Source organism: Sminthopsis crassicaudata, chromosome 2 (assembly GCF_048593235.1).
Source record: "Sminthopsis crassicaudata isolate SCR6 chromosome 2, ASM4859323v1, whole genome shotgun sequence".
Lineage (NCBI taxonomy): Eukaryota > Metazoa > Chordata > Mammalia > Dasyuromorphia > Dasyuridae > Sminthopsis > Sminthopsis crassicaudata.
In genome coordinates this window covers 294,245,830-295,385,669 of record NC_133618.1, presented here as the reverse complement: position 1 = coordinate 295,385,669, position 1,139,840 = coordinate 294,245,830, and the positions used below count along the sequence as shown (strand labels likewise).

Below are 1,139,840 nucleotides of genomic sequence, written 5' to 3'. Positions count from 1 at the left end.
AAACTCATCCTTTAATAACATTTTCAGCCTCATATTAAATATGATCAAAAGCTAAAACCCCATCTACCTTAATATTATGCTATCCATTAAAAACACCTATTCTATCTTCAAAATTTGGAGTTACTATGATCGGTACAAATGACTTATTACTACACTAGACCTGTGATTCTATTGGCACAGAACAGTAAACTTATCTCTACTAAAGGAAGGTGGCATCTTATCTGTATCTTATAGTCTTAGAGAGGTCAACTGTTTTAGTCAGGGTCCCACAGTCAATATGCGTCAGATTGATTTAATAAACCTATGTCTTCTTGATTTTGAGCTCAGCTCTTTATCCACATTACTCTACCTTTCCACACTGCATATTATCCATAAAAATTTTATGAAAATATAAAAGAAAATAAACTTTTTTACAAAGTATATATCTCATCTCTTCCTAAAAAAATAAAAAAAAAAATCGATGAATCTCTAAATGATTTATCCATTAATGAGAATTATTTTAAATAAAACAAATACCATATAGAAAATACATAGGGTTTCTTAGAAAATAAATTTTATAAATATTTCCTTTTTTCTGCTCTTAACTATTTTATCTGTTTATCTGGCATACATCTTTATACATAATCTAAAAATGTTACTAACCAATACTAAAAAGCCCAAAATACTATATTCTTAAATAACAGGGAACTAAAAACTCATTTTAAAAACAATTTACAAATCATAGTCTATATTATAAAAATCAAAAATCAAAAGTATCTAAACTATCAACTGAGAAATAAAAGTTTAATATGATCATTGTAAAACATTATTGAAGGTTACATCAGGTGTTTTTTGTTTTTCATTGCTATAAGGAAGGATTAAGAGAAAGAGGAATGTTTTCAGAAGTTATTGTAATATTTAAAAAACTCAAAATACCAATAAAATTTATTATTTTAAGTAAGTGAAGTATATAAATTCTGTGGCAAGTGTTTAATTCAAAGGCCTAGAGCAGGGGTTCTCAAACTACGTCCAGATGCCGCTGCTGAGGACGTTTATGCGGCCTATGGGTTATGGCAAATGGGCTGAGGGGAGGAGACAGTGTGAGTTTTTGTTTTTACTATAGTCCAGCCCTCCAATAGTCTGAGGGACAGTGAACTGGCCCCCTATTTTAAAAGTTTGAGGACCACTGGCCTAGAGCCTCAAAGCCTTCCAATAAGATCAGACTAAGTATTTAATAAAATATGTAATCATGATTTAAAAATTTTTTTTTTTACTCTGGACCTATGATTTTACTGTATAGGGAGCTCTAGGTGAGGAACTTCTCTATCTTTTCTCCAACAATAACTTTTTTGTAGCCTAGCCTAGAAGCACTTAGATGTAAATGGTTTGCCCAGGATCACAGTGTCTAATACATGTTTAAAATTTTCATGAGCAATATGCTTTTCACCTAAAATTTCATTAAATATATCTATTTTGAGTTGCATTAAATTAATTTCATTACTCAATCTGGCATCAATGACCACAGACACATTCTTAGTCTCCTGAAATTTATCTATATAGGTTTTTCTCCAAAAGATCTTACACTTATCTAGCCCCAATGTGAAAAATACACTTCTGTACACTCTTTTTTCCCATTTGTTCTAAAATAAGATTTCTAATTAAAGAGTTTTTATTCATTACAATAATGCAACAAAGAATAAAACTCAATGCTCCCCAAATCAAGAATTACATTGGAGAATACTTACTCTGTCTGTATGTCCAGGAGCCATAGATAACATTTTTCCTTTTCTCCAATCCCAAACACATATTGCATTTTTTGAATCCAGTCCAACAGATACTAAGCGCTGACCATTTTCAGTGAGTTAAAGAGAAAAATGAATAAAGTGATAGAAATATGTATATGACAAACATTTTACATATGACTTTTTTGTTCCAAAGAAATCAACTTTGGACCTGAATGAATTGAATTGATATTATCATAATAAATACTAATATTTATATGATACTTATTATGTGCCAGGCACTGTGCTTAGCAATGATCTTATCTGATCCTTAGAACAACCCTTGAAGGTAGATATTATTATTATTATCCCCATTTTTCAGATAAGGAAAGTAAAGCAAAAAGAGGTTAAGTGATTTGCCTAAGGTCATACACTTATAAAGTGTCAGAGGCCACATTTAAAGGTCTTCCTTCTTTAGACCTCTATGTGCACTATCTACTACACCACCTACCTTCTTTAAATACATTTTTCAAAGAAACTGTAAAAAAAAAAAAAAAAAAAAAAAAGTTTGCAGATATTTTAGAAAAGTCTTTTAGATTGTTAAATGATATCATTTGAGAAAAATGAATTAGCACACAGTAGTTTTAAAATTACTAATAATAGTAACATTTACACAATAATGAAAATATACATAACATTTGAGAAATATTGTCAACTTTTAATCATCTATATATTCATAAAACAAACAAAAAAAAAATCCCAAATGGAAGAGTTTTTTTGAGAGGTAACAGAAGTTAAGTGAGTGTCTAAGGACGAATTTAAACTCAGATTTTTCTGACCCCAGGGCCAATTGCTAGCTACCCCCCCAAATGGATTTTAAGATTTCCTTTTAACCACTTGTTTCAATTTTCTTTCCTACTAAAGCAAAGAGAAAGATGCTAACAAATAATGTCACAATGAAGAGTAAAATAGAAAAATTTTTGCTTCTTTCTCACTTATAATTCCTGTGAATTCCCTGTTCAGATGCTCCCTATCTTCCCCAAAATATGCTGTTGTCCCCATTAGAATGAGTTCATGAAGGAAATGACTCTTTTCTGTCCAGCACCCCTCATATAATAATCTTTTTAATTCATATTCTACAGAAGAAATAACAGCAAACTAATTCAACCCCCCCAAGTCTATTATAACAAAATAAATCTAAAGTTTAACTTAATTTTTTGTTGTATTTCATACAAGTCACATTTTTAAAATATCACCTTTAAAGTTTGTAAATTAGAATGATTGTAACGATGATTTCCTAAATAATCCTTATAATAAAAAGCTGATAGGATTTTACTCATTCATTAACCATTTATCAATAGGGGCAGCTAGGTGGCGCAGTAGAAAGAGCACCAGCCCTGAAGTCAAATATGGCCTCAGACACTTACACTTCCTAGCTGTGTAACCCCTGGGCAAATCACTTTTTTTTTTTTTTCTCTGCAAAAAAATAAAAAAATAAAATATGTAGATATAAAATCATAACTCAAAAGAGATTTCTCTGCCCAAAATATTCAGCTTATGTGTTTATACATAAATTTAAAAAACATAAACTTTTCACTGTCTCAAATGAAAAACTGACCTTTCATTGATAATAGGTAAATTCTGCCTGATCTATTGTTGTCTAACACATGTTCTGCTAGAATCATATATCCTTGTCTACGTCAGAGCCAGATGGCCTGAATGCTAGGTTGGGCACAGACTTCTAAATACTGACCCTACCTGCTGCTACAGATGGGGAAGAAACCATTAGGCTGGTTTTCACTGCAGTTGAATACTTACCTCCTGTGTTAAAAGTGAATTATGGGTTACCCTGCACAATTAACTCCATTATGGTCTTCTCTCCTGCTTTCAGATTGGCTATGTACCTTAGCTTCTCCTTACTCTGTTTTGCAGATGCTAGTTGATGGGGGGTTTTTTGTACACCCAGAGTAAATAGAAATTTCAGGTGATTCTCCGTGGGTTTTTTCATTGTTTCTTCTGTTGCATTTCTAGTGTTTCATTGGGGAATTAATGTGGAAACCAGGCTCCACTGGGTCCTAACATGCCATTATCTTTCCAGTCTTTCAATCACATTGAAAACAAGCTTTTAAAAAATACACAAACGATTAATTTTTCAGCTTCACACTATGGACCAACAGCAAATTCTGAATTTAAATAAAGTTTAGGCTAAATGATGTCAAGTTATGTGAATTATATGTGAATTCTAACTCTGACTTACTGGTCTTGCAGAAGTCAAAAAGTAAACTTCTCCAGGCTTCACTTTCATTGCTATCCTCATCTTACATAGAAATTATCTTCTCCCAGTAAATATAGGCCCTTACAATTTAAAACCATAAATTAAAATGAAAAGAACCCTAAAGAGATCATATAGTTTGATCCTCTCATTTTACTGATAAGGAAATTAAGGTATAGAGACATGAAGTGTTTTGCCAAAACATTTCTAAATGGAATGGATGGACACTGGGAATATGGATAAGTTCTCATCCAAAGGGATCTAGAAAACATACCAGTCCAAATCCTGATGGGGACATACAGAACACATCACAGTGACTCCTTTATTCAAATCCAGATTGGCAGAAGGAAACTGACAGACTTTTGTCTGTGGATATGGAGGCATGAGCCCAAACAGGAGCCCACCATTCCAATGACCAGAGAGAAGCTGGGTCCAGGGCTAGAAGAAATTCCAGGGCTCTTTTGAGGTGGCCAAAAATGTACATCTAAGGAATGCCCATAATTTGGAGCATAGACAAACAAGCTACAGTATAAAATGTAATAGAATATTACTGTTTTGTAAAAAAAAAAAATTGCAAAGGGGATAGCTCCAAAGACCTCATGCCCAGTGAAGAGAACAATTTTAATCATTAACAACAATATGGTAGAGGCATACAAAAGGTCTGGTTAGTATAATGACTAACCACAATTCCAGAGGACTAATGATAAAATATGGTACCCACCTCCAATAGAGCAGCCTCAAAATGAAACAAATATATTTTGGGGTCATGGCCAATGAGGAAATTTTTTTTACATAGATTATACTTCTTTCTAATGTGTTTTTCTTTATGTTTCAAGGTAGAAGGGGATGCAGTATATAGTTAAAAGATTTTTGCTAACTGAAAAAATGTGTTTATACATGTGTTAAACAAAATTCATATACCTAGTAAGATGCAGTCTTTATTTCAATTTGTTTTCCAAATTATTAGCAGATAGAGTACAGGGACTCACTGTTCGCCTTTGGGTACAGCAAGCTACCTCATGCCTAGTAAAGGTTTAGGGAAACTTGACCTCCATAAGATTACAGAATTACTAACTGCAAGGGATTTTAGTAATTAAGTAGTCCAAAGCTCCTGCAAATTTTTTGTGTCTTCAACCCTTTTGTGATTTTGATAAAGCCTGGACCATGGAATTAGAAAGAATATCAATTATATTGAAATACAATTATCTAAACGTGAAAAAATTATTTCATATACCTCAAATTAAGATCTGACCTTGACTAACCTCCTCAAATTACAGAGGAGGAAACTGAAGTCCAGAGAAGGGTAGTTACTTGCTTAGAGTTACACAAATACTAAAAGTAGAAATAAGACCTGAATGCAAGTCTTCTCACCCCAAAATCACTGTTCTTTCAGCAGCTAGGTCTCTTCTTACCACCAACAGCTTCTTTAGATGTACTAAAATAACTAAATTTCAGTCTTAGCTTATGAGAGAACTTTGTTGGAAAAAGTAGAAACACAACTTTCACAGAATATACATTTTGACCCTCATTTTGAGGATGAACTTTGTATAAACATCATTCCAACATATCCTAGAGTAGAAAGGATATTACATGGTCAAATTCAGATAAAGGACAAGCTAAAAACAAATTCCAAGAGAAGCCCATGTAATTATAGCATTCATGGCACTTAAAAGAGAACACTTGGCTCACACTGGCATTAGTACTGGTATATTCCATTTTGCACTTCATATTTTCATAATGCTTTCAGAAATTTCCAAAACATACAAGACAGAAATTATTATTTTCCTATGAAGAAAGAAGAAAATGAGACTCACAGAGGAGAAAAAGATTTATCTAAGTCCATTTAAAGTCAAGGCAGAGCTAAGGAAAGCACTCAGATAATCTTTGCAGGTTAAGAGTAGCAAGGGTGTGTGTGAACTTAGGCCTCTACACTGGCTCTATACCCAGTTTAGGTTCAAAGGACTAGAGATAGCCTAGTCCAACCATCTCAAAGATAATTTAACAAGTCTTTCTAGGTCCCTCCATATAAGATTTTCAAGACTGCAAAAACTAGAAACTAAATTGGTGGCCATCTAGTAGGAAATGTCATGGAATAACAGATAAAAGATAATGAATAAAAAGAATTTGAAGAAGCATGGAAATATTTTGTAAGGGTCCAAGAAAGGTCAGGCCAGTGCAATTAAGATGTAAGTGGGCCAATGGTCTTTATCCCCGGATGTGCTTAAGATTTGAGTACTTAGGGACTTCCTCCGTGGTTGGGACCTCCAACCATGGAGGGAACCTAGATCTCGCTCTAAAGTCTCTGTCAAGTTCGGAACTTCATCGTTGATTGGCTTGTGTCTGTGACCTCATTGACTCTATTTAAGCTCGAGACAAGGAGCACCCTCCCCTTTTCTCCTCTCTTTTCCCTTTTCTCCTTCCTCTTTCCACCTGGAGCCTGGACTGGGAAGTCGATACTAAGGTATATGCAGGAGGTCATAGGGTAGATATGATTTATGGGAATAAAGTTTAAGATTGCTGCTCATTTAAACTCTCGGGTGCTCTGTTATGCTTCAACTACTTTCTATGAGATAGTAGCCAGAGGATTCTGAAGACCTCAAAATAGAGGTGAGATTGATATTATTATTGATATTATATTTACCAGATTTTCTCTGATAGACCTAGGAATAAGGACAGATTAGCATTAGTTAGAGAGAGGAAAATAAAACCCTAACAATATGGCACCCAACGTGGAGCATAATATTTAGAATGCTAAGCCTTGAGATATTAATTATTAAGTATTAAAATTAATATCCAGGAAGGCATAACAGTTCCTCGTCCAGAAGAGAAGGTAGAGATACACTATGGGTCAATCTGTGACCAGACCCGAGAGTAGAGTTGTGAAAGAAGAGCAAGCTTATGAATTACACACCAGAATGGGTGATTCTTTTTTTTTTTTTTTAATTTAGAATTATATGCATGAGTAATTTTTTTAATAATATTATCCCTTGTATTCATTTTTCCAAATTATCTCCCCCTCCCTCCATTCCCTCCCCCCAATGACAGGCAATCCCATACATTTTACATGTGTTACAATAAAACCTAGATACAATATATGTGTGTAAATACCATTTTCTTGTTGCACATTAAGTATTAGATTCTGAAGGTATAAGTAACCTGGGTAGATAGACAGTAGTGCTAACAATTTACATTCACTTCCCATGTTCCTTCTCTAGGTGTAGCTATTTCTGTCCATCATTGATCAACTGGAAGTGAGTTATATCTTCTTTATGTTAAAGATATCCACTTCCATCAGAATAGATCTTCATACAACATTGAAGTGTACAGCAATCTTCTGGTTCTATTCATTTCACTCAGAATCAGTTGATGTAAGTCTCTCCAAGCCTCTCTGTATTCCTCCTGCTGGTCATTTCTTACAGAGCAGTAATATTCCATAACCTTACCATAATTTACCCAACCATTCTCCAATTGATGGGCATCCATTCATTTTCCAGTTTCTAGCTACAGCAAAAAGAGCTGCCACAAACATTTTGGCACATATATGTCTCTTTCCCTTCTTTAGTATTTCTTTGGGATATAAGCCTAGTAGTAGTACGGCTGGGTCAAAGGGTATGCACAGTTTGATAACTTTTTGGGCATAGTTCCAAATTGCTCTCCAGAATGGCTGGATTCTTTCACAACTCCACCAACAATGTATCAGTGTCCCAGTTTTCCCACATCCCCTCCAACATTCATCATTATTTGTTCCTGTCATCTTAGCCAATCTGACAGGTGTGTAGTGGTATCTCAGAGTTGTCTTAATTTGCATTTCTCTAATCAGTAGTGATTTGGAACACTCTTTCATATGAGTGGATATAGTTTCAATTTCATCATCTGAGAATTGTCTGTTCATATCCTTTGACCATTTATCAATTGGAGAATGGTTCGGTTTCTTATAAATTAGGGTCAGTTCTCTATATATTTTGGAAATGAGACCTTTGTCAGAACCTTTAACTTTAAAAATATTTTCCCAATTTGTTACTTCCCTTCTAATCTTGTTTGCATTAGTATTGTTTGTACAGAAACTTTTTAGTTTGATGTAATCAAAATTTTCTATTTTGTGATCTCTAGTTCTCCTCTGGTCATAAATTCCTTCCTCCTCCACAAGTCTGAGAGGTAGACTATCCCCTGTTCCTCTAATCTATTTATTATCTCATTCTTTATGCCTAAATCATGGACCCATTTTGATCTTATCTTGGTATATGGTGTTAAGTGTGGATCCATATCTAATTTCTGCCATACTAATTTCCAGTTTTCCCAACAGTTTTTTCCAAATAATGAATTTTTATCCCTAATGTTGGTATCTTTGGGTTTGTCAAAGATTAGATTGCTATAGATGTACAGAATGGGTAATTCTTTAACAGAAAACACACTCCAAGAAAAGCAGCAGTGCTCCCCAGTGCCAGAAAGTATTTATCCTTCATTAGAAAGTTTATCAAGATATGTGCCTCCAGGTGATCAATGTAATAAAGAAAACTACCTCCCACACCCTTTAAGTACAGCTAAAACTGAGAGAACGGTGAAGGGATTAAGCAAATAGAATAAAAACTGAAGGAATTAGGCCTTCAAGCAGGAGTTAAAGTAAAGGCCGAGTTACAGCAATTAGACCAGGAAAAGCAAGCACTCAGGCAGAGAACTGAGGTAGAAGACAGAGAAAAAGAGAGGGTGCTCCTTGTCTCAAGCTTAGAGTCAATGAGGTCACAGACACAAGCCAATCAACAATGAAGTCTACATCCCGAACTTGACCGAGATTTCAGAGCGAGATCTAGGTTCCCACTATGGGTGAAGGTCCCAACCATGGAGGAAGTCCCTAAGTACTCAACTCAAGCACATCCGGGGATAAAGACCATTGGTCGGTCCACTTACATCTTAATTGCACTGGCCTGACCTTTCTTGGACCCTTACAATATTTGTATGAATTCAAAAGCTAAATAGAAAATTAAGTCAGAGTAATAATGAGAAGCTAGGACTCACTGTAAAAGACCATGATGTTTGTTAAGACAAAACAAGAAAAAGGAAAGGGATAGCAGAGGATAAGATAGATATAGTATAATACAAACAATGAACATAAACCTGAGAAGATTTTGAGATAATGGACCATAAAGCATGTTATGGTCCACTAGATCATGAAGAGTAGAATACAGCTGAATAACTCAAGAACATTAACAACAACAGATGATTATAGTATTGTAAATGAAAAGATTACTAAAAGAAAGCCAAACTTCAGTACTTGAAACCAATAAAAGTACTAACAAAACTGGAATACATATATTCTCTCAGCAGGAGTCAAGGGACTACAAGAAAAGACTGCTACACCTATTATTAGATAGGACACACGATTTGCCATTTTTGCTTAATTATTTTTCTTTGTTGCAAATAAATATTAAATTGGAGTAAGGTGATATATCTAAAAGTGATGTTGCCATAAAATGAAATGCATCAATAAAACTTATTTTTTTAAAATGTTTGCAGGGATAATTCATTAGGTTACTATACTATAATGCATCTTACTTTACAATGGAAGCCAAGAAAGCTTTTTAAGAAATAAGGAAAGAGTTATTTACCACTTCTGACTTACTGGGAATTGAACTTAGCACACCATTCATCAAAATAACAAATTTTAAAAAAAATTTCCAAGAAAAATATTGTAAAGTTATATTGGATTCTAAAAAGAAAAAAAAGAAAGACTCCTTATAATAAATTATTATGATCTACAATCAGCTATACAAAGAGGATCTGATTCAATATTTTCCATAAAAAACAACATCCTCAATTTCTGTTAGTTTGTTATTTTTGAAGAATTGGCATGTATGGAAATTTATTTTTGGAATATTTAATAATATGTAGCTAATTTTAAAAGCAAATTAAGAAGCTTGAGATGATTTTTAAGAGTAGGGTTTATTATTTTCTTATACTTTTAAAATAATATTTGCAGCATAGCCAGAACAAGAAAATCAATATTTATCAGCAATCAATTATCCTTTTAAAATTTGACAAACTAAAACAATTCATTTAAATAAATATTTAGTTAGTACCTACAATGAGCCAGGCAGTGTGCAAAACTGTGCCAAAACATTTCTGTTCTTCCTCAATTCCTTGTTTATGAAACATAACTAACATTTTAGGGACAGACATTTAATCAATGATGATTTTACTCTTATTTTATTAAGTTTGCATATTAAATCAAACAGCTTTCCCATTCTGAGATTGCCCAATCTGAAACAGATTTCCCATTCTATTATATAGAAGTACCAGAAAAAAAATCTCTTCTTAAAGCATCCATCCCATACTTTTTGTGGAAAAAAATAAAACAAAACTCATTTGCCTTTTGAAATACTAAAAACTATAATCAGTATAATTCAACTTATAGAAAACTAATTTTAAGGGTTTTTTTCCCCATTTACTCTAATCTTCTATGTGTTATTTGGCAATAACCATCCACATTTTTATTGTTAATGATCAAGTAATATTGTACTATACTAGTGCTGAATCAGTATGACTTTGAAAGTAAATTGTTTAGTCAGCAAAAATAAATCAGATTTGTTCAACTAAACAAAAGATCTAATTACTTGCAATGTTCAACTATTACATTTTAATAAACAAAAGTTTTTCAATTATTTCCCAAACTAAGTATTTCTAACATAATTAACGACATCTAATTAATTATTCCTTATAATACATATTTTAAAGCATTATTCAGAAAAAAAGACCACATACTTGCCCTTCCAAGTCGAATGATAAGCAAGCTATGCCATGTGTATGAATATCCTTAAGCACTGATACAGTTTGCACCGTGTATGAGTCCCAAACACAGATATACGGTTCTTTCCCAACTTGTCCAGTTGCCACCAACACTCGTTCAGGATGCAATGCAAGGCTGCCCTCCCAAAAAAACAAACAAACAAACAAAACACTTTTAAATAACTGCCCTAATATATTTTATTGTATGTAGTCTGCATAGAATATTTAAAATATTTTATTTAAAAGAACTTTGATAAAAATATATTATGCACTTTTGCTTAGGTACTCATAAGACATTAATAATTTTATCAGGTTACCATAATAATTGTCTACTAAAATCCTATTCTGAAGCCTAATTGTGGGATGAAAGTAGATGATCTTATAAGTTAAGCCAACAAGAGCACAAACTCAAGCAGGTACCATTAAACTAGAAAATTTTCAAGTATGAGCTATAAGATGACTTATTTAGCTAACTTTGAAATGGCTCGTCCAGATGTGGCTGCAAGAGGATTCATTTTTGAAATAATCATTCTATTAAGTTGTAAAAGGACTATAAAGAAGCAGTATCCATATCAACAAAATTATAAATCCTTGAAAGCAATGAAGCATTCTTCTAGTAATATATACAGTGAAATGACAACCTCAAATATGTAATTTGGCATTCTGATATCATTGGTGTGCAAATTTTCTCCTACAAATTAAAAATAGTTCATTCCTGCCCATTTCATGCATGTCTTCCTGTAATAAGTTCACTGTAAGGAGAGCATCCAATGTGCTAAAGGTCGTCTTCATTTTCTTTTCTTAACAATAATAGTGTGAAATAAGGGCTGTGCATCAATTATCCTTCATTCTCAAATGTCCAGCCCATCTTCTTTTCAGTTCATGTATTTCTTTCATGACATCCTTTATTCTAGTTCCCCTTCAGTAATTCTTTGTACACTGTTTGTTGCAACCTACTCACACCTTCCATGTGTTTCTCTATTTCCCTGCAAATTATAATTATTTTCAATAGTTTATAGATGACAGTGTTCCTCAACTTGCAATCATAGAATACTACTAATGGAATACTTATATTTTTTAAGTGGGGGAAACCCACTTGTACCCCTGGAATTGTGTGGTCATTAAAGAATTATGTTATTTTCCAATACTACCATTCTCCCCTTCCTAAGAGGCAGCTAGATGGTATGAGAAATAGAGCACAGGGCCTGGAGTCAGGAAGTTATAAAGCCATTTCATTGACATCTGACTCTGATATCATTTAGGGTTTTCTTGGCAAAGCTAATGGAGAGATCTGTCATTTCCTTCTTTTAGTGGATTAAGACAAATAGAAGTTAAATGAGTTACTCAGGGACACCCAGCCAGTAAGTTTTAAAGCTGGATTTGAACTCAGATCTTTCTGTTTCCAGGTCTCTATCCACTGTGATATCTAGTTGCCCATAGGAGTCAGGAAGACCTGAGTTCAAAGCCTCAAACACTGTGTGCATTTAACCTCTGTCTGTTAAGCACTCTAAACTGTCAAATGGGGACAATAGCACCTATCTCTCAAGATTACTGTGAAGATCAAATGAGAATATTTATAAGGTGCTTAAAACAGTGGCTGACACGCAGCAGCCTAATAAATGCTTGTTTCCTTCCTTTCTATTCAGTTAATATAAAGATATTAATGTGCAAGAAACCCATGAAGTTATTATAAATACTCTTAAAATACAAACTTTGGAGAAGGCCTAAGAAATTCTAGAAGGAATTACCAAAGCAGCTCTCCTTCCTGATTTACAAGCATTTTCTCTTTCTCCATTTTCTCTTATAGCATCAAATTCTAGCAGCTCACAACAGAGTTCTCAATAACAAGAGAAGCTCTCACCTATGTAGATTACTACGGTTTATAAAGCCCTTTTTTCAGAACAATCCCATAAGGTAAGTAAACCAGATGTTATTACACCCATTTTGGGAGGCTAAGGAAACAAAGCAAGAGACAAAGCAATTTACTCAAATATCACCTACCAAAAAGTTTAATTCAATTAAGTTTTATCTAGAGCTAGGAGCACCTAGGTGATATAGTAGACAGAGTGCCAGACATGGAGTCAGAAAACTCAATCTTCCCGAGTTCAAATCTAGTTTTAGTTGCTTACTAACTATGTGACTCTGGGTCAGTCACTAGCTCGAACTTGTAAATTTATCCCAGTTTCTTCATCTGTAAAATGAGCTGGAGAAGGAAAAGGCAAGTCATTATACAGTCTTTGCCACAAAAACTCCAAATAGCATCATTAAGAGTCAGACAACAATACTCTATAAGAATTTATGATGGATCTCTGCTATGACAGACACCCTGCAGGAGCACACATTTCTGTTATATAACTCACTTGAATCTAACGACTGGAAAACTGAACAAAATTCCATCAATCTATTTTTCAAGGAATCTTATATAATTTGGATATATTCATAGGTGACACATTGTTGAAAAAGGCCATTAAGATAATATTTTGCTCAAAGGAATGTTTTTTAAAGTAGTAAGAAGAATGGTAATTTATATTCACCAAATCTGCTAGTCAACTATGTGACTCTAAAGATATGTTTTTATCTGCTCTCTTCTCTTTAATTTTATCAAGGATGTACAAGTTCTCACAAAAATTTTCTATAATTGGATAAATATATATGTAGGTTGATAAAGATTTATGCTTTCTTGGTGTCCTTTTAAGGGTAACAAAGTCCAAAATTATTTCTACATTAGTGTCTTCCTCTTATACAGACAATTTAAAAAACTAATAGCCCAATACCCTCAATTCAGAGTACTCCAGAACAGAACTCTTCTGATTATACTTGGTCCAGAGGAGAGTCCAAGTCGAAGATACTGGAAGGCTCTAGTTATTCAATTCTATGGATGACACTATGCTATCTGCAGTACTGCTAAGCCTTCTAACTAAGAGACAATCACTCAAAGCTTGCCTAAACTACTTACAAAAAAGGAAGACCTAAAATGATGAAAAACCTATTGTTTAAGCTATGATGTGCAGGTGGATGAACAATCCACAGAGCTAGTCCAGTGAAATATATTTTGGTATCTACTATAACTGGAAAATGAACAAGGCTTAGAATTCAACAGGAGGAAGACAGAAGGATGAAGGCATAGTGCTTTTTATGGGTATCAAGCTTCTCCCTGAAAGACATTTTACTTCTTTTAAAGAAAATCGCTGCCTTGAGACACTGCAGTCCCACCTATTGACTCTCTCTCAAACTATAATTTTGCAGCAAAGCTTTGGCAGCCACAATTCATGTTTCCCTTCCCTCCCTTACTCTCCAGCTTTCTCTTGCTTGACAGCTGCTTATATATATATATATATATATATATATACATACACAAAGGCCGACAGGTTCTCTCCTCTCAATTCTGGAACTATAAACATCATGAGCAAATCAATTCTGACATTGTATGTGGATGACATGTATCATTCTACTCTCCTGCAATGACTCACTCAGCTTACTCGGTAACTTAGGACTAACATGTCTATCTCTGGCTACCACTCCCCACTGTGAGATTTTCCTTATTTCAATGATATTTAATGAATGTAAATCACAAAATAGTCTCTAAATAACTGAAGTTGTGAGGATCACAGAGGACAATAGAAAATAATGGGCAAGAGTAAGCAGCAATAGTGCACGACAGATTTAGTGCTAAAAAAAGACCACGCAAGTCATCTAGTACAATTCCTTCAGATTCTCTGTTACCAGATCCATTGCTCTTTTTTCCCTGTACTATCCTCTTTCATGTAGAAGCAATAAAAGATGCCTACAGGAAAGGGTATGAAAGTGGATGAGTCAGGTAGCAAGACCAAAAGTTCAATGTTGTCAGCACAACGTCATCTATAGATAGGATCATCTCTGGGAGTTTAACATATTCAGGGAATCCCACTTACATTTGGAATATGTACTGGGCATCCCTATAAAACATACATCTCCCTGTCTTGTGCCAACCTTAATAATGATAGTCAGAGAGTTGAATAAAGCTCCTTGGTTTTTTTCCCCAAGAAATCTTAAATGACTTTAAAATAGACATGGGACACTTCAGCTTCAAGGTGGCATTTTGCTCTATCAAATTAAATTTTGTTTTTACAGTTAAGCACAGTAAGAATCTTCATTCAGTCACTTGGATGACTATAAAAATGAGGTCTGCTGTAAAATAACACTTCTGAGAGCCTGCTGTTTCTTTCTCATATTTCATAAATCATGTTCTCAAAATAAATGTATAGGGGTGAATGTGTGTGTTATAGACATGCATTTGTGTATTTGTGTGTGTACATGTATGTGTGTATGTGCACATATATAAAAACCCATGCACATTTATTATTTACACATAGCCTACCTGTTCCTTTCTCATACTTCACAAGATATGGACACATTTGTGTGTGTGTGTGTGTATGTTTTGTCATCTCTGATAGGATACAAACTTTTTGAGGGCAGGGAGAATTTCATTTTTGTTGTATTCTCAGCTCCTAGCATAGTACTTGACACCTAAAGTAAGCGCTTAAAACAAAACCCCAATTGACTGAACATATATGTATGTGTTTATGTTTGTGTGTGTATATACAGACACATACACACACACACACACACACACACACACATATATATAAATAAGAGGAAGGGTATGCTCATGAAAGCTTTATAGAGCTAAGAAAATAAACATATAGGCTTAAAAATACTGATATTTTCTCAGTCACATTTTTTGGTAATAATAAGTTCAAATTCTTTTCCTAAGCCTATGGTATCCTCCCCTCTTTCAGACACTTTGAAAATTCATCTCTCGTTGCCCTCAAAATTTTGTCAACTCTAACATGCATTATTCTCACTCTACCCTAGGTTTTGTCAATTGTTGCTGCCAATTCCACTTTCTTTAGGGATGTGGAACTGATATGCTAGGCATATGTGTCGGCTTCCCTCTCATTGATGAAGAAAAGAGTTTATTAGAAAACAATGATTTTTTATATTTGTCATCCATTGTCCTTCCAGTTTCATCCTTGGTGTTGGTATAATCTATTTCATTGAGTTTTTACCCAAGTTTTCTGTGAAGTTTTTTTTTTTTTTTTTTCACTCCATTGGTTCATACCATTTTGATCTTCCATCATCTTTCTTCCTTTAGATTTTGTACAAACAGATTTGCAAATCTAGGGTATCCTTGGCTAGCCAGGAGATATAATTCTATGCTAAGGAGGTTTTTAGGCTCTTTTGGTCTCCTAATTATGGCAACTGATCTGATTTGCATCATTTAAATTTCTCTAGAAAATTGCATTAGTCTAGGTATATTTCTTTTCTTTTATTCATTTCCCATTTTTTCCAGTTTCAACACAATTGGTCACATCTTCCAATTTTTATCTTTTTTCTGATGTGCCATTGAGATTCTTTCTCCAACAAGTCAGTGGTATACATACTGCTGATTCAGAAATAACTCCTAACTCAATAACTAGTCATTTATTGCCTGCTAAAATATAATAATTTTCATTTCTGAGATATTTTTTACTTGTCACATCTGGTGTTTCCAATATTATACTCATTCTAAACTATAGTACACTAAATTCTTACTTGAAAAAGCAGACAATATTTTCTCAAAGAGTATTCATGACATAAAAGTGGGGGTGGGGTTCAGTATTAGTCTATAAGATTGTGACCTTTCTCATTTCTTTCTCTTAAACCATGATTTTTGATATATTTTTTACTATCTTCCCCTAAGCCTACCTTTACATCGAAGTAACTGAATATTAAAATATAAGTTGGTTTAATTTGGAAGGGCATCATGGACATAAGAGCCACCACACTTGGGAGTCTGACACCAGAGTCCTGAATCTGCTTTATAGAGGAAATAAATGGCTCTAAAGAGAACAAAAACAGTGGGATTAGGCCAAGTGTACATAAAAAAAAAAAAGAAGTGGTGTAGGTGGCATAATTTTGAACATGTAAATTCAAAAGGGATCATAACGGAAGAAATCAAATGTGTGAACAGCTCAAAGATGTTCTAATACTAAAATAATACTAAAAAAGGTGACCAAGAAAACATCAATAATTATCAAACTCTATTCATATGTAGTTTTAGTGAGAATTATTTAAGAGATAAATAAGAGCATCCTCAATGAAAGTAGTAATAGGAAACAAATGGGCTTTTACAAGTGAAATTTACAGTAGACCACATATTTACTAACATATAAATGATAAAAAGGTGTAAAGAAAACATGATTTCATTGTACTAAAAGGAATCATAGTACTATAGATCTAAAACTGAAAAGAACCTTGGAAACTATCTAGTTCAACCCTATTTCTAATTACAAAGAAAAACTTACTTGGTAGAGCAAAACATCATCTTAAAGATTCTCTTTCAAAAAAGTTGCTCTCATAAATGTAGCAAAAATTATTCAAGACACTGAAATATGTGAGAGATAACCTTGTTAAACAACCCTCTGACCAAAAATATCAAGGGAAGCATAAAGTGGGGAGAAGTATGCTCACCAAAGTTGTTCACCACAGTCATGGAGAAGATGCAGATCAAAACCAAAGCTGAAGAAAGATTTATGGATGACAAGGCCTTCTAGATGCTCCTGTTTGTGGATTACATAATGTTGGTTGCATCAAGCCCCAGAAATTGCAGAACCTCCTGGAAGAGATATGCAGCTACTTAAAAGGCGCTTTCTCTAATCTTCCACACAGGAAAAAACTAAGTGAAGAACATCTATGTTCCATATTATAACAAGCAGTAAGAACAAAAAATTTTATAGCACTTGCTCATCTGGACATATAACTGGAGCAGATAGTTTGTCTGAGACAATCTCAGAATTGAAAAAGTAGAGATGAGTAGGCTAGGATACCTTTGGGAAATATTAAAGCTCTCTTAATAAACCAAAGTTGTCCCAGAAACCTAAATCCAGCTTGTTAATACTAATAGTCTACTCCTAGTGCAGTTTGACTACAAGTCATTGTCTCTCTCTAAAGCTTCTAAGTGTTAAAAATGAGTTTCACTGAGAGGACAATGGAGAGGCACTTGATTGTAGTAAACAAAGGTGTAATAAGGAATTTCAAAGAAGAACACATCAGCACAAGCAAAAAGTATTTATTAAGTACCAAGTACAATGCCAGGAACTGGGGATAGAATACAATAATGAAACAATCCTTATTCATAAAGGGATTACATTCTAAAAGGGAAAACAAGTACATCTATGATTACAAACTAAATGTACAGCAAATTTAAACACAAATTACTTTTCAAAGGAGGTTTGTAGGTTTTATCCACACCCTGACTAAAGAATAAACTCTTCCTTGTAACTATGATTAAAAAAAGAAAAGAAAAATGCCACAACTCCACTGCAAGTCCTCATCATCTCATGGTAGATCTGCCTATCCCAAGATATCTCTTCCTCATTCCAATCCATCCTCCATTTGTCCACTAAAATGATTTTCCTATTACACAGGTCCAAACGTGTGTCTGTCTGTCTCTCTCCCATTTGACACTGAAGAGTCCTTTATAACCTAATCTAATCCTTTCCTTCCCTTCTTATATCTTACTCGTTTACATATATTCTTTGATCTAGTGACACTAGCCTACTGGCCATTCCAATGACAAGACATGACCTCTGAGCCTTTTCTATGCATTAAACATACCTGGAATGCTCTTCCTCTATACCTTCACCTAATGACTTCCTGGGCTGTAAGTTCCAATTAAAATCCCATCTTCTATAGGAAGCCTTCCTAAAACCCTCTTTAATTCCAAAGTTTTCCTCTAAATTATTTCTTATTTGGATCTCTGAGTCAGTGGGTATGAACTTTCTAATCATTTTTTAATAATTCCAAAATTCTTTTGATATTAAAACTTTTTATTTACTGTAAAGGGCTAGAACTGAGCAATGCACTTGGATAATGAAGCATGTGAGACTAATTGCCAATTGGACAGTTCCCTATTAACTTGTTTGAAGGTTGACCCTCCCCAGCTGTTCTGTGCTGACTTGATTGGTGGGACAAAGAGGGAGAAGTGACTTGTGTGGGAGGAGTCGGAGGAGGAAGAGGAAGAGGAATTGAAAGGCAGAAGCTGACTCAGTCTCTCCTGGCGTTTCAGGGGCCTAACCCCCTGACCTTGACTGTAAAAGATCAATAAAGACGTTTAGTGATCCTGACTCCAGCTGATTTCTGGGAAGACAGAGTTCCAGCATTTTGGCATCCAAGTGTGGGGCCGGCACCCTACTTCCACTGAAGTCCTCAGGTGACCAGGAGATTAGGTGAGTATTCTAATAGAAATAAGGAACTTACCTTGTTAAGGACTAAACCAGCAATCTCTAATAGCTGAAATGGGGCAGGTGTTAGCTAAAAACATTCCCTCAGCCAACCCAGATACAGCCCCTGCTCCTGCTCCAGCCTCCCCTAGTAGTAATCCTATAGAGGATATAATTAAGATAATTGACGAGAAGGGTTTACTTGTAACCAGCCCACAAATGGATAGTCTCTTAGACTCATTGAATCACATGTCCCCTTAGTTCTTAAGGGAAGAAAAACTAAGCATAGATAACTGGAAGCTAGTGAAACTTGAAATGAAAGAATTTTACGCAAAAAATGGGCCTTATTCAATTACTGCAGAGGTATTTTATCTATACAATATGATTCAATTAGACTTAAGCTATCAGGCAAGTTATAGGAGAAGGAAAAGTGAACAGAGGAGAAAGCATGAAGAACAAAAGATAGAAAATAAGCAAACTCAAGGCCTTGCCAGAGGGCAAGGGGATTTGAATGAGGAATTAGGGTGTGTTGACTCTGATTGTCCGGAAGAGACTTCAACCCCACCTAGAGAGCAGATTATTGATCAGCCCACATCAACTCCACCTTCAGGGACGGAGGGAGGAGGAGTAGTGGGAGGGGCGATGATATCATCGGCACCTCCCCCCCAGGCAATCACCAACCCCTATAATTAGATTACAGAAAGGGCTTATTGAAGCTATCCAAAATGGAAAAGAAATAGATAATGATTTCAAACTTCAAAATTTTCCCGTGTTTCAACAGCATAATTCTGCAGGTCAAGAAAGTAGAAAATATGCTCCTTTTAATATGGATGTCCTTAAAGACCTGAAAAAAGCTTGCACTTTCTTTGGGGCTACATCAAATTATGTTAAGATGTTAATAGACAATTTGGCTTATGAAACTTTAACCCCTAGTGACTGGAAAATCATTGCAAAGTTGTGCTTAGAACCTGGACAAAACTTGTTGTGGTTTTCTGAATATAGTGAGCTCTGTAGGATATAAGTCCAAGAAAATAGTCAAAGTGGCGTTAATACTTCAATACCTGTGACCTACTAACAGGTGTAGGTTCTTATGCAGATGCTTCAGTACAGATTAATTACTCCACAATACCATTTGAGCAAATTGCTGCTACTGCTATCAAAGCATGGGCTTCTCTCCCCAGTAAAAACGACAAGGGTGAGACCTACACAAAAATTGTACAAGGATCAAATGAACCCTTTGCTCATTTTTGTGGCACGTTTTCAGACAGCTGTCACACAGACTAAGGGTGAAAATGAAGTAACAGACACTTTGGTAAGGCAACTTGCTAGAGACAATGCCAATGAGGTTTGTTGAAGGATTATACTAGGACTAAATAGGGATGCTCCTTTAGAGGAGATCATAAGACGCTGTGCCACAGTGGGCACAAATACCTTTTATAACCAGGCTATGGTGCAGACTTCCCAAGATCCCAACATAGGAAGACAGGGTCCCTTTTGGCAAGGAACTTCCAGAGAGACTCATCAATGCTTTCAATGTGGTAAAGTAGGCCATCTGAAAGCTCAATGTTGGCATAGAGACAGAGTGAGAAAACAGGCTAGGAGAATAAGACCCAAAACCCCATGTCCAAAATGCAACAGAGGACTCTATTGGGCATCAGACTGTAGACTGATTCAGGGAAATGGGATGAGGGGCCCAGCTCCAGGGCCCCAGGGAAAAAAAAACAAAACACTTGGGGCATGATGGCAGCCGATGCCACACCCAGAGAGTGCCTCCAAGTCCAATACCCAGACGTGACCAATCAGCCAGGAAGCCATCTGATGGGAGAAAGGGACTACAATTAGGGAGGATAGAGTTGTATGCAGCTGGGACAACTGAGATACTCCCTGGAGGGGTGAAATCTGTTCCTCTCCAACCTATGGATCCGTTGCCTCCAGGGACAGTAGGCTTGACCATTTCACCTCCTGAGAGTACTTACAAAACAGTGTTCATTCATACACTGATGTGGGAAACTGGGGAATGTGTAGATAATATCCCAGTCACTAACACTGGTAGACAATGTGTGACTTATCAACCAGGGGAAGTAGTAGCATCGGGTTTATTGATACAGACCCCTAATAAGCAATCTGGTGACAGTCATCCACGTTCTGACTCCAAGCAGCAAAACCCAGAAATATACTGGATAGCAGCTGTGACAGCTGACCGACCTATGCTCACCATCTATATAAATGGCATACCATTAGAAGGACTGATGGACACAGGTGCAGATCCCACAGTCATTAGAGGTGCCAACTGGCCCAGTCACTGGCCAAAGACTAAGGCAGATACCTACATGTCTGGGGTAGGAGGATCAATAGCAGCTGAAGTTAGCGCTACCCCTTTAAGATGGGTATTTGAAGGAGAAACAGGAGTTTTTACTCCTTTTATAGTTGAAAAAATCCCCATCAATCTATGGGGGAGAGACATTTTACAACAATTAGGGTTAAAAATGAGTACTTCGGTTTTTTAGGCAGGGCTGCTGTTGAAGGCCTGCCAACACTTTCATCTGTTCCTATCCAATGGAAAACTGATACACCAGTGTGGATAGAACAGTGGCCCTTAGGTAGCAATAAAATTCAAGCCTTACTAGACATAGTACAGGAACAACTTGACCAAGGACACTTACAACCTTCTCTAAGTCCTTGGAATTCCCCAGTATTTGTTGTAAAAAAGAAATCTGGAAAATGGAGGATGTTGACTGATTTAAGAAAGGTAAATGAACAGATGGAAACTATGGGAACTCTTCAACCTGGACTTCCATCTCCTACTCAGTTGCCTAGAGAATGGCCTCTTTGGGTTATAGACATTAAGGATTGTTTCTATTTTATCCCTCTAGATAAGGAGGATATGAAAAGATTTGCCTTTTCAGTGCCCAGCGTTAACTTAGCTGAGCCTTATAAAAGATATGAATGGACAGTTTTGCCACAGCCCTACTATGTGTCAGATATATGTTGCTGCTGCTCTTACTCCAGTAAGAAAAGCATTTCCAAAAATAATGTTATTACATTACATGGATGATATATTGGGATGTGCACCTGAGGAACAAATGTTAGAAGCATGTCTACAAAAAACCATAGAAACACTAAGGAATTATAAATTGCACATAGCTTTAGAAAAGATTCAAAGACATGCTCCTTTTCAATATTTAGGATATGAAATATATCCTAAGGTGCTTACAGTACAAAAACTTTCCTTAAGAACAGAGAAGCTAAACACCTTAAATGACTTCCAGAAATTGATAGGAGATATCCAATGGATGTGTCCCGTGCTAGGCTTGACTACCTGTCAATTGCAACCATTATATGACATTTTAAGGGGAGACAGTGCTTTAAATTCACCACGCCAGCTTACAAAAGAAGCTCAAGAGGCGTTACAAGAACTGGCTTTATCCAATGTGGTTGAAAGAGTCGCTCAAAAACCCTTGGAAATATCAGTTTTTGCTACACAAGAGGCACCCACAGCAGTCCATCATCAGGGAGACAGTGTGATAGAGTGGGTGAACCTCCCAGCACAACCAGAACAAAGCCTTATTCCTTACCCAGTGCTTATGGCTAGAATTTTATTAAAGGCCATTAAACGAGCAGTACAATTATCTGGGATAAGACCTGACAAGATATACACCTTTTATACTAATGCACAAGTTAACGTGTGCTGTGAAACCATCCCAGAATGGCAAATTTTATTAACCATGGCTCCAAATTTTACACACAGGTCTCCATTAAAGATAACCAGATGTTACATTGGTGATGGATTCTTGAAGAAAAGGTTTCTAAAGTTCCTCTTAAAGCATCAACTATCTTTACAGATGCATCCAAATATAATATTTGTGCTGTATATTCTTGTGACTTAACTATAAAGAGAGTAATCAGAACTGCTTTTCAGTCCACTCAGCAGAATGAATTGTATGCAATCATTCTAGCTCTTGCTTATTATCCGGGAGACATAAATATAATATCTGATTTGGCCTATTCAGTAGGTGTGGTACAAAGAATTGCCACAGCCCAAATAAAATTTGTAGCCTCCAATATATATCAGCTCTTTAAAGAACTTCAAGAGTGAGTGAGAAAGCATCCAGATAAGATTTATATTTTGCATGTCCACTCCCATAGTGGACTTCCAGGTCCTATTTTGATGGTAATTCAAAGGCAGATAGCCTTCTAACCATGCTGGCCAGTACTCCTTTATTTCAAGAAGCACAGGAATCTCATTCTAAATATCATCAGGCTGCCCGAGCTTTACGTTTGCAGTTTGGAATAAGTAGAGAAGAAGCTAGGAGCATAGTAAAAGCCTGTACAGCTTGCCTTCCTTTCCATGTTCCTACACTCCCTCCAGGGAAGAACCCTCATGGTTTGAGACCTAATGAAATTTGGCAAATGGATGTGACCCATTATAAATTTTTTGGTCGTCTATCTTTTATCCACATCGTGGTAGACACCTTTTCAGGATTCACATTTGCAAGGCCAGCAGCAAAAGAGATAGCCCGAGTGGTCAATGAATTCCTTATATAAGCATTTTCAATTATGGGTGTGCCACAAGCAATAAAAACAGACAATGGACCTGCATATATGTCTAAACATTTTACACACTTTTGTGCACAGTATAAGATTTTACATACCACGGGCATACCCTTTAATCCTCAAGGGCAGGCAATAGTAGAGAGAAGAAACAGAGTTATTAAGACATTCCTCCAAAAACAAAAGAAAGGGGGAGCCACGGGTAACCCTAGAGAATTTCTAAATTTAGTTCTCTATACCATTAATTTTTAAATTTTTAACAAAGATGTACTGGCTCTGGCAGACAGGTTTTATAACCCACCAGAAGGGCAGTGTCCAGTAGGAATAGCTCCACTATCTTTAGATAATTGCCAGGTGATGTGGAGAGACCCAGAAAGTGGTGAATGGAAGGGACCAGATAGGTTAACTGCTTGGGGGAGAAGGTTTGCTTGTATCTCCACAGATGGAGAAGGAATCAAATGGGTGCCAACAAGCCGTATTCGCCTTGTCTATCGGAGAGAGACAGAGCAGACCCTTGAAACGAAGGAGAAGGCCCAAGAAACATCGGGTGGTTCCATTGCTGACTGTGCCCACCACTGAAAGAACCTGGCAGTTATGGCGTTTGACCCATGGACAGCAAAAACTGTTGGACTTGAAAATCCTCAGGAATCATTGGATTCTCTGAGACATCATAAGACAATTGTAGGACTTGAAAGCCCTCAGGAATCATTGGATTCTGAGGCATCATAAGACTATTGTAGGACTTGAAAGTCCTCAGGAATCACTGGATTCTCTGAGGCATCCTAAGACTGTTGTGGGACTTCAAAACCTGTAGGGATCATTGGATTCCCTAACATAAAAAGACTGATGTGGGACTTCAACAACTTGTGGGGATCATTGGATTCCCTAACACGTGAAGCAATGGACAATAGATTGGTTTTGGACTATCTCTTGGTTGCTGAAGAAGGCTTTTGTGTGACTGATGTTTGCATACCATCCTTCTCTAGGACTTCTGGAAATCTCTTACAATACCATGTTGATTTATATTATTTGTTATATCACTACTTGCATGTACAATTCCTGTTTGTTACACCACATCAAGTCTGCACTGAATGTGGGGGAGTCATCACTAATAGCCTCTGCGTTATTGCTATGTGCTTGTGTAATACCTCCCATGCTGATGGGTTTGTGTATACTTGTCTCTAATAAGGCCCTTCAACCCAGAAACCCACTAGCAAATCCCCACTTCCCTTTGGTGCTTTTCATCTCCCTTCCTGAGATGTCAGGGAGGCTGTGATTATCTCCTTTTGAGTGCTTTCATCTCCCCTCCTGAGAAGTCAGGGGGGGGCATGATCACCTTTTTGGGGTCCTCACCTCCCTGAAAAGTCAGGGATGGCGCGACCACCTGTGGTTTAAAACAAAAGAAAGCGGGAGATGTAAAGGGCTAGAACTGAGCAATGCACTTGGATAATGAAGCACGTGAGACTAATTGCCAATTGGACAGTTCCCTATTAACTTGTTTGAAGGTTGACCCTCCCCAGCTGTTCTGTGCTGACTTGATTGGTGGGACAAAGAGGGGGAAGTGATGTGTGTGGGAGGAATAGGAGGAATTGAGAGGCAGAAGCTGACTCAGTCTCTCCTGGCGTTTGAGGGAGGAAGGTGTGTGTGAGGTAGCTAGGCCTAACCCCCTGACCTTGACTGTAAAAGATCAAGAATAAAGACGTTTAGTGATCCTGACTCCAGCTGATTTCTGGGAAGACAGAGTTCTAGCAATTTACAAAATATATGCATGGGTAATTTTTCAATACTGACCCTTGCAAAAGCCTTCTGTTCCAAATTATTCTCTTCCCTCTTACCTCTTCCCCTAGATGGCAGGTAGTCCAATACATGTTAAATATGGATGATTTCAGAGAGGCCTAGAGAGACTTACATGAACTGATACAAAGTGAAATGAGCAAAAACAGGAGATCATTATACATGGCAACAAGAAGTCTATGCAATGATCAGTTCTGATGGAGATGGCTCTCTTCAATGAGATGATTCAAATCAATTCAATTGTTCAGTGATGAAGAGAGCCATTTAGTAATGGGTGTAGATCCAGAGAGAGGACTATAGGAACTGAGTGTGGACTATAGCATAGCATTCTTACTCTGTCTGCTGTTTGCTTGCATTTTGGTTTTTTCCCCTTTTTGATCTGATTTTTCATGATTTCAAAATATAACTATGTATACATATACTGAATTTAACATATATTTTAATATGTTTAACATGTATTGGACTACTGCCATAATTCCAAAATTCTTTTCAGAATGGTTAGATTAAATCATAGTTTCAACCATTGTACAGATTAATTTATCCAACAGATACCTATTCTATCTTCTATGATCTTCTCCAATCTTGATTTAAGATTTCCATACATACCTATTATTTTGAAAGATATTTTCATCTTCCATTTTAAGTGGCTTCTTTTTTTTTTTTTTTTTTTTAAAGTAACACAACCTGGACTTAATACATGAAGTAGTTAGACATAGTTAGGATAACACATGATTTTGCAGCTATCATTATTAAAGGAGTGGAGAGCTTACAACAAGATTTCAGAAGGCAAAGGATATATAGGCTTATAGCCAAAAATAACTTATCCAGCAAAAACAAAAATAATGCTACAGGAGAAAAAACTAAATTGTATTAAAAAATAAAGGCCTTCCAAGCGTTCCTAATGAAAAACCCAGAAGTATGGAGAAACTGAGGTTCAAACACCGAAGTTAAGAGAAAAAAACATAAAAAGGTAAACAAATGAACAATCATAAGGGACTAACCAAGAATAGACAGTTCTAATACAAGGAAATGATACATGTCCCTACTGAATCCTACCATCTTCAGGAGTTCTAGAGAAAATCTAATTAGATAAAAGGTCCAGGAACAGTTCTATTATATGGTGATAATCTTAAAAAAAAGATTGCAAAGAGAGGGGAAGAGGTATATATAAGGGATGAGGAAGAGAGTAAAGGAAGGGAAGATTAGGGAGAAATGCATAATTAGGATTTAAAGGAGATATTATACAAAGAGTAACTGAGAATTAATCTCACTCTCATTTGAACTGGTCAAAAAAAAAAAAAAAAAAGAAAATACAGTACAAAAATACATTTTACTTAACAGGAAAGTGTAAGGAAAGAGAAGAAGGAAGAACTTAAGGGAAGGATTAGTCCTAAACAAATAAACTAAGGATGTACAAAAATAAAAACTATAAAATAGAAATATATGGAGTTACCCATAAACTGGAAAAAAAGTTGAACAAGTTATGATATACAAATCTTATTATCCTACAAGAAATGATGAAGGGGATGATTTCAGAGCAACATAGAAAGTCTTGTATGAGCTAATATACAGTAAATAGAACTGAGAGAACAAATATGGGCCAGGAACTTTGTTTAGCATAACAACCAAACATAATTCAAGAGGACTTATACATTTGACATATCTCTTGATGGACAAGTGAACAACTCAGTTTGCAAAATAAGACATTATTTTTAGACCTGGCCAATGTGGAAATTTATTTTGTTTGACTATACATGTTTATAACGAAGGCTTTATTTTTCTTTTGTTCTCAAGTGGGGGTTCCAGAAAGAAGGCAGATTTTTGCTGATTGTAAAAAATATAATTTAATAAAAGATATATTCAAGTTTCTCATAGCATAAGCTCCCCTCCCCCACCTCTTCCATTTACATGTCCTATCCCAATTCATCTGCTCTATCCTTTGAACTTATTTAAACTATTATTATGTCTTTTTAGTTTTATATTATCTTCCTACCCCACTGCTTTTGAGCTTTTTCTTTCCTCATCCAACAAGTATCTGGGACAAAATCTTTCCTCTTCCCCCCAAATTCTTAGTTTAAATATTCTTTTGGGGCACTTTTAACTGTTCTTATTTCTCTTCTCTTTTAAACTAACTCAATTTTCCTTTCTAGCTTACATGCTGACTTATTTCCTTAACTATTTCTTATGTCTTTCTGTATTTCTCACAAGACTAAAGTATTTAGAGTACCAACCAAATCTGAACTCCCTTTATCATCTTTTCCATATCATTGAATTAGTAGTCTTAGTCTCCCCTCTCCCTTATTTTCTACTGTTTCTCACTATTAAAAATACCAAATCCTGAAGAAAACAACCCCAACTGGGTGTCATGTGGTGGGAATAATTTGGAATATCTCAATGCATAAAGTATGATGCTATCCCCCTATCCTCATCATGATCATTTGCCACTATCCTTTTTCTTCCATGTCCTTTTTCACCCTACTCTCATCACTATTGATAAAAAAAAAATCTTTAGATAAGCATAATTTCACTCTCATAGGATGGAATTAATTTCTCAAAAAAAAGTAATCACCTAGCATATATTTTTCCCCCTTATACAAAGTGTGTTATGTCTATGGGCATATATGTGTAGCTATACATATATACATATAAAAAGTATGTGGTATATATATTTGTGCATGTGTATTTATAATATAATTAAATACATGTACACATACCTACATACACACATATACACCCACAGGAACATTCATTAATGCACCCTTTTGCCTGAAATAAGATATTCCCTCAACCCACTGATGTAATTTTAATTCCCATAACCTACCCTCTAATTAAAAGACTACAAAAATTAAATTCCTTTTTTAATATACCTATGGACTAGAAAGGGGTACTTCTCTAGGTCCAGTCTCTTTCCATTTCCCTATTCAGGCAACTTCCTGTTACATAATTTTCCCATCAAAGATGATTCACTTATAGGACATCACAGGATTTAGTACATAACATTAAATTCAGCTTCTCCTCCTTTTCTTTTCTATATTTATCTACATTTTCCTTAAATTTTTTAGCCCTAAAAATGAAAAAAAATCATTTTCTTTGTTGAAATCTGATTTTTAATCTAACCTTATGCCTAACATGGATGATAGGATCAGAGTTTTAGAACTTAAATGAACCTCAGAGGCCACCAAATCTAAGCCTCACCATTTTGTAGGTGAAGAAATTGAGGCATAGGAAGGTCAAATGATGATGATGATGATGATGATGATGATGATGATGATGATGATGATGATGATGATGAATGAATGACAAAACTTTTAAGTACTTACCAAGTGCCAAGCACCATATTAAGTACAGATGACACAAAGAAAAAAACGATTGTCTTTCCTCTCAAGGACAACATTTAATGAGAACTGGAAAAAGTAAAGAAAGGGAATGTGTATGAACACACCATTAGGATTTGGAAATGATGACAAGAATGTGATACAAATGCCTTGTTCTAGATAAAATAAGGCAAAAAACTCACCCATCACAGCCCAAGGTATTTTCAGGGTCATGATATAAGGTTATGCTAGAAAGACATTAGGATGATGGATGAAGTCTTTTACTCAACCTCAAAATGCCCATGGCTGTCTGAAACAGTAGACCTAAGTTCTCCTGACTAAATCCAATGCCATGTCCATTATATTCATACCATTCATAAAATCTTTTATAAAATTTATTTCTATTTTAAATTATTCTAGAATTTCTTGGTATTTGCTATTTTTCCATGATCTCTGGGGACTTTATAAGAATATGTATTTAAGAAAAAGAATAAGAAAAGAAAAAGACACAAAAATTCCTTCCCTATAGTAATTTCTGTGCTGCTTCCTATACTGTCCATTTCCAATCCTTCTCCTCTTCCACAACTCTTTTTACTTCATGTGGCTGGATAAAATCAATGTCTTCATATTGGGTTCAGGTTCAATTCAGGTTGAATCAGTATCATGGAAGGACTAGGAAGAGAAATACACAGTTGAACACTAAAACACAAGTATTAGAAGGTACTTGTGTTAATTATGTTTGACATCTTGAAGAAGCTTTAATTGTTATTTTCTTTTCTGTGTCTAGTTTTAATATCTCTAGATCTTTTATATAATTCCTTTATCTGATGTTTTGAGATTTCAAGAGTGTAGAAAACAACTATTCTGTTATGAATCATGTAATACTAGAAACTGAATTTTAAGTTATTTATTTTAAAAAGTAATACAGACAAACTTTGATTATTAAAAAGCTGATTATGAAGTTTAGAAATTACTTATACTCTCCAGGTATCTCCTCCCCTTTCAGTAAAGATATGTACATGCTTCTTCTTATTTTCAAGGAAAGAATAAAAAATAACAATGCCCAGCCTATTTGTTAAGCAGTTTTAGTTTAAGAAAGGAAAAGAAATTGTGATGCAGGTAATTGAACTAAAGATACAGGTTTATGGTTAAAAATAGCTGAATGTGACCATACTACATATATTTCATTTTTATTAAGGAAGATCAAATCAACTATAAATAAAGTAAGTTTAATATATCTTAAAAAAAGACATTTTTCAATTTCTGATCACTAAAATGAATAAAATTAATGTCATTTTTTAAAAAACAGAAAATGAAATCAAAGGATGAAAAAAAATACTCAAATTACTGATCCTGAGTACATAGTCCGAGTATTTTTTTTCCTTACAATGCTATTTGCTTTCTACTTGCAAAAAATTGCTTAACAGTCCCCTGTATTATTCAAATATGTAACCAAGTATGGAAATGTAGTATGGAAATGTAGTATCACAATGAAAAATTTAAAAAGATTAAACTCAAACAATCTATATTGATGTATTTAAAATAACATTAAGAAGTTACATTACTGTCAATTTGGTCCATTTTCCTCAATTTATTCACATTCAACAAGAAACGCATCTATTCATTTCAAAACTTGTTAGCAATCCAGTACTTTTCACCTTGATACATTGCAAAGCAATCTGTTGTTTCTTAAGATATATCAAATGAACCTCACAAAGTTACTGGATTACCATTAAACACTCTAGTAAACTTAAGTAAACTTAACTCCTAATTAGTGAGGGCCAGTTTATTAAATCTATGTAATCTGAGATTGCTGTGATACTGTTTCTGGATATACATATCCTTTTCAAAGGATTCCAGTATAGTACTAGAATTGGAAGGCAAAAGACAAGAAATCTGACCATTTCCCAAATTAAATATACCTGGCAAAAATTGTGGATATGCATATTTAAAGACTGAAAGGAGGTATGTAATGATGACAAGAGCTAAGTGTGCATCTGGAACTTCAAGACAGAACAAACGAACTCTAAAGGAGCTCATTTCAAATCCTGAAAAATTGTCCTCAATATGAAGAAGCATAAACAGAATTTGGAGTTGTACAAGTTATGAAGGGTCATCTAATATATTTTTTCCCATTATAAATAAGACAACTGAGTCCTAAAAGAGGGAAATAACTTGAGAAAAGTTCTAAGTAAATAGAATCTGAATTTTAAGCACAGGCCTTCTAATTCCAAATCTATTGCTCTTCCCTCATTAGCCTGCCATTTAAATTATTATTAGATTTATAATTGTTCAAGTTATAAGAGATTTAAGGAACACAGTTCCTGTGAAAAAAAAAGATATATTTCTATCATTTTTAAAAAATACAAAGCTGAATTGTCCCTCAAAATATTAAAGATCATAAAACAATCTACTTATCTGCAAAAACCCTCAAGGGTAGGATCTGTGTCTTCTATTTCTTTTTTACATAGCATATTAGTCTAACAGAAAGAGTGAAATATAATTTGTTAAATCTTGAAATTAGGATTTTGAATTTAAATCTTGAACTAAGGATTTAATGCTATAAGGTCCATTGGAGGTCATTTAATTCAATTGTCTCATTTTACAGATGAGGTCACTGGGGTCCAGAGGTCCAAGGTCATGTCAAGAATGTGACTTGAATAATAATCTTCTGCTAAATACCTAGAATTTTTTTTTAATTTTAAAGTAGTCAAGGTTTAACTTATGAGAAATCAGTCATGACACGAAATTATTTTACCTCGAAATATAAATGTGCCCGACATAAAACAAATATTACTAAAAACTGATGACACAATATCTGTTTTACTAAAAAACATTATCAATCCAAAGCTACAAAATAATTTGACAAATATAAAGCTTCCATTCCACTGTAACATATATTCTTAAATTACTCTTCCATTGGAAGCTATCAGATATGCTGGGCCCCATCAATATTATATTTTTCAAAATGGTTTCATATAGGTAGGTAATATAGATTTTAATCTATCATTTTGCAATAAAATACCAGATACTATATAAAGTGGAACTTTTAAAATTTCAGTATCAGTAGGTTATAGTTTAATCCATGAAATCCCATAATATATTATAAATTTCACATGATCAATGTTATATTCAATGGAGAAACCTGTTAGCAGTTTCTGTTTCTTAAAAAACAGTGTGTGAATAATATGCTGATGGATACAAATAAAAAGCAAAATATAAAAAGCAAGCATATCTCCCACTTATCCCACCTACCTGAATTTCTGCTAACTGCAGGAAGATTTAGAATCAACACACTTTCAAGCTCTCAACTAGCCAAAGGTATGATTTTTTTTTTAATATCTTGGTTCTGTAAGCGACTATTATATTTAACTTCTTTAGCCATTTTGTAAGTATGCACTATGAGACTAATACAAAAACAATTAAGGGAAAGAAAAAAGGGGGGAAGGTAACTGAGGAAGATGGAGTACAGCCAGTATTAAAGCTATCCTTGATACTTCACTTTCCTAGACTACATGAAACTGGAGGGTCTAGTCGAAGTGGAAGGTGGGGGGAATCATAAATAGGACTTAGAAGACAAACTTAAGAACACCCTGAAATATAACTTAAGCAATAAAACACACCACCTATTAAATGGGGGGAGGGAGAAGAACTACATAGAAATTCAATATATAAATAATTAAAGATCGTGCATCAGCCTTTATATCCTCTATAACAGTGAGATCTTCAAATAAATAAAGTGAGAGGAGAATTAGGTCATAGGATATAAGAATCTAGAAAGAGCTTCAAAGGTTATCTAACCCAATCTTCTCATTTTACAGATGAGGAAACTGAGATCTAGAGGTGTAAAATAACTGACTCAAGAGTGCATAGGGAGTAAACATTAGAAACAGGATTTGAACACTGCTCCTCTGACTCCAAAGCCAGATTCTCTTCACTACACTATGTCTTGAAATCATTCTGGACTAAAAACCAACTTAACAAAAAAAAAACAAAAAAACAAACAAAAAAAAAAAAGGCAATTTAAGTTTCAGACAAATGAAAGGTATAATCCAGTGAATGAAACAGTGGATTTAAAATCAGAGGACCTGATTAGCTGTAACCTAAATGACCTTGGACAAATCACTTAACTTCTCCATACTTCCATTTTTTTCTTCTATAAAATGAACCTGGATTAAATGACATCTAATTCTTCCACAACTATATCTAAATATGAAGAAAAACTAAAATCAATCACTACTACACAGATCAAGGAAGAATGTTTAATTTTGGTCAAATTGTGGCACTGCACTTATTTTCTACAGTGTCTCAATTATAAAAACATAAAATAAAGCTTCTTATGTAGAACTAGCAAAATATCAACTTTATGTAACTTGTAAATTTAAAAAGAACTATAATGTAATGAAAATGCAATTATGAATATTTGCTCCATTTCCATGTCCTAATTGGTTTTTGCTTTTCAATGATTTTTGCCACCTCTAATATACACAAAATTTCTAGTGCATTATAACTAATTTCTATGTATGGTTTGTTTGTTTTTTAGTACCTAAACATTAAATGAAATTATTCTATTTCAGGAAGTCAGAAGATGAAAACACTACAAAATCTCAAATTTTCATATCCTCCATTCTACTTTGCTTGAATATATTTTGATAAGTATATTGCATAAAATCATAGTTAATTATAAACATGGCAAAAAGAAAAGCTTACTTTATGCCTTAAAATTTTTGGTAATAGATGTACATATTTGCATTCTCCTTCTCCTTGAAAGCAAATTGTGTCTGTCCCAGCAGATTCAAACAATCCAATAATCATCACCACTTCCATAAAATTGAGAAATAAGCTTCTCTCCAACAAGTTTCACCTCCATGAGGCCTTGAAACCATCTGCTTATAGTTAGCTACCGTAGATAAGATGTCACTACCAAAAGACTTGCATATCTCCCACTTAGACCACCTGCCTGAATTTCTGCTAACTGCTCAAACATCTGATGTGGTCAATTAAGTCTAAATAAATCAGAGTTAAAGGGAGGGAGGAGAACCAAGTTGAAAATGAAATATAAAAACACTATGGACAAATTTCTACTTTCTATATATTATATTATTTAAACTAATACATTGATTTTGGATTTTATAGCAGGTTGAACATTTGTCATAGATCTCTAATACTGAATACCATCACAGTACTTATACTATTTTCAGGGGGGAAAAAAAAGATTATGACTTCATTTTCCTTTTTAATTAGAATATTACACTGCAATCTTATTAAAAAAAAAAAAGGACCCCCGAAAGTTTTCCAGGATTCTTTACCCTATCAAACATAACCTATTCCTGTTTTTTCTATCCTTCCAACAATGTGCTGTATTTTCTATTAATTTCTTTTTTCTTTTACACATACAGGAAGGCAACTGAAGGGTTTTAACATCTGCAGCAGTGTTCCTAGCTCAAAGAAACGATGAGTATACCTTTCCCTACCTCTTCTGAAAGCAGAGGGAGAACCAACCCAACTACACAAATCATCTGCCACAGTCAAAAGTAGTCATGTTTTTAAAATATTGTACATCCCCTCTTTGTAAAGCACTTAAGCGTTTTTGTCAATGGTCTATGATAGTTTGTACAGTTGTTAAAGCTTTAGTTACCAAAGAGGTTTATTTTCACACAAAGAAAAGAATTTTTTAAGAAAATTCTTAAATTCTAAAAAAGAAAAGTATATTTTAATATATACTATAAACAAAAGGAAGAAACAATAGAATTTCACAAAGGATAGGTACTTTATTAGAAAAATACAAAATAGAATCTTTTAAAAAATTCAACGGGTGGATTTTATAGTGGCAAAAAAAAAAAAGTAGTGAAAATTTATGTGGATTTTTTTATTTCAAAAATCTGCCTATAGGTCAAAATCCAAACCCAAGAAAGCATTGCAAATTTCCAAGTTAAATGGACTTAATGTTGTTTCCTGAAAGTCCTCTTTCCCATCTGTTATAGCCAACCTGAACTCTGAACTAGTAACTGTACCCAAATGGTTAGTGAGCCCCACTATGCCACCCCGATGCACAACATGCCCGATTCTAGAGCAGCCTGTATTTTTTATGTGATAATAGGTGGAGGAGTTTTCTGATACCTTAAGTATTATTGTAAGATGTTTCTCATTAGAAATGGGTGAGTGTTTTCATGAAATGGAATAAAATATTGACAAATAAAACTTTTTTTTCCTTCTTCATTATTTGACCTATGATATATATATATATATATATATATATATATATATATATATATATATATATATATATATATATATATATATATATATATATTTTTTTTTTTTTTTTTTTTTTAAATGAACCTTGTGGCTTCCTATATCTTACGACTCAGAGGAGAGCCTGGAAAAAGAGGGAAATTGGAGGAATTAACAAGCGCTTATAATAAAGTAGCGGAGTTTTTTCTAAGAAGGGTTATTTTCCAAGGGGTAAGGGAAAACTGGGAATGAATAGAGCTAACGAAAGCAAAAGTTCCAGGATAGGGATTTCTGAACTTGGAGGATGTGAGGGGAAAGGGACGGGATTAACAGGGCTTGGTTCGATATTTTATGCATTTAAAAATCATTATCCTGAGTCTCCCATAGTCTTCTTCAGGTTGCTAGCTGTGTGCAGGACACAACTCCAGCTCCTGGGAGAGTGCGGGGGGGGAGGTGCCCTTTCCCAATAAGCGGCGGGGGGTGGGGGAAGGAGAGAGGGGAGTTTGCAGCGCTGGAGCCGGGGAACGGGAAGCGGCGGTGCGGCTGTACCTGATGATGTCGTCGCTGTGGCCCCGGTAGAACTTCTGCCGATGCTCGCGGGGGCTGTACACGACGCCGACCCCGGCCACGAAGTAGACGATCTCCTTGGCGGCCGTGTAGTAGAGGTTGTTGCGGCACTGGTGGCCGCGGTAGCCGTACACCCACTCCAGCCGCAGGTGGCAGTTCGGGGCGCTCCGAGCCGCCATCTCCAGGCCCGCCCTGTGGCTCCTCAGTCCGGAGCCCGCGCCCCCTAAGCCGCCTCCTGGGGCATCTCCGGCCGCCCGCGCCGGGCTCCTCCTCAGTGCTCCGAGGCGGAGAGGGAGATGCTCATGCTGGCTTGGGGGAGGGGACACGGGCCTGTAGTCCTCCCGGCGTTTGTTTTGTTGTTGAGTTTTTTAAATTGTTTTTATTTTTCTCCTCCCGCTGTCAGAACCGGGGATGCGGTACGTACACTCCCCCCACCCCTCCTTCTCCCCCACTCGGTCACCTGCGGCGCAGCTCGTGCCCCGCGGCGGCCTCCGCCCCCTCAGGCTCGTCACCACCCCGCGGGTCCGCGCTTCGCGCCGCCCGCCGGGTGCCTAGAAGCCACAAGAGCGGCTCGCGCACGATTCCACATCCCCGCCCCCCAACCCCAGCCGCCTTTCCGCGCCCCCGCGCGCCAGCGCAGATCCACCTGCTCGCCCTCTCCGCCCCCCCCCCCTCCACCACGGGGCTGCCGGGCGCTCGGAAGCCAAACTCGACTCCTCCTTCTTTACCTCCCCCATCCCTCCCCCTCCAGTCCCTATGTTTGACCAAGCTCCTGAGCGTGCCAGGCGAGCCGCAACCTTGGCCGTGCCCCTCCTCCCAGACGCCTCGCGCGTCTCAACTCCATCCAACCCGGGCTAAGAGCCTGGGAACGTGGTCTCCCAGCTCCTCTGGATTCCCTCGCATGCTCCTTCCCCTTCCAGCTGGGGCGTCTCGGCCCCTCCTCTTCCCCCCCTTCCTTATCCCCCTCCCCCAGCAGCGGATGCTCAGCCACCTGCTGCGAGGACACCGAGGGACATAAAGCTGGAGATGAAGGGCTTTGGGGAGGGGGCCGAGGGAAGGAAGGGAGAAAACTTCACACCTGCCTGGCTGAGACTTCCGATTTGGACCGGCAAGTGTAATTGCCTAAGAGGTTGAACGGAAAAGATGCTCTGCCTTTCTCTCGCTCCCCACCCCTACCTGTCAGTGGGATTGTGCATGTGGATAACTTTTTTTAATTGCTTAGTTACCACCACTACCTCTTGGGTTCATAAAGAATTTTCCAAATTTTCAGAAAGAAAGGTGTATCTTTTTTTCAGAAATGGACACAGCGTTGATTGTCTTGTCTCTTAATTACCGATTGGAGAAGCTGATTTCCTACCACTCTTACTGACACCTGACGTCAGGGCTAACACTAGAATTTAGGCCATAAACAACACTCTGTATAAACAACACTCTTGTCAGATCAAAAGTCCTGCCTGTTGGAGACGTGATTGAAGTCGTCTTCTAGTCATAGGCACATCAAATAAGAACTTGAATGTTGGACTCTCAGAATCCTTTTCTCTTCGGAGTAAATAGGGTTTTCGATCTATCTTTGAACAGTTTGCTTTATTTTCTTCTTTTCCTACCTTTCTCACTAGGGAAATATGATCAGATAAAACTGACCATGGAAAATTTGATAATGGAAAAATAAATGATCTAAAGTAGTTATTAAATAGAATATTTAAGCAGATATGGAAGGACTCAAAAGACAATGTAGTTTTTTATAAAAATATTTTTCTGTAATATATAACACACCTAAATAACATGTAATCAGATAATTTATTTAAAAGTATTCACTAATATTTTTAAAATAATTTAAAATCTCTAATTGAAGTCTAAAGTAACTGCTTTAGTTTTTTTGGGGTTTTTTTTGGTTTGTTTTTTACTTTTTTAAAAACAGGAAATATTTATTCATTTGGCATTCTATCAGTATAAATCTTTATAAGCTATCTAAAACTTTAGGGATATGATTTTATGACTAAAATTCTGACATCCTTAAATCTGACAATCTAAAATAACCCAAGAACTAAGAAATATGACATTTAAAAATTCTGTTTGTCCACAGAATGTGTTGCTCAGGGAATCAATACTTAAGAGAGAAAGACTCCTGAAGGTTTTAAAAATAAGGGTGTGTTTGTTTATACTCTAATGAGTTCCTTGAAATCCCCAGCTGAGGATAGAGGAAGAGAAAGAAATTCTTTGTTCATTATTTTAGATTTAAGAAGTGAACTCAGAATAGATTAATACTTTTGAAATAAATGACATCTGATTATATGTTATTTCAATGCATTATAAATTATAGGGGGAAATTCTTATAAAGTTTCAGAATTCTCTGCATAATAATTTTGGATCTCATGATACAGCTTTAAATATTCAGATTAATAACTGCTTTGTTTATTTTTCCATTATCAAATTTTTCCATGGTCAATTTTAAAGGCCCAAGGAGGGAACTCAGAACAAAGCTATTCTTAATTAAACTGTCTTCACTCTTAGAGTTCTTATGACTATGAGAGATAACTGGCAATGACTAGGAAATTAACCATCTGTGACTAGTTAACTAGGAACAACAAACAAAATAAGTCATTACCTAGGCAATTTACCACAATTATTTCAATTACTAATGATAGATATTTTAAGCAAACTTTTATTCCATCATCTTTATTCTTTGAGTATAATGCATATAAATATGTATGGAAGATCATTTCTCAAAGTAGAACTTAAAGGGAAATACTTTTCAGCCAAATGGTAAATTTCAACATCTTTTTTCAGAAGCATTAGCTCCTGGTATAGTATTCTATTCCAGATATGTGAACTCATTTTAAAAACTTAATAAACAGCTATAAATTGAATATTTTCACAATATCTCTTATGCCAGTTCTCTTTTAGTGTCCTGACTTACATAATTATCCTGACCCAGTCCTAACTCAGTTTCTCTGCTTCAGCTCAAAGCTTAGTCTTGCAAAACCTCCCCTCTTTATCAGAATATTTGATAAGGATAAAAGATCTTGTTTTAGAATATCAGAATGCTTCTCCCTATTCCAAGCTATTGGAATGTCAGATACCATCTTATCAAGATGCCTCTCCCCAAGTCCAGGGTCCCATCCATCTCCGGAGGCTCACCTCACCCTATCAGAGTCCCGTTTCCACTCAGTACCCTGACTCCATCCCTGCCTCAGTCTACCCCCTGAATCTGAGCCATGTGTATATAGGTCTTTGAGAACTCACATTGCTTGATGGATCCTTGGAGACCATAGTCTCATTCAGCTCAAGGAACAAACCATAGATCCATTTGATCCCAGTAAATCTCTCCCATTTAACAAATTATTAAATACTCTCTAATCTCTATCTTGCCTCAGTTTTTCCAGCATTACATATCATAATATCTACAAACACAAGGAATAATTGCTTTTTAAAAAATATTTTAATATACATTCATACCTTATTAATTCTTTCTTTAGAGGTAAATAAGTCCTATATGTTGGTCTTAGATCACTGTATTTCTGAGAAGTGTTAACTATTCACGGTTGATCCTTATACAATATTACTGTTACACAGTGATCTTCTTCTGCTCGTTTCACTTTGCATCAGTTCTTTCCAGGACTGAGGTTTTAACTATTGTGAAGTATAAATACCTCCAGGCTAGTTCCACAGAAACAATAAGCTGGAGCTACAATTGGAATTGTATAGGATTTATCAGCAACTACAATAAAAGATTGCAGAGCCCATAATAATATATATTGAAAATAAAAATAACCTATTGTCAAAACCTATTGTCAAAAATATCATATACAACAAAACTAACCATATTGTTGAATGAAAAAAAAGAGATTCAATGAACTTGCATATTTTCAGGACCTTTTGTCAACTAAATCTGAATTCAATAGAAAAATTTTTAAAAAATATTTTAATAGTTTTTATTTACCAGATATATGCATGAGTAATTTTACAACATTGACAATTGCCAAACCTTCTGTTCCAAATTTTCCTCTCCCCCCCCCCAAGAAGGCAGGTTGATCAATACATGTTAAATATGTTAAAGTATAAATTAAATACAATATATGTATACATGCCCAACAGTTGTTTTGCTGTACAAAAAGAATCAGACTTTGAAATAGTGTACAATTAGCCTGTGAATGAAATCCAAAATGCAGACAGATAAAATTAGAGGGATTGGAAATTCTATGTAGTAGTTCATAATAATCTCCCAGAGTTCTTTCGCTGGGCGTAGCTGGTTCAGTTCATTACTGCTCTATTGGAACTGATTTGGTTCATCTCATTATTGAAGATGGCCACATCCATCGGAATACATCCTCATATAGTATTGTTGTTGAAGTGTATAGTGATCTCCTGGTCCTGCTCATTTCACTCAGCATCAGTTCATGTAAGTCTCTCCAGGCCTTTCTGAAATCATCCTGCTGGTCATTTCTTACAGAACAATAATATTCCATAATATTCATATACCACAATTTATTCAGCCAATCTCCAATTCATGGGCATCCACTCAGTTTCCAGTTTCTGGCCACTACAAAGAGGGCTGCCACAAACATTCTTGCACATACAGGTCTCTTTCCCTTCTTTAAGATCTCTGGAATATAAGCCCAGTAGTAACACTGCTGGGTCAAAGGGTATGCACAGTTTGATAACTTTTTGAGCATAGTTCCAAATCATTCTCCAGAACAGCTGGATGTATTCACAATTCCACCAATAATGTATTAGTGTCCCAGTTTTCCCGCCTCCCCTCCAACATTCTGCATTATCTTTCCCTGTCATTCTAGCCAATCTGACAGGTGTGTAGTGGTATCTCAGAGTTGTCTTAATTTGCATTTCTCTGATTAATAATAACTTGGAGCATCTTTTCATATGACTAGAAATAGTTTCAATTTCTTCATCTGAGAATTGTCTGTTCATATTGGCTTGATTTCTTATAAATTAGAGTTAATTATATATTTTGGAAATGAGATCTTTATCAGAACCTTTGACTGTAAAAATGTTTTCCCAATTTACTGTTTCCCTTCTAATCTTATCTGCATTAGTTTTGTTTGTACAAAAACTTTTCAATTTGACATAATCAAAGTTTTCTATTTTGTGATCAATAATAATCTCTAGTTCTTCTTTGGACATAAATTCATTCCTCTTCCAAAGGTCTGAGAGGTGAACTATCCTATGTTCCTCTAATTTATTTATAATCTCATTCTTTATTCCTAGGTTATGAACCCATTTTGACCTGACCTGACCTTGGTGTACAATGTTAAGTGTGGATCAGTGCCTAGTTTCTGCCATATTAATTTCCAATTTTCCCAGTAATTTTTGTCAAACATTGAGTTCTTATACCAAAGGCTGGGGTCCCTGGGTTTGTCAAACACTAGGTTAAATAATTGCTTTTTTAAAACAATTACAACTATACAATGATAAAGTCTAATTACTGTTGTTAAAGCATCATAAATTAAACATGCTCATTCATAAGAATGAGCCAGATAATATAGCTAGGTGGTGCCATGGCTAGAGCATGGACTTTGAATCAAAAAAGACAGCTTCATGGGTTTAAATCTGGCCTCAGACACTAACTAGCTGTGTGACTATGGGAAAACCATTTAACCTATTTGCCTCAGTTCCTTATCTATAAAATGAGCTGGAAAATAAAATGACAACTACTGTCTTTGCCAAGAACTGGATCATGAAGAGTCAGACACAAATGAACAGCATAAAGTAAAATAACTCTAGCGTATAGTTAATTGGGTTATGAAAATGTCTCTCAATTTTGCACATCTCATGTTTCTTTTGAGCTATTACAGTTTTACTATGCTCATAGAACAAAGTTTCTTTAATGCTGGCACACCAAGCTAGGTGGTCCTATGGCAACATCTCCCATGTCTCACAGTAGATTCAAAAGTTCTTCAGAGAGACTTCAAGAGTGTCCTTTTATTGCTTCTTCTGACCTCTGTATAAACATTTGCATTATGTGAATTTTCAGTAAAATATTGTTTAATGTGCATTTGACATCAAACAACATGGTCAATCCATTAGTTAGGCTTTCTGCACTATATGTTTGAATTCTTGGCAGTTCAACTCAACAAAGGACCTCAGTATTGGGTATCTTGCCAGGTGATCTACCTAAGACAATTCAAATGGAAGCAATTCAATTTCTCAGCATGGCTCTAGTATATTATCTAAGTTTCCCAAGCAAACAACAAAGAGATCAGCACAATGAGTCTTTACCTTTAAATCTCAAATCTTTAGTTTGGCAGGCATCCTAATGCTTCTTCTCTCCTATATTTTCTTCATTAGCCTCTAAGTGTCAACCTCATCATCTACCCTGAAAAGCGTATTGCCAAGGTAAATGAACTTATCTACAGTATTCAGAATTCAGAATTTCTCCACTTGCTGTAATTGATAGTTACAGGTATAGATGTGGTGCTGGCTGGTGGAGAACTTGTTTCCTTGATGTTAATTGTCAGGCCAAAATTAGCACAAGTAGCAGAGAATTGATTCATATGTTGTTGTATCTCATGCTTATCTTGATGCTATTTTTATCCTTATTGAAGGCACCTGGCAACATCAATGAAAACATCCTGCTAAAAAGAATTGGAGTGAAGCACACAACCCTGCACTCCATTTGTGCTTGGGAAAGCATCCAGAACATGTGGAATCATGCTATCATGAAACCGATATATATATACAGTACTGATGAACTTCTCTAGACAACCAAATTTTGCCATGACTTTTAAAAGATTTGGTATGTTTGATGTTTTTTGACAGAGGTAGAGTTGCACAAAATCATTAGCTTTACTTTCCCTTTCAGATTCATCCAAGCATGGCCCAGGATGACCTTCTGTGTCTTCAAAGTCTAACCAAGTTATAAGAACTTCACAGTACCTGCTTTAGTTGCTTTCATGGCTATTGGAACAAATTGTTTTTATCTGCCCATTCCTCCAGGAAAAGCCTTCACATGCTTGGAGTAACCATTCACTGATGGGTTTGAGGTTCCTTGGTTACCCTCAGCCTGTTTTAACCTATTTGCAAAAAACAGTTTCTACCAGGTTATGGCCACTATGCATGTCACTGCTTCTTAAAGCTAGTAGTGAGGGTGGAAAGCAGTCTAGAAAAGGACTTATCAGCCCTTACTTCAGAGGTACCAGAGAATGTTCCCAGAACCCTGCATACCTTATATGGATATATATACATAAAGCTTTTGTTAAGCACTTAGCATGTGAGAGGTAATAAAATAAGTACTAGAGATACAAAAACAAGAAAACAAAAGCAGTTCCTACTCTCATGGAAATTATAATCTAAACAAGGAAAACAAAAGATAAAGGGGAGCTAGAAGGAGGTTATCCACACAGGGGGCACATAACCATTGAGCAGGTAGAGTTAGCTTTGTATGAAGATGAAGCCGGCAGTAAGCTAAAAGTAAAGAATAATCAGTATGGCTGAATCTTCTCATGGTACTGACATTCCAGAAAAAGAGATGAGGGCATTAATGTACTACTACATATTATTTCATTCTATGGAACCCACAGCTCAAAGGCCATTTTCCTAAGAATCTCCTCATTGATGGCGATAGAAGAGTTTCTGAAAGAAACCTAATCTTCTGGCTTCCAGCTTCTAGAGAAAAGATACACAGTTTCATACTCTCTTCAGGGGTGTGACTGGAGAGAAAGATTCTGGGAAGAGGCTATAAAATAGAGGATCATCTTGATCATGTCCTTATGCCCAACATACTCTCCTAGAAACTTAGGGAAATTTCTCTTTGAGTGAGATTTAGTGCTCTCTTGGTTAAGCTGAGTTTTCTTAACCACAATGGGAAAGTTTATTCATTCTATATGTAATATTGTCTTCAAAGAAATCTTATATGTATACTTTCTCCAATTTCTGCTGGTTATCTGTTTAGATAAATGTTTTTTTTTTTTTTTGTTTTGTTTTGTTTTTTTTGCTAAATACTATTATGGAACTGGCATCTGGTGGGAAGGGAGTTTAAGTCTTGGATCCCCTTAAGGAATAGTGATCAGGAACACAGCTTGAACCTAAAAATTATTTCACCTAGACTAACAATATTTCAGGAAGCAGATAGATAAAATTCTGACCTGGTATCCCCTCTTTCTGAGGCAAGCATAGTGGCCAGTCTCCAACTTCATCCTCCGACTTTTCCTGGCAAGAATTAAAATCTTCCTTTGAGAAAGATGTAGGAAGGACACCCTAGAGATATCTGCCCTTGTCTTCCTATAAGTCACATCTACACATATCTAGGTGGACACACATAACTTACAAGGGTAAGATACATAAAGCAGAACCATATATCCTTACATAGAGGTAGGGAAGTAGGAAGACCTTCAAAGAAGACATATTGTAAGAGACAGCATGGTATAATAAAAAGAGCACTAGTCGCAATCAGGAAGACCTAGGTTCAATTTCTATATAAGTAAACATTAAATGCCTACTATATGCTGAGCACAGGGCTAAAAACTGACCATACAAATAGGAATAAGACAGTATCTGTCCTGAAGAGGCTTCTAATGTAATGGGAAAAGGCAATACACAAAAGAAAGCTGAAGGAGAGTACATACAAGAGATATATGAAGAAGATGAAATTGAGTCATCCTACAATCCAGATATTCTTAAATTGTGGGTTGCAATCCAAAATGGATCAAACAACTGAATGTGGGACTTACAAAAAATTTGACACAGTAAAATTATCAAATATTCTGCCAAGATTTAATTCTTGATGTAAAAATAAGCACGCACATCCATTTCATTAGTATGAAAATTTGCTTTCATCTTTAATACAAATGAATCTTTAATAACAATGAATGATAAAATTGTATGTCTACCAAAGAATCATTTTAAAATAAATTTCTTTATGATTTATTATCAGTATATATTTGATTCATATACCTATTTTATATACCTATATACCTGGGGTTACATACAAGTTTCTTGGGCCAAAAGGAATCATGAGTGAAAAAAGTTTTTAAAAATCCTGCTCTAATCTACTTCTGATACTAATTATGTGGTCATAGGCAACTTCTTTGAGCCTTAGTTTCTTTTTATGTGAAATGGGCATAATATTAGCAATAATCTCTACATGATGGTTTACGAGGCTCAAATGAGAATGCACATAAAGTGTTTTGCAAATCTTAAAAGTGTCATTTGTATAAGAACTAAGATGTATATGGCATTTTAGGATATGTAAAGAGCTTTACATGTTGATCCATGACCCACACTCAGTCCACCATACCAGTAACATATTTGAGAGTGTAATGTATTCTAGGGACAGAAAACTTTCCAATTTAGTTGTAGCATAGAATACATAAAAGGGAGTAAGATAAGAAAAGCCTGGAAAAGTGGGGTTATATCTGGTTGTGGAGAACCTGAAATAGCATGAAGAGGTATTTGGAAACTAACCTGATATTCCTTCAGAAGACAAGTGAAATGTTTAAGCAAAGAGAGACCAGGTAAAAGCATAATAAAAATTACTATGACAATGATATCCAAACAGATTGGATTCTAAAGAGAAGAGAACAGAAATGAGAAGACCTCTAAGGAAGCTATTTCCATCACCTTAGCAGATGGTATCAAAGGTCTGCATTAAGATCTCGGAAATGAGGATAGGAAGTAGGGAACATATTCAAGCTTTTTGCCAATGTTGATAGGAGTTGGTAATGAATCTTTCCATAAGTATTTCCCATAAGAGTAAAATTTAAATGTTACTGTTTGTAGGCAGGTGATTCCCTCCACTCAGAAATAACATCAGACTCTAAATTGCACTTTGTAACTCTGTAAGGTTCTTAACCTATAACATTATCTATATAAGCATTATGCCCCTGGAGACTAAAAACTCCTTCAGGGCTAATGACCCTGTTTTAACTAAAGTTTGTATCTTCTCTAGTATCTGGCATAATATTCTGTACATTGTGCTTCAAAAATATTCTTTGTATTACATCACCTGGCAAACTAGAATTCTTCAAAAGCTCCAGATTTTGAAACCCATGGTCATAATTTTTAAAACTTTATACAAAGATATGTAAAATATCTGTGTATAAAGATATATAAAAAGATCTATCTATATAGCTAAATCTCTAAATATAGACATAAATACACACACACAAATAGAGACACATGATCAATAAGGGTACCTTCCAAAAAAGAATTTAATTTTTAAAAAAAGTTAATAAAAGCTTTTCTGGAGCTTGTACATGCAAATACATTGAGAGGGGGAAACTTATCTTTAATACTATATCACAATTGATATGAAGTCTAAGGGATCATTCATTTTTGTCCTGTGATTTAAAAGTAATGTTTTTCACCTGCTAAATGTGAAGTTCTCTTTGAAAGGCAGACCAAATGGTCTTCCTAATACTCTTCTGATCAGGTTTTCAGGAGAAATCTGGATTCAAATCCTACCTTTAATACAAAGTAACCCTGTGACCGTGATCAAGATCCTAGAAAAGATGCCCAAGCCATTTTTTGTAGTTGGTCAAAACTTCTTTGTGTGTTTTATTACCATCTGAAGGAAATGTGAACAATGCTTTCTAAGTTGTTGATGTTCTGCTAATGCATTGTTGGTGGAGCTGTAAAATGATCCAGCCATTTTAGAGAATGATTTGGAACTATGGCCAAAGGACTATAAAATTGTACATACCTTTGATCCAGTAGTATCACTACTGGATCTGTATCCCAAAAAGATCATAAAACAGGGAAAAGGATCCACATGTACAAAAATATATGTAGCAGCTCTCTTTGAAAGCAAGGAATTGGAAATTGAGTGGATGCTCATCAATTGGGGAATGATTGAATAAGTTATGACATATGAATATAATGGAATATTATTGTTCTATAAGAAATTATGAATTGGATAATTTCATAAAATCCTGGAAAGACCTATATGAACTTTTATTGAGTGAAGTGAGCAGAATCAGGAGAGCATTGTACACAGGAACAAGATTATATTATAATCAACTGTGACAGATTTGGCTCTTCTTAACAATGCAGTGATTCAAAGCAATTCCAATAAACTTAGGATGGAAAATGCCAATCACATCTAGAGAGAGAGAACTATGAAGACTGAATGTGAATTGAAACATAGTTTTTTTAACCTTTTTTTCTGTTTTTTTTTTTTTTCTTTCTCATGTTTCTTTCCCTTTTGGTCTGAGTTTTCTTGGATAGCCTAACAAATAAGAAAATATGTTTAAAAGATTTAAACTATTTTTATGTAACCTATTTCATATTTAACCTATATCAGATTGCTTGTTGTCTTGAGGAAAGAGTGAGTGAGATAGGGAGAGAGGAAGAAAAATTTAGAACACAAAGTCTTACAAAAATGAATGTCGAAAATAGTTTTAATTGTATTTACATGTATTTGGAAAAATAAAATATTATGGAGAGGAAAAAACCAAAATTGTTGATGTTTTTGGGGGAAGAATTTGGTTCTGGAGCCAGCCTCTCTTCCCCTTTATTCCAATTCCTCCAAAAACACTTTTTTCCCCCCACTAAAGACTGTATATGATCCTAATATTTTATAAAATATAGAACTACATTTTGTAATATCTTGATATCATCCTGACATTAAACTCTAAGAACGTTTACTTTTAAGAGTCTTATGAGGCTTATAAGAGAATTCTTTCTCTGATTAAAGTCATACTGATCAAAGGAAAATCAACTAGTCTATTATATGTTTAAACCAGTTTGTTAAAGTATATAGAGCACTTAACTGACAACTGGAAAAGTTGAGACTATTATTAACTTTCCAGTTAAATTATAAAGCATTATATAAATGCCTTATTCAATGACTAATAATGAATGGCACCTAGCAAAATTATACATAAAGGCTAAACTAGCAGGAAAGAAAGAAATCATTCACTGCATAATTAGTTTAAGAGAATTATAGAATATTCAAAAAAAAAAAAAAGGGAGAGGTGGTTGTTACCTAGTGAGCATAGCACAAAAGAGATATAAACCATGATATAGAGATAAACAATATATAAGTATGAAATTTGAGGATGAAAGAGATTAAAATAATTAAAGGATATTAATTCCTAATGCAGTTTGTAAGGCATAAGAGAATGTGATTTGCATTCTTATAATTAATAGATGAATTAGAGTAGAAATATAGTTCTCAAAATAGACAAAGCAAAACTTTCCAGATAATGTCAGATGCATCTATCGTCAAGGGACAAATAAGAAAATATAGAACAAATGTAAGGAATAGCTTTGTATATGGAAGCATTGATGATTCCAATTCCATCTCAGTTAATTCTATCAATCAATTCACATGGTAAAGTTTGGAGTTAAATATTTCAGTTCCAGATTTAAAATCACTCTTGAAGGAAAGAGAGAAACTCATTACCATGCCCTCCCATGCACACCCAGTCTCTACTCTTTTCTTTCCCTTTTTACTCCCAAATTTGGATTCTTCCACTACTGAATTTGACTAACTTATTATATAATAAGTCCTTATGTGCTAGAGAGCAGCTAGTAGCACAATAGAGAGTGTGCCAAACTTGGAATCAGAAAGATTCCTTTTTCTGAGTTCAAATCTGCCCTCAGATACTTTCTAGCTGTGTGACCCTCTCCTCTGTAAATCACTTTGCCCTGTTTGCCTTGTTTCCTCATTTGTAAAATAAGCTGGAGAAGGAAATGGCAAACTACTTTAGTATTTTTACCAAGGAAACCCCAAATGGGTTTACAAAGAGTCAGACAGGAATGAAAAACTGAGCAACAAAAATTTGCTGTTACTGATCCCCTTACAACAATCACAATTGCACACCTAATTAAAAAGTCCATACCTTCAAAATAGATCAGAAAGTATAAACTATCTTTTGTTCACATTTAAAACATTATCCTGTTCAGTGATTGATTTCACTGAAGTATCTAACTTCTCTGGTTACCTTGAGGCTGCTGGGGAATCTCTCCTCCACTGTTCAGTTCATGCACATATTTTTTAATTTGATAGAAAAATGGTGACAGTAAAGAAGGTAGGTTGTTGCTTTTAAATATTTAAAAGGCACAACCATTGGCATTCACAGTAAATATCAATTAATGCAGAGCAATAGGAATAGGGAAAGGAAAAAGAAAAGAGCCATAATGGAAATGATAGTTGAATCCATTTCCACAAAAATCTTGCTTGTATTTTAAAGGAAATGGTTTTGCTAAACTAAATTCGGGAGAGAGGGAAAGACTAATGAGACCAAAAAGAATCATGGAATGGAATATGTTTTTATCATGCAGTTTCAAAGTTGATAGTTGTTATACTTAGGTCATGTTTCCCTGACTATTCAATGAGGGCTGTTTCTCCATTGAGGATTTCATTTTAGAAGAATGAAATATATTTTCGACTCAACATTTGTGATGAAATTCAGGATGAGAAAAAAGATGAGTAAAGGACTTTGCATTTGAGAAATAATATTTCAGAATTAGAAGAAAACTCAAGAGATCATCAGTTCAACATATGGTGTGAATCCCTGTACAATATTGCTAATAAATATGATCTAGCTGCTGTTTGAATGCCTCTAATGATGGAAGGTACCCAAAGAAACCATTCCCATTTTGGGACAATTTTGTCTATTATAATGACCTTTCTTGTATTTAGGTGAATCCTCCCTTCATCTAACTACTGACTATTATTCTTCATTTTTGCCTTATCAACATGTCTAATTTGTCTTCCATATAAGAAGCTTTTAAATATTTAAAAACAAAGAGTATGGCTTACACATCCTGAAAATTTATCCTGAAAATACTCCATCTTGTTGATGTCCTTCCTAAAATGTAATATAATTCATAGCTGAACACAGCTGTGTTCTACATGTGATCTGAAGCAGGAAAATTCATTAGAACTATATCACTATCCTCTTATTGGACATTTTATCTCTATTAATGATGACTGCATTAACTTTTTTTTTGCTGCTGTGTCACACTTGATTCATATTGTGTTCGAAATCCATTAAAATTATCAGATTTTCCTGTATAATGTTTTGCCCAACCATCCTGAATTTATGAAATTGTTGAGAGTTAAATGAAAATCTTACCTAATTACTGTTAACATATAAGCATATTCTGTAATTTAAGCTTCATTACTGGCTTCAAACTCCTTTCTCAACTTTATTTCATATTACTTCTCTTCATTCATGCTATGTTGCAACCAAATTGGATTATTAGCTGTTTCCCATTGGAATTGTTAAATTTGCCACTGTCTTAGAATTTGCAGTTTAGGTTTTCCTCCCTTTAGTAGATCTGTGGATTCTCTTGATTGTCACTTTATTTTCTGTATCCAAAGCTCTAAGCCACATTCTTCCATTGTTTCTTTTGTTGTAGCATTAGTTTTTTGACCTGTCATATTCTTTTGGGAGACCTATGATTAATAAGTTGTCTATATCCTATCTTTTGATCAATATGATTTGCTTATGGAAATAATGTACTCTTTTAATGTTCTTAATTTTTTGCTTCTTTTTTTTTCAGATTGTCCTTCACATCTATATATTTATATTCCTAATTAATTCTCTTTTTTGTTTCTTTATAGAAATAACACAATGGAATCAAGTGGTTTTTTTTTTTATTCTGTCAATTGTTTCTTCTGTGCTAGCCACAAATTCATGATTCTTATTTCATTCAAACCATTTAGAAACATCCTACTATGAGTCCACCTTTCCTTGAGAATCCAGAGTTCATGGCCTCATGAAATAGTGATTCATTTTCTTTTATATTTTAGTATGTTTTCAGAAATGTTTGGATCTATTTAGATGTCCTAATCCAGCTTCTTTTATGTGTTAAATATCTTCACTCAGTTAATTGCTTGTGCTCAAAGTTTTTAGAGGAGTTTTCTGAGGTCTTTGTTAATTTCTTATATGTCCTCTATCAGTTTTTGATGATTTCTCCTTTGATTGTAGATTCTTCTGAGGATTGGACCTCAAAGACATGTCAATTTCCTTCCCTGCTGAGGAATTAACTTTCCATTGGCCTTAGTCCCAGCCCAAGTAATTTCTTTGAGAAAAGAACTATCCCCAATGGATACCAGTCCCCTTTCCCTCAGATCTAGTGGACTATCTAGTGCTTTGCATCAGTTCCCTTTATTCTTTAGTTCTCTGAGAGCTGTTCCTCCCGGTAAAGCACTATCTGCTTTCCTTTACTTCTACTTTCTCCCCACAGGGGAAGGGGCAGAGTTGAATTCTCTTGCTTGTTCCAACATAATATTTATGGGGAGTATGGGGGCAGAGGATATATGAAAAGAGACTGCAGTAGCAATATGGAAATTGCTAAATTCATCCCAAAGCTTAAGCCCTTGAGTCCCAATTCTGCAATCCTGACAGAATGTAAGGATAAAATCAGGTATTATCTAGGTGAATTAGGGACTAGAGATTAATTCATCAGGTTTTTACTTCATTGGGGTTCTTCATGTCTTAACCTGCTAAGACAACTCTTATTACTTTACTTTTACACATAATTCTTATTTTGGGGAAGATCAGAGAAAAATTGTTGTTGTTCAGGCATTTTAGTTATGATTAATTCTTTATGATCCCGTTTGGGGTTTCTTTGCAATGATTTGGTTTTTCATTTCCCTCTCAAGTTCATTTTACAGACAAGGTAATTAAGGCAAACACAATTAAGTTATATATCCAAGGATCACACAGCTAGTAAATGTCTGAGGCCACATTTAAACTCAGGAATTACTTAGCCTGCTATCATTTTGGTCACTTGATCTAGAAATCTATTAGTTATTTCCATAACTCAGCCTTCATTCTACCATCCTTGTTCATTTACACACACTCTGCCCACCCTCCCCTTTCCCATGTATGAAATGTAATTCCTCTTATCAAAATTTGTTGTAATTCTTATTTTATGTCTCAAATTTCAGTTTAGATATTATTTCCTCTATGAAACCTTCTCTGAAATCTGAAGATTTCTCTGATGAGAGAGAAAAATTTCTTTCCCGTTATTTGCTTGCATTTTGTTTTCTTTCTCAATTTTTCTTTTTCTTCTTTCTTGATCTGATTTTTCTTGTGCAAATAGGTAACTGTATAAATATGTATACATACATTGGATCTAACATGTATTTCAATATATTTAACATGTATTGGACTACTTGCCAGCTAGGGGAGGTGGTGGGGGTAAGGAGAGGAAAATTTAGAAAAAAAGATTATGCAAGGGTCAATGTTGGCAAAATTATCCATGCATATGTTTTGTAAATAAAAAGCTTTAATTTAAAAGATCCTTAAAAAAAAGAAAATTTCTTTCCCTCCTCAATTTGTCCTTTATCACTTTGTCACAATCTTTCTTTTGCCTCCATTATCATCTATCTCAGGAACATTTCATATCCCTATCTCTAGGAAACTATAAACTCACATACTATTTTAGTATGCGAGTTCAAAACATCTACCATTCCCACAATGCCAATTTTACACATCTCCACTTCCTGAAATTCTTTTCTTCTTTTAACATGAAGTTTCCGTAGTCCTTCCAGGTGAAAGTAATCTTTCTCTATTCAAATTTCTTATAGCTTTGTCTTTTCCATTATCACATTCTTCCTTTTACTTGATACCCTCTTCTATTGTCTTATAAGACAACTTGTGTAGACTATGCAGTTGTTAATCTCTATAACTCTAATATCTATAACAGTAGGTTTTTGACAATTATTTCCTGAAATGAACTAAATTGGATATCATAAACTCAAAGACAGCATGACAACTTTCTCCCATGTTAGTTCCTCCACATTAGCCAAAACCAAACCTAAAATAGCAGTTTGCTCATTGGTTCCTCAACCTCCTGAAAGATGACTTTAGTGGCAAGACAAGACAGGAATTTATAAGAACTGTTTAAGTATATTATGATATTTGGACATAATAAAATATTACCATGTCATAAAAATGATGAAGGTGAAAAATCTGGAGAAACATAAGAAGACATATGATTTGTTATAATAGTGAAGTAAGTAGAACTAGGAAAACAATTTACACAAGTACTATAATAATATAAATGTAACAAACAAAAGAAATGAAGCTGAGTGCTGTTTAATTATATGAAAAAATTAAAGAAGGTATAATCCCAATTATCAGGAAGGAGGATAATGATAAATCTCTTAAACTCAGGAAATCTGAGCTGCAGTGGGTTATGCTGATTGGTTGTCCACATTAAATTTGGCATTAATATGCTGAGTCCCTGCCATAAGGAGGATGGAATGCTCTATTGTCCAAGTAGGGACAAACAAGCCTGGGTCAAAAATAGAATAAGTTAAAGCTTGGTGTCTACTAGTAGGAACACTAGACCTGCAAATAGTCCCTGTACTCTCAAGTTAGAGTGTAAGCTCTAAGGCAATTTAAAAAGATCCAGTCTTTACAAAAGCTAATGAACAAAAAAACAAGCTAGGTCCCAAATAAGTGTTAAGAAAATATATTTTGTCTTCTTTGCAAATGGGGATGATAGGAACAGAATACTGTATCCACCACCAGACTTGTTTGATGTTGTTTGTATCCTGTGTCAATGGGAAGAGTATCTATATCCATGAAATTAGAGGTATAGAAGACATTTAAAAATTTAGAACATTTCTTTTCCATTTAAAGAGTTTAAAGAATAAGAGAGGCCTCCATGAGTAAAAAGCTTCATATGTGTGAAATTATTTCATTCATTCAATATTTGTAAAATTCAGTCTCTATCCACTTTCATGAAGCACAGGGTATAGTAGGGAAAATAAGACAAATTATTTTCATGGGCATTACAATGTGGCATTGCCAATAACTTTACTGTTATGGTCTATCATTTTTTGCAAATACCTCATTCTCTAAACAAGTCTGGCCCTTGGCTACCATGCTTACTTGCTTGACAAGGACATTGAATAAATACCTATTGACTGAAATAGTTTATAGGCTTTTTTCGTGTTTTGCATGAGTTAATTTTTTTCTAAGAAGTTGTGATACTTAGGGTCTTCAGTTTGTTCATTTTCCATGGCATGGAGGAAGGAGGAGATTATTTAAATGTGCTGACCTTAAGCTATTAAAAATTTCATGCAATATCATCCTATTTCTTTTCATTAGGCTCTGACTTTCTATCAGCTAATTCCAAATTATAGCTGGATCTATAATTAAATGCTTCATTTCTGTTAAGATATCACCAATTTCATTCTGGGTTTTGGTGATCTTTTTGGTGCTTACCTCTTCCTACTTTGTGGTAGGTAACCTGTTCATCCTGAGTACTGTAAGTATAGATAACTGACTAGATTATAAAATGATATTGAAACTTAGTCATGGTCAAATATAATAGAAAATTCTAGGGAAAACATGCATACTTAATGATTATAACCTCTCCTGAGGCACTGTGCCTTCTCTTCCAGTTAGGGGCTCTCAATTCTGGGCTGAGGAGGGCATGGACAAGATCAGTGCTGGGAAGACTGACCACTTAAATAAAGATCCTTCTTTCTACATGTTAGCTAGTTATAATCTAACCTTGGAACCTGGGGGAAATTTTTTTAAGCTTAGGTTCTGGCTCATGTTTTGCTTTCCAGAGTGAGGAGTGAAATTGAGTATTTTCAAATGTTATTTAAGTATGGGTCAAGGGTTTATTTCTTCCACCTAAAAGAAATATATGACACAAGCATAGATTAACATAAAAATTAAGCAGGATAAACAAGGGACAGTAATACTACTGTTGTGCCAGAAGGTTGCATCATAAACATTTAAACATGGAATAACTATTAAGTTGGCATTGTTATATTACACGTTAGCACTGTACTGTCCAGACAACTCCCTCTCCATCCATAACTTCTGATAAGTCTGATAGTGTTCAGAGCTCTTTAGGTTGTTAGTCATTTTTTCCAATAAACACTAAAGAGTCATCCCAAAGTACAGCCAAGCCTACTTGAGGATTTAGAATCTCTGAATCTCTCAAACTCATAGGACCACTTCCAAATCTGAATACATTTATTGTGAGTGTGATATTGGGTCACCTAAGACTAGACATAGAAACACAAATAAAAAAGGCAAATTATCCCTACTCACAGGGAGCATATTCTACTGAGCGAGACAAAAAGTTAATGTGTAAATTGTTATACAACTTATATGTATGTGTTAATAAATATAAGTGTACATTCAATTCTTAAATACAAGGTATCTTGGATAGGAAAGTGCTAGCAAATATATAATAAATAGGTACCTAAACTATATTTCTTTCTATATGCCTTAGGTAGGAGCAGACAAAAACACAAAGAAGTCAAATATATATTTAAAATATATTTATATTTTAAAATCAGTACACCATTTATTTCTCATTTAAAATTAAAAATTATATCAAAGTAGTACACATAAGATTCTTCTTTTAATTAATTGGAGACATTAGGAAAGTCTTCCTAATGAAATGGTCTTCATCTTAAAGGAAGAAAATTCTTTGATGCTGAGGTCAGGAGAGAAGACATTTTAGATATGGGTCATGGACAGAGGCTGGACACTGAGAGGAGAAATGGAGTGCTATGTGTAAGGAACATAGAAAGTGGGCTTACTTTGTGATCATTCTGTCTGACCTGTCTGACCCTTTTTTTTCCTTTTTTGGCTAAGGAATGAAATATTTGGAAGAGCTGGGAAGCATGATATAATGAGCCTAGAAAAATATGTTGGGGTCTAGGGGGTATGGCTTTAAAAGCTAAATAGAGGAGTATATATTTTATTCAAGGAGCAGCAGTAAGTCACTGGAGTTAATTGAATAGAAGAGTCACATAGATTGGCACTTAAGGAAAATGAGTTTGGCAGCAGTATATAAAAGGAACTATAGTCCAGAGAGACTTAAAGCATGGAAATGAATTAGTCTGTTGGACTAGTAGAAGTAAGAGGTCATAAGGACATGAATTAGATGTATGATTGGAGAGAGGGAATCAGGTTTGTGAGGAAAGAAATGGCAAGATTTGGCAATTATTGGAAATGCAGGAGTAAGGAATCTAGAATAATGTCTAAGTTAAGAGTATTGGGAAAAGGAAGGACAATTTTTTTTTTTTACAAAAATAGAGAAATTTGGAAGAAGAAAGAGTTTTAGGGGAAGGATAATCTTTTTCTGTTTTGGATATGTATGGATTAAGATGCCTCTGAGATATAGAATTTGAAATGACAAATAGGTAATTGATGATGAAACTCAAGGACAAAACTGGGGGACACATGTACACATGTATGTGTGTGTATGTATGTGTACATATATATGCATTTATGTGAGCCATCTTCATAGAGGTAACAATCAAACTCACAGAAATTGATAAGGACAGAAACTTGAAGAATATTCATAATTATGAAGCAAGTAATAGCTGATGAGGCAGCAAATAAGATGGAAAAGGAGGGGTTAGGTAGGTAGGATGATGACAACAAAAGAATAATGTCATGAAAACCCAAAAAGAAAAGAATATCAAGAAGCAAATATGTACATTGTTATAAAAATGTGTAAATTGTTTTACAGCATAAATATTCAGTGTCAAATGTAGCAGGGATATCAAAAAGGATGATGACTGAGAAAAGGTCTTTTGATTTCTCTCCTAATCAATTGCAAGATCCCTGGGATCTGGAGCAACATTTTTATCTTATATTTTCTGAGCCTAGCACAATGCATGGCATATAATAAGTTCTTAATCAATGTTTTTGATTGAATTAAGACTAGGACTGGTGTATATGAAACAAGGCTGGAACATAAAATAAATGGCCACTGTGGAAAAAAGGCAAGTCTATATAGAGAGGCCCAAAAGTTGGTGATCAAGGTAGCTTCAATAATCACAAACCAAATGTAGTCAAGAGTAAGGGCATGCTCTGGAATAAGGGTGGTAGCTTGGAACTGAGTATTCAAATATAAACTTGATGGATGATCAGAGAAGGGAAAAGGTACAAGAGCTAGTGAGATAACGTAGGCAGCAATGATGAAAAAACACAGGGACTAAGTAATAGGGGATCAAACCTCTAAATAATGATACTGAATATCAGGAACAAAGGTAAGGAAACTTAGGAACAGGGTGTCTAGGACTTAATGGAATAGTCTAGGGAGAGAAAGCACGACCTTGCCATTAAATCAAAATGATGCTTCAGCAAAGTGGTTTTTCCTTTGAAAGTAAGAAACATGATCAGTGAGGAATCCATAAGTGGAAGAAAGTGAAAGAACTTTATTAGATTTATGAATGACCCCTTTGAACCATTCCTGACAGAAATTAAACTAGACATTATTCTTATGTATCCAATCTCAAAAGCCTTTTTATATATCTTGACCATTACACATACATAGTAAAAAGATATCTATATTCCTTCCCATATACCTTAGATGGGGCAGACAAGAGCATAAATAAATCCAATATGTATTTAAAATAGCAAATATTTTAAATTTTTAAAATCAGTATACCATGCATTTCTCATTTAAAATTGTTTGAATCCCTTTATATCAAAAAGTAATACACATAGAATTCTCTTTTTAATCTATTGGATAGCTTTTGTTTCTACTAAAATGTCACTACTATGTCTGATTATTTCTTATGTATGTGTATGCTTAGAAAGAAAGTGAAAAATGCAGCAGTAGACCTTTATTGCTGAATGTGAATAAGGTACTGCCTCATGTCATTTTGAATCACATCAAAAGATGATGTAGCCAAAGGTGGCTTTCATATATAATAGAATTTAGAATAGAGTTCTAAATTTAGTTCAGTTGACAGTTAAAAATCAGCTCATTTGTAGTCTTCAGAATCTGATTTTCAGGACAAGAATATTGATGGGAAAGGCAATTGAATTTAATCAGCCATTCCTTATGTGCTTCATTTAAAGTTGTTTAGACTGTCATTTGTAAGATAAATTGGAGGCACTTGACAAATATTTCTAAGATCACCTAGATGGATTACCTTATACATGTGTAAGCCTCAGTAAAATTCAGATTGAAGCAAGCTGATTTGGAATCCAAAAGGATGTTTGACACAATTGTATTCTCATAGAATTACTTTTAACATCTTCCCCAAATTAATAGATGAAAACATCCCTAGATGACTGTCTAAATAAAATAGATGTTTGTGACAGGTGGTCAATAAATTGAAGTATACAGTTAATATAGCATAAGTGTTTTAAAATCATCTTTTAAATAGGCACATTCTGTTTCCCCAATCAGATTATTGGGTCCTTCAACACAAGGACAATTTTTTCTATTTCTTTGGTAACTTCCCAATGATCTATAAAGTACTCAGCACACGTAGTTCTATGCAATAAATGCTGTTTATTGACTGATAACCAAAAAGAAAACTGCCTGTATGCACTGTTGATTTCTTGGCTCTGCTTTTATTAAAGTTGACTTCAATGCTTTGGGTGGGACATCCTAGGCCTGAGTGTTCAGGTCAGAGAAAGGGAAAATGTCTAATATCTCTATAGTTTTAAGTTAGAAGGCACACATTGCTTCAACTGGAAAATTAAGGATGAAGATTTCAGTGACTACTATACACTTCAACAACAATACTGCATGAGGACATATTCTGATGGAAGTGGAAATCTTCAACATAAAGAAGATCCAACTCACTTCCAGCTGATCAATGATGGACAGAAACAACTACACCCAGAGAAGGAACATTGGGAATTGAATGTAAAATATTAGCCCTACTGTCTATCTACCCAGGTTACTTATACCTTCGGAATCCAATACTTAACGTGCAACAAGAAAATTGGATTTACACATATATATTGTATCTAGGTTATACTGTAACACATGTAAAATGTATGGGTTTGCCTGTCATCTAGGGGAGGAAGTAGAGGGAGGGAGGGAGGGGAAAATTTGGAAAAATGAATACAAGGGATAATGTTATAAAAAAAATTACTCATGCATATATAGTCAAAAAATTTATAATTATAAAATTAATAAAAAAAGATTTCAGTGACTACATGGCCTATTTGAACCTATATTTTTGCCTTTGTTAAATCAATAGTTCATACTTGCAAAATAATTTTAATAAGTATTTTCTGAACTTTATATAGTTACAAGTGTTTATCATTTTACATATACAAATAATCTAAATGCTATGTTGTAATATATATTTGATTTTGAACTGATTTAACTAAAGAAAGATCTGATTTCTTAATTACAGAATTATTACAGAAGATTTAATTACAGAGGAATATGGGAAATCTGGTTCAGATTGAATAACTATAGTATGTTTAAAAAGCTAAAAAAGGGCTAAAAACACTTTCCTACATTTTTTATTTGGAGCTTTTGCATTAATTAAGATTTTTTTCCTTTATAACAAGAGGATATTTTAGTTATAAAAACAGTAGCATTGTTATTTATTAACTAATTAACATAACCAAGATGATTTCAGTGATATTTTTAAATTTACAAAATATGGTAGCACTACAAATAATCTTTGAAACAAATAAATAATTAACAAATGCCATCAATAGCTAGCAAAGACAATAGGAGACACAATAAATTGAATTTTAAACTTGAGATGAGGAAGTCCTGGGTTCAAATGCTGCCTCAGACACATAGTTGGGTGATCCTGGGCAAGTTTCCTTATCTGTGAAATGAGGATATTAATAGCACCTATTTCCAGTACTATTATCAAATAACTTAACATGCATATAGTACTTTGAAAATCTTAAAAACGCTACATAAATTCTAGTTATTTCTAAATGTCTACAAGCTTTTCGAATTTTCTTCTTTTTGGTATTTCAAGATATGTATTTATTTTTGTCTAATGTTATACTACTTGTCATAGCTGAATAAAACTATTGTTTTTGTTCCTTATTTTTTCTAGAAGAAATGGAGACCATAAGACTTACCACTAGAATGAATTGTAGAGATTATTGAGCCTGAAACCCTCAATGTACAGATCACAGGATCATAAATTTAAAAACTGAGGACTACAAGGGCTAACCAAGTCCAATTATGTTTCTACTATATTTCATTATATTTTTAACATTAAGGAAGGAACTTTGCTTTCTTTTTTTTTCTTTTCTTTTTCTTTTTTCTTTTGTTCTATCTCTAAAAAAATGATAGTGACCTCAATACACATGAGAAATCATTTAGTGCTTAAAAGACAAGCGCTTAAAGCAATAGTACCAAACTTTTTTTTTCCTTGTCATGAATCCCTCTGACAGTCTGAAGAAGATAAAATTTATACAATAAGATAAATTGGGCTACAAGGAAAACCCATTGAAATACAATTATCAAAAATTAAAACAAATTCACAAACCTCCTAAAATCTGTTAACAAATACCCAGATTAAGAATTCTTAACTAAGAGTAGTATCTCATCAATTTAAGCACTTTGATACATTTTTAGGGAACCCTCAAATGAAATGTACTGTTATTATATACATGCTATAATGTCTAGGGATCATTTATAGTTTTCTGTACACATAAAAAAATAAGAAAGTGACACATAGAAAAGCAGAATGGAATCCACAATACTTTTCTAGGCATTTTAGAAACAGGACAATTTTTTCCTAGAAAAATACAAAGTCTACATCATATAAATTATACCATAATTGCTGAAAGAATTAATGGAGATTCTCCTAAATTATTAATTCCTAAACCAGGGATTTTCAGTGCCTGGAGAATTTGACACAATTTATTGTTGGAGGCAGAGGAAGCCTTAGGCAAAACTGAGAAGTTCTTTCTACTTGTCCTTGAAATCCATGTCTTTTTCATTCAACAACTATTCTTCATGTCTGGCATCCCTACCATCAAACAGGGTTCTTTTGTTATATGGGAGATGTTAAGGGTCCCTCATTGTTGGGGGAAGAGCTTTGCCTCACTGTTCAATTATCAACTATTCATATTCCCTCAGGTTCATGATATCTTTGAAGATCTGATAAATTAATCCAAAAGGAATGATTTTAATCATGGGGATTTTGGAGGTACTGTTAAGAGAAAGATATTTTGAGCAGTCTTCAGGTGAAGTGGTTCTGTCAAATTAAACAATTAAAATTATTTCTATGGGCAAACCATGTTTTTTCTGAGTAAGAATAGCATTTTTGGCAGAACATCTTTCTCTATGATTAAAAAATTTAGTAGAGAGGTTTATAGTATAAACTAGAGCTATTTAGCAAGTCTCGGGAGATTCTTCAATTGATGGCTCAAAAAGGAAATTTACTACTCAGTTCTAATTTATTTTAAATTCTTTTAGCAAAGATCTTCAGACTAGTAAAAACTGATCCACATAACTAAAGGGATAGAAGCTCAAAATTGGCAAGGTGAAAGTAAAAGTTTTATTCAAATTTAATTAAAGTAACATTTATTTAAAAAGAAAGAAAGAAAGAAAGAAAGAAAGAAAGAAAGAAAGAAAGAAAGAAAGAAAGAAAGAAAGAAAGAAAGAAAGAAAGAAAGAAAGAAAGAAAGAAAGAAAGAAAGAAAGAAAGAAAGAAAGAAAGAAAGAAAGAAAGAAAGAAAGAAAGAAAGAAACATTTATTAAGTGCCTACTTTGTGTAAAACACCATGCTAAGTACTATAAGGAGAGGCAAGAGTAATGTAGAGGAGAAGATGCATAAAATATATTTCTTCTTCTTCTCCTCCTCCTCCTCCTCCTCCTTCTCCTCCTCTTTCTTCTTCTTCTTATTATTATTATATCTTTTTATTTACAAAACATATGCATGGGTAATTTTTTTCAACACTGACTCTTACAAAACCTTCTGTTGCAAATTTTCCCCTTCTTCTCCCTACCCCCTCTCCTAGATGGCAGGTAGTCCAATACATGTTAAATATGTTAAGTTATATGTTAAATCCAATATCTGTATACATATTTATACAGTTATCTTGCTGCACCAAAAATAATATCTAGAAAGAAAAATAAACCTGAGAAAGAAAACAAAAATGCACAGAAAACAGAAAGAGTGAAAATACTATGTTGTGGTCAACATTCAGTTCCCATGGTTCTCTCCCTGGGTGTAGTTGATTCTCTTCATTGCTGGACAATTGGAACTGGTTTGAATCAACTCATTATTGAAGAGAGCCACGTCCATCAGAATTGGTCATCCAATACATACTTTCTCTTTGCAGATTTTAGTCCAGTGACCAGACACAATACATAAATTACATCTTCATCACTGTTTGCATTACCTCTATCCAAAATAGTATATTTCATTAAATAAATTTAAATCTACCAGAGAGTACTCAAAGAATATGTGGATATGATCACTAATTTTATAAATAAAACTGAATCCTTAAAAAAATCCTTACTAAATGCCTTTTGTGGAATGGAAGTGTGACTCTATGTTTTTGAAGACTGCCAATATGGCACAGATTCAGGTACAAACTACTTTGGAAGTATTGAGTACCTGTATGAAGACCTGTATAGCTACGCTTGGAGAGTTTATCCTTAGAAGACCACATGATTGGTTTTTTCCCCAACATTAGCAACTCTAAAAAGATAATCTGTCAAAGCATATAGAGTTTACTGTCTACATTGGAGAAAGAAGTTCCACACTACTTAAATTACATTTTGAAAAATACTGAAGTATTCTATTTCTCATCATACAAGTCCATAAAAGTGCTACTCTCATGCCCCATGGAATGGAGAGGTGATGTAGCCTTCCCAAAGGTTATGCCAGATAATCACAACATGTTCTATCATATTGGAAAAAGCTTCAAAGGATCATCCTAGTAACAAGGACCAGAATAGCTAAATAGGGAAAAAACTCATTATTAGTTGCCTGACTGATAGGTGACAAGAATTTACTATGACAATCTATTAAACAAATATAAATATAGATTTGGTTGAATAAACTAATCAGATCACAAGATAAGAAATTGTCTAAATATCCTCTAAAGTACCTTATAGTTTTAAGCTTATGATCCCAAGAATATATATAATGAATACTTTCTTCAAGGGAAGAGTTGGGAAGGTGCTAGACACAGGTGTGAAAGATCACAAAAAGAAAATAAATTATATCTTAGTAGGCAGAAAATGACAACTTATCTATGTAAAAATAATTTCTGCAGTACCTTTCTATGTATACTCTAACAACATATTAGAGGAAAGATCAAGATTAATATTTAATTAGAGGAATAATAGTGAAAAGATATGACACAATTAAAATAGTTCTAATATAACTTATTACAAGACACAGAAATTAAAAAATTGGAAATAGATGCAAGAATTTACACTGGCAAATTATCAACTTGTCCTAAGGATATCTGACTGATATAATTTAATTAATACAGTAAAGATGCTAAAAGAGACTAGAAGTTGCCTTAGAAAGTAATCATTTAGCCTCTTTACTAAATAGAGTGGCTTGGCAGGCAAAATAGCAACATTGAATTTAATAATAAATTTGTAAATCTTATAGAGGAAAAAGGAGTAGGAGACAAGAAATTTGCGGAAGATTTTTTGGTAAAAAAACAAATTGAATGAAGGGACATTCTCAGTTTTTACTGCAATAATGAACAATGTTTGAATCCATCTAACAGAACTATTTGCTTAGCCAAGTAGTGTCTATTGGAACTCCCTACATGCAACAAATGTTTAACCTTCATGACTCTCTAGGAAGAATACCCATTGATCATCTAATACATGTAAAAAGAATTGCCTTAAAGCTTCTATTTTGATTAAATTAATGGTGCAGGAAATAGAATGTTTTTGCAAATCTTTACCAGAGCTTCTCCCTGCTGCTTGTAACAAAAACTTTACCATCTTTAATAAAAGTTATTTTTACTACCATACTCATGATTCAATGATTCTTATTCCAGTACTCAGAATTATTTGAACTCAGGCCCTCCATAAGCCACAGCTGGTAAAATATGATGGGATAATATTGCCTCCTAGAATAATGGGAAGGGGAATTTATAGAAAGTTTAACAAAAGGCTAAGTTAAGTCAAGCAATTAATTGCAATGGAATTTAAGGATGAATCTGAAAGAAAAATGAACAGAAGGAAAATGAAAAAAGAAGGTCTTAAAAGCTTCTATAACCCATTTTTCAATAAGGGATAATAGAACCATCACATTTGGACTAGTCATAATCTGAAATGTGCTATACGAAATATAAATGCCACTAAATCAAAAGAGATAAGAAGAGTTGACAAAGACCAAGTATACAAAAGAAAGGTCCCTCCAGAGACTAGAAAAATTTTGAAGGAATTGAATGATCCATTAAAATATATGTCTGAAATAGAAGAAAGTACCACACATATGAAAAAAATAGCAAATATTATAACTGAGAATAGGTGCTGCAAAACTGTCAATAACTATTGGTCCACATACCTACTTTTCTAGCTCCACAAAATTTTTATTAAAATAATCTATAGACATATCAAGGGCATTTGTGATGAGAGCATAATGAAACAATCAGGCTTTTACAAATGATATTTTACAACAGAACACACATGTTTATACTCATGATTGGCTGAAATGTGTGGAGAATGGAAGATCCCTCCTGTGCTTATTGCTTGCTCAATATAAGAAAGCATTTTTTTAAAGCAGTATAATTTTTGAAGGTCTTTTGGTAAATTTTGTTATATGCACATGTCAAAATCATACTAGATTTTTTTGAAAAATGAATCAAGATAAATTTGCTTAAGTATCCAGGCTGGAAACATAAAGTAGATGAAAAATATCTTTCTCATTGTATGCGATACAATTGTACAAAAAAAATCCATAGACTTGGTCAGTTTCATCCTATTATTTATATCAGGCTTCTGAAGTTCACATGCTTTCTAAATAATTGAATAGTGCTTAAATCTACAGACAACCAGTGACATCTGCAGATTTTGAGACCCTTTCTTTGCAAAATATGCCTTTACTTACCCAAACCACACAACCACAACTGCCACACCCATGGACCTTCCCATCTCTGAAAAGTAATAAAAGAAAGTTTCTCATAGCTTTTTTTTTGGGGGGGGCAAGCTTGTTTATTTTGTTTTGTAGTTTCACAATATTCATTTTTTATTGTCTTGAGGTTGTTATTCTTTCCAATTTACATGGTTGTAATCATTGTTTATTGTTTTTCTGGCTCTGCTTAATTCACTTTGCTTCAATTCATACAAGTTTGCCATGCTTCTCTATATTCACCATATTCATTAATTACAGCTGTGAGAAATGATTCATTTGGATTCCTACTCAATTTCAATCAGTATTAATAAGTTTGATATTTCACACAAATCATATAAGGATAATTGGGAAAGATAGGTTCTTATACTAAGCCTTTATAGAAGGTTTCAAACTTTTATGTAATGTTTACTACTTGTTTACTAGCTATGAAATTAGCAAAGATATTTCCCTCCTGTTTTACTCAAATTCCACATTCAAACCTAGCATGGATGGGATGTCTTGATTCTTTGAAAAGTCCCCCAATTTATATTTGTACTTCCAGACTACTCTGTCTTGCCCAAAATGTTCAAGTGACCAACTTATGACCACTTGGTCACCAGAAATGACTCTTGCTTTGTCCATCTTGCCTTGGCCCTCATGAGCAAGTTCTAGCAACCAATGAAATTCTTTATTTTACTATGTCTCTTTTGCATACGTGGATATCAAACCTTACAAAAGGCGAGGCTCTAAGGAGCTTTCTATAAAAGCCCCAGAGAACTTTGAAGAGACAATGGACCCTTTAATAAAGTGCCATTGGTTCATAGCTGTGCCTCAGTTTCTTTTATAGTAGGTTGGACAATTTTAAACTATACACAACAAAATTCCACTATATTCTGATCCCCTAATTTGTTTAGCTATTCTCCAATTAATAAGCATCCACTTCATTTCCAGTTTTTTGCTACAAAAAAGTGCTATTATAAATATTTTGGTGTATATAGAATTTCTATTTCTGTCAATGTCCTTTTTGGGGTGTGTGGTTAGCATGCAATCTCTGATCAAAAGGTATGGAAAAAGTGGCACTATATTTGTATAATTCCAAATTGCTTTCCAGAATAATTTTTTTTCACAGCTTTACCATAAAATATTTGTGTGCTTTCTTCTCAGTACACCTCAATATTGACTATTCCCATAGGGAATAGGGCTTGTTCCCTTTTCCTCTAAGAAAAATTTCTTTTCCTCAGGTACCACCTCCAAGATGATTTTCTTGTCTCCTCCCTATCCTTCAAGTTCTTTGCATTGTTTCCTTCTGAAAGTTACTATGCATATATCCTCAGTTCTGCTATAATGTGATATAATATCTTCCTAAAAATCTCTGTGCTATGTAAAATCCTGGGGGATTTATGAGGAAAATGGAGCTAAGAGTTCAACTCTCAAAAACTTCATCAGTGACATATACAAAAAGATCTTAGTGAAGTTTGCAAAGTGATTTTCATTTCTGCTTAACATACAAAAATATATGCTTTACATATTTTCATTTAATCTTCAAAACACCTCTGTGAAGTAGTTTTTCGGTATGGAGTGTTTAGGGGAAGTTAGAACCGCCAGGGTCAGGGCTTGCTGAACACTTTTTAGGGCTGTTCATTCACTTTTGGTGTCTACCTGCCAATTTGCCCCTGTGGTTCCAAGAAACTGTTTTTCTCTTTACATGCTTTCTTGGTGATCATATCCAGTCTCATGGATTCAGTTATCATCTCTGCAGGTTTCATCTTTCTCTTGGACATCGGGCCTTGGATCTCAAAAAGAGGCGACATGAGGACCCTGGGACACACCTGCGTGTTGGTAGTGGAACAAGGTGATAGTTCTGAAAAGAATACCCAGGCTTTGTCTGATGGACAGGAAGAGAACCAGGAATACAGGACCACAGGGAAGAGAACATTTCCAGCATCAGATCCTGCTGAAGGTCAAGAAAGAGGAGGGTTGATAAGCAGCTATTGGAGTTAACTGACCAAGGATGCGCCATTCATTTCAGTGGCGTGGGCGGAAGCCGGACTCCACTATTGGGAGGTAAGAAAGAGGAAGAAATAAACGTGGAGACCTAAAAGTTCGCTGCTAAAGGAGAGGTAATGTAGCGTAGTAAACCAGCGGCCAGTCCCGCCGCGGACTTCCGCTGTGTTGTAAAGAAGTGCGACTTCAGAATAATTTTCCAGTGTGTTTTGCACAGATTTACTGAGGAGAAGGCGCCCGAGGTAACAAAAAGCCAGGACAAGGAGAACTGGTTAGTGCGTAGGAAGGCGCAGCTAACAGGCTATTTAAGCGGGAAGGGGAACGAGGGAAAGTCAAGGAGACTTAAAGTGGCATCGGGTCAGCCATGCACAGCATCCATCCACCTGGTGAAGGACCCTAGAGAACCCAGCTGCGGACCTTTTCTCCTACGAGACAGAAGCGTTCCTGATGTTGCTATGCAACCACGCTTTGCTACAGCCCGGGCAAAAAAAAAAAAAACTAGAGGTGTCTAATTTACTGCCTCCCTGAGTCACTTCAATCTCAGGTCCTCCCAAACATTTAAAAATGCGATATTACAAGCTTCCATCCCCTAATTATTACCCTATTTCACCTAACGTTAAGTCGAAAACAGGCAAGAGGGGCTTGTTTCGTTTTCTTTTTATTCAGGCTCAGTATGGGCCGTCCCTCACTCCGAGGCCCCCTGCCGCCTGGCGTTGCTGGGTAGGAGTGGACACTACTCGGGGCTAGCCATGGGGAGTATTGAGATGGATCCTCTGCTTCTGGCCTGGAGCTACTTTAGGCGCAGGAAATTCCAGCAGTGCGCCGATCTTTGCACACAGGTGCTGGAGAAAGCTCCTTTTGACCAGGTACCAGCCCTCCATGGCTCCCGGGTTTGGGGATGGGGGGGAGGGGCGCGCCCTCCTCTCTCAGGGAGTGTCTGGGGGGTGTCGGCCCTTATCTGATCTGACCCACTTGTGGCAGGAGAGGTGGGGCCCAGCAAGCACCTTCTCTGACGCATCCCAGAGGCATAACGACTCCTGCACTTTGTGACCCGAGAAACCTTGGACCACGCACACGGAGACTGCATCTCTGCCTACATACAACAGCCGTATATACCTACCGTATACCAAGGTTCCCAAAAGTTTTAGTGCAGCCAAATAAAATTTATAGGGCTTGAAGCGAAGTTTAAAACTACTGAGACTGGGGAAACCTTGCTTATGCATGTACACGAACGTACACACATTCATATCCATGCATATATCTGCACATATCCACGTGTATAATGTATATGTATACATACACACGTGTGTCTCTGCCTGTGTCTATATAACATTACATGATATTTGCCCTCGAGTGAATTATTCATGAGGAATTTTTATTTTCTTTTGGACCGGTGATTAAAATAGCATGGGAAATTGTAGGGGTGGAAACTTTCATGCTGCTGATAAGTTACTTGTACCACAGTACTGGATATATACAAGTGAATGAATGAACGGTGCACTTGTTAAATGCTGATTCTGTGCAAAACGCTATGCTGAGCTTGGGGGGAGGGGATTTACAGACAGAAAGACAGTCCCTTCTCTCCAGTTAAATTGTAATAGGGGGAGACAGCGCATCTGGAAAGTTTCAACCACAAGTCAGACGGAGAAAGCCCCTTGCAAAATAGGTGATCATGCTTGTTTTTGGATGTCATTTCCCTCGATAAAATCCCACATTGCCCTGTGGTGTCAGGCTGAAGTTGGGGATGCGTGGCCCCTCCCACATAGAACTTGTTTTTTCTGGGTGATGGCTGTAAGAGTTAGATTAGAAGCGCGACAGGTAGGGGTATTGTCACGCACTCCCAGGGCTCTTGTGCTTATCTGCCTGTTGGTCTAGTTGTTGAAGGAAGTGGGGTAAGTGGGCCCTTCTTCACAATAATTTCCCCTATTAGTGAGGGCTAATGTTTAAAGAAAACTGCTGTTCCAAAGGTGGTTGGGCTCAGGGTCTTGAGTTGTATCCATCGGAGTCTGACGGGATATGGTGGGCAAGGTGGAGGTAATTTGGCTTACTATTCAGTATTGGGGCATCCGAAAAGTTGGTTCCCCTGACAGATCTAAGTGGGCTAAGGCGCAGACTGTGAGGGAGCTTTGAGGGATGGGGCGGAGGGAAACTGTTCTTCCTGATTCTCTTACCTTTTTATTTTCCTTTGCTAGCTCACATTTTTCTGACTGAGGTCTTTTCCTGTTTTTCTTCCACACTGAGTAACCTATTGTCTCCATGCAAATGACACACAGATCAGCACATATATGTACTTTAAATAAGTGTGTGTCCCCATATGACATGTATGTGTATGTGTATATATCTAGCCTTAGCTTCCCCCTTCCGTTTTGGTTTCTCATCACCGATTGCCTATTAGACATATGACCAAAAACATGAAGATATTTCTCATGTTATCGTGATGTCTCATGTTAAAAATTGAACTTATCTTTCTTTAATCCTAAACCCGCCTTTCTTCCAGTTTTCTTTGTTTCTGTTGAGAGTACAACCAATGTCTCTAGTTCATGATCTTGGCAACATTTTAGATTATTCCCTCCTCTTCACCCTCATATCCAATCAGTTATTAAAACTTTATTATCTTGGAGGGGGAGGGTGAATGTGAGTACTCTGAGCCTGGAATACAGAGCTTTTTTTGTTCCTCACTTATTGGCAATGATTTGATTAACAAAAATAATTTGATTTTTTGAGAAGACTCCATCATCTTAGAGATTTCCTGCCAACAAAGGAAGTTCTGAAAAGACTAGCCACAGGAAAACAAAAATAAAAACTTTTTTTTTCCCCACAGTAACAAATATGATTTTTAGTAACTCCTTTGACTTCAAGATCTAGACACTTCCTCTCACTTTTTTTCTGCTGTGCAATGTTGCAGATTGACTGTACTCAAATCTGGTCTAGAAATCTGTGAAAACCCAGTCTATATCAAGAAGCTGCACTTGCTCCCAATGAGCACTAATCATCTTTTCACTGTGACTGCTGGCTTTCCAGTCATACAGACCTGCTGTTGAATGAAATTCTGCCTTTGACCTTTTAGGGAACCAAGTTTGAGAACCTACCACAACATTAATTTTGTATCTCTTTCTTGCATCTGATCCTGTTTCTCCACTCAATTACCACTGTAAATTTAGGCCTTCCTCACCTCCCTTAGATTATTGCAATATGGGGGGCAGCTAGGTGGCGCAGTGGATAGAGCACCAGCCCTGAATTCAGGAGGACCCAAGTTCAAATGTGATCTCAGACATTTAACACTTCCTAGCTGTGTGACCCTGGGCAAGTCACTTAACCCCAGCCTAAGGGGGGAAAAAAAAGATTATTGCAGTATTCTTTTACTTGATCTACCAGCAAGTCTCTCAGCACTTCAATCTAGCCTATGTACTTCTGCCAAAGTTATTTTTCTTATGATTATCTGTCTCATGTGACTCCACTATTTAGTCACTTCCCTTGTTTCTTGCCCTTAGGAGAAAATATAAATTCTTGTTTAGGTCTTAAAGCTGTACATGATGGGGCTTCTTTAAAGCTTCATTGAACATTTCTTTATCTTTCTCCTTTTGAGATCCAGATGAACTGGTCTTCTCGAAGTTCTTTCCCATCTTTACCTCTCCTTAGTACTGGCTATCCTAGTGCTTAGATTTGACTCCCTCTACCTCCTGCTTTCTTTCAAGATAAAGCTCAAATATTTTTCCTGATCCCATCTCCAAATGCTAGTGCTTGCTCTCTCTTGAACTAATTTGTCTTTTGCAATTTTGTATATATTGGTATTTATCTGGTTTGTATTTTTATGTATATTTATTTTCTTCCTTGGTAGATTGTAAGCTTCTTTCAAATAGGAATTATTTTATTCTTTGTACTTGTATTTCCACTGCTTGCTACATAGTGCTTAATAATACTTGTTGATTGATGAATGGTGAATAAATAGTAACCTAGAAAGATAATATATAAATATGTGTGTTGATAATGATGACAGCAATATACCATACTTGGTAATAATAATTGTAATAGTAATCTTTTTAGGATAACTCCTCCCCCCCCTTGATTTGGAAATGAAGAAACAGAGAGATCAACTATGTCAAGTTAACAAACATTTATTAAGTACTATGTGCATACACTGTGTTAAGTCCTGAGGCTTTAGGAGCTCACATTCTATTATGACATGCAAAGGTCTTTGAATTGTTATGGGGAGTATTTTTTTTTAATCTGCAAAAATTTATTAGAATGGGTTCTTGAAAACTATATATTAGAACACAAATTTTATGAACTTGGAGTGCAGTTCAGGTGATGGGCTGTTTGCTTATTATCTGAGATCCAGCCTAGTTCATATAAAGACTTTTATCATTAGATTGGACAAAGGGTGCTCAATTTTTTAACCACTGGAATTTACAGAGAGATTGAAATCTTTTTGGTGGAATCCTTGCTAATAATAGTCTTTGCTGCATTATTACAATGAAAAGAATCTGAGTTTGAATCCAAGCTCTGGATTGTTGTAGGAGTACTCTGTCTGGTTGATCTCCCAGCCTCAGGAATCTGTTGTCCCCAATTCATCTTCTATTCAGTTGTCAAGATGATTTTTCTAAAGCATGGGTCTTAGTCATTTCCCTTCTCAGTAAGTTCCTATGGCTTTTTTTTATTTGCTTCATCAGATTATGTCATCTCCATGTCTTGTTCTTCCTGCTTCTCTAGACTTCTTATACTTTCCTCTCCTCTCCACACTCTTAAGATTCAGTTTTAGTGGTCTTTTTTGGGGGGAGGGGAGACATTTGGACTTAAGTGACTTAAGGGTCACACAACTACCAAGTAGCTGAGGTCATGTCCCCTGGACTCCAGGGCTTGTACTCTCTGCACTGTACCACTAACTGTCCCTTTTACTGACCACTTTTGAAATTCCTCCAGTTCAGAATTCCATCTCTTTGCTGTCCTGCAGTCTGGAGTAGGTTTTCACCTTCACCTTGTCTTGGTTTTCCCTGACTTCCTTCAAGTCTCAGCTCAAATCCCACCTTCTACCAGAGTCCTTATTGGGTCCCACCAGCTGCTGGTTCCTTCTCACATATTACTTTCCATCTACTTTCTGTAATATCCTTCACTAGAATGGGAGCTCCTTCAAGGGCAAAGACTATTGTTTTACCTCATATTTATAGCACTTAGCACAACTCCTGGCACATAGTAAGTGGTTAATGAATGCTTGTGGCTGACCTCTGTAGCCTCAGTTTCTTTATCTGTAAAAGGAAGAGGTAGCCTTGAAAGTTCCTTCCCAGCTTTAATTCTGTGACCTTATCGTCTTATGAATTCTGAGGTCTAGGAAACTCAAGCTCAATTTTGTATCTAGAAAGTTTCAAATCAGTGTTCCTTGGTGTGATGAATTATCAGATTTTAGTAATTGTTACCTTGGAAAGCAGAGAGTCTGAGTCAGAGGGATGAAGTGTATAAGAGGGAGCAGTTTATGAAAAGAAAGAAACTATATATAGCCTTAGTTAGACTGGTGTATGTGTTTATGTTGGGAGGTACAGTCAGGCAAGTTGGGGTTGGGGAGGAAGACAGGCTTATGAGGGCAGACCTAAGTAGAATATCCCCCAGGGCTGCCAGTTTGAGTTGGGTATTTGGGGATGGGGAGAGGAAAATGACAGCTTTAGGCCAAAGCCTATCATGCTGTCATTGTTCTTAATACTTAATGGATTTATATTAATTACTGAATCAACACAACCGTTCATTCTTTTACTTTGGTTAATAAAGTGTATAGCAAATGTTCATTTACCATGAATTTAATTGTGCCTGAAAAAATAGTTCAATGTGAATGCATAAAGGGAAGAAATTTTAAAAGGCCTTACATGTAGGAAGATGACCTAGAGAGAACACTCTTCTGAGGCTTAATGTTGATCATCCCGATTAGTTGCCTGATCTTATTACTGTTCTTTTTGTTCCATATGTCAGATAGAAGCTTTAATACTGGTCCTATTTTTTTTTCTAGTTCTGTTGTAATTAAAAGCAATTCTAAAGTATAATTTATCCTAGGTAATATGAAATTTTTGCTGCATTGTTTTTTAAATAAAATTAGAATGTTTTAAAGGCAGAGAACTGGATTTATATTCCACTTCTACCACTTAATTACCAATTCAACTCGGGCCTAGTTTCCTCATATATAAAATGAGGAATTCGGCTGATTTCTCCTTTCAGTTTTCTGTTGATGACCCTACAGTTCCTCACCTGGATGTGCTTCTTTGTCCCCTGGATTCTTCTAATTCTTTGTTTTGAACTTGAATTCTATATTGGTTTATAGCTGTCTTTACTCGCCCATTCCCACGTTTATAATTCAATTCAGTAGACATTTATTTAGCACCTGTTATGTTCAAGGCATGATGCCAACCCCTGGAGAGCCACAGGCACAAGCTTGCAGAGCAAAAGGGGAGGGTGAGACGAGAACACCAGCAGGGTTGTGCTGCAGCTAGTTCCTTGGGCATTTCTTACCTTGGAAATGCCACAAATTGAGACTCTATATTGCTTTATTGACTGTCTAAAAAAGTGTGCTGTCTACGGACAGGTTATTCAGCAAGCACTGACCAGCACACAGCCTTGCAATCTAATTGGAAAAATAATGAGGGAGAGAGTAGTAACAATTGAGGAAGGGGGATCTTCATCATCCCTTTTTCCTCAAAAAGTACAGTACTTTACAGAAGGCCCTCAGTAAATATTGGAATTTATCAAATTAACAATTTTTCAACTTTTTAGAGTAATTATGTGAAAAAAAACTATCAAAGGCTATATACCCTTAACAGTGAAAGTGATAATAATCTGCTAATTCAAGCAGGAATTCATTGACTTAACAAGCATTTATTAGGTATAAATCTCATAACAGATTGGCATGGTGCTAAGGCCCTAGGAATGTAAAATAAAAAAAACCAACAATTCTTGCCTTCAGGAAGCATACATTTTGTAGGGAGAAACTTCATCCCTATGTAAATACAAATTGTAAACAAAACAGTTTAGAGGGTAGAAGGGGCAAAAACTCTGTTCTTGTTGAATTATAAAAATTTACTCTTGGAAGAAACACTGGGAAGTGAATGTAAATTGTTAGCACTAATATCTGTCTGCCCAGGTTACATGTACCTTCGGAATCTAATGCTTATTGTGCAACAAGAAAATGGTATTTACACACATGTATTGTATCTAGGTTATATTGTAACACATGTAAAATGTATGGGATTGCCTGTCATCGGGGGGAGGGAGTAGAGGGAGGGAGGGGATAATTTAGAAAAATGAATACAAGGGATAATATTATAAAAAATATATAATAATAAAAAAAAGGAAAAAAATTACTCTTGGGATCCTAAAAAAAGAAAAAGGACCCACATTTGCAAAAATGTTTGTAATAGCCCTTTTCATAGTGGCAAGGAATTGGAAGCTGAGTGGATGCCCATCAGTTGGGGAATGGCTGAATAAATTATGGTATATGAATGTTATGGAATATTATTGTTCAGTGATATGACCAGTAGAATGATTTCAAGGAGGCCTGGGGGGATTTACATGAACTGATATTAAGTGAAATGAGCAGAACCAGGAGATCCTTGTAAACAGCAACAACAAGACTATAGGATGATCAATTCTGATGAATGAAGCTCTTTTCAGGCCAAATCCATTGATCTTGTGATAAAGAGAGCCACCTGCAACCAGAAAGAGGAGTGTGGATCACAACGTAGTATTTTCACTCTTTTTGTTGTTGTTTTCTTGCTTTTTGTTTTCTTTCTCTTTTTTCTTCCTTTTTGATCTGATTTTTCTTATGCAGCAAGATAATTGTGGAAATATGTATAGAAGAATTGCACATGTTTAACATATATTGTATTACTTGCCATGTAAGGGAGGGAGTGGGGAAAAGAGAGGGAGAAAAAGAAATTTGAAATGTAAGGTTTTGCAAGGATCAATGAACTTGTATGCATATGTTTTGAAAATAAGAGCTTTAAAAATTTTTGCTTGGTGGCAATTTAGAGCTTTTTAAATGTGTGCAAATTTTGCATATAGTAATAATAAAACCTTTTAAATTTTACTGTTATACAATTATCTTGTGTAAGTGCTGTCACTGGTAGTTTTTACCTTCAATTTCAAAGGGAAATTGGGACTGAAATGAAAATAATAATAGCACTTACCTCACAGGCTTATTGTCTGATATTGGTTGAATTGTTTTTTTCTTTGTTCTGATTTTAAAGTTTTCCCAATCTTTAATAGTATGTTACTTATTTCTGTATTCCTTTGCATTTTTTTCTATTAGTTACTAAAAAATTTGGAAATAACCGAGCAGTTAGTTTGGTAAACTCATTAGAATCAGACTAAGTATCTATGGCAATTAAGAATTTCCAGAAGACAATTCTCTGTTGTAATTAGTAACTTAAGAAATGGGTACCCTGAGGAGAGAGGAAGCTAACATCTGAGTGGAAGATGAATAATTACTAGTTTTGAGGCAATGATGGTAAACTTCTTTGACTATCAGTTTACCTGTTTTGAAGAAGATACAGACAGGAATTTTCATTTTACATAGTAGGAAGCTCATTTAGTTGTCTAAAAAGGATGTAATATATTATGATGTTAATCTGTATTAACACAATCTATTTTAAAAGAATTCCTTCTAGCTAGATCATCTACTTGAATGGAAATAATACTTTTAACTTTACACTGGATTCTATGTTTTTCAAAGTACTTTCACATGAATTATCTCATTTAATATTAATAACAAACCTAGAAGATTAGAAATTATCATCCCTGTTTGTCAAGGCTATGCCAAGGAACATGATGGGAATCCCCTGTTTGTCAAGGAACTATGGAGGGAAGGTCAGGGTCTCATGGTCAAACTATTTGAAAATCCAGAGCTAGGTTTTCTTTTATTCTGTTGCCTGGTTCAATGTTTTGGGTTTTGTACCCATATTCCCTCCTATTAAGATAGCCTTATACTTCATGGGTACTTCTCTGGGAAGTGATAGATTTTCTCACAAAACAAAATTTGAAAAGAATATAGATTTGACACAATGAAATATTAAATCTTCAATGTTTTTCTCTTCCTGACAGATCTTCATACTAAAAGATATTATGCCTATTTTCCTTTAGGAGCTTACTTTTTAATTCCCATTTGAACCTAACTTGCTCTAGTTGCCATAGGCTGTATTCGTTTTATTTAGCTAGATATGCTAGTAAGTAACCTGCAAAGCATTATGTTTAAAATGAATTGTGAGCAGCTTTTGACTTCTTTGTTTTCTCAATGGATGTAAGGTTGGGCATCTGTAAAGAGAACCTTTTTGTCAATGGTCCTAGATACCTGAATGTTCTAAAAGCTTCCAGTGAACAAATGACGGTGAATGAGGTTCCCAAAGTCTCATTCCAGTACTCTGAAGACTTCTCCTGACTCCTAATTCAGAGACTGCTGGGAATTCTGGGGTGAAAGGTACCTCTGAGGCTATTTTATCCAACTTCTACATTTTAAAGAGAAGAACCTTGAGGTCCAAGAGGTTAAGTGACAAAAGTCACAAAAATCACACAGATGGATGGATATTCTTGGATATTCCCATCTTCTTCGGTAGATTAAGGGCATTGTTGAGTGCAAAACCAGTACATAATACTAGGGTATATATCTTGGTGGGCTGGTAGAGAAAGATTCTTCTTGACTAGAGTTTTGCTACAATAAAGCACTTAGAACAGCACACATAGTAAGTGTATTGTATATATTAGCTATTAGTATTGTAGTTATTAGTTTGATTACTTTTTTCATGTTTCTTCCTTAAGTACTCTTCTATTTCATTTTATCTGTTCCTCCTCCTTGGATTTCCTAGTTTAGAGCTAGGGATATTCAGAGAAGATCCAAGCTTGAAACTTGATTACCTTTAAAGTCCCTTCCAACTTTAAGATTCAGTAGTTCCTTGTTCAATTGATTCACATATATTCTGACCAAAACTCCTTCTGCCTTTTAGATTCTATATTATTTTTTTGCTTTCCTCAAGCTACTGTACCTTCTACTTAGTTTTATTCAGTTGGTATCAACTTTGGCAAGGAGACACAAGCTTATTACACATTTCCTTTATAGTTATAATTACAGCATATTAGGATTGGTGAATATACATACATATATATATATATATATATATATATATATATATATATATATATATATATATATATATATATGCACACACACACACACACACACAAAGACATATATACAATGACTTTGTTTATATCTTAGCTTATATGGTTCTAGGAGACAAATAATTTCTTCTACTTTTCTTGTAATTCTCTAATAAAATATGCTATCCTTTGTACTGGGTGTTCAATAAGCTTTGATCATTACACATATGTGAAAGTAAAATTTTTTTAAATGAATGGAAGTATTCCGAGTCTAAACAATTAAGCACATAAATATGTGAGAATACCAAGATATAAAAGTGTTACCAATGATATGTTCTTTATGTAAGTTTCATAGGACAGTGTTATAATTACAGAATTTTTATAAACAAGTTTGGTTTCCAAAATAGAGTTGAAAAACAATACATATTTCCTTTTACTATAAAGACATGTTCATTCTCCATCATTGATTAAAACACAGTTTGTCAATTTATAATAATGATTAATCATTTTTAGTATTTTTAAATAGTCTTTTTAGTTTCTGAAAATAGTATTTTTTTAAAAAAATGACAACTGTCAAGAATCTTAGATATTTAAAATTGCAGCAATCTCATCAACAATTTTTGATGTTCATTGGCACATGTAGTCAGAGATGGAACCATCTGATATTTCTTGGGTCTTTTCTGTTGTTTCAAGGGTCTTCTCCTTTTCTGTCTCTCTTCAATGGACAAGGTGAATACGAATCATTGGCACCCATTTGATTCCTTCTCCATCTGTAGAAATACATGCAAACCCTCTTCCCCAAACAGTTAACATATCTGGTCCCTTCCATTCACCACTTTCTAGATCTCTCCTCATCAACTGGCCATTATCTAAAGATAGTGGAGCTGTTCGCACTGAACACTGCTCTTCCAGTGGGCTATGAAACCTATCTGCCAGAGCCAGTGCATCTTTGTCAAAAATCAAGAAGTTAATTGTATAAAGAGAAAAATTTAGAAGTTCTCTAAGGTTACCTGTGGCTCCCCGTTTTTTTTTTTGTTTTGTTTTTGGAGGGTGTCTTACTGTCTGTGTTTCTCCTTTCTACTAGTGCCTGTCCTTGAGGATTAAAAAGTATGCCAGCGGTGTGTAAAATCTTATACTATGCACAAAAGTGTGCAAAATATTTAGAAGCATATGCAGGTGCATTATCTGTTTTTATTGCTTGTGGCACATCCATAATTGCAAATGCTTGTGTAAGGAAGTCAGTGACCACTCAGGCAGTCTCTTTTGCTGCTGGCATTTTAAAAGTAAATTCTGAAAAGGTGTCTACTACAATATGGATTTATAATGGTCATATCCATTTGCCAAATTTCATTGGGTCTCAAACCACAAGGGTTCTTTCCTGGAGGGAGCTTAGAAGCATGGAAAGTAAGACAAGCTGTACAGGCTCCTAGCTTCTTCTTTTGTTATCCCAAACTGCAAACATAAAGCTCGGACAGCCTGATGATATTTAGAATGAGATTCTTGGGCTGCCTGAAATAAAGGAGTATTGGCTAATATGATTAGAAGGTTATTGCCTTTGAATTTCCATAAAAAATAGGACCTGGAAGTCTACTATGAGAGTGGACATCAAGATATAAATCTTACCTGAATATTTTCTCACTTGCTCTTGAAGTTCCTTAAAGAGCTGATATATAGTAAAAGCTACAAATTTTATTTGGACTGTGGCAATTCTTTGTACCACATCTACTGAATAGGTTGAATCAAATATTATATTTACATGTCCTGAATAACAAAGAAAAAAGCCCAAGAAACACCATATGGTTCCATCTTCTGACTACATGTGCCAATAAACATCAAAAATTGTTGATGAGACTGCTGCATGATTTCAAAATCAGCAGGAATCATTGGATTCCCTGAGGCATGATAAGACTGTTGTAGGACTTCAAAATCTGCAGGAATCATTGGATTCCTTGACACATGAAGTAATGAACAATAGATTGATTTTGGACTATCTCTGGGACTTATGGACATGTATAATTTCTCATATTGATTTATATTGTTTGTTACATCACTACTACCCTGTATTATAGTACTATGTGCTTGTGCAATACCTCCCATGTTGATGGATTTATGTACACCTTGTTTCAAGTATACTTCTCCAGAGTTTCTGCTCTCTACATAAAATTATTTTCAGTTTCCTATATGGGATTTTAAAAATAAGTTACATCTGTCTACTTGGAAATCCTGTGGGTAGCTTAGATTCAGGATTGTGATAATTTGCTAATGTTAGAAAATTAAGCATAGTATTTAAGATTATTAGTTTTATTTGAAGCTGCTAAGTGTAAAGAAAGGCTTAAAAATCAATATTTGGATTGTTGAGTTGTTTTGGTTTCACTTTTACTTGGTTTACATGAATAACTTTGGCTTTCTTTTTTCTTTTCTGATGGAAAAGTTTATTTTTTAAATGTTTTGCTACTTTCTTAATGCTTTCCAGGAAACTGATTCTGCTATACCAGTGTCTCAGGTAAAGGTTTTTGATAGTTGCAAGCCTTCTTAGTTGGAGACCACCTTATTGCTATTTTTTTAGACATAGTTGTAGTTTAGATTGTGTGCTGCTTGTCTATATCTAATGTTTTGATTTTAGCTAAACTTATAAAACATTCTCCACACTTCTAAGTAAAGAACCAGCTTGAAAAATTGTGCATATGGATACCATTGAATAATTGATATAATCTAGATTTTAAAGTGTGAACCTGGGTGTGGCGGGAATCACTTAAAGGAAATTCAGAAGGAAAAAATAAATAGAATACAGGTCAAAATTGGTGTCCCCATAGTGAGTCAGATTGCAAGGCTACCAAGGGAACTGCTTTTGGGTAGGACAAGAGGCCCTAGTTGTTAGATGGGGAGTTATTTAGAACAACATGGCCAATTCAGACTGTGAAAGAAGGAAGCACTATTGTTCATATCATTGCTGAGCAAGAAAAAAAAAAAAAAAAAGAAAGCTGTACTGGTCAGTGAAGCTCCCAGATTAGGTTACAAGTGAATTAGGTGATAATGAAGATTGTCATGTAACAAGTGTGTCAAGTGTTTCTTCTCAGAAGATTTTTTTGTCATCATATGAGTGAACTTTTTGAAGCTTTTGTAGTGTATGTGTTTAATCCAACTTTAAGCTATTTTGTGAAGGTGTATTTTATGTGCAATGATCTTTCTGAGGGTTACAAAATTGAGTAAAATGAAGCATTTTATCTTAGATAACATGTACATTTTTGACTACCCATTACTCTGACTAATAATTATTGATGGATGGGATAAAAATAATGTGTTACTATTTTTGGACCCTACATGTATTTGTAAATTATTTTAAAGAAAGTTTTACATTATAAATAATATAAGTTAATATAAGTAGCGTTTATTTTATTGTCAAATTTAATATAAATTTAATAAAGTCTTCACAAAGGCCTTTTTATATTTAAGAAAAGCTTTTCTAACAAGTTATAATTATGATAGAAACAAACAATAAATAGCATTTGAAAGTTTAAAACTTTACAAAGTCTCATGTTCTGTTACTATAAATCTAAACCTATTAGCTACTGGCTAGTGATTATGAGAAAATAAATGGAAGAAAATTGAACCCATTTTCTTTTTGCTGGGGAATGTTATATATGTTGAATTGCTACTTATACTTTTAGGATTCTTCTCTTTGCACTTTTTTATTTTGGAAAAAAAAACAGCTTCAAAGGAAATGATTTGCAGTCTAGTTTGTCTATTCTGAATATGCCTTGACATATTTTTAGAACTGTTCAGAGTTTGAAATGTAAACTTTGAAGCAGAGTGCTAAATGTTAGCTATCTGCATCTTAGCGAAATGAGAACCCTGTATTCTGTCAAACATTTGGTCAAATAAAATTGTAATGGAATCACATTTCTTAGACAAGTAAGAAATTGATAGGATGCTATCTCATTTAAGTGGGAAAATAATTATATTTTCCCAAAGTGATGTAAAGTGTTAGGTGGCTGTATTCTTATGTAACTACATCCACAATATTTCATAGAACCAGGACAGTATTTGCCTGTAATTTCAAAGGTTAAAGATAACTTCTCTTGTTACTTTGTATTTTTATTAAATGTGAAAACTATTTGAATCATTTATGTTCCTTCTTCTTTGCAATGGATATAACAGTTTTTGACCATGATCATGGTTGAAATTTTTTATATTTTCTTAAAGACTGGAATATAAGGGTATTAGAAACTGTGAAATAATATCTGACTTGTCTTCGACATTACAATGATATTAGAAACTATGAAACAGTATTTGGTTTGTTGCCAACATAAAATGATGTAATTGTTTTTAAAGGCAAGAATCAGTCTTCCATCTGCTATTTTGATTAAAATCCCAAGAATTGGGTAACCAGAATTGTTACCATTGCCAGGAGCAATTCTTTGAATGCAAACTGATGTTAAATCAAGCAATGACACATTATTTTCAAGGTCATTTTTGGTTAGGCTGGAAGCAAAGCAAGTATTTTCTTTTTTCTAGAATACTAGTAAAAATTTAAAGGATTGAATATTGTTGTTTTACAAGATTTTATTACAGTTCTATAAGCTTTGGAAATGAAATATACAATTTTTGCATTTTGGGAATAAGACTTTAGCAAAAATGATAACAAAATCAAAACTAACATAGATCTATGCTCATTACATAATTGGCACATGCCAATGAATTATTGATTATTTATGGTATTGGAGAAAAGTGGTAGTATGTGTGAATAATTCAAATATAATTGCTGTTCGTCCTTGCTACATATTCAATTTTAGGGAAGGGAGACTGGTTTATAGATCCCTCTGCTTAAATTATAAATGGATTATTGGATTAAGACAGAAGTAAAATGTTTTTAATCCTTTAAGCAAAAAGACCATAACAGTGGTAGGAGCTTACTTGAATACAGGGGTAAAGTCAGATTGAAATTAAAATTTGCTAGGAGTTGTTTTCTTGGGCTGCTATAGAATGTGGGGACAAAGTGTGGTGGAGGTAGGGCATCTGTTACTTAATGGAAAGAGAACTGAGTGACTTTTAACTCTATTAGCTGTTACCTTGGTAAGTTACTTCTCAGAGATTCCATTTTCTCTTCTGTAAAATGAAGATAATATGATTTGCACAAAGTTTTTCACAGGGTTATTACAAGGATCCAGGGAAATAATTTAGGATGAGCAGAGCTATCATTAGCACCTGTGTAAACTGAATACAATCTGTTTAGACTTTGAACTGCATTGGCAATCTTAACCAATAACCTAGACTTCTGATACCATTAGTTAGTCTTTATCTGTTGTTATTAAAAATCAAAATCAAAATCATCATCTAATGATCAGTGTTTTGCACTCTAGCCTTTCAAAATTTAGCAAAGTTGGTCTTTGGTCACTTCCAATGGGAAGCTTTTCGGGTTTAATAGGACATTCCCGAGCTTGCCCCTCTGCAGTCAATTTTCAAGAGGCAAAATCTTCTTTCCCATGTTATGAGACATCATAATACTTAGAGACTCAAAGGTCTTGGGAAAAGCAACTTGAGAGGTGGTTCAATTGTAAAAAGAAATAGTTGGTCCTTTAGTCTAAAAACCCTCTAACTTTATGATCAGAAGTGCCTAATCCTCAAAATAAATTTGTAAAGATATTTTCTAGTTTATAGTCTTTGTTGGTTTTTTTTTTCATGTTAAAATTATATTGTCTGAATTCCAAAATTACTAACATTGTTTTGATTAGGAGCTAAGGTAATAAATTGGGGAAAAACAATGCCCCAAAGAAGAGAAAGCTCTAGGGGCTGTCCTTGAAGTGTTATACCTAATAATACACACCTCAATTAATTTCCATTCACATTTTTTTTCTTTAAAATTTTCCCTCTACATAAAGAAGAAAATTTGCTTTAGGACTAATAAGTAGCTATTGGTCTGTTAAATCATTGGAGCATTGTCCTATTTACTGTGTTTGTGACCAAGAATGACCTTGATTTTTTGTATTTTTTATTTCTATTTTGTATTTTGAAATATAATTATCACCAGGTCTTGTACATCTATGTATAAACCTACATGTTAATAAATCAAAACATAAAGAGTTATTAATCATGAACATTGTTTCAGTGTCTGGGTTTCATAAGCTCTTCTAGCTTGTCAGTACTATTTAATGTACAAATTTTTGCTTTATTTATGATTTTTTAGGCAGCTTGGATTTTGAAAACAAGAGCCCTAACTGAAATGGTCTATGTAGATGAAATTGATGTAGATCAAGAAGGAATTGCAGAGATGATCCTGGATGAAAATGCAATTGCTCAAGTTGCTCGTAAGTGCTTGGAAGGATCTTAGAACTCAGTCTAATTCTCTCATTTTACAGGTAGGAATCCAGTTCAAAGAAGAAAACCCAGTGCTCTATGCAGAACCAGAATCTAAACCCAACTCTTTGGACTCTGTCTGTTCTGTCAAACTGCCTTTTTTATGTGCTTAATAGTACTCATTGTGAAATGGAATGTAATTGCAAGTAAATCTTTTACTGTGCCCTGGGTCTAAATAAGTATACTTTCCATGTCATTCAAGAAAATAATTCTGCATTTCAGATATGAAATAGGTGATACATAAAGCATAGGCTTCCTGAGACTAGGGACTATTATTTGTTTTTATTTTTGTTGGTTTTTTTTTTTTTTTTTTTTGGTCTGCCACATAGTAGACACTTAATAAATATTCATTCCCTAACATAATGTAATTTTACATTTGTTAATGGCTCATTTAAAAATATTAAATTTAATACTATTTAATTGTACTTCCCAGGGAAGGGAGCTTAAATTATTAAAACAAATTGAACTATGATATACAGTGACTATTTTACAATTTCTTAGTAATTGAACAACAGTATCGTTTAGTTATATCACGTCTCTTCTGCCAGATGCTTGTATCTTAAAAAATGAATGTATTAGGAAATGTTTAGCTTTTCAAGTTGTAAAATTCTTCTCTTATTTATTAGGGCCTGGAACATCTTTGAAGCTCTCTGGAGCCAATCAAGTAGGAGGGCCTAGTCCAGCTGTCAGGTACATCTTTTATTTTTTACTACCCTCTGACTTGTTTCTTAAAATTATATTCTCTCGTTTTCATTACTCTAATAATTTCTTTTACTTTAAATAGACCAATAACACAAACTGGAAGACCTATTACAGGTTTTGTCCGGCCTGGCACCCAGAGTGGAAGGCCTGGCACTATGGAACAGGCTATTAGAACACCCAGAACTGCATATACTGCTCATCCTATTACTAGCTCTTCTGGAAGATATGTCAGGCTGGGAACAGTAAGTAACTCTGCCTTTACTACAATACTGTTAACAAAAGTATCTTTCTGTAATGTGACTAAGTTTACCCTGTGTAAACCTGTTGGATTTCTGAAGGTAATTCTTGCTTACTTATTCTGTCTTTAAAATTTTTACCTAAATTATATTCATTTGTATTTTAAAAAATAAAGGTTTCATATTACTCATCTCAGAATTCCTTTTCTCTTTAGGCATCAATGCTTACAAATCCTGATGGGCCTTTTATAAATTTATCTAGACTGAATTTAGCCAAATATGCTCAAAAACCAAAATTTGCCAAGGTATGTGAATTTTTTGCATCATTTTTATATATTTCACTGTTATAATTTTAGTATAAAGCTAAAAGCCACTGCATTTCATTTTAAAGATAATTATTTTGACTACAAATGATCTGGGTTGATTTCAAACTGATGAAATCATCTATAGTGCCGAGCTCTAGGTCTTATCAACTTATTCACTACTGTTTCTTTTATATAAAGACTCTTATTTCTAAATAAAAATCACAGATTTCTTCCCCCCTCCTCACCTTTTCTCAAAATTTCTTTGTCTGATTTTCTCAAAGAATTATTATGTATACAATATGATCTGAGATTGGTTTTTGGATCCCATCACAGTTTTATAACCCAAGCTCTCATAGCAGTTTATGATTACATTCTTTCTGAGAAATATAACTCTTAGTCTAAATATTTATAAGTTGTTTAAAAAACAAAACAAAACCTCAGCCCATTTCTTAAGAATCTTTATGACGTTTAAGACAAGTTGCTCTCAAAGTGTCACAAATTGATCTTATTACTAAAGAATCAGTGATGTGAAGGTATAAAGAACTTGGCTAAGAAGACTGGGCATGCAGCATATTTGTATATGTAAATATACATAGAATCTGATTTTTACAATTTACTTAGAATTGATTAAACAAAATATAGAAAACCCATGCAAAGTGGTGTGTGTATAAATAATATTGTTCTAAGCTAAAATATATATTTAAGTACTTTAGAAACCCGTTTTCATGAATTTGTAGCTATAACACCCTATTACTCAAGTTATCTAAGTTGGGAGAATTTTCCCAAATGTTAAATGAATTCAGAAATCTTTAGTCCTAAAAAATAATGTCTTGGGGAATAGAGAATAAAGAACCAATTTGTTCTGACCAAATATTTTCTTTGAGTGGTCTGTTAAAGACAAATAAGGTTCCTGTTTTTTTTTTTTTTTTTCAGATAAATCTGAAAATTTGGAATAAAATTTGGGGAATGGAGAGGAATAATAAAGGAATCAAAAATTAACTGCCTATATGTGGAAATTACTGAAATAAGTTCAGAAGGCATAGGAATTAACAGTTCTTTTTCCTCTTAGGAATTTACCCTTTCTTATTGGTTATCAGAGATTCTTGTCTTCTAGTTACTAGCCCCTTTCTTTCAAGATGGTAATATTTATGTTGTATATTGTTTTTGTGAGTTAAAATTGGAACTTTTCTAAAATAGAAAGTATTTTTCATGAAGTTTTGACTTCCTCTTCTATTAGTAGTCAGATGGACCTACAAGTTGGGAAGCTCTTAAGAAAATATATGAGGGGCAGCTAGGTGGCACAGTGGATAGAGCATCAGCCCTGAAATCAAGGGGACCTGAGTTTAAATCTGGCCTCAGACACTTAACACTTCCTAGCTGTGTGACCCTGAGCAAGTTACTTAACCCCAATTGCCTCTGCAAAAAAAAAAAAAAAATGAGCATTAGTATTAGAACCAAAATAATATCATGATAACTTTTTTCCTACTTCATATGTACATTATTGAAAATAATCAGCATGTTAAACTCTGTGGACTATGTCTTATGCCATTAATATATAATAAAACCCATTTATAGAGAATTATTTTCCTCATAAAGTATATGTAATAAGAAGCAGTGTGCCATAGTAGATTTAGTGTTGGACTTTTTGAACAGGAGTAGGAATATCACTTTGGAAATTGTGTCACAAGTGGATTGGAGTAGGGAGAGACTCAGAGAAGGGAGACCAAGTAGGAGGCTTCTACAGTAAGCTAAAGGGATAGTCTGGAAAGGATAAGGGCCCACACTAGAATAAAGGTGTGAGAGTGGAGAGAAAGGGATAGACATAAGAGGTGCTAAAGAGGAGAAATCCAACAAGTCTTGCTTGGCAATTGGATACCCAAAGTAAGGGAAAAAGTAGAGTTAAGAATGGCCAAGATTGTGAACCTAGGGATTTGAAAGGTTGCTGCTGCCCTTAGTAGAAATAAGGAAGTTAGGGAGAGTATTGTTAAAAAACAACAACAACAACAACAAGAAAAAAAAACCCAACCTTTTTTTAAAGAAATAACAGCTCCAACATCTATAACATTTTATATAGCAATAAGCTTTATAGGGGATCTAGAAATAACTTAAAAGTATAGATCACTTATCTCCCTAATGATAGATTAAAATCTTGTTCCATTTTTTAGCTGATGTCAGTTGATTAAACTCTATGAAAGTGAACTCATATATAGTAGAATTTAGCATGAACTGAGCATAGTGGCCAGTTAAGTACTATGTGGGACAAAACCTAGGTGGTACTTGCCCAGAGGAATGTAAACTCAGAGCAGAATCAGAGGTAGTAAAAAGGTATTTGGTTCATTTCAGTTATTTTAATTTATACAATAAATTGGTGTAATTTTCCTTGAATTCTTCATGTAAACATCATATTAGTCAGCTTTGTCTAGATAGGTTCATTGAGGCTTTGCCTATCTTTGTGTCCTAATGGAAGTAAAATATTACCAAAAAAACAAAACAAAACAAAAAAAAAAAAACAAACCTATCATGAAAGGAATGAGTCAGTCATAACCTCTTTGAGGCATTTAGTTAAACTAGCTGCTGCTATGTTGATTCAGTAGCTGCATTTAATGAAGACAAGCTTTCAGGGAAACTATTTGCCTCAGGTCAGATCCTTGGCAATTCCTCTCTGTGCTAATGAGTTAAGAATGAAGTTTTTGAATAATTTCTTTTTTACTGTTTTTGGTAGTATTTTTACTTTTCCATATATGTGCAAAGAGTTTTCAACATTCATTCACCTTTGCAAAATCTTGTGTTCCAAATTTTTCTCCCTCTCGCTCACTCTCCCACCTCTCTAAGATAGCAAACAATTTGATATAGGTTAAACATGTGTATGAATAATTTAATAGTATTCTCAGAAAATAAAGGAAAACAGTTCTACAACTAAATTATAAAGTCTTCAGACATCCCTACTTTCCATGAAGAACTATTTCTAATGACTTCTTAAGATAATCATATGTAGTTTATGGCAATGAATATTAATTCCCATTGTTTTTTTAGATGTGTTAACAAATATTGACTAATTTAGATATATTTATAAGAGGTTAAGAAATCTGCATTCAGTCATTAAAAAAAGAAATGTTTTTATCTTTCTTGGATTATTAGTACAAGAACTTTGTAGAGGCACTAAATTTATTTAAAATATTAAAAAATAATGTTATGGTCAACTTCCATTTTGTCCAGTCAACAAGTTTAGTGAGGGACTGGTGCTTGATTTTTTTATTTCCCTCTCCTCATTACATCTAGTCAGTTACCCAGTCTTGTCAATCCACCTCTGCAACATTTCTCCAACTTATTTCCTTCCCCCTGGCTCCTATATGGCTGCTCCCCTAGTTCTCTCCCGAACAACTGAAATTGATATTTAATTGGTTTTCCCTTTTCAAGCCCATCTTCTCAGGTTACCAGAACAGTCTTCCTAAAAGCAGAAGTCACTTCAGTCAATAGTCTTCACTTGTTCCCTATTACCTCTAGGAAAGGGAGAAGCACACCTTGGATCTCTGAACTTAAAAACAAACAAACAAACAAACAAACCCCAAAAAACTATATTTCAGTTTAATTGGTTTAACTTATAATCTTATGTGTTTTATGCATTTAAAAACATGACTCTGAGAAGAGGTCCATAGATTTTGCAAGAATGGCAAAGGATTCCATGACACATGGAAAATTAAGAAGCCCTGGCTAGGATGAAATAAAATTCATTAGCTTGGCTCTCCACATCCTGGTTCTGGCTTCCTTCTCTGGACATCTTACCTTACTCCTCTCCCACCACAGACACTGCTACCTTCTATCCCAGAGTAGCTTCCTTTGTCAAATTTCTACGTTTCATCTCTTGCTCTCATGCCTTTGCACAAAGCTGTTCAGCAGATTTGGCACTCATTCCCTTTTCATTTCTGCCTTGCAGAGTCCATAACTTCCTTGAGGGCTGCTCATGTTCCACCGCTCCTGGCAAACCTTTCCTAACTCATTCATTTGCAAATAGGAAACATGTGGGAAGTGTTTATTAAACTAAGTTAAATATCTATTTAGAATGGATAGATTATGAGAAGTTGGGATTCTTTGATTATTCTGGGTGACATTATTACTAAATATCAGATATATGGAGCACTGAGTTTCAAAGATAGAATAAAATGCATCAGTCCATCAACAAACATTTATTAAATGCTTACTCTGAGCAGGCATTGTGTAAGGCTCTGGGGATGCAAATATACATTTCAGCTTTTCTGAACAAAGCATCTTTAATTCAAAAGGAACTCTTAAGTACCTGGCAGTGATCAAAGTCCACAGTCAACATCAGGATTATCGTAAAGCAAAATGTCCCAACAAGGTACCCATGACCTAACCAGCTTAAAATGTAATGGAGAAATATTTAACAAAATAAATAAAATGCATTAGAACAATTTTTGAATAATTTCTTTTTCTATTTTTTAGTAGTATTTATTTGCAAATGGCAATATGTAATTTCTGAGTCATAGGGACGCTTATGAAAGGTTTAGTGGCTTCATTTCTATTTGAGTTTGATAATGCTACTGTAGTGGTTTCTCTTGCTCATTTGTTTCTTGCTTATGAAAGTTTAAAAAAAAGTTTCATTTATTGACCTTTACTGTTTGAATGTGGAGTAAATTAAAGTTAACTATATAATATAAATATTTAGTCACGTGTGACTAAAAGAAGAGAAATTTCTATAAATACCAGACTGTTAAGACTATGTTGTTATTTTGGTTCAATCCATATATTGTCAGAGTAGCTTCTGAGTCTTAATAGAGCAGCAAAGTGCTTTTGTTATAAAAGAAAATTCATCAGTGAATTTATTATTTTCTCTTAATAGGCTTTGTTTGAATACATCTTTCATCATGAAAATGATGTTAAAAATGTAAGTTTCTGATTTCTTTTATTTTCTTATACTATAGTTCAACTTTTAATTGGATTTTAAATTTATAAAATATTACATTTCTCAATTGATGAAGTTGTTAAAGATTCAACAGGTCCACATATTTTCAAAACCGATTGATAACTTTAGATAAAATATATAGCCCAAATGTGGAAATATTAGTATTTTTAAGTTTCTGGCATATAGCATTAGCATTTAAACAGTATGCATGTACAGATCCTTAAAACTACATAAACAGATAAGATGTATTAAGGATATTACATAGATTTTTGTGCCAATATGCTGATTATTTGGAGTATGTTTTCATTTTAAGTACTAAAGGATGGGTTCTTTAATCTGATGAACAAGAGGTGAAAGATGGGGAAGTAAGACAATGAGAACATTAGTTCATATTTTATTTTCTCTATATTTCATAATTACCTTGCCTATTTTCATTTCTTCATATTTTCATAGTAGGTTTACATTATGGATTTGACATGCTGGATCACTTAGTTGCTTAAAACTATAAATTTACTCATGGTAATATTTAAAATTTAGAAGTAGATAAAAAGTTGTAACTTTGAGTTCTACCAAATGAAATGTAACTGATTTTTGCATAGTGCCATAGTTTTTGTTTATTTTTTCTCATTAATTAGAAAAAAATATTTTACATAAATGTATATGCATATACGTACACATATTAGTGATTATAGATCAGTCAACACTTAGTAATTGAGCAACACTACAAGTGTAAGGATGGGTATCTTCTCTGTCTTGATGGAGTTTATAGGTAAGATATGGAATCAGAACTGACATACTTGAAATGTTTATAAAACATTAATTGATAAACTGTATGGTAGTGAATGTATAGTAACCATAGGGGGACTTCAGAGGCCATTGTTGTAAACTGGATTAGTCAGTCATGAGCTGGCATGTGAATAAATGGAAGAGAGGGCAAAGTTTAGTATCGGAAATGAGAGATGAGAGTATTGTAGGGAAGCAAAAAATACAAGTAAAGATGGAGTTAGGAATTCTATTTAGCTAGCATTTAGGTATAGCTCCTTTGAGATTCATACCAACTCTCACTGATGAGATGATATTATTCTGGGGGTTTTGTTTTTTTAAACCAGACCTATGATTTCATAGATGCAGAGCACTTAGCACTTGCTTGGCAACTTATAGTCTGAAAGTGTTCTCTTTTACACAGTCATTTGTGGCATGATTTGAACTAATGTCTTCCAGATTCTAAAATCAGCATTTTACAGATGAGGAAGATGATACTTTGTCACTTGTCTTGATTATGATTAGCAGGGGGTAGAGCCTAAATTTGAACTCCTATTCAGACTCAAAATCCAATGCTCTTTTACTCTACCATAACTAGCTCAGTGTATTCAGTGGACAGTGAAGACATAAGCTAGGCAGAGTAATGTAATGTGAACTAAGGTTTGGTTAAATAGAGAAGGACCTTGAAAGTCAGGGAAAATCATCTAAACTTGATATAATGGGCTAGTAGAGAACTAGTTTTTTTTTATCTAAAGACTTACAAAATGTTTAGAAAGACTCATTTGGCACCCAGAACTATCCCTGGGGCTTGTGGAAACTGGGGCAAATTATATACACTGTATGCTTTTCTCTGCTTCTGACACACATTTTTGTACCAGTAAAATCTAGTTAAAATAAGCATCATAGGCAGCCTTGATCATCGTCAGTGTAAACATTAGAGACAACTGTACACAGAAGTGTTGTAGGGGAAACAAAGTAGAAGAGATGATTTAAAAGGGCCACTTGCAACTAGAGATCTTTATGTAGTGGGGGGTAGAGAAAGGACCTTGTTGCTAGGCAACCAATTTCATTTTCTTAGTTGCAGTTTGTGTATGCATTGTTTTAAAAAATAGACTCAGACCTTTTTAAAAAACAATACAAGTAAACAGTTTCATCTTCTTGTCAGTTTGCATCACTGCACAGTTTTTATTTTAATTTTTAACCAGACCTATGATTTCATTGACATAAGAAACTCTTAAGGAGGAAGTGTCCTTTACTAATTCAAATCAGCATCCACATGGGAACTTATACTCTTAAAGAGATGCCTTGAGCACTGAAAGGTTAAATAATTTACTCAGGGTTACATAGTGATGATGTATATGTAAAAGAGACTTGAACCTCCTTGATAACCACAGTGGCATTGTGCTTGACAGAGCTCTGGGTGATTGTCCCAATTTACTGGAATGTAAAGGCTGCTTTTCTGGCAGATATATGCCATCTGGAAGTGAAGGCGAGAGAATGAGGCAGGCAAGAAGGGTCTGTAGTAACTGGCATGAAGCAAGGAGGGGTAAAGAACTAAGTTGGAAATAGAAGGTAAAGAGAAGATCCATCCCCCAAGAAACATTTGAAAAGAAGAAAAAACAACTTGGCAAAAATTAGAAGAAATTCAGGACAGGTTAAAGATGAGTCCCTTCCAGCCTAGGAGATGTTCCCACTGATAGAAATAGGATTATATGGTGTCGAAGAAGGAGTATTGGACATAGATTCAGAAGAGACTTGAGTCTGAATCTTATTGATGATGAATATGACTGAGTGAATCACTTACTTTCCTTTTTTTCCCTCACAATTCAACTTTATTTCAGTAACTTATGAAAAATTAAAATAAATAACAAGAAATGAGTAGGTGGGGAGCCCAGGCTAGGAAGGCTATAATCCACTTCAGCACCCATTTAAGAAAGGACAAGGGGCAGGGATAAGATTGTGGGTGAATTGACTGTAAAACATATGGGGGTAAAGAATAGGTTTGGAATATAGCAAATGGTTTATATGTTTGATTATTTAAGAAAAAAAGCAATATGTTTTTTTAAATTAGGGCAGATTTCTAAAATTTCAAGTTAGAGTGACTGAGCATGGTAAGGGGGATTGTTATTTCTTTGAAGATATACTTAATACTGTAATAATTAATGATTTGTGTCCTGAGAATATCTCTGGCTATCTTGGATAGAATCCATTGTTGTTGAAAAACAGCAACTGCATTAAATGAGCATATAGGTATAGACCTCATTTCCAAGGAATTACAAATGCAAAGGACTCAAAAGCACTCATGTACCTGTGGTATGCATTTTAGACTTTGTTTTCATACATTTTATATATGAACTTATATCAATTACTTTTCCTGTCTATCAGTATTAATTTTTTCATTCCATATTTTCCTTGAAGAAATAGAGGCATTTGAGCTTAGACAGTAAGAACACTCAGCTGGGATTCTTGTACTATGGGCAAGAAGTTAAAGAAATATATCTTTGAGATGGGAAGCCAAATTAAAGAAATCAATTAATTGGGGAAGATGATAACCAGTTATATAATTCTAGTAAAGAAAATACTATTTAAAATTGAATAGTAACATGAGAAATGTAACACACCAAGAAGGTGCTTTCTCTATTTTTCAGGCACCTATTTAATAAGGAATGCTTAAAAATTACCATAGGAAACAAAAGCTGCCATGTACATTAGTCCATATCTGATTTACTTTTGTATCTCTTTTAATACTTGACCTACAGTATTGCCCTTCCAGTTTTAAATCCTTTGTTTCTGTGATCTTCTCTGAACCTCTATTTTCTCATCTGTAAAATGGTGGTGATATTTGCACCCTTTATCTTACAGAATTGTATAAAGAAAATACTTTGTAATCATTAAGCTGAAATGTAAAAATGAACTATTATTATTTTTTAAATTGTAAACATTATATGAAAAATATATATTGTTTGAATATTCTAGAGATGATTGATATTGAAATTATTTTTTTAACTGAGGCAATTGGAGTCAAATGACTTGCCCAGGGTCACACAGCTAGGAAGTGTTAAGTATCTGAGGTCAGATTTGAACTCAGGTCCTCCTGACTTCAGGACTGGTGCTCTATCCACTGCACCACCTAGCTTCCCCGAAAACAAATTCTTTGATAAACAATACACTTTGTTAAGAAAATATCTTAAATTTCTAGTAAGGCTCTTTCAGTGCCCTAGTACTCCACTCCAATAAAGAACTAAAAATTGCTTCAGATCAAATAATGATACAGAAATCCAATGAAAAAAATAATTAGTGGTTTTTATCCATATCATGCATGTTTACACAAAGACACAGGTAGAAATGTTCATATACAAGTTAAAAAGAAGCCTTCTGGTGCTTAAATAAGAGATATTCCACCATCATCTGAATGGAGAGCAGGGCGAAAAGAGAATGCGAAGTTCTGACAGCTTTTACCAATAGGGATGAAATAGGAGTAGGCTACACTCTGATCTAGGTAACTCCATCTAGGAAAGAGGTCCTGTAGTACTTTGCACTTAGACAATCCAGAGGATCTTGAAGTCTGCAGTATTCTCTATGGGAACAAGAGGCCTAATGTGCTTATAAGGAGAAAACCTAGAGTTTCAAAAACATTGTGACTTTCTGATCAATCTGACCTGAGATATGGCTTCCAAGGGGAAAGGATGCTAGGGAGGGGTGACCACAGCAGTCCAACTGATATGCTTCAGAGGGCTCTGAAGACCTTAATTCTCTGAACAGATATTCCAGAAGAACCAGAAATTAAGCATACTAGGGGAGGGGAAGTCAGTGGCAGGAGCTCAGGTAATTGAGATCAGCACTAAATATGACTTGATCTTCTCATCCAAGAATGTGAAGGACAGAACCTCACTCTGCATCAAAATTACAAATCAAGAACAGAGACTGGCAATATGAGTAGAAAACACTGAACACTATGAAAAAAGAATTGAATAATAATTTGACAATAAACATTCTGTGGTATATCACTAGTTAGATAAAACATATATATATATATAGTAAATATAGGTTTATTTCTATAAATATATCCATGTAATATCTTTTTCTAAAGCATACATAACAGTATTTTTATATTTAAATTATTTGAATTATTTAGAATTGAAATTATAAAAATAAGATCAAGTAAGAATATTAAAATATAGTTATGAATCCATTTAAACATTGAACACTTAAATGGAGATATCTATGTTTATATAGCATATATTAATTAAAAATTAATATTTTTTACTCAATAATATATATTATTATATACATAAGAAATGGGATATATTTATAATTCTGCTATTTTTGCATTGCTTTTAGATAAAATGTGAATTAATACAATATATGAATGCAAAAGACATGTAAAGATTCATGTAATGACAAATATTTGCATATTTGATCAGTGGAGTTTATTGAAAATAAGTAAAAAATATTTTATATCCTTTTAGTGATCTTATTGATTGAAATTTCCCCTCCTGTTTTTGCTGCCATTTTTTTTTTATTCTTAAGGGATGTAAAAAACGAAACGAAACAAAAAACAAGAACCTAAAGTTAGGCTATTTCTCAGCATTTCCACCTTTCAGGTTGAAATAAGGATTTTTCAAGCTCAGGAAAGACTCAGCATGGCAGCACCATTCTTTTTTAGACAGTTATAGTTTGTCAGCATATTCAGGAATCTCTCCTTGGGGCAAAAGAAGATTGAGAACAGAAAGGCAAATAATTAATTTTGTAGCCAAGATCTCCACTATGGTGTATTATTGCCAGGAGACTCAGGAAACAGTTCTGGCATGTCAAGAAAAAGTAAATTTAGCAAGTTTGCTATCCATTGTGAAGAATTTAAGAACAGTATACATAAAAATTCAATATGCTATAACTATATCTTTTTTTTCCACAACTATAATAGTAACTACCCTTACCCTGAAACTAAGGAATAGAAATGGTCTGTCTATAAGTTATATTAGCACTATAGCAAGGTTTACATTTAACATTTCAAATGGTTTACTAGAAGTTAGGAAAGGTACAGGTTACAGCTAACAAATTAAAAAAAAATTGTGTTGGGTCCCAAAACCCTATCCATGTAGCTTAATTGTAAAATATTTGGCATTGTTAGCACTGATATTTTGGGATAGCATGTTCATTTAAAAAAAAAAGATCATTATTAAATAAAACAAGAAGGAATATAGTGGAATAGATAAAGAACCGGATTTGGAATCAGGAAGAACTAATTCAAGTTATGCCCAAGATATATGTGACCCTGAGTGAATCATTTGATTTCTCAATGCCCCAATGCTAATCTATAGCAATAGAGGGAGTTTCCACTTTGGGAAGTTCCTCACAATTATGAAATCATAGGTTTGGATATTACATCTCACAGTTAATTAGATTAAATAAAATACTAGTGTCAGGAAGGTATTTTTGGTAGAATGTCTAGCCTAGTCGCTATTTGTGAAGGACTTTAGATGCCAGTAGAGTTTGTAATCACTGCTAGAGGCTATTATCTGGAACTCCAGGAGTTCCTTAAAGAGGGTCAGACCATGCCCTGGGAAACTTTTTAGGCTGGTTGAAACAGCTTTAGACTGATCGTGCTCTCACTAAGTGATGCCCCTACAGAAACAGGGAAATTCATAATAGGATTAGGGAATAATAATCTATTTTGGATGTGTTGAATTTGAGGTGTCTTTAGAACATACACAAAACCTAGAGGAGTAATACTACTTAAAAGCTAAATAAAACAACATGATCTTTGATTCAGAAAAAAATATTATAAGTCTTTATCAGTATAGAGCATAACATAAGAATCTATATATTTTCCTTGTTACACATTTTTATTACATCCACAAATATGAGGTATTTTTTCCACAAATTAAATCATATTGGGAATCTTAATGCCATAAACATAGAATTCATTGTGTAAATCAATAATCTTACCTCAAACCTGACTTCCAGTTTATCCAATATTTTTATGTTCATTAAGTATTATTTTTTCCATGTACTTAAATAATATTCAGAAATAAAGCATATCTACTTTGATTATGATCAACTGTTGTTTCTCATCTGCTGTCAGCTCTATAGTCTGGAAGCAATTCTCTAAAGACAACTAATAAAGCCATATGGAAGTAATGAGAAACTTAATTTCGTGTTTGATTTTCAGAGGAATGTTTTAGTTGGTATCAATTTTAGTATTTTATTAATTTTTGTTTCTAAAGGCAAAAAATAAAGCAAACTAAAAGAATTGTTTTTAAAGGCTTTGGATTTGGCTGCCCTTTCCACGGAACACTCTCAGTATAAGGACTGGTGGTGGAAAGTACAGATTGGAAAATGTTATTACAGGTAAAATCTTGATAATTATTTTTTAAGCCTAAATAGGACAGAATTTCTGCAAGTCCCAAATCTGATAAATCATTTTTGGTACAATAAATGAGGAAACAAAGAAATGTGAAATGCATCTTTGGTTGATTTGAGAAAATGTTTATTTAATACCTACATGGAGGCAGAAGGATTTAGTAATTTTTATGCCATTAATCACTTTTCTTTGGCATTTAAAGATTTCTGGCATAAATTTCACTTAATATTTATAGGAGCATAATGCTCCAGCTCTTAGCACATTATCTGACACATTTCAGTTATATTTGATTTTTATTGATTCCATTTAGGGTTTTCTTGACAGATATTAGCATGGTTTATCATTTTTTTTCTCGAGTTCATTTTACAGATGAGGAAACTGAGGCAAATAAGGTTAAATGATTTGCCTAGGTCACACAGCTAGGAAGGGACTCAGGCCAAATTTGAAGTCAGGAAGATGAGTCTTTCTGACTTTAGGCCTAGCACTCTAGCCTGGGTTCACCTAGCTGCCTAGTACATAATAGGCACTTGCAGTTTATCAATTGATTGAATATTTAAACAAGTTTAGCAAGTATTTTTTGTGATTATTTTACAAAAATATTAGAGTTTTTTAAAAATGTGCTTCAATATTAGAGTACGTATAGAAAACTATTATAGTTTATATAATATGATTAGAGAGCATTTGAATTAATGAGACAAGAATAAAGAATAGTTTCCTATTATTAACTTTTGAATGTGATTAGATCATTAAATTACATTTATTTCTCCTTAATATCTAAATCTTTGGTATCAATATAGTTCACTGAGGAGAAGGCATAAGGGAATTCAAAGAATCATAAAACAAGGGTGTAAAGGCCTGAAATGGGAAAGAAAGAGGAAGTGTTTGTGTGTGCATGTGTGTGTGTGTGCGCATGCATGTACATACATATAATCTGTCTAGTCAGCTTTTATAATTTTCTGTGGAAACTGAGAAGGTGAGAAGTATAGTGTGATAGAAAGAACATTGGATATGAAAATAGAGGCTTGAACTTATTTAATCTTGATTTTTCCATTTCATATTTGTGATCATGGGAAAGTCTCTGTGGACCTTACTTTCCTCTGCTGTAAAATGAAAGAGTTGGACTAGGTGTCCTCTAAACTCTCATTTAACTCTAAACTGATGATCCTGGCTTCTGTAACTTTATGGCCTATCTCTGGAGCCATGTTCTTTAGCCTCTGAATCTCCTCAGAGTCCTTTAGGAGTAGTTTCATTAATAAATAAGGTTTGGGTAAACTGGAGGCTTTATCTACTCACAATTAGATAATCTCTCCCAAAATCTTAAGGAAGGATAGGGCAGAATGATGAGGGTTCATTATTCTGATTTCCTTTCACAGTGTGAAGGGAAAAACATGGAAAGCATCAATTTAGAAGATGAAAGCATAATGTTTATGTGCTTAGGCAGCCTTTTAAATAATTAGGAAACAACAACAGTTAAAAGGAAAAGCCCATGTCATAAGGGACAGGCCTAACAAAGGCTTTGTAGAGTTTAAGAATGACCTAAAAACAGCAACTTGGCCTCTACTGTCAGTCAGGAAAGTCTCCCTCTGCATCTGGGCTCTTCTCCAGTCCTGATCTGTATCTTGTCACTGCCCTTAGGTGGCTCCAAAGGAGAGACTTTGCACACCCCTGCCTCACTTAAATCCAATTCACTTTCAAGTCATGACATCACCTTCCTGATGTCATGGTTTTCTTTGAGAATAAAGGACAAACAAAAATAACAACCACCACCACATATTGAATCAGAAAATACATCCTGCACTTGCTCTTCAGCCACTAACTTTGCTGGTATCAGAAAACTGCAAGAAATGTTGACCATAAAGAAATGCATATTTTCAGTATTCAAAAAGTAGAAAGTGTTCCTTTTACCAAAGTCTTTCAAGACTGACTCCCTTAAAAAAATTCATCTTTCCACTTTTAGTAAAGAATATTTTCAAATAAATGAAAGACTTTGTTTAGTGATGAAGATTTAAAAAAAAAAAAAAAAAAAGCATTGATTTGGATGAATCTCTACATGTCTTGTTATAAGGACTAACTTGACCTGGCTGAGTGAAAACTCTTTCTGAGTGACTTTACTTAAGCAATTTTTTGATTCCTATAGTTGGTGAATGTAGAGTGTGGGATAGGCAATTTTTCTCAAATACCATATACCATACAGTTGTTTTGTATAGACAACACTCTTGAGTATCTCCAGCTTAGAATACTTTCTCTATATAATAATAGTTATAATATATATATATATAATATATTACATAATCTATTATATAATATAATAATTATTATATTATTCTCTATATAAAATATACCATTCTATAAAAGTAATTTATGAATAGAAATTTCTTACTCTTTTCCTCTGTTGTCTTGGAAGGGGTAAATGCAGCACTTTTTATGTTTGAATAGAATTTGTGACCTTCTTGTATTTGCTATTAGGCTAGGAATGTACCGTGAAGCAGAAAAACAGTTTAAATCAGCCCTGAAGCAGCAAGAGATGGTGGATACATTCCTCTACTTGGCAAAGGTGAATAAATAGCCCTAATTCATTCAAATGACATCTATCATCTGAGAATAACTTTTAATTCTGGCTTCTACAAAAGAGAGAATTTGCCAGAGCTGACCTTCCCTCTCCCCCAAGAGAAAAACATGATAAATATGTATATTTAAAGAGACACAATTTCAAAAAGAGAATATAATTAACCATTGTACAGACGGGTTTGAAGGTTGTGGTATGAAGGGAATGAGAGAATGTTAACCACTTCTCCTTTGCCCGCTAAAAGGCAGATCTTGGAGGCTTGTTTGCTAGCTTCCTATTTCTTAGAATTGCTTCCTACAACCATAGGAGATGGGACTTCCAGGATGTTCATGATTGAAGTTAAGTTAATTCTTGGCTTTCCTGTGGCTTAAAAACATTGGATAAAGTAAAGAAGATCATCTCTTTTTGCTAAAATTTGAAGAGCTTTTTTAAGTATAGAAATATATTCTAGTTGAAAAGGAAATGATATACAAGAACAAGCTGGTTCTTTAAAATAATATTGTACAAGAAATAAATGAAATAAAATTTCTGTTGGATACAATGTGCCAGAAAAGCTAGCCATGGATAGTGATGTTTTGCAACCAGGATGACCAGGGTTCAAGTCCCTCCTCTGACATGTACTGATGACATAAGCCTGGGCAAGTAACTTTTCTTTTACTGTGAGAGCCTAGGTTCATGTTCTAGCTCTGATACTGTGATTTGGGGCAATTTTTTTTTCCTTTTCTCTCGGCCTCAGTTTCCATATGTAAAATAGAATGAACTCTAAAAAGCTTTCAGCTTTAAATTTATGACCTTCTGAAGAAGCCTTTCTTATAAGACATTTTAGGACTATGATGTGTTATGGCAGAAGGAGCACCGATAACATTATTACCAATTGTTTGAAAAATAGTGTTTTAAGCTCAGAAATTACAAAGTGGAAACTGTAATTCTAAATTTATATGCAACAAATTATATTGTTTCATTTAAAAAGTTCTTTTATAGATATATGAAAATTAATTTCTCCCTTTTATGTGTTGTTAATTTAAAGTATTTAAGACTTTAAAAAGATTTTCTTTTTCAGGATTTATTATGCGGATATGTAGTAGTTAAATTGCAGATTTAATAATTAAAGCTGCATTTGAGAATTTTTTGTTCATATTCTACATTGTATAACAACACATACAGAAATAAATGTTTTGTAATGTAATGAATGTCTCTTAATTTTTTTAAGGTTTATATCTCTTTGGATCAGCCTGTCACAGCTTTAAATCTTTTCAAACAAGGCTTGGATAAATTTCCAGGAGAAGTGGCTCTTCTTTGTGGAATTGCTAGGATATATGAGGTACAGATTCTTGAAAAAGTTGTTTTATATTAAAGGGTGCTTACATAAATATTGTCCTATAAGAAGAATTAAGATAGAGGTACTATTTGATAGCAGAGGGGAAGAGGAGAATAACATTCTTTTTTAGAGTTTCACAAGATTTGGAATTTAGATCTTCCCCTTCCTGAGGTGGAAAGAATGTTTTTGTGTATTTATTTAGTCAAGTTCATTTTTACCTCTATGCTAAAGAAGGCATTTATTATTATGCCCACTATGTGACACATACTGTGCCAGAGATCCAAAGGCAGAAATGAAATAAAATAGGCCTTACTCTTAAGGAGTTTGAATTTTATCAGGTGAGCCAACAGGCACATAACATAAATATATATATATAAAAATATATATAATACATACAAGGTAGCATAAGGAGGGAGTATGCTCACTGTTCAGGGAGTCAGTAAAGACTTCAGGTAGAAATGCTTTTTTTTTTTTTTTTTTTTTTTTTTTGAGAAAAAAAATAAGGTATTCTGTGAGGCAGAGGGAAGGAAGGAGTAAATTCTAGGCATGGGGAATAGTCACTGAGACTGGAGATGGAAGCATCATTTGAGGAAAAAATTGCCTTTCTATGGTGCAGACATGGTGGCCTTAGGTTCTTAGAGGCTATCATCACTGAGCATAGGTTTTGATGTTTTTATCAAACTAGTTTTTCTGATTTTGTCACCAGTTGTTTTCCAGTTAAAATGTTAAAGCCATCTTTGATTATAAACCTTATTCTCATCTTCCATATCTAGAACCCAGTTCTTCTAGTTCTTTCTACTTCCACAGTCTTTCAAATCTCTTTACTTCCTTTCCTTTTTTCACTGCCAACCATTCTAACTTAAATCCTTATTGCTTTTCACACAAACTACTACAAAGTTCCTAATCAGATTCCTCATATCTGTCCTTGAATTCATACCACCTAATAAAATAGCCAAATTAATCTTGCTAATATATAGCCTCTGATCTGCTGCTTTTTTATTTTTACTTTTCTTTTTTTGCCCTAAATTTCTCAGTGGTTTTCTGAAGCCTCCTAAATAAAAACACTCTTTAACATGTTATTCAAGATCTAAAATATGACTCCGGCCTGCCTTTCTGTCATCATCTCATATTGTTGCTTTTTATATACTTTATATTCCAACCAACTTTAAATTCCAACCAGAATTGATCAGTCTTCCTTGATTTGCCCCTCCCCTGGCTTTGCTTATTTTCTTCCCCAGAAATACCCTCCTCCTGTCATTCCTGCTTATTGAAATTCTACCCATTCTTCTAGGCTTAGTATAAGGGCCTTGGAATTTTCAGTGGTTTTTCATCTGAATTCACATAACCCATTGTTTATATCTCTACCATGTTTTAGTTTTTTGTATACATGTTTTATGTCACCAATTCGGTTGTAAACTCTTAGGGATAGGGACTTTATCTTAATTATTTATGTATTTCTCTCAGTACCTGATGCAATACCTTTCACCTACGAGGTACTCAAATGCTTATTGTATTTATTGTAGACATGGAAACAGCTGTTCCATTTTAAGAAGGGTTGAAAAGAAAAAGTCCAGTTATTCTTTGAAATAAAGAAACATCATTTTCAGCTTTCTTAAACTAGTTGTAATTTTTTACTGGTGAAAACAGGTTTTCTCATATAGTGTGGAGAATCCCAGACCTGAGTCAGAAAGACCAGAATTCGTATTCCATATAATAGCTTTGTGATCCTGGGCACCTAATCTCACTTAACCTTTGTCTCTACTTTCTCATCTGTCAAACTGAATGTTAACACCTACTTCCCAGGCTTGTATTGAAAATAAAATAACATATGTGAAGTCCTATGCAGACTTTAAAGTCCCATATGTAGTTGTGGTCATTTCTGACTTCATGACCCCATGGATCATAGCACATCAGGCCCTTCTCTCCACCCCGTCTCTCAAAGTCTGTCCAAGTCCATTGTTTCCATGACATTATCCTTCTCATCCTCTGCCATCTCCTTTTCCTTCGCTTTCAGTTTTTCCCAACATCAAAATCTTTACCAATGGATCCTGCCTTCTCATTACTTGGCCAAAATATTTAAACTTCAGCTTCAGTATTGGGCATTCCAGTGAATAACTTGAATTAAGCTACATATAAATGCCAGATATTATTATTAATATTATTAATAGCTAGCTATTTCAAACCAAAATGGTTATATTTTGGTTGATTTTTTTAGACTTGAATCTGTTGTTGAAAAAAATGTAGCTAAAATAAGATTTAGATTAACAGTATTGTTTTAAATCCTTTGAACGGATTAGATACAGTTCTTTAAAAAAGTCTGACAAAACTTTTTTAATCAAATAGAAAACAAATGAACCAAAAGTTCTTGAGCATCTGCTGTGAGCCCAATCTATGGATCTTAAACTAGAAAATAATGAAAGTATGCTAAATAATTAGCACCTATCTTTTAAAAATCAACAGAGATTAATATAACACAGTGATTACAGTATAAAACCAGCACTTTAATCTTTAGGCTATATGTTCAGCACATCTAAGGTATTCATAGCAATTCCTATTAACTGCCGCTTACTAGCCAGATGAACTGAGCAAATCCCTTAACTTCTCTAAACTTGAGATACCTGTCTTTATAATGGAGTTAGAATAGATATGCATCTAAGGTCCTTTCCAAATGTGAGTCTATAGTATAAGTCTGTGCCAGGGCACATAGTAAATACTTAAGAAATATTTATTTCTTGATTAAATGAATGAATGACTATATAGATAGGATTCCAATAAGTGAAGAAGAAAGTCCTTGCAAGAGGAAGAAGCAGAGCATAGGGAAGGAATTGGAATGGACCTGGTTCACTCAGAGACGATGAGCAAAGTGAGTGAATGTGATATTTCCACTGACTTTTAGCTCTATACCACAAAATGAGGTTTCTAATATAGTCCTTTCCTTATTGTGGAATAACATAGTTAATTAGCAAAGTTTGTTACTTGGAAGTTACCACTTATTTTGCCTTTGGGGACTTTCACAACATGTTTTTTTCTCTGGAGACATTAACATGAGTTCATCATAGTCATGTATTCCTTTTTTAAATTTTTATCTTTCCATTGTTTGTTGTTTGTCTGTTTTAAAATGAAATTTCTGTATTCCAAGCTGTTTCTTATCCCTTTTTAATATTAGTATTGGAAATAACTTATTTATTTAAATGCCTTCTATTGTAGTTACTGTTTTCCTTGAAGCAAGTATTCTTCCATTGGTAAAATTAGCCTTTCTTATAATTTTTTTTAATCAAAAGGGGTATAAGTCAGAATGTTCTCCAACTTCTATAGTTTGGTTTCCATTTATATAGCATTTTCAATGAATTTAAAATGGAATTATAATTTATTAAATGGCTCGAAAATGACCTTTGTAAAATTATTTAAGTGATATTGATTTTAGTTTTCTTAAGTCAAATATTTATGAACTCAAGGGGAAAATTAAATCTGCACACAAAAGGTTTTACATAATTAGCTACTTTATCTATACTTAAGTATATTAAAATGAGTTATTGAAATTAATTTTATGTGATTACTGTGAAAAATTCATGGGTAACTAATTGTATAATGAATGTTTTAGACTCAAATTTATAAAGTGATAAAATAAAATTTTCAGAAGTTGAAAGCTTTTTAAAACAGTTTTCAGGCCCAAATACACCATATTTGATGGTATCTGCTATCAGCAAAGTGTGGCATTGCAACTTTGTCTTACTAATTGTAAATATACAGATAGATAAGATGGAGGAGATCAGAGATAAATTCAGAAAGCAATGAATATAAAGACTTTACCCGGTCTTGAGAGAAATTCCCAATATTATGGAAAGGATGTTATAGGAAGAAAGAGTAGTTTAAATTTAACTTCAAGAAATTGGAATTTCTTCTTTTGGATTTTATGGTGAACCTTTATAAGGGAGCCTTAAAGGGTGTATTAGCTTTAAATAGAAATGTGAAAACTAACTTGTTTCATAAGGATGTTATAACAATTTGCTCGGTCTTCAAATTACTCATAATATTTTACCCAGGCTACTCATAGTTATTTTTATGCGTGTCCTCCTGCTTCCTGAGAGGCATCTGCACAGAGATGACAGTTGCACTCATGAGAACTGATGAGATCAGTGAGAGAGATTGTAGCTAGTGTACATCTACCCATCAAGGGTAAGGCAAGGGTGAAGATCTACCAAAGGACATGATTGGCCAGAAGGATAGGGAAAGAACCAGGACAGAGAAGTGTCAGAAAAGTACAGAGAGAAAAGAATGTTTAAGAGAAGGGGGTGGTCAGCAGTGTTTGAAGATGAAGATGTTACATCAGTAAAACTTTTTCAGCATGAAAAGAACAGTAATATCTGTATCAATTCCTGATTCTGCCACATAGTAGCTTTGACCATTGGCAAGTTGCTCTAAAAATTCTCAAAAATTATAAATAGGAAAACAGTTGGCAGTCCAAAATTATTAGTTTTTTCTTCAGGAGCTCACTACTCTGATGAGAGAGGTGTGTGTGTGTGTGTGTGTGTGTGTGTGTGTGTGTGTGTGTGTGTGTGTGTGTAACAAGATAAAAATTTTAAAATATTGTTAAATTGTGATTTTTGTTTTGATGGAGAATAGGCAATGAATAATATCTCATCAGCTGCTGAATACTATAAAGACGTTTTAAAGCAGGATAATACACATGTGGAAGCTATTGCATGCATTGGAAGCAACCATTTTTATTCTGATCAACCTGAAATAGCTCTGCGGTTTTACAGGTTTGTTCTATATTGGATTTGACCAAAACATTTTCCCAGTAGGATATGTTTCAGCAAAAGATAATTTTTTCATTTCCTTTCAGACTCTCTTACCCAATTACTCTTGAGACCCATGGCATGCAGTTGCCAGATGGCCAGACAAAAAACTCACTGAATTTCATAGACCAGATTTCATAATCACTATGATCCTATGACCTGAACTAGCCAGTAACAGGCATCCAACAAAAAACATAACAGAAAAAAAGACAACACAAATCAAAATTTAGAAGCACATTTTGAATCTGGCCTATGTATCAGATGAATCTTAACTTCTATTTCATGGAGACTAGGTTTAATTTTAGGGTTCTTTCTCTTATAAATACACTTGATATTTTATGTTCCCCTAGAAACATAAAAATCTGGTTTGAATTTATCAAAAGATCCTATTCTCTCTTGAAAGTTTCAAGCTATCAGTTATTAAATACAGGACTTGTATACAAGCCCCTTGAAACTCAACTTAGAATGCTCCCTGCAGTGATCTTTGTGTCCAGATCCAGATTCAAGTCATATCATTAAGAATTTATTAAGCACCTTCTGTGTACCAAGAACTATTCTAAAGGCATTGGGTTTGAAAGTTTAGCTGATAGTCCCTGCAAACTCTTAGCACCAGTTAGTGAGGCCCCTAAATCTCCAGCAAAATCACAAGTCCTGAGACTGGTTTTGTGGTGCCACTTCTCTGCCTCTTGGGTCAATGTTGCTCTAGCAATCAGGTGCAGCTTCCTCCTTCCATTCTGAGCCATTTATAATGTTTATAGTCCCTAGACACAACATTGGCAGTCTGGTTAACCTTCCCTCTTTGTAGCCTCTTGTTTATTTTCCTAACTCGGCAGCTCTTGCTTAGAACTTCCTGTGCCTAAATGATGGCATCCCTTGTGTATGTGTGCCCTTAAAATTCTGTCTGTCCCATGCAAAGGCAGGGAAGGAAGCTGCCTTAGTGCCAGGGGGTGCACTCTTGTTACCTGAACATAGTGCCAAAAGAATTCCTAAAAGGGGCTGAAATTTCCTATTATTTACCAAAACTAAACAGCAAAAAGTTAATTTAATGGCTGCGTTTGATTGCATTTTTAAATATATTTGTTTTGCTAATGTAAGGCAGGGGGAACTTTTAGAGAAAGGAATATTTTTTTCCTTTTTGACTGTTAGACTCATAATTCCTGTGAATAATAAATGTAATAAGTGGTTTTGTGTACATATTTTAAATTACTATAATCACATTTTCTTTACATCCTTTGGAAGGAGGAATAATCATATAATGTGATTATTCCTAATTTTTTTTGTTTTAAAATTCAATGTTGGATTAAAACAAACTATGCCATTATCTTCTAAAATTTTTGTCTCTTCATACAGGCGACTATTACAGATGGGTGTTTATAATTGCCAGCTTTTAAACAATCTGGGCCTCTGTTGCTTCTATGCCCAGCAGTATGATATGACTCTGACCTCATTTGAACGTGCCCTTTCTTTGTCTGAAAACGAGGAGGAAGCAGCTGATGTCTGGTATAACTTGGGACACATAGCTGTGGTTTGTATTTCATATGTGACCATTTCACCATAAAATGCTGAGCTGAATATATTCCCCAGATGTTACAAAACCCAGGGTATTTGTGTTTCTGGCAAGAAGATTAGAGGTCTGAACAGTTATGACAGTTCAATTCTGCAAATCCTTATTGAGAATCTACTATGTGGAGAAAACTGCCAGACACTGAAGGGGACAAAAAATTAATAAAGACAAGGTCCCCATCTTTTTAGAAATGTAGGTCTGGCACAGTTATTGAAACAGCAGGCATGCACAAAAAGCAAAATACAATAAATTGCATAAGTTAAAAAAACTGTAGAATGGAAGTCTGGAAGAAGGAATAATCACATCTATTTGTAATAGGATGAATCTGGGAATGTGGAATTTAGAGTTAAAGGGAGATCTTAGAAATTATCTAAGGCCTTTTTTTTTTTAAAGGGAACTAAAACTAAGAGCCCAAAGGGTAGACATCTAATAAGTAATAGAGCAAGGATTTGAACCTAGATCCTCCAGCTCTCTATTAACTGTAGATTTAAAAGTTCCTGTGGAATTACCAAAATAAGGAAAAGAAAGAATAGAAAAAAGAAAGACAGAAAAGGGAAATAAAAAGAAAACAAAACAAAACATTGTCATGTACCCAGCAGAACATCAGGAAGGATTCAAAAATATATAACAATAAATTTCCATTTCAAGAAAGCATATATAATTATAGAATAAATTATGTTAATTAGTGTCCATCTTTTCTTTGCTTCCTTGTAGGTTGTTCTTTTGTTTTCTGCCTAAATATAAATATAATATATAAACATGTATATTATATATTATGTTATATATTATATGTAAATTATTATAATATAAAATTAAAATAGCTGTTCAGTTTTTACTTTATTCTTTTTCCCCTTCCCTAAGGCTTTTATGAGAAAGCAAGAGAAAATGATAGTAGGAGAAAAGCTTTCTTTTTACTGAAGAAAAATAAGATGTTTTATTTTGTAGGGAATAGGAGATGTGAATTTGGCCTATCAGTGTTTTCGGTTGGCCCTGGTCAACAATAACAACCATGCAGAGGCTTACAACAACCTGGCTGTGCTGGAGATGAGAAAGGGCCATGTCGAACAGGTAGGTATATTTAGATTTACCAAGAAAGCAAACTGTATCATCTTGAAAATGATTTAGTGTAGTTGGGAAAAAAAAAAAGTTAAAATAGAACTCTCACTGTGTGTTAGTAATGTATGTTAATAACAGAAATTAATACAGAACTTGAAATTACTTACGAGTCTGATAAGTGTCATGGCAACCTCCATATATCTTGAACATGATATATCTAAGAAAAATATTTACCAGACTTAATACGATACTTGTCAGCATTTGTTGTGGTTGTGTTTAAATCAAACTGCGGTGATCATCTGTACTTTGTATATCGACATCTTTTCAAATTTTTGTTGATTTGGTTTTAGTTTATTTTTTCCTTCAGATGAAAATAAAGCTTCCTTATTATTCATTAAGGAACATATGCTGCTTAAATTTCTTTTATTGTGAAGCACAATTACTATAATGTCCATTAAAATTTTATTTAAAGTCAACTGTTAAATGTGGTTTTCTTTAAAATTATTTTTCTTTTATTTATATAAATTTTATAGTGCAACTATTATAATAATAATAATCAGTTTATCTTAAGCCTAGGGGTTATAATGTGGCCCCCAATATCCATATTATCTCCTCTGTAGTTTAGGAAGTTCATTTTAAATGCACAAATATGAGTTCCATCATAAACTCTTTGAGCCTCCAATAAAGTAAGTTGTTAACATTTACGGTGAGATTGGACTCCTTGCCTAAATATCTAACCTGCCTTATATCTAACTCTAACTCCTTGTCTTTTTGTGTTTGAGGTAAAATTCAGGTAACTAGAAATGTTTAGGTAATAAATTAGCAGTTTATATTAGATAGCCTGGAGGAGCAGTTGAAGAAAGAACAGATCTTTTTCCAACATTTCCCTCAGTCTTTGAATAGATAGAATCTCTGGTGGCATCTGCTAGGCTCTTTTGCTCTGAGATACCTGTAGAGCTGATGGATTTCCTCAATTTCTCTTCAAGAGAAGCTTCATCTCAGGGAAAGAAAGGGACAAGCAAATGTGATGAACAGAGTTCTGTACCTTGGGTTAAAAGTCAAAAGGGCTTATTTCTGTATTTTTTTGCCTTGTGTAATCTGTGTAGAAGGGAAAGGTAGGGATAGATAGTAGGAAACCTTCAAGTGTAGTTTAACTTAATATTTTTCACAATTATGATATAGATATTAATCTGATTGGTTTTATCCTGTTTCTATGACTGAGATATTAAATGATTTTCCTAGCAAGTCATTGTCAGAGGCAAGCATTAGATACTGGTGTTAAGGACTCCCAAGACAACACTTTAATTCTTTATTCCACTCTGTTTCTAATCATTGGCAAATTATGAACAAACTAATGTTCTAAAATGAGATCTTCTTATATAGTATACACTGAGGTTGTGTCTATGTGAGGCAAATATTCATTATGTTAAAAGGACAAAGGCTTTTTTGTCCCTTCTCATGTATCTTGGTGAAATGGTTGCCTCGACAACAAGCAGCCTAGCCTCATAGCAACAACACTGAAGATGGGGATTGAAGTCCTACCTTCTGCCATGTAAATATCTGGCTCAGGGCAATTAATTCAGCTTGTTGGGGACTCCTTTTCTATACCTATCAAACAGATAATGGTTATTACTGCGACTGAATCTGGGTTGTTACAGCAAAGGAGTTAAAATATATAAAGTGATAGATAAATCTGTTTGTTATCTGACTACCCCATTTTGATCATTTAAAAAGTTGACTTCTCCTTGCCTTTATGTAATAATTAATTTCTTCCCCTTTGCATACCCCGAAGCAGCATGCCAAAATCAGGCTGGGCTCAAGTCTCATATCTGTCACATATTGGCTTTGTGACTTGGAATGTCTTAGTGCCCCAGGCAATTCTCTGAAGCATTTTGAGCAGTTGGTTACTTTGTAGAAGTTTCTTTTTGCGAAATTCTTTGTCAGTCAAATCAAAGGTCCATTCTCTATTCCATAGTTACTTACTGTGCTACTGAATGGAACTAGAGGAAGACATAAAACCAGCCTGACTGGTTTTATTATCCTGTTTCAACAGGGCCCTTAATTGCTGCAAAGCAAAATTTTTAATTCTCCCTAGTTGACTTCCTATCTCATTCTCCACAAAAGGGATTCCAAACTTTATCTCATTTAGCCTCTCATACTTTCTCCTCTCTCTCTGTAAAAGACCTCACCACTGACTTTCCTGAAAAAATTGAAACCATTTGAAATCCTTTTTTCTCCTTTTCTTCATTGTAAAACTCCTTAATATTATTGTGCAATGAGGTGCCCCTTTTCTTGCCAAGATTAAGGCTTCTCTGTGCCCCTGATCCCATCTTCTCCTATCTTTACCAGAAGTTTGCAATCTCAGGTATACCCTGTCTCCAGTCTTACCTAATACTATCTGCCTTTCCCTGTCTGCTTCCTTCATAGATGTCAAGGGTCACCATTGGTGAAATTGTTTGCTAACCCCTATCAGTTATGCTGTGTTTCTCTTTCCTTTCTCACCCATATTTCTAGAAAAAACAACACATGTCTACTTCCTCATCTCTGCTCCTTAAACCTTCTCCATCTGGCATTTGGCCCGAAACTGCTTTCTTCAAAGTTACCAGTGAACCCTTTAATGATCGTATCTGATGATCTTTTCTTAGTTCTTACCCTTCTCAACCTAAGTGCTGTATTTAACATAGTTGAGCATCCTCTCCTTCCTCTCTCCTCTCTCCTCTCTGGATTTTTAGGACACTGCTGTCTCAGCTCTCCTCCTACTTGTCTGACCATTTCTTTTTCAGTCTCCTTTTCTGGCTCATCATCTATATCATTCTCCATAACTGTGGGTGTTCCTTAAGGCTCTTTCCTGTGTTCCTATGAGTTTAATTATTATCTCTATAAAGATGATTCAGATCTCTACTTCTAATCCCAGTCTCTTCCCTGAGCTTCAGTCTAGCATTTCAAGTTGCCTATTGGACATTTCAAAATAGATGTCCCAGAAATATTTCAAATTAAAAATATTCAGGAATAAAAAAGAACTCATTCACTATCTCTCTCTAATTCAACCATTTCCCAAACATCACTGTTTCTGTTGAAGGTATCATTTTTTCATTCTCTCAGGTCTGTAACATCAGTATTATATTTGATTCTTTTTCCTCCCCCTATATATATAATCAACTGCCAAATAATGATTGATGCTTCTGCTTCTACAATACTCTTGTATTAGACCCTTTCTGTTTACCTATACAATCCTTTGTCACCTTTCCCCTAGATTATTATAACAACTTCTAATTGGTCTCTTCCACATTTTTTTTCTCCACTCCTTTCTTACACATATTGCTACCAAAGTGATTTTCTTTCATCTCAGATCTAAATCTAGTGACCCCCTATTACCCCTAGAATAAAATACATACACTCCTCTGTTGAGCTTTTGAAATCTTTTACATCCTGTCCCAGTCTGTCTTTCCAGTCTCTTTGGATATTCCTTCCCTTTCCTCTGCTATGTATTTTAGTCATACTGGTCTTTCTGTTCCTTACACACAGCATTCCAGCTCACATCTCTGTGCATTTGCTTTGGGTGTCCCTTTTGCTTGGATTGCATTTTATTTTTACCTGAGCTTTATAGTGTTTCTGTTTTTCCTTCAAGACACTTGTTGACTGTTCATTAACACAGGAGCTTCTTGAAAGTGTTGTTTATTCAGTGAGGTGATTCAAGGCAATTCCAATAGTCTTGTGATGGAAAGTGCCATCCTCATTGAGAAAGAGAACAATAGAGACTGAATGTGGATCAGGGCATGGTATTTCACCTTTTTGTTGTTATTGTTTGTTTGCTTGGCTTTTTTTCCTCATGCTTCTTTCCCTTTTAATCTTATTTTTTTAAATTACACAGCATGATGAATATGGAAATATGTTTAGAATAATTGCAAATGTTTAACCTATATCAGATTGCTTGCTATCTTGGGGGCGAGGGAAGAAGGAAAGAGATAAAAAATTTTGGAACACAAGGTTTTGAAGATGTGAATGTTGAAAACTATCTTTGCATGTATTTGGAAAAATAAGATATCCATAAGAAAAAGAAAGTGTTATTATAACTTCTACATTGCAGTATGGAGACAATGCCCTTGTGATTTGGAAAATCCATGTAAAAATTTTTGGCCCTCCCTTGATACTAGAGAAGTATGAATTTTTTTTCTTTTCTTTTACTGGGTGTTTACAGTACCTTAGTAGGCTCTGTGCCATCCTCACACGTTGTCTACATCTTCTGCAAAATTCCCCCCAAATTCCCATTTAATTTCTTATGCCAACCAAGCTTAATGTTGGACTAAGCATTTATAGCTATTTCAGTTATAGCATTTCAATTGCTGTTTTTGGGTTCTGGAGGATACTTGTACACACATCTCAGTTCTCTCTATTGTATATGTTCCTTTGGACCTCAAGGGGACAGGAAGGGATGAGCATTTTGCTGTTTGAGCATTTCAGCGACCAGATATCCTGTCAGCTTCAATTCCCTTCTCTCTCAGAAGGGTAGCCAGCAGGATCGAGTAAGACATTAGCATCATGATGGATGGATGCTCCCAGCATGTATTTTTCTCTCATTCAGCATACTACCTGGGGTTTTGTAGATTACCATAGCCTTTTCTTTACTTTAGAGAACAGGTAGTAAAAAATGAAATTTAAATCAACAGCAAAACCCAAAATATATAAAGAACTTTTTTTCCCTTTTATAAAACTTTTATTTGAAAGATAATATTTTGAGTTCAGCATCATTAGAAATGTAAAGCGATAAACTGTCATTCTGTCTTTAAATCTTTAATCCTTAAATATGATAGAAACTTTATTTCATTGGTTTTTATGTGTTTTGCCTCAGTTGCTTTTAATGGTAATATGATTTTTTTCATAAGTTCAAATTTTCTTACAAATTAGAATCCCTTGTTTATGGTTCATTAACTCTTTTGTGCTTGTATGTTTCTCTTTTAATGCAGGCAAGAGCCCTCTTGCAAACTGCTTCATCTTTAGCACCCCATATGTATGAGCCTCATTTTAATTTTGCAGCACTCTCTGATAAGGTATGCCCAACTGTACTAATCTTTTATTAATTCTATTTTTTTCTTCATTGGTTAAAATAAAAGTATAGCTAGATTCTTGATAAATGCACATATCAGTGTGGCATAATAGAATATAGACTATGGATTCAGTAGAGTAAGGTTCAAATCTGGGCCCCTGTCATTGATTATCCATTTGATCTTGAACAAGTCACTAATTTTCTTTCAACTCTGGTTTCCTTATCTGTAAAATAAGGAGTATAAATGATCTCTAAAATTTCTTCAAGCCAAAATCCCATTAGTCTTCCTGAATATGATAATTTTTTTCTCATTAATGGTTCAAAGAAACTATTTATTTAAGAGGCAATATGCAATATTGCATTGAGTATCCACCTTCATTAAGAATAGCCAAAGTCCAGATCCTGACAGTACAACTCAGTGCCCCTAGTTTAAAAAAAAAAAAAAATCTACCAAGTGCAAACATAAATTTAATCCTTTATCCAAAGAATGTTCTAGAAAAAAATTAAGTATAAAGAAGCTTTCTATCCTTACTCATAATTTGCTTTTAAAAATAAGGTTGCTATAGACCTATGATGTCATTAGTATAAGGAACTCCCAGTACAAAAACCCTTCAACTGCTCTGAAACTTAATGTTTCCATGAAGTTACCCTGGACATTGAGAGGTTAAGTGATATGTGCAGGGTTACACAGCTAGTCTGTTAGAGCTAGCTACTCTGAAATCAGCTTTCTATTCACTATGATATTTTATTGCAAAAAAAAAAAAAGGAAAAAAAAAGCTTATGGGCTGGCTGTCTGGGAAGAGAGAGATTTTGAGAAAACTACAATGACATTAAAAAGACCCATAAAAACTTATTAAAACAAACAAAAACGATTATTAAGCATAAATGTTAAGTGTTTTGTTAGGGACATTATTGTATTTTAATCCAGTAACATGCATGTGAAAGATCTTTTATGGAAAAACACTACTGGAAAGAGAAAGCAGTGTTCTGATTAGAAAAATTACTAGAATTGAAATAATTTCAAATCTGGCCTCAGACACTTAACACTTCCTAGCTATGTGAACCTGGGCAAGTCACTTAACCCCAGCCTCAGGGGGAAAAAAAAAAAAAAAAAAAAAAAAAAGAATTGAAATAATTAAATTTCCTTTAATCTCTGATTGAATCTGAATAAAGTCTGTTCAACTTTCTTTGTAACAGAAATATATAATACAGATCCTTTCAGTTTTCCTCTGTGTTTTTTTAGGACTAGACTTTTTAAAACAAAATCATTATCTGTTCCTTGTGAACATTAAAATCCTAAATTTCATTTTTAAGAGTTTAAACTATATTTCATTAATATTTTCTTTAAGAAGGTGAATAGAGTACAAGATACATTAGTCTTGAATATTCTTTTTTTTACATTTATTTCCATGAAAAATGTGTCTTTAGATAAAGTATATTTTAGGATTGTTGGGGTTTTTTTTGGAGACCTCTAATTCTACATATGCTATTCAGCTAATAACTGTCCTCCCCCAAATCCTCACTCCTCACTAAATCTATTAATTTCTAACTGGGCTGTTTATATTTAACTTGACCCAATACTTTAGATGAGAAAAAAAATCTTTTAAAAATAATTTTAAAAGCTGTTTGAGACTAAGACAAAATCTGTATAATCAGCTGATCCAGTATTTCTAGAATAATGACAACATTAGATTTGGTGTCCACAGACATGGATTTGAATCCTGGCTCTCTGTGGTAACAAAGAACAGGTCATTTTCTGGGCTTTCATGTCCTCAGTTGTGAAGTGAGGGGTTAGACTAAATTTCCAGCCCTGCCCAGCGATCCTGTGTCTATGTAATGTGCATTTTCTGTACATTTTTGATGTGTACATGAGTGCCTAATTTATTTCTTACAGATTGGAGACCTACAGAGAAGCTATGTGGCCGCGCAGAAGTCTGAAGCAGCATTTCCAGATCATATTGATACACAACATTTAATTAAACAATTAAAACAGCACTTTGCCATGCTTTGATTGCTCTTCCTACCAACTATGCTCTTAAGAAGAGGCAGAGATCATAATATTAGTACAGTTATGTTATTACTTGAAGCTTAATAATATACCCTGGGCTGATGGGAAGAAAATTGGAGGGTTAGAAAATTTTACTTTAAAGTATATAACAAAAATTTTCTAATACAGAATTTTTATAAAATGTTGGCTGTAAACACATGTAGAAACTATTGAAGAAAGGCATCACCTTGGTAAATAGATGGTAGATGCTTTCTTATAATGTTTACAAGATATCTGAAAGGATTTTTAAAAGTATAATTAGTATTTAATGTTCTTGGAAAAGCCATTAAATGTATTAAAGAGTGAGAAGTTTAAAATCTGCTTTTCAAATTGCATTTTTATTAAGAGCTTATGCATTTATTCTATGTGATGTTGTTTCTTAAAGAAAAAACTATTGAAAAATTCTTTTTAAATATCCTAAGAATACTGTATATTTTTTAGTTTCTTATGTTTTAAAATAAATATTTAATCTGTTTGTCATAGATTTGTCTTTTTCATCTGGGTTTGTTTTCAGATTTTTAAATGCAAAGCATTAAAAAAAATTGATGCTGCTGATGAAATAATCACCTTATATTAATTATATAATTAAGATGGAATGGTATCAATGCATTAACCATTGTTTATAGATTATTGTATCATTATTGCATTATTTACAAATTTAATTGTCTGTATGATAAATTTGAAAGACAGCACGAGGTTTCCAAAATATAATTGTATCCCAGGCAATATTTCTCCCTACTAAAAATAATTTATATTGCTAAACAATAATTGAGCTGTTAATAAAATTTGATTGAAGAAAATTTAGGGAAAGGATTATTTGCATATATTGGACCCTAGGAAATTATATCAAAATAGTTAATACATAATAAATGAATCTTTCAATTTTCATTGAAACAGATACTTGTTTTTCCCTCTATGTTTTACAATCAGTACTTATTAAGTAAAAGACCAAAAAAGGAATTATTTGACTTTTTCCTAGTATTATATACTACTTTTTGCTTATTTTTTAAAATAACTCTGCACACCTAAAGTCTCTTAGCCCAGTGACTTAATATCAGGAATGCATCTCTTTGGGGATTAGAAGAATATTTATGGAAAAATATATATATATAAAATATATATATTTATATAACTAGCTTTAAGGGAATGGGGAAGATTAAGCCTTTGTGTACTATAAAGGTTTCTCATTTATCTGAACATTTATTATCTGAAACTACAATTTGACTGTGTTCTATTTTGGTCCAACCTTCTTATTTAATTGGCAAAGGAAACTTCCTCCACCAGTGTTGAATGAGCCATCTACAATCTTGTGTATGGTATTGAGTAGTGAAATGATTTGTGTAGAGTTACACAGCCAGGGTGCACTGGAGGCAGAAATTTTACCTACAAACTTTGTGACTTTAAGGCTTCATCTCTCACCACCATACCATGCTACCTCACATACTGTTAGCATTCATCTGCTTTATCATTATGCTCAAATGTAAAGTGGAAAATGTATTTTGTGTAATTTTGTAGGAAAAAAATTATGCAAAAACAAAGTTTTTTCTAAACCTCTATGGTGGTTTTTACCTGTTTGATCTTTTTCAGTTTCTTTCATGGATGGGGTGATCATCCATATCTAACTGTGTGTGCATGTCTTCCTCTATCCTGATGACTTTAGCTTCCCAGTTTCTCCCAAAAGGACCATCATTCTTTTAGTCCCTTGGGTTTACAACTTAAGAATAATCCTTCATTCTTGACTCTCACTCTTCACATATGATCATAGGCCCTCATTGCTTCTCATGGGATGATTGTAATAACCTCCTAATGGATGTGCTAACCTCCAGCTTTAAGTATTTTATTTATGTTGTATATATTTACTTACCTGTATATAAATTGTTTCTCCCCATTTAGAATCTAAGTTCTATCAAAGCAGAAACTATCACATTTTTTGTTTGGGATCCTGAGTTCCTATCTTACCTGGATTATATGGTAGGCATTTAACAAATGCCTACTGAGTAAAACTGAATTCTCTTTCTTTTTGCTTTCACATTATCATATCTGCTCTCATGATTTCAGTTATCTCTTTGCAGATTAAAAGCATCTCTATATATAATCTTAATACTGTGCATCTCTGTTTTTTAAGGACTTGTTTTCTTCAATGTATTTTTTTTCCCATTTGGCAAAACCTATTTTTAAGAAGTTTTCTTCATGAATTTTTGTGCCTCCTTTTCTAAGCTGGTTTACTCCTTTTTTCATAGTTTTCTTGCATAACTCATTTCTTTTTAAAAAATAGCTTTTTATTTTCAAAATATATGCAGATAGTTTTCAACATTCACTCTTGTAAAACCTTGTGTTTTGGTTTTTTTCTCCCTCCCTTCCTCCAATCCCCTCCCCTAGATAGCAAATAGTCCAATATATTTTAAACATGTGCAGTTCTTCTATCCATATTTCCACAATTATTATGCTGCACAAGGAAAATCAGATCAAAAAGGGAAAAAATGAGAAAGAAAAAACAAACAAACAAACAACAACAACAAAAAAAAGTGAAAATTCCATGTTGTGATCCACACTCAGCCCCGACAGTTCTCTTTCTGGTTGCAGATGGCTCTTCATCAAGTCTATTGGAATTGGCTTGAATCACCTCATTGTTGAAAAGAGCCCTGTCCATCAGAACTGATCATCGGATAATTTTGTTGTTGCCGTGTACAGTGTTCCTTTGGTTCTACTCACTTCACTTAGCATCAACAATTCTCGTTTCTTTTCCCATATTTTTCTACCCTTCTTACTTGGTTTTTAAAGCTCGTCCAAGAGAACTTTGAGCTTGAGACCCATTCATATTTACCCCTGAGTCTCCACATGTAGGCATTTTGCCATTGCTGTCCTTTCCTGAGTTTGTGTTCTGATCTTCCCTATTACCTTGGTAGCGTTCTATGGTCAGGCCTTTTTGGATTTTTGCTCATTTTTTAAAGTTAAGCTAATCTCCTCCTAAACCCCAGGGGACGCTGTCCTAAATTTCTTTTGCTGGTGGGCAGGGGCCTGGTGACTGGCTTTCTATCCTGGGACCAATTAGATTGGCCTAATTGTGCTGGGGTTCCAATTTGGCCTTCGTGCTGGCCTATGGAGGGGACTTACTGCTGCTCTGGGCTGTGGCTTAGAGTCTCCTGCTGGACTGGCCACCGTGTCACCCCTGTACTGGGCTGCACTCCCTTTTGTCCAAATGAGAAGACCTTTATTGAAGTCTCTCTGAGTTATCTCAAATTGGAAAATTGTTTCACTTAGATTTTTTGTGGGTTCTCTCACTAGAATCTGATTAGGGCTGAGTTAGGTCGTTTTTGAGAGAAACTGGGGAGAGCTCAGGCAATGTCTGGTTTCTTACCACTTATGCCTCCTCTATTATGCATTTTTGTTGCCTGCTTGATATCATCACCAGGATATCAGAGGTACCTCAAACTCAGCATTAGCCTAGATGAGCTGGAATGGAGCCATTAAGAAAAATAGGAGGGGCAGCTAGTTGGAATAGTGAATAGAGCACCAGCCTGGAAGTCAGGAGGGACCTGAGTTCAAATCTGGCCTCCGGGACAACATTTCCTAGCCGTGTAACCCTGAGGAAGTCCCTTTACCTCAATAAATATACTAATTAATTAATTGAATAAAGAGAAACTGAGTAAAAGTACAAATTTTTCAGGGGAAATTATGAGTTGTGTACATGCTTAAATTTACTATATTATCCTAATTTTCTTGTTTAGACAGATATTTAAATAACTTTTGTAGACTAGGCCATAAGTTCTTTCTTTCTGCCTTCAGCCAATATTTTTAAATAATTTTTCAAGATCTTTAAAAACTATCATCCACATTTTCAATACAGGATGTCCCAAAAGTCTATTAAAGCTTAAAATTGTGCAAAGGCTTTTGAGACACCCTGTAAAATATTTACTCTCCAAAATGAAATTTTATATGGCTTTCCAGATTTAAATTTTATATTTTATATTGTACAGGCACATTATTGTACATTATTTAAATTGTATGTGAAAATGAGGGCACAACAGCAACAAAAAAAGAGTCCACTAAAGTAGTGATATAAAAAGGTTTTATCTTGATTTTATGTTAATTCAATATGAGTACTGCTGCAGAGAATGACTCAGTGTGGCCAAGGGCAAACTACTTTGTAGTTGACTTATTATGACATAATATAACACTGCATCAAAAGCTGTATACATCTTTGTAACAAAGTTATTCTAGGACTGTGCGACCTCTTGGTGCTGTGGCTGCATTTCTGTAGGTTGGTGTGTATGAGTTATTTATTGCTATAGCTCTACATATATTTCAATTTGTGATCAGAAATTATTTGCCTAAAATTAAACTTAGTCACTAATCTTCCACCTGAATAGCACAATGAAAAGTTTGTTTATTCATTCATTTACTAATGTATTAAGTGCTACAGCTAGATGTTTCATGAGAATGAAATAGCAATTAAATGACAAGTTTTCTAATATCACTGAGTTTACCAAAACTCAGATATTGCTACAAACAATAGTAGTTCTCTTATATTGAGCCTTATCATGACCTTGAGAGGTTCATAGCTCTCTGGAGAAGACTTAGGATACTTTGTATTTGTATCCAGTGTTTGCTATAGTACCTGGAAAATAGTAGTGACCTAATTTATGCTTTTAGTTGACTGATTCACAAAGGCTATGCCAGTGGAACCAGAAACTCTAGCATTCCTACCACATAGTTAAAGTCTTTGGAGTTGGGCCCAGAGCCAGCCCAGCTAAGAGAAACTTTTTAGAGAGGCTCTTCACCAGAAAACTATACAGCAAATGAGAAGCTTCTTTTTGGCCTTAGCAACTCATGAAAATATCTACTAAAGCTTAAAGGGGTTTTAATTTGATTTAACTGAGGAAAATATCCCCACCAGTGAAGTTATTGATGTTTTCAGATATAAAAGGAAATACTGGACTAGAATGTCATCCAGGTAATGCAAGGAAAAAATAATTTTATATGAACTAATTAGGATAGCTAAAGATGAGATGGGAGAGAAAAAGAGCCTTTGAGATGCCCAATAAAGAGACATTTAGGGCCTAAGCAAGGAATCTGACTGTAGGAATTAAAAGGAAAGGTTGTCCCAAGTAAATAAAAGGCAAGGACAAATTCTCATGCAGACTTTGCAAAATGCAAAATTTAGGAACCTCTTAACTTTCAATTATGTTTGAATACTCTCTCCTTTTGTATATACTGCAATTCTTGCCTTTTTTAACATTGCAAGGGAATTTGAAGGATATTTAATGCAACCAAATTCCCCATTTAATAGATGGAGAAAAGAGTCCCAACGATGTTAAGTTCACTGCTCAAAGAAACATTGATCCATTTCTGACAACAACAAAATCAAATCTTAATACCTCCTTGATTCCTGATCCATGTTCTTTCCACTAAAATATTATGGAAAGGTTAAGATAGCAATGTGAATAGTCTTATAGAGAAGCTCTGCTCTTCCACAGAAATCCCAGTAAATACCTGAAAAGAGTCCCAGAAAGACCAATTGTAAATCTGATATAACTCAAAAACAAGTTCTTATTGTTTCATGAAATGATTTTTCATGGTTCTATTTTTTGATGGAGTCCATTACTTTAGTAAATGTAATGTTTACTGTTGTAAACAATTTATTCTCCTTCCAATTCCCACTCCCATAAGAGCTGCTGTTTCATTTTAAAAACTCTCTTTGTTTATTCAGTTATTCTTACGGTTCTTGTGATCAAACCATTTATTTTCTTGTAAGGCTTTGTGATAGTGATTTTCTTCTGTTTATTAATATCTCTAGTCTCAGTTTCTAGATTGGGACTTTATTCTAAGGTCACACTCCATTCAATCTTTCATGTACTTTTTGAAGGAAGTGGGTAAGTTCTGCTTGGTTCTGTCCTCTCTTTAATATGGATGGCTCTACCTTTGAAAAGAGTATGATAAAATAATTACAGCAATGAAAGAACCTAGATGTGAAATGGTTTACTTAAGATGCCACAGGTGTAAATGTCTATTGTCCTGGGTGCTTCCTTATAGTCCCTTTCTGCTAGATTGAGCAAGTACATACATAGATCAGTAATGCAATGGTTAATCACAATTATGATACATACAAACACATATACACATATGAAAAGATAAAGTGAACATAAAGTTAAATATCTCAAGAAATAGAAATATTTTGGGAAACAGGCACAAATCCGCTTGGGAAAGAGTGGAAAGAAAACAAAAGGGAAGAACTGGGAGTCATTCATTGTGCATCTGCAGTCTAGGGGGAGTTTCAATAGCACAGCATCCATCCCAAAACATTTCGTGCACAATTTGCTGAGGATCTTGTGGCTTTTACTGTTTCCCTCTTTGGATTTGGTTCTTGTCTTCAATTCTGCTATGTATTATAGAGGTATCCATCCTTTTTCTGCTTCTACTCTCTCCCAATGGAGCTGTCCATAATTGCTTGGTTTGAAGAGTAGGACTATGGATCACATCATCTCCCTTTGACCACTCCCCAGATTAAGATAAATTAAGGGTAAAAAAGGGGGAATTAAAAGGATATGTGTGGGATTGAGAAGAGAAGAAAGACTGGAAGATTCTATCCCTAAGTCAGCAGGTAGAACCTTAATTGGCAATGCCAAAGCAATGCCATAGAAGAATTCAAGAGTCAGAGTTTCTGCTCCTAGGATAAGGTTTTTATAGAGTACAGAAATCTATATTTGATTTTAAATAAAATCCCTGGTGTGTGTGTGAAAAATGAATAAGTTTATACCTCTAATGTAAACATATTATTTTCAGCTATTCAGACATTCCAAACCACACATTTTCTACTTTCCCCCTGTTATTTTCTTTCACTTTGCTCTTTTCTATGCCCCAAAGAATTAAAAAGTACGCCTTTGCCTGACAGAAATTGGGCACAGCTCTTATAAAGAACAAAGTATTCTACATATAGTTCCTCATTAATTATTATTTGCAGCAAAAGGTTTTTAACATTTCAACTTTCTTTTTATAGTCATGGTGGTTAGTAGTATCCCCTTGCTTTTTTGTACTTGTCACTAGATCCTCTCTTAGCGAAACATGAGCAACAGAGTTTCTCTTAGGAAAAAGAAATAACATATGAAATATTACCTATGACCCACTATAACCAGCCTTAATTGGTGCTAAATAAATATTTGTTTAAAAAATGAACAAATGAATGAACTTCAGTGTCCTCATCCATAAAATGGTTAGAGAAGGGAAGGAAAAAAGGTCTGAATCTCTAAATTTTCTTCTAACTTTAAAGTTACAAGAATCTTAGATTTAGAGATAGAAGAGCTCTTAGTGGTTTTCTAGCCAATTTCTCTTCAATTTTAACAAATGAGGAAACAGGACTAAAGAGATGAAACGGCTTGCCTAGGATCACAAAGCTAAAGAGTTGGGTTTTGAACTTAGGTCTTTCTAGATACCAGATTTTGCTCCACTCTAATTAGATTCCATAATTCTACTTATGAAAAACAGTTTTTGATTTTCTGGGTGGAATGTCTTATTTAGATATATTTATATTTCCCAAAGACAGTTTATATTATTTTGAAGCAAGTAAGTTTGTTTTAGATGGGGCTATCCAATACATTTTACAACTTATTACACAAGGGATGTCACAAATCTATTATTAATTGGTGCTTTCTTCCATTTTTATAATTAAGGTAACTAAATGACATAATATACTCAGGAAGATTGGAGTTCAAATTCTGTCTCAGACATTTAATAGCTTTGTCAACTTCAGCCTCAGTTTCTTCATCTGCAAAATGGGGATAATAGTACAACAACTCTGAACTGTTGTGAGAATCAAATGAAATAAAATGCAAGGTATTCTGAGAGCTAATTGGTAAATTTTCAAAGTGAACATTTACACTGGAAAATGGCAAATGCTATAGATCGGAGAATGATTTTTTTTTTGTTCTTGTTGACTATCTTCACCTAATGATGGAGAAAATGTGAAAAATACAGATTAAACTTAATAATGTATTGTGTATTCATTCCCCCCCCAGAAAGCTGGCTGTTAAACATTTACCTGCTGCATATGTGTAGAGGACTTTAGCAAACCTTAAAAAGCTATGTAAATATTATCCATTAATTATTATTATAAGTACTATTATTCAGAGAGTACTTTCACCTCTCTTATCTCATTTGATCTTCTCAAGTACTATTGCTCTCATTTTTTAGATAGCAGAAGGTGACACTCAGAAGTTGACTTGCACAAGACCATAGGGCTAATATATGACAAGGCCAAGAACGATAAGCAGATCTCCTAATATCATTTACTCACTCTACTATCCCATGCTGCCTCTTTGAAAGAATATGATCCTCTCTAATTTTATTTATACTAACAATGCTGACAGTAAGGTGAAAGATACCTTCAAGATTTACAAAGCACTTTCCTTACAACAATCCTGTGATGTAGGTAGGACAAGTATCATATCTATCTTTCAGAGAGGTTGAGGCTCCAATAGATTAAATAACTTCCAAGTTCACACACCTAGGAAGTAGCAGAGTTAGAATTCGAACTCAACTCTCCAAATCCAATACTTTTGCCATTATACTCTTTTCTTAGTACACCAGCAAAATGGTGGGTCACCCTAGTTTGTTTCATTTGTTCCCTCAAAAGATATAATTGAGCCCATTTCTCATTTGTTAATGCTGTTTCCCAGGGAGCCATCCTTTACCTCAGTAAAGGTGTTAATTATATCTTCCAACTTAACACAGTGTTTTCCATGATGGTGGGAGGATGAATAAATGCTTGGAGACACTTTGGGGTTGGCTTTGCTTATACATCCATGTACTGCCCACACAACTGCCTTACAAATTCCATCTTTAGGGTTTTCTTTGGCAGGATTGGAGGGGGTGTTCGTTTGTTTCTTTGTTACTTTATTCTATGTGAGTTTAGAGCTGCCAAACCATGTTATGTTGATATGCCTGTGCCCTGGTACCCAAAAGACACCCATGCAAGCTGGTATGATATAGCTATTGGCAAAGAATAGCCATTTGGGCTAGATTTATGTATTCATTAAATTCTTAGGTGAAAACTAGTCAAGGTTTTGTAGCTATTTGCCCAGGTCCAAGTTGATCCAAAGAACTAGATTTTTAAGGTGAGAAGACAGTTTCTATAATTTCATAATAATAAAAGTATGATATTAGAAACTGCCTTTTTCCTGCCTTTTTTCCTAAGTTTCTCTTGTGATTATTGACCTAGTAGGTAGTCTAAGAACTGCACTGGCATCTGTGAAATGATGGTGATAATGATAACTCGAATGTATATATACACTTTGGGGTTGGCTTTGCTTATACATCCATGTACTGCCCACACAACTGCCTTACAAATTTCGTTTGATTTCTGTTTGCCTTAATCCACTAGAAAAGGAAAGAGTGGTCTATGGGATCATGGTCAGACACCACTGAACAACAACAATGTGCCGGATACCATGTTAACTATTTTACAATTATTATCGCACTCTATTTTTACAATAGTTCTGGGAGTTAAGTGCTATTATTATTCCCACTTTACAGTTGAGAAAACTGAAGCAAACAGACATTAAACGGCTAGCCCAGGATCACATAGCTAGCAAGTGTCTGAAGTAATATTTGAACTCCGAGCCCCAAAATGATGAGCTCAATGATCTTGGAAAAAAAAGAACAACTTTAAGCAAATAAGTCATTTCGACTATTATAAATACCCAAATTAATTAGAAATGACATATGAAGGAAGATACTATCTGCATCCAGAGAAAGAGCTGATAAACACAAGTACATATGGAATGATTTTACATATGTAAATATACACATACACTCATATTTGTGTTTAGTGGGAGAGTGGGAGAGGGGGAAGAGAAGAAAGAAGGGAAAAAAAGAAATTTACATAATTTTATTATATATTTAAAAGGAATAGCATAATAGATTTGTAGTTTCATGTGTAAATTATTTTTTATTATACTATCTTAGGAAAATAATTGTTTTATTTCATAAATTAAAAATAAAATCAACTAATTAAAAATAAATCTATTGTTGTGTCTCAGAATACTGTTGAACTTGAGGAGGTATGAGGTAAGGCTCCACAGCACTAAGCAGAACCACTGACTATCAAGCAAAGAAATTGCTTCAGATCTGAGTGTAGTTTGGGTTAATTTTGCTATTAGGCTGATTACTCTGGGACCCAACTGTGGGCCCTTTGGGCAAGAAGCATATGAAAGCAGTTTTTAGAGCTTTTGGCAGGGAGTTCCTGAGACCCTAAGGGACTTTCTTACTGTTTTTAATTTTCTCAGCCAGCAACTTTTACTTGCTTTAATATCTGTGAACTAGTCATCCTGTGAACTGCTTTTATCAGTACAATTGGTGAAGAGGATGGGATCTAGTCTAATGACTTCTCTTTGAAAACAACAAAAACTATTTGTGGGGAGCAGAGGGTAGGGAACAGTGATTTCCTGGTCCTTAGTGACCAGCCTAGCAATGATGACAATGGTAATATTGGACCATAACCCAGATATCTGCAAAGGTAAGGTAGGGCCAATTCATGAAAAGACTTTTTAAAGGAAAAAACCATTCCTCATTCAAAGATAAAAAATAGGTCCTTGGGACTTAATTGCTGATTTCTGTTCTAAAAGAAAACTAACCATTCTCATTTAATTGGTAGCTTATCCAATAGCACTAACAAAGTAGAAGTTAACAAATTTTCCAGTAAACCTGGTAAAAGATTTACTCTAGGGACTTATTAATTTATGAATACATTTTTCTCTGCTTTTCCCATCTTCAGTGCCACATATGTATTTACATTTAAAAATATATATATTAAGTTGTAGCTTTCTAAATGTATATTATCACCAGAAAAATAATGAATTTCGTTTATCTTAATATATTTTGCATATTCAGGGGATTCTGGGAAAATTCATTTGAAGATGACATAATACAGCTTCTAGCTCTGTGCTAACTGAAGTACAGTGTGTTGATATAAAATAAATAGGCATCTTGCCCTGGAGTAAAATAGGAAATGTCATGGAATTTATATTGTACTGAAAGTCATACCAGAGCAGAAAGAAAAAAATTGAGAAAAAATTAAACCACCCTTGGCAATCAAATATTTTATCTTGCTGAGTTTTGAATTCTGGAGACAAAGCTGAGAAGGAAAAAAGAAGTCAATCAGAGATTTTATCAAATATTTGGATGAATTAGTTGATTTTTAAAAGAAGCTTAATTAAAGCATGTAGAAAGTATAAGATATAAGATATTGGAAAAGGGCCCTTTCTATTGTCTATCTTTAGTCATTTCAAAAGTTTGCATCTAAAACCATTTCCTTGTTCACCTTTTTCTTAGGTTGTCTGGGATGAAAGAGGGGTTGGCTCTTTGTTAGAAAACTCTTGACTGGGACTTGTATGTTCATTCAAGAAAGGATAGATATTGCTTCCTCTCTATACCAGCCTCCTCTGGACATAGGGGAATCTGAATTTAAAGCCCAGTTCTGTTATTTAATCCTTATATGTCCTGGTGAAACACTTTACATTGCTGTGCCTTAGTTTCCTTATCTGCAAAATGATTAGCTTGGACTATATTATTTCTAATGTTCCTTTTTTATCTAAATCCTATGAAAATTTTACACCATCATCACCAACAATCAGTGGTGTTTTCATAATGCTTTAAATTTGCAAAATATTCATATATGCTATTACACTGAATCCTTCCAACAACTTTATGAAATAGGGTCTATCATTTTCAGATGAAGAAATTGAGGCACTAAAGTTTAAGGCAGAATTGAACTCGTCTCATTGACTCCAAATCTAGTGTTTTATGCACTAAATCACCAGAGTATTCTAAAAGTATGATATATTATTATTATTATTATTATTATTATTATTATTATTGCTCAGTGAGAAGTATTGCTTAGATAATAAAGGCCCTTAATTTCCCCTTAAGGATATCAACTAGAAAATCTTGAATACTTTCTTGGAAATTATATGTTCTTAAACAGGTGTTTAACAGAAAGAGAAGCTTACTAGATCTTTTTGAAGGAAGGAGTCATTTCTTATTTATCTTTGAATCTTCCTTGTATCTAGAACAATGTTTGGCACTAAATGTAGTTAATAAATATTTGTCAATTTGATTTTGATTTGGTTTCACATGGCATTTACTCATTGTGAGAAATTATTTGAAAGGGTTATCATTGAATTTTCCCAAGTTTTCTGTCTATATTAGTAGTTAAACTGACTCAATGTGTTGACATTTAAAAATATGAGAATTTGCCTTATGCTTGAGAATATTACCATACAGATAATTTTTCTGGATGTTGCTGTGGAGACTGAAACCATAATGTCACCTAAGCCCCAGGAAGGTTCTTTGCTTGAACAAATATGAAAAAAAATTATGGAAAATGTTAATATATCACTATTTTGTGGTTTAAAAATATGAACATGGGTTTCTGGGATTTGCCTGTATAGTAAGCAAAATTGAACTTGGCAAATACAACCTATAAATGTACCAATTTTCATATTGAAAAATAAGCTTGATGGGGGGGTGGGAAGAGAATAGAGGTTGAGGGATATGAGCATATTCCCTGCCTCTCTTTCATTCTTGTAGTATATAGTTGTTTTCATTTCCCCCAGTATTTTATATAATAAATTACAAATCAATAGTTCCAAAAATGAGATATGTGACAGATTTTTTACCAGTTCCTGTTCCTGGCAAACCATTTATCGGAGATGGATAATGAAATATTATCATTTAATATACTCCTGCAACTTTCTGGTAATTAGATTCCTTTTAAAGCATTGTATAATAAGTTGATTTTGCAAATGATCTCATACTTTGAATCAAATGATCTAGACTGCATTTTACTCTGGAGCTTTTGGGGAGGTTAATTTTTCTCTCCACATGCTGATGCATATCTTCAGGATTTTTATGTGTGTTTTTGCAATCATTTGATTTGCTCATCTGCTGCATAATGGCCTTTTTATCACTACATACATGCCCAGGAGGGTACATTAACAGCATTGGTCTTGGAGTTGGAAGGGCTTCAAATTCCACATTTCACACTTATTGCTGTGGCATAGTGGATAGAATGCCTGGTTTAGGGTTAGGAAGTCTTGCTAGTGATTTTTATGTAATTTTTGTCTTCTAGATTGTTTTTAAACCACCTTGAGAACTGCTTCTATTTCTTGGTATTAAAGTGAGATTTTAGTAAAAGAACTATTTGTGCTTAAACCTCTTGGTGCTAAATGACTTATCATGCCAGATACATGATAGTGACCATGAGCTACCTTATTTCCAAGAAATATTCTTTTCATTCTCTGTCCTTTCTGATTCACTTCCTCTTCTAGAATTTTCTAAAATCTATTCCCAAGAATGTTAATTATGTCTATGGACATAGTGTAAAGTACTCTAGAGTCAGATTGGCTAACCCCTATCTTTGCTTTTTCCCTTTTGGTTTGCCTCTTTTTTCCTCTTCTCTATCTTCCCTCTGAACCTGTAATTCCTTGTTCCAATGCCTCTAAATCTCATATCCACTTCTCTAAGCCCAACATCTTCCTCCCCTGTGGGGGAGTTAATATCATGAAGTATGATTCCAGTTTGAAAGAACTATTTTTCCAAAATGTTCAAACTATTTTGATGGATTTGTTGTAACCCATCCCATTTTTGTTGAATCTCATCCTAATACTACCCATGCATTTCTTTTAGGTTGGTAGGATCTAAGTCTCATCCCTTCCTCAGTAATCTTCCTTCCAGTGTTCTATCCAAATCTCACATTACCCCAGACTCAAAGGGAGAAGTTTAAAATGTGTTAGTCAATTTTGGGTCTCCCTTTTCCCTATGCCCTTTTTTGCTGTCTGCCTAAAAGAAGAATCTCCATATGTACTGACCACTATTAATACCAATTTATTAATGATGAAATGATATTTTTGTCCCTGAAATAGTAATTCACTTCTTCCTACTTTCCTCCTGACTTCTCTCTGCCTAGATATTTTGTGTCTTCAATTCTTTATCCCCTTGATGCTCTACTTTGTTTTTTTAATGTCTCTGAGATAATTTGTAAGTTTTTAGTCATATTTTTAAAAGAAAAAGACTCCTCTACTCCTCAGTTATGGCTTTGTTTTTTAATCACATAAAAGTCTTTCAGTACTATCTGAAAATGTTTAAATACTTCCTTTTATTGGATAAGTTTCGACGTTGAATGTCCTATTCACCTCCAGATTCTTTTGAAGCAATGACTCAAATTCTTCATTTCTGAAAAACATTTGCAGTGAATATATCTGATAGAGGTCTCATATTCAAGATATATAAAGAACTTATTCAAATTTATATGACAGTTACTCTGCAATAAATGGGCAAAGGATAAGAACAGAGTTTTTAAAGGAAAAAAATCCAAGCTAGCAACAATCACATGAAAATATGCCCTAAATCACTAATAATTAGAGAAATGTAGATTAAAGTAACTTTGACTATAAAATGTGACAACAGAGAAAAAATGTTAGGGAAGACTGTAGGAAAGCAAGCATATTAGTGCATTGTTGATAGAGCTATGAATTAATTCAGCCATTATGGAAAGCAATTTGGAACTATACCCGAAAAGTTAACACACTGTACATGCCAGTGGGCCATTAGCCCAGCAAAATCAATATTAGGCTTAAACCCCAAAGAAATCAAAGAAAAAAGAAAAATATACAAAAAATATTTATAACATATAACATTTATTGGTAGCTGGGTAGCATAGTGAATAGAATGCTGGGCCTGGAGTTGGAAGACTCATCTTCCTGAGCATTGTGACACTTAACCCCATTTGCTTCAGTTCTTCAACTGTAAAACAATCTGGAGAAAGAAATGGAAAACCACTCCAACATCTTTGCCAATCAAAATCCCAAAATGGAGTCATGAAGACTTGGACACAAATTAAGTAACTCAACAACAAAAGCATTTAGAACAGGCTCCCCTTTAATTAGAGGATGGAGAATGGAGTATCAAACTTTTCCCAAAGCCTTCCTTTATAGAAGGCAGAAACTGGACACTTTGACTCACTTGACTCTTTATCTGCTGCTCTTTCTGGTTTCAACTATATGAAACAAGATGCCTCTAGAGTGCCCATGGACAAGTATCCTCTGTCTTCCCATGTCCTCTGCCTTTGTGTGTGTGTGTATGTTATCTTTTCCATTACACTGTAATTTCCTGGAAAACTGAGACTATAATCTTTTTTATTAATTCTATCCCCATTACTTACCACAGTGCCTGGCATTTTGTAAGCACTTAACAAATGTTTATTAGATTAGATATTTATAGCAGTTTTTTTCATGGTTGTCAAAAAATTTGGAAGTTAAAAGGATGTTCTCCTATTGAGGAATCACTAAACAAAATGTTCTATATGAATGTGATGGAATATGACTGTGGCAAAGAAAAAACAAAAGTTTCAAAAGAAACTGAGAAAATGTTTTTGAAATGATGCAGTGAAATAAGCAAAACTAGAAGAACAATCTACATAAGGATAAAATTATACAAAAAGACAACTTTGAAAAACTTTAAAACAATTAAGACAATGATAAACTATAAATCCAAAAGAATGAAAATAAAATATACTACTCACTTCTTGTAAGAGAGATGATGAATTTAAGATATAAAAAGAAATGTACATTTTTGGATGTGCTTAATATGAGAGTTTGTTTGACTGGACTATGCACATGTACTACTTTTTAGGTTTCCTGTTTAATGAACTCAGTAGAGGAGTTTGATGTTCTCAATAGATAGACAGATAATAAAAGAAAAAAAAGGTAAGTAGTTGAAAAAGAATAATGATTATCAGTATTATTAAAGGCACCACATTTTGAGGAATTTTACACCAAAAAAAGGGCCTATCCAACATTATTGTTGTTATTATATTATTATTGTTATGTATACTTTATTATTAATATGTATATTTTATGTTATAAGCATATGTTGTTTTAATTATTTATCTGTATATTAACAAAACAATATTTTTCATTAGAAATTAATGAGCATAGAGAAAATTATTTGCTTTTGGTAAATGTCCAATTTTTTTTTCCCCCTCAGATTTAGCTATATAAGATAAGTTCCTTTTTTAGGTATCAATCATTTGGCTTTTCAGGTTATAACACAATATTTCCTTTGATTTCTTATTAATATGGAGTCATTCTGATGGTTGCTCCTGAAATGTAAAAGTTGGTTTCTTTTAACCTTGCTGCCTGTAAAATTTGTTGTTTAATATTGCAATTCTTGTGTATGAGTACACTTTTTCTGGGCAAGTTAGGCTAGTTCCCTAGGTTTCTTTCTATTGGTGTTCTAGGGAGTCTAGGGGGGTATACCAATATGCATTTTATATCCAACTATTAAGAGCAATTTTCTTATATGATTTGCTGAAATATGGCGTTTGTACCATATTTAATAAGATAGTTTTCTGGAAGACTAATGGACTACTTCAGGAGAAAAAGGCATTTCTCTCACTGGAGGTTTTCAAGTTGAGGCTGAATAGACATTTTATTGGCAGTGTTATGGATGAACTAGAGAACCCCTGAGATCTCTTTCAATACTGAAGAACTACATGAACTGAGATCTTCTGATTCATCATCACATGATCTTTCTAGTAGTTAGGTACCATTTTCCTATTGCATTTGTAGCTGCCCTAATAGCACATTTTTATTAGTCTTCCAGTTAGTGAGCCAAATAGCATTTATTAAAAACTAACTGTGTGCCAGGAATTGTGTTGAAAATGGGGTATAGAAAGGCAAAAGAGTTTTCATCCCCAAGAAATACAGAGTCTAATGACATCAGCAAGCAGGTTTAAGAACCTGAAATGTACCAGATATTGTACTAAAAGCTAGGGACACAGACAAAAAAATGAAATAATTTCTATTCTCCAACATTTTATCAAGTGATACAGATACATAAGTGAGCACATATAGAGTAGCTCTGAGATTAATACAAAATAGTTTAGGGAGGAAGGGTTGGCTCTTTGTTGGAAACAGCACCACTCCAGAATTATTGGCTCAGCTTGGCTTGCTTCTTCTGGGTACAGTGTCTTTGCTGGATGGGCCAATATGCTATTGGACTAGGTGATGACATGGTGGCTATATTGTTTCCTCACCAGGGTCAGCTACTGATAGACTCAACCAAGTAGATTAATCCCACGGTTGGACAGTTGCTTCCCAGAGCGAGATTTTGGAGAAAAACAAAGTACTATTTGATGATTTATTGGTTCATCTTTTAACCTCCTTTCTCACAGCTTTAATCACTTAAAATGAGTATCTTATTAAAATAAGTTATTAACAGTCAAACATTACTATACAAATGGTGGGAGCTTAGATTTTTTTATACCAATTTTGGAAAATTAGCTTTTAAAGACTATAATTAGAGAGGAAAGAGAATAACATTTCTAAGGGAATAAAGGAAAGCAAGTAAAACAGAAGAGAGAGGAAGGCTAATTCACATAACTTGCAGCCAACCAGGAACATCTTTGAAGACAGAAATATCCTTTCTTCCCTGTCACTTCCTAGCCAAGGGAAATATAGCAAAAGGAAGCATCCAAGGATCTTATCCTCCACAACTGCTTCAACTACCTAGGCCCATCTGGATAGTCCAGATCAATCATCCAATAAGCATTTATTAAGTATTTACTATATGCCAGCTACTTGTTAAATGAAGGAAATACTAAGAAAGGGAAAAATAGTCCCTGCTCTCAAAGAGCTTATTCTGATAGGAGAAGATAACATGTAAATAATCAAGTACATTTTAGAAAGAGACAGATGGACACACAGACATATATACATATACAGACCCATGTACAAATATATGCATTCATATGTATATAATTGCAGAGGGGAAGATGCAATGGAGGTTTGTAAGTATAGGAGAGATGTCAGCAGTCTCCTCATTGACACTATGTTGAGTACCACTATCTAAGCTCTGCTGTTTAGCATCTGTGTGACCTTAGACAAATAACAACTATTTTGATCTCAGTTTCCTGCCTCTAAAAAGGAGGAAGTTGGGCTAGAGATGACTTCTAAAAGACATTTCAGTTCAAAAGCTATGATTCTATGTCAGCTTCCAGAAAACTATGATAGAATAAACTACAGTCTTGGAGTTAGAAACCGTGAATTTAATTCCATGTTCCACTCCAACAGGATGACCTGAATGATACTAGGACTCAATAGCTAGTGACCTGGTTGAAGAAGCACCAAATTTTATTTAGATACCAAACAATGTATTTTAGGAGAGCACTAAAAGTTAGGGTTCAGTCATGTAAAGGATTTATATTGGCCATTCTTTTGGCAAATGGTAGTTATTTAGGAGAAGAAATTACAGACAAAATGATGGGACATAATAGATATCAGGAATGGTAAATATGAAACAGAGTGGGAGAGCATATGAAAGACAAGTTCCTCAATGGAACTCACAATTAGAAAGGGAATATCCCATGAAGTTGGGACACACCCCTGAAAAGTACTTAGCACCCTAAAGCAGTTAGTTAACTATAAACTATAACCCCAATTAAAAAGTAGAATTGAGAAGCATAGTAAGGTTAGGGGAAATGCCACGTGGCATGTGGGAGAAACACTACTAAGCAGACAGTCCACTAAGACAGAGTGGACTGTCCAAAGAAGGGTAGTAGTGAAGCTATGGCCATAAACTATTTCATGAGGAAAATTTAGCCTCAGGGACTTAACAGAACTTGGATTTCTAACTGGATTATCTCCAGAGGATTGGCTCATGGAACTTAATTGCTATCAAAGCTCTCTTTCTGCCTGCCTCAGGGAATAGTTTTTATCAATTCTTCAGTTTCTCTACCAACGATACCCAACATTTAGGACCTCATCAATTAGTATGTTTTGTTGTTGTTGTTACTGTTGTTGCTGCTGTTATTGTATTTTATTAAGATTTGCAGAATGCTTTACACATATTATTTTATTTAGGTGCATTCTTATCCCCATTTTCCACATGGGAATTTGTTAGAGCCTTAATATAAGGGGAAATTTTCCTAACAATTAGAGCTATCCATAAGCGAAATGAATCACCTTTGGAGGTGGTTGGTTCCTCCTCCTTATAGATCTTTAAGAAAAGATGAAATAACTGCTAGTTGAATATATTAGAGAACTAATAATTCTTGGTCAGTTTTAGGCTGGACTAGGTGCCCTCTGAAATCCCTTTCAGAGCAGAAAGACTGTTGAATCTCTTTCCAAGTAGACAACCAGTAAGCATTTATTAAGTACTTTTTTCATCCCAGAAAGTGTGATAAATTCTAGGGATATAAATACAAATAAAAAGGAAAGCCAGTTATTGCCCTCCAGCAGCACTATTAAAATATAGTGGAAGAGAATACATAAAAGAGGAAAGGAAAAGAAAGAAGGTATTTGAGGGGGCAATGATGGGGAAGTCCAGAGAATCTGTGAAACATAGTGGTTTTCTTAATGTCTAAGGTACTTAAGCCTATTACAGCCTTCCTGAATTTGTCTATCAGATGGTGAAATATGGGTAAGCTGGGTACTGCTAAAAAACAAACAAACAAACAAACAAACAGAGCTGCTTTGGTGTTTGTGTGCATCCTACCTATATCTTCTGGACTCTCTGGACTCTCATGCACTTACTCCATAAAGTATTTGAGGATTATCTAGATTAGCAGTTACTTCTCACTTCCATCTAATATTCTCAAAAAAGAAAAAATTCAGATAGGAGTTGGAACCTAAGTTTAGGTCTCTTAATTATTAGCTGTGAAACATTTCATCATTTACAAAAGAAAATGGTTACTACACCTATTATTTCTCTGGTCAAGATCAGGTTCTTCCTTTGAAGAATTAGATTTGGGGAAACTGAACCTAAAAGAGATAAAGTGACTTTCACAATCAACAAGAATTTAACCACTTACTATCTACTTGATAAAACACTGTGGATACAAAGAAGGCAAACAGTCCCTAATCTAAAGAATACCCAAGCTAATGGGGATAGTGGAGGGTGAGCAGAGAGATAATTTGCAAACAGTTATGTACAGATTATAATATATTGTTTAAACTAGAAGCAATCTTAGCAGACATTGGGATGGGAGAGAGGTAAAGAAGGAAAAGACCAGAAAAAGTCTTTTGCAGAAGATTTTTGAGCTGTGTCTTGAAGAAAGTTTGTAAAATCTAGAGGCAAAGGTGAAGAGAGAGTATTCCAGACATGGGATACAGACAATGTAAAGGTATGGTGGGAGATGAGATGTTGTTTCCAAGAAAAACTAAAATAATCCAGAATTGCAGGACTTGCCCAGTTAATAGAAGAACTTCAACCAGATATTTTATTCCATAGTCTAGTATAAACAATGCCATAACTATTTCCTTACCAATATGACTCCTGGTTTTACTAGGATGTGGCCACTGCATATGGTATGGCCTCTTGGAGTTGCAAGTAAGAGTTGGTGGATACTAAAAATGGATGAACAACTTTGAAAAGAACTTGACACTGTGAAATACCCTTTAATCTAGCAGAGTCTCTACTGGGTCTGTATCCCAAAGAGTTCATAAAAGAAGGAAAAAGACCCACTTGTGCAAAAATGTTTGTAGCAGCCCTTTTTGGATCAGCAAGAAACTACAAATAGAGTGGATGCTCATTAACTGGAGAATGACTGAATATGTTATAGTATATGAATGAAATATAATATTATTGTTCTATAAGAAATGATAATGGCCAAAGAAGAATTAGAGAACATCATGAAATGCCAAATGGATAACTGATTATATTCAATTAAAAAGGTTTTACATAAACAAAACCAATGCAGCTGAGATTAGAAGGGTAGCAGAAAGCTGGGAAATGATTTTTACAGTCAGTGTGTCTAATAAAGGCCTCATTTCTAAAACATATAGAGAATTGACTCAAATTTATAAGAATATAAGACATTCCCCAGTTGATAAATGTTCAAATGATATAAACAGGCAATTTTCAGATGAAGAAATTAAAGCTATCTATAGTTATCTGAGAAAATGCTCTAAATCGCTATTGGTTAGAGAAATGCAAATTAAGACAACTCATCTCATACCTATCAGATTGGCTGAGATTACAGGAAAAGATAATGACAAATGCCACTGGGACACTGATACATTGTTGGTGGAGTTGTGAACTGATCTAACCACTTTGGAGAGCAATTTGGAACTATACCCAAAGGGCTATCAAACTGTATATACCCTTTTATCCAGCAGTACCACTACTAGGTCTGCATCCCAAAGAGATAATAAAAGTGAGAAAAGGATCTACATGTGTTTATAGTAGCTGTTTTTGTGGTGGCAGAGAATTGAAAAATAAGTAGATGCACATCAACTGAGGAATGGCTGAATATATGATATATGAAAGCAATGGAATATTATTGTTCTGTAAAAAAAATGATGAACAGATTGATTAATTTAGGAAGGCCTGGAAAGATTTATGTGAAGTGATATTGAAGGAAACAAGCAGAACCAGGAAAGCATTTTACACAGTAACAATAAGGTTCTGCGATGATCAACTGTGATAGCCTTGGTTTTTCTCAGCAGTTCAGTGATCTAAGGCAGTCCCAATAAACTTTGGATGAGAAAATACCATCTACATCCAGAGAGAGAACTATAGAGACTGAATGTAAATCAACATGTGCTATGTTCACTTTTTTCTTGTTTTTTTTTTTTTTTTCTCTCTTGGTTTTTCCCTTTTGTTCTGATTTTTTTTCTCCCAAAATGATTCATATGGAAATATGTAAAAAATTATTGTACATGTGTGATCAAAAAATTTTGTTTTATATGTAACTTAGAAAAATAAAAACAAAGTAAAATAAAGAAAAAAATAATGAGCAGGCTGAATTCAGAAAACCTCAGAAAAACTCACATGAACTGATGTTGAATGAAGTGAATTGAACCACAAGAGCACTATCTAGAGTAACAACAAGATTATACAACGATGATAGATCAACTGTGATGGACTTGGCTTTTTTCAACACAATGGTGATTTAAGGCAATCTCAATAGACTTGGGATGGAAAGTGGCATCCACATACAGAAAGAGAACTATGGAGACTGAATGTGAGTCAAAGCATATTTTTACCTTTTTGTTATTATTCTTTATTTGCTTGGTTTTTTTCCCCCTCTCATGATTTTTCCCTTTTGATCTGATTTTTCTTGCACAGGATGATGAACATGGAAATATTTTTATAAGAACTGCACATATTTAACCTATATTGAATTGCTTGTTGTTTTGGAGAGAGGGAAAATGGGGGAGGAAGAAAGAAAAATTTGGAATACAGGATTTTGCAAAGGTGAATGTTGAAAAATATTTTGCCTCTATTTGGAAAAATAAAATGCTATGGGAAACAAAAGAAAAAGAAAAAAGCTTGGCAAGCCCTCACGCCAGATGTGCTAGTTCTCCCTGTGGGGCATCTCTTATTGAAATTCCAAAATTATCTTGATGTAGACTATGAGCCAAAAAAAGTGAGAAACCCACCGAAATATACATAAGACATATCCTGGGGATTTAATCTCACATTTTTATTCCTAACCCAGTGGTCTGTACTGTCCTTTTTGATGAGTATGGGAACACATACTTATATAAGCCAATAAATCTAGCTGACCCTAGACATGCCCACCCACTCCAGCTTTCTTCTTGCCATTTACCCTGCTGAGAAACAAATGGAATAATATATGTAAAACATCTTGCAAAATATAAATGATAATAATAGTAGTAGTAATGTTTCCTTAAAACTGGAAAAGATCTGAATCTAACTATTCTATAAAGAATGAGCCCCTTCAAAGAACTGGAAATTGGGGGGATGCCAATTAATTAGGGAATGACTGAATAAATTCTGGTAATGATGAAGGAATATTATTGTTCTATGGGAAATGATAAGCAGGATGCTCTCAGAAAAACCTGGAAAGTCCTCCATGAACTCAAGCAAAATAAAATGTATCATGTACAAAGTAATAGCAATGATGTGAGATGATGAGCTATGAATGACTTTGCTAGTCTTAGCAATACAATGATCCAAGATTGAAGATCTTATGATGAAAAATGCTATCCATATTTGGAGAAAAAACTGATTTTGTCTGAATACAGATTGAAGCATACTTTTTTTACTTTATTTTTCTTGAGAGTTTTTTTTTTTTTGGGGGGGGAGATCTATGTTTTCTTTTGCAACCTTTCTTTTATGAAAATGTTTTGCATACCTTTCAGTGTGGGGAGAGTGGGGCAGAAGGGAGAAAATATGAAACTCAAACTTTTAAAAGCAAATGTAAAAAATTGTTTTATATGTAATTGGGGAAAGTAAAATATTAAATAAAAAGCAAAGCAAAACAAACAACAGCAACAATAAAAAAGAATGTGCCTCTTCTGTAACATCCCAAATTTCTGTTCAATACATCATTCTAAATAGATTCAGAGAAGGTTAAGAAAGGGTGATTAGAAATCATTTAGTCCAGTCTCCTGATGTTAAATAGAAGGAAATTGAAGCCAAAGGAAATAGGATAGGAAATCAGAAGTGGTTACATCTATTTGCTTCCATTCTTTACCTCAGGCAGAGCTGGATGAAAAGTAAATAAGAAAAAGCATAGATGTAGCTCTAGATTTGTTTGCCCAGTAAATTGTTTCAAAGATCTTGTAAGACTCGGAGTTGAAAAAATGGAGTTTCCAAATTCTGAGCAATAATAATAGCTTATACTTATGTAACAAGCTATATTCCACCTAATATTGGCAAGGTAGGTAATGTGGCTGGCATTGTAATATGTTAATAGACACATGAATATCATACAGATAAGAGAATTGAGATTCAGAGAAATGAAATGATTTGTGCATGCTTACACAATTGGCTCATAAGAATATAAGAGTTAAATTATAAGTTTGAGTATCACATCATTTCCAGTGCTTTACACTTGCAACCTCTTCCTTTGAATGACTGGTTCCTCCCCAAAATTTCATTTTAAGGAGATGATCAGGTCTTCCTTTCACTTTAGACTGTGCTCCTGATTCTATGGATTTTCTTTACACAGGTACCCCCACTCCCCACATCTTTTAAGCTTCTTGTATGTTTTTTATATGTTATCTTTTTTACATTCCTAGAATGTAAGCTTCTTGAGAGCAGGGAACATTTTTTTGGCTTATATTTGTATTCCTAGTGCTTAACATGGTGACTGACATACAGCTTAACACAGTGCCTGACACAACAAGCTTAATAAGTGCTTGTTAACTTGATTTAGAAGGAATCTTAGAAGTCATCTGATCCAGTCTTCTCATTTTAAAGATAAAGAAGGTCTGAGGGGCATAGGAGACTTGTCCAAGGTCACACAAGGGAGAGAAGGGAACAAGCTTTTATTTAAGGCATACAATGTGCTAATTACTTTACAAATATTATCTCATTAGATCATACATATACTTAAAAAAAAGAGGTAGGATTTTGACCAATGAACTTGTATTCCAATCCCAGTAGTTTTTCATCATAGCATTATGCCTCTGATAGTGGTGAAATCTGGGCTCAAAACCAAAGCTTCTATGTCAACTATTTCCCCTACACCACGTGGCTCTCCCTAATTACCCTGAGTTCACACTTTATAATTGGTGCTCCATTCATTGCTTTATTAAAAGATTCCAATTATATAGTGAAAGAGTTCTTTGCAAAGAACAATAGTAAACACTTGGATGGTTGAATATAGTATACATTTAATGAAGTGGGAAAAAAAATCCAGAGAGTTATTTAGCAGGCCTTGGAAATAGCTATGATACTACTTAGTTTTATTAGTTCAACATTCTGAGCATACTTCTGAAAGCCTAGATATATATCCTTATAAATAGTATTTTATTTTTTCCAATTACATGCAAAGATAATTTTGAGTTCCAAAATTTTCTTCCTCCCTCTCTTTCTCCCCAAGACAGTAAGCAATCTGATAAAAGTTATACATTTACAATCATATTAAGCATTAGCTATTTGTTTGATACATGTATGGGTCTAGTTTGTTTTGTACAGAAAAAAAGCAGCTAATTGGCTGATCAAAGACTGGGGAAACTGTTTTTTATTCCTTTCTCTGATGCCTACCTTTTGAATTCTTCCTGATATCTTCTTAATTTTTCATACTAGAAAGAAGAAGGCAATTGATGAATTCACCCTCACACTGGACAGCAATCAGACAGGGCAATCAGTCTGAAAACACACTAGTAGTCTCTTGGGAAAAATGTGATAGACTACAGGTATGTGTTATATATTTTCAGATATGACTACTGAGATTTGTTTTGCTTGACAGCACTAATATATTACAAGGGAGGGTTATACTAGGGATATGGATGAGTGAAACGTGACAGTGATGTCTTAAAAACAGCAACCAGACTAGTTTTTTTAAGAAAAGGAAGGATAGGAGTAGCCATTTGTGTCTAGTAGCACTGAGAAGTCATCTTGATCGATTGTTGCTAATTAGCCTTGCATAATTCTGTAAAGCACTGGTAGACAATCAAAGACAGTAAGTGAGTCTGCTGAAGAAAACATGACAAATTTATGTTTTATAGTCACTGGCAGATCATAACTCTAGCTAATCATTTTCCATGTATGTGCCTTGAGTCAAGAGAGAGAGAACAAGACAGAGTAGACAAATGGATTCAAGTCTTCTTTGCTGCTAGGAAAACTATAAAATCACTGCATACTTCCCTCTAAATATCACATCTGTTCATAAGAACAATAAATATATTTTATTTTTTACTCAGATAATAACAGTTATGAACATTACTAAAAACTTAGTAAAGACTAGAAGTGAGAAGTAGTAATGCCATTACTTCTATCCGAGAACTGACCTGAGCATAAAAAAGGCTAAAAATTCACTTGAGTCAACAGATCTTGAGGATATTACTGATGTAGCTAAAGAGTTTCCCAGCATTCATGGGAAAGAAGACCTATAGCTTTTCTCATATGTGACTACATTTATCTGTAGCTCAGTCATAGTAGTAAGAAATTTCTCAGTCTCTTCTATCGTTCCCAAAGAGACTCAAAATATACCTAATCCCTAGATAGTTTCATTATCTGCTCTGCCTTTTGAAGATTCTTTATCCGAGTGTGAAACCAATATAATGAAAGAAAATTGGATAGAGAAACAGATCATTGAAGTTGTAGGGCAGGGGAGAAGCATCAATATCAATATTGAGACTCTGAGGGTTATTATTGGGCATGAGGTAGAAAGGAAATCAAGTACAAAAGTTATTGAGATAGCTGAGAGAATGACCTGGAGGGTGACAGATTATAACAATAAGGATGTATTTTGAAGAAGATGGCAGAAATAGACTATGGATATCAAAACCGAAAAGATTTTTGGGGGGGAGTGTAGTAGAGAAGTGGGTTTTGAAATGGTAAGGAGAAGGATCACTGAGTCAAGGAAAATGGGAGAAAATGACCATCACACAGCCCACTAGAAAGGGTTATAAAGTTTTCTATCATATAATTAGGGAAAAAGCTATTAGTTAATGACATTGAGGTAATAGAAGGAATGTTGGTTGAAAATCTAAGGATTTAGGGAAGCTTGTTGAGAATAGAACTAACTGGTAGCTATATGTAATACTGGTTGTCATGGTTTCTTGGAATCATATATTCATAGAAAAAGCTTGAAGATGCTGAATTTAGAGTTGCCCTGAAAGAACATGAAGTCCTTGGACAGTCTAGAAATAATAGTGCTTAGTACCTAAGTAGCAAGAATAATTAATTTCCCCCAACTCACCCCCATATCCCCACCTTTGAACTGTAAGTTTGTTTCAAGCTTGCCTGTGGAAGAATTTTTGATACTGATTATGGAGGCAAAAACTTCTGGTTGTGACCCTGCTTCTTATTAATAATAATTTATAGTTCATATTTATATAATGCTTTATTTTTGGCAAAGTACTTTAAACAAATTTGATCCTTAAACTAATACTGTAAGATAGGTATTATTATTATTATGCTATTTTCTAGATGAGAAAAGTGAGGATAAGAGAGGTTAAATGACTTGTCCAGGATCACACAGCTACTGAGTGACTAGCTAAGTCTTCCTGACTCCAAGTGTAGCATATTATGTACTACACAATGTATACTAAAGTAGCAAAGTTCTGATATTGGACTAGGATTCTCTTACTATCAATTGCTTCCTGTTCTTTATACTGGCTTACTTTTTAGGTGGCTCACTTTTTGTAAGACTTATTTATTTATTTATTTATTTAGAGGGTTGTTTTTTTGTTTTGTTTTGTTTTGGGGGGCAGGATGGGGACTAGGTGAAAGAGGAGGTTCTTTGCCTCAATTGCTAGGCAGCCTTAATCACTGAATGGGTCAAATCTGTTGAAGACTTAGCTTAAAAAGGCCCAGGGTCTCCCACTGCATGCAGGGCCTCTCCAGCTGTCCTGATCAATATTTGTTCAATGGACCCATATGACTCTGTTGAGGAAAGTGAGGCAGACAACCTTGCCCAGCTCTTCCTCACTTAAATCCAATTCACTTGCTTTTCATGGCATCACCTCCCTGAGGTGCTCTTTGAGAACAAAAGACAAACAACAATCTCTATGAGTGGAACAGACTCACAAACTGGAACTGATCATTTGGAAAACTTCCTTCCTTCCTTCCTTCCTTCCTTCCTTCCTTCCTTCCTTCCTTCCTTCCTTCCTTCCTTCCTTCCTTCCTTCCTTCCTTCCTTCCTTCCTTCCTTCCTTCCTTCCTTCCTTCCTTCCTTCCTTCCTTCCTTCCTTCCTTCCTTCCTTCCTTCCTTCCTTCCTTCCTTCCTTCCTTCCTTCCTTCCTTCCTTCCTTCCTTCTATCCGAACTTTACCAGTAAGCTATATAGTACAAGTACTAGCCCCATTTTACGTATGAAGAAACTAACCCTCAGAGGTAAGCCACATACCTGTGGTTATATGGAAAGTAAAGGCTGAATTTAAAAAATATACACTTTGTAATTTCCATCAATATAGCTAAATAATTTCCTTTTATACTTTACCAGACTATGATTATAATTCCATAATTAAGAAACTGAACTGTATTATAGATGGTCCCTGTTTAAAACTAAGGGCACGTTTGTCTTTTTTTCTCTTATGGTCTCAAAAAAAGGTGTGTTTGTATGGTGGAGGAGGGGTTAAAGGTATCTGATCTTCTCTCCCCTATTTCCTAGCTGACAGAAAGCGGGTCTCCTTATATAATCTACAATTAATCCTGCCTGCTTTGGAAGACTTAGAAAGATGAGGCTGTTAGCAGACTCCAGTGGCTTTAAAGTCTACTGTGCTGTTTCTCTGTAATGCAAATTGACAAGAACTCTAAATTAGGTAACTAACTAGAAAATGAGATTTGAAAGCCATCTTTAACAGCAGCCAGGAGCCAGGTCTTTAAGACTATAAAGAAAGGACCAGAGTGGGAGGATAGTTACCATGCTGAGGAATATGCTGACAGAAACAGAGGGGAGGAGATCAATTGGGAAAAGAACAGGATGAATCTTAGTATTGAAACAACTTTTCTGAAGAGACAGATTTTGACATTCAATAGACATTCATTCTGAGATGGATAATATGTAGAACATTAGAAGAGGGATCAGAATGCTGTCTTTCTCTTACTCTTTCTATTTGAAGTAAGCCAGGTTTCCCCTAGAACTTCCTAGGACATTCTTCAACTTGTCCACTGGGCCAGAGGATAGAGTTGGTCTAGCAGATTGCTATATATAATGAGTATGTGAAAACTCAGAGATGTGTCAGCATTATAGGAGGAAATTATAGAATGCTAAAACCAGAAGACACCATCTATACTACCTCATTTACAGAAAAATAATTTAATTTGCCAAAGCCAAAGCCACAACTGGCTTATGCAAGTGACTGATTAATTATTAATGTTTAAGGTTTGGGCAGTTGACAGTCAATGGAGAGGATGAAGAGTGGATTTGAGACAAAAACAGAGCAAGGAGTGGTCAGGGGTCAAAATGTGATGAGAGAGAATGAGAATTTTTTCAATGAAGTAGATAAGTAGGCAGAGGGACATTCCTAATTAAAAAAAACAAAAAAACAAAAAACAAAAACTAAAATTGGGCAATTGGAGGAATAGACAGAGATGTGGTTAGTGAATTCGGTTGGGAAAAGAGAAGTCCAATAAGCAGGAAATCAGAATGAAGTGTGAAGTCAGAAGTGAAAGCAGAATAAGATATACTATCGAAATCACCTAGGAAAAGAGCCCTCCATTAAAGCTTTCCCAGACAGCTCCTTTTGGGAAAAGATGTAGTGATGGACTTAAAGGACTCTAGTTATTCAAGAGGAACTAATAGGCTCTGTGAGAGCAATATATTTATTTCCTCCTTGGACTCCTGTGTCATGCAAGGTATTGATAGCTATTTTATAATAATGATGATAACATTTTACATATAGCAGAGGCTGAATGGGCCAATCCCCTTCTTGTTTCCAGTCAACTTTAGGAGAATTTGGGGATTGGTTTCTAGTTATTCATGGCTCTTCACTATGAAATGATGAAGACTCACTTGGTTGCTGAACCAGAGTAGCTGATGATTCACTCAGTAAATGTACAAAAGGGATTAACCTCTTTCTTCCTTTCTGGATTAGAACTTTGTGAAGATTCTCTTGAGCTATTTCCCTAAAGATAAGTGGAAAAAGTGACATTGCCCTTGTCTTTTAATCAGAGATAATATCATAATGATGACATATTTTATAGTGCCCAAGAGCTTACTAAGAGCTTTCTTTCACAACAACTTTATTAGGTAGATAATAAAAGTGTTGTCCCCATTTTACATATAAGGAAATAGAGATTCAAAGGTGTATTACAAATAAAGGTTAAATTTAAAAACAAACAAACTAAAACAGGTACTTTCCATCAAGATTGCCAAACAATTTTATTTTGCAGTTTCCCATGGCAATCATGGCAAAACCCATAGCCAAGAAACTAAATTGCATTGTAGATTCTCCCATAAAAGCAATAAAGCTGTTCTTAAGTTGCCATGAATACATGCCCTACCTTGCCAAGCTTTTGCCTGTTTCCCTAATTGTTTTGCATACTTTTCGTTGATATTTTTCTCCCTGATTTTAGGTGAAGAGCATTTCCACAATTAATGTGAAGGAATTTGGAATTAACCTTAAAAATTGAGACCCATAAGTTGCAGAAGGAGAAGTTCCTGCATTAAAGAGGCAGTGCCAAACTGAGTTGAGGCAGTGCCAAACTGAGTTGAGGCAGTGACAAATTGAGTTGAATGGTAAAATGAATGATTAGCAGTCTTGCAAAACTTTGTATTCTTCTAAAAGTAAAATATTAGCCTCCATGAAGATTGCAACAGTTTTTACATTGTTGAATTCTGTTCTGAATTTTCTTAATGAACACAGAAGAAACTGAGGCTGAATGAGATTAAATGAGTTTCCCAGATTCACATAACTGTCTGAAGTTAAATTTGAATTTAGATCTTCCCAATTCCATGGCCAGTGCTCTGTCCATGGTGCCATCTAACTGCCTTTTGAGTTCAAGTCCTATATATATTATCTCTATAATCTCCTTTCTCCCCATTTCTAAATGCATAAATTTTGACAGTCACTATATACATCATGACCATAAATACCTTGGGATCTATAGTTTTTTCTTACTTGGGAAGAGAGGAAACTAACAAGATCAGCTCTCAGATGGAAGGGCAAAGATATTTTTATGAACCAGATTTGGGGAATCTTGAGGAGAATGAAAATACAAAGCAGTGCTCCAAAGCAGCATCAGAGTAGTGGCAGCATCCAGTGTCTGCCATATATGCAATCCCCCTCTTTAAAATCACTAGGGATCATGCCTTCATAATCTAGAAAAGAGGGATATCTGTGACCATTTGCTTTTGTACTGGTGCTGCCTTCAGCAAGAGCAATAAGAGAAACAAATTAAAAACGAGAAGTGGATATTGTTTCCTTACTTTCCCTTAATTGTGTTTTTAAAAAATTCTGCTAAAGAATAAATTTGTTAGATTTAATATTATTTCATATAAACATCAATTGTTGATCCATCATTATATTGATTCTTGTACCATTATTTATGTCATGAAGGCACAATGGGAGCCATATAAGTGATAATTCTGAAGGCAGAATCAGTAAGCTTCTATAGGTGTACATGTATACTTATATTTACATATATATATTTCTGTATATACATTTTATATAAATTTATGAGTGTATATATATGTATGTGTGTATGCCCATGAGTATACATATGTACACATATGCACATACTTACAGCAGGCTTATAATGATTCTGTCTTTGGAATTATATATACAAATATGTATGTTATATATGTAGATATATATACATGTGACATAATTATAAGTTATATTATAACATACATATGTTATATATTATAAATGATTATAACATACACAAACATGTAATATTATATATATATTATATATAAATGACATATATGTGTCTGCTCTATAGCTACAAGTCTGAGAGTAGCTGCAGGCTACATAGTATGTATATAAGTTGATGTATATATATTATTACTCAATAATATTATATACTAGTCCATAAGCATTTCTAAAGCACCTATCATGTGCCCAGAAGAGGCAAGAAGGTGGCTCAGTGGATAAACCACTGGACCTAGAGTCAGAAAGACCTGAATTCAAATCTGACCTCAGACACTAGTCATGTGACCCTGGGCAAGTGACATAATCTCTATCTGCCTTAATCTACTAGAGAAGGAAATAGGAAACCCCATGGACAGCAAGAGTTGGACATGATTGAACAACAACAATGTTCCAGGAACTATGCTAAATGCTGGGGATAACAAGAAAGCCAAAGGAAAGTTCACAATATAATGTGGGAGATCACATTGATAATAGCCCATGCATGTGTGTCAATGGGTATATAGACATTACCTGTACATGGTAAAAGTTTACAGTTTCTTACATAGTATCCTTCCCTATTCTTTTTAGATATTTGTAATTGTAGATGATTGTCGAATTCATAAATAAAAAGAACATTTTAAAAAGTGAAACAGAACAAAAGCTTATTGATCGAATGAATGATCTCCTATGTCCCAGGTATTAGGCTAAACTCTCTGATGTGTATATATGGAGATGTAAAAGATAGAGACCCTGCTCATGAATGCTTCTTTTGGCACATGGGCTTTACAAGAAGTTCAAAGTAGGGAAGTTTTAAAAATTATCCTGAGCTCTCTATAAGGAATGCTTTTCATCAATCTGGGAGCAACATGACTTTCAAGGCTTAGCCTGGGCTTCTGGCCACAGCATGTGATCAGTGCCATGAGAGGTGACTCCCACTTAGCAATGACCCTACAAAGAGCAGTGTAGGGTTTCTGCCTAACTCTGCCAAAAGGGCCTGGGTCCAAGGAAAGAAAATCACATTGGGAAATAATTTTGGATAATTCTTTTGCTCAGATGCCAGAAGCATGATGATTTTTCTCTGAGTCTCTCCTGTCTATGAAATGTAACCTACATGATGTCCTATCATTAAATTCACTTACTCTTCTATCTGTGCATAAAAGAAGTACCTTATAGATTTATTCAATAGAGCTATTAATGTGACCAAGTCATAGGTTCTATTCTAGAACTAAATAGTGAGATTGGCTGGGGGAAAAATAATTTCTTGTCATAGTCCCCAGTTATAGGATGGATGGCTTAGCCAGATAGATAATGAATTTGTGAGAAAACTCCTTCTACCAGTATAGATCGGTCACTTTTATGCAACTTAAGAGTTTAGGTAACTTGCCTAACATTATAAAGTATATATTAGAACAGGCCTTGAACCTCTTCTTCCTGGCTTTGAGGAAGTTCTCTCTGTATTATCATTCTGCCTCTGATTTACCTGAATTAGAGAATAGTTATTTATTCATTCATTCAATGAATCATAGTTAATTGTTTATGTTAACATTTATGTTATAGGACTTTTGTACATTGCATATTTATAAATACATAAGACCACATGTGTATAACAGTACCCAATTATCTTCCTCAGCCTACTTGAAACCACTGTTAAAAACATTCATGTCTTCTTCCTTTTTCTTTTTAAATAATTCATTATTTTTTGTTTGTTTGTTTTTCTTTTTGTTGGAGCTTGACAACAACCCTGTGAGATTTGTGTTCCAGGTATTATTATTATCCCCAGTTTATTAATGAGGAAACTGAGACTGAGTTATATGAAATTATTTGCTTCAGGTCAGAATTAAGGAGTAGACTCACAGCCTTGTAGAATTCAAGCCCTGGCCCTGTTGGACTCTAAGTCTCTTCCACACAGTGATGTTTTCATAATTGTCACACAAACACATGCATACAGATAAGTAATTAGAAAAAATTATTAGACATTTATATAATTATCTATGTAAGTTTTTATATCTATTTATCTGTAAATGATCATTGGAATTGCCAACTTAAAAAATAATAATGAAAAGAATGGCCAGCTGATTTAGCAATTACTCATGTGGGCCAACCTTTAGGCCCAACCAACCCCCACCCCCAAATACATGAGGTATGTGTGACTTTGGGCATGTCACTTTTCTTAGGCTCAGGTTCTTCATTTACACCCTCTTTCTTTCATTAACACCCTCCCCAGGGATGCTTTGAAATGTTGGAGGATTCTCTTGACTAAAAGGAATGGGAACTCTTGGAAGATATGTTCTATGACTGTGGGTCAAAGATAGGAAGCCAAATCGAAAGCTAAGAAATTTATTGATGTGCTAAGGAAGATTGCTTTTGCTGATAGCAACTTCAGCTTCTAGAATACAGATTTAGTTTTTATAACTTTTCAGACCTGCTAAGAGTACAGAATCTATCAGCAGCATTCCAACAACTTAAGCTAGAGAAATAGAACATATTCTCTCAGAACAGGATAGAGATCATCTACTTTAGTGTATCCTTGAATAGTTTGTTATATTTTAATTTTTCTCTCAATAATGGTTAAGAAATTTCCACTGATAAGCCACTAGGTCATTGGGAGATTGGTCTGTCAAGATGTAGTAAAATAACTCTCTCATGCTCTTCCTTTCTCCTTTTCCCTCCTCCCTATAAAGATCAATGGGGTAATATATACAAAGGGGGTTTGTAACTGTAACATATAGCAAGTTGCAGTCTAGATTTAAAAAAAATGATAGTTTTAAGAAAAATAAGAGATTTTAATGGCTATGGATCATTATTTAAAACTAGCTTCCATAATATATTAGCATGACAAATAGCCTTAAAGAAAGAAAAAAGGCATACACATATTTTCCAATAAGTTTCCCTTTTAGTTTCTAAATTTTAAACATTAACTTTCAGAGGACATCTTGATCAAGATTCAGTCTTTGATATGCAAAGGTGTGGGTGCTTCCGTCTGTAGACTCTAAAGCTTCTTTTCCACTGAGTACAATCAAATCTTAGAAATGAATGCCTTCATCCTATGAATCATCAAGGGCTTTCTAGATGTAAAAGAAACTCTTTGAGAATATAAAATGGCCAGAAAAGGCTATGGCCTAGTTCCTATTTGCTTCCAGGCCTAACTCCTGTCCCTTAAACTCTCTGATCTTATCCATTTATAAATGGAGATTGTTTTAAGAGATTAGCAGATGAAAAAAAGTATCTGCAGAACAATGTTCTTTGACATCAGCAGATGAAATAAAGCAAAGTGGGACCTACTAGCTATATTCAAGTATTCAAGGTATTATCTGTGCAAGAAAACATATGTAAAATTTATATAAATTATAAACATAATTTATATAATTATAAGATATTGTATTATATTATATTATAAATATAATTTATATAATTATAAATTATGTATATTATATATAATACATTAATATAAATAAATTACATAAATTAGATCTATTCTGCTTGGCCCCAGAAAGCAGAACGAGGAGAAAGAAGTGTAAGTTAAAGAGACACATCTTGGCTTCCATAGCAATTAACTCTATCTAAAAGTACAATGAGCTACCTTCAGCTATAGCAAGCTATCTAGCTAAATAAGTAACCCCCCTATATTGCTGGAGGCATTTGCAAAGATTTACCACTTGTCCAGGATGTTGTATATATGTATGTGTTTGGGTTCTTCTTGTTTAGGTATATATATATAATTGCACATCTGAGATCTATTCTAGCCTTGATATTCAATGTTTTCAAAGTGTTTTGCTATCTGAAAATAAAATAAAGTGGTACTCAATATACATGGCACAATCATGCCTTTATTTTCATGAAATTGCCAACATTTTTTCATGTCTCCCATATCTACATATTCATTCATTTTCTCATTTGGAGCTAAAAGAATGTTGACATTCAGTTTTATGACCATTAAAATTTCTTTTAATCAGCCCTTCTCAAGCAAGAAAAGAGTACCCCTCGAGTCCAAGGAAGTTAGATTCTCCATGAAATTCTATATTTAAAGAAAAAGCCAATATAGATACCTTAAAAAAAGAGCACAGTATTTTTAGAAAATAAAAGGAATTACCAAAAAAAGGTAATGGTTGTCATGACAACCATTCTATATGTTATAGACCTACCTTTTTAAATGTGATGGAAGGAACAAAAGATTGATTTCCCTTATGGTTCTGTGAGGAAAATCAGAAAGAAATAAAAAGCCTGACTAGAAACAATATCCAACATTAAGTTCCAGGGGTTCTCAAGCTGTGGCCCGCGGGCCAGATGCGCAGCTGAGAACGTTTATGGGCCCGCTGGGTTATGGCAAATGGGCTGAGGGTGGAGACAGAGTGTGAGCTTTTGTTTTTACTATAGTCCGGCCCTCCAACAGTCTGAGGGACAGTGAACTGGCCCCTATTTAAAAAGTTTGAAGACCACTGTTAGATTATCATTTCACCCTCACTTTCCAAGATCACTTACTATATAGCTTTGTATCAATTTACAACCCACTTCAAGAGTTGGCACAAAATCCATGATATATGAAAATTTAAAATTTTTTCTTGTCCTTTAAAAAAATCTGTATTTCTTTAATGCACAGAGGTAAAGGTAACAGGGTCATGACCCTTAAAGCCAAACTTCTCAATGCAAGAGGTAAGACTATGAAAAAAACATGATATAGCGGAAAAAACTCTATAGACTTGCAGTCAGAAAACAAGTCTTCCAATCTAGATGCTCAACAGATCTGAAAATGAGTGAAAGAAACTGGTGATGTTTATCCCTAAGAAAAGTAGAATTTTGGGAGTAGGAATATGAAGTACTTGGGACCATAATAACCAATTCAAGGATCAGAACACAGATATTGGTTTATACAAATCAGTTTCAATCTTAAGAATTTTTCTCTAAAATCTTAAAAAAAAAAACAAAAAACCCAAACATTTGAAGTTGTTTTCAAAGAACATCAGAATTTGACTTATGTCTAAAAACAGCCCTCATGTTCCATATAAACACTCAGGCTAAGAAAAAATACTAATAAAATTTTAATATTATAAAGTTTTATTTAGCCCAGCAGAAAGAGCAAATAAAGCATAGCTGAGCTCATAAATAGTCAAGACAACTCCTCCCTACTGGATTTTGAATATCTATGTGACTATATAGTCTTCCAAGCTTATATTTTCCTTACAAAGGAAAATAATTTGGTGCTACTAGGGAATTTCTTTTCTTCATGTGTTTGGAATGATTTATTTTATCTTTTATAATCGCCTCTATCCCTTTTTTGGTAAAGAATTCATTCCTAGGCCATAGCTGTGAAAGGTAATTTTTAAAAAATGGTTTGACCTTTAATATCCAAGTCCTGTATTTATTTTGAGTTCAGTGTGTCATGTGATATAAGCATATCTGCAATTCTATTATTCAGAACACCATGAAGCCATGTTTGTACTCATCTACTCAATATTTGTAGGCAATATTTGTATTTTTAGGCGGTGAGGAAAGAACAAGTACATAAAGAGAGATTAAAGTTTAAAGAGGACAGAATGTGAAGGAAATCTGATGGAAAAGATGGGAATAAGTGTAGAAATAGAAGGCATGGTCTTGGGGAGGAAAAGGCTGCCTTATCATCAAAGACTTATATGAAGATTGGAGGATGATGTCAAGAAATTTTGAAATAAGGAGCAAAAAATCAATACTTTGATGTAGTCATAATCTAATTGGTATGAACATATTATACTTAATGATCCTGCAAAATTCTTGCCATATCATGTCATAAATTCTCCGTAAAGAATCTAGCCAATATTCTGAAAGCCTTCTTCTGGATCTTGTAATATTTTGTGGATATCAGGAATAGCAAGCATTTATATTATATTTCAAGCATGGAGAATGCTTCTGGTCCTATTAAAGTCTCTTCTACATTGTCAACATTCATATTCAATGGAAACATTTAACTATGAAAGTACAAGTCTTGAGGTTTTTTAGGTCATGATTTTTCACCACTCATTATGAAACGCAGAAAGTGAAATATAAATGCTTCAATCTTGGGGGGCAGCTAGGTGGCGCAGTGGATAGAGCACCAACCCTGAATTCAGGAGGACCAGAGTTCAAATCTGATCTCAGACACTTAACACATCCTAGCTGTGTGACTTTGGACAAGTCACTTAACCCCAGCCTCAGAAAAAAATAAAAATAAATAAATGCTTCAATCTGCAGTGTTTACCAGTTTTTTCTCTAGAGATGGATAATATTTTTCAAAATAAATCTTGTGAATCATTGTATTGATATTTTAAATCACTCATTTTGTAATGTAATCCACAAATTTTGCAAAGGTTTTTTTTGCCAAAATTCAACTAGTAAAAATCCATTTTCCCTACTTTCAGTTTTTTCCACATCAATCATAAAGTATTGCTTTTTAATATTTTTAACAAGTGAGTTTAAGACAGATCTCATTTGGAAGATTTATGAACAGCCTATAAAAATTCTGTTTTCAAGTTTTTTAAAGTGTTCAGATAAGAGACTTTTTTGAAGATGATACACTTTTATAATTTTTAGTAATAAAGGCTTAATTTTGAAATGGCTTGCTGATCACGATGGCTTCATATTATCATTAGCTAATGGGAAGAGAGGGAGGAAAGAGAATAGAATAAGTATTTATATAACATGACTATATGTCAAGCACTGTGCTAAGCATGTAAAAATATTTTTCATTTGATATTCATAATAACACTGTGAGGTAGGCGCTATTATCATCCTCATTTTAAAATTGAGGAAACTGAGGCAAGCAGAGTTTAAGTAGATTCATATAGTGCCTGAGGAAACATTTGGATTTCCTGACTCCAGACCCAATTCTCCAACCATTGTGACACCTGTTTTAATGTTAATACTTCAAGGTTCAGGATTCACTATAGATGCAGTTCACTGAAAATGAGAGTGGGATCTGATTTCATATTTCAAATAATTTGATAAACTTTTTGTCCTTCTTGCCAGATCTAATTAAATCACTGTTTTTATCTCCTGAAGTAACTAACAAAGAATTCACCGTAGGCATAGGAGAAATTTCAGTTCTGTCATTTTCTTATTAATTGTGCTCACATTTCTTAGTACTATCTTTAATTTGTGGATTATTTCCTGGGACATCCTAGCCCCTCAAACCTATATGCTAACATCTTAGAGTAGGGGAAGGGTAGGCAAAGGAGATGCATCTAAGCCAGATTAAACTCCTACTTTGTGACAGCTTGGTTAAAATTAGACAATATAATTTGTAAATCCACTTAAAAGGACATAACATGAATTGTAAACCACTAAAAGCAAATCAATTGCACCAGCATTACCACTTCTTTCTTTTTTCTTTCTCCTACTCAAAAATACTCAAACTCCCACTGTAGCTGTTTGTCAAAAATCTCTGCCATCATTCCTTGTCCCACTACCCTGCTGCCTGGGAGCTGATTTCATTTTAGTTTCCCCTCTTCCCAACCTCAGAGAACTACAAATCTCCAGGTGGCCTGTCAACTCCTTCCCAGGAGTTGTTATACTATGCCTGGCATTTATAAAGTACCACAAAAATACCTCATTTATGCTTCACAACAATCTTTTGAGGTAGATATTACCCCTATTATTAGCCTTGTGCTACAGACAAAGGAACAGAAGCTCAGAGAGGGGAAGGAACTTGTTAGGAAATGTCAGGGGTGAGATTAGAAACCATTCTCTTCTTGTCTCCAAGTCCAGCATTCTACCCACTACTCTCTCTTATTTTTACTTGCCATCCATATGGAACAGACTGTCTCTTCTGCTTCCAAATATATTTATAAAGAAATGAGTCTCTTGTTATCTTACCAGCCCCCAACCATTTTCTCCAACTTGATATCCTTAGATGAAACCCCTAAAGAAAGATTTAACCTGGGGTTCATAAACCTCATGGATAAATTTCAAAGGATGGGGGAAATTAAATCCTTAGTTTTACTAACTTCTAACTGAAATGTAATGTTTCCTTTATTTTTTTCAACAGTATTCTGAAAAGAGATCCATATGTTTCAACAGATATTCAAAGGGATCTATGACAGGAAAAGGGTTAAGAATCTCTTCCTCAAGGGATTTAGCAAAAGATTTTTTTCTTTCCTTCCTCTAAATCAAAAGAATAATCTCAAAGAAATTTGTTTTTGTTTTTTAAATACTGGCTGTGTCTGCTAAAACTGACGGTACTTTATTCTAATTAAAAATGAATATTTTTCAAAAAATTTGAACTGGGCAGAGAATGAATAAATATAAGAAACTGCTACTTGGTTCTTGAAACCCATTGCTACAGAAATCTTCATTTCTTTGTGGTCTTAGGAAAAAAAAGTAGGTATGTGTGTTTGGCAGCCATTAGGTAATTTCACTTAGAATTAATGCCCACAATTTTTTAGGAGCTCAAAATTCCTTCCCTCTCTATCATCTTCTTTAATAACTTCAACATCTCCCTGTAAATAGTATGTAAACCAATTATCTGCTAAGTGGGCCTGCATTAGAGATTGTGCTAAAAGAGCTGCATTTGTGAAAATCATTTCCATGGTCTAAAACGATTTTTCTGTGATATGCTAGGCCTAAACACAGCCAGATTGAAAGGTTACCCATTACACAAATCAGCCCAAAAGAGGCTTCCATAAACCAGGGAGACCTTTGGGAACATTAGAAGCTTCTAGGCAAAGATCTCTGATCTGGACTTGGAATTGGCCTTGGGATGTTTCCAGCATGAGGCAATCATAGCCAAGAAGTTATCATACTGGGAAATCTGAAGATAATGAAATACAGATGCTTCAGTGAGGATCTCAAATTGTTTTTTTATAAATATTTGATACTCTAAAAACTCAAATGTAATTTGTCCAGAGGCTTTTTCCCCTGAACTTCTGAGATAATGCCTTGCAAGAAAAGCATTGCCTATATACTAAAGTCATGCTAAAATACTCCTCTGGAAGGGCTAATCCCATGGGACCATCCTCTTCTTGCTATTCTTCTCTAGAAATATTTTCATGTCACCTATGCTCAAAATCTTGTGATAGCTCCCTATTACCTACAAATTAAAGTTGAAATGCCATAGTATACAAGACATTTCACAATTAAGCATCTTCCTATTTATCTTTCTCTCATATTACTTCTTAACTTGTACTGTTTGCCTCCTCCCCAGACTCATCTTATTTTTTTTTCTAGCATTTATGCTTTTGTTCACACTATCTCCTATATCCAGAAGGCCCTTTCCCCATTTCTGTCCAATGAAATGTTATTTCTCCTTCAAGATGCAGCTTAAATACTAAGAGAAGAAGAAAACAAGGATTTATTAAGCTCATTATGTTTCAGGAACTGTACTAAAGTCCTTACAAATAGTATCTCCTTCGATCCTTGAAGACAGGTGCTATGATTATCCTTATTTTCCAGGTGAGGGAACTGAGGCAGTCAGCTATTAAGTGGCTGGTCCAGGGTTCATGCAACTAGTAAATGTGTGGTACTGGATGGATTTGACTTTGTCTTCCTGACTCCAGCCTTAGAACTCCATCTACTACATTGAATGTCTGTCTTATGAAACTTCTGCTAATTATACTCTCCAAGTTGGAAAAAAAAATTTCATCCTCTGACTTTGTGTGCTATTTTACATGTCTTTAATGTGCTTATGTTTTTTTCATAATAGTTATTAATGTGCTTATGTTTTACTTCATAATAGTTATTTATATAAGGACTATATCATTCTAACAAGCTCCTAGAAGTCAGGGATTATATCTCAGTTATCTTTATTATTATCTACAGTGACTAGCACAGTTCTTGACACAAGTAGGTACTTAATGAATATCTAATTGAATTTGCTCCTTTTTAATGTAATAGCTTTTATATATATATATATATGTATGTATATATTATATATACATATTCATAAAAAAGGAGAATGAAAACTCATGATCGATTACAAATATTATGTACTGTATATTGAGAGCAAATGGTAGAATTGAAGAGTAAGCTTAAATACACAGAATTGAAACAGGTTAAACCTCTTTTCTGGTAAAATCACTACATACTTTTCTCTAACAGGAAATTCAAGAGCTACAAGATGAAGGTTTACTAGTAACCTATTTTAATAAACTTCCTGAACCACAAAAGACTTCATGGACCTGAGGGCCCTCTTCCTTTAGGCTAAAAAACTGCAAGTTATCTCTTTGTGGCCAATATAGGTCACTTAAAACATAGTTGTTTTAGATAAACTCTAATTAAACTAAAGAGAGAAGAAAGGATAAAAATGGTCAAGATAGATTCCAGGGGGAAAGGTCATACTCAAAAATCAGCCCTGTAGAACGAAACAGATATGATCTGGGAAGAATTAACCCTTAACATATGACAAAATACAATATAGATTTATGTTAAAATCATAGGAATAAGTAGAGCATTCTTTGTTATGTTAAATAGTGTCTATCTAAAATAGAGAGCTTGCATTATCTGCTAAGGAGAAACATCAGAAGCTAGAGACTTTTCTAGTATAATTATAAACAATTTTCCATGCCAGGTGTGAATTTGTTTATATTTTTCCTCTTAGACCTGTCTCTCTAGGTGGGGTGAAAGATAGAAATTTACCAGTTTAGGGAATTCAAATAGCATAGACTGGCTTTGAGTTCTGTAGCTAAGAAGCTAGAAAAGGTTCCTGCTCATGAAGAGAAAAGCATCACTAGAATAGTCATGCAAAACTGGTAGACTCCTTACCAGAGATATCAGATGCTGAGCTGAGGGATTAGAGATAAAAGGCAGAATCCAGCTCCAAAGGATGAGTCATCATCAAGGTCAATTGATGTTGAGAAGCAAGCAAAAAAGATGTGATCTGTAGGTTAGGCAGATACTAGAAGAATAAAGAGGCTTTTATTTTGGTATGGCTCTCAGCACAATGTGAAGCCCTTGGCAACCTTGTTATTGAGTGCCCAGGTGTCTGGCTGCAGTTGCCTTCCAATTTCTCTTACCTTAGCTGCAGCTGGACATCTCCCTGATACCAGTAACATTATTCATTGGGCAAAAAAACATCCCTAAGGGCTGGTTGGACAATTTTTTTCCTGTGAAGTTATAATTTAATTTATTGCATATTTTTTCCACTTAAGTTCTCCAGTGTCTTCTCTTAGCTTGGAGAGGATTTTAGGCTCTTTAAGGCCATACCGGGAGATCATAATTTTTTTTCAGAGTCTATTAAGCTGGAAAGATTTCAAGTATGGTTCTAGAAATGGATTATGTGCCTCTGAAGGGAGGATCAGTCTGTCTAAGTTTGAAGAGGCTTATCACTAGTCAATCAATAAATCAACCAATGAAGACATTATATACAAATTACTTGCTATGCACTGGGGATACAAAGGTAAATATAAATCAGTCAGTCACTCAAGGACTTTATTTTTTATCTACAAAGGATTAGATACCAAGTGATTTTTTTCCCCTGCAATAAATCATGAAAGAGCATCTAGAAGAAAAAGAGCTATTCTTACTTACTTTTCATTTCAGGGTTGTTGTGAGGGAAAAACATTATAAACTTAAAGTACTGAGTTATTATTATTATTACTATCTAAATCTATATTTGGGGTCCAATTTGTTCAAACTCCTTAACTCCTTCAAAATATACCACTAGGAAAATATACTAATGGTCCTTAGCTACTTTCATTTTCTGGATCCCTTTGGTGAAGTCTATAGAATCCTTCTCAGAAGGGTATTAAATAAATAAAATAAAACACATAGAATTATAAAGAAAATGAATGATGTTGAAATATAGTTATTAAAATATATTTTGAAAGATAATGAGCTTTAGTCTCACAAATGGGCAAAGCTAAGATCTAGGAGAGACAAACCAAGCCAAAGAAATGTTGAGGGTAGTTCCAAGGTCTTCCAAAAGCATCATGATTATTCTTCCAGGAATCTCACGTTTAATTTGAAGATATCATAATAAAATGGTCCAATTAGTAAATTCTGTTATCTAGACTAATCCTCCCCTTAATACACTCCATGAAGCAGGATACTTGTTTTTCTAGAAGAACAGAGCTTTACCATTTTCTGACAGCAGAGAATCCTGGATAACTACAAACTTTCAAATGTAAAATGAATTCTAATCTTATGACACAGTCATATAATGTTTTGCAGTTTAGAAGATAGTTCCCTCACAAGTACCTTGTGAGATAGGTTGTACAAATATTTTACAGAAAAGGAAATTGAGGATCAGAGAAAAGTGACTTATTTTTTATGGATGAACAACTAGAGAATGTCAGACATAATGAATTCATGCAAAGTGAAATGAGCAGAACCAGAAGAATATTGTATACAGTAAGAACAATATTATAAATGTGATGAACTGTAAAAGACCTATTATTCAAGATAATGATTCTAGACAATTCCAAAGCACCCATAATGAAAAATTCTATTCACCTACAAAGAGGGAATTGGTAAACTCTAAATATAGATTGAAACATGCTTTTTAAAACATTTTTTATTTTTCTTGATTTTTTTTATATTTTCTTTTGCAAAATGGCTAATATAGAAATATATTTTGCATAACTTCACATGTATAGTGATTATCAAATTTCTTGCTGTCTCAAGGAAGGGATGGGGGTGAGAGGGAAGGAGAAATTTGAAACTCAAAATTTTAAAAATGATTGTTAAATTTTTTTACATGTAATCAAAAAATACTTAACAAAATAAATACAGATGTATTAGAAAATTTTCAGTGCTAAAATTTGAACATATCTTTGGATCCCAAGGTCAGTGCTTTGAACCAGAACTAACTAGACATTACTGAGCCAGAGGCAAATACCAAAAACTCCACCCAGGACAAGCAGCACAGCTGAAATGGAGGGTGGGGATGGGGAAGCATCATTATCATGAGATTGCCACTGTGAGAACAAGGCAGACCAATGGAAAACTTCATCCCAGTCTGCCAGCTGGTAGCTTCCAATTTTATCTGATCATTCTTATTAACTAGGCACTAAGCTATGTTGTTTTTCTACTGCTGACGGGTTGTGAGAGCTGGCATTACATTCTAAATTTGGCATTTTAGGGCAAAGCTTCAGTCACCCTGAACTTCCTACAGCTATGCTATTCTTGTGAAACAAAGTGAAGGAAGTTTTTTGATTGCTTATTTCCAAACCATCTTATAGCTCAAGCTAATATCTACATTCATTTCTTAGTAGTGAAGAATGTGAAGAATGCTGCCTATTTTACCCTGGCTAGGATGGTTTCCCTTTAAGGTGGTCAGGAAGTAGTCCACTAAATTTAGTTGATTCTGAAGATAATAGAACTTTTACCTATGGGAATTTGGTAGTTCTGTGGTCCAGGTATAGCCTGATCTATTGCTTTTCATTCTCTCTACATGAACAACCCATCTCCTTTTCCTTCCATACACATTCTCAACAGTCTTTATATGTGTGTTTTATTTTTTAATAGTATTTTAGTTTTCTAAATACATGCAAAGATAGTTTTCAACATTCACCTTTGTGAAACCTCCTGTTCCAAATTTTTTCTCCCTCTCCTCCTTACTCCCTAAGATAGCAATCCAATATATATGTTAAACAGGTTCAATTCTTCTAAACATATTTCCATAGTCACCATGCTGCTCAAGAAAAATCAAATCAAAAAGAAAAACAACAAACAAACAACAACAAAAGGTGAAAACACCCACATTCAGCCTCAGAAGTTCTCTCTCTGGATGCAGATGGAACTTTCCATTACATGTCTTTTGGAATTGCCTTGCAGCATCATATTTTTGAGAAATGCCAAGTCCATCATAGATGATCATGATATAATTTTGTTACTATGTACAATGTTCTCTTGGTTCTGCTAAACTTCACTTAGCATCAGTTCCTCAAGAGTTTTTTATGTAACTTCTTGTGCTAGGAATCACTGGTAACATGCCATAGCTATACCCAATATATTTCTTTATATTGTTCTCCAGGTTTTTAATCCTAAATTCATAATGTTCCATAAATCATAGTCATACAGCACCTCAAAAAAACCAAAAATCTTCTCAAAGAGAACATTAATATTAAAGATACAGACTTTGTAGGTCTGTGAGAAATAGGGGTTCATTAAAAGTTCTGCATTAATTGTTCAAATATTATTCAACCCACTCTTTCTTCCTATTTATAATCAAATTGGAATACTTATGCACAAGAAATATATCACTAGATATAATGAATTAATAAAGAGGGGGGGGAAAAGCTTTTACAGTCGTTTTTTTTTTTTTTTTTGAGGCTCATACCTAGATTATCTATTTCCAAATCCAATAATCCGGAACTTGGTAGTCAGCAATATGTTCAAATATTTTGTATCATATCAAAAAGTAATATCTGACATGTGTATGAGTATATGCATATATATGCATAAATATATGTGAGAGAGAAAGCATTAAACTTTACATAGTTGCAAAGTATGACAACTTATTGCCTTTGTGCAAGGAAACAAAGTGGCAGAAGCACAAAAAAATATGAAAATAGGAAACAGAATCTGAAACTGGATCATAATTTGAAAGATGTCAGGAATCTACTTTCAATTTAATATGGTTCAAAGACATACATGTATATAAACATATATGCACATATATACATAACATACATACACATCCCTCTATCAGAGTTTAAAATTTCACTAAGACTTGGGGACTGTATATGTAATAATTTCAATTTGTGAAGTTCTTTATATACCTTATCTTCTTTGATCTTTACAACCCAATGAAGTGAATGCTACAATGAAGTATTGCTATTGAACAACTCTATAAGGTGAGTGCTACAGATATTTTTATTCCCATTTTCCAGATTGAGAAACTAAGTCTGAGAGAGGTCACATTAATCCTTTGGAATGGGTCAATAGTTTGCTGACAAAGATATCTTCCTCTCTTTGAAATTATCTCCAATATAACATTTATACCAATATATACCAATGTATACACATATATATGTTTTTATACACATATACACATGCATACATACATATACAAATGGGTGAGAGAAAACGGTTGTTTGATTGTTTGTTGTGTCCCCCAATAGAATCTGAGTTTCTTGAAAGCAGAGACTACTGTTTTTTTGGTTTTGTTTCTGCCTTCCTTTGCACCCCCAGTGCTTAGCACAATGCCTGGCACATGTTCAATCCTAAATAAATGCTTACTGACTTACTGAGTTGACTTGACTTGACTTATAAAGGCCTTTATAACAGATGCTCCTATTATAAAAAGTCAAAGCTTGGTACTCAGGCTTTGGATCTGAATAAGAGAGTGGATTATGAAGCCCAGTTTATGCATTTTTACTAAAGGGGATGTTTCAGCTTTAATCCAGCTTTTTGGGATTCACTCTCTTCCCCTTTCCCCCAAACACCTTTATAGACTCATTAAGGTGATTGTTTGACTTTCAGGGGTTATGCTCACAATACAAGCAAAGAAATGATCCTAAAGTAAGACCTATTTTTCCTCTTGGAGGGAAGGAGAGAGAGATGGGAGACGAAGGAAAGCCAGGGGGGAAAAAAAGAGTATGAGAAGAAATTATATATTATAAATATAGAGGTGTAGAAGACTGAGCTAAATCTATAGTAACCTTGACATAAGTGAGAAATTATATTTTTAAAACAAATCAACTTGTTTACTTGTCCTTTATCTCTCAATATAAATGTTAGCAGAGAATGTGTGCTCCACCTCCCTCCCCCAAAGTGGTTATTTGAGGTTTCTTTCTGCTCAGACTCTGGGTAAACAAGTCTGCTGTATATAAGACTAGTTTTTTAATGGATTTATAAGATAACATCAGGCCTGGCCTTCTAAAATGCATTTTGGTTATTTCAATAGAGAATTACAAGACAGAGTGAGTATGGGAACTTAGTCCTTTAATACATAGAGATTTTTCCTCCAGGGAGGAAAAATCAATTCCTCTGTGCATTTTCTATTTGGCTATCTACAGAGTGTACAGCATATAGCAATTTGTGCATTCAGATGAGAATGTAATCCCATTACAGACTTTCAAAACTCAAAATACCCACCTCCTGTCAGGCTTAGGGCATCCCTTCATCAGCAGACAGATGATGGTGTCACTGCCCTGTTGTTACCGTATAGGATCTCCTCAAGTCCCTCTGATCTCAAGAATTTTTATGTTGACATTTACTTTTTTTTTTTTTTGGTTCCTATAACTGAGAAAGAAGATAAATTTCAGCATCTCAGTTGAAAAAGACCACAGAGGATATTGAGTCCAACCTATACTTGGATGAGAATTCCTCCAAGCTTCTGCTTTTAGAGAAAACTCACTATTTCCTAAGGCAGACTATGCCACTTTTAGATGGCTCTCATTATAAGAAAATTTGTCCTTTCAGGGGAAAATCCGCCTCTATAATATCTTCCTGTAGTCTTAATGACTGGAAACAACAGAACAAGCCTAATCCTACACTGCCACATGACAGCATTTTAAATTCTTGAAGATTATCATGACCCCCAAGCCAAGTCTTTTCTTCTTAAAGTTATCTCTCATTCTTTTAAGTGATCCTTGTGTATAACACATTCTCTATCAATATTGTCAAACTCAAATCTGCACATAAGGATTCCTGTGGACCACATATTGACTTGAAAACCATTATCATCATCTATGTTATTATTTTTTATATTTTATATTTTGTTAACTATTTCCCAATTGCATTTCAATCTGGTTTGCAGATGGCTCTCTATCACAAAGCTGTTGGAATTGGCTTGAATCACTAATTGTTGAAAAGAGCCACATCCATCAGAATTGATCATTACATAACATTGTTGTTGTTGTATCATGTACAGTCTTTTAAAACATTTCCATATTTGTCACATTGCACAAAAAAAAAAAAATCAGGACAAAAGGGAAAAAAAATACTAGAAAAAAAATTCTAACAAAGGTGAAAATTGCTTTGATCCACATTCAATCTCCATATGCCAAATAAGATTTATATAAATCATAAGCAAATTAATGTAATAATAATAATATAATAAATTAATATAAAGAAATTATATAAATTACATTTATTCTGCTTGGCCCCAGAAAGCAGAACTAGGAGAAAGAAGTGGAAATAAAAGAGACTCATCTTGGCTTCCATTAACCCTACCTAAAAGTAGAATGAGCTGCCTTCAGCTGTAGCAAGCTACTTAGCCAAATAAGTAAACCGCCTATATTGCTGGAGGCATTTGCAAAGGTTCTGGCATTTTCCATCCCAGGTCTATTGGAATTGTTTTGTATCTCTGTATTGCTGAGAAGAGTTAAATGTATCACAGTCAATTATTACACAATCTTGCTGTTCCTGTATACAATTGTATTCTCCTAGTTCTGCTCACTTCACTCAGTATCAGTTCGTGTAAGTCTTTTCAAATTTTTCTGAGATCTGCTTTTTCATCATTTCTTATAGCACAATAGTATACCATTACATTCACATACCATAACTTATTTAATCATTTTCCAATTGGTAGGCATCCCCTCAATTCTTAACCATCACAAAAAAAACTGCTACAAACATTTTAAATCTTTTTCCCTTTTTGATAATTTCTTTGGAATACAGACCAAATCATTATTTTCCTTTTCACTTCATTCTGGATATGACACTCTTCCTAATGTATCCTAACTATTGAATGTATGAATATTCTAGAATAAAGTAAACTAATCAGAGTTTTGCATTAATGTTAGTTTAAGCTACACTATTAGCTATCAGTAGAATAAGTTGATTACGGAACTTACAGTTGATTCACAGAGGAGTTGCAGAATCACAACCTGAAAGAAGTAGGCACCTAATTTTCATAGAGCAAGTCACTTCCTTTCCAGAGTTATATCCTAAATTCCATTCTTTTTCCTTTTAAAAACTTTTGTGAACATTACAAATCTGACAAACTTCAAGAAAGATATTTCCAAATATAAAGAAAAAAAGATATTAGACAAAACTGTGTATCTCTTTTATATGTCTTTTAAATTGTATAATACAAATCAACCAGTTAGTTTAAAAGCCGTTCTTAGACTATATCCTTCTCTTAACATCCTTCTATTTTCTTCTTATTTTTAAAAGCAAATGTTTCATTGATAGTTTGCTCTGTTTTGGTGTCTTTGCTATCATTAGTTTCATACTACCTAACCCAACTCCTACCTCACTTTACCCCAAACTCTTGCCTTGTTATCCAAAGCATAATCAATAAAATTAAAACCACACAATAGGTCATTTCTAAAAATTCATGTCTCCTTCCATATCTAAAAATTTCTACTTCTTTTCATAACTAAATTTTTTTCTTTTTTTTTTAAATTAATTTTATAATTATAATTTTTTTGACTGTGCATATGCATGGGTAATTTTTTTTTTTACAACATTATCCCTTGTATTTACTTTTCCAAATTTTCCCCTCTCTCCCTCTATCCCCTTCCCTAGATGACAGGCAATCCCATACATATTAAATGTGTTACAGTATATCCTAGATACAATATATGTGTGTAAAATCAAATTTCTTGTTGCACGGTAAGAATTGGATTCGGAAAGTAAAAGTAACCTGGGTAGAAAGACAGTAGTGCAAACAATTTACGCTCATTTCCCAGTGTTCCTTCTCTGGGTGTAGTTGTTTCTGTCCATCATTGATCAACTGGAACTGAATTGGATCTTTTCTATGTTGAAGATATCCACTTCCATCAGAATATATCTTCATACAATATCGTTGTTGAAGTGTATAGTGATCTCCTGGTTCTGCTCATTTCACTTAGCATCACATAACTAAATTTCTTGAGAAGGAAGTCTAGAATAGATGTCTCCACTTTCTTTACTTGAATTTTTTTTTTAACTTTCTATAATCTGGTTTCCAATCTCATTTTTTTTTCAATTGAAGTTTCCATCTCCAAAGTTACCAGTGATCTCTTAATTGTAAAACTGAATCATCTTTTTTCACTCCACATACTTTTCAGTCCCTCTGTATCCTCTGAAACTTTTAATCTAGTTTTCATTACTCTCTGTTATGGACCAGAACTCTGAACTTGAAACAAGGATTCTTACAAGGTGGTAATTAAGTGGAATTGATGAGACAATGGTTATCTAGTTTAGCATGGTGCCTAATAGTTCTCTAAGTTCAATATGATTGATTTAATCTTACAACAAATAATGGTTTCCTAGTGATATAATGATTGGTTTATACTTGATGTAGAGCATATAAGCTAGGAACCTTAGCCAGGTTTCTTTCAGAGAGAGAGCTAGAGAAGACAAGCGGACTGGAGGCTGAAGCACAAGCCTTTGGCTTCAAATTCATTCTTCCCATCTTACACCATCTTGGTGGCAGGGTCTCCTCCTGCATTTCTCCACTGAGACCAAGGCTGGTCTGAAAGACTCTCCAGAAAGCTGCCTGGCTCCAGGAAGGAGATAATAAAGAATTTGGATTTTAGCCTCTGGCTACTCTTGTGATTATTTAACTGAAACAAAAGCTGCTTCCAGAGACCCAAGAAAACCGAACACTACTCTTTCATCTCCAAAGTTATCAGTGATCTTTTAATTGTAAAATTGAATCTTTTTTTTTACTCCACATACTTTTCAGTCCCTCTATAACCTCTGAAACTTTTAATCTAATTTTCATTACTCTCCTCCCTCCAATTTTTTTTCTTAACTATCTGACAGTTCCTCTGTCTCTTTTACTAGGTTTTCATTTAGGTCATGCCCTCTAAACGTAAGTGGACCCCCGAAAGCTCTGTCCTGTGCCCCCTTTTCTCTGATTTATTAATTTTAACAGGATGCATGGATTCAGTTATCATCTTTATGTTAATGACTCTCAGATATATTGATCCAGCCTAATCTTTCTCCTGTCCTCTGATCTTGCATTTCCAATTGACTATTGGACATCTTCAATTAGATATGCCAGACATCTTAATTCAATATGTCCAAAATTGAACTCATTATCTTTCCACAAATTCCTTCCCCTTTTGCTAATTTTCTGATTCCTGTCAAGGGTACTACCATACTCCTGGTCCCATAGGGTTACAACCTAGATGTCACTCATCTTCTCAATTGCCAAGTCTATTTGTTTCTCCCTTTGTAACACCTCATATATTGTCACCACCCTGACACAGGTAAGAACCTTTATCCTTCTCTCCAGCCTTTCTTCTACTCATCTGTTAAATTTATCCTTCTAAAACAGTCTAACAATGTCACAGGATCAGATTTAAATCCTCTGTTTGACTTTTAAAGCCCATTTTAACCTGGATCCTTTCCCTTTTCTAGTCTTATTTTATATCTTACTCACCACCAAATACTCATAGCATTTGATGACATTATTCTCCTTGTTGTTCTTTCTACAGAACACTCCATCTACCAACTCAGGACACTTTCATTGGCTGTCCCTTAGTCCTAGAACTTTTTCTTTCCTCATCTCTTCTTCTTGACTTCCCTGGCTTTCTTGAAGTACCAGGTCAAATCCCTTCTTTAACAATGGCCCTTTCCCGGACTTGTATGTGCAAAAATGTTTGTGACACCCCTTTTTGTAGTGGCTAGAAACTGGAAATTGAAAGATGCCCCTCAATTGGAGAATGGATGAATATTGTGGTATATGAATGTTACAGAATATTATTGTTCTGTAAGAAATGACCAGCAGGATGATTTCAGAAAGGCCTGGAGAGACTTACAGGAACTGATGCTGAGTGAAATGAGCAGGACCAGGAGATCATTATATACTTCAACAATACTATATGATGATCAATTCTGATGGACATGACTCTCTTCAACAATGAGATGAACTAAGCCATTTCCATTTGTTCAATAATGAAGAGAAACAGCTACACCCAGAGAAAGAACTCTGGGAAATAAGTGTGAACCACAACATAGTATTTCCACTCCTTCTTGTTTTTGTCTGTTTGCATTTTTGATTGCCTTCTCAGGTTAATTTTACCTTATTTCTAAGTCCGATTCTTCTTGTGCAGCAAAATAACTGTATGGATATGTGTATATCTCTATATCTCTATATCTATAAGATATATATATATATATATATATATATATATATATATATATATATATATATATATATATATATATATATTGTATTTAACATATACTTTAACATATTTAACATGTATTGGTCTACCTGCCATCTAGGGGAGGAGGTGGGGGAAAGAAGGGGAAAAGTTGGAACAGAAGGTTTTGCAAGGGTCAATCCTGAAAAATTATCCATGCATATATCTTGTAAATAAAAGCTATAATTAAAACAAAACAAAACAAAAAACAATAGCCCTTTCCCAACCCATCTTCATCTTAGTATTTTTTTTTCTCTGAGATTATCTCCAAAGAGTCCTTTATCTTATTTGTATAAAGGTTTTTTTTTTAATATTGTCTCCCCCATTTAACATATACTTTAATATATTTAACTTGTATTGGACTACCTGCCCTCTAGGGGAGGGGGTGAAGGGAAGGAGGGGAAAAGTTGGAACAAAAGGTTTTGCAAGAGTCAGTGTTGAAAAATTACTCATGCATATGTTTTGTAAATAAAAATCTGTAATAATAATGATAATAATAAATTTTCTTCCCCATTAGACTGGGAGCTCCTTGAGAGTAATAACAATTTTTGCCTGGCACATAGAAGGTGCTTAATAAATGCTTGTTGATGTACTTATTGCTGACTTTACATCTGCTTAGAAAAACATGGAAAGCAGTTACCCATTAAGAGTGAGGGATAACTAACAGCATACATGTTACATTCATACTCATGTAATGCCAAGAGACTTGGAGGAGTTTCCCAACATGTTGGATAGACTCTATGGAGAATTTACAGAAAAAGTTGAAAAGAGATCCATTGGATGAAAATCATGAATAAGTTTCAATCTGTACTGGACAAAACACCTATAATAATTAAATCATAACCCATCTAAATATACAAAGACAATAAAACTTCCTTAACAAGTAAAGCTGACAAAAATGGAATGGGTGATCTTAAAAGGTTCCAAGCACATCAAAACCAACAAACTGCCTTGGGCCCATGGGTTTCCCCACTAATGTGCCTTTCTGTTAGGTTTTTATAAGTGTTTGCTCCCTCATGGATACTCCATGAATTATTGGAATAGTATCCCCCAAATTTGAGTAGACTGTATGTTTTGATTATACCTGCTTTTGTATTCTGAATAAGTATGATGCTTGATTTTTATGGCATTTGTTTCTTGTTGAGTATTCAAATTATTATTGCTTTTGTCTTATGATTTAGTAAATTCTTTATGTATGTCATAACAGTTTTGTGCAAATGAGAAACACAATGGTGATAATAGTGAATCCTTATCCCCACATCAGGGCTATGTCTAGGATCCCAAGAGAGGTTGAGGTATTATAAAATGACTGTGGATGTTACTGTTCCTTCATTCTGGGGGGGAAACCTTATACATCTTTTGTAAATGATCTAGCCCAGAGACAGAGAAAGAGGGTTCATATATCATATTAGATGCCACCTTTGTGAGTTGCACTGCTGGCATGAGTAGGTCTGTTCTCACATATAGGCAATTTTATAATTGAAGAGAATGGGGTTCAGGAAGGTTAACTGATTTTTCCCAATGTTGCATAGTTGATAAGAGTTCAAATTGGGACTCTTAATTTAGCCTTTCTGACTTTAAGATCAATGCCCTTTCTATGAAGCCTTTTATGCTCTAGTGAGGGTGGGGATATATTATAGACTGCCCCCCCTCTGTATATATCTATATATGTATATATATATATATTTATCTAGAGCTATAACTAGAGCAAGTATCATGGATTTAGAATAGATAGATCTAAATGATCTAAATATAGTGATAACTATATATAATATAGCTCTAACTACAGTATTAGGATCAGAGATTTAGAATAGATACAGATTCTCTCTATTACCTATATATATTTATATGAGCAAGGTACCTGGAAAATATTTAACAACTTTCTAAAAAATATATGCATGACACACTTTTAAGCTAAAGCTGCAATATTATAATTTTCATTATCATTTTCTTAAGTCTAGACAATTAGTGAAACAATAAATCAAGCCCTGATCATTAACATTTGCTGATTTACAAGATGTAAATGTTGACACTGGTCTCACAAGCTGGGTAGAGTTGGCTCCAACATATTCCTGTAATAAACTTTAAGGGCTTTTGTAAAGAAAATATATGCCACTGGTTTCTGGGGTCTATCTTCTCCACGCCAATAGCTTTCCTAGGTCATTGTCCAGAAACAGATTCTCTATTCATCAGAAACAACTCTTCCTAGAATGTAGAGTTTTCCTTTGCATTTTCATTTTTTTTTACTCCCATGAATTGATGAGTCACACACAAAAATAAATTAAGGTTTTAGAAAAGAGGCAGAGTAAAGATAGCAGTAGCTATCTAAAGTGACCTGGTCTACAATGATGGCAAGGCCAGTGTTGAGTGAATTATTTAGGCTCTATATACCTTCAGTTCAATTAAATGTAAGAGGTAGCTGTTAGACTTGGACACTCAATTTACTTTTTTAGAGCCTAAACTTTACTTATCTTTAAAATACAATTGTTGGACCATATGATTTCTAAGATCCCATTCTAGTTTGAAAAAATCTGCTCAATTTCTTCTGCTCAATGTCTGGCCCAGACATAGGCAGATAATGTCTAAGAAGCAGGGCTCGTATAGCCCATGTCACATTTCTTCCATGATCCCCATTCCTAACAGAGCTGGCAGAGAAATGATGAAAATGAGAACCCACTTGGGAGAAAGAAGTTGTTGGGCAGAAAGAGTAGAATGATGGAACCAAGATGAATTCAAAGTTCAGAGTCTTGAAATAGCTTAGCAGCATCATATCCAACTCTTAGTGAGCCCATTTGGGGTTTTCCTTGGTAGGAACACTGGAATGGTTCTCCATTTCCTTCTCCAGCTAATTTTACAGAAGAGGAAACAAAAGCAAACAGGATTAAGTGATAGTTTAGGGTCACACAGCTAGTAAGTGTCTGAGGCTAGATGTGGACTTGGGAAAAGGTGTCTTCCTGACTACAAACGTGGCATTCTATCTACTGAGCCACCAGCTACCCAGAGTCTTTATCACATGCTATTAAAAGAAACATCAAGACATGCCAGACACTAGCTGAACAATTTTCTGTTTATTTGTTTTTTGCCAGGGGCTAGAGGGAGTAAACTAAGGGCCTAAATAGGAAAGAGCTTTAAAAATTGAGGAGACCTGATAACAGACATTTCCTTCCCTATATTTCTATTCCCCTACTCCTCATTTAATCAATTACCAAATTAAATGCATTTTCCCTTGGTTACTACTGTTATGCCCATCTTCCACAGCCACTAATTTTCCTTTCCTTGCTCACCTACCCATATTAAGAGTGTTCCAAAAGTCATAGCTCAGTTTTAAGCTCTTAAAGCTTTACAGTTGCACTAAGACTTTTGGGACACTAGCAGCTCTAGTTCAACATCTTATTATTTAATACTGAACAGTTTCCTAACTGTCTGTCTGATTCTACTCTCAAATCCTCCCTAATCTTTTCAAATCCCTCTTGCAGTCACTGCTAGATTCATCATTGTGAAATATCTCAACACTGTTGAACCACAGTCAGGAAACAGATTTGAATTTGATGCTTAATTGCTATGCAATTATGGCAAGTTTCTTAATATTTCAGATATTTGACTTATCCATCTTTAAAATGGGTACATATCTCACAAATTTGATGTCAAGAAAACCCTTTGTAAACTTTGAAGCAGGATTTCAATTTAATTGTTATCCTTAGTTTTATTATTATTGTAAGTTCCAAATAGAGAAGGATCATATCTTATACTCAGAGCTATAATTAGAGATTTGAGATAATAGATTTAAAATTAAAAGGGACTTTAAAGGCCATTACATCTAATCTCCTCATTTCACAGATGAAGAAATTGAAACAGAAAGATTAAGATGATTTGCTCAGGGTCATATTGATAGGGGTTGAGGTCCCTTTAAGATTCCTTTCTAATTGCCCAATCCATCACTGACCTAGATTCACAAATCCTGGTCAAAGGCACCCTTTGAATATCCGGGCCCAACCCCACTATCAGCTCAGCTTCCCCCAGCCCTCACCTGATCTGAGCTAACTGAAAAGCCCGCTGAGAACTTAGGGGTACTGCCCATCATCTTCTAGATATAAAAAGGGCCAAGCCAGAGCCCTCTTTGCAGGAGCCCTCCTAGCCAACACATGGTATCCTTCCAACCATGTAGGGGTTCCTGCCCACCCAGTGGCCACCTCTGGCCCTGGCGTCTTTCTAACTGAGCTTTACTTCCAAATTTCTACAAAAAACCTTTTATTTGTCAATCTAGGATTTCGGGCCTGTAAAGTCATTTACAGGGGACATTGTGCCTCATGGGATCTATGCGCCGAGAAATGGGGTTCCCTCTTTCCTTTCCCTCATTAATATGGCTAGTCAATGTCTGAGAAAAGATTTGAACCCTTTTTTCAAACCCAAAGTCTATGGCCCTATCTATCACACATACTAAGAAAGAGAAATCAGGTCTAAATGAGGTCCAAATAATACTTATTAAGTAATTTGCAAGCCTTAAGGTGGAAAAGACAATGAGTTTTGTTTTGAACATGTTAAGACTGAGATGGCTATGGGACAGTTGTTGCAAGATGCCCAACAGGTATTTGGTTATGTGAGAATGTTTGCTCATTATTATTAATAATAATAACAATAAAATAATTAGGGATTCGTTCACTAGTGATGATTTTTTAAGGACAGTACAATTTTAAATTAATTACATTTATATGTTTACGGCATATAACTCTTCATTAGCATAGAAAGAATTGGCTGAGAATTTAACAAGAATAATTAGTCAAAACAGGAAGTTACCAGATGGTGTGCATTATTAACACTTATCTATAAGTCTGGCGTATACTAAACACTTTAAAAAATGCTCATTGAGGGGCAGCTAGGTGGGACAATGGATAGATCACCAGCCCTGAAGTCAGGAGGACCTGAGTTCAAATTTGACCTCAAACACTTAACACTTCCTAGTTGTGTGATCCTGGACAAGTCATTTAATCCTAATTACCTCAGCAAAAACAAAACAAAAACAAAAAACAAATGCTTATTGAATTAGACCATTCAAATTACTGGAACAAGTGTCAAAGGTACACAAATTGTTATATATATATTGATGGAAGAAGTTTCCATGCTGGGAATTTCTTGAGACTTCTTAAGAATCTGTTCTTGACCCTCCTCTCTTCTCTTTCTGTACAATAGCATATACTAAACTTATCAGTTCCTAAGGATTCAATTATTATCTCTATAATGATGATTCTGATTTATTAATCCAGTCAAACTTTTCTCCTGACTTCCATTCTTTTTTTTTAATTAAAGCTTTTTATTTTCTATATATATGTGTGTGTGTGTGTGTGTGTGTGTGTGTGTGTGTGTGTGTGTGTGTATATATATATATATATATATGTATAATTTTCAGTATTCACCCTTACACAACCTTGTGTTCTAATTTTTTTCCTCTTCTCCCCAACCCCTTCCCCTAGATAGCAAGTAATCCTATGTTAAATATGTGTAATTTTTCTATACATATTTCCACAAATATCATGCTGCACAAGAAAAATCAGATCAAAAAGGAAAAAAAAAATGAGAAAAAAATGCAAGCAAACAATAACAAAAGGAATGAAAATACTGTCTTCAGCCTGGGTGCAGCTGTCTTTCCTCATCACAAGACCATTGGAACTGGCTTGAATCATCTCAAAGTTGATGAGAGCCATGTCCATCAGAAATGATCATCACAGAATCTTGCTGTTGTCATGTATAATGATCTCCTGGTTCACTTATTTCACTCAGCATCAGTTCATGTAAGTCTCTCCAGACCTCTCTGAAATCATCCTGCTGATCATTTCTTATAGAACAGTAATATTACATAACATTCATAAACCATAACTTATTCAGCCATTCTCCAAATGATGGGCATCCACTCAGTTTTCAGTTTCTTGCCACTACAACAAACATTTTGGCACATGTGGCTCCTTTTCCCTCTTTTCTGATCTCTTTAGGATACAAGCCCAGTTGAAACACTGCTGGATGAAAGGATATGCACAATTTGATAACCCTTTGGGCATAGTTCCAAATTGCTCTCCAGAATGGTTGAATTAGTTCACAACTCCACCAACAATGTCCCAGTTTCCCCTTATTCCCTTCAACATTCATTATCTTTTCCTGTCATCTTAGCCAAACTGAGAGGAATGTAGTGGTATCTCAGAGTTGTCTTAATTTGCATTTCTCCAATCAATAGAGAAGCTTTTTATATGACTAGAAATGGTTTTAATTTCTTCATCTGAAAATTATCTGTTCATATCCTTTGACCATTTATCAATTGGAGAATTCCTTGAATTCCTATAAATCTGAGTCAATTCTCTATAAATTTGAGAAATGAGGCCTTTATCAAAACCCTTGAATGTAAATTGTTTTTTCCCATTTTATTGCTTCCTTTCTAATCTTGTCTACATTGGTTGTTCATACAAAACTTGTTTAACTTAATATAATCAAAACTATCCATTTTGCATTCAATAACATACCTGAGTTCTTTTTTGCCCACAAATTCCTTCCTTCTCCACAGATCTGAGGGGTAAAGTATTCTTTGTTCTTCTAATTTGCTTATGTCATTCTTTGTATCTAAATCATGAACCCATTTTGCTCTTATCTTTGTATAGGGTGTTAAGTATGGGTCAGTGCTTATTTTCTGCCATACTAATCAAATAGTGAGTTCTTATCCCAAAAGCTGGGATCTGTGGATTTGTCACCTGATCTCCATTCTTACAACACCAAATCTTATGACACATCTTGAAATGAATATCTCATAGATATAAAAAACTCAACATTTCCAAAACAAAACTCATTATCTCTCCCCCTCCCCCAATTCCTCCACTTTTCCCAACTTTCCTAGTTTTGTCAAGGACATCAATATCCTCTTAACATTTGTGATCCAACCTTAGATCTAACCTTACATCTTTAATGGCACTCATTCCACATAGTTATTCTATTGCAAGGTCTTATTATTTCTATCTTTCCAACATCCTCATGTAAGTTCCTTTCTCTCTACTCATATAGCCATCCCTCTTATACAAGCCTTCATCATCTCACACCTTTGCAGTTGTTTGGTCATTTTTCAGTCATATTCAATTCTCCATGACTCCATTTAGGGTTTTCTTGGCAAAGACAGTAGAATTGTTTGCCATTTCATTCTCCAGATCATTTTACAAATGAGGAAACTAAGGCAAATTGGGGAAGTGACTTACACAGGATTGAGGTTGGATTTTAATTCAGGAAGATGAATCTTCCTAACTCCAGGTCTAGTGCCATCTAGCTGCTTTATCTTATGCCTAATCTATTGTAATAGCCTTCTATTTAATTTCATTGCCTAATCTTTTCACTTTTGGACCATCCTCTACTGAGCTATCCAAGCTTTTTTTGATCATATCACCCCACCTCCTGCCCACACTCAACACATTCTAGTAGATCCGTATTACCTCAATATTGAATGTAAAATTCTCTTTTTGGCTTTTAAAGTTCTTCACAATCTAACCAGGCTCTATTTTTCTAATCTTCTTAAGCTTAATTCCCTTCTTCAATCTAGGGGCATTGATCTTATTGCTGCCCTATACATACTACACTCAATTTCTCAAAACTGAGCCTTTTTGCTATCTATTCTCCCTCTCTAGGATGTTCTCTTCCTTAACCCCATGTCTCTGATTCCCTAGCTTCCTTCAAGACCTTGCTCAGCTCCTCTTTCTACCTTTCCTGTTCCTCTTTTTCTTACCACCTCTGTTATTCTCCCTCTGAGATAATTTCCAAATTATATTGTATATATTGTGTATGTACACAGTTATTTTCATGTTGCTCTCTCTATAAGAATGTGAGTCCCCCAAAGGATCTTTTTAACTTTTTTAATTAAATAAAATTATTTTTTATCTTCAGAACTTGTTGAAATGCTTGATGAAATAATTACATATGTAGCAAAAGGCACTTGTTGACTGAATGGAACCTCCCTCACTAATGAAATGACTGATTTAAGCCCCCCCTCCAAAAAAATGAAGGAAAGTGTGTCTTAAAATTCTTAATGTAAAATATCGTATTCATTCCACACAACAAATATTTTCATCCTGATTTTATAAATGAGGAACAAAGAAGTTATATTCCTAAAATTAAGGGACTGAGCCAGAACACTGAGATTATCAGATCATAGGTCTAGAACTGGAAGGAACCTCAAAATCAGTCTACTATAGGTTTTACCCCCATTTTTCAGATGACAAAACTGAGGCCAAGAAGGTTAAGTACTCTCCACTGTAGTATTTTCCCTCTGAGATTTACATTGTGATGATAAAAATTCAACAAAAATAAATGTAGGCAAGTTTTCCAGACAAGTTAAGTTTATTCACAGTGATACATATAAATGTTTATAAAATGAGTTCAATTAAGTCACTGACCATGGTAGGGATGAAAAGATTATATTTAATGAGAATCCAAAAAAGGGGAGGATATTGGGTAGTTAAAAAAAAAGTTTTGATTAGCTACAGCTGGGGAAAATGGGGTGACCTTCAGGTGTGACAGATCACCACCTCTCTCTAACAATTAAGGAATGCTAATTGCTTCTTGAGATTCAACTGCCTCTAGTAATCTTGGCTATAATAACAAGAACCACCCCAATCAGGACTTCCTTTTAGTCTTCCCCATGAAAATCAAATCATTCCTAATTTTGATGAGGAAAACTAAGAACAGAAAAGTCATCCCCTAAGGTGGATCTTAACACAAGATGGTGGTTCTGTTTATAGCTATATAGGAGCAAGGGTCCCACTTAAAACTGGTTAGAAAGCAAATGCCCTGGGAACTTGTAGTGATCACATTCCTCAACCATATCTTTAAATTGGACTAAAATTATCTTTTAAGCTAGACTGAGAAATAGGGTTTGACAAAATAGGGAATAGGATGGGTTGCAGAGTGGCTTACAGCATAATAATATAAATTTATATTTATGTATATATGTGCATATATACTTATATTTATGTACATATGTGCATATGTATATATACATTTATATACATATATACATATACATGTATAAATATATATAAATATACATATACATATATGCATAACAAATAATTACTTACATAGTTTACTCATTAGAATCTGAGTTCCTGAAGTTTGACCATTTTTTTGTTTTCTTCATATCCCAACTGCTTAGGAGAGTGCCTGGCTTACAGCAGTAGGTCAACAAGCATTATTAAGTGCTTACTATAAGTCAGGCACTCTCCTAATCACTGAAGATAGAAAGAAAGGCAAAAAAAATGGTTCCCTGCCCTCAAGAATCCTAATGGGAAGATACCATGAAAATAACTATGTAGATATAAGATATATACAGTGGAATCTCAGAAGGAAGGTACTGAATGAAGGACTGTCAGAAAACTGGACTTATTCCATTTCAACCTTCAGGCTCAGGTTAAAAATCATTTTTTCCTAGTTACTATGAGTATTCTGGTCTCATGGTAACAAGCGAGACATTGCAGTTCACCACCGGAATTTTAAGCGACCTACATTTATATGGAAAGCCACATGCCCCTGTGCAGCAGGATCAAATGGGGCTAAAAATCTGCTCTGGTACTAATTACTTATCAAATCCAAACAAAATCTAAACCCTTTAGTGTTCAACTTATAAATCTCACCATCTGTATAATTGCTGATTCATTAGGCAGAGTGTCTGCTGAAAGGGACATTTGTTTCCCATCATGCACCATCCTTTCCTTCATTGCAAAAAATGGGATTCATTTCTGGGTACCATATGCAAGCAGAGTTAGAAGGATATGGATTATCTGATAGAATTCACAGGCACAGGTGCCCTTTTTGCCAAGGTTAAAGTGACAGACATAACAGCTTTACTGGCAGCTTGTAGAATTTATCCTTTCATGGGGAGAAACATGCATCAGAAGCTTATAGTTAAAAATATAAGCCAAATTTGGGTCCCTGTCATCTTGAGACCTTAGGGCTCAAAGAAGAATGATGGATTTGGAATCAAAGGGCCATCAAATCCCAACTCTGCCATTTATTCCGTGTTGACCTTGGGCAAATCAATTAGTTCACTTCTCTGGATCTCAGTTTTGCTCATCTATAAAATGACAGATATAGGATATTCAGTCTTGATGACCTCTATAATCCATTCCAGAGATCAGTCTATCATAGTATGATCCTACTCAAATACTAATGCTACTGAAGAAGGTAGTTTACTCATAGTTTCAAGGAAAAATAATGATCAATAATGTGTTATGGTTAGCAATCCCCTGAAGTGCTATTTACAAGGTGTTTTTTTCCCTTAATGTCAAGTTAAGTGTCTTCTCTCTTCACAACAATTCTTCTACATTAAAAAATAAAATAGATGAACAAGTACAGAAAATTCATACTTCAAATAGTGTTTAAAAAGAAGGCCTCTAAAATCACTCTCATCTCTTAAGATCCTACAAAATTCCAACTATTTAAAAGGCCACGTTAAGTATTTCTTGAATTTGGGGTGGTCAGTTCAACACTGAGAAAGTTTCTTTGAGAAATATTTTTTTAAAAATAATGCTTTAAACTAAAATCCAGGAGACCTAGTGCACCGTCTGCCATTTACTTACTAGCTATGTTTTTTAGGGGAAGCTCTTAAAACTTCTATGTACCTCAATTTCATTAGGAAATACCTTTCCAATCCACATGTGCAAAATGTTTTGTAGTAGCAAAAAACTGGAAACTGAGTGGATGCCCATCAGTTGGAAAATGGCTGAATAAGTTATGGTATATGAATGTTATGGAATAGTATTGTTCTATAAAAAATGACCAGCAGGATGATTTCAGAGAGGCCTGGAGAGACTTACATGAACTGATGCTAATTGAAGTGAGTAGAACCAAGAGCAACAGCAAGATTTTATGATGATCAACTCTGATGGACTTGTTTCTTTTCAACAACGAGATGATTCAGACCATTTCCAATGGTCTTGTGAGGAAGAGAGCCATTTGCCTCCAGAGAGAGGATTGTGGGACTGAACGTGGATCACAACATAATATTTTCACTTTTTTGTTGTTTTCTCGCATTTTTGTTTTCTTTCTCATTTTTTCATTTTTGATCTGATTTTTCTTGTGCAACATGATAATTGTGGAAATATGTATAAAAGAATTGCATATGTTTAACATATATTAAATTACTTGCCATAAGGGAGGGGGTGGGGGAGAAGAGTGGGAAAAAATTCGGAACAAGGTTTTGCAAGGATGAATGTTAAAAATTATTTATGCATGTTTTGAAAATAAAAAAACTTTAATAATTAAAAAGGAAATGCCTTTCTTTCCTTCAAACCTGTAATTTAATTGGCAGAGAACTCTTGGTGAGGAAATGTCTCCTATTGAAAATCAGTACTTACTAAGCAATTTGTAATCTTGGAAAGATGCCTGGGGAACTAAGAGACTAAGTGACTTAATCATGATTTTAATATTTTCTGTTTTAAAATATTGATGGAAACTGCAAGTAGCCATTAAAAATTTTTGACTCATGGAAGCATACTTTTTTTTCTTCTGGAGAGCCAGTTGTTAAACATTTACTAGCATACTTCTAACCTTAACTAAAGGCAAGAGTAGAATCAACACGACTCAGGTATAATTTAGAGAATGATAGATCTCTTACCACAACTAGTAAGAAAGAGGTATGAGGAGCACTGAAGATTTGAAAAGGTAGGTTAATGAGTATAGTCCATGTTAGATGCAAGAAGGCTTTTTGCCAATCTTAGTCACCATCTTCATCATTAATTATCTATTTCACAGGGTTGCTATGAGGAACAAATTTTTAAAATGGATGTGAAAATCTTTCCAGTTATACAACACTACATAAATGCAGCTTATTATGAGGACAAGATTCCTGCTCTCCAAGACTTCACAACCTAAGGAGAGAATCAAGACTAAAACACAAGAAACAGCAGTAAACATGAAACAGGATAAAAATAAAGTTGTAGGAGTCTAGGATTCCCTGTGTCTAAGTGTGACAAAAGTTCAAAGGAGGATAAGAGAGTGCTAGCATAGTCACGAAGAAGGGTAATTTTAAGATGGATCTCCAAAGACAAGTAGGAACAGGATGAACAAAAGGAAAACAGGAAGTCACTCCATCTAAAATTCTTTTTTTTAAGTACTAAATATGACAATATACCTAAGGAAAAAGATCCTTTAAATCCAAATGAACTCAAATAAAATCTTGGATCTGTACCCTAGAGTAGGGATTATTTCATTTTTTATATTTTTATCTCCAGAATCTGGAGCAGTGCCTAACCCAAAGTAGTTGCTTAATAGATGCTTGCTGATTGTTTTTAAAAATAATTTTGAAGTTCAGCTTCTTTTAGAGAATGTGCATGGAAAGTTGGAACATGCGAAAGATATTGGATATATTAAAACATCTAGGGAACAATATGACAGTCACTTTCACTGGGTCATATTCCAGAAGTTCCCTAATACTCATAATATATAATCTAGACAATCTGGCTGTTTGGTCAGTGACATATCTGGAAAAAAAATTAGCTATACATTCTCATTAAATGAATGGGAATCAAAGCTGGCTGTGTCAGTAATACTGTAGGCTACCCTAAATGTTAATACAAAAGTGTTATTTTACTTTATATTCTACTCTCAAACATCTGTCACCAGTCACAAACTTGTATCTAAGGGTTTCCTCCCACCATTATTTGGCTGGCTTATGGAGTGTTAAACCTAATGTTAAGAACACATTGGTAGGTCCTGATCTTTGTCAATTTAATCAGTCAACTAGCATCTACTGTGTGCCAAAAACTGCTAAGCAATGGATAAAGAAAGGCAAGACATTAAAAACAAAAGCAATTAATGCTCTCAAAAAGCTCACAATCTAATGGGGAAGACAGTGTATAAGCAATTGTGTATAAATAAGATTATATAGGGAATAGTATCTGGGAATAATATAAGAGGGACAGTACCAAGATTAAGGAGGATTGGGAAATGCTTCTTGCAGGAATTGAGTCAAGCTGAGACCTGAAGGAAGCAAGGGAAGACAAAGGGCAGAGATAAGGAAGAATTACAAGTATGGAGGACAGTCCCGACTTGGAGGGATATCTTTTGCAAAGAATAAAAAGGTCAATGTCATTGGATCACAAAGTACATGAAGAGGGATAAGGTGTAAGAAGCTTGGAAAGGTAGGAAGAGGGCAGGCTATAAAAGGCTTTAAAAGACAAACAGGAATTTTTATTTTATCCTACATGTATTAGGGAACCACTTAATAGCTTTGTGACCATAGCTGATGACTTGAGAACCAGAAGGTAACTTCTCCAAGGGGGTACCTTTTAAATTCAGATCCTCACCTATAAAATGGTATAAAAATATCAGTTTTGTTAGTGGTCCAAATCAAAAAATATACAAAAAGTACTTTGAAATCTTTAAAGTGCTCTATGTGTTAATTATTGCTGCTATATTCAGAGAAGGAAAATTACACTTTAATAATATCAATCTAAACCTAAGAGAGAAATCTAAGCAAGAAAAAATGTATTATTTCACAGAGGCCTAAATCAAAGTATATTGTCTTTAAATTATCCACAGTTCCAGCTTCTTTCTACAATATATCAATTCCCTTTTATTAGCATAGCTGGGTTCAAAGTTAAATTTCATAGAATCATAAAATGTTTGCACTAGAAGAGATCTTATAGAGAGGATCTGGCTAAATTTCCTAATTGTGTAGGTTAAGCTAAAGCTTAGAAGGATTTAAGGGACTATTCAAGGTTATGAGTAAGTCACTAGCAAAGGTGTAGGGCATTGGAAATAAAAGATTCTTCTTTAGCTGTTGGATTAGCTAAAAGGCTTTTATGCTCTGGGAGCCTAAAAATTGGTCAAGTTTATAATGGTCAAAGTGAAAAATGTAAGAATGATTATATTCCTCATGCCTCTTCCTTAACAGCTGAAGAAAAAAGTCTTATTACCCTCCTCCCAATATAGCCTTAGTTACCCTGACAGGATGGTAAATGTTTAATAACTAGCTTTCCAGAAAAAAAAAAAGTATGCTAATCTGAGGTAACAAGTTATAATATATAACAGGTTATAATGGATGTTTCTGGTTTCCAACAACTCATCTTTCTTTACAATGGTTAAAAATGGAAAACATTAACATCCTGAGTTTAAAAAAAAAAAAAGAATTTCAAATTGCTCTTTTAAGTTTGATCTATAGTGCAAACATTTTTCTTATCACTTTATTAAGTCTAGATAATTGACAAAAAAAATCTAGCTCTGATTTGTATCAACAGCAGCATCACTAAAATTTATATAACATTTACCATGTATCAGGCACTTTGCAAATGCTTTAGAAATATTACCTCATTTGATCCTCACAACAATTCTGGGTGGTAGATGCTATTGTTATCCCCATTTTTGTTGCTTTTCAGTCATTTCAATCATTTTTGACCCTTCGTGACTGCATCTGAGATTTTCTTGACAAAGAAGTAGTTTGCCATTTGTTTGTCCAGCTCATTTTACAAATGAGGAAACTGTGACAAACAGGTTTAAGTGATATGCTCAGGGTTGCAAGTTAGTAAGAGTCTGAAAGCTGGATTTGAACTTGGGTCTTCCTAACTCCAGTGCTAGTACTCTATCCACTTCAGAATGTAGCTGATTTCCATTGTGTCAAAGCTGACACTGAAAATTTAACAATTGGCTCCCAAAAGTGGTTAGAGTAGGCTCTGGCCGGTGTAACTCTGACTAAAGTAATTAGACTTCTTTCTTCTGTCCAAGGTCTCTCGAAAACCTTCTCATTAAAGTAATCAACTCGAATCTCTTTTACTCCAAAAGCTATTCTTCAGATATAGTGTGGTATAACAGAAAAAGCACAGATATAGGTATCCTAAGACCTAGGCTTAGTCTTGCCTGTTACTACCTAGATTTGGGACCTTGAATAAATCACTTTTCTTCTTTGTGCTTCATGTTCCCTCCTCCAAAAAGTAAAGGGATTGAACTGACTTCCACAGTCCTTTCTAGTTGCAAACAATCTAGAACTATTTTCCTTCGACTTTGACCTTTTATAGATACCACTTTTCTATTTGTGGTCTAAGTGTCTAGCTATATAACCAATATGTTAGGGAGTTTACCTGGAAAGGGAGACACCTGGAACCAGAACACTCCAAGTGGGCTGTGATCACACCCTGACCTGAGGAAGAGCATCATACCCAGACCTATTTTGTAAGTGTATGCTCAAACTAAGGATCTCTGCTTTCTTTTTTTTTTTTTTTTTTTTTATTATATATATATATATATATATATATATATATATATATATATATATATATATTTTATAATATTATCCCTTGTATTCATGGATCTCTGCTTTCTTTGGGGTGAAGGAAGGGTGGGGGAGGGAAATGACATCAAAAAGAGAAAATTAGCTCAACTAAGCTAATTTCATTCATTCAACTCCTTCCATTGTAGAGGGCATCCAGGGCAGATGTGGGAGGAGCCACCCTCCTGAAAGCTAAATTAGGCTCTTTCCCTGAGCTCACATGAGCTAACAGGTTTTAAAGGCTGCTTTTGGTTTCCAATAGCTCATCTTTTTTCACAAAGGTTAAAAATAGAAAACAGATTAAAATCCTGAGTATAAATCCTTAAAAAAAAAAATTATTTCAAGCTATTCCCTATGGGATAATGCATTTGCAGAGCTCTGGGATCTTCAGGAATTGTCTCAGTGACAGATAACCAAAGCTTGATGAGGTCTGTTTTTAGACACTGGCTAATAGAAGCTTAACCTCCTATGACAAAAAAAAAAAAAAATTAACCTCTTTCAAATCAATGGATGATGCTTGGTTCTATGACATCATTCTGCAGTGGGATGAGGGAGGGAAGGGATGAAGAAAAGAAGCTGGCTTGGGGGGGGCCTTCCCTTTCAAAATTAACTCAGTTTCTGATGAAGCCATAGATCCTATTAGCTCCCTGCTTTGGGCAATGCCTAGGACAGCTGCATCTGCTTCTGCCTTTTCACTCCCTCTAATACCACTCTGCCCTAGAACCTAAGTCCTACCCCCAGCACTGTGGGCTGATGCTCCTGTGTGTCTTGTCCTGACCCCATCCCTCTGGATCTCAGCTCACTCAGGAGCTCTGAGTTAGGATCTAAATGGGCCCATTAGAATAACTCTCCCTTAGCCATTAATCTGACCTGGAAATGATGAACCTCTGCTTTAAATGAGTGATCTGAAAATCTCATAAGCCTGCTTAACTCAGTACACCAGAGGGAATTAAATACTGGAGGAGAATGACAGATGAGGCCCTCAGACCCTAATAGTTATGTAAATCCACTATACCAAACCCATTTACATTGAAGGGTGGGATGGGGGGCATGAAAAATGGGGTTAGCCAATGGCTGTACTGATCTGGTGGAAGCTGGAGGTGAGAGGATAAATAGAAGCCTCAGCTCTTCCAATTTTAATCGCTTTCCTGATCCAAGCTGATTGATAAATGACACATGGCTCAATAATTTTTTTGAATTATCTAACTACTTTAAGAGAGGTAGCATGGTATAGTTGATAGAGAGTTGGTCTATCATCAAGCAGAACATGGTCTATGACCCATCTCTGATACATCTTGGCTGTCTGAATCCCAGCAAATCACTTTTATCATCCAAGCAACTCTCTTAGAACATTTCCAGGACATTTGCTTATCTGCACTAATAGAATAGGAATTTGTTAGAATAGGGTGGAGTGGGGAAGAGATGAATTGGGAAGTGGAAGGAAGCTCGGTACTGAGAATGAAGAGAGATGAGACAGAATTGGCAGAGTGAATTCAGAGATGATATTATGTACCTGCATAAGGGATGAAGCTGGTGCCCAATCTTCTTGCAAGAAAGACATTTGTAGTGCTAGAAACAACAGGGAAGTAAGAGCCATCTCTCTCTCTCTCCTCTCTCTCTCTCTCTCTCTCTCTCTCTCTCTCTCTCTCTCTCTCTCTCTCTCTCTCTCTCTCTCTCTCTCTCTCTCTCTCTGTATATATATATTTTTAATATATATGCATGAATAATTTTCAGCATTCACCTGTGTTCCACATGTTTATATATTTAAACAATCAATGTGGACATATATTTTTAAATAGACAACAAATCCTACATTCAGAGCTAAAAACAGTTTCAGAGTCTGCCTCAATAGGATTCCTGTCTACCCAGGTTGGTGAACTTGACCCAAGTCAATGGAAGGATTAAAATGCAAGAAGAGTTCCCAGGTCCAAGAAGAGGAGGAGAATGATAAGAAAAAAAGAGTAGAAGTTGAACTTTATTATCACTAAATATTTTTTCAGGTACTTTTTCTTGTAAATAACACATCCTATTCCCTCATTAAGACATGCAAACTGTTATGAACTGATCCAACTGAAGAGCAATCTGGAACTGTGACTAAAGGATGATAAAATTGTGCATACCCCTTGACTCAGCAATATCACCAGTAGATCTGTGTGCCAAAGAAATCAAAGAAGAGAGGAAACCTCTAGGTACAAAAATACTTATAACAGCTCTTTTTGTGGTTGCAAAGAATTGAAAGTTGAGAGGTTGATCATAAAATGGGGAATAATTGACCCAGCTGTGGCAAATGATTGTGATAGAATACTATGGTACTAAAAAAATGATGAAGGAGATGGTTTCAGAAAAAACTTGCAAGACTTATATGAACTGATGTAAAGTAAAGTGAGCTAAACCAAAAGACTTATAAGCAATAATATCAATATTGTAATAATGATAAGCTGTGAAAGACTTAACTACTGTGATCATTACAATGATCCAAGACAGGCCAAAGATCTAATAATGAGAAAATGCTTTCCACTTCTAGCAAGAATTGATAAGGTCTGAGTATAGGTTAAAGTAACATTTTTTTTTTTGCTTTATTTTTGTTGGTCTTTCTGCAACATAGCTAATATGGAATTATATTTTACATAATTTCACTTCTATAATTTAAGTCACATGACTTATTTTCTCAATGACTGGGGGAAAGGTGGGATAGAGGGAGAGAATTTGAACTCAATTTTTAAAAAATATTAAAAATAATGTATTAAAAAAAAAAGAAATGCAAAGTAAATTGTGCAGATGAACCTTCTTATGTGGGGAGACCCTTTCTTAGTGTAAGTATAACCCCTTCCTCAATGGATTATTGTTTTCCACTGTATTTTCCTTCCATGAGGTATTTAATTATCTAGTTAATATGTTATATTGATATAATATAGTTAATTATTCCTGGAGTATTTAATGTACAAAGGCTTATACATTCCCCTACAGGGAATCATTTAAAAACAAAGAGAGTCACATGCACCGAGAGATATGTGATGAAGAGTTCTCAAGTGAGAACTGCTAGTTGATAGCAGAACTTCTAGTGACCTAATGACCAGCTTGTTGTCATGCTGGACTTCAACTTTTCCTGACCAGGAAATGAATGCTGTCCCATAGGAGTTAGGATAGATGATCATCACCACAATTGATTTCTAACTCCCTTTGTGACTCTGAGACCAACCATACTCCACAGCAGCCTTTTGTCCATTTCCCCCCTTTCTTACAGAAATGAGACTTGACACAGAAAAGGGTGGGAAAGTTGAGATTTTAGAACTCTGTGAAAGTGGCAGGCTGCTTTGCAACTTGAAATCTCTAGTGCTGTTCCCTTCACTTTTGATTTCATTCAGTAAAACATATCTTGCTCTCTAATGGCAAACAATTCTATTGTATCCCATGACTCACAGGATCCGAGATTCAAAAAGCTGGAAGGCAAATGAAAGGTCCTTAAGGTCAATCCTCTGTTTTTACAGATGAGGAAATGGAAGCTCAGAGAGAGAGTTCAAATAATTTGTCCAGTGGCACATGTCAATAATAGGATTTAAGGCTAGGTCTTTCTGATTCTATTATGCCACTTTCTTGTTCATTGGAAAGGGGATGAGAATCTCAAATAGGATAAGGAACAAGCCATTTTTGTACAGTATTATTTGTTGTTGGGAATTTTCAGGTTAGACAGAAACCTAAGTTGAGTACCTTAAGAGCCACAGAATTGAGGCAAATCCAGACTGCATATGCTCAGGAAGAATAGGAGGCTATAAAATGTCTGGAAGGCTATAAAATGTCGAAATACTCTCTGGGCATGTGCAAAAAGGGAGCGAGCTGATGCACTTCAAACTCAAAGTGCTTTCTGGTGGTTTGTACAGAGAACATTATTCTAAATAGTCACTTCAGACTCATCCCAGTTGAAGACACATAAAAGACTGCTTTTTTCTACTTGGCGTAAGCAAATGAGCTGTTCCACAGTTTATACACCTGCCTTCCTACTTTTAAGTACCAATGAAAAGACGATATTCTTATGTACCCCAACACACACGTGTACTATTTTTAAATTTAAATTTTATTTATATAATATTTTACCCTAGTTATATTCAAAACAAAAAATTTTTTACATTTGTTTTAAAATTTTTGAGTTCTATCCCTTATCCCCACCCATAATTAAGAAACCACAGGTGAAGTTATGCAAAACATTTCTATAAAAGTCAAGTACTATTACATTACTATTATTACATTTGTACTATTATATATAGAAACATTAAGTGTTAGATAATATTCATTCTATTACTTATTAATTTTCCTCTACCTTGTTCTTCTTTGAAGTTTTTGTTTACATAACTGCATCCTTGATCTTGCATAGAGAAGTGAGAAGGAAAGAGTTCTACTACCTTGTATCATTCAAAATATGAGGTATTGTCTATTAAAGCATTACTACACAATTGTAATGTAAATATAGCTTTTATAAGTAAAGCTAGTATCAGTATAGCTTTCTTAGTGATGTAACAAGCATCTTAACCAGAGAAAAACAAGTCTTTCACAGGTAACCTTGAGAAGAGAAGTGATGTAGATAGGACACTGGATCTGAAATATGGATACATGTGTACATTTCCCACTTTAGATAACTTGGTAGCCATGATCCATGGCAAATTCTTGAATTTATCTGGTCCTTAGATTCCTTGCCTAAAATGGGGGGAGGGGGAGATTGCAGGGTTTGGATACTCTTACCCTTTCAGTTTTACACATATGATCCTACAAACTACCTTTGTTAAAGCTCCCATCTCACTAATCTTTCCCTCCCCTCTAAGAATTTATTTTGATTAAAATAATTTCCCTACAATAGCAAGGAGCAAAGTTTTACAAAACTTACTTTTCAAAAAAAAGACAAAAGACATCTGTATTGGATAGAAAATATATATTTGAATACTGTACATGTGTATTTTTATCTGTACTTAAAATGTGATGCCATAACAACTTTCTATTACAGTTAACAGTCTTTATTTGTTCTTTTTAAATAATCAATGCTTTTTGCTTAAAAGTTTTCTTTTCTTCTTGCATCTGTATCTCTGTGTGTGTGTGTGTGTGTGTGTGTGTGTGTGTGTGCCTCTGATTTTCTCTGTCTCTTTCTCTTCCTCCCTCCTTCATTTTGAGACAGCAGATTATGCAGTTAGGGGAAAGTCTGCTTTCTGACCAAAATTTGCTGAGTTTGGAATTGCTAAACTAGATAGAAAATTTTCTCACATATTAGTTTCTCTTTTTCTTTACATGGAATTATATTATATAGAATTAGAGAATTCTTGTATTTAACTTTTGAGTCACAGGATCAAACCCCATTAGTCCTCAAAACCTCACCAATAGAGGAATCATGTGTTAGACGTAGAGCAATTACCACTAAATTCACAGGGAAAAGAAAAGAGAACCTTAACAAGATAAAATCCTTATAAACTGACTCCAGAGAATACATTGCTGTTAAATGGTGGGCTAAACGGACAGGAGAATTTTATTATCTCTTTTTCTCTCACTGAACCCTTTAAATACCCAAAGTAGTATACTCTTCGAACAGTAACTCAAAGCAGTTGTCTGCCTTCTTGGAGCTTATATTGAAAGACCAGATATTGGAATAGATTGAGATGGAAGAGACATAGAGAGATCCCAGAATAAAAACATTAACTAATAGTTAAGGTCATGTAACAAACTTACACTGAAAGGCACATATGGGTTAGGACAATGAATTGGGCTTTTTTGGTATGTGTCTGTATGAATCTGTAGGGGGCGGGGTGTATGTGACTTAAAAGGATTCTCCCGGTTTCCTCTTATCTCCATAAGGTACCCAGGCCTGTTCTAGGAGGAAGAAATAAAGAAGGGACATTTTAAATTATGTTCTTTGTAATATCCTTTCATTTAGGACAGGCCACCCTGATGAAATAAAACATCATTCCAAATCTTCTAGAAATATCCATGAAATCAAAGACTTTAGAAAGATGTAATTAGTGTTTTCTATGGTGAAAGTATAAGTGGTAGATGTTGTGATAGTTTTAAAAGTTTTAAACTATTTTAAAAAGATTTCTCTGGGGGAGAAAACACTATTACATCTGCAGATCTTGTGAGCCAAGCAAAGTTCAAAACCTCTGTCTTTACCCCTGTAAAGTGGAGCTCAGGAAGCTTTCCTATTTGGGACTATGACTGGTATACAGACTAATAATTGCTTATTTAAGGATCCTTGCTTTTTTCCCCCCTCCATTTAACAGTTTTCTTCTGAAATGTTGGAACTCTATGCTTACAAATGAGGTTTCTGGGAGGAACTCATGCACATCATTTCTCAGATGTGCTTAGATCTCAGAACTCAAATACTTGCTTAGAGTATTTTTTTCAGCATTATTTGAATAATGACATGATAGGCAAGATCATTTTGGAAATGTACAACTAGGAAAACCTAGTCCCACTTTCTCTAGTGACTGTCCTTTTTGCATTCTTTTTTGTTATCAGTTTATCTTGTTCCTTGCAGGGGATTATAATTCTTGTGTTTTCATGGCAGAATGGATTTCCTTAATAGAGCTACTTCTCTGTGTCTTTCTGTACTAGGGCTAGAGACAGTTAATGAGGGAGTCCATCTCCCAAAGAGTTGGGTTTTATGCTGATTTGTACAAGCTCACCAAGGAGGGCCAACCTCCAAGGGGTATCAGTGATGAGCATTAGTTGCTCCAAGCTTAAACATATGGGATACAAGTAATAGCAAATATATGAAGATGGGGCAATATGTTTTAGTGGTATAAAGACAAAGAGTAATTTATGGAGCAGTCAAGTGTGAAAACCTGGAATGGGATTTTTCCTATCTTTGGAAATGACATTGGAACCAAAATGAAACCTGTCACCTCTCCCCGTAGAGCACATCTCCCAAACCCAAGAAAGAAAGTACAATAGCCAATGATGCTTAGGCAACTATAAATGCTTCTATGAAAGGAAATATACTTCCTTCCTTCCACATGTGGGAAGTTATTTTCTCTATTTGTTCTTCCAAAGGAAAGCTGAATATGTTCCACATTCAACCAAACTCACTTCAGCTCAAATCTCCTTGTTATGCATAGCTGAGCTGGTTATAGATGATAAATAGATCCATAAATCACATACCTTTTTCACTTTAGTGATTTGCACATAGAAAGAGTTCAATAAACATTAATAGATTATATAAAGCACTACTAAAATTTCTCATATCTTAAAACATTTCATTCAGTTACTTTTTCCCTTTTAGGGGCATTCTTTGGCCCAATTCATTTCATAAAAAGACAAATGAGCAGTTATTGTTGGGTGAGTCATTTGTCGTGTGTGGCTCTTCATGACCCCCCCCCCCCATAAGCTTTTCTTAGCAAAGATATTGGAATGGCTATCCTCCAGATAAATGGAAACTAAGGGAAATAGGGCACATTGACTTGACCAGGTCACATAGCTAAGTAAATGCTTAAGACTGGATTTGAACTCATGAAGATGAGTCTTCCTGATTCCAAATCTAGTGCTCTATCCACTGTGCCACCTAGCTGCTGAAATCTGAACAATAATCCCTCTCATTTTGTTGGTATAATTTCAAGTCTGTATCAAATTGCTAGTGGCAGGATTTAGACCTGAAAGAGGTCATCTAGTTTAATTCTCTCCCTTTATAGATAAGGAAACTTTGACCATGGAATGTATTTAAGGCCACATAGGTTATAAGATTGAAGGGCAGGATTTGAACCTGGATCACATTAACTCCAGAGCCTCAGAGACATGCAATTTTACATCTGAAGGAGACTTTAAAAGTCATTGAGTCTAAGCCCCATCCTTTAAGAAATGCTTTTAGAAATTAATGCTAAATATCTATAAGCACTTGCAATTGGCAGGAAAAAAATTAGGTTGGGATTATTGGAAGTCAGGCAGAAGGACAAAAAAAAGGATAACAAATATTATTTGTCACATTGGCCTCTTGTTTCTTGAAACGACTTCTTGTTCAGTTGTTTCAGTCATATCTGACTTTGGAGTTTTCTTGGCAAAGATACTGGGATGATTTGCCATTTCCTTCTCCAACTCATTTTACTGATGAGGAAACTGAGGCAGATAGAATTAAGGGACTTTCCCAGGGCCATGCAGCTGGTGAGTTTTTGAGGAAAAAATTGAACTCAGGAAGATGAGTCTTCCTGATTTCAGACTTGGTACTCTATTCGCTGAATCACCTAGCTGCCCCCCACCCCACTTCCCAAATGACTACCACTCGCCACCATCTTGGGCATAATTACAAATTTCTTGAAGTGAGGGAGAATAGGAGGGGGCTAGTAGTAGATGCTTAACAAATTCTTCCTTTATTAGATTGGATGATAAAAGCACAGCAAGTGGAAAGTAAACTGGACTTGACATCACAAGATCAATTTCTAGTTCTAATTGTGTCACTCTCTAGCTGTGTGATTCTGGGAGAATCATTATCTTTAGGGTTCAGTTGAATCATCCACAAGATGAAGAGCTGGGCTAGGTAATCTCAAGGGTCTCATAAAGTTCAAATCTTCTCTGCTTCTACATATTTTCATAGTGTATCACACACAGTAGGCGTTCAGACATTTGTTGCTTATAGATGCTGGTTACAGAAAATTTTAAATAAAACCTATGAATTTTCATAAACCATCTGCACGGCCGATAGATACAATTTGGCTTTACTCTAAATAGCTTCCTTTTTCCTTGTCTCTCTGCATGAAGCCCCTTTAGAATTTATAAGATGATTTAGCTAAGTCTCTTGGTATTCCTTCTTCTGTTACCTGGTCTCAAGGGTGGGAGAATTAAATGCAAGGAAAGGTTTGGTTCATTTGCTTAGGTTTTAAAGACAAGTCCTTCCATTAGCTTTCTTTCCATAACAGCTGGAGGATGTGTGTTTGCATTAAAATTCTTGTGGTTGTCAACAAAAGCTTCAATTCTTCAATCAATCTCATTATCATTTTCATTATCTTCTCCTGCTTTTACATAAGTATAGACCTTTTGAAATCTGTACCTGTATAAACTTATAAATCCATTGTGGATGTTTTAGGCTAATTTATCTTTCATGTTCAATTTAGATTCAGATCACTTTTCCTTATTCAATATTGAAGAAATATGTTTACATATAAAGTGACTATGTTACTATAATAGAGTGGGATATTATGATACTACTTTTTATGGGAATAATTGACCCTTATTAATTTTTTATTATTATTGCTTTTTATTTACAAAACATATATATGAGTAATTTTTCAATATTGACCCTTGCAAAACCTTCTGTTCCAAATTTCCCCCTCCTTCTCCCTACTCTCTCCCCTAGATGGCAGATAGTCCAATACATGTTAAATTTGTTAAAGTATATGTTAAATACAATATATGTATACATATTTATACAGTTATCTTGCTGCACAAGAAAAATCGGACCTAGAAAGAAAGAAAAAAACCTGAGAAGGAAAACAAAAATACAAGCAAACAACAACAGAAAGGGTGGAAATGCTATGTTGTGGCCCACACTCATTTCCCATAGTTCTTCCCCTGGGTGTAGATGATTTTCTTCTTTACTGAACAATTGGAACTGGTTGAATCATCTCATTGTTGAAGAGAGCTGCATCTATCAGAATTGATCATTGTATAGTCTTATTGTTGCTGGGTACAAAGATCTCCCAGTTCTGCTCATTTCACTCAGCATCAATTCATGTATGTCTCTCCAGGCCTCCCTGAAATTATCTTGCTGGTCATTTCTTACAGAACAATACCCTCATTAATTTCTTTAGGCATAATTTTTTTTCATAGATATAAAGCTGGAAAGGACTTTAAAGGTCATTGCATCCAGTCACTTCATTTTATAGATGAGGAAACTGAGCTGCAGAGAAGTTCAGTAACTTACCCAGAATCATATAGTTAAGTATCAGAGGCAAGACTTTAATTCAGATTTTTATGGTTCCAAGTGCAGAGCTCTATCTCAGTTTTACATTCTAATTGAGAACCAGAAGTATCCTGGAAATAGAAACTTAGAGGAAGCTCCAATGATGGGCAGAATCTTTGAATTTGAAAAGATGGGTTTTTATTTATTAAGATTATATGAGGAGTGTAGGTTCTAGAATAATGGGACTCTAGGTTTTAACCATGTCTCTAGAAAAGCACAAACCCCAGATACCAGGATTATAGGAACAGTAGTCAAACCTTACCCCAAAGGGTAGAAACAATGAATTTGTTTCTTAAAAAACCAAAGAGGAAACAGAGAAAGGGATCAGTGATAAATGAAAACTAGTCAGAGTTACTGAGATTCCCAGAAGAGTAAAGAAAATGCTTTCTTAGAAAAACCTAACAAATATTATAGACCAATATATAATATATGAGTTTCAACAATTATGGATGGTTCAGTATTCAGGCTTGGAGATTTTCAAATAACAATTCTTATCTCTGACTCATTTGCCCCTAATTCAAAAGTTAAGGATGTTTCAAATTAACATAGATTTAGATATAGTTGATTATACTAATTTACAGTCCCTAGATAAAGAAGAATAAAGATAGTAATTACAAAAATGGGAGCTGCTGAGGTCATCTAATGACATGGTATAGAGGGAGAAGAGGAGGGCCCAGGACAGAATTTTGTTGGGACACTTATGTGAGAGAGCATGATCTGAGAAGGAATGGTCAATTAAGTAGGAGGAGAATCAGGAAAGAATGGTTTGCCTAAGATCTATAAAGAAGAGATTATCAAGGAGGAGATGATGATCAACAATGCCAAGGGCTAGATAGAGGTCCAGGAGGATGATGATTGAGAAAAGTCATTGGATTTGGCAACTAAGAGATCCTTAAAGTAATTTTGGAGAGAACAGTCAGTGGAATAAATTGGAAGCCAGATTGTAATAGGCTAAGAAGAAAGTGAGAGGTGAGAAAATGGAAGTATCCATTGTAGGTAGACAGACTTTTCAAGGGATTTAACCACAAAGGGAGAGGTGATAGAAAGATCATATGGGGTTTTGGTGGATGGATACATGGGCATGTTTACAGACAGTAAGAAGCATCCAGTAATCAGGGAGAGATTGAAAATAAGTGTGAGAGAGAGGATGACAAAGGGGGAAATCTATTGGAAAAGACAGGAAGGAATAAAATTGCTTAAGTTGGTAGAGAGGTTAACTTTGGTAAGAATAAAGGCCTCCTCTTCATGTGAAAAAGCAATGAAGGAAGAGATAGAGGCTAAATGATAAGAGATGAAGAAGAGAAGAGGGAACTCATGGTAAATGGACTCAATTTTATTTTTATACAAAAAATGAAGAAGGATCTCAGCTGAAAGACTAAGGACAAAGAGAGCCACAGAAGATTTGAAGAGAGGTGAAAAGGTTTGGAAGAATTGATGGGAAGACTGATAGTGAGCTGATAAAAGAAGTGTAGAAGGCTTGCCTTGCAGAAATGAGAGCCTAATTGAGGTTATGTAACATAAATTTATAGCTGATCCAGTTAAAATGGCTGTGTGATTTTCTCCATCTTTGTTCTGCAACACAGTTCAATATCAGAAGTAAGTGACTGTTAATGGAAATGACATTAAAGAAGATACTTTTCCATATTCTTTGCCACTGAACTGTAAGAACTACTGGCCTTTCCTCCTTGCAGCTCAAATTTCCTCTATTAGAATGGGAAATCTTTAAGAGGAGGGATTCCGATTTTCTTTTCTATTCTCATATCCCTAAGGCTCAATAGAATGCTTTACACAGAGTAAACAGTTATTGAATGCTTTTTAAAAATTGATTCATACTTCCACAATCTAACACTCAGTTTCCTTTTTATCTTTCCAGACATTTCCCATCATTACTTTATTATTTCCTTTATTCATTTATAGGATTCCCCTTAACACACTCCACATTCCAGACAAACTATATTCCCCAGACTCAACATTCCATCTCTCAACTCGAAGCTTTGCCTAAGTTGCTTCTTGAAAGTCATCCCCTTCCTCGTTATGCCTTTTAGATCTATCTTCTAAACTTATGATAAAAAATGCCAGAGAAAGAACTAATGGAGTCTGAATGCAGATTGAAACACACTCTATTTTTCCTTCTTTATGTTTCTTTTTTCCTTTGATCTGCATTTTCTTTTACATCATGGCTAACACGGAAATGTTTTATATGCCTGTATGTGTATGATCTATCAAAAGCTTTTCTTCTCATGGAGGGGGAGGGGAAAACAGGAGGGAGAAAATTTGGAACCCCAAGTTTAAAAAAAATGTTTTAAAATCTCATTAATATGTAATTGAGAAAAAAAAGAAAAGAAATCTATTAAATGAAGCTTTTTAAAATATCTTCCCTAGATTATCACTATTCCCTCAATAGATCTTGTGAAGATTAGATTTTATTGTTCAGTTGTTTCACTTATGTTTGGTTCTTTGTGACCCCCATTTGGGGTTTCCTTGGCAAAGGTATTGGAGTAGTCTGCCATTTTCTTCTCCAGTTCATTTTGCAGATGGGGAACTTAAGCAAGCAGGGTAAAGTGGCTTGTCCAAGCTTACATAGCTAATAAGTGGCTGAGGCTGGATCTCAATTCAGGTATTTCTGACTCTATGCCCAGCATTCTATTCACTATATCACCTATCTGCCTAGAAGATTGAATGAAATAAATGTAAATATGTCCTTAATATACAAATATAGACATGTAATGTAATAAAGGTAAATGAGAGAAATGTGAATGCAATCAATGTATGTAAGGCACTTTTCAAGTCTTAAGACGCTATGTGTGTCAGCTTTTGCCTTGAGGATATTTTCTAATTCTGCAAATCTTCAGATTTGGATAAATCTCCTTAAAATTGGCTGGTTTTTCAAAAGTGCCATTAGCTGTTTCTGTTCCAAAGTCCTGCTATCAAAGCATGCTCATACTTCCAAGCATGGCATACAGCAATCCTAATATCTGATTCCAGGTCTGAGAGATTGCCAAGATGCATCGTTTTAAAATGGTGCAGCCAAGATGATGGGAAAGAGGTAAGAATAGATCTCTCTAGAAAGAGAGGGGAGAAGAATATGCAAAGGGAAAAAGTGTCCATTTTGAAACTTTAAATATTGATGTTACCCTTGAAATCAAAGCTTTATTATAACTCTGGAGGCAAGTGGAGGAGGGGAACAGATCAACACACTAGAATAACTTTTTTTTTCTTTTTTTTTTTTTTTAACATTCCTTTAAAAAACCCAATTTTTGGCTTAAAGAAATAAGATGACAGAATTCTAAGTCACATTTAACCAGCTTTTCTTTTTATAGGACAAATCAATGATCTCCAGGCTTCCATTGACAGAGACTCAAAGGTGTTTAATCATCTCTCTCTACAGATACACTACATTTTTAGGTTAGCAGATTTACAAATGCAAACCCAAACAACCCCCCTCCCTTAAACCTACAGAAAAAAATCCTATAATCCTACACAAAATAGAGCTATAGCTCCAGTTGATGAAATAACATTATCCTGATCATTTATTTCTACATGAATACATAAACAGCACATAGCTCAGAAGATTTGGGTGCATGCATAGATAGAATAATTATTATCTCCCAAATGCTTTCACCAGGCTTTGCAAGAGTTTTTCATTTATTTTACTTCAGTAAATGATTGGGGTGGCAAGTGAGGAAGATAACTAAGAAGAACTGAGGAAAAGCCATGTTGGATAGCTGAACAGAGATAATGGGAACTGCCATTCTGGGAACTAGGGACTTTCTGGGGGACAGCTCCAATGCACTTGAGAGTTGAATGACAGGGTTTCCTTCAGTTTAGCATGCAAGGAATCTCAGAGTAAGGGGTTCTTAACTTAGGGCCCCCAGACCTCTAAGGGACCTGTGGATAGATTTCAAGTTCATGAATGTCTTTTAAAATACTTTGATGGCTATATTTCAATGCAATTGGTTTCCTTTTAAATACAGTAATCCCTTTCGCATTGAGATTTTCCCCATCCTAGTTTTGATATATTGTGAGTTGATATGAGAAATTAAATGGGAATTTTGGGGGGAGTTTGCAAAAGCCATAAACATGTGAAGACCAGCACATGACAGAAAAAGTTTAGAAACTCAGAAATGCACAAAATATAGTATTGTTAATAGCAATGTATTTTACCTTTTGATAACATAATAATTCAAATTTCTTTTCTGGTCTGAAGGGAGGACCAAATAATTTTACATGGAGTTAGGACACTATACCCTTAATCCCTATATATGGAAGAAATAACTATAATTTTTTTATATTATGCATTGAAAAATATTATTCTGAGAGGAAGTAGGTGAAAAGCGAGAAGAAATAAAGAGATAAAGAGAAGAGAGACTAAAATGACTGTCCAAGTTTCCCAGTGAAGTGTCTAAACATCATGGCTTATCTACAGGTGAGATGTCAGGAGCAGGAAGTACTCCTTGCATTTCAAATTGGCATCATCAGCTGCTGATTGATAAAACCTCAGTTGTCTCATCTATAAAATGAGGATGAAACTAGATTATGTAAGATGAACTAAGATTATTCAATAACTAGGTCATTATTATTTAAGATGCATTTAACTAGATTATTCTGGACCTAAATGTAGGATTCTGTGATTAAGAAATTCTTTCTATGAATTACCCCTCCATACATAGTTAGCATTTTATTTACAAGGTTCTTTAAGATTTGCAAATCATGGATATTCTCTCATATTCCTCACAACACTGAGAGGTGGGGACAATTATTATCCTCATTTTATGGTTAAAAAAATTGAGGCAGACAGAGATTAAATAACTAGTTTAATGTCGGATAGCTAGTAAATGTTTGAGGTTGAATTTGAACTCAAGTCTTCCTGAGTCTAAGTCCAGCACTCTATCCTTTATATTATCTAGTTAATTTGGATTAACCACATATATTTCTTATGTGTTTATTTTTCCACATGTGGATGATGGCCAAATGCCCTCTTACATATATGTGCCTATTCACATATATTCCCTACGCGTGTCTACTATACAGGTGAGGGACTCCAGAGAGGGGAGAATGGGACCTAAAAAAGATGAGTTGCTCTGGGTGGTTTATGACAATAGCTAATATTGGAAGGGACCCCAAAAGCAATCAATTCCAATTCCTTCTTTTACATATAAGGAAACTGGTACCAGAATCATTAGGTAATTTGCCCAAGATCATACAGGCATTAAATGGCATAAAAACAGACTCCTTAGACTCCTCTTAGAACACTCTTTCTCTCCTATATTGGGAGGCAGTGGGATACAATACAAAAATGAGTAGTTTGGAATCAAAAGGCCTGGGTTCGAATGTTGGCTTTGCCACTGTATGATCTTAGATGGCTGATCTCTGAAGTTCTCTCCAGTTCTAAGTCTCTGTGATCCTATAGTCTGAAGTCAAATTTTATCTCCTTTAAAATTTTCCCCCTTTACAACACTAGTAGACTTTGAGAACTTCAAGGTGAGGCAGAAACTGTAGTACAATATAACAGGTCAGGGCTCAGGGGAAGGAAGAGAAAGTGATAAGGAAAAGTCGAGGCTACTCTTTGACCTCAGTCTATTTTCTCTTTGATCCAAAGCTTCACTTCTCCAGCAAGGATTTTGATAATTCTAGCAACTCAGAAACGTTTCACTCAGGTTGGTGTCTTGATTTTTTTACTTATGAAAAAAGGGAAGCATAACTCAGTTGGAAATTAAGATGGCATTAGAGTCACACTTAGAATACTTTAGAATTGTTGAAGCACTTAAAATTTGAAATGGATCAAAACTTTTTGAAGGACCTGTAAATAATATTTAATGCCTGCTAATCTTGTGTGGGGGGGTATCCTTATAGAAGTCACTTGGTCTCTATGTGCTTAGTATGTGTGGCTACTTATTTCATAGAATTGTTGTGAGTATAGTAGTAAGGTCCATCCCATCCCTCTAACATTCCTTCCTTCCTTCCTTCCTTCCTTCCTTCCTTCCTTCCTTCCTTCCTTCCTTCCTTCCTTCCTCCCTCCCTCCCTCTCTTCCTTCCTTCCTTCCTTCCTTCCTTCCTTCCTTCCTTCCTTCCTTCCTTCCTTCCTTCCTTCCTTCCTTCTTTCCTTCCTTCCTTCCCTTCTTTCCTTCTTTCCTTTTTTCCTTTCCTTCTTTCTTTTCTTTCCTTCTTTCTTTCTCTCATTCTCTCTCTCTGTCTCTCTCTCTCTCTGTATCTTTCTCTCATTGTTTCTCTGTGTATCTGTTTCTTTCTCTCATTGTCTCCCTCTCTCCCTCTGGCTTCGTCTCTTTCTCTCTCTCTCTCATTGTCTCTGTGTCTCTCTCCCTCCCCCCTCCTTCCTTCCCTCTCTTTCTCTTTGTCTCTCTCTCTCTTTCTCTCCCTCTCTCTTTCCCTCTATATGTGTCTCTCTCATTCTCTCTTTCTCTCTCTCTCTCTCTCTCTCTCTCTCTCTCTCTCTCTCTATATATATATATATATATATATATATATATATGTATATATGTATATATATATGCACACACATATACATATGTGTATATGTCTCTGTATACTTATGATGATTATAGTAGAAAAATTAGAGGCGTAGCTGCATGGCATAATGGATAGAGTGCCAGACCTAGAATCAGGAAGACTCATCTTCCTGGGTACAAATACAGCCTCAGACTCTTACTTTGTCACTTAACTCCATTTGCCTCAGTTTCCTCATCTGTAAAATAGCTGGAGAAAGAGATGGCAAACCTCTTTAGTATATTTGCCAAGAAAACCCAAAATGGGGTCACCAAGAGTCAAACATAACTGAAAAAATAATCAAATGACTGAACAATAAAGGAAGAGTAGACAGACCTGGAGAATATATATAGTTAGGCAAATATATAGGGAGTATATATGATCAAGACACTTATGTAAAGGGGCAAGCATATAAGGAATGCACATGGCTAGAGCACATTTATAAAGGGACAATGTACCCTCTGATACCACTGATATTTTCCAATATCCTCATGCTGCACCAGCAGCATGTAGTTTCTTGTAGTTTCTCTTCCAAGCATGTTAGGATTAAAAAGTGAGAACTCAGGTTGTCTAAACAATTCTCTAGCTCAGAATTCACACCTTTGGTTCGGGCCTTTGAAGGGAGTTTACACCTTTGATCTTCTGAGGGAGCGTTTACATGTTTAAAAGAAGTTTGCACCTTTAAGAGGAGCAAGTTCATTGGTTGAAGTATTTCCCCAGGCCCCGTTGAGTTCTCACTACAATTTTTTTGAGGATTAAAGAAGGCAGCATTGGGTCTGGAGAGTAGTCCAGTCTGGGACAGAGTTGGGACGGCAGGAAGAGTGGAAGGAGAGTAGTCTGGAAGGACAAGAGCTGGAGGAGATTCAGAGCTCCCAAGAAACCTACTCTCAGAGAAAAGGATTCACAGAGAAAAGAAATCTCCTCCCAGAGAAGGATTCCAATTGAGAGACGAGGAGAACTTTACCCAAGCACATATTCTCTATTGGTTATGTGGGCACACTGTATAGTGGTGCTATACAGGGATTAAGCTGGAAAGGATCTTAAAGGCTTGTTGTCATTGTTGTATGTCCCTTGTTCTCAAAAGGGACCAATGACATCACAAAGAAAATGTCTTAAGTTGTACACCAGCTGGATTTCAGTAAGGCAGAGCTGTGCAAAGTTGAAAGCTTCATTCTGTCCTCCAGAATCATAGCAGTCCAGTGGCAAAGATATAGTTCACGAAGACTGACAATGTCCCAGAATACAATGGATGACTCCAGCCTCTCTAAATTAAGGTCTTTTCCAGGCCTCAGTTTGTCTGACAGCTGGCACAGTGAGGATAGGGAAATTCTTAGTGAATCTTCTCCCTTCTGAGGAGAATCTATTCTTCAAGCCTTACCTGCAATAGACATTTATTCTCCAAAGCAAAAGGCTTAACTTGAGAAGTCAAATTCTTTATCACACAGAATAGACAGGGTGCTAAGTAGGAACACTGAGATCCTTTCTGGTTGTATCCCTATATCGGGCCACTTGGAGATACTTTTCTTCCTCTTGCATCTTACATTTTAATTCTATTTTTAATTTCCATTTCTTAGTTCCAAAAGTCAGTGTATCTGTCCTAAATCTCTGACTGATAGGGTCAAAGATTTCTCATAAAATTGAATCCATCTGGGAATTTCCTACAAGCCTATCAAAAACTACTTAGTTTATATTCCACAGTTTTCTCTAACTTGACACTTTTTGGTCTCCTTTGCAAATTAGTGGGAAGGGTAAAACCCTGGATATAAAGCCCTTAAGCAGATCTGATTGGAGATACCTCCCCTGCAGCCATTCTTTTTCATTTTATTATGTATATAGCTGATCTCAAATCTTTTCAGGCTTTGAGTATCAGGGTTATGAGGAAAGTATTTTATAGAAGTAGAAATTATTATTATCATTGTTTTACACCATCTTTACTTCATATAGAGAGTTTTCCCAGACAAAGTATTAAAGCATAGCATTGATGAAAATACTTCTGGTCTAACACCCCTATACAGCAACAGAAACTATGAATAAACTCTTTCCCCCTATGAAGCCATCCAGTTTCCTTCCTTCCTACTTAACATGAATGAGTCCCAATTTGTATTTCTTCTAATAGTGACCTAATTAAATAGCAGCACCAGGCACTATCATTAGGCTAAAGCAATTCCCCTGGGGAGGTGTCCTGATAAAGCAGCAGTTCCAATTAATAGCATGGCTAAACCACTTAAAATAAGCCTGGTCAGTCCCTCTCTTGTTCCCTTGCTTGTCAGTGTGATAACACAATGAATCATACACTTGCTGCTTACAGGAATGTCAAGAAAGCCCCCATTTCTAAGCAAGTGATTCTTCCTTAAGAGAACTATGTTCTGGTTTCTGACTTATGTTTTCACTGCTCAGAAGGACTATGCTAGTCCTCTTCATTGCTACTTGTCTAAATCTCCATGGGGGGAGGAGAGGAAAACAAGAATGACTGTAATTGAAGAGAATTTTATTGAATGCCTGCAGCAGATGGGAATGGGTGAGGGTGGGAGAAGGAGAGATGAGCTGCAGCCAGAATCACTGATGAAGAGCTGGAAGCAAGCTTAGTGTTTCTCTAGTCTCACACCCCCTACACCTTCATTGGTCACACCAGTAACAAGTAACAAAAAAGTGATTTGGATCCAGGTCCTTTGCTTACAAATACAAGTCTCTTTACATTTACACCATGATAAAAAGCATTTGTACAAAATATTCTATTTTTTTTATCATTTACTTTTTCCTATATAGTCAAGTCTGATATTTTTGGATTTTTTTATTTTTTGTCCCTCTAAGTGATTCATAGGTGTACAGAATTTTCCCTTTTATCATTCATCAGCGTACAGAACTTTTCCCTTTATCGACTTACTCTACAGCTTATAGTCTACTTGCTTGGAGCTCTGAGGCAGTTAAGTGACTTGTCCAGAGTCACACAGCCAATTTATGTCAGTCTTCTCTGGAAGACCAGAAATTAAGTGAATCATCAGTTGGGGAATGACTGAATAAGTTACGGTACATGAATGGAATGAAATATTATTTATTGTTCCATAAGAAATAAAGAGCAAGTTGATTTCAGAAACGCCTGGAAAGACTTATATGAACTAATGTAGAGTGAATTGAGTAAAACCAAGAGAACACTGAACACAATAAAGCAAGATTATGTGATAATCAACTATGGTGGACTTGGATCTTTTCAAGAATGAGGTAATTCAAGGCAATTCCAATTGTCATCTGATGGTAAGTGCCATCTGGAGAGAATACTATGGAGACTGAATGTGGATCAAAGCACAATATTTTCACCTTTTGTTGGTGTTCCCTTTTTTTTTTCTTTCTCATGTTTCTTTTTTTCCCTTTCAATCCAATTTTTCTTGTGCAGCATGATGAATATAAAATTTTAGAAGATTTGGACATATTTAAGTTATAATGGATTGTTTGCTGTCTAGAGAAGGAGGGAAAAGGGGAGAAGGGAGGAAATTTTGGAACACAAGGTTTTGCAAAGGTGAATGTTGAAAGCTATCTTTGCATGTGTTTGGAAAAATAAAGACAAATATATACTTTTTGTGTTTATATTCTCAGAGCCCAGGCTAGTTGGTAGGAGACCTTAATAAATGCATACTGAAATGAACAGAAGAATCAGGGAAAGCTTCATAGAGGAGGCAATACCTCATCTGAGTTTGATGGATGATGAGGATTCTTGCTTTGTGAGTTGTTTTTATAAATTATAAGATTTTTAAAGGTAGGGATGATGGTTAAGCTTTATCAGGGACCCAAAGTGCCTGGTCCTCAGTGCTATGCTCTAAGACTTGCTAATAATGTGAAGGGGAAATTGGTTAGAAATAATAGATCCAAATAAGAACTATACCCTGTGAATAAGGCAGAAGGGCTATGGTTCCTTACACAGAGATGTGGTGGCAAATACTTAACAACCTGCTTGGGGCAGGGGTTAGGAGGCAGAAGGTACTTATGATGCACTCTTCAATTTAATCTGAATTACTAATATTTTTCATCACTTTCTTAGTCAACATAATAATCAATAAGACAATAAATCCAGCCCTGATTTGTAGCCTTTGTGAATTTCTAAGATATAAATACATTGACATTTTAACAATAAGCTTTCTCTAGCCAGCTCAAGCTAGTTCTGACACACCCTTGACTGTACACTAAAGAGCATTGCATGTTCCCCCAGATTGATTAGATATAAATGAAATTGTATTGGGAAGTACTATTTTCCTTTTCTCCGCTTAGATAAAGATACCTCTGCCTAGTGTAATCTTTCCTAGGCTTTTCTATTTAGCTGACACCCAAGTAATAAATGAAAGAATATAATTTGGCAAAAATGAATGTTATTTTCAGGATGGCAGCATCATAAAATTTAGACATAGAAGGGACATTAGGGATCATTTGGTCTACTTCTTATCACTTTTTCAAATGAGGAAACTGAAGACTAGACAAATTAAGTGACAGGATCAAATCTCACAAATGGCAAATAGCCGGGGAGATATTTGAGCCCATATCTTCCGATTCCAAAATCAGTGAAGAGTCTTTCCACAATGATATTATTGCCACAGTAAAAGACATTTAGAAATAAAACCCTTGGGAGGTAGCTAGATAGAGCACTGGTCCTGAAGTCAGGAGGACCTGAGTTTAAATCATCCTTAGACATTTAACACTTAGTAGTTGTGTGACCCTGGCAAGTCACTACCTCCAATTGCCTCATCCATACACATATACACACAAAGAAACAGAGAGAGAGAGAAGAGAGAGAAAGAGAGAGAGAGAGAGAGAGAGAGAGAGAGAGAGAGAGAGGAGAGAGAGAGAGAGAGAGGGAGGGAGGGAGGGAGGGAGGAGGGAGGGAGGGAGGGAGGGAGAGAGAGAGAGAGAGAGAGAGAGAGAGAGAGAGAGAGAGAGAGAGAGAGAGAGAGAGAGAGAGAGAGAGAGAGAGAGAAGGAAAGAAAACACTTTTGTGATTAAGCAGATGCCTCTGTTTTCCTATCTAAATGCTAACAAATCACATCATCTGTATTAGAGGCCTCTGTTCTGCAACCCATCTTACTCTTATTATTTAATTATGTTTTGCTTTGGCATAATGTTTGTTTTCTGACTGCCCTGTCTAAAAGCTATCTGGCTTTCTTCAGCATCAGGAAGAAAGAAATACTGACATACTAGGCTATATAAAGACTTCACAGAAATGGTAAGCCCATTCCCACCTAAGGCAGATGCTTGAAATGGCAATTATCTTTTTGAACTGGATCAATAGTAGTCAAAATTCCATAGCTCTTTTCTTAACAAGTAGCATATTGTTAAATGTTAGGGTTGGGAAGATAGATGGGGAGGAGGGAACCGGCATTAAGACTAATGATTGCAGATTCAGTTCACCCTTTATTAGTATTGTATCCCTTGCAGAGACAGAAGGAGCCCTAAATGAAGTATTGTCCCATTGGGCTGATGCTTTTACTATCCCATTTACAGAAAAATTCAACATGAATGAATGAAGAATATTATACATATGTGTGTGTGTTGTGTGTGTGTATATATATACTTTGCTTTAGCTTCTAATTAGCCATACCATAACATTTATAAATCTTTGCTAATCATTAATAACCATTCATATCCAGTTTATATGTAAAAAAAAGAAATAGTAACATTTTTAAGTGTTATAAGGTTTGCAAAGCACTTAACTTAGGTTACCTTATTTGATCCTCACAAAAGCCTATAAAAGTAGGTGCTATTATTATTATTCCCATTTTACAAATGAAAAAAATTGAGACTAAGAACAACTAACCTAATTACCAAAGTCAGGTAACAAATAAATTTCTAAGGCTAAATTTGAATTCAGTTCTTCTTTACTCTGAGTCCAGTTCTCTATTCATTTGCTAATTTATAGTCTATAAATTCTGCTTCTTATGGATCACCACTAGAATTTTTTTAACCTTTCCTCTTTCCTATTACTTATCCTCTCCTTCCTCCATATCAGTGGTCTTCAATCTTATCTGGACTCTCATTATTCCTTCTTTATGATCTTCTTGATAAGCATTTGGGTATTATGGAAAAAAGCACTGAATTTGAAGTTAGGAGACTTAAGATTGAATCTTAGCTTTGACATTTATTATGTGTGATCCTGAGAAAAATTGCTGAGCTTTGGTTTCTTCATTGAGATTATAATGTTTATGTTTCCTATTTTACAGTGTTGTAAGCTGGAATGTTAACTTTAAAATGCTATACAAATGTGAGCTGCTCTAATTATTACTTCACAGAAGTATTACTCCAATACACCATCCTGGTTTTAAGGTCACTTTGGGTCTTTGCAGGCTAATACCAGGTCCTTCTAAGCAAAAAAGGCTTTCCAAATAACCCAAGGATCAGATTATTGGCTAATAATAATAATAATAATAATAATAATAATAAATTGTAGGCTAAAGACCAGCCTAATCAACTTCCAGTGGCTCCTTACTAGGTTGACCCCAGGCAGATGAATTTTCCAGCCACACCAACTTTCAAAGGTCATATACTAACTGATAGATGGGGTTATGATCTATGTTGGTGATGGGAATATCTATGCTGATGAAATCATACATCCTTGAAATACAGTCATTGTTAATAATAACAATATACAATGAGTTGCTTTTTACACTTTTGAGTCTTTTTTGGCAAGTCTTTTGGCTCCTTAGTCAATATGCATAATCATATTAAAATGTGTTTCATGTTTTACATATATAAATAATAACAGTATTTCTATAGTGTGTTAATGTTTGCAAACACTTTATAAATATTCTTCACTTTTTCTAGATTGTGGGAGATATGTACCATGATTGTGCCCGTTATAGATGGGGAAACTGAGGCAGATAATAGTAAAATGATTTGTCCAGGGTCACAAAGTTAACATCTGAGGCTAAATTGAATTCAGTATTCTATCCACTATGGCACTTAGCTGCCTATAATATATATGTATGTGTGTGTGTATATATGTGTACATATATATACACATATATGTGGGCATAGATAGACATATATACATTTATGTACACACACTCCACAGAATAGAGAAAACTGAACTCAGAGTCAAGCAAGCCAGTGTTTAAATCCCACTTTTAACATATACTCGTTCTATAATCTTGAACAAGTCACCACAATAACTTTCAGCACCACAAACAGCTCTCCAAGAATCTAAGTTGCAAAACTGGTGCTGCTTACAATGATTTCATAAGCATAAGGAACTCCTAGTTAGAAAACATCCCCTTCCAAAGCAGATTTGCACCTGATGTGCAATTTAGAGTCTTGGGAATTTCCTGTACCATCCAGAAATGAAGTGACTTACCCAGAGTCAGATAGCCAACATGTGTTAGAAGTAAGATGTATATGTTTATATGAATATATGAGTTTATATATACATATTTGTGTGTTTATATCTATGTAATGCAACTGTATGTATATATATATATGTGTGTGTGTGTGTGTGTGTGTGTGTGTGTGTGTGTGTGTGTGTGTGTTTTCATGAGGATATTGATTATGGGTATTAACATACATCTGTGTATAAATATGTGTATAGTTATGATCAGTGTGTATAAAATAAACACACATATTATTATGTCAAATTGAACTTAGCTCTCCCTTCTAGTTTTTATTGGTGATTGCCAATTACAACCCCTACCTCTCATTCTCACTTTTGATGTGTTATCTGGGAAACGAATTCAGATCAGCTATTTACAAGTTAGTTGCATATAATACCACCCTTACTTCATAACCTCTGCCAACATATGTATTCTATTTCAGACATTCAAACCTGAGATGATCATGATAAAAATGTCATTAAGTAGAGTCCCTAGGTAAGAATACAAAACTAGAAAGGCACAAAGTATCGGTGTTAAGGAGTCAACTAGAGTAAAGAGTGCCTGATAGAAGAATAAAGAATCAGTTGCCCAGATCCCCACAAAACTTTGGCAGAATTCAAAAGCAAAACATGCAGCTGGTAGAAGTGGGAATGTTCACTTATTTCTGCCAAGATGGAATCCCAGATCTCCTCAGGATAATAATAGCTTTTGTTTATATACAACAATTTATGGTTTATAAATTGACTTCCTCGTAATCATATTTTAAGGTAGGTAGTTTGGTTAGTTGTTTTTTTGTGCTTCAAGACCGAAGTGGCATCACTATATTGGAGTCAACTTAGAGTATGTCTAACTGTGGTCAATCAGACTAATATGAGCTTGGAATGCTCTACCACAGGTTCAGGCACAAATAGTACATATGAACATTTGGGGTAAAGATGTCTCTAAATTTACATATCTCGCATTTCTTTTGCTTTGCTCATAGAGCACAGTCCACTCTTGGATGCATGTATGCCATGCTGGGCGATCCTTTGCCACCACTTCCCATGTTACACAATTCCAAAGTGCTTCAGAGAGACCTTGCAAATGTCCCTATCTTGCTTCCTCTGACTTTCATGTGAGTGTCTTACTTTCATGAGTTCTCTGTAAAAATAGTCTTCTAAGCAAGTGCATATTTACCATTTGAATAATGTGGTGAGCCATTAAAGTTGTGCTCTCTGCAGTAGGAGGGAATGCTTGGCAAGTTTAGCTCAAGAAGGGACCTCAGTGTCTGGTAACTTATCTTGCCAGGTGTTTTTCATAAGCTTCTTAAGAGAATTCATATTGAAGTGATTCATTTTCCTGGGATGGCACTAGATTAATATCCAGGTTTCACAAACATAAAGGCATACAACAATAATATCAGCATAACAACTCTATAGATCATCAGTTTGATAGGTAGTTTAATACTTCTCTCCCACACTTCCTTTAGAACAAACACTCCAAACACTGAGCTAGTTCTGGCAATGTGTGATTCAACCTCATTATCAATGTGTACATGCCTGGAAAGTGTATTACCAAGGCAAGTAAGTTTATCCACAATATTAAAAACTGCTTCAGTTGATGTAACCAATGGTTTCATGTATACATGATGTATGCTGGCTGGTGGAGAACTTGTTTGCTTGGTGTTAATTGTTAGGCCAAAATTAGCACAATTAGCAGAAAATCAATCCCTGCTTTGTTGCATCTCAGCCTCAGAGGCTGCATTGAATTTAAGATCACTTGTAAACAAAAAGTCACACACCAACTTTGCCTCTACTTTGGTCTTGGATTGTCTTTTCAAATTAAATAATTTTCTACCAGTGTGGTAGCTGATCTTAATGCCATAACCATCCTCATATAAGACATTTGACCAAATTGTTGAAAATGAAAAAGCATGAGAGCAAGTATACTGCCTTGCTTCACTCTGTTGAATTGAGAATATATCCTGTCATTCAGATCCAATTCTTATCATTAAGAATTCTCATCTCACCATCAAGGTTGAGACTCAGAATCTACCCCTGGGGAACATTATGCGAGTTTTTGTAACATCTTGCTGGAAATTAGGTTTCTCTGACCTTTTAGATTATCTTCATACTGTGTTGCTGGGCATATACCCAATATTCTCTTCCAAGTTGCTGTAAGCTCCTTGAGGATGGAAAATGTTTTATTTGCTTATTTATTTGCTAAGTCCTCAGCACTTAGCATTGTGCTTGGCACAAGTAAGCACTTAATAAATGCTCTATCTCCATTTTTGCCATTCATTTGATACCATCTCATGACTTGCCTTGAATTATTATTTATGAAGTCTTTTATTTAGTTGCCTATAGTGATATATAAATGTCTTCCTGGTTACACTATAAGATTCCAAAATTCAATCATTCAACAGTCATTTAGTAAGCATTTATTGTGTACCATGTGTTATGCTAGGGAGTGGTGACACAAAGACAAAGGTAAGACAGCCTCCACCCTAATAGAAGGATACAACTCTTTATTAAATGGTGTCTAAAGAAGGAAGTTTTAATATAGGCAATCACAAGGATTGTGAATGAATGCATAAAACAATAGGTTGTCATAGCTTTTCTTTTACCATGTATTTTATTCCTTGTTATTCCATTTGATGCCTAGGAACATAGTAAAGATTCAATAAGAATTTATTAACTGACCACATCTATCTTTAGAAGACATACAAATCTGGGAAGCATTGCGTATTTTATTTTCAACACAACAAATCCCTATGGGGACTCATCTTTCAGCAGCCCAGTGGAGAGAATGCAGGGCATGGAGTCAGAATGATCTATGGTCAAATTTGACCTCAAATATTTAGTAGTTGTGTGATGCTAGGCAAGTTTCTTAACCCTCTTTACCTCAGTTTCCCAACTGAAAAATAAGCTGGAAAAAGAAATGGCAAACTACTCCAATATCTTTGTCAAGAAAAAACCAAATGGGGTCACAAAGAGTTAGATACAATTGAAAAACAGCTCAACAAACAACAATAATTATCAGCTACCATCCTTCTAGTCACTAAAATTCTTTGGAGTCATTCTTGATTATCTTCTCTCATCCACCATATACAATTAATTGCCAAATCTTGTCTTTTCTATCTCCAAAATATCTCTCTGATATATTCCCTTCTCTCCATTCACATAGTCCCTACTCAGCAAGAGATTCCCAACTAACCTCCATTTTATTATCCACCCTCTACATAGATGCTATATTGATAGTTTAAAAAAAAAAAAACACAACCAAAAAAACCTCTAACCATGTTGTTCATCTTCCACATGCTAATACAGCTTTTAGGATAAGATGCAAAATTCTCAGTCTGGCATTTAAAACTTTCCAAAACATAGTGCTCACTTGCCTTTCCAGTCTTATTTCATACTGCTCCTATTCAAACACATTATTTCCCAATGAAAGTGACCTACCTTGCTGATTCCCACATACAATATTGTTCCTTTTCTGGAATCTGCTACTATCTTATTTTGCAGAATCCCTAACTTTCTACAAAATACCACTCAAGTTCCAACTACTACCAGTTATCTTTTGAATCCTTCCAGTCATTGATATTCTCTTGAAATTAATTTCTATATTCTCTGTATTTAACTTATCTATAGATCTATATATTTTTTTAAGTTTCCCCTTGAAGGTAAAGTTTAATTTGTTTGTCTATGTCTTTCTAAGACCTGACACACTTTCTTGCATATAGGAGGTACTTAATAAATTCTTATTAAATAGACCTCTAGGTAGACTAGTCTCTCCTAGTTACTTGTATAATTTCTGTGACTAACAGCACTATTCTGGGTGAATAATATTGTTATTCTTGTAGAAGGAATGAGGCTGAGGTTCATTCTGATGTAACAGAACTGTGTCCCCCTGATCTTTTGCGGGTGGCCCTGGGTTGGAAAAACCCTAAATCTCAATCTCCCTGGCTCTGGGAAACTGGGAAACTCCTACCTCCAATTGTTCTAGGAATCACTTTGGTCTGGGAAACAATCACCACACTTATTGATTTGGAAATTACCCCCTAAACACTCCCTAGTCCCAAACCACAGAAGGTTAAATAAAAAACAAGACTCTGGACCTCAACCTTTGCTATTGTCCTTTTTTTTTTTTTTTTTTCCCCCCCTGAGGCTGGGGTTAAGTGACTTGCCCAGGGTCTCATAGCTAGGAAGTGTTAGGAGGACCCGACTCAAATTTGAACTCGGGTCCTCCTGAATTCAGGGCTGGTGCTCTATCCACTGCACCACCTAGCTTCCCCCTTTGCTATTGTCCTAATCAAAAAGCACTAAATTCCACTCAGTGAGAGGAGTTTCTCAATTAGAATAAACCCATTTTGCCAAAAATCTCGCTTGCAGACTGGGACTGCAAATTCTTTTGCAAAACCTGCGATACTGGTCTGGGGACCCCCATTACTGTTAGGGTGTCCTCAACACTCAACAACTCTTGTACATCAGTGTCTCCTCTGAGGACTCTCTCTGCCTGTGCCATATTCTTTCCACCAGTAGTTCTCAAATCTAGCATTCCTTCTGTGTGTCACCTCCCTTTGAGGTGTCATGTTTTCCCTTACCAGTTTTTTCAACTTCTGTAACTTCAACAATCCCGGTTTTAAAGTCAGAAAACATGGGTTTGAATCCTGACTTAAAAAAAAAAAAAAAAAAAAAAAAAAAGGCATTTTTAAAAATCTTTGTAAATCTGAGTAAGTCACAACCTCTTTAGGCCTCAGTTTTCTCATGTGTAAGAAATACCTCTGATAGATATCACAGTAGTCAACACAATTATTAGGATTGCAAGACAATCCCAATAAATTTTGGATGGAAAATGTCATCTACATCCAGAGAGAGTCATATGGAGATTGAATGTAGAGCAATGTACACTATTTTCACACTATTTTCTCTTTTTTCATGGTTTATGCCTTTTGTTCTGATATTTTTCTTCCAACCTGATTCATATGGAAATATGTAAAATAATTAATGTACATCTATAACCTACAAATAAAATAAAATGTAAAAAAATTATCAGTATTGTTCATCTGACAGTGTAATACTAACTCATGACTTGTCTCATAATGTTATTTAACACTTCTTATTTATCATGAATTATCTTGATTTTTGCTTGCCACTGGACTCTAGTGACACTGGAGGAGAGAATGAGGCTAATGACTATGCATCTCTGCCTTATTTAAATTAAATTCACTTACAAGTCAAGACATCACCTTCATGATGTCATTTGTCACTTGGAGAACAAAGGGTGAACAACAATCTTCGAGTAGTAGTAGCTTCCATCTGGGTTCCTAACCTGCCAATTTCAATTGAGCAATGCTATTTTCTCCTCTTCTTCTTCCTCCTCCTCCTCCTCTTTCTTTCTTCATGTGCTCTCCCTGTCTATGTGGAAGTCATACACTTTATATCTGGGTGCTTTGTCCACAGGAATATAATTTTTGGTCACCTATATTTTCTAAGATATCTTTGTCTTTCCCTCCCACATTGTTTCTTATGTGACACAAACAAAACTACCTTTTGTCTCAACTTTTTTCCAGCCCTTAATCACTATGGCCTTCTTAATAGACTAACTGAATATTAAACAACATTTCCCATGGGGGAGTTTTCCACCATTTTCGAATATGGGATGATAAGGGAGAGGGGACATATTTTATACATATTAAAGACTGTAACCTAGAAAAAACAGAACAATCTGTTCTCTGAAGGGAGGGACTGCACCATACTAGCAACTATAAAGGTTCTCCCAGTCTGTGCTCAAGGCTCCCTCTTCCTGAGGAGGAGTGGGTCCCGCTTCTGGCCAGAAACATTAAGATGATTCCTTAATATTCTTCTTTAATAAATTCTCCTCGATATCTGATTTTCAGTGTCAAGAGTGTATTTCTAACAAGACCACTCCCAAATTGTTGCCAAGAAAAAACTAAATGTGATCACGAAAAATTGAACACAACTGAAAAAATATTTGTAAAAAATTTTACAAACTTTAAAGCATTCTTAAACACTAGCTGTTATCAGTTTTCAAGATGTATATTATGCATGTATCTAAGGAGACATATATATATAGAGAGAAAATGTAATATGTCTATATGTATGTATGTGTGTGTCCTAAGCTATATCTAAACAACTGAACTCCTATATGCTTAGGTATCTATATTTTCTCTTTCTAGCTAAACAATTAGTTCCTAGGTGGTAATTAATCACTAATCAATCAACAACCATTTACTAATTACCTCATGTAGTAGGCACTGTACTAGGCTCTGGGAATACAAAGATAAAAATGAGAGGATCCCAGGAGATTGGACATAATGACCTTTAAGATTCTTTCCATCCATTTATAGACATTGGATTCTCTGATCACTCCAGGGCCTCTCTTCCTAATTTCACTCAATTCTATGCTACTACTTTTCAGAGTTCAGCTACCTTCTATGAGAAAATATTTGTTACCTCCATACCAAGTAGTTCTTGTGGAGATTAAGCCTTTCACACCAAGGGTTTCTTCAGGCAGATTGGAGATACAATACCTCCTTCTTGGGTCACCTGAATGAAAAGAAGTTTTCAGATCATAGGATCATAGCGTTAGAACCTGCAGGGACCTCATGAACCATTGAGTCTATCCCCTTAAATTTTTTCTTTAATATGAGAAAGCCATTTCCCTTAAAGCAACAGAGCTGAAATTTGAATTTGAATCTTCTGATTCCCATTACAGTATTTTTCACTGTGCTCAAAGTTCAATCTCATTTGAAGAAATTTTTATAAGATTCAGCTGTTGGAGAGAGACAGCAACAAGGAAGAATCTCTTTACCACTTTAGAAAGAACAAAAGTCATGCTAGGTTAAGAAATACATTGTCTTTGTTTTCCACTCTAGGTTGGTTCTTGGTGAGTCAGTCCTAGTTGTCTCCTCCTTCTTCCAGTGCTTGGGTAATGTTTCTTTCAATTGCATCAGCAACTCCTACTGAGTCGTGGGGTTCAAAGGGGGCACTCCCACTCTTTTCATTTATTTCTCTATTTCTCACTTTTTCTCTGGGACAACTGGGCTATATCATACAAATTACCCTGGGCTGTTTTTAGGAAGAGCTTTGTAGTGGGAGGGGGGATAGGGAGGAGTGGATCCAAAAGCTGTTACAAGCACCATCAGCAGTGACTCAAAAGAAGGAACAACTCTGCCCCCAAGGAATAAGATTTGTGTTTGCTATAAACTAAAGAATACAAAACTGCTTAGGACACACACACACACACACACACACACACTTACATATAGCTGGTGATATTTACTTTGTATATCTTAAAATTCTCCATAAACATAAATTGTAATTGTTTATATTGTTTTAGTAATATTATTAGGCTTGTTGATTTGTGGTTAGAAGTAATCTAGTCCAAGACATAAGGAAATTGAGATCCGAAGAAATCAAGTTTGCTCTTGATCACAGAGATATTGATATTTATTTTATTTTTATCATTGTAGTTATTCAGGCATATTAAGATGCCACAAGAGAGAACTCGGGACCTGGAATCAGGAAATATTAACATACTATATAAATGTTAGCTTGGAAATACTGTAGATAGACCACTGGCTCTAGAGTGGAGAGAACCTGAGTTCAAATCTGATCTCAGACATTTCCTAGCTATATAACTCTGGGCAAGTCACTTAACTCTGTTTGTCTCAGTTTCCTTATTTGTAAAATGAGCTAGAGAAGAAAATGGCAACCTATTCCAGTATCTTTACCAAGAAACCCTCCCAAAAAGGGTCACAAAGAGTTGAGATCACAACTGAAATGACTGAGCAACAACAAAATCATCATAATCATCTTTAGACTGAATGAGGTAGAATCACAAGACAACTTTCTTATTATATTGGCAATGAGATTTATAGTTTATAATTCTTCCTTTGCTTATCTCTCACAAATTCAGCATATTATGTGCCTTTGTTTCATAAGAAGGATGTTTTGTTATTCACAGATCAGGTGAGGGGCTTAACAGATTAGGTTGTCATTGCTGTCAAGATGAAATCAATTTTTTTTTGTTCTGAGGTTATTCTGGCTGCCCTTTGTTCCAGACAGAGCTGTGACCCACAGTGACTGACATAAATGCATTCTTAAGGTGACCTCTACAGGTTACCAAAATTTCTTAAAGTGTCAGCCACATCATAAAGTCAACTATATATTCTTGCCTTCTGAGAAGACATAAGTTATGATAGGAAGTGGAGGAGGAAAGGGCGGGGGGGGGGGGAATAGGGGGAAAAATGAAAATGAAAGATAAGGAGAAACATACCACTCCTGAAAAATGGAGGAAAGAGACGAGGAGGAGGGAAAGTAGAGGAAGAAGAGGAGACAAAGGGGGAAATGAAAAAAGAAGAGACATTTGTTTTAAAGAGTGATTTCTTTTAGACAAATGTTGTCATAAGTTTTTTTGAGTTGCATAGTAACACATTTATCAATAAAGGAAGAACACAAGGTATACTAATTAGATAGGTATGTTAAAGAAATTCTCTTTGCTAGAGCCCACTGATGAAAGAATATTCTATTTTCTTCTTTGACCATTTTGCATTTACAAAGCACAGGTAAGTGCATCTATCTTGATATGCTTCTCTAACTATGCAGGAGATATTATTTCTCTTTATGTCTGACGCCCTTCTGTCTTCAAATTTTAGGGCAAATGCTTTTCATATATACATGAAAAACAATCTTGTGAAATTACAGCCACTTAGTGGAGATAGAAGGAAATGTTCTCAACTGATTTTTCTTGTTCCAAATGATATGAAAGGAATGTAAATCAAAGCAGTCAGTGAAAGTACTTTGAGGAAGTTCTGTAATGGTAATGTTTCAATCTAAAAGAAGAAAATGAAGAATGCTTTTACACTGTCTCAAGTTACAATATTTAGCATAAAGGCATTCTTCATTTTCTTCTTTTAGATTGAGCTGTCTTCATTTATTAAGTGCCTACTATGTGCCAAGCACTATGCTAAGCACTGAAAGAGAGATAATGAATTATGCTATCATAGAGTCTAGAAGGGACTTCAGAGATCATCTAATCCAATCTCTTCAATTTATAAGTCAGAAAACTGAGGCACAGAGAGATAAAACCTTGTGTGTGACTTACTCAAGGTCAGACAGTGACCAGGCTTTGAGTCCAGTCCTTTGATTTCAAATACAGAATTCTGAAGGGGCAATGGGGGGGGGAGGGGGTAACATTATAGCATTTGGATCAGGGTATAGAGGGTTAACTACTGATCTTGTGCCCCATCTCTTCCAGTTACCATCAAATTGCCTGTTTTCACCTGTAGAGCTTAAATGAGCTTTAAGGGGACTGATTCCTTCCCCCTTTCAAAGGACAGGAAATTGCTTCAGGGATTTTATGTGTGCTGTTTGGGTGCTTCCCTGGCTGTTTGTTCAATTCCATGGACTAGATCCCTGGTTTCTGTTTGTCTTGAGACACCCACTGCCCTCTATGCTCAATTTCCTCCAGTCATTTCTGCTTATTCACTTCCTAATACTTGCTCTTCTCTTTGACTGGTTCCCTAGCTCCTATTCTGGTTCATGATGCTTCTCCATTGGTCTTTGATGTTTCTGGGGGATTCTTCCAGTCCTGCAGCCTTTAGATGCTCAATATCCTGCTTGAGTATTCAAATTTCTTTGCTTGTGTGATTTCATGAGCCTTTCACAAAGGACTCTGCTATTTCATTATTGCCTGAGAACATAATTCAAATCCTGCTTCAAATGAAAATGATGTTGGGCTCTCTAAGATTATGCTAAAAAAGTGCAAATTATGTCAGGTCCTGCATCTTAATAGAAAGGCTTTGTGTCCAGTCCTGAAAACAAGCCCCCTCTGCTTTGAGAGAATCCAGCCAGTCATTAGTAGCTTGGCCACTTGGTGGGGAATTCTTTGGCTATGACAGATGAGAAAACAAAGAAAAATACAAAATGGCTCGATAGTAGGGCAGCTAGGCAGCATAATGGATGGAACACTGGTCCTGGAGTCAGGAGAACCTGTGTTCAACACTGGTCTCAGATACTTACTTAGCTGTGGGACTCTGGGCAAGTCATTTAACATAATTGCCTCCCTTCCCCACCAATGGCTCTTTAGTGATAGGTGCCAAGTGGCAGGAAAAAAGGGGGCAAAGGGTACTAAGAATCATAGTGTTTAGATTATGTATAAAGATTAGATATTTAGTACACTAAATTTGGGAACATTATGCAGTAGTCAATGGATAGACAAAACAATGGACAAATTGAGTCCTATCTATACTGATACTGTCACTATAAACAAAACTGGAATTAATAAGAGAATTGCAGCTAAATGAAAGTTTGATCTATAGTTTCTTCTTGGAGAGAAAAATAAGGGAGTAAGAAGGGTTGGTTTTATGTGGCACCAAAAAATACAAAATTTCATGGGATATTTGGCCATTTTTAAATTGCAATGCTCTTTGTAAATGTTTGCAAAAAGAGTATCATATGATCAACTTGGACAGAATTAGCTCTTTCCGGCAATGCAATGATCTAAGACAATTCCAAAAGACTCATGATGGAAAATCCCATACACATCTAGAGAAAGAACTATGGAGTCAATATATATCACTTTATTTTCACCTTTTTTGGTTGTTTTTTCTTTCTCATGGCTTTTCCCTTTTGTTCTGATTCTTCTTTCATAAGATGACTAATGTGGAAATATGTTTAATATGATTGCACAGGAATCACCCTAAAAAGTATCATATTCATAACTAATAGCTTAAAAGTATAAAATGCTTTAAGATTTGAAAAGCATTCTACATGTTAACTCCTTTGATCCTTGAAACAACTCCATGAGATGGGTACTCTTGCTATCCTGATGAGGAAATAGAAGCTAAGGGAAGCTAAGCCTTGGGGTCACTCATCTGGTAAGTATCTGAGAAAGGATTTGAATTCTGGTCTTCTAGGCTACAAGTTCCAGGCTCTCTCCCCTTGCTACACTGAGCAGTTGCTTAAAATAAGGTGAAATTAATGCAGTTTATGTACCAGTGCCTATTGTAGAACATATTACAGGTAGAGAAATTCTACCAAGAACTTGATAAAGCCCTCTAATTTAAGTCATAAAGTTTTATACTAGATAATCTAAATGTAATGATAAGAATAAGTGAGGGTCACAAGAAATAAGTTGGGAAACAAATCAAAAATAAGAAATGAGAAGACAATTTAGACCCTGCAGAAGTTTCATACCTATATATCATACATACTTAAAAAGAATCGACAGTTACTGAACATGATCACTACCAAATATCACAAAAATATCTCAAATAATATCTTAGTTGGCAGGAAATAATGTTACCGATGTTAAAGTCATCACAGAATATAGTGTCCAAATAAAAACCAATCCTCTTTCATGTTAGAACAAAGATCAAAAATGGCACCAAAATAGAAGCTGCCAGGTAGCACAGTGGATAGAATACAGTCCTGAAATCAGGATGACTCAAATTCAAATCTAGTCTCTAAGTCTTAATGATTGGATGATCCTAGGAAATTTACTTAACCTCTGTCTGACTCAGTTTCCTCTTTGGTAAAATGGGGATGATAATAATAGTATCTACCTTCCAGGGTTGTTATGAAGGTGCTCAGCACATAATAGGTATTTAATAAATGTTTGTTGATTGATTCATTAATGAGATAATAATTGTAAAGTACTTTATATATGTTAAAGTGCTATATCAATGCTGATTTTTTAAAAATGCCATGCATTTGAAACAATTGCATTGTGACCTTTTCAAATAAATTATTGATAATGAAATATAGAAAACAATGGAAGAAAGGACATAGATAACAGATCATGATAATTTCACAACCATTTAACTGATTATAATTTAAATACCATAACAAAGAGGACAAAAAAGCCCCCAGCCCCCAAAAACCCCTTAATCTGTAGTTTTTGACTTACTTGTTATATTCAGGGTATAAATTCACTTGTAAAAGCTAATAAAGGATAATGAATGATTATGAGCAGTATCATCTTCTAAAACAGAGATAAGCAGTGGAGGATAGGAATAGTTTAAGGAAAGTCTGGCAAGAGACCCAGCTACACAAAGGCATCCCAAGGGCATTTAAGGATAAAAATGGAAGAAGACAAACTGAGTGAATGAAAATTCATTTGCAAAGTGCTTACTAGTACTAAATACTAAGGCATACAAATACAAAAGCAAGACAATATATTTTCAAGGAGCATAGGTTCTAATAAAAGTTGTTAAATTTTCAGTCATGCTTTACCCTTTATCACCCCATTTAGGATTTTCTTAGCAAAGATACTGCAGTGGATTGTTATTTCTTTCTCCAGCTCATTATATAGCTGAGGAAACTGAGGCAAACAGGTTAAGTCACCCAGCTGATAAATGACTGAGGCAAGATTTGAATTCAGAAGGAAGAATCTTCCTAACTCCAGGTCTGTCACTATTGACTTTCCCACTTGGCTACCCCTAACAGAAGCACACAACACATATATGACTTTTAGCTACAGATGAGATGGGAGGTCCCTAGGGTACAGTGACAAAGCAGATGATGGGACATCTTTTTAAGTGTTATTTCTGCTGATAAAACATATCAATAGAAATAAAATTATTGGACCATGTGACAGCATCAAGTTTTTGGTAACAAGGACTTTCTTTTCCTGGTCTTGAGTAACTGCGCCTGTTGAAGAGTCAGATACTGCAGCATTCATGCAAGTGACATCTCCCTTTGACTTTGGGGATTGGCTTGAACAAAGCCAGTATATATAGTAAAGAGTATAATAATACAATTCTTTGGGCTCTTAGAACCAAGGTTTTTATAACAAATTGTTTTCGACATCAAGAACAGGAGAGCCACAATCTCAGACTAACATAACAGTCCTGAATATGCTTCTAGGGATTAGGAGGATGGGAAAAGAGGGAGCAGAAACAGTGCTAAAGAGGTACAAAAAAGGAAAAAGCAGTTTTATTAAACCAAGTATACACAAAGGACAATCATACCCCAAGTCACAAAATTACAAGGGTGTCTAAATTCACAAGATAATTAAAGGAGAGGGCTACACCAAAGGCATGAGGGGAAAATAACTTAGACTTATTAATTGTAGAAAAGGGCTCCTGGAAAAAAATGTATGGAGCAATTAAGTGGTATTGTGGATAGAATTCTGGGCCTGGAGTCAGGAAGACCTGAATTCAAATCTACCTCAGACATTTACTAGCTGTGACTCTGAGCAAGTCACTTAACCTTATTTATGTCAGTTTATGCATCTGCAAAGTGAACCAGAGAAGGAATTGACACTACATTTGCCAAGAAAACCCTAAATGGGGGCACAAAGAGTCTGATATGACTGAAATAATTGAATAATTACATATATACATCTATATAAAAAAATTTTAAGAGAATAACCTAAACAACCACATTGAGAACATCCTCAATGGAGATATTAGTAGTGAGAAGGCAGGCCTTCACAATAGTCTATGTTACAGATTTATTATAATCGATTGCCTAAAAGATGTGAGAAATTCACTTTTGTGTACTTCTTTGTCAGATGGTTGTAAAAAAAATAACAAAAAACAAAAAAAACCTCCAAAAAAATTTTTTAAAGTGCCAAATAAAAAAAAGCATTTGCTTCAGTAGAAAAAAAAATACTGCTTTCAAGGCTTTATTCCAACAAAGAATCTCCCATCTATATATCAATATTATTAAATATTCCTTGCATGACATATTAACATAGACAACTTTGTGCAAAGAGTCTCTCATCATAAATATTAGGTAAGACATAAAAGGGAAATGTCTGCTCACCAAAGATTCACCATTGTAATTAAGTAGGATCCAGGATTGAGTCCAAAATAAAGGTAAGGTCCTCCAGATGCTCCTGTTTACAAATGGTGTTGTGCTGGTTGCATCAAATTTTGAGACATTGCACAGACTCCTGGAAGACATTTGTAACCATTCAAAAGAGATTAGCTTAATCACCCAGTGAGGGAAAAGCAAATGCATGAAGAATGTCTATTGCCCAGATGATGATATGCAATTAGATTGACAACTTCTAGAGCTTGTCCATCAGTATCTGGGATAGATTGAACAAATGAGCAAGTAGTTGGGCAATGGAATTAAGCAGAAGAAAAGCAGGTTGAATTGCCTTTGGGAAACTGTGAAGTTCTTTAACTGACTCAAACAGATTCCAGAAGACGTATATCTTTATCACAAAACCACTGGTGTTATATTATAGAACACTGAAATCTCCAAAGAATTACAAATGGATAGCATGCAAAGGGTAATGAAGGGGGACATGGGAGGCATGATAAGAATGCAACATAGGGCAAATAAGGAATTTTAAAGAATTCATGAAAAATATCATCTGGGTATTGAATGAACAAAAGTTGAATTGGCAACATGACTAAAGAATAAATAAGGAATAACAAGACAACCCCTCCATTGATACTATATAATATCTTGTGTTTATATATATATATATATATATAGTGATTTACATATATATATATATATATATATATATATATATATATATATATATATATACTGTTGTCTCCCTCAACAGATTGTGAGTTTCTTCAGAGTAGAAACAATGGTTTTGCCTTTTTTGTGTATCTGAATTGTCACTGGTATACATGTCATAGTGTCAGGAGAAAACAAAGATGGTCCACAGCACATTGGGTCAACCTCCTGTAGCAAGATTATGGGAAGGCATCGAAAGAATTTCAGAGAATAGGAAGGAAGGACAGGTAGGACTTGAATCCTTGCAGGGAACATTCAGACTGGGAGGCCACAGATTGCTTTGTGGATCAGAGTTGAGATGTCATGATCAGCTCCCTACTTCCCCTATCTCAGTGAACCTGCTCCTTTGATTCCTAGATCCCTGTGACATGTAGAAATGACACTTAGAGATCCTCTAGTCCATCTCCCTCGGGTTATAAATGAGGAAAAAAATAGTTCAGAGAGGTGAACCTTTTCAATGTCACTCGAGTAATAAAGAGCAGGTGAAAATGAAATTCAAACCTTTGTTCTCTTAGTCCAGATCTGGGTGTGAGAAAAGAATGCTTGGCTTGGAGTTAGAGAATCTGGGTCTGAATTCCAATACTGCCACCTTGTACTTGTATGACTTTAGCCAAATCATTCTTCCTTTGCAACTCAGTTTTCTTCTCTATAAAATGAAGTGAGAAAAGTCCTACTGTTCTCAGCAAGAAATCTTGGATCCTGACATTACCCTTCAGGAAACTAAGTGACACTATGGCTAGACCACTAAACCGGAGTCTGGAAGACCCAAGTTCAAATGTGACCTCATACACATACCAGCTGTGTGACCTTGGGCAAATTTATTTATTTCAGTTTCCTCACCTAGTGCATCTGTTTCCCAGCGTTGTTATGAGAATAAAATGAGGTAATAATCATAAAGTGTTTAGCATAGTTCTTGGCACTTAGTAAGCACTACATAAATGTTAACTATTATTATTGTTATTGTTCTACTGTTTGTGAAACAAAACTTCATTCCCTTTTATGGAGCCCTAGCTTTCTAATGCACTGAACAAGGATTACATCATTAATCCTCATTATGGTCCCAGGGAAATGGGAATATTTATAACCTTATGTTGGTACAAGCTCATTGAGCTATCCCATGGGTATTTTCCTTTTGGGATGGGCATATTGCAAGCAAGAAAACCTGCTGCCAGTTTTTAAAAACAAGCAGGCTTAATAGAGCTAAAATGGCCTGTTTTCCTGAGCTCATACTGGAGCAATATAGTGTGTTCTTTTTCTCCTTCAAAGGCTCACAAAAGCATCCCTCAGTCTCTGTGCTTTCCTTCTCCCATAAAATTGAGCATTTTTTGTAGTTCCCAAATCACTGTGTCATAACAAAAAGAGTACTGATTCTTGTCAGAGGACCTAGTTTCAAATCCTGTCTAATTATGTGATTTTGAGAAAGTCCTCTACTGACTCTAGGACTCAGTTTTCTCATGTATAAAATGAGGGTGTTGGATTATATTGTTTATGAGGTCCTTTCAAACCCTAGTTCTGTGCATGCAGCTCTGGATCACAAGTTACAATCAACTTTACGCCCTCCTAGTAGCCATAATTAATTTTTCCACCATGCCCATGATGAGGGTCTTTGTTAGCCCTGATGATGAGTTATATTGTCAGGTGGGAGCAGAGATACTTTTGACTTTCAAGTTCTAGAGATGAGCCCTGGTAAGATGATTTGGATTTCTAATTAAATGTTAGTCATAAAGGACTCTAAGGAAAGTTCTGAAGCAGATGAAATTTGTCTGTTATTGTTTAATAGACTCATTATTTGGAAATCATAGGATTGTATAGTAAAAGCTGAAAGGAGCTTTGTTATTTATCCTTTGTTCTCGAAGACATCAGGGAAGTGATATCATATTACACAAATGAATTGAATTTCAGTGAGGGAGGGCTGTGCAGAGTCACCAGCCTCATTTTTATCTCCAGAGCCATTGGTCCAGTGGCAAGATATAGATCAAGATGACTGGAGACAGTCCTGGATAGGAAAAGGAACTTAGGAGATTATCAAAGCCCCACTTTTTAGAAGCAGGAATAGAGGGTCAGAGAGGTTTTGTCCAAGGAAATAAGGATAATAAGTAGCATCAATCAATAAGCATTTATTAAGTGTCTACTATGTGCTAGTTCTGCAGGGCAAGCCTTGTGTATATTAAAAATAGTTGAGATAATAACAAAGTACAGACTACATCTTTCAATTAAATTAGCAACTAGTATATGACAAGTAAAGAGCTGTGAGTACTCATTAAAGGATCATGGTATAGTGGAAAGAGGACCAAACTTAAGAGTTAGAAAGCCTTGGGTGCTTTCTACTATATATTGGGGATACTATACAAAAATTAATCAGTCCCTCCCTTTAAAGAACTTACATTTTATGAGAGGAACAAAATGAAGACATAAATATATACATGATAAACACAAGATAATTTTGGAGGGGAGGCATTAGCAGTTGAAGGGATCATGAAAGTCCTCATTCAAGAGACAGTATTTGAATTAATCTTTGAAAGAAGTTTGAGATTCTAAGAAATAGAAGTGAAAAAGTAATGTATTCAAGACAAGAAACCTTGTCCGAAAAACCATAAAGATGGGAGATAGAATGTCTTAAGTGAGAATGTCTCAAGAAAGACAGTTTGGGTGAATTGTGTGAATGGAAACAATAAGCCTAGAAAGAAAAGTTGAAGGATGATAATAAAGAGCTTTAAATGCCCTTTCAATTAAGCACTCTTGTTTGTGTCATTCCATAAATTCTCTATGGAAGATCCACCCAATATACCAAGGACTTCTGTCTTGTCTCTTCTACTTTAGCTAAGGAAAGGATACTATTTCAGTTCATGGTACCTATGATACTGAATACATGGTGAACTTTCTGGGTATATCAACTATTTCTATGTGAATTTGACATCACTGGTCTAGGATATTAAGAGGTTAAATTACTTAACTGGGATCTCATGATCAGAATGAGTTAGAGGTAGAGCCTCAATATAGATCTTTTTTGCCTGCTCTCTGATCTTATTCATAATAGACATTTAATAAATGTTCATTAGATTGAATCCAGAAACACTATAAGATCAAGCTAGGTTCATCACTCCCCAAAAATCTAGTGTTACCTTTAACCTAAGTTTTAGTCCCATTATATAAAGGGGTTCCAGTCTACCTTCTCTTTAAATTTAAAAAATAAAAAGAGAGCTTAAATAAGATTTTAAAAAAAATTTCATTATTACTATAGTGTCTTTGAGATTTAACAATTGCTGATGTCTACATAGCTCTATGTGATAAACACCAAAACACCTAAAGTCTTAGGGATGTTTTAAATTTGAAACATGCCTAATACTTTTGGGATACTCTATATTTACTGACAATTTATTGAGTATTTGTTATATATAAAGTACTTCTAGCATTTAGCACAGTGCTTGGATCATTTTGTTGTTCTATTGTATCGCCATTTGGGGTTTTCCTGGCAAAGATACTGGAGTAGTTTGCCATTTCTTTCTCCAGTTCATTTTACAGATGAGGAAACTGAGGCAAACAGGATTAAATGGCTAGTCCAGGATCACTAGTTAGTAAATATCTGGAGCCAGTTTTGAACTAAAGAAGATGAATTTTTCTGATTCCAAGCCCAGTACTCTATCTACTTTATCCCTATCTGCCTAGTCCTATGAAATCATAGTCCAAGTGTTGTCCACATTCCCTAAAGTGTGGAAGCTGAAGTTCAAAACAATGAAATAACCTTCCCGGTATCAGAAAACTAATGAGTTAGTGACAAAGCCAAGACCAGAACCCCTAAGGCTTTCCAACTCTGACTCTGGTGCTCTTTCCACTGTACTATGATATTTTAATGAGTAGACACAGCCCTTTAGTTGACATCTATTAAGCACTAATTTAATTGAAAGATATAGCACGCAGGCCTGCTTTATGTAGCCTGCTTGTTATTATCTCAATTCTTTTTAATATGCACAGAACTCTCTGCTGCAGACCTAAAGCTCTATTGATCTTAGAGTAGGCAGCTCTAATTGTTGAGAGCACTATTTCCTAAAAAACTTTTACTCTAATATTTGGTATCAGCCTCAAGGAATAAACAGTTTAGGTGATGCTGATTCTCTCTATTTTAAAGCTTTAATTATTAGCTTGCAAGTTGCAATTATTTTGTTCTTGTTTGAGTTTAACCTCCTGTAATCCAATTTAATTACATTCTTTACTTATTCTTCTATCCCGAGTATTCTTATCAAGATCATACTCCCAAACACCCTAAGAACAAATTTTGACGTCTCCTTTTTTTTTTCCTCCCTTTCCTCCCAGTGCCTGTAAAATGTTGGTTGGATCTTGGAAACATCTGGCAGAGCAAACTTGCTCTCTAGGCTATGAAAACAGGGCTAAAAAATGAAGTCTTTTTTGTTATCTCAGTAAATTTTTGTCCCAGTAAATCTGTAACTAGAAAGCTGATATGTACAAAACCTATTAGAAACTCTGACTGAAAATATCTGATAATTTCGGTGTCAAAAGTCTATTATATTTAAGATTTAAGTTTTTTGTCCTTTTTTGGAAGAAGTTGGTGGTGAGGGGGAGAGTTCTTTGAAGAGGAAGAGGGTGCTAAAAGTAATCATTTTAGTCCAATGTAGGTCTTCTTTCTATATGTTTGGGTGAACAAGGCTAGAAGGAAAATAATTAGGTTCTTTGAGGGATTGTATCTACAATTAAGATAGCTTTCACTGAGTGATAAGTGATGTTTTGAGATATGATCAGTTGGATTTTCCTTAGGTATGAACAATTGAATAGGAACCAGTCAATTATGCAAAATTTATTGTTATATAGAATTTTAAAGGTTATCTTTAATGGGTGTCGTAAGTCCCATTTCCAGAAGGACATTATTTATTGTTTTCAGCCATTCTTCAGAAATATCCAACTCTTTAGGACTCTATCTAGGTTGTTGTTATTATTGTTTTGGCAAAGATACTTGAGTGATTTGCCATTTCCTTCTCTGGCTTATTTTCCTGCTGAGGAAAATGAGGCAAATAAGGTTAAGTAATTTGCTCAGGGTCACATAGCTATTATGTCTGAGACCAGATTCGAACATTTCAGGCCCAGTGCTCTATACATCTAGCTGCCCCAATTACATTATGTCTATGTTTTAAAGAAGTTTTGGGTTTTTTTTTCCTCTGAACATTTTAAAACACTGTCAGATAAAGAGTATATATTTACTCAGGAATCGTGTACATTTGTGAACTATTTCTCCTTTATTTGCGCTTGCAAAATTTTGTATTCTTCTCATGAACTTATATTCTGATATAGCTCAGGGCTTGGCTCCTCCAAAAAGTGGACCTTCTGAATTAATTTTGAGGAACATTGTAGGCAAGGGTGGGTGTATACTCAAAAACATTAACTCAGAAGGTCTCACTAATGTGGTTCTTTTACTAGTCAACCAGAAAAAAAAACAACAGAGCAATCGTAGAATCAGATCTAGAACTGGCAAGGGTTAATTCAATCTCCCCTTTTTAAAGATGAGTAAACTGAGGTTCCTTGCCCAAAGTTATGTAAATAATACCTATTAGAGTTGAGACTTGAACTCACATTTTTTTTAACTTGTGTTCTATTCACTGCACAACTCCTCCCAAGCAAAAGCCATTTAAATCAAACTATATAACAAGATGATGAAGAGCAAGATTTCCTTCCATACATAAAGGCATATTTTCCCAGAGGTTTCCAAATCCATTGGATAAGGAACTCGTGCAGAAAATATGTTATTAGGGATCATACATGGCTAGAGCAATTCATACCGTTGAAACAGAGATTAAGGCAAATCTATTAAAAATATTTTGGTGAAACAGGAGGATTTCAGAAAGGCCTGGAGAGACTGACATGAACTGATGCTGAGTGAAATGAGCAGGACCAGGAGATCATTATATACTTCAACAACAATACTGTATGAGGATGTATTCTGATGGATGTGGCCATCTTCAATAATGAGATGAACCAAATTAGTTCCAACAGAGCAGGAATGAACTGAACCAGCTACACTCAGAGAAAGAACTCTGGGAGATGACTATGAACCACTACATAGAATTCCCAATCCCTCTATTTTTGTCCACCTGCATTTTTTATTTCCTTCACAGACTGAATGTACACTATTTCAAAGTCCGATTCTTTTTGTACAGCAAAACAACTGTTTGGACATGTATACATATATTGTATTTAATTTATACTCTAACATAGTTAACATGTATTGGTCAACCTGCCATCTTGGGGGGGGGGGGGTGGAAGGAGGAGAAAAATTAGAACAAAAGGTTTGGCAATTGTATATGTTGTAAAATTACCCTTGTATATATATGGTAAGTAAAAACTATTTAAAAAAAAAAAAAAAGAAAAGAAAAAAAATTTGGTGATGTCTTGGTAAGCTCCTTTCTCTGGAGCTGAGATCCTATGTTCTCTCTACGTTTTTGTTCACTGTAGGAAGCTTCCACCCAAATGAACCTTTTGCTTTTTCTCTTGTGTACCTCAACTGTTGTTGCTGTTCCTTAATACTATCAATTGGTCTTTGCCTACTGTGCAGCCTCTTTTCCCACAGAGAATGTGTGTGTGTATATGTATGAGGTATACAGACACACAGCAGATGAAGATAGAAGGATTAGAACTATCATTTCATTTGGATAGTTTAGAAAGATCTCTAAAGAAGAAAGTCCTTAGCTGGTAGTATCAAGGACCATCTTTAACTCTTCAGATATAAATCTTAAACAGTCATAAACAATTAGTCAGTTGATGAAGTCCTTTAAATCTGGTTGCACAATCTAGAAGAATGTTATTGTTTAGTTCTATCTGTACCTTGGTAATTCTGTTTGGGATTTTCTTGGCAAAGATCCTGGAGTGGTTTGCCTTTTTTTTTTTCTCTAGCTTATTTTACAAATAAGGAAACTGAGGTAAATAGGGGTCAGTGACTTGCTCAGAGTTTCACAGGTAGGAAGTGTATAAGGCCAAATTTGATCTAAGCCCATGACTTTATTCACTGCAATAGCTGGTTGTATTATAAATTATAATAATATAGTACAGCACAAAAAATTAGTATAGTATAGTAATTAGTAAGATATATCATATATATTATAGGGATAACAATAGTACTTATCTCCCAAGATTGTCATGAGAATAAAATGACATAAAATTTGCAAAGTGCTTTATAAACTTTAAATCGCCTCTAAATGCTTATTATTATTATTATTATTGTCATGGGAGATTACTTCACTACATTTTGATATTCTTTTTTATAAGATGAAGGTAACAAATTTTTCATTATTCACCTCAGAGAAGAAACCTTAAAACACTAGAATTACTATTATTGTTATTATTATTACCAACTTTATCATTATTATCACCATCATCAGGGAAATGAACTGGTAAACGAGAGAATCTGTAGTTGACCTCCCAGGATCTCAGGTATTTACCGGTGATAGTCTGCCATTCCCCAACATATGTTCCTGTGTTTTTTCTGCCCCTGTTCTATCAACCTTTTCTTCTGCTTTCTGCCTCCTTTCTTCTCCCCCACTTTTCTTTTTGCTTTCCTAGACTTTGGAAGTCCTGCTATGTCACTATGGCTACTTTCAGAGATTTTTGGGAGATGGAAGAAATCCCCATAAAATTCATGCTTGTCTAAGAATTTGTGCCCAAGATAAGATAGATGTTCTATTGTTCTGGAATGACATTTTAAGAGAAACTAAATGACAGGGACTGAGGAGAAGAAGTGATCATTTGAAAAATAAAATTATAAGATACATATCTGCATTTACAAATGAAAATAGTCTTTTTTTTTAAAAAATTCTTTTAAAAAGAGCTGTCTCTCCTTCAACTATGGTGGCTAATTTATATGATATCTATGCTGTTTACAAATTTTTCCCTGAATTTTTGGGAAGAAATCACACTCACAAAAACGGCAGAACCTCGGAGGCCAGCTCAACTAATTTTTACTTGACAAGAATTCCCCTATAACAGGTTATCACCCAGATTTTGCTTGAAGACCTTTAGTGAAAAAGAATCTGATGATTTCAGCTCCATTTTCAGGCTGTTCTAAATGTCAGGAAGTTTTTCCTTGCTTTGAACTTAAATCTACCTTCCTAGAACCTCTATTCCTCTGCATCTTGTCCTGCCCTCTAGAGTCAAACAAAACAAATCTAATGCTTTTCAAATACTTGAAGAAAATTAACATTTCCCTACTAAGTCTTTGCAATACATTCACAATTTCGTTCCCAAATCCCCATGTGACAAGAGCTTATGTATTTATGATGTAATGTGATTTTGAGGTCCCCTGACCTTAAGGGGCTTCTGTTCTAATGGCTCAGTGGATCTGGGTCTTCTGACTTTGCAATCTGCCTCAGGAAACTCCAATCTATCTGATTCTGACCACTCCTTAGCCAGATAGTTTCCAGCTTCAGGAAACTCCTATAGATCAAACTCCTGGGACAATAGTGAATAAGACCATTACTCAATATACTACTGACTGGTAATCTTGTCAGTAATAATCTGATCGTCCTAGAACAACTACTTCTAAAGACCATTCCTTCCTACCTTGAGCCATAGAATTAGCTTATCTATGAATAAAATGACTCTCCTGGGTTCTGTTTCTTTACTGAATTCCTTTACAATTCAGCCCCCTCAGTCACATTACTTTCAATAAACTTGCCCCTTGACTAGGAGATGGGTTCAAGTCTGCAAATTCTTTTGAGACACCTCATGACACTGGTCTGGGACTTTTGGGGTCCCCCATTTCCAATCTCAACATTTACATAAGCAGATAGACGTGCATGTATGGGGTACACGCACAGACACAGAAAACAGATGGGGATAGAGAAATTAGAACTTCCATTTCATTGGTATAGTTTAGGAAGGTCCCTGGAAAAGAAACTCTATCAATGTAGAATATCACTTTCTCTGCAATTTAAGTCTTAGAAATTTGCCCAGAGCATCTGAGAGTTACCCAGGAACACAGTCAGCATGTCAGAAGGAATTGAACCCAAGTCTCATTGGTTTTGATGTTCATTCTTTTTATTAGATCACAATGATCTCTTTAGCTTCCTTTAAATCCAAACTGAAGTCCCAGCTTCTATAGGAAGCATTTTCCAGGCTATTTTAATTCTAAATCCCTAAATTTAATTCCCAATTCCTCTTAATTCACTCTTTTTTTTCCTACCTTCTATATGATAGCTTGCAAAGCATTTTACATGTTTTCTCATTTGATCTTCACAACAAGCCTATGTGAGATTAGTTAAATTTTCAACATTTTACACATGAGGAAATTAAGATTGCTTAAAGTGATTTGTCCTGGAGCAACAGAATTAGTAAGTGGCTGAAGCAGGTTTTGAATTCAGATCTTCCTAACTCTAAACACTCTATCTACTGTGTTATCTAAAAAATAAAAGATATCAAGTAATCTTTTGTGTCTCTAATATAGTACAAAAATTGTCTTCACCAGAAACTCTAAATGTGAATGTAGATTCAAATTCAGTCTTCAGAGTCAGACTGGGGAGGAGGAAAAGGAATCTCCCAGTCCTCTCCCAGAGTGGACATATCAAGAAATCCCATCCTTACCTTCCTTGAAGCCCCTGAGCTTTCTGTTTTTCATTTTGTCTTTGAATCTCCCCAGCTCCTAATAGTTGCTTAATAAATGTTTTTGTTTTTGAGTTGGATTTAGTGATCCCTGTACTTTCCACTGAGTACCCAATTTTAAATCAGGAGCTTCTCCAGAGAGATTAAGAGCCTGACTCATTTACCTTTGGCAGAACAGGAAGACAACAATCACATGCACAGATGAGCTCCTGCTGTTTAATATTTAAAGTCACGGCACTGACGTCTATTATTGGTTCAATTAAGACAGCGGTCACTCACTTTCTCATTTCACCTTCCCCCTAGCTGATCACAGCATTGAGGGTCACCTGGTCTCAAAGGGCTGTTAGGACCATTTTCTCTTACTTAGATCTATTTAAAAAGCCAGAATATGTTCATGATGGAAATGAGGGCAGATGAGGTTGAATTTATTTTAGTTCGATGTTTACACTTGGGGCTGAAGCACTGCAGAGACTCCTCAATGAGGCCCAAGGTCACTCAAAAAAAGATAAGTCTGGCAAACTCATGTGGAATAACAAGAGTACAAAAATAAATATTGCCTGTATCATGACATACAAATTCCTCTCTTTGGCATTTAAAGCCCCTTATGATCTATCTGTAGCTTATGGTTCTAGATGAACTTTACATTATTCCTCCTCAGATACTCTACCATACAAATTAACCTACTCATGGTTCACCTACACATGGAATTCCATTTCCCACCATTGGATATGACCTGTTCCTGCAATATTCTTCCTTTACCCTCCCTCTTTTTAACCTTTAGCTCAAGTACCATTTCCTAAATGAGATCTCTTCTTTTCCCTTTTCCTCAACCCCTCCTGAAATTACTTTGTATTTATTCTGCATATATTTACTTATAGTATCTAGATATACAAGTTGTTTCCCCCTATAGAATGTGAGATCCTTGAGGACACTAACTGTTTTGTTTGTCTTGGAATACCTAGCACACCACCTGGCAAATAATAGAAACTTAGTAACTGCTCATCAAATTGAATTGAATACAATTGTTGGAGCTACTCATTGAGTTAAATTATATAACTGAGAAAAATATTTATTTCTCTCTTGTGTTAATAACTATTGAATCAGCACCCTGTAGAAGGTGCAGTCCTTGGGGGCACTCACTGTTTTGCTTGTCTTTGAATACCTAGCACACCACCTGGCAAATAGTAGGAAATTAATAAGTGCTCATCAAATTGAATTGAATACAGTTACTGCAGTTACTCATTGAGTTAAGTAGTACAATTGAGAGAAATGATTATTTTTCTTATGTATTAACAATTAATTATTGAATCAGAACAAAGTTTTGTTGTTCCTACAAACAGATAATCAGAAAATAGTCCCCAAAACTGAGTCTGCCAGGGCAATTCCAACAGAATAAGGGGTTTCAAAGTTAAAGCATAATCAGCAATCATAGCGCAGTTAGGGTTTAAATAATAAAACAAGCATGCAGTAAAGACAAAAAAAAAAAAGACTGCTGGAAGAGCTTTCAATTCAATCTGAACTGCTGAGTTAGTTGGGGTTGAGCAGAAGTGCCAAGTGAATAGGAAAGTAGGGGCTACTTTCAGGTACTTTTGGGAAAAAAATCCACCAGCTTTCCTGGTCTCTATCTCATATCCTCCCCTTTTGTGTTACCGCAGGAATCATTGAAGGAAAAGTAAATAAATTTTCAAGTAGCTATCCCATATAAATCCTAAAAGTGAATTAAAGTTCTTATACATAGACTAGTACAGTAGCAGTTTTCCACTATGGAACTTATCTAAAGATCCCTCAAACAATGACATGTTCTGAAGGGAACATTGTGACCAAGTAGATAATGCAGATATCCTTAACAGCAAAGTTACCTAAATTTTAACCCAACATTTTCATCCCAAATCTTAAATGCACAATAATAAGGAACGCAGTCAGGATTTTAACAGTAGTACATCAACCACTTTCAGTTCCCCCCAAATCAACAAGGGGCAGGGATGATGTCTTATCTTCTAGAGCTGCTTCCTGCTGAGAATGGGCGAAGAGCTGACTATTCCAGGGAGGGGGGTGGATGTGCTGTGCTGAAAGCATTCAGTGGGCTGATCCAGGTCCCAAAAGCAAGTCAATATAGCTGTAATTTGACCAGATCTAGAACAAAAAACCAAATCTAACAAATAAGGGTTAGAACAGTCTGAGATAGAAAGACTGGTTCACAAGGACTGCTACAAAATATGGAGAGACCAGTATAGACTGGCCAGCAATTTCTCATGTAAAGAAACAGTTTATATCACAGGATAGACAAACAGTTGTCAGCTATAGTCCCAATAGATAGCATTTAGGTCTCACAGACAACTGTGACAATTGTCCTCTCATTATTTAGAAACCTCTAAAAACCTGAATATCCACAGACACAAATATCCAGTAATGGATAGATGACCAGGCTAAATAATCATTTGCCTAAGTATTTAGGATATAATGTTTTACATATAATCAGAGTGAAAACAGCAAGGTATGACATAATTGAATTGCATTAATGGTTTCTATTGACCATTGCTCTGATCATAGAAATCAGTCACAGGAGGAAAAAATTCAGAAACATGACTATAACATAATATAAGAAGTCAAAACTGTTTTTTTTTTTTTTTTTAGCACATACAGGACACAGGATAAAGTAGCCTTAACTCAGTTTTACTCCAGGTAATTGTCTCAGTAACTTATAGAAGGTGGAGCTTTAAAACTCCCAAATAATATTATTATTTATTTAATTAATTTATTTATTTTTTAATTTAATATTAATTTAATAATACAGGCCCAAGATATTTTACCTCTAATAACAAATCCCATTAACCAAAGCTTCAGATATTTTCCATGACTTTATATTGATAACAGTAAGAGATTTTCCCAGAAAGCTCACACAAATATCTTTCATATCTAAGTAGATATTTTATAAGGTGAACATTATACAAATCATTTTGCTTTAAAATGCCCAATACATAGAAAACTTACAAATTGCATATTGTCCATAACAAACATTTCCAAAGGGACAAAGAAAAATACTATTATTCTCAGGGTACCTTTAATGGTACAACTTTAAGATGACTCAATACAATCAATTAAAACTCACACCAAATATCCTAATTCCACATAAAGGAATCTGAATAATTCTTTTAAAAGTATCAATTAAACTTTTGGAAATAACCCTACCAAATTATAGATCACATTTATGACCATATTCCTTAAACAAGGAGACCATTATGCATCTAAAGAGACATTCAGTCAATTAACTTACTACAGTAAAAGTACACTGTCCCTTTTGGCAAAAGCCAAAGAGTTTATCTCCATTTCTAAAGAAGCAAGCAGAAAGCAGAAGGGGGTTAAGATGAGTTAAATTTTCACCTTTGAAGCCAAAAGATTCTTCCCAGTTTCTCCCTCCCCCACTCAACTTTTTTTATAATTAACTTTTAGGGTACCAAATCCTTCTCAGGATTTAGCCAGCCAATATGTTTTCTTTCTCCAAACAAATGTTCCTTCCATTAAAAGACTTTCCTCCTTTTTTTCTACTTAGCTCTTCTCTTTCCTTTTGCTACATACTTTTTCCTTCTAAATACTGTCTCTCCAATTTCCTTTCTAATACTGCCTCTCCCCTTCTCTCTTTCCTCCTTCCTGAAATCATTCAAACCCTCAATTGTTCCTACAAATCAATCTTTCTTAAATTACCTTCTTTCTCCTTTCCTTTCCTTTTCCTTCAAAACCTTTAAGATTCACAATATAGTGAATAGCTAAATAATTCCATAAAACTCACACACATGTTCAGCAGAGCTGACAAATTTAAAGCATAACTTATAATATTTACAAATTACCCAATATGTTTCAGAAAGTAACATACTTTATCTAATTAGAGGCATGTGACCTCTTCAGGAAAGTTATCAAAACTTTGTTTTAATACTATATTGTTAAACTAAATCAAATCAAATACAGCTTTTAAAAAGTTTTTCTTCTTCAGTAGTAAAGGTTCAATATTCAAATTCCTAATATTTTATGCCCAGAATAAATAAATCTAGTACACACAAGATAATAGTTTCAGAATCACAATACCACTTTAAATAGCTTTTCCCCACTTAAGTAAGTTTAAAAACCACAAGATTTTTTTTAATGCTAAACACCTTTGCAACATTGAAATGACCAACTGCAAATTTTCCTAATTATTGTTCTTAAAACTCAACAGAGCTCTTTAAATCAACAAAACAGATGGACTGATCACACAGAACACAAGACAACGATCACACAAACAACATTTAACACATACAAACTAGGGGCAAGTTCCTGCTATTTCAGGAATGCTATGAGAGAAGTTTTTAGGGTGACAATCTTTTCCCACTCAGAAATTCAAATGGAGCCTTTTTAAACAGGCTTCCAAACTTCAGTTTGTGCATTCTCTGCCTTCACAGAGAATGCCCAGATATAATCAGATTGTGCCAACAGGCACTTTGAACCTAATAGTATTTAAAAACATCCAGATATAAAAAATACCCAGAACCCAGAAATGTGCCTGGAGGTACCTAAATTTGTGCCAACAGTGTGGCACCCAGAACCAAATAGTTTAAAAAAAAAAAAAAAACACCCAGATTTATTGTCCAAAGACATATTCAGACCAGACATGTGTCTTAAAAGACCCTCAAAACAGATGACACTCTAGTGGCATCCCACTTTTTTTATTTTATTTTTTTATTTACACCTGTCAGCATCTTATTTTTTTCTCTGGGGCCCTAAATGCTAGCAAAACAGAACAGAACAGAAAAGCCACTTACCCTGCAGGTATTTAAAAACAGACTCTCCTATGGCTAGGTGAAGGTCTCCACAATGAGCCTTGCCCTGGCTGAAAACTGTTCTCTCAGTGGAAATTCTGGAATAATCCAGAGGGCCAACCTCTCCAACAAAGAACCCAGACCTCAGTCACCCCGAGGCTCAAGGCAGAGACCTAAAGGTCTCTAATCTCTAATCCTGTTCTCTTATCTCGCTGGGGCCTCCAAAATGTAATGATGTAGAGACTGAGACAAGATAGAGATTAGAGAGTTTTTAATATTTTCTTTGAGAGGGAGAGATTGTGTTAGGGGAAAAATTGGATTCATGTTGTCCCCAGGGCTGAATTTGACTCATCTCAAAGATTTCAGCAATGAGTGAAGAATTCCAGCGATTCTTTATAGGGCTCCAGCAATCAGAAGAGACAAAGGGGAGGAGGGGATTAGAGCACTGGTGAGTGAGAACTTTTCAGGAACAGACCATAAATTCAGGTTCTTACAGGTTGGAGGTAAGGGCCACAAATTCTTGGTAACTTAGGAGGACATAGGAGCCAGGAAGTAGTTAGATCTCCCCTTAGCTAAGACTAAACATTTACAGTTTATGACCTTAGAGTAGCCAGCCCTAAATTACATTAATCCTAATAGTCAGGAAGGGGGGGTTTTGCAACCAAGGGGATTAAGACAGAGCAATTCAGGGAAACTGAGGCAGAACAATTAAAGGAAACTGTGGCATAACATTTTGTTTAGAACTGTGTTCTCTAATTGCTATAAGTGAACCTAGTGGTGGGGGATCATGCAATGTTTTTGAGTGAGTACTGACCAACAGAATTCCTTGAAGTCTGTTTGGGATGTTAGGAGATGTTTAGGTGCTACACACATGACTTTTCAGTGGTACAAATAAAGGGGAGGAAGAAAGATTCAGGAGACTATGATACTTCTTTTCTGAGTCAGGCTTGTCCTCAATGATGTCTAAAGTCATCATTGGTAACAGCTGAAGCCTACTTACACTCACTATGTATCTTGGTAATGAAAATGAAATAGGGGCAAAACACTGTGAAATCTTGTAAGTGTAAATTAATATATTACAAACTAATTGTGCATATAGAAACCACTCTGGAGTAAGGATCGAAGGAGTGGCTGTTATTTCAACTAGAAAAGAAGGCATTCTCTGTATTCTACAGAATTTAGTAAATTTAATTAGTTTTCTCAGATTTAAAAACAAAAACAAAAACAAACTGTCTAGCTGTGTATGCTCTAGGATGGCAGATGGATAAATGTGTTGCATCAAGGAAATATTAAAAGAATTAACAGTACTCCAGCATGTGAGATGTTGGGATCTGATCAGGAAAACCCAACTTCAAATATAGCTTCAGAAACTTACTAGTCATTTAACATGTTTGCCTCAATTTTCTTCATCTGTATAATCAGGATAATAATAGCATCTACCTGCCCGTGATATGATCTATGATGTGGGGTTTGTCACCCAATGATGGTCAGCACCAAAAGTTGGGTTTCACTCGTGAAGAACTCACAATGGCCATTCTTTTTGGCAAAAGGTAGATTTATTTAGAAGAATAAGTTATAGACAAAATGAAGGTGAGGTAATATGATTTTGTGGTCCCCTGATCTTAGGGGGCTTCTATTCTAACAATAAATCAGTAGTCCTAAATCTTCTAGCTTTGGAATCTGCCTAGGAAACCCCCACACCCAGTGTCTGACCACTCCTTAGGTCAGATAAGCTTCTGGCCTCAGGAAACTCCCACAGATCAAACCCCTGAGACAATAATGAATAAGATCACTCCTCAATTCATTGCTGACTGGTAATCTTGTCAGAAATAATAATCTGATCAGTCAAAAAAATGCTTCCTTCCTACCTATGAGCTATAGAATTAGCATATCTGTAATTGAAAGCTGGATAAATGTATCTCTTTTGCCTCTGTTTCTTTGCTGAATTCCCTTACAATTCAGTCTGCTTTGTAATGGCGTTACTATTGTTATTGCAATCAAACTTTGCCTCTTGACTAGGAGATGGTTTAAGCCTGCAAATTCCTTTGAGACACCTCATGACGCCAATCTGGGATCCCACATTTTTGGGATCCCCACTTCCCAGTCTGAACAAAGGGATACAATAAGCATCAGGAATGGTAAACATGAATTAGAGCGGGAGAGCATATGAAAGACAAGTTCCTCAGTGAAACTCACAATTACCCAGTAGAAAGAGAGTACTCCCTGATGTTTGGCATGCCCTTAGCCAACAGGCTAAATCCTGAAAGGGGCTTAGCATCCTAGAGGAGTTAGTTAGCTGTGAGGAGGAGAAGTGGGGCATAGGGGAAGGGGAAGAGGAAAAGGAAGGGGAAGGACACCATGAGACAGAGTAGGATGGTCCCAGCAAAGTCTTGGGCCATAAGTTGTTTTATTGGGAAAATTTAGCCTCAAGGTCTTGACATTACTTGGATTTCTGACTGAATTTCCTTTAGAGTGTGGGTCCAAGGAACTAAACTGATCTCCATTATCAGAGCCTTCTTTTTGCTTCCAAAGGGGATTAATTTTTAGCAATTCTTCTTTTTATTATTTTTTAATTTTTTAATTTATTTAATTTTTTTATTATAGTTTTTATTTACAAAACATATGCATGGGTAATTTTTTCAACATTGACCCTTGCAAAACCTTCTGTTCCCAATTTTCCCCTCCTTCACTCCACTCCCTCCTCTATATGGCAGGTATTCTAATACATGTTAAAATATATAACAATTCTTCTACTAACTAGATCTAACTTTTGAAGAACTCATCATCAGAGGTGTAGTGAGGATCAGATGATAATTGTAAAGTGTTTAAAGTGCTTTGTAGCACATAGTAAGTGCTATATAAATGTTATTTATTATTATTATTAGGTAGGTTGGGTCAATTTTAAGAGTTCAGTCTAAGAAAGACAAAGCAGATTGTTTTTATTGTGTCTGTGGCTTTATTCCTCCAAGTACATGGACATGGGGACATGGGAGGACAGAACTGAGCTCACAGGCTGCAGGGATTATAAAGACAAAAATCACAAGAGGGTGGGTGGGTGGTATAATTGCATAGTGATCTTTATCTCTGGGCTGGATTGTTTTTTTGGATTTGGGTGCTGATGTGAATTAGTCTGAGTTGATTATCTGGCATAGAAGGAAAGTTCTGAGATCATTATGATAATATTGCAAGGTACTTCCGCTATGCCCAGCAAGAAATGCTCAGTTTTATCTGATTCCCAGGTCAGTCTGACTTCTTCTGATAATAAGGGCGCTTGAACAAATCAAAGTGATTAGTAAAATTATTAACTATTTCATTTTCACATCTGATATAAAGGGTAGAGCACAGGGCTTGGAGTAAAGACTTGTCTTCCTGAGTTAAAATCTGACCTCAGACACTTAATAACTATGTGACTTGGGCAAATTACTTAACTCTGCCTCAGTGTTTTCATCTGTATAATGAACTACAGAAAGAAATGGCTGAAGACTCTAGCATCTTTATCAAGAAAACCCCAAATGGGTGCATGAAGAATCGTGCATAATTGAAATGAATAAACAGCAACAATAAATGGTAACTACTATTATTATTAGCTAGATTAATATAGGATTTTCAGAAAAACTTGGGAAAATCATGCAATAGAAGAAGACATAAAGAGTAATGGAGGCTCAGGCAACCAAGATTCTTTTTTTCCCCAAAAATTTCTTTGTCATTCAAATGAAGACAAAAACAAAATTTCTGGTGAAGTACTCGGACCACATTCCTTTTGCATTTTTACCAGCAAATCTGTACTGATCAACTATTAGTGATTTACCTTTGCCAACAACAGAATGCCTTAACTCTCTCTGCATTATTAGCAATGCCTTTTATGCTTCCTATCCTATGTAAGTAGATAATAACATCCTACAATCTCTACTTGGGATGCACCCCAGAATTCTGCACTTGACTCTCTTCTCTTTTTCTTCTTTTATAGTCTTATCTCAAGTGATTTCAGAAAGCTCTCATAAGTTCACTTGTTCACTTTTTTGCAGAGAATTCCCAGATCTAAATGTCTAGCTATAGTGTCTTTCTTGAATTCAAATCCCCCAATCATCAATTGTCTATTATACATTTTGAAAAGAATGTCTTTGATTATCTCTAAATCTACAAGTTCAACACAAAACTTACAATCTTTCCTTCAAAAAATCCCCTTCTTCTTATTTCTCTATTTTTCCTGAGGGCACTACTATTTTCCCAGTCAGGCAGATTCACACCATTCATTCATCCATCCTCAATTCAATAAGCATTTTCCCCCCATTTAATAGGATTTTTTTCAATTACATGTAGACATTATTTTCAGCATTCATTTTTGTAAAATTTTAAGTTCCAAAGTGTTTTCTCCCATCTTCCCTTCTCTTTCCCCTCCCCAAGACAGCAAGCAAACTGATATAGGTTACACATGTATAATCATTTTAAACATATTTCCACTAGTTGTGAAACAAACATCAGAACAAAAGGGAAAAACCACAAAAAAAGAAAAAAGGAAAGTGAAATAGTTCTTTCTCTAGATGTGGATGGCATTTTCCATTGCAAGTCTATTGGAATTGTCTTGAATTACTGTATTGCTGAGAAGAGCTAAGTCTATCATAGCTAATCATCACACATAATCTTGCTGTTACTGTATACAGGGTCTTTCTGGTTCTGCTCACTTTGCTTCAATTTATATAAGTCTTTCTAGGTTTTTCTGCAATCAGCCTACTCATCATTTCTTATAAATAATATTCCATTACATTCATATAACTTATTCAGCCAGTCTCCAACTGATGGGCTTCTACTCAATACAATTCCTTATCACAAAAAAGAGCTACTATAAACATATTATTTTCTACATTTTCTTCATTTTTATGATCTCTTTGGGATAACTAGTGATACTGCTGGATCAAAAGTTATGCACAAATTGCTCTCTAGAATGGCTGGGTCAGCTCACAACTCTGCCAACAATGTGTTTGTGTCCCAGTTTTCCCACGTATCCTCCAACATTTATCATTATCTTTTTCTATTGTCTTAGCCAATCTGGTAGGTGTGAGACACCTCATTTCTCCAGTCAATTTGCATTTCTCCAATCAATAGTGATTTAGAACATTTTTTTGTATGACTATATGTATCTCTAATTTCTTCATCTGAAAATTTCCCACATTTTTTGATAAATTATCAATTGAGGAATGACTTGTATTCTTATCATTTTGACTCAGTTCTCTCTCTATATTTTATAAATGAGGCCTTTATACAATGGCTGTAATTTCCCAGCTTTCTGCTTCCCTTCTAATCTTGGCTACATTTGGTTTTGTTTCAACAATCATTTATTAAGCACTGTGTCAAGTAAGTTTACACAAAATTTGGTGAAGGAAATGCACAGAAAAGTCTTTGAATTCTTCCTCATAGTTGTTTTATTTTTTTGCTAGCATCTTTATAGAAAAATTAGGTTTGCAAAACATTTTACAAATATCTCATTTTATCTTCAGGACAATCCTGGGAGGCTAAATGCTATTAGTATCCCCATTTTACAGATGGGGAAACTGAAACAGACATCAGTTAAGGGTCATGTTCAGAAATATAGTCATGAAAAGTATGAGGCCAAATTTGAATTTAAGTTTTCCTGACCCCAGTCAGGCACACTTTCTATTACATCACCTAAGTGCCCCTAACTAAAGGTAAACAAATGGGGATAGATTGCAGAATACTTTTTTTGTAAGATTCTATAATTGGGTAGGAAAGTGGTAGGTGTTTCAGGCAGCTGCTACCATAAGGCTCATCATTCAAGCACATGGTGTGTAGGTGGGCTACATTTGAAAGCAGATGGCTTGTGGCAAAATGGCAGACAGTCTTTCACTCATTGCCATCATCAATGGATCCTTCCCATCTTGTATTGGCCACTGACTCCGCCACGACTTCCGAATTCAGGTTCTTTGGTTCTCTTATCTCACTTGCCTCCTTCACACTGTTACTTCCTATCCACCCACTTCTGTTTTTCAGTATCATAGGATTTTAAAGTTAGGGACTTTAGGGGCCATCTAGTCCAGTCTTTGCATTTGATACATGAGGAACCTAAAGCATTGAGAGAGTAAATGATTTGTCCTAGGTTACATGGCTGGTAACATAGCACAGCTAGGATTTGTATTCAGGCCCTCTAACTTTAAATACAACACCCTTTCTATTATACTTGTAGTCCTCTCTCTCCCCTTCCATCCTCATCAGTCTGACTTCCCCAAGAGAGATGGTGGTTTAGAACCCAAAGACTGCCAAGTTGGAGCTAGTAAATATCAATCTGAGATAATACAAAGGGATTCATTGATGGCTAAATAATCTGGCTCAGATTTAGATTATGGGCTCTAAGATACATCAATCATGACCTAGGAAAGGTCAGGGTGGTATATTAGCAAGAGGATTGGACCTGAGTCAGAAGAGCTCTGGTTTTAAATCCTACCTCTAACACATCTATATAATCACAAATAAGTCACTTCTCTGAAACTCAGCTTCCTCAGCAATTTAATGGCAATAATAATACCCAAAGAGGCAGTGTGGCTTAGTGAATAGAGTGCTGGCTTCAGCTTCAGGCCTACTCTGGACACAGAGTGGACAAGTCACAACCTTTTTGTAACTCAGGAACTTCTCTATAAGCCAATTAATATAGTAGAGGAAATTTGCTCCTTAGGAGTTCCCAATAGTAGAGGTGTCAAGCATACCTCCAGGAGACTGTATTAAGGCTTGAAACACTGACTTGGAGCCAGACTAAAATGTAATTTGGAAATGTATAACAAAACAAATAAAGATATAATAAATGATAATATATGGTCTGCTTTATATAAGGTTTAGCACCTCAGTTATTTCTGTTTGAGTTTGTATCACTGTTCATTGTCAATGAAATGAAAGATCTGGAGCCACAAACAAAACAAAACAAAAACCTCACACACAATAATACTTCTCAGAATTGTTATAAAATCAAATGATATTATATTGTGTGAAGTGTTTGGTTAACTTTGTATGCACAATTTAAATGTTAAATGTTAAATAATTAAATGTTAAACAATTAAAATTGTTATTATAGGAAGTCTTCCCTAATTTTGTTTATTTCAGTGCTTTCCCTCTTTTAATTATTTCCCATTTATTCCATTCATAGTTTACTTTGTATATATATTTTTGCTTGTTGTCTCCCCATTAGATTGTAAGCTTCTTAAGTACAGAGACTGTCTTTTGCCTCTTTTGTATCCCTACCACTTACTTGGCACATAGTACTTAGTAAATATTTATTGAATTGAATGCCTTAAGACATTGGCTTAATTTATTTTAGCATTGGAATACAAATATGATGATCCCCATCCCCCAAGTATTGAGTGGTAGGACCACTGTGTTTATTTTTGTTTTTTTTTAGTTTTGGTTCCTAAACCTGGAAATGGATCACTATGGTAAGGCAGATCTTAGTATTCATTTAGTCTGACCTCCATGAAAGATCTAAGAGAGAAATAAAACAGCAAAAATTTTTATTGATGTCTTTTGAGTTATATGGCAGTCATTTCCTGATTTTCACCACTACCAAATAATCATTCTCTTTTAATACAGAAAGCTAATGTGCTAACCTTATATGGAAACAAACTGACACAAATGAACTTACCTGACAGTAAATTCAACATTCCATATCCATAGCCTCTTACATTTTGTCCAAAACTTTCAATTCCCAATCTCTTTTCTAGGACCAGGATTATTCATCATAATTTCACTTCCTTTTCATGTACTATTTAGATTAATGTAGTTACTTTGTGTGTTATTTTTTGCTTCTTTTTACTCTGCATCATCAATTCATGCAAGTCTTCTTGCATTCTCTAAATAGCTCATTATTTTCATTCTTGGGACCCAATCATATTTCATTACATTCACATTCAACCATGCATTTATCTATTCCCCAATCAATTGGAATGCTACTTTTTGTGAAAGATGTTGGTGGTTTTAAGTGAGTGCATGGATAACATTAAACAATACAAAAGTACACTCAAAAAAGGAAAGAAACAAAATATAATAGTAATGGAAAATGTCAATTATATAGACATTTATTGACTTGCCTTAATGACAATTTCACTCTTCAAAAGGTAAAGTAACCAATGTCAAAAGGTAAAGTAACCAATGGGGAAATGGGTAGGGGAAAATCTATTATGGATCTTTTTCTCACCAACAGAGAGGAATTGGTTGCTGGACTAGAAATAATAGGAAACTAAGGGGAAATGATTGCTCCCTTCTATAATTACTGATAGAGAAAGAGGGGAACACTGAGCATAATTTGACATGTACCCTAGATTTTGGGAGAGCAGATGTTAAAGGATTTGGAAGAAGGATAAAGTAGGATTCCATGGACTAAAAGTCAGCAGGAAAATCATTTAAAGATGGATGGAAAATTCTCAGGATGAAATTCTTGAAGGCCCCAAAGGAATAAGGAAGAAAAATAGAAGTTATCTGAAGGGACAGATATGAATATCTACAGAGCTCACCAGCCAACTCAGATTTTAATAGAATTTGTACAGAAGATGGAAGCAAAGGCTGGTGACAAGATGAATACAAAAACATGACAAGATCCTATAAGAATAGCACCAGATAATATGTTTTGCATGATTGAACATGTATAACCTATATCAAATTGCTTCCTTAGTCAGGGAGGAGAAAGGTGAGCAAAGGAGAGAAAAAAATTTGGAACTCAATTTTTAAAAAAATGAATGTTATGTATAACCTAAAACAGATTGCTTGCTGCTTTGAGGAGGGGAAAAAGTAGAGAGGGAGAAAAAAAATCTTACTCAAATCTTACTCAAAATCTTACAAAAATGAATGTTGAAAACTATATATATTATTGGAAAAAATAAAATTCTATTAAGGAAAAAATTAAAAATTGTTAAAAAAAATTATTTTCATATGTGAGTAGAAAAATACTATTAAAATGAATATTTTTAAATTGTCTTTACATATAACTGGGGTGAAATAAAATATTATTTTTTAAAAAACTAATATCAGAAGTTTTAGAGATCAGAATGAATTAAGACAACAAAAAAATTGGGTTTATTATTATTACTTGTTTGTTTTAAGGTCATAGTACTGAATAGGGGAGGATCAGATAAGAAATAGGATCACTATTTGGGGGTAGATTGGATGAAAATGGACTGGGGAGAGAAAGCAAAACTTTTTCACTCACATTTTTACAGATTTGGACTGGAAAGCATAGGATAAGAATGACTCATAGGGACTTTGATACCCAAAATAAGCAAGGAAATGGTAAGAGAATGCTGACCTGCCCTTGATAAATTTAAGTCACCTGGCCAGATACTAAGAAAAAAACTGGTAGCAATGATTGCTCAATCACTATCAGTGCTATTCCAAACATCTTAGAGAATAGAAGAGGTATTATAGGGCTAAAGAAGGGTGTTTATCTGATTTTAAAAAGACAAAGTGAAGAGAAATGAATCTACAAGCTAGTAAGTTTGATTATGGTTTTATTTTTGAAAATCTAAAAACCTATTAAAGAAATGGATGGTTAATGAACTTCCAGATAAAGAAGCAGTGATTACAAAGAGACAACATGGTTTCTTTAAAAGCAGATCATGCTCTTAACATTACTTCCTTTTAAAAAATATTACTCCCTTTTAAAAAATAGGACATAAAACTGGTAAATCAGGCTGATATTTATATAAGCTATGTATGATTCCCATGTAAAATATGTATTTCCACATGGTTATCTAAACCCAGCTGATGGAAAATCATGAATAAATCTCTGACATCTTGTCTGCTCCTCTTCAAGAGAGAGATTGATTCTTACCTGGAAAGTAGCAGAAGGAACAATGAGGCTGATTGTAATGGGCCAGAATTCTGGAGAAATTCTTATAACAAGGTGTTAACTCATTGGAATTGATAAGACAATGGTTATCTAGTTTAGCATGGTGCTTAATAGTTCTCTAGTTCTGTATGAATGAATTAATCTTACAACAAATAATGGTTCCCTAGTGATATAATGATTGGCTTATACTTAGCATGATTAATGGATTTAATTGTAATAGAACATTTAAGAGGTCAGAGTCAGACCTAGAGATGGACTCTGAGAGAGACTCAGAGGACTGGAGGCTGGAGGCTGGAGGTGGCTGGCTTGTCTTCCTGCTTCCCCCACTGAGACTAAGGCAGGTCTGAAGAGCCTCCAGAAAGCTAGCTGAGCCCCAGGCAAGCAGACAGACTGTAAAGGAGACAATAAAGATTTTTGGACTTTTGGACTTATCTCTGGCTATTCTCATGGTGATTACTCAGCTGAAATGAAGGCTGGTCCAAAGACCTCCAGAAAGCTGAAAGAGAACATTACAGCTGATCATAATGTTTTCCTCTGAGAGAGGTGCTACACTAGAATCTGTTGGTACCCCTAAATATTGCCAGTTTAGTGGAATTAATTTTTTAAAATTTAAGTCACTATTTCTTAAAGAGGAAGGAGTAGACCAAACATATATATAAAGGCTTGACTTCTCACCAAAAGCTAATTACATAAAAGAACATCACAAATAGTGAATAGTAAGCCTATTTATCTAAGCAGAAATTAGAGAAGTCATATAGATTAGAATATACAAGAAGATATACAGAATAAATGCTCAAGCAAGAGAGAATTTTAGATCCAACCCAAGGAGAAATTCCCCTAAAGTCTCTAGTGTAATAAATTGGGCATAGGGATATGATCAAGGTGTCTGATCTCTTCCAAGAAGAAATTCCCCCAAGTCTGTGTGGAGGCAAGCTGGAAGTCAGTAATTCATTGAGGATCTGGCTTTCCTTTTTATGTCTGTCTTCCAAAGTTTGTTTTTTTTGTTTTTTTTTTTTTCCTTTATAAGTCTATCCCCAAAGAGCATTTGAAACCATATATGTCTCTTTCTTAAAATAGGAATAAAGAATGATATCTTTCTACTCCAAAGATCTCATAACTCCACCCTCATATAAGTTGAAATCTGTTTCACCTGGATTTTACTAAATATTTTATAAATTATCTCATACTATTTTTATGGGAAAAAATGTCTAACTTTTTTTTTTTTTCCCCCCTGAGGCTGGGGTTAAGTGACTTGCCCAGGGTCACACAGCTAGGAAGTGTTAAGTGTCTGAGGCCAGATTTGAACTCAGGTCCTCCTGAATTCAGGGCTGATGCTTTATCCACTACACCACCTAGCTGCCCCTTATGGGAAAAAAATGTAAAAATGTGGGATGGATAATAACGCAGTTAAATAGGTTTGGAATTAGTTAAATGGCCAAAATTAATGGTTCTATTTCATCTTGAAAATAGTTCTCCATTAAAGTGTCTTAGGGAATCTGTGTTTGACTATGATATTTCAAATTTTCTTCAAAGATTTGAAAACAAGTATAGTCATTAATATTATAAAATGTATAGATGATACAAATGAGATAGATAGTACAGAAGGCTTCACATACTGGTTGATAAAGTGAGGATCCCAAAAGATCTAGAAATTCTAAAAAATTAGGCTAAATCTAGAAAGATAAAATTGATTAAGGATAAGTATAAACTATTGCATTTAGCTTCAAGAAGTTGACTTCACAAGTACAAGATATAGGAAGCATGGATTGCTATTAGTTCATCTGAAAAAGATCTAGGGATTTTTAATGGACTAGCAAGTTAAATAAGAGGCGACAGTATGATATAGCAGCCAATAAAAACTAACATGATCTCTGGCTACAATAAGAAAGTCATACTTTCCAGGGAAAGGGAAGTACTGGTCAATTAATAAATATGTCAATCAACAAGCATTTGTTAAATACCTATTATGTGCCGAGCCCTGTGCTAGACACTGAGGGTACAAATACAAAGAATGAAATAATCTTTACTTTCAAAGAGCTTAGCCCCACTAAAGTCTGGTCTACTTGGATTACATTTGAAGTATAATAACCAGCTTTGCATATCATGTTATAGAAAGGTCATTGATCAGGTAGAAAAAAATAAACATCATATGATGAAAGACTTTTGTGCCATATAGAAATTGTTTGTGTCAAATAGAGGTTACTTAAATGAACTATGAAGTGTTTAGCCTAGAGAAAGGAAGACTCATAGTAAATATGATAGCTCTCCCTAAGTATCTGAATGGTTACTCTGCAGCTAAATTATGAGGAATTTGGAATCAGGAAAACTTGAATTCAAATCCTGTCTCAGACACTTGTTAGTTATGTGTACCTGAACAAGTCACTTAACCTCTTTCTGAGTCAGATAAAATGAAATGAGTCATTTCACTAATTATGATTATAATTAGAGGATTAACCTGCCAAGGTTTTTATGAAGATTAATTAGATAATACATAACGTACCTCACAAACTATAAAGCACTATGTAAATTCTAGCTATTCAAGACTCATTCTTTTTTGGCACAAAAAGATAGGACTAGGAAAATAAGTGGAAGTTCGTGTTATGGAAGGAAAGATTTCCTTATCAAAATAGTCCAAATGCTTTCAAAGAATTGGAAACAAAGTAGATGTGCCATCAAGTGAGAAAGAGCTAAACAAATTATAATACATTAATATAATAGGATATTACTGTTCTGTGAGAAACACTGAATGTGAGGAATCCAGAGAAATACAGACAGCCTTACGTGAACTGATGCAAAGTATAGTAAGCAGAATCAAAATGATAATAGATACAATAACTATAATAGTTATAGTTCATATAGTTCATAAAGAACAACCATCACAAAGCAATCAAAAGTGAATGTTGCAAAATTACAAAGAATAAGGATGGTCCCAAAGAAGAAATATAAGAAGACAGTTGGAAAAAATTTGAGAAGACAGTTTTTCCCTACTCCCTTGCAGAGATTAGAGTTATTGGGTGGCCATTGGTGTGGAACATTGCAAATATATATCTTTGATGTTGTGATTGGGTTTGATGAATTTTTCTCTTCATCTTTTTCTTAAAATAAGGGATTGATCTTTAAGAGTCAGGGTATGATGTCTTAAAAATTTGAGATATAGAATTTCTGGGTTTTAGTATTTTATTAATAATGCTAACATATTACTAATGAAATGGGTCAGTGATACTCTTGAATGCCAAAGACCAATCATGGTGATGGTCTTACATCACCGTGGATGTTCCCGAGGTTAAGAATCAGTTCTGATTGGTTAACAAGTAAGGAGAAAAATGTATATTGCAATGAGAGGTAGATTAATTCTAATTTGGGGATATGACATTGATCATGTCCCCTATTTTTGTTTTTTTTCTGCGGCAACTGGGATTCAGTGACTTGCCCAAGGTTACACAGCTAGGAAGTATTAAGTATTTGAGCTCACATTTGAACTCAGGTCCTCCTGACTGCAGGGCTGGTGCTCTACCCACTGCACCACATAGCTGCCCCTGCTTACTTCTAAATTGTCCAGCCTTGGCCAAAGTAATCAAATAAATTATCTTCACCTAACTGGTGGAGAGAGCACACAATGGACTTCCCTATCTGGGTGGGGTCTGAACTAGATAGAGAAGAAAGCTAATTCAATTTCAGTAGTGATCCTTAATGATACAGTTCTTCAGAGACTGAATAACCTAAAGGCTTCTGAAAAATTCCTGGTCCTATTTCAATAATTGGTTATTTGGTCCAACCATTTTGGAAAGCAATTTGGAACTAAGCCCAAAGGGCTATCAAACTGTGCAGTTTGATCCAACAGTGTCACTATAGAATCTGTATCCCAAAAAGATCATTAAAAAAGGGGAAAGGATCCACATGTTCAAAATGTTTGTGGCAGCCCTTTTTGTAGTGTCAAGGAACTGGAAATTGAGTGGATGCCCATTAGTTGGGGAATGGATGAATAAATTATAGCATATGATGTAATAAAATATTATAGTTCTATAAGAAATAATGTGTAGGTTGACTTCAGAAAAGCCTGAAAGACTTACAAGAATTGATACTGAGTTAAGTGAACAGAATCAAGAGAACATTGTATACAATAATGGACTTAACGCTTCTCAATAATGTGTTGATTCAAGGCACTTCCCATAGACTTGGGATGGAAAATGTCATCTACATCCAGAGAGAGAACCATGGAGATTGAATGCAGATCAAAGCATAGTATTTTTACCTTTTTTGTTGTTTGTTTGTTTCTTGTTTTTTTTTTTTTTTTTTTTCCGTCTGCTGGTCTGATTTTTCTTGCACAACATGACAAATATGGAAATATGTTTAAAAGGATTTCACATATTTAACCTTAGTCAGATTGCTTGCTGTCTTGGGATGAGATAGGTAAGGGAAGGAGAAAGAAAACTTTGTAACACAAAGTCTTATAAAATGAATGTTGAAAACTTTATATGTATTTAGAAAAATAAATACTACTGAGAAAAATAATAATTAATTATTAAAATGAGAGAAAAATCATCATTTCTCTCAGGGGGAAAGATGAAGAGGGAAATTTTGATGATGTAGAACAAAAGATATCGATAAAAATCCATTTAAACAAACAATTATCCACAAGTATAATGAGTACCCTCAAGATCTTTGAAGGCTTATTTCCTATTTATTAAGGTTGCTGTTAAACTGATTCCTGTGCAAATAAGTTCAACTCAATTACTCTTGAGAACCCTGAGGTTCTATGATTCTATACATAGTTGTTCCTTACTGAATTGTACTCTGTATATAGATAGTCTGTGTTTCATAATGGAAGCTGCATTTTAAGAAGGACATGGCCAAACTGGAGTATGTCCAGAGGAGCATAGTAAGAAGACTGAGGCCCATGCCAAATGAAGATCAATTAAAGGAAATGTAAATGTTTAACCTAGAGAGAAGACTCAGTGGAGAGAGGATGTGGGATAGAGGACTACTTAATGAGAATGCTATATAGGGGATGGATGTTTTTTCAGATGCAAGTTGAACTAAGTGGCCTCAGAGGTCCATTCTACCTCTGTGATTTTTATGAATCCTTCTATGTAGGAACATGCCTGAGTGATGAGAAATCTCAGTTAACCAAGATGACATTCATTGCCCTAAGGGCAATGAAGCACACTCTGTAACTGCTAGTTCTAGAGAAATGTCAAGAGCCAGTGAAATCCTTAAAATTAGGAAACACACAAAAGAAAATTCTTTTCAAATGTGCACAATGTTCATATTAGAGCCACAACTCCAGGTGCCTTTAGGGCAGCAGATTCACAACACATGAAGGAAGAGGGTAACAAAGCATTCCAAGGAGTGAAGAGGTCACAAAAATTCACATTTCCTTCTAAGGAGCAGCCTCTGTAGGCCTGGAGCCTTATATAGCTTTTGTGAGCATCACTCTATTGTTGAGGAAGGAAAGCTTTGATTTTAATCTGTAATCTTCCATTGGCCCAGGAACCCGGAAAAAAAAAAAAAAAAAGAAAGAAAAGAAAAACAGTTCTCATTTTTTCTCTGTCATTACCATTGTCAGTATATATGTACAAGTTTGTAAGTATACACAGACACATACAGATGTGTGTGTGTGTGTGTGTGTGTGTGTGTGTGTGTGTGTGTGTGTGTGTGTATCATTATCCAATATAACTCCGCTAACTTTGTTCTGGGTCCTCATTCTTCCTTCTCAATATCCTGTCTCTATTGGTGATCTTATCAGTTCATGTGGATTTAATTTTCAACCTTATATTGATGACTCTCAGACTAATGTCTAATTTATATTCTGCAATCTCATATTACCAGCTGTTTATCAAATATTTCAAATTGGATGTGTCCCAGAAATCTCAAACTCAACATATCCAAAACAAAACTCACCATCTTTCCCCCAAAATTCTCATCCCTCTTCCAAACTTGCTATTTCTGTCAAGGGCACCACCATCCTGCTAATCTCTCAGATCACGACATTGGTATTTTCCTGGACTCTTTGCCTTCCCTCAATTCAAACATCCATGTAAGTTTCCAAATCTTGTCATTTCTACTTCTATAACATTTCATAAGTCTATTTTCTTCTCTCAACTTAAATGGTCACTTTCCAACTTGAGAACTACATCATTTCTCCTGTGAAATGTTACAATAACCTTCTAAATAACTTTCTGTCTTAATTATGTCCCCACTCTACATAATCCTCCAGATAGCTGCCAAAGTGATTTTCCTGAAATGAAGATCTGATCATATGACTTCTTTACTCAATAAATTTCATTGATTCCCTATTACTTCTAGGAACAAATATCAGTTCCTTTCTCTGGAATTTAAAGCCCTTCTTTACAAACTGGATTCAACCTACCTGGGCAGCTTTATTATATATAACTACCTTTCTTTCACTTTATGGTTTGGTCAAACTTATTTTCATGCAGTTCTGTCTGTCTCTACACCTTTTCACTGACTGTCCCTCAAACCTAGAACGAGTGATTTCCTAAAGTCCTTCCTTATCTCTTCCTTTTAAAATGCCTAGTTTCCTTCAAAGCTCAGTTCTAATGCCATTGTACATTTGAAGTCCTTACTAATTCCCCCATCTATATTTTCCCAAAATAACCTTATATCTATTTTGATTTTGCCAATATACATACATGTTGTTGTTTTGTCATTTTAAACATGTCTAACTCTTCATGAGTCTATTTGGGGTTTTGTAGCGAGCTGTCGTCTCCAGAAGCTGCCGGATCGCTCTCTGGGAAGAGATCTGCTGTGTCTACTCAAATCTCTCCAACAGATTCTTCTTCCTGTAACGAACCGTTGTCTCCAGGCAGTTGCTGTTAACTCTTGTCCAGAGAAGTGACTTCCCTTCCTGCAGAGAGCCCCGTCAAGCCTGATGCAATGCAGAGTCTTTCTTCTTGAATCCTGGCTCTGAATCTCCTCCAGCTCTTATCCTTCTCCAGGCCGATCTGCTCTCTGGGCCCAGTGCTGTCTCTTTTATCCTCCCAGAGAATGGGCGTGGGATAATGCAAGGGCTTCTGGGAAGAACCACCCCAGCCAATAAGCTTGCCCCCTCTATCAAGTCAACCTGAGTTCTCACCTTGTAATTGTCCAGAAAACCTGAATTCTCACCTTGTCACTGTCCAGACAACCTGAGTTCTCACTTAGTAATCCTAACAGGGTTTTTCTTGGCAAAAATACAGGAGTGGTTTGCCATTTCCTTCTCCAGCTCATTTGACAGATAAGGAAACTGAGGCACATTTGCCCAGGATTATACAGCTAATAAGACTCTGAGACTAGATTCCTGATTCCAGATCCAGCACTTTATCCACTGTGCCACCTTGATACCCAAACTATAAATACATACTCTTGCCCAAGGCTAAAGTGAACACTTCTCAGAGGTAAGAGTTTTCTATTTCTTGGGCTGGCACAATGCCTGATTTCTAGTAGGTTTGTTGCTTGTTGCTTGTTGCTTGTTGCTTGATCAAGTGAATTGTCCAAAGAGTGTCTCTAAAAGACTTTTTCTGAAGCCTAAAAAAAAAAAAAAAAAAGCACAATTCTATTCAAGCAATAGGAGTATTTAAACATAATTATTCTAATGGTTTAATACCATATTTTTCTCAATGGCTTTTGGGTAATGGAGAACTCTAATTAAGTTCTAATTGTTTTCTTTATATTAAACCTAAATTTTCACTTGTATAACTTTCATACATTACTCCTAGTCCTTCAAGCATATTAAATCTTCTATGTGTGAGCCCTTTAAGAACTGAAGAAAGAAAACCTAAACTATAATCTTTAATCAGGATTATAAGTATATAATATTTTAGTAGGGAGGTAGCATGTGAGAGAAATATCCAAAAAGGAACAGACTAAGGGCAAAATGATTAGCCAAACAAAATCCTAAATCATGGGACTTCAGCAACTAGGAATAGCTTCTTCAGAATTGGTCACCATGAAGTGACATTTGAAACATTCACAGAAGAATGGATTGATCTGACTTTTCAAGTCTCTCTACCTCTGTGATCTGCAAATGAGTATCAGTTGGAATTGATAAATATCATGAGTCACTTACTACCTCTGTGATCTTGGGCAATCACTATAATATAATATAATAGGAGGTCATCATCTAGTCTCATTTATACTCAGGATCATAAAATCAGATTTGAAAGGAATCTTAGAGATCATTTAGTCCAACAATCCCTCTTCCTCATTATGTAGATAAGAAAAATAAGGCTTTTGAAACTTATTGTTTCAAAACAATAATTTTGATTTATTTATCCAAGTGATTTATCCAAGGTCACACAAGTGGCCTTGGTAAGTTTGCTTTTCTGTTCTAAAGCTTCAAAACACTTTTTAAATGTATGAATTTATTTAATCTGAGAAGAGATGAGGATATGGGGAAACTGAATCATGCTTTTTTAATATCTTTAGTCTCATTAGAGAAGAATGTGAGATTCTTTATACTCTGCTGGATTGTTCTGTTGGATTGGGCAGCTAAGTGGCACAGTAGATAGAGCTTGGGGCCTGTAGTCAGGAAGGTCTGAATTCAAATGTGACTTCAGACACTTATTAGCTGTGTGACCCTGGACAAGTCACTTTACCCTGTTTGCTTCAGTTTCTTCAAAATGAGCTGGAGAAGGAAATGGCAAAAACTCTAGGATCTTTGCCAAGAAAGTCCAAAAAAGGGTCATGAAGAATATGACACAACTGAAAAACCATTAAACAACAAGAGCAAGTTGTTCTGGCTTCTCTCCTCAGGTCAAAAAACCCATTTACATTGTAAGCAGAAGGAACTCAAGAGTGTTAGAGTGAGGGGGGATCTTAAGATTATCTAGTATGTCTTGCTCCATATCCATTATTTCATAGATGCGTAAATGGAGACTGAAAGAGATAAAGTGAATCAAATCACACAGCCAGTTATTGGTATTAAGTACTCTAGATAGGAAAAAAGTCAGCTTGAGAGTAAGTGGAAGTAGGAGCTGGGGGAAGAGAGAGAGAGGAGAGAGGAGAGAGAGAGAGAGAGAGAGAGAGAGAGAGAGAGAGAGAGAGAGAGAGAGAGAGAGAGAGAGAGAGAGAGAGAGAGAGAGAGAGAGAGAGAGAGAGAGAGAGAGAGAGAGAGAGAGAGAGAGAGAGGGAGGGAGGGAGGGAGGGAGGGAGAGAGAGAGAGAGAGAGAAGGAGGGAAGGAGGGAAGGAGGGAAGGAGGAAAGGAAAGAAGAAGGGAGGAAGGGAGGGAAAGAGAAGGAAAGGGGGGGGGTGAGAAAGAGGATAGCCAAATGAACAAAGTGGCCTTTTAAAACACATCAGGCCATAAAACAAAACAAAAAACTATATAAAACCCAAGGAGAGGGTAGAGGGAGGATGCCTAATAACTGCAGCTGTAGCTAAGGCCAAATTGCTAGATGGAAAAATGTAAAGACAAGGACTGTCAGCCAAGCTTGCAGGTAATTAGGCTTACTTGATCTGAACTGACAATTCCTCAGATGTGTTTATCAACTCTATTCTAGGGAGAAACCCTTGGGCATTCCTAATGCTCAGGGAGAACCAAAGATTGATTTCCTATGATTGATATCTCAATGCTCCAATGCAGAGTTATTGATTTTCTTTGCTCAGCAATTCAGGCTTAGTGTTGGGGAAGAGAAGGGAAGAACTATTGGAAGCATGCCTTCTGTCAGCCACTGGGCAAAAGGAAAATTCACTAGTTTGGATGTCACATTTAATAAGATGCCATTAGACTGACAAGTGAAGAGGAAATTAATAATAATAATGATATAATGATAATGGTGATGAAAATTACATTTCTATAATAATTTAAGGTATGCAAAACAATTTAGATACAAGTCCAAACAAATTGGACATGTTAACTGTATTGTTCAACACTTTTACAAAATAGGCTAGAGAGATCCCAAACAGGAATGATAAATATAGTTAGAAGTGTCAGAGGAACATATTTTTCTTTCCCCTTCAAAATCAAAGCCTACTTACCCAAGCTCTATCATAGTAATTCTTCCCAAAATGCTCTTCTTTTCCAAGTACCATCATAATTCCAATAGCAGCGATGAAATTTTTGCAGTGGTCAACAACTCATGTCAATGATGCTTCTTTTGGTGACATTAAGTGTTAAATTTTTCTTTCTATTCTAAACAACTATATTAGATTATACTTATATAATACCTTAACATATACAAAGCAATTTAGATATGTCATCTTTGAGCCTTATAACAACCTTGTGAGAAGACATAAAAATATCATTATTCTTATTTCATAAATGACAACACTGATATTAGAGAAATTAATTGACTTGCTTGAGTTTACATAGGTAATAAATATTAGAGCTAGGACCGTAATTCAAATCTTGTAACTGAAAGTTTAGCAATCTTCCATCCCAACATATCCTCCCAAGAGGATGAAAGAGGATCTAATTTTATTATGTCTGTGATTCTATATATGTGGGTACTCCCTTCCCTAAAGAGTCCCCAATGCCTTCTCATCTTGTGAGATTCATCCAATACACATCCAATATTTTTTCTTGTTCTTTTAATGTCTCAGGATGACCCAAAGGTTGTCCATCTGTTGTCTTTTATTTTCTTCCCTCTAGACATGGTTCTTAGACCATTTTTCTTGCACAAATTATCCTTGATAACATACTTTATTTCTTTTATCCTTACCATATGCCTTTTATTTCAAAATTTTATTATCAAAAAAGGCTCATAATCAGGGAAATTATCAGCATTAGCCTCACCAGATAGGCAGGGGGGAAAGCTTCCCCACAAGGGAATGGGTGCTATTATTGTTCCTATTTTATTATTGAAAAAAACAAGGTAAACAGAAATTGGGTGGCTTGCTAAGAATCATACAGCTAGTAAATATCTGAGGCTGGACTTGAATGCAAGTCTTTCTGACTTCATGATCAGAACTCTAGCCACCTGAGTGGCCCAGTGTCACCTAGGTTCCTTGATGAGGTCACTAAGTGAGAATAAAGAGAAAAAAAAGAAAGAGGTCTAAGATATCACCTTGGGGTAATAGGGATGAGACTGGTGATAATTCAACAAAAGAGAATAGCAATTAACCCTATGTACAGAAAAACACTGAGAATTTGAGTGATAATTGTATAATAGCAACCCTAGGTGGAGCAAGTGTACTAACACCATTTCTCCAAAAACATGTGCTTACATCATATCTCTGTGTTTCATTTTGGAAATTTTCACATTTCAAACATCTCATTATTATTATATCTTTTATGGTGATCCATGATAAATCATCTTTGATGTTACTATTGTAATTATTTTGGGGTGCCATGAACTATGCCCATATAAGATGATGAACTTCATTGATTAATATCATGTATGTTCTCACTGCTCTACCAACAGGCAGTTCCCCCATCTATCTCCCTCTCCTTAGATTTCCCTATTTCCTGAGATACAACATTGAAATAATAATCCTACAATGATCTCAAAGTGTTCAAGTGAAAGGAATAGACAATCAATGGGGCAAACTTGTTGTCTTATTTTGAGAAATTGGAATTTGGGAGTTAATTATCACTCAAATTCTCAGTGTTTTTCTGTACATAAGACTTTAGGCAATGTGCAACACTCCCCAGATTGGATACAAACCTTCCCTAGAAACAACTTAGATAACACAGAAAAACCCAAATGCTTGAGATAATCTACCCACTAACAGTTCAGCTGCTCATTGCTCTGTGGAAAAAAGAGATCTCAAATGGCTCTCTTACTTCCCCTTCTTCCAAAATAAGCACCTCTGCCACTCAAGGATGAATTTAGGATCCAGAACCCTAAGGCTCTCCTTTCTTTCATATATATAGTTGATTCTATAAAGAGCTTCAGAGAGGAAGAGAGACTGATAGCCTTATTATAGTTACTCTTTCTATGGTCCTTGGGATCATGAGAGTTATTCATCCATTACACTTGAAGAGAACCAATGATGTCAGAAAAAGAATGTTTTGACTTGCAAGTGAATTGGATTTAAGTGAATCAGGGCTGTGCAAAGTCATCAGATTCACTCTCTCTTCCAGAGTTATTGGACTCCAGTAGCAAAACAACTGGTCAAGACAACTGGTGACTGCTCTGGATGCAGTGGACAACCCTTCTTTTTTAAGATAAGGTTTTTCTCAGGTCTCAGTTTTTTTGAAGCAACACCCATTCAGTGATTAAAGGCTAGGTAAGTTTGAGAAGTCAAAGTAGGTCATCAGAGTCAGACAGAACTAAATGCCTAAATAACAACAAAAATCTGCTCCTCAGATCAATTGGCCTAGCTCTTGATTGTGTTAGTATACAACTGAGATAAATATTTCTGGAAAAAGTGACATTTGAACTGTATCTTGAGATCATCCATAGACAAAGAGAGGGGGCATTTTGGGGGTCAGAAACAACTTGGATGAAATATTTGTAATTTGTACAGAAATAGAAAGTTGTATATTTAATTCTTGCTGGAGACTTGAGGATTAGAGTGACTTTCAAAGATCAAATGTACTCCATGCTTAGTACAAACTAGGTCTTCAATAATCATATAATTGAGCTAATTCTGTATGCAACTATAGAGATGAAGCATAGGCTTTCCTCAATTCTTAAAATAAAATCTCTAAACCCACACACTTATGTCAATCTTGCAGCCAATTAGGAGGCCTAGAAATGACAAACTTCCAGACTGCCAAGGCAGATCAAAACCCCACCCCAAAGAGTTTCCCAATCATTTGAATAATTATACTGTCACCTAGCAGTATCACCTCATATGACAGGGAGGAGATGAAATAATCCCATGACTACTTAAAAGAACTGCATATATAACTAACATCTCTGTTAAACATCACCTAAATAGCTAAAAATTCTCATCTAGAACTAGGAAATTGAGTTATAGGTACTTTCATGATAGCTGAGATCAGGACCAGGATATAACTGCAAAGAATAAGCAGGGCTTTGCCTCAGGGCATCTATGTCCATACATACTTCCTCTCCATTCAATGGATGTTTCACCTCTCACTACTTATACCTGCCATTAAAGACATTAAATTATTAAAAGGAAATCAGGAGAGAGCCTAACTCACCCCAGTAAATAATTTCAATAGCTTTATTGGGTCTATTCTCTCTCATGGCCTTGGTTGGATTCTTAAAAACTTGCCCAGAATCCAGAACCCCACTTTTCTGGACCATGGGTTCATAGAAGTAATGTGGCAACTGTAAGAAGTAGATTTCTGATTTGTCTTAATTCTACTCAACCATTCTCCAATCTTTAAAACAGGGGTCTTTAACCTTTCCTCATGTCCTAGACTTCTTTGGCAGCTTAATAACACCTGTAGATCCTTCTCAGTATGATATTTTAGAAAAAATTTAATAATAGCTTTTATTTTCAAAATACATACAAAGATAGTTTTCACCACTCACCCTTGCAAAACCTGCATTCCAAATTTTTCTCCTTTCCTTCCCTCTAGTCCCCTCCCCTAGACAGGAAGTAATCCAATATAGGTTAAACATGTGTAATTCTTCTAAACATATCTACTGTACCAACTAGCTATCTTTTCCCCATCCTTTGTCTTCTCAACTAATTACAATATTCCAAAATCCCAAAGCATGTATTCGGGAGTGGAGGCAAGTGTCTGCTTCTTCACCAATCGCTTCCCTAGAACCTTTAGAAAGCAAATTCATCTGGCAAAATAAGATTGGTCCAAGATGGATCCTTTCCTGTAAAAAAGGGAAATCTGGGAAGTCATCTTTTGTATTACCAATTCTTCCTCTTTCTCTTCCCCCTCACTTTAGCCTCATCAATCAAATGCAGGCTTGAAGATTTGTAGCATCCTCTGTCTCCCGTTAGCCAGAGGCCTCAGGGAGCTGTAAAAAATATCTTTCAATCAATTTCATTTGGATTCACAAGTTTGGTTCATGGCCTTTCTCCTTTTCCTTTTTTAATGTGAATATTGATTTATCACAAAATGACTCAAGGGGAGAAGCATTTGTCACTAGGTAAAGGAATTAAAATGGGAACTTATACAACCCAATTTCAGAAGAAACTGAATAGGCCATTAATAAACTTCCAAATAAAAAAAATCCCACTAGGACCAGATGGATTCACAAGTAAATTCTATCAAACATTCAAAGGATAATTAATTACTTCTATAAATTGATGAAGAATGAAATGAAAAGTACTAGGAGAACAATTTTTATGATACAACAACACTATAAAAATGAATAACTTTGAAAGTTGTGAGAACAATGACTATTAGTAGTTCTGGTGGAACCAGAGGTAAAAAATACTATGTGTTACATAGAAGTGATGGATTTAGGATAAAGAAGGGAACTTTTGGGCTTAGCCATTGAGAGAATTTCTTTTGCTTGACTATGAGTAGTTGTTAAAGAAATTTGTTTTTCTTGTATTTTTTTTTTCAATGGGATAGAAGATAGAAAGAGAAGAATATAGATTTCTATTCATTTTTTTAAAAAGAAAAAGAGGTAGAGTTTTGTTACATGTGTGAAATGTTGCCAGTAGTTTCAGATGAGGTCACTCTATTATTAGTTTCACTTAATTGTTTTATTTCCTTATAAAATAGAGGTAATCTGTAATGTTTATGATACAAAAACAAAGGAACACAATAAAACTTTTAAAAAGCATAGATAGGAAAGCTTTGTTGATTCTCTTTTTCATTTAAGAAAAAAATTCTGTAAATTCAGCAAATTGGCATGATGCTTAGAGTGCTAAATTTGGAATTCAAAGAATACCTAGATTGGAAATAACATCTCAGACTCTAGCTTGGTGACCCTGAACAAATCCGCTAAGCCCCATAAGCCTCTCACTTTCTTTATTTGTAAAATGCAAATGATCACAGAATTATCGTGAGGATTAAATAAGATAATAAAAGGTGTCCCAAAATTCTTAATGCAGTTCTACGTTATTAAAACTGTACTATCTTAAAACTGCATTAAGATTTGTAGAATACTCTATGACATATTGCAAATTTTAAGCACTATATAAAGTCAGCTAGATGTTGCTGTGAATGTGTGACACTGGGCAAGGCACTTAACTCTGTTTGCCTCAGTTTTTTCATCTATAAAATAAACTAGAGGAGGAAATGGCAAATCCCTCCATTATCTTTTCCAAGAAACCTTTAAATGAAGTCGCAAAAAAGTTGTACAAGACTAAAAAAAAAACAAAAAAAAAAAAAAACTCTACTAAATAATAATATTAGCAATAGTTATTTGAATATCCCAACTGAAATGCTTGAATAACAACAGTATAAAATTAGCTATTATTAAAATACATCATTATTTCACAAAGCCCCAGCCAATTAAACTAAAATCTCTTCAGTAAGCATGTATTCCCTAGAACTAAAGGGTACCCCTCTGAAGCTAGAAAGATATAATTTTAGAAAATCTTAAGTACTTCTTCATAGTGTAATATCAGAAAAAGTGAGGTGAGCAGAGATTGTTTTTAATTTTTTATGTGGAGAGTTTAAGTGGAGAATGGGACTAGAGTCCAAAGCACTGGGTGCAGATAAACAGAGGTAGAGAGTTTATATAAAGTTTTTAGTTAAATATGGCTTGTAAACAGAATGCATAACCTGAGTATACAATTTTATTCTAACATATTGCAGCTTTATGGGAAACAAAGGCAGATAAAGCGGGGCAAAGACACTGGGAAGATGGACAAGCCATAATTCCAGGAAAGGTTTATAACGGAAACCTGAAAGATTAGGGGTCAAAATAAGAAAGTTAAGGACAGGAGACAGCAAGGTGTGGGGCAATACTCAAAAAGAGTGGGAATTATCCTAGCAAGGATAGAGATAAGGCACCTGGATGCTTATGATCCAATGATATGTATAGGGGGGTCAGAGCTTCAAGGTTTTCCTGGAGTCTTTTTTAGACTCAATTTTCCTGGTCCTAATTACAAGGAAGGGGTGTGTGTATAGTTATGGCTTATTATCTAGAGCTCATAGTGGCTAGCAAACTTTTGGAACATGATAATAAGATGATTCAGGAGTAAAAAGTACAGTTTCAAGAAAATTTATATTAATTTATGAAAGACTGATTCACTACAGGTTATTAAGAGAAATAGGGGTGGGGAATGTCCTTAGCCTTTTGAAGTTGCTTCAGTAAGAATGTGTTTTCTCACAATAGTTTTTGGTTGTGACTATTAAACAAAAATTATTGCTCTGAGTAAATCATCAATCTGATCAAAGATAGTATGTTTCATATAGCTGATGGAAAAACCAATGTTCTGGACACTTTAGCCTGTTGCATTCTTAACTCCTCATGGTAGGGCTTTATAGTTGCATCATTAATGAGTGCATAAAATTGGATCTTGTCCAAAACTTTTTTTGTGTGTGTATCTTTTTTTTTCCCCTGAGGCAATTGGGGTTAAGTTTCACATAGCTAGGAAGTGGTAAGTGTCTGAAGCTGGATTTGAACTCAGGTTCTCTTGACTTCAGGGTCTTGGGGTCTATCCACTGCACCATTTAGCTGTCCCAATTATATCTTTTTGGAAAGAGTTTTTGGAGTAGTCCCATTTATAAATTAATTGCACCTAAGGTGGTGGTTTTTTTTTTTTTTTTTTTTTTTTTTTTACCAGAAGTAGCTTTGTTCTGCTGAATAAGGAATGGGTTTATAAGGGAATTAACCCCTAAGTTGCTGCTACATGCCTTTGACTAATATATGGCTCCAGAATCCATTGTCTAGCCACATGTGCTTAATGAAAACATAATGGTTCAGTTTTCTTAAAACAATTGTACAATCTATATGAACTAATCTGAGAGGGAAAATAAGCTGATCTGTCCACAAAACTAAGCTGGCACCACTTGGGAACGGGCAGTTCTGTCTACCTAGCATCACTGTATTATCCTTGAGATGAGTTAATTAGAGTATCATTCTTTGTTCCTTCTCTCTCCATTGCCCAATGGATAATAGATAAAAGTAATTTTGCCACAAAAATTATCCTTGAGTAAACAGACTGACTCACCTACATAACAACAATAGTATGTGTTCCATGCCTACTATGTGTCAGATACTGGAAATATAAACAAACAAAAATTGTTTAAGGCACAACCTTTGCCCTCAAGGTGCCCATGATCTAAGAGGGGAAATAGGACACAAATGCAAATAAGTAGCACGTAAGGTAGGATGTAGTAGAAGAACAAAGGACATCCCCATTAAGAACTCAGGGAAAATTTCAAGAAGGAAATTTCTTTCAGTAGGGGAAATCAGAGAAGGCTTCATGAAAGAGGTGACCTCTCCATTGGGCTTTAAAGAAAGAGAAAGATTTCCTTCAACATAAAGAAGATCCAACTCACTTCCAGTTGATCAATGATGGACAGAAATAACTACACCCAGAGAAGGAACACTGGGAAGCGAATGTAAATTGTTAGCACTACTGTCTATCTACCCAGGTTACTTATACCTTCGGAAGCTAATGATTAATGTGCAACAAGAAAATGGTATTTACACACATATATTGTATCTAGGTTATATTGTAACACATGTAAAATGTATGGGATTACCTGCCATCGGGGGGAGGGAGTGGAGGGAGGGAGGGGATAATTTGGAAAAATGAATTAAAAAAAAAAAAAAAAAAAAAAGAAAATCCCAAATGAGGTAACAGAGAGTTAAACATGACTAAATCTTTGAAATGACTAAAAAAAAAAAAAAGAAAGAAAGAAAGATTTCAACAGGTAGAGATGAGGTAGGAGTCTCTTCTCTGCATGGGGGAATTCCTTAACTAAATGTGTGGAGACAAAAGAATTGCCTTTTAATTGCTTATTAGCCTGCACAAATGCAGGAGCATCTATAAGAGAGGAAGGAAACAAGTACTTACTAAGCTCTTAATAATTATCTATTATTATTATTATTATCATATGTTATCATTTACTTGCTATGCACTAGGCACTGCATTAAGCTCTTTACAAATACTATCTCATTTGATCTTCACAACTCCAAAAGATAGGTGTTATAATAATACCCATTTTATAGATGAAGAAACTGAGATAGAGGTGAATGACTTGCCCAAGATGTCGCAGCTAATAAGTATCTAAGGAAAGATTTGACCTCAGTTCTCCTTGACTTCAGACACAATGTTCTAACCACTGCACCATCTAGCAGCAAGATAATCACTTATTTGACAAAAAAAGACCTAGCATTTCTAAGTGCCTGACAAGTGATTATATAAGATGCTAATTTTTTTTTAAGAAACTGTCACCTTCTCCAGCATAAATGACCATTTTAAAAGCAGAGGATCTGTCAAAATGCCAGTTTAGTTCTGATCATCATTCCCCACTCATTTTGCTTAGCTTTCATTAGTAAGCTTGGATTCTGTCTGCACTCTGGAACTGTGTTTGGGTTGCCACCTTATGACTTTAGGCAAATCATTTAATTTTCTGGGTTTCAGTTTCCTCATCTGTAAAATGCTGGCCAGTTTGGGAATAGGGGTGGGTGGGAGAATTGGACTAGATGACTCCTTCAAGTTTTGGATCAAGAATTTTATAATTGTCTACCTATGATATCACCCATCTGTTTTCCTGACTCTCTGACCCATCCAATCTGTTAAAGTAATCTAGGGGAGGTTAGTCATGATCAGTTTTTTTTTTTTTTTAAATTGTGCTCTATTTGATCTGCCCCAATCTGGAGCAACTGTCTCTGAGAAAGATGACCTTGCCTACTAGGCCTTAAGATCCAATAGTCAGGATCTCACAGTCCTTTGGGTTTAGGATAAGATACCCACATAGAACTCTCCCCCAGCACACACAGAAGAAGCCTTTTTCAGTCCTCCTTAATCTGAGTGCCTTCCTCTGAGATGACTCTCAATTTATCCTATCTATAGCTTGTTCATACATAGTTTTTTGCATGTTGTCTCCACCATTAGACTGTGAACTCCTTGAAATCATCCAGTGTTTTGTTTTGTTTTGTTTTGTTTGCTTTTCTTTGCATCTCCATCATTTAGCAGAAGTTGTTTGTCCTTTATTCTCAAAGAGGACCAGGTCATTAGGGAGGTGATTCCATGACCTGCAAGTGAATTGGATTTAAGGAAGGCTGCGAATCATTTACTGGTCACCTGAATCATTTACTCCTCCACAGCCATCTGGGTCTGATGGCTAGATAGAGATCAGGACGTCTGGAGATGACCCTGGATGCAGGGGGAGACCTTGGCCTTTCAAAAATCCTCAATAGGTCTTAGTTTGACAGAGACAGTACCCATGCAGTGATTAAGGGAAGTGGCAACTGAGGCAAAGAATCTCCACTTTTGCCTAGTCCAAAAAAGAAAAAGAAAATCTAAATAAATAAATCTGGGAGGGAAAGACCCTCAGGGTTTCTAGCCAAAGCAGAAATGATTGCTGTTTACATTCAATCTGAGTCAATCAAGACCCAAACACTGACCAAATGGGATTTGATCTAGTGCCTATTGGTGGCCAATGAGAATCATAGATTCTGACACAGAGTAAGAAATTTCTTACTCTCTATGGACCAATAATTAATAAATGTCAAATGACTGACACACTCATGTCATCCAGACATAACACAGACCATAGACCCCTAAGACATTTCCTGTGAGGTAGTACATGAATACAAATCAGAAGTTTTGCAATCTGAAGGCCCATTTCTGCCATTCATCAACCATGTAACTATGAGCAAATTGATTCTCTTCTGAGCCCAAGTTTCCTCATCTGCAAAATGAGGTTGATAATATAATTGGTTAACTATTAATCTCACAGGATTTTCATGAGAAATGCATTTCATGAGCCTAATTGGACCCCTCCCATCCTCAAGTCTCTCCTCATTTTGGTCCTCCAAACTGCTGCAAAAATGATTTTCCTTTAGGGTAGAACTGACAAAGTCACTTCTTTACTCAATAAATTCTAGTGGCTCCCCATTACTCCTATAGTAAAACATAGACTTTATTTAATTTTTAAAGCCCTTCACAACTCTGTCCCATTTTATCTTTCTGGCTTAATTATACCCTGATAATGCTCCTATATTCAATGATCCAGCTAAACTGGCTTCTTTGCTTCTCTCAGATAACATTCCATTCATCATCTCCACACTTTTGTACTGGTTTTCCCTCAGGTCTGCCATTCATTGCCTCCTTACCTGTGCTCTATAAAATACCCTTCCTCAAGCACCACCTTCTAGTGAAACCTTTCTTGATCCCCTCCACTGAGGATTAAACTTCTTTGTATTTATTTTATTTATTTATTTTCTTTGCATAAATTCTATATATACTTGTATGTGTCTTTCTTATAACCCCCCATTAGAGTATAAGATCCTTTCCAATAAGGACTACCTCGTTCATTATATTTACATCTAGCAGAGTACCTGAAACATAGTAGGCATTTAACAAACATTTGCTGATTGAAAAGCAAAATTCTTAAGACAAATAGGCATAGTCAGGTAAAACAAATTCCTATATTGGCCATGTCTGAAAAAGTTTATATATTTCTGTATATTTAATCCTTCTCTTCCAGGAGGTAGACAGAATTCTTTACTATCAGACCTCTGGAACTGTAGTTGTGATTACATTAATGAGAGTTCTTGGAAAAGGAAGAAGAGAAGAAAGGAAAGAAAAAAATCTTGTAAATTGAAAAAAAAAATTAAAAGCAAATACTGTTTCGACTAATAAGCCTTAGTACACTATGCAGAGGGGTTGCTGTGCCAAAGGAGCTAGCAGACATAAACATTTGCTGAGTCCAGTACATTACATTTGACAGACTTGTAGCAGGTAAAAGATGAATTGGCTGGTAAAAACAAAGTTTCAATTTTCTGAGCATATCAGTTTATTGAACAATGCATGACAATTGCCTAAAAATTGGGACCTCAGCTTACAGCTAGATACTGAATACAGGAAGAGACAGATTTTTATACATTAAAAGCAATCACAAAAAGCCAATAAAAAGGAAACAATACAATATTAGGTAATCTGATTTCTAATTGGATGAAAGATTAGGGACTTTCTAAATTGGGAGGAGCATGAACAAGTAAAATTCCCTGAAATCAGAAAAGGAAGTGTCCCACTACACATTGTCTATAAGAAACATGGAAACAATAACTTATTAATCAGTATGGGGGCAATTTTCAGATAACACATATGAGCTGTTTAAGATGTATAATTGTGAGAAAACTCCTTATAAAAATCTTTGAATCTGACCAGATTTTTGGTCAGCATAATCCTGAGTGAAAGGTCTCTAAAAAGCAGGTAGAAGCAGTCCAGTTTTCCAATTACACAGGGCTAGGTTCAAACAATGAAATAAAGTTGTCTTTTAATTACCACAATTAAATAAAGTTTTCTCTAATAAGACAAAAATTGTACTAAACCCACAACTGAATAGAAAGGGAACTGAGCTACCTCCAGAATTGGATCACAAGATGAAGTCAGTGTGGTGATTAATTCCCTCAATAAATCACTTACTGTACGAATCCCCTCAATTCCCTCAGGTTGAAGCAAGATGGACAGAATAGCACATGAATTAGCCAAAGGCAACAGAAAGCTGAAGAAGCTGAGAGATGTAGAAATGGAAGGGGCTGTCTAGTCTAACTCCTTCATTTCACTGAGGAAGAAACTGAGACCCAAAATAAGGCCCATCAGGTTGTGATTTGCCTAAGGTCACTAAGCATTAGAAATAGGATTTGAAAACAGGTCTTCTAAATCCATAGACAATATTATTTTGACTTTACCCTCTACCCAGCAAGGGAATATTAATAATTTGCTCAGAAGCTATATTCCAGACCTGAGGTCCTATCAAGGTCTTTTGACTCATGAACCTTAGAGAGCCAGCCAAATCTGCTAAGCCATGTGGTTCTTAAAAGCTAGACAACCTTTTCTAACCTGATTTTGAAGAAATCTAGGGTATGATATAAAATACAGTTTAGGAGTGTAAAAATAGGAAATCTATGTAGCTTGCTTCTTTCCTACATCAGAGAATTCTCTTGCTCTCTGTTGACCAATGACCATATTCATTTATATTCAAACAGTGTTCAGAGTAGCCACATGGTTTACTAAACATTGCAAAATTGCATTAAAACTGTCAGATATTCCCATCTTATGCAATATTTTGCCCAAGTTCATTACAAATTAAACCTTCTATCAAGTCCTCCCAGCTTTCCAGGAAAAATCTGAAAGTCATATATCTAGTGCTTCAAAGCTTAAACAGAAAGGAAAGAACAGAAAGGGTGAAGGTTCATCTTCCTATGGCCCTACTCAGCATTCCCCCATGTTGCATAGTAGCTGACTGCCTTTGGTGCTCACCTCAGGAGTGACACCATACAAATTCTCTGCTAGTTGCTGCCTTTCCATTTCAAGTAAAGTTATCTTACTTAATTCTCCCACGCACTTTCCCAAGCCAAAGGAGAAGCTCAGGCTGTGCCACTTGGGAAGCTGATCCTTGGTCCCAAGGCCCACTATTATTTGATGGGATTCAAGCTTCAGATTTCCCTGGAATCTGAATTCTTCTCTCCTGTACCTTCTTCTATCTTACCTTTTTCTCTTCTTGTTCCTTCTTCTTTTTTTTTTCCCCCTGAGGATGGGGTTAAGTGACTTGCCCAGGGTCACACAGCTAGGAAGTGTTAAGTGTCTGAGACCAAATTTGAACTCGGGTCCTCCTGAATTCAAGGCTGGTGCTTTATCCACTGTGCCACCTAGCTGCCCCCTTCTTGTTCCTTCTTTACCTTCTCAATCTTCCTCTGACCCAACCAAATTAAAGGACAGATGAAATTCTCAAGAATTGAAATGGCAGAGGGGAAAGGGATCAACTTGTGGCCCTGGCATAATCAATTTTATCCACCTCTTGATCTCTACCACAGCTTTATCTCAGCAAACACCCTAATAGTTCTACTGCAAGTTTACTTTTTCTGAGAATTCCCCCTCTGCTCATCCTAAGGACCCCTCTGGCTCCCTGAAAAAAAAAAGCATTGTAAATCCCTTACATATAGATAATGATGCTGAGATGAAAAAAGGATAAAGGACTTCCCCAATATATAGTTAATGTGAGATCTAGGAGGTAACTTCCACATACTTAATATTGCATTTTTTTTATTTAAGACTACTCTTGTTGAAACCTTGAACCTGTTACCTGGATGCAAATAATGAAAGAGAAATAGAAAAAACACAGATTGATTTTCCCTGGGGCTCATACCCCTCTGGATTTGGTTCTACCTTTTTCTCTTCTTGTTCCTTCTTTACCTTCTCAATCTTCCTCTGACCCAACCAAATTAAAGGACAGATGAAATTCTCAAGAATTGAAATGGCAGAGGGGAAAGGGATCAACTTGTGGCCCTGGCATAATCAATTTTATCCATCTCTTGATCTCTACCACAGCTTTATCTCAACATTGAATTTTTGTCCTTAATCTTTGTTTAGATTTCTTTTGGCATTTTAATAATACATTGGCACATAAGAGTCAATTTCCAAAATTAAAAGTATTATCTTTTTCCCTGATTACTCTATTTTTGTCAGTGATTCTATTGCATATTCCTGCCTTTTTGATTCCCTATGTAATTGACTTCTTTAACTATAGGACTTTAAATGTATCCTTATTAATTTTATTCTATTAGATTAGATACTTTCCCCCAGTTCACTGCAGGATGCAACATGCAATGGTGAAAATTTAAGTGAGTCAGAATTGAGTTTGAATTTCAGCTCTACCACTAAGCAATTGTAGTTGCAAATCATTTAATCTATTAAAGCTCCAGTTTTCTCTACTGTGAAATATTAAATTTTGTAACCTTGTCTCTGAATTTCAATGTCAAATTTGAATTGATAAAAATATTAATGAACTTAGATTTAAGGCCAGATTCCATTTGAGATCTCTTTTTGTGCTGAAATTGACCTTTCTTATTTCCTTATGGTATAACTTGTTCCTTTATATTTCATCCATATGAGAAGCAGTTTGGTCATACAGTGAATAGAGTGCTGCATTTGGAGTTGGAAATATCTGACTTCAAATCCTGACGCAGACAATTATTAGCCACATCACCCTGGGAAAGTCACTTAACCTTTCTTAGCCTCAGTTTCCTCATATGTAAAATGAGGATAAGAAGAATACTCTCCTGACAGGATTTTTGTGTTACCTCAAATGAGATAATACATATATTATATATTAAAAACATGCATGTGTATAGCTCTACTTTATACAACTTCACATAAATTCTAGTATAATTATTACATTAAACAAAAAAAGTGTCATAGACTTTGTTGAAATTCAGATATACTATGTCGTCATTCCCTATTTTATTAGTAAAGAAATCTTATCAAAAAAGGAAATGAAGTTAATATGGAATGTTTTGTTCTTGATGAAGTGATTTCCAATTCCCCTTGCTCACAAAATATTAAGGGGTCAATGTGAAGCTCAATAACGGATAGCTTGGAGGTTCAAACTTATTCATCCATCCATTCATCCATCCATCTGCACATCTGTCCGCCCATCCATCTACCCATCCATCTATCTATCCATCATCTATCTTCCTCCCTCCCTCCTTTCTTTCTTTTGTTCTTTCTTTCTTTCTTTCTTTCTTTCTTTCTTTCTTTCTTTCTTTCTTTCTTTCTTTCTTTCTTTCTAACTTCTAAGACAGTGAGGGAGTATGTGAAACAATTAAAGAGAGAGGTATGATCTTAATATATAGCAGGGCTTCTCTTTTTTTAATAGTATTTTATTTTCTAAATACATTGAAAGATGGTTTTCAATATTTATTTTTGTAAAACCCTGTGTTCCAAATTTTTCTCTCTCCCTCCCTTATTTTCCCTCTCTCTAAGACACCAAATAATCTGATATAGGTCAAATATGTATAATACTTTTAAACATATTTCCATGTTTGTCATATTGTACAAGAAAAATTAGGCCAAAAGGGAAAAAACCATGAGAAAGAAAAAAAAAACAAATGAAAAGTGAAAATACTATGCTTCTATTCACATTCAGTCTCCATAATTCTCTCACTGGTTGCATATAGCATTTTTCATCCCAAGTCTATTGGAATTGCTTTGAATTGCTGCATTGTTGCAAAGAGCAAGTTCACCATAATTGATCATTACACAATCTTGCTGTTAACTATGTACAATATTCTCTCGTTTCTGCTCACTTCACTCAGTATCTGTATATTTAAGTCTTTGCAGGCTTTTTGGAAATTAGCCTACAGGCTACAGATTTATAACAAGGCTTCTTAAACTTTTTCCACTTGCAACTCCTTTTGTTCAAGAATTTTTTACGTGATCATGGATACACACACACACACACACACACACACACACACAATAGGCATAAAAGTCAAACATTTACTGATAATAAATAATAATTTTGCAATCCCCATATTTGGTTACATAAGCCCATCATGGAGTTTCGACCTTCAGTTTAAGCTTTGATATACAGCACTTTCATTATGTAATACTTTAAATAAATTTCCTAGCCTAAAGAATAGAAAATGTGTAACACACAATATAGAGATCACTGGGTTTGGAATCAAATAACCTAGGTCTGATTTCCCATTCTTCCATTAATGACCACGACAAATCAATGAATGACTCTCTCTGGACCTCAGTTTCTGGCCCATTAGTAATTGGAGTTAATGGAGATAATAAAACTAGCCTTATTTACTACACAGGGAATCTAGAACCATCTTCTATTAACCTGATCTATATCTTGCCATTGGACCATATGGTTCTGAAAGATAAAGTAAGGCAGGTGACCTTGCATAGCCCTCCCTCACCTAAATCCAGTTCATTTTGCATGTCATGGCAACACCTTTCTGATGTCATGGTTCATTGAGAATGAAGGACAAAAACAACAATCACAACAGCAACCACAACAACCTCACATGGCTGTTGCAAGAAAATGTTATGTAAAGTGCACTAGAATGATTAACTATGGTTATAATTAATGGTTAATAGCATCATGTAGGGCATAGAATGCTAGAAAGAATGTCAGGAAGAAATCTCAGTTCAAATCCTTTTTCTGACATTTGCTAGTTGTATATTGGGGCATATCCGTTAAACTCTCTGAATCTCAGGCAAGTCTGTAAAATGTATTTATTAAATTATAAATGGATTTGCCTCATTAAAGAGAATTCTTATATAGAAGAAATCAAAGATGTTTGAAGTGTCTATAATTTTTTGAAGAATTATTAGCAACTACAGCAAGGATTTGCCTAATTATAATTGAAATATGTTGAATGCTTTGAAAATTATTAGAAAGCTATAGGCTATTTGGATTCTGAATATGGACAAATATGAATGATTATTGCTACTCAAACAACAACAAAAACAACACACTCCAAAATTATGTTTGCAAAGTCTTGAGTTCCCAAACATTTAAAATGTCAGCTTTTGCCTATGTCAATTAAAGCACAAATTCAGGAACAAGAGCATTCTCATCTAGAAAAGAAATCTGGGTAAATTCATCACAATGATTCTCTTAAGGCAAGAGGTTCCCTCCTCCTGTTCAACTAGAAACAAAATCCTGCTCTCCAGTTTGTTGCTAAGATTGGACATTCTACACACAGCCTTGAATTCCATGAAGCTGTCCCTGATGGTCTTGTCCTGTTTCAGAACCAAGGACAGAATGTTGAAGAGGGTAAATACATCTTCATGATGCTGCCTGGGAGAGCATCTGTGTCTCTTTTAACTGGAACCCAGAGGAAAACAAAAAGCTATTTGAACGAGCTTAAGATAAAACTAGTACATATGGAGATTTGTGTTTTGTTTTTAAGTTTGTCATCATTCCTTATGTTTTGTTTTCCTTTCACATTCATTTCTAAATATAAAAAGAGAATAAAAGCAGGTCAACAATCTATATACCTTTTGCTAATTTTATTAAAAAGAGTGAGAAAATTAAAAATAGGAAAATAAAAATGAATAAATTATAATAATATACAACACAATATAATAACTAATATTTATAGTGTTTACTACTTGCCAGAAACCAGGATAAGCATTTAAAATTCTCACTTAATCCACACAACAATCTCAACAGGCAAGTGCTATTATTATCCACAATTTTTTTTTTTTTTTACAGATGAAGGAATTGCAGCAAAGTGACTTGTCCAGGTTCACACAGCTAGTATATGTCTGAGTTGAAGTTACTAAAAGCAGTTTGGGAAAACAAATCAAAATGTTAGCTGAATCTGATAGTATATACAATATTCTATACTTATAGTACACATCTGTGCAATGAACGAAGGGAGGTCTATTTTCTTCATAGGAACTATTCAGAAAATACCTGATGTTTCTTTTCAGTTTAAAATGTCAACTTAGAGAAAAAATAGACTCTTTTAAAAATATTGTTACTATAAACAATTTTAAAACAAATCTCAATTAACCATTAACTAAACTAAATGGAGGAAATCTTCAGCCTAAATGTCCAAATAGGAACTTTTTACATCTTAATCAGAAAATAAGGAAAAATAAGTGATACTCTACTGAACAGTAAGTCATAGAGTTTTAGTAGTCAGTATGGAGATGGGTTTGAATTCTGACTCCAACACTTATTTAATTATATGACCCTGAATAAATATTTAACTTTTTCTGAGTCCCAATTTTCTCATCTATAAGTTGAGAATAATAATAATAATTTCTCTTCTGACAAGACAATTGGGGTTAAGTGACTTGACCAGGGTCACACTGCTAATAAGAGTCAAATATCTGAGATTGGATTTGAAGTCAGTGCCAGTACTCTATCCACCGTAACATCTACCTGCCTCTATTGACCTAGACTTATTATTTTATTACTATAGGCAAATTCTAGCTAAATATAATGAATTTTTCTCACTAATTATGAGAGTTTGGCCCAGGGTGTAGCAGTCACAATGACAAGGAGGCATAGAAGGAAGGTGACTGGGTAAATCATTGTTGGGAGTCTAGGGTCAGCACATAGTTGATATTGAACATTTTTTCAGTCATGTCTGACTCTCCATGATTCCATTTGGGATTTTCTTGGCAAAAATACTGGAATATTTTCTTTTCCAGTTCATTTTACAAATGATAAAACTGGGGCAAACAGGATTAAAAACTTGGCCAGTCACACAGCTAGTAATTTCTGAGGCCAGATTTGGTCTTCCTAACTCTAGCCCTGAACTCCATGTTAGGCACTTAATAAATAAATGCTTTTGAATTCACTTGTTTCCAGTAAAGTAACTTTCTTTACATATACAGATCATCACCTCCCCTGTAAATCATAGTTTTTATGAATAGCAGGAGGTACTGAGAAGTTAGATGGCTTAACCAGGGCCACACTCTCAACATGTATCAGAGATTAGGGATGGTGGGGCACACTTGTAACATCTCATGATGGGAAGTCTGAGGCTGAGGATCACTTTGAGTTCAAGCTACCACAGGGCTGAATGCAGAGTCTAGAACTAATATGATGAGCCACTGGAAGTGAAGTGTCCAGAAAGTTGTCTAAGAAACTCAAACCAGCCTACATCAGAAACAGAGCAGGCCAAAATCTCTGTGGAAACCGCCATTGGGGTTGGGTGTATTAGTCTATACTTGACTCTATACTTCCAATCTGGAAGAATATAAGTAAATCCAATCTTCTTCCTACTTCCTGAAAAGCATCAGAGATGGCTTGAATGTAGTTCTTCCTGATTTCAATGCCCATTCTTTATGTAGTATGTTGGGTTGCTTCTCCCCTTCATTATCTATGTAAAGATAAGAGTTGTTTGAGTCAATCATTTAGAGACAGCTAAGTAGCATAGTAGGTAGAGCATTGATGTTGGAATTATGAAGGCCCCTGAGTTCATATCAAGCCTCAGACACTACTCTGGGAATGTCACAATTTCCTGTTTGCCTCAGTTTTCTCAACTGTAAAATGGAAATGATAATATCACTTTCCCTGCAAAGTTGTTTTGAGGAGCAAATAAAATAATATTTGTAAAGTTACAGACACACAATAGGTGCTAAATAAATGCTTCTTCCCTTCCATATCCCCTCCCAATTCAATTACTAAATCTCACTTAAAGTAACTAATAAAACAGTTTAGCCCTTTATTGGGTCAGGCTCAAATTTTACTTCCATATAACCTACTCTTATTTCCTCCTCTGATTTCCTATAACATTCTCTATTGTCCTATTCACACTGATATTTACTTATTCTCTCTAATTTTGGGGTTATGATGTCTTCATTACCAATGTATACCTATTAATTACCCAGTGCCACTGCAAGTTCTTCAAAGGCAGGGAACAAGCCCATGAAAATGTCTGTATCCACTGGAGCACCCCAAGCCTGGCTCTAGTCCCAGAGAATATCATTAATAAATATTTGTTTTACATAAGTGAATGAATGGATGGATGAATAAATAAATATTTGTTGTAGATGAACAAAAGTGTAACTTAAAACTGCAAAATTCTCCTTATCATTATTTGATCATGGGAAAAATGTGGAGGGAAAGTTCAAATGAGATCTATGAAATATTTTTATGTTTCACTTATTCCAGTGATTTCTCTTCCTTCTTATCATGAATCATCAAGAATTTAAGGTATATGGTAACAAAGTTCTCTTTCTCCTTTCCACCAAGGATCAGTAAGTAGAAGAGTCATTTTTCCCTTTCATTCCAATTTCTATTCCAAAAAGTTTGAACACAGGTGTAAGAAGCACTTGACACTGCTGAACTCAACCTGTTTTCTGTTATTTCTCAATTATCAGGTTTTCCACCTTGAATAAATCTCTGCTCCTTGGGGAAAGAGTCTTTATTATTCTCTGCCTCAACCTATGTCTTCATCATGGACATCATTAGTCAAATCCTTATTAGGCATCTACAATGTACCCAGGTATTGGGATACATATTGAGAGGAAAATATTGATAATTTCCAGACTACAGAGCCAGAGCGCTATTTACTATACTATCTGTCTGGCCATTCCCCTCCCTTTCACACTCTTAAAAATTATTTTGTTTATGTGGGCTAAAGACAATGATATTTACTATATTCAAAATTAAAACAGATTTTTAAATTATCTAATTAAAATACCAATAAACCCATTACATGTCAAAATAAAATATTTTTGTGATAAAAACTATATTTTTCAAACAAAAATGTAATAAGAATGGTGTTGTTTTACATATTTTTGCAAATCTCTTTAAGGCCTAGCTTAATAGAAGATAGCTGTATTCTCCTATTTGCTTTTGCATTCAATCTTTCCTGTTATGCTATGGTAGACAGGTGACATAGTGGATAGAAAAAACATTGGGTTTAAAGTCAGAGAACCTAAGTCCAAATCCAGCTTCCCACTTGCTAGTTATGTGACCTTGGACATTTAAGCTTCTATTTGCCTCAATTTCCCCATCTTTACTATGGGGATACCAATAGCATCAATCTCTCACTATTACTGGGAGAATTAAATGCAATTATATTTCACCTCAAGGATCCAATGAAAGGGTAAGAGACAATCCAGGAATCCGTGGACCACAATTTGAGAAGTGATATTTTAGGAGACAGTTACTAGTAAGAAGTTCACTTTGTCTTACTTATGACTTGTCCAAGTTACATAGGTAATATATGACACACCCAGGACTTAACCACAATTCTACTAACTCTAAGCCCAGGATGCTTTCCATCATTTCTTGAGATTTCCTGTTATATCTTAACAGAAGATTGAGCACAGAGTAGGTACTTGGGAAGTCCTTACAGATTGATGCTCCTTTGTAGAGCCTGGCCCTGTTAGTTTTGACAAGATAGGAGGGTTTAAATGACTGAGCTTTATTCATCATCATTCATCAAGGAGAGATAAAGTGCACATCACAATTTCAAAAAGATAAACCCATTAAAAAAAAGATGGATTTTTTTTTTAAAGAAATCATGTCAAAACTCAAATCATTTCAAATACTATCACCTGTCATTTCCCAAGTTACTTGATAAAAAAGATACTGACAAATCCATCATGATGACATTAATAAAAAAAAAAACTCCAGGTATGCAAGGAATTAATGCCTATTATGGACTGTTAGGATTCCTCACACTCCACATAGACAGGCATGAGAGAATACATGAAGTCATCTTCCTTAAATCCTTTGATGCTCTCTGTGCTCAAAACTTCAGGCAGTTCGAAGCATGGGTCAGTACATAGGACTTCCCCAGAGGGCATAGAACACAAGGGAATCAGAGCTATATAGGAGAAGCCACCCAGAAACAATAGTCCCTGAGGGATATATGTTCTAATAAAAGGTGGTCTCATCTGGTGCTCTCTCTCTTTCTAAGACAGTTAGCTCTACAACTATCCCAGAAGGTCTGATCCTTTCTGTTTTTGTTTCCTGCCTGCAGACATCCCAGAATAGTAGAAAGAATAGTATATTCCTAAAGTCTATGGCCTAAAGATGCTTCTTGCCAATGCCATAGCTCAGCTTCCCTGACTTCCTAAATGTGGTCATACTTGTGTTATTTATAAGTTATATTTCCACAAGTTGGTTTTCATCATTAAATGATGTGACAAAAATTTTTCAATTGAGACATTCAAATCTCCCTACCTCAAAAAAATTAGATTTGTAGCCATACTAGGAGCAGAAACGTGTTGTTTGCTGTGAAAAGTGGTTTATTCAAATAGATCTTGGCTATTAAAAATCAGTTTAACACTATACACAGAAATTTTGTGTCATGTCTTTGTAAAGCCACCTAAAAAGACAAGTACTCAGAAATTGGGATTCTTATCTGTTAAAGACTGTGCCTAAGTGAAGGGGTACGTCGATTCTTTGAGAGCCTCCACAGCTGTGGATTGTAACACTTGAAGGAGTTGCAAAGCAGCCTTTGCTGATGCAGGAGTTCCTTGTCCATTGGGAATGAAATAAATTGGAGGCAAAAGGGAAGAGGAACAAGGTCAGACAATGCAAGTGCCTCTCAGTCTCCTTGTATCATCATCATCCTCTCCCATGAAGAGATCCATTATACAGATCTGAGTTAGACCTTCAGCACTGGCAGGTGGCTCCGTATCACAGCACTTCTCATTGACTCTTTTCCACATCAGCAGTGCTCTATAGAGATGATATTATTGATCTGGATGAAAGATGTGTGTGTAGTATATGATCAGTTACTTAATAAAATAACGTTTCTGTCTAGCCTACTTTTCTTTTCTAGTGCTACCCATCATTGGACTAGAAATTCATTGTGAATAGAAATTCTTTCATTCTTTTTATACTTGTACTCCCACAATCTTACACAATAGTACCTAATATGTTTTTGGTGTTATTCACTTGTTTTCAGTCGTGTCCAACTCTCTGTGACCCCATTTGGGATTTTCTTAGTAGAAACACTGGAGTGGTTTGACATTTTTTTTTCCTTAGCTCATTTTACAGATGAGGAAACTGAGGCAAGAAAAAGATTAAGTGACTTGCCCAGGATCACATAGCTAGTAAATGTCTGAGATCAGATTTGAACTCAGGAAGATGATTCTTCTTGACTCTAAGCCCAGCAATCTATCCACTGAGTCACTAACACATAGTGGGAACTTAATAAATTCTTGTTGATTGATTGGTTGCTCTGGAAGTCAAATGCCATTAAAAAAAAAAAAAGCATTTATCACTAAGTATATGGGACAAGACTTCAATTGGATTTATGTTGTCATCAATGCAGTCACTGCTTCCAATGGTATAACTCATCCCTATCTTTACATCCTATGTAACTTTTTTTAATCTATAAAAAATCTTTAAGAAAATAATCTATATGCATGTAGTCACCAGAGACTGATCCCATCTGGTAATTAGGACCAGGTGCTGTCAGTAAAATAGTCATGGCTTAGAATGTTAAGCATACCATCCAACACAAGAAGGGAGAAACAGCAAATTCTTTTTGGTTCTCAGGGAACTGATTGCCTTTTTCTTTAGCTTCCTCAGGCTCTCTAGCTAAGTTACGTACCCAAAGTCATACAAACTGGGACCCAGACATTTGGTCCTCAACTCCCACAATCCCTCAATCTGTTTCTTGCATACTCACTTCCTCACCATATTGGGGGGGGGGTGGGTTTAGGAGCCTAGATATTGTTAGAAGAACTTTGCATACAGTGTTATGCAATCTAGGCAAATCTGTCTGTAGTTTTCTTTTTGTGCTACATTTTCCAAATAAAAAGCCAAAGAATTAAAAAGGACATGACACATGTCCTACACAAAATCTAAATGGAAGAGGGATTCCTTATGTGGTCAAGAAAGACAATTACTATGACTATAATTTGTTTATTTGGGAAAATTTCAAATTGGTAGAAATTTAACAGAGATTTTGTTGATTGATACAAGTAAGAAAATATCTCCCCATGTGGCTCAAATCTCATGCAGAAAAATGATACTAATGAGTTTTAGGACATATATAACCATAACATATTTGTATTGTGCTTTATAGTTTTCAAAGCAGTTTCCATACATGGTCTCATTAAATGCCTGTAACAACCTTTCGAGATAAATTATAAAGCACAGATTACAGTAAATTGTAAAGTTTCATACTTTCACTCCAGTTCATTTCACTCATTCTACATAAGCACTAATTTATTAAGTGCTGACCTGTGAAAAGCGCTGTCCTAGGTGCTAAGAATACTAAGATACAAAGAAAGCAAGTCCCTGCCTTATAGCAACTCATATTTTCATTAAAGGAACAAATTATAACCTGGCTCCTACACAAGCTGGATGGAGAGTTAGGGATGAAGAGAAAAAGATTTTTGAAGCCAGAAATTTGTAGGGAAAGTGGCTTCTCAACACACCCCTGATTTCCAGTTTGCTTTTCTAGTATATTTAGAAGCTTTCCTCATATGTGAGATTGGGATCTTTTTCTTGATCTGAGCTGAGATCTTACTTTATACTAATCTAAAAAATTGAATGCATGTGTATATTTTCTGGTATATTCTAATCTGTTTAATTTTATTCCCTTCAAGATTGTGTCTTTCTATCTCACATAAGCTAAAAATACATCAGCTACTCATGGGCTTGATTGATTGACTTGGCTCTCCTTAGGCCACTTGGTGGCCCCAACTTCTGGGAATTCAAGGACCTTACAACCCACAAAGAAGGAAAAGCATAATCATAAATAAACACAGAATGAGGGAGAGTAATATAAATGTAAAAAAAGAGACTTGGACAAAGTGCTAAAAGAAAACTGAAGAGGAGATCATTTTCACCTGGGGAGGGGAAGTACAAAATCAAAAAAGGCTTAATAAAGGAAATAAGACTTAAATTATTACTATTACTAGCTAGCATTAATGTAATGCTTTAAAGTTTGCAAAAGCCCTTTAAAATATTGTTTCATTTTATTTACAACTCTCAGAGGTATGTGCTATTTTCATACCCATTTTACAGATGAGGAAATTGAGTCAGAGAAAATTTAATTGTCACACAGATAATAAAATGTCTGAGATCAAATTTGAACTTAGGGTTCCCTGACAAGTTTATCATTCTAAACATTGAAGCAACCAGCTAGCTGCCTTCTAGTTGAACCTAAAGGAAAGAGGGTCTTCCAATATACTGTGATGAACCAAAAGTTTAAAGGATGCTGTTGTTATTTGTCCTGGATTCTTTAGAGGACCAGGACATCAAAGAAGTGACACCATGGATTTAAATGAAAGTAAAGCAGGCTCTGTAAAGTCACCAGCCTTACTTTCTCCTCCAGAGATATCTGGATTCAGTGGCATGATATAAATCAGGTCAAATGGAGATGGCCTTGAATACAGTGGAAGACCTTGACCTTTTTAAGTTAAGATCTTTACCAGATCTCAAGTTGACTGAAGCAATGTCCATTCACTGATTAAGGCTAGGTAAGAATTAAGGCAAAGAATGGCCTCTTTTATCAATTCAAAAAAAGGAATCAGTCTGGAATGGGAAGCCTCTTAGGGTTTCTGTTTCAAAACAGAAACAATTGTTATTTACATTGACTCTAAGTCAATCAAGGACCAAACTATGACCAAGCAGGGCTTGGCCTGGAACCTATTCAGGGAGAAAGTAATTTATTTCAGGCACAGGGGATTCTACAGGAGATGGAAATAAGGCAGAATAAAGATGGGAAAGAAATCCAGTTTGACCTTTGGAGTGAATTTTGGAATCAGAGAACCTAGGTCAGGCTCTGCCTTTAAAAATCCTAGGAGAAATGACCCCACTGTACCAAATCTGGTCCCACCAGATAATTCAAATGAAAAAAAAGATTGCATAGCTATGACATTTAAGCCTTCTTTATACAAAATAATTCTTGACAGGCAAAAATTGTTAGAGATGACTTTTGAGGCTACCCTACTGGTATAATACAATATAATACAACATCCTTAAGATATATAAAGTAAGACATCAAAAATCTTCGATTTTGCTCATCTATTCCCTATATCTAGAATGCTTTTTCCTTGTTCCCATCTCTGCCAGTAAAATTTCAACCAATCTTCCAAAACTCAGCCCAAATGTTCCCCTCTCCATGAAACCTTCTTTGGTACTCCCAATCGGTAACCACTTAAATCCAACTCACTTGCATATCATATTATCACCTCCTTGATGTTATGGTCCTCTGAGAACAAAGGACAAATGACAAACAATAACTTCCTTTAAACAATCTACTTATCACAGTATATTGGAAGACCCTCTCTTCTTTAGGTTTAGAGGATAAGTAGTTGGTTCAGTGTTTAGAATGCTAGACCTACAGAGAAATCTAAATTCAAATTTGACCTCAGATAATTTATACACACATACACACATTTTATATACACATAATGACAACAAACAACAGTATCCCCCCTACCAACCATAAGTTCTATATGGGCATTGATCATTTCTTATTGGCTTTAGTATTTGCCCTCTTGCTTAGGACTGCACTCTTAATATAATAAGCATTTAATAAAACTTTATTGGATTCAACTGAATTAGATTCTACTGCCACTTACTGGCCTTGTGACCTCTGGCAAGTCAATTTTCAGTTTCTTCTTCACCTGTAAAGTGAGGGGATTGTTTGAACTACACTCGGGTGAGTAGCACAGAAGGTATAAATGGATATGAAGACAGAGAATAGAGTTTGACTCTCCTTAGATACTGAAAGCAAGCCTTTTGCCTTTCTTTGTATAACCAGAGTATACAAAGTATACTGTACCTGACACATAGTAGCAATTTAATAAATGTTTATTGACTAACTCACTGATACTTACTAGTTGTGTAATTCTGGGCAAATCACTAACCCTCTCTCACCTTCAATTTCCTCATCTGTGAAATGGAATAATATCTCCAGTCTATTTCACAAGGCTGTTGAAAAGTGTAAACTGCTCAGCAAACTTTAAAGCACTATTTAAATGCTAGCTATTTTCACTCTTGGAGCAATGAGGTAATGAATGCAGTGAATGCCTGAAATCAGAAATCAGAAAGACAAATTTGACCACAGATACTATGTAACCCCAAATGGGCAAGTCACTTCACCCCTACTAGCATAAAATTGGAGAAAGAAGTGGCAAACCAGTGCAGTATCTTTGCAGTGTCTTTGCAAAGAAAACTTACAGTCACAAAAAACCAGACAAGACTGAACAGCAAAAAGCTATTATTTAACAATATTGACTTCCCTCTTTTTTACTTTGTGTATCTTTGCTAACTTTCTATTTATTCTGTAAATGTTTTTATATTCTGTATGTATTCTGCACATATTTTTATGTTCTTGTCTCCCCCTTCAGGGGCTGAATTCCCTACAAGTAAGGTTTGTTGTTGTTTTCTAATTTGCAACCCCAATATCTAGCACATAGTGGGTCTTTAATAAGATTTGTTGACTGAATCTTAAGAATTAGGAAGAACACAAGGAACCCTTGCTATAACACTGCTAACCAGTTTCACGTATCTTATTTCATCCTTACAAAAATCCCAATAAGCAAGTGTAATTGCTGTCCCCATTTAACAGAGAAATTAAATTCGTTGGTCAGGTACACAAATAGCTGATGCTAGATTTGAACTCAGTTCTCGATAGAGAACCAGCCCTGAATTCAGGAGGACCCGAGTTCAAATCTGATCTCAGACACTTAACACTTCCTAGGTGTGTGACCCTGGGCAAGTCATTTAACCCCAATTGCCTCAGGAAAAAAAAAAAGTGAACTCAGCTCTCCCTAATTCCTCGTACAATGCTCTAACCACTGTACCATCCAGTTTCTTCAGCCTAAAATAGAAAAGATCTTAGATATTATTTATTAGATATTATTTCATCTACAACTTGTCTTGATGAATTCTTGCAGCTCCAATATTCCATGGTCTTTGTCCCAACTATCTACAGTCTAAGGTGTTTTTCCCCAATTCTGGAAAATCTAGGATCCTAATTCCTTTCAAATTTAATCCCTTTCTGCTCTTCGTGCGCCTCCCCTCCCCCGCCTCAGGCCAGGCAAGGATGCAAAACGGAAGGGGGAAGAATGGAGAAAACACTAGAAAACAACAAACCAAAATGCTGGAAGAACCCAGTAGAGCCAAGCAAGACGTTGCACCTGGAATTAGACACATTCACTATGAAAAAATAAAAGCAAAATGCTCTAAAGCAACTCCAAGGCCCCAGCGAGGATCGAACTCGCGACCCCTGGTTTACAAGACCAGTGCTCTAACCACTGAGCTATGGAGCCAGTACCTAGACTGTTTTGCACGACACGTGAAGACGTGCGTGTCATCGCTGCCTGTTTCCAGGTGCCCAGCTGTTTCTTGGGAATTAAACTGACCCGTGGGAAAAGCTTTGGTTAGATTGTGCGTGTAACGTGCACGCGCCAGAAGGTCCTGTCTCCTTGACAACCACCCCCTTCGTCCCACGCAGAGACGCAATCTGCTCGCCCTGGTCCTGGCCCACCTCAGAGCCCTCCTTCAGCGGCATCCTCCTCTGCCTCTCCCCCGGGGAGAACGCACTGAGGAGACTTTGCACCCGGCGGGGATGTATGGCGGCCACGCGGTGGCGCTGCAGCACCACCCTGAGCAAGTCCGCGCGCTGTTCTGTTATTGGTCTAAGCGGTTCTGACTCTGCCTTCTCCCGTTCTCGGGACACCCGCGCTTTCTGTCCGTGATCCGGCCTTCCCACGGGACAGAGGAGGAGGCTGTCGGGCTTCGTGTGACCACCGCCACCTTCCCTGCGGGAACACAGATTGCTCAGAGGTGATCCAGCCCAACTCCCGATGTTACAGATGAGGCAGACAGCTTAAGTGACTGGTCGTGAGCACACTACTGGGAGTGTCACTCAACTTGTCCTGAGTCTAAGCCCAGCCGCCCGGCGGGCCTTCATTCCTTTTCGTCCATCTCAATTCTACAAGCACTTATTAGGCTCTTACTGAATGTGTTAGACATTGGAGACACCAAAACAAACAAAAACGGGACACTGCTTTTAGTAACAGCTTGCAATGGTATGCTGTGAGTTCTGCACGACGCTTTACAAACATCTCATTTCATCCAAAAGAGGTGACTTTATTTGACATTTGAAGAAACAGATCAAAAAAGTTAGATAACTTGCTGGGAGTCGCACAGGTGGTAGCCATGTGGGATCGGATTTGAACTCTGGGGTCTCTGTGACTCCCAGTCCGGCGATCTACACCTTGTGACCTGTCAATGGTTACTACCACTGCCCCACCCCACACCTCCCCGAGGGACCACTCCAGGAAGCTAGAGTCCCAACATTTCCCATCACCCCCTCTGCCTCTGATACCACACGGGTGACCATAGGCAAGCTCTTTAAACCCCCCCTCCTCAGTTTCCTCATCAATGCACATGCGCATAAGCAAATATAAACCATCTTCAGAATAACTTATTAGAGAACGGGAAGGGGAGGGGAGAGAGGCGCTAATAAACGGTGAGAGTCAGGACCGGCCTTATACAGAAGGAGAACTTGAGCTAAGGCGTGGAGGGAGATCAGTATTCCAAGTGGCAAAAGTGTAGAAGGAGACCATCCCAGGCATGAGGGAAGTCAAAAAGGCTGGTGATGTAATGTCTTATAGGGAAGCCAGTTTGTCTGGAAAGTAAGCCGTGTGATGGGGGAGCAACGTGAAAGACTGGCTAGAACCAGATCTCAGGGGGCCTTGAATGCTAGAGCAATTTTTGTTTTTATCCTAGAGTCAAATCTCAGTCATGTCTGACTCTTTTTGAGCCTTTTTGAGGACTTTCTTGGCAAAGATATAGGAGTGATTTGTGATTTCTTCTCCAGTTCATTTTACAGATGAGGAAACTGAGGCAAAATCAGGATAAGGGACTTACTTACCCAGTGTCACATAGGAAGATGAATCTTCCTGACTCCAGATCCCTCACTCTATCCACTGCACTATGTGGCTGCCCCTTGGTATCCAGTAGCAGCTTAATAAACACTTGTTTATTTGGACCATGTGACTGACCTATGATAGAGCACCCTGAATTCATAGTGGTTTTATCAGACCCAATCAAACACACTGTACTTGACTCCAGTATAGTGACATGATTTTGGTGGTCTTGGAGAACAAAGGACAACTAACCAACTCATAAATGCTAGCTGACTTACTGACTAGATAGAGATGAGCCTCAGCTGGCTGGGTTTCCCTCTCTTTCCTCTTTAATTCTACCTGGCGTCAGGGCCTGGGTTAGCTGAGTACAAAGGAATAATGTTTTGAAGGGATTTAAATATCAAACAGAGGAGTTTATATTTGATCATAGTAGTAATAGAGAGCCCCGAGAGTTTATTTAGTAAAGGAGAAGATGACACGGTCAGATCTTTGCTTTAGGAAAAATCATTTTGGCAGCTAAAAGGAAGATAGATTGGAATGGGGAGAGACTCGAGGCAAGAAAACCAATTAGAAGACTCTTGGATGATACAAGACAATTCTAAAGGACTTTGTGATGAAAAATGCTATCCACCTACAGAGAAAAAGCTGATAGAATCTGAATATATATTGAAGTCTACTTTTTTAAACTTTATTTTTCTTGGGTTTTTTTTTTTAATCTGTGTGTTCTTTTTCAAAATGGCTAATATGGAGATATGTTTTGCATGACTGCACATGGAGAATTTATATCAAAATGCATCTCTTCTCAAGGAAAAGGGAGAAGTAGGTATTTTTAAAAATGAATGTTAAAATTTTTTACATGGAATTGAGAAAAAATAAAAACATTCATTAAAAAGAGGATTATTATAATAGTCCAGGCAATAGATAAAGAGGACCCGAATCAGAGTGTCAGTAATTATTCAGGGCATATCAGAAAGTTAAAATGCAAAACACACACACACAAGATCTGATGATACAATGGATGAAGGTAAAAGAAGTCAACAATAACATCTAGGTTGTGAACGTTGGAAACTGGGAGGATGGAGTACTCTTGACAGTAAAAGGGAAATTGAAAGTAGAGAGTTTGAGAAAAAAGATGATTTCTGTTTTTATATATATATATATATATATATATATATATATATATATATATATATATATATATATATATATATAATTTGAGGCGATGGTAGGTCATTCAAGATATCCAAGAGATAGTTGGTGCTCTGAGAGTAAAGCTCAGAATACGACTGGATATATCCAGGAATCATTGGTGTAGAGATGATAATCAAACCCACAGCTCCTTGAGATCAACAAATTAAATATTAAGGAAAGAAAGGAGAAAAGGATCTAGAACAGTTATGGGACATGCCCAGAGTTAGTTGACATGTCTTGGACAAAGACCCAACAAAAGAGACTGAGGAGGACCAGTCATATTGGCAAGAGGAGAATCAGGACACAGTGGTGTCCTAGAAAGGAAAGAGAAATAGGAGAAAAAGATGATTAATAGTGTCAAGGGCCTCAGAGAAGTCAAGGATGAGGATTGAGAAAAAGATTTCACAATTAAAAGGTAATTGTGACTTTGGAGAGAGCAATGAACAAGTCAAAATACAAAACTATAGAGGGATTAGAAGTACAAGAAGAGAGACAGTATAAATATCTAATGTGAACACCTTTCTCAAGGATTTTTAGTGAGAATGAGAAGATATATACATATATATGCATATATGTATAAACACACATATATAGTATATATATAGATATATATGTACATACACATATGTGTATATATAAAACTATTGGGGTTAGTAGGATCAAGTGAGGATTTTTTAATAATAAGAGAAACATGGGCTTTTTTGTAAGCATCAGAGGAGTCAAGAGATGGGAGAATTTGAAGATTTCTTAAATTGAAATTGAAGGGAGGTTTAATAGGGGAAAGCTGGACAAAGCAAAAGGTGGTGGATGCATGGAGTTTTGCCTAGAAAATAAGAAGAGCTATTTTGTTATGCAAAACACAAGCAAAGGAGATTATGAACAAAGATACCTGAGTAATGTGAGGAGGAGGAGGGAAAAGCAGTTCTAAGAGAATGGCTTCAATCTTTTTTCAGTGAAGCTTGAAACAAAGTCCTCAGCTGAGAGTCTGGGAGGAGGGGGAGTTCTGATTGGATGAAGATGTTTGGAATAGCCTCTGTGGTGAGTGGAATAGCAAATGTTTGGAGAATTATGAGCAGAAATTTTTGTGGTGGACCCAATCAACACAGTTCTGTGATTTTCTTCAATTCCATTGAATGGCATGTAAATAAAAAGGAAAAAAAATGAGAGAAGTTAAAGTTTGGGAATTTAGCAAAGGTGTGATTGGCAATGGAATTGAAGAAAATGGGAGGGCAAGAGATTTGAAAGTAGTGTATGTAATATATTGTTGATGGCCTAGTAAAGAACTGGAGAGTGGTGAATTGAAGGTGATAGGTTAGGTTAGGGTATTTATACCTTTAGAGTAAAAGACAGCTAGGTGGTGCAGGGTGATGGACAGCTAGTTGGTACAGTGCATAGATTCCCAGGAAGGAAGATTCATCTTCCCGAGTTCAAATTTAGTCTCAGATACTTTCTAGCTATGTTAATCTTGTTTGCTTCAGTTTCCCATCTGTAAAATAAGCTAGAAAGGAAAGGGCAAACCACTCCAGTGTCTTTGTCAAGAAAACTCTAAATGGGATCATGAAAAGTTGGATGTGACAACACAACAAAATTCTAGGAGATGGATTAACAATAACCCCAGGAAAAATGAGTGATGAAAGATAAGAATCAAATGAAATGCTTTTACCTTGCCTGGACGATGGCTTTGAATTCCAGATTCAATAATTGCCCTGGTTCTGGAGAGATTAACTTGTGAATTTTGGCTTAGAATGATGGTGGTAATAGGTAACTCTCTGCTCCTCAATGCATAAGGCTGACCATCATGCATTGACCAAAATAAATGCCCCTAAGCTTCCAGTGGCAATATACTATATAGTAAGGTTATTAAAAATACATTTGGGTGACCTGGCCAAGGCTTTGGGTGACCTTACCTATGGCTTTGAATTCCAGATTAACCTGGAATTCAAAAACATGGAAGTAAAACACAAGGAGGGTAATGGCAATATCAAGGATATAATCATCTTTGTTGGTGTGCTGGAAGAAACTGGGAATTGGGCAAATTTAGAAACTGGGAAGTTAGGGTAGTTGAGGGAACATCAACTTGTATGTTAATGGCCCTAATATGAAGGCAGGAATTGGAGTGAAGAGAAATACTGAATTCACAAAGAAGGAAGGAGAATGTTATGGAAATTAATAGATAATGAACATAGGGAAAGTTAAATGGTACAATGGATAGAACATCTGCCATGGAATCAGGAGAACCTGAGTTCAAATTTAACCTCAGTTATTTACTAGCTGTGTGACTGTGCACAAGTCATTTAATGACTATCAGGATCTAAATTGAGTGATAGATTTGGGTAATATGAATGATAGAGGGAGAATCAAGAACTAGATTCAGATTTCCTTCCACTAGCTAGAACATAAATATATCATCTCTCATCCAGAGATCAGGTTGTACACTTATCTTTTTGATGATTGTGATCCATAGGTATCCATTATTATTCTTTCTGAGTTCCTCTCTTCATGCCCTTTGGTATCTCAAGTTAAGCCCCAAGCCTTTCTTGGTATGAGTTAAAATGTGTTAAATAAAGGTCTGTTGCATTTAGCATCACTTGTCAGTCAGCCTTGCTGGCCAGTTGGCCTTTTTCTTGTAAACCTCCAAGTCCCCAAAAGCAGACACAAAGGCATGGGACTTCAAGTTAAGGCTCAAGGCAAAGCCAGATCACAACCTTTGCTTCCTGCCCTTAAGGTCAGTTCACTTTGCCTCAAGCTAAAGGCTTTGGCCTCCAGTGAAAAGGGAATGAAAGTAAATCTCTCCAAGTTCCTACAGAGATGCAGGCACATTACATTTAAGAGTCCAGATTTTGCAGCTGCTATTTCAAACACCATAACATCTACTTATATTGTACTTTGTGTACTTTGGGGAAAAAAAAGAATTATAAGCAACCTCTGGAAAGTTTGAACCTCACCAGTTATTTTACCCTATTTCTACCTAACCTAAAGCCATCGTCCAGGCAAGGTAAAAGCATTTCATTCATACCACAAACTGAAGTCCAAATCTTAACTAAATATTGATCACTCTGCCCTATTTCTAAAAAATGAACACGTATATGTAAACTCTACAGGGAGCAACCTTTCCCCATGTGTAAAGTGACATGTCTGATTGCTGGATTGAGCAATGGAAATTAATTATTACAGTAATTACTCAGCCACTAAGTATTTGAATTCCAGGCCTGACATGACTATCCTGGGAACTGCCTTCAGCTTCCTGAGTGCATTAGTATTGACAGGGCCAGGTCACCCAAATGTATTTTTAATAACCTTACTATATAGTATATTGCCACTGGAAGCTTAGGGGCATTTATTTTGGTCAATGCATGATGGTCAGCCTTATGCATTGAGGAGCAGAGAGTTACCTATTACCACCATCATTCTAAGCCAAAATTCACAAGTTAACCTCTCCAGAACCAGGGCAATTATTGAGGAACATTATTCTAGACAGAGTAGTCACAAGCAGCACAGTATGATGGGAAAAGACTTGGCTTCAAATATTGGTTTTGTTGCTAAATACCTACTTCTTAGGTAGTGGACAAATCACTTAACCCCTATGAACCCCAATTTCCTCCTCTTTAAAACAAGGGGGTTGAACTAGATCACTTCTAAACTCTCTTTCTGCTTTAAAAACAAAAAAAGCCTCACCATTCTCAGATGGACAGCTAGACCATTGTGCACAGTTTCCTCATTTGTCTAAGAGAGGATTTCAGGATCCATGCCAGTGTCATGCTATCTGGAATTCTGTGATCTCTGGGGTTACCTAGCTATAAACAACAACCTCCCCCTCATTTCTTCAGCCTAGCACTAACACTGCCTGGCTGGATTTCTATGTCTTTTGTGAGTCTAAAAATTCTTCTGCTATGATCCTAATTCCCAAATGGGTTCTTAAAGTTCCCACAAAACCATTAAGTTCTATTCATAGCAAAGATGGACTATTAGAAATGTCATAACTAGGAGCACAGCTAGAGGGGCAGAGTAGACAGAGGACTGGACTTGAAATAAGGAAAATTTGAGTTGAAATCTTGCATTAAACACAATAACTGTGATCTTGGGTAAATCATTTACCCTTTCAAGCTTCAGTTTCCTCATTTGCAAATTGGGGATAATAATGGCACCTATCTTACAGGGTTATTGTGAAGATCTAATGAGGTAACCTGTAAAATGTTTTACAAACCTTAAAGAACTATGCAAATGCTTGTTATTGTTGTGAAGCAGATCAAGGCCCTTGAAGACTCTGGCCAAAATGTTTCCTGGTCATGTTCCTAATTGTAGTGAGACAGGATCTTGGGCTACTTGCCTTCTGACCCAGCTCCTGGACACTCTAGATTATACCATACATATGTATGTATGTATATTTGGGATATTGACATCCCAAAAAAGGTAAAAGGACCTATTTATGCAAAAATATTTATAAAAGCTCTTATTGTGTTGGCTAAGAATTAGAAGTCAAAGGGATACTCATCAATAGCTAAACAGATTGTGGTATAAAATTGTAATGGTTTACTATTGTGCTATAAAAGTGACAAACAGGATTATTTCAGAAAAAACTGGAAAGACTTAATTGAACTGATGCATAATGAAGTGAATAGAGCCAGGAGGACACTGTATAAAGTAACAGCAAAATTATGTGATGATCAACTATGACAGTTCTTCTCAGCAAAATAATAATCCAAGACCCAAAGGATTAGCTGAGAAAAGATTAATATTGATTGAAAACAAATTGAAGCACACTATTTTTCACTTTTCACTTTCCTTTATTTGAGTCTTCATGCACAGAAAGAGTAATATTTGGAAATGTTTTACATGACTGCAAAACAAAAACAAACAAGATATACATACTTTTGAATCCTCCCTTGACAGTTTTTCTTCTTGTTTAAAACATTTCTTTACTTTATCACTTCTTTCATCTTCTAATGCTCTGTAAGACCTGATTTTCACCAATCAACTCTGCATCCCTTATTAACTATTTCCTTTCATACCTCTCTCCACCCCCAATTCTCAGTTGAAGACTCCTTACTCTTCATTACTATCATTCAGCATACCTCTTCTCCTTACTATTCAAATTTGTTATCTAATTCAGTCATTACCTATGAACTTCTAGGATAACCTCACTCCTTCTTCAATGAGGAATGCTCAGCCTCCTTTACACCTTCTACCTTCATATTAGGAACTTTCAACATATGTGTTTGTTATTCCCACAAATACTTAAATTTCCAGGTCAATATATTTTTAAATAATAGCTTTTTATTTTCAAAATACAGGCAAAAATAGTTTTCAGCATTCAACCTTGCAAAACCTTGTGTTTAAATTTTTCTCCCTCCCTTTCCTCTAATTCCTTTTCTAGATCGCAAGTAATCTAATATATGTTAAATATGAGTAATTCTTCTCTACATATTTCCACATTTATCAAGCTGCACAAGAAAAATCAGATCAAAAAGAAAACAATGAGAAAGAAAAAAAAAAAAAGCAAGCAAATAATCACAAAAAGGTGAAAATACTATGTTGTAATCCACATTCAGTCCCCAGTGTCCTCTTTCTGGATACAAATAGCTAGCTGTCTCTATAATAAGTCTATTGGAACTGGCCTGAATCACCTCATTGTTGAAAAGAGCCAAGTCCATCAGAGTTGATCATCACATAATCTTGTTGCTGCATATAATGTTCTCTTGGTTCTATTCACTTCACTTAGCATCAATTCATGTAAATCTCTCCAGGTCTTTCTGAAATCATCCTGCTGATTGTTTCTTTCTTTCTTTTTTTTTTTTTTCCCTGAGGCTGGGGTTAAGTGACTTGCCCAGGGTCACACAGCTAGGAAGTGTTAAATGTCTGAGATCAGATTTGAACTCGGGTCCTCCTGAATTCAGGGCTGGTGCTCTATCCACTGCACCACCTAGCTGCCACCTAGCTGCTCCCTGCTGATTATTTCTTATAGAATAATCATATTCCATGACATTCATATACCATAACTTATTTAGCCATTCCCCAACTTATGGGCAGCCACTCAGTTTCCAGTTCCTTGCTTCTACAAAAAGACACAAACATTTTTGCACATGGATCCTTTTCCATTTTTTATGATCTCTTTGGGATACACACTCATTAGGGACACTACTGGATTATAGTTTGATAGCCCTTTGGACATAGTTCTAAATTGTTCTCCAGAATGGTTGGATTCCATCAACAATGTATTAATGTCCCAGTTTTCCCACATCCTCTTCAACATTTATCATTATCTTTTCGCGTCGTCATCTTAGCCAATCTGAGAGGTGTGAAATTTACCTTAGAGTTGTCTTAATTTGCATTTCTCTGATCAATAGTGATTTAGATAATTTTTTTCATATGACTGGAAATGATTTTAATTTCTTCATTTGAAAATTGTTCATATCCTTTGACCATTTATTAATTGGAGAATGACTTGTATTCTTATGAACTTGATTGAATTCTCTACATATTTTAGAAATGGGGCCTTTATCAGAACCCTTGGATGTAAAAAAAATTTTTCCTGGTTTTCTGCTTCCCTTCTAATCTTGCCTGTGTTGTGTTTTAAATTCAATACAATCAAAATTATCCATTTTGTATTCATAGCATTCTCTAGTTCTACTTTGGCAATAAATTCCTTTCTTCTCCACAGATCTAAGAGGTAGACTATCTCTTGTTTTCCCAATTTGCTTATAGTATCACCCTTTATGTCTAAATCATAAATTCATTTTGATTTTACCTTGGTTTAGAGTTGTAGGTGTTGGTCAATACCTAGTTTCTGTCATTCTATTTTCCAATTTTCCCAGCAATTTTTGTCAAATAGTGAATTCTTATCCCAGAAACTGGGATAAGTTTATCAAACACTAGATTACTACTATAATCATTACCTATTGTCTTGTGAATCCAACCTATTCCTCTAATCAACTACTTTGTTTCTTAGCCAGTACCAAATGGTTAATGCCACTGCTTTATAGTATAGTTTAGGTCTGGTGCAGCTAGGCCACCTTTATTTGTATTTTTTTTCATTAATTTCCTTGAAATTCTTGACCTTTTATTCTTCTAGATTAATTTTGTTATTATTTTCTCTAGCTCTGCAAAGTAATTTCTTGGCAATTTGATTGGCATGGCACTGAATAAGTAGATTAATTTAGGTAGAATTGTCATTTTTAATTATATTAGCTCAGCCTGCCCATGAACACTTAATAATCTTCTAGTTCTTTAGATCTAACTTTATTTGTGTGGAAAGTGTTTTGTAATTGTGTTCTTATCAGTCCTGACTTTATCTTGATAGGTAGAATCCCAAATATTTTATATAATTTATCATTATTTTAAATGGAATCTCTCTTTGTAGCTCTTGCTGCTGGACTTTGTTGACAACATATAGAAATGCTGATGATTTATATGGATTTATTTTGTATCCTACAACTTTGCTAAAATTGTTAATTGTTTCTAATGATTTTTTAGTTGATTCTCTGGGATTCTTAGAGTATACAATCATATATGAAAAGAGTGATAATTCCAGTTTCTCAATATATTCAGCTCTCTTGGCCTATTCTCATCTCAGCTACACAGATATAGTCACATCCTTAACTTTGCTTTCACCCATAAATTTTACATCTCCATGTTCATGAATTCCAAAATTCCTTGATCTAATCATATCCTTATATCTCTATTCTTGGATCCTTTCACCTCTTGTCTTATCACTGATGATTCTTTGTCAATTTGAAAGCCTATATTAATCTTAATAGCCACTGAGAGGTGGTTATTTGTTTCTGTTGGAATACATGGGAGCTGTTGGAATACATGGGAGCCACCTGACAGTGGCTGCTGGAGATCCAACCCAGACCTGCAGAATGGATCTCCTCCTGTGAGAGGATGATACAAGGAGACAGAGAAGCAGTTGCTATTCTCTGACCTCTCTGACTGAGAGGCCGTTGTGTTTTCTGACCTTCCTCCTCTTCCCTCTGCCTCCAATTTATCTCATTCCCAGTCCACAACACCTGTATTAGCAAAGGCTGCCTTGCAACTTCTTCAGATGTTATGATTCACAGCTGTGGAGGTTCTAGAAGAATTGACCTTGAATGGAGCTAGAAAAATTCAAAATAAAAGGACACTGATTGGATCCACTATAAATTTGTGTGATCTATTCTCAATTGGACCTCCCAGAAGGAAACTAATTCTTTTACATTTCCTAACTGTTTCACTATTCCACTAAATATACAGTACCTATTACAAAAAATTTTTAAACTTTCTTCATCTTCTCAGTTGAGGACCTTAATTCCAACTTCACAGAAAAAATTACTGCCGTTTGATAAGATCTTCATCATCTTTTCTTCTTACATCTTGTATTCTTCTAACATCATATTACCATCAAAAATTGGAGTCAAGGTGGAGATAATGGGGGATGATATCAGAGGGATATAAGATATTTTGCAAAGGCTACTCTATGTGATTCCATTTCAGCTTTTCCAAATTTGATCTCATTGCAACTCCCATTTTCAGTCTCTTCCTATGTACTGCTTCTTTCTCTGTTATATACAAACACACTAGTTTCTCACCTATTTTGTTTTAATTTTTTATTCAATTTGAACTTAAATACCAGAAGAGAAAAATAAAACATTTCCATGTATACAGCATAACATGAAGAGAGGATTTGATATATAATAATCAATTTCCATTTCAGACTTCACCTTTTTAAAAAAAAGAACTCTATTAGTAAATATAATAAACACATTGTTTTCAAAGCTATTTTGCTTTCTTGCACCTCTAAGTTTTCTTTTTTTATGTGTTGTGTACTTTTAATATTTTTGTCACATTCTTCTCACCCTGCCTTAGAAAAGACTAGAATTACACACACACACACACACACACACACACACACACACACGTAAAACCATACTATGTATGCTTTTATTTAACAGTTCTTTCTTTGGAGATGATAACATCTTCCTTCATAAGTCCTTTACAACTTTACAGTTGTTCTTAGCACAAAATTTCTGTGCAACATTTACTTGGTACTATTTATTTAACTTTCATTATTTGATAGAACTCCCCCATTCTTCACTATATCTTATTAGCCTCTGCTAGCTATTAACCTCTGTAGCTCACCTTTGCTTCTCAACAAATGTTCTTGAAAAAGCTATCTACATACAAAAAAGGAAGGAAGGAAGGAAATAGGGAAGGAAGGAAGGAAAGAAGGAAAAAAGAGAAAAAAGAAAAGAAAAAAGAAATTAAAAAGCTATCTATACGAGATAGCTACTTTCTTCCTCCTCACTTTCTTCTAAATCTAAACCCTTTGTTATCTGGTTTCATCCTTTATAATTCAACTGAAACTGCTCCTTACAAAATTACCAATGATTTCTTAATTGCCAAGCCTAAAGGTCTTTTTTTTAAGATTTAGTTTTACTTTAATTACAATATACATTAATTTAATTGCACATTGATGTCACATTTATACCCATTCCATCACTTTTTGTTTCTTTTATTTCTTTTGGGATATTTATTTCTCTTGAGGAGTCTCCTTTTCTTGCCTAGGACCAATTTATTTCTCTTCAGTATCATCTTAAATATATTAGGGGAATTCATGTATGAGGTTTGTTTGTTTGTTTGTTTGTTTTTCCCCAGCTATAAGCCCCATCTATTTATATTTGGGATAACTTTGACCTGATTTGCTCAATGATGAAATAATCCATATCCAAACTCTTAAATTCTGCATTACTTTGCAATTTTGAGCATGCTTAGTGAAAATTCAATACTCTTCTGGTGCTTACTACTTAGCCTAAACACATTACCAGTTCTACCACTGTAAAAATGGAAGGGAAGTTTCTTTAATGTGAAAATTTTTAAATACTTGGTAGCTTTTCAGATTTATATATCTTTGGTAGCTTGGGAAGTTTCTGGAGTGCTTTGAGCTCAGATATTTGAACCCCTTTACATGCATGATTTGATTTTGTGGGGGTCTCCAGATAAAAAAAGAACATTATCTGGGGCAGTTTACGAGGAGATTGAATTTCTTAATCGTTACCCTGGGCAAGTCACTTAGTTCTGTTTTCCTCAGTTTTCTCTTCTGTAAAATGAACTGGAGGAAGAAATTATAAATCACTCCAACATCTCTGCCAAAAAAAAAACCAAAAAAAAAAACCCCTAATGGATTTGTGGAGAGTCAGACATGATTGAAAAAGCAACTGGATATTAAAAAAAAAAAAATTATGTCTTTTTCTGAAGCATTTAATATAGTGATTATTTTCTCCTGCATAATCTCTCTTCTTTAGTTTTTCATGACATTGATCTTAATCTTGGTTTTCCTCTTTCTTATCTACTTACTTTCTCTTGCAGAATTCTCATCCATATTATATCCACCTAACCATGGATGTACATCAAGTTACCCAATCTGGACATTTCTGTCTTTTATATATAAACTCTCATTGGATGAACTCATCAACTCCCAAGGGAGCCAATTGTAGCCTCACTCTGGAAGAGTCAGCTAGATTGAGTTAGCTATATATGTTTCTATTTGTGTATATAAATATATATATATATATATATATATATATATATATTTATTTATTTATTTATTTATACACACACACATACATATATATATATATATATATATACATACATACACATATATATATCATGTCACCCATTAGATTGTTACATAAATTTTCTTTCTCATGTTTTGTTTTATTTTTCCTTTTTGCTCTGATTTTTCTTGTGTAGCATGACAATTTTGGAAATAGAAGAATAGTACATGCTTAACCTATGTCAGTTTATTGGCTATCTTGGGGAGGGAAGAAGGAGGAAGAAAAATTTGGAACACAAAACTTGGAAAGGTTAATGTTGAAAACTGTCTGTGCATGTTTTTAGAAAAAAATGCTTTTTTAAAAATATAGACTATAGATTCCTTAAAAAAAAAAAAAAAAAAAAAAAAAAAAAAAAAAAAAAAAAGATTGTTACATAAGTTACATGAGGACCAGGCTTTTTGGTTTGTTTTACATACTTAGTATTTAGCATAGTTCCTGATACATAATAGACCTTCAGTAAAGTTATTGATTCGTTGCTCCTAAGGAATCCTTACCATAACCAAGCAGGGGATAAAATCTCTTTTCAAAAGGATGGGGATCCCCTAAATTCATTCAATAAAGATGTATTAAGAATCTAATATGTTTGCCTTTTTAAATTTTCTTGAGGGTTTTTTTTTCCTTTGGGGGGAATCTATGTTTTCTTTTGCAATATGATTATTATGAAAATGTTTTACACAGCTTCATGCGGACCTTCTCAATGGGGGGTGGAATATAGGAAGAAAGGGGAAGAATCAAAATTTTAAAACCAAATGTAAAAAAATTCTCTACAGCAAATCAGATATTTCAGAAAGTCTGTCCATATTATCTTTCTTCTTGGGGTTGAATAATACAAAACCATGACTGAAAATAGCCATATGTTGTCCTAGAGGTTATGCCTTATTGTTTTTTGTTTCATAATCTCATGATGACCATATCTAACATTTATATGCATCTCATATTTTGCATAAATAAATGTTCATTAGAAAAAATTAAAAAAGAATCTAATATGTTTAATGAACCATGATAAGTAAGAGCTTTATCCCCATTGAATCTTACGACAACAAATATTTAATCAATCGATAAGTTTGAGCTAAATGAACAAATGTTTATTAAGTACTTATTTTGTGTCAGTCATAAAGTGCTTGCAAATACAAAGAAAAAGAGAGACAGAAACAATTGCTGATCTCAAGGAGCTTATATTCTAATTTTAGTTCATTTTTTTTTTTTTTTAAGACATGTCTTATTCTTCATGACCCCATTTAGAGTTTTCTTGGCAGAGATACTGGAAATGAGCAATCTATAGAATTGCATTTCCTTGTAGAGATAGACTTAGAGAATTCACCCCAGCTGACTGAGTTGTAAAAAACAAGGTATTAAGCTACTAACCTGATAAACTGACAAAAATCAACCCAAAACAAGAAGTGGGTGAAAGGTAACTGCAATCACTCCATATGCATGCTTATTGAGTTAATATTTAACTTCTCTTCCCTAAAGGAGGAGTTTTCTACCATTTTTGAACATGGTTGTATGTTGAAGGAGGAAGAACATGTTAAGGAAAAACATACAATGGGAGGACCAGGAAGTCTGTTAACTTCATTATCCCCAGGCAACTGGGGTGATGAGAGAGGGACTTTGCACTTCAGAATAGGAAATAAAAGACTCATTCCTCCAACTATAAGCATGGATAGGCCTCAGGACTGCTCCGGGTAGATCTTCTCTTTCTTAAATGAACTGTTAATAAACCAACTTATTTCATATACTCTGAGTCCTTTTTATCTTTGTAGCATTTTCCTAACACTGGAATGGTTTGCCATTTTCTTTTCCAGCTCATTTTATAGAAGAGGAAACTGAGGCAAACTGGGTAGAATGACTTACCTATGATCATATAGCTAATAAGTGTCTGAGGTCATATTTGAACGCAGGAAGATGAGTTTTTGTAATATTGAGAATTGTAATGGGGAACACAATATATAAATTAAAAGGGAGGAGCAGAGATATTCACACACAGAAATGGATAAAAATTTGGAAAATGAAGGATAGTTGATCTGGGCATTTCATCTATTATGAAAATTATTATTATTATTATTATCTATTATTTCAAACCATTACTTAAATGGAGATTCCTAAAGGTCCTTATCAGTGGAAGAAAGGGATCCCAGAGATGGAAGGGGAAGGTAGCTAAAAAAGTCTGGAGAGTGAAACATGCATGTAAATTAAGTAATTACTATGTGGCAAGTATTATGTTAGGCATGGGGATACAAAGTCATAAAGAAACAATCACTTTCCTTAAAGAACTTACACTCTACAGGAAGAGATTTTTAATGTATACCTACTATGTGCATTGGAGAAGGAAATGGCAAGCTTCTCTAGCATCTTTGCCAGGAAAACCACAAAGAGGATCACAAAGAGTCAAATATGACTGAACAATAGAGCAAAAACCATGTAAAAGTTTCTGTGAGAGAACAGAGTGGAATATGACAGATTCTTTACTTTGAAAGAGACAAGTAAAATATGTATACCAAAATAATACACTGCAGAATACAAGAGTGTCATATTACCATTAAAAAAGTGGAAATAAAGTGATATGGTGGTTCAAAAGAGAAGAAGATTGATGAAGGCCAGAGTACAATTATAGATTTAAAGCAAGAAGAGAGCTTAGAGTTCTTATTTTGTAAATTCTCCCCCACCCCACCCCCAGTTGACAGATGAGAAAACTGAAGTTCAGAAAAGCTAAATAATTTAGCCAGTGAAAGGGGCTTTTGGAGCAGGCCCAGTTTGCCTAACATGGAGGTACTGGTCAAGGGGGGGATGCCTGATTATTTGAACCTAGGTCCTCTAACTTACAGTCAGACTCTTTCCACTGTACTATGTTTTTGATAAGGAAAAACTTCTTGGAGGAGGAAGAACTAGACTTTGAAGAAAGAACAAGATTCCAATAGGCTGAAGGAAGAGGAGAAAGAAGAGTCCATAGAAGGGGAAGAAGGTCCTGGATGCATTCAGGGCACAAAGGAATGGTCAAGTTGACAACTAGGTGGTGCAGTGGATAGAGCACCTGCATTAGAATCAGGAAGACTATATTGTGAATTCAGCTTTCAGTACTTGCTAATTATATGAGACTGGACAAGACATTTAAACTCCATACCTCAGGTTTCTCAGCGGGAAAATGGATAAAATAATAATACCTATCTCACAGTGTTATGTGTTATCTGTTCTTTATTTTCTTTTTCTTTTTAAGTTTTTTTATTTTTTTCAAAATACATAGAGTTTTCAATATCCATCCTTGCAAAACCTTGTGTTTCAAATTTTTCTTTCTTCTTTCCTCCCTCTCTTTTCCCTCTCCTAGACAGCAAGTAACTGATATAGGTTAAATATATGCAATTCTTATTTCCACATTTATCATTCTGTGCAGGAAAAATCAGAACAAAGAGGTGAAAAATGAGAAAGAAAAAACCAAGCAAGCAAACAAAAACAACAATAAAGATGAAAATACTATGCTGTGATCCACATTCACTCTCCATAGTTCTCTCTGAAGACAGATGGCATTTTCCATCATAAGTCTATTAGAATTTCCTTAAATTACCTCACTGTTTAAAAGAGTTAAATCCATCACAGTTGATCATCACATAATCATGTTGTTATTGTATACAATGTTCTCTTGGTTCTGCTCACCTCCCTTAGCATTAGTTTTCCAGGCTTTAATGAAATCAGCTTACTTGTCATTTCTTATAGAACAATAATATTCCATCACATTCATATGCCATAACTTATTTAACCATTTCCCACCTGATGGGCATGCACTGAATTTCCAGCTCCTTGCTACTATAATAAGGGCTGCAACATTTTTGCACATATCAATCCTTTCCCCTCTTTTATGATCTCTTTGGGATACAGACCCAATCAGATATTGCTAAATCAAAAGGTTTGCTTGGCTTTATAGCCTTTGAACATAGTTCCATACTGCTCCCCAGAATGGTTGGATCATTTCACAATTCCACCAACAATGTTTTAATGTCCCAGTTTTTCAGAGTTATCTTAATTTGCATTTCTCTAACCAATAGTGATTTAGAGCATTTTTCCATATGATTAGAAATGGCTTTAGTTTCTTCATCTGAAAATTGTTTCTTCTTATACTTTGACCACTTATCAGTTGGGGAATGGCTTCTTGTCCTTCATACTCAAAGCAGATCATGATAACAAGAAGGTGAGGCCTTGACATGAAAGTAATTGGATTTAAGTTTGGGAGGCCTGTGAAAAGTTAACCAGTTTTACTTTTTCCCCAAGAATCCTCTTGGTCCCAGTGGCAAAATACAGATCAGGATGACTGGAGATGGCCCTAGATAGTGGAAATGTGGCCTTTTAAAGCTAATGCCTTTAACATCTTTATTTGACTGAGGCAGTGATTTTGATTAGGTTTAAAAAAAAAAATCTCTTTCTGGCATGGGAAGACACTCAAGTTTCTGGTCAAAACAGAAACAATTGCTATTTACCTTCACTCTGAGCCACTCAGGGCCCAAACTATAACTAAATGGGGCTTGTTCTGGGGCCAATTGTTGGTCAGTCAATGAGAGCTAAGGGACCTGGATTTAAGGCATAGTCTTTAAGAAAGAAATCTAATCTATAAATCCCAAGATATCTTGAGAGTTTTCAGTGATCAAAATTTACATTCCTTTGTACTGAATATAAAGGTATATAGTAAGAGCATAAAACTCTATGTCAGGGGTGGAGAATCTTTTTTCTACCAAGGGTCATTTGGATATTTATAACATTATTCACAGGCCATACAAAATTATTAATCTATAGAACTCAAGCAGTGAAAGATTGTTGGAACTAGATTTCAATTCATCTTTGTCTTAGGTTGATTATGCAAATGATTTCACTGACCTCAGACTGCCCTTCCACTGATGTTACTCATCCCTGTGGGCCTATGTGAATAAAGGGAAGAGAAAAGAAAGATACAAAGGCAAGGCAAGGCAAAAAAAAAAAAAGAAAAAGGAAAGGAAAAAGGAAAAAGGGAAGGGAAGGGAAGGGAAGGGAAAGGTAAAAACAAGGGAAGGGAAGAAAGAAAGGAAGGGAAAGGAAGAGAAAAGAAGGGAAGAAAGAAGGGAAGGGAAGGGAGAAGGAAAAGGAAGAGGGAAGGGAAGGAAAGGGAAGGGAAGAGAAGAAAAGAAAAAAGGAAAAGAAAGAATTGGACAATTTCAGTTGGATCCCCAGGGGGCAGCACCTACAACTTAGAGATTGTTGTTTTCTTGACATCAAAGAGGTGAGAAGATGATATATAAGTGAGTCAGATTTAAAGTGAGGGTAGGCTGTGCAAAATCACCAGACTTAATTTGTACTTTAGAGTTATCTGGGTCCAATGGCAAGATATAGATCACAATAACTAGAGATCATCCTTGTTTATTAACTTCAGCTATATATTAATTTTAAAAACCACAAATTAACATTATTTATGTTGTATTGTATTGTTATTTGTTAACTATATCCCCATTACATTTCACTCTATTGGACTATACCTGAAAGTTCTGCAGTGGTGGATGGAGAGTTCAATACTTCTGCTTTAGATGATTATATGAGATAACCCATATGATGGACTTTACAGACTTAATGCACTACATTATCATGATAATCACTAATTTATACATGAAGTTCACTGTGTGCCAGATGTTTTACAAATATTTTCCCCACAATAATCTTATTATTATGATCCCATTTTACTGATGAATAAACTGAGGCAGAGAGAGAGAGAGTATAAAGCTGGATTTGAACTCAGGTCTTCCTGATTCTAAGTCTAGCTACCTAATTATGAAAACGTTATTATTATATCTAATAACAATAGTAGTCATTATTATTACTATTGCTAATAATAAGACACATATTGGGGGAAAAAGGGAGATAAAACTAAAAGTTAAGTTGCATTGAGTATATGAAGGTCTAAAATCTCATATTAGCCCAGAGTTTACTTATCATCAGCAAAACCAAGCAGTTGCTTTCAGCCTTTCTCTTTCTTTCTTTTCTTCTATCAAAGGCTTTAATTAAGAAATGAACTGCTAAAGCATAGCAGATGAGAAGGAAGAAGCAAGCAGCTAGAATCATACATCAGCATCATCAGACCCTGAATAATGGACAGGGGAATTCTTGTAGCTACAAAATTTCCCGGTACACTGCAATGCATAGAATAACACACCTAGTTATGGTGGAAAGGCTGCTAGATTCATTTAGAAAAAGCCTAGTTCAGATCTCAAATTTAATGCCTACCAGCTGTGTGAGCCTAAGTAGGTGACTTAAATTCTTTCAGATTCAGTTTGCTCATCTATTAAATAAAGATTATAATAGCACCTACCTTTTAAAATTATATAAGGATCAAATGAGATAATATGGGTAAAGTATTTTTGCAAATCTTAAAGTATTGTATAACTATTTTTATTATTATTATTGAATTTAGCAGTCTTGAATCTATGTTCCAATTTTGATCCTGGCTTCAACATTTACTAGTTGGAGGATTGGGCAAATTATTTTACCTTCCTAAGCTTCAATTTTCCCATCCATAAATATGAGTAAAAGAGTTGATCAGCACAGAAATTCTCTCCATCAACCAATTTTGCAACAACCCATCTAAAATCAAGTTGTATGAATAACAGAGACATTAAGCGATTCTCCTGAGCTCACACAGTTGGAGTAAGGGATCACATTAGTAAGTATCTAAGGCAAGATTTGCTGCCAGGTATTTCTAACTCCAGGCTCAGTGGTTTTTCTATCACAGCACTTCTCAGTCATGAAATGGGATTAATACTCAAAATATGTATCTCATAGGTGGCTTTGTAAGCATTAAAGTACTATGAAACTATGAGTTATTTTTCCAGATTGATATTACTATATCTTCTATCTCTAAAGTAGGAGTCCATGGAGAGACTTCAAAGGGTCTGTGAACTCAGAAGGGGAAAAAAAAAAATCACATTTTAATTTTAACCAACCTTTGGTTTCCTTTGTGATTGTAGATACTTTATTTAATTCCTTAGAAATGTTATTCTGATAATGGGGCCATAATTGTCACTAGTTTGTCAAAGGGGTTCATCACACACACACACACACACACACACACACACACTGTTCTGCTCTAAAAATAAATCTAATGATTTGCCCTATACGTGACAGTTATAGTTTAAGGGTAGAATGGGCTGCCTGGGAAGTGATAGATTCCGTCATTACTGGAAGACTTTAACTGGAAGTTGGATGAACACTTAATCAGTTAATAATCATTTATTGAGTGTCTATGATGTACCAGGCACTGTGCTAAGCATTGGGGATACAAAAAAAGGCAAAATTCAATCCTTGTTTTCAAGGATCTTACAATCTAATGGAATTATATTCTCAGGAACCTTAGAAGGATTCCTATTCAGGTACACACTAGACTAGATGAGTTCCGAGTTCCCTTCCAATTCAAAGATTCTAGAATTTCTACTCTATGAGTGCCAATCTGAGGAATTGTCATGTTCTTACAAGTCTTACAAAGTTGCCAGCCTGTGATTCCATATGATTCCCTTTAAGTGAAGTCTTTTAGCATTCTCTCTCATATGTCAGATCTTTCACACACAGTTTCCCCAGGAGGCATCACCTCTATTCTTCCCCAGGTTACTATGGGAAAAAGATTTCCCTTTAACCAACATATCCAGGTCAAAATCAGAGATTTCAAAAGACAAGTAGGCAGCATGGTGCTTTTCTCGAAGGACAATAAGTGGTCTCTTTTCATATTTCTTTCTCCCACCTGTTACTGTGCTCTTTACCATTATTGATTTACGTTTTCAGTCAGGAACTCACCCAGCAGTCATGCTCAGCAGATAATCACTTGGTGTATACAAAATAGCCTTCTATGAAATGAAGAATTTCAGAACCATTGGTCCGTTATGGGGCAGCTAATAGCAAGTGAGCTCCCAATGGGACAAAGCCATTTAAACAAGGCTTTCCTCACTATTTCATAAGTCATTCAGTTAATACTAGACATCTTCGTATCCCTGGGGTCACAAGGTAATTCTCCCTGACATAGAGTGTTGTTATCCTGTGGCTGCTTTTAAATTGTCAAGCTAATATGAGGGATATCTACCAGACAATGTTAACAACTATACCTGGTTGTTCAAAAGATGGCTTTTTTATTACATAAGAGCAGGGACATCAAATAATAAGGTTTTGAGTTTTTTCCACTTTCTCAAAACAAAAGACCTTTCAAACAAATACAGACTTTAGTGTGTACTTGAGACATATGTAAGCATATGCCTCACTCTACCCCCACCACCATTTCTCCAGGTTTGAGACATTATATGGGTCAGAATTGATTCCAACCATATTTCAGGATCTCCCATTTTTGTATTCTGTTTTCACTGGCACAAACTTGATGGGGAAAAGAATTGGACATTCTAGACACAGTGAATTGTGTAATAAATAAAGGCATACATGGAGGCAAGAAAACTCAAACTGTCTGGGGAATCAAGTCTAATTTGAAGGCAACTAAGTGGCACAGGGGATAAAGCATGGGGCTTGGAATCAGAAAAATTCATCTTTATGAAATTAAATCTGGTCTCAGACACTTACTAATCATGTGATCAAAGGTTTGCCTTAGTTTCCTCATCTGTAAAATGATCTGGAGAAGAAAAAGGCAAACCTCTCCAGTATCTTTGCTAAGAAAACCCCAAATAGGGTCGCAATAATTAAGGAAGACTACTGAACAAATCTAGTTTGAGTGAAGTGTGGAAACCTCTTCGTCCTGGAAGTTTACTCCACCTCAGGACTATGCACACTGGAAGTACTCTCTGCCTCTGTGGCTTCAACTTCTGATGAGCTGGAAACTCCCAGAAATTTCAATTGAAGAAAAAGGCTGGATCAAATCTGTCTTTATCTCTTTTGGGTAACAGTGCTGACCCATCTCTCCACAGGACTTGCTTAGAGTTACTAGCTGAGTATATTCCCTATTTGCCTCCTTTTTAGCTCTGCTCTATATTGTCTTCCACTATTAAGATATAAACTTTTTGAGGGAAGAGAAAATCTTTCTTTCTGCATCTATTTGTAGCCCTAGCACTTATCACACATAATAAATGCCTAAACAACATTTATTGATAGATTCAAAAGAGCAAAATGCAAGGTAAGACAAACTGGGAGCAAGTTGTGGAGAGCCTTAAATGCCTCATAAAGGAATCTGCACATTGTTCAGTAGGTAACAAAGAGTTACTAAAGATTTTTGAACAGATTGGTGATGTGAATTTGTAAAGTAAGCTAGCCTTAGCATTGTAATTGATTTGCAAGTCATAGGACATGGGCTCAGACTTTACTATTTACTGACTTTAGGCCAGGCCTCAGTTCTTCATCTGCAAGAAGGGTTTGCACTAGATGTTTGTAAAGTAAGCTAGCTTTAGCATTGTAATTGATTTGCAAGTCATAGGACATGGGCTCAGACTTTACTATTTACTGACTTTAGGCAAAGCCTCAGTTCTTCATCTGCAAGAAGGGTTTGCACTAGATGATCTCTAAGCTTCCTTATAGCCATAATTTTTTTTTTCTTTTTCTTTTATTTATTTATTAAAACTTTTTATTTTCAAAACATATTCTTAGATAATTTTCAACATTCGCCCTTGCAAAACTTTGTGTTCCAAATTATTTTCTCTCCCTTCCCTATTTCCCTTTCCCTAATAGCCCTAAATTTATAATCTTATGTTTTGATTTGTTGGTGGGTTTCAAGGAATACTGAATACTTTGGTATTGTATTCCATTGTAACTAAGGCTTCTAAGACATATATACATAATATATTATAAATTGCACAATATATTTATATTGCATATTAAATATACATTAAAATAAATTTTATTGCTTTTTGTGCATGTATATAATAGAATAATATATGCTTTCAAACAAAACTCAAGATTCTCATAGTCTAAAAAGCAGAACTGTTAGGTTCTTACTAAGTGCTAATGAGATAATGAGATGATAGGTTCTTATTAAGTGCTAAGTTGGTACTTAACAATTCTCTAGTTCCGGCCTTTAAGGGGAGTTTTACCCCTTTGAACTTCTGGGGAGGAGCTTAATGTTTAAAAGGATTCCAAAGTAATACACACACACACACATACACACACACTCTTAAAGCATAGGTCTAATCATTTCATTCTCACTCTCCTCTCCCCCATTCAATGAACTCTAGCAACTTCCTGTTATATCTAGGATCAAATAGAAAATCTTATGCTTGACTTTTAAATTCCTTCACAACCTGACCCCTTTCAACCTTTATAATCCATATACACCTTACCTCCCTCCATTTATTCTGTGAATCATTATTCATTCCAATTTCAGGAACAGTAGTGGGCAATGAAGAAAGGGCTTGAAGATGGGAGCCAAGAGACATGTTTTGATCCCTGTTGTTTCACCAATTTAACTCCATGACCTCAGTCAAATCCAAATACTCCTTATCTCAGTATTCTTATTTGAAAAATGGGGACAATAAAAAGCAAGTAAATCTTGAAGATTAGCTGCTAAGCTATACCTACAGATTTAATAATTCAGAGATAATGTTGTAATGTTCTATGATTTTAATTCAAATAGTATCACTGGGGAAATATTTTTGTTTAAAAGTTGAGTTTTCGTTTGTGTCCAAAAGTAACTATATTGTTCATATCACAAGGAGGTCAAAGCACACACAAAAAAAGACAGTACATATACCAAAATATTCATCATAGTTATTGTGCATGTGAGAGAGAGAGAGAGAAAGCAAAGAATTTGAAACAAAATGGGTGCATCTTGATTGGGGAATGGTTAAAAAGTAGAAGTGATTATAAGAAATGAAGAGTGTGAAGAATTCAGAGAAATATAGGACCGTTTGTGCAACTGGATATAAAATAATATCAGCAGAACCAGTAAGACAATATACGTAGGACAATACATTGCAACATTGTAAATGGAAATAATATTAAATGGAATATGAAGGAAATGTGATAACCAATCATAATTCCAGGAAGCAGTTTTTTTAAATGGGGGTTTTAAAAAAGGAAATGGGGGCTATATGGTATTGCTAAGACTGTTAGATGCATCAAACTCAAGATCTTCGTGCAAGGAGCCTAAAAAACTCCTAAGAGAAACCTAAACCAAATCAAAATGTAATAGGAAATATTTATCAATATAAATCAAAATAGAATTCCACACAGATAATATACCTTTGGAAATTGGCAGATGTTTTACAAGTCAGGACTTGATTTGTAATGTTGATTTTCAAGACAATAAAAGTGATGGAGAAAATGATAATGCAGGTTAAAACTAAAAGTGTAAATGTAAATGCATTTTCCTCCTCCCCAAGCTAGTTGTTAAACATTTTCTAGTACATAATTAGCTATATCTAGAAGTGATAGTGATATGAACATAAGAGGCATAAGTAAAACATCTCTTTATTTTAAGGATGAGGCTGGATATCAGTAAATAAGAATAATTCACATTTATATAGTGTTTTAAGGTTTGCAAAACATACTTTACATATACTTATTTGATCCTTACAACATCTATATGAATTAGGTGCTACTTTCATCCTTATTTCACAAGTTGGAGAAGAAAGGTTAGATACATAAAGTGACTTATCCAAGGTCACACAACTAGTAAACATAAGAAACATAATTCAACTGCAGATCTTTCTGGTTTCATATTTAACATTTTTTGTTATGCAGTTTCTCAAATGGAAACCACATTACCCTCTTTATGTGACTCATTCTGGACAAGCTCATTGTTCCTTTGAATTGCCTTTCCAGGATTTGTGTTCTAATAGCCTTACTCTTTGGGTGGGTTGTATATTCAAGTACAAGGTATAGCCTGATCAGATTCATAATATTTTTTAAAAATTTATCAATTATTAAAGGGATCTCTTTTAATGGATCTCCTGGTGCCACAGTTCTCTTTTAATGTCGGGACCCAGTTTCCCTAATTGTCCTATTCAGTTACTCTGCCTCGGGTTATAACCATTCCCTCTCAATGTTTGATAGGATAAAGGTCTTATATCTTAGACCTTAGGCTATGCTTATTCCCTTTAATGTTTGATGGGATAAAGGTCTTTATCCATTTTAGACATCATTAGAATATCTGGAGCCTCTCCAGTACCTCCCATTATGTCATCCTAGGTGCCTCTCCCCATTAGGTCATCCCCATCCAGGTATCTCCCCCATTATATCATTGTTCTTGTTACCTTATAAAAGAATCTTTCAGGACTGGATTCTTTGAGACTATAGTCTCGTTCAGCCCTGGGATCAAACCATGGGTCCCAGTAATCTCTCCATTTAATAAATTCTGTTTTGAATACTCTCTAATCTCTATCTTGCTCAGTTTCTCCAGCATTACAATCTCATTAAGGAATGTCCATGTATTTTACATAAATTCATTTGTAAAAATCTGAAAAACTTCACTCTCTACAGGAAATTCTTTCATTTGGATTTTATACTGGGCGTTCACCAAGATATTTGGGAACACCTTTTGGTGAGCTTATATCCTTCTTTACTTGACACTAATAATCAGAAGTTTGATGAACTACCACCATCTTAACATTATTTCTTCATCTGCAACCTAGTCAATCAATGAATCATCAATTATTGAGCACAGTCATCAGTTGTCCTGACTGATGTCTTCCCACTGGATTCTGATGACTGGGGAGGAAAGAGTGAGATTTGAATAGCCATGCTTCACTTAAATCCAATTCATTTACAAGTCAAGACATCACCTTTCTTGAACCTCTTCAACAACAAAGATAAAACACCAACAGCAACAACAAACAACAATTTATTATCTTCTATAATATCAGGTACTATGTTAAAGGCTATGGATACAAAGAAAGTCAAACAGTTCCTAAACTCAAAGATCTCCCAGTCTCTAATGCATTGTTGGTATAATTGTGAAATGATCCAACCATTCTGGAGAACAATTCAAAACTATGCCTGAAGAGCTAAAAAACTTTGCATACCCTTTGATCCAGCAGTGCATACCAGGTATGCATCCCAAAGAGATCATAAAATGGGGGAAGGACCCACAGGTTCAAAAATGTTTATAGTGTCTAGGAATTGTAAATTGAGTGAATACTCATCTGTTGGGAGGTGTTTGAATAACTTATGGTAAGTGAATGTAATTGTCCTATAAGAAATAATGAACAGGCTGATTTCAGAAATGCCTGGGAAGAATTAAATGAATTGATGTTGAGTGAAGTAATAGAACTAAGAGAATTTGTACACAGTAACAAGATTATGGGATGATTAACTGTGATGAACTTGGCTTTTCTAAATAATGTAGTAATTCAAACAATTCCAATAGATTTGAGATGGAGAATGCTGTCCACATCCAGAGAGAATTAGGGAGGTTGAATGTGGATCAAAGCATAGTATTTTCACCTTTTTTGTTAGTTTATTTTTTACTTTCTCATAGATTTTCCCCTTTCAATCTGATTTTTCTTGCATCTTGGGAAGGGGGGTTGGTAAAAGAGGGAGGGAGAAAAATTTGGAACACAAAGTCTTTAAAAAATTAATGTTAGGGGCAGTTAGATGGTACAGTAGATAGAGCACTAGCCAAGAAGTCAGGAGAACCTGAGTTCAAATCTGGTCTCAGACACTTAACACTTCCTAGCTGTGTGACCTTGGGCAAGTCACTTAACCCCAGCCTCAAGGAAAATCAAATCAAATCAAATAAAATAAAATAAGTAGGGGAAAAAATATCTCCCAATCTAATGATGGAGGCAACATTCAAACAATTATGCACAAACAAGATATATACAAGATAAATTGAAGATAATCAACAGAGGAAAACCAGTATCAAAGAATCTTGAATGTTCTTAATGTAACCATGGGGGACACCTTATTATAGGAAAAAGAATCTTTATATCAATAGTTTGCTCTACCAAAACTCAAATGTTTCCATAAGGAAGGGGTAAATACCCAATGAACAATAAATAAAAGCAACATCTTGCATTCTCTATGTCTCTCAAGGCTAGCTTTCTATCCAATATGCCACCTAAACTCTCTCTAGATACAGAAACAAAGACAATTGTATGAGAAACACTGAAAACAGCCCCATAAAGCAAAGACATTCATTTAGAGTAAGGGTAGCCAAAGAGTCTGCTTTCTTGATGTATTATACAGATTTGTTAATTATCCCATCTACTTAAAAGTAATTATTTTTGTTAGGTAAGAAAGCTTCTTGGCTGAATCAGCCAATAAGTCTGTACACCTTCTTGAATCAAATCAAAGCCACATGTAAGAGGATTCTATGAAATTTATATGATAGGGAGGAATTATCCCAGAATCAGAGAGTAATTTAAAATACTTAGATGCAGAGAAGAAGAAATTATTTTATTTAGTTGCTGAACCAAGAATCAGCAGGCCCAGGATATCTGGTGAGTGGAAAAAAAAAAAGCTGGGATTGAACTATGGCAGAAGAAGTATGAAAGATGTCATGATTCTATCAGTATTTCATAACAAAAGGCAGGGACGATGCAATCTACTCAAAGCCTAAGAGTGTCCCAAGAAAAGTCCACTTGTTCTCCAACTCTTCCTTCAAATGTCTGTCTAATCTATGATAATTTAATCTGCTTTCATTACCCATTTCCAGAAACCTGGATTTTTTTGCCTCAAGCATGAAGAGGCCATGGTTTATAGACATAAATATATATAATGTCATATATATATAATTAAGAGATATAAATATAAATTTAGGTAGAGAACCCAAGCTTTATCTAAATGTTAAGAATTTTTCTAACTGGGAGCTCAAAGCTATTTTGAATGAAATCATACCTTTTCATCTAAAATCAACTACTTTGCTATGAGGAAAACTTGGAAAGTCCTCCATGAGCTCAAGCAAAGTGAAATGTTCTATATACATAATAATACCAAAGTTGTGGGATGATTAGTTATGAAAGGCTTTGCTATTCTCAACAATACACTGATCCAAGACTACTCTAAAGAACTTATAATGAAAAAATGCTACCCACAACCAAAGAAAGAAACAATTTTGTCTGAATGGAAATAAAAGCATTTTTTTAAACTTTCCTTTTTTTCTTGTGTGTGTGTGTGTGTGTGTGTGTGTGTGTGTGTGTGTATGTATAAATCTGTATTTTCTTTTACAAATGAGTTTTATAAAAATGTTTTATACAACTTCATGTGGGTGACGGCTCTCTTGCTGGTTGGCTGTGTGTGTGACCTCACAGGCCCTTTATAAGCCCACTGCAGACAGCAGTAGCTCTCTTTAACCTGGCGCTCTTTAACCTGGCTCCCTAGCTTGGGGTAGCCAAGCCAAGCTGATGGATAGCCGAGAGAGGTAAGAAGTTTGGTAGTGAACATGTGGATCTTCAGACCAGGTGTTCACTAAGGAGTTAACAAGTCAGGGTATCAAGTCGTCAGGGCATTATGTGAGTAGGTATAATAAAGTCTTTTAAGATTACATGTGGCTGTTCTTGAGTGCGCTACCGGTTATTAAACTATAGATTCAAGAAATCGTGGGCCAGAGACCTTTGAAGGCCTCCGAGGAGGCGAGCCGGGTAGAGTTGACACTGCAAAGGTCAGTGGTCAAAGGTACTCTGTTGGGCCTAGGACAGACTGGAAATAGTAACTGCCAGGAGTGCATGTTACAGCTGTTTGTGCAGAAAGAGCTTAATACTTGCTTAGACAGTTCAGAAGAAGAATGACCTCAATGTAGGAGCCATTAGTAAGAGAACAAACACACAAGAAGAAGTATGGCTCAGTAACCAATAGAAAAGGAATAGTTCTCATCAGTGACTTGTAGTTCAGGCTGTTCCTGAAAGAGACCATAACCATCAAAGTTAAGAGTTGTCACAAGTTATTGAGTCCTCTGACCATTTGCTTCCATTTTATGGTTTTATCAGTTTATGCTCACTCTTTCCAGCAGACATTGCATGCATTGGTGAGAGAGTAGGTCCCATGTTTATAGATGTTTTGATTTCTCATGCTTTGCCTTCTGTTTAATATTTCTGTTAATCAGTGACATCATCTTGGTTGATATGTTAAATAAGAAGCACACCAGTTGGAGCTCAGCAAACATGTGTGTGTTCAATTGTTTCAGTGGTGTCCAATTCTTCATGTTCTCATTTGGGGTTTTCTTGACAAGATAGTGCAGTGATGTGCCATTTCCTTCCCCAGCTTACTTTATAGATAAGGAAACTGGGGCAAACAGAGTTAAGTGACTTGCCTAGAGTCATACAACTGATATAAACTAAATAATGTATTTGGGATTCAGCACCAAATGGTGTTCTTGATGCACTAAATGTTCAATCATGGGGAAAGGGTGAGGAGAAAGACATCACGATTAGAATGCTGTGGTGTGCTTAATCTAAAAAGGATTCAGCAAAGATGATGTGGGCCATAGACAGATTTATAGGGTAAATGTGACCTCAGAGGGTTGACATAACTTACATTTCTGACTAGACACAGCAAGGTAAGGCTACCCACAACTTCCACAGAGAGTGAGACTATGGGTTAAATTGATTCCCATCAGTGCCTTTTCCTGATTGCCTCAGGGAGTAATTTTTTCAGTACCTCAGGCTCTTTGCCAACTCCACAAAGTTACTCAGGACCTCATCACAGTTACTAAGTAGCTGAAGCCAGAATTAAATTCAGGAACATGAAGAAACTGAGACAAACATGGTTAAATGACTTGCCTAGGGTCACATAGCTAGTAAGTGTCTGGGACCACATTTGAACTCAAGAAGATGAATCTTGCTAACTTCAGGCTCAGCACCTTATCTATTGTGCCACCTAATTACCCTCAACAGATTTGAGTATATAATAGTATGAGGAGTATATTTTCCCAGAGTTACCTGTCATACTCTGAGATAGTGATTTATAGAGGTATGGCCACACCTTTTGGACTATCCAACCTATGGGCAAGAATGAGTGACCCAGCCAACTCAAAGAGGGAGCCTAGAGATACAGTGGGATGGCCAGCTGCTATGCCCCATGTTACTTATATGAGGGTCCTTCAAATACAGCTGCTATTTATTTTCCAAATTTCCTTTGCCTATATGACGTTTTAATATAAGAAGTTTATGTTATGGTGCCCTCTTTCTTTTCCCATCTACTCACCCCATGGGAAAATAAGAAACATAATGCAGTAATCTGCTGAAGCAAGGTCCCTATTTTTCAGTAGTGTCCATGCCCAAACAACTAGAATCTTTCTCCACGTCTCCAATAGCTGCACTGGAGCTGGACTAGATTCCAGGAAAAAAGATACTCAGCATGATGACAACCCTGAAGGAAAACTCCTACAAGGAATTCCTTTTATATTTATACAGACACACAAGATATTAATTTACACAGCTGACTAATAGGTCATAACAAGCCTTTAGGATCTGCCTTGTAAACAGCATACAGTTGCAAAATCTCTCTGTGCTCTTTAATAGATTACAATGAGCTCAATGGCCCCAAACACAGTTAGGTAAATAGGGTATGGTTCTATGTGGCAGTCAGGCTTCAGGGTTTCCTTCAAATGCTGCCTCAAATGTGTAGAGATGTAGGCTATTTTTAGAATACCCAGAGAACACACCCAGGTCATTATCACAGTCAGTCTGATTTATTTTCCTCCTGCCTGTTAATTTCAAGATTGGATGTTCCTTTCAAAAATAATGGTAATATTGATTAGAGAAATGAAAATTATAACAATTTGGAGATATCATTTTATACCTATCAGACTGTCTAAAATGATAGATGTTCTTCAATTGGGGAATGGCTAAACAATTTGTGGTATATGATTGTAATGGAATTCAATTGTGATTTTAAAAGTACTAAGCTAGTTGATTTCAGGAAAACCTAGAAAGACTTGGACTTATGAAGGAAGATGTTAGCTACCACTAGAAAAAGAACTTGAAAAGGGTACTCCGCTACTCTGAAGATCCTTGGAGAAAATCTTCAACCCTGCCACAATAAGGGACACTGCCCCAAGTCTTCTTTTCCTTTAAATGAATTTAAGTTTTAACTGTTTAAGGGGAAAATGATGAGGAAACCCCAAAACTCTTAACAAAAGAAAACCTCCTTGGACCCTGCCCCAGGGAAGGGACTTCACCCCAAGCACAGTTTCATCCTTATCTGGATCAATCTCAAAACCCATTGAATTCTAAAACCTTCTTGGACTCTGCCTCAGGAAAAGGACTCCACCCACAAACCCCTTCAGCTTGTCCAAAGCTCCCTATTATAAAAGAGGCAAATTGGAATCCTCTCTTTGCAGAGGTCCCAAAACATGGCATTCTTATGCCTGCCGTATCAAAGGATTTTTGCCCATTGGAACTCTCGTTCCAGTGCCCTTTATCTCTACCCTCAACTTTACTAACTAGACTTTACTTCCAAACCCCATAATAAACCTCTTTTATCAATCTAGGTTTTCAGGTCTGTAAATTCCTTTACAGGGGACTCTTCCACCGGTACTAGACCTCATTTAACTCCGTATCCTTGCGCCGAATCCAAAGATGCAGAGGAGTTCTATTTGATTCCCTGTATCCTGAACCTGCCATTAGACCTCAATTAAACTTGATTTCATTTAGGTACCCCTTATCTAGTTCTCATTAAACTGACAAATAGAAGTGCATATAGAATGGTTTTGCATACATCTATATGTATGCAAACTAGATTATATATGTGTGTATACAAATATGTTTTTATATGTGCATGTACATATAAGTGTGTATTTGTATAAACCCATACAAACACAGATACACATAGATTTGTGTCTAATTGTAGCTTCTGTAGGGAGAGGTGGGGAAAGAAGAAGAAAAAAAAAGCTCAACAGAACAGAAGAAAACAGAAAAAACAGAAGAAAAAAAAAACAGAAAAACAGAAGAAAAGCACAGAAAAAGCTTTGAAACAATGTATAATAATTATTGCATCGTTTTTTTAAAAGGTAAATAGACAAGAAGGCCTACCCAAATTGACTACTTAGAGATCACTCATATAAAGCAGAATTATTTATTAGAATCTCGAGAAGCAGACCCCATCCTGGTCTGCAAGCAAAATTCACAGCAGGATAGGGCCAGAGCTTTTATACATTTCAGACAAAGAACCTCCAAAATCCCACCCTCTATATGTTGTGATTGGTCACATAAATCTACTCTTCCCCTAGTTGGTCAATGGGATGTAGCAGACAAAGTGATATACAGCTTCTTGGACCATGGAATGTTGTTTAGGCCTTATCTAAAATCACGTGATTCTGGAGAAGCCAAAACTGAGGCCTAGTAGGCTTGGTCTACTTTAGTAAACAGTCTCTCCTCAGTATGTGCTGTAAGTTCTTCACCCTTTTCCCACACAGTCCCCCCAGTTATTCATAAGTATATTTGTATATATATATATTTCTTCATGAAGAACTTACATGGTGGTCAAATTCAATTAACATCTGTACACATTGCTTGTTAATCTCCTCATCAGTTTGTCCCCATTACCCCCTAATGAATGCTGGTGGACACAATTAATCACTGACCCATCATCACAAACAATATTTAACTTGCTCCATCTGTTTCTATGCTCACCACAATCTGTGACATCTACCCTCTCTGGTTGATGAATAAAAGTCCATTCACACTTACTCTCTCCTATCCATAGCCCTGCACCTGTTTGATTTAGTCAATGCTCCAATAAGGTACCCCAGATCAATACTGCTATCAAGATTTTACATGCACAGTTCATCAGTTCTTTTTTAGTGTTTGTCTCAGCTTGTTCTCTGCATTCAGTGGGAAGTCCACACGCTTGGAGTGTCCACCGGTTCTTTAATTGTGGTATGCTGAGTCCACCACCCTCTTTCCTGTGTAGCACCGCTGTGTCTGATGTCAAGAGGACCTGGAACGGTCCTTTCCAGCTCAGGGTCAGCTTGTCCTCCTTCCACATCGGAACCAGGACCCAGTCTCCAAGCTAGAACTCATGCACTGTTGAAATCCTAAGGGAGGAGTCTGAGCAATAAGCCCTTTTTAGTTGTAAAGTTTTCAGATGGTGCACTAAAGACATGGCATATTTCCTTAAAAACAAATCCTTGGTTTCAAACATTGGATCCAAGGAGGAATTTTGAATCCCTTTTGGATAAGGGTGACCATACAATAATTCATAAAGTGACAATACCACATCTCTTCAGGGTTTTGGTCTAATTCTTAATAAGGCAAGGGGAAGACACTTGGTCCAGGGCAATTGTGTCTCAGCCAATTTAGTCAGTTGCTGTTTAATTTCCTTATCCATCCTTTCCACTTTACCTGATGAGGGGAGATGCCATGGGGTGTATAAGTCCCATGATATTTCTAGAGCCTGGGCCACAGATTGGAGGATTTCAGCTATGAAACAGGTGCCTTGGCCTGAATCTACCTGCTCCACCATCCCATACCCTGGAATGATATGCTCAAGGAGTACTTTTACAACTGCTGAGGCAGTTGCTCGGGCAAGGGGAAAGACCTCCACCCATAAGGTCAGATGGTCCACTACGACCAACAGCTATTTGAGACGCCCCACTGATGGCAGCTTGGTAAAGTTCACCTGTATGTTTTGGAAAGGCCTGATACCAGGGGCCTTCCTCCTTTTAGACTTGTCATTGGGCCGCCCTATTCATCCTCTGACAAACAGGACAGCGGCTGACAGTTGTCTGCTATTGTGTATAAGCCAGTGCCACAACCTAGTCAGCACTGCATCACACAGGTCTTGGACATCCCAATGACTGCCCTGATGTAAACGTTGGAGTACACGTCTCATACCTGCTGTGGTCAGTCTGCCATCAGGGAGGAGCCAGTGCCCCTCTTTATCCTCCTGAGTGTAAGCTTCATCTCCTCCGTACTTACAGATTCCTCTTCTCCAGGCCGTTTCACCTCCTCATCTGCAAGCAGTTTCTCCTTATCTAAAATGAATCTCCTCTTTGGTGCCCCTGCACTTGAATCACTGCAACGTTCTTAGGTAACATAAGATTAGTCAAAATTTCAGTGACCAATGCCCTGTGTGCCAATCCCTTTCCTTTCCTGTTTCCATTCTTTCCCTCAAGTAATTTATAGGATCTAATTTCTTTTTCCCTTCACTTATACAATGACCTAAATATTTTACCTCACATTTCACAAATTTCAAGTTGTCTTGAGAAATTCTCAGACCCCGTGCTCTTAAATAATTTAACAAACTGATAGTGACTTGGACAAGGTCACTCTTTTTTCTTCCTGTCACAAAAAGATCATCTACATTTTTAAAGACTTTTAACAATAAGAAATTTATCCCAGAATGTTCACATAATTCTTATATACCCAAATAAATGTTCCATAAATTGAATATTATACCAATCATTTTTTTTTTTTAAATAACCAATACACAGAAAAATCCCAAACTACATATTGTCCATAACAAAAACATTTTCAAAAGGACAAAGGCAAAAACTATTATCCTTGGAGTCCCTCTAAATAATTGGCATCAATACAGTTAATTAAAACTTCCTATTTTCACATAAAAGAATCTGAAAAGTTCTTAAAAACATCAATTAAACTTTTTTTTTTTAAATAGCCCTTTCAGACTATATATCACATTTCTCATCATATTCTTTAAACACAAAAACCATTATGTATCTAAGAAAACAAATGTTCAATCAATTAACATCTTGAAAAAGCAGCTTGACCCTTTATCAATTTGCTTTCTTCAACCAAAAACAGCTGCAGCTTCCCACTGCTGCTCTCCCCCTGCAAAAACACATCCTGTCTCACAGTCATCTCTCCGGGACTACCCTTTCCAAGCAGTTCCTTCTTTTTCCCACTGATTTCTTCTTGAAATCATTTGCTCCCATTAATCAATCCTTCTTAAATCACCTTCATTCTCCTGTCCTCTCTGTCTCTCTCCTCCCAATGCTTACTTACTTAAACCTTCTCTGACATACTTTAAACACTCCCAAACCAATAACTCTTCTGACTAGATGCTCCATTTAAACTATTAATTACTTTTGTAAATCAATCTCTTTTGTCCCTTTTCTTTAAATCCTTTTTTTTAAGCTTTAAACTTCAAGATTCATAATATAAGTAATTAACTAATAACTCTATAAAACTCACATGTCCAGTAAACATAACCCATAATGTTAACAAATTACCCAATGTTTCAGAAGCAAACCAAATAGTTTTTGTTTTTTTTTTCTTCCTTCTGCCTGAGTGCTTCAAGACCACTAGCAGAAACTTCTTTTTCCCAGGTGGCATTAAGCAGATTAGCAGACTTTGAAAATCTACTTTTCTGGGAAAACTTCCCCACTAGTTTAAAATAGTCAAGTTTTTTTTTGTTGCTTTTGTTGTTCTTTTATTTACAGATTGGTACAACAGGTTAAAAAGTTTAAAATCACAAAAATTTTATACCAAGCATAGTTACAAGATGAAAATAACCAATTGCCAAATTTCTTAACCATTGTTCTTAAAACTCTTAATCAAATGTTGCAGACAAACAATTACCCAGTTTAGCCTTCTTAAACTTTCTGTTCTCTAATTCCATGAAAGCAAACTTGCTAATAATGATTTTTCTTTTTTTTAGAAGTATGCCTAGTTTTCCCACAGCTTCAACAGGTCAGAGAGCCCCCATGTTCAACTATACCTCTCTTACTCTGTTTTTATTCCTCCCTTATATCTGCAACTTCTTATTTCCAATCTTAACACATGCCAATTTAAGGTTATTTTAAGGGGCAGCTAGGTGGCACAGTGGATAGAGCACCAGCCTTGAATTCAGGAGTACCCGAGTTCAAATCTAGTCTCAGACACTTAACACTTCCTAGCTGTGTGACCCTGGGCAAGTCACTTAACCCCAGCCTCAGAAAAAAATAAATAAATAAAGTTATTTTAAAATTAACCAGTACTTTAGTTTGTGAAATTTCCTAAAATTTACCTAGATATTCCATTCAACCTTCTTTTCTTTAGTAAGCCAGGAAAGAGTTAAGCACCAATTATTGTTTTACCTTGAATAAGCACCAATTATTGTTTTACCTTGAATATAAATATATATATATATATATATATATATATATATTTTTTTTTTTTTTTTTTTTTTTTTTTTTTTTTTTTTTGGCAAGATTCCCGGAAGCCGGAGTTCTGCTAACAGGGCCCCTTGTTTATAGGAGTGATAACCACTGTTCTATTTTCTCAAAACTTTCCAAACTTTATTTTCCCTCTTCTCTCCCTCCTCCTGCAAAGCCAGAGGAAGGGGAAGAGGAAAAGAAAAAAAGATTTTTCAAACTTCTTTTCATTCTACCTGAGCCACTCTGAAAGAATTATTACTCTGAATGAATTCCAGTTCCCACAATTCAGCCTGATATTTTTCTAAGCCTGTAACGCAGAGGCTGAATACTTATCTCTTATGAGCTTGCTAACTTTTAACACAGAACAAAAAATGCAGAGCAGACAAACATACATACACAGACAGACACAGAGTTCTATTTTTCTTGAATTCCCTAACGTCCTGACAGAAATCCATGGACTGCTATTTTCCCATAGTACCGGTGTAGGTCACCCTCACACCACTAGTCACCCCAGAGCGCTCTCAGAAGCCCTTTCCTTGGAGTCTGAGCAGTCCTCTACTTCTTTTAGAGAGCTTGTCTCTCCCTCGGCCAATAGACCCCCCAGGCTTCCACTTGTGCTTACCTCTCAAGCTACTAGGAGTAGATCTTCTAGACTGTGCTGGCAGTCAGGACTTTCCATTATCCTCTTTCTTCAGTCTTCAATTCTGCTTTCCACTGAGTATCTCCACCTTGGGTCGTTGTCTAAGAGGGGAGGGAGGCTGCACACCCAGAGCCAGAGACCATGGAGAAAACTGCTCCATGGGCGCCCGTCTCTGTTCGGGGTGCACACAGCCATCTCCCCCAAAGACTCCATCCCGGAGAGCCCCCAACTGTTTGGGACAAGAAGACCTACCCAAATTGAGTACTTAGAGATCACTCATAGAAAGAAGAATTATTTATTAGAATCTCGAGAAGCAGACCCCATCGTGGTCTGTAAGCCAAATTTCACAACAGGATAGGGCCAGAGCCTTGAAAATGCTTACAGCTTTTATACATTTCAAACAAAGAACCTCCAAAATCCCGCCCTCCATATGTTGTGATTGGTCATATAAGTCTACTGTACCCCTAGTTGATCAGTGGAATGTATTAGACAAGGTGAGATATACAGCTTCTTCGGCCATGTTGGACAATGGAATGTTGTTTAGGCCTTATCTAAAATCACGTGATTCTGGAGAAGCCAAAACTGAGGCCTAATAGGCTTGGTCTATTTTAGTAAACAGTCTCTGATCAATATGTGCTATAAGTTCTTCACCCTTTTCCCACACAGTGTGAGAATTTATGGGTGTATTGAATATTCTCTTTATATTGTACTGTGTTCATGAAAATTTTTTTTCTCATTTTGTATTTAAATTTAAAATGAATAATTTTTTTTTTTTTTTTAAATAGCACTAATACCCTTTGAAATAGGTGCATATTACAAATTTGCAGATGGAGTTCTGGTACCTTAGCCTCATATCCTATAAAAGTTTTGCTGTAACCTTGGAAAAGTAGAAATAATAATTGATAGAGAACTATATCTTTTCCCTCTTGAGAGGAAGAGTACTTACCTATGTGGAGCATGGAAGAACTGTCAGGTAGTTACTATATCCTCTAGCTTTGCTTATATGTTTTTCTATTACAAAGGCTAGTTAAATTGGGGTGAGGAGTAAGGGAAAATGACTGGGGTAAAAACTTTCTTTAAATTTTAAAGAGCTCAGATTCTCACAAAGAAGAATGTCAATCCATGAACTAGTAGAAATCTTTTTTACTACTGATATCAAGTCCATAAGCTTTTAAATTCTTTATTTATGATCCATAAGGAACAAGGTCAAAGTCAGTTCCAAATATCCAAAATATTAGCCCTATTTCTAGCAACAAAAATAAACCACAAGATAGCAGAAAGATGCCTCACTCGGGGAATCCAGTTAAGGGTGGGGTAATGTCACAGAAATAAAGCTTGGTGAGGTTGAAATAAAACTGGATTAGAAGTTAGGAGGTCGGGGCTCTAGTTCTAACTTCCAGTACATGATTTTGAGGAAGTCACTTAACTAATTTCTCTTTGTTTTCTCATTGGCGGTATGTGGCTTCTGTCCTCAGCCAGAATAGCATAGGAGGCTTTAGACTTTAGATCAGTGGTCTCCAAAATGGGAGATCCCCAAAGAGGCTGTAGGATGGCTCCAAAGAGTAAGTGAATAGTTCATTGGAAGATAGAGAGATTCATTGCATCACAGCCTCCCCATAGTAGCCAACCGTAGTACCATACCCACTCAAATTCCCCCCAAAATTTCCCCACTCCTTTCTCCTTTCTTTGCTGTGCCTCAATATTCAATATTATATTTATATTATAATATAACATTTTGTTATAATATTATATTACATATAATGTTATATTTGCTGTGTCTCAATATTCTCCATTATAAGCCAGCTGTCAGTTCCTCAAGGCACTTGGGAGGAGGGAAATAAGCATCTCTTAAGTTCCAACTATGTGCAAGATACTATATTAAGCACTTTACAAATATGTTTTCATTTTTATCCTCACAACAATCCTGAGAGGTGGGTATTATTATTCTTACAACTGAGGAAACTGAGGCAGATAGAAGTGAAGTGGCTTGCCCAAAAGTCTGAGACAGGATTTGCTCTCAGGTTCAGCATTCTATTCACCTTGCCATCTAGCTGTTGTTAGAAGCTAACAGATACAGGGAGAGCAGCAGCAGCAGCTATGCAGGTACCACTGAGAAAATTTCATGTTATCCTCCCTTCCAACATACTCACTCCACCCCTTATCAGATCATTTATGGCTTTAGAAGAAGCCCTTAGAGAGTAGACTGTGACTTCCTGGTCAATGATGGTGAATAAAATAAAAAGCTTGGCTTCTCCCCACTTAATTTTGGATGGGACAGAGTTAAGTCCCCTAGGATGAAAAGATATGAATTGGCTTTGATCTTCATGGCAGATTTCATTGCATCATTTTTTTTCTCCCCAACCTGCCCCTCTAGATAAACTTCTCTTTTACATCAAGGGCATAACCAACTTCCCAGTCACCCAGGGCTGCAACCTCAATGTTATCTTTGATTCTTTGCACTTCTCTTTCCATTTGTCCAAGTTGCTTAAACCTGTCATTTCTGCCTCCATAACATTTTTCACCTCCCTCCTTCCTTTTCTGCTGACATAGCCAAAAGTAGTTCAGGCCCTCTATACCCTCACCTGGATTATTGCAGTAGCCTCCTGCTTGATTTTCTTGCTTCAAATCTCTCCCCTCTCCATTCTTCATACAGGTGCCAAAATGATTTTCTAAAATATATTTCTATGTCATTCCTCTACTCAATAACTCTGGTACCTCTAAGATCAAATCTTAATTCATCTTTATCTCATCCTTTTTATATTCCATTTTTGTCTATACCTTATAAGGAAATGATTATTACTATGATATTATGCTATATAATTTTAAAATAAGTAAATATACACATATTTGGGGTGTGTACAGAAAGTTTTATTCCCAAAGGCACATGACCATGACTAAAGAAGTTTAGAGGCCACTATTTTGCATAGCATGGTATAGTGGAAGAACTAAATCTGAAGTCAAAAGACCTGGATTCAGATTCCAACTTACCTATCTAGCATTTATATGACTTTAAGTAAGTCAGTTAACTCTCAAAGCCTCAGTTTCCTCATCTATAGCATGGGGAAAACAATAGTCAAGCAAGTCACCTCATACATAGGTTGCTGTGAAGATTAAATGACATCAACTATATAGAATAATTTTTCAACTATAAAGCTTATATAAATAAAATATATTATTATAAAACATAGAACTTATATTAATAAAATATATTTGATCACAAAAGGCTATTCTTAGGCCTGGAGAGACTAACATGAATTGATGTTGAATGAAATGAGCAGGACCAGGAGATCATTATTTTCTTCAACAACACAATATGATGATCAATTCTGATGGACATGGCCCTCTTCAACAATGAGATGAAACAAATTAGCTCCAATAGAACAGTAATGAATTGAACCAGCTACACCCAGTGAAAGAACTCAGGGAAATGAATGTGAACCACTACATAGAATTCCCAATCCCTCTATTTTTGTCCACCTACATTTTTTATTTCCTTCACAGGTTAATTGTACACTATTTCAAAGTCCGATTCTTTTTGTGCAGCAAAATAACTATGTGGACATGTATACATATATTGTATTTAATATATACTTTAATATATTTAACATGTATTGTGGAGGTGGTGGAGGGGAAGGAGGGGAAAAATTAACTAGAACAAAAGGCTTTGCAACTGTCAATGCTGAAAAATTACCCATGCATATATCTTGTAAATAAAAAGCTATAATAAACAAACAAACAAAAACAACAAAAGGTTTTTAAGAAAAGGCTGAGCAACCACTTGGGGATGTTGTCGATGATCCAGGAAACCTATGATATCCCTTCCAGTTCCAGGACTTTTTGATTCTGGAATTCCATGAATGTTTGAAGAGAATTGTGTTAGGACTGAAAAAAGAAGGCTGAGATTTAACAAAAACTTCTACTCATTCTCCTTTATCATTGATTTCAGGGCATAATAGACTAGATCTCCCACTTCCAGATGGCAATAGTAAAGATCAAAAAACTTTTATAAAATTTCTCATTGTGTACAAAAACAATCTGAGAAATCCTAGGTTATCAGAATTAGAAAATGTCAGAGTTGAGAAGAGACAGCAGAAATTATCTAATCCTACCCTTTTATTTCATAGCAGGAAACTGAAACCCAATGAGAAGTAACTGGGCTAACGTCACATATTAGGCTAGTGTCAGAGCCAGAATTTGAATCTTATCTTCCAATTCTAGAACTCATTCCATTATACCACTGCTGCTCCCAAAGGTAAGCTGGACCCAGCTGGATAAGCTCAGCTGGGCTATTTGTTAAATTTTCAGTGTGAATATTTAGAAAACAAGCAAACTCTACAAATCAGGGTTTATTATTTTGTTGATTGGATTTAGCAAAGTGATGGAGAAAATATTAATAATGCATATTAAACTTAAATGTAATAGGTACACCTTTTTTTCCCCCCTAGAAAGCCAGTTGTTATACATTCATCAGCACATTCTTGGCAGACTTCCTAGTTTGTCAATTCTTAAGTTTTATATATGTAGGTCAATAATAGTGGTAAATTATGGTAATGATTCTCAAAATTTTTGATTTCATGACCTCTTTATATTCCTAAGAATTATTGAATTTACTTCCTTGCCCCTAAAAACTTTTGTCATGTAAGTTTTATGTACATGGACTCCTTAAAAGGATCTTGGGGACCCCCAGATCATATTATGAGATCTATTGCATGATAGTACTAGTGCCGCTTAGATTAGAATCTTGTGTTGATTTCTAATTGATATGTTTCATTTACCCAACTAGGGCATATGTACTATTGTTATATATGTCTTGTCTTGTATCCTTCATTGCCTTCAGTGCCATACTTGGCACTGTACATATTAGTAGGCACTAAAGCAATATTTATTGACAATGTGATGCAAACCAGCATTCATTCATTCATTGATTCAACCAGCATTTAGTAAGCACCCACTCTGTGCCTACACTAGGTATTGAGAATACTAAGATAAAAATGAAATCATTCCTGCCTTCAAGTCACTTCCATTCTATAAGGAAAAAGCAACATATATACAGAAAATAAATACAAAATATACACAATTTCTGAGGAAAAGGTAATTGACAACTCAGGGGATCAGGATGGGATTCCCCACAGAAAGTGAACTTGAACTGAGCTTTGAAAGAAACTGAGCATTCTACAAGGTGAAAGTAAGGAGAGCACAAATTTCAGCAATTTTAGATACTCTATGCACATAGATAAGAAGTAGAATGTGGAGAATGAAGAACAGCAAACTGACTAGTTTGGCAAGAACATAGGATATGTAAAAGAGAATAATCACTATTAACCAACCTTTAGTTGGAAAGTAGAACAGTCAACAGCATCTTCAAATACAAGAATGAGGAAAAACAATGAAAAAAGAGACAGTGATTCTGATGAGACATAACAAACCTCCACTTACCTTTCCATAAAGAACATTGGTCATGCTTGAAAAGAAGCTAAGAATTATGAAATAAGAAATCAAGGAGAAACATTGCGAGACCATTTGACCTACCTCCAAGTCATTTGGCAAGCTACTGTCTGAGCTATCTAGGGCAAATGTTGTCTATCTTCTTCTTAAAGATTCCTAGAAATAGCAGCTTTATAAATTGACTCAGTAGCTCATCCAGTGTCAAAGTGATAGTCATAGTCAATTTAAATACATGCCCTTCTATGCAAACCTAAAGGAAAAAAGGATCATTTAAATTAACAGAGAGGGGAAGGAAATTTATAATCAACATTTTCATGATCAAGCCTTAGTTTTATTAATTTCCTAACGGATTTGATGATTCAGGACCAGTGGAAATAATAATGAGGATTATCTATTTGTATTCTCTTCTTAACTAACATATATGAACAGAAACATATACACATATGTACAGAAAACTTTTCAAAGCAACTAGGTGATACAGTGGATAAAACCCTGAGCTTGGGATCAGAAAGGCTCATCTTCATGAGTTCAAATCTGGTCTCAGACATTTATCAGCTTATGACCCCACATAAGTCACTTAACCCGCTTGTGAGTTTCTTCTTTCATTCATTCTTCAATAATGAGTTGGAGAAGGGAATGCTAAATCACTCCAGTATTTCTGCCAAGAAAACCCCCAAATGGAGTCCCAAGAGTTGAACACAACTGAAATGACTAAAGAATAATGGGGAACTTTATGCATCTATATATGCAGTCTGGGATTAATCATTATCAGTCTCTCAATAATTACTTAGTTCCTAGTTCCTGGGAATATCTGAATTTGATTCATGTCTCTCTGTGACCTCTGCTACCCCAGCAAGCACTGTAGTTCACAAATATTTAACATAGGACAAGTTTATAAATTTAAGTAAGACAGGTAGTAAGGGGAAAAAACTCATAGAAATAGGATCTATCCCAACCACTTTCCAGTGAATGTATTCTCCTATGGAGGTTCTTACAGCTCTGAAACTTCTGAAAACTCACAGCTGGCATTTAATCACAGTCTACTCAATGGTTCTGATGAAAAGGAAGCATCTCTGGGGTGTACACTTCACTTGCTGTTCCCCACTGGGCTCTACAGTCTAAGCAGAATAGTCAATTTCATTTTTCCATCCATGGTCTAATCAGTTTCAATGGGCAGAATTACAGGATAGTCCCTTAGCTTTGCAGCTCATTCAATTTCGGTTGCCAGACTTCCTCCTTCGGACCACTTCGCAGTGTGGTTAGTTTCACCTGGCTAGTTTGATCTCTCTATAGTCACTGATAGCCATTGATCCCCCCATGGTCACTGACAGCCCCTGTAAGACCCCGAGTTCTGACCTTTCCATTCTCCCACACGTCCTTAGGGGAAGCTTCCTGTCTTCTACACTATCTCCTCTGACTACTGGCTGAAAGTTTCCACCCCATAATAAGGAGACAGAGAGGACACTTAAGTGATCCCACACATTTGTGTTTTAAAGCTCGTTTACTAGCCATTTATTTTGTATGAGGCACCATGCTATGCTTCTGGTCAAGGGGCAGAAGGCTGCCCACTAGATGAGCCCAGATGCAGAACCCAAGCATCTAATCTACTCCAAAACAACCAGCATTTATTAAGCACCTGTTATATACAAAGCACTTTGTTAAGTACTATAGATAAAACCATAAAATGAAAACCAGTGTTGGCCTTTAAGGAATTTGCATTCTACTGGTGAGGTACCAACATATAGACAATAATATATAAACAAAAATAAATATAAATAATATATAAATGGTTGTTTTTAGGCAGAAGAAAGCATTAAAAAGTAGGGGGGAAAGGATTCCTGCTGAGATTATATATGAACTGAAACTTGAAGAAACCTAGAGATTCTAAGAGATCAGAGGGAGTGAATTCCTGATGTAAAGGATTTAGCTCATACCAAAAGGCCAGAGGCAGAAGATGGGATTTCAAATTTTCTTTAGCCATTTCCTATTTTTACCCAACAACACTCTTGAGATTTGAAATTTTAATAGGAATAATTAACATTTCAAGCATTTAAGGGTCTCATTTGATCCTCACAACAATTCTGGGAGGCAAGTTCTATTATTATTCCCATTTTTCATATGAAGAAACTGAAATACAGAGAGATGAAGAGACTTCCTTGCCGACATATCTCCAGACAGAATTTGAATTTGGGTCTTTTGACTCCAATTATGGTGTTCCATCTATTGTGTCACCCACATGACATATGAGTTTCTTTCCAGCTTGAGACACCTATTTGCAAAAGTTCAGGTTTCTCTGCTTGAGTTCTTACTCTTGTGACCTTGGCAAATCAAGTTATTTCCCTCAACCTCAATATCCTCCTTTATAAAGTGAAGGAAGTTGGTGAGAAGACCAAAAAGATCCCTATGACCTCAAAATCCTATGCTAAATAATTTTCATATTAAAAATCTTACAAAAACCTTACAAGATAAGCGGGAGCATTAACCAAAGGAAACTTTACTCAGCAATGGCCCCATGAGTCCACTAGGGGGTGCAAGCGGGCTTATTTATTGTTCCATTCAAGAGACTGCTCTTGCTGTTCTCTTAATGGGGAAGTAGGGATAAGGGGAAGATGAAAAGTGCCCAGGGGGCCACAATTGAAAGTGTTGAGAATGAAAGGATATTTTAGTATCTGGTTTAATAAAGGAGAACAACATTTTTATTAATTTCTTTAAGCTGCTTCTGCTTTTATTTTGGGAGCTGACATGAAAGGACACATGCCCTAGAGATAAGGGGGAGGTTACATAAGGCAGCCAGAACCTGCTCCTGTGAGGGGGCTGGCAAGCAGTCAGCTTTGTTGGGGTGAATCAACACATGGGGAGACTAGATGTTCTAGGAGATTCTTTCCAGAAGGGTCATATCTTTCTGCACTCACATAGAGGTCATCATTTGATCCATTCCTCAACAAGGGAGACCCAAGTACCAATAGCCTCCTTCCCTAGTGTGGAAAGGTTGGATTAGACTAATTCCATGAAAAGAGTGGAAAAGAAGCTATTTTCTAGACTTTCAAAAGAGGACTGGGGGAGGAGAGCAATAGGAGAAGATAGCAGCAAGAGCTGACTCACTAGCCCAGTGAATAATAGGAATGTGTTTCCCATAATAGGTCCTTAATCTCCTGATCTATATTTCAGCATGGAGTAGAAGGAGGACCACAACTCAAGGACCACAACAATTATCCAGACCAGGTCTTATGGTGTACTTCTAGAAGAAATATTCAACAAGGCCTTGTTCTCTGACCTAAGATACTGATGATATTGGGCAATTGCTTCCCAGGCAGTCACAGAAACCAAGCAGAATAAATCAGCCCTGGTTCTTATGGCTAAATATTTTTCTTTGAAGAACAACACATTCAAAATGCCATTAAAGCTGGATGGCTATTGGAGTTTGTCCAACCATAAACCATCTTAATGAACAGTAATAGAGAACCACAATTATTGTTGACTTTAGAATGTAAATAAGAACTTTAGCTACTGATCTCTATCAACCTGTGAGTCCTGGCTGAGATTCTGCACACTGTTTTAGTGGTTGCTAAGCAATGGAAAATGGACTGTTCCTGTCTCTTATCACTAGAAGTATAGTTAGAACAATGCTTATTACTAGATTGAATAGGTAAGAAATTAGTTTATTTTTCCTTGATTTGAGAGGGCAATTGGCAGCAAAGTGAGTTGTTTGGGCTCTGAGCACTGGAGAGATTGTAGTGAGGGAAATCTCCCTTTTTTTCTTCCCTAACCAGCCTTCTACTTGTTTTTTTTTCCCAGTGTTGATAAAGTTGTACTTCAGTTCATACAAAACTATTTTTAGGAAAAGCTAAATTAATGTAGACATTTTCACCCTTACTTCACATGCACATTTATGAGAGAAAAGAATCTTAAAGTATATTTTTATCCCATTTTTCCCTTGGAGAAAAGATGCCTTTTTAAAATCAGTACTAGGAAGATCTTCTGGCCTACTACAGAAGTTGAGTAGGAAGTGACCTCAAAGATCACTAAAGTCTATCACCTATATAAAGCAAGAGCCCCTTTAAAAATATATCTGCTAAGTGGTCATCCAACCTTTACCAGAAGATTTTCAATAACAAGGAACTCATTATATAATAAAAATAGCCTCTTCCACTTGTTGACAGCTGTAATAGTTAAAAGCTCTTCCTTATGTAGCCAAGGGTGTCTTCTCTTGTGTGGAGCCCCAAACTAGTTACCCTAAATTCAAGGGTTTTTTTGTGAATCAGCTTAATAAAAACTCTAGTTCTTGAGACCCTCTAATGTGTTTAGTTTTGCTAGTCTGACAGAGTGCATATTCTTTCAAAACAAAATACATTTATTCACATCGTAGCAAACAAGAGAGGACAAAAGAATTCCTCAATAAACATGAGGTATCCTTTCCCACAAATTAATATCACTAATGAAGAAGAAAACATACATGTGTCTAGAACATAGGCATAGAAAGCACAAAACAACCCTAATTTTCATACTATATTCTAATAAGTACAAAAATTCCCTATTTCCCTACACTTATATTGAGTTGGCCATTTCCCCTGTTCTCTGAAGCTAAACAGACAAATATAATTACTCTTCCCCATGACAATCCTACAAAATGCACATATGTGTCTTGGGAAATTGCATTTTAGGATTCTTGATATACTTGGCTTGGTCATTTTCCTCCTCTTAGTTATTCCCTGTTTGGCATCATTTCTCTGCTCACACTTCTGTGATGAATACATCATCTCTCCTGAATGTAGCATGGCTGCTCTTTACTGGGTATCACATTTCTGTTCTCTTCTTGGTAATTCTGCTATTTGCTTGGTTGTTGTGCTTCTCTCTGCTAACAGCTTCTGGAATTCATCTTTTCGAAACACTTGTATCTGTTACAGTATAATAACTAAAAATCCTAACCCTGATAAAGAAAATTTTTTCAGTCATAGTCAAGATTGTAAGTCATTACAAGGAGCTATAAAAAGCTGAATGAAACCAGGCAATACTCTAGACTAAAATCATACATTAAAAAAAACCTGCTTGTATTTGTTACAAATCAAAGTCCACTGTCTCAGACCACTATATGATGTAAAGTTAGAATTTCCCATTAACTCCTGTTTACCCATTATGAAACTTTTGTGCTACCTACTCTTTTGATAGCCTCTGACAAAGAAACCACGCAGAAATTGTGTGGAACCTGTAAGTCACAAAACCCACTCCATTCCCATGTTCCTCTCTAGATTGACATCAAGATTCAAACCAGTTCCAATTGTTCAGTGATGAAGAGAGCTATCTACACTCAGAGAGAGGACAGTGGGAACAGAATGTAGTTCACAACATAGCATTTTCACTCTTTCTGTTGATGTTTGTTTGCATTTTCTTCTTTTTTTCTGGTTTGATTTGATTTTTCTTGTGCAGCACAAAATAATTGTATAAATATGTATGCATATATTAGATTTAACATATATTTCTACCATGTTTAACAAAAAATAGATTGATAAAACTTTTTCTGCATCTATTGAAATAATCATATACTTTTTGTTACTTTTACTATTGAGATAATCAATTATGTTAATAGTTTTCCTTATATTAAACCATGTTATAAGTCCCTGTTATAAATCCCACTTAGTCACAATGTATAACATTTGTGATATATTATTGTACTCTCCTAGTCAGTATTTTATTTAATATTTCTGTATCCATATTAATCCATATTGGTCTATATTTTATTCTTCCTGCTTTAGGTATCAGCACCAAATTTGTTTTGTAAAAGGAGTTTGGTCAGAATCCTTCTTTGCCTATTATTCTAAAAAAAAATTAATATTGGAATTAGTTGATTTTTAAATGTTTAGTAGAATTTACATCTGGTCCTGATGTGGTTTTTTTTTTTTCTCCTAGGAAGTTTATCTAAATAAATTTATATTTTATATATTTTATACTATTTCTTCTTCTGTTCATCTAGGTGATTGATATTTTTGTAAGTATTCTTCTATCTCATTTAAATTGTTAAGTTTATGCTCAAAAAGTTATCAAACTGTGCATATCCTTTGACCCAATAGTATTTCTACTGGGATCATATCCCAAAGAAATCTTAAAGGAGGGAAAGGGACCTATATGTGCAAAAAATGTTTGTGGCAGTCCTTTTTGTAGTGGCAAGAAACTGGAAACTGAATGGATGCCTATCAGTTGGAGAATGACTGAATAAATTATAGTATATGAATGTCATGGAATATTATTGTTCTATAATAAACAACCAGCAGGATGATTTCAGAGAGACCAGGAGAGATTTACATGTACTGATGTTAAGTGAAATGAACAGAACCAGGAGATCATTATACTATGAGCAATTCTGATGGACATGTCTCTCTTCAACAATGAGATGATACAAAACAGTTCCAATTGTTCAGTGATGAAGAGAGCCATCTACACTCAGAGAGAGGACTGTGGGAACTGAGTGTGGATCACAGCATAGCATTTTTATTCTTTCTATTGTTGTTTGCTTGCATTTTGTTTTCTTTCTCAGATTTTTTTTTCCTTCTTGATCCGATTTTACTTGTGCAGCAAGACAACTGTATAACTATGTATACATATTTTGGATTTAACATATATTTTAACATATTTGACATGTATTGGACTACCAGCTATAAAGGGGAAGGGGGTGAGGGGAAGGAGGGAAAAATTTGGAACAGAAAGTTTTGCAAATGTCAAATGTTGAAAAATTACCCATGCATATGTTCTATAAATAAAAAGCTTTAATAATAATAAAATATATATATGTATATATATATATATATTAAAAATCAAACAAATAAAATTATTCAATGGTTATTAAAAAAAAAGAAAGAAAGAAAGAAGTCAGAAAGAAACCATTCAAATATTATAGAGCCTTAGTCCAGATCTTACAAGATTTAGTAGCTAACACATTACAGGAGTGGAGGGCTTGGAATACAATATTCTGGAAAGCAAAGGAATTAGGATTACAACCAGAAATAACCTACCCAGAAAAACTGAATTATAATACCAAAGGAAGAATGGATACAAAATAAAGTAAAGGTTTTTCAAACTTCTTGAAGAAAAAGATTAGAGCTGAATAGAAAATTTTATATTCAAGCATATGACTTAAGAGAAACATAAAAAGGCAAACATGATTGAGAAATCATAAAGGACTTAATAAAGTTAAAATTTTAAACTCCTATATGGGAACATGACACATGTAACCTATTAGGACATTTAGAAGGAATCTACTTAGAGAGATGGAGTAGGTATGAGTCAATTACATTGGGCTGATCTTAAAAGAAAAATGTAAGAAAGAGGGATGCACTTGGAGAAATGGTAAAGGAGGAAGAATGGGGAAAATTGTTTCACATAAAAGAGGCAGACAAGGAAAAAAATTTACAATGAAGGAGAAAATGGGAGAGGAAAGAAGGCAATGCTTAAACCTTATACTCATTAGGATGAGAACTGGTTTAATGAGGGAATACTATATATGCACACATATTTGCATATATCTTTATTTTACTCAACAAATAAGTAGGAGGGGAAGGGCCTAAGGGAAATGGGTTGTGGTGATTAGAGAGAGGATAGATAAAGAAGGCAGTGGTTAGAAGCAAAATTTCCCTGTCTCTCTACACTTATACTCAGCTGAAATCAAGGCTATTTGCTCTGTTCTCTGAAGCCAATCAGACAAAATATAATTCCTCTTCCCCATGACAACTTTTCAAATATTTGAATACAGACATCATGCCACAAATCCAAGTTCTCTTTTCTAATAGAGAACTTTCTTTGTGCTTTGGCTTCCCCAATATGCTTTATCCAAAATTTCAGAGAGCAAAGCTGCTCTTATTGCATTATAAATGTAAGATAAGTTGGGGAAATTGTTTCATATCCTAAACTTCCCCAGACTCTTATTCCTGCTCAATACTCCAAGGAATCAAATAGGTGGCTTGGGCTCTAGTGACTTGGGAGTCCATATATGAAATCACCAATAGCTGGTGCTAAAATAATACATTCAATATTTGTATACATACAACCAGTTTGTAAACCACCCAATATGTTTACATAAAGGCAACAGGATCTTGACTGGTTGGCTAGCAATAAACCTTTCTCTATGTGAATATAGCTTACTGTATCTTTTGAATCATCTTCTCCCTTTTGTCCACATTAGAACCAGTTAAGACTCTAGGAATAATACTAGATTCATAATGAAAGAACTGGTTTACAAATCCCTGCTCTTATTACTTATGTGACTTTACCTTTCTCACTTCAGTTTTTTCATCTATAAAATGATGGGTTGAACTATATGATCTCTAAGGTCCCTTCCAGTTTTAAATCTGTCACCCTAAATGTTCATTTTTAGATCGATATCAATATGTCTAAACCAACAACTCATATCACATTCTTTAAAAAGCTCCAAATTGATATATGTCTTAGATATAAAAGGTCATGTCTTAAACAACTTAGAAGCACAGGAAGAGATATACTTTCATAGTTAAAGAAAGGAAAAGAATTCTTGATGAAACAAAAGTTATAGAGGATCACAGGAGACAAAGTGGACAACTTTGATTCCACACAATTTAAAAGCTTCTATACAAAGAAAACCAATAAAAGTTAAACTGTAAAACATTAATGGGAAAAATTTTGCTCTGAATTTCTCTAAAACAAAACTGATATCTAAGATATATGGGGTGTCCCTCAAAACAATTCAGTTTTAATCTATTAAAAGTTACACCATTTATAGAAAATGAATCCAAATATACAAAAACAAGAGTCATTACCCAATAGTTAAATAATCAAATGATATGGACAAAAAAAGAATCCAATTAACATCCATATTTTTTATTAATTTTATAATTATAAAATTTTTTTCTGATAGTGCATATGCATGAGTAATTTTTTTATAACATTATCCCTTGTATTCATTTTTCCAAATTTTTCCCTCCCTCCCCTAGATGACAGGTGATCCCATACATATTAAATGTGTTACAGTATAACCTAGATACAATATATGTGTGTAAATCCAATTTTCTTGTTGCACATTAAGAATTGGATTCTGAAGGTATAAGTGACCTGGGTAGAAAGACAGTAGTGCTAACAATTTACATTCAATTCCCAATGTTCCTTCTCTGGGTGTAGCTGCTTCTGTCCATCATTGATCAACTAGAAGTGAGTTGGATCTTCTTTATGTTGAAGATATCCACTTCTATCAGAATATATCTTCATACAGTATTATTGTTGAAGTGTATGGTGATCTTCTGGTTCTGCTCATTTCACTCAGCATCAGTCTCTCCAGGCCTCTCTGTATTCCTCCTGCTGGCCATTTCTTACAGAGCAATAATATTTCATAACATTCATATACCATAATTTACCCAACCATTCTCCAATTGATGGACATCCATTCATTTTCCAGTTTCTAGCTACTACAAAAAGAGCTGCCACAAACATTTTGGCACATACAGGTCCCTTTCCCTTTTTTAGTATTTCTTTGGGATATAACCCCAGTAGTAGCTGGATCAAAGGGTATGCACAGTTTGATAACTTTTTGGGCAAGTTCCAAATTGCTCTCCAGAATGGCTGGATTCTTTCACAACTCCACCAACAATGTATTAGTGTCCCAGTTTTCCCACATACCCTCCAACATTCATCATTATTTGTTCCTGTCATCTTAGCCAATCTGATAGGTGTGTAGTGGTATCTCAGAGTAGTCTTAATTTGCATTTCTCTGATCAGTAGTGATTTGGAACGCTCATATGAGAGGATATAGTTTCAATTTCATCATCTGAAAATTGTTCATATCCTTTGACCATTTATCAATTAGAGAATGGCTTGATTTCTTATAAATTAGGGTCAATTCTCTATATATTTTGGAAATGAGGCCTTTATCAGAACCTTTAACTGTAAAAATATTTTCCCAATTTGTTACTTCCCTTCTAATGTTGTTTGCATTAGTTTTGTTTGTACAAAAGCTTTTTTAATTTGATGTAATCAAAATCTTCTATTTTGTGATAAATAATGATCTCTAGTTCTCTTTTGGTCATAAATTCCTTCCTCCTCCATAGGTCTGAGAGGTAGACTATCCTCTGTTCCTCTAGTCTATTTATGATCTCATTCTTTATGCCTAAATCATGGACCCATTTTGATCTTATCTTGGTATATGGTGTTAAGTGTGGGTCCATATCTAATTTCTGCCATACTAATTTCCAGTTTTCCCAACAGTTTTTTTCAAATAATGAATTCTTATCCCAAATATTGGTATCTTTGGGTTTGTCAAACACTAGATTGCTATAGTTGTACCATTTTGTCCTTTGTACCTAATCTGTTCCACTGATTGACTAGTCTATTTCTTAGCCAATACCAAATGGTTTTGGTGACTGCTGCTTTATAGTATAGCTTTAGATCAGGTACAGCTAGACCACCTTCATCTGACTTTTTTTTCATTAATTCCCTTGAAATTCTGGACCTTTTATTCTTCCATATGAATTTTGTTGTTATTTTTTCTAGGTCATTAAAATAGTTTCTTGGGAGTCTAATTGGTATAGCACTAAATAAATAGATTAGTTTGGGGAGTATTGAAATCTTTATTATATTCGCTCGGCCTATCCAAGAGCACTGAATGTCTTTCCAATTATTTAAATCTGACTTTATTGTTATGGCAAGTGTTTTGTAATTTTGCTCATATAATTCCTGACTTTTCTTTGATAGATGGATTCCCAAATATTTTATACTCTCAACATTTGTTTGGAATGGAATTTTTCTTTGTATCTCTTGCTGTTGCATTTTGTTGGTGATGTATAAAAATGCTGAGGATTTATGTGGATTTATTTTGTATCCAGCAACTTTGCTAAAGTTGTGAATTATTTCTAATAACTTTTTATTAGAATCTCTGGGATTTTCTATGTATACCATCATATCATCTGCTAAGAGTGACAGTTTGATTTCCTTATTACCTACTCTTATTCCTTTAATCTCTTTCTCCACTCTTATTGCCGAGGCTAGCATTTCTACTACAATATTGAATAGTAATGGTGATAGTGGGCAACCTTGTTTCACTCCTGATCTTACTGGGAAAGGTTCCAGTTTATCTCCATTACATATTATGCTTACTGACGGTCATAAATATATGCTCCTGATTATTCTAAGGAATAGTCCATTTATTCCTATACTCTCAAGCGTTTTTTAGTAGGAATGGATGTTGGATTTTATCAAATGCTTTTTCTGCATCTATTGAGATGATCATATGGTTTTTATTAATTTAATTATTAATATGGTCAATTATACTAATAGTTTTCCTAATATTAAACCAGCCCTGCATTCCTGGTATAAATCCTACTTGATCATAGTGTATTATCCTGGGGATGATTTTCTGAAGTCTTTTTGCTAATATCTTATTTAAGATTTTAGCATCAATATTCATTAAGGAGATTGATCTATAGTTTTCTTTCTCAGTTTTCAACCTACCTGGTTTAGGTATTAGTACCATGTCTGTGTCATAAAAGGAGTTTGGTAGGACTCCTTCATCCCCTATTTTTTCAAATAGTTTATATAACATTGGGGCTAATTGTTCTTTAAATGTTTGGTAGAGTTCACATGTAAATCCCATCTGGTCCTGGGGATTTTTTCCTGGGGAGTTGTTTAATAGCTTGTTCTATTTCTTTTTCTGAAATGGGACTATTTAAGCAGTTTATCTCCTCCTCTGTTAATTTAGGAAGCCTATATTTTTGGAGGTAGTCATCCATTTCACTTATGTTATCAAATTTATTGGCATAAAGTTGGGCAAAGTAACTCCTTATTATTTCTCTAATTTCCTCTTCATTGGTGAAAAGATCCCCCTTTTCATTGTAAGACTAACAATTTGATTTTCCTCTTTCCTTTTTCTGATCAGATTTACCAAAGGTTTATCTATTTTATTGGCTTTTTCATAAAACCAACTCTTAGTTTTATTTATTAATTCAATAGTTTTTTTTTTACTTTCAATATCAATTAACATCCATATTTTTAAAAATGGCCCAACTCACAAATAATGAGAAATTCAAATTGAAACAAGTCTGAGGTTCCATGTCACACCCATCAATCAAATTGGCAAAGATGTCAAAAAAGGAAAATGACAATTGCAGTAGGGCCTAGGGGAGGATAGGCCCATTAATGTACTATTGGTGAAGTTGTGAATTAGTCTAGTCATTCTGGAAAGTAATATGAAAGTGAAAGGAACAGGGAAAGATTTATATGAACCAAATGCAAAGTAAAGTGGGCAAAATCAGGAGAATGATTTATATAAGGACAATAACATCATAAAGACAATTATCAAAGAATTAAGAATTCTGATCAACTCAATAACCAACCAAATTCCAAAGGACTGATGATAGAGCATGCTTCCCAGCTGAAAGCAGAGACTTGGTGCTGAATGCAAATATGCTTTTTGGATACAGCCAATATGAGAATGAGTCTATACCAAGCAAGCAATAGGAATGTAATAAATTCTCACTATATGGTAGGAGCCACTCTTAGTGTTAGGGATATAAAAACAAGACTATCACCAGACTGATAGAATGTATCCCTTTAAATATATTAAAATATGTGTAAAGTGAATATGAGATAATTCATTAGTGGGTATCTTTATAAGCTGGGATCAAGAAAGGACTCTTGTAAAAGCTGAGCTAAATTTTTAAGGAAACTAGGGATAATTAGAAGTGGAAATGAGGAGGGAGTGTATTCCAGGGATGAGATAGCTTCTGCAAAGGCAGAAAAGGTGGGATATGGAATGTTGTATATAAAATGTGATTCTTGGATTCTGGATTTACACATACTAGGATTGACACTGAAAGCCTGAGCCCAAAGGAGTCATTATCTCTTTGATTCTTTTCCTCATCTCAGAAATTATAGTGAACATCTTCTAAATGAAACTCAAATATTTCTCATGTTTTTTAAAACATGTCTAGTTTTCCCCAAATACGAGTAGCATAGTACCTGACTTTCACAGGAAATTTAATGTGTTATATGAGTATTAGGTATGGGGCAATCTTTATTTTCCCTATAACATAAGATGAAAAAATATTCATAGAGTCCATGGACATAAAGCACCCAATAAACATCCTACATAAGATAAAGATATTTTGGGAGACTGCTGGATAAATACGGCCCACTTACCTAGAGCCTATATCATATAAGCAACTAATAGCAGTGGCTGAATTTTCAAGGTTAAACTTTCTTTTTACACATAACTTAAATCCTTCAGTCACAAGGAAAACCTCTAATAGAGATTCTCTTCCTTCTCCAAGTCCAACAGCCTCATTTCTTTCTAGTAGAAATAAATTTCACAATCTAGCATGCCTTTATTAGGGATTCTTTTTCTAACAACCTACTCCTCTGCCTCTTAAAGGGAGGTAGGCCTCTTAAAGGAGGTCCAAAATGTTGGACCTAGATAAAATAAGAAAGTTCAAATCCAGCTTTAGATACTTATTAGCAATGTGATCTTCTTACTTTCCTCAATTATAAAAAGGGGATAATAATAGCACCTACTTCCCAGGATGATTGTGAGGATCAAATGAGATAATAATTGTAAAGTACTTAGTATAGTGACTGATACATATTAAGCACTATATAAATGTAAGATATTACTAATACTTACAAAGTGCCTAGCCCAGCACCTGGTACATGGTAATAGATGCTTATTTCTTTCCTTCTTCTTGTTCACCTATATGCCAGTGGGACTAAATGAACATCTAATTTTAACTCAACCAACTAATTAAATAAGATTTGGTACAAATGTCTGTCTTTTAGCTATTCAAAAGGGTTTAAATAATGTACATCATTGCCATACTGCCAGCACCATGAAACAATCTTATTTTTAATCCACAAATTATTCACTTGGATATAACCCCGGAAGGCTTCATTCCAAAACCTTATAACACTATCCCTGAAGTAAGGAAACTTATCTATATCGTTAGTATCAACATTTATATTTGAACTTTTTACCCTTAGTTACTTCCGTGCATGAAGAGGTGGGATTATGTGGGAGATCATTTGTATTGTCCTTTTGGATATGTTTTGAGTATGATAATAATTGAAGTTCTAGAACTGCTTCAAATTTAAAATAATCCCTTACTGGGACAATGTTTGTTAGTACATACCAAGCATCTCCCCAAATATACACCTAAAGTTTCTTCCCTTTCCCAGGTCTCAAATTATTCCAAAGAATCAACCTCATAGAAATTGTTAGGTATTTTTTTAAAATTTCATACCTTTGATTGGACACTGAGATAATTGGACAATTGGGATAACTGAGTGTCTTGATTATAAGTTCTCCTGTGAAGTGAGATAACACAGCAGTTATATAATCACTGGGCTTGGAGGCTGAAGACATAGATTTGAGTCCTCATTCTGACAGTTACCAAGGGACTGTAGGCCAATCACAACTTCTGTGCCTCAGTCTACTCATATATGAAGTAAGAATAATAAAACTTTTACTACCCATCTCACAAGGTGATGATGATGATGTGATGATGAAATAAGAATATATGTAAAAATATCTTATAAAAAGTAAAATACTATGTAAACATTAATTCAAATTATTTATCATTCAATTTTATTGTAGCCTATTTTGTTTCTAAGGAGCCTTATCCAAATTCTCACTCCCACTAATGAGGGAGGCTCAAGTTCTCAGATTAGCTTATGTCTTAGCTATGTTTCTCTAAAGCCATTTATGTGAGTTCTCAACAGTTTACTTCCTCACAAGACTATCAGTTGAGAACCATTTTAGTCAGCCTTTTCTAGAAAGGGGATATCTTATTAAGATATAATAGGAACAACATTCCGCCCCCCCCCCCCCAATTCCTAAAAGAAAAAAAAAGTCTATGACAAATTTCCTGAATAAAGTGGGCTCATGCTTAGAGAACACATGTGGCAAAGGGATAACTCACAGCTCTTGGTTACTGAAAGTGCTTTTCTTCCATTTTTGGTATTCATAGATGGTGCTCAAGGTCCTCAAGAAATTCCTCCGGGTCCCTTGTCAAATTATAAATCTATGTGCAGTCTGTTCTTGACTGTCAACTGATCTGGGAATGCAAGGGTGTTAATGGGAAGAAATTCAAAATTCTCCAGACCTCTTAAAATGAGCAAATTCTTCCTCTGGCCAAAGCTAGTAAAGAGATCAGGAAAGAGAATTAAGCCAAGACTGTCTCAAAAAAAAAACAAACCCCAAGTTCATGAGTACGGGGATTAGTTTTTCTAGAGAGAAAAGGGAAATTTTCTGCATAATATATCACTTAGGGAAAAAAAGAGAGATTGTCCTTACACTCCCACCTTCAGAGTAGTAGCCTTAAGAGAATTAAAATCATCAGAGAGGAAAGCAGAACACTTGTATTTTACTCTACTCTTCTATTGAGTAGTACAGACAATACAGATATTATAGAAATAAGGGTATCTTACAGCAGTTCCAAAATGTCTCCAGGGGGAATTCAAACCACAATTACAAGTCTGAAGGAATTGTATGAGATTTTGGGAAAACTAAAATTTCTCTGGAATGTCTAAGTGTTGCCTTAGTGGCAACTCTGAGTTCAGTTTCTATAAAGAGGAATAAATATAAGTGTTATATGTGTTTTCTGTATTTGTTTGTGGCTTTTTTCATGTTATCTATATTTTGGGGAGGGGGGTGAAGAATGAAATAACAGTTTTTTGTTACCACGAGTGCTTGCATGGAACAGCATATTTGCAAATATACTCTATATTTTTTATAAACTAGATGTGAGCATATATGATGAATTTGGGATTTGAGAAAAAGTGATGGAAAGATAGAAGACAGAGACACACATGGAGAGAGACTGAGACATAGAAATAAATAGAACAAAGCCAGAGAGATAGAATAGATATAGGAGATAATGACTTTTGGGGTCATTGGTTAATCTCCAGACCAGAGTTTCAGGACTTTATGTTAGAGGTAAACATAAAGTCTGTTGAACAATGAAGCACATTACTATAAAGCTTTAAGACAGCCCATAAGCTCCTTGAGAGCCAAGGGTTGCTTCATTTTTTTACTCTTCTCATATGCTAACAGAGTACCTACATAAAGGAGGTACTTACAAATATATATACAGAATTTTTGTATTTTTTAAAAGTTCCAGAAAAAAGGAAACATTTCCACATACACAGCAAGTATTGTAATTCCCATTTTACAATTAAGAAAATTAAGTGACAAAGCCAGGACTTGATATGTTCAAGTCTAATGCTTACTGATTTCATGTTATTGGCAGTCATCCGCTTCTCCTATGTAACATTATCTGGATTGCCAAAACCTGATGCTGGCCTTCCTTTTCTTCTTCCTTCCTTTCTTTCTTCTTTCCTTCCTCCCTCCCTTCCTCCTTCCTTTCTTTTTTGTTTTTTCCTTCCTTCCTCCCTCCCTCTTTCCTCCCTTCCTTTTTCCTTTCCTTCCTTCTTTCTTACCTTCCTTCCTTCTTTCTCCCTCCCTCCTTCCCTTCCTTCATTCTTTCCTCCCTCCCTCTTTCCTCCCTTCTTTTCTCTCTCCCTTCCTTTCTTGATTCCTCCATTCCTCCCCTTTCTCCTTCATTTCTTCTTTTTTTCCTCCCTTCCTTCTTCCCTCCCTTCTTTCTCCCTTCCTTCCTTCCTTCTTTCCTTTTCCCCTCCCTTTCTCCATTCCTTCCTTCCTTCCTTGGTTCCTTCTTCATTCCTTCTTTCCTTCCCTTTTTCCTTCCTTTCTTCCTTTACTTCTTCTTTCTTTCCTTCCCCTAGATAACATTTGGTCTAGATAACATTTCAAGCTCCTAATACGTCAAGCATAATTTTATCCCTTAAAAAAGAAAAAATAGTTCCTCTATCTGGTCCCATTTATTCAGGGTCTTGCCTTTTGATCCTGGAAATGGAATTGGATGGGTTAAACAGATAAACTTGTAAGCTTGCTCAGGAGTAAGAGAAGCACAAATACCTTATTTAGTTTCAATACTTCAAGAATTCTTGATTTTGACAATGTGGGTGCACCCTCCTGATAGAAGCTACTCATAACTCATGTCCACTTAAGAGTCCAGGATGATGAGTTGTCTTCAAACTTAAACTTTACACAGGTAGTCCCCTTGTGCCTAGAATACTACTCCTTCTCATCTCCAGCTCTTAGAATTCCTGACTTTCTTCAAGACAGCTCAAATACCACTTACTACATAAACCTTAATCTTCCACCAAGAAATTACCTTGTTTGAAAAAATTGTATATACTTATATGCTTATGTTTTCTCCCTTTATAGAATGTAAGCCCTTTGAGGGTAAGGTCTGTTTCATTTTTGTCTCTGTATCCCCAGTACCTACAAAGTTCCTAACATATAGTAGACCCTTAAGAAAAACATACTATGATTGATTGATTAAGTAGTTTAGTCCTGAGACAATGAGCTGTTTCTAGGACTGTAGTCAAAACCAGAGATCTATAGAGCTATAGAACCAGCCTGATTTTGAACTCACACCTCTGCCATAACTATTGAGAGCCCAGGATCACCTCCCTACCATAATAAAGATCACAAAAAGAATTTTGTGGGAGAATACACAGACCCTCAGAATTCAAAGGAGTTCCAGTAGTTCTATAGTCTAATTCATATTGAAAAATAATATTTGCTAGCATTTGTATAGTGTTTTAAAGTTATGAGGCACTTTACATATGACTTGATTCTCACAACTTTACTAGGGGATTGATAGTGTCTGAGGCTGGATTTGAATTCAATATTTTCTTGACTCCAACTCAGCACTATGTTTACTGTGCCACTTAGCTGCCAAAAAATCACCCCTACAATATACATACCCAATAAGTAATATCCATCTTCTGCATGAAGATCACCAGTGATGGGGAGCCTATGACCTTAATATTGGATTTGGAGAAAGAACCTTGTTCAAAGCAATTTAGTACCTATGTGATAGCCAAAATGTTTAATGTCTTTGATCTTCAATGTCTTCATCTCCAATATAAAGGTTTTGTACTAAATGACATTTCAGGACATCTAGGTGTCACAGTAGGAGGAGTATCAGCTCTGGAGTTGGGAGGATCTGAGTTTGAATCCAACCTCAGATGCTTACTAGCTGTGTGTTCCTGGGCAAGTCACTTAACCCCCAACTGCCTCCAAGATAGGAAAAAAAGGCATGGAAGGGCCTTTCTGGTTCTAAATCTGTAACTTGGAGCCCACTTGGGGCAGTCTATATTCACTTTTGAATAGGTTTTAACATTTGGAAGAGACTCCAAATACCAATTTTGAAGGGGCCTTTTTAGATGTCTAGAATGAAGTAATGAGGGGGAAATGAATTGGAAGAGAAAACTATATTCTTCAAATCACATAAATTAAGTAATCTCTTTCACTTCACTAAAAGTCTTTTAATATTTAACTCATCTTAATTTTTAGTAAGTGCCTATGTCCCACATTTTTCTAATGTCATTATTGTCCCTTCATGATTTATAGGGCAAAAAAAAAGTGTTTTTCATATATCCACATACATATGTGGCAAATCTGATTAAACTTCAAGATCATATTTTCTCATCAAATAATTATTAAACTCTCTAGTTCAATTTTACCATGATCAAAACTTTATTATTTCTACATACATCTATATCACATGTAATTTGATTTTTCTAACAACTTTATAGTATGCTTCTATTAGTATCAGAGCCTGTCTATCAATTTAATTTAGCCTGAATCACTGTTACCATGTGTCTGGATTTATCTATTGAATTTGAAGGCCCTAAAATTTTCCTCCAGGCTTCATTTTCAATCCTTTTAAAATGCTGGATGAAGTGTCTTGAACTTATTCTTCACCACCCCCACTAATGTTAGTTAGCAGAGCAACGTAGGGCTATAATTAAACAAACAGGGTTATTTGTGACATCCTGGTTTACACATCAACAAGTTATTTTCTCTGATTTTCTACAGATAGATTTGCTGTGCTTACATTAAACAAAAAATATCTCATCCAAAAAATGCTATATAAGCAAGGCTGAATAAACATAATCCAACAGCTGGCTCTTTCCTTGTGAGGCAAAACCAAACTTTCCTTTCCTGGGCTTCCTGGCCCTCAAGGAATCACTTTGAGAGAAGGAAGAATACTTCTGGCCACTGACACCCCTTTGCAAAGCCCAGTTTTAACAGAAAGATGACCAATACACAAAATTCTCAATAGGAAGAAAGGTCTGCAGGAAGACAAGATCACTTGTGAGTTTATGTAGTGGATTTCCAGACTAAACAGTCTGAACTGGTAGTAAGAGTTTAAAATTGGGTCTTCCAAGCAAACATTTCCTCCAAAAGGTCAGTTCTTTGCCCTCCCTTTTTTTGTTGCTTAATTACAAACTAGACAGGTCTCAGGGGGTTAAAAAAAAAAAGTCCTTTTTTAGATCAGGATTTATTTGGTGGATTTCAGGGCAGTTAGACAATTTCATCTACCTCTTGCCAGGCATTGTACTAAGTATTAGAGGTACAAAGGGAAGAGACAGTCTCTATTCTTAGGAACTCACAATCTAATGTGTGGAATAGAAGTTATATAGAAGACAAATTGTATGTGATCAACAGAGAGAACGTGCTAGAATTAAGGAGGACCAGGAAAGGCTTCATGTAAAAGATAGAATTTTAGCTGGAACTTGAAGGAAGCCTGGGAAGCCAGTCCAAGTTCTTTGAGGTATCATAGTCTTTTGTGTTCTGAGGATTTCCTTCTATTTTAATAACTTTTTATAAAAATAAAGGATCTGATTAAAGAGAGATTTCCTGCTAGTCAAAAAAACACTGCAGTAGTAGACTCCATGTTCATATGTTCATTTCTATTTAATCTCCCTGGATCTCAGTGGTTTCATATTTAAAATGGAGAGAGAGAGAGAGAGAGAGAGAGAGAGAGAGAGAGAGAGAGAGAGAGAGAGAGAGAGAGAGAGAGAGAAAGAGAGAGACAGAGAGAGAGACAGAGAGAGAGAAAGAGAGAGAAAGAGAGAAAGAGACAGAGAGAGACAGAGAGAAAGAGAGACAGAGACAGAGAGAGAGAAAGAGAGAGAGACAGAGAGAGATAGAGAGAGAGAGAAAGAGAGAGAGAAAGAGACAGAGAGAGACAGAGAGAAAGAGAGAGAGAGACAGAGAGAGACAGAGAAAGAGAGTCAGAGAGAGAGAGACAGAGAGAGAGACAGAGAAAGAGAGAGAGAAAGAGACAGAGAGAGAGAAAGAGAGAGACAGACAAAGAGACAGAGAGACAGAGAGAGACAGAGAGAGAGAGAGAGACAGAGACAGAGAGAGAGAGAGAGAGAGAGAGAGAGAGAGAGAGAGAGAGAGGAGAAAAGAAGATATAAGCAAAAAAGTTCTAATAGGACTATTCAAAAATTGTATAAAGTAAGTAAAGTTGCTGGTTATTAGAGGTCTTATTTAAGTGCCTACTATTTATCAGATACCATGCTAAGATCTTTACAAATATTATTTTCACACTTCTTATTCCTATTCTTACACCACATGAGGGAATGCTAATATTATCTCCATGTTACAGATAAGGAAATTGAGGTAGAAAGTAGTTAAATGACTTGCCCCAGGGTCACACAGGTAGGAAGTGTCTGGGCTGGACTTGCAGGTCTTCCTGAGTAGAGTCCCAACATTCTATTTTTTTTGCCACCTAGCTGCCTTAGAGACTGGAAAACCACTTGTCTTACCTGTTCAGATGTATGAGTTGATATGGATGACTTTCAAAGTCCCTTCCAACTCTTACATTCTGAGTCTCCTCCTGTTATTCATTTATTCAAAACATTTAGGAAGCATCTACAATTAACTAAACATTATGGAGGCTGCAGGTGACTAGTTCATGTTTTCTGTTCACAAGGATTTTACAATTTAAGAGAAACACAGAATAGAGCAAGTACATAAGAGAACTCTACAACACAATTGTAGTGAGTTTTCAAATGAAGAAAAAAAAATACTCCTATCTTCCTTGTCATCCAGGTTCCAAATTTTTATCAACTCTGATTTTGTTCCTTTTTCTCATCCCTTGGCATCCAATCAGTTATTGAGCTCTATTAATTCTATTTGTCTACAATATCCCTTGCTTCTCTATTTTTTTTTACATCCAATCACATAGCCACCATTGTAGTTCTGCCTCTCATCACCTCTTACGTACCTTACTGTGTAGGAGTGTCTTCCTCCCATTCCCCCTTCCCCTGAAACCTTAGTTGGTTTCTCTCTTCAGTCCATTGTTCACATACTTGCCAAAACTATCTCATGGGTCTGATCATATTGTAAACCTTGGCAGCTTGGCAGTACATGGATAGGATTTGAGATTTAAGAGTCAGGAACACTCTTACCCTCCTCTAGACAGCAAGTAATCCAATATAAGTTAAACATATGCAATTTTTGTAAATATATTTCCACATTTGTCATGCTACACAAGAAAAATCATATCAAAAGAGAAAAAAAAATTAAAAAAAAAAGGCAAACCTTTTTTTCAAGCTTCATCTGCTGCCATTAAAAAAGCAAAAAATAATAACCACAAAAATGTGAAAATGCTATGTTTTATTCCATATTCAGGCTCCACAGTTCTCTTTTTGGATGCGAATGGCTCTTTCCACCATAAGTCTAGTGACATTGCCTTGAGTTATCCTCATTGTTGAAAAGAGCCAAATCAATCTCCTTTTTTTATACTTCTCTAGATTCTTATATTTGAATGGCAAATTTTCTATTCAATTTTGATCTTTAATCAGGAATTCTTGAAAATCCTTTATTTCATTGAATATCCATTTTTTTCTTGAAGGATTATACTCAGTTTTTCTGGGTAGATGATTCTTAGTTGTAATTTGCCATCAGGAACATTGCATTCCAATCCTTCTGATCCTTTAATTTAAATTAAATGAAGTTGCTAAATCTTATGGTATCCTGACTGTGCTCCATGACACTTGAATTGTTTCTTCCTGGCAGCCTGCAATATTCTTTCCTTGATCTGGGAACTCCAGAATTTGGCTTTTTATATTCCCAGGAGTTTTCTTTTGGGTATCTCTTTCTAGAGATGATTAATGTATTCTTTCAATTTCTATTTTACCCTCTGGTTCTAGGATATCAGGGCAGTTTTTCTTGATAATTTCTTAAAAGATTATGTCTATGCTCTTTTTTTTTATCAAGTCTTTCAGATAGTACAATAATTCATAAATTATCTCTCCTCAAACTATTTTTCCAATGAAATATTTCACATTGCCTTCTATTTTTTCATTCTTTTGATTTTGCTTTATTGTTTCTTAATGTCTCATGAAGTCATTAGCTTCCATTTGAGCAACTCTAATTTTTAATGAATTATACTTTTTATCTCCTTTTCCATTTGGTCAATTCTAATTTTTAAGAAGTTCCTTTTCTGTAACAGGGCAGCTAGATGGTGCAGTGGCTAGAGTGCCAGCCCTGAAGTCAGGAGAACCTGAGTTAAAATTCAGCCTCAGACACTTAATACTTCCTAGCTATGTAGGTATGTGACCCTGGTCAAGTCACTTAACTCCAATTGCCTCAGGAAAGAAGAAAAGAAGAAGAAGAAGAAGAAGAAGAAGAAGAAGAAGAAGAAGAAGAAGAAGAAGAAGAAGAAGAAGAAGAAGAAGAAGAAGAAGAAGAAGAAGAAGAAGAAGAAGAAAAAGAAGAAGAAGAAGAAAAAGAAGAAGAAGAAGAAAAAGAAGAAGAAGAAGAAGAAGAAGAAGAAGAAGAAGAAGAAGAAGAAGAAGAAGAAGAAGAAGAAGAAGAAGAAGAAGTTCCTTTTCTTCAGTGACTTTTTTTTTTGCACTTCTTTTTCTATTTGGCTAATTCTGCTTTTTATTTAGTAAATTTCTGTGCCTCTTTTACCATTTGGCTATTATGCTTTTTAAGATGTTATTTTCTTCACTCTCTTTTGTGACTCCTTCACCATTCACTCTCATTTCTTTTCCCAGTGTTCCTTCACCTTTCTTATTTCATTTTAAAGTCTGTTTTAAACTCTTCCTAAAGTTCAGGGGAGTGAGGAGAGGGACAGACCTGTTCACATTTTTCTTTCTGTAAGGCATCAGATGCAACCATTTTATCTTTGTTGTCCTTTTCTGAGTTTTCATTTTGATCTTTTCTGTCCCCATAATAACTTTTTTTTTTTTAATTTGCTTATTTTCCCATCCTATTTCTTGTCTTTTAACTTCATGCTAAGGCAGAACTCTGTTCTGTGGTACTGTCCCACATTTCAAGGTTTTTGTATAGCTGTTTTCAGAGCTAGTTCTGGGGAACTCTTTAAGTTTTCAGTTCTTTAAAAATGGTATAAGCTAAGAAGAGATGTGATTACTACAATCCTAGCCTCTGCTTAGTCTGGGAGCAACCAAATAATTCTTTTCTGCCCTGGAACTGTGACCATGGTCCCACTCTCTTACATCTATCTGCTCTGGTGTGCTAATGCTCCTCCTTATCCTGGGACTATAACCCAAGTCTGAATCCAAAATCCATATATAGGCAATGCAACAGAGTCCTACCCCAAGTGATAGCAAAGTGACCCCTGTATTCTCCTTCTGATAAATTGTCTATGAGCTGAAAGCTCTGGAAGCTTCATCTGCTTCCATTAATTCATTCCATTAACCCCCCCTCCCCCAAGACTTGCTGCTTGTTTGCTGGAGCTCAGCCTGTATTGGAATGCACTCCAATTTCACCTGAGAGACTTTTTCTATTGACATTCTAAGTTGTCTTGCACTAGAAAATTGTTTAACTCTGTTGTTTTGTGGGTTCTGCCACGCCACAAGTTTTTATGAGGTGTTATTTAAAGTTGTTTGGAGGGAAATTTGGGAGAGCTCAGATGAATTCTTATCTTTTCTCTACTATTCTGGCTCTGCTTCCACTATTTGTGCTTTTTAAAGCAAAATTTTTTTTCTTTTCATCTTTTTTTTTTTTTTTTGTTAAAGCTTTTAAATTTTCAAAACATATGCATGGATATTTTCCTTGTCTTCCCCTTACCCCCTCCCTAGATGGCAAGTTATCCAATATATGTTAAACATGATAAAAATATATATTAAATCATTGGATTTGTATTAATATAGATATATATTTATATGTGTGCTTAAATATGCATACATATTAATCTTGCTGCACAAGAAAAATCAAATCAAGGAAAAAAGATGAGGAAAAAAAATGCAAGTAAACAACAAGAAAAAGAGTGAGAATGTTATGTTGTGATCCACATTCAGTTCCCACAGTCCTCTGTCTGGGTGTAGATGGCTCTTTTTATCACAAGATCATTGGAACTGGCCTGGATCATCTCATTGTTGAAAAGAGCCTTGTCCATCAGAATTGATCACTGTATAATTTTCTTGTTGCTGTGTACAATGATCTCCTGATTCTGCTCATTTCACTTAGCATCAGTTCATGTAAGTCTCTCCAGGCCTCTCTAAAATCCTCCTCCTAAAGCAATTTGGAACTATGCCCAAAAAGTTATCAAACTGTGCATACCCTTTGATCCAGCAGTGCTACTACTGGGCTTATATCCCAAAGAAATACTAAAGAGGGGAAAGGGATCTGTATGTGCCAAAATGTTTGTGGCAGCTCTTTTTGTAGTGGCTAGAAACTGGAAAATGAATGGATTCCCATCAATTGGAGAATGGTTGGTTAAATTATGGTATATGAATGTTATGGAATATTATTGTTCTGTAAGAAATGACCAGCAGGATGAATACAGAGAGGCTTGGAGAGACTTATATCAACTGATGCTGAGTGAAATGAGCAGAACCAGGAGATCACTATACATTTCAACAGTGATACTTTATGAAGATATATTCTGATAGAAGTGGATATCTTCAACATAAAGAAGACCTAATTCAGTTCCAGTTGATCAATGATGGACAGAAACAGCTACACTCAGAGAAGGAACACTGGGAATTGAGTGTAAAATGTTTGCACTATTGTCTTTCTACCCAGGTTGCTTATACCTTTGGAATCCAATTCTTACCATGCAACAAGAAATTTGCTTTTACACACATATATTGTATCTAGGTTATACTGTAACACATTTAATATGTATGGCATTGCTTGTCACCTAGGGAAAGGAGTAGAGGGAGGGAGATGAAAATTTGGAAAAATGAATACAAGGGATAAGGTTGTAAAAAAAAATTATCCATGCATATGTACTGTCAAAAATTATAATTATAAAATTAATTTTAAAAATCCTCCTCCTGATTGTTTCTTATAGAACAATAATATTCCATAACATTCACATACCATAACCTAGCCATTCTCTAACATATGAGCATCCACTCAGTTTCCAGTTTCTTGCCACTACAAAAAGGGTCGCCACAAATATTTTTGCACATGTGGATCCCAGTTCCACGTTTAAGATCTCTTTGGGATATAAGCCTAGTAGAAACCCTTCTGGGTCAAAGGGTATTCCCAGTTTGATAACCCTTTGGGCATAGTTTCAAACAGCTTTCACTTCACGACTCCACTAACAATGTATTAGTATCCCAGTTTTCCAACATCCCCTCCAACATTCATTATTTTCTTTTCCTGTCATCTTAACTAGTATGAAAGGTGTGTAGTGGTACCTGAAAAGTCTTAATTTGCATTTCTCTGATCCATAGTGATTTAGAACACCTTTTCATATAACAATTTTTTTCTATGCACACCCCATATCTTTTAGTCCTTATTACATCTTACTTTGTGATTCCATTTTTTTATACCTCGTACCCTTATAAACGGTAATTCCCTTGAATTCAAGGATTATTTTTACATTTGTATTCCCAGTATATAAGAGACTGCCTTGAAAAGAATGCAAATTAAATTTTCAGATGAAGAAAGCAAAGTTGTCCGTAGTCATGTAAAAAAAAAATGCTCTAAATCACTATTGATTAGAGAAATGCAAATTAAAGCAACACTGAGGTGCTACCTCACATCACTCTAATATGACTCATATAGTTAATATGACAGAAAAGAAAAATAATAAGTATTGGAGGGGAAGCAGGAAAATTGGACAGTAATATACCATTGATAGAACTGTGAACTGATCTAATCATCTTGGGGAGTAATTTTGGATTATACCTAACAGGCTATAAAACTGGGCACATCTTTTGATCCAGCAATACCACTATTAGATCTATGCCTCAAAGAGATTAAAAAGGGGTGGGTGTATAAGGATTTATTTCTTTATAAAGCTTTTTATTTTCAAACATATGCATAGATTGTTTTTTAACATTCACCCTTGCAAAACGTTGTGATCCAATTTTTTTCTCCTCTTCCTCCCATCCTCTCCCCTAGATGCCAAGTAATGCAATATATATTAAACATCTATGATTCTTCTATATACATTTCCTCAATTATCATTCTGAACAAGAAAAAAATCATATCAAAAATGAAAAAAATGAGAAAGAAAATAAAATGCAAGCAAAATACAATAAAAAAGTAAAAAATACTATGTTTTGATTCATAGTCAGTCCCCACAATTGTCTCTTTGAGTGCAGATGGCTCTCTTCATCACAAGACTATTGGAACTAATCTGAATCATTTCACTGTTGAAAAGAGCCAAGTCCATCACAGTTGATCATCACATAATTTCATTGCTGTATACAATGTTCTCTGTTTGACTCATTTCACTTAGCATCAATTAATGTAAGTCTCTCCAGGCTTTCTGAAAGATCACTTCTTATAGAACAATAATATTCCATTACATTCATATACCATAACTTATTCAGCCATTCTCTAACTGACAAACATCCACTCAGTTTCCAGTTCTTTGCCACTACAAAAGGAGCTGCTACAAACATTTTTGCACATGTGGTATTTTATCCTTTTTATGATCTCTTTGAGATACAGGTTCAATAGAGCTATTGCTGTATCAAAGGATATACATAGTTTGATAGCCCTTTGGGCATAGTTCCATATTGCTCTCCAGAATGGTTGTATCCATTCATAGTTCCACCAACAATGTATCAGTGTCTCAATTTTTCCACATCCCCTCCAACATTCATCATCATCTTTTCCTGTCATCTTAACCAATCTGAGAGGTGTGTAGTGGTACCTAAAATTTGTCTTAATTTGCATATCTCTGATCAATAGTAATTTAGAACATTTTTTCGTATGACTAGAAATGGTTTTAATTTCTTCATCTGAAAATTGTCTATTCATATAGGAAGAATCTACTTTTACAAAAATATTTAGAGTAATTCTTTTTGTAGTGGCAATGAATTGGAAATTGAGGGAATTTGCATCAATTTGGAAATGGCTGAGCAAATTGTAATATATGATTGTTATGTAATATAATTATGGTATAGGAAATGATGAACAATCTGATTTCAAAAAAACCTGAAGACTTATATGAACGGGTACAAATACATATTTGTATACATGTTATATATTATATCATGATCAACTGTTAATGCTAACTCTTCTCAGAAAAAACAAAAACAAAAACAAAAAAGCAAAAAACAAACAAACAAACAAAAAACAAACGATGATCCAAGACAATTCCAAAGGATTCATTATGAAATATGCTACCTACCTCCAGAGGAAAAAAACAATGAAGTCTGAATACAAATTCAAGTATATTATTTTACCCTGGGCTAGTGACAACTGTGTATTCTGGTTAAGTGAAAATGCATACTTTCTTAGGTTCCCATTGTTTTTAGCCTCTCTATCAGTGACTTTAGATGTGATGGGAGAAAACTGGATTCAAAAATTAAGAGATTGAACTCAGCTCAAAAAAATGGAATCTCACTATCCTGTGATACATTAGTTTTTTAACTGCCCTTTAGTTTGGTCAGTAATCCTATAAAGGATGATGGGCAAAGCTAGGTTCTATTCTGTTCATGTTCCATTCTTTTCAACATAATTAGGCTCTGAGAATATATTGTGTTTGGTGACTAAGCATACAGATCATTCTGGACTAGACATATCTATCCTTATTAAGTCTAAGAACACTTGTTCCCCCACCTCTCTCTCAACTTTCTCTTTATTGTCTTTTTGGGATCTCAATAAGTTGGCAGTCTAAAGAAAAATTCTGAATTTTGAAAGGATAGAAAAGGAACTAAAATGTAATAGAGCACAGAACTAGAAATTATGAGGTCCTAGTTCTTAATCCTTCTGACATTAACTAGTTGTATGGTCATGAGTAAATAATTTTCCTTCTCTTTATCTCAGTTTTCTTATATAAAAAATGAAGAACTGGGAAGGAGCTTACTGTTATTATCTGTAAGCTCCCTGCCAGCTTTAGAAATCTGTGGCTATGACTATAGATAAGACAACTTAAGAGCTGTCTCTGAGTTAATAAACTAAGCCCAGGACAATGAAGGGGGAAAAGCCCTGATTTTGGAGTCAGGGAGCTTGTTAAAATCTTATCCCAAACAATCATTGATTGCCTGTATGACCTGAATCAACATTCTTGACTTTCTTAAGCTTCCTGTAAAATGAGGGATTTGGATCAGATGCTCTCTGAGATCCATTCCAGTTCAAGATCTATGTACTTACTATAGGTAAGTAGTTTAGCTCTAGCTTTAGCTCTGCGAACCTATGCATGTCTTCCCTCCTCCTTTTTCTGTCTCTCCTTCCTTCATCTCTTTATCATTTTATTCCCCCCTCTCTTTTTTTCTATCTCTCTCATCTGTCTCTGTCTGTCTCTATGTCTCTGTCTGTCTATTTGTCTCTCTGTGATTTTCTGTCTAACTTCATACCTTCCTAAATATCTTGATATTTTGATCTGAAACTTCCTGAAGAAAAAGAAGATTATAATAGAACTAGGCTCACTTTGGAGACAATTCAAATCTTGGCTCTGTCACTTACTATCTATGTGATTTTGCTCATCACCTCATCTTTCTGGGGTTCTAGTTTCTTCTCTGTAAAATGAAGTGGGGAGGAAGAGTGGTTGAATTGGATTATCTTTCAGCTGCAGATTCTCCATAGCCTTGTTTGGGGGTGCTTTAAACAGGGACACGTTACAGTGAATAGATAGGAGCATTAATAGAAACACAGAGAGAGGAATCGCATTTCAACCTCTGCTCTATATGATCAGAACTGTATAGCGTAAATAAATGTAGTCTCATCCCCTCTTCCCCATCCCATTTCTGTCATCTTCGATTCACATGCTATGTAATTCACATCATTAATTTTTCCATTCACTATACTGCCAATTTCTTTTCATTTTGTTCCTGGAAATCTCTTGTGTGCATCATCTAAATTTAAAATAAATACACTGTATATAATTGGATCCTAACCAGACAACACTAAGCAATCATATTTTTTCATTGATCCTCTAGATTTATTTGCTTCCGACATGAGTAGGAAAGGTCTTCTGCATGTTTCAGATGAAATTTTAAATGAGACAAGTTGCTGTCTCATTCTTCAAGATCTGTATTGCCCTTTAAAACCTTCACCTCACATGATTTTCCCCGAAGTAAAAAATGAAAAGCTTTCTACCAGAAAACTAGAAACCTAAATTGCTCTAGTTGCTATATGTCATGAACTATAAGCCCTCCCCATATATTAGAAAGAGCAGCTGACTAAAGATCAAGAGACTAAGAGTCTAATTCATGTTTTCTTACTAATTAGCTCAGTGACCTTGGACGTGTCATTTGATTTGTGTGGTCCTCAGTTTCCTCAACTATAAAATGAAGAACCTGATAAATTAAAAGCAAAGTCAATATCCACTGGTTGGCAAATGATTTTATTAATTGTGGCATACAGATGATAATAGAACATTATTGTGATATAAGAAAAAGATAGGTCAGAAGAAGTTTGTACAACATAAATTAATTGATACAGAGCAAAAAAAAGAAGTATAAAAATAATATTTATAATTACTGCAAGAATATTTGATCCTGTACAAGATTTTAATGGCTGTCTGCCTCAAATTCCTCAGCTGTAAAATGGGAATAATAATAGCACCTGCCTCCCAAAGTTATTGTGAGGACCAGGTGAGATAATAGTTAAAAATGCTTAACACAGTGCCTGGCACATAAGAAGTACTATATAAATGTTAGCTATTATTGTCACTGTTTTTGTTGCTGTTGTTGTTAAAGGAAGGAAGACACTGGAAGTATCCTTAAAAAAATTTCTAAAAGCATCAATAAAATTTTAAGAAATAAAATTAGGGTCTTAGATCAGACGATTTTCAGATTCTTTTCCATGTTTCTTTCTTTTTCAAAAATTCTGATTGTAATTCTATGATTCTCCTCTATGATAATAAAATACTATTGTGCAATAAGAAATAATGATCAGGCTGATTTTAAAAAAATCTGGAAAGATTTACATTAACTTATGCTGAGTAAAGTAAGCAGAACCAGGAGAACATTGTACACAATAATAGAAACATTGCATGAGGATCAACTATGACAGATTTAGCATTTCTTAGCAATATCATCTTCCAAAACAACTCCAAAAGACTCATGTTGGAAAAATGCTATTTACATCCAGAGGGAAAAATTATGGAGTCTGAATGAAAGTCAAAGCATATTATTTTCACTTCTTTTGTTTTTTCTTTAATATGATAGTACGTGTATAAATCTATATCAGATTGCTTTTTATCTTGGGGAGAGAAGAAAGGGAGGAAAAAATTTGGAGCTCAAAATCTTATAAAAGTGAATGTTGATATTTCCACTCATATGAAAGAGTGTTCCAAATCACTACTGATCAGAGAAATGCAAATTAAGACAACTCTGAGATACCACTATACACCTGTCAGATTGGCTAAGATGACAGGAACAAATAATGATGAATGTTGGAGGGGATGTGGGAAAACTGGGACACTGATACATTGTTGGTGGAGTTGTGAAAGAATCCAGCCATTCTGGAGAGCAATTTGGAGCTATGCCCAAAAAGTTGTCAAACTGTGCATACCCTTTGACCCAGCATTGCTGTTATTGGGATTATATCCCAAAGAAATACTAAAGAGTGGAAAGGAACCTGTATGTGCCAAAATGTTTGTGGCAGCTCTTTTTGTTGTAGCTAGAAACTGGAAGTTGAATGGATGTCCATCAATTGGAGAATGGTTGGGTAAATTGTGGTATATGAAGGTTATGGAATATTATTGCTCTGTAAGAAATGACCAGCAGGAGGAATACAGAGAGGCTTGGAGAGACTTAAATCAACTGTTTCTGAGTGAAATGAGCAGAACCAGAAGATCACAATACACTTCAACAACAATACTGTATGAGGATGTATTCTGATGGAAGTGGAAATCTTCAACATAAAGAAGATCCAACTCACTTCCAGTTGATCAATGATGGACAGAAATAACTACACCCAGAGAAGGAACACTGGGAAGCAAATGTAAATTGTTAGCACTACTGTCTATCTACCCAGGTTACTTATACCTTCGGAAGCTAATAATTAATGTGCAACAAGAAAATGGTATTTACACACATATATTGTATCTAGGTTATATTGTAACACATGTAAAATGTATGGGATTACCTGCCATCGGGGGGAGGGAGGGGATAATTTGGAAAAATGAATAAAAAAAAATAAAATAAAATAAAATTATTTTTCCTCTTAAAAAAAAAAAGTGAATGTTGAACTCTGAGATGCCACTTCACACCTTTCAAATTGGCTATGATGACAGGAAAAGATAATGATAAATGTTGTAGGGGATGTGGGAAAACTGGGACATTAATACATTGTTGGTGAAATTGTGAACTGATCCAACTATTCTGAAGAGCAATTTGGAACTATGCCCAAAGGGCTATCAAACTGTGTATATCCTTTGATCCAGTGGTGTCTCTACTGGGTCTGTATCCCAAAGAGATCATAAAAGAGGGAAAAGGACCCACATATGCAAAAATGTTTGCAGCAGCCCTTTTTGTAAAGGCAAGGAACTGGAAAGTGAGTGGATGTCCATCCCAGTTGGGCTAAATGTAATGGAATATTATTATTATTATTATGAATGTAATGGAATATTATTATTCTATAAGAAACAATAAGCAAGATGATTTCAGAAAGGTCTGAAGAAACTAATATGAACTGATGCTAAGTGAAGTGAGTAGAACCAAACATTGTACATGCCAACAACAAAATTATATGATGATCAACTATGATGGACTTGGCTCTTTTCAACAATGGGATGATTCAGGCCAAGTCCAGTAGATTTGTGATGGAGAGAGCCATCTGCATCCAGACAGAGGACTATGGGGACTGGATTGTCCCACAACATAGTATTTTCATCTTTTTTGTTGTTATTGTTTGCTTGCTTGGCTTTTTTCTCTCTTTTTTTTTTTCCTTTTTGATCTGATTTTTCTTGTGTAACATGATAAAGGTGGAATTATATTTAGAAGAATTGTACATGTTTAACCTGTATTGGATTACTTGCTGTCTAGAGAAGGGGGGAGGTAGAAAGGGAGGAAAAATATGGAACATAAGATTTTGCAAGGGTGAATTTTGAAAATATCTTTGCATGTATTTTGAAAAATAAAAGGTTGCTACATAAAAAAGTGAATATTGAAAATTATCTTTACATTTAATTGGGAAAAATACTCTTAAATGGGGGGGAAAACTTTAAAAATTAAAAAAAAAGATTTAGAGCCTTGGTAAGTTTGAAGAGAGCAGTCTCAGTTGAATGATGAAATGGGAAGCCAGACTGCAAAAGACTGAGAAATGAGGGAGAGAAGTAAAGAAAGTATATGTAGATACTTTTTGTAGGAAGAAAAAATATGCAGGATAATAGCTTGAGTATCCATCTAGCTAAGATCTGGTAAAGTATTTTTACAAAGCAAACAATATGCTCACATCTGACATTCTTTGTAGGAATGCTTTAAAATCCTCTTTTTATTGTACATCCAGACTATTACTAATAAAGGCACCAACCTGCTCCCAGTGGAGGGGAAGAGGGGAGACGATGACTACAGAAAGAAGACTGTAGCAAAAATAGAGCATAGGATTTAGCATCAAAACAACTGAATTTGAATCCAGTCCCACTTCCTCTCTTACCTAAGTATTATAATTAATCTAATTAACAAAATGAATTATTTACCTAATTATTATTATCTCAACTGTTTCTTACCTGATGAAAGAACAGAAATGCTGTTATAGCTCTTTAAATTCTGATACATTGGGACAAAGCTCTGTTCTTTCCATCCTAATGATAATTCTGAAAAATATTATCAATAAGGTTTGTGGTGTAGTAGAAACAGGACTGAATTTGGAGTCTGACAACTTGAATGTAAGGCTTAGGAGTAACTATTTAATTGATTGTGACTTTGGATCCTATTATTTGATGGTTATGAGCTTCATTTTCAACATTGGTAAAATGAGACAGATAATGTTTTCACTAGCTACCTCATTATAATAATTTTGAACATAAATTTTAAACTAGAGAATATTGTCAAAATATATTATTCTCATTGAATTTGATCTGAGATTTCCTTGGTTAAGTATAGAGAACCCCTTAAAATTTAATTAGGTTTAATTATCATTTTTATTCAGATACCTCCCTAGTTTCTCTTTTGAGCTCCAGTTATACATCACAAGCTGCTTTTTAAGCATTTTGTACTAGATGTCCCATAGGCATCTCAAGTTCAACATGTCCAAAATAGAACTCATCATTTTTCCCTTTTAACGCACCTCTTCCAAATTTTTCCTATTTCTCTCAACAGTAAACAAACCTTCCAGCTTTGGTTCAGTCATTCTTGAATTTTTCATTTTCCCTTCCCCATGCAATCATTCAATTTCACATCTTACTATGTCTTCTTTCATAACATCTTTCACATCCATCTCCTTTTCACTCACACAGCCACCACCCTAGCTGGGACTATTGCAATGGCCTTTTAAATCTCTCCCAAATATAGTCCTCCACACCTACTAAAGTGATTTTCCAAAAACAAAGATATGACTATGTCATTCTCTTACACATTAAACTCTTGTATCTCCATATTACCTCCAAGATAAAGTATATATTTCTCTGGCATTTAATAACCCATTTTACATGAATAGCTCTATTATATATTACTCCCATTCATTCACCCATTCAAACTGGCTATTATTACTATTTTTCATGATATTCTACCATACAAGATCCCTTCTTTAAGTCACCACACCTTTGCACAGACTGTGTTCTCTGTGACTGTAATGAACTTCTTCATCTCTACCACATGAAAATTTTAATTTCCTTTAAAACTCAGCTTAAGTGTTACCTTCTTTTTTATTATTATTAAAACTTTTATTTTCAAAACATATGCATGGAATAATTTTTTAACATTGACCCTTGCAAAACTTGTGTCCCAAATTTCTCCTCCTTCTCCCCCTCCCCACCTCTAGATGGCAAGTAATCTGATATGTTAAACATGTGTAATTCTTCTATACATATTTCTACAATTATCTGCACAAGAAAAATCAGATTGAAAGGGGAAAAAATGAGAAAGAAAACAAAATGCAAGAAAACAACAACAAAAAGAGTGAAAATGCTATGTTGTGATCCACAGTCCTCTCTCTGGATGTAGATAGCTTTGACCATTGGAACTGGCCTGAATTATCTATTGTTGAAAAGAGCCACGTCAATCAGAATTGATCACAATATAATCTTATTATTGCTATGTACAATGATCTTCTGGTTCTGTTCATTTCACTTAGCATCAGTTCATGTAATTCTCTCTAGGCCTCTCTGAAATCATTCTGCTGGTTGTATCTTATAGAACAACAGTATTCCATAGCATTCATATATCAGAACTTATTCAGCCATCTGTTCACAGTTTCCTGTGTCTTGCCACTACACAAAAGGCTGTCACAAACATTTTTGCACATGGGGGTCCCTTTCCCTCCTTTAAGATCTCTTTGAGATACAAGGGCAGTAGAAACTACTGAACCAAAGGGTATACCCAGTTTGATAGCCCTTGGGGTATAGTCCCACATTGCTCCCCAGAATGGTTGAATCAGTTCACAACTCCACCAATAATGTATGTGTCCCAGTTTTTCCACACTTCCTACAACATTCATCATTATCTTTTTCTGTTATCTTAAGTACTACCTTCTAATACACATACGAGAATATATATATTCTTAATATGCTTAATGAATGTTTGTTGATTGGTTGGAGGTTGCCCACAATATTGGAAAATTAAAGACTTGTCCGAGATCACACAACCCAGAGTTTTCCTGATTTCAAGATTAACTCTCTATCCAATATATCACACTATATTTTTATTATTATTACTGTTATTGTTGTTCACTTTTATAATTATCTTTTTAATGCCCCCCCCAAAAAAAGTGTTCACAATTTACACCCTTCAAATTGTCCAAGAAGTATTTCCTGATCTTCCCAGTTCTTAGTATTTTTTCCTTTGGCTAAGTACCACAGTGGTTAAGGCAAAGGGATTGGAATCAGGAAGACCGGAGTTCAAATTCAGCCTCAGACATTTACTAGCTATGTGACCCTCGGTAAATTCCTTATGTATATGACTGTATAAAATTCTTCAGTTGTAAAATGGAGATAATAATAGCACCTATTCCCAAGGTTGTTGTGAAGACTGACCAAGATAATATTTATAATATATTTAGTAGAGTGCCTGGCAAATAATTTTTTTTTTTTTTTATCATTATTCAGTCTTGTCCAACTCTTCATGATCCCATTTGAAGTTTTCTTGGCAGAAATATTAGAGTGCTTTGCCTTTTCTAGCTCATTTTTACAGATGAGGAAACTGAGGCAAACAGGGTTGTGACTTCCAAAGGTCACATAGTTTCTAAGTATGTGAGACAATATTTGAACTCAGGTCCTCCTGACTCTAGATCTAGTGCTCTATGAACTATACCACCTAGCTGCAGATAATAAGTATTTAATAAATATTTGTTTCCTCTTCATTTCCTAGCATTTACTTATATCTTCCTTATAATGCAAACTCCTTAAGAGAACTGAGATTTGTTCTTATATTTGTATCCCAACACTTTGCATAATACTTGGAACCCAGTGGCACAAAATTGAGTAGAGGCTCCTATATCCAAGCCTTCTCTCCCTTCTGCTAAGCAGCAAACTCCTTGGCCCAAGCTTTTGTTACCTCATGCCACATTATTGCAACAGGCTCCTGATTGGTCTCTTTCCACCTCACCCTATCCTAGATTCCGCTGCTAGATTAATCTTCCTAAAACAACACTTTGTTTGCAATACTCCCCTACCCAAGGATCTACAATGGCTCCCCATTGCCTACCATATCAAGTCTAAATTCTTCTGTCTGGCATTCAAGGCCCTCCATAAACTGATTGTTGAGATTTATGTGAGTAAATATGGTATTCCTTTCAAAGCAATCTGTTTCATTTTCCAACTGAGCACCTCTGATTTGTGTGAAACATCCTTCACCCGGAAAATGCCAACACTACCCAGTAGAATTTACGTGAGTGGAGAGCCAAGCAAAATTAATAACGTATAAAAGCAGGCAGTTGTACTGTATTCACCGATCAGACATGACATGCAGTGCCTACAGATTACTGAGACAAAGAGGGAGGGAAGAAATAGTGCAGAGCCCAAAGGCCACATACACATAAAATAGAAATTCCGTCCAATTAAAAGGTCTGTGTGCATACTTGTGAGATCCAAGTAATACGTACACAGCAAAACAAACAAACAAACAAAAAAATCCAAACCAAAAACACCCTCCCCAAAAAAAAACCAACAAAAAAAAACCAATTTTGCTAAGTCTGAGCTTTTTAAGTGTGCTGAATTCCCAAGCCAGCCATAAAGAATATTTATACTATCTTAACACTACCCTTAAGCCTAAATCTTTTTAGTCTAGGTCAGAAAGTTATTAGATAGACTTCCTGTGACTTCTACCTACTAACATAATACTTAGCTAAAAGCTCTTGGCTTTTACCAAAGGTCAGAGATTTCTGCTCTTAACTAGTTAACACAATCCATATATTAATACTTCCAGGAAGACCTGTGATTTTGTTGGTGTGATACCCTGGACACTAACAGAAGTCAAGATCCCACCCTAATTTATTGGGGGGGGTTGTCTTTGAAAACTGCTATAGTCAAAATAATAGGATAACTGAATAATACAAAGTGGATAGAGTGCCAAATCTGGAGTCAGGAAGCCTCATCTTCTTGATTTCAAATCTGACCTCAAGACACTAACCAATTACATAATCCTGAACAAGTCACACAACCCTGTTTGCCTCAGTTTTTTTGTCTGTAAAATGAGCTGGAGAAGGAAATGGCAAACCACTCCAATATCTTTGCCAAGAAAACCCTTGATGGGCTCATGAAGAATCTGGCACAACTGAAATGAATAAACAACAAGAATAGTCAAAAGAATGAATCACTCTCCAGTGAATAAGGTGATAAGACTCTCTGAAAGCAGCTAATCTGGTCTTCAGATAAGAGATATGTTTTCCATCAATGGATCCATACTCTCCATCAAAGGGGCCACACCCCAAATCTTTCCTTCTTAGATGAACCTTGTCTTCCAGAATTCAGAGTCACAGAGAATAAGCTAAGGTCACCTGCAAAGCATGATTAAACAGAACAGGACTTTAGTGGAGTTTGAAATCATGTTATTATTTCTGTGAAAGTTTCCCTTTAAAGGTCAATGAATTTTCTGGAATTACATCCTCAAAATACTAAATGTCCGTATCTTTTGATCCATAGGTCAAGACATATGTTGACTCAGGCAAAGATCCAAAGAAATGTCCTATGTACACCAAAATACTTGTTGCAAAAAACTGGGATCAAAGTGCCCCCTATGACTAATGAAACCAGTACAGGAATATAAAAATAGGGGATAATGACCATAGCTTTGATTTCACTGGGAAAGGAGCCTTCTCTACCTGATTTCTGACTTAAGTAATTGTCTAGAGACCTGAGGGATTAAAGCATCTGCCCAGGATCAAAAAGCCAATTTTTGTCCCAAGGAGGACTTGAACGCTGGTCTTCCTGATGTCAAAGCCAACTCTCTATCCAATATACTCTCTTTATATTGCCTGAATCTAAATGCACCATAAAAACAAAGAAACATAAAGAATTCAGAGACATTTAGGAAGTATATAATCTGTTGCAGAATAAAGTAAATAAAACAAACAAAAAATATACACAATAACTTACTAAAACATTGCAACTGGAAAGAAATACAAAATGAAACTTAAGTCTGTGTAATTATAATAACCAACCTTGGCCCCAGAGCAAAAATGAGAAAATGTACCTCCCTCCTCCTTAAAGAGAGGACAATGAATATAAAATGTTGCCTATGTCATCAGACATGGTTGGTTTGGGTTTCGTTTGAATTTGTTACAAGGAAAACTTCAGTGTGTGGGGAGGGACATACTTGGAAATTAATACGATGTGAAAATGAATATAGAATATCATTTTGTAACTCCAATGTATTTATATTATTATATATAATAGCATCCTGTGTATCTGTATTAACACCACCACCACCACTCCCACGAACCAGCATTTGATTATCCAGAGGACTATTGTCTTACATAAATTTTCTATTTTCCCCAGGGCCTAGCCCAGTGCTCTGCACACTGTAGACATTTAATATAAACACTATTTGTGCATTAATTAGCCTATTGAAGAATAATAAAGTTTTAAGGAATACCCAGAAATTTTCTAGACCACCTCAGGGTCTTAAAATTATCATAACCAAACCATTTGGCAGGGAAATTTTTTCTTATTTTTAAAGGATGTTCAGAAAAAAAAAAGTTTCATCACTGGCTAATATACTATTTAAATGTAATAGTAATTTATTTTCTAGCAGGTCATCATCTTTCTTTGAATGTTCTTCCTCATTCTTCTAAAATAATTCATTTCTCCTATGCACAAATGATAAAATAAACAATCACAGGATTTTAGAATTAGAAGAGACTTGGGAAGCCATCTATTTCAATCCATTCCTGAACATGAATACCCTCTATAATATATTTAACAAATGGTGATCCAGCCTTTTGAAAGTCTTAGAAAGGAGTAATCCACTACCTCTTGATGGATTCATTCATTCATTTGCTAAGCAAATATTTATTAAGAGTTTGTTATGTGTTACTCACTATGCCAGACACTAGTGAAATAAATTAAAAAATGAATCAGTCCCTCCCCTTGTGGACTTTATATTCTATGGAAAAATAATCATAGATATACATAAGCAAATCCGAATTATTTTCAGGGGAGAGAGTAGAGTATTAACAATTAAGGGGATCAAGATAGACTTGCCATAAGAAGTAGCAGTTGAGGATAACCTTGAAGAAAGTAGACATTATAAGAGTCAGAAGAAGGAAAGAGACCATTCCAGATATGGAGATAAGCCAGGGCAAGAGTACCAAGATGGAAAATAGAATGGTGTGTGTGTGTGTGTGTGTGTGTGTGTGTGTGTGTGTGTGTGTATGTGTGTGTGTGTATCCACTTTAGAACATTCAAATTATTAGTTTTACTTTGTGTCTAGCCTAAACTTGCTTCTTTTGTAACTTCTCATTGCTGGTTCCATCCTATGGGACTTTGAAGAATAATAATATGGTGATATATTGTCCCATCCTTAATGTCAATTCGTTTTACTCTTTCCGGATTAAATGTTCCCAATTCTTTATGTCATAAGGCGTGGCATTTAGGCTTTCCTCTAGAAGCTCTCTAGCCCATCAATATTATTGTAGTTCAATTGTGTCTTATTCTTTGTGACTCCATTTGAAATTTTCTTGGGAAAGATACTGGACTGGTTTGCAATTTCCTTCTCTACTCATTTCACAGATGGGGAAACTGAGGCAAACTGAGAAGCATGGCTTCTTTAAGAACCTGTCATGACAGACTAACCTTACTTCATTTTTAACAGACTATAGTTAGTGTTCTGTTGATAAATGTTTAACAAATAGCTCTCTGGGGGAAATATACATATAGTGTACTTTTAAATTTAATCTGCACTACTAACATTTTCTTTATCATTTTTAAAAGTCTAGACAATAGAAAAACCAATAAATCAAGTCAGAAAGACTCATTTTTATGAGTACAAATCCAGCTTCACACACTAGCTGTGTAGGTCATTGTTTCCTTTTCTAAATATTCAAAAATAATTTCTTTAATAATACATTCAAGAATTGTTTCCAGTCAATTATTGCTCTTATTCTGCTTCCTGGGACCAAAGAGAACAAATCACTTCCATTTCTGTTTGAAAGTCCTTCAGATATTGGAAGGAATGATCCTGAGACTTTTGTGTATTCTAATAAACAATTTCCAGATGCTCATCAGTCCTTTCCAGAACTAATATTTCAGATGTGCTCCTGCCTGGGGACTGTAGAAGAGGGACTTTATCATCTCCCTAGTTCTGGATATTATGCTCTTCAATAAAGCCCTAAAATGAAATAGTTTTTGGATACTATGTCATAATAATTCAGCTAGGTGAGACAGTGGATAGAGTGGTGGCTCTGGAGTTGGAAAGACTCATGCTTATAAGTTCAAATTTACCTAAGAAACTTCCCAGCTATGTGAGCTCAGGAAAGTCACTTACCTTGTTTGCCTCAACTTTCTCCTCTGTAAAATGAGCTGGAAAAGAAAATGGTAAACCACTTCAGTATCTTTGCCAACAAAACTCCAAAAAGAATAACAAAGAGTTGGACACAATTGAAATAACTAAACAACAATAAATAATACTCTCCTTCCAGAATTATTGTGAGGATCATGTGATAAATATTTGTAAAATGCTTTGCAAGCTTTAAAACATTACATAAATCCTAACTACTTTTATTATTATCACAGTGTTGATTCAAATTGAGCCTTCAGCCTATTTAAAAAAAACAAAAAACAAAAAACCTCTTTCTGATAAACTAATTTTCCTTGATTTCCATTGAGTTGGTTATTATTTTTCTTCCTTCTTCCTTCCTTCCTTCTGCTCCTTCCTTCCTTCCTTCCTTCCTTCCTTCCTTCCTTCCTTCCTTCCTTCCTTCCTTCCTTCCTTCCTTCCTTCCTTCCTTCCTTCCTTCCTTCCTTCCTTCCTTCCTTCCTTCCTTCCTTCCTTCCTTCCTTCCTTTCTTTTTGCTGAGGCAATTGGACTTAAGTGACTTGCCTAGGGTCACACAGCTAGAAAGTGTTAAGTGTCTGAGACTAGATTTGAACTGAGGTTCTCCTGATTTCAGGGCTGGTGCTCTATCCACTGTCACCTAGCTGCTGATGGTATACTTTTCAATGGAATTTGGAACACATTTGAATGTTAGCTTATCCTAATGTAAATTGACATCCTTAATCTTAACTTACTAAGTAAAGATGGAAGCCACTTAGTGAAGTCTATATTGATGTCACCCTGGACTCAAATTTGGTGTGAATAAGGAAATGAAGGTGATAGAGACATGTGTAATGTCTCCCACCAGTTGTCTATTCTGTGGGAGAATTGAGGAGGCTTTGTCAGATTAGTTTAAATATTATGTTACTGTTTCACTTGTAGTACATATGATTTCTAAAATAACCAGAACTTCTTTGTCCCTTTTTATGTTATTTTTCCTATCTTACATTCTTGCAAAAAAAAAAAAAAAAGAAAAGAAAAAAGAAAAATTAATAGGACTACAGCCATATACAAAGGAGAAGAGAACTGAAAGCAAGAAAATGGTAGCTATAAATTGCCACAGTTGCCAGAAACTATGAACAAAGAATATTACTTCAAGAGGAAAGTCCAAAAGAATGGTATAGTTTCATCTCTCAGGTCCCCTTTTACCAGAGAGATAGGATCAGAATGAGTTATTCTTTCTGGAGATAGTGTTTGATGAAATGATAGTGAAAAAGCAACTTCTCTTATTTTTATTTTTATTTTTTAGTAACAATTTGCCTATTGTAGTGAAAGAACTTTAGTTGTACAGTCACAAATCTTAGCTTCAAATCCTGACTCTGCTTTTTTACTGTGCCACTTTAGGCAAGTCATAGAGACTCTTTAATCTTCAATCTCCTTTTCCATAAAATAAAGGGGGTAATCTAATGTCATGCTTCTTAAATTTTTTCCATTAGTGACCTTTTTTTTGCCTGAAAACCTGGATATATATAAAATAGTTATTCAAATCAAAATTTACTGATAATAAATCATAAAGAAATTTGTCTTTAAACAATTCTTTGCTATGCATGCAGTTTTACTACTTTATTAAAGATGAAATCAAATTTGCATTCTAATGAGATAGATTTACTCATTTGTTTTTACATAAAGAATTAAATTGTAATGCTGGAGAAACTGAGGCAAGATAGAGATTTTTAAATATTTTATTAGAGGGAGAGTTTGGACTGGCCAAGCCATCCTAGCCAGCCAGGTGAATGGGACTATTGTCAAAGCATCCAAACACAAGTGAGGGATTCCAGAGACTATTATATGTCTGCAGCGATCAGGGAAACAAAGGCAAGGGGGTCTAGAGCACTGGTGAGTGGGAAGTTCTAGGAAAGAACCATAAATTCAGTTCTGACAGGTTGGGGGTAAGGAGGAAGGATTACAAATTTTTGATAAGTTGGGAAGACTCTAGGAGACAGGATATCTGAGGCAAAAGATACCCAAATATCTGAGATAAACCATCTGCAGTTTTATGACTCTTTGGAAAGCTAGTGGTCAAAGCTCTCAGCCCTAATTATCTCAGTTCCAATGGCAAGGAATGGGGGTTGCCACAGGGAGACCGGAGCAAACAATTCAGGGAAACTGAGGCAAAACAATTCAGGGAAACTGAAGCAGAACAATTTAGGGAAAATGAGGTAGGGAAACTAAGACATAACAAAATCTTGGTGGAATATTTGAAACTTTTTACTGTTGACAAATTTTAGTTTAGTGTAACAGTGACTCCCCTAGCCCTCTGTACTACATTTCACCCCCTCCTCCATGGTTCCCTAGTGCCCTTAAAGTATTAGAAAGAGGTCTCTTATCATTGCCATTGGCTTAATCTTCACCAATTGTATTCTATCTTTAAGAGTCCAAACATTCTATGTATTTAATGGTAAGATTAGATGTACAAAGCAATATTTACTTCAAATATATAACAAGAAAAAAACATACAAATATCTTCCCAAACACCTCTGGGGCATAATCTTTCTTTACCACCTTGATTTGTAGGGAAGAGAGGAAGATTAATTTTGCAAGTTAATGCACTTCCTGCATAGCATTTGTCCCACATAGTTTCTCTCAGCATCCCAGCTTCTTAGGGTCTAATAGTCTGGAATCCCAGGTGCCATCCCTCATGTTTTGAAGTTTTGGCTAAATGAATTCTACTCCCTACACCTAGAACTTTAGAGACTAAAGGGAAAGGAAAGCTGATTCTTTTCCTACCTAGCTTTTGTGAAAGAATGAGTTATTCTTCCTTGGATGTCATTAGAAGAAGAGAGTGCGTGCAACTGTTCAATCTAGAGGTTTTAAAGACAGCCAATCCCAGCTGACACCCAATGAAAAGAGGCTACTCTCCAAAATATACCAGTCCTCCCAAAGGCAGGTCTCTAGCATCTTCCACAAGGATACTTCCATTTTAGGTGATCTGGGGGTTCACCAAAACCCTACTATGCTAGGATCATAAGTTCAGAACTGGAAAGAATAATAAATCTTGAGCTAGAAAGGTCTTCAAAGACCTCCTTATGTTACACATAATGAAGCTGAAACTTGGGAGAGTTCAATGATCTGTCCAAGATAATACAATTAAGAACCAGGAATGGAATGGTAAACCTAAGTCCTTCCACTCCAGAACCATAGTTCTAATTTCCATTGTACTATTCTACCAGTCTTTAAGTTCCTTGTTGAATCCAGATGCTATGATTTGTGAGCCTGAAGTCTATTGACCTCATTCTTTCCAGTGAGGGATCTACCATCTTCATTAGTGGCAGTAACTTCGTACCTTCCTACTGGGTCAGTTCCACTCCCTGTAGTTTTATGTAAACAAATCTCAAATTATCTCTGCCCTATATTTTCCTAAGAAATTACATTGCAGTAGATAAAGAAATAGAGACGAATGGATGGAAAGAGAGAGACACAGACAGATAGATTGATTGCTAGCTAGATTAGAACATTTATTAATTACTATATTTTTAAAATGTAAACATTGGATGTGCAAATATTAGAAAGAAAAAAATGGTCCTTGCTTACAGAAGCTTACAATCTAATGGCTGAATACCACACTTACTGAGGAATTGTAAAGGGCAAGAATATATGGATTAGGCAGAATGAATTGGAACTGGTAACTGGAAAATAAGATAGACGTCTAGTCAGGGCAAGATAAAGCAACAGTCACCTACTAGATCCAGGAAAGTAGGAGGAAACAGTCCAAGATTCCTTTGAGAAGTAGGTATGCATGATAGTCCAAATGGAAGCAACCTGTGTGAAGCTGATAATCAAGAAGTGAGTTGCCACACCTCCTGACAAAGAAGTAATGAAGGTAAAATGAAGAAAGAAGCCTTTATATTGAAGCATAGTTAATTATGGAACTGGGTAGCTAGGTGGTGCAATAGAATTCCAAGTCTGGAGTCAGAAGACTGATTTCAGACTTCTTATTAGCTATATAACCCTGAGTAAATGATGTAATCCTGTTTGCCTCAGTTTTCTCATCTGTAAAATGAACTGGAAAAGAGAAATGGAAATCCATTCCAGTATCTTTACCAAGAAAAACCCAAATGTAGTCATAAAGAGTCAGATACCACTTAACATAATTGTTGTGGAAATTTACTTTGCCAGGTTTTGTAGATATAGATTGACAAACTTGTTTCAATGGTGTTATTTTCTTTAATTTGTTCAATAGGAGGAGGAGTGGAAAGAACAGATTAATTTAAACATGTTACTGAAAAAAATTTAAATTAAAAATCAGGAAAATTCTAGATAAAAAAAAAACTGCTTCTCATCCACAGATTCATAAAAATTTCAGAGCTTAGAAGGAACTTTACAGATCAACTAATTCAATCCTTTTATTTTCTAAGTAAGGCCAAGATAGGTGAAGTGACCAGTCACACAGGTATTAAGAGGCAGAATTGAGTCTTAACCCAAATGTCTCTACTCCAAATATAGAATCTTTTTCTTTGGATTGGAGTGTCCCTTTAACTTTGTTTTTGCTGCTCTTGTTTTTGTATGGGGTTGGAGTGGAAGGGGATGTAGGCAACCTGAAAAATTTTAAAACAGAGAATCAGTGAGCTCCCAAGAGCACTTGGGATTTTGACAATTGCTAAGAAACCTTCTCTGTAATAAGGCCCTTTGTTTATATTTTTAGAGAGATGTGAAAGTGACATTTTTCAAGACTCTTTTCAAAGAAAAAAGCCTATTTTCGCATTCTGTGGGATGTGTCGGGGTCTCTGCTGTGCTATGACACCACAGATTTCATCAAGCCATAGTAATTTACATGCTGGATGTCTCTGTGGAACCTGTTCCTTGGGTGAATTTTTATTCATGCCTTGATCATCTTAATATGTTTGCATCACTGAACATTTGGCCGAGTTAACTGATCTTCCCATACCCCATGCTTACAATTCATTAACAACCATTTCTCTTCTCTGTAAGAGGCATGAAAAAAACAACAACAACAACAAACCAACAACCTTATGCTTGCAAGGGTTGGTGGCAGGGAGTGGGTAGGAAGGAAAATGTCACAAATAACCAAAAAAAGGAGCAACAGAATAATAATTAATAGTTTATTAGAGTGAGAATACCAACTTTCCTGGATTCATTTTATCAGGAGGCAAGCAGTCTCAGAAGCAACGACTTGCCTGTGGTCACACAGATTTAAGGCAGAGTGAAGACTAGAACTCAGGTCTCCAGATGCTCTTTGCACCTCAGCACGCTACTTCCCAGGCAAATGGCTGGGCAGGGTCTAGAGCACTGGTTCTCAACTCGGTTTCCTCATCTGTAAAATGTCCTGGAGAAGGAAATGGCAGATCATTCCAGTGTTTGGATTGAAAACTCCAAATAGGGTCACGAACTGAAAAATGACAACTTCCAAAATAGCATGGGAGAGAGAGAGCACTGGCTTGAAATTCAGACCTGAATTCTAGTCACTAAATCATAAATCATACTGGGGTGACCTTAGAGAGCCATATTGTCCAGGGGTTCTTTATCTGGGACCTATGAATATATGAAAGTTTAAAAATTAATGTTTTGATAAATGCATTTAATATAACTGATATCCTTTTAATGCTATATATTCTATTGTATTCCTTTAAAAAAAATTCTGAGAAAATGTCCATTAGCTTTCCCAACCTGTCTGTCTAAAGACTGTCTAAAGAATCTATGACACAAAAAGGGTTAAGAATTTCTGTACTAGTCCAATTTCATTTTGCAGAAAAGGAAAATGAAAATCCCAAGTATTTTACCTAACGTGCCTGAATAAGATTTGAACCTAGATCCTTGGATATCAAACCAAGTATATTTTATGCTACATCAAATTACATACATGAACTATCTGTGATGCCTTGGACAAATAATTTCCCTTCTCTGGACTCCAATTTAACCTAACAAAAGCTATCATTTCACAATTTAAGATTTGCAAAGTGCTTTCTATGTATTTATTATATATATTATATTATATTTTCTATATTATTTTATGTTTATATATTCTATTTATACTTTAATATAATTATATTTGTTCATTCTCACAACTATGAGTTAAATACTGTTATTATCTCCATTTAATCAATCAGCCATTTACCTTTATCAAGTGTTTATTTGTGCCAGGCACTGGTACTAGGAATATCAATACAAATAGAAACAAAGTACCTGCCCTCAAGGAGCTTACGGTTTATAGGGAGAGGACAATATATAAAAGGAAGTAGACAAAGGGGTAAGGAGACAAAGATAATATGGAGTACTGTCTGGACCAGAACAAGACTTGGCTAATTTGAGCTTCCTCCATAAATGGAGATTCTGGGAGGGATCATCCAATCAAGAAATCTCATTTTACAAATAAGGAAACTGAGGTAGATAGCATTAAAGTGACTTGCCCAGGGTCACATAGCTAGTAAATGTCTGAGGTCACATTTGAATTCAGGTGTTCCTGACTCCAAGGATATATTCTATTCATTGTTACCTGGTTGCCATATGCCACCTAGCTGCCTATAGAAGTACTTGAATTCTAGGATTTCTTCCAGCTTTCACATAATAAATATACTACAAAATGAAAGGCCAACCTAACTGCTATATTTTTTAAAAAGATGTCAATGAAATGAAGTAATTTTATTTTAACAATGAGAATAATCTTTCCCCATATTTCACACATGCTGGGTATCAGGAGTCTGCCAGATGAAATTAATAAACTATCTAGAAATTGAAGCAATTCTAAGCTGCTTTTTGAGTTCTTTTATTGATTCTCCCATTAAGTCATCTGACCTTATTCCACCAGGTTCTGAAAGTTTCCATCTTTGCCAGTGATTCTCCATCTGTCTCAGGTATCTGTGGGTGTTCCCATGTTAGCTGGGATCACTTAGATCTCAGGTAAATACTCTGCCTATAGGCAGATGGTGTTCCTGACCCTTTGAAATTTCTTTCCACTAGCAAGGAGAGGTTCATGCTGATTCACCCATATTCTCTTGTCTGGTGCACCTTCTGACAAACTGGAATAAGTCCAAGGAAAGGTAACCAGGATGATAAGGGACTTGGAAACCCTGTCTTCTAAGCTTAGATAAAGGAATTTGTGATGTTTAGCTAAGTGATGTTTAGAATAACTCATTAAATGTCTGAAGGGTTACCATAAAGGTCAACATGGTGGTACAATCAATAGAAGTCCAAACTCAGAAGCAGAAAGACTTGAGTTCAAATATTGCTAATGATGTTCACTAGTTGGGTGACCTCGGGAAGTAATTTTTTTCAGCCTCAGTTTCCTTATCTTTAACATTAGCACCTACATTTTAAGGTTGTCCTAATATGATACATATAAAATGCTTTGCAAACCTTAAAGCTCCATATAAATGCTAACTATTAGATGTGATTTGCTTCAAGCCCCATAGAATCATTGTAGTAAGGACTTCAGAACTAGAACAACCCAACCCATGAATTTCATGACCTTTAAGTAGTCATATAAAAAGCTTAAAGAGGCAGCTAGAAAGTATAGTGGTTATAGTACTGAGCTTGGAGTCAAGAAGACCCATCTTCATGAATTGAAATTTGGCTTCAGACACTTACTAGCTGTGTGATCTTGGGCACATTACTTCAATCTATTTTTTATAGAACAATAATATTCCATCACTTTCATGTACACAACATATTCAGCCAACCAATGGGCATCCATTCAGTTTTTAATTCTTTGTTACACAACAAGAGCTGCCACAAACATTTTTGCACATGTGGGTCCTTTTTCTTCCTTTAAGATCTCTTTGGGATACAGCCCAGTAGAGAGTCAAAGAGTATGCACAGTTTGACAGTCCTTTGGGCATACCTCCAAATTGCTCTCCAGAATGGTTGGATCATTTCACAACTCCACCAATAATGTATCAATGTCCCAGTTTTCCCACATCCCCTCCAACATTTATCATTATCTTTTCCTGTCACCTTAGCCAGTCTGAGAGTGTGAAGTAGTACCTCAGAATTGTTTTAATTTGAATTTCTTTAATCAATAGTGATTTAGAGCATTTTTTTTTCATGACTAGAAATGGCTTTAATTTTATCACCTGAAAATTGTCTGTTCAAATCCTTTAATCATTTAGCAATTGGGGAATGAGAGTCTCTGGGTTTATCAAGCAGTAGATTACTATAGTCATTGACTACTATGTCTCATATACCTAACCTATTCCACTGATCTACTACTTTATTTTTTTAGCCTGTATTAAATGGTTTTGATGATTTCTACTTATAATATAATTTTTAAGTCTGGTGCTGGAAGGCCATCTTCCTTTGCATTTTTTCCATTAATTTTCTTGATGTTCTTGACCTTTTGTCCTTCCAGATTAATTTTGTTATTATTTTTTCTTTCTTTATAAAGTATTTTTTGGTAGTCTGTTTGGTATGCAGTGAATAAGTAGACTAATTTAGGTAGAATTGCCATTTTTATTATATCAACTCCTGGCCTACACCTTTAAAAAATAAAAGAAAGAGGAAAATGGTCAACAAAAAATAGCAACAAAGTCCTTAAATTCCCCTTGTTGAATGGACAGATGAGAACAATTTGTGCCAAGGGCCATGAAGGCAGATGAAGAGCTTAGAGTTTTATCAGACATTGAAGGTGCCAAAGTTATCTACTACATCCCAGGTCATTGCCAACCATCCTGACTTTTGTTTTGCCATTGAATTCCAATGGTTCTGAAAGAGAGACTGAAGCTGATAATGTTGTGCAACTCTGCCTCACTTAAATCTAATACTCAAGAGAGTGAAGAAGAAATCAACCTATGATGTCTTTAGTTTTTTTTTTTTTAATTAAAGACTAACAACTTAAAAACACCCCAGATCCACTACCTAATGAAGAAACCGTCTAAGGATGGAAATTTTTAAAAGTTTGGGTTCTCCACCCATATCTTGAGTTGAAATCAGTGTCAGCCATAGATTTGTTCACAGAATTAAAGATTTTCCAAGATATAATAAACCTCAGAGGCCATTTAGTCCAATACATATGTGAAAAAGAAGCCATATCCTTAACAAATCTTTATCCACCCTTCATTAAATTAATGTTATGACATTGTTCACTACTAGGAGAAATAGTCAATTTTACTTTGGAATAGCTCTCATTATAGGGAGATATTTTTGATCCGAAAATCCTACATTATTATGACTTCCAGAAGCAGCTCCTACTTTGATGCTGTGGGATCAAATAGAACAAAGTTAATCCTTCTTCTTAGTAATAGAATTTCAAAAATACCTATATCTTTAAGTCTTCTCTTTTCCAGGTTGAATACTCTTAATTCCTTTAAATAATCTTCATATGTGTTGTCCTTTTCTGAATATTCTCCAGTTTTTCAATGTCCTTACTAAAATGCAGTACTCAAAACTGCACCTAATTTTCCAATTGTGGTCAGTCCTAGCAAGAATACTGTGGAACTTTCCAGAGAACTGCTTAATGAAAATAAAAAACTCAGTTCATTTGGCTGCCACATCACACCATTGATTCATTTTGAGTTTTTGGTCATTAGGAGGCACAGTGGACAGAGTGCTGAGCTTGGAGTCAAGAAGACTCATCTTCATGGATTGAAATCTGGCATCAGATACTTACATTGTGTGATATTGAGAACTGTTGAAGGTGTGACTATACTTTCTCCATCTTGTACTTATGAAGTTGACATTTCAATTCATGAGTAAGATCCTACATTTGATTTTATCAACATAAGATGATCAGTTAAGAAGTTCTTCCCTGTATCAGGGACTATACCAAACATTTTATAAGTATTATTTCATTTGATCCTTACAATAAACCTGGATGGTTGAGTTATCTTTATTATTCCCATTTTACATATGGGGAAACTGAGGCAAAAAGGTTAAGTGACTTACCTACAATTACATAGCTAGTGAGTTTTCGAGGCTGGATTTGAACTCAGCTCTTTCTCACTTCAGGTTTAAGGCTCTATCCACTATACCACCTAGCTTCCTCTTGTAAGATGCTCTTGTGAAACTCTTGACAAAAATTCAAGATTATCTCTGTAACCATATAACAGAAGTCAACTTAAGTGAAATTGCAAAGTCTTTTGGTGTGGTGTATGTATGTTTTTTTAAAATCATGACCATTTCAACTTGTAACACTCTATATCAAATTCCTTGCCTTTTCAAGGTAGAGGAAAGGGAGAGGGTGAGGGAGGGAGAGAATTTAGAACTAAAATTTTCAAAAACAAATGTTGGGGCAGCTAATCAGGAGGAGTCAGGAATCAGAAGCTAAAGTTCAAATCTGGCCTCAGACACTTGACACATGCTAACTGTGTGATCCTGGACAAGTCATATAACCTTGATTGTCTTGCAAAAAATAAAAAACAAAAACAAATGTTAAGTATTATTTTTATATGTAATTGGATAAAAATATAAATTCTTTCCCCAAAAGCAAATCACTCTTTTTCCTTCCTCCTAAAATCTCTTCTACTCAATCTTCCAAATATCCAGAATTCTTATATTCTTCTCTAGTTATAACCTCTCTTTTTACTTATTTAACTAGGCCTTCTTTCCTCAGACTCCTCACCACTCTAAATGTCTTCATGTTCCAAAATTATTTTTTCAAAATACATTCTACCTGGTCTCAGTTAAAATCCTTATTCTCTCAAGTGAATATTATCTGACTATTAATATCAAAACAGTCTGTAATAATTTACACTAAAGTGTAAATGACAGATAGTGCTTCTCCTTCCCAGGGGAGCTTTATTTTATTTTATTTTTTTTAAAGAGAAAGCCTCTCTTGGTACCCTTAAAATCATATCACAGGTCTTTGCCTCCTCCACTGACCTTGTCTTGGCAACATAGCAAGGTTAGCAGCAAACATAGAGAGGAGTTGATGAACTAGGTAGAATAGGCACCAGGAGGCAAGGGGGACCTCTGGTTTCCCAGGGCAAATTTTATATTAATTGATGTAGAATGAAGCAAACAGAACCAAGAGAATTATGGCTACTCTAACATTATAAAATCCAACAATTTTGGAAGACTAAGAACTCTGATCAAGACAAGGACTAATAATAATTCCAAAGACCTAATGATTTAAGTTGCTGCCATTACCTAATGGTGAGATTAGATGAATTAGATATTTGAAGTGAGACAAGCATTTTTGGACAATGCCAATATGGAGATTTGTTTTATTTATGTGTATTTATTACAGGGTTTTTTGGTTTTGTTTTGTTTTGGTTTGTTTTGGTTTTTCTTGGGAGGGGATGAGGAGGGGTAGAACGAGGGAAAATAAATGTGTTAATTAAAAAAAAATCAGTCAATCATTTTTTCAGTCATATCTGACTCTTCATGACCCTACTTGGGGTTTTCTTGGCAAAAATACTGGAGTAGTTTGCCATTTCTTCTTTAGCTTACTTTACAGATGAGGAAATTGAGGTAAATAGAATTAAATGACTTACCCACTATTACATAGCTAGTAATTGTGTGAAGTCAGATTTGGACTCAAGGAAGTATTTTCCGGACTCCAGGCCTGCCATTCTCTCCATTGAGCCATCTAGTTGCCTCAATTAAACAGAATACAATTTAATTTTAAAATGATGCTGAAAAAAGAAGAAAAAGTTTTGAAATTAAAAAAATGAACATCCAGGGAAGGATTGTAGTAGACAATTTACTATCAGAAGGGGAAAAAGCAGCATGTCTCCTTTATTTTGCTGATGGAGAAGTGGAGTTGGTGGGGTGGATGTAATGGATAGATGAGGAGCTCTGAACTTGAAATTCTAGAAACCTGGGCTCAAGGACTGACTTTCCTGTTTTGTAGCTACGTGATCTTGGGAAATCATTTTATTTCAGTGACCTTCAAATTTCTTATATTTAAGAAATGTAATTTATCTCTCTCCTGGGAGATAATATTGCTTCCAACTTTATTTAGAAAATTAAGGTCATCTGCCATGAGCTTCTTCTTGCCCAGACTCTATATACTTCAAAACTCCTTAATGTCTTCCTCCATTCATTTCTTTGTTCCATTTTTTAAAGTCACAGCAAAGTATTTCTGTTACTATACAGAATCTATATAATTTACCAAATTCTTGCCTGAAATATCCAGTTTTCCAGTTTCCTAAGAGTTTTTAACTTGATCTTAGAATGGTTTTCCATCATAGGAGTCACTTTCTGTGTGTTTATAGCAACCAAATGAATTTCAGTCAAGTTTTATGCATTCTGGGCCATTGCCAGTATTCTTGACTTTGTCTTGCCACTGGACTTCAATAACTTTGGAGGATAGAGTGAGGCTGATGACTTAGTGCATCTTTGTCCCACTTAAATCCAATTCACATGCAAGCCAAGACATCATCATCATGATGTAATTGGTCCTCTTCAAAAATGAAGGACAAACAACATGTATGTGCTCCCAAGTATCATCTGAGAAAAATTACTAAACTGTTCACATCCACTTCACTCAAATCTCTCACAACTGGTTATATATTTCAAGGAGGTGAATGACAGAAAAGAAGGCCTTATTCATAATAATAGTCTTTATGGTAGCAAAAAAAAACCCCCAAAAAAAACCAACAAAAAAAAAACACAACACAAAAAAACTGGATTAAAAACTGGGAACTAATTATGTTCCATGAATCTAATTCTGTAAGAAATTACAAATATGAAGATTATGAATATGAAAAATTAAGAGAAACATGAGAATAACGTATAGTGAAGACAGGAGAACCAAGAAAACTGTATGCAGGATTATAATTATGTAAATGATAACACCAAAAACCAAGTGAATTCTAGTGAATTATAATAATCTCAATCAGGAGAACTGATAAGGTGATGTACTTTTCTTTTTTTAAGTAAGAGGTGAGAACCAGGGATGTGGAATGAGTTATATACTGTTAGACTTGGACATGGTTGCTGGGTTATTGGCTTTTGCTTAATGTTTTCCTTTTTTCAAGGGAGAGCTTTTGCGGGGGGTATGGGAAGAGTTAACTGAAATGGCTGGTATAAAAAACAAAAGGCAACAATCAAACCTTTAAAATGAATTCATAAGGAGAACCTGGAAAGATTGTGCTCTCCAAACTCTCCCCTTATCTGTGGAATCTTCAGGGGCAGCTTGCTTAATATACTAGTTGCCCACAATACCCCATCTCCAAAATAACATCAATTGGAAGCATAAAAGTCTGAAACTGACAAGGTACTAATAACTGTAAACATGAAGATATGAAAATTTCATCTGATTAGTTAAAGTTCACACTGTGAACATTGATATTTGCTGCAAAATGGGAAAAAGCTTAGGAACTGTTCTTTTTTCCCCCTCTTCTTTTTAAATCACTCAAAAGTATTTTAATGGCTGTTGAAAGAAATTATTGCCGGAGCAATCAGGGCTCTCTGTGTGAAATCCCTTCAATAGGGTTATGCTTCCCTCTCCAAAATAGGGACATTTGGGTATAAAAAAATTACACTGAGCTGTATCTGTTTACTAGCACCAACTAATCATCTATTAAAACAGTGGGGGGAACATACCCCAACTGCCTAACAATCATATGCAGTTCTCAAGTCAGTCATGTCCAGATAGTGATTTCTTGGGCAAGGACATGAAACAATAAGCAATAGATGAATAAATGGTGAGAGACTGACCAGACATCCAGCCAACATGAGAGAGATCAAAGGTCGGAGTTCCAGAATGGAATGTAATCATCAAATTCAATCTCTTCACATCTTCTCACTGGGCTTCAGTTTCCTCATCTATGAAGTGACTTGAAAAAAGTAACACAGTAAGTCAGCAATCTCTGGCTCTTAGATGGATAATATTCTGAACATGGTGTCAGAAAAGGTTAATTACAAATCCCGATTCAGATGCTTCCTGGCTGTGTAACTCACAGGCAAGTTACTTTATCTCTCAGCCTCAGTTTCCTCATCTGTAAAAATGGGGAGAATAAGTGTCTGTTTCATAGACTTGTTGAAGATCAAATAAAATAATGTGTAGAAGTACTTTGAAAATTAAAGGCCTCTCAATTTGGAACTATGCCCAAAGGGCTACCAAACTGTGCATACAGCAGTGTTTGTACTGGGCTTCTATCCCAAAGAGATCCTAAAGGAGAGAAATGAGCACATGTGCAAAAATGTTTATGGCAGCCTTCTTTGTGGTGGGAAGAAATTGGAAACTGAGTGGATGCCCATCAATTGGAGAATGGCTAAATAAGTTATGGTATATGAATGCTATGGAATATTATTGTTCTGTAAGAACAGGATGATTTCAGAGAGACCTGGAGAGACTTACATGAAGTGATGCTGAGTGAAATGAGCAGGACCAGGAGATCGTTGCAACAACAAGAATATAAGATGATCAATTCTAATGGATGTGCCTCTTTTCAACAATGAGGTGATTTCAGGGCAATCCCAATAGGCTTGTGAGGGGGAGAACCAATTGTACGGGGAGAGAGGACTGTGGGAACTGAGTGTGGATCACAACATAGTATTTTCACTTTTGTTGTTGTTTGCTTGCATTTTATTTTCTTTCTCAGTTTTTGCTTTTTGATATAATTTTTCTTGTGCAGCACAATAATTGTAGAAATATGTGTAGAAGAATTGCACATGTTTAACATAGATTGCATTACTAAGCTTCTAGGGGATGAAGTGGGGGGAAGGGAGAGAAAAATATGAAACAAAGGTTTTGCAAAGATGAATGTTTAAGATTATCTATGAATGTGTTTTATAAATAAAAATCTTTAATAATAAAAAACACCCCCCCAAAGAAAAGAAAATTAAAGGCCTCTGAAAATGCTAGCTTTTATTATTGTTAGCCATATGGAAAATATCTTTTGATCCTAGGTCTAGGGTCCTTTCCAGTATATAAAGCTTTCAAATAACAATAATCATGATAATGATAACATTTTACTAAGCACTTTACTAAGATTATCTCTTTCAATCCTTACAGCATCGTTGTGAGGTAAGTGCTATTCTTGTCCAACAGTTATGGAAACTGAGGCAAATGGAAGGTAAGTAATTTGCCTAGGATTTCAAGGCTAGAAAGTATCTGAGGTCACTCACATTTGAATTCAGGTCTTCCCAACACCAGGTCCAGCACTCTATCTACTATATGTACTAACTGTCTTCTCCATGCTGACTACAGCAAAACAGTGTGGGAAGGTAGAAAAAAATCAGGATTTAGAGTCAGGAGACTGATTTATGAATAATGGTTCTAATACTTGTGTCTTCTAAACTCATTGGCAAATCATGTAAAACAAGTGATTGCAACAAGCCAGGGATATATTAAATATTAAAACTTTTTTAAAGAGGTAAAAGTTGCAAGGATTATCAAAGAAGTTTTAATTAATTTTATGAATTAATTTAGGCAATTTTATTCAATTTAATTAATTAGCAGTTAATTGGTTGAAAGCTGCCATTCCAAGATGATAACACATTATTTCCCATCATGTACTCTGCATGTCACCTTGACTTGCTTATTTGCTTTTCCCTCTTTTTGTTATTCCTGTTCTTTGGTTGAGTCGGGCTCTTTGTAACCCCATTTGGGTTTTTCTACTGGAGGGGTTTGTCATCCAGCTCATTTTACAAATAAGGAAACTGAAGAAACTTTTGCCTAGAGTCACACAGCTACTGTTTGAGGACAAATTTGAACTCAGGAAAATGAGTTTTCCTAACAGCTGGCTCTGCATACTGTGCACTTTAGCACCACCTAGCTGCTCCTGCTGCCTGCATACTGTGTATACACACACACACACACACACACACACATATATTTTTAAAATATATATGCACCACCTAGCTGCTTTCCTTTCAAGGGGTCAAAAAGCTCAAAACTATTTTCCTAATACCTGTATATTTTAATTTGTTATATTTTGATAAAAATAACCTACATAAACAAAAGTTCTTTTGGAGGGTTCAATAAGAGGATATAAGTAGGTCCTGAGACCCAAAATTTGAGAACTACTATCCTAGTAAAATGTAACTTCAGTGAAGATTAGGATAAACTCAACTTTTGTCTTCATGTTTGCAGGACCTAATACTTGTAGATACTTGTAGATAACTTCTTATTTGATTTTCATTTTCAAAAAGGACCAATGATATCATGGGTGAAGTCTTAATTTTTATGTGAATTGTATTTAAGTGAGGCAGAGTTGAACAAAGTCATCACCCTTGCTCTCTCTTACAGAATCATCAAAGTGCAGTGGCAAGGTCAAAGTCAGAATGACTGGCAATGGATTAAGATGCAATGGATGCCTTTGTTGTCTTTGGTGTCTGACTAAGCTCCAAGAACTCTTCATGGTCCTCAGAACAAAGTATTTTCATCTGCTCATTCCAAGATGAAGGAACATGTTTACTTGCTTGGGGTAGACATCCCCAACACATTGACAGGTTTGAAGATTTTCATTTACCTTCATTAAATCAGTTACCTCTATTTAACCTACCTACTGAGGTGATTTTTGGGGGTATGGCCATTATGTGTTTCTTGGCTTCTTGGAGTCACAGATGAGATGGTTGAAGTTCGTGAAGACCAAAGGTAAATAAACAGCCTTTAAAAGGATTCAACAAGCCCCTACACCAGTTTCCCCCGCATATGCCACATAATCCAATGGATATTTAAATGCTTATAAACTGATTGAGTTATATTCAAGAAAACAAATTCAGAGAATTTAAATAATAGTATTCAGTCTATTGTTCTTTCTAGGATACCACACTACTTAGAGAAATTTGATGTATTCTTAATCACAGAAGGTAATGTCAAGGAAGAAGATCCATCCCTTCCCTTGGTACTTTTGTCAGAGTCATGGAAAAGCTGGACTGTGGCTTATGTTCATAGTGCCATTTCTTATGGTAAATCAACTAGCCCCCAAATTCATGGCCTCCTTATACCAGTGCTTTTGCTATAGCCCAGCATCTTACTCTGCCATCTCAAAGTGAATGACTGAGTTGGAGTCTTTATGCTTCATAGGAGGACCCCAGAGCAGGAATGTAAATGAAGATTCAGCCTGGCTCAATAAAACCAAATCCTTTTGTTCCCCCTCCCACTCTTCTTTGTGCCTTTTTATATTACAATCAATGGCGACTGTGCTTTGGGAATATTATCAGAGGCATGATTGCAACCTCTAACATTCTAATCCGCAGGGTTGCTGGAAGCATTAGAACATCCAGGATAAATTAATTCAGTGTAAGAGGGAGCTTTGAAGCCAGGAGCATCACTAGGCTTTTGAAGCTTAAGCCCTGTTTAGATTACTTGATTAAAGTAGGTCCAAAGCTTCACTGATCAATATATTTTGCTTAAGAGCTGCATTGATATAGAAGCAGACTTAACTGAATCCACGTGTTACTCTTGTCTGAGTTTTTAGAAAAAGACAATGAGATGACATATATCCAAATAATTTGAAAGAAGGAAGGGGAGGAGGCAAAGGTGGGGAGTAGGGACTCTTCCAGTAATGAGTGCCCACAAAGCATATTTGCTGAGAAAACTGTGCTTGTGTGTGTGTGTGTGTGTGTGTGTGTGTGTGTGTGTGTGTATGAGAGAGAGAGAGACAAAAAGACAGTAGTTCAGAAAAGCACACAGTAGCAAGTGGCAAAGTCTCTGATGTCTAAGTCTGAGATTTTTTCTGCTAAAGTACTACACAAATTACACAAATTAAAATCTTAACTTTTAAGATTTTAGACATAGATTGGCTGATCCAGTGCCAGAGATTTTGTATATCGATAAAAATAATTGGTGTTTATATGTCACTTTGCTAAGCATTTGATATATACCATCTCTTTTGTTTCTATAACAAATCCATCCGATGAACATGCTACTATACATTAAGGCACAGAAGTTAAGTTACTTGGCTAGGACCATATTACCAAATGTCTGAGGCAGGATTCAAGCCTAAGCCTTTTGATACTGTCTAATTCTCAATTCCTTGTACACAATGCCTCTCTAATGTAAGAGATATGCCTATATTTGTGTAATAATAAGGAAAAAGCACTGAACTGGGAGTCAGGAAACCTGGTTTCTTGTCCTGGTTTGTAATCACTGAATAGTTCTGTTAACTTTCACAGGTTTTATTATGTTCTTTGGTTAGTTTCCCATGTGAATGATGAATGTAATAATGCTTATCCAATCTTATTAAAGACAGCTAGGTTATGTAGTATATAAACTGTCTGGATTCAGGAAGACTCAATTTCCTGTGTTTAAATCTCATCTTAGACACTTACCAGTTGTGTGACCCTGGACAAGTCACTTAACCCTATTTGTCTCAGTTTTTCCATCTGTAAAATGAATTGGAGAAGGAAATGGCAAACCACTCCAGTATCGTTGCCAAGTAAATTCCACGAAGAGTCAAGCACCGAAGAAAAATGACAAAACAACTAAAATCTTGTTAAAAAATTCAACATTTATTATATTTTAGCATTGAGCTAAGAACAAAGTTTATATAAAACACTATTTCCACCCCTCATGGAGTTGAATGTCTCATAAATGTCTCATAATGACTCATGAATGTCTCATAAAGGAAAATGATTATAGCTATGCAAAATAATACACAATAATGAGTTGTAAACAAAGTACTGCCTAAGATCCAAGTGGGTAAGGTATTTTCCCAATCAGGGAAATCAAGGAAGATTTCCTAGAAAAATTGACATAGGAATTCAGCTTTAAAGGAAAGTCTTGGCCAGAGGATTGTAAGGTTAGAAGAATAAGATATTATATGTAAAACACTTTGAAAATCTTAAAGTACCACATAAATGTCAGTTATAATTATAATAGTTACTATAGTAATATAATTATTTTATTGTTATGTATTATATTTTCTATTATATAATAATTTGTTATTATTAGTTGATAATCCCTGGACCTCTAGTCTGGTGATGATTTCATTCCCTGAGATTTTTGCTGTCCTTTGCTGAACTTAAGCAATGTTTATATGATAATACAGAGGCATGCTAGTAAACATTTCGCAATCAAACTCTTTACCTCCCCAAAAAGTTTGCATATACTCTTATAAGGTCTAAATAATCAACAAAACAATCAAGGCTTGTTATATGGAAAATATTGATTTCTGAGGTGCAAATGCTCCTACTGAAAAGGAGGGGGAAGAGAGGGAAATAAGCACATTTGTAGTCTACCTACTATATATCAGACACTTTGTACAAATATAGTTTTTGAACTTCACAATAACCATGGGAGGTAGGTACTATTATTATCTCCATTTTATAGTTGAGGAAACTGAGTCAATCAGAGTGACTTGCTCAGGGTTTTTTATTTTATCTTACCCATTTCTGAACTCAGGTTTTCCTGATTTTTGGCAGAAACTGAAGAGATATCAGATGTGGGGGAATTTTTAGAAGTATTAAGCACTATATAAATAAAGTTAGGTATCAAATGATAATGTAGTGAATTAACATGATGGGAGTCAATAGATAGATCACTAATTATATACTGAGAAAATCAGAGTTCAAATTCCAGACCAAAAAAAAAAAAAATACTAATTTTATGACTCTGTGTTTTGGTTTCCTCACCAGTAAAAGAAAGTTAATAAGACTTGGGTTATTTGTCTGGCCAGGTAGTTGAAAAGAAAGTCCTTGGTAATCTCCTGGTCCTATAGAAATGTGAGTTGCTATTAGCCAGGCCAAAAAAAAAAAAAAAAAAAAAAGACTAGTAGCTGGCCTACTTTCCCTTATGCAGGCAGCCAATTCTCTCTACAGTGCTGAAAAGGAGGAAGCATGACAGTCGGTCAGCCCACAGGCACAGTGCCCAGGCATAGAGAAGCCACCTGTGCCTGGAAGACATTCAGTTCTGTGGGAAGGCAGCACATAAAACAATTGGTCCTCTCTAGCCATTCTCTATCCCTTCTCCCCAGGCAACTCATAAAATCTGAGTTCCTCAGTAAGGAATGAGATTAACCAAAAACATTCTCCTCCTACAAATCTGGCCCACCTGCTACAAGAAGGGGAAACACAAACTGGGCACGGGCAGCCACAGAGTGCCAACACTTTCAAGAATGAGTGCCATCACAATGAGTCTTGTGGCACAGAACACATTAGTTTCTTCACAGTTTCTTGCAGTTGATACAGTGTGTGGGATCCAGGAGCCTCCATCCCACTATTTTTTCACTTTAAACATTTTTATTTATGTTGCAAAAACATGACACAGCACCATATGCTGATGATTCACTGATGTTTATTGCAAAGCCGTCAATAAATGCAATGACTGTGAATTCTCCTCTCTGAGGAATCAAGAGCTTAGAGGAAACATGTTTAATTGAAATGCCCTTGGCCATATTTATGAGCTTTTCATGTTTTCCAGGTAAATGAATGAGGTTCATAAACTGATGTCATCTATCATAACAGAGCAATAGAAAAAAGTGATCAAAGGAGGGGAAGAGATAACTTTGCTCTGCTCTGAAATGACAAGAATACAGCTTAGAGTATTGCAGTCCAGGTGTGATAATGGAGACTGAATCAAAGAGTAGGAGTGTGTTGGCAAATATTTAACAACCAACTCTCTGGGGGTAGAGGAAGTATGTATGACATATTTTAAAATTTACATTATTAACATTTTCTCCATCATCTAGACTTTAAGTCTAGAGAAGCAATAACAAAACAAAACAAAATAAATCAAACCCTGATTTGTAGTACTTGCTGATTTCCAAGATATAAAATGCTCACTTTGAAATTTAACAATTACTTCTCCATACCCAATAGGAGTGGGCTCCATGATGCCCCAGCGAAAATGTTATTATCTCTTTTTGTCCCCACCTGACATTAACCCAGGAAAATCTTTACAATGAGGTTTTTGTCCTTTTCCACAGTTAGTCCTCAACTCCCTCATAAGTATTCCATGTATGATATGGGTATTGAGTATGGCAAATTTTTTTCCCCTCCTCTAGAAACCACCCAAGACAAAAAAGGCTCCTAGAAACCCATGAACAAATACAGAAATATAAAACACTCAAAAAAAAGCCATTATATCAGAGAAAGACATTGCTGAACAAATATTTCCCATTTACCTTGAGCCTGTACTATTTGAACAAACAACTCAAGGCAACAGCAGAATTGGAATGTCCAGATCTCTTATTCTATCATGCCTGGGCCATCTCTAGCAAGAATCCTTTTTATTTTCCTTCTGGAAGGCCAGTGTTCAATGTTCAAACTCAAGAATATATTATTACTAGAGGCAATGGACAAGGCATTCTCAGGAACTCCTTGAAAAGAGACAGGCATAAAAAGGAATCAGGAATCCAGGTCCATGATGTCTCTCATCAGATTACCTAAACAGTCTTGGACTATTCACCACATGTTTCTCCTTTGATTGACATAGGGTTAGGGAAACTTTTGAGTGGCGAAGTGGATAGAGCACCAGCCTTGAATTCAGGAGGACCCGAGTTCAAATCTGGTCTCAGACACTTAACATTTCCTAGCTGTGTGACCCTGGGCAAGTCACTTAACCCCAGCCTAAAAAAAAAAAAAAAAAAAAAAAAAAAGGGAAACTTTTGAGTCCATCCAATGTGATTCTCATTTTCCAGTCATCTATCCATCCATCATTCCACTTACTAAGGACAAATCCACAGAATTCCCTATATCCTCTCAGCAAGATGCTAGTGCTATAAATATAGCACTATGAGAGGAATCTTTCAGAAAAAGGTCCATCAACTTGAGTGATCCAATTCATCAAATTGATCAGGAAATCCTCTGATCAATTCTCCTTATTTATTTCTAGGGCAGCAAAAGCAATGCCTTGGTCATTACGTGAGTTTAAGAAATGAATACTAGTCTTCCAGAAGAAAAAGGAAGAGAAGCCTCACTAGAGCAATATTAGCTGGACCAAATCCATAGGAAGATAACCAGGATGGTGAGAATACTCAAAACCATACAAGAGTCATTTGAATGATGAATGAAAGGATAAACAAATGAAATGATGAATGAAAAAAATCAGTTCAAGAAACTAGTCATAGCTTAGGAAAGATGCTTCATATATTTGAATAGCTATCACCTGGGAAAGGAATTAACTATGCTTTGTTTGGCTTCAGAGAGAAGAACTGGAATTAATGGATAAAAGTTATGGGGAGCAGTAAATGTCATCTCAACAGAGGGGAAATAAAGCAACAGTTAGAGCTGTCTCCAAGTGAAATGGTTTGATTTAGTAGATGAATTCCTTATCCCTGGAAGTTTTCAAGTTAAAGCTTGACATCCAATTGTTGGAAATGATATGGTAAGGAATCTTGCTTCTGATAGTAACTAGACAAGATAATCTCTGAGGTCCTCTCCAACTCTAATATTCTAGAGTTCGACTTTAGAGATGATAGCACTAAACAGAAAGAACTTTCGTTTTTCCCTTCTTGTTAAAGAAACTGTACCAAACTGAACAGTTGAGTTGAGGTGCTAAAGGAGGTCAGTTATAATCTCAGAGAGAGCAGACCAGTCCCCAGAAAGATCAGCAGAGTCCAGCAAGCAGAAACCAGACTTGTGAGAAGCCTGAACCAGACTCTTTAGGATTATGAGTGATTCTAGGGATATATACTGTGTGATCTCTGAGAATAATGGAGCTCTTCCAAGGGTTTCTATTTTATTTTCTATGCTCTCAAAAGTTTAAAAAAAAAACCCTCTTCTGTAATATTGTGAAGTCTGAGCTTGCAAGTCAGGAGTTGGTACCAGAGTATTAGGTGAAGCTGTGGAAGGATTTCCCCACATTTTCTGGAAGGGGCCACCTAAAGCAAAAGAAGAGAGAATGTTACCTGAAATTCCACTCTCAGTCCTACTTCTGACTTACCAAACTTTGTCACTATGATTTAGCTGTCTTTATCTGAAATTTCAGTACTTGTGACCTTTTCACCCTGGAATATCCCTCCATCATGTTGGCTCCCTTCTCCTATTGGTAAGTTTCCTTTGGGTTTACCATTTTTTGTGGAAGGGTTTAGGTTGGCCAATTTTCATCCCCTTTTCAGTTCTACTTCTGACTTTTTGGGTTTGACACCATGTTCCACTAGTACCTTCTACTTCCTTCCCTTCCATCACACACACACACACACACACACACACACACACACACACACACCCCTTTTCTTTTCTTTTATATGTTACCTTCCCTCATGAAAATAAAGGGATTTTCATTTTGCTTCTCTATATACTCTAACATTTGGCACAGTGCATGGCTCTTAGGAAGTGCTGAATTAATACTTGTAGCCTTACCTGAATGCCTCCTACTTCAATATACTCTTATATCATGGGAGTCTCTGACACAGTCATTGTATAACCATAAACAAGACATAGTCTAAACACAACAAGCACTTAATTTTTAATTTTAAAATTTAATTTTCATTCTGAATTTAGTAATCAGATTAAATATGCATTTCCATGTGCAAAGTAATAATGGTAATAATAGCTAGAATCTATATAGGGCTTAATATGTGCTAAACATTGTGCTATATATTTTACAATTATTATATTCCTTAATTTTCACAACAATCCTGGATGGCATAGGTATTGCTATTACTCCATTTTGGATATCAAGAAATTAAAGATGTTGGGGACCCATTTTACAGATGAGGAAACTGAAACAGGTAGAGGCGAAGAGATTTGCCAAAGTTGGCTGGTAAGTGTTTGAGGCTGATTTGAACTCAGTTTTTCTGACTCCAGGCACTGTAGTCTATCTGAAAAGAAAGGAAAAGAAAGAAAGAAAGGAAGAAAGAAAGAGAGTGAGGGAGGGAGTGAGGGAGGGAAAGAAGGAAGGAAAGGAAGAAGGAAGGGAGAGAGAAAGAGAGAAAGAAAGAAAGCAAGAAAGAAAAGAAATAAAAGAACAAAAAGGAGAGAATATTAAAGTGTGGACCTCCATTATGCACAGTTTGCTTTTATTTCTAAATATATAATGAATTCAGCATGTATCCAGAGGTATGCTGAAGTTAGCTCTTATCAGATGGGGAGAGCTGATTTTTAAATTTTCACTCTAAGTAAGCATTTATAACTTAGAAATTGGCAAATACTACAAATCAAAGTTTGATTTATTATTTTGCTGATTGTTGAGACTTTAGAAAATGATGAAGAAAATGTAGATTAAACTTAAAAGGATGTCCTGTGTACAATTCCCCCTTCTTCTTCCAGCACCAATTGTTAGACATTTACCTTCACACCATTGCATGTAATTTTCAAAGCTGGATTGCTTGTCTTTGATTCTTTCTGGATTTTCTTCTATTTTCTTACATACATTTTAAAATGCTTTCATGATCCTCTTCTTTCATTTCTTTTCTTCCTCCTCCCCCTTTTTTGGCTTCTCTATCTCTAGTAATCCTTTCTCTTTCATTAGCACACTGAAAAAAGAAAACAAAGCTTTCATTAGAAATAGACCTAGTTAATCCCTAACAAAAATCTCCATATAAAAAGTATGCCTAATTTTCACTTCAGTTGTTTCTCAGTCATGACCCCATCTGGGGTTTTCTTGACAAAAACACTGAAGTGATTTGTCACTTTCATCTCCAGCTCACTTGACAGATGAGGAAACTGAGGCAAATAGGTTTAAGTAACTTGCACAGCTAATAAGTGTCTGAGAACAGATTTGAACTCAAATAAAGGAGTCTTCCTGATTTCGGGTCTGCACTCTATCCACTGTACTATCTAGCTGCACCATCAGTCTTATTCCCAGTGGCTATTTAATAAATATTTGTTGGACAGTTAATTATTAGGATACCAATTTCTATTTTCTGCTTTAGAGGGCAGAAAAGCAGTGCTCATAGGAGAGGTAAAAATAAAAATCCTACTATAGCCACTCTTCATGGATGCAGACAATGCCCAAGCATCTTACAGTGATTGCCATGGTAATATCAGCATCATTGTGGTGAGGCAACTAAGTCCAAGGAAGTATCACCATAATTTACTGAATTCAGAATCTGAACTGACATATTGTATGCCGCTTTACTTGTTTTGCAGCAGAGATGCCAACTGAAGCTGTGACTCTCCTGAGCCTTAGCCCTTCTTCATCCTGACAAATGTCACCTTTACATCTCCCATTGTGCCCTTGTCTCTTGTCAAAACTCTTCCAAGTGTCATTTCCTAAACAATCACCTCTCCCCACCCAGTTTCCTCTTCCTGGAAGTAACTTCATTACCTACTCCTCATCATCTTATACAATCATATAAATTTTGGAGATCTTCTAGCCCAACTCTCTCATTTTCACAGATGAGGAAATTGAAAACAAGAAAGGTAAACTGAATAAACTAATCAAACAGCTAGTTAATGGCAGAGTTGGAGTTATAATTCAAATATCTTGACTGAGTCCAGTGTTCTTTCCACCATATTGCATTTGGGAATTTGTCCCCTTCTAGTTTTTTACATCCCAAACGTGCATAGTCCTTCAGACTACCTTTTGTCATTCCCCTAGTTCTCTTTCTTATGATCCCCAAAATGAGCAATGCAAAGAAAAACAATAATTTAAAAAAGCAAAACTGCTGTTTCTTCTGACATCATTGATCTCTCTGGAGCCTATTTTAACTCTCCTTTCTTTCACCCATGGCTCCCATGTTAGCCATTTTGAATTAGAAACCTGCTAAAGAGAAATTGCCAGCCATCTTGGGAACAATGCCCAGATACAGCACTGCAATTCATATATTCTTCCAAAAATGTTTATTGATATCTTTTGTTCTTAAATTACTTTAATTTCCAAATATATCCTTTCACCCTCCCCTACCTATCACCCATCAAATCAGTCTGTGAGTATTGCTGCTAGAGTGACAAACTAGACTAACATTATATGCAATATTCCATTCCCATAGCCTCTTTTCCCATCAACCCTCCCCTCCCACCCCATTCACATACATTTCTGCAAAGGAGAGAGGGAAAAATTCACTGGTTCCTGAAAGAACAAATCCTAAATATAAGAGCAGATTCTAACTATATATCTCTGGCATCTGATTCAGGATGTTCTTTACTTCAGCCAAGTCACCCAGATAGAGAACAGGAAAAGCAAGTCTATAAAATAATAAAAGAAAATGAAAGACCTTAGTTTGGTGTATTTATTAGACTTAGATTTTGTAGAAAGGACTTTAGAGATAGTCTGAGCCAGACCTCTCATTTCACAGGGGTGGAAACTAAGGTTTAGAGAGGAGACATAAAAATTATTCAAGGTCATACAGCTTGAGCAACAGAACAAGAGCCTCAAATATATCTTCTGACACCAAAATTAGTGATCTTTTCACTGTAACACATTGTGCTACTTTGAAATGGCAAGTCTTATCTCATGTCCCTATTTACTGTTGTTGCTTTTAGTTGTTTCAGTTGCATGTGAATCTTCATGAAGCCATTTAGAGTTTTCTTTGCAAAGATAGTGAAGGAGTTTGCTGTTTCCTTCTCCAGCTCATTTTATAGATAAGGAAATTGAGGCAGATTTAAGTGACTTGCCCAGAGTCACACAACTAGTAAGTATCTGCAGCAAGATTTGAATTCAGGTAGATGAATCTTCCTAACTCTAGGCCCAGCACTTTTTCCACTTTGCTATCTAGCTGTCTCCTCTTTGCCTTTCCTATTAATTAAAAAAAATGTATGCTTTCTGTGTACAGAAATCAGCTTCCATGTGAAATAGGTTCAATTTTCATGGCTACACAAATAATGCCCACATCTGGAATTCAGTTTCAGTTCTGTCCTATGTGAGGTCTGTTGGTGTTCTCCCTATGCTGAAATGACTTCAGATAACTTTATAATTACCTTGTAATTATTTATCTATCTACATATTGCTTCATCACTATAACAATCTAAGTTTCTTATGAGAAGTTTTTAATTTTTTCTTCCAGAACTCAGGATATACCACAGACCAAACAAATGGGTGTTGAATTGAGTTGAGAAGGGAATGGGTAATGAGGAGTAAGGTAGTGCAGATTGTCCTAGAATTAATTTATTGCTGTGATAGAGTTGTTTTCAGGAATGTCTAACTCTTTGTGAAACCATTTGATGTTTTCTTTTTATTTCTTTTTTTGTTATATTTTAAGTTCCAAAGTGTCTCCTTCCCTCCCTTTCCACCCTGCCATAGATTTTCACACACACACACACACACACACACACAAACATACATATGTGAAACCATACTATTTATTCATTCTTTCTCTGGATGTGGATAGCATCTTCTTTCATAGGTCCTTTATAGTTGATTTGAATATTTATAATAATGAGAATAGCTTAGCAGTTGACAGTTATTCTTCAAATAACATTTGTTACTATATTTGTGTTACTATAACCAATGTTCTTTTGATTCTGCTCATTTTGCTCTTTATTATTTCATGTAAATCTTTCCATGTTTTTCCAAAATAAACCTATTATTTCTTATAGAATAATAGTATTGTATCACAATCATATACTACAATTTCTTCAGCCATTCCTCATTATGGGCATATTCTCCCTTCCCATTTCTTTGCTACCACAAAAAAAGCTTTTACAAATATTTTTAGAACTTACAGTTTCTTTTCCCTTTTCCCTTATCACCTTGGAAAACAGATCTGATAGTGGTATTTCTGGGACAAAGAGTACACATGATTTTATAACTTTGGGGGCATTCTAGATTACTCTCCAAATAATTGGATCAGTTCACAGTTCAACAAATAGTATATTAGTGCTTGAATGTTTCCATATCCCTCCATCATTTGGTTTTTTTCTCTTTCTTACATTTTAGCCAATCTAATAATTATGAGATTATATCTCAAAATTGTTTTAATTTGCATTTCTGTAATCAATAATGATTTAGAGCATTTTTGTAGGACTATATTTAACTTCATTATCTTCAGTCCCAAATTGTCTGTTCATATCCTTTAACCATTTATCAATTGGGGAATGAATCAATGATTCAACTTTTTTTTTTCTTTTTTTTTACTAAGGCAATTGGGGTTAAGTGGCTTGCCCAGGGTGACACAATATTTAGTGTTAGGTGTCTGAGGCCAAATTTGAACACAGATCCTCCTGACTTCAGGGCTGGTACTCTATTTACTGCACCACCTGCTCCTAAAATAGATTTATTTAGATATACTATTTCCTCTTGTGTTCATCTAAGTAACTGGTATTTTTGTAAGTATTCTTCCATCTCATTTAAATTGTTAAGTTTATGCTTAAAAAAAATTATCAAACTGTGCATACCCTTTTATCCAACAGTGTTTCTACTGAAATTATATCCTGAAGAGATATTAAAGGAGGGAAAGGGACCTACACGTGCAAAAATGTTTGTGGCAGCCCTCTTTGTAGTGGCCAGAAACTGGAAACTGAGAGGATGCCCATTAGTTGGAAAATGGCTGAATAACCTATGGCATATCAATGTTACAGAATAATATTGTTCTATAAGAAACAACCAGCAGGATGATTTCAGAGAGGCCTGGAGAGACTTGCATGAACTGATGCTGCATGAAATGAGTAGAACCAGGAGATCATTATACACAGCAATAACAAAACTATAAGATGATCAATTCCGATGGCTGTTGCTATCTTCAACAATGAGATGATTCAAACCAGTTCCAATTGTTCAGTAATGAAGAGAGCCATCTACACCCAGAGAGAAGACTGTGGGAACTGAGTGTGCACCACAACATAGAAGTCTCACACTTTCTGTAGTTGTTTGCTTGCATTTTGTTTTCTTTCTCAATTTTTTTCTTTCTTCTTAATCTGATTTTTCTTGTGTACCAAGACAACTGTATAAATATGTATACATATATACTGGGTTTAACATATATTTAACATATTTAACATGTATTGGACTATAGAGAGTGAGTTGGGGGAAGGAGGGGATTTGGAACAGAAGGTTTCACCAGGGTCAATGCTGAAAAAATTACCCATGCATATGTTTTATAAATAAAAAGCTTTAAGTAATAAAAAAAATTTAAAAGTTGTTGTTTGTTGGCATATAATTGAGCAAAATAATTCCTAATGATTGCTTTAATTTAATTTTCATTATTGATATATTCACCCCTTTCACTTTTGATACTTCTGTGTTAAGTCTAGGCTAGCTCCCTGGAGGCCTCAGGATCAGCCAGAGTCAGGAGAAGTAAAAGTCCTTGGTCTTTAGGGGGAGAAGCAGGCAAACTGCCAGGAGTTTTGCCAAAGATCTCTTCTCAGTTCTGGAGTCCAGAATCTCCACCTTTCTCCTTCTTGTCCTGCAGCCAAATGAGTCTGGCTTGTCTCATCCCACCCTCTAATCCTTGCCTATCTGTATACACTAACATTGAGCTAGCACCGAACAGTGAGAGGTTTTCCAAACATATGCTAATAGAGTCATAGGTAATTAGCCTTAAGTGCTCAGTTGTCTGATTCAAGCATACCTTTTAAGAATTTCAGCCCTTTACACTAGTGATTTGATTTTCTTTTTAAAGGAATCAAAGTAATGTGATTGCTTTTAAAAGTAATAGTAACCAATGGTCTATCTATTTTTTTTTTTCATAAAACCAACTCCTAGTTTTATTTATTAATTCAATGGTTTTCTTACATTCAATTTTATTAATCTTATCTTTAATCTTTAGTTTTTCTAATTTAGCATTTAATTGTATATTTTTAATTTTTTGATTGCATGCCCAATTTATTGATTTACTCTTTCTCTATATTATTGATGAAAGCATTTAGAAATAGACAATTTTTTCTGATTGCTGTTTTTCCTGTATCCTATAAGTTTTTTTTCCTTTCTTTTTTTTTTTTTTCCTGAGGCTGGGGTTAAGTGACTTGCCCAGGGTCACACAGCTAGGAAGTGAAGGAAGTATCTGAGACCAGATTTGAACTCGGGTCCTCCTGAATTCAAGGCTGGTGCTCTATCAAGGCTGGTCACCTGCACCACCTAGCTGCCCCCTTATCCTATAAGTTTTGATATATAGTCTCATTATAATCATTCTCTTTAATATAATTATTTATTGTTTCTATGAAATATTTTTTAAACTACTCATTCTTTAAGATTAGATTATTTAGTCTCCAATTAATTTTTAATCCATGTTACCATGGTCCCTTATTAAATTTAATTTTTTTGCATCATGATCTGAAAAGGATGCATTTTCTGCATTTAATGCTTTTCTGCATATAAGTATAAAGTTTTTATGCCTTTACAGTCTTTTTTGTAGAGGTACTATTAATACTGAGAAAAAAAAATTACTTTCTATTCCCATTCAGTTCTTTCCAAATATCTATTAGCCTACCTATGATTTTATTCATCTTCTTGACTTTTTTCTTATTTTTTTTTTTGTTGAAGTTTTCTAGCTCTGAAAAGGGAAGATTGAAGTCTCCCACATGTAATTCATTTAGTTTTTCCTTTAAAAAATTAGATACTGGGGTAGCAAGATAGTGCAATGGATAGAGCACCAGCCATGAAGTCAGGAGGACCTGAGTTCAAATCTGACTTGACTCTAACACTTCCTAGCTATGTGACCCTGGGCAAGTCACTTAACTCCAATTGGCCTCAGCCAAAGAAAAGAAAAAAATTTAGATACTAAAGCATTTGCCACATATTGATATGATTTGATATCAATTCATTATTGATATGATATGATTTCATTATCTATGGTACCTTTTCACATGATATAGTTTCCGTATTTATCTCTTTTAATTAAATCTATTTTGGTTTAAGTCTGTCTGTGATCATGATTACTCCTCCTGCTTTTTTTTTTTCCATTAACTGAGGCTTAATAAGTTCTACTTCAGCCCTTTATGTTTATTTTATGTGTGTCTCTCATTTTAAATGTATTTCTAGTAAATAACATCAGATTTTGTTTTGTAATGCATTCTGCTATCCATTTCCATTTTATGGATGAGTTCATTCATTCATATTCAAAGTTATAATTACTAGTTGTGTATTTCTCTCCACCTTGTTTTTCTTCACTATTTATCTTTTCTTCCCCTCTTTTTTATCCTTTTTCTCCTCAGACATCTTTATTTCTGATCATGACCTCCCTAATCACACCTCTTTCTAAAAGACCCTCCTTTATCCTTTTTTCTTGCCTACTTATTTATTTATTTATTTGTTTGTTTGCTTGTTTGTTTGTTTGTTTATTGCTGAGTCAATTGGGAGTAAGTGAGTTGGCCAGGGTCACCAGCCAGGAAGTGTTAAGTGTCTGAGATCATATTTGAACTCAAGTCTTCCAGACTTCAAGATAAGTGTTTTATCCACTGTGTCACCTAGTTGCCCCACCTTCTTATTTCTTAATCTTAATTAAAAGAAGAGTCTGATCCTATCACGTATCATCTTCCTATTTATATCTAAATTAAAAATGCTTTATATCCTTCTAGAGGTTTGTTAGTCCCTTTTTAACCTAGTTCTGATAAGAATAATTTTCTAGCACTACAAGCCCTTCACATCCTCCTACCTCTTTTTACCTCTTCCTAATATTTTTTAGGATCACCCAATCATAGTCAATTCAACCCCAAGTTGTTTGTATTTTCTTTCAAATTACCCTAGCAAAGATAACATCTTAAGAATTAGAGATAATATTTTCCCATAAAAGAAGTAAATAGTTTGACCTTATTAAATCTCTTATAATTGGTCTTTTATGTTTACTTTCTTAGGTTTCTCCTGATTCTTGTAGTTCAGATTTTCTATTCACTTTTGGCCTTTTCCCTTACAGACACCTATGTCTTTTAATTAATTAAATATACTTTTTTTTCCCCTTTAGAATTACACTTATCTTTACTGAGTAAATTATTCTTTGTTACAAATCTGCTCCTTTACTCTTCAGAATATTATATTGCATGCCCATTAGTCTTTTATTGTAGAAACTTATAAATTTTGTGTTACCTTTTTAGGTCTATAATATTTAAATTGTTATTTCTAGTTACTTGTATTTTCTCTTTGACTTGGAAGCTTTGAAACTTAGATAAAATGTTTGAGTAGATTTTCACCTTAGGATCTCTTTTGTGGGGGGAAAAGTGGTGATTAGAGGATTTTTTCAATTTCTATTTTACTCTCTAGTTCTAAAACTTCAGGTCACTTTTTAAAAATAATTTCTTGAAGCATGGCATTTAGACCTTTTCAAAATAATCATAACTTTCAGGTAGTCCAATAATTTTTATATCATTTCTCCTCAATCTGTTTTCCAGGTTAGTTGTTTTTGTAATAAGATATTTCACACTCTCTTCTTTTTTTTATACTTTTGATTTTGGGGATTTTGTTGTTGTTGCATGTGTCTTATGAAATCATTAGCTTCTCCTTTTTGAATTCTACTTTTTAAGGAGTTATTTTCTTCTATAAGTTTTTGAATCTCTTTTTCCATTTAGTTGACTTTTCTTTGATAATTAATTGTCTTGATTTTCTTCTATTATTCTTTTTTTTCCCCCTAATTTTTCCTTGACTTTTCATATTTGATTTTCAAGGTCCTTTTTAAACTCTTCCAAGAAGTTTTTCTGGACTTGCAACTATTTTACATTTTTCTTTGAAACTTTAGAAATAGCTATTTTCACTTATTCCTCTGTTTGAATCCTGCTCTTTTTTTTTTTTTTTTTAACCATAGTATCGTTCTCTTTTGCTAATTCATTTTTTTTTAAGTGATCTATTTCTTGACCTTTAACTTTATGGTAGAGTTGAACTGTAGTCTGGAGGTGTGAGGGATGATTTCCCAGGTTTCAAATATTTTGTGCTGTTGTTTTCTAAGCTCTAGCTAAGGGCCTGACCTCAGGTACTTTTCTCTGTCCCTGAGCCAGGACTAGGGATTCAGAAAACTGTTGCTGCAAATGATCTTACTACCTAAGGACTCTACAATGGCTGCAAGCTTCAGTTCAGCCCTTTGCCCTGGATTCAGGGACTCAACTTTCTTGAGGGTGACCACAGGCAGCAGTTCCCCTCCCTACTCTCAGACCCCATGACTGCACTCACCTAAGTGCGTTTGTTCCTCCTCACAGCCTGAACCAACTCTGATTATTGCACTTGACCCATGTATCTAGCATGAGTCAGCAGAGGATCCTATAATCTTTCCCTGACCAGCCAGACATCTGATCCTGAGGCATCAGTTCCAAAAGCTGAGGCTGCTACTGACTCAGCTGCCCAAAGGGCTTGTTGTTTGTTGATTTGGCTTCTATTAGGCCAGATTATCGAGTTGGGAGGTTGCATATATTCTAATGTCCTCCCAAATTGTCTTAGGCTGGACAACTGCTTTATCCCAACTTTTAATTATTTCTGCAACTCTAAAATTCACTTTGAGACATTTTAAAATATTTGTGGGGCAATGTGGAAAAGCCAAGTAATTTCCTGCCTTATTCCACTATCTTTCCAGAATCTCTCATTCTTTTGGCACTTTCTTGGCAAAGATACTAGAGTAGTTGGTCATTTCCTTCTCTTACTCATTTTTAGATGAGGAAATTCAGGCGAACTGATTGAAGTGATTAACCTTGGGTCACACAGGTAATAAAGGGTCTAAGGCCAGATTTGAACTCAGGAAGATGAATCTTCCAGATTCCTAACCTGGTATTCTGTGCATTATGGCCCCCACCAAGCTACTCAATGCAGTAAATAAAAATAAAAGTTAAGAAAGCTAACAGTTATAGTGTTTTACCATGTGCCAGGCACTGTGCTAAGTACTTTGCAATTATTATCATCTTATTTGATCTCATAACAACTCTGGCTGGTAGGTGCTAATATTAGCCCCATTTTACAAATAAGGGGGGAAAAATCCCTTTAAAGTTAGTTGCCTTGCCCAGAGCCACACAGTTCTGAGCAAGTAAATGTCTGAGGTTACATTTGAATCCAAGTCCTGCTGACACTAGGTCCAGCACTGTGCTACCTGGATTCTAGAACTGTAGGGTTATAGCTAGAGCAGATGTCAGATCAAAGAAAATATTCTTTGCTTTTTTTAAGAGTAAGGAAATTCAAGATAGTTTTGTAGATACTGGGAAAGGAACTTGTAGACAAGGAAGGACTGAAGTTGGAAGATATAGACTGCAAATCTGTATCATAAAGAAATCACAAAAATGGAAAAAGAACCCACATATACAAAAATGTTTATAGTTGCACTTTTTGTATTGGCAAGGAACTGGAAATTGAGTGGATGTCCTTCATTTTTGGAATGACTGAATAAGTTATGGTATATGAATGTTGCAGAATATTATTTTTCTGTAAGAAGTTATAAACAGCATGGGTGGGCCTAGCGAATATAATAAAAATGACAATACTACCTAAATCTACTTATTCAGTGCCATGCCAGTCAAACTCCCAAGAAATTATTTTACAGATCTAGCAAAAATAATAACAAAGTTCACCTGGAAGAACAAAAGGTCAAGAATTTCAAGGGAATTAATGAAAAAAATGCAAATGAAGGTGGCCTAGCTGTGCCAGACTGTTGGAATACTTTTGTTCTTCCAGGTGAACTTTGTTATTATTTTTACTAGATCTGTAAACATAATTAAGTACTAAGTACATGTAAACTAGAGAATCATTATCTTAATTCCATTGATTTAACACCTTGTTGTAGGACTAAATCGATCATACTGAGTCTTAAGTATATTTCTCCAAAGTTTTGTTTGCTTTTTTTCTCGTGATTTTTCCCTTTAATGATGTTTCTTTCACAACATGACTAATATGGAAATATGTTTAAAATGGTTATACATGTATAATCTGCATCAGATTGCTTTTTGTCTTGGGGAGGGGGGAGGTAAGGGTTGGAGAGAGAGAAATTTGGAACACAAAATCTTACAAAAATGAATGTTGAAAATTATCTTTACAATTGGATATGTTTAACTTATATTGGATAACTTACTGAAGAAGGGATGGGGAAATGGGGAAGGAGGGAGAAAAATTTGGAATACAAGATTTTGCAACGGTGAATGTTAAATAACTATTTGCATGTTTTTTTGAAAATAAAAAGCTATTTAAAAAAAAAGAAAAGAAAACTAACTTTATATGTATTTGGAAAAATTATATACTATTGGAAATTTTAAAAAATAAGAAATGGAAGACATAAACTTGAAACACTTAGAATGAAACCAATTGAATTGAAAACAGTATATTGAATTACAGCTATTTTAAAAATTATTTTAAAAATCAAGTTCATGGACCACAAGTGAAAAACTCCTGCTTTATAAGAATGTTGTAGACAGATAAAGGCATATTTTCCAGACCAGCATCATTCAATTGGAAATCTTGGGCAAATCACCCCCCATTGATCTTTTTGGGAAACCAGATCCCCGATTCAAGCTGAAAAAGCCTTCAGAGTAATTTCATTTAGTTGGGAGATCATTGTCTGATAATCAGTTCAAACTGCCCCAAGATATCTTCATAAAGTATGTTTCTGCCAACCCATTCTTTGCAAATTTTTTCATTAAAAGATCTGCCCGCTAAGAGAAAGAGAACTTCTTAGTGAAAAATAAAACTTCCTTTTTTGCCACAGACTTTGGGGTTCACTAATTCTTTCGCATTTGGACCTAGGTTTCCAAGCAGAGAGGGGATCCCCTCTCTCATATTCCTACACATCATCAACATCACAGTAATATCTTGATTTGCATGTGAATTCTCTTTAGTGAGGCAGAGCCACACGAAGTCATCAGTCTCACTCTCTCCTCCAGAATTATTGAAGTCCAGTGGCAAGACAAAGTCTCAAGAACACAGGTAACGATCCAAGATGCATAAAACTTGACTGAAACCCCTCCCTGCTCACCATAAACACAGAAAAGGTGATTGACTTCTAGGATGGAAAACCATTCTAAATGCAAGGTAAAAACCCTTAGGAAACTGGAAAATGATATTTCAGGCAAGGATTTGAAAAATAATTGTGTAGATTCTGAACAGCAATAGAAATACTTTGCTGTGTCTTCAAAAGATAGGAACAATGGAGAGGATTGAAGAAGATATTGAGGAGCTTTGAGGTGTGGAGTCTGGGCAAGGAAAGAGCTCATGGAAGATGGTCTCAATTTTCTCAATAAAATCAGAGACTACATTATCTCTTGGTAGAGAGTGGGTTAGGGAAGCACGGGGGCTTACAGAGAGAATAGATGGTTTGGAACAATTGCAGCAAGGAGTGTGATAGAGTCAATCAAGGAAGAATAAATGTACTGCTGTGCTATCATGAGGGCCTATTTGAAATGAGATAATGTCTTTTTGTAAGAGTCATTTGGCAACTTCCTCTAGTGACATTCAGCTTCATGGGAGGTTAGGCAAAGGAAAAGAATAAAAACACAGATAACCAGAACATATAATTTTATTTAATTATTTGTCAACTCATCAATCACTGGATAAGGATCTCACACTTCTCTCTGGTGCCTTCTGTCTGTTAATTATTTCCTATTTATTCTGTATATAATTTTCTTTGTATTTTTTTTCATGTTGTCTCCCCCACTAGATTTGAAATAAGTCATTATTTCTCTCTCATATTAATAGCCAATTTAAATTGGTGATACCCAAGCTTTTTCCTTGTCCTATTTCCTTATCTGAAGCCCAGTCTCTCAAGGACAGGGCTGATTGAAGATAGCATTAACATTTTCCTCATTCTGGGTATTGCTATGCCACCCAACTAGATCAGACTTCTAATCTAAAATGAATTTCTGCCCATTGTGTTCCTCTCATGCTTATTTGGGTAGAAGTTGCCCAAGGCTGTGGGTCATGTGGGTGTAAAGGTAATCCCTTAATATAAGAAGGTAAACCCCAGTCCTTCATTAGAATAGATTCACTTATCATTAACTGTTAATCAATTGGAGTTGATTTCCTCCCTTTGGAACACCCATTTTTCCAAAAGCATATAAACTATGAGCCCACCACCATGATGGCCTTTGATTCAAGAGAGAGAGATGGCCAAATGACCATCCTTTTTATTAATAAAATGTCAGCATTATTGATAAAATGATTAATCACCCCCAGAACTATGTCTCTCTCAAACTTTTTAAACATCACAAATTCTACCTTTCCCCACATTCTCTATCTCTACCATTTACTACAGTGGCTGGCATAGAGTAGGTACGTAATACATTTTTATTGATTAATTGAATGATTGACTGGAAATATGCCAACAATTAATTTTCTGTTTATAGATAACTTCTTTCTTGATAGGTTGATCTCTAAATTCTTCCTTTTACTACCACCAATGCAGAAACAAAAGAGGTAACATAGGACAAGGACACACAAACAGTATGTGTCAGAGTTGGGTCTTAAACCCCCAAATCTTCTTGAATTAAGTTCACCCTCCACTAGAAGTGGGGAACATCTGGCCCGGGAGCTGCAGAATCATTTGCTAAGGCAACCATAAAAGATGATGAGCTCAAAACTAGGTACAACAACCTCCCACTACTTGATAATTTTGTATGGCCTGAGAATGATGATATATATATTTAAATGGCAGAAAAAAAATTCTCATTTCTGTTGTGTATACAACCATATTTGTCCATTAGAGATATCCAAAAGTGTTATAAACTGCCTATCTTGAGATATAAAAGATTGAGCTCTTCTGGAAAAAACTGAATGATCCTTTACATTTACCCTTTGGGTTATCATAGACCCCTTTGGCAGTCTGGTGAAGCCTATGAATCCCTTCTCAGAATAATGTGTTGAAATACATTAACATAAGACACTTAGGATTATAAATGAAAGCAATTATGTTGAAACAGTTATTTTTTTAAAAGCTGTCTTTAAAAAACGAACAAAAAAAAGCTCATAGATCCCAGATAAAAAGTCCCTGCTTTACAAAGCTGTATCGAGGAATCCCATATTGGACTTAGATATGCCCCTTTGAGGCTCTTTTTAATACTGAAATTTTTAGTGCATTTTTAGGACTTTTTTGTGAAAAACCACAACCACAGTTAGGTGTCACAGTGGATAAAACCCTAAAATGAAAGGTCAAACACTTACTGGATGTGTGGCTCTGCACAAATTGTTGTCCCATAGTTCACTTTTATTGTCCTAATTCAGTTTCCCTAATTGCCTTGATTCAGTTCCCGGAATTGTTCTGCCTCAGTTCCTAATGGTTCTGTTCAGTCCTGTAACACCACCCCTCCCTAACCATGATGATCCAGATAAGGAGAAAGACCTTCTATTTTAGACATCATGGCCCTAGCCTCCCCCTATTCTGTCATTGTTCTTCTTTATCCCAACTTATCGGAATGTCAGGTGCCTCCCCCCACCTTGTCAGAACTGGATTGATAGTCCCTTCCCACTCTTAGTGCTACTCACTCACTCTCTTTCAAATAAATTATTAAAATTATTAAAAACTCTCTAATCTCTATCTTGCCTCAGTTTCTCTGGCATTACAAAGTCAGTTAAAATCTTTGTGTCTCAATTTCCTCATATTAAGACTGAGAAAAAAAACATCTAAATTCTGGGTTATTATGACAATCAAGTGTGATGACATAAATACATATATATATATATATGTGTGTGTGTGTGTGTGTGTGTGTGTGTGTGTGTGTGTGTGTGTGCATGTGTGTGTATGGCTTTGCAAGAATATGTAAATTCTAGCTAATTAGCTAACCAGGAATAGTTCATTGTATTCAAACACAGCTTTAATCAAGACTGGAGAAGGAACCCAGCCATAGACTTTATTTTTATTCAAACACAAATAGATATAGACTTCTTAAAACTATGGATCCTTAATGTGTAGAATCAATCAAAGCTCAACATGCCCATAGGAAACTAAACAGGGGTTTTGGAAGATTTGTAATTATAATTTAATATGACCCAGTGAACCTAAGTCAAATTCTGCTCTCTGAAGGTCTTTCCCACTCTAAAAAATCTATGAGACTCAAAGACCTTGAGATTGGGAGGGATATATTTCTCCCCAGCTCCTTTCATTCCCCTTTGCCCACTCCCTAAATACAGCACCCCATGAACATTGATCCTTTCTTACTTGTTTGAGGCCTCCATATTCAGACCTTCCACACAGCCAGACTTGCTGAGGATGTAATCCTGTTCCCCCTGTAATCAAACACCAGAATCCTGGGTAAAGTTAGCAAAATCTAACTTATAGAGGGACAAAATTTTGTGTGGCTGCTAGATGCCCTTCTGATCCTCCACCTCAGACCATCATTTCTAGTCTACTTTGGTGACTGTCTCCTGTTTGCTTATTGAGTCCTCTTAAATCCATTGCCAATGGGAAGACCAAAGAAAATCAAGGAATTTCTTTAGAAAAGAGGTTTTTCTATGCCCAAAAGGCTATAAAACTACACATAATCCTTTGATCCAGTAGTGTCTCTACTGGATTTGTTTCCCAAAGACCATAAAAGAGAAAAAAAAACCCACATGTGCAAAAATGTTTATAGCAACCCTTTTTTAAGTGGCAAGGAACTGGAAACTGAGTTGATGCCCATCAGTTGGGGAATGACTAAGGAAGCTGTGTTATATGAATGAAATGGAGTATTATTGTTCTATAAAAAAGGATGAGCAGGCTGATTTCAGAAAAGGCTGAAAAGACATATATGAATTAGTTCTAAGTGGAATGAGAAAAATCAAGAGAATTATACACAGAAACAACAAGATTATGTGATGATCAATTATGATAGACTTGTCTTTTTTTCAACAATGAGGTGATTCAAGGCAATTCCAGTAGGCTTGAGATGGATGGGCATCCAAAGAAAGAGAGATGTGGAGACTGGATATGAATTGAAGCATAATGTTTTCACTTTTGTTGTTGTTGCTATTGCTGTTTCTTTGCATTTTAAAAAAATTTCTTTCTTGTGTTTTTCTTTTGATCTGATTTTTTCTTGTGCAGCATGATGAATATGGAAATATGTTTAGAAGAATTGTACATGTTTAACCTATACAAGATTGCTTGCTCTCTTTGGGAGGGGGGAAGGAGGGAAAAGAATTTGGAACACACGATTTTTCAAAGGTAAATGATGAAAACTATTTTTATATATATTTGGAAAAATAAAATACTATTTTTATAAAAGAGGTTTTTAACTTGGGATATATAGAACCCAATCCTGTCACCCCCACCCAAGGATTTTGTATCTAGATTTCAGGGGATTTGTGATGGGAAGACAATTATATCTTTATTTTCATTTATATCTAATAGGAGGCCACTGGGTGGCTCAATAGATAGAAAGATCTGAATTAAAATCTGACATCAGACTGTCTGTACATATCTGGATAAAAAACAAACAAACAAACAAAAAAACCCACATCTATTTGTCTTAATTCACTGAAGAAAGAAATGACCATTCTAGTATCTTTACCATGAAAACCCCATGGACAAACTCCACGTTTGTAGAGTCTTAAAGATTTAGACACAAATGAACAACAATAAACCTCTAATAATAGAAATTTATCATTTCCTTCTATTATGAATATAGGTTAAAAAACTATTACTTTGAGATATTTCCCCTGATTGGGAAAAGGGTCCATCAGAACCACACTCAAAACAACAAAATTATGGACCCCTGATTTGCCCTGTTTGTTTCTTGTATGTGTAATTTTTTTGTATGTCATCTCTCAAGTTATAAAGAGAGCTCCTTGAGGGTAAAGACAGGGTTTGTCTTTTTTTTATATCCCCACTGCCTTAACACAGTACCTGCCTATAGGAAACACTTACTAAATGTTCAGTTGGTTGTTTTTTTTCTTTCTATGTCTATTTCTTTGAGAATCTCATCTGCTCCCTATAGTTTCAATCACCTCTTCCATGCAATTGTCTCTGAATCTGAACATTCAATCCTAATTTCTTTCCTGAACTCTATTCCCTTTCTTTTAATATTATCTATCTTGAGGCAGCTAGATGGCCCAGTGAATAGAGGACTGACTCTGAAATCAGGGTTCAAATCTGACCTCAGACATTTAACACTTCCTGAGCATATCATTTAACCTCAATTGCCTCACACACAAAAATTAATTTTAAAAATCGGTCATCTATTGCTTAGGGTGATTGGGAAAATAAAATGAAGCAATAGATATTAAAGTTCTTTAAGAAATAAAGGTATTAAGATGTCATAGTTTTTCCAAAAATGTTGCATCCTGGAAGGGAACCTGGTGTTTTAAATCAGCATAACTGGTTTAAACATTTCTACCCCTCTATGGTTTCTTACCTGTGATTACTTACTGCTCAGTTTCTTGTGGAGGGCATCACCATTCTCCTCATCGCCTAGAGTCACAATCTTAGCCAACCTAAACTCTTCACTCTCACTCACTATATCTTTCCAGGCCATGCTTGCCATCTCTATCTCTCCAAAATTTTCCTTTTAAAAGAATTTTATTTTTAATTCAAGGAATAAAACAAATATTTCCATAATAGTAAAATAGAAAGATGATTGCACATGAAACTGCAAATCTATTTGTACAACTTAGTATTCCTTTTAAATACATAATAAAATTATGATGTAAATTTCTTTTTCCAACATTTTTGACATCCATCTTCTTTTCATTCACATATTTGTCACCCTAGTTTAGGCCCTCATCACCATCAGCAGACTGGACTGTTGAAATAACTTCCTAAGTGGTCTTTATGCTGCAAATATCTCTCCCCCTCCTTTTTAATCCATTCTCCACAAAGCTAACAAATTGATTTTATATGTTTTTCTTTATCTTTATCCACATATTTATATCTATATCTTAGGAGCCATTAAGTGCTATAGTATAGGGCTTCAGTCTGGAGTCAGAAAGACCTGAAGTCAAATCTGGTCTCAGATAATTGCTAGCTGAATGGCCCTAGACAAGTAATTTAACCCAGTTTGCCTTAGTTCCATCATCTATAAAACGAGCTGGAAAAAAAAAAAGCATACTATTCCCATATCTTTGTCAAGAAAAGCCTGTGAGTCTTGAAGAGTCAGACGTGACTAAAAATGCTGGAATAACAATAGTATATCTATTGTTAGTTATGTCCCTAAAACTATTTTCATTTGTGCCTTTGTTTCCTCCACATCTAATAGTAAGTATTTTATAAAAGCTTGTTGATTAACTATATAGCCCTGAGCAAGAGTGGTACAGTTAAAAGAACAGTAGCTTTTAAATTAGAGGATCTGTATTCAAATGCTGCCAATAACGTACTATTATACTCTTATTATATAACTGATTATTTATCTTAACCTTCATGAATCTTAATTTCCTTACATGTACAATGAGGAGTTAGATTAGATGCTGCCTATTAGCCAGGTATAGGATGGAACCATCTCAAACCAGCTTTTGGAATTGTGTTAATACTTTGAAAATAGTTAAATGCTTCAAATCAAGGTTTGATTTATTGTTTCTTTGTTTAGAATTAAGAAAGTGATGAGAAATGCTTATAATGCAGATTAAACTTAAAATGTGTCATCATATTTTTTTCAGAGTTGTTGTTCAGTCATTTTTAGTCATGTCTGATTCTTCATTACTTCATTGGGGATTTCCTTGGCAAATAAATATACTGGAATGATTTTCTACTTCTTCTTCCAGCTCTTTTTACAGATGAGAAAACTAAGGCAAACAGGGCTAAATGAATTGCCTAAAATCACATAGCTAGTAAGAGTAGTCTTCATTTCAGGCCCAGTGCTCTGTCCACAGCACCACTTAACTGACCCTCCCAGCCCTCCTTTTTGGAGAGCCAATTACTAAATATTTATCAAGAAACCTCTGCTTTAATCTGTAAAACCCTAATATTATGAAATTTCTTCCAGCTATACTTTCCTTATCTAAAAAATGAAATGGTTTGACTAGAGAATTTCAAAGGTTTCTTTCAGCATTAAAAAGCTTTGATCCTATCATCTTGAAGGAGACCACAGTTCCTTGAGTTAGCCTACAGTCTTCATGCCTATGCTAAAATGACATGGAAGCAGGTGGCTTCATTCCATTAAGCCCTAGCTAAATAGAAACTATTGCTTTCAAGCTTTGAGGTATGAAAGACATCAGAAAAACACTTTCCCTCTGAATAATTTATCCTAATTTTTACTACTTGACCCCAGCATAAGGTCACCCCATCCTCATTTTCATTTATCTGAGAGATGAACCCACACCAAGACTTTATTGTCAGAACAACAAGTCATCATTGAGAATGGGGACTTGTGGCTCCTGCACTCTGGCCCTGTTACAGTCTACACAAATTGGTGTTAGTGAGATCACCTGCCTGTCAGGAGCCAATGATTAATGAGTAGTTAGGGGGCACAGTCACAGAGCATTAATTTTCCCATGGCTATATGCTGTATTTGTGGAGAGTGAGGAAAACAAAAGGGCAAACGATCAGCTCCTAAGAGCCTGAGTGCTCAATGCTCTCTCATTAGTCCCTTGGCCAAACAGATTTTAGCACAACCTCAAGGCCTTAATATTTGTTTCATTCTTCCAGTTTACTAAAGCAATTGGAGGCAGGAGCCGGCTGGACACTGTCTTGAAGTCAGAAATTGAAGGCACAGAGATCATCCTGGCAAGGGTGACAAATCACAAGCCCAGTAGAGTAGAGAGGTCTCTTCTAATGGATGGAAAATGTCTATGGAACACCTGCTCTATCCAGGGTGCTGAAAGGATTTATGAAGAAAAAGGTAAGTATATTGTCGCTGTTGTTCTTGTTGAGGCATTTCAGTTACATTTTACTTTTTGTGACCCCATTTAAGGTTTTGTTGGCAAGAATATTGGATTGGTTTGTCATTTCCTTCTCAAACCATTTTATAGGTGAAAAACTGAGACAAACAGGGTTAAATGACTTGCCTGGAGTCACATGGCTAGTAAGTGTCTGGGACCAGATTTGAAACCAGGAAGATGAGTCTTCCTTTGTCTATTATGCCACCTAGCTTCCATTTATTCCTGGTAAAGCATAATAAGGAACAATTCAGATACAAAGTATAGAAAACAGCCAAGGCAAGGTTTTTCTTTCAGGGGAGAAAAAAGGACTTGATCAAAAATTTAAGGATTTGGGTTTGAATCCTCCCTGAGCTGGTTTTTGCTGGAGGTGGGAATGAGGGGCAGAACAGTTGGCCTAAGGCAAGTCATTTAGCTGAGCTTAGAGTCAGGAAGACTTGAATTTAAATCCTGCTTCAGACATTTACTTCACAGTATTTTTCCCCACAAAATTGCTGTCTCTGTTTCTTTATGCATTTGATGGCCTCTAAATTTCCTTCTACCCTTATACCTATGATTTTATGAATTTCCCCAGGCTTCCATGGGGAATGAGTGTGTTTAGGGTTTGGTCAGACATAGAAGCTGCTAAGGCCATCCACTGCATCCTGACCATCATTAGTAATCTTGACTTCTGTTTTGCCACTAGAGTTCAATGCTCTAGAAGAGTGAAGTTGTGACTTTGTGCAATTCTGACTCATTTAAATCCATTTTGTTCACAAAGTCAAGAAATCACCCTATGATGCCATTGATTTTCTTTGAAAACAAAGAACAAACAACAAAATGAGTGGGATAGACTAGATTAAAATCTATTATTTTCTCACAAGATTGACTTGGTTCAATGAGTCCTTAAAAGGGAAAAACCTATTTTGGAGGAGGAAGAGTCAGGAAGGAGAGAAGAAGATAGGGATTTATAAGTTGTATTCACATTCCAGTCACCAATGCTAAGGGTGGAGCTTAGTATAGGGAATAGAGGGTCACTCCTCTCCTCAGTAAACTCCACTGGTTCTTTATTGCATCCAGGATCAACTTCAAAATCCTCTGTTTAGCTCTTAAAGTTCTCTATAATCTGATCCTCATCTAAATTACTGGTCTTTGCACACCTTATATTGCGCTCTCCAACCAATCCCACCCAGCCAACAAGTAGTCTTCAGAACACTGACTTCCTTCATGTTTCTTTCACATGATACTCCATCTCCCAATTCTTAGTGTTTTTATCAACTTCATTCCTAGAATTCTCTCCTTCCTCATCTCTGTCTCCTGGGTTTTCTGGGTTTTTTCCAAGTCTCAGCTAAGTCAAATGATGTATGAAGGATGATGCTATCTGCAACCAGGGAAAGAAATGATAAATAGAAGTATATATAGAATGATTGTACATATATACATACATATACATATTTATATCTAATAGTAGCCATTTCTATGCTAGGGTGGTGAGAAGGGAGGGAAGAAAAAAAGGGGAGGAGAAATTTACTTGATAACTTTATTAAATACCTAAAAGGAATAGCAAGTTGTACATAACAAATTTGCAGTTTCATATTGTTGAGGGCGGTAGCCCCTTTGGTATTCTTTGTTTGATCTCCAGCTTCCTTTGGGACTTGGACCTTTGATACAAGATGTGGTCAAACTAGTTTGGGCTATCTGAGATGGCCAGGGTTTTACAGCCCCCATTCTAATCTGCTCAGATAGACCAAAAGGCATCAGGAAATTCCTTTTGGGAAGAGACTTCTGTCTGTCCCCAACAAGAGAGTCCTTATCTTAATTTACATCACTCTCAGGAACCTCCCTACATCACTGCATAAAAGAGAGAACGGGAATCTTCTCTTTGCAAATGGCTTTGTACCATGCAGCCATTTTGCCCACCGGCTCTCCGGTGTTTCCATTCTAATCAATAAAGACTATGTTTCCATACAGCATTAAGTAGCAAATTCCTTTGCTGCCGAACCAGCCCTTGGTTATTTGGGGAAGGAAGGAGAGAGAGAGAAAAGGAACTGATCCATCTTTGTTTAGACCACAATTTACTCCTCAATTTACTACCCATCAATTTACTACTCATCATTTGGTGGCCCGATCTTTTGAGGTAATTTTACTGAGGTAAGCTGGAAATTCTCCCTTTTATAAGCGTGGGCAGATTAAAACCAAAATCCCGGGAAGATAGTGGTTTTAAACTGTGGGGAGCTGAAAGAGCTCTGGGAATCGTTTGATCTGGGACGCTAGATGCAAATGGATTCTAGTTTTTGGGCAGATATTTCCTAAAAGGGGAATATTTGTGGGACCTGACAGAGACGTCTGATCAGGTTGCGCTATAAAAGTGGAAATTTTCGGGCTTGTGTAGTGGTAAAATTGGGTCAACTCTTCTCTTCCATCCCTAAAGACTCACCTCTGGGATATCTCTTGAGAAACAGGAAAAATTAGGCCTCAAGGATTTCATATTAAAAAGTCTTATTCACTTCTGCGACAAGGTGTAGTCCCTTTTTCAAGAACTGGACAGTGAGGCCTGGCCTGTTAACGGATCTATTATTTTCTCTACTATTAGGGAATTAGATCTATATTGCAGAAGACACGGTAAAAGGTCAGAAGTTGCATAAGTGCAAGCTTTCTGGGCCCTCTATAGGGATTCCCAAATCGCGGTTAACTTGCAGGATGTTTCTGCCTAAGTTTACTGAGGTGGAACTGGGGAGAGACACTGATCTCCAGCAGAACTTAATCCCAGAGCTGGACTCCGGGAATACTCTGATGCTTTGCCCTTCTCGGCTGAGAAGCAGCGACCCTTGCTCCTCACCCTGCTCCCTCCCAGCTCCTAATCAGGTTTCCCTGCCCCAGACCCTCCTACTCTCCCACGCAGCCTGACTCTACTACAGCTTCGGTCCAGGACTCTGATTTAGCTCTCTCTAAGCCTTGCCTCCCGAGAGAAATGGCCAGCTCTTTGGGGGAAACGCTTAGAGTGCAAAGGTCCCTACCTTCTTGGGATTTTTTCCACATAATGGAACTTATTGGGGGGTTTACAGCCGTTCCTTTTCAGAGTGAGCTGTCCTGGGGAGATGTTATCTCTTCTTATCCCACAATACAGGAGATAAGAATGATTCGGGAGCTAACGCCAAGGTTTGTGGCTAACATGACTGGGAGGTACCAGATGGGGGTCCTTGCTATTATTCCCTTCGCAGATTCCGGGGGGAACTCTGAAGAGAGGAGTGGGGACATAGAAGAGGGGAGTGGGAACAAAGAGGAGAGGAGTGGTGATACAGAGATGAGGGATCATCTTTTAACCTGTCCCACTGAAGGAATGGAAAAGGGGAATAAAAAGCAGGTAGATTATGAGAAGCTTATGCAAGCAGCTGATAAGAATCCTATTAGAGAATTCATTAACCTGCACCCCACTTTTCTAGAGGGGATTGCTGCCATTTCAATGCATTTTTTCAATCGGTCTTCTCCAGGTATAAGACTAAATTGGCTCTAGAATCCCAAAATTCCAGGACTCAATTATCAGAAGTCGCCTTTGGGGTAAATAGGGATTGGGAGGAGGACAGAAGGCTAGGAGTAAAGAGCAGAGAGCAGGCACAGATTCTGGCTACCGCTATTTTCCATGGGCCCCAAAGTTTGTGCTTCAGATTCCATCAGCCACTGGGCGAGTTATTGCCCGAAAGCTCTAGCCCTTACCCTGAGCGCCAACGGGAAGGACACTGGAAGAGCGACTGCCCAGAGAAGGAAAGGACCATGGACTCCAGCCTCGCCCCCCAGGCCTCTCCAGACTTGAGGTGGCGTGCCCCTGGACCAGGCCCACATTCTTCTATCAGCAAAGCCAAGCTGCCCAGGGTAAATTTGGAATTAGCAGGTACGCCAATCTCGTTTTTTTCATACGAGAAGCCTCAGTTGTTCTACTCCTCCATTCAGATCCTACTCACCCATCCCCCCCAAGGTACTGGAATTGAAGGAAAAATTGTTTGGAAACCCTGCCCTGCCTTGCCAGCTTGAGGACCTCATGTTTCCAACTATCCCTTCCTATTCTAGCCTATTCTAGATGGGTAGGAATTTGATAAAGGAAAACCAGGATCTCAATTCTCTCTGATTAAAACCTTCAAATAATACCAAACCCTCTCACATTCTCTGTGGGATATGGGAGGAAATAGGAGTTTTAGGAACAAGGATTAAGAAATTGGTTAGTTACTTGTGATTTTAAATTTTAACCTGTTGTACTAATGTAAGTGAATGGAACTTGGCAATTTTAAAGTGACAAGAAAGTTTTTTCCCTTAAAGCAGTCTTTAGAGCCTGCTTGAGTAAAGGCCATAAGCCCTTATCTGATCTAAACTCAAGCAGTAGAAAAAACCATTTGATTATGGGAAATATAATTTGGCTAGTGTCTTTGCATATTAGATTGTTTATTCTGAGTACAAGATCTTGGAATTTGTTTGAAGATTGATGCATTTACTGCTAAAAAAAAAAGAGAGATTTGCTAATTGCAGTTAGGCAAACCCTCAGGAAAATTGTTTGGGTTTGATTCGGTTTATAAGCTATACAGTGTGAATTTTACAGGTTTTGAAGGAAAAAGGATTGAGCAATTAAAGATTTGCAAGGTATTAGAAGGTATGTTACAAGAAGAAAAGTTTTAATGGAAGGATGAAAGGAAAAAAGTGTTTTTGAATAGGGGAAAGGTGAGCACAAGGAATACTTTCCTCCCCTCCCCCCCAGGTGTTTCCTGCCGTTTTTTCGTCAAGTTGCTACTGTAGCAACAAAAGAGTGATTTAAAGAGACTGGATCAAGTTTAGGTTAATTGATTGAATATTTGTTTCTTGATACAAAATGGGTTTAATGTTTGTGAAATATAACCATAAATGTGATCCATACTGAAAGTTTAATTGCTATTTTGAGAACTTCTTGAATTCTTGTATGTGGTGTTTGGACATTTTGTATAAGTTTAAAACATATAAATTTAAAGATTATATTGGGTCATTCTAAGATTATTTAAAGAGCCTCTAAAGTAATAGGTTTTTTCTGGGCTTTTTTTGAAAGTGTTTCTGTTAAGGACAATATGCAATTTGGGATATTTTACTATGTATTGAGTATTTTAAAAGCAAAGTGCTCATTTATGAAACATCTATTTGAATATGATAATTGTTTAAGTTGTGAAATTATTGAGACAAATTCCTTATTGTTATCAATATAAGGTTATGATAAATATTAGTTTAGAATTTATCAGAAATCTGATGAATGGAATTTATTATTGGAGATAAAAATTTTCTTGAGCTTAAAGTTAATTAGTTAATGCTTTTTGGGAGTTGTAAAGCTCCACCTTTTTTTATGCAATCATTGTATCCTGAATGCTTGAGCAAATAAGCATTTAGTCTGGTCATCTGTCTGCTACTGTTAGAAAACACTAATGTTTTGTTTTAAAGTTTTTAATCATTTTTTTCAATCTGTTTTGGCCTGTTCACATTTTTGCAGCACTCCTGTGGAACAAGTCTTTCTATCATAGACTGTTCTAACCTTCATTTGTTAGATTTATGTTTTGTTTTAGATCTTGGGTCAAATTTCAGATATTGACTTGCTTCTGGGACCTAGATCATCTTTGATGGTCAGCACAGCAGACCCATCCCATGGAACGAGAGCCTCCAACCATTTTTCAGCGTGCAGCAGTTTTAGAAGAGACAATGGACTAAACTCTGCTTCTAGGGAACTTTGGGCTGATGTGGAGGACTTTAGGAATGGTTGATGAATGACTTTTAAGCCTTGTCTGGGTTATTTATTACTGTGTTAAAATTTGGGTTGGAAGTGGCTAAAACTGTATAAGTATTATTGTTATCCTAAGACAGTGTGGGAGATTAGCTTTGAGTTTCTCAGCATTTTCTCCTACTTCTCCTTAATAGATGGGCCATTAGCATTTTACCAACAGCCCACAGAAGGGATCTGAGATATTTCTCCATATCCAGGTGTCACCATCTCTACCCTGGATGACACCCCACTTTTAATCTGTTCCTGAGATCTGTTTTCTCTAGGCTTCAAGTTTTGGATTCTCATCTGGACTTCAGACTGGAGAAAATTGACGGGACAACTGACTGGGACACCCTCTAGATGCCCTGTTGCCATCCCCACACCTCACGCCTCACCTCCTGGCATGAACCCCAAATCTCTACGACCCTTGTCAGCTCGAAGTAGTTAAAGAGGAGTTCATCGCCCCTATTACCACATGCATGTGGAGGTGACTTGCTTGAGGGGGGAACAAGAAGGGACCCTGCTACTCTGAAGATCCTTGGAGAAAATCTTCCTCAAATAAGAGACCCTGCCTCAAAATTTTTTTCTTAAAAGAATTTAAGAGTTAATTGCTTGAGGGGGGTTATGTTGAGGGCGGTAGCCCCTTTGGTATTCTTTGTTTGATCTCCAGCTTCCTTTGGGACTTGGACCTTTGATACAAGATGTGGTCAAACTAGTTTGGGCTATCTGAGCTGGCTGGGGTTTTACAGCCCCCATTCTAATCTGCTCAGATAGACCAAAAGGCATCAGGAAATTCCTTTTGGGAAGAGACTTCTGTCTGTCCCCAACAAGAGAGTCCTTATCTTAATTTACATCACTCTCAGGAACCTCCCTACATCACTGCATAAAAGAGAGAACGGGAATCTTCTCTTTGCAAATGGCTTTGTACCATGCAGCCATTTTGCCCACCGACTCTCCGGTGTTTCCATTCTAATCAATAAAGACTATGTTTCCATACAGCATTAAGTAGCAAATTCCTTTGCTGCCGAACCCGCCATTGGTTATTTGGGGAAGGAAGGAGAGAGAGAGAAAAGGAACTGATGCATCTTTGTTTAGACCACAATTTACTCCTCAATTTACTACTCATCATTTACTACTCATCAATATGAGACCATCTTTTTAAAAAAAAAATTATGCTATGCTAGGGAAATGCTTGTTTTTGTTTCTTTTTCTGTCTTTCTTTCTTTTTTTTTTTTTTTTTTTTTTTTTTGACAAGGAAATTAAGTGACTTGCCCAGCTAATAAATATTAAATGTCTAAGACTGGATTTGAACTCAGCTCTTGACTTCAGGACCAATGTACAAGATATCCATTGCACCATCTAGCTGCCCCTTGTTTTTTTGGTAAATTAAAAATAAATAAATTTTTAAAATTATCTTATTTTGATAAGATGTTGATTACTTTTGTTTTCATATCACATTCATTTCTAACTAACTCTACCCAGAGAGCCAAACTTCATAATGAAGATTAAAAAAAAGAAAAGAAAGACAAATTTGTCAGGATTTATGGCATATGACTATTGGAGATATTGTTTGCTAGGTCAAGAGGAATGGACTTTCTAGTCATATTTTCAAATAATTCCTAATCACTTTCCAAAATAGTCATACCAATTTATAGCTACACTTTTTTTTTTTTTTTTTTTTTTTTTTTGCTGAGCAACAAAAAGACTCAAAAGAAAGGTCATCATGCCTTTGACCCCAGTCTTGAGCCTTAAAGCCTGTGATGATAGCATATATTAGCTGTTTTCCTTCATTCTTGAAAAGACCAAAATGATATCACCATGTTAAAGTCAAATTAGTGTGTCCAATTGTGGCTGATCAAATCAACACAAGCTCAGAACGCTCTGCCACAGGTCAGAGACAAATAGCTCATAATTATGAACATTTGGGGCAAATCTCGAACTGTAGGCATCTTACATTTCTTCTGAACTATTCAATTCTGTTTTGCTCATAGAACATAGTGTCTTTTCTGATGAGGGGATGCCATGCTGGATGATCCTGTGCTGGTGTCTCCCATGTCATACAATTAATTCTAAAGTTCTTAAGAGAGCACTTCCCCTACAGATGCTTTTTCTCCCTCAAAACCCTCTTTTTCCTGGTAAATTTATTTATTTTTAATACACATTATTTTATGAATCATATTGGGAAAAAATCAGAGCAAAAGGGAAAAACCATGAGAGATTAAAAAAAAAAAACAAAAAAGAAGTGAGCATAGCATATGCTGATTTATATTCAGTTTCCTTAGTTCCTTTTCTGGATGCAGGTGGCATTTTCTGTCCAAAGTCTATCAGGATTGCTTTGGATCACTAAACCACAGAGAAGAACCAAGTCTTTTGTAATTGATCATTGCACATTCTTACTGTTATCGTTTACAATAAATTCCTGGTTCTTTTTGTTTCATTCAGCATCAGTTTGTGTAAATCTTTACAGACCTATCTAAAATCAACTTGTTCATTTTTTATAGAACAAAACCATTCCATTGTCTTCCTATATCACAACTTGTTCAATCATTTGATGGGCATCTACTCATTTTCTAGTTCTTCGCTACCACAAAAAAGCTGCTACAAACATTTTTGCACATGTGAGTCCTTTTTTTCCTTTATCATTTCCTTGGGATACAGATCCAGTAATGGCACTGCTGGGTCAAAGGGTGTGCACAGTTTTATAGCCCTTTGGATATAGTACCAGATTGCTTTCCAGAATTGTTGGATCATTTCACAATTCCATCAACAATGCATTAGTATCCCAGGTTTCTCACATCCCCTCCAACATTTATCATTATCTTTTCCTGTCATCTTAGCCAATCTGAGAGGAATGAAATGGTATCTCAGAATTGTTATAATTTGTATTTATTTCTCTAATCAATAGTGATTTAGACCATTTTTTCATACAACTATAGATGGCTTTAATTTCATAATGTGAAAATTGTCTGTTCATATCCTTTGACCATTTATCAACTGGGGTATGACTTGTATTCTTATCAATTTGACATAGATCTTTATATATTTTAGAAATGAGATCTTTATCAAAAACACTGACTTTAAAGATTTTTTCCCTAGCTTTGTACTCCCCTTTTAATCTTGTTTCTATTGGTTTTGCTTGTGTAAAACATTTTTAATTTAATGTAATCAAGGTTGTCTATTTTGCCTTTCATAATGTTCTCTAGTTTTGGGGGGTTTTTTGGTTATAAATTCTCCCCTTCTCCAAAGATCTAATAGGTAAATTATCCCTTGTTCTCCTCATTTGTTTATGGTATCATCCTTTATGCCCAAATCATGTATCCATTTTGATTTTACTTTGGTATAGGGTATGAGATGTAGGTCTATGCTGAATTTCTGACATATTATTTTCCAGTTTTCCCAGCAATCTTTGTCAAATAGTGAATTCTTATTCCAGAAGCTGGAGTTTGGAGGGTTTACCATATACTAGATTACTATTGGCCTTGATTATTGTGTTGCACGTATCTAATCTATCCCACTGATCTGCCACTCTATTTCTTAGCCAGTACCAAATAATTTTGATGACTGCTGCTTTATAATATAGTTTTAGGTTTGGTACTGCTATACTACCATCCTTTGTAGTTTTTCATTAATTTTCTTAATATTCTTGACTTTTTGTTCTTCCAGCTGAATTTTGTTATTATTTTTCTAGCTCTATAAAATAAGTTTTTGTCTGTTTGATTAGTATGGCACGGAACAAGCAGACCAATTTAGGCATATTTGTCATTTTTATTTTATTAGTTCGGCCTAGCCATGAGCAATTGATATTTTTCCAATTGTTTAGATCTGACTTTATTTGTGTGAAAAGTGTTTTGTAATTTTGTTCATATAGTTCTTGGGTTTGTCTTGAAAGGTATTTTATTTTGTCTACAACAATTTTAAATGGAATTTCTCTTTCTATCTCTTGCTGATGGGTTTTGTCAGTAATATGTAAATGTACTGATGATTTGTGTGGGTTTATTTTATATGAAGCAACTTTGCTAAAGCTGTTTTTTTCAGTAGATTTTTGGATGATTTTCTAGGATTCTCTAATTTTGCCATCACATAATCTACAAAGAGTAAGTTTTATTTCCTCATTGCCTAGTTTAATTCCTCTAATTTCTTTTTCTTTTAGAATGTTGAATAATAGTGCTCATAATGGGCATCCTATTTTACCTCTGATCTTATTGGGAATGTGTAAAGCTTGCTGTTGGGTTTAGATAGATACTGCTTATTATTTTTAGGAAAGTTCCCTTTATTCCTGTGCTTTCTAGTGTTTTTAATAGGAATGGGTGATGTATTTTGTCAAAAACTTTTTTTTAAAACCCTCTCTTTTGACATCATTGACATTTTTGTTCACTTGTGCCTCACATGATTTTCCCCACCAGAGTCTCCTGAAGGAGGTTCAGTGTGAATATAGAAAATGACTACATACATGGCTTACAATATTTTTTACATTACATCTGTTTTTATTCTAAATTTAATAAACACCAAATTAAATGAGCATTTCTATAATACAAAGTAATAACAAAAAAGGAAACCATAAATTTCTATTACTAACTTGCGTTTTCCTTTTAAGAATATAATAAATTCAACATACAACTTTCAAAGATGTCCTAATTGTCTGCATTTCCTTTTTCTCTTATCTATGCATTTAAAAAATGTTTTGATGACTCTTTTTTTTTTTTGACAATCCAATACTAGTTCTCTGCTCCTTCCAACTTTCCTTCCTATCAAAACAAAAAATCTTTGCATTAAATAAGCATAATCAAGCAGATCAAATTCTCCCTGTTTTCCATGTCCAAAAATTTATGTTTCATGTATTTAGAGTCTGTCAACTTTCTATCAAAAGACTCTTGGAACCATGGCCATTCGTTGTATTGATCAGAATTCTCAAGTTTTTTTTAAAGTTGGCTGTTTTTACAGCATTATCATTTTTGTATAAATTCTTTTTCGGGTTCTGCTCACTTCACTTTGTGTTTCTTCCCAAGTGTTTCTGAAACTATTCTTTTCATTATTTATTACAAACAATAATATTCTATTAAATTCATATGCCATAATTTGACTATTTAATAGATAGGTATCCCTTCTAATTTCTATGTAAATATACTTGTCACCTCAAAAAATAAAAGAGATTGCTATAAATATTTTTGTATCGGTGCCTCCATTTCTCTTTCTTTGATCTCTTTGGAATATGAGGCCAGTAATGACATCTTTGGATCAAAGGGTATAAAGTTTGGTGATTTGGGGGATATAGTTCCAAGTTACTATCCAGAAAGGCTGCACCAATTCACAAAATCCACCAATTATGCATTTTAAATCATGTTTTTAAAAAATCCATTCTGTAGGATAAAGTACTGCTTCCTGTTCAGTTCAAAGAGCACGCCTTTTAACTGCTATGGTGGGAAGAAGTAAGGGGGAAATCTAGGAACAGGATATGAACCCTGATAATTTCTTTTTCTCCCCATCAATTCTCTGATTGTCAGAATCTTGCAGTAAAGATGACTGTCTTCCTAATGACACTTAGGATAACCCAGCTCTTCTCACATAAAACTATGAATGAGTCAGACAGAGAGAAGCAAATGTGTTAATTAGTATGGTAATAGCAGAATGGATCTATTTTTAAACCACTGAGCAGCATCGATATTTACTACAAATGCAGGAAAGAATTATGTAAGGAGATGATTAAAGTGAGTCCCCACAAAACTGTCTGGTTCTACATTTTGTAGCTATTAAAAAAAAAAAACTCCCTGCATGAAGAAGAAGCAGGGGCTTGTGTTCATCGATAGGCTAATGTTTTCTAAGTGGTAATGCAAAGGTATCCCACTGTTTCTTTATTCACTGAAAGGCTTTGTAAGCTTATGTCATGTGATGAATAATATAAGAAGATATCAATGTGGATGGCTCTAATCCTGGTTCTGTCAACAATCCATTACCTAATGTTGGGCATGCATCTGGGTCTCAGTTTCTTTATCTGTAAAGTAAGGAGATTGAATTCATTAAATTATCTCTGAGGTCTTTTTCAAATGTGACATCTGTGATAAAATATCCTTAATTCTAAAAATACTTCCAAATTTTAATATTCTTTGTTCTAATGTTCTGTGTTACAAGTATTCATGTTCTTAGGTCTAGTTCTAACATTCCATGGAATAAGTTGATATTTATATAGCAATTTAAGATTTGGAAAGAAAGCACTTTTATTAAGTGCTTACTATGTGCCAGACCCTGTGCTAAATTTTGGGGATTTAGACATCCCCTACATTCCAAGGAGCTTATACTCTAATGGGGAGAACAACACATATGAGGGAATATGAAAGGGAATCAGATTTAGTGTCTAGGGTGTTATAGAGTCAGCATGTTGCTGTATAGTGAAATCATTTAACACATCCACACACTCCTTCCAAGAAGCAATGGCCTTGTTATCCAGAGCAAAAGGAAAGAAGTAATAAATGTGAAGGGCAAAAGCTCCCAAGTTAAGTGAATTAACTTCCTAAGGGACTAGGAGTGTAGATTCTATATGTCTAGTCCCGAGGGCCAGAAATGAGAGTATTTGAAGCAAAATAATCTGGAATCAGTAGAGCCCCTACATAAGTGATCACCTGATAATTTTCAAGGGAGATTAAGAGGTGATGCTATTGGGAGGTGGCTTGCTTGCTGTGTTCCAACAGAAGAGGAACAGATCCTCAAAGACCTCCAAAAAGGCAAAGACTTGGTATTATTCCCACTCTGTTCTTTCCCCCATCCCATCCTAGGTCTCAGAGAAGGAGAGGTCCTGGCTGCGGTGAGGTAGAAGGGTGACTTTATTAATGGTTTTTTTTTTTTTGTTGTTGTCCAATAGATTAATTCATGTCCAACTCTTCATGATCCCATTTGTTATTTTCTTGGCAGAGATTCTGGAGCAGTTTGCCCTTTCTTCCTCCAGTTCATTTTACAGAAAAAGAAACTGAGGCAAAAATAGTTAAATATTGTTCTCAGGGTCACATAGCTAGTACATATCTGAGACCAAGTTTGAATTTTTAGGAAGAGTTCTTCTAACTTCAGGCCTGATAGTTTAACTACTACATTACCTAGCACTGAGATAAACTGCATTATAGAAGATCTTTTAACTCCCTTATTACAGATGAGATTAGGTTGTTTAAGATTTCTGTTTTGTTTGGTTAATATAGGTATTTTATGCTTTTGTAGGAATCACTTGTTTTCATGAAGTTCTTCATTTTATTGGCATGTAATATATACATCAAGTTCTAATGATTCTTTTTTTTCTCTGATGTGAAATCAATTTATTCAAATTTTATTTTGATCATTTGATTTTCCCCTCATTTTTTAAGAAGTTAAAGTTTGTTTGTTTGTTTGTTTTTTTAACTTGTTAGCCTCTTCATTTTGTTAATAATTTTGGTAGTCTTTTTATTTTCTATTTGATCTACTCTGGTTTTCAAGATTCCTTCTTTTGTACTCCTTTTTTGGATTGTTAATTTGTTGAGTATCTGGGATTTTTAATTGCATGCTCAGATAACTTTCTCTTTTAAACATTTTATTATTTTATATTTTCAGGGATAACATTTTGTTGCTTTTAATGCCTGCTACAATTCTGCACACACTGGAAGAGTGGAATGTTTATTGAATCTTGTCAAATGAATGAATAAATCTACTATGTATTTCTTCCTTTATGTATCCTACACAGCACAGAGTGAGTTGTAGTAAATACAGTTTTCATTCACACAGTTGCAGTCTCTGATTTAGTTTCTCAGGTAGGTGAGCACATGAGCCTTGCCTTCTTGTTCTGATTGGTGGAGCTGCCACCCTAGCTGAATAAAAAAGAATAATCAGCTCAGGAAGAATATTCCTTGTACATCTGTGCATATTGTCTAATTGACTGAAAACAGAAAGTTAACAAGATGTTATGTCTTTCATCAGCTGGAGGAAGCTGCAAACTCAGGGCTAGCAACCAGTTTTTACAAAACACAATTGTTCTTGATGACATTTATTTACTAAAGACCTGGAAAAGAAATTGATTGGCATTAAAAACTGGTTGAGAACATTGATTGTCTCCATCAGAGAAGGTGGAGAATTCTTTGCCTGAAACGCTGCCTGTGTTACCACCTTCACATTATTTGATTCCTTACTTGAAAATGAGTTCCCAAATCCCTGATAAAGCAGAAAACAAGCAGCAGAGTCAAGAAGTTGTAAGGGATTTAGGGTATCTGAGCACTAGCCTACTAAATGAAAGTTGAATGGTATGAACACAGATAGGAGCAAATAGGAGCATCCATGTTCTAAGTCCAACTGAGCTTCTGCTACTGAATATAAAAAATAATCTCTAAGTTTCCAACTAGTCATTCATTCATTAATATAAAATATTTATTGAATGCCTATTGACATAAGTATGGTATAGTGGAAAGAGCTATGAATTTGAAGTCAGAAAATTTGGGCTCATATACTAGTTTTATAATTTACAATCTATGGGTGACCTTAATTATTTCTTTCAACTTTTTTGGACCCCTATTTTCTCATCTATAAAATGGGGATACTAAGGCAACTCTTTAAGACTATAAATTATACATACATAGGATTACTTGCTGTCTAGGGGAGGAGGTAGGGGGAAAAAAGGGAAAAAATTTGGAACTCAAGGTTTTGCAAGGGTGAGTGCTGAAAATTGTCCATGCATATGTTTTGAAAATAAAAAGCTTAAATTAAAAAAAAAAAGACTCTAAGTTATAGCCAAAGTATCCTTTTTTTATGGAAGGAGGAAGTTTCCAACACCAGGAGTTTTTTTTACATGGATAAAAACTTAGATCTAGACCTTCTCCCTCATCTTCACTCTTTAAATCATAACAACACTTTCACTATGTATCTTAATGTTGTTTGGACCAAAGGAGATAAAAGGAACAGTGTAAAATTCTATAAAAAAACCCCATTTGACTACTGCCCCAGAATCAGAAGTACTGATTCTATTGCATTTGTGTAACTTTAGACAAATCACATGATCTCTTGAAACTCCCCCTCACATATTTTATTGTTGGTTCAATGACCCTGGCCTTGCGGTTCCTGGAACAAGACATTTCATCTCCCAACTGGGAATTTTCACTGGCTATTCCTCATGTATAGAATGCTCCTCCTCATCTCTGCCTCCTGTCTTCCTTCAAATCTCAGCTAAAATTCTATCTTCTACAGGAAGGCTTTTTCAAACCCACTTAAATCTTATCGGTGTTGATTTTTTTCTATTTATTATCTATATAACTTGTTTGCACATAGTTGTTATCTTCTCCCTTACAATGAGGGTGCCTCAAGAGCAAGACACTTGCCTTTTTTGTGTATCTCCAGTGCTATATAGCACAAATCTTGGTCCATTAATAAGCACTTACTAAATGTTTATTAATTGAGTGACTGTTAGGTTCTTACTAGGTGATAAGTCAGTACTTAACAATTCTCTAGCTCAGAGTTCACACCTTTAGTTCACACCTTTAAAAGAGTTTACACCTTTAGGCTTCTGAAAAGGAGTTTGCACCTTTAAAGAAGTTTACACCTTTGAAATACCCACAAGCCCATTCTCTGGGAGGATGTAAGGAGCCACCAAGGCTGCCTCCAGGGACATTGAGTTTGGAAGGAGAGTCAGTCTAGACTGGGGGAAGAACAAGACTTTCAGGAGAACTTCAGGGGAGCTTGAGGAGATTCAGAGCCAGGATTCAGGAAGAGGATTCGAGATTCTACCTTCGCTCCGACTGGAGGCTCCAGAAGCCTCCTAAGAAACCTGCTCACAGATAAAAGGATTTAAAGAAAAGAAGCCTTCTCCCAGAGAAGGATTACAATTGAAAAACGACAGGACATTACAACTGACACTGATATCCTCAATTGTAAAAAGGAGAGAATTAAGTTAAATGAGCTTCCAAACTCTAAAATTCCCTAGGTGCATTTCACTGAGATGTTAGAGGCACATATGAAATATTTTAAGTAAAGGATTTTTTAACTTTTTGTTATTATGTGTTAGCTATTAAATTTGATTTAACAACAAAGTTGCATGCTAGGGTGATGTGGAAAGTAATAAGACACAATCCATACCTTCCTGGATTTCCCTTCTCAAATGAAATCCACCCCTATCTTATGGCTTAGCCATTCCTGCCCATCAGTACCACACAGTTCAGGCACTGTGTCCAAAGTATACTGGTTCTGAAGTTTTCATTTCAGGTGGCACAGGAGGAAAAGAAGGCATAAATTGAGACTAAAACTTGATGTGATACAAATTCCTATTTCTGTAGCACTTTGGAGGTTTTTGGAATGTTTTTCTTCCCACAAACTATGTGACTTTGGGGGCCAGAAGCACAAGTTTTAACCTCTCTTCTGAAAAGGACGTACTGTATTCTTTGTGTTCCTGACTGAATTAGATTCTAAGATTTAGAAGCTGAAGGAAGTGGAGAATAAGTAGCAGAGGCCAGATTTGAACAAAGATTCTCTGACTCTGAATTCAATCTGCCTTCTTCACATCATCCTGTTCCCTGGCTTTGGTATATGGATTTCAAAAGGACACAGGACTACAGTTCTAAAGTTGGAAAAGATCACAGGGACTTGGACAGCTAGATGATGCAGTTGATGGAGCACCAGGCTTGGAGTTCAAAAGGACTTCAGTTCAAATCCAGTGTCAGCTATTTACTAGCTTTGTGGCCCTGGTCAAGTCACCAAACCCTGTTTGCCTGAAGTGCCTCATTTGTAAAATGAGCTGGAGAAGACAATGAAATGTTAAATGACTTCAGTATCTTTGCCAAGAGAATCCCAAATGGGGTCACAAAAAATTGGACATAACTGAAATGACTCAACAACAGCAAAGAGGTTTTAGTGATTCCAACCCTCCATTTTTGCAGATGAGGATTCTCATCTGCTTGTTTAAGTGTCTTGTTCAAGGCCATACAAATAGCGCTCTTAAGAAGTGGGATTTGAAAATAAGTTTTGTGACTCAAAATCAGAACTTTCTCCCAGGTCTTATGTTTAAGGAGGATGCCCAGGGAAGCATGTGATGATGCTCTCTGGATTTTGTAACATCATCAACTCTAAAACTCACTTTCCCAGCTTTCTAGTCTAGACCATGTCCTCCCCCACCCCCACTCCCACCCCCACCCCGTTCTGGGTACTCTTCTTTTATATTTGTTGTCTTCCTCTTTAATAAGAGAATTCCTTACAATCAAGAACTGTCTTTTCTATCCTCAGTACTTAGTCCAGTGCCTGGCACAAAGTAAATACTTATTAAATGTTTACTGTCTGACTGACTTTCCCCTTAATCCATTTCAGAATATTCTGTAGATCAAGGATATTTGTTTTGCATGACCTAGAAAAATACAAGTATAACATAAATTCTTGCATCAAGGAGACACAAACAGAACACTATTAACTCACAGTCAGAATCTCAAGGATAGAAAGGACATCAGTCTAATCCAATGGAAGGGACTGACTTGCCAAGGACTCATAGCTTTTGAATGGAAGTACTGGGACAAGAACTGAGGTTTATTGATGCAGATTAAGAAACAATTGCAAAAAAAAAAAAAAATTCAGTCTGGGGCCACAGTCTGATCTCTTGGTTTTTTATCCATGTGGCTATTTAGTTAGTAAATATAACCAGGATGTCGGGGAAAAGAAACTGATCTGGAGCAACAAGATGGGAGTTTGGATCTTAACTTTTGCTACCAGTCTGGCCCTAGGGCAAGTTAATTAGCCTCTCTGAGACTCAGTTTCCTCATCTATAACCTGAAAAAGTGAGGTCAGATGGCCTCTTAGGAACCTTCCAAATCGTAATCTTATGACCACTACTTACTATCTGTGTGAACTGGGGACTTAAACTCTCTAGTCCTTGTTTTTTTCATCTATAAAATAAAGGATTGGGGGGGGGGCAGCTAGATGGCATGTTATGGTGGATAGAGTACGGGCCCCAAAATCAGGAGGACCTGAGTTCAAATCCGGCCTCAGACATTTAATACTTCCTAACTGTGTGACCCTGGACAAATCACTTAACCCCAAATGCCTCAGCAAAAATAATACTATTAATAATTATACACTAAAATAAAATAAAGGGTTGGACTACATGACTTCTTAGGTCCCTTCTAGTCCTATATTTATGACATTATAACCCTGACTTTGCCAGTTACACATCCTTCTTTCCTCTCTCCATTCTTTTCTTCTCTTCCTCCCTTCTTCCTTCATTTCTTACCTTTTCTTCCTTCATTTCTTACCTTTTCTTCCTTCCTTCCTTCCTTCCTTCTTTCCTTCCTTCCTTCTTTCCTTCCTTCCTTCCTTCCTTCCTTCCTTCCTTCCTTCCTTCCTTCCTTCCTTCCTTCCTTCCTTCTTTCCTTCCTTCCTTCTTTCCTTCCTTCCTTCTTTCCTTCCTTCCTTCCTTCCTTCCTTCCTTCCTTCCTTCCTTCCTTCCTTCCTTCCTTCCTTCCTTCCTTCCTTCCTTCCTTCCTTCCTTCCTTCCTTCCTTCCTTCCTTCCTTCCTTCCTTCCTTCCTTCCTTCCTACCTTCCTTCCTTCCTCCTTCCCTTCTGGCCAACACTGCAAATGTGGTATAATGGCACATATACACATGGAACTTTTACCATACCACGATTTCTATTGAGCAGTGAGGAGCACATGTCTTAGCAGTCTTGCCTCTGTACTGTGAAATGAGTGAATAAATGAAAGAAAACATATTTATTAAGTATTTACTATATGCTAGTTATGTTATAGGGATAAAAGTAGAGAAAGCTAAAGCAGTGTCTTTTTTCAAGGAGCTCATATTTTAATTGGGGAACACTGCACAGAAAAAAAAGTTCAACTAAAGAGTAGTTTGAAGGACCTAGAAATCCTTAGGGTTTATTGGGGGGTGGGGCAGATGGTTATATCAGTAGGCAGAGATGGCCTTGTTCCTTTAGCAGAGACAATTCTTGTTCTTTTATTTATTTTCACCACTGCAGGTGGCATGAGATGGATAGCTAACATGTTAAATCAAGATTCAAATAGATAATTATAGATTTACAGCTTGAAGGGATTTTGGAAATTAAGCCCAACACTTTTGTTCTACTGATGAGGAAGCAGTCACATACCTCATAAGAAGCAAAGCCAGGATTCAAGCCCAGCTCCTCTCATTCCAAATCCAATACTGTCTCCCATAAAGAAGCAATTTTAAATTGGAATAAGAGAACCTGAATTTTAATCCTACCTCTGATGCTTACTAACTGTATGACCCTGAGCAAGTCACTTTAATCACTCTCTGCCTCAGTTTCCTTATCTGTAAAATGAGAAAATAGTACCTTCCTTACAGAATTGTTGTGAGGTTCAATGAAATAACACATTGAGAGAAATCATTATTTCCCTCATTTTAAAAACTAGTTATTAATTGAGATTAAGATTTTTTTCTCTTCCTATTTCCTTATTCAGAAATCAGCCCCTTGGAGATTATTCAGCCAGCATCCAAAGAACATTACTGATAGATGAGAGTTCCCAAGATCTCCGGGCACATGTTTTTCTTTCTTGAGTAGGACTCCATCCATCTAGAAGATGGCATCAACAGAATGTAATGTAGGTGAAATTCTTAACTCACCATTGTTCATTGTTCATTGATTAAGTGGAGGATAGATCCTTTTGTATAGATTGCCAAGCTGAAAGTAGTCTGCCTTAAGATGACACTCTGTTTGGCCATGGATGATATGACCAAACCCATGTACCCAGTCCCTCATTAGAATATATTACAATTATAATATTCAGTCATCATTGATTATTAACCAAAGTTGAATGCCACTTGTCTAGAACACCCATACTTCCAAGAGTAAAGAAACTTTGAGGGATCTCCACAAGGGGTTTTGGTTTATGACAAAAAGCCAAGTGAACATCCTTTTATTAATTATCCACTAGCCATTATTAATAAAATGATTAATTACCCAGAAATTAAGTCACAATATGGGAAACACTTTGCCTCCTTGAAAACCCTACATAAATGCTAGCCCTTATTATTAACATAATTCAGTCCTGCCACTCAGGCTAGAAACATTGAATTCAATATGATTAAAGTGATCGGAGCATAAATCTAGAGCTCAAAGGGACCTTAGAGGCCATTTAGTCCAATTTCTTCTTTTTTACAGATGAGGGGAGTGAGGTTCAGGGAGGAGAGTGTCATGCACAAAGTCACACTTTTAGGAAATAGCCAAGATTGATTCTGAATCCAAGTTTTTTCATTTCAGAACTAGGATTCATTTAACTGTATCACAATTCCTGTTTTAATAAGTAATTGGTGAAAAATAGAATTATTTTTAAAAAATTGGGGAATTGGTTAAAGGAAGTAGAAAGACAAGAGGACACAACCAAGTGCATCATAATTATCTTCAAATATTTTAAAGCTGTCATGTGGAAGTAGAATTAGTTACTAGGTGGTGCAGTGAATAGAGCACTAGTCAGAAATCAGAAAGATCTGAGTTCAAATTCGACTTCAGACACTCCCTAGTTAGCTGTGTGACCATGGGCAAGCCACTCAACTACTGTCTGCCTTAGTTTTCTCATCTGCAAAATGGAGATAATAATAGAATTTATCCCCCAAGATTGTTGTGAAGATAAAATGAGATAATATTTGTAAAGCTCTTTGTTAACCTTCAAACATCACCTAAATGCTAGCTATTATTAGACTTGATCTGTTTGGTCCCCATGGAGCAGAACTTTGGATCAATGGTCCCTATGTTTATCCCCTCTAAGCCTTACTTTTTTTCACATATGTAAAGGGAGAGATAGGACTCTAAGTTTTCTTTCCATTCTTATCCTAAGAAATTAAATTGTGGAAAGTTAGATTTCAGTTTCATAAATAAAAATTCCTTGATTATTGGTGTCTCCCAATGGAATCAGCTGGCTTGGCTGGTTCTTCATTACAGGAGGGCTGGATTAGTGCTTGTCACAGATATTGTAGTGGGTGTGAATTGGACTAGATAGGCTCTGAGATCTATTTCAACTGAGATTTTTATGACTGTCAATCAGAAATAGTACTGGAGATTTCTGGAAATTTAAAAAAAAATCAAATTATAAAATTTAAAAGTATGTATTAAAATTACATATAAAGTATGTAATGAATCATAAATAATAATAAAGTATATAATAATAATCAATCCCCTTAATTTCTTTTTTTAAGTGAGTTTTATTTTTCCCCAATTACATATTAAAGCAATTTTTACCAATTAAAAAAAAGTTTTGAGTTCCAAACAAAATATATAAATAAATAATAAAAGTATATAACAATAAATTATGTAACAAAAGTATTGGTTCAAGATCTGACATGGATTTTAAGAATACTCATAATTAATTTTGTTGTCATGTAAGCTTCTACACAGCATTGTTGGTGAATCATTTCAGTCTTGATACTTAATTGAGCTTTTCTTGGCAATGACACTGGAGTGGCTTTCATTTCTTTCTGTCTATCCACTGACTCACCTAGTTGCCCACTTCATGGTATAGAGAAGCCTTGAGTTTGTAAATGGTGGGAAGCACAGGCTGGGGTCACATTAGAACATTAATCTTTCATTGACTACTTGCCAGACATTTCTAACTGAATGTCCCTTGGCATTTCAAACTCAACATGCTCCAAATATCGTCATCTCCCAGTTTTAATCCCACTCTTCCTCTTGTAGTCTTATTCTTTTCTCCCTCAGTCCTCCTACCAGTGTCCTCATCTTATTCACGGCCACTCAACTTCTTGCAACAATCTTTTTCTCTCTATTCAGATGGGCACCTTTCATCTGGACTACTGCTAATAGCCTTAAAAAAATTAACTTGTGTCTTTTGTTTTATTATATCATTTAAAATGCCCCCTGTATCTAAACCTTTCCCCACTCCTAAAGAATGATTTCTTATAACAATAACAAAAAATCATAGTTTTTTAATTGGTCTGTCTGCTTTCATTCTCTCTTCTCTCCAATCTACCCTCCACACAGAGCTGCCAAAATAATTGTTTATGGGACACTAATACATTGTTGGTGGAACTGTGAATAGATCCAATCATTCTGGAGAACAGTTTGTAACTATGCTCAAAAAGTTATCAAACTGTGCATACCCTTTGATCCAGCAGTGTTTCTACTGAGATTATATCTCAAAGAGATCTTAAAGAAGGGAAAGGGACCTGTATGTGCCAAAATGTTTGTGGCAGCCCTCTTTGTAGTGGCCAGAAACTGGAAACTGAGTGGATGCCCATTAGTTGGAGAATGGCTGAATAAATTGTGGTATATGAATGTTATAGAATATTATTGTTCTGTAAGAAATGACCAGCAGGATGATTTCAGAGAGGCCTGGAGAGACTTATGATGCTGAGTGGAATGAACAAGGAGATCATTATACAGGGCAACAAGAAGACTATATGGCAATCAATTCTGATGGAGGTGGCTCTCTTCAACAATGAGAGGATTCAAACCAGTTTCACTTGTTCAGTGATGAAGAGAGCCATCTACATCCAGAGAGAAGACTGTGGGAACAGTGTGGTTCACAATATAGCATTCTTATTCTCTCTGTTATTTGCTTGAATTTTGTTTTGTTTGTTTTTCTTTTTCTTCCTTCTTGATCTGATTTTTCTTGTGCAGCAAGATAACTGTATAAATATGTATACATATATTGGATTTAGCATGTATTTCAATATATTTAACATGTGTTGGACTACCTGCCAGCCAGAGGAGAGGGTGAGGGGAATGAGGGGAAAATTTGGAACAAAAACTTTTGCAAGGGTTAATGTTGGAAAAACTAATAAATAAATAAACTTGAAAATAAATAAATTAATTTAAAAAATAAAGTATCACATCCTGTTCAAAAAAAAATCTTCAGGGAATCCCTGAGTACAAATTCTTTAGTCTGTAATTTAAGACCAAACAGCATCTGGCTCCAACATACCTTTCCATACTATTCCCCTTCATGTATTCTGTGTTGTGTCCAAACAACCCTTCAACCTGCTGTTTCTAGAATTCATTAATCTTCCCTCCTATCCCTACATCTCATGACAGGTTGGCCCCGATTCCTGGAATGTACCCCTTCATTTCTTACTTTCAGGATACTTCTCTTCCTTGAAGGCTTACCTTGTGTCAATGCCTTATAGAAAAGCCCTTCCTGAACTGTCTACACAGTTAGTGCTAAGCAATCTAGTCCCAGAGTGACTGTATTCATTAATCTATGTATACATCTTCTCTCAGAAGAATGTAAGATCCTTGAGAGCAGCAATTGTTTCCTTTTTTGATTTTGTGCTTGGCACAGGGCCTAGGATAATAAGTCAGTTAATGAATACTTGTGGATGTAAAGGCATGTAGATCCATATAAATTTATTAGAGATGTAGGAAATAAAGTGCATGGGTCTCCAATCCATAAATATGTATATATATATATGTATATATATATATATATGTATATATATATATATATATATATATATTTAAAAATCTGTTTTTGAAGATGACTAATTAGAATAATTTCCATTATGTTCCATTATGCTTAACTATAAATCTCTATTCATTTGGTCTTAGTTTTTCTCCTTGGGGATCACTCTCCTGTTCTTCACAAGACATCTCTTCCCAGGATCGATAATTCTTATTCCATTATTTGTTTTTCATTTGACATGATTTTAAATCCCTTCAGCACCCTCCAGGATACTCTCGAGTTTAATATTCTATCCACTGATAAAATAGAATTGAATTGAACCCAGTACTCCAGATGGGGTCCATCTGATGTAGAGGATAGCAGGCTCCTTACATAGTGGATGTTTTGTTTCATCAATGAATGTGTTATCTCCCTCATGCTGGACACTATTTCTATTGATACTAGAATTGACTAGCCATTTAAAATGAAATAAGTATAACATGTTCAGTAGTAAATTCTTCAGTGTTATTTTTTAAAATATCAGAATGATTTCCTTTTATATGGTAGCAGAAGAGGCAGTAATTCCATCCACATACACTTCTCTTTCAATTCCTCTACCACTCTTTCAGAAAAGATGCAAAAAAAGGAATTGTTCCTAAACTCCAGCACCCAGAGAGACAATGGATGACATTGTTCCTTTGAGATAAGAGTTTTGAATAAAATCCTATTGTGTCTTTTCAGAATAGAGCTTATTCTTAATAATTCATAGGGAGCATAGAAATAGATCAGTGCTGCTCTGGATTATCCAAAAACTAGAAGAAACTTTACACATTATTTTAAATACATGAACTGGATGTTCATTCAAGAAATAATTTCATCTCAACATTTCAAACCAGAGACCAGAATCCTATAAAATAAGGTTTTTCTTAATCTGAGGTATATGGAACTTCAAAGGTTCTGTGAATAGATGACAGGAGATCCATGAACTTAGAGTCAAAAAACTTCACTGAAATTTAATATTTTTCCAGTTATTTCAGTGATTCTGAGAAGGGGTCCATAGGCTTACCAGATAGGCAAAAGAGCCCAGGTCACAAAAAGGATCAAGTATCTCTGTAGTTTATGATTAATTTTTATCAGAAGTAAACATATTTTTTTTCTGTGTATTAAGATTGCACTGCATTAAAAAAAAATTCCCCTCCAAACTGTGGTAGTTAAAAAGATCAATCCTCACTTTATGGAAACGAAGTGGGCTTTTTTGTTGTTGTTTGAGTGTAGTTACCCATGTGCATTTCTTGTCATTTTTTTAAAATAAAATTTTATTGATATCTTTTTTGACATCACTAAATTTTCTGTGGTACAATTTTCCTGCCCACAAAGGCATCCCATAAATTAAATAATAAATTTATTTAAAGAGGAAGAGGGGTAGTAGTGTCAAAATTGAACAAAATAAAAACTTTCTTTCCTTTTTACTAAAAGTCTGTTCCCCACAAAGTGAATAGAACACCTGACCCAGAGTGAAGGAGACATGAATTCCAAAGTAGTCTTACTTAGTAGCTATGTGACTCTGGGCAACTCACTTAAAACAAAACAAAAAAACCTATGTGATCCGCTAGTATCCATTTCTTTCACACCTCCAGAAAAACATTCAATATACTAATGGGGCTCCCTATGGTACATGGACAGTGGCAAGGATGTGCTGACATTGCATGTAATGTGCTTTGTTGGAAAGAACACACCAATGAAGTCAGATTCAGTGATATTTTGATTTTTCATTGTTTTCCTTTTTTTTTACTCTCTAGGGCAGGGGTTGTAGGGACACAAATGTGTTATTTGTTAAGAGAGAGAGACAGAAACCGATAAAAGCAGAAGGCCAGAAGACTTCTAAAGCAGGTGAGATAAATACACAATGACCATGAAGCTAGGAATGGGGAAACCTCATGTCTAAATTAACCAAAAGGAAGAAAATTTGTAAATTGCTTTAAATACCCAAACTGGGCATCCATCCAAAATTGGATTTTTAAATACACTACAATTTTACCATTCAAATGAGTGTCATCCTCCCAAGTAACTGCCTTAGATGGTGACATATTTATTCCAATAGTCATTCAGAGCACTTTCAGAAGCCCTCTTTGGAACCATTTTCAGAGCCCCTTAAGAGTCTCACAAGAAAATGGCCTCATTACTCTACACAATTAATCTGGCAATTCATCAGAAACTCTTGTCCCATTGTTTTGGAATGTTCAAAAAAAAAAAAAAAAACTTTCACTGCTATTTAACTTTTCATGTTTTCATAGCTTGTCTGCCCTATGAATAAAGATCTTAAAGCTGGGGCAGGGAGTTCTTACCCTTCCTTTGACAGTCTGGTGAAATCTCTGGATTCCTTATCAAGATATTTTCAAATGCATAAAATAGGACTCACAAAGGCAGCCAATTATATTAAAATACAGTCATCAAAATATTAAACAAATTTATGGATCCTAGGTTAAAAATTCCTGCTGTAATAGGATATCACCTCAAATCTTGTACACTTTACTTACATTAAAGGGTTCAGCAAAAATATTTATTTGAAATTCCTTTCCGACCAATAGAAAGGGATTAAGGGTTGAGGGAGATATTATATGTGTGTGTATGAAGCATGTATTAATGTATGTATATCTATATTCCATAAGAATGATCTTGACCTGTTTCCTAGCATCTGGGATAAAATAATGTGTTGCTTTACAATGTCATCTTGGATTTGAAAGTAGTGACACATGGTGCATTTAAGAAAACTTGAGGGGGTGAAAATAGCCAACTTTCACTGCCATACAGTAGATCTCTTATAACTTGTCATTCTGATATTCACTCCCTTTATTCGTACCCACCATGTTCCCTGGACTGGGTAATATTTTAATGATAATAGGCAGTGCATTAAAACTGTGTAGATGAAATTTCTCTATCCCTATCCTATGATCTCATACAGTCTTAGAAACCTAAATAGACTAACTGGAAAATTCTGCATGAATAATCAATCCATTTTGACTTTTCATTTTATGCAATATCTAAGGTGAGCTACTGCAATGATGGAGAAATTTAGTAGTAAGCAGAGTTCTGGTAGGCTGAAGTCTGAGAACACAAACAAGCCTCGTGTATACTTTGCTTTAGGTTGCTTACTGATGACCTCAGTTGGTTTATCTGAACAGTAAATGGGAGGCTTCTTCAGAGGAAAATTATATTCCATCAGATTAGGAAAAGTATGGCATGGATTGGATATCATGGTTCAGGCGCTAAAGTTGGACTACAAAAACAAGCAAACGCCCTAAAGCAGGTAAGAAATATAAATTATTTTACTGCTCAACATTTACATATTGAGAGTCAGTACACACAATACCACTATTTTTTTTTTCTTCAATTGATGCAACTCAGTAATTTTTATTGCAACTGGAAGACAATACATCACAGAAACTTTATGGTAGGTTTGGGGAAAAGTGTTATTTACAATAATTGATGAAATAGTTTGTCTTTGGCAATATGATTACACATCAAGAAAATGTAAAATGCAGGTATGTATGCCTCTAAATCAACACCATCTCATTCCCTAAAGTTCAGCTGCTTGCTCTTGCCTTCAGACTGCTCACTTAGATAACACAAAAATACAACTTAACATTACTTTTTATTCCTCCATTGTGTTTCTCCTTTTCTATTCATGATATTGGCAGTTTCATACAGCAAATACAAGAAAAAAAATTGGCTTTTGAAAAGTTACTTCTCAACTGAAATTAATTTGGCCGGATAAGGTTATTGGCCAGTGAAAATCAACTGACCCCTAAGCATCGATCCTAAACCTCTCAGGCTTTTGTTTGCTTTATCACTTTCTCCCCTTGTTTGTTAAGACAACAACCAAACTCAGAAGTCTTACAGAATCAGAGTAGAAAAAAGTACAGGTGTATAATATTTTCTGGACACACAAATACTTTTTTCCTTTCCATATTTTTACCATGGCAGTTAAAAGTAGTGAGTGTGAATGACACAGATGTGAAATTGGTTACAGAATGCCAAACAATATGACCTTAAATAAATGGCCTTCACATACATACTCGAGAAATATTCCAGGTTTAAATAACTAAAAGTGAGCTCAGTTTCAATCTATAGGAAGGGACTGGGGATTTTAGGCCATAATAATAAAAAAGGATGAAATATGTTTGCTAGGTATGATAGCTCAACCATATTGAAGTCTTTGTGAATCCAATATAGAATATCAATTACTTTGCAAAAGGTAGAGAAGGCCATTCTGCACCTGTTGCAAATGTAATACATTTGGGGGAGGGGTAGAAATACAACACTGTTCATATCTTTCCAAATAAATAATCTTGGTTTCAATGATCACAAAGACAACAACAAAGAGGAAGGCTACTTATTAACACGGTTAAAGTCAGAAGTGATCGTAACATCTCTGATTTTCAAATGTGCAACAACAATGATGCAGCACCATAGACACATCAGATTTGGACTTTAAAGAATTGTTTTGTTTTTCTTTATTCTGTTTTCCTTATCCTTCCCTTAATTTTTGGTCAGTGAAATTAGCACTTTTTTGTCAAAACATGGAAGAATCGCAATGTTGAGTATAGTATTAATGTTAAAGCAACCCAGTTGACAAGTCTGTGCTTAATTCAAGAATAAACCAGTATGAGGGAAGAATAGAAAAAAAAAAAAAAAAAAAAAAAAGAGAAAAAAAGGGAAAGAACCACCAACTTTGGTGGGTGTTTAACTCCAAGGAAGAGGGGACTCATAGACGGATTCACAAAAGTATACAGAACATCAAATATTGTGTGTAAATCCTTTGTAAAACTCCATCTTGAAACAGAAATCACACACACAATGTATATACTTTTGATTCACACGTTACAAAGGAAAAAAAGACATTGTTGCGACATTGTTGTAGCTGTGCTAACTGCGATAGAAACCAAACATTTCAGAGTTTGGCAAGTAACTAAGAGAGGGTTATCACTTAGGTTATATAGCAAAAAGTGTTGATGTCTATCATCTATAGTAGTATAAATAATAAAAAAGTATTATTTAAATTAGATCACAGTGCTGGATTATGTGCATAACAGTGTTTGATAGATAACTGGAGGGCTGTGAACTATGATACTGAGGATTTAACAGTCAACACTGATAATGCGGGCATGGTCAAGAGAAGGATGCATGTGGTCCAAAGGGTCTTTTGGTGGAAAACCTAGATTATTACACAAATTGCTTGTTCACACACATACACACAAAAATTGTAATATCTGGGCAGCTGTGATCCACCACAAAGAAACCATTCCCATTCTGAATGAAGTGAGGTGGGTTTAAAAAAAAATGAAAACAACACATATTTAATCCAATCCCATATGCTAAATTCTTCTCATCAGATCACTTGTAACTTCTGGTTACCTTTCCATTCAGTCCATTCAGTGAGTGGCTGAAGGCCCATGAATACAATGTGGGAATAACATATACTTCAATTTTCAGGCATATGTTTGACATCACTCAGACACTGATTAGTCCTTGTGTATAGCAGGACTTGGGGGACAGGGGGAAGGAGAAGAGGGCATGAAGTGAGAGAAGCCATCAAAAGGATTTCCTCTCTAGAAGCTTCTGTTTTGTATCTCAATGTTTCCTGAATCCCATTCAAGGCATGCCAGGCTTTTCACCAGGAAGTGCTATTTCAGTAACAACTACACTAGTCCCAAATACCTGAATTTGTGTTAGAAAAGGTAAAGGATTTTTAATCCAGGCCAGTTACAGATCTCTTTCATGCTTATGTAGCTTTCCAAAGACTTACTTAAAAAAAAATTGCCATAACTGAATCAGGTCAAAAATCTTCCATAGCTTGCTTAGCTGTTCTTTTTTTTTTGGGGGGGAGAGGGGAAGAGGGGACACCATTGCAGCAAAGGTTTGATAACTTCCTATATAGATAAACATACCAAGGAACTCCTGGAAATATAAGAATCTGTTGGGGATAGGGAAGGAGAGTGTATGAAACACTATGGATAGGGCAGAAAGAGAATTAATGCAATTCACATTCTGAATATTGAGGAAATATTAAATTACAATGAACAGAATTTTTAAAAATTGTCTATGTGTACAGCATTTAAGAAAAAAAAAAGATTATCTAAAGATAATCTCTTAAATGTGTTAGAGCCAATAATATGTTGTTCTAGGTTACAGAACACAAATATGCTCTAGGCCACTTTAGTTCTAAATGCTGTTGAAATATAATTGAATCATTGGAGCTACCATGGTCCAAAAGACCAATTATGAAAACAGAATGAGAAACATTTCCTAATGATGAGTAGGGAAAGTTATTAGGATAAGCTAATAAATAAATGGGTATTAGAATTTGAATGATCAAAAATTTGGAGGGGAATTTTTAGACCTAAAGTGGATTAAATTAATGAAAATATTCTTTCACAAATAGGGCTTTGCTTAAAAAAATTTTCCCCACTGCATGACTCCTATCACTTTGCCTTCAAAGGCACTGACCATCCTGTCCTTAGATGAGGTACATTATATATAGCACTTGCTGCTCCCTTCTCCCCCCAACCCCTCACCCCTGTTCATTGCTAAAAATATATATATATATTTATAAGGTTAAATTCAATTGCTTTTTGGAGGAGTTGGCCCTAAGAGCTACTAGTAAGAAAGCATAGGGTCAAGGCAAATTTTGCAATGATTTTCATAGAGCGTTCCATGCATATCTTTTGGCCCTAGTCAAGTGACTCTTATCTATGCTAAAAATGCAGATTGGTAGGTCCTGGGAATATGGTAAATAGAGATTACCTAGATATTAATGAAGTTTGGAATAGTGTCTTCTCATTCTACTAATGTGAAAAAGATGGGCAGATGATGTCTTAGTTTAGACAGTGAAGTTCAGGTACATTAGAAACAGATTAGGTCCAAAGAACAGTAATTAATAGATGACATTTTGGAAGGCGGTGTGTACTAGAACATCTTAGACGTCAATTCACCATAGTGACTTGGCCAAAAGTCTTAGATGCAATACTGACCAACTTGCAGACTAACTGCAATACAAAGCGCAGGGGTTTGGCCAACACAGTGGGCAGCAAAATCAGGAGCACAAGAGATCCTAATAGGCTAGGGCATAGAATCAAACAAAGTAACAAGATGAAATTTACTGGGGAAATATGTAAATAAAGTCTTAAGATGGCTTCAGAAAATTAATCTCCCAGGTTCCAAATAGGTCAGGTGTGGTGAGGCAGCAGTTAAATTGAAAAAGATTTAGGGAATGAAGGAGATGGTAAGCTACATAAATGAACAGAAGGATATTACAGGGGGTGGGGTGGGGAAATTCATATCATGTGCTACATTTAGAAAAGTCTAGTATACAGAGCAAGGGAAAGGAGAATCCCAGTGCATTTTGCCCTGGTCAGACCCCATCTGCAGAATTTGTGCTCAGTTTGGAGGGCCACATTTTAAGAACATGAATAGGAAGGGAAAATAGTCAGAGAAGGATGACTGCGATAGTGAAGATTCTTGAAGATCATGCCATATTCAGATCACTGGGATGGAATTAGGGGAAAGAGAACCAGAGGAAGACAGAAAACAGATTAAATTTGGCTATGGAGGGCAGAAGAAGGGGCAAAGGGAAGTAGGAGACACACACACATTTCAGATTGCTGGAAGGAAAACCTTCCTTATAATTACAGCTACTATTGAAAGGGCTTCTTCAAGAGATAGTAGGTACCATCATAGAAGTGGTCTTCATTGAAAAACTGCATGACCTAGTTTCAGATTTATTACAGAGGAGACTCTTGGCCTGATATGGATTGGACAGGATACCCTCAGAGGTCCTTTCCAATTCAGATTCTATGATTCTGTACTGACTCATTGTTTTGGTTGTGCACAATGTGTAATCTTCAAAATAAAAAGGAAAAAGAGCCCCTGCTAAAATTGCCCCAACAAAGTGAGACTTGGGGAAAATGACACTTGGAAAGTTGCTGATTGAGGTATTTAAGCAAAAAAGTGGTTCAAGAGTAAAGAACACAAAAAGATTGAGATAAGAAATTACATGAAATATTTTATGGTTTTCTAAAAAGAGTCTTTGCTCATTTAAAAGTGAAATGATCAGAAACTGTTCACATGTATTTACTGGAAGAAACAATACCTTGCCAAAATCAGGCTTGAATGTGTTCTGCAGAATATGGATTAAATAAAATTTAGAGAGAGAGAAGCCGGAATAGGGAATCTTTTCTATTAATCTTTAGGGATTGCGGGGCTTAAAACAATGAGAAAGGAGAACTCAGATTCAGTCTGCCTTTGGGTGATTATGGTGCAAGGGAACTTAGGTGAACCTGAGAGAACAGAATGCCTCCATTTCTGTCCCCATTTACCAGATTAAAAAAAACACTCGTGCTTCAGTGACAGAATCTTGCCTGAGTAATGCTGCTGTATTGGCAAAAGATGAATGCAGGCTCAATTAAGTGCCTCTACTTGTGATATATTTATAAAACAAAGAGTTCCCCTTCACTGAATCAGAGGAAAACAACTCTATGGCATAGGCCAATTGGTCTTCACCCTTTGATTTAAAGGCTTACATTCCCTCACCAAATACCCACAGATGGATTTGAACCCCTTACACAAACCTTTCATTTCTTACTCAAAATCACCTCCCAAGCTATTCTGTATTGGACAGTAATTGGTTGGTTTTAATTTCAGGGGAGGTAAAGAAAAAATATCAGATTTTTCTGTTAGCTTTTCAAAGTTTTTTGAAAAGGAGGAAAAACCCAAGATCTAATAAGCATATTTGCATTTTTTAAATAACTGAAACATAAAAGAGGTTTCTGTTTTTTACTAGGTTGTCCTGTTGCAGTGTATCCTCATAATTCAGATAATTTTAGAACAATATTCTAGAATGTTGAGCTTCCTCTTGCCTCCTTTTAAGTTCTATTGTTACTGTAAAATGTCCTGGGAATTGCATTTCTACCACCTGTGTCCTAGTCTTCAGAACATTGTACCGTATTTCACACCACTATCAGATAAGGCCTGTTAGCAATTTCTTCTTCCTCCTTAGGGGCAAATTTGCATAATTATTCACTGCCATCTATCCTAAAACCAAATCATCACGATTTTCTCAGTTTCAGCTTCCCATTATTCTCTTGATTCTATCATATACACTCACTACTAAATTTGCCCTCAAATTATTGCGTCATGTTAGACATGTACAGACAAAGAGAAAGGACACACTTTTTAAAACAGAGAAGTCAGGGTGGGGGGAGAAGGGGCTGAATGTTCAGACAAGGCAGTATAGTTCAACCATCCAAGCCCTACCAGAGCGTGGAGTTTATTTATATATTTATATATATATTTATATATATTGCAGAGTAAATTCCCCAACAGTCAGTGTTTGTCCCTGAAGAAGGTTAAACCTTAAACACCTGCTTCAAAAAACCAAAAATAAAACAAAACAAACAAACAAAAAAAATAAACAACAACAATAACAAAAAAAAACAAAAAACAAAATCAAAAACCCAACCAGAACAAAAAAACAAAAAACTTCTAAGCCTAAAGGCTTAAAAATTAGAGGCATAGCCTTTTCTCTATTTTCTATATTTATATGAAAATAATTCATGCTTCATGCTAAATACATTATTTACCTTACAAGAACTTTGTTATCTTTGAATAAAAAAAAGTTTTTGTTTTTTTTTTTGTGTTTTTTTTGTGTGTGTTTTTTGTGTTTTTTTGTGTTTTTTTGTTTTTGTTTTTGTGATTTCTTGTTTTGTTTTCCTCAAAGGAATCCATGCACTGTGGATCAGATATTCTTGCTGGCTACACTGGGTGAATCTGGAAATCAATGATTTTTGCACAGATGAATCCTGACTGACATTAACTGCAAACTCCATTTTTGAGGGCAGCTTAGGAGCTCTTTTTTGGTAGATTTTATTTTCTTGTCCACCAATATGCCTTGAAAACAAAAAAAAAAAAAAAAATTTTTTTTTTTTAACACATCATAATACTAATGGCAGGTTTTGTAGCTTCTAATTTTTTTTAAACTAGATCAAATATTTTTGATCCACAGAAAAAGCTCTGTATCATTATTTCTTTCTTGAATATCTACTGTAATTTCTTAGACTTGATTGCTTTTCACTCAGGCAGTTAAGAAGACATAGCTTGTTCTCTGCATTATTGTTATTTTTTGTATGCAGTGCCAATCTTCGGGTTTATGGCTTCTGAATCTACTATAGAATACAGAATTCAATGATTAGCGAAATCTCTAACAATTTGCCCTATTTCTTCTCATCATTCACTGAAACTCATCACATACACAGTTCAGTTTCCACCACTTAAAAGGCATCAGTCTTTATATTTTCAAGCCACAAGGGTATGTAAAAGCAGAAAACAACTGTGCCTGACATGTGGCAACTCCAGACTTGCAATGGTATCACTGGAAACCACAGTGCCACTGGCAGGTTCTTGGTTCTGTCAAGAAGGAAGGGTTTCCTGCTTTCCCCAAATCTCCTTATTCACATTCAATTCATTAACCCAATCATGTGATCATTTTAATTTCTTAATCCTAGGGGTTGGGCCTAACCAATGACTGATTTGTGCACATCTCCTCTAGGAGCCAAGGAGTAACTGATGCCAAATTGTACTTCCATTGCATTAAAGTGGGTGTCACAGCATATTCAACCATGTACTTCTGACAAGCTGGAGAAAGCAACGTAAATTTTGGCTTTTATGGTTTTGTCTTCAGATAATGAAAAGCTTTTGTAAAACAGCTGAGTGTCAGTATGAGTTCTATGGCTTCAATCTCCTTTAAAAATAAAAAAAATTTAAGGGTCCAAAAAAAAAAACCAACCTAAACAAACAAAACAAAACAAAAAAACCCTAAACCAAACCAAAAGGGAAAAAAAAATTGTTGATATTGCCACAAATCATTAGAATTCTCCTGACGTGCTGAAACAAAAAAAAATTTTTTTTAGTAAGTTCAAAACAAATCAGTGATTTGTTTTAATTTTTTGTGGTTTCCTTTTGCTCTTTCTGTCCCTTTGCCGTCCGATTGGTGATGTTATTCAAGCAGGATCGGATTCCTGCTAAGTGTAAGAGAGATCCAGCTGCTTCCTTCATCTCCTCATCATCACTCTCTGGAGGCTTCTCCGTGCGTCGCTTTTTAAGGGGCAGTGTATCACTAGGGACTTTCCTCACCTTGGATAAATGCTGCCTTTTCTTGTGCTGGGACGCATACCCACTGTCAGCTAAAGAATCCTTGGTCTCCTTTCTGTTATGCTTCCTGTCATCCTCTTCAGTTTCACTATGGCTCTCATGGCTCTGGAAGCTAATCTCGCTGCCCTCACGGCTGCCCTTTGTAGCAAACTCATAATGGTCATCAGCAGAAGAAGAAGAAATGGAGTCACTGGCTGGGGAGGTGCTCCTGGGATTGGAAGATTTGGCACTACTATAATTGTGATCTTCCTTTGGGTCACCACTAACAACTGGAGAGCCACAGGACTGCTCACTTTCTGTCCTCATCCGACAACTGGTCACACCATTCCTGAAGGAAAGAGAAAAGGTAGGGAATCAAAATAGAAGCAGAAACAAACAAACAAACAAAAAAAACAATTTTGCTTTTGACTATAGATAAACAATTTCACCTCAGAAATGTCAAACTTATAACTTGGTAGTGCTATATTTGAAAGAACATCAGAAATCCTCTGGGAGGAATTAGAGTTGGTGTGAAGAAATAGTTGCCAATATCCAATGCCTCAGTAACCCATGATATTTTCATTCAGTGTGGCTAACCAAAGAATCAAAATAATACTTCTGACAATAGTGGAAGCTCAATTTATTATCTTAAATAAGTTTTGGAAAATCAGGTGGTGGTTGTTCGATTTCATGGATCAGCAAAGATTATGGAATCAGAAAGCATCTGATGTTGGTGTGGACACTTGAGTATAAATGAGAAGTAGATTCTTTTCTCAGGGCAATTATCCACAGGGGAAAAAATAGTTATGATGATTTTGGTTGGGTTTTTTTGTTTGATTTTTTTGGTCAAGAGATTAAACATAAGGCTAGGGATGGAGAGTTGAGTTGATAGGATGATCATCTGTGGAGGGTGGTTGACTTCTCTTCCACCTGATCCATTAATAAAAGACCTAGAGAACATTTTCTTCATCTTTATAAACAGGGACAGTGATTTCTAATAGATCAAGGAATTAGAAACCATTCTTAACTCATGAGTTGTATAAAAACAGGTGGTGGATTCAAGGTGATTTGAAGTCTATAGTTTGCTGACCTGATACATAGAATTGCTAAAATACCTTCCTAATTCTAATGTCTGTCTCATTGATGATCTATGTATCTAGCTCCAGTCTTTCTCTTGAATTCTAGTCCCAAATCATTAACTACCTCATAGACATTTCTCAGTGAGTATTTCATATTCACTTCAAACTCTATCATGATTAAAACAAAACTCATTATTTTTCCCCAAAAAAACATATCCCTCTCTTCCTGGTGTCTCTATTTCTGTTAATAAAACTACCATCCTTTCAGGAATCTAAGCCCACAATTTTTTGATCATTTTCAGTTTCTCACTGTTCCTGAATAGCCCTCTCCTCACTATTCCCCTCCCCTGAGGCAATTGGGATTAAGTGACTTGCCCAGGGTCACACAGCTAGGAAATGTTAAGTGACTGAGATCAGATTTGAACTTGGGTCCTCCTGACTTCAGGGCTGGTGCTCTATCCACTGGGCCAAATAGCTGCTCCTCTCTTCACTATTTTCAACTAGATTGCCAAGGCTTGCCAATTTTAACTCCATAGCATTTCTAACATCCATTTCTTTTCTCTCTACTAATATGACAATGTCTGTAAGTCAGGCTTTTCATTATCTATCATCTGCTACAGTCTCTTAATAATCAAACAAACAGAAAGTTAGGTATTATTTACTATGTGCCAGGTTGGTGCAAAGACTAAAGTAAAAGCATTCTCTCTCTTCAAGTATCTTTAAAGTCTAACCATAAAAACAATGCATTCCTATATAGAAATATAGAAAAAACACATATACAAAATAATTTCAGGGGGAAAATACTAGTAGCTGTGGTGATCATGTGGAAGAAGGTGGCACTGGTGCTAAGCCTTGAATGGAACAAGGATGCCTGAAGGTCACAGGTGAAGAGTAAGTGCATGCCAAGTTTGAAGGAATAACCAAAGCAAGGACAGAGAAGGGGGAGAATGACTTGTGTGAGGAATAGGCAGGACTATCTGATTGCACTGGGATGTATGTGTATAATATACAATGTTAATATAATATACACACACATACTATATATGGTACATATATTTTATACATACAATATACATATACGGTACATAAATGTATATGGCATGTACAATATAATACCCTCTAAATGTAGTGTATGTGTAATAATATACAATATGTCAACTGGAAAGGTAGGTTGGGACATGGTTGTAAATGGCTTTAAATGAGAGAGAGTTTATATTTGATCCTGGAGGTGAGACAGAACACTGAAATGTACTGAGAGTGGAAAGTGTACTGCAAAATGGCACCATCTGAGTGAGGTAGGAAAAATTTTGGCAATTTTATGAAGGACGAGTTGGAAAAGGGACACCAATTAAAACGCCATTACAATAGTACAGAGGTGACAAAAATCTGAGCCAGGTTGGTAGCTGTGTGAGTGGGGAAAAAAGGGGTAGAAGTGAGAGATGTTGTGCAAGCAGAAATGACAACATTTAGCAGTTGAAGTGATGAGTAAATTCAAGTCTCTCCTCTCTATGATCCATTCTCTACTGAGTTACCAAAGGGATATTCTGAAAACACAATTATGATGACATTGCTGACCTGATTTAAAAAAAAAAAAGTTACAGTGGCTCCTTATCTGCAATAAAATAGAAGCATCTTTATTTGATGCTCATAGATCTTTGTAATCTGTCTCCAGATACCTTTCCACAATGTTTACACTTTACTTAACCTTTTAACACCCCCTCACCACCTACCTCTCAGGTTTATTTTAAGGATCAAATGAGATGATATTTTAAAAATGCTTAGTACAGTGCCTGGCACATAGTAGGTGCTTAACAAAGGCTTGTTTTCTTCTCTTCCCCTACTTCCTGGACTTTATATTCCAATCAAAACAAAAATTACTTAATTTTTTTTAATGTACCATTTCCCACCTCTGTGATTTTGAACATGCCATGTTCCACGCTTGGAATGTACCCTACCTCTTAGAATCCTCATCTTCCTTCAAAGCCAAGCTCAAATGGCACCTTCTAAAGGATGCTACCTCCTCACCATTAGTATCCAAGCTCCAAAATTACTACCTGTTTACTATATGTTTTGTATAAACTTTTATGTATGCACATTGTTTCCCTACAGAGACTACATACTCATTAAATGCAGTAGATATTTCATTTCTCTCTTATGTCCAGAGACTAGTTGAGTGTCTGGAATCCAGGAAGTTCTTGCTTGATACTTTAATAAATGAGTGATCCTCGAGGGAATCCCAGTAGTAGGTGGGACTTCTTTCATGAAGGGCTATGGAAAAGAATTGTTCCATCATCATCACCTTTTATCAATCAACACTTCTATTAGTCAGCCTTTGTGGCATGATCATAGGATAACATTATTTTAGTCAAAATGGTTGGGGAAAAAGGCATTCTGGTTAAATGACTATTTTTGAGTAAGAGGGCATTTCTGTGCCCACAACACCAGCTTCCAACAAATTAGAATGTAATTAACACAAAAATCCTAACAAATGTAATTTAATCTTCAAATATTCAGAAGGGACATCGGGATCTTGCCTCAGGGTCATCATGATGAATATTAATTATCACTCCATAGTCCTATGGGAAAAATTCTAGTTACTTGGACTTTGGAGATATTTGGATGCTGGATAAAAGGGAACAGACTATACAAAACTGAGCAAAAAGCAGATATTCCCAGAATGCTCTGGGTCAGCGGTGGATCCACCCTGATTCCTTGACCCTAGATGGTACTGACTTAATAAAACTTCAGTGGTTTAGACAAGAGAATGCCTTTCCTCTTCCAAATTTGTGTTGACCCCAAACACTGGTGAGTGTGAAAAAAAAAAAAAAAAAACCCTGAAACATGTGAATTTTTAATTTTAAGTGACAGTAATCTCAATGACTCAGCCATCACTGGGGAAATGTGATTTTTGGGATTATATTTCTGAGATAAATGGAGTTTGATTACTCCTTCCCTTAAAATTCCAAAACTTCTAAAATTTTAATGTGATGATAGAAAGCCTACTATAATGTATCCCTATCTTCTAAAACTAAGTGTGGCAAAATCTCAGGCACCCAGAATCCTTGAGGAATGGGGAGAGGGGGGATGAGCAGAGAGAGGGAGAAGGAGATAGATATAGAGACAGAGACAGATGGGAAAGAGACAAGCAGAGAGATAGAAAAAGAGAGAAGGGGAGACAGACAGTGAAAGACAGTGAAGAGGGAAGACAGAGATAGAGACAGAGATGGGGAAGAGATAAACAGACAAGGGAGGAGAGATATACAAGGGAAGGAAGAGAGACAGAGGAAGAGGGGGAGACAGATAAAGAGAAACAGATAGGAAGGCAGAGAGAGAAAGAGTGGAAAGAGAACATCAGAACTTTTAATATTTATTAGTTGTATAACCTTGGAGAAAAATAATAATAGGCAGTAGTAGTAGTAATAGGAGTAGTAGGAGTAGGAGCAGAAGTGGTAACACTAGTAGTAGTAATCATTGGGATTCATATAGTGACTATATGACTGTGTGTAAAGATTCTTATTTTTTTAGGTGTAAAATGGACTAACGTAGGTCAAATACAGTATGGGAGAGTGGCCAGATGAATAAAAGTGTAAGTGGGAAATAGTTAACAAAATAAAAATAAGATAAAACATAGATAAAAACACATTTTAAAACCAAGTCAACATGCAGCTCTTAGGGATCCTTACATATGAATTTGTGGTCACCAGTTCCATCTACATTCGACACCACTGGACTAAATGACCTGAAAAGTCACTTCTAGCTCTAAATCCAGGTTCTGAATTTACTAGCTTCTAGATTTTCATCATGAACCAAGAGGTATCTCTGTATGCTCCATCAGGTTTTTCTGACCTTGGTGATGGTTCCCTAGGTCTTAATGCTAAAAGTGTACTCCCTCTTTCTATCACCCCCACTGCCCAGGTTTAACAGAGATAGAAATGAGTAGGGAAAAGAAACCACACAGCCTATATAGAAAAGCAAGGGAAAGAGTTAGAAGCTCATTAAAAGTCGTCTAGTTCTAATGTTCTTAACAGATAAGGAAACTGAGGCTCACAGCTCACAGAACCGGAGAAGGGACTTTGGAAGACCTTTAACTCAGCAGCCCCATTTTTATAGATTAGGAAACTCCAAAGAGTTTAAGTTATTGTCCATGGTGACAGATAGTTGATTACTAAGAGTACATTGTATATAATAACAGCAATATGATTTTAAGAATAATTTTGGACTTTTGATTCAGCAGTATCCCAAAGAGATCATAAAAGAGGGAGAAGAATCTTCATGTTTAAAAATGTTTGTAGCAGCCCTTTTTGTGGTGGCAAGGAACTGGAAATTAAGGGGATAACCATCAGTTGGAGAATGGCTGAATAAATTATGGTATATGAATGTCATGGAATATTGTTATTCTATAAGAAATGATCAGTAGGATGACTTCAGAAAACCTGGAGAGACTTACATGAACCGATACTGAATGAAGCAAGTAGAAGCAAGAAAATTGTTCACAGTAACAAGATCATGTCATGATCAACTGTGATGGACTCAGCTCTTCTTAGCAATGGGGGTGATTCAAGACAATTGCAATAGAATTTGGGATGGAAAGTGTCATCCATATCTAGACAGAGAACTATGGAAACTGAAGGAGGTTCAAAACATAGTATTTTAATCTTTGTTGATTTTTCTTTCTCATGTTTTTTCTTCCTTTTTGGTCTGATTTTTCTCATACAACATGAAAAATATGGAAATATGTTTAAAAGGATTGTTAGCTCCCTTGGGAAAGAGGAGGGAAAGAGAAAAAATTTGGAACACAAAATCTTACAAATATGAATTCTGGAGGGGGGAACTAGATGGGGCAGCTAGATGGCATAGAGGATAGAGCACCAGCCTTGAAGTCAGGAGGAGCTGAGTTCAAATCCAGCCTCAAATGCTTTATACTTCCTTAGCTTTGTGACCCTGGGCAATTCACTTAATCCCAACTAAGCAAAAAAACAAAAAACAAAAAACAAAACAAACAAACAAAAACCAACCAAACAAATTAAAAAACAAAACAAAAAACCCCCAAAAACAAAACAAAACCAAAAATGAACTCTGGAAACTATATGTGTATTTGGAAAAATAAAATACTTTTGGGGGGGTGGTGGTGAGAATAATCATTTTGACTATTATAAATACCCACATTAATTATAAAGGACATATGAAGAAAAGATGCTATCTCTATGCAAGCTAATAACTGATAAATAGAAGTACAGATAGAATAATTTTACATATCTGTTTGTGTCTAATGGTAGCCATCTGGGGAAAAGGGAAGAAAAAAGGGGTGGGGGAAGGAAATTTATATGAAAACTTTGTTGTGTATTTAAAAGGAATAGTAAGTTATATATAACTGGATTGTGATTCATGTGCAATCATCTTTTTATCATATGTTATGGAAATGTTTGCTTTATTCCTTAAGTTTAAAAAAAGTAAAAACAAAAAACAAACAAGTACTACTATGTGTCAGGTACTGTGCTAAGCACTGAGGATACAAAAAGAGTCAAAAGACAATCTCTGTCTTCAAAGAGCTCATAAAACCATTTGAGCTCAAGTTGCACCCAAGTTGGCCATTTGACTCTAAAATCAATACTCTTCCTATAATCAATAATAAATAATCAATACTCTTCCCCTTGTGCTAAAATAAGGGCCGATTAAAAAGATACTGAGCTACCACAAATAAACAAGTATACTTTATCTCCAGGACATCATTATAAGTATAAATGATTATGCTGTGTTTTCATAGTGAGATAGGAGTGCTGGTCTCGGAGTTAGGAAGCCCCTGGGTTCAGATAATGTGTCTGAGACATACTCTGAGCCTGGGCAATTCACTGAAGCTATTTGGTGGCCCAGGACATTCATTCTACAAGAGTATAATTCTGAGTTCAGTTGCTGATATGATTAAAGGGAGTTTCTTTGCGGCTGATTATCAATTCCAATGTAATCACAGGCCCAGACCTTGCTACCACAGAACTGTCACAGTGGTCACCTCAGGAAATCACTGAACTTTTGACTGTGCACTAAGCAGTCCCAGAATGCTGCCTTTTTTTTTGGGGGGGGTGTTGCTGCTGTTGTATTAAGTTCTTGTATATACATTTCACAGTTTTGCTTTCTCCCTCCACTGTCAGGTTTCTGAGGTCACTTCTTGCTGTTTTCCCTAGGGGTGCCTCTGGCAGCTCAGTTCCCATCCTACTTCTAATCTGCTGTAGACTGAGAAACCTGATAATCAGGGCTTGTTAGAACTCGGTGCAAAGAGTGAATAGGTTCATGCTTTGTGAGGGCATGGAGGGATTCCTCTAATGAGTCAAATACATGTGTTTTAGTGCATAGACAGAGATAGCTATTTCAGTTCCTTAAATTCTCACCTCTTCCTTCCCCCCACTTTTTTGGGGGGAGGAGAAAGCTTCTTCATGGTTCCAGGCTGTGTAACGAGGTAGCCAAGATTGGATAGGTGAGGTGTAAGCAGTCAACTTCTATAGTTTTACCAAAGATAAATGAAAATGGAAGGATCTATTACTAATTTCCTCTTCTGGTATAAGTCGAGGTTCCTGAGAATAGCAGATTTTATATGTATGTATGTATGTATGTATGTATGTATGTATCTATATCTGTATCCCTAGTACCTAGTAGAGTGCTTGATCCACAATTGATAGGTAATTACCCCTTCTTCCACATCATGGGGTTAGAAGCACAGTGACCCCAATGAGCTGGAAAATCCATGTAAAACTTTTTGCTCTCTCTTTGTACTAGAGAAGAAATCTAATTTTTTTCTTTTTTTTTTTTAATGGAGTGTTTATAGTACGGATATAAGTATATTTATGGCATTAAAAGATAAATTATGTTGATATTAGATAATACTACATATATATTTTATACATTTCTAAGTTTCTAAATTTTTTCTGTGTCACTTGCAGCTTCTACAAAACTCCTCCCAAATTCCCATTTCATTTTTTTATGTCATGTGGAAAGCATAACTGTATTTAATAAATGATTTGTTGACTCACTGTCTGGTCTTGGTCATTTAAATACTAAGAGAGTAAAAGAAAAAAAAATTCTGTAAAAATAGCATAAAAACAGTTTTACTACTTGGAACTGGAGGAGCCATGCTATTTTTGGCTCTTTAGAAGCTTCATATGTTCCTCCTGAATTTTCATTCATGCTTTCAGATTGAGGTTCACGTAGATGAGCTCCAAGGAAGTATGATTGCAGAAAGAACAGACTCTTAGTGTTGACTAAGCATCCTGGAACAAGTACCAAACTTTGCATGTAAATGTATTAAAGGGGTATATATTTTTTTATTTGTTTGAAATTAAAAAGGCATAGAACCATGTTGAAGAACTTTGTTGAAAGAAGCCTAGGAAATCATCTATTTGATCTAATTTTCTTATTTTGTATATTAAGAAATTGAGAGCAAGAAGAAATGGGAAAGCAACAGGCCTTGGCTGTCAAGGACAGGTAAAGACATTGAAGTTGCGGCCTTTAGAGTTCACCTGCCAGGGAATGACAATTATTGTCATTACTAAAGTAGGAACTCACCATTTCTAATGACAATATTTCAAGCTTCAAAAAAAAAAAAAAAAAAAAAAACATGTTTGCAATGATAGAACTTCATTAAAGGAAAACAACATATAAAAGTCTACTTCTACTTAATAGCACTGACTTTTCTCTAGATTTTAGCATGGGCTTATAAGCCATAAATTACATATGGGACGCAGCAGGAAGAGACAAGCTCCTTCAATTATTAATAACTCAGTGCAAAGTCATTCATGATTGTGCAAGCCAGCTGCATTTACTTGGAGATGGCTCACCACTGCAGGGGTTGTCATTACAGGATACCAAATGCTCAAAAGGAGAAATCAGCCATCCCAAACTAGTTGTAAGCTGAATTTATAACTATCGCCTCAAAATCATTCATTAAAGTGAAACAAGGGATGCATTTTAAAAGGCTGAATTTTTTTTTGTTTTAGCTAAATTTACATGTAAAGATGTTCAAAATTATCATACATTAGCATGAATTAAAATCCGCTTGATTTTACTAAGCCTCTAATAGTTTAAACAATATGGTTCAACAAAACCATATGCTACTAATCTTCAAAATGAACCTGGTATTAATTCTCTTGTCAGGTAGAACTAAAAATACTTAGCAAAGAAGAAATCATAATAGTTCAGACCAAGAAAAATCATTTTTTCCAATAACTTAAATGGTGGTGTCTTGGAAGTTAGGATGTTATTACCACATTTTTATATATAATAGGTCCTTTCCCTATAGACTATGTTCAGAGGGACAAGCACTCTGTCTTTTTTTTTTTTCAATCCTCCACAGATCTGTAGTGCTTTATCATATAGCACACATTAAAGTTTAATTTAACAAACATTTACTCCATACCAACCATGTGCCAGACATTTTACTAGGAATCAACAAAAAAGACAAAAACAAATTTTTGCCCTCAAGAATCTTACAATTTAATAGGAGCAGGGGGAGTAACAGTACAGCCACAGAAAAGGTAAGATTTAGACACAAAATATGTAGAATACTGAATGAATAAATGCATTTTAAATCTCTAAATCTTAAGTGACATTCAGGTTGAGTTGATGGTAGGTATGAAGAAAGTTTTGTAATTCTGTATGTTATCTTATTTGTAAACAGCTATTTGCTTATTGTCTTCCTCATTAGATTGCAAACTCTTTGACAGAAAGGTCATTGTATCTCTGGCAGTTAGCACAGTGTTTGGCACATAATAAATGCTTGTTGACTTGTTGACACAGTGCTAGAAGCAGGTGAGTTATTATTATTCCTTCCATATAGTTTGCACACTGGAGTTACTATCTTTGAACTTTCTTATTATTGTTTAGAGCAGTCACCTACTGAAAGGATTTATTTGGAGGGTCCAATCTTTTAACAAGCCTAAACAAATGAATCAAAATCAAAGGATTATTGAAGCAATAGTCTGAAGGCAAGCTAGTCTCTCAAAGAGCAAGTCTGTCTATTAAGAATTAGAACTAGTAAGGTTTGGGGAGAGATGAGTGGCTCAGGAAAACTGACAAAAAGGTCACTTAATCCTTAAAGAATGGCTTTTCTCAACTCCTCTTAAAAAGGGAAGGTGGGAAGGAGGGAAGCAGTATTCTATTTGAGATATATCTAGAAATTACTTTTTTACAAAAAGGAATTAATAAAAAAAATTTAAATGCACTAATAGTTTAACCCGCCTTCCTTCCTCCCCCACCTAAATATAAGATCCCAATGGAAAGGCAGAATGAAAATGAAACATGAAGAAGAATCCTGAAGAGATTAACTGAAGAAGAGAAATAAGAAAATATAATTTTTTAGAAAACTAGAATATAAAGCATTTTTTAAAAAAGCAGCTTTTGCTGTTGCTGAGTTTTCAGTTATGTCCAACTCTTTTTCTTGAAGCAAAAATACTAGAGTGGTTTGTCATTTCTTTCCCAGCTCATTTTAAAGATGAAAAACTGAGGCAAACAAAGTTAAGTGAAGTGGTTTGCCCAGGGTCACACAGTTAGTAAGTGTTTGAGGCCTCATTTGAACTTAGATTCTTCTGATTTCAGGGCTGACACTGTAACCACAGCTTCTTAAACTGTGGTTCATGATCCCATATGGGGTCTCATAACAAAATTATGATTTATTATCAGTAACTGTTTGATTTGTAATCTATATAGCTGGAATTGTGTAATAATTTCTTGGGCAGAAAGGGATTGCAAGTGGAAAAACTTTAAGAAGCCCTATACTAGCCAACTTAACTACCCTCCCAACTTTAGCATTCTAAAATGTTAAAGGGAATAGGGTCTAACTGGTAGACGAGGGTCCTTCTGAGTGAGTTCAAATAACCCAATTCAATCTTAGCTTATTAGCCTTATTAGTTCTCATGTCTAGAAAATGAGGAGGTTGTTTCAAATGATCCTTAAAGACCCTTTCTAAATCTGGGTCCTCTGAATGCACAAGAATAAAGCTCTAGGTCATATATCACATAGTCCAGAAGATAATTAAAGCCTGGAACACGCTCTTGGTTGCCTTCTTGGTTAAGGTAGAAGCTGCACCTTGATGGACCTTCAGAAGCAGTGGGAGGAGGGGTGCCATGGGACTTTCAAAATGGGCCAATGTTCTTTCATAAAGAAATCCACTCTCCGACTTACATCAACTGATGCTGAGTGAAATGAGTAGAACCAGAAGATCTCTGTACACTTCAATGCTGTATGAAGATGTATTCTGATGGAAGTGGATATCTTCAACATAAAGAAGATCCAACTCACTTCCAGTTGATCAATGATGGACAGAAACAACTACACCCAGAGAAGGAACACTGGGAAGTGAATGTAAATTGTTAGCACTACTATCTATCTACCCAGGTTACTTATACCTTCGGAAGCTAATACTTAATGTGCAACAAGAAAATGGTATTTACACACATATATTGTATCTAGGTTTTACTGTAACACATGTAAAATGTATGGGATTGCCTGTCATGGGGGGGAGGGAATGGGGGGGGATAATTTGGAAAAATGAATACAAGGGATAATATTATAAAAAAAAAATTACTCATGCATATATACTGTGAAAAAAAAATTCTAAAAAAAAAAAAAAAAAAAAAAAAAAAAAAAAAAAAAAGAAATCCACTCTCCAACCCTTCAATCTCTACAATGATTCCAACACCTTCCCCTCAATTACAACAACAAAGATCAAAGAATCACAAGCAAAAGGGTAATTAATATTTTTGTTCTCTTCCAATTGTTATCTTGAAAGGCAGTATTCTGATTAAAGTTAAAAACAAAGCAAAGCAAAACAAAACAAAGAGTTTACACTGGGGCTGGTTGTGGGTATACTTTTGGAAGATGAGGTATGATATGTTATATCATATTTTACATTTGAAAAATTTTGCTAATGGCTTAGAATTTAGAATAATCAGAAACATAAAATATAATTAAGGCTGCTTACATTGGTTGGTAGAAGCAGCAGGGGGCCAGTTGGCAACCCAACCCTATAAAGTTTTTCTTTACCTCTATCTTACTGTTTCCCCATTCCTTTATTACTGATTTGGTTCTCACAACAGCTCTGTAGGATATGTACTATTATCATTTTGCAGATAAGGAAAATGAGGCAGATAAATAACTGGACCATAGATTTACATGGCTTAATATTTGAAGCAAGATTTGAACTCAGGCATTCTTGACTCCAAGCCTGGTGCTCTAACTATCTGATCTGCTAGTACTAACAGATGAGTTTTTTTGTTAATATTATATGGAAATTGTGTTTTGATTTTTTTAAAAAATAAACTCTAATTTCTTCTGTTAATTTTTTGGGGGTATATTTAATTTCTCTTCCTTTCCCACTGAAAAGCTGAATTATGTCCTGATCTCTCTACCTCTCTGATTTTTTATTTTTGCTGAGGCCATTGGGGGCTAAGTGACTTGCCCAGGGTCACACAGCTAGGAAGTGTTAAGTGTTTGAGACCACATTTGAACTCAGGTCCTCCTGAATTCAGGGCTGGTGCTCTATTCCCAGGGCTACCTAGCTGCTAATGCTAATTTCATTAAAATACAATTGGTTTCTTTGTAATCTTATGTATTATATTTTGTGCATTTAAATTCCTGACTCTATAAAGGGGCTCATAGGCTTCACACAAGTATCCAAGGGGTCCATGACACAAAAACTCTCTGTACTACTGGATTTCAGACCCAGCTTAATAAGAAAAATTGAACTACTGCTTTATTGCTTTTTTTTTTTTTTTTAAAGCAAAGAGGACACATATATATGAGTGGAAAAACAAAGAAAATTAAGTGACAGTCTAAGAATGATCAATTCTTCTGATTGACTCCTTTTGATAATGACTTTATAAACTAGTTTTATGACTTCAGAAGTGCTTGGGTTTATGATCTTGGTTGATGCATTTGAAGCTTATATAGCTAAGATGTCTTCTTTGAAGCTAATAGAGGGAAATTTTCTATATCACTCATTTAATGTGGATGGCAGCCTCAAAAGGAATTGATGTTAGTCATTTTATTTTAATTTTGTAGTGTAGTTTGGAATATAACTAGCCAGTCTAAAGTAACTCAGTCCTAAACTCCCTCAATCCCCCATGTCATTTGAACCTAAAGAGATGTACAAGTATTTTCCACCTAGGTTCTAAGTAGCAACTAAGTGGGAAAAGTAATACACTTTAAACTTCTATTCTCCTCAATTTTTTAGAACTTAAGTACTAGACTGAGGCCAGGCTTGTAGATAGACCAACTAGTAGCTAAACTTTATGCATGTGTTCTGACTCCCTTTTCAATCTGATAAAGACCTATGGACCTTTTCTCAAAATTTCTCAAAAAAAAAATTTATAATTTGAAGGAAATGCTCAATTTCAGCTGGAAGCTAGTGAAAATAAAGATGTAATTGTTTTCCTATTGAAATTCATCTAAAATATTTCCTATCTCCCCGCCTAAGAACCTTTTATTTTTTCAAATGAAGGACCAGCTACTAATCTCCCATTATCCTACCAATCAATCTCCACTAACTGATCCCTCTCCACCTTTACTCTTCATGTGATTTGGCTCCAATCTTTGGGGTCAAAAAAAACTTGGGCAAAGTCTAGAAGTTGACCAGTATTGACTGGAAGGAGTTCCTAAATGCAGAATTCTCTGGTGATGATTTAAAAATTTTTAGGACTTCTTCATTTCTTAAAATGTCAGAATTTTGCAGAAGTCTCTGCTTTACCCAATATAATTGCTACAACACACTGGACTAAGAAATCTGCAGAGGACTCAAGACAGATAACTTAAGGCTGAAGGATGGCAGGAGTTGTTATTTTGAGCACAATGTGTTATAGGTAATATACTCTTAGGCAAAATAAAAATAGGCAGATTTCACATGTATTATGATGGGCCAATATCTAGGGCTATTGTGTAAAAAGTCAACACAGTAAAGTCAATTACACTATTGACAGACACTCTTAACAAGGAGGTTTTACATCATAATTATATGCAGAAGAACCCAGCAAACAAGCTGGGTAATGATCAGCTAATAAAATAACACTTCATCTGTATCAATAGCAGCTTCAGAGTTAAGGTAAACAAACATGGCCCATGACACTAAACACAGAGAGAAGCCCTTCCACAAAGAAAATGTTTTCCCTTAAAAATAAGCCATTCACACAAAGACATATACAAATAGAGACACATTCCATCAAGAGAAATAGAGCAGGAAGTAGATCCTTAGGGAGGCTTCCTAAATTCTCCCCCCCCCCCATTCGCTGAATAAATTGTTTCTAAGCAAGGGAATCCTTGGTCTCTTTCAGGTGATTTTATCTGAGGTCCCAGTTTAATTCTTACCACTGTTTGACACCCATCTCCTTTTCTTTTTCTTTATATACCCTTACCTCTCCCCTTCTATTAGGATATTTTTTCTAGCACTTCTTGCAGAAATAAAAAAATTCTACTCCATGGTATAGTAGATATGTCTTGGGTTCTGAAATCCAAATTGCATGCTTATCTTGGACAGTTTAACTCCAAATTCATAAGGTCTGCCCTGTAGCAAGGTTAAATCTTCCCTGACCAACACTTTTCAGAACCGTCAAGTCATGGGCAAAGAAAACTAGAAATTACTCTTTTTTTGTTTCTCTTTAGATTTCCTTGCATTTGTTAACAATAAGGTGCCTTTTAACAGTTTGTGTCAACACATTCTAATTTTGCCACCTCTCAACCTGAATATTCTTAATATTCCCAGGCAAATGGAACTAAGGACACTGATTATTGAAATTTGCAAGGAGACAGGATGCAAAGGTAACAATTAAAACTAGCAGGGTTTAATTCAGCACCTGATAGAGGTCATTTTCTTCCCTACTTTTTGGGGAAGGCAATACCTCATCTATGGATTCCCCTCATCTTTTTCAATCTTCTTCCTAGTAAGAATGATATCTTGGATCAAATATGATTATGCTCAATATAGATCTCAGTATAGAGATCTATGTTTAGCTTTTGTTAATGAAAATTGATTGATGTTATTAAAATAGCACAAAGAAGGAAAAAAGAGAAAATAATGGGATGCCTGAAAAAATATTTTATAACAAAAGAACAAGAAATCAAAGGCCATTTGCAACCTGAAGCATGAATGTCAGTAACTCTATTTTACAGAGCAGGGTGAAGATCATTCATCTAAAGATAAACATGACTCACTAAGAGAAAACTAGAAGAAACAGGTCTGTCTGAACCATGTTTATTTTCAAAGCAACTAAGAATTATGATCATTGGATATAGTACAGGCTTCTTTTCAAACCCCATTTTCCTTCCTTCCTACTACCTTCTTTCCTTTTCACATCCTACTCTTTTCTTCCCTTCCCTTAAAAGGGAATTATTTATAGAAATAGGTCTTGTGATTTCATTGGTATGGGGAACTCTTGGGTGAGTGAAACCCCTTCACTAATGCAGATTAGCACCTTTTCTACAAATTAAGAGCCTTAAAAAATGTTTCCTAGAATTCTGAGGGCATTTCAAATGATGGGAGTGATACTTGAAAAATCTTCTTTTTGAGTTGCTGAACTCTCTAACCATTATACCAAGCTTCCTCTCTGTTATTATTTATATCATGGCAAAATTGGGTAGAACAATGGATTTCAGAAGACCTCAGCATTCACTGAAACACCATCAACATTCTGAGCTGCATGGAAAATTTAAATTGCAGGGTGCATAAAAGCAACCTTAGTCTTCATAATTTCAAGAAGGGTTTTTTCCCCAATGAGTCAAAAGAATCTCTAAAGGAACAAATACAGCCCATTAATGTGGAGGGAATACAAGTACAAGAATGGTTGGAATAAAGTATTATCTAACCTTTATAGATGCCCAAATAAAAGAGTCTTTCATATATACATATATTTTATTTAACTTACACTTTAACATATTTAACATGTATTGGTCAACCTGGCATCTGGGGGAAGGAATGGGGGGGGGGGAAGGAGGGGAAAAGTTGGAATAAAAGGTTTTGCAATTGTCAATGCTGAAAAATTACCCATGCATATATCTTGTAAATAAAAAGCTATAATAAAAAAAATAAAAATAAATGAGCTTTTGTTCCCATGAAAAATTTAAGATCATTAAAGTAGTTTTGTAATTTGCTGAAGATGATCCATTCATTGTGCTCTCTGTGATTTCATGGAATTTATACTATTGTAAATGAATATAATAAGTACCCCCCCAAAAAAGTAAAAGAGTCCTTAATGAAGGGAAGAACTTCTTACATTTCTCACAGATTTCTGCTTCTAAATATTCTCAGAATAAGCATGTATGACTAGTTTAACCTCCCTGTATTTAAGTTTCTTCAAATAAAAAGGATCCAACTGCCTGAAAAAAATGCACTGGATAAACCTTTCCTCCTCAAAAAGTATTTTCATTCTAAACATTGAGAATTATTTTAACTCCTTAGGAAAACAAAGCTATATTTGCTAAACCCATTTGGTAGTTATTCTTCTCCCACACAACTCGATTTCTTCTGTGGAAAAATCAGGGCTGCCTTCAATTCTGTGTTGCTATAAGTATCATCACCATCACTCACCTCACAGCAGCAGCCATTCCGATGGGGTGGATTGGCAGTGGTCTAACTCCAGGGAACATACCTCGACTCAGAACCCGGGCTCCGTTTTGTATTACTCCTGGAGGGACTAAAAAGGAAAAAAATACATATAAATATGGTACAACCTTTAAAAAACAATGTAGGAAATCAAATGTAAAGATTTTAGTTCAAATGTTCAGAGCTGATGGCTCTAATAGGCAGATTCAGTCATCCAGGTTGGACTGATAACTGGAGTCAAAGTAGCATTGCCTAGATCAAAAATATGTAAGTGAGAAATAGAGATTTTGTTTTTCTTTTGATGACTGGACTTTGCAAAATAGAGAATTTTCACCTTTGAGTAAACTTCAGTCAAAAAACAAAACTTGATGTCATTATGTTTCTGTGATATACTCAGAGAACACTATTAGCTAGTTGCTTTAAAATAGAGTCCTCTGGCCTTGGTCAGTTAACAGGCAACATTTTTCCCATTTAAAAAAAAACAAACAAAACAAAAAACTAATATAGTCAACCGTGGAAATACATAAACCTGACACCATGAACATTTTAGCATTTTAATAACTAAACTGGTCATATTTAATGTGACAGAGATCTACTTCCAGCACACTCTTTTTCCTCCTCAGGCGTTTTAAAAGGATTAAAGATTAGGCTCAAGCAACTCTTTAGCATTTACTTCCAAATCACTCAGGGGGTTGCGCTGGACAACTGCCTTTCTTGCCCTCAATTCCTTCCAGGAAAATTCCTTCAACATGCCTCTCCCAAATGGTATATTAGACCTGGAAAGATCAACTTGCCAACTTTCCTAAGTGTCATGCTCAGGTCACAGATTCTTTCCCCTTCTCTACCCAATCCTCCAAAAACAATATAGAATAGACTTTTTTATTTCCTTCCTTCAAGAAAGCAAACATTGTAATATCCCTTCTCCCCAAGCAAAGTCAATTAGTATGCTTTGTCCATGATAGGATGTTGTCCATCTAAGACAGTAAACTCATCTTTGTGTTGGAAGACCTGAGTTCTAAACTTACTTTTTGATGCTTGATTCTATATGATAGGCAAATTTCACCTCTCTACGACTATTTCTATATAATGAGAGGAATTGAACTAGAGGGTCTCTAAGATCTTACATTCAGGTTCAGCACTTTTAAGAGGGCAAGGAGAGTTATCATTCAAGCTTGTGGCATAGCACTGAAACAAATAAGCCAAGTAAACCTTCTACAACACAAATGTCAAATATTATAGATGGCAGAACCTAAAATCACAGATTTAGAGACAGAGGAGAATTTAATCATCACTGAGTTCAACTCCCTTCATTTTAGAAGAAAAGAAAACTCCTGAAGCCAGGAGAAAAGCAATGATTCATATAAGTTAGCTAGAAGGCAGACTGAATCTTAGGATATGGTTAATGTAGTGTCAGTCCGAAAATGGAAACTACCACAGGTATTAAAGTTTGGAAGTCAGCTGTTGCTATCATTTTAGAAGGATAAACAAGTACTTCTTATGAAGTATGATATCTACATAAATTCTCAAAGTGAAAAGGCCAAGAAAAATACCTACAACATGTTCACATATATAACAAATATTCCAAGTCCAACAAAACTGAAGGGGATACTATGAAAGTCGTCTCAATTATTTAGAAAATGATCTACTTTTATTATTTCGGTACGGCCCTTTGGGACAGTACAAGCTAGTGGAAGGAGTTCTCTAAGACTCAGGTTTGAGTCCATTCTGGACCTTGATGTCTTCATCTATTAAATATATTTGTATTCCTTACCACAGGGTTGTTGTGAGGAGAGTGCTTTATAAATGAATGATATAATCATAGTGATTGGATTCTCTTTTTTTGTCCTCTGGGATGCTTGCCTTTTAGAGAATGCACTCCTTGTTAGGGAAGAGAAGAGAAAAGTTAACCTAGTCAGGCAAATGGCTTAGATGAGATTGAGACTGTTGGCTAAAGCATGGATTTATGACTATTTGTGAATTTCAGTGATTCAGACTATACCTATTTTCTATTACAACTGAGAGATGGCTACATGATTTTAGAAGTCCCCTTAAGTCTTCTACATCAGCTTGACTCAGGACAACAGACTGCCAAAGTACTAAGATCAAGAAACTGATTTAAAAACAAAAGCATTCTGGCATACCACATGACATCTTACTTAAATGATACAACTCACATTTTTTAAAATAAAAAATTCAAAATTTCTATTAACTTTAGAGGTAGGAAGTCTACAATAATCAATAAATGGAAAGTTCTTAAGTACACAACGATACATGCAACATGATATTAGACACATATGAAAATATGTTTAATGTCTGAATGCTGCCTAAAACAATATAGCTTTTAGTCAAGTTTTTTTTCCATATCCAAAACCTTGCAATTAATATCTTTACTCTATTCCATCTCTAATCTATCCTCTATAGAGGATATTGAAAATATTGAGGAAAAAAATTGATGAAATTGAAAAATTTATAAAAAAAGATATATGACCATGTCATCCCCTAGTCAAAATCCTTCAACCTGCCCTTCTGCTTTAAGGATAAAATATTAAATCCTTAGCCTGCTTTTTAAAGCCTTCCATAATCTGGTTCTCACCTCCTGTACTCTCTGTTCTTGTCAAACTGACCTGCTATCTGTTTCCTAGGTACAATGCCTTAACTCTGTACTTTATGCTCTTGTTCATATAGTTTCCCCTATGTGAAATGCAGTCCTTTCCTGCCTCTTCTTTGTAGAATCCCTAGTTTCCTTCAAAACTAAGTCCTGGTGCCTCCCCCTACAGAGGGTCTTTCTTTATCTTTTCCAGTTAAAAATAGAATATGTTTGAACTCTCTCTTATTTTGTTTCTTTGCATAACCTTTGTAGTATTAAATAATTTGCAAGAATATTGTAACTACTCAGTAAAATATATAAGCTTTGGAGGAAGAAACTTTCATTTTCTTTCTGCATTTCAAATATCTAGCACAGTGTTCTGTACATATACAGAGTTTGACATGTGCAGAATTGAATTAAATTCCAATAAGCCAGATAATAATACTCTAAGTGTCCTAATCTGGCATCTAATTTGAAGCTGCTTCTAAATTGCTCTCTAATGCAGTCATGGAAAAGTAAGCAAGAAGACTTCTTTTTTCTACCAATGGTCTTTCTTATACCAAGCACCAAGTGAACCAATAAGCTATTTGACATCTTTCCAGGGATCATGGTCCTTAGCCGAGAATAATCTTGCAGTTCCCTCAATATCATAATCTGTGTGGTAGATATGGGCGAGCTGGGATAGAATGATAACACATGAAGGTAACACAATTGGACTCAGTTGTTCAGTCCTGTGACCAAACAGTGGTTTGGAGAATTACATCTTTTATGAACCTTGATGTTAAAGACAAGTGGGTCTTTAAAAGCTAGGATGACATAAAATCCCCTTGAGCAGCAACAAAGATGTGGGATGGTCAGAAGTCACAGAAACAGAGAATGAATTGTCCTAGAGGCTGGAAAAACACATTGTTGGAGAATTTTTCTACTTCCACAGCATGACAAAACAGCAGCAGCTAAAATAGGTCCAACTAGAAAATCCTAGAAAGATTCAATAATTTTGAGGGATATATGATGCCCTGATTACAATAGTCATGATGGAACACTCCATATCTATAATGGCAATATTCAAAGTAACACAGTCATCTCTGGGGAACTATAAGTGGGCTTGCTAACTTGAAACACTAAAAAATAGCTGAAAAATTAACCAGAGGATTCTTATGAATGCCCAGTACAGTGTCTTCCATAGCTTGCAATAAAAGGGAAGTCATGCTTTCTCATGTGTTGTCTTCTCCAACACTATCAGTGCCATGGATCTGGGTAGCTGATTATATTTGTTTTTAGATTGTAACTGAAACACAATCTCTTCACATGAGATAGACATCCCTTTAACAAAACTGGGAGTACCATGAAGACAGGGACTATATCACAGACTTATTTCAATAGAGGGAGCAGTATATTGGCAGCTTTTCCATAAACTTGAATTGAATAGTTCAATCCCAACCATCACCTAGTCCAGGTATGTCTCTCAAATCTTATCAAAATGAGACCACCTGGATATCCTCCCTTTTAGGGAAAGGGAGGGAAAAAAAAGAATGAGTATTTATACAGTGCCTATGTGGGCCAGGCACTGTGCTAAGCATTTTACAAATATTATCTCATTTGATAATATTGGAAAGTTAAGTGCTTGTCATTATCTTCATTTTACAGCTGAGGAAACTGAGTCTGAAAGAAGTCAATGAGTTGGGAAGTTTCTGAGTTCAAATTTAAACTCAGGTTTTCCTGACCCCAAGTCCAGCAGTCTAGCCACCACACCAGTGGCTGCAATGAGGAAATACAAGGCAACAAATCAGTTTATTTTCCATTTGTTTGATAAATCATTTGTATTCAAGCCCACCCCATTTCAGTTCCAAAAGAAGTGATTCTACACAGGGTTCCAGTTTTGTGGAAAGTTTCATGTTCTCATGCTCACAGCAAATAATTACAGAGACAAACTAGAAGAAAAGAGCAATGCTTTTATTTTTCTATTAGGTAGCAGGTAAGTCAGGCAAGGGTGGAATGGAAGGTTTGGGGGCTGAGGGTTTTTGGTTTTTGTTTTTTTTGAGGGACTCATCATCTGCAAAATGAAATCAACTCGTGAAACCATCATCCTAACAGATGAAAGATATTCTCTTCAAAGGGACCACCAATGGCTAAATCTCTATCACTAAATTAGGTTTTTCTCAAGCAAGTCCTTGAAATTCCTAGGACTTCTGGCTCTCTAACTTGGGCTCATCCTATGAAGTCTTTTAAAACATTTTTAGATGAAATGCAGAGTAGCTAGGTGGCACCATAGATAGAACTCTGGGTCTAGAATTAGGAAGACTCATTTATGTAAGTTCAAATGTGACCTCAGACACTTCAAATGTGTAATTTTGAGCACAAATTTGCCTCAGTTTCCTTATCTGTAACATGAGCTGGAGAAGAAAAGGGCAAACTACTCCAATATTTTTGCGAAAAGAAAACAAAAAATTCCCCCAAAACCCAAAATGAGGTCACAAAGAGTCGAACAGGATTGAAAAATGACTAATAACAACAGATGGAAAGCAACTAGCCCCTAACTTCTTCCAACTTGTAGAAAATAAGCATTCTAGAGTGATTTGCTGGTCGCTATAAATCAACTATATATACATATATATATATATTACTGCTGCTTCTACTTTCTCTATTTTTTTTTGCTTTTCTTTTTTCATTGCTTTGATTCAGAGGTGCCATTATTCTTTTTTAAACAAGCTTTTCTATTCAGGTCTGTTTAGGTAAATTTCTGGTATCACATCACAGGCATTTTCCCCATCATCACTTCTACCTAATTCTTATTCACCTTTTACACAGCAATTTCCCCAAAGCAACATTTCTATTTTGTTGAAGGGAAGATAAAAAAAGGACAGAAACAGGATTCCAGATTCTAGTCAGTTGAAAAATAGTATGGTCAAGTAGACATGGTCTAGACTGGGAGCCAAGGAATGCAAATGAGTTCAAATGCTAGCTACTGACACTCACTAGTTAGGAGACTATGGAGAAGATATTTTGCTGTCTCTGGGCCTTAATTTTCTCATCCATACAATGGGGATGTTCCTAGCACTGTTTATTTCCCAGAAGTTGTGGTGAAGGAAATGTTTGGTAAGGTATATAGGTATTATAGGTATATAAACAGGTAAGTTGTTAGAGAAGACAAATTATTTGTTCAAATTCTTCATCATGGAATAGCAATTCTCATTGGAAATAAGAGAGAAGGGAACAAATAGTTATTATACCTATTATATGCTAGGCACTGTGTTCAGTACTTTACAAATATCATCTTAATTTGATCCTTACAACAACGCAAGGGTGAGAAGGTAGGTGCTGTCATTATACCCACTGAACATTTGAGGAAACTAATACGTACAGAGGTTAAGTGACTTGCTAAGAATCACAAAGCTAGGAAGTATCTCAGGTAGGACTGAACCCTTCCTGACTCAAGGCTCAATACTTTATGGAACCAATTACCAAAGATCGCCCTCCCCCCCCCCCCCCCTTTTCATTTCTAGGGAAAGTATACTGTTGTTGTCTACATTTGAGAAGACCAAGTCATTAAGGCCTGAGAGTTTTATACTGGGATGAAATAATACTAAGGGTACCAGCATATTCTTCTCCTATTCCTGCCTGCCATCCATATCCTAATGATAAGAGTACATTCACCAGGATAAAAACTCAGGAGACAAACTCAATCAGTACTCTAAGACCAACATTCAGAAACAAAATCCTCTGTAATTAGATTTGGTTATTTTAAAAGAATAACATTCTGGAGGACATTAAAAAAAATGGAATTAGAAGACCCTTACCCCTACCTACCTCAGCATCCAACGGGCGCTGAGCTGCCTTGTTTGCCTCAGTTACTAAATGCAGCTCAGTGTTCCCGCTGGAACCTTTGGAGGAGAGCCCTGGCTAACACTAATAGAAGCCATAAGTTGAACAGTGGGTGATTCCGCTAATCCTTCCTTTTCCTGAAGTTAGTTCTCCCACCTGCTTCTTTGGAAGTGGCGGGGAAAGGGAGAGAGAACACGCTGTCTCCAGGATGCCCTTCCTTCTACTCCTGCTGGCATAGACGATGGAGATCCTCAGTTCCAGGCAAAAACTGCCATGTTGCTGGGGAGGACTGCTATTTCTGACCTTGTCATCTTCCTTTCTGTTTGGGGCTTCTGATTTCACATTCTGGCACAATGACCACACTTAGGTGACTCTGGGTAACTTGCTTCTTTTTTCCAGATTGGAACTGGATGTCTGAATCATTACTGAGAGCTTGACTCTGGCCACTTCTAATGAGTGAGAGTAAGTAGAACCTGAAGTCTAAAAGAATAGGGTCCAAAAGCCCTACCCTATAACTTGAAAACTTTGTGACTAGAGGGACAGGTTATTTCCCTTTTTTCTAAGGCTCAGTTTCCTCACTTGTAAAAGTGGGGGATGATGATTGTATCAAATCTCCTCCAAGAGTGTTGTTGTGAGGCTAAGAATGTACTTTGTCAGCCTTAAAGTGTCACAGAGATATGAACTATAATTAATACATGATAAGACTTTACAGGTGATATAAATGAGTAATGGTGATTTGGTCTCTCCTGACTTCCTAATACTTCAGTTGGGGTTAAGGATAATTCACATCCTGCCAGAAAAGCACAGCAGATTTCAAACCTTGAAGATAGCACCTCTAATCTTTTGAAAAATTTTTCTGTCTCAGCATTTCTCAAACTAATTTGACCACAGGATAGCACAGGGCTTGAAATATAATAGCAGAACCCTTAAATCCAGGACTGGAGCACTCTGGAAATGTGGAATCTCTCTGTCTGCTTTGGAGAGGGAAGAACAACATGGTGGGAAAAAACAAAACACTGGGATTGACTTCAGAGGAGCTAGTTTGGTGCTTTAGCTCCACCCCTAGTTCTGTGACCACAAATAGGACTTAGTCTCCTCATTTCCAACATAAGAAGAGGAGACCAAATCATATCTAAGGTTCTTTCACAGTTCTAAAATGTTATATTTCTGTTAATGCTCAGGTCAAGAGAATATGGGGGCAAAAGGAGGAAAACTGAATATAAGCTGAAAAACATACACAGATATCTGAACAGATGCATTGTTCATACATATAAAACTTAATTTAATATGCTGGAGGGGAAAATATCAATAACCTTAAAATTTTTCTCAGAATTTTCATTTACAGCACTTGTGATATCATAGTAGGTTCTGGTACCACCGGGTTGGGAGAATGTAGCGATGGACTATAAATTTAACCACAAGTCCTAGAGATTATTCAGACAGGAACTCTCTTTAAAAGTACATTGTACACACAGAAATCCTCAAAGCAGTAGAGGCTGCTTTGTAGATCAGATCTGTACCTCTGGATTGTCTCAATGTTTAAAGCAAAACCTGAGGTCATTAGTAAACTATGCACTTGATGCTCACTCTTAGATTTCCATTGTGTGTGTGTGTGTGTGTGTGTGTGTGTGTGTGTGTGTGTGTGTGTGCTGCTGACACATAGGGTAGATTACTTCTTTGGTGAATTTATGGGAGAAAATAGAAAATGGTTAAGAGGTGCACAAGATGGGCAAACACGGATGTGTTTGCAACTTGCCTCCCTGGAAGGACTGATGATAATCACAGGAGCCCCTGAAATACATTCTGATGAAAAGTAATCAGAAACTCTTTAGCAACTCAGGCAGCATCCCAGTAACAATGCACCAGCAGGCAAAGAAACCAGGATACTCCTCAGGATGGCAAAAAACCCTAAAAAACAAAAATCATCTGACCACACAGGAAGTTTTCCAGATTAATGGGATCCCATAAAACAGTAGCAACCTTCTAACCTCCAAGATAACTATGCCTCTTGACTGGCTGCATACAGACTTCCTACCTAGCTCTGAGAAGCTGTGCTAATAGCCCCTTCTTGAGGTCTACACAACTTCAAATAGTTAAGACTGGCTCCCTGACAGAGCCCTGGAGCTCTGCCAAGTTCACTGCTACTGAAGCTTTGCTTGCGACAGCCAGCTCAATGGAGCCAAGTTACATGGCAGGTGTGGATGCGGGAAGAGATCTAAAGAACTGCAGCATGGGAGAGCTCAAGTGGGGTGACTGGCACAAATGGCCGACAAAAGGAAGGCCTTTCAGGCGATTCATGGCAGCCATTAATTGCTAGGAAACGGAGGATGCGATAGCGGCAGATCAGGTTAGGGGGATGTGATTTGAGTAAGAGCAGTTCAAGAAAGCAGTTGTACAATACCACCAAAGGTATTGTACTTGTAAACAGTAGCCTGGCCACAGCTGTGTGCCGGAGGAGAGGATCCAGATCTACTCAATATGTCAAGAGGTTCTAGCTTCTTTGCTTTTTTTCCTAGTCACACTCAACCCACAAGAATAGCACTACCGTAAGTAGCAAGGTCTTCCAACAATGAAATGCATCTGTCTACTGAGAAACATTTCAGGCACCTGATTTATATTTACACACCTATATCTACAGTCACTGGTTGCTTTTCCCACTGTGTGGCTGTCACTTGGACCAATCAGTTACTACTAAGGCATTATATATCAATTGGCTTTGCATGGGTAAGTGGGTACACACACACCTCATTGGGAAAACTGAAGGCTGAGAGTTTCTGAGTTATTACTTGGAACATTACAATTCCATTTTGCAGGTCACATCTCTGAATTTTGAAACCTGAAAATAACACCTTCAGGATATCTAGTAGCTTCCTTAGAGAAGCACATCCTTTCAAAAAAATTCTTAGATTCTACATTCTTAGCCTTTCTTTCTTTCAAGAGACTTGCTGTTCCAGGAAAAACACCTCAAGGTTTCCTGCCTCTGTACCTTTGCTCACATCATGTTCCATACACCTGAAATCTACCCCCCCAACTTCCCTTAATCAGGGCTCTACTCATTGATATTCTCTCTCTCAAGGCCTATCTCAAATGCTATTTCCTACATGAAACAATCTCCTTTATCAAATGAAAATGATCTTTTCTCCTTGGAACTCTCCTAACACTTAGCTTGTACTACTTCAATCCATTAATCATGTTCTCTTTTGTAATTTATCTTGATGTCATTTTGCCTACTAGACTTGATTCTCGAGAACAAGTATGCACTATTTTTCCTTCTGTCTTTCTATTATAAAACCCTGCACCCATAAATACTTGTGGATTGGTTGATATAAGTCACTGACAGGTTAGTCTGTGTTGTTATTATTTACTAATCACATTTCTATATTGCTTCCCCTTCAAATTGATTCAGAGCTTTGCAACAATGAGTGCTATAATATTTAGAATGGAGGGAGGCAATGGAAAAACAAAGGGAGGAGCAATTAACAAATAGCTAATTAAGGCCAGCTGCCATTTCTAAGTTCTGCTGGGGCTTCTCCCATTTAGCTGAAGATGGATAACAAAAAAATCTAGTGACTAGATAGCTCTTTGCTTGACTAACTTCTGGTTCTGAAGTGTTGAGCTGCTTATAATCTGAAGTTTGAGCTATTCCTGTTTCCAACCTTAGGAATATTACCTGTGAAGGGAGGCAGAGAAAACAACTGATAACAGGAGGCTAACTAACTTTTGGTGCTGTTTATACCAGTAGCTGACAGTTTTTGCTATAGCACCTGAAGGTTTTCAAAGAACTTTTTGACAATGTGTGGGTTATGTTTTACTATTATCTCCATTCTATGGATAAGGAATGTTGAAGCCCAGAGAGATTAAGTGTCTTGCTATGATCACATTATTATTAAGCAATTACTATCATACATTACTATTAGAAGCAATATTACTAATTCTTGTTTCTATATAATGGAAAGCTGGAGAGAGAAGTGATTCATTATCTGGAAAGATGGAACTAGAGATACCTTAGTGGGGGCAGCTGGGTGGTGCAGTGGATAGAGCGCCAGCTCTGAAGTCAGGAGGATCTAACTTCAAATCTGGCCTCAGCCACTTAACACTTGCTAGCTGTGTGACCCTGGGCAAGTCATTTAACCCCAATTGTCTGAGGGGAAAAAGAGCTACCTTAGTGATGAATCAGTGGGTCTTGCTAACTAACTCTTGTCCAGCACTGTTTCCACAAGGCAGATATGTAGAGTAGTGGATAGACAGCTGAGCCTGGCATTAGGAAGACAAGTCCAAAACTAGCAGAAGACACCTACTAGCTGTGTGCTCCTGATCAAATCATTTAATTTGTTTGTCTCAAGTTTCCTCCACTGTTAAATAAGAATAGTCCTACTTCCTAGAGTTGTTGCAAGGATCAAAGAAAAATATGTTTGCAGGGGCAGCTAGTTGGTACTATAGATAGAGCACCAGCCCTGAAGTCAGAAGGACCATCAAATCTGGCCTCAGTCACTTAAAAAAAAGTGTCCTAGCTTTGTGACTTTGGGCAAGTCACTTAAGCCCAATGGCCTCAGCCGGAGAAGAAAGAAAAGAAAAATATATTTGCAGAGTGCTTCACCTGGCATGTAGTAGGCATTATATAAATGCTATCAGCATCATAATCATTTATGAGCTCTGTGTTTATCAGCCTCCTGTTGCCCAGGGCCCTTTCCTAGGACTCAACTTCCAAAGACCTGCTGATTCACTCCAGGAAATGGTTCAGTTTTTTCCCCAGTCTTCCAACATCTAGAAAATGTGGGTATTAAAGGAGATGTGTACTGGAATGAAAAGCAGTAATGAGGAGCTGAAGTAGTAAGGTAATACAGTTTCGAAAGAACATGAGGTTTTTGTTTGTTTAGTCTTAAATGCTTACCCCTTTGCTACAAACAAGGCCAAGGAGACCATGTAAAAGCATTTTCTTCACAGTCCACAGCTTTCTGGGCAATGGTAGTGAAACAGGAAGAGCCAATAGTCAGGAGAATTGAGCCTCATTTAGCTATTATGATGTGGATGCTTGAAAACAACCAACAAGTCGCATGATTATCCTTGAGAAATCAAAATCCTTCTCTCTACTTTCTACTTCTTTCTTTTTTTTAAAGTAGCTGTCACAGAGGCAATAATAAAGGTTTATGAACAAAGTCACCAAGTTGATGGTTACATATTAATAACCCCAACCACAATCCCAACTTTTTAAAACTATTCCTTAGCAACTTGATCCTCAAAATGAATTTTGCTGCTGTGATCACAAGCAAGCATGGACACAAGTCATGGAGGTTTTTTTTTTGTTTGTTTTTTGTTTTTTAAATATTGCTATGATCAAGTCCTTCTGGTTACCATGTGCTAAGTTAGGCAACTGGATTTATAAGCCTATATAGTATCTATAACTTGGAACTGCAGCAACCAATCCTGAGATTTATTTTCTTAAACCATCATCTTTAGATGGAGAATTTCCATTTCTCCAAAATTTCAAATGTAAGTTGAAAGATTGATTGGTGAATATCTGCTTGTGAGTCTATCTGCTTATTGGATGTGTTTTTATGTTGTCAGTAACTGGATATAATCTAGTGTCAGCACAATGCATATAGAGAAGAAAAATTAAAAGTATTTTTAAGAGGAGAATACAAAAGAAGGACAAGATTAATTCCAAGATATGGTAACAATTCTTGAGTAAATTTTGAAATTCCTATGTTCATTTCAAAAGCAATGGAGAGAAATGATTGAGTCCAGTTTCTTGAGACTGCAAAAGAATTAACTCCTAAGAGAGGTGACTGAAGAAAGGAAGGTACAAATACACCTCCATTAACAATATGCTCTACCCTTGGGGTGTTTCCCAGAACGAAGACTTGTTTGCAACTAGTCTCCACATTCTCCAGACCAGGGGGCCACTGAAACTTTCAAGACCACTCTCTCCTAATGAGTTGTGCAAGAAGGTTGCTTGGTCAATGTACTCTGACATTCTTTAAATGGGGTTCTAGTTTTGAATTTTCTCTTTAAAAAGAGATTTGTATATTTGATTGTATTACTTGTGCAGAACTTGGAATGAAGAAAAAAATGACTGGCCACCTGTCCCTAGAAGTTCTGAGTTTGGAAAGCAGACAGAGAGGGACCAGGCTCATGAAGATGATTTTTTTCCAGGATCCAATGAAGCTTTGTTTAATGAACTCAATTCTTCCCTCAGAGGTCAGAAGATCTTCCTGAGGCCACAAATCTGATCCACAGAGATCCCTCTTCTCATGCCTAATGAGCAAGATCTATCAGAGACCCATTAGATAGTGCCAGAAAAACTGGAAAAGGGTATCAGGAAAAAATTTTCATTAGAAAGAAAGGAGCTTTCCCGAAGACCTTGTTTTTCTAAAGAGTCAAACTGATTGAACAAAGGAATAGTATTAACAGGAGATGTCTCCAATGTCCCAATTTTTCACAATGAGGAAGGAAGGGATGGAGAGGGGATGAACTTGGCAACCCCCAATTGCCAGGAAGAGTATTTTAGGGAGTCTATTCCAAGGTTCTTTATTGACTCCTGTGGCTGCAGCCACAAGACTGTTCACTGGAATGCTCCCTGCCTCACCCCCAAAAATCTGCTGCTAGAAGAAAATGAGGGTCACACTGGTCCTGGTGAGAGGGAGACTTCTAAGAACATGGGTACCAGGCAGGGCTCATGTCCATTATTACTCTCATCCACCCCCAGGTAATCTCTAGGATCAGAGGATTTTTCTTTCAAGAGTAAGAAATACTCACAATAGGTCTTTAGGGATGGTCTATTCACTTCGCCCCACACTGACAGCTAAATATGGAGCTCTTCTTTAAGCCTTAATGCATACGTACATGTACATGAAAGCAAATACATATGCCTATGCATTTTAGAATAATCTAAATGGGAAATTTTGTTTGTTTGTCTATTTTTTTAGCATTAGTTTTTCCTAGGGTCTGGCACATAAATGAGGTTAAGTTGACAAGTCTATGGTGCTGTATGCTATAGAAATATCTACTCACAACCTGCTTGTATCTCAGGGGGAGTATTCAAAAGCATCATGGCAGTGGCAGCATCAATGTCAGGATCTGGAAAAATCAACCAATAAATACATTATTTACAACGGGGCCAATTTGTGTGTGTGTTTATCCCCCTGTAAGTTATCATTTACTGAATGCAACAGTGAAAGAAACTAGGAAATAGAGGAGATATCCCAAGGGTGTCCTTCTCCCTTTTTTTTTTATTTCTTTTGGGATAGAAAAAGGCTATTCTTGACTTAGAGAATTAAAGGATGTGTTCCTAGGCTTTAATTAAAAAGATATTTTAAAAAGTGAGACCTCTGCTTTGGCAAAGAGGGCTCCTTTTCACAGCATTCATTTCATAGCTTACATTGTATTTTCCTGAGAGGTAATCTGTGCCACTTGCTTGGCACCCCCTTCTCCCCTGAAAAAACAGAAACAAAAACATGGAAAGGTCTAGCCACTTCCTTGTAGCTCAGGGAAAAAATTAAGCACACCTGCAACCGGAGAGATACAAACATGACATTTAGTCATTTCTATTCATCAGCAGAATTTAGATGGTCACTTCTGAGGCCATATGTGCATAGTGGTGACAGAGCCTCAAAATATTTTTGGGAAATATAAAGTTCCCTTCTTGAGGGAACCTCATCCTTGGTTTGAAAATCTATTGCTGCTCTTTAATAAGAGGGGAAAAAAAAAAGTCATCACATCACCGCCGTTATTCTTAATAGGTTTCTGAATCCATACTGATCCGCCAGTTGACAGATGGCAGGTTATAGAGACAGAGAAAAATATTATCCTTTTATAACTAAATTCACTTTCCTCTGAGAAGCAGCAGAGGCCGCTGCTATGGAAATAAAGGTCACCATGGCAACAGTAAACAACCTTCAAGAATGGCCACTGAATACACTGAAAAGAACATCTGCCCCAGCACAGTGTCCCAGCTGCCCTGGGGCGAAACTTGCTAATAGTGCAGTGATGCCCCGTGACAGGAGCCGCTGCCTGTACCCTGTCCAAATAAATGAAGTGTGCAATTGAAGCCGACATCAAAATGCCTGCCCTTGCAGATTACTGCCTCTGTGCCTCCAAACTGAATGACTAATGATTTGGGGGGGTGGCGGGGGGGCTGTTATTTGTCAGTTTTTGTACTAGATTACATACCAAAAAATTCAATTTACTGTGAATAGCTCCATGGCACTTTATTTGGAGTATTATGTTGGAAAATTACTTTTTACTGTTTAAAAAAAAAAGTACATTTTTCATGCTTTAGATGTGCCGTTTAATTTCCAAGGGGATAATGTGATCTAGTAGAAAACTCCACAAGCTATTAATAATGTGCATTACTTGGGCTATATAGGATACAGTCCTCACATCTCCTCCCTCCTCCCAAGGTAAACTAGCTATACTTTGAAGTACTTTTTGCCTATGGGAGGCCAGATGCATACAATCCCTAATAGAGTCAGGGCTTACTTTAATGAATACATCCTTCAAGAAATAGGTTATAACAACTTGTTTGGAAACCTATAATACTGAATTCCTGAAATAGCCATTTCAAGATGCTAAGAACCTGGTAGAAGCTCAACAAATAATTCTTAACTGATTAATTAAAAACTGATCTGAAACATCAGTCCCAGGATCCTTGCCATTACTAACATAGTTCCTACTTGCACAGGTGCTCAATATAGAGATCAACAAGTGTTGATTTGCAAATAGTCTTGTTGTCCAGATTTGCTAGAGTACTTCTGAAGAAGTAGAGTTTTGTAAACTCAAGTTCATATTGTCATTTTGGTAGGTGTGAGGAATGATTCATAGGCTATGGCATATTAGCAAGGATTTTTTCTTCTCCTCACATACCAAATAGCCTAAAATTACTTTTCCCTATTTGTCCTTTTTTGTGGTAATAATACTAAAACATCTTCTCTCTTTTCTTCAAGTTCTTGTGTCATCATTGGAGAATGATAAAGGTTAAATGTAAATTTGTGATTGCCCAGCCAGGTGGTTTAAAGTTAATTACCCAGAATGCTCAACTTTAGGAATCAATACAAAAAGATTTGCAGGAAACAGAATCCAATAAAGTGGCTAAAGAGCTTTTTAAAAAATAGAGTTGAAATATATAGTTGAAAAATATAATTGAAATGTTTCTCTTTTTGTTCAGAAGAAAAATTTATGCTTGGACATTTGAGAGAATTGGGAAAATAGATATTTTAATATGAAAAAAAAAAAAGAAGAAAAACTAACGAAAGGAGAATATGCAATATCCACACTTGAAAGGACACAAAACAAATGAAATAGAATTCCCTTCTATTTCTAGTCTGAGTATAGATAACTAAGTTTTTTGTTATCTCATTCACATGATTTCCTTGAGTCCCATTTCTCTATCCTTTGTGAACTGAAAGATGGGGCAATATAAACCCAGATGACCAAGCTCTTTGTAATTTTATAAGGTAAGGAAATTCTGGGGACTTGATAACAATGGTGGAAACGATGCAGGATTTTGCTCTTTGGCTCTGGAGGTAATGCCTTTATGCCTTGAAAACTGGACTCAGAGAACTGAATTGTATATTTTACCAAATTTATGTCAATCCACACAGAGTAGTAAATGAAAACGGAAACATCAAGTACCGATTCTTTTCTCAAATGAGATCAGTGGTATTTTAATTTTTTTCCCCTAACTAATTAGTACAATAATTATAAGGCCTATCCTAGACTTAACAAAAGACAAGAAAGAAGTTTAAAGTCATAAACCAAATATTTTTTTCTACATCTAATATGTTAAAAGCTGTTTTACAGCTATGTATTTATTTTTTAGTCACATCCTATAAAATGGTGACACCTTGCAGAGTTGTTGTCAGGATAAAATGAAATATTTGTAAAGCACTTTGAAAACCTTTAAGTTCTATATAAAGACTAGCTGCTGCTACTGCTGCTGCTACTACTACTACTGCTGCTGCTACTACTACTATTACTACTACTGCTACTGTTACTAATATTACTATTACCACCACAATCACCAACCAGCACTAGATACTTATACCACAGACTTCAATGGGTCACTGCTCTAAACCTTACCTAAGTCTCCTAGCCTATCACTTTGTTAGACCTTCTAACATACTTAACTCATTGGCCACTTTTCATATTTTGTCCACCCTGTTTAAATCCTATTGGTTTGTCAAATCCCTTTCATCTCTCAGCCATTCTAAGCTAACAAAACATCTGTTTTTTTCCATCTCTATCCGCAGTTTGCTAAAACTATCCTTTGTGTATTTATGATTGTTTCTTTCTGCCTCAGTTCCCAAAGAACAGAAACAAAAATTTTCCCTCTTTTATTTTCAATTTTATCACTGATCAAATCTTGAACTTTGATTAAATGAGTCTACTTGTCCCTACCATAGAATACAGCATATGAATAAGTAAGTAAGAATGATTCTCTTCTGAATCTCTCCCATCCTTCCAATATCCACTATTAGGAAACATCTCCTCCCGTCCTTCCAATAAACAGTTAGGAAATATCTCCTAAACGAATCCTGTCTTGATGCATCCTCACAATGCTTTCTGCTTCCTTTGAATTCAGGAACACTTCTTAACTATGCTACTACTCATCTGACCTGTCACATAATGCTTTGTACTGTTACTTACCAATACACAACAACTTGACTCACATTTATTGAGTATTTAAAGTTTTGCAAAGTCCTTAACACCCTCTGTGATAACCCTTATATAAAAGATGAAGAGTTGTGAAGCTCAAAAGTTTAATGATTTGCCCATGGTCACACAATTGGTAGGTATCAGAGTAAGAGCTTGAATTTAGGTGATATTACTTTTGACATCAGTCCAAGACAGCAAGACTGAAACAGCCAGATATGAAGTCTTAAATTGACATGAAAGATAAAGGGATAAGTTGAACTAAAATGACACATTTTTTACCCTTGAGTTCTACTTTCACCCTTTCAGTGTTAGTTGGCAGTTCATTAAAAGAGAAAGGGAGACTAAATATAGGTCAACAAATAGTATTTTCACCTTTTTTTCCTTCTGTTTTTTTTTTCTTGTGATTTTTCCCTTTTGTTCTGATTTTTCTCTCCTAACAAGATCCATATGGAAATGTGTAAAAAATGAATGTACATGTACAACCAAATTTTTGTTTTTTATTTTTATTGCATGTAGCTGGGGAAAATAAAAATAATTTAAAAAAAAGAAAAATGACTTTAAGCTAGAACATTGATCAGAGAAGAAATAAAATGTAGAAAGTTTGGAGGGAGGGAAGGGTAGAGAGAGTGAGAAAGATGATTAGCAGAGGGAGTTAAATAGGAAATGGGAGATGGGATTCACCACAGGACATGATTATCTTTTACAAGGCAAAACTTGGAGATGTTCTCATATTCATGAAGACTAGAAAGAAAGCCACTTTGCTAAAGTCAGTAGCTAAGTACTTTGATTTGGTCATAAATGATGTGGTTAAAGAAGTTTTGTTTTTTATTTTTGTGAGTAATTGGGGTTAAGTGACTTGTCAAGAGGTTTCACAGCTAGGAAATTTTAAGTGTCTAAGGCTGTTTTTTAAAATCCTCCTGACTTCAGAGCTGGTGCTCTATTCATTGCACCATCTAGCATCCCATAATATGATTAAAGAAGTTAAAGAAAACCACAAACTGTGTTCTAATTTGTGAAATAAAAATATCTATCATATGGGACATGGCGATAAAGAGATCCAAGACAGAGTGGGTGCTTTAATAAAGTTACCTTTCACCTCTAAAATATGTACGCACACACACATACACACACATTATGGGGTAGCTAGATGGCACAGTGGATTGAGTACCAGTCCTGGAGTAAGGAAGACCTGAATTCAAATCTGGCCTCAGACGCCAACACTTCCCAGTTGTGTGATCCTGGGAAAGGAACTTAAGCCCAATCACCTCCTCCAACAATAATAGCACCTGTTTTGCAGAGTTTCTGGGAGGATCAAATAAGAACATATGTAAAGGAATTTTCAAACTCTAAATGCTAGCTATTATTATTGTTATTATCCTTTAATTTCGTAGGCCTTTTTCCCGTCATCTACAAAAAACAGAGATTGGATCAGATGACAGGTAGTGTTGCACAATGATAGATTCAAGAAAGCAGTGTGACATAATTTTGGACATGTGAGAATGTTTTGCTTGATTATGCCACCTTTGGTGAGAAGAGAAAATTAACATAAAATGAAAATTTAAAAAAGAACACTAGACTTTAGGTTGATAAAATGCTAAGTAAAGTTTTTTGGGGAAAAAGACTAATTTTAAGTCTCTCTTCAATTGTGGGTATCAGTATGAAGTAGAAAAGTGGTATCTGAAACAAATACTGATCAAACCGAAATCTTGCCAACATGAGAAAAGTCTAGGGTGGTACGTGAGTGTAAGGTTAGTCATATGGTGTGGACAAGTCATTTTTAAATTTCTCTAGGTGTTAAAAGCTTTCTATGCAATATAAGAATAGTATGAATACTGCTTTCCTCTAGAGCAGAGAAGATCCTGAGAATGGATACATTTGGAGCACTTTGTAACCATATAGTCATACAGAGAATCGTGAACTTATTATCCTTATTTTTAAATGTATCACAACATATTATATATGTAACGATGTGGACAATTACAGTACTACTAATATTTGCAAAATATCATCCATTTTCTCCTTTACATATGTATACAGAGAGGTCAGTTAAATAGCTGTATGAATAAGTGTTTTTCTATGTGCTAATTCTAGTCAAATTGAAATAGGCAACTGCAAGTCAGAATGTAATACATATAAAGGATACTGAGTTCCAGGACCTAAGTCAATCATTTGTTGGCGACAGTTTCCTATTCTGCCTCCATACTCCCAACATTTGAATGCTGAATACCCTGCTATGATCTTTTTATTTTCCCCCCATTCTATCAATTTTGACATAGTAAAAGCTTTTTTTTTTTTTTTTTTTTTTGAGTTAGAAAGTATCCTAGAGTAGGTATTTAAATGGATTTTCAGTTGAACTGTATGACCTTTCTCATCTGGTATATGCTGACCCTTCCCTACTGCCTCATGGAACTGCCAATTTCCTTCAAAACTCATCTCAAACACCACCTTGTACGCGAAACTTTCCCTGATAATGCCCTCCCTTCTTAAAACTAACCTGTATTCATTTTGTATATACATTCTATATATATATGCACACATATATACATATAGTATTTTAAGCTTCTTGATAACAAGGATTGTTTCATTTTTACCTCCCTTTCCCCAATCCTTAGTACAGTGCCTGGCATATGGGAAGCCTCTGATAAATACTTGTTGACTCACTGACTGATCAATGCACAATAACTCTGTAAGGTGGGTTTAGCAAATATTGTTATCTCTAGTTAACAGATGAGGACACAGCCTCAGAAAGACAGACTGAGTTGGCAATGCTAATGCTAGAGAGCAAATTTGGACTTCTATCTTCTGTTTCCTCAAAGTTCAGCCTTCTTTCCATCATACCATTGCTCATGTAACAGAGAAGCTTTACAGACCACAAAAAACTTACTCAGCTTTTCCCTTGTGAGCATACTGAACCAAAAATAATACACACGTGCTAAAAAAAAAAGTCATTCTGTTCATTACTTAAGTTAAAAAAAAAAAAGCATCCATAATAATTAGTTAATCAATCAATAAGTTTTTATTAAGTACTTATGTAGGAGGCACTTAAGCTAGGTGTTAAGGTGAAATTGTCCCCACTCAAAATTAGCTTGGCTGTCAAAAAAGCTTTTCCTATGTCAAAATTTAGAGGATGGGGGAAAAGTAAAAAAAGAAATTGATGGAGTGTTTTTTTTTTTTTTAAGTCTCTTAGAAAGCTACCTACTTGCCAAAAAGCTGGGAAAATGTAATAATTTTTGAAATACAAATATTTTAACATCAATTTTTAACTATAAAGTTCTGAGATGCTAGCATGAGACTGAAAATTGCATTCTGGATGTTGTATTATGCATGCTGCTGAAGTAACTAATATTAGTGATCTAATTCCCCTTAATTCAAAACAGATAAGAATCCATCATAAGACTTATTGCTCAAAGAATGGGAAGAAAGGGAAAGAAAAGAGATTTGAAGGACACTTTGCAACTCCAAATGGTAAGATGTCATTAAGCACAGGGCTTTTTTTAAAAAATCTTAACAGCATTTTACCACAATTAGTTTTCTTTGGAATTCTACATATCTTATTTATATGCTACACACACACACACACACAATGACATTTCTCCATTAAATTTGAAACTTTTTGAGGACAGGGACTGACTGTCTTTTGCCTCAGTGCTTAGCACAGTGCCTGGCATATAGTAGACACTTAATAAATGATTGGGGCAGCTAGGTGGCGCAGTGGATAGAGCACCAGCCTTGAATTCAGGAGGACCCAAGTTCAAATCTGGTCTCAGACACTTAACACTTCCTAACTGAGTGACCCTGGGCAAATCACTTAACCCCAGCCTCAGGGGAAAAAAAAAAATTGGTTACTGATTGACTGACATACTGCATGAGAAAGGGTGCAAACTATCAAGGAGTCCATGACACAAAAAGGTTAAGAAGCCTTACATTATGGTTTCTTCACTCCCAAAAAACTGAATTCCAATGCTTTTTATATTCTTTACTCTAAGTTCTAAAAAACTGAGGCTGAAAAACAGCAAACTTAATTAGAAAATTCACTGTACATAATAATGATTGTCAATCCCAGTGCTGTAATCAAATAGACTTTGAGATACAAAGGAAAACACAGACCAATAAAAGTTTTAAGGCATATAAAGATATTTTGAGGGGAGGATGTTTAGAAGATAGTACCAATGTCCCATTCTTTGACCAGGAAAAGTAAATCATCATAACAGTGTAAGAAAACTTGACATTTCTTCTATTGTGGTCCCAGTGATTGAAAAACCACAAAAGTTTAGTGACCTTCCCTCTCTATCTTCCTATCTACCTTTTGATCCTAAGAACATTACATCTACAAAGTTCCCCCCCCCCTCTCCCCATGAGCTCTTCCCTCCCTGCAGACCCTATATATTCCCATCATACTCTTTCTACCTTTCTATGAAGAGGACGCAGGTACACATCATGCAAACAAGAGCTTGCAGGCTACCTCCTACCTGCTCAACTCTGGGCTTTAAGATGCTATGGAGCATTAAAAGAGGCATGCTAGTCCTAGTGCATGCAGGGTTTACAACCTAGTTGGAAAAGAAAAGACTAGTATATGGGATTGTAAATCACATAAAGACAATGTATAATAAATGTTAAATGTGCAGTGTAGATGGATTCAGGGAAGGGAACAATGGGGTTAGAAAGTCAACAAAGACTTTAAAAGATTTAATATGGGCTTTTGGAGAATGGAGAGAATGTGGATAGATGGAGAGGAGATGGCTTTGAAGAATGTTTGCTTCTTTGTTCAAGTAAAGGTCTTTACACTTTTAACCCAGGTCATATATCTTCTAGTTGCCAGATACATTCACACACATACACACACACCTTCAAATGAAAGGATATTTTTTGACTGAATTGACAAAGAGAAATACCTATATCATGATGTCTTTGATGAAGCCTATCAATCCCTTTTCAGAATGTTTTTTAAATATACAAAATAAATGGCATAGGATTACAAAGAAAATCAATTATATTGAAATTCAATTATCAAAAAAAAAATTTCAAATAAGTTCACAAACTCTAGCTTTATAATCCCATGTCTACATCAAAGTAAAGATTTTTGTTTTGTTTTTTAACCTGTCTTTGGCAAACATACTACACACTCCAATGAAAAACCATTGTTGAGAACTCAAAAGAATCAAATTTGGATGCTCCTCCCTTACCCTGTTCCTGGTTAAGAAGATTAAAAACCACAAAAGACTGGAAGAATTTAGTGCTACTCAATGAGTTAGATACCGCTTGGGGCCTCTTAGGGAAAAAAAAGAAAAAAAAAACTCAAAAAGGAAAAGGGAAAGGGGAAAGGGGGAAAGGCAGCAACAGGCCATTGCCCTCCTCTCTCACCCCACCCCCAACAAACACTAATACTCTTCTTTTCTCTAGGGCATCCCTTGAAAGCACATCCCCATTTCTCTTAGAGACCAAAGGATCAGATAGATAGTTCTCTGAAAATGAACCAAAAGAGATTAAAGCATATTTCCACCTAGAATATTAGAAAATCTCGATTTTAACCTCAATCTGCATGGATGTACACACACACACACACACACACACACACACACACACACACACACACACAAATTAAAGCCCTTACATTGCTCTAGGGACCACTGTAGAACACTCTCCACAGGGAGTTATGTTGAATGCTGCTGGGAGGAGATTCCTTTCTATTCTTCTGAAGCAGTTTCAAGGCCCAGGGCTGCCAGTCCTAGCAACAGTATCGCTGTCTAACAGAACTCTGTCTGGGACCAGGTTTTAATGCTTAACCTTTTTTACTCTTTCTGGGCTAATCCTTTCTCCCAAATCTTTGATATGAAAAAAAGAAGAAGATAAAAGGAAGGCGGGCATTTTCTTTTTTAGCTAGTGGAATCACACTGCTGCATAATGTTTATTCAAAAACACTTCTGGCACTTTGTCAGTCGGTGGGGTTGGGGGGTGGGGGGTGGGTGTATGAAAACAAGGCTCCAATAAAGCATTTCACGGAATCACAGAGTTGGAAGGAACATCAGAGATCATCTAGACAAATCCATACCTGAGAAAGGAATCCTTTTTAAGGTCTCCTTTTAGCTCTGAATCTGTGATTCTATGAACCCTGACAAGTGGCCATCTAGTTTTTGAAGATTTATAGTAATGGAGAACTTAGTACCTCTGGAGAAAGTCCACTTCACTTTGGTGGGGGGTGCTTTGTTAGGTAAGGCTGCTTTAAATTGAACCAGAATCTACCCATCTATAACTTCCCACATACCTCTGGTTTTACCTTTTGGCTCCAACTCTAACCTCTATCTTCTATAAGATGATCACTTAGGGCCCAATCATAATCACTCTATCACTGGCCCTCCTATTTTTGTTTTGATAGCCATAACATCCTTGATGATACATAAGATACTACCTGTCATCTTCAGTAATAGAATGCAGTTTACTTTGGCCAGTATCACATATTTAACCATTGCCTTCCTCCCTGCAATTCTGAGAAAATGGTGATTCATGATTTGTTCAAAATGATTTTCATCTTTACCCACTGAGTATGTTTTAGTATTTAGAAACAGGTAAAAGTGAGTATAAGACAAATCTGGTGAATAATCTAAGTCAGTTCAATTTGACATTTATTAGCTAAGTGGCATAGTGTGCCAGTCCTGAAATCTGGCCTCAGATACTTTCTAGTTCTGTAATCCTGGGCAAGCCATTTGACCCTGTTTGCCTCAGTTTCCTCATCTGTAAAATGAACTAGGGAAGGAATAGCAAACCTCTCTACTATCTTTGCCAAGAAAACCCTAAGTGGGGTCATGAAGAGTCAGACACCACCAAAGGGACTGCACACCAACAACGTAGATAAGGGAATTCAAGAAAACAGAGGCTATGTGAGCTGCCCAGGATCACATGGCTAGTTAAGTATCTGAAGTCTTATTTGAACTTCTTGGGTCTTATCACTCCAGGTCTGGCATTCTTTCCATTGTGACACTTAATTGTATAAAGTTAAAAATATGTAAGAATATGAAAGAAACCAGTAATACTGAAATGTAGTTATCAAAACATCTTTTTAGAGAATTACCTTAATAAATGACAAGTTAAGAATATTTGCATCAGCTGATCCTATTCCTAAGATCTGTTCTAGTTCTAATATTTGATTTATTTCTCCATCTACTCACCTGATGCTTATAAAATCATAAACAGAAATTTGTGTTTTGTGAGGTTTTTTTTTTGTTTTTAGAAAAATATGAAAAAAAAAAGTACTCAATTTCCAGATGACATTCACATTTAACTATTCCACAGAAAGTTCTAATTTGCATAAGGGGACTGAAGTGGAAAAAGACCTAGTTCCCATCTCTGTTATCACAGGACAGGCAGCAGCTGGAGACAGCATTCAAGTTAGAAAATCAGGTTATCTTGGGGCAGCTAGGTGGCGCAGTGGATAGAGCACCAGCCTTGAATTCAGGAGGACCCAAATCTGGTCTCAGACACTTAACACTTCCTAGCTGTGTGACCCTGGCCAAGTCACTTAACCCCAGCCTCAGGGAAAAAAAAAAGAAAAAAAGAAAATCAGGTTATGTTATAAGAGCAACTGTGTTCAGTCTTAACAAGAAAGACATTTCATTTTTAAAGTAGAAGAAAAGAATCACATATAGTATCAGAGGAGAAGGGGACAGCAGTAGAACAAAGGTTGACAGCTAAGCATCTTTAACTTGCTCTCATTCTACCAGGACAGTTAAAAACTCTGTCTATTTTTTACCAATGATATTTGTAATGGCCTGAGCTTAATAGGGCATGACCCAGGGATAGCAAGGGAATTCTTTTTTACTTCTGAGGTAAGGACCTTGGGGAAGAGCTGGGAAATAATAAAGTAGAAATTAAAATCCATTAAAAACAATGTTCTGTCTTTCCTTGGTTATTAATAATACTATTAATTATGCACTAATACCAATAATAGTTATATAGCACTTATACATTTACAAGGTCCTTTCTTCTTAAGAGCCCTGTGTGTCAGGTAATATAAGGGTTATTTTTACAGATGAGGAATGGAGCTTCTGGCCAGTCAACTCTTTAAAGTGCTGTAATATTACTCAAACCATAACCTTTTGATCACAACTTCTTGTCTTTGTACTTCTTTGTATCTCATTCCTCACCTAAAAACTACTTTTTATTTCCAACCAAACATTTCCTATCCCTTGATCCCTCGATTTTCTCTCATTTCATTATCTCAATTGCAGTTCTCTGCTGTTTATACCTAGGTTAAGCATCAAGTTCTAGGAAAGGTATTTATCCTTCCCCTTCTTGAAATATTCCCCCCTCCCCAGCACTATGACAAAAACACAAAACTATTCTAAATAGGTCTATCAAAAATTTTATCATATTTAATTTCACATGAACTTTCCTTGGGATAGTAGAGCAATCCATATTCATCTTGGGTTACCAATTATACCCTCCATAAATCTCCTCAAGCTCTAGATTCCACTATACTCCCATCCTATACTCTTCATCTAATGATGCCCTGTTTCTCCAACTATGCTATAACTGGAATAATCAAGAAAGAATTCTTAAAGGAAATGATACTTTATTCCTTAAAATACTCCTGGTACAACTGCTGAAGATAGGTATTCATCATACTATAATTAAAAGAGAGACTACACATGGTAATGGACAGAGATCTACATTCTAGGCCTGCCATTGACCAGTGATGGCTCTGTGACCCCTGTCACAGCACCTTAACCCCTCACTGATCCATATAAATCTCTAAAATGACAATTTCCAGAGAATGTATAAATCAGTAAGGGTACAGCAAGTTCTTTACCAGGAAGTCCCTTGTAGAATGAAATCACAGATAGGATTTTTTTAAACATATAAAAATTACTTTCACTAACCAAAATGTCTTATTTATTTTGTTCTTTGCTCTCAAGACTGACAGAATCAACAACAAAATAAAATATATTAATGCCGATTGCCACATTTTTCAGAATTATGTTTTCTAGAAATTACTTTGCAAAACATATTGAAACTCAAACAAACTTGTCTATCTTTTCTTGCAAAAGAGTGCCCCAGAGTGATCTCCTCACTCTCTTGGAGCCAAAAACAGTTCTAGGATGGCACCTTCAACAATCATCAGGCCATCATGGCCAAGAAAATCATCTCCAGGTGCTGCCAGCCTCGGGGATGTTATGTTAATCTGCAGCACTGAGGCAAACAATTCTGAGAATTGCTACTAATCCCTATCTTGATTGCCAGTCCTCTTTTGACTTCATGAATTCCTATTAATCCAGCAAAGAAGGATGGAAATATGTCACCTCTTACTTTTCCTACAATTCCCATCAACTTCCCTGGGTACCTTACTAAATAATGAAGTTCTATATCTCCTGGATGCACATTTCTTGTATTATTACATGTTATAGTTTATCTGTGTGTCTAATCCAAAAAGTAGATCATTTCAGGGAGGGAATAAAGAACATTTAGAAAGAATTGACTGGAGAAGTGTGAGTATTTCCAAGCCTCCAGATCTATCTATCCGAGTTTTCAGAGATCCAGATGCTAGAGATTCTATTGAAGAATGTGGAAGACGACTGCATGATGAAGCATGGAGACTGTTAAATTCCATGAGGACAGGGACTGTGTATTATCTAGATTTCATCTCTCCCAGCACATATCATAGTGTTTGAAAGTAAATAGTTTAATAAACATTTCCTTACCACAGGTCTCTTCCTTTAGAATCTGAGACTTGTGCCATGCAATGTGATACTTCATTTTCAAAATGTTACCTGAGTATCAGTCTTATTTCTCCAACTAAATGGGGAGGACTTGTTTGGGAGCAGCCTTGCTTATGAGAAAACTATCCTTGGAGCCTAACAACCTAACAGAAGTGAAATCAGATATTGGGGGTATGAGGGTGGGTACATTATCATAAAGAAAAGGGAGCCAGAAAGGCAAGGATCTCCTTGTACTTGAACTGATATTTGGAGGTGCTAAACTATAAATGTGGTAACAATGAGCATGTTATTAAGGCCTGGACTCAATGAACTTCTATACAGGCAAGAAAAGGGATTGTATCAAAGGACTATTTTGTTCTAATTGGATTCTAGTTGCTTCAAAGATTCTCTTGACCACTTCAAAGACTATTCAACCACAAGAGGTTACTCAGGACTAGAAGCATTTGGAAGACCAGTATGGGCTTAATTTCTCCAGTCCCTAGCCTTCATTTTCTTAACTAAGTCCCTAGTTAAAATAAAGTAGTTTGGTGGCTCTGGACACCAGCATCTTCTCTTTATTCATAGACAAAGAAATTGTCCAGGATTAGCAGACAAATTTCCTTCTGGAGCCTACTTTATCACCAAAAAAGCTCAGCTGCTTCTTGTGTTTTTAAGAAGGCCAACAGGAAAGACAGTAGGGGTTTAGCAAGTCACTAAAGCTTTTCCCCATGAACACCTGACCTTTCAGCTGTAATAAGAGTTAAGCAGTGGTCAATACCTGGCGCTTCCCAGCATGATGAGTTACTGCAAGCCCAGTTTAGTCAATCTGATGGGGTTATGCATGGCTGGGGGCGGAATGGAGGATGTTTCTGACCCTTGAAGGCAATTAACTTATACTCCCAAGCAGGAGGTGTCATTATCTTTATCGCAGCAGGCATTACTGTACATAATTAGAAGTTATAATTATGGTCCTCTTTTTAAAAAATGCAACCATAGTATCCAAATTGACCTCCTGTGGCAATGTTGCCTCCATGCTGTGAAACAGCATAAAGGAGACAATTCAGGTCCTATACATCAGTTTAATAGTAGTGATGATGCAAGACATACAATTTTACTTTGGGGCTCAGACTTCTAGATAACTTTCCTCGAGTGTTCTGCAAGCTATTCTAGGCCTCTGTATGACCATTTTTATCTTGAGTGGCCACTTAATTCTCCTGGGGGAGTGACTTTAAGGTGTCAATACTTTGGAGCATAGGGGGAAATTATAAAAGAGAAATCTACAACTACAAATAACTATAATTTATAAATTGTTCACTTCATGGCAAAATAAAAAGGTATAACATAGATTGCTTTAATTCTTTAAAAATGTGAAAATTTCTTACTGCTCCAATAGTCTGCCCATCACATCATTAGCTTATGTGAATCATTTTTGGCTATTGTTTTTCATCAGGATTGAAATGTAGAGAATGGGACAGGGGACATTCTAAAGAATCCTGTACTATGTGAATTTTTCTACAGACAAAATAAGAAATAATTAAAAGTATCAAGTTTAATACTGTTATTAAAAACTGTTAAATACTGTTATTCCTTCCACATCTTGGGGGTTGCGGGGGGTGGCGGCTTGATGATGTGGAAAAACTACATGAAATTTTTTGACCCTATCTTTATACCAGAAATCTCAGTTATTATTTATTAGAAGACAAAATATGTTAATATTATATAATACTACACATTTCTAAGTCCCTAATCATTTTTTGTGTTGTCTGCTGGTCCTCACATGGTGTCTGTGGCTTCTACAAAACTCCCCTTAAGGTCCCATATGGAATTCCCATATGTACATCCACTTGAGAGGTTAAGACAAGACATAGACAGTTGAAAGGTAAACAACTTTTAAAAAGTAGCCATTTATATTTTAACAACATACATATTTCAACTAAATTTGACAAACATTCATTAAGAGGCTGCTACACATAAGGCATTGTTGAGTTAGGTCCTAAGGAAACAAAGTAAAAACCTAGAGTACCTTGTTCTATATAGGAAACAATATATTTACATAATTTTAATTGCAAAGTATATTGTTTCTCTATACAGAGTAAAAATAATACCAGGTGACATTTATATATTTTTTCACCATTTGCAAAATGCTTCACATACATGATACCATTTGACTCCCAACATGACCTTGTAAATTGACAGACACTATTATCATTATCATCTCTATTTTGAGAAAAGAAGAAAAAAAAGTCAAGCTCAAAGGAAATAAAGATCCTTACCTGGGAATCACGCCACTATTAAGTGCCCGGGACAAGATTTGAACTCAGATTTTCCTGACTTCAAGTTCAATAATCTAACTGTATCATATTATGACAGAGACTATAAAATAAAATGATCTCCATATCAAGGTTATGAAAAAGAAAAACAATTAATTCTACTCTATAATGTACTATAAAGCATTTTTAAGGAAAAAGCCCATCACTTAAGCATACTGTAAGTTACTATGTGTTAGGTATTATGTAAAACTAGATGAGAAAAGTCAAAGAAAAGAAATTACAACAAGTAATAGTGCTATTTTAGAGAATGGTTATGAGAAATGACAAGTTATGGCTATGACTATTTAGTGATTGACCCCTTCCATTTGAGTACTTATTTCTAACTCCTTATTGCTCTTCTATTTCTCTCATTTTCTTCTACAGTAGCATCTGCTTCTATTATCTTTCTCCACACAGTCATTAAATAATCCTAACAAAAAGCCAACTTCTTGTCAAGCAAAGTATCCTAAATCTTCACCCAACACTTGAAAAACCAGAGTGCAAAAGAACAAGACTGAGAAATTTCAGCACCAGTCAATCTCCTCCTATTTGTAAAGAGGATTGAAAACACCAAAGACTGACAAAAATACTTTCAAATGGACAACGGCCGATATGAATTCAAAACATTCTCAGAGCTGCATGTTGATTTCAGCTACAAAGCAAGGGCTCAGATTAAATAGCCCTGGGAAATACAGTTTTATCAATATGCTTTAAGTTTTCTGGAAGAGAACACTCATAGAATGTGATCTCCGCAAATAGAAAAGCCTCCTTCTTCAGAAACAAAAACTTTATTATTACTACAATTTCAATAAAAGAACCACTGCTCCATTGTTCTTATAGGCCCTTTACTATTAAGAAAGTAGGCTATTTTATACTTTTTTCTTTTTGGTTCAGTCATACAAGTCAAAGAAACCCGCCTCAATAGATGACAACAAAGGTATTCAATGGGGACCAGTTCATTTGCATCTCAATGTAGCTAGTGCATGATATACCAATGTAAATGAATTGATAAAAGTTCATTCTATTACAGTATTAGATTTGCCATCCTAGGGATAATTTGTTAGTTTATATTTTGTATTTTGGCACTGCCTGTGAATACATACCTAGGAAATCTGGCCATATCACTGCACTCCAACTAGCTATTTTGAGAAAGGTTGCTGAAAACTTCATAGGTCCAGCAGCACTGTGGTCTATGCGTTCAACAGGTCACCTAGGCTACTGCTGGCAGTCAGGTTTATGATTCAAATAAAAAGCCGGATTCCCAGAGCTTTGTCTTATGGCACAGTGAATCCTGAGTCTGCCTTGCACGCACTGGCTCATCACTCCTGTGTGGTGCATTAATTTACACAAACAAGCCACAAATTAAACACCATCATTTTCTATTTCAATTAAATTTGGATTCTGAACTGCACACTTCATTTAATTATGTGTTCACCAAAGCATAGCTAGACAAATGATGGCTTCAAAGTAAAATTAATATTAGTAGCATTGCCATTTGCACAGGAAATGTTAATTTATCCAGTTCTTTTCTTTTTAATACCTCTTATCCCAAACACTCAGCACTGTACTAAGCTAGTACATGCCATTCTATCAGACTCTATCTCCTCATATCCCCAGTGGCCTAGCCTGTGATACCTTAGCCCAAATGCAAAGTTATTATGGAGATTATGCTATCCATGTAACTCATTTTATCATCATGCCCCGTGTTAGGAAAAATGGTTATTTCACATTAGTCATGCCCCCAAACTAAAGGCAATGAGGAAAAATTTTCTGATCAGATCTACCAATGTGTGTGGCAGCACAAAGCAATTGCAATTCAGAGCTCTCTAGGGAATGGTGGGGTGGGCAGAGCATCAGCCATTTTGGAATCTCTACTTACCAAGGGCAGTGCCAGATTAATGTGATCTGACCAGACTGGCTGCAGAACGGCTTCCCAGACAACCACCCAAACAAAAGAGGAGTTTTAGAGGTAAATAACTGACTGAAAAGGAAGGCAAAGTTCTTTTTTAAAAAGTGCCAACAGCTATATTCTAACTCTAATAGCTGCTTCTGACCCTGATGATATGGAGAACTGAGAATCTTCCACCATAAACTCTCCAGGACATAAAACATATGTTGATCAAGGTTTTGTATTATCAAAACTCAGACTCAGTCTTGCCAAAATGACCACTGAGGAAATTGAAAGAGAACTTCTTGGCTATAGTTAAATTGTGGCTAGTTGGCCTTAGGTGCTTAGAACAAGTAGTCTGCGAAGGATTCAGCCCAGAAAGACATCACAGCCTAGATCTTTTTTCCTGGGTCACCAGTTCCTCCTCAGAACCAATCAACATGGGCTTTTTCCTTTTGCTCCAGGGTATTTATTTTTAAAAATTTTTTAAACCTTCAATTAATAACAGAATACTAATTAATCAAGAAGTACACATTCTGTACATTCTTAAGCCCTCATCCTACTTGATTACTTATGAGGATTTGGGGTTCCCTTCTTTTCTCCTCTGCTCTCCTTTCCTCTTTTAAAATACAAATTAAAATATACTATATTCACAATTCTAAATGAAATACAACTTCAAGACATTCTACCTGATTCTGCAGTCCAACAGCTGTGGACCTAGACATGCTCCACAACTTACATAAGTAGTGAATATCTTAGCTTCATTTCTTTCCTTCCATCATATTTTCTATTGTAGTACCAGAGTAAAGACATTTTTTTCTGTGACCCATCTGTTCTTTGCTTTGCTAGGAGCCTAGGAGCCTCTTTGGTACTTTCCTGGCACAGAAACAATGGCTGTTTTGCACCTGCTTGCATACATTCTCTTCCTGGCTCTCAAAAGCTCATCAGCAAATGTTAGAGCAGCCACTTTGGGGAAGGGGGATAGGTGGCAAGCTAGGATACTAAGAGTACTCGAGTAGTCAATTCAAGAAAGGCAATGAGATATCAGAATGGCACCATGGATAGACAACTTGCTTTAGAGTATAGATAACTTTGATTTAGTTCCATCTGACACAAACCTGCTATGTCTGATCCTGAGCAAGTCATCTATCTTTAGACAGGGCTTTAAGTTGCACATCACTTCCTGAAATACATGTATAGAGGGAGATCCCTCACATGGAGTTTTCTTACATTAAGAAAACCACAGGTCAACACAAATAATATATGTGCTAAGGTATCATTTTAGGTGATGACTACTAAGATGAAAAAAACCCCCAACACAATCTTAATTATCAAGAGGCGTAGGGTGTAATCGGGAAGCAAAGATCTTCAAGACTTTTATAATGTAAGGAATGATAATTTTGACAGCCCAATGTGTTTGTATATTCTTATTAGGGAAGGAATGATTTTCACATCAAAGTTGGGTAGGAATCTGAGAGATGGGCAGATATGATCTAAAGGATATCTGAGAAAAGAGTAGCTGCAAAAAATTAATTCATGGCAATCACAGATTTAGAGTTGGAAAGGATTTTAGAGGCTATCCAGTTCAAGCTCTCTGACTTTACACTACAACTTTTAAGTGTCTTGTTATCTCCTAAGTTATAAATCAGGAATTAAATTCAAGTTTTCCTGACTCTAAGCACAGAGCTATACTTCGTTATCTCTGGATCAAAAGTACAACTTTAAAAACTTAAATAAAATAGTACATTTGAATAAAAATAATAATAAAAATAATTCTTTGAGATGAACACAATGTTGATTTTTAAAATACCATAGGATATGAATGCAAATTAAAATTAAAATTAGACTTATTTCATGTGGTCCTAAACAACAGCCCTGTGAGATTAATACTCATATATATCATTGTTTTGTTAAATTGTTTCAGTCACAGCTGACTCTTCCTGACCTCATCTGAGATTTTCTTGTGAAAAAGAATGGAGGGGCTTACCATTTCATTTATGTGGAAAGTGAGGCAAATAGGGTTAAGTGACTTGCCCAAGATAACACGGCTAGTTAACAGCTAGTTAGATAGAGGGAGACCCCTCACCTAGAATTCCTAACATTAAGAAAATCACCAGTCAACACAAACAATAAATGTGCTAAGGTACTATTTTAGGTGACAAGACTAAGATGAAAATTTGAACTTGTCTGAATTTGAACTCATTTTCTTGACTCCAGATGTGGCACTCTATCCACTGTACCCCCTATTTACTTATCTATTGTCATACAGCTAATAAGTGCTAGGGACTAGGTTTGAATCCAACTACTGACTCAAAAGTTGAACCTCTGTACCAGCTGCCTCTAAATTAAAATCTACAAAATGTCATAGTGACAGGGGTGAACCCTGAAACTAGATCAGGGGTCTCAGACTCCGAAAAGTTTGGGAAAAAGCATACTTTCCCAGAGAAGACCTTCCCAAGTTACACAGTGTCATTCAATTGGAGATCTTGGTCAAATCACTTTCCATTGATATTTGAGGGGTGGCCCGTATCTCCTTCAGGAACTTCCAGAATCTGGAAAAAAAGCCTTCAAAATAATTTCATTCAATTGGAAGTCTTGATCTGATAATCAGCTCAAACTGCCCTTGATCCCCCAGGCCAAGACTTACTTAGAAAACAAGAGTCTGTTAACACACTGCAAAATTCCTCATTAGGAATTTGCCCGCTAAAAGGGCTCCTTCTTAGTGAACTATAAAACTTCCTTTTTGCCACAGATTTCGAGGTTCATGAATTCTTTCACATTTGGACCTGAGTCTCCGAGCTGAGGGGATCTCTCACTCTATTCCCATACCTCAACAATAGGAAAATAACTTAGATTTTCAAAATCTTAAGGAAAAACTAAGAGAAACAAAATTGATTTCTTAGTATCTAACCTGTACAAATTAATCAATTCCTTAAAAAAATAAAATTCAAGGTGATTTCTAATATGGTATTAAATGATTGGATATTATTCATTCTCTATCATTTTTCTTTTTTTGTTTTTGTGAGGTTTTATTTTTCTTCTGAGATACAATTGGAGTTAAGTGACTTGCCCAGGGTCACATAGCTAGTAAGTGTTAAGTGTCTGAAGCTAGATTTGAACTCAAGTCCTCCTGACTTCTAATCACTATGCCATCTAGCTGCTCATTTTTCTATAACAAAACATGAACTATTCACATTACTGTATACAAAGAGGCTTAGCTTTCCTTTGTGCTTGGAAAAGATACAGAGGAGTAGATCTAAAGTCTAAAGTGAAGATTTGGCAACTGCATTTCAAGAAAGATTACCTAGGATTCAAAAGGCTGTTTTCTACTTTGTATTATCCTCTAGAGGAATAATGATTAACTCATACCTTCTGAAGTACAGAAGAAAAACAATAAAAATGATAAAAATAAACAAGACTGCATGGGATCAAGGAGAAAGGATCAGAAGGGGTGGGTTTGGTTCCACCTCACACACAAATTAGTCTTGAGATTCTGGGCTAGTTCCTTATTGTCTCAGTTTCCCAGGTGACTCCAAGACAATAAAGCTGTAGGGAAAAAAAAAAGTTCAGTACAAGGAGAAATAGTTTGCTCATCAGGAGTTCACTGCACTAGGGTAACCACAGGTTTGAACTAAGTATAAATGATAATACTCACATGGATTTGTGATTTCATCAATTTGTAAGTTCTTGACAATTATATAGAACATAAACCATCACTTTTTATTTACAATATTAAGACCTTTTTTCCTAAGAGGTTCCATGAGATGATCTAATTTTTACAGATGACCATAATAAAGAACATTACACGAAAACACCAGGGAAGTATAAAAGGAAAAAAATGAGTCAGCTAGCTTGTCTAGGAGCGGGGAAAGAGTACTGAGTTGGATTCAAGTAAGCATTACTGAAACAGCTAGTGCTTAACTGGCACTGGCCTGCTTAGCATTTTAACCACCTAATTTGTTCATCTTTTTTTGGGGAGAGGATGAGGGGGGAGGAGAGAGAGAAGCAGAGTCTAAGCAATCTTTAGAGCGCAGGAAGATGCTTTAAGGTCAGAAAGACTCTTCTTGCATTCTAATCTGGCTCCAGATTTGTATGTGACTCTGGGCAAGCCACTTTATCCTGTATAACTCAGTTTCCACATCTGTAAAATGAGCTGGAGAAAAAAAGAAAAAGAAAAAAAAAAAGCTGGAGAAGAAAATGACAAACTTCTTCAATATCTTTGTCAAGAAAACTCCAAATGGGATCATGGAGGATCTTTTCCAACTTCCACAGAAAATTAGTTAGGCTTACTTGCATATGCTGGATTATGTCCTATTATTTTAGATTGGCTTTGACACTATGTGACCATGGACAAGTAACTTGACATCTCTCAGCCTCAGTTTCCTCATCTGTAAAAAAATAATAGCTAACAATGATATTGCATACAAAGTGATTTTCAAATATTATTCCATTTGATTCTCGCAGCAAACATGTGGGATATTTTCCTTATTTTATTTATCCATGAGGTATTACTTATCTAATCTTACAGCCTTCAAGCCTAAAGAGATTAATAGCTTGCCTATGGACACACAATGATTATCAGAGGTTGGATTCAAACTCTGATCTCTATTGATTCTAGAATTCCTTCAACTATAACCCAAGAGACCTGAAGCTCAGACCTGAAGGAATCAGAGAATCCCAAAAGGTTAGAATTGGAAAGGCTCTCAAGATCACCGAGTCTGCACCTTTACAGATGTGCACATAACAGCCTTTGGAGATTAAGTGATTTCATGAAGGTCAAGGAGCTAGTAAATAGTAGGTTCAGGATTAAAACCTAAGCCTTTTAACTCCTTTTAGAATTCTTTTCATTTATATCTCCAATTTGCTTAACTTACACCCATTATAGCTTAAGACATTCATTATTCTAAATCCTGTTTTTTTTGTTTTTGTTTTTTTTTTTTTTGTTAATGACTCATTGCAGGCATCTGATAGGATTAGAATGGGCACATCTTGTATCAGTAGATTTCAACCTGACCTCACCCTTATCTTGTCTTTTCATCTCAATTGTCTTATAAATATGCTCCTCAGTAGATCTCCATCAGGTATAAGATCAGTCAATAAGTATTAAAGAAGAGGCTATAATATTCCAGGCATCAAGTTAAGGGATAGTTGTTTTCCCTCCTTTAATTATTTCCTATTTATCCAGTACCTAGTTTGCTTTGTATATATATTTGTTTGAATGTTGTCTCCCTCTTTAGATCACAAGCTTCTTGAGGACAAGGACTTTACTGATTCTTTTTATATCCCTAGTACTTAGCACAATGCCAGATGAGTAGTAGGGAGTTAATAAATGTTTACTAATTGGCTGAATGAAATGCAGATATATATATAAATAAAATGAAATTATCTCCACTTTTAAGAAGCTTACATAATTCTTTAACATTTCCTATATTGCCAAATCCCATGGATCTTAGGAGTGACATCTTTGGGCAAATTCTAAAAATTTGGGTGTTATCTGATGAGTTGCAATTTATTAGATAGATTTATGATCTCAAAATAGAAAGTGATTCCTTCTTCATATTTCTTGATTCTCTTTGGACTTTTTCTTTGCACATCATTGGTTTTATTTTTTAATATAGGTATCTGTGTACATGGCAGACTCCCTCCAAGACTATGGGCAGGGACTAAATCCTCTTAGAAAGGGGGGGAAAAATCCCAAATCAAAAAACTTTTATCCTAACTGACACACAGTAGGCACATGGGAAATATCAGCTGAACTAAACTGACTGCATTTCCAAGGCTGGACAAAAGCAAGTGGGCACAGGCTTTTTGTCAGGCTAATCTCTCTACATCTATTTGCCTTGCTACCAAGACAACTCAACTACAAACAAGAGTCATAGTTTCATTCAGCAGTCTCCAAATTGGGAACCTGCCTATTTTGTTTGCTTTAGGGCAAAAAGAGGTGGCCATGGCAGCTTTGGTTAGTTAGTGAAGTTAGTGATATTCTTCTCTCAATTATAGTTGTGAAAAGATATAGTGATGCAAAGTACTCTTTATAGATCAATCACTTCCATTTGGATCTAACTTGTTTCACTTGACTTTAATTTAATTCTGCCCCTAGAAATGGTTTAACTTTGATGTGAACTAAGCCATGTTTTCTGCAGTTGGAGAGATAGTTTTCAACTCAGCAGGGACAAAGTAATATTAACTCCTTCTGCTTAAGCAAAGTATTTACCTAAAAGAAAAGAAAAACACAGACTATAATCAGTTCTCCCAGAGTTTATCTCTATTATCTGATTCAGATGCTAGGGTTGGTCCCGGCTGCTGACTCCTCAAAGTGTTGTCTGGCAAGGTAAGACAAAGTCAACATTTTTCAAAGGGAACACATTTTAAAAAGCCAAACCAAACCAAAAATCAACCCACCTACAAATATCTCTGTTGAATAATTAAAAGTAAAAGGGAGAGTGCTTAATGTAACAAAGATAGTTAATATTATGTGGAAAATAATTTTGTAAGGTGTCTATCCTTAGATAACAGATAAGAATCAGGATTGGTGTGTTTATATTGCAATTAAGCTGCAGTCAGCACCTGGCAGGGGCTGCATTCTTTGAAAAGCCAAACCAGCAATTCCAGTTTGCATAGGCACAATTTGAAGATTCCATTTGGAGCTGTCACACTAATATCACCCCCCCCTTTCTTTCCCTCCCTCCCTCCCTTCCCCCCTCTCTCTCCTTCCCTCCCTGTAATATATATTTTAACATGTTTATTTAACATACAAGAAATTCACAAATACACATATATGGATATATATGTAGTATATAATATACAACATATACACATGATTTAACAGAAATTGTGGTTGTAAACCTGCCTTTTAAAAACTAGGAAAATCAACTCTCCTCTCCCCAAATTTGCCTTTGTTTTTATTTTTTATCACCCAAGAGGGAAAAAAAAAAAAATCTGGATTTTTTTTTTTCCCCTCCTCTGGCAAAAGGCCAAAGTAATAACTCAGCAAGACATCTGACTTCTTGACAAAAACATACACTGCTACAAGTTTGATTTTGATTTTCAAAACCAGAACAGTTTTGCATCATAAAAGAAAAACTTCCATTATTTAAAATGTTCATAAATTAATTTTACAGTCTTTCCTGAGTACCACACTCAGTGATCTTATTAAAAAGGAGGGGGGGGATAGGAGTAAGGGGAATGAAAGGGGATGTAGGGGTTGCTGACAACTCTTGGACTGCTTAGTAAAAAGAGTAGGCAAAACTTACGGGCCCTAAGTCAGCTAATTTTGTCTGCAATGTTTTTATTCTTACTCAGTGTCTCATGCTTATTTAACCCCAAAAACCTGAATGCGGAAGAAAGCTGGGAGACTTTTTAAAGCATGTATTCGTGGTTCCTCCACAGTGCTCCTCCCTCTGCCTTGGGACTTATGGGAGTGCAGCAGTCAGGGTATCTGCTGGATTCAAAAAGCCAATGGCAGCTGTGATGAACAAGGCACTTGGTGTATCCTGGGTGGGAGGGGGAGGGTTACAGAAGGCAAACAGCTGTGCAGATGCTAACAGGAATGTAGCGCAACACTTAAAAAATAAGGCCCTTTACTTGGTTGTGGAGAAAGGCCAGAGTCTTGGGGGAAGAGGGGAACAAATCTTCCCAAATTAATGCTCTCCTTGGCATAGTTTACGTAGTTCTGCTGAGAGTCTCTCCTGGGGTCTATCCATCTACCCTTTCTGGACAATTTCAAAAGCATGGCATTTCTCCTGAGGATCTGAAAGTGGGCCGATAGCCAGCCACATGCTTTCAAAAATCCACAAGAAAGAAGTCCGAGTAGAGCTTAGTAGGCCAGGGCATTTTGTTTATGCGACATCTAGTTAGTGAGCAAGCACTGACTGTGTATAGAGCACCATATGACACATTAGGAGGAGGAAAGAGGGAGATAGACATCCAAAGTAAAAAGCCGTGACCGCTGCCCTCAAGGAGCAAGCTCGCAATCTGGAGAGATACAATGAGAGCACATGAATTGCCATGAGACTGGCACACAACCTATTTGCAGCATGACTGATAGACAAGTGGATTGTGTTTCACCCAGGAGAGATGTTCTTTGCAAATAAAGTCTTTGCAACAAATTTTTTCTTTCTTTTTCTTTTTTTTTTTTTTTAGGCATGGCCAATATCCTAATTCAGACATCACTCCTGGTCACCTCAGTAGCTGACAATTATACAGTGCAAACCAATTGACAGGCATCTGAAGCACAAACAGTATGTAGAGAGGTTTTCTGGCATAGTAGAAAGCACTGGACTTGAGAATCAGAAGAGTAGAGGGAAGAGAAAAGGAAGGAAATGAGCATTTACTTAACACTTCCTAACTCAATAGATAGAGTACAAGGTCTGGAGTTAGGAATACTCACCTTCCTAATGTTCAGATTTGGCCCTAGACACTTACTAGCTATGTGACTCTGGACAAATCACTTAACTGTTCGCCTCAGTTTCCTCATCTATAAAATGAATTGGAGAAGGAAATGGCAAATTACTCCATCACCTTTGCCAAGGAAACCCCAAATAGAGTCATGAAGAGTTGAAAACTCTTGACTGAAAAACTACCCAACACTGTGCTCTGGCACTGGGCTAAATGTTTTACAAATATCTCATTTGACAGAATCCAACTGGTTTGGAATCCCACTCTATGAGCAAGTCACTCAATCTTTCTGCTTCTCATTTTCCACATTCTGAAAATGTAATATGGGGGGCAGGGGGTTATGCTTATATAATAAAACATATTAAAACATTTGGCAAACTTTAAAGCAACTAAATATATATTAATCACCCAACATTTATGAAGTGTTTACAATGTTACGAGTACTGTGCTAAGCAATGGGGATACAAAAAGAAGCAAAAGACTGTCTTTGGTCCAAGGAGCTCTCAATCTAACAAATATATTCAAACAAGCTACATACAGATTTAAGATGAAATAACAGAGAGAAATTAAAAATTTAAAGGGGTTGGGAGCTTGCTGGGTGAGATAAAAAGCTTAGAGAAAACTTAGTATTGTTCTAGAGTTTGCAGGTCTAGAAATTATAACAGACAAATACAGACAATTTTATTAGATAAATGAAGAACAAGGGGTTTTATTTGATAGGAAGGTCAAGGTATTCAAGAGATAGTCCCTATACCCATCCTCTTTCCTACCTTCTTTTATTCCCCTTCTAACCTCTCAGAGGATCAGATCACTTTTTTCTTGAATGTACCTTGAATTTCCTATGCTGTTCCATCAACTGGTAGTATCCTCATCACCTACTCATCCTCCACTCTTTAAGACCCAAGTAGAACACCTCATCTACTTTTTAAAGCTTCCTCCAACCTGTTGTTCTCTTCTTCCTATGAATTTATTGCTATAATTGCATCATACTCGACACTTTTACCATATGCAATCTTGAATTGTCATGAAATTCAACTTCTGGAGGTCAAGAAAGCATTGTGGGAGTCTGAAAGTCAGGACTGAGTCCCAGCAAGGATCTGTGGGAGTCTGAAAGTCAGGAGTTGAGTCCAAAAGATAAGACAATCCCAGGCAAAGGAGACATCTACGCTTTAGGAAAATCAAATTGATAGCTGAGTGGAGATGCTTTGCCTCTTTTTTGTATCCTCAGCATTTAGCACAATGCCTGGCACCTGGCAATTGCTTAACAGATATTTATTGATTGACTGAGAGTGAACTGAAGTAGAAAGGCACTTAAAAGAGGAAGACATGTCAGAAAGTTAATAATAATCCGGAGCATGGTGATGAGAGGTTGTACTAAGGTGATGGCCGTGTCAGCAGAGAAAGTTCTAATTGTAACAAGAGAAGTTACAAAGCTAAAGTTACAAAGGTAAAATTGATAGGACTTGGCAACAATTTGGGTGACTCAGGGCAAACCACTCAACATCTCTGAGTTGTCTATTTGTAAAATAGAGATAATAAACTTGTACTAAATACATTGGGTTGTAGATGGTATCAAAAATACCAACATTCATTAAGAATCTACTAGGTGGAAAGTGTTGTTCCAGTAATTAGATCATTAAGGCTGAAAGAGACTTTAGAACAATCAATCAAGTCTAATCTCACTAAAAGAGATAATATTTGTAAAGCACCTAGCATACCAGCCCTGAAGTCAGGAGGACCTGAGTTCAAATTTGGTCTCAGACACTTAACACTTCTAGCTCTGTGACCCAGAGCAAGTCACTTAACCCCAACTGCCTCAACAACAACAAAAACACAAACAAAAACAAAACCCAAAAAACACCCAGCATAGTACCTGGCATATTGTAGGTGTTTCTACCTTTCTTGTCTCTTCCCCTCATTTTAAAGATGAGAAAATTACTTGTACAGGCTCAAGCTATTTAGAGACAAAGTCAAGATTCAAAATTAGATCTTCAAGCTTTTAATCCATTATTCTTCTTCACAGAATACCCTTATTGGTCAAATGAGATAAAGTGCTTATGTACCTGTCCTTGAGTTGATTCAGCAAACATTTATTTATTAAGTATGTGCCATTTACTCTACTAGACTCTTACATTTTGTTCTCTTTCCTGCAAATTCCTACAACCAAGATCTGAGATTAGAAAAATAAATGCTAATTATCACCACATGGTATCAAAATTCTTTCCATGTACATTCCTCTTTCTATCTTCCTTAGCAATGAAAAAAAAAATGGAGGGGCAAATTTATTACTCAACTATCTGAGAACCTGGAAATGCACACCTTTTTATCCATTTCCAAAGCTACACTGAACTTATGCTGCCAACCCCAAAGTGAAATGCTATCAAGTTCAGTACTTGGTGCCAGTTACTCCCCAAGGTGTTTATGTGAAGCACTCAGGCAAAATGAACATAACATCTGTATTCTAATTGCTAATGAGAAATCATCATTTCTACAATTCTCCTGCCTGGGATTTAGCTGCTTGGAATACTAATGTCATTAAAAGTTTTAGAGAGCTTTTTTTCCCCTATTCAAAAAAAATCTCTCTCTCACATAATTTTATTTTTTCCCCCCTTTCCAAATTAAAAAAAAAATTTTTTAAACAGAATCTATCTTCTCACCCTCTCTCTCACCTCCCCATTAAAAACATATATAAATTTAAATATATATACATATTAAAATTTTAAAATATAAAAACAAAACAAATTCCTGAGTTAGTCCTGTCCAAAAATAAAGTCTCAATTTGCAGCATTAAGAAATAGGCAGCAGGTTTCATCACAAGTCTTCTGGAATTATAGTTGGTTATAATGTTTTGGTCAGTGTTCCCAAGTCTTTCACAGCTGTTTATCTTTACAATATTGCTATTACTGTATAAACTGTTTTCTTGGTTTTGATAACTTCACTTTGCATCAGTTCATAAAAATCTTAGGTTTCTGTGAAACCATCATATCATCATGTCTTAAAAGCACAATAGTATATACAATTAATAGCACAATCAAAAGCATAACAGTATATCACCTTTCATATATTGTATCTTGTTTAGCTATTGTTCAATTGGTAGATATCCCTTTGTTTCTGATTTTTTGTCATCATAAAAAGTGTCTTTTCCCTCTTTCTTTGATCTCTTTGGGAGACTGACCAAGTAGTGCTACCATAGGTTCAAAGGACATGCACCATATACCTTTGGGTTTATAGTTCTAAATTGTCTTTCAGAACAGGACCAATTTACAGCTCTACTATCAGTGCATTAATGTACTTGTTTTCCCAGAGCCCCTCCAACATTTATCATTTCCCCTTTTTATCAATTTTGACAATTCAATGGTGGTGATGTGGCATCTTAGCTGTTTTATTTTGCATTTCTGTAATTATTAGTGATTTAGAACATTTTCTCATATAGCTATTAAGAACTTGGATTTCTTCCTCTGAAAACTGCTTATTCACATCCTTTGACTATTTACCAATTGGAGAATACTTTTTATTCTTATCAATCTGGCTCCATTCCTTATACATCTTAGAAATGAGACATCAGACAAACTTGAAGCAGATTACCCTTTCTCCTTCTATCTCCCATTTACCTGCTCATCTTATACTTTCACCTGCATTGGTTTTATGTGTACAAAACTTGCTATATTTTATTTTAACTAAAATTGTCCATTTTACTACTTGTTATTCTCTCTCTTCTTTTGCCATGTTCTCTTTCCTTATCTATAAATTTAACAGGTAATTTTCTTCCCTGCTCCCCAAATTTATGTCACCCTTTACCTTCTAATCATGCAATCATTTGAAAATTATATTACTTTATTATTATACTATACTATATTATATATTTATATAAATATATATAATATTATATATTATACTATACTATATATTATTATAATTATACTATAATTACATTACATTACATTTGGAGGTAATCTTGCTGTGTGGTGTACAATGTTGGTCTGCCCCTAGTTTCTACCACTCTGCTTTCTAGTTTCCCCAACAATTTCTGATGAATAGTGAGCTCTTGCTGTAATAGTTGGAATCTTGAGTTTTTTATCAAATACTAGGCTATCATACTTTTTGCTTCTATGATATTGTGTAGCTGATGTATTCTACAGATTCACTATATTTCTTAGGCAGTTCCAAATTGTTTTGATGATTACTGCTTTGATGAAAACTCAAACTTTATAGTATGGTTTGAGAGTGAGTACTGCCAAGCTCTCTTTCTTCCCATTTTTTTTTTTTTTATTATTTCCTTTCAGATTTTTGATCCTTGTTTCTCCAGATGAATTCTGTTATGATTTTTTTTTCTCTCTCATAAATAACCCTTTCATATTTTGATTGGTTAATTGATTGAATAAATTAATTTTGGTTGTATTATCACTTTTGTTATATTAGCTCAGCTGACTCACAAACGATATTTTTCTAATTTTTTAAATCTGTCTTTATATATGTAAAAAGTGTTTTTATCATCATGTCCTCATAGTCTCTGTGTGTGTTTTGGCAGGAAGATGCCTAGAGACTTTATGCTTTCTGTAATTATTTTAAATGAAAATTTAAAAAATCTGTTCTTGCTGGATTTTGTTGATAATATACAGAAATTCTGATATTTTATATGGGTTTATTTTATATCCTGCAACTTTGCCAAAGTTGTTAATTGTTTCAATTAGTTTTTCACTTGACTCTGGGTTCCTCTGAATTCACATACACTTTCTAAAACTTTGTTTAGCTTGTGAAGATTTCTCTTCTTCCTGAAATATCTGAATACTATTAGTAGGATATTTAACCTTTCCTCTTTTGCTAGGGTTTTAATTTGTGTATAATATATGAGAAGCAGTGTAGTGTAATATATGGTCAATTCAGAAGACCTAGGTTTTTGTCACCAAGAGGCTGTCACCTCTCATCTCTGGACCTCAATCCTTTTTTCGTAAAATGAGAGACTCAAGTCTCTTGTAGATTTAATTTTTCTCCTCTTTTTCCAGTAGCTCTCATACTTATTTGAGGCAGGTTTAAAAGTCCCTTATTGCATACATCAAATACTCTATATTAAAAACATTTGGTAACAAGCCTAAATTGGTTTTTTAAAGTCTTCTATTATGTAATGGGACTCCATTAATCCTACCCTTCTTAGCTTATTTTTTTCTTACTGTTCACTAACATGAACATTTTGCTTTAATCAAGAACTCACTGTCTAAAGCATGGGTCATGCTCACTCTCTCCACCCCAAACTTTTAACTATCAGTATATCCATTTCCCCCTTCCTCTTCTTCTCCTACACCTTTCTCCTCCTTTGTCAAACATCATCAATCACTCCTCTGATAATGTATTCCTTTTCCTCAAACTATAAATATGCCAGGGTTAGCTTTTTATCCTAAAAAACAATATATTGGTGTAGCTATTATAAATAATTGCTGTTCAAAACAACTGTTTGGTCATGTATACATATATTGTATTTAATTTATACTCTAACATATTTAACATGTATTGGTCGACCTGCCATCTGGGGAGGGGGGAAGGAGGGGAAAAATTGGAAAAAAATTTTTTGGCAATTGTCAATGTTGTAAAATTACCCATGCAAATATCTGGTAAATAAAAACTATTATTATTAAAAATAAAAAAAAATGCTGTTGTTTGAGTCTCTAACCCCCCATAGGGGATTTTCTTGACAAAGTAACAGGAGTGGTTTGCCATTTCCTTGTCCAGATTATTTTATGAGTAAAGAAATTGAGGGAAATGAGGTGAAGTGACTTGCTCAGGATCATACAGCTACTGTCTGAGGCCATATTTGAACTCAGATCTTTCAGACTCGATTCACTACAATACCTATCTGCCCCAGGCATTATGCTAAGTACTTTACAATTATTTTCTTTGATTCTCAAAACACTGGGAGACAGGTGTCATAATATCCTTACTAATCAAGGAGTTATATAGCTTGTAATGTCTAAGGCAGGATTTTAACTGAGGCCCGAATCAGACCCAGAGCTCTATCTGCACCACCTGGCTATTCTACACCAAAGGAAAAGATGAGGGAGAAGAATAGAAAAAGGATTCTGGATCTAGTGTCTGAAGATATGGATAGCGAAGCGAAGCGAAGCGAAGCGAAGCGAAGCGAAGAGAAGAGAAGAGAAGAGAAGAGAAGAGAAGAGAAGAGAAGAGAAGAGAAGAGAAGAGAAGAGAAGAGAAGAGAAGAGAAGAGAAGAGAAGAAAAGAGAAATCCTGTGATGTAAAGGCAGATGAGACCTCCTAAATCAATAATCTATCCACTGTGCCACCTAGCTGCACCATTATACATAATACACATATCATAAACTCCTATATATCTACTTAATCTTTTTTTCCTCCTTAACTTTTTTTCCCATCTCCCTCCAGCTAAGTTAGAAATTTCTTTGCTCTCTTCCATGAGCATGACAGTTTCTCAGGTTATGCTCCATAACTGGAATGGTCTTCCAATTCACCTCCATTCCCATTCTGATTTCTGACCACTGAAACCCTTCCTCTTTTTCACATACCAAGTTCAATTACTGTGCCATACATAATCTTCTATTTCTTTGCCATTCAAGTAATCTATGCCTCCTCAATTTTTATTTTGCCTTGACTTCTTCCTTGCTCTTATGCCATCTTCTTTTATTATCAATTATTTGTGTACATCTCTGCTGCTTCCCTCCAATCCCATCTTAAACTGTAAGCTTCTAGAGAGTTGTCCAAAGTAGGATCTGGCAGTACAAAGATAGCTAACACAGAATCTGGCATAATAATAAGCTATTTATAAAAGTCTATGGAACTGAATCCTACTGGAATCACAGACTGTTAGAGCTGGAAAGGACCTTGGAGATCACCTAGTCTACTGCTCATTATACTAATTGTTTTCTAATTGTTTCATGTGGGCTAATCTAATCTTGTTTCATGAACTACATGTAACTTTGCAACTCTTATAGTGAATATCATTTGGCAATGTGAAGCTTGAGAGTAAACTAAGTAAAAATTTTAATTGCAGGAATTTTCCTTTTAAAAACATTTTTTTATTTCAAAATAAATTTTATTGCTGCTGTTTGTCTTCGCATCACAATTATTCTAATACTTCTCTTCCTGTATAGTTTCTCTCATGACAAAGAAAAATAATTAAGCAAAAACATTACTATAGTTTTAGTATCAGACAATGTATACAATAATCTGGTAGTACCCTCATCTCTTTCATGAAGGGAAAGATGACTTTCCTTATCTGTTCCTTAAGACATCCTTGGTTTTTTTATTTTTAGTGTTTGCTTTTTATTTATACATTGTTATAGTAACAGTGTATATCGTTCTCTTAGTTATGTTTAGTTTGCTGGGTCAGTTCATTGAAATCTTCCTATGTTTTCCCATGTTTCTTTCAAATTCTTATTTCTAAGTAGAAAATTCAATTACCTATTATTTTGTTCCCCATCTATTATCCAGTTGGACCTTCCTAAATACAGGAAGAGAGGACTAACCCACTGTCTTTGGAGTTCTCACCCTAGGGCCTAATCCAGTTGACTGGTGATCAAATTAGCCCACTTAGCTCACTTGATCTATTGACTGACTCTAGATACCAGATCATGTTATAGCTTTATTTTCTGTCTAATCATCCAGCTCTGGCCACTCCATCTGACTGCCCTGTTCATTTCTCCCTAATACATGTTTATCTTTCTCTATTAGAACATAAGCACCTTGAGAATAAGGTTTGTTTCCATCTTTCCTTTAGTATTTGCATAACCAGCATTAAACATAGTGCCTGGCATGGCAACTGAGAAGCACCCACATTTTCAATTCTTTGTTATCATAAACAGTGCTCCTATGAAAATTTCAATATACAGTATACCCTTGCATCTGTCTCTTACTAATGAGATCACTACATAAAAGAATAAGGACAGTCTGGTCATTTTTCTTCCATAATTCCAAATTTATGTTCAGAACAGGGAGATTACTTCTCAACTCCAAAAATAATGTATTATTGTGCTTCTTTTCCTACAGTCCCTCCCATAATTCCCATTTTTTTGTCTTCTTTCCAGTTTTCACATGGCATGAGGTTAGATTCTCAGAATTGTTTAAATTTGCATTGATTATTAGTGATTTGGTGAATATTTTCATATGGTTATTTATAATTCTCTGTTCTTCTGAAAACTTCATATATTTCAACAACTTAAATACTGGGGAATAGTTGTTGCTACTGACGCATTAATGTTCAGTTCCAGTTGTTACTGTGGCAATCAGATCTCACTGGTGATATTTGATGCCAAGTATTTTTCCTATTTTACCATTTCTCTTCTAATTTTATCTTCATTGATTTTATTCATACAAAACCTTTTAAATTTCCTGTACTCTAAATCATCTATTTTATTTTTTAATGATCTCTTCTATTCTTCAATTAACTAAGAGAGCTCCCTGCCCAACAATAACAATAGCTACAACAACATACTCCTCTAATTTTTTCTCCTTTTTCTCCTCTAATTTTTTTTTCCTTTTTGATCCTGTGAGCCTTAACATGTTTGGTACCCACATAGAGATACTACGAATCTACAGAAGGGACTAAATGTATATACTGGCAGTTCTTTGAAAAGGTCTTATTCTAGTAAAGAGACATTCTAGATACCTGTACTTGAGAATTTTTCAGAATCTTAAGAAGAAAGTCATGATAAATGATAAAAAAATTAATATTCTGCTATGTAACTTTCTTTATTGCAGTGTTGTCAAACTCAAATAGAAAAATTACTAAATCAAACATAAGCATCCCTGTAGGCCAAATAAGGACTTGAAAAAACTATATGACTAATATCCAAGTTCTATTGTAGTTTTTTAAGCTATTTTGTCAAATAGTTTCCATTTACATCTGGTCCTTGCCACATTCAAGAGTATTGTAGGTGCCTGACATCTCTGTTTTAAAGGATCTGTGTTTTGAGTAGTTTCTATCACCAATATTGGTGTCAGATGACATAGCTTGGAGCTAGATGACACAAAAGTAAGGGAAAAATGCCTGGTGGGTGTAAATAGTAGCATATTACCAATGATAACTAATGCAAGAAAGGTGACATTAAAAATGTCACTGGAAAAAGCAGCAGTGTCATGTTGGAAATGTATTAAAAAGGAGAGAAAATAAGAGCCTTAGTACTGTATTCATTAAATACTAAATGAGCTAGAGGAAAGCTTCCAGAATTTTGGAATGATCTCTGTAGCATATGGTCTCCCTCTGAGACTATCCCCAATTTATCCTATACATCTTGTTTGTAACATGGTTGTTTGTATGTTCTCTCTCCCATTAGATTTCATTAGTTCCTTGAGAGCAGGAACTGTTTTATTCCCCTTTCTTTGTAAGCTCAAGCACAGTGTGTGACACATAGTAGGTGCTTAATAAATACATTTGAGTTGACTAAGTTTACTGAAAATAAAAAAAAGGATGTAAGTCCAATTCCTACCCCATCATTCCCTCCACCCCCAGAAGGGAAGAGCTACAGTGTCTTGAGAAAATGGCATGGAGCCCTTAGTTGAATTGGTGGGATTTAACCCAATAGGCCAATAGGTAGTTTCTTACTGTAACTAATTATTCTTGCTCACTAGGTGTTAAGCTCTAGTGTTGCTAGGCTGTTCAAGAACTCCCAAGGGCTTAAAGTATCCTCTAAATTTGGCATCCAGGACAAAGAGTCTGTGTGAGGGGCTTGGGATCAACTCCAGTTAAGGAAGTACCTGCATGAATGACATCAAGCATCAGTCATTCAAAGACCTTAATCTGGTCCCTCCCTTATTATAAACATTTGAAATTGTCAAAAGAGTGGGTCAGAATTTCAGATTCAATCCATGACAAATGAAAGCAAATTGTGCTGAACAGAGCCTGAATTCCTTCAAAAAGGCTTCAGTAATAGTCAATATAAAAGTAAAATAAATCATTCAAGACAAATTATCATTTGCTATTGGATCAGAACATACATTATGAAAGACAGCTTGAGCTGGGGATTATTGTTGGATGGCAAGAAATATCATGGGAACTATTATGAACAAAAGACAAAGTACCATGTGGGTTGTTCTATTAGAAGTACTATGCTTTAAACGTCTAAACATTTTATTAACACCACTCAAAAGTGAGTGAGTAGAGGCTTAATTTGACAGGGGAATGAAAAAAAGGCAGCAGCAAGATTTATTATGGGATTGCATGCAGATTGGGTCCAATCTACTGAACAAGGTAGATAAAAGTTAAGAGGTGTAATTTTTTTCTTCTTAAAAAAAAAAAAAAAAAAGTCATTTTCATTCTGAGAACTTATTATAGCCATGGCAAGATATACAAAATTTTCAAACTTAAACAGATTATACCTATATGGAACAAAGAAATCCATCGCCTTCAATATTTCTGTCAATAAAAATGAAGTTTGAATTTCTTACCACAAATCAAGTTCTAATGATCATTGTTTTCTTACAACTATAGTTCTATTCTAGCAAAGGCATCTTGACGGTAGCATTTCCTTTCTTGGTCTTGTGCTAGCTTTTTGTTGCCAAGGTAACCAGTAACATTTCACATACCACAGAGTAGTATATCATGTATCACTGGCAGAAAAGGAAATGCCATACTATACTTAAAAGCCACTTTTTTTTTTTTTTAATCTTTTACCACTCAGTGCATTATTCTGAATATCATATTCTAACCTTTAGGTATGGAATGTTTTATGATGTAGATATCAAAGGGTAGTAAAAGTCTTTACCCTTTCAAAAATCTATACTAAACAAAGTAAGACAAGACTGTTTTACAAAACAGGAATAAATGCTTTGTTTATCAACTTTTGTGAAATGAAAAAGAGGCCCTTAATTCTATTTCTTATTTTTATCTGCAAAGTTTTACTCCCAAAAAGAGTAACAACTTAGCTAATAACAGCTATAGCTAGCATTTATGTGGTACCCACTATGTATTGGGCATTGTACTAAGTGCCTTACAAATGTTATGAAAATTGTTCTTCACAAAACCTTGGGGTGTTATTATTTTCCTTATTTATAGATGAGGAAAGGGAAGCATATAGAATAGACAGCAGAGCATAAATAGAAGTTACATGACTTACTCAAGATTATAATGTGTCTGAGGTGAAATTTGAACTCAGATCCTCCTGATTCCAGGCCCAGTGCTCTATCTGCTGCACCACTTAGCTGCCTATCTAAAATGGAAAGGTTCACAAGTCAGCAATCTAGATGCTAGCTTCTTAAACTTTGGTTTGCAACCCCATAAGGGATCTCATAACTGAATGTGGTGGTCACAAAATTATGACTTGTTAGTAAATGTTTGATTTGTATACCTATTTCATATAGCTATATACCCAGGGTCATGTTCTCACTTGGGTGAGAAAACTGTAGGAAACCTTAATCTAAATCACTTAAGCTTTTATCTTTACAGATCAAAAAAGCTTATTGTTATGTAAAACATTTCATATAGAAATTTTATAAGGTGTTATATGCCAAAGAGGGAAAGCATGGATACAACTTCTTTTTTAGGGACAAAATAAAGGCTACGTCAGTCTCAAGGAGCAAAAAGCTTTAAGTTGATTCCCATGAAGATGCTTTCATGGGCAGGGATTTTTCAGTGATATAGTCGCTCCCTCCAGATTCTTCCTTCACTAAGCATCTTATTCTTATAAATAATCCATTTAGTCCAGGGTTTTCTTAAGTGAAGTTTACATGCAAACATCAGCTAGAAAAACGGGATTTTGAATTAACAGTCAAGTAAAATCCCTGACACACAGTTACAGAAATGATCAGGTGATTAAGACATTTCAGGATTTTTAATGTTTTTTCTTGATTTTGTTTCTTAAGGAATAGTAAAGACACAGGATAATTTTGGAGGGAAAAAATAATGTATATTAATACTTTTTGCTTTCTCATCCAACAAATGCTTATTGAAAATCCACTATATGCATATACTGCTAGGAACTACTGAATGTTGGGAGAAAGGGAAAAAAACATAATTGGCTTGTATATACTGACATAAAGTTTACACAGTCTTCTCCCTCCATCAATATAGTACATATATTTCTAATTTACAGATGAAGAAACTGAGGTGCAAAAAAGTTAAATCCATAATAACAAGTTTGTGTAAGAGCTAAGATTTGAATTTAAATCTTCTGAGTTTAAGCTGTGATATCATTTCTATTCAAGAAAAGTAACAGTTCACATATAGTGATGATGATGATGATAGTGAACATTTATGTAGTATTTTGTTGTGGTCAATTATGAATCCTTCATGACCCCATTTGGGGATTTCTTGGCAAAAATACTGGAGTGGTTTGCCATTTCCTTCTCCGGTTCACTTTACAAATGAATAAGCTGAGGCAAACAGCATTAAATGATTTGTCTACAGTAATACAGTGAGTGTTTGAGGTTGGATTTAAACTCAGGTCTGCCACATTCTAACCCAGCACTCTAATTTCTGTGTAACCTAGATGCTCAAGAGTGCTTATTATATGCCAAATACTATGTGCAAAGCTTTTTTTTTTTTTTTTTTTAATAATTATCTCATTCAATCTACCCAAAAACCCTTGGGGGGGGGGGAAACAACCTTGCTACTATTGTCCCCATTTTATAGATAAAGAAATTGAGGCAAATAGAAGATTAATTCTTCTGTTTCTTGTAGAAAGTTCAGATTTCTTTTACCTCAATACCCCAACATCTCCAAAATCTCATCACCTTAATTTTCCTCCCCTGTATTACTCAGTTTAAATCTAAGTGATACTGAAGGTAATTCAGATTTACTCAGAGATGTTAGTGGATAAGAAAGGAAGAAGAATCCTAAACAAATCAAAGTAAATTGTGCCTAGGAATTATTGTTATTATTATTTTTTTAATTACTGCTCTTCCTTGAACAAGAGTATTAGGATCATTTTCCAGTTCCTGCTATTTACACCTATGCATTTCAAGCAAGCTGTACTCTAGGTCTGGAATGTCATCTCTCTACCTGTGGAATGCTACATTCTCAATGAAATCATCCTTGAGCCTATGTCACAACTCCTCTCTACAACCTTATATAGCACTTGGCTTTACACCTCTCTGATGCATTCATTATGATATAATGCTTCAGCAATGTTTTATTTATTTATTAGATTATAATCTGCAGGAAGAGCAAGAACCCTGTGTCTTTTAAACTTTGCTTCCCTGCCATATGGCAGTCTCTGCCCCAGCAGCACCTGACAAGTTTTTTGCAGACAATAAATGTGTGATGAATGAATAAATGAAAATGTTTTACGTACACGAACAGCAATTAAAAAAGTTTATGGACATGACATTGACATGTTAAATATCATTATGTCAAATAATATCTTAGAAAATGAAAAAGGTTACAGGAAATAATTAAAAGGATGAGCACAACATTTTTATGTATATTTCATCACCTTAACCAATAAAAGGCCATCTAAGTGGAAAACAGAGTGTAAAGTGTGAAATCAAGAAGAATCATCTTCATGACTTCAAATCCAGCCTCAGACACTTAAATGTATGCTTCCATACCAGTATAGAACAGACAGAAAAATATAATGCTAATATAGGAAATAAATTTCTTAATTCATGAGAAAAAATGCTTACTCGTCTTTTCCTTAACCAAGATGACAAAGCAATATATATATTAGATGCTGTGCAATAAAAGACCAGCTCTTTTTCCCAATGGGGGAAAAATTGTTTAGAATGTTGTGAAAACATCGGCATTCTTCCAACCCACCATCCTACCTCCAAAAGAGAGAGGGAATAAAGAATATAATAAAATGTTCAAAATAATACTCAACTGCTATAAGGACCTGTGTTAAGAAAACAAAAATTCCTCCATTCACATTTCAGACGGGATAAAACAGATGTCGGATCTATCTTGAGATTGCATTACTCAGTTTAAATCTAAATGGTATTGAAGATAATTCAGATTTACTCAGTGCAGGTAGTAGACAGAAAAGGAAAGAAAAATCCTAAAACTAAATAAAAGTAAAAAACACTGCACTAAGAACTACCTGGCCCAAGATGATTAAATATTTGATCTGAGGCCTCCAAGTTCTGACACCTGGATAAAAGCAGCCTAACCAGCAAGACAAAAATGTCATTCCATTCTGGTAGCAACTCATGAAGAAGGGAAAGAAAGTAGAGTTGTTAGATCATGACTTGTTCATTTTTTTTATATCATGGATTCTCCCCCCCCACCCCCCTTAGATAGCTAAGTGAAGTCTGTGGACTCCTATTCAGAATAATGTTTTAAAATATATTAAAAATATATACAGGATTACAAAGGAAACTGACTATATTGAAATATATATATATATATATATATATATAAATAAAACAAACACAATCATAGACGTACACTAGAAGACTTGGTGGGTTCACCATTAGCTAAATGAATATCACCAATGACATTTTAAATTTCATAAGGAAAATTAATTGATTGAATAAATCTGTCTTTAGGATAGGAGGTAAACATTATTGACCCACAATTAACAGGAAAGGTATTTCAAGTTCTTTCTTCAATCACAGCTATCAGTTTGAACTAATCTATCTCTATTCTTTTGCCCCCTTACTCTCTCTTTGTAAGGTTCACATTTGTAAAATGCATTCAAATTAAAGAGTTGTGGACCAAGAATAGTTTTTTACTATACCAAAACTATATATGTCATATAGACTGGAGCTTATGACCTTGGTTTCATTAACCCTATACTCTAAACAAATGAGCTAATGATGAAATGGGCCTTTTTATTGTAGAAGCAATCTCTTGAGAAGATGATTGATACTATATCAATAATCTTGGGGACAGAGGTCATCAATCTTCCCAAAGTCCCCCAAAGCAAGACATTTTTAAGAGAAAGACAATAAAGGGTAAAAAATAGCTTTAACAAAAAGAGTTAAATGGAATATCCATGTTACTGAATAGACCAGAATACCAAGTCAACTTTATCAATTAACAAAGCACTTATGTGTGTTTACTAATATGTGTTAAGTACTAGGGAATCAAAGACAGAGGGTAGGGATGGGGAGGGAACAAAGAAGTCTTTAAAGAAATTAGATTATATTCAAGGGTGCCAAGTAAAAATAACCAATTAAATAAAAGGGACTGGGGTAAAGAGAGAGAGGAGAGGTGTGTTTGCATAAAGACTAGTGGCAGGATTATGGTACCCCAGAGGAGCTCTAAAAGAATTTAGGGAATGCTAAAAAGGGCAGATGAAAGGGGGGAAAGGAGGGGAATGGAAGGAGGGAAGGAGGGGAACGGAGCGAGGGAAGGAGGAAGAGAGAAAGAGAGGGAGAACATTTTAGGCCTGGGGATAGGCAAGGTGACAAGAGATGGATTGTTATGGAAAAGGAATATATATTAAGTCAGTCAGTTTGGCTGGACCTTAGAGTGTGTAAAGGATAGAAAGGAGCTAGATTATGAAGGGCTTTTAAATACCAAAGAGAGCTTTTTGTGTTGTTCAATCATTTTTCAGTCAAATCTGATTCTTTGTGATCCCATTGGGGTTTTCTTGACAAAGACACTGAAGTGGTTTGCTATTTTCTTCTCTCTAGAGTACTTGCATTTTATCCTAGAGGCAATAGAGAGTTATTAGAGGTTTATCTGCAGGGAAAAACAAAGTAGTATCTATGCCTTAGTAAAATCCCATCTCTTCCTACCCCTCACCTTCCCCTGCATGGCCTCTGACCTCTGACTTTATAGGTATAGGGAATCCATAGGGAGGTACTTCCTTAAGCAATACAGAATAACATCATCCCTTTCACCCTATTTGGGCAATTTATAATATTAGAAGGGTAACCTGTCCAGGGTCATAGGGTCACTTTTAAGAATGGTGGAATTTGTACTAAGTTCTTTCAGACCAGATGGCCAGCTAAGATGTTCTATCAAACTGTTTCTCACCTTGGGAATATCACTTTTATATTTTTTCATTCATATTTACAGTTTTTAAGGGGCAACTAGGTGGCACAGTGGATATAGTACTGGGCTTGGAGTCAGGAAAATCTGAGTTTAAATTTAACCTCAGACACTTTCAAGTTGCGTGACCCTGGGTAAGTAATTTTTTAACTGTTTATCTCAGTTTTCCTCAGCTATAAAATGAGCTGGAGAAGGAAATTGCAAACCACTTTAGTATCTTTGCCAAGAAAACCCCATACAAAGTCATGAAGAGTCAAACACAAATGAAGAATGACTAAACTGAAACTTTTTCAACAGATCACTCCTAAATTGTAAAGACAATAACTTCCATCTATACAAGCACTTTTGCATTTATTTTGTCATTTTACCCATATAACTCTAATTATGAATAACCAAAAAATTGTAGAGCTACAGTTGGGTCATCTTGTCTAATGTGTTCAATATGCTTTTAAAGAAACTGAAGCCCAGTGGGGTTTCAAGGACACAGTTAGAAGTGGATGAACCAGGATATAGACCCAAGTTTTATGTCTCCAAACCTAGGGCTCCTTCCTGTACCATGCTATACCAGTAGGTTAGCAGAAAATATTTAAGTTTATGAAAGTCCCTCTGAAAGTAAGGAGATCAAAGCAATCTGGAAGATCACATACTGAAACTGAAACTTAAATATTTTGGCCACATAATAAGAAGACAAGACTCATTGGAAAAGGTCCCGATGTTGAGAAAGACCCAAAGCCAAAAAAAAAAAAAAAAAAAAAAAAAAAAAAAGGGGGGGGGGAGGACAGCTGAGGATGAGATGAATAGATAGATGAAATGGAAACAATGAATGTGAACTTGGACATTCTTTGAGAGACAGTAAAGGATAGAAGGTCCTGATGTGCTATGGTCCGTCAGTCACGAAGAGTAAGACACAATTAATGAGTAAATAACCATTTTAAGTCTATGCTTAAACTTTCTGATCTTTAATGTCCTTAGCCTTTAAAATGGGATAATATTACTTGTACTATCTACACTGTATGACTCTTGTGAGGAAAGTACCATGTAAACTCACTTAAATATGAATTATTATTAGTGGTAGATAAAAGCACTAGATCTGAAGTTAGGAAGATCTTGTTCAAATTTGGCTCCAGAGATTTACTTAGGCAAGTGTCACTTGACCTCTGTCTGCTATAGTTCCCTCGTTTGTAAAATGGAGATAACAAGAACATATAATTCCCAAAGTTGTTGAGAGAATCAAATAAATAGAATTTGTGAAGCACTTTGCAAAAACTCTTAAAATGCTTTATAAATATTAGCTATTTATTATTTGTGAATGGATGTGTGTACAAATTTCTCAACCCCCAAGTACATGTTCTATATCCCAGTCAAATAATTACAATCACTTTCTCCAAAACTTGTACCATTCTTTCTTGTCCTGCTCAAAGCTTTTCCCGATTTCTCCCTATTAAAATCCTAGTCATCCTTAAAGACCCATATCAAATATTACTACCTCAAGGAAGTCTTTCTGGATTCTCACTCACCTCCATACAAATAGTGCAGATTTCTCCCTTTTGTGAATTCAAAGTGTTTTGATAGTAATTATACTATGCAAATTACTGTTATTTATATTCTTGTCTTATAGGTTCTACAAGATGGTAAATTCCTGGAGGACAGGTACAATGTCTTATTCTCCCTTCTTGGCCCCTCAATTTCTAGCTCAATGTGTCTAGCCCAAAGTAAAAACACTTAACAAATTATTTGCTGAACTAGGGGAAGAAGGGGAAAAAAGGAAAGAAATTAAAATACTGTCTCATGCACTGCCCCCTTGTGAAAAACTATTTAGTTTTTGACAATGATAAAGAACCTGCTTAGGTTTTTTAAAATTTGTTTTTGTTTTCTTTGGCAGTAACTTAATTTAGGAAATACTTTATCCTTTCAGTAACCCAAGGGCAGGGTCTGTTTTGTTTTTGTCTATGTTAGCCAAGACACTAGCAAAACACCCTGTGCAATAATAGTTGGCATTTATAAAAGCTTGCTTCATTAACTGAATTATTATAGAAGACATGTTCTTTTATGTAAAACTGACTAAAACATTAAGAGATATAGTTAAGTGTTCCAATAATGTCACAATATTTTCTATGTTGTCTCTCAGACCCATGGGCCCTTTGCCTATAGATCTCAGAGAACTGGGTTTTCCCAACACTGGAGAAAAGATGGCTTTGAAAAGAATACTAACAAAGAAATCTAAATTATCTTATTATATTATTATAACTAGTGCTTCCTTACCTATTTAGCTGTGGCACAGTATATAAGAGCAATCAATTTGGGGTCAAGAAGACCAGGGTTCAAATCTGGTTTAGATGTATGACTTTGATGCAGTTATATAACCTCTGATTGCTTTAGTTTTCTCATCTTTTAAAATGTGGATAATAATAACACCTACTTTCCAGAGGGTCAAATGAAATTTTTGCAAAGTGCTTTGCAAACCTTGAAAGCGGTATACAAATACTATTGTTATTATTGAAAAATTCTCTTATATAGAGCCGAGAAAGAGATTCAAGGAATTAGAGTAGGAAATGAGGAAATTAAACTTTCACTTTTTGCAGATGACATGATGGTATACTTAGAGAACCCCAAAGACTCTGCTAAAAAGCTACTAGAAATAATTCAAAATTTCAGCAAAGTGGCAGGATACAAAATAAATCCACATAAATCCTCAGCATTTTTATATATCACTAACAAAATGCAACAACAAGAGATACAAAGAGAAATCCCATTCCAAACAAATGTTGAGAGTATAAAGTATTTGGGAATCCATCTACCAAAGAAAAGTCAGGAATTATATGAGAAAAATTACAAAACACTTGCCACAAAAATAAAATCAGATTTAAATAATTGGAAAGACATTCAGTGCTCTTGGATAGGCCGAGCGAATATAATAAAGATGACAATACTCCCTAAACTAATCTATTTATTTAGTGCTATACCAATCAGACTTCCAAGAAACTATTTCAATGACCTAGAAAAAATAACAACAAAATTCATATGGAAGAATAAAAGGTCGAGAATTGCAAGGGAACTAATGAAAAAAAACTCAGAGGAAGGTGGTCTAAGTGTACCTGATCTAAAGCTATATTATATAGCAGCAGTCACCAAAACCATTTGGTACTGGCTAAGAAATAGACCGGTAGATCAGTGGAACAGATTAGATACAAAGGACAAAAAAGGGTACATCTATAACAATCTAATCTTTGACAAACCCAAAAATTCCAACATTAGGGACAAAAATTCATTATTCGGAAAAAACTGTTGGGAAAAGTGGAAATTAGTATGGCAGAAATTAGATATGGATCCACACTTAACACCATATACCAAAATAAGATCAAAATGGGTCCATGATTTAGGCATAAAGAGGGAGATAATAAACAGATTAGAGGAACAGAGGATAATCTACCTCTCAGACTTGTGGAGGAGGAAGGAATTTATGACCAGAGGAGAACTAGAGATCATTATTGATCACAAAATAGAAGATTTTGATTACATCAAACTAAAAAGTTTCTGTACAAACAATACTAATGCAAACAAGATTAGAAGGGAAGTAACAAATTGGGAAAATATTTTTAAAAACAAAGGTTCTGACAAAGGTCTCATTTCCAAAATATATAGAGAATTGACCCTAATTTATAAGAAACCGAACCATTCTCCAATTGATAAATGGTCAAAGGATATGAACAGACAATTCTCAGAGGAAGAAATTGAAACTATATCCACTCATATGAAAGAGTGTTCCAAATCACTACTGATCAGAGAAATGCAAATTAAGACAACTCTGAGATACCACTACACACCTGTCAGATTGGCTAAGATGACAGGAACAAATAATGATGAATGTTGGAGGGGATGTGGGGAAACTGGGACACTGATGCATTGTTGGTGGAGTTGCGAAAGAATCCAGCCATTCTGGAGAGCAATCTGGAATTATGCCCAAAAAGTTATCAAACTGTGCATACCCTTTGACCCAGCAGCGCTACTACTGGGCTTATATCCCAAAGAAATTCTAAAGAGCGGAAAGAGACATATATGTGCCAAAATGTTTGTGGCAGCTCTTTTTGTAGTAGCTAGAAACTGGAAGATGAATGGATGTCCATCAGTTGGAGAATGGTTGGGTAAATTGTGGTATATGAAGGTTATGGAATATTATTGCTCGGTAAGAAATGACCAGCAGGAGGAATACAGAGAGGCCTGGAGAGACTTAAATCAACTGATGCTGAGTGAAATGAGCAGAACCAGAAGATCACTATACACTTCAACAACAATACTGTATGAGGATGTATTCTAATGGAAGTGGAAATCTTCAACATAAAGAAGAGCCAACTCACTTCCAGTTGATCAATGATGGACAGAGGTAGCTACACCCAGAGAAGAAACACTGGGAAGTGAATGTAAATTGTTAGCACTAATATCTGTCTGCCCAGGTTACATGTACCTCCGGAATCTAAAGTTTATTGTGCAACAAGAAAATGATATTCACACACATGTATTGTACCTAGACTATATTGTAACACATGTAAAATGTATGGGATTGCCTGTCATCGGGGGGAGGGAATGGAGGGAAGGAGGGGATAATTTGGAAAAATGAATACAAGGGATAATATTATAAAAAATATATATATAATAAAAAATTAAAAAAAAAAAAAAGAAAAATTCTCTTATATGATATCAATAACTTTATTATCACCAAATCCACCTTCATCTCCCCTTTTTTGAGGTCCTTTTTCTCTTAGGGCCTCACTATGATATACACTACTACCAGGCAATGATGATATTGTATGCTCACAAGGAGGCTAGATGGCACAGTGGAAGAGCACATGTCCTGGAGTCAGGAAGTTCTGAGAGCAAATCCAGGCTCAAAAACTTAACAGTGGTATAAACTTGGACAAGTCACTTAACCTGTTTGCCTCAGTTTTCTAAAATGTAAAATGAGGATAATTCTTACTTTTTCAGGGATGATATAAGAATAAGATGGGATAATATCTGTAAAGCCCCTTAAGCACAGTGCCTGGCTTATGGAAATATTTTTCTCTCTCTCTCCCTTTATGAGCCACCTCTTACTTCTCTGATAGTTTCAGCTCTGTCTCCTTTTCTGCCTGCCTCCTCATCCTTCCTCTCCATCCAAAATATGGTTGTCCATTCTAGAGAGCAATTTGGAACTAAGTTATCAAACTTTGACTCAGCAGTGTTTCTACTGGGCTTATATCCCAAAGAGATCTTAAAGAAGGAAAAGGGACCTGTATGTGCAAGAATGTTTGTGGCAGGCCTCTTTTTAGTGGCCAGAAACTGGAAAATGAGTGGATGCCCATTAGTTGGGGAATGGCTGAATAAATTGTGGTATATGAATGTTATGGAATATTATTGTTCTGTAAGAAATGACCAGCAGGATGATTTCAGAGAGACCTGGAGTGACTTACATGAACTGATCCTAAGTGAAGTGAGTGAAATGGGAGAACATTGTACATGACAACAAGATTATATGATGATCAATTCTGATAGACGTGGCTCTTTTCAATAATGAGATGATTTAAACCAGTTCCAATTGTTCAGTGATGAAGAAAGCCATCTACGCCCAGAGAGAAGACTGTGGGAACTGAGTGTGGAGCACAATATAGCATTTACATTCTTTTTGTTGTTATTTGCTTGTATTTTTTTTTTCATTTTTTTCCTGTTGTGATTTTTCTTGTATCATTATATAAATATGTATGCATATATTGGATTTAACATATATTTCTACCAAGTTTAACATATACTGGGTTACTTGTCATCTAGGGGAAGGAGTGAGGGAAAGGGAGGTAAAATTGGAACAAAAGGTTTTGCAAGGATTAATGTTGAAAAATTATCTATGCATATGTTTTGAAAATAAAAAGCTTTAATAAAAAAGAAAGTAACCATAAAAAACGATCATAAAAACAAAAAACAAAACAAAACAAATATGGTTGTCTTCCACAGTTTTATCTTTGGCCCTTTTTTCTCTAAAAACATTCTTTTCAATGAAAATCATATCAATTTTCATCTTTGAGCAGATTAATCCCAAATAAATACTATCTATACCTCATTTTTCCCTTAATCTCTTCCTATATTTCCAACAATCTGCTGTCTCTCTACCAAGATGTCTGACCAACAGTTCCAATCAACATGTTTAAAAGAAATTTTATCATTTACTATTGATTGAATCAAATGAGCATAATCAGTTTTTCTTCCCTACTTCTTTAATTCTACTGATGGTGCCCCCACCTTCAGAGGCACCCAAGTTGATAACCTCAGGGCCACCTTTGATGATTCCCTCTGTCTCATCTCCAATATCAAATTAATTGACAATTCCTGCAGATTTCTACTTCCACATAATTTTCAACCCATATCTTTCTCCAGGCCCTCATTCCCTCCTGAACAAACTACTGAAAAAGTCTGTTAAATGGTCTCACTGCCACTTGTATTATACTGCTGTTAATTCATCCTTTCCACCACCACCAATCTTTCTAATGCATGCAAGATTCCGTGCACATCATTCCTCGACTTAAAAACTACTATCAGCATCCTGCCACAGAAATGATCAATTCTAGCTCAAGGCATCTGAGGCATTTTAGTCTGTCTCCACTTTGGCTTTTTTCTTATACTGCTCTCCCTTTGAAGCAGATAAGTACATGATAGATAAAAAAATTTGGAGTCAGCATGATCTGAGTTCAAATTTTGCCTTGGACACTTACTAACTGTGGCAACCTCATGCATCTCATTTAAGCACTCTCAGTCTCAGTTTCTTCACCTGTGAAAATGGGAATAATAATAGTGGTTGAGAATTTCCAGGATTACTGTATATATTTGCAAACGTCAAAGTACTCTATTTCATCAGTTATAAACCATTATTATGCAATGACTGCATTCCAGATAACTTGCAATACTCTTTTGCTTTCTCTTCATACCATTCATTCGCCTTCAATCTTTTCTTGTGTTAGCATCTCTCTGCAACTTTGCTCATAGCATCCTCCATGTCTGCAATGATCTCTTCCTCTTTGACTTTTCCACATTCTTCCTGATTCCCACCTCAATTCTGCAAGCCTCAACTTAGATACCCTTCTTTCAATAAAGCTTCCTCTGACCTTCTTTTCCTCCTCAAATTTGTCTCTATAATTGGCCTTAACTTTTTCCTTTGTACTTTTCTAGCACTTCTAATCTTCTTTAATCTGAGTTATTTATGGACATACATTTTTTTAGTACTAGATTTGTAAGCTCCTAGATAAGAGGACCTAGATTGTTGCTATCTTTGCATCTCCAGAAACGAGCATGGTGAAATGGGAGTTTATTGTTATTGTTATTTTTAACCAAATCTGTTATTTCATGTATATAGGGAGCTACTCACCAAAATCTTTTCTATCAATGCATATCAGCACCTCCTCTCAAATTTATAGTCTTAGACAACTGTCTGGGGGTATTAAGAAATTATGTAAATTTGATGCCAGTAGCTGGATTTCAATTCAGGTCTTCCTGCTTGAGACCAGCTTGGTACTATAGCCATTGTGCCAGATGCTTAATTAACATTTTTGTTTTAAATTGAATCTACCAATGTATACCAGACTTTACACTAGATAGACCTTATTTTGTGTCATTGGTTCCCTTTGGCAATCTGGTGAAGCTTGAAGACTCCTTTTCAGAATCATGCTGTCAAAAGCATAACATAAAACACATTTATCCCTTCCACATTGGGGATGGGGTGGTGGGGACACAACAGTACCACAATCTGGAAAATCTGTATAAAATTTTTTGGTCTTCCTTTTGTACCAGAGAAGAAATCAGAATTGTTATGGCATTAAAAGGTAAAACAATTTGACATTACATAATATTATATATGTGTTTTATGTATTTCTGAGTTTCTAAACTTTTTTTTTTCTGTTTCTTTGAGACTTTTGGGAAACTACCTGAAAATTCATACTTCTTATGTCAATTTGTGATATATTAAAACCAAGATGGGGAGAGTCATAATATGGAAAGGATAACTATATTTAGGATTACAAAGGATTCCAATTGTATTGAAATACACCATCAAGATAAATTTTTTTAAGTCTACTCACCCTATGTTAAGAGCCCTGGTTTAATCAGAAAACATTTCATAAATAGCACTTGAAGTGCAGTCCTTTCAAATATCTCAATAGTTTATACATGCCTGAAATTCTTCATTTTGTCTTCATTCCCAATATGTACATTTTTAGTATTTAACCAATGTATGGCATATTATCAATTTGCTTCATTTGATTAAATTTTTAGTATTTAACCAATGTATGGCATATTATCAATTTGCTTCATTTGATTAAATCAATAGGTTACTGACTCACATTTATGAAGAGATTATTATCTATTGCTATCTTTCATCATATTTCAATAGACCTAAATCCAGAAAAGGAAAAATAGGACTCTACATCATAGGACCTACGAGGGTTTTTAATGACTGTAACTCTGCTCCTAACTTTAACTGTATCACCACCAGTGGAAAATACATTAGCAAGATTTCTTTGGCATGGTCTTCATACATCTGGTACAAATTATGAAAGAGTTGTTTAAATCATTTTTTTCAAAGTTATTAAAAAAATAAACAAACAAACAAACCAAAAAACCCCAACCCCAACCAACTAATCCCAACTGCTTCCCAATCTACAAAAGTCTTCTGCTCTTCCAACCTCATTTTTAACTGCATCCCAGGAAACAGTCCCATCTCAAGGAGACTGTTTGTTAAAGTGACAGTACGTCAGCAATTACAAGACATATGTGGAGATTGAAAACAACAGCTACAATTTCTCTGAGAGCCTGGTCTCTAGCTTCAAGCATGGGATGATAATTTTAAAACGCTGCTGTAGCCACTTCTGTCATTTCAAGATGGCAGAACACTGATCACTTGTGACAGGAGGCATTTTCACTAAGAGATTTTTGAAAGCCATACAGTGTTTCTTTGTGTGAGAGAGCTAAGAAATAATAATAACAATGATGAGGATTTTTTTTTTAAAGCTAACAACAACAACAACAACAACAAAAATTCTTTCCTTTAAATGTGCACTGTCAAGAAAAACAATCTCAAGCCTGTGTTTTCTTTTTTTCTTTTGCTGATGGATATTACATTAGAGGGGCACCCAGCACAAAAGATGTTCTTGGCAGGCAATGTGCCTTTTATATGACATTCCATAGAAACATTTGAGAGATATATTGATTTAAGGCTGCAAGGATGCCCTGAATGCATCACTTTTGCCACAAGCCAACCTACCCAGCATTCCCCATTCATGATTTAAAACAGGTCCAAAAAGCTGAAATCTATTGAAACGACATTAGTTCCTCCACTTCGACCTGCAGAAGGACAGGAGAGTCAAAGCAAGGCAGACTACAAAACACATTTCTGTTGTGCCTAGAGGAATCAGAGCAGCTTTTGATTTTATGAGTTCTAAAACCCTGCAATACCAAGGTACCATGGTCAAACCAAATGTCTGCAATGATCCTGAAATTTCCAGGCTTTTAATATTTTTAGCAATGAATGACACATTGTATTACTGTACTTTCACAGTATTTTTTTTCTTACCACTCACAGTTAATCATCCTTTCAAATCCTCTTTCTGAAGGTCAATGTAATGTTTAAATCTAACTGGACTTCTTCCCCTTGTGAAGATCTAGTGTTTTAAGTTAAATATCCAAGTTCTGAAGGAAAAGTTTGACAAAGGAAGCAGAGACATTTGTAGAATCACAACCAGTAGTTACAACATCTTAAACAGCATCTAGCATATAAAGATAGGAAAACTAAGGCACAGAGAGAAGCAGAGTATGAGATTCCTGGTGTCAGGGCTGTTTCCTTTTTTATCTCTGTACCTCACAGGGCCTACTACATAGTATGTGTTTAATGAATATTTACTGAAATCATATGAATTGAATTGAATTAAACTGAAACAAAGTAATAGTGCAAGGTCAAATATCTAGTTAGTGATGAGTCAGCAGTAGAGGGCCTGTTTCTGTGTTCTCTGTATTAAGAAACAGGGTACAGATGGGCTTTCTGCTGTGCCTGACTTACAATTTGTGTCATTCCCCACCAAGAATATCTAGATATCTGTGGCCTGAAACTCCAGCCAGAAGTAGTTCGTTAAGCTACCTCAGCAAACTACCTGAAATATCCTATCCAACTACAGGGAAGGACCTCACACCTTTGTAATATCTAAGAACTGAAGTATCAATTAAGTTCCTGGAGTTTACCAGGGGATCAGCTAGTTGCATTAAATTGTTTATTCTCTCCCACTTCTACCTCTCAGAGTTTGGGTCTCATTTGGCCCTCAAGAAATTAGACTTTACTATACTTTAGGGTAAATTTATTTCAACAAAGTACTTCATTTCCCTAAATCTAAATCAAATAGAGTAAAATGTTTGATAATATGAGGAAAATGTATCAAACATTTTATTCTATTTGATTCAATCAATAGATTACTGCTTCACATTTAAGAAGAGATTATGATCTAAGATAATCTTTTATCATATTTCAATATACCTAAATTTAAAAAAAAAAGGAAAAACAGTTCTCCACGTTGATGGACCTGTAAGATTTTTCTAAGATTATAACTCTGGTTCTAAAAAATTGAACTAGAAGACCTGTAGGTCCCTAGATCTTAAGTTCTATATTTGTCTTTGTCATAGGGAAGGGGTGTAAGTCAGGAAGCTGGGGAAGTAAAGATTTTGTCCAGCAACTGCCTGGGAAGGATCTGGGTACCCCTGGCACCACCCAGCATGGCAGTATGAGGTGAGAAAGCCAGTCAGCCTTTGTATTTGGTAAGCCCACCACTCTCTGTTTCAGTTGTGGAAATGTATTAGCTGGGTAATTTATGGCAACTTATTTTATCTCTGCCCAGTTTTCTGTTTGTAAAAAGAAATAATAGGGGCAGCTAGGTGGCACAATGGATATAGCACTGGCCCTGAAATTAGAAGGATCTGAGTTCAAATCTGGTCTCAGACACTTAACACTTCCTAGCTGTGTGACCCTGGGCAAGTCACTTAACCCCAGACTCAATTAAAAAAAAAAAAAAAAGAAATAATAGTAGTTGTAAAAAATCACATGATTACAAAAATGCTTAGCATAAAATAAGCTATATGAAAATTAACTGCTTTATTGGATATAATTGCTTCATATTTGATAACTTTATGGGTTTTTTTTAGATATGACCAACAGATAAATGATTTCTACATGTGTGTAAAGTAATTTGGGGTATGACTGAGAGGGGAAAATGATGTCATGTAGCTTCTAGGGTAGACAACAATGATTTTCTGGTCCCCTGATTTTAGGGGAGGCTTCTGTTCTAACAATAAGTCAGTAATCCTAAACCTTCTGGCTTTGGAATCTGCCTCAGGGACTTCCCACACTCCCAATCTAAGAACAACAATCTGTCTGATTCTGAATAGAACACTCCTCAATTCATTGCTGACTGATAATGTGGTCAGCAAGAAACAAATTCTGGAGACTACTCCCCGGCCCTACCTATGGGACATAGAATTAGCATGTCAATGATGGATAAAGAGGTCTCCTTCTTCTTAGCACTTTGCTAATTTCTTTTGGAATTTAGCCCTCTTGTAATGGCATTACAATTATAATAAAACTTTGGCCCTTGACTAGGAAATGGATTCACTCCTGCAAATTCTTTTAAGATACCTTGTGACACTGGTCTTTGACCCCAAACTTTTGGGGTCAAACCTCAACAATGGAAGGAACTAAAGGACTAGGCAGGCTAGTGTCTTTAATAGATCTTGATTCCCATCTCTTATGGAAAAACATAAGAACTACGCTAGTGTCAGTATCCTCAAAGGAACTTCAAGACAGAAACTGCCATATACTCAGGTAGAGTTATCCTATTCTGTACAGGACAGAAACCCAAACCTACCACGAAAAGGAACATTAGAATTTGCAATTACATTCACAAAGTGTCACATTGGGAAACCTGGTACAGTTTTAACCATTTTTGGAATGTAGTACAAAACAGTTGTAAAATAGCCAAGAAAATCTTTCACATCTCTCTCTCTCTCAAAGATACACACACACACACACCCCTATGTTGGGAAACCCTAAGATATTTTGAAAGAAGGTAAGTAATATAGAGAAGCCCCTCCCAAAAGCTTTTTTTAAAATGTGGATTATATAGGTATTTAAATTTTTAGTGTTTGCAACTAAAATATCACAGTATTATTATGAAAATAGTTTGGACCTCATGAGAATCCCTAAAAGGATGTTGCGAACTCCCAGGGGTCCCCAGATTACATTTTGATAGTTTCTGGATAAAGACTAAATAATCAGGGCAGTTAGGTGGCACAGTGAAGAGTGATGGGCCTAAAGTCCGGAAGACTCATCCTCTTAAATTCAAAATCTGGTCTTAGGGCACTACCTGTGTGACCTTGGGCAAGTCCTGTTTGCCTCCGTTTTGTGTAAAATGAATTTGAAATTGCCAAGAAAATCCCAAATGAGGTCATGAAAAGTCAGACACCAGTGGAAAGACTGAACATCTAGTCTGCTGTGTATTTTGAGAACTAGACAGGGAGAAAGATTTGAGAATAACAAGTAGCAAGTACTCCAGAATAGATTTCATTCGAGGAAAATCAAGGATGAGAACCAGACAGCTCTGTACTGGTGATTTTCTTTCAGGTCTTTCCAGTACAGTCTCATATATTTGGCCTGAAAATACATTATCTACTAGTCTCAAAAAAACCCTTTCTCCCAGCTAGTTCTACTATCAGCACATGGCAGAATGTGAATGAAATAAATCTATTTACAACCCGGGAAAGGAGAGGCGATCTGGTGTTACCCTCAGCACAATCCTGTCTCACCACATTCGCTTGTACGTAAACCATAGACACCCTAATTATAGTCTGCAGGTAATTAACAGACACTCGCTGTAGCAAACCTGAAAATTTAACATGAACAATTAGATACTATATGAGTTGAGGAATAATCAAGTGAAGACAGGGGGTGGGAAGGGAGAAGCACAGATCCATGAATGAAAATGGTGTTAGAATAGTCAGATATAATTCTGTCCTCTTTCAGCTTCCCTAAGAGCTTTTCCGGCAAAGTGCGAAGGAATGTATCTTGTCAAGCACGTGGAACCAAGGACGGAATTGGTATCTCCAGGCAGGCAATCTTCCTAGTTGTAAATAACCAGCAGCTTTGTGGCAATCAATTAGGTTCCCCTTCTTTCCTCCAGAAGTCTTATTCCGGTGCATCCATCTTCTTTCATTGACTTCAGAAGCTGTGCTTAAGAATCTGGAGAGAAGGATCTATTTTTCCCTCCCTCAGTACTTACTGGTGAACTTCAGATTCTTTCACTTAGAATTCAAGGAGAGTACTTTCAAGTCACTCTCCCTTTTCAAGAAGTGAAAGCTGGGTGAGAATTATGTACTATATTTGGCAACAGGGACACAAATCTTGAAGAAAATTGTAATTGTATCTTTAGAAAAAAAAAAGTCAAACTCCAGGCCAATAAATACAGCATAGCAGAGACCCATTAAAAACGATTTATTATTCACAGCTTCAGATAAAACATGGGTCAAATCACGCCAGCTGAAATTTACAAACCCGATGAAATAACTGTCTGCTATAACATGGGCAAGTTCCGATGGAAATGTCAGTAGTCCCCCCCATACCATTGTGGGAAGGCATTTTACTTAAATAACTATTAAATAGCTAATAGTGGGCACTGGCAGTGTATTTCTTAAAGCTCCCCATGCATGCAATTCTTCAGGTGTTAAGGGCACTATTGCTGGTACAGGAAGGCAAGGCTGTAGAAAGTTGACATCTATATTGCTTCTATAATAGTTTGTTGTAGAAGCTTTAAATGCCTTATCACATTTGAGACTCAGAAACCAACCTCCGAGATTTTCTATGCCTCTATTTGGAATTTTCTTGGCAAAGAAACTGCAGTGGTGGGCCATTTTCCTCTCCAGCTCATTTTATAGATGAGGAAACTGAGGCAAACAGGGTTAAGTGACTTGCCCAGGATCACACAGCTACTAAGTCTCTGAAGCTGAATTTGTATCGGGAAGATGAGTCTTCCAGACGTCAGGTGGGTGCTCTGTGCACTATGGTGCCACCTAGCTGCCTCACCCTCTGAGAAAGAGGTATATCATCTCCATTTTTCAGACAAGGAGGATCAGAGGGACCAAAGGCTTGAGACAGAATTTGAACTGCTATCTTCTTAGCTCTAAGAATAGTATTCATATCTACTACTCCAGGACAATCAAATTTGGCTGAGTGAATTGTGGTATATGAATGTTATGGAATATTATTGTTCTATAAGAAAGGAGCAGCAGGATGATTTTAAAGAGGCCTAGAGAGATTTACATGAACTAATGCTAAGTGAAGTGAGTAGAAGAACCAGGAGAACATTGTAGACAGCAACAAGAAGATTATACGATGATCAATTCTGAAGGATATGGCTCTTTCCAACAATGAGCTGATTCAGGTCACTTCTAATGATCTTATGATGAAGAGAGCCATCTACACCCAGAGAGAGGACTGTGGGAATTGAATGTGGATCACAACAGAGCATTATCATGCTTTTTGTTGTTGTTTGCTTGCATTTTGTTTTCTTTCTCGTTTTTTTCCTTTTTGATCTGATTTTTCTTGTGTAGCAAGATAATTGTATAAATATATATATACATATTTAAGTATGTGTGTGTATATGTATATAAATTATGGATTTAACATATATTTTAACATGTTTTAACATATATTGGATTACATGTCATCTAGGAGAGGGGAGAAGGGGGAGGGGGAAGGAGAGGAAAATTTGGAACACAAGGCTTTACAAGGATCAGTGTTGAAAGATTATCCAGGCATGTGTTTTGAAAATAAAAAGCTTTAATAATAATAATAAAAAAAAGTAGTCTGATTTCCCTTAATATAAGTTGACAAATTACTCTCCTAGGCTTTTCTCCATTATTCAGTGCTTGTGGTCTACAACCAACATACTTTAGGAGAAAGAAAGGATTTTTTTTTTATGTTCTGTGATTCTGTTAATTCTTTTGACTTGGTAAGTCACAATTTAAAAAATTAACATCATATTAATACATGTTTCTCTGCCTTCATATGTTCATAAGAAGAACAGCCAAGAAGACTGGCAAAATTTCTAGTTCAGGGATAGTCTTTCTTCCTTTTGTTTAAGCATACTGAGCAGGGTGGCTTCTTAAATGACTGAGAGAAACACTGGTGACCCAACTAAGTAGGCCTTATCTCCAATTTTTGGATACCACATGAAAATTTAACAACATTTTTTTTGAACACTTTAGAATTAATTATAGGACTGCCTTCACAACTATTCACTGAAACAGGAAATGCTAGCATTATTATCATTATTATATGATCACCAGAAAGTTGAAAATCAAAAAGCAGATGACATATTGACATAACTAGCAAAGGACTGGGGCTTTGTACCTGAGTGTTGGAACTTCAGACAGCTAGATTGTGCACTGGACAGAGCCCTGGCCCCGAAATCAAGAAGGCTCAACTTTCTGATTTCAAATTTGGTATCAGACATTTACTAGCCTATATCTCAAAGAGATCTTAAAGAAAGGAAAGGGACCCACATGTGCAAAAATGTTTGTGGCAGCCCTCTTTGTAGTGGTAAGAAACTGGAAACAGAGTGGATGCTCATCAGTTGGAAAATGGCTGAATAAGTTATGGTATATGAATGTTATGGAATATTATTGTTCTGTAAAAAATGACCAGCAGGATGATTTCAGAAAGGCCTGGAGAGACTGACATGAACTGATGCTAAGCAAAATGAGCAGGACCAGGAGATTGTTGTACACGGCAACATCAATGTTATAGGATGATCAATTCTGATGAATGTGACTCTTTCTAACAATTAGATGATTGATGGCAGTTCCAATGATCTTGTGATGAAGAGAGCCATCTACACCCAGAGAAAGGATTGTAGGAACTGAATGTGGATCACAATATAACATGTCACTCTTCTTCTTGTTGTTTGTTTGCATTTTGTTTTCTTACTCATTTACTTTTTTTTGGGGGGGGGTCTGATTTTTTTTTTTTTTTTGGTGCAACAAGAGAGAATTGTATAAATATGTTTATACACATTAGATTTACCATATATTTTTACATGTTTAACATATATTGGATAGTTTGCCATTTAGGGGAGAAGATGAGGGGAAGGAAGAGAAAATCTGAAACACAAGGCTATGCAAGGGTCAATGCATATGTTTTGGAGAAAAAAAAGCTTTATAAAAAACCAAAACAAAACCAGATACCTGCTAGCTGTGTGACCTTGGACAAATCACTTAACCCTATATAAAATCAGGAAGAAATGGCAAAGCAATTCAGAATCTTTGCTAAAAAAATCCCAAAGGGTCAGACATAAGTGAAATGACTAAACAACAACAAAATGATTCTGAGTCTTCTTTTCATGTACAAAGTTCATGCTAAAGGAGATTAGATTATTAACTTACAATTATACCCAAATAAAAATCTTCTAGACAGTGAGATGGCACAGTGGATAGAATACTGGTTTTTAATCAGTTTCTGAGTTCAAATCCAGCATTAGATACTTCCTAGCTGTTTGGGTAAGTCACTTACCCTGTTAGCCTCAGTTTCCTTATCTGTAAAATAAGCTGCAGAAAGAAATGACAAATCACTCTAGTGTCTTTGCCAAAATAACCCCAAAAGGAGTCACAATAAATTGCACATAAGTGAAAAACAAATGAGCAACAAACCTCTAGTTTGTAGATTAATTCATGGCAATTTTACCCCCAGGATCAATTTCTCCCCTCATACTTCCACTCCTTCCTACTCTTACTCCTCACACACAAGGAGTTAGAGGGGTGGATGCTCCTGGAACCACAAATCAACCTTAGTATCAGTCAAATAAAAACATGAGGAAGGTGTAAACTTCCTGCAGAAGTATCAAATCTGGAAAACAAAGGAGAGTAATGGCTACTCTTCCCCTTTATTAAATAAATGAAAAACTATAGTTAGTTTTTTGAAACCTCCTTTTGTTTGTCAATTTGAAAACATATTTTTCTTATAATTCTCTGCTGTCTTGGCATGGAAGAAAATGTGAAGAGATCAATAAAAGCCAAGCTATAGGCTAGAGGCAGGCATCAGCTCTTTTGCCATGGTGTATCTAAGTAGCTCCCAATCCTATCTTTGTGAGTCACCAGGGTGGATGAAAGAATAGCATGCTGAGGGAATCACATGTGGAGACTGCATTTTTTACCCTGAGACAAAGGAGTGCCATAAAAAATGCTGAATTTGTTTTATTATTCCATTATATTCTACCTGATTACATTAATCAAACTGGTAAATGCTCCTATGGAGGAAAAAGATCGCCTAAAGGTAAAATATTTGAGGTTTGATACTTGCAAGATTAAAGCTGAATACAGTAATTTTCGCATAATCATAACGATATATGCACCACTTAATCAACAGGAACACTAGGAAAATTCCAACGACTTGGTGTTAAAGTAATTGGAGGGTTGAGTGGTGGAATTAATCTACAGAGAAAGAGAAAATCATATCTGGTATTAAATACCTTACACTATCATGATTCTACATTTTCCCTATTACCAATCTTTGCATCACCCCAAAGTAAGATAAGTAAAATCCAAGTAAACATCCTCTCATCTCCCAAACATATATGTCCATGACAGGGCTATGTAAAAAAACAAAACAACAACAACAACAACAACAACAACAACAACCCCAAAAAAGAAAAATCCCAGAGTATTATAAGGACATAGCTAATTATTAGGTTGTTTTACTTGGGAGTCTCTTCATCCTACCACATTTCCCATTACTGTAGGGACCTAGTGCTGGGAGAAAGGGGACTGAATGACTAAGGTTCATCTTCCCTTCCAAGCCTGGATTCTCCTTAGAATACAGAAAATTTGGGTGTAGGAGCTTTCAAAATGTCAAATGGACAGGAACAGTAGAAACTTAAGATTCCATAGGAAGTTTGCTTCCACCAGGAAGCCCCCAGTGAAGATAGTGATGGTTTTTGTTTTTTAAACGTATGTCACGGGCAGCAGTTCAAATTAACCTACATCCCAAAGAGCGCCCTTCAGAAAAGAAGATGAGCCTCTATATAAAAAATATATGTGTGATTTCTTTTTTTTTGTTTGCTTGTTTTTAAACATGGGTTTATTTTTCATTATAGTTTGTGAACACCTAATCCCTCAGAGACAAGCCACACAGAAATACAAGTTGCCCAGTTATCTGCAGTGGATTATCAATGGCCTGTTACAAATAGGACAAAAGAATGTGGCATAATTTTCAAAACCTGGCCAGGGTTTTGACAAGTGTTCTTTTGTAATATTTAAAACATCTGCCTTATCTTGTTTTTCTAGAAAAGGGCACATATTAAATGGTTAAAATGATAAGCAAGGAGGTTTTATTCTGATTTCATAACCCAATGCTGGCCATTTACCCCCCGGAAAGCATTTATTTTTCCCTTTTAATTCTTGCATTTGGGCATAAACTAAATATAGTAAGCAGGTAAATATAGTAAACTTGACATCACAAAAAAACACTGCAGCCCCAAATGAGTGATGTCACCTTCAGTAATACGGCTTTCAAAATTCTATCTAAAAACTTCTATTATTAATGCTTTCCATGACCTATGGAGGTAAGTGAAAGAGAGCTATCAATGGTGCATTTGCCACAGAGCAAATCTGATAGAAGAATCTAAACATAGCAACAGGACTAGCTTGCATGCTAAATGGAATCTCATCACATGACTACTTTCATTGTGATGCATGAGTTCATATAAGGACTCCCCTAAGCTACATTATGCAGCCGAATGAAAACAATTAGAAGCTATATTCAGCTCTTCCAACACAAGAGAGACACTATTTCCTGGTAGAGATGCTCAAGGAAAATTGGTCTTATGCTTTTTTCTCCCCCTTTTAAACTCTTTTGTCAACAGGTTAAAATATTCAGTGAATCTAACTAAAAATGTCCAAGAATCTTTTCCCCACATTGAGCCTCAACAACACACAAATCCCAGAACACTGAAAGAAATGAGACCTAACACTGCAAAAGACACAAAGGTTCATGTTCTCTAAGGATAGGAATATAAATGACTTGAGTTATCTTACCTGCCCCCTACATATGTTCCTGTATTAGACAGACACACATATGCAGACAAATGATAGCAAAATTTTAATGCAGGGAGAATACGTCTCCTTCATTTTAACAGAAGAGAAAAGTGAGATTTAAAGAGGTAAAATTATTTACATAGTGTTTGGCTATTTGAAAGCCCTTCAGAGCCTGGTTCCAATGTAAGCTTTCCAGCTTCAGACATCTCCTCCTGCCTTGGTTCTGGGTCTATTCATCCCCATCATTGCACTGGGTGATGAAACCTAACCTCCTCCCGGTTCCTCACAAAGAGAATACTAATCTCCCATTTCCGACCTTTGCATCTTGGGACATCCTTTTGCAGACAGTCCTTAATGCTTAAAAACACAGAGAATGGTGAATTCAAGAGGCCTTCCTTTTAAAATAGACTTCTGTGACCCGCTAATTGTAAGGTACTGCAAGGACATTCTACATGTGTTATAAAGTGGATTTCCTTATTGGTTGAAGGTCACAGAAATAGTGGTTTGCATTTGATAGAAACAGCTACATCTGTGACCCTTCTTGCTTTTTACTTTTTCTCAAAAGATATCTACACCATTCCTTAGGCACAAAGATATCTTCTGTTTATCCTGAACATTTTTTTAAAATGCAGGATTTTATGTGATGGCTTTTTTCTCCCTCACAATTTACTTGGCAATTTTATAAAATTTTATTTTATTTTGATCATTTATTGTCCCCCATTAATGAAATGTATACCTCATTTCTACTTCACAAAACCCCACTTTTTCTTAAAAGGTATAGCTCAAATACTACCTTCCATAGGAAGCTTTCCCTGATTCCTTTTCCCCTGCTGGGGGAACAGTGGATAGATTGCTAGGCTTAGAGCCAGCAGGGCCTCACCTTAGAGACTTCCTAGCTCTGTGATTCTGGGCAAGTCACTTAACGGCTTGTTTGCCTCAGTTTTCTCAATTTTAAAATGAGAATAATAATAATAGCACCTGCCATTTGGTTGCTATAAGGATCAAATTAGATAATATCTGCACAGTTTTATATTTCAATCAAACTGAACTACTTACTGTTTACCATAAGTGCCCAAGATTTTCCTACCTCATAGTTTTGTCTATACTATATCTGGAATGCCTTCCCTCACTTCTTTCTTAATAACCTTGCCTTTCAAAATTCTCCCTCTCCTTCAAGGTCTAGCTCAATTACCACCTACTCTGTGAAGTCTTCCCTGTTTCTGTTGACAAGATATCCCTATCTTTATATTCACACAGATTTACAAGTTCAGCTTAATTCTTCAGTCTTAGCTTATTTATTCAGTCTGTTGCCAAGCCTCTCTAGTTCTAGCTCCATAATGTCTTTCTTATCCATCCTCTTCTGGCCATTCAAAAAAAAACCCCAAAAAAACAAAACCCATCAACTTTTTGCCTGGACTATTGCATTGGCCTTCTAATTGGTCTCCTTACTTTGAATCTCTTCTCTTTCCAGGCTAACCTCCAAGGGGCTGTTAGAGTGACAGTCCTAAAGCACAGATCCTACCATCTCACTCCCCTACTCAAAAAGTCCGGTCAACTCCTTATTGCCGATCTAGCCATTCAGTTGACAAATCTTGTCATTACTATTTCTGTGCTATTTCTGCAATCATTTCATTCTCTCTATTCAGACAGCCACCACTGTAAGTCCTCATCACTTCTCACCTAGACAATCACAAAAGCCTCCAGTACATCATCTCTCCCTACTCTGATAATATCTACACCGTGCCTAGCACTAGTAGGCATTGTAGAAATACTTATTCCCTTCTCTGACTCTGCCCTCCTTACCCCCCTCCTCCAATCTGGTAGTTAAAAAATAAACATTTATTAAGTACCTACTATTGCCAGATATTCTGTTAAGCTCTAGTGGCATAAGAAAGATAAAAACATAGTCCCTGCCCTCAAGATTCTTACAAGTTATGAAGACAATAACATTGTTATATAACACAATGTGATATAATAGAATTATATATAATATACTGACATTGTTATATAAATATTTAGATAAATAGATATAATAATAAATACATAAATAAGAAAAAGGGGAGGAAGGGGTAGGGAGGGAAGTTCTGCAGCCAGGTGGGAAATTATGAGGTGTAAATTTACCCTGGATTCATTACACAAATTAAGGATCTGAGAAGAGCTCCTTAATATATACTTTCCACTCTCTAGAGGAGAGGTTCAAAGGAATGGGATTACTAAGGAGTGGGAGCTTCAGAGTAAATCTGATCTTTCAGGAAGATGATTTTCTGTAGATAATAGTGGAATCTAATGGAGCAGGCTGGTGGCAAATATTGAATTACTTGGTATTAATTTTTATTTATTTTCTTTAAATTTATTTTGGACATGTACTTAAATATGCATGTCCTTAATATCTTACATTTGTGTGCTTGTGGGGTCTGGGGCATAGATTTCCTAAACCTAGGCCAATATTTTCTTCCCTAAAACACTACTTTGAAAGATCTACCAATATTTTACTAGTTCAATTAACTCATAAAGGCCACCCTTAATCTCTACTATGCTATTATACTTGACTTCAATAAGGATAGATAAAACAATCTATTATTGGGTAAATGTGCCCAGAGTTTCCATGGAAACCTTGGAAAATTTTAAGTCATTCTGAGTCAAGGTCAAGTTAGAAGAGTTTCTCCTTTGGGTGTCTGATTTCCTGAAAGGCTTGCGAATATGATAGTGAGGATGATTAGGATGGTGATGATGGTGATGGAATTTATGTAATGCTTTGAGATTTGCAAAGCACTACACACACACACACACACACACACACACACACACACACACACACACACCCCTATCTATCAGGCGTCTGAGAAAGACTTAACTGAATAGAGGTTGCTATACTCCACAATGACACTGCTTCTATCTCCCTTGTGCTGTGGGCTGTATAGGACTTGGTGAGAGTCTCAAGTCACACCTGAGGCAAAACAATAGTTTAAATAAAGCACAGTGACTCCAATCCTTCATTCTATAAGCCTACAAAGAGAAAAGGTATCACTTAACGGGTAACCACTGAGGAAGTGCCATGTGTGATTTTGCCCAATCAATCAGGTGGTGTTCTGCTTTAGTCCACAGCTCAGTGATTCTATCAACACCTAGCCTTTATTAATTGCCTCCTTGGTTCCAAAGAAAGGCAAAGGTCAAACTGATCTTGAGAAGCTCACAATCTAATGATGACAAAGAGAATCTCCTGACCTGTGCAAGAAGTCCAATTCTGTCAAATCTTGGCTTGAAAAAGACTAGAAAGCAAATACTACTGAAACTGGGCTCTTCAAGATTCTAAGATATGAAAGAAAATTTTGCTTGGGACTATTAAAAAAAAAACCAAACCCAGACAATTTATAGAACTCTAGGCTAGAGTCACTCTCCCTGCTGTGTGGGAAATTTCTGAGCTCTCAACCCTCTATGTTGATATTACACAGGCAATCAACTTTCCTGTGGCCACATGGTTTATTAAACATAGAAAAATTGCAAGCAAAACTATCAAGTACTCCACTCTCTTAGAGTAATTTGCCTGATCATCTCTCTATAACTCCCCCCATATCACATGATCCTGCAGGTCATAAAAGGGATTAAAGAAGAAATGGCATACTTGGGAACCATCTCAGTGTTAGGAATTATATGCTTTGGAAATCAGAGAAGGAGGCAGAAGATGTACCAAGAATTTGATACTCATACACACAATAGTGAGAATTCCTTGGCTTTTGTTTTTCTATAACCTTAAAAAAAAAAAAAGAAAAGAAAAAAAAAAGAACTGTTAAAATCAAGAAATGTCAAAATATTTCACAGAGAAGTGATCGCTAAAATACAAATTTCCAAAGAATTTCTGTCACAAAAATCAGTGGATTTTACAAATGGGAGGAACCTTAGATATTATGTAGCTTGAGTACTTCATTTTACACAGTGCCAAGTATAGCAGTAGGCACTCAAATATTTGTTAAAATAATGAATCATAGTGAAGCCGAGAGAGTGGGTGTCTTGTAAAACCATGTCTTCTGATGCTTGATCTACTATCTATATCACCCTACTTTCCTGGTCTTGTTTTTTAATTTTGATTCTCCTGCTTCTTCCAACCCCCCAAATAGAACACCAACTCTGCTCACCCACAGGGCTCAAGCTCAGCAAACTCAACCAACTCAGTAACTTATCAGAGGATATATGTAGCATTGCACTCCTAGAGTGTGACCCCCCACCCCTACACCCTCATCACACCAAGAAGAAGGAAGTGAGTTTCACCATTTATTTTCTAGGAGAAAGACAGGTCTTTGAATCAGACTGAGACAGACTGCCTTCCAGGATTGTTTTCCTGGCTGTTACTGTAGTCATTGTGTATTTTGTTCTCTGGACTCTGCTTACTTCACTCTGTAACAATTCTAACAAGCCTTCCATGTTTCCTTTAATTCCATATACAGTACTGGTTTTTACAGCATAGCACTATTTCATTATAATCCTGTACCAGTTTGTTTAACTACTCCCCCAATTGATGTGTACTCACTTTATTTCCAGTTCACCAAAGGCTGGTGATATAAATATTTTGGTATATATGGTATCCTTCTCACTAAATCTTGAACAATTTAAGAAAACTTTTTTTTTTTAAAAATCTTGGAATTTGGAATTTAAAGAGATTACTTAAGCTTCTGACTTAAATCTGAACTTTATCTAGGCAAAGTAAAATATCTGCACAAAGAAGGTATAGGCTTGACATCCAACTAGCTGCCCTCTGCAAAGAAGGTAAAACCACTATAAAAATTTTAAAAATAATAAAAAAGAGATATTCTTAACAACCTCAAATCATCACCCACTATTATAATTCAGATTGTGGACATTTATAACAAATAAAAGAAATTGCAGGTTATCAAAGGATAAAATTCTGTAGTCCACTGAAACATTTCATGTCAAAGAAAATATCATATAATCATCCCAATTTATTTAAGCATGGCAAAGAAACACGTGGTGTGAGATTGGTTATATTTTTCTTTTAACTTTCCACATTGCATTGATCCACTGACCAAAGACTGAAAATGCTCACTCTGAAGCTTGAAACATGTCAAGAAAGTGTTTCTGAGCACAAAAGACATGCAATTTAAAAGGGCAAGAAATGTTTTCTTTGGTCGAAAGTGAGAGACTACATTTCTCTGTAGGTTTCTCATCTTGAATTTTCTTGGCCTTTTAGCACTTCAAAAGAGATAGAGAAAAAAAGTAACAGGAAGGTTTGCTTTCTCTAGTTTCTAGTTGTCTGAATGGAGCTTTCCTGTTATGTGGGTGTTATGTTTTCCTCCTCATTTAGTATCTAGTTATCTAGCTTCACATGTGGCTTATAGACCCAAGTAAAAGAATTACAAGTCAGTGTCAGCCAATGGCAAAAAGGATATTACAATGGATTAGATACACTGTAATTATCAATACAATAGCATGGCTTTGATCAGAGTAGGGGATGTACCTCAGTCTCTAATAATTACATTTAACTTGGTGACCCAGTTGGTGAAGATCTGATTAAATCATACAAACACAGGTTGAAAGAACCAGAGAAACTTAATCCAAAGAAGAAACGATTTAGAGAGAGCTACTATTAACTTACATAAATGGATCATGTTGTATTCAATACATTTGTCAACATCTTGGACAAAAAGAAAACATACTTATTAAATTTGTAAAAGGCACAAAATTGGAATAAATAGGGGCAATTAGGTAAAGAGATCACCAGGCCTAAAGAAAGGAAAACCAGAGTTCAAATCTAGCCAGCCCCAGACATTTACTAGCTTGTAAGAACTTGGGCACATCACTTAAATCAACTTTGCCTCATTTTCCTCATCTGTAAAATGAGCTGAATGAAACAGCAAACCATTTCAGTATCTTTGAGGGAAAAAACCTCAATGTAACAAACGACTAAACAAATGTGACTGAAAAATGACTAAACAACAACAAAATGCAATGGATAGCTAATATGGTAGGTAACATTTAGGATCTAAATTAAAAGCTTATATAATGAGATGAATCCAATAAAATATTATTTAATGAAATAAATTTAAAGTCCCACATGTGTTTAAAAAAATTAACCAAGTATAGAATTTGGGAAACAAGGCTCAAAATATAACTTGAAACAAACATTCTGGGTTCTTCTAAATAAAAATTTTTTTATGTGTGCCATGAGTTGGACTATATCATCTCTGGGATCCCTTTCCATCTTAGGAGTTTTCCAAATTCTGACATAGTTTGGGCAAAGGCAATTAACAAGAGAGAGACAGGAAATACAATCCATTCCTAGGAACAAAATGAAAATTTTCCTATGAAAATCATTTTGATTTGAAGTTAAAAAGAGGAGGGAGGCAGTGCTAAATTCTTCAATTAAATAATTCCCAAGAGCAAGCTGTTGAAGAAATGGGTAAAATTTTAAAAAATCATTCTAATAGTTTAAAGAGCTTATTCAAGTGCCACACTAAAAATGCCAGGAATTCAACTGCTTAATTTGAGAGCTCTGTAATTCAAACGTTCAAAATTGAGAAAAGAACACACAAGTAAATGCTTATGATTTTTTCTATGCACAAAGAGGTATTAATATTTACCATCTTTGACTATCTCTCCAGTTAAAGCTACTTAGGGTTTCTCTTTCTATCATGGCAGGAGGAGGTGAGATACAAGCACACATTATTTGAATGCTGAACATCATTTCCACTTGAAATTATACCAATTGAAATTAAAATCAATTGGGGGGTGGGGTGGAAAGACAGACATGATCTGGATTTTTTAAAACAAATCCCTTGAGAAACAACACAGCAGGTACTATGGAATAAGGAGAACTTGCTAGCAATGAATGCAAAATTCCTCAGATTCTAGTATGTAGCTTCACCTATTTATAGAACACCTTTATGATGAAAAGGGCTCTCCTACTGTCTTACCTGTCCCTTCCTCATCTGATTTTTCAAAGCCCATTCCCTTTTGATGAGGCATATTCTTCACCTATCAGCACTCAGGCTGGGTCCTCTTCAGCTAGGAACAGTGGCTGGCAGGAACAGAAACTTTACAAGGACCTACTTTCTGAAGCAGCCATGGGGCAAATCAGTCATTGAGAAATCAGGATGCTAATAAGTACCTTTGAGTACATATCTATACAAGCAGATGTTACATCACAGGGGTGGGGAGCCATTTCAGAGCTACTCATGCAAGTTTTAGAAAGCACTGCTATTATTTCTACTGAACACTGGTTTTTCTTGTTGTTTTAAGTTTCTTCCTGACATTATGCTCAAGAATTTTGGATTGGGGGAAAAAAAATCTGCCAAAGTACTTTTCTGTCACTCTAGGCCCAAAACATCTGTTTCAATTCAGTGACTAAAATAAATATTTTTATGTGGGAAATGTTTGAAGAAACAATGAGTGGTGGCATGTGAAGGAGCCAAGAATATGGTGGTATGTTTGATTTAAATTAAAATTTAATAGATATTACAAAAAAGTATATGGCACTGACAATTCTGACCCCTGATCTTAAGGGAATCTCTTTCTGTGAAGATGAAATTTATTCAGGTGAAAAGTTAAATCAAGAGTTAAACAAGACAAGTAATAATACAAGTCCCATTACTTGGCAGGCCTAGGATATAAACAGAAGTGTGAAGAAATGTGAAGAAATGAATGGTAGGACTCAGGGTCAGGACCTGAAGAATGTGAAGGATTTAAGAGAGGCGAGGAGGGGAAAACATGGAAAACTTGTTCAAGACTAGTGGGTGGTAGGAGTTAACCTTCTGAAGGTAACGTGGGGCCAGTTAGTTCGGTGTCAGAATGTATTTTTCCATACAAGCTTGTCAAAGAATAACCACATTGGTCTTAACAGACTTTGATGTTGCTAAATAAAAGAATGAAGCATGTATGGGCCAGGGTCTAGTATGGTGCCTCCCACACTCTGTAGATGCTTAATAAATGTTCACTGAATTGAAACTATTGTTGAATCAGTCTTCTGTTATTGCAGTTGAGCTATGAGTCAGGTATGTCTCTATTATAATTCTGAAATGACGTGGGCTTAGGGCACCTTAGGTAGTACTGTTACATGTCAAGAAGCCAATTCATATCTCCAGATAGTGAAGGCTCACTGAGATTTTGGGAATCCATTTAGCAGAGAAGCTAGCATTTGCTCTAGCACAGTACCTGGACCAGACAAGGTGCTTAATAATTGCTTGCTTATTGACTGGCTGAATTGATTTATCTAGGACAAGACTTTCTTTTTTTTTTTTTTTCCAGTGAGAAGTATGAAATAAAAAAAAAAATTAAGACACTATAGCTATTGTACATAATGATAGAAACTACCTTATTCAGTAGTTTTGGAAAATAAATGTGTATTATATTAATCACAACATCTCTATATTTTGTAAAATAGTAATATGTATATGGATAAGACTGATTATTTATTCAGTCTACAGATGATATGTTTGCTCATTTATTGTAACAAACCATTTAATGAGAGAGTGGCTGCTGGTGTTTTGCAGTTTTTAGAGATGATAAGTCTGGTTGAAGTGATGACAGTTTCAACATTAGATCTGGCTTTATATTCCGTTTGTTTTAGTATTTAGTTTTCAATATAACAAGTCCAGATTTTGCAACAAATGTTTTTTGTTTAATTTTGTTTGATTGTGGTCTGGATCTGTGCCTTAATGATGTGACGAGGACAGTGGACACTCACACCATGGAAGCAGAGTTGCAACTCATTTGTACTTTATAATCCTACAGGGTTCCTCTTTGGTGACATGGAAATGATCCTGGTTTTTGGAGGCTGTGTGAATAAAGAATAAACTCCGATAGGCTCTACCATGCTGGAAAGGCTTAGGATGCAGTACCAGCAAAAGAATGAATCTTCTTTTTGAGGATCAGGCTAGCTGAGTAAAACTCATCTCCAGCAGGCTGGCTACTTGGTGATGAATTTCTTTGATCATACAACAAGGTAAAATACAAAATGGTCCTCAATCCTACATAGCCCCTTTCTACTTCTGCAATGATGATAGCAGAGTAGCAGAAAAAAAAGGTAGAGGTGATCTGAATCACTTGGTTATTGGACCATCTATAATCTTTAACAAGCTGTTGGCAGTCTAAATGTGCAATCCTTGTCCAATATCCAATGAATGGACATACTACAGGAGGAAATGAATCATAGCTATCTTACCACTCTCAAGATAAATTAAACCAGAAGGAAAAAAAGGATGGTAAAATGGAAGGACTGCCTCTCCTTGGAGAGGGGGGTGGAGAAGAATGACTGGATATAGTTTTATCGTGTACCTAAAAGCAATAAGAAATTTTTATTTCCTAGTCTGATCATCTGGTATTGTAGAGCTCATGGTAAATTTTTGCAAAAGATCATCAGGAAAATAACTACAGCTTATTTATCAATATCAGTAACAGAGGATGAAGAAGAGATATTCTAGGAAGAACTTGAAAAATCTTCAGATTAAATCAACACACCTTGACGCTTAGAAATGTAAACTGCAAAGATGAGATCTGGTAAGGAGAGTGAGAAACACATTGGAAATTATGCACTAGGAATAAGGAATAAGAGGAAAGAGAGACCTAAGAATTTTAAGCTCACCCATGCTGATGACTTCGACTCAGTGAATACTTTCTCCAAGAAAATAACTATTAGGTGCTACTCATGGTGAGAACAAATCACCTCACTTCAAAAGAAAATGATTATACTTTAACAGGCAGAAAAATACTTATTATTAATGTGGCAGTTATTAATGAAATAGCTGTCTTTGTCTAGTCAGACCAATGACTTGCTAAAGCAAAGTTCATATATATATAATTAATATAAGAAAAACGCTAATGAGATAGACATAATATGCAACTGAAATAAGTCAATCCTAATCTTTTCTAACATATTATTACAAGACAAAAATTATTGACATGTCAATTTCTATGATGTTGTTGAGTTGTTTTGCATGATCCCATGTGGAATTTATGACAGAGATACTGGGGTGGTTTGCCATTTCCTTCTTCAGCTCATTTTGCAGATGAGAAAGTGAGGCAAACAGAGTTAAGTGACTTGTTCAGGGTCACACAGCTAGCATCTGAGGCCAGATTTGAACTCAGGAAAAAGAGTCTTCCTGATTCCAGGTATTACACTCAGTCTACTAAATCACCTAGCTTTATCAAGAAGAGCCAAAAAGGCTTAAAAAGGATCTTAATTTACAAAATAAACTTATTTGTAAAGTCCTATGGAGAAAGGGAAGAGAGAATAAGCAGTATATAGCACTGAAAAACATGGAGGATAAAATTAGTTTTTAAGAAGTTTAGCAAGAGTTCCAAAATAAGCCAAATTATTATAAAAGCATTTAAGGATGAAAATGAAGGACAACATTAGAAGAATGGGAAAAGATAGGCAAAGATTTGTTGGACAAACATTTTTCATTATAATTTTTAACAAGAACAGTAGAAGCACCCCATTTGGAAATCTAAGACGAGTTTATTGAAGAGACAGGGCACTAAAGAGAATTTAGGCAGGAAATGTCACTGGATTAGACCAACTATATACACAAAAAGTTTATGATGGAGGCAACATTACTTTGAGGAGACTCTTTGATAAATTCACAGATCATTTGATGGAGGGAAAAATGTTAAGGGCATGGAAAAAGTCTTGGATTAAAAAGGGCAATGGGGAAAATATCAAGAACATAGGTCTAATTTCCCATTATATAAATTTTTTTGTGAAAACCACTTACATACACATTAGGGATGTCCTTGATGAAAGTATTAAAAAGAAAGATAAAGGCTTTCACAACAAATAGCCTATGTTTTTTTATTATACAGTATTTATTATTATATAATTAATAAAAATACATAGAAAATACCATTTCCTATAACATTTATTGTTTGTTAATTAGTAAAAAGGTATTTAATCTGATAGAGTAAAATGTTGTCTTAAAGGCTCTATTTTGAGAATACAGTTCACCCACACAGGAAAAACACTTAAGATTCTTTGAAAGATAGAACAACAGATATTGCTTTATTCAAATTCCTTCTGATCATAAACATCAGAAATAAAATAAAGAATATGCTTGCCAAAACAACTGATGTCATGGAGATTCAGCGTAGAGTTCAAGTTGAAGAGGGATTTCCTGAGGGCTTCGAAGTCCCCTAGACATTCTTGTTTGTGTCTGACATTATTGCTGGTTGTATCAAGCCTTGGAACAATTGCAGATGCTCATAGCAAAAATTCACATCCTCAAAAGAGTTTGGCTTGACCATTCACTCAAGTTAGATGGGCAATCTATAATGAGTTTTTGTGTGTGTAGATATTGATAGTAGATAGGTAGATAGAAAGATTGCAAGATCACATACTTATCTATTTTATTATGTTTATGTATGTATATATACATACATATTATATATATATATGTACATACACACACACACACACACACACACACACACATATATATATATATATATATATATATATATATATATATATATATAAAAATAAAATTTCTATCTGGGCAGAAAGTACAAATAGACACCAATGTGTACTGACTGGTCCCAGAATTAAACAAGAAGAGGAGAATTAGAGGCAGCTAGGTGGTATAGCACCAACCCTGAAATCAGGAGGACCTGAATTCAAATCTGATCTCAGATACTTAACATGTCCCAGTTGTGTTACCCTGGGCAAGTCACTTAATCCCAATTGCAGAAGAAGAAGGAGGAGGAGAAGAAAAGGAAGAGGAAGAAGAGGAGGAGGAGGAGAAGGAAAACTGGACTGACTGACTTCAGGAAATTACAAGGCTCCTTTTTAATGTTCCCAAACTTCTAAGAATATAAATATTCTCTTGGCTTGGCTTGTCATATTTTTGTGGAGCATAGAACATAACAGTCACTGAAGAAATGAAAGGAGTGTTACCAAAGGGCAATGAAGAGCCATGAATAAGAAACTTCAAAGAAAGTCATCAGAGAAATGTAGAAAAGAGAAGATGAATTAGTCATATGGCAAGGGATAAATTAGTGGACAACTGCACTTCTCTACTAGTCTCCTCATAATGAATGTCAAAGGAAGGAAAGAAGGCTTCCATAACACACTGAATAGCAAATAATGGAGAATATGGTACGAGCTTCATGGAGAGGTGTAGACATAGATGGGTGACAATCTACATCACTGATCAAAGAGGGCACAGACCCTCTGAGTAGGGAGAGCGGCTGGGGAGACTGGGAGTGTAAGTACGTACACTTATACTCATGCACATATAGCTTGTAGGTAAATGGAAGCAGTATTTGATATAGGTCTTTCTGGCTCCAAGCCAAGCCACTACACAGCCTCTTGGTCATAGAAATATAATGGAGGAAAAGGCATTAAATTCTTTTCAGGTGTTTTGAAGTTTTATCGGACAATTCTGGATACTCCAAATGTCAATTCAAAGCCAAATAATGTTAGCTATGAGAAAGCACATTTGATACCTTGGAGTAAACAAGGCAGATGGCCCACTACAAGAAAAGCTATCTCATCAATATAAGCTCATTCTAAACGTCCAGGAAAAATACTTTTTATTGGCACAAATAAAGCAGTGAGAGCAGGCATAAAACTGGTCATTTATGTTGCTTATTTTGTTGGGGTTAAATAAAAACAGCAATATGTGGTCTCTATAGGGATTCAGAGACTTCATGTAGTAATGCTGGGGCTCCTGTCCATGGGCACAGGCTTAGATACCATTATCTTAAGGTTCTAGAACCCTAAATCTGAACTCTTAATAAAAAAGTATGAATGAAGATGGGTAGGGTAACATTACTATCAGTTTGAGATTTTTAGCAGGTCCCTACCACCCTAAAATGTGATTTTCCACTTTCTCTCCCTCTCTGAACATATACTTTACAAGGTCAGCAAAGGGGAAATCATGAAACACTTTCCTATAAAACAGGTTGGTGTGGCAAAAAACTGGGCAGAGAAGAGATTAAAAAGCAGATAATATTTTATAAGTACCATCAATTCCATTTATCTTCTTATAATTCTAGCTGGGTATATATCTGAATGTTTATAAAAATCCATACTGTTCAATTCCAAAACATGCTATTATTTACAGACCCTTGAACCACTCTCTCTCATTTGATTTTACAGCACTTTGCACTACAGTCATGTACTTACATATGGGCTATTGAGGGAGGACTAGCATCAGTGCTATAAGGGACTGCCAAGCTCATTTCGGGGTAGCTGATCCACCATTGATATCTATCTGTCACTCAACTCTCACTTGTGGCTCTAAGAAGCTGGAGCATGAGCAGTGGCCACGCCCTGGCAAACCATATAGGTAGGTAGGTAGGCACCAGGGTGAGAATAAATACCAGGCCTTAAACCTGTCAATGAGTTACGGGGATACCTTCCTCAAGCATGTGAAGACTTATCCCAGTGGAATGAGTGGATGAGAATAATTTGTTCCAAACAGCCTTCATAGGCAGCTATGGTGTGTTTAGGGCTTGGTCAGACATAAAAAATGCCAACACACACACAATATTATATATAAATTTGTGTGTGTATGTGTGTGTGTGTGTTTGTGTTCAATGGCAAATGAATAGTTTGATTTCTAAAGTTTGTCGGAATCACTGAATAATTTCATTTAAAAACAAGGGCAAATTATAGGCAAATTACCACAATAAAATGCAAACCTGTTTCAGAAAAACTCCTTGACCTTGGTCAATGTTGATGAAAGGCCAAGTCAGCAATCTGCTTTGACTATGATACTACCCTCTATATCCCAAAGCTCTAGAGTATTTTTCTTATCTTTTTCATCAAGTACAAGATCTTCCCTTCTTCCTCTTATCATGTATCAAGTTTTCTGCCTTTAATTCAGTACAGATAGAGTATGCTCCCTTTGCTTGGTTCATCTCATACTTACCTCTGGGTCTTTTCAACTAAAAAAGCTTAATTTCATGTGCCTGGATCTTAACTGACCTGCCCCTTTAAGAGATCTTTAAGACCCAGTAAGCAGCACCTGAAAATTCTACTAGCACCTGTATAGGAGTAATTTCTTTTGCTCAAACATAAGAACTCCCACAGCTATTTTCTTAGATCTCCTGACCAAGAATACACTGACTTCACTTTATCTCCTCAATCATTAAATGCATCTAATTGCATTACAATCCATATAAGCTGTATACCCTTTATTATTTATTTGGTATAATGGCAGAATGCTTTTATCTCTACGTTCATGCTTTTGATAGGAGCATAAGGGTACCTAACATAAACTTCTTTCTCTAAGACTAAATTCCCTGAGGGAAGAGGCTGTTCTCCTGGTGCCATAAGGATTTCTCCTAATTCCTAGTCCTTTGCTTTATCCTTGAACAGAGGTGACCTTGCCATTCCCTATATTAGCCTAAAACATTCTAATGCCAGCTTATCTATTGTCCAAGGACTAGTCTGGCTATGTGTGGAGAGGTTCAGCCGCCAGAAGGTTGATCACCAAGGGACTTTTTCTCTTAGCCACAGCGATTGGCCGATACCATTTAATATAAAGGTTGTAATGTGAATGGGTGGGGATGGGGTTAAAGAAGAGACCCATATAGCAAAATCCTAAAGCCCTCAAGTTTCTTTGTATAGAAGTCATACCATACCAAATTTAGATTTTCTAAATTTGTACAATACGAGCTGAAAGGTCTCTTAGAGCCCTCGTTGTACACATGAAAGGCAATGGTGGGGTAGCCATGAAAAGATAGATGACTAATCAAGGAGATCAGTTAGCAAGTTACTACAATATTCTAGAAGCAAGTGCAGAGGGCCTGAGCACAGGGCAGACTAATAAGCATATGTGAGATATTTTTAAGGTAGAATCCATAGCAGCTGATAACAGATTTAGAGTACAAAGTTCCTTCTCCATAGGTCTAGTGAAATGTAAGTTTCCAGATTTCTCTTTCTGTATATTTTAAAACTGACTTATTATCTGGCAAAAACAAAGCAAAACAAAACAAAAATTCATTTGAAACCCAGCCTCTTAAATTATGGGTCACAACCTCGTATGGGGTCTCATAACTAAATTATGATTTCTTATCAGTAAATGTCTGATTTATACCTATTTTAGATACCTGGAGTGACATAAAAATTTCTCAGGTGAAATGGGAGCATGGGCAGAAGTAGTTTAAGAAGCCTTAAGTAGAGTACCATATTTTGAAAACCAGAACCTGGGATTAGAGCAATCAATAATAATCAAGGATATTCTGGTGTAATTCTTAAGAAGTGCACATGTATGTGTGCATGCATATGTGTCTGTGTGTGTGAGAAAATCAGTGTATATATGAGAAAATTACCACACAGATTTCCATAGCTACGTTCTGGTCATTGTAGAGGGGAGGAGGAAAAGACCTATTTAGGGTATAAGGGAACTCTAGTGAGTTCAGTTGGTTGAAACAGGAAATTCAGGGTCACAGGTCTGTTCAGAGAAAAGCTGTCCTTCAGCCGTAGACTGAACTCTTGACCCCTGGCAGTAATCTTGCAAATGTACACTCCAGGAAAGGACTGTGCATGGATTAGGTCAAAGTCATTTTTTAAACCGTAGGAACAGTCCAAAACATACATACATATTTCTTTGATAGGTCAAGAGCATCATTTTTTATCAAGACAGCAGAGGCTGGTATTAATGTTGGGCTCTGAGAACAGCCAACAAAAACAACATAGAGCAGAGGAATGTATCCCATGTTCTGTGTGTGGTACTGGGAACAAGAGTCAGTCCCTAATTTCCAATATATGATGGCATAGTGGATAGAATGCCAGAGTTGGGAGTATAAATCTTGTCTTTTTCACAATCTAGTTGAATGAATCTAAATTTCTTTCCTTCAGTCTCAGTTTCTTCTTTTGTAAAATGGAGATGATGATCTGTCTCTTAGGGTTGTTAGAGGATCAAATAAAATAATAAATGCTAGTTATTATTTTTATTGTTGCTATCACCATCATTATTAAAATTGTAACTGATTTTTGTTAGAGAGGGGAGCACAGGAATTATAGCCAGTTTTCCTACCTGGGCCCTCTCCTTTGCATTTTATCACTTTCAGGTTTGTACTGTTATTATTTCTTGGATGGCAGGGATTAGGTCCTTTCTTTCTCAGGACCTGGCACAGAGGAGCATGGGTGAATTAAAACTAACAAGCAGCTGTGACTTCAAAACAGACCTTTAACTTGTATCATTTCATCAGCAGATACTGGCAAGAACCCTGCCTATTAATGCTTTTTATTTTCTATGATTTGCAAAGTAAATAAGATTCTGGAAAGAATGAAATAAGTGGTAACTCTAAATCTCTTGATGAGAATCCTGGAATATTTTATACACACACACACACACACACACACACACACACACACACACACCCCCATAAGATGAGTGCCAGAAAAATTCTACTATTTAATTCCATGAAATGGCTCCCTCTTAAGTATAATGGTCTGCTGACATGTGATGCCGTGGGCAATGCCACTGGAGTGTTGTCTTAATTTTAAGCTCTCAATTTCTGTCAAAACATTTTTCCTAATTTAAAGAGCTATTGTGTTCCACAGATAACGAGAGCTAATATTTTGAGTTAAGTTAATTCAAATGATACATATAATTTTTTTATCTGTAATACATTTATAAAATAATATGTACACATTCCCCCCACACTCATCAATCTGCCTCTGTCTCTTCTTCACTGTGTGTGTGTGTGTGTGTGTGTGTGAGAGGAGGAGGAAGAGGAAGAAAAGAAAAAATGCAGAACTCTATCACTTAACCTTTAAGGTCTCAATTTACTCAACTGAAAAATGAGGGAGTTGAACTAGATTACCTAGTTCAATTTTCCAGTTCTAAAATCTAGGATCTTATAATTATCTCAGATAGGAATGTGCAAATGAATTCACAGACATTAAATCAATCCATTATATTTTTAAAAATCTATTCCTGAATCTTCTTCACAGCAGAGCAGAACAACTCTAAAGAGTTATATCAATGTTGTTTAGTAGGAATAGTAATGGCTATAGTGGTGCAGTTATTATTACTCTCACCTTACAGACAATGAAATTGAGGCTCACAAAGGTAAGTGACTAACTTTACGAATAAGACTGAGTAAAGGCTCAAAAGGCCAGGTTTCTTTCTATTATACAAAATTATCTGACATTTATTATGAGCTTTGCCTTCATATTCTCCCCTAATCCCCTCTCAGGTATTTATCAGTTTAGGCCCTGTGCATTTCTCACTTGACATTCACTTTACTCCTTTGGGAAGCTTGTTGGTTCCCATAGTATTTATTGCTAAACGTACACAGCTCTTGCCATTTTTAGTACTGAACTTCTCATTGCACTGAGGACAAATCCCCTTAGAGGGCCTGCCATCACCAGAACATCATCACGTTCAGTAGGAAAATCTTCTAAATTCTCCTGTCTCCTGCTATTGGAGGCATCATGTTTCTCTTAATCCCCTGGTCTGAGAAACTTCTTCAAATTTTACCTCCTTTGCCCTCTTTATCCAGTCTGTCACCAAGTCTTGCCAAGTTTTTCTTCACCTTCCTTTTCATTCCCATAAGCACATTATCATCCAAGTCATGATCATCTCAGTACAGACTTGTGTCACTATCTCCTTACTAGTCTCTGTAATTACCCATAGCTTCACTCCAACTTGTTGTCACTACTAAGAATTATTTTCTTTAACATGTAAGCAGGTATGGATTCCATGAAAAAATATTGAGTGGGCTCCTAGCAAAAAGAGATTCAAAAGATGCCTTACTTAGCTCTATGCTAAAGAGACACAGATAGAATCATGGTGGTATACTGGGACAACAGGACACTCTAGTATCAGATATGGAAGTATTGCCAAACCAATCAGCCAAACATTAGAAGTGGAAAGTTAGCTACTAGTACCATCTGATGGGTTACAAAGAACTCTGGCAACCACAATCAGGGAAGAAAAGAGAGTCAGAGAAATCATATAGTGATGTGTTTAATCTCTGGACAAAAACCCTAGCAAAAAATACTAGAGATATCCGCCTCCTCTTTTCTTCCCTCCTCCCCATCCCCTTCCTTAATTCACTATAGATATAAAAAGCAACCTGTTTCACAATCCTTGTCAAGAAAACTCCATATACATTATGGCCCCACAGGATCACAAAGAGTTGGACATAACTGCAAACAAGATTAGAAGGGAAGTAACAAATTGGGAAAATATTTTTAAAGTTAAAGGTTCTGACAAAGGTCTCATTTCCAAAATATATAGAGAACTGACCCTAATTTATAAGAAATCAAACCATTCTCCAATTGATAAATGGTCAAAGGATATGAACAGACAATTCTCAGATGATGAAATTGAAACTATATCCACTCATATAAAAGAGTGTTCCAAATCACTACTGATCAGAGAAATGCAAATTAAGACAACTCTGAGATACCACTACACACCTGTCAGATTGGCTAAGATGACAGGAACAAATAATGATGAATGTTGGAGGGAATGTGGGAAAACTGGGACACTGATACATTGTTGGTGGAGTTGTGAAAGAATCCAGCCATTCTGGAAAGCAATTTGGAACTATGCCCAAAAAGTTATCAAACTGTGCATACCCTTTGATCCAGCATTGCTGCTATTGGGCTTATATACCAAAGAAATACTAAAGAGCAGAAAGGGACCTGTATGTGCCAAAATGTTTGTGGCAGCTCTTTTTGTAGTGGCTAGAAACTGGAAGATGAATGGATGTCCATCAATTGGAGAATGGTTGGGTAAATTATGGTATATGAAGGTTATGGAATATTATTGCTCTGTAAGAAATGACCAGCAGGAGGAATACAGAGAGGCTTGGAGAGACTTACATCAACTGATGCTGAGTGAGATGAATAGAACCAGAAGATCTCTGTACTCTTCAATGCTGTATGAAGATATATTCTGATGAAAGTGGATATCTTCAACATAAAGAAGATCCAACTCACTTCCAGTTGATCAATGATGGACAGAAACAACTACACCCAGAGATGGAACACTGGGAAGTGAATGTAAATTGTTAGCACTACTGTCTATCTACCCAGGTTACTTATAACTTTGGAATCTAATACTTAATGTGCAACAAGAAAATGGTATTTACACACATATATTGTATCTAGGTTATATTGTAACACATGTAAAATGTATGGGATTGCCTGTCATCGGGGGGAGGGAGTGGAGGGAGGGAGGGGATAATTTGGAAAAATGAATACAAGGGATAATATTATTTAAAAAAATTACTCATGCATATATACTGTGGGAAAAAATTCTAAATTAAAAAAAAAAAGAGTTGGACATAACTGAACAACACTATATAAAATACATATTTTCTTCTTTAACTCATATGTTAAGAGATCTTGGATACTATTTCACAGATTATTTTTTTAAAAACCAAAGCCTAAAACCCATATGATCATACAGTTCATTCCTTTATAACATTATTTCCTTCTCTTTAGAAACACAAAATACCCTAAATTTCTTGATTTACTACCTGTTCCCAAATTTGATCAAAGAGATCTTTATCTTTAATTATAATGCCCCTCCTATCTCTTGCTAAGATCTGATATTCTAGTCACAAAACCAGCTGTCATTGCTTTACCTTTGACTCTGGGAAGATGCTCCACTGACTATATCCAATGCATAAGTCACATGACTTAAGTGCTTATGAGTATGTGTCTATATATATACATGGTTCCAAAAATAATAATAACTAGTATTTGCATATTGCTTTAAGGCACATAGAGCCCTTTATAAATATTATCTCATTTGATTCTCATAAGACCCTTGGGAGATAGGTGATATTGTTAATTCTAAATTTTATAAATTTAATTATAAATTTTAAAATAAGCATAATAAAATAAAATAAGCATAAGTAATACCCACTTATATAGAAAGGAAGGAACTTATTAAGCACTTGCTATGTGCCAGGTACCATGCTAAGTGCTTCACAAATATTATCTCATTTGGTCCTTCTAACAACCCCAAGAGCTAAAATACTATTGTTAATCCCATTTTACAGTTGAGGAAATTGAGGCAGACAGAAATTTATAAATAGCCTAGGGTCAGGCAGCAAATAACTGTCTGAAACTGCTTCTAAACTCTCATCTCCCTAACTTCAAGTACTGCACTCTATCCACTCCTATACCTTTAACAGAAGAAGGAAATGTGAAAGCACTTAAAAAATTAATCTACTGGTAAGATTATGAAGTATAGGTATTATACCCATTTTTTAGTTGAAGATACTGAAACACTAAGGATCAGGTGACTATCCAGAACTGCAGATAGATTATGGAAGTCCCTTGGTTTTAAGACTAAACTATTTTCTATTATGCCAAGTTACTTATCAATAATGGGCAGCCAAGTAATGTAATAGATAGATAAAGCAAGGGTCCTGGAGTCAAGAACACATCAGATACTGACAAGCTATGAGACCTTGGACAATTCATTTAACCCCATTTGCCTCCATTTCCTCAAGTATGAAAGGAGTGGAGACAGAAATGGCATATTACTCCAATATCTTTACCAAGAAAATCCTAAATGAGATCTGTATACATATATAAATATGTATATATACAGCAGTGATAATGTGCATAATAGAAAACATTATGAAGGACATGAATGTGTAAAAAAGATAGGCAACTTCCGTAGGCAAGAGGAAGGGATAACAGACAGTATAAGCCAAGCACTAAAATGTGCACCTCAAAATATTAACAGCACTAGAAAATAGCCCACAGCACACTAAATGTATCATCCAGGGATGACCTCACAAAAGAGATGGGGTTAAAAACTGCACAGGATGAGAAGGAAACATATGATTACATCAGCAGAGGAGGGACACCAACAGAGGCATTATGGGTCCACTGAAGGTTTATGTATGCAGGCACATTGCGTCTATCTCATGTTATCAAATATCATATACTAAAAATCTAAATATATAAATATATATATACATAAAGACACAAATTTATTCTCTATAGATTCCTGTATGTACTCATCTCCTCCATTAGAACATAAATCTCTTGAGAGCAGAGATTGCTCATTCTTTGTATTTGTGTCCCCAGATCATAGCAGTCTGACAAATGGTAGACACCTGGTAAATGCTTCCTGAATGATAACATATGAAAGTTTACATGTCATATATGCACTTTGTAAAATGTCAAACTAAAATGATATTCTGTTTTCTCTTACCTCTCTTAGCCCCTTCCATAGCAAGCAAATTAGTGGCTCCTATTCAGTTCTCCAGACTTAGCTACTGCATCAAATTGTACTTATTTTAGAATTCTGCCTCTAACAACTTGATTTGATCATATAAAAGATAAATATTCTAGGATAGTTAAACCAGGTGCCATAAATTTAAAAATGTTGACCCTCAAAGCATTTAAATAGCTAAATTACTTCAAACTTTCTTGATATCTAATATCTAAAAAGATTATTTGCTTGGAGAGAGAAATAGTTTTTAGAGGCTTGAATACATTAACACTTGATACTATCCTTCCTCTAAAGTCTCACTCTCATGTCTCATCATGGCATGGGAGTGACTGTGGGTCACTGGAAGCTAAAACTAGCAGATTGTACAATCTTGAGGGTCCTGACAAGTTGGAATGGTTTTCTTGTTTCAAGTCCAGGGCTGTGTATCAGTTGCCTGAGGATTATACATACTTAATTACAAGGTTGGCCACAGGGTGCTGGATTTTTCTGCCATAGCAACTTCCCCAAATCATCTACTAAGTTATTAAAAGACTGGGCTTTGTGTCAAGGGAAGGACTACCCAAATCAATGAAATTACAGAGCCCTGAAGTGCTCACATACCCATGAATAGTCCTGGAGATGTAAAGTCTTCATTGTTCAGACATTTAAGTAATGTCCAACTCTGTGATTTGGAGTTTGCTTGGTAAAGATAGTGGAGTGGTTTGCCATTTCCTTCTCCAGCTCATTGTACAGATGAGGAAACTGAAGGAAGCAGGGTTAAGTCACTTGTCCAGGTTCACATAACTACTATCTGGGTCCAAGTGTGAACCCAGGTCTTGATGACTCCAGGCAGATTGCCACCTAGCCATCTCTCATAAAGTCACTAGATGATTGCAAACTTCAGAATGACAGCTGGCTACATTCAATTCTATCAATAGCCCTCAAGTCAGAAAACAATTCAATGTGCTTGAAACTCTGTAACAAGGTACATTTATCTTTCTGATGCATAGAGTTAGATTGTGTCATTCACACTTATAAGTATCTCATGACTATATAAATTCTTTAATTTGTCATTCAAGACCCATCACAATTACAGAATCATCAAAACTGAATTCAGGGTTATCTACTTCAATTGAGCACATCTTCAACAAGTGCTCTCAGGGGAGTACTTGAAAGTCTTACTTCATATTTCTTTCCATCACCTATTTCTACAACCCAGTCAAACTGGACTATTGTTCAAACACTGTCCTCTTTTTCACATCACTATACCCTGATTCTCTTTGGACTATTTCTTCTTCTCATTTCCACTTATTGAACCTATCTTGTAGGGACTAACTCACATGCTACATTTTCTATGAAGTCTTCCTAGAAGTCAACAATGTTCTTTATCTAAGTATGTATGGTACTTTATACCTTTCTTATCTTCTTAGAACATTAGTTAGAAGTGTCTTCCTTTCCATCTATTCTCTTTTATGAGATTATAAACTTCTCAAGGACAGGAATAATTTCTTATTCATTTCTGTCATTCCTTCAGTTCTCAGCATAATGGTGTTTTTTTTGTTTGTTTGTTTTTTGCTGAGGCAATTGGGGTTAAGTGACTTGCCCAGGGTCACACAGCTAGGAAGTGTTAAGTGTCTGAGACTAGATTTGAACTAGGGTCCTCCTGAATTCAGGGCTGGGCCACCTAGCTATCCCCTCAGCATAATGTTTTAAACAAAAGAAAAGCTAAGTGAATATTTGTTGAAATGGACCTCAAAAAGTCCACCAAAGAGCTCCCTGTTCTGGAGCTATGAAATATTTATACATTCTTAATATTTTGTCATACAGAACAGGCAAGACGTTTATATATTAAGCTATTTTAAAGTGTATTATGAATCTGTGATGATATAGATATAAATAAGCTAAGAATTTACCTTTTGTTATCTATATTTATTCTAATGTTGGTTATTAAAAGGAGATAAGTTCTTCCAAAATTCTGTTAAAGTACTAGCATTTTAGAGAAAAGGGTGAATGTGAAGACCTATAGTTCATTTCAGTATAATGACAGATTCAGTGTGATCTGACAAGTTTTACTGAACACTTTAATCATCTCAACAAAAGTCTGCAGGGGAATGTTAGGATTACTAAGTGAGAACTGAGGTTGTCTGGATAGTTACAAGGTGAGAACTCAGGTTGACTTGGTAGAAGGAGCAAGCCCATTGGCTGAAGTGGTTCTTCCCAGAAGCCCTTGCATTATCCCACGCCCATTCTCTGGGAGGATAAAGAGGACAGCAATCCAGGAAGAGGAGAAGACTCTGAATTGCATCAGGCCTGACGGGGCTCTCTGCAGGAAGGGAAGTCACTTCTAAGGACAAGAGTTAACAGCAACTGCCTGGAGACAACGGTTCGTTACAGGAAGAAGAATCTGTCTGAGAGATTTGAGTAGACACAGCAGATCTCTTCCCAGAGAGCGATCCAGCAGCTTCTGGAGACGACAGCTCACTACAGTTGGCGTCCACACGTGGGGCAAGGACTTTTGCTTATCCTGACAAGAGGAGCTAGACCAGACTTTCGCAATTTGGCGCCCGAACAGGGACAGACACGGTCCTGATTCCAGTGGAAAAGCCTCCCATCCAGATCTCAGTCTCTCTGACCCAGAACCGTGAGTAACAAGGAAACTTTGTTAAAGATTAAGTGAGCGTGCTAATAGATAAATAAGGAACTTAACTTGTTAAGGGCTAAACCAGGAATCTCTTATAGCTGAAATGGGGCAGATGTTAGCTATATTCAATCCCTGGACCTCAGCCGACTCAACCTCAGCCCCAGACGCAACCTCAGCTCCATTCAGGAGTGGTACTATAGAGAGTATAATCAACATAATTGAGGAGCAGAGTTTACTTGTAACCTGGGTACAGATTGCTAAACTCTTGGCTGCATTAAGATGCACATCCCCTTGGTTCTTAGAGGAAGAAAAGATAGATGTAGATAAATGGAAGCTAGTGGGATATGAAATGAAAGAATTTCAAGCAAAAAATGGGCCTCGTTCAATTTCTGCAGAAGTATTTTATATCTACAACATAGTTCAATTAGCCTTAAACTATCAAGCAAGTTGTAGGAGAAGGAAAAGTTCTAAAAATGAACAGAGGAGGAAGTGTGAGGAAAAAAGGAAAGATCAAGATCTTTCCCTAGAGCAAGAGGATTTAAATGAGGAATTATGGTATGATTCTCTTGAAGAAGCTTCAACCCTGCCTAGAGAACAGATTATTGACAGGCCCGCATTAACCCCACCTTCAGAAATGGAGGAAGAAAGAGGGGAAGAGGCAGAAACACAAACAGAATTGTCTGTGAAGCAGTCTAAGCCTATGACAAGATTAGAAAAAGCATTGGTTAAAGCTAAGAGAGAAGGACAGGATATAAGTGATTTTATACATGCATATCCTGTGATTGAAGAGATTGATTCTGTAGGTAAAAAAAGGAGAAGATATGCACCTTTAGATTTGAATAAAATTAAGGATTTGAAAAAAGGTTGTACCCTTTATGGGGCTACATCAGCTTATGTCAAAATGTTACTAGATGGTTTGTCTTATGAAGTCCTAACCCCGAATGATTGGAAATCCATAGCAAGGACATGTCTGGAACCTGGAGAAAATTTATTATGGCTTGCGGAATTTCATGAATTATGTAAAATTCAAGTCAGATGCAATTTGGAAATAGGAGTTAACACACAATTCACTTTTGAGCACTTAGCTGGTGAAGGTCAGTATGGAGAGAATTCGGAACAGATTCATTATACCATGACAATATATGAACAAATTGCTAAGGCTGCAATAAAAGCTTGGGGTGTCCTTCCTGGACAGAAAGATCATGGAGAGGCTTTCACTAAAATACAGCAAGGTCCCAATGAACCTTTTGCAGATTTTGTGGGACGTTTGCAAACTGCTGTCAAAAGAACTATTGGAGAAAATTCAGCTACAGAAATAATGACCAGACATCTGGCTAAGGAAAATGCCAATGAGATTTGCAAAAGAATTATATGGGGATTAGACAAAGATGCTCCTTTAGAGGAGATCATAAGACGCTGTGCTACAGTGGGAACAAATGCTTTTTACACCGGGACAATGATGAATGTGGAAAGGCAGGGTCCCTCCTGGCAAGGGACTTCTAGAGAAACTCGGCGATGTTTTCAATGTGGAAAAATTGGGCATCTAAGAGCTCAGTGTAGGTATGGAGATACAGTGAGAAGACAGGGTGAAAGAAGACCTAAAACCCCATGTCCAAAATGCAACAGAGGACTCCATTGGGCATCAGAGTGTAAACTAATTCAGGGAAACGGGATGAGGGGCCCAGGTACAGGGCCCCAGGCAAAAAAGACTTGGGGCATGATGGCAGCTGATGTTACACCTAAAGAGCCTTTAGAAGGCCAGGACTCTGATTTAATCAATCAGCAGAGAAGCAATCACATGGCAGAAAGGGATTACCTGATAAGTCAGTCAAAAGGCAATCAGATTGCAAAAATGGATTACACTTGGGGAGAATACAGGCCTTTTAAACCAACAGGGCTGTGCCCAGTGCGAACAACTCCAATGTAATTGTCAGATGATGAGAAGAGATTTAGAAAGTGGTAAATAGAAGGAAATTAGATAGGTTAACTGCCTGGGAGAGAGGGTTTGCTTGTATTTCTTCAGCAGGAGAAGGAATCAGATGAGTGCCAACGAGTCATATTCGCCTTGTCCATCAGAGAGAGACAGAAAAAGAGAAAGATCTCAAAATAAAGGAGAAGATCTAAGAAACATCTGACACTGAAAAAGCATGGATAATAAGAAGACTGTTAAAGAACTTTAAAAACCAGCAGGAATCATTGGACTTCCTCACACAAGATGAGACTAATGGACAATGGACTTATGGACATTTATAAATTTTCAATTTATGATTATTTGATTATGATTATGTTATATACTTCTAGCATGTGTTATGTTACTATGTTACTATGTGCTTATGTAATTTATGTAATTATCTGTAATACTTCCCATATTGATGGATTTATGTTTCAAGGTCATGACTGTCCTATGTTCTAAATCAAAAGAAAGGGGGAGATGTTAGGATTACTAAGTGAGAACTGAGGTTGTCTGGATAGTTACAAGGTGAGAACTCAGGTTGACTTGGTAGAAGGAGCAAGCCCATTGGCTGAAGTGGTTCTTCCCAGAAGCCCTTGCATTATCCCACGCCCATTCTCTGGGAGGATAAAGAGGACAGCAATCCAGGAAGAGGAGAAGACTCTGAATTGCATCAGGCCTGACGGGGCTCTCTGCAGGAAGGGAAGTCACTTCTAAGGACAAGAGTTAACAGCAACTGCCTGGAGACAACGGTTCGTTACAGGAAGAAGAATCTGTCTGAGAGATTTGAGTAGACACAGCAGATCTCTTCCCAGAGAGCGATCCAGCAGCTTCTGGAGACGACAGCTCACTACAGGGGAATAAAGTATTTCCCCAATACTATTTAAATTAAGGCAAAATTAAAATGAAAAGTGCTTTCAGTTGAAAAAAAAAGATGCTGGTTATTTAAAATATTAGCCAAACTAAAAATACAGAAGTGATAACACAAAATGAATGACAGACACATTAGTAAATCTTAGAGGTTGTTAAAATGATTTCTTAACATACTCCTGAGCAACTTTCTTCCTGTACCTCCCATAGCTCTTTGTGGTGAACTTCTATAATGAATTTAACTGCAATACTGTATCATATCTATGAATGAATCAAATCTCCTTACATACAGGAAGGGTTTTAAGCTTCCTGAATGCAGATAGTTGTACTTCCCAGTGAACTTGTCACAGTGCTTTACAGAGGCATTAAGACCAGAAGAAGATCTGTGAAAGGACCAAGGTGCATCAAAAAAAAAAAAAAAAAAAAAAAATGTTAAAGAAATTAGATACAGTTTGGAAGTTCTCATTTCAAAGTAAAATTATAAAATGAACAAAACATTTGTCCAACATTAAACTTTTGGAGTTTTAATGCTATAGATCAATGAATGACTTCATCAGTCCATGTGCCCTTTAAGATTCTGGGATAGAATATTTTAAGACATATAAATGAATAGGAACTTAAGAAATTAAAAACAACAACAACTATATTTGTATGCAGGTCAATTTCAAACCAGTGTTTGCCTCATTAAAATATAGTAGATATAAATTTTATACTAATTATACAAATACAGGCTCATTTTAACCTACATTTATAAGCAAAATTTGGTAAGAATGAATTTCATGCAAATATAGCATGGTAGGTGACATCTTAATAGCAGTACAAAATAAACACATTTGATTAGTGGAGAGTACTAGACTTGGGAGTTGGAATTCAGTTCAAATCCTAACGTTGACATACTCTTGTCATGCAACTCAGATAAGTCATTTTATTTTTTCTGTACCTCAGTTTCCTTACTTATAAAATGAGAAAGATAATATTAGCTGATCCTCTAATTTCCCTTAAGTTCAAACACTCTGTAACCCTGTGACTTTTAATACTATATGAACAAATATTATTAATATTAAATAGGTTTAAGAGCCTCAGTGAAATATATTTAACTTGTGATTGAAATTGTTATTATAGTATTACTGTAATTGACCTAAAAACAGCCACATCGATTTTACAAAATTCACTATAATACTACATCCTTACATAATGATTTTGAATTCTAATACACAAAAAGCAGCACACATTCATTTCTCATCAAATATCTGTAAAGACACATAACTTTGCTTGTTCTTTGCTTTCCTTAAACCCTTGTTTTTACTGTAGGAGGCATGTAAGTCTCCATAGTTTAATGCTAAGGACAAGAACTGCTTTGCAAAGATTGACCAAGGCGATGCTAATTTGTGAGGTCTCCGGGTTTGAGTGATTGCCACCTGTTCAGTCTTTTTTAAAAAGCATTTTTCAATAACTTCCAGGACCATGGAACAATGTAACACTGAATAATTTAATCTCTTAAGAATTTACTGTCTAAATATATATATATATATATACACACACACACAGAGAGACAAGGGGGTTAAATTTCAAAAGTTCCCATCTTAAGTCACTTGTTTGGAATTTGATTAAGTTTGTCCATAGAAATAATATATGCCACTACTAAGGTTTGCAAAATACTTTACATATATTAACTCATTTAATTTTCACAACAACCCAGAAAGATAGTACTATTATTATCCCCATTTTATAGATAATAAAACTGAAGCACTGAAAGATTAAATGACACCCAGGATTACATAGGTAGTAAGTCTTCCTAATTATGAGTATTTCATTTTAGCCACTACTCTGTCTAGCCGCCTCTAGCTTAACTGGCTTTCCAGGACAAGCAACCAAAAAACCTAATTAATCTGACCAACAAACATTCATTAAGCCCTGTCTAAATGCAAAGCACCAAAAATAAAGATAAAATGAAAAAACAGCTCCTGACCTCAAGGACCTCATGCTCCATGGCAGGATAGAAGCTACTCTTGGAAGGATCTTTGCTTCCTTTCTAGAGCATCTTAAGTTTTAAACATGACATTTCAGTGTCTTTTGCACAAACTATCCCTCCATACTTCAAACATTCTTTCTCTACCACCCATTCATTGAAATCCTCCATCATTTTAAAAATCAGCCAAGCTGTGTCCTTCTTAACATATAGTTTGTTCCTCCTTTATTAAAGTCCTTTCTAAGCTTTAAAAACAATTAACTAAGACAAGTTGTCAAGTATCACTGTACATATTTGTCCACTGAGTACTAGGAAAGCTACTTGAGAGAAGGGACTTATTTTTTTAATATATATTCCCAGAGATAGCAATATGTCTTGAGGGACCATAAATGTTAGCTGAATGAATGAATGAAACAATCATATACTATACATGATGATTTAGGAAGGAGGAGTAATAATTGCTAGAGGGAATAAGGAAAGGTCAAAGAAAAAGACACATGAATGAAAAAAAAAATCAAGGAAAATAGGAATTCTAAGAAGTGGGGGTTAGTTCATTCTACCCATAGTGTACATGGCTCATTCAAAGGCATGGAGGTAGCTATGGAATGTTGAGTTCAGAAAACAGCAACTATGTATGCCATTTTGGCTAACACACAAAGTGTGAAAGTATGAGAGTGAGAGAGAGAGAGTCTGAAGGAGAATACTATGAAATAAGCTTAGAAAGGCTTGTATTTTACAATGGCAGCAGTGGGAAACCACTGAAAACTTAAGTCAATGAAAGAGAAGACATGGTCAGACTCATACTTCAGATTTAACCACTACTCTATAAAAATGCTTTCTCGGGAACATGTATTTAGAAAAAATAGTAGACTAGTGGAAAAGCTTTCAAGTTAGACAATCAGAAGGCCTAGTTTAGAGATCTAATTTTGACATATTCCTCGGTGCTTGGGTAAATCACAATCTTTCCCAGTCTCAGTTAGTGATTTGTAAAATAGGATGATTTTATCAATCTCTCAAACTCCTTCCAGTTTTAAAGTTTTGATCTTGAACAAACTCAGGATTGTTGTGGTTAAGTATTTGTCATGTTCAACTTTTTTTTTTTTTAATTTATTATATATATTTTTATAATTTTATCCCTTGTATTCATTTTTCCAAATTATCCCCCCCTCCCTCGACTCCCTCCCCCCCCCATGACAGGCAATCCCATACATTTTACATGGGTTACAATATAACCTAGATACAATATATGTGTATAAATACCATTTTCTTGTTGCACAATAAGCATTAGATTCCGAAGGTACATGTAATCTGGGCAGACAGATCTTAGTGCTAACAATTTACATTCACTTCCCAGTGTTTCTTCTCTGAGTGTAGCTACCTCTGTCCATCATTGATCAACTGGAAGTGAGTTGGATCTTCTTTATGTTGAAGATTTCCACTTCCATCAGAATACATCCTCATACAGTATTGTTGTTGAAGTGTACAGTGATCTTCTGGTTCTGCTCATTTCACTCAGCATCAGTTGATGTAAGTCTCTCCAAGCCTCTCTGTATTCCTCCTGCTGGTCATTTCTTACAGAGCAATAATATTCCATAACCTTCATATACCACAATTTACCCAACCATTCTCCAATTGATGGGCATCCATTCATCTTCCAGTTTCTAGCTACACATGTTCAACTCTTTATGACTCCATTAGGATTTTTCTTAGTAGAAGTTGATTTGGATTGGTTTGCCATTTCCTTCTCCAATTAATTTTGCAAATGAGAAAACCAAGGTAAACAGGGTTAAGTGACTTAATCAGGGTCACACAGCTAGTAATTGTCTGAGGTCAGATTTGAACTCTGGAAGATTAGTCTGACTTTCAGCCCACTTTACCACTTAGCTGCTCAAAACTTGGGATCTGACTCCTAGAAGACACCAAACATAACAATGGTTCCTTGAATACATTAAGAACTGAAGATTTACTGATCTATTAAAAAAAAAAAAAAAAAAAAAAAGAAATCAGACTATTTCTCAAATACTTTCCTACCAGGATTTTTAAGGCCTTTTTTTGTTTTTTTCCATATATGAAATGCACTGTTGTCTCTTCATCTCTCTGCTTGTTAAAATCCTTTTCTTCTTTCAAAATTTGGTTAAAGAACTACCTTTTTCATGAAGTTCTCTTTGATTTTTGCAGCTAAACAGGTTAGTCTCTCTTCAAACTTTCCTAAAGTCTTGGCCTAAATTATGCCCTGTCTTGTATCATTCTTATCTAGAAACATGTCGCTTTCCCACTTCCCCTACATATAATGGAAGCTGTCTTTAATATTTTCAAAAATTACTGAAATTCAATAGCTATTAAGTGTCTACTAAATCAGAGCAATGGTGGATACTATAGAGAGGAATTCAGAGATGACTCTCCCTAGAAGAAACAGTGGACTTAAGAACTGGAAAGAAACAATTCAGATCCTGCCTTTGAAACTCCATAGCCATGAGGCCCTGGGACAGTCAGGTAACCTCTAAAAATCTGGTAGCCAAAATCACTGACGTAGATGGGAAGAGTATTAGTTATTGAAATGGGAAAGATGTCTTTGTGAAGCTTAGAACCCATTAAAAGAGATATGACACATAAACACACATCTATAATACAACACAAACATGCTAGATGTATATGAAAGGCATAGAGTATTATGTGAGGTTTAAAGAAGGAAGATCATTTCCGCCTGGGACAACTGGGAAATGCTCCATGGTGCTATGTGGAGGAGGTGGCACTGGAGATGGAACTTGCAGGATGTGTACAGTTGTAAACACGCACAATTGGAAGGCATTTCAAATGGTGGGCATCTACACAATTCCTAATATGGAGGCAGGAAAAAATGTTTTATTGTTGGAGGGCAATAAGTAATCCAGTTTCAGGAAAACATAAAATAGGTAGTACATCACACAATGGAAAGACAAGATGGTGCCAGATTGTGGGAGGGATTTGAATGTTATGTAAGCTCCTTTTCTGGAGAAACTGTTTTTATCTATATGTACTGCCAATGGCTAGGAAAGTGTGGGATATATAACACAAGCTTGTTGGTTGATTTTGTTTTCCTGTCCTTAACTAATATTTCTATAAATAAAGCTTTGAGATCATCAAAACATTTTATATAAATTATCACATCCAATCCTGTGATGTAAGGAAAGAAGCAAGTTAAGTACCTACTACATGTCAAGAACTATACTAAACACATTTCAAATATTCTATCATTTGACTATCAAAAAACCTTGCAGGGGTTGTGCTGTATGATTGAGAAAACTGGACATTAAATGAGTTGCACCGTTACTAAGAATGTGAGGCTGGATTTGAATTCAAGTTCTCACTCCAAACCAGAACTCTATCCACCAAGCTACCTGGCTGCCTAAGCAATATCATCCTCAGATAAAGAAAGTGATTCAAAGAGGTTCACTTACTGACCATAATAAGATAGCTATTGACTTTTCAGAAGCAGGATTTAAGCCCAGGTGTCCCTGTGATCTTTCTGGTAGGCCACCAAGATGAAAGTGTGAATCTAAAGCTTATAAAAGAGTGTTCATGGTTAGAGATTAACAGAAAGACCTGGTAATGATGCACTTGGGAATGACAACTCAAAATGCAAATGATTTTTTTTTTTTTACTTTATTGCATAGAACATGCATTTTAATAATATAATGATTTAAAAACACAAATAATAACCACTTTGAATCCTGTGCTTAACACATTATTTCCCCATATTCTCCATTTGATTTAGCACAACAGTAACATCAATAGCAGTCCTATTCTATTAAGGCAATGCATTAAATTGTTTGGGGGGCATGAGGAGAGGGGAAGGAGAGAAAAATGATGTAGTCTTACTATTTCTCATTAAATAATTATTTTTGGAAGTGGAACCTGACTTTTCTATCATATGACTGGTTCCATCTTAGCCTAGCTTTGTTTTCAAGGAATAAATTAATTTTCTAGAGAATGTAAAGAACAAAGCCAAGGGTAAGATTTTGGGTTACAAAGAAGGGATGCCTTAAGGAACTGCAAAGAAGAGGAGTCATGTGAAGACATTAGAACACATGTTGTCAGACAAAAACAGAATCAGCAGAATGTAAGCTAAAAGAAAATAAGAAGAGAAAAGTTTAATAGCAGAAGGAAGCAGTCAACAGTATCAAATACTACGGGGTAGTCAAATAACATGAGAATTGCAAAAAAGGTACTTGCAAATACAGCTTTAACTGAGTATTAAGAATAGATGGAAATCAGATTGTCTGGTACTCTAAAGTGAATGGGTAGTAAAAAAAAAAGTACAAGCAAAGGCTTAATGGGTTACTTTTGCAAGAAATGTGGATAACACTGTAAACAAGACAGGATAGAAGGGTTAAAGAATTTAAAAAAAAAGGTTGGGAGAACTTGGGAACAGAAATATTATTAAAAGATTTCAGAGAAGCACTAGAGAGGCATTTAATAATTTGTGCTAAGTGTTGAGAAGGGAAAATCAGGAAGGGGGCAAAGGAGAGGGGGAATCCAATAAGATTGATACAGGGGAGGAGAGACAGTAATTTGAAATTACTTCATTCTATGTCTTCTACTTTTTGGTTACTGTCCATCCTGCTAACATAGGCTCCAATCTGGGCTAGCGTTAGAACAAAAATGAGGAATGTAAAGGGAATAGAGGAAAGGAAACCTCAGGCAGAATCTACAATGCCAAAAGGGAAGGGGAGGAGGAAGGAAAAGGGGAGTTTCTGTGGCTACTCAGCTGAAATGGATGTACATATATAAGTTAAAGACTGCTTGCTGTGAGGAAATCTTCCCAATTTACAAAATTAGGCTCTGCCCAAATTTAGAGAAGCATTTAGGGCTATTCAAAATCACTAGGGATGTTAACTCTGACCTGCACAATATATAATCCCAAGCTGTTTAGTTAGTTAATCAAGGTTCCCGGAGTTTACCAGTCTCACAAAAACTTCCTAATAGGTTTGTGTTTGGTTTGATTTGTTTAGCTTGGGCCAGAGGTAACTTAATATTTGTATTAGACTGAGCCCTCTTCTAAATGGGGTTAGTGGTTCATTTGGTTTTTAATGTTCCTGAAATCAGTCTTTAAAGGCTACAACACTGGATGTTTATCCAATTATACTTGTATTGGGAAAAGACACTTGTTAATGGAGGTATGACAACTGGCCAAAGACATTCCCTCTGCTTATACCTTACATCATACTTAGCTTTGCATCTCCCTAAATGCACTTTGGTAATATTGTCTATTATGTTTGCCTGTTATCATATCTTGTCCCTCTCCTGGAATGAAGGCCCAGATGTTCTCTTACCTATATTTTATATTCTCCTTGTCTCCTGTAAAAGTGCTTTGCAAACAAGGTACATAAATAAATGTTTGTTCAATTAAATTCATTTGAGATCTCTGCTGTCAGTGGACCTCAAAGTTCTTGAACAGGGTCAAAGTCTAGATGGGCTCAAGACAGATGGTAAGGTAAAAGCCACATGGCAAACTATCCCAGTTTTAAGGTTTCATTTGGGACTAATCTTACTGGGGAATGCATCTTTGCCCTAATCCCCCACTACCTTGAATGATTTATTGACTTTCTGAATTTGGTTCCCATTTCTCACAGTTCAATGCATTGTACAGGTTTCAGTGACAACTTCTTGTTCTGTTTTACCATTAGCCATCTTTTAGCTACATTTATTTGAGTTAATCCAACAAATATTTAAGAGGCTATTATTTTCTTTTTTTTTTTTTTTTTAATTTTTTTTTATTTTATATATATATATATTTTATAATATTATCCCTTGTATTCATTTTTCCAAATTACCCCCCCTCCCTTATTCCCTCCCCCCGACGACAGGCAATACCATACATTTTACATGTGTTACAATATAGTCTAAGTACAATACATGTGTGTGAATATCATTTTCTTGTTGCACAATAAACATTAGAATCCGAAGGTACATGCAACCTGGGCAGACAGATATTAGTGCTAACAATTTACATTCCCCTCCCAGTGTTTCTTCTCTGGGTGTAGCTACCTCTGTCCATCATTGATCAACTGGAAGTGAGTTGGATCTTAAGAGGCTATTATTTTCAAGGTATAAGGAATACAAAGTGGGGGGGAAGAAAGAAAGATGATTTCTTAAACATATCTTTCTCATTCTGCCTTTTCCCCAAACCATCTCCTCCTTCTCCCAATCATTATTACTTCTTCTGTCTTTTAATTTTTCCTGGCTTCTTCTGAGACAAAGTTCAAAGAACACCTTCCATAGAATACTTCTCCTACCTCTCTCATGCTAATGTCTACCCTTTCATTCCATCTATTACACACACTCACAAACACATCTACATATTTTGTATTCCCAGTGACATACATGTCTATCCCACTATAATATATACTTCTTGAGAGCAGGGCAGGGCATGCTAATAAATATTTAACAACTGACATTTTAATACTCAGGATACACTTGTTTTAATCTGCATTATTAACATTTTCTCTATCATCACTTTTTAAAGTCTAGATAATCAATAAAACAAATCAAGCACTGATATGCAGAGTTTGTAAATTTCCCAGTTCAGAATAAAAATGTATTGGAACTATTTGGACATGGCTAGCATATATATACCTGGGGCAATTTGGGTTTTGAGGGCAGGGTTTTTTTTGGGGGGAAGAATCTTTCTTAGACTCTTCAGTATTTAGTATAGTACCTGGCATATAGTAAGCACTTAACAAATACTTGTTGATTGATTTCCCTCAAAGACCATATTTTACCTCTTCATAGAGGTAGATCCATTATCTCAGACTTTTTTCAAGTATGTTATGTTGTGTTAAGAATAAACAATCCCTTGCATGCCTTCTCATATAGGTATGATCATAAAATATTTCTATACAATTCATGTAGGGTCATTTATTGATATCTGGTGTTTACCAAGTTAGATTAACTTCTATCAAGAAGTCTGGGAGGAGAAGGATGGAGCATAGATAGGTTTAAGATACAAATTTGTAAAGGACGTCATAGGATGACCCCTTCATTATTACAGATTGGGAAACTGAGGCTCAGCAAGATTTCATGACTTGCCCAGCATTGCACAGACAGTAGCTTCAGAGGTGGGAGGGAGGGGGGAGGAAGAAGGGAGGATTAGAACCTACATCCTTTCCCCAAAGCCAGTTTTCTTTTCACAGTATCACATTTGTTTTTACTACTTCTGCCTGCCTCCTGAGACTCCTCATGGTTTAGCCTCCATCAGTCAGCCATGTACTCCCCAAACCACATGGTTTCAGGGCTGAAAACAAAACTGTTACCAGGCTCTCTCCAGCCTTATCTATCAAAATATCAATACAGGAAAGCACGTGCACAGAAGGCTATACAAACACTGAATAGATATATAAACAAGATATTTAGCATTTGAGTAAATGGGACTACAAACAAAAAGAAAAAGCAAAGTCAGGCATATGGGAACTATTTAAGATTTGGAAGGAGAAAAATCATCTTTCACCAAGTCAGTCCACCTAAACTTTCTAAAGAAGATCAGAACATTCATGTTCCTTGAACCCTGGGAAGGGAACAAACTAAGAGGAGCAAAGGGCTCTGGGAGAGAAGGCAAGGGACGGTGGTTTGAGCAGATCATAGCTAATATTTATATAGTGATTTAAGGTTTGCTAAGTGTTTTACAAATATAGTTTCATTTTATCCCAATAACAACCCTGGAAGGTATGGGCTATGATTATCCTCACTTAACAGAAAAGGAAACTGAAGCAGGTAGAGGTTAAGTGACTTATCCAAATCTCTAAAAAGTATCAGAATCAATATTCAAACTTGGGGCTTTGTGACTCCAAATTTGGCAGTCTGTCCAATGCCCTGTTTGCCCTGCCTGTAATGATTACATTAAATTAGAAATGAGTAACTTTCACTTTGGGAAAAATAAGACACTACTAAATTGAGAAAGTCAGAATTAGAGTCAATCAATAAACATTTAAGGTCTAAATATGTGACAAGCACTGTGCTAAGCACTGAGAATACAGAAATAGGCCAACAAACAAACATACAAACAAAAAAAAAAATCCCTGTTCTCAAGGAGCTCACAGTCAAACGTGGGAGACAATGACCTAACAAGCCATATACAAGATAAACTTAAGATAATCAACAGTAGGAAGGTGCTGGCCTGTAAGGAGGATGGGAAAGGCTCCTATAAAAGATGGGATTCAAGTTAGAAGAAGTCAGGGAAACCAAGATGACAAGATGATTGGGAAGTGGGGGTGGAGTTTGAATCTAAAGGCAGAAGAAGATGTGGGTTTGAATCACAGGACAGCAGATACAGAGATTTGGGACTTTAGAGGCTGTCTAGTGCAATTTCTTCATTTTAATAGAAAAAGAAACTGAAGCCTGGGGACGCTGTGATTTATTCCTAAGGCCACAAAAAGGTGATCTGAAGCCAATCTTCTGCATCCAAATCCAAGTGCTTATCACTGTATCCCTGCCTCCTTGGCTTCATCATTCGCTTTGTAACCCATGGCAGGTCAATCTGTAGTAGTGGATAGTGCATGGGATTTGTATTTGCTGGGTTCTACTTGGGATTTTCATACTAATGTTTTTCAAAAGTTGTATGGCTTTGGACAAGTTACTTTGTTTCTGGAAAAGTATAGTTCTCTTATCTGCACAAGAAGGGATTTGGCCTAGATCAACCTTTTAAAATTGGAATCTATGAATAGATATCAAAAAATCCAGGAACTTGGAAGAGAAAAAAAAATGACAACTTTATCTATACTAACCTCTAAATGAGATTTCCTATTGCTTTCAATTATGAATATAGAACACAAACACTGTTCTGAAAAAGGGTCTTTGGGCTTCCCTAAATGGCCAAAGGGGTTCATGCTACCAAAAAAAGTTTAGAATTTTTGCACAAGAGATTAAGGCCAGTATCCCTCACAGCTTTAATTCTATAAGTTGAAATCACATTTTACCCAGACTCCTTTTCTAAATCTGTAAAATGGGGATCATGTCATCCTTCACAGAGTTGTTGAGAGGACTAAATGAAATGTGAAAATAGTTTGTATATAAGCTATAATTTTTCCCTCAGCACCTAGCACTGTGCTCTGGACAGAGCAGCTGCTTTAAAAAATCTCTGTTGAATGATGGAATGAGATCAGTATGTTGAAAGGGCTTAGAGCAGAGAGTGGGAATCTTACACCTGCTCTGTAAGAATACAGAAAGCAGGCTCCAGGCTGTTTGGGAGTTATATGATCTGGTCAAAGCAAAAAAAGAAAATTGCTAAGATACTGGTGTACGTATCTAAAATGATGACAGGGACACGTACGCCTTTGAGGATGCAGAGGCGAAAGCAAAGAGGTTGTAATGACTTTGGGGGGGGGGGTGTAAGAAGGAGTGTAACTGGTCCTATATGTTAGGAGGGAAAAAGGGGCAGATGAAAGAGGTATATTATAGGTCACTTAGCCCACAAATTACCATTAGATTGTGTTGCCTTTTCATTTTTCTCATTACCTAATCTATTTGGGGGGAAAAACAATCAGACCTTAAATCGATGTAATTTGCAGAGTAATTGAGTAATGGAAATCCAATTCAGAACCAAAGATGCATCAGTTTCAGATTCAATCTCACTCCTAAGTTCACAACTTAATTTTAAAAATTAACATGTCTAATGAGACTTAAAAAGTATCCACAAAATCTTAAAATATTCACATTGAATACAAAATAAAAATAATCATTTTATAAATTCTCATTCACTTTGAGTGACAAACCAGAATGAGTCACTATACAAACTTAGAAAGCATTACCATATATTATACATGGATTAATATACACATATATACATGGATTAATGTATATACATACACATGTTAAGCTATCAAAGATTAAGATTGCACTAAGATTTTTTTGGGAAACTATATCTATAACAGATATTAGATATCTAATAGATATTAGACTTTGAATAATTTTAGATATATGTAACTTTAAATATAAAGTAACTCAGAGTTACTTTAAGTGGTCTAAATATTCATCTGTATTATAATATGATCGATATTTTTAAATCTTTACTTGCTTAGAAGGAAATGAAGTTATCTATGAGAGGAGACCCACAATACAGGTAAGCCTGCTAACAAAAGTGAGTTAAAATGAAATTTTTGAGCACAGGGGAAAGGATATTCAGAGAACTGAGGGCACCCAAGTTCCAGTTTCAACTAGGCCATTGTGTGATCCTGGGCTAACCACTCCACTCTCTAGGCCTCAATTGCCTCCATGGTAAAATGAGAAGGCTGAAAGACATTATCTCTTCCAGCTTTGACCCCTGGGGCCACACCCTTTATGCTTTTCCCATGTGCCTGCCAAACCATTTAGGGATCTTGGCATAACAGGGAAACCACAATTTTGACGACACTGAGCACATATAAGACAAAAATCACCTACGCAATTAGGTAGAGCAGTGGATAGGGTGCTGGATCTGCAGCAGAGATGTCCTAAGTTTAAATATGTCCTCAAGACACTAAACTGTATAACTCTAGGAAAGCCACTTGCTCTGTTTGACTCAGTTTCCTCATTTATAAAATGGGAATATTAAAAACACCTACTTATCATGGTTGTTATGAGGACCAAATGAACCAATATTTGTAAAGCACTTTGCAAATCTTAAAACACTATGTAAATGTAAGCTATTATTACTATTTCTATGTATCTGAATTGTAGAGATATGGAAGGTTTTGGGAAATAAACATTTCTTTTCTCAATGTTTTATCTCCAAATTTTGATGTATTTTGTAGTATGAAGTACCTTATAGTCTGAGAAATATGGCAAACAAACTATAAACTCTTTGGACTTTGAATCAGACTAGACAGCTATTTTGAGATTTTTCAAACTTATCAGAAAATACTTTTTTGTGCCTCAAAATCAGAGAAGCAATAACCTATGATATAGAGAATACTGTCTCAAGAATCCAAGGATTATGCTGAGTGAAACGAGCAGAACCAGAAGATCATTATACACTTCAACAATGATACTGTACGAGGATGTATGCTGATGGAAGTGGATTTCTTCAACATAGAGAAGAACTAATCCAATTCCAATTGATTAATGATGGACAGAACCAGCTACATCCAGAAAAGGAACACTGGGAAATGAATGTAAACTGTTATTTTTACCTTCTGAATCCAATTCTTCCTGTGCAACAAAAAATTCGGTTCTACACACATATATTGTATCTAAATTATATTGTAATGTATTTAACATATATAAGACTGCTTGCCATCTGGGGGAGGGGGTTGGGGGAGTAAGGGAAAAAATCTGAATAGAAGTAAGTGCAAGGGATAATGTTGTAAAAAATTACCCATGCATATGTACTGTCAAAAAATGTTATAATTACAAAATAAAATAAAAAAAAAATATAGACACAACAAAAAAAAAAAAAAAAAAAAAAAAAAAGAATCCAAGGATTTGGGTTCAAATTCTATCTCTGAAAGCTTATTATCTGAGTGGAAGTTCCTCAAATCTCCCCCCACTCCAGTCCTTCCTCTCTATTTGATCTCAAACAGTTCTTCCTAAATCTCAGGTCTAAGGGTATCATCCTCGCCCCTCCCCATTCCATAAACTCCACTGGCTTTCTATGACTTCCAGGATCAAATCTGTTGTTATTACTGTTCAAAGTCCTACATAATTGGGTCTCTTACTTTTCCAACTCTTCTTAACCCTACTCCTTTGTGATCCACTAACAATGGTCACCCTGAAGCTTCTAGCATAAAACAGTTGCAACTCTGGGCATTTCCAGTTGCTGTCCCCCGTGCCAGAATGCTACCCCTTTTCATCTCTACCATCATTGCTTCCTTTAAGTCCCAGCTAAAATTCCACATTCTACAAGAAGTCTTTTCCTCCTCTTCTTAATTCTAATGCTTTCCTTTTGTTGATTATCTCTAATTTTCTGTGTGTGTATGGGTATATCTTGTTCTTTGTTCAACTGCATCTGACTCAATGATTCCATCTGGGATTAAGGGGCTAGCCCAGGGTCACACAGCTAGAAAGCATCTGAAGTCAAATTTGAACTCAGAAAGATGAATCTTCCTAACTCCAGGCTCCTCATGCTATCCACTGTGTCACCATAGATCTTATTTGTACATAATTGCTTGCATGTTGTTTCTTCCATTAACTATTAAGTTCCTTGAGAGAATGAAAAATTTTTTTCTTTCTTGGTATCCTCAATCCTTACAGAGTCTCTGGCACATATTAGGCACTTAATAAATACTTGTTAACTAGCTGACTGACCCTCAGGCAAATAATTTAATCACCTTTAGCTTCAGTTTCCGCCTCTGTACAATTAAGGAGTTGAACTGAACACCCTCTGAAGTCACTTCTAGTTCTAGATTTATGATTTTATGAAATGAATTATTCTACCAAACTCTGAGGTTATTCTACCTTTACCACCAGATATGATCATGAAACAACACACGCCTCTAGCTTTATTTATATCAAGTAAACAGAATCAGATCATCACGGTAACGCCCATAACAAAATCAGTTCCCAGAGAAAGACTGGCTTAGGTCCTATTTGCTTAGTCAGTCATCAGGCATTTATTAAGTGCTTACTATGTGCCAGGAACTGTGCCAAACATTGGTAATAACCAAGAAAGGCAAAAAACATCATCCTTGCCCTTCAGGAGATCAAATTTAATGAGGATCACAATATATAAATAACAAGGTAAATTCATATGTATACCAATATAAATAAATACATGTATATAAATACATGCTGTCCATGGAAGGGAATCTCAACCTCATAGAGAACAAAGGCTTGTAATTAAATCTTGTAACTGTTTTAAATCAGTTAGGTGGCATGGAAGGTATTGCTAGACTTAGAGTAACTCAGACATGAATCTAAATCTTGCCTCATAAGCTCACTAGCTGTGTGATCAGGCAAGATTTAATCTGTCAACCTCAGTTTCTTGATTTATAAAATGATACTATAGCATCTACTTCACAAGATTACTGTGAGGCTCAAATGAGGTAACACATATGTAAAAAGAACATTTCAAACATTAAATTAAATGCTAGTAGTAGTAATAGCTATAGTTATAGTAGCTGTAGTCATAGTAGTATGTCTGCTAAGTTCCAAATGTAATACCTCTTGGTAGCACAGAGGGACCTATATAGAGAACTTCTTGAAGTTCTGGCAGGTCCTAGTCAAGCTGGACATGCTTTAAATATTGGTTCTCATTGATATATGTCTCTTATTTCAAGACCTGAGTCAAAAGGATCAATCAATTACTGGAGGACTAGACTCATTGCTATACTCTAGATGGCCAATAGGAAATGTCAGATAATTCATGACAACCTAATATTTAAGACAAAAGACCTAAATTCTTCATAGATGGTAGCGGTTACCACTTGGATAAAAATTTGGATTCTTGAAGTAAGTATACACACATATTACTACCATCACCACCAATAATATCATATTAGGATTACAAACAAATTTTACATGCAATTTTTCTTTTGAACCTCAGAATATGTCTTTGAGAAAACTGCTATATTATTACTTCTTGCTGACTTTTTTCTTTTTTTTTTATTTAGAATTTTTTTCACAGTATATATGCATGAGTAATTTTTTTTAATAATATTATCCCTTGTATTCATTTTTCCAAATTATCCCCCCCTCCCTCCATTCCCTCCCCCCGATGACAGGCAATCCCATACATTTTACATATGTTACAATATAACCTAGATACAATATATGTGTGTAAATACCATTTTCTTGTTGCACATTAAGTATTAGATTCCAAAGGTATAAGTAACCTGGGTAGATAGACAGTAGTGCTAACAATTTACATTCACTTCCCAGTGTTCCTTCTCTGGGTGTAGTTATTTCTGTCCATCATTGATCAACTGGAAGTGTTGCTGACTTTTTTCAAGAGTAGATCTCCCTAGCTTGCTGATGCTGGATATGCAAAGACATGGGCTGGATTCATCTCACTATTGAAATCACATGGAAACTTTGATCTGCTTCATTTGGGAGCTGGCCCAATTTGCCCCTTCCTTAGGTAACCTGGTGGCACCCTCTTTTCCTGTCCCCCTCCCTTATTAATGCTGAAATTACTTAAAACAAGGGACTATATTAGCCACAGAAGCTCAGAACTCCTAAGTTTAAGAGGTCTGCTAGCCTCAGCCCTTCCTGATAGTTGGGATTATATATATGTCCCACCACACCTGGCACTATCTCCATTGTTACAGATATGGACACAGAGAAGTTCCTATAAGAAACATTAAGAGTCTTGCCCAAAGTAAAAGGCAGAACTTGGTCTTAAATCCAAATTTTCTGACTCAAAGTCCAGTGCTTTTTCCATAAACCATCCCAACATGCCAAAATCCTGGTGAAAAGAAAGAGAAATTAGGGATGTACCAAAGAAGCAAAAAAAAAAAAAGGTGAAGGAAGGAGATGGAGGGCAAAAGGATCTGTGAAAAAGCAATGTAATTTTCTTTTTTTTTTTGAGAATTAAGAGTCAAACAAACTGCAAGCAAAATTGTAGTACACACCCCTTCATTTGTACTATAACATGACCTATCATGAAGTAGTCAGCCACACCTTTCAGTTGTCTAGGCTACTAAATAATCACAACAAACTTTACCCAGAGTCCTTTACAGGTAGCTACTGAAATACTCTGCTATAACACTCCAACAATCCACTTAAAAAGTCTTCCAAAATGATTTGTCTTCCTAATAAGTCTATCTCATAACTCTCTTAGGAATTATCTAAAAATGTCTCTGTCCACACAGACACACAAAGACAAATTTCCTCCCCCCCAAATTTGAAATGCCTTAATTTTTTCCCCTTGCATTTGAAAAATTAAAAGTATTCTGTAAAAAAACAAGGTCTGACTTCTCCAGTCTGTTTCATAAACAAAGAAAACTTGAAATGAGTTAAATTATAAATATACATTCTTCTGGGTTAAGTTGAATTTTTTAAAATGTGCATAAAAGAGAAAGTTAGGAAGTAGATTTGTAATTTTATGGTTTAGGGAACTCCCAAGTGAAGAAACTCCCCTACCAAAACAGGTCAGGACTTTTAATGTAATTTATAATCTTAGAGAAATTCTTAGAGCTTCTTCTTGTTGTTGCTTGTCCTTTATTCTCAAAAAAGATGACATGCAAATGAATTGGATTTGAGTAAGGGAAGGCTATACAAAGTCACCATCCTCACTTTCTCCTCTGGAGCCACCTGAGTCCAGTGACCAGATATAGATCAGGACAACTGGAGATGACCCTGGATGCAATGGGAGACCTTGGCCCTTTTAAGTTAAGATCTTTAACAGGTCTCAGTTTGACTAAGGCAATGCCCATTCAGTGATTAAGACTAGGGTAAGAAAGAGGTAAAGAATACTTTCTCTTTTCCTTTCCCTCCCCCTTCCTCCCTTCCTTCCCACTCCCCCCCTTCGTGTGTGTGTGTGTGTGTGTGTGTGTGTGTGTGTGTGTATCTGTCTGTCTCTCTTTTGGTTTCTAGAACAGAGAGAAAGGTCAAATAACCCAGCCTATATAGTTCGTTTCCAGGTCTTCCTGGCTCCAAGGTAAGCTCTCCATTCATCCATACCACAGGCATCAAAAATGTAGTCTAGCTCAGTGTTGTTTAAAACAGATTAAAATATAAGTGAAATTTAAAAAATGAAAAAATAATAGAACATAGATAATAATGTGTATTTTTCAAAGTTAATAAGTATAGGAATCCCGATGTATAGTAATTTTTTTTCCCTTTTGCTGAGGCAATTGGTGTCAAGTGACTTGCCCAGGGTCACACAGCTAGAAAGTGTGAAGTGTCTGAAATCATATTTGAACTCGGGTCCTCCTGAATTCAGGGCTGGTGCTCTATCCACTGCGCCACCTAGCTGCCCCCCCCCGATGTATAGTAATTTGAACTTGACACCACTGGTCTAAACTTTCCTACCTATGTGTTACTTAATATGTATGATGGTTACTTTATTTCCTCCCCTATCTCTTCACAACCTTTTAAAGATTTTAATTATATTGTTAAAAAGTTTTAAAATTTCATTTCCACCTAAAACACAAAAGAGAGAGAAAAAAGTATCCTTAATTACCAAAAGAAGGAAGATTTTTAAAAGCAAGACTAAATATTTTTTCAATTATATAAAAAAGGGAAAATAATTCATGAGATAACACATATAAAGCACCTTACAAACCTCTCTATAAATGCCAGCTTAACTGGACCAAAACCTAGCCATAAAGACAGGAATATCTTGTCTTTGATAGTGGACAAAGTTACTTAATTTCCCAAGCAATTCTCTCTTATAAATGAACTGCCAATTTACTTTGTAAAAGAGAATTTCTATTTCAATAGTTCTTTACAGCAATAAAATTACAGGTCCAAATACCAACCCCCAAATTGATGTATTTTAAATTAATTATTCATTTTTAACAAGATTGGACAAAATTCTATTCATATCTACTGTGTTGTATGGGAGTCACTGTGCTAAGACTATACAAAAACATGTACAAGGCTCCTACAAGAAAGCAAATACAGGCGGCAATGTAAATCAAACAGACAACTGAATTAGGATATTTTTCAACTGAAAGCATACAAAAGACATACCAAGTCCCAATCATTCCCTATCCCCTAATAAGTTTTGCCTTCAAAGTCACAGACTCTCAATCCCATCATTTAGACTTAAAGATTAGTCTAATCTCCTTATTTTCCAGGTCTGGAAACTGAGGCTACTAGGTTAAGTGACTTCTTCAAAAGCACACAGGTGGAGGAGCAGAGATGGGAGCTCTCTACAGTGCCATGTGGTCTTCCTAGGGTTGTGGAAAGGACTCTTTCCTGAATTCCTGTTTACTAACTTTAACACTGAAAGAGCACCAATAAAATATTACCTTATACTTATATATTTTCCCAAGTAGACTGTGAATTCCCAAGAATAGGAAAGAATGAAGGAAAGAAAGGAGAAAGGGAAGGAGGGAGGGAAGAAAAAAAAAAAAGGAAGGAGGGAAGAAGAAAGAAAGGGAGTGAGGGAGAAGGAAGAAAAGGAAAGAAGGAAGAAGCATTTATTAAATACTATGTATTAAGCAGCAGGAATTAAAAGTGAGAAAGTTAGTCTCTGCTTTCAAGGAGTTCACATTGTAAGAGAGGCAGACAACACATGAAAGAAATTCATCTGTGGGACACAGGAAAATCTCTGGCAGTCTTGACTATGTAGCAGCAGGGAGGATGGCAAGGCCCAGGGGTCCTTAGACTTTTATATTCTCCATAATGCCTTTCAGACAAGTAGATAATCGATAAAAATATGCTGAACTAATTAATGAAAGGTTTAATTGACTTTAAATTGATCAAGAGTTGACACTACCTCAACATACTTGCCAAAGAACTACCTTATGGCCTCCTGAGCAGAGTTTGAAAACAAGATTAAGAACCACAACTGTGTATCTAAGCTGTGTCAATGACCAAGTGTCATTGTTCACAAGAACAGGATTGTGTTGAACTTGTACTCTGATCTATTATCTTCCTGTGGAGATGGCAAGCAGAGTACATAGTGATTTGGCAAAGGTCAGACTCCCAACTGGTTAAAGAGCTAGGAACAGAATTGAAAGTCCCCTGCTTCCCCACCCCTCTAAGCTTTTTACTCTAGTGTAAATGCATTTCTTTATTGTATTTATTTGTTTGTTTTTAAATGAACTCACTCAGTGATTGCATGAAACTTTAATATGCCAAACTGTAGGGAGAATGCCCCCTTTCAATTTATAACAAGTTCAACAACATGAATGAGTTGTGTTCTTTGTTGACATTACATATACAACCTTACAAATGTTCTACAATAGGAGAAATCCGATTTAGGAGTTGCTTCTAATTTGAAGAGTTTTTAGAGACCCAAACTTGTGACCAAACAGGGTGTGCTGTGTGCAAATAGCCCTTGTATAAATAATGCATTTTGCAATTGGTAGAAACAATGGCACGGTGGCAGAAAATTCTGTATTAGGCAGTTATGTTCAAAAGCAAAACAGTTCAAAAGCTTGTCACCCTCATGACAATTCTAATACAGCTGATTTGCCACAAGTTTCTCCCCTTTCCAGGCCATCCCCTGACCCTGTTGTCAAAATGATCTTACTAAAGTGGAGGACTGACTGTGTCATGTCTCCTATCTCCCGAGACTTCAACTCAGCTCCTCACTGTTCTTAGACTCAACACCAATCAATGTGCTTTTCGTTAAATGTGTGACCAGAAATGTCTAACAGCATTATTACTCTTCAAGACTTCTATAATCCTCATAATTCTATTAACACCACTTAAATATGATTTTTTAAGTTACCCCAATGCCCTAATGACTCACTTAAAACTCCAAACTGTTTGTTGCTAGGCCAGGTCATCCCCATTCTGTATTGGCACAATTAATTTTTTGAACCTGTAAAATAGGACTTTACATTCAACCCTGTTAAAATGTCATCTTGCTGGTTTAAGTCCATCATTTCAACCTGTGGAGATCAGTTTGAATCCTGATTCAGTTGTCTTTTGTTTGAATTACCACTCCCAGCTTTGTGTCTCTGGTAGAGCTGGTTCAGCCAACTCTTGTTTATTCAGGCGGCATTTCAAACACTAAGCCAGATTTACTAAGCAACTATTATGTTCATAGTAAGAGGCACCAGGCATGGGTGGACTAGTGAATGTGGAGAAGAAATAAACACAATTTTTGCCATGAAAGTACAACTCCTGCTTGGGGGTGGGGGAGAAGAATAAAATATAGCTGTTACAATAAATTTAGTTACATAATTAATTTAAAAGTAACACCACAGAGAATCTGACTTCTTAAAGAAGGAAGAGATTAAGTACAGGAGAGAAGCAAAATGATAGGATATCCTGACAACCAAACAGATCGTTAGTAACAGAGAAAGTATTAAAACCCAATTTTAGTTTTCTCTCCTTTATCCAGTGTTTTAGCTATGACATGAAGAAAGCCTTATTAATATCCCCAAGTAGGAAAGAATAACAATTCACACACTGTACAAATACATTCGTGAATATGGGTTCTAATTCCACTTCTGACAACTTTGGGTGAAACCTTCAATTCAACTTAATAGACATTTACTATATCCCTACAAAATGAAAGATATGTGCCAGGAGGGTGGAGATATAGGGAAAAAAGGCGAAACACATCCTGCCCTCAAGAAGCTTCCTTTTTCCTGGAAGAAAGGGGTCAATCCTTCCCTCTTCCATCTTCAGTCAGTTGTTGAATCAAAGTTGTGTTTGACTCTTGGTAATCCCCATTTAGGGTGTTCTTGGCAAAGATACGGGAGTAGTTTACCATTTTCTTTTCCAGCTCACAGATTGAAGAAACTGAGGCAAATAGTTAAATGACTTGCTCAGGGCCATATAATTAGTAAGTACCTAAGTCCAGATTTGAACTCAGGAAGATGAGTCTTCTTGATTCCAGGTCTGGTACTCCAACCACTGCCTTTACTTAGTTGTATATAGTAGGTACAACATATATGGTGTATTCTTTTTAGTCTACCCTATTTTGTCCATTTGCTTGCATTTTTCTACTATGCAGTAAATGTATCGCTGGCTATTATCCTGATATTAATAAGAAACTTAAGCAGAATTAGAAATGCCTAATTTGCTCATTCTGTCAATCATCTGTGCCTTGAAAGTCAGTATAGTAGATAGAGGGCTGGTCTTGGAGTTCAAAACTAATCAACAAGTATTTATGAAGCATTTACTAGGTGTTCAGCATTGTGCTAAGCTCTGAAAATACAAACAAGGGTAAAAACCAAACCCTTTCCTTCAGGAACTTGTAATTTAGTTTAGAGTTGTTGTTTAGCTGATTATCAGTTCTGTCCAATTGTTTATGACTGATTAGAATTTTGTTGGCAAAGACATTAGAGCGGCTTGCCATTTCCTTCTCTAGCTTATTTTACAGATGAGGAAACGGAGGCAAACAGGTTGAAGTGATTTACTCAGGATCACACAGCTATTAAGTGTCTGAGCCCACACTGACTCTAGGCTCAACACCGAGTCACTTAAACTGCCCAAATGGTAGAGAAAATATGTAAATAAATATTTATATAAGAGATAACTCCAAAGTAATATGTGACTTTGGGCAAGCTATCAGCAACTTTTCAAGACTAAGGTACCAAACAAAATCAGTGAATTTTCACTCTGGAAATTCCCTACACTGGTGACATCATATGTCTGGTTCTGTGCCTTGAATTATCCAAATTAAGTCTCTTCTATTGTCCTCTATTGCCAATGATTTTTTCCCTTAATTTTCAGCTTAAATAGTAAATTAATTAAATTAAATTAAGTAGAGACAGCTAGGAAGCACAGTAAATAGAACACTGGGCCAGAGGTTACAAAGAACTGAATTCAAATCCACTTTCAGATACATAGTAGCTATGTGATACTGGGTTTAGCCACTTAATCTGTTTGCCTCATTTTCTTCATTTGAAAAATGAGGATAATACCAATACCTATTCCCACAGAGTTGCTGTGAGGAAAAAAATGAAACAGGATTTGTAAAACATTTAGCACATATTCTTTCCTTTCCCATCTAAAATGGGCACTCCCATATACATACATGGTGTGGCAGATGAAAAAAATATATATAACTACAGATATCTAGTATGCATAATTTGCTTTTCTTTTAAATGTATAGGTCTAACATGTAATCTTGGTAGATTTTTTGGGATATGTGTGAGGCAATCAGGGTTAAGTGACTTGCTCATAGTTACACAACTACTAAGTGTCAAGTGTTGAGGCAGAATTTGAACTACACTGATAAGTGCTATTAAGTCTTCTAAACTTGTTTATATTAAATAAAGTTGTTATTATTGTTTAAATTGTTTTCCCAGTTCTTATCAATTGACTCTGTACACAGATAGTTAATAAGTGTGTGATCTCTTTTGCATCAGGGAACCAGGCATCTTTGTTAGATTTCAGTTAAATATTTTATTTGCCAAAATTAAAAAAAAAAAAAAAAAAAAAAAAAAAAAAAAAAAAAAAAAAGTCCAGCTGGGTAGAGCAGTGGATAGAGCATGGGCTCTGAAGTCAGGAGCACCTGAGTTCAAATCTAGCCTCAGACATTAACACTTCCTAGCTGTGTGACCCTGGGTAAGTCACTTAACCCCAATTGCCTCAGCCAACAAACAAAAAGTCCAGGATGAATAAAACACTTAGACAATATTTTGTTATTTGGACATACCAAAAAACCCCAGATTGACCAAAATATTCATGACATGTGGTACTCAGGTTCACTTAGGGTTAATATCTCAACTATATTATTACAATTTTCTGCTTTGCTAAGTACCACATACAGGACATAACTTAATCTTTCCTTGATGACTCAGCATCTTGTGGTACATTAGGGCATTGTCCCGAGCATCAATTTTCACTGAAAGTTGATTCACCTACTTCATGAAATGAAGATACTCAACTGGCTCTTCCTCCTTCCTTTTCTGTCTCTCTCTCCTTCTATCCTCTTTCCATTCAAATATATCCCATTAGGAAAAAATTGGTGCACAAGAGCCCCAAGTAGCAGCAGTCCTCCAAACAACTGTCCTCGACTGTCCTCTTATTCTTCTCCAAACGCCTTCTCACCATCTCTTCTATTCCCAGAGGACCAGCTACAGTGGAGATACAGTTGGCACTGTTCCTCTTTCTATCATCTTCTAGATAGCTAATTGAAGGAGAACCAGAAAGTTCTCACCATTTAAGTCCTTAGACAATGCAAAAATAGTTTAATATAAAAATTGGATATGACTCATGACAACTGTAGCCTTTTGTCCTTTTTATACTGCAGTCAAAGTTGTCATCTGAACCACTGGGCTTTACGATTTGCTCTTCTATATACTGGGCCTTTCTATTTGCCTTGGACCTGAACCCTCTTCTACATGTTAGTTCCCTTTATTAGAATGTGACTTCCTCAGAGCCGTGAATTTGCCTTGCTTTTCTATTTGTATCCCCAGAACTTTGCATAGTTCTTTGTACAATAAGCAAGCCTTTAATTAGAACTTTTTTATTCATTAATTCATGAGTAAATGAGAATTTATCTTGTTTTTAAACATTTATTGCCTCATCAAGAAGGTTCTTTAATTTCTCAGTTAACAATTGCAGATCTATAATAACAAGCACATCACTGTCAGAAAATTCTTCCTTATGTCTAACTTAAATTTCTCACGTTGCAGATCAAAACCTCTTTCCTTCTTTTCTTCCCAGGACAGATGGAAAACATCTGCTCTCTATTCATATTTTTTGCTACTATCAAGTCTTTTATCTTAAGCTAAAATAACTGCTACCCTTTGGTACAATCTCTTATTCAACTCCCATACAACTTGAATTCAACTTGGGTTTACTTGATATAAAATATATATATATATATAGTTTATATAATACTGAATTTGTCCCATTTCCTTAATTTACTATTGGCACAATTCCAACATTTCTATGTTTCCTTTTCTCAAGTCTTCATTTATAACATACGGGCAGTGATATTATCATCATAAGACTATTGTAAAGAGAGTATCTTTTAAAATTTAAAGCATTATGTGAAATGAGTATTATGTAAATTAAAGTTAACAAGTATCCCCCGGTTTTAACTTACTAACCCCACCCAAAATCTGTCCAATTATCAAATGTATCTCCCCTTCCCCCCAAAAAGGATGAATGTCTATAGCATTTAGGGCTGAAAGAAAAGTGTCAGAGAATTGGTTCATGGCCAGGGCCTCTGATGCTTAATTCCTCGGCATGGCCCTACACAAATCGATTAACCTGCCTGGATTTCTGTTTCTATGTCAGATAAATGAGGATGTTAACCAAAATAGCTTCCAAGGCCTTTCTAGCTCTAGCTCTATCTACCCCATCTCCTTCATTGTACAGAGAAGTCCAAGGTGACAAGGTTGGGGAGGGACACAGAAATTATTTGAACCCAAGTCTTCTGTTGCCAAACTAAAGGTTTTATACCAGGCTGTTTTCATTTAATGACTTTAAATTTCATGAGTAGCTAAAGAGATTTGCTTCTCAAGATCCATGGCTAAGAGACAAAAACAGAAGGGGTGGGAGGCGTTTAGGGGGAAAACTATATTATCATGATGACAGGATTTCATAGAACATACCTTCAAGGGAAGGTCAACCACCTGGATGACAATCAAAATAAAATTTGATGATGTTTAGAGCAATCACATCTAAAGAAGAAATGTGAAAGGTCTGGATCTATGATTTTATCACATATGAAACCATTGGTATCACTGCATATCTGCCTGAAGTACTGGGAAGGTAAGTAATTTGCCCATGGTCACATGATAGCTGTCAGAGGGGGTTTGAACTCCGAACTTCCAAACTCAGAACCTCATCTACTTTGCCAGGCTATCCTCTTAATGAATTAGATATTAATAAAAATAAAACCCATATTAATAAAAATCCATCCACTAGGTATAGGACAAAATGATCTGAGGATTGACCATCTTAGAAATTCTATGAAAATTACTTTCATCAGAAGGTTCAAATATTGGAGTAAAATTTTTAATAATCTCTTGAAATTAACTATAAAGACTAAAGCTCATTTCTTACTGTTTTCTCTTTAGATTGGCTGCATAAAACACAGACCTTAAAAAAAATTGCGTTCACTGATTGCAGATCTACCTATAAGCTATTAACAGAGGCTTTCATTCTCCTGCCAACATTTTGGAGACATAATATGGTAATTAAGATTAGTGTTAATGGAACCTACCTGCCGAAAGCCAGCTGGTATAGAGAAGAAAAGCAAAGGAACTCCAAAGTTCACTGATTTCATAGTCTCCTGATAATGCAAACACCAAATTATTCAGCCTATAGCACAACAACAAGGTCATTCAATTGCACATACTGTGTGAGCTACTTCAATCTTAAGGTAAAATGTATTTCTGGAAGTCTCTATTACCTTCCCCACATAGAAAGCTGGTGTTAAGTCTACACATTTTAGGGAAAAGCAACTCAAAAGTATGACAACTAACTCAAATTCTTCATCTTCTACCCAGAAGAGCTATCAATCAAAAATTCTGGCAGAAGAAAAGTCATTCATTTTTGATAAATGCCACAATTCTGAATCCCAACCAATGAAGAGATGTTAAAAAGAAGACCAAGTTAATTCTTGGCATAATATCAACTCCCAACTGTCCACACAAATGGTACAGATAACCCTAAATATGGAGTAATGCCCTCCAACTTTTTCCAATTGGGTTGTAGGTAATATTTACCCATACAGTTTAGTTTCCTTTAAACAGATGGTAAAAGCAGTTTATATTCTCTGAAGAAGGGAAGGCTCTGGAGAAAAGCAGCTGAAAAATGAGGTTCCATATTCAGGAAAAGGGGAGGGGGAACAAATAAAGCAAACAGTTTACCTTTTGAAAATTAACTTTGCCAAGTCTAAGGATAAACCAAACATTGTTAAGCTATACCAAGAAGTCCCTAAATACCAACACAGCTTGCTAAATAGCAAACACACAAAATAAGGAAAAAGAGGAGCCTTCATAAAGGAGCTGACTTTATCGATCTCGTTTTTGCTGCTATCATACCATGAAGACCACATAATCCCAATTTGACTAAGAATGCCAAACACAGCTGGAACTTATAGCTAGCAAGGCACCAGCCCAAGAAATGACAAAATGGAGACATATATTTCTATCATCTCAAACTAGTAATTCACCATTTCCAAGAATCTGGAGGGGGGAAACAAATAGAAGAAAATAAATCAATCCAACCCACAAAATTCCTCATTTTCCAGAATGAGGACATTCATTGTGAACTATGAAAATAACTCATCTTTGCTACAATTAAAGAACAGTGGTGGGTAAAACAAATGATAGCTGGGGACCTACCTTGCAGAAGGGCTCCATTTCTCTTGAAAAAGGTGCTTCCCGGCCAGATAGGTGGACCTGATGTGCTAAAAAAAAAAAAAAAAAAAAAGAAATGATCATCAAGTCCATTTCATTTGCACTCAGTCACTTAGTAGCACTGCTACTTGCACACAAAAATTCTTTTTTTTTTTTTTTTCCTCTTTTTTTTTTTTTTAAATTTTTTTTATTATATATATATATATTTTATAATATTATCCCTTGTATTCATTTTTCCAAATTACCCCCCCTCCCTTATTCCCTCCCCCCGACGACAGGCAATACCATACATTTTACATGGCACACAAAAATTCTAAAGAAGCACAAGAAGTCTTTCAAAACTCTGCATTATTACCCTAGGTAGACACCCATCTCTCATTAAAACTAACTTCTGTCATTTACTAACCTCAGTTTTGTGTTTATGTGTAGTCTCTTGCCTCTTTCTCTGAATTACAATACATTCATGGGGCCTTATTACTACTACTTTCTTTAAATCTATTTTTCCTTTTATGTTAACTATTGAATCTTTTGGGTTTCATGGCTTTAGTTTCCAGCCTCTTTTATGGGTTGTCCCATAACTCTTAGTGTTGTCCCAATCTTTAATGGTTTATATTATTTAATAATATTATTAATATAACCAAGATTTTTGGGATACAGTATACCTTGTCAATTTCATTCATTAAAGTACTATCTTCTTCACACAAGTTAAAAGATGCACATACAACCATACTTTCAGAAGATAGATGGGAGAAAAAGAGATTTTTATAGAAACTCCAGCCACTTTTAATAGTTGAAAATTTGCCCTGTTTTAAAATAAGTAATGAAATGAAATATACTGGAGGGAATTGATGGTGTCTGAGTCAGGAAGACAGATTCAAGTCACTCAATCCCAGAGTATTAATGACAAGCACTTTCGACCATAAGGTACAGCTCAGTAAGTGACCTGTATGGACAAAGGAAGTTTCCTCACTGAGAACTTCCAGGCCTAACATAATAAAATCATAATAAGATGGTCCTGGTAAATACTGAGACTTAAACTGGAAATGAAGTGCTTTGAATCAAGGAATGGTTTAAATCTATTTCAGAAAGCACTTAGCCAAAACATTGCTATGCCAAACTTGAAACACCATGAAAACTAATAATATGTTGAGTGATAGAATGTCACTGATCTCTTTGTAAGCGTATGTAAACTTATACAGAAATATGAATCTAAATATGTATGGATGTATCCATACATATACACATGCTGGATGGAATAAGAGACTAGCAAATTAAGAGTACACGTGAGGAAGAAGACATCTAAAGAATAAGCAGACTTAAATTAAGACAACTCTGAGATACCACTACACACCTGTCAGATTGGCTAGAATGATAGGGAAAGATAATGCAGAATGTTGGAGGGGATGTGGGAAAACAGGGACACTGATACATTGTTGGTGGAGTTGTGAATACATCCAGCCATTCTGGAGATCTCAAAAAGTTTTCAAACTGTGCATATCCTTTGATTCAGCAGTGTTACTACTGGGCTTATATCCCAAAGAGATTTAAAGAAGGGCAAGGGACCTGTATGTGCAAGAATGTTTGTGGCAGCCCTCTTTGTAGTGGCCAGAAACTGGAAACTACGTGGATGCCCTGAGCAATTGGAGAATGGCTGAATAAATTGTGGTATATGAATATTATGGAATATTATTGTTCTGTAAGAAATGACCAACAGGATGATTTCAGAAAGGCCTGGAGAGACTTACATGAACTGATGCTGAGTGAAATGAGCAGGACCAGGAGATCGTTGTATACTTCAACAACAATATTATATGATGATAAATTCTGATGGATGTGGCCATCTTCAACAATGAGATGAACCAAATCAGTTCCAATAGAGCAGTAATGAACTGAACCAGCTACACCCAGCAAAAGAACTCTAGGAGATGATTATGAACCACTACATAGAATTCCTAATCCCTCTATTTTGTCCGCCTGCATTTTTTATTTCCTTCACAGGCTAATTGTACACTATTTCAAAGTCTGATTCTTTTTGTACAGCAAAATAACTGTTTGGACATATACACATATTGTATTTAATTTATACTTTAACATACGTAACATGCATTGGTCAACCTGCCATCTGGGAGAGGAGGGTGGGGGGAAGGAAGGGGGAATTGGAACAAAAGGCTTGGCAATTGTCAGTGTTGTAAAATTACCCGTGCATATATCTGATAAATAAAAAGCTATAATAATAAAAAAAAAATTTTAAGAATAAGCCGACTTGCTGGCCTGGGTATCAGAAGATCTGAGTCTCAGGTTTGCTACTTACCATGCTGCTGAGCTTAGACATGATCCCCATTTTCCTTATATGTTTTAACTAAATCTCAAGGGACTCTTCCATTTTAACCCTCTTACATTAAATCCATGAAAGGTCATAGAAGTATATGCTCAGAGTTAAAGGGGTACTAGATATACAAAAAGATCCTCAAATGTTAAAATTATATAAAACATGCCAGCAAACAAAACATGTCTCAATATGAATTTTTAAAATAAGGAGCATATTTTTAAAAAACCAGATGAAATGAAAACAATAAAATAATGCCAGTTTTTGTTATATTTTAGAGGATTAGAAAAATAGTATAAGGCAAATTCTTATTTTACTATTAGCTAGACAATAAATATTTATGAAACACTAACCATATGTCAGTCACATGTTAAGCACCAGGGATACAAAGAAAAGCAAAAGACATTGTCTGCCCTCAAGGAGGTCACAATCTAATGGGAAAGACAACAAAACAAATATGTGTACATAAGCTATAGAGAAGATAAAACAGGAAATAAATAAGAGGGAAAGCACTATAATTAACAGGTTCAAAAGGGATTCCTGTAGAAGATGGGGAAAGAGTGAGCAAAGTCACTTGTCCAACATCACACAAGTAGTAAGAACTGGAGCCATGTGACCTGACTTTCAATGAAGCATTGTTTCCACTATTGGTACACTGCAGTGCAGATAAAAAACACATTGAAATACTGTGCGGTGCTTTTACTGCCTTCTCTGCCTTTACTGCTTCCTTTTCTCCACAAACAGGCCTGCAAGCCAAAGAAGGGGGCCAAGCTTTGTGCTGACAACAGATGGACCTACTGTGGCTCTTATAGCTTAGGGCTGGGAATCAGTAAACATATTTCCTTTTTTACCTGACTCCAGCTCTCCAAGCATCTAAAGTTCAAAGAAAAAAAATTAAAAGGCATAAAATTGCTTTAAATTATTTAAATTATCTCAGCCAAAATCCTACCCATCTGCAAGAAGTTTTTTACCAGTCCTTTCTTAATCTAAATGCCTTCCTGCAGAGACTACCCCCAATTTATCCTGTCTATATCTTGTTTGTTTGTAGTTGTTTCTATATTCTTTCTCCCAACAGACTGCAAAATCCTTGACAGCAAGGAGCTGGTTGTTGTCTTTCTTTGGATCCCAACACTTATCACAATGGCTGGCATGTAGTAGAAGCTTAGTGAATTCTGATTTGATGCTTAACTACTGTTCTAGATAATCAGTAGTTTTACAAACAACTTCTTTTTCTTTTTTTTTTTCTACAAAAAACTTCTTAAATAATTGTACATAGTCATTTCTCCACTATCAACATTGCTTCTCATGATTTATGATTATCATTTGAGCTGCATGTGTTTTCTTAAACATTGCTGTCTCTAAGTTAATTAGGGTATTAATTGGTTAACTGAGGTGCTAATTGAATTATCACCTTAGATTTCCTCAGAATATAAAAAGATCATCTCACTTCCCTATTAGACAATTCAGAATGCTGCTTTATTCTGATTTTTCCAAAAAGGAAGTGGCACAAGAGGGATAGAAAAGGGAAAGAAAAAAGGCAAATTCTGTTCATTCATTCCTTTGTTCATGACATATTTAATGAGTTAGCATAGGTACTTCAGTTAAGTAGTAAGTCCCTACTATATGCAGGATTCTGCCTACATCCTGGAGAAGAAAAGAGGACAAATCAATAAGTTTTAGTTTTAGATTTTATTAATTTGTAAATATCAAGAGAATTTCTGAGTAATTCAAATACAAGTAAGAATGAGTGCAGCAGAAATTATTTAAGGATGCCAACATTTTTTAGAAGCCATTGCTGTGCCAGGTATAGCAGCACAGGTGCCAAGCACAGCAGCATATGCCAACTGAAGTTGGAGGATCGTTGAATTTTTAAGTTTTGAGCCATAGTTGGGCTAAAACCAACTGAGTGTATATACAAAGTTTGACACTATTATAATGAAGCCTGGGGAGCAAAGGGATACCAGGTTGCCTATGGAGGGGCAAGGCAGAACAGCTCAGGTTAGAAAAAGAGAGCAGGTTAAAGCTTCAGTACTTTTGAGTATTAGGATTGGCCATGAACTTCTAAGCCTGAATGAGACAAAGCAAGCAAGTCTTTTAAAAAATAAAAAAGTCATTTTTCTGTTTTGATTTTAAAATACAACTCTGGTAACTCAATTCCTCGTAATTTGGGGGTCCTACCTCTTCATGTTAAAAAAAAAAAAAGTCATCTGTCAGGTATACAATTTAAGCTACTTCATCAGTAGGAGAGATAAACTTGCCCCAAACCATTGATTCAATTCAACAAACATGGATTATATATGTCAGTTTCTGTGCTAGATAGTGGAAAGTACTAAGGAACAACTAAAACAACAAAACAAAATTCTTGACCACAGGTGGCTTATATTTTACTAAGTACAAATAATATGCATGTTCACAAATATATTGTTTTTTCAAATTAATTTCAAAGAGAAAGTACTAAAAACTGGTGTTCAAGTGATGAGGGTTGAGGTCCCTTTAAGATTCCTTTCTAATTGCCAACCTTGATTCACAAATCCTGGTCAAAGGCACCCTTTGGAATATCTGGGCCCAGCCCCACCATCAGCTCAGCTTCCCCCAGCCCTCACCTGATCTGGGCTAAATGAAAAGCCCGCCAAGAACTTAGGGGTACCGCCCATCATCTTCTAGGTATAAAAGAAACGAGCTGGAGTGCTCTCATTGCAGGAGCCCTCCCAGACAACACATGGTATCCTTCCAGCCATGTAAAGGTTCCTGCCTGCCCAGCAGCCACCTCTGGCCCTGGCGTCTTTCTAACTTAACTTTACTTCCAAATTCCTACAATAAACCTTTTATTTATCAATCTAGGTTTTCGGGCCTGTAAATTCATTTTACAGGGGACACTGCGCCTCATGGGATTATTTTACTATCTATGCACCGAGAAATGGGGTTCTCCCTTTCCTTTCCCTCATTACAAGGATTCAAAACTAAGGCTTCACACAGGAGGTAGTATATAACCTAAGTACTGAAGGAAGCTATCAAATCAATCTGACTGCAATACATATATAAAAGGATTGATATGAAATAAGTATGTAACCCAAGGAAAACCCACAGGTCACAGAATCCAATTGAAGCACTTCAACTCCAAGTAGAGGATTTCATTTTATATTCTAAAGAAAACAGGAAAACATAGAAATTTGAACTGGGATAAATGAGTTCAAAATGAATGGGAAACAGGAAGGAATGGAAACAGGTGATGATAGCCTGATCTATGATGGAGATTGTATGAATGGAGAGAAGGATATAAAGGAGAGAAATAGATGAGACATAGTAGAGATAGAAATAAAAACCAGAGGAATGCCAAAAATTTTTATGAGGATTTTCAAAATCTTGGGGTACAGATTTGGGAATCATCAGCAGGGAGATGACAATTACACTAATAGTAAATGATAAGGTCATTAAGAAAATAGAGAGAAAATCAAGGACAGGATCTTGGGGGATACCCACACTTAACTTAGTAAGTGGGGTAAAAAAGACATGACTGAGCAAACGAAACAGAATTATTTAACAGAAGGAAAACTAAGAGAAGATATCACAGAGGCCAAGGGAGAAGGCTTTCCCTAAGAGAAGAAAATAATTTGCAGTGCCAAACATGGAAGAAAACAGAGTAAGGACTAAGAAAAGACCACAGAATTTCAACAATAATAATATTCAATATTTACAGTGAACTTTCAGGTTTGCAAAGCACTTTTCATATATTACTTAAATTTAGCAATCAAGAGATCATTGGAAACCTAGCAGAGAGTAGTTTCACTTAAGAGGGTGGGTCTGAAGCACACACTCAACAAGGTATACAACCCTGGGTAAGAGTGGAAAGGAAAAGATAGGGAACAATAGCCTGAGTAACGAGCCATCCACATTCTTTCAATAAATCTCTATAAACAATAGAAAGTATTCCCATGAGAAAAGTTTGGGGTGAAGGGTCTACAGCTTATATAATTTACAAACATAACAAAGCTCTCTTGGCTTCCAAGCCTGTTCAGATGAATGAGGTCATCACCCATAATATTATACTTTCCTTTGATAAAGAGACCCTCAACATAACAATTCAACATAACAAATGCCAAAACTATGTGATTAGAAAAGTGGTGGTATTATATCTGCAAAAGTAGCCAAGTTGAAAAAGAGAAGGTATGGAATCCAAGGACTTGGATTCAAAATTCAATCCAGTTATTAATTAATAATTGGGCAAAGTACTTTTCTTCTCTGGACCTTAGTTTACTTTTCTAATTTATGACTAGATAACCTTTAAAGTCCCAGATATATATGATTTGGAATTTAGATGAGGTATTTGTATTTTCTCCTCACCCCACCCTTCTTTCTTCCTGGGAGAAGAATGGAGATCTAAAGAACCAATTTTTAATATTTTTAATATGAGATCACCAGCATGAATCAAAGGAGAAATGATAAACTCTTGTTAAATACAAGAGTTTTCAAGATTCATGTCTATTTGTAGGTAACACTTCTAGCCAAAGAGACTCCAAAGAAGAGGTAAGTAGGGACCCACAAGAGGTGATAGGGAAAGGGAAGAAGCTCCTGCTACTCCTCTCTTCCAAGTTGTAGGATGGTTGTTGGCATACAGAAAACGGAGAAGGTACTTCATTCCCATCATAGCACTGATGAGCAGAAATCAAAGCTGCTCCTGGTTTGAAATTCAAAACACACCCTACACATGAAAAGACAACTATCCTGAAAAAGAACCATATCAGGAAGTATAGAATCACAGAGCACAAACAGAATAGATACAAAACAGGAGGTTTGCTCAAATTCTGTGATAGTCCAAGATCACTTTCAGGACTGAGAGGATGACCGTCTCTCTAAATTACAAATCTCATGATGCCAGTCACAGCCCCTGTGATATGACAGCTAGAAATACTAATGCCATCTTGTTGTTGTTCAATTGTTTTGGTTGGGTTTTCTTGGCAAAGATGTTGCAGTGTAGAGGCTACATAATTCAACTATTATTTAAATAAGAATCCTTTCTACACTAGAGATAGGAACATCTAATCAATAAACCATCATGCTATAGGGAGGATACAATGTGTGATGACAGGAGGTGAAGTACAGAGGACTTGGGTTCAAATTTTACATTGGATAACACTAGCTGAATGACTATGAATATGCTAATTTACTTCTTTGGGTTTCAATTTTCTTATGGGTAAAAAGAGGGGCTTGGACTTTAAAGACCTCTACCAGTCTCTTCCAGTTATGAACATTTATGATCTTATGATGTTCCCATTCCACCACAGCATGGCTCTATTCTAACTTTTCATGAAATAATCTGCCATTCTCCCCATTGCTCACACCTCTGCTCTCTGAAGCTACTTATTCTTCTTAATCCCAATGGCTTCCTTCTTTTGATTATTTCCAGTTTCTCCTGTGTAGATCTTTAATGTACATAGCTATTTGCATGTTACTCCTCATTAGGTTATGAGCTATTCAAGAGCAGGGACTATCTTTTTATTTATTTATTTATTTTTTAAATCCCCAATGCTTAGCACAGTGCCTGGAATAGAGCAAACACTTAAAAAAAAAAATGTTTATTGATTGAAGCCAAATAGAATAGTTCTAATCCCTTCTTCCACAAAATAGTTGAATAACTCAGTCTTTACTCCAATCCCCAGTCCTTTGATGATTTTAATGTCCTTGAGCTTTTCCTGGTAATTTTCCTCTGGACTTTATACAGCTAATCAATGTCCTTCTTACAAGGTAGCACTTAAAAAAACACAAACATAATATTCTAGATGTGGTCTGATCAGGACAAGCAAATTTGAAGTATCACTTCTATCTTCTTGAAAGTCAAACTGAGGGCAAGGAGGTGGCCCAATGGATAGAGCACTAGCCCTGAAGTCAGAAGGGCCTGAGACACTTAACTCTGTGGGACCTTGGGCAAGTCATTAACCCCGATTGTCTCAGAAAGAAAAAAAAAAAAAAGTCAAGCCTGCCTAAAATGACACTTGGACAGTTAGGTGACACAGTGGATAGAACACTGGGTTTAGAATTAGAATGACTCAACTTTCAGAGTTCAAATCTGGCTGCAAACACTTAGTAGCTATGTAACTCTTAAGCAAGTCACTTTGCCCTATTTGTCTCAGTTTGCTCATCTGTAAAATGAGCTGAAGAAGGACAGCTCAAACCACTCCAGTGTCTTTGCCAAGAAAACCCTACTGAAACAACTGAACGACAATAACATGGCATTAGTATTTCTGGCTCTCATATTATATGGGATTTGACTGACATCATGAGGTTTATAATTCAGAGAGACAATCATCTTCTCAGTCCTAAAAGTGTTCTTGAACTACCACAACCTTTGACTTATAAGATAAATTTTGGGGGAAGTTTTGAAAGAGAGAGAGACAGACACAAATAGACAGAAATAGTCCATACATGTATACCTATATATGCACATAAATATCTACAAACATATGCATGTGAGTCAATAACATTGATTAAACAGTTACTATGTGCCAGACACTGTGCTAAGCATTGGAGATGCAAAAAGAAGCAAAAAGATATTACTGCTCTCAAGGAGCACACTTTTGCCCCCACTCATCCATGTAAAACTCACAAAACATACATTTATATGTTTGTATGTACATGTATGTGTGTGTATAAAAGGTACAGGAACAAATTTAAGTGCTTTGCAAATCTTAAAATGCTATATAAATGCTAGCTATTAATCTTTTTATTGTTATTAACTGTTAGAGCCAAGCAGCAATATCAGTTAAGGGATACAACATTCTCAGCTCCTACTCAGGACTTAAATTAAGGATCCCAGGGACAACAGGAGAAAAAGAAAAGAGGGCTGAGCTGTAGCAGGATCAAGGTGGGCCTCTAGGGCCCTTGCAGGCGTTTTGGAACAGAAAACTAGGACTAAAGCTATGGATTATGAGCACCTTTTCAAACACAGGAGGAGGTTTCAAATCTCTATCTTCTGTTTTTCTTCCTCATCCTTGTCTACTAACGGGCACCATATTATATTCAACTCACTTCTTTTGACTAACTGTTCTAACATCCCGATTTGCCTCAAATATAGGGTAGCCCAAAAGTCTTATTGCGATTTTAGGTTATTAAAGCTTAATAGTCAAACCAAAGTGATGAAGATTTATTCTGACTGACAACAGAAGGCTTCCCTAAAAGAAATGAATTTGGAAACAAGTATTTGGACAGCTATAGTAACTTATATCAGAATTGGGGCGGGCGGGGGGGGAGGGGTAGATTTGCAGAAACTGACATTCCTAAAGGGACACAATTTAAGAGAGTGCACCAAAGCAAAAATATGTATTTTTGAAATTTGATTTTATTGAAATCTCACAAGGGTAAAGAGGAAACAACCTGTTATATTTTAAATAGTTCTCTGCAGAAACTATTAGACATAAATCTACCTTTCACACAATTATGTCAGAGTAAATCCACAAAAACATAAAAGATTTATTGTATAACTTATTTCAACACATTATTAAAATGCAAGAATAAATATTCTTGAACTGTCTTTTCTATGAAGAACACTATACTCTGTACTAGGTTCTATCTATTGGGCTTTTATAAGTCACAGTTCCTATCCTTGTGGAGTGTGTACAGTGCAGGAGGGAAACCTTAACACAGATGATTCTAATTTTCATATACAATCTTACATGATAAATGCATAGGAAAACGATAAATAAGAAACCAACCTAGTAAACGTGGTAGAAAAAACACCCAAGTTAGCATCATAGGAACTAGGTTTAAAAACAGAGTTTTTTTAAAAGACTTCTGACTTCAGAGAGGTCCCAGTATTTTCATTTGTATCAGAGGGTTGAAATGGATTGTTTCCTTTTTAAAAATTTTTTTTCAATAGTATTTTGTTTTTCCAAATAAACAGTTTTCAACATTCATTTTTGCAAGACTTTGTGTTCCAAAGCTTCATCCTTCTCTCCTTTACTCTCCCACCCGCAAGACAGCAAGCAATCTCATATAGGTTAAATACGTACAATTCTTTTAAACAGTATTTTCATATCTGTCGAAAAAAAATCATACCAAAAAGGGAAAAGTGATGGAAAAGAAAAAACAAATTCGTAAGCAAATAAGAAAAAAAGGTGAAAATACTATTCTTCGATTTATATTCAGTCTCCATAGTTAGCTATCTCTCTGGATGTGAATGGCATTCTCCATCTCAAGTGGAATAGATTATTTTGAAGATCTATTCTAAATCTAAGTTATTCATTTTATGACCTATATGATATTGATATAATGATAATGATATTATGATATGTCATCCTAACATTATCCCTGTAAATGAGACTACCATTATTCACAAAAAGTATGGTGATGGTAGCATCACTGTCTAATATGAGAACCTAATTTTTCTCCTACTCTTTGCCTCAGAGTGAGTAGGGGATGAGGAAGGACCATTACTTCACTGAAAATCAACAAAAAGGCAAGAGTTAAGGCTCTTTATGTTTCATCAGTATTTCAAGTAAAAGAGTTCAACAGCACAAGAAATGTCTCAGAAACACTGATTTAGAAGTGAAAATGACCTTACAGGTCAAGTCACTTAATCCACTCCATTCAATTTGTAGATGAGAAACTGAGTCCCCAATGAAGTAAAATCACATATTCCCTATACACATAGTAGTAGAACTAGATAAGCAAAAGGATGGCTATCCATGTGGAGGGTATTGGTTTGTAAACGAGACAAAATTATCTGAATTGGTATAAAATCACCCTATCTAAATAAATCAATAACTTCCCATTTAATTTCTAATCTTTCAGAGTTGCCTTTTATACTGTTCCAAATCTCTAGATCCTTAGCTATCTACATACTTATGAGGAAAAAGCTGGAGAAGATATATCTGGCTAGGAAACTATCCAAGGAAGGCATAGTCCCAGGATAGAAAAAACTATCATGCTTACCATATGCAAGAGACAGATTAGAGAGCACATATTAGTAGAAACAATACCATATTGGTGGAGCAAATGTATCAAAAACTTTATTTCTTTGGTGTTCTAACAAGATGATGTGCCCTTTAGCAGGATAATACTCTCTCTCCACTCTTTTTAAAGAAGAAAACTCATAGGTTAAAAGGTTCTTACTTACCAGAAAGGCAATTTGAGAACTGGTATTTCAGTATATTGATCTGGTTGATCATTAAGAGCCAGTCTAAGCCAGCAAGACTCAAGGGATCTGTGACGCAAACTTGAACAACAAGTTCTATTTCCAAGACAGATTTAGTGTCCTAAATGATTCCACCATACTCCCACTTTCCAGTGGGCATCAAGCCAAATACACAAGGAAACACAATGTACCCAATGAAAACATGTCCAAGGCAACAGTGGACACAAAGTATTTTTAAAGTATTTTCTACATGAACAGGACTATCGATTTAACATTAGAAGGGATCCTATAAAGTCACTTAGTCAACTAGTCATTTTATCAGTCACAAATGTATAGGTGGCATCTAATAAGCAGAATGGGAGTAAAGAAAAAGTGATTGATATGACTGCAGTGTTTGTTATTAACCAAGACCACCAGCTGTATCTCATCCAAACTCAGTGGTGTGCTAGAGTGAGTTCAAACTGTTAAATTTTCATTATAAGCACTTATACCTCAGAAATAGGTAAATGCTACAAAGAGCTTGATTTATTGCTTTGATGTTTGACGAGATTTAAGAAACTAATGGAGAAAATATTAATAATGCAGGCTGAATTCAAAAGTGTACCAGATATATTTCCTTTTGTTTTCATCAGCACAGTGAATTTCCTTTACACTTTGCAACACTGCTTGGGAAGACTGAGCCCAAATCTAACAACAACAACAACAACACAATAAAAACTAACATATTGGCTTACTATATACCAAGTACTTTGCTAAGCACTATATAATTATTTGATTCTCATGACAACCTTGAGAGACAAGTGCTACTATTCTGCTTATTTTACAGATGAGGAAACTGAGACAGATTAGGTGAGTTGTCCAGGGTAACATATCCTATAAGTACTTAAGGTGGGATTTGAATTCAGATCTTCCTGATTCCAGGAACCTTACTCTATCCACTGTGCTAATAAGACTTAAATGGATAATACAGAGCATTTGGAATTCAACGAGAGGTGTGATGGATATGGAATACCATATACACCTATAAAATGAAATAACAAATGTAACATGCTTCTCAAACCTTAAAGCACTATATAAATGTGAACTATCATACTATAATTATTATTGTCAGACTTAATACATGTTGTTTATGAATTACTTCTCATCCCACCCCTTTCTTTTTACACTTTATTACAAGGGATGGCTCTTCTGGGAAATGGGGGTGGAAAGATGAATTTTGGAAATGAAAGTGATATAATTAAAAAAAAAAAAAAAAAAAAAGAGGTTCACTGTGAACAGGGGCAGAAGGCTAGGAGGTGGGGCATTAATGGCATCCTGATCTAACCTTAGGGCTATGATAAAAGAACTTCTTGTACCCTCTGCCCTGAAGTCAATGCAGAAGTAAATTCTTGTAATCTTAGATCTGGGAAGTGAAATCTGGGGGGCACTTCCTGAATAGGTAACTTGTGTTCTTATGCAGATAAAACAGAATCAAAGCAGGATAGTTAAAACAACAACACCACTCCATAAAGCATTACATGCAATTACCTTGTATTTTTTTTCCTCACCACTACTGAAATATCAGGAAATAATAGGAAAGCAAATATTTTCTGTGCTTCACATCAATATGGACCTCTTGTATAAAAAAATCTAATTTCTTAGAAGATAAATTTTTACTGCAGCATGCCTAGTCCACTAGACAGACCAGGTTTCAATGGTAAGCCTTACATCTAGCAGAAAGTTGCTTATGCTTCAAGAGGAAAGGCTATCTAAAGGTTCAAAAGGGAACAATCTTGGAGCTAAAATACCTGTAGGAATTATAGAATGTCAGAGGTACAAGAGGCCTCAGAGTTCAAAACCAACCACTTTGTTTATAGGTCAGGAAATTAAGATCCAATAGTATATTCTACTCATCCAAGTTCATAACCTTATGTGCTTATTTTTTTCTCTTCCCTTTTTTCCCAGTCTCTTTTATCCAATAAGTTGCCAAGTTTTATCGATTGTGCTTTTCCAATATATCAAGTCCCTTTTTCATTCCACAGTCATCACATTTGTTCAGGTCTTTCTATGTCTTGCTTACTATTACAAAAGTCTTTATTTTGGGTTCCTGAATTTTAGTCTCTCTCCTCTTCAAACTATCCCACATACAAATGTCAAAATCATCTTTCTGAAACACATTTCTAAATTTCTAAAAGAAATTTTAAAGGCTCTTCACAATCTAAGTTTATTGTAAATTATTTCCCTTTACATACTCTCCTTCTAGAAAAATTCTAAAACTCAACATTCCATCTCCCAACTCTACATTTTTGCACAGGCTCCTCCCTAACACCAAATGCTAGGAATATACATCTCTCCTATCTTCTGCCTTTTAGAATTTTTCCAAATCTTTCAAGAACTAGCTCATGTGCCACTTCATTACCACTGCCCAGTATGGAGTCAGGAAGACTTCTCTTCATGAGTTCAAATCCCACTTCAGACACTTACTAGCTGTGTAAACTTGAGAACTCTACTTGTCTCAGTTTCCTCACCTATAAAATGAAATGGAGACGGAAATTGCTCTAGTACCTTTGCCAAGAAAACCTCAAATAGGTAATGAATAGATAATAAAGAGTCAGATACAATTATAAAACAACTGAACAAAGACAACCATTTCATATTGGAAGATGTTCCTTTCTCTCTTCCCCTTCAACAAGCACATGGGCACATAGCAGCACACACATATATCTGTTCCATGTATCTTCCGAGCAGAATATCTCTTCCTTGAGGCGGTAGACTTTCCATTTTGTCTTTGTATACACAGGGACTTGTGAATACTATGTGTTTTTAAAAGTCTCACTGGATTAAATTGGGAAGTGACACCCACAGTCAATGGTAAAGCAAGGACTAAAATAAAACTCACAAGAATAGCAGCTCAAATGTATATAGCACTTTACTGTTATAAAATACTTTATATAAATTATCTCATTTGCTCTCCGAGGATGAATCCATGACACAGAGGCAGCTAGCTGGTAGCGCATTAGAACTAGAGACTGAAAGTTTATTATGATTATTCAGTCCTTTTCAGCATGTCCAACTCCTTGTGATCCCTTTTTGGGGGTTTTCTTGGCAAAGATACTGGACTGGTTTGTCATTTCCTTCTCTTTTTTATAGATGAGGAAACTGAGGCAAATAGGGTTAAGTGACTTGCCCAGGGTCACACAGCTAGGAAGTGTTTGAAGCCAGATCTGAACTCAGAAAAGTGAGTCTTTTTAATTTCAGGCCCAGAACAGAATCCATCTCCCAGAATTGTAGTGAGGAGCAAATCAGATATTTGTAAAGCTTAGTCCACATAATAGGCACTAATTAAATATCAGCAATTATTACTACTATTTTTGTTCCTTTATGAGAAACCAGATGATAGCGTTTCTCCCTTTTCCTCCCTGTCTCAATAGGAATGTATTAGAGGCAATAAGGTACAGTGGGAAAAGTATTGAATTTTGAGTAATTAGAGTCAGGTTGAACTCTCAGGATGGTGAAAGAATTATATAAACCTGTGTGACTGTTCCACTCACCCAAGTTCTTTGATTCTCAGATTTCTGATCAGTAACACGAGGAGGTTGGATTACATGATCTCTCACATCTTTCCCACAGCTAATTTCTATGATCCAATATTTTTTAAAATAATATTTGATTTCCCTCCCAATTTTTAATATTCATTTTCATTTTAAAATAAATTTAGAGTTCCAAATTCTCTCCTTCCCTCCCTGAGATGCTAAACAATCTGATATGGATTATACACATGAAGATATGTAAAACATTTCCACGTTAGTCATTTTGAAGAAGAAATATAAAAGTCATTTTGAAAAAGAAATATAGAAGGAAGAGGGAGCGATAAAGGGAAAGGGAAAAGGAGAGGGAAAGGGAGAGGAAGAAAAAACAAGAATGATATACACTTTGGTCTGTATCATACTCTATTTTTCACCCTAAGTCCTTTAGAACTATCTTGGATCATCATCTTGCTGAGAATAGCTAAGTCATTCACAGTTGTTCATCATACAATATTGCTGTTACTAGATGCAATGTTCTCCGAATTCTGCTTGCATCACTGCATTAGTTCATATAAGTCTTCTCAAGTTTTTCTGAAATCATTACTGCTTATGATTTCTTATACCATAATAATATTCCATTATAATCATATATCACAAACTTGTTTAGCTTTTCCCCAATTGAGAGACATTCCCTTAATTTCCAATTCTTAGTCATCAAAAAATAGCGATTATTTTCCCAATCAAAATATTTTTGTATCTCAAAGAGACTTTAGTATCCATAAGTCTTTGTATCCTAGAATGAGAACTATGAGGACCAAATGAAATAACCCCAGTCAATAGCTGTCATTACAAAGGGCCATAAAACATAAGCTAGCAGTACTAATACTGAATAGTGTTCAAAAAAATTGTTAAATAACAGTGAAAAATAAAATACTATCCACTACTATAGGACTATGATCCTTAATGCTCCAAATAACAATTACATCAACGTGCCACAAGAAAGGAGGGAAAATGTATACAGGCTTAAATCTAATACTATAGGAAAAAACACCACAAATTCATCCCCCAATCGTATTATTTCTTCTTCCTTCCTGTGACAATCACATGCAAATCCAAAAATCTTTAAAATGGAAAGAAAAAAAAGTCTAAATTGCATCATTGATGGCAAGTAATAGGCTAAGGCAATTTGGACTCTTCTTTTCAGTGATTTCTTGATTACTTGGGAATACATAAATAACTAGATAAGTACATATGTATTTTCCCCCCACAATATGAGGTGTAGGTTTGGATATACTGAAGCAACTTCACTTAAAAATCACTGCTACAATTTAGATGCCTACTGCTCCTTGGTGATGTATCTCATGAACAGATGCAAAGGTGTTTATCATCATCTTTGTGCAGCAGTTTCTAACTTTACATATGAAAACCATGGCATCATTCAGCATAAAATACATTATTTGCATGATATATTTGCATTTGTAAAACACCCACATCCACTTCCCCCCTCCTTTCTACTCCTGGTTTAATGGGACCTATTTTAAATGGGCCACTCTATATAAATTGAGCACCCTGGCACCAAACTCAATGGCGCTGATAAGAAAACTACCCTTTTCAGATGTAAATGAATTTACTAATCACAATTAAAATGGCAGGGCCTAAGAAGGCAGAACAGATGTTCCAAGAGCTGCCCTTCTGGGGCCAGTTCATATCCAGCTGAACTCCCAAGCAGCCTGTAACTACTCTCAGAGGAAATCTGTCCAGTGACCTGTGGGAAGAACAGACTTGTCAGGGAGGAAAGGATGGAGAGTATCTACAGAAATTGAGGGTAGGGAAGATTTACTTATGTTAACCCAGTGCAGTCCATGTTTCTAGAATCCTGGTCTGAAGCCTGGATAGCAAAGAGGGAGGTGATAATACGGTGATAATTCAGGGTGAGAGTGGGGGGAAGGGGGTTAATATTATTTTAGGTGTCTTTCCACCCTAGACTTCTGGATATCAACTGCAAAATTGTAGAGTAATGGATTGATCCAGGTATATTTTTTCCCCTTGATTGATTGATCCAGTTCTTAAGTGATTTCTGCTAAATTACATCATTTATTTGGTAAGAGAAAGCTACTTCATTTCTCCAGGACTCATTTTCATCTGAGGATGGTTCATATAAATTGCAAAAAAAAAATTTTTTTAAATATATATATATGGCTTCAGTTTCCTAAGATGAGGATTCTAAATTAGATGATCTCTCCAAGATGCCTTCTAGCTCCCAATCTATGAACCTATAAGCTTTAGGCTACCTTCCAGTTTTCATAATCTGGCAAGGCTTAGTATGTACTGATCAAAGTCTAACCCACCTTCATGTTAGAAACTGTTCCAATGAAGCCAACTCCTAGTTTTCATGTTGTAAGACTTATTAGGAATTGATCCAAAATCTACTCAATCATCCAGTTTATAAAACTTTCCCTGTCTAGCTTATTAGATCATATATGTTAAGCTATGCTTCTTACAGCATCTATAAGAATCAAAAGGATCCTGAGGGATTATTTTATCCAATGCATATAGAAATAGCAATCTCATCTAAAATAGTCCTGACAAATCAATATCTCTCGATATCTCCCGAGGCAGCTGAAACATATCAATTCTTATCAGTTTAAATACTATTCAGATTTATATACCACTTTACAGTTTACAAAGCACTTTGTTCACTTCAACTCAGCAAAGTAAGTCATGCAAAATATTACCATCATTTTTGTGATAAGGAAACTGAGGCTGAGAAAAATTAAATGACTACAAAGTTAATTTCAGAGAAAGGATTCAAACCCAGGTCTTCTGAACTCAAATCCAGTTTTCTTTTTATCTATGTTATAATTGTAATGTCATCTAATTTCGAATCCACAAGATAAATTAGAGATAATCTAGTCCACCCACTAATTTTTAGTGAAGGAAAATCAACGCAATTACATACTACCTTGCATATTCATAATTGTTTCATATAAATTAATTATATCTTACCCAACAAGAATATGAGGTATTGAAAAGGAAGAAGCCATATAAAGGGAGGGACTATATAATATCTCATTAATATAATATTCATATATTAAAGAACCAAACAGTCCTTGGTCTCAAGAAGATCACAATCTAAAAATGGGAGAGACTACACACCAATGACAATAGATAGATAGGAAAATATATTTAGAATAAATTGGAAGTAGTCTCAGAAAAAAAGCTATGAAGTTTGGTGGGGTTTTTTTTTTTTTTTTCATTTTTAAGGTATTACAATTAAAGAGGGATAGTAAATACTTCTTGCACAAAAGGCAGACTTTAATTGAGACAAACAAGAAAGCCTGGGAAGCCAAGAGGTAGAGATGAAAGGGGGCGTTCCAAGCATTAGGGGACAGGCAGTGAAAACACCTGGTGTTGGAGGGTCTTGCATGAGGATCAAATGGCAAAGAGGCCAGTTATCACTGGATCACAGAGTATTTGGAAAGGTGTAAAATATAAGAGGACTGGAAAGTTAGGAATGGACTCATAACTTGGAAAAACTGCTCCCTTCCCTCTTCTCTCCAATGTAGATTGATTGACTTCAGCCTAAGTTGCTCAAAATAAGATGCTCTGCATCAGAGTTGGGACTTGAACCCAGGTCCACCTGGCTCCAATTACAATACATTATACCCAATGCCTTTCATCTCTCCTATGCTATTGTAAGAGTAGCAATAACAATAACAGGTAGCATAGAAATAATGTTGTATGATTTTCAAAGTGTTTCACACACATGCACAGAGCTAATATATATGTATGTAATACTATGTATTAATATGTAACGTGTGATAATGTATAACAATGTAAAAGTGCATAATAAGTAATACAATATTGTAACATATAATAACATATACCCTTTGGATACACAAATATTTAATGATATATAGGAAGTTCAAAAGAACTATGTGTTTTTAGTTAAGGATACTTAAAGGCTCAAGTTGTCTCATTAGAACATATGAATGGTCTCAACAACCATAATTTGGGCCCCAATAATGTGTGACCAACATTAGGTATGAGGGGTTGTACCAAATTCCAATAAAACTAAGATTCCCCAACTTTGGATGAAGAAAATGATACTCCTTATTTCCCTGAAAATCACCTGGGATTATTGGTTATGCCAAAAGATCACAAAAGAATGGGAGTGAGTAGTGATCAATCAATTAAGCTTTAGCCAAGTGTGTACACAAGAACTGAATAAAGAAATTCAAAGATTGAAATAATTCCTGCTTTTTAGGAGTTTGCATTTTGATGGAGACAAGTTTTGATGAAGAAAATATGCATGAAGATTGGGGGAAAAAACACACACAAAGGGAACAAATACTAATAGCCACTAGGTACATATCCAAGGTAGTTAGGGAAAGGAGAGGATAATAGCTATAGACATCTACTAGGTAAGGTTTCTACATCAAGCAGGTGATTCCTATCTACAGATTAAGAACCCCTCAAGTAGAAAATCTTCCCTGCCCTTTTCTTTCTTTAGGACTTGTCATGATAGGGCAGAAGTATTGGTGGAGGTGGTACTGGCTCCTCTGTTTGACAGGGAGGCATGAGAGGATCAGATTCTCCCAAGAGCCACCTGACATGTTGGGAAGCTTTGAAGCAAATGACAGTCTAGTTTTAAAAACAGACATTACTCTACAAGAAAAGAACTCTTGGCGTAAAAAAGCATCATGCTGAGCTAAACGACAGGTTCTGTGAATCGCGAGGCCGCCTTCATTCACAGTTTGGAAAGGGCGGGTAGCTACACATCAGCTCAGCGACCCACAGATTATTAGACTTGGAAAGGATTTAAGAATCCTAACCACACATAAGGATGGAAAGCTTCACCAAGCATCACCAAGCATACAATGTTCAGATATGAAGGACATCTGCAAACTACCCTAATTTGGCAATAATTAGCATTATGCACTGACATACTAGCTCCTTTAAGAAATGTCTCATTAGCACAGACATGTCTTTAGAATAATTTCTTTTTAGCTTTTTAACTGATGTATCTAAGTCTGATCCAATCCTGCACTTTTCCCTAATGTCTTGTATTCATTCATTCATTCATTTGTTCATTCGTAAAACACATATTTTATATTAAGTGCCTACTAAGTGCTTTATATTTAGGCCATTGAAGAGATACAAAAATAAGTAAGATATTCTTCTGGCACAACTGCTTAGTTACAATGATTAGGGGAGCATGATAGATACTCAAACCTGTTATATTTATAACAATTAGAGAATAGAATAAGATAGAATAGTACCGAAGTCTCTGGTACTATATGAAGTAGGCTACATGGTGTACCATATGGTACAATAGTACTGCGTCACTATGTGAAATAGGAAGAAGTTAAGATGATTTCTGACTCAGGAGGGAAGGAAAAGAGACTAGGATAAATAAAGGGAGGAAGTAGCATTGGAACACAGGGAGCTAGGTAGCAAAATGTGCCAGACCTGAAATTAGGAAGATTCTTCTTCCTGGGTTCAAAACTAGCCTCAGACACTTACCCTGTGACCCTGGGCAAGTCACTTTATTCTGTTTTCTTCAAGTTTCCTCATCTGTAAGATGAGCTGGAGAAAGAAATGTCAAACTACTCCAGTATTTTTGCTAAGAAAAGCCCAAATTTGGTCACAGAGTTAGACACAATTGAAAAACAAGTAAACAACAACAAAGCACTGAAACTGGCTTAAGAATTGGAAGAACTTTTGAGAGATAAGAGATAGTAGGGGATAGTGATGTTAGCAAAAGTGAAGACACTGTGGGAAGACAACTTCTATATTGTTGAGAGAACTTGTCAGACAAAACAAAACATACAAGTTTAAAAAGATAATTTTATCACCATAAAGAACTTAAGTTCCTTCACTTAAGAAAACAGTAGGAATGTCAATGATATACACAATTATATACTGTTAGGACAAAAGTCCAGTTATATAAGTACAGCTGCTATAAGCATACCAAAATATTGTGGCTGATTTTGCAAAATACATGCCAATGTACAGCTAGCTGCATTATTCTCTAAATGGTGATTCAAAAACTCAGAACCCAAGCTTTCAAACTGCTGCTCAGTTTTATATAACAGAGTGAAAGATTTCCATTTTAAACTACTATCTTTTTCTAGTTTATAAGAACTCTATAAAGTTGGTTTGCTCCAATCATTCCTCCAAAGATTAAATTTCAACATATGTAACTCTTTAAGTTAATATTCTGCAACAAATCCTCCTTCATGTCCTTTTGTAGTATTGTACTGAACTGGTCATTGTATTTGACTAGTTTAGTTACACTAACTCCTTGAACTCACCTTGCTTCAGGCATTATGTTCTAAATTTCAGTATATATTATTTTATACAAGTTTTCCTATTTTTCTTTGAATTATTCATATTTGTCATAGCTTTACACCATGGGATATTCCAAAGCATTCAGAGACCATAATTTGTTCAACCATTCCTCTTCCCCAAATGATGGAGACATTTTTGGTTACAATCAAGCTTTTTATCATCTCAAATAATGTTGCTAATGTTGTTGTAATTCCCCCCACTCCTGTTAATAACTTTCTTGATATATTACTCATAGTGCTATCTCTAGCTGGGTCAAAGAACATGAGCAATTTAACATTTGTTGCATATTTCCAAATTGTTGTTAAACCAATTTGCCACTTTATCACTGATGAATCTGTATGTTTGTCACTGCATAGAAACTCCAATCACCAGTTTTTCCAGGCCAGAGTCAATCTTCATTGAAGCCACTCCATTATATTGACCTCTGTTTCCAGTCCTTGTCCCAATTCTTCAACCTAAACTGTGCATCTCACGATACTACCAGTCCCATAGGCTAATTTCATCAACTACATTAATGCCATTAATCTGTTTTATATTGGAGGGGACAAGGCCTCGGTCTTACATTACTCCATATTCACTTTATGTATTTTTGTATTTACTGTTATATGTCATAGAATTTGGTAAGAGAAGGGAATTTAGAAATCATCTAGACTAAATACTTAATTTCACAAATGAGGAAACTCCTCCAAGAAGGGGGAAAGAGGTAAGGAAGGTCGCACAGATAATTCAGAATAAGGAGGCAGTGTAGTACATTAGAAAGAGCACTGAAGTTTTCAAATCTGTTTCTGACACTATCTTATAAGTGACTTTTAGCAAGTCACTTAAACCATGGCTTTAGTTGTAAAATGAAAGATTTGGAATACATAACCCCTGGGATTCCTTACAATGCTAGATTTACAATCCTAGATAGAAGCAAGTTTTCCATTTCCAAATCCAGCCTTTTCCCCCTAAGATAAAGAAGCCATCTAATCTAGAACTACCTAAGTTTCAACCATCCCGATCAATCTCAATCTGTTGATCAGAAAGAAGGATGTCTTGAATAGACTTTACTTATCCTTAGGAAATCTTCACATAGAATTCTCATAACGAGAATGCTGCTGCTTATTCCTGTTTTGCATCCCTGAACTTTCTGAAGAACTAAAATAAAATCCCAGGAAAACGAAATCATTTCACTTTAAAGATGAGCAAATTTGTTGGGGTCTCTATGTTAGGTCCTTTTTAGAATGGGGGTCCTAGAGAAGAGGTCAAGCCTATATTCCAATCTATCATGGCATATTAGAACCCAGTGCCTCTTGGGCATCCAAGCGCTAAATTAACATCATTTTGACTCTGAAGAGGTGATGGGGCTCTGAAAAGGGACAAGTTGCCTGCATAACTTTGAAGAGGAGATTTACACAGGCCTTTTGTCTCTCATAAAAATGGACTTAGGAGTAGCAGCAGTGCATAAATGATCCTTTCTTTCCACAGCTTTGCAGCTGAAAGCACACTTCTGAGAGCCTTTCCCGGTGATCCCTCCCTAGCTAAAAATAGCTGATGCTGTCAGATCCAAACCTGAATTGAACCTGCAAGCAATTCCACTGGAGTCTAGGCTGATTCAACCTTAAAAGACAGGCAGCTGCTCTTGTACTTGACCATGTTTATATCTTGTTAAAGTTACTCTAGTCATGGAAATACTACCCAAAAAGGGTCAGAAACTGGTTTGCTTTAGGGCTTGCCAAATGGCCCATATAACTGGTGTGGTCCTTCCTAGGAGCATTCTAATTGATGGCATGCTATTATGACCAGCTATTTTTTCATTTTGCACTATGTAACAAAGGAAGATTTTGGAGCAGGGACATGAAAAGGATTACTAGTATTCATAAGAAAATAATCCAAAATATTCTATTTTAATTTTCAAAATTTTGGAAGGAAGGTAATAAGCATTTATCAAGTATCTTCTGTGTGCCAGGCATAGTGCTAAGTATTCTTTCATTCAGTCCTCACAAAACAAGAGTTACTGTTATTATTATTTATTTTACAGTTGAAGAAACTGAGGCAGACAGGTTAAATGACTTGTCTAGAATGCACACAACTAGTCATTGTCTCAAAACACATTTGAACTCAATTCTTCCTGACTCTGGGTGCTATCTCTCACAAATACAATTTACAATGCATACAGGACATTGAGAGGGATTCTAAAAATTTAGAGACATCATCTGGACCAACCAAAATTGGTCCATGAGTGGGAAATGATATATCCTTACAGAAATAAGGAGTATCAGAGCTGGGATACCAAGGCAAGTAATTTTACTCTAAATCAGAAAATTAGATTTCTAAATTGCAGTGAGTTTTTGTGTTCTTAGTACTGGGCTATGTGGGGATATGTGGAGGTGGGGAGTGAGGGGTGGGGGGAGAGGGGAGGTGGAGAGGCGGTGAGGTATCACTCCCCCATACATACATGTACTCACACAAGTGAATACACACACATATGCATACTATACTTGTATGTACATATGTATTTACTGTACTATACACACACATATATCTTTCAAAATAAGAAGTTTCCTTTATATGTTTATGAATTTTATCTTAAGCATTTCAGAAAGGTTTATTACCCAAACTTTACTGGATTGCCAAAGAGGACCAACACAAAACAAGGCTTAACAAATTCTGCTGAAGATGAAGTTCTCTTAGCATTCACTGCCACCCTTCATGTGCAGGCTGCCCTCCAAAACCTCCCCATCAATATGAGTGACTCTTTCATCTGTAAATCTGTGATTCTATGATATTCTAGGGTGTGGGAACAGAGAAGTAAAGAAAGGATAATGAAAGAAGATAATTTACAAAGGGAAAATATTAGAGGCTAAAATTGTATTTGCCATTAAAAAAAAAAGCAAAGGAGATATACTTGAACCAGACCTAGACATCAGAGAAAAAACAGGAATAAAGGCATTTAACAAATTTTTTTTCTTTTTCTATTTAATACCTACAACAACTGTGCCCAATGGAAAGATGCTGTGGTCTCTCTTTTGAGATCCAAAGTTCTCAGATCAACCAACTCTGCTAGTTCCATGCTGAAATGATTTGGGGGCAAGTCAGAGGCCTAGTCCAATCAAGTGAAAAATTCACTGACCAAACAAACTGGGTTTTTTTCCTTTCCTAATTTCATGTTTCCACAGAATGACTCACTGTAAGTTCCTCTGTGAAATGAGAATAGCTTTCATGTCTAGAAAACAACATAGTTTTACTGAGACAACCAGAGTAAGGCCTTGGTCTACTATCTCATAGGGTTGAGGAGAGTAAAAGGTTGTGTCAACCTTGAAGCACTAGGTAAATGGCAGCTATTTTCACTCTGGCAGAAGTCTTACAACTGGGCTATGCATATTTGGATTTTTATTAATGATTTGACCCTGAGAGGCAGCAAATGACATTTGAAACTGAGAAAGTGTGCTTCTGAACTAGTCTTCTTTGGGGATATTTGTCTTTCATTTCAAGTTCTCAAGATACACATATACACAGATGTGCATCCAACCCTCCCCCCTTCCTCATCCATAATTTGACCAATAAAAACTTTCAGACTTTTTCCAGAAGGACTTTGGGAAAGTAACTTCACTATTACACACCATTTCCTTTTGGGGGGTTTTTTCCCCATTTTTTCCCCCCATTATTAAGTTCAGTACTAAGAACACAAAAACTCACTGCAAACAAGTTATATAAATATGCTATAAATTCAGCAGTACATCAAGGTTATATTAGTGGAGGAATTTATCATCCAAAGTTATATTTTTGAACAGTGCTGGCTTTATACACTGCTGTACCTTTAACACACATTTTTTGTTAACAAGACAAAAGAATTTACAGTTACTGCCAACAGCTTGCTGGCAGTTAATATCACAATTAGCTGTTGCCTAGTAACAGTCAAGCATGCTTCCTCCCAAATCAGGAAAAGCCATTACTAAATCAGTATTAATTATAAAATGAACAAATATTTGGAAGTTTTATATATATATATATACACACACACACATATATATACATATATGTATGTATGTATGTATTAAGTTCCCCCCCATTCCAATAAAAAAGTAATGCTTTTAAAATAGATTTCAAATCAAATACAAACCACAAACACATTTTTATCTTTGTTTTTATTGCAATGCAAAAGATCAATTATTTTGGCAAAATGAGATGTTTTAACAATCATTCCAATTTCAGGGTGTGACATGAACTTCCTGAATGATGTAAACTCTTGGGTTCTATTTAGTCCTATGAATAGGATGGTGTCTTTTACCTGCCACTAGAGAGCTAAGCTATACTAATACAACACATAGCTGGAAGGAAAATACCATCAATTAAAGTGCATGCAGCTCTTCCAAGTACTAGCTCTCCCTTCCAGTACCCTCCTCCCTTCCACTTAACCCTGAGGGGCTCCTTTAACTTTCAAAAATTTCCCATCATAGCCTCCTCCTCTGAGACTTATCCCCAAGTTACTATTGAGGTCACAGTAATCTCTTCTCTAAATAGGGTTACTGCTGCAAATGAAAGATAAAGTAGGACCCCTTTCCCTGTAGACAGGATGCCTGACCTCTCCACGATTGTAAAAGTTTTTCTTTCAGCTAAAAACAAAATAGAGCGGACCTAGGTGGCAAAGAAAATGCAGTTTTCTTTTAGCGTAGTGGGTAAAGGGCTAGACAAGATGCTAAGAAGAATTAGGTTCAAGGCCCACCTATGCAACATACTGGTTACTGAGTGCTCCAGGTACCTTTGTAAGATAAAAAGCTTCTAGGTAGTGCAGTGGAGAGAAAGAACACCAGCCTTGGAACCAGGAGGATCTGAGTTAAAATCCAGCCTCGGATATTTATGAAGTATGACCCTGGCGAGTCACTTAATCCTGATTGGAGAGAGGAAGAGAGAAGGAAAGGGAGAGGGAGAAGCTGCAAATAGGTATCAATCTACATTTCTAGAGGGCATTTCTTCACCTAGAAGTCACTGTACCTGTGAAATCACATGTCTGATTCTTATCCTTAAGAAAAAAGAAAACTAGCTTGATTTTGCTTTCTAAGAACAACACTCTTCCCCTTCCTTCAAAACAATTTTCAAGATACAAATAATTAAAATTTGTATAGAGCGTCATACAAAAGAGCATCCCTCAAAACAGCCTATGATACAATGATAAAAATGTTACTGTCCTCATTTCTCAGAGGTATAAAATGGAGTCTTATTGGATATTACTCTCTTTCTAGCCTTCTAAAGCCAAACTGGTCTTTCTGTTATTCACATAAAACATTTTTTTCCTATCCCTTGCTTTTATAATGACCATCTCTAGAGTTCCTGGAATGTAGTCCCCTCCTTACTTTCTTCTCAGAGTACAGTCCCTCTTTCCCTTTTTCCTGGAATGTACTCTCCTCCTCCCCATCCTCTTATATCTTTCTCAGAGTCTTTCTCTTCTTTAAGACAAAGCTTAATCAGAATCTTTCTTCATGAATCCTTCCCTCTGAATCTCTTCAACTGCTTAAGCTCTCTTTTCCAAATTATTTTGGGCATATATATATGTAAGTAACATGTACCTAAATTTATGTTGCATTATCTTTACATATAGGTGTCACAATAGAATCTAAGCATCTTGTGAGTAGGAATTATTTCATTCTTGTATTCATATTCCTAGAGCCCAGCACATCAACAGGTACATAATAAGAATTTAATAGATATTTGTTGATTGAATGAAGAGGAGTGAAGGGATAGTGCTTCCCTGGCGTGCAAATAAAAGTAGTCAAGACTCAAATGATAAATACCAGAGGGTCTATGGAAAAACAGGCACACTAATAATGCACTGCTCTGCATTAGTTCAAATATTCTAAAAAGCATTTTAGAAAATATTAAAAAGTCATGGAATCATATATAACCTTCAACCCAGAAATACCTATTCTAGGCATAAACCCTCCCACAGAAAACAAGGAGAGAACAAAAGATGAAATGGAGAGACATACAAATGGATATAGATATATACACACATTATCTATCTATCCATCTATTATGTATTATCATTTTAGCAGTACTTTTGTTCTGCTAAAAGTACTTTTCTTTTTTTGCAGGAACAAATAAATGTAAAGAAAATGAACACCCAATAATTTATTGGGAATGGATGAACAAAATGCAACATATGAGGCAAGCTAGGTGGTACAAAAGTAGATAGACTGGTGAACTTAAGGTCAAGACAACAAGAGTTCAAATCCCACCTCAGACAATGACTAACTGTATGATCTTAGGCAAGGCATTTAACCTTTGATTCTGTTTCTCTATTAAATGGGGATGACAACTTTACAGAGCTGTAGAGAAGATGAAATGAGAAAAGGATTGTAAAGTGCTTAGCACAGTATTTGGCACACTGTAAATACTACATAAATAGTAGCTGTCATTATTGTTATTATATGAGCTCAATTTCTAAGTGGCTTGCAAATCATTTTAAAAACTATTAAAAGAAACAGAATGTCATTACACCAATAACAATGTAATGCCGGAGAAACGGAGGCAAGATAGAGATTAGAGAGTATTTGCTAATTTATTTAAAAGGGAGAGATTTACTGGACCAAATGGATCCATGGTTTGGTCCCAAGGCTAAATGAGACCATAGTCTCCAAGAATCCAGCAACAATGTGAGTTCTCAATAACCTATATACACTGTGGCTCAGACTCAAGGCGTAGATCGAGGCAGGGGCAAAGTCAGGGTGCTGAGGGTGGGAACGGGATTCTGACAGGATGGGGTGAGCCACTGGAGAGGGGGATGACATAAGAGGGGGAGGCACCCCAGAGATGGGGAGAAGCATCATAATAAGACGGCATCTGATATTCTGATAGTCTGGGATGGGCAGAGGCATTCTGATATTCTAAAATATAAGATATTTTATCCTTATCAAATATTCTGATTAAGAGGGAGGGGTGGTTTTGCAGGATTGAGCAGAACAATTTAAACTGAGGCAGAACAATTAGGGAAACTGAGTCAGGATAATTAAGAAACTGAGTCAGGACAATAAAAGAGAACTGTGGAATAACAACATGACAAATATGAACTCAGAAAAACATGAAAGCCTTGCATGAATAGATGCAAAGTAAGTATAATTTAAGAGAAAATAAAATTACACAACGTCTACAATAACATAAGCAAAACAACATTGAAAGCTTCTGTACTGATGAAAAGCAGCATTCAATTGTGACTTGAAACGACTCACAGATAGAGAAAGGTGGTGGGTTATAAGTGTGTAATGAGGCATATATTTTCAAATGTGACCAATATGTGTTTATTTATTTTGCTTAACTTCACGCATGTTACAAAAAAGTGATGATAATTATTATTAGAAACAAAAGAACCAGAATTCAGGTGGCACTAACTGCTTTTTATGTTTAAACCAGCAACAAGACTGTGTTTACAGGAATGTAATTCTCCTATGGTCAGTGAACTTCATAGGAAAATGACAAGTCACATGAGAACTTGGGGGAAATTTTTGCCTAAGTTCCAATTTTGAACATATCCAAAAAGGGCCTTTTGCCTCTGTGATAATATCCTGAGGGTTCTCAGTTTGTCATTTCCATTGGTTGACACTTTGGAAGACACATGTTTTGTATCATGTTTCAGCCAGGAGTATTTCATAACTATAGGACCCGGTAAGTTAAGAGAGCAGCCAATCTTCTATTTCCCAACCCTCCTTTCAACCAGTCAAAAACGATGATCACTTGTTAAGCCTTTCAATCTCACTCAATGACAACTGCCCAAACATCTAGATCTATTTCCATTAGAAAAACTTCAGCCCTTCACCAGACTGAAGTACTAAAAGGAAGATCTGTGCATTTAAACCCCTGTAGGTTTTCCAGAGGGATGGGGGGAGGGGGAAAAATAAACACTTATATAACACCTACTATGTGCCAGACACTGTGCTTTTAATAAATATTATTTCATGAGAGCACATGGTAATAATCACTATTATTTTGGGGCTGGTGGCGGTATTTGCTTTCTCAAATATGCAAAAATCTACCAAAGTCCTTAAGAAAATATCAGGTTCTCAAAATAATTTTCTTGATTTGCTACCCCTAAAGTAGTGTTTTTCATTTCATCTTTATTTAGTGCTTTTTGTTTTTACATATCATTTCAAGTTATAAACAAGCCCTCTACTCCAATCCTAGTGAGATTTTCCTCTGACATTAATAAATAAATAGAAATAAGAAGGATGTGGCTGATTTGACATCGATAATCTACACACACACACACACACACACACACACACACACACCTCTCCAAGGGAAAGAGAAATGCCTACAGGCATAATGGAAATGGGTTTTTACATTGTCACATACAGAGAGAAGCACAAAATCCCAGAAAATGAAGAATCATGGGATTGGAAGACGTAGACTCTTAAGGTGCCATATAAATGTGAGTTCCTACTAAGAGGATCATAAAACTAAAAGAATAGCAAACCTTGTGGAAAGTGTAAGATATACTGGAAGGAAGCCTTACATTCCTCGCCCTCTCCCCACCACTGCAGTAAAAAACTTAATTCAAATTTTTTTGCAAATTTCAAAATTGTGCTACCAGCAAGTATACCTTGGTTTCAGGAGTAGCTGTACCAACTAACAATGATATTTTGGCACAGAATCATTTAGTTTTGGAGTTGGAAAGAATCTAAGAAGTCACTTAACATACTACCTTTATATAAGAATACTGAAAATCTATGTGAAAAGCACACAGAATCACAGAATTCTTCAAGTTGAAAGGGACCTTGATGGCCATCTAGGTCAATATATACCCCCAAAGAATTCTCACTGTAGTATAACCAGCAAGTTGACATCTGACTTCTAAATGAAAAATCTAAGGAAGGAGAACCCAACACCATTTTAGACAACCTATTTCACTTTTGAACCCTTCTGTTAAGGAAGTTTCTCCTAAATTGGCTTTTTGGTAGAAAAAGTCTAATCCTTCAATATAAGAGCCCTTGCAATTATTATGTCTCTCCAGGGTCTTCCCCTCCTCAAAGTAAATGTCTATCCACTGATCTTAAGATAATGGACCCAATGGACTTTGCCATCCAGGTTACCTTCTTTCCTGATTCCTTTGCTTATCAATTTCCTTCTTAAAATTCGATGTTCACCTTGAAAACAATACCCCTACATAAGATTTAACAAGAACAGATTATAGAGGACTATCACCTCCTTAATTCTGGAGGTTATACTGCTCATGAAAATATCTTTTTTGTCTGCCACATCACATTTTTGATTCATATTGTACCAGCTTATTGTCACCTGCAAATCCAAATGCATTTAATTAATTGTATTTTTGTCTATCTAGTCCACATTTATGGTTATCTATGTATATCCACAGACATGGAACGGAAGAAGCTTTTATTAAGCATTTACGATGTCCAGGCACTGTGTTAAGGGCTTCATAAATATAATCTCATCTGATACTTTATGAAAGGCCTTACTAAGATTTGAGTACATTCTATCTACCTCAACCCCTCAATCTACCAGTTTGGAAAAAGGAAGGAAGGAGAAAAGGAGAGAAGAAAGGGAGGGAGGGAGGAAGAAAAAGAAGGAAGGGAAAGAGGGAAGGAGAGACCAAGGAAGGGAAGGAGGAGGGAAAGAGGGAGAGAGAGGAAGAGAGAGAGAGAGAGAGAGAGAGAGAGAGAGAGAGAGAGAGAGAGAGAGAGAGAGAGAGAGAGAGAGAGAGAGAGAGAGGAGGGAGGGAGGGAGGGAGGGAGGGAGGGAGGGAGGGAGAGAGAGAGGGAGAGAGAGAGAGAGAGAGGGAGGGAGGGAGAGAGAGGGAGGGAGAGGGGAGAGAGAGGAGGGAGGGAGAGAGAAGGATGGAGGGAGGGAGGGAGGGAGGGAGGGAGGGAGAGAAGAGAGAGAGAGAGAGAGAGAGAGAGAGAGAGAGAGAGAGAGAGAGAGAGAGAGAGAGAGAGAGAGAGAGAGAGAGCGCACACGCTGGAAAATCCAGGTCTTGTAATTCGAGGCATAGTGCTCTTTACTGCTTATAATTTAATAGCATCAGAACTTTTTTTCCTTAATGGAAAAAAAAAAAATCTTGAAACATTTTCTACTTTAGTTAAATAAAATTGAATGCTAATTCACTGGACATATATCCAATCAGTTAAGGAAATAGCTAAAATGAAAATATGGACAACCAATTTATGAGTTCACACAGATTTCATGGCCCTGTTAAAGGTAACACTTTTATTTATTACTTTTATCACCTCGTGTCCTTATATAGCTTCTTCATTACGAATCATGAACTGGGATGCTGATATTCTACTTGATGCTCCTACCAAAAGGCTGCCAATTTTTTTTTTTTTTCTTTTTAGAATCATTCTATACTAGAACTGGAAGGGGATCTTCAATCATTAAATCTAACTTCCTTTTTTTTTTAGAGTCAAGGAATCTAAGGCCCGAGTTACTTGCCTGAGTCACACAACAAGATGGCAGAAGCCAGGTTTTAAACTCATGATCATCAGTGTTCTTTAAACTACACTCACTTTCTACAAAATGACATCCTAAATGAAAGGCATAAACTTTATAGGGTTTAATACTATGTAGAATTGACCAAAGATTTCTACAGAGAGGGCAATATCCTTGTTTTGATTCAGTTCTTCAGATGGCTATATCACAAAATACATAATTATTCTGAAAAGAAAACTCACATTTCCTCAATTCATTAGAACTCAAATGAGAGTAGTCTCTTTTGAATAGGCTCTTTGTCTATTCCTAGTTTTTGTTGTTGTTGTTTTAATATAGAGCTTGTTCAATCAGACCATTATCAAATTTGTGATAATGGCCAAGGCTATTTTTAAGTTGTAGGAGGGGAATGAGTGCTAAATAAATAAATAACAAGAAAGAGAAGGGAAGACCTGAACCATATTTTTACTGTACTTTAGAAGTACTATTGGTCTACAATTGTTGCACATGCTGTCAATGTTGCTTTATTTAATTAAAGCACAAATGGGAGAGGAGCTTAGCTCGGAAACGCTTAAATATGTAATTGAAGGAACTGTACATATTAGAAATTTAATAATATTCAACAACTCTGAAAATGGGTTACAAGTCAGAATTTCTCCACTTCATTTTGAGTTCACATTTCTTGTGCTTCCCTATATATGCTCTCGGGCCTTTGATTTTCTTGGAAACTTCCCTGATCATTTTTTTTAATACTCACATAGATTACATAGATTGACAGTTTCTTCTTCTTCTTTTTTTTTTTTTTTTTTTTTTAAGATTTGATACATATGGGATATGTTTTTTCCAACTCTTTGTATTCCTACACTGCTCAGCCTTGTTCCACACCTATACAGTTAAGTCAGCAAGGATTTACTAAATGCCTACTATGTGGCAGACACTGTGATAATTATTGGGGATGCATATACACACAGAAATAGCTTTCATTTGCAAGGATTCTGCTACTATCAACTCTGTTACTTACATATAAAAAAAGGAGTCTATAATTTTCTCCATAATGATTGTAATCTGTCTCCCAGTAAGTACCTGAAGATAGTACCTTACAATCCAAATGACTCAAATTGAGTCCCCTCAATTTTTTGTTTGTAGCCTATCCATGTGATTGATTCACAGAATTTACTATTCTAGTAGTATATTTTTTTCCCTTGCTTGGTGTGTATTTTATGCATAAAATACACACCAAGCAAGGGAAAAAAATATAAAAGTTAGACGATATCCTCCTCGTCCTCAAAGAACTTACAATCTAGTAACAAAGAAGATTTATGCAATGCTGTTCCAAGTCATAAACTTTGGCTTTATTCTTCAAACATGTTTCCCCCCACCCAACTTGCCTCACCAGGCAGCAGCTGTTTAGCTATCCTGTCTTCATCCATCATCCTCACCTGTCTGAGCCAGACAGTTTTAGTTGTAATGAGTCTGCCTATGATGCCTAAGGCTCAACTGCACTCCAGGACCCCCAATACTGGTTGTCTAGCTATTTGATGTTAAGTATGGCTCCTGCTTGTTACTGCTGTATCTAATCCAGATGCTGTATGTGATTTCTAACAACTCTAAATCATCTCTTTCCCGTACAGAGGATTTAGTTTTTGAATGCTGATTAAAATAAGGAAACAGCAGTCTATCCTTCTTCTTCTTCTTCCGTACTCTCTTCTGACCATGGGTACCCTAAAATCTATTTGATCTTAAAACACTTTTAATTTTTAATTAATTAATTTTAACTTTTTAATTCATTGTCCAATGTTATAAAAATGAAATTAACTGGCAATGTCAAGCCCACAACCCAATAAATTTACTTGAAATTTATAGCTCTGTGGGGATAGCAATATAGTAAAAAGTGATTGAGAGATGCAACCTGCTTATTATTATTATTATTATTTTTAATGTAGAAAGAGAAATCATTTTGTTCCGGGAAAGGGGATTATCCATCATGAAAGGATGACTTCATGGGAATAGATAAGATCTGAAGAGGAGGACTTCTAAAGATAAACATGTGGATTGTGAAAAAAAAGTCCATGGAAGATATAATTCATTCACATTTTCTTGTAAGGCCCAGAGAGCTGCTAGGTGGAAAAGGGTAGAAAGGAAATAAATATATAATCCCTGAAATTAAGGAAACTGATATAATAGGAGACTTAAAATGTATACAGATAAAGATAATATGAAATTGAATTTCAAAACCTGGCCAACTTACTAAGTCTTAGGTGTGATTCAGGGTGTAGGTAGTGCTTTGAAGGAATAATTTAAAAAACATATATTAAGAGCTAGAAGCCATTTAGCTTTAAAGGCCATCTAGTTCAATATCTTTTATTTCACAGATGAGGAAATTAAATTTCAGAGCCTTTCCCATGGTCATATACTGTTAGTATTAGAGGCAGAGTTTGAACCCAGATCTCCTGACTTTAAGCCTAGCATTCTCTCCACTGTCATCTTACAAATAAAAGACAAAGAATTCCACAAGAGACAAAATGAACAATTTTGACTACATAAAATTTAAAAGGTTTTGCATAAATAAAACCAATGTAGCCAAAATGAAAAGCATGTAAAAGAAAAAAAAATTCTAAAGTAGAAAACTGAGTCAAATTTATATGAATAAAAGTAATTCCCAAATTGGGAAATGATCAAAAGATTTTAAAGCAGTAGTTTTCATAGGAAGAAATCTAAGCTCTCAAAATTTATATGAAAGTATGTTCTAAATACTTGCAAATTGCAACTCTGAAGTACCATCCTACATCCATGAAGTTAGCTAAGTTGACAAAAATGACAAATGCAGAAGAAGGGGCAGTGAGAAAATAGGTATACTAATCAACCACTGATAGAACAGAGAATTGGTCCAACTCTTCTATTAAATTATGCATATCCTTCAACTCAGTAATACCACTATTAGATATCTTCAGAGAAAGTAAAGAAAGAAGAAAAGGACTCATATGCACAAAAATATTTATAGTAGCTCATTTTGTAATAGGCAAAGAATGGGAAACTAAGTATATGCCCATCAATTGGAGAATGGCAGAACAAGTTATGGTATATGCACATGATAGAACACTTATTGTAATGTAAGAAATGATGGAAGAAGATGGTTCCAGAGAAACCTGAGCAGACTTATATGAACTGAGGCAAAGTAAACAGAACCATGACAAGTTATACAATAACAATATTATAAGGAAAAGCAACTCTGATCAATATAACCACCAATCACAACTGCAAAGGACTCATATTAAAGCATTCTATCTACTTTTAGATAGAGAAGTAATGGACTCACAGCATATTGTCTTTTCTTTCTTTTTCTCTATGGGGTGTGGGAGTGGGTGGGAAAGTATGGCTAATACAGAAATTTTGCATGACTATATAAATTTGTACTTTTTTTCCTTCTCATTGGGTGAGAAAGGGAGAGGAAGGAAGAGAATTTGGAATTGAAAATGAAATCAAAAAAAATTTTTTTAAAAACTTGCTGCTGCTGAAAATTCATAACTTTGTGGTCAATCTGGTGGTCAATCTCATTGCAGGGGCTCTTATATTGAGTGGAAAACTGCTCCCTCGGATCTTCCAATAGTTGTGTTCTTTTGAGGCAGAATAAGCCTAATCTCTTTTCTGTCTAACTCCTTTAAATCTTTGAAGATAGATAAAAGTAATATCACACTAATTCCACCTCTGCCTCTCTGGTTCTTTCAAATGAACTGCCTTTGGAGTCTTCTCATTCTCCTTTTCTTTAGAAAACCTCTGGCTTGTCAAAGTTGCTGCTAAAATGTGCTCCAGAAGACTGAATACACTGTTCCATATGCAGTCTAAATAGGGCAGAGTACTATGCAACCAATATCTCCTTTCCTCTGAACACCAGATTCATATAAATGCAGTTTAAGATTACATCTTTGTTTCTTTGGCTGCTCCCTTGTACTGTGATTCATATTGCACATGGTCTACTAAAAACTCACGTCCTCTCTATTCTGTATCTGCATACAGAATTCAGTCAGAATCTAGCATCTTATATTTGTTTTTTTTCCCCCCTTATATTATGCAGATTATAGCAATTTTTCAAAATATTTTTGAATCTGATAAGCTTAGTATGCTTATCAAATTGGTCAGTGACATATCTTCATCCAAGTTACAGATAAAAATGTTAGGCAAAATAGGATTATAGGCTAACCTTCCTCCCGCTTTTTATCTGGTCTTTCTACTAGTTCTAAATTCACCTAACTGCACTATCACATCACATCTCCCTGTCTTGTGCAAGAAAATATATTATGATTTTGTCAAATATCTTGTTAGAATTTGGGTTTGCCTTCGGTTTCCTTATTCTATTCCACTGATCCTTCTCTTTGTCTAAACTCATATCCATGCCCAATCATGTGGATAACAAGCATATATTATCTTATACTTCAAAATTATCTCTTTCACACAACCTTAGCTCCTTTGTAGAGTGTCATAAACTGTTCACATTGTATTAGTTCACATATTGTCCTGCACATAAAGGCACTCCAGAAAGTAATTACTCCTCAGTGCCAAGGAACTCTAACACTTCAAGGGATCTACTATCCTTAGGATCTTCTATTCCTAGCTACTTTTCTGCTCTGTAACTTGGGCTCCATGTAACTGGTCTGCTGTGAGCAACAATCTTGAGTCAACTATGTGGCAATTAAAACTAGGGAGCCTTTTGAGGGAAAAGACTCTTATCTTTTACTACTTGGCCCTCAGAAGGGAAAGAGCTACCAGTATTCAGAAGAATACCATAGCTAATAAATTGTCAGATTGATTCTTGGGAATATTCATTGTTGTCTGAATTATACATCTTATAAACCAAATGTTTTCTTCCCAATTTTATAACAACATTAATCATATAATCTGAATCACTGATGGGTATCGTCAGTTTTTTTATCCTCAAGCTTGCTTTTTTCCTCCCAATGTCCAGAATGTTTCTAGGCTACCTCCTCACAAACTGCCAAGCCAGAGTATGCACAGGGAATACAAACTCATTTTATTATTAACATAAGTAAACATAATTAGGAAGGTAAGTCTGCTGCAAAAAGAACCATGTTGTATATTATGGAGTCAAATGCAATTAAAGCTTCAATTAACTGGAGCCCAAGCAACCTCTGTCTTGGATGAAATGGTTTTGCTTTTGTTTACTGCATTCAAGAGAAATTGTGAATTACAAAAAAGCACATACAAGCAAAGATTTGCTCAAAATAATTCTCAAATGATGTCCTGAGATGTGCTTTCCTTCTTTACTTGTGTTACTGTGCAAAGAGGAATGCTTCATATTACAGTGCAAGAGACCTGAATTCTGCAGAACTGAGCTTTAGTTATTAACTACCATTTACAGGTAGTATAACTTTGAAGAGCTCATTTTACTCCTTCTAGCCTCAATTTCCTTATCTGTCAAATGGTACTTGTATTTAATAGCTCAAAGCAGGGGTTTGAAATGAAAATATTATGTAAAGCACAAGGCACTGGAGAAGCAAAGTATTTCATAGTGGCAATAAAACTAGACTTAATATCTATACCTGGGTTCAAATACCTGAATCTGATGCTAACTAGTTCTATGGTCACAGGTAAATTATTTTACTTTTCTGAGATTTAAAAGTCCTCATCTGTCAAATCAAGCTGGATCAAGAAGCATTTATTTATTGTTTACTATATGCCGAGCACTAATGATATAAAAATGAGCAAGACAAAAGATTTGGGCAGATTGGGAGATTGATGATATCCATCTAGGGTGCTGGGTAAGAGAAATCTGTAAAAATGGCATTAATAATATGCTACTTGGGAAAGTTATCATAAAGAAAATAATTTATAAGCCACATAGTCCTATATAAATTGTGAAGATACCATACTTATAACAATAAATGGGAGTTTTTACTCTTGATGCACACAAGCATGTGTCATCATGTCATAGAAAGAGCCCCATCACCAAAGACTGAATGCAACTGAATAAAATGTACCCAGGCAGGATATACAAGTACATTTTTGAAAAGTCTTTGACCACAACTAAGCCCCTAAATTCTAGTGGAATTCCCTGTATTGATTATTTCAGTTTATCAAGGATGTGACTTGTTTATACAGGTAGTTAATCCTCAGTTTTCACAGGGGTAATGTTCTCAGAAAATGGGGCAGAAGTTAAAAAATGTTAACATTGATCCTATGGGAAATAGGGGGTTAGGTTCCTGTGACCCACAAAAACTAATCTTTTTCTTGAGATTGCTGAAAATACACTTTTCTGCATACAAATCTTTATAGTAAAGCATTAATCTTGATAATAAGCACTTTTCCTAATACAGTAACCATGAAATAACTCATAAAATGCAGAGGAAAGGAGAGGCAATGGAGGATGGGAGTGGGAAGGGAAGAGGAAGAAGTGCTTGTCAGAAGAACTCCCTGCCATCATGAATAACCCTCTGGAATCCCATAAAGTGCCCCCTAATAAAAAAAAAAAAAAAGTCTGCAAAGAGTTCCCAGCATCCAGTTTGAGCTTGGAACTCTCACCTGAGGCTAGCTTTGCTGTCTCTGGCCCAGTCTATGGGAATTCCTGCTACCAGCATCAGGAGAGATTGGATACTTGTTCCCCTCTCATTTTTTTTTCTTCTGCACATAATCATGAATGTGCTTAGTAATCAATGTGAAAGTGAAAATGTGATTATTGATAAAATCACAGAAAAACTTGAAGGTAAGAAACTAAAATACACAAATGTTGAGGATTGGCTCAAGTTAGTTCATATACTGTCTTCCCCATTTGATTAGGAGCTCCCCAAAAGCTGGGTCTGTGTTTTGCATCTTTCTTTGAATCCCCAGCATTTGACAGAGTGCCTGGAATGCAGTAGGTGCTTAATAAATATTTACAAACTGATTTGACCCTTTAATATCCATGCAATTATAGACAAGTCACTGAACCTATTTGAGGCTATTTTTCAAAATGTGGTTCATGCACTAACTACCTTATGGGGTTGGAGTAAGGATCAAATAAGATAAGATCAGTAACAGTTATTTATGTGGCGTTTTAAGGTTTGCAAAGAGTTTTATAAGTGTTATCCCTATTTGACCCTCACAATCCTGTGCATTAAATGTCTTTATCATCTCTCATTTTGTTGTTGATTAAACTGAGTCCCTTTCTCAAGGATACACAACTATGTGTCAGAGGCAAGATTTGAACTCACATTTTCCTGACTCAATCTGGCACTATCTCTTGAGCACCCAGCTACCTCCCAACTTATGCAAACAAATTTTGTTAATTTTAAAAGTTACTATTTTAGATGTCAGCTTTGACGAATACATTTGTACGAACTGAATTGAACTGAAGAAAAAGCTGATCTTCCATTTCTGTTTCAAAATGAACATGAATGCTTGGCTAGAAAACATCTACCAAGATGTGGTACAACATCTACCTTCTGGATAGTCCATGTAAAATTTCTTTTAAAGAGAATGTAACACTTCTGATACTATGACAGCTTTTCTCCCTGTTTGTTTAGAGAACTTTGGGGGTTTGTTGCTGTTTGAGTGAGAAGCTTGACAAGTACAACAGGAGTTCAACTTATTTTTAAGCATTTAAGAAGCCCCAGGACATCAATCCAGCACTTCAGATCCTAAACGGGATTGTCTCACTGGCTTGAGCAAAACTGTGGAATTATTCCCTGAACAAAAGCAAGGAGCATTTAGGTCCCATAATCTCATTTCAAATCCTTTTACCCACTCCCTACCCTTTTTTTGGCCTTGAAATTGCAATCCTCTTTTAGTAATCTCAGGTCTAATTGGTGCCAACACTCTGGTATTCCTTGCCACCATCACCCCCCACTCCAGCACACATTTTGCATTGTTTGGGTGGTGAAAGGGGGCAGCATGCCAAAGTTCACTGCCCCTATAATGGCTCTGTTCTTGCAGGGTAACTGTTAATAATTAGCAGGAAGCATTTTGTCTTTAAGTCTCACAGCTTGAACAGTTAAGATTCTGTAGAGCCAGAGAAACACTTTAAGTCTAGAGAAGGGATATTTCCAGAAAAATTTTTTCTTCCAGTTTTGGACCACATGGGCAATACAGAGAACTAAACCGCCTTTGAGAAATTCCTTGCAATTCTGAAAGGAACTATTTAGGTTCTATGTGATATCATATAGAAATTTCAATTATAGGGTGAGCCTCGCTATTCATTCTTGGCCTGAAGAAAATCTACAGAGAAAGGAAGAGAACAGGAAGTCTAGAGTGAAATCTTAAAACCCACACTTTAGCTAATGTCAATATTATATAGCCAATATTCACATTTGCCAGAGTACTCTGTTCACAATCCTAGAAGAAAACACATATGAGATGTGTGGCTATAATTAAATTAACATCATTAAAAAATGTGGAGATATGTTATCTTTAAGCTCAAACAGTCAATTTTTTTCTCTGAAAGGTTTAACAGAAGTTTACCCTAGTGCTGGTGTTAAGACTATCACTATAAGCTCAAATAAACAGCCTTGCATGTTTACTGCAAGGGTGTCTAAATTGGGGGAGTAAACAGTTTTAAGGTGAAGGATATGTCAACAAGACCATCCTTAAAAAAACAAAAAAACAAAAACAAATTCTTCAACAATCATTTTATATAGTATATCTGCTATGAGGGCTTCTAAACCCCTTTCAGGGCTGGTCACCCACCTTTGGTATCTACCTACTATCCAACCCTCACTTGTGACTCCAAAAAGCAATAACATACAGTGTCCACATCCTGGTAAAACCGTCTGGGCAAATGAATCAAACTAGGCTGAGTATAACCAACAGGTGTCAAACCTTTCAGTGAGTTAGGGGGATGCCTACTCCATGCATGTGAAAACTTCTGTCTGAGGAATGGATAGATGTGAACAATTTTGTTTCAACAGCCATGAAAGCTCTACAGGGCCAAAAAACAGGCCTTGTGGAGAGTTTAGAGCTTAATTAGACATCAAAGACACCAAGGTCATTTGGTGCATCCCAGGTCACCAACAGTCAGCTTGACTTTTGTCTCACTACTGCAGTTTGATAACTCAATAAGGCTAACAACTTTGAGTAACTTAAATCCAATTCAGAACATGTTAGTCAAGACATCATATTGGTCTTTGAAAATACAGACAAACAACATTAAATGCTTACTATATGCCAAGAACTATATTAAGTGCTGGTGACAGAAAGTCCCTACTGTCAAGGAGCTCACAGTCTAATGAAAGGGACAACATGTAAACAACTATGTGCAATTAAGATCAGAAAAGCTGGAGAGAATGAACAGAGGGAATGCATGAACATTAAGGAAAATCATGAAAACCTTCTTATAGAAGATAAAATTATAACTGAATTTAAAGAAAGTCAAGGAAGTCCTAAACCATAGCACTGGCAGAATCCATGGGAATACAGAGGTTAATGATATTGTTGGAAATCAGGATGTAGAAAATGCACAAAAGGGTTCCTCCTGATGGTCCCTTTAGTGCACTTTAGTGCCATTGGCTCTACACATCTATCTCTAGGAAGCTGAATGGAAATTACATCCATTCAGTAATGATTCTTTTCCTTTTCAACTGTCTACTCCCAGACTCTGGTATTCTGGCATATATGAAGATGACCATGAAACCAAGAATTCTTCCAAACAATAGCTGATCACGCCATGAGCAGGAGACCTTGAAGATGTGGTTAAAGAAGATGTTCCCACTTAGATTCGATTCGATTTTCTTTTTTTAAAAAGACTAGATTTATGCTCTTTAATAATTATGTTTAAAATTTAGATATTATTTTCACCTTCTCATAGAATTCCATCATAACGTGATATTTCATTACACAGATTCCTACACAACCAAAATCTCATCTTCTAAGGAAGAAGTTCATTCCATCATATTTACCTCCTAATGATATACTCATCTAAGAGTTCCAGGGGGAAACAAACATGTTGTATACAATTTTTGAATTCTCTGGAGACTTAAATAATCCAGGTAATGATGAATAAAGAAGACACAAACATATAACTTAATTCTTCAAAGTTTCTCCTACTGTCAGATCAAGTTCCCAGTACACTTAAACTTCAATCAATGTTTTAAAAAACAAAACAAGAACCACTTCTTGAGATTGACAGAATACCTACCAAAATTTCCCAAGTATTGAAAAAGAAACTTGAAATAATGAACCTTTGTACTTATATATTTATTGAATAACAGAGCAGAAAAAAGTTTTATCTAGTCCAAATCCCTCATTTTACAGAAGAAGAAACAAAGACTAAACTTGATTTAATCCCCCAAGGAAGCAGCAGGGTCAGAACCTGAAGCTGGGATTTCAGACTCCAAGCTTTGTACTCTGCAGGTCACCACAGGCCTTTAGTCAAAAGTAATGAATTTTATGACAAAATTGATCTTGCTTATTCTTATTATGTAGGTTATGTTGATAGAGCAAACAAAGAGAACTGTAATAAGGGAGAACCTAATTAAATTTTTATATTAGATCACATAATGGCCAGAAATAGTAAACATTGCTGTAAGGAAGGGAGAGACACTGGACTACAAAGCAGATAAAAGCTTTGTGGCTACCCAGATAAGCAGTGTAATATCACTTAGAAAGCTCTACTGCACATACATGTCTTAAGAACCTCTAGTAAACCATCACAAAGTGGGAAAATTTAAAAAATGAAGCAATATTCATCCACTTTCACTGTTTCTTTTGATTTCAATAAGGACTAATGTGTGCAATCTACTTTAGAAGTTTATTGCACAAGCCTGTCAGAGAGAACAAAATTTGCCCCTGGGAGAGATGGTCCCTGGAACTCAGACTAATTGGGAACATGTACACTCTTAACTACCACTTCATCAGTATTTTTTGTCATTTCACCTAAGATCAAACTTTTTGATTTCAGGACTCCCTTTATACTCTTAAAAATAATTGAGATAGTCTCCCAAGAGTTTTGTTAACCCATATGACATATAATATTTAATTTTATATTATATATTAAAAATTAATGTTATGCAATATTTTTGTATATTTGATCTCAGAACCCCCTTTAAACTCTTAAAATGATTGAGGTTCCCCCCAAGAGTTTTTGTTTATGTGGGTTATATCCATTGATATTATAACATTATATATGATAATGTATATTTTTTGTTTGATCTCAGAACCCCTTTAAAACTATTAAAAATACCGACAATCTCCCTTTTTATGTGAGTTTTTTGTTTATTGTTTTTATGTAAGTTATGATTATTCATATATAATATATAATAATGATTGGATTATAAGTTTAAATTATTATTATTATTAATGAAAAATAGATTTGACTTCATGGACCCCCTACAAGGATCTCCAAAACCTCCAGGAGTCTTTAGTACCATACTTTTGAGAAATGCTACATTAAACTACGTCACTTCCCACAATGAAAAGGAACCAAAGCATGCCATATTCGTTGAATTACCTTCTGAAGAGCTAAAAAGAACAGGCAAACTCTAGAATTGGTCCAGAGAAACTAGTGAGTGGATCATGTTGCATGGTGGAATTCTGGCAGTGTGTGGTAGTTATGGAAGAGGTTTGACAAAGAGTCTCATGACCAAAACAGTTGCCACTGCTCTACATGGTAAGGGGACAAGTTAGTATTTACCTACACAAACTACTGACTTGACCTTCATGACAACTTAATAAGATGAGAGAGTGGGTATCACCCTTCCTTTTAGTAGACTGGGAAATCCACTCACAGAAAGGGCTGGAATTAAACTCATCAATGCCAATCAATCAAATAATTGCTGAAGTCAAGAAGAAAAATCTCACGAACTACACAAGCTATTATGAATAATAGTCTTCACACATCTAAATCTGTCCTGCTATTGTCAATTCTGTACTTCTACCAAGAAGGATGAAATATTATTCTACAGTTGGATATATTTCATCTCAGGCAAGAAACTCATTATAAGATGATACGTTAAAAAATAAACAAAACAAAACAAAACAAAAAAAAAGAATTAGAAAAAGTCGCAACTCCTCCCTCCCAAAAGCATAATTAAATACAAGAAATGCTTCAAGATAAGCAGAGATCTGGGGAAGTTTTGCCTATTCCTAAGGAACTTACACTTAAGCTCATACTTTTAATCACCTCGCTGTCTCTGACACCAGTTTCACTTTCATCCTGTACCCTTTATGTTTTTACTTTCATTATGACAGGATAGAAGATGGCATATATTAGGAAATGCAGGTGATTTTTTAAAAAAAACAAGACTTTAGTAAAAAAAAATTTTTTTTTTTTTTTAAAAACATGCTTTATAAATGTGAGTTGTCTAAGTTTGTTCTAGATACAGTGGGGAATTGCGCAATTGTCATATCCAATCTTCTACATCAGCTTTGGCTAGTGGGTGGGACCAGTATATTCTCACACAATATGAACTTTTATACATAACATAAAATTAAACGATATTACTGTATATGGTATATAGGTTAACAAAAATTTGGGTTGAGACAGTGTCAATAATTTTAAGAATATAGTGCTCCATACCCACAGTTCTTCACTTCTGCAATTAAGGCAGAGTGGATGTACCTTCTAAAATCTCTGGGGTCAAAATTGGTCACAATAATTTCACAGCATTGGTTTCAGTTGTGTTTCTGTAGACCTTCTTTCTGTATATATTGGTGTGCTGGTTCTGCTTAGTTAATTTTAAATCAGTTCGTAGAAGTTTGCCCATATTTCTTTGTATCTTTATATTAATTGTTGTTGTTTATTACAACCAATTAATTTTCCATTATACTCATCTGTCACAACTCTTTTAGCCACCATTGCTCAATTTCCAACCATCTACTTTTGCTTCCAATTCCTTTTTGTTTTCTTTTTTTTGTTGGTTTTTTTTTGGGGGGGGGGTTGTTTTGTTTTATTTTGTTTTTGCTGAGGCAATTGGGGTTAAGTGACTTGCCCAGGGTCACACAGGCAAGAAGTGTTGAGTCTCTGAGGACAAATTTGAACTCCAGTCCTCCTGACTTCAGGGCTGGTGCTCTATCCAGTGTGCACCTAGCTGCCCCAATTGTTTTCAATTCTTTGTTACTGCAAAAAAAAAAAAAAAAAAAAAAAAGACTGCTATAAACTTTGGTGTATATAGAGTCTTTTCTTTTTATCACTGACCTCCTGGGAGTACATGTCTAGCAGAAAGATTTGGAACAAATGTAGACAATTCCTGTTAAAATAAACTCTGTTTAAATAGGCAGGCCAAGTATTATTAGTCCATCAAGCATTTATTAAGTGACTATTATGTGTGAGGCAACATGCCATGAATTTCTTCTTCTTCCCCCCCCCCCCCTTTTTGGAGGAAACTGAAATTTAGAAAGTTTAAATGACTTGCATATATGATTATACAGCTAATTAAGCATCAGGATTTCAGGCTGGCTCTGTTGATTCAAAATTGAAGGGTCTCCTCCATATCATGCTAGTTCTCAGTTTATTCCAGTCTACCATACCCATGATGTTGACTACCAAAGGGAATCTTCCTAAAAGAAAGACAAAATGGAAAAATCAAAATCTAGCTCAATCCCCTTGCTTTATAAAGAGAAAACTAAGATTTAGAGAGAAAGGGACTTATAAAATATTAACCAAAATACTATCAAAATATGTGTTTCATTCCTTGTATTTCTGTGTGGGGCCTGGTACATAACACTTATATGTTTATGTAGTTAGGGAACATAGTCAATATTCAAAACCACCAACCAAAAACTTAAAAAGTAATTCTCTTAAACCAACTTCCTGCTCTTCAGTAAGCACCTCCCAAGTCCTGAAACGTAGAATGGCCAATATCAAACAAGCAAGTTTCTTCTATGAACAGTCTGACAACTAACCCAAGCACCACAGTACAATCTGTCAATACCAGGGGAAGAGTCAGAAGAAAAAGGGTGATCCTTTGGCAGAGAGAAGTCACCAAGTCCAACCTCAATCACTGCCTAATCTGCTTCTACTTTTTCCAAGCACAAACTTCCCAGCTCTGAGGGTTTTTCTATGAGTTATCCACTGGGAGGAACTGACACGAACTCTATAGTGGAGATCCATGTTTCTATGACTTCAATCCCTCCACCCTTCTAATGCCCCTTCAATCAACTTCCTTTTTCACCAGATGAATTCTTAGCTCTCAATATGGAGGGGCAACAGAAGTGGGATTTCACCATTATAAACTTTTTTATAATGGCACATTCACCTTTCTAAATATGGAAAATGGAGCTTCCAGCTCTTCACACTTCTATGAAGGGGCAGCAGAATATAGGAGTGAATCATATTAAGCCAAAGAAGAATCTATCTTCTAAGGGAAGAATAAGGGGCAAATAAATTCATAAGATGTGTTTCTGTTTAGCCTTAGAAGGCTAATTATTTGTTAGTTTAAGTAAAGACCCCATCTTAATCAAGGGTATTTAGCATATGAAAGTGTATTTGCTAAGCAAAGGTTCCCTGCTGAGAAATGCTTATACTAGTTGTAACTCAAACAAACTTTCATTTACTAAAGATTACAAGATCAAGGCCAGACAGGAATTGAGTCTCAGATACAAGGTCAATTCAAATGTAAGGTTGTCTTCCTTGAGATAAAAACATTTAGGGGCTATTTGCAGCTTTGTCCTTTAATGTTTTTTGTTTTTGTGGGGTTTTAAGAAAATATTTATGTTTCCTACAGCTTCAATGTCAAACATGGACCAGAACAATTAAGTGACTAATGAAGTTGGAGATCTGAATTCAAATCCTAATTGGCCCTGCCACTTGCTAATTATGTGACTTTAAAAACGTTCAAGAGACAATTTCTGGATAATTAATCATTTTGTTAATTATGGCTAAGTGTATAATTAATAAAAGAAATGATCATTTGGCTGTCTTTCAAGAACCAAAGATGGATCAAGGCGGTTTCTTGACCCTTATATGCCCTTGGAAAAGTGCTCCTAACAATCAACCATTAAGTGACTGGTTAACAATTAATAATAACAAATAATGAACGTTATAATGAAAGATGGACCTATTCTAATGTGAGGCTACCAGACAAGACTGATTACTTTTGTTCTTAGACTACCTTCACAGGGCATCTAAACAAAGGAACTGATTTCTGAATGAGGAAATAGAAAGGAGGGAAATTTCAATTCTAATTCAATAATTACTTTCATTTCCATGTGTAAATCCATCTTTTTCCCTTCAGCCCCAGAAGAACAAATGTTTGCATTCTGGCTGAGAATATACTATTGCCTTTGTCAATCCTATTATGAAAAGGAAACACAAAACAAGTCATTAAAGGCTCTAACAAGATCTGAAGCCTTGGTCTTTCATGTGGAATAACAAAAAAAAAAAAAAAAAAAAAAAAAAATGGGAATGTTGAGTTTGACTGAGGGGACTGGAAGGAATAAAACATTTAATTTTACAGTGGCTATTAACACAGTGCCAAATGTTTTACAAACAATATCTCATTTGATCTGCACTGCTAGAAAGGTGACAAGAGTATCCCCACTTTACAGTGTAGGAAATTGAGGCAATTGTTGGTTAAGTGACTGGTCATTGCCTGTTCTTGCATTTGAACTGGTGTCTTAATGACTGGAGGTCAAGCTTTCTATCTACTGCACACACCAGCTGTCTTTAGGTATAAAGGTAAATCTACTTTGGTTCAAATCTCTTTGTACTCATCCATTCTTTAGGAGATTTTGCTTTATTTTTGTAGGACTTCTTTTTTAAGAGAAAGAACTAAGATGAGGTTGAGTAACTGGGGTGACTAGTTAATAAATAAGGTCTCTGCTGAGTTTAAGTCTTTTCCAATTCTAAAATTAAGTCTGTGAATCAAGAATACATAATTAGGTAAGATAGAAAGAAGAACTTCCTATTAAAACTAATGTATACTAGAATGGATTCCAAAGAGAAGCTATTAAAGGAATTATTAAAAAAAGAGAGATGGCAATCTATCCACAAAGAATTAGGAAAGCCCAATATAGAAACAAGAGAAGGGTGATTAAACTCTTAGAGTCTCTTCCAATGCTATAAAGCATCAGTTTAATAGTTCACTTCTTAAAGAGGAGCAGTATGGTGAAATAGAAAGTTATTCTCAAAGCCATGAAGAGTCAAGCTCAAGTTCTGTGTGCAACACATACTGACCACGTGACCCTAAAGAAGATGCTTAATTTCTCAGTGTTCTAGGCAGCTCTCTAAAATTCAGGTGGCTGACCTACACTAGTGAGTTTCCTTTTAGGAGTTCCTTATAAAAATGATATTATAGATCCAGATACTGTCCCTAGTCTCCTTTAAAAAAGTGTAGGATACTAGACCTGCATATTTTGTTTTGAACTTTGATTAAGGGATTATATTAAAGAGAACTAAGCTTGGCTTTTAGTAACTTTGGACTCCAATATCTCTCATGAGAAGGAAATACCACAACTGAATATCAAAATAAAATTGAGTCCCTCCAAAACAAGAAAATTCCAAAAATATAATTGTATAGTAGATAAGCTCTTCTATTAAAAGGGAAGTTTATAAAAGGGGAATGGAAGGGAAACGGAAGGCTGGATATGGCTGATGAAGTTAGGAACCCATTATTAGTCATTTATCAATTTATCCTTCACTCATATACATTTGCATATTCAACATATATTTTAAAGTATAGCTACTCTAAAAGGCCCATATTTCTTCAAAGGTAGGAAAGGGTAAACACTTGAATGACTTTCTTCTTCCAGGAATAAAAGAGAAACAGATTTCCTTTGAGAAGGAAATAAGATCTGGAGCAAGGAGGAGAGACTAGTTTTGTTCTCATCAAAAAAACAAAAAGAAGGTAGGAAAAAAATAATGAATTACTACCAGGGGATTATATATCTGTGAGAGAAAAAGTACAACAGAATGTTTTGGCCAGTCTTTCCCCATTATGATTAGGGGAACAAGGCTCCCCACCTCACTTATCTTTCAGGTTCCATGTTGTGTACTTGAGAAAAACAAAAAGAAAGGCTCTTTTCAGAAAAACAATGCTAGAATAATTACTGGACTGTATCAACTTAAACAACATTTGCATCTTCTATGGTAGTTGTATAATGCTTACTACACTAGAAATATTTTGTGTCAAAGTCAACTGCCTGGAATTTAGCACCTTTCCGCCCTGGAGTAGCTTGATAGGCCTCCAAGGCTTATAGGAGAGATTAAATCTAAAATGTCAGACCACAGGCATACCCAGAAGTGTATCTATACTTGAGTAGACAGATGGTAAAGAGGGGATAAGGCCATGATAATGATAAAGCATTATGTCTAAATTATCTTGTCCACAAGCAAAAGAATATTTACTCTTCTCTCATCTATTAAACAGCCCTTTCTGGTGACTGCAAAGAAAAGCCTACCACTGGAGTCACTCTGAACTAAAGATAAACTTGTACTATTTTCTGTTTTCACAAAATCAAAAAAACAACTTTCAAGAATTGCCAAAGCCAACCCCTCTGCATGTATGCTTAATCCCCAAACTCCCATATTCTCCAAAAGATTGCAACTTTAGTCATCCTTTCTCTTTCTACTATTCAACCTCTCTTTATTTACTGGTGCTTTCCCTATTGCTTTCAATACTGCTCAAATCTTCCCCATCCTTTAAAAAAAACAAAAACCTTTCACTAGAGCCTACTTATCACTTCTCCCTTTCTCAAACTCTAAGAAAAAGTAATGTACAATCCCTTGTCTACTTTCACTCACTTCTGAGTCCAGTTTCAGACTGAAACTGTTCTCTTAAAAGTTATCAATGATTTTTTAACTGACAAATAATATGGTCTTTTCTTGGTTTTCATTTTCTTTATCTCTCTTATGCTTTTTGAATGCACTGACCACCCTTCTCCTCCTAGATTCTTTTCCTTGCTTTTGTGAATATTTCCCTATCTGCTTCTTTTTAGTATCCTTTGCTGGTTCATCAACCATTTGACTTTTTTTAGCCTTAAGTATTCCCCAAGGCTCCTTACTTTTTTTTTTCTTTCCCCTCTCAGTGATTTTTATCAGTGTCTATGAATTTAATTATCACCTTTAAGCTAATGATCCACAAATCTATACCTCACTTTTGAACTTGAAGTGGAATCAACTGCCTACTCATATTACAAAAAACGATTCAAAAAGATCTCAAAGTTAACATGTCCACAAACTCATTATCTTTCTTTTCAAACTTACTACTCTTTCAAATTTCTTTATTTCTGTTGAAATCAACACCATTCTTCCAATGTCCCAAGTTTGCAACTTCGGTATCATTCTCTACTCTTCAGACTCCTTTTCTCCACATAACCAATTAACTGTCAGATACTAGTATTTCTATCTCTACATCTCTCCCATCACACCCCTTCTGCCCACTCATACAGTTATTATATCAGTTCAAGGCCCTTATCACCTCTCACCTACATTACTATAACATTCTAATTGGTCTCTTTGGTTCCTTTCCCCCCACTCCACACAGTTGCCCAAGTGATTTTCCTTAAGCACAGATTTGAACCATATCACTCTACTCAAACTCCCTGGCTCCTTCTGGAATGAAATATAATAAATACCTCTGTTTAGCTTTTTAAAATCCTACATAATTTGGCCCCAAGCCATCTTTTTAGCTTTAATGGATATTATTTTCTTATTTATCACCTTGCCATCCAGTCAAATGGGTTTATTCCTTACACAAGATATTCAATTTTCCATCTTATGCCTTTTCATTGGCTGTGCTGTATCCCTTGAATGCTTCACTGAATGTTTCTCTTCCTTCAAGATGCAGCTCAAGCATCCCCTTCTACATGAAGCCTTCCTCATCAAATGTTGCTGTTTTTAGCTACAATATATTTGTCTCTATATTTATTCCGTATAACTCTTGTTTCCCCAATTGGAAAAGAATCTCCTTATCAAGAGGAATTGTTTCTCTTGTTGTACTTATATTCCCATCATCTAAGACAGTAGTTGGCACATAGTAGGTCTTCAATAAATTATGACTGATTTGGGGGAGGGGGGAAATCAATAAAGTATCTTGAGTTCATCCAAAATGCTGTGCTAGATCCTGTGGGTAATATATCAAGAGGAATAAAAGACAAAATTCTTACCCTAAAAAAGCTTACAATCTAATTCTGAAGGTACAATAGAGATACACACACACACACACACACACACACACACACAGTGTATATTTCTATTGTTGATATTTTGTTGTTTCAGTCATGTCTGACTCTTTGTGAGTCCATGTGGGATTTTCTTGGCAAAGTTACTGAAGGGGTTTATTATTTCCTTCTACCTTCAAGAGAAGAATAAATTACCTACAGAGTAGACAGAAAAGATTAGAGGAGTAAAACTATAGTCTTCTCCTGAAAGCCAAAGGATGACAGTATCAAAATATATATATATATATATATATATATATATATAATTGATTAGTTAACTAGAGTTTCTGACATCAAAAGGACTCATTAGAAAACCAAAAACATGTTGCCATTCAACTACATATCATTATACTTAAGTATAGCATCTTCCTTCTAAAATAAAAGACTTTGATTATAATGGCAGCAAATAGCATCTTTCATTAAGAAGTAATAAGTGCTGGATATTCTTTGAATGAGAAAAATAATACTAGGCAACAAAATCTTGGGTCACTCTCTCCTTCCCCATCCGCATCCCCATCCCAGGGTGAGGATAATAAGATAATTGGATAGTAGTCTATTTAAATGAGAAGGGGTGACTTAAAAAAAAAAAAAAAGTCAAAGGTAGTTGGAGAGCTAAAGGGCTAAAGCAAATCATTACTTGACAAAAAATAAAAACTTTCCATTATACAATATTCAAGACAGAACTTGCCTATGTCAATTTAGACCATCTCAACAGATTAGGACAAAAGAGGCCTAAAAGGAACTATTGAAAATACCTCCACATGATTCACTGACAAATTGTTAATTAATGTGGATTTTCAGGATGGATCATCCCACTCCATTTCATCCTTTCTTGACACCCTAGAGATCTTTGAAAGACATCTTAAGTACTCCTGAACAAATAATCAAAACTGAATTTATCCACTGATAACTGATAACTGATTTACACTGCCTAGTTTAGAAGAACAAGAAGAGTAAATTGAAATTAAGACCTTATCCTGGTATTCTGTTGTTGTTCAGTTGTGTGATTCTTCATGACACCATAAACCATGGCATATCAGGACATTCTATCTTCAATAATTTCTCAAAATCTGTCCAAATTCATGTTTGTTATTTCCATGACACTATTTATCCGCCTCATCTTCGGCCATCTCCTTTTCCTTTTGCCTTCAATCTTTCCCATCATCAAGTCTTTACCAAGGAGTCCTGTCTTCTCATTAGGTGACCAAAGTATTTAAGCTTCAGCATCAGTATTTGACCTTCCAATGAATTAATTTCCCTAAAAATATTACCTCCTTGAAGTCTAAAGGACTCTCAAATCTTCTCTAACACCACAATTTGAAAGTGTTGATTCCACAGTGCTCAGCTTTCCTTAGAGTCCATCTCTTACAGCCATACTCAGCTTTGACTATACAGACCTTTCTAGGCAAGGTGATGTCTCTGCTTTTTAGGATGCTATCCAGATTTCCTTTTAAGGGGCAAGCGTTTTTTTCATTTCATGGGTGCAGTAGCTGTACCCATGATTTGCATTGACTTGTTGAGTCCAAAAACATAAAATCTGACACTGCTTTCATTTCCTTTCCCTTGATTTTGCCAGGAAGTGATAGGATCAGTTGTCAATGTTAGGTAGTTTTTTGTTTGTTTTTATGTTAAGCTTCAACACAGCTTTTACATTGTTCTCTTCCATCCTCATCAAGAAGCTTTTAAATTTTTTTTTCACTTTCTGCCATCAGAGTGATATCAACTACATATCAGATTGCTGACATTTCTCCCAGCAACTTTAATGAGAGCTTTTGATTTGTCTGGCCTGGCATTCCACATGCTGTACTCTGCATATAAGTTAAATAAGGTGACAATACTTAGCCTTATTGTATTTCTTTTCCGATCTTAAACTGACTAGTTGTTTCAGGTTCAGTTTTAAGTGTTGTTTCTTGGCCTGAAGACAGGTTCCTCAGGAGACAAAACGATCTGCTACTCTCATCTCTTTGGATTTGACACATTTTGTGGTGATCCACATAGTCAAAGGCATTAGTATAGTCAATGAAGCAGAAGCAGAAGTTTGTTTTTTTTTTTTTTCCTGGAACTCCTTTCCTTTCTCCATAATTCAGCAAATGTTGGCAATATGGGCTCTAATTCCTCTACCTCTTCAAAAACTAACCTGTTCTGCTAAGTTTTGGTTCACATATTGTTGAAACCCAGTTTGCAGAATTGTAAGCATAACCAGACTGGATGTGGGAAATGAGCAGAATTGTTAAGCAATTTGAACATTCTTTGGCACTGGTCTTCTTTAGGAATATAAGCTGGTCTTTTCCAATCCAGTGGTCACTACTGAGCTTTCCAAATTTGCTGGCATAGTGAGTGGAGCACTTTAACAGTGTCATCTTTTAGGATTTTAAATAGCTCTGCTGGAATTCCATCATCTCCACTGGCCTTATTATTAGCAATGTTTTCTCCAGGATATCTGGTTTTATATCAATAACCACACCATTGTGATTTTCAATATTAAGATTTTTTCTTCCATAGTCCTTTTGTGCATTATTGGACCTCTTCTTAATCTCCTGTTTCTGTGAAGTGCCTACCATTTCTCTCATTTATAAAGCTAATTTTTATATGAAATATTCCCTTGACAGCTCTAATTTTCTTGAACAGATCTCTTTTCTTTCCCCATTCTATTGTTTCTTCTACGTCTTTGCATTGCTCATTTAAGAAAACTTTATCTTTCCTTGCTATTCTTTGGAATTCTGCATTCAGTTGAAAATATCTTTCCCTTTTTTTCTTTACCTCTAGCTTTTATTCTTTCAAGTATTTTTAAAGCCTTATCAGACAGCCATTTTGCTTTCTTACTCTTCTTGTTCTTTGGGATGTTTTTTGCTGCTGCCTTCCACACAATACTGCAAACCTCTGGTTATAGTCCTTCAGTTACTCTATCCATACTTAAATCTATTCATCACTTCCACTTTATGTGCATAAAGAATGTTATTCCTTATGTCATATTGGTTTTCTCTTCTTCCCTAATAAGTCCTAGGAAAAAAATAAATTTACCTAGGAAAAAATTATAAAAATCTAGCTTTAAAAATTATTTTACACATACCCACAACCTCCATCCATATGTATTGTATATAGTGTGTGTGTGAATTATAGTGGGAAGAAGGGGTAAAATTAATTTGAGGGACAAATTTAACTCCTTTATATTATAAATGAGGAAAATTAGTCCCAGAGAGAGTTTACAAAGGTGTAAGAGCCAAGATTTAAATGTTGGTCCTCAGACATAAAACCTAACATTCCTTCTACTTTATCAAGCCACCTCCAGAGGAAAAATGTTATTTAAATTTGATAATTCCCTAAATCCTTAGCTCAACACAGTAACACTTATATTTCTTAATCTGTAAAATGAAGATAATATTGTTTTTCCCCCAAGAGAATGTATAGATTTTTTAAAGTCCAAATATTTTAACAAAATAAAATTCATATTTGGGGTAATTTCTATGTTAAAAAAAAAAAAAACAACACTCTAGTAATTTAAACATAAATCTGTTTCATTTGCATTCATTTAGCACAATCTCCTACAGGAAAAGCTTCATATTTGATGAAGCTATTTTAATGTCCTTGTAAAATCATGCCTGGCAAAAATGCATATTTTGTGCTTAATCAGACATAGGCACACACACACACACACACACACACACACACACACACACCCCATAGTTGCACCTCACTATATTAAAAAGTTTAACTAACATCTATGTTAAAATGAAAGGGAACATTTACAGAAAACTACTTATGCTTTCCATTAAAATCTTCACTAACAAGCAGGTACCAGGAAATATGATAATGATTCACTGAGCCTGGATCCTTGCACTCTCTCCATGCCTGACTGCAATGAAACTCTTGCAATGATGCGCAAAATCAAACAATTAAACCACTTCAAGGCAAACTGATTTTATTGTGGTTCCACAGTACTTGGACTGCTGTAAAATGCAGAGCACTTGAGTAACTGGAATGAAATATGTTTTATACATTTAAATTATCAGGGCCCATCCCAGCAGAATCAATTATTCCTTGATGTCAATTCAGCACTTTTACAAGTGTATTAACTCATTCGGTGTTAACTGGATTAACATTTGGTGAATTACTGCTCCAGTGGACTACCTAATACCCTAATTACTATACCTAAATGAGTGACCTCCCAAGGGGCCTAATTTGATCTCCTTGGATTTCTGCTACTTAATAACATGGGCTCAGTTTTTAACATTTCTAGCTGTAGAGTTATGCTGGCCTCAGTTTTTTCATCTATAAAATAGGGAGAATTGATCTCAAAGGGTTATGGTAATGAAAATGCTTAACGTACCTCAAATCACAATGTACAAATTAACTTTCATTAGTATTAAATAAATCTGAGGCAAGTCCAGCAATAATTTTATAATGGGCTACTTGACTTCACTATTTGGGGAACAGGACAGGAACCGTTTTCATTCTTGTCTGTATAATATTCTCTGAGTCTAGCACCAAAGACAGGTATATAGTAGGCACTTAATAAATGTCTCATGAATGGAAATGAAGTGAACATACTCACACAGACATAGATCAACCTTCTAAAGAAGTACACTAGCTTATAAGCTTCTGGGTAGGAGTGAAGAGCAGAAAAGAGTACAGTTCCCACATAGAAAGAGTGCTCAAAAACTACCAAATGAATAGAAATAATATCAGCTAAATAGCATTGTTTTCTATTCATCACAAAGTTTTAAATAGATTAATTATGCCTTTGTTCAGTAGGTCTATCCATCAAAGATCTAAAATTGGTGCCTAAGGTTTTCTCAGAAGGAAAAAGCCTGAATAATTTCTACTCCCATTTTACAGAAGAGGAAAGTTAAGTCTATAGAGATAGAGTCAGTCACTTGCCAGATTTGAGATAAGTTTAAGGTTAGAACCAGGTCTAAATAGAGCACCTGGGCACCCAATCTCATGATTTTTTCACCAAGCCATGTGAAAATTGTACAAGCTCAACACAAGCATTTTCTACCAACTCACAGGATCAAACATTTAGAGCTAAAAGTTTATTTGGCCCAAACTAATTTTTCATGTGAGAAAAACAGGAAACAGAGAAATTAAGTGACTTGCCCAACGACACACAGCTTATGAGGAGGCAGCAGGCAATAGTGCATAGGGCACTAGATTTGGAATCAGGAGGACCCTGATTAAAGTTCCATCTCAGATTCTTACTAGTTATGTGACCAGAAGTGATCTTGTACCTCAGCCACTTCAACTTAAAATGAGGACATGGCATGTGGTGATGGCCTCTAAAATCCCTGAAATATATGATCCAATTATCCTAGGTAAGTGGCAGAGATGGGTTCCAAAGTCAAGTTAACTGCTATTTTTTTTAAATTCATTTTTCCAAATTATCCCCTCCCTCCCTCCACTCCCTCCCCCTGATGACAGGTAATCCCATACATTTTACATGTGTTACAATATAACCTAGATACAATATATGTGTGTAAATACCATTTTCTTGTTGCACGTTAAATATTGGATTCCGAAGGTGTAAGTAACCTGGGTAGATAGACAGTAGTGCTAACAATTTACATTCACTTCCCAGTGTTCCTTCTCTGGATGTAGTTGTTTCTGTCCATCATTGATCAACTGGAAGTGAGTTGGATCTTCTTTATGTTGAAGATATCCACTTCCATCAGAATATATCCTCATACAGTATTGTTGTTGAAGTGTATAGTGATCTTCTGGTTCTGCTCATTTCACTCTAACTGCTATTTTTTAACATTGCGACTTCCCTTTTGGTTAAATGAACCCATCCCCTTAAGTGAAGCAACATTCCATGGGGCAGTTGGTTCCATAGAAGCCATGTAATTCTTGGGTAGCCAAAGTTCACTCCATAAAAGCTTTAAATAGATCTTTATAGAGATATTTGACTACAATAAAGAATCAAAATAGTAACCTGAGATCAAGGAGACGGGCCATAGTGGTGTTCTATTTACCCTTAAAGGGCTCATAGGGGACTCATGTGATGGGAAAAAGGAAAAATAAAGAAGTGGTTGCAATTTGGGGACAGTGATGCCTGTGCCTAGAGTCAAGTAATTGCAGGAGCAGCTAAGGCCAGCATCTCTGATTTGTCCTATGAGATGACTTTTAAGAGAAGAGTTCAGGGAAGGAGCTATAACAAAGTACTGTGCCACAGGGGAAGTTATCAGGATGCCCATACTCTGGACACATTAAGGAATACAGGTATATCAGAGGGATCCATTTGACAGTGTCAGGGTACACTCTCAACTCTTTCTTAACTTTCTAAAGGTTAACTTTCTAAAAGGTAATCTTCCATTAGTTTTAGTTTTAGTTGGTTAACATATGTCTTAGGCAACTGGCTCAAAATATATTATAAAAATATTACTGTAGCACTTTTTAATGATTTAATATTGCTTTAAGTTATGACTGAAAAATTATGAGAAAATAGGCAATGCTATATATATACATAGTGGACCTATGTATTGTAACCCATACTGAAAGAAGAAAATGAGCTCTGAAAAACCAAAAGATTTAGTTAAGTTCTGCTCTGTCCCTTACTAGCTATGAAACCTTAAGGCAAATTATTTTAACCTTTGTTGGCAAGGATTTCCTTGTAAAATGGAAAGAAAAACATTTTTTGTATCACAATAATCTGTAAAATAGAGAGGGAGAAAAAGAAATGGTGATAAAAAGAAAAAGAGGAGAGAACAGGAAAGATGAGAGACAGACTCAGAGAGAGAATTACAATAGTACTGAAATAAAATTAAACTCAGAGGCTGAGAGGACAGAACCTCTCAGTTACCAAAAAAGCTAGGGATTTGGCAAACTGATGAATCTTAAAGACAAAAATTAAATGTCAACACATTCCTTGTAGACTCTACCATGACTGAATTTAGGATTGATCTGATTTTCATGTTCTTGGAAAGATGACCTTCCTTCCACATAGGCATTGTAAGAAATTAAGAATAAGCATAGTGCACATATGCATGACAGCTGACAGGCTGAAATAAAAATATTTGCTGAGTTTGCATAAAAATAAGCCATTTTCACAAAGATCATCAATATCTGTAAGCCCCAAATAAGTGGAGGAGCCATTATATATTTTTAGCAGCTCATTAAATTACTCTAGAGAACCAAATAAAAACAAGGAGTGATAAATGGTAAGCTAAAATGATGAGGTTTTCCGTTTTTTAAATAAGGACAAAAATTTTGATTTTTCTCTTAAATTTTCTAAATATGCAAGCTTTGGCCAAATTCATCCTTGGAAATAACATTAGCAATGGAAAGTTTCAAGTTTTCTTTTTAGAACTGCAGATGCCAAACAATACTTCAGAAAGCAAAAAGTATATGCAAGATAAAGTACAATTAAATCATTCAAGACATCTGGTAATCTACCATTCCAGTTATTCTTTGACCAACAGAACCAGTTCAACTCACAAGCAAAACAGCTTTGTTTTCCCCTTGTTAAGAGTCTTAGAAGACACTGTTTAGAAATATCTATTATGAATACTCTCAGCTTACTTTTTTTCATAAATAGTATTTTATTTTTTCCAATTACATGTAAAAATAGTTTTCAACATTTAATTTTTATAAGATTTTTGAAACTATATCCACTCACATGAAAGAGTGTTCCAAATCACTACTGATCAGAGAAATGCAAATTAAGACCACTCTGAGATACCACTACACACCTGTCAGATTGGCTAAGATGACAGGAACAAATAATGACAAATGTTGGAGGGGATGTGGGGAAATTGGGACACTAATACATTGCTGGTGGAGTTGTGAAAGAATCCAGCCATTCTGGAGAGCAATCTGGAATTATGCCCAAAAAGTTATCAAACTGTGCATACCCTTTGACCCAGCAGCGCTACTACTGGGATTATATCCCAAAGAAATACTAAAGAGCGGAAAGAGACATATATGTGCCAAAATGTTTGTGGCAGCTCTTTTTGTTGTAGCTAGAAACTGGAAGATGAATGGATGTCCATCAGTTGGAGAATGGTTGGGTAAATTGTGGTATATGAAGGTTATGGAATATTATTGCTCAGTAAGAAATGACCAGCAGGAGGAATACAGAGAGGGTTGGAGAGACTTAAATCAACTGATGCTGAGTGAAATGAGCAGAACCAGAAGATCACTGTATACTTCAACAACAATACTGTATGAGGATGTATTCTGATGGAAGTGGAAATCTTCAACATAAAGAAGATCCAACTCACTTCCAGTTGATCAATGATGGACAGAGGTAGATACACCCAGAGAAGAAACACTGGGAGGGGAATGTAAATTGTTAGCACTAATATCTGTCTGCCCAGGTTGCATGTACCTTCGGAATCTAATGCTTATTGTGCAACAAGAAAATGGTATTTACACACATGTATTGTACTTAGACTATATTGTAACACATGTAAAATGTATGGTATTGCCTGTCGTCGGGGGGAGGGAATAAGGGAGGGGGGGTAATTTGGAAAAATGAATACAAGGGATAATATTATAAAATATATATATATATATAATAAAAAAAATTAAAAAAAAATTTTTATAAGATTTTGAGTTCCATTTTTTTCTATCCTTTCTTCTCTTCTCTCCTTCCCAAGACAGCAAGCAGTCTGTCATAGATTATACATGTGCAATCGTGTTAAACATTAGTCATGCTGTGAAAAAAAAAAAAAAAAGAATCACAACAGAGACAGCTAGATGTTACAGTAGATAGAGCATAGGCCCTGCAATCAGGAGGATCTGAGTTCAAATCCAGCTTTAGACATAACATTTCCTAGCTGTATGACCCTGGGCAAGTCACTTAACTCCAATTGCGGAGGAGAAAGAAGAAAGAAGCAGCTTTGATCTGCATTCAGATTCCAGAAGTCTCTTTCTAGATTTGGATAACAGAAAAAAAGAAGAAGGGAAAAAAGCTTTAATTTTCTATCATGAATCATTTGGAATTGCTGTAGATTGTTATATTGCTGAGAAGAGCTAAATCTATCATAGTTGATCATCACAAAATTTTGCTGTTCTTATGTACAATGTTTTCTTGGTTCTGCTCACTTAACTCAGCATCAGTTTATGTAAGTCTTTCTAAGTTTTTCTGAAATCCACCTGCTCATCATTTTTTATAATACAATAATATTCCATTACATTCTTATACCACAACTTATTTAACCATTCCCCAAATAATGGGCATTCCCTCAATTTCCAGTTCTTTGGTGCCACAAAAAGAAATGCTACAAACATTTTTGCATATGTGGGTCCTTTCCCCACTTTTATAACCTCTTTGGGATACACAACCAGGTAGTGGCCCTACTGGATTAAAGGCACAGTTCCAAATTACCAGCTCACATTTCAACAAGACAAGCACCACTATCCCCATTTTTACAGATGAGTAACCTGAGATTCATAAGAATTATGGTACGGAAGAATGTTTTCCTCACCACAACTCCACTGGGTAGGTAGTATAAATATTACCATGACTGTACAGGGCTGGGACTCAAAACCAGGTCCTCTGAATCTAAACCCTATGTTCTTTCCATACTATTTGCATCTAAATTAACTTATACTTTTAAAGCTAAAGGGGTTATAAGGAATCCTTTTACAGATGTGGAAACTGATACCTGGAAAGGGGAAGTAACTTGTCTATAGTCACACAACTAATTCAAAGCAGAGTTGGCAAGAAAGTCCTACTCTCTATATCTATCTATCTATCTATCTATCTATCTATCTATCTATCTATCTTATATTTAGTTCAGTGATTTCCAGTCATGTCCAATCCTTCCAGTATCCTATATGGATTTTTATTTGATGGAGGATTTTTTTTTTTTTTTTGGTTTGTTTGTTGTTTTTTGGCAAAGATACTAAAGTGATTTGCCATTTTCTTTTGTAAATCATTTTGTTGAGAAGGAAAATGAGGACAAATGGGATTAAGTGACTTGCTCAGGCTCACACAGTTAGTGTCTGAGGTCAGTTTTGAATTTAGGAAGCTCAGTCTGTCTCAGTCTCAGGCCCATATCCATTGCACCATGTAGTTGCCACCCCTCCCCCAAAGCCCTACTATATATTTCCTCTAAGGTCCACTGTAAAGTGATGGAACGGATCTTTAATCTTTCAATTAAACAAATGTTTACTGATATTTTTTGTTAACAGGGAGGTGATGTTAATCATATAACAATTATATACTTATTCTTTGAAAATTGGTATTCCGAGTTCACAAGACTTTCCTTCAGGCTACCATTCCCCTATTCCAACTTTCCTATACTCTAAGATAAAACAGAAAATCCTCTATGTGGCTCTCAAAATGTGGCTGCTAGTTATCTTTCCAGAACACATTATGATTCTTTCCACTTTCTATAGACCAGCCAAACAGGACTTCTCTGTTCCTTCACATGGGAGACTTCTTTTCCCATCTCCTTCTTCACAGAAATCAAGATTCAGCTCAAGCACCAGCCATCTTCCAAACACACCTTCTTTGTTAGCATCCTCTCTTCTTAACAATCTTGTATTTGGCTTGTCTGTTCAGTATATACTTATAACATGTTCTGAAGATCAACTAGCAAGGTAAACTACCACATCCTCAAGTCCTTTCTCAAGCTCAACTGCCAAGCATTCCAAGTCTATTGCAAAGGCACGACTTCAATCGGCTGGCCCCATTGTTCAAATCCCAAAGGTACATTTACCTAAAAAACTCACACAAGGCAAGCACTCACACAGAGGTCAGAAGAAGAGATAGAAGGGCCCTCTCAAGGTCTCTTTTCAGAACTTGGAAATTGATTGTGAGACATGGAAGAACTGACGCATGGCGTGTCTGCATCAAGGAAGGTGTTGTGCTCTATGAGCTCAAAACAAGAGATGCACAAATTTAGGGACATCTCCAGTCCAAATGTGGACTATCTGCCCCTGACTTGTGGTAAAGCATTCCGAGCTCACATCAGTCTGATCTGCCACAATTGGACACACTGAATGTGATACCTACATAGAAATGTCATTTTGGTCCTCTTCAAATATGAAGAACAACAATAATATGTATCGGTTGTCTCCCTCAATAAAATGTAGTTAAATTAGCATAAGAACAGCTTTATGCTTATTTCTGCACCCCTAATGCTAAGCTCAGAGTCTGGCATATTGTATGCATTTAAGAAATGCTTATTAATGATCTCAAAGGATAGAAGCTACCATACCCCAACCATACTGGGAAAAGAGATTAGTGTACTATATTTAGCACGGTGCATACATGGCACATAGTAGTTGTTTAATAAATAATGTGAATGTTTTTTCATAAAGACAATTTTGTAGGCAGAATCTATCAGCTACATCATTTCCACCTATATCATACATAAATATCATGGTAGCATAGAAACATTAAGTTTTATGCATGTCCTTTTCTAAAATTTTCACATTTCTCTATAGATGTTCATCTATGGACATTTCATTGTACAGACGACAGCAAGGGGGTTGGGGTGGGAGGAGAGAGAAAATAAGAGAGAATGAGAATACCCTCTGGCAAAATGACAAGTACCATTCCCCACAAATTCTTAACCTTAGAACAGAATACACAATCAATCAATAAGAATTTATTAAGTGTCTATTGGGTGCCAAGTGTTGTACAAAAGATGAAAATATATTCTTCATAAACTTTCCCTTTGTACGCTTATACTATTTCCATTACCATCAAAACTAGAACTCCAAAAGAGAAGCCTCACTACTGTTATTTGCAAGTTACTTCAGTCAACAGATTTTCAGGCAAACATGGTAGCAGTAAGTAAATTCATTTGCTAGGGATCCACCGAGTGGAAAGCACCAAAACAGGCATTAACTTGAGCAAAATCTCAGACTTGTAAAGGATTTCAGTGGTCATCCCACTATCTGAAACACAAATCCTCTCTACATTGTCCCTGTGGAATTGTCCTAGCTTCTGAGGCTTGTAGATGATCAGCAATGAGGCACCACTAACTCTGGAGGCAGCCTATTATTTTCTTAAAGGACAGTTAGAATTGTTGGTAAGTTAGTCTTAAGATTGAGTCAAAATTTATTTTCCTATATTTTCTATTCACTGGTCCCTGTTCTTTCTTCTGGGACCATGCCTAATAGGTCTAATATTCTTCCTTTTTATTCTACTGAAAGGACAATTGGTTGTATAACAGATAAGAGTACAGAGCCTAGAGTTAGGAAAACTGAGCTTCCTAAACTCAAATCTGGCCTCAGACACTTACTAGCAGTGTGACTCTAGGCAAGTCACTTAACTCTGTTTGCCTCAGTTTTGGCATCTGAAAAATGAGTATCTTTGCCAAAAAATCCCAAATGGGATCAGAAAGAGTTGGATATGACTGAACAACAAGTTATCTTACTGAGAATGGGACAAAAGGATGAAAAGTGAACTAACTATATCACAATTCTGCTGAATCTGCACAATTCCGTAACAAAACATAAAAGCACAACAGCATTCAAATTAGAATCACAGACTTTTAAAGAGAACTTGAAAAGTATCTGCTTCAGTATCACTCCCCCTCCCATATGTCAATCTATCTTTTCTACAAATATTGCTAATTGGAATCATACAGACTTTGCTAAAATACTTCTAATAATAAGGATGTTACTAATTTTCCTTTAAAAGAAAATTTCAGCAGTACTTTTTATTTTTATAACACCTACATTTTTCAAAGGAAATACATAAGAAACAATTTAGCACAACAAGCCCACATGGTAAAAATCAGACAATACTTTCAACATTGTATACCAGTTTTCCCTAACATCGCAAAGAAATTGAGAAAGAAGTCTTGTCTTGCAGAATTTAGTTTTCACTGTATTTGTTATTGATGCTCTTTCATCAGTACCTGATACTCAGGTAATAAATGGCAGAGATGGGATTTAAACCCTAGTCCTGACTCCAAACCCAGCACTCTTGTCACTGTGCCATGAAGCCCCAAGCCCAAGTGAAACAAGTCAATGTGTTCCTTCAGTTAATAGATTACAACAGCAGCTGCATGTAAAAAAGGGCTTCGTATATCCAAATCTTTTCTTAGTCCTGGGGATCCTACAGAAAACACTTTAAATAGAGCCTGCTCCAGAATATTGAGCTATATGGGGAATCAGGAAATGATTATTTCTAAAAATATTAAAGAGTCTCGACAGGGGGGGAAAAAAAGAACATCAATCCTCTCTCATAAACAGGTTTCCTTTTTTCATACCACAACTACTGTTCGTGCGTACCATAGACCCAACATGATACCACTTTATTACTAAGGGTTCAGTCTGAGAACAATGGACTGTGCATCATGAAATAACCCTTCTATCTTCAAGTCTTTATACTTACAGTCCCCAATCCCCTTAGTCTACTAATTTAATCTTCTTCTACAACTACTATGAACTACTACTACCACTCACCACCATCACTACTACTATTACTTGTCTGCTAATACCATATCACTACAACACTTGCCATTACATTACTACCAACATCACTACACCACTACTAGCACTAGCACCACAATTACTACTCTATGTTTCAACCCCCAGTCTCCCTCGTCTACTAATTTATTCTACCACTATTACCACCACCATAGCTATTACCACTATAGCACTACCATATCACTATAAACACTACTATCTATTATCACTATATTACCACCACTACCAGTACTACCACTCCCACCATCATTACTATTCTTACTAATAAAAACAACCTGCATTTGTAAAGCATTTTAAGGTTTCAAAGCACTATGCAAATGTCTCATTTGATCTAAAGGACAACTCTGTAAGATAGTTTCCTCTTCTATAAAATAGAGATAATAATAGTACCTAAGGCAAACAGAGATTAACTGACTTGCCCAGGATTACCACAGTTAATAAGTGTCTGGGGCAAGATTTGAACTCAGCTCTTCCCAACTCCAAATCAACAGTTGCTTACCTAGCTGACTTTAAAGATCAACATTCCATAATATTAAATCCATTCATTTCACTAGAAACGCACATGATCCTCTTTTGAAATGATGGCGTCTCCATGATAAAACACTGTGGTTCCATCTAGCCTTACTTATTTTATACCTACAAAAAAATCAAAGAGGTGTGTTTATGATTTGTTTACAGACTTTTAGTATTCTGAATGCTCAGATCAAAGAGTAAACCCCATCTCTTGTCCTCTAAGGTCAGTTTTTGTTCCCTAAGCTAGTCAAACAAGGTCTTTTAAGTCAGCCAAAAAGATGGGGTATTGTTGTATCACTGAAGAAGCACTAAATTTGGAACCAGAAGACTAAATTTGTAGTCTGGTTTTGCTGCTCATGAACCAGAGTGACCTTGGTCTCTTCATCTCTACTGGGTCTCAGTTTCTTCATCTGTAAAATATGGGAATTGAATTAATGAATCTTTAATGTTATGCAGCTCCTCAAGCTAGGAGAGGGTCTGGGCAGAAAAGGAGCTCACATGTCACTACCAACGGCACCTTTTCTATAGCAACCTTCAAACTTTGAGCAAGACTTTCTCAAAGTATGGTCTGAGGACCCCTATAGGTGCCTAAAACCCTTTTAAGGGGTCAAAACTAATTTCATATGAATATTAATTACTTGTCTATTAAAATGGTCTTCCCAGGGACAGCTAGGTGGCATTGTGGATAGAGCACCAGCCTTGAAGTCAGAAGGACTTGAATTCAAATCTGGTCTCAGGCACTTAACACTTCCTAGATGTGTGACCCTGGGCAAGTCAATTGCCTCAGCAAAAAAATAAATAAATAATAATAATAATAAAATAAAATGGTCTTCCCTTTTCTAACTGTGGAACTGTGTAAGCCCAGACTTTCTTCAAATACGTCATAGTGTAACAGACAATGCAGAAGCAGATAAGATTAGCCAGCTGTTTTCTATTAAAAACAGACATTAAAGAGATTTATAAAATTTAAAAACTTGTTTAAAATGCCAATCTTTTCTGTTTTGGAAATATCTCTTTATTAAAATGTTAGTTATATTAACATAATAGATTTATTATTATTTTAAATGAATTAATAAATATCCCTAATTTGTTTTATCTTTGCCAAGAAAATCCCAAAAGAGTCATAAAGAGTTGAACACAACTGAAAAGAAAGAATAACAAAAATGATCCATTTTAATTTCTAATACAGTAAATATCAAAAGTTCTTTGTAGTAATCAATGATTTTTAAGAGTGTGAAGGAATTCTGAGATCAAAAATCTGAGAACTGCTAATCAAGATCACTGAGAGATTGAGTGGTTTGACTGAGTTTCACACAGATGGGATTCATCAGGGCCAGTGAGATTACATATCTGTCTTTCTGCTCCCAGGACTATTTCTCTATATACTATTACTGTAACTTAAGAGTCATAAACAACAATGTATGAAAATACTTTACTGCTAGAAAACACTTCTCATTTAATCCCTACTTCTAACACCCATATAAGATAGGCAAGACAACTATTATTTAATGAACATTTTACAAAGGAGAAAACTGAGGCTGAATAACATAGGAAAATAATAGAGCTGTGAGTTAAACCAGACTTTCTGACTACCAAATCTTTCAAGTGTTTTTCCATCATATAACACTGAACCATAACATGAAATTAAATTGAGGATATTGCTAGGAATTTGATGATAAAGAATGTACCTTGAAATAGCATAAAACTGGCAAACCCACTCTGTGAAATTCATTTGGAGGCCTCGGGTCAGAACACATTCCACTCTCTACTTTCATCCCTTCCCAAACAACAGGTCACAGAAGGCTGCAAACATGATATTCCTTCCAGATGTAAATGGTGATGAAGGAGTCCAAACATAAACTTTAGAACAATTTCATCAGCATCCTAAAACTCAATGCTGAAACTTCTCTAGCCATCTGGATTTACTCAGTTCATTATCACAGTGTATTAGCTAAGGTAAAACACACACACACACACACACACACACACACACACACACACACACACACACAAAATCAACTTTAATCTTAGGGAAAGTTACAAACTAGTCCAATGATGTAATTTAAATAGGAAATCAAAGGCCATGATGAAAATATAGCTTTAAAGACATCTAAATAATGGGTTTAAATGTTTGGAGATGGAAAGAAACAATTACTGACCAAAATAATAGAAATAATATCTTTGCAAGGAGGGAGATCTTTTGTCTCTGGATAGATCAAATATACTACAGAATACTATTCATTTTTGCAGGTCTTTTCCAGATTGAGATTTTATAACTCCATAGCCCCAGTCTCTCTTTGGCAAAGTTTCATGCACCTTTAAGCAACACCTTTAAGCAACTTGACTGAGTTTAACCTGCCAGAGTTGGAAGATCAGGTCATTGGGAGCCAGCAACATGATCTTCAGCATTATTTTTTACAAAATAAATAAATAAGGGTAATCTCAAGACTAATGGTTTTGAAATTAAACCAAGATGCAACTGATAACCTTTCCCCTACCCTCTCTCAAATTCATTTTTAACAGTAATTAGAAAGTAACTGAGTCAGTCCCATCGAAGTAATCATTTTCTCAAAATGTATTTTACAACTACAGAGACAGATATTAAGACAAGACAAGCACTGGCAACAAGATATAGTAATTTTGCTTTCAATTAACCAATAATTATTTTGGTGTGTAAGATTTTTAAAAAATCTGTCTGCTTGAGTTTCTAAGAATAATTATTCACATTTAACAGCAAAATGCCTAATTTGAGAAAAGACTTTATGTCACTTAGCATCACATTTTCATTTTTAAAAATTAGCACATGTGCTATAAAAATGAGGAAGCACAGAAGAATCCTATTATGTTCCCTAGAAAGTATATGAAGAAAACAGAATAATAAGACTGTGGTCATATTTTGGCAGCACCTTCTGAGCTAAAAATTCAACAAACTTTTATTAAGCACGTATAAAACATAAATGGAATAGTCCCTGCCCTCAAGCAACTTTCAATTAAGAGGGGAAGAGGTAACACAACATGTGTTCAAATAAGGTGTTCTTAATTTAACCTGGGGTCTATGAACTTATTTTTAATATTCTGATAACTCTTAGTCAATGCAATTGTTTTCCTGGTGATCTTAAGTATTTTATTTTATGCATTTAAAAACACCATTGTGAGAAGGGGTAAAGAGACCTCAAAGAGGTAGAAGATGATGGTCCAGACCTGATTCTAGGGAAGTTTTTTCATAGTGTTTCTCCTTCTACCCTAGAACTACATACAGAGCAAACTGCCAGATGCAACTACAAGACAACACAACTTGGAGTATCCTGCATCATCTTCTTCACGATCCTCCTGTACTTACCATCTTCAAGCAACTCAAAGCACTTTTCTGGATTTTTACAACAGTTGCCATAAGAGAGATGATACGAATTAAATTAGTTAACAAAATCATGCTGGGCTTTCCCCAAGTGACTATTGTCTGATAGGGTCTTTTTCATTCCTACTTAATGAATAACCCACTTGATACCCATACGCAATCCACCAGGACACTATTCAGTGGCTTAGAAGTGACTTCTAAACTTTACAATGAAGCATATAAAACTTTAAGCCACTGTTTTTATGATCTTTGTCAAATCCTCTATTTTCTGTGTGCCAAAATGTACAGGAGCTAAAATACTGAACTGAAGGAAGAGAAAAAGAGGATTCCTGATTTTCAAAGCTGAGATGAAAGGAACAGAGACCATTTTCTACCTCAGTAACAATAGGGAATTAAAGAAATAGGCCTGGCCTCTGATGATCCACAGAAGTGTAGGTGATGGTTGAATGGAGGTGGACAGTGGCAGTAATGGGGCTGGTAGATAGTAGATGGTGATGTTGATAGATATGATGTTGATGGAGGACAAGGATTGGACCTATGATTTCAATGACATGGGGAAAAGATGAAAAAAAAACACAACTATCAATGCAGCTTAACACTTTCTTTGCAATTTATAGACTTTCTTAGGCAAGATCTGAACCAGTGTCTTACTGGCTCTTGGTCAACTCCAATCCATTACACCATGGCTAATTAATAATAATAATGATAAAAATTATTATTACCAACATTAAAAAATGTTTTAAGGTTTGCAAAGCTAACTATATAATAGCTTTAGCAATGGAAGGGAGTTTAGAAGTCAATTAATCCAAACACCTCCATTTAATGTATCAGAAAACTGAAGATCAAAAAGGTTAAAACTTGCTCAAGGTCACATAGAGAGAAGGTGCCAAAAGGCAGCACTGGAACCAAGGTTCTCAGACACAAAATGTACTGTATTTTCACCAATAATGTAACAATAGCTTATAAAATGCTTAATGGATTATATACAAAGGGCTTCCTTCAAAACTCTGGGAAGTAAGATAGGTACTATCACCTCCATTTTAGAGAACACTAAGCTAAACAAGAGAGAGGGTAATATCAGCTACCAGATTATATGGCTAGTAACTCCCAAAGATGGGACTCAAATAGGCCTTTTGATTCTGATTCTACTGCTTTCTTCTATTACATGATCCTTCATAGACATATTCTCAGGATTTCATATCTAGAAGCTTCTTCTTGTTGCTATTTTTTTTTTAAAGATGGAATAGGGTAGAAGAAAAAGATAAGCATCCCCTCAACTAGCCCAGGTGAGAAATAACTCAGAAGTTACCTTTCATAATTCATTTTTTATTACACAAACTTTCCTTTACCCATGTATTTATGCTCATATTATGCCCAGTATAACAATGGCTCCCTAAAAAAAATTTAGCCCATTATGTGCTATTTCCAGAGTTTACAAGTACATTAATGATCAAATAAAGCCATTAGGCTTATACCAGCTTAGAGAGAGACTCATCTAAATATCTTCTCTGCTCTTGCAATCCCAGAGCTGCACCATAATCTTTCAATTTATTGAATAATTACCGAGTTCCCCTTGGGGCCGCTGTTGGCAACAGAATCCTGGGCTAAATGGACCATGGCTCTAACCCTGTGTGGCAATTCTTATGTTCCTAATAACTTTCTAGGAGCAGACAGAATGGTAACCGCCTCTCAGGGGTAAACTGGGGAGAGAAAGTGGGGGGTTGGGGAGGAACACCTAGAGAGTGGTAAGCAGAGCAAAGATATATGCTGACAGCCCAGAATCGACCAAAAGATTCCAATAACCTTAACTTGTCATTTCCTATAAGGTGTGCTTCTGCTGATTTTTATGAAAACAGACAAAAGCAGGTACAACATTTTTTTTTACCCTTCAAGCCAACTGTAGTTGCTATGTAGGGTTATTTGTTACCAAGGCAACAGCGTATATCTGAGTACTAATGGCCTGTCCTTTTGCCAGGCAACAAACAGTCTTGTGATGCAACTGCACCTGTCTCAGCTATGTGTTGCTATGGAGACGCTCTAGTTACTATGGTTACCATCACGCTAATCGTCTAGCAAGGGCAGACGTACAGCAGTCTTCCCCGAAAGCCCAGCTGTTCTTCCCAGTCTCTTGCTAAAGATTGATTGTCTAGGCATGTGATGGAATGCTTCTCAACTGAGATGCCCAAGAACTTCATTAATGTTATTTGAAAAGCTCACTTTATGCTTCCTTTTTGCTAAATATTAGACTTGTGAAAGAATTTGGTAAACACATTATTTAAAAAAAAAATCAACTACTGAAAGTGATTTATTAATCTACACAGTTCATGACTGACATAAAGTAGCCATCAAAAGACCATTTCTCTTAATTGTAACATAGCTTTGGTACAAACATTTTAGTAGGCGCAGGAGACAAAAAGGCATTTCAAACCCTAACACCATTTTTTACAATGAAGTATTTTTTAATTGTCTTGTTTTTCAAAACTGTTAATTCAGTTCTTTAAAAAGACAAAGTACTTCCACTTCCCTCAAATTATATCTTTTTAAAATATTATTTCCTTGATCGAATAGTCCTATAACAAATAGATATGTGAGAAAGAAAATAATAGCATTCATTGTTCTCTGCCATTCACCTTGAAGAGACAAACACACACAATGAGTAACCACAACAAAATTATCTCTCAAGACTACGGTTAACATGGAGACTGGATTTAAAGACAATAGCGTGAAGTCTTGCAGTTCATAATTGAGAAAACTACAGCCAGGACAAATTAAGCTGAATTCACCTTCTTCTCTCAATCCTGTTCTTTCAACTTAACAAAATCTGACAAACCAATCTTGTAAGGTATTTCGTTTCAAGTAACTTTTACTATGTGGAAAGATTTGCTTCACCAATTATGCAGCTGCTATTTGGATAAACCTGCCTCCACCCCAGAAGAGATGGAAGGGGTAAGATTTATTCAATAAGGCAACAGTAGATATGACCAATAACTGAACTTTTATTAGCTGTTTTGCTTACCTGTAATTATACTTTTTAAAGATCCATAGTATTTTGACAGTTGTAGTTTTTAAGTAGAAAAGCAAAAGCAAAAAACAATAGCAAGTTATAAGATTAAAAAAAGCTTTATTTTTCTTACCTTTGATATGCCTGAGGAGATGTGGGAGGTGTATTAAACACATGTGAATATGGGTGATAGGGTGTCTTTTTCAAGGCCTGTATGAGATTTTGTCTATATTCTGGATCTATACACCACAAGGACCCTTTTCCAATACTCTGCAAAGAGAATTGAAAGCAAAGGTAAATTGGCTGAAGTATGTGTAGTTAGAACAGCATTTATTTTTAAAAGCACCAGCTTTTTATTTGTTGACTATTTGACAGCATTACTCCAATAGAATTTAGTTCAATCTTGTTATTTAAAATTGACTGTGGAAAATGAATAGCTATTGTTGCCACATTATATTGTTAGAACAGAATTATTGTAATCTTCATACCTCACCCATCAAAAGAAAATACCAAGGGGCTTTGCTATATTTCACTGTCAACTTTGAAGACCAATACATCCTCTTTGAAAGTAAGTTAAATGTGATGTATTTCCACAGAAGGAAAAGAAAACAGGAAAAAGAAATAGGCTAGAACATCTTAGCAAACTGCTTTCCTCCTTTTAAAATGAAAGGATTTAGCCCTTTGGCCACATGACATCAGTACCATTTTGCTGCAAAAGAAAATTAATCAGTTTGTCTTCTTCAGTTTGTTCATAAGAGAACAAAAGTTTCAGCTTAGAGTGCAATTCTGATTCCTTAACCAACAGTGCCTGGAAATACCCTTCCCTAACAAATATAAGAACGTAGGCAGGCAGTCTGAGCCTAACCAAAATTCAATATTTATTCTTCAGTACACAGCAACGTTCCCTTAAGAATTGTATCTTCAGAGGCCAATCTAAAAATGTAGATTTTTTTTCAACTGTTCTATCAGAGCTCAGTGATTTGCTTTCAAGTCCAACATGAATTACTTACTGAGAAATTTGTGTGAACAATTTGAAAAAGGATTTTTTTTTCCTCCTAAAGTTCTTAGACACACAGGAAACCTGGCAGCAGCTCGGTAGAGTGGTCAATGCATTAACTGCAATGCTTCCAAGTGACCCAAAGTACCCAAGACATTCAGATAAGGTCATTTGTAAATATTTACTGATTTAGCAAGAGAAAAAAAAAAAAAAAAGCTAAATTACATAACCTTTGCTCTTCCTCAAGTACTTTAAGCCAGGGAATTCACTCCATTAAAAAAACAAAAACAAAAACTATTGTAATAAGATTAACATTTGTCTTAGAACACTTGTAATGAAAACAAAAACTATTTTTAAAAATTGGGTTGGGAAGAAAATATGCCCAAGAAAGACTCAATGTACCAATTTTTTTTCCTAATAAATCTCTAACTTTATTATTTCAAACCTTAAAAATCTGTGCTGCTCCCATAATTTTCACAGTATATATAACTTAGAAATAAAGCATATAAAAATTGTCTTTCAATGAATAGCATGAACTAAGAGTGGGATTAAATTTTTCTGGGTGAACCTTTTCGATTAAATACAGAATGTCCCCAAAGTTTTAGTGCAGTATTAGTTATAGTTTAATATTTAAGCTGAGACTTTAATGACACTGTATAGAGGATGATCAAACAATACAAGGTAAGGGAAAGAAAAATGGGCTTGGGTAACAGAGGATCTGAGCTGGAGGCTCACTTACCTACTTACCCCATGACCTAGGAAAACTTTTGAGTCCCAGGTTTCCTATCTCTAAAATAAGAATAATAATGACGATAATGATGGAAGTGAAAATTTATGAAGCGCTTCAAGGTTTACAAAGAGTTTTACAAATATTATCTAATTAGATCCTTACAACAATCATGGGGAGTAGGAGAGGGGAAGGAGGCACAGTTAAGTGCCATTATTATCATCCCCACTTTATAGCTTTGGAAAATGAGGCAGATTTTGAGTGACCTGCCCAGATAATAAGTGTCCAGCACTAGAACTGAACTTATCCCTCCCAAACCCCATGCTCATATCACTTAATTGCCTCCATAACAATGATTAACTACTTCACATAGTGGTAAAAATAAATAAATAAAAAGTTGTAGCACTATGGAAATGCAATTTGTCACAACTCCACCATCATTATCATCAGAATCCCCAGGACTATTTAACTCTTTCAGTAATGCCTCAGAGGGACCATCAAGCTTACTAGAGACATGTTTGTTATCCTAAAACATGCCTAACTACAGTCATAAGACTAAAGCAAGTTGCTGTTTCTATTCTAAACATTAAATTTCCCAATGTAATTGTTTGCTTTTCTTTTTTGTTTGTTTTTGTTTAAAAACATAACAGATTTCAATTTGATATATTGTGGTCTTAACTGTTTGGAAACTTTCAATTTATACATTAATCTTCAAAACTAAAATAGTTTAGGGAGCCATGATCATACTTTCGAAATATTGGGGGAACCACATACATATAACCTATATTAAAGTTTCCAGCCTTCTCCCATGAAGTCAGAATCTGTATTAAAAGCCTTTTTAAACAAGGAGGGAGAGTTCTAAAAAAGTAAACAAAAAAAAAAGCACCAAACTAAAGGCAATAAGAACTCTCTCCTAAAGTGACAAAGCAGTATTTGTGAAAATGAGGCAAGTTTGAAAATTCTATCTCTGCTTTCCCCATCCCTCCCTTCAAATCTAGCACTTTGGCTACTAGAGGATTTGGGCATTCACATGCAATCTAAATTATAAATGTGAATATTTATATACCACTTAAAGGTTTTCAAAACACTTTACAAATATTACCTCATTTACATACATAACAAACCTGAGATGTAAGTGTAATTATTACGCTTAACTTACAGATAAAGTAAGATGGGCAGAAATTAAGTGATTTGTTCAATCTTCTGAATTCAGATCTTTCGGATTCTAGATCTAGTCCTATCCACGGCAATACAAAGCAAATACTATGCAAAATGTCTGGGGATTTTTCTAGCATCAGATCATCTACATTTATAAAATTAATGTTCCAGTCCTTCTTTGCTGCCTCATTGTGGCATGAAGGTAATGCTGGATTCTTCATGGCCAGGTTTTTTCTGGTCCTATCAATCTGGAAAGGTTTGTTAAGTGAGAGTCTGTTACCCAAAGACAATTCTAATTAAGTTTTAAGTAACACAATCATAAAAATGTTGGTTATAAACTAACAATTTGGTTTTTGGGCCTCTGTAATTCATGAAAACAGTTTACAGATGCATGGTAGATATATCCATACTGATAAAATTATGGCTGAGAACTAGAAGCATACCTCAAGTCTATCAACAACATTTTGTAACCTAAAAGGCTAGCCATCAGGCCAAAACAGTCTCAGTTTTCTGACATTCACATATCAATGAAATGAATCATTCAGCATGCATTAATTGAGTATCCTCAATATTTCAATCTGGAGGGTACAAATTCTAAAGTCAAACCATCCTTGCCCCAAAGGAGTTACCATTTTCTTGGGAAAACAACACCGGCATTAATAGATTGATATACACAAAACATAACCAAAACAGATGGGAGGTTAAGACACTAGCAGCTGGGGTGGAAGTTAGGTAAGTAGAAAGCAGTGCTCTAAACTGAACCCTGAAAGAAATCAAAGATTCTAAGAAGAAGAAATGGGAAGGGAGGGCAAAGAGAGAGTTGGGATATAAGAGTATATGGTATGAAGAACAGCAAAAAACCCAGCATGGTGGGAGTGAATGACTAAGAAGATTGAAAGAGTGGGGCTATGTTTTTATTTAATCCTAAATGTCAAGCAGACGGGTTTTTATATAAACCTAAAGATAATAGGGAGCTACTCTAGTTTGTTAAAATAAAGGGAATGAAAAGATCAAACTTGTGTTTTAGAAAAACAACTGGCAACTGGAGTGAAAAGAAACACTTAGGAGGTTTTTAGAAATGTCCAGGTCAAAGGGATGCTGGCTTAAAGTAGAATGGTGGCTGTGTGAGTAGGAAAGGTAACAGGAAAGGCACTGTGGAGGTAGAAACAAACCTCCCTCTTCTCAACTCAGCTTTTGAATGTAACTTTCCCCTATTAGACTATAAAGTCCTAGAAGGCAGGGATTGCATTTTGTCTCTATTTGTATCCTCAGAGCTTAGCACAATGCATAAGACACAGTAGGTCCTGAATAAGAAAAAGTGAGGAGTCAAGAATGACCCTGAGGTCCAAAGCCTGGATAGCTAGAAGGGCAGTAGTACCGTTGACATATTTAGGGAAGTTCAAAAAATTGTGGGTTTCAAGGATAAAGAGAATGAGCTTTTTCTTTTTCTTTCTTTCTTTTTTTTTTTTTTTTAAATACATTGCATTTGAGATGTCTATGGGATATCCAATTCGAAATATTCATTAAATGGGACTGGGTCTCTGAAGAATGGAAAGGGTTAGATATATAAATTTAACACTCATTTAACACAGAGATGATAATTAACAGTCTAAGCTTGGTAAAACATATTACCTAGGAAGCACCTTGCCCATTGCACAGAAAACAAAACTAAGTGGATCTGAAGCAGCTTAATCATTCAATCAACAAGTATCTACTAAATACTTATTTGCCAAGTACTATTACTAGGGCTCCTTATAAATAAATGGTGGTGATGAAAATATGTATCCCTTGGTGAACAAAGGAGAGGCACATGGTGGGTATGAATGGGACCAAAACAAATAAGAAAGTATAAGGAGCAACCAGAATAAAGAATATCATCCAATAAATATGTGAAGAAGACAGCTAGGGATTATGGTGGATAGAGAGTCAAAAAGACCTCAGTTCAAATCTGGTTTCAGATAAATACCTATTAGTCTTGTGATCCTGGGAAAGTCACTTAACCCTGTTTACCTCAGTTTCCTCATTTGTAAAATGAGTTGGAGAAGAAAGTGAAAAACCACTCCAAGCATCTTTGTCAAGAAAACCCCAAATGGGGTCACAAAGAATCAGACATGACAACAACAAATATGTGAAGAAAAGAAGATGGATTGGTCCTATGGCAAGAAAAGAAAATATATCTAGTAGATGTCCCATGTATTTCATGGATCCCAGGATGAAATCAAAATAAAGGAGATTCCCAATATGTTGGGTAGAGCCTTTGTGGTTATCTTACCAGAGACCATGGATGAGATGCTCAGGATAGACAGACCTATTATATGGACAGACAAATCAATATGCATAGAATCTACTTCAATTATATGATAAGAGCCATTAGAGTATTTGAAAATATAAATTATACAGAGAAGCACTGGAGAGAGGGCCAGCCTTGGAGTCAGAAAAGCTGGGTTCAGATTAGCTGACCCTGAGCAAGTCGCTTTTAATATCTTATTGCCACTGGGAATACTAAGGCTGTAAGTTACTGAGAGATGGTCCAAACCGAAGACAGAGTTTCTACTAAACAGATGAAATGTAGTTCCAGCCCAAATCAATAAATAAACTACCATTTAAAGACAAACTCAAAGAATCTTAGAAATGTGACATAATCCCACATTCTCTTAATCTAAACAGGTGAAACTCTCTCAGTAGGGCAGAACCTCTGATACAAATCTAACTATAAAATGAATTTTAATCAATCAAATCCTGTCATTCAAACATCCATTATTAAATATGGACTATTCTATAAAGATTCTAGATGAACTGAGATGGTGAGTAAGCAATTACAATAGGACAAGCTCTTTTTCCTTTGTAACAAGTTCAACCTATTCAAACAACTCACATTATATGCAAACTCATTTGAGCACTATACCAACCTTCAAGACAGATCATATCAGGACTATTACATAGAGAGATGAAGTGACAACCAAAATCTGAAAGCTAATAAGTAGAAAATTCAGACCTCTAACCTCAGTCCTAGTAGACATGCCCCAGTAGACTATGGACCATGTTGTAGCTAAACTCTGCATCTTCCCTAGCTCATACAAGAATGTTATGTTAATAAATATTTGGGTACTATTCTATTAAATAAGCAAGGCTTAGCATAGTTCCCAGTACATGTAAAGTGCCTAATAAATGCCTTTTTTTCTTTCTGCCTCCTGTAGGAGACTGCATTTAGATTCATTCACTCATTTAAAAGTAATTATTAAGTACCTACAATGTATGAGGCACTGGGGATACAGAGAGAAAAAGAAAAATGTGCCTTTTTTTTCCAGTGGCAAAAGGGAGGAGGGGAATAGATTTTATTATATGAACACAGATAAGAAGTGTAAAGTGCTGAGTGAAAGAGTGAAGGAATGACAGAAATAAAGTGCTCTAGGATAATTAGAAGTAGGAAAGGAAAGAACATTTTGAGCTGAGAAAAAGAGGCTATCACAGGAAACTTTCTAAAAGCATGTCATTCAACCTTTGTGCCTTAGTTTCCCCATTTTAAAAATGAGGATATTTAAACTTTCACCACTTGTCAGGTATGGATTGTCATGAGAAAAGTACTTTGGAAATCTTAAAGTGCCAGAAATAAATGTAATTATTATAATCACATTTCCTCAGGAAGTTCTTGGATTGGGGTATAATTTTAAAAATTCTTAATTTGTAGTCTTCAAGTTAATTAAAAAAAAAAAAAAAACCTCCCAAAAACCTTACCTCCTCAGTTTATCAATTCAGTTTACTTGAAATTGCATGTTTATCTGACTTAGAATGAGAGCTGCCAGTAATTGCTAAGTAGTTTAGCAAACAGATACTACCCTCCCAAACATTTCACACTTCAAATGACTGAGATTCCAAAAGGGAAAATACTGACACTGTCCATTATTCCAATGAGTTTGTAAAAGGAGGAAAGAAGAGGGTGTCTATGTGTGAATATAGAAATTGCTGATGTTTGCAATCCCATCTTCAAATATTACATTTGGTTTCATGTATCAGCTCAGAAGAGCAAATTGCTGGCTTTCAAAACTTTTAACACAGAATTGGACGAGAATGGAAAGCTCAAGTGTCTTAGGTCAGGAAAAATTACATTTAATGCACCTAAAAGGGACATCAGGGGAAGCCTAATCTGATTTTAGTTTTGCCATGAGTTGGGGGAAATCAGAGCTTTTACAGTAATATAAGCACCTCCCCCAAAGATTATAATGTGGATGCTTTGGATTTCTATCTGAAATGGTTATTAGTAGCAGTTAACATCAAATTTTAAAGAGCTACAAAAACATAGGGAAACAGAATATTATATATGGGGCTAGATATAAAAGTCTGACAAGTTCAAAAACTAAAGAGAAATTTTAAGAAATCTATGGAGGAAAAGATATGAATGAGGATACATAAATAAAGATATACATAAACTCACTATACATGCATGTGTACAAAGATATGAATATAAATTTATACATATATGTATATATATATATATATATATATATATCATCTCTCTCTCTGTATATATATATATATATATATATATATATATATATATTACACAGAGACACAGAGACGCATAAGATGAGAGACCTGAAAATGACTTCAAAGAACATTTAATGCAACTATCTTATTTTACAAATGAAAAAAGCATGACACGAAAGAGGAAGTGATTTGTCATGTTATACCTCATGGTCAAGGAGGATGTAGAACAAAAATCCAGCTCCTTAACTAGTAAGGGAATTCAGAAAAAACAACTTACAAAGTAAGAAATAAATACAGAAAAATGGGCATTTTAGCAAAACAAAACAAAAAAAAGTTTCAGCTCTGAAAATCCCCTTGTAATTCTACTAAGAAAGAAGTGACTAACATACCTTAAAAAATCCAATGGGCATACTTTCCAGTCTGACATGAGGATACCTATCACAACCTCAAAAGCTCAACAAGATTAGAAAAGAAAAATGATTCCGGGCACCCAGAGACATGCTCTAACGTTCTAGTTCCCAGGAGTTTGAATTATATTCCCAAATCACCTAAAGTCTTAGATTTGAGTTAGTTTTGGGAACCAATGGAATTGGCCTGAGGTTCTGCAGTAATTCTGAGATCTGATCTGAATATTACCAGTGCTTAGAAAGCAAAGAATAAGAAAGAATTTGGGGTTGAAAAATGACTTTGGGGAAATCTTGTACTTCATTAATTAAATGATAATAGATTTAAAGTCGAAAGGGACCTGAGAGGTCATGTCTAAACCTTGCATTTAATTCTGAGAGGTTAAATGTCTACCTAGTCTGGGATCACCCAGCTAGTAAATGCTGAGTGTGAATGAAGATCCACCTGACTCTAAACCCACCGTGTCATTAAACTGTGCTCTCCTCTGGTAAGGTGAGTACTCTCACTGATGAGATCTAAGACCCACTGATCACAGAAGCATGGAAGAAAGAAAATTTCTTTTGGGAATTCCTAGGGTTATGAAGGAAGGGAGAAGGGAGAAAAAGCGCAAGGAGTAAAAAAACATTCATAAAACAAAGGCTCAATGATCAATTACAAAGAATTTTGTTTTCCAAGCTCCCCTTTGTTTATTTTTCATTGGATAATAGACAATTATTCCAGAAAGAAAAAAAAAGAAGAGGGCTTTAAGCAAAAGATTTATGAGTATCCAATAAAAACATTTAAAACATGTTCCTCCTATTTCCACTGTTCAGAATGTTCTAATCTATGTTAAGTGCAGACTTGGGTAAGGAGAAATTTTTTTTTTAATTACATGCCTGCTTAATTATGAAATTTTACTCCTATGGTGGTATGTTTATGTCTTCACAAACTTCTTCCACACTACTGGTTGATGTGATGCAATAATATCAATATTATAAAAATGAACAATTTTGAAGGATTTTTTTATAAACTGAGGAAGAATGAAATTAGCAGAACCATAAAATTTATAATAGCCACACAGTAAGAATAATTTTGAAAACTGTAAGAGCTATGATCAGTAGTGACCATTTGTGAATCTAGAATATCAAGGATGAAACATGCTCTCTTATGAGAGAGATAATGGACTTTGAGGGTGTAAAATGAAACAAATATATTTTTGTGTACAATCTTTGAGGGAATTTATTTTGTTTAGCTATACAAATTTATTACAAGGGATTTTTTTTTTCCTTTTTCAATGAGGCAGAGGATGGGAGGGAGGTAAAAATAGATTTCTATAATTTTTTTTTTTTTTAAATAAAAGATTGAAGAAGGATGGAAATGTGGAACACTGCATGTCATTACCTTCAGGTAAAGTTACACACACTACTAATAGATTTACTTAATTGTTGTACTTTGTTACAAAAGACCTCTCATAGCATGAGAATAATCAGTAACTTATATAAAAAGTAGATACATCAATAAAAATTTAAAAGTGGGGGAGGGAAAATCTTCCACTTAGATTAAACTGGTCTCCTGTGGGACTGGTCTCCTAGGCAACAGAAGCTGTATAGGAGTGGTAAGGATGGATATAAGATGTCTCTAAAATCTTAATGCAGTTTTAAGCTTTATTAATTTAAAATAATTTATTTTAAAATACCTTGAAAATCATCTACTAATGTTTAAAACTGCACTAAGACTTTGGGGAATGCCCTATTTTTAAAAATCCCAATAAAAGCCAAGGAATATTTCAGACTCACTAACAATATGTTTTCTGAATGTCAAATGTAGAAATTCATATTTTTACAATACACATTTTACAGAAGTATTTTAAAGACGGTAATCATTGTTTCTATAGCTATAGATACACATAATCTACTCTGCCACATATAGGCTACGCCACTCAGAGCAAGAACTTCATCTCCCAATGTTCAAGATCAGGGGTGGGAAACCTTTTCTTCCTGCCAAGGGTCATTTGAGTATTTATAACACCATTCATGGGCCATATAAAATTATCAACTTAAAATCTCAATCAATGAAAGGTGGTTGTATCTAGCTGTCAGCTCATTCTCTTCTGGGGTTACCTTGACAGGATCAGACCAAATGATTTCTCCAGCCTTATGCAGGCTGGATATTCTCCATCCTTGTTCTAGATGGTAGTATAATTCAAAGTAAGAAGCCATTTGTAGACCATATACTGATTTAGGGAAAAAAAAAACACACACAAATTAACATTATTTATCTTATATTGTATTTTTTATTATTTTGTTAAATGTTAAACATTTCCCAATTATATTTTAATCTGATTACAGCATAATGTTTTTGACACATCTTTTCTAACTCAAAAGGACTATAAATTGATTTTACAATGGTAGGAGGGTATTTCCTTACTAGGAACTTTTCCATAACAATGAAATCACTATCCTTAAAGACAAATCATTTGTAATGTTCTGTATGTACACTGTGCAACAAATGGTCCTTTTGACACTTTAATATAATTGTTTTTCCTAACATAGGTTTCCGATGTTTCTAAGGAACACAGTAATAAGAAAGGATATTATGCCTTGGGCACAATTCTCCAACTACTACCAAAAAAAAGCATTTGGAACTTTTGGTAGTTTCCTGAAACACGTAATCTCTGAGATCATGACAGTTTATTTTGTAACCCTTGTGGGACAGATATTATTTTTTTCCTATGAACAACAACAAAATCACAGAATCTCAGCAATGGAAATGGCTTTCAGAGATGATCCCCTAAGATCCATACTTGAGCAGAAATCCCCTCTAGTCTCCACTTAAAAGAGAATCATACTATTTGTCCATTCAAACTATTCTACCTTGGGGCTATAATCCTAAAATACTGTCTAAAATCAAAAAACCTCTATAACAGGCACCCCAAACTACTCACATTTCTTTACTGCTTTTAAGATTTAAAGATAGACAAATAGACATATGGATGGATTTTTGTTTTATAGCATCTGAATTTTTTTATTATCTCTTTCCCCTTTCCTGCCATCCCTTGATTAGCCTATTCTCATAGGTTCCCTTCCCCATAACTCCCACATTCTCATGACCTTATTTTACCCCAATTTCTTGGAATTTGTTTAAAATCAATTTTGCAATCCCTTCTATTTCTTTTTCTTTTTGCTGAGGCAAATTGGGGTTAAGTGACTTGCCCAGGGTCACACAGCTAGGAAGTGTTAAGTGTCTGAGACCAAATTTGAACTCAGGTTCTCTTGACTTCAGTGCTGGTGCTCTATCCACTGCACCACCTAGCTGCCCCTCCTTTCTATTTTTTTTTTTTTTTTTTTTTTTTTAAGGAAATCAGTTTAAAGGTGTGATCTGAAAACTCCTCCTCCTACCCTTTGATTTCTTGTTTTAAGGGATTCTCCTTTGCTCTAGTCATCTCCAAGAAGTTTTGCTTTGTAGTCTCCTTATTATCTTTCTTCCCTCTCAGTCTATTCCAAATTTTATTTCCTGGTTCAAAGACTATACTTTAACTTGTTCCTTCTGAATTTTCTCTACATGTTTCATGGGGATAAAGTTTTTAAAGGACTAAGTTTGAGTTTCTTCTTCCATCCAATAACTATGTAATTTCTATTTTACTAGATGTACCCATTCTTTTTGGGAGGGAGGGGAGAGGATTCTTGCTGAGCCTTGATCTTAAAAATATCCATTTGTAAGAGAAGCCATATCAGAAGGAAGCACTCTTATATGGTAGGAATAACTTCTATGTCACAAATAGAGAGGTCAATCCTCTTTCTCACTCCAAACACTGGCCCTTTCCTTTCAAAGGCAGAGAAAAAGTAACGTTTGCTCCATCTTGTGGGAATTGGGAGGGTTAAGATTTATGGGGGATGTCAAGTTTCAGGCTTCTAAAATTTCTTGTACTCATTGTGATATACACATGGTTAGGGATGAGTGGTTAATTCACAAGATTTTACCTTACACAGGAATTGCTTTATTTTGTCTTATTAAATGCATATTAAACACCAAGCATTGTGCTAAGTTCTGGGGATACAAAAAAGTGATGAAACAGTTTTTATCTTCAAGGAGCTTTTAATTTAATGGCAATCTTGTCATTGTAATTGATATATCTATCTAATTCCCTTTGCTTGAGATATGAGGGTTGAAAAAGTTTGTGGAAAGCAACTATTTGATTATGTTGCTGATCTCATGATCCTGTTTTTATCTTACAAAGCATCTTTTTCAGGAGCAGACCAACTATTATCTTCGTTATAAAAAAATGAGAAAATTGACATGGGGAACTTAGCTAGTACATTCAGTGTCAACCAGTAAGTACTAGATCCAGGACTCAAACTTGAGGCAGAAAACTCAGGTGTTTTAATTCTCTTAACAATGCTATTCTCACCATACCAAGCTGTCACTACACCTTACAGAAGAAATCCCCTCTCCATAACTCAATTGCTTGGTGAATATAACCTGTAAATCATTCTGACTCCTTGTTCTTTCTTTTCTCTTCAACTGCTTACCCCCTTTGGAGGCCTCATTTCTTCTCTGGAATCTTCAAAAGAGGAAGAAAAAGGAAAGAAAAATGAAGGGAAAGGCTGGGGAATAGTTTACAGAAACTGGAACAATTATCCATTAGATTAAAATCTCCTTGGGGACAGGAACTGTCTTTTATTTCTCTATTTCCAGCAGTTAACAAAATGTCTGGAACATAGTAGGCACTTAATAAATGCTTTCTGATTGACTGAACTATTCTACCTATATTCAGACCCCTAAGAGATTTTTTACTTTTATACACTTAGAAAATGATAGTAAAATCTCTCTCTCTCTCTCTCTCTCTCTCTCTCTCTCTCTCTCTCTCTCTCTCTCTCTCTCTCTCTCACACACACACACACACACACACACACACACACACACACACACACACTTTTCAATGTGAAATTCAGAACAAAAATTAAATAAGGATTTTTGAGATACTGGTTTATTCAGTGGGTTTTTGTGATAGCCCAAAGTTTGTTTCAATATTCTGCTCATACTCTTAACTTCTTCCTAGTAAGGAATGCAGAAATGTAACCAAGTTTTGTATTCATCTGAAACCTTATCTGGGCAATCTGGGCAGAGAGGCAAATTATGCTGATATACTAAACTGTGAAAAAGTCCTTTCAAGAGTCTTCTGTAGCTGAGAAGCAAAAAGACTAAATATTTTATATACTTAAAGGAGAATTTCTCAAATGTTGAAATTACAAAAGCATCAAAAACTGCAACTACTTGGATAAGGATGTACTATTTAACTAAAAAAAAATTCCTAGGAAAATTGAAAAACAATTTGGTGGAAATCAGATTTAGATCAACTTCTTAAACCATATACTCCCATAAATTCCAATTGGATACATAAATTAAGCATTAAAAGTTCATATTATGAACAAATTAGAGGAGCAAAGAAGAAAGTATATTTCAAATATATAAAGAGGGAAAAGTTAATGGTTAGAAAAAAATTAGAGAGGTACTCCAAAGATAAACACTTTCAATGACAAAAAAATTTTAAGTTTTGGACAAATAAAACCAATACAGCTGAGATTCAAAAGGAAACACTTAATTTCCCTTTGGACAGAATGTTTTCTTTGATAAAGGTGTCTCTTCCAAAATATATATAGAAGAAGTGATACAATTTTACAAGAAAATGAACCATTCCCCAATTAGAAAATAATCTAGGGCTACGAACAGGCAGTTCTCAATGAAGAAATCCAAGCTATCAATAATCACATAAAAATGCTTCAAATCATTAACAATTAGAGAAATGAAAATTAAAACAACTCTATCTCACACCCATCTGACTGGCAAAGTTGAGATGAATGTTAAAGGAACTGAAAGAAAACTGGCACATTAATACACTTTGGTGGAGGTATATGAATTGAATCTAATCACTGTCAAAAGCAATCTGGAACTATCTCCAAAATTACTGAGTTGTACATATTCACTTGACACAGTGATAGCACTTCTAAGCCTATGCCCCAAATAAATAAAAGAAAAATACACAGTTTATAATACAATATAAAGCTTATACTAGATTTTTTTGTGAGGGTAAAGAATTAGTAACTAAGAGATTCTTGTTAATTGGGAAATGATTAAGCAGTAAGGAAAGTATGATATGTAACAGTAAGGAAAGTATGAATGCAACAGAATGCTATTGTGCTGTAATGATGAAGGAGGCAGCTTCAAAGAAACTTGGGAAGACTTCTACGAAATGATGTGGAATGAAGTGAAGACAACTATAAACACTATAAAACTAAAACACTATAAAAACTAAATTGAGTAAAGAGCTAGTTTTTTATAAATGACTATTTTGAGTACAAAAAAATAGCACATAATTATGCTATCTAATCATTATGCAGGATCTTTGGATAGCACTTATATAATTTTATACTCTTAATGAACTTGAATAATTTTAAAGTTGTTGTCACCATACCTGAAATAATACTCAATACAACTGTGTAATGCAGGTCTGCTAAACTTGGATAAAACCTTTTTTAAAATGTCATCCATAGATTTTTTTTTTCTGTTATCCCCCATTATACAAAAATGATCTTATATAGAAATTCTATAGCAAAGCAGAGCAAGCAGAGTTGGTCTTGGAGTAAGAAGTCCTGGATTCAAGCCTAGCCTTCACATACTGCATGTGACTTTGGGCATATCAAATTGCAGAGAAGGGTCACATTCACATTAGTAGCAACAGTTTTGTTATTAAAGCTTCCTATGCATGTATTGAAACCTTTTACCACAATAACATCTGTCTTCCCACAAATAAGAAGATAAAGTATAGATTCTATTAATTCTCGTAACTTAAGGCTATCATACTTAAGGAAAAATCAACTGCTTATCACCAAGAAAATGTTAGATTGTTTCTACTCTGTTTACAACTCAAATGAGCTATAGTTAAAAAATTCTGAATTACAAAAAGGAAGCTGTAAGATCAAAAAACATGTAATAGAAAGATTAAGAGACCTGAAATCATGAGGTCTGGCCGGGCTCAAATAACAGTTAAAAAAAAAACAAGGATGATATTAGGGACAGTGCCTGGTACACAGTGAGCACCTGATACATGGTTGTTGAAGGAATGAATCTCATTAGATTATTGTGAGACTTAAAGAGGGGAAAGTAAATTCCCGTTACTGTGAATTTTTAATCATTATGCAAATGTAATCCTTCAGGGAAGAACACAGGACTTAAAAATCAACTCCTATATTACTACTATTATTTAATCAATGAATCACAGATGCATCATCTTTTTTACAAAGGTGACCATCATATCTCAGAGGATCATTGGAATGAAAGCTCTCTGAAAACATTAAAGTGTTATTATCAAACATGAGCTTATAATAATTATTAAGACACTACACACAGGGAGTCCCTAGGAAGGAAAGGCTAATGGATCCATTGCCAAGTTATCAAGAAAAAAGAAGAATGAATTTGTCATCATAGCACTTAGGTTTAAAATGTCAACTCTTCTAACTTTTTGTGAATTATTACACCTATATGATTTTGAGCAAACCAATTAATATCTCTGAACCTCAGTTTCCTCAACTGTAAAATTAGGGGGTTTAGACCGGAATATCTCAAAATCTGTGATCCTATAATCTAATACATCTCCTTATCTTGCGGAGGAAAGGGGAAAACAGATTCAGTATTATGATTTCATATGTTCTATAACTAACATGAAAGAAAAGATATGGACAGGTATATCTAGATGAAAGGGGCAGCTAGATGGCACAATGGATAGAGTGCCAGCCCTATACTCAAACTCCAAATGGGGTCATTAAAAGTGAGATACAGTTGAACGCTATCTTTCTGTGTATTTGGAAAAATAAAATACTACTTAAAATTTTAAAAATCAGATACAATTAATTAATCAAAATTATGTGTGTATACATATGTGTACATACATACATACAAGTATGGTAATATATTATATATAATAGATAAAAATACAACCACTTTATCATTTGTCTGGCTTATAACTAATAATAATTTTCCCATTCTACTTGTCACACATTAATTATCTATAAATGACCTGAAATGATCCTACACATTTGGCACATTTGACTTTGATGTGCTAATCATTTCTGAGGTAAAACAATGTTAAAAGCCCATGAAGGCCATACAGAAATGGCCACACAAGTGTGCCAAAAGCTCTTTAATCTACCTGCACAAAACTTATTTGTGAGCTATTCTCTGGGCTTGAAAGTTTAACACTTTATATGTCATTTTTCTTGTATAAAGATAATACTACTAACACAAAGTACACATTCTCCTTTAAAGAAGGGGTCATTTCCCCAAGATTAAGGATCAGGCATGTCCCTATTACCTCTCCCCATTCCAGGACCAATGGAGAACCACTAAAAGATAGGAGACAGGAGGGGAGGAAACCAAGGTTTGTCAGAAAGAGGACTTAAAACCAGATCTTCCTGACTAGTATCAACTTTCCATTCATTATCATGTTTAGCATCAGAAATCTCTTTCCACACAGATCCTCTTATGGATTATTTTGGTAAGAAATTGGGATAATTTGCCCCATTATCACATTTTCCCTTAGAAACCACATGTAGCCTGAGAGTAGGAGTGGGAAGAGGGAAGTCAACAAAGCATATTATCTTTCAAGTTCTAAACAGTTGTGTGTAAATCAATTCACAATGAGGGAGAATTTCAGAAAACCATAACAAAGATGAAGCCCAGTACTTCTGGAGTAATAGAAAATACCTTCTTCTCCCCCATCTCTTACCTCTCAGAATTATCATGTTTTCAAAGTGGAAATGTAATAAAAGGACAAATTATTATTGAAATAGAGTAGTCACTAGACCTTAATAACACTAGACCACACAAGAAGACCACCTAAATTTTGCTGTTTGCTTTTTTTTTTTTTAATTTTTAAATTAACAAGAAACTACAAATTGAAGGCCCACATAGAGGCATCCTGGATGCTTCTTAATTTATCTGCTTTGAGGTGATAACCAAGAGGAAGTAAAAAGCAAAGAAAAACTTGTGCTTGATTATTCAAAGAGGCTCAGTCAAGTTTACTCCAAACTCGATTAATAACTGACAGGCAGACAGAACACTACACTAATGAATGAAAGAGAGCTGCCCAGGAAGCACTCTGCCAAGGGTTAAGAGTTACCTTATTATAATGCATAGAAAAGAAATCCCTGGATTAACTAACACTTTACACAGCCCATTTCATCTGACAGTCTGAAAGCACTTTATAAATACCATCTCATTAATCCTCAACTACATCCCTGGGAAGGAAACAAGCAGCCAATAGTATCCCCTTTTCTCCACCAGAGGAAATATGGCAAAGAGAATTAAATAAGTTGCCTCTAAACACCCAGTGATTCAGGGGCCATATCACTATTGTTTCCCCCAAACTCTAAATTCTTGATTATACGTGGATGGATTTACCCACATCAAATTTTTATTCCCTGACTGGCTTTTCCCCATTATTCAATACATTCCTTAGTCATTTACCCCTATTATCATTTATCCCTATCCTTCCCTATCTCTGACTCTTGGATGCTCAGGCTTCACAACCTAACTCTCAGAATAAATTTAAGTTAAACGTAACTGGAAAGGTAAATCTGTTGCAATAAAAACACATAACACATTTTCCAGACAAATTTAAATTAAGTTGGATAATCCACTATATTGGGCAATTGGCTCCATTATATACTTGCTTCCACAGGTGAGGGGTAGGGAGTTGAACATAAAGATATTTTGTTTCAGAAGTGAATTCCAATCTACACACTTATTTCTGGTGAAAATCTTTATCAAATAAAAACCTTTCACTTTAAAAAACTTATCCACATCATGTTGGCAAAAGTGGAATCTGTATTTGGGTTGCTGAGACTTCAAAACTATCTATAACGATGTCTACTGCAGCTTCAATGGGAAAGCAAGGTTTTGCTGGAAATGTTTGCAAATAAACTTCTGGATGATCTGGATAGCTCAGACAGATGTCAAAAGCACTGGATAAAAATAGTTAGAGACCAGACAACCTGCAAATGTCCTTTTCAGAGCTTGCACCCTCCCTACTCTTAAATGTGGGCTACTGTTTCTGAAGGCAATCAGCCACAAGTCAATGAACCTTTCATTTTCGTCCTTATCATTTAAGTGAGGTGGCACAGTGGATAGTGCATTGTGCCTGGAATCAATAAAACATGAATTCAAATACAGCATCAGGTATTTCTTAGTTGTAACATCCTAGACAAATCACTTAAAAAAAAAAAAAAAAGCTGCCTCAGTTTCCCCATTTGTAAAATGGAAGTCAAAAAAGCACCTACTTCCCAGAGTTACAGTAAGGATCTAAGAAGATATTTGTCAATTGCTTAACAATGTCTGACACATAATAGGTGCTTAATAAATGTTTATTTCATCTCCCATTTAGAAACAAAAACAAAATAATTCTGAAAAGGAATAGAGAAATAGAAGTTTCTGGCTTAGAAGTCACTTTCTAACAGGATCCCCTAAAACAGGTGAAGTAGTTTAATTAGTTGCTTCTTTGCTCATGAAACATACACATTCTAATCTTAGGACTGAGGTCACTCCAGAAACACTTTAACAACTGCTGGGAAAAAAAGTCTTGTAGGTTGTGTTGTTCTCATAGCTAATGTAGAAAGTGATTTCCCTTTATAAACAGCTACAGAGCCTATTTCCAGCCTCCTAAGAGACCAGAGTCTCCCTCTGATAGGTCCAGAAGGCCAACCTTGCAACTGTTTCACAAACAATGACTCTGTAATGGAAGCTCCACTTAACATTTCCTTCCCTGAGTGCTGGCCCTTTTTGGTAGCTTACATAGTCAGTCTTCAATGATAGTGGAGGCAAATGGCTCAGTCACAGTGTCCAAAACCAAAAGAAAAAAAAGAAAAAGAAAAGGGAAAAAAGCAAGAAAGAGAAGAAAAGAAACCCAAACGCACAGGGACCATTGGAGTCTTGTTGACTCAGCAGTGCAGCACCCAGGGGTCACCAAGGGCAGGGAGCTTTTCAGAGATACAAAGAGGACTTGTGCTGTGATGAACACTGCTCTGAAAGGCGAGCTCTGTTCTATTCATTCTCAAAGATAGCACAGCAAAGAAAGCCTCACTTTCCCTTTTGGAAAAATCTCTCTCTCCTCTCTCTTTCTCTCTCTCCTCTCTCTTTCTCTGTCTCTTTCTCTCCCTCTCTCCTTTTGCATCATCCACCACTGATGGAAAAGCAGTTGTCCAAAAGCTTGGCAAGGAAGAAAACGGTGTTTGGTTGTTGAGTTCAGTTGGATTTTTGTCTTGCTTTTTGTTTTTAAATTCCAGCAGAAAAAGGCTATCCAGATATCAATATTAAGAACTCCCATGTTGGCTTAAAATACTCATCCTGTTTAAGAAGAGAGGAGATTCTCAATCCTTCAGTTCTCCCAGTCAGAAGCCCTCTAGTTATTGGCATTGGCCAAAAGAGAACATTTCCTCCAACTAAATCTTCAAAGCTCGTGGCAATCACTGCAAAAGCTTTTGCATTCTGCATTGTATAAAGAAACTGAGCTGATTACTCTAAGAATTTCATTTGTTTGTTCTATGGTAGTCAGAGAATTTAAAAGATTCAATAACATAAGCAAATCAATTTCTCTACAATTACTGTACTTCAGAATGGGGAGGCTGTGGGATGGACTGGGGGGCCATTTAGGGAGAGGTGCTCAGATTGAGAAGAAAACAGAATGCTACAATCAGTATAGATGCATACCTGGAAAAAAGGGGAAAAAATTATTGAAAAAGGGAGATAGATGTCCTATAAAATGCAATAGAGGAAGCACAAAGGAGGCACTTAAATGCTTGTAAAATTTAGAATAGTGTATTAGAAAGCATGAATGTTGCAGTCTCAAAGAGACTCCTCAAAGATCATCTAGTTTATAAACGCTGAAATTTTACCAATGGAGAAACTAAGGCTTAAAGGGAGCAAAGGACTTGCCCAGGATCACAGTGAATTTAATGACAAAGCCATGAGTCTAAGGGATCAGTACCCCATCTAGTATGAGAAGACATTACTTTTCTTGTGTACAACTGAGAATGGATTGCCAGTAATTGCTATTTTAAGATTCCTTTCTTAGAAGCACTAGAAGAATGTATGAAGATTGCAAGTGGACCCTTAGTAATTTAAGTGGAGCTTCCAGACTTTTAAAAACAGCTTTCAACACCATGAATTGAAACTTTATGTTTTATTCAAAACACTTCCATATATAGTTAATGATATTGATATTATAAGAATTTAGCTATGATGACCTTAACATAATAAATACAATTTTCATGAATTCAAGACCTAACAGCCACCTCCATCCTGAGAACAAGTATTTACTATAGTATTTTTTAAAACCAGGTCAGAGACCTTTAGTATCCTAGAATTTAAAGTTAAAAGCCTAAAAAGCTATGGAATATTCCACAGAGAAAAACTGTCTTTAAATCCAAAAATTAGAAAGATTTCCCCTTTGCCTCACCCCCAAAAAAGTCAAATGCAAAGTCTGGAAGAGAGGACAAAGAAATCAAGTGAAGCTTCTAAAGTGGTGATTTTGGGCCAGTCTCCTAATGTGAGTGCCCTAGGATAGAATCTTAATTATAGAAGAGGTTCTCCGTATCATCTAATGACAGGTCTAAACTAAATATATGTATGTATATGTATACATGCATGTATGTGTTAAAAATGTTTTAAAATAAATGTGGATCATAACATAGTATTTTCACCTTTTTAGTTGCTGTTTGCTTGGGTTTTTTTCTCTTTTTTCCCCTTTTGATCCAATTTTTCTTGTGCAGCATGTTAAACGTGGAAATATATTTAGAAGGATCGAACATGTTTAACCTATACTGGATTACTTGCTGTCTAGGGGAGGGAAAAAAAATTGGAATAAGATTTTGCAAAGGTGTATGTTGAAAACTATTTTTGCATTTATTTTTTGGGAGAAAAAGCTATTATCATTAAAAAAAGTATTCACACTGGAAAAAAATAAGATAAACCCAAAATAAATCCTAGGTCAGAGAGGGAATGGAAGGAAATAACATGGTTGATTTTGATTATTTTACAATCAAATTTAGGATTCAGAAATTTCAAAAAAGGGAAAGAGCATGAATTTAGAAAGAGTACTAGGATTCAAACACCTACTCAGAGATATTGTGTCCCTGGACACATCACTTAATGTTTCTGCTTTGTTTCTTTATCTGTAAAATAAGGACATTGGACTAAATGGTCTTTGGCATCCTTTTCACCTTTTAAGCTATGAATGTAGCATTGTGCTTTGCCCATAACATAAATGCAGCACATTATATACACACACATACACACACACACACACACATATAAATTTTACTCTAACAAGTTAAATTGGAACCCTGGATTACTAATTTTTTTTTGCCAAATAATAATAGCTAACATTATATAGCACTTTTTAAGTTTTACAGAGAGCATCTATTTTCTCATTTGAAGCTCAAAAGAACCTGCTGAAGTGGGTGGTAACAATATTCCTATTTACAGAAGAGGAAATTGAGGTAGGACAGTACTATTGGTACTTAAATGAAGTACCCAGGTTCAGACTGAGAAGTAAGGTAGGATTCAAAACTGAGTCTTCTTAATTCCAAGTAAAATGCCCTAAGTAAACTTCAATCAAAATTCTTTAAGGAATATCTCAACAAATCTTAATCTTAACAACCCAGAGACTGACCACAGATTCAATGAAGGTTTAACAGAAGGAAAATGAAGTGGGGGAGTTTCCCCAGTTTGGGGCTGTTTTTAAATTCTGAAAATTGTGCATCAAATGTGAGAGCAAAGGGAGAAAAGACCTTTTTCCTTAGAAAGCTATTAATGGATTCAGATCAACTATCTGTGAGCCATATTTTGTGTACCAATTTATGTAAATCAGCTACTTAATAGAAAATTTTTAAATGGACAAAGGCTAGGTTAGAATACTTTTACTGAAGCCAAATCTAAGACTCAGATTTGTAAGTAAAAGGAGATTATGTCAGGGATCCCTTTCACACAATGGAGGAAGAGCCTTACCTCCTCCTCAACCCCAACATTGTCTTATAACAAAATGCTCCCATAAAGGAGGCAGTACTATACTCCTCAACCAATCAGATAAAGAGTTTTCTATTATCTATGCCTGAGCACCTTTTTGCTGGACAGGACAGATTAGGAATATCCTACATATTAAAGTCTTAACTCTAAGGAGGGAACCCCTATAGTTGGTCCTGGTCATTTCGAACTTTAGATAAAAGTAAACTGAAAGCCCTTTTGGTGGAGGGGGGAGAAAGGGGACTTCGATAATAGCACTGACTTAATGGTTAGAGTATCAGCTGGGGAATACCCAGACAGCTTGGAATCGAAGCTGCCAATCCAATCAGGAGTCCTCATCTCTGGCCCAGAGATGTATGGGTAATTCACAGTGATGGTAGTATCTTGGGAGATAACATTAAAAACTCAAATGTCTGTCAGTTGTAAGAGAATATGGATATCCACTTTATGGATGCATTTGCCTCCCTGAATAGGAATACATTAGTATATTTTTAAAAAGCATTTCACCTTAAGATAAAACAAATTAGTGTACTTATTAACAATATAACTCAATTTAAAAAATGTTTCTATATTTATCAAATGCTGTTCGAGTTTTAGGGGGATGAAGGCATTTTATCCAGAGATCTGCTAATGTAAAGAAAAAATAAACTGCCTTCCTTCTTATTTGAGATGGTTTGAAATGAGAAATAAAAATTAGATATTACTTAATTAGCAATATCTAAAAGAAACCTTTAATTTGTAAAATGAGCCCAGAAAAAGTTAAATGACTTAAGTCACAGAACAAACTAAACCTGTCCAATACTCACCATGTCATTTTGTGCTTATAGTTCTTCCACAACAATAATGTAAACTCCAAAAGGTTCCTATGGCACAGTGAAATGTATACAAGAGGGTTTAATAATTTGTTGTGCTGAATCCCCAAATTTAAATTAAAGGTCACCATATTTTATTCTCATATAGTTTTCTTGCTACTTGAAGATTATGTCCTACTACTTCATTTTCTCACTTTCTTTAAGACAATCTTTTTTCCTTTTAAAAAATGTTTTCAATATTTACTTTTTAAAAATGTTTTGATTTTTAATTTTTCCCTCTGTGCCTTACCCTATCAACAAGATTGCACTCAATCTGATATAGGTTATACATGTACAATCATATTAAATCTATTTCCCAATAACTCTTGAAAGATCCAAATGAAAAACCTTTACTCATACCAGAAACTTTAAAACAAAAGCTCAATTTCTTTGCCCTGCAATTTTGATACTATGTAGCAAAGACAACCCCAGACAACAAATCAATCAATAAAAATGTATTAAGTGCCTATTATGTACCAGCTGGATCAGCTAAATGGCACAGTGACTGCTACTATGCCAGGCCTGGAATCAGGACTACTCTAGATATTAGCTGTGAGAACCTGGGCAAGACACTTGTCCCAGTTTACCTCAGTTTCCTCTTCCTGTTCTAGAGAAGAAAATGGCACACCACTTCAGTATCTCTGCCAAGAAAAACCCAAATAGGATCACAAAGAGTTAGATACTAATAGATATGTGCTAAGTATTGTTCTTTCTAGGCAGCCTGAAAAGACCTACTTCCTCCAGAGTACACCTACAAAGCTAACTTGGCCTTCTAAAAGAAATGCAAGACTTCTACAAGAAATTCTGTTTAAAATGGGGCTTATTTACATATCTCTTGAAAAGGAAGGCAAAACTATGTTGTCTTTTTTAAATAGTATTTTCTTTTTTTCAAATACATGTAAAGATAATTTTCAACATTAATTTTTGTAAAACTTTACGCTTTCAATTTTTTACCCATCCTTTGCCTCCCTCTCCCTTTTCCCCTCCCCAAGGCAGCAAGTAATCTGATAGAATTATGTGCAATCCTTTTAAACATATTTCCATATTGTATAAGAAAAATCAGACCAAAAGAAAAAACAAACAAAAAAGTGAAAATACTATGTTTCAATCCACAATCAATCTCCATCATTCTCTCTCTGGGATGTGATTGGCATTCCATCCCAGAGATTATATACTCCTGAATAGTAGTCCCCAAACTTTTTGGATTACATATCCCTACCAGGAAAAAATAAACCAACAACGAAAACAAACAAAACTCTGAGCATACACCTTCAATGGGGACGTTGACATATTTTATAATAATAATATTTAAAGTTTGTAAATATTTAATGTTTGCAAAGTGCTTTACATGCATGTGGGCAGGGCAGGAACATGTGCACATACACACAATTTGATACTCACAAAAATCCTATGGGAGTAGTTACTATTTCCCATTTTACAAAATAAGAAACTGAGGTTGAATCTCAAAGATTAGGTTCCTTGTCCAGAGTTACACAACAAAAAAATATCTGAGGTTGGATTTAAACTGACTTCCTCACTCTAAGTCTACTCTGCCAACAATAACATCTGGTTGACCAGGTGCTATTGTATCAATAATTATCTACATTGTAAAACAAAATGAGAAACTTTATAAGGATGTGATCAGAAGAGATACATAATCCTAAAGTCAGTAGGGAGCCAGGTATCATCAGGAAGACTCATCTTTCTAAATTTTAATCTGATCTTAAATATTCCCCATCTGTATGACTTTGGGCAAATTACTTCCTCACTTTCTTCATCTGTAAAAAGAACTGGAGGGGAAAAAAAAAAGGAAAACCATTCTAGTATCTCTGCCAAGACCTAAATAGGGTCATGAAGAGTAGAATGCAACTGAAAATGATTCAACAAAAAGTTTACTGAATAGGAGAGTGACAGTCCAAACTCCACTTGAGGAAAATAAGCTTGATAGTTATGTGAAGGATGGACTGGAGAAGGGAAAGACTTGAGGCAAGGGGGAATCTATTAAGAAGCTATAGAAGGAGTCCAGGCAAGAATTGATGAGGGACTGAATGTTAGTTAATATAGTGTTGGCTATGTGTTCAAATAGAAAGGGAAGTACTTTATGTCCCAGGACACTGGACTCCCCGCTGTTCTTCAAACAAAACCCTCTTATCTCCCAATGCTGAGCATTCTCTTTGGCTGTCCTTCATGCACAAAATGTTCTTTCTCCTCCTCTCCACCTCCTGCCTCCTGTGGTTGCCTTCAAGGCCCAGCTAAAATCTCACCTTTCAAAAGAACTTTTTCTGATCCCTTTCTATTCTAGTGCCTTCCTTTTTGATTATTTCCAATTTATTCTGGATACAGTTGCTTGCAGTTTTGTCTCCTTCATCACATTCTAAGCTCTTAGAGAGCAGGATCTGACTTTCGCCTTTCTTTCTTTCCACTAAATGGCAATGGCAGAAGAAATTTTCTCACCAGGAATTCCTTAAGGCAATGAAATCTCAGGTCCAGACCCTCTCCACTTATCACCAAAAGTTAAGTGAGGTTCTTGGTATTTAAAAAAAAAAAAAAAAAAAAAATAGCAGTAATATCACAAGGCTGAAGAATGATAGTTCTCAGACAATCCCAAGAGAGTTACTATTTTCTTGTTGTCCACTAGTTTCAGTTGTGCCCAATTCTGGTGACTCCATTTGGGGTTTTCTTGACAAAGGTACTAGAATGGTTGGTTTGCCATTTTCTTTTCTAGCTCTTTTCACAGAAGAAGAAACTGAGATAAATGTTAAGTCATAACATTAGTAAATATCTGAGGCCATATTTGAACTCGGAAAGATGTGTTTTCCTCACATTAGGTCTGATACTGCATCCCCTATGTTATCTAGTTGCCCCATATCACTATCATGCTTGATAACAAATCACTTCTGAAATACCCAAAACTTTTTCAAGATTTGAAAACATGCCCAAAGTCAAAGGAAAAAAAAACAAAACTCATTTTCTGAATGACCTGCCAATAATTTATCTGTGTTCCTTGGACATCTCAAAATTACTCATATTAATAGAAAAATATTCCTCCATGTTGTAGACTATCATGATTAGTGTTACCAAAACAAATTCCTAGAAGTTTATACTATTTAACACTTACTGAGACTACAAAATCCATAGATTTAGAATTTTGAGGTCTTTTTTTTTTTTAGTGTTACAAGGTTTTTCCAACATCCGGTGACATTACTATGACAACTGCTCCCAGAGTACTCCCACTACCTTCATGAATCTGACTTCTTCATTCAACCATTGCCAATCAGCAATTCTTCTGCAGCTCAAGATGCCATTATGGCAATGTGAGATTAAGGGATTTGCCTATGGTCGCATCACCAATATGTGTCAGAGGAGGCCACTTGCACCTTGGATGTTCCCAACTCTCAGATAGTCTCTCTAGACCAGTGTGAAAGGGAAAGGAATAATAGTCTGATAATAGTTTAGTACAGAATACTAGTTATGGTAATTCTATTAAAAATATAGATTTTATTGAATTCCTGATTTACTGAAGAGGAAACGAAGACTTTGAGAAGGGAAATTGCTTGCCCAAAGACACCGAATGGCAAAAACCAGAAAAGAATCCTGATCTCCTGCTTTCCAAGGCAGAATACTTTGTTATATTGTGTTGCTTTTTCTTTACTCATAAGAATATGATCAAGCCTCCATTATATGTGAATAAACAAAAACTGATATTTATTTGAAGCCTGACTCATCTCCATTGTCCTGAACACTCCTAGGTTCATCGCTCCTTGATGATCCCAGTTTCAATCCATGATGATTCCTAGATTTCCATTTTTTTTATAGTATTCACTGTCTACTCTTCATCTGATATGACTGCCTTATATCATTAGTTATTTTGATTCATGCTATTTGATTATGGAACTCTAACATCCTTGATGGCAGGTATCTATCTCTCTGTTCATTTCTTTGTGTCCCTCCTAAGAATCTTGTGCTTTGTACACAACAGGTCAGTCAGTAAATTATTGAATTTTAGATCAGAATATTGAAACTTCTACTAAACAAACATCTATATTTTATAAATTATCATGAAAAGCTTTCCTCACTCTCATGAGGAAATATAAACACATTAAAATAGCAGAAAGAGAACCAATCAATCCTCAACAGGTATTTATTAAGCATCTGAGATAAGCATGTTTACACACAAACACACAATTAATTCATATGCTTAAGTCTATAAATTGGGAAAAAAATATGACTCTCCTCTCTTATGACGTCTCAGGTATGCAGATGCATGTCTAGGTAGTTAAATAAAATACATGTTAAGCTGTCCAAACAATTAGAAAAGCAGAAGAGAACAGGAAACCTGTGATAAAGTGACTGTCATTTTACAGTACATGAGAGCCAAGTAGGGCATAGTCTGATACATCTTAGACTTATAAGAAAGCAGATTTCAAAGAATTTTAAAAGTCACATGATGACTGAAGAATTTAAAAATGAAGATAGTTGAAGAGATTTAGGAAAGCCTCAAAAATAATAATTCTAATAACTAAGAAAATGAGAAGGTATCCAAAGGAGTTAGCTCCATAAGGAGTTCTTTGTATAAATTTAGATTAAAAAAAAAAAAATGAAAATCCAAAAGACAGAAAAAAGAGTATATAACTAGTAGGAATGTAAAATAGGTAACAAGGACCTCTTAGAATAGGATCAGTAAAAATTAACTCCCAAAATGTGCTTAAGTTTGTGAAAAATGCTAAGAACAAACAAACAAATAACAAAACAAACAAACAAACAAACAGGGAAATAGAGGAGCAGAAAGAATTTATTGGGCAAAATAAAGTTTTCTTTTACCTTTTTTGTGTGTGTTGATCACAGTCCCTAAGAGTTATGCCAAGAAAATCTAAGTTCTGATAGGTCCTGGAAAGGCTTCAAATATGTGCCTAATAGACACAGGAGAAAAGGGGTCACAAATGCAAAAGGTTTAAGAAGCCTTGATATAGTCTGAGCCCTTCCTTTTGAGGTGAGAAAACAGAGCATCAGGGAGTTAGAGTGACTTTCAAAGGTTATATGCCAATTAAGTGACAAAGCTGGAACTTAACCACAGTCCTGCTACACTCATTTCGTTTCCTATTTTCATCAGGTTTTTAGATTAATAAATCAAAGAAATGCTAGATGGCTAGAATTCAGCAAAGCATGTGACAAAACCTCTCGTGATATACTTGCAGACAGGGAGGAATCAGTGAAAGCTAGGTAAGAAAGAGTTCTGAGTAATGTCAAGAGGATCTGGTTTCCAATTCTGCGTCTGATGCTTACCCCTTCTGTGGCCTTATGTGGCTCACTTACTCCTGAATTCCCTAGTCTATAAAATGACTAGAGAGGGCCATCTCCAATTGTCCTGATCTATATCTGGCCACTGGTCACAGATGGCTCTAGAGGGGAAAGTGAGGTAGGTGACCTTGCACAGCTCTCTCTCATTCCAATTTACCTGTATGTCACCTCCCTGATGTCATGGTCCTCTTTTAAGAGTGAAGGACAAACAATAGAATGACTAGATGACTCCTGGAGTTCCCATTCAAGTGTAGATCAACAAGCCTAATATCATCCTAAGACTTAAGAAATCTTATTGAATTCCTTCACTTTACAGATGAAAATGAAATGGAGAAAGAGAAAAAAAACTGCACCAAATCAAGAAACTAGTTAGTGAGTGAAGTGACACAAGAATCCAGGTCTCCTGACTTTTAAGTCTTATGCACTTTCACTACCAGCACTTAGTACATATACATATAAGCTCTACACAGAGCAGACTCACTGCCTTACTTTATTATCAAACACCATTAATGAAAGGCACCAGATGATAGGCAATTCTTGCTGACAAAGTCCAGCTTCTCCCACACTGAAAAGATACGCTCTTTTAACCCCAGCTTTTCTGACATTCTTTCCTAAACTGGGACTAATGCTTCTACTTGGAGTCCGGAAGTTAGAAGTCAATAAATCCCATCACACTGTAGCTATGTCTGAAATTTAGACTCAAGACAGCTAATCTCTTTGAAACAGCCCAAACTCAAAAGAATGACATAAAGACTTTCAAGGGGAAAGGGGTTATTTAATCACCATCATGGAAGTCTGTGATCTGAAGAGGGTGAAGTCCATTTCACTGTAAATGCCAGAGGCAGCCATGAAGAAGAGCTGGTCAATGCTAATAAGCCTTTACCCTTTTTCTTTGGTCTCTTATATTCTGCTCCCCAAATATGGGCAAGGGGGAGACAACAAAGTAAATGCTATTTACGTGACCTATACTCATATCAGCCAATCACAAGAAATGTTTCTTCCATTAAAAGTTTCCAAATGAAAAGATCCAGCATAAATCTAGGCAGCTAGAATTCAGCAAAGCATGTTACAAACTCTATGACTAATAAGAAATTGTTTTAATATTCAACAAATATAAATCACTGCCTAAGCAAAACCTAAAAGTTTATACTTTACCTGAAGCTAAGAAAGTTATAACTGAGTTATAACAGCTGGGGATCCAGGGTAGGAGAGTAGGAATGGAGGACAAAGAAACTAAACTGTCTCACCCTGGTGAGAGAGATTTTGTATCCTATAGTTACATGGAAATTAAAGACATACACACAAGTTACCACAAAGAACTGAAGAACATAAGCCTTACCCTCAAGTAGTTTATGGTCTCTTAAAAGATATAAAATTAACATATATAAGAAACAAAAAAGGAATCTGATGTGTAACCATATACAATGAAATGTATCATGTGTGTATGGACTATAAATGTCCTAAGAATTCAATTCAGTTATTCAGTCAGAGGATACTGCTCTCAAGAAGCTTACAGTCTATGGAGGAAGGGAAGGAAAGGAAGAGGGGAGACAACATGTAAACCAAATATATACAAAACAAGCTATAAAGAGGATAAATAGAAAATAAGAAAGGAAAAAAAAATACTGGAATTAAAAGGTATTTGGGGAAAAGAGAAAAATCATAGAGAACTTTATGAAGAAGATGGAATCTGAAATGAACCCTGAAGGACACTGGATTGAACAGCCAATGAGAAAGATGAAATGACAGGTTCAAAGAATCACAGGATCATAGAATTGGGACTTTAGAGGTCATCTAGGTTAAAGGTGTCAAGCATGGAGCCCATAACACTCCTAAGTGCAACCAAAACAGATAAAAATGTAATAAGAATATTTAAGAGAATTAGTAAAAAATACAACAAAATGTAGACAATATTATATTTTAAAACTAAATCAATATGTTGCCCATGGTAGAGATCAGGTGTGCTTAACCTGGGGTCCACAGAGGGGTCTATGAACTTGGAATGAGGAGGGGGGAAATCCTATCTTTATTTTCACTAATCTCTGGCTGAGATTTACTATCTGGTTCAGTTACTTAAAACTGTTATTCTGAGAAGAGATCCACAGGCTTAAGTAGGCTACCAAAGGGATCCATGACACAAAAAAAAGTTAAGAACTGCTAAAATGGAAGCACCCTCATTTTACTGATGAGGACATTGAAATTCAGAGGTCATTTGCCAAGGAATATGTATACAAATAAGTAAATGTCAGAAACAGGAACTGCATCAAGTCCTCTAGTTCCTAATCTTTTCCTCTTTCCCTTTCACCACATTGCATCTCTCCCCTTTATTCCAATCCCCACTCCATCCCTATCAGGGCCAAAGAGGGAAGATATATTGGAGTCCCCATGATTAAAAGCAAAGAGGCCAGTTAAAATGAGCATGCCTGTATTTATGAGGTCATGAAGACAAGAGATTAATAAAAGTGGATGGTACTATATTGAAATTTACTAAGTGAACGGAGTCAGGAATACATGAATTCAAATGCTGGGCAAATCACTTAACCCTTTCATACTTCACTTTGCTCACCTGTAAAATGAGGGGGTTGGTTCTTAAGGTTCCTTTTGACTCTAAATCTATGATCCTATATAGTTTCACATGTGGGAAAGGAATGATGTGGGTAAGGGAAGGGGATGGGAAATAAATATTTCGGTACTTAAAAAATCCTTCTAGACAAAAGCATTCCAACTGGACAGAATGAGCAGCACCAGTGAAGTATTCTTTTTAGTTGACTTATGCAATGAAAATGATTTTTATAAGGGAAAATTTTCTGGAAGTGGTAAATCTAGGAGACCAACTGGGAGACAGTTAATAGTCAATGGTCAATTCTACTAGATTCTAGACATTTTGCTAAGTGACAAAGATACAAATAAGAAAGGCAATCCTTGACCTCAAAAAGCTTATAATCTAATAGTGTATTATAGTAAACTACAACAAAATTATATAAAGGTTTGTATTAGGGCACAGTTTAATACCAAAGATGGAATGTTAGCCTTGGGGTCAGGAAGACCTCAGCATAAATTCTGTCTGCCTCAGAAATTAGCATCTGCAAGCTGAGGACAGTAATAGCACCTCAGTGTTGTAGTGAAAATTTATTGAGAATATATGTAAGGCACTTCACAAACCTTAAAATGTCAAACAAATGTTTTTGCTATTATTATACAGGTTATTGTTGTTATCATGATCATCATTATTATTGTATCAATAAGGACAGGAAGGAAAAGATAGCAGGAAAAATTCTAAAAGGGGGACAAATTGACACAAGTGGGTAACTAATTTAATATTCATGTTACAGATTTTTAGATCTCATACAGTATCTTATGTAGGGCTCTGAACTTAACTCAGACTCCCCTCTAGGAAAAAAAAGTAGTGGACTCTATAGGAACCAAGTATAGCCAATGTTTTGGATGGTTTTCCTTAAAACTCTTCTTCCTTGTTATGAAGCAAAGTTCTGGTGCAGGTAACAGGGAGTTTATGGCAAAATGTCACTTGCTATCAGAGAAAATTCAACTAAACTGTTCAATTGACTAAAAACTCTAAATTTTCTTAAGATTATTAATATGGTTCCATTCACTTTAAACATTCTACTCCCAGTAATTATCTTTATTTCTCAAAAGCTTAATCATTCTTCAAGTCAAGTTGTTCAAATCCCCAAATAATTCTCCTTTCATTCTCCCAATCAGATGTGAACTTTTTCTCCTATGAATCTTCTTGTATTTCTGGGATTAAGAATATGTTAGCTATAAAAAAGTTACTTGTATCCTATCTTATGCTCTTTATTAGATTACAGACTTGTGGAAAGCAGTTGCCTCTTCATTTGAAGCACTTAAGGACAACACATAGAGAGCAAATTATAATTGTTAAATATAATAATTAATAAAATACCAAACAAAAGAAGTAGAACCAATATAAGAAAGGCACACAGAACCAGGATTTACCTCGATAAAAATAGATTTTTGAAACAGGATTGTACAAAATGGTAGTGGACTGCTATATATAATAGTGTCCATTATTGGAAATATTTAGTAGATGGCAGATAAACAACTGTCAGGGATGCTAAACAAGAAAGGATTCCAACTTTGGTGGAAGGTTGGTATATGACCTCAAAGTTTCTTTCTTAGGAGTCTGTGATAATCAATATGTTTTTTAAAAAGCCATTATGAGCTATACTGAGTGGTAATATTTCAAAATAAAATCACAAATTTAATATTTTAAATAACATTCTGGTTATAATCATCTCTTATAAAAAGAAAAACTGTAACTTTAAGAAAATAACATAGCAGTGGGATCCTCTAATGCATTTTTCAATCAGGATGTTATGTCTAGGGATTTGCTCTAAGCTGATTTTAAAGAGAGGAAATCCCAATTCACAGAGCAAGCAATTTGTTTTCTCCCCAAACTGACAAGCAGTATCATTTTACATTGGATACTAGAGAATTGTATTTATTTTTGCCTTTATTTTTGAAAGAGGTGGGGGGGGAAAGAACATTAGTACTGTGAATTGTATGAATTGTTAAATAATGAAACTACCAAGTCCATAAAGAAACTTAGTAAAAAACAGAATTCAGTTCCAGAATTAAATCAGAAAAAAGCTTCCAGGTTACCAATGATTCTCAATTCCATTTCTAACACTGGGAAGACCTCTTATGACAGTCAAGAAGGAGGACCATTAAGAACCTGTTCATGCGTTCTTTTCCTTCAACTTCCAAAGACAATGGAATTCTCACAGAGCATAAATAATGGCCAACTGTTGTTTCTTTTTAAAGTTTCTTCCCATCTCATTTAGAAAGGGGAGTTCATTGTCTTTCCATTACATTTTAAAAGGATAGGCATGTTTAGCCATCAGTCCCCTCAACAAGATGTGAAGAAAATTTTGAATCCAATATTTGTTACTACTCCGTATTTTAGGAGAGGTTACTGAAAGTTTCAGTAACTTTTTTTTTTTGGGGGGGGGAAGAGAGGGGATAAATGTTCTTCAAATCTAATGAACACTGGAGTAATCCCCTTCAGGGTGAAGGTGAGGAGATAAAAGTACCTCAGGAAAATCTCCTGTGAAAATCTCCTGTAAGACAACCAACTGACTAATTTCACTATTTACTTTAGGTGTCTATTATCAGACCATTCTCAGTATAAGTGGAGAGATCCCATCATCAAAAGTCAATCTAGCTTGAAAGCTGAATTTCTTTTTTCAGAATAATAAATGTGAAATTTTACAACCCAAAGGCCAGGCTTCAATAAGGACTTCATTGTTAACAAGTCTCATTCTAAAAACAACTCACATTTCTGTACCAATTTAGGATCTAAAAAGCTGCTTCCTCACAATCAAATTGCCATGTAACATACCCATTTCACAGAGATGCTAAGTGGTTTGCCCAAGATGATACAGCTAGTAAGTAGCAAAGCCAAGATTCAAACTCTTATCTTATAACTCCAAATCCCACAATCTTTCATTAGAACACAGTTCTCTTTCATGCCTCAAAATGAATAAATTCTTGGAATAGTCTTAATAAAGGTGTTTCAAGATTCAGCACCAAGGACAGCCACACCTTACTAATGGACATTTTAACCAGGTATTTTTCCTATGGAGTATGTGTTAGACACAACCACTTCTGTTTAATCAGCCACATAAGGGGGATTAATCTTTGTCCAGTTTATGACATGACACAATTAATGTCTTGGATGCTAGGGAGAATGCCAGAGGAGAGAAACTGTCTAAAACTGAGATAATGTTATATACTTCGTGAAAGACATTCCTTCCCCTCAAATTTTTACAACTTTTACTCAAATTAAAATGAACATTAAATAACCATAAGTGAGAAAAGTCATTTGGGGTATTATGATATGTTGGGCCTGATTCAGGTAGGCCCTCAGCAATTTAGGTCCAATATTGGAATAAAATGAGACACTTGTAATCCAACTGTCAGTTAACAAAAGGAGGATTACCTAGCCATAGTGGGGTAAGAATTTTCAAGCCAAGTATATTTAACAGAACAAACCCTAATTTAGCTGACCACATCTTTCCAATTCATGCTGCTGATCAAAATAATAAAGCTTCATGACAAAGTTCTAAATCATTCTATCCTATCATTTTATACCCAGGTGATAATAATGCTAAAACAATGGCCAAAATCTTAGTCCCTTGAGCTAATCAAATCTCAAGAATAATTTCAATCAATATATTTTAAGGAAAATGAGCCTAACTTATAAAATGTGATTTTGAGTGGGTAGGGAAGGGGAGGGGAGGGAAATCAGGATACTGTTCCCAACATAGGTGCCTAGAAAAGAGCAACATCTAGTTTGTTTTGATGATATGAGATAGGGTGGAGAAAAGAAAAGAGAAAAATTATAAGCTGGTTCTATGAAAGTAATTAGTCCTTCCTGTTTGCTTTGTTGTTTGGTTTTTAATTTCATTCAACAAGCATTTATTGAGTTTACTATGTATAAAGCACAAGGTACAACCACTAAATGAAAAAGTTTCCCTATATTTGGGGCTATTACATTCTACTGGGGGAGCCAATGTGTAAACATCTGTATATGTTTTTCTATATATGTGTGCCTATATACACACATGTAAAACATATACACATATATACATACATGCATACACATACAAACATATGTATGTATATGTTTGATTTGATGAGAGAGAGTATTCAAGATTATATCCATGTAGAATCACAGTTCTTAAGGACCTTTTACTTCAACTCCTTCACTTTTAAAAGACTCAAGAAAAAAATAAATAAATAAAAAAGGCTCAGGAAAAAAACAATAAATTAAAATTAAAAATGCCCAGGTAGGTTAAATGACTTTGCCAACATTATAAAAGATCATTTCTCTGTGGAATATCTCTATATTAACAAGCTGCTGTGGCCAGGAAATAGAATGAAATGACAGCTAAAATACTAATTAGTAGTTAACAAAATTTAATTTTTTAAAACAATATATATGGCTACTATAATATAACGAGAAAGGACCATCTAAAAAAAATTTTTAAGTGAATGTTACAAAAATTATAAAGAATAAGCATGGCCCAAAAGAACAGAAATGAGAAGACCACCTCACAACCCCAACCTAGACTTTGCCAATCCCACTCATGTAAAGGTAGGAGGATCCTAAGTTTTTTACACTATATGAATTTTTAGACTTTTTCAATGTATTGATCATTTATGCTCTTCCTTCTCTCTTTTTTGTTTTTAAAAATATACTATTTGTTACATAGGATAATTCTTTGGAAGAGAGAAGGATGGCAGGAAATTTTATGATGACATTTTTTAAAAGACATCAGTAAAAACGAATTTTAAAAAATATAAGTAAAAATAAACTTGAGTTAAAAAACCAGCCTACTGGCCTTCAAATAGCTGTGGGAATTAAGCAAGGTACTGAATATGTAATTGGACTGCTCTTTGCTCAAATTTCTTTCCTCTTCTACACAAAACAACAGTCAGGAGTTCAAAGATCACAAATATTCTCTGGAATGGTGGTATCCATGGCCTGCCCCAATAGTTGCAAGAAAAACTTATAATAAATTGAGTAACACATTTTCTGGAATTACATGTCATTACCCTTGCCCACCATTAATAGTCATTTCAAAGCAATCATTGCCCAAAAGAGCAAAACCACACTCTAAAGCTGTTCATCAAAACATTTAAATCCTTTTTCTTAAGCTAAAAAAGAAGTCAGGAGGTTAAATCCACTGGAGAATAACTATCTTTTTCACAGGATATCAGGCATAAAGTACCTTCTAACTCCAACATTATGTGATTACATGATTATATATCATCAAAACATATTTAATGGGCAAAGGACAGGCTGTGGCAAAGATTTGGAGTTGCTTGATCTGGGTTAGACTTCTTGTTCTGTCATTTAAAAGATATGTGATCTTGGGCAAGTCATTTAACCTCAGTGAAACTTAGTTTCCTTGTTTCTAAAATGGAGGTCATGGTGTTTACTGCTAAAATGGGACTATTAAGAAAATTATCTAGTTCAAGGTTTCTTTATCTATTTTGTGGCAAAGACTCCTTAGAGATTTGCTGAAGGCCATGGATACCTTCTCAAAATAATGCTTTTCAATGACTAGGGTAAAATACACAAAATTACAAAGGAAACTAATTATATTGACAAAGATGTATTTTTTTTCTTATTTAAGTTCATAGACCTTTTGGAAGGTGTGAACTCCAAGTTAAGAACCTTGCTTTGAGAAAACAAAAACCAAAAAACCCTGCTCTAGTACAGCCCCATATTTTAAGAAGGAAGAACTGAGGCCCAAAATCAAATGATTTATTTGGTTAAATTCAATAGATAACAAGTAGAAGAACCGGGAATTAAATCCAGGTCTTCAATAGCAACACTATGTCTAAGTGCCTCAAAAGGTTATTGTGAAGCTAAAAGGAAATGGCAGCATATATATAAAGTATTTTATAAAACACAAAATGATAGACAAATGTCTGTTATTAACATTGCTGTTATTGCTGCTATTGATAAGCAATTGGCCATAAAACCCCATTTTTCAAAGGTCCAATACAGGACTAATTTCTAAGGGAAAAAAATGCCTTTTGCAAGCTTCTTTTCTTACTTCAGCTATCAAATTTCTTTGAGGAAAACATGAGGAGGATTCTACTCTTCATAACATAAAGGTTAAGCAAGAGTCCAGTGGTCTCAGCATTGGAGGAAAAATTAAGATCAAATGAGAATAAAACAAAAGAAAAACTGACAAGATACCTAGGCAAAATTGAGAGAGACAGAAATTACAATAGTTGCTTAGAGGGGTATGTTTGCATAAGTGTCAAGAATTGGGCAGGGAAGAAGAGAAATGAAGAATCAACACTTGTAGGGGGTACGAGCATATTCTGAGTAGTTGGGTGGTACAGAGGATAGAGTCCCATAGGCCTGGAGTCAGGAAGACCCAAACCTGGCCTCAGACTAGCTGTTTTACCTTGGGCATGTCACTTAATTGAGGCCTGTTTGCCTCAATTTCTTCATCTGTAAAACTGTTTCTTCATTCTGGAAAAGGAAATAAACAACCCCAGTATCTTTGCCAAGAAAACCTCAAAAGGAGCCATGAAGAATCTGAAATGACTGAAACAATTCAGTAACAACAAACAAGAATATATACTAGGACCTATTTGGCTACTTATTACTCTCTTTCTTTCTTTTGAATATTAAGTTTTGGGATTGGGCTTTTGGGTTGTTGTTGCTTTTGGGAGTGGGACTTCTGGGATTAAGTGACTTGCCTAAGGTCACACAACTAGTTAAGTGTAAGAGGCTGGATTTGAACTCAGAGTCTCAACTTCATTTGCACCATCTATTTGCCCCAATTATTGCTTGCTTTCTAATTAAGAAGACAGTTTAAGTAAAATGGATAATACACAGAACAGTAGAAATATATACCGTTATAAGACTAGTATGCCTAGAAGATTCCCATGAAGAAGGCAATTCTAGAAGGATGTCTAGAACAAGAATACCCTCAAGTTTCCTGAGCATTCGTTAATTACACAGAAAAGAAAATCTACCACCTTTATTCCAAAAGCCAACTGATTAAGAATAGTTTAAATATGTGAAATCAAAACCTCCAAATTATTTACAATGTTAAAATTTACAATTTTGCATGAACAACAACAAAAAAAACCCAAATGTTCCTATTTGTTTTTCTATCTTCCCCCAATCTTATTTTCTTTCACACAGATATTTATAAAAGAGAAGATTTTTTTATTTACATCTCAAAAGTCCCCTCTCCCTCTAAATCTATTAATCCTGACCTGTCACTCAAGAGGCTGCATAATGTGATGAAACTCTGGGACTCTAATGGTCTCTTACAATAAAGCTCTTTGAATCACTGATGGAATATTGATACCAGGGAGCAAATGTTCTTTGAGCTTGCTCTGAAATTTAGAAATTCAGCAGGTAGAAACAACTAAGTTTAGGACCTAGTTAACAATAATTATTTAAGATAGAAAGCTACCAAACAGCCTGATTCTTTTTTCCCCAATTCACTGAAAATGAAAGGCTCTAAACCCTCTCTCAAGACAGTTCTACTCTATTTCCTATAGAAGATTATACCCAGATAAAATTATGTCCTTGGGGCTATAGTCTCTTCCCCTGTACACAAGGTGTGGTAGGGCTCTCTCCCTCCCCTCTCTACTGCCCCAGGGGTATGTCTTTTAAAATAATTCTAAAGTCTCCATTTTTGTTGTTCATCCCTATGCATATATTAAAGTCAAGAAATCAAGCTCCCAGAGTCTGGTCAAGACAGACAGAGCTAGAATTCTGTTCTCTGTTGTTATAAATGATCTTCCTAGGACAACGTCACTTTTTCAGAATGAAATTCTTCAGGATCTTTACTCATCAGTCCCAAAGAGATAATAACCACATAAAAATGAAATCAATTGATGGAAAAATGACTTGAGAAAGTAAAGAATGCCATAGGATGCTATCAGTATTCGAGAAAACAAAACTTCCCAGAATGAACCCAGGTTTCATAAGTCAGAAGAAAATACCTTCAAAACAAGCTTATGATTCAAAGATAATGAATCTAGAGTTAATCAGGGTAGGCACTTAGTTAAGTAAAAAATCCTTTTAAGTGTCCTCAAGATATACTTATCTCTGCTTCTGAGACAAGTTAAGTTTTCTCCATATCTCATCTCTACCAACAAGCAGATTCTCTGCTAAGGTCATGAAAAAATTGAGTGTTTTTTTTTTTTTTTTTTTTTTTTTTTAAGGATTGTAACGTTAGTTAAGACATAGTAGCTGTACTACTAAGCACACTAAGTAATAGCACAGAGACCTTAAAAAGGTTAATAATGTATCAAATAAATTTCATGGGTGTATCATGATTTTGAAAAATCAAAAAAGTCACAGATTTTTCATACTACATGATTCATTAACAAAAAGTCAGTACAATCAATGATTCAAAAAAGGAACATAAAAATACCAAAGAAAAAATTTTATAAACTACTCAAATTTAAGTCACATCTAATCTAGGCCCATGAAAGATCCTAACCAAAGGTTAAATGAAGGTGACGGTATGGTGTCACCTGGCCAGGAGCCACAAACGGGTTACATTATGGACCACCATCAAGAAATTGGGCAAAGAATTTCATAATGGCCTCAGCTTCTTGCAAAATGAAGGAGGCAGGCTAAGTGTTAAGGAATTGATTCCTTCTCTAATTATCTATGATTCTGTGACAAGATATCCTTATGGTAAAAGACAAAAGGTACCTAGAAGAGTAAGGCACCGAGAAAACAATTATTTCTAAATGATTAAAACAGTTCTGTAATTAGACTGATACCATAATAATCTTCACTAAGCAAAGAACATAGGGTAATTTGAAAAATGGGGTCTGGACCTCATCCATATTCTGCCTTCTAACTGTAGTTGCATACTCTTGACTCAGTTCTGAGTCCTCTTTTCTTTCTATCGACTAAGAGCTTATCTATTCCCATGGGCCCAGTTAGCAGTTGTAGACAGATGACCCCCAATTCAACATTCTCTGCCCTAAAGCCCAGTCTACACCTTCAATTTCCTGCTTAGCATCTCAACTTATATATCCTGTGGACATCTCAGACTCAACATATCCAAAACAGAGTTCATCATTTTTCCCCCCAAAATCCACTTTTCTTCCTATTTTCCCTGTTTTTGTTAGGGGCGTCTTCATCCTTCTAGTTACCCAGAGTTCTCTTCCTCTTCTTTATTCATATAGGATCACTCTTTTTCAGGCCCTCATCATCTCTCTTCTAATTGGTCTTACCTCAAGTTTCTCTGATCTCCAATCTATGCTCCATAGCTGCCAAAATGATAATTCTTGAAACAAAGGCCTATGTTACTGCCTTGCTCAAAAAGTTCTAGTAATTCATCCTATAGAATGAAATACAAATATCTCTGTTTGGCATTAAAAACACTTCACAATCTGGCTCCAACCTCTTTCCACACTGCTTATATATTAATTACCTTCACATAATTATACCTTCCAGTGTCTCTGTCATATTTGCCTTTCCTCAAACACAACATTCCAAACCTATGTTAAAACACAGAAAAGAGGCTCTCTCATTCCTGAAATGCCCCCTCCCTTTCCTCTCCTATCAGCACTTAGGATACCTAGCTTCTTTCAAAACTCAGCTAAAAACTGTTCTGACAGTCTCAGAGACCTTGGAAAAGTCCCTTAACCTCTCAATGCCCTAGGCAATTCTAAGATAAATGATTGCAAAGGGAGTGCCTATCAGAAATCAAAGAGGGACTACCTTAACCAGAAGTTCCCAAGTTCAGTTTCGATCCTAAGAATCCATACTCAAAAATTAAAACTTTTGTTGCCTATTTTTGCCCTACATTGCCAAGGCCATTACAATGAATTAATGTGCAATGAGTTAACCTCTGACAGGTGCTGCTGATGGATCCAGAAACGCTTCAGCCAAGTAAACTGAACTGAATTGAATCTGGCAAACTACAGTTTGTTCAATGATCTCTAGTTTCATGCAACCTCCAAAGCCCTTTTTCTGTCCCATATTTTTTAATTTAATTTTTTTTTTTTTTTTGTGAACAACAATCTATTTTTCTCTCTCTTCCATCTTCCCTATTAAAAACAAAAACAAAAACAAAAACACCTGTAGTTAACAAATAGACAGTCAAATAAAACAAATTCTCTAGTTGGTCATGGCTAAAAAAAAAAAATGTTTGATTTTGCCCCCTAGGTCCAGGAGCACAAAACCCAAAATCCCAATATTCACCTGGCAACACTGCACACTGACAATCACAAAAAACCCAAATTCAGATTAGTTCAAATCACAGGTGATTCAAAGAAGATAAGTCAGCCAAAGCATATGGCTTGTCAGGAAGAAATAACATAAAAACCAACATCAAGGACTCTTAGGACTTTCCAGTTGAATGGAACTGATTGGATGAAGCTTTCTCAAGTTTGAGTCACATGATTCCTATACTCAGTTGAGCCTTGGGTTTCAGGAAGTCACATGATCCCTGTTCCCAAGGGCTTTGAACCTTGGGTCCCAGAGGGACCCTGGGGGGGGGGTGTCACATGATCTCTGGAGGGATGAAACTTGAACCCTGGGATGTAGGAAGATAGTAAAGTTACAGGAAGTGATGTGACCCATAGGAAGCAGACAAAATTGGTGACCATTAGTCAAGGATGGTTACAGCCTTTTAATCTATCCAATGAGAAGGCTCATATCTTTTGCTTTTAAGTTCTGGACAAGCCGGAAACTGGCCAGGTTCCAGGAGCACATACCTGGAGCTGGGAGAGCTCTAAGGTGTATCTGGGACTCTCCCTCTCTTTGTATCTGAAGATGTTTCTGATTAGTTAATTTGGGAAAGGGTGTCTTGCATCTGTCCCACACACAATTACTTGGACACACTAAAAGGATATCAGAAATATTGCACAAAATATAAAAAGATGTAGAAGAAGGATCATAGTACCGGAATTGGAAAAGATTTTCTTTAGAGAATTTATGAAGAAGAAACAAAAAAATTGACATAAAGTTGGGGGAGGGATTCTGTCTGTATCAAGGAAAGGAGAATTCACACTGATGAAATAATGTCAAGTATTCGTAGCAGTGCAGAGAGAGAGGGTGAAGGAAACTTAGCAGGTTCATGAGAAATTTAGACACAAGCCTACTACAGGGCTATCTACTTATAAGTACTCAAACTTTACTCACAGTGATGGCAGATATGGCAGAGACAAGAAGATCAGAGTAATATGGTCTGGTCTATTTTATGTCTGACTTTCACCAGCCCAAAGAGAGTAGCCATAAGTCAATTAGGAAAAACTATCCCAATCACTGATATAGATGAGAGAATAGAAATCATGACCTTCAATCAAACTTATTAAAAGAAAAAAAATTCACTTCTGAGCCCCTGAACTCACTTACTTGGTTCTAAAACCTTAAGCAATAAAAGAATCATCTGTTAATGTAAGCATTGGCCTGTTCCATAATTCTGAAGCAATGCAAACATTGGTGGTGCAGTGTAAACATAGGTGACATAGCAGATAAAGAACTGGGTCTGGAGTCAGGAAGACCCAAATTCAAATCCAACCTGACAGTTAATAACCATCTGATCCTGAGCAGGTAATTTAAACTCTGTTTGCCTCAGTTTCCCATTTGTAAAATGAGGTAAATAATACTACCCATTTGGGGTTGTTATTAAAGAAGATAATACTAAAACACTTAGCAAAGTGTCTGGTACATAGTAAGCACTATATAAATGTTAGCTATTACTATTATTATTTAAGAAAAAACTCTAGTCTATTATTTAAAATTGCCATTAAACTCAATAAGGCCTAGACTACATAGAAAAGGAAAAGATAAAAGACCACTTCACAAATTTCAAAATATTCAAATTAACACTAAATAGGCTTTCTAAAAATCTTTATCAGTAATTCCATTCAAGTGGAGAAGGCTTGGTAGAATAGATAGTATAGCGTAAAATACAAAGACTAGGTGTGGCTCAGATACATATCTATAAAGCCTCGGTCTTAACCAGTGGACCTCAGTTTCCTCCTCAATAAAATAAGGCGATTAGGATTGATGGTTTTTTAAGACCTTTCCAACTCTCTATCTATATTTTAATGAATTCCCTCTACCAATCAGTAACTTAGCTTCAACTTAAGAGTCTTTTAGGTCATATGTAGGTGAACTGAGATGTTAAATGACTTGTCTATAATTACACAGCTATTATGTGTGAAAGACAAGACTTGTGCCAAGATTCTCCTGACTTTAATATGTCCCAATAGTATCTGAACAAAAGAAGAAATTGTTTTTGTTTTTGCTGAGACAATTGGGGTTAAGTGACTTGGCCAGGCACACATCTAGGAAGTGTTATAAGTATCTGAGGCCAGATTTTGACTTCAAGGCTGGTATTAGAAGAAATTCTAAAAAAGAAAGAAAAAGGAAAGGGGAAAAAAAAGAAAAAAGAAAAAAAGAAAGAAAGAAAGGAAGGAAGACAGAAAGAAAAACAGAAAGACAGACAGAAAGACAGACAGACAGACAGACAGACAGACAGACAGACAGAAAGAAAGAAAGAAAGAAAGAAAGAAAGAAAGAAAGAAAGAAAGAAAGAAAGAAAGAAAGAAAGAAAGAAAGAAAGAAAGAAAGAAAGAAAGAAAAAGAAAAAAAGAAAGAAAGAAAGAAAGAGAGAGAGAGAGAAAAGATTAACAACTATGGGGGAAAATGCTCCAAAATCACTAATCATAAGGGAACAACAAACCAAAACAACTCTGAGATTTCACTTCACAGTTAGAGAACTGGCAAAAAAATGGGAATAGTCACTGTTGGACGGGGTGTGGAAGAATAGGCACATCAATGCATTATTCCTGGAACTGTGAATTAGTATAACCATTCTAGAAAGCAATTGGAAATCTGGAAACTCTGGAAATTTGGAAACTCTACAAAGAAAGTGACAAAAATATCTAAACCCATTGGCCCAGAAATTCCACTCCTAGTTATATATCGCCAAGGAGGTCAATTAAAAGAACAAAATGAAAATATTTATAGCAGAATTTTTTGTAGAGGCAAAGAACTAGAAGCAAAGTAGACAATCATTAGCTGAAGATGGATAAGCAAATTATGGTATAAGAAAGTAATGAAACATTGATTGCTGTGCTCTAAAAACTGACTATAATCATGGAAAACATGGGAATGATGAACATATAGAAGCGTAGGAAGGCTTACATGAACAGGCATAAAATGAAGGAAGCAGAATTAGAGAATACACACACATACATAAACAAAGTAAATGGAAAAAACAATTAAAACTGAAGGATACAAAATTAGACTGACCAAAATTGACCCTAAAGTAGAAGTAGAAGGATTTCTTTTACCTGCTTCTCAAAAAGATAGGAAACTAGCAGTGGAGAACACTGCCAAAAAATGTGAGACTTTTTCAACCTTTTTGTTACTTTTGAAGTACCTTTTTTCCCTCCTTTTTAATATTTGCTGTAACAGATTGTTCTCTGGGAGGTAGAAGGGTGACAGTTACATTGGGAAATGCAGGTGATGTAAAGACAAAAGTCAATGACTGAGGGGTAGAAGTTTAAACTGAAAAGAAAATAAAGTGAAATAATCACCAGATTCGAATTTTAAAGAGTCTGAAGTTCTATAATTCCACCTCTACCATTAAGTCTGAATATTATCTAAAACATTTTATTTCTCTTTCTGGATTTCTGGATCATAGTTTTATCCTCTGATAAAGGAAGAATTTGGCCTAGGTGATATCTAAAATCCTTTACAACTTGAAGTTCCTTTAATTCTGAAGAAGGAAAGGAAAGTGCACTTTACAATAAACTAGAGTATAATTTTTTTATTTCTCTTCTAAAGGAAAAAGAATATTGGCTCAACCTACCTCAAGTGACAAAGCTTCATTCAAGAGTTATGTCCAATTCTGTGGGTCATGGGGAACAAGGAAACCTTGCTACAGGAAATGAGACTACCAAAAAAAGTCTTAAGATAAACTTAGAGGATTTCTTGATATCTTTTTGTACACATATACCTCCTACTCAAATACCTTCCATGAATCACCACTGTTTATAGGACAATAGCCAAAATCCTTAGCATGTCATTCAAGACCCTCTACCATCTGGCACTAACTTTGCTAACCTCATTTCTCACTGTTACCTTAAATTAAATGAAATGGCTTGCAAGATACATCATGAACATTCTTATCTTCCATTAAGCTGCTCTCTTTGCCTGAAATTTCTTTCTTCTTCCTACTTACCTAAGTCTTAGTCTTTCTTCAAAATATATATTTATCTCAGCACCTACCTCCTGCTTGGATTCTCATGCTGAATTCATCTGTCCTGTGTCACTTAGTATATACTATCTTGAGTTATTTTTCTTATGTATATTCCCTCTCTCTCTAACTGGGCTGGAAGTGCCTTGAGAATAAGGACTATATGTATTCCCAATACTAAAATGGCCCTTTATAGAAGTAGGAGCTCCATAAAATGCATTGATTATAATGACAATATCAAGATTTATAGGAAGGAAGGTCACAAAATTTCCATGTCTAGAAATTTTTAAAGACTGGGGCAGTCACCAATGTATACTGCATTACTTTGCATTGGTTCTTTCTTTATGCAAGGGAGAAGCTGAACCTCATGACCTTGAAAGGTCATTCCAGTTCTGCAATTGCACACAATTTGAGGGCCACTGGCAGGAAGAGGTTATCACTAATGAACAGTTTCACTAGCTTGGCAACAATCAACAAACTCCATGGAGATAAAGACAACAGAAAGGCAGTGAAATAATATGAAACACTGAAGGGGAGAAGGAGGGAGTGAGAGAGCAACCTTCTTCCAAGAGACACAATATGGCAACAAACTGGAGGGAGTGGGTGTGCACACAAAGATCTACAACTTAGAAACAAGGGCGTAACCAAAGTAAGGGTCAGAGTATAATAGCAGATAAGCTATAGTCTCAAAGTTCCTACCCCACCATGATAAAATAATGGTTACACTAAATGTTTAATTTTCTTGTTCAATACCTATGCCCTTCAGGAAAAGGGCAGCAAGGACAATGTAGTATAATGATCAGAGCAATGGATGTGGAGCAAGGAAAACCCAAGCTGAAACTCTGACTCAGATACTTGCTAGCCTGGTGATCCAGAACAAGTCACTTAACCTCCAGCCATCGCATCCGTTTGTGTTAAAATAGGAGGGTTGAGCACAGTGACTTCTAGGATCTCTTCCAGCTCTTAAATCTACGATCCTCTGATTCCATCCTGAGGGAATACAGCATAATGACAGTTGTAAAGAAGACGGAACATTTGGTTTTTTAAAAGTCTCTATTATAAGTAATAAGTATTATTGTTGAGGAACTATTGAAGTTTTAATAAGTTTCCTAGAAATGTTTCCTTAACATTAAGGGGGAAAATCAATTCCACAGAGTATCTCTCATGATCTACTTTACCTGAGAGCAACTACTTCTGTCTGAACCCTCCAGCCCTTCCTTCGGAAGGCCAAAAAACAAATAAATAAAAATTTAAAAAAAAAATAAATAAATAAAAGACTGATCTTAACACAAGCAGGGCTAGCAACTCTGACTATCATTACAAGAACCCTACAGAATGCATCTAAACTAGTTTGGTCAGTTTATCCCTTTCCCTGCAAGCAGGAAAGCCGCCACATCAGTAACTCCGTTGCTACGGCAACTGCTTACTTTCCATATCAACCGCAAACTGGTTGTCATGGAGACACATATACAAGAAAAATTCTTCTCTCCAGCCAGGGACCAGATGGCAGCTAACTCGGGAAAGTCATGGGCTAAAGGGAGCGGGAGGGGAAGAAGAGGGGGGGGTGAGAGGAGGGGAGGTTAGGTTCTGCTAAATGAGATATTCACTGTAACACATTTCTGTTTCCCCATCAGCAAGGAGACTGAGCCCTTGACCATGCTTACAGGTTTAGCTTCCCTAACAAGAAGCAAAGGTTCCCACTTTATTGTGGGATTCTCTGAAATCCTACACTGTCAAATAGTCAGTTATCCTTGAGACAACAATTAGATAACAGCTCTTACCTCATATTCCCCATTGCTCTCTTTCACTGTAACACTCAACACCAGTTACATTGCTTCAATTTTCCCTATCGTGTGCTTTTGGGAATATAATTTACAGCAATAGTTCATTAATCAAAACAACAATTTTTGCTTAGTTGAAGTTCATCCTAAAAAGTCTTTTTGAATTAACAAATGCTAAAAAAAAAAAAACACAAAAAAAAAAACAACTTCCCAAAGTGGGGGTGGGGAGGCTACTTTTCCAACACAAGAAACCCTTTAGTTGAAGTTTACAGTTTAGATAAGAACCTAAAAGCAGCCTTGGGGAATAAAGAATATCACACCTCCATTTTATAGATGAAGAAACTGACAGATTATGTCAGTTGTCCCAGATCAGGTATTAAGGGGCAGAAATAGAGCTTTAAACCCCAGTATTCTAACTCCAGATCTAAAGTTCTTTGACTTACATGACCAAAATATATGTTATCTTTTTCTTTGGATCTAGATTCTCCAGATGACCAAATCTCAGACAATAACAATGTAGCAAAGAAAAGATGGAAGAATTCCATGACTAGAATATCAACATTAAGGCTTGAAGTCTGGTTCTGTTCTATTTTACTGAATCTCTAATGTCACTAAATTGGAGTAAAGGGGAAGGGGTTGACTTTTTTTTTTTTAATTTTCAAATTCCTATTCTAACTAAAAAACACACAAAAATTTTGATTACTCAAGTTCTTAGAGTATGATATTATTAAATTATATATATATATATATTTTTTTTTGGGGGGGGGTTCCCTCTTGAGGTCAGGACAATCAAAGTAACTGATAGGACATGTGGGGGGACTTTAGTTAAATGGAAGAACATGCTAGATTTGAGTCAGAGGGTTCTGTGTAACTCTAGAGATTGGGGAGCACTCTCAAGGGCCCTAAAGAAGAGTATGACATAGATGTTCCCTGTGAATAGCCTGTATTCATGAGGGTCCCAACAGCACACCACGTGCCTGAATAAGGAAAGCACAAAAGCCTATTCCTTACCTACAAGGACTTACCTACAATTTTATGTGACCACTATTCAATCACTCTTGAAATTACTGTAGGGAAGGTAAAGGGAGTAGAACAAACAACATTTTATGTATCTGAAAGCTACCTTCTTCATTTCTTTCATCTAATCTCTAAAAAAAATTTTTTAAAGAGAATAACAATACTTAGAGAATAGGAGAAAGGTATTCTTTTCTTTCATTTTCATAGCATGCTTTTATTGGATCAAGTCTAGATTCCTCAACTGAACATCCCAAGCTTTCACACACTCTTTGTTTCTACTCTTAACATGCCTTCTTCAGCCTTATATCTCCTTATACCTTCATCACATTCCCTTCATTATTATCCCAGAGAAGAATTCCCTTTATTGAACCCTAAAACCTATCTTTCTCTCCATTACCATGCTATATACATTTGGTTTCCTATTTTATGTCCCAAATCTGACCATTCCAGAATTTTAGAGACAAAAGGGACCTTAGAAGTCATCTAGTCTAAATCCTTCATATTTCAAATTAATTAACCAATATCCTATGTGGTGAAATAAGTATAGTGAAAAGATAGCAGAATTGATATTTGGATCCATGGATCTTTTCATTAATTTCAGTTTTTTAAAGAACAAGTTTATAACAATTTGGAATTATGTCCAAAGCACAACCAAACCACGCCCTTTGATCCAACAATACCACTACTAGATCTGTATCACAAACTGATCATAAAAAAGGGGAAAAGACCCACAGGTGCAAAACCGGTTGTAACAGCTCTTTGTCTAGTGACAAGGAAATGGAAATTGAAGGGATGCCCATCAAATGGGGAGTTGGTGAACAAGCTGTGGTTATGGAATAGTACTGTTCTTTAAGAAATGATAAGCAGACATATTTCTAAAAAATCTGGAAAGACTTACCCAGATGCTGAATGAAAAGAGAAGAACCAAGAAAACACTATACATAGCATCAGCAACATTGTTCAATAATCAGCTATGATAGACTTAGCTCTTCTCAGCAAAACAATGATCCAAGGCAATTCCAGATGGAAAATGCTATCCATATCCAGAGAAAGAATTGATGGAGTCTGAATATAGACTGACGTATACAATTTTCTCTTTTATTTTTTCATAGTTCTTTTCTTTTGGCCCGTTTCTTCTTGCACAACATGACTAATATGTAACTAACTATATTTTTAAATGATTGCACATATATAAAATATATTAAATTGCTTATCATCTTAGGGAGGGGATAACTAGGGAGGGAGGAAGAAAATTTGAAACTCAAAAAAATACTTTAAATGAATGTTAAAATTGTCTCTACATGTAATTGGGAAAAAAAGACTATTGAAAAAAATAACCATTTCATAATATTACTTTTCTAGGAAGTCCAGAGAAGCATAGCAGAAAGACTAGACTGAATCAAGTTTACTGGCCATAATGACCTTGAGCAAAACCACTGCACTTCAGAATCTTCATTTGTAGAATTGGGGGAGGGGGAGGGAGAAGAGGGAGAAGTAATATTTATTGCAAGGTTATTTGTGAAGAAAGGGCTTTGCAAAAATTACAAAAATATTATATACTCGAAAGGCAGCATAGTATGGTGAATAGAATCAAGAGTTCTTTAAAGAAGTGGGTTCAAGTTCTAATTCATATAAACTGAGGGACTCTGGGAAAATCATTAATTTCTCACAGTCCCAGGAAACACTTTAAGATTATAAATTGCAGAGCAGATGCTGATTTCCATTGTTAAGAAGAATTCCTTACAGAGATTTGACCATATGGATGAAACCACAGTTGTGATTAATAGAGATAAAATTTACACTTATTATTAACCTCAATCTATAAAACAATCCCTTACTTTGTATCCTTTAATACTTGTGACAGTCTGTGTATTATTATTTAAAAATATTTTCTAGATTTTCATTTTTTTCTTACATATTTTATCTTGTCTTCCCATCTAGAAGAGTTTCCAATAGAGACCAGAGCGTTCAATTCTTTTGTATCCTCTACAATCTGCAAAGAGGATTATAATTTTAAAACCAAGACTTGAATTCAGATCTTGACATATAAGTTTGATGTTCTATCTCATAGCCACCTATCCATTTCTAATACTTGTTCATTAAACTATCAAGATCTCTATAAATATGAAATCTAGGGAATATCCACTAAGAAGATGTTTTTCAGTGGAACTATGAATCAGTACAATCATTTGGAAAGCAATTTGAAATTACACAAATGAAGTGACAAAATTGCTATACTTTTTAAATCAGAGATTCCGTTAGTAGCCCAGTAGCCCCATGCCTTAAGGAGGTCATTGATGAGAATGTGCCTATAAATATATATATACACACAACATATTTATAGTAGCATTTTTTCTGACAGCAAAAAAAGTGAAAATAGAGCACATGCCCATCAAATGGGAAATGGCTAAACAAATTGTAGTACATGTACAAAATAGACTATTATGCTGTTAAAAAAAAATGATTGTGATGGTTATAGAGAAGCATAGGAAAATTTATCAATTGTTACAGAGTGAAGTAAGCAGGGCCACTAAACAATATACACAATGACTACAACAATGTAAATAAAACAATACCCCCACACACAAAAATTAAAAGTGAAATGTTGCAAAATTATAAAGAACAAAGCAGAAGAAATGTGAAAAGACATTCCCATCCTTCACTCCTCTGAAGCGGTAGGAGATACACATATACTACACATTTTTTCAGAACTTTTTAATGTATAAATCAGTTATGCTGACTTTTTCTTTTTATATATTTCTGGGAGCAAAGGAGAAAAGATACTAGTAGAAATTATGAAAATATTTTTAAATGATCAACAAAAAGTTATTTTTAAAAAATAAAAGAATTTTTAAAAAGAATATGCTTTAATAGTAATAGCTAATATTTATATAACAGTTACAATCGGGCAATGTGCTAATAAGCATTATCTCATTTGAGTCTAATAGCAGGGAGGGGACCTCTAAGTACAGTTATTTCTCTAGATGAGATAACTAAGGCAAATTCTTGCCCAAGATCACACAGGTAATAAGCCTCTGAATCCAGATTTGTATTCAGGAACTCAGGTCTTCCTGCCTCCTCCGGGTCTGACATTCTATTCAATGAGGTACTTCATTGTAAAGCAAGAAAAATATATGTGAAGCAATCATATCTGATTCTTTATGAACCTACTTAGGATTTTCGTGGAAAAGAGAGTGGTTTGCCATTTCTTTCCCCAGCTTATTTTATTGATGAGGAAACTGAGGCAAACAGGAAACTTGCCCAAGTCACACAACTATTTTTGCTGCACTTGCTTTCTTTCACTTTAATGTCTGAGACCAGATTTGAATTCAAGAAGATGAGCCTTCTTGACTTAGGGCTTCACTACTTGTTGCCTCATTTTTACACATACCATATACATATACTACATTCTTCTTCCCCCCTCCCCCCCATAAACATACACATACACACACTTACAGTAAAGCTTTCTTATATTCCTACAAACTGAAAACAGTGAACTTTTGAATTGGGCCACAGAAAGGTTTTGGAGGTACAAACAGGTGACCCATTTCACTTGGGCCAAGAACTTGGGAATGAATACAACCAAAACTTGAAAATCAAGGACACTAAGACAGATATACTACTAAGCTTCTGGACTTCTAACACTACAATTTCCTACTAAATAAGACCACCCACCCTTTACCCCCAAGTCTTTAAATTCAAAAACTTCCTATGATTCTCTCCAGAACACACCATTAAATGCTGAGAACATAAAATAACTCATTTCTGGAAGATAAGGGAAAACTTGACTGATTCCTGATCGACTCATCTTTATTATTACTAGAAAAAAATAAACCTGAAGGGCATAACATTACTGACATCAGATCAGCAGTGTATCCTACCAATTAAAAAGTAAGAGAGATGGCCCCTAAACTATCCTCTATCTTTTATTCTAATCTGACACAGAGTTTACCTGAAGAAACATTCCTGCTAACTACAAGTTAAAGAAGGAACTTCATGGACACTGTCAGCAACAGCATCTGCCAGAAAAAGATAAGATCTAAAAGATACCAGATAAACATTGGGAAAATATGCTGGGAATTATATCACCACACCTGGGTCCAGAGCAATGTGTAGCCGGACCTTTTAAAGAGGGTTTCTCAACAAACTGAAGGTAGACATCCTGGCCAATTTTCATATAATCTTAGAGTAAAAAAAAAAAAAAAAAAATTTCTGATGAATGTTCCCTGAAATATGAATACTAAAATCACATATCTGCCTGGAAAGATCCCATGATGGGGATATCACTACCTCATTTCATTTCTGGACAGTACTTATTGTTTGAAAATTATCTTCCTCTAACTCCCACTCATTGCTGCTTCTGGTCTTCCCTTTGGGGCCATCTCTCATTAGTTGTGTATGTCTTGTTGAATTGTGAGAGGTAAATTCCAGGAAATGGGGTGAAGAGTTAAGACAAGAAAAGTACATTACAAATAAGACATAACAATTAGGGAAGCAACCACAGCAGAAATCAGGACAACCATCAGGTTAGAAACAAGGTAAACAAACAAATCAGAGGGTAGATACCCGAAGGTACAGTAGGCAGGACAACCAAAGTCCATTCAAACAGTTAGAAAACCAGGTCTATAGGAGTTGAAGAAGCATAACAAGAGACCTGGTCAAAGGACTTAGCAAATAACCAGCAAATAGGAATCCTTAAGAACTGTCAGATGAAAGGAGGCCCTAATTACAAAGGCTGCCAACTGCCTCAGCCTCCCTGTTTTTATTCTCCAATCATGCTGGTCAAAACAAATCTTTGCTGGGTCTACTCCTGAAAAAAGCCCTTACAGGAGATAACTAAAAATTACTTCTCTGGATAGTGAGACACACTTGAATGCAAGTGAGACACAAACCATTTTCTGACACAGTTTCCTGACATCACATTAGATGGCCTCTGCCTATAGTTCGCATAAGGATATGACAAAATATTTTCTCCCCTCACACTCAAAAAAAAAAAAAAAAAAAAAAAAAAAATTCTGTGAGCATTGCAAACATAACAAAGGTGGGGAAATAACATCCTACTAACTTTATGTCTCATCAAGTGGCATCTGTAAAATTATTCCCATTTTATAGATAAGAAAATAAAAACCTCAGAGAAGTTTTGTTTGACTTGACCAAATCATAGCCAGTAAGTGGCTGGACAAAAATTCTAAGGCAAGTCTGACACTAAAACCCACAGCCCTAACTGTGGCAGGCAAGACAGAATTTCTATAGACTTTGTCATAACTTGATCCAATTTGCAATCACTTATTACTAAAGGGTTTTAGTCTCTAGATCCAAAGGGCACTAATTAATATGGCATTTTTCCACTAAAATTATCTCTCCCTCAAAAAAAAAAAAAAAAAAAAAAGAAAAAGGAAAAAAAGAAAAAGTCATACCGAGGACTCTGTGGCTATTTTAGTGGGAGATGAAGCTTCAGAGGCCATTTCATTTTATCAAGTGGAGAGATTAAAAGCTATTATTATATCATATTTTTGAGCATATGGGGGTGCTATCACATAAGAGACAAGCTCATCTGCCAAACCATTTTGCATTAAAAAAAAAAAAAAGAAAGAAAGAAAAGAGAAAGATAACTGACCACAGAGATAGGGAAATGATACTTTGAAAGTCAGTAACAATGGGGTTTGGGAAGTGGAATTGTGGGAATTTTTGCCCGATCACAGGGAGAAGAAACAAGACAGATTGGGAAAGACTTGGGAATTAAGTAAAGAGGCTAGCAATTATAAGTTTAATGCAAACAGAATGACTTTACCATCTATAAACAACAGGATTTTGCCATACAAACTCCTGTGTTTACCACTGTCTGAAGGGTATACATTGGAAGACACATTTCCCCCAAAAAAAGTTTTCTTAAGTTTTTTAGGGCTAGAAGAAGAGATCATTTTGCCTCACCACTTTTATTTCCATGACCAAGAAGACAGTATTTGAAATTACTTGCAAAGGATCACACAGAGTCAGTGGCAGTGCTGAAACTAAAACTCAAATCTATTAAGTTGTTTTGTTTTCTGCCTGACCCCAATGTTTCCTTATACCCAAAAATGTAAAAGTTCTTCAACTTTTTTATGCCTTGGACCTCATGTGCAATCCAAGGACACCTTTGGAGAACAATGATTTTAAATTCATAATATAAAATATATTACAAAGGAAAAGAATTATATTGAAATAAAGATACATATTTTTCCCCAAGCAAGTTCATAAACCCCTCTCAAATCTATCCACAAACCCCCTGAAGAATAATTCTAGATTAAGAATCTCTGCTCTAAAGAAATAAATGGCTTTCATAATCTCAAAAGACACTGTCTTCTGACTAAGGTCTCAGTAGTCCCTAAGACAGACTTATTGTTTACAAACGATAAGTATTTTGAACAGCATTCTGTTTAAAAATAACAGGAACAGATGATGAAGAAGAGGATGAATGTATGTTCTAGTCTTCAAGACCAGCTTTTATTTCTTTTTTAGAAGTACTAACAGATTTACAGGATAGCGGGAAGCTAGGATACTTAAAAAGATCATTCAGGGGCAGCTAGGTGGCGAAGTGGATAGAAGACCAGTCCTTAATTCAGGAGGACCCGAGTTCAAATCTGGTCTCAGACACTTAACACTTCTGCTGTGTGACCCTGGCCAAGTCACTTAACCCCAGCCTCAGGGGGGAAAAAAAAAAGATCATTCAGTCTAAACAACCCCCTTGCTAAAGTCATACAGCTAGTAATAGAGATGGGTTTTCTATTTTCTGGTCCCAATCCATTGTCTCTCCTACCAAGCCACATAGTGTCAAGAGTCTTTGAAATCTTAATATTTAAAACTTTGTCTGAAGAATAACTTTTTTGTGAAGTAAAAAGCAGAAGTTTCTATACCTCTCAGAGCAATACACACATGAAATTAAATTCATTTAGAGAGGGCTAAGTCAATGTATCAATCAACAAGCATTTACTAAACACTTACAGGAAAGAAGGAAACAAGCATTTATTAAATGCCTACTATGATGTGCCAAGGACTTTGCAAATATTATCTCATTCAATCCTCACAACAATAGTAGGGAGAATAGGTATTAGTACAACACCCATTTTATAGATAAGGAAACTGAAATAAACAGAGATTAAGTAACTCAAACAGGACCACCCAGCTAATATGTCTGACACTGGATTTTAACTCAGGTCTTCTTGACTCCAGGTCCAGCACTTTATGTATCTACATTATCATCTAACTGCCTTATTACCAGGAGCACTAAGAATATATCAAATATCAGAGTCCTCCATCTCAAGGAGCTTGGATAAGTATTTTCAAAATATATACAAAATGTACACAAGGTAATTTTCATAGAGCAGGAATTGACAATTGAGAGGAAGGAGGAAGCAGGTAAACCTCTATTAGTCCAGGCCACAAAGCACTAACTTCCACTTAGAAACCTAGCTTCTGTTAGACAAACAGCAAAGGGGGAGGAGGATAGAAATGTCTAATAGGTCAAGGCAGCATTCATGGCTTCATTCAAGGTTTGAAGCAAGTACAAAGCTTCATTTCCTGTCATCCAACACACATTTCAAATATTATCCCAATGCTAAATTTCAGTACTATGTAAGGAAGATAGCCAAGTAAAATTCTCCAGATGAAAAAAAAAAAAAATGAGTTTACAGGAAGAGCAAGTCTTTTAACTAGCAAAGAAATATGGGGCCCTGGTTTATTTTTCCTATGCTATGAAATTCCTATTTCCTATGAAATTTTGTATACTTGAAAATGGTCCCAAGCAGATCCCAAGATAATCAAGGAAAAAAAAGGGTGGGGGGAAGCCTCCAAAAGCTCTTGCTTTCTTCTCATGGGATCACACATCTTGGCCACAGACACCTAAACCACAAAGCTTCCTGGAAGCCCATCAAAAACGTGTCAATACAGGTCAGAATGGACAAGGCGGCAAAAACTCAAAGACATCGAAGGACTAATCTTTTCAAGTCCTTAAAACAAACACTTGTTCAATGGTAGGTATCTGAACTTGTTCTGAAAAGGGCACCAAGGTAAACATGACTGAGAAATTGAGGGGGGTGGGAGGAGAAGGGAGCTGAGTTTAGCTTCTCCCAGTGTGGGTATATATTGACACAACACCAACTAGCAGTTGCCTTCAATTCCCAAAACTAATAAGTAATCCTCCAAAACTTTCTCATACTTTGGAATTAATTTTGTTTTAAATTTCAGAACAGGTTGCTTACTGAGTTACTTTTGTGCACATGTATAGAATGTATCAAACATGAAGCTGCATACATGTTGCAACCTGCAAAAACATTTCCCAACAGGCTGAAAATCTTGGTGAAAGTTGCTCAATTAATAATATGAGGCATCTTTTTTGAATGAAGTGGGAGAGAGGGGAGCTTCCTTCTAAGTGGTTCTGCTTTTAGAAGGGTAATACATGACTTTTTCTTTGTTTCAGGGAACCTGCCTTTAAACAATCCCAGGGCTGCTAGTATTGTAGCTTAAAATGAGTACGGTCTTTTTTGCTAATGAAAACCATACTTAAATCCTAATGCACTTGCAGAAGTTAACAATTTCCCAACTTTCAGGCATCAAATGCCACAATTCCTCAGAACAATTGTATGACAGTGACCAAGTGCAGCAAGCAGACCAGTCAAAAGCACAATCGTAAAAACTGAAGGAGACTAGAGTAATGGGATCTGCCATTGCTTGTCCTAGGCAGTGCAAATTCAGACCTTAAGCCTACTTTAAAAGAGGGAATTAAAAGAGGGAAGCTAGGTGACATAATGAATAAAGTGCCAACTATAGAGGCAGGAGGACCTGAGTTCAAATCCGACCTCACATACTTACTAGCTATGTGACTCTGGGCAAATCATTTAACCCTGTTTGCCTCAGTTTCCTCATCTGTAAAATGAACTGGAGACAGAAATAGCAAACTACTTAAGTCTCTTAGCCAAGAGAATCCCAAATGGGATCACGAATAGTGTAAGACATGACTAAAACAACAAAACAGGGAACTCAAAAAAAAAAAAAAAAAAAAAGACCTGAAAGTAGATCACTTATGAATATACAAATCTATCCACTTTAGACAGGCTTTTTCTGCCAGAGATCAAAGCCTTAGTCCTTCAGTGTCTAAATCCTCTTCTTCTTCCTTGTGTTCAACTTTTCAAAATCTTGAATATGAACTCTGAGTGAGATGGATTTTATAAATCCAAGAAGCAAATGTAAAACCATTGCTCTTTACATTTCTCCATGAAGTTTTCTTCCACTCAGGACCTAACTAGTTTCCTAGTTTCCCAATTCCATTTTAAACCAGAACATGGAGCCTAAAGCCCAAATTCTGCATAGCAGCTAACCCCACACAATAGCTATCCCTGATACCAAACTGACTTCAAAAACAAAGTGGGTTAGAGGTAGGGAGAGAAGAAAAAGGGAGAAAAGGAGAAAGAAATAAAAGCAAGGAGGAAGGGAGGAAAGAAGGGAAGAAGAAAGGAAGAAAGAAAAGAAGGAAAAAAAGAAGAGAGGAAGAAGGAAGAAAGAGGAAAAGAGGAAAAGGAAGAGGGAAAGAAGAGAATGAAGGGGCAATTTATTGTAAATAGTGATGACATTCAACTTCAGATCTCAACTCATTATTCCAAGTCAACTGATACTGCAAATAGTCTGCCTATTATCCCTGAGAGCCCACATAAATGATGAAAAAAAACCTTCACATTTCAGATATGAGTTACTCTAGAATACAATTCTGCTAGTAGTTTCACACAAAGTAGCCACAACTTGTCAACCATATAAGCAGTTAAAGAAAATAATTTTTGCAGCTTGACGCTCCCTATTTTTGACTTTATACCAGAGGCACTCTGAAATCTTAGAGGAAGGTCTCTATAATACTCATTTTCATGACAGAATTCAGGCAGCTCCCCCTTTCTCCAGGTTAACAATTCAGATAAGATACAGGCAACAGCTTTCTTCTGTATATACACCTTTAATGATCAACATGCTTAGGTACATGAAAACTTCAGCATTTAGTGACTACATAGGGAACTTCCTTGAACTCCAAAACCCAAGCATTCCTAACCTAAAAAGACTGAAGAGTAATAACATGTATTTCATTCATGTAATGATGGTGTGAAAATACAAGCAGTAGTCTCAGCAATAGTATCTTAAAACTATGTTAGACTAAATATGCATAAGGATGCCAGCTTTGGGGGGGTGGGAGACAAATGAGGAAGAATTCTTTTGGATGTCTAGACAATGAGTTAAATAAAGTCATAATCGGCCATCCTAAAGACTGTGCTGGTTTTTTCAGCATGGTGAACTTGCACTCCCTTAAAAGGAGATCTTTAAAAGAATGTGGTTTCTTTTTTTCCCCCTTTAACAGAGAAGATTAAAACAAAATTAGCAGAGGCAGCAACAGAATTATATGCATCATTTCCAGACCTTGAAAGGCTTACCTGGCTTCGGTCTTTATCCACTTTCTTAAAACACTTATTCAATGACAAATTATGTCTCACTGAGTTTTTCCACCCTGTGGGTGCATTTGCAAAATATGGAAAATGTTCCAAGATCCAGTTGTATATATCCTTTACTGGTAGTCGCTTAGTTGGAGAGTCTTCAATGGCCATAAATATGAGGCAGCTAAAAGAATAAGGAGGTTTACAGTTGGGGTTCTGCCTGGCATCATAGGGCATATCAGAATGAGCAGGAGATGGAGGAGTGTCATCATCAATGTCCTGAACAGGGCTGACACTTCTGAGGACTGAATCTCCGAAGCTTTTTAGCAAGTTCTTACTCTCATGCAACCAGTTCAAGTTAGTGAGCTCTTCATCTTCCATCGCCCCCTTTTCTAATCGGATGGCAGGCAAGGCAAAGTCGAGGTCATCGTCATCATGAAGGGACTTGGACAAATCACTACTTCTGTAACACTGGCTCAGGCCACTGGAAACACTAATTCCTGAGCCCTCTGGCTTCTTACTGGGAGGCATGACTGGACCCATTTAGGTGGAGACTCCTAGCAAAGTAAATTTGAGAGAGAAAAAAATAGCTGGTAAATATAAAAAAGTATATAAAACTAACTTTCTTCCTCCCTCCTTTCTTCCTCATCTCCACTCACATACTCCCCTACATAGACATATTTCTTTAAGCAATGTTCACATTATTTTTCACATAACAAAGCTAATAAATGGAAGCCTTTGCAATTCAGAAGAGTTAGTGATTTTAAATAGGATAGCAACAATGACAAAGGAAACAGCAGAATATTTGTAATAGTACATCATACACATAAACCATTAATGATAAAGCATAGATAAATAAAAAAATGAAAAATTTCACTCTAATCAAAGAATAATATCAACATGTTTCTGGTTCTGTACTAAAATTCAAGTGACTTCCGCTCTCCCCCATATAAGTTATTATTTTTAACACCAAGATTTCACCATCACCAGGAGCTAGGAAGAGCAAAAATTAATATTTCTATCACATATTAGATTTTACAACACAATTTTCTCATGATCCTATAAGAAGTAAAGTTAGGTTATCTCCATTTTACAGATGAGAAAACTAAGGTGAAAATGATTTGCCAGATGACCATGTAATAAGTATCAGAACAGGGGATGAAGTCCATAAATGCTGAAAGTTAGGGAGCTCAATCTTGTTGCTTTCCTGTGTTTCTCTGGTATGAATACTTACTTGTGTCTACATTCCTCCAAATCCCACAATAAATGTTACTGAAGGAAAGCAAAATAATATTTAACTATTTTATGTATTGCATTGTATATACAACATCACTGTACTTTCACATATGTGTAGGTATATATGCATATGTATACATATATACACATGTGTATATGTAATACATATATATGTATTTATTTCCATTTCGGTGGATATGTGTGTACAAGTGTTATAGCTTAAGGCAATTGTTTCAGATTAAGTTCAGCTGTTCCCATTTTGAATATATCCCAACAATATTGTGATTAAATTGTACTGCCAAGAGAGTACATCGATTGTAGTGCTTTCTTGGGTTTTTCTCCCATTCATAAACAAGAAAATCTTTTATTTTAAGTATAGCTGCATAGTCTGAAGAAAAATGAGGAGGAACCCTACTTATCTGGACTGAAACAAGAGACAGGTTTATTTCCTTAGGCAAGAAGACCTACAAATGAAAAGGCAGTAACTTCAGGCATGTATGAAAGGAATTCAGAATCCATGGATTGAAATTAAAAGCACTGAGAAGGAGAGGGATCAGAAGAACTACTAGTGACTTTAGAAGCAAGAGTGATACATGTATTGCTACACAATTATATTTCCCTAGTTTTATCAGTAACCTAGAACAAGAAGAGTATAGTAAAATGGCAACAAAAAAATAAATGAAGGAGTGACAATTAGTTTCCAAAAGAATGACATACACAGATATGAAGTTTCTAAAATCGGACATTAGTTTAGAAACACAGCAGAAATGATGCACATGGACATTTGGATTGCTGTTTTATAGCTGAAAGATTTTTTTTTTTTGTGGATGTGGTTACTTTTTTTAGTATGTTGTTTAAAAGGGCATGGAGGAAACCCAAGCTATACATTTTGGGCACACAAAATGCCAAAGCCTATCAAAAAAAAAAAAAAATAGACCAAGAAACAGAAAGACTATCTGCAATAGTTTTGACATTCAAAAGATCATCATAGGATTTGGATCTCAAGAGAGATTTTAGCAGTCATATAGTACAACCTCCTCACTGAGGAAACCCAGAAAGGGGGAGGTCAAATTACAAAAGTAAGTAAATAGCAAAGTCAGGCCATAAACCAAGATCCTCTGACTCCCAAACTTGATCTAAGGATTTCTCCACTGGAGCAACATGTATTCATTGACTTTCCAAATCTAAAAGGGAATCTCTTCCTCATCTTTTAACCCTTGGGATTTCTCTTATGGGCTTATTATAATCTAATTTGTATTAGAATTTATCTGTAGACAAGTCTTATTCCTTTAACCAGCTCCCAGAGGCCATGTGGCTCTGTCTTATTTATATTTGTATCTCTTCCAGTATATTACATACACTGGGGCTGGACTTTTGGCTTTGATGGAAGGAAACTCCCTGGATGAGGAAACTCTAACCAAAATGAGTCCACACCTTTTTCTGCAAATCTACTCTCAGAGCTATTTAAAGCAAATGATCATTTCAGTGACTTGACTAAGGTCACACACAGTCCACAGGAAAGCACATGGTAAGTGATTAATAGTTGGTTAGTTGTTTGTTGTCCTTTGTATTTGAAGAAGACCAAAATGGCATCACTATGTTAGAATCAAGTTAGTGTGTCCTAACTTGTGGCTGATCACACCAATTTGAGCTTGGAATGCTCTGCCACAGGTAGACACATATAGTCCCTATGAACATTTGAGGTAAAAATGTTTACTGAATGACAAACCTCTTCCTGACTGCAACAGACTGCCTACCCACTTGCTACCCTTACCACACAGAGACAGACACACATATAGGAAAAAGAAAGGAATCATAGTTTTATAGAGCACCTATAATGTGCCAGGCACTGTGCTTAGAGATTTTCAAGTATGTTTTGACTTGATACTTAGAACAACCCTTTTACAATTGAAAAAACTGTGGTTAAGTGACTTGCCCACAAGGGTCACATAACTAATAAATGTTTGAGGACATATATGAACTAAGGTCTTCCTGACTCCAGGATAGGTTATCTATCCACTGTGCTACCTAACTGCCTACACTCAGAGGAGAGCCTTAATAACTATTATTTTGAATGAATTGGAAAAAAAAAAAAAAAAGAAATACTTTTTTCTACTTCAAAAAGTTTACATCAGTTAAACCTTAACTCTCTCTGTGATTTCAATAAAGTCTCTTTTTCCTCTTTGGATCTCAGTTTTCTTATCTGTAAAATGGGAGGAGGGATGGGAAGGGAACAATACCTAAAACAACTTCTACTGTTCCTTCAAAAGGATAAGAAAGCTATGAGTTTCATCTGCTATTTTGAAAAGAAAAGCATAACATTAATGTGAAGTTCCCTAAATCAGGAAACAAGAATGAAATTTTGTCTACAAAAGGTACGTTTTATTCCCGCTAAACGGAAACAACTAGAGTGGGCAAGAGGAAGGAATTCTACAATAACCTGGAATTTTTTTCTTTATAATTAGATCAAATGTGGGTTTTCTCAAAGATCTTAGAGTTCACACCAAATATCTGAATTTCTGGTGAACAAATGTAACTTCCTACTCCTTAAAGGGGAAAAAGCTAGATCAACTATTCTAGCTCAAGTCAACTTGAGCTCCAAATGAAAGTTTTATGTCTCATGAGCTTCTAAACAGGAAAATTATATCATGGCTGACAGTAAAGTAATTTAATTGCACTGTTGCTATGACAACATGCTGCTCTCTTTCTGTTTAATTTGCTTATTTGTCAGTAGCTTCCCAAAGGAATGAACAAGCTATTCTCCATGTTTTCTTTTGTTTTAAACAAACATTTTCAGAGGCCAGCAATAATAGTTTCTTTCTTTAAATGATACTTCAAAAATAAGTTTACAAAAATAAAGAACAAGGAAGCAGGGTCCAATAACCTTGTATTTCTTTGCTTTGTCTATATTTCCATAGCCTTCCTTTTAGCTCCCCCCAACCATTCAACCCAACTACATACCTACAAATCATGCATTTTATAGCAACTGTGTGCAAGGCCCTTGACCTCTAAGATTGGTTTAAAACACATTTTCCAGAAACCACAGCTGAGGATTTTTCCATTATTCTTGTCTAACTACAGCACTAACCAAATCTTTTTCCCTCCCTATTCTAGAGAAATGGGGGGGGCGGGGAGAAAAAGAGGGAGTATGCAGTTAAGCAAACATTTTTTTAATCTGCTGCCAATTAAGCTGTTCCACAAGATAAGTCAATAGTTATTCAGTGGTGACCCCTTTAAAACTTTTCTTTTTTGAATTATCTATATTATACCCTCCTTTTTTTATGTCTTGCTTTAAAAAAAAAAAAAAAAGTAAACTGCTTTAGAAAAGCTTGTTTCTTGCCTACTTCTAAAAATTTTTTTTACAATAACTGACAGGCACATTAAAATGTTGAGCCCTCAACAGGTGTTCACTATGGGATTTAGAAAGAGGAGGTGGGAGGGAGGAGGAGGGTGACAGATATTTCAATAGCAAAGCTAACGGAGTCCGAGAGTTTGTGGGGCCAGGGGCAACTCCATTCCCACCCCTCCCTAGCTGCGCGCGCGCACACTCTGGATTCCCTTCTACTGTACTTGTCAAAAACATTTGAAGGGGAACAATGAAGGCAGCGATTGGCTGGGCTGAGAGTCAATCAGTCGGGTTGCTAGGAGACGGGGAAACTGCTCTTATTCCCCACACATAGGGCAGTTGCGAGCTCACATACCTTCACTGCTGGTCAGATGTCATAAACATTTTATTGGCCTTAAGGGTTGCATGTCATAAAAATAAATACAGCCCCCCAACTTATCATGCCCCCAAGGAAATCTGATAGAGAAGGGGGTACTTGGGCCTGGGTAGCTGAGTAACGTTTCAGGAGACTTATTCTCTTTTGCCCACGGCAAAGCTGGACAGTTTTGGTTTTGTTTTGTTTTGTTTTTGTTTTTTTAAAGAGACAGAAAAAAAATCTTTGTTAGGCACATTTCTTGTTATCTTGGGGTCCGTTTTCTCCACCCCTATGCACCCCAGACTCCAGTGTGAATGACTGAGATCCCGGTCCTCTTCACACAATGCCAATTCTTGTCTGTTTCTGAAGGGGACTCTTTCTTTTTCTTTTCTTTCTTTTTTTTTTCGGAAATCGAAGCAATAGGAAAACATCCTGTACGTCGGGTCAGGAAACTCTCTAGACCAACCAACTTAGCTCTGCTGGGGTTCTCTTCCTCACTTGGGCCAACCCAGCCGCATTCCGCACCCCAGAGAAAACATCCTTCCCTACCCCACCCCGATGCCCAGCTGCAGACGGGTGAGGACCACCTTCAGACATTAAAACACTCGAGTTGGTCCTTCACCATCTCCGGCCCATCCCTCTGGGCCCCAGCTTCACTTTCCTTCCCTCCTCCTCCCCCCACCTACCCCGATCTACCTCCCACCCTGGACGCCTGTAAAAGCTTGAAATAAACTTACCTGGCTCCAGCGGGGGGTAGGGTCAGGGTGGGGTGGGGAGAGGGAAGGGGATGGAAGGTGGGATTAGATTCCACCGCTGCCCTTGGGCGTGAGGTTACAAACTTTCATCTGATGGAAGTGCACATCGCTTCCTCCCCTGGCTAACAATGTGCAGCAGGCAGTAGCGAGGGAGGAGGTGGTCGTGAGGAACAGAAGCGGGAAGAGAAGGAGGAGGAAGGGGAGAGAAGGGTAAGAGAGAGACATGGGACCTGCTGCAGTCGGCCTCCTTTCTTTCCTCTCCCCCGCCCCCTCCCCGGCCCGTCCGATCTCCCCACTCGAGATCGGCCGCGTTTGGGGGCCAAGGCTCGCAGAAGAGCGATAAATTGTTTCCACTGCAAACAAAAAAAGGCGACACATGACCAGGAAAGAGGAGGGGGGAAGAAAGGGGAGGGGAGGGGAGGGGAAAGCAAAGGGGGGGGAGGGAGTCGGAGAGAGAGAAAACGTGGGCTGGGCCGCCGGCAGGCAGCCGCGACTAGAGCTGCAGTGAGACTAACTGGGGAAGAGGAGCACAGGGCTCGCTGTTCTCGTCTGGGGCGGCAAGCTGGGAGGAGGAGGTAGAGGCTGCCCTGCGGAAGAAGAAGGCTGTCACCCTCCGGCCCCCTTTCTCTCCTCCTTCGGTTACCTCAGCTCCATGTCCTAGCCCAGTTCCACTCTGGGATCACGCAAAGGAGATTTCCCCAGCCGGCTCCGGCTCCTCTCCTCCTTCACTTCTCCCTATGCCCCTTGGGCTGGCGGGGGTGGGGACCTGAAAGGGGGGTGACGCTGCTCCCGAAGAGCCACAGCACTTTCCCTTTCTACGGTGGGGGTCGGGGCGGGAGACTCGGAAAGAAAAGAGAAAAAGGAGAAAAAGGAAGGAACCTATACCGACCCTCAAAGGGTCCTCAAAGCTCCCTTCTTCCTACCCTCCCCCCTCCCCCAGTGTAGAGGTGGGTGCACGCATACTAGAGCGCTTCCCTGTACCGTGAGATGATTCCAGATCCTGCAGAAGTTTGTATCCTCGCTTCTCTTTTAAAAGCTGCAGAGGAGGTGCCGGGAAGCCCCAAATCAGAGGTAGAGTAGTACCCCCTTTCTAACTCGGCTGGCACCTCCATTCTCTGAGAGCCACCTAAGCTCCAACGTGTCACCCAGTCTGATCTCACCCAATCATGCCATACATGGTACAAAGTAAAAATTTAAAAAGGAATTACGATGCGGTCGAGTCTTCAGTGCAGAAAAAAATATTCCACTCCTCCCAAACTACAAAATTCCTATCATAACTCCCAAAACCTTTCCAAATTTTTCCCCCTCCAGCCGTTCCCCCACCTCACCCCAGGAGAAAAGTCTTAGCTAAAATTACACTTTTCAGAATCGCTTATCTAGCAGATGAAAGATAGCCTCCTGGCCGAGACGGAATTAAAGAAAAACAATGTCCGTTTTAAAGCAAACCGCGGATTTTAAAAGCCACAGAAGGGGAGTTGGCAATTGTTTGTTTTCCACACTCGGGCAGACTTCTAGGCCAGCCGCTAAAACAAATCTTATCTCCCAGCCCCTTCCAGGAGGTTCGTTCAAACCCAATTACCAATTCATGGTCCCACCCACACAAATGAGCACCAGCCCCAGAGGAGAGAGTCTCGGCTGCCTACGGAGAATTTGCCACCCACGGTTAGAACAGTCTTCCCATATTCCCGCCCCCCCCCCCATCTTTTCATAGGATAATAGCGCTGGCCTACAGGACACCCTAGGGATTTTTTTTTTTTTTTTAAAGAACAGAAGGGGAAATTTTTTAAAACAAAACCTAGCCACTGCACAGACAGGCAATCGATTCAAAGTTTGTCGGAGTCTTTAATGAGCAAAAGGTTCTGTTCCTCATCCCACCCCAATCCAGTGGACCCGCAGAACTTTTGCAAGGACCAGTCAAAACAGTAATGATATACAGTAATGGAACAGAGTAACCTCTTAATAACCGCTAGTAGACTGGCTGGTTGATTGACAGACTTAGAGGGAAGGGCTAAGACTGACAGAAGGGAGAAGAAAGCAGAGGGTGTGGTGGAAAGAGCTGGGGGGGGGGGGAGAAAGGGGAAGGGGGGAGCCTCTTTGCCCCTCCCCCTTGTGACCTAGTTCACTCTTTAGAGGTCTCAGTTTCCTCATCTGTAAAATGAAAGGACGAACTAGACATCTCTCTTGGACCCTAAGAAAATGTTGAGGCAGTTTACATGTGTTCTGGTTTGAAGCAAGATTTAGCCAAGTAGGATGAAGTAGAAGGATATGACCCTACTTGCTTTTCGATTTTTTTTTTCATTCCTGAAAAGAAGGAAACAAACCTGGAAATTATTCAGTACAAGACCAGCTTCTTCTCACTAGGGAAAAGGGAATCCTCTACCATTCATCAATCTCAGAAAATAGTAGGGTACCTTCAATATAATATCCTCGTCTTCACTGCAAACTAAAGGAGAACAGATGTAACAGCAATGTCCATTCAAAAAATTAGTTAAAAAAAAAAAAAAAGACCACGAGTAGTTGGGGGAAGGGAGGAAATTTTAACACTAATCTCAACTGTAGTATAAAAATTTTTATTTTCTTAGGATCTGGAGAACAATAAGGGCAGCAAAGAAACAAATTCTATTTCCCTGTCATTACCTTTCAAGTCTCTTTAGACAAGCTCCTTCAGTGCTACTAATGTTATTAATCAGAAGTATATCAGCAATCCCTCCTTTTCATGCCGCTAAACCCCCCAACCTATTGACTAGCTCACTCAAACCAGAATTTAACATCCTTTTTAATAGCTCAAAAGATCAGTGATTTCATCAAAGTGGGTAGTCCCTCCCCAGAGAAAGAACATAACCCCATGAAAGTATATGAATTGATATGTATGGTTATTCTTTTCATGATAGCTTCCCTGTAGTTGGTTATCTTAATCACTGGCCCAGTCTTCATAACTCACCAACCTGATAGGGCTTTTAATTAAATTCATATTAAGCACCAACCATATCTGAGGATTCTGAGTAAAAAAGACACTAACTCTTCACTCAAGGATCTTTATGTTCTAAAGAAAAGTAGTGTTCAGAATCCAAGATTGTCTCGTGCTACAAGGAGGCATCAGAGTAGGATTTAAATAGAAGTACTCTTTAAGTCTCTTTTGAAATATGGTACATTACTCTCTTGTTTTCTATATTCATTGGAATATAAGAAGTGGAGTAATGTAGTAGGATGAGCTTTTGGGCAGAGAGTCAAGAAATACCTTAGTTTGAAACCATGTCTATAACACTTACTGTGAGGCCATGGGAGAGTCCATTTGCCTCTCTAAATCTGTTTCCTATAAAATAAGAAAGATAATACCACCTTTTTCTCAGCACAGTGCCTGGCACATAGTAGGTGTTTAATATGTTTATTAATTGATTATGACTATAAAGCATTACAAAAATGCTAGCTAGCTAATATATTTTAAAATATTAACTATTCTAATTTTAAAATAGAGAAAGTACTGAGAAACATAAGACTTGTGTTCAAATTCTGCCAGACAAGTGTGAACAAGGGCAAGTTACATCACCTCTCTTTGATTATTAATAATACCTCTAATACCTATCTCACAAATGAAACAACATGTAAAATGTTTGCAAATCTTTAAGTACCTTACATCTTGTATCATTCTTTAAAATCCCACTGCCTCTTCCCCAGTGATTTGCCTTAAGGTTCTCAACAAGTCAGAATACTTTCATCTATAATAAAAGCACAAGTTAATATAAGGTCAGGAAAATTCTGACCCTACAAATGTAGAAGGTGCATTAAGGAGCTTTTTGAACCATACAAATTTAGGAACTATATTAAGCACCTAGTAAGCATATGGTACTGTGTAAAATACTAAGAAGAATACTTTCTTGGACTGCCCTGCTGGTAGTTTCCACCAGTCTTCCCTTTCTACTATAACAGGAAAAATTGAAGTTAAAACCTTCAGAAGAGTTTCAAGAGCTAAAATAAAAAAGGAAAAAAATGACGGGAGTATAATCTTGAAAGACTCAGAATATATGTTCAGCAACAAGCCACTCTCAAATAAAGAGAGGGTCAACAACATAATATTGGTCAACAGATGATGCTATAGATTACAACCTATAAAACTATTCTAGTAAACTGTGGAGGGGCTGTGATCTGGATTAATGGAGTATAGCAAAGATTGATCCTCAACAGATTTCAACAGGTGTTGAACAGGTGAAAGTACTTTTCTGCATCAAATTTCTCAGATAAAAGTCTTCCTACCAAAGTATATATGGAACTGATTTAAATTTCTAAGAGCCACTCCCCAAATAATGAATGGTCAAAAGATGTGTTTTCAAAAGAAGAAATTTTAATTCTCAGTAACCAAGCAGGGAAAAAAATGCTCCAAATCATTAAGTATTAGCAAAATGTATGTTTAAAGCAACTCTGAGGTTACAATACACTGGCAAAAATGATAAATGTTGGAAAGATTGAAGGAAAGCAAACTCTGTAGGTGGAGTTGAGAAATGGTCTACTTGTTTTGGAAAGCAATGTTAAATTTAATGTTCAAAAAGTCCCTAAATGATGCACACATTTTGTCCTCATGATATTATTAGGCCTAAGCTCTAGTGAGATCAAGGAAAGAAGGAAAGGGCTCATAAGTACAAAAATTATTTGTAAGGACTCTTTTTTTTTTGTGGTGGCAAAGAACTAGAAACTGTAGGGGGAAACTGTTGAAGAATCTTTGAAAAAAAATTATAGTTTAATATATACTACAGTCACACTATAAGAAATGGTGAAAAGGACAAATTTAGAGAGCAAAAAAAAGAACCGTATATACTACTGCAGAGTAAAGTGAACAGAATCAGATGAGCATTTTATACAATGACCACATGGTAAATACAACAACTTTGAAAGGCTTAAGAACTCTGATGAGCACTGTGACTTACCACAATTCCAGAGGGCCAACAATGATAAATCATACTATCGGCCTCCTGACCAATGGCAAACTATGCAGAATGAGAAACAAATTTAGACATGATTGATGAAGAATTTTGTTTTGCTTGACTGTATATATGTATTACAAGAGTTTGTATTATTTTTCTTTTTTTATTGAGAGAAAAAATTGATAAGGAAAGAAAATAAATGCTTATTACTTGAAAAAAAAATTGAAAACAATTTCTTGGGTAAAGAGTTTATTAGATCTTGCAACAGGAGTTCATGGAATTCCTCTAACTCAATGAATAGATTTAGTAAATATCTTAAGTTATTTTCCTAAAGTACATCTGTTAACTCAGTAAACTCTAGTGGCTCCCTATTACCTTGAGAATTTTAAAAACTTTACAACCTTTCCAGACTTTTACATACTATTCTTTACATATACTACAACCTTCCTTACTTTTCTTTAATTAAGTAGAGCATTCCATCTCTCCTTTCCAGATCTTAGCATTAACAATTCTCCTATACCTAGATTCAGCTCAAGCATTCCCTCTCTAAAGAAAGAGTTTTCCTGATTATCCTATTACCAATACCATTCTTCACAGGAGTTCTTTTTATATATTCATATATCTACATGTTACCTCCCTTGATTTTTCTCTTAACCATACTGCAAAAGCTCCTAGATGAGAACTTGTTGGGTTTTTGTTTGTATTTCCAGCACTTAACAGGGGGCCTGGCATATAATAGGCACTTATTAAATCCTTGTTTATATCTACTAAGTATAAGACATTGTGCTAGGCAGGAGGGCTACAAAAAAAACAAAACAAAACAAAAAACCAGACAATTCCTGTTCACAACAAGCTTTCTACTAAGGTAATATATGTGTATTCATAAGTAAGGTAATTTAAGGAGGAAAAAGAGCCCTAACAAAATGAGGTGGGGAGGTAGTAATCAGAAAACACTTCTCAGGTGAGGTAGCCTTTAAATGGATCTTCAGATAGGATCAGGATTGTGATGAACAGAAATGAAGAGAAAGGACAATCTAGACCTGGAGGATGGTCTCTTCTAGCTCTGATTCTGTGACATTTTCCATCTGTTACACAATTTTCCGTCTCTTACACAAATGTGATGTTTCAATACTCCATTCCCTATTTTACTCTTCTTTATTTTCTCATTCATCATTTACTGAATGCCTGCTAGGTAATTCTTCAAGACTATAGGATGCAGAGGAGGTGCAACTTCCTTTAGCAAAAAGAAATTTCTTTTCTTTTCTTTTCTTTTTTGCTGAGGCAACTTAAGTGACTTGACCAGGGTTACACAGCTGGAAAGTGTTACATGTCTGAAGCAGGATTTGAAATCAGACCTGAGTCAGGACTGGTACTCTATCCACTGTGTCATCTAGCCGCCCCCCTAAATTTCCTCATGTACTTCACAATAATCAATAAAATCACAGGGTCAGAAATATGACACAATAGATAAGAACACTAAATTGGGGATCAGCTATTCCAAGTTCAAATCTATTTAAGTTAGACACTTTAACAAGCTACATGTGAATCTGGACAAGTCACAAACTTTGTGTGCCTTGGTTTTCTTAACTGTAAAAAGGGATAACAATAGTACCTACTTTTTAGGGTTATTGTAAGAATCAATTGAGAGAAATTTGCAAAGCATTTGGCATAGTTCCTGGCATACAGTAGACATAAATAAATGCTTATTTCTTTTCCTTATTTCTATGCTTCCTATTTACTAGATACAGGGTAGACTGTGCTGAGAAATAAAAATGAATAACATCCATTTAATAAAGGCTTATTTAGCTCATACCAGATGATGGAAGATATAAAAACAAAAAATGATACAATCCTCCTTCTTAAAGAACTTACATTCTACTGAGGGGGAGAGGGGGAGGGATGGAGAGTGGGAGAGAGGTATGCACACAAATACAGAAAAGCCTGGAACTCTAATACTGGAAGAACAAGAAGTCTCTTCCATGAGCAACAGAGAGTTATTGAGTGTTTTTGAACAGGTAAGTAACATACTCAAAGCTTTTTCATCAGGAAGATTAATCTGTAAAAGATCATAAGATGAACTGGAAGATCTGAAGATACTAAACGCAAAGAGACTCATTTGGAGATAATGAAGGTTTAAAGTAGATAGTAGCTTTGGGAGGGTTACCTTAGGAAGGAACCAATTAAGGATTTACTTCGAGATTGATTATTAATTCCTGCTGGAGTTTGGAAACTGGTTTTGTGTAGTATAGGAAGAGTAATGGAAACTCTATAATGTTATATAATTTGTAAAATTTAATCCCATTGCTATAATACTATGTCTCAATGATAACCATTCTAGATATACTAGAGTAACTTCTGGTACACTTTTTTAGTTTCCCAGATTTTTCATTTTGGTGCATTATTTGCATAAGCATGAATGTAGGCAAGAGGAGGTGCTTGAGAAATGACTAGTTAGATATATTCCCCTGGTGGTAAGGAAGCCACATAAGAGTTATATATGAGAGTGTGAAAAAGAGATGGTTCCTTTTCCTTCCTTAGCTTAAGATTAAACTGTATCAAGAATCCTGGCTGGAGCAAAATGGAAATGAACTTATAACTCTTTTTTTTTTTTAAACTATAAACATAAAATTCTTGACTTTCTTCCACTATATTCAATGATCCAGTGCTATAGATCTACTTTTGTCTTCTTATTATTCAATTGTTTCAATCATGTCTGACTCTTTGTAACCCCATTTGGAGTTTTCTCAGTGAAGATACTGCAATAGTTTGCCATTTCCTTCTCCATTTTACAGATGAGAAACAGAGGCAAACAGGGTTAAGTGACTTATCGAAAGTCACACAGCTAGTACATATCTGAGGGCCAGATTTGAACTCTTGAAAATGGATCTTCCTGTTGCCAAGCACAATGCTTTGTCCACTGTGCCACCTTGCTGCCCATGGCAAAAGTTGTCTCACTGCCCTACTTGTCCTTCAAAGAACAACATCTCCATCTCCCAACTCCATATCTTTTCATTGGCTGTACAAAATGTCTAGAAAGCTCTTCCTCTTCATATTTCTCCTGGTTTCTGTAGCTTCCTTTGAGATTCAGTTCAAACCCCACTCTCTGCAAACAGCCTTTCTATTTCAGTCATTCCCTCCTCTCTCCTTTCTCTAATGAATTATCTCCAATTTATTATCTCATATTTGTTGATTGACTGATTGATTCTGGATTTTAGATCCAGTCATTCCATTCTATTAATAATTAATTTAATTAATTAATGATATCTACTGCAGGCCCAGCATGAGAAGAACACATAAGACTTATAGAAAGTGCCCTTTCCCTCAACTCAAGGATGGGATTATGATTTAGTTGGGGAAATAGGATTAATACAAATGAAATGCTTAGAAAACAGTATGAACCAGTATTTAACCAGTTTTGCAAATTATGTGATCTAGAATCTAAGTGCAGTAGCACAGAGAGAGTAAAAAATCAAGGTAGAATAAGTAATTAGGATGCCTTCCCTGGCTAAATGGAAAAGAGAGTAAGTAGAGGTACTGGTGAATATTACACAGTAAACCCCCTGAGGACAAGACCTATGTTGACTTTCATTTTTATTTTGCACAGTACCTAGCACAGTGCCTAGTCTATAATTAGCACTTCATAAATGCTTAATGAATTAAATGAATAAATGAGTTCATCAGACTACAATATGGTTCTATTCCACCTTAAAAATGGCAGACCTCCACTTGAATTTCCCAATCATCCCAAGGGAAGCTTATCCTTTCATTTTAAGCATTCCTCATATTCTCATACTGTACTCATGAAACAATTTAAGAAAATTCCACAGAATCAGTGCAGACAGCTTATGGGAAAATAAGTATCCTTGCAGAGCTTTTTACAAAAGGCTTAAAAATCTTATCAATCAGTGGGGACAAAATTATACCTTTCTCAAAGTGTTGGTGTTTTGAGTAAACTAGAGAGCTGTTTAGTATAATAAATATTGTATTTCCCATTAGGGATTCTATTGTACCAATGTGAGCAGGCTTACCGTATCTATGATATTATACCAAACTTTTCATAAATTCCCATATGGGTCCAAATATAAGGCGAACCCTCCTTGAATTAAATGATTTTGATTTAAAAGTCTATCTCCAAACTAATTTATATATATATATATATATATATATATATATATATATATATATCTGGCTTCCTTTATACCCAAACATAATGGAAATAATCTGTCAGACTAAGTGAACACTTTTCTGAAGTCTCTGCCTATTCTCCTGGTTGCAGTGGACGTGCAACTCAAAAATAAGGAGTACCCACTGGAATAACAACTAATATTTCTATAGCTATTTCTGAGAGTTCTTCCTATTTCTATAAAGGTTTATGGTTTACAAAAGCTTTCCTTGCAACAAAATAATAACATTTAGATAGTGTCAACTATGTGCCAGGACTTTGCTATGCAAACCATTTTTACAAGTATTACAACCGTGGGAAGTAGTCTAATAAATTCACATTTTAGAAATGAGGAAACTGAAGCAAACAAATCAAGTGCCTTGTCCAAGTCACAAACAGCTTCTATGTGAATGAGCCTGGATTTGAACTCAGGTCTTCCTGACTATAAGCCCAGAACTCTATCCACTGATTATCTAGTGTTAGTAAGTAGTATAAATAGTATTTCCATTTCCCAAAATTGGGAACTGAGTTCCAGACACAGTGACTGACTATATAGACTGGATTATGAGAAAACATGCAGGAGAATAAAAACCCACTAAGGCTAGAAAAGCAGGAAAGCTATGCCAGATTATGAAGAGCTTTAAATATCAAACATGGAAGCTTGTAAGTTATCTATCTCAGGAGGAATGAGGAATCACTGAGATTTCTTAGGCAGTGAAGTAACTTGGTCAGACCTATGCTTTAAGAATATCAATTTAGAAGCTGTGTGGAAAATGGATTGAGAAGGGGTAATTAGAAACAAGGGAACAATTAGAAGGCTAATTCTGTAATATGTGTGATGAGGGCATGAACCAGGGCAGTAGACATGAACCTTGAGAGATTCAGAGGAGGAAAACACTGATGAGACTTGTCAAAGCACTGGATGTATGAGATAAGTGAGAGTGAAGAGTCAACAGTGGCTGTTTGGGAATTGGGTACTTTTGAGAAATACAGAAGAGGGAAGGGTTAATGAGGAAAAAAATAGAAGTTCAGTTTGGAAAATTCAGAGGATGAGATTGGGATACAACTGATAGACATGAAAAGTAGAAAAATATTCCTGAGTTCAAATCAGGTCTCACACACTTATTAGTTTTGTGTGATCCTAGACAAGTCACTCTTTGCCTCTGTTTCATTATCTGTAAAGTGGGCTGAAGAAGGAAATATCAGTCACTCCCATATCTTCGACAAGAAAACCCCATATAGGGACATGAAGAGTTCAATACAATTAAAATGACCGAAGAATGAATGATATGGCCATTCAGGTGAATGCATCCAGCAGGCAATTGGAAATGCAGAACTGGAGCTCTGAAGAGATGAGGATTTGATATGAATATCTGACAGGCATCTGCATAGAGAAGACCTCAGAACCTTGGTGAAATCACTAAGAAAAAAATGGAGACATTAGACAATCAGAGTTCTAGAGTGCTGAGTACTATCTACTCCAACCCATGATTTACAGATGAAGAAACGGGGATGGTTAAGTGCCTTTCTTATCCAGCAACCAACAGATAATTACAGATCCAAGATTGAAAATCAGGTTCTGGAGAGCTCTAAATCTATGAACCTGAAGAAAATTAGTTATTTGAAAATAAATATCAGCATATTTTTCTTCCAATTTGGTATTTTTAGTTTATCTTACGATCAGCAGTGTGAAGTTGTCTTCATTGCAATCAAACCTAATGGGAATGAGTAGAGGGATACATATGAAAATATAAGTGATGTCAAGACATGGTAGTCAATGACTATAGTAATCTATTTTGACACACTCAAGGATTCCAGTTTCTAGGATAAAAAGTCACTATTTGACAAAAACTGCTGGAAAAATTGGAAAACAGCATAGCAGAAACTAGGCATAAATTAACATTTTACCCTGTATGCCAAGATAAGTTTGAAATGGGTACATGATTTGGACATAAAGGATGATATCATAAGCAAATTAAGAGAGCAAGGAATAGATTACCTGTCAGATCTATAGAGAAAGGAAGAATTTATAACCAAATGAGAGATAGATATTATTATGAAATACAAAATAGATAATTTTCATTAAATAAAAAAGGGTTTCCACAAACAAAACCAATACAACCAAGATTAGAAGGAAAGCAGAAAGATTGGAAATGATTTTTACTGGCAGTGTTTCTAATAAAGATTTAATTTCTAAAATATATAGAGAAATGAGTCAAATTTATAAGAACTAAAGTCTTTCCCCAATTGACAAATGGTCAAAAGATGAAGAAGCACTGGTTTTCAGATGAAGAAATTAAAAGTTATCTATAATCATATGAAAAAGAGTTCATTATTGATTGAAGAAATATAAATTAAAACAACTCTGAGGTACCACCCTATGCCTATCAGATTGGTTGATATGACAGAAAAGGAAAATGACAAATGTTGGAGATGTGGGAAAATTATAACAGTAATCATTGCTGGTAAAGTTGTGAGCTGATCCAACTGTTCTGAAGAACAATATGGAACTATGCTCAAAGGGCTATCAAACTGTGTATACTCTTTGATCCAGCAATACCACTAGTAGGTTTATATCCCAAAAAGATCACAAAAAAGAGAAATAAATAAAAAGAGAAATAAAAATACTTATATAGCAACTCTTTTTGTGGTGGCAAAGAACTGGAATTTGAGGAGATGCCCATCAATTGGGGAATGACTGCTATAAAAAATGATAAGCGAGGGATTTCAGAAAAACCTGCAAAGACATACATGAACTAATGCTGAGCAAAGTAGAATTAGGAGAATATTGTACACAGTAATAGCAACATTGTATGATAGACTTAGGATTTCTCAGCAACACAGTGATCCAAGACAATTTCAAAAGGCTTATGATGGAAAATGCCATACACATCCAGAGAAACAGCTATGGAGTCTGAATGCAGAATGAAGCATACTATTTTTACTTTATTGTTATTGTTTTTTTTTTTCTCATGGTTTCTCCCTTTCGTTATGATTCTTCTTTTACAACATGACTAATGTGGAAATATGTTTAATATGATTGAACATATATAACCTATAATCTATATCATTCTGCTTGCTATCTTGGGGAAGGGGAAGGGAAGAGAGGGGAAACTTAAAATCTTACAAAAGTGAATGTTGAAAACTATCTTTACATGCAATTAAAAAAATAAAATACTATTAAATGAAAAAATTAAAGAAAAAAGAAAGCACACATAAGAACAAAATTATTAACAAAAATATTTTTCAAAGAAACAACAAAATAGAAAAAGGGGAAAAATCAGTTTCTAAATGCCCACCAATCTTTAGTTCCTTGATAGCAAGGACTCTCTATTTTATACTTCTCTGGTTCCCACTCTTTGCCTAGTGCAAAGTGGGTTATCAAAAAATATTTGTTGACTGTTTCACCCAAAAAGAATTATAACCCTCTTGGAAAAAAATCTTCCTTCTTGAAACTTTTTATCTATGTAAAGCCATTGCCCTGCTACACAAAAGAAGCCACAACAAATTTTTTTTCCCCTTTCCCAAGTTTTTGAGAGGTTTTATTGCCTTTTTCAGTGAGTACACCAAGTCCCCAAGGCTCCTGGGTCTCTGTAAGTGAGCCTGCCAAAGTGTTAACAATGCCAAAAAACAAACTTCTCTCACTTTATTTTCTTTGTAGGGAGTGAGAGAAACGAGTCAATCCTTACAAGCAAAACCTTCCCTCTAGAGCAAAGTAAAAGCTCTAACTTTGATGAACTTTTTGAAAAACAGTAACGAACTAAGCTCATTTGGTCTAGATTTATCCCTGCTGGGTTGAAAGGCACAACAAATATCCACCTAAGAATCATTCCATCAGCAACTAGTGTTGAATTACAACTGAACTGATAGGACCTGATGCAGAAAAATTAAAGGCAAACTAACTATCCCCTTCCAGATTGGTGAAAGTTCACCAGGACATTTCTTTAGGCTAAATTTCTCCTCAGTGATAAAAATTTCAGGGGAAAACCCACCAACTTCTCCCCTCACTTTTTAAAGAGTACTTAAACTCAGGTGTAAATCCCATGTACCCACAAGCATCAAAGTGTGGTTGCAAATGACTGGTCACTTGAATACTGTGTAAGATTCAAGTTACTAAGGAAGGCAAAAGCTGGGTTACAGTTCTGTTTCCAACACTTTCTAGCTGTGTTACTATGTTACAAAGAAGCACAAGCCAATTTGCCCTTCTGTGCCAAAGTTTCCTCATCTGTCAAATAAGGCTAATAATACTTTCATTATCTATCTCTTAGAATAAAGCTTGGTGATTCTTAAGCAGTACAGAAATGTTAACTAATATAATTCTAAAGGAGATAGCTAATACAATTGCTAATTCTCAGTCAGTCAGTCAATAAACTTTTATGAAACACTATGTGCCAGGCACCATGCTAAATTCTGGGGATGCAAAGAGTGTTTAACAACAAAAACAGTCCGAAGGAGCTAGAGGTCTAATAAGGAAGACAATATGTAAATAACTATGTACTAAAAAAATAAGTTATATACAGGATAAATTTGTTCACTGATAGTTTAAGTAATTAAATAATTCTTCCAGTAGGAATAGTTAAATACTACTACCTCATTTTTGTATCTAAAGAAACATGAATGTTCTTATTTTCAAAGTACTAGACCCAGCGGGGGCAGCTAGGTGGCACAGTGGATAGAGCACCAGCCCTGAATTCAGGAGGACCAGAGTTCAAATATGATCTCAGACACTTAACACTTCCTTTTTCCTGGGCAAATCACTTAACCCCAGCCTCGGGGAAAAGAAAAAAAAAAAAAAAAAAGTACTAGACCCAGGTCCTCCTATCCCACTCCCAGTGCTTTTTAATATATCAGTTTTGTTCATTGTAGAGCATTGACTTATCTTTTATCTACCACAGACATTTTCAGGCCAGATATTTGACAATGTGGGATTCAGAAAGGGGTGCTGCCCATGTCAATGACAGAAGCCAGTAAGAAGTGCTTTTGCATACTGGAACATCCATGAGACTAAAACCTCCTCTCTCTTGGCTTCAGGACAAGATGTCTGGGGGCAGGCTGGGTCAATATTGGGAGAGCAGCTCCATCCATGATGTCAACATTATCGTTCCTCTGCCAGAAGGGTCTGGACTCTGGCCAATTGTGGGCATATCACATGACGTTGGACTTATTGAGAGAAATTTAGTGTTTTGTTGTTGTTTTTCTAGGCTAGTGTTTTATCACATTCATCTAGAGGCCTCCATGACCAGGTTCAAAAGGTATGAGGCATTAACTGGTTATTTCCCTCCATACTACTGCCATCTGACTCCAATATGCCCAATAGTAGATACTGGATTTGTCATTCTCTTATACTACTAGCCTCCAAATCCAAAGTGCTATAAGAATTTAATGTGATTACTAGCTTTTTCTTGTAACTTGGGGGAGCAGGATCCAAAGATGAAATGGAGGGATGGAAATAATTTTCAAAATATATTTAGGAGAATTATACATATTTAATCTATTTTGTATTTTTGCTGTCTTAAGGAGGGAGAAAAATTAGAATATGAAGTCTTAACAAAAAATGAAATTGAAAAATTGAAAATTTTCTTTGAAAGTTATTTTTATATGTATTTGGAAAAAGATTTCTTTTGAGAAAAAATTTTTTAAAAGAAAAGAATTTCCAAATCCTAGGGACAAACATGGCCTTGGTCCAATCTTGTTCTGAATTGCAATGATCCAAACTAACTTGCTGCAAAGTGTTAATCCAAACTCATAGCCATTTTCAAAGTTTTAACATAATTTCATCCAAGCACATTTATGACCATAATGCCCTTACCTGACAAAAAAAATTGGGCACTCTATCAGGTTTCTGAGTTTTCAAGTGACCTCAGGATATAATATCAAACATCGTCAAAAGAAACATATTCTAGGGAAAGACAGCTAATGTTCACCTCATTCCACTTTATCTTGCCTAGCAAGGAATAAATATTTTTTAAAAGATTTCCCTCCAAAACATGTTGTCTGAACTTGGAGTAACTAAGCCATCTGAAGCCTGAGACTTAGTGGACCAGCCCTGGGTCATGAGAGGAAGGTTTCAATAGTACACAAAAGGCAAAGCAGACCTGAAAAGAGGCAGCCTGCCCTAGGACAGGCAGCCAACTGCCAAACTGTCATTTTGTTCAGGGGCTGAACAGAAGGCTGGTGTAATGACAACCACGAAACTCAGTTAAAGTCTGAAAAGGTGACTAATGAGCTCATTCATGCTGGCTATAAATTATTCACTACAACACTGATCCCACTCAAGACAAACAGCAAAGTAAACTTTAAACACAGACATCTCAGGCCTCCTAAGTAGAGCAAGTTCTGTCTGTAAAACTTTTCACAATAAGAGATACTTGTCTTTCTCTATTGTCATTGTCTCCTCTGTACTTGTTTACTTTTTTTTAAACCGCCTTTAATCAAGTTTAAACAGACACAGCTGTTAGGCATTTATTTCTCAGTTGAGTCCCCCCCCCTCTTTCCCTCCCCATTAGTTATTAGAAGCAATCATGAAGCTCTATATATAGAGGCAAATTATATTCTTTGAAAATTGAAGGCTGACCTTAAAATGAATCCTAGGTCTTCAGAAAGAATATTCATGTGCATTTGGTGGGTGACTGGCAACACTGACACAAAGGGGGGGAGGTTTGAAATAGAGCAAATCATTCTCAACCATTTATGAAGCTATAGACAGAGCTCCAGCAATTAACTATTTGCTGCAAAACACCTCTTTCCAACCTATGTGGGTCATGTTGTAGTTGAGACTGCCAGGAAAACTTATCAAAATCTAAGAAAAAATTCTTCACTTAGACTTGGGGGGGGCAGTGATAAACAGTTGGGGGGGGGAAATCCCGCCACATGGTTGGAGATAACTTTCCATTTCCTGTTTGATATTAGAGACTTTAAACTCTTCTGTTTCTATAAACCATAATGTTTGCTACTGATGTTGTTACTAAAAGCAGAAAAACTATTTGCATAAAAAGTCCATGTTTTTAAAAACTTAAGATTTAACTTTCTACCTACTTCCAGACCAGAAAAAGTCAGAACACATTTAAACAAATATTCCCCCTCCCAACCCATGGTCAGGTCACATGTGCTTTTAACATGCATATTCTTATTCACTGAATAAGCTACTGCTGGTTATTTTTTCTTAGCATGTCATTCCATATCCACACTAGCTGTGTGACCTCAGCGAGTCACTTGTCAGTTCTTTATCTGGAAAATTCAGGGGTTGGTCTAGATGGCCTGGGCTCTGGGGACTCTTCCAGATCTATATCTACAGGTTCATAATTTGAAGCTAGAGGTCTTAAGAATTTATGTGAAATATGTGAGTTAGAAGACATATTAAATAGTGGAGCCACAATTCATATCCAATTCATATTACATTGAACTGTATTGTTCTCCACAATACATTTCAAGGAACAATCTCAAGAAAAATCACATAATGCAATCATAGAGTAATGCTCAAAAGCAAAAATAAGAAAATGAAAATGAATTTGACTACTGGGGATACCTCTCAAGACCACTACAAGTATGACAGCATTATCACAAATTCAGAATTAGTCATATAGTTCAGAGATGTCAAAATATGCATTGGCCCACATAGAGTCAACAATAATCCCAAGTATGGGCCCAAACTATATTAAAATGTAATTTAGAAATATGTAACAAAATAAATGTAATATTATATTTTAAGATTAAGTCAATATGGGGACTGGAGGGATCCTTAGGTAGGATTTAATGAGTGCCATTTCTTTTGAGTTTGATACCACTGATTTAACCCAATCCTCCAGTTTTTTCTAATAAGGAAACTAAGACCTGCCTCTAAGTCACACAGGTTTTAAGTGGCAGAATTGGGATCTGAAGGTAAATTCTCTGATGTCAAATCCAGCACTCTCTGCAATGTACAATGCAAACTGAATTGTCTCCAAGAATTTATATAACATGCATGCAATAAATACCAAACAAGGGAATCAAGCCAAGATTGAGACTTTTACTTTAAATCTGACTCAGAGCCAAACTTTTTCTCCAAATAAGGACACCCCTTCCACTCTGTTTTCAAATTTGTAGCACATGAAGTGGAAGCTTCTTCAGTCATTTCAGTCATCTTGAAATGCAAAGTGAATTAAAAAAAAAACACACACAGGAAAAAAGCCTCTTGCAATATTTATAGTAAAGTACTTTGCCACCTACCGACAGCAATCTGGTTTGCCTTCATGTACTATGACTATTTTTTTCTTCCAAGTTCCTCAGTCTAGTAGGAAGTCACTTTTTCCTTTCTCTCTTCTGTGCAGCATTTCAGGGCCCTTTTGACCAGTTGGAAAGAAACTTTTTTTTTTTTTTTTTTTTTTTTTTTTTTTAAATAAAGGCCCAAAGTAATGGAAAAGGCTAAAACAACCTCACATACAAGTCTCAACTTCTCAGGATTTCTCCACCCGACCAGATTCCTGTACTTTCATAGCTAAGGGGTGTTGGCAAAATAGTCTTTGAAAAGACTGTCACATGTCCTGCCCCAATAACCTGTCTAACGAGTGAGTTCACCTCACAGTTCATTGGTGGGAAACCACAGAGCTTCCTGCTGGCCCAGCTCCACACCCAGCTCCTGATTTTCCCAAGGAGGACCCAAAGTGACGTCAGATTTGCCGCAGGGGAGACTGATGGCATTTGATTCATTAGAAGCAAAACCAAAAAAGATTTAAGATTTCAAATCTTGAGACTTACACAATTTTATTTCTAGAATACTGGAACTCAAATCAGAATGGCTATTAGATGTCATCTCACTGTCCAAACTTCTCAAATTACAGATGAGGAATCTAAAGATCAAATAGGTAAATGATTTGACCTCAGATTTTCCTAGGACCTTCCACCTAGACCTATTTTTTTCCTTTGGAGGAGAGGGAGAAGGAAGATATTTATATAGTGCTTTAAGGTCCCATATACATTATTTCATTTAAGCCTTTCTTACAATAACCCCATTAAAAACAATGCTACATATATTAGTAATATCACTTTACAGAAGAAGAAACTGAGGTTCACAGAGGTTAAAACAACTTGTTCATGGTTACAAGAGTTACTGTCAGAAGCATTATTTAAACCCAGGTTTGCACTGGTTTACATTAAGCAATATGGCTTCCTCCTGTTACCTTCTACCTTGTACCACACCTATGAGGTAATGTTTGTAATGCACATTGTAAATTTATACTGTCTGTCCCACCAAAGTTTTAGAATGGTTTTAAGTGATTAAAACTTGTAGGGTATCCCAAAAGCCTTACTGCAATTTTATGCCATTAAAGCTTAATAATGCCCTAAAAGTTTGGGGACATTTTGCATAAATTTGTGTTTGAATAAAGTTAACATTACTATTATACAAGCTCAATCTTTCCCAGTAGTTTGTAAGTTCTTCGAAGATAGGGATTATGCTTTTCATCTCTCCACTTACAGATAGTGGGCCCTTAATAGATGCTTAGATCATATAATTAGTCGGTGGCCAAACTCTCAATCCAGTGCTCTGTTGTATAGCCAAGATGACTGAAAATGACCTGTTGCTCATAATATTACTCAGTGTGTCTAGCTTGTACCTCTGCAGCATATTTTCAGAAAAGGCTAAGAGTTGCTTTTCTATTCACTAGATTAACTCCTTATGCAAATGTGGAAATCCATAGCCATTAGTTAAATCCATAAACATTCAAAGTGCAAACATACACACACATAAGTGGCAGTGAAGCAATTATCTTAGTAGTACACCAGGGGGATGCTCCTATTTGAGTCAAATGGCAGAGTATTTTAAGAGCTTGTGACAGTGTAGAAAAAAACTTCAGAGTTGATGTGCATTTGTTACATCTCTAAAATGCATCCCACTCCTCTTTGCCAGGGCCTGTATGTGCTGTATCTCTCTAGAATTCACCTTCAATTGGAAAAAAATGGTGTTGAGTTATAAAGAAAAGATATTCCATCATGCTTCTTCTGCCCTCTATCTTTGTCTCTTTGAAAGTGTGCCCATCTTTTAAAAGATCTAACTTAAATGTATCTTGGTCAATTCATTTTCCCTCTTTGAGCCCTGATTTCCTCCTCTGTAAAATGATGGAACAGAAATAAATGAACTATGTAAGTCCTCTTCCAATTCAAATGTTCAGTTGTCATGTTTCAATACCCTTTCTGGTTTTGATGGTTCATATTTTATGTTCTGATGCTCTTACCATGTCTAGCATTCTATGTTCTGAGGTCTCTTCAGATCTAATATGATGTTCTATCTTGTAACATTCTATGAGTTGAGGTCTTTTCTAGTTGTGACATTCTATTATTCTGTAGATAAAGCCAAAGACTCACTTTATAAAAAGCCAATAAACAAGTATACATTAAACATTCATTCTGTGCAAAAGTGATGATGATAATAATATAAAAATAAAAAGAAAGAAAATGATCTTATAAATCTCCTTCCTAGAACAATGGGGAATGAGATTGTAAATAAAAAGAAGTTGCAGAAAGATTCAAATAAATTCTGGGCAACATATCCATGATGGGTTATCAAGGAAAAGCAGATCATGGTCCAGTAAAAAGAATAGTAGATGTGGACTTGAAGGGGCTGGATTAAATTCTGGATTTGATTTTTGTTACTGTAACCTTGAACAACTTATTATTTAATATCAACTGTTTCTCCATTTGTAACATAACAGAGTTGGATTAGGCAATTTTAAAAGTTTTATCTCAGCTTTAATTCCTATGAGATTTAAACTATATCCTTTAGGAAGGCTTCCCCACCAATACATCTCATCAAATGAAAATGATTTTTTCCTTTAGACCTCAAATATTTATTTATACACTAATGTTCAATTTTCTATTATAAATATTGAGATGTGTATGTATCATATAGCTTTATGCACATACATACACACAGTTTTAATTCCACATGGCAAATGTCCTATATAATTTAATGTTTTTATATCCCCTTGTAGATCTGGAATAGACAGTACAGAAAGATAAGTTGGGTCCAGAGTAGAAAAGAAGGGGGAGAAAAGGCTGAATTGTCTTCAGGAAATTGCAAAGCTACTCTAATGACCTCAAACTTCCTATGAAAGCGAAGGCCTATCTTTTTTAATACTAACTACTGGCATTGCTATATGGCAGCAAGGCATGCAATACTACTGCTTCCAAAGGACGAAAAAAATTATTATTATAAAACAGGACAACAGATAGACATATGGATGTGAGCTGGCTGCAACATATAACCAACTATCATCTCGTTGGATTTATTAGAACAAGGTGAATAGCCAGAACACTACTGATATATACTTGCTGAATGTCGAAAGAAAGCAACAGTAATAAAAACTACTATCATAATAATAGTAGTAATAACAACAACAACAACAAAAACATTTATATAGCATTTCAAAGTTTACAAAGCTCCTCACAAATATCTCATTTCATCTTCATGCCGACTCTAAAAGATAGTTTTTTTGTTTTGTTTTGTTTTTTTAATGATTCCCATTTTATTGATAAAGAAAAGTGAGGCAAAGGTTAAACTGCTTTCCAGGGGTGACACTGAGGCCAGTTTTGAATGCAGTTCAATGCTCCCTACGCTACCTCAAGTCTCCAGGAATTCCCTATAGAAAACAGGGGAGGATATGGACTGGAGATGGATAAGTTGGAAGGTGAGTATAAGCAGGTAAGATTGGGTGGTAATTTGCATCCAATCATAGATCCATACATTTAGTAGATCCCTCAAGGAACTTACATTCTACTGGTGATGACAACATAAACATAATCAAGAGACTGAATTTAGTTGGTTATTGTTTTTTGTTGTTGAAGAGGACCAAAATGACATCACCATGTTAAGAGTCAAGTTAGTATGTCCAACCATGGCGAATCTGATCAATGTGATCTTGGAGTGCTCTGCCACAGGTGGGGCACAAATAATCCCAATGAATATCTGGGGTGGATTCTCTAACTTTGTACACCTCACGTTTCTTCTGGGTTAATTCAATTCTACTTTGCATATAGATATAGCATCTTTTTCCTCATGAGGGCACACCATGCTACGCAGTCCTATGCCAGTGTCTCCCATGTGATACAATCAATTCTAAAATTCTTAGGAGAGATCTTAAACGTATCCTTATATCGTTTTTTCTGACTATCTTTTGAGATCTTTCCCTGTGAGAATTCTCCAAGAAAGGCAAATGGGTGGGAGGCTAACTAGCTACTAGAGACAATCAAGAAAGGATTCACATAGAAGGTGTCCTATCTTGAAGACTGTTTTGAAAGAAACAAGGTAAAAATGCCTTCCAAGCCAGTGCAATAGTTTAGAATTTTTTCCTGTAAGTCTCCCTCTCCATATTCACCTATTATAATACCTCCTCTCCCCTTTCTCAAATTCTAACTCGTGTCTGATTCTTTCAAAAAACTATCCTTGAAGGAAAAGGGCCCACATGTGCAAAAATGTTTGTGGCAGTCCTTTTTGTAGTGGCAAGAAAATGGAAGCTGAGTGGATGCCCATCAATTGGAGGATGGTTAAATAAGTCATGGTATATGAATGTTATGGAAAATTATTGTACTATAAGAAACAATCAGCAGGATGATTTCAAGGAGGTCTGGAGAGACTTACATGACCTGATGCTAAGTGAAATGAGGAGAACCAGGAGATCATTGTATACAGCAACATTAATATTATACGATGATCAATTCTGATGAATGTGATTCTTTCCAACAATGAAATAACTGATGCCAGTTCCAATGATCTTGTGATGAAGAGAGCTATCTATACCCAGAGAGAGGACTGTGGGAACTGAATGTGGATCACAACATAATATTCTCATTCTTTTTGTTGTTGTATGCTTGCATTTTGTTTTCTTTCTCATTTATTTTCCTTTTTGATCTGATTTTTTTTTTTTTTGTGCAGCAAGAGAATTGTATAAATATGTTTACCACATATTGGATTTAACATATATTTTAACATGTATAACATATATTGGATTTCTTGCCATCTAGGGGAGAGGGTGGGAGGAAGAAGAGGAAAATCTGAAACACAAGGCCATATATGCAAGGTTCAATGTTGTCAAATTATCCATGCATATGTTTTGAAAATAAAAAGCTTTAAAAATAAAATTTTTAAAAACAAAATTTAAAAAACTATCCTTGATCCCTCCTCTCTCAAATTCACAATACAAAGGATCTCTTATTCCTCTAACTTCTCATAGCACTTTTCCCAGATTTAAGTCTCTTTTCTAACTAGAATATGTGTTCTTTAAGAAAAGGGTCTGTGCTTACATGAATTGATATTGAGTGAAATGAGCTGGACCAGGAGATCAGTATATACTTCAGCAACAATACTATATGATGATAAATTCTGATGGACGTGACCCTCTTCAACAATGAGATGAAACAAATCAGTTCCAATAGAACAGTAATGAATTGAACGAGCTACACCCAGCAAAAGAACTCAGGGAAATGAGTATGAACCACTACATAGAATTCCCAATCCCTCTATATTTGTCCGCCTGCATATTTGATTTCCTTCATAGGTTAATTGTACACTATTTCGAAGTCCGATTCTTCTTGTGCAGCAAAATAACTGTATGGACATGTATACATATATTGTATTTAACATATACTTTAACATATTTAACATGTATTGGTCTACCTGCCATCTAGTGGAGGGGGTGGGGGGAAAGAGAAGAAAAAATGAACAAAAGGTTTTGCAATTGTCAATGCTGAAAAATTACCCATGCATATATTTTGTTAATAAAAAGCTATAATAATAATAATAATAATAAACAAAGAAAAGGGTCTTATACCCTCTTATACCCCAGAGAAATTTTTGTTAAATTAAATTAGGTTGCTCAAAGTTCATTATATAGAGAACTCCTTTGAAGGCAAGGAGTTTGCCTTTTTTTGTATGCCCAGAGCTTCGTATTGTGCCTGGTTCAGGATAAGCCCTTAATAAATGTTTATTGACAACTAGTTACCTAGTGCTATAATGAATTATAATATCAGCTTTGCTCCTTGCTCTTAGACTCAAATTTAGGTCTTTTTACACTAATAATTTTCTAAAATATGGTATTTAATAGTGCTTCAGTGTTTGTATTTTGCCTCAGAAAACTGAAACAAAAATATATTAAGTGATCTACCCAGGGTCATAGAGCAAGTAAGTATCAAAGGTAGACTCAGACTCAGGTCTTCCTTACTCCAAATCCAGCATTCTACATAGACAATGTAACACCTAGAACTAGGCTATCTACAAATAAGCTTTTGCCAGGCTTTAAACAAGCCTAAAATATTAAGAAATATTTAACAAAAAAAGTAAAACTATGATAGAACATTGATAATATTAATATGTGATTTGTATAGTCAATATGCACACAATATGCTTATATTTCTTTTTAAATTTGCCACCCCTCATTTAAAGAATCCTTACATTTCAAATAAAAACTTCAATCAATAATTTCAGTAAAGTAGCAAGATATAAAACATACCCACAAAATACATCAGCCTCTTTGTATATCACCAACAAAACCTAGTAGGGAGAGATAGAAAAAGAAATTACCTACAAAATAACTAACAAATATAAAAATATTGGAACCCATATACCAAGACATGAACAAAAATTATATAAACAAACTCTTTACTTCTAGGAATAAAGATAAATAATTGGAGATAGTTAAATTGTTCACAGTTGTGTCTTGCCAATATTATAAAACATCAATACTACTTAAGTTAATTTAAATATACTGTCTCATCAACCAAACTTCCTGAGTATTACTTTAAAAAATTAGAAAAAAAAATGACAAAATTCATATGAAGTAAAAAAAAGATCAAGAACCTCAAGATAAATAATGAAAAAAGTGGGAAGGAAATGAGCCTAAAATAATCATCCAAATTATTTGCTACTTGTTTTAATAAAAAAAAAAATAGTTGATCAACAGAATAAATTACGTACTGAAAAGCTAAAAGCAATCACACATATTGGCAGGTATTCAATAAAAACAAAGATTTATACTACTGGAATAAGGGCTTACTATTTAACAAAAACTTCAGGGAAAATTGGAAAACAGCCTATCAGAAAATAGGAAAAGACTAGCATCTTATACCATATGTCACAAAAAGCTTCAAATGGATACAGGATCTAGATATAAAAAGTAATTTTATAATTGAATAGGATCTAGATATAATTGAAGAGGAGTAGAAGAAAAGAAGATACATCTCAGTACTATCAATAAGAGAACTCTTAACTAATCAAGCTAGACTATAGAAAATAATATTGATGAGAAGGAAAAAAATCAGTAATTTTCATTATATAAAATTGAAAAGCTTTCACATAAACAAAAGAAGCCAACAATTGGGGGGAAATATTTGCAAATTTCTTTGGAATTTTTACAAATATTTATTAACAGCAGTCATTTTCCAACAAATAAATGGTCAAAGGACATGAAATATAGCCAATCAATTACCATAGGAAAAAATTCTCTAGAACAATAATGGCACTTTAGTTGGCACCCTAATTCACACTGTGAATTGCAAAGGAAGTGGGTGAAAAAAAGTTCACATCTGTGGTTTATTTGTTGAGAAACTCTCAGCTACCAACAAAGACCTTATTCCACTGTTATTATAAGAGTCTATCTTTGGTCTATGTTAAAGCTAGATCCCACCCAGAAAAAAATTAACCCATGTTCCTCTTCAGATGGCCACAGAATTAGGACAGATTTTTACCTTGACCTTAGAAAAATGAGTCTTCTCAGATCCACAAATATGAAAAATGAAGATAAAGTTTAGGTGGGGAAAGGAAGAGAAGAAGCATTTATCAAATATGTGAAAAAATTTACAGATATTATTTCATTTGATTAAAAAAAAACTGGCAACTGTTACTACAATTGAGGAAACGGAGGCAGACAAAGAGTAACTTGTTCAGGGTCACAGCAAGTAAGTATTTGGGGCCTGATTTGAACTTAAGTTTTCTTTAATCCAGACCCAATTCTCTATGGCCACCTAGCCACCTTTCATCTAAGCTTTGGACTTGAAAAGTCCTTCTCTCATACTTGAGAGAAATGACACGTCCAAAATTTTTTCTAAGGTTTTGCCGCAGGAATTTTGCTATAAATTTCACCCCTACCAAAATCATTCCCTTTCATTCTCTCCACCTTTAAATTCGGTGGAATTATTTGCCATTTCCAATACATAACATTCCATCTCTGCTTTATAAATGCCAAACTTCCTTTAGAAGTTGCTTCAGAGCAGGGACTATTCACTTATTATTTTTTGGATTCCTAGGAGTCAGAACAGAATCTGAAACATAACAGGCACTTAATAAATGAATATTGAATAAATGACTTAAGAGAAATGGTCAGCTTTAGTTCAAGATTTAATTTAAACAGGGAAGACTAACTATTATTCAATATTTAACACCTACCAGGGAGAGTTCCTTATAACATTAACCAACTAACCCCCCAATATCTGTAAAATCAAGTATCTAATAAGAGAAGATGAGTCTGAGTAAAGAAGTCTAGCAAGTGACATAGAAAGTCTCCTATGGCAGCCTTGGGATTGCCACAGTTAATACTTTGGTAGACATCCAAGATGCTACCCAATCAACTAATAGCTTTTCTTTCTTTTTTTATTTTTAATAGCATTTTATTTTTCCAAATACAAAGATAGTTTTAAACATTCACCTTTGCAAAACCTTAGGTTCCAAATTTTTTCCCTCTCCCCCGCCTCTCCTACACAGCAAGCAATCCAATATAGGTTAAACATGTGCAGTACTTCTAAACATATTTCCATATTCATCATGGACAGCTTTTCTTTCTAGAATACTTTTTTCTTTCCTCCTTATGTAGAATTTAACTCAAACAAGAACTCACACATACAATTGTTTCCCAAACTTCCAACATAGATCTTAGTTCTCATTCATTATCTGTTGTTCGTCTTCATTTTGGAAGGGCCAACTGCATTTACAAAGTTGTGTTGCAGAGCGGAGAAGAATCCTTACTACATGTGTGACCCTGGGCAAATCACATAATTGGGGCTCAGTCTCTCATGTGTTGAATTAGGAGATTGGACTATATGAACTCAATGGGGGTACACTCCTGCTCAAAATCTATGATCTTGTGAGTCTAGTGTCCTTTTATTCCTAATGTAACAGTTCCCAATTTCTATTTATACAAACTACAGGTATTTTTCAAGGTCTAACACATTTCCCACCCCCTCCTGAAGCTACACACAGAATAACTGAATTTAAACCTTGGAAGGAAACTTAAAAATCATCTAGTTCAGATTTCATTTGACAGGCAAGAAAATAGAGGCCCAAAGAGATTAAGGAATTTATCCAAAGCTACATAATTAGGTACAGGATTAATACTAGAAACCAAGTTACCTAACCTGAGATCAACACAGAATGTCACAAAGGTCTTATCCCAGTTTTAAGCTATTAAAGCACACTTTTGAGTTTCAGTAGCTCAAAACTACAGCAAGGTTTGGTTTATTTATTTATTTATTTTTTGCACTTTCCTATTCTTCTCTGGATTTCTTTTGGGGGCAGCCTAGGAGTACAATGCCTAGAGGATTGTGTTTAGAGATAAGAAGGCTTGAGTTCAAATTCAGCCTCAGACACATTATTTCTATGAGACTGAGCAAGTCCCTTAATTTGTCTGCCTCAATTTCCTCAACCTAAAATGGGAATAATCCCAACACCTATTTGGGTTGTGTTTGCCTCAGTGTTCTCATCTATAAAATGAGCTGGAGAAGAAAATAGCAAATAATTCCATTTTCTTTGCCAGGAAAAGCTGAAATGGGGTCAGCCAACTGTAAGATATGACTGAACAATAACAACAATGATACACTGATACAGTAATACATTAATGTTTAATGTTTAATCACAATGTTCTAATCACATGCCTAATTCAAAGTTGGTTTATTGTAGGAAAAGAAGGTGCTTTTAGAAAACAGCACCAAGTAAAAATCTTAGTTAACAGAAAAGCAGGAGGTTTTTTTTTTTAATTAAAGTTTTTTTTTTTTTTCAAAATATATACATGGATAATTTTCAGCATTCGCCCATACAAAATCTTGTGTTCTAAATTTTTTTACCCTTCCTTCCCTTCACTCCCTCCCCTAGATGGCAAGTAATTCAAAATTTTAAACATGTGCAATTCTTCTATACATATTTCTACAAATATCATGCTGCCCAAGAAAAATCAGATCAAAAAGAAAAGAAAAATGAGAAAGAAAACAAGATGCAAGCAAACAACAACAAAAAAAGTGAAAATACTATGGTGTGATACACACTCAGTTCCCACTGTCCTCTTTTTCTGAGAGCAACTGGCTCATCACAAGACCATTGGAACTGGGCTGAATCATCTCTTTGTTGAATCCATCAGAACTGATCATTGTATAATTTTGCTGTTGCTGTGATTTCATGATTCAAAGCAAGAGTTTTTAATGTGGAGCCCACAAAAGAGGATGTGGAGGACAGAGAGATTTCAAGAGATTTCATTAACTTAGGTGGGGGAGAAATTACATCTTTATTTTTACCTCTTACTTTAATTATCCAATTAATTTTAAATAATTTAATTATTTAGTTAATACTGACTATTGTGCCACAACAAGTGATGAAAGGAACAATTTCAAAGAAACCTGGGAAGAATTCTACATCAGTTTACAGAATGAAATGGAGGAGATCTAGGAGGACAATATTATATTAACAATATTGTAAAGACAGACAACTTTGAAAGATTTGGAAATTCTGATCAGCGCAACAATTACCCATAATTTAGGAGGATTGAAAAATGAAATAAATTCTTTACCTCTTAACAAAGAAGCAATGGACTCAGGGTGATGATCAAGACATAATTTTGAGACATGGCTTACGTTAGATATAGTCCATCAAAACAAATTCCATTTGTTACAATGATTTTGGTTTTCTTTCTTTTCAAATTGGGGTGGGGGAAGAGAAGTAAAAGAATACTGATTTTTGTTCCTTAAAAAAATAAGTTTAAAAGTATTATTCTTAGGAGTCCATTGTTCAAATACCAAAAAAGACCCATGATACAAAAAAATAAAAATTAAAAAAATGGCAAACTCCTAAAGTATCTCCTCAGATTACTAAGAGAAGCAACTGATTTAAGTAATTAAGTACTGTATGCAAATTTCATTACCTCAATCTCTAGCTAAAGGAATTAAATATTACATGGAAAGGGGAAGCCAAGAGAGAGTTAAATACAAAGTTGCTTCATTCCATTTCAGTGAAAATAATTAAAGGAGCTTTTATATTCTGAACAGCCTGACACACAGGCATACACAATACATATATATACACATACATATGTATGTTTGTATGTACATATTATATGTACAAAGTACAGATATATACTTTATTCAGTGCCCTAAAAGTTTTAGTGATGTTTAAAGCTATTTAAAATTTAACCTATTATAGCTTAAAACTCTATGTAAACAACAATAATAACAATTTTCTTTTTCTCTTTTTTCTTCTATAGAAAGAAATAAAAACATCTGAGAGCAGATAAATTGTAGAAAAAAAATAAAGCTGTGATTATGGAGGAATCATAGAAAGAACTGAACAGAAAAAGCAACCACTACTGGCTGCTGAGAAGAATGCAACTCTAAAGGTGACTTGCCAAAATTGCCTGATCCACACACATATACTAAGAACATTTCAGGCTTTTTACAGATGCCCCAAGCAAGATTTGTTTTTGTTTGCTTTGATTTAATTAAAGTGAGGACAATTATAACATAGGGCAGGGATTCTTAAATTTTTTCCACATGAGACACCTTTTCAGCAGCATACAGATATACAAAATAGGCATAAAAAACAAACATTTACTTATAATAAATCAATTTCACATCTCCCACATTCAGCTATGAGACCCCATTTAGGATTGTGGCCCACAGTTTAAAAAGTTTTGATATATACCATTCTAATCAAATGATCCATCATCAGCATTAAGTTCCTAAAATATATGCATTAGAGATACAAAGACAAAAAGAAAACAGTCTCTTTCCCAGCTTTTTTTTAATCAGAGATTTAAAGTTCACTATTAAAATCATCTATTTAATATAGATCTTAGATCTATGCAAAAACCAAAGTTCACTTCTTGAGAGTAAGAATAAATTAATGAATTAATGAATGAGAAAAGCACCATTTTGTGCCTCTTATTATTTCTTTTTAAAAAAACATATTCCTTACAGAGAGACTTACATGAACTGATGCTAAGTGAAATGAGCAGAACCAGGAGATCATTACACACTTCAACAACAATAGTATATGAGGATCAATTCTGATGGAAGTGGATATCTTCAACAAAGAGAAGATCCAATTCAGTTCCAAATGATCAGTAATGAAGAGAACCAGCTACACCCAGAGAAAGAACACTAGGAAATGAATGTGGACTGCTTGCATTTTTGTTTTTCTTCCCAGGTTATTTTTACTTCTAAATCTGATTTTTCTTGTGCAACAAGAGAACTGTATGAATATGTACACATATATTGTATTTAAGATATAATTTAACATGTTTAACATATATGGGATTGCCTGCCATCTAGGGGAGGGGGTAGAGGGAAGGAAAGGAAAAGTTACAACAGAAGTGATTATAAGGGACAATGTTGAAAATTACCCATGCATATGTTCTGTCCATAAAAAGCTATAATAAATATATATATATATGCATATATATATGTAAAAAGAAATAAAATACAATTCAAGTAACTGAGAAAAATATTCCTTTAATGATTATTGTTTTGGTTCAGAGTGGGTTTTTTAAGTAGTATTTTGTTATATAAAGGAGAATGTGCAGATCATATTCAATCTATATTCCCTATGGTATATAGCACAAAGCTCTGTACATAACAAATGCTTAGTAAATGTTCATTGAAAAATTCACACTAGGACACAACTAGGCTTGGAACCAGGAAAACCTTGCTTCAAAATCACCACCTTTCATAAGTGTAGAGTCAAATCCTTTAAGCTCTATGTATCCCAGAACCTATATGGTGGAGGGAGTTCCCACAGAATAGAAGGGAGTCTCTACTCTATATACCACACCAGGACTTCCCCATACCCAGGGAATCACTCAGCCCTTGTGTTATCTCCAAGGACCCTAAGATGTCATATAGGGAAAATGTATGTTTGGCATGCCAAGGCTCTAGAGATATGTAATATTCTGAAGAGGCATTATGGTAGTAGAAAAAAGTAGAAAAAGAATGAAAAAAGATGGCACTTTGAATCCTGTCACTAACCAGTTCTTTTACTAGCAATGTTTCCTTATCTCTTAAAAGCCTTAGTTGTCTCATATGAAAAATAAAATATTTGCATTGCCTAAAAGGATTATTACAAAGTTCAAAAGATATAATGTTAATAAGTTACTTTCTAAACCACAAAACACTGTACAATACATATATAAATACATATACATAAATCTCAGAAATTGTTATAAGTACTTTGGTCCTTTACCTTCTAAATCTTTTTCTTAATCAATAACATTTATTTAGCACCCTGCAGTCCTTGGCAGTGTCCTACACAATTTAGCTCTTCTCCAAGTTAAATAGACATTTTATGGTCTCTACTTCCTAATAACTAACATATTAAAATAATATAGTTCCCCAAAATCCAGTTAAAATATGCATGCTATAAAGAGAACAATAGAGCAAATTTACAGATCTCATTTTTAAGCATTTCCCTCCCAAGCCCTTCATTGGACATCACTAGCTCATATTCCCCCAGAGTTGAGTTTCTTTTTTCTCTCACATTTCAGCTTTGTAAAAACCAAAATATATATATATCTTCTAACAGACATAATTTTCTAGGATCCCTAAAAGATTATTCTGTTTGGATATGGAAAACTTGGCAAGCAAAACCAAAGTGGAAGCCAGGAGGTATAGTAGATGGGGCACCAGCCTTCTAGACAGGAAATTTTGTGTTGAAATCAGACCTCAGACACTTCCTGGTTGTGTCACATTGGGTAAGTCATTTAATCTGTTTGCCTGTTTCCTCAATTGTAAAATGGGGATAATAATAACATTTATCTATCTATACCCATCACTATAGATGCAGTAAAGTCAGTGTATGTGAAGAGACAATATTTATAAAAAATAACATGAAGAGACAATATTTATAAAAAAAATCACTTAATATAGTTCCAAGTACTTAATATCTATACAGAAGGTGCTATATTCATTCTTATTCCCTTTATCCAAGTCACTTAACTGCTAAGTGGCCCCTGGCAGCTCTTATCAATCTCCTGTAGTAAATGGAGTTTCTTATAGCTTGATCAATGAAATCCCAAATATGGACCAAAAAAATAAAAAATCCTATCCCAGGTCCAGCTACTGGTTTGGAGTTTTTGGTTATTTCTTTATTTTGACTTTGTTTTTTAAATGATTGGGACTAAGTTTAAGAGCACGGAAATTCCATTGCATTTTCTTAAAGGGATAAGAAGGGGGCAGAGAAGTAAATAAAAATTTTATTTGCTTTTCATTACTATTCATTTTTATTATTGTTATTATTTTGTTAATGAGAGACTTCAATTAGACAGTCTTTTTTAAAGTGAGCTTCAAAAAAATAAACAAATGCCAGTTGCTCCTATTATTAATGATATTGTTAATACAATGAACCCATGCTTTTTTTTCTTAAACTGTTTTTCAGTTTATGATTTAACATATGGTTTCATTCTGGTTTTGTTGGTCTTTTGTAAACATCAAAATCGTTTGTTGTTTTTTTTTTTTTTAAAGAAATAAATTTTCTTGCAAATTAAGACAATTCTGAGATACCACTATACACCTCTTAGACTGGCTAAGATGACAGGAAAAGACAAGGACAAATTTTGGAGGGGATATGAGAAAACTGGGACACTGATACATTGTTGGTGGAACAGTGAATGGATCCAGCCATTCTGGAGAACAATTTAGAACTATTCTCAAAAAGTTATCAAACTGTGCATACCCTTTGATCCAGCAGTGCTGCTATTGGGTTTATATCCCAAAGAAATAATAAAGGAGGGAAAGGGACCCACATGTGCAAAATATTTCTGGCAGCCCTCTTTGTAGTGGTAAGAAACTGGAAACTGAGTGGATGCCCATCTATTGGAGAATGGTGGAATAAGTTATGGTATATGGTCATATACCATATATGGTATATGAATATTACCGTTCTATAAGAAACAATCAGCAGGATGATTTCAGAGAAGCTTGGAGAGACTTACATGAACTGATGCAAAGTGAAGTGAGGAGAACCAGGAAATCATTATCCATGGCAACAATATTATACGATGATCAATCTGATGAACGTGACTCTTTCCAACAACAAGATGATTGATGCCAGTTCCAATGATCTTGTGATGAAGAGAGCCATATAGACCCAGAGAAAGGACTTTAGGAACTGATGTGGATCACAACATAACATTCTCCCTCTTTTTGTTGTTGTTCATTTGCATTTTGTTTTCTTACTCATTTGCTTTCTTTTTTGATCTGATTTTTATGTGCAGCAAGAGAATTGTATAAATATGTTTATACATATTGGATTTAACATATATTTTTAACATGTTTAACATACATTGGATTGCTTGCCATCTAGGGTAAAGGGTGGGGGTAAGGAGGAGAAAATCTAAAACACAAGCCTATGCAAGGGTCAATGTTGTCAAATTATCCATGCATGTTTTGAAAATAAAAAGTTTTATAAAAAAAGAAATAACACTTCATAATGGTTCAGTCAACTGTGTGCTGGAAGTTGCCCTTGTAAAAATTCCTATGTAGGAGTCAGGTGGGACATGCTAAATATATTGGCAATTAGTTTTTTAAGACATTTTATTTTTAAATCTACCTTTTCCTCTCAGGGGAAGAGTAGCTACCATTTCCAGCACCACTTCCGACAATATTAAAGTTACTTCAATGTTAATAGAGTAGCACATCATTGGAGAGCTTCTCCAGTAGCAGGTCATTATAAAGGAGAACAGATAAATACAGAACTCATTATTGTTCCATCGTTTCAGTAATGGATGATTTTTCATGATCCTATTTGGAGTTTTCTTGGCAAAGATTCTAGAGTGTTTTGCCATTTCTGGACTGAACATTTAGGACTGAACAGCTATATTCATCTTACAACTAAAGAAACCAAAACTGATAAAAGTCTGTGATTTTTGCCCAAGGTTATACAACTCCAAACAGGATAGTGGTGGGGCTCAACTCTAGGTCTCTGAATTCAGCAGTATAGTTACCATACTCACCTCTCAATTAAAGAATATAACTGAAGTTCAGCAGGTTTGAAGGATTACCACAAATTGATCAACACATCAAACCTTTTATAATCAAAAGCAAAAATATTCCATATTAGTGGCCAGGAACTGGGGTACAAGTCATGTCCAAAAAAAACCAGAAGAAAGTTGGTACCTTGATTCAATCGATAGTTTATCATTCATGAATATAATTGACTTATAACATGCAAGACTCCAGCTTTCCAATTAAAATTTCATCATGTCTAACCTGATTTTCTATTTCTTTTCACCAAACCACTATTACTAACCAAGGCCTTCAGAAACAGAAAGGAGGAAGGACCCTGAAAGCCCAGAAGGATGATAAGGGACTGCCCCCAGAAATCGTGTCTGTGCTTTTGAAACTCTGTAGGTCACTGCTTGAACTAATATTGACCTTACCAGTTATGAGTCATTCTACCATAGATTTATAACTGGGAATGACCTTAGAAGTTATAGAGTTTTTTAAAGTGGGGTCAATGAAGTTGTTTTTTCTAAAAAGAAATTTTGATAACTATTTCAATAAAATCTGTTTTCCTCAGAGATACTACTATTTTTTATTTTTAAAAATAATGTTCTAAGAAAGGGTTCATAGATTTTGCCAGACTGCCAAAAGGATTCATGACAGTATTAAGAAATACTGATCTAATTTAGAACTTTCTTTTTCTTTCTCCCTCCCTTCCTGAACCAGCTTCCCTCCCTCAGAGGTAATTGGGGTTAAGTGACTTGCCGAGGGGGGGGGGGGTCACACAGATAGGAAGTATTAAGTGTCTGGGGCTGAATTTAAACTCAAGTCCTCCGGATTTCAGGAGCTCTACCCACTGTGCCATCTAGCTGCCCCAAAAAATTTTCATAAATGAAAACAATGAGGTCTAGAAAGGATAAATAACTTGCCTTGGATTATATAAAACAGTAAGTGATAGTGCCAGAGTTTGAACTTAGGTCCTCTGACTCCAAAGTCGGCTTTCTATCCATTATATTAACCTTTTATTTGGATACAAAAGTTTGTGCATTTGAATCTTATTCCTAGTAATGTTACATGATGGATGATCATGAAAATATTTTCATTTCTACCTCTATTTTAAAAATCTCAACCCAGTTCAATCCAATCAGTTATTAGGAGTCAATTTTAGGTACGAGTTTGTAAGGAAAAAAAATTTAAAACGAACCTGTCCTCAAGAAACTTACATTCCACTCTGACGATAGACCGTATAAGCATGTTAGTAACCATGATAATTTGAGGAGGAAGGAGACTGAAGGACCAACTAAAGGGATCAATGAGGTTTTTGAATAGGGAATGGAACATGACAAAAATGGGACTAGACATCCCTTCTCATCTCAGTGATGGAAATAAATTGGATGGTAGCAATATGATAAAATTAGCTCAAGTCCAAATCAACATTCTTTGAACTGACATTTGAACATGGGATTCTCCTCATTCGCTAGCTTTCCCTATAAGTTTATTGTTTCTTCCTTTACCCACAGAACAAACCCCCCCTTTACTGTCTGGTTTCCCTGAGTTTCTGGGCTTTTTGGCCTTCAACTTCAGACATTTAATTCCTGCTGCTCCTTACGTTTCTTCTCTGGTGCCAGATGAAATGGTTTCTGAAATATGGAACCATTAAAGTCTTCTAGAGTTGTCTTTTTGAATTGTACATGTTTAACCTATATTGGATTACTTGCTGTTTAGGGAAGGGGGGAGCTAAGGAGGGAGGGAGAAAAAATTGAAACACAAGATTTTGCAAGGATAAACGTTGAAAACCATCTTTGTATGTATTTTGAAAAATAAAAAGCTTTTATTAAAAAATAAAATCTTTTCTTTTTCTTTTTTTCCCCCTATCATTGATCTTCTGGAATCAAGATTGCATTCAAGCTGAATTCTAATTTTGTATATTGTCTTACTTCAGTTTTCTTTAGCAGAAATCATCTCCTGAAAACTTTTCCACATTTCTCTGAATTTCTCATATTCACAGCCAATATTCCATTATATTCATGTACCACCTTTTTTCAACTGTTCTTCCAATGAATGGGCTCTCATTTTATTTATATTTATTTATTTTTTGCTGCTACAAGTATTCTGGTACACGTGGAAGTGTATTTGTTTTTGTTTTGTTTTTTGATCATTGACTTTTTTTGACCAGTGAGTCAAAGGTTACAAATTGTTTGGCAACTTCTCTCACATAATGCCAAATGGCTATCAGAATAATCAGAACGATTCACAGCTCCAACAGTCTATTAGTACACCTAACTTCTCACAGCCTCTCCACCACTGACTATTTCTATTTTTAATCATCTTTGCCACTTTAATAAAGTGTGAAGTAAAATCTCACTCTATCATGATTGGAAAAAGCATCTATTCCCTATAAGCCAAGTAAGTAGCATGCCAAGGAAATTTGCACACTTGCAAACCCTTAGATTCTAGATATTCCCCAGAATGCCCAGCCCTTCTGGATAAATAGCATCCCCACAGAGATATGTACGTAGCATGCTGGCATCATCTATGCCTTATTCACCTTTTCTATAAATATCTGCAATTAAAACTGAATGGCCAAATCAGCAGAACCAGAACAGTGTACGTCACAGCTGGAGAAAAGGAAAGAAGACAACAAAAAATAGGAAAAAAAACAAAAACAAAACAAACAAACAAAAAAAAAAACTTCAGATATTCCTAGAAGGGAACAGAGAGAGAAAAAATTTATGTTTTATTTGCTTGTTATTTATAATGCACTTGGTTCTATTTTGTTAAACTCGGGAAACTTATGGGAGATTTTAAAAAAATTTATATACTTTTAAAAAATGTATTTTTCTCAATCAAGGAAAATTTCCCCACTTTATCTCCTACCTTCTCTTCTACCCCCTCACTATTGAGAAAGAAAAACAAAACTGTTATAAACATGTATAGTGAAGCAAAACAAATTCCTGAAATTAGCTGTATGAAAAATTTTTTAAATGTGTCTCAGTCTTTACTCAAAGTCTATCACCTCTGTGTCAGGACATAAGTAGCCTGTTATCAGGAGTCCTCTGGTATCACAGATGGTCATTGTGTTGATCGAGTTCTCAAGTTTTTCAACATTGTTTATTTTTATGAGGTTTCATGCCCTGTTTCTCTATCTGGATATTTATTTTTGTTGATAGTTATTAAATTCATAACTGACAAATTATTTCAAGTGAGGAGAAAAACTGAAGAAGCAGCAGCAGAGGAAAAGAAAGAAAAAAGCAAATCAAAATGATTAAAGCAATGAGTTAAATAATATGTGTTCAAATATAAAATGTAAATAAAATTAGTTATATAAAATATACTTTAATAATTTTATCTTTTTTCTTCCCATATAAAATGAATAAAATAAAGTCTAAATAATTTATATATCACAAGGTTTTAAATCGACTGCCCACTACCACCACCACCACTACACCTGGGTTTTCTTCCTGGAAGGCTTTAGGAAGCCATTTGTTCAAATAGCTACTGAGCTCATGCCATCCCCTAGTTCTGGCAAGGATGTGATTGGCCCCTACCCTTTGTGCAGCTGGCCTTCATTATGAAACTAGAAGCTTCTCCAAAGTCAGAAATCTCAAATCTGCGCCTTCTCTTTTTCTTGATCTCTCTGAGGAAGTATGCTGATGAAACTGAACAGCTGCTACCTACAAAGACATTCCTGGTATTGATACCCATATTTAATCACCCTTATTCTTTCACTCCCTCTTGACCATTCTATAAACTCTTACTCTCCTCCCTTTCTCTTGTTCCCTCCACCATCTGCCTTTGACCAGGAAAATTAGCTTAAGAGAGAACTAATTTCTTTGAAGAAATAGAGGGAAAATAAAAGGAGGGAAATAGAAGTTGGGGGGGGGGGCAAAGAGAAGGTTTCTCTCATCTTGAACAATAATGAGTTAAGAAAACAGGGTCAAATCTTACATTTTCTATAGAATAATTCCTGCTTTTTGTTTTCCTTTTACTTCGAAAATAGAGCTCTTTCCCCTTCTTTTTAGTGCAGAACAATAACTTTAAAACTTTGACATTTGGGTCAAGTGGGAGTGGAAGAAATATCATATTTGAAATCATAAAACTTTAGTTCAAATCTTGGTTCTTTGATTCACTACCAGTGTAACAATGACCAAGTCATGTAACCACACTGGGCCTCAATTTACTCATCTTCAATGATCTTCAAGGACTCTTCCATAGATCTTTGGAACAAAAAAATGAAGGAAGAAGAAAACCTCTTTTTTTGATACACATTTTCATATTTGATAATTTTTGAAGGAAAAAATCATATTAATATCCAAACTTTCTCTTAGTCTAAGTCGCATTACAAGAAACTGGGATTTTGTGAACCACAAGGTGGGAAAATATTAATCAAATCTCACTCTCTACCATCAAGAAATTTCACTATGTTACCTGTCACCAAGCATTTCCATGGCAAGTGAAAGTTTAAGAGAATATAGGAGTTCAGGGGAAAAAATGTCTTGATTTTACTACAATTTGAACAAAATAGAATTCAGTTAAGCCTGAAATGCCAACATGTGAAGCTGGCATTTGGAATCTATCTAGTTGGGGGTGGGGGAGAGAGGAGGATTTCTTTAACAGGATACTCTTCAACTTAAATTGAAACAAAGGAAGAGTTGTCACATCTACCACATCAAACTCTCAGAATTTAGCCAACTAAATATGGGGATTTGATATCTTCAGCAAATATCTCTTATGTTTCAGAATCATGGAGTAAATCTCCCAATGGATAGGCCTCCTGGGGGGTATAATGTAATTGGACAGCAAATAAAGCCCATAGTGGCAGAGTATAATAAATACCTATTTATATATTTATGTCTACTTTAAGGTTTAGATTCCTCTCTTTCTGTGTGTGTGTGTGTGTGTGTGTGTGTGTGTGTGTGTGTGTGTGTGTGTGTTTCTCTGTCTCTGTCTCTCTATCTCTCTCTAGAAGTATAATTATCCCCCATTTTACAAATGAGAAAATTGAGATCCAGAAAGAGGAACTTACTTGTCCACATTCACAAAAGCAAAAGGACTCGAAAATCATCAAGTTTAGTTTCTTCATTATGGCAGCTAGGTGGCACAGTGCAAAGTGCCTAGAGTCTTGAATCAGAAAAACCTATCAACAAATCAAGCCTGAGACCCTAACTAGTTGTGTGACCCTGAGCAAGTCCCTTTACCTGTCTGCTTTAATTTTATTAATTGTGAAATGAGAATAATGAGGATCAAATGAGATGATACTTGTAAAGTGTCTGGCATACAGCAAGTGTTTAATAAACATCTGTTTCCTTCCTTTCTTCTTCATGAGCTGTATTCAAGGGCTCTATCATTCTGAATGTCATTTCCTGAGAAACATTCTGAAGATTAACCAAAAATGATGTTAGAAAAGGCATGTAGAAAATACGGCTTCTGTTCCCAAAAGGCAAGTTGTAACTAGAAGAAAAAGTACAGTGACTTAATTTTCCATCAGCAAGACCTGAAAACTAGAGAGTTGAACCCCAGCCATGATTCTCTTAAAAATAATTCTTCAATCTACTGCTTAAAATAAGGGTCTCAGTTTCCTTTTCTCACAAATGAAGGTGGTGAACCAGATGACACCCAGTTTCTTTTATTTTTAAAATCACATCCTCTTTCACTGCCAGGAGGTCTTTGAGAAGACTTTCTCCACCCTACCAAGGACTATTTTATCTTAGAGTTCAAAAGGCTAAGAACTCAAGAACTGCTACAGGCTTTCATTCTCTTGGGTCAGGTGGCCATCTTGGTATGGAAGCATGGTCTGAATATTGCCCAAATAATGTTGTTGCTTAAGGAACTTTCATTACAGTAGAAAATGACTTTTAATATACTACTTGAGCTTTCTCATTACTCCATCCCCTCCTACCACCCCATGAGCATCAAGGGGCTTCAAAAATGTCTTCTGATTCATTTGGTCTGTAAAAATCAAATGAATCAGCAGTCCAGAGGTTATGGGCACCTCTCCAGTAAACCAATCATCATGAACATGCAATGCTGGAAAAAAAATTATTGGGAAAGGCCCAGACTTGAGTTTCAGGTTTCCAAAAGCTGAAATAAAAACCTATTAAGAAATGCTTATCTAAAATGCACTGACTTTGCTTTTTAACTCTTTAGCATAATGGAGATACATTATTCCAGAGTGAAAGATAAAGATGCTAGCACATTTATGTTAAAACACCAGGGGATGAATGGTCTTACTCCTCCAGTCACCACATAGCCTGGTTCCCCAGCCAGTTCTCTAGTGCCTTGATGCTCACTACTCCAAAACAATGAATCTAGGACTGGCAGAAAGATCAAAGCCTCGAGCACAGATGGGACTTTAAAAGTCCAATCCCCCTCTCCCCCCCTCTCCCCCCTTCTTCCCCTCCCCCTTCCCCTCCCCCTCTCCCTCTCCCTCTCCCTCCCTCATTTAATAAATAAGAAAACAGAAAGCCAGAAGGTTGGTTAAGCAATGGACCCAAGGTTATACAGGTTCTCATGTAGCAGAAGACACGAAATCTATACAATCCCTAGGATTCTTTGCAAAGTACCACATCACTACCTCTACAACTGTGGTTTCCAGTGTGATATAGGGATGGAGAAAAGGAATAATCATTATAAAATACCTATTATATGTATGGCACTATGCCAGGGGTTTTGGTTTCTTTGATTTACAATTTTTTTTAATTAAATAGTTGAAAAGACTTGTCTAACAGTTTGGATGGGGAAGGGGGGTGAGAGTAAGCAGGTAAGGATGACACCTCCATTTCAAGTCCATACGATTGGAAGCATCACAATACTCTCCAAAGTAATAAGAGACACAGGGGAAAAAAAGAAAAGATAATGAGTTTATCTGGGGCATATGGAGTTTAAGAAGTCAATAGGATATCCAGTTCGAGATATTCAACAGGCAGTTGAAAGTATAAAACTAGAGGTCAGGAGAGAGTGATTCTGGACAAATAAATCTGAGCATCGTCTGCATAGAGATGAAATCAAAAGCATGGATGTTCATAAGATTGCCAAGTGAAAGAGCATAGGCAGAAATGAGAAGAGGGCCCAGGACGGAATATTGAGGGGATACCCTCAGTTATTAGTTATGACCCAGATGAAAAATAAGCAAAGGTAACTAAGAAGGAATGATCAGTCAAAGAAGATAACCAGGAGAGAAAAGGGTCTTACAAACTTAGAGAGAAGAGAGTATTTCAAGGAGAAAAGGTAACATTTAACTACATTGTAAATTTGTATTTTTGTTTCTATTTATGCTACATATATTTGTTATAACCTCCATTAAAATTTGTGCCCATTGCAGTGAAAAGTTGTTTCATTCTTTATATTCCTTTCCCCAGTGCCTCAAACAGTACCTAGAGGTTAGGAGAGAGACTGATTCTGGACCGTCAGTTAGTACTTAGTACTTAATAAAATGCCTGATTAACTGGATAAGTTGTTCAAACTCTGAGTTTCATTATCTGCAGTAGGGCAATACCTACCAATTCAGATAATTCTTATGAAATAAAATATAAAAAAGCCTTTATAAAATAAAAACTATCAGAGAAGGGGAGAAGGGATAGAGAAAAATAAGACTGGGGAGAAGCAACATGGAAATTCATGTGTTCAGATCTCAATCTGTGACTTAATCCTAAATCTGCAAAATTCAAAGTCTGTAAATTATACAGCCCAAAGATTATACATTTCAGATGTATCCACTATAAGTGCTTTAAAAACTAAATGATAAATAATAAAACTTCTTACCTGCCTGCAAGTGGTTTCAAAACTTGCTAATAAAAGTTTTAGGGTTAGGTCTTAATCACCTTACATCTGTCTTTGTTTCAGGACCTACTGAATACCTGAAGCCCTAACTGTACAAGGCATTTAAAGCTATACCCCTGGACAAGCCATTTAATCTCTATTTCCCTCAGTTTCCTCAACTAAAATGGGGATAATAATAATACCTGCCTCCCAAGGGTCCAAGTGAGATAGTATCTCTAAAAAGCCCAATGCCTGGCATCTAGTAGATACTATATATTAATCTTATTTTCTTTCCTTCCCCAGATGAATGCTTAACTTGCCCCATCCATTTTCTTACCCCAATTATATTTTCATGTTTCTATAATTATTTCTGGAGCCCCATTAGTAAAGTTGTGGTTTTAATTAACCAGTATATACTTCAAGCCACAATACAATGTAGACATTTCATTACTCCAGTGTTAACAACCTTTCTCGCTTAGACCCATATACACTATGATCTTGTTTTTTAGAGTTATCTGGTTTGGTGTGTCAGGCTCCTGCTAGATCATAATCTTTCTAAATTTGGTGTTTCAGGTCTTTATTAGGTTATAATGTTATCTAAATTTCTGGGTCTTGCCTGGCACCTAGAGTAGGCAAATGATGATCACTTGTTGTACTGAATTCCGTTTGAGGGAATCAGAGAAGTAGAACTGGAAGGGAAAAGTCATCTAGTCCAAACTCTTCATTTTCAAGATAATGAAACTGAAGGAAAAGGAGGTTGTGTGATTTGCCTGAGGTCATAGATGTCAAAAGCAGCATTTGAATTCGTTTTTTCAAATTCTAGAACTAGGGGATGACAAGTTACTGATCATGTCTTAGTGGAGATTTCTTCCCCAACACAAGTAGGACTATATGACTCTGAGATTCCTTTCAATGTGGAGATCTGATATTTCTTGAAAGATAATAGCTGCTTATAACCAACACAGCAAGTCATAATGAGTAGGAAAGCAGACCTCAGAGTCAGAAAGATTTGGGTCAAAACTTCACTTCTGACATATTATCAGCTCTGAAACCTTCCAGAAACATAAAATATCACATTTCCAAGTCTTCAATTCTTTGCTCCTATTAAAAAAAAGCTTGAAAATATTTTATATAAATTTTCATTGGATCTTCACAACAAGGCTATATGGTAAATATTATTATTATCCTCCATTATTTTACAGATTAGGAAACAGACTAAGAAGGAAAGTGCCTTGGTTAGTATCCATCAAATATCCATTAAGTGTCAAAGGCAGGATTTAACCCATTATTCAAGAGCAGAAAAACAATCCATTCACTTTGACTCTCAATGATCACATACTTCACAGCAAATTAAAATTCGCCTTCAGCAAACCACGACTCAAAAACCAAACATATTAACAGTCTGTTCTTTGAACACTATAATTGGTGATAAGTGAGAATAACTAGGATTTGATATAGTATTGTAAGAAGCATATACTATTTCATTTTATCTTTACAACAACCCTTTGAAGTAGGTACTATTATTATCATGCCCATTTTACAGGAGAGAAAATTGAGGCTGAAAGAGGTCAAATGTCTTGCTCTGATCATACAATTTATAATTTCTGAGGCAAGATTAGAACTTGGGCCTTCATGACGAAGTCCTTCAGAAAATCTCAAAGCTCTGAGTTTCTAGGATATTTCTAGTATCATAGATCTTATCTCAGGGAACTCTGAAGCCATCCATCCAAACCAGATAAGAAAACTGAAGTTTGCCTAAGGTCACGCAGATAATATTGAACATGAGCCCACAATCCTTTCACTCCAGAGCCAGTATGCCTTCCATTGTACCCACACTTCAGAGGTCCTGGAGAACAGCTACAGGATCTGTATTTTCAGAAGAAACACGTCAGCACAAATAAGGATTGTAAATCCCACTTCTAGAAGTGGAGGGGACCTCATAGATTACTAATTCTAAAAAGTTCAGAAAAATTGATCCTCAAAGAGGTAACTTTATTGGTCCAGATTCACCCAGTCAGTAAATGGCAAAATTGGGAATCAAATCCAGGTTTCTCTTATTACCAACTCTTTCACAACGACCTATCAACTCGTTAGGAGGAACAGCCCTCAGTTCAGCCCATAGTTCAGCCCATCACAGGCTCCAGCCAAAATGGTTCCATTGTGGTTCTGGATCAGGCTAATGAGACCTGAACAAACTCAATTGGGGAAATCAAACAATTAAAGCGCGTGGAAAAAACGCTGATTGCCAGAGAAGGTCTCCTACTCTGCCAGAGAGAGAGCTTGGCGTGTGTGCGAAGACTACACTTTAAGAAGTCGGGCAGATCCACTTAAAGGAGCAACAGTTCTCAGCTGTGCAGTCAGCTGTGTGGTGTTCTCAGGAGACCGCCCGCCTGCTGTTCACATGGCAGACACTTCTCAGAGAGACCAATATTTACAGCAGCCTCGTGGGTAATTACAAAAATGGACCAGCCCACCCACCTAAAGAGACCTGGACACCCACACAAGACAAGACATTCTAGGCATATAAATTTTCTATGTTTTGTCACCTTGGTGTAATTCAACTAATGCTGACTGTGGTTGGTAATGAAGCTAAAAAAGAAAAAAAGAAAAACTGGAAAATGGCACAATCATCACCCTCACCGAGCTCACCATCTAGTAAATTATGAATAAACTTGCTTTTAAACTTAATCTATCCCTTGAAGGGTAAATGGCTTGTTGGTTACAAGGTCATTCCTGAAAGAAAATTTCTAGGTTAGAAAATGAAAATGCTCAGGTTTTAATACTGGAATTCACTTTTTAAACATTTAAAATTTTTATTGCTATCTTTTGTTTTCATATCACCTTAGTTTTCAAATATAACCCTATCCAGAAAGCCAACCTTTATAACAAATAAAAAGAGAAAAAGATAGTTCCACAAAACTAAGCAACATATTAACCAAAAAAAAGTCCCATAAAAACTAAGCAATATATCAAAGTACAAAGAATATTCTATAATCATAATCCCTCACCCTTCTCCAGTGAAGAGAGAAAGATAATATTTTCTTGCTTTTTTCTTTTTTCAGGGCCTTATGTCTTCAACAAGCTATTTTAATTAGAAATCATTCAGTCATTCAGATTCACCTTCTTGTATTTCCACTTATGACGTTGTCATTCTTTATATTATTTTCCCAGCTCTGCTGGTTTCACTATGTATCAGTTCCCATAAGTCTTCCTGAGTCTCTGTATTCTTATTTGCGGTTTCTTGTGGTGTGATAATATTTCATTATATTCACATGTTTAGACATTCTCTGGTGCATGGGCATCTACTTCATTCCCAATTCTCACAGAACGTGTTCCCACACACACACACACACACACACAGATGTCTATAGAACTTTCATCTCTTTCTTTTTTTTCCTCTCTTGGGTGCATTTGTGGAGTAGTGAGATCTCTTGGTTAAAGGGCAAGGACATTTTAGTCATATTCTTAAAATAGTTCTCAATTGCTTCCCAGAATGGGTACAGCAAAAACACTCAATTTCTCTGGCCTCAGTTTCCCTCTCTGTCTCTAAAATACTAAGATTCTCTGCATTTAACTATGTATCCTTTGATAAGCCACTTGTCCAGATTTCTCATCTATAGAAGTGGGGATGAAGGATCAAAAGATCTCCAAGGTCTGCTTCAGCTCTAAGATAATAATCCCTAGTAATTATATAGCACTTCTATACAGCCTCACTCTCGGACTCTGGTTTCTCATCTGTAAAATGGAGATAGTAATAATACTTATATAGATCTGCAATGAACAGCAAGGTGGCAAAATGGATTAACCAGACCTGATATCAGAAAGACCCATCTTCCTAAATTCAAATGTGGCCTCTGATACTTATTAGCAATGTGACTCTGGGCAAGTCACTTCACCCTATTTGCCTCAGTTTCCTTAGTTGTAAAATAACCTAAGGAAATGGAAAACCACTCCAGTACTTTTGCCAAGAAAACCCCAAATGGGCTCATGGGAAGTCAGACATACCACAATAACAAGGTTTGCAAAACCCTTTACATTTATCTCATTTTATTCTCACAACAATAGCTATGTGCTATTATTATCTCCCTTATACAGAAGAGAAAAATGAACCTGAGAGCAATTAAGTGACTTGCCCAGGATTATACAATTGGTATGTGTAGGAGACAGGATTTGATCTTGCATTTTCCTGATTCCAAGTCAGGAAATTCCTCTCTCTCATTCTTTTCGATATTCAGCTACTAAAAATTGATGATCCTATAACCTGAATTTTACTCCTGCCTCTCTAACTAATTAGCCAGCTGGTATGCTTAGATTAATCCTTCAATATTGTGAGGCTTGTTTCTGCCTCTGTCAAATAAGGCTGTTGGATGAAATCAGAGTTTTTGTTCTTGGTTTTTTTTGGGGGGATGGGGGAGGTGGGGGCTAATCAGGGTTGACTCAAATCCTTTTAACTTGAGAGTCAGTGCTGGATCAAGGGATATATTTTGTTTGGTTTTGGTCATGGATCTCTTTGGCAGTATAGTGATATCTGTGAATCCCTTCTCAGAGTAAATAAAAATTATAACTAAAGGACATGTTATATTTTAATTAAAGATTAGCAAAAATAAAAATGTATCTTTTTTCCATCCATGTATGTACTCCCTGAACTCTATGCATGGATCTCAGGTTAAGAACTTCTGGACTAGACACTCTGCTCTGTAAGGACTTTTGGAGAAATTACAATGATTTCTGTTAGAAGGAGAAGATGGTCCAAAAAGAAGGTGGCAGGACAGGCAGAATGAGCTTAGAAGACAAGAATTATACAAAAGGGTCGAATTTGGAGGTGAAGGGGAAGGCAAAATGTAGGAAGCTGATAGGAAGACAGGCAGAGAAAAAGAGATTAAGCCGATTTGGTTGGACCGATAAAGGGTCACAAAGCCAAGAGTCAGGAGCTTAACTCTGATGTAGAGGATATTAGGAAGCTGTTAGAGGATTTGTGGGAGGGAGGTAGTATGGTCCAAGTGGCAGGTGAGAGAGATGACTCTGGCCGCAATGTTTCTATTGCTCCCAAAATCCAGGCTCAGCATTCACTTTTCCTCCTCCCCTTGTATTTTTTTAATCCATGATTTACTTTCTTCACCTTCCTCCCCATCTGATTTCCCTCTTCATTGACAGGGACTCTCTGAGGTTGGCAGGCTTGCTTTTATCACAGTTATGAGATAAATATACAAAAAGCAGGGCCTTTTTGACAGGCCAGCTTTCTTTTCCTATGCAGTGTGCTCAGAAACTGGATGCTGAGGGACCGACAGCAAAATCTACCCTCCACAGGAATACTCAGTATCATTTCCATGGAAAACCCAGCAGGGGAATTAGCTGTGGACGCCAACTGCCTCGATTACACCATTTTACCAAATGCTTTCTAATGCAGCTCTCAGGAAAATTACCTTGTTCCTCTGGCCTCAGCAGGGTGGTACAGTGTTAACTGTCAGCTGTGTTATTATCGCTCAGGATCACTTGGTTTTCAAGTGTAGCCTAGACATGCCTTAAAATAAATAATAATAAAAAAGTTACTTAGCTGCCTGATCAATGCAGGCTGGCATACAGATACAGGTTGAGGAGTTCCTCTGCTGGCTTAGGTGCAGCTAGCTGCAGGGAGCAGCCAGGACTGGCCACCATTCTGGATTGGTCCCAGTCCACCACTCCCCCCTACTCCCCACTCCTCCCAAGTTGTTTTGACTGATTGGCGATAAAGCCTTTAAACAAAGATTAGCCAAGCTTGTTTCAGTTCCATTCAGGGCCAAGGGGGGCAAAGTCGATATTTGCTGAGTGGAAAAGGACAAAAGGAAACAAATTTTGTTTGCAAGCTCTCCAAATAGAAGGAGGTGGGGAGGGGAGGAGGGGGAGCAGCAAGGAATCCCCTATTCCCTTTCCCTTATGTGGTCCTGTCTCGTCTAAGAAACAGATTTAACTAATGGCCAGGCTTTGAGGGAATCCCTGACTCACAAAGCACTGATCTGCTCCCCCATTGGGTTGCTGCTTAACAGTCACAAAAAGCAGGGTAAAACACCTCTTTCTAAAACCCAGAGCAATTCAACAAGCAATTATTAAGTTCCTACTATGTGTCAGGTGATAGAAGTTGAGAGGAGTAGACACAAGGTCCCTCACCCTCACTCAAAAAAAAAAAGTCTGCCCTCATAGAGTTTATTGTCCATTAAACAGTAGGGATGGAAGAAGAGGAGGTCAAATGGACCTAGGTAAATTCAAAATAAAGAGTGCTTTCAGTGAGATTGTGGATACTAACCACTGCAGAATCATGAAAGATCTCTTACAGGAGATGGCCCTTAAACTGAGTTTGGAAAGGAGCTAAAGGTACTTTCAAGAGATGCAGGTGAGAGGGGTAAGAGCCTAAGCACCCCAGGGATGGGAAACATACATCCAAGCAAGTAAAAGATGGAATTTCAGATACAGGAAAGATTAAGGAGATCAGTTTGGGTCAAGAGTATGTGGGAAATCACGTGAAATCAATCTGGAAAAATTAGATTGGAACCAGCTTGCACAAAAAATGTTCTGAGTTTGAATTTCTTCTCTGGACTTCGTTTTACTTATCTGTAAAATGAGGGGCTTGAACTAAATGACCTATAAATTCCTTTCTAGCTTCAAATCCTACTTTATTATAATGTCAATTTGGAGGCATTGAAGGTTCTTGAGCAACTCAGGGACATCATGAAAATATTTGGAATTTAGGAATATTAATGGGCAGCTGTGTGGAGAATGTATTGGAGAGGGAAGAGATAGGAAGTAATAATGTGAAAACTAAAAATATCATGCTCTAGACCCCAGGAATAATTTTATTTTTTATGATACTGTTCTTTGAGGTGATTAATGTTTTGAAATTTTTCTTAAATTGAGAGGGAAAGGATAAAAGGTCCTTCTCTATAGAATGCAGTAAAGATTAAGAGGTATGGAAAAGTATGTGAATTTGTATTTCTTAACCCAATCTACAATTATATGCTACTGCCATCTCCCCAGTTGACCTTTCATTTCTGAATTCAGATATCAAAACTGAAAGGGGATCTCATTTATCATTTCACAGGCAATTGAGGTCCAAAGAGATGAGATTTATTTAATATTACACAGGGAGTCACTTAGCATGCCTCCAGGTCCAGTCCTTGCTACCCTTATGGATGAATGTTTCATAACATTCACTAAGTATATTCTCTAGTAATCGAAAGTACACCTACGGTAGGTTCTGCACTTTTAAAAAAAAATTCCATTTGACATATGGGGAAACTGAGTCAAGGAGCCTTTAAAAGACTTTACTGTGATTACTCAGATGATGTGTAAGAGCCAAGATTCTAAAGGAGGTCTCCATTTTCCAAGCCCATTGTTTATCCACCACACTACTCCATCTGATGCTGGCTGTCATTCAGGGGGGTCCTCAATTTGCAAAGGAGAGAGTGTGTTTTTGTCCCTAAGTCACAGTCCTCTCTGGCAGGGCTAGAGACTAACTCTTTATCCAATCAGGTCTCAGGTAGCACAAGGCTGTTTTGGCACCAGCATGTATAGCACTTCTCAATTATGTCTCTCACTGACTTGGCTGTCTATCAATCTTTACAGGCTGACCTATCAGTTCAGACTTCTTACATGTGAGTGAACGATGTAAACATTCTGATAGTACAAAAATGCTATAAATTCTCCTCTTTCCACTTCTGAAGAGTTGCTTCAATTTAGGAAAAGCAGTCCCTCCCCTATGAATCACGACACCCAGAAACCTTGACTAATTAGAAGCAGCTCCTGTGGCTGGTGACTCTTCCTTTAGTCACTTAATATAAGGAAAGGGCTTTCTAGCTCATGGAGCATGGGGCCTAACAGCTAAGAGGGATTTCTGATGAAAAGTGAGTGAGTAGCACATCTGTAGGAGCTGACATCTGGCTCAAAACTGTCAAAAAACATAACAGGGGAAAGAAAAGGATGGCGCAAACCCTCCTGGACAGCTGCACAAGAGCACAGAGATAATGCGCCAATGTCACGCCAAGTCTCTTTTGGAAGCCCCCCAAGAGATGTGAAGGAGGGTAAATTTTTTTACTGAACCAGAATCAATTCATTTCCCCTTTCTCTAGAAATCCAGGCTGTGTTTCAATGAAAAAAAAATAATGACCTCTCTTTTTTTCCATTTAAGGTTGAGAAAACAGCAACATTTCTAGTTAACTGCTTTTTGGTACTTCTAGCATGAGGGTCTCAGCTATGTATAACAGAATTGCTCTTATGAAACGACAACCTCAAAAGGTTACAACCAAATCCTGATTCTGTAAATGCAGCCCTGAAAATGAAAGGAATGGGAAAACCCCCACTTTGAATTGGATTCTTCTGATGATATATTCTTTTTAAATCAGCATACGTTATTATAGTCGACAGGGATTGCTATCCCTAATAAGGGGACTTGGAGGAAATATCTAAATAGCAGCGGGCACAAGATTTCTCCATATTTAATAAATGTCAGTGATATTTACGTACGGCACACTTAGGAATGAAGCATTTTATCTTGTCAGAGTAGATAGACATAAGGATGGGAAGATTTGGTTCCCTCCTTCTGTACATTGTATGCATGATAAACTCTCAACTCCCTATCTGAGATATAATATCAATAACCCTATTTGGACCTGCCATCTTTCTCAGGCCATGAATATTTAACCTTCATTCCACAAGCAGTTATTAAGCACCTATGGTATGCCATATATTTAGTTAAATCCAGGGAATATAAAGAGAAAAGCCCATAGCAGTTCTGGGCTTCAACACTGGGAAAGGTTTCAGGGAGGGAAGCAGACTGTCCTATATTCTGCTACCAAACCATCACTTTCTAGTTGCATACATATCAGCTCTATAGCTCAACAAAAGAAATGGGGAACAATGTCACAGATATGTATGCAGACTTCATCAGGGCACAATGGGGAAGAATTAGTTTAGTTGTGTCTGACTCTTCATGACTCCATTTGGGGCTTTCTTGGTAAAAATACTGGATTGGTTTGGCATTTCCTTCTCCTGCTCATTTTACAGACAAGGGACTAAGTCAAATAGGGTGAAGTGACTTATCCAGGATAACACAGCCAGCAAAAGTCTAAGGTCTGCTTTGAACTCAGGAAGATGATTATTCCTGGCTCCGGGCCTGGCACTTTATCCACTGTGTAACCTTGCTGCCCTATGGGGGAAAAAATCTACATGAAGTCTAGTTTGAATCTCTTCTCTCCTTGACTAGGAATGCAATCATGGCCAATAGATTTCACTTCTCTAATATCAGCTTTCCTCATCTATAAAACTGGGATATATAGCTAGCTTTTATGTAGGTCTTTCATACAGTGTTATACAAAATTTAGTATCATATCCAACACTGGCCTCCTGGCTGTTCCACCAATTACTATTCTACAACCAGCATTTTCTCTGGATGTCTCCCAACTCTAGAATACTTTGTATACTGACCTCTCTTATTTCCTTTAAGTGCCAACTAAAATCCCATCTTTTACAGAAAGTCCTTCCCAACTTCTCTTAATTCTAGGGCCTTCCCTCTCTAAGTTATTTTCTATTTATCCTGTACATTGCTTTGTGTGTATTTGTTTGCATGTAGTCTCTTTAAATTGTAAGCTCCTTGAAGACAGAACTTTTTGCTCCCCCAGTGCTTGTATATAGTAGACACTTAATAAATGTTAACTCACTGGTATTGGATTTATATAGTGTTTGCATTTCATTTTATCTTGGCAATCATCTTGAGAAGTAAGTCCTTTTAATAACCTCATTTCACAGATGAGGAAACAGGGACAGGGATTAAGTGACCTGACCAGGGTCACATAGCTAATAAGTTTCTGAGGTACAATATAAACTTAGGTAACCCTCACTCCAAGTCCAGTACTTCAGATTCCCTGAAATAGAGGTGTCAAACATCTGGCCCACAACACTCTGAAGTGAAGCCCAACAAGATTAAAATGTAATTGGAAAATAGTTAACAAAAAATTACAAATACAAAAAAAAAACAACCCATAAGTAATATTACTATGCAGTTTTCTAAATCAATAGATGGCTTGGAGGGATCCTTACCACAGGTTAATGGTCCCGTTTCTTTCTTTCTTTTTTTTTTAAAGCTTGTTATTTTCAAAACATATGCATAGTTTTCAACATTCACCCTTGTAAAACCGGTGTTCCAAATTGTTTTCTCCCTCCCTTTCCCTCACCCCCTCCCCTAGCTGGCAAGTAATCTAATATATGTTAAACATGTGCAATTCTTCCTATACATATTTCCATAATTATCATGCTGCACAAGAAAAATCAGATTAAAAAGAAAAAAAATAAGAAGCAAACAATAACATAAAAAGTGAAAATGCTATGTTGTGATCCACACTCAATCCCCACAGTCCTTTCTCTGGGTGCAGATGGCTCTCTCCATCACAAGACCATTGAAACTGGCCTGAATTGACTTACTGCTGAAAAGAGAGTGGTCCCATTTCTATTTGATTTTGACACTACTGACCTAGAACATCCCTCATAAGTAATCATCCAACTCTCTGTTTGAAAACTCCTAGCAATATGAGGTGGGGATCTGCTTCTGAATAGGTCAGGAGCTGAGTGGTGGGTCGTCTGTGGCTGCTGAGTGCTCAGCTGGCCAGTGGTTAAAAAGCACTTAGTCCTTTAGGTACTTGATGGTCAAAGATGCCCTGATGCTTGATGAAAGGCAATCTTGGTATCATGTACACTTGGCCATGGTATCAGACTTTTTTTCCATATGTTCTCGCCAAGTCAGTTTCCATTAAGAAACCTTCACCTGGCAGGTTGAACTACTCCAGGCAACTGAGTCTGACAACAGCTTTTCTAAGGTTTTCTGGTCTGGATCATGGCAAAAGGACAGGATTTCCTTCAACTTTTTTTTTTCTTTTCAAAATTTTGGCAAACGATACAGATCATTTCCTCCATTTTAATTTCTCTCTGACATCACAGGATCTAGCTCTAGATTCTACCTCTGACTACTTATGTGAGCACACAAGTCCTACTTGTGTCACTTTGAGCAAGTTCCTTAATCTCCCAGGGCTTTCTCTTAATCAGTAAAATTTAAGAGTTGGACTAGACAATCTTTGAGTTCCCTTTCAGGCAATACTATCTCATAAGCCAAGCGTTTAATATTTAAAATGATGAGACCATACTACCCTCCATCCAGTAAGATTTTTCTGTTGTCACCACTGCAATCCTTAGACCTATATAGATTTTTAATTTAGACACCGAGTCTTGCACTATTTACATGTAGATTGCACAAAGTTTCTCTGGATCATATTTTGATAACAAATTTTAAATGCTTACAGTCTTCTAGTTGTTGCAGAGGGTGTTTTGGTTACTCAGGGATTAGTCATTAGTTTTTCTGCTCCTCCCACAATTCCATCCTATTAGCTTTATTTACATTTATAAATTATGCACCAAACTCAAAAGCTTCAGCTATCCCGAGTCCAAATGAGTCATAGGAAACAACATGGGCAGAGCAAGAATAAGACCTAGCTTCCCTTTCCTCCAGGAAGTTTTCTCAGACCATTCTAATGTTCACAGATGTGCTTTAAGAGAACGCTTTTTAGCACTTAGTCTTATGCAAGAGATAGTCAAGATACCTGAAAGCTATTTTCATGAGGATCCTCTTATTACGGAAATCCCCAAGTACCAAGAATAAAGATGAAGAAGGAATAGTGGCTTTTTGCTTTTGTTTGAGGAAGGAAAGGGGAATTCTATGAAGAAGTAGATCATAGAAGAGAGAGATTTCATTCTGTGTTAGTGCCTCAGATATTCAGAATTGAAAGAGAACTCAAAGGTTATCAATTCTAACCTGTCAAATAGTATGAAGTATAGTTCTGAAGCTGGAAGATCAGTGTTTGAATCTAAGCTTCAGAACATGATATTTGCATGACTGTGGCCAAGTGATTTCATCTGTCAGCCTTAGTCTCCTTGGAGAAGACTGCTCACCAACAGTTGAATTAGGTTAACCTTCTCTAAAAGGGTTCCTTGGGTATATGATAACTTGGGGGTTCTATTTATTTTTATGACATGCAACCTTTAAGGTCAGTAAAATGTTTATGACATCCAACCAGCAGTGAAGGTATGTAAGTTCCCAACTGCCCTATGTATAGGGAATAAGAGCAATTTAAGTTTATCATTGGTTAAGGGGAAAAACCAGGTCTTCTGGTCCTAAGCCCGTCCTCTTTCCACTATATTATACTTTCATTTTTCTTTTTTGTCTTTGTGGTTTTTACCTCTTCTTCATCTCTTACACTGGGGAAGACAACACATGCATTCCTCCTCTTCATTCACACAGCCACCATTTTGGATCCAGTTCTCATTACCTCTCCCCCAAATCATTGCTGTTACCTCCTACTTGGTCTCCCTCTTCAATTCCCCCCCCTCCAATCCATCTTCCATTCAGACTTCTCTCCAGACTTCTCTATCGTGACCCTGCTGCCTTCATGCATGGAAGATCCTTGCACCCCCAAAAGCTCTTTCCTTCCATTGGGGATTCCCAGAATCCTCTATTTTGAGACAAGTCTTATGCCAACCATTTCCTCTCCCCTAGCTCCACTTGTGACTCTGCAGACCTCACCACCATCTCCATTATGGATAGTTTCTCCTCCTCCTTCCTTTTCATTTCCTTGGCATGTGTTGTCTTCCCCAGGTAGAATGTAAACTGCATCAGGACAGGGACTATCTTATTTGCATTTGTAATCCCGGCATGCAGTACAATGCTTGGCCCATAGTAACAAGTGCTTAATATTTATTGATTGCTGACCCAGCCATCAAAGAGATTTTCCAAAAATGTATCTCTCTATTCAAAAACTCCAGTGACTTTCTAACCTACCTAGGATCAATTATAAACTCCTCTATTTGACATTTAAAGTTCATCACAAACTAATCCCAACTTACATTTTTAATCTTATTGTTTATAATTCCTTTCCATGCAGTATAAAGTACACTCCAACTGCTCTTTTATCTACTCCTCCTATACAACACTTTATCTCCTGTATAACTCATGACTGTCCCTTATGCCTAGAATGCATTCCCTCATCACTGCTTCTTGGGGTTCCAGGTTTCCACCAAGACTCAATTCATATATCACCAAAATTATGCATGAAATCTTTCCTGATCCTCCCAGCTAAGTAATGCCTTGCTCCCTGCCACTCTCCAGTTACCTTTTATTTGATTAATATGTGTTTTTATGTATGTGCACATTTGCCAGGTCTAGAATGAGGAAGATTTCTCTTGTTGAGTGCAAATCTGGGCTCTAGTTCTGTGACCCTGGATAAGTCACTTAATCCTGTTTGCCTCAGTTTCCTCATCTGTAAAATGAGCTGGAGAAGGAAATGCCAAACCACTGCAGTATCTTTGCCAAGAAAATCCCAAAATGGTATCACAAGAGTCTGATATAGTTGAAAAATTACTGACTGACATATCTACCGTTGTCTCCTCTCCCTAAGACTGAAACTCCCTAAAAGTAAGGGATATTTTCTTTTTTTATCTTTGCTTCTCCAGCACCTAACACAGTACATGGCACAAAGCAGGGTATGATAAATTCTTGCTGTTTGATCTCTTCTCTTCCTTTCCCTATTGTCTCCCTTCCTTTCAGGGAGTAAAATTGCAGGAATCTTCAATAAGGAATGAATGATTAATAGAAATCCTTCCCAGATAATAAATATGTGTACCCTCCAAGAAAAGCTTTTTAGCTGAAATTAATCTCCAGTTGGCAAAGTGAAAGAGATTTTTTTGGGAGCTGAAAACCTTCAGATGCTCCTTGACCACTCTTGTTATTTAGTGCTCCTTTTCCCCTAAACTACGAGTCAGAATTGACACTGTTTAGTTGTCTACAGAGATTTGTATCATCCAACTATTCTTCCTTACTTTTTCAAATGGCAGCCAGGTGGCGCAATGGATAAAACAATGGAATTGAAATCAGGAAAACCACAGTTCAAATCTAACCTCAGATACTTATTGGGCAAATTACTTAATCTTGATTTACCTCAATTTTCTCAAGAAATTTCCTCAAGAAAATGCCAGACCTTAAGTCTTTTTAAACTAAATTCTTTCACAGGTCTCAGTTTGACTGAGGCTGCATCCATTTAGTGATTAAGGCTGGGTAGCAATTGAAGCAAAGAATTTCCTTTCACCTAGTCAAAAAAAAATCTAAATAAATAATTGAATGAATGAATGAATCTATGAGGGAAAGACTCTCAGGGTTTCTGGCCAAAGCAGAAATGACTGCCATTTACATTCAGTCTGAGTCAATCAGGAACCAAACAATGACTAAATGGGGGTTGGCCTAGGACCTACTGGTGGCCAATGAGAATCAGATTGGTTTTGGTGCAGCGGTCCTCAAACTTTTTAAATAGGGACCAGTTCACTGTCCCTCAGACTGTGGGAGGCCGGACTATAGTAAAACAAAAACTCACACTCTGTCTCTGCCCTCAGCCCATTTGCCATAACCCGGCGGGCAGCATAAACGTCCTCAGCCCCCAACATCTGTCCTGTTGGGCCGTAGTTTGAGAACCCCTGCAAGGCCTAGTCCTTTAAAAAGAAAGCCAGTAAACCCCAAGATATCTTGGAAGGAGGTTCAGTAAAAGAGGGAAAACTGCTTTTAAGAGTCTGTAGTTGAGAGAATGCTACTACTCTATGTAGACAGAGGAAGAAAAGGAGAGAAGGAAGAAAAGAAAGAGGAAGGGAGAGAAGGAAGGAAGGCCTCCTCCCAGAAAGCCCCATATAGACAGGACTGAGATTCAGAAGGTTATTAAACCTGATAACCTCAAAAAGTTTTCTTTTAACTTTAAATCTAGGACTTCATGATCTATCTAGCAGGAAATTGGAAAAACTCATTTATTTATTTCCAAATGAATTAGACTGCTGGAGTTTCTTCTGGAATTCTCAAGAACTAACTATGCAACAGTTTAACAACCATGCCTACTTCTCCCAGATTTGGGATTTACTTTCAATTATTCAATTCAATCTATTGTTTATTTATGGTTCCATTGTTTATTTATGTCTTCATACACCATGTTTATAGACTGGAGACCAAAGTGCCATATACCATGTAAATTCTAAAACTCCAACCAATCAACAGTCCCCACAGCCACTCCAGGAAGTTAATTTACCTCACATCAATTCACCAAGCACTAGCAAACGGATTCTCAAGTGCTAATGCCAGGCATTTAGAAGTTGCCCTTAATGCACCATGAGTCGAGGAAAAAGCAATCATTTCAGGAAACACTATAATTTCTGACAATAAAGATTTACTCTGTGCACTGGAATGTTTCCCCACGATGAATGAGACTCTTGACCAATAAACTACATTAGTTCTCATAAAAGTATGCTAGGGTCATAAAGAACCTGCCAAATAGAAATGATTGCTTTTGCCTGACTTTCCATTTTAAATCCAAAGTTTACAAATGTGACTCCTGAAGCTGTGCTCTGGACTGACGTGTAGCTCACAGTGCAAGCCATTTTCTCACGTCTTCCAAAGTACATTTCAGAGCATCCTTTCCATGTGATACAAAGGATAAATGAGGCAGAGACCAAACTTGACCTTAGAACAATTCCTGGGACACAGAAGTCTTTTCCTGACATCAAGGTGGAGGACAATAGGAACAGAAATAAAGTACATATTGTTGCAGCAGCCAACTTTGTTTTGCATAATTGTATCTCCTTGTTCTAAGGGAAAGTTCTTTTATGGAGAGACAGGTGATATCATTGAGAAATGAAAATATTTTTTTTTATCCCCTAAATGAATTTTAGGTAAATCCTGTTATTTGTGACACAATTTAAAATCTACAAGCCAGACAGCTGGTGGGTTATTTCTGTCGAAGACAAACACATCTTTTTCTAAAGTTGCAATAGATTGATAGACCTGAGGGCTTGAAATCTGGGGCTGATGATATCATCATCATCTTTATCATCATCATCATCAAAGTGTTTACAAACGTCTACATCTACAAACCAGGATCAATAGATACAGGCAGTGTCTCCATGAGGCCATTGATTCAATCGTTTTCTGAACAAATTGGTTGTTGCAGTTGTCATCACTTTTTCAATCAATGGAGCTCTGCCAATTCTGACAATGTAAAGGACTGTAATAACAGTTCCATGGTCCATTCCTTAGGTCATTAGAATAATCAGATTGGAGCCATAGATAATCAAAGAACATTAAAGGTAGAAGAGACCTTATAGACCTAGTTTCAACACTCTCCTTTGACAGAGCAGGAAAGAAGAGGCCCAGAAAGAGGGAGGAACTTGATCATCATCACCCAGAGAAATGGGATTAGAAACTAGGCTTCCTGATGATTAGTGAAGTCCTCTTCTCATAAGCAATCCTCAGGGAGGTGGCCTGGCAAACAACAGATTCAACCAGTTCTGTAGCAGGTTCTTGGAGAGCTGATGTTCTCAACTGAGTATTAAGGGATTGAACCAAATGGTGGTCTCTAGACCTTTTTGTAATAGTTCTTCCAACCAAAACTCATGTGTTTGCAAGAAATGAAATAGCAAATGCTCCAAACCATGATTCTGCAAATAAATTCCTGTTACATAGTGATGATGATGATGATGATGATGATGATAAACAATAAAAGTGAAAAGATAAGAATAACTGGGACAGAACTATGAGACACAGACCCATACAGATTAACAGGCCAAATGTCCACTGGAACAATTTAATACAGCACTCTGCCTTATTGGCATAATTATTGAGACACAAGGGAATGATTTGTTTGTGGCTCCGGTAGAGGAAGAAAAATGAACATGAAGATTTAAGGGTAAAGCTAGTTATCATGGCAACCAGTGTTTGTACATTGTAAGGAACTGGAAGGGAGGGTTAATTATGCAAGGTTATTCATTCAGAAGGTAAGACTTTTTTGGCTATCTCAACAAAATCAAGAGGGTTTAGTCCTGCACGTAGCAAGTGTATAATAGCTATTTGCTAAATTAAATAGATAGTATAGCTGTAGATACACACAAATGTGTATTGTGTATATATACATAGATATACGTAATATATCTATGTATATATATATATATTTATTTATTTAATAGGCAATATGGCATAGTATATAGAGCTGGGGGGGAGTTGAGGAGACGACTAAGTAAATCAACAATTATTTCTTCAGCATTTACTACGTGCTGAGATAATGGGGACACAAGACAAAAGTGAAATAATTCCTACTAATGAGAAACTGGTATTCTAATGGAGGAGAGAACAAGGGAAAGGGGAGATAAGGTGGGGGAATCTCAAACAAGTATGTGTTTGTGTGTACACCTGTGTCCATACACATGTGGACATGCACATTATGTGTGTGCTCACATACATGCACATTATGTGTGTGCTCACATACATGCTTTTGAGCTACTAAAATTTAAAACTGCACTAAATCTTTTGGGACAGTCAGCCTATAGACAAAGAATAAAATAAAACACAAAAAGCTGGGAGCCTCAGAGCTTATGCATCTTTGTGGAATACACAGTCCAAATTGGCCTGGAAAACAGTTTTCATTAGTAATGAAGAGGGAGAAGAACTTTTGTCAAAGGCTTACAATCTCTGCCTAACTTGTAGGTGCCTCAGGTTAACCCCTCCTCATTCAGTTAATATTTATTAAGAACTTTGCTGAGTGCCAGGCACATAAAAATAAACTTTGAAGGGGAGAGGAACACATGATAAAATCTAGAGGAGTTGAAGGGCTTCGGTGGTGATGAGGTGGTTTGTCCTGGGAACTAACTGGAGGATCTAGGAGGAGTTCTCTAATATTTATTCCTTACATTCTCTAACTGGAGGTGGAAAGGGATCTCAGGGTGAGGGATTAGGATATAGCTGGGCTCCGCTTAAGGACTACCTCTTATCAGAAGATTTTTCTTGAAACTCACCCAATTTTTAGTAATTCCTCCTCTTATCATCATCATCATCATTAACAATAATAATAGTTGACATTTTACAGTGCCTGTTATGTTCTAGGCACGATGCTAAGCACTTTTTATAAATATTTCAACTGGTCCTCACAACAACCCAAGATTAATTGTATTATTATCTCCATTTTACAGATGAGAAAATTGAGGCAAATAACTACTATGTGGCCTGTCTGGGTCTGGAGCAAGTAAGTGTCAGAGGTCATATGTGAACTCAGGTCTTCCCATTTACGTTCTCTCTCCATTTTACCACCTAACTGCCTATAATTTAATGTATGTTTGGCCTTTACTTAACTTGGGTATATCTTGTCTTTACTTATTGTACTTTCTGTATAAATGTTCCTCCAGCCCCCAGCAGAATCAAAGCTCCCTGAGGGCAGGAAATGATTTTAATTGTCTTTTTATTAACAGCACTGACTTAAAATAGTACTTAAGACTTCATAGGCACTTAATAAATGCTTTTAAATCAAACTGAATCTATTGGTCATAAATATTGATGGGGAAAGTTTTCACAACATAAACTGAAGAAATCAAAGCTCATTTGTGTCCTCACATACATACTCATCAACAGTACTATTGTTATACTATGTTATGCTATTGAGTTACATCCAATTAAAATAGAAAACCAAAACCAAAACTTAAACAGTACTACTACTAATGGTTGTATAAATATATTATCAACAAACCTTCCCCCCAAATCCTCCTTAATTCCAACTCATCTCTGGTGGTCTTCTTAAGCAGCAGCTGCCTAGTCCACATAACCATGATTCTACCCTAAGGCTTACTTGCTGAATGGTGAACCCATATGCCCCATCAGCTACCTGTCCCCTCCTTCCCCCAATGTTCTGTCTCCCCACATTAGAATGTAAACTCCATTCAGCTTATTATCTTCCCATATTAGAATACAAACTCCTTGAGAGTAGAAACTGTCATGCACTCTCATTTTTCTATCCATAGTACACAACACATAAATGTTCAATAAATGCTCTACTTATTTATCTACCCAATTCTTTAGGCAAATGAAGTGACTGGCTTTTCACAGTCTGGCTCCTTGGGTTATTAGAATAATCATTAGAGTCAAAGGGAATCAAAGATCTGGAAGAGATTTTTCAGAATTTTCCCTCATTCCAATCCATTTGACAGAATAAGAAACTGAGGTCCAGGAAAGGGAAGAGGTGGTACCAAGAGAGTTGAAACTGAGGCAGGTTTTGACAATAGGTCCAGTGACCAAATGGGTGTCCATCATCCAAGAACTAGTTTAGCTAAGAGTCAAGATATTCAGTACCACAGGGGTACCACAACACTCATGTGCCTTACCTTCTAGAAAGCAGATTGCTATTTGAGCTACTCGGGGGAGAATCCCATTGATGGGATTGCAGACTTCCTAAAAGCACTCTACCCTTCTACCCTTCCCATCAAAAAATAAATAAAAAACCATTGATCAAGCATCTGCTAGTGCCCTGCACCATCATCACAGACACTGATAAGCACAAGAGTGGTTACCCAACATTTCTTCATTTACATTTGGAGGCCCTTGATAGGGTACTTGAAAAATCATTTGGTCCGCCAATGGAACTTAGCGTTTCCTGTCTCTTTGCTGGCCCACAAAAGATTGTGATTGAAGAGTCAGGGTGCACATTTACCACATCAAACTAATCACAAGAGAGTCTATTAGGCCCTAATTGGCAAGTAATTCAGTCCTCCTGGTGGCTGCCGAAAACCAATTTCCTGGCTTTTTTTTTCCTTCACCTGGAAAATATGCATCACTGTGGTCATCAGTATCTTTGGGTATTCAGTAAAAATCAAGGGCAGTTCAGTCCCCCAGCTCTCAGAAGATACTACAGTTGTGACAAAGAATGGAGCTGCCAGATGCATTTACCTCAAAAGCCTGTGTCTTTTCTACAGTGTTAAATACCAAGCAGAATCATAAGCCCCCTGTAGGACGATATAGATTTCCGGGTGAGAGATTGTAAGCCTTTGACAAAGGTTCTTCTCCCTCTTCATTACTAATGAAAACTGTTTTCCAGGCCAATTTGGACTGTATATTCCACAAAGATGCATAAGCTCTAAAATGTTTTGCCCTTCCTGAGGCTCCCAGCTTTTGATGACTCTGCTTTAAGTTTCTATTGTTCCTCTGAGCAAAATTATGTCCTATTAAAGCCAGGAAGCTTATGCTGGGCCCCTTAAGTCCCACCACTGATTGGGCCCTGAGCTGGTGGAACGCTGTCATGAGACTCCCCGTGAGAATGAATCCAAATTCTCAATTCCATTTTTCAGTTTATTTTCATCCAACATAAAAATGAGATAAATACAATACAATTATCCTTTCCATTTTGAGACTTTCTCCATCATGGTTTTGACATATCATGAGTTGGCATAAAAAATTAAACAGGAATTTGGGGGGGGGAGTTTTGAAGAAGTCACAGACCAGAGATAAAGCTTATGACCAAATACTTAACCCAAAGTTTACAATAAAGTAGTGTAAATACCCCATAAAACAAACAAAAAAAACCCATTCAGACTTTTGAAGGGAAGGCCAAAATTTTTTATGTGGATTTTTCAGATCATGAAGGACACTGTGCTGTAGCTATATAGCAGAAACATATAGGATAACATTTCAAAAATTAATATATAAATTGAGTGGAACATAATATCTTCTACAAGAAAGAGCTAGATTATAACAGGAAGCATGATTTCCCTTGGTTTGAATCTCAGATTTGGAATTAAGAACCCTCTGAGATACTCCCTGGCTCTGGGATTAGAGGCAAATTATTTTCTCTCAGGGTCTCAGTTTCTTCATCTATACAAGAGGGATAATTATACTACTTGCCTTACAAGGTAGTTATAAGGACAGCACTATGTAAAGCACAAAGTACTTTATAAATGTAGGACAATGAGATAGGTAACCCCTGAATAAGCAATCTCCCTCTATCAAAGTAGGTCAACAGCTTCTCTTCAATTTACAATCTAAGAGGGTTTCTACTAACACTACAAGGTTAAGTGACTTATCTTGGGTAATAAAGACAGTATGAATCAGGGGCAGGATCTGAACCCAGCTCTTCTTGATTTTGAGATTAATTCTTCATCAACTATACCATGCTAATTCTATTGATGGGAACGATTCTTTTTATTGTACAATGAAAGAGTTGGTCTAGATGTCCTCTCTGGTCTCTTCCAGTTCAAAGTCCTATTCCTCTCTAATGCAAGATACCCTTTCCAGATTGTAGAGAACAAATTCAAGGGATTCCTACAAAAAAGACAAATCCACAGTATTTTTTGGTTCCAACAAAAATGCTTTACTGCGGTCTACTTTCTCTCCAAAGTTCTCCTTTTTCAATGCTCTTTCAACTCTTCAGAGTATAAATCAGTAAGAATGCTTCAATTAAATCCAAAGATAGCTCTAGCACCTGCTAATAATTTTAACAAAGAAAAAAATATCCTGGACTAGCGTAAAGTCTAGTGAGGAAGAGATTGAGGATGTGGGGGTGGGGAAGAGATTTTTGTTAAACATTTTTGTTCATAAAATAACAACATAAAACTACTTTTAAAAGTACACATTTAACACCTGTCTTTCTACAAAGGATTCATTTCAAACTCCTCTTTAACAAATATTCCTCTACATATACTTCTAATGAAAGTTACATTAATTTAACAAAAGAATGGATTTGGGTTTTCTCCCTCTAAAGACTCCCCCAAAATGACCCATATTAGTTTTGAAGAATACTTACTTTTCTTTGCCATGAGTATTGGGTTCCTATTCATTTGGCATGGTACAAGTCTACATTTAACCATTAGGACCACAACTCTAAAAACTGAACTGTTTTTCCAGTCTTTCAATGGAAGGAATTTTCTAGACTGGGATTTTCAGCAGCAAATAATTAATGATGGACCATTTTTTTAAAACCCAAATTAGAAGACAGGGATTGCATAACCCATTATTCACCATAGTGTTATGTGTAAATAAGCATTTGGTAAATTTTTTCTGATAACTGTGGTGGTGGCGATGGTGGTGGTGGTGGTGGTGGTGGTGGTGGTGGTGGTGAAAGGTTCAAGGTAAGAGGAGACAAGAGGAGGAGAAAAGAGAAAGAAAAGGAAAAAGAAAGAGAAGAGAGAGGAAAGGGAAAGGAGAAGCGAATAAAGAAAAAAGAATAGAGAAAGGAGAAAAAAAGAGAGAGGAGAGGGAAGGAAAAGAAGAGATAGGATAGAGAGAAGAAAGAAGAGAAAAGAAAAAGGGGGGGAGAGAAGAGAAAGAATAAAGAATGTTAAGGAAGGGATAGAGAGGAGCCCTCCAGAACAGGGAGAATGAGAGCAAATGCTAGCTTACTATGCTAAATGCAGGAGATAAAACAGATGAAAGCAAACAAGGAGCTTCCATTCAGTTTGCTTGTTTGTCTGCAAAGCAACTGGGATTAAGTGTCCAAAGTCACACAGCTAGCAAGTATTAAGTGTCTGAGAGCAAATTTGAACTCAGGCCTGATGCCAGAGCCAGTGTTCTATTCACTGCACCACCTAACTGCCCCGGGGAGCTTCCATTCTAATAGAAAACAGACCTTGAAGGTGGTAGAAAAAGCAATTGCAGAGGAGGAGATATCTGAAAAGTGAGTTAAAGTCTGAGTGAGGAGAAGCCCGGCTGGGACTTTCTTGGGGGAATGTCATTCCCAGTGTGGGAGTTACCGTAGGAAGGTTCGGGTGTGTGGGTGGGTCAGGGCATAAAATATGCTCTACAATTGTCCCTTTGCTTCAGAAAGCACAGATAATGCATTAAAGTGGACAAACTTTATTTGCTGAATGAATGTTCACATACATCTTGCCATACACATTGGACATGTGAAAATAAATTATCTAGAAGCCCGCTGCGTGAATTCACATCTAAATGAAGAGTCAGTTTTAATCAGGTTTACAATCTTATCTCCCAGGGACATTCGGTGGACTTTCTTGTAAGATCACAGTCAAAGATTTGTTGTTGGAAGTTTTAAGGACAACCTCAGTGACAGCCAGAAACTCTATAGGCCATCTTTGTCTCGGCTGACCTTCCACTGGAGCTGCTGAAAACCTGGGGAAGCATTTCTTTCCTCTTAAGCCAATATTATTTTTCATTTGGTTTAAAAGGTCCTGTTCATTATTCCTGTTTTCTCAGGAGTTCTAGCTATAAAACATCCATGTTCATGGGCCCTGGACACATTACCTTCTGACCAAACTTCAAAATTCTTCTCCCCAGTAAGGACATTTATTTCCCATACACACACACAGTTATAGTGACTCAAAATAGCTAAATACTAACCAAATCTCAGGCCTCTGTTTTACACTCAATCACTAAGGTCTCTTCCAGCTTTAACGCTATGGTTCTTTAATTTTAAGTGAAGCCACTTTGCTAAAGATATGTGGAAAGTCACATTTTTATCCATTATACTTATGGCAGCAGGAAAAACACTGGAAGGACAGTGAGTCCTTCATTTTGCCACTAACTGACTATATGGTTTTTGACAAGTCTCTTCTCTCTGAGCTTCTATTTCCTCCTCTGTAAATCGAGGCACTTGGATTAAAAATGTCTTTTAGTTGAGAAGGAACTAAAATCCTATGCTGAGTATCCTCCCCAGTTTTAACATCTAGAGCTCTGGGGTTCCTCCCAGCTTCAATATCCTGTGTTCTGGGATCCCTCATAATTGTGACATTTCATGCTTTAGGGTTCCTTCCAGCTCTAATAACCCATGCTCTGGGATCCCTCCTAGCTCTAACAGCACATGCTTTGGTCCTCCCTGCTCAAACATCCTGTGCCCTGGGCCCCTCCCAGATTTAATATCCTATGTTCTGGGGTCCCTCCCAGCTCTAAACCTTCAATGTCATAAAGTTCCTACAGATTCATGGTCTCAACTCCTTCTTAATTTTAACAGTTTATGTTTTAAAGCTCTTTTTCAGAGCTAACTTTTTTTTTCTTAAGGTCTTTTATAGATCTGACAATCTGTGATCTGAAGTTCCTTTAAGCTACAGCATTCTATGGTACTATTCCAGATGATGTTTTAGTCAAGCCTCTCTAGGGTTCAGGTTCATCATTGATAAAATGAACAGACTGGATTAGACGGCCCCTGAAGAACCTCCCACTTCCAGATCTATGTTCCGTGATCATTGACCTAAAAACACCAGACAACATACAAAAGATGTGCCTCTTGCCATCTGAGACAAGAATTTATACTTTTCTCTTAGAAATCAGTTTAAACAATGAAAATCTTGGATCAAAATGCACTGAACGTTTCAGTGGTTTTTGTTTGGTTGTTTTATTGTGGGACTTGTTTTCTTAAATATACATACTGCATACATTGGCTTTAACTTCACAGAATATGGCCTCAGCCTCCATTTTGAATATGCACTTTTTTCTTCCAAGAATCTTTCATTTCCTTCATTGTATTCATATAAGAGGAAGAAGAGAAAGGGAGAGAAAGTGAGCTCATAAATGTCGTTTCATATTCTAGGCAATTTGCTATAGGCAACGACACCATTACTTTGTACAAATAAATTTACATAAATCATTATTAGAATGTTTTATCTTAGCAACATTATTTAGTTCCCAGAGCACAAATTAAATGCTTGCTTAAAGCAGAATATTTTAAAGTTAGTCCTATACTGTTTATGAGACAGGATTAGAAATTTCCATCTCATTTTTCATTCATAATGTAATTTCTTTAGTTTTCTTTGTACATTAAAAAAAAAAGACATGGATAATTTTCAAGGGGCTTACTTGAAGCGAGTCACAGAATAGATTACTATGCCGCATTCTGTTCATTCATCAGCTGAGATTCCGTTTGACTCTCCAAAGAGTCTGTTTAGAACACTGATTAGAAGAGGCCAGAGACATGGGGAAATGACAATGCAATCCACAGAGCTCTCTGGCTCTTCTGCCTGACAGCATCATTTTTGCCAAACCAACTGTGTGTTGAACAGCATTTGCAAGTAAACTCGATTTCTATTAGGCTTCTCTAGCAGTTATTTGTGCTCATGTGTTTCAATTTGGGATTCCAAAAAGGGTTTTACAACCACCATTCTGTTCCCCAATATGGTGATCTTAAATACCTTAGGATTCCAGGTGTGCAGCCAGAAGGGTCATCTAAATCAAATTGGTCATTTCACCTAAACTGAGTCTCAGAGAAGAAAAGGGACTTAAATTACTTCTCCCATCAGAAAACCTCTAACCATGTTTTCACAATTCTTTCTCCTTTCTGGCCATTTGAGGTTTTCCTGGCAAAAATACTATAGTGTTTTGCTCTTCCTTTCTCCATCTCATTTTACAGATGAGGAAACTGAGGCAAGCAGGGTTAAGTGACTTGCCCAGGGTCATACAGCCACAACCTTTGCCTATAATTGTCTCCTTTTAGGAGACTTACCCTTTTTCTCCAACTTTTCAGTTCTGGAGCTTAAAATACTTAGCAAAGTATCTGGTCCATAAAAGGCACTTAATGTTTATTGAATTGAATTGAAAAATCATAACCAAATCAAGTGAGCCTTTGTTCCTGGATGAAAGGAATGATATGTCAACCCTTCGGTTACCACTTTTCTTTCAAAGTGCCCCTACCATCCATCCTTCCCCAAGTCTTTTCTCCCAGTTTACTATATATGAGCCTCAAGGGCAGGAACAATCTTGGCTTTTGTTTTTTATAATCTTTTAATAAATTAAAATATTATAGGGAAATATTTGACAAAACAAATAAAAATACATTACAAGCTAGGTAATGTTACTTTGTGGTTTCAGGATCTGTTCTGAGATTTAATGTCACTGTTACAAAGCAGGGCTTCTTTCCCATACAACCTCAAGAAAATTTATGTGACCTCAGGTATGTAGATATACAAATTAAACATTTACTGATAATAAATCACAATTTTACAACCCCTACATTCAGTTATACAACCCCATGTGAGGTCCTGATCCACAGTTTGAGAAGCTTTGGGATAGGGAACACCCAGAGAGAAAAATCCCTCTTATCAATGCAAATGTGAGCCCCTGCAAGGCAACTTACAATTTTAGAAAGATGTCTGAGGGGACAGACATGATTTAGATGACAAAAACAACCCAAATCTACCTGACTGGGAGACTGGCTCTCTATACTCTCCATACCACTGCCATGGAAGGGCAGCTGGGTAGCCCAAAGTGCACAGAGTGCTGGGTCTGGAGTCAGGAAGATTTTTCTTCCCAAGTTCAAATCTAGCCTCGGACACTTCCTAGCTCTGTGACTCTGGACTAATCATTAACGCTGTTTGCCTCAGTTTCCTCATCTGTAAAATGAGCTGGAGAAAGAAAGGGCAAAACACTACAGTATCTTTGCCAAGAACATTCCAAATGAGGACTCTCAGGAAGAGTCATTCACAATTCAACAACTACCACTGGGGGAAATTTAACAAACCCGAGAGGCTATGTTTAAATGTCTAAGGAATACTATAAATATAAAATTAATTCAGAGAAGGAGGTTCCAGAAATGATCAGGCAAGGCTTCAGAGAACCGAACAGAATGCTGAAGTATAAAGAGATCACAAAGTACAGTCAAGAATAACAGAAAGAAACGCCAGGCTTGGTTATAGGTGACTTAAGACTCAAGTTTCAACTCTCACTTACTAACTTTGTAATCTTGGCACAGTCTCTTTACTTCCCCAAAACTCTTTAAAAATGTATAAAATGGGGAGAATGATACTCTTCCCACTACTTTCCTTATTTTCTTTCTTGATAAGGCGGTTGGGGTTAAGTGGCTTGCCCAGGGTCACACAGCTAGGAAGTGTTAAGCGTCTGAGACTAGATTTGGACTCAGGTCCTCCTGACTTTAGGGCTGGTGTTCTATCCATGCGTCATTTAGCTGCCCCACCTTCCTTAGTTTCAAAGAGGAAAAACAGAAAATTTTTAATTATAAAGTACCCTACAAACATATGTTATGGTACCAGGTAGAAAAGGGAGGAAAGAGGATCTCCAGGAAGCTCTAAAATTATAAAACTAATAAACCAGCAGTGCTTCAGGCTGATTCACCTTTTTCTAACAAACTAACAGACTATAACTCCCAGCGATTCCTAGAAGCAGGTGATAGTGTTAGACCTGGAATTGGGAAAACCAGAATTCAGTTCCTAGCTCAATTAATTTATCCTACATACCACTTGTTGGTACATAATTGTTTGTACATTGTCTCCCTCGTTCAACTATGAGCTCTCTGAAAGCAGGGAATATATCTCTGGTGCTTAGCATAGGATATTACAGGACATTCCTGAGAAAGCTACAGGCTTGCAAGAAAAGTTTATCTCTTAGGACACATAGCAGGCCTTTAATAAATGTTTATTGATTGAGTGTCTCTAAAAAAGTCAACTTCTCACAACTTCAGCTTTCTCTACTTACATGAACTGATGCTGAGTGAAGCAAGCAGAACCAAGAAAACATTATACATGGTAACAACAAAATTATGTGATGATCAACTGTGATAGATTTGGCTCTTCTCAATAATGTGGTAATTCCAACAGTCAAGGGATGAAAAATGCCATTCACATCCAGAGAGAGAACTATGGAGATTCAATATGGATTGAAGCATAGTATTTTCACTTTTAGTTTCTTTGTTTTTCTTTCTTATGGCCTTTTCCCTTTTGGTCTGATTTGTCTTGTAAAACATGACAAATATAGAAATATGTTTAAAGGAATTGCACATATTTAATCTATATAAGATCACTTGCTGTCTTGGAGAGGGGGAGGGAAGGAGAAAAATTTGGAACACAAAGTTTTACAAAAATGAATGTTGAAGACTATATTTACATGTATTTTGAAAAATAAAAGGTTATTGAAAACTTAAAAATAAATAAATAGTTGGAAATGTGGGGAAAAAACACTTAGACTTTCTCATCTGTAAAGGCAGGGAAGAATATATAATTTCAACCTATCCCTCAGAGCATCCTAATGAAACAAGATTTATAAAGTGCATTGTAAATCTTGAAAGCATTATACAAATGCTGTTATTATTGTTAATGACTATTTCATTTCAGGGCCTCCTCCTTAAAATAAGGAGCCTGATTGTAATACATCAACAGACTAAAACAAACGAAACCTCATTATTTGCCCTCTTTGCCTTCCATTGGCTGAATTTCTATAATCCTTTCATAGTAGGGAGAACTATACTTCACTGTTGTAAAAAAATATATATAGTAGTAAATGATAGGCCACTAGAACAACCTCCCCATCCCCCACCCCCAAGTTTAGCCTTTACTTCTTCCTGTAGTCAGGGCCCCTAGAGATACACAGTAATTTGACCACCCTATACCCTGGAAATTGGCTTAGCTTGGCTGATCCTCCCAGTGACCTAGACCATTAAACTCGTCCCACAAGCCTACTAGAAGCCTCATTCAGGGCTCATCTTCTTTCAGGTTATATAACCTGCAGTCATGGAATCACACTGGTCCATTAACCTATGTGTCCCCTCTTCCCTTCACTCTTATGGAAATCCCCCACTTTGAGGAAGTCCTTCAGCTCAGAGTCGTTCCCCTTGCATCTAGTCCCCTTTGTCTCAGTTGGTACTTATCTTGACTTCCTTAGGTGTCCCCAGAGATAAATTTTCCCAGATAGCCTACAGCTTTTGGCCTACACTATATTTACTGATGGAATTCATTATACTTCCCACAGTGTGCCAATCCACCTTATGTGCCTGTGTGCCCCCTGTGTGCCAGTCCAACTTACAAAAGTCTGGAAGCCTCAACCAAGTGGATCAATATTGGTGAGGGTGTAAGCTGACCACAAAACTACTCATTAACAAAAGTTGAGGGAGGGGCTCTCCACTGGAAAAGCATTGGCTTAAGATGAGTAAGATATCTTGTCCTCTGAAGACCAGATTGCTAAGTACTGAAAGGTTCATCACCCTATGTCTGATCCTCAAGTGGTAGAGAGGGCAAGGTGTGGGGCACAAAATCTAATGAGACCACTTTCTAGGGCAAGAAAGAGCTTAGATCTGTATTTGTAGAAGAACTATACAACCATTCTCCCTTCCTCTCTCCCTCCTTGCCTCCCTCCCTGTCCCTTTCTTTCTCTCCTCTTTCCCATCCTCCCTCTCTTCCTTCCTTTCTTTTTCCCTCCTTCTCTTCCTCCCCTCTCTCTCTTCCTCACTCTCCCTCTCCCTTTTCCTCTCCTTCTCCCTCTCTCTATCCCTCTGTCTCTCTCTCTCTGTCTCTGTCTCTGTGGGTGTCTCTCTCTGTGTCTCTGTGTCTCTCTCTTTCTCTATCTCACACATAAACACACTCATGAAAACACAGAGTTTTTGAAATACTGAAGAAGTGTAAAAAGAAAATGACATCTACTCTATCCTTGGGGAAGAAGATGGCTCCAAATTCAAGGTCAACCTCGGTAAATCAATTCCGTAAAAGGAACTACAAGTTATTGGAGCAGAGTGATCTCAAGGAATTTTGCAAAACAGAAAAGCTTGGTGCATCAGCTTACATTACAATTTTCAATGGAATATTTCTGGTCTCAAAGAAGGAAAATGGACAGTCTCTAATGAAATGGGAGGGATCACTTTCCTAAGTGCTCATGTGGATGCTTCAAATGTTCAATTATTTAGAACTTCCAGAACATAAAGGATACATAAGCTGCCATATCCTTCTTTATAAAAATATTCTCTATATACATTTTTCTTAAATTAAGAATTTATGCCTAATTGACCACCTGCATTTGGTAACAGTTTGGGGTTCAAAGGTTTCACATCTCTAATCCCAATTTACAATGATTCAGCCCTCCCTTGTTTCATTTTCCTTCTGTATTAAATCAATAATAACAGGCCTTGCACTTTTTGTATAGCACCTTGCATAATTATGTGTTTAACATAGAAAGAAGCCACTTATCCAATATTCATTCATTTGCTCATTCAACAACCATTTATTCTGACAACCTCAGCCCTTTTGGAACACAGCCATGATATTGGAAGTGATTTTTAAAAAGCTTTTGAGCAGAGGAAAAAGGTATCACATAGTCCACTGAAGGGACACCCAGGCTCATACTTAGAGACTTCTTATTCTTCTTTTGCACACATTTCTAACAAGCTTGTATATCTGGTTTCTCAGAGCAAACCAGTTTAAATTCAGGATATTTTTTTTTAAAAAGTGACTCTTAGATGCAGGTACCATGACAACAAGAAGAAGAAATTTCCAAGGTTGATAAAAGAAGAGATGGAAAGTATGAAGCATACTGAAGAACTAAAAAATCTAAACTAATGAGCCTAGGATGGTTCCAAGTTGGAATAAATGATTAATCACATCTCAACAGCCCCAGTTGTATCACTGATATTTGTAATAATAACCTTGAATAATTATTTAAAAAGTTAAACTATTAAGAGACAGCACCATGCTGTAAAAAAGAGAACTGAACCTAGAATTGAGAAATTTGAGTTTAAGTTTGTAATTCTATCTCTCATGTGAGTTGGGAAACTTTTTGTTAAGTCTACTAACCACTCTGAACTAACCACTCAGTTTCCTCATTCTCAAAAGGAGGACAATAATATTTATTCCCTTTACATTAAAAGGTGGTAGTGGGGGGAAAGCACCTAAAAGTGCTTTAAAGCCTTAAAATATATTCAGCATTGGATACTTCTAGTGTGGAAACTCCCTCCCCTGATTTGAATGTGCAATGTCAGTATAACTTATTGACTTTGAAAATTTCCTGAAAGATCACATGGGAGGATGTTAAGTGTCAGAGCAGAAGCTTAAACTTCAAACTTCTACTGACCTCCAATGTTTGTCTCATTGCAATGTCTCAAGATGGTGCCATGGGAAGAATGTTGGAATCAGAGGATCTAGGTGAAAATCTCGGCTCTGCCGCTCGATACCTATGTGATAATCAGCAAAGCCTTTAAGCCAACTTGGTTCTGTTTCCCCATCTATAAAATTAGTAGATTGGGCTAAATATCTAATGTCTACAATCCTAAATCGTTTGCTCTAGATATCAGTTTCTTCAACTGGAAAATGAAAAGTTGGATTAAATGACTATAAAAGTATTTTCCATTTCTGAATCTATGATCCTAAAATCAGCCTTTTAAGAATATCTGTATTGTCAGAGGTGTAAATGTGCATTTAATATGGAAGTCTAAGTGGTACAGTGGCTAGATCACTGGATCTGGTGTCAAGAAGAGCAGAGTTCGAATTCAGCCTCACACACTTATTGTGTGAGCCTGAGAAAGTCACCTAATTACTTAAGCCTCAGTTTTTCATCTGTAACATGGGGTTAATAATAACACTCTCCCAGAGGTGTTAAAAGGATCAAAAGAAAGTCCAGCCTCAGATACTTACTAGCTATGTGACCCTGGCCTGCTATTGTTAGCTCCCTTAAGAAGTTGTTGTAGTTTAAATTTTAAATTTTTTCTGGCTTTGATTCAGTGAAGACTGGTACCTCTCAGCAAATAAGAGTGAACACAACTCAGTCTCTAGCAATAGAGATACATACATAAGATCAATTCATCACCTCAGCAGTCGTTCAGTTCCAAGTGGAGTATTTGTTAATTTATTTCCATATGCATGTGGCAAATAGATTAATCAGGCCTCCAATTCTAAAAACTGAACTGTTTTATTTTCCTAATAAGCTAATCCTGGGTAAAAGTAAGCATACATTTACAGAGAGATACATATGTTTGTCTTTAAGAAATAAACAACAATAATAAAAACCCCTATGTTAACCTCAGGGCCCGAGGAACATAGGATGTGGATCTTTACAACTAGCTAATCCAGTATCATTTTATACATGAGAAAACTGAGTCCAAGAGAGGAGAAAGGATTTGCTCACGGTCACACAGGAAGTAAATATTGAAGTCTGGATTCAACCAACTAATTCCAGGTACTCTGACTGCAAACCCAGGGGTTTGGAGTCACTACCTTCACACTATCTTGTGGCTGCCTCCAAATTATCTTGTCTGTCTGTCTCCCCCCTCAATCAATCAATTTCTCTCTCTCTCTCTCTCTCTCTCTCTCTCTCTCTCTCTCTCTCTCTCTCTCTCTCTCTGTCTTTGTCTCTCCTCTTTCTTTCTCCTCTCTGTGTCTCTCTGCCTCTGTCTCTGTCTGTCTCTTTCTCTCCTCCCTCCCTCTCTCCCTCCCCCCTCTCTGTTTCTGTCTCTCTCTCCCTCTGTGTGTGTGTGTCTCTTTGTCTCTTTCTCCTTTTCTCTGTCTCTTTCTCTCCCTCCCTCCTCCCTTTCACATACATACATACATACATATATATATATATATATATATATATATATATATATATATATATATATATATTTTTTTTTTTTTTTGAGCAGATTTCTTTTAGCAATGTGGTACAGTGGGAAGACTGGACAAAGCACCAGACCTGACATAAGACTCATCTCTATGAGTTCAAAGCTGACCTCAAGCACTTCCTAGCAGTGTGACCTTGAGCAAATCATTTAACCCTCTTTGCCTCAATTTCCTAATCTGTAAAATGAGCTGAAGAAATCATGGCAAATCACCCCAGAATCTCTGCCAAGATGACACCCAAATGGGGTCACAAAGAATCAAATATGATTGAAAAAAATGAACATAGTAGGAAAACTCTAGGATTTAAAATCAAGAAAGACTTGGAAAAAGGTTAAATTATTGAGAGGCAACATCAGATCATGAAAAGGACATGGAGAATTCTGTTCCAGTTTTTACCACATCATTTAGGAGCTGTGTGACTTTAGATTACTTCACATCTCTAAACCTCAGTTTTTCATCTGTAAAATGGGGAAAATATAGTACCTAGCTTTGTGACCTTATATGACCTCAACTGACATTAATTCTGCTTGCATTACAAACCACAAAAGGGTGCAATTAGAATCAAATGAGATAATATTCGTAAAGTCATCTTTAAATCACAAAATTATATGTAAATATAAATTAATATTATATTTCACTAGTAAGTTTTTTACTCATTTCAGCTTAAGATAATAGATTTATAGCTGGAGATCGCCTTAGCGGTCTTCAAAGTGTGATGCTGGAGAAAACTTGTGAGAATTCCTTGGAAAGCAACAATCAAATCAGTCAATACTTAAAGAAATTAATTTAGGCTTATTTACTGGAAGGTCACACAATGAAGCTGAAGCTCCAAGACTTTGGGCAAATAATGAGACCATAGGACTCACTGGAAAAGACCCTAATGTTATGAAAAATTGAAAGGAAAAAGGGATAGCAGAAAATGAAATGTGATGAGTCTTCAGGAGATAGAGGAGGACAGAAGAGCCTGGTTTATAACTGTTTTAAACTGTGGTTTATGGGGTCACAAAGAGTCAGACATGACTAAATAAAAAAGTCCAACCCACTCCCCCATTATGTGGGTGAGGATACTATTGAATAAGGTAAGTAACCTTGTTCTTAACCAAGTACAGAGGTGCTAAGTGGCCAAGGAGAGATTCAGAAACAGAGTCTCTTAGGATACAGAAAAGGCACATGACTTTTAGATTGTGACTTTGTCAAGGGAAGGACCTGGCTTTTGCCTTTCTTTTTATCTCCAGAGCTGAGCACTGTACCTGAGCACATAGTTAGTGTTTCATAAAAGTTTACTAAGTAGAAATGAGGGCAGAATTTTACTCAGAATATAAAGAGTCGGGTCAGGCTGAATGTCACATTCCCTTCACTTTGTGCTGCAAGGTTGGGGGTCTAGAGTTTCTGAAACTGAAGAGATCTTATTGACATCTTGATGAAGCCAGCCAATCCACAGCTTACCCAGACATTCCTCTGCAAAGGATTTTTCTTCCCTCCCCCCCTCTCCTCCAACAAGAACTCCCCCTCCCTATTACGTTAAGGGTTTGTACTTGACAATGGGGAGCAGCTTCAGTGTTTTTGGTGATAGGGTTGTTAATAAATTGTCAGCATTGCTCCTGGTACTCCCTAGGGTGGGTCCACTTTGGGTTTTAATTATGTGCTACTGATACCAGCAATAAGCATGAGTCTCACTAGATTATTTGGCAGTGAATGATTTACATGCAACACTCACCTCCCCGCCAATACGGATAAATAAATAAAGCATAAGTCTCTCAAAAATGTAATAAATAGAATATAGACAAAGAGCATAGTGGAAGGGCCAGTGGGAAAGATATCCTTGGGGGGGGGGGGGCAGCTATACAATTCTACCATGGCTAGGAGGTATATAAACAATTCCATCAGTCATTCTAAAGGATACTGGTTTTGAGTTCTGTCTCGGTCCCATTCAAATTACCTAACCTTGAAAAAAGTATTAAGGTCACAGTCTGAGTTTCAGAAAGGACTTGTTTTTCATATGAAAAAAACAAAGTCAAGAGAGTTAAGGTGACTTGCCCAAGCTCACACAGAGAATAAACATCAAAGCCAGAATCTAAAACCCGGTCCTCTTTACTCCAAATCCAGCATTCTTTCTCCTGTACCACATGGGCTACCTCACCTATAAAATGATGAGGAAACAGGAGATGGTGGGAAAGATTATTTTGATTAGATGATCTCTCAGGTACTTTTTATAAGGCTATAATTTATGAAGTGCATGTTACCAAATGCTGAGAAACCTAGAAACATCCAAAATATGAAATGAATTCATATGGATGTCTGACATTGTAGACACAATCTTAAGCATCTTGGTATCCAAGAGCGTTTGTTCTGATACAAAGACAAAGAACATACATGCTTGACTAGACTATTGATTAGACCCTGGCAGAAAAGAGAGAAGGACTGATGGATTTCAGAGTCAGAAGATCTGGAGCTAGGTGGCACTGGGCTAGTCATTTAGTCTTCTGATCTATAAAATGGAGGTAATAATGCTTGTACCAGGATTATTGAGAGTTTCCAATGACAGCTTGGGAGTGCCTTTGGGATAGTGGCTTAAGCTCTATCCGAGCCTCAGTATCCTGATCTGTAAAATGGGGGTAATAATGCTTGTACTAACTTGCCTCCCAGGGTTATTTGGAGCATCAAACAAGACCATTACATAATTGCAATGCATCACAGGTAGCTAAAAGTCAATTCTTCTACTGCTGTTACTATTTTCACTAGACCTTAAGAAGTTCTAAGAAAGCTGCTTTGTTACAATTTCATTTAGTAAAAGGATCAGTCAAATAGCATTTAGCTGTCATTTGTCCCATACTGCTGCCATTGAGAAATCCCTCAAGCTTATTTTTTTTTCTGACTATATATATCTATTCATTCAAGTGAAAGTTTCGGGGTTTTTGGCTTATTCATTTATTATGAATACATTAGATATTAGGCATCCAAATCACAGGAAATAATCTCAGCTATACAAATTGAGTTTTGAAATACTATAGTTTCGAATACTATAGAGAGTTAATAATAAGAAAATAATAAAAGACTACATATATGTATATTTACATGCATATATACATACACATATGCACAAGCAGAGATTTAACTCTTTTGCATAATAAAAGAGTTTTAAATTAAGGCAAAGACTATGTAGAGAAATAAATTTAACACTTTCATGCAATGTAAGAATTTTAAAATAGGGTAAAAATTGTACATTTATACACATATACACATATAAAAACTTTTTTCTCATGCAATGACAGTTAAAAATAAAGGAAAGAGGTAGTACATTACATATATATGTATATGTGTGTGTATACTCACATCCACACATGTACACAGAGTTTTACCTCTGTTCAAAGATAGAGTTAAAAAAAATAAGGGAAAAACTACATATTTAACTTTTATTGAATCTAAGACATATCCTTGTATGAGAAGAGGGACCAATGAAAGATATATATTCACATATGTACATATATATGTGGGTATGTCTATGTAGATAGACATATACACTCTAATTTTCCACAACTCTTAGAGCATCAAAAACTAATTTACATACACAAATCTATATTTTTAAACTATCCATCATACTCTGACAGGAGCAGAATTTGTCACTCAAAATGGTTAATTTCACCATTGCTGATTTCCTATTTCAGAATTCAAGGTTAATGGCTTTGCCCGCCCATGGCGCTTCAGATGCAAGAACCAACATTATGCAAACTCCAACTAACCAATGATGTGCAGTACATATGTAGAGTGCTTTCTACCCACCAATAAACTGCCTCGAGGGCAAAGCATGTATTGCTGTGGAGCAGCTGTTACAGGGCCAAGTAGCTCAAAGGGATGTGTAAACTACACAACAGGCAGAGAGGGCATTGGAGACCAGGACTAGGATGTCTTTGAAAGATACCTTTTTTTTTTTTTTTTTTTTTTTTTGGAAGGATGACCACCCTTTCCTGAGAATCAGTACAGGGTTGGAGATGGGGTAGAAAGTTAGGGGTGGAGATGGAGAGGTGTTATATTCTAGAAGAAAGAAGCTTGCTTTAGAACTTGAATTGCCTTTCCATTTTCCCCTTTGAGGAAGACATAAGCTTTTCCATTTCTTCCTGTATTGCCCAGACTGCAGATCAGCATAAATGGGAGGCTCCAGAAGAGTCTAATTTTGGCTCACCTTATTTATACAAGGTGAGCTACACCCACTGGCAAAGCTGGGAAACCCATGATTCAATTGGTCAAGTGACCCTCCGACTGGATCAAAATGCTCCCCAAACGTAGAGGACATTCAAATTGCCCCTGAATTTAATCATCAGAAGTCATAGTATCACACTATGTAGAGATGCAAAGGATCACAGAGATTTCTGTCTTGCATTCCTTTCATTTGACTGAATTCTTCCCTTTCTAACCCAAACAGCCAGACAGGAACAGGCTGAGCTGTAGGTGCTGGGCATAGCATCTTTTCATAAAAGTCTCCTCGACATGGAAAGAGGCACATGTAGCATGCCACTTTCCACACAAGTCCACCTCTGGGCAGATAATCCTCCTCAAATGAATAGATTAGCTTAAATTACCATCCTATTTGCCTCAGCTGATACATGAATAATAAAACTATAAGGTAAATGCATTTCTTAAATGGAATAATGGACATAAACAGAAATATTGTGACATAGAAACTCAATATAAATTGAACTACTACAGCCTTGAAAGCCCTCATAATCACGATGCAGAAGTTGAAACCCATTAACCTAATACCTAGGCTGCCATTCAAATGCAGAGGGCTGGCAAGCTCTTAAATAAATACTCATTTGTACATTTTTCCCCCAAATTATTGTGCGATTGGACTGCAAAGTCACACACTTGCAAAGTCTCATCTACTCGGTGTCCTCTAAGCCACGCTAAGAGGAGAGGAGTCTGTGCTATGGCAGAACAATATAAACAGAGATGCCACCAAAAAGTACTAATGTCAAAGACAAACCAGGGTCATCTAGGAGACAGAAGAGAGAGAGATTTACATAAGCGCTCAGAAAAGACAATGGAATCCCAATTTGGGGATTAATTGCATCACAAAACAAACCTCCCCGCTCTCCACCTCATCTCAGGGTTTTGTTTTTGCTTTTGTTTTTTGTTTTTCCTTCAAAATTGAAAACAATCTCTCCCTCCCCCCCTCCCTTTTAATGCCATTAGTTCCCTTAAACTCTGCGGCACTTAAAAAATTCAACCGCAAATTAGATTTGCTGTTAAGGCTCAGCTATTTTCTACCAAGCCTACCAGACCCGACTCCCCCACCCCACCAGTACCAGCCAACTCTCCCCTTGCCGCGCCGCCGTCTTCCCCCTCCCCTCCGCTCCCCCTGCAAACCCCAGCGACAAAATTCTCCTTCAAGGATCTCATCTGGAAAGACCATTTCCTTACCTTTATAACTCACACACATTGGCTACATTGGATGCTATTTCCCCAAGCAAGGACAATTGTTTGCACGGTCTCCTGCAACTTCCAACTTTGCCCAGATGATTCTACAGCTGGGAGGAGGGATGCAGCAACACTTGGTACATTGCTCAGCCCAACTCGCATACATCTGAATCCAGAGCTATATTTTAAATTCTTTTACACTTACTTAATATAGTGCGTGCTGCCTGTCCACTGATGCGATATCAGAAACCTGCAAGCTACTATTTCTGCAACTGTGTCACTGTAGATAGTCTGAAACATGTACGTAGCTGTTGCCATGGAAACAAACACAGCTAGGGTAGAGTGCCAAGCTGTGTTAATTCCTTCACCCATGAACCCCAGGGGAACGCTAACATTCATCTTCATTCTCCTTTAGTCCCTTGCTGCTTTAATATTTCTTTTCCCACATTATCAAATGATGTACTAAATACATATGACACACATGAAAAATTCTGATGGCAGAAACTTGTGGTACCAACACACCAGCCTGCTGGGTGCTTGCGCAAGATGGCACAGCTATACTGAGATTTCTCCCCAATTCCCATGGGGAAAATAGGAAGTCCAACTTTCTCTATTTCTCTAATGGTTTCAGGAAGGTTAGAGAGGTAACCATCATCCCCGGGCTTAACAAAACCTTTTCTGGGAAACTGTCTGCAGGGGAGAAACGTGTCTCCAGACAGTTCTTATGGCAGTTCTGTTCTGTGAAAGGCAGACGGACAGGCCCTGCAAACTTTCTGAAGTGGGTCCTTAAAAAGAGTTATGTTCCTTCCTTCCAAGGGATCTTGCATGAAGGAAGCTGTCATTTAAATCAGGCAGAAGGGTTCAGTCAAGCCTTGGTCCACCTACCATTCCTTGCTTTGCCTTTGCCCAGACCAAGAATCAGAAATAATGAATAATTAAGTAATGAGATGGAAATCTAGTGCCACTCACAGAATAATATCATTTCCCTCAAACTATGAAATTTCCTCATTTGCTCTGAGTTCAAAATCATTTCCCTGGTTTATACAAATAGCTTTCATTTAGATCTAGGGAAAGACCTTAAACGCTTTCATTAAAAACTGCAAGCCAAATGCACACAAGCAAAACAAAACAAAAAACAAACAACCCAACTTATTAGTTATTGTCTGCCAAAATAGTTATGCATTTTAAGACTTAGAAAAGCCATTTTAAATATCTGAAGTTATTTATTGTCATTGACTAAAGCAATCTGTTCAAATATTTAGTTACTTTTTACTCCCTTGGGCTAGTCAAAAATATTCAATCTAGGTGAAAATGGTTACATTTAAAATTCGGCCTAATGCCCAGCTTGAATTAAACTCATTCTCCTGACTAAACAATCAACTTTGTTTTATAAATGCAGAGTTCTGAAAATTAACACACCCATGCTAGGAAAAACTACTACCTGCTCTCAAAACTAATTACTTATATAAAGAGGTGAAGAAGCCCTCTTGACCTTAGGACAAGAGGAGAGAAAGAGGTCATAGTGGTCATAGAGGACATGGAAGAAGAGGGTGGGAAAAGTTGGAGGAGTTGGTGATGATGATGATGAAGAAGGAAGGAAGGAAGGAAGGAAGGAAGGAAGGAAGGAAGGAAGAAAGGAAGGAAGGAAGGAAGGAAGGAAGGATGGAAGGAAGGAAGGATGGAAGGAAGGAAGGATGGAAGGAAGAGAAAAAAGGAAGAAAAGAAAGGAAGAGAAAGAAAGAGAGAGAAAGAAAAGAGAGAAAGAGAAAGAAAGAAAGAAAGAAGACAATAATAACAACTGAGGATTCTGGCAACTAGCATATTTATATAGCCTTGTAAAGTGAGTAAAGTATTTAAAATTTTTTTTTTATCAGTTGAGTCTTGCTGTTCCTCACAAACAACATTTTCAAGATTATTTTCACTGGTTTTCCTCCATTCTAGAATCACTTTCCTCCTCATCTTCTCATTTCCCAGTCTCAGCTCTTTCAGCAAGCCTTTCTCAATCCTTTTTACCTTCCCTCAGAGATTACCCCCAATTTACATTTTTGTTTCAATAGAGTTGTCTCCCTCATTATCCTGTGAACTCCTTAAGCAAGAACTGTTTTGCCTTTAACACATACTTGACATAGTACCTGGCACATAGTAAACATTTAATAAAGGATTGTTAACTGACTTTGTAAAGTGGGTACTCTGTGGCATTATTATCTCCATTTTTCAGATAATGAAATAATTTGGGAGAAGTTAAGTGACTTGCTTAGGGTCATGCAAATAATATGTGCCAGAGGCAAGGTTTGAACCTGGATGTTCTATCCAGCACTTATTAAGTACCTACTAGGTGCCAGGCACTGTATTAAGCACTGAAGGCACAAGTACAAAAAAAAATATACAAGGCTTACTTATTAAAAAGAACTTACATGCCACTGGGGAAGACAACAAGAACATGTTTCAGTCCACACAAAATGTAAGGAAACTCCAAATTCAGCATTCTTCTGTAGCTAGGGAAAGAAGAAGATATCAGCCCTGTGGTGCTGGTTGAGGTTCAAAAGGTTGGGGTCATAGATTGGTGTCCTGAGGAATCTCAAAAAAATTTGCAGGCTTGAACCCCATCTCCAAGTCGAGGGGCAAAGTTTATTATAATTACAATGCCAATTGAAGTGGACTAAATGCCAAAGAGATTTAGCATAGAACTAGGAATGAAGAGACAAATTTATCCAGTTCTTCATGTCACTGATATGCTAATTTTATGGCCCAGAGGTGGAACTGAGTCTATTCACTATTGTCTCAGGAATTTGGTTATAACTGACCACCAGATTATCTATCTGACAGTCAGCAATGTTTATAGGACTATACTAAGGCTAAAAGACTAGAATTATTGATAGACAGATTGTTAGAACAAATGTACTTTAAGGTCAGTCTCATCACTGCAAATGAATCTATACCCCATCAGTGCCACCAGTCAAAGGAAAACATGGCAGCCTATGGTATTCATGAATCAAGGACTAGGATTGAGACTAAATGACTATAAGGGTTCTGTTTCCAAAGAACAAGTGGGACTCAAGTCACAGATATTCAACAAAACTAGATCTCTTATAAGTTGTAGTCACAGTCCAACATTTAGCCTACAGATTCTATAAAGTATTCAGAGAAAGTCACATAGGTTTTCTCTTCTGTTACTCCACACCAGAGAAGAGTCCATGAGGAGAGAATGGGAGAGCAATGCCAGGGAATGTTTTCTACCTAAACCTCCACTGAAGTCCTATTCTGATGCCTCATTGAAGTGTAAAGGCTCATGGAGGCTCCACCAGCAGAGCAGAAATTCTGGCTGGCCCAATCCTAATGAGTTAGAAATTCAAGAACAAGACGGGCAAACAGATGGTGTGTCTGTCTCCTAAGGGCCAGCTTAAAGTTGGGGAGGCTTTCCTGGAGAAAGATGGATATAATAGAATTTTTTTTTTAAAGTAGCTTCTTAGGAAGACCTTATACAAAAGTATGGAAGGGCTGAGATCTTGAGGCTTGAAATAAGTCATCTTCAGTGATAAGCTCCCAATTCTATCAAAGCATTGAAGTATTTCCCTAAACAGACTGTTTCTATTATAGCCTTCGTCAACCAGGGTTAGCAAAGCTAAAAATTGCATCTCAATGGAGATGAGTGGTATCACACTCCTTTAAAAAAACACTGTGCTGTCAGCCACCTAAATTGAGTCTTTGGGTCCTCCCAAAATAACTAGAAAATTACACTATCAACCAGTTTAAAAGAAAATCAAATAAATAATCATTACTGGGTCCACAAGAAAGGCAAAAATAGTTTGTGCCTTCAAGGTGCTAATGGGAAATTCTAAATGTCAATAGCTATATATAAATATCTATATCTATATCTATATATATATCACATATAAAGAGAGAGAGAGAGATTATACAGATTATATCCATTTTATCCTGTATGTATATGTGTGTGTGTATATATGATGGATTTAATCTCAGAAGGAAGACATCAACACTAAATAGTCAAAAATTTTCAAAAAGAGGTGAGTGGGAAAATGGTTACTTGTCATAGTAATGATTCTAAGATTCAAATTAGAATCTATTATTAGAATCTGTTAGGTTAATCTATTAGACTAGCACAAGGTCTTTATTTATGTCTCATTTCTATTATTAAATCATTAGAAAATTACAAGGTCTTTTTAAAAATTTGTCTCATTTACTCAATATCAAAAAACAAGGTATTATATTATTGTGCTATAAGAAATGACAAAGGGCAATGGGTTTAGGAGAACTTGGGAAGACTTATATGAACTGATACAAAGTGAAATGGGCAGAATCAGGGGAATACAGTATAATGTAACAGAAATATTGTAATGATGATCAACTGTGAAGGACTTAGATTTTCTGATCAATATAAAAATCCACAGGAATTTCAAAAGATTCATGATGAAAAAATGTTATTTACTGGGGTGGGGGGGAAGAAGAGAGGGAAGGAGAAAGAGAGATAGGGAAGGAGAGAAGGAAGGAGGGATAGAGAGAGAAAGGGAGAGAGAGAACTGATAAACTTGGAGTGCAGAGTGAAGCATATTTTTTGTACTTTTATTTTTCTTGTTTTTTAAATCAACATAACTAATATGGAGATATATTTTGCATGATCACATGTGCAATGGATATTGTACTACTTATATTTTCAGTGAATGGGGAAGGGAGAGAGGGACAGAATTTGGAACTCAAAATTTTAAAATTAATATTAAAATTTTAAAATTTAAATAAGAAATTCCCTTCCTGAAATGAATTCTTCAGATATCTAAAACTCGCTCCCTGAAATACCCAAATTTTTTCTTTTGTTTTAATCCTTTTGGAATAGAAATCTTTTTTGAAATATGCTGCATACTACTAGGAACTACGCCCAAAGAGTTATCAAACTGTGCATACCCTTTGATCCAGCAGTGTTTCCACTGGGCTTATATCTCAAAGAGATCTTAGAAGGAAAGGGACCCACATGTGCAAAAATATTTGTGGCAGCCCTTTTTGTAGTGGCCATAAACTGGAAACTGAGTGGATGCCCATCAGTTGAAAAATGGCTGAATAAATTGTGGTATATGAATGTTATGGAATAGTATTGTTCTAAAAGAAACAATCAGCAGGATGATTTCAGAGAGGCTTGAAGAGACTTACATGAACTAATGGTAAGTGAAATAAGCAGAACCAGGAGATCATTGTACATGGCAACAACAAGATTATACAATGATCAATTCTGATGTACGTGACTCTCTTCAACAATGAGATGACTCAGACTGTTCCAATGATCTTGTGATGCTACAGCTAGAGAGAGGACTGTGAGAACTGAGTGTGGTTCAAAACACAGCATTTTTACTCTTTTTTGTTGTTGTTTGCTTGCATTTTATTTTCTTTCTCATTTTTTCCTGTTTGATTTGATTTTTCTTGTGCAGCAATATAATTGTATAAATATGTATGCATATATTGGATTTAACATATATTTCTACCATGCTTAACACATATTGGATTAATTGCCATCTAGGGGAGAGGGAGGAGGAAGGGACACAAGGTTTTGCAAGGGTTAATGTTGAAAAATTTTCCATACAAATGTTTTGAAAATAAAAAACTTTAATTAAAAAAAAAGAAATATACTGCATACTGTATCCCCTTCATTAGCCTTTTCCTGACTAAGCATCAACCAACATATTGCAAAATACTGATAATCTTGGAGACTACTTGCCCCCTACACTAATATATATATATAGTCTGCTATTAGCTTTAAAAAATACTTCTCTTTGATTTTTATAGTTCTTTATCTTTATGGTATATCTTTATACATAAAATTGTTTATCTTTATAATATAGTTTATTTTTCCTTATGATTACTTTTTATTACTGTGGATTTGCCTAAATTTAGCAGTTCCTTCTTCCCTGTTCTAATATGCCATAGAATTCTAGATATTCCAATACTTCAAGGATCTATAATTTTGTCAGTGTTACATCATGGTTAAATTTTTGTGTAAAGAATAACTAGGCTCTAAGCAAGGGCTTTGAGAGGATTGTATATGAGTGGGTACATGAGTATCAGTGGAGAGACTTTGTGAATTCCATGGTACTATAGAAAAAAGCACTGTATTTGACATTTTTTATTGTGTGACAGTGGGGAAAATCACAACATCGGAAGGTCTTAGTTTCCTCCCCTACAAAATCAGGAAGATGAAGCAATCTCTAAGGAACTTGAGTTTTAAATTATGCTCCACTTGGCTATAAAGGGCTTACTTCTGTTTGAGACTTCTTATAGCACTTTGAACTGACTGCCTCTTCATGCTTACTGTCTAATTTCTATTATAGTTATTTGTGTGTATGGCCTAATTCTCCAACTAAAATAAAAATCCTTGAAGACAGAACCTGCATCTTTTTTTTTTTTGTATTTGCAGCATTAGTAGCTAGAGGTACTTTACTATTCCAAGTCAAACATTTAGTGAACTTCTATGATGGATAAGAAGCTGTAAGAAGTGCTGGAGTTATAAAAATGCTGTCAGTGCTGTCCTCAAGGAGCATTCAATCAAATGGGGGTGGGGGAATATTAAGACAAATGCACAAAAATATTACTATATGATGCAAGTTAGAATTTGTGAATTGAACAGGAAAAGTCAAATTGAGAAGGGAAAATTTACATCAAGTTAAGAGTCTGCAATGGTTTCCTGGAAGTCTTGAATGAATAGAAAAATGTAATCAGGTAGAAATGTGGAGGATATCTCTTCAGGGCATAAGAGATAGCCCATACCAACACACAAAGGAAGGGGAGGCAAGACAAAAACAGGAAAGAGCTATTAGTTCAAATTAGCTGCAATGTAGAGACCCTTAAGGGAAGTACTATGAAATCAGGCTGAAAAGGTAGGCTGAAATAAGGATGAATGTCAGGTCAAGGAGTTTGGATTTTATTCCTATAAGACAACAGAAAAGCACCAAAGGTCATTGAGCAGAAGAATTATATGGTGAAAATGGCAAATGAGGGAATTAATGGAAAAGATCAAAACATTTTCTTAAAACCTAGTAGAAAAAGGAAGTGATAGTGAAACATAAAAAGCACCCATAAAAATGTTTTTAAGAGCAAAGTTATACATAGGAGTTTTATATGGGCAGCTGAATCAAGAATGGATTGAAGTAGGGGTAGACTGGAGGTAAGGGGGCCAGTTAGGAGATTAATAAGTGATTGGTTTATCCAGTTCTAGCTATTTGGAGAACTATTTTTCTTCTCTCCTAGTACCCCTGTGCTATACTATACTGATCGATAGAGAATAGTAAAGGATAAGTGTCACTATTATTGTTACTGGAGTGAATTTAATTTTCTGGTACAACTCACTAGGTGACACTGTCCTGTATTTTCATGCAAAATAGAGCCAGTCCTTATATTCATTCCAAATGGTTTTACTATTAGGTTATGGACATTATTTTTTTTTTTTTAAGTGCATGGAAACTGGTTAAAGAATTCAAGATTCATATCAGTTGCTTCTTTCAGGAAGACATTGCAAACTCCCAGCTAGAATGACTTCTCCCTCTGTGAAAATCTAATCTTTCCCTGTTTGACCTCTCCTATGTATTTAACACTTTTTTTCCTCAATAGTATTTTATTTTTCCAATTACATGTAAAGATAGTTGTCACTATTCATTTGTGTACTATTTTGAGTTTCAAATCTTTTTTCTCTCCCTTTTCCCCAAGATACCAAGCAATCTGATAAAGGTTATACATGTACAATCAATTCAAACATATTTTCATATTAGTCACGTTGTAAAACGAAAATCAGAACAAAAGGGAAGAAGTATGAGAAAGAAAAAAGAAGCAAGCAAAAAAAGTGAAAATAATATGCTTTGATCCATATTTAGTCTCCATAGTTCTTTCTTGGGATGTAGCATCCATCCCAATTTTCATCCCAAGTCTAGTGGAATTGTCTTAGATTCTTCTATTATCCAGAAGAGCTAAGTCTATCAGAGTTGCATTATTGGATAATCATGCTGTTTTGTACACAATGTTCTCCTGATTCTGCTCACTTTACTCAGGATCAGTTCATGTAAGTCTTTCTGGGCTTTTCTGAAATCAGCCTGCTCACCATTTCTTATAGGACAACAACATTTAATTACATTCTTTATTTAACATTTTCTAACTTGCTTTATGCAATTATCTGTGAAACACCTTTTAATCTCCTACTAGACTATAAGCTCCTTGAGGAAATGGAAAATGTCATTTTTCCATTTTTGTAAACCCAGAGTCTATTACAGTGCCCTGTACATTGGTCCCAGTTAAGTCATCCATGCAATGAAAACTTTCTGAAAACCCCTAATCAAAAATCTGCTTTAAGATAAAGAAAATAATATTCCAAGATCTTAGGATGTCAAACAAGACCAACAACTGGATGAGCTGAGCTCTGTGAAAGAGACACAATCAAAGTACTGTTGTTGCAGCAAGTCCTTTAAAGTGAGAATATGTTTTCCCCATTGTCAACAAAGAAACAAAAGATCAGTTCTATCTTTGCTTTTGCATCTTTCTACCATAATCAAAATCTAAGCTGAGTCACAGAGAAACTGGGCCAGCTGGAGGGTATGCTAGCGAGACTGTAATGGACTGAGAGAAAAAACATTGGCTACCCAGACCATCTATTGGTTGGTGGGTGCGCCCACAACCATATGGATGCTATAAGAGTAACAAAACCTTGGCACTAGCAGCTAGAAGGAACCTTAGAGCTAAGATAGTTCTCTAAGGATCATCTCATTTAATCTTGATTCTAGAATTACACAATTAACTCCATTTTGGAAGAAATATTAAAATGAAACTCAAGAATTTCTTCAGTTCTAGGAATGCTCCTTTTTACTTTGCCAAAGCTACAACCAGTTTTTAATATCGTTCTGCAGGTGCAAAGAGTTATGGGTCTGAGCCCCAGGCCCCTGCCAGCTGCTAGGGAAAGGGAACCATCAGGGAAGGTTTGTTGTGCCCCTATGTGCTCTAGTGCACGGAGGCAGTTTAGAGAGAAATTAATTTCTTTTTTTCTATTTCAGATCACATCATCTTTGTTCTCAGATTAACATCAAGAAGATGGCAAGTAGGCTTTAAAATGATTTTTCAAGAAAGGATAATTCACCTGTCTTTAGGAGTACAGGTCTGGGAGACAAGATACCATACTGTGTTCTCTAGCTCTTAAATTGGCCCTTTGCTGGTCACGTGACCTAGAGCAAGTCCCTTCTTTCTGAGCCTGCTTCCTCTTTTGCAAAATAGGGATAATGCTTGTGATACCTAGGGAGAAAACATGTGTAAGGCAGCAATCTGTCAACTTTTTAAGATGTTATGTGATAACAATTTATTATTTTTATTGTGCAATTTTAAAAAAATTTTTGTTTGTAATGTGTGATGGAATTCAGATATTAGTGTTCCTGGACAAATTTGACTTTCTTAAATGTTTTAATGTTTAATGTTCACCAGGCTATTGCTTGAGTAGAAAAATTATCAATCTGTGTAACCATATGGATATCCTGGGGTACAATCTCACCTTATACAGACTCACAAAAACTCTTCAGGCTAACTTAAGGAGCAGCCTGGAAGACAAGGAGATATATACTTCCTCCTCTTTGCATATGATTTTGATTTCTTTTTTCTAGGTCTATATATTTTTTAAGCTGTTCTCCATATAGTTAGGGGTTTTGAGTATTCAAGATAGGAAAATCTATTTTATGCTGCTCTTAAGTTTTTGTGAGTCAGTGTTATGTCCAAGTGATTTTTTTAAAATTCCATTTATTTTGTTTTAAATTTATGAATTAAAACAAACATTTCTATAATATGGTATAATTTAAAAAAGATGATTGCACATAAAGCTGAAAAGCTACTATATACAACATGTTACTCCTTTTAAATACATAATAAAGTTATTATGTAACTTTTTTTTTTCTTCCCCTCACCTCCTGCTCTGGAGGACTATTATTAGATACAAATATGTATGATGCAAATATGCAGAAATGATATTAAAGAAGAAGCAATTCCAACTCCTTTGCCACTGTAGCCTAAGGACCATGGGGACTTTTTTTTTTACTCACAAGTGAAACATCCTATGTGTGGTTTTGTGAACAGAGACTTTCTTACTTTTTTTTATACTCCTAACACTTAACACAGTGCTATGCACAAACTAAGTGCTTAATATATGCTTTATTCCTCCTCCTTCATAAAATCTAAGTCCTTTATTTTATTTTATTGCTGAGGTAATTGGGGCTAAGTGATTTGCCCAGGGTCACACAGATAGTAAGTGTAAAGAGTGTCTGAGGCTGTACTTGATCTCAGGTCCTCCTGATTTCAGGGCTGGTGCTCTACCCACTGTACCACCCAGCTGCTTCAAATCCTTTATTTTTATAAGGGAGAGTCTTTCCATGAGAAGACTTTTTCAAGTTGAAACAGCTAAAATATAATAGTAGCAATTCATAAATGTATATAGGCCATTCCTCACAACTCATGAAACAGACAACACAAGAATTATTTTTTATACATCACAGATGAGGAAACAGTTACTTAGGTCAAATGGCTCACCCTCAGTCATGCTGCCAAGATGTGATGGAGTCAGAAATGAAAATCTGTTCTAACTTCTCCTTTCCAATAGTCTTGCCTCCAACTTAGTCTGTCCCCCTCTCTTTCAATCTCCCTTTAGAAGTTATCTTCCCTCAATAAATTATGATCTCCTTGAATGCATGGGCTATTTTTAATCTCTTTCCCTTTCTTTGTATTTTCAGTACTTATCACAGTGTCTGGCACACAGCATGTGCTTACTTAATGCTTACTGACTGGACTTGATAGTAGTTGTACAGCCTTAGGAAAATCATTTTACCTGGCTATGTCTCAGTTTCTTCATTTGTAAAATATGGATAACAGTACTTGCACTGCCTGTTAAACCAGTCAAATGAAGTAGAAATATGGAAAGTACTCAGTGAAGATGTATGTAAACAGAAAGAGGATCTGAAATCAACTATAAGATGCTGGATGGAAGTAATTTCATAGACTTATAATCTTTTAGAGTTGGAAGAAACTTTGGAGCTCATCTACTATGCCTTTCATTTATTAATTATATGTTTAGAGGATTTTTAAATGTTATATTATATTGCAATATAATCTAATGCTATAATATAATATATATTTTGATATTGTAACACTGAAATGCTAAGATTCTAAAATTATCTCCTGGAATCACTAAAGGATATGAATTGTCATCAAACCTGGCAATGGAAGCAAAACCAGAGCTATAATTTGGATAGTATGATATCGACTTTGTCCCAAGAATACTAAAATGAGAACACTATTACTCCAGCAGTCAGAACAAATGAGCTTAGCACCTAATTGTCAAGAGCATCAAAAGAGGAAGCTATCAAGCCAAAGATGACACCTCTCACTTCCCCAATTCCAGTGAACTAATTTCTGGACTATTTCTTTACTCCATCCCCACAGGCCTTCAAGTGTCTTGTCAATACTGCTCTGTAGACCCTCATAGCCTTGGTTTGATGACTTTCTTTTTTCTTCCAACCCAGCCAAATCTGTCTTTAAAAATAGATTTAAGGACATATTCATTTGAGGATTTTTCCTGGGTACATCTTGTAGTACTCGCCCCCCAGGCATCAGAACTGTTATTTATAGCTCTGGGTAGAACTGCTAAATTTTTTTTTAGATCACATAATTTTCAAGCCAGAAAGAAAAGAATCTCAGAGATGATCTACTCCAGCTCAGACCAAATAGTTCACCAGGTCTCTGAGTATGCCCTTGAGGTATGGGGGACTTGCAAACTATCTGAAAGACATGTCTGCCTAAAAAACCCGCACACTGTCATGTTATCTTGAAAGCACTCAGATATTTGCAGGTTATCTGTCTTGTTTAGACATTGCATCACTCAGTCTCTGTAAGTTCTTTTCATCGTAAGCTGAAACAGGGAAGCTAGCATTCAGCAAACAATTCTTTCCTTTGCATGCCTAACCTATTGATGTTTTAAGGGTTATGCATGTTAAGTATAATTGCTTACATTTAGGAGATAATTAATCCTTCTTGATTGAAAATCCATAAAAATGCCACACTGAGCTGAAAATTCAAGATTCAATTCCACAAAAGCATATTAAGTGTTTACTACTTACAATGAATTGAATTCCTCATCAATGGATATCTTCCAAGTGGAGGCTGAATGGCCACCTGTCAAAAAGTATTGTAGAAGAGACTCCTGGTTTAGGTAAAGATAGAAAAAAATGATCTTCCACTCAAACTCTAGGGTTCCATGATTCTATGTGCAGCAGACCAGACTTTGTTTGTCTATAATACCATGCATAGACAGGACAGTCCTTCCTCCATCCCATGGGTGGACAGTTAACTTGTCATCTTTCCTAAGCAAGATCCAAGAGACATTGCCCACAGAGTGCCATAGAGTTGCAGATTTTAAAAATCATTAAGTCAAACTCTCATTTTAAAGATAGAGAAACTGTGGACTTATAAGATTAAGTGGTTTGTCTAAGATCACAATGCTAGAAAGTATAAGAACTGGGACTCAAACATAGGTCTTCAAAATTCAAGTCCAAAGTTTTTTCTACTATACCACATTTTCCCCCAACCTCCATTTATTCCTTCTCCTTTTATTTTATCCCTTATACAATACTGTAGTTACTTCTATATATGTTGCCCTTCTCCATAAGAATATAAGCTTTTCAAGATCTGTGTTGCATCATTTCTTTGTAGACCTAGCACTTCACATTGATGGTGCTTTTGTTATTATTGTTGTTGCTATTGACTATTCTGTTACCTTGCTGAATTTAACCAATGAAGAAACAGGCACTTAAAGAAGTGAGATAATGTACCCCAAATCATAAGATAGTGTCAAGGCTAAGAAGAGAACCCTGATTGCCAAATCAGTCCCATTTCTACCATATGTAAGAGCCATCATGTTGAAGTGAGAGATCACTCACTGGGCTTGTAGTCACAAAGATCTAAGTTCAAATCTCATTCTTAGAAACTTGTAGTTTTATGACTTTGATTAGGTGACTTATGCCTCCATTTCCTCATCTGTAAAACGAGGGAATTAGATTCAGTGATCTCTAAGGTCCCTTCCACATCTTAGTTAGATGATTTTTATCTCATATGACATCTATTACATATCAGAGAAAATGCATTCAGACCACCTCTAGGAATATATACTAAATAGATTAAAGACAGAGGGAAAGGACCCTACATGAGAAATATTTGTAGCACCTTTTTTTGGTGCAACAAAGTACCTAATAAAGTGGGCGCTCAGCAACTGAGGGAATGATTGAATAAATTTTGACACATGAATGTGATGGAATGCAATATGATATAATGAAAGAGATAAAAATCTGGGAAGGTTTATATGAACTGATCCAGAGTGAAGTGAATAAGAGCAGAAGAAAGATTTATATGACTATAACATTATAAAGGAAAACAACTTTGAAAGACTTAAGATCTGTGGTTAATGCAATGATCAATCATAACTCAGGAAAATAAGAGGCTTATAGGTATAGATTAGACATGAATATGTTTTACTTGACAGTACTGGTTACAAGGAAGGGCCCTTTTGAGGGGTGGAGGAGTGACTGGGGGAGTAATAGCAATGTGAAAAAAAGTGAAAAGAAAGAAAAGTATGTCAGTGAAATAATTTAAAAACACACAGAAATGATCAAAAGTTCACACAAAGAGGTACAAACAAGAAACTGTGGTATTAATTTAATTAATACATTTTTAAAAAAGAAACAATCTATATGTAATAGAGATCCATGAACCTCTTTCTTTCCTCCTTGTATGTAGAAATGTGTATATTTCTAAATGTTCATAATAATTTCAAGTTCATAATAAGAAAGAGAATATGGAAAAAAGATTAAAAAACCAAGTTCAGCCTATTTCCCCTGTGATATTTACCAACACTTACCTATTAAAGCACTCTTTAATTTTTTACAACACCCAATAAACTTAATAAACCAAAATAGACCAATCAAAAAACAAGAGAGAAAAGATTAGTTAAGAATGGAAAGTTTTTGGATAGACAATGAAGCATATAGCAGAGCCGCAGACCTGGTCTGACAGTAATATCCTCAATCAGCAATGGGCTAAACAAGAACAAATCAATACTGCAACAGGGAACTAGACCAGCTCATATATTCATGTCAGTCATTCCTCCTGGGAAATGGGCATGTGCCAGTACTGTCAAAATCAAACAGAAATAGGGGCTATATACAAAGATCCCTGCTGATCACATAATGACTTTGAAAAATTATACATCTTTATGTATTTTTAAAATTTCAATATATTAAAATCCAATAGCAACTACATTTTAATATGGTTTGGGTAACATTCCAGAGTATTGTGGGCTGCATGTCTGACACTTATGGTTTATTCTATTTTTTTTAAAATAAAATTAACTAAGGACACTAAGGACAAATATGTGTATTTTTAAAAATAATAATCTGTGAAGCCAATGGTGGTTTACTAAAAGACAAAGAAATATATACCAATTTGTCATCATCTTCCTGAGTTCAAATCTGGCTTTCAACACTTCCTAGTTATATGACCCTGGTCAAATTACTTTATCTTACTTGCCTCAATTTCCTCAACTGTGGAGAAGAAAATGGCAAACCACTCCAGTATCTTTGCCAAGAAAACCCTAAATGGGGTCATGAAGACTGAACAACAAAAGTAACTCATATGCTATCTCTGGGTTTCAGTTTGTCTCTCTGTACAATTGACATAATAATAATCCTCATTTATGTCACAGAGTTGTAAGGATCAAAATACAAAATGTATGAAAAGATCTTTTAAAACATTAAACAAATGCAACCAATTGATATGAAATCTCAAAATGTGTTTGGAAATTGGAAAAAGAGGTGGAAAACCATTTGCAATGAGCATTGCTAAAAGATTCCAGAGCTCATTTATACATAAGAGATAGCAGGGCACAGGGCATAAAATATTAGGCTTAGTGTCAGAGACTTTGGGCTCCATCCTGTCTGAAACAATGAATGGATTTGTAATCATGGACATATCACAATCTCTGAGACTGTCAGTTTTCTTATCTATAAAGTTGAAATGAAAGCTACCTAGATAAAGAAGCAAGAGGAGAAATGCCCTTAGGATGTGAGAAATGCACAGGTGTAAGACCTACTTTTGACTATTCCTAGTCAAATAACTGTGGGAAAAGCACTAAATCTCCCAAGTATCCTGGGCAATTCTCCATAACTAAGTTATGGAAGTGTTTCCAGTGTGTTAGTGAAGGAAGTTCTTTATATTGTTTAATCATTGGTTCAATCCTCCTGTCTACTCAAAAAAAATTTTAAAACCCTGGGAACAATGCTATTTGGATTACCTACCTCACAGGGTTATTGTGAACAATGTGCTTTGCAAACCTGAAAGCACTATGTAAATATGAGTTATTTTTATTTCCTAAAGAGAGCATTTTCTTACCACTGGGAAGTACGAAGCCCATTACATTTTTCTCCTGTTCTTTTTCATTTATCTACACAGCAAGCAAAAAAATGCCTGGAGCCAAATAATACAGCAAAGAAGTCTCTTCTCTAGCTCTAACACTTGCTTGCATCTCCTGGAAAGTATGGAAGCAGGGATACAATGGAATCCTTTGGCAATTCAACAACTGCAAGAGCTTCTAGCTATGTGCACACTGGCCCTCCTTTCATGCTGTTCTGGGTTATGCTCCCATATGGCTCCACTTGACATTGGCTCCAAAATCTAGAGCAGAGAGAACCCAGAGGCCTTCTAGTCCAACTTTACAAATGAGGAAACCAAGGGCACAGGAGGTTGATTTGGCCAAATTTATACAGATAGTATCAGAAATGGGACTTGAATCCAAATCCCCTGATTCCAAGGTCAGTGTTCTTTCCCTGTATTGTTCTAATCTGAGGAAGTAATATGGATAATCCATGTGTTTGTGTGTACACGAGTGTTTGTCAAATGACTGAAAAAAAGAAAAAAAACTAAATTACACACACACATATACACACACTTGTTTACATATGTGTGTATATATACATACATGTACATATGCACAAACCTATCTGCCTTCATAGTACACACACACACACACACACACACACACACACATATGTTCATACATAAAGAAATCCAAAAAGCAGTACAAACCTCGAGTTTAAGTAGATTGGAACTAATTTTGGAAAACATCAAAAATTCTCTCCTCCTCTTGTACCTTCTTGTCTTTATACTTTCTTTCTTCCTCTCCCTTTGTGAGTTTACTCTGGGAAACATTTCCAAATATAACTTCTTGTCTAGGTCTCTACACAGGAGGAGTAAAAGATTCCAGGTCCTATACAAGCACTCAAGGTAACTATGCATATATTAGATAAATAAATACACTTTCTTTTCATCCCACAGAAAATTACAAAGGACTCTGGAGACCCCATAAACAATGCAGAAAATGCATGAAGGATTCATGATGGCCCACAAAGAATTGATATAATTCTCTGCAGTTAGGGCTTGTTAAATAGGTAGGCCCCTTCAGACTGAATCCCAATTGTATGCTTGTAATTCTACAGTACTTTGAAAATAATCTACTGTTTTATGAGCCAGAAACAGAATAGTTCCTTCCACAAAACTCCTTACCCTTACATAAGAAGCAACCATATCTTCTACAATCAATGAAATATATCTTCTAGAAGGCATCCATAACCTTCCTAGTAAAATGCAATGACCATCCTAAGCACATACTCATTGAGTTAGAAGCTAAGATTCCTCTGATCAACTTCCTATGCCACAAATGCTGCTTTCTTCACAGGATCACAGGCTTAAAGGTGGAAGGGACTTTACAAGCCATCAAGTCCAATTCCCTCATTTTACAGATGAGGAAACTAAGACTGGGAAAGATGACTTTTATTTTATTTTATTTTATTTATTTTTTTTTGCCAAGGGGAAAACTAGTAAGACAAGGCTGAGTAGTACTAGGCTAAGAAAAAAGTACTCAATATGGTGGCTTCCAGGTAAATACTTATAGAATCTTTATTTCCACAGCATAAATATTCATCAAAGAGATAATATGCCCATATTCTTCTTGTTGTTTAGTCATTTTCAGTCATGTCCAGCTCTTCATGACCCCATTTGGGGTTTTCTTGGCAAAGATATTGGAGTGCTTTGCCATTTCCTTCTCCAGATCATTTTACAGATGTGGAAACTGAGGCAAACAGGGTTAAATGAATTTCCCAGGTCTATCTACTACTTGCCCAAACTATCTACCATTACACTGACAAAGATGATGAAAATAATATTTGTGCTGCCTGGAGAGATCCTGGATCTTACTGTGATAGGAGAATGGCATTGGATCTGTCCCCATAATGAAGATAACCATAAAAACAAAGGTTGATGATCTCTTCTGTAGCAGCAAATAAAAGGAAAAGAAGTAAATTCCATTAATTGGGAAATAGCTCAACAAATTATAGTACAAGAGTGTAATAAAATATTAATAAGAAATAATAGCTACAAGGAATGTAGAGAAGCTTAGAGACATATGAACTGATGCAAAGTGGAGTAAGGTCAAATGTGTTAGCAGCATATAGGTGTCTGAAAATCTCTGGGGAGGCTGAGGCTGGTAAGTTTATTGAACTTCAGAGATATCTAAATGCAAAACAACTAAAGTTAATTAAGTCTCTTATTAAGTTACCTTTCTCCCTTCCTCTCTTTCTCTCCTATTTCTCTCTGTCTTTCTCTCCACCCCACCTCCCTTTCTCTTATTATTTGGTACCAATATGGTGAGCCTCTGGGAAGGGAGGACTGGAAGCTATGTGTAGGGGAGATTGACTAGTCTGTCTAAAGAGGGGTGAACCAGCCCAGATTAGAAACTAAACAGGTCAAAGCTTCTGTGCTGATCATTAATGACATTGGGCCCATGAGTGGTCCATACACTTCTAGCCAGGGTGAGATAAGAGAAACCCAGTGTTCAAAAAGTAAATAAGCATAATCCTGAGAACATTATATACAGAGATGACAATGGTATAAAGAGAAATAGAAAGAGCGAAACCTAGCACTTTTTTAATTATAATGACCAAGCTTAATTTCAAAGAAGAAATGAGAAAATGCCTGGGCTTTTCTTCTTTCTAGAGATTGATGACTATAGGCATGGAATACAGCACATCCAGACTAGGTTGATATGTTAGCTACTTTTGCTGATCTGCTTTTTTTCCCCTCTCTTATAGACTTTTTTTTTGGGGGGGGGCAGGGATGTTACAAAGGTTATAAGGATGGGGAAAGGAGGATAGGTTTGGAAATGAAGGTGATAAAAAACCCAAGATCTGTCAATAACTTTTTTTTTTTTAAATAAAGGCTGCTTTTAGAAAAAGCTTGGGTAGCCACAAAACACTTAAGAAATTTGAGAACCTGATTGCGTCTAGCAGTTAACATTTAATAATACCATAGATGAGAGTTAAAAACAGGAAACAACTCTCAGAAGTACTTTGCTGGGAAAGGCATTTAACTTTGAACAAAATCGTGTTCTTAGACATACCTAAGAAAATATGCAAATATATTGCAAATGCAACATATACACAATTATATGTTCTTAGGCAAAATAAGAAAGAAAGAAAGGAGAAAGTAAAACATGGAGAGAAAGGGAAACAGGGAGGGAGGAGGGGAGAGAGAGAAAGAAAAAGAAAAAGAGTATAAGAGGGAATGCGGAGAAGGAAAGAGAATTAGAGGGAGAGGAGACAGAGAGAAAAACAGAGAGAGACAGAGACAGAGACAGACAGAAGACACATGCAGGGAGATACAGAAAAGGGGGAGAGAGGGAAGAAGGGAAGGAGGGAGAAATGAGAGAGACAGAGAGAGAGACACACACACACACACACACACACACATACAAAGAGACAGAGATATGTACTCTAAATCAGTCATTTTGTTAACATAGAAAAATGATGGGAAACATGACTAAGAAAATAACAATGAAAAACCAGTACCAAGCTTCCTTCTTTATTTACAGTATCCTGTGAATGTCACCACTAGATATTGCGCTGCTCTCAAATAAAAACTGAAAAAATTTCCTATGTACTTCTCTAATCCCCCTTTATTCTCTATCTCTACACACACACACACACACACACACACACACACACACACACACACACACACACATTCTCCCTCCCTCCCTCCCCCCTTTCTCTCTCCCTCATCCCTCTCTTTCCCCTTCTCTCTCCCAAACTTATCTCAACACACTTCTGAAATGCTTTTCTTCCTCCTAAAATGTTTTAGGAGAGTTTATCACATTCTACCTTATAGCATAACTATTTATTTAAACTGTTATGTACAATGCATTTCAGTGGAAAGAACAATAGAGCTAGTCAGAGGATGTGAGTTCATATTCTACTTCTCACCCTCACAAGCTGTGTAACCACAAGCAAATGATTTAAGCTCCCTGAACTTTAGTTTCCTCATTAGTAAAATGAAGTTGAACTGGATGGCCTCTGAGGTTTTTTCTAAGTCTAGAGCTATCTTCCTATGCTTCTATGACTTTTCCTCCCAATTATATTATAAAGTTCTTAAGGGTAAAAACAGTTCCATTTTCAGCTTTATATCCTAAGTAACAAGGGCAGAGTACTATGCATAGGAAGGATTTAATTAATCCCACCCCTGCTTCATTCCACAGTTGGAAAAAAACAAAACAAAACAAAACAAAAACAAAACAAACAAAAAACCCCCCAAAAACAAACAAACAAACAAACAAAAAAAAAAAAACCTGAGACCCAGTAAAGTCAAGTCATTTGCATAAGAACAAATCAAACTAGTGCCAGCACTGGGATTGAATCCAGGTCTTCTGAATTCAAATCCAATGTCCTTTCTTTTATATTACCTATGAATTGATTTGGTAGAACTACACCGGCTAGCATGGAGTGATTTGGCTGGAAACCAACCATTTAAAAGCTCTATTTTTTTTTTTTAATTTTAATAGTATTTTATTTTTCCAAATACATGCAAATAGTGTTCAACATTTACACCTCTGAAAAACCTTGTTCAAAATTTTTCTCCCTCCCTTTTCTCTGTCCAAGATAGCAAGCAGATATAGGTTAAACGTGCAATTCTTCTAAACATAATAAATTCTTAATATCCATATTTGTGAATTAGAAATAAGTCCCTTCCTCCTATACTTTGAGAAGTAAAATAACATAATTTTTGTCTCCAAACCACTTATAATGTTGAACAGATCTCCATTCTTCTACACAGGGCAATCTGTTCTTTGTAAATTGTTATCATCCTTCGTTTTTGAAGAGGACCAATGACATCATATTGTGAAGCTTGGACGTAGGCATGAATTGGATAAGCAAGGTAGAGGGGAATAAAGTAATCCATCAGCCCCATTCACTCTTCTAGAGTCATCTAAATTCAGTGGGAGGACAAAAGTCAGCATGGCTGGTGATGGCTCAGGATGCAGTGGATAACTTTGGTATCTTTGATGTCTAACCAAATTCTAAATACTCCACAGCGCCTGCTTCAGCTGCTTTCATGGCCACTAGAACAAACTTTTCTCATGTACTCATTCTATCAAGCATATGAAGACTTCTTTGTATGTGCCAAGTAGGTGGTAAACTATGTGTCTTGAAGTCAGGGACATTTCACTTTGATCTCTGAGTCACTAGCTCAGAATGTTAAACACAATAGATGCTTAATAAATGTCTATTGAAACTTGGGATGGAAAGTGCCATATACATTCAGAGAAAAATATGGAAACTGAATAAGAGTCAAAGCATAGTATTTCACCTTTTTGTTGTTGTTTGTTTTTCTTTCTTATGTTTTTTCCCTTTTGAGCTTATTTTTCTTGTGCAGCATGACCAATATGGAAATATGTTTAGAAGAATTGTACATATTTAACCCATATTACTGTCTTGGGGAGGGGGAAGGGAAGGGAAGGAGGGAGAAAAATTTGAAACACAAGGTTTTGCAAAGGTGAATGTTGAAAAATATTTTTGCATTTATTTGGAAAAATAAAATACTATTAAATATTTTAAAAATTAAAAAAAATTAAAATGTCTATTGAACTTAATTGAACTGAACTGCATTAGTGAGATGGAGGTTAAGGGTATGCTCTATAAAGCAAATAGGTTGGCTTAGCTCTGTTTCGTGATCACAATGGTTCATGGACAAAAGTCATCACCTCCCTTTCATCCACCCAAATTCAAGCTGTGAATGCCATCACAAGAGAAAAACTCCATTTTCCAGCAATCAATGAGAAAAGACAGTCCTGTAATTTTTATAACTTAGATTGCAGGTTCTCTTTGATACCCTCTCATATTCTATAAAATCCCATCATGCCTTATGCCATATTGATGGTAGAAACACAGAATTTCAGAGCTATTCTGAACTTAGTCTCAGAACACAGGAATTCAGAGCTGAAAAGAACTTTAGAAAATAGTGTTGGACCTGGAAAAGACCTTAGAATTATGTCATGTAATTCCACTTTACAGATAAAAAACTGAGGTTCAAATAACTGGCAGATTTAGGACTAGAAACTTTGCCTCCACTAGGAATTCTAAGTTCAGCACCCAATCTATATTATTCTGTCATACCACTACTTAATATTTTTTCCCTTTTTTTAAAAAAAATTTTTATTATATATATATTTTTATAATATTATCCCTTGTATTCATTTTTCCAAATTATCCCTCCCTCCCTCTACTCCCTCCTCCCCGATGACAGGCAATCCCATACATTTTACATGTGTTACAATATAACCTAGATACAATACATGTGTGTAAATACCATTTTCTTGTTGCACAATAAGCATTAGATTCCGAAGGTACAAGTAACCTGGGCAGACAGATATTAGTGCTAACAATTTACATTCACTTCCCAGTGTTTCTTCTCTGGGTGTAGCTACCTCTGTCCATCATTGATCAACTGGAAGTGAGTTGGCTCTTCTTTATGTTGAAGATTTCCACTTCCATCAGAATACATCCTCATACAGTATTGTTGTTGAAGTGTACAGTGATCTTCTGGTTCTGCTCATTTCACTCAGCATCAGTTGATTTAAGTCTCTCCAAGCCTCTCTGTATTCCTCCTGCTGGTCATTTCTTACAGAACAATAGTATTCCATAACCTTCATATACCATAATTTACCCAACCATTCTCCAATTGATAGACATCCATTCATCTTCCAGTTTCTAGCTACAACAAAAAGAGCTGCCACAAACATTTTGGCACATATATGTCTCTTTCCGCTCTTTAGTATCTCTTTGGGATATAAGCCCAATAGCAGCACTGCTGATCAAAGGGTATGCACAGTTTGATAGCTTTTTGGGCATAGTTCCAAATTACTCTCCAGAATGGCTGGATTCTTTCACAACTCCACCAGCAATGTATTAGTGTCCCAGTTTTCCCACATCCCCTCCAACATTCATCATTATTTGTTCCTGTCATCTTAGCCAATCTGACAGGTGTCCACTACTTAATATTTATGTTCTTCTACCAAATAGCATACACACAATACTACCAAAGGAAAAAAAAAAACTTTTCTGTCTCCCTAGTTTTTTTTAATTAATGATATACTAAAAAAAAATTACTCATGCATATATAATGTCAAAAAATTTATAAATAAAATAAAGAGTTCCTTATATTTCCCTCTCAAAAAAAAAATAATGATATGCTCTTTCTTGTGATTTCTCTCTCTTTTTATTCTGATTTTTCTTGCAAAATATGACAGATAGGGAAATGTTTAAAAGATTTGCACACATTTAACTTATATCAGATTGCTTGCTGTCTTGGAGAGAGGTTAAAGATCAAGGGAGGGAGAGAGAAAAATTTAGAACATAATTTTACAAAAATGAATGTTGAAAACTATCTTTACATGTATTTGGAAAAATAAAATACCATTAAAAAATTAATCATACACTAGCTTCATGTTCTGGAGTCATAGATCCTGGATTCGAATTCCATCCCTCACACTACTTGGGCAAGACAGTTAACCATCCTTGGGCCTCTGTTTCCTCATCTATAAAATGAGAAGGAATTGGACTAAATGTGATCCCTTTCTGTTTTAAATCTAATAACCACATAAACCCTCTAAGGAAGATGGGGCAAGTATTGTAACCTCCATTTTACAGATGAGTAAATGAGGCAAATGGGTACAAATGATAAGTAGGGCTAGTATTGTAATTTTCATTTTACAGATGGGTAAATGAGAGTAATTTGCCCAGGGTCACAAAACTAATAAATGTGAGAAAGGGGATTAAAACTCATGCCTTCTGACTTTTAAACAGATGCTCCTTCTACTATCATATGCAATTAATTATAATATCTTATTAAAAAGAGTTCATTTGTGAAGGCTAATCAGCAATTTGACTATTACCTGAATGGCTTAAAGGGTTCATGCCTAACTCTGCTGATAATGACCCTTATTTTTTAAATGACAAAATAATTTCTTCCACACTTCAAAAGCACTGGTCATTTAGCATAGTGGAACACATCTCCATCAGGAACTTGAGTGTGTGTTCTTGTGGAGAAAGGAATTCCCTCTGTGTAGGTCTTATTCATTCACCAGTTCAACTTGACAGGCTCCATCCTCCTTCAGAGCCCTGGGCTCATGAAGGAGATTAGACCTGGCAGGCAGACCTCTCAGAGGAAAGCTCCCTCCTACTCCTGCATATAAATGTGGATGCCTTGGGGACAAACTTGAAAGTTAAAAAGGGGAATTCCTGTTGGAAAAAAAAAAGATTTTCCAAGGTGGGCTTTATGATGATATGAAACTTAGGATCCCAGAGCTAATAATATTAATAACTATTTGACATTTGGAACAGGAAATGGCAAACCACTCCAGTATCTTTGCCAAGAAAACTCCAAGTGGGGCCCAAAGAGTTAGACGCAAGTGAAATAATAAAACAACAATATGGCACAAAATGTTCTCAAAGCACTTACTAAATATTATCTCATTTATCTTTTCAATAACCCTGGGAGGCAGGTGCTACTATTATCTCCACTTTACAGATGAGGAAACTGAGGCAGACAGAAGTTATGTAAATTGTTGTAGATAACAAAGCTAGTAAAATTATGAGACTTAAACTCATTTTCCTTCTCTCTGGTCATCATTCCCTTAATTGTCTCTAACTGGAAAGGGAGACCCTTAATAATTTTTAAATGAATCTTAGAGATCATTAAAACTCCATAGTACAAGTATACAAAGGATCTGTGGTTTCTTTAACATGGGACCTTCCAGTGTGGGGATTCCTCTTTCTCCTTCCATCAACGCAGACTGCAACTCTTCTATGACTTTGTCATATCCTCTGGTGTTCTGAAGAAGCATTTAAACCAAAGTCTTCTGGATTCTAAGCCTAGCATCCTGTTTGCTATACAAGATTATCTCTAGAACAATTTTCCTTTATTTTTACATAAGAAAATTTAAACCCAGATTGAGGAAAAGACTAATGGTCTAAGAGTCTCAGAGTCAGTGGCAAAACTTCAAGTTGACCCCAGACTTCTCAACTTCCAGATCCATTGGGATCTGCCTACCTCCATAAAGATGTTAGAATATAGGTAGAGTTCCCTACAGCCTGAAAAACACTAGATTTTTATAGTACTGCTTTCTACCTTCACTATAGACAGCACATTTCATTATGCTCTATTCTAGAGCCTGAACTATAGTTATCTATCCTGAACATGCACATATTAACACAGTTACAAGGGAGACCAGATGAAAGGGTAAAAAACATCAATTATTCTATTCTCTATTTGCTTGAAATGGGGAAGAGAACCTTCACAGAACATATCTACTTCAAAGCTCAGCTCAAGTGTTTCCCCACAGTCCCCCTCTCTCTTCTCCTTTCCCCCCACTCAATTAGCCTTTTCTGGCTCCCTGAGGAGCCAGAATATTTCCCCCACCCATGGATCTTCTTTGCATACTTCTATGTATGTACATGTTACTAAAAAATATTAGCATACTGAGGTCAGGGACTGTTTTGTTTTTTTCTTAGCTCCTAACAGTTCCGTAGCACACAGTGGGAACCTTATAAATAGTGCTTGAAGGGGCAAGAGTGTCATTTTTATAATGGTGAGAAACATGGGGCAGCAAAAAGCACTAGGCTTGGAGTCCAAAGGCTTGGGTCCTAGTTCAGCATTAGTAGGCTTAACAAATGCTTAACAAAAGCTCACTGAATGATCAGTCATAGAATCATAGTTCTAGAAGGCCCTCTAGTCTAACCCCACATTTTATAAGCACAGAAGTTGACATGATTTGATTTGTAAAGTCCCTTCCAGCAAAGAGACCAAGTCTCAGAGACAGGATTTGAACTTGGGGCCCTAGACTCTAGTACCAGTGCTCTTTATACTTAGGCTGTGTCCTCCCCCACCCTCTCCACAATGACTGTCAGCAGCAAGTCCCTTAGTTTCTCTTAGCTTCACATTCATCTCTATGATAAAGACCATGATCCCTCCTCTACTTGTCATGAGGAATGCATTTTGTAAACCTTAAGTGACTCTATGAATGAGAGGTATTATTATAGCCCAGGGACTCAGGACTACTAGTCTCACTGTAAGGTGACTCACCAAGCTCACTTTGCCTCAGCTCATTCCCAAAGGCATCACACCACTTCTTGTTCCTCCCCAGTGATACAGATGCAGGCTATGGCAGGCCTTCGGGGTTCATTCTGCCCTGAAGCATACCCAAAGGAGGTCACCTTAGCTTCTACTCATCCCTGTTCAGAGGATCTCAGGAGACCAGACTGATGGAAAGGCAAGCCTGGGGATTTATGGTGTAGCATAAGTAGAGAGCTGAGTGGATTAAGAATCACAAATCCAGAGAAGAGATGGTATGGTATAAGAAACAGAATGCTCTACTTCATTAAACTCGCGAATATTTGAGCCCACATACCACCTTTGACATGATATACAGGCAGTAGATAGAAACAGCAAAGCACTTTATAAAAATTACCTCATTTACCTTTTCAACAACCCTGGGAGATAGGTGCTACTATTATCCCCACTTTACAGATGAGGAAACTAGTGCTAATGATGGAGTCAGGAAGGCGAGTTCAAATCTAGCAATACACCCTATGTTAACCTGGACAAGTCACTTAGCCCTTGTTTGCCTGAGTTTCCTCACCTATAAAATGGGAATAATAACAGCACTTACCTTCCAGAGTCATTGTGAGGATCAAATTAGATAATAATCTTAAAGCACAGTGACTGGTACATAGTAAATACTAAATAAATGTGTTGCTATTATTATAATTAGTAATACCAATAGTAACCACTTAAAAACTTCTTTTCTAGGTCTATACCCAATGGATATAGTAATACCTTGTAGTATTTACTTCATAATGTTGGTAATAAAATGGCACAGTGGAGAGACTTGAATTGAAAGCAGAAAGACCCAAATTTAAATCCTGCCTCATTTATGTTTGCCTCAGTATCTTTGTCTATATGATGAAAATAATTAAACCTACCTCTTAGAGTTGGTATGAAATTCAAATGAGATAATAAAAAAATATTCTGCAAACCTTAAAACTCTATTATTATTATTTATTAGCTATTATTAATTATTGTTTTAATGACTAGAGACTCAATGAAATAATGTTTTAAAACTCCTAGTAAACCTTAGAACAGTATATAAATGTCAATTATTATGATATTAACCAGCCATGTGGTCAAATCTCTTACTTTTCTGGGCTTTAGACTTCAACTTCCCAATTTATAAAATGAGAAAGTAGGGACCACAATGGCTCCATTGGTTTCTTTCTATTTAATTGACAAGTCCTTTGAGAGTAGGCTTTAGATTCCAATTTACTCTGAGTCCCCCAAGGCTCAGAACTGGACAAGGGCAGCTAAATGGTACAGTCTTAGAGTACTAGCCTCAAGCACTTACAAACTATATGACCCTGGGCCAGTCACTTAACCATTATGGCCCCCAAAATAAAATCTAATTGGATCTCTGGATAGATCCTTAAACTATCTCAGCTTCTGTGGGGCCTAAGGCTGAGGGTAGTTTGAACAAATTCCCAGGGATGTTTCTATCGAGGGATTGTCCAATGGATTAAGCCCCTCTGCCTGCAAGAGAATTGATAGCCACAGTATTTTATAAACCAATCTGCTTCCACTTTTCTCCAGAATACTTTAGATTTAAGAGTTAAATAGGACTGTGGTGGTTACCTCCTACTCTTATGGATGAGGAAACTGAGTGAAAGATTAAGTGACTTGCCCCAAATTACTCAGCTAAAAAATGGAATGGACAGAACTCAAACCCAAATTCTCTTAACTTCTAAGCCACGGTTCATTGAGCTCTACCATAATTGGCATAGAGTGGAAGTAGCGGAGGGAAGATAGGATGCATTGCAATTTAAAGAATACATTCAATTTAATGGGTAGCTTCCTATGCAAAACAATCCATCTCTAGTCTCTGTGCCTTTATACAGGCTCTTCCCCCTTACCTGGAGCACTCTGCCCCAGTGCTTCCTTCTACCTATAAATTTCCTTCCCTTCCTTCGTGTCTCAAATTCCACCTTCAGCAAGAGGCTTCTCATCAGCTCTCAGCTCCTCCTGCCTCACCCTCTGAGATCAACTTCAATGTACTCTGTATGAACCATGTACATACCACTAGAATGTAAGATCCTTAAGAGAAGAGGACTATTTTTGCCCTTTTTTGCCTTTATTCCCAGCACTGACTAATGGACTATCTGTGACACACATCAACTTTTAGACTGTCTCTCCTGTAAGATCACTTTTTTTAAAATATGCATTTCCAGTTGATTTCAGAAAAGCCTGGAAAGACTCACATGAAGTGAAGTGAGCAGGACCAGGAGAACACTGTACACAGTAACAGGAAGATTATGTGATGATCATTTATGATAAACTTAGCTCTTCTCAGCAATGCAGTGATCCAAGGAAATTCCAAGAGACTTGGCATGGAAAGTACATCTGCATCTAAAGAAAGAGCTATGGAGACTGACTGTGGATCAAAACATAGTACTTTCACCATTTTTTTAGTTTGCTTTTTCCTTCTCATTGTTTTTCCCCTTTTGGTCTGACTTTTCTTACACAACATGATAAATACAGAAATATGTTTAAAAAGATTGTTCACGTATATCAGATTACTTGCTATCTTGGAGAGAGGAGAGGTAAGGGAGGGAGAAAGAAAAAAAATTGGAATACAAAAATCTTACAAAAAGAAATGTCGAAAACTATTTTATATGTATTTAGAAAAAATAAAATTCTATTGAGAAAAAAATAAAACATGCACCCCTAATGCATCTATAACAGGGTCCAGTTACAAATCTAACACAAGGTAAAGGGCAGAAGGAGAAAATGACTGATCTAAGTGGCAGACTGCATTCAAATTGTGATTCTAATGTTAGATATGTGACTTTGACACATCACTAGGCCTTTATTTTCTCATCCATAACATGGGAATCATATACTCTGCTCGTCCCACCTCACAAGGTTGTTGGGAAGATCAAATTAATTAAAGTGTATTTAGAAGGAGAGGCAAGATGAAAAATGAATTGACATTGTAAACAGCAAAAGCTACATTCAAACTAATCCTCTAACATAAACAGTGATGAAATCTCAGTTTCAGATCAAAACCAAAATACAAATATATTTTGATATAGTAAAATAAATGTCTAGAAGCCAGAAGGGACATGTAAAAAAAAAAAAGGAAATAAAAACAGCTTTAAAATTTTTTTTCATCCTGAGATCTCCTTTTATTGTACATTCACAAACATACATGTACATACACATGTATCTTCACACATGCCTACAAAGAAAGGGAAGGGATAAGCATTTATATAGCTCCTACTATATGCCAGGACATTTACTAGAAGCTTTACAAATATCTCTCTACTGTGAAGTAGGCATTCCTCTTACAAATAAGGAAACTAAGGCAAACAAAGGTTATGTGGCATAAAGCTGACAATTTGTAGTGTTGAGGAGAAAATGAAGATTCTGAAACATTTTTCGTTATTTTTTTCAGGAGAGAAGACTGAGGTAAAGAGAACCAGGTGATGACGGTGTTACTGAAAGGCAAGATGCTAAAAGTAAAGCTTCTTAAACTGTGGGTTGTGATCCCATATGGGGTTATATATTGGAATGTGGGAGAGGATTGCAAAATTGGGAGGGGATTATCAGTAAATGTTGGATTTGTATATCTATTTAATATACCAATAAAAAGTGATTCAAGAAAACAGAGAAATGCCTGGGGAAAAAAGAAAGGGGGTGAGGGTAATAGAAGAATTAGAAAAACAGTATAGGCTTAATCAAAACAGCTCTTCAGCCCCTATCACTTTGATAGATGTTGCACAGGACAAAGAGAAGCTGTACAACAGCTTGTCCAATTCTCCCACCTAGCTCAAAAAGTCTTTTGACTAGTATAAAGTGACTTATCCTTGGCCTTCATATTGGTTAGACTTGACTATGGCCAAAAGTTCATGATCTCACCTCCTCTCTGATGACTGTTTTTCTCGTTCAGAGCAATTTCTGGATACTCCTTGAGAATACTCTTCCAACCCTCCTCCTGCTAACAGGGCTCAGTAATATATAACCTCTGGTTGTTACTTGTTGCAAAGGAAAACAATGAAGCAAAAACTCACTGATGCCATGACCATATCTAACAACATAGGCAAAGAAGGATGCCTATAACCTACCCAGTGCTGCTTCCAACAATTCCATGAGGTAAATACTCTTATTATTCCCATTTTATAATTTAGGAAATCAAGCAAGAAGTTAAGTTGCTCAAAGTCACACAGCTAGTAAGTGTCTAAAGATAAATTTATATTCACGATCTCCTGATTCCTGGTCCAGAGCTTTATCTACTGAACCACTATGCTGCAATTTAGGTAACAATCCTGAACTCAGCTAAATCCAATCATTTTTCAATTGTTTTTGACTCATGGGATTTTCTTGTCAAAGACACTGTCAGTCTGCCATATCCTTCTCCAGCCTTCTCAATTCACAGTTGAGGAAACTGAGGAAAATTAAGGTTAACTAGAAGTGTCTAAGTCCTGATTTGAACTCAGGAAGGAGAGTCTTTCCAATTTCTGGCATAGTACTCTATTCACTGCTCCACCCAGCCATCCAACGATCCTGATCCTGAGTGTCCCAATTCTTGATTTAGAGAAGATAAATGCATGTCATCAGTTATACTCTCAAGATTGATCAGTATACTTTCTCTGTAGCAGCCATGATGCAGCTTTACTCAATCCTATTTCTTAAACAGCAGTACCTCATTAACATTCACGTAAACTACAAGAAATGATTCACTTCATAGAATGCGAGAGACCTCAGCGATTATCTTGTCTATCCTGCTTCATTTGACAGATGGAGGAACTGAGCTCTTAGAGAGAGAAAGCCACTTGTCCAGAATCTCCCAGCTAGTTAGTGGCAGAGCCCAGCCTGGACCCCGTACTTCCTGGTTCCTTGCTCAATGCTCGCCTTTTTCCCACCACATCCCACTGCCTCTCACATGTAGGTTTAATTTTAGTTCATCACACATTCAGCCTGTGCTTTCAAGGAATTTTATAGTCTCCATTCCATCTGTGCATCTCAACATTCTATCTCCATTCCCCACTGCACTACACATGTATCTGTATCAACCTTGTTAAGAAACAGAGCGAGAATCCAAGAGCCTAAATTCATCTTCTTCTATTTGTCATTTTTGACAATGTAAGGATGAAGGTAACATCTGAGCCAGCAAAAATTCCATTTTTAATTTAAGAGGCCAATTCCAAGACAACTAGCTCTCAGTTCAGTCGTTTTTCAGTCGTGTCTGGTTCTTCGTGACCCCATTTGGGGTTTTCTTGGCAGAAATACTACAGTGATTTGCTCTCTCCTTCTCTAGCATTTCATTTTACAGATGAGGAAATTAAGGCACACATGACTAAATGAATTGGCACAGGGTTCCCCAGCTAATAATAAGTGTCTGATGCCATATTTGAACTCAGGAAGATGACTGTTCTTAACTCCAGGCCCAACCCGCTATCCACTGTGCCACTTACCTCTGGGCAAAGGCAATAAGAGAAAAACATTTTTTTTAGTCTCTGTTGCAGACATGTTACACCAATCACAGTTTATCAAGCAAGCTTACAAGAATTACTAGCTTACTATGTGTGCTAAGCATTATGCTAACAAAGAGCCTGGCTTGGAAAAAAGAGGACTGGATTCAAATCCAAACTCGCCCACAAAATGATCATGTCAGTCAGTTAATAAACATTTATTAAGTGCCTTATTATTTGCCAAGCACTGTCTTTAAACAAGTCTCTTTTTTTCTGGATCTCAGTTTCCTCATCTGCAAAAGGCATTTACAGTCCTGAGACCCCCTGCAGCAATGACATCTTGCCAGTCTAACTACAACCCATGTGACCATGACACAAAAAACGGGTATTTTTATTGTCCCAAATACTTTAATTACAGGTAGAGCCATTTAATGAAATGCCAAATAAGTCAGAATGCACTCAAACATTCCAAATTGTTAAAATAACACACATAATTAAAAGGGGAAAAATATTCAGCTTTGGGATTTCCAAATAATAAATGCTGAGGGTCCCTGGCTATTGTGTGGTCTGTTTCAACTGCTTTTCGTACCTTAAGTATGTTTAAAGGACCGTAATTGTTACAACCCAATTGCCACTGGGACTCTGGAGCAGGTGTGCTCATCATCTAAGTCAAAGCAAATCAACTCAAAAAAGGCTCTAGCATTTTCAAAATGCCAAGGGGATTTTTTAAAATGAGCAATTAAATGCTCCAAATTGCAAAAGAAAAATAGTACATTTTCACCCACATGCAACTGAAAGGATTAGGTGGGTAAAGGGGACTGGAGTTTTTTGTGAGTCTCATCCTGTGTAAATACTTGCAGACTGGCTATGTGGGGTCAATTTTCTTTCTTTTTCTTTGTCGTTTAATTTTTCACTTTATAAATAGTTGGCAGCTAGATGTCAAAGACCTGTAGTCTGGAAGACATCTTCCTGAGTTCAAATCTGGCCTCAGACACTTACTAGTTGGGTAACCCTGGGCAAGTCACATGATCATGTTTTCCTCAGTTTCCTCATCTGTAAATAGAGACAGAGAAAGAAATATCAAATCACTGCAGTATTTTTGCCAAGAAAAGCCCAGATAGGATCACAAAGAGTTGGACACCACTGAAATGACAACATCAAAATGGGTAAACTCTTACTAGACTGATAGTCTTTTTCCTTCTCTAGCCTTCAATTTCCTCCTCTTTGAAAGGAAATGTTTCCTAAACTGATTTCTGAGATCCCTATAACAGTAATATTCCTTGAGTGTAAACATAACTCTGCTGACATTTCAAAAGGGTCATTTTCCATTTTGGTTAAAGAGTATTAAGAGGCAGTATGCAAAAAAACTCCAGTTATTAAAACATACATCCAAAACAGCAACTTACTATTCTATTGCAGACTACTGCACTACTCCATAGCAGTCTAGATGTACTTGTAACACTGGAACATCTGTGAACCAGGGAAAGCATCTGACTGATTTATTCAACCAACCAACAATCATTCAAAAATCTATTGTATGCCAGACAGTGTGAGAGGAAATGCAAATACAGAAATGGGGAGGAATCCCTGCCCTCAAAGAATTTAAGATTCTGTTGGGGATTGCAATTGGACAGTGGATACAGTGCTGGACTTGAAGTCAGGAAGACGTTAATTAGACCCTTCCCAGCAGGATGATCTCAGGCAAATCTTATAACCTCTGTCTGCCTCAATTTACCTAAGTATAAAAGGAAGGTGATAATAATAGCACTTTGTAATAAGTGCTATTATAGGGGAGGTGAGGATAAAATAATATTTGTAAAGCATTTTCCAAGTCTTCAAACACTATATAAGTGCTAGAAATTATTGTATGTTCATTAATAAGAAAACACAGAATTTGTACAAATAAATGAAAAGTGACTTGTGAGCAAGGCACAAACAAATGGGAGAATTGGGAAGGGTCTCTTCAAGGAAGATGAACCTGGGTTGAGCCTTGAATCATTCTAAGGTTCCAACCATCAGAAATGAAAAGGGAAGGCATTCTACTATTCAGTGACTGTTCTTTTAATGAGAATCTTCAAAGTATATAGCACTGGACTGGGGGCATTCTACCACTTAGTAAACGTCTTTACCTTGGTATCTCATCAACAAACTCCAACTCAACTAATCCAATTCCTGTCTTTTCATTAGTTCCCTGTCCAATACCTTTGGAATAAATGAGTTCAAGTTTAATCAAGTGTTCAATAAGCAATAAGTACCTACTACATAGCAGTCACTAGGCTAAGCATGGAGATATAAAAAAAAGGTAAAAAACAAAAACCAAAAGCATACCCTGACCTCAAGAAGCTCCCAATCTAATGGGAGAGACAATATGTATCTCATACATACAAACAGAGATATGTATAGAGTAGATGGAAGGCAACCTTAGAATGCAACTGGGCAGCTTTGTAATAAGTTCATAGGTATTCTAAAAAGGTCTTATATTTCAAGGAAAAGTTGGGAGCCAGTAAAAGATTCTTATCATTATCTAGAAACAATCCAGACTATTTTCTCCTTCCTATTTAATTATGAAGTCCATTTGCAGCATCTGTCCACTGCAGAGAAACAGATGAATTAATTCTATGGACTGTCTTAGTGATCATCCATAGCATTAAATGTAAATTCCTGGAGAGTAAGAATTATTCTTTTCTTTGTATTTGTAACATCAGTGCCCTGGCATAGAGTGGGTGCTTAATAAATGCTTGCTGCTTGACTGGTAGAGAGCATAAGAGGTGAGGACAAGGGCTGATCTGTAATTTTCACTGTGAGACCAAACTCCTTGTACTGATGCAGATCAACACCATCTCTTCAATTTATAGTTTTAGAGAGTTGTCCAGTCTGGGTCACTGAGAGATCAAGGGACATACCCGGGGTCGTACAATCAATATGTGGCAGAGACTGGATTTAAACCCAGGTATATCTGGATCTGAGGCAAGCTCTTTATTTACTCTGCCACAAGAAGCCACAACTGGATATTCTTCATCCATTTGTTGTTGTTTTTTTTTTTTTCTCTCCACAATATTTATGTAAACACTTAAGTAAATTATATTTATGCAAAAATAAGCTCACAAAGTAATGTCAAACACAGCAGAGAATTTTAATTTGAAATCATTTCTGGCAAACATATCTCAAGTGAAGATATTTCACTGTAGATATCCTAAGTTAAACCAGGTCTTTCTTTACAGAGAGAGCTACTTCCTTCTTTCTTTTATTGGCACCCTTCTTGTGCACAGGCACCAAAGTGAATGAAATTTACCGAAATTCAACAGGCATGTTGAAAAATGATCAGGTCTTACTGGTAAAATCAACAGAGCTTCATTTTTTTCCATGTGGGTAACCAGTGGAGGAAATCATCCAAAATAAGGGCTTTTGTGGATCCACTTTAAAGACTTATTGATAATTTGAGTATCAGGACTTCTCATATTTTAACTTTGACCAATTTTTTTGTGGGAAAAGGGGATAGAAGGTACTATTCAGTCATGTCTTACACTTTATGACTCCATCTAGGGTTGTTTGGTTTTTTGTTTTTGTTTTTGTTTTTCTGACAGAAATACTAGAGTGCTTCTTCCTCTTCCTTCTCCAGTTTATTTTACCAATAAGGAAATTGAGGTAAGGTTAAGGAAGTTGTCCAAGGTCATACAGATAGTAAGCATTTATGCTTGTATATCAACATAGGGTGTTTTAAAATTCTTATTGAAGCTTTAGCCTCTTTAGGATGTCTCTTCCATATGAGCTCCCAAGAACATATCATCCCCCAACTGATAAATGACCAAAGGTGTATGAACAGGAAGTTTTCAGACCAAGAAATTAAAGCTATCTATAATCATATGAAAAGAAAGCTCCAGTCACTACTGATTAGAGAACTGCAAATTAAAACAACTCTAAGGTACCACCTCACATCTATCAAATTGGCTAAGATGATAAAAAAAATGATATATGTTGGAGTGGATGTGAAAAACTGGGACACTGATGCATTGTTTGTGGAGTTGTAAAATAACCCAACCATTCTGGAGAACAATTTAGAACTATGTTCAAAGAGCTATGAACTACATACTCTTTAATCCAGCAGTGCCATTACTGGATTTGAATCCCCAAAAGATCTTAAGGGGAAAGGATCTATATGTACAAAACTATTTATAGCAGCTATTTTTGTGGTGGGAAAGAACTGAAAATTCGAGGGATGCCCATCAATTAGGGAATGGTTGAACAAGTTGTGATATATGATATATGAATATAGAACTATTGTGCTATAAGAAATGATGAGCAAGATGATTTCAGAAAAATGTGAAAATACTTAAATGAACTAATGCTGATCAGGTGAAGTGAGTAGAATCAGGAGAACATTGTAAACAACAATGTATAATGATCAAGTATGATAGTTACTTCACTCTTCTTAGTAATACAGTGATCCAAGACAGTTCCCAAAGACTTGTGATGAAAAATGCTATATACATCCAGAGAAAGAATTATGAAGGCTGAATACAGATTGAAGCATACTATTTTCATTTTTTAAAAAAAGAAATTTTTGTCTTTACTTTCTCATGGTTTTCTTTTTTGTTCTGATTCTTCTGTTACAATATGACTCATATAGAAATGTGTTTAATATGTATGATTGTACATGTAAAAAAAAAACCAGATTGCTTACTTTCCTGGGGAAGAGGGGGGAGAAGGAAAGGAGAAAGAGTTGGAACTCATAATCTTACAAATATGAATGTTGGAATTGGAAAAAATACTATTAAATTAAAAAAAAAAAAAAGAAGAATGCAAGCTCCTCAAGGGCAGGGTTTGTTTTATTTTTTCTTTGTATTTCAGCATTTAGCACAATGCCCAGAACATAGTTAACACAAAATAAATGCTACTTTAATAACTAAAATTTTAGCAAAATTTGAGAAATAAAAATAATATTGTGTATGACTGAATAATGTTTGCTTTTTGGAAAAATAAAAATAAAATTCCCTGAATCCATAACTTAATGAAATGTTGAGGGCACACTTAAGATTGTGGCAATTTAACATTATCATACCAAATATTTAGTAAATATTTATAAATTTCCCTAAATCATATTTTGTTCTGTTATATTTTCTTTTAAAAAATAAACCTCATTTGCTAACTTATTATTTTACCTTTTGTTATAAAAGGAGAAAGTAAAATATGCAAGAAAAATCTTATTATTTGTGTTTTCCAATTTGGGTATATATTCTATTTTTTTTAAATTCTAGATAATTCTGTAGCTTACTGATTCAATTCAGTAAACACTTATTAAGTGCCTTAAGTTTAAGAACTGCGCAAGAATCAGGAGATTCAAAGATAAAATATCCGTCTCAGACATCAAGAAGATTACTACCTCCCTAAGTCTTGGTTTCCTCATTTTCTTTCTTTTCTTTTCTTTTCTTTTTTCTGAGACTGGGGTTAAGTGACTTGCTGGGAGACTGAAGGAGACAGGAAAGACTTTGGACTTTATCCCTGACTATTCTTGTGGTGATTATTCTGCTGAAACCAAGGCCCATTCAGAGGACCTCCAGAAAGCAAGCCAGAACATTACAGAGGACTGAATCTGGATTTAGGAGTTCAGTTTGCTTGAAGATCTTCACATCCTTACATATAATCCCAAACTTGTGACATCAGAATGTTAGAATGAGAAAATTTGCAATGCCCAAAATAAGACGATTACCATTTAGAGTAAGAAGGAAGAGCTGGGATGAATAAAAACCCAAAGCTCTGTGTCTCCCATAAAGGATCACATTTGGGAAAGAAAGAAATATATGATACAGAAGGAAGTCCAACTCAGTCCCCAGCCAGAAGCCAGTAGAATATTCTAGGAAGGATCACCAGTCTGTTTTTGCTTTGTTTTTTAATTTAAAATATGTAAGGAAAACGCCATGGTGAACTATCCAAATATAAATGCTTACTTGTTGACAAGGTAGCATATATTTCAGCAGCATAATTTTAGGCTCCATTTTTTTTTTACCATGTTTACAATAAACATGTCACAACCATGTTTTTAAAACCTACTTCTCTCTTCAAACCCTATGTTTAAATTAGTACATATAAAACTACATCTATTCTTAAACTTTCCAAACCTCAAGTAATATGCAAAAAAAAAAGTTACAAATGATCAGGACCAACAGCACAGCCCCCCACCCTCAGAACATCTCTCGGGAATAAAATAAGTCTTAGTTGGATAAATAGTATAATTGCAGCCTCTGGTGTACAGGGATGTCAAGCAAGCAGGATTTCATCCTGTTTTTTAATCAACATCTGAATAGATAATTTTGGTGAGAATAAGACAAACAGGTAATGATATAAACATTTATGTTAACTATCAGCAGAGAAAACCCAAATAAACTCACAACGTTAGTGACCTTTTTTGTTATTCTTGAGTCATTTCAGTTATGTCTGACACTTCATGATGCCATTTGGGGTTTTCTTGGCAAAGATGCAGGAGTATTTTGCCATTTCCTTCTTCAGCTCATTTTACATATGGAGAAACTGAGGCAGAGTTTGAGTCTTGCCCAGGGTCACAACCTAGTAAATGGCTAAGGTCACATTTGAACTCTATCTGACTCCAGGCCCAGCTCTATCCACTATATGACCTATCTGCCTCTTCATGACTTAGAAAAGCAATTTTCCTTTTTTTTTTTTTTTTTATTTAGATTTTTTTTCCCACAGTATATATGCATGAGTAATTTTTAAAATAATATTATCCTTTGTATTCATTTTTCCAAATTATCCCCCCCTCCCTCCACTCCCTCCCCTCCATGGCAGGTAATCCCATACATTTTACATGTGTTACAATATAACCTAGATACAATATATGTGTGTAAATACCATTTTTCCTGTTGCACATTAATTATTAGCTTCCGAAGGTATAAGTAACCTGAGTAGATAGACAGTAGTGCTAACAGCAATTTTCCTTTTTTAAGACTCAGTTTCCTCATCAATAAAAAAGAAGGCCTTGGACTAAATGATATCAAACATTTCTTACAGATATAATCCCTAGGATTCTATGAAATTACAACTCCATAGCCTATGAAAGATGAAATGTTTATAAAAACTCATCATTGGAGGCAGCTGATCCAAAGTGAAGGGAAGCATTGTAGTTTATGGAAAGAAAAGTAGACCAAGGGTCAGGGGACCACCACCATGCTGGGTCACCTTTCACAATTTTTCCCTCTCTGAGTTTTAGTTTTTTCACATTTTAAAGAAAAGACTGAACTAAATAACCTCTAAGATCTTTTCCAGCTCGAACATCCTATGATTTTGTATTCTACCTATGGTGGCATGACACTAGAATAAAAACATTTAAGAGAAGTAAGTCAGTTATGTTGCCTTTAACAAAACATAAGAGGAAGTACATGTGTATTCTGATGGGGAACGGAAGTCCTCTTCTTGGGTTCAATCAAAAGTCTCAACTTACAACAAAATGGAAAAAATGGCTAAAGAAAGATCTTTTTCACAATCAAACTTTATTAAAGTTTGAGGAATCAGTGAAGAATATATAAAAAATTAGGACCTATTAAAATGACAATTGAGAACATTTAATAAAAAATAAACAACTCTGATATTCCATGTGGCAAGAGGCCAGATGAATCAAACAATGGTCAAAAAAGTTTCTTTTTGCAATATTCCTACCTATCTAATTTAGGAACAGGCTCTCTATAAGTAGTTTTTTTCAACTATGGGACATTTTTAGGAACCAAACATTTGAATCTGACTTGAAAAAGACACATGGATCATGGATATAAATATCTTGGAATCAAGAGCATAACAGGATCAAGGTGACATATAAAGGCGGTGTGACCTTAGGCAAGTCACTCCACTTCTGAGAGACCCAGGTAATTCTGTAAGCCTATGATGCAGAACTAGTAGTATTCTGCATTAGAGGAGGGAGTTCCTCCACATTCATTTTTAAATCAAAGATTGAACCACTAAAAATATGCATTAATAATAATAATAATATTGGCTAGCATTTATATAGTACTTTGAGATTTAAAAGAACTTCACATATATTATCTCATTTTATTCTCATGACAACCTTGGGTGGTAAGTGCTATTATAACTACCCCCCCCTTTTTTTTTTACAGTTAAATAAGCTGCAATTAAGAAAGGATATGTGATTGCCCAGGGCCATACAGCTATTAAACATCAGAGCCCTAAATTTGAAGTTAGGTCCCCCTAATTCTGGGGCAACTAAGAGGTACAACAGATAGAGAGCTAGGTTGGAGTCAAGAAGATTTATTTTCCTGAGTTTAAAGCCGGCTTCAGACATTTACTAGTTCTATGAACCTGGGCAAGTCACTTTACCATATTCCCTTCAATTTCCTTTGTAAAATGAGCTGGAGAAGGAAATGGGAAACTACTCCAGCATCTCTGCCAAGAAAACCCCAAAACAGATCATGAAGATTCGGACATGATTGAAAACCAATTGAACAACAACAAACTTCTTGATTTCTGTTCCTTAGCATTCTGTATACTCCACCACCAATCAGACCTGCATAAAAAGGTTCAAGGGCTAGGTAAACCCTAAGGTAGGAAAAGTCATTTATAGACAGGGAAAATCTGGGAAGGTTTCATGATGGAGACAGAATTTGAGTACCTTCATAAGCATCATCTCATCTCAGTTTTGCTTTTACAACTTGCTGAGAGGATCACTATTGTTGTTGTTGCTATATCTTTTGTTCTCGAAGAGGATCAAGACATTAGGGATGTGATGCCATGACATGCAAGTGAATTGGATTTAAGTAGGAAAGGCTGCACAAGGTCACCTGCCTCACTTTCCCCTCCAGAGACATCTTGGTCCAGTGGCCAGGTATAGATTAGGATGAATGGAGATGGTCCTTAGGTGATTGATGAATTCGTTCTGTTTCCATTTTGCTCTTAGTTTTAAGAGATATAGGTAATTTTCATTTTTTAAGATTTCTTAATATATGTCTAAGCTTTTTTGGGGGAGGGAAGATGATATTCAGCTACTGTAATAGTATTTGAATTTTTCCTTCTTGATCTGTTGATTGTTCACTTGTATTTTTTTTTCATTCCTTTATTTGACCCCCCTCCACATTTTACATTTGAAGAAGGTGAGAGAAGTTCTTTAATTTGAAGAATCTGGACAAGATCAAAAAATATTATGGGTCCTCTGACTCTTAGCTTCCTTTCTAATACTATTTCCTTGAATCTTCTAGGAATCTAAAATAAGTAATGATAATAATAATAATAATCTTCCTCTGAAGTTAGTTTATACAACAGCTCTAATCTGGAATCCTAGAAACAGGCCTATTTTGTGACAAATACAAACTATTCACAACTCACCTATGTAAAGATTTCCTTGATAAATCTCCCTTATGCTAATCACTACTTTATTTTTTATTTCCTTACCAAGTAACTGGGACACACATGATTATTTTACCAAAGATTCAATAACAATATAATTGTCATATTTGTAAACCTATCTGACCCTTTCACCTCAGGGTTCCATTTTCTTTTTTTTCCTTTTAGTTATGTATGGGGACAGATAGGTGGCACAATAGATACAATAATAGTCAGCCTGGAATCTTGGAGGTCCTGAGTTCAAATCCAGTCTCAAAGACTGTGAGACCCTGGGCAAATCATTTAACCCTATTTGCCTCAGTTTTCTCATCTATAAAATGAGCTAAAGAAGGAAATTGCAAATCATTCCAATATCTTCATTAATAAAACCCAAGTTATTCTATATAATATAATACACACAAAACATTTATATTTATATGTATATAATACGTATATTATGTATATTGTAAGTTTCCTCTTTTAGCCTTTGAGGTACCAAAATGGCTGCTTTGATTGAAAAGGTCATAAGGGTAAACTCTCATATATTCCAAAGCTGGTCCTGCTTCTTTGAGAGGAGGACATCTGAAGGCCTTAAGATATCAGAACAATTTGGAGTAGCCAGGCTGGGGACAATGATCCTTTAAGAGTATCTGGCCCTGGAGCAAATTTGTCTAACTGCAAAAATCTTTCAAAGGAGAAATTAGTCCATCCTCTATAGAATGATGCCCCAATAGTACTTAGTTCTGAAAATAAGATTTGAAGCATAAAAAGTTACCAGGGTTAAAAGCATACTAATTTTCTTATCCATAATCTTTCATCCTTTCTTCCTTCCATCCATGCCAGAAGTCAGGATTTTCAGGGATAATGTCCCAAGCTCCAGAACCTATTAGATTTCGTTTGGAATGTGGTAAGGAGCAGCAAAACTCTTTCCTCCTCCACAAGATTCAATAAACACTCCTTACCCCTCTTCTTAGTATCTTTGCCATTTAAAGAAGCTACAAAAAAGTATATGAATTACTTAAGCAGCGAATGCAAAGGACAGCTGTTTTTTCTCAACAGAGCATTTCCCTTTTATGATTCCACATTCAATTTACTCTGGCAAGGCATGTCTAATGTCTTAAACAAGATATAGCTGTTTTCTTTTAGTTGAGGTGAAATTTCAGCTGGAAACCTACTCTGAGAGATCTTGAAGGATCAGTCCATATAAGAACAAGCCAGTATTTATTTTTCATGAGCATCCGTAGGCTGATCAAAACCTCCCTCTCATGCCACAAAATGTGCAACCCGAGCATTTTTCCAGGCTCTTTTCTGTAGATAGAACACAGGTCAAGGCACAGAATAGTACTTGGTTTTAATTATTCGTCTTGTACCACCTGAATCATCAAGCAGAACTCTTTAGTTAAAGAAACTCATTCATGGTTCTGCAGATAAAGTCATCTCTTTTTTTCCCCAGTGACTTAGTGTAGAGAGAATGTAGTGAATAAACTACTTTACCAATAAGGCACTGTGAACTTGCCCTTGGATTGCAATAGCCTCTGTGTAAAGTCTCTACAGTATTTTCCAGGCTGTTTTTTCAACAAATGTGATGTGTGTGTGTGTGTGTGTGTGTGCGCGCGCAGATGCACATGCACACATACACACATACTGGCACCATATCTACTTTCTTACATTAGTCTACTCTGATCATTCAATATGTGGGCAATTTTTCCTTCCTCACCAGAATTCTATCCTGTAAAACTAAAAATGTCATCAGAAATCATAGGATTATAGATTTAGAATGGTAAGAGACCTCAGAGGCCATCTAGTACAAACTAGTACATCTAGTACATTTTTTTAAAAAATAAAATTTTATTTTTCCATCAATTACATACAAAAACAATTTTCAATATTTGTTGGTTTTATTTTTTAAGTTTTAAATTCCAAATTCTATTCCTCCTTTCCTTCCCTCCCTGAGACAGTAAGCAGTCTGATATAGTTTATACATGCACAACTGTGTAAAACATTTTCATATTAGTTATTTTGAACAAGAAGAGGAAGGAAGAATGGAAGGAAAGAAGGAAAGGAGGGAGGGAGGGAAGGAAGAAAAAGAAAGAACAAAAGAATGAATGAAAAAGAACAAAAGAATGAGAAGGAAGGAAGGAAGGAAGGAAGGAAGGAAGGAAGGAAGGAAGGAAGGAAGGAAGGAAGGAAGGAAGGAAGGAAGGAAGGAAGGAAGGAAGGAAGGAAGGAAGGAAGGAAGGAAGGAAAAAATTAAAAAGCTTCAGTGTATATTCATACAATATCAACTCTCTCTATAGGTGTACAGCAGTGGGTTTTTTTTGTTTGTTTGTTTTATCATGAGTTGTTTGGGATTGTCTGAGAATAGTCAAGTCATTCATACTTGTCCATCAAAGAATATTGCTGTAACTGTACACAATGTTCTCCTGGTTCTGCTCACTTCACTTTGTACCTGTTCATGTAAGTCTTTCCAGTCCAAATAATACAATTTACAGATGAGGAAACATACTCAGAGCAAAAATAACCAAGGTCACACAGATAGGATATAACTGAAGCAGAATTTGAAACTGGAACACCAAATTCAAACTCCAGGACTCTTTCTACTGTATGAGCTTCCAAGAGCCTATTTTATAAATGAAGTAAGTGAAGTCCTTTAAGTACTCCTTGGAGTTTTAGGGTCATAGAGAGAATATATATCAGGTTCTAGATTGGAACTTGGGTTTTCTAACTTCAAGGACAAGGCTCTTTGCAACACACCAATGGGTTCCCCTCCCCATGCCCCCAACCTGTGCCCACCCCCACCCCACCTCCTGCCCTGTGCCTTAACTGATTTCATTTCTCTTCAATTTTGCTTTTGCTTATTCTTCATAATGATTTCTTAATAAAAATTTTCAAAGAACGTGCCAAAAGAGATGGATTAGAAGCTGTAGATTGACTTCACATTAGCGCTAGAAGGAACATTTAACCCATTGGAGCCCAATTCTGTTGCATAATAGGAGTGAATTTTATTCTCTAACTTAGTTAACTGGAACAAAACCAATGGACCACAGTTTAAGAGCAAGTTCAAAACAGATTAATTACAGAAAAAAATTTTAATTTGGCGCCTTGCTAGCATTTTAAAATGTCAAAGTCAATGTGGTCCCAAGGTCTCTGTGCAAACTATATTTTGATGAGATGTATAGTAAAAATTAATTTGTCTCCTCCCCTGAGAACTTCGCTGCTGAATGGTAAATCTGAATAATTAAAAATGAAGTAAAATTGAGTGAGGGTCAGCCCTATTTTTGAAACCAATTCGGACTCTTTAGGAAGACTTGCATTTGGATGATCGTTCTGCTGTATACTATCTATGCGGCCTTCAACAAGACACTATCTTTCTAAGCCTATATATTGTCATCTATAAAATGAGGCAACTTTTTATTAGTACTTAGAGATACCAAATGACTTTTAGTGTCCCTTCCAAATATACATACATAGGAACTAACTTAGATTCAACACTTACTAGAAAGAATATCTATTTATGATTTTAAATGAGTATATTTTAATATAAAGAATAAAATAAACTTTTACTTTAATTCTATCTTTAACAGAAATATTGGATTAAAATCAGTACATAATATTGGAATTCACCTAATATCTAGCACTCATTCTCTTTCTTAGCTTTCAAGTATAAGACCCTGCATCTAAGAGGTATTTAATTAAGTCTGTTTCACTGAAAATTTATGGAACAAACAATGTTTGGTTCTACAGACTGGTTCTACAGATAAGAAGCCCTAGAATCAAGCTCTGCCACTGATACTCACTAGCTGTGTGTTTGTGAGCAAGTTGCTTAACTTATCAGTGGCCTAAACTCCTGGCAGTTGGTGAGTCAGGAGATAGATAGCTAAAACCAGGAACACCTGAGTTCTAATCCAGCCTTAGACACTTATTAGCTGTGTGATCCTTAGCAAATCCCTTGATCCTTATTTGCCTCAGTTTCCCCATTTGTAAAATGGAGATAATAATAGCACCTACCTGTCAGGGTTGTTGTGAGGATTATATAAGATAATTATTATAAAGTGTACAATCATTAGAGTAGAAGTTACAGACCCAGTGGTATACAAGAGCAAGGACCTATAGACTTCCCCTTCTGTTAAATTGTCAACATAAGAATTTACACTTTAGAAATCAGCAAATTCTACAGTCAAGATTTGATTATTGTTTTGTTGATATATGTATGTAATGGAAAACATGCTGATGAATGTAGATTAAATTTTAAAGTGAGTCCTGCACCCATTTTTCTCCTAGAGCCAGTCCTTAAACATTTATCAACACAGCACTGTCCACTAATGATTTACCATGATCAAGTTTCCACACTAGTAAGAGCATTGTCTGAAATGTTGATTCCCCCCCAATAATCTTATTGGTTAAGCTTAGCATAATAGGAGGGCTTCAAGTAGAAGCTGAATGGGACAAATTGCCGTTTAGATGTCTGTTTCAAGTCTGGATTGGACCACATGACCCTTTCTGTGATTTTATGTTTCTGTGATTCAAATGTAGAAATTAGTGTGGAAACTTGATCATGGTAAATCATCAGTGGACAGTGCTGTGGAGGAAGGGAAGAAGGGAGGGTGGGAAGAGAAGGGAAAGAAGGAAGAGAGGGGAGGGAGGGAATTTCACACACACACACACACACACACACACACACACACACACACACACACACACCACTTGTTATGTGCCAGACACTCTTCTAGCTATTGGAGATACAAAGAAAAACAAAAACAGGAAAAAGGGAGAGAAAAGAAGAAAAACCAAAAAAGAAATCAGAGATATAGAGGGCAGAAGTTGAGAAAGAGAAAAAGAAACAGAAGTGAGTCAAGAAAGAAAGAAACTGACCACTTAACTTGGGGAGAAGAGAGATATGGTAACAATAAAAGTCCCAATATCTCAACCTCTAAAGCAATTCAGAATTCAAAATCATCTTGCCTAATCAGAAGCCATCTCCAGAAGCTTTTTCCCAAGAAGAATGATTTGAACCACATCAGTATACTTAGGCAATCTCCCAAAAATAAGTTTTGAGCACACACATCACTTTTTCCAAAACACATACCGGGGAACTTAGCCCAATAAGATAGAATTGGCTTTAACACACAGCTCTTGAGTCAATATTCAAATAACAGGGAGTAGGGCTGGCAAATAAAACCCTGTCTGTTTTGGGCACCACTTCAGCCAGAAGGTACAATTTGTGATTCTTCTACTCAAGACCTTCGAGCTAACTCATTGCAGAATCCTGGGGAAGGCATACATCAGTTTTCATCAATTGCTCTAATACAGTAATGACAACTGACATTTATATAGCATTTTAAGATCTGCACATCTCTTTACTTACATCATTTTATTGAAGCCTCACAATATCCCTGAAAGGTATTACAGGCATTATTATCCCCATTTTGCAGATGAGGAAACAGAATCAAAAAGATTATGTTACTCATCTAGAGTCAGGGCACTCAGTACTTAACAACAAACCTATCATTGTACCACTATATACTGTGCCTTTTCTATATTTATAAAGAAGGATAATAAGACATTAAAAACATAATAATTGCACTTCCCTCCCATGAACAAATGAAATAGTATTATTTAGAGCACTTTGGAAACCTTAAAGAGCTATATAAATGCTAGTTATTATTATTAAATGTGAGTTATCAGATATCATTTATCAGCTTGTTCCTTAAGCTAAAAATGCCACAATGATAAATAAGGTGAAATGTCTTAAGCAAGAAATAGCAGGGAGACCAGAATCACTGGATCGCAGATTGGGAGATGGTATAAAGTATAACAATTCTGAAAGATAAGAAGGGAGCAGGTTATGAAGGACTTCCAAGTCCAAATAAAGCTTTTCATATTTGATTCTAGTGGTAATAGGAATCTATTAGAGTTGACTGAACAGAGGGCACACATGGTCAGACTTGTGTTTTAGGAAGATCACTTTGACAGTTAATGGACTGGAGCAGAGAGAGATTCGTAGCAGGGAGCCCACCAGCAGGCTATGCAATAATACAGGTATGTGATGATGAGGATCTCCACCAGGATGGGGGCAGCAATGTCAGAAGGGAGACGTTGAAAAGAACAAGAATTGGCGATTACTGGGAGAATGCAGGGGAAATGAGAGTGACAGCACCTAGATTTTGAATTTCAGTGACTCACCATCAAAAGCAAGAGAAAACGGGGTGGGAGGGGTGAGAGAGATAATGACTTCAGATTTAGACATGCTGAATTTAAGATGGACAACCAGTTCCATATGTCTAAAAGACAGTTGGAAGTGCCAGAAGGAAGGATAGGAGAGAGGTAAGGGCTGAACAAATAAATCTAAGAATCATCTACATAGAGACAATAATTGAATCCATAGGACCTGATGAAATCACCAAGAGAAATAGTTTAAAGGAAGAAGAGAAGAGGGATTAGTACAGAGTCGTAAGGGGGACACCAATGGTAAGTAGGCAGAACCTGGATGAAAATTCAACAAAGGAGATAGAGAAGTCATAACCAGATAGGTAGTTAGGAGAAGAAGGAGGAAAAAGTAAAAATAATGCAAACCTAAAGAAGAAGAGCATGTATCAAGAGGATGATTGATAGTGTCAAAGGTTGAATAGAGTTCAGGAAAAAGGATTGAAAAGTCCATTAGATTTGGTAATTAAAAGACCATTGGCAAATTTGGAGAAAAGTTTTAGTTAGATGATGAGGTCAGAAGTCAAAATGAGCAAAGATAAAAGAAGATCAAGAGGAAAGAAAGTAGAGGAATCAATTGTCTTTCAGAGGAGTTTAACCATGAAAAGGAGGAAAATTTTGTATAATAACTACCAATGATAGATCAGGTGAAGATTTTTTAAAGATATGGATATATTCATAAGTAATAAAGATAGAACAGGAATAGAGAGAATGAAGATAAATGAAAGAATGGGGATGATGAGAGCAATCTGCTGGAGAAGACAGGATGGAATAGAATCCCTTTTGCCTAGAGAAAGGTTTACCTTGGCAAGGAGAAGGGCCACCTCTTTGGGTGAGGCAGAAGCTAAAAGAAAAGAGAAAGATCTAAAAATCTTTACAGTTCTGTACAATCCTCTGGGACAACCAAGGAATATCCTATTCAGAAAAAGTTTTACTCATTTGATTAAAGTCAATCTAAAAAATGAGATGAACAATTTAGATGAATAAAAAGTTGTTCCTTGGAAAGGCACAAGATAAAGTAGGATTCCACATTAGGATCAAAACATTAGAAAGGACGTGAATCATCCAATGTGATTTCTACCCACAACATGAATCACCCTCTACAACAGCTCCTATTATCTAGTCTTTGCTTGAAGACTTCTCAATGATTGGAAACTCATGTTTTGTTGTCATTTTTTCAGTTCTGTCCAGCTTTTTACAACTCCATTTGGAGATTTCTTCACAGAGATGCTAAAATGGTCTGCCATTTCCTTCTCCTGCTCATTTGACAAATGAAGAAACTGAGGTAAATAGGATAAAGTGACTTGCCCAGGGTCATACAGCTAGTCTGAGGCCAGATTTGAACTCAGGAAGATGCCAGCATTCTGTCCACTATACCACCTACCTGCCCCATGAGAACTCATCATCAGCCTTTAAAGCAGTCCATTCTACTTTTAGAAAGCTCTAGTTGTCAGGGCCCCAAGCTATTCCATTTCCTTTCCTGACCTCACATCAAGAGCTGAAGTAAACTAATACACTCTTCATTTGCCTCCTAAAAATGATTCACAAACTGCATTATCTCCCACTGTAGATCTAACATAAAAGTAAGTAGTAATGGAGACACAGAAGGGGGAAGGCAGTGTGACATAACAGATGAGATATGGATTTGCAATCAGGAATGTCTGGCTTTGAGTCCTTCCTCACATCTGTATTAGCTGTGTAACCCTGAGCAAGTCATTTACCTCTCTGTGCCTCAGTTTTCTCCTGTGTAAAATGAGAGATTTGGGGCCAGCTAAGTGGTTCAGTGGACAGAGTACCAGCCCTGAAGTCAGAGGACCTGAGTCCAAATCTGGTCTCAGACACTTAACACTTCCTAGCTGTGTGACCCTGGGCAAATCACTTAACCCCAATTGCCTCAGGAGGAAAAAGAAATAAAATGAGAGATTTGGATTTTATTTCATTTTATTTTTTGAGATATGAATTTTATGCCCACTAAGATGCCCTCCAATTTGAAATCTGTGATCTATTATCCTCTATTTCATAGATGTGGTATTATGGACCCAGCCCTGGACCTTGAATCAAAAGCTTTGTCCCAGTCACTTCAAAACCTGCACAACTTTGGTAAGTCATTTAATGTACCTGAGCCTTACTTTTGTCAACTACAAATGGACAGTACAATATTTGCTGTGGTGAGAGTTACTAAAAAAAATGCAGCCTGATAAGGTTTTTAAAAAAAAAAAAAAAAAAAAAAAGGAACAAATTTGGAGAGAGAGTGAGTTAGAATCCTGACTGCTTTTTATCAGTTACATGGTCCCAAACAATATATTTCATTGTCTCTCTGGGTTTCTTCATCAATATAATGGGAGAGGAGTGGTGATCACAAATATGTCATTCATTCATTCATTCATTCATTCAGGCAATTAGATGATGCAGTGGATGGAGCACCAGGCAGAGATTTAAGAAGACTGAGTTCCAATCCAGCCTCAGACACTTCCTAGTAAGTCCCTGGGCAAGTCACTTAACACTGTTTACACCAGTTTCTTTATTTGTCAAATGACCCACAGAAGGAAATGGTTAATAATTCCTGTATCTTTTCAAGAAAACCCCAAAAGAGGTCCGAAAGAATCGAACATGACTAATCAATAAAAAAGGGAGCAGGGCATAAAAACAGCATCTGTCTCACAGGGTTGTTGTGAAAATCAAGTAAAATAATAATTTAGAACATTTAGCACAATGCCTGGCAGATGGTGAGCTCTAGATGGTAAACTAAATTTCTATTCCTACACCTACTGCCCTTGATCTGTATTAGGGATTAAGAAAACAAAAGCAAACCAAAAAGACCAAGGTCTGCCCTCAAGATGTTTTTATTCCCTTCTAGCTACAAATGTATAATTCCATGAATGTAACAGGGTTTTGTAAATTGTAAAAGTGACATTATTATTAATAATGCTAATGAGTTTCCTTTTCTGAGGTACAAACTGTGTTCAACTTGTGCACAAGAGACACAATTAAACAATAAAGGACACTAGGGAAAACAAGAAGGTTGTACAAGAACTCCATCTCCCTCTCCCCTGAAGAGGGAAAATCATCTCAAGTTTCATTTTTAAGGAAATATATCTAACACGAAAGTACAAAAGCAGAAGTTGATGCTATTTTTGCTGGCTCTGTATCTACTTTCCTCTAAAATTTCATCCAGATGACATCATTAGAAATTGATTTTATAAAACTAACTTTATACAGCAAAAAATAATTGCATATGATATTCAAAAAACCCAGAGACAGAGAATGAATTTTTGATTTAATTGTTTTAGGGTAGCATACATAAAGAAAATCCTTTTACCAAGCAAGTCAACAGCTTCTTTGCAACTTACAGTCTTAGAGAGTTGTTTGGAGTACTCAGAAGTGATGCAATTTTCCCCAAAATTAAACATACTGTATTTGTCAGGAGTTGGACTTGAATCCAGGTCTTCCTGATTTCCTCACTTCAAATTTGGCTCTCAATCCAATGTACCATGCATAATTGTTCAACTAGTATCTGACTCTACATCCCGCACTCTTCCTGCTCTTCCATCCTTCTCTCTCCATATTTATAAAGCATGACAATGAAATTTAACAAGCAGATAGGAAATACATGGGAGGATGGCCAAGACCAACAGATCATTAGACTCAGATTTTCATCTGTAAAATTAAAGGTAATTGTACTGGCATTACTCACCTCACAGGGTTGATTGGAAGAAAATAGATTATAAATTTTCAAGACTACACACACACACACTTATATGTATACATATATATTTAAAGAAGTAAGTAGCAGCAAAAGTTACCAATAACTCCTTCTAAAACATGGGTTTTAATAATTTCTATATACCTCCTGGCAGTTTGGGGAAGGCCTGCAGAACTCTACTCAGAATCATATTTGGTGGCTATATTCATAATTGAAGGAACTGCCAAACTTTTGTAATAAGCAAAAACAAAGATTTTTTTCCTCCAAGTTCATGCATACCTTCAAGTTAAGAATCTCTAAATCTGATTGTTTTGCTTTTCCGTTTTTATAGGTATTAAGTATAGCTATAAAAGTTTTAGCAGTTTTAATCTTTAATAGATTTAAAAAAAAAAAAAGGATATATACATTTAGTACAGCTCTATAATAAGAAGTATATCTGTATTAAACTTTAATAGCTTGAACCTGCACTGAGACTTTTGGGTCAGTGTGTGTGTGTGTGTGTGATATACATATATACACATTTCCTTCTTGTATGGCTACACTAAATGTGTAAATGGTTCTTTTAGTTTAACTTTTTAAAACTTTGTTTTGCTTGGGTATCTAGTTATCTTATTATATCTGGAAGTTTAAAAAAAGAGCAGAAAACATCAGGATAAACATTTTTAATCTTTTACCTTTTTCTTTCTCTTCAAATCCACAAGGTGGTGGCAAAAAAAACACCCACAGTTCACCCAGATAAGTGGCGGCTTTCAGACCTGTGGATTTTTTTCTGAGTACATTGAGAGAGCTTTGGGAAACAGGTCTCATACTGGATAGAAGAACTTGGTGTTTTTCTAAATTGAAATGAACTAAACATATTTTTGTATTTTCCTGACAGAGAAAAAGTCCCTTCACCTTGGCCTCAATAAGGCCCTAATGATTCCAGAACTCAAAGAATTCTTCACATTGGAATCTCTTAGGGCACATAAGAAATAAACTTTCACTTAAAGTTGTCTGGGGTCCCAAAGTAACCAGTCTGAGAGAAAACTTAATAAAATACATATAAAGCTATGACCTCCAGGTCAAATCTTATTCCAACAAACTCCCAGAGACTGTCCAAATTGCTTCGCTTTACAGGAATTTGGTAGCATGAAATATTACTTGAAATAAATGAGTCATGGGCTGGGGCTTAGAAATATGGTGTTATAGACCATTGTAATAACTGCTGAAACGGAGTTTGATATCTAATTGAGAATATCTACCTGAGGCCTCCACCGAACTTGTTTATTACTAAAATGAGTTTTCCATAAGAGGTGAGGATGGAGGGAAAAGAAATGCACCTGCTTCTGCAAAGTTAATTACAGAAACATAGAATGCGGTCAATAGTTATCACCCTGTCAAATCTAAATCCCCATCCTTCTCACCCAGAATTCATATTTATTTTTATAATCTAGCTAGGAATTAGAAAAAAGTTGTGGATTTTTTTCTTATTTCAACTTTATTTTTTTTTAGGGGGGAGGGAAGAGGAAGAGTTATCTTATTTCTGAAAGTAATAGTAGACAGTAAATAAAAAAGAACATTTGATAACCAAAAATAAATAAATAAAGTGGGTGCCCATCAGGTGAGAAATGATTGGACAATTCTGGAATGGGAATACAATTAATTATTATTACAATCAAGAAAAATGAAACAGATGTGAAAGTCTGAAAAGCATTGAAAAATGTCATAGCTGAAAAGGAATCCTCATTATATCACACTTGACAAGTGGTTATCCAGCTTCTACCTGAAAATCTCCAGTGAAGGGATACTCACTACCTTCCAAGGCAAACTCATGCTACATGTTGGCAAGTTTCTGTGTATAACAAGCCTCTTTGAAACTCTTACCCATCCTTGCTGATTTTGTCCTCTCAGGCCAAATGGATCTAGTTTAATTCTTCCCTTCAAACATTTCAGTGCAGTGATCATGTGCCCCTAGTCTTCTCTTCCTTATTCTAGACATCCCCAGTTCCTTCAATTCATCTTCACTTAAGAGAGATCCAAGGCCCTCCAATTCAGTTGTTCTCTGCACGACAGTCTTATGTCCTTCCTATATTACAAGTAATACCAGACCAGAGCAGAATACACAAATGTCACCTCCTTATTCCTAGAAGTTATATCTCTTGATGCAACCTTTTGTTCAAGTTAGTTCTAATTGTTTTTCCTAATTACAAAAGAATTTTCCTAACTACAATAGAAGTAGAAATCACACTTTATTTTTTTTTGAAGGCATCAAATAAACAATGTTTAAAGGGGAAAATGTTATTGTTCAGTCACTTCTGGCTCTTTATGACCCAATTTGGAGGTCTCTTGGCAAAGATATGGAGTCATTTGCCATTTTCTTCTCCAGGTCATTTTACAGATGAGGAAACTGAGGCAAATAGTGACTTGCTCAGGATCTCATAGCTAGAAAGTGTCTGAGGTTAGATTTGCACTATGAAAAGTGAGTCTTCCCGACTCCAGGCCCAACACTTTATCTATTTTGCTACCTAGCTGCCCCAAAGGGAAATATAAAACAGCTAAATTTTAGTCTCAGTTGTACACTGACTGTGTGACTTTGGATATACCATGTAACCCTTTTGACCTTTTTTTTCTCATATATAAAACACAGGGTTGGATTGGATGATCTAACAGTTTTCTTCAACTCAAACAACCTTTAAAAGCTTTGCCAAACAGAGATGAGGGCCTGCCCTATCACCACGACAACACTGCAGACTGGTCAGAACAAACAAGCAGGAAGCTTTTGTCCCATGATGCAACAGCCTATGGTTTTATCAAGTTCACATTTGAGCCAATTCACAAAAAACGGTGCTCACTGATGTCTGACTCTTACAGAGTGAATGAGAAGGATGAGGTGCCAATGTTTATTCATAAAAAAGTCCACCACTCCCCCTCCTCCCAAGGGATTCTCTGAGATCTGTTAACAGGATTCTAATTTGAGATGCAAGTGTAGTTTAATTAGATGGCATTCTTGGGGATTTTCATTCCTTTTACTACAGAGGGGTTAATGCACAGAGATCTTTCTTGATTCAAGAGAAGGCAGATAACACCAGCCACTTGACGTTGGGCTTGGAAAACAATTGCCTCTTTCCACAACACAGTCATTACATAAATAGTACGAGTAAAACAAGAGTCTCGGCAGCAGAGCGTATACTGGTCTCAGTCTGATGGAAGAGATCAATCCTGCAGTTGAATCAATTAACTAAAGAAAAAAGAAAGCAGAAGTCATCCTTTTTCTGACTTGAAGGATTTATGGAAGGGATGATAGAGTTCCTTGGACCTATAGACAGAAGATGCAAGCTTTTGAGACCAGGCTGTGCTACTTACAGGTGAAAAACCTATAACTCCAGGTAAGTTTTTACCATTGTGGACCCTCAGTTTCTTCATCTATATAATGGGAGTTTACTTGCAGCAGCTCCATCAGAGTTGTTGGGAGGAAACTGCTTTATGAGTGCAGTCATTAAATAAATGTTAACTGATGCAATTATTTGTTTTTTTTTCCCACATTCATCATCAGTATTTACAGTCTGCTTTGGTTTAGATCTGGGATTCTTAATGTGTGTGTGTGTGTGTGTGTGTGTGTGTGTGTGTGTGTGTGTGTGTGTGTGTGTATGTGTGCTTGATGGATCTTTCTGGCAGTGTGGTGAAGCCCCTAGGCTCCTCACCATAATGTTTGTTTTTAAATTTTACAACTCAAGGAAATGTTAAGTTTCTGTTAGAAGTTAATGAACATAAAGAGGTGAGGGGGGGTTCCCTATCCAAGTTCACAGACCCCATGACTTCTATCCCAAGACCCTTTAGAAGCTAGGTCCTTAGAACCCCTTATTAAGAACCCCTAATTTAAAAGGCTACGGATCTTTCCATTTCATAGAATCATCAGATTCCCTAGGTAACAGTTTAAGAAGCATGTTCTGTGGAAAATTAACCAATGAGCTTTCAGGTTAAAGGTGAGGCTGGAACAAGGAGGAAACTCTTTAGCTACGGCAAAGTTGAGTAACAATGAATGGGCTCTAAGCCTTTATAAAGAAGTCAATGAAATTAGTAACAGAGACCAAAAGCCAAAAAAAAAAATCCTCCACCAATCCTAGCAGGGGGCTGAGCTACCAAGAACAAAACCCAACCATTCTCAGAAGCTAAGCTAAAGCTACTGCTCTGATTCTGTGTGTTGGAACAGTGATTTTAATAGATTCCACCTCAGCCAAAAAAAGGAGCCAATGGCAGAAAAATCTATCTTCCTTCAGCAGAGGTTGCTAGGCAACAAGCAAGCTTTTGGCGTTTGGATGATGTCTCCAGGCAGCAACGACTACACACAGTAAAGTCTTCCATCACTTAGAACTAAACTTGATTTTGATAGATTGAAACAGAATCAAAATCTGCTATTTTTCCTTTATTTTCAAATTCAAGTTTTGGGTAGAAAGGAAGAAAAAAAGAGCATTAAGGGCAGCTAAGGACTATATTATAGGAGTCATTGGGAAGGCCCAATTAATACTCAAGTATGGATTACCTCTTTTGACTTACAGTTCAGAAACTCTTGGGGAAGTTCTCCCCTCCCCCCACCTCCCTACCTCATGCACTTTCTAGAGCATCGAGAGGATCCAGGTGATCCACAGAACTGATTCTGAGGGATGTGAAGGATGTAAAGCAAAGATCAAATGTATACATTCTAAGGACAACACACTGACGCTGGTGTTTGTAATAGTTAGGGAATTTACAAATAGATTTATACAGAAAAAAAAAAAGATGAAGAAGAGTTCTTCTCCAGTTCTAGCCATAGCAGCAACTGCTATCTGACCAAGTCTTACATAGCCAGATAGCATTCTGAAACTAGTCAGATGAATACACTAATATGTAAGTGTCTAGAGACTTTCCTGACTGTTGTGGGGGGATAGGGAGACATCTGAAGAAAAAGGTCTATCCTAGTTGGGCTCCTTGAAATCTCCAAAATTCAAGTATTCTTAGCAATTTGTCAAGTTTTAAACTTGATCTTTTTAAATCAAAAACTATATTTTAATATAATTGACTTCCACCGTAATCCTATTTTCTCAAAAAGTATTTAAAACTATTACTCTAGAAGGGTATACAGGCTTCACCAGAATTCCCAAAGGGTCCATAAGACAAAAAAAGATGAAGAGCACCTGATCCAGATGGATGGAGTCCGTGATCCTGGAAGGCACCCCACATGGTAGCTCTCCAGCTGGGCAGGGAAACCTCTTCCTGCTACCAAAAATAGGAGATGATCTTCTTCAACAAAGTTCTGTTACCTTGTGATTCTCATTGTCTTGATGTGCCCACAATTTTGAACCCAAGCTCTCCATGAATATCAGAAATTAAAGTACACCAGAGAATGAATATATTAATAGTAGAAAGAGGGGTGAACTTGAACTTCATAAAGCTAGATTCAAATGTCAGCTCTGAGACTTTTTCTATCAGTGGAACCACATTTAATCTCCTATATTTCTTTTTTCTTGATGAACACAGTGATAATAATGTTTGAACCACCACAAAAACAATTATATCTTTTGATCCATGAATTGATTTTGGGGGATATACCACAAAAGGATAATAAAAAATAACTATCAACTCAAAATTATTTTTATATATAACTGCAAAAGGTAAACAACCTAGTTATCTAACAATAGAGGAATAATTTGGTGTCATGATGAATAGAGCTCAGAGTTTGGAGTCAGGAATACTCAAGTTCAAATCCAGCATCAGACACTTACTAGCTATGTGACTGTGGGGCAAATACTCAGTTTCCTTATCCGTAAAATAGGGATAATAATAGCACATCCCCACGGCTGTTATATTCAAATGAAATTATAATTATAAAATGCTTGTCTCTGTGCCTGCCACATTTACATAAAATTAGCTGTTATCAGTATTGGGGCAGCTAAGTGGTATAATGGACCAGTCCTGGAGTCAGCAGGTCCCCCGTTCAAATTCAGCTCATACACTTAGTTATGTGATCCTGGGCAAATCACTCAACTCAGCTTCAATTTCCATATCTATAAAAATGAGGTGGAGAAGGAAATACCAAAGCACTCTAGTATCTTTGGCAGAAAACTCCAGATAGGGTTACAGAGTCAGACACAGCTAATCAACTAAACAACAATAAAATTATTATCATTAAAGGAACTAAGATACATTAAGGTACTAGACTACTTTAATGAAATTAAGGCTGATAAAGTATGAGGAATAGAAGAAAGCTGTTAAGACTTTTTATAAAATAATGCAAAGTGTAAATAAATAAAACTTACAAGTGTAGAGAGCATTCTAAGTATGATGATGAGAAAAAGTGAACAAAAAGAATGGACTAAAGCATCCTCATGAATAGAGACTTTGGATGGAATGACTGAAAAGTTTTGATGCTTGATGAACTGAAATTAATTTAAATATAAATAGCTACAAAACAAGTTAAATTAATTGCACTGATATACAATATTAAATTGATAAAGAATTAAGTTTTTCAACTGTTTGGAGATGTATAACATATTGTATTTAATTTATACTTTAACATATTTAACATATATTGGTCAACCTGCCATCAAATTAGAAAAAAAGATTTGGCAATTGTCAATATTGTAAAATTACCCATGCATATATCTGGTAAATTAAAATGATTAAAATTTAAAAAAGAATTAAGTTTTTAATTTTCAGATGAAGAAATTGAAACTATTTCTAGTCATATGAAAAGGTACTCTAAATCACTACTGATCAAATTAAGGGAAAAATCTGGAACACAAGGTTTTGCAAGGATCAATGTTCAAAATTATTCATGTATATGTTTTGAAAATAAAAAGCTTTAATAAAAAATAAAAAAAATTTAAAAATTAATTTTTATTTAAAAATATATGATCCTCTATCTCCTAATTATTAAATACTTAAACTAAATACTTTATAGGCTGTTTGGTAAAAGTGCTTTGTAAACCTTAAAGCATTTTAGAAATGTCAAGTTACTGATGTTATTTTTATTAGTAGTATTGTTGTTGTCGTCATTATCTTTATCCCTGCTTCTATTTTTATCTTCAGTTCTTAGATAAACTATTTTTAGGAAAAAGCTGCTTTATGTATTTCTTAATCCCAATATTTAGGGTGAGCAAGTAGCACCAAATGCAGCATGTGGACAAATAAGCACTAATTATGTATCTACTCTGATGCAGGTAAGAGGGACAGGGAGAAATAGCAAGGAGGGAGGAGATAAAAACTATGATATACTTTGTGCCCTCATTCTGTCATCTCCTGAGGAAATACAGACTCTGCCAGACTGCTACCTGGACGAGCCTAAATAAGATCCTTACATTCTGGGTCTTTGGATTCTTTGTAACATGAAAGAAGTGTATCAGCTAAATGTTGGGTTTCTCCTAGCTTTGACATTCAATGATTCTATGACTCTCATAGTAGGTCTGGTACTGGGAAAGTAGATAATGAATGATGCCTCCTGTTTTCAACCACTATCTGGGAGATACTTCATTTGGCATTTATTTGTGGTTCATCTATGGACACCACTCTCACCACCACCTGTCTGCACTAACCTGACCAGACTCTCAGAATGGTTCAAATCCCATCTCTGTCTTCAATCTGTTGAGTTGGGCTCAGAGATAGTCTTATTCCCAAGGAAAATAAAATTATCATAAAATACACTCAAATTTAATTTCTAGTCCCTCTTTCACTCTTCCTTTGCATTGTTTGAAAAAGCCATGCCATCATTTCTGTGTAATCGTTTGAATTCATTTCCTTCCTGCCAAAAGTATGTGGCAGCAGCCTACCCAGAAGCAAAACCTGCTTCCACTCATCCCACAGAATGCTCTTACTTCTCTGACTGTGTAATCCACGACTCATTATTATGATCTGGCACAGAATTTTCATGAAAGTGATTGAGGGCAGACTGTCTACAAAGCCAATTTGAATGGGCAATTTTGTCCCGACATCTACTAGAAAGAGCAGATGATGCCAAATCCTGGCCATTGTCTCTTCCTAATGTAGTCTAATGTAGATGATTTTATACAAATCACTTCAGTACTCTAGCACCCTCACGCTTGCTTCCAGGACTCGGCCAGCTCCACATGTCCATTATGGATCCATTATGACTTGAGAAGTGTTTCCATGCTTCTTACAACACATTAAAATGCACAGCAGTAGCTAAAAACAGAGTACTCTGTAACCAGGATGATGATAAAATGTAGTTTCATGGAAATTTATACATCATGATTGCTCCCTAACAAGTCAAGACACAAGGAGTAAGTTTTTATTGTTCTAAGGGGCTGTAAGAGGCATGTTTACTAGCAAGCAAAAGGCAACCCAACAAGTGAGAACAATGTATTAGGAGTTGGAGGACCTGTGTTCAAGTCTTGTTTTCATTTTTTATTACTTGTGTGACTGTGAACAAGTCACTTTATCTCTCTGGGTCTCATTTTCTACATGTATAGAACGAGGAATTTTAATTCTAAATCCTTTTATTTAGTCTTTGGGTTAGAAGAGATTTTTTTAATGACATTTAGTCTGTTTCTAAATTTTTTTTTTAAAAGCCAAATTCCATGGATAATAAGGAATAACAAAATTTATCATTAGTTTAACAGTAAGATGTTGCTCTGATAATAATTCATGTGTGTAAAGTAATTTAAGATTTTCAAAATGCCTCCCTCATGATAACTCTCTGGGGTATCTATATAGATAGAGCACTGGACCTGGAATCAGGAAGACTCATTTTTCTGAGTTCAAATCTGACCTCAGACACTTCCTAGCTGTGTGACCCTGGGCAAATCACTTAACCTGTTTCCCTAGTTTCCTCAACTATAAAATGGAGATTTTAATGATAACACACCCCCTTCAGAGGAGTTACATGAGGATCAAATGAGATTATAATTATAAAGTACTTAAGCACCCTGGCTGTCATATAGTAAACATTTTATAAAAGGTTAGTTATCATTATTATCCCAAATTAAGTTGTGCAAGCCTCATTTTCATCATGGAGGCTTAGAGAAAGGAGAGAATTTGCCAAAGATCACACAGCTTAGTAAGAAGCAGAGTCAACATCTAAATCCAGTCATTCTTATTTCAAAACTGATGTTTTTGCACCAAATTACACTCCCTTCTCACTTTCCAGGCTGCCAGACAGTACGAAAAATTATAGAAAGGAGAAGAGAGAAAAAAATTGGCAATAAATGGTCAATCCTCAATCTCTCCTAGTCATCCTCATCTCCATATGCCTTTCTTTTTACAAAGTTTATTTTAGTAAGCAAATACATTTTCAGCAAATTCACACAGGCTTTATGAATTTAACTCTTCAGCAAGTAGACAGAAGATAAACTTGAAGTCACTTCATGATAGCTAACTTACTAAATTATCCAAATGCCTGCAAAATTTTTCTTTCAAACTAACGGACTCACTCTATGAAAGCCTTCGATTGGTTAATGTCTCTGGCACTGTAGCTTGCTTCTGACAATTTGGCATCCAATTTGTTTAATTACAGCTTTTCTGACCTCTCAATTCCCTCCAATGACTTTGCAACCGAAACCTTTGAAAACCCAACATTTAACCACCTCTTCTCTTTCCTGGGCAGGTTCAGAAGACGCCACAGATTTCTGATCCGATGAGAAGGTCATCTAATGATTCCTGGCACAGATAAGATATAAAAGGGACTTGAGCAAGAAGGTAAGATCATTGACTTGTTTGCAATGAATACTCAGAACATCAGACAGACCCTATATTCAGATGTTAAATACAAAAGCACATTCTAATGCTAAACAGAAAATATATTCAAGTTTTTGGACTAGCCCAAAGTTCTACTCTCCCCCATTACTGCAAAAATGAGAAAACTGATTGGCAGTTACTACAGGCAGGTAGATAACACAGGAAGAGAGAGTACAAGGTTTGGCATCTGGAAGACCTGAATTCAAATCCTCCCTCAGATACCTAAATGTTTTTTATTAGTATATTTTTATTTATAAAACATATGCATGGGTAATTTTTCAACATTGACCCTTGCAAAACCTTTTGTTCCAACTTTTCCCCTCCTTCCTCCCACCCCGTGGCAGTCCAATACATGTTAAATATGTTAAATACAATATATGTATACATATATTGCTGCACAAGAAAAATTGGATCTAGAAAGTAGGTAGAAAAACCTGAGAAGGAAAACAAAAATGCAAGCAAACAATAAAAGAAAGAGTGGAAATGCTATGTTGTGTTCCACATTCTGCTTCCAAAACTCTCTGGGAGTTCTCTCTCTGGGATTGATTCTCTTCCTTACTGAACAATTGGAACTAGTTTGAATCATCTCAATGTTGAAGAAGCCACATCCATCAGAATTGATCATCATATAGTATTGTTGAAGTGTATAATGCAAATACCTATTTTTTTAAAAAAAATTTGTTCTGCATTATTTCAGTTTTAGTCATTTTTTAAATTCTCAATCTTATTTCCCTCAACTGTTAAAAAAATCTACTGCACAAAGTGGCTTCAGGATCAAATGAGATGACACATATAAAATGTTTTGCAAACCTTGAAGACCATAGAATAGTAAGCTATTATTACTACATTATATAATTTATATTACATATAAAAATCTCTCACTATATATTGTTTCTTTACACACATATAAATATATGCATATGTATCATATGTTATATATAGGTTATAGTATTCCATAATGTTCTGAACAGGGGCCATCCCTTTGTTTTGACCTTCTTGAGGACAGAGACTTAAAAGACCTTTCTTTGTATGATCAGCACATAGCATGGTGTTAGGTACAAAGTAATCTCTTGGAGGATCCCCTCCAAAGCACCAAAAAGTAACATAGTAGAAATCTGAAGGTGGTATGTATTGAAAAATTAAAAAGATGTCTTCAACATTTTTATGTCAAAATACTAGAGCTTTAATTGGTCTGGATCCTTCCTCCAATACCAATAGCAAACCTTCCCTATGTCTTTGTAGATGAGCCTTTGACCTGATATGGGGAAAAAATCATTATCTGGTGGTCTACCTTCTTTAGGAAAATCTTCTTCTAACCCTGTGTCTAGCTATTTGAGAATCAGCCTTAACAAGTACATTGCCAGGCCTATAGCCCCAACTTGGTGGGTCCTGCTAAAGCCTATGCTCCTCTTACATAGTTAGTCAATAAACATTTAACTACTAATCACTGAGTGATAAATATTAAATATTAAGTACTAGGGTTACAAAGAAAGGCAAAAGACAGCCCTTCCTTTCAAGGGGAAATAATATGAAAACAACTATGTACTAATTATACACAGAATGAATTGGATATCATCAATAATCAACAAAGGAAGGTACTAGAAAGTCTTCGTATATAAAGTGGGATTAGTTGGGACTCGAAGCAAGTCAAAAAAGCCAATAAGGGTATGGGATATACAAAATCATCATATTAAAAAGTATGTATGTCAAAGAGTTTGTGTTTTTGTTATTTATTTCCCACTTAAGTAAAGATTTACTTTCTCATCTCTGTCCACTTCATTTCCATCACTTTAGTTTTCATTCTCTAAGAGTAAGGCAACTGGGGAGTAGAGTGCTTATAACACTGGACTTGGACTAATTTTCCTGAGCTGAAACCTGGCCTCAGATACTGTGTAAATCTGAACAAGTAACTTAATCCTGTTTGCCTCAGTTTCCTCATCGATAAAATAATCTAGAGAAGCAAAAAGCAAACCCCTCCAGTATCTCTACCCAAAAAAACTCAAATAGGGTCATGAAGGTCAGAAAAGCAAATTAACTAAGAGTGCAATTACAGGATACATGGTCTATATAAAGATGACAGTACTATAATCACATTCTTCTCTTCACTATCCATGAGAATGCCAAGAAATAGATAGCACAATTAAGTGGATGATTCAAAAATCATTTATTTGGCTTTGGAATATGTGATTTGTGTGTCAACTATTAGCTTGCCTTCCTGATTATGTTTGACTTGTGCTGATGCTATGCTAATTTTACATTTTATGAACACATAGTATGCCATGGTGGGAGGGAGTTGTTTAGAATAGAATCATAGAATGCTAGTAACTGGAATGGATCCAAGAGATTATCTGTCAATTAACCAACAAACACCAGATACCGAGCACTGCTATATGTCAGATGTTATACCACTATTTTCTTTTTATATACAAAGGGAGAATTTTAGAGTCTAAGAATTGTGTTACCTATAAACCTGGAACTAAATTCCAGATCTCCTGACTCCCAGTACACATTTGTGCACTATGGTGCTAGGCACATAGTAGACACTTAATAAACTCTAGTAGATTTATTAATTGATTACAGCACACAATTACTCCATGACAAGGAGAAGAACAATTCAGAAAATATGCCTTCAAACTCTTATCAGATCTCCAAGTTGCTATCTACCTAAGGATGACTTTTTTTTAAAAAATTTAATTTTTTGGATTTTTTTTATTTTTTATTTTTTTAGTGATCACTCTTGACAATAGAACTTCCTTTCCTAACATATTGCTTGGGAGAAGAAAGTGAAGATAACCTTTAGGAATAACCCCTCAGGTCATACATATGGGTATAAAAATCCATCATAACTCTTCAGATTCCTCCAAAGCCATAACCAGAAATTTGGTACCTTGGGAAACCTAGAACAAATTGCACTTGCCAAAACATGACCTCAACTTTTTAATCTAGGACACTGGCCCCTATGGACAGAATGTACTAGGCATCAAAACACCATTCCTGGTGGGTGAGGCACTAGGACTGGGAAAGAGAGGGAATAAATCATCCATCTGGTTGATTGGTTCCCATTTTAACTAATTTTTCTTGTCAAATTTTATTACTATGCAGCTGAAGGACTGTAGATGCTTTTAGCACCCTCTAAATTGAGTGCTTTGGGGAAAAGCCCCAGTTGCCCTGCCCTAGATATGTCTTTCAATCCTATTGAGAATGTGATCATAGAACCATAGCCCAACAGAAAGGAGGTTAGAGTTCATTCTAGTCTAATTTCTAACCCATAGCATGATTTGTTTCTATAATATTTCCTCCAAAGACCTCCACTGACCCCAGAGACATCACCGCTTCCCAAAACAGCCCATTACCTTTTCAGATAGTTCTAAAAACAAGTGTGCTCTTATACTAGATTGAAATCTGCCTTCTAATAATTTTTACCATTAGGTCTCAATTTTGCACTTGAACATCAGGAAAGTCAAGTCTTATCCCTCTTGTATGTGACAACTTGAAACTAGTGATTCCATTCCCTTGGTCTTTTGTTTTCCAGACTAATCATGTTCAGTTTCTTCGAACCGTACTTATATGATATGTTGTCTTATCTTCTTGCCAACTCTTCCCCTAGTTGCAGGAAGACAGCCAGTCTTCCTCCATTACTCTTCCCTTACAAAGCCATGAATCCCAGTTTAGCAATTATTCTAAGATCATTTCCCACTATGGCTCTCTGATCTCATAGAATCATAGAACTGGAAAGAACCTCAAAAAAATCATCAAGTTTAAACATCTCATTTTGTAAATGAGGGAAACTGAGGGGATAAGTGACTTGCACAAGATTTGTGTTAGAGACATGGGATTGAAATGCAGGGCCTCTGACTAAAGAGTAAAACTTTCCATTGCCATACTGTTTCCTTTATAAATCAACATTGAAATCTCTAAAAAGCTTTATAAAGAGATAGAAAACAAAATTTAATTCTAAACAGTCAAATTCTACTTAAGATTTTATGTATATCCAGACAATTTTCTTTCAGTGGCTTAATAAAAACAAACAAAAAACCCAACAACAATAAACCCTACCACTGAGGAAGAAAAAAAAATAAATTTTTTTTCTTCCAAAAGGAAAACTTAGAGTCAAATTTAATATGGTCAGAAAAATTTCAAAGTATGCATCTGAGAATCCAAATATCCATGACTTAAATGGAATTCCCTTCTTTGATTCATGGGCGTTCTCCTCCCATTTGGCAGGTCCTAGCCAGGCAGACTCAAATTTCCAAGTTAAAAACCTTACAGTGCAGCACAAACAGGTAGACAGGCTCTGCACTTTGATCTCTGTGGATGCAGAGTGTAACAAATATGCTTGCATTTAGCTGTCTTCATGTTGCCTGAGGGTATTAGTCTGGTACCAGAAGATGGAAGCTTCAGACTGGAAGGTGCCTACATCTTCATTTTCTCCCAACTTTCATTTCATTGCCATCTGGCTAATGAGGTCCTTCCCAGGAGAAGGTAAAGCTGATGCCTACCTGTTCAAAAGGGCTCCATGATATAAGACTTCATTATCTCTTTCACTTTTAAGGATCAGGAATGAGGCCAAAAGACAAAAGGAAATGGAGGCAGATAAACACCACACATCTCATTTTCATCCAAGCAGTATTAGGCACACAGAGCAGAAAAAACTTGGGTCCAAATCCTTGATCTGATGCTTAACAGCAGTATAATCACAAAACTTCTATTTGCTATAAAATACAAATCCTCATATAAATATTATATTATATGTAAATACTATCCATTTTACGAAATTATTGATTTGATCCTCACAAAAAGGTGAGGTAAGTACTATTGTCATCCCCATTTTACAGTCCAAGAGTGAATAAATTTAGTCCAGTAAGCACTAATTAAGCACCCACTATATGTAAATGTGAAAATTTAGAGATATCTCTCTTACATGGACTATTTGTGCCAGATCTGTGTAAAGCCTTGCAAGTTCATATTGATATGAACCCTCATAGTCAGACATACTGTACCTTGATTCTTAACATAGTGATGCCATTTTGATCTTCAAAAACAAACCAATTATATGTAAAGTACTTATAATCACTATAGGGGATACAAATATATATACAGAATATTATCTCCTTTCAAAAAGCTTAGAGTCTACGGAGGGGAAACAGAATTTGTATCCACAAATATAAGATAATTTGAGTAGAAAAAGAGAACCAATTTTGGCAATCCCAGGGAAGGTTTCACAAAGAACATGGTTGAACTTAAGCCAATAAGGGTTTCTTTTTTTCCCTAATAGTATTTTATTTTTCCAAATGCATGTAAAGACAGTTTTCAATATCCATTTTTGCAAAATTCTGCTTTCTAAATTTTTTTCTCTCTCTCCCTCCCCTCCCCCATTCCTAAGAAAATTTGATAAAAGTTACATATATTCAATACTTTTAAATAAATTTCCATATTTGTTATGTTGTGTAAGAAAAATTAGACCAAAAAGCAAAAAAACACATGAGAAAGAAAACAAATAAAAAGGTGCTTTAATCCACATTCATCCATAGTTCTCTTTCTGGATGTGATTGACATTTCCTATTACAAGTTTGGAATTGCATTGTATCACCCAATTGTTGAGAATAGCCAAGTCCATCACAGTTGATCATCATGTAATCTTATTATTGTATACCATATTCTCCTGGTTCTGCTCACTCCACTCAGCATCAATCCATTTAAATTTTTCCAGGCTTTTCTGAAATCAGCCTGCTCATTATTTCTTATAGAACAGTAATATTCCATTACCTTCATATATCATAATTAAATCAATCATTCCCTAACCACTCAATTTCCAATTCTTTGCCACTACTAAAAGAGCTGCTGCAAACACTTTTGGTGGTCCTTTTCCCTTTTTTTATTAGAAGATAAGAATTCCAAAAGGTAGAGATATGGAAGGAGCACGTTTTAGGAATAGGGGCAAATACATGAGGCATGACACAAGGCCAAGTTCACTGAACAGTCAGTAGTCCAATTTGACTAGAATGTAGAACAAGTGAAGAGGTGCCATGTCAAATAAAGCTGAAAAGCTCTGATGGAGCCAGAAAATGAATGACTTGAAATACTAGTCAAAAGTACTTTGCATCTTCTCTTTAAGGCAAAAAGAAGCCACTAATTTTTTTTGAGAGGCAATTAGAGTTAAGCAATTTGTCCAGGATCACACAGTTAGTAAATGTTAATGTATGAGGCCACATTTGAACTCAAGTCCTTCTGACTCCAGTGCTAGTGATCTGTCTACTGTGCCAACTAGCTGCCCCTACCCTCCTAAAGATTTTTAAGCAGGACTATGACAAGGTCTGCCAGTAAACATTTATTAAGCATCTACTATGTGCCAGGCACTATGCTAAGCACTGAGCATACAAAGAAATAGGGAAGAGAAGAAAGTCATTGTTCTCAATAAAAATTGAGAACTTACAATCTAATAGGGATAGGCACATAACTTTGTACAAATAGATATTGAATAAATTGTAAATAATCAACAGAAAGAAGATACTAGAATGAAGGGGATTCAAGAAAAGATTCCTGCAGGAGATGGAATTTGTAATTGGGACCTGAAGGAAGCCACGAAGGAGGCAGAGATGAGGAAGAAGAGCATTCCAGACATGAGGGGTACAGTTGATTAAAAAAAATGTCCACAATCAGCAGAATATCTTGCTCAGTGAATGGCAAAGAGGTCAGTGTCATTGGATCTCACTCAGTACACACTGGATATAAGGTATAAGACTGGAAAGGCTTGGGAGGGGATTATAAAGGGGTTTGCATGCCAAACAGGTTTTTATATTTGATCTTAGAAAAGAAAGAGACCCCCTAGAGTTTATGATGGATAAATCTGAATGGTTATGAAGGCTTTCAGAGAAAAGAAAACAAACATAGGAAGAGCAATTAAGAGGCTATTGAAATAGTCCAAATAAAAAGTAATGATGATCTGAATTAGGGTGACAGCTATGTGAATTAAGAGAAGGGAACCAACACAAGAGATGTTTGTTTGTTTCGTTGGTAGAATGAATTTCTGGTGAGGAATTTCTTCAAATAATGTACAATGGTACCTATTCTGTAACTTTAAAGAAGTTTCTTTTTGTTAGGAAGAATTCACAGTATTTGACAACTGACTGGATATAGAAGAAGCAAGGATCATAATTAGATTACAAATCTGGGTGACTAAGAAGTTCCCAGATATGAGGGTAATTCTGGAGAAGGGTAGGGAGATGATAAGTTTACTTTGAGGTATGTGTAAAAAAGTATCTTTATTAATTAAAACAACCAAGTTTCCACTTTCTTTTTTGATTCTGAGACTCTGTCCTTAAAAAAAAAAAAATCAATAATGGAAAACATCACTACTAGGCCAATTTCCCCAAAATGTCAAAGTAGGAGGAAAAGAACTCACATGTACAAAAATATTTATAGAAGTTCTTTTCATAGTAGCAAAAAAGGGCAACTAGGGGTTGCCTAGCTTTGAGTTACTGTCAGGCATATTTTACATATACAAATGTATATGCTATAGGAAATCATGAAATGCCCACTTTCAGAGAAAACTGGAAAGATCTCCATGAACTGATACAGAGCCAAGGAAGCAGAAACAGGAGCAGAGATTATACAACTAAACAGCATTATAAAGTTCTGAAAGATTTAAGAACAATGATTATAGAATGGTGAGGAAAGATGCTACTCATCTCCTGATAAAGAGGTGATGGACACAAGACGGAAAAAGAGGCAGACCTTTTTCTGATTTAACCAACCAAGGACTTTGTTTAAATTGATCACACATATGTGTTACAAAGGGTTAAATCTTTCTTCCGTTCTTTCTTTCTTAATTAGGGAAGGGAGATGGTAATAAGCATTTATATAGAGCTTACTATATGCCAGGTACTATGCTAAGCCCTTTTTAAAAATATTAACTCATTTGATTTTCGCCCTGGGAAGTCGGTGCTATTATTATCCTTATTTTACAATTGAGGAAATTAAGGGAAATAGAAGCTAAATGACTTGCAGAGGGTCACACAGCCGGGAAGTGTTGGAGGCTAGATTTGAACTCAGGTTGGTCTGACTTCCATCCAGTGTAGGAGAAATGGAAGAGAAATTAAATGCTTGCTAATTTTAACAAAAGCTATTTTTAAAGGTATCAATAATGGAAAGGACAATCCATGGTATGAATGCAGGCCTGAGAGTGAGGAGACTTGGATTGTGATTCAGAATCTACTGGTATCTCTGTGGCCTTTGGTTAGTCACTTCTTGAGATTCACAGGATCAAAGATATAAGGTCTGAAGGGACCTTAGAGGTCATTGAGACCAACTCTTTCATTTTACAGATAAGAAAAATGAGGCTGAGAAAGATAAGGAACTATCCAATCCAAAGGCACCTAGCAAATAAATACACAAGGCAGGATTTAACCCCAGGTTTTTCTAACTGCAAGTACAGAGTTCTATAACATGTTGTTTCTGCTATTTGCTCTTCTGTAATGCGAAGGGGGTTGGGCTAGCTATCTTTATGGTCCCTTCTAGATCTATGTCTCCATCTTGAAAACCAGAACATCCAATAACCTCATCCAGTTGAAGGATGCTCTGTGTAAAGTAATGAGCCATTAACAGCAAACATTTACATCAGTACTAGCAAGAATTCCCTCATTCCCAGACAATTAAATGAAAATCTTCCATCCATCCTTTCACATGTTAAGGGTGTCTGCTTCACTAATCTATCTGTTGGTGACAGCAAAGAGAAACCCGGAACATTTGGTGTAGCCCAAGGGTAAAGGGAAAAAAAAAAGAGCAGAGTGTCCTTGACAAGCAGCAGACTCCAGGCTACACCTGAGTAACTTGTCACCAACAGGCTTCAGACAATCATTGATCAGAGATAGCAAGGAAGTTGCAGCACCAGCCCTCACCATGTCGGCTATAATCCTCACAAACTAAGGCAACCAAGAGTCCTTGGGTGAGCGCTTCATCTAAAGGCAACCAGGGAGTGAAAACACCATGTAACACACCTGCTTTTCTTACTCATATTCCAACAGGAAAGGAAACGTTTTTAATACACGCCTGCTGGACATCTATCATCAGGACACAAAGCAATCATCATAGGGGAGAGAGAATGCTTTGTAGGCTAGCAAAACACAAAGCGACATCACATAATGCTGGAAACTCAAGGCCAGATCTTCATAATTTCAAAGGTCTCTCTGCCTAATAGTGGAACTTGCCCACGAATGTGCCTGGCTATGCTTTAAAAGAAAGCAAATCTTCCCAGGATTCGGGGATCTTTAAAATCCCAACGGCCTTTGAAGTGGGATACAATGACATCCTCTGGTTTGTAGGCTAGAGCAGAGGTTTAAGTTTGAAGACTCCATTACTTAGCAAGAGTTTTAGAGATATGAGGACTTAAACTCAAGGCAAAAAGTGGCCATTTTGAAAGGGACAATCACTTAAGCAAATCTGATTGTGCTAGCCTGTTTTCTTTTTGATATTTTAATGGCACTCAAAAAAAAAAGTATTTACTTATTGTCTTCATTCTTCATTATGAGGAGACAATGAGGGAGATCTGTGAGCCTGAAATGCATCTTTCTCCTTCAATTGGGAACTTCCTGTGGGTTCCTTGGGTTACTCTTCCTGGAGAGCTCATTAAATCCATGTCTGTTTGTACTTGGTATATGAAAGGATAATCATTTATTAGCTTAAGAAAGAACCCATCCCTTGTTGAGAACTGTCTCTCTGAGCAAATTGGCTGTCGTCCCAGCAAACAAAAGCAAGTGTGCAATTCAAATGCATTTGTGAAATTCAGGTATCTCTTTTACTGACTAGTCTTAATGAATTAACAAATCAAGAGGGTCTCCCTTCAAACAAACAAGTGATTAGACTTGACAACAGCAGTCTAAACATAGCTTTTCATGAATGAATTTTTAAATCTTTGTATCTTAAACACCAAATTCAATCTTTTAGTCTGGACATAGGTATATTATAATGGCTTTGTGAAGGCCTCCTCTTTTCCACATAATAGAGACTTTAAATTTGTAATCATGGCAAGTAAACATGAAACAGTCTTTTCAAACAACACTATAAGGTTAGATTCTAAATGCATTCTCTCTGCTCACAGATGCAATGATCTATCTCTCCAGAAGTTGACCCACCCAACAAATAACTAGTTGAGCAATTATTATATACAAAAGAGTACTTCTGGGAACTAGGAAAGAAAGGTTAAAGTAGACATTTCTTGTACTATGGAAGCTTTTGGTGAAGTAAATTAACACAAGAGATGTGCTTACCACTATTTTAAAATGGTTCTGAAGATCTAGGAATGAGTAAATCAACCTGAGTGATGCTTTCCACTTTAATGAGAAGGCAAAGAAAAGAAAATATGATGATATGATCATAGCACTAGAAGGAACCCTGGGGACCCTTATGCCCAGCCTCCTTATTTTACAGATAAAGAAAGGATAAGTGATATGACCAGGGTTTACAAATGGAGTCAACTACATACTCTCTAAAATTTCTTCTTCCTTTAGAATTTTATGACTCTATCTTTTGAAAGTAGAGGAAATAATTCTGAAAGGAAATTTTTATAAGCATGTCAAGTGGATTAATTAGGTGAAAGCAGTTTATTTCCAAAGGTGAAAATAATGGATGAAACTCTTGACCTAAAAATGTTGGCATAAGAGGAAGAAACAATGGATTTAGAGATGCAATGAGTTAAAAGTCAGCTCAGCTCTGGTACTTACTACCTATGCAGGACAAGCATTTTATCTATTTGCACTCTCAGTTTCATCTTTTAAGTGAGTTGTAATAAAATAATAAGAGCAAGCATTTAGTGCTTTTAAGGTCTGCAAAGTGCTTTTACAATATAATATTTAATCTTCTACCTGGAGGTAAGTGCAAATATTATCCTTATTTTGCTGATGAGGAAACTGAGGCAGGTCAAGGTTAAAGGATTTGCATAGGGACACACATAAAGGATGTGTCTGAGGCCAGATTTGAAGTAAGGTCCTCCTGACTTCACTGTACTATCTAGCTACCTAGATTGTTTAGAGGAATAAATGAAAAGGCATTTACTAAGTACTTATATATTCCAATAACAGTGTGAAGTAATGAGGGTATGATAGTTGTCCCTGATATGAAGGAACTTGCAATCTAATATTAGAAGCGAAATGCAAAAAAGGAAGGGTACTTTAGTACAGAAGATTACAAGGATGGTGAGTTACTGATCAGAGAAATGCAAATTAAGACAACTCTGAGATATCACTACACACCTGTCAGATTGGCTAAGATGATAGGAACAAATAATGATGACTGTTGAGGGGATGTGGGTAAACTGGGACACTGATACATTGTTGGTGGAGTTGTGAAAGAATCCGGCCATTCTGGAGAGCAATTTGGAACTATGCCCAAAAAGTTATCAAACTGTGCATACCCTTTGATCCAGCAGTGCTACTACTGGGCTTATATCCCAAAGAAATACTAAAGAGCGGAAAGAGACATATATGTGCCAAAATGTTTGTGGCAGCTCTTTTCGTAGTGGCTAGAAACTGGAAGATGAATGGATGTCCATCAGTTGGAGAATGGTCGGGTAAATTATGTTATATGAAGGTTATGGAATATTATTGCTCTGTAAGAAATGACCAGCAGGATGAATTCAGAAAGGTTTGCAGAGACTTACATCAACTGATGCTGAGTGAAATGAGCAGAACCAGAAGATCACTATACACTTCAACAACAATACTGTATGAGGATGTATTCTGATGGAAGTGGAAATCTTCAACATAAAGAAGATCCAACTCACTTCCAGCTGATCAATGATGGACAGAAACAACTACATCCAGAGAAGGAACACTGGGAAGTGAATGTAAATTGTTAGCACTACTGTCTATCTACCCAGGTTACTTACACCTTCGGAATCCAATACTTAACGTGCAACAAGAAAATTGGATTTACACACATATATTATATCTAGGTTATACTGTAACACATGTAAAATGTATGGGATTGCCTGTCATCTAGGGGAAGGAGTAGAGGGAGGGAGGGGGAAATTTGGAAAAATGAATACAAGGGATAATGTTATAAAAAAAATTACTCATGCATATATACTGTCAAAAATTTATAATTATAAAATTAATAAAAAAAATTAAAACAAACAAACAAACAAACAAGGATGGTGAGTAGAACTAAATGGGAGCTTGATACACCCTATCCAGGAACAAAGGCAGGATTCACTTTGACCTTGGTTCATAGCTCCAGAACTGGAGATGGGAGAAGGAAGAAGGGAAAGTTGGCCTTAGAGAGCATTAGTTGAGTAGGCCTTTCCTGATATAGTATTTGAAATATGTTCAAGGAAGACTAGCACTTCTGGTGTGAGGGTTTGTTAAGCCCTTTTCAGAGCTGTTCATCAGCCTTTGATGTCTACCTCTCACCCAATTCTCATCTGTGGCTCCAAAAAGCTGAAGCACGTACAGCCACCTTACCCTAGTAAAACCATCTTGGCAGAGTGGCTAAACCAGGTTAAGGGAAACCAACAAGTCTCAAACCCACTGATCCATTAGAAGGATGTCTACCCCAAACATGTGAAGCAGACTTATAAAGACTTCCCCTCTACCCCTGGCAGAATGGGCAGATTAGAACAATTTGTTCCAACAGTCATGATGGCAGCTGTGGTCCTCTTTAGAGTTTGGTCAGACATTGAAAATGGCAAAATCTTTCACTACATCCCAGGCACTGACCAGTCATCCTGACTTTTGTCTTGCCACTAGATTTCAATGACTCAGGAAGAGACAACGAGGCTGACAACTTTGTGCAACTCTGCCTCACTTAAATTCAATTAATGTGCAAGAAATCATCCTGTGATATCACTGGACCTCTTGGAAAATGAAGGATGAACAACAATTCGTAAAGTAATTGCTGATCAGGAAAGTGGTCCTCCATGTGGACAATGAGGAAGTTATCTAAGAACTCTTTCCAGCACTAAATCTTAGAGTCTTAAGGAGAAGTAGTTCTGTAGAATGGAAAGAACAAGTAGACTTCAATGCAGAAAACTTCACTTGAATCCTGGCTCCACCACTTAATAGCTGGGTGACCATGGTAAAATCACTTACCAGATGAGGAAACTGAGAGTCACAAAAATTTAGTAGGAATAAAAATATCTGCATTAATTAGCTTACCACTAATAAATCAACAAATATTTATTAAGACTTTACTGAGAGCTAGGAGGCTAATAAACACTAGGATATCAAAGAAATGCAAAAAACATGGTCCTGTCCTTAAGGAGGTCACATTCTAATGTAATAACAAAGAGGCTCTATAAACTATAAAGTGCTATATATAAATGTATGCTAATTTTATTATGATATTATGTTAGGTTATAAATTCCTTGAGGGCAAGTACCATGTCATTTTTTATCTTTGCATGCACAATGCTTGGCTTTCAAAATACCTGTTGAATTTAATTGAATATGAAAGAAAAAGAAGTAAAAGGTTGACACAAAATTCTGCAAGCAGCCTACCCTGGAAAGTAAAACTTTTAGTTTCAAATGCAGCAAGAAGGTAGTGCTAATAGTCATTTCTCCAAAGACTCAATACACCAATTAGGTCCCAAGGCAACCTGAACAGTTACCAACCAGAGACTAATGACCCTAGAGATTAATTCCACCCAGAAAAGGCACCAAGAGACCTATAAGGCTAACACTTCTGTTAATTTGGGCAGTCAAGAGCAGTGAATAACTAGGTTAGGTTTTGATGCTCACAACTTTTTTAAGGTTTTCTACTCAGATCCCAGAAATAAAGATTGACACATCAAGGAAGAAGTACAGACACAGCCACTCGGTTCATTAGAACTGGGAAAATAACATTACTTTTTGCACTTGTAAGAAGTCAGCTCAAGTTAGTTCACCCCTTTCATCCTTACAAGATTCATCCAAAGCTAGATTCCTGGCCCATACAGTAAAGAAAATATTCTATTCTAACTTTGCTTTTTTTTTTTTTAAAGGAAAGAAAAGAACAAAAAACCTTCAACCTATTTTTTTATATATATTTGAGTCAAGCTAGACAACATATCAAAGAATAAAAGAAATGGTATAGTGAGTATATGAGATTTAGAAGGCCATTTATTTTCCTCAGTTAAAATACTAAGTAATTGGTCTCAAAAACTAAGCCGAAGAGCACAGAATAGAAGAAACATAGCCAGATTTTGATTCAATCGTAAGGAGTAACTTCTTAACAATTAGAGTTGTTCCAAAAGAAGAGATAGGCCAACTTCTGAGGTCATGAGATCTCTATCACCAAAGATCTTCTAATGAAGATTGTCTAAGTTCATCATTTTAGAATCGTGAGAAATTTTAGAAGTCACTTAGTGATATCCCTCATTCTCTCCCCTTATTTTTGAGATAAGGAAACTGAGTCATGGATGTTAGAGAATAGATTGAACTAAGAGATATCTCAAGTCCCTTCCAAATTTCAGATTTTATGATCTTTCAGAAAAACAATAACACAAATCCATCACAGCATAAAAGTCACAATTTGTTAATCCATATCAAAATGATTACAATCAGGATGATGATGATGATAGCTCATACTTATACAAAACCTACTGTCTGCCAGGCACTATGCTAAATATTTTACAAATATTATCTCATTTAATCCTCACAACAACCCTAAGAAATAGCTGCTGTTACCCCCATTTTTACACATGGAAAAACTGAGGCAAAGCTGAGGTTAAATGATTTGCTGGAGATCACATACTGCTATATTTCTGAGTATTTGAACTCTTCCTGATACCTGGCCCTGCACAATATCCACAGTATCATCTTACTACCTAAATAAACAAATAAAAATGAAGAAACATTTTAGATAGGGTAAATATTTAACCCAGGGACACATAGCCAAAAAACTGTAAGAGCTGGAATTCCAAGTTTTCTAGCTGAAATTATCTTATTGCTATTCCATAGTTGCTAATAGAAAAGGCTAGAAAGAAAATTCTTCCTTCTACTTCAATGACCACTTTATATTTTCTATTCACTTGTTCATTTTGAATCAACAGCTAAGTGTGTTGTGTCTGCATGTGCCATAAAAAAGATAGAGTTGTCAGCTTAAGGAACTTCATTTCCAAAGCTTTCTTCATTCTGATTCTACTACTGCTGTCTTCCCCCAAATTTCAAGATAACCTTTTTATCAGACTCATGACATTTTTCATTCTTGACTCAACCAAAGATTTTGTACCATTAACCAGTGAGTAGACAGTCCTATTCAACAGTAAGGCAGCGGTTTAGCTCCAAATGAGTTATATTGCCCATTGCACCATTTTAAAATGTTCCCTTAGAGAGAATTCTAACAATCGCAAAACTTTTGACCCATTTCCAGTCCCCAACTCCTTGAAAACATCTAGATTTGTCTAGTGAAAAATATACATATGAAACTTGTTGACCATATTTTAGCTTACAATTGTTGTTTAGTCATTTCAGTTATTCCCTACTCTTCGTGACCTCTTTTTGGGGTTATCTTGGCAAAGATACTGGAGTGGTTTGCCATTTCCTTCTCGAGCTCATTTTACAGATGAGGAACTAAATGACAAATATACTTTTCTTGTGTAATTTACAGGGAATTCCATCAAGAATGACAGATGTGTAAGAACTATGCATTAAGAAAATATATCCTGAAGACACTTATTACAGGAAAACATTTATTGAATATCTTCCGTATAGATGATCCTATGCTGGTGGGAGGGGCATATCCACACAGGAAGGGAAAGAGGGAAAAAAGGCAGCAATACTCATTTTGGGGGCTATTCTAATTGAACAAAAATTGAAGAGAACGTAGACTTGTTCATCACAGTGATGTCATGTCTACTTAGTATTGATTTCCTGGAGCCAATCTGTACTACATCTAACCACATGCCGGAGAAATGCCACAAGTGTATATATAGCATATTGTACATAATTTGCATATCATTGGGGCATACTTAAGCAGATTATGAACTTCATCGTTGGCCTATAAATATACTATTGACAAAGAGTTGTCATTTCTTCAATTTTTCTCTATATCACATTATTTATTTGTCTCTTATTGACCCAGGTCTTTTATACCACAGAAGGGTATCATTATATTAGATATTGTTCTGGAAAGAGTATTGGATACAGAATTGAAAACCTGGCTTTTAGTCCTGGCTCAGACACTTTCTAACTTAGCCAGGTGACTAATAGCCAAGTCATCTCTCTAAAAATCAATTTTCTCAAAAATCCACATTTTCTTGTCCAAGATGAGGATTATTTCCAAGATATGTATGATTTCATACAGGTACATTACTGTAACACACCCATAGCTAAACAATTAAGACAAAGAATTATCCATGTTTTGAAATGACAAATTTTGTGTGACAAATGACAAATATTGTACTATAATAGGTGACCTGTTATAACCTTTGAATTAAAAAGAAATAAAAGAAAGCTAATTTAGATCTTTTTTTAAGGGCAAAAGCTCCATTATCAAAATATTTGGCTCTTCCAATTCCCTTTGGAATAAAGTCCAAAACCATCAGGGTTACTAAGAAGTAGATTGTCACTCATTCTGAGCCAGACAAAGCAAATTAATCCCTTTTTCATGTGACAGTCCTTCAAATACTTGAACCTACTCTAGCTATCCTATCAACTTAAGCCTTCTCTTTCCAGACCAAACATTTCCAGTTTCATTAACCCATGTTTATTTATTTATTTATCTATCTATTTATTTATTTATTTTTAAAGATTTTATTATTTTTTTCCCTCTGAGGCTGGGGTTAAGTGACTTGCCCAGGGTCACACAGCTAGGAAGTGTTAACTATCTGAGACCAGATTTGAACTCGGGTCCTCCTGAATTCAAGGCTGGTGCTCTATCCACTGCGCCACCTAGCTGCCCCTTTAACCCATGTTTATATGACAAAGTCATATGACAGAGAAGACCCTTGACCATCTCTAATCCCTCCCCCCTTTCCAGAGATCAATGTTCTTATACTGTGATGCTCATCATTAAACACAATACTCTATAGTCCAACCAGGAAAGAAACTATTACCTCTTTACTCCTGGAAGAGATAGCTTTTTAATGCAGCTCAGGTACAAAACCCTGCTGATTCACATTGAGCTTATTATATAATACACAACATTCCCGCTCCACCATGTTCCCTCCCTCTCCCTACCACTCTTTTTCAGAATAACTAAGCAAACTTTTCCTGTCGTGCCCTTGTGAAACTGGTTTTTTGAACTAAGAGAATGCAGGCTAAGTTTTTGTTATTGTTGTATTTTAACTTCAGAGTCAGCATACTTTTCCAAAATCTGTCTGTCTTTCATGCTTCTTGCTTTGAGTGACAAATAGGAGAAATTACTTCACCTACCTTGGCCTCAATTCCTACATTTGTAAAATGAGGGGGCTGGATGAGATAGTCTCTCTGATGGATGTCCCTGCCAAGTCTCCAGCTATGATTCTATATTCAGTAGCATTGGGCTGGTCCCTGTGAGTAAAGATTCCTGGGGCACTCAACTGAAGACCTACCAAGTAGACATTGAAATGTTAACTTTTTTTTTTTTAATTTGACCACTCAGCCAGGTCTGAATCTATTTCATTATGTTATCATCTTGCTCATATTTTTTATCTTTTCCACAAGAAGAGTATGATATGTTTTATCATATCCTTTGCTTAAAATCTAGGATTATACAGGAAAAGTATCAAATGGGTAGAGTCAGACTAAAATGCAACTGGGAAATGTTTTACAAAATAAATAAAATTACAATACAACATAGATAAAATTAATTTGTGGCTTTCTAAATCTCCTTCTGGGCAGCTTGGTTGGGTAGAATGTAGAACAACTCAAATTTCTGAGTTCAAATCTGGCCTCAGCCACTAATTGTGAGACTCTGGGCAAATCACTTTTTTTTGCCTTGGCTTCCTCATCTGTAAAAATAAGCTAGAGAAGGAAATGGCAAACCAATCCAATATCTCTGCAAAGAAAATCCCAAATAAGGTCATGAAGTGTTGCACACCACTGAACAAGAGTCCTTTCTTTTTGAGTAGATTACTTCATTATATCCATTTTGAGTAGAGTGCATCACTTACTACAGCATTCCTCTGATCCACCAGGACACAGTTGAAAAAGAAAAGAAGGTTAATGTAGTATGGCCTATTCTTAGAGCCCTCTCAGCTCAACATAATTATTCACATCCCCCCTCTTCCCCACCAAGACATTCACTAAACCTTCAATGATTCATTTTATAATTTTTACAGAATTCCAGGTCAAGCCCACTACTCCATACTGGGCAGGCTCTTTCCTTCTCTTTTCTCATTTACTCTTCATTAGACCTATGGCTCTTCTCACTTTCTCTTCACAATTTTCTAAATACTGTTAACAATGGTTCAGCATTCACATCTACCAGATATTTCTGTTATCAAGGATCATCTTATTCTGGGCAAGTTTACCTGAATTTGTCAAAGGCATCTAGATGCTCCAAATTTATCCTGATTGACTAGTGAAATATTATATACTCAGTAAGCATCTGAATATCAACCACATAACCAATAAACATTTGTCAAATCCCTAAAACATGCAAAAAGAGAAGGTAACATGACTTAAAAGATCAAGAGATACAGTCAGAAAAATTCAAATTATTCCTCTGACATTAGATAGATAGAATACCAGATATGTAGTCATGAAAACCTGAGTTTAAATCCAACTTTAGACATATACTTAGCTGTATGGCCTCTGTCTGACTCAGTTTCCTAATCTATAAAATGATATTAATAATATCCACTTCTGAGGATTGCTATGAGGATCAAAATGAGATAATATTTTAAACTGCTTTTAAAGCACTATCTAAATGCTCGTTATTATTACAATTATTGGATTTGTATTACCAGATAAGAAAAAAAAATATAACGGACAAGAAACCTTTCATGAAAGTGGAAGTCTAGTCCTAAGTTGTAAATAGCATAAGTAATAATATCAGGAAGCTAACATTAAGTACCCAATGAGTAGAAGGGACTTACTGGATTTTTTGAATCACAACTTAAGCCATTCCCTTTCCAGAGGAAGGGCTTCATTGTCAAGCCTAGTGGTTGCACTAACCACCAAAAGATACTGACTCTCATAGAAGTCTGACTTTAGAAACAGCAGTTAGAGAGCAGGAATATGGCAGGAATACAGAGCCCAGGGAAAAAATAGTGAAAACAGAGGCAAAGTAGGGAAATACAGGGGCAAATCTCCAAACCAGAAGATTCCCTTTCAGACTATGGTTATGTGTTAACTACCAAATAACCTTGAAATACTCTGCAAATAAATGTGTAAACTCAGATCCTTTCCCAGCATTACTTCCCACTTGGCCCTTTCCATGCTTACTCCTTATGTTGACTCATTTGCTTTGCCCAAGTTCCTACCAAAAAAATGAAACCTATGATATCACTAATAATAAAGTAAAAAGATTTGAATACTAGAGGAAAAATAAGTACTGAAAATACTTCCCATGGTTCTTTGTCATCCTATACCTGAACTACTGAGTTCACATCTACCATCATCTTTATTTCACTCCTCTAGAAACAACATAGTACAGTGGAGGATTTTGTAATGGATTGGGATCAGGATTTTTGGCTGCTGATTTTTTGGTTGTTGATTCTACTGCTGACTGTGTTTTCCTTGGGTAAATTACCTCCCTTCTGCACCTCAATTTTCCCTTTTATACAATATCGTGTTAAATAAGTTTCCATGGCAAGAGAAGACAATTGGTGCATTGTCTCATAAGATAGAAGATGGAAATGGTTAAAAAGAAGGACAACTTTAACAAAGATTAGGAAAACATGATGAATAGCAGGTGGCTTGGGGAAAATAAGTGGAAACACTAAGAATTGCTGGTTGACTCAAGTACCCCCTACTTAGGTTTACTGTATCATTCTATCTCCCCTCAGTAATCCCTCAAGTCTGGTTTAAATTCCTTGGGCAGGGAGTAAATAGATGGAGATACTTTTTGGTGCAACATATGCCAAGGCCATCAAACCTGGAAATATGAGAACAGCTGTCTGGTGTAAGAGAGGAGGAGGGAGGGTGACTGGTGGAGAACTGAGAAGTTTTAGGCATTTAAACTGTTAACTTTTTATTTTGTACCCTGGTAACACAACATAATTGTGATTTCACATATTCCTTGCTGGTGGAGTTCTTCAAGGTTGCTAGAAACTGATGATTAGTTAAAAAAAAAAAAATCCCACCAGCAAAGACCAACAAGTAATTCCTTCAAAAACTACACACACATTCACACTTTACTCTTTTACCTTTTTTTCAAAGGCAAATTGCAACTGTCAGATGCACTCTCTCATTACTGTCCCCAGTTCTTTTCAGTAGGGATAATCAGAAAAGCCTACAGAGGGATTTAATCAGACTTTTTTTTTTCTTCAAGTGACCTAATGTTTTGGTATGAGACTGCTGCCAGCTCACACTGGGTGGAAATTTAGCACTGTCAGCATTTAATTATTATTTTATCGCAGATTTCTTTACTTTCCTACAGGGAAGAAATAGCTAAAAAAAATTTTTTAAATGCACCGACTGCTTAGCTTTTAAAATCACAAGACACTGCCCTCATTACTTTGCTTTGTCAAAAATTACCAGTTCAGGACACGGTCTGTGTCATGGAAACCCTCTTCTAAGTTAATAAGATGTAGCAGTATCAATGGCATCCATCACCAGAATCCCGAAACTACAGAATTATTATTATCTAAATTCTTACCCCATCTAATCCTTCATTCCTGTTATGTTTAGCAGTGACCCAGACAATATTCAGAAAGTCCATGACCTCAAAGAATCAATATTCCAAAGGGATAAACAAATCACCAGATACAGTGGGAAGGGGCAGTTATTGTTTTGTTCTCCCCATGTTTGTTTTCCTTTTTTAACCTTTTCAAGTGGGGAGGGGTGGGAAAAGACTAGACATGTCTTATGGTAACAAAAATGGCACTTGGATTAGAAGAAAGCAGAGGCATCTCCTTGTGTTGCCCACCAGAGTTTCCTGCCATTCTGCCATATTACTCACTATGAGAACACACTGGCTATAAGAAACACCTGGATCCAATAAAAGTAGACTGCCGGAGTTCCTGTGTGAGTGGGTCAGAGATGATCTATAAGGTACTGATATATCCTGGATTGAAGAGATCTATACTTTATGGTGAGAAATCAAGTCATGGAAAGTAGTGGGGTATAAAGGCTGAGAAGGGATCCAATTGAGAATAGGAGGTGTAACTAGACAAACTGGTACTAACCTGCAGTGTTTGGTCCTGGGTCTTTTCCACCTTGTGTCACTACTGCAGTGTGTGGGAAAGTTCATGGGAGTCTATGTCGGCCTATGTTCATAATTCATACTGCACCAGAGTCACACAAGAGGTGCACCAAAATGGCAGACATGAAGGGTTGATGAAAACTGTGGGTATATCTAATAGAGAGGGCTTGCCTCTCTAACTGTTGCAGCTAAGTTACTCCAATCCTCCATCATCTGGAAAGAAGTCCCAGTGACAGTAATCTGGCATACTTGACAAGGGAAGTAAAAGAGATAGAGCAGGTCTTTCCAGTAAAAACACTACCAAATGATAATGCATGAGTGCCCCCTTCAAAGGAACAGGGAAAGGTGGGAAGGAGGGAATCATTTTCTGAGTATTGAGTTGAGATCAGTCTTCATTTTTCTTTTCTACCTCATTCCTCATCAGCCCCAGATGACTCCTTCTAAAAGACAGGCAGAAAGCTAGCTAGTCTCAAAACAAACAACCATCAAATGCAAAAACCAAACCCTAACACAGCCAAAAAACAAAAACAAAAACAAAAAATCCTTTTTAAAAACTCTATTTCATTTAAAATTACCATTCCTTCTCTTTAGACTCAAACTCCTTGAGTTTGTTAAGTGTGTATTCATTATCACTAGCAAATATTTATTGAGCATTTATTATGGGCTAGACAGTGGGGATATAAAAATAAGCCAACAAAGTATCTGTCACAGGAAATATACATAAAAAGATATATTGGACCAAGTGCTCATTTGTACTTCTATCCCCAGCACTTCTCATGGTGGCTGGCACAAAGGAGGCAATTAATATATAATAACTCAAGAAGGAGCAGAAAGAAACAAGTATGTATTCAGCATCTACTATGTGTCAGTCTCTGTGTTAAACGCTTTTACAAGTATCTTATTTGATCTTTACAATAACTTGTAAATGTGTTGCTATTATCTTCATTTTACATTTGAAGAAACTGAGGTAGATAAGTAACTTGCCCCAGGTTTCACATCTACTAAGAGTCTAAGGCCATGTTTGAACTCAGATCTTCTGACTCCAGGCCCAGTGCTCTAGATAAACTAATCTAATCTATGCCAAAACAGCAATCATCAATACTGTATATTTTTAAGGTATTCCCTCCCACTACTTGTTTTGTTTTCTCTTAAACATGTACCAAACATCTCAAATATGACTAATATTGGGTAACTTTTCATAAGTGACCAACCCTCTCTCCCACCCACTCTATGACTTCCTTCTTAGCTCAAGACCCACATCCAGATATTCCTGGCTCTAAGGAGATACACATACTTTATAAATACATATACAATAAGGAAAATATGGTTCCCTGCCATCATAAAATACAAAAGCTATTTCTCTTAAATCTAAATGAACATGGCTCATTTATACAATAAAGTATCTAGATACAAGAGTCCCAGGAGGGACACTTTACCTATGCAGAGACCAGGAGGGGACATGACAGTTCTGACTCACACTAAGCTTCACTAGGATTTTCCCAAGTCGTGGTCAAGTGTATAAAACAAGTAGGAAATTCTCAACTCTATTTACAACACAGGGCCTGGCTTCATAGATGAATGTAGGCTACTCTTAAGCAACTGGCAAGGAAAAAAGTGCATGTTGTCCCCTAAAGTTTGTTATTTCTTGATTTCTCTCCTCTCCAGTAACAGTGACCTAGTTTTCCCAGAGCAGACATTTAGAGCACAGAGGAATGAAGAGATCTGGAGGGTGGGGAGGATGAGGGGAAGAAGACTCGGCCTGAGAAGAAAGGAGCATAGAAGGAGAGCCACCCAAACCTTACAACAGTCAATAACTAGCTTATTTCCCGTCTGCCTTGCTGCTGCCACAGCTGTTGTCTGCTTTTTTACTCCTGGCAACCAATAGGACTGCTTCCTCATTTCTGCAGCTGCACTTTCAGATTGAATATTATGCAACAAATAGGTTTAAATTTATGACTCCCACAGAGGTCTAGACTAGGGCCCAGACGCACAGTTAACATATCTAATCCACCTCAGAGGTCTTTAGTTTAAGGACCCACATTCTGTCCAAAAACTATGGGTCATGTCTATACTTTAAAAGGCACTCCCCCAGCCCCAACATTACTCAAATATGATCAAGACGGCCATGCCATCTAGAAAGTTCATGGGAAAGAAGTGAAAACTGGATCCAAATTGACCCTCTTATCTATTAAAATCATTACAAGTGGTTTCCAAGATGATTTCAAACCACAGATACAAGAGACTTATCTGGTGATCCATTGAGCTTGGAATCACCAACATTGATATTCCTGAGTTCAAATGCAGCCTCAGACACTTACTAGAGCTGTGTAACGCTAGACAGGCCACTTAATTTTGTTTCAGTTTCTTCGAATGTAAAATGAGCTAGAGAAGAAAATGACAAATCACTCTAGTATTTCTGCCAAGAAAACTCCCCAAAAGGGAGTCACAAAGAGTCGAATATAACTGAAATAATTATAATTAAGGACAACAAATCTGGTGATCTCCAGGACAAAGGAATACAACCAAGAAACAAAAGGGTTTTTACTCATAGACAAAACTACTCTGCCATTTGGACTATGCTATTTACCAAATACCTTTAAGGAGGCAACATGGTACAATGGCAAGAGTCATGATTCTAAAATCAAAAGTCTTGGGTTCAAATCTCACCTTAAGTTCAAATCTCAATTCTTCAAGTAGTTCTTGACACTACTACCCATGTGACCTTGCTCAAGGCTCAACCTCTCTGAGTTTCAGCTTCCTTATCTGTAAAAAGAAGGGATTGGAGGAAATAATCTTTGAGATCCCTTCCAGTTTGATATCAACAATCCTATATAGTTTCAAAGACAGCAAATGTAGACCATGTGTGAGGTAGTGAGCTCTTTCTTCCTAGACTATTACTAGAAGAGATCCTGCAATAATATTGGACGTGGTGAACTCTGAAGTCTCTTCCAACTCTGAAAATTTGTTACGGGGACCTGAGTTTCCAAAACAAAATCCTTTTCCCCTGCCCGTCTCCCGCATGGTTTATGCAGTATGATGCCTTAGCTCAACAATTAAAAACTTTTGTAGCTGAAGACACTGGTCTTCACCTACCATTAGCAAATAGGATCATATCTGGCTGAATGTGCAAAATGTAGACATACACACATTTTCATAAGTTCTTCACAATACTTCTTTTAACCTGTGATTCTTGGTCTGTTGTGGTTTTCAGTCCTTCACAATATATTTGCATGCTGCTGTTTACTGCACTCTATTCATTCAGTCACTATTTGTAAGATTGCTGAGCCATTTTAACAGTTTATGGGGACCATACAGAATATTTGCAATCAAGAACATCCAGGAACACCTGGGACATATGGTTGTTATACATCTCATTGATAACAAAAAGTGAATTGTCATCGTAAAACTATACTATTTCAGTAAAATACTGTGTTGCTAGAGTGCTTTAAGTGTTTCCTATAAAACAACCTCAAAAGGTAGGTGATACAAATTTTATTTTTTAAAATTTCAGTAGCATTTTATTTTTCCAATTACATATAAAGACCATTTTCAACATTCATTTTTATAAAATTTTGAATTCCAAATATTTTTCTTCTTCCCTTATTTTCCTCTTCCCTAAGACAACAATTTGATACAAGCTATATATATACATATATATATATATACAATCATTTTAAACATATTTCCATATTAGTCAAGTCATAAAAGAAAAATCAAAACAAAACAAAGAGAAAAACAATGAGAAAAAAGCAAACAAAAAAAGGGAAAATAGTATAATTTGATCTATATTCAGTCTCCATAGTTTTTTCTCTGGATGCAGACAACATTTTCTATCCTAAGTCCATTAGAATTGTTCTGGACCACTGCATTGCTGAGAAGAGCTAAATCTATCATAGTTGATCATCACATAATCTTAGGGTTAATGTATAAAATGGCCTCCTATTTCTGCTCACTTCACTCAGCATCAGTTCATGTGAATCTTTCCAGGCCTTTCTGAAATCAGCTACTCAATTTCTTATAGAACGATAATATTCCATTACCTTCATATACCATAACTATTCAATCATTCTCCAATTGATAGGCATCCAGTCAATTCCCCATTCCTTGACCAAATTTTATCAAGATACAATAATTGATGCTCACTATGATGAAACTATGTAATCAAGAAAATATTAAATTATGTTTAACATATAGGATATATTTATAGGCTTTAAGGGCAGGTATGCAACAAATCATGTGGTTTTTTGTAATGTTTTAATAATGCTTTTTCATATTCATTTCTCAATAATTTTTCCCTCCTTCTAATTCCCATAAAATCCTTCCTTATATAATCAGAGATGTGCTGGAGAATATATCCATGAACTACTTTTAAATTAAATCTACCTTATTAACATTTTCCCAATCATTTTCTTAAATTTTTAAACAAACAAGAAAACAATAAATCAAATCTTGATTTGCAGTTTGCTGATTTCAGAGTTGTAAATGGTCACACTGAAAATTTAAGGGCAGGGGCAGCTAGGTGGCGCAGTGGATAGAGCACCAGCCCTGAATTCAGGAGGACCCGAGTTCAAACCTGGTCTCAGACACTCAACACTTCCTAGTTGTGTGACCCTGGGCAAGTCACTTAACCCCAGCCTCAGGAAAAAAAAGAAAAAAGAAAAAAAGAAAATTTAAGGGCAAGGACCATCTTTTGCCTAATCCCTACTGATTATTAGCATAGTGCCTAGTACATAGTTCTTCAGTCTATTCAATCATATCTGACTCTTGGTGACCCCATTTAGAGTATTCTTGGCAAAGATACTGAAGTGATTTGCCATTTCCTTTTCCAGCTTATTTTATAGATGAGGAAATTAAGGGAAAGCCCTTGGCCAGGGTCACATACCTAGTAAGTATCTAAGGTTGATGTGGATTTTAATTCAGCTCTTCCTGACTTCAGGCCTGATGCTCTGTCTACCGTATGGCCTAGTTATTAGTATTTAGTAGACACTTAATAAACTTATTGAACAAATAGTTAGGAAGAGCCAAACACATTGTATGTAACAGTTTATTCAACATTTTGCCTCCTTCTCATCTTTTTCATCCTCTAAGATTAGTCATTTCATTTGGTCAGACGAGTGATGTGTTTTAGTGTTATTTTCATTTACATTGTTGGCACGTTGTTTTTCTGGTTCTGCTTTCTTCATTTTGAGTCATACAAGTATCAGTGAGCTTCTCAGAATTCTTATGATCAACTAACCAACAAGTATTTCCCAAGTGCCTCCTACCTGGCAGGTAGCATGCTTAGGGACCAAGGACCTGAAAGCAGAAGTAAGCACAAGTCCTTGTCTTCAAGGAGTTCATAATCTAACAGGAAAAACAATATCTAGATAGATTGTGTCAGATCTGTGGTAGAGTCTTCTGAGTTCCTATGGTTCTGATCAACCACAGATGGATACACTGTACACTGATCCTAACACAGTGATCTCATTTTACTCTCTAAGAACAAAAGACAACAGAAAGCAAGTAAGCAGCAAGCAATATAGGGATACATATAAGACATACAAAATAGAGTAATTAAGCGTCAGTGCAGCTGACTGGCACTATAGATAAAGTACCAAATCTCGATTTAGGGATATTCCTCTTCCTGAGTTCAATTCCAGCTGCAAAGACTTCCTAGCTGTGACTCTTTTGCCTACCTCAGTTTCTTCATCTGTAAAATGAGCTGGAGAAGGAAATGGAAAACTACTCTAGTATCTTTGCCCAAGAAATCCCTAAATGGGGACAAAAAGAGTCAGACTGGACTGAAATGACAAATAGCATCTATTTTAAATAGCGCTTATGAGGATTAATAAAGTAATATCTATCACTTTGCAAACTTTAAAGCATGCATAAATGCTAGCTATTTTCTTGCATATTCCAAGTTGTTTTTGGAATCGTTGGACCATTTCTGTGTAATCTATTTGAGAAAGATTTTCTCCCCAAATAGTTCATATAAAAATAGTTTTGGTGCTAAAAAAGGAAATTTTTTATTTATCTGAAAAATGTGTAAAAGTATATAATTTAGACCCAGAAAGGCTCTTAGGAATCACCTACTAATAATAGCCAGTATCTATAGAGTGTCTTAAAGTTTGCAAAACGCTTTATATATACATTATGTCATTTGATTCTTACTAAAACCATTTAACATAAGTGCTATTATTTTCTCCATTTTACAGATTTACATTTATTAAGGGTGTACCTTTATATTCTCTGTGAAGTTGGGGCTCTTTATATTCCTATTTTTCAGATAAAGAAACTGCTACTTAGGAAAGATAACTAGATTACACAGCCAGTAAAGAATGGGAGGCATGATTCAGCCCCACACTCTATTCTCTTAGGCTAGCTGACTTAGCCCCTCATTTGATAGATGAAGGAAATGAGAACCAGAAAAAGGAAATGATTGTTAACATACATACATACATACATACATATATATATATATATGTATATGTATACACACACACATATATATACATATATACATGCATATACATATACACACATATATACATACATACATATACATATACATAATAAAATTCTAATCCAATACCCTTAACTAAATTCAGAGATCTTTCAAATAGAGTATGTTGCTTCTCACCAAAACAGTCTATTGAGTTTACTACTCAGTCCTCAAAGCATGTGGTGAAATGAAGGGTTAAACTGTCTGTTGATATCATCATATTTGTTAAGAACAGACATGCCCAAAAATTCAGGTCATTTTAAAAGAAGTTCTAAGAATGAAAGCTTCCAACACTCTAAGGTATTTTTGAAATTGGTTAACACACTTTCAAGCTTCATTCAATTAAATGCTTTTTAAAGTAGGGATAAAAATGTAACTTTTGGTTCTACCTGGCCCTATCCCTTTTCTATCATTGGGCCCATTTCCTGTTCTTTTTTTAGAATTAATTAAGAAATAAAAATAGAAACCTGACATGTTTATATCAATTCAAAGTGCTGGTTAAACATGAGAAATCAGGAGTTGAGAACACAGAGGTGACAAATTTTATTTCTGTGATGACAAATTTGAATCCTCTTGCCAGCTGGCCCCGGGGGGGGGGGGGGGAAATCAAGATTCTAATACAGGAAGGTAGCTCAGGAGGCAGTGAGGGGGCAAAATCACATTCTTTTAACTGGGCATCTAATATTGCTCAGGTAATTGGATTGTGGCTTTAAGTGGGAAGACAGATACAATTATTACTCTTTGGTAAACCTGCATCCTCCCCACTCACGCCCCACCCCTGGTACAAGGGGGAAGTCAAAATGACCACTAGGATTAACTCCAAACCCAAAGAGTTTATGAAACACCCTCTTTCCAGGGTGAAGAGAAAGGTGATTGGGGTTGGGGGGGATTTAACCAGCACTTCTGAATGTCACCTGATGTGCTATCCATTCAGTTTGACTGAGATAGCAGAGGAAATGAGGAGTGATAAGTGATAGTGTAATGATTAGATCAGCCACCTTAGGAAAAGTGCTGAGCTAGAGATATTTCACTAAAATAAGGAGAAACTTGGGAATAGATTTCTGGTGAATGATCCCAAAGTAGATACAGTATGAACTGGAAATGGATTTCACGGGCAAATAAAATCTAATAAATGGTAGGTCACTCAAAAATGAAATATCCTAAAATCCAATAGAGTGCTGTAAAATTTGTCATCAATAATTTAACATGAAGAGAACTTATACTGGGCAAAAATTTAATTTTAAAACATGCTTACTGATTTGTTTAGACGGGAAATACATAGTATATTGAATATATGGATAGAGTTAATTAAATATGTGTATTTAATATATATGAATATATACATTAAATATAATTTTAAATTTTAAAATATATGTAAATATGCATATTAAATGTATTTACTATATATAAACACATATTAAATTATGTATATCATGTTAAATACATGAAATATATGGTAAATATATGCATTAAATATATAGTATGCTGAATATACTGATATGATATATTAAATATGTATGTTTGATATGCATATTGCAGCATGTTAAATATATTAAATATGTGTGATGGTATGTGGTAAATATATGCATTAAATATATAGTATATTAAACATGAATATAATACATTTAATATATATAAATATGTATAAATATGTATATGGTATGTTAAATATATATGTGTACAGTTTGCTAAATATATTAAATATGTGTGATTATGTGTGATAAATATATGCATTAAATACATAGTATATTAAACATATGTGTGTGTATATATATATCCATATATGTGTTATATGTATGCAAAAGTATACATGTGCATATAATCACAAGAGAAAGGAAGCTTGGGTTAGAAGACAAAAACTTACTCATAGTAAGAAAATCTGAGTCCCAGTCTGCCTCTGACATTGGCTATATGATCTTGAGCAAATTATTAAATCTTCCAGTGCCCTTGGCAGCTTTCTAAGGTATAAAGCTCCATGCAAAGCCCATGTGTGGTAAGAGAAACTTCTATGAATGAAATCATAGGCCTGGTCAAATATGCCCACCCAAACATGCATGTAATACATTTTTCTCCCTCCCAACATATTCCAAGAATATTAAATATATTTAGGCTTCTTTGTATCCTGGAAAAATGAGAAAAAAAATTCAGAAGCCTAGCAAACATTTTTGTTGTTTATTTCAACCACGACTGATTCCTTTTGGGGTTTTCTTGGTGAAGATTTTGGAATCAAATATCATTTTCTTTTCCGGCTTATTTTGCAGATGAGGAAAACTAAGGCAAAACAGAATTAAGTGACTTGTCCAGGATAACATAATTAGCAAGTGTCTATGACCAGCTTTGAACTCACAAAGCTGAATTTTTCTGATTCTAGGCTCTATGGGTCTACCACCTAGTTTCATTTGTTTGTTTGGCATAGTTAAACAAACAAATGAGTAAACTGACTAACTATCTTCAGTGTGACCAGTTTAATCCCATATGCATAAATTGGATCTGGGGATTAAAAAATAAGAAATGAAAGTCTCTGTCCCAAAGGGTTTACATTCTAAATGTGGAGCTACAAGGATTTTCATGAATTCAATACCAAAGCACATGCTATAGAACTCTTTGCAGAAGAAGAGTATGGTATAGAAAGATTAGGGAGTGATTTATAGGAAACCAAACCATTCTCCAATTGATAAATGGTCAAGGGATATGAACAGACAATTCTCAGATGATAAAATTGAAACTATTTCCACGCATATGAAAGAGTGTTCCAATTCACTACTGATCAGAGAAATGCAAATTAAGACAACTCTGAGATACCACTACACACCTGTCAGATTGGCTAAAATGACAGGAACAAATAATGATGAATGTTGGAGGGGATGTGGGAAAACTGGGACACTGATACATTGTTGGTGGAGTTGTGAAAGAATCCAGCCATTCTGGAGAGCAATTTGGAACTATGCCCAAAAAGTTGTCAAACTGTGCATACCCTTTGACCCAGCATTGCTGTTATTGGGATTATATCCCAAAGAAATACTAAAGAGTGGAAAGGGACCTGTATGTGCCAAAATGTTTGTGGCAGCTCTTTTTGTTGTAGCTAGAAACTGGAAGTTGAATGGATGTCCATCAATTGGAGAATGGTTGGGTAAAATATGGTATATGAAGGTTATGGAATATTATTGCTCTGTAAGAAATGACCAGCAGGAGGAATACAGAGAGACTTGGAGAGACTTAAATCAACTGATGCTGAGTGAATTGAGCAGAACCAGAAGATCACTGTACACTTCAACAATACTGTATGAGGATGTATTCTGATGGAAGTGGAAATCTTCAACATAGAGAAGAGCCAACTCACTTCCAGTTGATCAATGATGGACAGAAATAACTATACCCAGAGAAGGAACACTGGGAAGCGAATGTAAATTGTTAGCAGTACTGTCTATCTACCCAGGTTACTTATACCTTCGAAAGCTAATGATTAATGTGCAACAAGAAAAAGGTATTTACACACATATATTGTATCTAGGTTATATTGTAACACATGTAAAATGTATGGGATTACCTGCCATTGGGAGGAGGGAGTGGAGGGAGGGAGGGGAAAATTTGGAAAAATGAATTAAAAAAATAAATTAATTTAAAAAAAAAAAGAAAGAAAGATTAGGGAGCTGGCTTACCACACCAAGTTCAGATCTTTATTATCAAAAGCAGAGCAGGTTCAACTTTCTAAAGGAGTCACAAGAAATCTTCTTAGAAGTCATTCATCAAATTTTTGACTGGAGAGCCAGGGATTTATGCAAATAAAGCATAATTCCAGATCTTATAACTACTTCCCCTCACTAGTTCACAAAACTTTAGCTGAAACTCCTCATTTTTCAGCAACTTGTGTGTTAATCACAAAGGTCCTAATTTCACTTAGAAAACTTTTTACTTTTCCATTTCCTAGATATTGCCCCCACAAAAGCTGAGAGAATAACCATCTGATCCCAATTAATAAAGGTCATTTTTTGCTTAATCTTGGAAAAAAATTCAAAATGGAACCTTTAGAAAAAGTAACAATTTTTACTGAGTGGCTTTATCCTAAAAGCACATTGAAACTCCAGTCATTTTTGCCACGCCAATCTCCATCACTGAGTGCAGTTTTTATCAAACAGGAGGACCTTCAGGGTTTTCCCTATCTCATAGAAGAGCCAGGTCTTCAAGAGTCATAGTCTATACTTTGCCATCTTATGGGAATCTCTTCTTTAGTTCCCTCTTTTCAACTCCTGATCTCTAGTTTCCAAAAGCTTTTCCAAGAGCAGACCTTTCAATTTCAAGAATCCTTGACAATGACTCCAGGTTTAGATGTAATAGCTATAAATCCTGATATCTTCTTTCTCTGTGGACTAAGAAGGTAGAAGTTCTCTATCACTAGAAGTCTTCAAGCCCAGATTAGATCAGTGGTACCACATCTCAGCATAAAAAATTCTTCTTTCCTTCCTTCCTTCTTTTAAAATGAATAGAAATTTAAAAATTTTAAACTGTTAGATGTCACATATTCATCTACCCATGACAAAAATAATAATAGTTTTGGTTCAATGAGATCTGACTCTTCATGACCCCATTTGGAGTTTTCTTGGCAAAGATAGTGGAATAGTTTGATATTTTATTCTCATTTTACAGTTGAGGAAATTGAGGCAAACAGATTTCCCTGAATTACATAGCTAGTAAGTGTCTAAAGCTGATTTGAACTCATGAAAAATGAATGTTCTTGATTCCAAGCCCTTCTGCACCATATAACTGACCTAAGAATAACTAGCATTGATATAGCACTTTAAAATTTACAAAGTGCTTTTTACAAACATTATTTCATTTAATCTGTAAAAATCATGGCTGGTAGATATTATTATTATTATTATTATTTCTATTTTATAGATGAGAAAACTGAGATAGTAAGAGATTAAATGACTTGCCAAGGATCATTAAGTTAGTAAATGTCTGAGAAAAGATTTGAACTTGGATTTTTTTCTGACTCCTGATTCAACTCTAGTAGGCCACTTAAGATAGGATATAACTCCTCTCTTCAGTATCTCTCAATGTGTTCTAATAGTAACTTTGAACATCTTACTTTACTGATTATTACATCAAACAACAGTAATTGAACTACTTCCTAAATTAGAGAATGCTTAGTCTATACACAATTTCATGAAAAAAAACTCTTTACAGTTTTAAGGTTAATAAACTCATGGAGTTACCCCCTTTCTAAAGAGACATTTTCCCCTCATAATATTCACCACAGCATTTGTACATATCCTCCCATCTCTAGTAAGAAGCTCTGAAACTTCATTCAAAGGGACCTGAAGGCTTAAGTGCTTTAGTGATAAAAGCTCATTCTTTCAAGCTAGGAGGGGAAAAAACTCTATCTTTGACTCCTGGCACAAGATAATCACACACACATACACACACACACACACACACACACACACACACACACACACACACACACACACAAATTCTGTCTGACACTGTAGTCTACTTATTTTCAACCCTTCTTTCCCCCAGTCCTTAATGGCCCCCAAGTTAATTTCCCAGAGATACCCATTTTAGTTAGCAGTGGGAGCCTTAGGGGAAAATGTTATAAATATCAAAACAGCCACAAGCTGCAGCATTGGGGAATCATGGAATACTTCAGTTTCCACTTATTATTAGTTCAGGAACTTTGGCTTAATCAGCCTTAACTGGATGCTTTTGATTTCTGAAGTAAAGATCTCTAAACTTAAATACACTCTCACATAATTATCTGCTTTGGTACAAAGTTCTCAGACTCTCAAAAAGAGCTCCATTTTACAGCCAAATGTTTCATTCATGAAAGTTATATGAGTTCTTAGGAAAGAAAAAAGTGATATATGTGATATATTTATACATGCATGTAGCTACTGGCTAGGAAGAACCATTATTAAACCTCTAGGACTTCAGTTTTCTCTTCTGTAATATATTACATAACTTAACATTTCCCTTTTAAATCTACATTTTTTATTCTTATCTTTTTCAGACCTCAATTTTCTTATCTGTAAAATAAGATTGGCCAAACCTAGCTTTGCAAACTGATTTTGCAACCCCGTATTCTTGTAACTAAAGTAGGGGGGTCACAAAATCATGAGTTATTATCAGTAAATGTTTGATTTGTGTGCCTATTTTAAATATCTATGTATCTGGGGTCAAATAAAAATTTCTCAGATGAAAAGGGATCAAGAGAGAAAAAGCTAAGAAACCATAGCCCAAATGACCTTCTGGATCTATATATTAGGATATAAGTATATATGTATATACTTTTGTTCATCCTACAGATTTTTGTTGTTCACTCATTTAATTCAGTCATGTCTGACTCTTGGTGACCCCATTTTAAGTTTTCTTAGCAAATATATATGAGTGGTTTGCCATTTCCCTCACCAGCTCATTTTACACATGAGGAAACTGAGTTGTCCAGGCTCACACAGCTAGGAAGTATCTGAAATTGCTTTTGAACTCAGATCTTTCTCTCTCCAGACCCAGTACTCTATCTACTGCATCACACAGATGCCCAATGACACATGTATTAAAAGGAATAAAAATCTTAACAAGTTCTATTTTAAGGGCAGCTGAGTGGTGGAATTGATAGAATGCTGAGCCTGTAATTAAAAACCTACATTCAAATGTGGCCTAAAACACTTACTAGCTGGATGACCCTGGACAAGTCCATTGTAAAGTGGGGACAATAAAAGCACCTACCTTCCAGGATTGTTGTCAGAATCAAAATGAGATAATAATTGCAAAGGATTCAGCTCAGTGCCTGGCACTTAGGCCCTTAATTAATGTTCAGTTCCTTTCTTTAACAAATTATATCCCCTTGGTCAGAAATACTGCTCCCTCCACAAAGTGGGCTTTAAGCAAATAAAGATTAAAATACCATCAAAGTGGAAGTGAATAATGCCTGTCACTGCAAGCTAGTGTGGAATTAGAAAGGTAGCTCACCTGCTGGGTATTGGATCTCTCCCTTATCTCTAAGAAATTCAGATCAGATGTCTACTACTCCATCTGAATCCTTCTGCTGTTAACTTTCCAAATGGATTCTTCTTTTCCCCTGTGCTGCTACACTCACACACACACACACACACACACACACACACACACACACACACACACACACACACACATCCCTCAGCATCCACTCCTCTCTACCCCCAGCCACAAAACAGTCACAACCTTAGGAAAAGGCACAAATGGCAGTTATGGCAATAACAGGTATTTTCACTCAATATATTGTCGGAGCACAGGATGCCAGTAAAGTGGTGCAGTGATATTGCTGCTTTCTTTTTTATTTGTAGCCTCAGAAATCTGTTCTGAGGATGGTGGAATCAGGGAAAATCACTCTAATCATCGAAAAGAAACCTTCTCAGTGCCAAGAAGCTTCTCTATTCCTGTCAGAGTCAAAAGCACGAGGTACGATTGATGGTAAACACTAAGTAATCATAACTTATCTCACAACAGGAGGAAAGCAGGGAACAGGTGGGAAGCCCACATCAGACTCGAGGCACATCTAGGGGTGAGCAGGGAGGAGATTTTAAGAAAGTCAAGCCATCAGGCCCTCATTGTTCGTCCTTGAGTATTTAATCCTAAGCATCAATAGACATCAGGCACATTCACATTTCTTTTCAGGAGTTACTCTCCAACACTTTTAATTAAAAAATCCAGGCACAGATTACGCTGTGTTTGTCCTGAGGAAGTGGATTACATAGATAGGCATCTTTTTTTTTTCTTTTCCATCTACCTAGATAACCAGCCCTCCTGGAGAAAACCCATAAGACTAACATGCTGAATAGGCCCGTGCCTCAGCAGTGACTACTCCAGCCAACCAAGCAAATCCCTCCCCTCACCCCAACTCCTCTCATGTTCTCAGGGAGGAGTCTGATCAGTTCACAAAGCGAAGGCTGTTGGCCAGCCACAAAGCATCTCAAATTAGTTTACAGTAAGGGAAAGGAAAAATGTCTTACTACCAATAACTTCAAACAGCTCAACCTCTGTTCTGTTTGCTGTGAGTTAATCTCTGAGTCTGGGTAATTGGAAATGCCTGCTGGGGGACCGATGAAACTCTCCGTTTTAGTCTTCTTCAGGCTATTAGAAAGTCAGGATGAACAAATATGGAAATTGTTGGGGGTAGAGGTGTCTGGGAGGGAGATGGAATCCAACTACCAAAATAACCACATCATAATTCCTCTATATAACCACAAGAGTGATTAATAAAAACCCCAAAACAGATCCTTAAAGCCTAAAGCACTAATTACCCTATTAAATGTCAGAACTACATGAAAACCTAGGCAAATTGAATCAAGTGAATGCTAAGAATTTAAGGACAGAGAAGACACAAGGCAAGTCTAATCTATAAATCAGGGGAGCTCCTTAGTCCAAGGAGAATAGAGTATAGATCAGAGATGGCCAACCCATGGCCCTTGGGGTTCTATAACAATCTGTCAAGCTTCACTGAGCAAGGGTGGGAAATGCCATTTCTAATTGTGGTTATGGTGTGGGCAGAAGTAATGTCATGTCTTTTGGGTGGCCATGTCCTTCATTCTCAAAGAGAATGAAAAGGCTATCACTTCAGGAAGGTAATGTGAATTGGATATAAGTGAAGCAGGACTGTGCAAACTCTCTCTCTCCTCCTGAGCCATCTGGCATCGGTGGCCTGATATAGATCAGGACAACTGGAGATGGCTCTGGATACAATGGGAGAGACCTTGGCCTTTTTTAAGTTAAGGTCTTTAACAGTTCTCAGTTTGTTTGAGTCAATGTCCAATAAGTGATTAAAGATAGGTGAGAAATGAGGTAAAACGTGGCCTTTTTACCTAGTCAAAAAAAAAAAAATCAATCTGAGAGGGGAAAACTTCTGGTTTTCTGCCCAAACTAGTTCTTTCTCCTTTTTTTACTTTTTTGATCTGATTTTCCTTGTGCAGGAAGATAATTGTATAAATATGTATGCCTATATTGGATTTAACATATATTTTTACCATGTTTAATATATATTGGATTACATGCCATGGGGAGGTGAGAGGAAGGAGGGGGAATGTGAACACAAGATTTTTCAAGGGTTAATGTTGAAAAATTATCCTTACATATGTTTTGAAAATAAAAACTTCAATTAAAAAAATAATAAAAAAAATAAATCTAGCTATAAAACCCAAGATAGTCCTTTGGGTGGCCTAAAATAACACAACTGTCCACAACAAGGAGCCAATTCCACAGTAGACTGGGCCTGTGGTTAGACCACATTTGGAATGGTGTTTTCAGATGGGGATATCATGAATTAGACTAGAAGAGGATCAGGGTAAGGAAGGGCTGATGCAGAGAGGTAAGAGGTCTGGAGCCCCAACATACTGAGAAAGGTTGGAGGAACTGGGGAGGCCTGAAGAAGGCAAGAAGTGGGGAAGGATGGGACAGGGATGTTCAAGACATCCCATCTTCTAAGTACTCCATGAGCTACCATAACACTCATTGTGCTTGGCTCCAAAGGATAAAGCTAGAAGAAATGGATGAAATCTGCCAAGAGTTGTATTTAATTTTAAAGAAAAAACTTCTTAACAATTAGAAATGTCCAAAAGTAGAACAGATTGCCTCAGGAGATGATGAATTCCCCAAAAACAAAGGCTGAATAAGCATTCAACAGGGAATGATTTCTGCAAGCCCTTCCAACTCTGAAGTGCTTAGATTGTGTGATATCACAGAGTAGAGAAACAGATGAAAAGCATCCTTCTGTTCAATATTTTTAAAAAATGAATTAAGTACAGGATAATAATAACTAGCATCTGTGTAATACTTTTGAGGTCTGCAAAGAGTTTTTTTTTTAAATTATTATCTCATTTTTATCCTCTGAACAACCCTGGAAGGTTGTTGTTCTTCAGTCAATGAGTGGTGTCCAACTCATAATGACCCAATGGTCACAGCATACCATTACTGTCCATAGAGTTTTCTCGGGAAAGATACTGCAGCAGTTTGCCATTTCCTTCTCCAGTGAGTAAGGCAAGAATATGGAAATGGCTTGTCATTTCCTTTTCCAGTTCATTTTACAGATGAGGAAACTGAGGCAAATAGAATTAAGGAATTGCTGAGTGGAACTAGTAAGTGTCTGGGAACAGATTTGAACTCAGTTCTTCCTGACTCCAGGCATAGTGTTCTATTCACTGACCTATCTAGCTACCCAACTTGGTTAAAGGAGAATAGACTTTTGTTTAGAGGTGGCTAACCCATGGCCTCTTGGGATTTTATTAGGTCCTTCCAAGCTTCATGAGCAGTGAATCAAATATTAAAAAGGAACTGAGAGGGAAATTATTATCCCCATTTTACAGATGAGGCACACAGAGTAACTGATTCAGTGTCACACTGTTAGCAAGGCAGATTTTGAACTTAGGTCTATTGAACTCCAGAACCAACAATAAGAAGCTGCCTCTAATTTTGAGGAAAAAATATCATGATTGGTTTTCAGTGACATAGATTAAGTCAGGCTGGCCACCCTGATTTTAATCAGGAGAGATTAATTGCAATGAACTGGGTGAGCCTTCCTAAACTTTCCAGGAAGATGAAAGCCAGGAGGCACTGACAGTAATAAGAGCTATAAACTTGAAAGAATATCTTAAACTGCCTCAGAAGAATCTATATTGATGACAGTGACAGAATGGAAAATGGCTGGCATTTTAGTAGTCCTTTAAGATTTTCAAAGCTCTTTAGATGTATAAAAATACTGTGAGGTGGATGAGATTATCATCTCCATTTTGTAGATGAAGAAACATTCAAAAAAGTTTAAATTGCTCAGGATCCTACAGCTAGTATCTTAAGCAGGTTTCAAATCTTAGTTTTTCTAAACTCTCAGTCTGGCATCAGAAACACTTAAATTCAAATTCAGCCTCAGACACTTGCTAATTGTGTGATCCTGGGAAAGTCACCTAACTCCACTTCCTCAATCTTCTTATCTTTACAACAGCTAGAGAAGAAAACTTTTGTATATTTGCCAAGAAAACTCAAAACGAGTTCATGAAGAGTTTTTTACGACTGAAAGAATTGAATAACAACAAAACTTCCTAATTGTAAGTCCAGAGTTCTATCCTTTATTTCAGGTGGCCTGACAAATACATCCATTTTGATGATCTGTTGTAGGAATCAAAGAGACATCTTGTATAATTTGGGAAAATCATTTAACCATGAATGGTGTTACCTTTTTCATATTTAAAATGAAAGAAAACATTCTTTTCACTTTAAAGATGTGAGAAATGGGTCTCTATGCAAAAGTTCACACAAAATTTGGCACTTGGCATAGAGGAAAGAACACTGAATGGGGAATCAAAAGAGCTGGCTCTTACTTGTGGCTCTCATACCACCTGTGTAATTTTTCCCTTTCTAGACATCAGTTTCCTTATTTGTAAAATGGGAAGAGAAGCGGAACTAGAACAAATTTTCTTTACCTGACAATTGTCAGTATGACATAGGACAAATCTCCCCTTCCTATTCCTATTCTCCTTTTCTGTATAACGGAGGAGGGAGGGCCTGAATAAGATCAAGGTTCCTTTACCTCACACTGCCAGGGTGAATTTAGTTAGATAAAACACTTCTTTCCTTTAAACCTCAATTTCCCTTTCTATAAAATGAGAACAGGGTGTGAATTACATCAAAGATTCTTAACATAAGGTCCACACTTTGCAGAGAGATTTCAGAGGCTCAGTAAAGTTAGATGAGGGGGGAAAAAAGAATTCGATTTTTAATTTTATTAAGCTTTAACTGAAATCAAGCATTTCCTTTCCTTCAATTATTTTAAAACAAGCAAATAACTTTTTGGGGAGAAAATTTCCATAGTGTTTCTTGATCCTTCTAGCAGGAAGATTTTTCTCATTCTAGAGTGAATAAATATGGAAACAGTAATATTAGGGGCTGGCCTTCACCCTGAACTGCTCTACGTTAATCAAAAAGTGGCCATAGAAAAGCTAGAGCTCAGGAATGAAGCCCAGGGTGAGGAACTCTATTCCTGAGTCTTTGAGAACAGCACTCAAGGAACTAACTTCTCATGAAGCCTTAATTTTTCTCTTCCAAAAACCAATTTATATCACAAGAACCTTGTGAAGAATCAGCCCCTTTGGGTTTCAGAAATGCTCTATACTCTATCAAGGGGCTCGATTTGAAGAGCACAAAGCCCTGAGAAGCTTTAACTGAAAATTCATTAACAGTGTGAGGAAAACAACAGTTCAGGGTTTTCACTTAAACTGGGAGATCATAAGAATACAGTAAAGACTTATGGGCCATGTAATGGCACCACATGTAGAACTGCCTTCCTAAAAAGGAAGTTATCTTCTTGGGATGATATAGGTAGAGAGGAGGGTTAGATGGTCTCTAAGTTTCCACATTCAACTTCAAGCATGTCCTAGCTATGTGACCCTAGATAAATTACTTAACCCAGTTTTCCTCAGTTTCCTCATCTATAAAATGAACTAGAGAAGGAAATGACAAACCATTATACTATCTTTGCCAAAAAAAAAAAAAAGCCTAAATAGAGTTACAAAGAGTAAGACATAAGACAATTCTTTGTGTCTTGTGTTGTGTCAACCACAACAATAAAGTCCATTTGGATTCTAAATCTATGATTCAATAACTTCTAATGCCCTTCCCAGCAGGATAATATTTTGTAGTACACTAAGCCCCATTGCTGAAAGGCTCAAAGAGGGAAGAGTTCTCCATAAAACAGAGAGATAACTGAAGCAAGGATGGAACAGGTGTACATGAAAAAATATAAATCACCAGATGTAGAAACATGGAGTTACAAAAAGATCTATTAGAGTCTTAAGTTTGAATTTCTGCTTTAACAATAACTAGGAGCTGAAGCAAATCATATAACCTCTCTGATCTGTTTCCTTCTCCATAAAATGGAGAGAAAAATACTTATACCAGCTACTTCATGGGGTTATTCTGAGGGAAATATTTCAGCCTTTTCTAGTTCTAAAAATCAAAAAATTTCTAAATAATATGGGTTTGCTGTTTGTTCTAATACACCTACAAACATTTCTTCATAATTTTTCCCATCTCCTCCACAGTTCCTCCAATCCTGCCTCCCATCTTAAAGAAAGAAATGGGCAGCTAGGTGATGCAGTGGACTAAGTATAGTTCCTAGAATCAGAAGGATGTGAATTTAAATCCAGACTCAGACACTTACTAGTTGTGTTATCTTGAGCAAGTCATTTCACTTTAATTGCCTTTTTAAAAAAAGAGACAATGGCCAGATAAAATGAGGTATGAGGTTTAGAAAACAGAACTCTAAAGAGGAAGGTTCAATTGAATAAAGAGGAAGAAGCAAGGCAGAGACTATAGAGAATGCAGTTAATTCAGTCATTAGACTTTTCTATCATCCTAGAAGTTAAAAAGAAAAGGCTTCAAAGAGGTGGTAGGGGAAAATTTTAAAGAGTTTATGAGTTTAAAAAAAGAGCAAAGTGTAAGGGAGGGGGAACTGTGAGCACCCATGGGCATTACAGAAATGGGTAATAATTAAAGGCCAAAAGAAGCAAGGTATCGGAGTCAGACAATGGTGGGGAAAAGAAGACTATTAGTCAATTAGAGTGTTTTCTACAGGGGCAGTTGTACAATGAACACAAAAGAAGTCTGTGAGTTTCTGACCTTAAGAAACTCTTACTTCCCAATTAGATGTATTCCTCAGGGGAGCAAGGATACTGATCCCCCACATTGACATTATTGCCATTAGAAACAGCAGTGCAGTGTCACAGAGATGCACTAATGAATTATTTAAGGGTCGTAAGGAACTTGAAAGACATCATGGTCCACTGGACCAAGTCTGGATTCAAGTTCTGGTTCTATCACTAATTTGGTGTACTTCTCTATACCTCAGTTTCTTATTCTGTCAAATGAGGCAGCTGGCATCCATTGCCAGCTCTTTAAACTCTAGAATTTGGCTACAGTGTTAGTTAGGGGAGTATGACCTACCCTGCCCTAAATGTATTAATTCCAATAAATCTCTTACAATCCACTAGTGCACCTGACTTGAGAACTGAAGAGATGCTTGTGATTCATGTGCCTGACTCATGTCAACACTTCTCATCATCTATGCAGGTTGGTAGATAGAGTGGATAGTGGGCCAAACCCAGTGCCAGATCCAAGTTCAAATGTAACCTCAGAGGCTAACTGTGTGAATGTAAAGAAATCACTTCACTTCTGTATATCTGTTTCCTCAGCTATAAAATGGGGGTGATAACATTGTAACAACTTATTTAGGATCAGAGTTACTAAGGATCAAAGGAGATCATATTTGTAGAGTATTTAATACAGTGCCTAGTGCATAGTAGGTGCTGAATGAATTCTTATTTCTCATAGTAGGTATTATATAAATTTTTATTTCTTTCCACCATTGTCCCATATCAGAATGCAAAAAATATGCTAAGACCAGACAATAAATAAAAATTCATGTTATAGTCTTAGAGCCATCATACAACCTGCCTGTTGAAATCCTTCTTCCAGGAAGCCATTCCTGATTCTCTAAAATAGAACTCAATATGCTTTTTCTCTGTCTGTCTCTGTTTCTCTTGCACTGTGTGTGTGTGTGTGTGTGTGTGTGTGTAATATACATATATATATATATATATATATATCTTTTGCACACACACACACACACAAATATCATACAGTGTGAAAATTGGAAGTGCAGTGGGAGAACAGATTGAATAGGTAAGAATTATCAGGATATTGGACTTGGTTTCTCAAAGGAAAAAGCTTTATTGCTGTATAAAGCAGGACAGGATCAAGAGCATTAGGGGACTGGTTGGTTTCTGTCTCTTCTTCCTCAGATCCTTCCCTGTAAATTTCATCCAGTTCTTAGCAGATTCACCAAAGAAATGCAGGTAGACATCTCAAAGGGAATTCAGAAGGAGTAGAGCTCCAGTTCCATTTCTCACTTCACTACCAGTGCTTTGGGATCCCAACTGAAACATCCCTCGATATACAGGAAAACCAACTGCATAGAGCACACAGCAAGCAGTTCAAGCTTCCAACTGGGCCATCCAGTTGCTCCTAAGGTGAGGCTCTAATTCAAAGTCAGAGGAAATAAGGGAGAGGAAGAGTAGGGACTTACTTATCAAAGTGATTCCCCTAGGGAAGGTGGAGGATAGGCCAAGAAGGCTTGCCCTAAGGCTCTACTCTTCCTTCAGAACCAATTAAATGCAGTGAGAGAGCAGGTTTGATACGTAAGAATTGTCTTGATACTGGACTAGTTTCTCAAAGAAAGAGGTTTTCTTGTCATAAAAAGCAGCTTGGGATGAAGCAGCATCAGGAGACTGGTTGGTGTAAGGAGGTACTACAGGATGGGTATTTTATACAGAAATGGGGGGGAGGGAAGATATTTACTCATTCTTCATTGGTTAGACCCTCTCCAGAGAAATGTTTACTTTTTAACCACTGGCCAAAAACTTCTTAATCGGTGGCCAAAAACAAAACAAGGAGCAGAAACATAATAGGATCAAGCTTACCAGCATCCTTTCTACTAGGACCCAAGCTCCTTGCATCTGGATGTATGGTTGACTATGTCCCTTTTACCACAATCCAAGCCCCCTGCACCTGTCGTGGTGGGCTGCAGCAACTTGTTTTCTCTTCTCTGCTCCTAATTACAAATAGAGGCCCTGCTGGGGCCCATTCCAGAAGGAAAATTTGAAGAGCATTTGATTCAACTTTCTAATCTTTTAGATGAAGGAAGTGAGTACCTTAATTCCCTTCCCCTGCCCCAAGAAGTGAAGTGACTGGTCCAAAGTCATGTTGTTGATTAAGCAAAATTTAGGACTTGTAACCAGATCTCTGGACTTTTGGGTCTCAATGTTCAGTGTTATTTCCATTATGTCAAATTGAGTCAAATCCCTCATAGTTATCTGACTCTCTTCTCTACTTCATACTTCTCTCTCCCTCTCTCCCTCCTAGTCTCTCTTCTTCCCTCTCTCTTTTCTCTTTCTCTCCCTCTCCCAAGTCTACATATATATAAAGAGAAAATATATAATAACACACATATATACATGAATACATATATGCGTATATATGTATTATATGTACACAATATACTTAAATAATGTCATTTTTAATTAAAGCCATTTGTATGTCTTCTCTCAACCACTGGATTATAAACTCCTGAAGGAAAACAGGAAAGGGAATCATCGTTATTTCATTTTTGCAGCCTCAGCACCTAGCACAGGGCCTGGCACAAAAAAAAAAAAAAGAAAGAAAGAAAAAGAAAAAGAAAAGGTATTTACTAAATATATTCTGAATTGAACAAAGCCAATAATACAAGTCTGCCTGCAGCCCAGGATGCTTAGAACAGAGTTGGGACATCAGACCCATCCATCATTTCCACGGGAACAAATTACTAAATAAAAGCCAAATGATGCCCATTTAAAATCTCACAAGAGAGAAAGAAACCAGTCCATGCTGAAAGCAATTTTATAGTCATGGAGAGAGGGACAGAGAGAAGTAAAGTGGAGATGTAGGGGGGCAGGGAGGAGAAGGGACAATCTTATAAAAAATCATTTAACATAATCTGTGTCCCTTACTTTGAAAATTCCAAGATCCACACAGGTCTTATAAACAGTCAACATTCACAGCTTCAATTTCAAGAGGGGAGGAGGGAAGGAAAGAGCACCCAACTGAGATCTCCATAGAATCGTCACTGTAGCACTGAACAGCATAAATTAGAGATGCTGTTAAAACCATCCCCTAGACATTGAAGTCAGCTTTTCTCTAACCTGAAACTACTTAGCAACAATAGTAGACAATGCTATATTTCAAAATCTGGCCATAAGAACGAATTGGAGGTTTATGTCTACCCAGTGATTTTTATTTTCAACAAGCAACCAACTCTGAAAAGGTCTCTCTGTGGCTGTATTTACATCACCAACTCCATGGGCTATTTTAAGAGAGTCCTCCTTCTGCTTCCAGGAGGAAATGAAACTCTGAACCACCAAGAAACCAAGAGCTGGCGTCCTCAAAGACTTGGAAGGCAGACAACTTGGCCAAGAGAGGCAAAAGCTCCAGGGACAGGTGGTGGGTTGATGGCTGGCAGGACCAGGGAAAGGTTTGCCTTTACAGTCAGGCAGCAAACAGAAGGGAGGAGGAGCCTGAAGATAGCTAGGATTTGGCTTCCTGGGTCTCACCCCTCCTTGAGAGCAGAATCCATGAAACTCCATCTGCAAGAGTTGAGTACAGAGAGCTGGGACAAGAGGAAGGGGAATGAGCTGAGTAGTTTAAAGCTAGGGAAGAAGGAAATCACTCAACCAACTTTGTATTAAGCAACTTATATGCCAAGTATCAAGAGTCATCATGAAATAATGGATGGAGATCTGCCCTTGGAGGAAGGAAAAACCTGGATTCAAGTGCTGTCTCTGATACACTGCGTGACTTTGGGCAAATGACTTAATTTTTCAGTGTTCCAGAAAATTCTTTAAGATTACTATAGAAATATAATTAAGGAAATCATAGGAAAATGCTGATCTGCTTAGATAGAGGGGAGAGTCCCCTACATCAGTGAAATCATCAACCTGGACCAAAAGAAGTTGTAGAAAACACACATAACTATGCCATTATCCCTGTCCTCAACTGGCTCATCCTTTCATTCACCAATGTGCAATAAGTTGTACTAGATACTAGAGTGAGGGCACAATACAAATGTAAGACACTGTCTTCCTTCCATCCTTTTCTTCCTTCTTTTCATCCTTTCCTTTCTTCTATCCTCTTCCTTCTTTCCATCCTTTCCTTCTTTCTTTCCATCCTTTCTTTCCTTCCTTCCTTCCCTCTTTCCATCTATCTATTTGTGCATTTATCTTCAAATACATTTGAAGAATATTAAGTATTTAGAAATCTTATGATAGAGAATTTGCTTTCAGGTAGGGGATTCAAAGGAAGTTATAAGCAGGCAATGGCATTTAAACTAGGCTTGGAATGGTTGAAGAGATAATGTGCAGTTCTCTTCTATCAACTAGCTGGGTGACCTTAGCAAGTAGGTGGCTGAGTAGATCAGGAAGACCCGAGTTGAAATCCTTTCTTGTGCACTCAATAGTGGTTTGGCTTTGGACCAATGCCTTAATCACACTGGGTGTCAGTTTCACCATGTGTCAAATGAAAGGATTGGAGCTGATGGTCCCTAAGGTCCCTCTAAATCAATCATCCTATATGACACTTGTCTATGCCTCAGTTTACTTATTTAGAAAATGAAGATTGAATGAGATCATCTCTGAGGTCTCTCTCCTGCCCTAAAGTTTCATAGCTCCTACAGCAATTATTGTCTGTACTATTCATTTAGCAATTAATCATATACTGCCATGTGACATCTCTTCTCCCTTTGCCTTGAACTATTACAAGCCTACCCTGACAAACCTCGTTAATTGGTTCCACGAAAATACAAGGCAATTCATGGGATTGGGAGAAAGGAGAATCAGCAACTTTGGAACAATATTATAAAAAGGAGCCATATTATATTCCTGGTCATCCAAAAATTAGACAATAAAAGCTTAAAAATAGGTCTTTACAGAGAGCTAAGTCTGTTTAATCTTTATACAATCACTCTCCTCCTGATTGACTGATTCTTCTTTCCCCTCCAGTCTTCTTTCCTTGGATCTGAGACTCTCTCCCCCTTCTTCCTTTCCCCCTTCACCGCCCCCCAAACCCTGAGTTTGTCACTGAGAGAAAGAAACCAAGATAAAAACAGCAACAAAGAACAACTTTGGAAGAGGCAGTTCCTAAGACCCATGACAATTCGACTCCAGTTTTGAGATGAATTTTGGGGGAACACAACATAGCTCTAAAGTAGAAGAACTTAAAATTTTACCCTATCCACTCAAATCCTCTGAGTTGATGATGACCTCAAATCACAATCATCACTGTGTTCATTTGCTTTGTTTATCATCTCCCTGTTCCCTCCTTCTTCTTCTCCACTGTCTTCCTACTTTCACCTCTTGCCTCCCCATATACTAAATCCAGGCCAAAGATCTGTATTCAGTGATATGTCAGGCCATGTCAGGGCCAAGCACAAACAAGGGGCTTAATCAAAACTAACTGAAGCTGACCCTTAATTATAGCCTTTCCTCATGCTGTAACTTACCACCAGATCCTTCTTAGAATTTGATGATGTTATTCAGGACACCACTTTCTATTCTCAATGGGCATGTTTTGGATAGCAGAATTTAAAATGTTTTGGATACAAATATCTCAGCTTCTCCTCACCCTCCATAACACAGACTTCAATTAGAGTATTAAGTAATTTGCTATATGTAGTATTTGATTCTAATCAGATAGATGATATAGTCACTAAAATTGATAAGAACAATAATGATAATAATAACTACATTTTTATAGTGCTTACTATGTACCAGGTACAGGCTTTATAATTAATATATTATTTGATCTTCACAACAACCCTGGAAGGTAGATGCTACTATTATCCCCATTTTACAGATGAAAAAAAATGAGTTAAATATATAATGAGATTTGCCCAGAAGCAAACAGCTAAAAAGTATCTGAGGCTAAATTTGAACTTAGGTATTCTGACTTTACTGGAGTTCAATCCACTGTGCTACCTAGTTGCCCTTTTTCAAAACTACAATTGTCCAAAACAGAACTCATTATCTTTCCCTCTAAATCTTCCCTCGATTATATATTGTCCTCCTAGTCCCTCAGGCTCCCAACATAGGAGTCACTCTGGATTCCTTACTAATGCCCACCCCCCTATATTCAATCTATTGCCAAAGCCTATCAAGGGTGTATCCTTTTCACTTTATGACTGGATTATTGAAATAGCCTCTTGGTAGGTCTGCCTGTCTCAAGTATCTCCCCACTCCAATGCATTTTCCATTCAATCAGTAAAGTGATTTTCCCAAAGTCTATACTATATTATATTCTATGTCACCTCCCTATTGGGCAAACCCAGTGATTACCTCTAACCTCCAGGATGAAATACAAATAATCCTGTTTTGTCTTCAAAGCCTGTCCCCTCACCACCTTTTCAGTCTTTCTACACCTTACTTCCTATCACATACTCTTCAGGCTGGTGACATTGTCCTATTCTATTATCATCTTTTTCTTTTTACCCTGTCCCCTCCTGAAGAGGGGACTTGTTTTGTATGACCATTACTTTCCTTAATCTCTTCTTCCTTTTTACTTCCTACCCTTAATCCCTTTCCCTCCTACTTCCCTGTTGAGTAATATGAATCTCTGTACCTAATTATATGTGTATGTATAGTCTTTCCTTCTTGAACTAATTCAGTTTAGAATAACTCCATTCACTTTCACTGCTTCTTCCATTGTATAAACTCTTCCTTGTGTGTTCCCATTTATGACATAATTTTCTCCATTGTTCCTTTCCCTTCCCCTCAGAGAACCCTTCTTTCTTACTTCATCATTTGTTAGAAATCATCTCAATAGGCAGAGTCTAATTAAATTGACTCTAAGACCCTCCAATGATGATTAAGTTCTGAGAAGTTACATATATCATTTCCCCATGTAAGAATGCAAGCAGATTAAGCTTATTTAGTCCCTTGTGATTTCTCACTCATGTTTACTTTTTTTTAATGATTGAGTCCTGTGTTTAAATGTCAAATTTACTATTTAGTTCTTCATCTTTTCGAAAGGAATGCTTGAAAATCCTACTTCACTAAATGTCCATTCTTCTCCTCCCTTTCCCTCCCCCACCACTCCTTCCTCCCCCCCCCCATACACATATAAAAGTATATTCAGTTTTGCTGGGTAGATTATTCCTCTTCCTTTCAGAATATCATATTCCATGCCCTCCTTTCTTTAAAAGCCATGACTGCTTAATCTTGTGTGATCCTGACTGTGGCTCAATGGTACTTGAATTCTTTTTGGCTACATTTTCTTCTTGACCTGAGAGTTGTGGATCTGGGCCACAATATTCCTTTGAGTTTTCATTTTGGGATTATCAATTAATTCTTTCAATTTCATTTTTTCCTTCTGGATCTAAAATATCTGGGCAGGAAGAAAAAAAAAAGATGCTTATTCTCTTTTTAATTCATGCTTTCAGATCAATTATTTTTACATTCTCTCTCTTAGATCTATTTTCCAAGTTAATTGCTTTCCCTGTCACACATTTCATAATTTCTCCTATTTTGCTAGTCTTTCGATGTTTTATAAGTTTTTGATATCTCATGGAATCATTAGCTTCATTTTAATAATTCTAATTTTAATGAGTTATTTTCTTCAATAAGATTTTGTAACCCAGAGACTAAGATATTAATTCTTTTTTCATAACTTTTTTGGTTAGCTCTTATTTGGTTTTTAAATTTTTTTTTTCTTTGCTTTATTTTTTTAAATCTTCTTAGCTCTTGTTTTAAATCCTTTTGGGAATTCTTTTAAATTTTTTTCCAATCTGCTTTTTTCTTTGAGGTTTTGCTCTATTGCAGATGTTTTCAAGTCATCATCTTCTCTGCTTGTGTCTTGAGTTTACCTGTCACCACAAGAGATTTTATGATTACATTCTTTTTTTCTGTTTATTTTTTCATCCTACTTCATGATTTTATGTTAGTGTTGGGTTCTGCTCACATTGGAAGATAGGTGTCTATTTTGAGCTTCTCTCTTTTTTTTCTACTTTTCTTCTGCTTTCACAACTTAGTCTGGGAGCCTGTAAGTTTTTGGTGTTTTCAAAGTGGTATGAACCAAAGAGGTATATCTAATGCCTTCCTGGTCTTAGCTCTGCAAGTTCCTCATTTATAACTGGTTTTATTGGCTTGTGCGTAACTGAGTTTCAGTAAATTATTACTAGACTCAGTCACTGTTTGCCCTCTAGAAGGTTTTCTTGGTTCAGAAAGACTGAACTGATACCTCCTCTTTGATCTCCCCATGCTCTATTTTTGTTTTTGTTTTTTCACTGAAGACTTATGTGATGGAATTAGTTAGAACTGAGTCACCACCATTCTGCTCCTGTGTTGAGCACCCCATGCTAATTAATACTCTAAAATTTGTTTTGTGTTCAGTATTCAACTTGGGCACTCCAGAACTAAGACCATACTCTCATCACCAATATCTATGACCTAGAATTGGGTAGTTGATAACAAAGCTTCCAGATGTTACCTGTTTTTGTATCTAGTACTAATTCAGAGGTTCACTAGAATCTCTTTCTGCTCCAGTGCTTCCTATATTGGTGTTCTCTCAGTTCCCTTTCTGTCCCCAAGTACTAGAATCCTCCTGGTCCTACAGCTGCTGCCATACCATTTACACTCATGGACAATCCCCACCCCAGTATCCACAGATCTAAGGGCCACAGGAACTTAAGCTGCCCCAGGTGGAAAAATTATTCACTGCAACTTTTTGATGGCTTTTTTGATCAGAATTCAATCTAGTGTGTTTTCTAGATTGTGAGAGCTAGGGAAAAAAGACTTACCTTCACTCTGCCATCATGACTCTACCTTCTTCTACTGATATTATGGAGGACATCCTAGTCAGATTTATGCTTTAGGAATATCAATTTGGCCGTTAAATGGAAAATTGATTAGAGAGGGTAAAAAGTAAAAACCAGTGAAATTCAATTAAGAAAGTACTACAATTGTCCAAGTGAGAAATAATTAATAAGGGTAGCAATTGTGTGAACAAAGAGAAAAAAAGTATGTTACAAGAGATATTGGCAACAGATTGTATAAATTGGATGAGAAAAATTATCAAGTCAAAAAAGATCTTGAGATTATGTATATCAGTGTTCCAATGCTACCTTCTGCAATAGATCTTACCTAATGTCCCCTTTCCCCCACCTATTAGTGCCTTCCCTCTCAGATTATCTCCCATTTACACTTGTATGTACAAAAATCTTGTTTCAAAAATCTTAGTGCAGTTTTAAATTACTAACGCTTAAAACTGCACTAAAGTTTTATATATTTTACATATACATAGTTGTTTGTATGTGATCTCTTCCATTAAGAAATGAGCAGGATCCCTTAGAGCCCTTGTTTTTGCTTATTATTGTATCCCTAGCACTTAGTAGACTGCCTGGTACATAGTAAGAGGTTAATAAAAGTTTGTTGGTAATATAATCAAAAATTAGTGAAACGATAATCTTTCTTACAGAAATACTGTAAAAAAAATGTTTTCGTATACATTACTTTATCTGGATCTCATAGGAGTTCTATGAGATAGGCTGGGAAGGTGTTATGCCAATTTTATAGATAAGGTGATAAATACAAAGATGGCTTACTCAAAGTCTTATAACTAATTAGAAGACAAATGCCCTTCACCCTAGTTCAGAGCATTTCTTCTATTATATTTGGAGGCATGAAACCAAGTTGAAAAAATAAATGAATAAATATTAAGCACTTCTAATGTATAAAATACTATGCCAAGCACTAAGGATACAAACTGAAAAAATTAGTCCTTACTTTCAAAGATCTCATCCTCTTATTGAGGAAGACAACATATATAAAGAAAGGGATGATAAAATTGCCCTATGATAGGATCCAAAGAGAACTTTAGTAATTTAGTCATGTGATCCAAGATAGATATATCCTATTTTCTAAGATCCACTCTAAATTCATAGCAATGTCTCCACCAACTCTTCCTTTAGTAACTCAAGGCACAAATCTTATTAGGAAAAGCTGGCTCAGGGGCAGCCAGTTGGCACAATGGATAGAGATTGGTCAAGAGAATCTGTGTTCAAATCTGGTGTCAGACACTTAGCAATTCCTAGCTGTGTGACTGGGCACATCACTTAATCCTAATTTTCTTGCAAAAAAAAAAAAAAAACCAACCCTAACAAATAAAGAAATAAAACAACAACAACAACAAAGGAAAAGCTGGCTTAATATGGACCCAGCAAAGACTAGCTAAGTTAGGAAAGGATCATCACCAGAGGATTGCCTATCAATGACTTTAGCCATGACAACTCACAAGTCTATCTTCTTTTAAATACTGAGGCAGGGGCGGCTAGGTGGCACAGTGGATAGAGCACCAGCCTTGAATTCAGGAGGACCAGAGTTCAAATCTGGTCTCAGACACTTAACGCTTCCTGGTTGTGTGACCCTGAGCAAGTCACTTAACCCCAGCCTCAAAAAAAAAAAAAAAAAAAAAAAAAAAAAAAAAATACTGAGGCATAAGAAAGGAGGACAAAATACCCTCACCAGTAAAATCACATATTTCTCAATATGGAGAGGTGTTGATACAGGAAGGATAAAACTATGCTTATTAATCTTAAATATTGATTTTATATAAGACATTATTATTTATCTAGTTCATTACCTGTCTTATGACAGTGAATTTTTAAAAGAACCCATCTAACTCATTTGGAATTTAATACCATATGACAAATATACTTTAGGTTATGATGAAAAAAAAAAAAAACCCAAACCCACATACTTCCTATCATGGGCACCTGTCTCTGTGACCCAAACATCTGTCTTAATGCAAGAAAGCACAGCATGAGAAGAAATTAGTACCCTTATCCACAGAGTCAGGAAGAAAGGAGGAGGTGGAGAATGAAGGAAGTGCTACTCAAATATAGGTGCTTTTTGTTGTCTCCAGAGCAAAGACCTCTCTTTTCCATGTCCAAATTCTTGTTAAGGAACCAACATGCTGTGTGATCTTGACAAATATCCTACTCTAATGACTCACAATAGCATAAATGTAACCCCCAGCTTTTTAAAGGTTATTCTGGTGCAACACAAGTCTTGACAGAGTCTACTAAGCTGGAAAGATTTTAAGCACAAATCTTTGAGGGCCAACATAAGTACAAAAAGGTAAGTACCAGTAGATCAATCCTTACGTGATAAATTCTTTGGTCATGGCAACCAATGAAAAACATAAAAATCTGGGGCAGCTAGGTGGCGCAGAGGATAGAGCACCAGCCTTGAATTCAGGAGGACCCAAGTTTAAATCTGGTCTCAGATACTTAATACTTCCTAGCTGTGTTACCCTGGGCAAGTCACTTAACCCCAGCCTCAAAAAACAAAAAAAACAAAAACAAAAACAAAAAAACCATAAAAATCACAAAATGATCCTAAAACCTGTGTATAGAACCCAAGGACTATTAGAATATGGCTGGAAAAGATCTGTCACAGCTTTTAAATTGTCTATAAATATTAAATCTTGATACACTCAATGTGAGATATTTGTCCAAAGAGTGAAGGGTAGGTATCAATCAACAAGCCATTAATTAAGCACCTACTATGGACTAAGGGCAGCTAAATAGGGTAGTGGATCAAGCATGGAGCCTGCAGTTGGAAGATTCATCTTCCTAAATTCAAATCTGGCCTCAGACACTTACTAACTATGTGATCCTGAGCAAATTGCATGTCTCTGTTTGCCTCAATTTCCTCATCTATACAATGGACTAGAGAAGGAAATGGCAAACCACTGTTATTTTTGTCATGAAAACTACAAACAAAAAATTGGACATGACTAAAATGACTGAACAACATGTGTCAGGCCTATGCTACATAGGCACTGAGGACACAAATACAAAATATGACATAGGGCAGAGGTTCTCTTAATCTCCAGTTCATAACTTTTTTAAATATTTTATTAACTGTAATCCTCTGTAATTTCTATATATTTTATTTTATGCATTTAAAAATATTCTGAAAAGGACGGCTAAAAACATCCATAACCAAAAAAGGTTAAGAACTGTACTCTACTGAATCATTTCACTACTGATCAGCCCCTGATCAAGGGAGATTCAAGCTAAAATAATGGAGGAAATGGGATCTGATGCACTTGAGCAGAGATAGAATACAGAGAGAAGAATAATATAAGAAAAAATCAAGTAAATCATAGGAAAGAAAATATCCAATAAGAGTCAGGAACAAACCCCATAGTTTTAGTAAAAATCAATGCACAAAAATAGAAATGATCAACAGGGTGAATGAAAGATTCCCTCCCAAAAAAGAAAATGTGAATGCATAAATATCCTGGATAGATAGTTGGAAGAGGGACTTTAGAAATCATCTTGTTCTAATTCCTTCATTTTGCAGACAAGAGGACTGAAGCTCAGCGGTGACAGGTAAATGTCAGAGCCAGGACTGGAAGTCAGTTTTTTCAATTTCAAACTCAGCAGTCTTCCCACATTATCACTGAGACTTGGTAGGATGAGACCCAAGGTCTACAAGGTATTTCCTTATTCAAAAGGAGCAGAATAGCTATAGAAGAAACCATGGAATAGGACTGCATATTAAATAGACTAACGTATATAAAGAAATCCAAGAAATCTAATAATGAAGAGCATTTGGGTAAGGATCAATAAAGAGAGAAACACAAGTTATATTGTCATACAGGTCACTACAAAAGCAAGGAATTAGATGAAGGGCTCAGGAAACAAATCTCTAAAATGGCAATGAATCTGTCTTCTTGCTATTTCTAACAGTTAGTCCTCATCCCTTCTTCTATAATAAAGCAGAATGAGCCTCTATTTTTTTTTTTAGTCACAGGTCTTCAGATATTTACAGATAACTATCATACCTTAACTAAGACTTCTTTCAAAAGTGAGATATTTTGGTCATGGGGAACTTCAATTCATCAGAAAGTTAGAAAAAAAAAACAAGCAACTCTATGCAAAAATAACATTTGTGATTTGACAATGATAATTTCACCCTTTAAAAGGTGAAAGAAACAAAAGATCTAGTATTTTACACTTAATTTTGAAGAATAAAAAGGAACTAATGCTGAAATAAAAATGAAGAGAACCTTGGGGGCAAGTTATTACTTTATCAGAGTTCATGATCAGAAAGAGAAGAGAGGGGATCCATTGGCCTAATAATCTTCACAGAAAATTGGCTCAAATAGGATAAAAGGCATTTCAAAAATGAAATTCTCAAGATCTAAGCAGAAATTATTCTGATAATGATGAAAAGTGATGAAAAACTGCTTTACAAAAAATTTAAAGTACATGGAATTCATCAGCAATTCACATTTTAAAAAATAACATTCAAGAGCAGCAAGTACTTGTAACTGAGTTTTAATACAAAAGAATTAACCCTCTAAAATTATCAACAAAAGCACTAAAGCCCAGAATAAAGTGAGGTTGACAAGAAATATTGAGACCAACAAGGATTTTCTATCATTACTACTACTACTACTACTACTACTACTACTACTACTACTACTACTACTACTACTACTACTACTACTACTACCACTATTATCACTCCATAAGAGTGGAGGAAAAAGAAGGATCAAAGAAAGAATAAGACTTATTGCATTATATTATTATAATAATAATATAAGACAACAATGAGAAGGATGAACTACTCAACTTTTACTGTGCTGCTTTTTCCTATATGGAAAAACAAAACCCAAAGGGAAATGAGAAGTTGGAAAAAATTGTTTCTAAACTGTTGATTTCAAGTTACCAGACCCAGATGATCTACATTCTAATATATTAAACCCCCTTGGAAGACGCAAAGGTATAACTTCTGTTAGTAATCCCTGAAGAACCTTGAAGAATATGAGAGTTATTACAGGAACTTAGGGAAGTGAATCAATCTCTCATCGAGATCAAGGGATAATGAGATAGGCAGTGTAATTACTATACTCCTACCTACAGAACTGAAGGACCTTAAAGGAAGGTCTCCAGTGCAATAGATGAGTGTTTAGAGTAGATTCCAATCCCAAATTTGCTTCTTATTTGCCTCAATAATGATGGATAAATACATTTCTCTCTCTTTCCCTCAGCTTCTTCTTCAGAGAAATGAAGGATCTGAAGAGTGAGTCTTAGGTTTACTTCCAAGTCTAAATCCTATATACATCAAATGCAGAACTTAAGTGCTTCAAAAAACAAACTGTGTAGTCTTAAAGTAAATACACTAGATATTCAGATAAAGGAGAGACTGGTGTGAATTAGAATAGTCAGAGAAGGCTTGATTAAATGAGGGGATTCAAAATAGTCTGATGAGAATATCTGTCCTGAGGAAGAAAACATTTGGGATGGGCTGCTTCACTGTACTTGACTATACCTAAATATTCAAAAGATTCTGTGAAAGAAGAGCTCAGATTTAATTCTTCTTGGTCCTAAGGAGCTTCTGGGCAAAATACTACTGGTAATATTATTGCTTTTGTTGCTGTCATTAAAGTGCTGTCAGACTATAACCCCATTTGAGGTTTTCTTGGCAAAGACATTGGAGTGATTTACCACTTCCTTCTCCCATTCATTTTAAATTTAAGGAAACTGAGGAAAATAGGGTTAAGTGACTTGCATAAAATCACACATCCAATTAGTATTGGAGGTGGTATTTGAACTCATGAAGATGAGTCTTCCTGATTCATTCTAGTCCTCTATACCCTGCACCACCTAGCTGCCAAAAATAAACAAATAAAAACTAGGGACTATTGGGTAAAAGCTAGAGAGGCAGATTTCACTTCAAAATAAAAAAATAACCTTCTTGTAATTATAGCTTTCCAAAAATGGAATGAGCTACTTTAAGAGAGAGCAGTCCCTGGTAAAAGTATTCAAGTAGAGGGTAAATGACCAATTGTCAAAGATACTTTAGAAGAAATTATTATTTCAAGTATGAATCAGTCTATCTGAGCTCTAAATTCTCTTAAATCTAGAATTCTGTGAATATCTTTATACTGAATACAGGAGGAAGTGATTGTACACAAATCTAAGTATAAACTCACCGTTTTCTAATTTACTTACCATTTTATTGGGAAGTGGTGAGATCAGGAATCACAGGGATTTAGCCCAGCTTTGCCCATATTTCCCCAGTCACTGGGTAGAAGAAAGCAGGTCTTTAATCTCTACCACACTTGGAGCAAAGTAAGACTGGTTGGATTACTTAAATTCAGCAGTGTTGAGTAGAGCAAAAGGTAATTGGGTATCTATATTGAGACTAGCATTTATATGACTAGCTTTCACTCCAAGCCCCACAGCAAAAACTTCTAAGCTGCCCAAGGAGGGTAAACCAGCCCAGGGTGGGGAAACTGGACCAAGTTAAAGTTTCTGTGCTGATTAGCTGACAGCACTGGGTTATAGTCTGTGAATGTCCACTGCATTTCCTTCTCTTCTAAGTAAAATATAGAAATCTAGTCATATATACAAAATCTACTCCTGCTATTCTGGCTCTACTCTAATCCCTTTCTCACCCAATGTAGTGCCATAACTAGGGTAAGGCAACTGGGATTTGCTCCAGAGTGTTGAAATTTGGAGAGAGCTGACAGCATTTGCCATCTTTCAGTAGCATAGCAACAACTGAGCTTAGCACCTAGTTGGCAAGAATAATTAGTTAATATAGGAATCTAGCAGATGGTGTGTTTCCTTACCCTGGCTGTTATACTTCAGGTAAGCTCCTCCTTAGTCCCTTCTCCTCCTCCTGTAGCAAGTCTGAGGATATATTTTATGTCATTTGCTCCAAGTTCAAAAATGTGGTTATTGATGGGACCAAACACCCTAAGGAAACTACTCCAGCCCTGAGTTTTAGCCATATGATGCTCATTTTTAGGGCATCCCATATACAATTTTTTCCCTAGGTGGAAAGGCATTGCACCTGTATTATAAAGGAGACATAGTTTTCAGTAGTTGACTCAGAAAAGTGTATTTTAAGGTCTTTAAAGTCAAAGCAGTTTCCTTGAGTCTGAGACTTGAGTAAGTGTACAATCAGATTGTATCTCTATATGCAAAACTGTACCAATTTTATGACTGAGGTGATAAATTCAATGGTCATATTCAAATAATTACCTAGTTTTTCATCATAATTACACCAAGAATCAGTATAAAAAATCTTTTTTTTTAACCAGTTGTTTTTATCATTGTGCCGGTACCGAGTTCTCACAGATTGATAGAAATTTAGTACTGAAAGGAGGCTAAGAGAAAACAATAATACCTTATCTTTCTGAAATGACCTGAAGTTTAAAAATGTTTTACTGTGATGTATGAGTATTGTATGTTGTCCCCATTTTATAGATGAGAAAAGGACTGAGACTCTGAGAAGGGAAAATAACTAGTCCACAATTAAGTTCTGGAACCAAGATTCAAATTCAAGATCATCTGGCTTTACCCTATTTTTTTTATAAATTGGAAATTTAAGAAGACTTAGAAAAATCAAATAGGTAGACTGACAGAGAGATTGAGCATTTATTTAAATACATATCAGGCACAAAGAGAATCAATACAAGCAATCAAAAAGGTCTGATCATCAAGGGGGAAGATAACACAAAAAGAACTGGAAATAGGGGAGGGGGGAGGGGAAAAGTTGGAACAAAGGGTTTTGCAATTGTCAATGCTGAAAAATTACCCATGCATATATCTTGTAAATAAAAAGCTATAATTAAAAAAAAAAACTGGAAATGACTTGTTAAAGATCTAAAATCCTAGTGAGCAAAGTTTAGATTAGAATCCTGGTTTCCCAACTTCCACTCCTTTCTACAACAGTTCTGCCTTTCCACTCTAATATGCTACTTTTCTCTGATGGAGAGGCTACCTACATGATAAAGACAACAAGATGGGGGATGCCTTTGAGAAATCCGTTATATCCTCTATTAACTATAAGCTCCTCCCCTCATCAGCTGCCAAATGACAAGATCTCTTTCCTGCCTTCTATGCCAGGATAACCATGCTGTCCCCAGGTTTGGGAGAGGAAGGAGAATCCAGTTTCAAATGAAATAAAGAGCCAGGCACCAAATGATAAACGGCAACCTAGAGCAATAACTATTCATTGAATGAATGAAAGAAACAAATACAGATTTGTCTCTGTGCAGTCTTGACTTGGGAATCCTGGATTCTAATTCTAGCCTTCATGAGCTTGGGCAAATCATTCCCTCTCACTGAACGTCAGTCTCCTTATCTGCAAAAAAGAGACAACTGGATATGCCCCAATACTGTGACTAAGTACACAGACCAATCAATGAACATTTATTCCCTTTAAGTATGACACTTCCATTAGTAGAGCTGGGTGGTACTGATCTGGCAACTAGGTCTGGATGGGATGGAACTATGTAATCCAGAAAAATAAACCTTTCCTATCTTACATGTCCTAGACACACAGAAGCACAGAATTTTTACAGTCAGAAAGGACATTATAGAGATTTAGTTCAATAGCGTCATTTCATACAAGATGTTTCTTTTGTACCTTCTAGCAACTTACAGTGGGCAAGCTCCTACTCACCTGAGGAGCAGTTCTTTTCATGAGATACAATTTAGACTGGCTAAGGTCTTTGTAGGATATACTAACCCTTTAATACAATATCTTTACTAAATCAGTGTTCCTTCCAGAAATGCACAGAATCTAAGCAGCCTAAGAGTCCCAAGATGTCTCAATGTGCCTAATTTGTAGGAAGAGATGAGCGGAGGGGGGAAATCAAAGAATTTGTAATACCTTAAAGAGGGGACTTAGAGAATGTTTGTGGCAGCCCTCTTTGTGGTGGCCAGAAACTGGAAACTACGTGGATGCCCATCAACTGGAGATTGGCTGAATAAATTGTGGTATATGAATATTATGGAATATTATTGTTCTGTAAGAAATGATCAGCAGGATAAATACAGAGAGGCCTGGAGAGACTTACATGAACTGATGCAGAGTGAGATAAGCAGGACCAGGACCAGGAGATCGTTGTATACTTCAACAACAATACTATATGATGATCAATTCTGATGGACGTGGCCATCTTCAACAATGAGATGAACCAAATCAGTTCCAATAGAGCAGTAATGAACTGAACCAGCTGCACCCAGCGAAAGAACTCTGGGAGATGACTATGAACCACTACATAGAATTCCCAGTCCCTCTAATTTTGTCTGCCTGCATTTTGGATTTCCTTCACAGGCTAATTGTACACTATTTCAAAGTCTAATTCTTTTTGTACAGCAAAACAACTGTTTGGTCATGTATATATATATATATATATATATATATATATATATATATATATATATATTGTATTTAATTTATACTTTAACATATTTAACATGTATTGGTCGACCTGCCATCTGGGGTGGGGGGAGGAGGGGAAAAATTAGTACAAAAGGTTTGGCAATTGTCAATGTTGTAAAATTACCCATTCATATATCTGGTAAATAAAAACTATTAATAAAAAAAAAAGAGGGACTTAGAAATCATCAATCCAACTCCCTTTTTTAGTAGATAAGGGAACCTGCCTCCCAGAAATATGAAGAGAGTTGGCCAAGATAAATGACAGCTGTTTTTTTTTTTCCCCAAAAACTGGGACTAAAACCTTGTTGCTAGTAATTTACTTCAAGGTAGGACATGGCTAATTAAAATATCAAAAGGCATGAGATCTACTGAAATTACCTAAAAGTTCCCAAACCTTGCCCAAAATACTTCTTTTTCAAAATTTCCCTCCTCCTCTTCATAGCTTTTGCTATTTATAGTTTGTTTTTTAAAAATCTAAATGTTAAAAAGTACTAAATATCTCCTCAAGAAATATACTACCTTAATTTAAATAGTGTTCCATAATTTCTCTGATAAAAAAATATCTTCTTATGCTTCTTGGGAAAGTAGAAAGGACCCTGAGTTCTCAAAGGCTATGCTAGTGAAGGACCAATTCTGGAAGAGGTTACTAAGACTAGAAACCTTCAAGCCTGGTGATTCTAAATTCCCATAGGGTCGTCAAGAGGTTGGCCACATAGAAACAAACAGATAAGACAGATGCATAGATGGATGGATATGTATGTATGTGTATGTGTGTGTGTGTGTGTATGTATATATATATATATATATATATATATATATATATATATATATATATATATATTTACACTTTGCACAGGACCACCCAGCATGACTTACCTCATTTGAGAAGGTTTTATGCTCTAAGAGCAAAGCATAATTGAATCAGCTCAGAAGAAATGTGAGATGTACAAAATTAGTGAATTCACACCAAATATTCATAGGAACTATTTGTGTACAACCTGTGGCAGTGCATTTCAAACTCATATTGTTCTGTTAAGCAACGACTGGACACACTAACTTGATTCTAACATAGTGTTTGTCATTTTCATCCTCTTTTAGAGCAAAGGACAATAATCCTACTATTAATAAATATTAATTAATTAATATTAAAAATCCTACTACTAATAAACCTACTATTTTGCAGCTCTCAAAGATCATCTACCAATGTATATAATGATTAAAATCTATATAGATGGAGAAAGCCTCTATTCTGGTTATTAGCCTATCTGAGTGCCTCCTACATTGAACATATTCATAGGAATGTAGGGGCTATAGCCTCTGTTCAATGTAGCTCATGTGACAAATTACTGATATTACTATTTGAAAGATCCATGAATTTAAGCATTCTTTCCCTTTATAAATACAGGATACAACCCATTTAAGCCTTAGTAGTGATCTAGAATAGCCCCTCAAAATTGGTACCCAACTTATCTTGTGATAACATATTGTGATGACTAAGTCTCATGAATCCTAGGTTTAGTTCTAGAAGGGACTTCTAGTCTAAGAGTTATTTAGTACAACATTGGAAAAGTTACTGAATTCATTATTGGTCTATGACCAGTCCCTTCCACCAGGTAAGACTCAATTCATCTGGTACCCAGATTCATATGAGGAGCCTCTCAGCACTTAGCTAGACTAGTCATAGATTTGTAGGTATAGTATTATAAGGAACTTGGGCCTACATCCAGTCTTTATTCCTAAGCAGAATTTATAAGGGTTTATAGAACTCTATGCTTCCAAACAGCTTTAAAATTCTATTGATTTTAAAGCCCTTTCTTGCCCTTATCCTAAACCAATCTAAGCCTCTATGGTTCATAAATCTAAGTTCCCTCCCAGCTCTAATGTTCTGAATCTGGGAAAAGTGATTCACATATGATAAACCCGTTAAACTCTTCACTGTTATTTTTTTGAGAGAAAAAATCTGAAAAATATTTCTGAGATCAATTACTGTTATTTCACACAACATTCATTACCTTAATCACCAAGTGTCTTGAAGTAATAAGGTTACTTCCAAGACCTGTGTGTGACTGGTCAAGGCTAACAGATATTCCTCAGGAGATGCCAGAGAAAAAGAGAATAAGGAATCCCTTCTCATAGTGAGAGCTGTTCTATTTGCATAGAGCTCCAAGCAGATAAGTCAGAGACAAAGTTAGAACAGAGATGAGTTTTAAATTCAAAGGCTGATGAATTTCTCCCCTGACAGAGATACCATGGTCTCAAGATGCAAAAGGAGACATGGAGTTTCAGATGGGGCCAATGATAATGATTATTTTGCCTAAATATGCTCTTCCTTTTATATAGATTTTATTTCTAGGATTTTTTGTGAAGGGAAGGAAGGTTAGGGGAAGGGAAAAAGCTACTGATGTTTCCGTGACTCCTCCAAAAAAAATTGGGAAAAAAAAGAAAGAAAAGAGGATCATTAAAGTACTTAGAGAAACTGCAGAGAAAAGAACAGATGGAATTCAAATGGAAACAGACAAGTAGGATAAATGTGAAAGAAAAAGGTAGGTTTGTAATAAACCTTATTTATTTATTACAAACCTTTAAAATATATTAATAGATCTGTAGATTTACATACAATCCCCTTTGGGGGTTCTTCTGTATTATGGAAATACTATTTTTTTTCTTTCAGTGTAAGTTCAAAATTTAAAAAATTAAAAACATAAAACTTGGCTCTAGTGATCTCCCACATTCCCCTATTCTGAGTCAGACTTTCAATGCTTAGGAAAAAATACCTCAGAAGATTTTCCCATTTACTATATTGTTGAGAACCTACCAGTTTGTTCCCCAAGGTAGATAAAAGTAAGCCAACTGCTTCAGAGATTAAAAGAAATAACTTGCTCAGGTTTATAAATCTAGTAAGTGGTAGGGGGACCAGGGAAAATGATGCAAACCCAGGGCTTTGGGGTTAAAATCTTGGTTTTTTTATTAATACACCTCACTTGGGTGAAATGAAATATTGAAACCAATGATGATATTATCATTTTCACAGGTACTTATATCATGTTGTGTGGTACAGAAATGGTGAGGGGTCATTATTTAATAAAAAAAGCTGGAGAGATCTCTAGAAGCAAAGCAAAATTTATTGTACCTTCTCACGAGAGTGGGAGCAGACAATGGAAGAGAAAAGCACTTTGTACGGCAGAGTTAACACTTTTAATCCCTAATGCAAACACCCCCTCCCACCACTGACCCTCATCCTCATTGGCTGAGGATCTTATATTCTAAACTTGAGATCTACTCAAGAAATTAAACTTGACCAATAAGTACATAGTTGCCCATATTTGACTAAAATAGGGAGAATATGATGTCATGGGAGTATAGCAGGAAGGGGATTTAAGTATGCCCTTGACTCAATCTTCAAGGTCCTTCAGGCCTACTCAAACTCTGGAGTAGATGAAGCCTTACTCGATTTTCACAACTGTCTTGAAAGATCTCACCTCATCACGTTCAATGTTTAAGCATGCACAGAAATAGATGACATTCACCAGCTACCAATACGTTTTACTTGTCACTAGGATTTTATAGAAAGATATGCAACTCATTTCACAAATGGCATTCACAAATCACAAATCACAAAAAGTCATTAAAAAAACAACTTTTCATTGAACAATAAGTAGACTGAGAAGGATGGAGTAAGTCAAATCTCTTTGGGCAAAAAAATTGAAAAATTCAGACTGAAAAAGATCTCATTTTTAAGGCTCTTGATGTAGCCTCTGAAAGTGGCAGCTTGAGACAGTGGGACAAGAAGAGCTCTGAGTTTTCTAGTCAAATGGACCCAAGTTCAAGTAAAACTGGTTCTACCACTTCTTATCTTGGTCTCTTTTTGATAAGATTTGTTCTATTTACCACAAAGGGTTAATATGAGGAAATCCCCTTGCAAAGTGTTGGATAAAGGTGAATATTACCATTATTATGCTCTAATTTCAGTATTAAAGAACCTGCATCAGAAGACAATGTTCGGATCCTTCAACTTCCATATATCAGTTCTGGGTTTCTGGCCAATGGTAAAAGAAATCTTTTTCATTTTTTCCTTGGTTGACTATGCTTACAGCATCTGCTACCAGGTGGTCATGATACATAGACTTACATTTCTTTTTATAGGTTTTATAAAATATTTTCTCACTAAAACCCTCCATTACCTCATGTCTTTGCCCAGGGTCATTCCCCTCATCCATAGTGTATTTCTTCCTCATTCTTCCTGCTTCCTAGACTCCACAATTTCTGTCAAAGCACAACTAAGATTCCAGGTTAGTGATTTCTTTTTCTCTTTAAATTATCATACTGTTCATATATGTGTATATATATATATATATATATATGTATGTATGTATGTGTGTGTGTCATTTATATAGATTATATATGTCACTTATCATTATATGTAGATGTTATTTTTAACTTATATGTATATATGCAATAAATAATATATTCTATAATCTCTATGATATATTTATAAATAATATAATATGCATGATATAATCATTTCAAGAGAACATTAATAGCTAAAATCAGAATATATAATGTATATGCATATATATTTTTATTTGTTTACTTATTTATGCACATGGATCCACCAAGTGAAATAGAAGCTTCTAAAGTCAAGAGATCATTTTGTGTTTTGCCTCCTTGATCTTCAGCATCTAACATAGTGCCTTCCAGAGAACAGGTTCTTAAAAATTGGTTTTTGAATCCTATTAAGACATTTAGAACCAGTAGTTTGCATTATTCCTAATTTACAAATAAGGAAAGTGAGCTTCAAAGAGGTTAATCGAGTTGCCTACGATTACATAGCTAAATTAGATGGCAGAGACTGGATTTCTGGTTTCAATTTGAGAACACAAGAACTGATTAATAATAATCATAGTTTACTTTTTGTTGGCACTTAACACTTAAAAAGAGTTTTCATTTGACCTCATAACACAGTAGGAAAATAATACAACTATTATAATCACTAGAAAACTTTGTATGAACTGATGCAAAGTGAAATAAGCAGAACCATGAAAACAATTTATTAAAAAATGAGAATATTGTAAAGATAAACACCTTTAAAACTCAGGAACTCTTATAAGTATGATAAATAATCATAATTCCAAGAACCAATGATGGAACATGCTTTCCTTCTCCAGAGAGAAAGCTAATGAACTTAAGAGTACAGACTGAGGATGTGACTGACACAGGAATTTGTTGTGTTTGACAACACATATTTATAATGATTTTTATTTTTCTTGCCTTCTTGATGGATGGGAAAAGGGGAAGCTGGAGGGAAAAAATCTGGAACTTTAAAAAAACAATAATTGAATTTTTAAAAGAGGGGAAAGTATTGTTATGCCTATTTTATAGATGTGTAAAACTGAGGATAGAGATTTAACAAATAGCTTTACAAGGTCACAGAGCTAGTAAGGATCACTCTAAGCCCAGTCCTCTACCCATTGTGCCAAGATGCATCCATCTACACTAGAGGAGTGAGGCACAGTAGTATGAGGATCCCCAGTCTGCATCACTCTCACAAGAGCTACAGGAATCTACTTAAAATGTAATTGGCAAATATTTAACAAAATAAATAAAAATATAGTACAACAAAGATAATAATAATATGTGATTTTCTAATATAATAGGTAGCCTAGAGAGAACTTTATGTATGGATTAGTGGCTACCCTTCTATTTAATTTTGATACTACTGGTATACATACATTATACTATTTTCAGTCATGGTATCTAGACTTATTTCTGCCATCAATCATCAAGCAGGTATCTCACTTTAAAATGTCACTTCTAATTTTTTACAAAATAAAAAAAAACATAAATGCTTATTTAAGCAAGGATACACATCATTTAATTTGATTTTTTTTAAATTCCCTACTTTTTAGAAGGATGAATGTTATGGTAGGAAAAATACCAATGGATTGAGAATCAGAAGACAGATTCTAGTCCCAAACCTGTTAAGTACCTTTGAGCTAATCATTTCACTGGGCCTCAAATGTCATGTATAAAATAGCAAGTTCAAAGAAAATTTATGAATCTGCTTGTAAAGCATGATTTGCATCATGAGGAATAAATGTTGAAAAACAAAAGGAGTCAAGTACAAATAGTCTATCTTGTTACTTCCTTTTTGCTATCATCTAAACAATGGCTTGTGAGCAGCTAAGTGACTCATAGAATGCAGGACCTGGGATCTGGAAGACCTGAATTCAAATCCTACCTCAGATACTAACTAGCTATGTGATCCTGGGCAAGTCACTTAACTCTGCCTCAATTTCCTTACCTGTAAAATAAGCTGACGAAGGAAATGGCAAATCACTCCCTTATCACTGCCAAGAGAACCCCAAATGGATGGGTCAGGAAGAGTAGGGCATGTTTTAAAACAACAAACATTGCTTTGCTCCAAGTGTTTACTATCATTTAGTAAGAATATTCTCTTATAAAAGGACATTTTCTCTGGCTATTCATAATTGCCTTACTTAGGAATGCTTCCTTAACCTGATTTCTGATTTGTTCCTTCTGTGAAGGAACAAAACAAAACATTAGTTTAAACAAATATCACAATTTCCAAGAAAGATTATTTCACCTCTTCCTAGCAAAATTCATTTCCATCAGTCAATAATCAATTAATCAACAAACCCTTATTAAGCACCTGTTCCATGCAAGGTACTTTGCTAAACACTGACAATTCAAAAACAAAAGATAGTCCCTACTTTCAAGGAGTTTACAGCTGAATGAGAATACCATACAACCATGTCCCAAACAATCTCTATACAAGTTATTATTCCTACCTCACGTAGATAGGCAGACATAAAGAACATGTATTAGACACTTACTATTTGACACACTGTTGCTCCAATATAGAGATAAAAAACACAAGCAAGAAAGAATCCCCTCAGAGTTTACATTCAAATGCGGGGGAAATACTACCTGGAAAGGGTTTGAACAGGAGCTGTACGGACTAGCAGGGCCATGTAGAGGCCATAAAGCATAAATTGATCTCCTCCTTTCCTGACAACAGTAAAATTGGAAACTTATCTGGTCTACATTCACAATCTATCTATTTTGTCTTTGACTACCTAAATATCTTTGACTTCTAAACTGAGTAATTGCTGCCTCAGAATAATCTAATGACCAGACCAATCTAATGTTGAATTTCAACAACATCCTCAAGTAGTTATTCAAACTGAGGAATATTTTTCTTCTAAAAAAGAAAATGCAATTAAGTCTTAAAGGACAAATTCACTGTTAATTGACAAATAAGATTAATTTGTATTTCTCAACATCTTATTATTAGTTTACTTGTATTCAAAAAATAAATTAAGCTCAATTCAACAAGCATTTATAAACACCTGCTAAACAAGCAGAGTGCTAGGCCAAGAAGATCCACAGACAAAAAATTAGTCTCAGCTCTCAAAGAGCTTACTTCCTACAGAGAGAAAACAACAGGAATATATTATATATGTATATATATAATATATTCCTGTTGTTTATATATATATATGTATATATATATGTCAATATTAAAGATATGCATAATAAAAACAAAGTAATGGGGAGGAATGGAAATCAAAGTGGGAGGAAGGGATCAAAAAGGGCCTTTCCTAAGAGGAAGGTCATGAGCTGAATCTCAAAGGAAACCAGGTGTCCCAAGAGACAAACTGAGAAAGGAGAACTTTCCTTGCTAGGGGCCCATTTGTACTTGTGTTCAAAGGCTCAAAGGCAGGAGATCAAGGGTTTTATATGGGTAACAAATTGAACAAGGTAACATTAGAATTTATTTTTTACTGCCAAGTAAAAAAATAACAAGCCCCAAATGTAAAGGTATAAACAATGATATGATTTAATTTTCCTTTTGTGAGTAAGTCATTCCCCCAAAGTGACTACTGCAAAAACAACTTCAGAAAGAACTACAGTAAGAAAAAGACTTAGGGACAAGGGAGAATTTAGGTAGACTCTAGAAACCAATGAATCCAGTCCATTTCCTTCAGTTTGTAAAAACAAGCAACTGACATATTTCCTGCCAATGAACACACTTTCAGATAAGAAGTCTCCCAACAGGAAATCCTTCGCTAGAAGAGAACACTTGGGCCATTAAAGTCTGGATTCTTCACTAAATTCTAAATCAGTTAAAATCTGACAACCAAGACAGCCAAATATTTGCCAAATCACAAAAGCTCTCCTATATGCTACATAGCTGGAGAACATAGGGTAAACCCAGTAAACATTTATTTGAGGCTTTTAACTATAAATATAATTAAGTGATTAAAATACAGGGCATTTGCTAGTGAAGGTAAGTGGTGATTTTAGAGAGATGTCCAACAGAATATGTATGATTAAGAGAGAACATTAAAAGCCTATATAATACATTGTTTGGACAGGAAATACTTCTGAGGGAATATAAAGAAATTAAAGACTTCCAAAGAAAACATATACTTAAAACGTTAACAAGAACCATAAGGGATGAAGAAATCTGGTCTGATCCGATTCAGAAGTTTAAAACTAGGAAACCCAGAGCTAATTTTTTTTTTTTTTAAGAGCCCTTTACCCTCTGCCAAATCCCAAGCCAACAGCTGTCCAGTTAAGAGGGGTCCCTCTCCAGCCAATAGGGTTTGAGTGTCATTTTTACCCTGAAATCTGTGGGAACACTGCATTTCCCCCAAAAGATAAAAACCCTTCCTCACTCATAAAAGCTGGGAGCAAGGGTTAAAAAGGAGCAGGAACTTTTCAAAAGCTAATCCAATAAATACTTATTAGATATGTATTGAGACAAATGATCTGTCCTATGTTGAATCAATTCCTATTTCTAATACAGGGTTTGCTGAAATATAACTTTCCCCCCACCCCCTTTGATTCAACAGCTAGTTGCTACTGGAGAATACTGCTATCTCTGAACCCTCCTCTGAGAGAGCTCCAATCTCAGGAACTTTTTCTTCCCAGGCTGCTTTCAAGCAAAATTCCTAAATGCCCACAGCTCATTTTTTTCACTTCAAATACTTTAGTTTAACTTTGAACACATTTTGATACATAGTAAAACTTCATTAAGATACATTCTCTCCACAGGTAAAAAACCCCAAAATTGACTGTCCTGAAAAGTCTTTTCTATGAGAAGTACTGACTGCTCTTTGGAGCTCAGAACAAGAAGCATCTCAATTACCCTGTCTCCAAACCCTTTCCTTTTGAGCCTTCCTTTAGAACTAGAAAATGCAAAGTAAGCACATTAGTTTTCTTAAGTCTTTGCTCTTTGCATATTCTTCTAATTAGAAGGGGGGGAAAGATACGGTTATGAAATACAGGAGACTAAGAGTTTTGTTGAAAAATGACCTTGATTTGACAGGCACATTCTCAGGTTTCAACAGATGCTGTGGGAATCTCACAGAAGCCAACATGTTCTGCAGGCATTTGTGATGACATGCAGGTTTTTTTTTTTTTTTTTTAAGTGGTGGGGGGTGGGGGGAGGTGGTGTGGAGAAGACGAGATGGTTAGTCTTCTCAGTTTCCATGGCAACCCCGTCTCCACTCTTCGGTTATTAGATACCATCCACTTCCTGTCTCTAAATTTTTAAGCCAATCAGAAAAGTGTTTATACATTTAACACAACTTACAAGATAGTGCTTCTTTAATAACCGAGGTGCTTTTAAAGGTACGGGAGACTTCAAATGTAAATTTCTAAAGGTCTTATAGCTTGCCATTTAAAAAGTGAAAGAGAATGTTTCACAATATTTACTAGTCTACATATGAGTCACTGTGAATTAAACCATTTTTTTTTCCTCCTGCGAAATCCATTCTGTCCATTCTCATACCAGATGCTACAATTCCTTTAATGGTGAACAACCTAATTTTCATTGTTTGCTCTGTTATTTTATTTATTTAGACCACCAGTCTTAATTTTGATGCATGAAACATGGTGGTGCTCACACCACAAGAACTATCAAAAAAAAAAAAAATGAGTTAAGGATACATCTGTTAATGTCAATACATACTTTTTATTTTTTTAAGGTGGGATGAGGAATATTTAAAAAATAAGTTAAAATCCTCGACAGTTTACAACTTATAATATGGAAGAAAAAGTGAGTATTACTTAGGTGAGTATGTTTATAAGTATATACCAGAAGGATATTGTTGCAATAGCATCTGCCACTATAATGGCCTGTTTTATCCTGAGGAAAAATGTAGATTTTTAAAATCAATATTTTTTAAAATGTCTCAATTACACTTAATTTCAAAAATCAATCTTGCAATAGGGCTTGCCCTGGAAAAAAAAAAGTCATCTGAAATTAGAGAAAGGTTTATGTTTTTGTCTTTTAAGTGTGCTCTGACAGGTTTCACAAGGTCTTAATATACACCTGACCAGTCAGTTTCTAGGAAAAAAGTAGGGCTTCAGTCCTTTGATGAGACTTTTCCCAATGCATTCTCTGGGCTGGGGTAAGGCAAAGCTGGCGATCAATGAAGAAGATGGGAACAAAAGGAATACAACAGGATGTCTGCCCAAGCTTAGGAAAATGATTATTTTTCCTCGTCCACCAATTGGAAGCACACTGTATATGACAGGCTCCACATGGGGGCTTCCAACAAACCAGCCCTTTCAGATTATTTACATTTTAACATTATTATAATCTCCCAACCCACTATCCGTCCAATGCTCCCCCCTCCAAAAAACAAAACAAACCCCACAACCTGTCCTTTGAGTGCTTCTAAAACACAGCCTCTATTGAAACAGATAAGATGGAAGAGAAAAAAGAAGAAAAGAAACCCACCATTTAAACCTGCTAAGAATCAGGCTTCCCTTCTTCGAATGTCATTTTCAAAGCATAAAGCAAAACACGCTTTTCAGTTTCTAATAACCCTAATGGTTTTCGCCTCGGAACAATGTGCGTCGCAGAGAGAAATGTTTTTATACCTCTTTCGTCTAAACTCTCCTCCCGGCACGTCCTATCAAGGTCTGCCAAGCCCCCGGCGTTCGAAAGGCTGGTCTAAACTGTCCACAGATTTGACACTCTGTTTATAACAACAATAAAGCAGCTGGAACCGCAGCCCCGTCAACTCCGCAGAACTGCACATTTCACATGTGAGTTCCATCGCCATAAAAGTAACATCTGGAGAACATCTCCACGTCCAGCAAGTCATTAAATATCACCAAATCAAGGATTTCACTGAGTCACTTAAAGATTTTTCTCTCCTGGCAGATGCCACGGAAATGAAATGAACAAAATAAAAATTACAGCGCTGACCCTCATAAATGCTTGGGGGGAAAACTTTTTGTTTATAACAAGTGAACTTAAGTTTTAAGATAAAACTATTTTTTTTTTTTAAAGTTATCTTGATCCTGTCTGGGTCTTTCCTATTTTCACTGCATGCTGTAAATCAATGTGAAAACCAGGTAGAGATATTTTTTTTTAAAGGGGGAAAAAACTCCTTTTAAGAAAAAAAAGAAAAAGAAAAATTTAAGTTTGTGGGGGGGTTTATTTTTTTGCAATATTATTATGTTTTTAATGCAGCTACCTCTACATTTTATAGGCTCCTAATGACAATGCTAAACCCCGAGCTGGAGATTAAGAGGCAGGAAATGGAAACCATTTTAGTTACCTTTTATCTTCTGTCCCCCCTGCTGGGGCTCCCCTCGGCCCCGGCTGACGTTCCAGTTGGGTTAGAGTCTCCCGCTTAATCCTTTCATTCTGGTTCGGCTCAATATCGAGAACGCTGCCTGCGAGCGGATCGTGGCCGTAGCTCAGGCTCCATGCTCCCGGGGCTATGGTGGTGTCAGAAGGACTGCTGAAACCCCGAGAACTACCCAAACTCCTGCTGGGTCCTAGTGCTCATCACGCCCTCTCCCCAACACTCGGGCCCCACGAGAGGAGGTGGCCGCTGCCCAGTTTTCCATTCGGCGCTGGTGAACACGCAGCTGACCAGCTAGCCCTGGGTCTGTTTTGTTTTGTTTTGTTTTCTGATGGAAAACGTCCTTGTGTCTATGACTAGGGCTTCTGGGTCTCTTACCCATGAAACTGGGGGGCGAGGGAGAAGGAGAAGGGTCGTGGGCAAAGACGCCCAAAGAGAAAAAAAAATGTTAAATGAATATTTGAGAAAGTAGACTTTTAATATCCTCAATTCTCAGGAACCTCCAGGGCCCGGCAGTAACGGGAATAAACAAGGTTTGTGGTCCCCAAGATGCATATTATGCATTCGCGTGCACGAAGTACAGTAAATCATAGGCGACATAAGGAAAATGTGGATTTTTTTTTTTTTTTGAAAAGCACAACAGAATGGCGAAGTTCTTTTTTTTTTTTTTTTTTTTTTTTTTTTTTTTTAACAGCCTTTTAAAGTTCCCCAATTAATTCCTCCCACCATCCCCCACTAGCTCTTTTACATCTTCTTTTTCCTGTAAGATGTGATAAAGATCAGCAGGAACTGAAAGATCGAAAAACTTGGATTTAACTTCAGCCTTGGACCATTAGCTAGCTGCTTAACATCTCAGAGCCCAGTGCAACTCTCTAAGACTATAAATTACAAATGAGTTGTTAATCTGCACTGATGGAGAAAGTTTCCACATCAGAGGCTGCCCTACACTGTTCAAATCATAGGGGGGAAAATCATTAAGATAACATGTGGACGTGGATTTTGAAAATGGGGAATATGGGTTCAAATTTCATTTCTGCGAGATTTTAGGCAAATCATTTCATTTCTCTGGGACTCAGTTTCTTTAGCTGTAAAAACAACACATTTGGACAAGAAGATATCTTTAAAATTTATGATTTTTAAAACGAGCACCATTTTCTGGGTACTTATGTATAAAGTTCTGTACTAAGCATTATGCAAAGACAGAGAAGACCATCCTACTCTACAGGTGTTTATAATTGCACGGGAGGAATAAGATATGCATTTAAATAATTACAATACATATTGGAATGAATGTATAAGTAGTTTAGAAAGTGGGAGGTTGGAAGAGAGAGAAATCACCTTTGGCCTGCAAGGACGGAGAAGGCTACATGTTCAAACATGTTTTTTTTTTTTTTTTTTTTTTTTTTTTTTTTTTCACAAAACCTTAAAACTTTAAGTCCTCATTCACACATATAAATGTTAAGAAGAAATAAAAATGAGGTGATTAGTGCTGAGTTATAGATTGACTCAGAAATAAGATCTGATTAGAATTTAAGACACTTGTGAAAATTTTCTAGTTCAGCAATTTGGAATTATTCATCCTTGAGCAAATCACTTTCCTTCTTTCTGCCTCAGTTTCCTCAAATGTGCAATGAAGGGGTAGAACTAGATCCCTAAATTAACTTAGAAGTTCAATTGTGCAATTTGGGTTCATTTAATTCAACTGAAACTTATAAAGTACTTGCTATGTGCAAAGTCCTGGGTATATATATGCGCAAATATATTTATGTGTGTATATGCATATGTGTATTTTTTAATGACTCCCCTGCATTCTACAAGTGTAAACTATTATCAGTGGATATACAGGTAAATGTTTAACAATAGTCTGGGGTGGGTGAGGGAAATGCAAGATACACTTGTATTATTAGTACTTCTTAAGTCTAGGGGTGAAATCAACAAAATATTTTGCAAGCCCAGATTTGTAGGATATGCAGATTTCCTTATAAATGCTCGCAATGAAACTTCAACTATCAGCTATCCAGTCAGAGCTAGCTGATTATTATTGTTTTCCTTAAAGGAACTAAAGTCTATTAGGGGAAAGGACATCTACCAAAATAAATATGCTAAGATATAGAATGTGATAAGGGCAAAAGAGAGATCCAGACAAAATACTCAAAAGAAAATTAAAAAAAACATTTTCAGCTGAGGCAAAGCTTGATTAAAGAGATAGCACTTGAGGCAGATCTTGCAAATTTTCACAGGGAAAATTTTTTGGAGAAGGGAGTGTATTCTAGGTATGGAAAAGGGGAAGATGGGCCAGAAAAAGAAAAGGAGAGACTATTTGAATACTCAAAAGCAGATGAATAATTAACATAAGGTAATACTTTATCACGGGGACTAGGCAGACATGTAAACTTCCTTGCAAGTCTTAATCTATGACACTAATAACTCTAATCTATATCCTGTAACCTTGGGTCCACATGTTTAATCACTGCAGGCCACAAGAAAGGCAACTTTCAATTCCTAAGTGATAGTAGAGCTGGTAGTAACTCTATAGACTGGAAATTCTTCACCTGCTAACTGTGGATTGATGTCAAGAAGTCTGTGAACTTGGATGGGGAAAATTTTATATGTATGAATGTGTATGCAGATAAATATGTATACATCTGTGTGTGTGTGTTGCATATGTAGCATATATATCTATCTATTTTCACAAGTCTCAAATTAAAATTAAGCATCTCCTTGAATTATGAATATAGGCAAGTAAATGCAATAGTATTAAGCTTCATCTTATTGCCAAAGGGGTCCATAGCATGAAGGAAGTTAAGAATCCTTGTATAAATCTACTGAACTTTAAATCAAGTTCATTGTTGTTTGTTTAAAAGATCATAGGGAATTAAAATCTAGAGCCAGCAAAGGCCATCCCATCTGTTCTCCCTCAGTTTTTTTTTTTTTTTAAACAGTTGAGGAAAATAAATAAATAAACAGTTGAGGACACTTAAGTGATTTGTCCAAGGTCACATGAATAATAAACATCAAATCCTTTCTTCATATTTTAAAGAGAACTTAAAGATCATAAATGTAAAAAGTGATAGAAGCAATTATGACAGATCATATCATGTTGTTATACTTCTATAGTCAAATATATGAGGAAAATATGATATTCCTTCATAACTACATCTAAATAAATGCAATTGAAGATTATACTATTAGGCATAAACATCATCAAAACAACCAGATTTTAATGCAGATTTTATTATTGTTCAATATTATCAGTAGCACCTTCATAATTTTATTTGTTGGGTTGCTCTTTCCTTCTCTAGTGAATTAAGGCCAACAATTAAGGCCATTAAGTCAAGTTAAATGACTTACTCAGGGTCACACAGATAGTAAGCATCTAAAGTTGGATTTGAATTCAGATCCTCCAAACTTACTACCAAGCCATCTAGCTAACCTTATCTTTTCCTAAAAATTCCTTTACTAAATCACTCTCATTTCTTTGAGCTGGTTTTCTCATCTGTTAAAAGGAAGAAATAAAAATATTTGCCCTGCCTACTTCATTGGATTGCTGTGGAAAAAAAAAAAAAAAAAAAGTATGTGACAAAAGTTTTATAAACAGTAAATGTTACACAAATTGGATGTTGTTTACTAAAAACAAATAAATAAAAGACTGCTGTATTATCATTATGTCCAATCCTGCTTTTCAAGAGATTATCCTTTTATGTATACTTCCTGTGTCACCTGGGGCAAGACATTTAACCTCCTTGGGGCATGGGCCTTGGTTTCTTCATATGTAGCATAATGGATTTATTTGGATGACCTCAAAGACTCGGTTCAGGAATCTCTAAAATCTGTCTCCTATTTTACAAAGTGGAAATATGAATCTCAGATACTAAAACTCAGAAAAAGTTTCCACTGCTATGATCACTGCCTACAAATTTTTACATAGAATTTTGCCAGAATGGAAATATGTGGTGATTGTTTTAAACCAATCTCCCTCTCTGCTTTTTTCTCAAATTGGTTAATGAAAAAGATGACTTCAGGTTGTGAGACCTACATAGGGAAGTTGTCCAAATCTACTCCCAGTCTAGTGATGGAAAGCAGAAAATCTCCACTGGAGGAGAGAGGTTTTCCCTGGCAGCATCTGCCTTTTTCCTCTTTATCAAAGGCCAACAATTGGCCTTTACAAAACCCAGGGGTGACCTTTTCTTTAGGAGGAGGATGTTGGCTACAAGGTGGCTACAAATTCTCCTAAGGTCTGATGAATGCTGAAAACACAAGGTTTCCTGACACAGGATGACCAAGTAAGCAGCTCCTGACATGGATAGTACATTGCTTCACTATCCAAGCTTGGTGTGTAACAAGGGCTTCTGGAGATCACATTTCTGAATGCCTCTAAGGAGGGCAAGTCAGACTGCACATCTCATACTGGGTGGACCCATGGGAAAATCACCAATGAATTCTGTTTGTGGTAGTCCACTTCCTCCTCCCTTGCATAGTAAAGGAAATATTGAGAGACTGATAGTGAGTACCAAAATCATCTGCCACCCTCAACTGCTTCCTCTTCTGCAAAAAAGCATTCAGATGAATTGTCTTAGCTGCAGCTAATGGAAAAGCCACAGAGGTAGCCTTGCTTCTTGAAAAGTTAGGACTGTGATATCTGAGCCATATAAAGGAATGTTGTACCAAAGGGGCCCCAGACATAGCTGTGGGGCATATCAAAGTAGAGAAGGAGGAAATACATCCTCTTTTTTCTCCCAATGTCACTGGGAGGATGAACTGTCAATCAATATCAGCAATGGTTTTAATTGGCAGGGGAAAAGAAAGAAAAGAGGTTTTTGTTTTCTTTTTTGTTTTTTTTTTTTCAAATTCTTTTTGCTTTTTGAATGAATGAAGCATTTATCAATTGCTTACTATGTGTAAAACACTGTGTAATTTTTTTTAGGTCCAGATTTGTGATTTGCTTGAGTGAAAAATTCAGTTTAGAAACTTTCTCTATGGTTCAATCAGAGATACCTCAGGAATGAAGATTATTGGCTTAACTAATAAGTAGTAAAGGGACTTAGCCAGGATTTTATAACTAGTATATGAGATGCCTTAGAAGATCAGTTAGTCCAACTTTCTCATTTAGATGAGAAATCTTGGGCCCAGAAAGATGATACCTCAAGCAAGATCACACATGATATCAAGTTCAAACCTAATTTCCATTATAACAAACCCAGCATTACTTCCACTGTATTGTGCTTGATTCTTCAAAAATATTGAACCTGGGTGTTTCTGACTGTAAGAACAATACTTTTCCCACTTTATCATGCTAGTTCTCACTATCCAATTCCTAAATTCAGGAAATAAGGGCTATTCCCAGGGGAGAATTCTCCCCCAAATCTTCTTCATTTAAGTCTTTGCAAGCTAACTGTTCCTCTAGAGCTGTGTGAAGGCACTTGGTACCCCAGAACTAATTATAAGGCATATAAAATGTAAATAAGGGAGGTCTTCTAGCTCTCCCTTCCAAACTCCACTCAACTCCCATCCTTACCTTCATTCTATAGTCAGCCCTATTTAATTAAGAATGTCACAAGAGAACAGAAGTAGCCATAGACAAAATGGTCAGTGTTTATAGTTTTTCACAGCTCTACCTAAAATTTTTTTCTCTTATCCTTTCTTCTGATTTTATCTCTCTAGTCCCACCTGTGACTTTCTATCCAGGCCTGAAATGTGGTAAGATGACTAGAAGGTAGGAATTAGTTGGGAATTGGGGAAGTCACTTCTTCCCTATAAGTCTCAGCTTTTTCACCTATAAAAGGAGAGTCTAGACTTCACGACTGGTCACTACCCAACAAACAAACCAACAAATATTTGATGATTCAGCAAGCTTCTATTTGACACTACTATGTGCCAGGCACTGAACTAAGCAAAAATATAATAGATTGACTTCAAGGCACTTAGATCCTTTTGAAAACATCAATAGAAAATGAAATAATAAATTTGTACAAGTAATTTTGAGAAGAATACTGAAAGGATCAAGATAAGCTTTCTATAGGGGATAATATTTGAGCTGAACTTAAAAAGGAAATTAGGCATTATATGGAGCTGAGGAGGGAGTATATTTCAGGCTTTAGGAATATTCATTTAGCATCCAAGTAGAAGATAAATTAGAAAAAGGAAAGACTAGATATGGAAAAACCAATTAGGAGGCCATTGTAATTGGACTCAGTTAAGAGATAATAAGGATTTGAACTAGACTTGTTATGGTGTAAATAGAAAGAAAGGAACAGTTGTGAGAAATAGAAGCAAAAATAAATAAATAAATAAAGCTTGGCAACTTATTGGATATTGGAGTAAGAATTGGAGGAAGAGTTGAGGATGACCCCAAAATTGTAAACCTTTGTGATTGAAAAGATGTTGATGTCGCCAAGAGAAACAGAATTTTAGGAAAGGGGAAGATATAGGGGGAAAGATAATGAATTCTATTTTGGACATGCTTGAGATACCTATAGAAGATTCATTTGGTAATGTCCAATAAACAGATGATTTGGGACTAGAAGTGAGGTGAGATTGGGATTGATTATCTAAGTCAAGATGTTGAATGTATAGAGGACAATAAATAGTTGAGCCATGAGAGCTTTTAAATTAATTATTGTTATGGTATTAAAGGCCATGGTATATCCCTCTATGATATAGCATTTATTGAATGCTGAGTAAGCATTCTCAATAATGAATACTTATGAATAAATATGACATTGGGTAGATGCAATAAAAAATTGTGAAATGAGTGAATGATACATTTGCATAGTAATGGCATCCCTCAATAAAATATATTGCAATAACTATGTAGAAATTTCAAAGAGCTGATCCATACTTTGGAGCAAATGTGATCCAAGTAGCATCATAGTGTGATCTTGCTTGAGGTATCATCTTTCTGGGCCCAAGATTTCTCATCTAAATGAGAAAGTTGGACTAACTGATCTTCTAAGGCATCTCATATACTAGTTATAAAATCCTGGCTAAGTCCCTTTACTACTTATTAGTCTAGCCAATAATCTTCATTCCTGAGGTATCTCTGATTGAACCATGGAGAAAGTTTCTAAACTGAATTTTTCACTCAAGCAAATCACAAATCTGGACCTAAAAAAAAGATTGGGTCAACATCACAGCAACTGCATTGGGAATCAGTGTTGGCAGAAGATGGGTCAGCTTTGCATTGCTGGACCTCAGGCAAACCCTGCAAGGTGGACATTTTGCTTGTTGAATATAATAATAAAATGATTGGTATCCATATTAAAATTATGAAATTATAATTTATTATTATTATTAATATTATATTAGTGATCATAATAATCATTATAGCTCAAATTTAGATAGAACTATTATATGCCAGATAATTTACAATTATCTCATTTGATTCTCACAACAACTCTGGGATGTAGGCTGCTATTAGAATACTACTTCCTCTCTCTTATTGCAAATTAAAATGATTAAGTAGCCATTATTCAGAATATTCCTGGCATTCTTTTGGGTTTGTCTTTAGACCCTGAGCATATTGTTGTGCCTATGATATGTGAGACTGGCCTGGAGAAGAGGCTGAGGGAATATGATACCTAGTGTCATGGCTTTGAAGGAATGTTTCATGAAAGAGAGATTAAATTTGTTCAATTTAATGTGAAAGAGTTGAACCAGGAATAAAGAGAACAATTTAGACTTGATATCAGGAAGAAATTCTTAACAATTAAAAGCTGTCCAAAAGTGTAACGGGCTACTTTGGAAAGTAGTGAGTCTATCTCCTTGGAAGTATTCGAGCAGAGGCTGAATGATTACTTCTCAGGTTTCACCTTCTGCAAGAAGCCCTTCTAAGTCCTTCTTAATCTTTGCTCCCTCTCTCTAAGACTAGTGTATGTAATTTACTACATATATATATATATGTGTGTGTGTGTGTGTGTGTGTGTGTGTGTGTGTGTGTGTGTATCTTGTTAGAATATTATCACAACAGTGATTAGACAGTGAGCTCTTTGAGAATAGGGACTATTTTTTTACTTTCTTTGTATCACCAATGCTTTGAACAGTGTCTTCTACATAGTAAATACTTAATAAATATTGATTGACTGAATGATATTCTTTAGGCTCTAGACCCCAGTAATGGCAAAACTTACAACTTCTTGATTGGGTCTGATGTTTGGAAACAATGAACAATTATTTATTGAGAGCTAATCACATAATTTCATATATATATAGTCACCAACCAACTATAGTCCTTACAGTAAGATAGAGGACCCCCTAAGCCTTATCTTCTATCTTGCTGTTACTCCCTTCCAGGTATTGTCATCTACCCTTCTGGCACATGCTAATGATGAGGGGAGCCCCGAAACTCTTTCTCTTTCTTTCTCTCCGACTTTGGGAGGGAAAGCTAAGCTCTCCCCCAGAGAGACCTGCCCCAAGGAATCAAGATAAAGTTGTTTTCATTCTATTATCTAGATGGGACGGATTGAGGCCAGGACCACTCCTAATTCTATTGAATTAGAAATTAGCTCAGAGACACTCATTCAATTTCAAGATTTTCTTTTCTGATTCCAGCTCAAATTGCTCCCAGACCCCATGAAGAGCTATCCCCAGCTTCTAGCCAAGGTTTCAATTATAAAAAGAGGCAACTTGGGACTCACTCCTCACATAGGACCTAACATGCCAAGAAACTTCTCTCTTTCTCCCTGGCATAAGCTGCAACCCTCTGCCCGCTGAAATGATATTCTCTTTCAGCATTACTCTCTCTTTATCTTTATCTCTCTATTTCCCTAGCAAGACCTTATTCAATTGCTCTGCTAGGATATGATTTTTCTGCTAAAAACTTTACATCCCTCTATTGGGACCTTGCCACAAGGAATTCAGCCCTTCTATCAAAGGCTGACTTCCCAATGCCAATAATAAACTTTTTTTTTTTTTTTTTTTGCCAGTCTAGCTTTTCAGGTTCATAAGTTCCTTTACTAAGGACCTCTGAGGTGACCAAAGGCGTTCCCACAATTCCCTGCTCTGCGCCGAACCTCATCATTTGGGGACACAAGCCTGAATCTCATTGGGGTGATGAACCTCATCACCCCAACTCCTGGGCCTTGCCATCTGGCTTATAGCTGAATCACACCTGAAGATGTGCTATTTCCTCCAATTAGACTATGATCTCCTTGAGACAAAGAACTATTTCACTTTTCTATTTGTATTCCCAACAAAACAAAGTACTTGGCTCATGACAAACAATAAAAGTGTTTTTATTCATTCATTCATTTATTCATTTACTATCTTCCTTCTATTCTGAAACAAGATCGTTTTTTACTCATATACTCACTGCCTGCCCAAAAATCTATCTACAAGTAATAGAACTCTAATGCATATGCAGTTCCCAATAGCATCCCTATGTGGAAGAAATTAAGGAGTTAAATCCAAGAAAATCATGATGACATGTGAAAGAAAAATACATATGAACATTCTGTAACTTCTAGTTGGACCAAAGCCCAAAGTCTATTTGGGCTTATGTCCATAGTCTCTGGCTTCTCAGGACTCCCTAAATGGATTAGCAGTAACACCTAGGCTGAAATTCTGCATCCAAGGTTACCAAGGCTTGAATTCCCAGGTTTGAGATTGAATTCAAAAACCTCAAGTATATTTTGGGAGGGTAGGAGAAAGTCATAAGACTGAAAGGGAAAGATGGACCTTTTGCCTCACCCAGTTTAGTACTTGGTGTGACTGAGCAGTTCTTTAACCCTTGGAAGGCAATAGACCCATAAACACACATATACACACATATACACACACAGAGAGAAAACCGGGGGAGGGGGGAGGCAAAAAGAGGAAGAAAGAGAGAGAGAGCTAAGACAGGGATGTAGAGACAGAAAGAATATGAGCAGGCTTCAGTAAGGCAGACTTAAAAATGCATCCTGTTCTGCCTACATAGTCAATAGAAAGAGATTATTCTTATCTCTGTGGGAACGGAACAGAGAATATTCTGTCCCAGAAGCAGGTACTTGCTTTTTCCCACATAAATGCCTTCATATTAAGTGATCTGGACATATATAAAGCCTGCTTACATGATTTTTAAAGTCAATATATATATATTTTTTTACACAGGTTGAGTTGCAGCAATAATTGTAATTATATGCAATGTCATATTCTCATCTTTATCCCTTCGAGTAATTTGGCATTTCCTCTTTAGCAAGAATTTAGTTTGACCTTTGCTCTAAGCAGTCTGTACACAGCTGATTCTGAAAGGACTATCTATAACTAGTTTTTCCTGTCTGTTGAGATAGGGTCAATTTTGTTTTTCATAATGTTATTCAATACTTGTCTTGTTCAGTGTCTTCCAATTCTCTTCTGGAAGAAAATATTAATGATGTACGCACCTGAGGATTCTGAAATGTACATAAACCATTGCTCACTTCCATTTCCTAATCCTAAATAATATTATTATCATAATCAAGAAGGCAGAGCAATTGATCAGTGAGGCAAGAAGGATGAATAGATAGCAGGAGAACCAGGTGAGACATCTTTATAACAGAGTAGTTCAGATCTGGGGGTATGGTCTTCCAGAATGGCTATATATATGTTCTTCATATGTTGTATATTTGCTTAAGGGACCAAACTAGACTATTAGTTGCCTGAGGTCTTGGACAACAGACTTATGTGCTGGAAATAATTACAAATAATTGAGCAATGACAGCTCAATTTCTTGGTAATAACTGATGAGTCTTTCCTTATCTTTTGAGCATGATTTTATAAAAGATTATAGGAAATTTAGAATCCGCTATTAAAAAATTCTCTCATTAACACTAATGTAGCAAAGAGATTCATTTCCTTCCCAATTACTTTGAACCTAGAGTTTTCAATGGAGATAATGTGTAAGAACAGGTAGATAGCTCAATGGATAAAATGCCAGGCCTGGAGTTAGAAAGACTCATCTTCCTGAGTTCAAATCTGCCTCAAACCCTTTCTAGTTGGGTGACTCTGGGCAAATTATTTAGCCCTGTTTGCTTCAGTTTTCTCATCTGTAAAATGAGCTGGAGAAGGAAATGGCAAACTTCCCTAGTGTATTTGTCAAGAAAATCCCAAGTGGGATCATGGAGAGTTGGATGTGACTGCAAATGACTGAATAATCACAATGATATACTATAATTTAATATATCAATAAGTTAGGTGAATGACCAAAGGGGAATGGTTGTTCAATTAGCAGCAGCACAGAAATGCTTCACAAAAGTAGCTCCTTTGGCCATAGTTACTCAACCTATGCTAAAATCATCACTTTTATCAACATTGTATCCAGATGCATTGGGAATAGCCCACCTAAGTTATTAGGAATTGAGTTATAAAAGAAGTCATATAACCTGGTTTTAGATTCTATCTTGGGCACTTAATCTCCTTGTATTTCTTTTTTTTTTTTTTCATGTATAAAATGTCCGTTAGACTAAATGGTCTCTAAAGGCTTTCTACCCTGAGACCTATGATTCTATGACCCAGCCATGAACCTTTTCAGCAGATCTTGGAGGAGAGATATTTTATGATGAAGCTAGAAGTCACTGACCTGAATTGGTCAGTTCCCTTGGTAGAGGCATTTGAGGAATACTCCCCTCATAATGTGGATGTGGATGTTGTTATGCTAAAAACTTTTAGAAGATGCTAATTGTACATTATGACATTAATTGTAGCTAGCAACTAGAATTATACATTCTGACCCATGTCAGTATCTTATGATAGAGGCAAGAGAAATCAAGAATTTGATAATAAATTCATTGATTTTTTAAAATTAAATGTTATATTTTTTTGTGAACAAACATTTATTTTTCTTCCCACCTTCTACCCCACTGAAAAATTAAAAAAGAGAAAAATAAATTCTCTATAACAAATATGCATAACCATTCCCTTATTGACCACGTTAGAAAAAGTTACATTCTGCATCCTGAATCTATAACCTCTCAATCCTCATTGTTCCTCTGGAATCATTATTGGTTATTTTGTTGATGAGTATCCCAACGGTTTTCAAAGTTGTTTGTCTTTACAATAATGTTGGGGTTTTAAAAATTATACCAATTATTGTCTTAGCTCTGCTCCTTTCATTCTTTGGTTTCTACAAGTCTTCAAAATTGTTGATTTCTTATAATATTGATATTTTAATTTAAATTGTTTTTCTGACTGCTCACCCACTCTGATCATACAAGTCTTTCCATGTCTCTTTGAAGTTACCTATCTTACTATTATGCTATAAGAAATGAGGAAATAAATGATTTTAAAGAGATATGAAGTAAATTTCCTTGGATCCAAAAATCTTAGTTAAGATTTTGGGCAAAAAATAAAAAATAAAAGCGTATTCTGGCAAATGATGAAATATCTAGAAGAGTAGCTTAGTTGACTTTGGAGCTTGAGGAATGTGTGGTTTTTAAATTTGTTTGTTTTACCATATTTCTCAAACCATAAAATATTTCAAATAAAAAGATAAAAACAACTGGAAATGTATGACTAAGGACAGAATTTTTCCAAAATTCTTTAGTATCTCCAGATACTTAAAAAAAATTCATATAGATGAGTGTCTTTGGGGGCTTTTGCACTTTAGAAATTCTATTCTCTCTCTTCTGCCAAGAAGATCCCTAAATGGTGTTGTAGGCATGTGGGAAAACATCAAATGAATAACCCCAGATATCACAAAGTTAGGATCATAGAATGTCAGAGCTGGAAGAGACCTCAGAGCTCATTTAAACCAATTCCTTCATTTGATAATAGAAGAAATTGAGGTCCAAAGAAGGAAATAATTCCCCAACATCATTTAGCTAGTAAATGCAGAGCAGGGACAACCATACATTTTATATGTCTTCTCTATCCTTTTTGGGCAAGCTGTTCCCCTGTTTCAAAAACTCTCCTTCCTCATCTCTCTCTAGTTCCTTTCAAGTCTCAGCTCAAATGATACATCCTACAAGAATCTTCCCAACTGCCCCCAGTGGTTAGTGTTTCCACACACACACCAAAATTACTTTGTATTAGTTTTGTTTATACTTTACATGTTGTTTTCCCCCAGTAATATATAAGGTCCTCTGAGAGCTGTTTTGTTCTCATCTTCGTATTCCTACGCTTAACACATAGCCTATGATATAGCTGATGTTTAATAAATGTTTGTTGAATTGAAATGAATTGAATTTAGAGTAGAAAGGAACCTTAGAAGGCATCTGGTCCAACTTTCTCATTTTACAGATGAGGTAACTAAAGTCCAGAGAGGTTCAGTGATTTGTCCAAAGTTACAAGGGTTTTAAACTAAAAGAGCTGATGGCATCACCTCTTTCATGTTATAGTCCTCTTCAAGAATAAAGGATGAACAACAATTTCTTCACTTTCTTTAAAAGGGAGAATTGTCTTTGATAGAATACAAAAATTATTATTTTTTCCAACTGTGGTTCAGGAAAAGCTAATAAAAGCGTTGAAATAGGCTTAAACAAGAATATAAAGAACAGATTGATAGAGTATCTCTACACTGGGATCTGCAGACTTTAATATCTAATCATTCCCAACAACTGTTGATTCAATCTTTCCAGAATTTCTTCTATCCTCCCCTTCTCTTTTTTACCCCCACTCCTAGCTACACCCTAGTTTTATCTCATGTCACCTCATGCCTGGATTAATGCAATAGTATCCTAATTAGTTTCCCTATCTCTAGTCTCTTCCCATCCTATCCATCATCTACACAGCTGCTAAGTTGACATTTCCAATGGGTTTGAAAGCTCAAGAAACTTTAGTGGCTTGTCCCTAAGATAAATTGTAAATTTCTTGATTTATTTTTGCCAATCCCTTCACAATCTAGCTTCATCTTTGTTTTCTTTATTCAGTATCACTATACATAATTCTCTTTCCTTCATTCCATGATCTATGGCAAACTGGATCTCTGTTCCTCTCACCTGAGATCTCAGTGTACTGTCCACTCTCTTATATAACCTAGAATGTAATACTTCATCACCTCCACTTCTAAGAATCCTTCTCTTCCTTCAATGGGTAAGAACAGCTACCAACTTCGTTGTTGTTCAATTTCTTCAGTTGTAGTTGACTCTCTGTGACTCCATTTGGGGTTTTCTTAGGAAAGGTAATACCATTTCTTTTTCCAGCTCATTTCTTAGTTGAGGAAAGTGAAACAGAGTTAAAGGACTTGCTCTGGATCACACAGCTAGTAAGCATCTGAGGCTGCATTTGAATTTAGGAAGATGAGTCTTCCTGGTTCCCAATCTAGTGATCTGTCCATTGTACCAACTTACTGTGTACAACTTCTTTTTCTAGACTGATTTCACATTACATTCTTTCAAGTTCTTTATATTTTAGCTTTATGCTTCCTGTATGGGACATTCCATCCCCAGTGAACATTTCACTTTCTCACCACTACTTTTTTTTAATGGCTAGCTTTCTACAAGGATTAACTCAATATCATTTCCCATATGAGGATTTTCCTGATCTCCACATGCTTTCACCCAACTAACGTATTTTGTATATGTACTTTGTGGTATGTGTATATATAGAAACAAATAGCTATAAACATATACATACATTCAAAGAGACAGAGACAGAGAATAGAGAAGTTACTTAATTTTTCTGGGATGTTTCCTTCCATCAATAGGATGTAAGCTTCTGGTGAGTAAGGACTTTTTTTTTTTTTTTTCCATTTCTACATCTCCAACACCTTATACAATTCCTGGTGTGAATAGAATTAATTGATGTGACTGTGCATTTGAATGATCACTTGGAAGACAGGCAGAGAGAGATTTGTTGATCAATAGAAACACTGGGGTGTCAGGAAAGTCCCAAGCCCATGCTGGGTCTTGGATATTTATACCATTTCTTTAAACCTTGTTTTGAATTATAACATCATTTTAATGTAGCTCCCTTTTGTAGCATGGCAGTATCTGTGCCTCAAAGGGAGTCAGAATAGACATGTCCAGCCTTATCTCTCTCAACCTCCAAAGTTTCATTCTTTCATTCTTGTCAGGATGGAAAACTAGATGGCAGGACTAGAGACTATTCTGATTTCTTCAGAGAGAGGGCTAGACATATCTATCTATTCCCTTAAATATTGCTAATCTTGGGGAAGAGGCTGTCAAGTTCAAGTTAACTTGTGATTGCTATTCATTACGGGAGAAAATATGAGGACCTCGTCCTCTATATTCAAAGCTTTATCCCTTTCCCACCAAATACCAATTTAACAATGAATTACACATAGCAGCTTCCAAAGAAAAGCCATTTATCCAAATCTGTAGCATGCCTCTTGTCAGTTACAATTACTAGTCTGTCCTAGGCCCAACAGAATACCTTTGACCACTGACCTTTGCAGTGTGAACTCTACCCGGCTCGCCTCCTCTGAGGCCTTCAAAGGTCTTTGGCCACGATCTCTTGAATCTATAGCTTAATAACCGGTAGCGCACTCAAGAACAGCCACGTGTAATCTTAAAAGCCTTTATTATACCTACTCACATAATGCCCTGACTTGATACCCTGACACACTACCTATTCACTACCAAACTCCTTACCTCTTTTGGCTACCCATCTCAGCTTGGCCACCCAGGCTGGGAAGCCAGGGTAAAGAGCGCCAGGTTAAAGAGAACGACTGCTGCCTGCAGTGGGCTTATAAATGGCCTGTGAGGTCACACACACACAGCCAATCAGCGAGAGAGTCACCCATTACGAAGCTATCTCAATGTGGTCAAGATCCCACCTACAAGGCAGTCCTAATATCCACAGAGATTACTTCCCGGGGCACTCAAAATCTCTCGATGCGCTGTGGCGCCGCCCATTTAAAGGGCTCTTACACAAATCTATAGTGAAACAGAAGTAGATATTTAGTAGTATGTTCATAGAACATAAACCAGACAGTACAAAGTTAAAGAATTCTCCTAGTGGGGAGAAAGGTAACCCCGTTCCATGAAGAAGAGTCATAGATCTCATCCAAGGGGAAGTTCTCTGAAGGCTCTTGCGGGAGATGGGGGGGGGGAGAGGATAGGGACATGAGGGAAAACTGCAACTTCCTCTGGTGTCAGCTTTTCCCCAAAGCCATTGCCTTTAGCAACCTGAAGTAGAGTTAACCTCATCCATCTTCCTCCTCAATGCTTCCCTGCAGGAAGCTCCACCTATATGGCACTTAAGGTCATCTGCTGTGACAATGAGAAGAGCCTGAGTTCCTGTAATAATCAGGTACTTGGAAGAACCCATGAGAATAGGTGTGGTCCCACCAGACCCATTGTGTCTCTAAGGGTCACATAGTTTGTTAAATATAAGTGAAAGTCACAAAGCTGACTAGAATCCAAGTATCCTAAATTCTAATCTAGATTTCTTGTTACAATATCATGATGTTGCCATCAATAACAGCTTCAGCTACAGTCTCAAAAATAGGAATGATAGACTTCTAGCTAAAGAGGGTGTGAAGGAGCAAAACAGTCCAATTTTCCTTCAAGAATGCCCAGCAAAAATGAAGAGAACCCTAACCTGAGTAATGATCAATTTATTCAAAGAGAAACTATAGCAAGTACATTTTTTTCAGCCCATATCCATACAAAGAGACAGCCAGAAGCCTATGGACACTAGAGAAATGCTCCAGCCAGAAGATTCAATTCACAGAAGTCTTCTAAGCAAAAAGAAAATGAACATAGTAGCAATGTATTTGATATGCTCAATTACCTAATTACTGAGATTAGGATTCACTTTTTAACACAAACTGCTAGGAACAATGGAACTGCTGGAAGAAATTAGTTTTAAACTAGCATCTCACAGCATATAGCAAGTTGAATCCCCAAACAATACAGGAACTACATATAAGAGAGAGATCATAAGTAAGAACAAGAAAGATGAAAGCTTTCACCACAAGGAAGAGAGAGAAGGTTCAATGTCAAACAAAGGAAAAGCTCACAAAAGATACAATGGATAATTCTTATTACTTAAAATTCCCATTTTTGCATAAACAAAATCAAGGAAATTAACATTAGAAGAGAAATAGTTACTTTTGGGAGGAAATTTTGTAGCAAGCTTCTCTGATAAGCTATTATTCTCTGGTATATAAGTAACGGATTCAAATATACAAAAACCAAAAGCTATTTCCCAATAGATATGTGTTCAAAGAATAAAAATAGGCAGATATTGAAAGAAAAAAAATCAAAGCTATCAAAAACCACAAAAAAATGCTAAAAAAAAAAACCCAAACCCTAATAATTAGAGAACTACACATATAAACAACTCTGAAGTTCCACTTTGAACTTTGATTGGCAAAGATGACAGAAAAGAAAATGACAATTGTTGGAAAAGCCAAGAAAACCATATACACTCATATATGGTTGGTAGAACTATGAATTGGTTCAGCCATTATGAAAAGCAATTTGGAACAATATCTCAAAAGTCACTAAGCTGTTCATACCTTTTGACCCCACCATAAAACTACCAGATATACTGTAAAAGGGCCAAAGAACAAGGTAAAGGATATCTTTTTATTTGTAAAATAGTTATACAAAAATTTTAAATAATATTTATTTATTTTTATAAAAATTCTTTTTGTGGTAGTAAAGAATTAGAAACAACAGGGATATATATCAATTGGGGAATGTCTCAATAACGTAGATATATGGATGGAACAGAATGATATTGTACCATGAGAAATAATGAGGCAATAGTTTCAGAGAAATATGGGAAGAGTTGTTTACACAACACACAAAGATTCAATGAGCACAATTAGAATAATTTATACAATAACAATATCAGAGAGTAAAAAAAAAAAAATTGAAAGACTTAAGAACTCTAATCAATGCAATAACCAACCACAATATAGGGAAATCAAGAAATGTGATGGATTCAAAATACTCTATTAGAGATATATTTTTGGATTTGGTACATGTATATATTTGTTTTGCTTGATTAGGCATATTTGTTAACAACAGTTTGGGGGTTTTTTCTATTTAATTGAGAGAGACAGAAAGAATAAATAGTAAGGGTCAACCATAGTTGTAGAGGGCCACAGATAGTCGGGAACTCTGGGTAAGGTATAAGACCCTTTAGCCCAGAGGACACCTGCTAACAATATTTGGTTTCCATTTCCCTTTGGTGCCCACCTCCCTTCCTGAGAAATCAAGGAGGGTGTGACCACCTGTGTTCTACTTGAAGCAAGGGATACTTACAGCAGGGTGCTTATAGTTAGCACCTACTCAGTGTGATTGATGAGATAATGGTTCTCTAGTTCATACATACTTAGTGTGCTGTAATGATGTAATCATACTGAGGTAGTTAAGGGCTGAGATGACTAAATGAGACTCTCCATCTTTGACAATCCTGGTAGCTCTCCTGCCTTCATCACTCCTCCACTAAGACCAAGGACTCGGGCTGGTCCTGAGATCTTCCAGAGAGCTAGTCCGGACATAATAATAGTAATGCCAAAAAAAGCGAGAGAAAAGAAAGAAAAGGTCATTGAAGCATATAAAAGAAAACTGAAGGAAGTTCAAAAGGAAACACAAAAATATATAAAACTTTGAAAGTAATAAGTTGACTTAATTATATACTTTTTTAAAGAAGGCAACTTGTACATAGTAGAGAATCATAGTTGCAGTCATCTTTTTATATTCTACCTTGTAGATGAAAATGCTCTTTTTTTAATGCAGAATTTCAAAAAATAATAAATAAAGCATCAAGAAACCTTCCCACAAAGTCTAGCTTGACTGTGACCAACCAATCAGAAGATGGGAAGGTGAATTTCATTCCATCTGCCACTCACCCCCTCAGTACTGAGACCTATCTTCAACACAAACATACCTATCTTTATTCCTCAGTACTCCTTCAAACTACCTTCTCCCTTCAAAATATAGGCTTCCAGGTTCCTCCTTCTGAGGCAATCAAAAGCCTACAAGGGCAGTTATAATCTACTAGGTATTTACAGTAGCAGCTGATTTGGTTGTCATTGGGAAAATCCTTACAGCGATACTTCCCTCTTGAAAACTCCAGCATATCTCATCATGACCTCCCTCCTCCCCTCTCCTGCCCATATCACCTTGGTTGTGGCAGATGCCCCTAAGAGATTGGACTCTGAAGTTCAGGACAGTGACCTATGAGTAAGAGTTCCATCTCCTTCCTTTCTATTTTGGTATTTTAGAGTGAGTCATACAGGATGAGCAGGAATGCATAGGTTATGACCTTCATCATAGATCTCATTACATTATTTCTCCCCCCCAAACCCACCCTTGTTTCAAACTTTCCTATCACTGCCCAGGACACCACTGTCCTTCTATTCAGCCAGATTTACAAGCTCAATATCATTTTTCAGTGCCTAATTCCCCTTTATCCTACATATCTAATCAATTGGCAACTTTTATCTTTTCCCCTTCTATGATATTTCTCTCATCTACCTGCCTTCTTATTACTCACACATCCACCAATCTAGTTCAAACCCTTATCATCTCTCATTTGGACTATTACAATATACTACAATTGGTTTCTCTACTCTAAGTCTCAGCCCTCTTCAATCCATCCTCTATACTGTTGCCAAAATTATTTTCCTAAAATGTAAGCCTATGTTACATCCCAATTCAACAAATTCCTATTGACTGAGATTTAATATTATTTCATTTTTTCTCACTTTTTAAATTTTCCATTTTTGTGTAAATCTTATAAAATGCATAATTACGAGTACAGTAGAATATGTCTATAATTTATATGGAATAAGGATTAGACCCGTGTTTTTTTTTTTTTTTTTTTTTTGTTTTTTTTTGGTGTGTGTGTGTTTTTTAGTATAGGGATACTCTCTGATGAGCAAATTTCGCCATTGAAAGTCAGGGCATTCTCCATATCTTAGAGAGAGTTTCTTAGACCAGAAAAGTTAAATGTCCTGCTTATACCCAACTAGTGGCAGAGATAGGGCTTAAAACAAGTCTTCTCTATCCCAAGAACAGCTTTTTATATACTACACTGTTTATAATTAAGTAAATATATACATATTGAAGATAAATGTTCATGCTCCTTTTATTTCTGATAGGTATGGACTATCAAAAAATCTAGAGACCCCCAGCTTAAAGAATTATTTCCTGCAATGGTATTTTTATAGGGATTGGTTTTTATTTTCCTGACTCTTACTGACCCCATTTGGAATTTTCTTGGCAAAGATACTGGAGTGCTTTGCCATTTCCTTCTCCAGTTCATTTTACAGATTAGAAAACTGAGGCAGAGTTAAGTTACTTGCCCAAGGTCACACAGTTAGTATCTAAAATGACATTTGAACTTAAAGGCTTCCTGGAACTCTGTATACTGTACCATCTGGTTTTCTACAGTAGGGATCAAAACTTTAGGTTAATGAAATAAAGTACTAAATGATATTATTTTATTCAGGAAGTTTAAAAAGAATTTGGGATTGGAGGGGAGGAGTATATACTCTTAACAGTCTAATGTAACTCAATTTAAGAAAAATATTTTGTTTTTAGCATTTACTTTGTATAAGGTATTATTCTTGATGTTGTGGTATATAGAAAGATGAATATGATATAGTCCCTAATCCAAAGGAATTTGGTGTACCTTACAAGTGAAACTAGTATGTTCCTATCAAGCTGTATTTAAGCCATCTAGCTGCTTTATACTAGATCACTGGATCTGGAATAAGGAGGATCTCAATTCAAATTCCTTCTCAGATAATTAATGGCAGTGTGGCCCTGGGCAAGTCACTTAATCTTGTCTACCTCATTTTCCTCAACTGTAAAATGGGAATAATACAGCACCTACATTGCAGGACAGTTGTGAGGATTAAATGAAATATTTGTAAAGAGCAAGGCACACAGTAGATGAATAATAAATACTTGTTTCCTTTCCCCTATGCACTGAGCATTGTAGTTTATTCTTTATTTTCATTTCTGATGGATTTTCAACTATTCCTCTAGTCTCTATATAACTCTAACTTTTCTCTTAACTTATTACACTGTTAAATTATAAGTAGTAGGAGATCTTCTATTTAATGGACTTCAACTGATGAATTATTCTGTAAAATGAGGAAACTTTTTAAACATGCAGGTGCCAAATAACATGCTCTTTGATTTCAAATTTCTATATATCAGAGCACTTCTTAAACCAAGAAGAAAGTGCAGAGGATCTATGTTCTTATTTTAATTAATCATTTAATGTCTGTATGAACTTAAGTAAGGTATTATTTATGAAATAACAAGACTAGTCAAAATATCTATCCCTATTGCTCTCAGTATCACTTTCTTGATCTTTTTTTCCCATACCATTCTATCCATCTCTTGATATACACATATATATGTATATGTATACAATATTTGAAAAGTGATATATATATATATATATATATATGGATATTGTTTTCTTTGATTCTTTCAATAATCCTATATGATCTATAGAAATTACTATCTTTATATGTAGTTTATAGCTAAAGACACTGACGTCCAGAGAGATCAAGTAACTTTTCTGTGATTACACAGCTAGAAAGTATCAGAGATATATTTCCTGCTTCTGGGGAAAGGTAGGTAACTAATTTAAATAACATGCTGGGCCTGGAGTAAAGAAAACACGAATTCAAATCTGGATTTTCCCCCTCACTAGCTGTTCAATTCAAATGAGGCAAATCTTCCTAATAATACGAAGAGTTAATAATGGAATGAGCTATTTCCTTGTGAAATACTTTCTTGTGATTGGAGGTATTCAAACAGAGGCTTTAATGACTACTTGTAAGAGATGTCACAAAAGGACTAGACTCCAAAGAAAAGTTGGATTCTAGATTGGCCCTGATGTCCTTCTCCACCCCCCCTACCTTGTGGAATCCTCAGCTTTTTAGAGTCCCATTTTGTTCTCATATTGCTCATCTTCTCAAGCTTCACCAGCATCATGAAGCCACCAGCTTCACTCTGTTCCTAATGAAGATATAAAGCTTGTGTCTTGGACTCCAGTACTTTCACCCCTCATGTTACTACTGTGGATGACAGCCCTATATTATTACAATAAAACTGGACTTGTCAGAATGAATGAACCAAACACCCTCTGTGGCTTATTCACTATACTGTATTTTTGCAAAATTTATCCCTTAATTGACAGAAGCTAGAAATTTTCAGGGAGTTAGGAGATAATGGCAAGAGGGATTATCCTTCCATTATTGAAGATTTCTAAGGTTCTAGACTCGGTGATGGGAAAAGGACTAGACTGATGAGAGACCAGGAAACCTGGGTCTGAATTCTGCCTTGGACACCTATTATGTCTTTAAATATTTAAAGGGTCATCATGAAGGATGGGCTTCAGTGGACAGGACCAGGAGCAGTGAGTAGGTGGATATTCACAAAGGGGCCAATTTACACTTACTATCAGGAAAAATTTCCTAACAGAACCATCCAAAACTGGAATGAGATGCCTTGAAAGGTGACGGGTTCCCCTTCAGAGGGTGGATGAACATTTGCTGGATATTTAAAAATATTATTTTGAAACAATTGGACTTGTGACTTGCCCAGAGTCACACATTTAAGAAGTGCCTCTAGGGCAGGGGCTCTATTCACTGCACCCTGTTTGGATATTTTATGAGGGGGATTCCTCTGGTATGTAAGCCACTGTAGTCCCCTCTGATTCTCAAATTTTGTGATAATACTGTATGGTGTTAGACAAGTCATTTAACTTTTTAGATTTCAGTTTGCTTATCTGTAAAACAAAAGGGTTTGCCTGGATGACCTCGAGGCTCCCTTTCCAGTTCTTATCTTCAATGATGTCCCATTCTCCTTGCTCTCCTTTGATTCTCTGCCTTCTAAAGATGCCCTTTCACCACCCCAGTTTGGGCTGATGGCCAAGGACTGCTTCCGTGCCTCATCCCCATCCTCTACTCTGCCTCCATCTATTTCAGAACTCTTGATCTAGAGGGCTGAATCCTGAGCAGAGTTGGGATGTAGGCCTTGAGAAAACAGCTCTCGCCAAAGCCTGCTGCCAGGAGAGGAGTCCAATTTGGCCATGGGCCAAAGAATTGGTTGCTGAAGCCAAGGGAGGCCTAGTTCCTCTTCAGGCTTTGCTTCCTTTCCCTCTTCTATCCTTTTTTCCCAGCTCTTTTGCCTCAGGTGGTAATAATGACACTTTGCAATTCTTTGGCTCTTCCCATCACAGCCTTTCAGATCACTTTACACACGTTAATTAAGCCTTGAAATACTCCCAGAAAAGAGGCAAAGTGCACATGTTTGTTTTGTTTTTCTCTACTATGTTTCATTACAATATAGCTACTTCTGAGGCGGAGACCACCCTAGGCTTAATTCAGTATTCAGCTAGGTCCACGGTGCCCAGTAATCAAGTCCTTGACTTTGGTCCAAAAGTACCATATTCACTTTGTAGAGAAAAATCTCTCTTTTTTTGTGGAAAAAAGAAAGGAAAAAAAAATGTGACAAGAAGAAGAGGAATGAGGATGATACAATAAATACTGTTAATGGAGTCAAAGGTCCTGGGTTCAAATTTCATTTCTATGCAGTTGTACCACAGTTCTCTTTTATTGTTCTGACACAGTTTTCCTAATTGTCTTGACTCAGTTTCCCTGAATTGTTCTGCTCAATCCTGCAATACCACCCCTCACCTCCTCATCATGATGATCCAGATAAGGAGAAAGACCTTCTATCTGACATCATCAGAATGTTGAGTGCCTCTCCCCATTCTGTAATCCCAATTATCAGATATCCCCATCTCCTGTGCCTCCCCCACCTTGACAGAACTAGATTGTTAATCCCGTGTTCCCGCTCTCAGCATCCTGACTCTGCCCCTGCCTCAGTCTACCCCCTGAATCTGAGCCATGTGTTTATCTGTCATTGAGTACTCACATTGCTTGCTGGATTCTTGGAGACCATAGTCTCATTCAGCCTTGGGACCAAACAATGGATCCATTTGGTCCCTGTAAATCTCTCCCTTTCAAATAAAATATTATAACTCTCTAATATCTATGTTGCCTCAGTTCCTCTGGCATTACAGTATTACCAATGTTATGATAGGCAATCAATCAACAGACATTTGTCAAATACCTATTTTGTGCAGGCATTGTGTTGGCAAGGCAGGTTGGTCTAGATATGACCTCTTAGATCTCTTGACTCTATCAAACGTTCTTAGCTTTTTCCATGACCCCTTTAGTGTTCTGGTAAAAGCTGCAGACTCTTTTCTGGAAACTGCATAATTTAAATAATTTATAATAATTTAAATTTAATTTAAAATGCATAAATTTAAGTACATAGAGTTACAAAGGAAATCAGTTTTATGGAATATAGTAATCAAAATATAAATAAATAGTTCACCAGTCCCCAGTTTAAGAATCTCAGAGGAATTTAGATGTGTGATCCTAGGAATTCTCAAAAAACCATTCCCATTGTGACTGGTGTGAAGGTCATTGCCAGACTTGAGTCAGGAAATCCTAAATATGAATCCTGCTAAAGGTACTTAGATCTGAGATCTTGTGACTCATTTTATTTATCTGTAAAAGGAGGCATTAAGACTTGATAGCTACTAAAGTCTCTTCCAGTTCTAAAGCTATAGTCCTATAATCCTTCCAAATAATCTATGAGATAAGTTGCTTGTCTAAGGTTAGCTAATTAATAGAAAATGGCAGAACCTTAATTTCTGGAATCCAGATCTCTTAAGGTGCTGGCTCAGTATGCTTAAGTCTCCCAAACCATAAATGATAACATCACATTATTTCATAGTTATGTCTCATATTTATAATACAAATGTGCTTTATTGAAATGGTTTATTTGGATTAATTTTTGAATAAGAAATTAGAGCAAGAGTGGAGGTAGAAAGGACTTTGATTAGATTCAACAAATATGTATTTTGAACCTACTGTGTGCAAGTTACTAGGGGGATTCAAAGATGAAATAAAATAATTGCTGACCTCAAAGAAGCCCCTGGCCTTTGTGAGGTCTTGAGCTCTCAAATATGCCCTTGAAGAGATAATCCTGAGTCTGTTAAGAAATGTAGCATGCTACAGAAAAATAATTCACTGCTAGGTGGCACTGTGGATAGAGTGTTGGGTATGAAGTTAAGAAGACTCATCTTCATGAGTTCAAATGTGGCTTGTAGACACTTCCTAGCTGTATGATGCTGTGCAAGTCATGTAACCTTGTTTGCTCCATTTCCTCATCTGTAAAATGAGAAAATATCTTTGCCAAGAAAACCAAAAATGGGGTCAGGAAAAGTTGAATAGGACTGAAGTGACTGAACAACAATAACATAATGATCGAAGTGCTCTTGAAAGGTAATAATAATTTTTTCAATAAATTCATGCTTTCATTGATATGTGCATTCTCATCCAAACTTTTTTATCTACATGATTTTTATTCATATCCTCCTGTAAATCTTCCATAGAACATTTTTCCAATGTCTTGAAAGTTTTTATTGAAGTCTTTTAATGTCCCACAGACACCTCTATAGGTACCTACATATACACCTATATAGGTTTGTAGACAGTGCAGTGGACAAGTTTTGAAGCCAGACTCAGACGTTCAAACATAGCCTTGTCTGCTTCTATACTGTGTGACTCTGAGCAAATCATTTAACCTGGTTATATCTCAGTTTCTTCATTTATAAAATAAAGATATTTTACAACTACTGCAGAATGGGTCAACATGTAAACATATCTCACACTAAGTATACGATTAATATGACAAATCTTAGGTTTTGCCTAAGAGAGGTGAACATTTCCATATTGGAAAAAAAAATTAAACAGGTCAAAGCTAGTGTTTCAATAAGAGGAAATGTGAATAGCCTTGGGGTTCCAGCCTAGGCAAGAGAGGAAGACTTGGCTTTTTTAAAAATCAAAACAAAATGAATTCTTGACCAGCCAGACCCTTCTTTGAAAGGTACCTGAGCTGGTTATCTCCTAATATTTTTATGGTATGACCTCAACTATTCAGGTCACAAATCCATTTTGAGCTTATTGTGGCATATGATATAAAGTATTGATCTAACTCTGGTTTCTGCCAGACTGCTTTCCAGTTTTTCCAGCAGTTATTGTCAAATAGGGACTTCCTCAAGTAATTTATTTTTTCAGGTTTATCAACACTATTTTACTGAGGTCAGTTGTTTCTGATTCTCCTCTACCTAGTCTGTTCCACTAATCTACTTTCTATTTTTTTAAGTTAGTATCAAATAGTTTTGATGATTACAACTTTATGGTATAATTTGAGATTTAGAAGTGTTATTCCCTACATTTCTACTTTTTTCATTATTTTCCTTGAGAAACTAGGACTCTTATTCCTCCAAATGAAATTTGTTATTATTTTGTCTAGCTCTATAAAGTGTATCTTGATGATGTGATTGTTATAGCAATAAGCCTATAAACTAATTTAAGTAGTATCATTTTTTTTTATTATATTGGCCTGTCCCAGCCATGATCACTGAATGTGCCTCCAGTTATTTAGGTAATTCTTTATTTCTCTGAGAAGCATTTTGTATCTATATCAGTCTGGAATATCCTGTAGGTACATATTTCAAACTATCATTGATCTGTGTCCAATGGAGGGGCAAGCCATACTGTGTTTAGAGTACCTAAGGGAAAGTGCCATGGTATAGGGTGGCAAATCACATATTCACAAATGATTATAGCATTAAAATAAAAGGATCCATAAACTTCTTAAAAAAAAGGAAACATAATCAATAATTTCAATGGCCTTTAGAGGAGAACTCATTAAAAAAAGCATGGTGGGATATAAAAAAACAACATCAATACAGTAGAACTACATCTCTTATCAAATTCATTTTTCATTCAGCTCTTATGAAACACTAATAGAATGGAGGCATGTGAATAATCACTTCTGCTGTCCTCTTGAGTATAAGCATCTTTTTGGCATAATTAGGCTGAAGTATTTCATGCTCAAATGTGTCTGTTCAGTACATAAACTTTAGCTCCTTCAGGATAAAATAATAATAATAACAATATAATAGCTAACATTTATATGGAGCCTACAAAGTGCCAGCCACTTTACTAAGCAATGCACAAAAATTATCCCATTTGATTTTTACAATATCCCTGTGAGGTAGGTACTATTATTTCCCCCATTTCACAATTCAGGAAACTGAGGCAAGAAGGTATTAGTCCAAGGTCACACAGCTTCTAATGTCTGAAGTGGGATTTGAATTCAGGTCTTCCTGACTCCAGGTCCAACATTATCTACTTTGCTACATAGCTGGCCATCAGATAATGCTATCAATTAGCCCTGAAAGAATAAGAAATCATAGGTATTCAGACAGGAACCAGAGAACAGTTGCGTTCAAAAGGAGGGGGTTTTCTTTTTCTTTTTTTTAAATTAATTTTTATAATTATAACATTTTCTTTGACAGTACATATTCATAGGTAATTTTTTTTTTTACAACATTATCCCTTGTACTCCCTTCTGTTCCAAATTTTTCCCCTCCTTCCCTCCACCCCCTCCCCTAGATGGCAGGCATTCCCATACATATTAAATATCTTATGATATATCCTAGGTACAATATATATGTGCAGAACTGAATTTTGTTGTTGTTGTTGCAAAGGAAGGATTGTATTCGGAAGCTAAAAATAATCTGGGAAGAAAAACAAAACAAAACAAAACAGTGCTCACAGTTTACGCTCATTTCCCAGTGTTCCTTTTCTGGGTGTACCTGATTCTGTCCATCATTAATCAATTGGAATTGGATTAGCTCTTCTCTATGTTGAAGATATACACTTCCATCAGAATACATCCTCATACAGTATCATTGTTGAAGTGTATAATGATCGCCTAGTTCTGCTCATTTCACTCAGCGTCAGTTGATGTAAGTCTCTCCAAGTCTCCCTGTATTCCTCCTGTTGGTCATTTCTTACAGAACTATAATATTCCATAACATTCATATACCATAATTTACCCAACCATTCTCCAATTGATGGGCATCCATTCATTTTCCAGTTTCTAGCCACTATGAAAAGGGCTGCCACAAACATTTTGGCACATACAGGTCCCTTTCCCTTCTTTAGTATTTCCTTGGGGTATAAGCCCAGTAGTAGTATGGCTGGGTCAAAGGGTATGCACAGTTTGATAACTTTTTGGGCTTAATTCCAGATTTCTCTCCAGAATGGTTGGATTCTTTCACAACTCCACCAACAATGCATCAGTGTCCCAGTTTTCCCACAGCCCCTCCAACATTCATCGTTATTTGTTCCTGTCATCTTAGCCAATCTGACAGGTGTGTAATGATATCTCAGAGTTGTCTTAATTTGCATTTCTCTGATCAGTAGTGATTTGGAACACTCTTTCATATGAGTGGAAATAGTTTCAATTTCATCATCTGAAAATTGTCTGTTCATATCCTTTGACCAAATGGAGAATGGCTTGATTTCTTATAAATTAGAGTCAATTCTCTGTATATTTTGGAGATGAGGCCTTTATCAGAACCTTTAACTGTAAAAATGTTTTCCCAACTTGTTACTTCCTTTCCAATCTTGTTTGCATTAGTTTTGTTTGTGCAGAAACTTTTTAATTTGATGTAATCAAAATTTTGTATTTTGTGATCAATAATGGTCTCTAGTTCTCCCTTGGACACAAACTCCTTTCTCCTCCACAAGTCTGAGAGGTAAACCATCCCATGTTCCTCCAATTTATTTATGATTTCGTTCTTTATGCCTAAATCTTGGACCCATTTTGATCTTATCTTAGTATGTGGTGTTAAATGTGGGTCCATGCCTAGTTTGTGCCATACTAATTTCCAGTTTTCCCAGCAGTTTTTGTCAAATAATGAATTCTTATCCCAAAAGTTGGGATCTTTGAGTTTGTCAAAGATTAGATTGCTATTTTTATTCACTATCTTGCCCTGTGAATCTAACCTATCTATAGGTTAGATTAACTAGTCTATTTCTTGAGCAGAACCAGAAGATCACTGTACACTTCAACAACAATACTGTATGAGGATGTATTCTGATGGAAGTGGATATCTTCAACATAGAGAAGAGCCAACTCACTTCCAGTTGATCAATGATGGACAGAAATAACTACACCCAGAGAAGGAACACTGGGAAGTGAATGTAAATTGTTAGCACTACTGTCTATCTACCCAGGTTACTTATACCTTCGGAAGCTAATAATTAATGTGCAACAAAAAATGATATTTACACACATATATTGTATCTAGGTTATATTGTAACACATGTAAAATGTATGGGATTGCCTGTCGTCGGGGGGAGGGAGTGGAGGGAGGGAGGGGATAATTTGGAAAAATGAATAAAAAAAAAATTCAGAACTATAAAAATGCTCATAATATTTAACCTTATATAGATATTTTGTGTTTTAGTGATACTGAAAATATGAATAAATATCAATACAAAAGAATTAAAAAAAATAAAATTAAAAATAGTACACTTCCAAAAAAACAAAAAAAAACAAAAAAACACTAGTCTATTTCTTAGCCAATACCAAATGGTTTTGGTGACTGTTGCTTTATAATATAGTTCTAGATCAGGTACAGCTAGACCACAAAAGGAGGGGTTTTTCATCCAAAAGAAACTAGGCAAAGAAGAAATAAGATCAGAAATATTTGGGACCTTAGCATCTTTTATTCCAGCACCCTCATTTTAAAGATGAAGCAATATTACTCTGCAAAGCCCCTTACAGGCCCTACCGGACACAAGGTGCCCAATATTGACTATGCACTCTGTACCCCATAAAACTTCATTTCTTTTAGGAAATGTAATTCCATTCTCCAAAAATACTGGCCTGATATTGAAGTAGATGGAGAGAAAAGACAAGGAGAAGTCTGCAGAAAGGCCAGAAGAGAAGGAGAGCCACCTTCTTGGGTATGGGCAGGAAAAGCAGGCTCACACTGAGTCTCCACAGGGAACACAAAGGCTGTGTCAACATGATGTTAAAACAATGTTTTGAAAAGGAATTAGCCGGTGCAAATGGACTTGGGAGAATAGTGCCCTTAAAAACAAGACCAGATCTCTCTCTCTCCGGTAAACATTTTATCAAAGCATATCTTTAAAGCTCGTGCCTTGTACGCAGGCTTTCATGAAGATGTGAGAGGATGCCTAAGGAATTATGAGAACCTGACGCAAAGGAGACTGGGGTTTTAGAAGCCCTAGAAGTGATCTGGTCCAGCCTTCTCATTTTATACATGGAGAAAATGAGCCTCAGACAAATTATGGAGATGGGGAAGAAAAGCATTCCATTTGGCATCACAAGGAACTAGATTCAAATCCTCTCTCTGCCTCAGGCTCCTTGTGTAATCATGGGTCAGTCACTGAACTTCCATGAATTTTAGTTTCCTTATTTATACAATAAGGGTCTTAGATGAGATGACTACTAAAGTCCCAATGATCTCAATGAAGTTGATTTGCTCAAAGCTTTTGCAATTAATTAATGGAAGAGTCAGTATGAGTACTGGTATCCTGATTTAGAAGTCAATGCTCCCTGTTTAGGCACCTAGGGCACTAGGTCTGGAGCCTACGTTCAAATGTAGCCTCAGACTAGCTGAGTAACTTTGTGTAGGTCATTTAACCCTGTTTGTCTCAGTTTACTCATCTGTAAAATGAGCTGAAGAAGGAAATCTCTAGTATCTTTGCCAAATGGAGTCATGAAGAGTTGGACACGATTGAAAAACAACAGTAAAAGCTTCCTGTTTGTTTTTGCCTTCATGGTATGGGCCAACAGTATAGTAGGTCTGGAATAGGTAGAACTGATGAATTAGTTCAGCATTGTACAGTTGGAAGGAATTCTGGGTTTGGAGTCAGATGATCAATATATTGACTCTTCTTGTTGTTTATATGACTTTGGAGTTTCAGTTTCCTCCCTTGTCAAATAGAGGAATTAGATTAGATCATCTCCAAAGTTCCTTTCAACTTTGTGATCCTATGGCCACAGTCAAGATAGAATCATTTTAAATTCCTCCTCTCTACAAGTGAATCCTCAGAAAGTCCTAGGTCTTTGGAAGGCCAAGGATCTGCTTTAGTGGTTAGATTGTGAACAGCTGGGGGCCAGGGACTGTCTTTTGCTTTCTTTTGTATTCCTAGCTCTTATCATCATTGCACCTGGCACATAGTAGGTGCCTAATAAATATTGATTGATTGATTAATTGATTCTGGTCTAGCCCTTCACTTTATAAAAGAAATAATCTTGACTTTTGGCCTGTCATCTGATGTTCTCTTGACTTGGAGAAAATCTGATGACTTTGTGCATGTTAATACAGTGCCCCTAACATCATTGGTCCTCTTTGAAAATAAAGAATATACAAATAAAGGATAACAAAGAACAACTTAGGCTTGGAAATGACTTGCCTAGGATGATAAATTAAATAAGTAGCAGAACCAGGACTTCAACCCTTTTTCTCTTTATCAAGATCCAGTGCATAGATACTGGTCACTAGATCAAATCAATAAACATTCATTAAATCAAGTCAATAAGCATTTATTAAGCATTTACTGTATGCCAGGGAAGCTAAGTGGCACAGTGGATAGAGTGCTAAGCTTCAAGTCAGAAAGATTCATTTTCATAAGTTCAGACACTTACTAGTGTGATTGTGGGCAAGTCACTTAAATCTGTTTGCCTCAGTTTCCTCATCTGTAAAGTGAGCTAGAGAAGGAAATGGGAAACTACTCCAGTATCTTTGCCAAGAAAATATTGAACGGGGTTATGAATAATTGGACACAACTGAAAAATGACTCAACAACTAAATGTGTCAGGCATTGTGCTAAGTGCTGGATGTATGAAGAAGAGCAAAAACAGTCCCTGTTCTCAAAAAGCTTGCAGTCTAATGGGGAAGACAATATGCAAACAAACCAGATATGTGCATGATAAACTGAGATTGATTTCCAAGGGAAGTCTCTAAAGTTAAAGGGAATCAATGGGGAAAAGGAAAGAGAGGTGGGGTTAGCTGAGAAATAAACAGGAGATGAGACCGGAGGGAGAGAATTCTACATGTGGAAGGGCAGCCAGTGAAAAAGCCCAACATCTGGAGATAGGGTGTCTTGATTAGGAACAGCAAGAGGACCAGTATTACTGGATTCATGTTGTTTGTCTTTCATTCTCGAAGAGGACCATGATAGCAGGGTGACAATGCCAGGACATGTAAGTGAATTGGATTTAAGTGAGGGAGGGCTATGTCAGGTCACCTGCCTCACTTTCCCCTCCAGAGCCATCTGGGTCCAGTGGCAAGATCAAGATGACAAGTATACAGAGAAGAGGAAAATGTTAGTCTGAAATGGAAAAGGGCCAGATAATAAAGGACTTTAAAAGCCAAATAGAAGATTTTATATTTGATTCAGGAGAGAATAGGCACTGGAATTTATTGATTAGGGAATTGATATAGTCACAACCTGTGCTTTTAGAAGGTCAATTTAAGAGGGAGAAGGAATAGTCTATAAAAACTCATGATAGGGGTTGGAGAGGAGTGACAAGTACATAAGAGTGTGTTATTCTGGAAAAAGTCATTTAAACTTTCTGGGTTTCAGCTTTCTTGCATGTAAAACAAGAAGACTGGACTTGAGCATTTCAAAGCTCTTTAAGCATATGATCCTACAAGATCCCCCTCCCCCCAAGTGGTGAAGCTTGAACCCATAGCAATTATCTGGGAGGCCCTCTAGAGTAGGAAATACTCAGGCTAAGTGGATGGAGTTTCCTTTCAGTCCTCAGGAAAGTTAGGCTCTTGTCATTTATTCTTTGTTTTTGAAAAAAACTATGACACCAGGGAGGTGATACCTAAAAAGAAATATGCGTCCCAGAATGTCCTCTAATTGGCAGATTGTGGGAGGTTTCTCAACTCCATTCAACAACCTTTTATCAAGCTAAATATTGTTTGCAAACACTGCATTGAATTTTCAAAACTAAAACTGCCAGTACAAAGTGAGGGGGCCAGGCTGCCGACTATTGACTTTAAATAATGATTACTATCAACTATTAAGAACAATAATAGCTCATGGTTATTTTTTATTTTCTTCATTCAGGATTTATTAACAACTTCAAATGGCAACAAAACCAATTATAGCCACTTAGTCTTGATTACAGATTTTCAGCTTTGGAATGTCCACAGTAACTTGTCAATCCCTTCCTTTGTTGTCCTTTTTAATCCTTCACTCCAACCCCCATTCATCTCTGAGCCATGTAGATGTTTTCCCTTTCACATAGTCTCTGAGAACAGAACTGGTTCTGCTTTCAACAATCCAGAACAAGTATCCCCTAGGTGGGAGACATTGTATTGCGTGTTGAGATACAAAGATAACTCAAAAGAAGGTCTTTACCTTCTAGGACTTCCTTTAAAGTGGGGGATAAAACGTGTTGATGATATCTATATTTATATGCATATACATATATGAATATACACATATACACACAGGTACACTATATGTGTGGATATGTATGTATATAAATGTACATATATGTGTGTGTGTAAATTGGAAGAAGGAAGAGAACTCTTTCATGTTGTTTTTCATATATCTCTTTCCACATTTATTTATATTCTCCATATTAATCATTTTAGGAAATTCCATTTTGGTGGTATTCTTATATACAAATTGATCATTTGTCCAATGGCAGTGGTGAAGTGGTTAGAGGATTAGAGCTGAAATCAGGAAGACCTGAGTTTGAATGCAGCCTCTTACACATAATAGCTACAATTCTGGTTGGAGATACTTAACTTTCCTAAGTCTCAGTTTCCTCATCTGTATAATGGGGATAATAATAATACCTACTTGAAAGGAGTATTGTGAAATTAAAATATTTGTAAAGCTCTTTGCAATCCTTAAAGTGCTATATAAATACAGCTAAGTGGTGCGGTGGATAGAACACTGGACCTGGAATTAGGAAAAACTGAGCTCAAATCTAGACTTAGACACTTACCAGCTGTGTAATCTTGGAAAAATGACAACTTCTATCTCAGTTTTCTCAGCTATAAAATGGGGACAATTGCATTATCTGCTTTCTAGCATTGTTGTAAAGATCAAATGACATAGTATTTGTAAAGGGCTTAGAACACTATCTGGCACATAGTAAGTACTATATAAATGTTTATTCTCTGTCTCATATAAATGCTTATTCTTATGATGCTGCTGCTGATGAATATTCTAATCAGTTTTTAAAATATGTATTTTTATCAACATATGTTATTTTAATTACTGCCTATAGCAGGGCTTCTTAAACTTTCTCCACTTGTGAGCTTTTTCACCTAAGAAATTTTTTTGTGAACCCCGGGTATATAGGCATATAAAATAGGTAAATACATCAAATATTTACTGATAATAAATCATAAAGAAATTTATTTTAAAACAATTTTACATACATATAAATTTATTTAAAATAAAGTAAATTTGCATGCTGAGTTAGATGTGCTTGTTTATTTTTACATAAAGAATTGAATCTTGGCAGATACCATTTGCTGCTGCCAAATTTTTAGAGACCATCACATTCCATTATGCTATCCCATATAGGGGATGATCCCTAGTTTAAGAAGTTTTGGCCTCTAGGTATGTGCATTCTAGTATATAAAGATGAACAAATAGAAAGAAAATAAGACTATAACTCATATTTATCAAAGATCTTTAAATTTTATAACTATGCAGATGTATTAATGGAGGACAGTAGAGGGGTACAGGGACCTATTGAAGGGGCATTGTTATGCTAACTGGTTTAAATTGTTAGAAATTAAAAATAGATATAGGTCATTTATCTTTGGTTCTCACTGAATGACTAGCTGATTTTTTTTTTTTTTTTTTTTTTTTTTTTTTTTGTTGTTTTTTTCCCTGAGGCTGGGGTTAAGTGACTTGCCCAGGGTCACACAGCTAGGACGTTAAGTGTCTGAGACCAAATTTGAACTTTGGTCCTCCTGAATTCAAGGCTGGTGCTCTATCCACTGCGCCACCTAGCTTCCAAGAAATTAAAAATAAATACCACATAGAGAGTAGTAGAGAGGCACAGATGGTTATAAGTAAGCTGTAACATTTAAGTGATTTTAAAGAAAAGGAATGAAAAATGTCATCACATAGTCAACTTATTATGTTGCAATATAAGCACATTACATTGTAAGCCCCTTGAGGGTTTTCAGTTGTTTTTCAGTTGTGTCCAGCTTTTCATGACTCCTTTTTGGTTTTCTTGGCAAAGGTACTGGAGTATTTATCATTTTCTTCTGCAGCTCATTTTACAGATAAGGAAACTGAAACAAAACAGGTTAAGTGACTTTCCCAGTGTCACTTAGCTTGTAAGTATCTGAGGCCAGATTTGAACTCAGGAAAATAACTCTTCCTGACTTCAGGCCCAGAACTCTATCCACTGAGTTTCTCCTAAAATAAATAGTTTGCAATTTCCTTCTCTAGGTTTTTAAAAAAAAATTTTTTTTCAGGTAGAATTAAGTGACTTATTCAGGGTAACACAGCAAGTGTCTGAGATTAGATTTGAACTTTAGTTTGGGTCCTGTCCTCTATCCACTATAGAGACAGTCTTTGTCTCTTTTTTTGGATTCCTAGTGCTCAACACATAGACTGGCATGTAGTAGGGACTTAATAAACCTTTACTGAAGGATTCAGTATTAATATTATTAATGTATTAATAGTATTAATGTATTAATAGGAAAGGAAGATCTCTTGGTCATGTGGTGGGTTGAGAGACTGTAGGTGGACAACTAGAATGCTCCACTAGACCTTTATGATGTCAAGGGAAAGGCCTTCAGGACACTGGGGAGACTATCTGTAGGAAATTCATGAAAAGTCATAAATTATGAATTGCATAGGATGGGCAGGCATGAATGGGATGCAATCTGTGTATCAGGGTAAGAAATATCCAAGTCAACAAGATCACAGACCCATTTCAATATCTGAGAGTGTTACAGAAGATTAAGAACCTATAACCTGGTTCAGAAGTTGAGTCCTTCATACTTAATATGATTGATACATATATCATTGGTCTCTACCTTACTTTTCCCAGCAATAACTCCATTCCCTAATTTACTTTGCACAATAGTCTCCTAGGTCATGCCATGGAGATGCAGCAAAAATGTTTCCATTTAACTTCCCTTTGGTATACAGAACCTTTCCTTGGAGCTTCAGTTCATGCACAGTACACAGAGGGGAATCTCTAGCATACCTCAGAGGACAAGAAATTGAGAGATGAATGGAACTATTGTGGAAATGAACAATGGGACATTAGATTTCCACCTGAACTTGTCTTTCTTTCAATAAATATCTTTAAATTTGTAAGTCTGTTATATGTCACCTTTACCACCTCTTAAATTGAATTTAAACACTGATTGGATGGTCTATCAGGTTAATTGCTTTAGTAAATTGAAATATCATGTACTTTATTTGGGATTGAGAGAAAAAAAATTAGTTGAGTCAAATCATCAATAATGTATATGAAACACTGCTAAGTACTGGGGGTTCCAACCTGCTTCCTGCCCCCAACAAAATCCAACCCTACAATATAGTCTACTCTCAAGAAGCTCATAGTTTAATGGGGAGACAGGATGAAAGGAGATAATCAACAGGGGGAAGGTCCTAGCATTTAGGGGGATCCATAAAATCTTCTTGTAGAAGGTGATATTCTATCTACAAGCTGAAGGAAAGTCAGGAAGGCCAGAGGCAGAGGTGAGGAGGGAGAACATTGCATACATGGGGGAAAGTCAGGGGAAATGCCTAGACTTCGGAGACAAAGCATCTTGTTCAAAGAGGAGCAAGGGGGCCACTGTCACTGATCACTGAGAATGTGGAGGGCAAAGTAAGATTTGTGAAGACTGGAAAGACAGGAAGGGTTCAGATAATGAAAGACTTTAAAAGCCCCACAGAAATTTTATGTTTAATCTTAGAGATAATAGGGAACCTGTTGTTTACAGAGCAGAAGAATGACATGGTCAAAAAAGACATGGTCTTGGATTTTAGGAAAATTTAGTGTCTGAATTAAATCCAACACCAATATGTCACCTCCAAACCCAGCTGAGGAGAGGAACATCAAGCTTCCTGAGGAGGGGAGAACTGGCCAAGGGTGGAAAAATAACAGTATTGACATTCGGCTGTATTTCTAGACAAGCTGAGAAAAGGAGGGGCCAGCTAGATAGAGTTGTAGATAGAGCACTGGGCTTGGAAATCAGGGAAACTTTTGTTCCTAAGTTTAAATTTGGCTGTGTGACCTGGAGCAAGTCACTTAATGCTTTTTGCCTCAGTTTCCTCATCTGTAAAATGAACTGGAGAAGGAAATGGCAAACCACTGCAGTATTCTTTCTAAGAAAACCCCAAATGAGGTCAAGAAGAATCAGACATAATTGAAAAATGACAAAAACCCTTAAGGAGCTAAATCAAGGATTAAGCCTACTTCTCAAGGAGTACAATGTGATGACATCTTTCACTCCTTTTCTTCAGGAGTATGGGGTGCCTCACATGTGCACAGTGCTTGGCACAAAGCAGATGCTTAATAAATGGAATGGGAAGAAAACCAGACTTGTAGCCAAGATTAGTTTATAGTTGAAACCTTACCATAGGCAAATTAGATTTGAAAGGGTCAAAAAGAATTAAAGATTTATCATAGAAAAAAATCATCACTTTAGTTAATTTAATCAGAAATTTGCATTAAACTAAAGAAGCATTTCAGTGGACAAACCACTTGGTTCATTGAAAAAGGAATTAGCAAAAAACATTTCCTTCCAGAATTTATTTGATCTGCACAAGTGTGTAGCAGATGCATGCTCCTTGAGAAGCCCTTACATTCAAAACTGATGGCTAATTTCTTCATTATATAGTGGGGAAAAAATCTTTTAATGTGAAACCTTGCTTAGTGAGCCATTAAACTATGCAATAAAACATTGCAGACCAATGGGCTCCTTGATAAACACATATATACAAATAGGTACATATACATATAGAGGTACATTTTTATTAGCCAACTAATAAGTGCTTATCCTGCTGCTAAAGCAAAGTGGTACAAAGAGAAGAGAAATCTGTAAGATTCAGGTATGACATTATCCATTCATTTTATGTAGTCCCAACAAGTCATATGAAGAAAAGGAACGGTCAAAAGTGATGTCCAAGGCTTCAGACATCTCTAAAGGGTTTTTTTCAGATAATCAGCAGGCCTAGGAAAAATACTACAGTAATGGGTAGAAGGACAGTAAAGAGATATCTGGAATTACAACAGTTAGCTTACAGCAACTTAAAAAGAATTAATTAAAAAATTGATATCTTTTGTTTTTACATCACATTCATTTCTAGATATATCCCACCCCTCGCATACTTCCACACCTTCTAGGAGAATCTTCCCTTTTAACAGGAGTCAAAGAAGGAAGAGAAAAATAGTCAGGATAGCAAATTAAACCAACTCTTTTACCATTCTTATGACTCATGTAATATTCAACACTCTTATAAACTCCCACATGTACAATAAAAGATAGTTATGTACATTTTCTCAACTCTTCTCTGGATCCACGTTTACAGCTTTTGTTTTGAAATTTCTAAAGCTGAGGTCTTTTTTTCTTATTTTTATTGATACTTTTTGTCTTTATATCATTATCTTTCCCCAATGTATCCCAATATATTTCTCAATATAGTATCAAATAAGGTAATATAGATAAAAACACTTTTCAGATCTTAAAGTGCTACTCAGGCAGGGGAAGAGAATAAGCATTTATTAAATACCTACTGTGTATACTGTGCTGACGCACTTTACAAATATTATTTCATTTTTTTCTCAAAAATTCTAGGAGGTAGGTGCCGTTATCCTCATTTGAAGTTGAGGGATACAGAAGTTAAGTGAGTTGCCCAATGTTACATAGCTAGAAAATGTACAAGGGAACATATATTTTAAAAACTCCCAATTCATTCCATATATTCAATGATTGTTTGATGGTTATTGGTATTCTTTTGTGGGCTATTCCTCGTGCAAAAGAACATTCCAAAGTTGCTCATAAAAACTATATTCTGTGTGCTTTATGGCATTGGGGATTTTCCATGGAAGATGATATTAAGATTACATAAAGATAACATCAATTTCTACTTCTTTTGAACATTTTAAAAATTGTTATTTATTTATTTTGAACATTTTGCTCTTTTTAAAATTTTGAGTTCCACCTTCTCTCTTGCTTTCATTATGATACCATGTAAAAGCATGCAAACTATATTTCCGTATTACTCATTTTTTAAAAAGCAAGAAAAATAAAGGAAGTAAGAAAATTATATTCAATTTGAACTCAGAGTTTATCAGTTCTCTCTGTAGAGGTAGATAGTATTTTTTCATTATGAGTCCTTTGAAATTGTCTTGGATCATTTTATCGAACAGAATAGCCAAGACTTTTAGAATTGATTTTTTCTCTTTCCTTTTCCCTTTCCCTCCTCCCCAGTATTTTGCTTTTGATGACCCATCCCTCAAACAGTCCTCCCCTTTAGAGCCTCTCCCCTTTTTATATTTTCCCCCTAATTCTTCTGTATTCCCTTCTGTGAAATGAAATGTCTGATATTCTTTCTTAGAGCCAAATCTGATGAGAGTAAGATTCACACAATGCTCATCCCCTTCCCTTCTTTCCCTCAATTATAATAGGTTTTATTTGCTTCTTTGTGAGATGTAATTTCCCTTATTTTACCTCCTTTTCCCTCTTTTTCCAATATGATCCCCTTTCTACCTTTAGTTTCTTTTTCATATTATCATAATTAAATCAAATTATACCTGCATTCTTTAAGTATACCCATAACAGAAATATAGTTCTCAAGAATTCATTCCTTTTTACCTTTTTATGCTTCTCTTGAGTTCTATGTTTGGAGATCAAATTTTTTGTTCAGTTCAGGTCTTTTCATTAGAAATAGGTTAAATTTACTTATATCATTGAATGTCCATCTTCTTCCTTGAAAAATAATGCTCATTTTAGCTGAATAGCTTATTCTTGACTGTAATCCCAATTCCTTTGCCTTTCAGAATATAGGATTCCAGGCCCTTCAATCCTTTACCATGGACGCTGTTAGGTCCTGGATAATCCTAATTGTGGCTCCTCAGTATTTAAATTGTTTCTTTCTGGCTGCTTGCAATATCTTTTCCTTGATGCAATAGTTCTGGAAATTAGCCATGATATTCCCTGGGGATTTAATTTTGGGGTCTCTTTTGGGAGGTGATCTGTGAATTCTTTCAATGACTATTTTATCTTCTGATTCTAAAATATCAGAGCAGTTTTCTTTTATGTTTTCATGTACAATAATGTCTAGGCTCTTTTTTTTCATCATGGCTTTCAGGAAATCCAACAATCCTTACTTAGACTGTCTCTCCAAGATCTATTTTCCAGGTCAGTTGTTTTTCCTAGGAGATACTTCATATTTTCTTCTATTTTTTCATTTTTTGGTTTTTGACTGATTCTTGAAGTCTTATTGAGTCACTAACTTAAATTTGTTCAATTCTAATTTTTAGTGTACTTCTTTTACAATTGGCCAATTAAATTTTTTTGTTCATTGCATTCTTTTTCCATTTCACAAATTTTGTTTTTCAGTGATTTGTTGTCTTTTTAATATCTCTTTTGTGGGGAATTTTATACTTTTTCCATTCCTTCTTGCAATGATCTCATTTTATTTCCCTATTTTTTCTTCTAACTCTCTTTTAAGATCCTTTATACAATCTTCCAAGAAAGCCTTGTGAAATGGGGACTAGCTTATGCCTCTCTTTGGGGCTTCATGTGGGGTTGTTTTGCCTTTAGGAACCTCAGGATTTGAGGTCTGTTCTCTCTCTCCATAAAAGCTGTCTATGGTGAGAGTTCTTTTTTTCTTTTTTTTTTTTTTAATAATTAATTTTTTTAAGGCTTGAGATCTGTTCAAAGCAAAGGAGTGACAGCTGCTTTAATTTGCTCTAGGCAGTTCTGCTTATTGATTTCCAGTGCTGAATAATGGCAGCTAGGTCTGGCATTCTTCTGGGACTCAGTGGTTTATAATTTGTCTTTTACAAAAGGTGAATCTGCTAAACCACCTGCTTGCAACCATGACAGAGTGGCCTGAAGAGGTTCACAGAAGATTCCTAGGGGCGTGGAACTACAACACTCTGACTCCCAGCCCCAGCTCCTTGCCTGGGCTTCCTGTGCTGCAGTCTGGGTTCGGCAGACTGTCCCCCTACCTGTTTGAAACAGACCTATTCTGAAGTCCTTCCAAGGTAACTTCTTCTGGGAATGTTTTGTACTCCAAATATTTGTGGGTTCTTTGACTCCAAAACCAGTTTAGAGGCTTAATCTGCTGTTGATCTGAGAGAAGGTCAGAAGAAGTCACAAAGAGTAGTATCTGCTCTCTGCCATCATGACTCCGCCCCCTCAGAATTGATCTTCATTACAAAATTATTGCTGATGTATACAATGATCTCTTGGTTCTTCTCACTCCATTTTGCATCAACTCATAAGTCTTGCCAAGATTTTCTGAAACCACTCTCTTCATCATTTCCCATGGCTCAATAACATTCTATCACAATGATATGTCACAATTTGTTCAGCCATTTTCCAATTCATGAGCAACCTCTCAATGTCCAATTCTTTGACACCACAAAAACATCTACTATAAATATTTTTTGTGGCTATAGGTCCATTTCCTTTTCTTTTGATCTCTCTGGAAAACAGACTCAGTAGTGAATTGTTGGGTCAAAGAGTATGTACAATTTTATTGTATTTTGGGCTTAGTTCCAAATTATTTTTCAGGACAGTTGGACCAGTCACAGGTCCATCAATTCATTAGTGTATTTCTTTTCATTCCATTCCTTCACAAATATATCATTTCTGATAGGTGTGATGTGGTACCTCAAGAGTTCTCTTAATTTGTATTTCTCTAATCAATAGTGATTTAGACTATTTTTCAAATAACGATAGGTTTTGATTTCTTCTGAAAATTGCCTGTTTGTATCCTTTCACCATTCATCAGCTGAGGAATGACTCTTATTTTTATAAATTTGACTCAATTCTCTAACATCTCATTTTTCAAATGAGAGATGTTTATCAGAGAAACGCAGTAAGAATTTTTGATATTGATTTTTTGGATACAATTATCTATGGTAACTTTTAGCAAAAATGTAGTTTCCTTGATTATCTTTTTTTATTAGGAATATTTTTGTTTTTGATTTTGTCTGAGATAACGATTGCTACCTCTGCCCTTTTTTTTTAAGTTCAGCTGAAGCCTAGCAGATTCTACTCCAGCCCTTTATTTTAACTTTGTGCATATGTCTTTTTGTTTCAAATGTGTCTCTTGTCAACAACATATTGTTGGACTCTGGCTTTCAATTCATTCTGCTATCTGCTTCTGCTTTATGAGTGAGCTCATTCCATTCACATTTACAATTATGATTACTATGTTTTACACTCCATGCTATTTTCTTCTATTTCTTCTTCTCTCTCTTTTTATCCTATCCTTCTCAAAATGTTTTGCTTTTTTAACCATTGCTTCCCTTACTCTGTTTCCCCTTTTATCATTCCTTTCCCCTTTCTCTTATTCCCTTCCTGTCCTTATTCCTTCCCCCCTTCTATCCTATTACACATTATTAAGTATCCTTTCAGTTACAGTTCTATAAACAATGGTGTGTGTGAATGTGTGTGTGTGTGTGTGTATTTTTTCTTTGAACTAGTTCCAATAAGAAATTCATGTATTTCCCACTACCTCCCCACCTCTTGCTCCTCCGTTGTAAATTTTTTTCCTTTCATTTCTTTTTTATGTTAGAAAATTTTCTCATTCTAGTTTACCTTTACTCTTTCTCCTGGTATATCACTTTTTCTCATCCCTTCACTTTTTTTGGAGATCATTCCAGCATAATTAGAACTCACATTTATGCCCTGTGTATAAACTTCTTTCAACTTCCTTAATAATGATAAAGTTCTTAGGAATTCTATGTATATAGGAATGCAAATAGTTATGATTATGCACGCTTATCTTTTTATGCTTCTCTTGAGTTTTATGTCTGAATATGAAATTTTCTATTCATCTCTTCTTTCAGCAGAAATGCTTGAAAAATCCTCTATTTCTTCCATATATTTCCCCTGAAGGATTTGTTGTATAGGTTAGTCTTGGTTATGATTCTAGTTCTTTCACCTCCCAGAATAGGATATTCCAAATGCTCTGTTCCTTTAAAATGAAAGCATTAAATCTTGAGTGATTCTGACTGTGACTCAACAATATTTGAATTGTTTCTTTCTGGCTGCTTGAAGTATTTTGTCTTTTACCTGAGAGTTTTGGAATTTAGCTATATTCTTATTGGAAGTTTTCATTTTGGGATCTTTTTCAGGAGGTGATCAATAAGATGTAATTTTCTTCAATATTTTTTTTGTGCCTCTTTTACCAAACTCTTAGTTTTCTCTTCAAAATTGTCTTGCATCACTCATTTCTTTTCCCCACACTATTTTCTACCTCTTTTATCTTTTTCTTTAATTCTTCCAGGAATTCATTTTGGGCTTGTGTCCAATTAGCATTTTTCTTTGAGGCTGTTTTTGGGTAGATGTTTCCACATTGTTTTTTCTTCTAGGTTTATATACTGGTTTTTCCTGCCACTAATAGTAGTTTCTTATAGCCACATTCTTTTTGTTGTTGCTCACCCATTTTTTAGTCTATTTCTTGACTTTGAACTTTATGTCAAAATTGGGTTCTATTCACCTGGGAATGGGAAGACACTGTCCCAAGTTTCAGGCTTTTTTGTGTTGCTGTTTTCAAAGCTAGTTTGCATCCTGTTTGCCTCAGTTTCCTCACCTGTAAAATGAATTGGAGAAATAAATGGCAAACTGCTTCAGTATCTGTCAAGAAAAACCCAATTGAAGTCAAGAAGAGGTCACAATTGAAATGACTAATCAACTACAAAAAGAAAAGAATGTATTCATACAAATAAGAAAAAAAAAACTAAAAGTGCTAGGGAACCATGAGGAGAGTTCTGGGGAGGGATTGAAGGTCAATGCTGATTAACCTTTCCAAGTCCAATGTCCACCTTGCAGGGTTTGCCTGAGGTCCAGCAATGCAAAGCTGACCCATCTTCTGCCAACAGTGATTCCCAATGCAGTTGCTGTGATGTTGACCCAATCTGATGTCAACCCAAACTTGGCAAATGCTCATTACAATAGGCCAGCTGCCACATCTCCCAGAGTCCTTGTGGAATGGCAGCTGTGCCATGGCATTTTCTGTGGGATTTTACACAGTTGGAAGCACTGCTTTGATATTTCTGTTTAAATGATCTATTCCTATCTTGAGAGAATATAATAGCAGCATGGCAAAGAAAGACTCTTGAGTTCTTGAAGGTTCCAATAATAAAGAGTAAATATAGCAAGCCCAGCCAAACTGGGAGTGGGGCTGATAATGAGCTGGGCATTAACTGTCTAAAGATCAATCTTATTATGTTTGGAGAGGATCATCACCAGGTAGGCCAGAGGATGATGAATTTTTCAGCCTCAGGAAATCTCAGACTACAGGAAGCATGACCTTCTTCAATGGAGGAAATGCCTACACTGACAAAATTATATGCTTTTTGAAGTATTGATATATTTGTCATTTTAGCATTATCTCATTTATCCAGCCATGTGGAAGAAAACAACTTCAATCACAGTGAATTTTCTTCATAACTGAAATTCTTTCTTTAGCTACTTTTTTGGAGAACCATCTTTATTTATTATTTAATAGGATATTTATTTTTCCAATTACAGGTAAAGATATTTTTCAATATTCATTTTTTGTAATATTTTGAGTTTCTATTTTTTTCTCCCTTCCTTCCTTACATTTCTCTTCCCTAAGACAGCAAACAATATGATATAGGTTGTAAGTATACAATCATTTTAAACATATTTCCATATTATTCATATTGTGAAAGAAAATAAAACAGAACAAAAGGGAAATACCAGGAGACAGAAAAAGCAAACAAATAAAAAGATGAAAATAGTACCCTTTGATCTACATTCAGATTCCATAGTTCTTTCTCTGGATGCAGACAGCATTTTTCATCCAAAGTCTTTTGGAATTCTCTTGGATCGCTGTATTTCTGAGAAGAGCTAAGTCTATCATGGTCAATCATCTAAGAATCTTTCTGTCACTATGTACTTGTTCTGGTTCCGCATAGGCTTTTCTGAAATCATCCTGCTTATCATTTCTTATAGAATAATAATATTCAATTACATTCATATATTATAACATTACCCCAATTGATTCAGTTTTCATTTCCTTGCCATCACAAAAAGAATTGCTACAAACATGTTTTGCACATGTGGGTCTTTCCCCCTCTTTTATAATTTCTTTGGGATACAGCACTTGTGACAATGCTGGAACAAAGAGTATGCCCAGTTTTTAGCCTTTTGGCCATAGTTCCAAATTGTTCTTCAGAATGGCTGGATCAGTTCACAATCAATTAATGTCCCAATTTTCCCACATGCCCTCTAACATTCATCATTATCTTTTCCTATCATTTTAGTCAATTTGATAGCGAGGAAGTGGTATTTCAGAGTTGTTTTAATTTGCATTTCTCTAATCAATAGTGATTTGCAGAATTTTGGCTTTACTTTCTTCATCTGAAAATTGTCTGTTAATATCCTTTGACCAATTGGGGAATAACTTATATTCTTATAAATTTGGCTCATTTCTTTATATATTTTAGAAATGAGAACTTTATCAGAAACACTAACTGTAAAAATTGTTTCCCAATTTTCTGCTTTCCTTCTATCTTGGCTGCGTTATTTTTGTGGAATCATATTTAAATGTAAACTTTGATGTTTTAAAAAATTCTGGACTCCATTCTTAACTCTATTTTTTGAATCAAGTCAACAAGCATTAAATATTTTTAATTTAATAAATATTTATGACATTTTAAAATTTATGTCTACATCTATCCCTCCATCCATCAATGTAAATACTTCTCTCTCAATGCTATCTTTATTTTTATTTTTTACAACTTAAGTGCTGCATTGGTTTTCTTTTCTTTTCTTTTATTAAAGCTTTTTATTTATAAAACATATGCATGGGTAATTATTCAACATTGACTCTTTCAAAATTTTCCATTCCAAATGTTTTCTTCCTTTTCTCTACCCCTTCCCCTAGATGGCAGGTAGTCTAATACATGTTAAATATGTTAAAATATATATTAAATCCAACATACATATTTATACAGTTATCTTGCTACACAAGAAAAATTGGATCTAGAAATAAATCTGAGAAGGAAAACAAACTCTAAGCAAACATCAATAGAAAGTGTGAAAATTCTATGTTTTGGTTCACACTCAGCTCCCACAGTCCTCTCTCTGGATATAGATGGCTTTCTTCATTATTGAACAATTGGAACTAGTTTGAATCATCTCATTGTTGAGGAGAGCCATGTCCATCAGAATTGATCATCATATAGTCTTGTTGTTGCCATGTATCTCCTGGTTCTGCTCATTTCACTTAGCATCAGTTCATGTCAGTCTCTCCAGGTTTCTCTGAAATCATCCTGCTGGTCTTTTCTTACAGAACAATACTATTCCATAACATTTACAGACAATAGCTTATTCAGCCATTCTCAAATTGATGGGCATCCATTCAGTTTCCAGCTTCTAGCCACTACAAAAAGGACTGCCACAGACATTTTTGTACATTCACATGCTATCTTTACCCCGATTGAGAATGGAAAAAAATGAAACCCAATACAAATATGTTTAATCGAGCAAAACAAACTCCCCTTCTGACCATTTCTAAAATATATATTCCTCATTCTGTAGTCGAGTTCATTCCATCTCTAACAGGTTGTAGGTAACATGCTTCATCACCATTTTTCTGGAATTATGGTTGGTCATTACATTGATCAGTTATTTCCAATTATTTCCAAATCATTTGTTATTACCATATTGCTATCATTGTATAAATTGTTCTCCTGGTTCTGTTCCTTTCATTGTGTTATTTCATGTAAATCTTCCTAAGTTTCTCTGAAACCATTTTCTTCATAATTTCTTACAAATAGTTTCCCGTTATATTTATATACTACAACTTTCCCAACTATTCTTCAATTTATGGGCATCTCCTCAGATTTTCACTTTTTGCTATGTCAAAAAGAGCTATAAATATTTTTGTTCATTCTAAGAGTTTTCAACAAGCTAGTCTTATAATTGCACAGAGATAGGGAACTCCTAGTGAAGAAACTTCCTCTTGCAATGCTTGTCTAAGCAAATTTTGTCTCAGAGAGCTGCCTAAACATTGAAGGATTAAATGATTTGCTCAGTCACATTTATGTCAGAGGCTATATTTGAATCTAGGTTTTCCTGGTTTTAATGCCATTCTCTATCAACTGGGGGCAGTGAAGGAATTAGAGTAATTGAAACAATGAATTAAGTGAACCTCACTGACTCCCTCTTGAATTCAATTCTGGAGCTAGCTCAGTTTCCTTTCTACCCAGTTCCTAGTCAAGTCTATTAAGATTCTATTCAAATCTATTGGATATGATCCAATTTCTGTCCTGTAAGAAAATTTTTTCAATTGTGGGAATTGGGAGAAAATCTTATTGTATTGTTTGAACCTAGGCCTTCATGTCTGAGAAACTGGACCATCTTTATCTGGTGTCTAGAGACCATTATTTAAGGACCTAAGTTAAGGTGACCAGAAATTCAATCAGAGTCAAGGATTGATGTAAGGAGTTTTCCTACAATTGTACATCTCAACCAACCTAAATGTCTTATGTGAAAACTGGCTCTGTCAGTCAGTCAGTTTTTATTTACATCATCCTCTGATTGTTCAGAGATACTTAAGGTAAGTGGGATATTTTCTTTTCTGAGTTTCAGAATAAATGTAATCCCTCAGTATGCCTGCTTTTTTAGTGATTGAGTAATTGAGAAAAGGACATGATTTTAGCAATATCTATTTTAGCTTCTATGCAGGTTTCTTTTTTTCTTGGTCTGTTTCCTTTATGGTTCTTAATGTGATGAGATAGATGACTTCTGAATAAGTGAGATGATATTAAAAGAAGATATTATTTCTTTTCTATTTGAACTGGCAGAGTAGAGAAAATTTAGAAAGTGAGATAAGCATTTTCAGTTATGGCAGAAGTTTTGACTTGCTTGACCAATCTTGGTATTTTGTTTTTATTTTATTTCATTTTGTTTTTAATAAGGGAGGGCTTCTTTTTGGAAGGAGGACAGTTGGTGGGTAGCAACAATGATATAAAAAAGAAATAAAAAATATAGTCAATGAAACATTAAAATATAATATAAAGTAAGAAATATATATTACATATAATGTACATAAGAAATATAAATATAAATATTTCTATATATAAACAAGAAATATAAATATAATTAGAAATATAAAATGTAATAAGAAAGACGTTTAGAACATAGGCATGCAAAACAAATTTGCTATTACCATGTTTAACTTAATACACATTATTTTTAAAGAAACTATACATAAGGGGAATTCACAGTTTCATGCACAAATTTCTATTTTTTCTTTGTATATCAAACTGTTCATGTGTGTCTTGTTAATAATAAAGAAGAAATTGTTTTTAAGTTATAAACTAAAATGAGGATAGATCAAATTAACTAAATCTGTGATCTTATGACATCTAGGTCTGGGGAGCTAAAGCTAACAGTTTACATATTGGCTTTTCAATTTAATAATTAAAACAATTGTAGTTCCATTGAAGTAGAAGGCTAGTCTCAGAGACAGGAAGGCAAGGATTTGAGTCTATTCTTTTATATGTGACCCTGTTGAAGTCCAACTTGTTAGTACTAACCTTAATAAGTTAAACACTTCAAATCTTGATATTTAAAAAAACTTACATTTTTCTTATTAGTAATTTGGAACATTTTTTCCATCAAGTTATTGTTAGATTGCATTACTTATTTTTTTAAACAATATTTTTTATTTTCTCCAAATTACAGGTAAAAGCAATTGTTTACATTCATTTAAAATTTTTTTTGAGCTCTAATTTTTTTCCTCCCTCATTCCCTTCCCTTCTCCCTGAGACAGTAAGCAAATTGATGTAGGTTAAACATGTGCAATCATGTAAAACATATTTTCATTTTGCAAAAGAATATAGACAAAAAACCCCACAAAAAATAAAGTGAAAAAATAGTATGCTTTTGTCTATATTCAGAATTCATCAATTCATTCTCTGGAAGTAGATAAAATTTTTCATTATGAATCCTTTGGAATTGTCTTGGATTATTGTATTGCTAAGAATAGTTGTCATTTATAATCAATGATGACAATATTGTTTTTATTGTGTGCACTGTTCTGGTTCTGCATGTTTCACATTGTATTTATATACTATAATTCAATCTTATAGGTATGAGATAGTACCTCAAGTTATTTTAATTTGTATTTCTCTACTCAATAATGATTTAGAGCATTTTAAAATATGACTCTAGATAGCTTTTATTTCTTTGTTTGAAAATTGCTTATTCAGATCCTTTGACCTTTTAATCAATTGTTCAATTGGGAAATAGCTCTTGTTTTTTATAAATTTGACTCAGTTCTTTATGTATTTGAGACATTTGCTGTAAATTATCTCCACCCCCATCCCAGCTTTCTGCTTTCCTTCTCTTCTTGGTTGCATTGGTTTGGTCTGTGCAATAGGTTTACATTTAATATAATAAAAAGTATACATTTCACATCTCATAATGCTTTCTATACTTTTTTTGGTCATAACATTTTTAAAAAAACTGTTGCTCATATCCTTTGTAAATTGATCTATTAGGGAATGACTTTTGTTCTTATATATTAATATCAATTTCCTATATGTTTTAGTTATTAAATTTTTTATCAGATAAAATTGCTATGTAGATTTTCCCCAGATAACTATTTCTCACCTAATTTTAATAGCATGGTTTTGTGTATGTATGTGTGTGCAAAAGTTTTCAATTTTATGTAATCAAAATTATCCATTTTATCTCATGGTAATTTGTATCCCTTGTACAGTTAAAAATTCCTTCTTTAGTCATAAGTATTAAAGATGTCTCATTTCTCCTTCAATTTGTTTGTGATAATGTCTTTTCCCCAATGTTTGGCTGCTTTCCAATGAGTGGAGTCAGGATTTTATTATTGCTATCCTGAAAGGAAATACCTATCTCATAATGGGAAAGGTTGGGAGCGTGGAAAAAATGAAAAGAAGGCACAGTGGACTGGGAAAGTCTTGCACTATAATAAGAGTAGATGTACATGTTGGAGATAAAATCTATAGCTGGTTATTGCAGGGAGGGTAAGGATATAGGAGTAAACTACAGCTGGCTCTTTCTAGCCCATCATTAAATTTTTGGAGCATTTACACCTTAGAAATTGGCAAACACTACAAATCAGATTTTGATTTATTGTTTTGTTGATTGTCAAGGCTTAAGAAAGTGATGGAAAAATGTTAATAATACAGATTACATTTAAGAGTGTTCATGCATACATTTCTTCTCTGAGAGCGGGTTATTAAACATTTACCAGCATAATCAGGATGGGATATGATGCATGTATTCACAGTTCAATTTATCAGATAACTCTTGGGGTCTTGTAATTTTCCTGAGATAACATGCTCTCACTTTGGAGACCCCTGTTTTATAGGAAAGTTTGAGATATGGTAGTGCTAAGCCTCTTTCATTCCTATTTGTTCCCTTTCATCCTTACTTTGTTTTTCTACTTTTATTTTTGAACTTGTGTCAATCAAGAAACAAGGAAAAATGAATAATTGAAGAGATATTTATTATTCAGCTGGGCATATGGCAATATTATAAAAATTAATTTATGGATTTAGTGATATGCCAATTAAACTTGTAAGAAAATTTATTTGGAGGAGAAAATAATTTAGAAACTTAAGGGAATTAATGAAAAAAGTAGGAATTGATGTGGTCTATGATGATGTCATAGCATCAAAAGTTGTGGTTCAGTCATGCAAAAAATTCACAATGGTCTTTCTCTTAAGATTTATTTAGGGAAATTGGTTATAGACAAAATGAAGGGATACAATAGACACTGGGAATGGTAAAGATAAAATAGAGTTGGGAGAGCATATGAAAGACAAGGTCCTCAGGGGAACTCACGATCACCCAGTAAAAAGGGAGCATGAGGATGGTTGTCCTTAGCTGGCAGGCTAAATCCTGGAAGGGACTTGGCACCCCAAAACAGTTAATTATCTGTGAGGAGGAGAAGTGGGGGAAAGCATAGTGGAGTTAGGGGAGATAGCAGGGGGCATGGGAGAAGGACAAGGGGAAAGATACCACAAGGCAGAGTGCCATGGTGGACTGACCCAAAGGAGGGCAGTAACTATGGCATAGACTATAACTTGCCTTACAGGGAGAATTTAGCTTCATGCAACTTGGATTTTTGACTGGATAAACTTCACTGAACTAAACTGATCTTGATTATTAAATTCTTCTTCCTGTCCCAGCCCCAGGGAACAATTTTTATTATTCTTCAGTCTCTCTCTGCCCACCACATTCATCATTCAGGACCTCATCAGGAATGAAGGGGATGTACACAGACCATATCACAAAGCAATAATCATCAAAACTATTTGGTACTAGTTAGGAAATAGAAAAATTGATGAAACAGACTAGATAAGGAAGAATAGGATATAACTGATTTTAATAAAGTGGAATTTTATAAACAAAAGCCTGAACATAAATATTACTTTGGGATAAAATCCCTCCTATTCAATGTGTGCTTTGATCTGTGAATCTCCATATCTTTTTGTTTTTGTTTTTTTGATCCCCAGATCTTTTATGCATTTTTTAGTTATTTTTAAATAGGATTTCCTTTTCTATTATCTCCTTTTGGATTTTTGCAATTACTATATGAAAATGTTTAGTTAATCATACTGCAAATGTTAGGAATTTCTGGAATTATATAAAGTAATAATGGTGACAATGGATATCTTTGCTTTACCCTTGATTTTAACGGAAAGGCCTCTGCTAGTTCTCCATTATAGAAAACGCTGACTCTTGGCTTTGGAAAGATAATTATTTGCCTTAATTTTTTTTTTTTTTACAGAAATGGATGTTGCATTTTTTTTCTTTGGATGCCCATCAATTGGAGAATGGTTGGGTAAATTATGGTATATGAATATCATGGAATATTATTGTTCTGTAAGAAATGACCAACAGGAGGAATACAGAGAGGCTTGGAAAGACTTACATGAACTGATGCTGAGTGAAACAAGCAGAACCAGAAGATCATTATACACTTCAACAATGATACTGTATAAGGATGTATTCTGATGTAAGTGGATATCTTCAACATAGAGAAGAGCTAATCCAATTCCAAATGATCAATGATGGACAAAATCAGCTACATCCAGAGAAGGAACATTAGGAAATGAGTATAAACTGTGAGCATTTTTTTTTCTTCCCAGATTATTTTTACCTTCCAAATACAATTCTTCCTTTGCAACAACAACAACAAAATTCGGTTCTGTACATATATATTGTACCTAGGATATACTATAAGATATTTAATATGTATGGGAATTCCTGCCATCTAGGGGAGGGGGTGGAGGGAAGGAGAGGAAAAATTCGGAACAGAAGGGAGTACAAGGGATAATGTTGTAAAAAAAAAAAAAAAAAAACCTACCTATGCATATGTATTGTCAAAAAAAATGTTATACTTATAAAATTAATTAAAAAAAAAAAAAGCTTTTTCTTTCTACAACTTTGACTTTGCCCTAACCTCGGTGTAATTCCTGTCCTCTCCTATCTTTTGGTAGTGCAGAGACTTTGCACTGGTTTCTGTCCCATCTCACTCTTTGCCTGGTTGTCTATTGGAAGCTGGCTTTGTCCCTTGTCCCTGAACAGATATATGAGAAGAAATTGGCTTCCAGTATCCCGAGGGGACTCAGGGATGGTCTGATTCCTCAGACCCTCTATCTTTTTTGCCTGCTCACAAGACTTTGCTCCCTTTATGGCTTAAGTGAGTTGGAATCTGATTTTCACTTCTGGTTACATTTTTACTGGATGTGACTCTGTAAGTTTCAGGTTGTCATCTTGCCCAGTCTTACACCTCAAGGAGGAGCTCTTCAATCTCTTTAGTTTTATTGAAATTTTGCTTTATTTACTTCCTTCTGTAGTATTTTTCAGAGAAACTGGGTTCCTTTGGAAAGTTGCACATCAGCAGCACCTTTGGCAGAACTCTTCCAATCTCTATACATAAGGAAGCTTATCCCCCCAAAAGGAATATTTTGTAATCAAATGAATATGGCTCAAATATAACTAATCAAGTCAACCACAAATAGAACACCTGGAGGAGCACAAATAGGAAAAAATTTTCATGAGAACAGAATAGTCTCTAAAGTGGTTCTTAAAACTTATTCATGAATCATCAATGGCTCATTAATGGAAAAAGAGAGAAAGAAGAGAGCTGCCTGTATGTAGAAGAGATATAATTGCCTATAAAAAATCTTATAGTTCTGTAGTTGGGAAGCAATTTTTAAAAGTAAGCTATAGATAAAACTTCTAGGTTGCAAGGTGAGAGAAAAACTAAAATTATCTTTAGTGTTTATATATTTAGTCTCTTGTATATGTGAACTATCATGACCTTTATTCTGTTTTATTTCTTTCCTTTTTTATTTCCCCCTTTCTTTTTTATTTTAAAATAAAAATTTAAGTAAAATTTCATTTCATTATTTTATTTATTTTCCTTCCTCCTTTTTATTTCTTCCCTTTTCCCACCTCATGGCTAAATAGCATAGAACCCTTGGGTTGAGCAGTTCCTTAGAGATAAGTAGTTCAAAACCTCTCATTTCATAGATGAGAAAATTGAGGCCTATCCAAGGTCAAACAGAATGTCAAAACAGATCTGAGGTTAAAATTCAAATCCCTTGACTCATTGCTTAGTACTTTTTTTTTACTCTAGCAATTGTAAGAAGTTTCCCCCCCCCTTTTTAAAAATACATCTATTTATTAGCAATAAAAAATATTTTTTTGCAGATCTAAATCCTATGCTGCTTCATTTGGATCCTAGATTAATCAATAAGCATTCATTATGTTCCAAGCACTGTGCTAAACTCTGAAGATACAAATAAAAACCCAAAGTAGCCTTTGCCCTCAAGGGACATTAATAGTTATCTGATCCAAACCCCTCATTTTACTGGTGATAAAAATGTGCCCTAGTGGGATTAAGTAATTTATCCAAGTTCACAGAGGTAAAACAACAACAACAACAAAAAAAAAAAAAAAAAAAAAAAACAACCCAAATAAACAAAACCTGGTAGAATTAGGGTTTGAATTCAAGTCCTATATTTTCTTTTCTTTTCTTTTCTTTTTTTTTTTTTTTTGTTATTTTTAGGGACTTTTTTTTATTAAGCATTTTTAAAATTAATTTTTATAATTATAACATTTTCTTTAGCAGTCCATGTGCATAGGTAATTTTTTTTTTTTACAACATTATCCCTTGTACTCCCTTCTGTTCCGAGTTTTTCCCCTCCTTCCTTCCACACCCTCCCCTGGATGGCGGGCATTCCCATACATATTAAATATCTTATAGTATATCTTAAGTACAATATATATGTGCAGAACCAAATTTTGTTGTTGTTGTTGTTGCAAAGGAAGGATTGTATTCACAAGGTAAAAATAATCTGGGAAGAGAAACAAAACAAAAACAAAAACAAAACAAAACAAAAAATCAATGCTCACAGTTTACACTCATTTCCCAGTGTTCCTTTTCTGGATGTAGCTGATTCTGTCCATCATTGATCAATTGGAATTGGATTAGCTCTTCTCTATGTTGAAGATATCCACTTCCATCAGAATCCATCCTCATACAGTATCATTGTTGAAGTGTATAATGATCCCCTAGTTCTGCTCGTTTCACTCAGCATCAGTTGATCAGTCTCTCCAAACCTCTCTATATTCATCCTGCTGGTCATTTCTTACAGAACAATAATATTCCATAACATTCATATACCACAATTTACCCAACCATTCTCCAATTGATGGACATCCATTCATTTTCCAGCTTCTAGCCACTATGAAAAGGGCTGCCACAAACATTTTGGCACATACAGGTCCCTTTCCCTTCTTTAGTATTTCTTGGGGATATAAGCCCAGTAGTAGCACTGCTGGATCAAAGAGTATGCACATTTTGATAACTTTTTGGGCATAATTCCAGATTGCTCTCCAGAATGGTTGGATCAAGTCCTATATTTTCAAATATAGCTGTCTTAATTGTCTGCATCTTCACAGAACAATAGAATTATAAAATTTTAGAGTAGGAAGAGAAGTGTACATCTAGGTTGATATGTAGGAATCCTTACTGTTATATACCAAATAAATGGTTGTCAGACCTCTGCTTAAACACTTAGACCCAGGGGAGCCCACCACTTCTGGAGTGGTGAGGTCCCCGGTTACAAGGTAAGGTTGGCCGAAAGCCTGAATCAGTACTTATAAGATTACTTCCTGAGGCAAGCTAGGAAGGGCACTGATTGGGATCAGCTCAACTTTACATTTCTACCCTCTGGGGAAGTCATGGGTAACCCCACTTTATTGTATCCAATCAGAAAGCCAAGTAATAATGTCAAACTTCTGAGGTTAAATTTCCCCTATAAATCTGTCCATGTCCTACACCATCTTTCCTGAATTCCTTTTGGTTTATCTGGCCATGGTCATGGTGTCTTTCCTCTTCCTCCCTCCCTCATGCCTCATAGTGTCTTTCTTCTTGCTATAGCTAACTAACTCTTTTAGGGCACTAAACCCCCTCTATGGATTTAGTCTACCAGTTAAGAGCATACTCCCACCTTATGGTATGTTCTATTTCTTCTGGTTAATTGTGAATTTCACTGGGAAACTTGCCTTTTCCATTATTAATTGTTAAAACCCCTTTCCTTGCTAATTATATACTTTCTCAAATCTATTTTACATTTACCAGGAGTTAATAGTTTTCATTTTGTCTGTAACTTCTCATAAATAAAAGTACCTTTTGGCAAGGAGAAAGCCCTTGTGAATTCTTCACATGTGAATTGGTACTGTTATTTGGACCCCAACTTCAACATTCAACACCAACCACTTCCTCCTTCTCCTCTTCTCCTCCTTCTCTTTTCCTCCTCTCTGTCTCTCCTCCTCCTCTCCACCACTAACTTGTTCAGATCCTACTCATCTAAGTATGAGTTAAGTGCTAGGTTAAGTGCCATATCCTTCATGAAGACTTTCCATACTACTTAGCTTCACATTGATCTTATTCCTCTGATACTGTTTCTCAGCTATAAAATGAAATAAAAACACTTGACCTCACTAGGCTATTGTGAGCACTGAATGAAATTATGCAAAGCATTTTGTATATAAGTGACTATTAGATATTTTAAACAGGATGTAGGCATCCAAGCTTACTTGTGTAAAACAGAAATTCCCTCTCTTTCCCCACAAGTCCATCCATCTTCTCATCTTTCCTATAATTGTTGAGAGGATCACAATTCTTCTAATGGCCCAGGCTCACAACCTCCTTGGCATCCCAGACTTTACTTTTACCTACCCCACAGATCCAATCTGCTTCCTGATTTTCTCCTAACTATAGTATCTCTCAGATGTGCTTCTTTCTCTCCACTTAAACTGACATTTAATCCACTTTTCTCCTGGACTTATATTGCATTAGCCTCCTATTTGGTCTTCCTGCCTCTAAAGTCTCTATCCATTCCATTCTATGTGCCACATAGCCATCAAAAGTGATTCCTAAAGCTCCCTCTTCCTTCTCATTCAATAAATTTTAGTGACTACTAATTCCTTATAACAAAAATAACACCTATGTAGAGTTTTATAGTTTGCAAAGTGCTAATTACATGTTAACTCATTTGATCTTCACAATACCTTAGTTAGGGAGGTGCTATAATTATCTCCATATGAAAGATGAAGAAGCTGAGGCTGAGACACTTGTCTAGGGTTATATATCTAGTTAGTGTGTGAGGCAAAGTTCAAACTTAAGTCTTCCTCTTGATCTCAAGTCTTATTTATTGTTCTATTATGCCTCTAATTGCCTTTCTCTCTTTATATATAAATATACCCCTATAAATATATATATGTGTATACCAGGCAAAAGAATAAAATGCCTTACTCCCCCTTTCCACTGTTGATTTCTTCAAATCCTAAGACCTTCAAGATCCAGGTTAAGTGCAACCTCATTGATGAAGCTTTTCTAGATTGTTTAGATCCACATTGCTCTCTTCTCTCTATAAAAACTCTTCTGTCTCATATTTAAAACTCTTCACAACTTGACCTCATGCCTCCCTTCCACCTAACTGTATGTTCTATAAATGCTACCTGCTATCATTATTTACTTCTCTTCTGATGTCTCATGATATGTAGTTTGTATAATAATATGTGGTTTAATTATAATATATGGCTTAATTCAAAGTGCTGGGTTTACAGTTAGACTGAATTCAGGTCCCTCCTCAGATGCTTACTGGCCTTGTGTGACCTTGGGAGATCACATAACTTCTGTCAGCCTCAGTTTTTCCATTTGTAAAATGGGGGATATTAATAATGCTTGTCTTCAATTCAATAAATGTGATACCAAATCAGAACTTACAAACTTAAAAGAGTTATAAAAATGCAAACATTAAGTAGTAGTAGCAATTATATTTACTAGTAATTTTAATTATTAATTAAATGGCCATCCTCATCATCATGGACTCAATTATATTATAAATTGTAATTTTAAATTACTATATTGTAAACTATATTCCGCTCTCTCCCTTAATTGTTCTGAAAACTCTTTCTCTAGTCCTGTATTCTGTAGATATTCAATACCAATCTTTAGTTGGCCAAAGTGAAGCAAAGGACACAATTCCATCCAAGGAATTCCATCCAAGGTTTAGAACTGGAAAGAAATTCAAAAGTCATGCAACTCTGGCCTCAGATATTTCCTAGCTGTGTGACCTTGGGCAAGTTCCAACTCTATTTGTCCCAGTTCCTTCATTTGTAAAATGAGCTGGAGAAGAAAATGTCAAACTATTCCAGTATCTTAGCCCAGAGTACCCCAAATGGGGTCACAGAGAGTCAGACATGACTGAAAAAAACAAACAACTTGAATAACAAAATAGATTTATAGATAAAGAAAGGCAAGGCCTAGGGAGGTTAAATAAGCGATTGCAAAGACAAATATTTTTGCCTTCAAAGGGCTTACATTCTGCTGGGAGAATATAATGTTCCATAATTAGAGGAAGAATGAAGTATGAAGGTTAGACTAGGAGGAAAGGCTTTGTAGAAGACATCATACCTGAGCTCAAAGGAATATAGGATTCTGACAGGTGAGGCTGGGAATGCCTTCCAGGATTGGGAATGGCTTAAAGTGGAAGGAGATTGATCTGAAAAAATATTGTAGAACTAGAATCAACAGGACTTGACAACTGGTTGGATCATGTTGGTTAGTTATCTGTGTAGAACATCTGGAGCTCTCAACCATGTTCCTAGGGGAACAGGGTACTCTTGAATTAATTACCTTTGCAAATATGTTCCTTAGGCTGTGTCTGAGTTGTTGAATCATCACAGACTTGTACTCCCCAGAGAATTAACTATTTACTTGAGGGTGAGACCAGACCCTGGAGTGCTTTCCCAGGGTGTGGGAACACTAGCAGAACTCACAGAAGTGTGCATACAATACCAGGCACTTTGGAATTATCACTTAGGAGCACCTGTGCCCTTTTTTGTGCTCAGTAGACTTATTTAGGCCAGCTTCTCTACGCACTGACAAGTCAATTGTGTCCTAAAGTGTCTGCTGTTGTTCAGTTGTATAAACTCTTCGTGATCCTGTGTTCTATCACCAGGACCTAAAGAGTTCAGTCCATTTTAAATCTACCATTTCTTCTATAATTCTTTAGAACTTTCAGAACAATCTCAGTGATAGAGCAGAATCTAGATTCAAAGCTGAGTGATATAAGTAGCATATACCATAAATAATCATTATTTATTTGTGTCAGAAATGGCTCAGATACACTTTGGAAGTTTTCTCTTGATCTTAGCCTTGGTTTTTTTGTTTATAAAATAGGAATAATGATAGCATCTTCCTCAGAGATTCTTTGTGAAAATCAAATGAGTTTATATACACACACATATATGCAACATATTATGTAATATGGAAAGTATTTTGAAAACCTTAAAATGCTATATAAGTGTTTTTTGTTATTCTTTTTTTATTTGCACAATAGAGTCATAAATAGCAATTTCTGTACTTTGGGCTAAATAATATTGTAGAGGTGGGTAGAAGTGGTAGGCATACCTACTATGTGAAGGCCACCAGAGGAAGAGAGCCCACCCCATAATACCAAAAGGTTTGTAAACTGCTGAAACTGAAAGAGGCAGTGCCCCATGGAAGAGTAAAGGGTGGATTAGATAGAGAAAGGAGTTTCCTCTAGTTTGATAATATTAACACCGTCTTCTGCCTTGGGATGAAACTTCAATCATTCTTCACCTGTAATCGCCTCTCTTCCTCCCAGCTCCCCACTCCTCCCCCCAAAATCCTGGGATAACTAGGATCCTGAGGACAATTATCCACTTGTAGATGTGTAATTCACACTATTACAGAATGAAATTTTATTAGAAGGAAGAAAAAACAACAGAAATTCTTGATTAGGCAACTGTTAATCTTAAATATCCCTAGGGAGGTTTATAATTTCATGTATAAAGGCTTTTCTAGTAAAGACCTTACTCCATATGTCCTATCTAAGCCTGTAGTTCCCTCCTGTCAAAGGGAGAACTGTTTTCTCTGTGTCTGTGTCTCTGTATGTCTCTGTTCCTCTCTTACTTCATATGGAAGAAAAAAAAGACAAAAATATAAAAGAAATCAATAAAAATGATGATAAAAAGATCTCAAACTATACCCCAATATGATAATCATTAAAACAACTTGGTACTGAACAAGAAATAATGATCAGCAAAATAGATAAGGAACACAATATACAAAAGCAAATGAACACAGTAAGCTAGTATTTGATAAACCCAAAGATCCTACCTACTGGGCAAAAACTCATTGTATGATAAAAACTATTTGGAGAAAACTAGAATGTAGTCTTGTAGAAATTAGACATGGACCAGAATTTCACACCATATACCAGGGTGACGATGTGACAAGAACAAAACCAGAACTGAAATAATTTAGAAGGAAGTTTTTATGAAGTCATTAGGAAAGTCAAAAAAGAGGTGTCCCACTCCTCTCAAGTGTCTGTAAATTATACATTATTTAGGATTTAAACAAAGGAACAAGGAAATAGTAGTTGATTGACCAACATAGATGTGGTTTCCAGAGAATACATGAGGGTTATTTGAGATATATAGTGGTAGAAAACTCTTCACATTAATCTTTGCATTTGACTCCTATGGAAAGTTTCTGAGTTCACAATAATCTGGGTCCTGAGTTAAGCTTTAAAAAATGTGGTCTCTAAGCAATAGGTTTGGCTTCTCAACTATGCAGAACTAGGCTCAAACAATGTGATAAAATTTTACCACAATGAAATCCAAGTGGGTACATGATTTAGATGTAAAGGATGAAATCATAAGTAAATTAGTAGAGCATGGAAGAAATTATCTATCAATCTATGGATGTAAGATTCATGACCATGAATGAAGTGGTCTGTGAAAGCTCTCACAAGATGGAAACAGTGTTTAAAGACTGAGTGAAAGGTTGGCTGTGCCCCAGGGCCAGATTTCTTTCTCCAGAAAATACATGGTTTACAAGGAGTGGGACCTTTTCTTTGTGAGACTAAGTTGGGGCCATCTTGGCATTGAAACTCCCATATAAGCTAATTTAGTAACCTTAAACATGTGGTTGGGTTGAAAGCTTTTCCTCATTTATGACTTAGAATGTGAGGTCATTTGTCCTAGTTAACCAGCCTATAGAGAGAATATAGTATTATAGAGAATAGCTCAGGCTCCTCTATCATTCTTGTCTGTTAACTGGGCCTTGCCTCTCCTTGCCTAACTGCTTGTGAGGAGAGAGAGGCCCTTTCTTTCGAGATCTTAATAAAATTCCTTTTTGCTTTTGCTTAGAGAAATCTCCTTAATTTATCTGACCACACAATCAGATAAGAGATAAGAAGATTCATAGGAGGTAAAGTGAGTAGTTTGGTTAAAGTTAAGAAGTTTTTGCACAAACAAAACCAATGCAGCTAAAATGAGAAAAAAAAGCAAGAAACTGGGGGGAAAATCTTTATAGCAAGTTTCTCTGATAAAGGTCTCATTTCTTGTTTTTCCCAAATTTTTGTTTTATTTTATTTATTTTATAATTATAACTTTTTTTGACAGTACATATGCATGGGTAATTTTTTACAACATTATCCCTTGCACTCACTTCTGTTCCAATTTTTCCCTTCCTTCCCTCTACCCCCTCCCCTAAGACAGGCAGTTTTATACATGTTAAATATGTTATAGTTTATCCTAGATACAATATATGTGTGCAGAACCGAATTTCTTGTTGCACAGGAAGAATTGGATTCAGAAGGTAAAAATAACCTGGGAAGAGAAACAAAAATGCAAACAATTTATACTCATTTCCCAGTGTTCCTTCTCTGGGTATAGATGATTCTGTCCATCATTGATCAATTGGAACTGAATTAGATTTTCTCTTGTCGAAGATTTCCACTTCCATCAGAATACATCCTCATACAGTATTGTTGTTGAAGTGTATAATGGTTCTCCTGGTTCTGCTCATTTCACTCAGCATCAGTTGATGTAAGTCTTGTCAAGCCTCTCTATTCATCCTATTGGTCATTTTTTACAGAATAATAATATTCTGTAACATTCATATACCACAATTTACCCAACCATTCTCCAATTGATGGACATCCATTCATCTTCCAGCTTCTAGCCACTACAAAAAGGGCTGCCACAAACATTTTGGCACATACAGGTCCCTTTCCCTTCTCTAATATTTCTTTGGGATATAAGCCCAGTAGTAACACTGCTGGATCAAAGGGTATGCACAGTTTGATAACTTTTTGGGCATAATTCCAGATTGCTCTTAAAGGTCTCATTTCTTTAGAAATATTTTAATATATGAGGAATTGGGTTCAACTATCAAAATAAGAGCCAGTTCTCAGTTGATAAATAGTAAAAGGATATAGACAGACAGTTTTTAGAAGAAGAAACCTAACCTTTCAATAATCATGTAAAAATGCCCTAAAGCACTAATAGAAAAAAGCAAATTAAAATAATTCTAAGATATAGCTTCATATTCCTCAAATTGGGTAAGATGACAATAAAGAAAAATGATAAATGATGGAGAGGATGTGGGGCACACTGATGCACTGTTGGTAGAACTGTGAATTACTTTAACCATTTTGGAAAAGCAATTTGGAACAATACTAAAAAAGCTATAAAACTATTCTTATCTTTTGACCTAACGATATTGCTACTAGAAGGAAAGGACACATATGTATGAAAATGTTTATAGCAGCATTTGTGTGTGTGTGTGTGTGTGTGTGTGTGTGTGTGTGTGTATGTGTGTGGTATAGCAAAAAAATGGAAACATAGTATACCCCAATTGGGAAATGATTGAACAAGTTGTATGAAAGTGATGGAATATTATTGTACAGTAAAAAAACTGAGGAAGATGTTTTATAAAAATTAGAAAAAGTCATGTGAACTGATACAAAGTAAAGTGATCTAAACTAGAACAACATACACAGTAACAGCAATATTATAAGCTTTGTGAAAGATTTAGCAACTCTGATCAATATAATGACCCATCACATCCAAAGGACTAAAGATGAAACATGCTATTTACCTCTAGACAGAAAACTGATGGACTCAAAATACAGACCAAAGCTTATTCTCCTTCCCTCCCTCCCTCCCTCCCTTCCCTTCCCTTCCCTTTCCTTCCTTCCTTCCTTCCTTCCTTCCTTCCTTCCTTCCTTCCTTCCTTCCTTCCTTCCTTCCTTTCTTCCTTCCTTCCTTCCTTCCTTCCTTCCTTCCTTCCTTCCTTCCTTCCTTCCTTCCTTCCTTCCTTCCTTCCTTCCTTCCTTCCTTCCTTCCTTCCTTCCTTCCTTCCTTCCTTCCTTCCTTCCTTCCTTCCTTCCTTCCTTCCTTCCTTCCTTTTCTTCCTTCTTTCCTTCCTTCCTTTTCTTTTTCCCTTTCTTTCCCTCCCACCCCCTGTCCCTCTCTCTCTTTCTTTCTACATAGCTACTGCTGAAATTTGTCTTGGATGGATATATATATATACATACATATATATGTATGTATACACACACACACACACACACACACACACACACATATATATATATATATAGTGAATTTTGTTTTCCTTGCCTTCTCAGTGGGAAGGGGGTAGATGGGGGGAACAGAATTCAAAACTGAAAATAAATTTTCAAAAAGAAATACCCCAAAGAAAATTGGGTTGTCTCAGTCCATGGAGAGTACTCCATTTCTGGAAACCTTGAAGATGTTGTTCAATAGCTATTTGTTAAAGATCTGTAGTGAATGCTATAGATATCATAGAGGGAATTTCAATTCAGGCTGAATTCAAAGGATTGTAGTTCTAGAGGTGGAAAGACCTCAGAGGCCATCTTGTCCAGCCCCCAGTTAAATGACCTCTCAGGCCTATTCTAACTGTGACTTGCACTAGTTACCCCAGGATTATTATAAAGAACAAACAAAATAATTCACATAAAAAAGTTTTGTAATTGTACATCAATGAAAATGGTGTTCAAATGGACTTCAATCAATTAATTAACATTTATTAAGCACTTACTCTGCAAGCACATACTATAAAAAGGCAAAAGATAGTTCTTGCTCTGAAGGAGCTCAGTGTAATGAGTGAGACAACATGCCGACAATTATGTACAAACAAGCTATATATGAGACCAATTAGAAATAATCAATAGTTAGGGAAGACACTAGCAGTGAAGGGATTGATAAAAGGTTCTGTAGAAGATAAAATTTTACTTGGGACTTGAAGGAAATCAGGGAATCCCAGAGGCAGGGAGGAGGAAAAACCTTCCAGACATGGGGGAGAGCTAGGAAAATGGCATAGAAGTAAGAACTACCATGCAGAAAGGAAGCCAGTGTATTATAAACTGCAGTGGATTGTTGACTACTTGTGAGGAGTAAAGTATAAAGAGATTGGAAAGCTAAATTGTGAAGAGATTTCAAAGTCAAGAAGAATTATTATAATTGAAGAATATTATATTTATATTATTCATTATATATTTCTATCTATCTATCTATCGATAACATGGAGGTTATAGAAAGTCTTTGTAGTTTATTGAATTGAAGAGTGGAGAGGGTGACATAGCCACAATTCTTGGCTCAAAGGTTTGAATATTATTTATTCCAACTCAGTAACTCACATTTAGTTACCAATTTACACACACATCAACTTCATATGAATTTTTGAAAACTGAGATAGTAGAATAATAGAAGAAACTTATTTTCAAATATTCCTTCTTACTAGGTATTCTAGCAAGAAATTAGATTGTAATCATGATTTTTAAAAAACAATTTAAATTTTTACTATTTTTTACTTCATAGTATTTTATTTTTTTCAACTATATATAAAAATAGTTTTCAACATTCATTTTTTGTTAATTTTTTGAGTTAAAATGCTTTTTTCTCTTACCCTCCCTTTTCTCTTTCCCTTCCCAAGACAGCAAGTAATCAGATACAGGTTATACATGTACAATCACTTTATAACTTTCTTTCATTTATTTATGTTTCAATTTTAAAAATTCATCCATTTATTTGGTGAGCAATTAGGATCAAGTAATTTGTTCAGCTAAGTAAGACTTCAATTTCTGAGCCTGAATTTGAATTCAGGTGTTCCTGACTCCAGTGCCACTGTTCTATCCAATACAATCATTTTAAACCTATTTCCATATAAATATGATTCTTTTTAGCTTTTTATTTTCAAAATATATGTGTAGATAGGTTTCAACATTCATATTTTCAAAAGCTTGTGTTCCAGTTTTTTCCCCTCCTTTCCCCTAACCGCCTCCTTTAGACAGCAAGTAATCTATTTTAAACATGTGCGATTCTTCTATACATATTTCCACAATAAAAATAATGCTACACAAGAAAAATCAGATCAAAAAGGAAAGAAAATGAGAAAGAAAACAAAAAGCAAGCAAACAACAACGACAACAATGAAAATACTATGTTGTGATCCACATTCAGTCCTTATGGTTCTTTCTTTGGGTGCAGATGGCTTTCTCAATCACAGGACCATTGGAACTGAATTACCTCACTGCTGAAAAGAGCCATGACCATCAGAATTAATCATTGCATAATCTTGTTACAATATTCTCTTGGTTCTATTCGCTTTATTTAGCATTAGTTCATTCAAGTTTCTCCAGGCTTCTCTGAATTCATCCTGCTGATCATTTCCTATAGAACAATAATATTCCATAACATTCATGTACTATAACTTATTCAGCCATTCTCCAACTGATAGGCATCCACCTAGTTTCCAGTTCCTTCCCACTACAAAAAGGTCTGTTACAAACATTTTTTTGCACATGTGGGTCCTTTTCCCTTGATCTCTTTGGGATATAGATCCAGTTGGGACACTGTTGGATCAAAGGACATGTAGTCTGATAGCTCTTTGGACATAGTTCCAAATTGCTCTACAGAATGATTGGATGTTAGGATTTTTACAAAGTGCTAAGTCACTGGAATGAATAGAGACAATTGATTTGATCGTATAAAGAGATGTTATGGGCCAGAACTTGAAACAAGCTACTGAATGGAATTGAGGAGACAATGATTAAGTCTAATTTAGCATTGATTTGATCCTACAACAAATAATGATTTCCTAGTGATGAAATGATTGGTATATACTCAGTGTGCACTACATAAGCAAGAAACTCTCAGGGCCAAACACACAGAAGCCCACAATCCCATACTCTTGGAGGCAGAGTCTGATTCATTTCCATATCTACCTTTGTGTTGGCTGGATGCTTTGGATTCAGAGGGAGCTAGAGACTGGAGCTGGCTGGTGACATTCTGACAGGAAAAGATTCAAGACTTTGAAGGATACAAATATAGGATCCGGACTTTTAACTCCTGGCTGCATTTTGGGGATTACTGGTACTGGAACTAAAACTAAGTCTGCCTCCCCAGAAGCTCCCCAAGAGATCTCCTCCCAGAGAACAATTTAGAGAAAAATAGAACATTACAATTGGATCAGTTCACAAGTTCACCAACAATGTATTAGTGTCCCAGTTTTCCCACATCCCCTCCAACTTATATCATTATGTTTTTCGTTCATGTTAGCCAATCTGAGAGATGTGTACCTCTGAGAGGTACCTCAGAATTGTCTTAATTTGCATTTCTCTGGTCTGATTCAGAGCATTTTTATATGATTAGAAATGTTTTCAATTTCATTGAGAGTTGAACAGGTTTTTGCCTTTTTGTTTCCCCAACACTTAGCATAGTCCCTAGCATATATTAAGTGCTTAAGAAATACTTTTTGAATTGACCTTAAATGCTAAATCTGTGACCTTCTAAATATAATTAGCTAGTTTGCTTCAGTTTCTTATTGAGAATGTAAATCTGGTCACTAGATGGCAGATGTTTAATACAAGAAATCCTTTCAGTTGTTTTGCAGTCTGATTTTGTATATTGCATATATAAATTTCATTGATTATAAGTTCCTTGAAGGTAGGTACTATATCTCATTTATCTTTGTGTCTTTAGCATTTAGTATAACAGCTAGCTTGCTTGATAAATGAGAGTTAACAGATTCTTGATTGCTTGTACATGATAAATGATTATTAGACTTATACTTGATAAATGATTATTAATTAAATTGATCAGCTCAAGTTTGTTTTTCCATTGAAATCCTACTTTGATATTTACCATAGTGACTTTTGGATTTCTAAAGACTATGCCTGTCGAATACAAGCTGTGGAAGATGCTAATATGTATGAATTTCAGGATCATCTAAGCATAGCTAAGTTTGAGGATATTCATAATCAGTAAGACTATAGAGTGATAAATATTTTAACCAATACCTATGCAGGAAAAAGAAATGCCTATGAGAATGAAATAATGGATCTATGAAGTATTAAAATGAAATTGTGTTACTCATCCAACCATAAATGCTAAAAACAATGCTAAAGATAAGACAATCCATATTTACTCAATCTCTTTAACATCTTAAGATCTTGCAGCTGTGTATAGTTTGGAATAGGGAGGAGAGAGATTAGAGATTGGAAAAGCAATTAGTAGGTAATTGCAATGGTGCACATGAGAGCTATTGAAAGCCTGAACTAGGGTGGATATGATATAAGTGGAGAGAGTGATTTATATGCAAGAAGTTGTTATATAGGTAGATTCTATAAGAATTAGTAATTGATTGTATATGAGGGGAAAGAGAGCAGGAGTGAGAAAGAGACATACAGAGAGAGATAGAGATAGAGAGACAAAGAGAAACAGAGAGACAGAGAGATAGACAGAGACACAGAAGCACAGAAAGACAGAGAATCAGAAAGACAGAGAGAGATAAAAAAAGAAAATAACTGAGTGACCCTAGTGTTGCAAACTTGGATAATTAGAAGAATTATCATACCCTTGAGAGAAACAGGAAATTTAGGAAGATTTCAGGGGAAAGAGGATGAATTCTTCTTTGGACTTATTGAATTTGAGAGATATTTTTGGGAATTGAGTTGCAAATTAGAGATATTCAGCATATAGACCATATTAGATTACTGATTGTTTTAGATTGACTGGCTTTTGTATAATTAATATTTGGAATGGGAACTCAAGCTAACTTTATCCTCTCCTTTAGAGTGACCAAGGAAAATTATTTTTATCTTGAACCCCAAAACTGTATTGAAGCCCTGAGCTGAAAATATCTGATATGTAATTGATAAAATTTTAACTTAACAGCCCTCTTGGAGCTATAAGAGTGAAGGAATGAATGTCAATGCAAGACCTTCTGCCTGCTCCCCAGAAAGGTAGAAATAGCAGTCTCCCTGGAGACAGAATTGGCTAGTTTCCAGATCTCATATATTTAAACATATCCTTACCATAAAGCCCCTTTTGTTCCCATGGCCAGGTTTAATTTGTTAGATTTGGGCCCTATATCTCTGTCCATCAGTCCTTTGTTGCTCAGTCTTCCATGTGACACCTGTGTGTGTGTGTGTGTATATATGTATGTATGTGTATATACATACATTTATAACTGTTTACATTTAATAAGGAATTTTTATGTAAATCAAAGACCTAAAGCTGGAAGGGATTTCAAAGATCATCTCATTTTATAAATGAAGAAAGAAACTGATAACCAATGAGATTGGATAACTTCCCCAAGATGGCAGAGGTAGCAAACATCAGAGGTAGGATTCGAACCTAAGTTTTCTGACTCTAGAATTAGTTTTCCTTCTATGGTACCATGCTGCTTCCCCGTAACTATGACTGATTATGTTGTGACCTTCTTATGAGTACCATACTTTCATCATTGCACTTTGAGTCACCTGCAATTTTGATTGTTCAGAGTGCAATTTTTACAGTGTCATTGAGAGAATAGTACATTATTTCAATCTATTTGTGAGTTTATAGATGTAAGAACTTCTTTCAGTGGTTCAGATTGGAACCTATTCTCACTTTGTCATTCTGGATGACTTGGTTATAACCTCCCATAAATCTTCCACAAGAGTAAGAGTGAGGAGAAGTATAAGTCTTGGTGTCAGGTGTTGGAGATATAAATGCAAAAACAAAAACAGTCCTTGATCTCAAGGAACTCTCAATCTACTCAGGAATATAATATATAACCAGAGAGGCAAATCCATGATAACTTGAGAAAGAAAAAAACATCAACAACTAATTGGATCAGGAAAGATTTTCTCTATGAGGTTACAACAGAGTTGAGCCTTGAAGGAAACTGAGGACCTTAGGAGGTGTAGGTAAGAAGTAGTTACACTTTTGATATAAAAGGCAGCCTATATACAACATTACCAAGATAGGAGATGGAATGCTAAATTTGGGGAATAGCAATCAAACAACAGTGATCTGTCTCTTCTCTGAGGTAGAAGTCCCAAGTACCTGGTATGAATGAAAGTGTTGCACAAGTTCCCAAAATCAATCTTAGCCTCTGTTTTCTTCCTCTTCAACTCAGGGTCCAGTTTGTTGTTCATTTTCAGTGTTTGCCCAAAATATGTATACTAATGGACCAAATCGTTTCACTCTCCGTTTAACTGCATAGCATAATACAGAAATAGGTGTTCTTCATTCACTTGACTTTTTTTGTGTGTATATTGCTAGAATAAATTCTTTTAATTGTCATAGAGCCCAATAGGGAAGTTCTCTACTATTTCAAGGTTTAATGTAATCAATATAATGCTACCTGCAAAAAGAGGTATTTGAAAGACATCATAATCTACACAGACTCCTCCTTCCATCCGGACTCTGCCCTAGGCATCTTCAGTAAAAATGACAAAATATTTTGGCAAGCATATCTCAGTGTTTCATGCCTCACTTAATATTGACAATCAGAGGATCATTGAATAAAGTTATTTCTATTATTAAATCTATCAAGCAATCTTGAGTGAGCTTAATAGTAAATGAGCTTAAGTTGTAGAAGTTCTCATTTTTGAGGCTACATTTTCAATGTGACTGGAGATGGTGGCAAACACCTATTTTCCTGCTCCTTGGGGAGACTGAGGTTAGTAAATTGCTTAAGCCTGAGACTTCTGAGTGGCAATGTGGAAACCAATCAAGTGTTCTCAATCAATCCAGCACCAATATGGTTGGGTCCCTTAGATGGGGGAGAGGTGAAAGAGGCATGATGGAAAACAGACTGCTTAAGGAGAAGAAAACAGGTCTTCTCAGAACAGGTCAAGGCTCCTATACTAAGTTTGGCTTCTGAGTGGTTGATGCACTTACAGCTTGGGTGAAATGGGGAGATCCTATCTTAAAAACAACAACAAAAAAAAAAAAACAAGGAAAAAATATGAAAAGACAATATGGTGAGAGCAGGAAAGAAATGAATATCTGGAAATTACCTGGGTATCAAAGCAAACAACAATAAAATTTATTTTTAAAAAATAAAAAGAAGGGACTTTGGCTAAAAAAATAGTCTATAAAATCAATTTGGAATTACAATTCATAATTTTGGAAGGATTCCACTGCTTTGTTTTAACATAAAAAATTTTCCCCCAGTCTCCCATGTCCACATAGCTTTTTTAAAGATTGGAAAATGGTTCTTCCTGGCTGATGCAGAAATGTATTACTTTGGCAAACTTGGATATTGTCCCAATGCTGCAAATAGAGTTAACTCTATCTCTATTTAGCTCTTTCATTTCCACACATGCTCAACATGCACAGTGTGCTATGCCAAAACAACTTGGTATATGATCATCGACTGATGTCGGCATACTCCTAGAAATAGTATTTGATAGTTCATAGCTGCTACAGAGTCAGGACAGAAATACAAGACCTTGTGTTTCAATAGGTTTTGCAAAACCAGTGGCTATTTGCTTTGTAAATTCCATTCTTGGAGACCAAAAAAGAGATTAGTGGATCATATAGATTTAGAGCTGGGAAAGACCTTAGAGATCATCCAGTCAAAAAAAAAAATCTGAGATCCAGAATAGTGAAACAACTCCCCCAAGTTCACATGGGTAATAAATGGCAGAAGCAGAGTCCAGACTCAGGTTCTTGGCCTCTGAATCCAGTGACTTTTTCTTCATTGACATATTTATGTCTAGACAATCCCTCCTCTCCCTTTCTCCTCCCCCAAATGATCTACACTAGGCTTTTTCCTTAAATCTTTCAAGTAGGTCAAATATAGGTCTTATACTTCGACTGTTTTAGTATACATATTAAATCCTAGGCTAAAGACTGGACAGATCCAATATAATCTCAGCTCTCTTTACAACTGTGTGTATTGCTAGCAGGTGCTGAGCAAATGTTTTCCTTCCTATGGCATATAGGTGTATGCAATATCTTCCATTTTTGTACTACACCGAGGTTAAAGGTAATGCTGTTCTTTTCCTGGCTTGTGAATCAAGCTCCACACATGTTTCCCTGTGGATACAGGGCCAGTCCTTTTATGGTTCTCAAGAGAGTACTTAATTATGTCCATAGATGTGTTCTTCAGTTCCTCTAATAACACTCTAAGAGGCTCTTGAGTAGTAGATTTGGCTTTATGAACCAAGAGGATAAAGCCCATGCTCTCTGGTGTACAATGAACCTGATTTTTCTTCTTATTATTATTTTATTTTAGTTAATATCACCCTTAAAGTTTGAATTATCCAGCCAGGGTGCAGGTTCATTAACTTCTCTTCAGCTTATGCATCATCTTAATGGGACGTATTTTGTAATGATGAGAATCACATAAATGCCGCAAGGGCTACAAATGACCCAAATGTTTCATGGAAGTCATTACAAGCATTTGCCCATCAGGAGGAAAGAGAACTTTATTATTTAAAGACAACTTGTCCTGGGAAATATTCCAAGGGAGATAAGTTGAAAGGGACTCTAAGCAGCAGGGGATAACCACAACTTGGAATAACACAGGTGGTTATTAGAAAAGGCTTTTCTCTTCTTTCATATTAATTTAAGGGTATGAAAAGTGCAGGATCAACAGCTGTAGTGGGAGCTGCCACATCCATAAAAAATATAGCAGTGCATACTTCTTAGTACCCCAGGTTATCCGTGACTGTGATGGACTATTTCAATCTTTGCTTTCTCATAGAACGCACCCCTTCATCTCCAAAGTCAACTTCTTAAGAAGAGGAATTGTTTTAGTTTTTATCGTTGTACTCCCAGAGTCTTATATAGTACAGGACATATTAATTTATGCTTGTTTAAGTAAATTATTCTAGTCTCAGAGAAAAAGGTGGCCACTTTTACAAATGTAAATTCTCTTATTTGGACCTATGATCTCACTGATTTTTTTCATCCTCTCTACAAATATGCCTACATCTTACAGATTCTTCATGATCATGAATTTCAGAAAAGTCCAATGATTGTTAAATCATTTCTCCTTAATTTGTTTTCCAGGGAAGTTTTTTTTTAAATATGAAATATGTTTTCTTCTATTTAAAAAAGTTGTTTGACTTTATTTTAATATCTTATCTCATGGAATCAATTTCTATTTTGTCTTTTCTAATTTTCAAGAAGTCTGTCACTTGGGTAAGTTTCTGTGCCTTAAGTTGTCAATTTTCCCTCTAAAACTCTCATTTCTTTTCTAATTCTTTCTTCTAGTGTTGTCATTTCATTTATACATTTTTTAGTTCTTAAAAAACCCAAAAGCTCTTGCCCCATTTCTTCTTAGTTGATCTTGTAGCTAAGCTGCTCCTCTTTGAATTTTTACTTGCTTTGTGTGTTGTTTTTTTGGTTTGTGTTTTAGAAATCCCCAGCATATGGATTAAGTTTATATCCAAGAAGTCCTTTTCACTTACTCATTCTTCCAGTTTCTGAAAGAGAAACAATGTTAAACAAGCTGTTGAAAGAGATATACATTTTTGTATATGATTCCTTTATGGTTTCACTTTGTATAACTATGTTTATTTATTACAAGTTTCCCAAATGAGAAATTTTATTAGAAAATGAAACTGGGGATCCTTTTCTTGCCTTCCAATGACATAGGATATCAATTAGTTTCATATATTTTTGGGAAAACCTGATACTTTCCCTTATTGATATTCTTCTGTATGAATTTTTGTCTCAGGATGACAAAGCTTTATTTGTAAATATGCTCTTATTATGTAACTGTGGGAATATAATAAAAATGTCTGTGTATTTTAAGATACAAGATGAAGTATGTAGCACTATATAATTTATATGTATATATACATTTGTATGTGTGTGGAATAGAACCATTCCAATTTCCCCACTGCTAGTACTTTCTTCTGATATTATATTCCATTTGCACTGCATATGTCTTGTTTGTATAATTTTTCTTTGCATATTGTCTTTCTCAATAGAATTGGATCTCCTTAAAGGCAAGGACCATATTTTTTTGTCATTTTTGAATCCGTAGGGCTTAACACTTAACTTATTAAATATTTACAAATGCTTTTTTTTAGTTTCTTATTCTTTTATGAAAGCTTTTTATTTTTCAAAACAGTGAACAATTCTTCAACATTAGCCCTTGCAAAATCCTGTGTTCCAATTTCCCCTCCTTCCCCCATGCCCTCTCCTAGATGGCAAGTAGTCCAATATATATTAAACATGGTAGAAATATATTAACAAATGCTTTTTGAATGACTGAATGATCATGTCTTAGTTTAGATTCAGAAACTTGTGGGGTTTTTCTTGTCTGGCAATTTGAAGTCACAGTAGCTTGGTGGAAATGAACTTAGGTATTCACATCAGAAAAAGATTCGGAAGCTCATCAGAAAAAAATTTGAATTTCAGTAGAGAGTCGCCTATTGGACAAACCAAGAATTATTCCCTGGTTGTGAAATTCAATGGCATACCTCCTTGTAGGCATATGAGCTGATGTGGAATATTACTGCTATTACAGTATACTCTAAATTTCACACATAGTCTGCTCTTATATAACTATAAATGAAAACAGAAGACAAGCTAATTAGAAGGATATCTCAGTATTCTAATAGGAGAAATCAATAAAGGGATAGGCAGAGTTGGTTTTATCCAAAGACAACAAGAAACATCCTTTCATAGAATACTCAATCATCTTGCTTTTCAGTGTTCATGATAAGCATAAACAAAAGGCCATCATGAAGATAAATAATTGCAGATTACATGCCAACATGGGGCAGTTAGGTAGCACAGTAGATATAGCACTGGGCTGGACTCTAGAAGACATCTTCATGATCGTAAATCTGCTGACTTTATGACCCTGGGCAAACCATTTAACCCTATTTGCCCTGGTTCCTCATCTGTAAAGTGACCTGGAGGAGGAAATGACAAACCATTCTAATATCTCTGCCAAGATAACCTCAAATCAAATCATGAAGGGTCATACATAACTGAAACAACTCAATGATTACAACATGTACCAACATATTTTTGAAGAGGTTGAAAGCAAAAAGAATTCTATGAAAGAACTGGATAACACTCTCCAAATTAAGTCAACATATACTTTGATGTTCAGTGACTCCAGTGCAAAGGTAAGCATGGGGAAGATGGTGAAAATATGTTGGAAGATATGATATAGAATCAAGAAAAAAAATTATGTGTGCCTTGTAGACTATATAGAAGTGTCTTCCCCTAATAACATCATAAAAATGAAATTGGCTCTATCTTAGCAGACAGGAAATGACTAGTTACTGCACTGGGAGCCGTTTCTATATCAGCAGTCTGTGTACAGTCAGACTATGGAATTGTTAGTGAAATAATTAACACCACACCAAGTTGGGGGGAAAATAAATATGAGAAGATATGGTATGCAATCAAAATAGCTCTTACATAACTATTTAGACAACAGATCCATTGTGGTTCAGAGGGAAAAAGGTAACATATTTTCACCATTTTCTTCATATGCCTATCTTTGCATTGGAGTCACTGAACATCAAAGATTTAATTTGGAGAGTATTATCCAGTTGTTTTGTAGAATTCTTTTAGCTTTCATCCTCTGATGCTTATGATTTGTTTGTCCTCAAGCAAGTCACTTAACTCTTTGGAACTTACTTTCCTCATTTGTAAAATGGAGTTTGGACTATATAGCCTCTGAGATGTCTAACCCATGAACACACGAATGGGCAACATGGATGGAATGCTAGGAAGTCAGATCTGGACTCCAATTGCCTCAGAAACTTCTTAGCTGGAGAATTTTTGACAAGTCACCAACATCCTATATAACTTCTTAGGACTCGTTCACCAAGTTATTTGTACCGGTGTATATTCTGAGAATACTGAAAATTCCCCAACCAAACAACAGATTTACAGATCATGTGAGTTAGATAATCCCAGATAGGTAACAATATTGCTGAGTTTAGAATTAGGAAGTCCCCTTAGTTCAAATTTGACCTCAGACATCCACTTTTAATCAATGTCTGCCTCAGTTATCTTATTCATAAAATGGAGATTAATAATAGAACTTATCTCTCAGGGTTGTTATGAAAATCAAATGATATATTTTAAAGTAATTACCACAGTGACTCAAATATAATGAGTGCTATATAAATGTTAGTGTTTGTTACTAATAACAATAATATATTACATTTATATACTGCTTTTAGATTTGCAAAGTGTTTTACAAATATTCTCTCTTAATTCTCACAACAACTTTGAGAGATAGGTGCTACAATTATTCCTATATTACAAAGGAGAAAACTGAGGCAGACAGAAGTAAAGTGACTTGCTATCAAGTCACAAAATTTAGGAAGTATCTGAGGCTGGACTGAACTTGGGTCATTTTATATGCTAGGGCCATCTCTCTATCATAGATAATGACCATTTCCTAAAGAAGTTACCTTTTGCTGTAAATCAATGGCCATAATGAGGAGACTCAAAGATTCAAGACATTTCCTTAATCAGCAGATACTCCATCTCCTTGCTAAGTGAAGACATGTGACAATCAGAGGCAATACTTGTTTAGACTATAAACTCTTTGTAAAATTTTATGAAGGAAGATGGTGGAAGATTATTGGCAGTATCACCTCATAAAAGAGTGAGAAATGATGGAGGGAAAAAACCACTTTGCAGAAAGCTTGGCATGAGATCCAGTTAAATGAAATGATTGTGAGAGCATTTAAAGATGAAATTGGAGGGAGAACAACAAACACAAAAATGGGAAAAATCTGTTCAAATTTCTACAATAATTTTTTTTCCACTAAGGACAATAGAGTCCCTATATTTAGACTCCATCATGACAACCCCCCTCCCATTTGTTTAAAGAAGAAGTAAAAAAATGGTACTGAAGAAAACAAATGGGAAGAATAGCCAGATGAGCCTGAGCATACAAATGGTTCGTACTAGAGCTGACAATTTATGGGATGAAATTTATGGGAAGAAATCAGAAAAAAGAAGATAACAAAGTAATTGGAAAATGGCCATGATTATTCCCTCCAAATATGGCAGGTACACAAGATAATAATAGCTACCATCAGTCAGTCAGTCAACTATCATTTGTTAAGTGACAATTATTGCCAGCCAACAGCTGGGTGAAGTGGCAACTAGTACCCAGCCTAAAGTCAGGAAAACTCATCTTTCTAATTTCAAATCTGACCTCAGACACTTACTAGCTGGGTGACCCTGAGAAAGTCACTTTATCCTGTTTACTTTAGTTTCCTCCTCTGTAAAATGAGTTGAAGAAAGAAATGGCAAACCACTGCAGAATCTTCACCAAGAAAATCCAGATGGGGTCACAAAGAGTGAACTGGACAACAATAACACTATTGTCAAGTACTATGTGCTAAGTAAGTGTTACGCATGTGGCTACTTTCTGTTAAACCGATACTTTAATGATAGTCTATGATGTTATTGATGTAGGTAATCTCTTCGACAATGCAAATTATGATATCCCCACATTTTATTATGTGAAAATCATTTCCATGTAAATCCTCTGTATGAAGTCCACCCAAAGTTCTGGAGCCCTCCTTATATGCTTATGGAGAATCCAGGCTATCTACTGGTTGTTCTTTCATCTTGCTGTATAAATGGTGTACTTTCTTTCTCAGTCAAACATTTCTTTGCTGATACCTTTTACTTGCTTCTCCTGTATAATTATTTCTGTTAAATATAATAACCTAATTATACTTACAACATGCTTCTCCATTGGCTTTTAGGTGACCAACCACTTTAGTTCTTTAGAGAGTCCTATTTTGTTTGTTTTTCTTTTCTTTTTAAACTCTGACCTTACTAACCCCAAATAAAATGAGCATTATTCTATAACTTGAAGCCATGTAGCATCACTATGGTACTATTGATGTTGAAAAAGCTTGGGATCATTAAATGCATTATGGAATTTCCCAAAGGCAATCCAGCCTACTCTCCTTAGGGAAAGATGTAACAACAGAATAATTTTGTTTGAGGATTGTCAGAGTATTAATATTAAGTAAAATATAAAACCAAGAGCCTGGAGCTTGCCAAGAGAAGTCTTGAATGATTTTAAAATGTCCATTGGATATGCCTTGTTGGAGGAAAGCCTATAAGGTAGAATTTTGTTCTATCAAGTAAAATGCTTTCAAAAAATATATAGTCAGAAAACAATAAGGTCAGCACTTTAAAATCAATTCAGTGAATGTAACTATATATTCTACAATAGACTATTGCTTGTGAAAGTCTAACTCTTCTTTTTTCATGTCTTCAACAAAAATGCTTATAATAAGGGAATAGATTGTTCTCAAAAAAGATCTTGAAAAAATTGGAAAAGTAGGCATATAGAGATTAGTAGTTGATATTTTCCTAGTTACCTTTTTGGAGAATAATAAGAAGATATCTTGGTAATAATAAGGTAATTATTACCAAACTTTTGATATCTTTTAGAAATTTCTGTTTAGATAACTTGAAGTATAATCCCTTAGTCTTCTCAAAACTATGTCATTCCTTGGAGAGAGTACTAGCCTGTCAGTCAGGAGGACCTGAATTCAAATTTGGTCTTAAAACATTTGGTTTTTACTAGCTGTGTAACCCTGGGTAACTCATTCTATCCCAGTTGCTTCGCAAAAAAAACCCAAACCAAAAAACAAACCTCTATTACTGCCAGCAAGGATGTCTTCTGAGTATACTTGATCCTATTAGTTTAGTGACTTTAGGCACACAATTATTTGTCTCAGTTTGATTATTTGTCTCAGTTTCCTGAAATGTAAAATGAAGATAATAATTGTACTTACATTACAAGGTCATTGTAATGATCCAGTAAGATAATTTGTAAAGTGCTTAGCAAAGTACCTGACATGTAGTAGGTTATTATTATTATTATTATTAATTTTAGTACCTTTTTTTACTTCTAAATGTAGTAATCTGGTTAACATGATATGAGTTGGTATATGGTCACTTCATCATCATTGAGGGAGAAAGGAAGTGTATTTTGGGAATCTCCATAGATAGTTTTCATTTTCTTTCCATTTTCTTCCTTTCAGTTTCATCCTTAAATGCCCTTGATATGATTTGACTTAATTAGGTATCTTGACAAATTTTTCTGTCAATTTGTTTTTCCTCCTTTGACTGCTTCTTGCTATTTCATGAATCTGTATCATTTATAACCTTGCACCATCCTTTTCAGCTTGATTTAAAATGTTTTGTATTCTAAGGATGTTGCCCTTGGCTGTTATTTCTATTTGGGAAGGAGAGCAGGGGTTTGTTGGCTGAGGTTTCCAGGCTATTTTGGTCTCCTTGCTGTGGCAATTCACCTACACTGGTTAAACTTCCCTAGGAAATAATGATAATTAATCTGTGTTGACGTCTACTTTCTCATCTTTACAGAATCCACAAAGAGAATAATTTACACATATGTTGAGGATGCTAAAGGCCTGAATATATCCAAACCTTTCTATCTCTTAGCTTTTCCTCATGGTATTTTCCATACCTGAAATTTCTTCCCTTCTCTTTTGGTAGCTGCCTTTTGAAATTTTATCAATTCTTTAGGTCCTAGCTTGAATGGCATGCTCCTTTGCCTATGATTCTTTATTGACTCTGTATTACTATTAATTCCATTGACCACCGACCTTAATCTCAGCCCACAGCCCCAGCTGGTAGCTTGAAGGACTTTTCTCCAAGTTAAAGTATGTGTGCTGGAACTAGTTCATACCTTCTTTTGAGAGCCCATTGTTAAATTTTCAGTTTGAGCACTTATATCTCAGTAATCAGTAATCAAATTAGGGCTTGATATATTGTTTTATTGACTGACTCATATTTAAAATAAGGTTAATAATGAGGATTGAATGTCAAAGTATATATTGTTTGTGAACATTTTCATGCCTGCCTCTATGCCCTTCTTACCCTCCTTTCAGCTCTGGTTGTTAAAACACTTATTAGCACACCGTGTATTACTTTATAAACACTCCTTGGGCTCCATAGATGTGCACTAAAAAGTTCAGGAAATGAAGTCATCACTAGAATGGAGACCTGGTAACTGTACAATAATACTAATATTACTACCAATTTAATAACTAGCATTAATATAGCATTTAAGATTTGCAAAGGACTGGAGCAGTGTGGAGAGCATTGAGCTGTTGGAGTTAGGATAACTCATTTCCTTGAGTTCAAATCTGGCCTCAGACATATACTGGGTGTGTCACCCTGGACAAGTCACTTAACTCTGTCTCAGTTTCCTCATCTGTAAAATGACCCAGAGAAGGAAATGGCAAACTAGTCCAATAACTGAAAAAAATAAAATAAAATAAACAAATCCATATGGGGTCACAAAGAATTGGATACAACTGAAAACTGAACCACCACAACAAATTACATCCATCATCTCATTTGTGCCTCCAAAACCTATGAATCTAATTCTACTCTACATGACAATTTTAAAAATATTTAATGATAAAAGGCAGCTGGATAGCACTGTGGATAGAGCACTGGCCCTGGAGTCAGAAGGCCTCAGATACTTAATACTTAGTAATTGTGTGACTCTGGGCAAGTCACTTAACCCCAATTGCATCACAACCCCCCCCCAAAAAAAACTAATGATATCCAATACCTCCTAAGTCTTTTCTTCTCCCAGATAAACATCCTTAGATGTTTTTTTCTCATATGTCATCATTTCAAATTTCCCTATCCCCATTGCCTTTTTCTTGACTTGTCCAATTTGTCAATAAAATAATAAAAAGAAAAAGAAATAAAATTTCTTTTAAAATGCAGCACCAAACTGTTCTATTCCTTCTGGAGGGATATTTTTACTTTTATTAATATGATTAGTCAGATTGAAACTCAGGTCTTCCTACTCCAGACCTCAAACTCCATCTACTGTAATATATAGCCATTTCTCTCCATCTTGTTCAAAAAGATATTATAAGAGCAGCTTTTTTTTTGATGGCAAAGAATTGGAAATCGAGATGATGCTCCTCATTTGGGGAAAGACTAAACAAGTTATGACATATGGTTGTAATGGAATATTATTATTCTATAAGAAATGATGAGAGTGGTAGTTTCAGGAAAACATGGCAAGATCTATGTTAACTGATGCAAAGTGAAGTCAGAAGAAGTGGTAGATCATTGTGTGCAGTAACAACAATATTGTAATGATGATAGCTGAAAAACTTGGCTACTCTACCTACTATACAATGATTCAAGACAATTTTAAATGACTCATGATGAAAAATGCTTTCCACCTCCAGAGAGAGAACTAATAAACTTGGAGTCCAAATTGAAGTATGATTTTCTAACTTTTTTTATTTTTCTTGCTTTGCTTTGCAATATAGCTAATATGGAAATATACTTTGCATGATTTCACATGTATAATTGATATCATATATTATGCCTTCTCAGTGTGTAGGAGAGGATGTAGGAGGGAGAGAGGGAGAGAAGTAGAAACTCAAAATTTTAAAAAGAAAAAATACTAAAAATATATAAAATTTAAACATAAAAATTATGACATTATTACAGCAGAAGGATTTATTTTTGGCAACTAGGTAACATTGGTGATTTATTGTTTAGTTGATGGTTGATCTAGATTTAAAATATGGTTAAGAATGTTGATAGAACATAAAAGAGTGTATGGTGTGTAAACATTTCCATGCTTGTCTCTATACCTCCCCCACCTCCCAGCCAACTCCCTCTCAGCCTTGGTTGTTAAAACATTTTTTTGGCACACCCCTGTAACAAAGCTCATATTGAGTTTTCAGGCCACTAAAATCCCCATGTCTTTTTTATGTTGCTATATCCTTTTCATTTTGCACTTGGGCTATTGATCTTTTTTTTTTTTGAAAGCATATGTGAAAGTTATGACTTATATTCTTTTGTCAACTTAGTCTTATTAGATTTGATCCAATGTTTCAGCCTGTCAAGATCTTTTTTTGGATCTGAAGTCTGTCATCCATTCTATTTTCGATTTTTCTGTTTTGATCACCCACACATTAGATAAATATGCCATCTTTGTATTTGTTCAAATCATTAAAAAAAAGGGTTAAGCAGAATTGGAGAATAGAACTTCTTAGCATACTAATAAGTAATTCTTTTAAAGTTGTCATTGGACTATTTATTAAAACTATTTAGGTCTAATTGTTTAATGAATTATGAATCTTCCCAGCTATGCCATGTAGAGAGGGAAGAAACAAGCATTTAGGTAGTGCAGTGGATAAAGTATCTTCCTGAGTTCAAATCTGGCCTTGGACATTTATTATCTGTGTGACTATAGACAAGTCACTTAACCCTGTATACCTCAGTTTCCTCATCTGTAATATGAGCTGAAGAAAGAAATGGTAAACCATTCCAGTATCTGCCAAGAAAATCCCAAATGGGTCAAGAAAGAGTCAGAAATCATTCAAAAAAAAAAAACAAACAAAACTATTTGCCAGCAATGTGCTTATCATACTAAAATATTATCTCATTTGATCCTTACAACAACCTTGTAAGGTAGGTGCTATTATCCCTGTTTTAAAGTTGAGAAAATTGAGGCAGATGTGAGAGACTATTTGAGCTTAGGTCTTTCCAGCCTCCAGATGCAATGCACTCTATTATATCACCTTGCAGCTTCTCTCCATCTTATTCAAAACAATATTATGAGAGATTTTGTCAAATAGCTTGCTGATATTAAGATGTATATTTTCTATGTTCTTCATAGTTTAAAATATTATTAAAAACCAATTTGGTTGATAAGAGAAGAAAGAATGATAATATTTCTGTTATCCAAATCAACTGTCTTAGTGAGATGTGAAAGGGAGACAATTGTGATTGAGAAAGGTAAATTAAAACAGTGTAGTGTAGCAGAAAGAATAGGAGCTCTGGAGTCTGAAAACCTAGGTTCAAATCCTGCCTTTGATGCTTTCTATTTGTGTCATATTGGACAAGTTATATAATCTTGCAAACCTCAGTTTCCTCATCTGTCAAATGAAGGAGTTGGACTAGCATCTAAAGCAGGGGTTCTCAAACTATGGCCCGAGGGCCAGATGCAGCCTCTGAGGACGTTTATGCGGCCCTCAGCGTTATGGCAAATGGGCTGAGGGACGGAGACAGAGTGTGAGCTTTTGTTTTTACTATAGTCCGGCCCTTCAACAGTCTGAGGGACAGTGAACTGGCCCCCTATTTAAAAAGTTTGAGGACCACTGATCTAAAGCCTCCTTCATTAGGTCTCTGATATTATGATTCTGAGGGATTTAAGGACATTCAGATAACTGAAGATATAATAATATTAGTAATAATATTAACAAGCATTTAGTTAGGTTATTATTGTACCTAATTAGCATTTATATCATGCTTTAAGGTATACATGTCTTATTTCATGTGGTCCTCACAATAACCTTATGAGATAGGTGCTGTTATTATCATTCCCATGAAGAAACTGAGGCTGAGAAATTTTTAATGAATAGCCTGAGATCACATCACACAGTTAGGAGGTATTTGAGGCAGGATTTACAATCAGGTTTTCCGGAATACAGGTCCAAATCTTGCATTTTATACATTGTAGCACCTATGTAACATCCTTCTAGGTGACAGGATAATAGATGTAGTTAGTATTAGTTCTAGATGGTATGTGACAATCAGATCTTAGGTAGATCAAATTCAATCAAGAATCTTAGATTTGGATTGAGACTACATTTGACAACTTTGTTGCTTAACTAGCAATATGTCCCTGGACTGGCCTTTTAACTTACCTGAGTCTGTTTCCTCATCTGTAATAGGAATAATAATATATACTATATACTACACAGTGTTGTTGGGAGACTCAGGAGAGAAAATACACACACACACACACACATACACACATATCACTCTGTGAACCATAAAACACTATGCAAATGTCTACCATTATTATTCATGATAATAATTACTTTATATTTATATTAGTAATAATTATAAGTTTTTTGGAAGTAACAAGATAAGCATTCTTAAATATAGTAGGCATGGGTTAGAAAGTACAAGCCAGCCCACACTACAAGTCATTGAGACAGAAACTGTGGGTCATATGTTTAGAATGTTCAGTCTCAAAAGTATAACCTTTGCTCCAGTAAAATTTAAGACTCTTGAAAGCAGAAATTATATCAATTTTTATCTTTTTGCCCAAAGTGCTTATCACACAATAAATACTTTTTAAATGTTCATTGAATTAAATCTTCTTAGGATGACTCAGGGACTGTGTATTTTTAAAAAATTTAAGAATTATGAGTTGTCAGTTTTTTCATCTATTAAAATGAAGATATCTTTGAGTCCTAATATTCTTGGATTCTACGTGAAGGTTTGAATAATTAGCCAATGAATGCAAAATATGTGGATAAACCACCTGGATAGGCAGGATAAAAATAGCTTCTTTTTTCTTCAAAAGCATTTTTAAAATAGTGAATAATCTGGATAATAATTTCTGTTCTATACTTTATATCTACTTTGTAAACATGCAAAGTATTTATTCTTCATACTTATTCTAAAACTCAGATCATTCTGGAAAAAATATATGTTTCACATTCTTAGTAATTACTTAGATTCATATTGCAAATCCATCTACAGAAGTGCATATAAATTGGAATATCAGATTTGAATGTATAAATATTTAAATGAATACATGAGATTTTACTAAAAGTGCTCTTTGTGGGCATAGAATTTTCGTTTCTAATAAAAAAGACCTATTTTATTATTGTCTAGTTACTTAATTATCTCAGGGAGGGGGAGGGGAATGAACCAGGGGGCTGAAAATTATGTTGGATAAATCAGAGATCATGAGCCATATTATCTTGTAAAGTAAGTTTACGAATATCTCATTAAGTAATGTAAGATATAACAATAGAGTTAATTAACAAATATGACTTCTTTCTGTCAATCTTTTTCTTTTTCTTTTTTGCTTGTGCAACTGTTGTTAGCTTAGATCATCTGGTTTTTATTGTAAGAAAAAAGAAATCAAAAGTTTTATCCAGTATCCCCTGACTTCTAATCCAAGAAAAGACAGCTTTTATTTTAGCAATAGAATATTTTTCCTTTCTCCTGTGGAAATAAATCTAGAGCTTTCATAGTAGATTAAAATAGGCAATTGAATAATTGCCAATAGTCATGCATGATAGAGCAATTTCTTAGACTAAGTAGTTGAATTTATAATTCATAGTATCTTAAATATGCATTGATGATAAATTAATTATCTGGTATAGATATATGCATTCTGCATTCTTTCCAGTTCTCTCTCTTTATACACACACACACACACACACACACACACATATATAGAATATACACAATATATACATGCAAAACATTATAATATGTATTATACACATATGCATTTGTGTACGTATCATGATCGTGCTCTGGCATCATTCTCTCAGAGTGAGGTCTGCTATGGCCAGTGATAATATGTCTCTCAGGTTTCTTTTTGTTGTTATTCAGTAGTTTTTCAGTTGAATATGACTCTTTGTGACTCCATCTGGGATTTTCTTGGCAAAGATACTAGAGTAATTTTACCATTTCCTTTTTTAGCTCCTTTTACAGATGAGGAAACAGAAGCAAACAGGGTTAAGTGTACCTAGGGTCCAATTCGGGTCTTCCTGACCCAGACCCAGCCTCAGGCTTCTATCCAGTGTACCACCTAGCTATCCCTTTCAGGTTTCCAAGAGATTTCCCTTATCTAATGCTATTCTCTCAAGCTCTCATTGACTAAGTAGTATTTCCTCTTCAATGAGTCTAAGAAGACAGTAACAACTGATGCTGTCTTAATACTATTTAACCATTTAACATCAATGAACTCTTATACAAGAATATTTATTTCAAAGATATAATTAAGAGTGAAAGTACAAACATATTTCTTCCAATACCTTGGGATGTATTCCTTTCCTTACGTCATTCTCATGGAGGAGTCAGCCAAGCTTAACAGTTCCTATGTAACATGGACCCTTATGAATTCACATACAAAGGTAGTACCTTTGCTAGATAAACCTTTGTCTCAGTTTCTGCTGGGCTGGGTCTCCATTTCTCATCAGGCTGCAATCTAGACTTTTCCATCACTTTAGCCCTGAATTTCACATCTCAGAAGTTTACTCATCCTACTCAATCCCTCCCATTGATTGAAAGGCTTCCCTCAGAATTTCTATTTATGGTCAGCCATTTCTTCATTTCTTACTGGGTTGAAATCCAAACTCCTCCACACACCCACAAACTTCCCCCTTCCCAATATTCACCCCTTTCATTACTTTTTGTATTGTCTTACCCCTTTACAGCATAAGCTATCTGAGGCCTCTCTCCCTCTCTCCTTCTCCCTCCTTTCCTCTCCCTCTCCCTCCTTCTCTCTCCCTCTCTCTTTCCATCTCCCTTTCCCTCCTTGCGTCTCCTTCTCTCTCTCTCTCCCTCTCTCTCTCTCTCTCCCCTTATACTTGTATTCCTGGCACATGGTAAACACTTAATAAATGCTTATTGACTAGCTAAATAAAGTAACCCAAAGGTCACTCCTTGCTCCTCAGGACATCCATACTGAGCTGACTATAAAATCCAGCAAAAGATTCTGATTTTTAGGTACCTGAAGATTAGAAAAAAAGACAAACAAACAAATCAAAGACTTATTTTTTTGCAGCCATGTAGACTGAGGGGGGAGGCATGAGGAACAGCCAAGACCTCTCTCTCTTTAGGCCACTTCCTCTTATCAGAAGCTAGCAGTAAAGGGGTCAAGCCACCAAAGTATAGCCACATAGCTAAGTGGCCCAAGTTCTGATAGCTAGTGCCTTTGTGAAGGCACCTCCAGGTCCAGCTGTACATCCAGTCAAAGAGGCTGCTATTTACAGCATGGTGAGCAGACCAGAACCAGTTACAAAATGTCTATTCATTCTCCATTGTCTCTCTAAGACATTTCCATTGCACATCATCACAATTTTAATGCAAGAAGGCTTTCCAATCTCTCCTGTGTGGGAAATCTGCTGAGTACACTAATATACTCGCTAAATTCATCAGTTTTTCCCTAAGGAAGCAAGGTTACAAAGTGGATAGAGGATTGGGCCTAGTGTAGTTACTAATTATGTGATCCTGGACAAGTCACTTTACTTCTATCTGCCTCAGTTTCTTCAAATATAAAATGGAGATACTAATAGCACCTACCTCACCAGATTGTTATGAGGCTTAAATGAGAAAATATTTGTAAAGAATTTAGCATAATTTTGGATTTCCTTCACAGATTAATTGTACACTATTTCAAAGTCCAATTCTTTTTGTACAGCAAAATAACTATATGGACATGTATAAATATATTGTATTTAACATATACTTAACATATTTAACATGTATTGGTCTACCTGCCATCTGGGGGAGGGAGTGGGAGGAACAAAAGGTTTCACAACTGTCAATGCTGAAAAATTACCCATGCATATATCTTGTAAATAAAAAGCTATAATAAAGAATTTAGCATAGTTGCTGGCACATAGTAGGTGCTCATTAAATGCTTATTTCCTTTATTCCCTTTACACACATGAACAACATATTTATATACACATACATATAAAAATACAAATCCACATGTTTTTGCACACACATACACACACACACACACACACACACACACATACACACACACACACACTATAGCTAGACAGGCCTGGACCACATCATAGCTGATCTCATTTCAACCATCTTCATGATTACTAATGACCATTTCACCTAAATCAGTCATGGAATCATCAGAGTGCATTACAATAGCCCAATATCAGATTGGCCATGCTACAACCCATTCATTTCTACATCAAAAAACCATGCAGTCCCTGTTTAAATTAGATTTGGGCCTTCTCTGGAAGTTAGTATGCATACAGAATGCAAGCCAATTCTCAAGCTAGAGTTTTATTCTGCTGCCATCTCTTTGATGAATTCTCTATATGGCAGATTGGACAGTTGTTTCATAGCATCTGACCCAAAGTAAAAGAGTACTAATGAAGACTGGCAGCAATTTTAGCTGGATTTAAACAGTCATATTAGTTACAGCCGGGTTTGTTCATGTGGGTATCTGCAGGGAAAGCAGGCACAAGAAATTTCAAAGTTTCCTGAGCTTCCTTTGCTACAATAGTTTTTGAACTCTTCAGGCAGATATAAATTATGCCTTTTAACCAACCAAATTATCTAACAAATATCACCTAACACATTTATTTTGAGAACACAGGATGCCCTTGTTTTTCTATAAGAGTTTGGAGAAGAGTTTTCTATAAGAGTTTCTATAAGAGTGTGGAGAAGCCTAGTCAGTTGGTCATTTTAAGCCATTGTTTACAAAATAAATTTGTATACTTGCAATGAACTTGAAAAGTGAAGGAAAAAATTGACTAGAGGCCATTGCAAAGGAGAAGAGAACACTTAAATAGTGCCTATTATGCACCAGGCACTGTGCTAAGCACTTTTTTTTTTTTTTAACAAAACAATATTTCATTTGATTCTCACAGCCCTGCAAAATATTATTGTTCAGTAGTTTTCAATTGTGTCTGCCTCTTCATGACCCCATTTGGGAGTTTCTTGACAAAGATACTGGAGTGGTTTGCCATTTCCTTTTCAGCTCATTTTACAGATAAGGGAACCGAGGCAAACAGGACTAAGTATTTTGCCCAGCCTCACATAGATAAGTGTCTCAGGCCAGATTTGAACTCAGGAAGAAGAGTTTTCCTGATTCTAGGCTCAGTACTCAATCCACTGCATTATTTACCTGCGCCTTAGCTATATTTTACAGTTGAGCAAACTGTAAATAATTTATTCAGGGTCATGCAGCTATTTGTATCACACAATAAATATATTTGAAACAAAATTTGAACTTGGGTCTTCCTAATTTCCACTACTCTATCTAGATCATCCAATCATGGTCTATATAGAATCAAATCTAGTGTTGGAAAGGAATTCAGCTGTCAAGTAATCCATGCTTTTACTTTACATGTAAACATGCAGACCCAAGAAGTTAAATTACTTGCCCAGCATCACAAAGTAATAAGAATGAGAGATAGGATTTGAACTCCAGTGATATGATTGATAATAAAAGTAGGCTTAACCTTAATTTTAGATTTGCTGTCTGAGAGTATTTAGTGTATTTTAAAGCAGAAGAGAACTTGGTCAGATAGATTGGGTTGGACATGGAACTTGAGCTGTACTATGACCAGAAAGAACAAGCAAAACTAGCTAGTTATTCTCCTTTCAGAGGTGGGGGAGGGAAATCTATGCAGTGGGAGAGTACCTGTGCTATCAAACGTGGTTGATATGCTGATGTTGATATCACCCCCAAATTAGTTATCATCAATTTTGATGTACAGTTTTTTTTTTGATGAACATCTTTATAGGTTCTACTGAATTTTGCTTAACTACAATCTTATTGAGAAGGCTACAAGTTTATTATCCCTATTACAGATAATGCTTGTTCTTAATTTTAGATAGATACTGCTTCTAACTTATTGTTGCTGCTGTTTGTCCTTTGTTCTTAAAGACAATCATGACATCAGGGAAGTGATTCTATGACATTCAATTAAGTTGGATTTAAGTGCTTTCCTAACATGCATCCTACATGGTCATAGTGTATAAACTTTGTGTTATATTCTTGTACTCTCCTTGATTATATTTTACTTAAAATTTTTGCATCAATATTCATTAAAGAAATTATTAAACTATTTTGGAGAGCAATTTGGATCTATGCCTAAAGGATTATAAAACTGTGCATACACTTTGATCCAGCAATCCCAAGGTTTGGGATTGTATCCCAAGGAAATCATAAAGGAAGGAAAAAATACCCACATGTGCAAAAATATTTGTAGCAGCTCTTTTTGTGGCCGCAAAGAATTAAAAAATAAGTAGATAACCATCAATTAGGAAATGGCTGAATAAGTTGTGGTAGATGAAAGTAATGGCATATTATTGTCCTATAAAGTGATAAGCTGATTTTAGAAAGGCTTGGAAAGATTTACACAAACTGATGCTAAATGAAACAATAAGAACCAAAAATATGTTATATACATTAACAGCAAGATTATGCAATAATCAACTATGAAGAATTTGGTTCTTCTCAGAGGTTCAATGATCTGAGGCAATTCCAATAAATTTTGGATAGAAAATACCATCTTCATGCAGAGCAATATGAATACTGGATGTAAATCAACACATGCTATGTTCACTTTTTGTCTTTTTCTTTTTTTTTCTCTCATGGTTTTCCCTTTAGTTCTGATTTTTCTCTCCCAACATGTTTCATAAAGAAATATGTATCAAGAAATGAATGTACATGCATAACCAGGAAAAAATGATGAAAAAAAAGCAAGCTAAAAAAAAACCAACAAGTTCTCTCTATCTCTCTGTCTCTCTCTCCCTCTTTCCACATATATATGAGATCTACATAATGTACAATCCTTAATGTATGTTTTAGATATAGATATAGATATTTCTTGTGTTATTGATCATTTTATTACAGTAAAGTATTAAAAAACAAAGACACTACCCTGAAAAAATATTCATTAAGGAAATTGGTCTATTGTTTTCTTTCTCTGTTTTTGTTTCTCCCTGGTTTAGGAATCAAAACCACATTTGTGTTATAAAATGAATTTTATAGGACACTATCTTTACAGATTTTTTTTTCAAATAGTTTGTATAGAACTGGGATTAATCGTTCTTTAAATGTTGGTAGAATTCACTTGAGAATTGATGTGAGAATTGAATTAATAAATGGCTTCAGACACTTACTAGCTGTGTGACCTTAGGCAAGTCACTTAATCCTGTCTGCCTCAGTTTCCTCATCTGTAACATGAGATGGAGAAGCAAATGGCAAACCACTTTAGTATCTCTGCCAAGAAAACTCCAAATAAGGTCCTGAAGAGTCAGATAACTAAAATGACTGAACAGCAAGTATTTATTAATATCACTTAGATTGTCAGTAGTGGTATATAATTAAGCAAAACAACTCCTAATGTTTTAATTTCATATTCACTTGTTCATCTTTAAAGATGCATTCATCTTTTTCATTTTTGACACTGGTAATTGATTTTATTTTCTTTCTTTTTAAAACAACAGATTAATTAAGGACCCACCTATTCGCCTCCTAAAACCAGTTCCTAGTTTTATTTATCAGTTCAATGGTATTTTTAAAAAAAACTTTCAACTTTATTAATTTATCCTTTGATTTTTAGAGATGTACATTTTGGTAATTATATAGGAATTTTAAATTTTTTTCTTTTCTAGGTTTATTTTTTCATTTCTATTTCATTGTTCTTCTTTTTCTTTCATTCATGTATGCACTTAGGGATATACATTTCCGCACCAAGTTTCTCCTTGGCTGCATCTCACAGATTTTGGAATATTGTATTATTATTGTCATTCTCTTTAATGAAATTATTTTTATAATTTTCTTTGACTCCATTCTTTATGATTAAATTATTTAGGATCCTATGCTATTATGAAATATGTTTCTGTGGCCTTTTACTAAATGTAATTTTTATTGCATTATGGTCTAAAAAGGCTACAGTTAGTATTTCTGGTTTTTACATTTGATTGTAAAGTTTTTATTTATTTTTTTTTAAGTTTTTATTTCTTAATAGTCAAATTTTGTGAAGATATCATGCCCAGCTGAAAAATATGTATGTTCTTTTCTATTCCCAATTAGTTTTCTCTAGAAAGCTGTAATATTTAACCTTTCTAAGATTGTATTCATCTCCTTGACGTCTTTCTTTTTTTCATAGTTAGAATTTTCTAGCTCTGAGAGATTAAGTTGAAGTCTCCCACAAGCAAGGTTTTACTGTTAATTTTCTCCTGTAATTCATTTAACTTTTCCTTTAAGAGTCTGGTATGTTATTTGGTGCATATATGTTTAATATTGATAATACTTTTTTGTATATGATTATTTTATGTAATTTTTCTGTGGGTCCCTTTTAATTAGGTTTATTTTTTGCTTTTGCTTTGTTTGAAATCATCATTGCTCCCTCTGCTTTTGAATGATTCTTTGCATCCATGTGGCTTCCAGATCTTGACTACTGCCCTTTTCCTATGATCTGAATATTTTGACACCTTCCAACTTGCTCTGAGGGCCCTAAGCTATTGTAACCCTCATCTTTCATTCTTTTGGTCACACCCACCAAAAAGCCCTGATTTTTCCTCAATCCAGGGATATTTCATCTTTAGATCCACACTACTTTTTAATAGCTTCTCTTCCTCTTCTAGTTAGAGGAATAAAAGAGGTTAAGATTTTTAGGAACTCAGTAGAGGAACATTATGGAATTCTTGTCCAGTAATGGACAGAGTTCTCTACAGAGGTCCACTTATAGCAATATGTATATTTTTAAAGTGAGCTAGAAAGAAAAATTCCATTCAAAAATAACTACAGAAGATATAAAATATTTGGGAGTTTATCTACCAGGAGCCACCCAAGAACTATATGAATCCAACTATAAAACAAACACATTTTATAAAAATGAAAACAGACTTAAGTGAAAAAACATTAATTGCTCATGGGTAAAGTGAGCCAACATGAAAAAAAAAACAAACCCAACAACAATGCCACCTAAATTAATATACTTGTTCAGTGTTGTGCCTAAGTAGCAAAGGAATATTTTATAAAGTTAGAAAAAATAACAAAATTTATATGAAAACACAAAAGGTCTAGAAATAATGAAAAAATGAGAACTATCAGTAGCAGATGTCCAACTGTAATACAAAGCAATAATCATTATGATGATTTGGTACTGGTTAAGAGAAAGAAATCAAACAATGGAACAGATTAGGTATATAATATATAGAAGCAAACATCCCCCCCTCCCCAATTATATTTAGTGGGGAAGTAGTTACTATGGGGTTAAAAACATGAAAAAACAATTTTGGTCTTTTGAAATTTAAAATTTAAAAATCAAAGGTAATTAAAATTACTATTATTATTATTATTATTTTCTTTTTAGGCTGGGGTTAAGTGACTTGCCCAGGGTCACACAGCTAGGAAGTGTTAAGTGTCTGAGACTACATTTGAACTCGGGTCCTCCTGAATTCAAGGCTGGTGCTCTAGCCACTGCGCCACCTAGCTGCCCCTGGTAATTAAAATTATAAGGGAAACAGGTAACTGTAGGAAAAACATTTTACTGAAAGATTCTTTGATGAAAGCCTCACATTTAAATTTAAAAGACTAAGAAACACTCTCAAATACTAAATGATCAATGGATATAAGCAGATAAATTTTCAAAGGAAGAAATACAAGCTATTAATAGTCATATTTTAAAAAAAACTAATTCTACAATAATTACAAAAATGCAAATTAAAGCAACTTTAAGGTTCTATCTTACACCTTTCAGATAGGCAAAGTTTAACAACAACAACAAAAAGAAATTAGAGAGTTTATAGGATAATTGGTACATTATTGCATAATTGGTGGAGCTGTGAATTGGTTCATCTATTCTGAAAAATAATTTGGAACTATTCCTCGAAAGTTATTAAATTGTCTTTACCATTTGATTTGGTTACTAAGTCTAACATACCCCATAACCTCCAAGAAGTCAATAAAAAAGGAAAAGGTCATATATGTATGAAAATACTTTTAGCAAATCTTTTTGTAGTGGCCAAAAGTTGAAAACTAAGGGAGTTGTCCTCCTGTTGAGGAATGGCTAAATAAATATGCTATGAATGTAATGGAATAACTTTGTACCATAAGAAAAAATGAAATGAAAAGATCCAGAGGAAACTTGGAAGACCTCTATGAACATTAGCAGAGTGAAATGAGTGGAGCAAGGTATAAAATAACTTTGAAAGACTTTAGAACTTTGACCAGCTCAGGTACAAAGTCTATAAAGTCCAAATCCTAAGCTTAAGAGAAGGAAGATGAAACATGACACTCTCTTCTTGCCAGAGGCAAAGAATTTATAAAGCAAAGACATGCATTTTTGAAAATGCATGATATAAGAATTTATTTTGGCATTTATGTACTGAGAGCTTAATTTTTAATTTTTTTAAAAAAATTTGCTCAATAATATAAGTTAGTGGAAGGGACAGATTAATAAGAGAAAACATTAATTTTTAAAAAGAATAAAGAGAATATTTAGTTGCCAAGGGAAATTGGTTATAAGATTCTTTGGGAGGAACATGTAACTGTCTATCCCTGAAAAGATAACCTGTGAAAGATACTGAAATATAATTAGAGAACGCACCTTGGAGCAGAAATCAGCTGGTAAATGTTTAACAATTGGTTGGAGGCAGAACCAAATATTCAGGATATACTTTTAATTTTAAGTTGCATTATTGACATTTTATCCATCACTTTCTTATGTCTAGAGTCTAGACAATCAGAAAAACATTAAATCAAACCCTAATTTGTTGTTTGCTGATTTCTGAAGTTTGAATGTTCTTGCAGAAAATTTAGCAATTCACTATGAGCTGACTCCAGGACACCCCAGCCTTGAGTCAGGAACATCTGGGGTCAGTCATTGCTTCTGATTCATGGTTGTTGTTTGTCCTTTGTTCTTGATGAGGACCAGTGACATCATGAAGGTGAGTCTGGACTTGCTGGTGAAATGGATTTAAGTGAGGCAGAGCTATACAAAGTCATCAGCCTCCCTATTTCCTCCAGGATCATGGAAACCCAGTAGCAAGATAAAAGTCAAGATGACCTGTGATGGCCCAGGATGGAGTGTATGGCCTTGGTCTTTCTAAATTAAGGCCCTCCTCAGGTGTCAGCTTGTCTGAGGCAATGACCATTCAATAACTAAGAGGTAAGTAAGAACTGAGACAAAATATGCCTTAATTTACCATCATCTAAGTATCATTCTAGGAGGAAACTCACTTATACTGACTATAAGATCACAGTGATGTGGTATAAGAATGATGTGAACTTTAACTGAGTCCACCCTGCTCCCATTGCCCACCTTATCAGGCATGAAGGGAGGTCCTTGAGAGTGTGTTGTCAGCATGACCAAGGGATAATAAACTCGCCAAATCTGAAAAGTGATCCCTTTTCCTTGAGCAGGTGCACCAGACAATTCACCCTACAAACAATTTTTATGAACAAAGCAATCTCATTGTCTTGTATAACCATACCCTACTTCCTTTTGCCCCAAGAGGTTGCTGATAGAGAAACATTGTACGAGTGAGTTTGTTCATATTTAGGACCCTCTCTAAATCCTTCCTAATTCTCTAGTTCTCACCCTTCCTTCCCCTCACCTCTCCTCTCTGACTCTTAAATATCCCCTTCACTCACTATCCTCTGCTAAAGTCATTTTGATTTTGCCCATTTGCCTTTTCATGTCAATAGAGGGCCCCTGTGACTGTTTCCTTTCGTGAAATTTTCACATTTTGAACCTCTCTCCCACAATCTGCTACTTTTTCAAAAGGCAAATCACTTAACTTTTAAGCCAAGTCACAAGTGCTCAGTTCTTAATTTCTAAGACTCAGTTTTGACAAAATAATTTCATCAATGAGGATTATGAAATCAGAAATTCAATGCAAACAAAACATAGCCAAGCCCTTCCACCAAAAACCTAAACAAAACTCTTGCCTTTTTTTTTTAAACATATTCATTTTAACACTCAGAAGATGTAACAGATAGTTGATTCTAATGAAAGGGAAGTGAGGAAGTTTTAAGATACAAAACTATATAAGTTTTCATAGATTTGTAAACCTCTTTTTATAGATGAAGAAAGTGAGATGCAGGGAGGTTGAATGACTCCATTAAAGATAAACAATAATGTGGAGAGGCTGGGATCATAATTTTGAACCATCACTTCTGGCTAGGGATACCTTAATGAATTCAGAGGAATCAAGGGTCTAATATCTAGCCTAGATTCCATTGTATGTACCTCATTTCTACCTCCATAAGAAAGTGTAATGGGAGGTACTGAAAAAGGGAGAAGGTGGTGACTGGCCTGGCTTTTTAATCTGTGCAGATATAATAGTGATCAGAGATCACCCATTATGTCTTATCATCTCTTCCTTTAATGGTGTGTTAGCTAGGCAAAGAATTTTGCAAAAAAAAAAAAAGTCCCTTTGGATACTTGAGCAATAGGGACAGAAAAGAGTGCTGGAGAGGAAGGAAAAGTAAGGATCCAGAGCCATAACCTGCAGCTGTATGAGTTATAACTCCTTTTGTTATTATTAACAAATAAAAGCTTGCCCTCCATGGAGTAAATCTAAAACTTGTGGAGGTTGAATCTAAAGAGCCTACCAATTCAACAAATATTGAATAAGCACTTACTGTGTGCCCGGGCCCTCTGCTAACAGGCTTCTAGACTTCTGTTCATTTAACAGGCTCAACATTGTATCTTTTTCATGTTTATTTTTATTTTTGCTGGTAGTCCTGAGCTAAAACGTCTTGATGAGGTGGGTGCAATTGTATCTCTGAAGGACCAGAGGACTGGGAAGAGGTAATTTGGAGAAATAGTTGATAGAGTATCTACTTTTTATTTTAATTCCTTGCTAGTTACATTAGATTATCTTTTAAGCAAATAGCATGTTGTTTTATAATGGTATCCTAAGCCTAATTTTAGTTGCTAGGGAAAGTTTCAGATAGAAATAGGGACTTATGTGGTGCTTGTTTGTCCCTGGTTCTCAAAGAGGGCCATGACATTAGGGAGGTTATACACTGACATGCAAGTGAATTGGATTTCAGTGAGGGATGCTGGTCAAGGTCACCTGACTCATTTTCTCCTCCAGAGCCATCTGGTCCAGTGGCTAGATATAGATTAAGATGATTGGGAGGGCCATGTGAGACAGTGAATAGAGAGCTGGGGCTAGAGTCAGGGAAACTCATCTTCCTGAGTTCAAATCTGACCTCAGATACTTGTTAACTTTATGACCCTGGACAAATAATTTAAATCCATTTGTCTCAGTTTCCTCACCTATACAGTGAGTTGAAGGAAATGGCAAACCATTCTAATGTCTGTTTAAAAAAATTCTAAAATGAGATTATAAAAAGTTTTACATAACCAAAAAAGACTAAACAACAATAAAGCAAAGATTTTGAAGTAGAACATAAATGGGGCTAGAGTAGTTCTTAATCTAGGATCCATGAATCTCTCTCCTTCCCCCAAAAACTCTCTAAAAAAAAAAAAAAAAAAAAAAAAAAAGCCCATAGGTGGATTTCAAAGGGTTCTTGAGCTTGATTTTTAAAAAATTAATAACTCTATTTGAATAAGTTAGTTTCCTTATAATCTTAGTTATTTATGCACTAAAAACAAAAACATTATTTTAAGACTGAATCCATAGGTTATATCAGATTGTCAATAGATCCAAATCACACAAAAGAGTTGAGAAGTCCTAGACTGTAGGAATGTAAATGTAGCAGTCAGATTCTTTTGAATTCCTTTTCTCCTTGTTTTCCACTGGTCATACTTTGCCAACTCTCAATCCTGTGTTATTCATAGCATTTGACCTCCCTGCTTCTACTCCCATGCTTATGAGAAGTAATTTAATGTACTTGAAAACTTGTCAGATCAATCATATCTTCATTGCCTCATTTTCCAATGGAGAAATGCAAGACTTAGTTTAAAGTCTGAGCATTCATAGTATTTCAGTGACACAGTTAAAAGCTCCAGGAAATTCAGAGTCTTCATTTTCCTCACTATTATAAGAGATATGGACAGCAAGCAATACTCATTAATTTCAAATCACTCCATATTTTTCCAGCTCATTTTTCAGAGGCTGGGTTGCTTACTGGATTTCTTTACTGTTGCTTCACAGCAAGAACAACAATTTCAGCACATTGGAAACTAGAGTTTGATTTCAACATTTGTTTAAAAAAAAATCCTTCTTACTACTGTGTAGAATCCAGTGCTTTTAAGTCTTTCTGTGACCTACTTTTTTAGTATTTCTTTGGGTTAGTGATATAAACACTGTTTTCAAAGTGGAAATTGTCTATCAGGTATAAATTAACTTCCCAGAACCCTCTTCCACAGCAAAACCATGAAGATGGAAGGATACTGCAAACAGCTAAGTTGTAGTTTAGTAGGGAAATATATTCAGTATTTCTGTGGGACCTCAAACACAGCAGGCTTCCTCTGGTTCTTTAGCATAGCAAGCACCACAGAGTGGGAGCTATAAAAATAGAATATGTATTTCTGAAGAAGTGAAAGACTTATTGCAGACTGGGAGTAAACTGTGTCTACTGAAGCAGCAGTACTATGCATGCAAACATAAAACTGAATACAACTCAGCCAACATTCTAGACAAATTTATCTCTTGGAAAATATTCAGCTCTAGCAAAAATACATGACTGCAGTAGTCCAGTGAGTGATTTGCATATGGCTTTTAAGAGCAATAGAGTAATCATCCTGGTTAGACTAAATTTTGTTAATTAAAGGTTAAACCAGGAGGTTTCTTTTGCTCCTACTTTTAAGACTTAGAAAGGAAAGCATACTAATTTTAATAGTTTTTACATGTTCTTTGCAAAAGACCTGTAAGATGAAAATCTACCTTTCCCTGTTCCTTGGTATATAGAAGGAGGTGCTAGGATGTAATGAGACCATAGACACAAGTAGAGAGGTTAATTTTGGCTATTTCTTTTTTAGACTAGAGCAAAGAAAGGGGGAGTGAACATGTAAAAATGTTTTGAGTTATCGAATATGGGAGGTAAAGGAAGTCATGATAGATATTTTTATATTCCCGGTAAAGTAGGAGGTGAGATCATTTTCTGGGAGATGAGAACTAGGGGGTGGCTTAGTGGGCTGAGGAGAGAAGTTTTAGAATAACATTGAATGGACAAAGAAGAAAAATGTAGCTTAGGAAGCGTTTTACATGTATTATCTAATTTGAGTTTCAAGACAATCTTCCAAAATATATATTATAGGTATTATCATAATTTTATAATTGAGAAAACTCAGCATCCTATAATCATAAAAGTAATATATGTTACAGATAGGACTTTGACCCCAAACTTCCTGAGTCTCGGTCCAACACTTCACCCAGATGCATGCAAATAAGAATAGAGAAGTCAGATAGTGGGTTTACTCATGGTTGAGAATTAGGAAAGTGTAACTGATAGAGTCACATAGCTAGTAAATGTCTACAATTGGATTTGAACTCATCTTTCTGATTCCAGGTCCAGTTATTTATGTACTGCATCACCTAGCTACCTCTATTCTATTCTGATAAGCTTAGTTAGCATCAGCAATAGGTGTAGCTGCTAGACTGAAGTTTAGTACCAGGAGATTTCAGAATTTTTTTTTTTAGTTTTCCTGTTGATAAATTTCTGGAATAACAAAGCATTTAGATCAGGTGGATCTGATTATATTATCAGATATAGTTCTCAAATATCTAGGAATTCCCAGTTTTTTTATTATAGCTTTTTATTTACAAAATATATGCATGGGTAATTTTTCAGCATTGACAGTTGCAAAACCTTTTGTTCCCGTTTTTCCCTTCCTTCCCCCCACCCCCTCCCCCAGATGGCAGGTAGACCAATACATGTTAAATATGTTAAAGTATATACTAAATACAATATATGTATACCTATCCATACAGTTATTTTGCTGCACAAGAAGAATCTGATTTTGAAATAATGTACAATTAACCTGTGAAGGAAGTAAAAAATGCAAGCGGACAAAAACAGAGGGATTGGAAATGCTATGTAGTGGTTCACACTCATTTCCCAGAGTTCTTTCACTGGGTATAGATGGTTCTATTCATTGAACAAATGGAACAGATTTGGTTCATCTTATTGTTTGAAGAGAGCCACGTCTATCAGAATTGATCATCATACAGTACTGTTGTTGAAGTATATAATGATCTCCTGGTCCTGCTCATTTCACTCAGCATCAGTTCATATAAGTCTCTCCAGGCCTCTCTAAAATCATCCTACTGATTGTTTCTTACAGAACAATAATATTCCATAATATTCATATATCACAATTTATTCAGCTATTCTCCAATTGATGGGCATCCACTTAGTTTCCAGTTTCTGGCCACTACAAAGAGGGCTGCCACAAACATTCTTGCATATATAGGTCCCTTTCCCTTCTTAAGATCTTTTTGGGATATAAGCCCATTAGTAACACAGCTGGGTCAAAGGCTATGCACAGTTGGATAACTTTTTGAGCATAGTTCCAAATTGCTCTCCAGAATGGCTGGATGTTTTCACAGTTCCACCAACAATGTATCAATATCCCAGTTTTCCCACATCCCCTCCAACATTCTGCATTATCTTTCCCTGTCATCCTAAGCCAATCTGACAGGTGTGTAGTGGTATCTCAGAGTTGTCTAAATTTGCATTTCTCTGATTAATAATGACTTGGAGCATCTTTTCATATGGCTAGAAATAGTTTCAGTTTCTTCCTCTGAAAATTGTCTGTTCATATCCTTTGACCATTTATCAATTGGAGAATGGCTTGTTTGTTTTGTTTTTTTTTTTTTTAATAAATTAGAGTTAATTCTCTATATATTTTGGAAATGAGGCCTTTGTCAGAACCTTTGACTGTAAAATGTTTTCCTGGTTTGTTTCTCTTCTAATCTTGTCTGCATTAGTTTTGTTTGTACAAAAGCTTTTCATTTTGACGTAATCAAAAATTTCCATTTTGTGATCAATAATGATCTCTAGTTCTTCTTTGGTCACAAGGAATACCAAATTTTAATGGACAATTTAATCATATACATGTATCTTTAAATTAATCTTCATTCTCCTTGATTTCTCTGCAACCTTTGATACTGTTGATCTTTTTTTTTTTCCTTCTTGATTTGGGCCACCACTTTCTCTTGGATTTTTTCCTTCCTATTTGATCCCCCTTTATCTTCTTTGTTGGATCTTTCTCTAGATCATTTCCTCTAAGCATAAGTTTCTTTCAGGATTTTATCCTGGGCCCTTTTCTTATTCTAAACTACTTATCTTGGTGATTTCATCAGCATCTATGGCTTTAATTATCTCTATTTAGATGATTCTCAAATCAACCTTTCTTGCCCCAATATTTTTGTTGATTTGCCATCTCACATATCCAACTGTCTTTCATGTCCCCTAGACAACTTAAACTCATTATGCATAAAATATAATTCATTATTTTTCCTTCTCTGTTTTCCCTATTATTATAAAGGACACCACCATCCTCCCAGTCCCTCAGGATCACAGCCTCGGTATCATCCTTGACTCCTCACTATAGAGCATTGCAAAAAATCTCTTTCAATCATATCCAACTCTTCTTTGATCCCACTTGGGGTTTTCTTGGTAAAGATGTGTGCCATTTCCTTCTGCAGCTGATTTGACAGATGAGGAACTTGAGGCAAACATGGTTAAGTGATTTGCTCGGGATCACACAGTTCATAAGAGTCTGAAGCTGGATTAGGAAAATGATCTCTCTGACTCCAGACCAGGTGCTCTAGCCACTGAGTCACTGAGCTGTCCCTACTCCAGGAGACACTTCCAAGTTGATGTTAATCTGATGAAGCACATAGCTTCTTTTTGGGTCTAGTTGTTTAAACCTGGGAATCATCCTGTATTCCTCATTATCTCTCGTTCCTCATATTCAAGCTGTATCAAAGTCAAATTCACATCAAATATCCCTCCTTCTCTCCTCTGATATTCTAGTTCAGGTCCTCATAACCTCATGCCTAGATTATTATAGTAATCTATTGATGGGTCTGCTGTCCCCACTCCAATCCATGCTTCATTCAATCACTAAAGTGATTTTCTTAAAATGAAGGTCTGATTATATCACTCTTCCCATCCCTACTCTATCAACTCCAGTGGTTCCTTATTGCTTCCAAAAAGCTCTGTTTAGCATTCAAAACTCTTTATAGCCTTTCTTCTCCTTCCTTTTCAGACTTCTTACACCTTACTTTCTGCCAAATACTCTTCAGTCCTATAACATAGGTCTCCTTCTTGTTCCATGAACAAGATACTTCATCTCTCAGCTTTGGATATTCTTTCTATCTGTTCCCTATGTTCCATTCTATCTGTTCTCTACTTTGCTCCAATTACTGAACTTACTTCTGAAGGAACCTTCTCCATTACTTCCTATATATAGCTTGCTCTGTGTGTGTGTGTGTGTGTGTGTGTGTGTGTGTATTTGTATATATTTGCATATTGTCTTGCCCATTAGATTGTAAGCTCCTTGAAGGCAGATGCTGTCTCTTGCCTCTTTGTTCATTGGATCTCTTCTATTTCTTTCTTTTCTCAGGAAATGTATCTTCTCCTACCAAATTTCCTCCTTTTTTCTAATTCTTTTGAATTACAGATTGGATTCGATAGATACATAAGTGGCTGAATGTAATCCTTCACTTGAATTATGTTCAATTTAATGTATCATCATTGTAGTTACAATATCCAATAACATAGACCCAACATGTCATTTCATCCTAATAAATTATTGTTTACGTCTTCCTATTAAAATCTCCATGGGATGTTCACCTATTATGCTGGTAACAATCTTCAAGGTCTTTTAATAGCATATGAACTATTTTAAAAAATGATATTTATTTAACAATACATTTTTTTGAAGTGGTTTTCATGTATTTTCTTATTTGATTCACAGAATTATTTTGGGAAGTAGGTAGTACTATTATCCCCATTTTACAGAAAAGGAAACTGAGGTTGACAATGACTTGTCTAGGGTTAAATACTTACTAACCATCTTGGTATATAAGTTAAACCAGGTTGAGAGTAACCAATAAGCTTCAAACCCATCAATGAGTTAAGGAGATGTCTACCCTAAGTGTATGAAGATTTCCCCTTCAAAATGAGCAGATGAGAACAATTTGTTCCAGAGGCCACAAAAGTAGCTAAAGTAGGTACTCTGGAGGTATCTAGAGCTTGGTAAGACATCAAAAACACTAAGGTCATCCACTGCTTCATAGGGCATTACCAATTATCCTGACTTTTGTTCTGCCATTGAACTTCAATGACTCTGGAAAAAAAAAAAAAAGAACGAGACTGACAATTTTGTGAAACACTGCCTCACTTAAATTCAATTCACATGCAAATTCAGATATCATTCTAGGATGTCTTTAGTCCTCTTCAAAAACAAAGGAGGAACAAAAAAACAAAGCAGAATTTGAATTCAGGTCTTTATGACTTCAAGTCCAGCACCTTTTCTATGTTACTAGCACAGCTCCTTTAATGGTCTGACATTTCTTGGATAATATATTAGTGTCACTTCCTGAATGCAAATTTCCATGTTATGTGCTGCATAGACCATTTACACACATCATTCTTCTTTCCATTGTCTTTGATATTCACAATTTTGATTCATTAGAGATTGTAGTGCTACTTGATTCACTCTCAAAATGCATCACTGGAAGTTATCAGTGCTAAAAAGATAAGATTTTATTTTGAAAAAAGTTTGAGACTACTGAAAGCATTGCATAATATCCTAAATGCAGTTTACACCATGTTCTTTTTTATAGTCAATTCTATTCCTATTTAGTTTGTTGCCTATCCTCAAAAATAATATGTACTGCCTAAGATGATATAGGTATTGACACAACAATTCAATGAGCTGTTGATCCTATTTCATGTCAAAGTTTACTTGATAGGGAATCTTCAACAGCTTGGTTTTTCCAAGGTTAAGCCGTCAAGGTTTTTAGGCAATTGTGCATCTCAATTATGCAACTTTGTAGTGATTAAAGATATAATGCAATGAGCATAATTATTATCAGAAAGCAGGAATATCTAAAGAAATTTATAAGGAATGAGTTAGGGTGAATAGAGAAAGGGAATTTAGAAATGAAAATTTTAAAAATTTTGAAAAAAATGAGATATTTTGTTGGAGAAAAGTTTTTAAAAACTGCATTTTGCTCCAGTGAAGGAAATTTTTTCTTTATAGTCAACAAGAGATAATTTGTTTTCTATTTGGATTTTGTTTTTATACAACCTATGAGCTAAAAGTGTTTTTGCATTTTAAAATATAACATTTAAAATGTAAAAACCAAAAAAACGTATTGTACAAACAAGTGGTAGGCCAAATTTGGTTTGTGGACTATACCTTTTTGTGTGTGTTTTTTTATGTTAAAAGTATATGTTAAATACAATATATGTATACATATCCCATACAGTTATTTTGTTGCACAAGAAGAATCTGACTTTGAAATAATGTACAATTAACCTGTGAAGGAAATAAAAAATGTAGGTGGACAAAAACAGAGGGATTGGAAATGCTATGTAGTGGTTCACACTCATTTTCCAGAGTTCTTTTGCTGGGTGTAGCTGGTTCTATTCATTATTGAACAAATGAAACTAATTTGGTTCATCTCGTTGTTGAAGAAAGTGATGTCCATCAGAATTGATCATCATATGGTACTGTTGTTGAAGTATACAATGATCTCCTGGTCCTGCTCTTTTCACTCAGCATCAGTTCATATAAGTCTCTCCAGGCCTTTCTGAAATCGTCCTGTTGGTCATTTCTTACAGAACAATAATATTCCATAACATTTATATACCACAATTTATTCAGCCATTCTCCAATTGATGGGCATCCACTTAATTTCTTGTTTCTAGTCACTACAAAGAGGGCTGCCACAAACATTCTTGCACATACAGGTCCCTTTCCCTTCTTTAAAATTTTTTTGGCATATAAACCCAGTAGTAACACTGCTGGATCAAAGGGTATGCACAGTTTGATGACTTTTTGAGCATAGTTCCAAATCGCTCTCCAGAATGCTGGATGTAATCATAATTTGTGGACTACATCTTAATGCTGTTCTAGATAGTTTATTTTCAGTAGTAAAGTCATCTGTCATTTTTTAAATTATCTACTATCTTTCACTTTTTCTAATATCTTGACAATTGGTCATACAACATTCAAAATCATGTCACTTTTATTATTATGCTTCTATAAATATTTGTTCTGCATTATTTTTCTTTCTTGCTTTATTTTCTTTATTGATATTTCCATTTCCACAGGTAGTATATTGAGAATCAAGATATTAGAGACCAAATATAATGGCCAATGTCATTGGTGAATAAAGTACTTTGTTATAATAATGGTGGTTGGTCTTTTCCATTTTTAATCTAATTGTTGTTTGCCATTAAGTTTTATCTTTAAATATTCTTAGGGATTGTTAATTGGTCTCAAATCAAACCTTCTGACACCCACACACACATACATACAATACTTCTTTCTGTTTTATGAAGCAACATTATCTTCTGCCACTCTTCAGTGAAGTTTTGCCAATTAGTTTATATCCTAAATTGAGGATATCCTTAACTTCACTGTCTTTATTCATTGAAAAAAATCAAAGATTTATTGACTGAGACAATATATAAAGTATTTTGTTACCCTCTTGTATAATTCACTTTACACTAAACTTATAGAAATGGTGATAATTTGTTCTGATGTCTTTTGCTGTATGTTTCTAATTTTTTAACACCAAATGTTGTTCAGTCATTTTAGTCCTATCTGATTTTTTGAAATCTCATTCTGGGTTTTCTTTGCAAAGACACTGAAGTAGTTTGACATTTCTTTTTCCAGCTTATTTTATAGATGAGGAACTGAGACCAACAAGGTTAAGCAATATGCCCAGGGTCACATAGATAGGAAGTATCTGAAGTAAGATTTGAACTTGATGAGGAAACCCCAAAACTCTTAAAATCTCCTTGGACTCTGCCACAGGGAAGGGACCCCACCCCAAGCACAGTTTCCTCTTTTATCTAAAAACCCATTGAATTCTATTCAAATTCTAACCCTGGCTGAAACTCAAGCCAGAAGCCAACCTGGGACTCCACCCACGAGCCCCTTCAGATGGTCCAAAGCCCCCCTATTATAAAAAGGGCTAAACTGGAGTCCACTCCTTGCAGAGGTCCCAAACATGGCATCCTTACACTAGCCATGTCAGAATTTCTACCCACTGGAACTATGGTTCTGGTGCCCTTTTATCTCTACCTTCAACTTTATTAACTAAACTTTACTTTCAAACCCCATAATAAACCTCTTTTATCAATCTAGGTTTTTAGGTCTGTAAATTCCTTTACAGAGGACTCTTGTGCCGCTACTAGACCTCACTTAACTCTGTATCCTTGCGCTGAATCCAAAGGAGTTGCAGTGGAGCTCTACTTTACTTCCTGTACCCCGAACCTGCCACTAGACCTCAATTAAACCTAATTTCATTTAGCTACCCCAATTCTAGTTCTCATCAAACTCAGGAAGATAAGTCTTTCTAACTCCAGACCTGGCAATCTATCCACTGTGTAACTTAGCTGCCCATTTGAATAGGTTAGATTAGAACTATTTTTAAAACAGTTCTAGTGCATGCCATGTCTTTCTCATCATAATGGAAATAAAACAACGCAAAAAGACAACTGAATTCAGAATCAGTGAATTGAATAATATTGGATTCAGATGTCAAATAATAATGGATGCTGAATGTGGCAGACATAGACAAGTTGCTGTATTGGTTGCTTTTGCTTGACTGATTTTGTTACAAAGAAGGATTTAGTAGCAAGAAAGTTGGGGTAAGGAGGAGGAAAGATTATATAAGAAAATTCATGTCTGTGAAGCTCATGTGTAATCAAGAACATTTTGTCCTTTTTCATTATTTGATCTAGTCATATTTTCCAACATATTTTTCCACTAACCTCTTTGTTCCTAGAGGCAACATGGCATAGTGGATAAAGGTGGCCTCAAAGCCAGAAAGAACTTGTTAAAATCACCCCTTTCACATATATATTGTCTGTACGAACCTGAACAAATCATATAACTTCTCAGTATTGTAGGCCAGAGGTTTCAAACACATATCCCTTGCTGCCCACAATATTCTTCAAGAGCCAGATTAAAATGTAATTGGGAAATATTTAACAAAATAGACAAAAATACAATAAGACATAGAAATTGTTAATAGGTGGTTTTCTATTTCAATATGCATCCATAGGGATCTTTATGCATGTGACCCATCTTTCTATTTTTCTTTAGTATCTTATTCCCCCATCACATGTTAAAATATTTTAAACCATTTTAAAAGTTTTTAATCCCAAATTGTATCCTTCCTTTCTTCCCTCTCCTTCTTCCTCCTTCAGATATTAAACATTCCAATACTGTTTGTGGGCAATCATGTGAAATATTTCTACATTGGTCATTTTGTAAAAGAATACTTGAATTAAAAAAAAGAGTGAAAGGAAGAAAGTGAAAAATAGTATGTTTCAATCTGTATTCACACTCCATCAGTTCTCTCTCTAGGGTTGAATAGCATTTTTCTGTTATCTGTCTTTCAGAGTTATATTGGTTCTGAGAATTTCTGAGAACAACTAAGTCATTCACAATTCTTCATTGTATAGTATTGCTATTACTGTATACAATATTCTACTGGTTCTGCTTACTTCACTTTGTATCAGTTCATGAAAGCCTTTCCCAGTTTTTTTTTTCTGAAATCATCCTGATTATCATTTCTTATATTATTACAATAATATTTCATCACAATCATATTGTTTAACCAATCACCAATCAATGCATATACTCATGATTTCTAATTCTTAGCTATCAATATAATCCACTTTTTAAGTTAAGTTTGATATAACTGCTCTAAGCAGCTAATTCCCTATTATCAAAATTTGCAGAGAAAGTACCAGTTTATATTTGTAGAGAGAATCTTCTCACCTTGGAATTACCCAAACCAGTGAAGTTATAAGTTAGTGCCTTTTCTTTAGCCTCTTAGCTACCTATGTATTAAAGTCACTGAATATTAAAGCATACTCAAGTATACTGCAATCATTGCTGATGTTCCTTCCAATGTTATAAATTCCAACTCATTCATGCCTGCTGCTCCTGAACAATTCTTTTTCATGTGCTCCCATAAGTTCTCCATAGAGGATCTATCAAAGACAGAAGGGTCTTCCTCACTTCCAGGTTAGAGCACCAGCCCTGGAGTGAGGAAAACTTGAGTTCAAATTCTCCCTCAAACACTTAACCACCTGTGACCAAGGGAAACGTCATTTAACTTTGATTTCCTCCAAAAAAAAAAAATAGAGCACATTCCAATTTAATTGTATATTTTTTAAAATGGGAAAATGCAATTAAGAATTGATTTCTATTGATTCTACATTAAAAATAGTGAGGATAATGATACTAGCAATGGACCATTAGCATTCTCCACCAATCCATCCTTGCTCTTACCAAAGCCAGTCTTCTTTTTCAATCATGCATTTTCTTGATGATATCCTTTACTTCTTATTCAAATTTCCACATTTGCTATATCTTTGCAGCCCACTTAACACAATGTACCACTCTGTTGTTCTCTGAGTAACATTCATTCTTAATTTGTCAGATACTTCAGTTTTTCATATTTTATAACTACACTTAATAGTGGTCTTTAAAAAAATGGGCTTTTGTTTCTTGGACAAGTTTTGTCATGAATTGTTTCAGTTGTGTCCTATTCTTTGTGACCCCATTTGGGGTTTTCTTGGCAAAGATACTATAGTGGTTTGTCATTTCCTTCTCCAGCTCATTTTGCACATGAGGAAACTGAGGCAAATAGGGTTAAATGACTTGCTCGGGGTCACACAGTATCTGAAATCAGATTTGAATGAGTCTTCCTAACTTCAGGCCCAGCACGCTTTCTACTTAGAATAAGTGTAAATAACAATTGTTTTCTGTTTTGGTCAGAAACTCTGGGAAAGTCTACTTTTGTGATGGCAAACGAGCCTATCTTTGGTCTCAATTCTTGTCTGGCCCTTAGTCATTGAATGGACAGTGCCTCAGATAAACTGACCCTAATTTAAAAAGACCAGGGAAACCCACTGCATTCTGGGCCATACCAACCATCTTGATTCTTGTCTTGCCATTGGATTCTGATGACTGGAGGAAGGAGTGAAGCTAATGACTTTTGTATAGCTCTGCCTCACTTAAACCCAGTTCATTGACAAGTCAAGACATCAACCCATGATGTTACTGGTCCTCTTCAAGAAAGAAGGATCAACATCAACAATCACCTAGCTTGGAAAAGTTAGGAAGTCAATAAAGGACTTTTGCAGTTTTCCAAAGGCTATACAGACTGCTTTCCTTTCCATACACACATATATGTATATGTTGTATAGATATAAATATGATTTCTATAGCTCATTCATGTAATTGTATGGTGTAATCTGGACAGTAGACAGTCTTCATCCACTTGGGTATTTTTACCCCTTTGTAGATAACAAAATCAAACTTTTGAGTTTTGAGTGTTAGTGTTAAAGGCTATGTAATGTTCTGGGACTCAACACAACCAACATGATGCTGTCAATCTACAGGATTAAAGTGTATGATAATTTAATTAAAAGGGTTTTATGTTCTTTAAATAATTTTTTACATTTTCTTTCAAATAATTTTTCTATATTCCCATCCTCTGCAATAAACATTGGCATAGAAGCTGAAATTATATTTAAGGCAGTCTTAGTGAGCTGCATAGTGAGATGACCAAGCTCTCTAAAATTGTGGGGTTTGTTATTTTTAAATATACCTTCATTGTTGGTCTCTTTTGGGAGAACCTGTGTACTAGGCTTCCAATTAACTGCAACTTTTTTAATTTATAGGTTTCTCTTGTAACTAAAATATCAATATTGATGTCAACTCTTTGGATCTTAGATAAGGATCTCACATTTAGAGTACCAACTTTCAAATTAATGGTATAGAATAGTAGATAGAAATCTGATCTTGTAACCAGGAAGACCGGGATTCAGGTCATACATCTGACATATACTAGGAGAATGATCCTGAGCAAGTCACTTACCCAACTTTCTAAGAATGTAAGTTGTGGAGAATTGATTGGCCTGCATTGGCAGAGTGAATTTTCTTAGCTTGGACTTCCTTTTACTAATGACAACAGAGTTCCATTTTCAATCTCCAGCCCTTTATTACAAAACAAAAATTTTTTTAAAAGTCACCTGATACTGAGAGTAATATTTATTAAACTAACAGTTATTAAACTGTTTGAAAAAGACAGAAAATGCTGAGAGTAACAGTTATTAAACTAATAGTTATTAAACTGTTTGAAAAAGACAAGTGATGCTGAGCATAACAATTATCAAACTAACAGTTGTTAAACTGCTTAAAAAGACAGGTGATGCTGAGAGTAACAGTTATTAAACTCAGAGTTAACAAATTATCTGTTACTTTCAGTATTACCAGTCTTGTTTCCTTTGGTTCTTCCATATTTATTGTAGAGGAAAAACATTTCCCCATTCTGAGATTTATTAGAAGATTTAAAAAAAACTGGAGAGGAATAGACAATGACTAGCTCACTTGGACAGAGATGAAAGTGGTAGTCATGGGATTGTTGATTATGGTGCTTTGTAGATCTGTACTTTCAACATATCGCATGAATGAATGAGCTAATCCTTATGCTTTTTGTTCTTCTCAGTCTTTTTAAACCTTGTCCGTCATTCCTCCTTCCATCACTCTCCAAGGGGATAAGATATTACAATAGAAAAAGGAGAATATTTATGATAGAATATAATTCCAAATTCAAAAAAACAAACCAAAGCACAAAATAACCCAATGTGGACTGACTCAGATATAAACACCTGAATGGCAAAGATCATGTCTTTTTAGAATTGATTACAGTATAGACAAGCTGGTATGTAAGGAGCAAGGGAAGAAAGGGAAGCCATCCCTAAAAGAAGGATGATGCTAACCATCTGGGACCAATCTCAAGGATAGCTACATTTCTAAAATATACCTCTAAGGATATAGGCTTAGAATGCTATAGAGAAAAAATTATTCTTTGGAGGAAAAAAAGTATAATTGTTATTTTGATGGCATTGTCAGTAACTGCTACCATAACAGAAGCAATCCCAATGAGAACATTGCATTTGCAGCTCATATATCAGACATCACTTAGAGGTTTATTGTTCATTCTTTTGCACATGTGTAGCAAGTCTAATATTTTAAAATCTTTTTGATACAAAGTGCTTTTGTATTATTTTGTTTTCTTTTATTTATCTATTTTCCTCATCCCTGCCTAAACCTCCTCTTTAAAAAAAAACAAAAAACAAGCTAATGCACATCAGCAATCACTTTTAAATCTCAAAAAAGAAATTGAAATACTTTTTACCATCAGACCATACTAAAAAATTCATAACCTGTATTGATTGTTTTTCCTCCCCCAAAGACTTCTCAACTTTCAATAAGCCTTCAGATATTCCTTTTCCCACACAATCTTTGCCTCAAATTTCCTCCCATCGTTGGAAACTCCTCCCCTTTTTCCTCTTCTCTCCCCCTCCCATTTATTTATTTATTTTCAGGTTGAGATCATAGGGAAAGAAAGCTGTTTTTTGTTTTTTTTGTTTTGCAAAAAGACATACTTAAAAATAATACTAATTGTATCATATTAGAACTTAGCACTATTTATCAGTCAAGGTTAATTTGTAAGGAAATTGCTTCTTAAGTATTAAAGCAATATACAAAGAGTTCTCATATAGTATAATTTAGAGCTAAAAAGTAACTAAGGGAACATTTAGCCCAATAACCCCCTCCCTCCATTTTATATTTCCTGGCTCATAATAAGTATTTAATACTCTTTTGATCATTTGTTTATTTATAATAAGATTAATACATATTGTCCAAGATCAGAGATAGTAAGGCAAGGACTGAATTTGAAACCAAATCCTCTGGTTGGCCCATTATATTATATATATCATAAAAGGTTTTCTCAGGACAACCCTGTTATAATACAATTTGTTTTCTTTTAAAAAAGTGGAAACAGGGGCAGCCAGGTGGCGCAGTGGATAGAGCACCAGCCTTGAATTCAGGAGTACCCGAGTTCAAATGTGATCTCAGACACTTAACACTTCCTAGCTGTGTGACCCTGGGCAAGTCACTTAACCCCAGCCTCAGAAAGAAAAAAAAAAAAAAAAAAAGAGGAAACTATGTCTTGGAAAAAGTAAAGAGACAACTGTGTTCCCATAGAGAGCAGTTATTATAGATTTAAAGCCAAATTTTATAATTCCAAGAGTTCTTTAATGAACTAAATTATTATTATTGCAACTAATGATAGTATGAGACATCCTGCAATCTAATTGTGATATGCAACTGAATCAAAAATTTAATGCTCGAGAGGTAGAATGGTATAGAAAAATTTAATGGTAGACAAAGTGTCTTCTTAATACGGATGGTATTGAAATCTGTGAGAGTATCTGAAGAGACTCTTAGGGAATAAGATAAAGAAGAGAGAAATAGAACACAATTTTGGGGCCCAGATATAGAAGTTCGTACGGTCCATAAAAGTGGAGGAGGAGTAAAGTCTGTGTTTGACACCCTTTCATTTAATGTTTCATTTCTTTAGTCGCTTCTTCCTTTTCTGGAACTTCTCTTTGACCCTTTTGTTCCAGGATGAATAACTTTACTTTCTTATCTGTTGAATAGGCATGTGATTCCTGCTGAGATATTAAAAAATAACAGATAGTATTTCTATAAGTTTTATGGTTTGCAAATATTTTTCAGGTTTTATTTCATTTGATGATGTATAATACAATTTTGTAAGGTAGGTGCTATTATTATCCCCATTTAATTGGTGAGGAAACTGAGACTTGAGGAAGTATCTTGCTAGGCTTACACAATGCTTGAATTATAGATTCATATTTATGTCTTCCTAACTCCATTTCCAAAGCTCTTTCTACTAAAATAAAATGGTTTAATATGTACTGATGCAAAATGAAAAAAAAAAACCCAGAATATATATGTTATGACTACAAAAATGTAAATGAAAACAACACCAAAAAAGTAAGTGAAAACAACTCAATAGCTGAGTTCAAATCAAAGGCAATAGTGATAAATAATTTGTCAAAGCAGAAACAATAATGTCTTTACTTTAGTTATTACAAAAAAGAGAATTAAACACACATAGAAGTCTACTATCCACTCTATAGACAGTTTGGATATTGGAGTGGTTTACTATTTCCTTCTTTGGCTCATTTTAAAGATAAGGAAACTGAGAGAAACAATTTATATGGACTTGTCCAGAGTCATACAGCTAATTAGTATTTGAAGCCATATTTGAACTCAGGAAAATGAGTCTTGCTGCCTCCAGGCCCAGTGTTCCATCCATGGATTCTATTGTGCTCATGTATGAGCCAAAGTCTTTCCTTACATTTTGTTCTTTGTTCACCTTAAGGATGATCAGTTACATTATCTTCTTTGTTCAGGCTTACTTATCTGAAAAATACTTGCCTCTATCTACCTTTACAGAAGGCACCCATTTACCTGCCTAGCTTGGATTGGACAAACAAAGATTAACTCTTCTGGAATTATATATAAACTCTGAGTTTGAGGAAGAAAAATTACTTTATTTATCATTTGTTTACTACTGGTTTGATAGGTAGAGAAATAGGTAGAAGGTCAGGACTGAAGCCAAGAATATTTGAGTTAAAATCTGACTTCAGGTATTTATTAGCTGTATGATCCTGGGTTCACAACCCTGTTTGCCTCAGATTTCTCATCTGTAAAATGAACTGGAGGAAGAACTGGCAAATCATTTCAGTATTTTTGCCAAGAAATCTCAAAGGGCATCACAATAAGTCAGACAAAACTGGGGGAAAAAATGAATGACAGAGAGAGGAGAGTATCTCTCAGGGTCTAGGAAGGTTTAGTTTTATAGGGAATGTTGAACTTTAACATGAAATGAGGAGATGCAAGCATAGGATTGGAGAAGACTATTCTTCATTATTTGGGTGAAAGGAAAAAAGAATTAGTTACCTTTGGAAATCATGCTCTTAATTAGCTTTTTGTAGTCACTATTAGAGCTTTCCCAGTGCACACATTTTGCATGCAAAGGTGAGCTCTAAGCTCCTAAGAAGCAGACCTTAAGTGCTATTTGGTCCTGTTTCTGCCTTAAATTTTTCCTTTTACATTGGGGAACTATGTTCCTACTTTAAAGCCAAAAGTGATATTTGTTTTGGGAGACTAGATCATAGACTGATGCTGGTCAAATCAGTACATGTCTTTGTGGATCTACCTATTTCCTTAATGTAGGGAAAATCCAATTAAATGAATTATCAGGCAAGCTGAAAGAAGACAAGGATAAAATAAAGAATAGGGAGGAGGGAGAAGTGCTATTGCCTGATAATATCAAAACCACATAAATATTAGAGATTAATGAGCCATCCTCAATCTTCCAGTTTTGAAAAGACTGAGGAGTAAATTAACAAGGTTTTACTTTTGTAAGCTCTTATCTCAGCATGCTAGAATTTCTGCATTTAACTTCCATTAATGTTCTTCAATGCCAACATGACAACACGCACCTTAGACAATCTTTCCCAGTGGTGTTTCTAACAGAGAGATGATTAATCTGAATAAAAGAAAGTCATAAACTAAATGGGCAAAACTACTTTGGAAATGGACAGAAGGAGAATGTCATACTTTGTTTATAATTTCTTTTGTGCAAAATACTTTAGAAAACTGGGGAAAAATCAGAATAAATGAATAGAAATTCAGAAAAATTAAATGGAAGTAATTTTTCCATTATTCATGGAAATAATGATGATATTTTCTACACAATGTATATATGTAGATCAAAATTATCTATCTTTATAAACCAAAGCACTGTACTACTTTTTAGTTCTATTCAAGAATACTGAATAGGACCAAACTGCCCTAATACTTTTGGGAAACCCTGTAAATACATTGATGAATTTATGTGTGGTTGTACATATATGTATATGTACATATACATGAACAAACACATATACATATAGTTAAATATACATGCTGGATATAATTACATTAAGATATTTGGTACTCACTGTATAAGTGTGTGGATATGAGTCACTTAGGTGATACAGTGGATAGAACACCAGGCCTAGAGTTAGGAAGACTCATATTCCTGAGTTAAAATCTGGTCTCAGATTACTCATAGCTTGGGCTTCACTTCATGTTTCCCTCAGTTTCCTCATTGGCAAAATGAGTTGAAGGAGGAAATGGTAAACCACTAGTATCTTTGCCAAGAAAACTTCAAATGGGTTTTGAAAAGTTAGAAACCTCTGAAATGGATGAATAATAATATGTGAGTATGTAACCCCCCCCACATATATATACACATGCATTACTCACTATATATAATTTAATACTTGGTTTATATATATATGTATACAAATATGCATATGTACATACATATTTGTACAGATATATGTACTGTGCATATGTATATATACACACACATATATATATATATACACACTTAGTGTCTTTTTTCCTCAATTATATTTTATTTTTATGAATACACTTAATTTCCAACATTCATTTTTTATAAGATTTTGAATTTTTCTCTCTTCTCCCACCACCTTCTCTTTCCTCAAGATAGCAAGTAATCTGATCTAGATTAAGCATGTACAATCCTTTTAAACAAATATCCATACTTGTCATATTATACAAGAAAAATCAGACTGAAAAAAGAAAAAACACAAGAAAAAAGCAAACAGCCAAAGAAAGAGATGAAAACATTATGCTTTGATCCACATCCATTCTCCATACTTCTCTCTCTCTCTGGATATGGATGGTATTTTCTTGAATCACCTCATTGTTGAAAAGAGCCAAGTTCATTACAATTGATCGTCACATAATCTTCTTGTTACTGTGTACAATCTTCTTAGTTCTGCTCATTTCACTCAGCATCAGTTCATCTAAGTTTTTCCAGGCTTTTCTGAAATCAACCTGCTCATCATTTTTTTAAAGAACAATAATATTCCATTATATTAATATATCATAACTTATTTAGCCATTCCTCAATTGATGGGCATCCATTCAATTTCCAATTCTTTGTCACTACAAAAAGAGTTGCTATAAATATTTTTGCATGTATAGGTCTTTTCCCCTCTTTTATGATCTCTTTGGGATAAAGACACAGTAATGATGCTGCTGGATCAAAGAATATGCATAATTTTATAGCCCTTTAGGAATAGAAATTCCATATCTTAATGCAGTTTTAAGCTAGCTTAAAATTGCACTAATACTTTTGAAATATCATATTCCTCTGGGAATTTAATTGTACTTGTAATTTCATCATACAGTCAATAAGTCAACTAATATTTATTAAGCACCAGTGTCTTTGCTAAGAAAACCCCAAATAAGGTCCCAAATAATCAAACTCAACTGAACAACAACAAAACTATGAGTTTACTCATTGTATTTCTATACCTTTACTTTTTAACTCTCCTTTGATTATACCAGAAACTTCCCCTTTGGCATATATATATGTATATATATGTATATATATATGTGTATATATATACATATATCTATATATTTTTTTTTGCAAATGTTAAGTCCTTTTCACATGTTTATGTTCAGTCATTGGATCATAAATTTAGAATTAAGAAAGAACTAGTATCCTATTACTTTTATGCAATAGGAGACATCTCATAGATTGCTTTGCACAAAATGGATAGTCTATATTGTTGACTGACTAATGTCATTAAAATTATAGAAATATAGTCAAATGAGTTGGGTATCTGTTAACTGTGAGTTTAAACTCCATTAAGAGAGCATTAGCCTTTTCTAGACACTAGGGAATACTTTAATAAATTACTTCTTTATTCCAGTTCATTGGAATAATGACAGTAGAGTAGGATAATGGTCCTGCTAGATAGAGCAAGGGCCAGGAAAAATTATAAAGTGAGAAGATTTGTCTTCAGTGATCCTCCCATTTTCCATCCTTTCTTTCTAAAACTTCATTTCCTAATGCTCTTCCCCAGCTACTCAGGCTTCTTCACTGTACCTCATAGGCCTGTGTTCCTTGGCTGTACCCCATGTCATAGATTCTTCTTTTTGTTTACTTTACTTCTTTACTTAACTTTTATTATTCTGTCACCCAACTACCTCCCTGATGTCATGGTTCTCTTTGAGGTTAAAGGACAAACAACAACCTCTATAAATAGAGTTGCTCCATTGGGGACCCACTTGACCCTGATCAGTTGGATAACAATGACTCTCTTCCTCCTTTCCTCCTTCCCTTCTTCCCTTCCTCCCTCCCTCCCTCCCTTCCCTCTTTCCCTCCCTTCCTTCCTTTATTCTACATAGGCTATTATACTCTTACCTACTCTCTGAAATCTCTCAAGATATCTTGGAGTTTACCAGATAAATTTTTTTCTTAAAGATTGTGTCTTAAATCCAAATAACTCTGGCTCTCATTGATTGGTCAACAATAAGTCCCAGGCCAAGTCCAGTGTCATTATTTGGGTCCTGATTGACTTAGAATGAATGTAAATAGCAATTGTTGCTTTTTTGGCCAGAAAACTTGGGGGTCTTTCCCTTTCAGATTGACTTTTTTTTTTTTTTTTTTGATTTGGTAAAAGAGCTTATTCTTTGCTTCTATTCTTACTTAGCCTTAATCACTGAATGGACATTGCCTCAGTCAAATTCTTTAGTTTAAAAAGACCAAAGTGTCCCACTGCATCTAGGCCCATCTCTAGTCATTTTTATCTACATTTTCCCACTGGACCTAGATGGTTCCTGAGAAAAAAGTCAGGCTAGTGACTTTGCATAGCCCTGCCTCACTTAAATCCATTTCATTGAACATCATGGCAAAATTTTCCTGATGTCATAGCCCTCTTCTAGAACAAAGAACAATTACTATGACAATTTGATAAACTAATCTAAGTAACAGTAGATGAAACTTTGTTATAATATAGGCATATTTTAGCCAGAACCTTAGAACGAGAATGTTTTAATCTACAGTCAACAAACATTTATTAAGTACCTACATTGTGTTAGGTACTGTGCTTAGGTGTTGGGGATGGATGTACAAAGACTTAAACTGCAAAGTGATGCAATGGGTATATCACTGGGCTGAAAGCTAGAGGACTTGTATTCAATAAAACAAGGATAATAATGGTTACTGAGCTCCCTAGGGTTGTTATAATGATCAAATGAGATAATGTTCATAAAAATAAATGCTTATTCCTTTCATGCAATGAGCTGACATTCTAATGAGGGAGACAAACATATGCAAAAATATGTTCAGCATAAATAGAAAATTAATAAATAGAAATATGTGCATGAGGAGCAGCAAGTAATGCAATGAATAAAGTATTGGGCCTGGAATCAGGAAAACCTGAGTTCCAATCTAGCTTCAGTCACTTACTACTAGCTATGTGACACTGAGTAATCACTTAACTCATTTTGCCTCAGTCTCTTCATCTACAAGATGAGCTAAGGAAGGAAATGGCAAACCACTCTAATATTTTTGCCAAGAAAATCCCAAATAGGGTTACAAAGAGCTGGAAACAAAATAATAACAATACATACATACGCAAATATACATACATATACACACATATATGTGCAAGATAGTTTGTGTAGGAAGGTATGGGTAGGTGGGGTAATCAGAAAAGACTACATGCAGAAGTTGGTATCTAGGCTGCATCTTGCCAGAAGGAAGTGACTCTATGAGGTAGAAATAAAACAGGAACATTCCAGGGATAGCAGATAGCCAGATGTTAAGGGAGGAATATGGGAGATGGAGCGTCTGATGGGAAATGAAATGTCTCTGAGAAACAAAGAGTTTGATTAGATCCTAGAATGGAATAGGGACAATATCCAAAGAGGCTGCAAAAATAGCATCTAAAAAGTCTTAAAAACTAAACTATATTTTATAGTAGAGCAGCTATTCTTAACCTTGTTTTTGTGACATTGGACCCCACCAGCAATCTAATGGAGCCCTCAGAATAATGGTTTAAATGGAAAAAAGAAAAAACTTGTATGTTTACAAAGGAAACTGGAAGGAAAAAAAGCAAACAAATAACAAAAAAAAGTTGAAAATACATCATATTCAGTCCCTGCAGTCCTCTTTCTGGATGCAGATGGCTCTTTCTATCACAAATCTTGCATTTTTGCTTGCATTTTGTTTTCTTTCTCATTTTTTTTCTTTTTTGATCTGATTTTTCTTGTGTAGCAAGATAATTGTAGAAATATGTATAGAAGAATTGCACATGTTTAACAAATATTGGATTACTTGCAATCTAGGGGAGAGGTGGGGAGAAAGAAGAGAAAATTTGGAATACAAAGTTCTGCAAGGATCAATGTTTAAAAATTATCCATGCACATGTTTTGAAAAAATAAAAATTAAAAAAAAACTGTGCATACTCTTTTATTCAATAATGTCTCTACTGGGGCTATAAGAGATCATAAAAAGGGAAAAGATCCCACATGTACAAAAATGTTTGTAGCAGCTCTTTTTGTAGTGACAAAGAACTGAAAACTTAATGGATGCCTATCAATGAAGAATGGTTGAATAAATTATGGCATATGAATGTTATGGAATGTTATTGTTGTATAAAAAATGATTAGCAGGATGATTTCAGAAAGGCCTGGAAAGACTTACATCAACTGATGCTAAGTGAAGTGAGTAGAACAAGAGAATGTTGTATACAGCAACAAGATTATATGACTATCAATTCTGATCTTGGCTCTTTTTAACAATGAGATGAATCAGTTCAATTCCAATAGATTTGTGATAGAAGGAGCCATCTGCATCCAGAAAGAGGATTGTAGGGACTGAATATGATGTTATTTTCACCTTTTTTGGTTATTTGTTTGCTTTTTTTTTTCTTTAATTTTTCCCTTTTTGATTTGATTTTTCTTGTGCAGCATGATAAATGTAGAATTAATTTATGTTTGGAATAATTGCATATGTTTAACCTATCTTGGATTATTTGCTGTCTAGAGGAGGGGGTTGGGGGAAGGAAGGGTTTTGCAGGGGTCAATGTTGAAAATTATCTTTGCATGTATTTTGAAAATAAAAAGCTATTATGTTTAAAAAAAACAAACACAGTTATCAAAATATAAACATGCAAATACACAACTTTACCTTCAGCTTAAGAACCTTTATTTTAAAGACAAAGGGAAGCCATTGGAATTGGCTTTACTTTAAATCAAGTAGTGATTAAGTAGTAATTTGGGGTATTTCTACCAGGTTGTGGGAGAATTTTTTTTGAAACAAAGACACTATTGAGAAATGTTTATGGTGAGCCTTCCCCTTGGCCCCACCCCAAGTGAGGTCAGTTACAGGGGCAATGCAGTGGCTCAAATTTGAATGGGCCCAAATCTGTCTGACCTCTGTTTGTGTGACCCATGGGCAAGTTTTTTAACCTTTATGAATGTAAATTTTTTCATCTGTTTATTGCAAACAACATCTATTGCAGCTCACTTAATCAGGTTTTTTTTGTTTTGTTTTGTTTTGTTTTTTGTAACTATTAAGTGAAATAACAAATGAAAAAGCACCTAATGAATCTCAAAGTTTTATGTCAATATCAGCCATTGTTATAATATGTTTATATGGTTTTTAATCTTTTATCTCTTTAAATTTAGTGATATATCTGATAAAATTATAGCTGTAGAAAGTTTATTGCAAAGAAGTCATTTTTGTAATATAAAATAATCTAACTTTTACTTCATTGTGGAGAAGAAAAAAATGTTGAAAAGATATTACTACTGCTATTATACTCTGTGATTTAGGTTCAAGTGGGCCAAAAACAATTTTATTTAGCATATATATGTATACATATACATGCATATACATACATATACCTACATATATATGTGTATGTATGTATATTCGGTGGGCAGTTATTTAGAGCAATAAATTGAGTGCATAAAGTATCAGACCTATTGTAAGGAAGACTTCAAATCTAGTCTCAGACATTAATTATGTGACCCTAATCAAGTCACTTAGCCCTTTTGACTCAGTTTTCTTAATTGTCAAATGAGTTGGAGAAAGAAATAGTAAACCACTCTAGTATCTTTGCAAAGGAAACCTGCAAATGGGATTATAAAGAGTCAGACACAATTGAACAAAATGACTAAACAACAGCAGTATATATTCAAGTCATTTCTAGCTTGGAGTGAGAGATTCCCAGATTGGCATATGTCCTCCAACATTACTAGCTGCTCCACGGAGATTTCAGATAACATTTCTAGGGAATTTGAACAAGGACATAACATCTTAAAATGCAGTTTGAGTTTAACTCATTACTCTTGGAATACACAGAAGAACCTCTTTTCTTCCATCAATCCTTTCTCAGTGGAGATGGGTGAGTCCCAGCACCAATAACTTAGAGGATGGAGAAGCTGAGATTTATACTAGACATAAGTTAAGCCATCATCCTTACTCCATTTTCTTAAGAAAAAAGCTTTTTGTTTTCTCATTATCGCTCACATTTCAAAAAGGCATTTCCCAGGATCCTTAAAAGAGTTTTAGAGGAAAATATTATTTCTTAATATTTTCAGTTTTACAAAAAGTGAGGCTTTTAATGTTTCTACAATGTGAATGGAGAAGATGAAAGTGTGTCAGCAAATGAAGAGCTTGGAAAAAAAACTGGAGGAGGAAAGGTTGGTTTATTCTTATGATGAAATGTTTCATTAGAGTACATATTATATTAAATCTCTAAGACACTGAAGTAGCATAGATAAGTCAGTAAATCAAGAGTTTAATGCTAGATTAGATGAGAGCTTGGTAGTTTGTAAGCACAATAAGATGCTTAAAGCTTTAAGGTCATTGATTAATTGTAAAATAGGAAAAAGTAAGTCTGCAAAATGGATTTCATGTTTGATAAACACAGAGTACCTAAAATATAATCATAAGTGATAAAGTTGAAAAATCTTGCAACACCTGAGATTAGCTGGAATAGAGGGGACTGATTATCTTCCTTTCCCCATTTGGCAACCATATGGTACAGCAGATAGGCTCTGGGTCTGGAGTCAGAGAGAATTGAGTTCAAATCCAGTGTCACACACTTGTTTGTTATTCATCCTTTGTTCTTGAAAAGGACCAATGACATCACCAAGGTGATGTCTAGATTTGTCAGTGAATTGGATTTAAGTAAAGCAGAGGTTGTGCAAAGTCAGCAGCCTCATTCTTTCCTCTAGAATCATCCAAGTCCAGAAGCAAGACAAAAGTTAAGATGATTGTGATGGCTCAAAATGTAGTGGGTGACCTTGACCTTTTTAACATAAAATCATTCCAAGGTCTATTTCTCTGAGGCAATGTTCATTTTATGATGAAGGACTAAATAAGAAACAAGACAAAGATGGCTTAATTTACTATCATAAAAGTATCAGTCTGAACTGTATGGATATGTATACATATATTGTGTTTAACATATACTTTAGCATATTTAACATGTATTGGACTACCTGCCATCTCGGGGAGGGGTGGGGAGAAGGAGGGGAAAAGTTGGAACAGAAAGTTTTACAAGGGTCAATGCTGAAAAATTACCCATGTATATATCTTGTAAATAAAAAGCTATAATAAAAAAAATTTAAAAAGAAAATGGAGGAAAAAGAAGAAAAAAAAAGGTTATCTATTAAGTTATCTGAATAAAGACTCAAATATTGATTGAAAAAAAAAGTATCAGTCTGGAGGACTGGGGAGGGGAAGACTCAAAGTTTCTCAAACGCTTACTAGCTGTGTAATCATATACAAGTCAGTTAACCTATTTTTGCCTCAGTTTCTTTATCTGTAAAATGGGGATAATAATAGTATCTACTTCCCAGAATTGTTGTGAGGTTCAAATGGCATAATAACTGTAAAGTGTTTAACACAGTGCCTAGCACATAATAAATGTTTATAAATGTTCAGTATTATTATGATTGTTATGAGTAAATAGTTATGAGCATTCCAGTGTCATTAATAGAATAAGCCTTGGTAATAGATCCATTCATTTTCTAGGGAATCTCTTTAACTATTATGCACTCTTTCTAAAATGGTCAATAAAGTATATGTGTGAAAGTTGTATTAAATCGAATGTGTAACAAATCCTGAATTGACAATGGACTAAAAACTAGTTATATAGCAGATTTCATTAGCTACATTGGCTATGGTCAGCTTGCTCAAACTATGCATTAGAAATGCTAGAGCTCATTCACAGGGTCAAAATGATTCCCAAAATCTAGGGTATTTGTCACATACTGCTACTTTATTTTATCATTTATTTACCTGTTTAATTCAAACTATTTAATTTAGTTTTTAAAAACATGTTTTAATTCATTTAAAAATTGAATACAAAATGAGAGGGGGAAAGAACATAGAGAATTCAATATAAAACCATAAATTTCCATTTCAGTCTGTTTAATTTTTTGGAAAAACTATCATAAATACTACACATTTTTTCAAACGTACCCAGCTTTTCTGTGCTTCCTTTTAAGATTTCTTTTGTTCTCTGCCATGCATTTTTCATTTTTTGTTTAAGCTACTTTAAAAGAATATTTTATTATTCAGGAATAGTTATCATGTAAGGTATCAATAAAAATTTATCTTAAAAAGCAAATAAGTAGACTAGGGCAATGAATAAAGGATTAGAGAACCCCTCAAAAGTACTAAGTACATGTGTACTTTTGTACCTCTTAATTCACTAGCCAGTCTTACTAAGATACAATCATTATATATTTTTGTATCATAGCACCCATAGATTTAGAACCAAAAGGGACCTTAGTGGATAGCCAGTATATTTTCTATTCCTCCTCTTCTTCCTCCTTCTCCTCCTCCTCCTCTTCCTTTTAAAGATGAGGAAATTGAGGACCAAACAGGTTAATGGTTTGCCCAAAGTCATACAAGAATAAAGTGACAAAGTAGATTTTCAAACCCAGGTTACCTGACTATAAACACAATTTTTTCTACTAGACCTTTTATTATCAAAAATGTTTTTGCTTCACCTGTAATTTTAGAACTACTGCATTAAGCAGATTCACTTTTTAAACTAAAATAAAAAAATAACAAGCTTTTTCCCTTTCCTCCCCATAAGAAAAAAATGAAATCATTTTAATAAGTATGTCATTATCATCATCATCATCATCATCAGGAGAAGAAGAAGGAGGAAGAGGAGGAGGAAAAGGAGAAGGAGGAGGAGGAGAAAGGAAGAAAGAAAGGAAGGAAAAGGAAGGAAGAAAGGAGGGAAGGAAAAGAAAAGAAGGAAGGAAAAGAAAGGAAGAAAGGAAGGAAAAGAAAAGAAGGAAGGAAGGAAGGAAGAAAGAAAGGAAGGAAAGAAGGAAGGAAGGAAGGAAGGAAGGAAGGAAGGGATGGAAAGAGGGAGGGAGGGATGAAGGAAGGAAAGAAAGGAAAAGAAAGGAAGGAAGAAAAGTCAAATAAAACAAATTCCCCATGTTGGTCATATCCAGAAATATATGTTCATTCTTCATTTTGAGTCCTGTATCTTTTGTCAAGAAGTGGATAGAATTCTTCATCATTGGTCCTTTGGAATCATGGTAGGTCATCACATTGATCAGAATTATTGTTTTCCTAAATTGTTTATTTTTGCAATGTTGATATTATTGTACCGTTGTATTTGCTGTTGTTATAGAAATTTCCTCATTCTGCTCACTTTACATTGTTTCCCTGAAACCATAGCTTTTGTGGTGATACATCTCTTTGATAATATCTCTTACATGACTTTGAACCAATATGTTGAATTTCTTAAATAATTTTGGAAAGAAAAGCAGGCACTTTTTCTGTTCTCTATATATGGAAACATTCACATTTGTTGATGTTTATCAAGTTTAGAATAATAAAATAGTTATAGTAAAACATATTTTAAACAATTTTCATTAAAATTTTTTTTCATTGTATTGGTAATATGCTATATCCTACTTATGCCTACTATGAGTCTTGCATTGCCTTTTGGTTGACCCATAGTTTTATAGAATATACTGCTCCATAATTTGTAGTTATATACTTAGAAAACATTGTTGCTAAAAAAATATGGCTTGTTTTTTTGTTGTTGTTTATTTGTTTGTCTTAGGGACATCCTTCTATTTTGTACCTAGCTCATTATCGATTTGCAATGTCTATATAAGATTTTATATTCTTATGAATTAATTTTCCAAATAAAACATTCTAAAACTGATTTTGTAAGATACTGAATAACATAGCAGGATTAAATCCATTTATATTTAATTCTGAGCTTGTTTTAAGCTTCCTCATTGATAGCACAAAGAGGGGCTTAATTCTTAATGTACTTGGTTTAGACCAAGGGTTCTTAGCTTTTCTGAATTCATGGACTCTTGGCAATTTGGTGAAGCTTATAGACCCTTTCTCAAAATAATTTTTTAAATGCTTAAAATAAAACCTATAGGATTACAAGAAGATCAGCTATAATGAATTACAGTTATCAAAGTATTTTTAAAAATAAGTTTGCAGACCTCAGGTTAAGAGGTCCTAATTTAGTCTGAAATAAAATACTAGATATTGATTGTATGGCAAGTGTCAGAGTGGTGATTAGAGTAGATAGCTAGGGCTTAGTGTGTGCTAAAATTTAGAGTAAAAAAGTGTAACATGAACTCATTCATCATTGTAGAGAAAGTGAACTTAGCAGCCAGTTAACCATTATAAATAAAACCCATCTGTAGGCTATTATAATAAATAATTCCTCCCCTCCCCCCCAGCTCAATGGAATTTCTCTTAATTACTTTTTGTATCATTTACACATCATGAATCATCCAGCTGAACTGAAGGTAAGAAAGGGTCATACTATTAGGTCCAGCAATCAAAATTGACCATTACACCTCTGATAAATAGCATTTATTTCTGAGAGGGTCACTGTAATTTTTAAAAATTCTATTAATGGAATATTTGATTAATATAACATTTTGGCAGCTAGGTAGCTCAGAGGATAGAACTCTGAAGTCAGGAAGACTCATCTTCTTGTGTTCAAATCTGGCCTCAGACATTTACTAATTGTGTGAGCCTGGGCAAGTCACTTAACCCTGTTTACCTCAGTTCCTCATTTATAAAATTAGTTGTAAAAGGAAATGACAAACTACTCCAGTATTTTTACCAAGAAAACCCTAAATCCCGTCATGAAGAGTTGGACATAACTGAAACAACTGAACAGAAACTAAAATAGAATGTTTCACTAGAAAAATAGAATTTTTAAATTCTATTTAAGTGTATACAAATATTGGTTTTCATACAGTATTTTTATTGAATGGATGCAGTGAAGTTCTTTTAATTTGTGTTAGTTTTTCAGACTATGGGTTTGATGAACACTTTTTAGTTATTTGTCAACAGTGTATGGAGTATTCAAATTTCACTAAAGAAAATTAAATGTTTTTGCTCATGTCTTAGCTTTTTAAAAATAGTTATGGTTTTAACCACTAATACAAAAATTAAAATCCTCAGCATTTCACTAAAAAGCCAAAGTATATCTGAATATATACCCCCTAATATTTTTTAAAATAGGCTAATTATGTTGCCTACTCTCTATCAAAGATATTTTTACTGTTACTCATGAGATGGTGAGGAATTAAGCTAGAAGACTAAACAAAATCTCGGCAACTTCAGAGTAAAGGTCCAAGGAGGGGGCGGGGAGGAAAGGAGAGGACTTGGGAAGATGTATGGAAGAGATAACCCTGCATTTTTCTGCCCTTAGAATATCTGGTTGTGAAAGAGATGATCATTTGGGTTTAGCATAACTAGTCTTGCACACTGGGAAACTTCTGAAGTAGTAACAAATATTCTAGAAACAGGAAAAATGGTGGTGCTACATTTTCATAATATTGCTAGAAACTTTGAAGAAGCAAGTTGGGTTCCACTTAGTTAGCTTAGTTTCATTGCAATAGTTTATCTTAATTTGTATGAGGCAGCAGTTGGGCTGATTGATTTTATTACTTTAATCCCCTCTGAGAAAACTATAGCCCTGAAAGCAATTGGGAACCTGATAAGGAAAGAAGTCTAACCACTCTCAGTTGCTTGACATTTAGGATTCCTAAAAATTCTTTTGCTTACTGAGATAAACATAGAAGGATGAGTAAAGAATCCATTCTCTGCCCCTCCTCATCTCTACCACACAAATCACCATATAGACTTCTGTTTCAAGCTTTGTTTGCAGTGGTGACTTCTTGATAGTGACTCAGGCTGACTCTCCAACGGCCACACCTTTCAGAAAGATGGAGCATGATATTTACCCAGAACAGCGAGGGTGACCAGAAAGAGTGAAAAAAGAGGTTCCTTATAATTTTAAACACAATTATCCTTTCTCCCTTCCTCTCCCCTTTCCCTCCTTAAGTTTCTATATATCAAAAAGCCAGTCCATCATCTTCAATTCTCATTTTGAGGTGGGTTCTGAAATTGTCCAGTGCTAATGATCTGGAAAAGAGAAAATATCATGAGAGAAACTAGGGAAGATGCTAAACAGTGCAGAGATCTAATTCAAAGCTCCACAAACAAAAAGTTAAGGAGCAAAGGGCAAAAAGGCAGAGAGATAAAAATTAAGGATACGGCATGTACCCAAGGTGAATAATTCATTAAAGAAACTCAAAGAAAGGAGGAAAAATGAGTACAGAATCAAGAAAAGGTCTTAACACAGTGAAGAAGCATTATACTTTTCCAGGAGTGGCCTGAGTATACCCAATGCAAAAGAAAACAAAATAATACATTTATATAACAACAGATTAGTTATATATACTTTCTTTAACTGGTAATCTGTTGTTATATATATTGAATCCTCCCTGATGTTCTGTTGGGCACATAACAATGTTTTCTTTTTCTTTTTCTTTCATTTTTTTATTCCTTTTGTTTTTCTTTTTTATTATTCTGCTTTTTAAATAAAATAAATTTAAAAATATAGATGTGTAGGAAAATTTGGTAAAAGAGAATTAAAGGACAGCATCATAATGGAAGAACACATAATTCATATACAAATCCAAGTGAGTGACATTAAGTATATTTTACCATACTACAGTGTCCCCTTTATGAATTAAGATCTCAAGGAGTAAGACTCATTTAAAAAAAAAAAGATTTTCATAAAACAAATAAAACTTTTAAAAAAAAGATGTGGAAAAGAAGATAATGTGATCAATGATCATACTAATAAATGAATATGACAAAATATAGAGCAAAGCTTTTGACCCTCAGAAGATCTACCTTATGTGAAATACGTGGAAAGAGTGAGGTTGGTTGGTAACTTTGCACAGCCACCTGTCACTTAAATCCAATTGACTTGTAAGTCATGATGTTATCTTCCTGATGTCATGGTCCACTTTGAGAATGAAGGACAAATAGCAATTTGTGAACAGTAGTAGCTGGAGACCCAATTGACCATTTCCACTTGGACAATGCAGTTCATTCACTTATTAATTTCTTTGTTCATTCATTCTATCCTTACTTTCCTTCTCATTTTCCTTTATTTCCTCCTTTCTTCCCTCCTCTCTTTCTGTCCACAAAGAGAAACATACCCTTACCTGTGGATTATCTACCCAAAGGATTATAATTTTTGATTGCTAAAACCTGGCAAAATGTCTTGGAGTTTACACCCTCTTCTTTTTAAAGGACCATGCATTAAATTCAAATAACTCTGGCTTTCATTGATTGGCCAATAATAGATCCCAGTCCAAACCTCACTTGGTCATTGTTTGGGTCCTGATGGCTCAGGCTAAGTGTAAATAGTAACTGTTTCTGTTTTGGCTAGAAACATTAAGGGTCTTTCCAGAGTAATTTTTTTTTTAACTAGGAAAAAGAAGCCATTCTTTGCCTCATTTCTTATCCAGCTTTAATCACTGATTGGGCATTGCCACAGTCAAACTAAATCCTGTGAAAGACCTAGAAAGGACAAAGTCTCCCACTGCATCCAGGGCTATTTGCAGTCATCCTGATCTCTATCTGGCCACTGAACCCAGATGGCTCTGGAGAGAAAATGAGTCAGGTGAACTTGCCCAGCTCTTCCTCACTTAAATCCAATTCATTTACAAGTCATGACATCACCTTCCTGATATCATAGTCCTCTTCAGAGAATGAAAGACAAACAACAAATAACAACATGGAAAGAAAAAAGAAAGTATACAAGTGTATGTCCCATGATTGAGGGAAAAAAAGGAAAGAGAAGTAAATGGACATTTCTTTGAAAAGTAGACCACAAATTAATAATATTAAGAGAAGATGGATGGGATGAGGAAAGGGAGAATTCTGAGTTATATTCTTTTCCTGCAATGGAAGGAAAAGAGTCAAATGATAAAAATACAGAAATAAATAAAAAAGAAGAAAGCAAGAATAATATCTAACGTAAAATCAAGAAACTTAGAAGAGGGTATAGAACTGAAGTAGATAGAGAGAGCCTGTGAAAAAAGACTAGCATCATATTGGTGTTAGCAGAACTAATAACAGGGATCAAAGATTTGTTAAAAGAGAAAATGAGTCGTAATGAAAACAAACTGATAGTATGGAATGTGGCCTTTATAAATTCTGGGGATCCTTACTCTGGCAAGTCAGGTCCTAGAGATTACCTATACATCCTTAGATAATTATCTCTACTCTCATTTGGGGTCAGTTCTTACCTAACTCTCATTCTTACTGTCAAGTCCTTAAAGCAAGGCCACATCTCCCCCTAGGATTCCAGAGGTAATACAAGGACTTATTGGATTGTTTTTAATGCTATAAGCACAAACCCCCATTCTGGTGTGTTGTCTCTTATATTAATCACCAGTTAAGTCAGTATCTCCTTTGTATCTTTAAGGGAACCATTAATTAGCACCATCAGTATCATTTAAACAATTAACATCAATTAGCTTTTACGAAGGCATATTTGCTGAAAATATACAAGAAGTATGAAGTATTTCCCCAAGCATCTTAGGGGACACTCTTCTTTGTATAATATTGTTTCCTAAGGAGAATAGGCTAAAACTTATTAAAGCAATTGCCCCCACCAACTTCACTTCTGAATGTATTATAACCAATGGATAAGCCAGTCCCTCTTGGTTTCCTTTAATTCATTGCTGTATTGTTTCAAACCAGTCACTTACAGTCTGTTCTTTATTGGGCTCTGTGGTCATCAAACTTTGACCTGGATTGTTATTGCTGGTCACCTGGTGGTTCACTCTTCTGACCTTCCAAAGCTCAGAAGCCCTAGGTTAACTTGTTTCATTTCTAATATTCCCTCCTAAGGTAGAAAGATTAGACACTGGGGCTATGTGTTTATAATTCCATATTGTAAGATAGGATCAATAGCTCTGCTTTTCTTTCCTAACTAGAGGGTTACTAATTGTCTATTACTTATGCAAAAACTACCTGGTAGAAAAGAATGATTCACTATGGCTGTTTAGTGCCTTTTGATTGCACACTTGGTTCTGGTTCAGCATTCAATTAGAAGTCCATTTGTTTATGATGTATAGTTAGCAGATCAGAAGCAAATATGGAATACTTGTGCATGCTCTGAAATTCATGGAGGGGACTGTATTAGGTGGAGTCAATTGCATATGCTTATAAGTACTGGGCTCTCTTTGGCTAGATACAAAACCCCAATAATTATAGCTTTAAAGGTGAGTGGTTTAAACTCCTCAAAAAAAAAAAAGTACAACAATACTTTGGATTAGAATACTTTGGATTAGAATACTGTGGATAAGAAAAGAAAACCCAACAATTTGCTGCACACAATAAATACATCTAAAGAATAAGATGTACACAAATTGAAACTGAAAGATTGGAACAAAATTAATTACGTGTCAAATGATGCTCCCAAACTAGAAGTTTCAGTAATGATTTCAGATAAGGTTTCAATAAAAATTCACAATATCAAGACAAATATATAAGGAAATTACATTTTTATTACTAAATATATAGTGCAAATGACATATGTATAAAAAAGAAAAAAAACTAAAAATATTTTCAGGAGGCATTAATATTCCTCTTTAAAAGTAAAATAAATCCAAGAAAAAAATAAACAACCTCCCCCTCTTCTGTACTGCTAAATAGATTTTAGGAAAAACAGATGTAAAATAATTCTGATGTCTTATGAATAAGAACATTGAAGAATACAAGTGTTTCTTAGCATCAATGGCTCATTTTTAAAAAATGGTCATGCGTTTGGGTACAGGGAAATCACAAGTAAATGTCAGAAGGATGAAAAGTTAAACTCATAATTTATATACCACAGTGTAATAAAAATAGTAATTAATACAGGGAACCTCAGCAAAAAATAGAGGCATAAATTTAGACTTAGTAACAATCTCATGAATAAGTGGGACAAAAGACATATCAAAGAAAAAATTAATAACTATGTAAGAGAATAATAACAATGAGATAACCTACCAAAACTACACCCTTAAAAAATTTAGGGGTGTAGTTAAAACAGTCCTCAGAAGAAAAAATAGTTCTAAAACACATAGCAACAAAATATAGATTTATAATTTATACACAGTTTTAAAAAACTAAATAAATTAATAAATCTAAGTAGTCACAAAAGACTGAATCTTCAAAATCAGTAGATAAATAGGTAAAATGGAAAGTAAATCCACTATCAAAATGAAGGGGAAAATTCTGAGAACATCAAAACTAATAAATCATTAGCCAATTTGATCAAAAAAAGAAAAAGAGAAAGAAAATCAAATTAACAGAATTGAAACAACCTGGTGAATTCATAAGTAATTGACAGAAAATTGAAAAATTATCAGAAAATATCCCCTCCTGGATTTGTGATTCATGTAGCTTTATGAAACTATGAACTCTATCATGGAGGGTTACCCAACATAGATAGATCATAGTGGAGAGCTCTGACAAAAGATGATCCATTGGAGAAGAAAAATGGCAAATCACTTCAATATGTTTGTGAAGAAAATTCCATGGACAATATGAAAATATTTAAAAATATGACAACTCCTCAGTCTGGAAGGGTATGGGGTGCTGTGGTCCATAAATCATGAAGAGTTGGACATGACTGAATGATTGAACAATAACAAATGCATTTACATGTCAGAAAAACTGGAAATTTCACTCACAAAAATACAAACTGCTCCAAAATAATAAAGAAATAGAGATCTTAAGTAACTTACTTTTTTGATATATGTATGATATAAAAAAATATTTTAAACTTAAATACAATTTTTTAAATTGCCATTTGCACAGCATTCAAAAGAGTATTCAAAATACAAAGCAATAAATTTCAAGAAAACCTATGTAACAAGAGCTACATATTATATTCAGAGATGTACACCGTTGTTTCTTTATAGGTTTTCTTTTGTTCTCTGCTGTGTACTTTTTACTCTCCCCTCCTCTTAAGAAAGCTACAATTAAGTGTGGAGATAAATACACACACCAAAATATGTCAAATCTGTATATATTCACACATACAACTGAATATATATATATATATATATATAAATTGAATATATATACCTACCTATATATGAAATATATATATATGTATATATATATTGATATCTGTAATCACACATATATACATTAATATACATATATGTAAGACTGTACTCTGCTTATTTCTAGTTGTCCTCTGTTTCTCTGAAGGTGGATACTGTCTTCTTTCAAAGTCCAAGTTTTTCCACCAGGTTATCATTTTCTATAACACAACAAAATTCCAGTTTCATACTATCTAGTTAATTCAAATAGTCTAAAACAATATTATTATGGCTGACAATTTCCCTATTTTTTCTCTTTTGATTAAATCTATTTTAGCTGTAACTTTGTCTGATATCATGATTACTACTAATCCTTTTTTAACATAATAAATTCCACTTGTACGAAAACAACATATTGTTGAATTAAAATTTTTAATCTATTATCGGTTTTCATTTTATGAGTGAATTCATTCAATTTACATTCAAGGCTATAATTACTTGTATATTTTCTTCCTTCCTATTTTTCCTTACTATCCTTCTCACCCTATTCCTTTCCCTCTTTACTCTTCTACTTAACTTCTACCCACTACCTTGCCCTTCTATGCCTCAACCTTTCCACTTCTCCAAGAATTTCTTTCCTATCTTCTCCCCTGACCTTCTCCCTTTGCTTTCTTATTTCTTTCTGAAGCTAGAAGATTTTTATATTATAAGATTCTCTTTTTAACTCAATTACAATAAGAATAAGATTTCAACACTACCTGTCCTCTCCATTCTAACTTCTTCTATAGCAATGTTCCCTTTTTATGCATTATCTGTTTAATTGATTCTTTTTAATTTTCTCCACATAGCTTTACTTTATTTTTTTTTAGAATTACTCTATCATAATCAATCATCCTAAGTCTTTCTTGCAAACTACCCTCATAAAAACGATTGATAATATTTTCATATGTAAGATGTAAAAGATTTGACCTTATTGAGTCCCTTATAGTTGGTCCTTAATATTTATAGTTCTCCTGGATGTTATATTTCAAAATTTCCTCTTGACTGTCTTTGTCAGAAAAACACTGGAAGTCTTTCTGTTTGTTAAATGTTCATTTTTAAAATTCAGGATTAAATTTAAGGGTAAGTTTGCCTTGTTGTAACCCCACCTCTTTTGTTCTATGAAATATAGTATTCCAAGACTCATTATTCTTCAAGGTAGTGGCTGGCTACTAGGTCTTGTATAATTTTTATTAGTTCCATGATATTTAAACTGCTTTTTTTTTCTTACTGCTTCCAATATTTTCTCCTCAACTTGGGAGGCTTGAAAATTGGCTATGATATTCCTGAAAGTTTTCTTCCTCAGATGTCTTTCAGTTGGTGATCAGTGAATTTTTGTTTCTATTTCTGTCTTGCTTTTTTATTCTAGAACTTTACCTTGATATTTTTTTGTAATTTTGTATTAAGATTCTTTTTATCATAATTTTCAGGTAATCTGATTCTTATATTATTTCTCCACAATTTGTTCTTCAGGTCTGTTGTTTTTCTGATGAGATGCTTCACATTCTCTTCTATATTTTTTTTACTCTTTTGATTTTTTTGTGTGTGTCATAGAATGTTATTAGTTTCTCTTTGCCCAATTTTAGTTTTTAAGAAATTATTTTCTTCCTTGTGTGTTTATTCTCTTTCATGTTGCTTGACTTTCTTTTCATATGGATTGTTCTTATTTATTTTCTAATTTTCCCTTGATTTCTTATTTAAATTTTGAAGTCCTTTTTAAATTCTTCTAGGAAATCTTTTGGGGCTTGGAACCATTTGATATTTCTCATTTCAAAAAAAGGAGTGACTTTTTAAAAAGTTCCTATCTTTCTGGGAATATGAACCCTGATCTTCTCTATCACCATAGTAGCTACCTATGGGTGGGTTCTTTCTCCTTTGCTAGCTCATTTTTATTTTATTTTATGTTTAACAACTACTAGTGTGATCAAGTTCTAGGCCAAAAGTATGGAAATAATGTCCCATGCCTCAAATCTTTCTTACTATTATTTTCTGAAGTCTAGTCAGGGGCTCAACTTTGTGCTCTCCTTTCCAATCTTAAACCTCTCCACTCCAAGTCTTGCTCATACTGTCCTGCCTGTGCTCTTATTCCCTGTCATCCCTAGGGTGGCTGCAAAACATAACTGTCCTCTCTTCCTTGGAACTGAAATCAGGAACTATTTGCCAGCTGGTGCCTACAATCAGCAGAGTCCCTGCCCCTTTGCTATTGCACTCAACAAGTGTGTGGGATTTCATTCTCCCTGGTAGCAACAGTCCAGCCCAGGACACATCTGGTCAGCACAGCTGTGCTTTGTGTCCCACATCCCTTGATAAGGGAAGATTCTTCAGCTTTCTACTCCTCTGTCAGATCTCCCAAATGTCCTAGAGATGAAAATTTCTAAGGCTGAAGATGCCTCCCAACTCCAGCTGCCCCCCCCCAGGCTAATTGTTTATTGATTCAACAGAGTTTTCACATATTTCAGGCTGAATCTTTGCTCCTCTTATGGGTTTTTTTTTCCCCCCCTGAGGCTGGGATTAAGTGACTTGCCCAGGGTCACACAGCTTGGAAGTGTTAAGTGTCTGAGACCAGATTTGAACTCCCGTCCTCCTGAATTCAGGGCTGGTGCTCTATCCACTGCACCACCTAGTTGCCCCCCAACAAAATTGACCAATATATAAATGAAGTGCTGAAGAAAAAAATTATAAATGAATTCACAATTATACCAAATATTTAAAAAGCAAATTATGTCTTTTATGAAAATATCAATAATTTAGAAAAGAGGATTCTTTTCCGAGACAAATACAGGATTCACTTTATAGTGTACTAATAGATCTTTCTGGGACAAATATATTAGTTGTATTAAGACTTTACTGTAGTTATAAATGAGCTCTCTTTCAAGCAGATTTACAACTTATCCTGTGGTTGAAAAGGATAAATTATAAAATTCATTTTTATGGAAGATAGATTTCTAGAATCTGTTTTGACTGTGAAAGAGTTGAAAATAAATAATTCCTTGGAGTTAATGAGGCTACTCATAATGTTTGGTTAGTGTTCTAAAATTCAAACTCTAAAAAAATTATCCAATGAAATTCATAGGATTAGTTTTTTTCTACAATATAAAAAAACATGATAGATTGTTTGGTTTTTGCACATGACATTTTATTATCTCCATAAAAATTCATCAGAAAGAAATCCTTACTGCTGTTAATAAAGTATGTCTAAGCTTCATTTTTGTTTTTGTTTTCCTTCAGGAGTCAATGGTTTCAGGGTAGTCCTTGGAAACGCAATTCTTACTCTTAACGGCAAGACAAGTTTCAAAAATTCATGTCCCTACTTTGAAGTGATGGAAACTGTAAAGATGACTTTTTATTTTTAGACCTGTTCCCATTTTTTCATTCTTTTCCTGAAACTCAGCAAAAAATTTGAGTCTCGATGCCCTCTCCTTAGAGGTCTAACTAACATCTGATAAACTAAAGCAGTTCTTTAGACGAGCCTAGCACGTCCACACATTAGTCAGGTACACACACAGCCTGCTTCTCAAGACAATTTGCCCTACAGAGAAGCCTCTTTCCCCCGTAAACCTACGATTGGACAGAAGTGGTCTCGGTAACATAGCAACCAATGACCCCACCTACTTACCTCCTTTCTGTCTCCTCCCCAATCCTGGGTCAGCTTGAGAAAGAGGGAGGAAGCAGAGTGCGTCGTCTAGGAAACAGCAGCTTGGGGCGGAGTCCCGTTGCCTAGGAAACAGCATCTTGGCGTCTGTTCCCCTCCCCCATCAGCTTCCTTCTTCCCTCCCCTCCCCCCGTATTTCTCGGGTCTCTGGCTAGGATTTTTTCTGTCCCTAAGACCTAAGCATCCAGACTACACGCATGCGCGTGGGGGGACCGTCTTCTGTTTCTCCTGAGGGGATCTTGGAGGCGGAACTGGGCCAGGATGTTTCCAGTCCCAGCACTCTCCCTCCTCCCAATCTTGCCTTCCCCACATCCAGGGATCACAGTGAGCCCTGTCAACTCCCTAGACCTCTAGAGTTTTTATTTTGTGCACCAAGTCAGAGGTACAAAAAAAATCCCTGAATTTTTTCTCCTAAAAAGTTTTATTTTCCCAAGTATTTTTAAAAAATGTATTGATCTCTCTTGTTTTTACATTCATTCAATAAACATTTATTAAGCGCCTACCAGTGCCAGGCACTGTGCAATTGGGGAGGGATAAAAGAAAGTTCTTGCTTTCGAAAAGCACTGGGAGAGACAAACGTGCAAACACTTAACAAATACAAGATTTATGCGCCTGGCTGACTAGGCCTGGCTGACTTTAAGGATTATAGAATCCTGACAATGATAGAAAAATGTAAAGGGGAGGGAGGAGAATATAATAAATTCAGTTTTGAACATGTTGAGTTTAAGACATCTACTGGACATCCAGTTTAAAATGTCCAACAGGCAACTGGAAATGTGAGAGTGGAGGTCGAGACTAGATAAATAGATTTGTAAATTATCAGCATAGTGAAAATAATTGAATCCCTATTTATATATATATGAAAATCTAAATATCATGAGTTCAAATCCAGCCTATTTGTTACTAGTTAGTTGTGTTACTAGTTGTGTGACCTGGGCAACTTAAACCTATTTGCCTCAGTTCAGTATAAATGAACTAAAGAGAGAAATGACACACTACTCTAGTATTTCTGCCAAGAAAATCCTAGATGGAATTATAAAGAGTGGAAAATGACTGAAAAAATGACTTAATAATACTATATAAATAGAATAGATGGAAAAAACCCTATTGTAATGCAGAGTTTGTGGAAATTCCACAAATAAAGATCTAGTAAAGAAGATTGAGAAAGAATGGTCAGATAGTTATGAAGAGAACTAGGAGAGAGTGTTCCGAAAACCTAGAGAAAAGAGATAATCAAGGGCAAGGAAGGGGGATATTCTGATTATTTTTAGTATTAAGCAAAAAACACATGCATCAATTTGTTTTCATTTTTTTAAAAAGTCTAAACAAATGCCCAGATAAAAGGTTACATTTTCAAAAGGCATACATTGTAATAAGTTGACATTTTAGATACCTCGACTTTTCAATATTCCTGATGAATAAGTAAAATTCAGAGGTGACTTATTAGAGAAGAGTATTTCTCCTTAACCAATCATTTAAACTAATTTGTAGAGAGAAACGAGTAGTACCATGCTAGAATGACTTAGAAGAGGATTCCTTTTGGTAAGCAAGTCCAGAGCTCAGAAATGCTCATATTCATCTAGTTCCCTTTCTAAGTCTCATCGGGGCAAACAAAGAGTTTGAGATAATATGTGAGGTGTCCAAGTGTGGAATTCAGCTGCTTTGTGTGAGCGGATTAACAGGACCTTGGTAGTATCAAAGAGCACCGGCTTTATAGTCAGAAGAATCAGGTGTAGATTCCATCCCTGATGATTAGCTAGTATTTGAGTGATCTAAGAGAAAATTTTCCAGTTCCATGGGGCTCAGTTTATTCATCAGCAAAATGAGAGAAATGGGACTTGATCAACAATGAAATCTTTTTTTCTTCTCAGCAATACAGTGATCTAAGAAAATTCTATTTTCAACTTTTTTTCTTTTTTATGTTTTTTTTCCCTTTAGTTTTGATTTTTCTTTCACAACATGACTAATATGGAAATGTGTTTAAAATGATTGTACATGTACAACCTATATCAGATTGCTTGCTGTCTTGGAATGGGGAGAGAAGGAAGAGAGGAAAAAATTTGAAACTCAAACTCTTATAAAAGTGAATTTTGAAAACTATCTTTACATGCAATTTGACAATTTGACGTGATTTAGTGTGTGATTTTTGGTAATGATTGATTAGATAATGAGTTCAATTTTTGACATGTGGAGTTTAAGATGTTTGTGGGAACGCTAGTTCTAAGTGCCCGATTGAGATGTGATCCTGGAGATCAGCAGAGGTTAGAGCTGTTTTAAGCAACTCTAATTGTCAGCATAGAAATTCAAATTAAATCCATGAGAGTTGATGAAACCACAAAATGGAATTGTTTCGTGCCTAAGACACACTCATGGGATATCCGTGATAAGCAGGTGTGATCTAGATGAAAATCCAGAAAAAAAAAATGAGAAGAAGTTGGGTAGGAGATTTCTCTGTTATCCCTTTTTCTCCCCTTCCCAGAGAACCACACCACTTAACAAGAGTTCTTATCTCTTGACAGTCTGCTGAAGCTTATGGACCCCCTTCTCAAAGTAATGTTTTTAAATGCTTAAAACATAGAGGATTACAATGGAAACCAATTATATCGAAATACAGTTATTAAAAAAAATTAAAAATAGTTCATGGATATTCCCCATCCCCACCCTCCCATCCCTGCCAAGAACTCCTACTTTATAGATAGAACTGTTGTAAAAAGAAGAGAATTTTTTTTAGCAAAACTAATCAGCACATGAAAGAATATGACCTTATATATATAGTGAAGCCCTGCAAATTTAAATAATAATCATAATAGCTAGCATTTATATAGTACTTTAAAGTTTGTAAAACACTTTATATATATATACTTTCTAACATAAATAAAGCACTTTTCCTCCTCATTTCTCTATCTTTAATTTCATGGAATGAATTCAATTCAATCAGTAAAGTTATGAAGCATATACTTTGTGCAAGGTATTGTTCTAACCTTCCCTGGGGATCACAAAAAATTAAAAATAACACAATGTTTGTCCTCAAAGAGCCTTCATTCTTTATTTTTAAATTTAATTATAGTTTTTATTTACCAGATATATGCATGGGTAATTTTACAGCGTTGACAATTGCCAAACCTTTTTGTTCCAATTTTTCCCTTCCTTCCCCCCTCATGGCAGGTTGACCAATACATGTTAAATATGTTATAGTATAAATTAAGTACAATATATGTATACTTGTCCAAACAGTTGTTCTGCTGTATAAAAAGAATAGGACTTTGATATAGTGTACAATTAGCTGTGAAGGAAATAAAAGGAGCCTTCATTCTTAAAGCAAAGAACTGTTCTCAATTTTTCATTTTTTCATTTTTCATATTCTCATTTTTTCTGCTCAGGACAATGTTGGCCTTTGACTCAATTATAGATTCTTTGGACATAAATGAGAGAGAGAGCTCAATCCTCTCCTTTTTACATATGAGGAAACTGACACTTTGGGTTACACATATAATTAGTAAGAAGCAAAATCAAGTTACAAAATACAAATTCACTGTATTTTACGTCTTTTTAAAAATTGTATACTTTTTAAATGTCCAAGCTTCTTTTGTCCAGATGAGATGAGTATATAGGATATTTTCATAGCATCATAAATGTAGAAACAGAAGGGAATTCAGGGGCCAAATAGTCCAATGTCTTCAAGTTTACAAATGAAGGAACCAGAGGTAGTTAGTCCAGTAGATAGAGTATCCATCAGCTTGAAAGTCAGGAGGATCTAAATTCAAATCCCTGTTTCAGACATTTATCACTTACTAGCTGTGTTACCTTAAGCCAGTCACTTAATCTCAACTGCTAAGGAAACTAAATGAGGCAGGAGATTAAGTGACTCTCTTCTTTCCAAATACAAGAAATGAAAACTAGGAGAGTGTGATGTAATGAGAAGAAGGGGTGTGCAAATCTTTATTCTGCCATTTGAAGTTATGTGACCTTGAATAAAATACTTTTCTGGGTCCAGTGCTCTTGATATGTAAAAAAAGACCTCCTAAAGTTCTAAATCTATGATCCAAAGTCTCTGATATTTGGCTTTTAACCACAGTTTGATACCCCTTCTTTCCATACCTCTCAGGAAGACATAATATAAACCACCAAATGAAGTCTTCTTAGGAAATAGGTCCTAGGAAATGTTTAATAACTGACTCTGGGGGAAGAGGGAAGGAAAGTATGCTTGGCATATGTTTAAGTTAATTTTCATTATTAACATTTTTTCATTATTTTAAGTTTAGACAACCACAAAATAATTTGTAGTGTTGTGTGTAAATATTCACATTGAAAATTTAACAATCAATTCCAACAGGCCACTGCCTAGGACTGGGTCCAAAGTATACAGTATCAAGTGAAGTTCACCTATTCCTTACTTATCAATCATTAAAATGCTTATTGAAGGCTTCCTTCAATGTGCTAGGTACTAGAGTATATGATAAGTGATTACAAACATAAATAAATTAAATTCAGCAAATACCCCAAATGTGTAAAACATTATGTCTTGTCTTGGGAATAGTTTGGGTATCAACTCAATACTTGGTGAATTTAATTTATTTACAACCTTATGATTTCTTTTGGGGATTAGAAATTAACATACCTGAAACAGAGAACAGTAAATGATAGCCATTGATCAAGTTCTAAATGGTGTGATAACAGACTAATAAATTTAATAATTGTATGGAAAATACATTGAGAAGGGAGAGGTTAGGGAGATTACCTCATGGAGAATCTAAAAGGTAATTCTCCTCTTGAGGTGGTAGAAGGGGTCCTGATCAGAGGACTCCAGACTCAGAGAACACTTTTGAGGAGCAAGAAAAGGTAGGATTTTGCATGGTTTTCTGAAGCAGATTCTCAGAGGACTTCCTATCTCCTCCTTACCTCCCTCACTGTTCCCACTACTATTACTCTACAGCATTGGATATGTATTTCTTAAATCATTTCCAGTCAATTTTAGCTCCTTTCCCACTGTTCTGATTCTAGCTACAGAAGAGCCAATCTTTCCGTGTGTCCCATCAAATCTCAAGTGTAGCAGGCTTCTGAGGAAGTGAAGATAGCAGTTGCCATAGGTCAGTAACAAGAGAAAACATAACCTGTCAGCTTCTCCTATTGAGAAGTTATCCTTACAATATCTAACCTATTCCATGTAGGTATGGTATATGACACTCTGAAATCAAATGCTCAATCTAAATTCTATTTTCTAAAAGAAAATGCCTCTAACTTCTTCCAGGCCTAAATAACAAACAGGCTTTAACTATGGAAAACCTGACCTTCTCAGAATAGATTAGGGATGACTATCAGTATGCAGCAAACATAGCTGTTCCTTCTAAATCTTTTCAGGTGCTACAGGAAGAATTTCAACTCTTAGATTGATAGAATAGATTGGGGGGTGGAGGAAAAGAAAGAGTGAGGGTAAGGTTCAGAGAAAACTCCCGATTTTCAGTTCTCTCACCATTTATTGTATTCTATAGTAGAATGTATCTTGCTATCTTACAATTCTTTAGCTGTAGAGAATTACCTTTTCAAATTCTCATGTGAATATAAAGCTTGAGGCAGGAAATAAGCTATTTTCTTGATTGGGAGTTGAGTGCATTCATAATTTGTACAGGGTAAGCATGGTAGAAGGCAGTTATTGTCTCTAATAAGTGCGTGGTTTTATTGGTATACACATATACAAAACCCTGGGTAATATTTAATACTAGTATTTATCCTTTACTACCTGCAGGGATAAGTGAGGTGACAGAATGGATTGCCTCAAAAATATGATTGCTAGTATATGTAAATATCTGCATAAATTGCTTAAAATAACAAGTTGCATAACCACATTGAACTAAAGGAATTCTGTTGGAATATTGGAACCCCAGTCCATGAGTTAGCTATATATGAACTGAAAAATTGTTCCTTTTTAACAACTCAGCCATTAGTCACCAATTATCTAAGGGAAGGGGACATGCTATTTTCTCTCTTAAATTCATTGTTGTTAGGATCCTCTAGTCAGGATAGTAATTATTTTTTGGCTTTGATTTCTGTTTAATTGCCTTAGGTTTGTTTTTTTTTAACCTAGGCAAAATATATCTATTAATGATAGAAGTCTCCCTCAAAATCATTATGTCTTTAATGGAAGAGAGGGGACATTCTTCAAATAGTACTGTGCATTCTCTAGGGCCCCTGATGCCATACAGTTTCCATCTGTTTACTCCAAAGTTCTTACTGTTTTTAGCCTACAAATCCATACACAAAATTAAAATCAATTGTAGTTTGCAACAGACTGACATAGTTTGATACTTATCTATGTATAAGGCTGCATGTCAAGCCAAATGGAGTTTGTCTTTCAATTCTGCTGTCTCTGGAGAGACTAGTGGTTGCTCGCATCCTTTATTTTCTACACTTTCCTTGTTTTTATTTTTGTTTTTTTCTCCAAACTGTTTTCCTCTTCTACTGCTCTACATTTCATTGCTCTGATTCTAATACAGCCAGTTCCCATACCTCTTTACTGTCATTATTTTTTACTTTCAAAAGATTCTAAATTATTGTAAGCATAGTTTGTAAAAGTCATTTAAAATAAGTATACTTCAATGAATCCATAAATAATGAAAGAATGAGTTGAAATGAGCACAAACTAAAATGAATGTAAGTAAAAATACAGAAGTTATTGCACAGCTAACATTTATATATATTCTTGCAGGTTTCCTTTTTTTTTTTTTTTTTTTTTTTTACAATAGTCAGGTGAGATAAGTAGTACAAATATAATATTTGTTAATATGTTTATGTTTGTTACAATTTACATTTATTAATACTACGCAAATTCTACAGATGAGGACAACCATCCAGACATGATGATACATTCCTATTATCACTGTGAGTAGGAAGGCAGAGGCTGATGGATCACTTAAGCTTAAAGAGTTCTGAATTGTGATTAGCTAAATTGATTGTAGGAGTAGCTAGATGGTGCCATAGTGCACAGAGTGCTGGGGCTGAAATCAGGAAAACTCAGTCTTAAGTTAAAATCTGGCCTTAGATACTTCCTAGCTGTATGACACTAAACAAGTCACTTAATTGTGCTTGCCTCAGTTTCCTTATCTATAAAAATAGCTTGAGAAAAAAACATTAAATAATCCTATCTCCGTCAAAAAAAAACCCCCAAAAACCCTTACAGAGTCATAAAAGAGAAAAACATGATTGAAAATAAGTACACAACAACAAACTGGATGGCCCTAGTAAGTTTGTCATCAATATGGGTGAGCCTCTTACTTATTTTTTTTATATGGATGTAGGCTAAATTATGTGAACACAATTATAAAATACTTGTCACATAAATAGACATAGATACTATAGCATTGACTTAAATCATTGTCTTATCAGAATAGCTAAATCTTTGACAGTTGATTATTTTTATTAAATTACTGTTACTGTGTTCAATATTCTCCTGGATCTATTTACTTCACTTAGTATGAGTTCATATAAGTCTTCCCAGGTCTTTCTGAAAGATAGTATTACATCACAATCATATACCACAACCTATCATAGTCAATTCCCATTTTATGGTATCCCCTCAATTTCTAATTGCTTTTTGCTATCTCAAAAAAAGAGCCATGATAAATATTTTTATACAAATAAGTCCCTTTCCCTTTTTTGATCTTTTTGGAATACAGAGCTAATAGTGTATTGCTAGATCAAAGGGGATGCATAGCTTTCTCTGGAATGATCCAACTCTATTACATTTCACCAACAGTGCATTAGTCTCCTAATTTTTACATATCCCTTCTAGCATTTGTCATTTCATTTGCTGTCTTATTAGCCAATTTTGTAAATGTGATGTGGTATATTATAGCTGTGCTAATTTACATTTCTCTAATCAGTCGTGATTTAAAGCATTTTTATGTGATTTTTGATAGCTTCTTTTGAAAACTGTCTTAATATATTTTGACCATTTACCAAATGGAGAATGATTCTTATTTTAATAAATTTCCTATATATTTAAGAAATGGGATCTTTATCAATTTGTTGAAAACCCTCCCCACCTAGTTTCTTGTTTTCTTAATATTTATTGCTGCATTAGTTTTCTTTGGGCAAAAGTTTCTTCTTTTTTTAAATTTCAGTAATCAAAATTATTTATTTTACTTTCCATAATCGTGTCCTTAAATCTGACAGGTATATTTTATCATGTTTCCCTAATTTAATTTTGATATCACCCTTTATGTCTAAATCATTTATCAATTTTGACTTTATCTTGACATATGGGGTGAGATGTTTGACTAAATCTAGTTTCTGCCAAACTGCTTTCTTGTTGTCCTAGAAGTTTTTGTGAAATGTTGAGTTCTTACCATAAAAGCTTGGATTTAGGGACTTTTCAAACATTAGATCACTATGATCTTTTATAACGATGAATACATCTTCTATTTTATTTCTTAGACAATACCACATTATTTTAATTACTGCTTTGTAATAAAGTTTGAAATCTGGATCTACTAGGCTGCCATTTTTAACCTTCTTTTTCATTGATTCCCTTTATATTCTTGATCTTTTGCTTTTCCAAATGAATTGTGTTACTATTTTTTCTAGCTCTATAAAATAATTTTTGGTAATTTTATTGCTATGACAAGGAGTAGATAAAATTGGAATTTTTATTATATTGGCTCAATCTGATCAACTCCTGATTTTATTGGGAAGGTTTTAAGTTTATCCCCATTACAAGCCATGTTTGCTTTTAGTTTTAGCTAGATTCCACTTATCATTTTGAGAAAGGTTCATTGATTCCCATGCTTTCTAGTGTTTTAAATAGGGATGGACATTATATTTTGTCAAAAAGTCCTTTTCTTTTGTTGATAAAATTATGTGGTTTTTATTTTATTGGTATATGTATTATCGATTAGACAAATACAAATATTGAATCAATCCTGCATTCCTGATATAAATCCCACCTGGTCATAATGTATGATCTTTGTAATGTATTGCTGTTTTTTTTTTTTTTTTTTTTTTTTTTTTTTTTTTTTGCTGAGGCAGTTGGGGTTAAGTGACTTGCCCAGGGTCACACAGCTAGGAAGTGTTAAGTGTCTGAGGCCACATTTGAACTCAGGTTTTCCTAACTTCAGGGGCTAGTCCTCTATCCACTGTGCCAACTAGCTACTCCCTTGCTGGGTTTTTTTAAATAAGGTTTTTTTGTTTGTTTGTTTTTTGTTTTTGCATCAATTTTTATTAAGGAAATTGCTCTATATTTTTCTTCCTTTGATTTTGTTCTTCTTGGTTTAGGTATCAAAACCATATTTTTATCACAAAAATAATTTAAAAAGATTACTCCTTTACTGATTAAAAAAAAAAGTTTATATAGTATTGGGATTAATTGTTTTTTAAATGTTTGGTAGAGTTACTTGGTGAATCCACTGAGCCTTGAGAATTGTTTTTCTTAGAAAGTTCATTGATGACTTGTTGTAAAATGGAGTTACTTAAATATTTTATTTCCTCTTAATTTAAATTTTTTTTTCTAAAAATTCATTTCACTTAGATTGTCAGTATTACTGGTATGTAATTAGCAAAATAATGCCTAATAGTTGTTTTTAATTGCATCTTCATTGATAGTGTGTTCATCTTTTTTTTTTTTTGATACTAGAAATTTAGTTTTTTCTTTCTTAAATCAAATTAACCAATGATTTATCCATTTTATTGATTTTTCGTAAAGCCAGCTCCTAGTTTTATTTACTAGTTAATTATTTTTAATTTTCAATTTTATTAATCTATCTTTTAATTTTCAGGATATCCATTTTGATGTTTTATTGGAAATTTTTTAATTTTATTCTTTTTATATACTTTTGAGTTATATACTCTATTTATTGATCTGTTCTTTCTTTCTTTTATTGATATATACATTTAGAGATATAAAATTTCTTCTGAGTATGACTTTGCATCCCATAACTTTTTAGAATGTTGTTTCATTGTTATCATTCTATTTAATGAAATTATTAATTGTTTAAATGACTTGTTCTTTGACCTGCTTATTCTTTAAGATAAAGTCATTTAATTTTTAATTAATTTTAATCTATTTTTTCATGGTCCTCTTTATTAAATATAATTTTTATTGCATTATGATCTGAAAGTATTGTGTTTAGTATTTCTATCTTTCTGCATTTGATTGTGAGGTTTTTATGCTCTAATACATAGTCAGTTTTATAAAGGTGCCATGCTCAGCTTAGAAAAATGTACACTCTTTTCTACTGCCCTTTAGTTTTATTCAGAGGTCTATAATATCTAACTTGTCTAATATTCTATTCATCTCTTTGACTTCTTCCTTATTTATTTTATTTTTAAATTTATCTAGCTGTGAGAGAGGAAAGGTGAGGTCTTCTGTTAGTATATCTATTTCCTCCTGTAATTCATTTAGCTTTTTCTTCAAGAATTTATATCCTATGATCTAGATCAGTTCCAATGGTTTGGTGATGAAGAGAGCCATCTACACCCAGAGAGAGGGACTGTCAGTGTGATTTACAACATAGCATTTTCATTCTTTTTGTTATTGTTTGCTTGCATTTTATATTGTTTCTCTTTTTTTTTCTGGTTTGATTTGATTTTTCTTGCGTGGCAAGATAATTGTATAAATATGTATGCATATATTGGATTTAACATATTTTTACCATGTTTAACATATATTGGACTACTTGCCATCTAGGGGAGGGGGTGGAGAAAGAGGAGGGGAAATAGGAACACAAGGTTTTGTAAGGGCTAATGTTGAAGAATTATCCACACATATGTTTTGAAAAGTAAAAACCTTTCATAAAGAAAAAAAGAATTAAAAAAAAAAAAGAATTTATATCTTATTCCTTTGCAAGATGTAGTTTTCCTGCTTATCCTATTTAGTTAGGCTTATTTTCATCTTTTCTTTCACTAAATCATGATTGCTACCCCTATCTCTTTTTTTAAACTTCAGCTAAAACATAATAGATTCTGCTCCACCCCCTTATTTTAACTCTATATATGTTTCTCTGTTTCAAGTATAACTCTTTATTTCTTGTAAATAATATGCTGTTAGATTAGTTTTTAATCCATTCCACTATCTGTTTCTGCTTTCTGGGTGAGTTTATCCCATTCACGTTCCAAGTTATGATTACAAAGTGTCCATTTTCTTAAATCTTATTTTTTTGTTTATTCTATGAATATTATTATTATTCTATGTTTTATCTTTATTTGAGTACTGCTGTCTTTAACTATTCTCTTTTTTTATCTCACATACCCTTTTTGTCTTATTTCCTTCCTTTCCTTTGTTTCTGTTGGATAAGATAGATTTCTATTATCAATATATATGTATATTTCCCCTTTTCAAAACAATTTAGAAGTTCAAGGGTTCCCCTCATGTCTTTCTTTAAGAACTCTTTCTTGAGTACCTCTTTTATGTGAGATAATTTTTCCCCTTTTTCTTCTCCCTTCCTCCTTTCTCCAATCATCCCTTTTTCTCACCTATATTTTTTATATAATTTCAACATAATCAACTCACTCCCACACATTCTTTCTATGTAGAATTCTTCTAACTGCCCTATTCATGATAAAATTCTTAGAATAGATATAAAAGATAGATATATCATCTTCCTATATAGAAAGCTAATCAGTTTAACTCTGTTGAGTTTTCTATGATTTCTCTTTCATGTTTATCTTTTTATGTTTCTCTTGAGTCTTTTATTCAAAAGTCACACTTTCTATTCTGCTCTAGTCTTTATATCAGGGATGTTTGAAAGTCCTCTATTTCATTAAATATACATTTTCTCCTTGAAGGATTATACATAGTTTTGCTGGGTAGGTAATTATTGGCTGTAATCTCAGCTCTTTTGCTTTCTAAAATAACATATTCCCAACTTTCTGCTCCTTTAATGTGGTAGCTGCTAAATATTGTACAATTCTGACTGTGCCTACATATTTAAAAATTTTTTTTCTTATTGCTTTAAATATTTTCTCTTTGACCTGGGAATTTGACTATTATATTCCTGGGAGTTTTCATTTTGAGATTCTTTCAGGTAATGATAAAGGGATTCTTTCCATTACTGTTTTACTCTCTGGTTTTATGATACTGGAATAGTTTTCCTTGTAATTTCTTGAAACATGGTCTAGGCTCTTTCATTGATCATGGCTTTCAGGTAGTCCAATAATTCTTAAATTATTTCTCCTTGATTTGTTTTCTAGGGCAGTTGTTTTTCCATTGAGATATCTCATATTGTTTCAACTTTGTTTTGTATTGGCTTCTAGTTGCCCAATTCTAACTTTGAACAAAATATTTTCTTCAAGGAGTTTTTATACTTCTTTTTACATTTACTAATTTTGCTTTTTAAGAAATTGTTTTCATCAGTGAATTTTTGTTCTTCCTTTTCCATTTGTCTAATCCTTTTGTTTTAAGGTATTATTTTCTTCAGTGTTTTTCCATTCTTTTGCTTTAAAATTTTTACTCATTTTTCCCTTTATCACTCTTACTTGAATTTGAAAATTGATTTTTTTTTAGTTTTTCCAGGATTTCTTGTTGAGTTTGTATAGTGTTCTCATTTTTAAAATCCCCCCCAAAAAACTTTGCTTGTAATTGTTTTGACTACATTATTTTCTTCTGAGTTTATGTCTTGATCTTTCCTATCACCACAATAGTTTTATGGTAAGGTTCTTTTTATGGTTGTTTGCTCATTTTTCTATCTTTTTTTGTTATTAATAACTTTATGTTAATATTGGGCTCTGTTCCCCTTCTGTGTATGTGGGAAGGGGCTCTGTTTCAAGTGTCAGGGCTTTTTTGTTGTTGTTGTTGTTGTTCATTGCTGTTTCAAAGATAGTTCTGAAGATTTCAAAGCTGTCGGTACTTTCTAGGTTGTGTGATCTGGTGAGAGATATGGTTAATGCTCTCTTTTTCTGCACTCTGGTCCTTATCCAAGAAGAGGCCCTTATCCCTAGGAAGTGAAATCAAAATTGCTTCTTAGGGTCTTTCCTTTCTTAAGACTTGAAAGTATACTGTTTTTCAGGGTCCCTGAACTTTAGGGCTAAAAATGATACTGCCCCTCAGGATTCCCACATCTTTTGACAGATAGAAATCTTCTTTGTCCTTATACCCAGAATTGGGTATAGACAATGGAGGTGCCAAACAGCATCTGGTCTTGCTTCTAGTGGTAACATAGAAATATCCTGGAATCTCTTTCTGATCAGTTGCCAGATTCCTTTTTAATTTCTGCCTTAAGAGCCTCTTAAGCTGCTTCTGCTTTTGTTGATGCCATCTAGTCCCTCCACTGGTATTTCATCCACCCAGGGTCTGGATTAGCTTCCTTTCTTGTGTCATGGATCCTTCTTTCTGACTTCATAAAGTTGTCTTGGACTAAAAGAATGCCCCACACTTTGGCTTTGCCACTCCTGAATCTCATTTGGGGCATTATTTTAAAGTTAATTGGAGAAAAATATTGGGACAGCTCATCTGAGTTATTCTCTAATCCATCATCTTGACTCCACCATGAAAGATCAGAATATTTTAAAATTCATTATATAAATGCATAGGATTGCAAAAGGAACCAATCATATTGAAATATTAAATCAAATACTTTTGAAAAGTTCACAGATGTCAGGTTAAGAATTTCTGTCTATCCTGAGATGCCTTATGAAATAGAAAATATTATGCAAAGTAAAATTGTTTTTTTTAAATTTTGTTGTTTCTAAATACATTCTTTAAAAATATGTGACTTATTGAACCTATAAATTAATCTTTAAAGTGGATTTAAAATGTCTCTGGGTTGTTAGAAATACTTGCAAATCTTTAAGGTTATTGCACTATCAATTTTGGCCCTCATTAGATTTAGATAAACATAAATACTGACTCCCATTTCAACACTTTCCCTCCTTCACATTTTTATGGAAAGTGTCATTTATTCATATTTCTCTTTTAGTAATGAAAATGAAATAGAGGGATATAAAAAATAAGACAAATAGGCAAATTTCAGAGTAAATAGAGAAAAACAAACAAACAAACAATTCCCTAACCATTGGCACCATCCAAAGATTGGAATGTACTTCTTTGGGTAATGATGGATTCCCTAATTTTCTAGTGATCTTCAAGTAGAAGATTTTGTAGAGGGAATTTTTGTAGAGAACTTGGATTTGATGGCCTCTGGGGAATCTTTTGACTCTCAGATCCTGTGATTCTGTGACATGGCTAGGTGGCTATATTGAGTACTTATTTTGGAGTCATCAAGTCATGAGTTAAAATTCTGTTTCAAACATTTATCATCCCTAGGACCTTTAGCAAGTCATTTAAACTCTTATCTGCCTCAGTTTTCTCAATTGTAAAATAGAGGTAATAGTGTTTTTCTCACAGGATTGTTGTAAGGGTCAAAGGAGATAATATTTTAAAGGTCTTTGGAAACTCTGAAGCATTATGTAAATATCAAATGTAGTTCTTTTTCATAAAAAAAAGAAACTAAGAACCTAGAAGAAATTCTTTTAAATATTTTATTTTATTGTGTTAATTTTAAAAATATGGCAATTCTGAACCAAAAAGAGTTTTTTTAATGACAGATTGTCTTGGAATCTTATAAATGATAATCTTACTGTCTTTGTTTTCTTACCATCTCTTGTTCAAATTACTAGTAAATGAATTAATTAATGAGGTTTTTCCCCAATTTGTACAGTGCCTTGCAGTTTATATGAGTTCTTTTCTACACATCATTATTTGATCTTTTGACAGGTGAGGAAATGCTGAGTGACTTGTTTGTACTCCTATGAGGATTGAATGACTGACCCACACTTTCAACCCAGGTTTCTTGATTTTTCTTCCATTCTAAGATGTAACCTAGGTAAGGGGAGGCCTAAATAGTACTTATTACTAATCTGAAATAAATGATCTCCTATATAGAGGTAAATATTCCATGGATGACTTTTGGGAATTGTACTTTCAGTAATTTGAAATAATGCTTTCAAATCTATATTGCTATAATTTTCTGATTGGTCTCATTATAGTGATCACTTAAAGCTGACCTTTAGTTTTTCTTTGTCCTTTTAAAATTTTTTCAGTAGTATCTTATTTTCCAGCTACATGTAAATATAATTTTCAAGATTCATTTTTGTAAGATTTTGTGCTCCACATTTTTTCTTTCTCTTTTTTACCTCCCTCTTCTCCAAGATAGCAAATTATCTGATATAGGTTAAATATGTGCAATTCTTTTAAACCTATTTCCATATTTGTCATGTTGTGCAAGAAAAATTGGACCAAAAAGGAAAAAAAAACTTGTGAGAAAGAAAACAAACAAACAAACAAACAAAAGTGAAAATACTATGTACATTCAGTCTCCACAGTTCTCTGGATGTGGATGTCACTCTCTATTCCAAGTCTAATGGAATTTCCTTGAATCACTACACTATTGAGAAGATCCAAGTCCTTCACAGATGGTCATCACATAATCTTGTTGCTGTGTACAATGTTCTCTTGGTTCTATTCACTTCACTCAGCATCAGTTCATGCAAGTCTTTCCAGGCCTTTCTGAAATCAGTCTGCTCACCATTTTTTATAGGACAATAATATTCCACCACATCCATATACCAAACTTAATTCAGCCATTACCCAGCTAACTGATGGGCATTTGCTCACGTTCCAGTTCCTTGACATTACAAAAAGGGCTACCACAAACAGTTTTGTAAGTGTAACCTTCAGTTTTCAACCCTTTTCTTATGTTTCCTCACATAGCCAGCCTCCCTTTGCTTGTTTGCTTTTTGACCAGTCTGGATTCCTAATTCTGGCTTAATTTTTGCTACATGGTTTATTTCTTATTCAGGAAACTGAAATAATTCAGGCCTTATTTGCTAGTACTGACAACTTTTTTCAATTGATCTTATTATCTTTATATTTCTTCCAATGATAGGAAAGTATACATGTTAAATGATTAATAAAGGCTTGTTGAATGAATATTAATGACCAGCCATTTGGGGTTCCAGAAAAGAAACTCAGAAAGGTAGGAAAAAATAGAGCAAGGCACATGAGGGATAGATTGATGGATAGGTACGTAAGAAAAACTTCCAAATATTTTGGCAAACTTAGGTGGTCCATATATTTGACCCTCCTCATCTATCCTGCCCAGGGCCTGGATTGGAATCTTTGCTATTCTGACAGTGTTGTTTAATTTTAGTCTCTTACTTCTGTTATTTCCCATTTATCCTGAATATAGCTTGCTTTAAATATATTGATTTGCATATTGTCTCCCCCTTTAGATTATAAACTCCTTGAAGATAGGGCATGTCTTTGACCTCTTTTTATATCCTCAGCACTTAGTACAATGTCTGGCATTAATAAATCTTTATTGATCAATTTTTTAAAAATAGTTAATTGCACTGCTACTAGCATATTATTGAGAAGTTGTTTGTATGAAATAGAAAATTTAACCAGCTGTTACTGCAGGAATCTTACTGCCTTTTCTATGGGCTTCCCCCTTGAAAAGTGGACATTGTCAGTTTTCTATAGTCATTCCATTCCCCTCCTCACCTAGTGTTACATGTTTTTAAATCATTGCCTGTCCCCCCCCCCCCCCCCCCCCGCCCAGAGGGATTTCTCTAAGTGTGTGTGGAGGAGAGCAATGGGGAAAAAAGACTTTGTGACTTCAACAGTAGCCCATGCCCTATGTGACAGGCACTACCATATTAAACTCAAATTTTGGCCTAGGGGAAAAGGACCAGATCTATATTTGTCTCACCTTGGGAAGTCATGTTTTATTAAATAGGAAATCATATATTCATATAAAGTATAAAATCATTTTCTCTATCATATAACTTCAGGGCCCCCAGTTAGTATGACCCTTTGACAACGCTAAGGGATGGTGGGAAGGAGGTCTATCTGTTCACTGTCCCTTTTTCTCCCTTTCTTCCTGCTCCTGTATCTTGCAATTCTCTAGATTCACAGTAGCACAGTTATGATTGATCAGACTTTTATTTAAGCCAGTATTCAAAACTAATTAAACAGAAGTATAAATGAAACTTTAAAGAACAGAGATAAGCTTTGGAATGGTAACTTACTCTCCTTGACAGGGAGAGGAGTAAATGAGAAGGAAAGAGGAGGAAGAATTAATATTATTGTTCTCAGAAAATTTAAATAGTTACATTAAGCCCTTACTATGTTCCAGACTCTATGCTAAAAACTGGAGATATAAAGAAAAGCAAAATCAGAGGTCCTGTTTTTACAGAACTCATCTTTTAATGGAGATTACATGCATAAAATTGTAATTATATTGTAAAATATATATGATATACACAGATGTGTAAATTAAAGATAATTTCACAGGGGAAGTACTGAGGGTGGATGAGATAGGAAGGTATGGAAAAGCTTGAAGAAAACCTTTGAAGAAGCTGAATTTTGAACTGAACCCTGAAATAAGTCAGGGAACCAGAAATTTGAGGCAAGGAGAGTTATCATTCTAGAATACTAAATGGAAATAAGGAAAGTTGTGGAGGTTAAGTGGATAACACTTGGCAAGTGTTTGAACAAAGAGATAAGGGAAAATAAGAAGCTGAGGATGACCCTGAGATTACAAGATGTGCAAAAAATTATGGTAACCTTGACAGATAAAGTGAATTTTGGAAGAAAGATAGATTTGGAAGTAAAGATGATGAACTTAGTTGGGGACATATTGAATTTAAGATCCTATAGGACAAAAATATCCAGTAAGCTACTAGTGATAAGTGACACATTCAGGAAAAAAGCAATGTTCTGAGAAATATCTGCATAGATCTGATTATTTTTAAACTTAAGGAACCTGATGAAGTTAATGAGACTTATTATATAGTGATGAGAAGGCTAAATTTGAGATAAGGGAGGGTCTTGGAATGTGCTCACAGGAGGGATATGGATAATGCCTTAGTAAAGGAGACTAAGAAGGAACAACCAGACAAGCAGCAGAACCAGGGTAGAGTTGTGTCACAGAAACTCAGAGTCAACAGAGAGTCAAGAAGGACAAAGACTGCATGGGATGGAAGATTGGGCAGGATGTGACATCTAGGACTCCTTCCAATTCTGAGATCCTATAGTTTGAATATCTTATCAAACAATAATGATATACCCTAGTAGTGTCTATTTTACCTTCTCAAAATATCCACATACTCTAAAGTAAACTAGGTAAGTAAGCCTAGCAAGTGTCAATGTCCTCCTCCTCCCCCTCCTTATCCCCCTCCTCCTCCTCCTCCTCCTCCCCCCCCTCCTTCTCCCCTCCTCCTCCTCCTTTTCTCCTTCCTTCTCCCCCTCCTCTTTATCCTCCTCCCCCTCCTCTTCCTCCCCTCCCCCCTCCTCCTTCTTTCTTCTTCTTCTTCTTCTTCTTCTTCTTCTTCTTCTTCTTCTTCTTCTTCTTCTTCTTCTTCTTCTTCTTCTTCTTCTTCTTCTTCTTCTTCTTCTTCTTCTTCTTCTTCTTCTTCTTCTTCTTCTTCTTCTTCTTCTTCTTCTTCTTCTTCTTCTTCTTCTTCTTCTTCTTCTTCTTCTTTCTTTCTTTTTTATCTTCTTTCTTTTACCACCATTTCTACTACTACTACTACTACTCCATCACCACCACCACTACTACTACTTTTTGTTGTTGTTTAGTCATTTCACTCATGTCCAACTTTTTCTAGTGTCATCTGGGGTTTTCTTTGTCAAGATATTGTTTCCTTCTCCAATTAATTTTGCAGATGAGGAAACTGAGGCAAACAGGGTGAAGTGATTTGCCCGAGGTCTCATGGCTAGTATGTGTCTGAGTCCAGATTTGAACTCATCTTTCTGACTTCAGGCCCAACATTAACTGTACTACTTAACTACCATCATCATAATCATCATTATCATAATAAAAATAATAATACAACAGGGATATGAGCCTTTGTTATTGTAGCATGGCAGAAAGGTGCCATAATCAATAAGAGCACTGAGCCAAGAGTCAGGAAGACCTAAGTCCAAATCTGACTAAAAATAAATGCATTACAACTACTTTCTGCTTCATTTTCTTCATCTGTAAAAGGGATAATATTACCATCTACTTCACAAGTAGATTGTTGTGTTGATCAAATGAAATAATATTTGTAAAGTGTTTCACAAACCTTAAAGCACCATAGAAATACTAGCTGTCATCATCATCATCATTATAGAATAGAATAGAAGTGGTCAGTCTTGCCTTTTCTTTGCAAATGTTTGTAGTTTCTTTTAAGAAGCTTCTTTTCAGAGTGTCAATGGAGGACAGAAAAGGATAGTGGAAGCTTGAAGCTTGAAAGGCAAATAGAGAGAAATGTGAATGTTTATCCTCTGCTACAGAAAGACTTGGGAGGGGTAGACACAGTGAGAGGCACACAACCTGTTGTTGTTTAATTGATTAGTTGCATTTATTGACACTATTTGAGATTTTCTTGGCAGAGCTACAGAGAGATACCATTTTCTTCTCTAGCTCATTTTATAGATGAATAAATTGAGAAAAACAAGGTTAAGTGAATTACCCAGGGTCATACAGCTAGTAACTGTCTGAGACTGTATTTGAACTCTGAAGATAAATGACTCTTCCTGCCTCTAGGCCATAACACTTCACTATTCTACCTATTTGTCCACACAACTTGTAGGCTGAGCCAAAGAAAAAACTAAATGAAGTTCTTTATCCAAACTCAGGTGGATTTAGTTGAAACTGTGAATCAGCATCTTTGTTCTCAGAATGGGACTATATAGGCCTAATTAACTAAAGAATTGGAGAGGTATTCATTAGCCCAGAAGCTTATTGGCTTCCAGGATCTGAAATTGGAAGAAATATAAGGCAGCAATGGACAAAGTCAGTAGTGGCAATGAATGTAGGTGGTTGGAGAGGTCTGGAACCAGCTCCTACCAGCCAGTTGAACCATTAAATTTTTACTGTGATTGTTTATACTTCAGATATTGGCAAACATAAGCTAGAGCTTGATTTATTATTTTTTCTTTTTTTGAATTAGTAAATAGTATTTTTTTTCTGATTACATGTAAAGATAAATTTTCAACATTCATTTTTTATAAGATTTATAAGATTTTTGAATTCCAAGTTTTTCTCCTTCCCTCTTTCCCATTCTCCCTCCCCAAGACAGCAAACAGTCTGATATAGATTATACATGTGCAATTGCATTAAACACATTTCCACATCAGTTATGTTGTGAAGGAAGAAACAATACAATAGGAAAAAGCCACAAAAAGCCAAAAAAGCAAGAAGGATAGCGTTTTTCATCATGAATCTTTTGGAATTATCTTGGATATATATATATATATATATATATATATATATATATATATATATATATATATATATATATATATGATAGTCTTAGCTCTTCTCAGCAATATATATATATGTATATATATATATATATATATATATATATATAGGCTTAGCTCTTCTCAGCAATATATATATATATATATACATATATATATATATTGCTGAGAAGAGCTAAGCCTATCATAGTTGATCATTGCACAGTGTTGCCTTTATTATGTATAATGTTCTCCCAGGTCTACTTATTTCCCTCAGCATCAGTTCATGTAGGTCTATCCTAGGTTTTCTGAAATTAGCCTGCTCATCATTTCTTATCGCACAATAGTATTCCATTACATTCATATACCACAGCTTGTTCAGCCATTCTCCAACTGATGGGTATGCCCTCAATTTTAAATTCTTTGCCACCACAAAAAGAGCTGCTATAAATATTTTTGTACATGTAGGTTCTTTTCCCTTTTTGATTCATTGTTTTCTTGAATTATCTAGATTTGAGAAAGTGGTGAAAAAGATGTTAACACTATTGATTAAACTTAAAAGGGTGTAGTATACACTCCCCCTCCTCCTCAAGAGAGCTGGTTATTAAATATTTACCAGGACAACCGTTATAGAAAATGGCATTTGACCTGAGTTTAGAAAGAAAGAAAGCATTCTAAGTGGGGGAGGTGAGAAGAGAAAGCATTCCAGGCTTATGGGATAGACCAGGACACAGGATGAGGAGCTGATGAAGAACAATGTGAAGGTCAGTCTGAGTGGTCCACACACTGGACAGGGTAGGGCAGTAATGTATCACATGTTGTGGGGTCAGTTGTGAAGGATCCAAAGAGTTAATATTTGTAGTATGCCTATGAGATGGATAGTATAAGTATTATTATTCAATTTTGTACATAAATTAAACCTTTTGCAGTTAAGGAAACTGAATTCCAAAGATATGAACTAATTTGCCAACTCCTTTAATCTTGCCAAAAGTAATCTTACCATTTATTGATATTCTTCCTCTCTGTTTCCTCCTTTCCATCAATTATTCTCTCTCTGGCTTTCAGCTTTAATGATTACATTTCTTCTGGTTCCTTCTTTGCCTATAAACATGCCTAGGTCTCTGCATACTGAGAAAATCATCATTAGATCATATTATTCACTCAAAATGTCAACTTCTATTTCTCTTCCTCTGTACCACCCACTCATTCCTTAATCTCTTGAGATTTAATTTATATCCTAAATATTCTACTGAAATTCCTCTCTCTAGTTATCTCTTAATTGTCAAACTCATTGATCTTTTCATAGTAGTTACACTTCAGAACCTTTATTCAGCTCTCAACACTGTTGATCATCTTCTTTTTTTTTTTTTTTTTTTTTACATTCTTGGTTCTTTGACACTACACTCCTAGATCTCTGTCTTTCTGATCTCTTCTAGATCTCTGTCTTTCTGATCTCTTCTTTCTTTTTCACTGATTAATTTTTTCCCTCCTCCTATTCCCTGAATGTAGCTATTCTCCAAAGTTTTGTAATTGTTTTTAATTTATTTTCTATTGAACTTTTCCCCTTAGTGACTCCATTCCCATGATTTCAATGAACATAACTATGAAGATAAACACAAAATTTATATGCTCATGCACAAGATTGAATTGAAATTTTCATATTCTCAACTGTCTGCAAGGTCTTTCTAAATGTCTGTCCCATTGGCATCTCAACATGTCTACAACTGAATATTCTTATCTTCTTTCCCATATTTGCACTAACTTCCCTATTATCCTAAGACAGTGGTCCTCAAACTTTTTAAATAGGGGCCAGTTCACTGTCCCTCAGACTGTTGGAGGGCCGGACTATAGTAAAAACAAAAGCTCACACTCTGTCTCCGCCCCTCAGCCCATTTGCCATAACCCAGTGGGCAGCATAAATGTCCTCAACCTGCTGCATCTGGCCCGAGGGCCGTAGTTTGAGAACCCCATCTAAGGCTTTGGAAGTTGGAGTCATTTTCTTCTTTTTGTTGTTATTGAAAATTTTAAATTAAAGCTTTTTATTTTTAAAACATATGCATAGATAATTTCGACATTTATCCTTGCAAAACCTTGTGTTTCAAAAATTTTCCTTCCCTTCCCTTCACTCCCTCACCTAGCCAGCAAGTAATCCAATATATGTTAAAGATGTGGAATTCTTCTATACATATTTCCACAGGAATCATGCTGCACAAGAAAAATCAGATCAAAAAGGAAAAAAATGAGAATGAAAACAAAATGCAAGCAAACAACAAAAAAAAGTGAAAATACCATGTTGTGATCCACACTCAATTCCCAACGTCCTCTCTCTGGGTGCAGATGGCTCTCTTCATCACAAGACCATTGGAACTGGCTTGAATCACTTCATTGTTGAAAAATGGAGTTATCTTCTATATCCTTCTCCTTCATTTATCACCACCAATTTGTTGACAAATCTTATTGATTGATATCTTAATGATATTTCCCGAATTTGTCCCATCTTTCTCGATCATATTGCCTTCACCTCAGCTCTGTCTCTTATTCCCTTTTATTCTGAACCAGAACAATAGCTATCTAATTTGTTCCCCCAGATTCTATTTTCTTGCCTCCCCAATCCATCCTTCATACTTTTGCCAAAATAATCTTCCCAAGGCATAGTTCTTCCTAAATCCTTTATTTGCTAAGAAACTTTCAATGGCTTCCACTGGGAAGGGAATAATCATTTATATAGTATCTACTATGTACTAGGAATGGTATTAAGCATTTTACAAATATTATCCATTTTTGCCTCACAACAATTCTGTGAGGCAGGTGCCATCATTATTCTTTTACAGTTGGGGAAACTGAAACAGATAGAGTTTAAGTGATTTGTCCAAGGTCATACAACTAGTAAATATGTGAGACTGGATTTGAACTCAGGTATTCTTGACTTCAAGTTTAGCTCTTTGTCAACTGGAACACCTAGAGTCCATTTCCCAATGCATAAAATATGAACTTCTTAGTTGACATTCAAAACCCTCAACAATCCAGTTTTAATTTGTGTTTCAAGACATTTCAATATATATTTCCAAAACTATTAAATTAGCTATTTCTTGATATTTCATATTTCCTCTTCTCTGCCTCTACATACTCACTTAGGCTTCCTTTTGCCAAGAGCATATTCTCTGTACAACTCTACCTACTGAAATCCTCCCTGGCTCATTTCAGGTTTGAACTCCTCCATGAAACTTGTTTTTGATCCCCTCAGCTGGAAGTGATTTATTTTCCTTTAAATATCTTACCAAACTTTGTTTAGGCCTTTCTTATTACACTTGTCACATTCTACTTGATGTTCTATTTATGTGGAATAGACTTAGAGGTTGGACTAAGATTTAACTGGTATGGAGATCTCCTGAATGAGGAAATTCCTTATAGAAATCCAGGTTTGCCTCTTATCTATAAATGAGAGAGGGGGGCAAGGGAGGAAAGGATAGAGATGAAGAGAGAGGGAGGGGAGAGGAGGGAGAGAGAGGGAGAGGGAGAAAAAGGGGGGAGAGAGACAGAGACAGAGACAGAATGGAAAGAGAGAGACAGAGGCAAACATGAGAGAGTTCCCTAAAGTAATAAGGAACTTTGAGACTTAATCACTATATGTAGAAAGGGAGACTTGAACAGAGGCTTCTTAGCTTCAAGACCAACTCTTTATCTACTACACCAGGGGGCCTCCATCTATGTACACATCATATTACTTGCTATTACATGGTAAGCTCCCTAAGGACAGGGACTGTGTTGCTTTTCATCTTTGTATTCTCAGAACTAGCACATAGTAGGTGCTTAATAATTACTGAATGGCCTTTAGTCATGTAATTCCTTAGTCTCATGGTTCCAAAGAACTGGGATCCTAATCCCTAGTCTCATGTCTCCTTGTCTAGCACTCTTTCCAATGTTGGTAGTTTCTTCCTGTCCCTATTTAGCTAATAGTTAATAACAGAACACCAGAGCAATAGGAGCTGGGGGTCTGGTTTTTCAATCTTACTTGGGACTAGGGTGCTGGAACTTTAGAATTTTTCAGGAACCTTGGAGATAGATGGTCATACTGAGCCAAAGGAGGCGACATAGGAAGAATCTTCCCAAGCCATCCTTTATCAATTAAATTGCCTAAATCATCAACTTTTGTAAGATTATTCTTCCCATGGAGGAGGAATCTTCCTAAGGTCATCCTTATTGACTAAATAATTTATCATAGTGCCTGGTATTTAGTAGGTATTTAACTAATGCTTATTGACTATATTCTTGGTTTTTTTGGTGTATACTATTAGTGAAAAGACTTTTTATATATAATTCAGTTGGAGACTGGTGTAAAAATAATATTTAATAACAATTAAAATAATAATAGCTGATAGTTATACTGTGCTTCACTTTATTTGCAAAATACTTGACATATCTGATCTCATGCAATCCTTGCAAAAGTCACTAAAATTCACCAAATTAAGAACTAGTCCTCATGTGGACACCTTATGAGTTGCCTTTTTGAGAGAATCAATGTTGAAAAAGCAAGATACAAAAGTAGACAATGCCTAGAATCATAGATGTAAAACTGAATGAAAAGTCATCAGGTTCCCTCCCTACCCTGACCTCATTTTACAGGTGAGAAAACAGATGCAGATGTTAATGGAGGGTCAGTCACCCAGCTAGTGAGAGCCTGAGCTAGTAGTTGAACATGGTCTTCCTTGACAAGAAGCTAGGTTCTCCATCTTCTGCACCATCTGGCTGCCACAACTATTGATGTGGATCAATGTTAGGAGTTACATTTCTTTTTCCTTTTACTGATTTTAAATTGAATTATTGAAAAAAGAGCTTAAACTAACTATTCAAACTTCTTCATTTTAAAAATGAATACAGTGAGGCCCAGAAAATAGGGACACACAGTATCCCACACAAAGTAAGTGCTTAATCATTAAATGCTTGTTGACTGACACAGTTAGTTGTTGACAGATCTGGGACTTCTGATTCTCGATCCAGGCTTTTTTCTACTTAAACTTTTCCTTCTCCCATTCAATCTATCTTTTACTATTCCTTTGAGTAAGATGAGGTTAGGTAGAGAGAAAAAACAGAATTCTATTCTGACTTTGCCACTTAATAGCTATAGTATTATATCTTATTTCTTATTTAATCTCTGTGAGCTTCAGTTTTTTATCTGTAAAATGGAGCTGTTATATTTACCAAAAGTATACCATCCAAAGTAGCCAAGGAGTGCGGGAGGTCCTGTTCTCCTAGTTATTGTCCCCAAATCCATTGCCAGCACCAGCAGTATTTTCCACTTGGAGATGGAAAATCCATATTCTCTTCTCTCTCTCTCTCCCCTCATACATATAACTTGCAGGTATGCATTTTTACATTCATATTCCCCAGCTTATCATTCCATCTGACTCCCTCCGGCTACAAGACATCAGTGTCTGCTCCATGCAGATACATTTTCCGAGCCCTCCCTCCTTTCCAAAGGACCTCTCCTTTGTGCATCCCTGTTTTGGCTTTGCACAGCAGCTGACATTTCCCCTGGATGGATGGCCCTCTCTTTAAGCCAAAATCTACGTCCGGCTGGGGCTTCTGAAGCACCACATATTTTCTGCTGGCTTGAGTCCTAAGTGCAGTGACCATATTATTATTTGTGCCCATGGCCCTTTATACAATAATGTTTTACAAAACACAAAAGACAAGGTCTCTTGCCCTGAGGACTGAACAGTCTATAGATATACCCAAGATGACAAAGAGTGATGAACTCTCTCCTCTTATATATATCTTCCACTGGACTGGAGCTTTCCTCTTCACCCTCTCCTGCTCTCCCTTTTTGTTTCATTTTATACCTGCCACCAAACTGCCTATTACTGAGACAAACCACACGCCAAATTCCTTCTTTTAAAATTCACCCCAAAATTCTCCCGTTTCATAATGCTGCTCATTTAAAACACCCCCTGCTTCCTATATTTTTGTTTGGCTTTTCATCCAAGCTTGTTTCATTTGTTTCTGTGGATTGAAAGCTTGTCAGCTCATGGGACCTGGCATGTATCAATTAGGAAGATGTTCCAGAAATAAGAGGCAGCTGGATGGAGAGCATGAGTTGGGAACTGGGCAGAGAATCAAAGGGAACAAGTGACCAGGGGAGCTTAAAGCAGAAAAGGCCCAGGGTGTCAGATTTATAGACCTTGAACTCAGTACAACTCATTTCCTTTACTTCTGATTCACAAACACAGACTATCCCTTTAGGTAGGCTGGTCTCCTTACCATCCCAGCAACATCCCATTTTTGTGGCATTCTTCAAATTAGTTCTATCTTCTATCATACCATTTTTCCTTTCCACTCCACTCTATAGTGGAAAAAAGCAACACTGGACTAGCAGACAGATCTGAATTCTATTCTGACTTTGCCACTTAATAGCTATAGTATTGTATCTTATTTTTTATTTAATCTCTATAAGCCTCAGTTTTCTTATTTGTAAAATGGAGCTGTTATACTTACCAACAGTGCAGATGGCATAAGTATGGGAGAGATATTCCTGAATGACAGAGCCAAATCAAAATGATATTGAAAGGATAATGAGGTGAAATACAATAAGGATAGATAATTTATATATTTATTATATTATAACTAGGGATTTTTAACTGAAAGAGAGAATTCTTAATCGATCCCCATGGACCACAGCATTCCAGGTCCTTCTATCTTCCATTATCTCTTAAAGTCTGTCAGAATTCATGTCTGCATTACCCTTTTTCTTTTGACTTCAGCCTTTCCTAATATTTCCAGTACTTTAATTCAATTTAATTCAATTCCTGACATTGCATCTCCCACTCTCACAACTTCATTCAGGTTGTTCCCTATTCTTGGAATGCCCTTCCTCTTTATTTCTTCTTCTTGGAATCTCTAGGTTCATTTAAAAGTCACCTCAAGAGCAAATGTCTATATAAGGCCTTTTTGGATCCCCCAGTCATTAATACTCAGAAGTTCTGTTCCATCCCCTTCATTAGAATAACCACTTTGAAGATAAGTGCTATTTTAATTTTGGTCATATCCCCAGAGACTAGCATGGTGAGGAAGGCTTGAATATGGGATTTTCTGTGTTGGGAGTTTCTAGGAGGGAAAACTTTCTCAGGCAACTGTTCTTTAAGATCTTATAGTCTTAAAGAATTGCTATATAGACAATTGTGGCTCAAGCCATTAAAGGGGCCAATCCCACAGGAATTGCTGAAATCTGTGTTATTATCTTTCTTTTCCTTCCTTCCTTCCTTCCTTCCTTCCTTCCTTCCTTCCTTCCTTCCTTCCTTCCTTCCTTCCTTCCTTCCTTCCTTCCTTCCTTCCTTCCTTCCTTCCTTCCTTCCTTCCTTCCTTCCTTCCTTCCTTCCTCCCTCCCTCCCTCCCTCCCTCCCTCCCTCCCTCCTTCCTCCCTCCCTCCCTCCCTCCCTTCCCTCTCTCCCTCCCTTCCCTCTCTCCCTCCCTTCCCTCCCTCCCTCCCTTCCTTCCTTCCTTCCTTCCTTCCTTCCTTCCTTCCTTCCTTCCTTCCTTCCTTCCTTCCTTCCTTCCTTCCTTCCTTCCTTCCTTCCTCCCTCCCTCCCTCCCTCCCTCCCTCCCTCCCTCCTCCCTCCCTCCTTCCCTCCCTTCCCTCCCTCCTTCCCTTCCCTCCCTCCCTCCCTCCCTCCCTCCCTCCCTCCCTTCCTTCCTTCCTTCCTTCCTTCCTTCCTTCCTTCCTTCCTTCCTTCCTTCCTTCCTTCCTTCCTTCTTTCCTTCCTTCCTTCCTTCCTTCCTTCCTTCCTTCCTTCTCTCCCTGTCTCTTTGTCTTTCTGTCTCTGTCTCTATTCTCTCTGTGTGTTTCCGTGTCTGTCTCTCTCTGTTTTTCTCTCTCGTGTTCTCTCTCTGTGTCTCTCTATCATTCTGTTTCTGTCTATCTCTGTTTATCTCGGTCTCTCACTTTCTCTGTCTCTGTGTCTCTTTTTGTCTCAGTCTCACTGTCTGCCTGTTTCCCTCATAAGGCCACCTACACTTGTCACATAAGTATTTTATCCACTTGGATTATATGAAGCTAGTCTAGAGATAAGAATCTTAATGAGAAATGAAAAGACATACACTATAATTAGAGATTTTCCCGGAGCTCAAAATTCTAAGTGGGGGTGAGATGCAAGCCAAAGTTGTGGCAGATTTGTGAAATATTATGTGTGCATGATTTTGAATTTTTCAAATCCTAGGTTAAACCTAGAGAAACCTAAGCCAAGATAGACTGGCTCTTGGGGATTAGTAGCAAAGTGCTTTATTCATAGTAAGCACTTAAATAATGTTTCATTCGTTCATTTGTTCATTCACGCATCCTAGGGGAGGTTTTTTGTACCAAAATTATCAGCTATATCCTCCTTACATATAGGGACCAAGATATACATCCCCTTGTGATGTTCTCTTAACTCAAAGCAGAGCTACTCTCTATCCTACATAACTCTACTTCTTTGTTAGATTGTGAACTCCTTGAGGGCAAGGCTGTGTTTTGCCTCTTTTCGTATTTTCAGCACTTAGCAAAGTGGCTGCATGTAGTGAACATTTAATAAATGTACTTTTTATTTAAAATTTTATTTATAATAAAAATGTTTACTGAATGAACCTATGGGGATCAGGGCCTCCATTATACTTATAAATTATATAAGTAAGATAAGAATGCTTTAATGTCTATATTCTTTCAAAAATATTTTATTTATTTCTAATTACATGTAAAAAAAAACTTTCAACATTTTAAAAAAATTTACAGATCCCATTCCTCTCCCTTTCTCCCATTCTTTCCCATCATTAAGAAGGCAAGCAATTTAATATAGATTATACATGTGCAGTCATGCAAAACATATTTCCATATTAGTCATGTTTTAAAGAAAACACAGGAGAAAAATTATGCAAAAATAGTTTTAAAATGCTTTGACTTGCATTTAACCTCCATTAGTTCTTTCTCTGGAAGTGTATAGCATTTTTTATCCTTTAGAATTATTTTGGATCATTGTATTTCTGAGAATAACCAAATCATTCACAGTTGATCATTATACACTATTGTTACTGTGTACAATGTTCTCCTTGTTCTGTTCATTTCACTGAGCATCAGTTCATTTTAAGTCTTTCCAGGTTTTTCTGAAATCCACCTGATCATCATTTCTTATAGAAAAATAGTATTCCATTACATCCATATAATGCAACTTATTAAACCATTCCCCAATTGATGGGCATCTACTCATTTTTCAAATCCTTGCTATCACAAAAATTGCTGCTAAAAATGTATTTGCATATATAGGTCTTTTATCTTTTCTTTTTTTTCCTTAAAAAATCTCTTGATTTTTTAACCTGGGAGTGATGTTGTTATGTCAGAGAATATACAGTTTTATAACCCTTTAGGTGTAGTTCCAAATTGCTCTCCAGAATGGCTGGATCATTTCTAACATCTTTATTCTTTAGGTTCAGTGTTATGGGCCAGAACTTGAAACCAGGAATTGTCAGTGGAATTGATAGAGACAATGATTATTTAGCATGGTGCTTAACAGTCTCTAGCTCAGTACATGTATTTATTACTTACTATAGTTCCACAAGATTCACACCTATGATGAGAGAGCATATAAGCTGGGACAAGCTCAGCCAGAAAGAGAACTAGGAAAGACCAGAAAAGTGGTGGCAGTCCTCCTGCCACCCCATAGGACACATTCAGGAGGACCTCAAGAAGCTGGCAGAAGCAGAGAAGACAACTGGGCAGTCAGTCCCAGTCTCCTGGGAACCAAGGAGAGAGATAGGCCTCTAAGAAAGCTAACTGGGCCCCAGGAAAGAAGACAAGACTTTGAAAGAGACAATAAAGGATTTGGACTTTAACCTCTAGCTTCACTTGTGGGGATTACTGAACTGAAACAAAGGCTGCCTCCAGAGACCCCAAGAAAACCTCTCAACAGAAGACATTACATTTTAGAGAAGAATGTTACAGTTCATAAATCAAAGAAGCAGAAAGGCAAAGTACCCAGAGTGCTGGGTTTTTAATCAAGAAGAAATAAGTGCAGAACTGCTACTGACACATAATTTCTCCTAGCCTCAGTTTCCCCATCATGAAATTTCTTGTAGCATGTATTGTTGATACATTAAGGTTGATATGAAGGCCAAAGGACACTATGCATATAAATTACTTTTCAAGCTTTATTGAACAATATTAACATCAGTTTGTCAACAAGTATTTATAAAGTACTTTCATTTTTTCATGTACCATGCAAAAACTACTTCCTGTCCTCAAGGAGATTATATTCCAAGGGAGGAATATGTATACGCCATTTATTATTATTATTATTATTATTATTATTAATCAGAAAAGAAACATATTACAATTTGACTGTGGAACTTCAGCTCTACCACTTATTACTTGAGTGATTTTGGACAATTCCCTTATCTCTAGACTTTATTTGCAAAATAAGGAAGCAGGACTAGATAATTTTTAGAGTTCCTTCCAGCTCTATATTTTTGGTCCCATAATTCAATAAAGATTTTATTAAATATCCACCATGTACAACCAGACAGTCAAAATAGCTGAAGATGTTTTGGGGAAAGGCATTTTGCTTTGCCAATATTCCACTGAGGAAAATATAGCTTTAGATAAATGTCTGTGACATGCCTTAACCATAGAAACATTACATCCATATTACATCTTTCTGCCAAGGAGCCTATTGTGTATTTTGCATTCCTACAATGCCAACTGCTTTCACCTTGAAGGGGATTCAAAGAGAGACAGATGGGGAGAAGAAGAAAGTATTGCTATCTAATTTAATGTTCTTTTCAGTGTTTCCAAGTGAATTTCAGCACACCATTTATCTGACTTTCTTCTTTTCTTGTAAGTTTTTCATTGTCTCAATGATAAACATGGAATTGAAAATCTGATATTTCCTTACTAGAAAATGGAGAAATTTTGGAGAAAAAAAGAAACATTGGGATTTCTTAAATATGTCACCAGTCTTAGTCATTTTTGCTCACATCTAGCCAGTAGATTTTCAAGATTTCATTGGTTCTATAATCTTACTGATATGTATATTCTCTTTACCAGATTCTCATCTATTATATATAGTAGACAACAGTCATGGTGAATTTTCCCATAATACTAAAGGCCTTCTTCTAGGTCTGGGAATTCTTTACCTGGGGTATATGAACTTACTTTTTTGGATAATTCCATTTTAGCATATCATAATCCAATGTATTTCAGTTTATGCATTTAAAATCATTCCAAGATGGTGGTATATAGGCTTCAATAATAATAAGAAGCATTTATTAAGCTCCCAAAATGTGCTAGGCACTGGAAAAAAGAGAAAAGTTCTCAAGGTGCTAACAAACTAAGGGAAGGCTGAATGGAGGGTTGGGGGGAAGGGCTTGGGAGGGTGGGAGGGGGAACTTCATCAGATTGCTAAAGGAGTCCATAACACACACAAAAAATTAAGAATTCCTACTCTAAGTGTTTTTACATTTCCTTAGTAGTGATGTAACATCTAGGTGATTCATATTTTTGTCCTTCATTCTTGCTACATGCTTGGAACAGATGGAATTATAAAGAGAAATCAGAACTACTAAATTATTTTGTTTTTTATTTCTCTACTGAGCATAATGCCACTTAGACTAGGATGAAGAGAACCATAAAATTATTAATAGAGATTTAAAATCCAAGATAATTGCAGATATACTAAGAAAGCAACTGACAATGAGTTCAAGTCAGGAATAGATGAATTATATTGTGGAAAAGATTTTTAATATGATTGCTGGACTAGTAATATTCTTGAAAAGTCATGGAGAACAATAATGAAGGATGACAGATGGACAAAATACTATACTAATTTTTCATAAAGGAGAAAGCAGATACTGGAAACTGAACAGGAGTATCCTAGTAAATGTTTATCAGTAGGGGTCTCTGGTAAAAAATTCTTTCATATAGGGTTTTAGGTTTAAACTGCATTTTAATACTTTCTTAAGTCTAGATAATCAACAAAACAATAAATCAAACTTTGGTTTGCAGTTATTGATGATTTCTGAGATATAAATGCTCACAATAAAAACATAAAAAAGGGATCTTTTCAAAAGCAGTTATGAGCTGGCTCCAGCACATCTTCTGACTATGGCCTGTGAGTCTGACTTTAACTTTTGACAAAAATCTAGAATGCCTATGTAAAGAACAGAGCATTTGCAGAAAGTGATTCCTTTGAGACATCATAGTTTCATTCAGAACAAATAATGCTGGACTAATCTCACTTTGTTTTTTTGACAGGTAATTAGGACATCAGAAAAATGCCATAGAAGTGGTATGCATAAGACTTAGCCAGGTATTTGCTAAAGAAAAAATAGAGAGATGTGGATTTGAAATTGGTTAAGTGACTGGACCAGGTGGAAATGAATGGAATGATGTCATCTTGGAGGGAGATCCATAATGAGATCAAATGCCACTGTATATAGTCCTTAGTCTGGATATTTTCAAAAATTTTGTAAATTATTTGGATGTAGACATAGATGGAATGTTTATCAAATCTGTAGATGCCATACAGTTCAACAAACATTTGTTAAATGCTTGTCATATGTAAGGTACCATGCTATGTGGTGAGGATTCAAAGTTCAAAAAGTACCTGCTTTCCAGGGACTCATATTCTGCTGGGAAGACTGATTACATGAAACAGAATAGAATGATAACCTAAATTTAATAATCTAGAAAATTCCTTTAATTAAACATTTGGACAAATATATCACCTTAAAAAAACTATAGAGATTTTAATCAAATACCATTAAAATAGAAAGCTAATTTCTTTAAAATCTAACTTGGGTACCGCTCCCTTCAGGAAAGTTTTCCTGATAGTTCTAGCTGAAAGTGGTATCTCCTCCATCAAATTTCTTTTAATGAGCTGTTTGGACTTTACCTTTGCACTTATCACATATTGCCTTGACATATTTTTTGTGCACGTTTTATCTCCAAACTTGGATACAGGCATACATGCTTAAATTCTCCCTCCCCCACACACCTCGCTGCTCCAGTAAAATTGCAAGATTCCTGAGGTCAGGTACTATCTTATTTTATCTTTGCATCCCCAGGATCTAACATAATTCCTTAAGCATAGTGGGCACATGAGAACTGTTTACTAATTAAATCAAAAAAATACTTCATCTTTTAGGAGCCACTTATATTGAAAAGGAAAAGTATCACCTTTTGCACTATGCTTCCTTCCATAAAGCTTATTTTTGCAAATAAAAAAAAATGAAGAATCCCACCCCTCCTAATCCCCAAACCCGTGTTTGATCCTGTAAAAAAATAGTAGAGTATATAACCTTCTCTAGGGCACCTAGGTGACACAGTAGATAAGAGTGCTGGGCCAGGAGTTAACTTCCTGAGTTCAAATCCAGCTTCAGACACTTACTAGCTGTGTGACTCTGGGCAAGTCACTTAATCCTGTTACCTCAGTTTCCTCATCTGTAAAATGAGCTGAAGAAGGACATGTCAAAAAACTCCAGTATCTTTGCCAAAAAAACCCCAAATGGAATCATGAAGAGTTGGACACAGCTCAACAACTACAAAATTTCCTTTTGCATACTGTAGTCCTGGACCTTTATTTTAATAAGATTTGATGGGTTCTCTTGTTCCTGGACTTGGATGACTTTGGAGGAGACTTTGCAATTCATGTGCATATGAAGACATCATCCTCATGATATCATTAGTAAAAAGGATGAACAACAAAAACAACAATGAGATTTATGTAAATATGGTATATAAGATACTATAAATATCCCTTCAAGTTTATTAAAAAGGGCTCACCTTAAGTAGAATACTTTGATTGACAGAGACTCCAATTCTTTATATGGGGGCAGGAAAGAGCAAAGGCAATGACATCTATATCCACACCCAAGAAACACGGGGTAGGACGTTCTATGTTAGTGATCATGGAAAGATCCTTAATATTTTATGTGATAAAACTGATAAATTTTCAGAATGTTCCTGGAGCCCATGATCATGAAGAAATAGTCCATTAAGAAATTGGAATTATTTTTTTTACAGAAGCTCAAAAATAAAATATCCAGTGATTACCTATATTTTCACTATATTAGACACTTTGCAATATAATATAGCAATATAACAATTATATTAGGACTTTTAAACATCATATAAACACACATAGTCACTTCTATAGATATTCTAGAATCCTAACAGGCATGCTGAAATCGACATCAATATGAACCTAATAACATAGCTCCTAAATGGCAGCTCTGAGCTATTTAGTTTTGTAAAATCATATTGAGCATAAAGACCTTTCTGGTTTCATTATCAGTGTGATATATTTGGAACAGTCAAGGGGAAAAAGGACAACAAAGAAGCTTATAGTCAGAAGGTAAGGATGCTTAAAATATTCTGGGCACCTTAACAGAAATAATTTAACCCAATAAGAAGATTAAAGAGGAAAGTCTCAAGTTTGGAGTTAAGCCCAGACCAAGAGTGTTGAAAAGACGGGAGGGGAGAAATGGGAAGCAAGGCCATTGGGGGGGGACGACCAAACTTCTCTACGTGGATGCAAATCATCCAAGAGCACACAAAAGAACTGAAACAAAGATGTAGAATTCTCAAAGTAAAGATTTCTATTTCTACCTCTAAAGACTTAAGGAATAGCATTATATAAATCCCCCATCAGACTGTGGGATACGTGATAGTTTGATTTTTTTATTTTCTTTGCTTTCATCCAAGGCTTAACACAGTGTCTGACACATAGTAGGAGCTTTAAAAAGTGCTAGTTGATTGACTGATATCAGGATCTTATAATACAGTTATCCCTTCTATATTTCAGAGATTAGAAGTGTGGTATCTCTACAATTGGGAAAATATGAATAAAATTTCTGGCCCTCCCTTCATATCATAGAAAAAGTCTGAATTATTATAATATTAAAAGATAAAATGCACATATATATATATATATATATATATATATATATATATATATATAGAATATCAGGGCATCAGTTCAAATTCAGCCTCAAACAACAAATATAAGAGATGAGGAAGGAAAATGAGGGCCAGAGAGGTGAAGAAATGTGTCTGAGATTCCTGTAAGTAATAAGCACAGAGTGGAGACCTGAGCTGGAGCCTTGATCTCAGTACTTTGCACTTGTCATACTGCCTATAATCAATTAATTAACAGCTATTTATTGTACAATTATCAAAGACAGGCTAAGGAAACATGAAATTATTATAGACTGAAAAGATCTGGGAGTGGATTCTGGAAAGATGCTGGAGTACATTAGAAAATTCCAAGCTCTCCAGATTTCCTGCAGAAATAAAACAAAATTGTGTCTCAGGGCAGAGATAGATGGATAAAAAACAAATAAAAGGTAGGACAGAACAGGGATCCTACTGGGACAACTAGAAGAGACCTGAATAAAGGTCTTGGGACAGAGGATTGGCACTCTGAAGTGTAAACATCTCCAGGGGAGCTCTTCTGAAATAGCTAGTGGAGAGCCCTAAGGCTAGCTGGGTTCCAAGGTAGCCCCAACCCCAAACATAGGAACTTTCACCTCTGGTAGGAGAGTTTGAGTCCCAGAAGATTGAGGGAACCTCTGCTATAAGCCCATTTTGATTTCTTTTTTCTATTTAAAGTTTAATTTAAAGAAAGAAAAGAAAAGAAAAATAAAAAAATGAAAAGATCTGTGTTCTGATGCTAACTATGAGCTAATGAGTCATATAACTATTGGAAAATCCTTCTATTTTTCTGGGATGGCTCCCAGTCTACAGACTAGTCTGTAGAATGGCATTTGAATTATGACAGTCTTTAAAGTCTCTTTCTGTTCAAATATTTTATAATTCTGTTTAAGAAATACTGCCTGACTGATTGTATGTGTATAGGCTATTCCCTGTTTCAGGGAATGGAAAAGGAGAAGGATGGAAAAAATTTGGAATTCAAACTTAAAAAAAATCCATGTCAAAATTGTTTTATGTATAATTAGGGGGAAATAAAATATTATTAAAATTCCTTTAAAATTAAAAAAAGATTTCTGAAAGGAAGGAAGGAAGAAAAAAAGAAAGGAAGGAAGGATGGAAGAATCACTGTCTGATGAAAGCAATGATAAAGAGAGAACAATGAAAGATCAGAGAGCATTTTTCTCATTCTTTTAAATCTTAGTTTTGAATTTCGAAAAATAGTCTCACAACTTTCAAGATTCATAGATCAAAAGCAGCACAAAGTTAGGAGCTACACCTTTCTTTTATCAGAACTTTTAAAAAGCCCACCTTATCAGATAATAACATTTCCTTCTTCTCTTATTTTTATAACGTTTGCTGAAGATTAAAGACAATGGACCTCAGTGTCCAAAGAGCAAACATAGGCAACAGATATATGTCCACCTGACATTTTACTCCAAAATTACCTCTTATCACTAATATCTTTGGGTTTTTTGGGTTTTTTTTTGTTTTGTTTTGTTTTTTGGAAAAAAAATCTATATCTTTGCTGACTCTGTTTTCCCTGCTAAATACATATGCTGTCTTTTCCCTGATCATTATCATCATCATCAACCTCTTCCTCATCCTCATCAGTAAACACTTAGTGAACATTTATTATGGATAGAAAGGGCATTGTGCTAGGTAGAATATGAAGAAGCATAAGATTGGATTTGTTTCCTCCAATAATTTGAGCATATAAGATTTAGGGGACTTGTAGTTCAAGTCTTAAATTTGTATGACTCTTCACTGGTAGAGATTAGGGTTATTTGATGCTGCATACATGCACGAGTGAAAGAATTGATTTGAGACCTCATTTCTTTTGAGAGTCATTTCTTTTGCTTTTGAGAAAGGACATATGTAATTCCAGACCTAATCCTAAAGAGAAAAAGAAAAAAATTTCAAAGTGGCAGTGCAGGGGAAACCCCTTTGTCTACCATGTTTCTAATTTGCAGCATATTTCTCTCAAGATTGAAGAATCTCTCCTTGGATGAGACTGGAGACTCTGTTTCTATTTCTCCCTTCAAAAGTCTACAAAAAGTAGGCTCTACAAAAGTCTTAGGGGCATGAATACTGATGATTTGTTTAGGGGTCAAAGAGAAGGCCAGTTTGGTTAGAAAAGAGGCTTGATTTGAGAAAATAGAAACATAGGATTGGAGAGATAGGTATCTTGAATGTCAGATAAAGTTTGTATTTTGTCTTTGAGAAATCTTAGTGATTTCTCTCTCCCCACACATGTAGCATTGGCCCTTTATATACCAATGATCATTACACATTTATTTATTTAAGTCGTGTTCAGGGTGCTAGTCTAATGTGTGAGGGTTTGCTGATCCTTTTCAGGGCTGCTCATCTACGTTTGGCACCCACACCCCACTTTCTCCTGTGGCTCCAAGAAGTTATAGCATTGCAGTGGTTGAGGATAACTAATAGATCTCAAACCCATTGGTGAATTAGAGGGATGTCTACCCCAAGAATATGAAGACTTCCCCAGGTGGAATGAGCAGATGAAAACAATTTATTCCAACCACCGTGAAAGTAGCTAAAGCAGTTGCTGTGGAACAGTTAGAGATTAGTCAGACATTGAAGATGCCAAAATCATCCATTTGAAGTTAGGCTATCACCAGTCATCTTTTTTTTTTATTATAGCTTTTTATTTACAAGATATATGCATGGGTAATTTTTCAGCATTGACCATTGCAAAACCTTTTGTTCCAACTTTTCTCCTCCTTCCCCCCATTCCCTCCCCCAGATGGCAGGTTGACCAATACATGTTAAATATGTTTATTAAAGTATAAATTAAATACAATATATGTATACTTATCCATATAGTTATTTTGCTGGACAAAAGGAATTGGACTTTGAAATAGTGTACAATTAACCTGTGAAGGAAATCAAAAATGCAGGTGAACAAAAAATAGAGGGATTGGGAATTCTATGTAGTGGTTCATAGTCATTTCCCAGAGTTCTTTCGCTGGGTGTAGCTGGTTCAGTTTATTACTGCTTTGTTGGAACTGATTTGGTTTATCTCATTGTTGGAGAGGGCCTCGTCCATCAGAATTGATCATCATACAGTATTGTTGTTGAAATATACAACGATCTCCTGGTCCTGCTCATTTCACTCAGCATCAGTTCATGTAAGTCTGTCCAGGCCTTTCTGAAATCGTCCTGCTGGTCATTTCTTACAGAACAATAATGTTCCATAACATTCATATACCACAATTTACTCAGCCATTCCCCAACTGATGGGCATCCACTCAGCTTTCAGTTTCTGGCCACTACAAAGAGGGCTGCCACAAACATTTTTGCACATATGAGTCCCTTTCCCTTCTTTAAGATCTCTTTGGGATATAAGCCCAGTAGTAACACTGCTGGGTCAAAGAGTATCCTATTACCCTCCCATTATGAAGGCACATATGAAACTATGCAAAACATTTCTATTTTTAAAAAATTTATGTTTTGAAAGAAAACATAGATCTCTCCCCCCAAAAAATCCTCAAGAAAAATGAAGTTTAAAAAAGAATATGTTTTAATCTATTTTCAGACAAAATCAGCTCTTTCTTTGGGTATAAATAGTATTTTTCATCATAAGGCCTTTAGTCTTGGATTATTGTATTGCTGAGATACAAAGTCATTCACAGCTGATCATCTCACAACATTGCTGTTACTTTGTACACTGTACATTTTACTTTTCTGAGTTCATGGAGGACTTTCTAGATTTTTCTGAGAGCCTCCTGCTTTTCATTTCCCATTGAACACTAATATTCCATCATAATCACATTCCACAATTTATTCAGCTATTCCCCAATTGATGGGCATCCCCTCAATTTCCAATTCTTTGCTCTGAGAAGAGAGTTGCTTTAAATATTTTTGTATTCTATTCTATTTCTATTCTAAAAGTCTCTTTGGGGATTCATGCTTAGTGGTATCATCAGTCATACTGATTTTTATTCTGATTTATTCTGAACTTCTATGACTGGAAGAAAGAGTGAGGATGATGACTTTGGGCAACTCTCACTTAAATCCAATTCATACAGAGTGAGATATTGCTCTATGATGTCATCATAAGTCCTTTTCAAAAATAAAGGACAAACTATATGGCCATTTACATTCCATGTATTTATCTCTTATTTTTCCAGCTATACTCTAAGCACCCTGAGGACAGGAAATATTTATTGGCCTCTGTAGTTTCTATAAAATTTCTCATAGATAACAGGTTATCAGTAATGATTTGTGGATTTATTTGAATATGTCTCATTTTAATTATAGAGTCAAGAGGAAAGGATCTCCATCAACATAATGGCTGCAGATGCTTTACTTTTTTAAGCTGTATTGTTATTATCCAAATATCAAATACTTAATTCGATACATATCATATATGTGTATATATATGTGTGTGTAGATAGATATATATATCTACACACACACAAATACACACACACATATATAAGTGTATTTATACACTCACATGCATATCTTTTACAGAGGAAAGGTCTATGCCAACAGGACATAAACTTTCTAGGCATTCCATTGGGTGAATTACAGAGACATAGGCTAGAAAAAAATGACTAGTGCTCCCCAAACCCAATGTGGTATAATAGATATAGTACTTGTCTCAGAGTCAAGAAAACCTAAAATCAAACCTTTCCTCTTACTCTCTGACCATGTCATTCAACAGCTTGATGCCTCAGGCAGCTTTCTAAGACTGATCTACTAAGTTATAGACAGAGAATGACATACAGAGGAAATCAGTTCCTTGCTGTACTGACACAAATCTTCATCAGTGAAAATAGCTGGTCTGTAAGACTTGATGCTGATGGGATTTCATCCAAGGAATTGGCATTGTTGGCAGTAGTCCCTTGTCAGAAACTCAAGGGATGCTGAAAAAAAATTGTTATAAATCCATAGGGTACCAAAATATACTTTAAAAGTAGCCTAACTCAATGCAGCTGTCATCTTGAAAATGATAAGATTAGTGATTATTACTGTGAGAAATAGAAAAACTAATATAGTCACTGATGGAAATATTTGCCATTCCTCTTTAAGCTAAGGTACCAGACACCAGAATGTTCAGCAGGCCTCCATGTATTTGCTTTTAATTAAAATGTGTTGAATGAACCATTAGCTCCAACTGAAGTAAGGAAGATAAATCAGCTAATTGACAACTCTAAACATGCTCTTTTGTATTCATTGGTGGATGTGATTAAAAATTTCCAGTTTAATCCAGTTGAAATAATAATTTTACCGAGTTGTGTAAAACATCCAAATGTACATTGGGGAAAAAAAGGGAGAGAAAGAAACAAATGATTACTAAGGGAAAAGGCTAAATCCTGATATCTGAAATGTGCGTACTCATACATTCTTGATGCTTTCATATAAGAAGTGAGGTTTTAGAAATTTAATTTAATTTTTTACTTTTAAAGCCTTTTATTTTCAAAATATACACATAGTTCTCAATATTCATCCTTGCAAACCCTTATGTTCCAAATTATTTTCTCCCTTTTTTCCCTCCACCCCCTCCCTTAGATAGCTAGTAATCCAATGTATGTTAAACATGTGCAATTCTTCTAAACATATTTTCACAATTATAATTCTGTACAAGAAAAATCAGATCAAAAAAATGAGAAAGAAAACAAAAAGCAAGAAAACAACAATAAAAAAGTGAAAATTCTATGTTGTGATCCACACTCAGTACCCACAGTCCTCTCTCTGGGTACAGATGGCTCTCTCCATCACAAGACCATTGGAATTGGCCTGAATCACTTTGCTATTGAAGAGAGCCACATTCATCAGAATTGATCATTATATAATCTTGCTGCTGTTCTTGTTCTTGGTTCCACTCAGTTCATGTAAGTCTCCCCAGGCCTCTATGAAATTATCCTGCTGATCATTTCTTATACAACAATAATATTCCATAGTATTCATATACCATAACTTATTCAGCCATTCTCCAATTCATGGGCATCCACTCAGTTTCCAGTTTCTTGCCACTACAAAGAGGGCTGCCACAAACATTTTTGTACATGTGGATTCTTTCCTCTCTTTTATGATCTCTTTAGGATACAAGCCCACTAGAGAAACTTCTAGAGCAAAGGGTATGCACAGTTTGATAGCTCTTTGGGCATAGTTCCATATTGCTCTCCAGAATGGTTGGATCAGTTCATAACTCCATCAACTATGTATTAGGCAAGGTTTGGGACAAGGCACTTTAAAAAAATTATTTTAGTCTTAATTTATGGAATGATACAAGTATTTCCATTACATAACATAATAAAAAGATGATTGCACTTGAAACTGCAAATCTATTATATACATCTTTCACATAGCCAACAAAGTGATCCAGTAAATTTCTTTTTTCCTTTTCCCTCCTTTCACCCTAGAAATGGTCACTATTAAACACAAATAAATGTATATATATATGTACATATATATATGCAAAATTATTTAAATTTCCTTAATTTTGGTGTAAGGTACTTTTTCCCTTTTAAAAAAACATAATATTTTATTTTTCCCCAGATATATTTAAAACAATTTTTTACATTAAAAAAAATCTTTGATTCTAAGTTCTCTCCCTTATTCCCACTCCCAGTTCCCCTTAAGAAAGCACATGTGAAGTTATGCAAAACATTTCCATAAAAAGTAATATTAGAAAGAAAACATAGATTTTCCCTCTTCCTCCTTGTAAGGTAAACTTGAGAAGAGAGAGAAAGAGAGAGACAGAGACAGAGACAGAGACACAGAGAGGAGAGAGACAGAGAGAGGAATAGAAGAAGAAGAAGAGGAAGAAGGAGGAGGAGGAAGAAGATGGAAAAACAAAGAAAAAAGAGAGAAAATAAATGTGAAAGGCAGAAGAGGACAAAAGAGAGAAAGGAAAGGAAAAAAGGAAAAAAAGATTTTGGGGAGAATAATAGTTAAAGAAGAAAGCACATAGAAATGAAGGAAAGGTAATTGATTTAGAACACACCATCAGTAGCTTCTACATGAATGTGTAGAATTGACTACGATTCTAACAATTTACATTTTATCCAGCACACAAGGAGCTAGATCAGCTGCCTAAAGGAAAGAGTGTCTTGGGCATTGTGATGTACAGACCCAGTCCAAAGTACAGCAAATATTCCGAGCAGGCTGTAAACAAGAGGCTTAGAGAAGGCCCTTTCCAAAGGATGGTGGCAGAATTCCAGTTCTGAGATAACCAGGATCCAGGCCAAGATCGAGGATGATGGAAACTGTCAAATATCTTTGGATATTTTGTGGAGATTAATCATTTGGCAGTGACAGACTCCTAGTGAATGGAGAGGGATAATTTGGAGTCAAAGAACACCCATACTCTTAACTGGAGGGGCAGGATATCAATGAGATAAATTAACTCCAATACATTTAGGGTTTATTTACAACTAAACTGCAAAGCTTCAATCTCATCCATATTCAATCAGAGAAAATTGTGGCTCTTCCAAGATGAGATATGAGCCAAATTTGGGGAGATGCAAAGGGTGACATCATCTGAAATGGTTGGAAATGAAGTGCAAATTTGAATATCATCTGTGTATAAGTGATAATTAAAGCTGTGTGAATCAATAAGGGCCAAGAGAGAAAGTAAATAAAAATGAAGAACAACAATGGGCCAAGTCATAGAGGTGACATTTGACATGGAGAGTGAATCAAAAGGGGGGAAGGGTTTGTTTTCATGTGAATGACCTCAGAACAGCATCCCTTACATGACCTTGAATGATTAGGATGCTAATCAGTGGAACACCTTGAAGCTGACCAGAGTAGAGGGTTTTTCCCCTAAGATCCTTATTCCAGGATCTGCTGTTCAGTTTAGACTTTGAAAGATCCACAAATCGGCTGTTTGTAGAATTATAGATTTAGATTAGGAAGAGATTTTAGAGGCCATTAAGTCCAACTTCTTCATTTTGTAGATAAGAAATAGAGAAGTTAAGCAACTTGTCCAATGTCACATAGATAGTAAATATTGGAGCAGAATTCAAACTCAGGTCTTTTTGACTCTAATGTACTCTTCACTTCATCTAACTAAAGCACTAATATATATGTAATATATTATAATATATATATTATATATATATATAATATATATATATAATATATATATATATAATATTGTAGCCAGGAGCAAGCCCTTTGTCTTCTCAACGTCCCACATAACTTTCTAAGATTCTGAGTTATAAAGTGCTTATCTGCTCTGGTGGAAAGAATATTACACTGAGAGATCCTTAGACAGATGAAATCAGAAGGATCAACTGAGTTAAAACTTTACAGTGGTAAATGAATGAGTCAATAAAAAAGCACTTACTAAGCAATTCCTATGTACTGAAGGTATAACAACAAAAATGAAGACAGTTCCTGCCCTCAAAGAACATACATTCTAATAGGAGAACCAGAACATAGAGAGGAGTGATACGGGTATTTTGCCTTGATAAGGTTTAGGGAGTGGTAATATTGATTTGATTATGGTTCTAGCACTGAGAAGCAGGGAAGGTGCCAGTAGTAAGGTAGTGGGCATGGGTGGCGAGATGGTCATCAAGAAGAGACTAAAATGAAGCAAGGCTAGAGCCATCAGTCGGGTATAGTGCATCACAGTTAAGCCATTCACTCAACTTGGGACTGAATGATCCAACTAGTTGAAATTATTTTCCATTTTGACTAAAGGATATCACATTCCCCACCCTCTCCTTGAATGGCATAAAACAATTAGCATTGTAGTGCTCCTTCTTCAGCTCCTCATGAATCCTTTTCTGATTCCTTTCCCACCTCCAAATGCTAGTGCCTCTTCCCTCATGTTTATTTAGTATTTGATTTCTACATGTTATTTACATATATTTATATGTCGTTTCCTCTTATAGGAAACAAACACCTTGAATACATGCATTTGTGTTTTTTTTTTTCTGTGTCCCCAGTGCCAGGCACATGTTAGGCGCTTGTTGATTGGCATATTGAGTGACTGACTGGTTTGGAATGAAAGAATCTAGGGTTAAATCCTAGTTGAATTCAGAATGGGCTTGGTTAAATCACTTAAACTTAATGAGCTGCAATTTCCACATCTGTAAAATGGAGGGATTGGAGACTAAATGATTTCTAAGGTCCTTTCCAATTCTAAAAATTACTATCCCCATGATTTTATAATCTCAGAAAACCGAGTAAACAGTTAATTGTGATAGGTATTATTGTTTGATTTTGAATTTACTTTTGAGAAATGGTGCTAAGTTTCTAAATTCAATTTTTCCTTCTACTGTAAATTTACCTAGAGACCTAAGTAATTGTTGCCTACCTGAACGGAAATAATAGTAGTAATTACAGCATATTACTGGGTAATCAAATTGCTGAAAGCATTTGTTGCCATTAGCTTAAAGTGATTTTATTAAGCTCCTATTAATTCAGAAGAGCAATATATCATAGTATTTGGCATAGCAATCCAACTAATAGCATAAATTCCATTTTACAGAGAAAGAGTTGAAAGGTAAAGCTAGGATTCTGAGCAATAGCCTTCAATCAAGGATTTGGAATTTCTCAGTTTTATTCCTAGCTTCCCTTTAGGACCTTTGCAGTCTTGAACATTTTTGGTTTTTCTGCTGGTGGAATAAAATTATGGGGCTGAAAGGTACTTTAAGAATTCATGTACCATTTTCAGAGGTGGAGGTGAGAGAAAGAGGTATTGCATCAGTATGGGGAACTCAACTGAATCAACAATTTATATTCCTCCAGAGTTGTCTGAGACACTAAGAGGTTAAGTGATTTGCTTCTGGTCACACAGAAGCAGGACTTAATCCATGTCTTACCCATTCCAAGGCTGGTCCTCGATCTATTATTCCTTGCTCTCTTTCATCTACAATAGGATATCCTCAGTTAATAAATATTTATTGTACCCGTATTTTATGCAATGCTATGTGTTAAGGTGCTTATCCTAGCCCAGTCTCATATCTACTCTAATGGTACTGAATCTCCCCCTTCCTTCCTCCTTTTTTTTTCTTTAAACCTATCAATTCAGAAATCTTTAATCAGTTTACAAAACATTCCTCAGCCTGGTCTACCGCCCTTGTTAGAGTAAGAATAAATCTGATTCCAGAGATCACTGAATAAGGACAACTCCATTGGAAGGAATCTCACAGGCCATTCTAGTTCCACCCTTTCGTGGATAGGCAGTCCTTCTATAATATCCCTGACCATTCATCCAGCAATCATTTCTACTTTAGCAAGAAACCCTGACAGTCTTTCCCTCCCAGATTTATTTATTTAGATTTTTTTGGACTAGGTGAAAGGAATTTTTTTGCCTCACTTGCAACCCAGCCTTAATCACTGAATGGCTGTGGCCTCAGACTAAGCCCTGTGAAAAACCTTAGCTTAAAAAGGTCCAGGGTCTCCCACTGCATCCGGGGCCATCTCTAGTTGGTCCCTGGACCCACATGGCTCTGGAGGGAAAAGGGAGGCAGGTGACCTTGCCTAGCCCTCCCTCACTGAAATCCAGCTCACCTGCATGTCACGGCATCCCCTCCTTGATGCTGTGGACCTCTTTGGGAACAAAGGACAAACAAGAAACTGCTGCTTCTTAGGACAGCTTTCGTCCTCTGTGGACTTGTGATTTCATTACTAAAAGCCATTATATGCTATCTCAGGCTATGCGTTCCTGCCACAGTTGCATAAATGGTAACTTACTCATTACTTTATTAGGGGCCTGTCTGGGAGGCATTGAGAGCCATGGTCACACCAGTAGTAGATATCAGAAGCAGGACTTGAACCCCGGTCTAATACCAATCTATTACTTACTATCTGTTTGCCTTTCTTAGACAACTCTCAGTAGCCTGACAACATATAAAACTCTGGGGGCAGCTAGATGACACAGGAGGACCTGAGATCAGTTTAGGTTTCACATATTTCACACTTCCTAGTTGTGTGGCCCTGGGCAAGCCACTTAGCCCCAATTGCCTTTCCCCCCTCCAAAAAATAGAGCTTTAACTTTGTTATTAAACAGAACATGGTAAACATCAACAAATGAAGTCTCTAATTAAAGCTTTTTATTTTCAAAATATATACACAGATAATTTTCAACATTCATCCTTACAAAACCTTGTGTTCAAATTCTTTCTCTCCCTTCTCTCTACTCCTCCCCTAGATGCAAGTGATCCAATATATGCTAAACATGTGCAGTTCTTCTGTACATATTTCCACATTAATCTTGCTGCACAAGAAAAATCAGATCAAAAAGGAAAAAATAAGAAAGAAAAGAGCAAGCAAACAACAATAAAAAGAGTGAAAATACTATGTTGTGATCCACATTCAATTCCTACTGTCTTCTCTCTGGATGCAGATCTCTTCATCACAAAACCATTAGAACTGGCCTGAATCATCTCATTCAAACATGAACATTTCTACATACAAAGAAGAACAGAAAGATGTTGCATATGAAATCCTATATCTCCACACATAGTTTTCATTTCTTTACTAAGTTATATTATAAATTGAATATGCTAATTTCACAACTGTCCTTATTTATGACTCCTTCTGAACCCCCTGTTCTCTGTTCATTTTTTAAAATGTTACAATGCTTTTTTTTCTTTTTTGAGAGGTGTATCACTATCATCACTATCTTTCTACTTCTTTCAAATCCCTCTCTCCAAATTAAAAAAAGGGGAAAAAACTGTAAAAAGCAAGTATAGTCGAGCAAGACAAATCTTACACATTGGCCATGGCCAAAAGAATACATCTCAATTTGCACCAGAGGACCTTTTCAATTTGTATTAACATTTTAAATTTTCTGCTGAATGATTTCTCTTTGGCTCATTCTTACTTTTTTTTTGGCCACTTTTGATCATTTGTGTTTGATCTTGTTCTTCATTTCTGCCTACATGCACAACTGATTTGGCTCTTTTAACTAAAGTGGTCAGTTCAGTCAACCAGCTAGTCAGTCCACATGAATGGGTCACCCCCATTGTGGAGACCTTTCTAAAGCTTTATAGTTGTTCAAATACAGTAACCTCTCTGTGCAGGGGAACTGCATGCTATGGATGGACAGCTAAGCTATCTAAGGTAAGAATTGTTTTAAGAATCAGCAGAGTGTACATTACATTGTAAATTATATATTATTAATCTATTATATTATTTATATAATGTTCATTCTATATTGTCCAAATATATTATTTTCCTTTATATTCAATTACATAATATTACTCTACATGATATTATATATTAAACACATTAAATATTAAAATTAATTTTTACTCAGTTCAAATTGGAAGCTATTCATTAAAATGGTAGAGAATAAAGATAAAATTTCTGTTTCCTGTACTAAGCTTCTTGATATCTGAATCATTTATTTATATAGTGTGACTTTTAGAACTGTTTAAAGTATATTCCAGCTATTTTTTCTAGTCTATTTTCATATGAAACATTACATATATGCATACACATATGTATATATACATACATATTATATGCTTGTGTATATATTTCTTATTTTGCAAATGGTTTTGCATTATATATCACAATATCTATATTAGCCCCTTTTGAAAGATCATTGTGTAGATTTTAAATATTTGATTTTTTTATTCTAATTTGACTTTAGCATCTTTTCAGAGATAAAGAGCAAAGAATGGGAAAAAATAGTCATTTAAACATAGGTCAACTGAGCTTCCTTTCAATCTCTTTATTCATATTTTAGGCCAGTGTTTTCAAAATTGTATTTAAAGAAGCTGTGGTATTCCTTGTGACATGAAGAAAGGTTCATTAGAAAGTGCTTTCTTTCTTAAAATGTTTAGAGTACTAGTGGTTAAGTAAATACCTAAGAACAGTTTTAAAAAACTATGATTCACAGCACCTTCTACCCATTTTTTGAGTCAATAAGCATTTATTATAGTAGGCAGTGTGCTAAGCACTGGGAATACAAAGACAAATAAAAAGACTTGGGGATGGGATGAAGAAGAAAGGAAAGTACCTAGAGAGGAGTGAAGAATGACTGGCCTTCCTCAGAATGGAAGTTCCAGGAGGAACTCACGTTTGGGAGGCAGACCTGCATTGGTAAAGGGAGCTTCCAGTGTGAGAAGACAGTTTAATCTTGGTGATAAAATACAGTCACGAACAGAACTAGGAAATGAGTAAAGGATGGATGCTCTTGGCATTGCTTCATGCTTCCAAGAAGAACTAATGGAAGGAAGGAGGGGACCACAGGATCATAGGGATCCTCCACCACTGTGGTGATGGAAAAGTAGTAGAAATAGAAAGGGAAAGGGTGGCCACATAAGACAGGATTATTTCATATTTTTATTATTAATCTGGGAGATGTAATTTTCAGGTTTGAGCTAACCTTCTGATTACTGTTTCTTAATGGGAAAAGAAGGATCCAAGTTTTTTATATAAGGCTTGATTCCCTTCCAAATCCAATCCCATAAACATTTATTAAGCACCTACTATGTGCTAACATTAATGGGCTACAATTAATAAAAAAAGAAAGAACTACTTTCAAGGAGCTTACATTCTAATGGGGGAAGTGGGGAGAAAACACAAAGTCATATCAGACTGTTCATGACCCCATTTGGAGTTTTCTTGGCAAAGATACTGCAGTAGTTTGCCTTTTCCTTCTCCAGCTCATTTTATAGATGAGGAAATTGAGGCAAACAGGGGTAAGTGCCTTTTCCAGGATCATATAGTTAGTATCTGAGGTTGGGTTCAAACTCAGGAAGATGAGTCTTCCTGATTCTCTGCTCCATGCTCTAACCACAGCACTATCTATCTAGCTGCTACAATGAACATCCCATAGCAAATAGCAAAGTAACCATTTTGTATGGCAAAGTGTTCTGACAATAGCAAAGTCCCGCAGAATAATGATCTTGGCAATACTGCTTTATCTCTTTTGGCTGCCACATACTATCACTATTAACTTACATTGGAGCTTCAATCTGCAAAAACTCCCAGATATTTTCTAGATAAAATTTCATCTTTCCATGACTTACCCACTTTGTCTTTGTGAAATTAATTTTTAACACAATTCTAAGATTTTGCATTTATCATTGGTAAAAGTTCATCTTGGTAGAGTCAGCCCAATCTTATTTAAAAAATAATGATTGTTGTGAGGATGATGATAACAATAGCTAGCATTAATTTAGTGTTTTAAAGTTTGCAAAAGCACTTTACAAGTATTTTATCATCATGACAATCCTGGGATATGAGTACTATTATGATTCCCAGTTTACAGATGAGAAAACTGAGGCAGGCAATAAAGTGACTTAAATCTAGGTCTTCCTGACTCCAGAAGCAGTTTTTTTTACATATTGTGTCACAATTTTATACATTGATTTGTAGTTTATCAAGATCTTTTTTGATTCCCAATTCTGTCATTTAGCAAGTTAGCTATACTCCCTTATTTTTGTGTTAGCTACAAATTTGATAATTATTCTATGTCTTTATTCGGGTCATTGATATAAAATGTTAGACTGTATATAAACAAATATAGAACCTCGAGGCACTATACTTCTTCCAAGCTGGCATGGAACCACTAATTACTGTTCTTTGGATCTCATCATTTAGTCAGTTCCACACTATGCTATTGTCCAGTCCGGTGGCTTCCAAAGTAAGAAATACATATTCTATAGGCTACCCAGGAAAATATGATGGAGTGTAGTAAGGAAATGTAAGTATCTTTATTTCCATTTATTTTTATTGTTAGAACTTGGGCAAGCCTCTTCTTAACTTCACCTAACCTTAGTTCCTCATCTGTAAAATGAGGGGCTTGGAATAGAGCGGGACTTCTGAAACTTTTTCAACTCATAAACCCTTTTTGCATAAGAAACTTTTACATGACCCTACATATATAGGTATATAAAATAGTTATACAAATCAAACATTTCCTGGTAATAAATCAATATTTCGTGACTCCTACATTTAGTTATGAAACCCTATATGGGGGTTTAAGAAGTTGGGGATTAAGTGACCTCTAAGAATTTTTTACAGCTGGGTGGTACAGTGATACAGCCAGGTCTGGATGAGTTCAAATCTGGCCTCAGACATTTCCCAGCTGTGTGATCCTGGGCAAGTCATTTTACTCTTTTGCCTCAGTTTCTTCATCTGAAAAATGAGCTGGAGAAGAATAGAGCAAACTGCTCCTGTGTCTTTGTTAAGAAATCCCAAATGGAGTCATTACAACCACCACTTACTAGTTCAACTTTGGGGTAAGTCTCTCTTACTCTATCCCCATCTGAGTTCCTAAAAAAAAATTAAATAAATAAAATAAAATAAAAAAATAAAAGCTCATATGTAGGATGTTGGGGTTGAATTAGATAGTCTCTTAGCATCTTTCTAACTTTAAACTTGTGAATCTATTATTGGGGCCAGGATGTTGGGGTGGATGTCACTATTTAGAAGTCACTGGGGGAAAAAGGGCTAACACAAAATAAAGCTGCTTTTTAACAAACTTCAAAGGAAACTAGTTGGAAGAGGTGGGGGTAGAAAGGAGGAGGGTCCGAGCTTAGAAGCAGACATGTGTTTTCCATGTATTTTGTCACATTGCCATTGATCAAAACTAAATCAATAAGAATGAAACCCTTTCTCAATGAATGAGGCACCTTTCTTAATATATTAACTGCTGTTTCTGATTAGGGTTGAAACATCCTGGACTGATGGAATAATGAACACCTCTCAGGTTCTATGCATGACAGGAAATTGAGCCATCAGGCTTCCCAACTATTATTTCTGCACTTTCTCCAAGCTGTAAATCCATCAAATATGAAAAGGAGGTATATAAATTGTGTAAAGTGGGAGGAAGGAGAAAGAATTTTTTTCCCACCTCAGAGTTTGCCCACAAATGTTCACTCTCCAAAATGAAAACATCTGCTTTTGAAAGAGGAGGTCATTTTAGGCCAGAAGTCGAGCACCATATTTTTTTCTCCTTGATTCTTTCAGCCAATACTTTCCTTGGATATGGAATTAGTTGTTTTGGTTTTTTAAGGTATTGTTGGTGACCAAATAACCAAAACTGAAATGCAACCATGTTTAGGACAAACATTATAAAAATTGCATAAATCATATCATATCAAAACCCTAGCCATTGTCAAAAAAAGAGATTTCAGGATCCAATGGATAGTTGAAGAATGCAATTGAATCCTACTTTTTCACTTTGCCAATTTTATAGCACTTCATTTAAAATGTAGTCTCTAAAGAATCGATTCAAATTAGTTTCACAATTTTCCCCCAAAGAATCTACTTTAAAATAAATTGAATTGGAGCATATGACAAAATGAGTAAGCATAAAATTCACGTTAACTAGTTAGAAGGAAAACTTCTACAGAGGCAAATAATTTCATAAAACTGGGATAAAAATAGTCTTTGGGCTGTTGTTTTGACATTGGACAAAACACAATTTGAGTTGTTTAAATGATATAGAACTTTTTTCTCCTGATATGATGGACAAGTATCACTTATAATAGGTACTCGAATTAGGGTTATTCAGTGTAGAAATTTGAATGAGGGCTACTTGTGAGAGTTCTAGGATTTTTATGATGAGAAGAAGCCTTGATTAATTCCCCTGTTTTCTGTGTCATTTCTTTCATTTGGTAGCAAAAGCCTCTTCAAACCCATTGATTATATGGTAAGTCCATGTTTACACAAAAGAGAAAAAAAGAAGACAATCTCACAATGAAGATTTATATGTCCAAATGAGGCTTATTAAGAAATATTTTTGTCCAGCTCAGCAAGAGTTTTCATCTCCCAACTTTGCACAGATACTCAAGTATTCATTTCATAACACCTAAGGTGGCTTCTTAGTTTTCCCTTTTTGAATAGAAAAACTTCCACTTTTCCTTTATGTTAGGGATGCTTCTTTTTTGCGGGGAGGTGGTAGTGACTGGTAGAGAAGCAAGATTTTATTTGTTGTTTCTGCCTCTTACAGCTACACTGTAGGATAAAAATAGGTTGAATAGGTTGAATGAGTAAAGAAATAAAGGTAGGAGAAAGGAAAATGGAGAGAGAATAAAGATGGATCCTATGATTTACTTGGATCTTATTCTCACATAGATAGGAGCCTTTTTTCATGGGGGGATTCAATTGGACAGTTGAGATACTTTGCCCTATAGGTGCTTATGAGCTCATGAAAAGAACAAAGGTATCAAATGTTATTCATGACCTGGATTCAGATTTAATTTTCAACCCATTTCTAGTCTCTAAGGTCTGTAACAGGTTCAGTGAATAGTTTAACCTTCACTCAGAAAAATTTATTTAATACTTTACTATTGGAGTGTCTTTCATGTGGGATTTGTAGGCAATTGCCCAGGGCAAGAAGAGGCCCTGCCACAATACTCCCTTTGGAACACAAAAGTTAAGAACTTTAGTTTTGTCTATAGCCAAAGCAGCCAAATTTTTTCAAAATAATCACGAGGAGAACTTTCAATTGTATTAGCCAGTCACCATAATTCAACATGACAGCAGAGGGTAGCACTCAACAGATTCTCTCATACAACTGCTATCAGTGGGATAGTTCTGCTATGGCTTGTGTAGATACAACATAATTTTGTTTAATCCTCTGTGGTAGGATCAAGAGATCTGTCGGAGTTTTCCATGGATTCAGTGTGCCACTCTCCCTTCCCTTCCTTCCTTTCCCTTCCTTTCCTGAAAAGGAGACAAAATTGCCCAAGGACCTGATTGAACCCTGTTTTGCTGATGTGCATTAAAAAAGTTTCAGCCACCTAATACTTAATGTGCAACAAGAAAATTGGATTTACACACATATATTGTATCTAGGTTATACTGTAACACATGTAAAATGTATGGGATTGCCTGTCATCAAGGGGAGGGAGTAGAGGGAGGGAGGGGATAATTTGGAAAAATGAATACAAGGGATAATGTTATAAAAAAAATTACTCGTGCAAATATACTGTCAAAAATTATAATTATAAAAAAAAAGTTTCAGCCACGTGGAGACTTCAGCCTTTGATTTGCTGGATTCTGAGGACCTTGTCCTTCATATATTGCCCTGATGATGTGATATGCTTCTGTATGGAGATGAGAGAAGTGCCATTGTATCCTTTTTTGCGTATTTTTACAGTAGTAAGGCAAAGTAAACCTCCTTTTGTTAACTGTTCAATGACTTGTGATTGTTTCATTTCATTTCAACATTGAATCAAATATGAACTATCAGTACAGGTGTTAGAGACATTCCCAACATCATCTTTTATTTATTTTTTTTTTGCTGAGGCAATTGGGGTTAAGTGACTTGCCCAGGGTCACACAGCTAGGAAGTGTTAAGTGTCTGAGGCCAGATTTGAACTCAGGTCTATCCATTGAGCCACCTAGCTGCCCCCAACATCCATCTTTTCAACAGCTATCACAATCATGAACGTGCGACAATGCCTTTGAAAATGGTTAATTTTTGAGGTCAGTTAGTGTTAAATTTAATGCATTACTGAATTCCAAACACCATTTCTTGACTATATCTATCATAAGAGCATACATTTTGAGCTGGAAAGGAACTGAGAGGACATTAAGTCCCACCCCTCATTTTTCAGATGAGGAAAGGTGATTTGCCTAATATCATACCTGTAGTTACTTAGGTAGGATTTGAACTCACATCTTAGGGATTACATACTGAATATTCTATACACTGTGTCACTGAGCTAAAATCTGATGAAGATGCTGGGGATTCACCTCACACATGTAAATTATGTACTTTACCACTGAGTAGGACACACCATTAGAAACTTATCCATTTAAAGAACTTGATGTCAATATTTAATGGGATGGCAAAGGAAGAAGTCAATATTTAATCAAATGGGAATTTGGTGACTGCTATGTGGGGGACATAGTTTGGACCCTTGCTTTTCTTATAAGAATTCAGTTTTTTTAAAACCCTAATAACTTGCTATTTCATTGATCATCATAAACATATTCAAGGAACCATTCCAATAAAATATGAGCTTTTTGAGAGTAAGGACTGTTTCATTTTTGTCTTTGTTATCTCTTACTATACTACCTGAAATACTAAGTAAATAAATGTTGAATTGGTTCAGTCTTAGGACTCGGAAGGAGAATATTATTAGTGAATATGTGGATAGATCTATGTCTTAGTGAAAGATGTTTATATAGGAATGGTGTAGGTACTATCAATTTCAGCTACATAATTCAGCTATTTTTCTTTGTTCTTCATTAGGGCACTCTATTTTTAAATGCTATTTAAAATGGATAGTTTTACTACTTATCTCCTTTGCTAACTCATTTGCTTTTAGTGATGTCTGAAAACATCACAAGGTAGCATGTGCACAGATAAGATTTTGCCTTACAGAAATCCACCATAAGGTGCATTGTCTAAAGTGGAAAGAGAAAAAGAAGAGCACTTAAGCATTTTCTATATGCCAGGAACAGTGCTGAGTACTTTACAAATATCTCTTTTGATCCTCACAACAACCCTGGGATGTAGATGTTATTATTACCCTATTTTATAGCTGAGGAAACCCTGGTAGGATTTAGTGACTTATCCAAGATCACACAGTTGCAAAGTGTTTGAGACTGGATATGAATTCATATCTTCCCAACTCTGACCCCCAGCATTCTATCCATTCCACCATTTAGCTGTCTAAAAATGAAGGCTCTTTATATAAGTCAAACAAGATGATAATAATTGGCATTTATATATCACTTATTATGTACCAGGAACTATACTAAACCCTTTACAATTATCATCTCATTTAGTTCTCACAACAACCTTGGGAGCTGCGTAATTTTTATTATCATTCCCATTTTACAGATGAGGAAACTGAGGCAAACAGGTTACATGACTTGTTTAGGATCACATAGCCAGAAAGTCTGAGGCTGAATTTGAACTCAGACATTCCTGACTTTAGGTCTGGAGCTCTATCCACTGTACCACTTAGCTGTTTATGCAAGTCAAACAACTTTATTACAGTATTATTCAGTAAAGGACTTTAGAAGGGACTTCAGAGATCATATAGGGGTGATAGACTCTAAAGAGGTCATGCATAATGATAATTCGGGTATGGGAAGAAACTATTAGCACTTCTATTCCCATTTAGTTTTTATCTGGAAATAAAAGAAGAAATAAAGTCTTACTTCATACTAAGTTCCTGATTGATTCCATTTTACCATGCTGGAGTTTGAGGAAACCTATTTCTAGCCATGTGCAGGGAGCTGAACTGTGTGATGATAAAGAATCCCTTAACTGGTTGCTGAGCCTTAAGAACTGATATGTCAAGGGATATACAAAGAAAACCTTCTTGAAGGTTTTTATTTTCTTTACTTCTCCCTCCAACTGTGAAGTATGAAAGTAGGAGAACTATTTAGAGCTAGTCCTAAGTGTCAACTAGGGAAGTTTGAGACTTCCCTGTCCCCCACCACATCAGAGCTAGTTGAAGGGAGTCTACTCACTTTGAGCGAACCATGATGGATTTCAGTTTACCTGTTATTAGTTAAGTAGGAGTACAGGTGACATCTAATTTTACTTACAAAAAATGGACAATTGGCTTGTAAAAAAAAGGTTCTTGCAAAAAAACTGAAAATAATAAAAATAGTGCAAACACAATTTAATTTGTATTTGTATTCCACAGTTCTTTCTCTAGATGTGAATAGGATTTTTCATCATAGGTTTTTTGGAATTTTCTTGGATCACTGCATTGCTGACAAAAGCTAAGTCTATCAAAGTTGGTTATTGCACAATCTTGCTGTTACTGTGTACAATGTTCTCCTGGTTCTGCTTACTTCACTTAGCATCAATTCATGTAAGGCTTTCCATGTCTTTCTGGAATCTGCCTGCTCATCATTTCTTACAGCACAATAGTATTCCATTAAATTTATATAACCCAACCTGTTTAGCCATTCCCAATTCGTAGTTATCCCCTTGATTATTTGCTATCACAGAAAGAACTGCTATAATTTTTTTTTTGGGTGCAGTTGGGTCCTTTCCCCCTTTTTTATGATCTCTTTGGGACACAGACCTGATAGGGGTATTGTTGGATCAAAGGGTATTCACGATTTGCCCTTTGGGCATAGTTTCAGATTTCTTTCCAGAATGATTAGATCATTTCACAACTCCTGCAAGGGTATATTAGAGTCCCAGTTTTACCACATTTCCTTCGATACAAACACAATTTAAGATCAAGAAAACGGAAAAGCCAATACTTCTACTTTTGGGACAGGATCTTTGTTAGCCGTATTATCAGGTTAATACAATGATGATCTCAGAGCAAAGTACTTAGAAGAGCTGCTAAATGTAAAGATGTTATGTTGTTTTTCTGTCTCTGTCTCATTTAACAATGAGTAAGAAAATAATTGTTTTTCAAAAGAAACTAGTGCTATAGGGAGAGAGAATTTTGAAAATCAGTGTTAGAAAATGTTTCTATTGTTCCAAGATTTTAATATGTAAAACTTTATATCACCTAAAAATGCTCATATCTGCTCACTTAAAAAAAAAAGGTGGAAACACAATTTTCTAATCTGTTTAAAACTCTTTCAAATAGAGTTTTTCTGGATTTAAAAATCCATTTGTTAAATATTAAAAATCTAGCACCACCTGGTTAGTTTGCAATAATTATTGATTGGCATTAAGGAAGATGAAAAGACAAATTTCAAAAAATCATTTGTATACTTGGTGGATGAGACTGAAAAATGAATATCATGATTTAGTTAATCAACTCAACTATGCACACTTTCCACTTGCATCTATATATCTTTGTGATATATCTTTTTTAAAAAAAGCTATGATTATATATATATATATTACATCTATATATAATCTATTATATCCAAGCATTGAAGTAAGTTGATCTTACAACCAAATTTCTGAATTTTGACAATAACAAAATATTTAAGATTTTAAAAGAATATAGCATATTCAATCACATTTCTCTATGAATAATTAACAAAAATTTTGGAAAAGCAAAAAACCGTGAAAATTATTTAAAATATTATTTTTATTTCTTCCTCTTAAATTTCTGTTTTTGTGTGTATGTTTTATGATGTACATGATAGAATTATACAATAATAAAAACTTTTTTTATTTATTCAAAATACCTATTTTGGGGAGATGTATATTTGTTTTGTTTTATTTCCTAATCATGATACAAAACTTAAAAAATACTTGGAGACTATGATGTAAGAAATAGCCAGTATTAATTGGCAAACATAACTCTTAGCAGGTCACAGGATCTCAGTGTTAAATATTTAGAACTGGAAATGATCTCAGATTTCACAACCTTTTTATTTCATAGTTGAAGAATCTGAGATACAGAGTTAAGTGACTTGCTCAAAGTCACATAGGTTCTTATGTATAATAACTATTTAGTAAATACAGCTAGTAAGCATCAGGGTCAGAGTTTGACTCAGTTTGTATTATTTAAAATCCAGTACTCTTTCTCTGAAAACAAAGAATTCAATGAAATTCAAATGAGTGACCATTTATTTAAATAAAGAAAAATATACTAGGGAAGTAGGATGGAGATAGTTGTTTGTTTGTTTTTAATGACTAAATGTGATATCCTTGTGTTTTCAAGCAAAAATAAAAGAAAAGGGAGGTATCTCATCTGTATCTAACCACCTTGATTAATGGCATTCTTGGTTTCTGCCTGGAAAATGTTCTTGCTAATTTTCATGGGGCCAATGACACATCAACAGCACACAGTGGAAACACCAAGTGGGAGTGTAGAACACATGTGAGATTTTCTGTCGATATCTTTAGAAGAGTCATCTTTTTTGAGAAACTCATTATTCACTTAATTATTCATTCTGTTTATTTACTGTATAGTTATTACACAAAAATATGGTGCAAATCCCTAGAATCCTCAAACACCAGATGCCGGTTTCTCTCTGTAGTCCCCAAAGGCACAGCCAAGCCATCGCTGTGAGAATTAAAACAACAACAACAACTAAAACCCAATTAAAATTGTGCCAGCATGTTCATTTCCAAGAGAAAAACACAGAAAATTAATAAGCTCTTATTCACCCCTCCCCTTGATTTTGAAAAAAAAAGGGGAGCATGTAATCAGTATTTCAATCACAGCTATGATAAACTTTGCATTTGTATAAGGCATGGGCTAGGAAGCTCATATAATTTTATCTTTCTCAAAAATAAAGTGAAGGAAAAAAGAGGCTTTTTGCTTCTTAGACTTTCAATTTGTCTAGTGTATTCAAAACTCAATAACAGAGAGCAGAGTAATTATATACCATTATTACTGAGTTACTGGAATCCCTGGTCACATAACCTCCTCCTATTGATCTAAGCTAAGATGAGGGCCAGATGGTCTGTTGCCTACCCATATACTCTCACACATGGGTCAGCATTCAAAGGATCAACAAGAACCCTGAATTCTCCAAATAAAATCTAATCCAATACAGGTTAACTATTGAAGAAGAGGATGAGATAAAGGGAAATCTGTTCAACTTAAGAGAAATTGGTCAGCAATTTTTTTTTTTTTTTTTTTTTTATCATCAGTCATGTACAAAAGCAATTGCCAGAATTACTCAAAGTAGTACATTGATGGCTATAGGGATCAGGGAGATGAACCCAGGGAAAGAATTGAGCGTCCTTCAAAAGAGAGTCATAGGCTAATAGATCTAGAGTTCTTTTTTAGCAGAGACACCTGAGGTCAAATTAGGATAAATGGCATATCTGTGGTTATACCCATAGTATAACCTATAGCGTTAAAAGCAGAATTAGGACCAAAGGATTTTGATCATAATGCCGCTAGTCAGAGCCAATATGTGTAAGGAAGTGAAGAATGACTTTTGGGAGTGACTTTGGCTGTGGTCTCCACAAGTTAATATAAATCAGCTCATTAGAAGTACTATCAGTGCCACCATACATATTTAATGGCTTCCACCCTTTTAATTGTTAATAGAGGTCTGCCTGAAAACCATATATTAGACCCCTGGTGGCCACTAACACAGTGCTTGGCAAATAGTAAGCATTTAATAAATACTTTAAAAATTCATTCATTCTTCTAAGATGCAAATATACTACTCACTATTAAGAGAATTAAGTTACTACTATAAGGTCTATAGTATCTCAGTCCTTCCAAAAGATAGCAGGAATATATTTACTATATATTCCACCTAAAATATATATGTTACTGCTAAATATACACATTTATTTGTTTATTTATTTATATTAAAGAGTCCAAGCTCTTTAAATTGCCCTAAATATCAAATCTTTAACACTGAAGATATCCTCATGAGTTCAACTCCTCTCTCAGAAACTTTACTAGCTGTGTGATGCTGGGCAAATCACCTAACGCTATTTGATGTGGATCATTAAGTCACAAAATGCTGCTTGATCAGTTCCTCATCTGTAAAATGACTTGGAGAAGGAAATGGCAGACCATTCCAGTATTCTTGCCAAGAAAATTCCAAGTGGGGTCACCAACATTGGACATGACTGAAGTGACTTAACAATAACAACAAAAACACTGAGGGCAAGAAGTCTAGTTAGGATTCTGAGGATTGGATTGTGATTGCTTATTTTTATTTCTGATCTTGGTTTTATGAATTATTTCATTCTTGGCAACCTGCACCATGACGCCTCATTGGGATAGGGAGATCATCCTGGTTTCTTGAATGATATGCCAGTAGAACTCAAGTTTTGGCAACTTCTATTGAGTATGGGCTCAGAGCAAAATGTGATTGCTTCTAAGTCTTGCCCTAGCTAAGTAGGGTAAGTTGGACCAGCCTTATCAAGGAAGATAAATTGGCTGTTAATTATTTTTTTGGGTAATTTTGTCCTATATGAATTGGATTAGAAACAAACTGTCCTTTTACAGATTTGTTTTCAGAACCACTGCAACAGGCTAAGGAGAAAGGGAGAAGAAGGAATTAAAAATTCCACTATTCTTAGACCATTTACAAACATTAGTTTAACTTTTGATATCCTTTATGTGTGATCTCTGTCCAACAAACAAAGTTAAGGCATTATTAGAGGAAATTAACCATATCCATATTGTTATTTTTCACTATAAATAAGAACACATAAAGAAAACTATTTCATCCTCTTTGTTGCTGTGCCCTAAGGACCATGGGATATTTTCATCTGATTTGTAGCTGAAACCTTCCATATGTGTTTTGTCCCCCATTAGAATGTGAGATCCTTGAGAGCTTTTCTATTTTATTTTCTATTGCTTTTCTATGTGCATCTCCAGCACTGATTTTATATATATATATATATATATATACATATATATATATATGTATATATATATATATACACACACACACACACACACACATATATATATATATTTGTGTGTGTATGTGTGTGTGTGTGTGTGTGTGTGTATGCATAGTAGGTCCTTAATAAATGCTTAATTCATTCACTCATAAAGAAATTGCAGCTAAAAGGAAGAATGGCTCATATGATCTATTTGGAGAAACAATGCAGTTGGTGAAATCTCAGAGAACCTTGGTGATTTCACGTTACCATACTCATGATGAGTGTAAATAGACAGCTATAAAGATAACTGCCATTATCTTATATTCCATTGGGCAGGATAGAGAAATTCTATTAAGGTCAGTATGTCCCATGATGTAATTGTAATTGAAGTTGGACAAAAAGGTATGTAGGCTTGTGAACCTCCTCGGGTATCATCCCCAGGTTTGGGATATTAATGTGGTTGGCGGTCACAATCAAATCACTCAAAACCGGGTACTCTTGATGCCATTGAGTGAGCTGATTTTCCTGAGTTGGGTCCATGCTGCTCTATTATCTCTGCTGGGCTGCTCTTTGCTGGACATCTCCACTACTGCAGGGTGCCTTTGAAGCCACTTAGCATATCAACTGAGTTGCTCTCTGCTACCATCTTCTGGTCTTTAGACTCTTCAGGTCCTCTGCTGCTATCTGCTGCCATATGTTGGAAGGAAGCTACCAGGCAACCTTTTTCCTCTTTCACTCATAGTCTAGCAATACAGCCATCACCACCCTTAACTGAGTAACCAAACCCCCATCCACTCCCACCCACCCCCAAAACACAACAACCAAATCCATCATTAGTTCTCATTCTAAGATTAATTAATCATTTCAACTTCTTTTTCTTTTGGGGGGCATAAGATTTAGTCTCTCAACTGTCTTGGGGTCAGAAAATTAATTTCCTCTCTTTCATAGACTAGTCATTAGTCTGCATCCTGGGGAATCTATGTGGAAAAATTGAAAAGGAATTAGTTGTAGAGTGATGAGATTCTTTTCAACTTTCTTTTCTACTTTTATAATATCTTGGTTGCCATTCAAAACAACTTGGAACAAGATTAAAAGGCCAACTAGAGCTACTGAAGCTGATAATCTCTGTCCTAATTTCATTCTTTTACTTTCAGGCCTTTGTGTGCATTCCTGCTAGCAGCAAAGTCAAATAACTGAAATCTGGAAAAGCACTTAATTTTCACCAAAAACAAAAAAATGTCAAATGTTTAAAAAGAAGCAAAAGAATTAAGGGAATGATTTTCAAGATTTGTTGGGGGAAAAATTCAAAAAGATAAACTTTTACCCAAAAAAGTGACCAACAAGACATCTATGACCAATATACTTTTTTCTATTTCATGAATTTGTTTTGGAGAATGCATCATGAGGGTTTTTTTTTTTTTTGGTGAAATCATCAAAAAAGGAATAACAAGAAGGCTTTTGCAAATTGTTTCTTATAGTACATCATCTTCACAGTCCCCCAATTAACTAAGAGATTTAGAGTATGACATATTTCATTGTACATAATTGTTGATTACAGAAAAGGCATTTGACTTGGCAGAAGAAAATGCAACTTCTAAGACTAATTTCAGACGAGGAACCACCTAGGTGTATATTAAATCAGATAAGATGCTATGGAAGATATAACCATGGAGACATTTTGCTTGAAAATCTAATGAGGATCAACATTAAGTGAGACATAAAGAGTCATGTTCTTCAATTTCATGGAAGATGTGCTGAGAATAGCCTAAATAAAAGATGAATTTTCTATAAGATAGCAAAGTTCTCCATATGCTCATAAGTGACATAGAACTGAATGCAGGGTCAATCAAAAGGGACTAGCTTAGCCATCCACACAGTAAAAACAAAATGGATAAAAATGGAATATTCCCATATTTGTATATGAAGTTGAATGGGTAAACCAAATAGTCTATCAACATTTACACTTTATACCAGTGCTACAAATAGGTACTACACTAGGACTGAATTGAATTGGAAGAGAGTGGGTTGGATAATTTTGGAAATTTTTCTGTACTTTCCAATGATCACAAGCTACTTGTTGCAAAGACAATATCCTTCTGGTAATGTACGGCTAGAATGGAATACCATGATCTCACATGTATCATTCCATCTCCATTTCTGTTCATTTTCACAGGTTGCCTTACAAAGCAATTGCTGGGATGTCTTCTTCATCCCCACCAAATTACTGTGTATATATTTTGCATCTATTTATAAAATGTACCTATTATTTCCTCTAATTGAATGTAAGCTCCTCAAAGGTGGGTTTCTTTTTGGCTTTGTATTCCCCAAATCTATCATGGTACTTGCCACACAATAGATTTACACAATAGGTTCATACCTGTTGATTCCTTGATCTTAGAAGAAATTAGATTGCAGATGAGTCAAGGGACAATAAACAGGCACATGCTGGAGTTGAGTAAGCTGCAGTTATTACAAATAATGATATATGAATAATTAAAAAAGCATGGGCATCTGGATAACATAGTAGATAGAATGAAAGGTATATAGTTAGGAAAACTCTTCTTCCTGAGTTCAAATCTGGCCTCAGATACTTACTAGCTGTATGATCCTAAGTCACTTAACCCTGCTTGCCTCAGTTTCCTCATCTGTAAAATGAGCTGAAGGAGGAAATGGCAAAGCACTTCAGTCTTTGCCAAGAAAATCTCAAATGGGATCACAAAGAGTCAGACATGACTGGAAAACTGACTGAACAACAATGTAAAAGGTGTCACTGAAGCCATGAACAGCTGGAAAAGGAGATGGGCTATTCATACATGAGCACTACAGTGAGAGGAAGGGATGCCAGTTGGCAGCCCAAGAGCTTGCATTGATAAACAAGAAATATAGAAACCAGAATGGGATTTGAGTGAATTGGTTAGATTTTGGTGGGACCTCTGATTCAATTAAAATAAAAATACTCCCACAGAAGGGAACACTGCCATTATGAAATGGCTTGTCTAGAGTTATATAATATCATATATCCGAGCTGGGACTTTAGTCCAAGTCTAGCACTATTCCTATAATACTGCGGTGTGGTAAAAAAAAGTGATATGTAGATGATTTTTTTTATTAACGAAATATGAAAAATCTACTTTATGAATCCATTTGTATGTTCTGTGGATTGCTTGGTGTAATAAGTTATGGATCAAATTAGATGTATTAGACAGTGAAACCCCAATGATATAATGATGGAAACATTGAAGAACTAGGAAAATTAGTTTTAGAATAAAACCATTTTCAGTGTCTCCTGCTGAGGATCTCAAAGCTGCATATCTCTCAGATTTGCAAAGACATTAGAGTGCACCTGATGCAAGTCCAATATTACAAGGAGGAAGGTTCCAACTTCCTGAGAGGGATGGCAAGTTCCACTGGGAAGTTTCTTTATAAAAACCAGAAGTGGTTCAGAAGCAATCGAATCACATTTCTATTCATACATGTCAATACTATAGATCAATTTAAGTCTGGTGCCACCAATCTATGGATTGTGATTTATTATCTTGGTTTCTCACTAAGTTATTTTCTCTTGCTTGCCCTCTAAATAAAAGCTTCTTAAACTATGTGTCATACCAGCAGGAGGAATACAGAGAGGCTTGGAGAGACTTACATCAACTGATGCTGAGTGAAATGAATAGAACCAGAAGATCGCTGTACACTTCAATACTGTATGAAGATGTATTCTGATGGAAGTGGATATCTTCAACATAAAGAAGATCCAACTCACTTCCAGTTGATCAATGATGGACAGAAATAACTACACCCAGAGAAGGAACACTGAGAAGTGAATGTAAATTGTTAGCACTACTCTATCTATCCAGGTTACTTACACCTTCGGAATCTAATACTTAATGTGCAACAAGAAAATGGTATTTACACACATATATTGTATCTAGGTTATATAGTAACACATGTAAAATGTATGGGATTACCTGTCATTGGGGGGAGGGAGTGGAGCAAGGGGGGGTTAATTTGGAAAAATGAATACAAGGGATAATATTATAAAAAAATTACTCATGCATATATACTGTGGAAAAAATTCTAAATAAAAAAAACTGTGTGTCATAACTATACATAGGTTCTCTAACTGAATATGGGAGTTGCAAAATTATGATTTATTATTAGTAAATGTTTGATTTGTATGCTTATTTTATATACTTAAATACCCAGGGTCATGTAAAAATTTCTCATGCAAAAAGGGGTTGTGAGTATAAAAGTCTTCAGTTGTCCTGCTCTAAATGACCATGTCACCCTCCCACTGCTTGTAGAGCCAATTGTTAAATTTTTAGTGTGAGTATATTTTTGGAATCAGCAAATACTTTAAATTATTTTGTTGAACATATAGACTTAAGGATGTGTGGGAGAAAATGTTTATAATGCAAATTAAACTTAAAAGCACATATAGAGGTTACATTTCAACCCACTCCTGACCCCTGTTTGCTACCCCCCAAAATGCTGAAACATTTACAAGTACATCCCTAGTGGGTGAAGTCTTTGGAACTCTGGACCTGAGACAAGTCAGTTTCTTCTTTACAAGGAATGAGGCATGGGAGGCAGGAGAAAGTAGAGACTGAAGCTCTTAGGTATGATTTTTTTCTTTGCTGTCCTATTGCTAACAGTTTCTCTAACATGCTTTGTGTTATGGCCTAGCTCACTGAATTCAGTTCAAGGAGAATGAACTCAATGGCTAGCCCATTCTGAGCTCTTCTGCCCTGGCATTTCTCTTGACTCAGTTTACAAGTCACCGCTGCCTTGTTATTGTACCATATCGCTTCTTCTCTGACTCTTAGCAGCCAAACCCCTCCTCCTTCTCCACTGTCTTTATAGTTATGGAGAAAGGAGGGTATATCTATGCATTTCTTATCCCTTTACTTGGCCATAAGCTATAGGAGAACATCTTACAGAAACTTTAATCCAATGCTTAACCATAGGAAGTATTTAATAAATATTTGTCAAATTGTATATTTATCATTAACTTAGTACATTTATGGTTATTTTATCTCAGAATATGTGATTATTTTGTCAGAAATGAAATAAGACCCCTCTTTTTTCTGATAGTATTTTATTTTTCCAAGTATATTTTAAGATAATTTTCCAAATTAATTTTTGTAAAACAAAACCCCCATTTTTAAAAAGTTATTTTTTATGGATTTAACATTTATATTCAAGGAAGGATGACTTGTCTTGGGCTGTAATGTAGGGGGATAAGAAATTTTCAATTAAAATTCTCTGGGTAATCCCCTTTAGGGAACAAACACATATTGTTTAAGATGAGGGTGGTGGTTTGTAGAGAGTGATATAATTTCATCTGTATAATTAACTCTTAGGGTGATTATCAATTCAGATTAGCTACTTTCTATAACTACAGTCTATTCTAGAGTTTTCTGGGAGCAGACATGTTAATATGCCCTATCAGTACCATAGGTTGGACTTGAACCCAATTCCTTTTTACTCCAATGTTAGCCCTCTATACTATACTGCTTCTCTCTCTATAATTACCTTTATTCCCATATTAATGACTGATTCCAACATAAAAATGTCAAAATATTTAATTTTTCTTTTTTTTTATTAAAGCTTTTTATTTACAAAGCATATGCATGGGTAATTTTTCCAACATTGATCCTTGCATAACCTTTTGTTCCAAAATTTCCCCTCCTTCCCCCCACCCCCCAAGCTGGTAGGTAGTCCAATACATGTTAAATATGTTGAAATACATGTTAGAGCCAATATATGTATACATACATATATGTGTGTATATATACAGTTATGCACAAGAAAAATCAGATCAGGAAGGAAAAAAAAGAAAAACTGAGAAAGAAAATGCAAGCAAATAACAGAGAGTGAGAATGCAAAGTTATGTTCTACGCTTTGTTCCCATGGTTCTCTCTCTGGGTGTAGCTGGTTCAGTTAATTACTGCTCTATTGGAGCTGATTTGGTTCATCTCATTGAAGAAGGCCAAGTCTATCAGAATTGATCATCATATAATTTTGTTGTTGCCATGTATAATGATCTCCTGGTTCTGCTCATTTCACTCAGCATCAGTTCATGTAAGTCTCTCCAGGCCGCTCTGAAATCATCCTGCTGCTCGTTTCAAATGTTTCATTTTTCAATGATAAAGCCTTCTTCTGCCAAATTAATTAGAAATGATGAAACGTAATTGCCATCATGGAAAAATTCTTTTCTATTCAGCTTTGGTATGATTGACTCTCAATTCTGATATCATTCATTGGGATGTGGAGAGAAATTATTTTGCATATGATTCTGACTAATAGAAAGCAAAAAATGTCCAAAGCACAAATGTGGAGAACCTTGGGAGGAAGTAACCATATTTAATACTCAATAAGAGAGTTAACACATAGTTTGTCATGCAACCTAGAATCTAGAATCTAGAGTGGATTTCAAAGAGTTCAGAGAAAGGCTAAGTGGGATCTCATAGTCTAAGATTTTCCAAAGAAAGTTAAATTCAAGAATGAAATTGTAATGACAATCATTCTAGTAAACGAGTAACAGTGCTCTAAAGAGAATTGCTTGAATGCACAGGGAAATATGTCAACCAATATAGATATTAACGAATTAACATAAATCCCACATGAAATAAGGTCAGAAAACTGAAGATGAGCCCAAAAAGTATCAAGGAATGATAGTTTAGATGAGGCTAGTGATGAGTATTGAGATCAACAAAAAAGTTTTTTTTTTTGTTTTTTTTTAAATGTATACTAGGGATAAAGGGGAGCTCAAAGGAAAATTAGCTCTGTGTGAAGTAGATGGGAGAGAAAGCAGAATTCAGTGATTATTTGGTTTCTGATTTCTCTCCTAAAGTGAGTACCTATAGACTAGACTAGGAAAAGTGTTAATAGGAATCTGAAACCCAAATTTATATAAGGTAAGAGAGCATCTAAGGGCAGCTAAGTAGAACAGTGGATAGAATACAAACCTGGGGGTCAAGAAGATTCTTTTTTTTGAGTTCAGTCTGGCCTAGAAGTTGTGTGATCCTGGGCAAGTCACTTAACCCCGTTTGCATCAGTTTCCTTATGTGTAAAATGAACTGAAGAAGGAAATGGTAAACCATTCCAGTATCTTTGTCAAGAAAACCCCAATGGCATCATGAAGAGTCAGACATGGCTGAAAAATAATCGAATAACAACCAAGAGAGAATTTAGGAGAGCATAGTAAATTCAAGGTAAACTTAAATAGATTATATCCTAGGGAAATTTAAAATGTGATAGCGGAGCTATTGCTTTTCTTTGTAAAATTAAGGAAGACAGTGCTAATAGAAAAGAGATTGACATTTTTATCCATTTCTTTTTAAGTGAAGAGGGATTCTGGAAACTATGGGCTGGTGAGTATGACTTTGATTCCTGGCAAAATTCAAGAATGCTTCTGTAAAGGAGAAGTTTATGAGCATTTGCAGAAAGTGATTCTTATGAATCAGCATGGCTTCATCAGGAACAAGTAATGCTGGACTAATTTCATTTCTACTTATAAAAGTAGGTGACTAGGAGATCAGGGAAATGCCATAGATATGGTATGCATAAACTTCAGCAAGGTACATTCCAAAGTCTTTCAGGAAATTTTATATATATATATATATATTTTAATAGTTTTTATTTATCAGATATATGCATGGGTAATTTTACAACATTGACAATTGCCAAATCTTTTGTTCTAATTTTCCCCTGGTTTTAATTTAACAACCAATACATATTTAACATGTATTGGTTGACCAATACATGTTAAATATTTTAGAGTATAAGTTAAATACAATATATGTATACATGTCCAAACAGTTGTTTTGCTGAACAAAAAGAATCAGACTTTGAAATAGTGAAGGAAATCCAAATTGCAGGTGGACAAAATTAGAGGGATTGGGAATTCTATGTAGTGGTTCATAATCATCTTTCAGGAAATATTTATGGAAAATATGGAGAAAGTATAAATAGCCATAGAATGATAAATTTAATATGATATAAAACCTTTGAGCTTCAGCTAGTTGAATGACTGGACCAAAAAATATATATTAGTGGATTGATGTCATCCCGGAGGGCAATCAATAGTGGAATGCCACAGTCTTAGGTCTAAGTCTGTTTAACATTTTTATCAATTAATTGAAGATAGAGATGGTTTATCAGATCTGCAGATTTCATCCAATTCAACAAATATTTGTCAAATACTTGCTATATTTAAGGTACTTTGCTTTTCATTCAAATAAAAAATAACATAGTCTCTGCCCTTAGAAAGTTTGTTTTGTTTTACTGGGTGATGGGACAGATGACATGGAACTAGCAGGGATAACTAACAGTGGAAGATTTTTGTCGTAATTCATCAAAAAACTTGGCTGACTAAAATGGTAGTCTAGATTTAATAAAGTGAAGTTTATAGTGCAAAAAATATTGTCAAAGAATTAAAGGTCATTGATAGAGTTGGAAGGGAACTTGTTCAGTTCCTTAATTTTAGGTCACATGGTAAGATTGAATCGAGATATACTAATTCTATCCTGGGACAGGTAGGTGGCACTGTGGACAAAGTGATGGACTTGGGAGTCAACATGAGTTTAAATTCAGCCTTAGAAATTTTTAATTGGGTGACTCTAGGCAAGTCACATAGCCTCTATTTGCTACTGAAGAAATGGCAAAGTCATTCCAGTATCTTTGCCAAGAAAACAGATCCACAGGGTCATGAAGACTCAAGACACAACTTAAATGATAGAACATGGTTACAAGTACATTTTTTCTCCTTATGTGACTACCTTTGGATTATAAGTATCAGCTGTATAACCTGGGGAAGGAGTAGACACTTAGATATTGAGCTTTCAATGTTATTACAATCTATTTGGTAGCTATGAAATGGCATAGCTATATTGACCAACACTATTTTGTTTAATTGATAGTCTGCTGAGGAAGTCTGCTAGAAAAAGACCTTAAGGTCTTAGCAAACTAATAGCTCAGAATGAATCAAAAAATGTGAAATGGCAAATGGAAAAAAACACAACAAAACATTTAGTATTTACTTAATGCTAAGCACTGTGCTAATGACCTAGTTTACAAAAAAGGACAGTAAAATAGATTTTGCTCTTAATGAGCTCATATTCTGGCTTTTAAAGCTCATTATTATCTGGCCCCTTCCTACCTTTCCATTTTGTAATGGTCCTTAGCTCTAGGACAGACTGGAAGGCTGAATCCTCCTTTGGATGCATTAATTACCAGGTAAGATACCAATGAATCTGGGATACAAAGTAGCAGATCCATCTAAAGGATGGTAAGAGTCTAATGGAATGCAGATGATCTACCCTGATAGTTCTCCTTTTCATCAGAAGGATTGTTGTTGGTGACTACCTGCACATCTGGGTGCTGAGAGGAAGGAAGGGCTGGAGATGCCCAGCCCACCACTAATGAGAGAGGAGTGGACCCAAAGTTGGAGAAGAGTGAGGATCCTGAGTTCTTCCCTGCTTGGGTAAGGATGGGATACGTGTGGGGAGAATCAGTTGGCAGGTAAATGCTCAGCCAGGAAATTCTATAGTCGTTTACTCAAGTGCTCTCTGCCCTGATTATACGACATCCATTCTCTGTTCATTTTTAGAAAACATATATTGTGCATTGAGAACACAACTACGATGTTGAGAGGAGTTGAAATGATATTTTATAAAGAATGAATGAGTGAACAAGGTTTGATCTGAAGAAGATTTTGGAGAGAATGTTAATCATCTTCAACTATTGGATATAGTAGAGAAAGTACTTGTTTTGGATTCAACATCTAAGTTCAAATCCTGTTTCACACTTCCTTTAAAAGGAAGGAGTTGTACTTAGATCTTAAATGGCCTGTTAGCAAGAATGTGCTGATAAGTATATAACTAGTTATTTAAGTTCCACATTTATCATGGTGCACAAGAAAAATTAAGTCAAAAGGGGAAAAGAGAAGGAAATAAAATGCAAACAAACAACAGAAAAGGTGAAAAAATAATTAATACTACACTAAGTGTGTGATCCATATTCAGTAAAGTCCTCTCTCTGGGTACAGATAATACTCTCTCTCACAAGTCCATTGGAACTGGTCTGAATCATCTCATTGTTAAAAAGAGCCACATCCATCAGAATTGATCATCATATAATCTTCTTGTTGCTGTGTACAATGTTCTCTTGGTTCTACTCACTTCACTTAGCATCAGTTCATCTAACTTTTTAAAAAAACACTTTTCTTTCCTCTGAGGACTGCCTTCAACCTGATGCAAACCCTCAAATGTAGATTGTAGTTAATAGCTATCTGATTTTTGCCCCAAGGTACTTCTCACTACAGCCTATCCTCTACTTAGCTGTCAAATTGAACTTCAAGTGCAAGACCTATTCAACAAACTCCAATGGTTCCTGCTTATTTCTAGGACCAAATATAACCTTTTCTGTTTGGCTTTCAAAGCACATCATTATCTGGCCCTTTCCTATATTTCCAGTTTGTTTGTTTGTTTGTTTTTTGTTGTTGTTTTTTTTGAGACAATTAGGGTTAAAAGACAAGGTCACAAGCTAGTAAGTATAAAGATCACATTTGAACTAAGTTCCTATAGGCTCCATGACACCTTTCATCTGCTTCAACCTTTCCAGTCTTTATCTTACTCTCTTCCCCTGAAATTCAGTAACAATGTAATCCAGTGACATTATCCTTCTTACTGGTCTTTCCACAATCCCCCACCCTATCTTTCAAACCCATTGCATTTTCGCTGGTTGTTTAACATGTCTAGAAATTTCTCCTTTCTGGCTTCCTTTCTTCAACTCTCAGCTAAAATTCCACTTCCTACAAAAAGCATTTTCCAGTCCTCCTTACTGCTAATTTAGCTTTGCACTGAGATTATTGCTGTTCAGTTATTTTCATTCATGTCTGACTATTCATGACTCCGTTTGGGGTTTTTTTTGGTAAAGATAATGGAGTGATTTACCATTTCCTTCTCTAGCTCATTTTACATCATGAGGAAACTGAGGCAAATAGGGTTAAATGATCAGAGTCCAGAACTACTAGGTATCTTTAGTGAATTTGAATTCTGGAAGATGGCACTCTATTTCTGTGCTTTAAGAACATCAGAGATAAGCAACCTCCCACTCCTAATAACAATGTGATTATATTGCCTTAAATCTGTGTATATGTTTTAGAAATAGCTATGTCTATATCTCAAAAAAAGGAAAACTCTTAGCTTTGTATGTTTTAAAATGAAAGCACTCTATATCTCCTCAGGATTTCATAAGAACCTCTCTATTGCAGATATCAGGTCTGGGATACAAAATATCCATTGTATTACCTATCTGTCCTACTACTGATTTTTCTACCACATACAGTACATCTTGTTTGTACATAGTTGTTTGCATGTTGAATCCCCATTAGACTAGGAATTCCTTGAGAGCAGGTGGTGACTCTGGTGGTTATTTTATTTTGCATTTTTTTTATACCCCCACTGCTTAGAAATGTACCTGGCACTTAGTAAACTCTTAATAAGTTTACTTTTCTTGAAGAAAGATTTTTTTTCTATATATATGGAAAAAAAATTCCCAACAATTAAAACTGTCAGAAAGTATAATATGCTGTGTCGGTAGAAAGTGAGTTTCTTTCTGCTGAAGAACTTTAAGTGGATACTGGATGATCTCTTGTTGGAGTTCTTGTAGAAAGGATTACTGTACAAGAATGGGTCAGAGTAGATGACCTGATCAGAGGTCTTTTCTACCTCTGAGATTCTACGACTATTTTTCTAAAGGAAAGGCACAACAAAATTGCAATGCTATTTCAATCTTTTTGGTCACTGTTAAACCACACACAGATATTGAAAAACCCATCACCATATTATTCAATTGATAGTCACTTACAGGCAAGCTAGAGAGATCAATCAGCAAAAAAAGGCTTTTGATATCTGCAATAGAGAGGTTCTTATGAAATCCTGAGGAGATATAGAGTGCTTTCATTTTAAAACATACAAAGCTAAGGGTTTTCATTATTTGAGATAGACATAGCTTTATCTAAAACACACACATATTTAAGGCAACATAATAGCAATGTTATTAGGGGTGAGAGGTTGCTTATTTCTGATGTTCTTAAAGCACAGAGCAAAAACGCATAGTATTAAGTGGATACTACAAAATGTGTTGTCTATTTGTCAGAGATAAATGCTAGAAAAAAGTCTAGAGTGCAGCCTACAGAGAAATGAGACATGGCAGGTAGGGATGACCTCCCGGAATGGAAATTCTACAAGAAACCCTACAGTCAGAGAAGAGATTACAGGGGAGGGAAGACTTCCAAAGTGTGAATTCCAAACCCAATGTATGCTATAGTGAATTTCTAGGATGAAGTGAATGGAAAATCTAAGATGAAAATTCCTGAGTGTGGTCTAGAGAGGAATAAATAGTTTGATAGTGATTTTTTTTTTATTAAAGCTTTTTATTTTTCAAAACATATACAAGTCTTCAACATTAACCCTTGCAAAATCCTGTGTTCCAATTTTGCCCTCCTTCTCCCACTCCCTCCCCTAAATGGCAAGTAGTCTTATATATATTAAACATGGTAGAAATGTATATTTAATCCAATATGTGCATACATATTTATACAATTATCATGCCACACTAGAATAGAGAGAAGCAAAATAAAATGCAAGCAAACTACAAATGCAAATTTTCACTACAAAAAGAGTGAAAATATTATATTATGAACCACACTCAGTTCCCACGGTCCTCTCTCTGGGTGTGGATAGCTCACTTCATCACTTCATCACATCTTCATCCAACAATTGGAAATGGTTGGAATTATCTCATTGTTGAAGAGAGCCATGTCCTTTAATAGTGATATTAAAAGCCATTGGGATCAATGAGGATCACTGTTACATGATCCCATGGATAAATATTGGATTAATGCTATAAATTTTTGTGCATAGGAGGTAAAAAATATGAAATAAATCTCAAATATTGTGCTATTGGTGTTCACAGGTTTATTTCATTTTAGAAGGCAATTTTTGATGATGGTAAGTTGGCTGATAAGATAATTTTGTTAGAAGTGAACTATGGCTTGTCAGAAACCTTATCATCAGCACATCAACTCTCTAATTCAAAAGTGAGATTTAAATGAAGATCTCATGCTCCTTAAAAGCAGGGACGGTTTTTTGCCTCTTTTATATCCCCAGAGATTAGCATAGTACCTGACAGATAGTAGGGGTTTAATAAATGTTTATTGATTGATTGATTAAATTCTATAGGGTGAGAAATGTCTTAATTCTCTTTGTATCTCAAGCATTAGGCCAGTGCTTTGCATATTCCATAATTCCAAAGGTTAGAAAGCAGTTGTTGAATAAATTAATGACAGCTATGTAAGTATTCTAGTAAACACAATTAAGTTATTTAACAGGTATCTTTTTAAAAAATTTTAATATTAGCTTTTTATTTTTAAATACATGCAAAGAAAGCATTCAACATTCACCCCTGCAAAACCTTGTGTTCCAAATTTTTTTCTCTCCCTTCCTTCCACACTCCTTCCCCAGACAGCAAGTAATACAATATAGGTTAAACAAGGGCAATTTTTCTATACATATTTCCACAATTATCATACTGCACAAGAAAAATCAGATCAAAAAGAAAAAAAAATTGAAAAAAAAAGTGCACACAAACAATAACAACAAATAAGATGAAAATACTGTTATGTTCTATATTCATTTCCCACAATCCTTTCTCTGGCTCTCTCGATCACAAGTCTATTGAAACTGGCTGGAATCACCTCATTATTAAAAAAGGCTGCATCCATAGCAGTTGGTCATCACATAATCTTGTTGCTGTGTACAATGTTCTCTTGTTCTACTCACTTCACTTAGCTTCAGTTTATCATGCCATGTCTTTCCATGTCTTTATCATGTCTTTCCAGGCTTTGTAAATATCTTTCTTATATATATTCACAAATGTATGCCGGGGAAATGAAATTCCATGACCTCTTTCTCTTCCATGGTGTTTCCTATCATACATTATCTATTCTAGCAA

The 1,139,840-nt window shown here is 35.6% G+C and overlaps 3 protein-coding genes, 2 long non-coding RNA genes and 1 other non-coding gene across 38 annotated transcripts in view; 3 read left to right on the top strand and 3 right to left on the bottom strand.

Moving 5' to 3' along the window:
* Positions 1-35,634, bottom strand: part of EML5 (EMAP like 5) — a 212,495-nt gene extending 176,861 nt beyond the window's left edge. For all 9 annotated transcript variants that reach the window (XR_012486446.1, XR_012486445.1, XR_012486447.1 and 6 more), the window contains exons 1-3: positions 35,438-35,634; positions 10,729-10,888; positions 1,725-1,823 (exon numbers count right to left, since the gene is read on the bottom strand). Coding sequence is in view for 5 of the 9 variants with exons in the window: in XM_074289782.1 (XP_074145883.1) it covers positions 1,725-1,823; positions 10,729-10,888; positions 35,438-35,634 (456 nt within the window). In the remaining 4 variants the exon portion in view is untranslated. The remainder of the gene's footprint in view (positions 1-1,724; positions 1,824-10,728; positions 10,889-35,437) is intronic.
* On the top strand, positions 35,361-44,346 carry LOC141556160 (uncharacterized). The gene is made up of 3 exons (XR_012486449.1): positions 35,361-35,871; positions 41,759-41,806; positions 42,273-44,346. It is a non-coding gene; the product is annotated as an uncharacterized LOC141556160 (long non-coding RNA).
* A 21,746-nt stretch (positions 44,347-66,092) lies between these two features.
* On the top strand, positions 66,093-114,827 carry TTC8 (tetratricopeptide repeat domain 8). 4 transcript variants are annotated; one of them, XM_074289780.1, is made up of 14 exons: positions 66,093-66,242; positions 82,492-82,612; positions 83,288-83,351; positions 83,446-83,605; positions 83,815-83,904; positions 88,763-88,807; positions 95,853-95,938; positions 98,418-98,505; positions 99,728-99,838; positions 104,459-104,598; positions 105,985-106,159; positions 107,144-107,266; positions 112,219-112,302; positions 114,193-114,827. In XM_074289780.1, exons 2-14 carry the CDS (start codon positions 82,528-82,530, stop codon positions 114,307-114,309), a joined length of 1,368 nt encoding a protein of 455 aa, XP_074145881.1. In that variant the 5' UTR covers positions 66,093-66,242; positions 82,492-82,527; the 3' UTR covers positions 114,310-114,827. The 4 variants fall into 4 exon arrangements, with proteins under 4 accessions (XP_074145881.1, XP_074145879.1, XP_074145882.1 ...); XM_074289778.1 differs by lacking the exon at positions 66,093-66,242 and adding an exon at positions 66,871-67,048; XM_074289781.1 differs by lacking the exon at positions 66,093-66,242 and adding an exon at positions 66,885-67,048 and having other exon boundaries at positions 95,853-95,964; positions 98,321-98,505.
* Positions 114,828-281,769: 166,942 nt separating this feature from the next.
* Positions 281,770-281,842, bottom strand: TRNAT-UGU (transfer RNA threonine (anticodon UGU)). The gene has a single exon. It is a non-coding gene; the product is annotated as a tRNA-Thr (tRNA).
* Positions 281,843-434,340: 152,498 nt separating this feature from the next.
* Positions 434,341-931,358, bottom strand: FOXN3 (forkhead box N3). 22 transcript variants are annotated; one of them, XM_074289777.1, is made up of 11 exons: positions 931,170-931,357; positions 802,462-802,542; positions 744,973-745,013; positions 715,726-716,282; positions 657,877-658,013; positions 586,659-586,723; positions 509,295-509,387; positions 472,295-472,360; positions 458,860-458,965; positions 442,225-442,570; positions 434,341-440,982 (listed from the first exon to the last, which is right to left on the bottom strand). In XM_074289777.1, the coding sequence occupies exons 4-11, from the start codon at positions 716,266-716,268 to the stop codon at positions 440,959-440,961; spliced, it is 1,380 nt and encodes a 459-aa protein (XP_074145878.1). In that variant the 5' UTR covers positions 716,269-716,282; positions 744,973-745,013; positions 802,462-802,542; positions 931,170-931,357; the 3' UTR covers positions 434,341-440,958. The 22 variants fall into 22 exon arrangements, with proteins under 22 accessions (XP_074145878.1, XP_074145859.1, XP_074145865.1 ...); XM_074289758.1 differs by adding an exon at positions 883,894-883,989 and having other exon boundaries at positions 440,712-442,570; positions 931,170-931,358; XM_074289764.1 differs by lacking the exon at positions 744,973-745,013 and adding an exon at positions 883,894-883,989 and having other exon boundaries at positions 440,712-442,570; positions 931,170-931,358.
* On the top strand, positions 657,446-732,149 carry LOC141556156 (uncharacterized). The gene is made up of 3 exons (XR_012486444.1): positions 657,446-657,688; positions 718,309-718,489; positions 731,679-732,149. It is a non-coding gene; the product is annotated as an uncharacterized LOC141556156 (long non-coding RNA).
* Positions 931,359-1,139,840: the final 208,482 nt, after the last annotated feature.

Excerpts from the sequence above, each read along its gene's own strand:
- TTC8 (XM_074289778.1), top strand. The coding sequence starts at position 66,932 with ATGGGGAGTATTGAGATGGATCCTCTGCTTCTGGCCTGGAGCTACTTT. Across the intron at positions 83,905-88,762 it reads AAAAACCAAAATTTGCCAAG|GCTTTGTTTGAATACATCTT; the intron begins GTATGTGAATTT and ends TTCTCTTAATAG. Across the intron at positions 98,506-99,727 it reads CATTCCTCTACTTGGCAAAG|GTTTATATCTCTTTGGATCA; the intron begins GTGAATAAATAG and ends AATTTTTTTAAG.
- FOXN3 (XM_074289758.1), bottom strand. The coding sequence starts at position 716,268 with ATGGGTCCAGTCATGCCTCCCAGTAAGAAGCCAGAGGGCTCAGGAATT. Across the intron at positions 472,361-509,294 it reads CAGACACATTATAATCTTGA|ATCCTGACATTGATGCTGCC; the intron begins GTAAGTCATGTA and ends TGATTTTTCCAG. Across the intron at positions 458,966-472,294 it reads CCCTGAGATACAAGCAGGTT|TCCCTCCAGGAGTAATACAA; the intron begins GTGAGTAGATAT and ends TTTCCTTTTTAG.